Genomic DNA, 1,153,433 nt, shown 5'->3' with positions numbered 1-1,153,433 from the left:
AATGTAAATGACACTTTATCATGATTTTTTTTCATTTAATTCAAACCTTATTAAAAACTAAGAAATCAAAAAAGAATGAAATTAGGTTTTTTTTTTTTTTTTTTTTTTTTTTTTTTAATATATAGGATGATTACATTCCCATTAGAAATATCTAGTATCCACAATAAAGTACTTTCAGTCAAAACATTTTGTGAAAACATACCTTTAAATTACAACAAAATATATGACAGAATGCTTGGGTGAGTTCACGGATACTACAAAATTTTTAAGGTAAGGCTTTCCTCTCATTAACTTGTGGCCTCAACAGTCAACATAAATAGTGCAGGGACAGCTGCCAGGGCTTATTCTGAACTGTTGAAATATAGTTCATTTTAGTTTCTCACCTTTTATTTTCCAAGTTGAAGGTTTAATGTAGAAATTTATAAATAACACATACAATGTACTCAATACATAAGTATATATAGTGTATAAAATAAGTATGTGTATGTGAGTGCTTGTGTGTGTGTGCATAAAACACAAGCAGAAATGTCAGAGCAGGGATTAAAAAAAATGATGTTGTGCAGCAAATCAAGAGCCTGAAAACAGACATCTGTGGATAACAACAAGGAATTGAGCAGAGTGCTGACTGCAACACGGCTACACCGGAGATAACTCCACAGCACAGATGTAGAGAATAATTCTGTCTGGCAGTCTATCTATCTGTCTGTCTACCTGTGTGTCTGTCTGTCTCTCTCTCACACACACAGAGTGAAATAGATAACCTAAAGAGTTTTGATATCAAATGGATTTTTTTCCATTGCATTTTGAGCCACATCCTCTGAGGAATTTGGTGGCTCTTTAGTTGGCAAAACTAATCTATGCAGTCCTTGGTTACCTAAGCTTTCAAAAGTGGAGATTTCCATGACAGGCAGGGGACAATGTTTAAAACACAAGTCTGTTCTGGTAAGATAATAGAATTCATATGTTTTCACTATCTGCATATGTGTTACTGTTTTTCTCTTCACCAATAAGAAGATTAATGTTTCTGTTTTCATAAAAGTTCATCTAATTCTGTTCTGCAGTACTATACCTTTCTTCCTGTGTAATTAATTCTTTAAAAATAGAAAAATATCAAATAATTATTAAAAGCACCTTAGGACTGATAGACAGAAAACTTGCAGAAAGAAAAAGATGTTAAGGAGCAATAGAACTATGATGATAAATAGATTAGCAGAACAAAAAAATTGCATACTTATGTGTGTTCTTATTCATTCAGCATAAGTCCATGGAGTACTATGAATTGCAGGGTTAGCAAGTAGAGAGATCTCATCTTACTGCCTCAGGTAATGCATTAATAGCAAGACCTTCTGAAGAAGACAAATATGTCAATTTTTTAGCATTTTCCAAATTGCCTGTGAAGTTCTCACTCATTAAAGAACATTTTTCGTAGACATAGATGACCTGGTCTACTTTAGCAACAAGAGGGCAAAGTCTTTGGATCTGCAATCATGTAACAGAGGGAAGAATTTGGACCAAATATATGGATAACTTCTGTATGCCTTAAAATTGTATATTTTTTCCTTTCAAAAAAATGATGAATATTGGGATATTTATCTCATATATTCAGGGTAATCACTTAAGAATATGTGAGAATATTGTATCAAGTATTCTAGTAGTACTACACTACTACACTTTCAGTCAATGATCACAAATGTCTGATATTTATCTTTATAAATCTCACACTACACCCAAGGAAATAAAAGTTCTTCAGGGACCTTTTTTAAAAATCATTAGTGCTACATCTAGCAGGACAGCAATAGATATTTGGCATGACTCAACAAAATTTATATGCCAGCTTCCAAAAGGAAGTATAAGAAAACATTTCTTTGAATGATGAAGGTGAAAGAATTTAAGATATTGTCAAGACTCTGAGAGCAATATACTTTTTCATTTAAATAATGTAAGAGCAAATCTTACACCATTAGGATGGGACAGAACCTCTACTATATGACTTGGATCAAAGATAATATTCCAACCTAGCAATGTCATGAGATGATACTGGTATGAATAATATAGACAATGCATGAGCATTTCACATATGCTTTACATTTATTAATCTCTGCTCTGACACATAATCAATGGTATCCCTTAACTTTTACCTTTTGATTTTACAGAGATTGCAAGAAAGCAGGTTCCTTAGCAAATTTTCCCTCATCTGGAGAATCTGATTTTGGAGCATCTGTACATCCCACTGATATCCAGCATCTCCTTATCAGGCAGTTTCATGGTTGGTTCACTGAGACCTCCCCGTGTACCTCTAGCTCTCCCCTCCAAGCTCTCTGATGCTGCAGCCTGGTGCTTCCCTTTTAATGATCTGCTTGTTCCCTGGTGTTTCTTGCCCTAGTCTCCCTTCACTACTGCCTTTTAGCTTGAGCCTATTATTGCTGTTTTTTTCTTTTTTCCCCAGAAAGATTTTTGTAAATCATGCTTCTATTCTGTTCTCCCTTCTGAACTGCTTTCTATTCACCATCACAAGCACAGAGGCATTGGACTGTCTTTGATCTTCAGGCTTTTCAATACTCAGTTTCAACATTCAACATATTTGTGTTTAAATTCTATGGTCAAACTGAGAAATCAAGAGTTAACTCCAGGCAGATATCGCTAACAATCACAATGGTATTTCTCCTAGCTATTTCCAACATGCACTTCCCTCACAATATGTAAAATTCTCACAAAATTCTACAGGAGTTATTAATATTGTAATTTTTAAAGAATCTGACCTCAATTGAATCTCCTTAAAGAAACTAAAAGGAGAAACCAACCCCTGAGAAAACTATTCAACATTTATCATATATTGCAGAGTGCATTTACCACTACACATTTGTTGCAGAAATATAGGCCTGCTATTAGTTCATTTAAACATCAACAGTATCAACAAAGCAAATACTGTGCAGTTCTTCTGAACCTATAAGAACCAAAGTATTTTTGCAACATAGGGTGAAATTATTGACCTTTAAGAGGTAGATTCAGATTCAAGTCACAATTTATAAATATTACTAAATACATAACTGTCATAAAGATCAGAGAATTAACACTTAATCATTTAAAAATGAATATCCAAAAATCATAGATGAAGTGAAATAATAGGACAGATTCTACTAGAACATTAATAGATGGCAAAAAAGTACACATCTATCTTAATAAATACACAAAAAAACATACTATTCATTGTATTGCTTAACTGACAAATTCTGACATAGAATGTCACTGACGGCTTGAGATTGTCTTGCCAAGTCAAAGGGGTGAAAAGAGTAAGGGAGTAGGGAAATACCCAAAAAGATAGCTGTTGGAGAGAAAACTGTGGATGATAAAATGAGGGCATAGCCTGAGATGCTCTGCAAGATCCATGAAATCAGAAAGCATAGAAAGCAAAGAGTTCCTCAGTCACAGTACTGTCTATACACGACTGTGCGTAGTGGAGTCCTTGTCCTGCTCTTCATCACAGCCCATGCTCATTTCACTGAGATACTCATGCGCTGCATGTAGCTCTAATGGAACCTCATTTGCTCTGTTGGGTTACTTCTCTTTCTAGGAAAGAGTATAATGTGACTACAGGTGGCTTCACCTTTCTATTTCCTTTCTTAAGTATCAGCTCAACACACCTGAAATAGAATACTCTGGATATGTCAAAACATTTTCTGTCACTGGAGCGCCTCCTTCCTTGGTTAGTACAAATCTTTATCCTCTATCTTCCCTTTCAGTCATGATTCCTATTTGTTCTTCCTTCCCTCTCACTCTATTGCAGCGTCTTAGTTTATGGCAACTCTCTGGAGATCTATTTTGCTATTTTCAGATAGAAAGAGCTGAATCTCATCAGTATACTTCATTTTTATTCATCTTTTTGCTTAAGAACTCCATCAGAGGCCAATGTGAGCTTGCTAAGATTTCCTGTGCTGAGAAACCTAGCACTTATGATCAGAGATTGGAGTTCTTCATTAAAATAATAATGTTTTATTGATCTCATGATTACTTTATTTACCTTGCTGTTTCCTGTTTTTAATTACAAGAATTGGGAAACTATCTGAAGTGTTTCATTGTCAGACTAAATAGCCCCAGCTGTTTGGAATGAAATCATTCAGAAGATGCATGAGTTAGACTATATTTAGATGAAGAGTACAGTCCAGTATTTTCCTACCAACTGTTTCAAATAAGCAGCATTTATAAATTAGCAACTGGTAATTGCTAATTTATATAGACCAGTTACCCCTCAGTCTTCTCTTCCCCAGGCTGAAGAGGCCCAGCTCTCACAGCTGTTACTCATAGGGCAGGTGCTCCAGCCCTCTGATCGTCTCTGTAGCCCTACGCTGCACTCTTCTCCAGTAGCTCCATGTGTGTCTTGTCCTGGGGAGCCCAGAACTGGACACAGTCCTCGAGATGAGGCCTCCCCAGGGCTGAGGAGAGGGGTAGGGTCATGTCCCTTAACCTGCTGGTAACAGTCTTCCCAATGCACCCCAGGAGACCATTGGCCTTCTTGGCCGCAAGGGCACATTGCTGACTCGTAGACAACTTGTCATCCACCAGCACTCCCAGGTCTTTCTCTGCAGAGCTCCTTTCCAGTGGGTCAGCCCTCAGCCTGTACTGGTGCTTGGCAAGAAGGATGTGAAGGATAATTTGGCTCTTCAGTTCATTAATCAGCACTTTCCCTTAGATAGAAGGGTCTAGGATTAATTGGCTGATGCAATGACTGTTTCTGAATATAAAGGGAAGCCGTTACTGGCGAAAATATGTGGACTTTTCTTAGTGAAAAGTGTGGAAACCCACATTTTTCCTCTTTTATGTTAGTGGTAGGACATAAGACACATTCATCAGCCTTTTCTCTTGGCTTTTTGTTTAGCATGTTTTTTTTTTTTCTGAATTCCTCTCTGGAGTATTTGTCTTCTCCCTGTGATGAAATAAGGAGCATCAGCGCGTAACCAAGGGCTGCAGATTCCACCAGGCAGCCAGGCACCTCAAAGCCCCAAACTGGGCTGATGAGTGTGTTGATGATCTTGTTAATTCAACACTCTCTAAAAGGTCACAGTTCTTTTACACATCCATTCCATTTAATAGAGATTTCCTTGAAATGGCTAAGGTCTAAATAAATCCTACTGTAATTGATGATCTCCTGAGTTTCTGTTCAAACCTACTTTTCTGAATCTATTCTCTTCAAATAGCATTTTTAAAAAAATGTTGGTGTTTTCAGGTCACTTCTGGGATCCAACTTTGGGGAAAAATCAAGAGAAAGAATATCAAATAACATACAACAAAAAAGTATATAATAATCGGTTTTCTCACATATCCATATTGAAATGTTTGTAGGAAAAAATATTTAATGTAAACAATGCATGATCTCCTCAACATACTTGAATAGTATTCATTACAACATGGATCAGCACTATGAAAATTTTAAATCTTCTGTGTACCTTTATTTCAGCCTTTATTATTTTTTGTGAAAAGTAGACTCTCCCCAGACTCAACCCATTAAAGAAAATTATGCATGGATTTCTTCCATCCCTTTCAATCAGCTAAGTGTGTTCACATCAATGGTGAAAAATTAGTTTTATAGTACAGGGTAATGATGTGATAATTGTTCCTTATGAGTACATAACCTTGAAAGATATAATAATAGGAGAAGCTGTGTGTTCTTAAAACCAATTTTATGTCAACTTTTTCCTGGCAAACATTTCTGTTATCCGATGTAACATAATACTTATTTTGTTTAAAAACATTTTCTCATACCATTAGCATAATTTCCTTAGTCCCCATTAAGACTTTCAGATTATTGCAAGTTTTAAACTTTCAATTCCCATTGAATATTCAATGAGTTTTTCCCTTCAATGGCATAAGCAAGTTTTATACAAAATAGTATTTGTGTGTGCTTTCTCTTGTAAGTTTTTCTTTTCATTTCCTTTTGACAATGTAACATTATTATTATTATTAAATCCCTACAGTGTATTTTAGAAAAGATACTAAGTTCAAGATTCTTAATAACAAAGAGGAAAGTTTGAACCACTTATTTATCTAAATGCATCTTTTTTCCTGACAAATTTACTTTGCATATTTTGATCAAAACTTTATTAGACTATACATTGACTTTGAATCTTTAAAAGTTATAGCTAAAATTTCCAACACTAGATTCCCAAGTAAATATAACTTCTTTGTCTCTTTCATGGTCCTTCAAGACATCAATACTGTTTTTAAACTATGAGGGGTCCAAAAAGGCCTGAAATAAAAGAGCACTTAATTCACATATGAAATTTTGAAAAACCTTTATAATTTGCATTTCCAACAATGGGCAAAATGAATGTCCTCATACTGTTTGGTAAAATTATTAGTCCTTCCTGTAAAAGACTGTGTAGCATTTCTCTTCCATTCATAAAGGTAAGTTCTGTTTGAGCAAATCAGAATGGACCAACATGGAAGTGTTAAAATTTGCATCTATTTAAGATATTAAGACTCAGTAACAATAGAAATAAAAGCTAAAATGGGAGTTTAGAAATTATAGTTGTCTGCTCTTGAAATCTTCTCAGAGTCTAGATAATTAAAGAGCTGTATCTGCTTATCTTTAGTAGTCCAGAAATTCAGTGTGAATTTAAAATAGTTATACACCACCACAAATACTTAGTCTAATTTATGTATCTATTTAAGGCAAAATTGGCTGTTACAGATGACCATATTAAGTGCTTTTCCTAGTTAGATTCCAGCTGCTCTTAGGTGCAAAAAGACTACGCAGCTTCTTCATGAAATGGAACTCACGCATTTGAACAATATAGTACATTGCAGAGAGACATGGTAGATTATTAACAAGACAGAAATTAGGTTTGTTCGTGTGGTGTGCTCTTTGAAATAAATCTATTGCAGCTGAATGAAATTCAGCTTACCGTCAATTTCTGCCGTAATTGTCGGCGATATTGAAATGAGCTGGGATTAAAAGGTTCACTGTCAGTTTCTTTTAAAGGAAGAGTAAATTAATCCCTTCTGTCAAAGACAAACCATGCTGGATGATTCTCAACACACGGTTCAATGTGCTTAACTTTCTGGAGTGCTGAAAGGGTTAATTACTTTGAACTCTCAATATGAAGCAGGTAATGAAAGCAGGAGGAATGAGAGAGACGACACACAAACAGACTGGAGGAATTGTAGCATTGTCACTGAATTTTGAATTAAGGTCTTCTGAGCTTTGCAGCTGATATATCCATAGAACATAAACTGGTTCCCAATGTATTTCTCACTTTCCCATGGGGCATTTAACACATATGCTATATTCAGATTAAAAGTTTATATACTTAATTATAGCATTCTAGTCTGAGTAGGCTACAGGAAGAAATTTTCGTTCCAGTACTAAAGACATTATTTTCAAACAAGATCTGTGACAGGACTGCACCTGGTGTAAGTGCCTGAGAACATCAGACATACTTTTCAGTGTCTGTGGGAGGAGGCCATGTATCCCACTGGTCTCACCTGCCAAGTGACGGGGACCAGGGTCGGTGGCAGCCCAGGGGTGGCCAGGCGAGCTGCAGCCATGAGGTAGGTCTGAGATGATGCCAGGAGGGCCCAGGCTCAGCCATGGCTGGGTACAGGCAGAGCTGCAACATTGTCTGGGCAGTTTCATAATTCTCATGATTGTCCAATACAACCAGTTGCCAAAGATAATCCTGATGTGCAAGATATCTCTAAGGAAAATTTCCATAATATTGATTTTATGGTGCTATAAAAAAAAATTCTTTCTTCTGGTTGCTTTGAAAGAGTGCCTATTATTTGTCTATTTCTCCAAATTACAGTGTGACACACAACTTACGTACTTGCTTCAGACTGCATGTGTAGTTAATCTCTTCTGTGAATCTTACCATCTAAACTCTCATATTGTGTCTATTGCCAATAACTTTTTATCAGCAAAAAAAAGTCAAAAAGTCACTAAAATGGATTTTGGAATTTCAGAGTTTGAAGAAGCCAGATACATTAAAGCTCCAAAATGATGTCCTAATGCCAGATCTTATTCTATAATTAATAGTAGCCGGTATATTTTGAGTTTATATACTGTCATACCTTGCAGTAGCTTCTTGCTTCAATAAAGCAGTGAAAATAAACCAAGTGATTCAGAAATTTTTTTTTACATTCCTCCTAATTAAGCTTGGAAAAAAATAATTAGATGAAAATAATAGCTAACTACCTCCACCAAAAACTCATGCTGTTTCTTTTTTAAGATTACAGAGAACTGATTCACTTTTCCAAGTATATCCAGTGGCAATGGTGTTGGTTAAAGCTGAAAGAAAGGAAAATGAAATGTCATTAAAATGTTCTTTCTGAGAAGGTTTTTCAGTTTTGTTAGAAATGTGATTTACATTTTAGATATATATGAACCCAAGACAGTTTAACTCTACAAATAGAGTCTTTTTTTCCCCCTCCTGAAGAATATTGTCTTTTTTTTTCTTTTTTTTTTTTTTGCCATAAATTGTTCTGTCATATACAGAATGCACAATAATTCTATCAAATTCAAATTACTTTATCAAATGCAAACATAATCCATCAAAAACAAACATTGTCAAATACAAAATGTTGATGCTAGTGAGTTTTATTCTTCTTTTCTCAATTATTCTTTAAATGTTTTTTTACATTCATGCAATTAAATTAGTCATGTCACATCAGAAAAAATTGGTGGGTAGTACAAGAATGAGAATTCAGAAGTAAAACTCAGTGAAATACTGAACATTTGACTATTCTGGATGAGTAACTGAGGACAACTAGCATGGGCTGGAAGAAAAGCCAAGATAAAGGTGGCACTGGTAAAACCTTTTAAATAATGCTTTGTTTCAGCAAAATGATATATGGTTTCACATGGATTTTGGGGGGAAGGGGGACACACTCCAACTTGTTATTATTGCATAATGAGATGACATTTTATGATCATACTTTACTCTGTAAATGTGTGATAGGGGGTCCGTACTAATTAGGGGCTGACCTGGAGACTGCATGCAAGTATGCAAGTAGTTACTGTTTTCAAAGGATGATTAGTTTGCATTTCATGAGTCAATGGTCTGAGTTCAGTGAAATTGTCCTGTTCTTTTTGCCTTGAGAAGAGAGCTGTTGCACAGTTTTGAATGACAGACAGCTTCTACTCAGAGATACAAATAAGCAAGAAGAATACTGCTGCTAACCTAAATCACTGTTAGGATAGCTACACGTTAGCGAGCACATATGCTCCTTCATACACGTACCACATCTTCAGTCTTAAGCAAGATCTGTGATTGCCATTTGTATAATCTTTCCTCATTATTGCACAGCCCAAACGTGATCAACAGTGATCATTTTTGACAATTATCTTTGATTATTAAGGATTCTATTGACTGTTATCAACATACGAAAACTACAACTGGAAATGCTAATCTTTTTAGAATGAAGTATGTCTATGCATTTATTATTTATAGATATGTATACAGATTAATCAATTTTACTCAGATCAAGAGACATCAATTGCTTCATGTCCACTAGATTACATATAAAAGTATTTTTTAGGCACTAGCTAATATCTCCAGTACTATTAGAGTAGCATGATAGAATCGTTTTGTCTAGACCAAAAGATCTCAGAAAAAGAAGATTAGTTCCTTCTCAAAGGCAAAATACAATGATATTCTAATAGCACGGGCAACAAGAACAGCTGTACATAGTTCCCTGTTTCCAAGCACTGACACTGTACATGGAATAACTTTTTCAAAAGCTTGAACATCTTTAAGAGTAAAGAGAAAAAATAAACCATTTAAAATATCCTCTCCTTGGAGTGGTTCTGCAGTCAAGACCATGTGAATGAAATAGTTCGTAGTGGAATAGCTCAATAGCCAAATGTTGTAGTTTACATTTGAACTTCAACAATTCCAGAAGACAACTTGCTGTGAATGATGAAACATGTTATAACAATAACAACAAAAAATGCTGCCCCGCAATAGCCTTTTCAGATATGGAATGTGCATGCAAGAAAAGCAGAATTTATTTTAAAAATCAATAAAAATTCATAGGAAAAGATGTCTTTACAGAATAAGCTGTCACTTCAAAACCCCAGGTAGTAATCATCTTTATAAACTCTTTCTTTTACAAAGTGTAGCAATTTAAAACAACTTTTTATTTTTTCCTCATTTCAAACAACTTGTATTCGATTTTCGTATCATCCTTATTCATTTTGCTTTGTGAAAAAATACTTTTAATAACTATTCAGTTGAAAGAAAGAACACTCTTCCTAATGTCCCTTTTTTCAGATTCTATTTTCATATACAGTAAAACATTGAACAGATTTAATATTTTGGCCAAAATTCAGCAAAATCTTCAGTGCACCGCAGAAATCTTCATAGACGTTGCAGCTCGTGTTTATATGGACTGCATGAAAACAATATTCATCGTGACAACCCATAAAATCATATGTAAGTATTCATACTACTTATATAACGTTGCATAGCTACAACTCAAATAATAGCAATTTTAATGACCAGAAAGTCTCATGTATGCAATAAAAGCCAAACCTGATAGGGGAGGAACACAGGAATTCGTTTTTACTCTAAAGACAGAGCAAAGTCAATTGAAATTCCTTGAACTAATATCATATGTAATACTGAATTAGGCCTCATATATCTGCTGGTGAATCTTTTTTAAGTTCTTAGCTTAGCTGTAGATTTACTTCTTAGGGATCTGCATCTTTTGGTGCACTTATACCTGTAATGCTGTGTAACAAGTGATTTCTGTGAACGTAGGCGTGTCTCACTAAGAAGCAAAAGAGATATTTCCTAAAGGTGTTTCTCCACCTACTAAAAGTAAAGTATCAGTGTGTGTCTGATTTCAGTAGATTAATTGGACGTATGTGCTTCTGATCTTGCAATTACCTTAGCACAAAACTTTATCTTCATTTCGATTCTTAAAAAGATATAGAATATATTAATGAGAATTGAAATTTAGATTTGAAAAAGACATGCCTTTTTTATTCTGTAAGCATCCAGGATACTGCATCATGTTGAAGCTGGAATTTCAAGAGATAAGAATAATAAAAAAAAAAAAGAACAAATAACAATAGCTATATTCATTGAAACATTCTTTTTTTTTAAGCTAGATTGTTTCCTTTATTCTGGTTAGATTGCTTAGAAATACAAGGCTGTTTTGAACTTTATTTTTTTTTTTTTTAATTATTATTATAATTTTGGAAGTTCAAACCAAATGTTAAAAATATCTTTCAAAAGTTTTTAAATTTGTTTTTTTTTTCCTTTTGTTTTGTTTTTAATCTTCCTTGTTGAAAAAACTTCTTAATTTCAGGGAAGCTTTTTTTAGCCTAGACATACATGCACAAATACATGCACACAGAGTATCTCATAAAAAAGAAACCAAATCAAGTGGATATGTCCGCTGCCTGAAGATTCTTGTAATCTGATTATAATATGTCATCTCTGGAAATCTTAGTTCATCACTCTGTGATAAAAAATATTGTGTAGATCATGAGTTTTGTGTGTACTACTAACCAGCAGTAACACACTAATTTAGAAGAAAGATCTTGTTGGCCTGGCTATTCAATCTTTACTTGTCATTTGGCTGATGTTAATATGAAATATATATTTATGAAAAAAAAAAAGAACTTGCCTTGAGCTCAATAAAAAAGGAAAAATGGCTATATTCTTAAAGTGGTAAAAATAGGAGTGCATAAAATATAAGTTTTTGAAGGGCTAAATATCGCACCTCAAATCATCTCAAAGATTAAAGGGTAATAATTTGCAATTTTTTGTTACTAATAGTGAAAACTTTATGAACTGTGTCCTGTTGTTATCCTTAAGCATTTGCTTAATCACTACAGAGACCAAATTAGCATGTAAAAGCACACAAAAAATATGAGTTCTTTTTCTCACAGAAAAATCACAAAAAAAAAACATTAAAAAACGCTTATTAAGCTTATTTTCATTTTAAAGAGCAGGTGCAATTTGAATAGCATTTTAGGAAAATATTATTCTGAGAGTTATGTATTGCTTGCCAAATGTCATTGTGAGGTGATTTTTAATATCTACTACCAAAAAAAAAAAAGGAGGTTTTAATTGAAATAATGAATTTACCTGAAAGTGCAGAACAATTGCCTGCAATTCTGATGTCTACTCCTATTAATATCTGAAATTCAATGTAGCAAGGTGATGAAATGTGCCCAGTATATTCCTGTAGATGTATAATCAATTTTAGGACAAAAATTTTTTAGCAGCTTATTCTGTGTACAAATACCACATGAATCAGGAAAGAGTTAATCAGACACGCTTTGGAGCTAACACTTACCGCTTTATCTTCTTTTAAGTCTATTAAGGAAAAAAAGAGTTAAAAGAAACCAAACTTCTCTGACTGCAGGCTTAGAGGCGTTGGATGAGCTAGCAAACTAGAATTATTATTACCTTCCTCACTGACATCTGTGTTCTGATAGGTGGGAATTTTCATTCATCACTGGGGAGCAATTGATTTTCCAATGTAGGCACTCAACTGTGCTACATCTTCCAACTTAAAAAATACATTATTGCTGCTATAAATCACAGGATATGGTTCATAACAGTAATAACCTTCTCAAAATCAGTCATTACTACAGTTAACTACTAGATTGTTTCAGCATCTTTCTTCTTTTACTTGAAAAATCAGTTTAAAAAAATCACACAAGCAGTAATCAAATTTTGTTGAGAAAAATACATTAGTAAAGATTAATTTATCTTGAATATACTGCAACTAACAAAACACTGTAGATGCAATTAGCATATACAATGCTCTAAGAGAATATGTTTTCCTGATGAATCTATCTTGTTGCACATCTTTATCCTTCAGTATTACTAGTGATGCTTAGGTGCAAAGAGAATAAATCCATAGTATCAAAAAATTGTATGCATCTTGATTATTCACACCACTAAAGAATCATTGGCAAATAAGGTTAATGTAATTTTAGAGACCTTAGGCCAGACTTTCAGAGACATTTATGTGCTCAAAGATGCAGATAGGCTCCTGCTGCAATTTTAAAAGAAACTAAGCATCAATTTCCCTCTGGAATCAATGACATTTAGTCTTCTACATGATTTTGAAATATCAGTCAGTACTGATTTACATCTTTAGGTACCTAAATGCTTTTAAAAATCCGATGGCTTATCATTTCCTTCTTCAAGCAAGAAAGTAACAGTAAAATAACAAGCCCATGACTCCGCTCCGCAAGAAAGTTGTAAACTTCATAAAGAGGGGCATGTAGGGTGTCGCAGCTGTGCTGTGACAAATGCTAGTGTGTATTTGCTTATTCCCCAGCCAATAATGAGGCATGTTACATCTTTTTCTAGGGAGGCGAGTATGAATCACCCTGTACTCTGCATGTGCATAAGCAGATACTGAGAACTGTAGCGGGTGGTAATTCCACAGAATCACAGAGTGGTTGTGGTGGGAAATGACCTCGGGAGATTATCTAGCTCGACCCACCTGACCCAGCAGGGTCAGCTAGAGCAGGACCGTACTTGGGGACATGTCCAGTTGGGTGTTGAATATTGCCGGGGGTGGGGACTCCACAACATTGCTGGGTAATAGGTTACAGTGTTCAAATACCCACAGTGAAAAAGTGTTTTTCTTTTGTTCAAGTGTAATCTGTGGGTTTTTTTTTTTTTATATTATTTTAATATTGAATATAGGATCATTGATTATAAACTATGATAACAAATAAATCAGTCAGTGTTAGATATGTCAGGAAGAGTTTGAGGTGTTAAATGTATCTCAACTGGCAGGCAATCTTATCACATAAATAACTTGAATACATTAAAATCTATCCTATTTACTCTATTGAGATAGAAGCACAGACAGAAAAATCAAAGCAACTCCCCCCCCCCACACACACACAGTATTTCATGCCCAAATTACTCTACCCATTTATCACTTTTTTTCTGCCCTATCTGATCACAAATATTGACTACTCAGTACTCAACCCTCATGCAAATAAGGATTTTAGAAGTAGACTTGCTCTATTTTTCTGTGCCTGTAGACAAAATTTAGCCTTAATTACCACTCATTTCACAGCATTTTAGACATCTTTGAAAGAATTCTTTTCTTCTATGGAGATGTTGTGATAGCAAAACAGAGTGGCTGATGAAAAAACACAAAAAGGTACCTTAAAATTTCTCTTCTTCCAAAAACTCAAAGTCTTTTTTTTTCTTTTTCTTTTTGGTCTGCAGTGAAATACTCTTGAAGCTGCGGTTGAAATAATCTATGTATTCTTGTAACATTTTGGACTTATTTATCAGGTGGTGGTGTTGACGAGATGGAAATCAAGGCATATATTACAGGAAGAAATAACTATAGTGTTTATTTCCTAGCTAATGCTTGCACTAGGGTGTTGTAAAAAAATATTAATAAATAGCTCCATTTTCACATACAATATTCCTATAATATTGTCCATTTGCTTTTGTAAACATACCAGGAAGCTTTGGATGACAGGTAATTCACAGCTTCAATATCCTCCACTAATTGAACCAGGATGAAATAGAGAGAGCACTAATCAGAACTGATTTCAAATTCTGCTCACTTGAGGGAGTGAAAATGGTATCTCCTCCCAAGAGGAAATACTGAGACTGCATTAAACAGACAAGCCCTGTGATATCCCATGTCTCTCAGGAGAAACAGGAGACTAATAAATTGCAACGTATTTCCCTGTTGAGTTAGAACACCAGGAATGAGGAGCAAATTTTAATGAAATGGCTTGACTGCAAATGTGCAAGATAATGGCTACCTTCCCTCAGCGCTCAGCTCCATTCCTGTGGCCTTCTTCCTGCTGTCAGTAGAGATAAGCTGCTTGCCTGCCTTTCCTCAGTTTGATGAATTTGGTTTCTTTGGGTCAGAGGCCTAAGAAAAAGTTGATTTTATTTCTCTTTTGGGAAACAGATATTTATTGTTGGGTCGTAGTAAACAAAGCTGACACGATTTCTGTGTACCAAATGTTCAGAGTCTCTAGGAGAACTTCCATATTTATATAAATATATAATCATAGATATTGCTACTTTTAGAACAACTAGAAAGGAATTCTTACTATGGAGCAGCAGAATGGCTAGTGAAAATGTCCAAAGAGAGATGTCAGTGAAGTCTGTACCACATGATCTTTGGAAGCAGATGTGGCGTGGTGACAGTAAAGGCAAAGAGCAAACCAGAGAGCAGTCAAGCTGTGGAAACAGCTTTGGGACTTAGAATTGGAAGATGGAACAATATTCAAGCATCCAGAAAGACTGAAAATGCTTGGAAAACAAAATAAAAATTTGCAGGGACTGATTCTTTATAAAACATGTTCTGTCTTTGACAAATGAAGACTAAAAGATTACAAAGAATGAAGCCCTGAAAAATATTCAGAAAGCATAAAAAGAAAAAGTGCCCTCAAAAAGAGTGAAGTAAATGTTCTTTTGGGAGTTTTCTGGTTGAGAAAGGTCATCTTATTCAGATGAGCATGACCAGGCCACTACGTATCGTCTGATAATACAGCAAAACTAGAACAGAAACTTAAACTGCACATATCAGTGCTATGTCCTTAGTGCTGGGAAATAGTTGGTAGGATTCACCCTGGGACTACCAGATTGAAATTTACTCTCAGATTCAGTTCAAGATTAAGGAACTTAGATTTATTATCCATACTGAAGTATCTAAGTTAGGTACCTACATTTCCATTATAGCCAGTGGAGGTCAAAGGCAGAGTTCAGAGGCACAAGTAGGCATTTATTCGTATTTCCTGAGGCATCCAAGCAATCTATCTGGGGCTAACATGTAGATCCAGAATACCACACTGGGCCCGTGGAAGACTTGTGCATCCTGGAATGGCACATGGAGATTAGATTCCTTTGGATATCTAAAATAGGCAATTGAACTCTGCCCCCGACCAATGTACTTGCTAGAGTTTAGAAAATGATCCAGCTCAATCAACAACAAATAGGATATACTGGTGCATTTTACCTCTAGCTGGCAAACTTTAAGGGTACAGGTCTCTCATAGGTCAACCAAAACAAGATGTCTTGACCATCATAGCGCAATGAAATCAGCATGGGATATTCATGCTTAAGAGCTCACTGACCAAGTACAAGTTATTTTTCTATTTTCGGGTGATTCAAATCACTTTCTAGACTTCATTGACTGCATTGGCTACATTTCCATCAACTATGAGAGCTTATATAGCTTGGTTCACATATAACTATCTACATATCTACGTATATCTAACTAAATTTAGGGCTTCTATTCTAGACCCCCAACATCTAAGTAATACTACTGCTTATGCTAAGCACCTCCTTTACAGAGTGCTGTGATGGCAATCACAGAGAGAGCTCAGCTGGTGGATACATTTTATCTACATGGCAACATCATTAGTTTTAAAATGGCCAAAGAAGAAAGGAGTGCATCATTTTTCTGCAACTCAATCTGACCACTCTTTTAGCAGCCAAAAATGAGTGAGTTGTACCCTTCTGAAATAAAATTCCAAGCAAAGTAGAAAAACTGAAAGGAATTAATTTTCAATAAACTATCCATGCACTGTTTTAGCAGACATAATTAAAACACACTATTTTCTTCTGTATGTTTTTCTTAGACCTCATTTACCATCTGTCTGAAATGAATAGTTTTACTGTGTTTCTTCTCCTAACACTTTGAATGGAATCAGTCTGTTCAATATCCATTTGCTTTAGGACTCTCACAAGCAGTTTAGGAAGAAGTATTTAATTTTGGTTTTCTCTCAGCATTGTTACCAATGCTGTTTCTTTTTTTTTTTTTTTTTTTTTTACTTATTGTTATCAATAGACACTGTTACAGTCATTAACTACTAGTTGCAGTTTCATAGTATTTGGATGTGTCAACCTAGACAAAGAACCTTTGTACTTTTGGTGAATATAATCCAGAGAACATGGACTAAGGTTTGGAGTGAATTTATCTGAGTTTAATCTCAACAGTAGGGACATTTACAGTTACATCAGCTACCCCACGTTGTCTCTATGGCCACTGGAGAGACTAGGACCTGCTTCAACTAATCACATGCTAAAAGGCCTTATTTCTCTCCACTGACTGTAGTGGCAGCTTCAGATCTCAATATAATGATTTAATGAAAATAAATGTGAGGAAATATCTTTTCAAGGGATGAAGCAAAGCAAAGATGAAAATTTCTTAGAGAGATAACATTCTCTATTACTCATAAGAACCATATAATTGAGTTTTCTTTCCTGTTTTCACTTAAGATTTCTTTATTATTATTTCAAACCCAGTTCTTCCAATGATATTGATTTAAACTAGATTTCCAGTGTACTATTAGGAAGCATCTGCTATTTCTGCATGATTTCAGAGACTTTCCTTTTCACAGATATTTCATAGATTACTTTTTTTTAAAAAAATAAAAAGCATAAGGAAAATTGTTGGACAACACATGAATAATGTGTTTATTCATACAACAAGAATAAAACCTTGTTCTACCATTTATACGAATCCTTCACATTAGGGCTAATTTGCCATTTTTTCTGTTTAGTACTGGGCGATAAATAACAAAACCTGGTTACAATTACCTGAAGCAAACAGGACACTGTTCTACTTTCGTCATGAGGCGGAGATGATTGATGTACCTGCTGTGCACTGATGAAAAAGATGGTGTTTTTTTTTTTTTGTTTTCATTATCCATTTTTTAATTTTATTCATAAATAGGCCTTATCTTTCCTTCCTGTGGATTCACATTTAGAAACCTGATTAGGTGGCCTGTAGTAAACACCCACAACAGTGTCACTCATGTTAGCTTGCCATTTTGTCCTTTCCCATAAGCTCTCGACTGCCTCCTCCTCCTCCCCACCTAGGCAGAACTCGATGCATTCCAGTTGCTCTCTTACATAAAGTGCAACTCCACCACCTCGCCTTCCTGGCCTGTCTCTCCTAAAAAGCACATAGCCATCCATGACAGTGTCCCAGTCATGTGAGCTATCCCACCAAGTCTCTGTGACTGCGATGAGATCATGGCCCTGCGACCGCACACAGATCTCCAGCTCCTCCTGTTTGTTCCCCATGCTGCGTGCATTGGTGTACAGGCATTTCAGAGAGGTGGTCATGCCTGCAGGTTTCCCAGGAGAGGTGCAAGAGAATCCTCCATGGCCATGGAGATAGGATAGGATGAAAAGATCAATAGGATTAGGAGATTTCTTTCTACTCCAAGCAGAATGTAGAAAAGCATTGCAGCTCCTATCACTGCCACACATTTCAGCCTTGACATGTAACTGATGTGTTATTTCTAGTTCTGTGCTTCACAAAAAATTTGTATGTAATTTATCACGACCGGTAGAGATCTGATCTGTATAAAGAGTCAGCAGTTGTGTGGTTCTGACTTGTATCAGTCAAATTCTCACACTGGTACTTAACCAGTTTCTAGAGACAAGAGAAATAGTAATAAATATCAGACCAAACCACCACCAAAAAAAAAGCCCTATCTATATTGGGGCAAAGCAGCACAACATTGTAAGCTGATTATTTCTACATCATACACAGAACTTAAAATCACAGATTATGCTATGATTTTCCTGTCAAAGCAATAATTGAGTATATTCAAATTGCTGCTTAAGGAAGAAATATCCAGAAGAAATAGGCTCAAGTAGCAATGTTTACAACTGAGATTTTTTTTTTTCATCCTTCATCATTCTGTTATGAGGTTTAACACTTTATCCCAAGGGACTGACTCAAGAAGGGGAAAGATTGATATCAATCAGTGCCTGTTTGTGAGATCCCAAGGGGAACTCCATATCTGTTTGCAGACCTTCATACAGGAACAGGGATAATTGTCACACTTTCCTCTTCATTTTACTACTCCTTCAATTTGACTAGGGAAGGGTTTTCAAATCTGATTTTTTTCATTACTAGTAAATAGATTATATCAATAACTCTCATTGTGACCTACATAAATAGACGTGTTTTCAAGAATAAATGCCAAATTTTTACCTCAGTTACAGCTGTGAGTCTGCCCCATGAATTCTATTCTTAGCTTTCTATTCTTAGCTTTCTATTTCAGTATTATCTTGAACAAGTCACTTATCTTCTTTGTGCTTTATTGCTTAATAGAATTCTGAGGATAAATCAGTAGTTGATACATGCTAAGATGCCTATACAGAAGATCATTGCATAGGAATATTATGATAATTGTTTTCCATCATGAATTAATACAATTTTACATCCAAAAAAATTTAATTTACCAATATTAAACAATACAAAGAATATAGAAACTAACTACTCCATATATGATTAAGAGAAAATTATTGTAGTAAGCTAGTCTGGTGGTGTAAAATGCAATAAAACCTTCAGCTAAAATATAAAAATAATGTATATGCAACTAACACGTGTTTCACTGCTTCATCTTTGCAAATTCATCTAATTTACTTCTCATTTGGGCCACTGCAGCCAATGGGCAAATATCAATGGACTTCAGCAGAAAAGGCTTTTTGTTTGTTTGTGTTCTAGTGCATGTAAGTGGTTGGAAGAGCTACAGCATGTGTCCTGGAAGCAGTAGAGCTGTAAGAGTGCACTGCACAGGGCTAATTACCGCTGCTGCTCAGCTCATCCGTCTGAGCCCTGCTCTGTGCTAACGCACCTACACCGGAGATAGCCGAGGTGCCTTCACCAAAGTCTTCTGCGGTTTTCACTGACGGTCACCAGTCTGTGTGATTGGTTTGGGATGTGCTAGTAAACAAAACAACAAAGAATACTATTTTAAAAATGCTTTATTTTGCTCTGAATAAAAATATTGAGCTGATAATATTATTTTGCACACAAAGATGTACATTTGATTTAGCTTCTGTCTCTAGCAGACATTAAATACAGCAATATTTGGAGGCAAGTAGCTCAGTTGTAGAAAAGGTGTTATGTATTTGCTGCTTTCATTGTGATTTATGGCTGTTACACGAAGTCTGCTTTTCCCCTAACCATCCTGTAGAACAGCTCAAGGAAAAAAAAAAAATGCATACAAAAAAACTCCAAATCAAGGACCATGCTTATGGTCTATTTTAAATACTAAAATTCTGTTGTATTATTATCCCAGTACTGTTTGAAAAAAAGAAAAAAAAAGGAAAAAAACAAAAAATGTGTTTGTGAGTGTTTTCTTCATGTCAGACATCTGATATTTTAGAAGATTTTAACAAATTAATTTTCAACACATTTTAAAGTCTGGTAGAGCAGAGATGTGTTGCCTGGGGTATGTGCGTGTCAGAGGGAGTTGCTAAAAAAGACTTTCAATGTGCTGGTCAGAATCACAGGGAAACAGTTTTCCACAAGTACTTTCACACAATGCCCAAGAAGCATTATACATAGAGTAGAAATCAAGATCAAACAGCTGTAAGACAAGTTCAGTTTTCTGGGGATTATTTGCATAATATATTTAAGTGCTAATATTTTTAGTGGGATTTAGATGTTTTAACTTCTAATTAATCTACCTACATTTAGATCTAACTTGCTACAGATATCCTACATATTTCTGAGACTTCTCAAATTTTACCTGCAAACCTTATCACTGCTCTGCTGGATACAGAACTGTTTTACAGACTTAAGCACTGTCTTCAGACAGAATAAGAAAATACACAGACTGCGGAAGAGGGGACAGGCTACTTGGGAGAATTATAGGAATGCTGTCAGAGTATGTAGAGATGCAGCGAGGAAGGCTAAGGCCCAGCTGGAATTGAGTCTGGCAAGGGATGTCAAGGACAACAGGAAGGGCTTCTTCAAATACATCAGCAGCAAGAGGAGGGCTAGGGAAAATGTGGGCCTGCTACTGAATGGGGCGGGGGCCCTGGTGACAAGGGATACAGAGAAGGCAGAATTACTGAATGCCTTCTTTGCTTCAGTCTTCACTGCTAAAGGTAGCCTCCAGGAATCCCAGAGCCTGGATGTGAGGGAGAAAGTCTAGAGAAGGGAAGACTTTCCTTTCGTTGAGGAGGATAGGATTAGAGACCTTCTGGGCAGCCTAGAAATCCACAAATCCATGGGCCCTCATGGGATGCACCCATGGGTACTGAAGGAGCTGGCGGATGTTATTGCTAAGCCCCTCTCCATCATCTTTGAAAGGTCCTGGAGAACTGGAGAGGTGCCTGAGGACTGGAAGAAAGCCAGTGTCACTCCAGACTTCAAGAAGGGCAAGAAGGAGGACCCAGGCAACTCTAGGCCAGTCAACCTCACCTCCATGCCTGGAAAGGTGATGGAACAGCTAGTTCTGGGTGTCATCTCAAGGCACATGGAGGAGAAGAAGGTGACCAGGAGTAGCAGCATGGATTCACCAAGGGGAAATCCTGCTTAAAGAATCCGATAGCCTTCTCTGATGGAATGACTGGCTGGGTAGATGAGGGGAGAGCAGTGGACGCTGTGTACCTTGACTTCAGCAAGGCTTTTGACACTGTCTCCCATCACATCCTCCTAGAGAAGCTCAGGAAGTGTGGGTTAGACCAGTGGACAGGGAGGTGGCTTGAGAACTGTCTGAAAGGCAGAGCTCAGAGTGTTGTCATCGGTGGCGTGGAGTCTAGTTGGAGGCCTGTGGCTAGGGGTGTCCCCCAGGGCTCTGTCCTGGGTCCCATCCTGTTCAACTTCTTCATCAGTGACCTGGATGAGGGGACAGAGTGCTTCCTCAGCAAGTTTGCTAATGATCCCAAGCTGGGAGGAGTGGCTGACACACCTGAGGGCTGTGCTGCCATTCAGAGAGACCTGGACAGGCTGGAGAGCTGGGCAGAGTGGAACCTCCTGAGGTTCAACAAGGGCAAGTGCAGAGTCCTGCACCTAGGGAAAAATAACCCTAGGCACCAGTACAAGCTGGGGGCTGACCTACTGGAGAGCAGCTCTGAAGAGAAAGACCTGGGAGTGCTGGTGGATGACAAGTTGACCATGAGCCAGCAATGTGCCCTTGTGACCAAGAAGGCCAATGGTGTCCTGGGGTGCATTGGGAAGAGTGTTGCCAGCAGGTGGAGGGAGGTGATCCTGCCCCTCTCCTCAGCCCTGCTGAGGCCTCATCTCAAGTCTTGTGTCCAGTTCTAGGCTCCCAAGGACAAGAGAGACATGGAGCTACTGGAGAGAGTCCAGCGTAGGGCTACGAAGATGATCAGAGGGCTGGAGCACCTGCCCTGTCAGGAACAGCTGCGAGAGCTGGGCCTCCTCAGCCTGGGGAAGAGAAGACTGAGGGGGGATCTTCTCAATGTGTACAAGTACCTGAAGGGAGGGTGTCAAGGGGATGGGGACAAACTCTTTTCAGTTGTCCCATGTGACAGGACAAGAAATTGAAGCACAGGCAGTTCTGCCTGAACGTGAGGGGGAATTTCTTCCCTGTGAGAGTGATGGAGCACTGGACCAGGTTGCCTAGAGAGGTTGTGGAGTCTCCTTCTCTGGAGATATTCAAAACCTGCCTGCATGTGATCCTGTCTAACATGCTCTAGGTGACCCTGGTTGAGCAGGGGTGTTGGACTAGCTGATCTCCAGAGGTCCCTTCCGACCTTACTGATTCTATGATTCTACGATTCAGTGGGCTAAATTAACATGATTACTATTCATATATGTCAGCGGCCGAAACAGTGGCTCAGCTTTCTCTCAAACTTACACTTTTGAAAGTACTAAGCTGTCTTGTGAAAAGCCACCTTTTATTATCAGATTGGAGGGATGCATACCGGAAAAAAAACACATCAGTTGCAATATTATTCATTTGGTCATCTGGATGCTTCTATGCTCCATATATGGATTTAGACTGCCTGCAGATGATAATCATGTTTGATAAAATATATTATCATAAATGAGATTTGTTTGCTGGAAGACATTTATAGATAGGAGATTCCTACTATAAATATTTTTATCATATGCTTGTATTGTTTGATTGTTGATGGAAGTAAAAAATTGCTTAGGTTGAACTTCTTGCTGCATCAACTGATAGGAAACTGCTTTTTCGCTTGTGCAAATATTAAGGGGAAATGACTGACAGATAAGAGTCAGGAAGAATCATTTTGAGGTCTTCCATCCATGCACGAGTCACACTAATTGGTGAGATCTCATGTATGTTCTAGCAGTGAACCTTGTTAAAAAGAAAGCAAATAGCTTAAACTATCCTGAAAATGATATAATTTATTGTCTCTTTAGCTCTAATATTCATTTTCTGATACAGCTAATTTAAAATTGCAACAGGCTTTTTGTGTGACCTGGGTTGACTGCCTAAAAGTGAAAGTAATATATTGTCATCCAAACTTTCATACTGCATTAATAATGCATTGAAAACTAATTTTATATGAAGCCAATTCAAAAATCCACCTTTAATATTTAATTTGTAGTGATCAATCTCATCATTATTTTTCCGTGATGTGGCAGGTTCTAAAACAAGGCTGTTATGTGGAGATTTCATTAATCTTAAACCAGATCAGAAGCAGTCTGTTTAACGCTTAAAAGGCTGTGCCCTGCGGGAAAACCGATGAAGGTGACATCTGTTTTTGTGTACTGGGAGTATTTACTGAACTGAAACAGCAACTTGAAGAAATAGATATGTAAAACTTTTGTCAGACAAAATATCACAGTAACTTATATGACTTTAACTTCCAGTATTGCAACAGAATGACAGGTCTGTGTGTTCACATTTCTTTCCCAGAGTAGCCCCTTGCAACTTCTCTCTTCCTAGCCCAAACATTCCCAAATACCAAATGCTATTCTATTTTTTTTTCTGTCCTAAAGAAATATGATTTTTGTAAAGGGTTGCTGATTGTTTTTCTTGTAATTAGTTGTCTCATACATACATATTTATTAGAGAAGAATGGCTGGAAAATATTACGATTGCCTGAAGTCTATATTAGACTGTAAAATAATTTATTTGTATAGAAAATATGTGATGTAAAAAGGGTTGTATTTTTTTAAACCTCTCCTGTAGGCATGATTTTAAATTTTTGCAAGCAGATTGATCTATCTACATGACTAAGTGCTCAGGCGTGTAAATACCTGTGGCGTGAGCTGAATTCCTCTACTGTAATTCTATATTGGAACTCAACAACCGTAACTAATAAAGACTGATGGCAAAGTCAAAGTTTCTGAGTCACCTAATGAGCTTATTGGTGTATTTAAAACAATTCATCTGGCAAACCTTTCTAACATATATATTGGGATATTCTCATTTGCAAACAGCAGTTCTGATGTTTACATTTGCAATTAATATTCTTTAAATATATGAGTTTCATTTTGCAACTTTTGTCATTTCCTTGAATGAGTCTTTGTTTTTTATTTTTGTTATTATGATTTTTTGGCTTAAAATGCTTTGTATGCTTAAAAAAGAGAAAGCAAGGGTAAAACGTATTTAAAGACATAACTATTTAAATAAATCTAACTTTATGTGATTCTTAGTAGTGAGTTTATTAATTATGCAAAAATTGAGATTCATCCTTTATATGCTTAACCAAAGAACAGAGTGAGTTGAATGCCTACTGCTTTCTTCTGCTTCAATGTTACTGGAACTGGTTTTGCACAATCACTGCAGAAATCTATCCAGAAGCAATTAGAGTGTCAGGTTTGGTCAAAACCTTTACAATATAGATGTGTGATAAAGTGTTGAGTCCCTGACAAAATCTGCCTGTTTGTTTTTTTTTTTTTTTTTTTTTTGACTTTTACAGACACAATGATGCTGAGTAACAACCTCTTCAGCAAATTATTCTGGCTAGGTGGAAAGATGGAGGAGAAATCACTTATGGAAATGGTCAAAGATAGCAGGACTCCCAGTAGGGAGAAGAACTGGGGAGCAGACTGGTTTCGGTAGCTGGGGATTAACAGATAACCCTACAGCAGGAATCAAAGCTTCTCTAAACAGTAGTTGCCTACGCAATAACTACGTGTCCAGTCAACAGAGATCTAGTCTTAACAGACAGATTCAACTGAGCAAATGTAGAGACTCAATCTGTGTGCTGAAAGATAGGCAGCAAGCGACATTTCAGATGCTTCATGGTATCTGGGTCATCAGAGTGGACAGATATGACACAGGGCTATGGGGAAATCTGGGTCAGCCTCCCAGACTGGCAGCTGAAGGCCAGGCAGGATATCGGTTTATCTAACTCAGACTGATTTATCTACTTAGGATTTGCAAAGTTCAGCCTCCTTCTCCACATTAAAGGTTTAAATAATGTTAAAAGTTGTCTTTTTTTTTCCAAAAAAGCAAGCAAAACAGGTGATTTTCTATGAGTTGGTGCCCTGAGTTCCTATTAGACTCAATTTGGGGATTTAGACTTTGAAATTGTAAAATCACATGGAATCCATAGGCTATGAAACTTTACTTGCTTTTGAATACTCTGCTCAACAATATAAACACTCATTTCAATGGGACAGGCTTAACTTTCTTACCTTTGGAACTAATTTTGTTTAATCTTATTTCTATGCAGACAAAAAGCAACACTCTATGATGGTCAGTGGGAATGGGCCTATGATATTATTGATTTATTTGTATTCCCACACCAGATTAGTGACAGTCTCCATCTTGTCATGCAATTTAAATCTGGAATCTGAGTTAAAAATTAAAGCCAAAAAAGTTTCAGAACATCCTTTCAGGGTTTTTAAAAGCTTATTCAGTCCTTGATTAGTGTTTTTGTTTTGGAACAATATATATTCAAACGTCTAGGCTTCTTTCTCCTTTTGAAAATCTTTAAAGAGTAGATCTCTCAAATGTAATTATTCACCCTCCAACTTACAATAATTCAAATAATCATACAGAAGCACAGCTATGAAAGTAATGATGAATTTTTAATCTGAAAAAGGAAAGATGCTTCAGATATACAATTATTCACAAGGAAAATTTCAAAAGAATATTGAAAAGAGAAAAATGCAATATAAGGGTTGTCTGAGGATGAGTTAAGAGATATCAGCTACATTTTCAACTAGAGAGAATGCTATGGGGTATAAATTTTAGAAGAGGCAGTTTAATGACCACATAATAAAGAAAATTTGGAATAACTTACTATTTTTAATTTGTTCATCTTTTACACCTGCAGTTCAAAAGTAAGGGTCAGGCTTTGCTTTGTATTTATGGATATATAAGAAAACACCTCTGCCCAAAGAATTTACCATTCCAGGAAGGTGGCTGATGGCAGACATTGGCTTTTTTGATTCTTTTGAATTATTATATTTGGACTTAGAAATTGTGTTTTCCTTCACAACATCACATGATTTAGCATGTGATATATTTTGACAGAAATGTAGAAAATAAATAATAAAAAAAGAAATCATATTGTTGTGTGGCAAAGATTCTCTTGAAATTGTAACTAGCAGCCATTCCTCTCTATTCTAAAATAGAGAATGAGAAAAGGAAGCACTGCTGTTTTCTTTGCAGATCCAGTAACATTATATAAAAAACTGAATGCCCACTGTATTTAAGTAGCTCTCAAAGTTGAACACAATTCGGATTGAGATTTTTCTTGATTTGATTAGTCTTGTTTTTTTTAATGAGGGACTCGGTGCTTCCTTCCTTCAGCTTCATGCCAAAGTCACAACTTATTTCTCGGTGTGTGTTCAGAGGTGTATATTTAGCATATGTGCATATAGAAATCTATATGTATATATCTGCAGATATATGTTTATGTGTGTGTATGTGTGTGTGTGTGTGTGTGTGTGGATTTGAAAGCCTGGTTCTGACCTCTTTGCTATATTACTGACACCCAATTCTAAGCAGTTTATATTTCTTCCCCTGTAATAATTCCCCTTTGCTACTTGAAGAAATCTGTTTGACATTTTACCATGGCGATAAAGAGCTACGTGCCTCCTGCAATCAGAAGTGCGACTGTGGCAAGGAGAAGCTACATTACAGCTAGTGCAGGCACCAGCTGCAGCGGGAACACGACAGCACAGGTTATATGAGCGAACCCCAAACCTTGCTGCATAAGGGACAGGCCACGTGGGCCACCGCGGCTTGAATGAACCAGGTCAAAGTCGGCTGCAGAACTGGTACAAAGGCAGCACATTTCCTCTAGCCAAAAATGCTACGTGGCTTCTGTCTTGCTCTCTAAAGCAGTGGACTGGAAGCTGAGCAACAGGCACTGTGCTGAAGTTGCTGCTGCTACTCTGTCTTTTTGCTGCTGTAGCTGACAGTAAAACTTGGCGATATTTTTTTTGGAAGGAAATGCACTGTAATGCATGTGGCACAGCTTGCCTGCTTACTGCACTCACCTTCGCCCTTCTTCAAATAAATATTTGCATATAAATTGCTTTGAAGAATATATACCAACTAAGGATGGTGAAAAAAAATAAATTTAAATGAATTGTTAACCCACCTGAGTTTTTCAGGCTTTGAAATTTGCTCATAAAACTGAATCTCTCTGAAAACCACAGCTCCTTTAAGCTGCCAGCACTCCTGATGTCACTGCTGGAGGAATAAAATACCGTTGAAAGTGGCATGATTAGTAACTCAGGGAGAAGTTCATATCCTCTTGCTGGCTTGGAAGTTCACTATCTATAAATGGAGTAGTTATTGAAGGGTAAAGTGGATTGGTGCCAAATTGACATGATTTTAAAAACTTTGGAGTGGAAAGGCAGCACACAGCAGCAGAAGGCTGAGGAAAGGCAAGGCTGGGAAAGGACTAGCTAAGGAGGAACAGCCTGAGGGGAAGACGACTCTCTTCAGGCAAACAGTGCGGAGGCAACAGCAGAGCTGTGGACAGGCACGCTTAAACACACCGCTTTTCCAAAAAGCTGTTTTCAGACCTTATTCATCTTTTAGTAAATTAGGAAAAGGACTAACTGTAAAAAGAGCTGTTAGTAGAGATGTTCTACAGCGAGACAAACAATTCCAGAGTGTCCTCCACAGCCTCTGCCCAGGCAATCAGTGCCAAAAGCAGGGGAAGGGACTCTGGTATGAGCAGCAGCAAAGACAAATGCATGACTTCTTACAAAAGGAGAAGGTGGAAAGAGAAGAAGGACTGCCAATTTTACAACGATATACAAGTTCCGGTTTTCATTTCGAAATACTTACTACTTGGCAGAGCTCATAATCCTATTAAGAAATAGACTTCACAGGTCTAAAAAAATTATAAATAAACAATTATTTGCTTTTTTTTGCCACTTGTGTGTCTTCTTGGCATTTTAGGATGCACTTGAATATCCACATGGGAGTGTTGGTTCACTGAACCAACCTGAAAATTTTTCTTTGAAAGAAATACGAACATCTTACCTAATTATATATGTCCATAAATTTAAACTTTAAGTAGAAAATACCCTGCCATTGTGACACTTGAGACAAAAACTTGGAACACTAGCAATTTTATATTAAACCAGAAGAAAACAAAGTTGTATTAACTGAATAAGCACAGTTCTGTTAATGTAGCATTAATCCTAAGGTTAGTGGTGGGACGGCTTTTGGAAGACTTGACAAGTAAAGATTTAAGGCAAATAGAACAACGAATGGCAATCAACATGTGGAAAATATATCTTACCAATCTTACCTACCTTTTTCCGTTCGCTTGGTTCACTTGTTTTCTAAAAAGATTAAAGGCTGATTGAAAAGGTGGTAGTGGTGATGTGCTATAGTGAGAACGCTGTAGGGCATTTGGTTTGCGACCACAGGATGCTTTGATTAAGGAAGTTAAATGGTATATATTCTGAGTGGCACTTACCTCATGGTTCATCAATTTCAAAATTAAATTTTTAACTAGAATTTTTTAAGCCAGAAGATTTCTGGAAGAGTGTTTCAGGATCTGACTATATTTGCCTGACCGTTTTTATAGATAACTTGGAAAAATTCCAATGTATGCACTAATATACAACTACAAATCTACAATAATACAAGGAAACACCATGCCTGGGAAGCATTCGGTCATTCTTGAGGAAGATGCATTCTAAGAAGTGGTTTCTTTCACAAGAATATGTTGGGGAGGATGATATAAGTCTTACTGGGAAATACTCCCAGATATGCAATAAGTAGGATAAAAGTTAAGCTCTCTCTTTCTTCTCTCCACATCCTGGTCAGTATGTTGGAGTCTTAAAGAAAATTAAGCATAAATTCTTTTTGACCAGAGACTTCTGTTATGAAAAAACCTTTTGTACTAATTTGAATAAGTAAGCAAACATAAACTGTCAAAAATGTGATTGTGTCTTAGTACAATATTAAACAGACAAGGTTCAGACTCTTGAAGAGAGAAATCACAATTTTCTTAGTTGATATGGCAAGCACACTTGGAGATTTGTGAAAAGAATTGAATATAGGTTAAATGAATATTCGTTGGGTAGATCACATGAAAAGGAAAGAACTAGAAGATGGCAGCGGATATGTTGTGACTGGATGGCCATGCAGAGAAAAACTTAATCAGAATTCCCTTTTCAGTGAGTGGATTTTATTAACACTTTAACTACTATCAAGTAGTCCATTTTAACAGGAAGAAAAAGATAGTTTTGGTGTTTGATTTTGAATCACTTTTTCTATTTTGACAAGATGGTCAAAGACAGATTCGAAGGCAAAATGAGACTATAAAAAAGATGTAGGACATAAGAGGACATATACCTTTCTGTTTATCTTCTTAGGGTACAGGCTGGCATATTAGAGGCACTGACAAGATTTTGCTTTTGCACTTTGGCTTCTCCTCTATTTTCGTTAATCTGAGATACTCTCTGGTCTGGTCAGGCCTTACTTCTTTCTGTTGGAATCCTTATCCTGTGCTGCTGGGAAAATAATGAACAATGACGAATGAAAAGAAAGAAGGATTTATTTTCTTAATAATGGTGATGGAAAAGAATTCATAGGTAGCTGAGGACTCAGTGGATCTCACAGGGCTCTAGACAGAGTTTTAATTAGCGCAACACTATCATTTGCTGCATATTTTTAATTCTAATATTCTAATTGAGCACTAAACTTTTGGTGTCATGGTGGTCTTCAACTAATAGCCACAAATCTGGAATTTATGGGAAAAGTAAAGGCCTAGCAGCCTGTCAGGAATATTTTTTCCCCATTTTTTTTCAATGTCCTCCTTGTATCTAATTACCTTTTTAGCAACTCATTTAAGAGGTGATGGATGGAATAATCTATTCCATTAGAATATTTTCCATCAACTGTACCTAAGTTTAAGCAGATCAATTTTTGTCCATTGAGTTCTGATCTAATTTTTTGCCAGACATGACCCAAGAGAATTTTCTGTTTATATGTTTAAGCCTTCGTGCTGACTAATTTAGTTGCTTACCTTTCTTTTGCATCATCTCTACATCCATTGTTACAGTGCTACAGAATACTTTACCTGAGAACATTCATAACTTTTTGTTCAGCTTCTACCTCTTCCCATGTTAAACTAATATATTGAGATAGGCCTAATTGGTCTCCATTAGTAAAAGACCCTTCTGTATCCTGTGCAAGAATAACTCCTTGGCCCTCAGTGTTTCTCTGGTTGTATCTTGCTGGTAGGAAGGAGGAGACTATCTGCATTGAAGTGCAACATGAGATGCTGCATAATGAAAATGCAGAAAATACATTTGATTTAAAAGCTGACTTAAAGGAAACGAAAATGACAGGAGGGCTCCTGTCACGTAAAATCCCCTTAGCTTCTGAAATATCAGTCTTAGCCGTGCTGATGAAACTGTGTGAGAAGTAGATTGTAACCAAAAGACCTCTAATGAGGGCATTCAGCAAGAATCACACTTTGGGAGTGGGTTTCTGCAGTGTGTTGATGCCAAGGTCCAATATTAGGAGGGCAGCTGCACTACTGGGAGATGTTATCCTTCAGATAAGATATTAAAATGATGTCCCATCTGCTTATTTCTAACATCACTTTGAGATGATAAAGACCTCATGATACAAGCTGGAAGGAAGAGGTGGTGCAAGGGAGAATGGGGAATAGGGAATAACTCTGCTTCCAGCTGGCAAAATCATCTTTTGTTAAATATTATCACCACAAATTAATTGGCAATGTTACATGACTATACAGCATGCAAAATGTTATGCAAGGCTGACTAGTGACCATTCTGGTCTGTCTAATAGTATCACACTAAAGCTGTTCACTTGCAAAGTTACTCATGAAAATTAAAAAAAAAAAAAGGTATTGACATGTTTTTGTATATTTACAACTTTCTTTGAATATATTTTGCTTTTTTATGCTGAATTCTGAATAAAATCAGTCAGAATTCAGGAAGAGTGAGAAATTTTGAAGACAGGCTGTGTGTTTAAACGCCTGATAATGGATTTCTGTGAGTAACACTAGACAGACATTTCGAGCAATATTAATATCGCAAATGTGAACTGAAAGTTGTGTTTATGTCACCTGCCTTTTTAATAAATTCCAGTAAAGTGATGCAGATTCAACATGTGAGCTGGAGAGGACCACCCACAACTTGTTTATCTAGCACCTAAAACTCCTCAAACTATATCGTCCATCTACAGACCCACTCGAGTGGGTAAGTGGTGGGACGTGCTCCCTGCACCAGTGACGTGTAGGCACAAGCACTGAGCTGATAATCAAGGATATCTAAATGTTGTGCTCAAAGAGAAGACACATACTCCCTCTCAACTCCTCTGTGAGCAAAGTGACATTCTCTGTCTCAAATTTCAGGGATGTAGGAGAGAAGAGCGAACATGTAGCAGATATTGTGAGGAGATTGCAACAGGATCGGGGACGTAAAAGAAGACAGGGAGGTTATAGCAAGCAAAGGGAGATAGAAAATAGGAAGGAATTGCAATAGATAGATGACAGAAGAAAAGCTAGAAGTTGTGACAGGATATTTTCTGAAGCAATAGTTGTTAATTCATGGTGCTCTTCTGTTGGAACTCAAGACAAGAATTGAAAGTCGGTGGTGATACTCTGCTTTAAATAATTTAGCAACACCACTTTTAGATTCCTGTTCATAAGAAACTAGGAGGCCAAAGAAAAGCTGCACTAAATACATCAAGAAAAGATAAGGTTTCTTGTTTAATTATAAGCTTCTATAAATTTGAGGGGTTAAAGCCAGGCTTTAATATTTCTTTATGTAATTTGATGTGAGTCTTAACAATATTGCTGTTATATCTATATTCTACCTACTTATATATAGTATATGTGTACAGTTATATGTAGTACAATGAAGAGAGAGAAAGTTTAAGTAAATAAAGGTCTAAATATTGGTGCAAAAATCATTACTATAAACCATTGTTTTACAGGTAATTAATTACATGTTTTTGCTTTTGCTAAACTAAAGGAATGGTCACAGATATCTATACACACTTTGTAAGAAGAACATACATGACTGCAATAGTAATATTTTTTTTAAGGAAATTCCTAGGAAATAACAAGAGTTTTCAGAAAGAATAAGTGTTTAACTATAAAAATATGCTTATTACCTCAGTTGATTTGTACCTTAACTTAAATATGATTTTATAAATTTTATCCTTCTTTAATACTCCTTATTATTTTCCTTTACATTATACCATGAAAGAAATATATGGGTCAGTTATTGATCTGTGTTTTACATAGGTTATTTGAAAGGAGTCATTTAATTGCAGATTGTAAATGGACTACAAATACGGGTTTGTAGATTCATGAAACATTTTTTATGTGGCTACCACTTTCTAAACAAGAAAAATCATTACAAATACTAATCAAAACAAACAAAGAATAACAACAAAATCCATCACCTTCTTTAGGTCTCTAGTGACCAGCAAGTACTGCTTTAATCTAGGAAATATTCAAATTTTAAAAGATTATTTTACAAACTGAAGGACATCATTGTCACTTTAACGTAGACATGAGATATATTTCATGAGATACATTTCAACAAATCTGAAGCAAAAGTTCATCTTCTGCTTGATCCTAGTAAAATTATACCAATATTTGGGAAAATGTATCAAATATACGAATGTGTTGATTCTACCTTTAGATTCTGAACTATTCAGAGTGATAATTACCAACAGGCACATAAAGAAATATAACTGCAAACCTAAAGAATTACAATTTTTCTGCACATGCACTAGCAGATTCTATATTCAAAATATCACCATGAGCCAGGAAACTTAAATAGCAAATGACACCTGAACCTATCCAAACATGAGGATTCTGAAAGAAAAGATTATGTTTTGTGAATTAAGAAATTCAATGTTTATGTGTATGTTTTCTTTATGAGTATTTATTTTCTTATACACTTTTTCTTGGGATTCGTCTCACCCAACTTTAGATGCTTACAGGGTAGTGCATCAGTGCCTGAATTACTCATCTACATTCTTTTTATGATCAGCGGAGAGGAGTAGGCACTGAGAGGCATGATTAATCCTACTTATCTGAGCCCCTGGATTATGATTACTTTGTTCTCCAGAAATTCTTCCTTCTCTTCAGTGATTAAAAAGGGAGTCTGCAATGACTAATAAATATGTGAATATCTAATCTATAGACACGCAAATGTAGGTAAGAATAACCCCAAATTTGTGCTTTCAATATTAACTTCAGTTTATTATTTAATCTCTGTAAGAAAGTAAATATCATTGTCAAGATAGCTAAGAATAAGAATCCATAACAATAAGGTCAAGAATAACCTACTAGCTCAACACTGCTAGTGAAATATGATCAGCATCACTAATGGGACAGGGGAGGACTTTATTTCCTCACTACTCAGAAACAGCTTAGTGCTGTTAATTACAATACCAGAGTATTTTTACAATTCATTGACTTCATAGCATCATTGATTTAATGGCTGACAGGAACTTTTACAGCAAATTAACTCAATCTAACTGAATTACACAGCAGGTATCATAGAATTTCCACCCGTAATTCCTACATCAGGTCTACAATTTTTGTGAACTCTATACTTCTTGGAAAACCTATCCAGATCATTCACATAACAAAAAGATTTTCTAAACACAAAACCACATTTAATTTTCAGTTGATGTTACTGTTGAGTATACCTAAAAACTGGGTTCACCATCTAAAAGGTACAAAAAGAAAAAAACAGAAACAGACTCTGCTCAGAGGTGCACAATGAAAAGATGTGAAGCAACAATTAGTAGTTGCAGTAAATTCCAATTGGATATTAGGGAAAAAAAATGATTGAGTGAGTAAGCATTCGAGCAGGCCACTCAGGAAGGTCATGAAATTTCATGAAATTTCCTTGCAGGCTTTCAGTATTTGACCAGAAAAGGCCTTGAGCAAACTAATCTAACTTTGAAGTTAGCCCTACTTTTACCAGGAGGTTAGATGAGATAACCTTTGTGGAGTCTCCTTCTCCGGAGATATTCAAAACCTGCCTGGACATGATCCTGCCTAACATGCTCTAGGTGACCCTGCTTGAGCAGGGTGTTTGGACTAGATGATCTCCAGATGCCCCTTCCAACCTCAACCACTCTGTGATGCTGTGAAATTATTGTATGAATCTACAATTTTAAGATCTGTGTCATCTCCTGAATTAGTGTGTCTTCCAGCCACTGGCTATTCTAGTGGATTAAAGCTTTATCTTCTATCAGATTTATAGTTGGCTTTATATACACACATATATATATGTATGAACTTGTAGACTGTTCCTTTATCATCTTATCTTGGATACAGTTCTTTATTTTTCCAGACCTTGAGTTGCCTTTGCAATCTTTCCTATATCATTTCTAATTTTTCAATATTCTTTTTCAAGATAGTCACCAAAAATATCTAAATATTGCAATAAAACAAGTGCTATACACAAATACAGCCTCCTCTCTTTTATTTGATATTTTTCTACTTATGCATCTCAAAAACATGTTCACCTACTTAGCTATAGTGTTGCCCTGGGAGCTTGTGTTCACTTAATTAGTTACTATTTCCTCTAAGTCCTTCAATATCACTGAACACCAGGACACCATTTCCCATCCTGCAAATGTGACCTACATATTGTTCCTTTAAGTATGTCCTTTCATTTGGCTGTCTTAAAACACATACTGCCCAGAGAAAAATCATTTTATTAAACAATCTAAGTTAGCACAGTTGGTCTTTCCCCATTATTTATCACTCACTGATTATTCATTCTCAGCAGATTTGACCAGATCATTGATAAAGAGGCTGAAAAGCAAGAACTAACCTTTCAGAGGCACCTGCTTAAATACCCTGCTGTGTGATGATACTTCATTTGTAATTACTTTCTGAAACATTTTTAGTGGCTGATATTTAAACTTTGTTGATTTTGTATAGTAATATTTTCATCAGAATTTAATAAAAGATGAAGATAATTGCTTTACAGAAGTTTAATTGTATTATGTCAATGTAGTTATCAGCTGCAGTTGTCAACTAAACTTATATTGTAAAGAGACATCACATTTGTTTGACAGGGTACATTTTCTGTAAAACCATGTTGACTGTCATTTAAAACTTCACAGACTGAATCTCTTGTCACGCTGCCATCATTGTCAAACAAACTGGCTTAATCATCCTATTTATCTTATTTGAATATTGTCAGAGTAAGTACATAGGAAAAAACAATATCTGATGGAGCCTTTTATCAATGTTATCTAAGTTAAAATATGCAAACCTTATTCAGATAATCATGAAGCATCTTTGAACTATTCTGATACTATGAACAAATGAGATGAACATTTTCTTTCACATCCCCCCAAAATAGTGACTGCATAAGCACATCACTATAATGGTAAAGTTATTCACCATTTCTGTCCTCCTGCTCTTTGCCCTTCATTCGTTCATTCATGCATCCTGATAAGGAACATATAGAGACCATAATGCTCCATATTTTCTGTAGCAAAATTTATTTTGTTTAAAATATAAATAATAACAAAAGCATATATGCCTAAAATATTTGCCTTGAAAAAGAGAAATATTTCTCTAACATTGTCACTCATTTTCTAGATTACTGAGACTGGGCTGAGTGACTTCTTGATTCTTGAGGACAAAAGAGACAGCCTATCCTTCCCTTGACTTATTGGTAAAACATTTCCATACCTGCTAACATTTAAAAATCAAAAAGCAGAAAATTACTTCTGTGGTGCAGTGCCTTGTATTTCTCTCTGGGATTATTTGGATCTGTGAGCTAACGTCATGTTAGACTTGTGGTGGTACACGCATAAATCGACTGTACAGAATGTGTCTTGGTCTCATCTCTCTCTTGTTCATACAGCATAAAATAGCTCTGCACATGCCTAGGAGCTGTTTGATTTGTGAATGTCTAGCAGCTTGATCAGGCCACTGGTAATCTGAAAATTTGAGAAAAAAAAAAGGGATAGGCTACCAATAAAAATGACAGAGAGAGCACACATTTTCAGTTACGAATTTAAGTTTCCCAAAATTCTTTCTTGTTATATGTACAAAATGAATTTTATTGGTTAGTTAATACATAATATCAATTAAGTCATACATTATAACTTTTACAGGGCTTTTCGAAACTTCCTGCATTCTCTGTTTGCAAACACCTCTGAAAATCAGAGGATACTGGAGCAGAATGCACTGAACATCGTAATAAGTCAAACAGGAAAACACAAGCCAGTCTAACAACCAAGATCTGAATTCGACAGTTTGTAGTGAAGAGTATGAGCAAGTTCCCACTATTTTGACAAAGGCAGGTCTTTAATGGGGCATAGTGTTAGCATCAAACTAGGAACATAAAAGGAAGCATTCTAATTTACTTATAAATACGGACATTCATTCATATCTAGCTATTTTATTTCTTTTAGTTCAGTGTAACTAGAGAAAAAATGGCTGAACCAAGAGCATAAAGGTTTCCCAATGCTCCATTTCAGTAAAGGTCTAATCTGGATGAATTACTGAGCTGGTGCATTAGGACACAGACACACTGAGAAGCAGTTGACTGATATCCTGAGAAGTCATGTAATAGCATATCTTAGGCTAAGGCAGCTACCAGGTGCATTATCCCATGGTCTGATGATATTGAGGCTGCTGAGAAGATGGGCACAACATGCAGCAGAAAATCATACTGGGTATAGTAAAAAACCTATTCGGCATTTCAATAGAAAACTTGTTGAAATTTCCCGAGTTACATTTATTTTATTTTATTTTATTTTATTTCATTTTATTTTATTTTATTTTATTTTATTTTATTTTATTTTATTTTATTTTATTTTTTTAGGGAGATAGCCTTATTTGACTGAAGATATGATATTGCAACTTTTCGGCCAGCATAGTAAATAATCATTAAAAGGCAGTATTTAAATAGTTCTACTGGTAAGTTCAGCAACCAAGGCACAAATCTGAATATGTTATAGTGCTGTCTTTAACTGTCATTAACTTGTTTTTTATGTGTTCAGTACTGTGTAAAACATGGTTCTAGCACAGAGATATTCATAATCTGAACAGACTTACATAGCAATTGAAAACAGTGCCCTGTTCTGAATTAGCTCATTTACTGGAGTGAATTTTGTGAATATGCCTATTTTAGACCAATCAATTATCTAGAGTCAGTAAAATATTTCAGAGGTAAAACATTATTTAAGTGTTCAGTATTGCAAGAACCATTAAACTGTCAGATGCCAAGAAAGGATCCCACTGAACAGAGAGATAAGAAAGAAAAGCTATACTAGAGTCCGACTTTTTGCTGGAGAAGAAACGGCACCATTTGCTCAACTAAGAAGAATTTCAGCTGTTAATTTTGAATGTGCGAGTCAGGATCATGCTGTTCTGCTACTAGAATCCATTCAGTTCCAAGCCTGTCTGCAGGAACAGCATATTTGTAATTAAAAGGAGATTAAGGTAATTTACTACTCTCTTGTCTGCTGCCCGCTAATTTTCTTTCAAAAGGAATAGCAGCACACTTCAGGGATCCAAGTGCACTAACCACTTGGATGAAGTGAGACCCCAGTAAATAATATAAGTGGACTTATCACACCTTTTCATACTAATCTGGTAATTGGATTGATCTACTTCTGCTTAACGGAGACAAGGAAGCTAATGTTTTCTGAGATTAGAGTTTCTTTGAGTTACCTTTTTAATCAAGAAGAGGATTCAGATTGCCAGTGCCTTAATATTTTCAGCAGACATTTTTCTTTTATTAGTAAGAAAGGCTGGGATGCTTCTGACCACATGTAAATATCTGTATCCAAGTTGAGCACCCCAAGCCCCTCGCAGAGCAGAGAAGAATTAGCACTTTAGGAAGCAATTCACTTTATACACTGGATAAGAATATAAACCATACCCTAAAATCACTTATTTTTCTTTGTGAATGGTAAAATAGGATGACTGGTTCAAGCATAGCTATCTGAACTGTGGACATCCAGATTAACACACAGATGCCTGAACAAAGCCTTCTAGTACCACTAGGTACCTAGCCACTAGGTGCCTTTGGGTAACTAAACATCTGTACAAGCTCACAAATGGGAGGTACCTTCATGTGTCTATAAAATCCCCAACTGACCTCAGTTACACAGCTGACTTGTACCCTTAAATAAGATGAATCCCATCCAGGTGATAGTGTATATTGTATTTTCTGTAATTTTCTGCTCCACTTTCTTTAGCTGCAATCACCTGATTGAAAAGCATTGATAAAATAACAGTAGTACATAAATAGTATATATTACTGTGGCATAGCATATTAATAGAGTTTTAGTGCTATTTTGAAAAAAAAAAAAAAGATTTTCTCAATGAAATAAAGCACTGAACCTTGTAGTTGATTCACTGTTTGTGTCTGCTCAAAACAGTACAACGTTACTATATCTCTTCATTGTGAATGCTTATGTAATTCTGTGTGACACTAACACAAACTACGGGATAAATATTTTGCTTTTCCATAGGGACATACCAGCTACTTAACTTCTGAAACAATAGGAAGTAATCTACATTTTACAGTTCATGTTTATTGTTCAGCCGATTAAATGAATGCATCTCTTAAAACCTGTTAAAAGATTAATCCCCTTTAGGATGCACAAGACAATACTAGTTTCAGTACTATGCATTCCTTTGGCATGGAGTTACTGTATAGTGTTTAAAGACAGCTGTTTCTCCAAAAGCCAGAGAAGGTAGGACAGATGGATAGGCAGAGGGATGGCAAATTCCTTGGAGGGCTGTATCAGCTGCTTGCCATTTTCAAAAGGTAGAAGATAATAATTTTCAGTACAGCACAGATTACATTATACAGTGAGTGCAACTAGTTTGACTTGGTAAGCTGATCAGGTTTTTAAATACTCACACTAATGCATCTGCCCTCTCGTCCCCTGAGGGAACTAATTTCCACGTATATATTTTGTGACATCTTAAAAGTGCCCTTTCAAGTGCACCAGCCTACTTCTCTACGGTAGGAAACAATCAAACAATCATTAAAATCAACCCACAGGACAGAACAAGACACTGGAAATAACCCAAAGTCAATGTTCCATCCTTTCTTTCCACTTCTATTGCTGCCCACATGCAGATCTTTTGCAATTTATCGGTTGCTATTTGTGCTACTATATGAAGTGCAAGAATGAATGGGCCAGGCTTTTTGTGATAAGAGCTCTCTGACTGAATACCGAGGTTTCAATATAAAATTATAGTTTATGAGCAAGAAAGCAATCAAATGTGATATTCTGGAAAATTACAGAGCAGTTAGTTGTGATATAAATTTATTATTATGAAGCTGTGTACAAAATGAGTGCTCCTCCGCTCACTGTCTTTTTATTAGAACAGCTCTGTGTGTTCTCCAAATTACCTAAACCAGGATTCATGGAGTCACCTGCGTAGAGGAAAACAAAGCTGCGCACAGGGATAAAAGCTGCAGAGCACACATGAGAGTCAAGATGATCGAATGCAAATGCTCATAACCACGTGGCCGAGCTAACATGCGGTGTTCCAGCATTCCAGGCACACACAAGTGCTTAAAATAACCAGGACTTGCTTTATAAAGCAAACTATTTTGGACTAAACATAGAATACACGTAATGCAATGCCAATTCAGACTGAAAAGATTGACATCCTCCAGTCTTGCTGCAACATTTCTTAAATATTTACACTTAGGCACTCTCATACAGGAAAGATTTTGCTTTTACATATAGCAGAGGCATAGGGGAATGCATAGATGAAATGCCTTTACCGCATGTGAAAAATGATTCAGTTGTGAGATTTCTTTAAAAATTATGAGATCGAAGAAATATTTGTGTGCCAGTTTTTGGATTGGTGTTCTAGTCCCTGTTCATTTGGGATGTATATGTGACAAGATTTTCACATTATCTCTACAAACAAAATATCTTAAAACATATTTCAAACTAAAAATTGAGAATTCTCTTGAGTTTAGGGGATATGAGGAACTAGGGACGAATGAAAATACAAACGATCACAAGATTCCTACTATTGAAAGAGTTATCAATACTGAGAGAAGAAAGTTGACCTTGGAGGAGAAAGAAGGAATATACATATGTCTTTAGAGCCATATAAATGCACAAGAGCCAAATGTAGAAGATGAAATCTTCCAGAAGGCTATAAAAGAGTTTGTATTTTAAAGCAATTTCATTCTTTTTGGAGGAAGTCAGAAGGAACTCATGGTTCCCTAGCACCGGGGCTTGACAGTATTGCACAGCACAACTAAAAGATCCTAAATATCCTTTGAGATGAGCAGCAGTTAACGTAGTCTGGAATGGAGGACACCGAGAAGAAGAAACAGTAAGAAAGGGAAAAGAACAACAGATGGCATAGCCAAAGAAGAGCCAGCAGCATAAACTGTGAGGGAAACAAACAAATCCCAAAGGCTGAGAGTAATAAATTTGCACAGTGGGGAACACATCGTTCTGGAGAAACTTCAGTCAGAAAACAAACTGTGTATCAATCCAAGGCTTTATGTTTAGTGCTGGTTGTCCTAGTTGATTTTCAACAGGCTTTAGAATTTTTTTCACCTACTTTTTTTTTTTTTTTTTTTTTTTTTTTTTTTTTTGAGATTTGCAAGCAATTTAGTACGATGGAGGCAATATGCTGATTCAAAGTCAGCTCTACTTGACAGCAAATGTGTGCCTAGTGCCAAGCTGTGAGTCAATGACCTGGTACCTGGTAAGGTCATACGTGATCAGTCATATTTGAGAAAGGAGTTTAAGGCTTGACTCTGGCTATACAGTGAGTGGGTATGGATGTGAAACCTGTTCTACAATGGCAGGAGAAATGAATCAGCAGCAATCTTGCTGTACTACTACATTTTTCATCACGGTTAGGCCATGCATTCCTTTCCTTTCATTTCTTTCATATTTCAGTTCTAGCAGCCAGATTATAATGATATAAGACTGTGGGTGAGAAGGGTGGATAAAATTTAGGCTGCAATTCTGCTGCTACTAAGTGAGGTGGCTACGTCTCATTCACCTCCTGCTCATACCCTGACCAGGAATGCTGCCCCAAAAGAAAAAAAAAAACCTACATCTCTGCCAAGTTTAGTACTTTGTTCTGAAGAACAACAAGTAGTAAATTACCATCTGCTAAATAAATACAAGCTTTATGAGTAACATGAACAAAAATCTGGCGTTTCCTGCTATTTGACACCTCACATCTGAGCATAACTAATAAATATTCCTGGAGAATAAACTACAGCCCAGATAGAAAACAAACTAAAACAAATTCAAAAATCCTGCATTAACCTGATTACACTAAGCACAGTAATTTACAAAAACACATTTCAAAGGAAGAAAAAGCAGGGTAAATGGGCAGGCCATTAAATGACATAGCCTAGATATATGCTTCAGAAATAAAATTTTAGAATCAGATCTAACTTTGAGTGCTCAAATTACTATGGAATCCAAAAGTTTTCTCCCTTAAAAAGATACCATAAAGAGATATACTCTGTAAATTCACAGAAGACCAGCTATACTACACTATCTTCTAGTGAGGACACTCGACTTGATACGCTATCCAGAACACCTGCACAGGGATGGTAGGCATAGTAAAGGACCTGTAGGAGATGCAGATTCTTCTGGATCAGCTTCTGAAAGTCAAGCACAATTCTCTGAGGTATCTCAAATGGTTCTAGATATGTATGTCAACGCAGCTTATCTGAGCCAAAATGTCTGCTTCAAGGTGAGTTGGACCCTCACCTCCAGCCATTGCAGTGCTATGCTAATTTGATCTCAGTACGTTAGTTTAGACCAGTTCACACACAGACATCTGTAGGTGTGACATGTAGACAACTAGATGGCATAATGTGGGACTGAATCCTACCTTGTGGGTAATATTCATTTCATATGACTTTAGGGGTGAGATTCGGAATGGTGGAGTGTGATTTGGTTACCTAACACAGTTGTCTAGTGCACCTAAGATATCACAGAGTACTTGAGACATTTGCATGGGGCAGATGTATGACAAAGTAAAGGAGATTTGCACTGTTCTGGACTGGCAGTTTGAGGCCAGGTGAATACTGTAGGGTATCTCATTTGACAATAGATACCTACATTTAGGCAATTAAATTGACAGTTGAGGTCTACAGCATCGATACCTGCAACTCAGCTAAACATGTAGATTGCCTTAGTGAACTGACAGTGACCGAAAAGAGATAGACAATTCTTAAGTCAAATTCATTCTTCTAAATCAGAATTTAAATTAGATCATTGCTGTGAGCTTTGAAAGACTATACCTCTCTACTGATTCTAAAGAAAATTAAGACAATTACAGTAAAAGAAAACATTGAAAGAGTGATTAGTTGAATGCAAATTTTTAGTCCACACTAAGGGCAACCTTCTTGCGGCTTAACAAGAAATTAGATATTTAGGATCTCACTTTTGCACTGTTAAAACAATAAGATTTTTGACATTGATTTTAATAAGAGCTAAATTAGAACTTTATTTTAAAACAAAGGGGAAAGTTTCATCTAAATACCAAAAAGGTGAAATTGATTTATAAAAACACACATATGCACGTTATAATGATAATAATGAAGATGTCATTAAGGTTATACACTTTTAAAATCTATGAAGAACAGGACAAAATAGCAACAGCATGAGGTATGGACTGAAATTGAAGAATCTCTGACGTTAGGTGACAGTTTCAAAAGCTCATGGAGGGGCAGAAAGAGCCCTTACACCTGCAAATAGCCAGTGTGCTACCACTGTCTAGAGAGAGGAAAAGAAACACTAAAATACCATAAGCACAGTAGGAAGCTGCACAGCATTTAACTTAACTCCATTTTTTAAAAAAAAAGTGTGGTAAACTATTTTTAGGGTTCAAGAGGATTTGCAGAAAACATACCCAGTAAAACACAAAAGGAGCAGAGGCAGCCACCACAACCTTGCAGAAAGGCGGTCATCTGTGCATAGGGAACCGGAACATCTGTTCAACCTGTGCTCTGCAGAGAACGGGCACACGGAGAAGCCGTCTAGGTGGCTTCACAGTCAGCATGTGCATCAGATAGTACTGTGCTACATAAGGAACAAACCCATGGAGTGGGATGTTTTATCTCGTAATTTATAAATCAGCAATCAAAATATACTGAAAAGCAATGGATCCACAGAGATTCAACATAAAAATGATCAGTTAAAGGTATGTCATCCTAGCATTTAGAGATTCAGCGCTATTACTGCATTTGCCGGTGCTATGTTCAGTCTATTGAGTTTTTAAAATGGGAGTTGCAAAATTGCCCTTTGAAATCATTCCATCACTTTTCTAATGTGTAACCTTAATTTTGATTAGTTTAATTTCACTTCCTTTGAACCAGAGTCAAAAACTTGAATTGGAATAAAATGTTTTTTTTCGTCTTGAATATTATGCCATAGATAATGTAATTTTAATTTATCTTCAGCTACGAAGAACAGTTCTAATCTTGTATGCGACTATAAAAAAATAACATGTTCTTGTGCCACAGATTAGCTCTAACTATATATTCTCTATTTAATCTTCTGGCTTTATAGTTCAAAAATAATTCTTACTACAACTTGATTTAGTTGGCTCTGGGAAGTTAATATACTTTTGAAAGTGAGCTTGTTTCTTTTCTAAGACCAGCTAATCAAAAATCATAATGTATTTAAACGTATCTTTCAGAATAGATTTCATGTGCCAGTTTAGAGCTCCACAACTCTCCAGAAAAATCTTTTTCCGCATTACAGATTAGAATTTTGACTAAAAAAAAATATATTATTGAAAATTCTCTTTTCTTTGACAAACTTAGGCAAATAAAGTTTCCAAAAAATGTAAGGTGGTATCCATCTCTCTTAGCTTTATGAGTTTTTAGCATAGATGTGTTCACTTAAGTTAATTACTTTTGGCTTCCTTTTTAATAAATTTTAGACATTTTAGACATAAATTTTATCAGCTTTAGAAAGAGATTAACTGTACCCTAGAAATACCTGTTTTTCTCCATTATTCACTTAAAAGTAGCATATGGCTAGCTCAGCTGTAGAATTGCATTGCTTGTATGCGCATTTGATAAAACAGACCCCACTCAGAATGTCTCAAAAAGCAAAAAAAGGAAATTAATCCCGCAGTATGACTCAGGTGCATTGTTCTCCCGCTCTCCTAAATCTGACGTCTCCCTGTTAGACTCTTTGCTGCTGCGACAGGCTGGCTCAGTGCAACCTCCCGATGCACCGCTTCACCTTCTCAGGAGGGGGGATCACAGCCCACGGGGGGCAGAGCGGAGTGACCTTGCAGTCTGGCCTACGGACAGAAGGGGGTAAAGGAGCATCTAATCTTCACTACTCCAAGGCCTCCAAGGAGAATCCAGATGTTTAACTTCCTTGCACATAACTCGTCTTTTTTTTTTTTTTTCCCTTGGGACTTTTCTGACTCAGATTAACTGTAAACCTTTCCGTTCAGAGTAGCTCACTATGCTTTCCACTTTCTTAGTACGGTTTTGTACTTCTGTATAATGCCACTGCAAAGTAGTGAGGAATAATAAATAAATAAATAAATAAATAAATAAATAAATGAAAGAAACCTTCCTTCCTTGTCTAACATCAGAGCTATCCCTATTAAAAATGCCAGTGCCTGGAAACATTAATGCTGCCATTGAGTTGCTTGTGAACCACACAGAAGACTTTGACAAAGGAAAGTGAGCTCTTGAAAGAACAGCTGAATATAGAGACCCTCCCCAGTTACAAGAAGCAGAGATAATTGCGAGAGAAATGTATTGAAACTTTTATGAAAGTGTCAGAAATTACTTTTTCTTCACTCACTGTCAAGCAGTCAAAAGAGGAAGTCTGCATAAAGCTGTGAGGAGAAATATTCCTTATACTCTCCTGAGATATTGTGACTATTCACTACTTATTCCCATGGTACTTGCTCAAAATGCAGATATATATATTTATGGGAACGAGCAACAGACAGCCAGACTTTTTTTAAAAAATGTGTCTAATGCTTACACCTCCCTTTTGATGGCAAAATCTGGAGAAAACTCTGCAGCTTATTTACAAACAAATGGTATCACAACTATTTGCTTCCACGCTGTGAAAGGAATGGGCTAACAGCATAGAAACCATATTTCCAGAAATATAGGTAACGGTCAGAAGCTACTTCACATGCATGCTTCTGCCATGGAGCCCTGTGTGCAACTGCAGGGCAACTCACACCTGTGGTCCATCAAGAGAATCAGTGCAGTAATGGTAAAGGCAGAAGGCAGTCTTACTTAATATGAAAGAATATGTACAGAGTACTGCAGAAATTTCTGACAGCTGAATACATTTTCTTTGATGCACTTCATTTTTTCCCCACAAAAATATGCTTGAATGAGATTCAGTGTTCAAAAATGTACCATCAATATGCATTTGTAATGGGTATTTTCAATATCACACATTTCATGATTTGAAGTCTCAAGCAGTTCAAATACAAATACTCTCCAGCATTACAGAAGTATGCTAAGTAAATGAGTACTCTTTCGATTTACTATTTGCACATTTAGTTTTGTATCTCCTTTAATTATGTTGTCAATTCACCTTTGCCTGTTGGAAACCTGATGCTTGATGTTAAAATCCAGGACCACCAGTAAAACTTTAGAATATGAATACCAAGGCTTGATTCTGGTGTTACAGCAGTCAATAAACATTTTGCCAGTGATTCCAAAATTGCAAGAGGACTCTGATATATTAGTGTTTCATCTATTTACACTTAAAAACCTTGCTAGTGGGCTCAGAATGATGCCATTTTAGTCTTCTCCTTTTTTTTTTTTTTCTATATGAACAATCAGATTTCAAAGGAGTGTTCAAAACACTGAAAAGAAATTGAGGTTTATGATTTGTTAGAGTAAGAAATTCAGTGAACTTTTTTGTGCCTCAGTTTACCATTATGTGAGTCTAAAATACAGCCCTTTTATTTTGAAATTGTATCACACATATCAATATAGTTGTTTTCCTGAAAAAGAACACATATATTTTGAATAGTTATCAATGTGTTTTGCCTGCATGGATAATGATGGCAAAACAGCCTTCATGGTGATTTGCAAAAGTATCTGAAGTGCACATTTATTTGAATTCATTAGATTATAGCTCACCTTCTTTTTCCCCTAGATTCAAATTAATCTTGATAGCAATAATTAATTTTCAGCTTCCAGGTTTAATAATATACTGAGCTCAAATTATCACTGGCTAATTATATTTCATATTTTGGAGATTTGCAAAGTCAGTTCCAAGATCTGTTGTTTCTGTTTCTTAAAGCACTGATACTAGGAGTCTGTTCTTTTTGTCCTGCTTGATGGTAGGCTAATTATTGTTTTAAAAGTGTACCATATGTTCATTCAGATGGAAGATTCATGTGGAGAAACAAGATTTTTTTTTTCCTCCCAGAGGTTTTATAAACTTTTCATTCTGTAGCAATGAGGAAATGAGTCTCTTTTTGGAGGAGGCTAGGGAAATCTTCACCTATAGCTATTACCAGCATTACTGGAGCATGGCCAGATGATACTGTATTACTATAGTTAAAGAGATTAATAAAAAACTCAGGCAGAGTGTGATGTGAAGTTCTGATATATTTTCCCATTTGAGACAACACACTTGTCCCCATGGGCCTGATTCTGGGAAGGATCAGACTAGCATTTGCATTCCTCTTGGAGCAGTTTAAAAGCCTGAGGCGTGGTATCCGGGCTTATGTGCAACCCAGATCCATGGAAACACAGATCTGCATTTACCACCAACTACTTGGCTACTGCAAACACTTCAACAGCACCGCTGTTGGTCCCACACGTGGTCCTTCCCCGGTGATGCTGGTGTCCTTGACTAGCTAGGATGACTAGTGTGGTAGCTCAAATGCAAACGTCGTTCTTTGCTCTGAATCAGGAGACAAGCCCTTGTTGCAGGACACACGAGTGGCCTCAGTGGGAGTCCTACACAGCTAAGGCAAACACTGCAGCCAGGTCCTGCAGGGCGAGTAAATCCCTCACTGAGAGAACCACAATGCTGTGAAAGCTGTGCCGCGACTTTGCCGCTGCTCGGGGTTTTAGGAGGGAGGATTTTGAGATTCTCCTGCTCAAGAGCTGCTGTCTAAAGGAGCTGGAGTCCTGTGCTATTTTTAGAGAGAAACACAGGTTACAGAAAGATGCCAGGAAGTGCAAATGTGCACACAAGCCTGGTAAATGCTAATGCATTGCTGACTTACTGTGATAAATGGTTATTTTAATAGCAAGCAAGCTTAGGAAGATGGTACCTTCTTTCATCATTAGAGTATATAAAAAATAGAAACACCTTACTCATAACCTGGCATTTGCCTATGCTTGGTAGTCTGGTTATCATCAGTTTCCAGTTGAACTAGCAATTGTGTCAATTTTTCAGCTGACATTTCTATTTCAATAAACTTAATGTTATGCTGGTTTAAAAATTTCCTCTCTAAATTTTAATTGAAGGCTAAACATTCACAATTGGAACTATTTCCTTATTCAACAGTTCTGCCATCATTATTTGCTATATATCTAATCTCTGTAATCCTTGCCACAAAATCTTGCTCTGACTTTGGGCAGAATCAGACATCAGCTATATTTTTGCACTGGTAATTGCTGCTCTATCAGATTTTTTGATCCTAAAGGTTTTATTTTCAGCCGTGATAACATAGCTATCTTAAAATGTTTGTCATGCTTCCAGTACTGTATGCTGTACTCTAAGGACTACTTAGGCTTCCTGAAAGTTATCTTTTGTGTTTGTTATTGAAATAGGATTATATTGACATCTTCTTAAATATTAGTTTTAACTTATTCCATAAGGCACCACATAAGGAAAAAGATACTGAGCTAAAAACATTAAAATAACTGGTTAAAGGTACTTTCCATAACAATTTAAACTTCACTGTGTGCATTACCTGCTTAGTTACTAGGGATTGTTTTTTTATTGCAGTAAGACTTGAAACCATGTCAAATTCTGAACAAGAATTCTTGATTAAAAACTTTGCAATCTGAAAGTATATCAAGAAATAACCAAGAGCTAGAGAAAATGAGAAAACATGAAATGGTCATTCTGACAGATGATGGCAACAGCACACGAGAATCCTTAATTTAACTTAATTTCATCACTTAATTTAGGAGTAAAATCTTGCTAGGCTTCACATATGATCAGCAAAGAGAGACAGGCACTCAGGGCAATAGGACTTTTCAGAGAACAGGATGGTTCACTGCGCGTGACTGCTTCTCTCCACTGACAGCACAACGAGCTACAAGAACAAGACCACTATTTTAAAAGATGTTATTTGATTCTGAAAGTTAGGTTTGGTGAAACTGGTTCTTGGCCCTGACTTTTCGTTTTTAGGCAGCACATGAGAACTGGAGAAGTCCTTTGGAGCTCATCTCCTTTCTGCTGTTTCAGGCAATTGCATAAAGCAATCCCTACGGTGCCTGTTACAGCTTTTGAGGTGCTAATCGAGACCTTACTCCTCTCATGACTGCAAACCTTATTTTGATTTCGAGAGTAAATTTATTTAGGGATATTTTAACTCATTTGTTCTTGTGCCAACACTGTCCTTTAGCTTAAACAGTATTTTTCCTTCTTTGGCATTCATCTCCCTCGTATATTTATAGCAAGCAATCATATCCCTCTTGACCTCCGTTTTGCTAGAACAAATAAGCCAAACTCTGTTGGGGCTTGCCTACATCGCATAATGCAGCGCAGTGCAGATCCCTGGACTTCCATCAAACCAACTAGGTCTGGGGCCAAAAGACACATTGTATAGAGCAATACCCAGAATAATTTTCCTGCCTCTTTCTGGCCTGATTAACATGATTACAGTGCTACTGGAAACCACATATGTTGTTTCATTTAGAAATAGCAGCCCACTCAGTGCTAATGGGGGGAGGGGAACATTAGTTACTCCAGTACTCTTGTGTAGTGTTTCAAATAGAGCCATTTTAATTTTCTATCATAAAATAGGGTCGCCCTTCTCTTATCTTTGTTGACCATATTATGCTTATTTTGGGTTGAATTCATCTATGTCCAAAAAAGACAATGAAAGTTTTATATGTAGTTTAGGCATCATATATTTGATTTCATGTTCATATGTAATATTGATTGATCATTATAGGTATACCTGGTGTTAAAATCACTGGGCTTATGGGAAAATGAGAGAGGAAAAATAAACTTGAAATGCATTGTCAGTTATTAACTTAAGATTTTTAATACCTGTAGTAAGAAATATTTTTTTCCAGCATCATTGATTCTTCTTATTCATACCACATGAACAGTTCATTCAGATTTATGTTTTTCTGCCTCAGCTGGTAGAAAAGGTTTAGACTGATTTGTCTACAATTTTGAAATGACAGGAAAATGACTCCAGCTTCACTATATTTAAAAACATATATCTTTTCTTGTTACTTATTGTACTATAATTTCTAGACTTCAGCGTATAGAAGTAACTACTTATGAGTAATATTGTGTGAAGAACCAAAGAAAGAATAGTGATTTTCTGCAAGAAGTTAAAAAAAAAATAGCCATAAAAAGACTGCGACAATAGTCTCTTAAAGTAACAAAGATTTAAAGATAGGAAAATGGTACTTTCTCAATAGCAAGCGCTGCTGGAGACAATCTCTACCGCAATGATTGAAATGTCTGATGTGAAAGAAATGACCTCTTCCACTAATCTCCAGAAGAACATGATTCTATAGTTAAATGAATTAACTTGAGTGAATATGAATTTAAAAAAGAGCGTCCAGTGCACTGTAGCATTCAAATATAAATGGTTTTGAAACTCGAGAAACTACATTGTCAGATCCTCCTAAACCAGAGAAGAAAAATGACTAGCTGAGCTGCTAAGCAAAAGCATATTACCAGAGTCAGAGTGCGAGTTTTCCTCCCTGTTGGTAACTGTAGGTGGGCACTGAGCTGAGCATACTTCCAGTGGTTTGTTTGTCCACAGACTTACCGATTCAAGACATTGCAAAGTCTTTACTGCACTGCTCGTGCCAAGACTGGCGCTCCTCAAAGAAGCGTGTTCTCTCCCAAAGGGCAGCTCAGCCCCGTGGCCACCTAAACGCCTGCAGCGGTTCCCTGGTGGGACACCCCAGAAAAGAAGTAACACAGAGGCGTCTGTAACTCAAAAAAGTTGAAAAGAAAAGCTGATAGTCGTAAGGTATGTGAATAGTTTTATAATGCTCTTTAATGCTTTAAAGCTTGAAAAGCCCAAATTTAAAAACAACTGTAACATACAAATAGTTATTACTATGTGTTGTTAAAATATCGTGTTGTTAATAGTCCCCTGGGGTATTTAGAGAAGGAAGGGGCTTGTTGCTCCTTTTCTACATATAAATTTCACATTTATTGTGAGGTAGCAATTCAGTAATTCAGAGCCACAATTCAGACCAGATGAGCAGTGATGTCTCATACACCAAAACCAAATCTACATTACAACTACAAGTTGCTCTGCACAGAGGTATCCAGCATGAGCAAGAGGTCCTCTGGGCAGGCAGTCTGAGTGGGTCACTCTTACAAAACAACATTTTTTTCTTCTAGAATGAAAAATGAGACATCATAAATTTTTAGACTTCTTGCTGCTTGCATACTGATTCCTTTCCAGTTAAATTAAATTCATTAAATGCTATATTGTTGTTTTAAGATTTTCCAATTTTTATCCCAAGACTGATAAACTTAAATATCAAGGAAACAAGTGCTTGAGCATGTGGCCAATGCTAATTGGTGATATTATGTTTTGTTCTTGTGTTTGCCTTATCTAAAGTGTTTGAAAAATTAATAGGTGTGCATTCAGCCAGTCAAATCCCATAATATAATTTCTTTTTGAACAGCAATCTAAATTTTAAAGAGAACATCTTGTTAACGGCCTTCACCAGTGCTGTTTTGTGAGTGTCATTAAGTTTACTTGGCAAGTGACAATGTGTATTTTTGGCATAGAAAGGGACCTTTAAAACTATATTCTCGTTCCGCCACATCTATGTTTCCTACTTTAATTTTATTCTGCCATAAGAGCAAATTGACAATGCATTAATTTAAGTATCCAATTTAAACCAGCCTGAAAATGAATGTATTCAAATTAGTAATAGCAAAGATAACAGCAGGCTAAAAGCTTATCGAAATTGAAATACTTTTAAACAATCTAAATAATTTTGGGGGTGCCATAGCTCCTTCTAAACATTCTGATTGCAATGGTTGATTTATAACATGCTCATTAAAAAGAAGATATTTCTGTTTTGCTCATTTCTACAAAGCCATGGAGATTGTAAAGGGCTCAACATAGGAGTGAATGTTTTCCTCTTTTTATTTTTGCACTAATAATATATTTGATTCAAATAGGATTGGACTACACTAATAAAACTAAATTGTAAAACAGTTTGAAAATGTCAAGTTTTAACCCTAGTTGTGTGCACTTTTTGTTTCAGAATAATTAGCTAATAAAAATGTGTTACTTAGATTTTGGGAACATTTGAGTAGAACCATTGGCAAATGTTTTAAATATTTTCTTTTTTGAACTTCAGTTTTTTTTCCTTCTCTTAATTGGTTGAGTGGGAAAAAAAGAAAAAAAATGTAAATATTTCATGGTAATGGTGTCCACATATTTATTAATTAATATTCTGAAAATTAAAAACTGTTTTCTTATTAAAAACAGAAAACCAATGACTAGTTCCACTAAAATTCTTCTGATGTCTTCAGACTTTCAAATCATTGTAGTTAAGGAAGTAAATAGGACTTCTTAATGAACAAACATAGTGCTAAAGTTAAAATTTAATTATTTAGGTAGTAACTCTAACATTAACTGTAATTGAAAAGTAGAATAGCCTCCTCATATTTTCAGATATACTCCCGTGATGTTGCATCAGAGCACTGCTTCTCAGTATACCTCATCAAAGGGCCTCCAAGAGAAGAGTATCATGTATAATAACTGAGAACAAATGCTTCCTATAAAAACTCTATTCTTTATATGGATGTATAATTAAATGGGAATAATAAATAAGAATTAAATAGAAAAATAAGTTACATAAATATAAATGTTCCCGAACATAGAAAGTACCATGTTATGTTGAGTATTTCTGAGACAAGTTAGTAGATATCCTGTTCATTTATAAAATGCAAATTTAAAAACAAACTCCTGAAATCAAGTGCTGTAAGAAAAAATCCTGTACTAACACTTTTTGGCAACTTTAGCTTTTATGACTCTGTGCCAGAGGTCATTCCTGAATTAGACTGCATAACCAATAATTAATCCTTTCATAAGGATAAAAGAATCACAACAGGAGATGACAATGAAGTATGAACACTAGATTTTATGTATGATCATAAGAGTTAGTAATTTAAATCTGTCGACAGTGAATGGCTGTTGGCAGCCTTCATTCAGTAAGTACAAAGATGTTTTAGACTTAATTGTTACAAAAAGAAAAATTCATTATCCAGACTCTAGGAAGATTGCCTTTCTCATTTACCCTAAGAGAGAAAAAGAAGAAAATTTAGGAATTTTTAGCTTTCTGTTACAGAATTTTAATATATTCCGTGTAATATTTCCTGCTTAACCAACCTGATAGCCTTCTATAATGGAGTGACTGGCTGGGTAGATGAGGGGAGAGCAGTGGACGTTGTGTACCTTGACTTCAGCAAGGCTTTTGACACTGTCTCCCATAACATCCTCCTAGAGAAGCTCAGGAAGTGCGGGTTAGACCAGTGGACAGGGAGGTGACTTGAGAACTGTCTGAAAGGCAGAGCTCAGAGGGTTGTCATCAGTGGCATGGAGTCCAGTTGGAGGCCTGTGGCTAGTGGCATCCCCAAGGGCTCAGTCCTGGGTCCCATCCTGTTCAACTTCTTCATCAGTGACCTGGATGAGGGGACAGAGTGCATCCTCAGCAAGTTTGCGGATGAATCCAAGCTGGGAGGAGTGCCTGATACATCTGAGGGCTGTGCTGCCACACAGAGAGACCTGGACAGGATGGAGAGCCTGGTGGAGACGAAACTCCTGAGGTTCAACAAGGGCAAGGGCAGAGTCCTGCACCTAGGGAGAAATAACCCTTGGCACCAGGACAAGCTGGGGGCTGACCTTCTGGAAAGCAGCTCTGCAGAGAAGTTGCTGGAAGTGCTGGTGGATGACAAGTCGACCATGAGCCAGCAATGTGCCCTTGTGGCCAAGAAGGCCAATGGTGTCCTGGGGTGCATTAGGAAGAGTGTTGCCAGCAGGTGGAGGGAGGTGATCCTGCCCCTCCATGCAGCCCTGGTGAGGCCTCGTCTCGAGTCCTGCTTTGAGTTCTGGGCTCCCCAGGACAAAAGAGACATGGAGCTACTGGAGAGAGTTCAGCATAGGGCTACGGAGATGATCAGAGGGCTGGAGCACCTGCCCTATGAGGACCGGCTGCGAGAGCTGGGCCTCTTGAGCCTGGGGAAGAGAAGACTGAGGGGGGATCTGATCAATGTGTACAAGTACGTGAAGGGAGGGTGTCAGGGGAATGGGGACAAACTCTTTTCAGTTGTCGCATGTGACAGGACAAGAGGCAATGGGCAGAAATTGAAGCACAGGACGTTCTGCCTGAACATGAGGGGGAATTTCTTTGCTGTGAGAGTGATGGAGCACTGGCACAGGTTGCCCAGAGAGGTTGTGGAGTCTCCTTCTCTGGAGATCTTCAAGGCCCACCTGGATGTGACCCTGTCTAACATGCTCTAGGTGACCCTGCTGAGCAGGGGGGGGTTGCCTAGATGATCTCCAGAGGTGCCTTCCAGCCTTGCTGATTCTATGATTCTATGATACTAAGAATTTTTGAACTGTTTTAAAGTATAGACATTCTCCAGGCCTATTTTTGTAAAACTTCTAGAGTGAGGAATGCACAAGCCACACTTGAAATTACTAATATCAGCCTGTCTACTAACTCCTGATCCTCCTTTTCAGTCATCCATACAAAAAAATACAGACACTATTTGGTCCTAAATGATGAACTATGAGAATCAAGAAGAGAGTTTTGGAAGGATTCATAGTCTGAAACCTCTGTTTGACACCTATTTTTTCTTTTGAGGTTGCTTCATCTCCTTAACAAAATAATACAGAATCATAATGGTAAAGAAAATGTGTCCTGACATTTATTTTCAAAGTAACAGTAACATATAGAGGAGTAATAAGTCAATCATACGTACTTCAGTTTGCATTTCAAAGGACTGAAAGAGGTCATATTTAAGCATGCTTGTTTTACACTATTCCCGAAATCCTGGGCTTCTGCTTGTTCAGATTGAGGTTTTTCCTGAAGTATATTATAATCCACTCTTTTTTTGTCCTCATTTCCACTTTTTAAAAAATTTTATTTTCCTAGAACACAGAAATTAAGGAAAGGAGGAAGTAAGAGAGAAATGATATACATATAGATCTCATCCTAACATGTGGTCAAGATGAGCAGCTGTATTCAGGAGTGGGGGAGCGCTCCAAGGCCACACTGTTTCCATGAAGCCAGAGGATTCTTGAAAAGAAAGGACATTGGAGTGTAGGAAAGTAAGGTTTTCTTTGCTTTAAATAACAAAACTTTTTCATCTACATTCCACTGTCACTTGTTAATTCTTCTCTCAGGATTGTGACTTGCCATTTGAAAAAGAGGATTATAAAGAGATACTTACAAAGGAGGAAAGAATGGTAATGGAGGCAACTGTCTCACTTGCCTCATCATACAATGGGACATGCAAAAATGTCATTGTAAGACAGAATCTGTGTGTCTGGAAGCACTTATTGGTTACATGAATTAGTAGTGTTTCACTACTGATATTATTTATTAGACTATTGAATTACAGTGTCTCCTCAGAGAGGGGATAGAAAGAGACTATTTCACAAAGCTAGAAATGCAAGGATAAGTAGTGCATAAATAGAAAGGCAGAGCGAGAGTCGAGCTTGGGGAAGAGTTGTAGTCACTGGGAGACTAAGTGAATATTTGATGAATTCAGAAAGATTAATAAGCATTGTAGAGTGCTTCATCCGACAGGTTTTTCTTACAGAAAAACCAGGAAGAATTTAGAAGGTGACAAAGATCTCAAAAAAAATCACATTAAAAGTATCCTGATTTCTCCATTGGCATAAGAAAAGTAAGCAGATGTGGAGAACAGGAGACAAGCAAGGGCAGGAGAATAGCCACAGGCCTGCTGCCTATTTTATTTGTGCCAGAGTCCAGAAAAAAACAGGGTTTAAGAAGGTTGCTGCTAATGAAGCAAGAGTTAGATCTATGCAGCTGTCACTATGGCAGTCAAGGGAGATGGGCAGGAGCAGCAAGATGATGTTTCAGTACTAACATTTTAGTTTACTAACTTAGCCAGCCTCTCCCTTGCCATAGCATATTCCTTTCTCATATTTGGGTGAAAGACCTTTTTTTTCCTACAGTTCTTGAGAAGTACAGAGTAATCTATGATGCTTTCATCCTCAAAACACAACAAAAAGCTGACATCTGGCAAATGTCGCTTCAGGCAAGTAAAGTGATAAAATAAATATCTATGAAAAAAATGTGACAAAAGCAATTGGTCATATTTTCAGAAATGACCACCAAAGGTCAGTATGGCAGATTTTGTATTTACAGATTCAAACAGTGGATTCCAATCTCTGATTCTTCAAGGACTTTGGGAAAGTCAATATCTCCAAAAATGGGGTCCAAGTTGTTTAAGGTGGATATCCAACATCAAAACACAATTCTTGAAAAGTCAGCTCAAAATATGTTATTGTGCTTGTGATGAAACCTTACAGTCATGGTATATATGTTATGTTGTATTACATTTTGAAAGTTTAAAAAAGAACAAGGGTTGAAAATAGGTCTAAGAGAAAGGGAGTATCTCATATGCACAGCCAAGAATTATGATTTATTAGTCCAACTACTGTCTTAATGGCAATCAAACTACAGCAAGCAGCCCTTCTCAGTCCCGTTATAGGACAAATTGCCTAGTTAACGCAAATTCCCATTAAAAGTACAGTTAAAATGGATATGCACAATTTTTTGAGTATCTGTCCATTTGTCTAGTGCTCACCCTTCTTGTGTGTTGTTATGAAGACACCCTGAGTTCTTCGCTGGGAGAATTATGTTGTTGATGGTGGGGGGTTCTTTCTCTTTGGGTCTGTTGGTGTAATTTTTATAAGTTTTCAAACAGTCTGTGCTAATACTTCTCTTTATTGAGCTACATGTTTAGTTATCTAATGAACAATTCTTTTTTGTTAGTCCATTGCCATATGTGGTCTAACTTTTAGGGGTAAAATCTTGCAATTTCAAGATGTTAAAACAAATTCACAGTTGGACAATTTGTTGTTTCAGCTAAAATAGTAAAAAATGAGCTCAAGATTAGACAATTCCAGAAAAAGCTTGGTAATTTCTGAGATCTACATTGCTAAGTTAACAGAAAACCTGTGGCTTGGTAGCTGTACATTTCCTGGCTGTAGGGCTACAGGTGTTTATTTTATTCAACATATACTTAACAATAATAAAGTATCTGGCAATATACTATCCACCAGAATAAGGAGATTGTTTCTCTAAAATAACTACACAGTTAAAATTAGAGAAAGAAGATAGAAGACTAGAAAGGGCAGAGATGGAGATATCTTAAGTGTGATTTTGTTGTTGTACTGGGCTATAAAATCTTTTTTTTTGTGACCACTGGACAATAAACATCTTTTGCTGAGAGAGCTGAATGCTGAGAGGACATTAAAATATTATTTAGGAAGATAGCACTTTGTAAATAGATGTCAACAATATAGAGAGACATAATGGATAGAAGAACAAGATTGATATCAACTGTGAGTTATAGAAGACTTACTTATTTTATGGGTGTTTTAGTATCTGAAACATAAAATTCGCATTATGTATTTGCTGGGACTACATAAGGACTTGTGTTAAACTTGGGGTAAGAACCACAACAAAAGTATATCCAGGCCTATGTTTTTTCTAAATTGCATAATTCGTACTACATTTTCTTCAATTGGTGTAAACATTCTCTCATAGGAATAAAGGATATATTAAAAGGCAATAAAGAGAAAAAAATGAGAGAAAGAGCAATTTTAAAATGAAATGTGCACAATCTATTTAGTAAAAAGTAAGTGGGAAATGTCATCTACACATTTTTAAAGGATATGAATAGAGATAATAGGAATGATCCGGTATACTACAATGTATCATTTCCAGGAACAGCAGGGCGATATTAAAGACAGGAAACATATTAAATTTGAGGAAAATCACTTGTCAGTGATAGATTTCATATTATATAACAATTTCTCAAGGAAAATGTTCAAAGCACTGTCACTTGGGGTGTTTATAATGAGACTAAGCAGCACACAAGGTACAGTATAGACCACACTTTTGTGCTTCTCTACTGTTTGAAGTTCATGAACTGATAGATCCATTCTAATCCTATCTCTAACTCCTCTTACCTATGGTCAAGGCAGAAGTAGAAGTTTAACAGATTAAAAATGGCTGATCTTTCTGACTAGAGTGCAAAATACAATTCTGGTTATAAAACACTTTTGTATATATATTTATGTATGATTATATATACACACACTGCCACCAACAAGTAACAAAGGAATTTATTCATTTCTATTTGTACTTATTCATTTAATCCTGATCCTGGTTCTCTGTTCAGCCCTGGTGAGGCCTCATCTTGAGTACTTCTTCCAGTTCTGGGAGGTCCTAATATTTCTGTCAAATAGTGAAGGAAATAAAATTTTGGGCAGATCTAGTCTGTGGCTTATAAGATTTAGTAGGAAATTCAAAACCGTTTTTACTTTGTGAAACCCTGGCACCACTAGGTTTTATCATTTTGGAATGAGTCAATACTAAAAAGAATTTCAGTTCTCTTTTTAGCTTAATTATCCTCATAATGTTTGATATGACCAAGCAACTTGGTTGGTACTCTGAGGATTACGTGATTAGAGAGATTAATGAAAAGGAAAATCTTCTTGATGAGTACTTGATGGTTCTTAATTCAACTTGTTAATTAGGTTACTAATATTTGATTTGGGGGTGCAATTTAATCTTTTGCAGTTTTAGATTCATGTGTTGCCATAATGCATTTTTCTTGCCAGAGTATATCGTACCATTAAAAGTATACATTAAAAAAAAAAAAAAGAAAGAAAAATTCATTCCACTGTCTTTACAGAACCCTAAATACATGAAGAGGTTAGAGGACATGTTATTTAATAAGCTTGGATTCTTTTCCTGGTGTATATATATGTTTATACAAATCTATTCCTTGTAAAACACAATGCATAAAAATCAGCAATTGCCGTGCTTTTGGGCTCCCTTTCAATTACTTAAAATTAGAAAGAGAAGTAAAATCCATTTGTCCGCCTATCAAATCACACTACATTTTACCATCCTTATATCTCCATCATCCTATGCCTGATCAAAGATCACATTATTACAAATGCTGTTGAGATACAATATTTTCTGATACATATATGATCTTAAGAAAGTGTTGTTGATTTATACTAACTTATGATGTGATCCGTTTTTTTCCTCTGATTAAATCAGTCTTCTTCCTCTTCTAGAAACAAAGATTTGGAAATAAAATCAGAATTGCAAGTGCATCTTGCTGCCCAAGACAAGATTATTGTAAGTTTATGAAATGGCTGATTACATCATATCAAATAACCTTCCTGACCTGCAAAGATAGTTTGCTGTAATATGGACTCAAGATGCACTTATATGCAAAGAGTGCTTATCACTTCTCTTAACAAGCTTTTTCAAAGCAGCAAGAAGAGCAAAAATATCTCTGAAATATTTTCTTTTTTTTTTTTTAATTTTGTTCCACTGTACTTGTGAAACATATTAAAAATTAATGATTCTGTTGATAAATTTCTTGGACTCAGAAGTGCTATTCCTAGTGAATATCAGCTTACTAGTCTGTCCTTTTATTAAGTGGGCAAAATTTGATTTTTTGCTCTATATTAGAAATCCAGCTTCTCCAAGCTTGCTGTCTGATAGTATTTCTTTTTCCTTGGAATTTCTGGTTTCTAGATTTCAATTTCCAGTTGGACATCTACAAATTCTTTTTCAAAAAAAAAAAAAAAAAAAAAGCATACTAACATATTTTTCTCCAAACTAAAATTCCATATTCCTAGTTTGCCTGAATGGAACTCTTTCTTCTTTGTTCATCCCGCATTTCTACCTCTCTCTCCTCCTGACAAGTCCAAAGTGGAACATCTGACCTTAACGATTACATAGAGCTTTGTAAAAATACAGAAAACTACTGACTAGCTTCCTCTAGTCCCCTCAATTTAGTGTGATCCATAAACTTACAGAGTGAACTCTGTCACCTTCACTAGGTCATTGATAAATGTGCCAAAGAGGACAGGTCCCAGAATAAACATCTACAGTACTCCAGTCTTTACTGGCCTCTGAGTATGACTCATTAATAACTACCCATTTTTCATTAACTATTTGTCATCATCAGGTTCAGCAGGAAGTCACTGAGATGGTCAGGGCTGGAGCACTTACCCAGTGAGGAGAGGCTGGGGGAGCTGGTCTTGTTCAGCCTGGAGCAGAGATGACTTGGGGTCCCCTGACAGCAGCTCCCAACACCTATGGGGGGGGCATGGATGCAAGATCTTCATAAGAAATGACAGACACAAGAGGAAACAGGAGAGTCTGAGAGTGGATATAACAAGAAACTTTCTCTCTTGAGAACAATCCAACAGAGTCCCAAAGAGGCAGGGCAATCTCAGTCCTTAGAGGTTTTCAAAGTTTGACTGTGTAAAGCCCCAAGCAACCTGGTCTGATCTCATGGGTACCCTGCAGTGAGCAGCATACTGGAGTAGAGATGCCTTCAGATCCTTTCCAACAGAAATTATCCTTTGATTCCATAAAATTCTGTTCAGTCAGGCCATGAATTACCTAGACTCATTCCATCATCTAATGTTCATGCCTCCTGAATTTCATTTAGTCTAAATATATCGCTAAAGAAAGGTGGAATATGCCTTTAAATTTAAAAACCTAGGGGATGTTTCCAGAAATGTTATATGAACCCACCTTTTAAGCCTTCAGTATACAACATACTTTGCCCTACTGAAAAATTAGAAGAATCTTCATTTTTGCCAGCAGAACAGTAAGTATTCTTTATTTGCTTCAGGCAAAAATCAGACGGTTTCCCTAAATGGTATATAGGGGTGGCTTAAGCTTGTCTGATTGTTTTTGCCTGAAGCATGTTACAAGGTATTCATACAAACTATGCTCATGACAGATGAGTGGTGGGATGAGCAGATAGAATGGTAACCCATTGGCATAGCTTGGGCCAGAAGAAAACGTTCTTGGTCTAAACTGTCTTAAACCGCTGTGTTATTAAATCCTCTATCTGGAAATGTGAAAAGTCTTTTTTTGTTTGTTTGTTTGTTTGGTTGGTTGGGTTTTTTTGTTTGTTTGTTTTTTGTTGTTTTTTTTCCTTTTTGTTGCTCTATAATCTTCTGCCAGTTATGTGGTAGGATTTGCTTGCTCTTCTATAATTTTTTTTAGATTACTTCATGTACTATATTTAAAGACTATCAGATTCAGTTTGCTCTTACACTTTTGTCTGGAATTGTTCCACAATGCAAAAAGTGAAAAAAAAAAAAAAAAGAAAAAAAAAGAAAAAAAAAGAAAACCCTCTAACCAAAACCAACAAACCCTCTTACTTCTGTCTGGCTCACCTCACTTAACTCCTAAACCTCAAGTGTGTTAATATCAAGAAAAGTATTTTTTAAAGTTGTAAATTGACTTCTGATGTTATCACTTGGCTAAATTCCCATGCTGATATCACTGTATGAAAATCAATTCATCTGTGTCATCTTGGATTCCTTTGCAATTTACTTTCTAAGATTAGATATTGCTTCCAAAATGTCTAATCCCAAGATTGTTTTAATGATTCCTTGCTTATCTATTTCTAACATGGGCAAATTTTGTCAAATGGTTTGCTATCTCTCCAATGACAAAACTCCCCGCCTCCCCTCCCTTTTTTTTTTTTTTTTTTTTTGAAAGCAAACAGCAAATGGTCTCTGACAGAGGAGCTCTTAAGAGCCCTAGAGAAAGAATTCAGACAATGTTTTGAAGCCTGTAGCTAGTCTGTTATTTTGTGAAAATCTCAGTACCAGTTTATACCTGAAGAAACTCTAGTCATTCTTTGTGACAAGTAACACGAAAGCAGGTGAGATGGGGGTGGGGGGAATATAGGACACCCAAAATATGGGTTCAGAGTGGTGAAAAATCCAAGGTGAAACAGGGGCCAGGGAACCTACAAGCACCATGCTTATGTCTGTCTATTTGTCTCTCTGCTGGGCTCCCTTGGGCCTGTAAAGCACAGGTCTATTTTAAGTACAGATTAAATAGCACTAGTCTTAAGAGCTGGAATAGTATCACTTGCTGCACACGGGTGATATATATCACTACTAGTGGGAAGATTTGCATGCATAGTCAGATCCTTTGGCAAAAGTGTAATACAGATTGAGACTACCAACTGGACCCATTGCATTTGTTTTTAGCGCTTTCCCTGAAAAATGTGACTGCTTACAAATTCCTGTTGAATGTGTTCTAATGTTTAAGCCAGAAAAGAAGGAAGGAAGAAAAGCTGAAAAAGTAAAATGTTTGTTTTCAACACCATGTTGATTATTTCCTTTGAAATTAATTTCTGAGGAAATTTTCTTCCAATTAAAAAAAATAAAAACATGTGTTTTAATCAAAAATTTTGTTTGACCTAGAAAGCAATGTCTCCTTTTCTTATTGCTGTAACGATAAGAAAAAAAATAAGTTCAGCTTGCCTCAAATATTTCCTTTCCAATATTTTGGTAAGTAATTGAATAGCTGTAATGTGGGTTCTCTGTCTCATGATTCTCCTTAACTCCTGGGAGCAAAGGGTGTAGTTAAGACACCCTGTGTGCTTCCGCCTTCCAAATATTTGAGGCTAAGATGGTTGTGAGATGAAAACTCCACAACAGCTATGTCCAGGAATGGTGACCTAGAAAAGAGAAAACTGGAAGCAGAGGCCTAATTATTATCAAAAAATGAAATGTAAGCAGGTTTCTAAAAGGTCTTGTCAGAGGAGATAAACTGAAGGAGACAGATAAGACAGCAACACAGGGAGTTACAGAGTTATGATTTGAGCACTGACAAAGGACAATTATTTTAGTGACAGTTGTTGGATGAAGCTGAGGGGTGCAATAACAGAAGCAAAAGGTTATAAAGGAAGAGGCTGCAGTAGTCAAGGTATGAAAATATGACATGCCCAGCAATTTACTTGTCATACTGAAGCACTGTTTTTCCCCTTTTATAAGAAGGGAAGGGAAGAGAGAGAAAAAGATAGAAAAGAGAGAGACAAAGAAAGAAAAAAAGAAAAGAGAAAAAAAATATCACCCAATTACTCATGGAAATCTTTAATCTGTATGTGTCTATTTAATTACTAATAAAAGCTTCAGAGCTGGTACAATCTTGGTCTGGCTTACAAAAAGCTTTTTATTCAGTGCTTGGTGAACTGTTTATGATTCTTGAAAGAACTGGTTTAGATCTCATTTGATAGACAGAAAATCTATTCTGACTAGGAACTTGTATCCAGATAATCTTCTGTCACAGCTGTTAGAGGATAGCCTCAAATTCCGTAGCAAAATTACTCCTGTGCTATTCCTCAGCACACTCCATGCAGCTAACAAGAAGGATGATATAGAAAGAATACAGCATCATTCTGCCCATCCTTCTCAAAAGGATTGCTTAGAAACGAAGGCACCCTTCCTCCCAAGAAAACTGTATTACAAACGTAAAAGCCCATTCATTTAGACAGCACATTTATTGTGTCTTCCATAACAGCAAATTTACAGTGCTGCCTCTGAAATAGGTGGTATTTGATATTAGTAGCATATAATTTTTCAGTACTCCCAAAAGAATGAAGTCGGACTAAGTCTGTAAGTATCTTAAGAATATATATGAAACTTAGGGAATGGGTCACCTCATAAAATAGTCAGTCTTCAGATGTCTATCAGCAAAAGCATTTGAAGTCAGAGATTGTGGCCTCCTGTGCCATTCCAGACCTCCTTCTTTGCATCCTTCAGAGAGGCACATCCAAACATATTTTCCTTTGTCTATCTCTGGCCAGGATATTGGGCATGAGAGTCCACACTGTGAATTCTCGTTTGGGTAAATGCACCACTTTGCTATTCACATTTTGGGTGTATAGGCCAGGTTCCTGAGGCCTCCTCTTCTGCATCAAACATTCAAAAGGACATGGTCCTTTCCTAAGAAGGTCCATGGGAGGACCATGGTGGAAGAAACTTCAGTTTGTGAAATAGTTTTCCTTCAGAAAACTTTGAACTAAATATGTAGTAGATACGGTTGGCCCAAGGAACCAAACTAAATCTAATCTAATCTATATGATTTTAGCTGCATATAATGGAGACGTGAGAAGCCTCAGCACCAACTGCATGATCTACTAATCTACTCCTACTACCCTGAATTGACTGCTAATATAGACATATCCTGAGCTGTCACAGAAACTACCCAGAGATAAAAGAACAGAATAGGAAACTACATGCTTTTTTATGTTCATGCTTTTATTTTATAGAGTTCTGTAATATTTGAGAATAGAGAGAATATTTGATCTTAACATATGCAAGTCCTTAAGTTATAATATAAGATTGCGGCTCGACTCCCGCTCAGGTTTTAGGCCTAACCCACAGCGTATGTTAAGGTCTCATGTATGCTGGCAGCAGCACCATTAGGATAAAGCAAGAGCAATGCTTAATACCACTCAAGGACAGAAATATTGAGGTCTGTAAAAAAAGCAATTCTGCAAAGAAAGCAACTCTTTGGTAGGTTCTGATAAGACTGAAACTTTTCAAAATAAGTAAATTCTTTTCCAGTAATTGAAACAACCAATAGAGATTGTATAGACCAAACTTCTGAGCTACAAAGTACAAATGCATCAGCTCACCCTAAATAGGCTTTGCAGCAGATCCACTGGCAGCTGGGCTGCTGAAGCTCTTATGCTTCCTGGTGTTTCCCTGGTTTCGGGGGAGGAAATCGAGCGCTCTCACTGTCAGTTGGGTTAGGGAATTAATGAAGCAACAACTAGTGAATTAGCAATTTAAGATGGTCTATTGAAAAGGGATTGAGCCCTTGTTTGGTTTTTTTTGCCTAATGAACTTGTAAAATAAAGTTTGATTCACACAGTGCACTATGCTGTAAATCTGAGAGATCACAACAAACAAATGATGTAAGATGTAGAACATACAAGTGTTAACAAAACCAGTTTTAACTAAAATGGCCAGGAAAACAAAAACCAAATAACCTTCAAATGATTTCAGCACAAAAAGTATAGACGTTGAAACTTTGCCATCATCAAACTTGGTACTTGAAGTTCAAAAGCAAAAGTCAGGAAGCTGTGGATTTGCTGCATGGAAAATGAAGCAGATCAAAACAGAAAGCCACAGACCTGTACCACAGGTGAGGGCATCTTATGAGAGCTCCACAGCTCACTAGGGGAAGGAAAGTACCAGTGGTCCAGCTATGTTACACATCTTTAAGACCACAGAGTACCATGGATTTTAGCCCAAAAGATCTCATACCCACTGTAACAGGTTTCAGAAAGGGAGCATCTCTTGCTGTGAATTAGTATATGACTTCCAGATCTGCAGCTTTCTATTTAAATTTGCTCAGGAAATCAGTTTCTCCTGAGTACATGAAGGGCAGTGACAGTTGTTCTTGAGAGATAATATATTCAGATACATTTTCAGAGGACCACGTTGAAATTCTTAACTTCAGGCCAGGCAAAAAAAGTAATTTAGATGGGCAAATAAGAAGGTATTTAACGAAATTGAATGGCTCTTCAGGAAAAAAAATCATTAATATATGCATTACCTAACAGCAACTGAGCTCCTAACATTCTTAATTTGGAATTAAAGGTGAATTTTATAACTTTTCCTCAAAGTTTAGCATTAATCTATTACTCATCAAAGCACTTCTGAAATACCACAAAGTCAGCTTGCAAAGGTGATCCAATTTCATGAGGTGCTGGGCCAAGCCTATTATGTAGTGTCATCAGCATATAGATGACATCTGGTATCCAGATTGGAACTGCTTCTGCTACGATAGCTGATGTAAAATGTATGTGTGTAGAGGAGGAGGGAGAAAGACAAGCTGAACCCCAAAGAAGTTACTTTAGGTAACTTCCAATTTTCCGTTTCCACAGGGAATCTTTTGAAGCTCGTTTGATGACTATTATAATTGAGAATCTATTTTTTAGCAATGCTTCCAATCTGTGAATATCTATAAATAATCAGTATAGAACAATTAGGGTCCAAAATGTCCTTTTCAAAAATCTGCATGGATTGTTCCACTATTCATGCAGAACTTATCAGAGATGGATTCTGAAAAATTTGAATGAAAACCAATCAACTCTTTTACAAGTATCTGAATCTTACTTGCTCACTCATGTGGCTTATGTTTAGCTTGAATAGCACTAGACTTAATATAATGCAATCCAAGGTCACACCCTCTGATGCTGGGCTCTGTAAGGCAATTTAAGTTAGAGACTCCCCAGTAGTGAACAACATCACTAGTGTAACTCAAGTGTGGAATGACGGGAGAAAGGCATATAGAGACTGAGGGCTGTGTAGCAGCTGGCTCTTAAGGATACACATCTGAAGAGGAAGAAAATAAAATATGCCAGATGGCACTGAAAGCTCAGCAGCAAGAGAGACAGAAAATGAATTTTGATGAGATGAGGGCATATTGTTGCTCAGTTCTTTCTGTGACTGAAATAGAACCGTTTGTTTTCAGTCAAAATCCAAGGTGCATAACTCAGCTTTTATGCAATCCCTAGCTCTTTAAAGGAAACATTAGTTACTGCAGACTTGCATTTATTTCCACTATGTGCTAGGTACCAGCCTGAACAAAGTAAGGCCTTTCTTTAAAGGAGTATGCTGGTATATGTGCTTCTCCTTTAGCTTTACGTTGATGATCACTCTCCAATAGTGTCAGGGATCCGGGTTCAGGTACCTTAAGCATCATCTTCTCCAGGCACGAGGCAGCGCTATGCCGGCTCATGGAGCACATCGCAATCCTGTACCTGACGTAGTTCCAGCAAGAGGCACACACACGGGAGAGAGCAGCCTGGAGTTCCAGGCACAGCAAAAGGGTCTTTACTACTCCAGGTATAGGCACTGCAAAAACATTAAACTAGTTGCGAGAAAAACAATTAATAGTAGCAATGGGAAAAGATCCCTAGACCTACATTTTAGTTAGATACAGCGACAAAGCAGTTATGCTTTAATTATGCTTTATATATTCTGGTTTTATATATTGCAGAAATTAATATTTTGGAGGTGGATTTCTGTAAAGATATCACAGAAGTACTCTGAGTCTGGCATTTCATATGAGAATCGTTTTGATAATAGTTAACCACATAAAGTTGAAATCCTGCCTCACTCAGACCAGTAGGAAAACTCCTATTTCGTTACAGTGAAACTACATTTCACCTTGGATGTAAAATACACCCTTAATTATCCATAATTTTACTGGATAATTGAGCACCATTCTTATAAATCAATCCAACATTTCTTCAATTAACACCTTTCTAGTTACCAAAAAGAAAAAAAGTTGAATAATTAGCAGTTTTGTTCTTTGCAATTTCACTTCATTACAATTTTTGCAGTGAAAGCATACCCTCTGAAAGTAGCTGTATGTTTTTGAGCCAGTAACAGACACAAAGACTCACGGAGTCTTTATTGACAGCAATTAATTTTTAATATTTAAAAAATGACAGTAACTCAGAGGTTACTGAGTTACTCAAGGATTTTTCTTTCTCTTAACTCTAAATATCTTAGAAGATGTGCACTTATATCCTTGTGAAATAGAGCCAAGAAGTCAGAGGTATGGGGATCAAGTCAGTGCTAGTCTGGTTTATAATACATAAAATAAATCCAAGTCAAAATCTTTGGTGTCAAATCATTTAAAATAATGACATCTGTTATTATTGTTCTACTTTTTTTTTCCAAAGACAGTTTGGCTCAGTAAAAATACTGTAAAAGAGTCAGATCCATATGTTTGAGTTTTTTTTGAAGACAAAGAACAATATACACAGCACTGCAGGCTGTTTTACAAGTTTTAAAAATGTTTTAATTTTAAGAAATGTTATATAATTCAACAATAGTTCCAAATGGGCATATAAGCAAATGGCCTAAGGTTTGAATTTGCATATTTTGTATATTTATTTCACCTTTTGAAACTGAAGATGCCAGTTCTAATCTTATTGACCTATTAAGAGTTTAAAACGTGCACAGTTTGAATTTTTTATTTGATTTTTCCTTTAACGCCTGCTTGCCCTATCATACTCCAGACTAGTCTAAATCTTATCAATGAGACAAATGAAACAATGAAATTCTTCTTAGAAACCTTTCTTTCAGTTTCACAAAATCACAGAATCACAGAATGGTTGAGGTTGCAAGGGATCTCTGGAGATCATCTAGTCCAACCTCCCTGCTCAAGCAGAGGCACCTAGAGCATGGTAGACAGGGCTGCATCTGGGCAGGTTTTGAATATCTCCAGAGAAGGAGACTCCACAACCGCTCTGGGCAACCTGTGCCAGGGCTCCATCACTCTCACAGCAAAGAAATTCACCCTCACGGTCAGGCAGAACTTCCTGTGCTTCAATTTCTGCCCATTGCCTCTTGTCCTGTCACACGGGACAACTGAAAAGAGTTTGTCCCAGTCCCCCTGACACCTTCCCTTCAGGTACTTACCCACATTGATGAGATTCCCCCCTCAGGCTTCTCTTCCTCAGGCTGAAGAGGCCCAGCTCTCACAGCCGTTCCTCATAGGGCAGGTGCTCCAGCCCTCTGATCATCTTTGCAGCCCTATGCTGGGCTCTCTCCAGTAGCTCCATGTCTCTTTTGTCCTGGGGAGACCAGAACTGGACACAGGACTCAAGATGAGGCCTCATCAGGGCTGAGGAGAGGGGCAGGATCACCTCTCTCGACCTGCTGGCAACACTCTTCCCAATGCACCCCAGGAGACCATTGGCCTTCCTGGCCACAAGGGCACATTGCTGGCTCATGGTCAACTTGTCATCCACCAGCACTCCCAGGTTACTCCTGAAATACCACAAAACTCCTTCTCTGCAGAGCTGCTCTCCAGGAGGTCAGCTCCCAGCCTGTTCTGATGCCTAGGGTTATTTCTCCCTAGGTGCAGGACTCTGCACTTGCCCTTGTTGAACCTCAGGAGTTTCATCTCCGCCCAGCTCTCCATCCTGTCCAGGTCTCTCCAAATGGCAGCACAGCCCTCGGGTGTATCAGCCACTCCTCCCAGCTTGGGTTCATCAGCAAACTTTCTGAGGAGGCACTCTGTCCCCTCATCTAGGTTACTGATGAATCAGTTGAACAAGACTGGAGCCAGTAGTGAGCCCTGTGGAATTCCACTAGCTATAGGCCTCCAGCTAGACTCTGCACCACCAATGGCAATCTGAGCTCTGCCTTTCAGCCAGTTTCAAAGTATCTCGTACACAGCTGCCAATGAGGAAATTATTTTGGGCCATTGATACATGCCTGCACCATCCCTAGGGTCAGATTGCCCCTGGTAAAAGTAAACCATTTGAATTGGGCTCATGTTTTGTAGCTATGAAAACTCTCATCATGGAAAAACAGAGACAAGTACATCTTTGAATTCCATCTTTTTTGGAGCAATTACATCATTCAGATTTGTGTTGGAAACTTCAAAATTAAAATGTAATTTTCTATTCTTTTTAAGTTAGAATACTATTTCTTTCTGGTTTTTAGTTTAAAAAAACCTCCATTTTGGGGTCTAGTCTTAAATATTCCTACGTTTCTCACTCTGAGCCACCCTAAACTGGCCAAGTATTTTCACATTGGAAACTATGGGCCTAATAGATCTCTGTCTAAAAGGGACAGAGATCCTCTGTTTTTCAGATGATCTCAGAGCTTCCCTAATGATTAGCATATTTTCTTTACAGTTTTAGAGTCTTTCAGTCCTTGAGAGCAGGCTAGGAAGGCAACTGCCATAAGAAAGTGCAGAAGCTCCAGATGATAGAAGGAATACTGGCTATTTCAGGACGAAAAATCTGTCTGAAACAAGGAAATTTTTCTGAGTCATTTTTTCCAGATTTTCTGCATTTTATTTTTTAATTTTCTAATTTTTCATTCACATTTGTAATGAAATATGATTTTTCCCATAATAGACATCATTCATTTTGATATTCTCATTTTATCTGTGATTTCAACTGAAACAAAACTGAGAAAAAAAATTGAGGATATCCTATGAGGAGAAATGACTAAAATTCAGTTTCTACTTAGGAATTTAACACATTCTTACAGTGGGAAGCTTGGAGTTGAATTACTGCTAAAAGTTAAACCTTTCTGGAAGTGGAGCCAAGCTATCTCTTGCCAGAAATGAGCTATCTTTGAATCCTTTAGCATGGTTTTCTAAGATGATAAATTTTATATGAACATACTGTGCTGTTCCTTCTGTCCTCCCATAGCACTGAAATGGTTAATCAACTTCAAGCATGTTTAAAATAACTGAAGAGGTCTTAAATGTACAAAATTTCTTCAAATTTTGTGAATATCATTAGCAGAGAGATTGTCATTTCATCAATCATTAGTACCCCCTAAAGGGGGAAAACAATTATAACTCAGCCCCTCATCTATCTACTCCACGAGGTAGCCACCAGCTGACTAAGTGTGCATTTCCACTAACCTTTAAATCATTCAAAGCATATGCTGCTGCTGACCCAGCCGAATACATAGGATATCTGAGAAAAAGCAACGTGTTTTGGAGACGGAGGCCTAGAAGTGAGCTAAGAATACAATGGTGGGAATGGGTTCAGTGGGGAAAGAGTTAGCCATGGGGTGCTGGAAACACACCTGTGGACAACAAGGTGCTATTAATGCTAGTGTTCATATTTCCTTTTTTCTTGTGTTTATGATTTTTAATTGCCTTTTAAAAATTGTTCACCATTTGGCTCTTTCTTTCATTGGCTTTTTAACGTGCTTTTGTGTTTACTGTAATGAATATGTAAACCAGTTACAAAAGGTATTTTTGTTATTATTTAAACAAAAAAATAAGATTTTGAAAGTAAAAAGGCAATTCAGAAGTCTTTTTCTCTCTTCATGTGTAGGAGATGAAAAGGGAGGGAGAAAGAGAAGACATCTCATGTTTTTAAACTGCATCTCGTAGATGTATCTCTAAATCACTTAATCTTATTAAGTTCCTTGTTATCCTCATTTTTTTTTCCCCCATAAAAAATCAGTGTCATGGCACCCCTGTGCAAACCAGCTCCAAATCAAAGACTGACTGCTGAGCTGTGAATACTGGGCTTTCATGAACAAAGCAGGGCTCTGTTTTCTTTTCTTCTAGAGGGAAAAGGGATGGATAACATTCATCCGAGCTTCATTTTACTGTAGGTAGCCTTTGAGTTTACACTGTGCATGACACAAGCAATATAAGGCTTCTGACAGAGCCTTAATTGAGCTCAGATCCACGGTAGAACACAATCTTACTTAATCTTGCAAAATTTGAGGAGCCAGAATCTCAGTTAATGTGTATTGCTAGAGATCCGTTCTGAAAAAGCTACATCCGTTTCCACGGATTGAAATCTACAGCTAGAAGGCTCTGCTCTACCGGGGATTGACTTTGCCTCCAAGAAGTTTTAGTTTCCTTCACTGGGAGGAGAGTTAGACCCATTTTATACTTCTCTCCATCCAGCCTTTAAAATCTCATACTGAAGCTGTCATATTCTCACAACAAAGTACATGTTCAGCAGCCGTTCTTTGTACCCCAGGATTTTGTATTGCTGCTTATCAGTGTGGCGTATGAGGCCTTACTTGTAGGAAGAATGTTGGTATCATTTTCAGGTCTAGGACAATCTAGTCTCACTATGTAGGCGGATGACTGTGGACAATTCATCTATCTCCATTTTTATCAAGATCTTAAAACAATTATACACAGTTTATTTTTGTTTCAGAATGTTCAATGTTTATCCAAAAACAATCTATTGTAGGACTGATTACGTGATTTAGCGGAATTTGCTGTTCTTGTCTGAGCCAGTCTCTTTCCCAGTGGTTATACTGAAAAGAAGAGGTGTCAGTACTTTCTTCAGACTGTTTGCATAATAAGCTTTTATTACCATTAGGATGACCAAAGTTACTTTTGTGTGTGAAATCTGTTGAAAGTTAATGCTTACATGACTATGTACTTTCTTATGAAGCCCACCAAAACAGATTGTCACTCAGTTCTGAAATTTAGTATTATTGGTCATTTCTATGCATTAATTGTTGTCTGCCTCTCAGAAAGAGAGACAGGGCAATTCACCCCTCAAAACTTTCAACTACTGCATTTAATAGAGATTGAGTTTCAATACAGATTTACGTTATACCATAAAAATAAAACCTGAAATTTTGCAGAAGATTGTGAAGATTTTGGAGAACAAGATTATGTTGTAGTCCCAAATCAGATTCTGTTTTAGTTATCATTACAATAACTATAAGGCTTATATTAACTAAAACTCTTTCAGCCCACTGTGCTTCTTTAATTCTCCCAGTATATTTCCTGTCCTTAAGTGTGGAGGGAGAGGAGGAAGAGTGTAACTCAGTCGCTAGGCATATGGCAAATTATACAGATTATTAATGAATTTAAAAAGTTAATGAATAATAATAATAAAAAACTAAATAAACTCTCAATTGAAACAATAAACAAAACTTTAAAGAAACTTGCTTTTGAGCTGTATCTATAACTTATTCTAATAATATTGGAACTTATTTTACTAATATTTTATCAATCTAAGGAGAATGAAGAATAAGATTTAGCAGCACACACTGAATGTGACACATACTAGAAAAGTATAAGATCAACAAATGGACTGTTTCAATGAACTTTTTATGAATCCACTGCAAGAACACATATTGTGCCTGGCACCAGGGAACAGGCAGTCGTACATCCTGATGCTAGTATTAGTTCACTTGTGAATATAGTACTGCTGTACACCTCAGCAGTCTTCACTGTTAGGTGTGGTTTGCTTGAAATTCCCAGATCTTAAGGTTCAGTCTGATTTGGATCAGATTCTCCAAGGAGAAAATTCTGTATCTACACTGCTAAATGCATCTACAGCAGACTGTAGACTTCACTCTTTGGTGAGCAGACACAGAGGTTCGCACACCCCCGCACACAGGCAGGTCCCTGCAGGGCACACCAGCCGGAGATCTGCTCGGTGTCACATGCGGTGCCCTCAATACATCATCGCTGTATTTTGTGTTTCTGAAACAAAGAGAAATTTGTATTTAGTTCCACCAGGGAGCTTTTTAAACCATGAAATTCAGAACACGTATTGCTAGCCCCATGGCAGGGCACATGCACATGCCTTAATTTTTAAAACTCGGTGCTGCTAGGTAGCATTGGAGGATGATACAGAACAGAAGAAACCTAATCCGCTGCAGCCTTCCTCCATTCTGTCTACTGCAAGCAATCTCCTTTTAACAGCAGATTGATTTTGTTTTGTAAGAAACTGATTGGTAGTACTCCAAAAGAAAGCTTAAATTAGCATTTACACAGTGTGGAAGATAAAGAGTTCAGGCCTTAGGTGTAAACTGGGAAGCTAAATTATTTGACAGAATAGACGTAGCCCGAGTTTCGCACAATCCAGAACTCTGATTTTCAGCCAAGTCTATTTACAAGATGAAACCTTGATCCTGGCTGGACTTTGAATGTCCACACCAAAGACACTGAATTTATAGAAGGAAAGATTTAAAATATTCTACTTTGGTCATTGCAAATATTCTATTTGCTCATAAAACCGCTCTATGGAATTTTTCCACTCTCTTTGAAAGGATTTTTTTTTTTTTTTTTTTTTTACTGTCCTTACTTTCTTTGTAAAGATCTCTGATATCTGTGGATAAGAAGCACTGAATAAATGCTAGATATTATCATTATAATAACTATTTCCACAAAAGATGTTTGTATGATATATCTCTTCAGAAAAAAAGAAAAAAAAAGTTTTTGCTGTCTCCATGACTTTAGTCATAACGAATGAAACTGTGGCCTTCATGTTTTAATAATGACATGACACAGGGTGAAGCAGTGGAGGGGTGTGAGGGCGCCAGTGTTAACAAATTTACCAGACAAATATATTGTACTAAATCTTTAATCAACTTAACAATGTTATCAATTAGTGAAGAACATAGTATTGATTTATCTAATCAATTCTTGTTAAACAATTTGAAGTTTCCTCTGTAGTCATGCCCTGATGCTATTGGTGTCAGCGTGCTGTTGATACTTGCTTTCCTTACAGAATACACATATTCTACACTGAAAGGAAATATGTATTAATATTTCTGAATGACACATGCAGATATTTTGTTCATCACTTATTCAGATGCAGAAGAAAATGTCTAGTCTCAATCTTTTTCTTATTCCCCTTTACATGGTTTCTTTGATCATATAGATTAATGTTTTATTGCTTAGACTCTAGAGTAAGGCCTTGCCTCTTCTAGATTACATCTTTCATTTCTGACTGTTCCTGTTCAGGGACACAAGCATCAAATACAAATAATGAATTGTTCATCCCTCAATACAATGACAGGTGTTTATTTGGATGTGTGTAGGGATTATTAAAATAGCTACTAATTAAACAATGTTATTTTCAGCTTTGTGTTATGCAAGAAAGATTTCAGATGTTTCACTCACAAAATTCCTTTCAATATCACCCTCAGGTCCTTTTGCTAGCTTTATAATTTTTCTGAACGGTCTCCCCTGCCTTTTCTGCCAAGTAGGTATTTGCCCTTTGGGTATTTCTCTACATTAATGAGACAATATATTTTCAAATTTAATCTAATTTTATTTCATGTCTTATGCTTTTATTACTTGAAACAGAGTTTGTTTCAATGTATTTTCTGTCCCCTGCAATATTTGAAGCTGTGTAATATCACCTGTGGCTTTCATTAATGTAATGTTTATTCCACTTGCTAGCCCACTGAAGTGAATAAGAGTTTTGTCATTGACTTCAGTGAGGTCAAGTTTCCACTGAAGTTTACTAATGAAGGCACTAAAGCAAGCCAGGATCAAACAGAGGACCATGCCTCGTCAAAAACTGATACACTGCTATTCATCATTACTCTTTCTCACACTCCTGCAGTTAGTTCTTGTCAATATGAAAGATTAATTTTCAAAGTTGTTTTTAATTAATGTTGAGAGTAGAATCATTCACCAGCTTTGTAATAACGTCAGAAAGCAATCAGACTCGCCTGGCAAGAGTTAGTGCTCATAAACCTGTGGTGGAGCGTCCTGAACGTCTCGAGTCCTCTGGGTGGCAAGGACAGGCACTTTCCCCCTCAAAGTAAGGCTGTTTCAGCAGGTGTGTGCGGCAGTACCTCCTGGGACGGAGCAGGAGCTGTGTTCCTCAGTGTGAGCTCAGGAAGCGCTGAACATATGTCTCCAACAACCTGTCAGCCTCACAGTATAGCCTTGCCTCCTGCCTCAGTTTATAGAGGGGTAAATGAGGTGGTAACGAGGCATATTAAATCGAAACAACATGCTGCATCTCTGCACAAAGTCACTGTACAAGTGACATGTCCCTGCTACATCATAGACTGTGAATCTCTGCACAGAACATTCAAAAAAAAAAAAAAAAAAAAGACTAATACTGTTTTTAAAAAGCAATGAAATAGACGTTTGCAATAAGTGGCTTGCAAAAAATTAAGTAGAAACAGCACAGGGCAATTGTCTAAGAAACATCATTTTGACAGTTCAAGACACAGTAAATACAAGCACTCATAAATTTGATTTGCTGCACGCAAGCAGAGTATCCTACCCAGCAAGGTGCAGACACAAGGCCTTTGTTTCAGCCATGGTTCTGAAACAACCAAATCCCATAGTTTCAGCCAGAGCTAAAAACCTAAAAACCTTTGAGGATGTGGGCCATAACACATTAAAAGGATTTATCTCCTAAGCTGAACACAGTTATGAACAAAAACTCAGTGGGAAGAAAAAAATTAATGAAAACTATGAATGATTAGGAAATGTTTAAGAATGATTTATTATGATTTTTCTAATTGCCTACAATTCCCAATTCGTCAGTCATCTAAAGACTTTTATTAAAATATCTGGGTCAAGAGGGGAAGTGAAAATAGCAGTTAAACACAAAGTCTGCAATGGAAATGAAGTACTTGGTAGAAAAAAATATAAAAAAGGGAAATTACAGAACACAGGCGATGTATAAGTAGAGAAAATGTATCAAAGAAAAATCTGTTAGTGGGGAACATGAAAATGGAACATAGTTATTTAAAGTGTTAAGAACAAACATAAAATCTTAGAAATGTTGCAGGCCCTGTAAGATGACAAAACGGTCAGTTATATGGCAGACAAGAAACATGGCCTCTTTTTAATCAGAAAATTCAAATATTGTGCACCTAGTTACACCAAAATATAGGTAGAGGCACTAGAAAGTCACATATATACCGAGGTAGATTTCTTTAACAAATTTGAGAACCTTTAGAAAGTTATAGGGATTTGTAAATGTGGAATGTCATGTCAGTATTTTATAAAGAGTAAGTGAATATCTCCATGCTATGTAACATGACATGCCTCCTAGGAAAAACAAAAGTGTTTGATCACTGAAGAATTAGGCAAAATTAGCATCCATCAACAGTTTTAAGAAGGGCAGATTCTGTCCTAAAACACAGTTTTTAAATTCACTTTATTGATCTAATCAGTTCCTGTAAGATGTGTGACTTAGTCACAGAAGATTTTAACTTTTGAAATAAATAAATAAAAAAAATCCAGTGCAATATGTAATAACTAGAGTAAAACTTATTATCAGGTATATTTTTAAAAGTAAGTAGAAGAACCAATGACACTGTTTTTACTGACTATCCTGAAAGCCTCTACCCTTGGGCAGACACATTTTAATATGCTGATAAAACCTGAAGATGATACAGATCTGATGTCAGCTTTTCTTAACAAGATGCTTATGCATAAGAAAATGATCAAGAAAAGTTTGTAAGACTGACTGCAGTCTGAAAAAAACATCCTTTATGGCAAGACACTAAGAATAATCTCTTAAATTTATTCAAGTCACTAATGATGTTTAAATATTTTTATGGAGAATAAATTAATATTATAAAAGGTAACTTCAATTACCTTTTGGTAATTGGCTGTGGAGTCTCCATCCTTGGAGATATTCAAAACCCAACTGGCCGTGGTCCCAGGCAGTCTACTCTAACTGACTCTGCTTGAGCAGATGTTGGACTAGATGATCTCCAGATATCCCTTCACACCTCAGGTCTGTGATTCTGTGACATGTGTATCTGGTGACTTCTATATGTAAATGAAAAAAACACTGTACTTACTGAACAAATAGAGTAGAGTTCTACTATCAGTTGTGATTTTGATGTAGAAATTACTGTGTTTGTTTATGATTTATACTATGCAGATCATACATGTGCCCATCCATTTCCAGGTTAGATCATTGTAATTCTAAGGCTCTTTTTTATTTGACATTAAATAAATAAATCCTGATATTAAGAGGTCATTAGTCTCATCTGATTAATATCTCCTTAGAAATAGCAGAATTATGTTATCCATGTACAAATGGGAAAGCTGAGACCCCTACACACTGAGGATGGGTTTCATATGAAGACATGAAAATGTCTGCATCTAGCTGGTCACCCTGAACTCCCTTTACAGTTATCAAATAATAATAATAATAATAATAATCCCCTGAAATATTTGCTTTAGGCATGTTCAATTATTCCTTAGAAGTGCTTCTAGAGACTGAATGCATCACATCCTGAAATCATCATATTACTGCCAGTACAAAGCGCACACAATACCCCACTTCTCACTCCAAAAATCTGAGATTCAGAGAGAGTATGAGAAATTGAGATGCTCATTCCCAATTTCTCATTATGATTAGTAGATGGGTGTTAGGCAAATGTTTTTAAAGATCTAAATCAAAATAGTGACCCAGGATTCTGGGAAAGTGTTATGTCAAGTACTTTCAATTATTGAATGAAAACTATAAAGAATATCTTGTTTTATGTATGATGCATATTTTTAAAGAAATAAATCTGATCTCCTGTCTTACTCCTTTTTCATCTCCCAAAGTAGCCTTGAAGCCTTTCCCTTTTACCTAAGAGCAATTACAGTTGTGTAAAGGAAAGCCTAGCAGGCAGAGTTTTGGCTTCTGGTTGCTTTCTTCTTTATCGGTAATTATTTCTTCATTAGATTTCCTCAGTAATGTTAATGCTCTCCCTCACTGTCTGAGTGATTTCTGGCCTCTAGTCTTCGTTTTGCTTTAGAGCATCACTCTTGAATGGTTTCTGCTGCCTGCCCCGCGGCAGTAACAGAGCTGGCTCTGCAGACCGCCCTGCAGATAGTTAAGCAGCAGCACACAGGTAGCTTTTTACAGCTGCTGAACAAGCCAGCAGTCTGATTTCTTTCTTTTTTTTTTTTTTTCTTCCTCCCTTCAGCAAAGAGAAATAAATACCCTCTGTGGTTCAAGATAAAGTGTGTGTGTGTGTTGGGGGGGAGGGGGAGCAGTCAGCTGAAGTAACCTGCTTCCTTGGCTTGCTTGCTACACCGCTCATTTAAAAGCCTTTCTGAAGTTGTATCTCTGACCACAATTCTTTACCGTTTTATCCCTGCTTCTACTATATTTGCATCTATTGCTTTTGTAGTTGGTGAATTATTTGCAAAGGACAAAAAGAATGATAGCTTGCAAGCCTGGAATTCAGAATTTGAGTTTAATCATTTAGTCTGTTATAAATTTACTATGGCATTTTGAGCAATTAACTTAGGGGAAAATTCACTGAAAGACTTAGACATTACAATGTCTAAGTTAAAGGTGTCTGCGCTCTTGGAAGGGAGTTCTGAATGAGATTATTAGAATCACTATATTTTACATGAGGCCAGGGAGATATTGAGGGAGAGAATGAGATTTCATAATAGCCAGTGTACTGGGTGGAAGGCATAGATCATCAAAGGAACAGAGAATGAATGCTGATGCCGAAGGTGTGTATTACATCCCAGTCTTCCCTGAGGTTTTAAAAATCAAACTTCAAGCTGTTGAAAGTCACCTGCCACATTTTCCTGGAATTTGCAGTTCTGAAGCACGTTCGGTAATTAGATATCTAAACCCTTCCTTTCAGTAAAGGGAATAAAGATCATGCTTTTCCTTGAAAACCCTGAGATGGGTAGGGAAGAACAACAGTCTTACATGTTTCTTTTAGCAGTATCCCACCCAGTGAATGTGAGAGACCTGATTTAACCTCGCTGTTTACAGGGACTTTAGCTCATCTCCCTCCTCTCCAGCTAACTATTCAGATGCAATTCTAAGCTGTGTGTACGATAACAAATGTAGAATTAATGTATGTATTTATTTTTCCTTTTCAAAGGAAAATGCTTTACAATGCTTTGCAGAAATAATTAAGGATTCATAGAATCAAAAAAATGAAAGAATGAGCCTGACTTGATATGTGTGTCAAGAGGAAGGAGGAGAAAAGTGGAAATACAGCACTGTATTCCAACACCTGCTTCCCAGACTGTTAAGATATTTCTTTTAATGCCACTATAATGAAACATATATAGATTCTTACCAGGATGGAGAACAGAACACAGATTATCCCTGCTTCGGATGTCCTTTCCCATTCTGAACCAGCGACTCTTTACTTCTGTTCAGATATCTGGCCTGAGTATGGGCCTCCACTGAACTTCAGCTCTGCTGCGCTTTGTGGAGTACTGTCCCTGCCTGGTCCCTCAAACAAGGTTGTTCTCAATCTCACGGTTCTTTCTTGCATTTTGTATGCCACCCAAGGCAGAAGTTCATAGTCAAAAACGAATACTTTGCAGTCTAAAGGCTTGTGGGCTTGTAGAACAACACTGCTGGGAAACATAAGACATCTTCGTACCGTACTGAAGAAGTACAATTTAGATGGCCTGTGTGCAAAAGATGAGATCTGAAACAGGCAATAAAGGGAAGTCCGGGCATTTCTCTGTTGTTGATTTCAAGATTATTCTGAAGATCTGCATCAACACAACCTGTGTTTCACATAGCATGCAGAATTCACTCTGTGTTATTTTCAGATAAGACTTTTCCACTGGATTATCAATGGACCACATAGCTGTGCTTAAGATTAAATTAAATGGAGGATTGATTCTTCTCACAAGTATTAGCAAAGATGCTAAAAATCAAATCTGAAACCAAGTATAGGAAAAAAAATCTACTCATGTTAAAAAGCAATTGATCTTATTTTCAAAATAATACTACTCTTTTTTTTTCTTTTATTTTTTTCAAAATCAAGCAACAGAATTTGGCTTTGGAATGGAAATATACCCAGGCTGTTCCTTCTGAAATTTCCCTAGAAACCTTTGTTAAAGGTTGAGTTCTCTGAAAGCGCTGTCTGTACATGTTCAGATCTTTCTGGGGTTTGTCATCAAATTCATTGAAGAGCAATGCACTCCCACAGAGTGACTGGTGAGACTCTATCCTAGAGCTACATGTCCTGGCTCTCCTGCAATTTCTTTTTTTCAGGATCCAAGAGCTCCTGTTAAAAACACCATCAGCAAAAACAAGAGGCCTCTCTCCCCTGAGCTTTTGGTGATGCATCTGTCTGGCACCCAGAATGCAAGGATGTGACAGGGCTACAGCTGGAGTGAGGCAGGAAAGATAGCTTCAGCTGAGGGCAAAAATAGGGTGGAAAGAAGGCAAGCTGCTCCAGGCAAAAAATCTTCACAAAAGCTTTACATGAAAGAAGAGGATTTTCTGAAATTTTACTTATGTTGCCAAACACTAGTGTTAATGAGTAACGCAATAGTAAACAGAAAAGATGGCCAGGAGGTGACTGTCTGCTGTGGACCCACATATGTGATGTAAGTCAAATACAAGATGTATATTCAGGAGATATACATCTGATTCAAATAAAATAAAATCAGTGAACTCAGAAGACTAATATAATTCTTAGCTAAGGGACTGACTTACCAAATCCCTGGAAACTTTCCATGAATTCCTTGGAAGAATTTGACCTTATATGAAGAATACCGGTCTCTGTGAGAGACTCTGCTCTAAGGAAAGACTTTATCACATTTACTATTTTAATATAATGTTTTATACCTAGTGAAAGTGCAAAATCACATCCACTGTACACAGACCATTTATTTAAATCAAAGGTGTTAAAGTTAACACTGCATCATTTAATGAAAGGTGTTAAACAAAAAGGTTAACTAATCCTGAGTAGGTCATGAGTTAATAACCTGAGAATATTCACTGAATTAGCTTTCTGAATTTATCATGTCATCCCTGGAGTAAAATCTCAAAGTAAAGATAAGTCCCCCAGGCGGTGGGAGAAGGACAGAAATATGAGGAATTAAAAGCTAGCAAACTACAAGTATTTTATGCACTCATAGAATTTAAGTGTAAAGGAAATATAACATCAGCTTTCTACATACCTTTTTATTCAGCCCAATAACTGGAGCTTGACTAACACTCTTAAAATATGTTTTGAAAAGTATGTCTTTTTTATTCACTTTAAAGTTTTTGTTCTTACTTCAAGCAGCTTAAGTTACAACCAAGCTGACAGTATTTTGCACTAAGTACAGAAGGTTTAATTTTCATTTACCTTCCCTGGGAACAAATTAGATCTCTTCTTATAAAAATCAAGTTAAAATTATGTGGGACCTAGTTATAAAGATTGGCATTTGGATAGATGCAAACTATATACAAAAATATTGCTCCTCCAGTTCAGTTCAACTTTGTATTTCTTCTGCATAAATTCCTATAGATATTCACTGAGGAAAAAAATCTGGTGTTGAAAGCTCGCAGTTAAGAGAGGTCCTTCTTCAGCTGTTTCGGTAACTAACAGAATATCACCCTTAATTAAAGCAGAAGTAAATTGTAAAATAGTGTTGGAAGGAAATAGAAATGCTAACATTAAATATGCCATTGTAGATTGTTACTAAATAGTAAACTCAAAGGAAAGATTTGGAGGAAGAAAATGTTTGATTAGCGCAAAAGGTCAGGAGCATAGTCCCAAACATAAGTAATATTATAGATTTCAGTGTAGGGTGTCATGAAAGTCTGTGCTCAGAATAGGAATCTGGTCAGAGCTACTGATTTCCATATCCTCTTTTAATTGTCCTACCACCAAAATAGAGAGAAAATATTTTTCTATTTATATCCTAGTGACATCCTTTGGAAGAGAGCTCAAACATACATTCTAATTAAATGTTAATGGAAAGTTAACAGGCATCAGTGAAACCATGGTAATTCACTGTATATCCATTCTCAACCCACAGAAAATACAAGGTCACTCACAACAGCTTAACCATCTTCCACTATGGGCAAAGCTGAAGTGAATTATCTCATATTTGCAAAAGGTAAAAACATGCAAAAGGAGAATCAGCGCAGCCCACCAGCCAGGTGCTGACCTGTTACCTTACTTGACTGTGTGCTTGAACCTGAAATTATTCTTTGTTTTGCATATAGAGATCTTCAGACACTAAATTGGGAAGTGGGAAGATATGAAGATAAGAGAAATACATCTATCAGGAATCTGGGGGCAGAAGGAGATGTCATACATATAGCAAAGATATTCCGGTTTGAGAAGGTGTAGATACATACTGAAATTTGAACTTGGAGGAAGGTGTCAGTGACAGAAAAGAAAGTAGATAAAAATATGCTTTGAATGAAAAACGGGAAAGATATACACAATCAGAACAATTAACTAAATATCTTGTTTGTCTATTTATCTTATTAACTCTATATGATGTAGGTGTTTGTGTCTGTGTATTTGAAATGAACTTTTAGCCTTTTTAGTTTCTTTTTCTGAGAAGGAAGGCATTTGAAACAAACTTTTCTTCAGTAGAAATGTATTCCCTGAACTATCATGTACAAAAATATGATTCTTCTGAGAAAATATTCCAGGAATAAAACTGTAACATGAAGACTAGACAGATAACTTATTTATCTCATTTTCAGTTCTGTTTGCTATTAGTAAGTAGCTTGCAGTCTTAGCAGTGCTTTCACTGTAGTCATTTTTCTTATTTATTTATTTGTCATGGAAATGATTTTTTCTATTGATTTTTTTTTCTTTTTTAAAATTTAAGATTATTTGAATACTCTTCAAATCTTATTTAACATGAGGAACTCTTTTCTTCTGACCTACATGCTTTAATTGGCGTTCCTAACTGCTGCTATCTACATTCTGTCACTGCACTGCCTTTTTCAATATGCGTCTGATTTCTGCTCTTTTTACTACATACTAAAATCTGAGTTCTCTGTGCAGCCTGTTTCATTTATAATGTTAAGAGATGATTATCTGAAGGAAAGTTATACTCAGGAGTAAAAAAGCAGCAGCTCAGATATATTTGTGAACGATACTTTTTACTCTTTTTGGCCTGCTTTGAATGGGAGATGAACATCAATTTATATCTGCTAAACTAAATGGTTTATACTAATTCTTGCTATTAGCCTTAATGTTGTGGATGCTGGAATATTCAAAAAAGTCTGTCAAAACCATTTATCTACACACACACAAAGAAATAGCTTACCTGTTTTTTTCTCTAGATTTTTAGTCATTTTATCTTTTAGAAAGACTATCACTGACATCTATATTCTCACAAAATAACCCATGAGCAACAAATGGAATGGATATATTCACAAGAATCGTGAGAATTAAATTCAAAAGAGTCCTCAAGAGAGTATTTCTGTCCCAGGTATCTAGATCCTTCTCCAAAAACATGTTCTAACTTGTTCTGGAACCCTCACTACCAAAGACTACAATTTCTGTTCCCATTTCCACTGTTTTAATGATTAGAACATTTTCTCTTTAGTATTAATCACTTTTAATACAATACTTAATGCTATACCCACATCGAAAAGGATAGAAATAATGAATAACTCATTCTTTTCACTTTTGCATATCTTTTTATGTATTTGAAGACTAAAACTATGTCCTTCTTCAGACTTCTCTCTAGATTGGATGGCCTCACTTTTCTCAACTTCACCATGTCTTCTAAAGTTCTGACCACTCTTGCTAAACTCCTCCAGATTTTCTCTAACTTGTCCATTTCTTTTCTTAAAAAATATTCCTTTAGTGGAGGATTAGCGTGGTATTTGATAAATTCTTGGGAAGAAAAGAACTCTCCTCTCCCCTCAAAGAGCTTATTGTTTTATTGAAATAATTACAAAAGAATACATTATATATTGTAAGAGAAAGATCAAATGCTAGCTAATTAAGCAGGCATTATGGACTGACTGCGTACTATCAATAATGAAATTGCTGTTGGAAGGTTAAATAGCATGATAGAAATTGGCACAAGGAGATGAAATAGGACAAAAGAGTCGCTAGAAATGAACACGTTCCTCATGCAGAAGTCTGGCAAAGTGAAAGGAGCCTGAAAAGGAGGCAAAAGAAGCTAATAAGAAAAGAAGGCAGTGGAGAACTATAAAAAAAATAAACCAGAGTCCAAGGACAAAACTCTAGCCCCCCAAAAGTTGCTTTGGGCTTTGTATTTGGCTTAAGACAATTCCTTTTTAGGTAATCTGCTCCTGAAAGTCACAGAAATCCCAAATTATCCCTCTCCCAAAGTATATTGCAAATAACAGTAACACAGGATATAATATAGGCTTGATGCTGCTTGATAGGCTTTTGCTGCTTAAGGCGTTGCGTCCCTTTCACCTCCTAGATGATACCTTTATGATAAAATAAAATAACTATAAATACTTTTTCAGATCTTAACATTTTTTCTAACCAGAGATATTTCTATCCAGGATCTGAGGTGAGGCTAGTAAACCACACATGGATACTCACGTATTTTTTAAAAGGAAATAAGAAAAAAAAAGTATAGACAAAAGTGAAACACAGAATTCCTATCATTTGAGGAACAAGACACAATTCTCAAAACAAATCATATCAAGCCCTGTACTTACAATTGTCCTCACTTTTATTATTCCAATAAAAGAAATGTTAGTGGAAAAGAACAAATCTTTGGACCTTTGTGACAGCATCAAAAGCAGACTGATTTTTGATCTTTAAAGCAAATGTACTATGGCTAGATAGAAAAGGATAATAAGCCAGTCAAACCTACATGAAAAACATAAAAAAATAAAAGAGAGAGAGATAGAAGGAAAAAAATTGCTGGAGAAAGCATTCAGAATAGTGTTTTTTACCTATTCGTCAGCAAGTAAACAGACATATTAATGCAATCTCTTTGAAACTGAACAAAAGAGTTAGTGAACTACCTGAATTTCTGATGACAGAAATGTAACCATACTAACCCTCTCCTGAAAAGTGGTGGAAAGTCCCAGCTGAAGTGTCCTAATCTACCTGCATTGATCATTCCCTATTCTGTACATTTTTTTTGACATTATTTAAAACAAACCTTATCTGAAATTCTGAAAGGGAAAAAAGCTCCTCTATAAAGTCAGTCACAAACTTTAAAAAATCAATACTTTCCAGTTTATAATCTTAAAATGGAACATATTTGATATGGATATTATTTACAAGACTGAACTTAAGAAATACAGATAAAAAGGAGCGTGTCCATACCAGAACTAGTGCAATCACATTTCCTAATTATGCTTGGAGTTATTCTTTGAGTGAAAAAGATAATAAGTAAATTAGAACGTATTGCATCTCAGGCTTGGATCAAACAATTTAGAGAATTTGTCGTAGTAGGAGCCTACAATAGGTAATTTATAAATTTTTTAATTCTACTCAGTTAATGCTGTCTCAAAATGTGATTCTCATTTCTTTTTCATCATGTTGTTATGAAAATGCTATATCCACTCATAATAATTCCTGCCTCCCCCAGTGCAGCTGCTGCCTGAGAACAGAATGACTGTGGGAAGCAAGCTGCAGGTCCCTGCCCGGGAGCGCATCCCTGCTCGGGGCTGGGGTGCATGCCTGGAGCAGCGTAGGAGATGGAAGGGAGTCCCACTGCCTACTATATGTTGGTGAAATCAGTTTTGTCAGTCATTTTGGCCAGTTTCGCTAGTCCGAAAATACACAAAAATAGACTGAGACGAGCAGAATCTTCCCTGAACACAACGCAATTGTTCAAGCAATGAGTACGCTTCCCCGTGTTTTGAGCTGAAAATATTCCACCTTTTTATTGACATTGACATTGTCTTTTCCTCATGACTATGTGCTTTTTGTCTTGCTAAAATGTAGCATTTTAACGTGGGTGTTTGTTAACAGCGATACTTTATGATATGGACATGTTTATCTGCTGCTGTACTTAATGTCACGGTTTGATATTGTTGCGATCTTGCGAGATGCTGAACACAGAGCCCTCATCCAGCTTGTTCTGCTGAAATTATGAAGGAAAAAATGTACACTAAAAAGAACATAAAGTGAAGTGTGTCAACAAAAGACTTCACAAAATTTATAGAACAATAGAACATTTTATAAATACTTTTTTCCCAATATTTATCTCTACACTAGCATCTATATACTATGAGACACCATTTCTTTTGTGCTTGACTTGGACAGAAACACGTATGATCTCCTGAGATTTACAATAGTGTTATAAAGCAACCTTGTTACTTATACCGGAAGATGCTTAAATCCTTTAGATAAGCTTATGTCCAAATATTTTGTGCTAATTTGAATTATTCAGTATAGTGCAAATTTAGCAAGTAATATTTACTCTCCACTCTAGCACTGAGTTGAAACTGATTAAACAAAAATAAGCTCTCACATCTGCCTCTGTGTACTTTTAATGTAAAATAAATTTTACAAGAATTTTTTGTTGTTGTTTTAAGAGCAAAGTTATTTTAAAAGTGTGTGCCTGGATTTTGCAAGCACAGTGTTCAGTAACACAAGCAAGCTGATCTGACATCAGCAACTATCACTTACTAGGGATACATATTTTCGTCTGTTTAAAATAGCCTTTGAATTTTAACGTTTGAGTAAAGCAGATAGGGATTTTGAAATGCTCATGGAAATTGTTTTCCACATATTTTCTTGTACAGGAGATGATAATACCCTGGCATATAATAATTCAATATATATTCCCAAGAGGTCTGAATATGCCTGAGTCATTTATTAACATATGTAATGATTAAAAACTCAACTTTGTACTGCACAGCTAAAGGTAAATGCTGAAATATTATGAGGAAAAGAGCTGTTGTTAATAGCAAAACCAATCCTCATCTCTTCCGCATCCCAAACACTAATTCTATTAGGAAATATTAAGTAATATGCCTCCACTGCTGGGAGAAAAACATCTGAAATAAATACATCAATAATACAAATGTTTAGGCACTGGACTAATACTTCATTTCTAGAAGTACAATTATTTAGAGGTAGTATTTACTACTCCCTAAGAATTTAATTGGATATTTGGATTTATTTTTCATAGCCTAGCATAATTTCTCTCTTGGTTTCTAATTTAAACTTTTTAAGTTATCATTTTTATGTTTGTTTGTTCATTACACATGTACAGCTTCAAGGACCTATACAGTCAAAAAAATCAAAGTTTACAGAAAGTTCAAAAAAATGAATTGATGCAAATGTCATTGGCACCTTGCACTGACAGAAATCCTGGAGTAAGTCTTGGTGTGGCACTTTAAAAGGTTATTCTCCTCAGCTATTCTCCTTTCACCTCTTCAAAACGCCCCTCCAGTCCTGAAGAGGAGCCACTGCAAGAGGAATGTGCCTGTGCATTTCAGCTGTCCCAGTTCATTCTCCAGGATAGTAACATAAAACTGCCTTCATCATCGGATGCATCTACCTGCTGTCTTCTGCTGCTCCTGGCGTGGAAGATCTATATCTGCTACCAGCAAATTCACCAGAACATATTTGTTAGACTGTTAGTCATTTAATCAAACTGATCTACAGTTTTGACAGAAAAATCCAGAGTTTAATTCTTGTACCAGCTTTTAGTCATAAGGTTAGCAAAAACAGGCTCTGTCTTTATCAGACCAGGGAAAAAAGGTCTTCTGTAATCAAGGATCACTGACTATCAGACATATCAAGTTAGAACCTGCTATCTTAAGTTTCTTTTAAATATTAGAAGTGAAAGTCTAAGAGAAAGAGCACCTTTCAGATATTCATGAGGAGAATAAGTACTATCAAATATTTAATTCAACGTTTGGAAACCTAAGAAGGCTATTGCACTTCCAGTATGGGAAGCGTACCTGTGCCACAATAACCAAAGCTGCACGTGCCGATTAGCATGCAAAGGTCTCCCTGCAGCTTTCCTTTGCTCCCTCCAGCCAGTCACTCTGGACATACCTGATACAAAGACAATGTGGCATAGAGAACAAAAAGTTGCAGCCTGCACAGATGGAAGAAAGGATTCTCAACTCTGGATTTTTTTTTTTTTTTCCCCAGCGTGAGTGACCTATGGTATTTGTATTATTTTTTCAGGTTATTTATACATTATGTTCCTCTAAGAACTATCCAGATCAGCTGAAACTCTCTGGAAAGACAGGAGGTACATGGTGGTTCTCCTAGCGATCCACTGAGCAAATAGGTCAGGGTGTTTTCCAGAGTCCACAGGACGTTATAGCCAAAGAGGAAAAGAAAGGCACAGGATACAGGCAGGAGTCTGAAATTCATGCAGAAGATCAAGGGACTGTTGAGGAGCTGAGAGCAGACAGGCAGACCTGAGAGGCGACAGGCAGGACCTCTCAAGGATGAGAGGTAACTGAGAAGTTGTTGCTGGCACTCGATAAGTCACCGGGTCAACTACTGAAAAAAGCTAAAAGAAAGAACTTGCTTTCAGAAATACTGGGCAGAAGGTGAATTCTAGTTCATGTATTTTCATACATTTCTAGTTCATGCTCAAATAAAAAATTTTTTTTGACACTTCTATCTCAAAGGTATGCAAACTCAGCTACTCAGCTTCTTATCATAACATATCAGCTTACTCTTCCTATATTCCTAATAGTTTGGAAAATATTTCTAATGGCATATAGCCCATTTTTCAGCACTGTAACAGAAAATTTTCCAAATTATGACTCCATATGACAGTATGATTTTACATCCTCATATGATGAATGCAGCATTTGCTATTAATTCATATAGATTTGAAACAGTGTCTAGTGCTTTGCACATCTGCTCAGAAGATCCAGCAGCCTAATTGCCTTGCATACAGCCATTCATCTCCCTTTATTCTCACAAGGGCAAGGTAATAATTTAACTGTCTACCTGGATAAAATAAAATGCATTTTGAGAAAAAAAAAATAGGTGTCTACAATATTTTTTTTTTCCTGATGTGGAATGAAAATTAGCCTTTTCATCAAAGATGCCATTAGACTTACTGCAATATAGTTCTGTTACACATCTAGAATCATCAGCTCTGCTGGGACACTCTTCTACTTGGAAGCAGGGATTGTAACTTGGCTCTCCAACACTGTTATATTTTCCAAATAGACTTTTTTTTTCCAGTAATTTGGGAATTTTGAGGGGAAAAGTACAAGCTTAAAACTTCTCAAGGAAATATCATAAAACAATGTGAGCAAAACTTTAGGGAAACTTACATCAATGATGTTACAATTCTAATAATAATCTTGAAGAACAATAAAAGTTTTTGCATGGGATACCAACATGTACTCTGAAGTTGGGAAAACATGATTATCTCATTTAAGAAATAGAGAAAAAGGAGATTTATTCTTTTTTTTCTGTCTCGTGTCTCTGAGAATCACCCTTCAGAAACCCACTCAGTGTCCCACACCTACTTACATCAGAGCTTCCCCTAGGACACAGATGTCCTAACTCCATCTGTTTTGTTGATAAATGGAGATATAAAAACTACCAAATGTTGACATATGATTGGATATACGAATTTTTAGCTACAGTTTTAACAAGAGTCCTTTTATTTTCATTTAGGTAGTCCACAACGGATTGAAAATAATGATATGAACATTAAAGATTGTGAAATGGATGTGTCTGGAAGCAGATGCATTACTGATAAATACAAATAAAACTATTTTTCATCAGACTTCCCATCTGGAGAAGATAATTGCTGCATGTTCTATTTTATATCATAATTTACCATAGGCAGAATTTGCAATAAGGTAGAGACACTATTACTTCTTAACTACATTTCTTTCAGTTTATGTGCATTATGCTTTAAGGATCAGTTATGACCCAGTCCTGAAAATCACTGTGCTTATACTACATCTACAGAGAGTAACACTGAAATCTATGAGCACCATAGCAATCACTCTCAAAATCAGAGTCTTTAATTTCTCTCTCTGGAAACCTGAATTAAAATGGTAATTCAGCATGTAAAAGAGCTGCTTTTTCTAAACTTCTTTGTAACATATCTTGTTCATGTTGCTAAACCACAGAAGACTTAACTACAACATGCTACTTTAACAGGTAAAACAAACCAAAGTGCAATAGAGTTATACAAACATGCCCCACTGTTGCTTAGCTTAATGGCTGCGAAAAAGCAAGCCAGATAGGCCAAGCACTACATTACTGAAACTGTTAAATTCCACTTGATGTATTCACTTTATTCTAAAACAACGTTTTATATATACATACATACGTACATACATACATACATATATATATATATATTTCCTGTGAAAACCATATCATGGATACACAGATGAAAGATTTCTTATCATCTGAACATACTTCCTATGGAAATATTTTAAGGCTGATGGCAAATGTGGAAGGTGGAACATAACTCATTTACTGGATTGTTATTTACTCCAGTTTGGGGAGGGAAGAAGATTGTGGATACTGAGGTGTTGTAAGCTCACCTAGTTTTAGTAAACTTAATGGTGAAAAATCTATTTATACCCCTCTCCCTCTGAAACTAGCTTATAACCTTCCTCTGGCCACCTCACGGTTCAGCTCCCTGTATTTTGAGATTTCAAAGATGAGTCCAGCTGCTTGGTCTTGGTTACCAAGAAAAGAGCTAAGCCATGAGAAAGAACTGTGACAGATCTCTAGCAAGATAAGGAATGTAAAATTACAGGCAGGGGAAGGTTTGTTAAGATGAGGATTGTCAGTAACTCTGGATTCAGGATGCAAAACACTGGCATAAAAAGGTTTAAAATCCTAAAATAAACAATCATGCAGTCTATTAAGGAGCTGTCAGATGACCAGGTTGAGTTGATGTTTCCTTGTTGATGGGGCTGGTGAAAGAGGGCAATGCAGCAACCCTACAATTCCAGTCTCAGGGGCTATGGAGGCCAACTTCTCCTGTTGGCTGCTTTTCTGGGCAGTTAAACCCTTTGGGAACCTTATCAGAGTGATGACCACATGGAGCTCTAGCAGCTCATTAAATTCCAGCTATCTTTTTTGGTGTTTTAGCCAATATATGATTGCTATATGTGTTTAAGCTGAGTATGCCCAACTGGTGGAATCTCTGCACACAGATAAAGATTCCTGAACAAGCTCACTTAAAAGAATGGCAGCAAAATGTTGATCACTTTGGGAAACTACTTTATTTTGAGTATTTTTAGAGTCAGGTAGATTCAGGCAGTAGGTTGTTTTGATTTTCATTTATGCTACACTTTTCTTTCTCTGAAGCACCAGGATGTCTATGTAGTGTTCATCTTGCTCTTACGCATTATTTAAATGGGATAGCAGAGCAATTATTATAGGAGAAAATGTTTACTTTGTGATTTTTTCCCCATGTTTTATAGGTCTTTGGTCTCTTCTTCTTTGTTGTATTAAACAAAGCCGATTTATCAGTTTTCTCTTTCTCTGGTGTTTGGGTTAATAACGTGTGATGTCTCAGCCAATAGAAAATTATTTGCTAGTCCCCTGGTGATTAAGTGTTTTATATTTGCAGCATATTTAGTCTTCCCCAGCCCCCAACTTTGGAATCCAATCTGAAGCCATTCTGATGACTGTAAAGCACATTGCTGCTGTTTTAATGGATTTACTTTCTTCTCTTGTTGATAATGTCAATAGTCTAGAATTCATGCGAAACAAATCATTATTTCTAGGGGAAAAGAATAACCAGAAACTCACAAGATCTTATATAAGAATATCAGTGCTATCGTGGGAAGTATTGTCATATGACGAATGCTATAATAATTAAGAGTATTCTACTACTACAATGAAGGATACAGAATGTACCTGAAAGAACGGTGAGCTTACTGAATACTTTCTAACAGATAGTTTGATTTTGTGTTTTTGGTCCTGAGGAATCACCATAAGAATTCCAACAAGAGATGAGAGATTGATGAACACAATGCAGTAAGGAATCCTAGTTCAAATTTTGTTCATACAATGTAAATGCAGATTAAAAAATGGTGTTTTCTGAAATGCAAAAATAATCACAGTAAATAACATTGTCACAGTGAATGAGGTGTATTCATTGCATCACTTGGTGAGTTGAAGGACAAGAAAAGAATGGAGCTTGTCTACCAGACCGAAGAAGTACTGGGTCAGGTTCTCTCTTCCACAGGTAACAACAAGCAGCCCAGTTAAAAGCACATGCAGAGAGGAGAAACAAGTCATTTAACTAGAAAATGAGATAAAAAACTATTAAAATTGCCCATTTCTGCACTCGATCTTTTCCTGGTTTTCTTTTTATTATTTTGAGATAAAGATTTATCTCTGAAGAGAGGGGTGGAAACTATGCAGCTGGGGAGAAGTTGTTTAAATTTGTTTTGGTTTTGCCTCTGGGTTATAATCTGTTCAGTTATAATGTCTGAGCAAAGATTTATATGTATGTTTATATGCATTTTATGCATGTGCATGAAAGAGACAAAAAACATGTCAGCCAATTTTACAAGTGACCTCAGGGCAGGCGCTTTCCTAACTATTTCTCCTTGATTTCGGTTCTGTTTGGAAGATGCTTTCTGGGTTATACTAGTTAAAATGAGGTTGCATTATATCTAATTTGTAAACCACAGATTTGGAAAGAAAGAGCATCTAAACTTATTCTATGTTTTTCATGAATTTTTTGGGTGGTCTCACTTTTTATTTCAGACACGCTTTCTTTCATTTTCTCTGAAGTGTTTATTCCCCTTCTCTGCAGCACCCTTGCTGTCCAGCAAGGCCTTCACAATTCTATTCCCACTAGGCATGCCTGCATCAAGCCCTTCTGCAATGTTAATCTCTACTATCGCTTCTTAAGACACATTCATTTTTCCAGTTCTTTCAGCCACCCTAAAGTTTCCATTGCATCTCTGTTCCCTTCCACCTTCCCTTCCCTTTCCGTAATTTGTGACTCTTCCCTCACCTGATTCTCTACTGCCTTTTGGCCGGATCAGATGACGTCTTCACTGCTTCCATACTACGCAGATTTGTGTTCAAGGCTTTTCTTAAATCTTGATTTGAGCATCTTATAGAGGGATCTCATTAACTCACACACAGCTGGTGATTAAGCTTAAGTTACTTATATGGGAGGAACCTACTTATCCATAAAGGGTGACTTATATTGGAGAAAATTTGATAAACTGCCTCAATCCTCTTCCACGCTGTCTCCTGCTACATCCCTTTTCCTATTGATTCTTTGCTCACAGATCAATTTCTTCATATTTTTTTCTTATTCTATAGTTTTTTTTTTGTGCTATTTCTCTCTACCTAGAGGTCTTGCTGCCTCTCAGCCTTACTTTCAAAGATTAAGACCTCATTTAAAAAATGTTGAGAAGAAAAATATCAGAGTAATTACACATGCTAAAATCTGTGAGAACAGGCTATCGTAAGTAGGTTGATGTACATGTATATTTAACTTAGTGGCTGATGTTTTAATACTGGCTGCTTTCTTCCAATTTTAACTCACATTCTGGTCTGTTAATACCACCACTAAAACAGTGAAGACAAACACAGCAATCACTTCTGATATTAAATTACTAGAAGGATTCCTCTAGCATGAAGTAATATTAACATTCTTTGAAAGAGTATATAGATAGTAAAAACTGTACATGGATTTTCAAAAGCTTTCAACAAGATCCTCTTCAAGATTTTCACAAAAGAATCTTAAAGTGAAAAAAATATGAAGAAAGGTGTTTTATAGATTAGTGACTGACTAAAAAGATCATAAATAAAGTATAGAAGTTTCTAGCCATTTTTTACAGCAAGCAAAGGCTTCTGGTGGGTTACCACAGACATCTACAATGAGAAGTAAGGTATATCAACAAATGATATGGAATTGTCAATGAATGATCTGGAAATGGAAGTAAATAATGATGTAATAAATTTTGCAAACATTATGAATAACATTCTTGTCTAAATCTGACTTCTCAGAGTTACAGAAGGAACTCATGATATCAATGGATGTACAAGATTCAATATTCCTAAATGCATAATGAGTATTAAAAAGAATGTTAAGTAATAAATAGAAAGATGTGTTTTTTATAACTCAGTTAATATAACTCAAAGGATTTCAGATTCATTGTGGATTTCTTTTTCTTATACACAAGTGAAATGCTCAGTGCTGATCAGAAAAAGTAAAAGGAATTTGTAGAATTAGGAAAGGTGTTAAGATGTCAACAGAAAACATGGGTATACCATTAAATACTGCCACTGATTGCCCCATCTTGATTGCACAAGCATTTCTGGTCACACTGGATGTGATTTGTCTGACCTGCAAAGGTATGCATTTATGTCTATAGGTGTTGATTTTGAGCTAATCACTCAATTCTTTTTATAGTTTATTGAAGAAAACAGATCATTTTATTTTAACGCAGACTGAATTTTGCCTATTTCATTTTAGGGACTGTGAAAGAAAAATAGGATAACTAGCTACTAACATATGCCTGTGGTTGGCAACGTTTTGAGTGGGATCCAGTTGTACACCAATTTATCTATGCACTTATAGACACTAAGATCAGTTGCCTAAACAAAGGCATACACTATTTAAGGAATACAAGTTATCCACCTGGGGCTGACAGATATGGCACAGGACCTACAGGAGAACCATGCCCTTCTGGACTGGTTGGTAGAATGCAAATAAGCATCTCTAAGACATCTCAGATGGCTCTAAGCTTCTGAGTTTTGAGAACTGATGTAAGCGAAGTACCTGAGCACCTCCAGGATCATTGAAGATCTAATTAGTACTGTTGATGGATTCAGGAGCTATGCACCTGAGCAGCTAGGCAGTGCAGGATTCAGCTGTTTCAACATGGGTATCAGTTGCAGTTTCAAGTGCAATTTTAGATTCCCTGGGGTACTCAGCAAGCTTTACTTTCCCACTCCAGAAGGCTGCAGATCTCCTTTCAGTTCTGTGTCACATTCAGCAGTCTATGCATATGTCTTACACAGTCCACTTTGTCTGAAATGACACTAGGCACCATGTTTAATTAACTGAACCATTCATTTGATCTCTCTTGACCACAGTAAGAGATTAGAGACATACTTCATATAAATACTATGTTTAGGTGTGGATGTTCTAGGGCTTGATTCATTTACCAACACAAAGATGTCTAGTGCCATTTGATGTGTTAGGGTCTCCCACCAAGTTTTCAGATGCCACTCTAAAACTGAATAGTTTTCCCATAGATTTGCTTAATATAACTCATAATAACCATATATATATATCATGGAAACATGTCCCAAAGCTATTCAGTTACCTGGGCTGTTCTACACTGTTAGCACTCCCTAAGCAACACTGCTGGACCCAGTTCTATTTGAATAAATCAAACTCAGTATCACTAAATGCAATGGAGATTCATTTTAAACTGAGGGTAGAGGGGAAAATTTTAAGAATAGCATTTTCCACTATCCTGGATGCAACTGTGAAGATGTTTACTGAAAATATTAGCCTGACAAGAGTAGCTAGTTCCTTTTTGAATAAACACAAAGCACTCTGTCAAACTTTTATGCATGTGGATGTTAAAGCAAAGTTGTGCCTCATTTGGGTACAGTAAACTCCATGTTCAAGCATAAACAAGTTCTTCTCAAACTTCTTGCCAAAAAAAGACCTTAAAAAAATATTGAAATTGAAATTAGAAAAGTATTAGAAAAGCATTAAAAATGCTCAAGGCAACAACCTCTCACCCCCTGACCTCTGCTTTCAAATTCCTTTAAGCCTTACTCTGTACTTTTTCTTGAAAATGTTAAATTACTTTGTTTTACTAATAGGCATAAATCTTTAAATGCACAACAAACGTGATAGGCAGTTAGGTGGCACCTGCATGACTTAGTTTGGTGTTTAGTGGAGCTACCTTAGCAGGAGATGAACAAGAAAACCCAGCTCTGGAACAGATGGCTATGCCTTGCCTAACTAACTCTGCTCAGCACTAGGGACTGAACTAGCCATTTCTACCATTATTTTAAGTACCACAAAACGGTGTTTGTCAGTCCCAGACAGCTATCTCTGCTAGCTCAAAAGCAAATAGAGAATTTCTAACATGGCACAGCACTGTGCTATGTAAAAATGTTTATAGACTCCCAAAGCTGTTGAATGAATTGTCTTCATTGTTATCTTCTTGCCTTCTAGGAAAACGCAGATCTATTTATTGAACGAGGTGTCCAGGAGTTGCTTCAATGACAGTTTACCTGAAATATTGAATGGAAAATGACTGGATATTGGCCATTAATGGTATTATTAGAAGTGGTGAACTTCAGTGGTACAAGGGCTTTACACTATTCCTCTGCCTCGGAGTGACATGCATGAGAAAATGCCACCAGGGGCTGACTCCCACCCTCTCCACTAGGGAGGGAGACGTGTTGGGCTGACTTTGCAAATGGAACCAGATGGCAGGCTAAGAGTAAGGGTCGGCAGAGCTGAATGGCAGGTTTATTCCCTGTGCCACAGTAGTTAAAGGGAATTTGTAGAGTTCAATAAGCAAAAGTCACGTAACTTGTGACCTCATTTTGCCAATTAGTTGAGAAAAACCTTAAGGCTAATAAGCTCGGCCAGATAAATGTAGACTTCCAGGGCTAATGAGGATCACATTATATAAACTGACAGCATTCTCTTCTTTTAATTAAAAGGAAATAAATGTACCGCATAAGTTGTTATGTCCCCACTTTTCTGTTATGAGACATTTCATCAGCACAACGTACAAGCGTATGGTAATAGATGCAGGAACGAAGAAGCAGTGCTCTTGGCTGGGCACTTCGCCCTCCTGATGTTTGTCAGGGCTCTGCCGCTGCACAGACACACACAAGGAACCTCTGCGTCACGCAGAACCTTCCTCAGAAGCAGTGCAAGAGCCACCAGCAGTGGATACCAATGTAGGCAAGGAAAATCAAGTGTATTCTGTTTTAATTACAGGTTAATGGTATGTTAAAAGGGAGGAGGGAAAACAGTTCAACATTCAGCTCAATACCAAGATGATGTAGCTAAGCAGCGATGTACATGTATTTATATATATACTAACTATATAAACTGTCATTATATTTGTCCAACAAAGGATGAACTACCAAAACAAGGAATATTCAGGGAAAAAAAAAAAAAAAAAAAAAAAAGGAAAGAAAGAAAAGTGATTTTCAAAGTTCTTGATAAAGTTGTGCTTTTCTGTGGCAATGAACTGGCAAATCCAAAAATGGAGTAGAAAAGCAACAGATTGAGTCACCAATATGATTAAGTGATAAAGCAGTTTTGTTTGATTAGATATTGGGATATTGCTCAAATATAAAATCATACCATGGGGAAGAAACAAACATTCAAACCATTGCTACTACTTGAATGTTTTTTTTAAGGACCCTGATAATGACCATGTCATGGTTGAGCTGTCATCATCCTGATTTTGAACGGAAAGAAAGGAAGGGGAAACCAAATGGCAACATCACATCCACGTACTTCAGGGAATTCCTAAAAATCTCTGAAAATAGTAGAAAACATCTTAATACACAATGAAGCTGTCCTTAGTCCTGTTTTTCCCCAGTACAGTGATGCAGTAGTGGGAAAGATCTAGAATGCCTATTTTCCCTTCCTCTTTTTCTATCTATTCTCCAAACCTCTGGTTAGGAGATTTCTAGCAGTTAATTTCAACTTATGTCCTCCTTCTCAGGTAATGGGAGGAATTAACACTAACGTCCCTAATACTATTAGTGATTTAAAAAGGTTCTACAAATCTAGCCTTTTCTTTTTCTTTTTCCCATGAGCACTTGAGACTAAAATATTATTTATGACAGAAAGTATAACACAAATTCAGAAATGAAATATAACTTTCTAGTAACATTTATGAGGAGTGAGTGAAGCAAAATTGCTTTTCAAATTTGTTCTTAGACTAAAATAATTAAGAAACTGATCTGGCATGTATGAAAAGTCTGAAAGTGTATTAATTAGCTGCATTAATACATGATTCCATTATTTCAATCTATAGGCATTATATTTTAAAGAAAAAAAAAGCCTCACTGGAAAACCTCAAACAGATGAGACAAAATATCAAATAAGATCTATGGGCTCTGGAAGGAAAACCGTAGTAAATAAATACAAATTATTTTTTACTTAGATTATCATGCAATAATTAGGATAAGAAATGCGCTATGCTAAATCTAGCAAACAAACAAACAAAAAAAAAGAAGTACACTCTAGCTCAGAGGCTGATATTTTGCGTACATCACTTTAATGTAATCAAAAATTACTGATATAAATGTCTTGCCTGTCTCAGGCTATTACCAGATGTAAAGGCTAGGCAGCAGCTCAGAAGCGGAAAACTGACTGCCAAATGGACACAGTGTTGGAGGGAATCAGTGAAGTGCCGACAAGCCTTCCGTGCAATTATGTGAGAGAAGAAAGAGAAATGGCAGCTTAGGATGATGGAGTCGCTTTAGCACCACCACAGCGGTGTAAATGTGAGATCCAAGGAGCAGTGTATGGGCTGGGTGAGCAGGGAGTGTGCAAAACCCAGAAGCCTCCACTTTTGACTAAAATAAATGAATGTAGCAGCGGAGAGACCTATACACAGGGCAAATAATTCAAACTGCAGTCACACGAGCAAAGCAAAAGTATGTACAACAGGCAATTCACCCCTGCGACAAACCTGCAGAAAGTTGTTAAAATTCCCTGGATACATCCGACGATCTAGATTCTTTCCCCATGTTACATGTATGAATAAACAAAGCAATTCACCCTGTACATCACCCGCCTCACAAAGCACTGCAATTATTACTCCCCTGGCGGTGTAAACCCTAGAATTCCTCAGCTATTTTCACGGTTTTATTCAGCTCTTTGTGTCAGGGTTGTTCTTCCTCTTGTTAATATTTCACACTGAGAATTTCTGGCTTCAGGCTTTTCTTGTTTTTCCTTCAAAAGATCTGTAATTAGTTTGCCTTTTTCACTATCATCACATGTTCTACCTATTGATTTTGTCGAGATATCATTATGTTTATTTTATTGAGATGTTTGTAAACTTCTCACAGTTCCTTATTAGAACATGTTTTCCTTTTCCTGGCCCCATAATCTGTCATTGTACTTTATTGTCAGAAGTATTTAGTTGCCTATCTGACTTCTCAGTAATAAGATCCCAGAGCTCACATCTATATAAAAAATAGCAATTATAATGACCTGAAATGTGGACCTGAAACTCAGCCTTCTTACTGAGGATTCCCTGTAGGAGAAAAGCCATCGTTTCTATGCACTGCTAGTTCATCTTTGTGTTAGACAGAAGTAGATATTATAACTTTTTCAGGTTAATTTCCTGACTCCTTTAAAATAACAAAAGAAAGCCTCTTCCCCCCTCCCCTGCCCCTTTTTTTGGCACTGTCTCATTTTTAACCAGGTACCATTGTTCACATTTGTGAGTTGTTTTCTTAGCCATCCTAAGCTGTTGTCTAATGGCTGCTCTCCATACCTTTAAAGTCACCTTGTGCTCTCTTTATGCAGGACTCCAATTCCTTCTTGAAGTTCAGTAGGAGATTGCTGCTAGATATTAAAACTGAGTTTATAAAGATAACCAGATCTGTTTGTTGGCTTGTTGTTGATCAGATATATTTGCCACATATCTGGGTTTAGCTTTACTCTTTCTGAGAACAATCTGTCTTGTCACAGAATCACAGAATCACAGAACAGTTGAGGTTGGAAGAGACCTCTGGAGATCATCTAGTCCAACACCCCTCCTCAAGCAGGGGCACCTAGAGCACGTTGCACAGAATCACGTCCAGGCAGGCCTTGAAGATCTCCAGAGAAGGAGACTCCACCACCTCTCTGGGCAACCTGCTCCAGTGCTCCGTCACTCTCACAGCAAAGAAATTCACCCTCACGCTCAGGCGGAACTTCCTGGGCTTCACCTTCTGCCCATTGCCTCTTGTCCTGTCACACGGGACAACTCAAAAGAGTTTGTCCCTGTCCCCTTGACAGCCTCCCTTGAGGTACTTGTACACATTGGTAAGATCCCCCCGTCAGGTTTCTCTTCCCCAGGCTGAAGAGGCCCAGCTCTCACAGCCGGTCCTCGAAGGGCAGGTGCTCCAGCCCTCTGATCATCTTTGTAGCCCTACGCTGGACTCTCTCCAGTAGCTCCATGTCTCTCTTGTCCTGGGGAGCCCAGAACTGGACACAGAACTCAAGATGAGGCCTCCCCAGGGTGCATAGAGGGGCAGGATCACCTCTCTCGACCTGCTGGCGACAGTCTTCCTAATGCACCCCAGGAGACCGTTGGCCTTCCTGGCTACAAGGGCATATATCTTCCATTTTTTCTGACCATTTTTATTACTCTCTGTTCAGTTCTTTCAGCCATAATTCAAATCACTTCTATATCAAGATTTTTCATGTTCATAATCATTTTTCCTTTTACACATTAGTAAGTCCTAAGGACGATACATTTTCTGGCTTTAATCCTATACTGAAGTCATAAGGGATGGAAGTTTCATTCAGTGTTCATGTTAGATTTTTTTGAATGCAAAAGCAAAACTGTACCAACGTAACAATTTTATCAGGTACATTACATTCTTGCATTATACTACAGAGGCTGACCTATATTCTTTAGCACATGAAGGCTATTCATGTGTTTTCTTAATACCTGCAAAAAAGGGAAGGTATAGTTGGAGTTCATTCCTTCATCACTGTGTCGTATAACGGATCTATTTTTCCTGAACCATATTGGTTTTTCTCTCACAATCCACTCTTCATAAATAGATACAGATATAGATAGATATAGATATAGATGTAGCTGTAGATGTGGATGTAGATGTAGATATAGATGTAGATGTAAATGTAGATATAATAGATTTGATATGATATAATGAGAAAGGAGATACCATAACTGTCATGTCCATTATACTTGTATTTTACAAAACAGGGCATGGGATTTCCTTACTGTTTGTGTTCTTTTAACTTTTCAAACTAATGAAACAATTTTGTATAGTGTCTGACTTAATTGTCCCTTCTTATCTTTACTAATTCACCATCACAATACCTGACATTTTTTTGCTCTGGACTGTCCCGCTTGCCTTCTGAATCTCTTCAAAATTTGGTTCTTCAGGCAGTTGGTGTAACTGAAAATTGGGTATTTAAAGTGTTGCAGTGTTGTACATCTAATTTCATCCAGTTTGGGGAAGGAAAGGAGATGGGAGTGTGTAGGAAAGAGGAACAGAAAGGAGATGACAGGAAAAAAGAGTAATCACATATAAACAACACCATCTCAGTCACCACAGCTTAGGCAGAGGGGTAGAAAGGATAAGGAGCAGAGAAGGGAGAGTAGGATTGTTGCAGTTGGTTCAAAAACCAGTTGTAATTTTTTCAATTAATCTAATCAAGTCAATCTTGATTTTTTGTTTGTCTTTCTCTGTTTCACTATGGAGATTTTAAATGAGTGTTTTACAGCCAGAGCATTTCCATTTTTATTATTAGATTCTTTGGTTCCCTGCAATGATGCACTTTAAAAATATTCCCAGAATAGTAATACTTCTGCTTGGATGTATGTTTTCTACCAAGTCAAACAAAAATCGTCTTTGACAGTGTTTTACCAGATGCCTGGCTATACTTTTGGCTTTATTATATTTCTCAGAATGATTAAAGTCTTGTTCTCAGTTATTACGTGCTCAAAACATTTCATGTTTCTGGTCTCTTTTCCACAGCTGTGACTATTTTTTCATATTATCATTCATAATTTTTCCAGGACTTAAGAGTGCCTTAATAATGTTTGCTTATACGTTTGTATATGGCAAGAAAATTGGAGTTGTTAGAGATAATGTTAGTGTCAGTCATAAGATGAACACTCTTTTATCTGGTCACTGTTCCTCAAATCAACTAGCCTGTAAGATCCAACAGTCTCCTAACTTAGCTCCCAGAGTTTTGGGAGCAAACAATTCTTCTCATCATATTGAAGTCATTACTTTCACATAGCATTTCCACTTGATTAATAGAAAAATAAGAACAATAAAACAAGTGGGAAATAAAGCATTGCTGCTTGAGTCACTGAACTCATACATTACATAATCAGGTTGATTGCAGGTGAAATGCCTGAAAATATTCCCAAGTTCATAGAGCCAATTCACTTAAAATAGTGGAAGAAAAAAATAACATTTACTGCCAAGTTTTCACAGATAAAGATGAACTGACCACTTATAAGATAAACTGTTCTCAATATTTGGTGCCAAAAATGGATATTGCCAAATGCTACTGGAAAAGAGAAATAAAATATCCCACTACATCTGGCATATCAGCAGGTAAGTATAGCTTGAGAATACTAGTAGGGACTAAACTTCCAGTGGCGAAGCATATTAACAGAGCTTGCAGGGTTCGATGTCATTCTTGTGTATAGGCACAGACAAACCTGTGGAAGATCATGAATGCAACTCACCTCTCTGCTAAAATGGAGCCAGGAGGCAAAGTTCTGTGAAAAGCTGATGGACCCAAAGCTGACTCTTAGCGTGTAATGCCATATAGACTATACATAGACTAAGTGGTTTACAGATTAATAAGACTTATAAATTCCCTGTCAATTTCTCTCAATGCATCTCCAGTGTACAAAAGTCCTTGGAGAAACATAGAAAGTATCATAATTGCTTAAGCATTTTATCTTCATCACCTATGACCATTTATGCTACCTTGAAATAGCTGTTTATGAATGAAGAAAGCTTCGTACAAAATAATGCAAGAGAAGACACTCAGGCATCTTCGTCAGAAAGGGAAACAAGAAACTGCTTTTAAGTCAAGGTCACTGTTACCAGTGGAACAAATATGCCCGTACTGAAAACAAGCGTTTGCATATAGAAAGCTTTATCAGTGAGCCTAAAGACACAGAGCTGTTTTAGAGTACCACAGGTTTTGAAATCTGCTATACACAGTCACAAAATGCTTTTCATGAATTTGCAGTGCTGCAATTTTGATGTGTATTACAAGAAAGGGAAGGAGATAAACATATTTGACTTGCTGTCCAGACATAGCATAAAAATGCCACTGCACAAGAAAAAGATCTTAACTTGATGGTAGTATAAAATGAGAAAGCCTCAGTTAAGTCAGTTACATTCAGTTTTCAAAGCAAAGATCACAAAGGACCTAAGAACAAATCATGTAAAAGAAATTTTCAGCTGCTCACATTCATCATCTTGTCAGTACTTCCAGACACCAGAAGAGAAGTTACACGTCTCTCAAGAACACAGGAACAGCAATTGGAGCTTTAAAAGAGGTAAAATACTCTCAAGAAGAACATAATTGTTCTCAAAAATGTTTTGAAGTATATGCATTTGAAATATATGAAGAAAGACAGAGATGTAGCAATCTGTATCTTGGGTGAGGGAGAATATGGACGATCTGGTGAGCTATTGTTATATGAATGAGAATAAACAGGCCAAGCAGCAAAAGACAATGAAAATACTCATAATCATTTACAGATGTTGAAACAAAAGATTTTTTTCCCCACAAAGTACGGTTTATAGACTGCTATTCAGACACTGCTAATACAATCATTGTAGAAAAATAATACTGTGTTTCATCAAAGACATTGTTATTTGCTGGGATAATTACATCACTGATCCTTTCTGATTCTTTTATTTCTAAACGTCTCCATCTTTTTCATTCTGGGTAGGGGAGAGCAATTTCATTATTTTCCTGCTCTTATTACATCCTAGAAGGGTCTAGGTACTAAGGATCTTAAGACCGAACCCTTACCATCAAATTAGACATTCCACTGTCCCTCTTTCCAGAAAACTTCATTAAACATTTATATTCAGGGCATATGCGATGTGCCAATAGAAATAAGTACAAAAATACAATTGCCATGTTTTGTTAAAAAAATATAACCAGATCAGAAAAGCTTTTTGTGTCTCTTTGATCAGCTGACAAATCAACTTGATAAAGGCAATTATATACCTCAAATTTTCAAAAGTTTTTGACTTGACCTTATATAATATCTTCTTCTAAAAAGGCATGCAGTGTATGTAATTAATTGGTCATATGTTCTAATTAGCCAAAACCTGATGTACTCAAAGGTAGCAAATGGAGTTTTAAGTGGAACACATGCTAGGGTTTATGATAGCTGGGAGCACTGAGGATTCTTCAGGGCATGATGTTACTTGTAATTTAATCAATAACTGTAGTGTGTGTATTTAGATGACCATATAAGATCTTTGCTAGTACATTTTATACATCAATTGAAGCAGTAAACAATGAGAAGAAGGTGTTGTTACACAGTCTTCCAAGTCTCCTAAATAAAAGGTCATAACTTAGCAAAACGTGTTTCAGCGCAGCATAATCAGTGCAAGCTGTTACATATGGGAAACTGTAGACCTCAGTGACAGAATGACTATTTCTTCTTGGAGAGCTATGACTTGAAAAATAAATAAATAAATAAATAGTTGTTAACAGAAACAACAGTCTCAATGTGAAAGCTCACTGTGATATTCAATTAAATGCTTTCACTGGATGCATAAAAGAACAATATCAAGTAGGAATAAAATAATCTCTGTAAATAGAATTTATAACCTGAGTTCTTCTGTATGCTTCATGAAGGTTTCCACTTCATGGAGAATACAGATTGAATAAGGAGAATTCAGAGAAGGGCTCCAAAAATGATCCAGATACTACAAACTTGTCCTTGATGTTTAAGGCTTATGAAATTCAATATATTAGTTTACTGAAGAGAAAATAAAGTTACTTGATCACTCTGCATAGGTACTTAACCATGGAAAAGATATCTGATAGAAGAGGATATCTGTGTTTTGCAGATAAAGGCCTAAGAAGATCCAGTAACTGAAGGCTGAAGTTAGAATAATTCAGCCTTGAAATAAGATACAGGAAGATGTGTTGGTAAAGCTAATTAACCATTGGAACAACCTACCGGAGGAAGAAGTGGACTTACTATCATTTGGAGTCTTTAAAAAGAGATTAGGGAGTTTTCTAAAAGTCATATTTTAATCCAACTTCTGGGAAAAAAATTCTGCAGCCTGCACAGGCAGAGCACAGGGCCAGATGGTCCCTTCAGAAGGGATTGCGGGTCCCTTCTGTTCTCAGTGTCCTTGAGCGAGAAAAATGCATCTTCTATTGCTGTCTTTTCCAGAGCAGTGCTCAGAGTCAGCATTTCTAGGATTAGTGAGCTAGAGTATACTCCCTCGGCAGAACTGTGTTTTCAGTCCCATGCAGTGTGTAAACAGCAGGTAATAAAGTTGTCTGGGTGTTCCCAGAAGACTGTGTTGTGCCTGCAGAGCCTGCGTATTGGAGAATGGTACAGAAAACAGAAAGAAACAAATTGATTCCTAGGTCAAGGCCTATGCTGGAAGAGAAAAAACTCTCCAAAATTTTTAAAACTTTTAGATTGGTTTATTTTTTATGCAGAATACATCAAGTCTCAGGCAGTATGTAGCTCTAGGGAAACCATTTTTCCAAGTAGAAATATATTTTAATTAGATATGTCTATACGTGTTTAATGTTTTGGATATTTTTTGCTTACAGCTCATCATATACTGAAGAAATCACAGCAAGGTTTAGTTATAGGTTATATATCTCAAATCTGCAAATGTTCTGATACTTTATTGACTATTCTTTCAATTATTAATTATTATTAATTGAGATATTTGCTTTTCTACTAACTCCTACATTTTAATTCATTTTTTATACTGAATTGCCATAAGCTAAAAGAGACTCCTGCAGTGCTTCTTCCAGGATTGCATGCTCTCTATCAGGCTGAGTTCATCAGCACTGGCAGCTGGTTAATTAACTCAGAGCTGTGAATGACCCCCTGCTATCTTACTGGGATTTCTAGTAGTAAAATTAAAAAAAAAAAAAAAAAAAAAAAAAGGACAAAACAAATAGAGAATATGTTGCTTTTGCAGTCAGTAGAGAATGGGAGAATCTTTCAACCATCATGTCCCTTCCAATGATATTCTCTTTGTGGATAGTCCCCATAATCTAAGTTTTGACCTTAGGCAGTGGTCTTGGCTAGAAGCAGATGCAATTAAAGCAGTATAAGCTTCTGTAGCCACAAATCTTCCTAAACTTCAGAAATCAACCCATCGGTCTGCAAATATTTCCTTTCTCTACTCATCAAGTGAAAATCCTCTGAAAAAGCCTGCAGAACAATTGTTAATGGAGGAGTACCAGAGATTATGTTGCTATATGCTATGTCATATTATAACTTAATCTTTATTAGCACATGTCACAAGAATGGCCTAAAGCTCAAAACGGGATTCAAATCTCATCATTGTAGATCACCAGTAATGAATCATCAGCATGTAGTGACTCCTGAAGAATGATATTATCATTCTGCATTATATTCCCTGCTGCTATTTTTCATCTATTCTATTTAAACCCTCTCTAATCTTTTCTTTCTTTTTTTTTTAAAGTGATCTTGTATTTTTTTTGTTACCCTAGAAACATGTTACAGTTTGTGATATTCTGTGATCTACAGGAACTGCCAACTGTAAAACTTGGAAATTAACGTTTTTCATAAAATTACAATTTGAAAGTATCTGTGATTCAAGGATACAGACTAAATTGTTTTGGACAAGGATGGATAGTGGAAGAAAAATTTCATAGTGAGAGAAACGACATTCCTATATCTTAATTTTACCATGAACTGATACTCTTGAAAGGTCTTACGGTCTGTAGGATAAATTCCAGCACTGCTGAGTTAATAACAAATCTGCCCCCTCTTTGACTCACTTAGGATAGAATTTCATCAGTAAGCCTAATTCACCTCTCATTTACTGTACTTTTAAACTGATACAGAGATGTCCTTCCCATTACCACTCATTTATCCTGAAGTGAGTGAGCAGTACGTTTTTATCTTTCCTCAGTTCTGAGGAGTACAAGGGCAACTCAGCCTTTTTGCTTTTCTAGTTCACAAGTTTATTTTAAAATAGAGTTTCTCAGGGAGCAAGAAATAGGAAAAACAAGCTAATTGCAAAAAGTAGCAACTAATTTGCACAGTGCTATTCTGAAAACGTGCTAATTGCCACACAAGGCTCAGTTGTCTCACTCTATTTTTCAATAAGGACATGATAACAGATACTAGGTTCAAGCAAAGTGATTGTATTATTATGGTTAGCATACTTAGGTCTAATGAAACTGTAATTTTTTTATACCTGATTTCACCAGTAGAAGACAAATTCAATATCATAATCCATGCATGGGAAACAGAGACATAGAGACACAGCCTCAGGGGAAGGAGACTGACTTTTCCAAGGTCCTTCTTCTCGATGGTAGAGTTGGAATTTGGGTGACAGTTCAGTGTTAAGATCATAAATAATTACAACTAAATTGCACTTGTCAAAGTAAATGGAATTGTCATGTTCATCGGCTTATGTGCTAGCTTGAGAAGACTGATGGTCCAAGCTATTGCCTAGTCATAAATACAGCGTTGATGAAACATTGTATTTGTCTATATCAAATACTCAGACTATCTCAACAGGGTTTACAGCGCATATCAAAGTATTTTACTTGACCAAGTCAATAAACAATTGTTCATATTCTTAAGCACTGTCTACTGCTGCATTTTCTGTTGATTATTGGCTTTTACAGAGACAAAGAGAATCCACACAATGTTTTTCAGCCTTTTGTGGGAAGTGCAAGGGCACTCTCACCCTGTTTTGTACTATAAACTCCATACTAGATGGAGCAAAGTGCCCTCAGATACCTATTTCACCTCAAGGGACATATATTACCCCAAAAAGTTGAAGAGAGAAATTACCAGAAGCTGGACCAAGACACTGATTATGTGCTGATAGATAGGGGTAAGAGACTGGACTGTTTTTTAGATCTAGTGTGTTGGGGTCTGTTGGACAATGTGCAGCTTAAGGAGAAAATGATGATTCTCTTGAGCCAGTATCATTCCCTGGATAAATGTGATCGAGAATGCTCGCATAGCACTTAGCTTCAGAATCATCTCTTGTAAATAGGATTACAAGTTATCTAACATGAGGAATAATCCTAACCCTAACAGTGTGATTTGGAGCATGTGTACACAGCAAAGTGTCGACACTTTATGATATTTCCATAGGGAATATATCTCACTTTGTCCATAAACCTTTTAAACATAATACATATCTCTTAACTGATCAACCACAGCTTGATTAATCATAATCATTGCAGCAACTAGGTCATGAGCTTTTCACATATTTACAGATTTTCATATAAACAACATTCATCAGATTTGCTCTCAGTGTCTGCCCGCAGATATTCTCCTGACTAGTGGGAAAATATTTAATGAATTATAGATTGAAAGTAATTTGTTCTGAATGTCTATATTTTGAGCAATCAGAGAACATCTAATTCTTTAAATAAAGCAGACTTTTTTTTTTTTTTTTCCTAGGGTTTTGATTTAGCTCTAAGAGTGGGACATACTTGAAAGATATTTTCCGTCCTCTCTCACTGGGCCTGATTTGGTAGATATGTGTTCAGATAACTTTGACTTCTGCAGAACTAGAAGGCTGCATGGTTAGGTCACTCACACAGGGTGTGGGGAAAAAAGAAGTTTCGATCATTATCTGCCTGAGACTGTTTGAACTCCTAGCTCATAACTGTATGCTTAAATTGCTTGTCTGAATGGCATTCTAGAGGAGATAGATGAATCACAAAAGACCTCTTGATCCTTCCTGAAGCAGTTGGTCCACTTTATATAGTAAGTTATATATTAGTTACTCCTGAGAGATTAGAAGAACCCATTACTTAAGGTCTTCTGCTTGGAGGGACAATCTGTCTTCCAGCACCAGCTCTAGTGAAAATTACACTATCGAATGCAAAACGATATTTCGTTCATATTAAGAAGGAACTGAAAACTACTCTAGTTGTAAATATCGTGATAGTCAAGTTTCTCTCTCTCTCTGTCTCTTTTTTTTTTTTTTTTTTTTTTTTTGAGAAGTAAGTTCTAGTTTGCATAAATAAAGGAGAAATTTGAAAATATGTTTTACGAGATATTAAGTAAAATCACCTATTTTGGAAAGACTGCCTTTCCCTTTTTTCCAGCTAGAAAGTAAAGTTCTTTTACTTGTAAGAGGAATATCATCCTTTCTTAAGTTCAGTGTGTTGGAATTGCTTATCTTTCCTCATAATGCTATAGCTGGGCCTCATTTGGGCTGGAGCCCAAACCCACTCTTTTAGGAAGCTAATTTTACAATGATACCAATGAAAGAGAGTTATCTATGAGCCTAACTCTAACTCCTACCTTGGAACTTTTCCTCTTTTTAATCAAATTTTTGATTTGTTATATGCAGGAATGCTAAACAGAGATAATCAATTTCACTATTTCCAAAGTGGGCTGGTGAGCATATATGAAATAGTAAAACATTTTCTGATAGTTTCTCTAATATGTGAGAAAATTAAGAGGTTTAAGCTAGCTAACATTAATTTTGCTTTAAGTAAAAAGTAGCTATTACTGGTAAAGCCTAAACTTGGCTTAGTGAAAAGAAATGTGTGGGAGCTGAAAGCCAAAGGGCAAATTTAGCTCTCTGCAAAAAGTATCGCTGAGCTGAATTATATCCATATTATAAGCAGCTATCACATTATCATGAAGGATATGTTTGGAGAAAAAGTCTGTCATGTGGAAATCAGTGGGATTATAGGGAGTATGTGTGCATTGGGGAAGGGGAGAGCTCTAGATACAGGTGCCTTGATTTGCAGTTTGTTCTACTTGAACCTAAAATAAGTAATAAACAGCTACCACCGCCCTCCACCACCACCTTCCCCCGGAGCAAGGAAAGGCCAAGAGCAGGCAATCAGACAAGAGGACTGCACTACACGATCTCTGTTATCCTTCTGACCATGTCAGCAGTGGGAAGGGGAGTGGATAGTGCCATGAGAAACTTTCCTACTATCACCCTCTAGGAGAGTAACAGCAAAAGCCAGCTGCAAAGGGTTGAAAAAGGACCTTGTGATTCTAAAGCAATATATTAATGATGAATGAAAACAAATGTACATTAACGAACAGAGGATGAAGAACACTTGTTTAACATAGGAAATCCAAACTGACTGTTTCCACTTATGCTGGAAATATTGTGGTTATGAGAAATAGCTCAATACAAACTTTACCTTGGCAGTCAAAAAGGCAAATCAAATATTCAGAATTTTTAGGAAAGAAATAGCAAGCTAAATAGAGAGTATCATTCTGACAGAAATCAGATCAAATCTGCAGAATATCATTCTGCAGAAAACCATAACGCATCCACTTCTGAGGACTGCATGAAAACCATACCCCCTACATCTCAAAAAAGATACATTAGAACTGGAAAGGTTTCAATAAAAAGCAAGGATTATCAAAGATGAAGAATACATTTCAAATGTTGAGTGATTAAATGGACCAACCCCTCAAAAATTAAAAAGGATATGATAGAATTCTATAAAATTGAGTTTCATGGAGAAGATGAAGGAGGAACAACTACCTAAATTCTGTAAAACAAGAAATATGAAACTAGTACAGAGGTTCAAAATGAAAGAAAACATTTCTGTTTGCAAAGTATAACTGAGATATGGTATGCCCTGCTGAAGAAGACTGCATGTGCTAAAAATATTTAATTTCAAAGAAAAAGAAAGAAAAATTTCAATTTCAAAGGAAAATAAAAAGGAAGAAAGCCTATCGTAAAAGTCTATGAAATACTATTGTTCAGTTCAGTTCGGAATCTCCTGAGCCCAGTTTACTAAATGATGGGGATTTGTCAAGAGAACTTAAAATATATTTTAATCCACAACAGGACTTCTTTCTTTCATTCATTCATTTGTTCTTTCCTTCCTTCCTCCTTCTTTCTCTCCTATGCTAAAATGTATTTTGAATTCTATTGGCAAATGTATACATCTCCAGTTTTCAGTAGTGATTTTAAATTGTGACAAAAATTTGGCTCTTGTCCTGTGGTTGTTTATATCCTTAATCTTTTAGGAAATATCTAACTTATCAAAATGTAAGCAAATTAGATTTACTCTATCACATTTATCTCTTTTTTTATTAGCCCCTTAAAAATTACTAAGCAACATATGTACAATTTCCCTTTATAGAAACACCGTGAGCCTGATCCTGTGAAATTAAACTTGCCTAAAGTTTACCATTCTAGGATACTTTAGCCTCATACTTTAGTTTCTGTAACATAAAGATCAGTGACCCATCATTCCCATTACTTTCCAGTTTTGAGAAGTAGTATCTTATAAGAATATTAAATTTATCTGACAGTACTAGTGCTATTCCCTGAAGATGTATACATATCATTCAATCTAAATGATTAATTGTGCTTGTGTTTATATATCCACTTGAAATATATATATGCGCTGCACAAATGTACTATAGAGACAGTATAAAAACAATGACAGTAAGTGAGGAAAAACAGTATTTTTGAAATCTGAATCTGTAATAATTCCACTGTAGAACTGGGTTTTGTGCAACATAGTGGATGTCATAAATGACTGAACTTTTTGTCGTTCAGGGTCTCTACTAATTACCTTAGTTGTCATGAAATGCAAGTTTTTTTTTTTTTTTTTTTTTTTTTTTTTTTTTTTAATCTACAGGTTTTAGGAAATTATTTGTTACACAAATATTTTTGTTCCTTTTCAGACAGTACGAATAAAATTCTTCACTAAAAAAAACCAATACTTTTTGAAATGAAAAATATAATTGGGAGTCAGCAATGAGCAGGCTGTAGAAGTGTCCTGAAGGTAACATCTTCTTGGTTCTATCTTTGTTAATAATTTTATCAATGACTCAAAAGAGAATATTAAATAAGCATTGATGAAGTTTTTAGTTGGTAATAAGTTTGGAGGAAGAGCAAATAACAAAGCTTCAGGTCTAAATTTGTTAATAAGGTAGTTGGTTTGTAAATAAACGATGTATTTTTTATTACAGAAAAATATAAACATGCACAATAAAAATATTGTCCAAAGCTATTAGATTTTGAGGAACTGATATCTAGGGAAACCATGCACAGGCAAGAGCTAGGGCAAGGGCTCTAAAGGATCAGTTAATATGTAATTGGATGTGATGTTCCAACTGGATATTTTGAATATTTTGAATGACTAATGTGGGTTTTGGATATGTAAAGAGATAAACACTGTCTGTCTTCAAGCATTATAATTTTCCTCTATTTAGTCCTACCGCAACACTACTGAAATTCGTATCCCATTCTGGTATTCAGGTTTGAAGGTTACTGAAAAATTGAAGAAGACTCAGACTAGAACCAAAATACATGAAGAATTATAAAATATGCATTTCAATGAAAGACACAGGAATTTCAGTCTATTATATTATCAAAGAAATTATTATGAATATCATGGTCTGTGAATGCCTACACTTGCTAATAGGAAAAGAAAAAGACACTTGTTAATGGAAAGTTCTACAATTTAGAAAGCGAAGATACATCACAGTCAAATAGCTAGAAATTGTAGATAACTTCAGATAGAAATAATATGCCCATTTCTTTTAAAAGTTAAGATAATTGACTATTTAAACACTTTATTGTGGGTGATTCACTTTTTTTTTTTTTTTTATCAGAATAGGATTGTTTTAATGTAAAATAACTACAGGCTTTGAACTTCTGATAGGAATTGATTTAGAGAAGTCTGATGCTATAGAGTGTATTGGAGGACAGACTACACCTTAAAAATCTATCCATTCATTGTGTTTTCCCAACTGTAAAGATAAATTCTGACAATCGATACGTGGTCATTTAGTTTTGTAATTCTAGAAACAAGTTCAGCCTCTCGTGATCTCCAGAGGTCATCCACTGGCCTGTGCGTTATGTTTGATTCACAGAGGATGAGGTCTCCTACAGCACAACTAGAATGCAACAATTCTGCTCAAGTCTTGTACTCTGTTCTGGAAGCTCTGTTTTCCAGGGTTTGGATTTAGCAATAAGCTACAGTACTAAACAAAGTTTTGCCATTTTCATTTATTATGCATTTTATCAGTGGATAGGTACAAATCATTTTAGAATGTAGTAAGCAATACTACTTCCTAGAAGGTTTCTGACTTAATGAGATTAATTCAGCAGATAGCATAAAAACTAAAAACCTATGAACCTCATGGGATAAAATCCACTATTCTGCCTACTAGACTGGACTACGCTGTCTCCAAAGATTCTGTTGCAAAGGCACATTCGCATGAATGCCTGCTCTTGTAACACATACTGATTTCAAAAAAGCTGGCTTTTATATGTGAATACTCCCTGTGCTTCATAGAATAAGTTTGTCTTCTAATTTTATACAATTTTGTATAATGTATTCATTCACACTATATTTGAACTTTTTTTTTTTTTTTTTTTTTTCTTTTGGCACTTCGAATTTCCTAAATACAGGCAGTGGAGTGTGGTTACAATTTTCTTTAAAGTTATAAGTGAAGCCATTTCTGTTGGCAGATATCTTTTATTAGAGTATGTAGAAAAACTTTTGAAGCTATGTTTTTCACCTAACTTACTTCAAAGAGATCAATTCAGTAAGAAATCAGATTCTAATTTACCTGATTGTCTGTGATTTCATTTAATTTTATATCTGTACAAAGATTTACATTGGCTTCATACAAACTCATTCACCTATCTGACAATTTCCTTTCTATATATGTGTAAAGGAGAGAGATAAAATTACTATTTCAAGACAGCTGAAAACAACCATAGTTGATACTTCTGTATCTTTTGTTTCCCGTATGAAACATGTTTATTTTTCTACTTCATTTCCAATGCCTTTCCCCTGCATTTTCGCTTTCAACCTCTGACAAGAAAGGGGGGGGGGGGGGAAAAAGAAAGAAAAAAGAGACTAACCTCTCCTCTCCTCGAGACAACTGAATTACAGAACAGCTATTGTAGGTGTCATTTTTGAGTCCTTCACTTTCTCTAATTTCTGTTTCCTGAAATGCAAACACATTCATTCTTTCCAAGTACTTGCATTCCTTTACCAGCCATCTGTTAATCCACCAAGCACCAAAAAAACCCTCTCATTTGTTTTTTAAATTTTGTATTATTTCATACTGTTTTTACTTTTTCAGAGAGATGTCAACTTTGAAAAAAAATGTTTTTAAACGGATAAAAATAATATTGCCAGTTTGTATTTCTTAAAAACACTTTTATTTTGCCAAAACATAGCCAAAGGTACCAGTTTGTGACAATTTCTAATGGCTATAGTCAGGGCATACTGGAAATACTTTTTCCGTATTGCTGGTGATCATCTTAATGCTCCTAGCAGAAAAGCATACAAATAGGCAGGAAAAAAATCAACAATCAGAAAGTATTTCAAGTAATTTGGTAGTTATTTTCAAAATAAATATGACTTGCTTTCACCCAAAATTTTTAAAGGTGGTGGCAAAGACAGAAAGAAAGGGGAAAAAAAATACTCATAAATTCAATACTGAGGTTCTCTTTAAACTTAAAATATTATGAATAGGCATGACTAACATCATACAGTTTTAGCATTCTTTTATACGACTTTCAACAGTAAAAAAGAGGGGGGGGGGAGAAAGAGAAAAAAAGGAGAATAATCTTGACTACAGAAAAAGTCTGATTACGGTGTCACAAATGAATCATAGAACCATAGAATCAGTAAGGTTGGAAGGGACCTCTGGAGATCATCCAGTCCAACCTCCCTACTCAGCAGGGTCACCTAGAACATGTAAGACAGGGTTGCATTCAATTTCTGCCCATTGCCTCTTGGCCTGTCACACGGGACAACCGAAAAGAGTTTGTCCCCATCCCATTGACACCCTCCCTTCAGGTACTTGTACACATTGGTAAGATCCCCCCTCAGTCTTCTCTTCCCCAGGCTGAAGAGGCCCAGCTCTCGCAGCCGTTCCTCAGAGGGCAGGTGCTCCAGCCCTCTGGTCATCTTCGTAGCCCTCTGCTGGACTATGCCCAGCAGCTCCATGTCTCTCTTGTCCTGGGGAGCCCAGAACTGGACACAGGACTTGAGATGAGGCCTCCCCAGGGCTGAGGAGAGGGGCAGGATCACCTCTCTCGACCTGCTGGCAACACTCTTCCTAATGCACCCCAGGAGACCATTGGCCTTCTTGGCCACAAGGGCACATTGCTGGCTCATGGTCAGTCTGTCATCCACCAGCACTCCCAGGTCCTTCTCTGCAGAGTTGCTCTCCAGGAGGTCAGCCTCCACCTTGTACTGATGCCTAGGGTTATTTTTCCCTAAGTGCAGGACTCTGCCCTTGGCCTTGTTGAACCTCAGGAGGTTCCTGCCTGCCCAGCTCTCCAGCCTGTCCAGGTCTCTCTGTGTGGCAGCACAGCCCTCAGCTGTGTCAGCCACTCCTCCCAGCTTGGGATCATCAGCAAACTTGTTGAGGAAGCACTCTGTCCCCTCATCCAGGTCATTGATGAAAAAGTTGAACAGGATGGGACCCAGGACTGAGCCCTGGGGGACACCAGTAATCACAGGCCTCCAACTAGACTCCACACCACTGATGACGACCCTCTGAGCTTTGCCTTTCAGCCACTTCTCAATCAACCTCACTCGTCTAACCCACACTTCCTGAGCTTCTCTAGGAGGATGTGATGGGAGACAGTGTCAAAAGCCTTGCTGAAGTCAAGGTACACAACGTCCACCGCTCTCCTTTCATCGACCCAGGCAGTCATTCCGTTATAGAAGGCTATCAGATTGGTTAAGCAACCAAACTCAGGGTTTGGAAACATGAACATGTTATCATAGGTAAGAGCACATACTGACTAATCAGCAATAAATATCCATGTTTGTGCTCTTAGTTCATGGCAAATACAAGATAATTGAATGTTGAATGTCCCTTTTCCATCAGGGATCATGTTAACTTGAATTACATTGTATTTGCTTTGGGCTGAGCTATATCTACGTAATAAGTTACCACAGATCAGCAATGTGTCAGCTTCCTACTCTAGAACAACTGGTTAAATATCAGACCTTTAATTGTATTATTAGCCCTAAGAGCTGAAGAGCTTCTAGTTGAAATTGCAATCTTCATTGAAAACCAGTGTTGTGAAAATGTTCATGCATTTAGCATCTAACATTGTATGGTAATTACATTACAAAGTCAACATTTAAATATTTTTTTTTCCTTTTCCACTATATGCTGATTTATTTCTTAAAAGGCTAACATGATAATTTACTATATTTTTGTTTGCATTATCCTCCAGTACATCCATTGCATATTATGCTAATCAAACTTTGGGGGAATATGTATGTGTATATATATATATATATATCTGTAGTCTTTACCATTGTCAAAATCTTCTGCAGGGCAGATGCTTAGTGATGGAGCTTCATTGGGCTTGAAATGCACTGAGACCTGATCTCCCATTCAAGCACTGAACCTTTGAAATTTTGTTTCATGTCAGAACAGTGCATCTGCTCCTGCTCAGGGGCATGGATTGAATGAAGGATTTACAAATCCCCAGAGAAGTTCATCTACTTTATCAAGCAATTCTGTCAGATTTTCTGCAGAGTCCAACTTCTAGTTATACAATTCCTATGTTTCATCTCTCTGGTTCACCAGTGGGTAAACTAATTTCCTATTTAATGGAAAGATTTGTGACAACTTAAATGTGACATGAGGCTAATGAATTGAAGTAGGCTCATTTCAAAACTCATTCCAATAAAAAAGACTTTGTGACCTAGGAATCGTTTTCACAGCTACACATCATTTTCAAAGGCATATTTGGCTTAGCTCAGAAAAAGACTTTGCAGAGCCATATCCATGTCTGAAGTAGCTTTTATTTCTTTTCTCTTTTTTTCCCCCCCTCCTTCATGATGTCTGGACTGCCTTTCACTGGTTTCCTTTTACACTTTGCAAATATTGTCTTCTGCTATGTTACAGCTGGCAGGAATTCAGCAGCTCACAGTGTTCATATTTGGAATTCATCCTGAGAAGATGAAGGACTGAAGGCAATGAAGAGAGAATTGGATTATTTTTCTTATGTGCTCCTGCAAATGATCTCATACTTAAACAAATTCATTTACTCATTCCTCAAAGTGTCTTTCCTTGTGTTAAGTCTACACTGGTGCACACAGGCCGTGTGAGCAAGTTTCACAGTTCCAAGAGATGTCCCAGGACAAATGTATGCGTGGAGGGAAATATTTACTAGGAAGAAGTGCATGTTTGCTCTTACCAAGGTAACAATTACTTTACCGAGTTTAAGACTGATGCAATAAAAGCTGTCTGTGAAATGCTAATTAAGCTAAGAAAATGCAGGACAATGTTAAATATTTCCTACCAGTTGCTCAACTAAAGTCACACTAGTATATATTTTTTTCTGTAAAATCACTGTTTTCTATTGAGAATAGACTGAAAATAAAATTACTACTCATAATATCAGTTAGACTAAGCATAGGTTCATGACAACAGGTCTCAGACCTATACTCATTTGCTTAGTACTACATGCAAAATGTTCTACTTATATTCACCTTTTGATATTAGCAAACCAATCAATTTATTACATATCATTCTGGCAGATTTAACTGTATAAAACTTTGTCACAAGTTCAATTATTTTCTCCTTTTGGCTGCAATTTGGAAAAAAAAAATTACATTTCAGAAAGTAAGCACATTCCCTCCGAGGTGAAATCCTGCTACAGTTCCCACTCAGTTTGGTAAATATGTCTGTATAATCTCTATGTTAGGATTCAAGCACATGATACTAAGCCAGTTAGTGTGGCTTGGCCAACATCTACACTATTCAAGGCAAAGGCCACCTCAGGCAGATTGACTGTATCTATATAATGTTTATCTTGATATGAAAGATATCCAGTTCCTTGCACAATAGGTGTAAACACCATGCCTATCTCACACACACCAGGGAAAGTATTCAGATCCAGATTTAGAAAGCTGAATTGAAATATCTTTACATGTGAATCAAATTTCACATGAAAGGATAAGCACTAGAGATCTAGTGGTCAAATAATTTGACTAGATATAGCTGTCTGTGATAAATACTCTCTGTGATACCCTCAGGTATCTGAAATATCCATATGGGACTGGTGGATATGAACCAGAACATATAAGAGACTGATGATGTCCTTTGGGGCTGCCAGCTCCAAAGGTCAGCACAGAGCATCCATAATGTTACTTGATGCCCCCGTTTAGGCAACTGAATCTGGTCCATGCTGTTAACGGAGAGTAGAGAACTATTCATTAACCTGGAAATTCATTCCTTAGCTGAACATTGGTGACTAAGGCCATTTTAGGAACTCCAGGGTGCTTTAAATATACAGAGAAAGCTAGCAGAAATAATATAGAGAGCTGGCAGATGTGGCAGAGAGAAACTATAATAAACAAAAGTCTTTCTGTAGGAGTATTCAGAGGCCAGGTAGAATATCTAAAATATCTCAAATAGTGACAGATTGGTGTGCTCATATATGAGCGACCAAATCTAGACCCTGTTATTCATTTGTTGCATTCAAAATTTTGTAATAGGAGAAAGGGAATACACCTTACTCGTGGAGACTTACGTGTGATACTGCCAAGGGAGACCTGGAGTTTATTAAGCATGAATATATGGCACCCACAGTTATGTAAGGAAGTAGTCTCTCAGGCTGGCAAGAAAGGGTCCATGGTGATGTGGACAGGAGAGATCTCATAATCAACAAAACAAGGTAGAAGGGGCCTCACCTCAACATTGCACACAAATAAGCAAATGCTGAGCAGACAGCATGATAGAAGCTCTCACACTTTTTTTCTCACAAATCAGCACGAATGGGTACCTCTCTGCAGTACCTGCACGTTCATGTATGTGGCATGGGAAGCACTCAGGAGGAATTAGAGGACTGCATACATGGAAAGCATGGAGCTCTGCCAAGGGAGGATATTGAACCAGCTGAGACCTTATGAGATAGGATTAGGTCAACATGCTGACATTATGGTGGGTGTCTTCTACAGGCCACTTGGTCAGGAAGAAGTAGTAGATGAGGCCTTCTTCAGACAACTACCAGTTGTATCATGTTCACAGGGGGGGGGCTAGACTAAATGATCTCCAAAACAAAAGTCTTTACGATCAAATCAAAATGCAACAACTAATTATCATTAGTCCAGTTATAGAGATACTAACATTTGTTGTCCAAAATATGTAATTTTTACAGAAAAGTCTCACTAATAATACAGCTAAAAAAATTATTATCCAATGAAGCTATACTGAAACACAGTATTATTTTTTAGTTTGCGTGTTCTGCTATACTGGGACTTCTACAAAGATAGTCACATTTATTGATGCATATTTTAAGTCTGACAGCCTGAAACTATACAAATTGTGATATAGTTCCTTGTTGGTATATTTTTTATTCTGATTCCTTTCTTTTCTTGTACCTCCTTTAAATATATGTAATTGAATCTATCACTAATAATCAGGATGTATATGAAATATATTCTTCAGATTTACTACATAAAGCATATGGTTCTACTAGCCTAGATAAATGCTTCATACAACTTTACTCAGATTATTTTTCACTATACAAAAATTAAATTAGGTGAACTTTGAAACAAAATCTATTTTGACACATAAAACTATAAAACTTTGTTTTGAAAACTTCAAAGTGATCTGTTTTCATCTTCCCAAATTTATTTTCTGATAATTTTTCCTTTTTTAGTTGAAATTTCACCTGAGCTGAAGACTTTTTTTTGAACAAATAGAAGATATTGAAATCATTGCACTGGATTTGGGAAATATCCTTATTAAACTGAAGATTTTATGCAAATAAGAGCTGTAATTAGTGGATAAGTTCCTTCCATTCTTTCTGTTATGAGCTGTCTATAGACAGATAAAGGAAGAATCTATCAGAATTGGACATATTTATATGTGCAGATTCTGGGATCTGCACTTAAGTCATTACGTTCATGGATGTGATTTGATCCATGAGGAAAAGTAAAACAATGTGTTCTCAACTGAGTCATTGTTCAAAAGGTGAAGGAGGAATTTGATTTTGTGAATGTTAAGCTTATTGGTTTTTAATGATGTTTTCATTGATTCTATTACTGTAAAGGGCTGTGCTATGTGGGAATTGTCTTAATAAATAAATAATAATCATCTCAAACAGGAATTCTCTTCAACAAGTAAATCTCCTACAGCGGAAAAGATTGACTTTTTGACCATTAAGATTATTACTAAAATATTAAATAACTATTCAAAAAAAAGAAGACTGTAGTATGCTTTGATTCCCACAGAGCTTAGCAAATGGAAAACTACTGTACTAGGATTATTTTTGACCAATATGTTATTTATAATGGAAGTTTTAATTAGCTAATTCATGATCTAATGAAATTATAACAGTATGAATGTACTGACTTTTTATTTATTTATTTATTTAATATTTACAGTACTAGGAGAAGTAAAACCATCTTAATTCTACCAAAATGTAAGATAATGGTCAGTAGAGAAGACAGACATGTCTGGACCCTATCGTAATTCATGTGCTATTTGAGTAATTCATGGTACTATTATCAAAAAGCAATTGCCATGAACCACAATGTAATTTCAAGTGGTCAATGAAGACAGGATATTCTCTTTTCCTCAGACTGAGACTTTCCTTAGTAGATGTCATCTTCTGGTGGAAATTTCAATAAAAAGAATCATTTAGTATAGGATATCAAGAAACAACCTCTTCTTGGGCTCCCAGATCCATACTGATCTCTCAGGTTTTGGAACTCATGATATTCTAGGTAGAGAGAGAAATTTTATTGTATGAGGAAAGAGAAGGGAACATGACCTACCTCTGAACCCCCTCCCCCCTAACCAGGGAAAATGGCAGGAACAAAAAGGCCATGTACCATCATTACAACTCTAGCAAGAGCAACAGAGATATGGAAGTTAACCAGAGTATGTAAGGCAACTCATGATGAGGTGCAGGACTAGTGTAGAAGACATTCCCTCAGCAGTCTCAGAGCATCCTTCAGAGGACCTTGCCTCAGAGCTACTGGCATTTAGCAATTTTGTCCTTATGTACATGGAGGAATCATAATTTTACCAAGATATAAGAACATTTCCCAACATTTTTATTTTAGAATATTTTACTTCCCACACGTAGCTACTACTGTCACATTAGTTAAAAGTTGACAGTATGTTCTTTCTACTCCCTATGCAGAAAAAATTTTCTACAGCAAAATGGGTAAGTTATTTCAGCTTCAACATTAACTTAATCTTTTTTCTACAAGTCGCCTTGCAAAAAGGCAACCGTCAGACTGTTTTTAATTCTAGCTTTCAAAAATCCCGAGACTTTCTTAAAAACTTCATAAAAATCTTAGGGTATAAGTTCAGACTTGCCAATTTTGTCAAAAGCTATCGTCAGTCCTTTCTTTCCTCACAAATCAATGTAAAATCATGGATCACAAGTTTTCAGTTTACATCAGCTGCCCACTGCACTCTTTCACCTCCAATTCTATCAGCTCCAGTTGCTCCGCAGTGAACCAAGAGCACGCACACAAGCTAGGGAACAGCTGCTACCCTGTATTAACTTTCTTGTGTCCCTAGGATCTGTCCAATTTCCAGTTAAGTTAGGTTAGTATATTTTAGTGAAACATTATACAGCTGGGAATGACTGGAAAAGACTTGCAAGAACACCCCCGGAAAGAGAAGCATCACAAGCATAAATACAAAGATACTCATCTATATAATTAAAAACTGAGCAGCTCAGTGCAGTGTCTTGATGATAGCCTAAGAGCTAGACTACGTCTCAGGGCAGCCAAATGCACTGTAGCTGTTGTCTTCTTTTTACCAGACTCCGCTCTGTTTCTCCTCAGGCACAAGCTCTAGGGTGCAGTAGCTGGTCTTTGCACAAAAAACAAGATATCTTTTCCTACCAATATTTCAGTGTCTTTTGTTTTTCTGTCTCGGCAGAGATGACATACAGTCCTTCACAGCAAAAATTAGGCCTTAAACTCACGTGATGAAATCCCTAGGAATTGTTAAGGCATGTCACAGTACAGATTAAGCCTTCTATTTGATAAAAGTCAATGTAAAGGTCTTGCCTGCTCAGATCATTTTGTGCATGATGTTTTCCCTCATTTTATACTGCCAGGAGGGATGCGTTATGCTACCTCAATTAAGATCTTAATCATTTGGCCTTTTATAGGGCTTATATAATCTTCTGGACCTTACAAATGTTTTATGCTCATTATTTAATTGAATTATTTTAAAAATGGAAGATTTAAAATAAAAGTGTGAGTGAAGGAGAAAAAAATATGCAGCATTTTCTTTTACGCTTTTGTTTGTATACTGACTCTTAGTAAAGCCAGCTGGGTTACAAAGATAGAAATATAAATGCAGATACACAAATTTTCTTTAGGAAAAAAAAATCCAACTGCAATCCATTTGTCTTTGAATGCATCCTGGTTTCTGAAATCTCTTCTCTTTTTATGAAATGAAAGACACACTAATTTATTTCTTTGTAACTTTCGTTACTGTTGGTTAAACAAAGCATAACAGTCGCACAGACTTAGAAAAAACATAATGGAAACATGTAGAACAAACAAGCATTGGAGAAACAAACACTCGTGTGTACGGGAGTTTAGTCATCCACAGGAATGTGTCATTTTAGACACAGGTATTCTGAAAGTCAATTATTTTATAAAATAATAACAGCTGTAGTTAATGCATAGAAATCATAACTGTACAGAACAATCAGACAATTATTTTCTATGCTCTAGCTAAACTAATGGCACCATGGAAAGAATTTTCCGTTCTCTTTCAAGCAAATAAAATCCATAGAAACAAAGGGGAAAATCAAGGGTCATTGAAATGGGAAGACAGAGCACTTTGGAGGGGAATTCTTTTAGAAATCTTAAGTGTCTTTCTCAAACACTGATAAACCTGTCAGTGATTCTAGGCATCCTGTATCTTGTATTCTTGTCTGTTTCCTTGCATTATTATTTGAATCATAGAAAATGTTTTATTTTGCTTAAAGAAACTCATATGGATTTATTTCTGCCACCATTAAAAAGTAGTTATGATATTGCGTTTTTAATCACATATCCATTAAAACAGATTAAAACAGAAAATTGCATATAAATGAAGACTTTATTTGCTTTGTCAGACTGGCAGCCATCACTTCTGCTTTTAAAGAACCACATGAGCAGAGCTGCAATTTGTAGGGTTGCCAGAATGCTAGCGTTAGTACCACGGAGAGCTAGATATATCTTCTGATATAGCCCTAATTAAAATGGCTCATGTGATCTGCACTTAGAGGCAACATGCTTTAAACGGAGAACTCTAACACATAGTCCCTTATCTGTTTCCCCATTCCTCCAAGCAGCTGTAAAGTGTTTAATACTTATACATACTACTTTACTTCCCATTTCAGTGTAGCAAGGGACAGAGAGAGGCCAATGGTGGCACTTGAAGAATCCCTCCTGTCATCTGTCTGTTCCCTCTTCCAAGAGGATCACTAGAAATCTGCATCCAAAGCAAGGGTATTTCTCTTGAGAAATAGACCTTATTGCTTCGAATGTTGCATTTATGACGTTCTTGTCCTTTCTTAAGTAACCATAAAATTGTACTAAATCACGGGAAGTTTTAAGCTTCTTTTCAAAAGACTTCCCCAAACTCTGATTTTGAGCTCATTTCTTATTCAGTCTACTGCTGCTAATTATCATGAATTCCTTTGGTATTCATTGTAATAGCACTAATTATAATGGAATTGTTTGGTATTCATTGTAATAGCACTGATCATAAAGAATTCATTTGACATTTATGAGAACGTCACATGTATTTCCTCAGCATACAGTTGTAATTTAGCATCTGTAAATTATTATTTAATAGAAATATAAAGTTAAACATTAGCTACATTTTTGGAAGAATAAAATATATATCTGCTACTGCTACAGAGGTGGAGAACTCAGTCCAGTGGTTTGGGAGGGAATTAGTTGAGCTATCAGCTTTATTAAAAACTCAAAGGCAATTTTGATGTGTGTTTTGGCTTCTACTCTGACTTTTTACTACTAGCAGAAGGCAAACAAACCTCAAACAGATTTTCATTATTCTACGGTGATTACTTCTCTTTGTGCTGCACATGGAGACATATATATTTATTTTTATATAGTGAATGCATACATTTTAGAAGTCAAATTTATGCTATTATTTGAGAATCCACATTCAGACATTGCAAAAAAAACACTTCTGGATATTTCTCATTAAGGGCAATTTGTATATATGGAGAGAGAGCATTCACAGATTTTTTTTTTTTCATATTTAACTAATGTGCAATAGTATCAGTGGAGATCTGTTTTCATTAGCTCACATCTGTCTGATGTGAGTCTGATAACAGAAGGCTAGAGATCTCCAGAGGTGCCTCCCAACCTCAAGTTTTCTTTGCTTTACTGTAATATACAGACTATAGGTTTTCCGCATGGAGAAAAATTTTTTTAATATGAAAAATAGAAGAGCAAGACCATATCCCAAACCACTTACTTAAATGAATTATCTGAGATGTGTCATAAAGTAAATAAATGGTTTTGTTTATGATTCTTATTTTATTTTACCTCCCATATAAGTTCCTTTTGTAAGGCTGGAATCAAGCTTCATATTCCCCCTAATTTATTTGCATAATGCAATATTTTGAAGATTACTCTTGCAAGAAGATCTGAAGGCCTGCTCATTGATTCTGGAATACCTCAGAGGTATTTTTCAGATTTCAAGAGAGTCTAATATATTACTAAGGTGCTCAGATGAACACCTTCTAATCATTGTGTTATTACAAATCATTGCCAAACATAATACCAGTAATCAGTAGCTCTTAAAAGAGCTCAATGTAAAATCTTACGCATATGTAAACAAGGCAATGTGTCAATACTGATGATGTTTATAATGCTGGTAATAGAGAAAGCTCACATTACAATAAAGTTTTGATTAGAAGAGATTGAACTACAAGATAAACTGGATATTAATCTAAGTTTGCTTAGAAAATGAGGGAAGATGGATAAATATATTTGGGTCTCTATTAAAAAAAAGAAAAAGGAATGTCATCAATTCATCCATGGATATTCATCCAATGTTCTGTAGAGTCTAATGACAGAGGACAGTCTATCATCTTTGTTAGCATCCCAGCAGGCCTATGGTACTAAATACCAAATAAGGCTCCAAAGTAAGTTTTTCATCTTTTTATGTAGATCTCTTTGCCTTTCCCAAAGAATATAGAAACATCTGGATCTTTATAAATACTTGCAACAAACCTGATATATTAAAAGCAGTAGATTAGGAACTGTAGGATTCTGGAAGGAGCACTAGTAAAAGTGATGCAAGAGTTGTTAGTGAATAGTTCTATCTTAAGAACTAACTTACGATTTATAAACAGCTTCATCACGTGCTTTTTCAGGAAACTATTGGAAAAGATTTTCAACACTGCTACTCTACGACTATCATCAGTGAATATCATATTGAGTATGAATTCCGTTTAGGAATTCTGAATGCCATAAAATCCAACATAACCTATGTCTCCAAGAAAAGTGATGATTGCCACACATATAATTAGCTCTCTTTGCATGATCAAGGATCCTACACCCTTAGACCACATGCAATCCGTTACGCACATAAAGATCAACTTGAAATACCTAGTTTTCTACAGAGCATTAAGTCACTGTGGCATTTTTCTGACATGTTTTCAGGTATGTTTTAATATTGCCTTTATAGCTACTGACAGATGTGCTGTGGCTTTTAGTTTTAATAATTCATCAAGTACAATGGTCATAAGATCATAAGGGAGTCACAAAATCTACCAACTTCTGTTCTCCTTCAGTGCCTCCATTTTGTGTTCCTAAAGTTCCAGCTTTCATGCTGTCAATTACTGACACTCCCTGGCGTCAGTGAGAGAGTGAAATTATGATCTTATGTGAAAGCATTATAGTCAGCCACACAATGCTAAAAAGGGCATAGGGAAAACAAGGCATAATTAAAGCACAGAATTCCCCTTGCACTTGAAATCATTAAAAGCTTTGTTGTGGAAGGAAGAAAGGTAAAGGTATTCCTAAGGATGGGCACAAGACATGGTTCTGCACTTTGCTCAGGAGAAACTTCTCATTCATAAATACAGTTACCTGTCAGAACAATTTTCTGAGCCATCTCTAGGAGTGGATGTTAGATGTACAAAAATGCAAAAGTATTGATCACCAGTCAAATTTAAGAGAAATCATCCTCACCATAATGAGAAGTAAATACTTCAACATTTTTGTACAAAAATTTTAAGGCGTTTTTATTTGCTTTTGGAAGGCTTCTAGTGTGTTTGTCAGAGGTCAGCACCTTTCATTGCAATGCTGTTGTGTTTTTTGTTTGAGATGTGATACTTGTCAGTTGCTCTTGGTGCCTGAAACTCAAGTTTGACACTAAAACTAATAAAAATCCTATATATAACATCTGAAACCACTCAGATACTCTGATCTTATAAATGAAGGCCGAATATGGACTTCCCTCTTGGACAGTATGGAGGGAAAGCCCAGATGCAAGGAAGATTTCCTCTATGTGTCGGACTGTCATTGTGTAAAGCCTGACTGAAAGTATTGCTCAGGTGAATAAGACTCGAACTAAATCCGCCATGTTCTAACTCATTAGATGATTTTGGAATGTGCTAAAAAAAAAAAAAAAAAACACACAAACAGATAATTGTTATAGTGGAAGTTTATCCACAAGCTCCGGCCTACATCATTGCTAAGGGCAGCCCTCAAGAATCCTGGAGCCTGGAGATGAAAGTCTGGTGAAAGGAAGACTTTCCTTTGGTTGAGGAGGATAGGATTAGAGACCTTCTGGGCAGCCTAGACATCCACAAATCCATGGGATGTACCCACGGGTACTGAGGGAGCTGGCGGATGTTATTGCTAAGCCCCTCTCCATCATCTTTGAGAGGTCCTGGAGAACTGGAGAGGTGCCTGAGGACTGGAAGAAAGCCAGTGTCACTCCAGACTTCAAGAAGGGCAAGAAGGAGGACCCAGGCAACTCTAGGCCAGTCAGCCTCACCTCCATCCCTGCAAAGGTGATGGAACAGCTCATTCTGGACGTCATCTCCAGACATATGGAGGAGAAGAAGGTGATCAGGAGTAGCCAGCATGGATTCACCAAGGGGAAATCCTGCTTAACCAATCTGAGAGCCTTCTCTGATGGAATGAGTGTCTGGGTAGATGAGGGGAGAGCAGTGGACACTGTGTACCTTGACTTCAGCAAGGCTTTTGACACTGTCTCCCATCACATCCTCCTAGAGAAGCTCAGGAAGTGCGGGTTAGACAAGCGGGCTTGAGAACTGGCTGAAAGGCAGAGCTCAGAGGGTCATCATCAGTGGTGTGGAGTCTAGTTGGAGACCTGTGGCTAGTGGTGTCCCCCAGGGCTCAGTACTGGGTCCCATCCTGTTCAACTTCTTCATCAGTGACCTGGATGAGGGGATAGAGTGCCTCCTCAGCAAGTTTACTGATGACACCAAGCTGGGAGGAGTGGCTGACACAGCTGAGGGCTGTGCTGCCATTCAGAGAGACCTGGACAGGCTGGAGAGCTGGGCAGAGAGGAACCTCCTGAGGTTCAACAAGGCCAAGTGCAGGGTCTTGCCCCTAGGGAGAAATAACCCTCGGCATCAGTACAAGGTGGGGACTGACCTTCTGGAGAGCATCTCTGCAGAGAAGGACCTGGGAGTACTGGTGGACAACAAGTCGACCATGAGCCAGCAATGTGCCCTTGCGACCAGGAAGGCCAATGGTCTCCTGGGGTGCATTAGGAAGAGTGTTGCCAGCTGGCGGAGGGAGGTGATCCTGCCCCTCTCCTCAGCCCTTGGGTGGCCTTTTCTTGAGTCCTGTGTCCAGTTTTGGGCTCCCCAGGACAAGAGAGACATGAAGCTACTGGAGAGAGTCCAGCGTAGGGCTACAAAGACGATCAGAGGGCTGGAGCACCTGCCCTATGAGGAACGGCTGCAAGAGCTTGGCCTCTTGAGCCTGGGGAAGAGAAGACTGAGGGGGGATCTGATCAATGTGTACAAGTACGTGAAGGGAGGGTGTCAAGGGGACGGGGACAAACTCTTTTCAGTTGTCCCGTGTGACAGGCCAAGAGGCAATGGGCAGAAATTGAAGCACAAGAAGTTCCGCCTGACCGTGAGGGGGAATTTCTTCCCTGTGAGAGTGACAGAGCACTGGAGCAGGTTGCCCAGAGAGGTTGTGGAGTCTCCTTCTCTGGAGATCTTCAAAGCCCGCCTGGATGTAACCCTGTCTACCATGCTCTAGGTGACCCTGCTTAGCAGGGAGGTTGGACTAGATGATCTCCAGAGATCCCTTCCAACCTTACCAATTCTATTATTCTATGATTCTATGATACATTTGCCCTGCTCTAATGGCTTAAACATGAACCTTGTTTGGTGTGTGTGAATTTTGTGCAGAGTGTATGAGTGTATTTTAGAATAGAAATCTTAGACTGGAAATCATTGTTCACCTGCTATGCTTGTCCTAGTTAGTAAATAAAATCTAAAATTTATGTCACTGAATGGAATAGTTCTGTTCTTCCCACTACCTCAGCCTAGATTCCCCCATGGTGTTGTACATAAAAAAATAATCAAAATTCCTTATTAAAATGTAAGGACTGAGAATCCTAACATCTCAATTGACTTCTTTGTTAAGATGATGAAAAAAGAATAAAAAGAAATGCTTACATTAGAACATAAAATATTTAATAGCAAAATCAGCACCCGGATTGTCACTGGAAAACAAGATTGAAACCTATTATATAACAAGATGATGGGTGACATCTACACTTCATCCTTGAATTCCACTAAGCTAGCAGAAAGGTGTATTGTGCACCAGCTAAAAATATGATATGTTCATTGAAGTATATTGTATTTCAGTAACACACTCTGAAGTTTCCAAAGAAAGGGATTGCTTTCATGAAGTCTACACTTGAAAAGAAAGGTCACTTGGATTAGGTCACTTTGCTTCGTTTTATGAGTCTTATTTGTTTTGAGCCTTCAGCCTCATATTTCATATGTTTTTTTTCATCACGAGGTCTGTCACACTTTCCAGACAACAACCTTCCTAAACTTGGAGAGGAAAAGAGAAGGAAAAGGGGAAGGGGAAGGAGAAGGAGAAAGGAAAGGGGAAGGGAAGTATGACAATGCCTATAGCATAAAAATGATAAACCTATTATCTCTGCAAGAATAGCTACTAGTTTCACTCACTGACTTTTCCTCAATCCTCAACTTTTTATCCTATTATAGTTTGATTACAATCATTTTTACACCAGGGAAATAAAAACACTGAATTATAAGTGAGTCATACCTAGATTATATAATTTTAAGCTTTTTCTCTGATCTGCAGTGACTAAAAGTTGCTGCTATCATACTTACGACATCTTACTCTAAATCGGCTTCACAAATTCAAACAGCAGGGAAGAAGGAACAGAATCCTAAAGCTTTTGACCTTACCATTTCCACTGGGCAATCAAGAAACCATTTAGTATTGCCTCCAGGCCACTTTTCAGCATAAGAACAGAGTCAATTGCATATAGGTTTCAGTATTTAAACCATCAAAACAGTGAAGTGTAGAAACTTGTGTAATTCTAATTTTGGATAAGATCAAAATAAGTCCTACTAAAACATTTTCCATTAGAAGAAAATTACTTCCAATATGAATTGAATTATGGCTTTCTGGAATCTCTAACAGACTGGATGAGAAAACATCTACTATATTTGTATCTGTTATATTGTCCAACTTCTTGAAAACTAAGAGATCGGATTATTAAAATTTCCTTCAAATAATGTATAGAAATTTTATTTGATTTAAGATATCAATAGTTTAAATGAATCACATTTATTTTTCATCATTTTATATTATGACCTTGTCGGGCTTGTCATTTTTACACAAAAATATCCCCAAATGACATACTCCTTTAGTATTGCTCATCATAGAAAGTTACTTTTCCCTTACAAGATGATGATCATTTTCATTTTGGAGAAAACGTGTCTTTCCCAGGTTGTTTACCAGCTTCAGAGATACTGTGACAGAATCCACATCCAAGGATGTGCAGCCTCTTCTAGTAGGATATGCAAGGTTTTTTAAGTTCACCAATGAAATGTCTTAGGGTACGAGAAATTCTGCTGATGCATGATTCTGGAACATACTTTAAGAGATAGAGAAGTGAACGGGAAAAGTTTTCCAGGAACTATAGTCCTCATTTGTAACTTGAGGCTCTGTGTGCTTGATTCAACCGTCTAAGCACAGAAATGTCATTTCTTGAGTTAAGAACCGGTTCCCAATTGATTCAATTGCCTAAACTTGAGCAGCTACTGCCATTTGAGATGCACTAGGACACCTCCTTGGGATCATGCAGTCAGTACAAAAGGCTATAGAACTCCCTAGGACCTCTGTCATGTTTTCTGGGCCCTTACAGACATCTCTGCCATAATTAGATATCTCAGCTGACAGTAAGAGTGTAAATTTAAGCAGCAAAACATCAGTCTGGGAATCAACTTCCAATAAAAATTCAGAGTTTACAGATATAATGCATATTTTGTAACCTAATTATGTTCTACTTTGCTAACTTTATAAATATATGTTAACTAGAGAAAAAAAAATCTTTTTTTCCCACATTAAAAATGATGAAAAAATAATTTAAAATATCTATAACAATTGCAAAATCCACTAGTGATTACAATATATTTCAAAACTACAGTGATTAAAGTCGTGCAAATACTCAGGAAGGATCCTTTTAATGTCACAAATGTCACAGGTGAGACTGATAGCAAAAGTCTATCTTTGTGTTCAGTAAAACTTACATCAGTTAAAGCTTCTCTTACTTACTTGGAGAGTAACCTTATCCATTTACCATTTATGCACTGAACATGTCCTTACAATAAGCAGTGCAAATACAAATGTAAATGTTGTATTTAGAAGACAATATGACAAAGAAAAAACATAGAGAATTGTATTTAGATTTCATTTAATACTATGTGAAAAAATACTATTCACTAGTCTTTGGAATTTCAATAATTTCACACAATAGTTGATATATAAGATATCATGGTCAGGTACAATATTCATGAGTTTTCATGTCCATGCTTAACCTCAGTGGAATATGTGGATGGATATCAAGAGTTAGGGATACTATTAGGAACAGCACATGCTAAGATTAAAATGAGTAGGAAAGGCACGAAATGGACTTGGGGAAACAACCAATAATCATAATATCTATTGAAGGAAAAGGTGCAATCTGGATGACAAGGAAATATGAGCATTCTCATAGAAAGTGGCATAGGTCTAGGATTAACGATACCTCGAACTTGACTTTGTCTTTGTGAGTATCCTTCTAAGTAACAAATTAGCACCTGCACTCCTTTAAATGGAATCACATGTTCCATCCCTCTTGTAGATAGTATTTTATATTTAAAGCATGTCTCTAAAAATTAGGTTTCTTCATCCATTTTAGTTATATTTGGTCCACCTAGAAACTAGGAAAGCATGAAATACAATGCTTATATATATTTTTAATAAAATACATTTATTTCACTACTAGAATATAACAACTTGAAAAAAAAACTGAAATAAGAGAATATCTAAAAATTTGCTATGATTTGTGCAGGTATACATATATTTGAGCAATTTTCCTTAGATTCTCTTTAGAATAAATAAATAAAGAAGGTACTTTCAGGATATGATTTATTTCATTCTAATGTCTATAGTTAGATGAAATGAAACTCACACATTCTCTTTTCTTAACTTTGCCCTTCTATGAGGTCCCTGATGCTTCCAGCTCTCCTGGGAAAAGGGACACCACTCTACTTCTTTACAGTTTAGAGCTTACATGTTATCTTTGTCGCTCCTTTGTTCTGCATAATTATACCAGCTATTCTGCCTTCTTGCAGAAAAAGTTCAGCTGTAAAATTAGCTAATTCTCCTATTCAAGTCAATGAATAATTTGATAGTTACCAAACAGCAAGACATACACAATGTATATAATTACATCAGTACAAAATAGCTGCTAAAAATGTCTTACTCATTTTTTTTGTGAAAGGCCATACAGATATTCTTAAGAAAGGCAGAGCCTTACTGTGAATTGATTAAGGAAAGTGATCAAAACAGAAAAACAAAAATTCCAAACTAAAAGTTTGTAAAATTAGGGTAATTTTTGAAAAAGACTAGCCCCCCCCCCCCCCCACACACACTGACTTTGAAAATAACTTTGAAGATCAATGAGATTTTCTGGATATTTAGAGCTGCTGACAAGCAAGTTATTTAGGAAGCTGCTTAAAAATATTCCTTAGCTTTTCATTCTTTTTTTTAAAAAGAGTTCATCAAGCATTCTTGCTCTCTCTTGCTGTCCTAGCATTTGTAAGGACTCAGCTTTCTTCAGCTCTTCTATGACTGACCTGCTTCTCCTAGATAACATCAGTGTTCTCAAGTGCTATGTTCTCTTCTGGCTCTGTGCTCACCTAGTGGTAGAATTGTGTGCATAATCAGATCTCTCTGTTTTCTGTTCTTGTTGTTGTTAAGGCGCTCTTAGAGAAGTTAGAATTCAGTAACTAAATACATTAATTTAGAATTGAGTAAAGTATTTTATTTGGGGATATTTTAAAGATCTGTTATTAAAATGAAAAAAAAAAACATTAAAAAAATTGAAATGTTTTTATTTTTAAAGTTAGTTTTACAGACTTGCAGAACAGCTCCATAGGGCAGCATACTCAGTTTTTTGATTTCCTGTTGTATGGTTAATTTTCTTTCTGAAAATAATATTCAGAGTAAGTAACACAGTCACAGATTTATTGTCCTCCAAACTATAAATTTAAACTATTGTACTGTGTATTGAACTATTGTAGATACTTTCAAACTGAGCCTGGGAGTCAAAAATCTACCTCGATTGAAACCAGAAGGAATTTAAGTATTTCTGACAGCCCCCATCTTATAGATATTTGTGTCCAGCTGCATTTTCATATGTGCTGAAATGAGTATAGACAAACACACACACACAAAGCATAAATCTGGTTTTTAAACACTTAGACTTTGTGTTAGATATTTTTAAATTACAAATGTAATATCATAGAATCATAAAATCAGTAATGTTGGAGGGGACCTCTGGAGATCAGCTAGGGGTCACCTAGAGTATGTTAGACAGGGTTGCATCCAGGCGGGCCTTGAAGATCTCCAGAGAAGGAGACTCCACAACCTCTCTGAGCAACCTGCTCCAGTGCTCTGTCCCTCTCACAGGGAAGAAATTCCCCCTCACGCTCAGGCGGAACTTCCTGTGCTTCACCTTCTGCCCATTGCCTCTTGTCCTGTCACACGGGACAATTGAAAAGAGTTTGTCCCCGTCTCATTGACACCCTCCCTTGAGGTACTTGTACACATTGGTAAGATCCCCCCTCAGTCTTCTCTTCCCCAGGCTGAAGAGGCCCAGCTCTCGCAGCCGTTCCTCATAGGGCAGGTGCTCCAGCCCTCTGATCATCCTCATAGCCCTACGCTGGACTCTCTCCAGTAGCTCCATGTCTCTCTTGTCCTGGGGAACCCAGAACTGGAATATATTTCAACTTATTAATAAAATCATGAAAAAGTTACCAGGAAAAGGTACTGTAAATTGTAAAAATTTAAGACGGCTCCCAAACTTTAGATTATTTTAAAGCTTTTTCTTTTCTGAGATCTTTTTTCATAAGTTTAAATGGATAAAAAACTACCACAAGAGTCACTTAAGAATCAGATTAAAACTTGGTCAATATGAATAATGACATTACAGAAAAGTGGTGTCACTAACAGAACCTAAATAAAACTCCATGGAATTAAAATAACTTTGAGGACCTTACAGTACAATATAAGGGATTTCTTTTTCTTATGCCAAAAAGACACACAAAATTCATGCCTAATGGTTTCTAGTCAGATTTCATTATGGACATAGGGAATATTTATACAGGAAAAAGAAAGGAAGGAAAACCAAAAACTTTTAAGATTGCTTAGAATATTCATGTGTATATACCACTAATCGGTTTTTGGATTTTATTTCAATAGTTCAAAGCCAGAAAATGCCATTGAAATTGACCTGACAATATTTAGGCAAATACCACATTTTCTGAATTTCTTAATTTTCTGTATGAAAATATCTTTACTTCTTCTCTGTCATGTAGAAACTAAACGTCACTTCAAGCCTGGGATCAAACTTGCCTGGGATCAAACTTTTATTTTGAATTTCTTTCATGCATTTCTCCTATTAGGTACTGTGGAAGCAACTACTACAAATAGAGCTGAATGACAGCAAACTGCAATGCAAGAATTTTCTTGAAACATAGATCATTCAAGCTGTAATTGTTGCCTGGATCAGATTACTCAGAACTGGACTATTTTAAAGGTTGATAAACCTTCATTCAGTAAAAATATTTAACGTGCCCTTGAAACACAGATTTTTAGCTTTAGAAACTGTCTACGTAGATTTGTCTTTTCCATAAATCAGTCCTGATAGCCATGGAGAAGAGTTTCAAATTGGAATGAAATGCAGTATATAACTGCATGAGACAAAGAAAATATATTCCCATTTTTGTTTCTAATTCATGAATAAGGTAAATTGCTTGACTAGTGGTGTTGCTAAGATGATCTCTTTCTTTTTTTTTTTTCCCCTTTCCTATTTTTTCATTTTTGGAGTTAATGAAGAGTAATCCTGAGAAGTTCCATCAGAACTGATGCTAGGTTCTGAGTTTCTTCTCAGAGGAGGGGACTGAATCATCTACCCAAAATTGTCCTGAGAACTTCTGTGATGCATGACTATTACACTAAAAAATGTCATTAGTGTGAAATCTTTCTCCACTCTCGTATTATTGACACTTTATTATGGCTTTCGTACATGCCAAAATGAGCTCTTAAGCATTTTTAAAGCTATTTTTTTAAAAAACTACTTCTTAAGACCAAATTTCTGTTTCTTATAAACTAAGAAGTAAAATACAAGACAGATACTTCTTCAAAGATTGATGTTGGAGACAATCGGCTATGTACAAACAGATAACTAACTTAAGCTACCTACCTTGAGCAAGAGATGGCAATTTTTAAAATTAAGAATATTATAGCTCCCCCACTTGTCTGCCCTGTTTTGGACAAGATAAATAGCTTCCTACTATGAATAAATCTATGCAATAAGATTAGTGAACTTGACTAATACCATGTAATGTAAATTTTAAATTCAATATGTTGCAAGTATTGCAAATACGATTAAATGTTTCCACTGATCTTTAAAAAGTAACCATAAAATCTCTCAATGTCTTGTCAACATCAGTGGAGTTTTCTGAATTATAGTGTTATTAATAGAATAGCACAAGTGACCGAAGTATTAGATAAAAGATTCTACTATGACAGGTATATATTGAATAAGCTTTGTCTTCTTAAAAATAATTTTATATAGGAATGTGATTCATAGATACATTTTATATTTTAGGTTCTGTTCTTTAATTCTATCACAATTGTATCTTCCCAATCAGATCATATTTTTCGGTCCTGTGCAAGTAGTCACAGTCAGATTTACAGCTCTAAATAGACAATCTCCAGCAACAGAGGGTGTGTTCTCTGAATTCCGTTCAAGCTATGCTCAACTGGACCCTAAATATCTGTGAATGAGCAGTCTATAGATGAGCCAAAGCTGAGATATAGATCCAAACTCTTGTAATTCCAGTATGCTTATACCTATGGTTTTGCTTCCAGATCATATGATGAAGAAAGTTGTGTTGTTTCAGTGGAAATGTGAGCGGCATCTGCCTGAGCTAGAAAGGTGTCTCGCAGAAGAAGAAAATACAAGAAAGTAGTATTACCATAAGAAATTAGTATTCCTTTTTCCCTAACTGATTAACAATAGAAAACACATCTCAGACAATCTGAGAACAATAACAGAACACGTTCTGTACATTTAATTCTACTAAAAAAAAATTATTAGAAATGTAAAATAGTGTCACCTTCGATAGTAAGATGACGTACATGCCCAGATCTGTATCTGGATGCTTAACAGGTCTGAGGGTTCGGAGATGAGATGGTTCAAAGCCTGCCAGTCATCAACCCTACTGCCAATGTTAGGAACAACCTCTCCTTGGCATGCATCCCACTTCTTACCCAACATTGGTGGTTAATTTCCTAAGTACAAAGTATTCACCAAATACACCTTTCCATAGTCCGGAGCTATCCTTTCTGTCAGCATATATAATAATTCATCCTTGGAGGCAGCATTTACCACCAAACAGTTCAGTCCTGTGCTTTAACAATTTCTGCTATCCTGCTCAACAAACTTGGGAGATATTCACCTAAGGATGCTGTAAAGAAACACTATAGAAAGAAATATTGTATAAATAAATAAATGAATATCTTATACATCAAGTCCTTTCATAAACCATTTATACTTCTTTTGTAAATTCTGTAAATCCTGCTTAGTTTAGGAAAAAATTGTGTTAATCTTTGTTTTGTTATCACCTATTACACTTTTTCTGGTTCACACATACACACACTTTCACTTCACTTTCATTTCTTTGTTTCATCTAGTTGTTTTTGTTTTTATAGCCTGTTACTTTACAGGAATAAGAACTTGCCTTTTATAAGGGTGCAACATAAGCAACCATGGATCATTCCAGATTGGAATTTCTTTGTGCCTGTGAGCTGCTGATAGCCACAAATAATCTCAACAGTACTTGGTGCCATGTAAATTAAAGTTTTCTGTGTATTTTCACAATTATCCTGTAAATCATGAGGATATTTTCAGTTCCTTTCTGAAGACAGCAGATGTACAAAATCCTTTCATCTGATAACTAATGGACCTGTTACTCTAGCACAAACATTAAAGGTCCCCTACTTTTAAAAGAGATGACTGTTTAACCTTTCCCTGGTTGCCTATGGATCCTGAGTGCCATAGTGTTTGTTTAGCTGTTGTATCAATCATACAATCATAGTCATCAATGAGTTACTTTATAGTACAAATAGATGGACTCCATGCAACTATTAAGTTTTGGAACATTGTTCCAAAGCTTTTCTTATTATTAAGTTTATGCCTTAGCTCAATTTATAAGAAAACTCAGAGAAATTAGTGGAAATAGGGAATGGAGAAATAACTTTTAGTGAATTTATGCTCTTTGTCTATCTGCTATAAAATATACCAAGAAGAATAATATTGCTCTCCTAAAGTTATTTGCTTTCTAGCATCCATTTCCTATAAAGGCCATTAAAGAAAGATAAATAATTTGTCTAAATAAAGATTCCCAATTCTGTACTCTACTGGAATAGGAAGCCATAAGCCATTTCAGGAATTACAAGAAAACATTAGACTATTTTCTTGGAAACTCTATCATAAAGAAGTAGTCTTGCTAAGAGTTGTACATAAATTACTGCGGAATTATGCCAATGCTAAAATGTCTTTGTAAAAGTGCATGCAATAAGTACTGCATATCTAATGATATAAATGCTATTGCATGCAAGCGTTCTGCTTATGACAATGTATTTATTACTCTGCTTAGGAACGCTAAGTGTTCTGGGGCATTGATCACTGCAGAAACTTCATTGTCTTGGATAGCTTTTCTCTAAAAACAATTCTGTTTCTTTAAAAGTGGGCATCAATGACAAATACTAATGCATGACTAGTCAATAACAGAGCAAGAGAACATTAGAGGCTTGAGAGTGAAATGCTGGTGCAGCTTCTAACTCACCATTGCAAAGTAGTCAGAACGACTCTTTTCAAGAGTATTGCTGAATAGTCTTGAGAACAAATTTTTATGGCAAAACTAAGCTCACCTTGGGAAAAAAAAATGATATTAAACATAATATTGAGTTTGTTGCAGTACTGTGAAACTGTGCATCTTTAAATCATAGGAGCTGCTAAGGGTCCTTAATGTTAGTGTAAAATGATCACAGTCTGGTGGCACTGCATTAGGAATTGTGTTTGTATAATTTGTAAGGAGTGAGTAAAGCCATCCTAATGATCAGTTAAGTTCACCATGTCTTACTTGCTTGTAATATTACCTCACAAAAGATATCACGATTAGTCTCTTTTTATCTTTTTTCTTTAAAATTTGTTGTTTTTCACCTATGTCTTTTATCATTTTCCAGAGGAGGATATATAATCAGATGAAGATGTCTAAATTTAGAGGTCTAACATCAAAAAAGATCTAATCACAGGACATTTGTCCCCCAACTCCCCATCATACACAGAGTATCTGAGACATCTGTTCAGGGCTAGTGGATATTATACAGAAATTAGGTGCCCCTGGTTAAGTAGCTGAATCTTGCCTTGCCAAAGTGCTTGGTTCAGTTGCCTAAAACTAGCATCCAGTGCCATTTTAGTTCCTGTGGAGTATCCTACCTGGCCTTCAGCGGCTGGTCTGGAAGTGCAGAGTCTTTCAAGGGGGCTGTGTCCTATTTACCATCTATTTGCAGATATCTTGAATACATTACAATCTACCCAAATGGACTAGGCACATATGTTAAAGCAAGAGGACTGAGTCCTAAGTATTTACTCCAGTGTGAATCAAATCCTCCTGTAGCTCTACAGTCGCTCCAGCTTGGTATTAATTAGATCTCCACTGACTCCATAATGGGAACTTACAGTTCTGCTTGTACATGTTGACGCTGATATACAAGTATCTTAGTCTGAAACTGAGCCCTACCTGAATGATAAAATGAAAATAAAAACTTGTTATTTTTTCCCCTCAACAATATCTATTATGTGGTTATTTACAATACAAAAATGTAAGTAAGGAACTTACTGAAAGTTCCTTATGATGGATACTCTTCTTTTGTCTGTAAAAGTCAATGAACTTCTGTAACATTCTATAAATAAGTTTGACATTACTGTCTTAAGATATGCCAATAATTTTTTCAACTTCTTTCTATTAGCTTACAGATAAGTATTTTTAATGGTCCCCATGAAATACGCAGAATGAGGAAGGAGACAATCTTATCCAAACGAACAAGTATATTTGTAGATATAGTCCTCGTATACTCATACAAGATCACAAAAGGTAAAATGGCTCTCCAAAATGATTCTGCCTCCTTTTTTTTCATCAGCTTATTTTCCATTCATAGTTATTAGGACAGAACTCCTTCAGCACAAACAAAACCATTTCTATTCAAGGAAGTTTTAAAACTTAAACTGAAAGCAACTCAAACCAGAATCTTTAATCTTCAAAACTGGGAATGTATTCTTTATTTAAGCCATTACTAACGCCTATTAAGGATGTAACATAATTTTATTAAGCAAATAGATACTATAGCTATAGATATAGATTACATCACCAATATCTGCAATCTGCTATCAGCCTCCCAGAGTGGTATAAACCTCTTTGTTGACCTCCAATAGAGTTTATAACCTTCAGTAACATGTGCAAACATTAATAGCCCTCTATTAAATTTAAGCTGAGTAACACTTTATTTTTTCAATATTTCTTCCATATGTTATGGTAGATTGTAAATATATGTATATGTGTATGTATATGTATGTGAACTCTGACTGGCCAGAGAAATTTAATGTCACTTGAAGTGAAGAATGATCCTAAACATTGTGGTTTCTTGTTTTCACAGTGTAATGAGAATATTTAATTTTCTACAGCTGTTGTTCTTGTATACAATCCTCTCTGTTCTTCCACAATTGTGTTAATAATTTGTTCAATCAGAATCAATCTTAAAGTTACTGCTTAGAGGTAGACATTAACATCCTATTTTTCACAGGTGTTGTAATTCCTCAGAGTTCAGTCGATGTACAGGTTGTGTAGCACCCCTATAAGTCAGCCATGAAATGCATACTTAAGCACCTAACGAAAGGTGACCTTGCTCTCATAGGAGGTTGAGCATCCATATTGAAGTTAATGAGGCTGCAGCACTTACTACCTTTGAAAATCAGATTAAATTTAGTTACTTAACATTAAAAGCAAGTCAAATTCTGATTAACATAGAGAAATTTTTTCTCTTTTCCTATCGTTATACTTCATCTGTCCACTTCTTTCTGTTGTGGAGGTGGATCACAGACATGTCCCTTCCCTTCCCTTCCCTTTCCTTCCCTTCCCTTCCCTTCCCTTCCCTTCTCTTCCCATCCCATCCCATCCCATCCCATCCCATCCCATCCCATCCCATCCCAACACAAGACTGCCATACTAAGTCACAGAAAGCATCAAACAATCCAATCAGGTAACAAAATTTCTTTTGAAAAAGTCTTAAACAAAAGCAACCAGGTAGACAGTAACAGGAAAAGATGATACCATTGTGTTGAGCTACATCTATGCCTAATACATGAAGCCTCATTTTTCATGGCAGTATACAAGTACCTAACTGATAACCTTTGCTATCCCAAAGAACTTAAAGATAATTATTTAGTCATTATCTATTGAATGTAAACTCCTTTTATTTTTCCCCTTTGGTTCTCTTCTATATGATTATCTTAAAATATTCTATTCAATATTTGCAGGGAACATTTGCCTTTGCAAACAGGTTGGCCAGCCTAGTAAAGAGGGCTTTAAACTAGGTAGGAGGGGGGAGGAAGAGTGTAACACAGACAGGGTAGACAACAAAATACAAGTTGGGTTGGGGGGCCTCCAACGAGTGCATGCAGCTGGGGATGGGCATTTGGGACATGGCTAAGGCGGATCCCCGTACACTCTTCCTGGGAAACCTGCAGCCATGACCACCTCTGTGAAATGCCTGTACACCAATGCACGCAGCGTGGGGAACAAACAGGAGGAGCTGCAGATCTGTGTGCAGTCGCAGGGCCATGATCTCATTGCAGTCATCAGAGACATGGTGGGATAGCTCACATAACTGGAATACTGTCATGGATGGCTACGTGCTTTTTAGGAGAGACAGGCCAGGGAGGCGAGGTGGTGGAGTTGATCTTTATGTGAGAGAGCAACTGGAATGCATCAGGCTCTGCCTAGGGATGGAGGAGGAGGAAGAAGTTGAGAGCTTATGGGTAAAGATCAAAGGGCAGGCTAGCATGGGGGACACTGTTGTGGGTGTCTACTACAGGCCACCTGACCAGGAAGAGAAAGTTGATGAGGCCTTCTACAGATAGCTGCAGGTAGCCTCAGGATCACAGGCCCTGGTTCTCATGGGGGACTTCAACCACCCTGACATCTGCTGGAGGGACTACACAGCAAGGCACAAACAGTCCAGGAGGCTCCTGCAATGCATTGATGATAACTTCTTGTCACAAATGATGGAGGAGTCTACGAGGAAGGGTGTCCTCCTGGACCTTGTCCTTACCAACAGAGAGGGACTGGTCAAAGATGTGAAGGCTGGGGGCAGCCTTGGCTGCAGTGACCATGAGATGGTGGAGTTCAGGATCCTGCAGGAAAAAAGTAAGGCAACAGGCAGGATTGCAACCCTGGACTTTGGGCTCTTCAGAGACCTAATTGGTGGAGTCTCATGGGTTCCTTCTAGGGAAGGAAGGGGGGTCCAGGAGAGCTGGCTAATATTCCAGCATCACTTCCTCCAAGCTCAAGAGCGGTGTATCCCTATGAGTAACAAGTGCAGCAAAAGGTGCAGGAGACCTGCATGGGTGAGCAAGGAGCTCTTGGCCAAATTCAGACAGAAGAAGAAAATACACAGACTGCGGAAGAGGGGACAAGCTACTTGGGAGAATTATAGGAATGCAGTCAGAATATGTAGAGATGAGGCGAGGAAGACTAAGGCCCAGATGGAATTGAGTCTGGCAAGGGATGTCAAGGACAACAGGAAGGGCTTCTTCAAATACATCAGCAGCAAGAGGAGGACTAGGGAAAATGTGGGCCCGCTCCTGAATGGGACAGGGGCCCTGGTGACAAGGGGTACAGAGAAGGCAGAATTACTGAATGCTTTCTTTGCTTCAGTCTTCACTGCTAAAGGTAGCCTCCAGGAATCCCAGAGCCTGGATGTGAGGGAGAAAGTCTAGAGAAGGGAAGACTTTCCTTTCGTTGAGGAGGATAGGATTAGAGACCTTCTGGGCAGCCTAGACATCCACAAATCCATGGGCCCTCATGGGATGCACCCATGGGTACTGAAGGAGCTGGCGGATGTTATTGCTAAGCCCCTCTCCATCATCTTTGAAAGGTCCTGGAGAACTGGAGAGGTGCCTGAGGACTGGAAGAAAGCCAGTGTCACTCCAGACTTCAAGAAGGGCAAGAAGGAGGACCCAGGCAACTCTAGGCCAGTCAGCCTCACCTCCATCCCTGCAAAGGTGATGGAACAGCTCATTCTGGACGTCATCTCCAGACATATGGAGGAGAAGAAGGTGATCAGGAGTAGCCAGCATGGATTCACCAAGGGGAAATCCTACTTAACCAATGTGAGGGCCTTCTCTGATGTAATGAGTGTCTGGGTAGATGAGGGGAGAGCAGTGGACGTTGTGTACCTTGACTTCAGCAAGGCTTTTGACACTGTCTCCCATCACATCCTCCTAGAGAAACTCAGGAAGTGTGGGTTAGACAAGCGGGCAGTGAGGTGGCTCTAGAACTGGCTGAAAGGCAGAGCTCAGAGGGTCGTCATCAGTGGCATGGAGTCTAGTTGGAGACCTGTGGCTAGTGGTGTCCCCCAGGGCTCAGTCCTGGGTCCCATCCTGTTCAACTTCTTCATCAATGACCTGGATGAGGGGACAGAGTGCATCCTCAGCAAGTTTGCTGATGACATCAAGCTAGGAGGAGTGGCTGACACAGCTGAGGGCTGTGCTGCCATTCAGAGAGACCTGGACAGGCTGGAGAGCTGGGCAGAGAGGAACCTCCTGAGGTTCAACAAGGGCAAGTGCAGAGTCCTGCACCTAGGGAGAAATAACCCTAGGCACCAGGACAAACTGGGGGCTGAGCGTGTAGCGAGCATCTCTGCAGAGAAGGACCTGGGAGTGCTGGTGGATGACAGACTGACCATGAGCCAGCAATGTGCCCTTGCGACCAGGAAGGCCAATGGTCTCCTGGGGTGCATTAGGAAGAGTGTTGCCAGCAGGTCGCGGGAGGTGATCCTGCCCCTCTCCTCAGCCCTGGGGAGGCCTCATCTCGAGTACTGTGTCCAGTTCTGGGCTCCCAAGGACAAGGCACACATGGAGCTACTGGAGAATAGTTCAGCGCAGGGGTATGAGGATAATCAGAGGGCTGGAGCACCTGCACTGTGAGGAACGGCTGCGAGAGCTGGGCCTCTTCAGCCTGGGGAAGAGAAGACTGAGGGGGGATCTTACCAATGTGTACAAGTACGTGAAGGGAGGGTGTCAATGGGATGGGGACAAACTCTTTTCAGTTGTCCCATGTAACAGAACAAGAGGCAATGGGCAGAAACTGAAGCACAGGAAGTTCTGCCTGAGCGTGAGGGGGAATTTCTTCCCTCTGAGAGTGACGGAGCACTGGAGCAGGTTGCCGAGAGAGGTTGTGGAGTCTCCTTCTCTGGAGATCTTCAAGTCCTGCCTGGATGCAACCCTGTCTACCATGCTCTAGGTGCCCCTGCTTGAGGAGGGGTGTTGGACTAGATGATCTCCAGAGATCCCTTCCAACCTTACTGATTCTGTGATTCTGTGATTCTAATATTTTACTGTTGTCAAAAAAGTAGTATTTCACCTAAATCTTTCTCAGAATCATATTAACTCGTTTTCTTAAGTGTGAATGTTGTTTTCCTCTACTTTTTCTTTTTCTCCTTGTTGCATTAGGGATTAATCCATGTCTTTTTAAAGGAGCTTTCCATTCACTACTTCTAAACTTTCTCTTGTATTCTAATATATTGACTACTGTCAGAAGGTGACCAGGCTACTGAGAAGATATGGTTTCTTTTATTCCTTCCATCTTCTGTTAAAAATGTTAAGTCTGTGGAAATGAGGAATAACTTAACTGTTTTAAAGCGGTCAGAGTGATGGAATCTATATACTGTTTTTAAAGCAAATAAAAAATAATTAGAGTTAATGTTGATAGCAAATTTATGAACATTATTTTGGAGACAAAATATTTCTCTCTTTCTTTTGTTTAACAAATATCTATAGAAAAAAGTATATTATTGTCTCAAGTCTTTAAAAAAAAGGGGGGGGGGGAGGGTAAGGGAAGTGTTAGTGTTACAAGAAGGTATGCAGCATGAGATCCAAAACTGAGTAATTAGCTGTTTCAGAAAACCTTGTGAATTTCCTATTCTTCACATACGAAGATGGAAAACAATGTGAAATTTTCAATCTTTTTGTTTCAAGCTCCTCTTTCTTCCAGAAAGACTTTCAAAATCTTTGCATTCTTTGCAGTGAAGAATTTACTATGACATTAGGTGTTTTAGCAAACTGATATAGAAAATCTAGCTCTATTTATATGGAACCTAGTGATGAATCATCATGGCATAACACAATTCTAGAGGTTCTGACTTAATTGAAGATGGACTATGAAATGATGGCAGGCAGAAAAGCATTATTATGTAACCAGTAGAGAGGAAAATATATAATAGTGAGGAGTGCTTACTCCTAAGTAAATGAGACTAGACAAATCATTTGACAGAAAAAGCATTTTTCAAGGGATAAATTTATCATGAAAATGAGTTTCTCATTTGTCTTTAGTTAAAGCAGGCTATGGAGTTTGTTTATGTGATTTTCCGACTATTAAGTGACACAAAGACCAGGAAGATGGGATCGACATTTTTGAATTTTTTTTAGTTTGTTTGTTGGTTCTTTTTTTTTTTTTTCCCAAAGTTTCCTCTGGACAGAAGTTCCAGTTTAAACATATGCAAGGAAGGAGAATTTTCTGGAGGTTACACTTTATGCTGAGTGTGTGCATCTTCAATATAGGACCATAGGAAATTGTCACATGGGACTTAAGTTTCACTGACTGTATAGTAACACTCTGATGTGAATTCTGTTCCTGATCAAAGAATACAGCCTTGTCCAAAGTGAACTGCATCTACTCATAAACTGTGGACTCTCCTGTGGAATTAAATTTCCATTTTTAATTTTCTTTCTCTAACTATTGCTTATCTTAACTAAATTGTCTGTATGCTGGCCCTGTGCCATCTTGTGCTTGCATGGTATCTTCCACAGGAAACTGGTCTAATAGCATCTCTAGACAATTCCTTGTGCAAGGATGTGCATAACTGATTAATATACAAAACATTGACGTTACATTTTTTCCTTCTCTAAGCTGTAAAAGTACATTTCTGTTTGTTCTTTTCTTAAGGCCTTTGAGTCAGAGCTTTGAAGATAGTGATAAAGGGTCAAAAAAAGAAAACAAAAACCAAAAACACATTTGCCTTTGAGTCGTTAAAGACACTCCATTTTGTCTGCAAGGGGAGTAGAGAGCTGACTGATCCTAACAAAGAGCATGAGGACCCTGTGGTCTGTTTTAAAGACTGTTCTCAGTGGCATATGCTGGAAAAGAGGCAAGCTGTTGTACTTCCCATCAAGAAACATATTAAAAATGAAGTGAATAGCTTCTAGGAGAAGATTCTGTAATTGTAAAGTAAACAAATAATGGGATGTTGACTGTAAAAGTAAATAAAGAACAATAGAATTATTTTTCTATGGAAAACAAGAGTTATTATTTCAATTTAAATGTGAATATAAGTTGTATGATCTAAGTACTTTGGTCTCCGGACTGAAAGAGCTGTATGAGTTAAAGAACACAAGGGCATCTGAACCAAATGTGTTTCTTTGATCTTTCATTCTTTTTTTTTTTTTTTTTTTTTTTTTTTTTATCTTAAGAAGATACATATCCCTTGACCCTATATATGCAGACCTGACAAAGTTCCCTGGGAATATGTTCTTATAAGGCACAATTATCTGTTTTCAGTTGCAGAGAATAATAATTCTTATTTTAAATTATGCACTAGACTAAATTACAAATGGTATGAAGAGGTCAGATCCTGTCCATCAAGATAAGAAATAACTAACATTGGTCTGTACTTGTGGTAGCCTAAGAAGCATGTTATGCTTCTGTGTTGTTATACTGCATGTGGACATTTGCAAAGAGACAGTTTCCATTCTGGCTCAGATGACATTTTCCAGTGTGGAATATCATGGAATCAAATGTGATTTGTATGATGCCAGAACAATTCAAGTTTTTTCGCTTATACCTTTTCAGTATGTTTGTGCATATATATATATGTATATACATACGCATATATGTACATATACACATATATATATACACACATATATATGTGTGTGTATACATATTTATTTCTGGTGTATATATGTAGTGGATGGCATTTGACCTACACTTGACTCCTTTCTCCATTATGCTTGTGAAGCCTGGGTTAGTATAACATGTGATATGTTGAAAAGCCCATCAGTTTCTTTAGTTTTGCTTGTGTTGGGATGCAGATTAATTAATATTTACCTTTAAATCCTGGGTGATTTTATTTTGATTCATTCATGAATAATTTGATTGGATGCAGGATCTTTTTTGGAGTGATTCAGGTATTGTTTTCATTTCAATTTTCTGTCCTTAAAAAATTGTGTACAGAATCTTCATGTTTGCAGAACTTACAACACTGTCTCCCTTCACATCTTTGTACACAGAATGATGGAGTACTGACTGGATGAATAGAGGCCAGTTATTAGTAGCATTTCCGCAGATGTCAATACTGGGGCCAGGCCTGTTTAATATCTTCATCAGTGATGTGTGTGCTGGGACAGGCTGCACCTTCAGCAAGTTCACACCTGATACCAAGCTGTGAGGAGTGGCTGATACACCACCAGAGAGCTGTGCTGCCATTCAGAGGGACCACAACAGGCTGGAGAGATGGGCAGAGAGGAACCTCATCAGCTTCAACAAGGGAAAATGCTGAGTCCTGCACCCAGGGAGGAATAACCCCATGCACCAGGACAGGCTGGAAAAGCAACTTGCAGAAAAGGATCTGCGTGTAAGGAAGGGAGAAGGGGATGACGGGCAACAAGTCAACCATGAGCCAACAACATGCCCTTATCACACAGAAGGCCAACAGCCTCCTGGGCTGCATTAGGCAGAGAATTGCCAGCAGGTCAAGGAGGAGGTGATCCTTTCCTGCTGGACTCCCCAGTTGCAGAGAGACATGAACCACTGGCACAAGTCCAGTGAAGGGCCACTAAGATGACAAAGGGCTTGGAGCGTCTGTTGTACAGGAGAGGCTGAGAGAGCTGGGCAGGGAGTAGACAGAGCCAGACCTTTCTCAGTGGTGCCCAGTAGAAGGGCAAGAGGCAATGGGTACAAACTGAAATACAGGAAATTCCATTTAAACACAAGAAAATAAAAACTTTTATTTATTTAAGTATTTATTCCGGTGAGAGTGATCAAGAACTCATTGTTGCCTAGAGAGGTGTTGGAGGCTCCATCCCTGGAGATATCCTAAGTCCAATGGGACATGGTCCTTGACAATCCAGTCTAGCTGACCCTCTCAAGTGGCACGATTGGACTAGATGATCTCTAGAGATGCCTTCCCACCTCATCCATTCTGTGATTCTATATGCAATGATTTGTAATTAGCTGATATTTGGAGTCTGTTAGATATAGGAAGTATTGATAGTTATTCGTTGTTTACTTATACAAAATGTTTGTCACGGTAGGGCTATTTCAAACAGCTTACCTTACAGATCGGTACTTTCCTCAAAAATCTCACTTATTTATCAGTGCTTGTTATAACTTTCTTGATTCTTTTGTTGGGAAGAATGCACAGAGATCATTACCTTTTTACTTAATTCTGGTGTAAGCCCTTATATGCAGGAGGCTGTTTCTGAAACAGAAGAAACACAAGCAAATAAGAGAGAAGACAGAAAGAGAAATGGTAATTATCAGTGGCAAGGACCATCATATCAAGACAGCTAGGCTTTGGAGATCTGACTTTGCTTCATTCCCCCTAGTTCCCCACTTAGTAAAATAGTTGATTGAGAAAAAGGTCACAGCTAAGGTCATTGTTTCTTCTAATAAAGATCCACTGGAACAATTTTATCGAAATTCATCCTAGCTCCTTGTTATTGCTAATTTCTCCCAACTACTTTAGGCCTAGTATCTTCAGCCTAATGCTGCAGATGTTGTTGATTCTTATTCATCTTTCAAGTAGAGCTTCTTATTCAACTCATTTGCAGAGAATCAGCAAATTAGTAATGCTCCACTACAGTAGTTTATTGGAGTTTAATGTACTAGTTCCTCTATAGTGGCTTAGTGATACTATTTCAGATGTTTAGCAATAGCTTTCCTTATGCAAGTATCAATCACTTTGCATCTGCTATATTGTTCTCTGTGCAATTTCAATGGAAGTGATTTACTGAAGTTCCATAATACCCTATATAAAATCTACTGAAGTGACATTAATTTTCTTCTCCTTCTTTTTAACTATGAAAAATCAAAGTGCCAAAGTTGAGAGTAGCAATACTTGTGTATAATCACACAAACTGACACAATTTTTGAAGAACGGCCCTGCATTGTAACTTATGAGGAAGTTTATGATGCCTCCTGGCTGGAGAAGGGCCACAAATCAAAATCAAACATATGGATTTGAGCTGCCAAATAATTAGATAGCATTTGGGATTTTCTGCTTTTTATTTCAAACATTCAATTAATGACATATATAAGTTTTATCCTTGGCTTCTGTTGAAACTGATCCATCACAAACACTGATTTTCTACAACTTGATCACAATCATGAACTGTCTAGAAATTTTCATTTAGTTTTAGTGATTCTTCATGTTCATTATTTAAAAATTTGACGAGTTTTTGCCATCATGCTTGCAGTCAGTGCTGCTTGTTAAGAGATAAACCATAAATAGGATTCACCTCACGTGACGTTAGAAAGCTACCATAGAGGCACCCTTACCTATGCTCTTCTCTCTAGGCTCTCTTTACAATCAATGGAGAAATAGTGCATTTTCAGGGTGTGATTCATGTGATCTTTGTTAGCTGTCTGCTTTAGAGTGAGATGAATCGTGACATAAAAGTACTTCTTTCTCACCAATGACCAAATTGTAAAGGAAGATACGGATAGGATTAAAAGAATCTTACCAATTAGCTTGATTTCATTTAATTTCTCCTTTAGCTGAGATGGTTTCACCGCTACTGCAAGCAAGGAGGAAAGTCGAGTTCAAAACATTTTTTTTAGTTGAAAACATTTTCAGTAGGGAAGATGGTTTATACTGGTCATACAATTGCATGAACAAAATCTATATACAAGTCTAAAGTTCTAGCTGAGTGCCCAGGAAGTATCAAAAACCCAGTTAGGATGCATTAAACAGATGTTTAACATCTTGCATTTTAGGGTGTTTTTTTTTTTTTACATTTTAAAGAAAAATTATGGATTACAGTCTGTGTTTCTAATCATGGCGATGGGCTAAGGAAAAGAGGTCTTTTCACACTCTTAATTCAGTAAGATATTATAAGTAGTAGACACTTTTACATGATTTGGATCAGCACAAGTTATTAGGAAGGAGACATTGAGTTTTATTAAAAGATGAAAAACAGAATGAGAATAAGCTATCAAATAAATCTTGTGAAGAAAATATTTTAAAAATATATATCCTTAATAATTAAAATATTTTCAAGTCTAATATAATGTTTCCATTAATTTCTTTTTCTAGTCCTACATCTTATAAAAAGGTATAGCTACTTTTCTTTAGCTGCTCAGTCTTTTCTCATTATGTGTATTTCCTGTTAGTGATATGCACGTACACAAGAGAACACATACATTTGCATCTCTACAAGACATCAAGAATTTTAAAATCAACCTTCTATCTTTTCAGACATATTTCAACTATATTTTTTCTTCTCTTTTCCTGCACTGTTCTTTGATAACTAGCTGGTTGAAAAATTGTAGCTGCCTCCGATCTAGTAATTGACTGACTTGCAATTCAAATGTTTTACAGTTGTGATATTTATAAAAATAGTTGTGTTTATTTATGTCTTTTCATATATGTGCATATACACACTCAGAGGAAATAGGACTGTATCAATTATTATTATTTTTTTTTTAATTTGGAAAGTGAACCTTCCACAAATACAGAATAATAAAAATTATTTCAAGTTAACAAATATTCTCTGAAATCAAAAGCACAAATTGTAAGATGTACTGAGAAAGAGGATCAATTCTTGTTACTTCAGCACCTTCTCAGGATTAAGGGACACATGTTCCTTTCCAGAAGGAATGTGAACGCTCATTTTCAACAAGGTTTGCTGAGAAAGGGTGTCCTTTTCCACTGTTGCTGACACTGATCCACTTCACATCTCAAAATAATTTTAAATATTGAAATATTGATGAAAATAATGAAATATTTGTGACAAGAATATAACTGTAGAAAATATGAAAGAGAAAAATGCATTTTAGGAAAAAAAATTCTAAATGTCTGTTGGATAGAAAGCAGATCTTTGTCGTAAAGGAGAAAAAGAGGAGAAGACATAGATTATTCATATTCTACTGGTTAGAGCATACTAGTGGTTAAATCATCTGGGAAATTAAGTTCTTGTGATCCATTCTTCTAGTTACGAATATTTTTTCCCGTGAATCTGTACCGAATCTTTGAAAGTTTTGGGATAACCAAAACTGTAGGGTTTTATTGGAAAATAAAATATTTGTTCCTGTAAGTTAAATGACTGAGGAGCTGGTTAAGTGATAAACACATCACAATTTATTTTAACTGGGACATTCTTTATGCCAATCTGTAAAATTGAGAGGTTTTGATTTCCTCTAATCTTTAAACACATAGATTTGTTGAATTTTAGGCCCTATCTTCAAAAAAAAACTATTGATGTCCTTAGGTCATCATTTCTTATGATCAAAGGAAACACATTAAAATTTGCATAATCCTATTGAGGTTGCTGTGAATATTCCTGTGCTTTTCTAGATTGACAGTTAACTTTCAATCAAATTGAATTCACTATATTTACAGTAGAAACATTCAGACTAATTTTATTATGTTTATATGGTATACTGGGGTGCATTAGGAAGAGTGCTGCCCACACGTCGAGGGAGGTGATCCTGCCCCTCTCCTCAGCCCTGGGGAGGCCTCACTTCGAGTCCTGTGTCCAGTTCTGGGCTCCCCAGGACAAGAGAGACATGGAGCTGCTGGAGAGAGTCCAGCATAGGGCTACAAAGATGATCAGAGGGCTGGAGCACCTGCCCTATGAGGAACGGCTGCGAGAGCTGGGCCTCTTCAGCCTGGGGAAGAGAAGACTGAGGGGGGATCTTATCAATGTGTACAAGTATGTGAAGGGGGGGTGTCAGGGAGACGGGGACAAACTCTTTTCAGTTGTCCCGTGTGACAGAACAAGAGGCAATGGGCAGAAATTGAAGCACAGGAAGTTCTGCCTGACCGTGAGGGGGAATTTCTTCCCTCTGAGAGTGACGGAGCCCTGGAGCAGGTTGCCGAGAGAGGTTGTGGAGTCTCCTTCTCTGGAGATCTTCAAGGCCCGCCTGGATGCAACCCTGTCTAACATGCTGTAGGTGCCCCTGCTTGAGCAAGGGGGTTTGGACTAGATGATCTCCAGAGATCCCTTCCAACCTTACTGGTTCTATGATTCTATGATTAGTTCTATATATTATTTTGAAAAAAATCCACAATTTTCATAGTATTTCGTAAAATACTGACAGAGCTGCTTTGTCAGTGTTGCTTTCCAAACAGTGACAGCTCTTATTCCATTCTCTGTAGGAAAATTAGAATGCCTGGATAAGCAGATTTGAAAATGGCTTTTCAAATTAGGTCTCTCTGTGATTTGCTTCATGAAACTTTCTGTTGCATGTCTTGCTTCTCAATTTTGGATGGCAGTGTAGCCTTAAATATAAGGTAAAAACTTTTAAGAAAAGTTCAAAGGGGCTTAGTTAGATGATAAAATGAAATTATATATTTTTGTGACAGTTCCCTTTTCAGTGTACTTTATATTGTACATTAAAAAGTCTTTTTCTTTGTAATTAAATCTGACTCTGGATCTCTTCATTATTAAGAATATGTTAACCTTTTTCTAAATTGTTTTATGCAAGAGCTTTACCAATGTTTATTACCCTTTTTTCTTCTTTTTGCAACTCTAATTTTCTCATATTTGTTTGATTTTTCCTGGGAAAGGAGATTGTTTTAGCTTTAATGTATTCCAAAATGCAATTGTCTTTTACAGTGAATCAACTCACTTTGTCACTTTTGGTTCATGCCACCTGGCTGTTGTTATTCTTAATAACAGAGCAGTATCCAAAAGCATGTGAAATTCAGCTTATTTTATTTATTTATTTATTTATTGCTAGCAAGCAGCGACTTTACTGGTTAGTTTGCTGGAGCAAGTCCAGCAAAGAGCTACCAAAATGGCCAAGGTGCTGGACCGGGATGTGCAAGGGGAGGCTGAGATACCTGGGTTCATTCAGCATGAGGAAGAGAAAGTGCAAGAGAGACTTTTCCCTTCTGCAATTACCTAGTGGGAAGGTATAGAGAGGACCACACCAAGTGCTTCTCAGAGATGCAGAGTCATAAGACAAGAGTCAATGGACACAATTTACAACATGGGAAAATTATTTTGCTAATCAAACTAAATACTAGTTTAATAATTTCATTTAAATTATTTATTCTTTTATATATTTTAGTAGCATTTATATCATCATACTTTTATTATTTTGAATTGGATTTTCTAAATGTATATATGTGTATACGTGTATGTATATATGTATATAGTGCACAGGAAGGATGAAAATGGAGGGCAGAGAGAACAAAGATCATATGGTTCTTTCAGAGAGACATCTAGTAGTTTTCCTTAGAGGTGCAGAGTAGTCTTCAAACATTCTGGAGCTGTGGAAGATGAGATCAAGGACTTGCAAAGTGAAAAATGTAGAAGGTTATTTTAACAACTTCTGTAACCCTTTGCTTTACAGAGTCCTTGGTCTCAACATGGACTCCCCATCCTACTGAAATGAAAAAGAAAATATATCTCACCAGATTTCAAGTAATAAAAAATATTATCTTTTATTAACTTCTTGTACTTCTAAACAGCAAATTTGGTTTCTATCAGCAGGAGGAATGGAATATCTCAGTTTCTTTCATCTTATTTAAAAAGGAAGTATAAAAGGAAAAAAAATCTGACTGAAAATCTAAAAAATAGATATTTCCATTTCAAAATTTCAATAAAAATATAAAAATTTTAATGCAACAGTCAAAACAGTCTTTACTGTGAGAGTGACAGAGCACTGGCACAGGTTGCCCAGAGAGGTTGTGGAGTCTCCTTCTCTGGAGATCTTCAAGGCCCGCCTGGATGCAACCCTGTCTACCATGCTCTAGGTGACTCTGCTGAGCAGGAAGGTTGGACTAGATGATCTCCAGAGGTCCCTTCCAACCTCAACCATTCTGTGATTTTGTGGGTTTTTTTGACGTTTCTAACATATAACTTTATGGAATAAAAGTAACAATGATTTTGGAATTATGCAATTAATTGAGAAATAATCTTTATGTGCATAGATTATCTGATTCTAAATGGAAATTATTTACATGTGCTTGCTCAGCATTCATGATGAAGGAAGTTTGAGAATGATAAGGCTATTTCTTTTCAGAAGTCTATAACCATGTATCAAGTAACACAGCAATGAATGTAAGATCTAAGCTAAAAACTTGTTTTATGATTTCCTAAACTAATGAGAAAAAGTACTCTAGAAAGATACAGCTGGAGCCACTTTCATAAAATAGCTGTTAAGGAGAAAATATTCAAAATTTCTTTCTGATAAACTGAAAATATATATGTTTACCGATCTTTTTGATCGGTAGTCACATAGTCATTGTGACAACATGTAGCCCCAGGAGAAAAATAAAGAAACCTTTATGAGATAACTCAAATTTTAAGTGGATTGAGTACCCTTCAGATAGGCTTATCACATCCCATGGCCATGTCTTATTGATCCATTGGCAATGCTCACAGTAACCGATGACTATGTGCCTGATGCAGCTAGATGTCTATCACTGTTTGAGATAAGTGGGTCACATAGGTACACAGTGTCCTCACAAAACTAAAAATATGAGGTGAAATGGGAGAGGGAGAAGGGATTTGCTAAATCTAACCAATTCGTTCCTAACTTAATTAGCTATGGTATCCTGTTTCTGAAGTACTTATTCTCTGTGTGATGTTCAAAGAGAAAAAATTGTGACGCATCTAATATGAAGACTGAGCATTTACTATTCTCAGAATAAGATGTATAAGGTTTTATGAGCTTCCTGGAAGCAACATTCATCAAAGGCAATTAAGTAAAAAGATATCACTGCTGATTCAGACAGGCTGTAAATGGCAAATCACCCCGTGTTTGGGAGCACTAGGGGGAAAGGGAAGGAGGTGAAGGGAGCACTGCTGTATACTTATTCTATTTTCACGCTGTTCTCTAGTGCAGCTGTCACTGGCCAGTTCTGAAAAGCAGCTTTTGGACTAAGTGGACCTTTAATCTGACGTGTTACAACCATTCTTAGGTTCTTCTATCTTCAGAAGTCTGTCACAGAGGAAAGAAGCCAGGAGCCAGAAAGGTGCTAATTAAGATTTATAGCACAAATAAATTGATCAAAGAACTTGGAAAAAGAGGGATGGGAAGAAATGATGTAAACCTTTGAAGTACTATGGTGCATTCCTGGAGGACTGTGCCATGTCCCATTATCCTCTCACCAGGACCAAAGAAATCATAGACTGAAAGGTGAGGGAGGGATATACTGGGATAGCAAAGTTCACAGCTTTTTCTCAGCCTCTTCTTCAGGGCAAGGAGGGAGGGAGAGGAGGAGGAGACAGCAGCCCCTGTAGAAAATAAATAAATAATTAAATAAATAAAACAAGACAAGGTTCATTCAGTACGACTAAGAAACCTACGGGGAAAAAAAGAAATGGCTGCGGTGTTAGATAAATCTTAATAAGGAATTTCACTGTTTCGTTTCTTTTGTAACCTAGTCTCAATATTTAAAGTATATTTTTAAGTAAATACTAAAATTGTTTTTAAGTAAAAATATCTTTAATTATTATGTAACAAAAAAGCTTTGGGTGATGATCTAGAGACCAGGCATCTAACTTATACTGGTGGTGCCACTGAAAAACAGGATCCTGTGAAACTCTAAAGGAATGGTTTCTAGGCTATTTGGGTGTATTGCTACTTATGCTTTCCTGTCAGTCTAAAGTTAGTGACACAAGGTCCTGAAAGTGAGAGGGGAAAAAATATTTTCCCTGTACAAATGATGGTTATAGAAGTTCCATGGAATGAGACAAAACAAGCTTTAGGGGACAAGTCAGAGCGCCCAAAAAAAAAAAAAAAAAAAAAAAAAAGTCAAAAAATGCATAAGAAATGGTAAAAAGGGAAAGGAAAACATAAGAGACCCAGGTGGTAAAAAATATCACAAATAATTAAGTTGTCTGTTTTTTCTTCTCTTCTATAGATTAAACTTCAAATTTTAGTTTTAAAGTTCATTTACTCCCTTTTATCATTCAACAGTGTGACTTCATTGCTTCTATTTTTTTTCCCTGCATTATAAATGTAATTTTAATAAAGTTTTGTATTTCTTAAGCACTTGCTGTTGACCATACTGCAATCCACTTAATTGTAAGGAAATGGAATGAGACAGCTATACCAGAAGGTTTTATTAAAGTATCAGAAAACAGCAAGCTATCTACACAAACCAATTAAATGGCACCACATGTCCCCAAATGAGAAAGTGCACAGAGTTACATATAAGTTGATATTTTATTCAGCAAATAAAACAATCCTTATCCAACACACTCTATAAAACTAATTGAGCACAATATACCCCATACAGATTAGCAGTCCCTTTACTCTAGGTGTATTAAAAAAAAGTGGAAAACCACTTTATCACTCTATACGCTATAAGCTATCACTGAAAGATATTCTTTGTTATTTTGCAATCTAACAAGCAGCATGTGCATTAGTAATCAGTCCCTTGTTGAAATCACAAAATGTGGGTAATGTATTCAAGCACTTCCTACTTCCCAGAGCTCCCCTGATCATCGTTTCACATGACTCTGGGGGGACACTTTCCAGGTGCACGAATTGGTAAAGGAATACCTGAGTGTACAAGACTCACTTGGGTGGATCAGGTACTTCAGTTTTATAGGGCACGAGATCAGCAGAGACATGTATATCCTATTTCTATCTAGAGCTGACCAGAAACAGTTTGTAGTTTGTGAGATTTTATTTTTTATCCATTTTTGTCCATGTAGTCTTCATTTTGTCTCTTCAGCTGATACTTCTGAACATGATTTCCTCCAAATGGCGTTAGGGTCCCCAGAACTGCAGGTCCAGAGCAGACTCATCAGGAATTCAGGCAGAGGTCTGTCCTGCCTCAGATTTGGAAAAAGCTCTTCAAACCCAAGATGTTTTGAACAAAATATATTGTACTAAAAATGGTGTTTTTCTACTGAACTGTTGCACTCAAATATTCTGCCTTGTCCCATTGTCACTAGAATTATTTTCAAGGCAGCTCTATCCTTCCTTCAGCTTTCTAGATAAACAATTCACCATAACTCCACAACTGCTGAGAGGATTAAGGAATTCTCGCTGTGGACCTCCTTGTAGTTATAGGTCATATCAGGGAAAAAAAGAGACAAAAAGAGGAAGTATTCCTCCATATGAGGTGGGCAACCGATGATTACAACACCCTTGAAAAGAAGCAAAGGCCATGCTGAGCATGTGCATGCTCCATCTTAGAGCACTGTGAGGATGTGTGGTGTCAGTGCTTTTTACATTATCTTACATAAAATTTCCCAAGCCTGTTGGCCCTTCAAACCAAGAAGAACTAATAAATAAACTACTTCTCTAAGGGTAGGAGGGTAGACATCATCTAAATATGCTACATATTGCTACATTTGTTGTTGACATGTGCATGACATCAAAGTTTCTAGTTCAGCTTGGAAATCTCAACTCAGCATGACAAAATTGTCAGGGCACTGACAGGTCATGATGTCCCTGCCCAGCCTGGCACCATCAATCCCTGCCCTGCCAACACCGCAGCGGTGCTGACTCCAGCCCCATCACACCCCTGTCCAGCCATGGGCCTGACTCTAACCCTGACCCATGGGTGACCACCCAGCTTGGCATCAGCCCAACCCAGCAACAGCGCCTCATGCTGGGGCTGGGGCTGCCCTGGCTCCTCCTGGTGCCCTGTTCCCTCGGGGCAGTGGGACAGATGCTGGCGGCAATCCCCAGCTGATACCAGACCCAGTGAGCCACCAGCTCTTGCCAAAAGTGGCCCTGACAAAAATATTATTTCTGGCATATTTTTCCTGCTCATAAATAGGTAAACAATTCTCAGCAGAGCATCACTGTCCTCCAGCACTGGCAGGCAGGCATTTTCCAATGTCAAAATGATTATTCACATGCTTGTAAGCATGTGAGGTGGCCAGTTTCCAGGAAACAAATGCATCCTGCATTGGTACGAGCTTTCCTGTTCACCTTCTGAGTCACTGGAAGCAGTGAAGCAAAGTCCATAAAGATTTGTTAAATCATGCAGAAGTTCTGGATCACTACTTATCTTTTCAAAACTGGAAAATAATATGATGCTATCATCCTATGTTAATTATTCTGTCTCAGAAATTCTGGAGCTCTTATCAGGCTAAGTCTGTTAAATACACATACAGTGACCTTTGATGTTTCTGCAGTGACTAGAAGACCACCTGTTGCAAAGGTCTGTGCAGCTTGTCCATACTAGAAACAACAATGCTGAAGCAATAAATTTGACATCCCATGTATCTGACTGCTCAGCAATTCCAGCTGCTGCTATAAAGGGACAAAAGTGAACCACAACATGGGTCAACCAAGCCTCATAAGCTGACGGGAGCTGAGTAGTGAATCACAGACCCATTTTCAGAAAGTCTCTGTTCTGTGTGACATTAGGGAGAACAATTTGCCTCCATATATCCTAGCACGAGGTCTGAATACCAATAAAGTCAGCACAGACATGGGTAAGCAAGACTTGGAATGTCTGATGGGCAATTTTCCTGCTGTGACTTGATAGGCGGAAAAACAGAGCGTAAGGTTCCCTAATGGTACAGAAAATTACTCCCCTCTCCACGTTTCTCCAGCCAGATTACTTTCCTGTCTCTTACAGAACAGCCTGTACCAACGTGCAGGACTGAGTACACCAGCAGAGAAAAGAGAACAGCTTCAGGATACCTCTCTGTTCTTCCAAGACTTACCCCTTCCACCTGTTTGCACAGAACAATATCTGAAGAGTCTAGAGTACCTTCTACAGCCAGAAGCAGGTAAAGTAAATGTAGCAATCGATAAAAATACTTATGAACTTGCATTTTTTTAATTAATTTCACCTATTTTTTTTTCACCTATATCTCTCCGCAATACACTTGTAGTCCCATCTTGCTGAAAGAGGGTATCTATTAAAAACCGCACCCATTTATTCAAATAAAAAGCCAAGAAAATGTAAAACAAATACAACAGCAGAAATGCACCTTCCTGGCAGCATTTGCAAATCTTTCAGTATAGACTCATGGCTTTATTTCTTCCAATCTTAAAAGACTGTTACTTTTTACTTCACATAGGAGAATGTCACTGCATTTCTAACTATCTGCTATATAGAGAAGGCAGCTGATGTTTATTGGAACACAGAACTTTACAGCAGGATTTACATGTGGACTTTGGTAATCACAGGAACACTAGAAAGGAACTGCTGGAATTAAAACCATGAATACAGGAAAGGCAGATATGAGGCAGATGAGAAGAAAATAGTATGTAAATACATGATGGGTCATGTAAGAACATGCTGCCAGGAATGAAAAGATGCTATAGGTGAAGAGAAATAATTTATCCCCTGCCTAAATTACAAACACTGGTGAATTAATCATTTTGTGAGAGCAATGATGCTTCATAGAATTTGTTCAACTCTGAATTTTGCATTCCATTTTGGCATAGAAGTTTGAGATAAATATTTACAAGGTAATATACTTGGAAAAGATTGAGTCCCTTTAACTTCGGGGGGGGTGTCCTCTTCTACCCAGTTTTTATTGTCTGAACGAGTAGACAAGAATCAAGAGACTTCAAAATTATACATTTATCAGGATAGACCCCTTCTTTTGGTACCATGTATGTAACTAGGCACATGAGCAATGGTCATGTTACTTTAGTCACTCAAACACTATTTACTTTGCTAAAATGTGGATGCTTCTGGAATGATGGTGTATTCAGTATGATAGTGCAATAAGACAGTTCTTGCCCAGCTACTTAACATTCAAAATACTCAAGTGCCTGAACACTTGGGCAGCACAATCTGTCTCTAGTAGTTTGCAGTCTGAGCTGAGCTCTACAAATTCTGAGCTCTCTTAAGCTACCTGACCTCCCAGATGACAAACTGTTGTCCTTTTTTTTCTCCATATTGTTCTTTCCCCATCTTTAAAAAGACAGTTGCTTTGTACCTATGAATATAAGGCTCTGTTCTATTTCTTTACTAACAGAGACTAGTAACACCACTTGGGAACAGAAGTGAAATGTTTGTTGAGGCTAAAGTTCTGTATTTTAATTTTGTATGTCTTGTTTGCATGCTGTCATTGATATTGTAACATGAATATTTCCTTAAAAGTTACAAATTTTAATATTGCTTTAACTTATCCTGTTCAACAATCCTGTTCAGGCTCCTGAATGAGATTAGTGTATAGTTTGCAAGTCAAATGCTTCATATGAAGCATATGAGGAAAATTAAGGCTTTTTTCACTAGTAAAAATAAAATAAAGCCTAAATATTTCACTAGTTATATACTTACACATATTGTCTTCTCAAGTAAAATCTTTTAGAAATCCTTTAATTTTTTTTTCTAGAAGACACATTATAAACTCATAGCAGAATGCTAGAAAAGTAGCATGAGTGCTGTCTGCAATAATTAATTTATGCTTAAATTATTTTTAAAAGACTAGCTTTATTGAATGTAACATCCAGCAAATGGCAGCAGAGAGTAAAGAAAGCAAGTTCCACAAACTGTGTTATCACTAAATGAAACTGAGAACTGAGAGGGGGAAACCTGGAGCGTGATCATAGCTACAGAAGTGGTAACCACTCACCTCACTAATCCATTTGTTCTGTCACTTGTCCACTTCTCTGACCAGGAGGTGCCACTTAACAAATACATTGAAAAAAGTATGTCTAGTTGAACTAAATTGCAATATTTAGTATAACATGTTCAATGTTGCAGGCCATTGGAAAGTCAGTTATCAATATAAGTTGCAATGTTTGGTTTTGATTAAGAAGATTGGTTATCCTATAAACAACATTAAAAGCAAACTGATATCTGGTTGGAAAAACAGTGCAGCTGTAGGATGTCCTTTCTGTTACATATACCTTACTTTCAGATACTTTTTTCTTCTTCATTAACACTTTTGCTGTAATACGACTATTCATTTAAGCAGAGATTTCCAAACTTGCAATAGTGTCTGTGTGCCACTGTGGAATGCAAGCAGAACTGAGCTGGGAATGCATCGCTGAATCCATAATATTTACTGAAAATTCATGAATTACCTTTCCTGACTCATGAACTCATAAATTACCTTACCTGATGCACAAAAAAGGCTCCTTTTTAATCACTCCAAAGTCTTCTAAACTTCATGAAGTTGATGACTGCCCAGTTATGAAACATCAAGGAATGACATCTACAGGACGAATGGATTGCAGCAGGATTTTCATGCATTCACCAGCTGTGATAGGAACACTGGAAAAGGGCTTGAGAATCCAGGCCATCAACCCAGAGGGAGATGCTGAAGAAACACATAAAAAAAGAAAGGTATGATGGGTCATGATATGAGAACATGTTGGTAAAATAAGGGTCCTTAGTGTGGAAAAGAGTGGTCTTTATTTAAATTACACAGACACAGTGATAGATAAATATTAAATAGATAGATAAAGATTAAATATTGGGAAAAAAGGCAAGATCAAAATTTTACTTAAAAATACCGAGATGAGTTGTCATGTAACAAAGGAGATAAGGCTTAGAATTTAAAAGAAAAAAGATAACCAAGAAGGGGAAAAGCAATTAACATTATAATAATTACAAAACAATCTTTTGATAACTGGATTGTATTAAGCAGCTATCAGGCTTCTGTGGATTTCGAATAACTCTTAAAGAAGAGTTAGGCAGCAGAAAGTCTCACTAAGCTATCTACCCAAAACTTTCACATCTGACTATCTTGTAGCAGACCCTCATGGTCTCTGAGAGATCAGGACTTGGAGTTTTATTGAAAATACTGTAGTTTACACAAATGGCTGCCTCAGTTGTAATGTATTCATGGATATATTGTATGTATTCAGGCATATAATGGTTCAGAGAAGGTGATGCAGTCTACTGTTTCAGCTACAGCTACATCAACACTATGGAAATGTATAATCAATTGCGTGCAGATTAACAGTTTTTCTGGCATAATCATCTTGGTAATACTAAAATACATTCTCTTTTACATTAAATGTTTTTGTACTGAATTTGCAATATAAAATATATTTATAGAAATGACATGAGAAAAGAGTGTGTCAGTCAGGACTACTTAAAATAATGTATCATTTTTCTGTGGTCCCACAACATCCAAACTCATACTACTACCTGTTAACACTAGCTATTACACAGTACACATCTGAGTTGGGAGTGTCGCTGAAGTTATTTTCTCAAGGAACTTTCCGCTTGTGTGCTCATTTATAGGAGAGCTATTTAGAGTGCTTTTATAGGCAATTTTTCTTCACTCTCAAAAATTTCTCTGGTTGAAATGCAGAAGAAAGGAGGAACAATTAGCATCTCTTTCTACAACCATTGCTCCTTCCAAGTGGTGTTAGAAAAATGATTATATACTACAGGATTTAAAACCCAGCAAGAGTCAAAAGCCTTCAGCAGTACTCATAATGCTGTCAGTTTAAAGGCTCTGCTCTGACTCTGTACTCAGTCCTTTGGAAGCTGCTGATCTCAAAGACAACTTAGCCTTTTAATTGAAAAGACAATGTTTATTAAACCTTTTTTATTGAGCTGTAGTAAAAGCAAAGGTTTATTAACTGGACTCTTGTAAAAGGACACATGTTCATGTGTATGTTTATGCTTGACTAAAGATGAAAATACAAAATAAAAGGATAGTTTTTAAATCACTACCATTATATTGATGCAAATGATTAAAAATCTTTTGGCCTATATAATGAAGGTGTCCTGTAGTTTTTTCTAATTGAGTAGTTTTTTTTCTCTGTTAGGGCTCTACAGGGAAGCTCATAGTAATGATGTCTACCAAGGATGCTCCTGCCAGAGACAAATCTATGTATTCTTATAAAAAAATCTTATAAAGAGATCTAGAGATACATGACACCTTTCAAATAAATCATTTAGCACATTATAAGGATGACATTACCCTAGTGAATTAATTAAATATTTAATCACTTTTTAAATAAAAAAAAAAATAAAGAAACAGATGAGGAAGTTTTCCCAAAATCATAAGTGGGGAGATATAATCTGGGAGGTTTGACTAATCTTCCAACCACCAGGATACACTGTATAAGCCTTTTTAAAGGATATGTTTTCAGTGGTAGTTTGTTAAATACATATTTACAACTACGATTCATAACTGATCACTGAGTTCAAAGAACAAACTAAGCAGGCAGCTGTGATCCAAATATCTCTTAGGTACTTTAAATGACTTTCATACTGGAGGAAGGCTAAACATGTATATTCCACATCAAGGAAATGTGCCTTAATCACAGCCTTTGGCCACAGCGCAGCTAAGGATGTAAAATTCCTAGAGCTCTATAAACCAAAGGAGATGTATTCTCAGTCCCTGGACGTTTTTAGATCAAGACTGATTCCTTTTATGCAAAATATGCTTTAGTCAAACAAGTGCTGCTGAACTCTATAAAGTAGTAACTGAATAAAAAAGTCTATGGTCTAGCAGTTGGTGAGACGATCAAAAGCACTTTTTCATGTTATTATATATGAATCTAGGGAGTATATCAGTATTAGCTCTCAAGAAATTTTCAGCTGAGCTAGCTAGACTGACTTGACTAGAAGTAAGAGTTGGTAAGTTTAAAATATTAAGTAGTTTGGCTGGTGAGACAGAACTCTTAAGAAAGTATCATAATCCACGATTTGACACAGCAAGAGTAGGAGTGATATTAGAGCTATATTTTCTACTATAAAACCTCTATGGTAGTGAAGGATTATTTTGAGAAAAGGAGCAACAGCTGCTATAGATATCTATAGAAGGGTGTGAGACAGCAAGCAAGAAACATATGAAGTGTGTCCCTTCATAAAGGTATCAGTCTCCTCACCTATGATGTCTCATGTAATTTGCTTTAGAGGTGAAAGAAAGACTGAATTTAAGCAGTGGGAAAAATAAATAAAAATCAGAAAAAACAAACCAAACTGAGTAGAAGTTAAGCAGCACAATCAGATGGACTAAATGAGATTATCATATAAATCAATAGTGGAGGAAGAAAATGGAAATATGTGACATTAAGACAAGAAAATGCAAGCAGAAGGGGGAAAAGTATTAATTCACTTAACTTGAGTAATAATATATGTTCATTAATATTAGTGAGAAGAAATATTCTGTTACTTTACAAGTGGATTAGAAAAGCTTCAGATTTTTATTACATAATGGCAAGTACAAAAGAAGACTGCACAGACCCTAGCAGAATAGTGGACCAAGTAAAGCATCCTACCTTCTAATTCAAAAATAAAGAAAAACATACTCTTGACTAAATACTTTTATGTAGCAAAGAAAGGACTTCAACATCTATCCATATATCAGAAAGACAGGACTTGCCCACGGAAGCGACTAAACTTTTCAAAGGCAGGGACTATGTTTCCAATAAATTAGATTGTGCTACATATGCAAATTTATTTATTTATGTTTTTTGTATTTTCTATTTTTGCTCAAGATGCTTTTAACACATCCAACTGCCAGCTGTATCTGTAATTAAGTTGTCACTGCCCCGCAAAAACTAAGGATGTGTGACACTAGATCATAGCTGCCAAGTATTCTGTGCAATTTAATCACCAAAAAAAGGATATATACTTAAAAAAAAAACAGTCAGTCATCATTCCTTTAAAATCAAATCGGCCTCCTAAAAATCCAAATCCATATTCAGGACAAATATAAATGATAGACAAAATTCCAAAGGGATAATTATAAGTAATAAATCAGGGAGAAATCCATGCTAAGGAATAAATGAGATTCAATTAATATTTCAGGTGTCAGAACTGTACTCATAATTTCCCCTTAAGACCCTTAACACAGATATTACAGGCAGGCTGGCTTGCTCACCCAGGTAGCTGGAATGAAAAGAAAAAAAAGGTAAATCATGGTCCTCTAATCCCCCTTCTGGGTCATTTATTCTTTGGCTATAGACTTAGTGTTCTCTCCTACATCTTTTTTCCATCCAAAAAGTGGTGAAGGGAAATGTTCAGAGTTTGCTTATCTAACTAGGATATGATTCAGATTGATTAGTTTTTGTTTGCAACTTGCTTTGAAGATGAAAAATATAAAGCACAACTATCTTCTCAAATGCGTCTTGAGTTACCCATATTGTCCCCATTTCAGAAAAGCACATTGTTGTATACCTCATGGGAAGTATTCACATTGATATAATTGACATTAACCACATGCTGGAAGGCTTTTCTGGATTGAGGTCAACATTAGAGCTGAGTATTTTTTTTCAGAAGAAAATTAAATCACTTTGTAAAATCAAGGAAACAGTAACTAGTTTGATGGAAATTTATCACCTGAATTAGTTTGTCATGAAACCACAGAACAGCTGAGGCGGGAAGGTGTTTCTAGAGATTATCTAGTCCAAACCTCCTGCTTAAAGCAGGGTCTGCTAGAGCAGGTTGCATAGGGCTTTGTCCAGACAGCTTTTGAATATCTTCAAGGATGGTGACTCCACAGCCTCTCTGGGCAACCTCTTCTAGTGCTCCATCACCCTCACTGGAATAGGAAAAAAAAAAAAAAAAAAAAAAAAAAAAAAAGGAAAAATCTTGCATTTAAATGGAATTTTAATTTAAATAGAATCACAGAATGGATGAGGTGGGAAGGCATCTCTGGAGATCATCTAGTCCAATCGTGCCACTTGAGAGGGTCAGCTAGACTGGATTGTCAAGGACCATGTCCCATTGGACTTTGCATATCTCCAGGGATGGAGCCTCTAACACCTCTCTAGGCAACAATGAGTTCTTGATCACTCTCACCGGAATAAATACTTAAATAAATAAAAGTTTTTATTTTCTTGTGTTTAAATGCAATTTCCTGTATTTCAGTTTGTACCCATTGCCTCTTACCCTTCTACTGGGCACCACTGAGAAAGGTCTGGCTCTGTCTACTCCCTGCCCAGCTCTCTCAGCCTCTCCTGTACAACAGACGCTCCAAGCCCTTTGTCATCTTAGTGGCCCCTCACTGGACTTGTGCCAGTGGGTTCATGTCTCTCTGCCACTGGGGAGTCCAGCACTGGACACTGCACTCCAGGTGTGGCCTCACCAGGGTTGAAGAGAAGGAAAGGACCACCCCCTCCTTGACCTGCTAGCAACTCTCTGTCTAATGCAGCCCAGGAGGCTGCTGGCCTTCTTTGTGTCAAGGGCACATTGTTGGCTCATGGTCAACTTGTCCAGTAGCCCACTCCACAGCCCTGATCCTTTCCTGTAAAGCTGCTTTCTAGCTGGCCAGCCCAGCCCCCAGCCTGTCCTGGTGCGTGGGGTTATTCCTTCCTGGGCGCAGGACTCAGCATTTTCCCTTGTTGAACTTCGTGAGGTTCCTCATAGATAGCAGTGACATTTTCCTTTTTTGAGGCCTCAGGAGCCATCCGTCTCCACTATTCTCCCCTATAATTACCATAATCTATCATCTAATCACCTACATACAAACTATAAAAAATTGTTAAGAATTTTGCAAGAAACCTTTTTGAAAAATATACCTTTGTGTTGATCCTTTATACAGAATTTATCATAGAGTTACACATTTGAGCTGTGTTTGCTCAGAGTAAAACAGAATTCAGAACATGGGGCTGAGGACCATGGTTTCTTGAAAGAGACCTTTGTATTTCAACTGGTAATTATTCTATATCAGTCTGTGGAATGGAAAACAGAGGAAATATAAAATAAATCAAAATATGCTATAGAATCAATAATCCTATACAAGAACCTGATTAATTTAATGAGGTAAACAGTCCATTAAATGAAATGATAATTTAAATGTAGGAAAACTGCTTGTCGAATTTCTAAGCCCATGGCATAATGCATTTATATAAATCTACGTAGGTTAGGCAGGACTTCCTTTCTTATTTTATTTTAATTGACAAAACATCTTGGAAATACTCCTGGGAAAGCAAACTGAAGAACAAAGAAGGAAATAAATTAAGTGGGAGAATCATAGATGATTGAAAGCCCAATAATGTAAAAGAGATTAAACCTTGAAAAGACTGTGAATAGGGAATAATATGAATAGGAATAAAGTCAGAGTTCAGTGTATCATCTTTACTATATGCCAACTGAATTTCAGATTTTTATCTCAATTTTGTATGTAAAAGAGAACATAGGGAATTATTGCAAAAAATCACCTTGTTTAAGAGCAGCTGCAGATTCCTTGTAACTTGCATTATTTATTAATCTGCAACAACTTTTTTTATGCTAGTGATTTTTTTCCCACATGCTGCTGAAACTAGTAAAATGAATGTAATCTTCTCCTCTCCATGAGAGTGACATCACTAGCCAGATATGATATCTTGAGACTGGAAAAATTGTAATAAAAATTTGTCTCCACAATCTCCTTCTAACTCATGGGTAGAACATAGTTGAAACAGTTCCTAGAGGGCCATAAGCATTTCTACTATTATACAAAATAGAGAATGTAAGTGGTGACAATTACATATAAAGCTGCTAATTAGGTCTCTGAGTCTTATTTCAAACGATCTTTAGGCAAATCTTACAGTCTGAACTAGATCGGACAAAAAAGCCCTATCTACTATCAAAGGACAACGAGAACAATTATCTTATGAGTGCTCTTCTACCTCATTTCTAATATGGCTTTTCCTTCATGCCATTTGCAGCAGGAGTTATGGAGAAGGAATTTATGTGATAAGGATTCTAGGTCCTTTCTCCAGAGATTTTTCACAGTTGGAGAATCTGTAACTGGGGAGCGGAAAATAAATTCCACTTTCTTGGAGATATCTGAGTAGAATTCAGAGCCAGAGGATCAGAACTTCTGAGTCGGTGACAGATGGGAAATATTACGTGGGTTATGTGCATTAACAAGGGACTTGATTTTATAACTCCCAAATGTTCTCTTTAGTCATACTTGCTTATATGACTATTACACAGCAAATATTATCACAATTCCCAACTCAATGTTCTAAAGTGAAACTTTTAATGACAGGCCTGACTTCCTGAATTTCTCTGGGGGTAGAACATCAAGATCCAATTAGTCTTATTTTAATCTAGCTAGAAAATTGCTTTCCAACCATATCAAAGCCATAGACTCGTCTTGATCTTAGTACTTGATTATTTGACAGCAGAGATTTGCCATGAGATGCTGCAAAGATGACTTACTAATTGTCCAAAGATACTAATTATATTAAAAAAAAAAAAAAATAAAAAGGTTCCCATATACATATCTCCCTGCAAGTTCTATTCAACCCTGTAACAGCGTGTTTTGGCCATGACCACTTCCTACATTGATAGTGCAGTTTTTTTCTCCTCAGGCAGCCTTACTTTACCTTTGATACTGTTTTTAATTCTATTGCTCTCCCTTTAAAATATTCACCTTGATTTGATTTTTGAGAATCAGGTAGGTTAACATAAGGTAACTTTAAGGTATCTATTAAAGGAAATAAAAATAGAAAGGAAAAGAAAAGAGAGCAGACAACTTTATGTATAATGAAAACGTTTCTGTTTCAGGTAAGAATCCTCTGAAGACTTAATACAGCTTCGTCTGTGAATATGGCAGGTTTATGATATGCACATTTCACTTTTTGTCCAGTCTTCTACCTCATAAATTGATTCAAACAATATTCATATTAGCTAAATTCATGTTATAGCTGTAGTATGAGAAGTTTCTTTTTAATATATGTGTACAGCTCCTAGCACAAGGAGCAAGGATTGTTATCAGAATCAAAATTTTAATACTACTAACAATATTACTGATACATTTAATGGACTATCAAATGGAGAAGAGATTCTCATTCCTATCTGAGATGTTATTATCACATTATTGCCTACACCTTGAAAAGACTTCATAGTATGTTAATCCTGCAGCTCTATTTTGCTCTTGAATACAGATCTAAAAATCTTAAGTACAGTTCTAACTAATAGACTTCATAAAATGCTACTTCTTTTTTTATAAACAGAGATCAGCCTAGGTTCATTAAAATGGTAGACTTGACATATGGGATACAAAGAGTATTAGAGTACTCCATTCCAGCAGCTTGCAGAATAAACTCTTGGTGATTTAATCTCAAGGAGAGAAGGCTTTCATTGGGTTCAAAGGGGACAGTTTTGACCTCATGGGGAGGGACCCATGCTTCATGAAATAGGTGGAAACTGCAAAGTGCAATATGAATGAATGACTAGGTCTAAAACGTTTGCATTCTTGTTCCTCCCTGCAATATCTATCTGCCGCCTCAGATGGTCATGAAAGCAGAGTAGTCACACTCTTGAAAGTGCTCTAATAACTCAACACCTGCAAGAATGAGAACTAAAGAGAAAAATGTTACAGTTAAATTCAATAAACACTTAAACAGAAATCTATTAAAACTATTGAATATTACTGGATGATTAAGAGTGTGTGAAATGAAGCAGGCCTTCACCTGTTTGAATTTACTTATTTTATTTTTATTTAATTTTGAAAAAATAGTATTTGTTTGATATTTTAGATATTTCAGAAAAGGTACTGCAAATGTGGTGTTCAAGTTGCTGAGCTTAGGTTGCTGAGCCCTCAGTAACTCAGGTTATTGAGAATTCTTGTTTTCTAAAACCCCAGTCTTAATATTCTACTTTTTCAAAACCTATGATAAATGAATAAGGATTTTTAAATGGTTTTTCATTTTTTTTAATACTAAAGCTTGAAATAGTACAGAAAAAGAATTCCAGGCTCCAAATTCAGTTGTCTATAAAAATCATTATATACATGCACTGAGAGTTTTGGCTTTTGTGAAAAGGTGTCTATAGCAAATAGAAATGAAATATGTAGAAATGCCACAATAAAATTAAAGGGGAAATAATAAATGTAAAACAGTATGTCTTCTGATTTCAAACTACTCAGTATAAATAGCAAGACTCCAAAACCACGTGTAAGTGAATTCTCTAGTTAAAATGACTCTCTGTTCTCTTTTTCTCAAATATTTCTTGGAATTCTCTGGAAAAGCTCAGCTCTGTGGCCTCTGTCTTCTGCAGCCATGTGACATGAATTAGTCCTCATCAGGGATACATTTGTCACCAAGACAGTAATATATAAAGCAGGACAGTGTGGTGTGTCAGAGTAATGGTATATTTCAGGTACAATACTATAGCATTTTAATTTGCTGTATAAATTGACAGAAGCAGATTACTTTTCCCGATTCAGCTGTGTGTGACCACGGTGAGGATCAAGAATATTTTCTTTTTAACAGACTAAAAGAGATATTAGTAAATAATGCTCTCTCTCTCTCTCTCTCTCTTTTTTCCCCCCCTCTTTTTCTAACTCTAGCCAGGAATCTGTCACTGCTCAAGAACAAGAAACATATACCATAACAGCGAAAGATGTGTCCTATCCTTATAGATGTATAGCTTATTTCTGTCCTTTTATGTAAGGAAGTACAAAAGTCCTTCTTCTCCACAGCTACAATTCAGCAATATAGGACCAGAGAGAGAAAGCTGGAGAGATCCACATATTTCAGGTGTTCTCACCTTTTGAGGGATATTTACTTTATAAATGATGCTATACTCTAGTCCTGTTCCTCTGCTCACAGAGTAGCTTAGCAGAATTGACAGAGAATAGTGCTATCTAATCTGCAGCATTTTGTTTCATTTTCCTTTTAAAGCAATAACTAGAACCGATTTGCTTTTTCCCATGGCACAGAGGTATTGTGCTATGCGTAGACTTCAGTCCACCTTTGCTAACACACCCATGCTCCAGTGCACTAATCCTGAGCTATAATTTCACCCTTTCATCCAATTCCCATGAAAACATGAGAAAGCAGAATGCATGAACAGTTTCAACTATAGCAATGAAAGACTTAAAAATATTAGCATAGCTTTGTTTCTGTATCACATGGAAAACACAGTAGAATGGCTATTTTTGTCACTATAATGTCTGAAACGATGTTAGAAATTAAAATCGGTTTTCTTATTTCTTACCCGGGTTAATTTCTTTGACCATTGGGTTACTGCAGTGATTTGTTACTCTTGCACTCTCATTGTGTTCTGGTGCTAGCACTGCTGAGAAAATATCTCCCGTATACTTATAACAAGCAGGATCAAATTGCCCTGTAACATGACATTTATCATTATTTTCTCCTTTACCAATTGCAAGTGGGAAAATTAATACATTTAAGGCAGGCTGAGGGGAACTGCTGGTAACTCAAATGCCTTTAGAACAAACCCTTCCCCCACATTTCCCAACATCAAATATTATTACTGCAGCTGAGTAAAATGAAGACCCATTCTTGCTCTTATTACATGGATATCCAGCGATATTGAGTTCAAGGCCACTGCGCTGCTCCTGTGAGAATTTACAGACCAGCAACGAAACACCTCTCAAGAATCAGTGGCTGAAACCAGATTGATTCAAGCTAGAAACGAGGCATATATTTTTAATCAAAAGCTATAAGGGAAGATAGACTCCAGTTCCTGAAGTCCTCACACAAGCTCAGATCCTTTACAAAAGAGGATGCTGTTTATTCAAATGCCGCTGATTAGGCTAAATCCAGGAATAATGAATGAATTTTTGTGCACCCAAGCAGATCAGATATGATGAACGTTCGGAACTTCTGGCCTTAAAATTTCCGAATGGGAATTTCATTGCATAGACAATGGGCAGCAGTTTGAGTTTATTATTCCTATTTTACAGATGAAGAAAAGAAAATCAAGTAACTCCTGAAATGATGTCTGAAGTGTCTGCACTATAGATAGAAGTGAAAGAAAGGTGCCTAAGACTAAGGAGGAAATGCTTTACAGATCATTTGTTTTGAGCCTACTCCTTAGCAAATTCTTTCTTTTTTCTTGTGCTATGTAAAGAGTTTCAGTTCATCATTTTTAAAAAAGTATATATATGCATACACACACACACACACACACACACACACATATATATATATATAACAGTTAGTTAGATAGAGGTCATTTGCATGCATCCTTGTACAGCTTTTTATCTGTCTGGTATTTGAGCATGATACTTGATATGTAACGTATATGAAAGGCAGCTGAACTGCGGCATCTGTGCCTTAACTCTTGTTCTTTGTCGTCTTAGATTTCTTGTGATTGGCGCTTACTGTCACATCATTACTGTCTGACTTCGCCTTCCCGTAGCAATACGATCTCTCTTGTTTACCCATTTCAGCTACACTGTAGTCAATAGGCTCCCTGTGCTCATTCTTTTTTTATAAGAATTAGTGTTGACATTCCTCCTGCAAAAGAAGCCTAATGCTCATGTAGAATTGTTCCTGCTGTGTTGAAGATATGTTTACAATATTCACTGGAGGGTTCAGTTTTGGAATTTAGCAACCATGTGCATAAGTTCTGGCCTCCATGCCCACAGTCCCTGCCAACACATTAAATGCAGTCAGCATTTGCAGACGCACAGCTGTCCAACAGATAAGATGATGTCCTCTGGGGAACCACTGCCACTGGGGATATTGCAAGTGGGAACAAGTGTTTCCGCACAGGCCAGGAGGCGAAAGTTTTACAAACTCATTCATGCATTTTCCTCCACTGTATTTTTTAAATTAATACAAAGACCCAAGGCAATCCTATTGTTCTTGCTTCCATACTCTCTGCTGCTTCTCTGAATCATTTAGCGTATGGCTACGACTACTCCCTGCAGGCACAAAACTGATCTACACTGACCCTAATTGGCTTAGTCTGCCAGGATCACAGCATAATATCAACTAACTGTTTGCTTACTCTGTATTATTATATTAGATTGCAGCACAGAGCAAAAAGTAATCAACTTTAGGACTTTGTTGTTCAGATATTGTTAAAAAATAAAGAAAGAAAGCAGAAGGACTAATTCTAATTTAAGACAATGTCCCAGATGGATCCTGATTGACCCAATTAACTGAAGGTCCTAATTTGGGAGCATGATTGCTGTAGGCACTGGCAGTTGTCAGAGGACAGAGACAAGCATCTCTACCAGGGATTGAGCCCATGTTAATTCTGAATTATCCTTTGTAGGTGCCTTTCTCTCTCCTTAAGTGCTAAGGATGCTTATGCTTCCAATTTAAGTACCTCTGGTAGGTACATAAACATAGGTTGGATGAATCAGGGCTTAAGTAACGGTGAGCGAATGGAAGTGTGAAATTCAAGAATAAGAGCAGTAAAACCATCTGGTTTCTCTTTTATGCATAGCTAACTCTTAATTTCTTTATGATGCCTACCCAATATATGAATTTTCTAGTTGCCTCCCCACTGGTTCTTACTAACTATCCGTAAGATTAGCTGGCTTTTTAGATGGTTTCAGAAAACCGAGTATCGATTTGAATTATACAGGGATTTTTGAATAAAGCATTTTTCTTATTAGAGAATATCCATCTATTAAAAGCCAAAATATTGGGTTTTGGGTTGATTTTTATCTTTTATTATGATATGCTTTGGCAGCAATTTCTCAGATTGGTTTTCTTTGCATTTATCCCAGGGGCAGGGCACTCACCCAGGTTTTTGTAGGCCTAGATACTGATTCAGGATTTGAGCCTCAGGATTTAACCATGGGGTCAGCTGTTTGGTTTTCTAGGCTGGGAAAGGACAGATGAGAATGATTCCCAAATCCTCATTCTTATGTGGGTTTTCAGGCTTCAACAATTTTGTACAGGACAAGCATCTTCTGAGCACAAGCACTGACTTTGGGATGATGGATCAGAGAGAATTTGAACCAAAGGCCCTATCGCGCACCCGGAGCCCAGGCCTTAAGCGTGGCTGACCCATTCAGAGACTGTCTTCCACGAACAGATGAAGGTGCGGACTGCTAAAGAAGCAAGCTGAAGGTCACAGTGCTCTGGGGCAAGGAGGTATCCTGTTAATTAGGAAGGCAAAAGAGAAAACTCAAAGAAAAGGGCACAAAGTTTCTAGGTAAGTGGGAGAACTGAAGTTATTTGTAGGACAGTAGCTGTCACATAGTATTGATCTAATACAGGTTGTTCTGCTAACCCAGATTCCTATATGCTATGCTCACATATATTACACTCATAAATGGACTGATTGTGCTGAAATAGTATTGGCTTATGCTCCAAAGGTGTGAACATTGTTTATGCTCCTGCATATAAAACTGCTGTCACTTAGGTACAGACTTCTGTTACTTAAAGACTTTAATTGCAGTACAGTTTGAACTGTAGTGCAGTTTTGTGGACCAGTTTCAGTTAGCTGAAATCCACTTTGCACCTCTAGAAGTTCAAAAGTAGCACCTAAAAACATCTGAAGTTGTTTCATGGTAAAGCACATTTTCACCTTTTTCACCAACTTTTCCCTGATCCGTTACCTAACAGTAGTGAGAAGTTTGAGAAATGATTTATACTGACTTACATTACTGAGAGTTGTTTCAATAAGCTAATTACACATGGTGAAATGTCTTATTTTGAACTCAGTGCTGGGACAAGATCTGGGACTGCTTTATTTCCCATCCTCCTCTAGCTTGGTTTTGGAACGAAAACCCAGCACTGTTGGGTGGGCCAGCTGCAGGCCAGAAGCAGCAGAGAGCTTCGGAAAGCCTCTCTGTAACTCTTTCGAACGATCAGGATGGAAGTGACCGACTGCAGGCAGAGCCCTGGCCTTTGTATCCGGGGAAAGACGATCCTGCATGCTGGGTGGGAAGCTGCTTGGAAGCCGCCAGGCAGATACATTTAAGAGGAAGAGTGTGGCTGAATAGGTGCCAGGCTCAAAGCTCTCTAGTAGATTCTTGCGACCTCTGAACTTTCAGACAGCAGATTTCCTTTTTGAAGTTTGTATCTGTCGGTAAAGGGGGAGAATGAGGCAATTTTGGCTGCCATTAGCTAGAGACATTATGTCCTTTCCTTTTTATTACAAAGAAAAAACAATCTAATCCTCGTTTGCCCTTATTTTTGCATGTGGGTTGCAAAGTCTATTTATCTGTCTGCTAAAGGTAGCTCCAAGACCACACTTAAGACTAGATATTCTACAGTACAAGCACAGAGCCTACAAACACAAAGAATATTATGGGATTATGTAGTCAAATATTGTCTTATGATATTTACCTGCTAGATGGCTACCCCCCCGAGTATTTAAACACTCCTAACTTTGCAGTTTCCTGAAGTATTTGACTTTGCAACTTCAAAGTGCTTTCAGTGTATTCATGTGTGTATGTAGTGGGAAAGAGAGATGTTATATAAATAAAGATTATTCTATAAACACATTGAATATAGTAAAACAAATGCAAGTTTATGCAAAACCATCTTTAATAGAATGCTTTTCCAACTCACATAAAACATGAAGCCCTATATTTGGATACAAAACCTATACTGCTGCAAGTTACACTGTAATTTAGGCAGAACTAATTTTGACATTTACAATTAGGAAATCTATTATAGCCTCAAGTATTGAATCTCAAAAATAAATTCTCAGCAGTGAAATGTAAGTGATTTAACACCATGGATCACATGGTACAATATGCATTCAGTTGTCTTTTAATAGGCAAAGATATAATTAAAGGAAATTATATACAATCTTTCTGTTTAATACATCTATATATGCACACACACAATAGGCAGCCTGATAACTCTTTAACTTCTAACTATCACTGGAAAATTACAGCACAAATAACTTCTTATTTGACACATAATGAGAAAACTTTGTGCTTATACAGTGATTTCTTTCCAATACCTTTCTAAAATGCATGAATGCCTCTAATTTAGAGACTGTGAGAGTTGTTAAGGATTTTATAAGATGCAATAAGGCTTGAGGTAAGTTAAGTGACTACTCCAAAGAAATGTCAGAAGCCTGTGACGGAGCCAAGGAAAAAGAAACCAAGGAAGAGATCATAGATCCACAGGGAGCCTCAAGCGTTTGTCTAGTCACATCTATCCATCAAATTTACCAAAACATACCCTAACAGATGGTAGTTTAACTCACACTTAAACATCACCATGACAAGGGTTCAAGGGACTCCCCAGAAAGCTTTTCATTAGCTATAAATTAATTATTCAGTGTATTAATCATTCTGGCTGTTGCTATTCATTTAGTAATTGATATTATATTGGCATTGGTTAATTATATTGATAAGTCCTGCAGATTTGATGGCCTCTATTTGGCAGTGTCTGAGTTCAGCTTTCCAAAGTTGTGCACCTTCCATGTGACAGTTAGAGCAAGGTTGTACTTCTCTCTACGGTTTGTTTAGGAGAGTGCCAAATGGGACTGTGTGATAATACTTGCCAACGTCAAGATGTATCAAATCTATATAGCTTCTCCCTTGTCCACTAGGCAATTACCCTGCCACAGAAAGAACATAGATTGATTTGATATGACTTTTTCTCCTGACAAAACCATGTCAGCTGTTCGCTCTCACCTTATCCACAGGGTGCAGCCAGCTAATTAACAAGCTGTTCCAGAATCTTTCTGGTATTGAGGCTAAGCTGATGGACAGAGGTCTTCCTTCTTACTCCTTTTTAAAAATAGGTACAAAGTTTGCCCTTCTCCATTCTTTAGGGAACAAACCTGTCTTCCATGCATTTTTGAAAATAATCACCAATGGCTAGTTATTTTGCCTGGTTCTTTGGTTACTTAGTATGAATATATCTAGCTTAACTTAATATGAACTTGTTAAGTATATGCTTATAATTAATACCCCCAGGCCAAGATTTAAAAAATCTGAATTTAGATTTGAAACTCCACCTGTAAATTTCTGCATGGCCTTACAAAGCAGAACACCTGATATCTTTCACAAATCATTAGATGCTCTGGACATCATATTTAGATGACAGTTTGCTTCTTAGCTGTTAAGGGAAGCCACATCTAGAGGACAGGAAGGCCCGGGGAATTTCTCCTCCTACAACTGTTTGCTCCTGCTCCTGGTAGTAGGTGCAGCCAGCAGCAAAGCTGTGCATGTGTTATAAAGATGCAGATTCAAATGCAATGCACACACGTGTGCATGCGTACACACATACACACACACACATACACAGATCAGCAGAGAGAGAGAGCAGTGCCTTTATGGACTCCACTAAACCACCAGCAGTACTCTCGCTGGCACAAACAGCACCTGGGGTGGCCCTCGTCCTCCTCTTTAGCTGATCAGGACTGGAGCTTGCTAGTGGATGGACATGTGCCCACAGTCTCTTGATCTCCAGGTGCATGCACACCCCTGGGTCCCTTGGGCCTCAACCCTGAGTCTGCTGTGGGTCCATATCCAGACCCAGCCCAATCTGGGCTCTGGTGAGATTTGGATGTCCTCCTGCTTGCTGTCTAGTCCCATTTGAAGTTCACTAGCAAATCATACGCAGAACAGAGAGCAAGGTCACACAGTGAGTAGGTGGGATTAGGGTTTAGTCAGGCTGGGCAGACTGGAATGATGAGGAGCACAGGTTGAACAGGCAAGCGTACAGACCAGCAGCCTGCTTACATGAGGCCAGCCCTTTCTGTCACCCTCCTTCCCATTTTCACACACTTGTTCCTTCCCATCCACTTTTCCCACTTTTGTCACTTCTCCTAAGTCTCTCATAGATTTTCACATATTTCCACAATTCTGCTCAAATGTCATAAAGCTTACTTTTTAGCAACAAGATCCACCACAATCTTATTTCCTTCCTTCTTATCAGTCAGGAAGCTCTAGCTGAACTTTTCCAAAGCTATGCCTCAGTAGTGCCCTACCTGTGAGCTCTGGTTTTTGGTATCATCTCTGTCATCTCCTCTTTGTTAATGTTTGTGGGTAAGTATTTAATTCATTACTTTACCTGCTTTTTATGTTCAATAGCTTCTAGCCAGAAGATACATTTTGGGTATCCACATGTCTTTTGTCTTCCTTGTATTTTTATATTAATCTAATGCCTAAGAATTCTATTTATTCATAATTTTATTTTTGATTCCTGGTTCTGTATGATGGCTGCATGACCAGATTTGCTTCTACAAGAACATCATTAGTTCCATTAATTAAGATATGTTATAACTTTAATGTGATGTTATTAAATATTGAAGAATTGAAGTAGATCAAAACCTGGATTTGAAAGACTTGTAACAAGACTACTTATCCTGTTTATCAAAGCTACCTAATCTACATAATTTGCTATTTACTTTGTATTTACTATTTCTTTTGTTACTTAAATAAATCTCTCTGCTAGAGAGGTTGTTGTGGACCCCCTTTGCATTTCCTCCCTATTTATTCCACAGTAAGACTCATCTTGCTTCTGGAAGTAAGAGAGCTGCATTTTTGAGTAACCCGCTCAGATAAATGGGAAGTCTTCAAACATGTGAAATGAACAGCAGAGAGATAGCAGCATGGTGGGGCACAGATGTGAGAAATACTGATTTTCACTAGTGTCTGATTTTTCAGATTAATGACATACTAGTGGGCAGATCTAAACTCTGTAATGACATTGATCAACTAAACAGACTCTATTCATGCATTTTTAGTGCACTACTATCTGAGATTGGCCAAAATATACCTCCCTTATTTTAATTCTACCTGTTACATATTTGTGGGGATAATAAAAAATGCCCTATTATTTTTATGAAGAAATTTCAGGGCGGTGTGAAGCCCCATATCGAAGAATGTATGTAGGAATTTTGTACAGCTCTCTGCCCATACATTGGGTAGTGTGACTGAAGTGCAGTCCATCCTGGACAGAGTTAATGGGGAGGTATGGAAGGCTATAATCCTCCCTATATATGCAGGCATACTCTCCGATCCATTAAACCTTTGTATGATTCTAGTAGCTTTTTTCTAGATGAAGAAGAAGTAATTTTTTTCTGTCCAAAACTTGAAGTTGAAGATTCTCTACAAGAAAGTACTAATAAATTTGTGATTTCAGGAGTTCAAGCTCTACAAGAGTTTTGATTCTATATATACTAGCAGCATGAGAAAGCCTGAGATAAGAGTCCTACAGATATAGGGATATTTGGAAATTTTCCTGTCATATTACTGATGTAGTATTTCTCTATAGCCATTCTTTCTAAAATTATACTATTTTTATTTATATATAGTGAATGTTTCATCCTTTAGATCCAGAATAATACTCTAGTCTGAGTGAGGATGGAAACTCTATGATCCCTTGTAATTCAAAACAACCTGGGAAACTTAAGAGTAGGATTCAGCCCACCTATCTTTACCCATCTAAAAAGTAGGCATCATATCTAAGGGATCTGTGCAATCTCTATTGTCAAGAGAAAGAGACAGTTATGTCTTAAGGACAATTTATGCTATCTGAGATAAATCTTAACACTTGATAAATTACTTTCTGGAGGTCTCTCTCTCCCTGCATGGCTATAGATGGAGCTTTGTCAACTAGTTTGGCAAGATGCTTAACTTACAGAATGTTTAAGTAAAATCAATCCAGTCTCAGTGACTGAAAAATCACTTTTTTTGTTTGCTGGATTATTCCACTCTTTGAGATAGGAGAGAAACTCATTCTTTAGAATGATCAAGTCAAGCTAACTGCTTTGTTAAACCTATAAATATATGCTTTGGCTAGCTCAGATTTTAGAGCACTAATAATTACTTTTCAGGTTTGGCAAATTTTAAATCTTTAACATAACAAATTTATTTTGCTCGAGTTTACACAGTTTTTACAGTTGGTTGTATCATGCTATTGATTTTGGTGATGCTACTGAAAATGTAAATTAGAGCATAACAATTTGTAATCTCAGTATCAGAGATATCTAAGGAAATCTTATACTTATTCCTTATTCTGTTGTGACACACCAACAGAAGGGATCCAGGATTCTTTGGGGTTCTGGGGTTAGTTACACTGAGCTCGAGAGATCATCGTTTGTCAAGTATGAGAATTTAATAGACATAAGAGATTAAAACAAAGCTAAAAGTATAGTAAAGCTAGAAATAGAACTGAAAACCATATCACTTTACAGCTAAATCACAGACACACAGTACAAGGACCGACCACGTCTCCAGCATAGTTTCTCCTGGATTCTCAGGCAACGGGCACATGCAGAGCACCTAGATGTCTATGGTGTGGGTCTGCGGTGTCACTTCTCCTTTGTCTGGACTGGTCAGTCGTGGGGTCATTAGACTGCAGCAGCCCCACAGTGTGGTGGTGCCAGCCAGGGTGCAGCCGGGGTTCCTTGGCCCTTGAGGAGCATCCTAGAACAAACCCCTCTTCTACGGGCTGCACCATCTGCAGTCCCACGCTTGCCTGCGTGGCAGCAGTCAACTGTCAACTTTGACAACTGTTTCCTTTTCCTCCTTTTTTCCCTCTGTTCATGCTTTTCAATCTCATTTGAAGAACTTTATATTCTTTTTCATCAGAAAAAGGAGAAATAAAGAAAATTGAAGCAAAAAAAAGAGATAACTGATATCTGTGGAAATATACTCATTTGTAGTAACTGTAAACCTCATACTGAATTTCATGTTCTCCTCCACATTTCTTTTGATGCCAAATTCAGGTCAGCCTAGCATGTCAGTATTAATGGCTCATCAATACTTACAGAAGTAGCAGTTATCAGACAAAAGTTTCACTCCTCTGTGGGTTTGTCTAAAATGAGAAACGCATTGTCAATCTTCATTCAGTTTTCCATTCTTTCCCAGGAATCAGGGGTTGATTTGAACAAATAGAAATGACAGGTTGAAACACTTGTTAAAAAGTTTTGATGATTCATATCCTTACACATATTTGATGATGGTATAGTTTTCATGTTTCTATGGCTCAGGAAAAAAAATATGTAAAATCACCGTGACAAGAATTGCATGAATTTGCTTGATAAGGTAAGAAATAAACCACATCACTAGATTCTAAATCCATTTTATTTGATTATTCACTGTGTGGTTAGGGTTGGGGATGGCTCCCAACTATCATTGTTATCATTGTTATCATTGTTATCATTTGTTATCATCATATTCTCCCTGCTACCACTACCATTTTTCCATACATCTTTCTATTCTGCATAACTTCCACTTACAAAAAAAGAACTAAAACATCTTGCAGTGTAAATGAAAGCAACTCCACTGAAGTAGAAGCATCATTTATAAGTTTTAATAAGCATATAAAGATAGTTTATGGACTTACAAGTTTTACAGTTGACAAGGTGACTTTAAAAATCTGTTGATTTTCTGTTTCAAGATGGTCCAATGCATGATTTTGATGTTGTAAAATGATGGTTAAAGGAGCTTTTATGTATGGGCAATGGATATATCCAGCCATTGATGGGTATTGGGACATGAATTAGAACAAAACATTACAAATTGTTGAATATTTATTACCAAATGGTCCTTTTTAAATCCTCCTGGGGCTGTCTCACAGCAGTGGTCACACTCATCAAAATGAATAATTAAAGACTCACCTGCTAGGAAGTCCAGCATAACTGATTTGTGAAGCTTTGTGAAGATTTTATTGGAGAAGAAAAATAGCTCCAAATTATAGGAATAAGAGATACAGTAAATTATGATGAAGAAAAAAAAAATAATGTATTGATTAATATCTTGCAAAATAGATGGTATAGAAATATATTGAAATACCTGGCTATTTGTTATTGTAAATGCTTAGAGGATGTCCACCTCCAAAACCTGTAGCAAACCTGAGCTGAATCATGCTAAAACTGAGAAGCGCCAAGCCTAATTCGTATATCAGTCGTGTTCCAGTTCATAACCTAAACCTTCCTCTGTTTATCTCACCGGCAGTGCTAGTTTCTGTGGACTTCCTTGGAGTGTGCTCAACACAATTTGGTTCCACACAAACCAAAGCTAGGAACACTTCCTATCCCTACGTTGATGTACTTTTATCTAGTAGCTCAGTGGAAAAAAATCGTGCCTAGGATATGAGAGGTAGCTGTTCTGATCCTTCTGCTTACAGAATTGGAATCTATGCTTCCTACGAGGATCCCGTAATCACAGCGCTGAGGTAGAATCTAGGGAAAAGAAGTGCTTTTCCCTTGGTTTTTCTTAAGCTAAAATTACTCTACTTTACATGGGATCGATGAACATTCATTTAGCATGGAAGACAAAATGAGTATGAATAAAATGGTTGATGCATTCATCTGGGAGATGAAAAAGACCAGGTGCTCCACTTTGCGAATGCTTTAATATTCAGTATTGATTAGACTAATGAAAGGCCTCCAGGTCTCTCTCTTCCTTCACAAAGGCTTTGACCACCAGGCTATAGAGCGAGGTTCAAATTTCCAGTTTAAAGGCGAAACTTAAAACCACTTTAACCACACAGAATGAGATTATTGAAACTGAATAAAAGGAGCAGTCTCACTTTTTATACCTTTTTAGTTAAAATATATATATTTTTATTTATATGACTTAAACTCAAGAGAGACTCAAGAGATATGTATGAATGCCAAGTGAAGGAAAAGTCCTACTTGCAGGCCAGGATGCAGCACACACTCCAGACAGAGGTGAGTTCAAAGATGTACTGTTGCTTTCAGTGTTTACTGTTATCTCGGAGTAAAAAAGGCCTGTTGGTTTCTCTGTCGTTCAGATGCCTAGCTTACACTGTGAGCTACCTGTGATCTACAGAGGTAGTCAAGGTACATAATTCTGTGCTGTCACAAGGTGCTTAGCTTTCGAATTAAGTGCAGCAGTAATCAGTACTGGTCCTTTCACTGGCTTACTCCAACTTGGTCTCTGGAAAAAGGGAAGAGGGAACAGCCTTTGGATTTCTTAATGAAGTTGATTTTTTTTTTGTCTCTTCTAGAGGCTTAATACTTTAATTTCCAAGAAATGCTCTGAAGGCTGACTTCATGTGGTCCATCATTGTTTTTAAGACACTTAACTGAGCTCTCAAGATAATGCCAACACAAAGTATATCTGACATATCTATATCTACCAAGCTCAAAGTAAACAACAGGTTCACTGTCTTTTCCTGAAAGAGACAGAAAAAGTTAAAGTTGTCAGATATAAATTCTACTTAAAGTAAGTTGTCAGATTTAAATTTCAGCTGTAGCAGCTAGATAGCAGGTAGATAACTGAAGGAGGAAGAGAACATCCTTAAATATTTGCTTTAAGCAAAAAAAAAAAAAAAAAAAAAAAAAAAAAAATAGCCTTCAGCCCTGACATAATTGATTGCAATGATGCAAAACAGCCACAAAGTGGCAAGAGACAGAGTGGGATTATACAGCTGTGTCCTGATATAAAAGCAAATTGTAAAATTATACAGTATTCCCACTGGATTTTTATTCTGAGGAGAAGACATTGGCTTAGTCAACAATTGTTGGATGATGGTTATTGATTTGAATGGATGATTTTCTCTTAAGGCCAACCTCTGTCAAAAACAAATGCATGGGCCGCTTCAAGAAACTGCTAGGAGCATGTAATGGCAGGCAGAAATATGCCAACAGGCAGACTTAGCTAGAGAAATGATTAATGGAGACTGCAAAGACCTTGTAAGAAAATAACTTTTAGTTTAAAAAATACAACGACCGAGCAAAGAATACAACAAATGCTAATTGTTAATTCTTACTGTATTTACTTTCTTTTATATTCTTCAGAACATAAAATATACCAGATGCCTTTGATTAGTAAAGAAAGACCAAAGGGTACAAGTTATATGTCTGGCTCAGGACAATCTAGATTATACTGTGGGGTTTCTTCCTTTCATACTGGGAAATTTCATATTCTGTGTGAAAAATAACCATCATTAATATGCAATGATATTTTAATGAAACCATATCCAGGGATTTTCTGCACCCAGCCTCAATGAGGAACTAAAAGATCTTAGGGAATTGATGTAAATCTACCAAAACAGTATTTTTATTTGCAATATATTTTTATATGTTTTTCCAGACTCATGTTATAGCAATTAATCTGAGATGTTTGATATGTAAACTTAAGTACATTTATTGCTTTTTGACATACTATGTATTACAGAGATTTGCCAAATGCATGTATTATGAACAGCTTGAGTAAAAGCAGACTGATATCAACTATTTTAATAAAACTGGTTAACAGATGCTTTCATAATGTACATACATACTCATCCTTGACACATATAGTCATTTATCTCCCATTCATTGTGGTTGTTTCATTTACAAACACAATTCTTCTTTTGTAATTTTGATTCCTATGGAAATAAGGCTCATTTGATCATACTGCTTCTGTATGTATACCCGTATCTCAGAAAATTATGAACAATTTTTGAACCAATTGCCAATTTCAGCTGGATGGATGTCCAAATATGTCATGTCCTACACGGCTCATGAAAATGGGTACTGAGTAAGAATGTCCCCAAGGACAGAAAAGATCTGGAATCAGTGCAGTACATAAAAAAGAATCAATAAAGGAAAGCTCTATTAGGAATGAACTAGGTTTGGAGACAGATTCAGGTAGGCTTCACGCCTTATTAGACATGAGAGGATCCATTCCTCAATGTATGTTTTTCTGTCATGTGCAATTCCTACTGTCAATTCATTAGTTGATAACAGAACTATTTGTTCAGTAACTGCCTCTGCCTTTCATTGCACATCACTTTGTAATACTACTGCAACAGCAGCTAAGGAACCACTTAAAAAGAGTATTTCAAAACTAGGAAAATATTAAAGATTTTAACAAAGACAGTGAGAGTATGTAGAGTCATCATATCATAAGAAGCAGCTCACAGACCAGCTAAGAAGGGAAGTGTTGGAAATAGTATTTTAAATTTGAAAGAAATCCTCTTCTGTCATACAAAGGGTTCACAAAACATACTAAATACCATCAAATGCTAACCTGATGGGATCTACAGAAAAGCAGTCACATCTGTGTCTCCTGTGCTGACTTTGTTGTCCTTTCCAGGATATAACCAGGAAGCTCTTTAGTAGCCAGTAGTCCAAAAACAAATCCTTCCAATGTGCTCAGGTACGTAAAACTCAGAGTAATTCCCTTTAATCCTTTGGAAGCCTAGTTTCTTTATTTTTCCTAATCAAGTATCATTTTCAGTTACTTGCTGTCTTCAAAAATTATATTTTAAATACTATTTATATCTCGTACTGATTATCTAGTAAATAAAAAATATTCATCGACTCAGTTATGTCAAATTTAGAATATTTTTGGTAATTTTCTCAAAAGCACTGTAATTTGTCTTTAGCATAAAGGGCTTTCTATGTATCAGTGAATTATATCTGTTAGAAACACAAAAAGGTCTTGTCACCTTTTCAACTGTCTTTATGTCAAGTGAACTGTCAAGAGAATTTCACTTACTCCCCTTACGACCACTTTGTCCCGTTCACATATTTGCAAAGCAGAAGGTTTTCGGTACTTGGTTCAGTGCTCGCTGATTGTAATCGACAATCCATGAAGCATTCTTTGAACAGTTTCTCTGTCTAATCTCAGGTTGGATGTTGTCTGTTCTTTCGTGAAGGATACATACAATTATTCCTTTAAAAAATAGAGCAAACAATAAGGAAGAAAGAGATTATGGAAAGTTGTAGGCTAGACATTCTCAAACATTTTTAGCCTGTCCCCTCCCTTCTACCTTTTTCTACTGATTTCCAGGATTTTTCCACTGCTGCTTTAGTCCTGTCTCCCCCCTCTCCTATGTATGCATCTGTTAGGAAAAGTGCCTCATAACTGCTCAGAGACTGCCTTGCCACAGAAAGTGAGCCTGTGCTCCCCAAGAAGGAAGATTACGGAGGTTTCCCTATATCTTTCTTTATCAGTTCTATTTGTCTTTGCACAGGATAGGACTAAAGGCCAAAGACAAAAAACAGTTTGCTCCCAAAGGTCTGGGCAACGCATGCAACAGGCTGAGAAACAACTTTTTGCTTCCCTCAAAAATGTCGCAACATTTTTGCCATAACTGTGCTCTTCACAGTATTGCCAGAGAGAAAAGGCAGAAGCAGGTAGCCAGGCAGCAAAAAGCGAAAGGAGAAGACAAAAGACCAATACAAAATTTTCTACGCTTTCTCATTGTGCCGAGTGGAAGGACCACCACCAGACTGAGTACTGGTATTCTGAGAAAAAACTCTTCTGTGAAAGATAAACAGAAAAAGATATAGCAAAAGATATAGCTGGAACCAAAGGAAAATCTGTGTTTTTTAGTCTAGGCAAGTTTAGTTTTAGTCTTCTTGCTGTATAGATCATACTCTTGCAAATGTGAAGAGACTTTCAGAAGTGTGTCTTTCAAAAGGAATACTTTCCTGTAGGACTGGTTCCTGCTCTTTGGACTAATAAGTTGGCTTTTTCCTTAAAAAATAAAAATACATTTCAGTCTCTCCATGTCTGCTCTTCTTCTAAAAACATAACAAAACTTTAAATAATTTAAATTTAAATCTTTAAATCTTTTTCTGGGAGTTATAAAGAGGAGAATATTATTTAATCTGCAATTCAATGTGATGTCTTTCCTGGGCCTATTTATGCTTAGCCAGTCATTCTTGATGGTACGTGCGCCACCTTTTTTGTGTATTATATACGTCAGTCTCATGGTCTCATTTGTGGCTCATTCACAGAAGCTGTGAGTATTGTACTGCTCTAGAAAGAGCGCCAGAGTTTTTGCACCATGGTGGAGACATGTTTTTCTCTTTGACAAATTCTTCTCAAATTCTCAAAGGCAGGGCCGAATGGCTGCCATCTCACTCATATACTCAAGCACTTGTGCATGTATACATGCATGACTAGAACACTTTTTATATACATTCAAGGCAGTTTGAAACTAGCTAACTTGAGTCCTGGAAGCAAGGAATCACTGGAACAGCAGTTTCAAGTGGTTTCAAACACTTCCAGAAAGCAGCATAAATTAGTCTACTCTCACCTTCAAGTGACTACATCCAACTTTCTAATCCTATGCTCCTGTGCAAGCTCTCTGGTGAATGAGCTGTTCTTTTCCGTTCTTTGAACCAAATGCATTCCATTTTTAATGCTGGAGTGTTATGAAACCAGTTATGAAACTGGTGCTCTGAACACTGCACCAAAAATCAAAGTGAATTTGGATTTTGTTTTTAATTCTCTGGCTCAAGAATGTTAAAATCATGTGGACTGTGGGCTTGCTTCTCTTTTAATCCTCATGAAAAAGGAGAATTACATTAGTATAAAATGGGCACTATCAGAGATTCTAGCTTGCTGTAATTACTCATAGATGTAGAGAAAACAGCAATTGAATTTCTGTTTTAGAAGATGTTGAGGTACCAGTGCGGTTGAGTGACTAAAACAAAACAAAACAAAACAAAACAAAACAAAACTTTATTAACCTGGATGGCAGGAAAATTGCTCTTCCAGTGGCTTTTTTCATGTGAAGCCTTTACAAAGACTGAAGTCCATAACGCTGTGGAGCAACTTGGAAATTTGGCTGTAGTCAACAAAATTGAATGATGTTTGTCAGAGGGTCTAGATAAATTGAAAGGTGAAGTAGCACAGAAATTGGCATTTATGCAATATACCCTTAAAACTAGGAAAAGTTCCTAGAGATGGAAAGCTGCTTGCAAGATGTCTCTTTCCTGAAGAGGTCAGGACAGGGAGGGGGTCAGAAGATATACATTTTAGTGTTGTGTTTTCTGGATTTCTTGTTTGACTCTCAGCAGGCACCGTGGATTCAGCACTAGCCTGCATTTGTGAAACCTGGAATCCAGCTCCTGTTTCAGTATGTATTCTTCCATGTGTCTTTTAAAGCTGACAGCAACATCCGAAATAGGCAGTCACACTTACATGCCTAGGCACTGAAGTAAAAAAACAAACAAACAAACAAACAAACACACACTGCCTCGCTTATAGCAGTTCTGCAGAATATGGCAGCAGGAAGTGGAAGTCAGTTAAGAGGCTATATTTATTGCTTTGCTCTGTGCAGAGCTGCTGTGGAGATCAAGTCCCTCCAGGATTTTGCAAAATGTGGAAAAGTCTAAGGGTGAGCACACGTCCGGAACAGGAGAAATCCAAAATCAGGTCACTCCATACTCATGCTTCTCTGACCACCGGCGTTCATCAGTGACCGGTGTCTGGAGCTCCGCTTGGAAACACTGCGGTATCACAGGGAGGAGCAGGCTCGCTGGCTGCAGACGCATTGTGTAATGCCCCACTAAAGAGGAAGGATGCGACTTTGCAAGGGAACTGAATATATGTGAGAATTGTATTTTTATTGCTTTTTTTTGCTCATTCACATGCTTTCACTGGCAAGTATTTATTAATATCAGGTGAATCAAATGGTTTAAATTGTTGTATTAAATCTTGAAGATTTTTAATATGCTCTCATACCTTGTGTGAAGGATCTATAGCTCCAGTTAGCACAATTGTTGGCACAATTTAGCAGCAGAGATGCCAAAGACAGGGGGCTTGTTCTTACAGAAAGTTGGTGCAGCAAAGCATTTATACACATGCTTAATTTTATTTTTAGTCCTCCCTAGTCTATGAGGCAAGAGTGGTATAAGGAGAAACTTTGTTGAATCAGGAAAAGATTACTAGAATCCTGAAGGACCTAGAAAGTGTAGAGATTTAACACTCCCTCAGAAAAGAGCTATATCTACATCTTGTTGGACCATATTTACCTGCAGGGAAACTTATATAAGTAAATTCCTGTGTTTGTGTGTATGTGTTTTGGTTTGTTTTTTTATTTAGTTATTATTTAGAAAGTGAAGCAGTTACAGACCTTTTTTCTTTTTTTCTCCCCCTTCTTGTTCTTGTCCTCTACTCTTTGTAGCAGGCAACAAAAGCATCGCGAGCGCATCGCGAAGTGGTTGCCATTCTGACCCCTCCAGGCAGAGCTGCATTTGCCCGTGCAGCATAAGACAAAGCCAGAATTTCAGTTCCTGGTGTTTTCTTTATAAGTTTGGTCACTCTGACAAAGGTATGATTCCAAAATGCAAGATGTTCTTGTTCAATGCAATAAGGCTGTGTGAGCACAACAGTCCTCTGACTATTGTGGTATAGGATAGTCAAATCTTTAAGAAATAGTTGATATTGAGAACTGGACTACAAAAGATAATATTGCAAGCTTGCATATCAACTGCAGGAATCTCTAGCATTTTGGGAAAAACCTGGCTAAAATTACAGCCATGTTTTTAATACTATTAAATCTAAACTGAAAATCTCATGCCAGATTTAATTCTAATTAATAATCCTAAATTCTAGTTTAAATCATATTCAGACTTTCTTAATTCTTAGTTCAACCAATCTAATATAATCTCTAGAAAGGAAAGCAACAACAGACATTAGAAGGTTAATACAGAAAGCCTATTGGAGAGCTCACTCCTATTTAAAAATAACTTAATGTTATTAAAACAAATAACTGGAATTGGAGCTAGTAATACTTACCATTGGGAATGAGCTTATGCTTTTACAAATCTTAATTTCAACATGCAAAATATGCATCTCTTTTTATCTCAAATGCAGATAAGTTATACAATTCAAGTTCCTGGATGCACTAAAAAAGATGTTTTTGAAGTCTCAATTATAATTATATTCTAGACCTTTATAAAAAGCTTTACATGTGGAGCTTTGTGCAAAACTTTATTCCAAGATTGTTTCAAATTGGTTCCTGGCCATCAAAGTTGCTGTTTTAAAGAGAGAAGAATTAATTTTTTGTTTTCCTTTGATGTGAAACTGTACTAAAATATTTGGCATTTGGTGTGGAGACAAAAGCCACTTGGCACTGTCAAACTTCTGGTTTCTATTCAAAGCAATCATTTGGCTTGAGTTTATGAGTCTGGCTTACCTTCAGATGAGACATTTTTCGAAAGCAGATAATAGCATAAATACCTAGCTAGATATAGATGCTCATAATAAAAAAAAAATCAGTCTACCAATATTTTTCAATGTTTCTGACTTTTGTAACCCTGTGAGCTCATATATACAATTCATAACACATTTAGACTTTTTCATAGAGTCAGTATCAGTGTCATAGAGGGTTAGTGCTTGTTCAGGTAGTATAGTAAACCTGAGATACATGGTAGGAAAGTACGCAGTTACTACCTTTTCCTGGTAATTCTGTCTGAAGCAATATCTACAAAAAAATCCTTAGAGAAAAAATCTTGTTGTTTTTGTGTTTTTTAATGTTTTTCTTTTAAATTTTTGAATATTTCGGTGCTTCTCTGTTCCTATTAAATCTTTTGAACCTAATTCTGTAGAGCCCTGCGTTTGGAGTGCTCATTTCTATTTGTGAACAATAACTATTAAGATTTCAATGGGAGTTGCACTCATTCTGTATCTTTGCTCCCCCTACAAATAACAGATTACACCGGGTTCAAGGCTATGAAGAATCAGTGCCTGTATGATTTATGCTTGTATGGGGACAGATTGTCCTCTGGAGTAGCTCTATGGATACTGACGGAGAGACGCCAATTCTGTCTGCTGAGGATGCGACTTCCTGTAGTCAGCAAGAAGCTCACCGTAAGCAGGATGACTTTCAGGATGAACTGTAAACATTCATCATTTAAGAAGTGTCTGTATGAGATTAAAACAGGAAGAATGCACCATGTTAACTTTTATGTTTCCTCCAGTCTCTAATATCTGCTCTTCTCTGCATGTAAACACATGCATATCCATATATACATATCCGAATATACGGATACACACATATCACATCTACAGAGATGTAAAAATATTGACATCAGTGACAATAATAGAAAGAAACTAACAAAAAGATTGAATAAATCTATATTCTGAATCCTATAATCTTATTATAGTATAATAGAAAACAGTAAGAGAATTTTCTGGAGAATAACAGCGAAGACTATGGAATGGGCAGGTTATACGATAAGTTTTTCACTTATTTGTCACGTTACAGTATTTTAGCGTCTTCATACAATTTTTTACTATTATGTGTTTCCTCAAGTGAGTGATTATTTTTGGAAGTTATTTAAAGATAACAATAAATGTTGCAAACTATTATTAAGGACTAACAGAAGGAACTCATCTCTTTATGTTACCTTTAACATAAGCAAGAAAAATAAGAAGGCATTAGAAGCCTTTTATTTCTTAATTGTGCTTTTAATTTTTCTTTTTTTATGTAAATATTATACACCATAGGAGGAGATAGGCCAAGGCAATTAATCAGAGGAGTGTCTGATGGCAAAAGAAAGATCAATCACTAGAAAAAGATACATCTGAGGGAAAAAGAGCTTGACAAAGAGAAGGCAGCTCTTCATCCTTTTCTTTTTGGTCTCTATATGGAAAAAAAAAGAAAAAAAAAGAATGCTTTAATTTAAAGGTTTGAATGAGTTATTAAGTGAACAAAGGGTAAAATGAGAGAAAATCTCAAAGCAAATTATAGTAATTAAAAGATGTTAAAGAGCTTCACTCTTTTCTCTGGTAAAAAGGTTAAAAAAATATATTATTCCAGCTCTTTGAGGTATACATTCGAAGTGCCATGCATCAATTTAGCCACAGGGCTGTGTGGAAGAGAGCTTAGTCATTTCAGACAAGTTGGGCTCAGTCCTCGGTAGGTACATGTCCTCTTCACGGAAGGCATGCGATCCCTCTGTGATTCCTGCTCGGCTGAGAATGAGAACAGACTGAATGGAGCTGAAGATCAAACCAGCCTCACATCCCTGGAAGTGCGGGGTGAAGGGTAGAAAACGTCGCTCGAGCAGTGCCGGAGAGCAACAAAGCTGTCGTACGTGCTGCCAGGCAGAGGTTTTATATGCTCTGCGTGAGAGTTATTGGTATTTACTTCACAAGCACGGCTGTGAATTGCAAAACAAAGCATACCCCAGAGACACTGCAGTGCAGAGGAACACTTTCAAACTTGAATGTGCCTGGAAAAGGAAAAGAAGAATGATTAAATGGGAAAGCACTAAGCTTGACATATCCGGTCCCAATTCTGTGCTCAGTCATAGATTTTCTGCTTCATCAAATGAAATTAAAGATTAGATTCTTGGAACAGGCATGTTTATGTACCAAGAGAAATCGAGTAATCCACATGTGAAGCTCATAGCAACCACATTTCTCTTGCTGGATATGGGGCCAGACGCCTAAATCCTGAGAACAACTTCTGCTTGTCTTAGTCTCTGCAGATTTTCAAAATTGGCCCCAAATTGGCCTTCATGCGAATGAGCCCTAATAATAATCATGGCCAGGCTATGCCTTTCTCCTGCCTTACCCCCCACCCACTCCAAACACCACCATGGGACACATCACCTTCCTTGTTTCCCTGGAGGTCAGAAATATAATTTCAAGTTCCCACTTTTGCTGAATACACCTTTTCCTAACTCTGAGCTGAATGCCTCGTCTATGAGCCTTTTAGTTACACTACTGAGAGACACCCATTATGCAAGAGATCCCACCCAGAATTTAAAATGCTGTTTTAGAATGGGCATAGAGGGAAGATTTGAAATCCTGAGTGCATTGGTTTAGGGTGACTTCTACTCAGTTCTGCTTACTGAGGCTTTTCTATTTTTCATTCAAGACTCTAGAACTGCATTAAATCTCACAATTAATGTTACACTCATTCATCCAAGTCACTTAGTCATCTCTAGAAATATATAGTCCTCAATATACCTTACAATTCAGCTTCAATAGCCTGTTACTTTCAAACCCTTTCAAAGCCTGAGGCACAAGCTTTGTGTCTCATATATATTTTTCATCTCCTTTACCATTTAAAAATAGGATTTTGCTATCAAAATTAAAAATAGCTATTTTTCAATATTTTTGTAGCTCTTCCCCCCCCCACCAGTCTATTTTTAGAGCTCTTGCGTATTAGTTTATGAATTATTGGCTTGAGACCATTTTCTGCCTCTGTCACTTCCCGAAATTACTCCGTGTCCGTCGCTATTCAGTGTTTGTGATCCCATTTGATAATGATTGCTTCTGTGATTTTCTAGAATCATCAGAGAAAGTCTGTGATGAAGTAACATTGCAGAAAGGTTCTTACACATTGGTGTCCTGGTAGTTGCTGAGGCAGCACTGGCAGTGACCTTATATAACAACTGGTAAAAAGAACATTCACCAGATTTTAAGTTCCAGCAGGAATATGCTCCAGACTAGTTCGTGTACACAGATTCCCACTTCCAACATTGGAAATCATACTTTGAACTGATACACTAACATATTGGAAGTCGTTTCTTGAAGCAAATACTTGAACTCTGTGTGCACATACACTATTTATAATCTTGTCTTTCAATATATGGCAATATTATGCATTAAATCTACATCTATCTCTACATGGAATTTGATTTTGCTCAATACTGAGAAGTTTTGCGTTCCATTGTTGTATTTCTGTTTTATTTTTTATCTTTCCTTTTCAGTCTTGGGATTTTGTTCAGTGTATTAATCTGTCAGTTCACACATAAAGATGTATTTTGTGAACCTGTAAAATTTTGAACTAAATCTCTAAAGTTTTCCAAATAATTACAGACATTTTTTTTGTCTGTTTTGTATTAGCTTTTTAGTTTGTTTGTTTTGGTTACACTTTTCATTTCAGTGTTAGGGCACATTAAGTCACCAAGTACATTCCAGTTTTTACTCTGTACTAGTTCTATGCCTCAGTTTCTGTATCATATTAATTTTAAGCATCCAAAGAGACACTTACTATCCAAAGATGTCATTTTATCTTAATAAATGTCTTCATAGAACACCAACTGTTCCAAATCTAGAAGGAAAGTACTTTCCAGTCCCAAAAAGGAGCTCCAATTCTGTTTATTATAAAAGATTACACTTTTTGGCAAGATGCCCACCTCCAGTGTTAGGCTCAGAAATTCTGAATTAAATCTTATTTTTTAGTAGGTTTCAGAATTTACACATGGGGATGGTAACTATCAGAATAGTCTGGCATAAGAGGATGGATCAACCAGAGGAATATGACTACATAAGCAAGTAGCCAAGTTGGTTTGAGACAAGTGTTTGCTGTTAATGCTTAGAAGTCTGTAATAATATGAGAACATATTTATCTCATTTAAAGACTTGCATTCTGATTGTGCAAAACTTGTTATTGTAACTGCAGCTATGAGCTGTAACCCCCATGTAGTATCTAGAAGGATTTTGCGTTGTGTATTTCTAGAACTTTGACTTGCTGTATTTGTTCCCAGGCTATGATATATCGCAAAGACATGGAGGGGTGCTTTCCACTTGGAAAAAGCTGTCCACAAAAAATCATTTAAGAACTCCCAGAAGCTGCTTGTTCTGGTATAGGAAATGATCTATATTTCTGCCTACTGTTAGGTAAGACTGTAATGCATATGAGCTTGCTATGGCTGGGATCCAGGTTCTCAGACTTAGGCTCTGAGTAAAGAGAAGCTAAATGTTGCATATAAGAAAGACTGACCGCAGCCAGCAGCAAGGATGGTTCGCTTTGGTGTGCAAATGAGAGCATCCAAACACATGGGACCCAACGGGAAGGATGGGATCAGGTCACTAATGCACAGGAATAGTTGTATTCCAGCTTGTGAAGAATTGCACTGGTAAGACGTTTTACAGTAACAGAGTTATGTCATATAGAGGCTCATGTCACTCACAAAGCTTACTTGTGATTAAGACAAGCTGGGGAAAAAAATCTCTGACAGCCTTTTCAGTTCTGAATGATCTTTAATAACAGACAGTTGTTTATTGCTTTGCATAAATCTGTCAGTCTTTTGTGCTAGCTCACAACAAAATGGATGGTTGTAAAAATTCCTTTGCAAACTCTTGTTTTATTTTACCTTGTCCTTCATGGTTCTCAAATAATTAAATTGTGATTCAAACTATCTACAGCCATTTGGGACTCTGGGAGGCAACAAATAAAAAATTGAACAGAGACTTGAGAGGATCTTCAATGAGTATGGGCTCCAGAATAACTGATCTGTTGTCTCATGCCAAAAAAGATAAGATTTTGGGGAGGCTGCTAATTCCCAAAATAGCACAGTTTTAACAAAGTGATTTTGTTTAGTAATAATATTTTACGTAAGTGAAGGAGAAAGATTAGCCTTTTCACGCATATTTTTTCATCCCTTTTTCTTTCAAAATTTAGGGCATAAGAATTTAGGAATAAGGAATAAGTCGATAACATTAAATCAGATTATTATTTCTGTTAAAATGACTATTGGAAACGTTTTTTTTTCACTTAATTGACCGATTTTAAATGGCATTTTATTTTTCTTTGAGAACAAATTATATCGATGGATACCACTAGATACCAGAAAATATGGAATCTCTCTGCTGTCTGTGCAACAAAGTAGATAGGATTCACCATAAACATAGCTACAATTACAGCATCAAGATGCATTGTAATTGGTGAAATCTGAGAGTTTGTCTTTCATGACAAGACAAATTAAATGCAATATAATTGTTCAGGACTGTTGTGAAGATGTAACCAAAGTAGAAGAAATGATAGCTTATAAATATCCCTTGACTCTACCAACATGGTACAAATTCTTCAAGTTCCTGATTCTTCAAGACTTGATTTATAATCAAAATCATGTCTACTGCCTTTCTGAGTAGAAAAAGTAAAATTTCTATTTGTGAGTAGTGGACTGGGAAAAAGGGCTGCACTATTTCCTATTTTGCAACAATTATGATTGGCAGATTGGTTTCACAAGCTTTCAGGAAGACAGTTTTGGATATTTTCCATTTAGATAACAGTCAGTTAAGAAAGAGGTATAAATGTGCATGGGTAGGAAATATTTCAGAGTTTTTTTGTTCATTTTTTGTTTGTTTGTTTTGTTTTTGTTTTCTATTAATGTAGTAGTGGCAAGCCTCCAGATGCATACCCCAAAGGTTTTCATCAAGTGTAAGATTCCTTGAGAAGAGCAGCCAGCTATATTAGATGAAACTCAATCTCTTTTAATACTTCACTAAGAAAAGAAAAATAGAATAACTATTGCAGCAAGAGAAGTGTGTCATTTATTTTTTAACAACAATCCAGGAAGATCTTGAAACATTGAATCTTCTTCAAAGTTGTAATGGTATATGGCACAGAAATTTCAGGAGTTGTCAGGTTCACTAGCTAAGCTGAACATAAAATGTACATGCTGGGCTCTAAAACTAAAGTTATCAATGACTTCATGTCCAATTTTGGCTTTAAAATAATATTTATTTTATGAGGCAAATGTTACAAAAGGTACATCTTTCATGACATAGACTATCACTACCTATGTCAACTATAAGAAAAAAATAATAATTTGGAAGCATGCAATTATCTTTATAATTAACAGCTAATAGATACCAATTAAAAGAATAGCTTTAAGTCATAGAATCACAGAATTACAGAATAGCTGAGGTTGGAAAGGACCACATTAAAGATCATCTAGACCAAACCCCCTGCTTAAATAGAGTCACCTAGAGCAGATTGCCCAAGACCTTCTCCAAATGGTTTTTGAAAATCTCCAAGGATGGAGACTCCACAACATCTGTGGGAAAACTCTTCCAGGGCTCAGTCACTGTCACAGAAAAATGTTTTTCCTTTACATTCAGATGGAACTTCCTGTGCTTCTGTTGGCACCATTGCCTCTTGTTCTATCACTGGCCACCAGTGAGAAGAGTCTCGCCCCATCCACTGTTCTCCCTTCCTTTAGATACTTAAATATATTGATAAGATGCCCCCTCAGTTTTCTCTTCTCCAAGCTGAACAGACCCAGCTCTCTCAGACTCTCCTCAGATGAGAGATGTTCCAATACCTTAATCATATTTGTGGTGCTTTGCCAGACTTGCTCCAGCAGATTCACATCTCTCTTGTACTGGGGAGCCCAGAACTGGACACAATACTCCAAATGCGGCCCCACTAGGGCTGATGAGAGTGGGGAGGAGCACCTCCCTTGTCCTGCTAGCAATGCTCTTCATAATGCAGCCTGTCATTGACCTTCTTGTCCACAAGGGCACATTAGTGGTTAATGGTCAACTTGTTGTCCTTCATGACCCCCTCCAATTCATTCTCTGTAGAGCTGTTTTTTCCAGTAGGTCAGCCCCAGCCTGTCTTGGGGTATAGGGTTATTCCTCCCCAGGTGCAGGACCCTGCACTTACCCTTGTTGAACCTCAGGAGGTTCCTCTCCATTCAGCTCTCAAGCCTCTCCAGGTCTCTCTGTGTCGCAGCACAGCCCTCAGGTGTGTCAGCCACTCCTCCCAGCTTGGCATCATCAGCAAACTTGCTGAGGAGACACTTGGTCCATTCATCCAGGTCACTGAATAAGTTATTGGGCTGTTTCTAGGATCTTATATTTGCCACTCATTTTCGGTAAATATTTTGCAATAGTTTGGGGAAAATATTCCATACTATAACTAATGTCACCACTGATCTTCACTTCTATCTGTCATGCTAAGATCAGTTCAAACACTTCCCAGTGCTTTGTATTATCTGGACAGAGAGCACAGCAAAGCCAAAATGAATACTTGCAATAGTTGCAAAATAGTTGCAAAGTGAATATTTGCAATAGTTGACTACGTTGCAAAGCCTCACAAAATAAGTACAGGCCCAGGATCTCTTTAATTTCTTTCATTATAGGCAGAGATTCAAAGTATTGATTTTGGGTGCCTTTTGGGGCATTTTTGGATGAATATTACAAAATAGTAAACTGTATGTAAAAATGCTGATTCTAATATGCTCTACTCAGTTTAAATTTATTGGCCACTTGGATTGTATGAGTTTAAAAAACATCCTAATTTTGGCAAGCATTTAAAAGCATGGACAAAAGTAGTTTCCAAACCAAATTTACCGTCTTGCTTTTGAAGCTACTAAACAGCTTATTGTAGTGTTTATTACATAAAAGTGGAATGTGCTCTGCTGATTATTTAATAAACACAAAATAGATTAAATATATTCTTTTACAGAAAAAAATGTGTATATGTATAGTTTGTCAAATGAATATAATTGCCACTTGTTTCCCTTACTACAAAATTACCATTTCCATAATTCCAATAATGCCCTGGCAGAGTTATTTTGGCCATGGTTACAAACTCTGTACTGAACACTAAATCAAAAGCAAACCATTAATTAACGTTAATGTAAAAATGATATGAAAAGAAATTGAAGGCACAGTCTGAGTATTTACATTTTGTACATTCCTTTGGTGGAAAGAAATCTGTTCTACTCTTACTATGGCTAGTAATTATTTCTCCTAGTTTGCTAAGTATGGGAAAAAATCAACTTTCTAAGCACAAATTTTTATACTATAGATCTTATTAAAAATTGATGTCTCTGAGCAATAACAATAAAAGTTATAAAATGTTATGGATCTTGATATTCAAGTGCCTTCCATAAAATTGCATTGTTTTACCTCAGTTTAATCTCATTGCTTTTCCTGTGGAATAAACAGGCATGAAACACACGAAACACAACAATGACAAGGTAACTTCAGGAGACAGTAAATAGTTAAAGCTAGATTTTCACTTCATAGATTTCCGCAGTTAAAAGCATATTCTGTGGACGTGATGACTATCTAGAATGTAGTTTCCAGTATCTAGCTACTGACAATACGAAGCTTCAATGGAAAACAAAGTTAAACCCATACTGTGTACAGTATATGGTATGTTATGTGTCCTTAAGAAGGATATAGACCCTTTCTTTACAAATAGTCTTCATGAACTTTAAAGAGTGGTGGCAAATATATAACTCTTTTGAAAATTGTTACTGATTTCAAAACCTATGGACTTTGATTACCGATAAACAAATGAACAACAACAACAAAAAAAAAAAAAAAAACGGAGAGGCAGAGAGAGAAAAACAGCGAGCAAAGAAATCAAAATATTTGCAAGATATGGCTGGGATTTTAGGGCCCCTAGAACTTCTGAGGGTGGATATTAAATCATGTTAAACTACCCTGGAAAATACTAGCCATAGGTAGATTCTGATGTCTCCATTTAACTATGTAGAATTTTTTTTTAAAGCACCTCCGATGAGCTCCAAGTGGATTACAGAACAGAAAAAAATTCAATATTGAAAAGCTTAATTTTCTTTCTTAAAAAAACAAAACAAAAAACTACATACCCGCCACAAAAAACAACACCTTCCACTCACCTTTCCCCCAAGACAACCCTAAAGCGTAGGTTAGATTTCCCATGAGGAGATAGGAAGGCCTGGAGAACAGGCCAGCAGAGTTGGCCATGTTTCTGCAATACAGCGTGGATGGAAGAGCTGCGAGCCAAGCTTGTCCTCACGTATGCATAGCTGGGTGGAGGAGGTGGCAGGTGGGGCTGTTGCAGTCATTGAAATCAAACCAATTCTGGAGGAAATTATTGTTCATTATTGTTCATGGCACTAAATCAGACAGTTTATACACAGGAGGATATGGCTGCCATTCAGAGGACCTCAGCTAGCCAGAAGGATGGGGCTGAATTCATGAAAATTAAAAAAGACAAACACAAACTCCTGCACCTGGGACAGAATAGATCCATGCATTAGTACAGACAGGGGACTGACTGCCCCTGTAGAAAAGGACCTGGGCGTCCTCATAAACATCAGTTTGAGCATGAGCCTGCAGTGTACCCTTGCAGTAAAGACCACGTGCATCCAGAGACAGAGTGCCATTAGCAAGAGTGCCAGGAGGTCATAGGGAGTGACCAGTGCTTTAACTGGCAGAGATGAGACTGCATCTGGAGTGCTGTGCCCAGTTTTGGGGTCCAGACCACAGGACAAACATAGACACACTGCAGGGAGTCCTGTGGAGTGGCACTAAAATGATTTGGGGATTCTAGCACACAGCTTATGAGGAGAGGGCGAAGGATCTGGGTTTGTTTAATCTGGAGAAAAGAAAAATAAGGGGGAATCTCATTGTTCTCTTCCGTTATATAAACAGAAGTTAAAGAGAAAATGAAGTCAGAGTCCTCTTAGAGCTGTAGAGTGAAAGGACTAAAGGCAATTTTTACAAGTGGCATCAAAAGGAATTTCAATTAGGCAGAGGGAAAAAATGCATATATACATATATTAACAATTGAAGTGGTTAAAATCTGGAACAAATTGTCCTGGCAAACTGTGGAATCTCCATCCTTGGTGTTTCAACAGCTTAGCTGAACAAGGCCCTGAGCAATCTGATCTTATTCTGAATTTTACTGTGTTTTGAGTGGTCCCTTTCAACCTAAATATTTCTATAATTCTGACCAAAGTAACCTTTAGTAGTATTTCCAGGAATTTTTGGACATGTACTATGTAGAAGCACACATCTCATCGAGAAGTGTTCTAAAGCTGCTGTCTCTGTGGGCATGAAATGCTTAAGAAGAATATGTGGGCACACTGTTAAATGGAGTAGGTGATTCAGTGACAGTGTGCATAAACAAAGCAGAGGTACTCACTACCTGCTTTGGCTCAGGCCCCATTAATAAGAACTTCCAGATCCCTGTGCTTAGACAGAGCAGGAGGAGAACCACCACCAGTGAATAAGGGTCAAGTCAGGGGCGACTTGCAAGAACTTAATCCAAGAAGTCCCTGATACCCCATGGGCTGCTCACAGAGCTGAGTGATATCCCTGCAAGGCTACTTTCTATCATCTTTGAAGGGTCTTGGGGCCTGTGAGGTAAAAGCCCCAACTTGCTGGAGAAAGGCTAATGTTGCAGCCATCTCTAAAAAGGGCCAAAAGAGCAATGAAGAAAGTTCTGGCCTGACTGACAGCCTTACTTTGTCCCTGGGAAAACTGTGAGTAAGTCATCTTGGAGTACATGTCTATGCACATGAAGAAGGGGAACAGTCACCGTGGATCAGTCACCAAGGTAAATCATACATAACCAATCTGATTGCCTTCTCTGATAAAATAACTGGATTTGTGGATGAGAGTAGAACAGTGGATATCATTTGCTTCTACTTTAGCAAGGCTTTAACATTATGTCCCACAATATTCCTGTAGCTAAACTGACTTGTTATGGTCTAGATGAATGGACAACTGGATATGTAAAATAGTGGTTGAATGGTCAGATTCAGGGGATAGTAGTTAACAAAATGTCTTTATCTGGAGGTCAATAACAAGTGGAGTGCTGTACAGGTTTATTATGGGACCTATCCTATTTAACGTATTTGTCAATGACCGGGAGAAGGAAATGGAGTGCATTCTCATCAAATATGTAGACAACACCAAACTAGGGGGAGCAGTTGATACACTCTGCATTGATGCAAGGCTGTCACCCAAAGGAACATAAGCAGGATGGAGAATGGGCCAACATGAAGATGATGAATATCAATAAGAATAAAGGCAAAGTTCCTCACCTGGGAAGGAAGACCCGTCTGCAGCAACACTGGCTGGGACTGCTTGCCTGAGGAGCAGGTCCACAGAAAATGCCCTGTGGGTCCTGTTTGACAGTAAACCGTGCATGGGCTGCAGTGCCCTGGCAGGAAAAGGGCCAGCGGCACACTGGGTTGTATGAACAAGAATAGAGCCAAGAAATTCATGGAAGGGGTAATCCCCTCTATTCTGCACCTGCTAGATCATATACTATGCCCAGTTTTGGGCCCTCAATTCAGGAAAGACATTGACAAACTAGGAGGAGCTCACTGGAGGGTCATGGGACAGCTGGGGCTGGAGCACTTCCCTGTGAGGAGAGGCTGAGGGAGCTGGGCTTGCTCAGTTAAAGCAGAGAAAACTTCAGGGGGACCTGACAGAAGTCTGATGGGGAGTTATCAAGAAGTTGTATCCATGTTTTTCATAAGAAATAATGGGCACAAGTAGAAACAGAATAGGTTGAGACTGAATATTAGGAAAAGCTTTTTCACCATGAGGACTGTCATGTCACAGCATAGGTTGCTGAGATGAGCTGTGCAGCCTCCATCCACAGAGATCTTCAAGACCTGACTGAGTAAAGCCCTGAACCACCCGGTCTAACCCCATAGTTGACCCTGCTTTGAGCAGAAGGGACCTCCCAAGATTCCTTCCAACCTAAATCATTCTGTGATCCTACTGAGCATGCAGATAGCTTTTGAAAGTATAGAGTACACTGAAGTGTAGGTAAAGTAGTGTGAATGAAATTAATCAGGCCCAAAAATAACAGCAATTCATGCATCAAAAGCACAAATAGAATTTGTGGAGATTTCCTGTCTTTCCTGGTCAAATCTAAAGCCTGTGAAAGTTATTTGGCTTAACAGATTTCAAAGCACAGCACGTTTCTATCTTCAAAAAAACAGCGAGATGGCCTTAAAAGGAGTATGTAGATAGCCCTAGATATGCCCCTTACTCTATTCAAATGAATAGCTCCCTTGAGCTATTTCCTTGCGCAAGCATTTCCTGATCTCATTAACCATTATCTCTATGGAACTAACTGAACAAGAGGACTTATGGCCTTGTTCAAAGCTGATTTTTTTACAGCATGATATGGTATCAGTATTAAGAGTGACATAAAGGCAACTGATTGATCTTTGCTGGAGAAGAAAGAATTACATAGGAATTCAGGGAAAAAAAAAAAAAAAAAAAAAAAAAAAAAAAAAAAAAAACTCTGCTCTTCCTATTAACAGAAGCATGAAATGGAGTTTGAAAAAGAACTGATGAATTTATGCTGCTACTATTTGAAAGCAAAGGATTGTATAAGGATCACAACAGGAATAATAGCAGTTATTTGAAAGAGGGAACAGGAGGTGAAGTTTGATATAAGAATGCTAATTACTGTCGTTATGGTTGAAATGTATAAACCTTGTCTTCTTTCCTTATCATTAATGGAAAGGGTTTGATAAATGTCTTAAACGTGTTACTCAAGTTATCTATTTAGGGCTCCAATCTTTCTGATCTTTTTCCATTTAATTTTTACCCTAATAAATTTAATCCCTCATTTAGTTCACAAAACTTACTTACCTTATGATAGTGAAGGTATAGATATGCTTAAGTATAACCTTAAACATATGTATAAATATTTTGGTGGGGTAGGACTTTATTGTGATTTGAAATGGATTAAGCCCTGTACGACTTAACACGCTCTGTTAACAAGAACTGTTCCATCCCTACCCATCCCACCATACAGACAGTTTTTAAGGGAACATACTGTGCCTGGTATGTATCAAAGAACTTTTCTCTCTTCCATGAAAAATCTTTAAAATCCAGACCTTGCTCAGCATCCTTTTCCATGGCTCACTCCACTAAGCTTCTGTGCCACTTGGCATGCTGAGCTTTCAATAGCAACTGGAAAACAAACAAAATGTTATGATTAATAAGGAACAAGGATAGGAAATAATACAAAAAACATTGCATTGCTATTAGACAGCAGAATGATGTGTGTGGACTATCATTTTTGGTTATATCATTCTATTGGAAACGGAGGAATGTGAGACATTTCAGCTTCTGCAGAGAGAGAGATTGAGGAGTCTGGGACTATTTACTTGAGGAAAACAATAAATACAGAAGGACATGATGTAGGTATAAAAATGCGGAAAAAAAGTGGAACAAATGTTTCTATTTATTTTCTCTGATAACAAAGAATAAATAAGTATTGCACTTAGTATAGCTCTCTTAACCTTCTTTTTTAACACAGTCAAAAATTAGTGGGAAGAAATCACTTACACTAGGCACAATTTGAAGAGCTTTTTGCAATAAAAAGGACAAACTGTAGTGCCTATAAATTTTTCAGATATCAGGTTTTCAACAGTCAACTGATAACTTAAAAAAAAAAAAAAAGAAAAAAGGAAAACAACTGAGTCTTCCAAACACGAATATACCAGATGCCATTTTGGCTAAGATCTGTGGTTTTATGTTTGTTCATTAGTCTGCCCTGTCGCTAAGCAATTTCAGAAAAATCCTATAATAGACAATTTGACGATAATCACCCCCAGGAAAGTTCTCCTTTCTAAGTCCAGTTCAATTTTAACTCGTAAAGCGTAGGGTTTATGTTCCTTTAATTACTGAAATAATTCTTCCTCTAGTTCATGTACATTCCTCATCTTCTTTTGAATCCCACTGATTTCTGTGGATACCCTGTGGTAATGAGTTCCACAGTCATGTCCTAGGTGAGAAAAATCATTTCTTTTTTTCATTTTGCATTTTTCTATTTTGTTAAATGTTTCCTTATTTCTACACTGCGGTGGAGTATGTTTTTCATTTCTGCAAAAATATATTGTTTCACATATTTGTCTCACTTATTTGTCTCAATACATTTTCTATAGGAAACTTCCGTAACTCTTGCTCTAAAGTTTCTGATTTAGAGACACTCCAGAGGCAGAATTTTTGAATACATAGCTGCAAGTCTTGTTCAGTATAACTTTGTCTATGAAAACTGGTATGTTATGGTTGATAACTATATTGTCCCTCATGTTCATTTAGAATTTTTATGTAAATCACACAGTGACATTAAAAGTAGAGTCAATAACGAATGCACAGGTTTTGAAGGAGTGTTGCATCATGTCTCTTGGTAAAATGGATATTGCTTCCTCTTGATATTCATTTGTTTCATTAGCTCTTTTAAGGAAAGAAGGCTTTCATTTAATTTTCATTTATTTTTCTTACACAAAATCCCTAATTAGCAGAGCTGAATAGAAAAATTATATTTTTTTTTTTTTTTTACCAGGCAGTGGTTCTTAAAGTATGAAATGATTCTCAGAAATCGTTCTCATCAGATAAAGTTCCAGTAGAATTCAGATGAGTTTCTCTCTGCCTAATTCCTCAGCAACTCACCAAAAACAGTTTTCCTTGATTCAGAGACTGGGTTTCCATGGCTTTGGTGTCTGAGACTTCTTTAGAGAGAATTTTGAAACAAATGAACCACTTTATTATCACATGAGAAGGACACCCAAACAAACAAACAAAAAGGAATAAAGAAAGAATATCCTCCATGTGATATATTTATTTTTCTTATCATAGTCTTAGTCAAAATATCATGTTAAGGATCTGTAAATCTGATGAGACTTGGTGAAAATGGATGGTAGACTAGCTATGGAAAGTCTTCAAATTTCAATTTATGTTGCTTCTACTACAACAGCTTTCATACCCTTTACTGTTTCAGGTTTGACAAACAAAACAGAGAAGTGAATTTTGTAGGACCAAATAGGTCTGATCAAAAATAAGGTCTCTCAGCTTTTTACAAACAGAACTAGTACTATTGCAAAGTAGAATCTAATATTGCACCACACATTTTATTTTAATATTTTTATTTATTTATTTATTGCTTATTTTCATCCTTTGGATCATTTTCTTGGGTTTTCAGACTGTAGCTAAATCAGAGACTTACTAAATGTGTGTTCAGTTTCTCGTACAATGAGTCTACAGACTACTTAAAGTTTCCAGGTACTTGGAAAATAGTAATTACCCGTTGCCCTGCTTAGAGCCAGATGTTTATGTTAGAATATAAAAAGGAAAAGTTTTTGAGTGACATAAGACCTTACAACCTATCACAATTTTTCTGTACTTTAACAGAGGGCATGGGGAACCCTATTACTGAGAAAAAATGTGGCATTTTCTTTGTAAAATCTTCAAGAAATAGTGATAGAAAAAACAGAAAACAATTTAAGAAAAATATGTGAAAAAGAAGACATGGTTGATATTGACGGAGGGCTTATTTCTGCCCAATAAATTGTAGAAATTGTTCAAGAACAGTTCATCTTTGAAAAAAATATGACCTCCTGTAACACTGCCACAGTCAAATAGACCTTTAGTGAACTTCTGAGCAAATAATCATCATGTGAGTCGAAACTGCCTAAGGTCAGTTTTAACTGAAGCACCGTATTTGTCTAGGATTTCTAGCAAGGTTAGAAGAATAAATTCAGAATACTGTAACTGGCACATATCAACTAGTTCCTTCTTTTTCTTCTTTAGTCTCTTCTTTATTTTGGACATACTCATTTAGTTTGCATAGAAGCAGGTTTCTAGACGTATCAGAAACTCCAGTGAGGGAGAATATATTCCTCAATTAATTGCAGCAAGAATACTACACAGTGCTTCTTTAATCCAAAGGCAAGGCAGGCCTTATCTGTGAAGAAGAAAAGTAAAAGTATGCTGAGCACATCTCTACTTATTCATTATCTTGGTTACATCTACAATCTTGCACATTTATTGCTAACCTTGTCATTCTGTGGAATCTGAACTCCTGATATTGACTGGCAGATGCATGGGTTAAGCATAAAAGAAAGTTAAATCAAAGGTAGGTTGGAAGTCATGTAATGATGGCACTAGGAAAACAGGAGATGTAAAGTCAGTTCTTGATTTGGCTGTGTGTGTGCTGAGAATCAAGTCACATATTCCTTCTGCTAACGTTTTTCCCTATCTGTAAAGCACAGAAGATACTGTATTCAACATTTTTGTTGTTAGTTATCATAATTTGTCTATGAGTTCTCACGGGGGAAGGCGGGAGGTTGGGTCTTAGAGGAGGCTTGTCTGGAACTGAGCACAACGGACTTGTCCATTGAGAATTCTCAGCTCTACCAGCATCCTGGTAAGTAATAAGATGCACTGCAGAATATAGAAGCTCTTATTTCAAATAGCAAGTACAGGCAGGCGTAATAGTACTGAATTTAAAAGGACAACTGGAGGGAGAATGGCAATCAACACAATGATAACCATTTTTTTGTCATTCTGAGACCTTTAAAACAGAAAAAAAAAAAAAAAAAAAAAAAAGAAAAAAATTATAGCTACCGGCCTTATTTTCTAAGGTATTTCTGACCTTATTTCCTAAGCTTGAATGTCACTATCGTTAATGAAATATGCTTTAGTTATAGGCATGTGATATATACCTTTGTATTTTCAAGTTTCTTGATGTGTGTGTGTGTGTGTGCGTGTGTGTACATTTTATATTGAAGAGTATTTGAGAGTGTACTGTCTGGAACAAGAGAGATCTGGTTTTTATTCTTTTAATAAGGGGTTGTTAGATGTAATGGAATTACAGCGGTTGATCTAGATTGACTGTCTGCAATTGCTGAACATGCAGAAGTGTCAGCAAATTCACAACAGTTTTTGGTCTTTGATTTGGAGGTCTGTTAAATAATTTCATTGGGACAAAGCATTAGCCTAAGTTGTTATGAAAGAAAGCCATAGTGCATTAGAAGTAGCCCCAAAATGGATATAAGAAATACTGGCTTCCTTTATAGGTGATAAAGGCTAAAAGACAGACTAAATTATCCAGTCCTTTTTTATAAAGCAAAAAATAAGGCACCACAATACTGCTGCATGACAAATTGTTATTCAGCAGGCAGCTTGATGAGGGCATCTTCATAAGTGGTTTAAGGTTAATGATGTTTAATTTTTATACAACTACAGCTGCCTGTAAATTTTGCAAGGTATCCAAAAGGTAATTTGAACATCAAAATAAATAGCTGTTAATAAAAATAGTCTTTAAAAACTGGATTGAGCTTATCGGCACAGAACTGTGAAACTTTCAGATGAGAAGTGCATCTAAGCTATGATTTATGTAATTCAATGTTTGGAAGTAGTAAGTGAAGGAACCTATCAGTAAAATTAATGTTAATTTGGTTGCAGTGCCTTCTTACTAGTTTCTTTTTCTACTTCTTATTCAGGTACAGGAAGCTCAGGCTCATTTCTGATGTAAACACAAGACTGAACACAGAGGAAGCCCAAGTATTTTTAACCTGAAATCACTATGTTGCTGGGACTGAGTCTGCATTTTTCTGAACTTTGGTTGTCTTTAGTCAGTCACTTTGGCAAGAGCAACAAATTACATACTAATTTTGTAAGCACTTATCTTTATGCTTAACATGGCACACAGGAATTCATATTTTTAACAAAAAAAAACATACAATGGTCTATTCAGATATGTGAGAGTAGACACATGAATAGCATTGGCAGGATAAAAATTTATGAATCATAAAGCACTGAAAGTTAACTAACATTCAGATCTGTTTGAAAAAAATATATGATTGCTCTAGTACCATATCATGCCAAATCCCCCATAGGGGTGTAAGTAATTTTTTACAGCTTTTTTTGCTATAGCTTAGTATCCTGAACAAGTGATCCTGTGTATCTGAATAACTGGCGGAAAATGAACTTTGGGTCCCGGAAGGCCATTCTGCCTATGTATATCCATGTATGTCTACATTAATCCTTATTAGTTTGGTCTCCATTTTTTCATCACATCTTGTGAAATCCCAGTGTAGATTTGCTTTTGAAGTACAATCCACAATACTGTTTTGTGATGAATGCATTTTACTCTTCACTGGCAGGTCCATAAAAATGTTTTGAACAAATAAATTGATTAGGTCAAACCATATCAAACTATTCCATTTTAATTTCAATCACTTTTTGCTTTATATAAAAATAGAAGAAAAATTTGATACAAAAGTAACCTCCTCTTGAAAAGTGGAAAGATTTTAACCATTTCAATTTTTTTCCTCTTTTGTCTTCTTCCCAATTCAAACAATCCTGCAGACACAGACAAAAATTTGCAATCTTTTTTATTTTTCCGTTGAATAACTCTTTGTCACAAAAAAATTTTCAGCTATAAAGTGAATGTTGTATGTTGACTTGGATGGAAAGTTTTTGCCTCACTAACTGGAAATATCTCTAGTTCTTCACTTTCTTTTCCTGCCCAACATACTATGATTCTATATTTTTAATTAAAACTTTACCAAAAATACTCTATCATTAATATTATAAAAAAATAGAAGTAGAATCACTTTAAAAAGCTCTTTGATCTACCTAATATTCTTTTCAGAAGTACCTATTTTTTGCTTTTAAAGACCGCCAGGGCTAGACACCCAAATGAAATGGGGTTGTAGCGTGAGAAAGCAAAGGTTTCAGCACCCACCTCTCAGCTGAAGCCCTACGCGGGGATCTGCCATCACAGCCCTGGGCTCCAGCCTCCAGCCACACTCTTTCTCCTCTTGCTCTTGAACTCTGGGACTCCAGCTCTAACACCACTCTGCAGACCTCAGTCCTGAGAGCCCTAAACATTATCTGACTCTAGCAGGGCAGTTAGACATACAGGGGTTCCGCAGAGGAGCTTACTAATTTCATTGTAAAAACATAGAGCAATTCTCCAGTATCAACCAAGGTGATGATGCAGAAGTTTTAATACACTGCAGACAGTCTCATCCCTTTCTCGAAGCCAAGTAACACCTGGAAGAAAAGTTTCACAGGTAGAGCAGCACTTGACGTAGCTCATGCAGATGTTACCCAGAAATCTCCCAAACAAGAGAATGTGCCATTTTTTCACTGAAAAATACAGATTTTCAAATAGTGGACTGCAGCAAGACTAAAATTTGATATCCAGCTATCATACAAATAGTTTTGCATTGTACTCTGAAAGGGTTAGGGATGTCATTTTCTTTTTCTTCTTTCTTTTTTGATGTTCATCAAAACATCTGTTCACATACAAAAAGCACTGAGCTGAAAAAAGGATGATAAGAAGTCTAAAAAGAGCATTACAGTGTAACAGGAGCCTTGGAAGACAGTCAAAGGGTAATTTAATAGTTGTTTTCTTTAAAAGACTATGAAGAAAATGTCTGTTACTTACGGGTTTTTTTTTTTTTTTTTTTTTTTGGCTCTACATGAGCTTTTTTTCTGTCTTGAAAAGCTCTATCTGAGAGCTTCCAAGGTTGAAATATTGTAAGAGGAAAAAATGCAACTAATAGGAAGCCTCAAAACTTCAGCATCTATCAAGGATACTCTGTCTGGAAGATGAGACAGAGATCCACAAAGTCATACACTGTTGAATAGTTAAGTTCAAATCTGTCAGGCTCAAAAATAACCAGAGGAAAACTTCTCTACAATTTTCAAGGAGTGAAATTCAATTCACAGAAAGCCTTTGTGAACTTCTTCAATATTGCCTAATGGAAAAAATAAATGCCTCTGAAATCTCAGTAATTTTAGTATACAAACTTCCTTAACAGGCAATCACCACAAAAGCAAGGTTTCAGAGGCCTAGATCAGAACTAGGTATGACACGGTTCTCTCGTGGCCTGAAATCATTAGTGGCGTCAGCTATTTGGTCGTTGTACAGAAGGGTAACATTCTGGCTTTAAAAAAGTGGGAGTTTTCTTTTTTTGGGGGGGGGAGGGGGCAACAAAAGGGATGGATAACAGTCTGGGGAGAAGTGGGGAGGAAAAAAGTAAGACAGGCATTTTCTAACAATCAGAGTGTCATGTGTAACATAAAGGACACATTAGCTAGCCTGGATGAGATCAGAGAGAAACCTGAACATGGGTCTTCTACCTCCCAGCTTAACAGCTCAAGCAGTAGTAAATAAAGAGCAAACTCGTCTTTCTCCCATGAGAACTTCTATTCTGATCCTAAACTCATACTAGAAGCAGATCTTCCAGAGGCAAAGAACCTACGGTCTCTTCAAGTTCTAATTTGGTAGGAGAATTATCTATCAAAATATCACAAAAAGATATTGTGGGCAACAATCTCCGTGTCTCATCTTTCTTTTCAAACCTACTATAATTTTTCCGATTTCCTATGGAGAATTTTCCATGGTGTGTTGAACACAGAGTCAGTCCTCGTACAGAATTGCATTATACAATTCACATCTGGAAAATCTGTCTAAAGCTGCACTGTCTTTTTTCCATATATACTTTATTGGGAAATATTCTTCTGTCTTTAGGAGTAGAAAACATGACTGCTATTAGGTACCTGAGAAGTATGATTTCAGAAAGCCAGTATGAAAGGCAGAATATGAAATGCTCCATTAATAAAGCTTCTGCCCACTTTGCAAGAGGAAGATGATGTAAAACCCACTGGACAATTTGACAGCTAGAGGAATCTGGCAAAATCTCTGCAGGCTCTTGTCAATGAAGCTTTCAAAGGAAAGGAAGCTCAGAGAAGTTTGCAGGCATTAGTAAAATGCTTGGTATCTTTAGAACAAAGGTGCAAAGTCAGCACGAAGTATCATCAACAACTTTTTTTTATTTTCTTTAGTTTCAGTGATGGAGTTGTTCCTTTCAGAGCAGAGGGTCCTTTTGTAATTATCGCCCGAGCGATTTCTGTCACTGTCCTTTGGATAATACCGCATATGCTCAGAACAGCCATGCCTGAGTCTTAAGCATACATCCTTAAAACACACAGTTCACGTTCCACTAAGTCTGCAGTAACGCCGCAGTCACTGCAGGCAACATCATGGCCTTGACAAGAACTCATAGGGAAAGGATGTTTCTATCTGATAATGATCTTCAGCTGCCAGGAAAAAAACGTCACGGCAAAGCTGCAGGGCTGTTTTCTAAGTCTCTCCTAAGGCCGGGTTCTGCAGAAAGTCAGGGCAAGGAGTAACCTCCCCGGATCCTGGGCACTTTAAATAGCCACTTTTTGACTGCTCATTTCAGGTTTATGCAAAAGCTTCTTTATGATTATTATCACTTTAGCGGAGAAGCAAAGGGAGAAAAGCAGGGAACTCTGATTTTGGTCCGCATACACTCAGTACTTCAAATGATTGCCTCACCAAAAAGCATGATTGTCCTATTTTCTGGGCCATGGTTCCATTCCCTAAGATAAATACAAATGCCATGACTGTCTGCAAGCATTTGTCTGCATTCCATGAATCCCATTTTGGACCTTTGTATCAAGCTGCTCTTTCCCTGTTCTCATGTTCACAGTAAAACTACTTCTACCACTGTCCTGCATCTTTGACTGTGTTCCCACTTTAACACACGTTAGAACGCCAAAATCCCACCCACCCGAGACTGAACTTACATTATCTAATATCTATTTTCTAAGTCAGATTAAAAAAATAAATTAAATATTACAGATTGTATTTGGCTGGTTGAAAAATAAGTAGATTCACAGAGAATAGTCCTAGACTAGTCCTCTACTGCTGGTGTTTTGCACTTTTGTGCTGCAATGACTGCCTGTGAACACTTTTTCACTGATCTCACTTTAAGGTAGAAGACCCACAGATTCCTGGTGTAGGATTTGGACTCATCCACTTATCTGCCTCATAACTCTTTGATATTTGTACACTTTCTGAGGTATTTTTTGTGTATGTAATTTCAGCTTTTTAGAGATAAGTTGAAGCATAACTAAAGCTCCTGCCTTTGTTCACTTTTTGCATAGGCATATTAAAATCACATATGTTGTGTTAATGCTAGAGTCACTGACAACATCTGACAGCAGGTTACCAAGGAAGACAGAGGTAGGAAAGGGATTTTAGATCTCTGGAAGCTTTTAAGATTTCAAAACTTTGACTGGTGTGTAGTGGGATGACTTAAAGACTCCACAAAGTTTTCATGAGAAATGAATCCTCCCAGAACAAATCCTCTAATTCTGGGCTTTGACTTTCATACATACATATTTATATTTATATGTATATCTATGCATACATTCATTCAGGGGCAGATTCAAAATAAGTTTTTAGGTGGAAGAGAAGAATGCTGGAGCAATTGTTTCTTCCTACTCTTCTCTAATCTATGCATTTTATTTGGTTGCTTTTTGTGCTAATGTTTAAAACTGTCAGACTAAAACCAGCCAAAAACCATATACATTGAGTCAAAAAAGGCTGTGTTATAAAGAAAGAAGTTTCTTTACTTAAAATCCCCCCAAAAATAAATCTAAAATAAAATAAAATATAACTTTAGTGCTTTAAGCTTTTTGAACAAAACAACCCAGTTCTAAAAAACAGCTTAGATTGCAGGCAAAACAAACTTCTTGCACTTCAGATTTTGAGGACAAACTGTAGGTGACCTCTGGAGTTTAGTCAGTACCCAGCCACTCACCAGAGCAGCGACAAGCAGGCACCTAAGTTCTTTAAAATGCCTCCTCAGAGCCGTCAGTGACATGTCATGGCTCTGGCCACTTTTAAACTGACCTGCAGGTAGAGGCTGAGCATGTTCTGGTCCCTCAAACATCTAGGTACAAGATAGAGCCAGCTCCTGTCTGACCTACATGTTTGGAGTTTCTTTTCTATGGAAATCACAAGAGGAAAGGAGAAGAGGGGATCTACCCCATATTTCAGTCTCACTCCAACATGGGTTCAAGACATAGCAGGCCAGGTTAGAAAGCTCAGAAGCACTCCTGGAGTAACAGCTTTATATGTAGACTTTGTGTACCCCTGGAAAGAACTACCACTAATTTATAACTGGTGCTACAAACACTGGCCGCAGATCCACACAAAACAGTGTTTTTGCTCCTGAATCCAATGTCTCCCCCTTAGTCCAAATGTTAATACCATATATTCTTGCAGTATGAAAACGTTACTACAAGACATAATCTTTAAGAGAAAAAAGACTTTTTTATTTTTCATCTTTTTATTGTGAAGACAGTTAAATAGTGGAGCAGTTGCGCAGGGAGGTAGTTGCGGAGTCTCCATCCCTGTAAATATTCAAAACTCAGCTGGACATTGTCCTGAGAAACTGTTCTAGTTGACCCTGCTTTGAGCATGGGGGTTGGACTGGAGATCTCCAGAGGTCTCTTTCTGCCTCTGCCAGTCCGTGATTCTGAGATTCTGTGAATATCCTGCCTTCATTTACAGATCAGAATGAAACTCTCCTTTTTCCAGATCCACAGTGATTTGAAGGTGTATATTCAGAATGTTTTTTGGGGAGGCATCTATCAACTTCAGTGGAGGCTTCAGGTACATAGCATCTTGTAGGGCTGCACCTTTTGAGCTACACTTTGCAGTTGTGTTTCATTAAGTAGATGTAGAAAGCAGACTTATTTTCTTTTTCTACTCTTTTTAGTAATAATAGCAACTTCTTAAGGAAGAGGCCCTTCTGACAAATCAAAACAAAAATACATATGCTGTGCCCAAGAGGTTATCAACAGAAATTCAAATATATCTTTTGTAATAAAACAAGATGATTTGAGAACACATAATGCTTTTCATTGACCAAGTGGGGAAAATAAGCAAAATGTTCTGGTAGCCTACTGAATAAAGGACTCCTGCTTTAATATACTTTATGTACACATATTTTTTTGTGTACATATTTTGTATACATGTATTATTTTTGCTTCTGTTGAAATCAGAGGTCAAACAGAAGTGTTATGTCTCTCAGGCTGACAACTGAACCACTGACAACTAACTCCACCTACCTGATTAGTTATGATAATAATCTTTGTGCTTTATTAGTTTGCTGTCACTCTTTTTCTTTCTTTTTTTTCTTTCTTTTTGTGTGTGTGTGTGTGTGTATTCTGCAATTCTCATACTCTTTGAGAGGTTGAGAGATCCTTCTCCTAAAGACCTCTTCTAAACAGTATAACTGATTTTTCACCAAAAGTCTAATAAAACCAAACTGGAACACTGTATCTATGTACCAAATATACATAACCTTGTACGCCCTACTCCTAAGGAATAATGATATCAACATGTAAGAGTGGAGCTGTTTTCATAATGCAGGTTTATCATATGAACACGTAGTTGTCAGAAGAATATCAGGTACACAGCCAAATACCCCGTAGATCTGTTATGCATTCTGTCTTTCCAACTGTTTTCTTCATATCATTTTAAAACAGCACATGGTTTCACTATATTTAAGATAATTCACACTCAGTTTTATCTCCATAATTCTCTTCTATTTTGAACAATGGAAGAGTTGTTTTCACCCTTGCAGTAAAACTAGAAGGGAGAAGGGACAGGGCTGATACCAGAAGCTTCTCCTTGACATGCTGATTTGTTAACTGAAGTAAAAAGATGGACAGCCAAATTACTACCCCTCTCCACCCTCCTTTTAGATCCTTCCTTTTAGGGTTTCAGAAGAGATAAGGACACCAAAGATGTATGATTTGGCCAGATATTTAACGTCAGATACCTTAATTTTGATATTATGAGCGCTTCACACTGGTGATAGATTTAAACTCGCTTTCCTGTGAATACTAGATTTGTAAGTTCCTTTCTCCTGAGAAAATTGTGGTCGTCTCCATGATCTCTCTGTACAATTATTGGAGAATGACTAGGTTTTCCAGACTGTTTCAGCATTTTGTGGACTATCTCCCTATTTCTGCGCAGAGAGCTAAGGAAAGGTAAGAACTTCAACCCAAATTCAGAGAATTAACTCATGTACCTCCCTACACATATATATGCTCTGTGGATAATCAAAGAAGAACCAAAATAGGCAGACCAGTGGAAGACAATTTCTAACACAGCAAGCATTCCCTGGCAACCCCATCTCACAGGCTGTGGCCAATAGCTAAACCGCCTGTCACACCCACACCAGAGTCTGTCTGAGACGAAAGAATGAGTGAGTGGAAGAAAAAAAATCAAGGCTAATGATGGGTGAAACTCACCATGTGCTAGTTATGGTAGGATGACTTCAGAAAAGTGGGTATTTTTAAGGGTCTTTTTCATTCTAAAGAGTGCCACCTTACAAAATATACTCAGCTAGGAAAATAATGAAAAAGCACTCATAATAATTTCAAAGCCACCATCCCCATGGTGCCTTTGTTTGCCAATTGATACCTTCCATGGTGTTACAGAGATCTGTCAGCACATATTCCCTCATGGCTGCACATTAGATTAAGAATTAATAATCATATCCCCCACTTAAAGCCATAATCATATATTTATAATTGCACAATTATTTAAAATGGTAACAAATTGTAATGCTACAGGTTATTACAATTCTAAGTGAGAAACAAGTGGTGAGAGGAGGAATTTTTTAAGGGAACAAAACATTGTCTTTAAAGACAAGGAGCGGGCGGGGAATGCACATGGAGAGAAGATAGAGTGCAACGAGAATGCTCAGTTTTCTCCCACAAGTGGCACAGATTCATTTTGCTTATAGATTTCTCTGGAATTTACCATTTTCTCTTGTTATTAATCCCTCAAAAGTCTGAGATTCCTACTAACTTCTCAGTTTTGCCTCCTTGTCACTGATTCTGCAAGTGAAAGTGGCTAGCTCTTATGGAAAGAACCACCTTGCACACAGCAGTTTGATGGATGATATTTGTGTGGGATTCATCTTTTGTGAATACTTCTACTGATGAAAACACTAATAAAGTGTGATATAATACTGCCTCTACTGAAGTCACAGGTAATGTTGATAGTAATGTCAATAAAGTAGTATTTTCCTGTCTTGAGATTACAATATTTCATTTATGTAGCAAGGTTAGTATGAATGATGATCATATGAATTTCAAACTAAGGTTTGAAAATAAGTTCTTTCATAAGACAGATCTGACCTAATGAGGTGAGCAGAAGGGTTAGCAGTGTCCCCTTGACCCTTCTTGGTTTGAAGAGCCAAATGCTGCCCAACACAGGGCAGTGGTGGTGCTGTAAGCAATTGACTGAAGCATTCCTATTCATTTTGCATAGGCCATCTCAGAGCCTTAGAGAAACAAAATCTTTTACAAAGGGCTTATTGCTCAGGTTCATTTGCTCACTCAGTAGTCCCATGGAAGCCTCTGACATCATTTCTGCTTCATAAACGTAAAACTAGAAGTAGACACAAATCATCAGTTTATGCAATAACAACAAAATTTGCAATCAGTTGTCATTAAGCTTCAGAACTGTGTTGATATGAAAATAATAATGAAAAAAAATACGGAGGTCAAAGTACTTAAGATAATGGTCTTTTATTAGGAACTTTCTCTAATCTGCCCCTTTTCAGCTGTGACTTGTTGATTGCACAGTGACTCACTGACTCCTGGTGAGATCGTTGTTGAAGCAAATGCTGAATAACAGCTCCATTATTTTTCAGGGATCTTTTTTGTTTTTGTTTTATTTTTTATTTTATGAGAGTAGGACCTTGCTAAAAAGGTGGTTTTCGAGAACTGCTAAATCCAACTTGTTTTGTGTGCTAAATTGAGAAATAACATTAAAAAAACAATACAAATGTAACATCTGTTTTAAAAAAATGACAGCTAAGTCTGCAAGAGAGAGAGGAGGGGAATCTACTTGTAGTGCAACACCTGCTTCAGGCTAAAACAGTAAAATTCAATTCATTTTCATACAACACCTTTCATACAAAGCCTCTCAAAACACTTTATAGCAAGAAATAAAATGATAAGATAACTTGTTACAGAAGAGGTTATTGCAGCTCTCACACAGACAGAAAAGGCTGAGAGTAGAAATGGACTCAGAAGAGGCTGAGTATAGAAATGGACTGGTCTATGGAAAAAGAGATGTAAATTCAAAGGACAGAAAAAGTAAATATCCTTGCAAGCTGTAACACAAAAGAGAGAGGAATAATGATCATGAGAAAGAGGATGAGGATGATGAAGTTTCCCCCTTATTTAGAAACTTGCATCTAGTATTTTCATGTAGTAATCAAATTTCTCAGCAGTGCAGGATAGGTAACTGTTTTGCACATGGAAAAATGTAGGCATAAATATATACATTAAAGCGACTGTCCTAGCAACAGAGGCAAATTCCTAACACAGCAGCTGGAGGATGAGAACCAAGACTGACAGTTCTTACCAAGACACTAGTACAAGAGCTGGATCTGTTACATTATCATGTTACATCTGTTATATCATCATGTTACAACTTCCCATTTTTTTGTGGAATAGTGTATGTGGTATTTTCCAGTAGATCCATAACTGCTTGAATTCTCATCTGAATACTTGAATTATTTATTGAAAGAATAGTTTTACAATGTTTTGTCATCTCTGAAGATCACAAGGCAAGGCAGTATCAGGGACACGAATATGATCCAGGGCTCAGTTCCCAGCGCTGAGCTCCAGGAGCCAGGCAGACAGCATTAATACACAGAAGAAAGGGACAAGGATAGAGGCTGCTCGGGAAAAGCCAAGTGCCACTGAGTTTTGATCACACATTAACATGCACGGATGGTTCAATGATGTGACAAGAGATGAAATAAAGATTCATATTCTCCAGGGATGAAAGAGGAGATAATGTATGAAAACACAGGAAAGTGGTCGACATCTTAGAAGACTATGTATTTTCAGAAAGAAGTGAAAAAAAAATCCGTGGCAAGAAGTTGATTAGAGACTTAAAATAAGAGGAAAAACCTTAGCAGGAAATGCTGAAAACAACGAATGGAGATTTAAATAATTGTTAATGTGGTAAATAAATTATGGCTGATAGACACCTAAAACCTGTACAAGGAGACAAGAGATTACTAATGTGCTGTACATTGTCTTCCTTTGGAGGAATGGGAGAATATAAATTCTCTATTTTTAATGTTTACTTTCCCTGATATTTAGCTTCCATGTTTTTACTCTATTTTTCCCCACTTATTCATCTTTCTGTGTAGCACAAATAATGCCTAGACAGTTTCCCATCTAGTAACTCATTGGCATCAGATATATTCTTGCAAACGTGTTAACTTCCACATACAGTTGTGTATTTTGAAGAAAATGGGTATATCCCTGTGATTGAGAAATATAGAAATATTGGAGCACTAACAACATTTCCCCAGCAGACTCTATATATGGCACTGTATACAAGATCACATTTACCAAGGAACCAGGCTTAGTGCCAGCATACTGTATATACTCCCAACTTACTAAACTAATGTAAACCGCTATCCCCATCTGGTAATAGGTAGCCCTGGGGCAGCCTGATGCACTCATTTAGATTTTGGCTGTATGCTCATGTCATCCATTATGTGATAGAACCTAAAATGGTAGCGACGAGACTGATGAGAGCTAAGATGTATTGTCATGTAATATTGTCTTTAAATATATTAACAAAAAAAAAAGATGGTACATGGTAAGTAGAGCTCCTTTCTTCTTCGTTGCCCATGTGTGAAAACTAAATATATATCTATATATGTATGCATATAGATTTATGATTTGATTTGAGACCTATATTCTTTAAACATTCTTTGTATATTTAAGAAAACTAACAATAACTATTGTAAAATATCACATTTTAATACACCACAATATTTTCTAATATCAGAGCAGGTAATAATTAGGTAAAACATAAAAGTAACGTATTTTAGACTTTTCCACATATAGACATTACTCTGCCTGTTAGAATTATATTATTAATTATGCAATTACATAATTACGCTTCAAAAGTAGTAAAAATATTTCAGTACTCTACGTTTTTATGCAGATTCCAATTGTAAGAATAAAATTCGTTGATTTTAAATTTCTCATTCTTTCTTTAGTAGGCAGTAATTATTTTCAGCTCTACTTTCCACAGGGTAAAGTAACTAGTCATAAATTAGTAAGGCATTTTTTTTTTTGTTTTAATCTGGTATACATTGTTTAAACTTTTTGTAGCTTACAAACAAGGCTACATAATGCTTTATGGTTTATAATATTTGTATACTGAAAAGTGAGGTAATGTGATCTGACACAGCTATCCACTTGAAATGTCCACTGGGCCATGCAGTTGGTGCTCTTTATCTGTGGGACTAGTGACAAAATAAGGTACATGTCAATGCGAATGAGAGAAACTATGAAGTGTCCCTCAAAAGAGTTTGACTGCAGTCCACTGACAGCGAGGATCACACAGGTAATGCTAGTCCAAATCCGGTAATTATGGGCTATATCATGCCTAATCCTGTCATTACTCACAAAGGAACTGTGGATAGAAAGCCTTGGGCAAAATATGTCCAGACTCCCCAAATGAATAATATATACATAGCAAGATTTAATGTTGCAGAATAAGTTAGAACATTTATTGCTCCTCACGATGCTACATACTCACTGCGGACCATGTAAAAAGTCCCAGTTCTGCTATATTTTCCCATGTTACTTGTCACTTGGTTTTGTGAGGAACTGGTTTTGCTACTAACCTCCTGTCGGTACGAGAGTGAACCGAAGCCTTATGCCTCAGTCAAAACTGAGAATTCCCGCTTGAATCCCCAGATTAGTCTCCATTTCCCTGGTTGTAGAAGAGACAAACTATGTCCTTAACTCTGGGAAGGAACAAGCTCCTGGAAGGAAGTCAGTAACTGCAGCCGTTCCTCTCCAGTCCCTCTCGCGTCGGCATTTGCAAGGGCATTGACAGGTTGTCCATGGCATCCACCGACAGCAAGGCACGGAGACGGCACCTGAGGAAGTGCAAAAGGGAAACGGCCGAGAGGCTGCACAAGGCATCGGAAATTCATACATGAATGTCATCGTTTTCCATGTCTTTAAGTCTCACACCTTGTTCACCAGCTACAGTTTAAACAGCACCTCTTTATGCTGCTTATGTATCCTGCTCTACTCTGTTCCCCACCTGGTTTTCTTTCTCATTTTTACCGTATTTTATCCATAACAGTGGGATGTACTGTAAAATTGTCTCATGATGCACATACAGATACAGATGCATTTTCTGAAAGACCCCCATATTGACAAGCTCTTCTCCAGCCTCTATAACATTTAGCTATCTTAAATGCATACTGGCCAACTAATTATCACTCATTAAATCTAAATGTAAAGATTTTTGTCCTTCATTGTCCTTCCTAGGAATCCAACACTCAGGAGTATAAAGGGGTATAAAAAATTTCAATAATTTTAATATTGATTCTAGCTGCTTCTTTTTGTCAGCATAGCACCTGCTTAACATTAATAAATGCTTTTTGACCCCGATTTCCAAAATGCATTGAGTACTCCTGCCATGATGATTTGCAAAGACTTGCAGTCAACTTTCTCTATGCTTAAAATGGGAACATTCATGTGACATAATGCCATGTTTAGCTTCCTTAATCCCATACAGCTAATTTTTCCAGGATTGATTTTTGTTCCAGATTACCCGCAGAGGGCATATATCTCCTGTACCTTTTTGCCCATAGCAGAACAGTTAAAATAATTCAACTTAATTGCAATAATAATGTGCTATTTACATTACTAAAAATAAACAGTTAAATTTCTAGACATCTTAGAATTGCAGTTTGAGTGCAGAGTTTGCCAGTCAGACCTGCTAAACTGTAAACTGTCTCGTATTGCGTGTAACACCTCTGGGGAGACCTTTTAACCCTCCTGTCATGGTATTTTCCTCTCTAAATTTATTTATTATATCTGCTTCACAAAAGTGTCAGGAGAATTAATCCTTATAAAAACTGTAGTTGAGATAACACTAAAAGAAGAGAGAAAGAATGGGATTTCCAAGGATTTTGGCATGATTGCACTGTTCTCTGCAGGGAAGGGATTATGAGTTACATGGTCCAGCTGGGCAGCTGCACCCTGAGTGTCCTTTACAGGGACAAACCAAGGCGCCTTAGGAGCACTCACAGTGGCCCAGGTCCATCAGCCCCTCCCCAGTATAAAAGGGGTATAGAAGGGCTATACATTTTATTTCAGCTATTGTCAGCCTCACTTGATTTTCTGGGAGACAGGAAAGTTTCTTCTCCCTCTTCCAAATAAGTTATTCTCTGCAGAGGTTCTGGCACCCAGCCAGGATACTGAACACTGTAAAATACATTTACACAATAATTCTAGTGGCACCAAAATTAAATTTCTGAGAAAATAATTGAGAACATTTATATGAATATACATAGTTACACAATTGTCACTTAATATGACACAAAATGTTTTAAATGCACCTGAGAAGCAATGGTTTAGCAGCTACAAAATGCAATGTACATTAATTTGCCTTCTGTCATGTAAAATACAAAGTCAAGTCTTGACTGCCATCCAAAGATGTTCAACTCTATTGAAAGTCATAGGCAATAAAAAAAAAAAAAAAAAAAAAAAAAAAGAAGAAAGTGGAGTCCCTATCTGGTCCCCAATCACTAAGTCTATTTAGTGTTCCTAAAGTGGTGTTATATTGATTTAGTGATGCTCTTAGTAATATCTGCTGCAAATGTACGGATATACGCAATTACCATTTGGGATTCTCTTTCTTGGTAGAAAAAACACCTAATTCCACTAATTGCCTCTACTTCTGTTTCTGTTAACTCTACACTGTATACATTTTAATAATCTTATTATCAGTAGCAATGAATCTTAATTAACATTCACGTATGGAAATATAATTCAAAACAAACACATATATTCTGATCAGTTTATTTTATTAAATTAATTACTTGGTTATTTCCAGCACTAAAGCTAAACCATTATTTTTATGTATCAATTAACCAAAAACCCTGCAACTCCTATGAAAGATAGTTTATATATATATATATATATATATATATATATATATATATATAAAAGCAGACATTTAGACATCTAACCCTAACCAACACCCAAAATACGACCTTTGTGCTAAACGCTCCTATGTATGCAAAACAAGAAGTTATAACTGCACAGTCTTTTGGCTCATAAAATATACTCTATGTATTGATAAAGAAGGGAAAAGTAAGTAAGAAGAACTGAAAAACCAAATGACTGGACCAGGGCCATCCAAGAGGTTTATGGCAGAGCAAGAAATTGAATTCAGATCTCATGAAAACTAGTTCACCACTTTAACTACAAGACATTAGAGATATGACTGATCAGTCATTGAGATTTTATAGAGACTTGAAATGTGCAGCAGTTGCAGAGTGTAATTTCAACGTCCTCCTTGCATAAAAACACAGAAATTGCAGGAGGCAATTCAAGGAATCTGGGCAATTTAAGGTATCTTGGAATCCTACAGTCGTTTTCATTTGCTTTCATCCTCTTAATGCCATGTTGTAGTGACCAGCACTGATATTAGGAGATCAATACAGAATGAAGTACTCCTTTTCCTAAGTGGCACACATAAATGTTTGATAATATTGCCAGGTTCTTCCAGTTGATTTGTATGGGGATTAGAGGCCTTCTTTAAAAGCCAGGAAAACGAATGTGAGTTATCTTTGACTCTAAGGAAATTGAGATTAGGTCCTTTATATGTGGATCAACTACAGCGGTGTACTTTCCTATTTCCATGATATCTTACACAATTTCAGAAACATTAATATTCTTCTTTGCAAGTTGTGGAAAAAAAAGCCTTTGTCCATAAAAGAAAAATTAGGTACTTTGGAAAATCCAATGTAAAAGCCTAAAAACAATCCTCTCACCATTCGAATCACTAGTGATATTACATACATTCCTGCCTGCATTTATTATGATTGATTTTACAATATAATCAAACCAGATTCAGCACTGCTATTTAGAAAAGAACTAAAAGTCTTAGGTGTGACTAATTCGTCATTGTCCCTCCCAAGAAGTTTGCTCCTTTCTGGCATCTTATTGATCAATATTATTTAACCCCTGGCACGCACATATCAAATCCAATTAGCCATCCTATATATTTCATGGCTACTTTTACACATATATCGACATAAGCTGACAGCGTGGACACGCCGTTGTAACCATGAACCGTCGGTCACGCTAACGGAGAGCTCGTTACGATATTGGCTATAAATAGGGAAAATATGGCTCCTCTCAAGGTCCACGAGACGACCCAAAGCGGTACACCGGCACTGAGCACGTTTCACGGACAAGACACGAGTGCTTGTCAGGGCTGCAGCGTCGTTCTCGGAGCGCAGCAAGAGCCCTCCTGCATCGCCAAGGCGTTCGTCAGCAAGCCCTCGAGTCCGTCTCCGCCGTAACTGGCAATACTCGGGGAGGAGGAGGCGTCAGGTATTCGCGCACTGTCCCGAGACCGCAACGGCGGCAGCCAACACTCCTCGGCGCTTTCAAGGCTGATACGGAAGGCACTGACGGAGAAACAAATGCGAAGCCGCAAGACAGCGTTCTTCACGGTCGCTCCGCGTACGATCACGACATTAAAAGCGCACGTTAAAAGCTATCAAGTACAGTAAAAACATAATCACGCCATTTATGTAACGTGCATTATGTATCTAATAGGAGCGGGATGAGTCTATCAGTTTTGAATCTGTTATGGAGACAATGCTTTAAAAGCTGCTATTTCTGAGTTTATTATTCAATTAGCATGTATACTTTCCCTAAGAAAATAAAACCTTTGAGAGGCAGAAAATATTTTTACTGCACATGCAGAGTAGGCAATTTAATTCTTAACAAATTGCTTCTACTTTTAAATTATGTTATTAGTATGCTAAAAAAAACCCACAAACTTGTATGTACTCATTACTCCTTAAATTTCACTAACTGGTACTTGGCTATACATCTGCCAAAATGTCTTTCACACATAAACAGTTTTGCTTTCAGTCGATTCAATTAAATCCAGAAGTGTATTTGTCAAAACCTTAATCCTATGTTAATACAAATTCTATAGAACGATTTTAGTTCATTTTACATCACTTTGCTCATGATTTCCCAATCTTCCCTATGGTAAAGATGTTTTATACTAATTAAAGCTACATTTCATAACAGTAGTTGAAATCCTACTACATACTTAACACATCCTTTGCCTAAGTCTCCTACCCAGTCACGCAAAAGTAGTCCAATATGAGTAGAAGTCTTTTTTTTTTTCTTTGTCTCTATCTTCTCATTAAAGCAGGAGTCCTCTTCCAAAAGCATCAAACACTTTGAAGCTTAAAAGTTGATTTTTTTTGTAAAATAAATTAGAGAATAAACTTTTTAAACGAATGAAAACTGAGAGCAAGGTGAAAAAAAAAATTCCCATTTCCTGTCATGCCCCTGTAGAGCGCGTCCTTTTCAAACACAAATTCCACACTGGCTATAAAAGCTCTTTTCCCTGCCTCCCCCGAGGCCCAGTTGTGTGCTGGCTATCAGAAGCCTCTATTCACACTGCAGCATCCCTGCCAGCTTCGTCTGTCTGTCTGTCCTTCCACTTTTGGCTTGGAGAGGCAAAGGAAACTTTCCATAATTCTTCCTCGCCCCGGGAGTTCAATTGCTTCCAGGAGACCTGCAATTTCTCCTCTTCCGAGGAGGAGAAACCTAACTCAGCCTGCAGCAGCCAGGACCAAGCAACAAAGCAGCTATTTTTCCAGCTGGCCAGTCACTCCTTTAAAGGAGTATAACATAGAACAGCTGTGCATGAAAAATAATAAATTGTTCTCCAGTCCGACACATCTTTTCCACAGAACACTAGCATAAGACAACTTTTAAAAATCCCTTGTGTCCTTTGTGTTAACACTTTGAAACAAAAACAGATATTAATGTTTGCTTTCATTATTACTAATGTAGCTGATAATTTAATGCAAAAAGATTTTATTGTAGACGGAAATGATAGCATCTTCAGAGTTGTTCTTGCTTGACATTTCTTGTAAGATTCCAGCTGGGGCTGCTTTTAACTTTGCCAGAATTTAACATTTGGATTGAAATTTTCTTTGCTGGGTGGCTGTCGCAATGATTTTTTTTATTTATTTATTTTTAAGAATGTTTCAGCAAAAATTATTCAGCCATTTCTGAACATAGACCAATGGGAAAAAATACTCTGTTTCAATGATGTTAAATTAGAATAAATTCAGCATTTACTTTAAGAACACTTTGGAATAAGACTAATCTTTCATCAAAATTTGGTTTTAAGCCAGAAGTGTATCTTGTTCCATTCCACTGATACATCCACATCTTTTCATGCTGTAAACCCTTGAAAAATGTCCCTTCATAGCAGCTGGAAGGACTTTGTAAAGGTTCGACAGATAAATTCCTCATGTTTTCTGCCTTCCAACTCAGAGCGTTGACTTGTCTGAGCAAGGTTCACATCCAGAGTGACTGAGCATCGTCCAGATCTGAATTGCAAAGATCAAGGAAGACTTTTCCTGAGTTTCAATGCTAGTTAATGTGAGTCAAATGATATGAACTTGGGAACTGTGAACTCATAGATTTTTTTCTCTAGTGTTTTTAAAGGATTTATTTTTTGATGTTCAAGCAACATAGAAAAATGGACATGTGAAAAAAAGAAAGCAACATGACACCTCAAGCAAAGGTAAAAATCAGGTAGGAGGAAAAAACTGCTGAGGGAAGGAGCCATTTGGGACAAGGAGCCTGAAGGAATGCAGAACAGATGGAGAAAGGGAAGAGACCGTGATTCCTAAGCAAGGAAGTAGAGTCTTGGAAGAGGGAAGAACGAACCCTCAGAATTAGAGCTATGGAAGTTATGCAAGTCATCAAATGTGAGCAAAAGACATGTTGAATATGGAAGAACAGAAATGAGAAAATAAGGCAGGAGAAGTAATAATGTCAAAGTAGCACTTGTATTCAAAGTTTGGAGGAGTCACAGGGACTGACAAAACCAAAGTGTACGAGGATATTCTTTGAATCACAGACATATTGCAATACATCACTGATTGCTAGTGAAAACTAAGAGGATCAGATAAAAGTGTCTCAGTTTAGACTCCAAAGCAGGACCCGGAGGAGAACCCAAGATGGAAGACACCACTACATAAATTTGACAGAATCATATCCTGAAGGCATACAACCTTATGCCTCTTGCTATCTTTTACTGCTTTCACGTTATGGGAGTTTGTGTGGTGGATTTAAAAACCTAACACGTTTGCAAGCATGTCTTTATGATTCCACATGAAAAAATTTCTGATTTTTTTTTTTAACTTGGAAGTTACATTTTAAAATGTGGTAAGAATAACAGGTTTGCAAAGTCAAATCATGACAAAAGTAAATTATGTCATAAAAGTTTCCTATGCTACCTCAGCTTCCTTTACCTTTTTGTTCTGAAGTTATTTTTTGACTGAACACATAAGCAATGGAAAGAAACCATCAGGAATTTCCAAATATCTGGCAGACACACTTGTGTTAGTAAATTGTCTTGCAGCACATAACCCTTGAAATTCCCTTGAAATAGATCAATTTGCTTTAGTAGCGTGTGTAAGCATATTGTGGTAGCTGTGATCACCATCCTAGTAAGACATCTTCTGCTTTAAAATCCAATAGATTTGATTGTTGCAGATGGTACCAAGACATTAACAAAGTAGGGTATGTTCCTTGGTATTGGTTATTGGTGCAGCTGTTAAGTTAATGAAGATGGTATATATTCAGTTTTAATTGTAGACACATTTTATTTGAGCTTTCAAAGAACAGCTGTGGAATAAGTGCTATAATTAATGTTCTGTGGGTAACCCTGAAACCTTTGTATGTGTTTTATAAATTATCTGTTATGACATCAGTTGAGCATATATTTTACCTCCAGGAATTTTCTTTTTTGTTTTGTTCTTAAGGTACAAGTGTAGTTATCAGATAATTGTACTTTTCTTCAGAAAGTAACTAAGGGTTTCTAAGTCAACTTTATTTGTGCTTTGACTTGCCAAGCCACCATCAATATAATATTATTAGATCAAATCAATATACCATTCACTGTTTTATTAAAGGAATGCCATCTTTATATACCTAATTCTGATCAGACACAGCACATTAATACTTGAATTAAGCAGACTTAATCAAATTCTTTCTTTTATGAGGTAACATAATGGGGAGAAACTCAACGGAGTAGAATTGTGAACTCCTCTGGGAGACTAAGGAGATAACCGTATTTTTTCTCAGATCCAAGGGAGCCATTTACAAACGTAGTTTTCTTTCCTCTTTTCTTCCTCCCTTCTCTATCTACACAATGGCATTAGAAAAGGGCACTATACGGTTTGCTTGTACTGTTGCTAGCAAATAAGTTGATCGGTTCAGTTGCACCGGCCTCACCAGACAGGGACGTACCAGTTGGGTCACTGAGGTTTCTTGGTGATGACCTTATCCAGTTTTACTCATGTATTATATTATTTATTACATTGCTTTTTATATTGTATTTTATATCATGTTCCAGAATCCCCCTTGCTTGTGTGTGTGTGTGTGATCCTGAAATGCCCAAGTGATTACTTCAGAAAGCAATGGTGGGCAGCAGCCTACAAGAGCTTTATCTTCCTAGTACTACCTTCACAGAGTCTCAAACCTGTAATCTCTAGAACAAAAACTAATGCCATATACTGTAGGTTACATAAATTGCTTGCATCACAGCTTCCAGATTTGCATTCTTTTCCTCAAGAGGAAAATCGCCTAGGACAAAAGGCTCGTTGTTTCAAAGCAATGAAAAGCTTAATTCACCGTTAGTGTAGTTACAGGTGTACTAGACTCCTAAGAAAGATTTTTCTGGGAAAGATGTTTCGCAGAATAAGTCTCCTCTGTTAATGTATTTCTGCTGAATTCTAACAAGAAAAGCAACTGGTAACACACACTAAGGGACATGGGAATTCTGCCCCCTCGTGAATCCTTCATTAACAGAAAAGGGCACAAGGAAATCTTTTCTTTTGTAATGTTTTCTATCTTTGGGTAGTGTAGTGGGTATCTTCAAATATTTTACAAAATAGACTGTAATGCCATAATGATAGAACTCTGACTTAGCATTGTTAGAGTCCCTGTGTAGATACCTGAACAAAACAGTCTATTTTTCTTAAGTGACAATGAAAACCAAAGGCATCTGCAATCGCTTAACATCTTTGAAAACATCTTATATTTAGGTACTGAAATATGAGTTAAGAACCTAAATTTAGTAGCTCCCTCTGCGTGCATTCAAAAGCCATGGAGTCTGACTTTTCTCTAACTGAACAGAGGGCAATCTTTTCATCCTTCATGCTTTTGGCGCTTTGAGATTTGGTTTAGGTTTGGGTTTCTCTTTGTTACCATGAATTTCTCTTTACTGTTAGACCATTCAGGCATAATCATGAGTTGTTTTTGTAAAATCCTATGGCGCTTGGAGAACCTCTCTTTTCCTCTTCTTTTCATCCCTCCTTTGAGGATTATGACTCCCCCCCCATCTCCAAACTAGTTTCCTATCTGCATAGCTCATCTTACCACGGGTTGGCCACAGTAATGAGCAGACATACTCTTTTCCCACTCTTGTCCCTTTGTATATTTTGTTCCCATATACATTGGAAGCCCTACCCTATGTTTGTAGAAGACAAAATTAGGCTCCAGGGAACACTAGATCATAGCCTTTCCTGTGCATATGGTGAAGATCAAGCTGAAAGGTATGAGTAAAATTACGGTTTTTCTTTTTCCCCAGCATACTAACTAGTATAGTTAGATACATCACAGCATCAAAAGCAATGCATTGTATCTGATAACAGATGTTCCAGGCTCCTCTATCCCAAGGTTAGAAAAGCTAGAAGAGAATAGGATTCTGCAAATCACTTCTGATCTTTATTCTGCCCCCGAGGCTGCAAAACTACTTCGTACTTGCACAAAGAATGCACAAAAAAGTAAGAAGAAGCCTCATGAGGGTCAGTTTATCCCATCTCTTCTGTCAGGAGCAAGGAGACTGATTTTAGCCCAGGACACTTGCTGTCTGGCTTCCTTTGGAGCCAGTGCCACTCAGTGAGCAAGTAGAGTTTGATATAAGGCTAAAACATTCACATTCACATTCATTACTTCTCTTTGTCTCTTTCAGCAGCAGTTGCTTCTGCAGAGAAAAGGGAAATAAAGTCTTTCTCCTTCTGTTAATAACTTGAACATCACAGCATTGCTAGTTTATTCTTTGATGACCATTGTTTTGGGGGTAATATGCTGCGAATTCCTGGACATATCAAAATGAGTAGTATCCAGGCTATCTTCTCTTCAGCTAGGCATCAGTGAAAACTTACACTGGAGTTGTCCTCCAAGGAACAGAATGGCCTCATCATCCCTCAGGTGCCTGACTAGCTGCTGCATAGTTTGTTCATCCTGTAGTTTTACAGCTATGAAGGGCTAAATGGGCCTATCTAGACGTTTTAGGGAAGATGGTAGAAGATAGGGAAGAAAGATAGCAGTTTCCACTAAAACTATATGGTTATGATCTTGTCATTAGACTAGGCCCAATGCATGCCTTCTAAAAAACAGTATTTGTCAAATACTGTCCTCCAGTCACCTGAAGGAACTTCTCACTGTAAATGGGAAGGGGAAGAGAGGGAGAAGCACTCATGCCTCTCCAAAGATGATCCAGTGCTACTGCAGACACAGGTGTGAAGGAGAAACTCAGATGGACAATTATTTTCTTCAAAGTTCATTCTCTATTTTTTGCTCATATTCTGCAATTGATTAGGAAAGAATGGCAAAATAATTCCAATACTAATGGTATTGATAAGATCAGCCTCCACGTGGCTAAGAATATATTATATTCAGCTTGAAAGAAGAGCAGAGATTGAGTGAATGGGAAAGATGTGTAAAATAGATAAGAGAAGAGCTCAGAAACAACTCAAACTGCAGATGTGCTGCATCTGTTTACTTGCTCACTGGGGAAACCGAGATAAAGAGATTAAAGCATTTATACAGAGATGGTTAGACAACTAGATCAGATAAACAAAATGCAGCTAGGTTGACTTAAAGTGTATAATAATCATAATACTGCAAAGGAATGAATGCAATTCATTGTCAATATATTAAACAATGAATATAAATGCCATAAAACAGCACATTTTTGTACAGTGATGGAGCAAAAACCAAAGTAACCTTGCAAAGGATACACACAACAAAATGAAAATTTTAACAGGTTGTCTTAAAAGTTGTGTGCTACTTCTCTTTCAAAAAAAGATAAAACTAGTGTTCACACTTATCATAGATACTGTCTTTTCATAGTAATGTAAAAAAGATGAAGTAAACATAAAAAATTGCTGGTTTAAATAAATATACACCTTGACAAGAACTCTTAAGTAAAAACAACATAGCCCAATGTGTATAGCACATACACCTAGTCTTTAAAAATAACACTGCTTGATAAGCTTCACAAGTGCCAATAAAAGCCATAAAATTCAGTTTTTATTACCTAAAAAATGTATTTTTTTAAACTTGATCTCTAGTTGTAAAAGCAAATGAGAACTAAAGAAAGTCACCTCTTTACAAGTAATTCCTCACAGTTGTCATAAATAACTACAGTATGTAAAAAACACATTTATTAGCAAAAATGCTTCTGGCTTTAACATTCACTTTGGAAATATTGAGAAATGGAGCCTCATGAGTTATTCATAAGATCAGAATTAATGCAGTCACTATTCCTGGGTTCTGATTAAATGCTGGCTTGTAACCTAGTAACACTAGAAATAATGACCAGATGATAATGTTCTGTGAATTGAGTCGATGAAGAGAAGCTTTGATATGTCAAATCGCAATATTATTTGCCCAGTAGAAATATGCCTAGATGGTTATCTAACCATCCAGAGTTGTGGAGACAATCTTCCTGCTTTCGTACAGGATACTGTATTCAGCCAATGCATGTTTCTAATGATTGATTAATTCTCACTCTTTCACTATGATAGTTCAGACAGTTGTGGAAGGTTATGAAGAAACAGAAATTTGCAATTTCAGTTAAAAATAAGAAGCAGAAGTGAGTTTTTTCAGCTCATCTTCACTGATATTAGTAGATAGGATTTATTAAACATGACATTGTGTTGCAAAACCTCTGACAGATTTTCATATAATATGCAAGACCACAAAAGTGTACAAAAATGTGTCATTCATCACTGATAACTTATTTTGCTAGAGGGGTCAATAAAAAGACAAGTAAACACAGAAAAAAAAAAAAAAACTCATATTAGTATTGCCAAGATTTAAGACTAGGGTTGTGTAACACCCACTCCCCCCCAGCAAATTCCAAAATTAAACCCTCGAAATACCTAGGATGGGAAAAACAAATAAACACGGAAAAAAAAACATATTAATAAAGAAAAATGCATGGACACATACATATTTGTATATCAAACTCAGTTTCAGAGAGCATGAACCACTGAAATGGAGTCACTGAAGCAGAGAAAAATCTTGGGAAGTGGGTACTAGGTAACAATTATTCAGTTAATGCATAAGGGGGGAAAAAATCCCTAATTGCTTGTGTGAGGCAAAGAAAAGCCAAGGTGAAAAAAAAGTATGGATGGGCCGAGAGGCATTAAATGTCAAAGCAGAAAGTTGTCTGCCACAGGAAAAGAAAAATAAAAAAGAAAAAAAAAAAGGAAAAAGGAAAAGGGGGGGGGGCGATAAAGTCAGCCCCCCCGCTCCTGAGGGCAGCCATGAAAAGCGTTCAGCAGGATGCGCTCCAGATGAGAAAAAGGCAGCAGCAGAACACGAAAAAAGCTAATTTTAATTAGCGGCGCCGCCGGAAGGTAGCGCGGGCAGCGCTGCCCCGAGGGCTTGGGCCCGCACCGCACCGCACCGCGCCGCGCTGCTTGCGCGGGGCCGGGCGCGCGGTGGCGGCGGCGGGCGCGGCTGCGCGGCCCGCGCAGGGGCCGGCGCGCAGCGGCGCGCAGCGCGCCGCCGGAGCTGCCGGGCGCGGCGCTGTGATCTGCCGAAGCGGGCGGCAGTGAAAGCGGGAAGGGAAGAGAGGCCGGGCCGGGGCGGGCAGGAGCAGCGGGGGCCGCGGAGCGGAGGCAGCGGGGCCGCCCGGCGCTCGCTGCCCGCCCCGGCGCCGCCCGCCCCGGCGCTGCCCGCCGCGTTTCGCAGCCGCCGCGGTGTCGCCCTGAGCGAGCGCGCCGGGGCCGGAGGCCGAGCCGGGCGGTGCGGGCGGCGGTGCGGGCGGCGGTGCGGGCACCCCGGAGCGCGGCGGCTGCAGCGGGAGGGGAGGGGTCATCAGCGCGGGGAGATAAAGCGCAATTAAAGCGGGGAGGAAAAAAGAAAGGAAAAAAAAACCCCGCACCTGGACGGCGCGGGGAGGAAGGGGAGAGGCAGCGGGGAGCGCTCTGGGGAAAGCCGAGCCCTGCGGCTTGGGTTACGGAGGGGCAGAGAAAAGGGCAGAGGCAGCGCTTCGCGGGCGGCAGAGCGCTCGCCGAGAAGTGGAGAAGGGGGAGAAAATACGGGAGGAAGGCGGCGAGGAGGAGGAGGCGGCAGCGGGGGACCTTGTGCGCTTAGGGGTAGGGGCGAGCTCCGGCGGCGTGCGGCGGCGGGGAGCCCCGGCCGGGCGGTGCGAGCTCACGCACACACACACACACACACGCACACACAGACATATATATACACGCGCGCACACACGCGCGCAGGGGCGGGCAGACCCCCGGGAGCAGCCGGAGGAGGCGCCTCGGTCCCCCCCCGCGGGGAGGGGGCACGCCGGGGCCGGGGAGGGACTCGCGGGAGCTGCCGGGCGGCGCGGTGCGGTGCGGTGCGGTGCGCGGAGGATGCCTTCACCTGTGCGTCTTCATCAGTAGGCGAGGAGAGGCGAGGAGAGGCGGTCGGGTCTGGAGAACTACCTCTGGATGGTCTAAACAAAAAAAAAAAAAAAAAAAAAAAAAAGGGGGAAAAAAAAAAAGCCCAAACACTCCGCAATCCTCTGCTCCCACAGGCTGAGCACCATAAGGGACTGCTATATTTGATGCTGTCGGGAGGATGGTCGGGAGAGGCTGAGAATCAGGCGAGGGAGAGGCTGTGCCACAGCAGCGGTAAGTGCCTTTGCCGTTCCCCCAGCCGGGCACTGATTTCCCTGATTAGACTTTTGAGTGCGCGCAGATTATTTGTTGTGATATCCATCGTGGCGTCTCTGCAAGCAGCCTGCTGTGAAACCAGCAATGGTGAGAGATCCCGTCTCTTGGTTCTAGCTGCAGGCTTGTATGTTTTTTTTTTTTGTTTGTTTTGTTTTGTTTTTTTGTTATTTTTGTTATTTTTGAATCTTACGTTGAAACTGTTGCCATCACAGAAAAGTTGGAGCAGAGATTGCTGTGATCTATTATATGCCTCCTATCATTTAATTAGCCAGCAACTATTGCTCTGAGTGAGTTGTGAAGAGAGATGTGAGGCTCTTAGAAAGAGCAAATTCATACTGTGGAGGAAGGATGCCTTTTCTTAATGTGCTATTTTTTTTTTTTTAGGTATGGGAGAGCTAACAAGCCAATGCTTGAAAGGGTGAAGTAGAAAATAATGTAGTGTATTGAGTTCATAGTGATGCACTAGAAGTTGAGTTGTTGTGAAGTTCAGAACGGTACTTTGCTTTGGGATAAACAATTACCTCCTGAATTCTAATTCAGGGAACTGTGTCTGGACTGTGTTCCTGTGGCCGACAGGCAAAGAAGAAAATGGAATTACATAATCATGATTTTTTTTCCCTCTGAGGTGAAGGCAGGGGATAAGAAGACTGTATAGAGTATTTCTGAGCTGGCTAGAAGATGAACTGAGAATTATTCCTGGAACATAGAGTATGATACTGCGTTTCTAAGATTTTTATCTCAGAAAAAAATCATAATCCATTAAGCTAGCTATACTTATTGAGATGTTTAGTTCCATTCCTGTCAAGCACAGAAACTTCCTAAAACAGCTTTTACAAAAAGGTAGAGTAATGTGAATACCTAAAACTAAAGTTTTCTGTTTGTTGTAACGTTTCAGAAATTTACGATAACATTTTGGCAAAGGTTGTTCACTCCTTTTTTTTTTTTTTTTTTTTTTTGTTTAAAAAGTGATATTTTCCTTGAATGACATGTTTTTCAATTATGTTTTTAATGAAGGACCTGATGCCAAGATTCTTTAAAAGAGTACAGTTTTCCCCTAGTCTTTGGTAAGCTTTGGATCAAACTCTGAAGTTTGAAATGACAGATAAATTACATGCTGACTGATAGCCAGAAGCTAAGGGGAATTACTGACAATTAAAATTTGGATGACATTTTCCAATTAATAGTGCAATTAATTATTGTTGAGTTATACAGTAGAACTTCAGAAGAACTCAGAAGAACTTTATGGCAATCAATATTAGCACAAAATTAGTTCATCATGATTAATATTATTACAGTGAATACCAAAGGAATAAGCAATAATTAGACCATTATTCTAAAATGTTATCAAAATGTCTGTTAGAATTTATAAATATATTCCTTTTAGTAGATTGTCTTTATCTGTAAAGTTTTTTTTTTAAAAAAAAAACTTCATTATCTTTACTGGAATTTGGGAACAAGTTGTTTACTAGTGTGAAATGTACTAAAAGGAAGGCAGAAATTGAGATGTGAATTATGGTAATTAAAGATTATTTCATATACAGTGGCCCTCTGTGGCAATATGCCTTTAACTATGTGAATGATTAAGAAATGTGGTTATGAGGGCAAAGTCTTAGAGGACTACAACTATAAAGAAAAGAGGATGAAGCATTAAGCTTTAGTAAAGTTGAAAACTGTTATAGTTTTTTAAAAAATGACTAGTCAACATACCGTTCTTTTATTCCATATATTTGAGGAGTAAATATACCTGCAAAAACTCAGGACTAGCAGTGTGTGGCAAAAAAAGTGTGAAGATAGCTACAAATAATCTGGAGACTAAGTTTAGATTTTAGTTTTGTTGTTCAATATGAAACTGAAGGTCATATTTTGAATTCTAGGTTAAACTGTCAGGGAAGGGATTTTAATTTCATTCCATAACCGGGGCAAATGTATTAAAAATGAAAATAGAAAATACAAAAATACAACTTGCTGAATTACAGCTGTGAATTTGGAAAAAAAGTAACTTGGAAAACAAGTCTTTGAGGAAAAATGTCCTAGTATCTAACATAAAAGAGGATGATTAAAAACTCTGCTGTTAAGAAATAATAAGGAGAACTTTAAGAAATACATGACTTAGAGGACTCTCAGCACAGATTCAATACAGGAAGGTCATGACTGGCAAATTTGCTCAAGTTTTCTGAATAAGTTGCTGACATGGTAGACTATTGGGGAATCAGTGTTATGATTTATGGGTGTTTCAGAAAATGTCTAGTTCTGTGCTGCACAAAATATTGATTTGGAAAGTAAATTTTGGAAGGAGTACTGAAATGGATTTAAAACCTAAAAAGGAACCAGAGGGTGTCAGTAAAGGTAAAGAACTGTGGATGAAAAGATGAAGTTAAAAGTATTATGTTTTAAGTGACAATCCAAGGTCCATTTTTCTGCTTGTTATAAAGCTGACATGCACAAAAAGAGTACATCTGATTTGCTAGCAGTATAGAAAAATCTGTTCCTTTGAACAGATTCAACACACAGAAAATTTTATGGCTAGGTTAAAAGTAGGAATAGCTATTTTAAGTAATTAATGAAAGTCTTTACTAAAGACATCATAGGAAAGTGTATGTTAAGAATATTAGTGGCAAGAGGCTGGAACTGAGCCAGCTGAGGTATTTGGTTCAGTGACGTTGCAAAAAATGGTTCTCCTAAATGGTTTTGTCTTTCTGCAAGCAGCCTGCAACACAGATCTTGGTTCTTCTGAATTCACTGCATAATTTGCCACTGTTGCTCTCCTCCCTCCATATGTTCCTGCTAACAGCTTGTGTGTTGCACTTTCTCTCAGTTTCAGAACCACCTCAGTCATTTCAACCATTTTTCATACCCTAAAATACTACACTGAAATCTGCCGTGGTCTACACTGTGGTCTTTAGTTCCTGAGAATGAATGTCAAAAACACATTTGTCTGCTAATATTATATCAGTAGGTGTTTCACAAGTTTTCTTTTTCTTTTTTTTTCTCCTGCACACAGCTTCTATGATGCTTTTCTTTTTTTTAGGGTCTGTTCCACTCTGTGTTACCAACTTCTTAGCACTTCACAAGGGAAAAATATTCTGGATGGAAGTGATGGAGTTACTACAGAGTTTTAGTTTGTGAGCAATTCTGATCAAAAAATCACATCAGAGGCCAGTACCTTTTAAAAAATAGATATTAAATTCTTAAAACTTAGTAAGCTAAATACATTTTGATATTATTTAAATTTAAGATTTCAGAGCCACGTAATAGCTGTGTGAATATGTGTATCTGTGTGTGTTTATACACACACATATACTTATGCATTAGGGAAATAATTCCATATCTTCACAAGCTGGGAGGGAAGCAACAATAAAATATTGTCTTGCTAGTGGAAGGAAATGTAATTTGTTTGTTTGTTTGTTTAATGAAATTTCTGAAAGATTTATGAAAATATCCCTAAGTGTATGAATCATAACCAACTATGATCTTTGCTCATATACCACTTTCTAAAAGGAGTTCAGAATGATTTCTCACTGTACTTTCTAAAAGTTACAAATCGGGCTTTAGGAGTTGCAGCTGGATATAAAATACGAGAATGAAGCATTGGCTTCTGTATGCTATGGATATGATAAAACTCACCAACCGTGTTATAGCTGACGTTCTTGACCACATATGCCCAAACTTATTCTGCATAGTCACCCCTCAGGACTAGTTTGTAAGCTTATGGAGCCAGGAAGGTACTGCCAGAATAAGAGGGTAGTGCCTGCTTTCACGTGGTAATCATCAGCATCATAGTTCACCTCTTTATGTGTCCGTCAGGACCGAACTTACACATTAATCTTTGGAAAAAAAATGATCAATCTTCTCCATTTTCCTACCTTGAAATAGAAAATGTATCAAACTGTTTCAATTCCTCAGAAATTCCTTGGAGTTTTGTATTTTCAGGATGCTCTTAAAGATTTTACTGTAAATGGTGTTAAACCACGGTGATATCTTCGGAGAGCCGCCTTCTGATGAAAGTAAAATCAGATAAACTTTGAAGGTAGTTCATTATAGTTACTGACAGGAGTAAAGGGTGACAACCTTCCACTTAGTGTGCAAGAAGAGGGGCTTCAGCCTCCTTGTGAGTGAAAAGTGCTTCCAGTTTTTAGTAGCCAGAAGTTTAAGAGTCACTGTGTCCAGTGGCACTCCTAGCCTGCCAGTCATTTTGATGAAGGCTAAGCATACAGCTTTGTAATTCATGTAGACAGCTCACTCTTTTAGGTGTCTCACTGTACCAAAGAGCATCAATTTGGAAGAGTACGTGAACCTCACGCTTTTTTTTTTTGTTGTTTTTTTTATAGTCCTCATTAAGTACATGAGGGACATTGCCCTGCAGATGTAGTATTCCTGGTTACTACCTACATTCTACAGCGATATGTTTGATCAAGACAGCTATATATGATCAGTTTGAGCACTTCATTAGATAGCTAGACAGATACGCAGATGAATGAAAAAGACCTTATGGTCACAAGTATCGGAAGATGCTGATCTAACAGTGTTGCTTCCTCATAATACTATTTTGAGAAGACATTCAAACATTGTTTGAAGAGTTGTATTTCTTGCTAAGGTGTGAAAACAGGTATATCTAGAAGATGTGTTTGTTGCAGTATTTTCTCCCCAGAATTGTACTCTAAAAGCTATATAGTAACTGGCAAGGAGCTTAGTGGAAGTTTACTTTTTTGCAAAAGTGATTAACTGTCACATGTTTATGCACACGTGCATCTTCTTTGCTGAGAGACAACCAGTTCTGACCATTAAATTACTCTGTAAACCTTTATAAACTGTCTCCTCTCACTCAGGTCCAGATCTCTGCAAAAAGCTGAATCTTAATGAATAGAACCATATAAAAACGAGTCAGCAAAGTCACAGCATATTTTCTTCAGAGGTGATTTTCAAAGAGAACATTTTCCAGAAGTCAAGTATCAATCAAAAAATGATCCTGAACATGCTGGAAAACTTTTGTGGCATTCAGCATTATTGTTTTAACATAATCATTCATCTTTGTCATGTTTGTATTACTGTGATATAATCAGGATTATTCATGTTGTCATTTATTTTTATGATGGCTTGGGGAAGAGCAGATGGACAGTTTCTGAAATGGATGGAACTTGCAAATGCTGAAAATTTCATGAGCAAATTTGCCCATATGTAGGAATTTTGGTGTACCTAGCACACACAAATGTGGTTGTACTCTAGAGAAGCATCTGAACTTCTGGACATAGAAACAGATTAATATTCCATTTTATTTGTTTTTTTCTATGCCTACTAATTATTCCACAAGAATGAACTGCCTAGAATATTATTACCACTTTCTGGACCAAATTAATCATATTAAATTTGATCTCGAAGGTTGCATGTGTACATTTGCAAGCCTGAAAAGATTTCAGGCGTAGTTCTGTACCTACTGTTTAAGTTACTTTGATGGACAGTTTGCTGGTTGTATATATAAACTTTAGTTTTTGGTAGTATAACATAACTTGTAGGTATGTATATATTTACATATATTTACAAAAATGCATATATATATTTAGAAAAATGCAGACGCCACTTTAAAATGCAGATACCACATTTGAACTGTTGAATTCACTTCACAAATCCATACTAAATAGTATTTGGATTAGAACTCTGATTGCCATAGAAGATTGGTTGTTTTATTAGCAAGGTCCTATGACTCCATTATAAACCTTACCATTATTATCATCATCATAGCAGCCAGGCACTATAATCATAAATCAAGATTGCATTGTACTGGGAGCTATAAACACAAAATGGTTCCCGAATCAAAGAACGTATGGCTCAACTCAAGAGCTCTCCCATTTTCCTATTATTTGTGACCTCTGAAAGGCATGCATCTAAGGGAAGACATCTGTCTCAAAGCAGTGCTGCCGTGATCATCTACAGATTCCAAGGTCACTTCCCACACCAGAAAAATAAATAAATAAAGCAGCCGCTGTCTGCAACGTTGTAACATGTGTAATGATCGCATAGGTATGTTGTAAAGTGCCTTGTGAATTTGTCTGAATACAGTGCACCAACCATCTATAACAATTACCTCAGAAATGCATGCCTTTTAGTCCTACTTTTTTTAAATTAGTCCATTCTTTAGCTTTCAGAAATTGCATACATATCAAAGCTTCTTAAAATAAGTAGGTGGACTTTTGCGTGAAATTGTATTAGAAGATATATTCTCCATATTAAAACTATTTGTTTTTGTCAAGATGAAAATATTTGAGCTAGAGAAACCAAATAATATACTTACAATGTGATAGTATTTTTGTTTTATTTTTTGACTTTTGCATATCTGAGGTGATACAAAGACTTGAGCTTTTTTTTTTTCTCAGTCTCAAGCTTTGCAAGATGCTCAAAAAGTGCTACTGCAGTGTAAAATATGCAGTGTCATGTATTATTGCTTACATAAAACTCAGCTCAGAGAATCTGGGAATAAAATCATGACTTCTCTGATGTCATAACATCTCTTCGTGTGCACAGCTTCTAAACTCAAAAACACTATTGTAGTGTTTCCTTTATCTGTACTTGGGGTCTGCACATTGGACTTTGGCCTGAAATAGCTTCAGGCTGAGAAAGACTGACTGCTGTGCAATTTTGAGAAGGATCATAGTTGAAAACATAGAAAAGATCAGATAATGAGGACGGGATAATTTATTAACAAGACCATTGGCACACAGAGAGATAATAATAATAAAAAAAATAATAATAAAAAGATGTATAGCTGAAATGTCGGTAGTCTTGTTTTCCCCCTTGCATATCACAACTGACTGATTGCCAGCGCCTAAGTATTTATTTGCCTTATCAATCACTTTGTGTCTGAGTCATTCGCTGATGGGTGTAATGCTCTGTTTGCGACTTCGCAATGCATCTCTGGAGGAAATTTGAATGCCATCAGCTATGGATTGAGACATCACTGAAGGAGTCAGGTAGGAGGAGGACATTTGCACAGTGGGCACGTTAATCGACAAGAGGAGGAAATACACGTTCCCCAGGTAGAATCATTTGGCTGAATTTGTATTAAATTCTTGCATACTTTCTGCAAAGTAGAAGCAAGGCAGTTAATACTGGTTGATACTGGCTGATCGATCAAGCCCTGCAATAAGCAACCCCCTCTTTTTTTTTTCCTAACAAACAAACAAGAAATGTTGAGCAAGTTAACAACCGTTCAGCACATGGAAGTACTGAAGATTATACCCTTAAAAGGTTGTCTACCACCAGAAATTACTTGTTCAGAATTTGTTATCTTTTTAAGTTTTCATTAAATATCCATAAGTTGCTATCAAAATTCTTTCTGTGGCAATATTACAAGATAGTTCTTCTGAAATAGCATGACTTCAGTTGTAAGGATGATTAATAAAGCAATGCAGAGGAATTTGGTAAGGATTTTTTCAAAGCTTACAGAAATACAATCACATACACATTCTTTATCATTTTATGGGATTAGTATCTATAAAAGAGAATCAAGTACGCGAGAAAAAGGAACGAAACGTAGCTGGTTATTTTTCTGCCTCAGGAGAAAACTATTATTAATACATGTGAAATTCTGTAACAAATGAAAGCTGGTATGTGAAAATAGTATTGTCATCTGAATACCTTATTAATATTTAGTAAAATATTGTCTGTTTCAAAAAATAGTGTGCTAGTTTCATGTGTTATGTAAGATTTCAGAAAAGATAGTAGACATTTTTGGTAGGGCCTGTTTTACAGTCAGAAGAAGGTGGGTGATGAAAAGTCTCTCCAGAACAGCAATGGGCACGCTGACTTTTGCAGTCTCAGAGGAGTGTAACTAAGCATTTAGTGGATCCCAAGTATTTCTCTAAAAACTACCTGTAGGTGGTATAATAAGATCTAGAATATTTTGTCAGTGAGGGAAAAAAGAGTGCAAACAGTCATATGTAAAGCTATAGACTTATTATTAAGCTTAGACTTCTAATTATTATTATTGTTTTTGTTACTACAGTGTTCTAATGGGATAACAGGAATTGAGTAAAGCACAGTACAAAGCTTTACCTTTTACTGGACCTAATCTTGTCTTTTTAAGTGGCTAAGAAAAATTCCATCCATTAAACTGAAAAGAAAAATCAGACTAAACAAAACTTCCAGGATCAAGCATACTGGCCATAGAATTATACCATCCAGTATATTTTAAAAGACGTCACAGGCAAAGAAACAAATCTTTGTTTGTTTGTTTGTTTTCAAGAAAACAGTCCAACATTTCAGTCAATAGGAAACTTTGGCAGCTTGGAAATAGAGGCTTTTTCATATGAGGTTATACACCAGCAACTGAGAAATTCAAAATTAAAGCAAAGCAAAGATGAGACTGGATTTTGCTACTTTAGTTATTATTTTTTCTCTAATGTAGTCAATTTTATTGCCATTTTTCTTAATTTCCTCATCACCTGGGATTTTTTTTCCTACATGTTGGCTGGCATGAAATTAGTTTTCTTAATTTGTATGCTTGATTTGCCTTTTCCGCAATTTGGATTTTATTGCCAATGTCAGACAAAGGAGAAGGAGATAGGGAAAGTATTGAGAACGCAACCCTTCATCACTCTTATTGCCAGCCATAAAGGCAACAAATAAATGTATTTGCTAATGCAGAAAAGTCAGAGTCCTTGTGGCTTGAGATGCATTTCTTTAACGTGTCTCTTGAATTAGACCATGCTGAAGGAAAAAAGACAAAAAGCACTTTCACGTAAAATTCACACTGCATTTAACAAGCTTAAGAGAAAAACACTTATTCCAAAACTGAAAGCACAGGTCACTAAAGCTTGAGTTTAGGAGCCAGGCTTTCCACTAGGAAGCCATAAACACAGGTTGGGTAGTATGGACATGGTGGGGACTATGCAGTAACATACCCCCCTTCCAGGCTCAACACCAAGAGAGGGGAGAAGGGAGAATCTGAGCTATCATGCCTACCATTTCATAAGACCTAAGTTTTATTTCTCCTAAAAGTACCCTGATGATCCTTAAATGTTCTGGGCATAGAGTCATTCTTTTGCAGGCGTTTCTTACTCAGACTGTGCATTTAAAGAGCGTATCCTTAAATATGGCAAAAGCAGGCAGTCAATGTTCTTTTGTCACTAGCAACTGCTGACTGCAGCTTCCATTTCCAGTTGATGGATCCCTCCAGTGTTTCCTCTTGTCCTCTCTCCTCTTCGTTGAGGAGATGGTGTATCTTCAGACTCTAGCTTATTTTAATTGGAGTCAGGCTTTTGTGGATAATTTCTAAGTTGGAAGGACTTAAAATCATCCAGAGCCAATTTCAGTGCTGGTGTAAGCAGGTGCAGCAACATTAAATTCATTGGAGCTCTGTCTGGTTATTTTAGTGTGGATCCCCCACCTTGAATTTACCTGTTACTGTCAACCCTTACTACACTACGAAGCATATTTTGCCAGGGACATTGGCAGAGGAATTCTAGATTGGATTTTAAATCTGTTACCAAATGGATTCTGGCTATGCTAGGAACTAGGAGAGCTGCACAGAATTATCCATTTTTGTTCTGTAAGTGTCCATCTGCAGCAATGATGATTTTCTGCCTAAATATTTTATTCTTCTATGAATGTGCAAAAATGTGGATTTTTTTCCCCTGCTGGTTCTGCTGACAAGCAGAACTTTTTCATATAGCTTTATAATTAGGCTCCAGAGTCCTGTGGAGACACAGCAGAGTGGTAGGCTTTATATTTTGCAGCACTGAAAAGTTGCAGTTTACAGACATGTGCGCTTGCATCTACCCCACCACTTTGCTTGCTGTAGCTAGTCTCTTCCATTGCTGTAGGATCAGTCCCATTGGTATAACAAAAATACTCATTTTGAGTGGTTTCGGTCCTAAATTGCAAATAAGCACTCAACTACCATGTGAAAGTTGTTGATAAATGGATCAGAGTTTCAAGTTTGCGTTGAAAATCCCAGCTCAGGAATCTCACGTTCCTTCCAATTGTGCAGCAAAACTATCAGATTTTTTGTATCAAAACATGTAACTCTCAGTTATTTTTTGCAGTTCTTTTCAGCATGAATGTGAAGTTTTTGCTATGGTTTCCATCATTGTCCTGTCTTCCTGATCACAAAGCCCAGTGAAAAGTACTTGTAGGGTATCCCGATGGGAATTGTAAGTACAGGTATAAGGAAATAGATCACTAATAGGAGTAGTATGTGAATTATTATATGCTGCTATTGCACGACCTGTGGGAAAACTTGTATTTTCCTTTAAGGTAACTGTCAAGCTAACCTATTTCTAAGCATTTTATTTTAGAGACAATGCCTCTTAGTCACTTTACTCCACCGATACTTGTGGTAATCTCAGACAACACTAATTTAGCAAAATTAAGTATGCCTCCTAAAGATGGTGAACATCTGAACTTTCATGACTAGCATCTTCTACTCAGACCATTTGGAAATATGGATTCCTATGATTTGTTTAGCCTTGTATTTGCATAAAGATTTTTGGGGAAAAGGTTTTCATGTTATTGTATGGCTAATGAGGGTTATTGCTTATTCTTTAGCCCAGTTGCAGGCAGAGAAGAACATTTCCTGTCCTTAGCTCATTTTAGAGGTTTAATTAATAATGTAGACAGTTGAGTCTGCCTGCTTTGACTAAAATAATTAGCACAGGGTAAACAAACACTTTATGTTTCACTTTATGAATGGTACGGTGCCATTTTAAATATTTAATGTTTTGATCTGAGTGACCAATCAATTCTTGCAGGGTGCCAGGTTACAGCTACTATCCGAGTAGCAAAGCTGAGCTGTTGGGTAGGCTCCATTAACCTCTTCCTAGCTGCGGTGGTGCCAGGAGGTGGAAGTGGAAGAAGACTTAAAAGGAATTAAACAAACAAAAAATAAGTGTATGAAAATGTAGGCGCTAGCAGAAAATAAAAAAAAGAAAAAGTTAAAATCAGACAGGAGGGGGAGCTGATAGAAAGCATTTTAAGGTAGCTCAGTGACCGGCTGATTAGTTAAATCTCCATATTGAGTCCTACAGGATCTTACACCTTTTAAATCTCAATTGGTGACTTCTCATTTTCTTGCATATACAAAGCAAAACCAACAAAGAAATCTACCTCTTTATTGGCTTTGTCAAATTTACTGGCTTTTTGTTATAGATGTTGGTGTTTTAGGGAAGAGAAAACCCAGAACCCTGCACACTGAACAAGGCTTCTGTGTTGAGTATGGTGAAATAGAAGTGACTGCAGTTTGGCTTCACGAGCATCACACAGGCATGTTATGAAAATCTTCACAAATGATCTAAATTTAGATCACTTTAACAACCTTGACTACGAGTAAGTTAATCTTAGTGAAGTCCTACACAGGTATGTTTAAGGAATGAAAGCTGTTTATTGCACCTAATCTTTATTTAATGACACAGAATAGTACTTTGGGAATTTTAGCCATTTTGTATTTTTATGGAAAACAAACTTTACATTCAAATAAATATACTCTTTAACCAAAAAAAAAAAAAAAAAAAAAAAAAAGAAAGAAAACCTCTTTGTGTTTTGTTTTGTAAAAGTAGACCTATTTCATTTCTGTCAGATTTTCTATCTTGTTTTTTTCCAAATCACAGAATAATTGAATATCTGACAAATACATCATAAAATAATTTCAGTCGAATTGTCTGATTCACTCAAACAGGGTTCACTTTCAACAGCATAAAATGCAACTTCCAGAAAATCACTTGCTACTTTATGATTATTGTGTCCACTGAGTTATTTATATTGCTGCAGCCTATGTTGAGGCTTCTGAACTCAGGGCGGTTTTCCCCTGCAACTCTTTTATTAATCATAGTCATACTTAGGAGAGAGCCACACTTGATTTCCATACTTCATACTGCATTTGCAGGCTTGACGGGGAGGGAAAAAAAAAAAAAAAAAAAAAAAAAAAAAAACACGAAGTATCTGTTAATGTGTTGCGCTTGATGCAAAAGCCGCTGAGCCCTGGTCAATGTGGAACCCCGCTGTGCCATTTGTATTTAGTTATTTTCCAGGGACAGATCAAACTGCTGCGTTTTTTTAAGCAGATCCTGCTGCCTTCGACATTTTAAGCAGCGTGCTGCGCGTCGCTTGCCGTCTGAGTAGGAGAGCGCTTGCGGGGCAGAGCGACGGGGGGGTTTGGCGGGCGGGAGACGCAGCCCGGCCCGGCCCCGTGGTGGGGGTGATGGTCTTCACCTGCCAGGGACAAATACCGGTAGGACAGCACTGCGTGGATGTGTCACTGTCGCTACGCTTTTTTCTTTTTTTCTCCCTCTTTTGCAAACAAACCATCCAAGCACCACAGTCACCTGAAATAAAATAGGTAGTTACAGCATCTTCCGTAAGTAATGGTTTGGTTTTTTTGCGTTTATGACAAGCTTTGATGACTGCACTTGGACTTTTGCTTGTTTAGGGAAAAAGAAAAGAATTAACGTGAAAAAATGAATGATTGATTTTGTTCAAATATTTGGTTTCTTCCCCACGAGTTTTCCTCTCTGGTTTCAGTATATTCTCGTGATGAACTGAAAATAAAATTCCATTCCTAATTGGAGTGTTATTTGTGATTGTCACAAAACTGAAAAAAAATATTTTTAATCCAGTTAATCTGCTAACTGCCATTGCTTCTGTGTAATCAGAGACTTAATTTTCACAAAATCTCCATTCTTGCATCTGTTTAAAAAAAAAGTAAAAAAAAATCTAAGATAAGGGAAGGACTCAGCTACCTATACATCTGCTGGTTTTGAGTGTTTCTGTGACACAGGAACCCCTAAAACTGGCAGGGAAAAGCAATTTGAACAAAGCACCTTGTTACCAAGGTAATCAAAACCACAAGCTTTCAGAATAAGCAATTTTTTTGTATGACATTTAATATTCATGGATGACTGAAAAAGGAAAACAGTTCTTTGCAGCAGACAAGGTGCACATCATTTGGAGGCGCAATTAGCAGCATTTGTGCTCTTTGAAGAGCCTACTATAACAGATTAGCTGAGAACCAAGCAGTGGAGAAAATTATCAAGGACAGTACCCAGGATGGCCAACCTCAATGCATCTGTTGCCCAAACTCTTGTTATAAAATGTATGTTTGAATGAGTAAGGAAGGGTGGTGGTATTTTTCCTATTTCTGAGTAAAATTCAGAAGACTGCATGTCACTTGTGATTGCTGAGATATGTCTTACTCTCCTCAGAAAAGGAGGCTGAGCAACCAGAAAGCACTTGCTTTAGAAGCACTCAATCTCAATTGGGATTTTGTGTTTGTTTTATTTGTGACCTTTGCTACTAGTATATAAAAATCTGACTTAAACTTTTGATTAATATATATTTTTATTGCACCATTAGGCTTGTCTGGTTTGCTAGTAGCGGAGGGAAATTCACAGATATAGTGCTTTCCCACTCTGCGAATACAAGCAAACTACTTTGTGTAGACATCCTGAAGGACTTGCATGCTGAAATACATTTATGGAAGTTAGTGCTTAGGGGATATTCCTGGAAAAGTTGCAGCAAGTCATGGCAGGGCTCATATTGCCAAGGTGCTGAAGTTTGGTGGAGAAGAGTTGGTTTTATGGACATGAAACATCCCTCCAGCCAGAAACAGAAGGCAGGAGATACCCCAGGGCTTTGGACAGGCTCCACGCGCCTGGCCGCTGACAGCTCAGCAGTTACAGCCTGTCTGCTGCGGGGCTGAGTGAATTTACCCCTTGGAACATGAGTTCTATAATGTAAATTCACAGCACAGTAAATAGTGATGATCTTTATTAACCCTCATCTAACTCATTTGCCAAGATAATGAATCTGTAGATGCTCAAGGTTTTAAAACAGTAATGTTGTTTGCTGTTGGGTCTAACAGAGAATTTTGGTGCTTGACTTCATTTTATTGTGTTATGCTCTTTTTTTTTTATTTATTTTTTTGGTGCAAACAGTGGTCTGCTGCCATTTGGTCAAACACATGCTGTTTTGCTATGGAAGCTGTTCATCAAAGGGGTAACATTTCATTTGGGAACACATTTGGGAAACGGATGATGTTTTTGTTGTTGTTGTGCTTTGACTTGGGAAATGCCATATAATATATGTGAAAGCTCTGCTCAGTTGCAGGAATGGCAGAAGTTTGCCTGAGATCAAATTTGCAAACACTTTAGAGTGGAAATTAGCTACTTTCCCTCAACCTTCTCTTACACTGAAAGGAGGCCTGCATAATTCAGGCAAAGTTAAAATAAATTAAAGGGAACACTTCCTCACACAGCGGGAAGCCAGCCTGAGGAACACACTCGCACAGTTCACAGATTTGATTTTTAAAAGGGCTGGATAATTTTGAGACCAATAATAACATTTTTAGGTATGCATGCTCAGTTAGGTATAATTGGATTTCCTGCTTCACAGCACCAGTTGATCAGTACAGGGTCCAGGAAGGGATTTATACGCACGCGCGTGCACACAACCCCTCACACCCGTGCAAACGCCTCCCTGCATGCAGCAATGAGTATTTGCTAACGTGCACTGTAGAGTTTTTTTTGAATCGTTGTGCATCAGCCACTGGCTCCAAACACTTAAGACCAGCATCTACATAACAACAAGAGACATGCCGTATGTAACTGTAGTAACTACAGCGTATGTGGAGCATGTGAAAACTGCGGGCACTTTGTCCATTTTACAAATGTCAGCAAGTCTGGACCCAGCTGCAGGAGGAAAAGAATGTGTCAAAACATCAGCTCTTAATATTCAAAGAGCTTCTGGGAGTATGAAAAATTATACAAGCCTGAGTCAGTACCAGAGTGCCAGATGTTGGCCTCAAACACAGTCACTAAAATGTGATTTCTAGTTTAGTTAACACATCCTTCACTCTCTCACCATGGTCATTTCAGAAATCATCAGAAAAAAAAAATATATATATATGTATACACACACATATATATAGAAGACCACTGCTGCTACTTTTTAAATATTTGCTCTGTTAGTGAAAATATAGATGAAAATTAGAAGTGAAATTGAAAATTCAGAGGATAATTACTGCATAAAAATCCAGGCTATTGCTATAAAGAAGTAGCACACCAGGCGTCCTCGTTTTTATTTTCTCCCTAACGTGCTGTATGCTGCCAGCACTGGAACCTGGATCTGTGGAAGAATGGAGTAATTAATGAGTTCAATAAAAGATCATATATCAATATCAGGACTTTGAACTACCGTGGTAGGATCTAGAGTTCTGCAGGAGCACTTGGGCTCGCTGTACGGAGGAAGAGGAGAGCTGGGCGCTAGCTCGCAGCCCGTTCAGATTTGTGCATTCAGCATGCGTGTGCCTGGGCCGTGCCAAAGGCAAGCGGTGATGGCAGAGACGAGCCTTAAATCAAACCGGGGAGACAGCTCCGAAAAGGGTCGATCCGGCCACTCATGATTCATACTCCTGAACCGCTTCTGGAGACAGCTGTTTTTTGTTTTTATTTTTAATAACGGTAGGGCACTCGTTCTATTAAAATACAAAGAGAGAAGTTGCACTGCTGAGGTGTCCGAGTGGTTAGAGGTGCTCCCCAGGTCAGAGCCATGGCTTGGGTTTCTTGAGGGGTCGGTGGGGCTGCAAACGCCCAGGTATGGGTGTTTAGCGTGGTTAATGCTCGCTGACTGAGCAGAAAGGAATTAAATGTTCATTGCAGGAAGGAGACGGAGCACACGCTGGAGGAAGCATCGATGCTGCTAATAATTGAATCACCAAGAAGGAGCCCTCAGTTCTGCTGCCAGGACTACATCTGCTAAATATAAAATAATGAAACAGCCAGCAGTGGATCCAAGTACTCCATCCTGCACAAGGGCCTCAAGTCTCTGTGGTGCTGCCCTATTTGATTCAGTTTACCTTCAGTTCCTGCTACATTCACTTCAGAACTAATAAGGAAAAATGTGAAAAATTGCAGTTCTGTCCTCTAACAAACTTAACCTCTTGCAGATCACTCAGTTCCTTGCCAGCCAGTCTACGCTGTGCGGTAAAATGCGATGGCAGGTAACAGCCAAAACTGGAAAACTGTGGCAAGAAACTTCCCCTTTAAATGACAATAAATCCCTTTTATGTTGTGGGTAATTTATTCAGGATTATATACTAAACACAAACTGAATCAGGAATTTCAAACTGCTAATGTATACATTATCTTGCTTTAACAATATTATAGCAGCTATAAATTATTATCAACTGGATCATGCAGGTGATATTTAAATAGACTGAGGATCAGAAGAAGGTAGAAGAAATATAATTATAGAAGAGCCAAGGAGAATTTTATGCTGATGGAAAACAACACTGATAGACTTGACATCAGGAATTATTTGACTTTACATGATGAAACTATTAAAAGTATGTTAAATGGAAAGAAGTAGGTCAACCTATTGTACAGCAAGAGAATACAGAGTAAATCTGGGGAAGAGAGCATAGGAAAAGAGGAGAAGAAAGGAAAAAGAAAAGAAAAAGGAAAAAAGGGAAAATCTGTACAATTTTTCAGGGCAGTATTCTGACTAATCATATTGAGAGTGTTGGGAGAAAAAGAAAACACCCTCCATCTCTCATGATCTGTGAAAGGAATGACAAAGCTGGACACTGTGTGGGTGGATTTCCTCAAAGAGGCTAAGTGACCTCAAAGAGCATGGGGAGAGAAAAAATGTAGCTGGAGCTCCGTGCTGCATGGATTTGCTCCTGTTCATAGCTGCCCCTGGGTAGCTATGAAAAGACTAACAGGTGAATTGCAGAGGTGAATGGGAAATCTTCCTCCCTTTCTCCATGTGTCAGAAATGTTCGTATCCTTGAACAGAAGTAAAAGGTTGAGCATCCAATAGTCACTAATGATCTAAAACTTCATATGACTCAGGTGGATCAGAACAGGACGGTTTTCTTTTTAGTTAAATAAAAAAAAAAATAAAAATGTAATTAAAAAAAATGAGAATTTTTATTGTTTTCAATTTTAAAACTTTTTCTGAGGAAAGAAATTAATCAAATTTAACCTTAACCTGCAAAAAACTCTGCTGTTCTTAACGAACATTTGTTGCCAGAAAAATGTCTCAGTGCTCTTTCTGATTCTTCATAGAAAATAGTGATTAATAACTGGGTTTAACAAAAAATCCAAGCGCTTTGCAGGACTCTTAAAAATTAAATCAGCTATACAATATGAAAAGAATGTTAGGGTAAAATATAGGATAATCCAGAGAAAATAACATGAATAGATTTTTTTTCTAGTATTTGTACAAGAATTAATCTAGACAGACATGTTTAATATATCCCCTTCATAGAATTTTGCATGTTGAGGAAAGACATCTACACACCAAAAAAACCCAAACAGATTGGGGAAAATAGTAGATTTGTTTGTTTGTTTTCCACAGAAGAAATATAGAATGTGATATTTCAGACTATACAGTATTTTTTCTGGTTGAATTCTATTACTCCATGTATGCTTTGTAGAGAACTGGGCTACCAAATCCAGGGCTCTGTTTTTCTAATCTTTTTTTTTTTTTTTTTTTTTTTTTTTTGAGTTCCCCCCAAAATAGGAAGGTGTCTGGAACCTTCCTATAAAGAGTCAAACAAGCCCATAAGATTTCATTTAATTTTTATTTCTCAAAAGAGGTTCTGTAAATAGAAAGGAGGAGAGAGGGGAGAGAAAGAAAGGGAGGTTACAGAGCAGCCTAATTGCATTATATTCTTTTTTTTTCCTGTTACAGGTGTATTCCAGTTCATTCCATCCTAGCTTCTCATTATGATCACTGTCAGCAGGGAAATGGATTGCATATGTTCTTAGTGGCTATAATCACAGTGATTTTGTTTTCTGCGTGCTGTTGGCAGTTGCCGCTATGTTGCGGGAAGGTTCTGCAGTCCGTTGCAAGGCAAAGAAGAGCCGTGCTGGTTTTTGGAGACTTCAGCGAGTGCTTGTTTTCCTCTCTAGCTTTCTTTGTTGTCGTAGTAATCTAAAACAAAGGTCATTCTGAGTAAAAATACAAATTTGTTCTTTGTGTATGGAAAGTATAATTAAATTACTGGTGCTTTAAAAGATTGGGTTTAGATCCTGTTAAGCAGATTTTTATTTATATTGATGAATTCCTTTGACATCTGTTTACTATCTAAAATATTGCTGCTATCATCTAATGACCAGACATTCTGGCTCCGTTCACCAGAAGTGTCATTCGATAGCTGTGCTTTAGCGCTAAATATTGCATTACAGAGAAAGATGGAGTATTAAGAATTTAATAATTTTTAATTAATTTTCTAATGTCAGGACTGAGCATTATGAAGCAGGTGCTCTAGTAAGAATTAAGCAGTGCATTATCTACAAAGCAATTGTACTAAAATGATTAGAAATGTGGGTGTCTGAGAACTCTAAAATTCATGTAGGGACTTTATGCTCTGTGGAATCATTTCTATCATATATGAATGCGTGTGAGTCTTCATTTCTGCACACGAGAGAATGATTTCCGTGGAAGTTGAGTGTTCCTTAAGTTTTCGTTTTAATTGTAAACATTCTAATTTAGCACTCCTCTGCCACTGCTGAATGGGAACAGAAATCCATGTAAGTCAATGTCAGAGCTAGGGCCGATGTAAATGAACACCAGATCTTGCTAGATGCTACATTACTTTGTGAGCTGCTGAGTATGTTCATTATTCCCTGATTCCACAGTATCTGAATCATACTGTAATTAAAAACTGCAGCTTTTGGATTAAAGAGAAAGGTGCCCAACAGGAGTAACAATAGCAGTAAATGAGTGTTTTAAAGATGAAATGCGCTGACAGTGTTACTGCTAAGGAACGCTTTTCAATTTGGATACTCTATTCTTTCTTTGCAGGTGTTTAACAACATGTTTCCCTTAGATCTTTCTTCAGAAACGACTAAACTTCCCTTTCATGGAAGAAGCAGGAAAAATGTTATCAGCCCTACCCTTGAATCAAAGTTAAAAGACCTCATTTTTGCTAGCCGGCAAAAATCTGCATGCAGGTAGTGGAATATGCAGGGGAAAGGGGAACGAGTTGGATGAGGAAAGACAGAGGATGGTGATACAGGTATTTTTAGCCACATCTCTGTAAGGCTGCCCTCTGAGTACATAAACATGCTTCAGAGAGCTGTGAGAAAAGGCAGGTGGCCTGAGGAGTGGCAGAAGGCCTCTTTGCATATGCCTCTATGTTAGGTAGCTGTTTTCTGAGCAGTATAGACATTTATAACTCAACTCTCTACTGAGATGCTTGTAAGGAAAGAAAAAACCCCACAATGTACAGAATCTTTCCAGCAAGTATTCCAGGGGACTCAGCACCCTGCCCCGTGCAACTGCCGTGATGAGGAAAGGACAGCAATCGAGGCTGTCCCATCAATTTGTTATAAAGCACCTAGTAAGATTATGGTCAATTACATAAATTGAAAGAGGAATTGGGGGGGAAGAGGAACTGTAATTTTTAGTTGGCTTTAGTTGGTATTCCTGTACTACAGCAAATAAAAGTTCTGGAAGACCTAAAAATATTTATTGAGAGCATACAGCTAGGTTCCTAAATCCACACTCAGATAAGTGGATTGACTTTCAGAAAGCCTAAGTTACCCATGGTAACTTTGTCTTCCTTCAGTGGCAGTTTGATGGCTTTCTGCCTTATGTTTTAAAAGGGATTTGCTGAGCCAGCATAAAACAATACGTTTCTGAAAATCCAGCTTAATTTATTGCATCTTTATTACAGTATTTAACTTAACCTACAACGTGGGAGAGGATACTCTGTCGCAACATATGTCCTTACATCTAAATTGTATTCTGAAAGTACAGACAGTGAGATACTGAGAAGAAGATAATGGTCAGTTAAGCTGACAAGGAGTTGGAAAACATTTTCTTAATCAAGCTTAGGGGAATACCATGGAAGTTTTGATGTTTTACCACAACACTGATAATTTGCAAAGGAATGCTCTTTATTCTTGATGAAGTCTTATGTTTATCTACTTTTTTTTTGGGGGGGGTGTTCTTCCCTTTCTTTTACAAAACTAGAGTGACTGTAATGCTTCATACGCAGGTGGCAAACTCTCACTTGCTGCGTGTGCTTCAGGGCCATCTCCTGCCCACTTGTTCAATCTCACCTTCAGAAAGATCTAATTTGTGTTAATTATTAAACAACTAATCAAGAGTGCAGGTACAGCAGACCTGTGAAAAGCTGTTGTACAGGTCTCTTCGGACCCTTTTTTACTTCTTCTTTATATCATTTTCCAAGAGAATTTTGCTAATAAGGAAAAATACATGTGATGGTTTGTGCTAGGGTCAGAGTAGTTAAACGCTTTGAAGTAATTTTGTGACCTTTCGTTGTATCCGCAAAGAGAGGATTTTGTTAATTTCACACAAATATGTTAATTTTCTGCCATTAGGGCAGACACGCCGTGGTGCAGGGAGAAGGAGCACCCTGTGCGGAGTGAGGAGAGGTGGGATCTAGCAGCCACTTGCTATGTCACTTTGGAAAGGGGGCGAACCTTCACTTCACTGCCTGTGATGCAGATAGGCTAGTTATCCATCTTTCAATTCCCCAGTGACTGCAGCTAGAGGAAAATTCTGCTCAGGTTTGCATTACTGAGCCGTAGCTGGAAATCATGCTCTTTGCATGCTCCCGGGTTCACATGTTCGAGCGCAGGTGCAGGCAGTGAAGTCTCCTGCTCCCTGAATCACATCTGATGCAAAGCCTACCGAGAAGAGCACACAGATGGACACCACTGGCTCGGTCCCAAGCTCACTGAACTCGGTGGAAGCACTCCTAATGAGTTCATTGGGCTTTAATTCAAGCTGTTAATGCCGAATGTTAGCGCGCATTGCTTTCTGAATGTTTTGAACCAATACTGCTTTCTATTCATGAATTCCTGTCAAGTGTAGCTCTGTTTGTTAAGGCAGTGCGGTGGTTTGTGTATAGATCTATTTTCTTGAAAGCAGCAGAAATGTGTTTGACAAAAGAAAAGAATGTTCTTGTTAAAGGTGCTAAACCGTTTTCAATATTTTGTGCACTATATTTGTTTTGTAATTTTATTACAGAGATTTCTGTGTTGACTCTTCAGGGTTGAATTCACTATCTGAAAAATGGCCTATTAAAAGAATAGGAATGACTTTTCTTTTTTTTTTTTTCTGTCCTACTGAGTTTGATCTTGTATTTAACATTTTCAGTGAATACTTCTCAACTGTAAATTTTCAGACTGAAATCTGATATATTCTAGGATGTTTGTGGAGAAAGTATACAGTCAAGCAGACAGAAGGCCAGTAAAAGAGTTTCAGTATTAGCTGAAAACAACTGTATTATTTAAAAAAATATTTTCTGCAAGTTTTATTAAAAACTGTAAAAGGTTTTATTAGTTCAATGTAAATAAATTCTTAAGAAAAGAAAATATCACTTTTACATTTTCAAATGACAGCTCTTGGTTCCCAATTTACTTGTCATAAGGAATGCAACCAGAACAGCATAGTATTTAAAATTTTAGATTTATATTTTAAAAGGATGTATGTAAAAAGAACCCATATGTAGGTTTATGTGTGTATATCTATATGTATATATGTACACATACAAATGCACATACACTTTGGTACACACATACAATGATGGGCTCATGAATTAGATGATAGGAATGAGGAGGCATATTTATAATTCAGAGGCGTACTAAAATCATATATGTAAAGACATTTTCAGAATAACTTATTTCCAGTCTTTCATTTTGCCCAAAGGGTTTTACGGTCAATGCAAAGCTCCAGCCTTTGCTTCCTAAGATGAAAAACTTGATACTGGCTCATAGATAAAATTGAAGGTGACCTAAACCACAGGAAGAACCAGATTCTGAGATGTACTCCACATATAAAATTTATGTTGAAGTCAATTGAATTTAGCTAGACAAGATGTATTAGAAAATCATGCTTGCAGGTTTGATATTTGGCCAAAGCCCTAACTCTGTGTGAGACAAAATCCTAATGAAATCTTCCACTGACTTGATTCATAATTTCATATTGATATTGAATTCTAGTATAGTTTTAGACACTGGACACTAGTTGCACAGCTTTAGGACAGCTCTTCTTCAAAGACCTCATAAAACTGGCAAATCACAATTTCAATTATATGTTCTCAGACTTTGGGCTGAAAAATAAGTTATTTTCCCTTGAAGATATTTGGCATCATAGTAAATGATTTGCACATTTTCATATTATTATTACTATTAGTATGCTGACTAAAGAAGTAAGCATTACTTATTTCTGAAACAGTAATACTAACTTTGAAGTCTCTTTTATGAGATTAACTTCTTTTGCAAAGGAGAGAGCATAAAGTTGTTCACACTCAGCAGCATCTTTTCTTTTGTTATATAATAATAATCTATTTTGAGTATTTCCATAATGTACCAGAGGCATTTCAGTTACTGAGAGTTTTCAGACTGCAGTATAATCTGCCTTTCACTTTATGTTACACATGCATTTTTTGCCTTTAAAAATAATAAAAAAAACATAGAACTTTTACATTAAACTTATAAAAATGACTACCTAGTATTACTTACAAATATTACCAAAATGTATCTTACTTTTAATCAGTAACTATATCTAAAAGTTCTGCAACAGAGGATGCTTTAAGAGGGAAATACACAAACACTTAGGAATTAATATTTTTTTTTTCATAATGAAACACTGAGTTCTCAAGCCTGACTTAATTTAAATTGAGAATAGTAATTAAGGAAAGTAGTTAAGGAAATTCACATGATAACACATATATAATATACAAAGAGGCTCTTCACTATATTAAAACTCTTCTTGTTCTTCCATTGCTATCTGTAAAGCAAAGTCCAAATCTATTGACTTCAACTACGTACTTAAATACTGTAAAGATGCACGCTAGCAACAATTCTGAAAGAAACAGATAGTGTTGCAGTTCACGACTCTTCTCTTGTGGGCAATGCTCTTCAGTTTCGCTCCTCTTTCATCATTGCAACCAAAAACACATTCGTTAAATGAACACTTGCAGCCTGGCAATAGTAGTTTCCCTTTAAAAGCTCTGTCTGAGCTTTATTCTAGCTGGAGTATTTACATATTGTTAATCATCATAACTAAGACTCAAAATAAAACAGCAAAGTAGCATTTGAAGGAAGCCTCTCCTTTTCCCAGGCATAAGTTTTGTCATTTAAATGAATATCTGCATATCTACTAGGCAAAGGTAGCCATCTTGAACGGGGAGAGTTTTTCTATCTCAAATACACAGTTCTTTTTAAAGAGTCACTGTGTTCCTTATCCCCTACCATTTAAGACAGTAGTGTGAGTAGGAATAAACACCAAATAACCCTGTCTAGCTGGATTTTCTTCTTCTGGTAAGCTGGAATTCACATAAAGTGTTCTGCTCACCACTAACCTGGTGAGACTCCAAAGACGAGATCTCAACTTTTCTGAAACATAAAGATACTCGTATTTGTCATATAAGAAGCAAAAGCAATGAAGTGTTTTTATTTAAGTACATTTATTGTGTGCTATGTTGGAGGTCAGGCAACTTCACTCGGTCTGATCCTCCCTTAAATGCTGAAGGCAGTGCTGAACAAATGATGCAAGTGACATTACTAGTAAATAAAGTCAACACTAGATTAAAACTCAGACTTCAGGCATCTTCCCTCAGTTTCTTCCCTATTACTTTTTTTTTTTTTTTTTCTTATCAATTTAGGATAGAAGATATATTCTTTAAAAAGCTTTTAAATGGCATTCTGTTTACTGTTGACTTCTTAAAGACTGATTCAGGTATTTACATGTTTTCTTTTGTCGTGGTAGATATATGCTTGTTTTAATTGTTTACTTTGTATTCTGTAGATGGAAAGACTATCTCAGAAATAAAATGTTATGTAATGAATTAGCTCCAATGATAAATACTTTTTTATTATACAGCAGAGTAAATAGTTATTAATTTAAAACATGTAACTTGGAAATCTGAGAACCGTATCACTACCTGTAGTGGGATACATGCTCCTTCAGAGCATGATTACTTCCATAATTCTTGAATATATAAGAACTGCTTTGAGGCAGAACAGTCAACCACTTCCAATAAGAGGCATCAACTACTACCTCATTAAAATAAGAAACAGAATCTGTGGACGTGGGAAGAATAAGTATCTCACCAGCCATTCAATTTCTAAATTAAAACCTAAAATATTTTGAGGATGATGATAATTGAGATAAAAGTTTCAAAGTTTATTGATTCCTATGAAGAAGTAGCACATTCAGCATATGTTTGGGATAGTTGTAGTATTATTGCAAAACTCTGTTAAAAATAGATGCAATTTGTCCCTGAAAAGTGGACGTGCTTTTAACTGAAGACATGGTTCAACAAAGCGAAAAGAAAGAAATTTGATTCAGTGTGTTATACAATGACACATACAGTGAAAATAATTGTATAATCAAAGAGATACCACTCCATTTTGCATTTCTTCAGCTTTATTATAGAGTTTTGCTTTGGTTATCAATAGCTGTCAATGGGTGTTTTTGTCGTTTATGTTAGAGGGAGCGCAGCAAGTCTTCCAGGGAGCACAGCTCCAGAACCTCCTTTCTTAAACTAAGTGTACGGACAGGGGCCCGTTGGTTTCCCTCTTGAATGTTCCCCTTATGCAAAATGATGGAGTGTCCTGCTGTAACGGACTTCTGCATCCAGGTGAGGATTGGCATCCTTAACTTCAGGTGGAATTTCAGAGATGCAACTGTTTTTACGTGTAGTTTCAGGTGACTTCCCCTCAGTATGATTCCCCTCAGTATGCTGAGGCTCCTAGTCTTTGTCGATGCAGATGAAGAGAGAGCAGGTGCTCTGAAATACGCTCCAGAGAACTTCAGAGGTGCCTCTCTCCATCAGCTGACTTATGTATGAATTTTAAGATCCTAACTTAGGAATTCTGATCAACAGAGACCAAACATCTCTTTTTTAAAATATCAGGATACCCAATTTAGGCAATCTGAAAATGGCCATTAAGGTTTTATTTATGGGTTTGAAAGTTTATTAGTTCTTATGAAGAAACAGCACTTGTAAAAGATATACTAAGAAGGAGTCTTTTTTTTTTTTTTTTTTTTTTTTCCCTCCCTTTGGAAAACACCTCTTTACCACCTTTCCATCTTAATGGAAAATATTTTGTCATTTTCTCTAAATAAAGAGTATAAATCACTGTATAATATACATTGTATATACTAGTGAGACAAAACAAAGCAACTGCAGTTCTACAGACTAAATACTGTGCAAAGAAAGTCACTTCTGTTAAATTTTTCTGCAGACTGAACGGACTAATGAAAGACAATTCTTTTTGATTAGACATATCTCACATTATGCAAGCTCTTAGACCAGTCAGTTTTATTAATGTAAAGTGGTAGCTTAGATTTACACACTGAATGCCCCGCCATCATTCTTGGACTAGCAGTGCTGCCTGTCCTGTTTTTCCTTCTTTCTTCATTATAATTCCAGACCTTTTACTATGCTGTGCACTGCTTTCATTTAAAATTGGTATTTGGTAATAGCTAGACCCTAACAGAGGTTCAGTCAGGCTCGTTATCAGAAGCTTTAAGATGCTCACAGTTCTCTTAACTCCTTACCTTTTTGGTGGCAGGTCCTTAATGCATGCTGTCCTTAAGATCTGTCCATTCCAGTTCATTGTAAAGGCCTGAGCGATTCCTGCCCTAAAGCTTTCTCCTTTCAAATTTACTGTCAGGGCTGAATGTTTTCTGCCCTCAGGCTCTATTCTTTCAGACTGATCATTAGAGTTTGAATGAATATTGCCTTTGGGTTGTCTTTTTCCAGTTTCAGTTTTGAAGTTGAAGCTCTTACTGCCCTCAGATTTTCACCTTTCAGTTTTAGTATTAGGGTTTAAAGACCTACTGCCTTTAAAACACTCCATTTTAATATTTTATTGCGACATGCCTTTGTTAGACACAGTTACATTGCTCTCTCATTGATAACACCTTCCTTTTTAGATTTCTCAGTATTCAGTGAGTTAGTTTGTTCAGGGTTTTCTTACCATTTCTGCTCCTACACTCATCTGTGTTGCAGTGCAGTAAGGATCCTCACTGAATATTATTTTTAAGCTTTTCTTGGAATCATTTTCAAGTTCACTTTGTATTTGAACACGAGAACTATAATGGATATAGAGTGTGCTTCCCTTTTGTGAAGAAATGTAAGTGCTTTCTTTAAACATATTTGAGTGCCACATCAAACCCTTTAGGATTTGTCCAATTCTTCACGTAATGATACCTTCTAGTTTTCACTGGAGTCTTCAGTGCCAAAAGACAATTCTTCATAACTGAACTTCTCTTAACAGTGTCATGTTTAAAGTTGTCTCTAAATTGCCAAACAGTGACAGCATCTGTGTGAATATTTGGGATGTTGTATTTATCATATACTGGTCATCACTGCATTCTCATATATTGCTTTCAGTGTGCTTGATTGATTTATCCTAGATTTTACAGAATAGCTATTCATCTCTTCCAACAGCAGCTTATCCTCCAAAATTTCATGCATGCTGTTTTTAAGCTCAGAACTCCTTATCAAGCTAGCTACAAGCTGCTGTGATGGGACAGGAAAAACAGAGATAAGATTATATGTAGTTATTTCATAACATCACGGAATGGCAGAACAGATGAGTTGGGAAGGGACGTCTGGAGATCATGTTGTCCTATCCCCTGCTCAAGCAGGGTCAGCTAGAGCAGGCTGCCCAGGACTGCATCAGATCTTGAATGTTTCCAAGGATGGAGACTCTATAATCTCTCTGGGAAACCTGTTCCAGTGTTCAATCACTCATAAATGAAAATGTTCTGTTGCCTTTTTTTTTTAATATTAAAAAGGAATTTCTTTTATTTCATTTCGTGCTTGTTACCGTTGTCTTTTCATTGGACATTAATTATATCATATTTGCTTATGCTCAAAATACAGATATCTCAATCATTTGCATATGCTAGGCTCACTTGCAATGTGCAGAAAGCTACAAAGGATACACTGGGCCAATGCCTTTCCTTGTTGGAGATGCACAAGCATGATTTTAAACTAGTTCAAAATACTATCCCAAAGTTAAGCCAGGGCAGAACTGAATATGGACAAATAACCATTTCAGAAGGAGTGATTCCTCCCAACCCCAAAATAATTTACTTGTCTGAATGCTTGCAGCTCAGAACTTTAAAGATATTTGGTGTTCTCCTCAACAAAATGCTCAACAAGCATGTCCAGGGTCCAGCATGTGATTCAAGGTGACTACTCCTCAGGGCTACATCTGTAGTGTGTGTTCCACTATGTACATGCTAGGCCTTTTGGTTTATTTCTTCAACATTTTTTAAGCTCTCCAGCTTTCCAGTGATAGTTTCCTACTGGAGACAGGCTCTATTATGTACTTAACCATCTCCAGCATGTATTTTTTTCTGTCTCCCTTTAAATCTGTCTACCTTAATAACTTCCCAACCTCCTTAAACATACTACCACATTCAGCTCTGTCCACATTCTACCACATTCAGCTCTGCTTTTATGGATCCAAGACCACTCCCAGCAGCTTCGTGATATGTTAGTGATTAATTGAAATCTGTTGCTTTGATTTTCCTTTTTCTTTTTATCATACTTATATTGAAGTAAGGAGGAGCTCAGCTCCTCCTTACTTAATCCTGATGTGCTTTAAAAAATCATGATCTAGCTTCATATTTGTAAATTTTACCATAGGACCTTTAGAAAAGCAGGAGGATGTGGGCGTTTAGGCATTTAGGCAAAGCTGCAGTTACTACAGTAACTAGTCATTATAAATCAATTGTTCCACAGGTAAATTTCCATGTGAATATCATTAGTATTCCACAATAAATGCACAGGATCATAGCTATCTTTTATTGAGCAAACTACATCACGCTACATCACATATTCTGTGGTGTGCTATAGGACAAGGAAAAGCACATAGAGCAGCTGAGGTGAAGTAATTTTTTATGCTACAGTAATTTGTCAAAGTCTCTCTTCATTCTTGAAAATTGAATTTAGAATCCTAATCATGTATATGTAGAAGAAAATATATTACAAGGTTTTGTTTATCCTCATTTTCAGCACAAGTGAATGGCTATACAAGGTGCAAGGCCGTGGGAAAACGAACTTGAAGTGTTCTTTAAATAAATAAATAAATCAGTTTGCTGATTTGCTGAGTTACATATTAGGTATGTGATGTGATTCTCCTGAATGAGTACATAGCAAAATGAAATAGCCTTTTTTTTTTTTTCCAAAGAATATGTTGTGTGAGAAATATTTTGTGCGACAAGGTCATATTAATTGCTTGAAATTAACATAAGCCTTCTCTTTCAAGCAACCATTAATCCTCTTTAAAAGAACAGCTAGTGTGCATTCAGCAGCTAGTGAAAAGATTTTGTTGATTTGTTTAATGTTTAGGCTACCTTTACAAAAGATATTTAAAAAAGCAGCACGTCTGAAATGCTAACAGGTATTCCAAAGTTTTATTTTGTCATGTTCAGGATGTGGAATTTGAGAATTCAATGTGTGTAATCTTTATTCATTTTTTTCCACTCCAGGTTATTTTTTTTAGATTTAAGCCTGTCAAACTCAGCTGTCTTTTTCAGATCACTTTTTCATTACGTTCTTTCAAAGTGTTAAAATGCCTACTGCCTTCTGATTTTGACCTTTCCTCAGACCATGTTGTACTCATTTGTGGTACTTTCTATCCTAATAGAAATTCTATCCTAATGATCTCTATTCTATCTTTTTTCTAACCTTTTGAATTCATACTACTTTCAGATGACTTATATTTTTCATACAGTCCACGTTAATAAAAAGTACTATTCTGAAATTATGTCTTGGTCTCATGGTTAATTTTGAACAGCTGATATGGATTATTAGTGAATCTCTGTTTCCTATCACAGAGAAGATAAAACTGACTGAGTTACTGTGGTATGAAATACTGTTATTTGCGTCTGAGCTTGGCTTTTTTGCAACCTATCCCTATTATGCTGAGGAAATATGGTGTTAAAATACCAGATTGCCTTATAAAAATTTTAAGTTACTGGCTCAAGGGAAGTGCTTCCTTGTGGTACAATGTAGCTATCTCATTTTATGGACCAGATCCTCAGTTGATGAAAACCAGCAAAGCTCCCATAGAGTTACCCCTGTTAAAGTCCCATTTACTGCTAAATCTGCTGCTAAATCCACATGCATATGTCTATGGACAAATTAAATTCCTCTATGGAAATATCACATCCAGATTTTGACCCTTCAGATTTCACTTACGATATTTTTTTATTCTTCATACTTGAACTGTAATGGATGCAATGGTAATACTCTCTTTAATATTTTATCTCCATTTAGATAGACTATACTTAAGGGTATCCTGTGATGCCAAGGGAATCAATATTGTGGAGCAAAATTCTTCACGACAATTCTCCAGTAAGAATTTTGCAAAATATATTTTTTTCTTAGCACATAAACTTACAAATATGACAAACAAAGCCAGAGGATAGTAACAATACACTTCCTTGTGATCTATTATTTACTATTACTTTATACTTCTAAAATGTACACCTTTTGATACGTTTTACCATTTAGTTTCATTCTTACGATAAAGCAGAGCACATTTTAAAATGCTAGTTTTGTAGATCTCTTTGAATTACACCAGTAAGTATCCATTTAGAGATGAATTACAAAGTCTTAAAGTCTTTGCAACACATTGCAGAGGGAAATATTTGTAAGTATTTTTTAACACCGGTTAAAAAGAAGAGTGAAATTCCATGTTTGGCTGGTCAACAGGAAGATAGCGTGATTTAATGTTTCAAAGGGCAAAAATAATGACAATGAAATTAAAATAAGAACCTATAAGGCAGATAATTTGAAGATCATTAATCTGTAATAGATAAAGCAGGCTTGGAGGACACCTCAAGTAGAATTTCTAACAAAACTGTAAATATCTGATAGAGTAAAATTATCATTTTACCTGTCCTTTTGTCTAATGTTTCAGAAGTAACAACCCAGTGAGCATGAGGGACAATGTAGACTGCATTTAGGACACTTAGCTAGTAATGGACATCTTTTATTATGGCTAATATTCAGTTGATAGCACGTCATTTGAAGGTAGTATTGATTCTAAATATCACAATGCTATGGTTATTTAATGATCAGTTAACCAATTTCATATAAGAATCAGGAATGATGGCTTAAATCACCATTACTACATACCAGCAACTGAAATTTTCATTGGCGTTACTAGTCTCTTAAACCAAGACAACTGAGTCAGGCTTGAATAGGTAAGAAATTGCTAAAACTCTAAAAGTTATATTTATAACCTCGTGTTCGCCCAGGCTGATGCTCATCCACCCTGTCTACATTGTGGGGGCTCACACTGTGGCTTGAGTATCAAGAAAGCCAACAGGATTGACTGGTGCAGAAATTTCAGCAAGAACTGCGGGGCATCTGTGTTAAGTTGAACATGGCAGGAAAAAAAGGAAAATAGTCTCACTGGCTCACCACTATTTCTCCCTAAGTTACCCCAAGGCCTCAAACTTTGAGGCAAGTAAAACCGCTTACCTTTTGATGTTACCTCTTCCTCTCCATTAGTTAAAGAGGAAACCTAAGAATTTAGCTTAAGCTCAAAGCTTAACTTTTAGATTTGTAAAGCTAAATAAGGTTCATCCTGCTCAAACATTATCCCAGAACAGACACACGACATCTCCAGCTTTGGTAATACCTTGAGACAGGTCTCAGAAAAAGGAATGGTCTCAGAAAAAACCTTGAAAGTCCCTGAGACCAATGTTACGGTAGAGTACTAGTACCTTCTAGTTACATGTTCCTTTCTGCCTCCCTGCTCAGGCAGATAAATCAGGAAGAAACATTGAACAAAACTTCTGATATTCCTGCTGATGCTTTTTTTGGGGGGGAAGGAGTAACAAATCAATGTAGGTCTCTTCATATATGATTATTGCAGAGAATCTACTCATCTACTCTTGAATGATCACCTACCAACAGATTTAACCTTTAGGACCTTAATCATGTCCAGCACAGACACTACCTCTTAGCATTATAATTTCAATGATGATCATCCCACCTGTGGGTAATGCAGCCAACAAACAAAAAGGGTCATTTTTCTGCTTCATCACTTCATGATGAATTTAATGGGCAGAGTCAGGGCTTTCTACCAAGGTCTAATTGAAGAAGCAAGTAATGTCATTGCTGCCCTGTACTAAGGAATTGCATGGTCTTCTGCTGCTGGTGCATCAGGTCTTATAATCACTGACCTTAATTAGACATAAAACCAACAGATGCATTAGATGTAAAAGTATCCTGCTTCACTACTTCATCATACATGCAAGGGTAGAAGAGAGGAAATATCTTTTCCAAAGGTGGGATGATGGAGGAAACGATTCAAGTTATTCAATAGAAATTCTGTTTTGGTGGAGTACAGAGTGTGCATTACTACTAGGTAACTGGAGTTCTTCATCCTCTGAAGCAAGGTATGATGTCATTGATATAAAGAACAGGTGGATGAATGTTTATGGCATGAATGCTTACGGCATGATGCAGATCATCTTGCATAGTGAACTCGAGTCCAAACTGAAGAATGGCTATCAAAACCAGTACAGACATAGCTGAAAATTCCATTTATGCCTCAGAAAGGTGAAATCTTTCCTTTCTGTTAGGAAATACCATATAATTTCAGTACACTTCAATCTACTCAACTAGCTCAAGCTCATTCACTGTTGTAAATGATAATAGAACATGACCTATTGCATTCAGGAGCATGACCGTTACGTTTACTTCTGCCCCATCTCTGTGCAATTAAATCTGTTTTATTATTCAGAGAGAGATACTGGAGCAAAGCACAGACTCTTTGATAGCAAAGGAAGCCAGAGATAAAAATAGTAGATATTGGTTATGTTTGGCACAAACTCTGAGATCCTAGGAGTGAACTGTATATCATTCAAACAATATAAAAACTAAATACATTCTTTTCTCAATACCATATACAAAAATAGCAGTCTTCTCAGGGTTTAGCACAACAGAAGCTATTATGTTCATTATGTTTACAATGTTACACGTGATGATGAAAACAGAAAACTGGGGGGGGAATGATGAATTAAATGTTAATTTAATTACCACTGGTATTATGAAGGTGGCTAATATAATGGAGTCTGTAAAATTCTAACTTCCTCTTCTAATGAGATTTGCAAAAATTTGTGTAATGATGCCTCTTTTCACTATATATATATACACACATATATATACATATGCTTTGTTCTTAATTCTAATTCCGCCCCTTTATTCCATGAGATCAAGTTATAAGGCTCAAGGGATGAAAACATGGACTCTAAACCACTTGGTCCATTTTGTTTCAATGAGTCATTGATTTCTCACCATAGCACCTCTGTTTTTTTTAACACCTGTAAAAAAGAGATGAACTGTGTATCTTTGTCAAAGACCTAATGCACCCCTTGCCACATCAGTGTTTTACATTGTCATTTTATAGGGATATATTTAGAGAATAATTGACCTGATGAAATGGAGATACATACCGTGTGAATGTCCTCATCTAGTCACCCTAGGTATCCTTTACACATTTCTAGAACATTATCCATCTCACCGTAAGGTAAATATTTAAAACAAGTTAGGTGAATTGCTTCCTAAAAGTGACTGTTTTTCTCTATTTTCTATATTCATCTATATATATATATGACTTTATATATATATAGAGAGAGAGAGACATATATATATATGACTTTATATATATATAAAGTCAGATGCATGCAGTTAGATGAGATGAATATCTACAATAATTATGAGAAATATAGGCTAAAAAGTTTTGAGGTACAAATACTGGCTGATGTAGATTAGAGTAACTTTATCGATTAGAATAAAGCAAAGCTGTCAGTTAAGCAAAGAGAATCAAGGGAAGCTAAGATCCAGGAAAAAGACAGAATTTGCACTGTCTTAAGATGACTGGACCTATAAACTCAAGGAAATGGATAGCATGACCCATTTTACAATGTAGATTTCTTAAACTGAAACTGTTCAAGATTAGGAAAATCTAGCTTGGGAGACAAGAAAAGAGAGTGATCAGACGTGATCTGACACTGAGTTAAACTCCCTTTTAGACTGTTACAGAGAACTTTGTTAGGGGACATAAAGATTTTCATGTTGTCTTTTATAGTCCACCGCTAGCTTGAGGTGATTCTCTCATTTCTGTGTTGAATGTATACTGCCATCCTTAGAAGACAGATTTACAACAGTCTGTATAGTGAATGTCCCAGATACCCTTCTCTCCTCATTATTAAAAAGCATCTAAAATTTCTTTCTTCTGACATGCCTTCAATGTCTGCAAAATAGACCATTCTTCTCATCTGTCACTTCATTCTACTGTAGCAGTTCATGTCTCCAAATTGTAAAGCATCTGGGAAAAGATCTTTGTTATATGTTAATCTCACTCCCCTGCAATTTATCCTTTGGAAAGTCCCCATACAACTAAAATTTGTATGGAACTGGAAAATAAAATTCTCATCATATAAAAATTTTGAGGATTAGAGAAAACATTTGAGTGTCAAATTGGAATAACGTTCAAGGTAATGAACCCAAGAAAAGATATAAAGAAACACTGTGATTCAACAATCAAAATAATTTCAATACATTTTATTTTGATTAAACATTAATGTAAAATGTTACAGTTTAGTATTTTATAATGTGCTTTACTCAATATGAATTTTAAAACAAATAAATGAACAAACGAAGAACTAAGGAAACTCTGAACATTATAGTTTAAAAATAGGAAATTAACTAACTGGACAGTTAAAAAGTTTCTTCAATAATTTCAGTATTTTTCAACACTTTCTCACAAGGATTTTCTTTAAGATTAATCAGTGTTTTTCAGGAAAAAACACATGAAATGAATAATATCAAATCCAACACTAACAAAAAAGGTGGTTACAGTAGAATTATGAAGGGTTTGTTTATCTCTGATTATTGACATTAATATGACATTGTGGTGCGTTATCCTGCCTTTCTAAATATGAAGTCCAACCTGGAAATTTCCTTTCCATGCCGTTGCCTTCATGATCTTTTATCTGTGAAAGTGACAAAAACATTACTTTCCCCCTGTTATTCTATTCAAACTTTTTCAATAAGGAAAAGAACTTTCATATTCTCTTACATCAAATTTAGCATTGTAGGTAACTTACCATTCAAAAATATGATTCCTGGTAATGTCACATGCTGAAATGAGAAGACCTCAAAACTATCTGCTTTGAGAAAATATCCCCTCAAATATTGAGAACTAACTTCTGGCAGTTTGGGGCTGTGCATAGTTCATATTCTGAACAGCATCTCCAGTAATACATCAACAAACTGAAGAGATTTGTTTTAAGTTTCCCCTAAACATTCTTGAAAATTGTTCCTCCTCTATAGAAACTGAATGAACTCTAACATACATATATACGTGTATATATATATATATTTGCTATTTGCAAATATGTATATATATTTAAATTATGAAATTGAAGGTTTTTACATTGTCAGGTGTTGCAAGCTTGGAAAAAAATATTTGTAGAAGGTGCTTGCATTAATGTACATGTTTTAAAATGTTAATATGCATTCTTTGAAGACTAGAAAAATTCAAATTTAACAACCCATCTCCTATAATGAAAATTTTCAGTGAATGATCACCTTTTTACTAACTATTAATAAAACTGAAAGGAAAATATATACTGAATTATTATTGGGTCATGGAGGAAATGAATGTGTCTAATTATTTTTTTTTATTTAATACATCATTAATATTTTATATATCTACTGTATATAGACCATTTTTTAAAAAAAGTATACCAAACATACCTGTTTTAGATACAGCAAGAAGTGGAGGAACTTTTCTCATCAGAGTGGGGAACAGAACAGGTGCGTCTCATGGTTACTCCTGCAATCCCAGTGTTGAGCCAAATCAGTGCTCAGTCAATGGCAGATAGATATTCTGTCTTGTCTTGTGCCTTATTTCACCATGCTCTGTTCTGTTTTTTTGCTCCGAGAAACATTTGTTTCAGTAGTAAGTGATGCAGCAAGCAGAGATGTAGAAAAGAGATCTTTACATGGCCAGAGCCCAATGTTATATATGCAAAAGTTCTTTCTGATAGCAGCTAAGCTTCACTCACCTTTCTGACCACGTGGCATCCTGCCAAACAAGGTTCTCCTTGAAAAATTGACATTTTTTTCTCCAATCTACTAATTATGTGATATGAATTGTGCTCTCTGTCACACAAACTACAGACTTCTTATTTGTCCTTCAAATGCTGTTCTTCCAGATCAAACAGGACTATGCATATTCCACCACCAAGAGCCCTACTCTTAACCTCATTAGACAACAGAGTGCATGAAGGGCTTGGCTGCTTCAAAATGTCTTTGTAAGAACTGTGAATATTTCTTCACAGAGTCATAGAGTTGTTCAATAAAGTTCACCATCCTCTTGGCATTGTGCCACTCTTCCTGTGCGTATGTATATGCAGAGAGAGCAAAAGTATGCACAGCTACCGTTTCACCTTCTTCATAAATCATTGCTAAGCTTTCTCTGTGTTAATTGCACCTGACCTAGTAGTAAGAGGTGCATTGGTGGTAGCATTTTAATTCAAATTAGAAGTACACTTTTGAACTGAATGTCCTGACCCTCCCCACTAACCCTGCTTTGGATCACATCCAAGACTCATCTTGGAGAGCATGAGCCATAGAGGAAACTAAACTTATGTTCTAGGAGCCCACCTAGCGCAGTGGAACAGCTAGTGGGTGTTCAGCCCTTGGTTCCCTTTTGGGACCAGACTAAACCATCTCTGAAGTAATGTCCTTCCTGTCAACACATGCCCAAATAAATATTGTGTGAATGACACATCCTGGAAGTATCTGTTCTCCTCCACAGATCTTCCCTATTGGGTTGCACTATTTGCTAATATAGTCATAGGCAATGCCACATTCTTTCTAGCATAGCTGTAAATTTACCATAAATTCAGTCACAAAAATGGCCACAGAGGTCCATAGATTTTAAAATCCTTATTTAGGTTTACTTCATCAGAACTCCTTCTTCCCAGCTAAAAGATGGGCGTTTCTTGTCACTCTTATTTTGAAAATATCCATTTAATGATGCCAGTATGAATGAGGTGACTTGCAAGCTTCCTAGAGAATATGGATTTTCTTCCAGAGGTACTCTAATTTCTAGGAAGCTTCTTAACATTTCTATCACACTGTGACTGGGGAGCCGTGCTTTGTAATGTAGAGGGCAATGCAAAAGCGTTGCTATGACTGGTAAGTTACAGTGCTGCTACCTACTCATCCAGGTGCATTTTCTAAGGTAGTGTCTTTGTCTCCAGCAGGAAGGGAAAAAACTCCAAGAATTACTTGAAGTGAGCATCCTCTTGGCCACTCATGAAGATGTTTTCCTTGAGTCCTTGTCCTTCTTCATATACATATGCGTTTCTCTAGTATGAATGTAAGCTTACTTATTAATACCTTACGAGCGTGTCACTTTATTTAAGAGTAACAGAATGTGTCACTTTGTCACATCCTTTACATTTTTATATTTTTTAAAAATCATTGTGTTCATATTGTGAACTCAATTATATAAAAGTTTTCTGGAAACTCTCAGATTAGAGGTGATCAGAATTTTAATTTTGTGTGGAAATCTGACATTTTGAAATGTGAAGTTGTTAATAAAAATAAAAAGCCTTTTTTCCCCACATAATTTGTTGAAAATATGGAGCTTTTTTTTTTCTTTCAATAAGGTGATTTTTTTTTTTTTTTTTTACTATCAAATCAAACTCTAGCATTTATGCAATTTGTATAATACTGTATATATAACCACAATAAGTTTGTATGTTCCTAGAGGAGTCAAAATGAATAAAAATAGTAAAATAGAAATGAAATTGTTAACATATCAAGGCAATACAGTATTTTAAAAACAAACCAGGACAGCTTAAAGTGAACCTTTTATACTTTTCCCTAAATTATAATGTTATCAAGATCAACATTATTCAATTTTATTTTTAACAAAGCTACATTTTTTCTCTACATTCTCAGGAGAAAGCTATTCCTTTTATTTATTTATTTTCCCCACAGATGTTGCAAGTAGGAATTGAGAGTTGTCTAGTCAGTTACAAAGATACTTGTAATTTACTTTTTTTTTTTTCATACTCAAGAGACTTGAGCATGAGCATCAGTAGTTTTTGTCACATGGCACCAAAAGCCAGGATTTTACTGAGCTTAGGCTGTCTTCTGTGGTACACCTAAAGGTATAAGTTAACATCTTGAGAGAAACTAGGATGGAGACTTTGCTGCTGCTTGCACTGTGGAAAGCACACATACTGAAAAGTAACATGGGGCATGGAATAGATAATAGAAAGCTATATGGCATGATGCACTCTGACCAAGATCCCTATCCTACTGAAGCCAGCAGGAGACTTTTCATTGATTTCAGTGGAAGGTGGAACTGGTCTTATCAGTCTTCCGCAATTGTATGAGCATTTAGATAGCAATGCTGATACATTTGGTGCTAGGGTGTTTTGCATGTTAATGAAAGAAATGCAGTAGGTACCATGTCTGCAAATGTTTTCCTTAGTATCTATGTACTTACATAACAGACTATGATTCCGAAGTCTGCAAAATTCCCCTTTGTTTGCCAGTCTGAAGAAATAAGCTTCAATTATCCTATACAAATTCCTGAATTCCTTGGAATTTACACAGTGCCCTTTTCTGAGGATCTTGACTCCTGCAATGGGCTTATTTTAATCATATAAACCATCTTTCCTTTTTGGCTTCAAAGGAGAGATGCTGCTTTTAACAAACCTGGCTACTGATGTAGTATCAGCATTGGTAGATCCAATAATAATAGGTCCACTCGGCCTTAGGTCAGATTAGTAGCTCGTACAGTAGCAGTAGTATGTACAATCTCTACACATCAGATTTTCCAGATGACTGGAAAATCTGAGGTAGATTGCGACTAAAGACAGTTGTCTACTGCCCAAAATGCTACGGTTGCAATACCTACACTAAGGGGAGTCTTGAGGTCCAAAGTGGTGAACTTCCTCCAGAGCTGGGGCTCAAGTGAGCAGCCTGGGAGCTCGACGAGGAGGAGGAGTGGTACAAGGCTTCACCTCATTTGCATTTCATGGCATAAGAGTAATCGGGAAGCTTCACACAGAGTACGCAGTTTGGCTTCCTTCTTCATCACTTTCTCTTGGTAGTTGTTAAACCACCATTACTGTGCTGGATATTTATGCTGAAGGGGAGGGAGTGGAGTAAGAGACAATTGTGCAGACAGAAAGCAATACTGAATGCTATCTTATGCCATTAGCTACATATATAAAGTGACTGAATTGCAAATGAGAAATGTGTTGCTACTTACATATAGTTTTGAATGATTTCATCACATTAAGCAATGGTTTTGTGTATTTCTGTTATTAGGAGGGGGGAAAAAAGATTTTACTTGTTAAGGAAATAAATCTCTCCTCTCTTCCCACAAGTAATATTTTCAACACCGTTAGTGTTTCTTATGAAATAGAACTGTTTAGATTTAACTGAGAAACAAGAAGCACATTAGTATAACTAAAAATAGGCTTGGTAAAACAAATGAAAATCACAGAAACTTCTACGATAAAGAGGATTTCTCAGATTCTATCTAGTCACTGATTGTGACATTTTAAAACAGAATCACTGCACAGATCTGAGAACATTCAGCTCACTAAATTGCCCTTCCCCTGGCTCAATGAGACAAAAATGGTGCTAGATTTTGGAGTATTCTTCTGTTTTTTGAAGAAAGCTTTTTGAGATTTTAAGGCACAATCCTGAAAGGTACTTAGTATTTCTTGGGGGAAAAAAAACAATAAAATCAGATGGTGATATAGCACAGTAGATCTGAATGTTCTTGTATGTCAGGAAAAAGGTAATCATAATCATGTGATCTCAGGATAAGGGGTTGGAAGGGACTTCGGAAGGTCATCTAGTCCATCTTTCTTGTATATATATATATATATATATATATACATACATATATATATTTTTATACACATATATATGTGTGTGTGTGTGTGTGTTTGTATTTCAGGATCATCCCTGCCACCACCACCATCATGAAACTGTTTTCATATAACTAATCTATAAAAAACTCTGTCTGCCAGCTCCCTGACTCACAGTCAGAAAGGTGTTATTTGGATATGTTTTGGGCTTGGAGTACAGTACCGCTTGTGCTTTGTAATGTTGCGTTTATTTGGAAAGCATTTCAGTACTTGGTTTGGGTTTGGGATTAGAGAAATAACAAAACTTGACTATGAGTTATAGTAAGCTGACCAATTATTCATCCATCTTGTCAAAAGAAATCAACCTATAAAAATGTATTTAGCAGTAGCTAAACAGTTTGATAGCACTTGAATTTTCTATTAGAATTATTTTCCAATAGCTTTTTCTCTTAGACCTGCAAGGCAGGACAGTTAGGAAAGGTAGAAAATAAGGTATAAATTCCAAGATATGTTTTGAAAAACAATGTGCTTTCACTAGATATCTAAGATCGTTTACAGACATTACAATATTTGTTCTACTGTTCCTCCTTTGATCGAGGATGTCTATTACAAAGGAAAAGGGCTGTTCTTAGCCAAATGCAAGTAATTTTTGAATCTCTGCCCTTTAGCAAAAATATTTCAAGTTAAATTTGTCAGATGTTACATTTCCCTCCTTTTTCTCTCATTCTCCAGTGAACACAATTCCCTTCACTGTGTAAAATTATGTTGCTGTCATGCTTTATATCAACTTTAACCTTTATTACACCATCTAAGTTATAAGTTTTCATGGATGGAATTAAAAACAAAAGAGGAAGAAAATCTCTGAGTAAGCGTGGTAGAAGGCTAAGTTTAAATTGCCCCTTCTTGTTCTGGTGAGATCTCACTTTATTCCTCTGTATCTATATTCTTTAAAGGCATTTTTCTAGCAGATATGTTTTTATTTCTAAAATTTTAGTTTACATTGAAGAATTTTTAAACGTGATTTTTTGGTTTTCCACAGAGCATGTCTTCACAGACATAATGTGTAATATTAAAGCTATGTGACTGAAGGTTCTGACACTACTGACATTTATTACAAATTTCAAGCAAGGAAGTGTAGGTGAAACTTTTCTACAATGTCACTTTCTTATCTACTTCTCTTTCGGACATATGTCTTACAACCGTTGACAAGTGTCCTTAAAATATAACATACCTGGTGTGTGTGTGGGTGTGTGTGTGGGTGTGTTTCACTGGCTCTTTTATGACAACAAATTTTTGGTCTACCTACATTTTAAACAATTTTAATGGATTAAAAATCTTTTTTTTTAAAAAAAAAAAATTGCATCACAGAGAACTATTCTTCCTTTTTTTTGGCTGATGACAGTATACCCAAATCTGATTAACTGAGATCTTCTTCAAACTGCAGTTTGTTTCTTAGAATAGATTTACTGATAGAGAAATGTGGTTATTTCTGAAAGCAGACAAGTCTTTTATTAATATGCGTTTTGGTGGTAAAAAAAGAAGAAAACATTGTTAAAACATTGTGTTTCCTTTTTTAGATTATTTAAACTTTGAAATATTGGATGTTAAATTAGTTACGTCCTTGTTCTCCTGAATATTTCAAGTTGTTCTTGTTGTGATTACATTAAAGAACAGGAATGGGAATAACATAGCACAGTGAGACACTGAACTTTCTTTTAACTCTGGAAAATCTACACTCATATGCTTCCTTTTTTCCACATACACAAATTCCATAGAACCCGACAGCTGGAATATGAAACTAGGCAAATATAGATAAGAAATTAGGAACACATTTTTGAGTGCTGTATACTGATATGTTTTTTAGAAAGCTTGCCTCACATAACTGGTACAAGACTGTCTTCAGTAGCAAGTAGTGCAGTGCCACAGGAGCAAGCGGGTAGAAGGAAACTGGTGGTGCTGAGGAATGTCCACACTAGATCACCTTGAGGTGAAGCGTTTTGGCTTGCGTAAAGCAGGAGTTCAGGTGGTGCTAGAATTAATTTCTGGATCTGAAACTTGGAAATAAATAGCTCCTTTATATAATAGTTCCTTTATGTAATAGTTCCTCACATAAATAGTTCGAGTGCAATCAAATTACTTAGGTGGGGACGGCTACTCATATGTGGAAATGTTTGCAATATCAAGGTATAGATAATAATTTTAAGGAATAACCTCTTCACTATAGGCATACATGTTTATAATATTGTTGCCATTATAATAACCATACAGTGAATTGCTAGGACAACCTAGAAAGCCACATTAGAATAAGCATTTGGTGAGCTGATTCATGTAGGCAGAATAATATCTCCAACCTAAACCGAGACACTCCATCAGACTAATCTACACAAGTATAAAATTCATTTAAGATTTCTCTTTTATATTTCTACTGATTTTAGGAGTTCTGTTTCATGTAAAAAGTAGGTATTTAAGGAGTTTCAGGAATGTAATTGCACTGAGAGTATATTATTGACTCATATATTGACCTTTTTCAGAAGGAAAAGGGGGAAGTCAAAACGGAGCAGAAAGATAGCTATGACTAGAAGATAGGTAATTGAAACATTAATATTGAGAATATTATAAATATGAACAAACCATAAGTCTCCACAGTCCGAAGAAGGTAGCGAGAAGGTATTTACAGTAATAAAAATAGGAAACATACTGATGCTGTGAACCAAGGACAGTTTCCTGAACAAAACAAACAAAAAAAAATCCAAATCCTAAAAATATTACAAACTTTGAGTGCAGAATGTATGTTTGAATAGTTTGAAGTATGGGGAAGAAGCCAGACAACGGCAGTTCCTTTGCTTGGCACAAGAGGTGCCAGCAGTGTTCTGACTAGTGTGCAGAGAGAGGCAGATTCTACACTGCTGTCCTCCTGTTCAGCTGTATGCAGCAGTGCAAAGTAAATAAAGACTGCTAGCAGATTACAAACATCACTGGTGAAAGTGATAGAGTATAGAGTCTGACCAACTATGACAAACCTAACCACAAATGTGATCACAGAGTTTGTCATACGAGACTGGATGTAGGGACACATGTCAAAGATCCGAAGATTATGAGTCATCATCACAACAGATTTGGATTTCACCCAAGATGTACAGACAGGATGAGACTGAAATGAGGGAGACAGGATGGGGTACCACTGAACTGTAGTACAGAGAGAAATGGTCAGGGAAAACCATCAAACAGGATCAAGGAGGAGGTCAGAAAGAAGTAGGAAGAGCAGATGATCCTATGAAAGCTAGAGAAAGGTAGAAATGTATATTCAGCAGTGTCAAAACAAACACAAAAGTCAGAAATTTAATTGTATTAATAAATTACCTATGTGTGGTCAAATACTATTCTGTATATATTAATCAGTCTGAGTAGATCAGCTGAATCAGATGAGCGTAAGTATTGCTTTTTTATGTAAATCCTTTAAGCAATAAATACAGAAACTTTTATAAATGATTCTCATCACTTGCCCAAAAAGCTATATATATAATTTTGGCTTGTTTGAAACTGCTGCCTGAAGTCACACCTATTTGTTGTTCCTGCTTCATATCAGTAGCCCTATGGAAAGATTGTTTAGTTTCTTACAGACTTAGTTAAGAGAGTGTGAGCAGAAAATCAAGCCGAAATTGATGGTCGGGGCTGGAGCGCTTGCCCTGTAAGGAGAGTCTGGGGGAGCTGGGCTTGTCTGGCCTGGAGCAGAGACAGCTTTGGGGCACCTGATAGCAACTGACAGCACTTACAAGGAGGTCATTGAGGAGATGGAGCCATGCTCTTCACAGCAGTGTGTAGTGGAAGGATGAGAGATTCTGGGCATAAATTGAAAGAAGAGATGTTCAGACTGGGTGTAATGAGAAACCTATTCTCCTCATGAAGGCAGTACAGCAGTGGCACAGGTTCCCCAGAGAGGTTGTGTAGCCTCCGTCCTCAGAGTTTTTCAAGACCTGACCAGGCAAAGCCCTGAACAACCTAGTCTGATCTCATGGGTGACCCTGCTGTGAGCAGAAGGTTGAAGTATGGACCTCACGGACCACTCAGTCCTTGAGATTATCTTGTGAGCCTATGATTAGTCTGTGACTCAAAAATACGCACTCCCAGCTCCCAGTAACCAAATAGTTGCTTGGAAAAGTCCGTTCTCTGCTGCAAGGTGGGCTGAATCATTTTTCATATGTGCTTATTGTAATAGACAATGTCCATTGTCTTACAATTTATACAGCTATACTGAGAAACATCAATAATAAAACATCCTTTTTCTGTTTATTTATTTATTTTTTTTATTTTTTTTTTGTATGGAACAATATGATTGTTTTTCACCCTATACCCAGGTGTATATTTGGAAGGATTATAAATGTGACCATTACAACTAGTGAATATGGATTCATTAAAAATAGCCTAATCTGTTCTGAGAATCAGACATTAATGTAGCCCTACTATGAGCCATATCAAAATACAGTTTATTTTTAATTTGCATAATTTGCTAAAAGAAACTGAGTAGATATAAATTGACTTTCAGTGGTTTTAGTGAAAATTCGTTTGTTCCTATGAAAAATACCTGCTAATTTAGTTGAATGTATCAGACTGTGAAACGAAAAATGTAATAAAAATATCTTGATATAGATTAAAGTTTGTTGGTTTTGAAAAAGAATTGGGTTTGGATAAAAGCTCTTGGAATTAGTAAAAATGTGCTGCTTTGAATAAAAATCTGTTCATTTCCATGTGAATGTGTTACTTATCATACAAATGGTCTGGTTTCAGTTGTATTCTGTGGCAGTATATAAACTGTCTATTTCAGGCAAAGATTATGCCCCAAATATCTAATATTTTGCTAAAAAGCAAATGTTAAAAACATCAAAATTTTATCAACATAGTTGATTGAAATTCTACAATTGAATAGCATTCTGTTGGAAATTACATTTTATAGGAAATGGAAACCTTTGGGATATATGTATCATTTTAACTGAAAATTCAAAATGAAAAAAAGTATATTATTCATTGCAATATTCTTGTTCGTTCACAGTTGTTTATTCTGGTTCATTGTCAGTTGCTTATTTGTACACACATTTCATATTACATTCCCATGTAAAATATGTGCTCAGAATATTATACAGAGTATATCCTTTAGTAGTCACAAAGTACATATTTAAAATACATAACAATTAGAGGAACAGGAACAATTAAGTCAAAGTGGAAGTTTTTCTTCTATAAAATCAAATTGCTTAATTTGACACATTTAGAATTATTGTCATATGAAATAAAGAATAACTTTTCTAAAGTCTGTGGAGTTGGACAGGTCTAAATTGTTAGAGCATCAAACCAGGCGTACTGATGCCATTCCCTGAATTAGTGATTCGTAGATCAACAGGTGGATCCCAAATCCTATAGATCAGATGGCTTTGTTTTCCTTCGCATTTTCTAGTAATATAAAGTAGTTCTCTGGAAGTATCTGTATGTCTAATATCAGATAGGAAAACACCAGAACGATTGTATCTCTGAGGAAGGAATTTTCGGGCGATCTGAAGTATGGAAGTAAACACCTACCGCTGTTGGTGAGGTAGCTGCTGTTTACTGTAACACTGATTACTTTAAAATATTCTGAAAATGTCCCATCATACAGGTCAGGGATGAAGTTACTAGATGTTATCAGTCTCAGTATAGACCTTTGAGGAACTCCACAATGAAAGCCACCACATAGTACCGCTGATCACAACTCTCTGAGCCTGATAGTCTGGCCAATTACAACACACACACTTTATACACTTTATAATTTTCTTCATAATCAAAACTACATACGTCTGCAATTTGACTACAAGGATTCTACTGGAGATTGTGGCAAGGGCTTTCTGAAAGACACCAACACTTTCTGCTCATCCAGAAAGCCAGTTACAGAAAGCATTCAAGTTAGTCAGATATAATTTGCCTTTGGTATATCTGTGCTGGCTGTTCTCAATCATCTTCTTGACCTTCACATGCTTGGAAATGTCTTCCAGGAAGATTTCCTTCACAATCTTCCCAGAGGCTGAGGTTAGGCTGACTGTCCTGTACTTCTCTGTACTTTCCTTTTTTCTCTGTTTGAAAATGGATATTACATTTGCCTTTTGCTAGTCATCAAGAATCTCCCAATTACCATGACCTTTCAAAGATGATAGAGAGTAGCCACAAAATGACATCCACTAGCTCCATCAGCACACTTTGGTACATCTTATCTAGTCTCATGGGTATGTACTTGTCCAGTTTGCTTAAGTGGTCTCCACTTTGATCTTTCTCTACTTTGGGAAATGCGTCATTCCTTCCAGACTCTGGCACTATGCACAGATATCATCAGATCTGATTTGAGATCAGATTTTGTTAACAAAGATTGAGGTAAAGATGTATTAAGTACCTTGGACTTTTCTGTGGCCTCTATTTCTTTTGTCACCTGGGCACTTTCTCTCAGACCTTCATTCTTCCAGTTCTCTTCAGACTGTCAAATCAAATGAACCTAGTTCAAAGACCTCTTCACGAGTTTGGGAAGTCTGTTGATGAAGACGGTCTTGCCCAACTGTGGCAAAACATTTGGCAAAGATGATCTTGCCTCACTTCACCAGATGCATCCTGACTCTCTCCTCAACAGTTCTTGTTCCTCAGAGAGGGTTTTGTGGTCATTAAAGTGAAATCTGTACCTGCTACAACAGCCATTAATCTGCAATATGCATCTACTGCTACCCAAACCTCTCCTGACACAGCAAGACTGGATGACTGGCTGGATTGGATGACTGGGCTCCCCAGGACAAGAGAGACATGGAGCTACTGGAGAGAGTCCAGCGGAGGGCTACAAAGATGATCAGAGGGCTGGAGCACCTGCGCTATGAGGAATGGCTGTGAGAGCTGGGCCTCTTCAGCCTGGCAAGAGAAGACTGAGGGGAGATCTGATCAATGTGTATAAGCACCTGAAGGGAGGGTGTCAAGGGGACCTGGACAAACTCTTTTGAGTTGTCCCGTGTGACAGGACAAGAGGCAATGGGCAGAAATTGAAGCACGAAGCTGCCCCTGAATGTGAGGGGGAATTTCTTTCCTGTGAGAGTGATGGAGCTCTGGCACAGGTTGCCCAGAGAGGTTGTGGAGTCTCTTTCTCTGGAGCTCTTCAAGGCCCACCTGGATGCAAACCTGTCTGACATGCTCTAGGTGCCCCTGCTTGAGCAGGGGGTTTGGACTAGATGATCTCCAGAGGTCCCTTCCAACCTTACTGATTCTATGATTCTATGGCGGGCGAGTGTCTCCATCAGGCACAGGTGAGAGCTTCTAAGCACTGTCATATACTGCTACTTCTTGGTGCTGACAAATGGTCCAGGCTCAGTGGACACTGATGTCTACCCACTCTGCCTTGAGAAAATGTGTTCCTCCTCACCTTTAACTAAGGTATTAGATCTACCCTGTAAACCCACAGCTGCAAGTGGGAAAAAGCTTTCCCACTGCTGACAAACTCTCAAGCTTCCAGTTTCCCCCTTCTTGGGATTCTGTGTTCTCCACTTGTTCAAGTGCAGCTTCTAGCTGCCCTTTCTTCCCTGAAGTGTAGGGTTCAGGTTTTTGCCCCTGCAAGGTCTCTGTAAAGAACTTCTTGATCCCCTGTTCATCCTCCCTAATGATGTGCAATCTGGTCACCTCCTCCTACAGCTTCTTCACCTAGTGACTCAGGACTTCAGCCAGAGCATGTCTCCCACAGGTAAGGCTGCACTGGCACCAGCCCCAGCCTCAGGCAGATGTGTCAGGCACTCTCTGCAGTTGAAGACCTGAAGGAAGTGCCAGGCATCAGAAACCATTTTATTCAGCCAGGCATCAGAAACCATGACTGCAGTGTATCACTGATGTCATTGCATTGAGTCCACCCAGGGTCAGCCAATGTCCCTGGGCCCTCTACTCTCTTTTCTGCTCTACCAGTCAGTCTCACTTTATCATGATTATTCACTCCTTTCTCTGGTTGTTATTGCTCCCAATATATAATTCAAATCGTTAAATGTATAAAATCCTCAAATTCAGTCAGATAATATTGTTGGTCAGAGGAAGAGGAAATGTGCAAGGAACTACAGAGCTGCAGTAACATCAGACCTTACAAAGCTGCCAGATACTACCACGGCCATTGCAGATAGTGACAGTGCTACTAAGTCACTGAGAAGGTTGGCACCTAAAACCATTAAGTTAAAAGATTTGAAAAGCTGACAGATCCCTAGAGACAATATTTAACTCCTAAGTAAATCCAAGTTAGTGAGAAGAATACCAAATTCCCATTCTCATTCATATATGTCTACAGATAAAGATATATATATATATACACACACATATATATATACACACACACACACACACATATAAATATATAACTGTAGCTCACACCACAGAGCAAATTTGACTAACACTCATTTTCTTGAAGGAACTTCACTATCTATGTCTCATATTGGGCATCTTTCTTTGAAGATCTTTGCTAACAAGTGAGCATGTCTCTAAGTCCATAAATATTTCCAAATATAGAAACATACTTTTCATTTGAAATTACTAAATGCAATAAATTACAAATTGCTGGTAAAACAGAAAAGACTATAGAGAGAGAGCTTTCCTATTTTGACTTCCCCTGTGCACTGTGAATATGAACATACATATCTAAACACGCATGTTAACGTCAGCATTTTTATGTCTTTGATGCTGGGTTTTTTCGATCTCTGCTTTACAAATTCTAACATAAGGATTTGGGGGTTTTGTTTGGGGTTTTTTTGTGGTGCTTTTTTCTAGTATGACTTGTAATTGGTTTGGAAGTTTCCAATGTATCCTTAGGATAAAGTTTCTGCTCACTAAATATAATGTTTATTCTTCTAAAAAGCAATGGAACTTTTACTTTTCTTAGTCTCATCCTTAGCACTAAACTTTAACATACAGAAGTTACTTTTTTCCCCATCTATCAGGATTTGTCACTATTTACACATAAATTAAATAGTAATCTTTTTAAATTAGATTTTCACCAATAATTTAATATTTTCTTTTCTTAGATAGTCCAGTTGCTTATTTTTCTATTGGACTTTTCCAGACAGTAATTACAGTGCAGTATTTCCAGGTAGTAGGAAGAAATGATGCTTTTGCAGGGAGATTTTGTTTTCCTTGCTAACTTTTGATATGGAAGGTTATCCACTAACCTCAGAGGTAATAGTTGTCTTCTAATGACATGCTAACAACATTGTTAAGTGGAGCATAGAATGACCTTTATGAAATTTCTCATCTGAGCTTGACAGTGGATTTTATTTTGTGTCCCTCAAAGGAGGTCCTCACTATCATGTCCCTTATTAGGGGTTTTAAGGCATACAAAATAATTCTGCCTGAAGGAGCATAAAACTGTGGGGAGTAGGAAAGCTCAAGATCCTCTGATACAGAGCTATTACAGAGCTCTAAATGACAAGGTCTGATGAAGTGGTCTGCACAAGACAGGACTGGAAGCACTAGGAAGAAGAGGCTTATCTTAAAATGCAAAGCAAATGGTCTTCTGTTTTTAAAAGAACTGTTGAATCTCTACACTAGCAGAGAAAAAAATAGATCCGTAAGGTTTCTATTCTTTCCTCAATCTCAGTATATCAATGTTCTGTTAATCAAGTAATATTAATCTTTCCTTTTCCACAGTTTCTTTTATTGGAGTGTACTGGAGAGGGGAAAAAGGAAAGTTAACCTCCCTGCCACCAGAAACCCCTGCCATGCTACCAAGGGTTGACAGTAAAAGTACTGAATGTGCTCCCGATCCAGGGTTGGACTCAGAAGATTTAAGAGCTCTTATACAAAATTACGAAGGAGGACTGCATCATGTTCCTCTAGGTCCGGGCATATTTTGTTTTTACCAGAACAAAAATATCACTATGATATTATCCAGATCAGAGACAAATCTCACTCATTCAAACTTCATGTTGCTGGGAAAGATTTCCTTAGTTGGATGACGAACAATAATTTCTCATCTTCCTTTTCATCCATCTCCCACTTGCGTTGCTTGTCCAGTGTCATATGATGAAGGAAAAAGTTCATTGCTGTGATCACATTTTGTCCATTGTCTTTTGGAATAGAAGGGGGGGTGGAACTGGACAGCAAATATTGCCAAAAGGAACAAACAAGTTTTTAATTAACTTCACTACATCAGTTGTTTTCCCTTCTGCTCCTGGTCTTCTTATCTTCTGGTCTTCTACCTCCTGAGGTGGGAATGGTAACAGTAAATATGGAAAATTTGCCTCCTGTTTAAGCTTGTAACTAGTTTTAAAACTACATGGTTGAAAACTATGCTAGGAGGAGTTTTCTTCTTAGCATAACTTCTGTGAAGTTGGTGCTTGGTGGTACACACCAGCTGAGAGTAGTTACTGTGGCTTTCTGTGCTTAATACTTTGTGAATAATCATTAAGAAGAGCATAAACATTAATTCACTTCTGTTTATAACAGGTCAGCTAAAGCTCAGAAAGAAAACTACCTCACTAATACACCAAATTTACTACTACTACTTTTTTTCCTTGTAAACAGCCCCATGAAATTTATCTACAGTTAAATAACAAGAATAAACATGATAATAATTATTAAATTATTATTTTAAAAGCTGTAGATCTTACAACAAATACCTATAGCTTCAAATAAATTTTTAAAACATATCTTATCCCTGAAAAGTCATATCAAACTCATAACAACAGTCCTTCCATGGACCCATATAAATCGCTAACACCTTGCACCTTGTCCCCTGATCCCACTGGAGTTAACAGTTTCAAATACCTCCTGATAAAGTAGAATTTGAAGTGTCTCTGTGTTGTTAAAATAAAAATTCTTTTTGACTAAAATAAAAATCCTTTTGACTCAAACACTATGTCAGTGCTGAAGTCGTTTAAAATAACCTACTTTTTCTCAGGAAGATCCTGTTTTTGTCTCGTTACTGTCTGATCCTCCATCATGGTATTGAACACTCTTTCTAAAAGGTCATCAGTAGAGAGGGAGGGGAATATTACCCCTTCTGATTCAGTCCCTTTCTGCTGCTCTAACAGAGAGCTAGTTGACCAAGTTCATTGTTTAAGACTTTCCCAAAGTAAAGTCTTCCCACAATGGGACAGAATTTTCAGTCTTTTATTTTAGGAAGAAAATGTTCAGATTGGTCCTCTTGATCTTCCTGCATAAGAAAGATCTTATGCAATTTCCAAACAGTAGAATAATAGTAGGCATATTTTCATGATGTATTAAAAATCTGTAACTCACTTTACTGCAGTCAAGCCTCAGTCAAGGAAAATCCTGGGCATAATGCAGGTTCTCCTATCCCTTGTCTGTGCTTGACTGCTAATTTGAAAATTCTAATTGCATTCTTATGATCTTGCTTCCTGTCAGACCGACGGCTACATAACATGTAGGAGGCGAGCTCGATGGGAAGGCTAATTATGAAACAAAGCAGTCAGGAGGGAGAGAAAGAGGAGGATTATTTTATTTTTTAATCAATATTATATTTTATCTTGCACAGCCCCCTGTAGATTGCGTCTTAATGAGATTCACTCCTAATCAATGCACATCTAGCCAAATTAAAGGTCAGATCTTGCCTGTCTGGGGCATGTAAATCATGGGAAAGTCTTTGAGATGTCTCCTCCTCCTCCTCTGCAGAACAGCAAAAGCCAGAAAGAATAGAAGTTCCTCTGCAGGCAGAAGAAAAGGGCAAACTTTTCCTCTAATCTCCTGCAGCACACAGCACTCAAAGGCGTGGGAGGACGACCATCCATGTACCCTGTTCTTCTGTTTTTACTATGTTTTATAGACTACCACTCTATCCTCTTCTAGAGAGCTATTACATGCGTTTCTGCTCTTATCCATGCTCCATTCATTGATATTCCAACACCATTAAACACTGCCCTTGTCCTATCATATATTTTTATATAACGTCATCTCGTACCCCAAGGCATACAACACATCTGTAGCATTGTGCTACAGAAACAATATTTTTTTGTGGATCATGACTCTGCCTTTTCTGCATCTTAGACACTTTGAAGCACACGTGTGCACGCGCGCGCACACACACACACATGTTACATCTGGAGACCCTAGGAACACCATTTGTGGATCCAGAGTGTACAAGTTCTACGCAGTACAGATAGACTGCCTGTTCTAGTGATAAAATCCTTAAAACAATATTTTCCAAGCAAACTAGGTTACTCTAAGAGTAATGCTACAGAATCTCTCAGCTGCCTCTTATCTTAAGACATTAGCTATGATACAATATTTCAGGATTTTTTTTTTTTTTTTTTTTTCATTTTAGACTGCCAGGAATTTTGAGTTTAAAAGCAGAGTAGAAACCCAATTAATAGTACATAGTGTATTTCTAGACTGGAAATCATTTGCTTTGTCTGCTTTCTGCTCTTGTTTTATCGCCACGTACCAAAATCATGTTGTACTGGATTCGTCTTAGTAGGAACTTGAGCCATTATTAGTCCTAATGGTGAGAATGAGGCTAGACTCAGAATTGGAGACATAGATTCACATGCTTTGAGAAAGAAGAGTTTAAAAGCTCTTCCAGGCTCAGAATCCTGGCAGAAAATGTAATTAGAAGCAAGGTTGGCGGTTATTTTTCAATATATCAAAAGTTGGTATATCAAAAGATAGGTATATAGCAGAAAATGAATGATAACAGGGACAAGAAGACAGAAGCAGAACAGGAGGTATCACAAATCAAGGCCAAATAGGCAAATGACAGAACAAAGGAACAAGTCGTAGTGGCACATTAGCCAAGAACAGTCCAAGCAAGCGATTCATATATGCTGCTAGAGGCTCTCCCTGACTGATATTATACCCTTTCTGCTCTCTATCTCAACATCTAAGTATCCCTGGTAGCAGGACAAATGGTCCATTGCAGAGCCTGATTACCAAACCAGCACCTAAAAAGAAACTTTTTATTATGTCTACTGGTATTTGTTGTTATATTAATTCAAGAATATTTTCCAATTCCCTTTTTAAGTCAGTGGTACCTGAAATCAGTAAGGGTATGTTGGGGTCCCCAGATAGGAAGCTAAGCCTAAAATAGTATAAATCAGGTTGCTTATTTTAATCAAACAGAAGTGGCTCTTTAATCACTTTGTATAGAGAATTTAAGCTGAATGATCTGCAGTCAAATTTTGCAATTCAGATCATTAAAGGATAAGTAGATAATGGGAAAGAATTCTGCTACTATCTGTAAAGTACAGCATGGATGTGGATTTTCTTAAGCTTTCACTCATGACACAGCTATTGACTACTGCTAAAGACAGTGTGTTGGATTCATCCTAAAATTTTGCCAAAAGTTAAGACCAAGCTCAAATCTTACTCAGGAAATTGTGGAAGTGTCATTCATAGCAGATTAAGTGTATATAATACATACAGTTCCAAGAAAGGACTTCTATTTTTGTCTCACTTCCTGCATCTAGGACCTCCATTGTTCACACCTCACTTAGCTTCATCGACACCTTCTCATCTCCCGCGAACATGCGGCGCCAGAGTTTCAGCGGGACTAGAGGGACCAAGCAAGGCACCATGGTGAAAGGAGTGCCTCGCCCCAGCCCGGTTCCCTGGGCTCTCAGCTGTCCGTGGTTCTGCAGTCTGGAGAGCCATCTGTCTAGACAGGAGTTAACTTACTGGGATCTAAAAGTAGAAAGTAAACATCGTTATCCCAGAGTTCTATTTAGAAACCACAACTACAGTGATAACAGAGCATTGCTCCAAACCGGGCAGTGTTACAGATCGCTCCTTTCGAGCAGATGGGCTGCAAAACACCATACTCTGTGCAGACCAGCTGCGGGCTTTCATGATGAATACAAGCTGCTGATAGCGGTCTAGACAGGCACAACAGCTAGAGAACAGAAATTTCCGTAACGTAATAGGCTGTTGTAAAAATGAAGCTTGCTTCTTGGTGTTCGTTTTAAAATTTATGATCTTATTAGCAGAGCTAGATTATTATGTCCTGACTTAGACTGCTTTGAAAAGCTGTGCTAGTTAACACAAATAGACAGTAAATTTTACAGTTTAACTAGTTAGGAACCAAACATCACAAACAGATATTTTGCTCATTTATTTACCCAAAGAGAACTGTAGTTTTATCAAAATCAGTTTGTTAATGGGGGAAAAAATCTGAATGTTACATGCTGATCAGTCAAAATCAAGAACATTGCACTTTTTTTGAAAAGGTGCAAAGTGTTTAGTTTTGGAACACATCAAAAAAAAAGGGAAATTAAAAATGAATTTTCTTATCAGGGTTCTATCTTACAGATACTGAGAGTCACTTTCAAGTTTTGAGTTCGTTTTTTTTTCCCCCTTAAGACCAGCAGAAATAATCTCTCTCTCAGCTGCCTGCTGTAGATCTCTCTCTGACAGAGTTGTGTGATGTATAATCAGAAATAAAATTCTTGTGAATTACTGAAGATGAAAAATAGAGATATTAGCAACATCAGTAGAAACATTATTCTTAGCAATGTGACACTTAAAATATAGTTTAATACTAAAATGATTTCTAATGAAATTTAACAGGATAGTGTTTCAAGAAAAAAAAATAAGCATTTTGATTTGGAGAACTCTGAAATGGCCAAAGATACCATAATTAAAATGTTTTACTTTTGAAGCAAATTTATTCAGAATCCATTTCTACAAAAGTTAATTAAAATTTTAGATTTTTATTGAGAGTTGAGATGAAATCGGTCCTGAAGTTTTTGAGTTTCTGAATCTCACTGCATTCTAGCTATAGCAGTCTGATTTAGTATATTTTTTTTCCTCCTCTTTACAAATCTGTCATCATGTGCAATTTACAACTACCAGAGGACTTACAAAGTGTTTGTAGATCTTACAAGGGATCGGTAGTTCAGAGTAGAAGTCAACACGGATCATTCCTGTCTTGACTATTTCCCAAATCTTCAAATGCAGAAAAGACATGTCATGGTTGAAAGAAATCATGTCATGAGTTACCTGGTCTGCAGGAACCTGGTTCCACGTAATGCATTTATGTTTGGCTGATGGTTTTTCAGCAGACCTACCAAAGGAGACATCTCTTCAAAGTTAGAAAACTGCATCATCAGCACTTAACTGTAATATTTTGTTGTTAATCAAGGTGATTAAAAAACAGTTTCTGCACAGCTAGATGTATCCAGGTAGTACTTTAACTCCCAGTCTGTATTTATTTGGTGACTGATTTCAATTAGCTGAGTTAATTTTTAAAATCATGCAGAATAATGGAAACATAAATTCCACATACTTCAAGTCTCTTACAACTAGAAACTTCTCCAAGAGCTGTTCTTGCCTTTGCCTTTGCGAGGGATGGTGTCTGAGTCACGCGGAGATTTTGACATGCACAACCGCTCAGGTGCTTCAACCGGCAGTGACCCCCACCTCTCCTTGTGTGCTTTTGCATTCTCTACCCCATTCCCCGTCCGAGGTTTCCCAGAGTGGAAGTGTACCGTCTAGCTTTGCTTTAAGCTGACATGGTATCTGCGTATACAAGGCACGACACCCGCAAACACAACTGATCTCTCGGCCAAAGTCTGTTAAAAAAATAAAAAATAAAAAAAAATCCAAGGCTTTGATTAGAATCCCTACTTCTTGTTTTTAACTTCAGAGAATTAGCCATTAGTTTTAAGAAGTAAGAATTGAAAATGTGTGTATGCGCATCTGGTGATAATATATTTTTTTCAATAATGACTCAGTTCATATAGCGTTTTGGCACATTCCAGTTATCTTTCAGCCAGCTGACTAACAACATTTGGTATTAAAGAACACATTATGTATTTTTGTTCACTAAATCAAAAAAGGGAAATGAACAGTGGAAAATATTCTTGAAGTAGTAACCTCACCAGAGTCTAGATTTCCTCTACATCTTAAGACTTGGAGACCAAGCATATTTATAAAATGGATTATACAAAACTATCCAGACTTTTTCTCTACAGACATATTTGCCATTTGAAACTAAAAAAGAGATAAAAAAAATACTGATAAAAATGTGGGAAACAATGATTTACCAATGTCAACCAGAAAATTATTGTTGGGCCATCAAAATTACTTTGCAATTTTGTAATAAGTAGTTAAAGAAATATGGCAAAAACCTCTTCCAAGTGCATTAAAAAAACTATCATAAAGTAAAAAAAAATAAAAGGAAACCTTTTGATGAGAAGAAAAAAAAGTTTGAGAGTCTTCAGAAAGAAAATAACTGCTACAAAAAGATCATACAACAACCTTTACCTGTGTGTAATATATTAGTGTATTATTAACATAAATTAAGATTACTTGAGCCTTCCACATTTTTTTCTTTGCAGGTGTTCTTCTATTTAGTCTAATCTAAGAATGATTCATTCCATGAACTTTGCTTTTTTTCAGTTCTTTTTTGAGCTTTCTGATAACAAAGTATAGTCATCTGGTACTTCCTAGTTCTGTAACCAGGGATGAAGAGTTAATTAGAATATAAACATTTACCGTCATTCAGATTTGTATAAGCAAATCTAATAATTCAATGTTGTTAAACACGCCTCTGCAGTATTCTTGAGTGATCTCTCAATCACAGAGAAAGGAAGGAGGAGAATCCTCATTCTGATTTTTAAGACTGAACATGAATCATAGAATGGAAAAATTCCAGAGAGAAACCATCACACAGTCCCTGAATCTTCCCTCTCTCCTTTATATGTATATACGTATGCATATAATATATACACACACATATACCTATATATTTTTATATATATATATATACATGTACATATACGTATACATACGTATACATTTGTGTGTGTACCTAAAAGGAGGAAACTATAACAGAGAGGAAAGCTGTTATGGGCCGTATTGGAAGCCCTCTGAGGCCAGGTGGACCGGGTGTCCGCGAATCACTGCTTTCACGCTGCAGAACTCGTGGTCTGACTCACTGGAGTGTGCATCCTCGTGCCTCTGAAGAGGGAAAAAGACTTTTTTGGGTTTTTTTTGTTTGTTTGTTTTTAATGGGGGGGAATGAAAAGCTGAACAGTGAATTTACTCCCTCCAAAAATATGTTTTCAGCATATGATTTGAACTTTAACTGTCATTCTCGCAGTTGGAAAATACTGTGATGCTGTACTCTTTTTCCCATTTTAGATGAAACGACTTTTAGTGAAAGAAAAGGAACAGCAGGATTCAGGGGAAACATGACTTGTTCCTATGCTGATCTAAGCTTCTACGCTGACAACACAGGAATAACCACTGCTGGCTCTCCAGCAATGCTCTGAACACCTTTGTTTTAAGGCATTTCCTATTTAAGTATCCCATAGATACCTTGCTATTAACAAAGCATGGAAAAATGCCTGGGAGTTATGTGACAAGCACACAGTTAACCTGCCTGGAGTGAATTACGCCTAAAACTCAGTGTAATAATAAATGCTTTTTCAGTTGCTTTCTTTCCCAGCAGATGTTGTTGTTTGAATTGTGTGTTTGTCTCTAGTTGCTTTAATTAGGCAAAACTCTCCATCTGAGTCCCCCGGGTCAGTGTTTTATAACTATCGTTTCTTCTGTCATCCTGTTGGTTTTCTGCCACTGATGTACTGATGCAGTCAGTTTATTCACGTGCGATGCTTCTTTGCCATAAGCCAGCAACTGGTTTCATTAACAGACCTTACCCCAGACAAACTAACAGCTGTGCCCCTCCTAGTGCCCCGCGCACCTGCGACGCACTCCCAAATGCCTGGAAAGGACTACACGTGCCTGCTTTTTTGTGTCCCCCCTCCCCCTTTTAATATTGTAAATATAGATCTGGCCGTCTGTGAGAGTAATAGCACTGACACACGCATGAATGCACTTGTTGGTAGGACAAATGCATCATCTTAGGGATTTTTTTCTTAGAAACATGGTTAAAACTACAATATGAAACTATATATCTTCTCTTCCCACACTGAAAGAGTGCCTGACAATTTATAATCTGAACATGTATTCATCTTTTCTAGTACCTTAAAAACAAACCAAAGGAACAGTTTGATATGCGCTGTTTATTGGTTGATTAGATATTAGATCATTACAGAAGTGCTCGTGACACACTGGCAGCAGAGGAGACCGGAGGGTGTGAGTCAGCCTGTTGTAAGCGTAGAAAGAGATGTCCCAGCATCCTGGTCTTTTGGGGCGTAGGCTAAGGACTAGGTGACAGCTTGAAGAGCCAATGAACACAGCAGAAAAATAAAATAAAATAAAATAAAACCCCCAAAAAGATGATAGTGTGGAAATGGGATAGAAATATCTGTGGCTTAGGGAGTGAAGAGTACTAGTGCTAGAAAGACTTGTAGAAGGGCCTCAGAAATAAGTTTCTGTAAGTTATATAAGAGAGGAGATTTGTTATTTTGCCTAATTTAGAGGCAAAAAAAGGCTTGAGGTAGAACTTAGGGGGCTTAAAATGTTGCTTTTGAGCTGGTAGTGGTGGATCTACACAAATAAAAAAGTTAATCCTTAGCCTGAAGAGCATGCGGAGAGCTCAGTAACTACTGAACTGAAACTGCACTGGGATCAGCGGGTGCTAGTTTGTGCTTCGTCTTGGTTATTTGTAATCTTGGTATTTATCTGATATTTAGTACTGGAAAGAAAGGTCAATATCCTTCACCAGTAGTGAGTCATACTCTTTACTGGAGGATTTTGCTGTGTGGGAGTGGGACCTAAGTGAATGTTTATATGTGGAAAAACAATTTTATTCTTCAAACTTGAAATATGTACTCTTTCAGAAACCAGTTAGAGGTGGAATTTTAAAGTATTTTTGTTTTCTATACAAAGCCTCTATGAAACAGCACTTACGTGTCAGCGATCGTCAAATTGTACCATTTCGTTGCGAGTTCTGCAAGTTCTTTTTTTTTCTTAACCATAAAGGTCTTTTAGATCAGAGTTTTTAAGTGAAGCTGTGACAGATAACAGAGAACAATCTTTCTTCCTAATGCTCTGTACTCACTGTACAACTTCTTAAAAAGAAGAGATTTCTGGAGAAAACTAATTAACTTTATCTTGATTAGATCTGATTCTGTTATAAAGCTGATATATAATACGTAAACAAAATTAATTATGCTTACAAAATTGTCAGACTGTACATTACTTATCTGTCCTCCATAAATATCCAAACTCTAGGTACGAAGCTCTCTGCTATACCTAGACACAGCCATAACAATTTCCCTTAGAAAAAAAAAAAAATTTAAGAGTCATTCCACATTATGTAAAACCTTGCTAATTTTACCTTTGTTTTACTAGTCACATTGTAGTTTTTGTTATTTTGTAGACCAGTTTTACAATGTGAAAGCAAGCTTTGGAAATTTTTATCTTTGTAATAGAAGGGTAGTCATGACTTTTGATTAGTTTGCAACTCCTTGGTTTCAAAATTCACTTTCACGGGCTAATAGAATGCCTTTTATTTCTTTAGAATACAATCTATTCTGTGACTTTGAGGCTATGCCAGGGCTTTTTATCATGGAGATACCTTTGGATAAGAAGCAAGAGAACTGTCTGGTTTACAGCTTAGATTAAAGCTAGCTCTTGAAGCAGACACACTTCTTATATGCAAAGTATTAGTGACTAAAGTGAGATTCTTAAAAGAAGGGATTGTGTACTGATCTTTTCTAGAGCTGGTCTGTATATGAATGAAATATATATTCAAGTATATTCATATACTTGAATATATATTTCATTCATATATAGAATTACTGAAGTTTACTCTGCATAAATGATTTCCCCTCCATTGGGAAACCAACATTCAGTGCACAATGAGAAGACAAGAAAATAGGGTTTAGTTCATCCTAGAGAAAGAAAAGAGGAGGCAACATAGCTGCTGTCTTTAGCCTCTCAATTGGGTGATTAGAAAAAGATGGACTTTTCTCGGAAATGACAACAAAAGTACGAGAGACAAGGGACACAGCTTCCAATAAGGGAAATTCTGACTAGATGTAAAGAAAAATCCTGTTCATGGTGTAAGTGGAGAAGGATTGGAAAAGGTTGCTTAGAGAACTTGCAGAATTTCTATCCTTGGAGATATTCAAACCCCAGCTGGATATAACACTGAGAAATCTAATGCAGATTTGAAGCTGGCCCTGCTCTGGGTGGGGAGTTGGACTAGTTGATCTCCTTTGTCCTTTGTAACCAAAATTATTCTATGATTATAAATGATTAGGCTCAGTTATTAGGATGTTAGAGGCTATATGTAGACAGAAACAATATTCTTCAGACAGCATGGCAGTCCTGTCATTGTTATAAAGGCTCTGGTGAAATTTTCAGATTCAGTCACTAGCCACACTTGATTCCTTACTCCTGCAACTCACCATGAAGAACACCAGGCTCATGTGACAATCTCCATTTAGATCAGTCTCTCCATCCACAGATCATAACGGTGAACCAGACATGAGTGAAATCACAAAATGCTAAGGAAGTTCCCAGTACAATCTAATTGGCATTTCCAGTCACACTCATGGCTCCTTTGACCATGACTTGTGATATCAGCCCCAGGAATGCAGCACTTGCCTTGCCATCTCTACCGTTTCTTCCAGGAGGACCTGAGTAGGAGTGATAGTCAAGAAGCAAAGTGTGTGCCACTGTTACTCTGCCAGTAGGGTGCAGTGAGTACACCTCCACCAGTGAGCCCTGTCTCTGTAAATGGTGATTTTTTTCTGTTTCCAGAAGTCACTGAAGATCATTTGTCCCTTTGTTTGTACAGCCAGTCACTCTTCACTTCTTCTCTTATTTCATACTTGTACATCCTTCCCTTCTGCCCAGCTGTTCTGCTTTCTGACCTTCTCTTGCTAATAATGTAGGAGTCACCATCTCACAAGGGACATTGTCCCTGCATCACAGTAGCACAAAGGGTGTTTACCAGTGGTGGGTAAGCCATTCTCCTCAGAGCTCTGGTCCCAGTAAGTCCTTGTCAGAGAGAGAAGACAGAATGGGCTTACTCATAGAGGAAACTGTCCTTGAGTGCAAAAGGTTGTGAGAAGGTTATGTCAAAGTATAGCACGCTGCATCTTCAAAGACTTCCAACAACTCATACTTCTCTCCTCCACAGGTTCTTCTGGTACTGGGGTTGCGACAGCGCTATCATGTTTCTTTTAATCTTCTCCAATCCCAACTTCTTACTGCTGCAGGGGGACACAGAGATGATAGGCTTCCAGAAAGCCTATCCCTGAGGGCATGCTGTGACACTTAAGAGATAGAACAGAATAAAAAACACATGACAATGATAAAAAGATTCTGCAACTAACACTTGCTTGAGGAAAATAACCCTGCAGACATCAACTTTTATGGGATCTGGAGAGCTATTTAGTTTTCCAGGAACCCAAACTGGCAGCAAAGTGCTTCAAGAGGCAAGAGAGCATGATGAGATAGCACGAGGGTATAAGCTACTGTTTTTCAAGAGACCTATGAGGTTCTGGCTTGGATGGAAAATTCAAGTCACAGAAAGAATGAAGCTTTCCTTAGTGTGGAAAAGCCACAGGAACCAACTGTCCCTTCACATGAATGTGAGGAGCCTCATGGAGTCCTGTCACACGCAATTACATGCCATCCTTCATTATGGCAGATCCTCAGGGCCCTAAGCGCCTCTTCCTTACCACTTGTGTCAGCATATGCCTCCCCTATGCAGACAGATGCAGATGAAGAATGTCTGAATAATGACCTTAATTAATGTTTTGTCTAGGTAAACTTTTTACCTCAGAGGAGTCACTTCTCAATCTGTAGGAGCTGGGAGTAGCCAGGCTACGTCAGGTGACGACCCTGAGGGCTGATGTCTGGAGTTTAAATGAACTCTGATGGTTTAGGTGAGCTTCTAGCTCTAAGTAGTACTCAGAGGTGATTCTCCAGAAAATTTTCTGTTTTCTTTGTACTACAGGGCTATGCCTGCTTCCCCTGTGTGTGATAGATCAACCAGATTTGGGCTGCAGTGCAGGGAGCTGCTATGGAAGGGAGAAAATGAGAGAGACACAGGGAAAGGAAATGGAGTCAGAGCACAACACGGGTGAAGTAAATAACAGTGAAGGGAAAACAGAGATCGTATAAGATTTCTTCTCTGGGAAATCATGCCTGGTAATTGGTGGCATGGATATTGATATCATCTGCATAAAGTATCACTAGAAAGAAATGCAAAAGCTTCAGCAGCAAATTTTTCACATGCTGTTGCTGCATGGAGTGCACATTTGGATACACGCCTCCAAAGACCGTGTGTTAGAAGAAGAGGCCACACAGTAATAGGGTATGCACTATTAAGCTTTATTTTTATATATATATATATATATTTCTACTTCAGTTATTAAACAGAGGCACGCTGACAGCCTAATAAAATCAACTTCAACTCTCATATTGCATTTCTAATGAAGAATTCTTTGTATGGCAAATATCAAAATAAAAGCTTTTGTTTGTTTTGCTTGTCAGCATGGATTAATCTCAGATAGCCCGATTGCTTAGAACTAGCATCAATTAGCAAATGCAAATGGTGAATATGGTAATTTTTGATATATCACTATCTAATTTATGTGTTGAATTTTCCAGGGAGAATGAAATTCTCTTAAAATAAGCCCATCATATTATGTAATAGATAAGATTTTAGGTAGAAACTACTTTTTGGTTTCCAGAGAGAACACATTTGGGAAAAAAAAATAGTGAAGATATCTTGTATCCTGAAAGACTTCACATCGAGTTGAAATTTAGCGTTAGAAATTGTAGTTTGCTCTGTGGTATAGCTATATGTTTATCTATCTATCCATACTTGGCATTCTGCTCCTTCATTAGCTAAATAATAGAACTCTGTCTTGGTATTTTAGAGTTCACCATAGCGTTAGTCTTAATTGTTCATGAGATTTATTCTATCCTTGCAAACCTAATTCTTCCTGGCACGTTCTGGAGTTAGCAAAGAGAAAAGCGCCTATTTTGACATCCTCTGGAGGAGCCATTCTCTCTCTGCTGATTACAGTAGGAATTTGAAGAGATTATCCAGCCTAGGCTAAAATTACCCTTTGCAAATAGCCACCTCCATTTATATTCACAAATTAAATTATTCACAGATATACTTTTAAAAAAATGGCAGCGCATTTTATAACTTCTTGTGACACTGAATTACACAGATTGTGCTAAGCATAAGGCCAATACATGGCTGGTGTAGAATTTGCTTGTGCATAAACTTAAGATTCTTCACAAATAGCGGTTATGATCTAGGATAGATTAAAAAAAATATATATAATTAGAAGATAAACAGCAAGTGACATCAGGTCCTTGACTGGTACTGAAGGCAAATTTCACTTCTCTGTCCCAGGTTTCCTATGAACAAATGTTGAGACCAAGAATTTAAAGTTATTTAGTTATCATTTGAGTGTTGTAGTGCTTAAATATTTAGGCTGCTAAGGTGTACTTTCTTGCATGGCACAGGTACTTAGAAGCTTATGTCTTATTAAATCAGCTTTTTAATATAATTAAAGTGGTGTATAAAATTTTTAGACTATAGATATTTCTTCTTGAAAACCAAAATAGTAAGATTATATGATAAAATCCTGAGATGATTCCCCCCTGCTAGTCCATTTAGTCATAGTATCAGGAACTTCACATTTCTTCTGATTAACAATGACTTCCACTGTTGAGGATGACAATCTGAATTAGGACAAACACATTAAGAATAACGAAAGCACTCAGAGTTTATCAGCAAGAAATATGCAGCTGTTTAGTTCAGTACACAAGCATCCGCAGCTTCAAAAAGTGCTTATGGCTCCTACGGGATACCCTATCTGCAGAGTCAAGTATGTCACTGGCCTGTTCAGATGGCACTGACCTTGCTTGTGAAGTTAATATAGCGAGATTACTAAAAAAAAAAAACAAGAAAGAAAAGAAATAAAAGGAAAGGTAGGGAGAATCTGAGGCAGTAAAAAAGAAAAACAAGTGATAGAATATAAACAGATACAAAAGCTGTGGAGGAAGAAATGCCTAGTTTTGGGAGAGGGATGTCTTTCTCCATTTCTGAGGTCATCACGTTTTCCTATAAATGCATCTAATCTAAAGTGGAATCTACTCAGCTAAATTTTTCATAAATCTGAAACTTTCTTTATGGTGAGAACAGTCAGATGAAAACATTCATCTTCCAGTGAGGTTTTTCCTTACTATTAGAACTGTGGTACACATGTAACTGCTAGCAAGAAAATGTCAAGAATGAAAGAAAAAATTGGAAGATCCTTGATTCAATAAGAAAAAATAAATAAATAAAATAAAAGATATCGTTCCACAGTTATAGAGCCTAATTATGAACAAACCAGACCTTGACTGAAAGCTGAGACTTTCATCTCCTGTTTGCAGAAGGCCTGAGACTACATTTGTTTTAAAAGATAATGAGTTTGACACAGAAAGCTTACCCTGGCTACCTTTGAGCTTGGCACCATACGGACTAAAACTCCACTAATGATGTGAAAGCTCAAACTCCCTATTTTATGAAAATCTGTGTTCCATACTTGGAAGAGGCTTGCATATGCAGCCATCCATGAACACCCTTCAATACTGCTGTGTGTTTCATGTCATTAACACTGAGTGGTGGAATCAGTAAATTGAATCTTTCAAGAGACCTACTAGTATATTCTCTGCGCAGGAGTGATACAGGCATTCAAGTATATAAACTTTTTTTTTTTTTTTTTTTTTTTTTTTGCCTCCCAAATCACTCTTCATTTACTAGCTTTCCCCTCCTACCTCCTTAAGCAGCTTTCTGCACCCATCTACTTAAATAACAAAGATACATTGAACTGAATAATGCTCCCAAAGAAATTCAACAAGTTCTGAATCTTAATTATTCCAATGGATAAAAAAACTTAGTGTTATAGTCATGTATAAAGCTTGGGTTTATAAAATTATTTTTTTTTCTTTCTTTGTTATTTCAAGCTAGTACTTCAGTAATTATTTTTCTCCTCACAGAAACATTCAATGAGGAAAGTCATGGCTTACTCTGTGAAAATGGTTATTAAATAATTTTCTGGAGTAACAATACTAAATCAAATGGAAGCATACCAAAAAAAAAAAAAAAAAGAATTAAAATTTGGCAAGTTGTATTTTATATTCTCTTTCAGTCCTTTGGAACCTGCTCAGGGATTTTCTGAGAGCTACACTGTAATCTACAAGAGAGTCTCCTGAGTTTCTAACATATGGTAGCAATGTGACTCTGTCAGGTCATTTTAGCCAAATCAAAAAATTTAAGTTTGCCTCATTATCTAGCTAGAAAGGATTAAATAGAGATTGATTTCTGCCGTAGTAGAATAATTAACCTTACCACTTACCATATGTAGTTATTCATTAAGAGTATCTCCCACCAATTGCCAGAAATTATTAAGTTAAACCTCAAGATACTTGTAAAGAAAGAATGATTATCTCCATTTTGTGGATGGAGAAGCTGATTGCATGCACAAACACCCACAAATGCATTGTATATATAAATGTATAGATATGCATAAAGAGAGAGGTGCCTGTTACAAACTGATTGTCTAATATTATGTATGAATGTATTAAAACTACATCTAAGATATTCATTTAATTTTTTGAGATGCTGAAAATCGTTTATATCAATATCACACAAGTATGGAGATGAAGCTTAAATATAACACAGGAGCAAACTGTATTTAAACAACTTTACACATTCAAGTTTGTTTTTGAAAGTACGAGAAGATGTGTAGAAAAATCACAAAAAACTTTACCAAGGCAATGAACCAAATATTTGAATATTATAATTGCTTCCAGTTGTAAAAGTATAAATAAGAGACTTTTTGATTATACATAGATTTCAATGAGAGTTTGATATTGTCTATATTTGCATAGACTTTCACCTTTCTCTTCATTTTTATTTATTTTTGGATTTGGTATAGTATATAAAGCATGTCCCATTGTGGCAGGGTACATGTTGTATCCTTTTATTTACTTTAAACATACCCCAACAATATGATATCCTTAATACTGAAGAAACATAATCAGCTTGTATAGAAAATATGCCTTGAGAATATACCAATTAGTGAGCTGCCTATCTGATGGACCAGTTTTAATGATGTAGTGTATCAAGTAGGATAGATGGCTTACTGATTCTCACTGCCTTTGCATTTGTTCAGGTTCAGTTCAAAATAGTGAGGAAAAGTGGGTGAGCAAAGGGTTATGAACGTTATAGACTATAAAATAGATGGTGTTAAAAAAATGAAAACCGTCAAACTTGGCCATTCTTGTTTCTGTTGAATAATTAAGACCTTATTTGCCCCATTGGAGTTATTTGCAGAGCCCATTTTATCAATAAATAGGTATGAGAATCAAGTGTATTGCAAGTGGAAATTTTTTTTGAATGTGGAAACAGGATTTTACCTGTGCAATCATTTTTATAGACTGCAAAGTAAATATTGAAAAGGACTCCTTTTTTTCATTTGGGGATTGCTTTGGTACCAGCAATTATTCTAGTTGATGAATAGCAGGTAAATGATAACCAATACTTTCCTTTGCCATTAGGTAGTTAATGGTACTGTTAATAATTTAGCTATCATCTGCTGTGTTTTTACAGCATAGAAAGTCAGAGCAGTGTCCCACCATCTCTTTGCAGCTAATGGACATCACACTCCCTTGGAAGACTCGACGTTTTTAGTGGACTTAGCAAAAGGATGGTGGCAGGCAATTGAGGACATTGACCTTTTCCACATGTGCAGCCAAGTGTTCAAGGATGAGCGGATCTGGATGGTGCAGAGCGGTGCAGCCTGGACCAACCTCTGCTTCAAGTAGGAGGTGCTGAGCTCAGCGCTGGGTTCAGGAGCAGGATGCAGCTCCCCGGCACCAGGAAGCAGATGGAGTTTGTGTTTGGATTCAGGCTCAACTCAACAGTTATTTTAGCAATACCTGTTTGTTCCTCCCTCCTAAAACGTTAGCTCATTCTCCATGCTTGTGATAAAGTCAGTGTTACCCTGGTGATTTCAGAGAGAAAGAGCAAGGCCATCAGAGGAGAGAAATGGTTTCATTAATTGAGTCTGCTACCATCTAGTCCTCATGTCAATATGAATTCAGTGTTTTGCCAAGATTTTCTAAAGAGATTAATGATTTTGGCTGCCTAATTTAAGAAACCTTTAAAGCATCTTGAGTTTCGAGGAGTGAAAGCTACATCCCACTAAAAGTGCTTCAGGCAGACTATACAAAAGCCAAAGCTTTGAGACCTGTCTAGCCAAATAATGTAGGTATGTACCAGTATATGCTCTTTCCTTTGCTATATAGGCACATTTGGCAAAGCATAAACTTGCTATTTCCTTTCTTTTTTCCTTTATTTGTTCCATTGCCAAAACTGACAATCAGAATCACTAAAACGTATGTAAATTCACTTATAGCTGTAGCCTTTCTGATTGAAATGAATCATCTTCATTTATATCCTGTAATAGAAAGAATCAAGAAACACCACACATGATAAAACTAGTGTATCAATGACCCATCTGTAGGATCTGAATAGAAAAAAAATTGCAGTTCGTATCAGCTCGTAGAATTTGTACACAGCTCTATTTCAAAATGAACTTTTCCCTCCATGAGAGTTTCTTAAGTTGAAAAGATAGAACTGAACTTTGACCTTTTTAATTTGTGTTAACACATTCCCTGATATCTTCATCCTGACTGTAAAAATTTATGACCAGTTCTGTCTTGTTTGTTTTTTTTTTTTTTTTTATTATTTTTAATGAAAAAATTAAGGAATTTTAATTAAATGCTCATAAAGGAAATTTAGATTCATAACTGCTTTCCATAGCACTAAACACTCTCTATTTTGTGCTAGATGTTCGTATGTATGAGATTACATGATGTATTCTGATCAGACTGAAAAAAAGTTCTCCATAATAATTTATTGTTATGATTGGAATTTCTATTACTATATACTAGCGGCAAACAGATCACTAAGTCTTCAAAATAATCCAAATTTATCATTCTGTTTCCATATAGAGTTGTCATTAGACAAAAAAGTCACTGTTTTTATTCCCATATTTTTATTGAAAATAATCTTAATTTACAATTTCTGGTTTTTTAGCCTCATAAATAAAATGCCACATGTGAGTTATTGTGATTCTACAAACACTATTTTTAGTTCTAAGCTTGTGTTAAATACAATTTATTGTGACAGAACTATTTGTGTGTTTTTACCTAAGCACATGAATAAGTACTTGAAGTCAAGGGTCTCTTTAAGTCAGTTAAATAAATATATTAATTAGTTGCAGAGAGAACAAAATCAATAGCATATGGAAGCTAACAAACAAACTCTCAGCTTTCTGCTATATGACTGACTGTGTAAGTTGATATTTTTCTCATCAATTATTTGAGCTTTGGAGATGAGCATTTGCTTTTCTTTAAAATGTATCCATATAAACTTTAAAAGCTTGAATATCTGTGGAATGAAAAGTACAAACTGTATGAACCCTGTTAAATGAAAATGTATTTTAAAGTTATACATTTATATTTTTATAGATACTTTCTGAGTTCTAATTCTCACTAGCTGAATTTGGAGTTTCATTTGTGATAACATACAAACATATATTCCTAGTCTCTGCACACAGGAGATTGATGGAAAATGTAAAGATGGCTAAATCTGGAAGTGAATGTTCAAGTTTCATTCAATTAACCATTTGACGTTTAGGTCAATTAAAAGGAAATTTATTCTTATACTATCATTCTTCTAAGCTGGTATTCAGTATTTAAATATACATCAACTGGTAGTTTGGTGGATAATTTTTGTGATAACATATTAAGCCTTTTTGTTCTTAAACTGTTTATTAATGGTGTGTTTTTAAACCATTTCTTCTCTCCTTCCCAGCCTGTTTTGCTGCTTAATTGGCAATTGCCTTAATTTCATGGCTTACACCAATGGCACAGTGCCTTATTTCAAGCATTGATTATACAATTGTTTTAACATTTCAACTAGCACATGTTTTTGAGGTTTGAGTGGAACGCAGCGTCAATTGATCATCCATCATGTTGCACAGTTACTGCCCTATAATATAGAATAACCTCAAAAGAATGAGATAAAATTCAAAGTAATCTTGGTGGAATATGCTGATGGGTGATGAATAAATAGCGCAGCAGAGATACAATTTCTGTCAGCTGAGAGTTTAAGAGGATAGTTATCTGAATATGCTACTTTGGCAAGAAAAAATGTCATTTATTAAACAGTGATTTGAAAATAATGCTTTCTAAAGGCAAGTTTATTCAAAAAATCTCACCAGTTCCTGTTCTTTCCACCTCTATCCAAAGCAAAAATGCAATAGTGGTGAGGGGAGGGGGGAGAAAGAAAAAAAGAAAACTTTTATTCTAAAACAAAGACTTGGTCCATTTAAAGTCATCATGAAAATAACTGGTGAGAACATGTGCTCTGCAGAGCTCTGCTTTTGTGTGTCTGTCCTCTGCCTTTGTTTTCTTTCCCTGATGACATGTTTAAAGGCAGTTCACATCTGGGTCTTGTTCTGTCATACATCCTACATCTGCAAAGCTGTCCTTCTAGCTGAGTACAACTTGATTAACCTTTGGGGGCTAAGGAGTCACGGTTTCTGCTTTGGCACCTCCACTGAGAAGGGGAGCGTTTGTCCTCTGTCTCTGCTAGAGCAAGGAGTTTGCTTTCGTCTCTTGGTGCCATAGGTGTAACTTTGGCTGCTGGTACTGACACTGTGCTTGGGAGAGAGGGATGATGGAGTGGCCACTGCGAATGGAAGCTTGGGCGTTTGTTATATTGTTTTCAAGAGCTAAAATGGACAAATATGTATATGTGTGTGTATATATATATATTATGGACTGACAGACTTGGTGATGTTCGCTAAAAGTTAATCGATCGTATCATCAATAGACAGATATCTTGTGATTGCAAAGAAATTTCTCAATTGCAGAAACAGATTAGGTTATCTTGAAAAATTAGTAATTTTGGCTAAGAGCTTTGTGCGATGATCTCACACTGGCTTAAAGAGACCTTGCCTTTAATGTTTTGGAAACTAAGAAAATGACTGTGCAAGGATTGACCCCTAATTTACAGTTTCTTTTTCATGTGTTCAGATCGTGCTTTGTAGTAAAATCTTCAAAATGATCATTTCAGATGACTTTAGACAAAGATAGTCTGCCTTTTCAGTGAATTTAACATATGCTTAATTTTAAGCCTGAGCTGAATCTAGCTATGAGCAAAACTGCTTTGCTGAAGAGCGCTAGATTTAAAAATTAAGTATGTACTTTAGTACTTCACGGATGAATTCTGTAATTGTAAGGAGATGCAAAACTCACAAGAATCTGAAAAAAAATGGATGAAAACTCAAACCTGTATAAGCAACTGAGGATCTGGACATAAAGAGTTGAACAAGACCTACCCAATCTATTTTCCTCAGATATCTACAAGCATAGATAGTACCTTGCTGTCAAAACTATGAATAAAAGTCTTGATATTTACCTCCCTGTCCAGTGAGATTGTTTTATACTATGCATATCATTTGAAAAAGTTGTCTTTTTTCTTTTTTTTTTTTTTGGTCTTAAATTATTATTAAACAAGAACAACATTACAAGTGCTCCCTATATGCGTAAGTTAAAGAAAGATTCTGAATGTTTGCTAACCAGATGTCAATCTATAACAGCATTAAATTGCATCTATTTACCTTACAGGTAGTGGAAAATTATGTGAATCCTTAGCTGGGTAGTGAAGCCAGATTTAACTGGAGCTAAGGGAAAATGGAGAGATGCTGGTTTCTGGGATGTGTGTGGAAGCAATGTTTGGAGTTCTCCACACAATGCTATTGCCTGCGTTTATTCTGATTCTCTTGTACCCTCCTTGGTCCGAACAAGTCGTGATTATTACAACTTCACAGGCTACCAGAAAACAGTCTAACCATAGAAACACGGAATCACAGAATCATAGAATTGGTAAGGTTGGAAGGGACCTCTGGAGATCATCTAGTCCAACCTCCCTGCTCAGCAGGGTCACCTAGAGCATGGTAGGTAGGGTTGCATCCAGGCGGACCTTGAAGATCTCCAGAGAAGGAGACTCCACAACCTCTCTGGGCAACCTGGTCCAGTGCTTCGTCACTCTCACAGGGAAGAAATTCCCCCTCACGGTCAGGCAGAACTTCCTGTGCTTCAATTTCTGCCCATTGCCTCTTGTCCTGTCACACGGGACAACTCAAAAGAGTTTGTCCCCATTCCCTTGACACCCTCCCTTCAGGTACTTGTACACATTGATCAGATCCCCCCTCAGTCTTCTCTTCCCCAGGCTGAAGAGGCCCAGCTCTTGCAGCTGTTCCTCATAGGGCAGATACTCCAGCCCTCTGATCATCTTTGTAGCCCTACGCTGGACTCTCTCCAGTAGCTCCATGTCTCTCTTGTCCTGGGGAGCCCAGAACTGGATACAGGACTCGAGATGAGGCCTCCCCAGGGCTGCGTAGAGGGGCAGGATCACCTCCCTCCACCTGCTGACAACACTCCTCCCAACGCACCCCAGGAGACCATTGGCCTTCCTGGCCACAAGGGCACATTGCTGGCTCATGTTCAACTTGTCATCCACCAGCACTCCCAGGTCCTTCCCTGCAGAGCTGCTCTCCAGCAGGTCAGACCCCACCTTGTACTGGTACCCTGGGTTATTTTTCCCTAGGTGCAGGACTCTGCCCTTGCCCTTGTTGAACCTCAGGAGGTTCTTCTTTGCCCAGCTCTCCAGCCTGTCCAGGTCTCTCTGAATGGCAGCACAGGCCTCAGGTGTGTCAGCCACTCCTCCCAGCTTGGTGTCATCAGCAAACTTGCTGAGGAGGCACTCTGTAACCATTCTAGATTAATCACAGTTCAATATTCTATGTACTAACACATGGAAAGTGTCTATGTTGTTTATGTTTGCCTGGTCAAGTTCTTCTGCTTCGCACCTCTGACCCCTGTCAGAGGGGTGTCAGATTCAAACTCACACATGTTTGAATGAGTGAACAGCACTGTCAGGAACCAGGCACAAATAGAGTTTTCTGGGAAATTTTCAAGGAAATCTTTTCTTTTCTTAAAGTCGATACTATCTGTAAAAAGGGAGTAGGCGTCAACAAAATGTTTAAGAAGCTTCTAAGGTATAGGATAGAGTTCGACAAGAGGCATGAAAGCTAATAACAGAGCCTAGAAACACAAGACCTCTAATCTGGTTCCTCCAAAACACAGATGAATACTTTGCTGTTACTTTAGACAAATTGCTATACAATTAACTATTTCTTATTTGTAGGTTTAGAAGACGCAAAGAGTTAAACCTGTCTTTTTCATATCTAAAGAGGGTCTGGTCGTGAAGCTTTAGTTATTTGTGATGATCATTCTCCCTCTCTCCCTTCATCTTATTCTCAAAATCTCTTCCCTTGCTGCTCCTGAGTAACTTAAAAAAAAAAAAAACTAGTAAATTTCAATGAAGCAAGGGAAACATTTTTTTGACATTTCATAAAATAGAAAAAATATTTATTGTCCCTTCTTTGTAATTCTACTCTGAACACTGATTTCACTTGTGACCCATGCCAAGCTTCCTTGCCTCCAGTTCCCCTAGTATAAAATAGTGCTCAAAAATTCTCTTTTTTTTCCTAGGGGAGATGTGATGATGGACAAGAAAACTTGTCAACATTTTAAGGCAGTCAGAGATTGTATGGCTGTAGTGTAAGACTTAGAAAGGAAATATTTATACAGTGCTCGGTGCATGGTGTGGATGATGTATGGTATGTGAAACAAGGGTCACACAATGAGTGATGAGCATGAGAGGATATATCGAAAAACTGAACAGCTGGCCATTCCCTATATTTTATCTGCCTCATAGGTTGAATGAAACAAGATCTTGTGGAATAAAAATAGTGTACCAGGGTGTTTTACACAGAGGCAAAAATATGCCTTCTTCCTGAAAAAAAATGCCTTTATAACATAGAATGGCATTTTCTGTAATGAGTGTTTTAGTTCTGGAAAGTAACAAAATGAATGTTTTCTGTGCCTTTGTAACACGGTTCCTGCACTGCGGCAGTGCAGCCCTCATAGGATGCTTCACTCACTCCAGTCAGAAGGGAAGGAGTACAGACAGCGGGTGCTACAGCCTGGAGCTCCTTGCATTTGGCCAGCCTGGCTCTTGCACACCCCCCAGGCTCTGAGCACATCTTCAGCTCGTAGTGTTCACAGTGCAGGCTTCTGGCAGCAATACAAAACTACCTTTAAAGAGAGCAACTGTGATTATCTGTTATTTTTGTCCTATATTCAAAATAGGGATGCAAATGTGAGCACTATCTGAGGAATGGCAAAGTTTAAATAGTTTGCAACTAAGCTGAAGAGAAATGCATCAAAAAAGAGATGACATTTCTTTAGCCTAAGGGCCAAATTTCAGAATTCACCTAGTAGACATTTAGACATCTTGGAACTCCAAATGGAAAAAAAAAATGCACAGAACTTTTATAGTTACAAAGGTTATTTTGCAAAGGTTATTTCCAGCTTTGGCTGCAGTTACTATAGACTAAGTTACTAAGACTAATTGACACAGCAGTTAACACATTATCTTGTTTTAACCGTTTTTATTTGGTTCTTTAAAGTCTTCGAAGCAGCTTCAACAGCTGCTACGCTGATTGACAAGTGATTACACTTTTATGAGAATGTTATAATTTGCTCTTCTGTCTCTAGGTTCAGCTGCTTTATCATTCTTAGCGCTATACACATTTGGCTCTTTTGCTTTTTCAGTTGCATGGTCTGCTGAGTTGGTGGCTCTGTCTAGATCATCCTTTTGATCATACATCTCACAGAGCCAATGGACATACATTTCCACTGTGATTCACTCTATGTATGTCTGATTTCATGCATTTTATGGTTATTTTATATGGAAGACTGTAGCAATGATTGCCATGTTAATGATCTCATTAATAGTAATGCAGCAGGTGACTATTGGTAATTAATCATCAAAACCATTATTCTTTTTCTGACAGGATTTTTGATGCTGTGCAAAAATCATAATCTGCAAAGCCCACAATCCTTGGTAGAATCTGACAAAAATAGCTAAACTCTTACAGTGGAGGGTGTAAAATGTTGGGACTAAACTATGATGATAAATATTTGTAGGATCCAATGTGTGCACATGCGTGTGTGTGTGTGTGTGAGGGGGAGCTATGCACACATGTTAATGGCAGCAGTCTGGTTTTTTTATACCACAAGTGTTTTATAGATGTAATTCCTGTTAAAAAAAAAAAATAGTAGTGATTGTCATTCCATATCTCAATGTAACAGTGATGTGTTAAATTTTGAAAATCTATATTCTCACATGCAGATAAATTGCAGTCATTCAGTTGTGTAAATATGTGTTTTCTGATGGAAGAATTGTGTACAAGTAGCCATTTTTTCCCATCCATATCTTCAAAGGCCATTACCGCCCACTCAACCAACCTTTCATTGCATTCAATAAGAATATTAAAGACACCATGCTGACAAGTAGTCAATGTTTGGATATTAGCTGATATTTTCCATTACAGGCTGTATGATTAATTTACTATGACTGCAGTTAGGAGACTGAGCAGAACAACATTACATTTACAAATTTATTTTGAAGTTTAAGTAGTACAAAACATATTTAAAATGGCATTGTACCATGAGTAAAATGATTATGACTGTGTATTATAGTCAATAGAGTCTTCCAGAATAACCCTTTACCATGTCTTCTAATCATCATGCTGGTCAATTAACATTGGCAAAGGAGCCTGAAAGTCTACAGCATCTAAGGAGCTTCCAGGGGATCCAGCATTATAAAATGTGCAAGGTAGCCGCTTGACACATCTATTCATTTGTTTGATAGATGTACTAAAGTATAAATTGTCTTTCTGGAATACTGCAGATTTTTTTTTTCTATTTTTAATGGTGTTGGATATTTTTCTGGTAAGACAGCAAGAGGTTTCAGTTAGTGGAGGAAAAAAAAGGAGGAAAAAAACCCTATTGTGATGCTAGAAGAGCATGTTTAGGCTTATTATACAGCACTGTTATGCTGCTGTTCGGGGGTATTCTACTATTCAGGGGTACATTTCTCATTTGCCACAGGGAGGAATGTAAGTAGAAAAAAACACATAGTATTTATATTTTTGGATGATCGTTGAAGATATGAGAGTTCGGTCCTTGTCAGGTACTTAGCATCTTATGGTATGGGTCACACAGCCCATGTCGGACCAAAATTTAAGGATAGGATTTGGTACTCCAGCTGTTAAGACTCTTACTTTGTCCTTGGGATTGTGTGTATGTGCAGGGGTTCTCGGTTCTGTTTTGCTTTGTTTTGTGTTTAAGGAAGATCAGCTTCAATTGTTTTTTCTGGGAGATTATTTCCGTGGGGAAGTCTCATAGCCAAACTTGGTAAAAATATGTAAGTAGCTAGGATTGCAGATAGGTAGCTAGTGAGGTTTTCAAGAGCACCTAAGCACTTATTTCTCTTGAGTGGTGATCATCTAAATATTTTAGAAAATCTCACAAAGATCCTGTATACCCCTTTAAGACACCTCTATACTTTTAGACTTCATGGATGAAATTAATCTCACCTAACTCTAAACATCCTTCCTTAACATGGAGATATTTGAACTAGACATCTTGGATTCTTTTTATAGTCAAGGAAAAAAAAAAAAACACTTGTGGGATGTAGTCATTTCATCATGACTTGGAAATCCAAAATAGTTCAGATGAATCAACCCTAAAACTGCCTTTTTGTCTCCTTTGCCTATAGAAGAATTCTAGGGTGATGAACCGAGACATCCCCCGCCATGCTGCTGACATGCAGAGTTTGGGAGGTGAATGTCTGTACTGCCTTTGTTCAGTTAGTTTCTCTGAGTCAAATGGCCTAAGCGAGTTGCCTCCATACTGACTGTCAAGGTAAAATTAAAGTGTGAATCAGTCCAGCCTGTGTTTCTCTGGCTGGAATGTGAGTTGGCTATTTCCAGACTGCGGTAAGAGCATGAGGCCAGATGTAGGGTACAGGTATAAATAGAAAAGTGACCTCAAAGTAGTGCACGTCACTTCTCTGCTTCAGCACTTCTGTGCTCATTGGTGAGCTAGACATCATACCTTCTTCTTTACTCTCAGGGGTGGCATGGAAATGAGTTTGAGACTGATTCATGTGCTACAGAAGGAGACACTGTAATCCTTAAGGAGTTAGAGTAAAGCCTTAGGAATCTGCTGGCATTATGCAAGGTTGTGCCCTGAACATCTCTGTGGCTTTTATGACATATTCACTGTTTAGCTAGAGAAAGTGAAAATGTAGGTTTCTAGGGGGTTCTTTTTTTCTCATTTCTACATTGAGCAACCCTTCCCTGAAATTGGGAAAAGGTGGATTTTACCACATGAGATGCTGAATTATTTTCTCCTGCTCCTTTTAGTGAGCAATTTACCAGTTACCTTGGACCTCAAGCTGGGATTGTGATGAGTCTTTTCACATTCTTATTTTCTCAAGGACAAATCTGTAAATAAAAATAGGCAGCATCAATAGTTAATTGGTAGAAGGAGACTGATCTTCAATGCTTTGTGTAATAAAGAGCAGTGGATTTGTTTGAAAGAACAAAATGTTTTTGTTTTGGTTTTCTAAAATAAAGCAGTTATTGAGTGCTGTGAAATCATCTGCTGACCTCTTTGCCAAAAAGACTAGTGATAAGTTTGTCAGTTCCATTAGACATCCTGATCTTAGGCCATTTAGTACTAATGCAGTTGTCAGGAAGAATCTGTTACAAGCTCTGAGGTTGTTCCAAAGTGCTCCTTTGGCTAAAGAAGTAAAAATAGAGACGAGTACCAAAGGAATGAGGGGGAGGAAGGGGAAAGAAGAAGAGGACAATTTATATCCAACTACACAGAACAGTAAGTGGCTACCCTAGCTACTCTGGGCCAGTGCCTTAGGCTAAGACAAACCCCTAGCACAAGCATTTATCTCTGCTTATTATAAACATGAGCTATGTGCTCTGTGTTTGCAGATATTAAAGGCAGAGTTCAAACCTGTGGAAAGGTGACCTTGTGATTAAAAGGTGATTTCAGGCATAAAATGAAAAGCTTTGTTATTCCTCAGCCCTTCCCTTCTGAACTTCCAGCGTCTTTTCAGATATCTTTTCAAATGCTTTTCCTTTCAGCTCGTTCCTTCCCCACTGTCTGCAGACCATGTTGTTTCTTGCACCCACAGTGCAAAGAACTACTGTCCTTTAAGATATCACCTCTGATCTCCTTCGTATTCCGCTTCATCTAAAACGGGGATTTGTGGATTGTTTTGCTGAGCCATCTATTGTCCGTTGCTACTTCACAATCAGCAGCATAGTGGCAATAGATATTTTTAGCAATATAAGCTTATATTATTTGCGTGTCTTCTACTATGAAGGTATTAGTTTATGGTTGTAAACCAGATTGAGGACCCTTTTCTCTAATTATGCATCAATATTTGCATCACCATCTTCTTCTTATGTTATTTCAAATATATTTTCTCAACTATTTGCTCTATTTCGAAGTCTTGCAAAAATCTAGTGATGCGTAGATTCTAGCCAAATTTCTAAGCCTCCACCTTAACCTCAGTCACTTCAATCTTTCTGGGGCTATCAGTAGTTCTCCCTCAACACCTCAACACCTTGTTCCTTTCTGATTTTCATGACATTACGCTCCTTGGGTTTCCTTTTTTATTTTTTTCCCCTTCCAGAGAGGACACTTTTATGTTTCCCAAGTTATTGATCTTTTCTCTAAAACATATTCCTCTATCTCCATTCTCTACTTACAGCATTTCCACTCCCCCTGTTACATGATTCTGAATTTTAGGTTTTACCTTTGTTTCTCTCTTGTCTCTTGTTATCCAAGCTGTGGTAATAATCTGCTATATTTTTTCTTTTGATGTCTTTCTATTTGCAACTATTTTATTTGTTTCAGGCCAAATGAGATCATGATTTGACTTCTGCAACATCAGGGTTGCAAACTCAAATTACAATTCTTGTGCTATTTAATGTTTTATTTAAAGCTTCATTTCCTGAAGGCAACTGAGAACAAGAAACTATAAGCTTTTATCAAAATTTCTAAAAGCTTAGCCCCCAGGATTACACAAAAAGCCTGAACACACAAAGGAAAAGCATATTAAGGACTCAGATAGCAAAAGGCAAACAAAAACCTGGGATGTCCCTCTGCATTTTCCCCTGTGTTTCCATTATCAAGAAAACTAGCCTCACATTTCAGGAAACAGGAGAATTCCTATCTCAACAATACATCCACATCATTAAAACAGAGATATATTTACATGTGGGAAAAATAAAATAAAAATTGCACTAGTACAAAGAATATTGGGCAAATAGTACCACTACAATTGAAATCAATAAACCAAAGAAATAAAATAAAAATTCATTTTGTTTGGATCAGATAGTTTAAGTGTGAAACAGCTCATAAAATCAATTAAGATTATTCTTGTCAAGTGAGAATGAGCATCTTGATCTTAGAGGGTAATCTAAAGTATGTGGAGTGCTCAGCAAGCCACCTCCAGCTGCCTCTAGGACTTGAGTAAAATCCGGGGACACTACCAGACAGTGAAGAATTTCCCTATATTTCTGCAGAAGTGTAAGTGTTGTGTAAGCTGGAATTCATTTGTGTCTTTAACTTTATTGATCCTACAAACTTATGAACAATGCTACCTGTTTTTTTCTGCCAGCAGATGGTGATATTTATATTAACCATTTAAATAAATTGGAAAATATATGAAATTATTTCTTTTGATATAAATTCCTTATATCTCAGAAGTATTTCAGTAAAATGAGCTGATTTCAAGCACTATGGGAATTTAAGTGTTATGCATTATACAAATATACAGTTGTAAATTTAGCCTTGACATCAAGGTGTTCACTTTATTGCTCATGTCATAACATTTTGAGCACACAGCACTTAACCAGTTTAGGTATGTGGACTGTCTATATATTCCTAAGGGTTGTATGTGAAACTGAAAAAGGAGAATTAGATTTCAAGAGATTTCATTTTCTCTTACACAGTGAGTTGTAAATGGAAACTAACCCCACACGTACTCAGCGGAATTAGTCAGATTCTCTTTCCTACAACTTTGCCCATCTATTTAGCACTTATTGCTGATGAAACTCTAAAAATATTCTTGTAAGTATTGGAGTAGTTGATCGAGGATGATTTAGAGGATATTAGGGTGTGTTTTAAATTAAATTGCCCTTGTTCAACCTTAGCACTTCTCAGAAATGTACTGTACATAATTTGTTTCAATGCATACAAGCCTATCATACAATGTTTAAAAATCCAAGCCTGCAAATTTGTTTTCTGTATTGCTTACATAAGGAATATTATACTGAAAGAGATGATATTCAGTAAACTGATGAACTTTTTCATTAATGCACTCATTTAACAAGTAGGTGTATATGTGTGTGTGTGTGTGTGTGTGTGTGTGTGTGTGTAAAAAGCCTCATTTAGCAAGACATTTTACAGGATGTCTAAATTTAAGCATGGACTTCTCACTGACTTCAGTGGAATTATTCACATGATAACATCTTAGCATGTGCTTAAATTCTTTACCTTTATCTGATTTGTGATTAAGATTTAATTCAGTAAGTCTATCATTTTAGTTTTTGTTCCTCATTAGGTAAATGTTTTAAAAAGTTGATTTAAAACACTCCCATATTTTCAGAAAGATTGCAGTAATTTGAGTTTTACAAGGTACAACAACCACTTAAGGTACTCTGTGCTGCAGATTTCTTACTAATATTTAAGCCTGGAAATTTTGGGGGAAATAAGAACAATGAAATATTGAAATATTCACTCAATAATATTGAGTGAAAAGTCATAAAAGAATGGCTTTCTCTGTAGGGATAATTGAAGGGATTTGAAGTTGAATCAAAGAGTAGGAGCCATCAGCGAACTCTTCTTTTTTAACTTTTTTAACTCCTCTTTTTTTTTTTTTTTTTTTTTTTTTTAGTGTTGGTAATTTGGTAATAGATGTAAAGTATCTAAAATAGTAATAGATGGTAATCTATTTGGTAATAGATGTAAAGTATGTAAAATGACATCTCATTTTTTTCCTACAATATTATTATGTATATGCACATAGCACTGAAATGTATTAATGGAGGTCAGGATCCTGTTCCATTAGATTATTCACAGACACTGAGTTAATACTGCTCCCTGCCCTGGAGAGCTTAAATTCCAATTAGGTAAGATAAATACTAATGGAAATACAAAGTAATAAGGCATCACTTTAAAGTCCCTGAGTAAGTTTTCCAATGACTACCAAAGCCTTTGCTTTGGGGTAGGCCTAGATCTTCTGCATCTCACTCAGATTTTCTGTTTACTTTATGGTCATATCTATATTTTTTCACAATTTAATACACAGGGTGTGTTAAAATTAGTACCTGGCTGTCATCATTTCAAAACTAACCTGGCTGAAGTGGAGCATGTATCAGTTCCATGCTATAATGTTTTCCTCTGATTTGAAATTTGTTGCTATATTTCTTATTTAATTAAAGACTCTTGCATGGAGGGACAGAGATCTCTTCCTGATTTACTCCCTTATTCTTAACAAGAAGATTTTTGATTACTGGCCGTAGTAATAGCAATATTTACTTTTCATTCTTAAGTGAAATCTTTATGAGAATTTGCCTCATAGACATAGTAAAAGTGTGTCTGAGACACTAAGGTAGTCATATGTTAATTTTAGCAGAAATTATTACATAGAATAATTCATGCAAAATAAATGCACAATATAATTTTACAGGCATAGCTTCCTAATTATTAATGTCAATATAAATAAAACTTTGAGTTTAATATTGTTGCATATAATCTACATAACTTCAGTGCTTTTCTCTGTGAAAATGACCAAACTACACCTTATATTAGAACATAGATCTTTTTAAAATCACTCCTATAACTAAGAAAACACAGGCTAAAATACTTAAATAGCGACCCAAATTGAGTTTGAATTATTTTCAAACTTTTACTTTTCTGTTTTAATTATCTATACAACGGGACACTGAGCAGGCCTCATGATTTGCCTGTTTCAGGATAAATTTTAGAGACACCAATCAATATCAGTATCACCTTGTATGGGATGCTGTGAGTATACACATTAAATTGAATTTTTTTATAGATTAATTGTCCAGGACAAATAAAAGGTGAAGAGAAACATTAGCATCCTATTTTATAGAGAAAAAAAAAAAAAAAAAAGGAAAGAAAAAGAAAAAAAGAACTTAAAGATAGACTTCATCTCTCTCTCTGCTCTTTATACCTGGTTACCCACATTCAAGGTTGTTTCCCTTTCCATTGTATGCAGAAAGAAACTGTCTGTATATATATGTAGAGCATGATTCAGATACCCTGTTTAACATTTTAATCTACTTTAGAGTGAGATTAATTGCATGCTAAAAGTGCCTATTCACCTCTACTAACTGTAGTTCAAAGCTAAAACATGGGTTTCTCCATTTGGTCAGATGAAATCCGTCACAAATGACTTATCCAATGTCATATAAGGAAACTGGCAGGTGGCAAAATTGAACTGCCCTTATTGCCTTTGCATTCCCATGCAGTTTTCCAGCTATAGGGTTCTCTTTCTCCAACAAAGAGAATGCTAAGGACTGTTCCTTGCAAATCCCGACACTTGCACATATAAACATGCTGTATAACTACATATAGGCCGTTGAGCATTCCTGGATAAGCTCTGAGGTTTGAGCTTACAGGCAGAGGCTGCCGACTTCTGCTGCCTTTGGACAAACTATCCTGCCCTGCAGAGAGTCCTGGAAGACACTGACTGCATCTTGTAGTAAGGGAGGTATTACGAATGTGCAACAGCATCAATGATTTACACATAAGATGTGCCAAATGGTAGGTCTATGTACCCATGTAATGTGATCTCATAAATTGTTTTCTCAAAATATTATAATTATCAGAAAGTCTTCTGTGTTGCTTATATTGTGTACAGGTTCCTCTGCTGTGGTCATCACCGTGCTGATCTTGAGAACTACAGTACTTCATTAGTGGCTTTATCGCCAGAAGCCTTTAAGATCCCCATCTAAGTTGTATAGATTATAAAAAGTAAAACATAAAAAAAAATAAATAAACACATTAAAACATTTTACAAATATCCAGACAGTGCATTTTAGAATAAACAAAATTTTCATCCCACCATACAAACACTTTCTGGCTTCCCTCCTCCCCCCCCCCCCCCAGTGTTCCTATAGCTCAATATTTCTCTTACAGAAAAGGAATGTAAATATATCTCATCTTAATATATATAATGAAAAAAGTAAGTGCCAACATGGATATATAGAGGTAAATCAGAGAAGGACCACTTAATATTTCAACAGAGAGGACTAAATGAAATCAAGGCATTTCTTGGCTTGATATAATTTTAATCTATGTTTTAAGGTTCAAAAAACTTGTAATAGCAAAATTATTTTGAATTCTACTCAATTTTATATTTCTTGCTGATTCATATTTGAAAAGTCAGAAAAATGTAAAAGGTACTGTTCTGTTAAAGTTTCCAGTAAGAATTAGAAGTCTTGGTAAAACTTTATCTACTTTAACTTTGATGACTTTAAAAAAAAAAAAAAGAAAGAAAAAAGAAAAAAAAGTTGTTCATCTGAAACCTGAATAAGCCTTTTTTATGATTGATCACAACAGTCTATTTTAATGTCCAGAATTTACGCTGCATATTTATCACATAATCACAGGAATCCAAGGGCAAAAAGCATTGTTGTTCCCTGTGCTACACTTTCAAATATTCATGGTATATAGCGATAACTGCACTTACCTAGCTTGTTTTAATATCTTTGAATATCTTTATATTACTTTATCCTTCATCATCTATATTACAGACTTCTGTAACTTCTGTTACAAGACTTCTTGTAAATTACATGGTACAAATTCATCTATTAGTGCATTTTTTTTTCCTTTGGTATGATTATAAACCAAAATAACTATCAAATTATTAAAACATTTCTCTGATGATGCAGAAGCAGATATCCTTAATCTACATTTCCATCAAACATGAGTTAAATTTGAGTGATAAAACTATTCCTTTTGTTAAATTAGTGTCATGCACAATTTTTGATCACATCTTCATTAAAAGTGAAATGGTCTTATTACATAATGACAGAAAATGTCACAAAATATGAATAGTATTCTAAGAGGTGGTGAAGCTGCAATATGAGGAGCATAGAAACACGATGAAGTGAGTAGCACAAGATATATATCTTTTTGAATAAAACTGGACTAGAAAAATATTTTTATCGTAATATTTGAACGGACAGAATGAACTTTAGGGAATTTGTGTACAGAGACTAGAACTCTGTATTCAGCCACACTGCTGTCTTTGCTGCAAGGGATTTTTACTTTAATATGTTATTCTACAACTGTATAGTTTAACTGCAGATTTATACACTGATGTTGTAGCCTGCATAGCTTTCAGCACTGTACAGAGGCCCCATGAGTCTTCTCTGTACATAGTGCTAGCAAGTAAATATAGGTCTCAGATCATTCACCCTGTGATTTTGGGCATGGGAGATGAGAAGCTAGTGGATTCCAAGATGCAGTATAAAATATTCTAATGGCTATACCTGAAGCATCCTCTGCCAAGCATTTTGCTATCTTTAATAAAGGAAAATATGACAATCATGACAAGAGTGGTAGCAGTTACCAAGTAACCAAGGCCAGTCCTTGAAGGTGAAGTCTGTGAAAGGGACACACGGGGTGCTACCCGCGGACACTATTAGTAGTCACTGGAGGTCAGAACAGCACATAGAACTTACCAGGTCCAGAATTTTCTCCTGGAGAAGACTCTGGCACCCCTACAAATGAGAAGCTTGGATGCACTACGCAGAGCTGTGCAGAGGACTGAGCCACCTCCCCGATGGAAGTCAAAATTATGGTGATGCCCTGCACAAAGACCAGGAGCAACTCTGGGAGAAGAACTTGCTGCCCAACGGTGTGACTAGTTCCTCTCTGCTCTATAGCCGCTGAAGGCAGTGATGTGCACACAGAGCTTTTGTTTTCACCTTGTCTCTTTCCATGCTTTTTTTCCTGATGTCTTTTGAGTTGATTGAGAAAAAAAGCAAGATAAGAAGAATCACCTCGTTCAGTGCAAAGTTCCCATAAAATCTCTCAGATGTGGATTAGTTGGAGGCTTCAAAATATTGAAAATATTGGTTTAGGTCCGGCTAGGAAACTAGAATCCACTAGACCATTTGGACTATTCTACTCTCTGTGCTGCTTCATTATGTACCTTTGTTTTCTATGCCCAATATCCTACCCAAACTCCTTTCCTGAAGCAGTTCTTCCTTTCAGCAATTTTAATCATCTTTTTCTCTGTCTTAGAACAAGTGGAGAGATCTCCTAATTGCATTCTCCCCTACCCTTTTCTGTTGTTAAGTAATGTTTTTTTCTATATATTTCATAGATTTTCCTCCTTCCTTCACTTGTGAAATATACCAGAAAATACTTTGAATATTTGAATGTTGAAGAGCTACACCAGCAAGATTAAGCAGCACACTCTGGAGTCTAGCTCCACAGCTGTTTCTCATTCTTAATTGAAATTCACATTAAATATTTGTTATTATTTATTATTCGGTTAATTTCAAGGGATGGGCTAAAATTCTTAGTTGCTTTTTTTAAAAAATAGGTTAATTCATTCTTAGTTAAATACTCTAGGTGAACCAGACAAAATATCTTGAGAGTTATAGTTGTTTTCTTTTATTTATTTGTTTTTGTTTTGTTTTGTTTTGTTTTGTTTTGTTTTGTTTTGTTTCCCAGTAGGGAGCAGTCATCCAGCAGGAAACAGTGCACAGAGATAGGGACTACAGGTATAGAGTCCATTCCCAGGATTGCTATTGATAAGCTCTGCTACCTAGGACAGACTCTTTACCTTTCTGATCTTCAGTCTTTCCATTTCTAAAATGTGAATATCACTCCCCACCTTGGAGAAGGGCTAGTAAGATCTCCAGAGAAAAATATCTGTAACAGTATGCTAGCTCGAGAGACTCACTTAACTAGGCCATGTCCAATTAAGCTGGCATATAGACTTTCATATTCAACAAATAAAAGATTATTAAACAACATCATAGTCCATCTACATACACATATTTATATGTAAATCTTAAAAGCTTGATGTTACATTTTTGCTGTACTTGGTCTTTCTGCAAGGACATTAGTCAATTAACATACTCAATAGTTTCAGTGATAATTATTTCTAAATATGTCATACATTTCTCTGTCCTTAGGCTAATATTAATGATAGCCGTAACATTTAAATTATCTAACTGATTTTTTGGTCTGAATATTCATACTGAAAAATGAAGGGAGAAGTATAGTTGAAAGGGAAAGAATTAACATGGCATTCTTCATTTCCTAGGAGTTATAGCTTGACAGTGTGCTGCTTAATCTTCCTGGTATAGCTATTCAATATTCAAATATTCAAACTATTTTCTACTATATTTCACAAGTGAAAGGAGGAGGAAAAATCTATGAAATATGTAGAAAAAACACATTAAAATACCTAACAACAACAAAAAAAAATAACAACATTGTATTTAAATTACTCTGACTGCAGGTAAAAAAAAAGAAGGAGTGATAGAATAACCTGAATATTGGGTATAAAAGCATTTAGGCAACCTCTTTCATTGTCATTGGCACATATTTCCAAGTAACTTCTAAAATATGGCATATATTTTGATAATTAAAATGAGCTCACTGGCAAAACAAACACTAACATAGCAAAATGTCAAGACTATAATAAGACAAGCTAGTATTGTAGAAGTTAGTTTTACAAGTGAACAAGAGGATAGCCTGAAGATAAAACAAGGGAGCTGCATAACTGAAAGATATAAAGGTGCCAGTATTAATATATACCCTCAGCATCAATAACCTACAAGAGTGAGAAAGTAAGAATAGTCAAGTTCATTAGTTTAAAAACTCAAACATACACAATCCTGGTATCACAGAACTATAAAAAGAGCTATTTAACAATAAGTAAAAGTACTTCAAATCTGATTACTATCTACTGTTTTATAGCTATAAAAGAACAATAGAATGTCTTCTCACTTAAAATATATTAACCAAACCAAGAAAGTAAACAGATATAAGGACTGTCATCTAGAAAACAGTGGAAGCAGGACTAAAAAGCACAGGTTTGTTGGATATAAATCAGGTAGGATTAAAATAGTTTTTCACAAAGTGCAAAATTTAAGTGCAAAATAGTCAAATGTTATTTTCAGTGCCTATGGAGCCCTTAAGAATGTAGAGACATAGGGCTTCAGGATCATATCCCATGCTACCATCTCCTAATGCAAACAGGAATTCTTTCCGAGGATAAAACTGATTAATTTGTTCTCTGAATTAGGTATTCTTGGTAAAAATAACAGACAAAACCAGAAATTCACGGCAACTGTGATGGCTTCATTCAGCAAAAGCAATACTAATCTACATTTTTTGGAATATACCACCATACTAATGATAAATGCCATAAAAACATACAAATATCAGCCTGAAATTACCACAGAATCACAGAGTCAGTAAGGCTGGAAGGGACCTCTGGAGATCATCTAGTCCAACCCCCTTGCTCAAGCAGGGGCACTAGAGCACATTGCACAGGATCACGTCTAAGCAGATTTTGAATATCTTCCAGAGAAGACTCTACAAGCTCTCTGGTCAACCTGTTCCAGTCCTGTGGTTGGGCATCACTGAAAAGAATTTGGCCCCGTCCCCTTGACACCCTCCCTTCAGGTACTTGTACACATTGATCAGATCCCCCCTCAGTCTTCTCTTCCCCAGGCTGAAGAGGCCCAGCTCTCACAACCGTCCCTCATAGGGCAGAAGCTCCAGCCCTCTGATCATCTTCGTAGACCTACTCTGGACTCTCTCCAGTAGCTCCATGTCTCTCTTGTGCTGGGGAGCCCAGAACTGGACTCAGGACTCGAGATGAGGCCTCCCCAGGGCTGAGGAGAGGAGCAGGATCACCTCCTTTGACCTGTAGGCAACACTCTTCCCAATGCACCCCAGGAGACCATTGGCCTTCCTGGTCGCAAGGGCACATTGCTGGCTCATGGTCAACTTGTTGTTCACCAGCACTCCCAGGTCCTTCTCTGCAGAGCTGCTCTCCAGCAGGTCAGACCCCAGACTGTCACTCATCTCACTGTTTGATAGTTATATGTTTAGCTTCCTATGTAAACCTAAGTATGTCATTTGAAATTTCCAATATGCATAGGAATCTTAAAATAAACTTTCATCAGTGTGGCCTAGACACTGGTCCAACACTTCATAAAAGGTGTCATACCAGAGAGATTACCCACACGAAGGATTTCCACATATAAACATATAAAGTCCACATTTTGTTTTCAAATGCGGAATTTTGTAGTGTGATGTACGCAGCAACTTTGCGTACACTGAGCATGCGACATGCATTTAGCTTAACTTCAGAGTTAGAATCGTGAATATTAGTAATGCTTGCATTTACCACTATTATATATGAGCCAAATAGAATATATTTTCATTTTTGAAATAGAAGAGCATTACCAGTGGTGCAAAGGTGCAAATCCAAACTCTGTTGGTGTTTTGTGTGGCAAAACTCTCTAAGGAGTATTTACTTGTCTCGGTAGTATTATTGTTTAATAGCCTTGTCACATTCTGTCTCCCCAAGTGGCATTTTTTTTCTATGGAAATATAAACTGGAATTGTAATAATCTTCTTTTTTAATAGCCCTCTCAGCAAAAATCAATATTTCCACTTCCTCTTTTTATTTCTAAGATGCTATTAAAATTCTTACACTAACTTTTTATTGTAGTCTAGATTACCCTGTATTTAGCTTTCAGCTCATTGTGGTAGCTGAACTCTCTTCAATAAATTAATATCTGTAGATTACCTAAAATCATTTTCAGCACTGGAAATATTTAATGTATTTCATTGTTCAGTCTCACACAAATAGCTACTATTCATTTATGACTAGGAAGGTATATGTCAGGAAAAAGTATTATAGAAAATTTTTAATAAAGAAAAGGAAAAGATATAAGTTAAAAAATAAGCTGTTCATCTAATCTTTGGAGAGTTCTTTCTACAATAGATTTTGCTTAGAGTATTTTTTCCAGGATTTTTTCCCCTATAATTGCTTTTTGCTTGTTTGTATTTTGCTTATAAGTAGAATATTGTGCCTTTTTGTTCATTTGTGATTGTTGCATCCTTATGATCAAACCTAACTTTTCATATTGCAGGTGTCAGAATCCTGTGTCAGGATCCACCAAAGCATATTTTAGATAATGTTATCTGCATAATTCCTGTAGCTCCACAACACTGGCCTTCTATTACAACTATGATGGACTGTAATTTTCCTAGCAAAAAATCAGCATGTGAAATACGCTGTAATTTACAATGAAAAATTAACTTTGGAATTTAGAGTATATGTTGGAGCAGAAACTAGTTTTCTGCTCGCACGGTGATAAACTTTCAATTCTCTCTTTATTTTTGGACAAAATTTGGTCTCAAGCTATTGAGAGTGTTATCTGAGAAAATGGAACTGTTACTTTAGTTTAGAGTATTTGACATTTTAGCTGAAAATGAATATTTTCTATAAATTCTCATTTCTTATTTTCCTGTAATAGTATAACTAGTTTCATCTATTATTTATTTAATAATTATGTTACTTTAAATCTGCATTCAGATAAATATTTAAGTATACAAATAAATATCGACCTCATTGAAATAAGTCACGATATTATAACTTAGTCTGGATACTTATCTGCTTCTTTATTTTGCTCTTTTAATTTACTGTCAGTGTATGAATCGTTTTCGCTGGACTGTGCTGTTATAAGCGTTAATGAGAAATGGATGGCCCATGACATTACTCACAGTATGAAACAGTTTAGATAACTCAGTTTTCAGAATAGCTTATTTTTCCCTTTGATATATATGATAAAGATCAACTTTTTCCTTTTTTTTTTTTTTTTTACTAAACATCAATGTTATCTAAATATTTAATTTTCCCATGAACAGGCAGTCTGTAAAGTAAATACTTAATATTAAGCATGATCTAAACCCTAACCCTCTGCCATAAAGCACACACACTTGGTTTCTTTTAAATATGGTAGCTGCATTACATAATTCTAATAAAAAATTTTGGAACTATTATTGAATGGCACAAAGGTTTTCTAAAGGGCAAAATTTATTCATATTAGGATTTCTGAAAACTTAATCTTTAAGGCTGGTACTTGACAAGAGGTAGCAGATTAGATTAAGCTTCAGTCTGAGTTAGCATGGGGATTCTTATGCTTCAGTTTAAATCCAGAAAAACATTCAGAGATTTGGCGAATAAACCGAGAAACGATCTGTGCAAAGTCACCCAAGGCTAGACTAATGAGACAGAATTTAGAGCCAACATTTTGCATCCAAAAAAGCTCTGTTGCTGGGGAATGACGCCTCCATCAGTGTGTGACACCTCTGCCAGTGGAGTCCCTAGACTCCTCTGCTGTGGCTGATGACCGCAGCTGCAAAAATGGTGTCAGTGTAAAGTTGATAACGTCCTCTCTCCTGCGAAGGCCTTGTCTCACTTATTTCTGATGAGATGCCATCTGGAAGGGGTGAGAGCGTGAAGGAAAAGGGACCAGGCACATCTTCCTTTTAACCACATGATTATACTCCACTGAATTTCATTGAAATTCAAGTCTGTGGAGATGGCTGAACCCAAAGCTCCCTGATTTGAATCCAGTATCCCATAAGAGTGCCTCAGCCACTGTTACTTATTCTGAAATGTACCTCAAGGCTGCTGAATTCGGTCCGTTTTATGTAAAATGTTAGGGTAATGGTAGGTACTGTCTTCTGGGAAATCGAGTTTCAGTACATGATCCAGTGAATGTCATTCTCTCCTTAACTGTTCACTGGATTGCTTGATGCTTTTTGTGAATCTCTCTCCAGGCTCCTAAATCTTATAATATCCTGTACGAGGATGTTGGGCATTTAACCCTGAAATAAGAATTCCTCCAAGTCAGCAAGACGTGCCTTTCATCTTCAATCTCACTGTGCCTTAGCTCTACAGCGGATTTAACACTATTCTCTCAGAAATGCACTAGAGATTATAAGGTGCTCAGATACTACAGTAATGAAACCATATAAGTTTCTTAATAACATAGCAAGTCTTTTTGTCACATTTGAAGTTTATTGGATTCAAGCAACTACTTAAAACTAAGGTTGAATCATACCCCCAGCTGTTAAATACTACATTGGTTACATTGCTTAGTTCTTGCTTTGGCAGTATATTTGATAGGCACCTAAATTTAAGTCTTAATAGGTTTGATTAAGCCCCTTAGGTGCTTAGGCACATTCCTGACTTCTTTACCGAATACAGACTTAAATTGAATAGCAAACAAGCTAAGCAGACCCAGTAGAACCATTGCTGGAAACTGTTGTTCCATGAGACTGGAAAGCTGACTTTGGCATGAAGGCCTGTTTGCTTAATTAAATATCTTAATAAGTAGACCTCCTTTATGACTTTTACATAACTAATAAGCTTAAATACTTCAGATGATTTTTCTTCAGTATTATTGAGTAATTAACATTTAATTCTAATCAAATCCCATAATTTCCTGTTATGGTTAGCACTGAGACCTGGTTCCAGAGTCCTCAGAGCAAACTGTCTTGCTTTGCTGAACAGGTACTACGGAGCAGTCATGCTGCTCCATAAGACCTCTCTGTGCGTCCAGTTAAAGCAAAATTACTGCCTAGTTTACACGTGTAGATGTGTTTCATACTGGATAAATGTTTTTGGTTGTATTAGTACCAATTTAAACACTTGTATTAAAATATAGAAGGACTAAATGGAGCTGTGGGTACAATTGCTCTCTCCCCTTCTCCACAGAAAGTTCTACAGTCAACATGTAATATGCCTATATAGCAGTACTTTGTTTAGCATTAAATACTATCCAAACAGAATCATAGAATCAGTAAGGTTGGAAGGGACCTCTGGAGATCAGAAAGTCCAACCTCCCTGCACAGTGCGGTCACCTAGAGCATGTTAGACAGGGTTGCATCCAGGCGGGCCTTGAAGATCTCCAGAGAAGGAGACTCCACAACCTCTCTGGGCAACCTGTTCCAGTGCTCCGTCACTCTCACAGGGAAGAAATTCCCCCTCACGCTCAGGCAGAACTTCCTGTGCTTCAATTTCTGCCCATTGCCTCTTGTCCTGTCACACGGGACAACTCAAAAGAGTTTGTCCCCGTCCCCTTGACACCCTCCCTTCAGGTACTTGTACACATTGATCAGATTCCCCCCTCAGTCTTCTCTTCCCCAGGCTGAAGAGGCCCAGCTCTCGCAGCTGTTCCTCATAGGGCAGGTGCTCCAGCCCTCTGATCATCTTTGTAGCCCTATGCTGGACTCTCTCCAGCAGCTCCATGTGTGTCTTGTCCTGGGGAGCCCGGAACTGGACTCAGGACTCGAGATGAGGCCTCCCCAGGGCTGCGTAGAGGGGCAGGATCACCTCCCTCCACCTGCTGGCAACACTCTTCCTAATCCACCCCTGGAGACCATTGGCCTTCCTGGCCACAAGGGCACATTGCTGGCTCATGGTCAACTTGTCATCCACCAGCACTCCCAGGTCCTTCTCTGCAGAGCTGCTCTTCAGAAGGTCAGACCCCACCTTGTACTGGTGCCAAGGGTTATTTTTCCCTAGGTGCAGGACTCTGCCCTTGCCCTTGTTGAACCTCAGGAGGTTCCTCTCTGCCCAGCTCTCCAGCCTGTCCAGGTCTCTCTGAATGGCAGCACAGGCCTCAGGTGTGTCAGCCACTCCTCCCAGCTTGGTGTCATCAGCAAACTTGCTGAGGATGCACTCTGTCCCCTCATCCAGGTCATTGATGAGAAAGTTGAACAGGATGGGACCCAGAACTGAGCCCTGGGGGACGCCAGTAGCCACAGGCCTCCAACTAGACTCCACGCCACTGATGACGACCCTCTGAGCTCTGCCTTTCAGCCACTTCTCAATCCACCTCACTGTCCACTCAGCTAACCCACACTTCCTGAGCTTCTCTAGCAGGATGTGATGGGAGACAGTGTCAAAAGCCTTGCTGAAGTCAAGGTACACAACGTCCACTGCTCTCGCCTCCTCTACCCAGCCAGTCATTCCATCAGAGAAGGCTCTCAGATTGGTTAAGCAGGATTCCCCTTGGTGAATCCATGCTGGCTACTCCTGATCACCTTCTTCTCCTCCACGTGCCTGGAGATGACCTCCAGAATGAGCTGTTCCATCCGCTTTCTGGGGATGGAGGTGAGGCTGACTGGCCTAGAGTTGCCTGAGTCCTCCTTCTTGCCCTTCTTGAAGTCTGGAGTGACATTGGCTTTCTTCCAGTCCTCAGGCATCTCTCCAGTTCCCCAGGACCCTTCCAAGATGATGGAGAGTGGCCTTGCAACAACATCTGCCCACTCCCTCAGGACCCGGGGTTGCATCCCATCTGGGCCCATGGATTTGTGGATGTCTAGCCTGCCTAGAAGGGTCTCTAATCCTATCCTCCTCAACCAAAGGAAAATCTTCCCTTTTCTAGACTTAAAAATGTCATAAAATGACATAAAAATGACATAAAAATGTATCCCCTTTTTTCCACCTTTCATGCAAAAATACAGATCAGATGTATTTTTAAAATGTAAAATTCTATAGTTTTTGCTTTATGAAGTGGGGCGGAAAAAGATGCTTCTACTTTCTCTGAAATCAACAACTACACTTCTATTTAATTTGTAAAGTGGTTAACTGGGCTCAAAATAGTCTCATAGTAATTAATGTTCACCAGATTATTAATACCTCACAGAGTCTGGAAAAGCTCTTACTTTTCTTTGATCTTTCCCAGGTTTTGTGGAGAACTGATGGAACTGATGGCACTTCAGTGTTTCTGATAGCCTGATAAATACTTTGTAAGCATGGATAAAAGTAAACTGGGCACATATATGCTAAAAACAGATAGGATTGCTTGAAAAGGTCTGAGGCAGGGATGCCTGGAATGCCTGCATCTGCAGAACTGGAAGAAGTTGTCCCACCAAGCAGTTACTGGTTAGGGTAAGGCAATGTCATAGCATACTGGTAGTGTCTGGAGGCCATATTTCATTTCAGAAGTATTTCCTTCCAATGTTTCTTGTTAGGGAAAATTTCCATTTTTGTTTCAGTCCAAAACCAAATTTCAGGGGGAAAAACATTTTAATGAACTTCCCCCTCACATTCCAAAATTAATGAAGAGAATTTGCAAAATGACTATAGCTTCCCATCTTCCTATATTAATTTTCACAGTCAGCAGGGTGGAAGGAGAAATCTAATGATATCTATGATATCTGGTAGAAAAAAAAACAGAAGGTATCAAAATATATTTTCTATGAAACATTGGGCACTTTCTGAATCTAAATCTTATTTTTCACTTTTTCTCTTCCTGAAAGAGTTGTATGTCAGTCTGTAATGCAGTGGGAACTAAGATCACCCGTTCTTAACGGAGTACAGCAATGTTGTATGCAAGTTTAACTCCAAAGTCTGGTGTCCTTGTATAGTTAACTACCCTTTTGCACTTTTTCTTCCTGAAGAAATTGGTATGCAGAGTCAAGTAGAGAAGCTGGGCACAGGGGAAGGCTGTGAGCCGTAGGCAGGCACCCAGCCTCCTCGTTAGCACCGTGTGCACGGCTCTTCACGTGGCCCTACCGCGCGGCAGAGCTCCCGCTTCGGGTTTGAACTGTTTATGCCTCAGCAATCTCTTTATACAAGTGTTGAAGGCACTTCACACTGCAGAGATTCCTCTGCAGGCACTCATTAGCATGTTTCTCTTTCAAATACTTCTTTATAATTCTCTTCTTTCCCTAACCATCTCATGCTTCCCTGTCCTTTTTTTTTTTTTTTTTTTTGACTTTACATCATCTGTTTTCTGAACAGTCATTCTCTCTCTATATATATATTTTTTACTTCCATTCGAAGTTGAGACACACATTAGTTATTCAGTGTGTTTTGTAAAGTGGCATGTACACTTACACTTTTACCTGAGCAAAAAACAATAAAAACAAGATCTTGAAAGATTTACTGAAGACAGTGATAAGAACATTTTCTTCATGGAAGATGAAATAGTTAACAGAAAAATTCTCATTTAATCTTACTAGATTATGAGATAATTCCCACAACTGTGAAATTACTGATACTGCTGTGTATATTGTTATTTTAATTGTTTGCTAATTAGCAGTTCATGGAGCAGACCAAATTGCTGCTTGGCATGCTGCACTGTGGCACAGCTTTGGCTCCCCCTATCTCCTACTCTCCATCTGGGTTTCGCTCTCCCTTTTCATTAGCCCTGAGCAAGGGACCATGCTTGCTCAGGAACTCAGTTGAGAAAGTAGATTTGCACCAGAGGAAATCTCCCCTGTCCATTCTGGAATTTTAAAGCACCACTGCAGAAGACCTTTTCTTTAGTCTTCCTTAAAATAATATTGCTTTAAAATAATAATTTTAAAACGCTACCCTCTTCAGAGCTATACCATAGAAAAGAGCAAAGAGAAGTCTGAAAAAAAAGAGAAGATGAAAAAGTGAGAATAATAGGTTTCAAAGCAACAAATTAGTTTTCTTTGCTGTTTTTATAACCATCAAGCAGTAAGCACATAAGAAAAGGTAAATATGACAAAATGCAAGCAGCAGCAACTTCTCTAAATAAACACAAAACAGGTCCTTGTTTTCATTTCATGTTGTCTAAACCATTATTTGAAACGCAAGCATTTTACTTTAAACTTATAGATCCAATTATTATTCCCCAAGATCATGCAAAAAATCTTGCATAAATGGTGTGTATTTTCTCTATGCTTGACCTAAATCATAGAAATCATAGAATGGTAAGAGACCGTTGGAAGGGACCTCTGGAGATCATCTAGTCCAACCCTCAGCACAGACCCATACGAGGATTAAACCCACAACCTTGGTATTAGCAGCACCATGCTCTAACTAACTGAGCTAAACCTGACCCTAAAGTCTACCTTTATTTGAAAACTGTAAATAACATTTCTGGCAGAGGCCTTCAAAATTTCTTTAAATGTTCTCACTTTTACTTGCTCCAAAATTAACGGGAATTTTGTGTCCTAGCCTTCACTCTAGTTTGGAAGTTCTAGCCTTGAACGAATTCAATGCAGGGAATTACATATTGGTCTGTCAGAGAACAGTTTATATAAATACTTAGCAGCTAAACAAGAATGCAATGCCAGTATGGGGATGTTATTTGTTATATAAGCATTTACATCATGATTGGATTTAACACAAAAGAATATAACGCACTGTCTTTTAGCTAATAACTGGAGGGTTTTTTGTCTTTGCCAAGTGTCCAAACTAATACATGTATATACATATATACATATATATATATTTATGTGTGTGTATATATATATTTTTATATATATGTATATATATAGGCTATATATAAGCTGCTTACTGTCACAAGGAAAAAAAGAAAAAAAAACAGGAGGTAAGAGTCACTGGAATCTGATTCCTTTGTAGATTTGGCAGCAATTTATTGAGTTTGTTATTCTGTGATTCTACCGCTTTCTCATATGAACCTCGAGGTGCTACATCAAAAGCTGAGCACAGCTCCACTTGGTAGATTAAATAGAAACTGAGAATGAGGAACACTTTTTCCAGCACCTTGAATTCTGAGTGCCTAACTCGCTAGCCACAACAAGCTGTGTTCCTCAAATGAACTGAGTTTCAGTTATTTAAAGGAAATATAACACAGCAACATTAGCACACTTCTAGCACAGCTGAATTATAGTTCAGTACTGTGAATTGCACATTTATTTCTGTCCTACCACCTGTCTCAAGCAGAACTTGAAGCTTGTGATACCAGCTGCATATGTACAGATGTTATATACTTTTAAACTCATTCTTTGTATTGCTTCAATTTTTCTAGACCTTAGTAAATGTGGTAATCAATTATTAGGCACATATGCAAACCATGATGCCCAACTACAGCTTTTAAAAACACTTTTAAATTAATTTCACGTGGCTACAGTCAACACAATAGTTGTTATTTCTCCTTAATATTTCAGAGATGTTACCTTCTCACTTCTGATGATGAAATATGTGAAAAGTATCTAATTCAAGTCAATGGCCTCTTCATTAGTTTCATCTGAATTTTATGTTTGGCGAAGCATTATAGAGAAAGAGCTGTACAGAGACACGCAGTTCTCCCTCACCTTTTTACAGTGAGCATCTAAATGAGAAGCTTTGCTCATAGGAGGCATCACTCCAAGGCCAGGCTACATAATGTCTTTGGAAGATAAAGAAGATATTCTGGGTGTCCCTTTGGACTCTTGCAGAATTAAAAAAACAAAACAAAACAAAAAAAAACAACAATAAGACATCAGATTTTCTACATCTGAATTTCATATTAAAGGCCAGATTCTTTGATTGCCCAAATGAGTCTAAATACATTGAATCTAGTCATGCAATTTTTTTTGGAAAGTTGGCTAGAATCCAATTTGGTCTTGTTTAATAGGAAGTATTAATTTTTTTTATTGGATATTGAATATAATTATTCCATTGTTGTGCTGGAATATTATCAAAAAAATGTAAATTTGCTTAATAGTAGCTCTTCATCATCCTTCATATGTCATTACCATTCAAGCAAGTTACATTAAGGGATCAAAAGAAATACTTGCTTACAGATACAAAACTGTGCAGCTGACACATATCAAAGGAAGTTTAGCTTTTCTTTGCATAGTTGACTTTGGGGGATTCATGTTTTGGATAAAATAAAATATACATTAAGGATCTCCGAAGAGAGTCAAATAGTTGTGATACCATTATTGCTAATAAATTCAGGCTGCTCAATGACAAATGAATAGCTTAAAAGGGCTTGTTTGCCTTGTAGTGGGGGAGGATTTTTTTTTTTTTTTTTAAGAATTCTTTGTAGAAAGTCCTACGCATTTTAAGTATGCATATAAAAACATGATCATGAAATAAAATAGTAATGTAATAATCATTTAAGAAACACTCCAGTGTAAAGAATAGATGCCTGTATTTTGTCATTGAACTGAAAATAGATCAGCAAACATTAGACTTTATAAAGATATTTTAGAGTGTTCTGAGTGCCAGTACAGACACTGTGCAGCTCTTTGCAGCTGATGCTTAGGCATTCTCCTGCCTTCACCTCTGGTTGTACCTAGCTAAGAGTGTTGACAGTAGTTGCTATGTCCTGCAGCATTTGCCTTCCACCAATTTCCCACATTTATAAACAGGCTTTATATTTAACTTTTGCTGTAAGACAGAGTCATTCTTACTGAGAAATTTTCTCTTCCCAGCCAAGCCCAGTGCAAAGACATTTCAAGCTGTTCCTCCTCTATCTATGAATTGTTTGTAACAATGTCTTACTTGATATACTGCAAGATTATCTGAAATATTCAATAGAACTGATCTCCCATGATTATACTCCTTTCTCTTAGATAAATCTCAGTTGTGCCAATACTCTTATAATAAGAAGCTATTTTCCCTTCAGAGCTTCAAAAGGATTGATCTTTTCCTCTTTCCTGTTCAACATATGTGTTAAGCCAGCCAGGAACATTACAAAATATTACAGGCTTAAATGCCTGCCATATGCTGACTGGGCAAAGCTGTACATATAGATGTATCAAGAAACACAAAACACTATCATCCAGATTCTGATTAACTGGAAAAACAAAGCAGTAGGCCAAGTAGCAGTGACCTAAACTTAAGGAGGATGTAGGTGAGGCTAGAATAAATAGGAAATCACTGTAAAGATTTTGTAGAAGTAATGGCCTTCAAAGGCACGTACATTCAACATCAGGGTACAACTAGACACGCACTGGCAGCAGATGACATTTGATTACTTCTGCCTCTCAGGAAGCAGTAAATGCTGACAAGATATATAAGGACATACCCAACATTGCTTCTCTACCTTTTTGGCTAATTAACTCCCTTGTTACGGGAAAAGAAATGGAAAGATTCAAAATGTTGCTCTGATCAGAAATTTTTTAATTTCTGATTCTAATTTTTCCCCTAACAGGGAGAAATTCCAATCAATCAAACACCTCCTTATTGTTTTACTCCAATGACAGTGCTGCTGGTAGATCACTGAAACTGGTGCCGTAGAAATTTAGGCTGATACCAGTGACAATGAGCCATAAAACTTTTAAAAATACAGCTGATACAAAATCTTGCAATGAATCACTATGAACATAGATTTGAATCTTTCAACAATTATTTGGATCCTATGCAGACAGAAGTAGGAAAAGTCTCAAATTGTAGAAAGGTTGGATAGACAGAACTGTAGAAGAAATTTATACCAATAACTTATTTATAGAACTGAGTTTTCAGGCATAGATTTATCCACCCAGAAATCCAAAAATGACTTGCACTAACCTTTTTGGGGGAGGTGGATGAATACACTCCATGAGACTCAGATAAGACCTTTGCTTTTACTGGAGAATTTAATTCTAACCATTTACCATGGATTAAGAATTGGATTAAAAATGTATTACTAACAACGCCCAGCTGGATGGAAGGATGTAAGTGCAAAAGTAGGTCATATCAACAGCTCTGGCCAATGATTATGTAGATAAATTCATGAATCTAAAGAGAATATCAGTTTGTAGATATTTGCTAAATACTATATTTTAAATGATTTTAACATTGTTGTCTATTTAATCTACTGTTTTAACCTCCTACTTACCATTTGCCCTAAACATGCTGGAGATCTGCTGCTTGTATAATAGGTTCTGTCTAGGCTCAAGATTTTATTAGCCTGGAAATGCAGTGTCTAGATGAATGTAAACTCTTATTAGAGGCTGAAAATTAGAAATTTACTGAGTTTTCCTTGCTTTCTAAAATTTTTGGCACTCAGATATTCTAAGCAATGAATTGACCCCAAAGGAAATGCTAATTCTATCTACATTTAATTATGTGGTTGCTCATAGCATAAAATAGCCTTGACAAAACCAGCTATCTTTGCCCTATGTAATCTGCAGTATATCCAAGGTGTCTTGAATGCATTTGTTGTTGAACATATTCCTCAAAGATATTTTTCCTTGTTAGTGACAAGTTTCTAGTTGAAGTTTCTACTTCTTATGGATACTAAGAGATATGGAATGGAAATTAGTAGTCGCTCAAAACAATGAGTAGAAAAGTTCTGTTCAGAATTTAGAAATATATAATAGTTGTCTCTACTAGAGAAACTGAAAACTGCAACACTTGCTCATCATTCTGGCAACACTTACTTCAAATCTTGGTCCCAAATAGTCAAGAAATGCAAAATAATATATTTAGTTCATAAAATAAGTTCAAATACATTGTCACACTGAAATTAGTGAACAGAAAATGGCCAAAGTAAATGTCAATCTGTTTAATCTACTGATAATTTCCCTTTTATCTGGAATGATTGTAAAAATGTGATAGCAATAATGATGTTGATACACTCAACGGAACATAGCATAGTACAATCTCTGTACATACATTTTTGGATATGCCACAGGAAATTACATACTATTTACTAGGGAATGATTTTTTTTTCTCCCAGTTCGATTTTTAAGGCCAGTCCTTAGAGATTTACCTTACTTAGTAATAATACATTCATTCAGAGAATCTTTTTAAATTATCTTTTTAATATTTGTATTACAAAAATCATTGTTAAGAATGCACATACACCTTAAACAGAATCTGAAGTGTTTACTGACTGTACAGTGGATGATAATGACTCAAAATCAATTCTTGGATTAGAATTATGGTCAATTATGATAGAATATTTAGGAAACAAAAGTAAGAAGAAATGTCATAATGAGTTATTCAGGGATTCTAAATATTCTATCAAGAGCTCTAGTTTTATTACCATAAATCAGAAGATTAAGTTCCTTTGTAAATGATGAAAGAATCATTCATTTGCTGAAAGAAAAAAAAATAGAGTGGCACAATAAATAATCTTCTCAGCGATGATTATACAGTCATTGAATCCTGTTTGCTTATTGAGATCACCTCTACAGCCTTTTCCTTAAACAGCTTACTGTGCTTCTCCAAGGCAGGAAAACTTCCTCGTTTCTTCACAAAGCGATTAACTAAGTATTTGCATTTTAGAAACCTTTTTTTTTTTTTCTTTACTGTCTATGAAAATTATGGCTACATTTTCACTGCTGTATAGAGTAGCCTCTGTTCCACTGACTGTGGAATGGCGCTTAGCAGAGGAAAAAATTCAGTTTCAGACAGCATATACAATGTTCCCCAGGGTTAAGCATCTTATCTTTCTTGTAGTTTTGATGTTATAGAGCTGAGAAGAGCAAGGTCCTATCTTGGAATCATTGGAGTGTTCTGATATTGCCAGACATAAAACTAGATGGGTTTAGTAGCAAGAGCTCAGGCTGAGTTCAGACTGCCTGGAAATCAAAAATATGGAGAACTTCTCTGACCTCAGACTCAGGTGTAAATCCAAGCTATCTAGACTCTGAGAAAAAAACAGGAACTTATAGGACATAATTCATATCACGATATCACCTATTTTAGATATCTACTTTAGATTAACATTACTGTGTCCTAGAAGCAACCTTTTCTCTCCACAGATTATAAAGGAAGTCCTAATGACCTCTTCAAGTTTTTACTGTTGACCTCTGAATTTGTATATTGGAATACTGGATGCACTCCACAATCCTTAACATTTTTAAAATAAATGCAGTTTTACATCAATTTCACAAAGATAGAAATAAAGCCTAGAGGAAGAGCTCCACAAGATTTTTAGGGGGGAGCTTGAATTCAGTGGAAGTTATGTATGTATGTATGGATCTTTGTGAAAATCAGCACTAGCTATATAAACAAGACATAATGCCTGAAAAAGGCATTATGAAAACTGAAAAATAGATGGAATTAATTCAAATGTGATATTTACAACACTATCTAATCTCTCGTGTTCCTACAGCTTTCAGATGCCAAAGTTTTTATCAAAAAAATCCCAGATATCTCATTCTTCTACTGCCAGATGTTCTGCTGTCTTGATAGCACTAATATTCCAGATGCACAAATTATATAACATTTTATACATACATACATACATAAAACTCTCCTTAGGCAGATGCTCTTGGTAAATACTTAACTCCAAGCAACACTACTGAGTACTGAACAAAACAATGCTTCTGTGACCAGTTCACATACCTCACCGCTCTCAGAAGTGTTGAAGCTGGAAGGGAGGTCAATGAGGCTACTTCCAGCTTTTTCTTCTCAATAGATCTTGTAAGAGAACTTCTCCTGAGCACAGCCAACTCAAGTGAGGAAAATGCAGTCTGGACCCGAGTAGCAAATAACAGCAATCACATTTGCTTTTCATTTACTTCCTAAAATATTTAATACGGTAAAACCACTCATAGAGAACTGGAGAGGTGCCTGAGGACTGGAAGAAAGCCAATGTCACTCCAGACTTCAAGAAGGGCAAGAAGGAGGACTCAGGCAACTCTAGGCCAGTCAGCCTCACCTCCATCCCCAGAAAGCGGATGGAACAGCTCATTCTGGAGGTCATCTCCAGGCACGTGGAGGAGAAGAAGGTGATCAGGAGTAGCCAGCATGGATTCACCAAGGGGAATCCTGCTTAACCAATCTGAGAGCCTTCTCTGATGGAATGACTGGCTGGGTAGAGGAGGCGAGAGCAGTGGACGTTGTGTACCTTGACTTCAGCAAGGCTTTTGACACTGTCTCCCATCACATCCTGCTAGAGAAGCTCAGGAAGTGTGGGTTAGCTGAGTGGACAGTGAGGTGGATTGAGAAGTGGCTGAAAGGCAGAGCTCAGAGGGTCGTCATCAGTGGCGTGGAGTCTAGTTGGAGGCCTGTGGCTAGTGGCATCCCCCAGGGCTCAGTCCTGGGTCCCATCCTGTTCAACGTTTTCATCAATGACCTGGATGAGGGGACAGAGTGCATCCTCAGCAAGTTTGCTGATGACACCAAGCTGGGAGGAGTGGCCGACACACCAGAGGGCTGTGCTGCCATTCAGAGAGACCTGGACAGGCTGGAGAGCTGGGCAGAGAGGAACCTGCTGAGGTTCAACAAGGGCAAGGGCAGAGTCCTGCACCTAGGGAAAAATAACCCTCGGCACCAGTACAAGGTGGGGTCTGACCTTCTGGAGAGCAGCTCCGCAGAGAAGGACCTGGGAGTGCTGGTGGATGACAAGTTGACCATGAGCCAGCAATGTGCCCTTGTGGCCAGGAAGGCCAATGGTCTCCAGGGGTGCATTGGGAAGAGTGTTGCCAGCAGGTGGAGGGAGGTGATCCTGCCCCTCTATGCAGCCCTGGGGAGGCCTCATCTCGAGTCCTACATCGAGTTCTGGGCTCCCCAGGACAAGACACACATGGAGCTGCTGGAGAGAGTCCAGCATAGGGCTACAAAGATGATCAGAGGGCTGGAGCACCTGCCCTATGAGGAACAGCTGCGAGAGCTGGGCCTCTTCAGCCTGGAGAAGAGAAGACTGAGGGGGGATCTTATCAATGTGTACAAGTACCTGAAGGGAGGGTGTCAAGGGGACAGGGACAAACTCTTTTCAGTTGTCCCATGTGACAGGACAAGAGGCAATGGGCAGAAATTGAAGCACAGGAAGTTCCGCCTGAACGTGAGGGGGAATTTCTTCCCTGTGAGAGTGACGAAGCACTGGACCAGGTTGCCCAGAGAGGTTGTGGAGTCTCCTTCTCTGGAGATCTTCAAGGCCCGCCTTGATGCAACCCTGTCTAACATGCTCTAGGTGACCCTGCTTGAGCAGGGGTGTTGGACTAGATGATCTCCAGAGGTCCCTTCCAACCTTACTGATTCTACGATTCTATGATTCTTATTCATTTCTAATAAGTGAAGAGTCTTCCTTTTTTTTTTTTTTTTTCTCTGGAGTTTACTGGAAAGGTTTTGGGAAAATATTCACAAAACTGAGTGTCACAAAAAATTTTATTTCTGCCAAAAAGAAAAAAAATCACGAAAATTGTACAGCCACCTATAATTGCTTCTCTATATAACTCTTGATAATTTCCTTTGTCTATCAATGAGAAACAGTGTCTTAATCACTTCTGTAACATTCCCTTATGTTTCTTTCTCACTTTTAGGGAGGAACTAAACTCTTCTGAAACCCATCAGTCTGTACGATTGCTAATATTTTGTATCTCTGAGGATCTGAGAAGATGAAAGATTCTCTTATTCTCTGACCAGATATAAACATCTACATCCAATCTATTCATTGTAGGATCTCTTGATGGTTATAAGAAAAAAACATTTGTAGATCACTGTTCATCTCAGTCTAGAATAAGATAATTTATGCCCTGTAAGGGATTACTTCACTCTATTGACTACAAAGGGAGCCCAGCTGAGTAGCTTTGGTGTAGACATCTACCATGGCGATGTCTAGGCTAAACTGATATAAATCTGTCCCACAGTGACCAATAGTTGCAATATACTGATGATACCTCAGCATCTAGTTATTGTAGAAACTCTAATACCTCTCACAATCATGTCTGCTGATTAAAAATGTGAATAGAAACCCAGTGGGGAGGGACCAAAGGCTGAATGGGGAGAAGAAAGTGTGGATATAGAAAGATCAGAGGTATTCAGAAATAAATTCTGTGAATAAACCAGGAGAGAAAGTAACAGTTAACGTGTTAGAGGTCATGCTGAGGCATTGGTAACATTACATTGTACCCAGATAATTGGATGGTCATTCCAAAGCACTCCTTCCTCACTCCTATTTAATCGCAGCATCTGAACCATAAAAAAACTGAGTTAAATATAGATATCTGCATGACCCATCCCTACTGAGTAGCATGTGAGGCCAATTAGAACAGACATAAGTTTAATAAATCAATTGATTTGAGTGTCTCTATTTACCATAATTCATTGAAGATAACAAGGAAACAGTAAGATTCTGTATTTATCATTCCATCTAGTGAAATCCTTACTGTCTCTGACTTCTGTGTAATATAACATGAGATATATTCAAGTTAATAGCAGTGGAAAAGAGAAATATATTTTATAGCAGATTATGAGAACATTTCTGTCTTTGACTGTTTATTTTGACAAGTATGGGGCATTCAAGACAGTAACTTTTTTTTTTTTTTTTTTTTTTTTTTTTTTTTTTTTTTACTCAGTTTCCATCCAGGCTTTGGCTCAGGGGGAGTCATTCAAACAGTTCTGTAGTTCATTATCAGGCTCTTCATATTAACAGTAACCACAAATGAAAGGTGAAATGGAATGAAGAGGGTACAAGTAAATCCTAAATGAGCAAGCTATACCAGGGACTGACATATAGAAGAGTAGAAAAGTTTCCTGTATGGGCAGGCTATCTGCTAGCCTTGCAAATTACGTCTTAATCAATTCTAGACATTTAAGGCTCTTGAATTCATGTTCAAAACCAAATAGGCTTGGCAACAATATTTTGCTCAGTCAGGTGTTGTGCCACACTGGAATCAGTGTGTGAAATAACTTGTTAACCAGTATGCTGGAGCAGCAAATATAGAACTCAAAAATGTTCAATAGTCTACATCAATCATAGCCTAACATTTCTGAAACAGCTGGCCTATAAATGCATTTTAATATCTGTAGCCCAGAATATAACTAGAAAGTGCAAGCATAAGAAAAAAAATATCCTTCTGGAGACAGGACATGAAACAATCAGCCAATAATATTTGGAGTCGCACTCATACCTCCTATTACTAAGTGAAAAACAGTGGCTAACTTATTCAGGTCTGTTAAACTTATAAAAAGAATAAAACACACAGATAGCTATTCCAAAGCACTGAATTACAAAATAAATATATATGTTGTATATTGAGATGGGAAAGTAAGATGTTCAAAGACGGTCAAATTTCACAATGGAGAGCGTGGTTACACAATGCATTATCCTGGATGAGAAAACTAGTTTTATAATCACCACTTTTATGCTCATTCGCCTTCTCCTCAGAAATCATTTCAATGCAGTTATGTTAACATCTAAGGATGTTCCCACGTACTCCATGGCTGACTTAATCCAGCTTCCAGAAAAAGGCAGAACAGGGAGAGGGAAAAGAGTGAATGGCAAGGATCAGGAACTTCTTTACTGTTTACAGTGCTCCAAAAAATTATAGTACACCTGTACATGACTTCTGAGAGTCAATCCTAATTAACCCTGCAGCCAAAATTTTTATGTGTGATTTTATGTGCAAACTGAGTTTTCATTAGAAAACTCATGTCTTTCTTAACAGTAAGGTGAATAAGCTGCAGACAGATGCTTAATCTAGGGTCAAAGATGATGGTCTTCCAGCAGTTTGCCGTGACCTGGTGTTCACTTGAAAAGTTCACATCTCAAACATGAGTGGTGTCTATCATAGGATCAAAGTTGTACTAATGAAAGTAGTTATAAATTATCATTTTATTTAAATTTACATTACAAAAAAAGTAACGGTCATAATATCTTTTTTGTCTGCAATTCCTTGATTGCCCTAACTGTGTGCATGTCTTTTGATACCACTTCAACTAAAACACTTTGTAACTGTCCCAACGATGTCTTTGTTTGGTAAGCCAAAGAGCCATTATATTACACAAAAGATTGTCCATTCTAATGTATTTCAAATAAATTGCTCTTTAAATCTTTTGATATCATGAGTTTACCATCAAGTATAAAAGTATGGTGTTGATAGCTGAAATTTCTTATTTCAGTGGTATAAAGCACTTGACCATTAATCTTGTTCATTAATAAATTGTCAACCCTTGATGACATTTTCCTTAAGCAGGTGCCTATTTATTAATTAATGTCAGTAAAGTATTTTAGTTGTCTTTGTTATGTCTGTAATCTACCACCAAGAAATTTTAGTTAGGGGAATTATTAGCATTATCAGCAATTTATAGTCTATGTGAACAAATACTTCAACTCAATACATTAGCACTTTTTATAACTGAATTATACATTTCTGTAGGATGGTGTCCTGTACTTCTAAGATAACAATGATGCAAAGCTTTTCTTTTTTTTTTTTTTTTTTTTTTTAGAGGGCAATCCAACCCAAGACAGATCTTTTACCACCTGGGAAATAGCCTGTTAGAAGCATCTATGACTATAAAAGGAATCTATAGGACTGTTCCTCTAGCTTATCTCACAGAGGATACAATAAGAAAAAACAGCATTGGTATACAGTATAGTAAATTCAAGGAAAAAGAATAGAGAATAAATATATTTTTCTCTTCCGTTCCAGCTATTCATAAAAGTTCTTATTGCCATCATTTCCAATATTGATAATACACACTTAACTTTCCCTGAACTGTGAACAAAATTTCCTATGTGAGACAGGGTAACCAGACAAACATGAAATGAGCCCTTGCTTTCATGATTCCTGATAATTCCATCAACACTGTAGGAAATTTCATAGCATTGTAACACCCTGCTGGCCTGCTGACCCTTTAAATTTAGCAGTGTCAAAAAACAGAAGTCCTAAAAATGATTTTTTGAGAGACCATATTTAAGCAATAAATTGATAAGATCCTTGCTATTTTTTTATTTTGTTGAGAAAATATGCTTAGCTAACATCTTTCATTTTCCAGAATACCTTTCATTTAAATAATTATTTATATATGTCAGAAGATGGTAACTGGTACTTCCTCTCATAAACAAAATGCAGTCTAAAGCAAACTAAACTGTATTGCTTTCCATTTAGCTAGTTCTTTCATCTGCCCCAGGACAACAATGACATTTACAGTGCGTGGAGTCTCAAAAGAGTAATTTTGGATATTTATTTGCTTAAGCAGAAAGGCTAGTAATGAATCTCTCTCTCTCTCTCTTTTTTTTTTTTTTTTTTTTTTTTTTTTTTCTTTTTTTCCCCAGGTTTGGATGTTTTGGATGTTTATAGCTTTGCCTTCTGGCCTTACAATATACAATCTTCTGAGTTCCCTTCTCATCTTTTGTATCCAGGGGAGCTAACAGATTGCCTATAATATTATTATGCTCTTTAAGCTTAATTTTAATATAGTTAAAAATATCCTTCAAAAAAAAACTTCAGCAAAGTGTTATCTATTTGCTTATATTTTTAACAGATGTAAAATTGGATTGAAGTCTTCTGTTTCTTACATACACTTTCTTCAAAAATGCTCTATGTGTTTCTCATCTACAGCTTAACAATACAGCAAAGGATGAATGAGCAGTTATACAGAAAAGTATGTCTCTTGGACACTTATTTGCTGCATTCTGCTAAACATGCCCAGAGTTTAAGGGATTTTTTTTTGCTGTCTATACTGTTTTTATTAAAAATTGCCTACTAAGATCATATAGCTATATCTCATCTAATAATTTCACTATTTAAGTCTTCTAAACTTCTTCAAACCTCATTAAGATGCATTAGTGCGAAATGTAATGTCCTGGTATACACTGGATATATAAATGATTCTCTTAGTTCTTAAAGGCTATGTTATCTCCATCATGTTATCTTTATCCACTGTTCCTTTTGGAGCAGAAAGTAAAATTGAGTGCATAGAATCAAATCTTACATATCTTAAGTGGGTTCTAGAAGACTCCATTAAATCAAATCTGAGTTATTGATAGCTAAAAATAAGACATTTGAATCTTAAAGCCTTTGAAAAAGACTCTGTTTTGCAAAATAGACTAAGACTTGTTTTCCTCCTCCTCCTCTTCTTCCTCTTCTTCTTCTTCTCCTTTTTTTTTTTTTTTTTTTTTTTTTTTTTGTTTCTTTTTGGCATGTGTGTTTGGTAGTCATTATATCCTATTCTGTATTCATATCTGGCAGTCAGTCTGGCACTAGGAAGTTTATGGGCATGAGATCACCTCCTCCCTGAGACACCAACACTTCAGAGGTTCAGCAAGCAGGACCATTGCATACTCTCAGCCAAATCAGGCCTCTGAAAATCCCATCACAAGCCTGCGGCTCTGAAGGAGTATGTGCACTTCCAGACCAAACTATGGGCAGCCTTGCATCCATTCAGCAGGAACATTTGGCCTTCACAGCACATGCTCTTTTTTTTTAGCTTGAGAAAAGATGGCTGTATTTCCCAGGCGTGAATGCACAGGTGTTGATAGTCCTGCTGGCCAGCTCTCTTTCTTTCTCTCTCTCTCTCTCTCTCTGTGTGTGGGTGAGATCAACACCCAGTATACTTACCGGGATCTTATTTTCCAGCTCTAATAGCTATATTTTTTTTTCCATTTTTGTTGGTATCTATGTATAACCATGATATAAGTAAATAAGAACAATATTTCTCTTTCCCTTTTCAAATAATTAAAATAGCTCTTGTAGAAGTGGTACAGAGATTTCCTGAACTGCCAAACAGAGAGGCAGTGGATTCAAAATTGATGAGAAATAGAAAAAGGTATATTTTTGCTCTAAATTGGTAAAAATAAATGATTAGAAAAGATCTAATTTTTAATAGTATCTAATGCTGCTTAAGCAGGATTAGTTAGTGCTGTAGTACAATTGATGACTAAGAAACTTCAGTAAAAATGATATTTTGGATTACAGTGTAGTTTTGAAAAACAAATCATGCTTAAGTACAGTTAATGTTCTGATGATGGTTCTAGAATACTAGAGTAAAAACAATTTGGGATATTTTCACAATAAACAGGAAAACCATATGATTTAAATATTTTCTGATTTTGTTTCTTTTCCCCACTTCAATCTGTCTGGCTGTGGGTTAAGTAAGAAAGAAAGAACTGAATATGCAAGACTGATTTTTTTCTTAAGTAGTTAGATGTTGTGGCTTTTTTATTTTTTTTTTCACTGAATTAAAAGTCAATTAAAATGAGATTATTGAAATTCAGTTATATATGTGTACAATGAACATTCAACTTTGTATGATATAATTTTACTTTGAAAACGTTATTAAAGAAAACAGCTGTTCTTAACATTTGATGCATTTGTGCATATGGTATTAATGCTTTGTATTGAACAAGTTCTTGTAAAATCAGTGTCAGTCTCAACATTATGCTTTACACTACATATTTAAAAAATTCACACTCTAGAAAAAATTCCTTTGATGCTAAGCAATCTGAAAAAGGTCACTTTTGCTTATTGGTTATTGCTTTCACAGACTACTGAATTTAGTTAAAGGTAATATTGCACTGCATCTGTTTCAAACAGATGTATGTTTTTTATCATCAGCACACAAAAAAACCCCCAAACACTAACACAAATGACCATATCCATATGTTACTGACACTTATATATGTCACGTGTGTAACATAAATTATATTCTGCCAACTTTGCATACTTTAAAAACAAAAGGATTTCTGCTCATATATTTTTCGTAACATATTATGTTTGTTTTATCTCCTGTTAATGGGAGTTCATTGCTCTCTTAAGTGGAAACGGAGTAAGCCTTTAAAAATTGTGTATTCTTGCAGAAAGTTACATTTTCACGCTTCTTTTAGAATGCTTGTTTGCAGGATACCAGATACTGGCCAATCTCGTATTCACAGCTCAGACAAGCTACCAGCTCACCATGAGTCCTGTCTGTAGTAATGAGTTAGATTAGAGTGTAAATTAGAATATTGCAATTTAATGCTGCTGAGATTATTGTCTTTTGTAGGATTCATGATTTAGTATGACAAGGATTGTGGAAAATATGCCAATAATTTCTGTTAACAGTAACATTTCTGAAGTATCTATTGTGTCCAAAAATAACCTTTGAATTTATGAATAGCAGTTTTTCCCCCATTCCTTGTATGTCTTTTGCTTCATTTGTCTTTGGATCTTCTTATAGACTCTGATTCTGCAGGGATTTGTACATATGTACTCTTAGAGTAACGAAGCACAAGAACAGACTGCTTAAGGAGGCTGCAGAATCTCCATTGCTGAAGGTTTTTAAGAGCAGTTTAGACAAGCTAATATTAGAAAGGTTGCAAGTATAGATTATTCTGCTGCAAATTAAACAGTCTTATCAGCTACCTGCCAGCCTTTTTTTTTTTTTTTTTTTTTTTTTTTTTTTTTTTTTTTTCTGGTCCTGTGATTCTACGAGTTGTAGATTATCCATGGAAACAAAGTTGTGGACATATGGCAAATGTATGCCATCCTTACGAGCTTTACTGGCCAGGGCCTGCCTTTGCTCATATGGAAAGGAAATTCTGTGGTTTCCCCAGGTCACTACTTTCAGAACTAAATAATTGCATAATTATATATATTTTCCTAATATCTAATTTAATCTTCTCTGTTAAACTCATTTATTCTTGTCCTTCCCCTAGTGATTATGGAACATAATTGCTCATCAAAGGAGGTCTCTTTATGCTAGCATAAGACAAAATAATAAAAAGCAATGACTAACAAAGTCTTCCTGATGCCCTTTGAGATCCTGCTAGCTCAGCCTCACTTGCAGCGAATGGCAAGTAAGGTAGGAGTCTAAAGATTCTGTATATATCCAGATATATTCTTATACTATATCTACTTATACCTCATGCTTATAAGGCTTTTTACTTATCTATAGATACATCAAATATAAATGTAATTATTTCCAGCTTATTAAAATTTACCTGGTTTTGGCTATCATGTCTTTATGTATACAGACTGTCCTAATCAAACAGGGAAGTAATGTGTATTTTTGATATATATTAATGTCTTACAATTCTCTACTAATGCAAAATTCCTCTTTGAGCACTCAAGTATCCTTAGAATTTTACTCCTATCATCTAATCCTAGTATTCTTTGCTGAAAATGAAAAAAAAAAAACATTCTTTTATTAACAGTGTTTTTTAAATTGGAAGACTGTCTTTATGTGTTCTTGAACCTTTTCTTTATGATAGTAAGCAAACTCAGTTTCATCAAGCTTTTCTGCTAGATGCATTTTCTCAGTCTTATTTTAACCCACTTGTTTTTCTATGGCCTTCTTTGTATCGTCTTTACATCTTTATTAAAGTATGTCCCCGCAGTCTAGCACAGTCCTAAATTCGGAGCTGTCAGAATCAACTAGAATTTGGATTATCATCTCCCTGCTTTATTACATAAGCAATTTCTGTAAAGACACACCAGATGAAGAGTTGCCTTTTCTGGAACTGTGAGGCATCAGTTACTCATATTAAATTTATGATCCATCATAACTCCCACATCCTTTTGTATCATATTGTTACTGTCTAGTTATTCTCCACTTTGCATTTGAGTATTTTCTTTCTTGTTTCTAGCAGTAGTACTTTGCATTTTTCTTTATTGAATTTTGTCTTGTTGATTTTGAGCCATTTCTTCCATTTGTCAAAATCATGTTGAAATCCTATCCTGTCCTACAGAGTGCTTATGAACTCTTCCGTGTAGTATAATCTACAAATGCTTTTAGTGTACTTTAGTCATTGAAGTCAATATTAAAAAAAAAAAAGGAAAAAAAGAAAGATGTCTAGATCTGTCAGCTAATATGCTCTCAATAAACCATAGATAATAATTCTTTGAAAGAAGAGGCCTTTGAAGGCCAGGAATCTTAACAAGTCTCAGGAAGAGGCTGATACTGAATAAAAAGAATATCTACTATAATCAAAACTCAATATGATTTCTAATTCTTGCAGCTTAGGACAGGAGACATAATGTCAGATCATCCCCCATTGAAGTCAGGAATTTTTTTCAGTTCCTATTGAAGAAAAGATACTGAGATTGGTGATTCTCAGGTTTAATCTAGTATTGCAAAATCTAAAATCCTGGCTGTAGTCAGAAGACACAGCACCGCTGTTTGAGAGCACAGTCTGAAAGGAATGACAAGACAGTGGTTAAGGAGTACAGAGAGTTGGGTATGCACAAATCCTGTTTGATATAAACTGAGTTTTCAAGAAATGTTTGTTTGAGAAAGGGGTTATTTTCCTTGAAAACAGAGTACAGTTGATGGGTATATCACCAAGGGACAATGGTGGAATACTGGGATGCTTTTTGCTGGAGTTATTTTTCAGAGAAGAAGTACTCTTGAAAGCTTTTAGAGATTTTGTTATTGCAGAACTCAAATATTTTTGGAAGGCAAAAAGTAAAGCATGCTCGTAGTACATTAATGCATGTGTGCATTGCAACAGTGTCAAGAGAAGTCATGTCGCAAAGGGAGAGAAAGACTCAAAAAACATAGGTAACATAACCACTCAAATCCATTCCTGCAGGGCATTGATGTGACTGGGAATTCAAGAAAGAGCTCTTTCCTTTCTGTTCTCAAGCAATTTTTCAATTTTACAAGAGCTAGTTTGCTCCTTTTGACCTCAGTTAAGCTCTTAGAGGTAAAAGCTGTCCCCATTTTACTGGTCACGTGGAAGGGATATCCAAATATCAGAAAGAGGAACTTGTTTTCAGTCTGTGGAAATATTGTGAAAATTTGAATGAACAAATCACCTATTCTTTTACGCAGTTTATGTTTCAGTTGCTTTTTTCTGCAAGAAACATGAAAGAAGAGATGAAATGAATTTGGTATCAGTCCATTGCCCTTTGAAAAGAAAACCTACCAGAAAATTCAGAAATTGATGCCCTCAGTAGGTTTCTAGCATAGATGACAGGACCATGAGAAAGTATAAGATGGTCTAAGGGAGCTAAAAACCACAAAGAACAAGAGATATTGCAAAAGAGTTATCTTTCTTTTGATTTATTTTGGCTCCGATCAAGATCACCCAGTTTACCCATCAAGTCGCTACTGTGTTTTCTGTAGACTTAGGAACAGGAAATTGCTAATAATAGTTATCTGAGGAAAAATGTGGATGTAATCTGCCTATGTTCCATGCTAAAAAAATGTCATGTGGTGATATGAGTAAGCTTAAGTCGTTAATTCCTCAGGAGAGTCAGTATATATATTTGCCTTAGTACGTCACTAACATGGTCTCAGTTTCTGTGTTGGAGCTGGCTTATGGCCAGCAACATATACAGGCAAGAGTAATGTTGCCTTTGTACAGACATACCTTAACTGATTGCAGATTGGGGACTGAGACAAGCTTCACTTATGAAACTCTTCTAGGCTCTATAACCAACAGCCATGGCATGTATGATCCTGCTACTGAAGATTTCAGCACTGAAAAGCCCATACTGATTTCCAAAATGGATTGCCATGGAAGTAACCCCATCTGAGTAAACTATGAGTAACATGAATGAGCTTGGTGTTCTCATTTTGTTACTTACTATGTTACTGGCATAAAACCAATGGAATAGTTTGGAGGGAATTCTTTTGCAGCTGTCCTATTCCTCTCTGGGAAGCGGTATAAGAGCAATAATACTGTGATAGGTTTCCACAAACTGAGGCTGAATTATTGTTACATTTCAAAATCTTTAAGAGTGTACCTTATTGGCACTAAGCTTGGAGCAATTATTGGTAGCTGTTATTTATATCGTAGCAGTATCTAGATGCTGTGGCCAGGTCATGGGCCCATGTTGTTGAATGCCTCAAAGGTGTTGGGGAGGACACCAAACCATAACCACGGAACAATTTAGATCTTTGGAAGACCTAATGTCTACCTGCTTGTTTTCTAGAAGAGTGCTCTAACCATATCAGGGCATGTTAGGTCCCTTACTGTATTCAGAATATGGAAAGCAAAGGCCTACATCTCTATCTACTTCTTATTTATTTGCATGGGATGAGGAATCATGATCTGGCAGTAACTGAGATGGATGATGATCTATTGGTGAAAAGAATCTCTAAAAGTAATATCTAAATAAACAGAAACAAGTAGTCTGTATAAAGTGATCTTGGGAAAAATGACAAAACCAGTAGGATATAACAGAAACTAGGTGTATCACACAATCTTCATAATCATCCACAGAAGTAACTGCCTGCACTGTGCATGTTGTGCTGCCATTCAGAGAGATCTGGACAGGCTGGAGAGCTGGGCGGAGAGGAACCTCCTGAGGTTCAACAAGGGCAAAGGCAGAGTCCTGCACCTAGGGAAAAATAACCCTCGGCACCAGTACAAGCTAGGGGCTGACCTTCTAGAAATCAGCTCTGCAGAGAAGGACCTGGGAGTGCTGGTGGATGACAAGTTGACCATGAGCCAGCAATGTGCCCTTGTGGCCAGGAAGGCCAATGGTCTCCAGGGGTGCATTGGGAAGAGTGTTGCCTGCAGGTGGAGGGAGGTGATCCTGCCCCTCTACGCAGCCCTGTTGAGGCCTCATCTTGAGTCCTGTATCCAGTTCTGGGCTCCCCAGGACAAGAGAGGCATGGAGCTACTGGAGAGAGTCCAGCGTAGGGCTATGAGGATGATCAGAGGGCTGGAGCATCTGCCCTATGAGGGACGGTTGTGAGAGCTGGGCCTCTTCAGCCTGGGGAAGAGAAGACTGAGGGGGGATCTGATCAATGTGTACAAGTACCTGAAGGGAGGGTGTCAAGGGGATGGGGACAAACTCTTTTCAGTTGTCCCGTGTGACAGGACAAGAGGCAATGGGCAGAAACTGAAGCACAGGAAGCTCCGCCTGACCGTGAGGGGGAATTTCTTCCCTGTGAGAGTGACGGAGCCCTGGACCAGGTTGCCCAGAGAGGTTGTGGAGTCTCCTTCTCTGGAGATCTTCAAGGCCCGCCTGGATGCAACCCTGTCTAAGATGTTCTAGGTGACCCTGCTGAGTGGGGAGGTTGGACTAGATGATCTCCAGAGGTCCCTTCCAACCTTACTGATTCTATGATTCTATGCCTTCCAGTAAATTTTTCCTAAATGGATGTGCTATATTGAAGATTAATCTGGAGAAAAGCATTTGGTATGCATTTCTTTTCCTTGCCAACTAAGTACCATGGTAAATAGTCTTCCATTTTTTTGTGTCCATATACATAGCTATTTTTAAATATTTGTCATGAACAACTTTTTTAAAAAAAAAACTCAGAGTATGAAAGTGCATTTATTTTTTCTGCAGAAGTCCAACATTTCCTTTATAGTCTGTGCATTATACATGATGTCTGTGATTCTAGTGTCCTCAAGCTTGAAATCTATAGTTAAATAATTATTGCTTTTCAATCTAAAAGATATTGAATAAATCATTTTGGCTCTTCAAAAGTGTTTGAGATTTTGCATATAGGGAAATTATACTAAAATTCTTACAGATGCTTTTCTTATTCGTTCTAATCTCTCATCATCCACTATTCCATCCTTGCTATTTTTAGTCCACTCACTGTAGTAAGATCATGCACATTTCAGCAGCTTGTGCCTGGCTTTCTGATTACAAGCATGCTTAGACCTCCATTTAATCAGTTAAAGAACAGTCTTCCCTGATGTGAGTAATAGTCTGTACCAGGATGTACATGCCGTCCAGATTGTTCTGAAAATCCCTCCCAAAATAGGCACAGTTGTCCAATTCTGGACAGGTAATTTTTTTTATCAATACCCAGAATTTCTAATGTAGTACATTTCTACTGATGCCGTATTAAAAGAGCCAAGTGATATCATTGCAGTGAATATGAGAAAGTGCAACAGTAGGGGATTCATTTTTTACAAAAGGGTTGTCCTATGTGGATCTAAAGTCGTTAGTGTGTTGTAGTAAAGATAATGTGTTCTCATTCTCAGTGGATCATCTTTATGTTCATTTCTTACATGGATTGAAAACAGTCTTTTGGAGTTTGACAATCATATGGTTACTTTATACATGTTGGAAGATATGTATTATCTCCTAATGTGAAAGTGTGTTTATTGCTACTGGAGTCCTCTCTATAAATGGTTATAAAAAGTGATGTAAAGACAGGTTCAGTTTTGTTTGCTCCTTAATACAGTTCCATGCATTCAGTCATACACCAGTCAAATTATGTATCATTGAATCTCACTGATTCAAGTGGATATTAGTGAGGAATATTTCAAAATTGCAAATATGTGAGAATAAACAACCTTAAGGGTAGCTTTTAAGATTTCAATCAATTCTTCTCTTTTATCTGATTGACTAGTCCTGTCTGTTTTATGTCAGGTATCAGCACATAGGATCCTTAAGAGGAAATTTATCTTGTTTGCCTTGCTTCTGCAGGGAGACACTTTAATTTTAAGTTTGGTGGAATTAAGTTTAAAGTAAGTTGGACTTTACTCTTGTAGAGAGTAAAGATTTGTAAGATTGTACCTTACAAAAACAAAATGACTTAAAAAAATGAAACAAGAGTGGACATGAAGATAGTGTATAGCAGTCTGAAACTAAAAGATGGGAGCTTTTGTTTCTCCTATCTCACTGAATATGAACATGAAGATATTTTCAATTAAATCAGTGTCCAGAGTAATTGAAGGTTGTTTGATGTGTTGTTTTGTACTTGTTTTGAATGTCGTTGAGACCACAAATTGAAAATGATTCAAAAGTGAAGTGAGTAATTAAATAGCTGTAAAAGTATCTAACAATTATCATAATTATCACAAATTTGAAAGGTATTTTAGGTTCTGTATTTCAAGGCTTAAGACAATCTCTAACAAAGATCAAGACTACTCCTACTGAGGAACAAATCACCATAATCTGATTATTTCTTTTATGATTCTTCCTGCGGCTAACATAACATACTAAGTATTGGACTTTGTCATATGTTGTCTCCATAGACTTGTAGTGTTGTAAAAATAATAGTAATATTTACACTTGTCTATTTTCTCAACTGAGCATCTAGAAGTTTTGGAATCCTTAGCAGATCTTAGAGTATTATTGAATGCATTTAATCTAAAGAACGTACATACACAGAGCTATATATAAAAACACAAAGTCACATAGAGAAAAATGTACTAATAGGGATACACAAATACAGACAAGATATTTTTCTCCTTCTATGTTTTTATTTTAGTTAAAAAAAAAGTTTCCTGACAGAATCATTGTAAAAAATGTTTCAACATCTGTTGAAGCATCAATTTGTGCATGGAAAAAAGAGAAAATTAGAACCTATAAGGAGGAGGATGAGGTAAAGTTTCTAAACTGCAGTAATGAATGCACTTCCTTTCTCAATTGTATCCTTCTCTTCAATTCCCTTAAGTAAAGCAAATAGCCTGCGGCATGCTCTGCAGACACATCATCAGTGTCATACATAGCTTTTGTATTTGGCACAACAATATTTGGCTGTATTTCCCATTCCGATTTGCAAAGTATTATATCAAGATATTTAAGGAATGTTCAATCTTTTTTTTTTTTTTCCTAAAGAATATATTCACTTATTTTATTCTAACAATCTGAAAATTATTGAACCAACAGTTCATTGAGCTTCCATCTGGGTAGATGACTGCCTGACATACAGCAATGTATTTAACCCCTCTGATGAATATTCTTATGTGAAATATTCACATACTTTTTTTTGTCTGTTGCTTCTAAATTCTGCTTTACATTTTACATAAGGTGCACCATGCCCTAAACATCATAAATTCTAATTCCAATTGTAACTTGAAAGCATTGAGAAGATTCTTTATTTCCTTAAGAAGACTTGAATAGAAAATGCACCAATGTCAGCCAAGTTTTTTATTTTAATTTTATTTTTTTTAATTTTTATTATTAAAGCTCCATCTTCAAGTCCTCACGGCTGACCAGGCAGCTGTGTATTGTTTCTGTCATGTAAGAGATCAGAACTTGTATTTCACATTCATTTTGTTCAGTGACTGTTAAGAAGGAATTATTTTTCAGTCCTTGAGTTCAGAGCTAGTTTTACCAGTTTCTTAAATCAGTACTTGAAATGCCAGTAATATGAAATTTAGAGGGGAATACCAAAGCTTTTGAGTCTTTTTCAAGATATAGATGATTTATTGAAATGATGCGCAAACAGAAAAGCCTAGAAGTTAAATGAAATCCAGTTTCTTATCTCACAGCACACGTGCATGTGCAGTGCACATATCAATAACTGTGCCAAATGGACATTGCTAATCAGAATCCCTTTATAGTTAAAGGAAAGAAAGGAAAGAAAAAGAAAGATGCTTTTATAGCAGGATTCATTGAGTGAAATTTGAATTTCTTTTTTAGGACAATCAGATTCCCACCTAACAGGTGCCTTTTTTTCTCACTTGACTACAAAAGGACACTAAAATGATGAGCTTAGATACAGATATATTAGACAGAAAATGACTAACTTAGATGCAGACATGATAGACGTGTTTGGTTAAGTAAATGCCATTGAAACTTTGTAAGAAATGGCAAGAACAAATTGCTCTGCAGGTATTTCATGACATTTTTTTTTAATCATGGTCCAATGCAGCTTGAAATGCACAAAGACAACGTTAAGGTATATCTATAAACTGTGATTAGAAACAAAAACCAGGAGATGCTATTTCTGAAAAGGACCTCTGTGCTTTTAAAGAAGAAAAAATCAAGAAAGAGATTACTAGTTAACACTTATTAATTTGCTGATAGGCAGTGTTTTACTGACTGCCTTAAAAAAATCCTATAGATCAAAGGGGCTGCTGCTTTCATCAACACAACAATGTTCTGATGTGTCACAGGAAGGAGCAGCTCATAGGAGCCACACAGCAAAAATGAGCAGTGTTATCAAAAGATTGTTAGTAGTGGGTAAACCTGAAGGTGTTGGTTTGCAGCCTGAAAAGAATGCAGCAAAAATCTTTCAATACAGTCAGAGAAGAAGTAATGGAATTTTGTCTATACTTATATATGTATAATTCATAAATTGGCTTTCCCAGAATCCATTCTGTGCTACTAATAGTAATAAGCACAACTGAAAAATTAAATCAACATAATAATAATAATAATCACATTTGTACACTTTCATTTTTTTTTTTTTATTTTACGATGCAAGTATATTCTCACAGTTCTTATCACGTTGGTCTTTCTTCTTGTGAAAGAACTCTGTCCTTCCTTCAGACTCATTGTTCTTTTCTGTATTTCTCTTTCTTCTGTAATAAGGGGGACTTACAAATACTTCATGTAATATAACCAAATGAGTCTGCAACACTGATTTATGTGGAGGCATTAACATATGTTCTGTATTGCTTATTTTCCTACTTATTCTTCTAACATTTATTTGCTTATTTTATCTGTAGTTTGGAAAGAGATCTTAATTGTTTTTTTTTTTCTAAAATGATGCTCAAGTCAATTCTTTCAGTTTTATATTTCTTTTGCCATTTAATTGCCTATTTGCAGTTTTTGTGTAGACATCAAATCTTTACCAGTCCTCCCAAAATCTAAGTAATGGTATCTCATTTCAAAATTTGCTTCTTTTCTCTCTTATAAGATATAAAAATATATTAAATTGCTTAACTAATATATACTTTCCAGGACTCTAAGATACCTACTGTTGTCCTTTATCATGGAGAAAACTCATTGTTCAGTCTTGAAGTTTGATTTCTTGCTTCTGGACCTCCCTTAATCCATGACAATAATATCCTGTCTCCCACATTTAATTAGTTCATTGAGGACTCTCAGAAAAGATCTTGACAAAGACCTCCTGAAAGTGCTTCTTCTTTGTTCTCCACTTTCCTGTTTTGTACAAGGAAATACTGCATTATTACAGGACACTGTAACAAGGAGAAGGAAGAAGAGCAAATGTCTCAAATTCAAGGTCAACTATCTAGTCAGCAGGCATCATCCTTAACTAGGACTTTCTGTATTAAGAGACTGAATTTCTAATGCTAATTCTTTAATAACATTCTACTTCATCAGAATGTTTTAGAATTTTCTTCCTCAAAGAAATTTTGAAAATTTTAGGATTGTTCCTATTTGAAATATAGTAATATTTATAAATCATCAAATTCTTTTGAAAAGAGAATTTCTGAATTCCACATTACTCCAATGCAGTGTAAAGTTCTTTCTTGTTGACTGACTTGGAAATATCCTAATTTCCATTCTCTGGGAAAGGTGTGCAGGAAAACCTTGCTGGCAGCATGATATGGCATAATTGCAGTGACAGCCATCCAAGGGCTAAAACACCAGAATTTGTTTTGTACAGTCAGAGCAGTAAATTAATACTCACCATGGATTAACTCGCCAAAGTCTGAAATAATCACTAGTGTAATAATTGTATCATAAACCCTGCATTTTCCCCAGCTAAGCTGACACTGTCTTTCTGCTGAATTGGATTGCTAATGGCAACGCTACCTGCCAAGGAGTAGCTGTGACAGGTCTAGCGTTTGACTGCCTTCCAAATGGCCACGTTAACACAGGTAAATGATCATCATATCAAGATAACCTCTTGTATAATTTTTTTTTTTTACTTTTCTATATCAGTATTATTGTGGACAGGTTAATGAAAAGCCTTGCAATCCTGCAGCTGCTTAATAAGAGATAATGGCAAAATGAGCCTGCTTATCACAAAAAAGTTCATATAAATAGTAAATACCACTATTCATTCGGTATTTCAAGGTGATTTTAGGCAATATTTTCATGAGTCTAAGGGAAATAACGTGATCATCATGTGCACATTAACACTTTATAATAAAGCGTCGTAGCTTATGGCTATGTAAATCCTTACTTTTGCAGTGAGCAACACGTGTTAAAACACATTTAAACATGGACTGCACTCTACATTGCTAAATTCATGGCTAAAAATGAGTTTCTCTTTCTTTCAGTAAGTATGGCCCTTTTTTTCTATTTTTACTTTTTATGAGTAGTCTTTTTAAAACTGTGGAATAATCTTAATTAAATCTGAGAACATTTTTATGGTTAATTAAGTATATAGCTTTTTGAAATTTAATATGCTGCATAAAGAGTTATGTTTTAGCTGGATATTAGACTGCAAATTTTAAAAGAGTCAGTATCAGAGGCTACTTTGGCATGAAACTGAACTTTCTGCATGCCAACTGAAATGTGCAGCATATATGCCATGCATAAACAAACACCCAAACTGGAGAGCTTGGTACTCATCAAATGATTCAGACGATTTACTTTCTTCATCACTACAAAGTATCAAGAACACATTATGGTGCTATAAACTGAAGCAGTCTCAGTAAACGTTGAATTTACTTTTACATCAGCTAAGCTTCATTGTTTTGAAATGTGTCTATTTTGGCCTATAGAATTTTTAATTTTTGGTAATATGTTAAGTGCAGTGAGATGAATACAGGCACTCAGTCTGCTTTGTGATAAAGCCAAATTAATACACAGAGGATTAAACCTCAGCCCCGAGTGTGATGTTTGTGATTTTAAAAATTATTATTAAATGCTCTTTCCAACATAGGTTTTACAAACAGGGTGCTGGCAGAAAAAGAAAAGAAAACCCCAAAACATTTAATATGAGTAAAATATTTTGATTCAAACTCAGGATCTTTTTGCTTTGCCTCTATCATATCTGCTCTAACAACATAACTATCAATGTTTGAGTTTGTTTTTATTAATTTGTTTTTTTTTTTACCCTCAGTTCCCAAAAGAACTCCATAAATTTATGTTCTTTTTCATTGCTGTTGATACTAGCAAAAGCTGAACTCAAATTCTGGTGTCAGCTATTCCTCAATGTTGTGTAATTCTGAAAAACATCTTTTCTACTGTAAGGAAGTATAGTGGTTCAAAACGGTCCTTTCTTCTTTGGTAATTGTGATAGGAAGTGTTGGCTTCTGGTTATGAGTCCACCAAGGTCAATGAGCTGACACTGTGTCAGCTCCATTGGTATGTTTAAACAAGAAAGGGCCATTAGACTGGAGTCATTTTCCTTGAAAGTATATGTCATGCTACCTGAAGATTGTTGAGAAATCATTTTGACCTCTCTGTTTCCAAAAACACTTAACTAAATCACATAAAAAGCTCAAATATTACCCAGGATGAGCGGTGTTGCAGACAGTTCTAAAAAGGCTTTCCTCATCCTTTGAGAAATAGTAGCCTAAAATATATATGAAATGTGTTTTCAGTCACAGAGAAGTAACTGAATTAAAAAAAAAAAAAAAAAAAAAAAAGAAAAGAAAGAAAAAGAAAAAGAAAATCACAACCTTACATTGAAAATATGGCAATTATATTTGCTGATATTTTCAGTAAATGCAATTAAATGTTGCCTGTAAGCATAAAAAAGCATTTCCATTACTTATTAGAGGGAAAATTTTTCACTTAATGGTGAAAAGGATAACTTTATCTCTACCAGGAACTACTTTTCTTCAGGACCTTTATGCAGATTTGAAACATCTATCTGAAGACCTATTGCAAAAACCTTATTCATATGGAGTAGTTCTCTTCCTGGGCAATACTGACATGATAAATTCATGGATTAATTAAAATGTATCCATCAAAATTATTCAGAATACATTGTTTACTAAACTGAACAAGATTCCCGAAGTCTAAGAAATGCAATCTCTTAGTTTATCCCAAAGTTATGAAATATTGTCATACTAACATATATTTGCCTTAGATTGGTGTCTTGAAAAAAAATTGCTACAATTTCACCTTTCTACTTTGGGTTAATGCTTTTCAATCCTCTATCTCTTATCATTAAAAAAAAAAATCCCAAAAGCTACTTGCATTTTAAACTTGTGTACTTTGGTAAACATGGCCTTATTTTAAGCTATTTCATCTTTTGTTTTGGTCTGTACATTTTATTTCAATGTTTATATAAGTAGTTTGTCATGAATTCTCATTTATTCAAATTCAATCCTGTTCTTGAGCTATAGTTTCTGTTCTTTGAAAAATTTGGATCTCTCGAAGTAGCATTCAGATTGGAGGTCTATATTTCAGTAAGAGAAACCTAAAACACTTGAAATGAGGAGTATTACAGATAAAAGTTTCAAAATGTCCTGTATCTCCTTTCTAACCAGTCTGAGGAGGTATGAGAATGTTCTCCTAGCTACACATTTTTATATGAAACTAAAGATGTCCTTAGCAAAACCAGGAAAAGTTACTAAGGTAGGATGAAGCTGCTGCTCTTTATGACTAAAGCCTGATCCAGCAGAGCAGTGAACTCCAGGAGAAGTGATTCGTGATCCCAGTTGGGTTGATGACAGCCCTACTGGCAGACGGCACGGTGCCCAACCTCTCATAGCACCTGCACGACTCTTGAGCTGCTCCTGGCACTGCTCTTCTCTCTCTTTGCCTGTGCACAGTGACTATGCATGCACTGACTGGGCACATTTGCACTAGCTCTTAGTGGGAGCAATTTAAAAATATATCTCAAAGGCAATGAGTGCATAATTCTGCATATTAAAGCAGAGCACGCGATTGTTTTCTTTATAGGATCAAGTCCAGAGTGTCTTGTGAAATGCATGCAAATGATGAGAATTAAAAAAGAAAGGAAAATACTAAATGAAGCTCATGATACTCTATGTAGTTGGTTTTTTTACACCCAAAATGCAGAATTAATTTACAGATTAACTTTTTTTTCCCTTCATCTCTGACAACATTAAAAAAGACAAAAGAATCTACATACTGTGTAGCAGGTCTGCAGAAGTACTCTTTGTATCCTAGAAATAGGATAAATACCACATAATACCTAAGTATTTGAGAAAAACCTTGCATTACTTTCATTGAACTGTGTATTTTCTATAGAACATATGAAAATTGCTCAATTAATTTATATGATATGCATCCTCCTTTCTCATGTGCTCTTCTTGTGAGTATTACTGAATTAACACACAGATTTATAGCCAAATATTTTCTAGTCAATTTTTCAACATGCACCACTGTGATATGTAGGTGAAAACTATTGAAATGCAAATAGAGATACTTTAATGTCAATGGAGCAAATCATGAAACCCTGAATTTCTCCCTTACTGAAGAGTTAACTGGAAATTGTTTTCACTCATTTTATTCAGTACTATTTACAGACAGATTCTCTAATGTGGCCCAGATTTACTCAGTCATTGTCGCAGGAGAGTACACATACCTTGGCATAGAAGGATAGAACCTATTAAGACAAGGGATTTGCCAGGGCCGTGATGGATAAGCAGATACAAAAGTGATATTTTGCCTTTACTATTTTCATGTGTGTATGTGTGTGTGTGTGTGTGTGTGTGTGTGTGTATAGATGTATCTTAAGTATGTTAGCTCAACTGGTATAAATCTCTGATTACAAGGCTTAATTTTGGTTTAAATTACACCCATCTCTATTTCACTTAATGAAAAAAAAAAAGAAAAAAAAATGTTATGACATATAACAGCTATGTTGACAATGGTATAAAAAGAGAGGGATGAAAATATACTTGTGGGTTAAAACTGGTAAGATGTATACCTTACAAAACCTTGCTTAGCTTTGTAATCAAAATCAAGACTGTCCAACAAAAACCTAGGTGAGAAAACAATGACATGTAATATTGGCTCAGTCTGCTGTATCATACAAATTTCTGCTAGTGTAGTAGCTTGAAACTGCAATAAGGTTGAAAACTGCAGTATTCCAGCATTAGGAAGTTCAGCACAATTGATCTGAGATGCCAAAAAAAAAAAAAAAAAATCGTCATGATGGCATAATTAAATTCCATCATAATGCTTAAAGGAAAGGAATCCTATCAATTTGTTGGATAAAAATAGCATTTAACAAATATTCTTCATTTGTGTTCTCTATATATAATTAAGAATTTAAATTTCTCTATGTATATACATATCTACTACTGGCTGGCTTTTAAAATGCACACCCAGAAAATAAGAACCATTTTTGACAAGCTTACAGTTTAAATGAACAGAAGGGGCTGCAACATAGGAAAATGCAAGACATAAAATGCTAAAATTACATTTGGTCCTTAGACATGAAACAGGTAGAGTATTTGGAGTGTTCTTTGAAGAAACTGGATAAGGATCAAGACTTGAACAAGAGAAGTTAGGGGCTGGAATTATGCCAGTGAATAAACCCATAATTTCCTACTTTAAAGATTTTAGATTGCTTTTCTTACGAGGTTAAAGTGAGACCAGACTCTGTTGAAATGATTTGTGGATCTTATTGAGAAATTATATAGTTTTTCAAAGTATAAATGAATTACAGTCTATACACATGGCTTTCTGCTCTAAGCTGATGTGAGCTTTCAAAGCTACCCTAACTTTTTTCTGGAAGAATCATGTCATTTAAAGTAATTAGGGCATCTAGCAACTACGGACGAGGTAATTTTTTTCGCCCCTCCAGTTATGAACGAAGCATAAAAGCTTGGTGCGGTGGATAAAACTGTAGGTATTTTTGCACTGCAGTCACACTATGGCTGCAAAACGCTGTGGATACCCCTGAGCTTGCTTTTAAGCAAGAAGTTCAGAAAACGTAGCCACTCGGCGAGGCAGCCCAAGCAGCAAGACCCACCTCGGGGTGAGTCGGGGCCCCCTGAGCTCGGTCCCCGCGGAAGGGGCCCCCTCAGCTCAGCCCGGGAGGGGGGTGCACGCAGAGTCGGCGCGCTCCGCCTCCCCGTGCTTCTCCCCTCGGGGACCACCGTGCCGCGGGGCCCCGCCTGCCTCATCCGAGCTCTGCCGGACACGGGCCTCCCCCGCAGCTCCGGGTGCGCGGGTGAAAGCCGTGTCCGTGTTTCCACGGCCTTAGTACCCCCACCACTGAGCAGGCATGCCTGCAATTGCCGCTTTTAACAAGCTTACCCAGGTGGCTTCACTTTAAGAGCTTAAATATTTCTAGGAGACAGAAGATGCATATTATTTTTTTTTTTTTTGCATACTTTTGGATACTTTTAAAGATACTTTACCTATAAAGCAACGTTGTTTTCAGGTCTTAGAAAAGGCAAGTGATTGTTTATTTATATTTTTTTAATTTTTCCCATAAAACTAGATTTTCCATAAGTCTTGGTGGTTTGGAGGGGGAGGGGGGCTTAGTGTGAAAAAAATAAAATGTTTTATGTAGATAATTCTTAGCAAAGTTTCTAATCTAGAGGAGAAGTCAAACTTTTCAAACAAAAAATGTAGGGAATATTCAAAGTGATTGAAAAACACTCTTTCTTGTTCATCAAAAGAAGCCTTAAATGTGTACTGTAGCATAATGACCATCTTCAGAGGAAATGGTCTAGGTGTAACTAATCACTGCTTTTGCTGTGTTTTCTGTGCAAGAGGTAAGGAAATACTCAAACACTGTCTTCTGTTGTTGTGATTAGATGTGTAACGCACTCACTATATCAGTATCTCAGTATCTATCATAGTTCCTGCAACAAAAGAAAAAATATATATCTTTTATGTTCAGTAAACGAAAGCAAACAGGATCAGCTCAGCAAAACCTTTAACTAAAATTTGAGGGGTTTAGAAGTAAAATCTCCCTCCTGTAGCAGTACAGTGAAAGTTTTTCAGTTTTTCACTTTTCAGTTTATCTGTATTTTCAAGCTAATGTAACAAAATACTGTACAGCACTTCTGGAATATCTGAAATACACAGCCCAATGTTTCCAATCTTTGCAGCAGACTGCACATGCCTTTAAAAGCTAATGTCAGGGGCTGTGCTTTAAAGTGTCTGTCATTACCTCGCTTCGTCAGTATAAGCTGTTCGTCTTAACAACGCATGCTTTCTTTGAACATATACAGCCCCCCAGACGTCTCTCTTCATGGTACAGCTCCGCTTATTGCCACAATCTTTCCTTATTCACACAAACGTAACCTAGAAAAAATTGCATCCCATAGCAGGAAAGAAAAGGACAGCTTTGATCTCTGGGGCAATGCATGAGAGTTTGAGGATGGAAAGGCAGTAAAGAACTGCTGGAAACGTAGCAGCAGTCATACCTTACCAGTGAAGGTGTAATCTCCATGAGATATGAAGCTGAAACTAATTTGGAGATGGTAGTCTGGTGGATAAAGCCTGAAAGCCAGGGAGAAAATTTACTATCTGGCTAGCTCTAGTAATTGTACAGGCTATACTAAAACTTTATGATATTCTTTTAAAGCTGAATAAAGTCATTTTACATCCTGCTTATTTATTAGCTATTTGCATCAGTACAATGGTGAGTAGTTCAGTAGTTTGAAGGAGAATAGTGTAGGTGAATCAATAATTCATGGCTCTGAATGATAGAACTGATACAGCAAGCTCCCGAAATGTCAGCATGCAGTGTGAAGCCTATTAGTAAAAGGTCCTCTTTTTCACAGGGAAGTTAAATAATTATTACTTGGAACACAAGAGTACAAATCCAAACATTTATAGGTAGTCGAGAATTCTTGAAAGGCTGTTTTGCTGGAGCATCTCGGATAAATTCAAGTTTCTGACACAGTAGAAGTTTCTCCTTACTCCAGGCAGCGAAAGCTGTGAATAATGATGTCCCAGAAGAGACTCTCCCTTGCTTACGCTGTGCGATGAAAACCCAGGGTTGCTGTCTGCTGTTGGTCATAAATTCACCATTTCTGCTGGCATTATTAACTAGGACTTAGCAGGCTTGATTCTGATCTCATATGAGCTCACCTATGCCTAAACATGACAAAGCAAAGTCAGTGTTCATGCACATACTTACATGTTTTAATTCATTTAATTCATTCATTTAGTTTTGAAAGGGTTATAAATCAGAATATTCATATAAAACATATATATATATATATATGTATTTGCTACAGATAGAGAAGATAAGTAGATTTAGATTTAGATTTAGATTAGATTTCTACAGATGAAAGATGAAAGTAAGATAGTAGGTCGCTGTAGCTCTGTGAAGAAATAATATTGGCCATGTGCAGTGCCAACATAAATAGACTTGCAAAGTGGGAAACAACAAATGCAGTAGTGGAAGAAAGGCCAAATAGACTTTTAATGAAGGGATCTCCACTGATAGTCACTCTGGAGTGTCCACAGTACCAGTTTTGATGAGATTGCGACAAATTTCTTTATGAGAAAAATTAATCATTTACCTTAGTTTATACCCATAAAAGGACTGAGGTGTAAACAGCCTATTTTGTTTCGCAAGTTGACTTTACATTGATGTACGCTAATAAGGCACTAGGTATCTTTGCTGCACTGTTTCTGCTATAGATTTCTTACAGCAGGTCAAAATTAAGAATAATCCAAATTCTATTCAGGTGAAGAAATGTGCAAGTCACATCAATTGGTTAAATTTCTCACAGATAAGTTTTAAGTAGCACATAGAGTGTAACAAGCAACGCTTTCATACTCAAAAGCGTCAGACTGTCTGGTATATTCAGATGATGACACTAAGGAAGTTTTATTGCTGCTCTGAGACACCAAAACAGTGCTTTATAGCTAAAATATATCCGTTTCCTTGCTCTGCTGCATATGAAGTGCTGCTTACTGCACTCTTTTGCTACTTGCACCTAATCATAAACATTTTTTTCTCTATGTAGCTTACACGTCTATTCAGATTCCAGGCTTTTTTAGCATACTGATTATCTTCAATTATAAAAATAGTCTAGGCTGATTTTGATTGAATGTGGCCCCCAAGCTTATTGAACACTTTTTAATTTTGATTTTTGTATTTCTTGTTATGTTGCCTTTTTTTTTTTTTTTTTTTTTTTTTTAACAAATACAGCTACACTATCTTTGTATGATGGCCTTTTCTTGTCTCTTAGACTGGATGGCAACTGGTATAAAGCATCTGGATCAGAAGCACTGGGAATTCTGCAGACACACAACATAAGGCATTGACAGGAGCAATCCATAATAGCTGTTTAAGCAATAGGCAGGACAACAGTTATACAGGCAGAATATGATACCTTATATTACCTGAAGCACAATAGTTTGTTCAATTGCTATCCATTAACTCCCTGAGAAGTCTAAATCATGATTTAATTGATTTTTCATACAGTACGAAAAATATTACTCTGTGAACCTATGTCGGTTTCATGAACTGGAGAGCTGTAAGTAAATGGAAAATAAACAAGCACCATCTGAAACAGAATTATTGCATAAGTTAAAATATACTTTTTGATTAAGTGTTTTAAGAATTACTTTACTTTTTTGTTCCTATAATGCTCTGTAAATCCATCTGGATATATACTTGGGTGTTCCTGTTGAAAATATACTGTAGGACTTTACTTTTCCATTGTTAATATTTTCTGAGTGTTTGTCAAAATCACTGGATTATTTTTCCACCTCAAATCATGTTTCTTCACAATTGAAATGTTTTAAAGGATGGAAATGGATAATGTAACCGAGCTTTACTGATGTGATCATGGTTTAGGCTTCGAGTTCCATTTGAAATGTCAGAACCTAAATTGTCTTTAGTGTTTAAAAAGCTAATTATCAAAAAGCTAATTATCTAAAATACTGTTGAACAAAGTGAGGTACATTTGGGAATCTTTCAGAATACTTACCTTTTTTTACGAAGTTATGTCTTAACAACTTAAAATTCTCTACTAATTGATATTTGATATTATAGAAAGTAGCTAAAGGAATAGTAAATTTTTGATAGTACATCATTGTGACAAACTCTGATGAAGCTGATTTTTGAAATATCTTTGAGCCAAATTTTTATCTAAAGAGACATCTATGTCTAGAATAATTTTGTTTTCTCCTTGTCATTATAAGCTCAATATCCCCTTTCACTGCAGACGTCCCTAGCTGGTCACTCACAGAGAGACCCTCAAGCATGAATTCATGATGAATTCTAACAAAATCATGCAGCTGCAGGTGAGTTGAGAAATAACATCCATCTCTTCATGGAGACAATATCTTTAGGGCCTGGGAAATCCAGAATGACAGAATCAAGTCCTATTGTATCACTATTTTGTATTGGTCTTTGCATAGCTCATCCTGCTATTCTCTTGTAAAATATTTTAGTTCAATTTTAGCTGGATTTCACAATTTAGTTTAATTTTGATCTTGCTAACTACAAATAACTTTTTAGTTCTACTAGCTGTGTGTTCTGGGTTATTCCTAGACTAGTAAATGTAAGGGCCCAGGTCCATCCTTACTCCTAAGGGCAAGTGGCATGTTGAAATTAAAATCTCTGACTCAACTCTCTTCCCACCAGCACAGGGTATCAAAAAACCCATCAAAAGTGGGCCTTGAGGTTGAGGATTACCTTGGAGATTACTAGTCGTCCTGGGCCAAAACTGTCTCAGAAGGATGCTCAGAAACAGTACTATTGCATGAGTACCAGTATACACGTGTATAGTCTCACACTAATGCTTCACTAATACAAACATAGTCCTTGTGGATGCTTCCATGCCATCCTGAGGAAGGGGAGAACGTATCACAAGGAATACATCCATTAGCTAAAGAAAGGATAAATAAACCAGCATTGTCAACTCATATATATATATATTTTTTTTTTTTGCTAGGACTGGGAGTTATGACATCAGTACCAGCTCCTTTTAGTTCTCTTGGCTTGATGTTGTCATCTTGAAAAGAGATACTATTCCAAAACTGCTGTTGTAAGTCTAGGCAGTGTGAATAGGAAGGGAATTCACAGAATCTGTGTTATCAGATGATTTCTAGGACTGACTGACACTTTTGATGGTCTCAGCCTTGAAAATTACCAAACATGTACTTGAGAGTAAATTATTCCCTGAAATGGCTTCCAAAGACTAATGGACTTTTTTATCCTCTATGGAGGTTCAGGCTCATGCCATGAAAAGTCTACCAGTGAGTGCTCCAGCTCGATATTGACATCTGCATGACATCAACATAGTGATGTTTCTGACAGGATTAGAGAAGGAAAGGAAATTACTTTAATAGTTGAGGACTTGAACATGATTTTTAATAGGATCCTGTAATATATGTTATTCTGTCATCTAGACATCTCTACAAATAGCAAGATCTTTTCAGAGATCTGAGATGTGTGATTTATATCTCACCTAATTTTAGACATTGACAGTGTAGAAGTCTGAGCTCACTAGACTCCCTTTTTTGGAGAGCTGCAGAAAAATGGAGATAAAGAAGCACTTCGTAAGGCAATTTGTCTGACTTATTTTAGACTTTGAAATTAAGATGAAATGTATCAACTATAATTATATAAACTAGAGGAATATAAATCCCAGCAAAGATATCAAACATTTAAACTGACTATACTTTATTATTCTTTCTATTCAAGAAGTTCATCATATTTCATCTATACCTCATTGATTCCAATAGTCTGTCTCTGAGGAAAAAAAAAAAGAAAAGAAAAGAAAAAAGTAGAAGAAAAATACTGTCTTGTAGTTGCTTCTGGGCCGTGGGCTTGGATAATCATTATAACAGGTGTTTTACTCGTTATGTTGTATTCTACTGTTGTCTTTGCTTTAGAGAATGTCTCATCAAAAAAAAAAAAATAGAAAGAAAATGAATGAAATTAAGGATTATCAAATAGTTTCAATTTATGTATACATATTCCCCAAGAATTACTCATTGACATATATATATATATATATTTTAATTTTATTTACCTGAGTATCCATGGAATTTTCACAATAGTTCTTCAGCCTTGTGATTACGGAGGAATTTTTCTTTTTTTCAGTACTGGAACAATTTTGCGTTCAGTCAACAAGTTTTACTGCTGACTTAATAGGGAGTAATTTTGAAATTAATATTGTGTCAGTGAAATTCTCCAGAGGTGGTAAACTTTGTATCTTTCCCAGAACCTTAAAGTGCTAGATTTTTCCTGGTTCCATAAAAAAATATCCTCCCTTCTAATCAGAAAAGTTGAATATTGCATTTGGCTTACTTTGACATAAAATGAGGCCAAGTGTATAGCTAAGAGAAAGACTTGGATTTCCCTGCATAGATTCATGGAACTACAATTGTTAGTTTTCTCTAGTTTTATGAGAGTCTTTTACCTAAAATTTTATATTATATGCATTATTTTAAAAACACGTGACTGAAGATAAACATTCCTAACAATTTAATGGTCATGATGCTGATTTATTTTTTGACTTTCCAAGGTTTGATTCTTACCAGCTTCAGCTTCCTTATAGTCTTTGAATTTTGCTGCTTCAGCTATACTTTACTCTCTGTTATAGAAGGTTTTACAGTCTTCTTTCTTTCAAAATGAATTAAGTGGATTGTATATGGGGAAGAATGAGCCAAAAATAGTTCTGACACTTCAAAATTAGATAGTTGATGGGTATTTCTCTGGCGCAATGAGATATAAATTCTTCTGATTTTCCAAATAGAATTTACTCTTATTTTTAATGAGAAAATGCAATTAACACTAGTACTACCTTGGAACAAAAATTTAGCAAGACACTAGTGATCTGCTTTTTGCTGAACACCATCCTAGTACACGTGACTTTTGCTCCAGAGAAACCTAACTTACCAAATGAAAACATTATCACAAGGCAAGTTTGTCTCTTTGGGTTGTAGTGGATTTCCCCCAAAATGGCTGTAATCCACAATGTTTTTGTCATACAAAATTAAGATATGAATATTTTCAGACAGGATTGTGAAGAGTCATTTTTTTGTAAATAAGGATAATCAACATGGCTCTAATGCTTTAGTGAGTCTGGCATTATTCAGGCAGCAGTACAAGCCCAGGAGATATTTTGCTCATGAGGTAAATAGCAGGATGCCTGGGGAATTTGAGATAGACTTGTATCTGCAAATGCTTCCATTTTTTTTGTGGTTTTATTTGTTTATTTATTTATTTAAGCTTTACGTTATAGGAAAGCCATACAAGAATCAAGTTTATTTTCCTCTTTGTCTTGGCAGATGCATGTTCAACAACTGTGTATGCTTACACATTTACATTACTTTAAGAACATAGGCAATGCTTGGTTACAAGAGTAATGGATATTTAAAAAAGCACAATGAAAACTTGAACTGGGACTAACTTGTCAGTAATTTACTGAGACCTTCACAAGTTTCTGACGATATCATGCTATGGTTAGTATTTAAACAAATAATATAGAGTTCTTTCAAAAACTCATTGCAGATACATACTCATTCCTTGAACTGAAAGAATTTAAATATTATGTTGCTTGAGAATACGAACAGGAATTGAGATACCAATTTTAATTTAAGAATTTCATCACTAAAGAGAGCTGCATATGTATATGCAGAGTTATATAAACAAATGTGTATATATACATATCTATACAGTACTTCTTCATTCAAAGGAACCTATATCAAATACTATAAACTAATACATAGGGCCTTATCTATCTTTTCATGAAGCAGCTATTGTACAGAGCAAACATAGAGAAGGGTTTATGTAAAAAAAAAAAAAAGGATAAAATAGGAAAGGGCATTTTAGATTGGCAACATTTAATTATCTAAATTGAATTGCTCTAAAGGTGTCGTACAGATTTTTATGACCTAGATATTTTAAATTATGATATGTGTTTGTTACCTGGCTGTTTTAACATTTGGTCTTAATACATATGTTATTAAAGGACGTTTCATCTGTGGAGGAGTTACACAGAAGGAGCTAGTGTCCGTATTTTTTACAAACATAAAATTAGTCTCTTTCATAGTATTATCGTAATTGTGCATCATAATATGAAAATTACATTCTTTTGGTGTTTCCGTGTGTGTTTTCCTCCACAAAGGCTTAAAGTAAGCCTTGAAATTCTAAATTCAGGCTGGCGAGATATTAGATTTGAATTCTTCTCAATAGGTCAAGCTGGTGTGGGCTAACTTCTGCCAAATTTGTTCTGCAAAAAAACACCCTGCAGCACCATACAGTAAAACCTGCCAGTTTTAATGATCAAGATAAAGTATAAAAGATTTGTAGCGGTCTAGATAATTATACCTTAAGCTTACTTCAGAAAGTTAATTACTTGTGACCGCAAGGTCCTGGGTAAATGCCTTGGATGCAGGAAGGGTAGCTGTTATATTGATCCGCACCGACGACCCCGTGGAAGTGGCCGTGAGCGGAATCACGGAGAACAACTGTTGCTTTTGGATTTACAGCCATAGTTAAATCTTTGGGATGAACTCTGATTAAGTCAGGATGAGGCAATACTGATCTAAACGAGCAGCAGGTTTAAGAAGTAAGGAAGTTCATCTAGCTGTATTAAAGACTCTCTGGTTCAGAGTCATACTAATATTTCAAATTTGACAATGTGTTTCCTACCAGAGGGGTCTGTAACAGTTGAAGAGGTGAAAATCCTAAATAGACGCATTACCAAATGTCACCAAATACAGGGAGGGAAGGTAAGCTCCCATGCTGAGGCTTTTCATATCTCCCACCTAGATGCATACTATGAACAAGACTGAATATTGAAATTACCACATCCATTTCTATTCTGTACTTAAACATGAGAGCATTTCTTATTGAATCCAAATATTCAAATATTAGCAAAGGAAGAGCAAGAAACTTCTGAATAATATATATATTTTAATATAATAATTGGTTGTTTGGCTGCTTTACCTGTGGGTTATGACCTGGTCCTCACAAATCTAACACATATATTTGTTACTCAATTAAGAAATCTCATTTTAGTAAATATGGTTATTCTAAAATCATGTCAAAAATTTGTCAACCAAAGGCTTTTCTGGCTCTCATTTTAGCCGTTGGAAGAGCGTGGGAGGGTAGGGGAGAGGGAAGGGACAGTGCTTTGTAAATCCCCGCTGCACAACCGACAAATCCAGTGTGTAAGGCACCCCACCTCCCAGGCTGCGGCAGACCCGCGCGCAGCGCGGAGCCGGCGCCCGGTGTGCGAAGCTGTCTGAGTTCATCCTGGACCCGTCTTGCAGAGCAGCAGTTTCCTCTTCAGCATTCGGGCAAGCACAGAAGTGCTCCGAACTGCATCGCTCGCTAGTGCCCCCAAGCATACCGCTGCCTGGTAAAGGCAAAATAACCGGGCAGTAAACCATCTATTTCGGGATCGAAAGTGTGCTGTTTCCTTAACAATTAGGCAATTTAAACACCCTAGGCAATATTGCAACTGCAAACACCAGTCACCTGGAAGTTTCTTCTTTCATTTAAAGAAATGCTGAGTTTACCTGAAGTTTTGGGTGATGTGCATAATAAAAATTACACTTTTTCTATGAGTTACTGAGTTGTGCAAATTTCAAGAAATAAAAATAGAATTTTCCTTCGAAAGCTGCTGCTGCCTCCACCAGCCAATCATAGCTCCAACTTATTTTAAAGTGCTACAGAATATGGAAGAAACATTTATCGAGCTGAAAATAGGTCCTTGAGCACAGCGGAAGTTTGAACTCTACCTTTCTACCTCTATCATCATGTCAAATGAAGCACATAACCCACCGAGTAGGTCTTTTTATTAACAACATAATGTGGGGTTCATCTTATCAAATGGAGACACCTACTTTACTGATGTCAAGCAAAGTTAGGAAGCATGTATATGGCAACTAGTAATTCCAACTGTGTTATTTTAAGTCTCATTCAAGCAGGTAATAGAACAATTTTATATAGTTTATATTTTTAAGAGATGCATTATACTTTATTTAGAGAATTTTGCATAACTGCATGGTCTTCTTACCTTTCCAAGATCAGTAGGCAGAAAATAGCTTATTGAGTGAGTACAAATTAATATATTTTTCAGAAAAAGGGACTTTTTTCCTAAGAAGGTATGTAATTTTGTGTTTCTATTGCAATTGCTATTAAACAAGAAAGATTATTTAATTGTACATTTGCTTAAACTGCAAAACAATATTATCTTCAGCAGTTTTACTTTTAGAAAATAAAATTTCTGAAATAATATTTTTTTCATGAAGACCTAAATTCTCTGTAGAAAATAGTGAGACCTCTCTCATTTTCTATCTCTGTTTCTATAACCAATATTAATCTATCTACAAAACCCTGCTTCTGATGAGATGTTTCTATTATTTCAGTGAACATCTCATAGCTTAAAAAATATGTTGATATATTTTAAAAAGTATTTTGGTAACATTTGATAATATTTTTATGAACAGACTGAAATACTTCACTAACTGTACTTTGAGGAAAGGCTCTCACTTTAGCAGCACATAAAAGCTGCCAGTCAGAGGATACTCCCTCTAATCTTATTTCAAATTCAGAATTCAAGGAAGCTGTAAGGATACCTTACACTTCAAGTAGAGGTTCAGTCTCGCCTCCTATCTTTTTTATTAATTTTAATTGAGTTTACTCTAGACTACTGGGAAAACTCCAGTCTCTAGCAATTAGAAAGCTATTATGAACAAAAAACAGAAGGCTTGCTTGGCATTTTCTCTAAACTCTGAGTTTTAATGCTTAATAACTACCAAGGTAGCCAAATTATTAAAATGAAAAGAATTTGTGAAAGATGTGGGCAAAACCTGTCTTTTCAACCAAAAATTTCTTTGTCGTGTTCCTCGATTACTCTTCACTTAAGGGAGAGGGTAGAAAGGTGAAACTCTGTTTTGAGGGTGGGAAAATAACAAAATGAAGGGTTTCTTTTAAATACAAAATTTTTTTTTTTTTGCAAACAATTTCTCAGTTGTACACGCCTTCCTGATGTCCACTGATGCTCTAACTGCATCTAGAATCCTATCACTGTAGGAATCTTTGCTTTCTCTGCTATCAGAGAAACTGTGACTATTTCAGAGTATTTGCAGGAAGTATGAATGACTGATAGAAAGCTGTATACCGTGATTATACACAATTCTTCTTACTTGGGGCCTAGTAATTTAGGAATAGCTGTACCAGCTGAACTTCATAAAGTTAAGAGAGTGACAGAGAAAAATCAGCCATAGTCAGGCAAAGAGAGAAGAATTTTGTTGAATTATAGAACTTTTTATTATGCATTTTTAGAGAGACACAGAAATAATCAATAATAGCTGCTATTTGTTTGGACTGAAATTGTAAACTCATTCCTTCCTATGTCTTAGAGGAATTGAAAGACATCAACATGTTCTAAGTGAAAACTGAACATAGCTAACACTAAACAAACACACAGCCTTTGTTCAATTATTGATTTTTTTTTTTACAAATTGAAAAAATCGTTTAATAATAACAACATCAATAATAATGAAACAATAATCAATGCAATTTTAAGAAAAATCTTCTTTTTCATTTGAATGAAATAAAACATTAACTGTAGATTTTTGCCCAGGATTAGATTAGGGTATTTCCTATATGTTCAGTGGAAGAGAGGCAGAAACAACAGTGCAGAATTTATTATTTAGAACTCAATAATAATTGAGGGGTAGTAGTTATTGAGTTATGTATATTATATACTTATATACCTGCATATTTTATTATTCCATATATTTATATAACATATTTCATAAATATTCATTACATACAATTTATATTCTCATATGTAAAGTTGTTAATACTTTTACAGCAGGAAAAGGAGTTTTATATGGAAATAAGGGTAGATATATTTGCTGATAAATTAGCAGACACTTAGCCATCAGCAATGCCTGAATTCAGTAGGAGCAATGCCTGTGTTTCAGCTTTGGATCCGTATTTATCCCACCTAGTTTTTAGCTTTAAGCTGTTGACAGAGATGCACAAGTTAAAAGTGCAGCTTTCTTGGACTCTATAATCATTAATGGGAGAAAATCCAGTTCTACCTCCGTAGCCAGACTGCCTCCGGAGAAACTCAGTTCCCTCCATAGAAACAGAAGACAGAAGAAAAAGGAAGAATGGGCATTTTTGAAAGGGTATCCAAAGAAAATTCATCTTGTACTTTCAATGACAAAATCAAATCCTTCCATCCTAGGACAAAGGACAGATTATTTTGATTGAAGTCAGAGCCATACTAAGGACTGGTGTTCATGTTAAGGACTGCACTGTAGGAACCAGGAGAAAATATATTGGAAGAGGAAAAATGAGGTTTGATAATGTATAGAATCAGATTTTAGTATGTGCATTTTTAATGATAATTTCTGAATAATATGTCCATGACATGTTCCTTAAATTAGAAGGAATTCTTCACATGAAGATATAAACATTTGTAAAATGCGTACCTTACCAGCACTTGCAATTGCTTTTGCCTAGATTCAATAAAAAAGGAATCAAGGAAAGGTAATTAACTGTGTCACTACCTAATTTATAAAGAACCTTTTAAGTCTTGAACTGAACCCAGAGAATGTTAAAACACGGTCAGGTGAAAATAAAGAAGGGAAAAAAAGACCTACTTAAAAAAAAAAATACTGTTACATTTGTATTCCTATCATCACCTTCAAAGCCAGATATAGCAAAAAAAACCCTCTCCTGCTTACTTTTCCAGATGTTAGTCAAGACAAAAGCATTTTAGGATATATACAAATGAGACATGAGACAATGAACAGGAAATTATGTTTATTAAGACAAATAGAAGAAGAAGTAAAGAGAAATTTGGGCTTAAATTTAAGAGGAAAAGCAGGTGAATGTCACTGCATCAGCAAAAAGGAGAAAAGTAGGCATACAAAAACATAAAGTACTTTTCTGGGGAGAGTAGATAAAAAGTACACACTTGAAAGAGAGATTAGTTATATAACAGCTAAATTTTGGATATACAAGCAACTGTTTAAGGGCAAGTAAGTTCTGCTTCAAGATTCATAAAATATCTCTGTATAAATATTCAGCAAAAACTATGTAAGTAAACAAGATACATTCACAAAAAGAAGAAAGTAAAGAAAGTAAATACATGGGATTAAACAAAATCTACACTGACAACTAAAATTGAGGTATTCACATCAAAGGGTATGAAGGAGTCATATTTTTGAAGATAAACTCCGAGAAACCATGATTTAACAAACACTCACTAAGGGCAGTCATAAATCTTGTCAGTCATCAACAAAAACGTTTTATGGACTCTAGTTTTAGCCGTCCTCTTGCATTTATGACACATCAGCATTTAGCTGAATCTGTCGCTCTTGCGCTGTAGCTGCATAAGTACAATAAATAGGAAGTGAGAATTCAGCTGTACTTCTACTATTTATTGTTCCATAAACACTGTTCCACATCACCAATAAGGATGCAAGTGCTGATGTCTGCTTTTGGTTTAACAAATTGTAGCTACTTACAAAACCTCATATCTCTTTCTTGCCAAATCTTAATGATATTTAGATTCAGCATTTTATTTTAGTACTCCCTGAGAAAAGTGTCAGCTACTTATACATGAATAAACAGAGATATGTGGATTCTAAATCTGCTAACACTCATAATTTTTTTTAAACTATAAAATCTTAGAATAAGTTTCAAAGAAAAAGCCCTTGGAGCTTGGAGCTATCAAAATCTATTTATGAAATTAAGAGTGAAGGGACATTATAGATTGAGGTTAGAGCTTGTGGGATAAATAACTATACAAACGTTATGTAGGAGGTCAGATTACCACAAATGGCAATTGGACTGTGAAATGATGGAACTTTTAAAAAAACATTGAGATGTCTTGAGTGGTATTAATGGAAGATTAGCTATCCAAACAAAGAGCGGAAAATATAAAGTAAAGGAAATAAGACTGAGGCTATGTTTGTGGATGTGGCACACAATTGATTTTTAACTGAATATGTGCATCAACTGAAAAGGAAGGAAGTAATAATGGCTCTGGCATTAAGTAGTACATTCAAAGACATACACTTAAATAGCCTTATATCACAAATTGGACAAAGGCAGAGCAATTCAAAGAGAAGGCTGTTTGTTCTTAGACTGTGTAATTTGAAAGGTTAGAAAACCATCACAGTTTTAGGCAAGGGAGAATATTCATTATTTAGATGTACAAATGACAAGGGATAGCAGAGAGACTGTAGAGAAAGAGGAGTGGGATTGGGGAGGGGGAGGAAAAAATTGTGACAATTCATCCAAAAATGCCTTTTTTTCAAAAAATCAGCAGAGTAGAAAACTTTCTTGAAAGCAATGATCCTCTTTGTGTGTGCTGTGGGAGGGATAGAGATCCACTCTTTAAAAGACTAGAGAAGATAGTTCAGTTTTAAAAAGCCTCAGAGCTGTAGAGCTCATCACTCCCTGTCTTTCTAAGGTAGCAAAAAAGGCAGTTCCCCCACTACCAGCAGCTTATTTGCAGAGTGTATCCTTGCTCCTCGAATAAGGGGAATTAATGCTGACCAGCAAAGACGAGCAGGGGCTAGCAGTTTGCGGTGAGTGATTTTTTTTTTTTTTTTTGTTTGCTGTCTGATATGCATTACCGTACGCCTTGTTTTGTTCTCTTAGGAGAGGGCAGGTAGCAGAAAGGAAAGCAATCTGCTACTGGGTCAGATGAAACCCAGCTGAGATAAGCAGGGGTTCTTCCTTCCCTGAAAGCACTTAGAAACTTTTAAGTGGGTAGGGGCACTCCTCAATGCAAAACATAACATACAGAAAGAAGAAAATAATATAGTGAAGATGCAGAGACTGCATGAGCAGCCACTGGGTGACCCTAGGAGTCAGGAGACAAATGTGCAGTAAGGTGTTGGAGAGGAAGAAATGAAAAAGATTTCTCCTGGAGGTCTAGATGAATGCCATGGGAAGACTGGGTGAACCACCTTTTTGTTATAGCGTCACCCCAGATGTCTGATTTTTCCTACTCAGGAAGTTTGTATTCCAGTTCTGTTACCACTCTTAGATGGTAAAGTGGAGGCAGATCCCCCGCAAAGCTTTTCCCATCTAAGGTTCCCATTGCACAGTTCCTCCACAATTTTGTACCCTTTAGGATAAGACTATAATGGATATAAATTGGCATATGAATTGAATTAGTGAGATTACCTTTATTTGCATCCTACCTGCCTGACAACTGTTTTTACACGTGTCCATTCAAACACTGTAAAATATTATTCATCCAGCAAGATGTGAATCAAAACTCTGTAGAGAGAATTTGGCCACTGGTCAATCAGAAGTTGACAGTCCCCTCTTGCTCTTCTCATAACTTCTGGCTGTAGAGAGGTAACATCCAAGTTCTGTTTCTCGGTTGCACAACTGGAGCATGGCAGATTGTTTTATGCATTGAAGGTGCGCCATCAACTGCAGAAGACTACAACAGTGTACCCAACACTGTGGTCTAAGCTTCAGTCATACTAATAGCCTGGTTTCTCACTTCTTCATTAACAGATCTGAGAATGCTGTAAATCATCTAAATATTGGATCCAGCTAGGATTTTTTACCTTCACAGAAACAACTTCTCTACTGTTCTCCCTATTCACTCTAAGCAATTGCATTGAGTAGTTTATGTATTAAGTTTAGCTAGATGGCCATCTCAAATTTAACCAAATCAAAATTTCTTCTCAAAATCTTGAGGAGCCAGTTCAGAGCTACTGTGGGCTGTAACATTTGCATAGTCTTTTTCTTTCTTTTTTTTTTTTTTTTTTCGTGGTAATGCCAGAGCACCTGACCACAGAGAATGGATAAAAGAAGTCAAAACATAGTAATATAAGTATAAATTTAGTCCAAAAACATCTCTATCCAGTAAAGGCTAATTGAAAAGCTTACCTGGAATAAGTTTTCTGTACAGATGTTGAGTTTAAAGATGGAACTTAAAAAAAAATGTCAGTTGAATTCAAGACAGAAATCTTCAGAAGGCTTGTGGAACTATCTGAGACACTCTCCATTTTTGCTAGAGAATGTGCTTAGTTACTTAAAATTCTGCTACAGAAGATGTCAAGTTAACTGTTTGGTGCATATCACTTTACTGAAATCAATTCACAAACAACCCAGATCTTGTCTCCTAATGGGTTCAGTAAAGGCTAAAGGCCCACCTAGCTTTTGGGTTAGGTGTAGCTCAGTTGGTTAGAGAGTGGTGCTAATAGTGCTAAGGTTGTGGGTTTGATCCCTGTTAGGGGCCACTTGTTTGCGGGTTGGACTGGATGATCTCCAGAGGTCCCTTCCAACCTTACTGATTCTAAGATAAGCTTTTCTTGCGTCTCTTCCTTACTGGCTTGATTACATTCAGTAAAATACAAGAAAAGTGAGGAGGAGTTGATGCTACACTTTGCTCAAAGCCTAAAGATCATATCTCTCCACCAGAAAGTGGTGGACTTGCTGCCACTTCTCAAGGCTTGCCACTACTAGGGTTAGTTATGTGCTTCATCTTCTCTTGAAGCTAAACCTCTGCATGACCAGCAACAAAAGAGACTGGAGGACAAAAGGAGGACAAACAGCCAGAAACTTGACTCTGTAGCTAAGTGGTTAAGGCAGTCAGCTAGCAGGTGGCAGACTAAAACATTGGTCCCAACATCAGGTCTTTTTTATTCAGTAATCTAATATAAAGTGCACAAACAGCCCATGGAAACGATGCCAGACCCCAGGTCGACTCCTATCAGATGCATGATCTGATAGAGTCAGGAATCACATAAGTAGGTAGGTAGCTTGTATGGTTTTGGTGTTTCATTTTCATGTGTTTCTCTGTCTTTTTAAAGGGCTACACAAACAATAGAGAAAACCACAGACAGGCTCCTTTGACAAGCAATGCAAGTTGTGGCAAGTGTGCAAGTTTGGTGAAAGATGACAATATAGATTTTAACCGGTTGTGCCATGCTGTGGGTATAAATTACAGCTAAATTCCTCTTGTATTCAAACAGCTCGTATTTAAACGTAAAAGAGAATTTAGTCATATTGCAAAATGTAGCTCTTGATTAGCAATGGCCAATTTTTGGATTTGACAGAGACACTTTTATCCAACCTGGCTGTTCAGAAATAAGAAAAATACATTAGGATATGATAAATAATTTTTACTCCATTGTTTGGGGCAAAATGAGTCTGAGATTACCTTGAAAAGAAAAACCGTTCATAATGTGAGTATGAAAAAATATTCAAGCATGTGACAGAGAATCCACCAACACGTCAGCTAATAAACCCAAAAGGACTGACCTTGCCTCTCTCTCTCTTCATTCATGGCATAGCTAAACTGTAATCCCCACAAGTTCATAGCAGAGAACTTGGAGTTACTGAGTGTCACTAAGTACAAGCTGAGTTACATATGTCCACTAAATCCTCCTATACTCATATTTATTCCAGAAATATTCCTTACCTTCTCAGCCTGCCCCTCCACTTCTGTGTCCTCATGTTACTTATCTCCATTTTTGCATTTCCTTTTTTTTCTTTATTTTCCTTATGTCCCCAGTTTCTCATTTCCAGGATTATATCTTCCCTTAAGTTCCCACACCATTGCACAATATGTAAGATAATTAATAAATGCTCTCCAAAACCTTATCCCAAGCAGATGAATTTCCACCCTTTGGCTCTCTTCTTACTGGTACAATCTTTAACGTGTACTTACATATATTTGACAGAAAAGTGTTCATTACCAAATCCTGGGGATGTAAGGCAGATCTCTTGTTAGTCTTTTTATACTTATAATTGTTTATAGAATTGGAATTGAGGTAATTGTGTTTCTCTAAAGCAACACAAGCTTTATATCTAGAGATGAACAAAATGGACATAAAGTCAAATGCTTTGTGATGCTGTGAAGAGTTTAATGGTGACTCTAGTTGCTTCAATCCACTCGTTGTCTACAGGCCTTTATACCGCCCCTTGCAGTGTGTGCACTGTCTAAAAGGCTTTCAGGACTTTGTCCTAGTCCTTAACCAAGCACATTTCCTACTTCAGTACTTTCTTTCCCCCTCCCCTACAATTTTTCTTTTGCTTTATTTTTAATCGCACAGGACCAATGTCTCTAGAGTTCTCCAGTGGCCTTTAGAGATCCCTTTGCTGCTGCATGTCCATTGACACTCCTATAGAGTCCTATCTCCATTTTCTTTCTTTCTTCCCCTTCTTCCTAAGAACAATTCCAACACATTAGGAATTCTAACTGGTCTCTTCCTCCACTTCTATACTGTAAGCTTTGCTGTTTTATTCCAGAGACGTAGGTTAAATCACCCTCTGGGCCAGATCTAGGCTGCTACTTGGCCAGCTTTGCTATACAGACAATTTGCATGAGTAGAACTTGGCTGAATGAGCAGAACTAAATGATTAGATTCAGCACCCCAGGAACTGTAATCTGAGCTCTTACATTTCTCTGCAGCACTAAAGATTCAGCCCAGCTCCCACAACAGCCAAGCTAACATAAATTTCATTTATTATGGAATTCAAGTAAGCATTTTGGGGTACATTCAGGAACCAGATTAAGAGTACCCTTGAGCCAAACTTTTAGCTGAAAATGCAGAGAAAACAGCACTTTAAGACGAAAAGGATATATAAACAGATAATAGACAAAAAAAGAAGTTACAAGCAAACAAGGTAAAATTTTCATGATTAACTATACCTTCATAACACAGAATTATTGGGATATTTATTGAACTGTAAGAAATCATCATGCTTTTAGAGTCAATATATGTCATAATAAAATTCAATATTCCATTTCACGTGGATATTCTTGGCTGAGAATTCTGTCTGATGCTCATATGAGTCACTCAAATAAATGAAGGTTGATTGTTTAAATTTAAGCAGCCGTGAGATGTTCATTCTCGTCTTTTATTCTATGACATACGAGACTGTTGAGATTCCATTAAATCAAAAAACCAGAACACTGACCTGCAGGTTTTGGGTATTAAACTAAGGCTGAATGATGCTTAAGGTCATTATCTCTAATGTGGTCATCACCCTTAACCCTCTGAAGAACTTATTTTCTGTTTAGCAGCTGTATTTTACATTGAGTCTGTACTGATCACTAAATGTATGAGTGTGACCATTTTCTTTCTTTCACTAAATGCACCTTTTATATCAGCAATTACAGAGTTCAGACAAGCCCTTCTGCAGGGATTAATTTTCTCTCTAACTCAGGTGGCTAAAAGTCTTTCCTTGATGCCTCACACTGCGTGTCATCTCTGAAAATGTCTTACTGATCGTTTTGTTATGGCATAGCAGAGGACCAAGAAATGACAATGAGACTTGGAATAAGCAGGAATTCTATTACTGACTTAAGCTAAGGAGGGTTTGTTTTTTTTTTTTTTTTTTTTTTTTTTTTTCATTCTGGCTACAAAAGCTTTATTTTTCTCCTTCAAGGCTGGAGAGAGGAAACAATATGGAACCAGTAGAGCAGAAGTAACAGATGCCATTAACGGTACAGAATGGTTGCTGTACTGCAGGAAACAAGTTTCGCAGGTTCCTTTTGGCGTCCTTCCTCTATTGATATCTACTCTTTCAAAGTGATCCTGTAAAACATTCTCCAACAGTAAAATTCCTAATGCGAATATTTGCAGTTCTTTTCTGTCCTTGATTACTCTACACCATGCAAATCACATTCTCAGTGGGAATCCCACTATGACCCAGAGTTTTGTACATATAATTGTTGAACACTGCAGATGCCCTCCAGCCATTGGTACCGTATCTAAATGTTCTCTATTATTCAGTCAAGCATGTTTGTCTCGCAGAAAGCTTTGTCTATGGGGAAAAATATTAACTGCTTACATAGAGTTTTCACCTATGCTCTTCTTTATTTTATTTGATTATAATATTTTTCCCCATAGACAAAGCTTTCTGTGAGAAATAATTATTCATTCAAATTAAAAAAAAAATGTTATTAATTGAGTAATTTTTATCCTCACAGCGGCTGAGCTGGCAAAGTTTTTTTTCCCCAGTCAAAAGGTTATAGATTCATTATTCGGCTGATAAATTTTCTGCTCATGTTAAAGAATGTTTTTACAGAACATTAATGTTGCAATTTGAAATCTGGACATGATAATTCTTTTCTCATTGTGGCATGATTAAGCTTGTTTATTCATCTAAACCCATTACATTGTCTACAAACTTTATGATATAAATATTTTTTTAGAAAATCTAGGGTAGTACAGAGTTCTAAAAAGAGAAGAAAAAAAATCTCTCCTAGTTGCAGGCTTGTTTTGGAGTATTCTACAAGTTGAGAGCTGAAAGGAAAGAAGACACATTGCACAAGTTGTACAGTTTGGATATGAAAAGCTATATAATTACAAATAAATTACAAATAAATACAGAAAACTATTATCTGTTACAAGCCCTAAACCTACCTTCCTAAATCACTGTTATCTGACCACATTAATCCAGTTTTAAAAAAACACTGATGGGTTATAATTTAAATTAAAATTTCGGTTTTAAATTTGTGGTGTAGACTGAACCCTTTGACACAAGAAAAATGAACCAGCTTCTGAAATAGATGTATGCAGCTTTATATATTCCTGCAAATTAGCATAGGAACCTGATTATGAATATTTGAGACTTCTATATAAAAGACAATCATTGACTACTCATTTCAATATTAATAATGGCTTTTCATAAATATTTAAAGTGGATTTTTAAAAAAAATTGGAGACCTAGCACAACATTTAAGATCATGCATAAATATATATATATATATATATATATATATATATATATATATTGTTTTTCCATGCGTCAAGGCATCCATCATTATAACTAGTGCCAATGCACAGAAGTGCTGGATCTAGACTTGTTTCACCAAAGCATTACACTTTGGATGTCAAGGCTAGAAAATGTTTCAGAGGGAAGAAAAATAAATAAATAAAATCAGATCATTTGGTTTGCTAACCATCATCAGATGTTAGGATAGTATCTTGCCTGAGGCTAATATGTAATCATCCAATTAAAACAGCATCACGATACAATCTAGTAAGCTATCAGACTCAATGCTAATGATGAGGAAAAACATATGTTATATGATACCAAAGAAAAAGGAGAAACTTAAAGATTTGGTTATATGTGAAATCAGTGCTTGAACTGGGAGCAATGGGGTGAGCAGATTATGTTCCAACGGCTTTTTTTTTTTTTTTTTTTTTTTTTTTTGACTATATTATGCTGTGTCTCTCTTTTTCTAATTGAAGATTTGTTGCTAACCTTACTAATCCCAGCAGTTAAACCTTATAATCTGGTTAAAATAGTAGTGTCTAGGGAAACCCAGATTCACATTCTTTTCTTCTTTTCCCAATGCCAGTTCCTGATGATAGAAAATTCTTCTGCTAATCAGAAAACAGTAATGAATTCACCAGGCATCTAATATGGAAAGCCAAAGAAAACCATTCTTCAAATACTAAAATGTAATCTCAAAAAGATATCACTAGTTCTCCAGCTAGATTTTGTGTAACACATAAATCCTGATTTCTTTCCCATGTCCATGATCAGGAAATCAAAGAAACTTCCTTTTGCTTAATGCTGACATGTGACAGTCATATTGGGGAAAAGAGAGTGTGCATTCAGCTTTTACACAACATCATAAACCTTTCGAATATTTTATTATTCCAAGTTACAACAAACTGCTTTTGGAAGGAAACCAGTTTCTGTAACGTTAAAGGAATAAAGAAATGTTGGAACACAGGTTGCTAGTTGTGTTGAAATAGCAACAGTTCTGGACTGCTTGGTTCTGCAAGAACACTCAAACACAATGTTTACCTTTCCTATAAAACAAAATTAAGAAAAGTAGATTTGGCAGGTTGATCAAAAAAGCTCTGGTGAAATTTCAAGATTTACTTTTTCATTCAGTATTTAGTTCTTAAGGAAATAATTATACCTTCAAAACAATTTGCTTCAGAGAGAAAAAGTCCTAAAACCTGAAAGACACCTTCTTCACTATTTTTAAATACTTTACTACAATTTTGCTGATAGAATTTTTTTACACATCTAAGATTAAAAAAAAAAAGAAAAAAGTGATATGTATCATGAACTATATGCTACATGTTCATCAGTGCCACCTTTTGGTCCATTGTCTAGATATTAGCCTAGAAAATAGAGCTAGACACTAGAGCACTATAGGATGGTATCTTTTTATTTATATACAGCTATTGGAATGTTATTGGAGCAAGCCTTCTGTTGTGTTTGTGCATTCCTGGGAATGTTAATCAAGGTACTAAGAAGCAGTTCCTAAAATGCCACATTTTCCAAAATAGCGCGTGGTCTATGCACGGTAACCCATGCATAAAACCAGGAAATCTTTCAAACTTGTCAAACAATCTTCTACCTTGTTGTCAGCCCAAAGGTGCTGTAGATAGGAAGAAGTGCTTCATTGTGGCTATTATTCATTGCTTGAATAATTAACAGATAAGAGATCTATACAAAGCGAAGTATTTGGACCTTGACCAGAATTTGACCAAATCTGCTCAGGGCATGGCTAATCATTCCTTCCACAAATATATTGTAGACTACATTATGCAATGAACTCCTTCTGGATTTAACATCCATACCATGTGCATTATAACAATTTACAAAATATTTAATTCTCCAGTATGAAAGTCCACAGTTCAATGGGTTCTATGTAGGTATTCGTGAACAATTTGTGCATTATGATCTCTTATATCACTGTGACTTAGTATCAGTTTGAACTTCTCCATCAGCTGGAAGAGGCAGATTATATTAACATTACTCTTATGTCATATGCAATTAGTTAATGAAAGATATTGAGAAGCTTAATGTTTGCAAATTTCATGAAAAATCTATATCCAGACTGCTGAGGCACAAATGATATAACTTTGTTATCATAGCTCTAGTTAGAATTCAGGCATGTACCCAAACATTTAAAATTAATTTTAAAAGCCATGTTCCTAATTTTAGCATTGTTATGCAATGTTAAAACAATACATTAGGAATATTGTATCTGTTCCTCCTGGTACTGGTAACTTCACATTAGTATATAACCCTACACTGGCATAACTGTGTAAATAAGACTTAGGTAAGGATGCAGCCTACTTTTGCAACTTGCATTTTTTTTTTCTCTCTCTTTTTTTTTTTTTTTTTTTTTTGTCTTTATATTTTCCAGATGATTATGCACTTTCTTGAAAGTATCAAAGGATTAAGTCTTGGCCACGAATAACAGCATAACGAGAACAAATACTTACAGCTTTTATTTTTTCAATCACTTAAAAATGATCAGCAGGTGGCATTTCTCTGTGGGAAATTTCAACATTTCAGAATTTTCAGATGGTTTAATGCAAAATTAAAAGTGGTAGTTTCAAAGACGATTTTGAAATAGAATTTAAAAAGCATATTGATAACATTTTTACTTTAGTTCAAGTCATTTAAGTATATGAATTAGTACAAATATGCAGTTATAATATGAAACATTAACTATTGCATAAACTTTTGAATAGATACAGTATAATTTTCATAAATTGTTCAAAAAACATTTTTATCCAGTCAATAAATTAACATCTCAATTTTGAGAAAATCAGACCTAGAAACAGGAAAAAAAGTATTACAGTGAGAAACATTTGACTAGTCCTTGAGACTGTAACTGTCAACACACTTCAAGGAAAAAAGAAAATGCACATAAAAAATGAAAAATGATCTCATTCTTTTTTTTTTTTTTTTTATAGTACCCCAGCACATATAGGATCTCCAATCTTTGAAAATTATTAATATTGAAAGGAAACTTGGTAATATGCCACAAGTTGGAGATACTTGGTGCCATAAGAAATGCTGTAGGTGAAACACACGTGGACTTAGCCTCTGAGCAATTAGGAGGAATAGGTAACCAGAAGAATGTGCTAGTAGTTAATGGGGTATTTAAATTGCTCTAAAAAGATACATCTTATAAAAAGGAAGTTGAAGATGATTTTTACTAAATCATTTATTTTAACAGCTGTTTAGCAGAAAGTATATAGATTTTCCAATGTTAGCATTATTTTAGCCACTAGCAAGAAGATGATAATATTGAATGTTAATTTGAGACTCTGGCTCTATTATTTGCTACTCTAATTACTTGCCTTGGTGAACAATGAAGCCTGAGGAAAATAAACTAGAACAGCACCACATGAAGAGACTGGACAGAAAGAAGCTCCAGTTTAAGTGATCGGAGGTGTTGCTGTTTGCAGAAAGACTTTATATTCTAGGTAGTTCATTTAAAGTGTATTTTCTTTTTGTAAGATGTTTTATACAAAAATAGTGTTTGATTTCATGACATCATTTTCAATAATTTCCTGGAATTCCTGCTTATTTTTCATCCCCTTGGCCTCCCGTCTCACCTAGTGATTCAGATTTGAAGAAATAATAAGAAAAAAGGAAAATTCCCTTTGAAAATATCACTTGAAATGCTTTAATAGCTCCTTTGCCTCAGAGTGAATATTGAGTTGTGCTGCTGATAGATAGGGGGAAGGGTTGCACCAATTAAACGGAATCCACTGTTATTCTACAGTGCCTCATCTGTGTGCAGTAATCTAAAGAAAATGGGCAAAGAGAGTCTGTTTAGTACTAATGATGGTTTCTGAGGAAATCGGAGAAGGATGCCCTTTTACGTATTGTGTCACTACGCTGTAAAATATCATGCAGAGTATTCCATTTTGTGCTCATTTAAAATAGAAGACATCAGTATATATCTGTGGCTTTCTTTTGACATCTACTATGGTAGAAAGTAAAATGTTAATGTATCTGCAGTTTAATTTATGGCTTGTTCCTAAAGCCAAGTTACCAATATACACACTAAATGGAAGATAGCCTTTCCGTGCTCCTTCTCTTTCTATGCCTAGCTTAGACTATAGAATGGAATTTAATTAAAGTCCCTACTTACTTCAATAACAGAAGCCTTGTCAGTTTAATTGATTCTTGGTCAAAGTAATATTGATTGGATAAAAGCAAATCCATCTCTCTCCCAACAATTAAAACATTTAAATAGACTCTGTCTCCCTTTTGATGAAAGGACATGAAAACTCTGGCAGATGTCCCTGTGGTTGATGTTGATCATTAGCAAATGAGTTAATGTACATTTGTGTTGGTATCTAGTTTTATTATAATATTCTACTACATTAAGCTCTCTAATGCCCATCTATTAAAACCCAGAGTCATATAAAATGTCCTGCAATGCACCGCTAGAGGGGCATCTGGTATTCTTTTTCATTCAGGGGTTAGTTGCACTGAACTGGAGAGAGCATCATTTGTCAAGTGTAAGAATTTACTAGAGGTAAGCAGTTCTACGCATATGACAGATGCTGGACAACACCAAACAATTAACACCAGACAATCAGCAAGTATAACAAAGCTAGAAAGTACAGTAAAACTAGAAATAGAACTAAAAACTAGCATATCAGAGCTCTGTGGTTAAGCCACGGATGGACAGTACAATGATGGTTCTCAGGTGTATGGTGCAATGATCATTCTCGCCCTTTCCTTTCCCTCATGGGCTACTCCTCTGATATGGTTTCCTCGGACTGTTCTCATCATGCTTGAGCTGTGCCAAGATGATTTAGGTTCTCCCTAGCAGCTGGCACAAGGGGTGTCCCTACTGATTGGTGGGTTGTTGGGTCTGCAGGCCAGCTGACAGTGAGGTGACGTCCGCACGGCTTACTTCCTTTTGTCTGTCCTGGGCTTGGTTCATTGTCCAATCAGTCAGTGCCAGACTACAGTTACACAACAGAACTGGTAGCCTCAGCTGATAACAGTGTGGTTAACAATATAATCAACAGGGTGGTCAACAGATAACAGTACGCATGGTACATATAGTCAACACACAACAATAGGGACGTTCAACAGATAACCCAGTGCAAAGTTAGACATTAAGTAGATGCTTACAGCGTGAGTCTGTGGTGTCAGTTCCCCTTTGCTGACTAGGTTCACTCAGCATTCATGGGGTCACTGGAGGGCTACAACCACCCCATAGTGTGGTGGCATTGGCCACGGTGCACCCAGGGTATGTTAACTTTTGGGAACAACCTAGAGCAAACTCCTCTTCTACGAGTTGCACCGCCTGGAGTCCCATGCTTGTATGTGTGGCGCCCATCAAGTTCTTATTATATTCTGGTGTAAAAACTTTCTATTCCCGTATTTGAGCCTCTACTGGGTGCTTTCAATTTTCATAGTGGATTTCACAGTCTGTTGAGGGTGTTGAGCACCACTGAGGTACTGCTTTGATAAACAATTTTAGAAATTGCTTCATGTTCAGAAATCGAATCTAATTTATTTGCAGACAGCTGTTCTAATGGTTCATAAGGACAAAAATCTTCCCCTGAAAAAGGCTACACAGTGCATCCCAATGAAACTTGCCTGGTAATTTTTGCCTTTAGCTTAGCATTTCTGTTTACCTCCAACATATCTTTCTAAAACTTCGGAGAGTCTTTGCTCTACCACTTGATTTGAGGAAAAATGCTTTCCTAAGCAGAACGAGATTGAAGAGAAAGTTATGTCAGGCCTAAGGTCTAGCTCAGGCTGTATACTGTCTTACGCAGTAGGCAATAGATATTTAGAAGTGCAATGTAGTAAACAGAAGAAGGGTAGAGTGGTATGTCCCACTTTTGTACCTTTTCAGTAGTTTAGAGGTTTCTTGACCTGAAGGTTACACTTAACCTTTGTCATTTAATTTGCCTGATCCTCTGTTGGAGCTGTTGTATACTTTTGACCTCTGTAGCATCCCAGAGCACTGCTTTTCACAATACAATTGTGTATCAGGGGAAAGAATGGCCTTTTCTTTGTTTTATGTCTGCCACCTGATAATTTTACTGAGCGATTAGTTCACATGTTAAGTGAAACTGTGAATCACAATTGCTTTTTCATCTGCCCATATCATTCATAATCCAGTCTTTCTCAGTTGAAGCATTCTGGTCTTTTTACTCTTTCCCAATAAAGAAATTGCTCCATTCCTCTGATCACCCTATTTGCCCTATTCTGCCTCTTCTCATTCCACTAGCACCGCTTGTGAGTGATCAGAGTTAAAGGTGTGAGAAAGATAAAGATCAAAACAATGGCATGGTATTTTATTTATTCTCCATTTCCTTCCTAGTAGTTTCTACAATTTACTGTTTGTTTCCAATGATTGCAAGGCTTCAAAAATTATTTTCGTTCTAGACCTTTGCACTGAGATAAATAAATAACCCCTGTAATTTTCTAAAAGCTACATGTACATGTAAAAATCATTTCAAGCCAGTACTATGGCACAGAGAGGGAATCTTGTAGTTAAGGACTTACCATATATTTTTTACCTGCTGAAATACTGAAGTCAGTAGATTTGGGACTTCTGGATAGAGTGCTTCCTTTCACATGGATATAAGTTCTGTAATAGAAGAATAGATCTGAACTCTTCTGTTTTCATAGCATTACTTGCTTATGTCTATGTTTATTCTGCATCAAGAATGTTAATCACAAAGATATGACTGAAGATGGTCATAGCTGTGTGCAATGAAATTTTTAGACATCAGCCTCATGCTGCTTATTCTACCATTTTATTTTATTCTAATTTAGAATGTTGAGCAGCAACTACAGTAGCTAGACCTTATTTCTAGCCATCTATCCAATTTTAGGACATAATAGCATAACCATAGAATTTGTATAAAATAATGTTGCAAGTATGGGAAACTATAGGAAAAAACATGGGCTTTAATTTAAAGTGTGATATTTTAAGCTTATTTCATATTATTCAAGTTATGATTGGCAGACATGTAGAATATGTATTATGCTTTGATAAAAGGAATAAGCTATATTTTTTCAAGGTTCTAGCTTTTTAAAAATAGAATCCTCTTCTCAGCTATGGTAGTAATTTATTTGGTCTCTCTATGAAGTTACCTCATCCTGTTTGCCCAATTGTCATTAACCTTACAACACTGTTTGGAATCTTTTTAAAAAAAAAGAAAGCTCATTTGCGGTGATTTCATTTGCTCTTTCTGGTTTTTACTTTATTCTAGATAATTATAGAAATTGAAAGTAGCATTTCTTAGCTCTAAATTTGTTCATATTGTGAAAGCGCTTCTTTTTAGTACTTGGTTAGCACTGTAGTATTTCAAATATTTCACAAGTCATATACTCAGGTCAGTCATATGGGATCTTCTTCAATAGGAAAGATAGAATTGCCAAATGCTTGGATAAGATGGACTTTTGCTTTTCATCGTCCTACTAAGTGACTAAGTACAGTCAAGTCACAAGCAGATAACTACAGGAAATTATTTTTTTTCCTTAGAATATCTTTATGAACCCATCTTGCATATTCATGAGTTTTTTACCTCTTGGATAACATTTATATCAATAAATGAAAGTTAATGTAACTGAATGACAGCTAAGTAGACCAAAGAAATACTACACAGTAAGGTTTCCTAAATATTCTGGAACATTGTTAATTGAATGTGTGATTTGTTATTATTTTCTCTCAGTAGAGAGCAATAAAAATATGCTGTCCTCTGACATGCAAGAGGTAGTAAATATGCTAATAGGAAACATGATGGGAGATGGCTTCATGATTTTTCCCTACAAATATACCTGCTAATACTTCCCCATATACTTTGCAGTATCTCTGCCTGATTTTTTCTTCCAAGTGCAGGATGGAAGAGTAGGAGTCCTACTAGCAGGTTGCATTACTGTATATAGTTTTATAATTGCTGTTTAACTGAAGGTTTAATGGGATAGATTTTGTCTAAAATGTTCATTGCAATTTATAGCACTATTTTTTAAACAACTCAATGAGGAAAAAAGAAAGGGAAAAAGATACAAAGCAGTAATTATCTGTGAGATCTCCCCACACAGCTTTGCCTGAAGATAATCCCAGGATTCCTGTCCTAAGCAGCCTTACAGCTTGACTTCAAGGGAGCTCCTTTAAACATAGCAAGCCCCTCCTTGCCTTTTAATCTTAATCTGAAGAACTGTTTAGTTTTTCTTTTTAGTATCTGATAGCTTTATCCTGCCAGAACTCCTAGTCCCGACATATAGCAAACGGCCAACTGAGAGAGTGAATCATGCCAAAGAAAAGCAGCTTCATTCTCCTCCGTGTCAGCCCCCCTTTTTTTTATTTACTTATTTTATTCCAGCATTGATCTCTCCACAGCAGAAACATGCTTATCTCCTGTGTGACCATGCAGATGGGATAATTTTCACGAGGCGATACAGACGGGATTATGCTGGCAATATTGTCACTGGCGCAGCACAATTTTGCAGTTACCCTGTGCAGGATTTTTCAGGCACAATGAAGCCTCCAGTCCAAATAGCAGGACCATTAGCAGCAGTGACAGTATCAAGGAATATTTAAACCACGCGATAGCATCATTTCTTTCTTTCCACGCCACTGCTCTCCTGAGAGTTAATTTCTTGTTTGCAGTGCGAGGGGACTGGTTTGTAAATCCTTCTCCTGGGAGCGCCTGTCTACCTATCCGCATGTGGCTGCAGCTGATACCAGTTTCTGGAAACTCCAAGCACATAGCAGTGCGTGGTGATGTGAGAGGAGGTGGCAGGCTGCATTTCTTTGGGTTTTGTTAGTGTCAAATTAAAGACAAGGATAAAAGGTTACAGCGTGTTCTTTCTTTTCTTACCTTTTAAAAGTGTATTAATGTTCTTATGGAGGAAATAAAAGCTTAGCTGTACCATTATAGTCTGACCTGCCCTTTTAAAATTAGACCTGCTGACACCTCCTGAAAAATGTCTAAAGTGCTCTCTCTACTCAGTTTGGGCTATATACTATGTATTTGATTATAGACACCTTCCTCAAAGGAAGGATTAGTTGAATATTTAATTTATCCCTCCTCTTTATTCTTTATTTTTTCTTCCTATTGATGTTACATGGACCTCAAGCTTATTTGACTTCTGACATACCTAACTCCAGGACTAGGATTCAGTTAAAGACAAAGATAAGAAGCTGTAACCTCTACCCATGCATTAGATGTTTACCCCTGTGTTATAAATAACCTATAAATAAACCTAGAGCATAATTGCCCATACATGTGCCTAGTGTCATCTGAGACATCTAGGCTATCTAGGAACCCACTGCAGACGTCTGTGGGGCTGCCAGATTTGGCGCAGGAGCAGTACTCACAGGCCTATCAAGAGAGGTATCAGGAGGCCCAATGGGAGAATCTCAGCTGAAATCAGGCATGTGGGGATGAGCTGCAGTAATGTTCCTGAGGCGTAATCAAATAAGTGATTACTTAATTGATTAAGCACTCGACTGTCCAGTTCTGATGCCTTCTTGCAGAGGAGCTGGATCACTCTTTGCTAGCTATATGGTACAGTCTGACCACACTAGGAGGAACCTAAACGTCTGCTGTACGTGGTAGATACTTACATATGGACCCCTAAAGCTGAACCTGAATCCCACATGCAGAGATACAGAACAGATCATGTGTCAGTACAGTGGAGATGTTTCAGATACCCTAAGAAAACTCAAATGGCCATAGATGCTTTTCTTTACTGAACTGAAGTTGACAAGTCATGTGAAGGATCTAGGGCAGAACTTCCGTATGCAGGTGCTACTTAATAGTGAGATACATATCTAGTATCATAGCATCACAGCCCTATGGCATCCCTCTTTCTCAGTGGACCCACAAAGAAGCCATATGCTGCAGTGTAAATGGGTGGGATAAAGATGTATTTTCATGGTAGTGTGTAGTGGGAACCAGCTGAGGGAGTGTCCTGACAGATGTACCCTCCTCACACAGATACTTGTAGTACACAAAACAACTGGAATCAAATTCCACTTTTGAGCTCCTCAGCATAAAAAATGGTAGTGCAAAACTTGGTCCAAAGTTGCATCTTCAGTGTTTTGCTGACTGGTTTATGTGTGACTATTCACAACAGATAAAACAAAAAAGATTTTGACCTTATATGGAGCTCTAAATAAAAGCAGAAATAGCTGCACTGTCAAAACAAATTCCACTGTAAGCAGTCTTGTCTTTATATTAGATATGAGTTTTGGAAGATACAGCCTCAGCAATACGCAGTCATTGTTTTGGTGCATCTTATTGTAGACCTCCACAATTCAGTAATGGATAATTTTCTAAACCCTTCTGTCATAGTGGATCCAGGGGCTCAGACCTGTGTCCATCCTAAATAGAGTATTTTTTTTTAATTCAAGGAGTCAGTCATTTCTTACTGCTCTAAATCTGTTAGTCATTTCTAAGCACCCATTTCAAGAAGCCAACCATAGCCAACCATTTATCTTCTTCTGTCCTGATTACCCCTGGTTATGTTTTCCCATGTCTCTGGCATCCTGTCTCACAGTGATGATTATGGTGGCTCCAAATGACAGTACTGCAGGCCTTTCTGCCATGAGCTTCTGTAATTCCTGCCATCATCTATCTCTGTGGCATCCTACTTCTGAATGTCTTAATCTCTAGCTCCATTTTTCCTTGGGGTAAACATCTTCTCCAAGAAAATTTCTTTGTCTGCTCTGTTCAAATCAGAAAAGTGAATGCTTTCAGTAACTATGATTTGATCTGACATACACAGCCAAATCCAACTGTTGTTCTGTGTAGCAAGCAGCAGTACATTTCTTATTCTAATTCAGTGAGGTGGTCTATATTATTTCTTTATTGAAAGAAATAGAATTTTCATAACCTGATTTTAAACTGTGTGTTTCTAAAGTCTTTCAATCAGGGAAACTGTGATATTGAATTATTTTTTTTTTTTTAATCTAAAATACCTGCTTCTTGTTTTCACTTTTCTGGAGGCAAAAGAGGCCAATAATGCTGTACCTGGACTCTACTGTGCTTTTTAATTTAGCAATTATTGCTGAGGTTCTTTTTTTTTCTTTTTGACATAAAATCATGCCACTCCATTGGCTTGACTAGAGTTACACCAGTTAATTTTAATTTACACCAGTCCTCTGTTCTGACTGCAGAATAAAAGTTACTGGGGCTTATATTACTATGCAGGATTTTTTTTTTTAATGCATTTTTTCCCTTACAAATTTGTAACAGGAGATAGAATATACGATATAAGAGAAAACAAAAATCTTCAGCTGCACTGTAGGTTTCTTTTGCTTTCACAAAACTTAGAACAGAACAGTCACTGAGCCTTGTTGGGAGAAAAACTGAAATTCATTTAAAAAAAATCTGATAATTTCACTGCTACATCTTAATGATAATGATTGAGGAGATACAAGTGTTTTGGCTTTGGGGACCAGGTTCAGATAATTAAAGAGAAGTGCAGTTTGAAATCCTAAATAAGCAAGATTAAAATTCTGATGGAGTATGGAGGAGAGAAGTGAGGAGGAGTCTGAAACAAAGAAAAGTAAACCAGTTTTTGAACCCGTAACCTAAAGCTATTTTCTTTAGAAACCATTAAGACCAATACAGCTCTGAATCCTACACTGGAATAAATGGAAATAATAGGTATGAGTATTGGCCTGTTCATATAGTACAGAACCTCTCACAAAGACAGTTTGTTTTATTCCTGTGTAGGCTTCAATTTCTGACTACACTATCCTTGAAATTGTACAAATGCATTCCCTTGTAAAATTTGGCTCTAATGGGTTTCTATAGACCTTGGCAATAAAAGCTTTCTCTTGTATTATGTTTGGGATGAAAAAAGAAAAGGAAAAGAACAAAGGAAAACCCTCAAGCCTAAGAGAAAGTCTTTATTTTGAAAAAAAAAAAATGAAAGAAATGCAATTTATTCATAATTTTTCTTTTCAAAACCAAATATACACATTTAATCTGGATGATTGATCTTGCCCTTCCAAAGTTCAGTTCTCTGAAAGACGATATTGTGTAAGAACAAAATGGTGGAGTTCTGTGATCACCATTTTCCTTGATTTCCTTATGAAATTTGCTCACTTTACTGCAAAAAATTGTCAGCTCCAAAACAGAACATAGATTAAGACAGTCAAGTTAAATTCTTCGTAAGTCCTTCCTCACAGATGCAGGCCAAACTATGCCTATGCTGGTCCGTTTAAGGCTAATAGGTTCACAATTGTATCATAACATCAGGACTGCAGAGATGTGGAAATACAGAAATTATAATCTACCTTTAAAAAATGACATTTTCAGTGAGGTGGAGAATGAATTCATAAATTTATTTTCATAAGCTCTCTCTGAAATATCGTTCCTTGTTGAAGTCTATGTTATAAGAACATAGTCCAGTCATTAAGTAGTATTTTTTTTAATTGTGTGGTTTGACTGTTTTTTTTTATTTTTGACTCAGATGAGTCTAGAGAGGCAACGATGAAGAGAGATAGAATAACAACCTTCAGATACAGGCTAGACAAAAGTTTGCCTGGAACGGTTCAGAGTTGGTTGCTTAGGGGCTGGGACAGAGGGACAATTTGGTAAATGTTATTAGTTCTGTTCCTCATGTGAGTGATGGTGCAACACGAGGTGTCAATTCTGAACCCCTGGTCACCAGGTCACCATAGCACTCTGCAATTCAGCACTGCTGAAAGTGTGACCTATATTAATGTGATTTCTATGACATTAGCCAGATTTCGTGACTCTAGGTGATTCATGAACTGTATGTTAATGGTAAGAAGTATAAACTCTAAGTCTGAAGATATCTGCTTTTATAACTGATTATTTTAGTAACAATAAATGTGATAAACTAGAAGAAAAAAGAACTTTGAAACAGTATGTTGTTTTTATTGCCAATCTATCATCAGTTGCTTTTAACAGGGAATCATTTTTCAGACTTATTTAATAGACTAATGACCTTATACGACTGCCTGAGATTTTCTTTATGAGACAGTTTTGACATTAAATTTTACAAGTGTTCTTTTTAACCTTTGCCAAAGAGTACCCAAAGCAGTGACCATCTGCATGGTCATCTGGACAGCGTGAGTGTATAAGGCAATCAAAGAGTAAATTAAATTTATTGGGTATTTTATTCTTTCCTGAACAAGATCTCAGAGAACACTCTTCCTGTTAATTATTTAGGAGTCTCATCTTGACAGGAGTTGCTGTCAGAAGTAATGTCTCCTGAGGCTTGTTGTAGAACTGAATGACAGAAATGTAATAGCATTACATCTTCCCATTTCTCTGACCTACTGTATTACTTCTGCTTTTACAAGAATGTTGCTTGATTCAGCAGGAAATAGTTGATACACCGTGTAATCTGCAAAATTAAAACTATGTCGACTTGTAATGCTTATGGGAAATAGAGTCTAGATGAAAGGTAGAAGACACCTTTCACCTTTCACTCAAAACATGATCCATCTCTACTTAGAAGTAGAAACTGCCTGCCTGTCTGTCTAGCTATATAGCTATCTGCTTTTAATGAGTTTCCAGTTAGTTTTCAGTTTTGCTTTTCCATACTGCTGTATTGCAAAAGCATACACAGCCTACCCTGTCCAAAACCTGCAGCCTATTAGTAACTGCTTTCATATGCATGCACTTGCTCAAATATTAGCTAAGTAGACCAGATAGTGAAAGAGTATAAATTATATATTTGCTTTTACTTTTCATCTTTTTAATAAATAGGACTACTGAGAAATGAAAGTGTTTACACAAGCTCCCACTGTACTCTAAAGCTAATTTAAAAACTTTAGTTACAAGGCAATATGCAGAGTCATGAACATTTGGTAGCCGGCCATTATTTCAACAACAAGCTGAATTTTTCTTTCTGCTTTATATCACTTCACTCAAGACCTGATTGGAACCAAAAAGAGATTTAAGTTCTAACACAAATGTGATAAGAAAAACAAGATGTTTGGACACTCCACTTCTCAACTTCTTGGAGATTTTGTCTATTTAATTTATAATGAATGTAACTGGTAAAATGAATTATTACAATTTGGAAATTCTCTACATATTTTTTGGTGATAACAGTGACATTAAATGTGTATAATAGATAACTCTCACATACACAAATGTGCAATAAAATAAGCTACATGCTATTATAGTATTGTATCATTAAATCTGGGTGGGCTTATTTGCTTTCTTCTTTACCCTGATAGGAAGATTTTTTTTTTTGAGTGAGTCTATTCTTTTCTACGACTGATTTATCCTTTTCTCTATAGTTTTTCTGTCTCTGTTGCTATTGTGTATAGAAGTGAGAAGGGATCACAACAAAGAAAGAAAATCTGACCTTCATCTGTAACATGTCACTATTCCAGTACTCTAAAATAAATTGTTTGAAAGCTCACACTTCTGCCTTATTGTCTCTAAAATATTCTCCTTGATTTTTCTGTTTTGCCTACCCCTATTGTGTGAGAGAAGGGGAAGATGCATTTTGTTTGTTGATTTTCATAAACATCATGCAGGTGCTGGTTATAATAGAGCAGGCGTTCTAAACCAGACAAGAATACTTACATTCTACAATTCCCAGAATTATAAATAGCCTTTCATATGTACAATACAGATAATAGTCATTCAGTGCAATGTAATTTTTCTTAGGCTTTTCTTAAGTTTTTTAAAAATTATTAGTAACAATGAAATACACATCACACGAGCTTTCTCTTGGTGCCTTCTTAGGTAAACATTTCCAGGTAGAATTTTGTTTGCTTGTTTGTTTGTAGTTAGGATCACTGGGTCTTCCTTCCCTTTGATTCCATACTCCTTACCTGTGAATTCAGTCATTTGAAGATACTCAGCCTGACCATCCCACTGCCAGAAGTCCATTTCCAGCTATAATACCTCCACGTTGGTCACTAAAGGTGACCTTCTCTGGAGCTCTACCTGGAATCTCAGTGGTTCTGGCACTGAGGTCTGGCCAGCTCTCCTGGTAGAGGCTCTCTCTGCTATCTGTTTTCTTTCCCTTACCCACATGTTCATGTTGAATAAACCACAAGTAGCCAAAAATTCAAGCTGTCATATCTGCAACAAATACATTTCTGTGATCAGTGGCACAAAGCTGTACCTTGTATCACAAGTTGCAGTACTCTTTGATTCACCAGCACAGATAATCAGACACTGTTCACATGGTCCGCCTGGAGGGTTTCAAATGGATTTGTAGTGAGAGGCTTTACATTTTTCTACCTTCTCCAGGCTTTCTGAAGCTGGCAGGTTCTATGTATCTTCTGCAGATGTATAACATAGATTCACAATGATGTTCTGTGCTTAAAAGGGGCATTTGTAGAAAGCGAATTCTGTGCCTATCAAGTGGTGAAAGTCAGCTTTAAAGTATTCCATAATTTGTTAATTAAATCATGAGGGATGTGTTTAGGATATCTACTCTCCGATATAGAATATTTAAATACAAATACATATAAGTCACACAGATAAGTAGATTTATATACAGAGAGATCTATATATTTCAGGCTAAATGTTTTCCTGTGTTGAAATAGAAATTCTTTTTCCTTTGACAAAAGCCTTTATTTTTGATAAGTAGAAGATAAGAAATATTTTATTCTTTAAAAATAATTCAAACCTCTCTTTCAGTCTGTAATTTGCTCAGGTGTGAGGTTAACAAGGCATTGACAAATTTCATGAAACAGGCTCTGAAATCTAGAAATTACTTGTTTTTGTTTTATAGCCTGCCTATAGTGTGGACTAACTCATACACCTTTTAAATCATACATAGGCTTTTCAATTGATTAGGAAGAACCAATAATGCATTGTACTATGGGGTACTGCAGATACTTAAGGAAATATCTCATTTTATTCTCTTCCCAGCTGAAGTTTAAAAATAAGTTGATAGCCAGGAATGGGACTAGTTTGCAATCTGTAGAGGCAGCAAATTACCATAAAGTGACTCACATACGTTTTCCATATTTATATTTATGGAGAGAAACTGTAATATATGAATATCTTCCCTCTCAAGGAGAGGCATGATCACCTCTAATACCCACTTTGGAGCCTGCAATACACAGAACACACAATAAAGAAACTGTGAAGATTGGGAACATTGTCCCCTACTGCCAAAATACATCAGCAAAAAGTATCTCAAATCCTATAATACCATGTACAAATAGCATGTAGCAAACTTAGCTTTTTTTGCTGTCCTTGTGGGGTCAGAGAAGCATTAGTATGTGTTAGTTCTTCTCAGCCCTTGAAAAATGTATTATATAAAGCAAACATATATTGGGTCTACGCAATTTCTTTTACTGAATTCTTTATATTTTCCCCTGAATCTTTATTCCCTATTGCTCCCCAGGAACAAAAGGTTCTGGATAGCCTCTCTAGCCAAAGAAAATTCTTGACAGCTCAGTTTTAACAACATCATACTTGCATGGAGAAGAGAACCAAGCATGAGGCACAGGCTTGCACAAATCTTCAGTGTGTATAATTCTGACAACTAAGTCAAGAATTAAAAAAAAAAAAAAATGTTTCTGGTGGTCAACACTAGTCAAAAATTTTCTTTGGCAAGAAATTAAGCAGAATCCCTGAACTCCAGGAGTTCAAATAGAATTTGTAATAGCTGCTGATGCTAAAAGATGACAGTTCATAAGCTCTCCTGCGAGCAAGATCTGAGAACAGGTCAAGGAGGAAGCTGATCAGTATATAAGAGCATTCATCACCATACCAAAGGGGGCTGCTAACAAACAGCGTACCTAAGTCACTAGCTGTTATAAATTCTCGAATTCTCTTTAATGAAATATGCACTTGGCAGCAGCAAGCAACAAACTGTAGCATCTCTTTTGAAGAGAAACTTTCCTTCACTCAGAGTATCAGTGTAGGCACTCTTTCTTCAGCCTTGCCCTCAGAAAGCGGAGACTTTACAGATGGTTCCTTGAACCCCTGCAAGAAGCACTCTCTCATGACTGCTCTCCTGCCTCTTACTTCTTTTTCTATTAGTATTTTTCACTGTTAATGATGCACTTGTACTTACCAGCCTCTATTCCTTTTGCTTGTTACAGGCAAATGAATGGTCAGTGAATTCAAATATCATTATAGAATAAATGTTTTTTTTAAAAAAATAGACCAAAATCCTAAATTATCTCACCACAAAATCTTTATTATATTTATGGCTTTTAATTGTTTCCTTATCATATTGCGAGTACCTGATTTTATTCTTATCATAAGTATTTTTCTGAAGCAATTTGTTTGGAATTCTAGACAGTTCAGTTTCTTTTCCTGTATCGGTAGTACTTCCGTCACTCCTCTGTTCAGTTGCTTGTTAACATGTGACAGTAAGCATCTATCTGAGGAATATAAATCATATAAATACCTAGGTACTTTCTAGAGTTAGAAGAGAAAAGTAAATATTTCCACAGGATCAAATTACAGAGGAGGTAGACTTTCAGGAGGTATCATGGAATAATTATCTGTTTAAATTATGTCTGATAAATACCATTCCTCCCTCACAAATATCTATAAGAAAAAAAGGTATATTTTCTAATTTCTTAATAAAAGCATGATTGGTGGAAATTGCACTTTTCTATCTGAAATCTCAAATGAAACAAGATTTTTGATTCAGGTTTAATGAAAAGTCAGGCAAGCTTTTGAACAGTGCAAGGCTAAAAAGGTGAAGTGGTTTTTGAACATACAGCTTGCAGATATGGTGTTGAATCCAGTACGTACTCTAAGTTATGCTTTCCCTCTCTGTAGTTCAAGTTTTCAAAAGCTGGCAAACTACTGAAAACAAACCAGAAACAAAACAGATAATAAAGTGTATTGAACTGATGTTAAATAGCTAACTAATGTTCTACCTGCAGTCCTAAATCCTTCATAGGTACTTTTATTTGAAAACTAATATTACTATAATCCAGCTCATTTTACTCCCCAAAAAATCTTCAGTAGTCTGTGGTGGACTAGGCTGCATATCTACTGTAGATATCATATGAATTACTTATTTTCTACGACATGAGATGAAAGAGGTTTGTAAAGACAGCATAGCGTAGATCAATTGAAAGGAAACGTACAGTGCAGCAGAATCAGTACGAAAATACTTGAAACAGAAGTAGACAAATCAATGCTCAAGATTAGTTCCATTCTTTAAGATATTATGGTATCTATTTTTTTGTATACGTCTATGGACATATACATTATTATATGCTAATATAAGAGAAATCAAAGCTGGAACAATAAGATATCTTTTGAAAAGACAATCTGCCTAAGTAGGACTCTGTGGAAAAGAAAGAAGTGCATTGTTTTGAGTGGACAAAAGAGTAGAGATCAGATTTAGAATATTCCAGAGGGTAAATGCTCAATATTTAAAGTAAGATGTAAATAAAGAGAATTTAGATACAGAATGATATACTATATGAATTTTTAAGGTAGAGAAAGTTCACATATTTTCTGTGATGTATTTGAATGGCAAGGACATCAGTACCTGAAAAAAGAGAAGGATCTAGAAGAAATCTTTGAATTTCAGGTTTGATTATATCAAGCTAAACCAACTTGGGACAAGATGAGAGGAGATATTACTTCTAATAGTTTGATGACAGATATATGGCAGACGTATACTGAATTCATATCTTGAAAGTCTTATAGAAACTAATCTTGAATATAAGATGGGAAAATAGACATATCTCTGACAGCAAAGCAGAGGGGTTAGGGCACTAACCCACCATCACTGAGAATTCTATGAAGAATTTAGTTTAAAATATATAATTTTGTAGTTTTTAGTGTTGCTCATAATTCTATATGCTGTCTGACAGTCATGCTCTGTTTTGGCAATATGCATTTTTCCTGTATTGAAATATAAAGATACATTTAAATATGATATAACAATACACAAACTTTTGGAAAATGCTCAGTAATAACTGATTCTCAGATTGGCATATTTTTTTTCTTTTAGAATTGAACTTGTCTGAGTGATGTTCTTTCAACTGAAGCAACATTCTGTATAAAACCATGATAATGTATCCAAATCAAACCGACAAAAATCACTATTTTTATGATGATTTTACCTTCTCCTATATACCTTCCCCAGATATATAAGCCAGATAACAAGCTTATTCAAGAGTTAGTTTTGATTAAGTAAATGAAGTATTGGCTCTTTTTAATATCTCCTCCTCATTTAGGAGGTAAAAGTTTCATCTCAATCCAGTTTAATAGAGTAACTCTGCATATATTATATTATGGAAGAGTTCAATAGTATTAAAGGATGGAATATGTAATAACTATAGAAGAGCTAGGCTTGGAATACCCATTTAGCTTATAAATGAACTCAGTTTCTGTCCCTTTAATTCTGGATTTATAGAGATATAATGACAGTGTTTCCTGTCAGCTGTGGAAGCATTTGTTGTAATAGAATTGAACATTTCATTCATGTTCATATTTTCTTTCTAAAATTACATCCTTGTAGATATGATTTTGTAAATAACTAGCAAGTAATAATGCCAACTAATTGAAATTCTCAAAGAAACTGAATGAATTCACAATTCTTTGCTATTATTGTAGTCCCAGGGAATTGTGTTCTGTGTACAGAACTGTGTAAAACTAAGAAATCAAATAGGCATTTCATGGTACTTCTCCATTAACCGAGAAAAAAAAAAAAAATGCGAAAACCCTTGGTCAAGTCTTCAAGTGGGTTAAATAAAACCTTATTATACTCACTGCCACACTGCTAATTTACATCAGTTGATGGTAGGGCCTCTTATGTTTATTTGTTCACTCAAACTTGCCACAATGCTCAAATATTCCATATGTTTAACATATGGCCTCCAGTCTAATTTTGAAACACATCTCAATCTCTCATCAGTTATTATCAATCACAGCATGTCCATCTATTCCTAGTTAGAAGTCAAAACTTCAATTTCATGAAGAATGATGAGGTTTTGACACTCATTTTTCTTCTGCATGAGAAAAAAAACCTAACAGTCTTTTCAAACTCAATCAAATATTACTTATCCCTGGACTCAGGAAAGTGGATATTCTTCTAACTGGTGCCAATCTGGGTTCACCTGACTGATCTCAATAACCTAACATCCAAGATCTTGTCCCTTCTGCAATAGGAATCTCTCTCGCATGAAAATACAATGTGACACTATACTGCACACAGAGCAATTTCAAATCTTAGTTAAAATCAGAAATAATCTATAATCAAAACAGTTTTACATAAGTCACGTGTGCAACATACTTTTATTAGGAATCTTTAAAGTTTCCACTCAAGGTATGTGGGTTTACACTTCAGTCTTTGATGTTATCTAAACTGTGTGTTTTTTTTTTTTTTTTCCTTTAATTGCCTTAGATTTTTAACTTACTAAACTAGCAAACAGCAGAAGAAAAAACAAAGAGAAAAAGAAATTAGGACCCCCACTAGGAGTTTCCCTAATTGTACTCTACTCAACTTCAGTTGGACTGAATTGAACTGAATTGAATTTAAATGTTCTGAAGCATAAGTAGTCTATGGATTTCAATATGATTTTTCATATCTATAAGTAATCTCTGTATATAATTCTCTTCTGTTGCCAAAGAATTGAACAAAATCTCTTTAGTAAGTATTAAAGGTTGAAAGTATGCATAAAACCTATGCTTCACTATCTGGAAAATGATTGCAAAATATCGTATGTATTCAAATATTGTATTTTATATTATTCATTGTTCTCGGTGGAAAAATATGGCTATTCAGAATTAAATAATATATTAAATTAGGAAATAAAAATAGCATATTAATATCAAAAGGCATTCACAAATTAAAGTGCATCTTAGATTAACATTTTGTACATATGAAGCCCATATTGTGACAAAAATGTATTATGGGAAAGCCTTAAAATCTCTCAAAAGTCACTGCTCCCCATGAGAAGTCTAAAATTTTATTAGTTCAGTAGCTGTTCTTTAACAAATATAAAAATGTTTTTCTCCTTTCCAAGAATAATTGAAACAGACTCATGAACATAAGTCTTGTCAGAGGTTTCAAAGTCATATTAAGAGAAATATTGGACATTTAAACACAGTTGATGTTTTTCTAAGAGTTAGAACCATCACTCTGCAAAATGTTATTCCTTAATTGTAACACTTTCTTTTATTATTCAATAGTCCACCAGGAAAATCCCTTAAAATTTATTTTGCACCTACAATATTTTTTCTATTGGTTAATATTCTATTAATATGGTTTAGCTCAGTTGGTTAGTGCGTGGCACTGCTAATGCCAAGGTCACGGGTTCAATCCCCATATGCGCTCTGCTGAGGGTTGAACTAGTTGATCTCCTAGAGGTCCCTTCCAACCTTACCATTCTATGATTCCATGCATATAGCTCTCATTTTAGAAGTTATATCTTTTGGTTAAGGCATGCAGAGGTGGAGTAAAACAGAAAAAAAAAAAAAAAAAAAAGGGAAAAAAAAAGAAAAAAGCTAACAGAAACCACAGTCAGGAAGGAGGACTTAATAACTAATGGACAACAGCTTCATAGGAAACTCAGAGGAGACACAAGCTAGATGAAAGACACTGAAAGAAATGTAAGCAAACTTTGAAATCAAAAACCATAATGGAAACAAACATCTAGCAAAAAAATGCAAACTGTGATTACCGACACTTTTCTCAATGATATATATCCTGTAAAAACCTACTTCTTAATATAACGGAGTACCAAGCTGTACATTAATAAGTGCAAATACAGATGAAATAAGGATGATAAATTATGTTACATGCCACAGAATCTGTAATTTTTAAAAGAGCAGAAAAGAAATATCCAAAACACTATTTTCCATATATAAAAATGTAAAGATGATTTAGAAAAGGTGATCTCTAAAAGAAGGAAAGAGTAGAGATGAAAATCTCTTTGTCGGTATTTTCTTAAGATAGATATAGATTCTCTATATTTGATGGTAACCTTGAAATGGGAAAAGGATAATTACTTGTGTTCAAATGAAATCAGAATCTTTAATCTTTGGATTTTTACTATGATCTTTGTCACTCATAAATTTCAGAATATCTTAATCTCCAAGTATTGTATTTCTGAATTTGCGATGACAGATACCTTCATGGCAGTGGGTAACTTCATTGTACATTCATGGTACCTTCTTGGTGACATACAGAGTCTGGACAAACAGAGGTCCTTTATTCCAGATAGTTTCCAAAAGCAAAGGAGAATTTGAAACATAGCAAAACACATTTTACAAGGTTATTAGTAACCTGAGTTATTAGGTTACCACTTTACAAGGCTATTAATTAATTAAACATTTATTGGCAAAAAAGGAAACACCGTACTTCATTTCAAAAGAATGCAAAAGGTGATACTCTGGAAAAATCCATAAATGTGATACAGTCCAAAAAATCTTGGAATTACTTAACTGCTTTTCTTTATGCTTCAACATACTGTTTTTATATCCAGATCATTATAAGTAGCAGATTCTCTCTCTATCAAGCCTTGCCCTGATTTCCCTTCACATTCCTCTTACTGATACTGAAATTATCCCTCTTTCATCACTCCTTCATCACTCAAATGTTCTTCCCTCATAATATTATTTACACTGCCTTTATGCAGTTATATTAGACAAAAGGCTTTCTTTGAACCTGTTTATCAAACCATATACATCATCATACTGGAAATTCTCCCTCTACTCTCACTTTGCTCTCTTATAAGCAAAGTTTCCACACCAGTCACAGATGACAAAAAAAAATAGGAACTTGCTAAAACCTATTCTACTAAGGCACTGCCATCCTTTTGCTTTTCCTATTACTATTTTATCTGTTTATTTGTGTTTATGACCATTTTAAAATAAGTATTTTATTTCTTTGCTGAACTGGGTTTGCAACACATGCACATCTTCATTTACCTTTGTGCGTATGTGATTCAGAAACTGGATATGTTGTATTATTTTATATACAGAGGAACCAAACTAGCTGAAAGGAGTTAGCTCAATATTATATTTTTTCATATATTTATGTGTATGCGATGAAATTGGAAAAACTTTTTATGCAATCTATTCACATATATGGAAAAAAAGTGTTAATACAACCATTCAAAATAGTGAGAAAAAATTATATTGCAGGCCATTTGGTGTGCAACATATATATAATATATTATTATATTCCCTACATAACCTTAAAATGTAATCGTGAAAGGCAGGAGACATACATATATCAAATAATAAGGGTACAGAATGGCTCAGCATAATATGCAATCTCCATATTCTGTTTTTGTGCTGTCTTCTGAATGGGAAATTGGACTCCAGCATTTACTTCAGTGAACGGTATGTTTCCATTCAGAAATTAATGATTTTTTTGTCAAATCTCTGTTCACTTTGGAGTAGACTGCTTGAGAAACACTTATGAATATTGATCTGCTGGAAGTGCCAGTGTGAGCCTTGCAGTGAAACAAGTGATAAAAAACACGTTCATGTCAAAGATTGTAAAACAAAATAACAAAAAAAAAAAAAAAAGTGTAAAGAAAAAAACAAGTGGCTGCCACTGCTTCGGTTATTTTATTATTATTATTATTATTATTATTATTATTATTATTGCTGAACATCTCTTTCTGGCCAAGGGACCTATTTAACAGCTCTTTATGTTTGTGATCTTGGAAGTCATTTCCTGACTACCATGATAGCACTTGAAGCCATTGGCTTTCTTCCCTCAATCAGCTGAACAAATCAGTTTTGATATTTGCAGACAGCTTGGGGTCTCTTAATCAAAGTCTACCATCACTTTTGCCTCATTATCTGTAGCACACAGAAATGTGGTTGCTGGACTGGGCTAATTCTAAAACGTCTGGTTTGTAAATATGAAACAATTCCAAGGAGTGTTGTTTGGCTATAAATAATTCAGTACAGCAAGGTTTAGCCTGCACGTTATTTAGACAATAGAATTTTATACCACCTAATAGTCAATAGGCATTTGTGGAGATGAGCAGCATTTTTCCTGGATAATCTTACCTGAGCTCGAGCTTTCAAGCTGTTTAAATAAGATGATCAATTGCAATAGGTGCAGAGTCAGGTTAAAAACTAGCAACAATGATAAGCCTTTAAGCAAACTGTAACAAAAGCATCCTTATTCATCTAAATTCAGTAATCAATATTTTTATTTTACTCTGTCATACAGCAATGTTTCATCATATTTTCCTCAAAGGTGAGCACGAGGGTCTAATTTAAACTCTTATAAGTACAGCAGGTACTGAGGTATACGCCTTATGTCAGGGCTAATCAAGGCTTGGAAGCCACATCTTTGCAACACAAGTATGGATTTAAAACGGTGTGTTGTACAGTGTAACTGTTGGTACAAGCATTAATGATGCAGGACGGAACGGAGATTCCTCCATCAACAGCTTGAGCCCCTAACACTGCACAATATTTTTACATGGCTTACTTTGTGCTGCTTTGGAAGAAATTTAATATATGTTGAAAAAGCCACACTCAGGCTGGAATTAAAGTGACTGTTATGGAAAGGACTCAGACTAATAAGCCTCTAGCTTACTGGTGGTGACATAACTAGAGCTGTCTCCATGTAATCAATTCCTAAGTCAGTAACCTCATACTAGAAGTGAAAAAGAATTGCAAAAAATAATTACCTGTTCTTTAAGCAGCAGAATCTGTGAAGTCTGTTTTCCCATGGATTTGGGCCTTGTGTGAATTTATGCTTACCTTTAAGGCTGATAACTCTTCTTGCTGCCGGAACATTCATGACTTCATTGTACGCTACGGATTCCTTGAAATACAATAAAGACAGCTTGCACTACACATTTCCTCCCTAAGGTCTTTAATTAGGTTTAATGATAAAAACTCTTCCCTCTTTTCACCTCATGAATTCCTATTCTGACAAAATTTTTGAGCTCTTAGTAACACTGAGGTTTCCACTTGTCTGATATGTTCAGTACTGACCATGGGATGGGGAGAAAGGGAAATGCACAGAAAAGCAGAGCCACACACAAATACATATATACACACACACTCACACACACAGAGTATAAAGATATATGCCTCTTTTAGTAAGGAAAACATGCTAAGAGGTTCAGCACAGGACATGATGCTTACCATCAAACCTCGTTTAGAACTTGCTATGGGCAGCAGCACAATAAATAGTCTGAGGCTGGTAAAAACTTGAAGTGAAATTCCTCTGCAAAGACTACTCTTCACACTTCATCAGTAATAAAATTATCCATATTTTTTTTTAACTTGAGGTAACAAAGCCCAAAACACAAAGATCAGAGAAAGAATGAGCTTAGATCTTCCTGCTTACTGATGCTTTATCTGGATTCTGCTGTGCTTCGAATTACATTAAACTACATAATTTTCCTGTGAATGATTCATAATTTTCTCTTTTGTACTCGGTGTGGTTATCCATCCATCATTCCTGTGTCACTATTTGACTGCAGAAAACTTTTCTTATTGAAAACCTGCATGCATGGCAATATGTGCCTCAGCTTGAGAGTCATGACACAAAACTAATGAGACTATGTCCTACTGCAGCAAAACTGTGGCCACAAGCTATAATTTTCAAAGGCAGCGAACTTACATTCCAGTGGAACCTCGGCACCAGATTTGAAGTTAAAGGATGTTCTTTTAACATATGTAACCTTTCGCTCCAAGTCATGATGTTATATTGATTTCATATCTTCAAAGGACTAAATTTTTTTTTGAGTATGGATGACACTCAACTTCCAAAATCAATTGCAAAATATAAGCAACTTCTGTCTTCAGATTTATTTCTTGCTCATTTCTGTTTTTTACTCTTAGTGGACAGGTTGATGCCCCATTTTCTAAGGCTATAATAGGAATATAATATGAATGCTTTGGTCGAAGTTTGAAAAGCTGTAATACAGGGATAGCCATCGCTGAAAGAAAACATGCATCTGCTGAGAGCTTTGCAGACTGAAGCCTTGCACAGGTGTATTAAAAGCATTTCAGAACGTTCAAAATCTTTTCCATCAGTTTGATATATGAAAAGTGCAAACTCGTCCAAGCTCACATATGCTACTTTCAAAGTGCACTTGCTCATCAGGACTGGTAAACCCTACATAAACTATAGAAGAAAAGCAACCTGCCAAAACAGGCAGTAGTGTAGAGAGCTATTGTGTTAGTAGTGTCATGGCAGCGGGGTACCTAGTACTGTGTAACTCAGGCATTACTTCAAATAACAAATCTTCCTTTGTCAAATTAGGCAAAAAATTATTAACTCTTTCAGATTTAGTAGTAATAAATATTGCCTGTAATAAGACATGACTCCTTTTTTTTTTTTTTTTTTTTTTTTTTTTCCTGATTGAAGTACATTTTTTTTCAGGTTTAACTGAGAGGAGTACTAAAAGAACAGTATTGCATGAAGCGGTAGTTTAAGAAGTCTCTAGTTTCTAAAAAATTTTGAACACACAACACAATACATAGAATGTAGTAAAGTTTTCTTGAGTAACTGAGTGAAATATTTAAAAGGCTACTTTTCAGATGCATTATCTTTTCTTTTAAGGACAGTTAGTACTGTCTAGATTTATGCTTTGAACTTAACCCCTCTACTCAAATGGCCACGGCCTAAGAGAATTCTTTTCTTTTGTGTAAATTTGAGTGTTTTAAATGAAGTTCCAAATACTTATGTGTTAAAAGAATATTTATGTCGTTTAGCCTGAGAGTTTTACAACCGCTGATATGTCAATTTTAAAAGATAGACACAGCTCTTTTGATGTCAGTGCCTAAATGTTACACTGCTTTATTTTCACTTGGACCCGTAAACTCAGGTTTTCTTGTATTGCATTTAACTAGATTCCAGATTCTGTACTTTGTAAACACTCATTTTTTTCATGTTCATATGATCCCATCCCAAAATCATCCACTCGGGCAAAAATGAATATTTTTACGGTCAGAGGAAACAGATTTATTTTTTTGTCTTGTGATATTTCTTCTTAAAACACAAGCAATGCTATGTAAGTAAATGAGCCAAATGATTATGGGTAATTAAGTGGTTGGATATCTGCAAGTAATTGTTCAGTACTCATAAGCATTTTGTGTAAGATTATACTATCATTAAACCATATTTATAGTGTATTAAAAGTCTCGTGCAATTTAACCAAGCACATTTTTCAACAGTTCCTGGAATCATGCTTTCATAGAGAGAAAATAACTGGATACCAAAAAGCTCTTTGATATAGCAGAGAAAGGTGTAATGAAAGCTAATTTCTGGCAGTTAGATCCAGAATATTTCAAGTCAAACATAAGCATAATGTTTTAATAATTGATCAGACATTGGGAGTGATAGATTCTTCACCTTCTGAAGTAATCAAGGGGATGTCTTTCTGAAAAATTTGCATTATAAAAACTCACGTTATTGTCTTCACTGCAAGAGTAGCTGGGTTAAATTATATTGCATGTGTTGTAGAAGACGTTAGACATTGTAAGTTAGTGGTTCTTACTGACATAAGAATGAAACCTTTTGTAACACTCAGATACTTTAAAATATTTTGAACTTTACAGTAATTCAGTGGCAGTATGTCAGCGGAAGTAATAAATAAAAATAACTTGTCATTTAATATATTAACAATTTTTTTTTAAGTCATCTTTACATTCTGTCTTGCTTTACTTATATTCCTCGTCAGTGTTTACTCTGCATAACAGATAATCATCTTCCTTATTATTATTTGTTGTTGTTGTTATTCCTAAAAATGGTTGATGCCATTTCAGAGAGTAGACTTTTAACACTGTGGAAATACTCTGCTTTAGTCTGTTATTAATACAAAAAATTAATTGGGAATTTTTCTTTTTTGCAATTTGGGCTCTAGGCAAACTTAGAATCACAGAATCGGTAAGGCTGGAAGGGATCTCTGGAGATCATCTAGTTCAGAGTCCTGCTCAGCAGGGTCACCTAGAGCATGGTAGACAGGGCTGCATCCAGGCGGGCCTTGAAGATCTCCAGAGAAGGAGTCTCCACAATCTCTCTGGGCAACCTGGTCCAGGGCTCCGTCACTCTCACAGGGAAGAAATTCCCCCTCACGGTCAGGCAGAACTTCCTGTGCTTCAATTTCTGCTCATTGTCTCTTGTCCTGTCACATGGGACAACTGAAAAGAGTTTGTCCCCATCCCCTTGACACCCTCCCTTCAGGTACTTGTACACATTGATAAGATCCCCCCTCAGTCTTCTCTTCCTCAGTCTGAAGAGGCCCAGCTCTCACAGCCGTTCCTCATAGGGCAGGTGCTCCAGCCCTCTGATCATCTTTGTAGCCCTATGCTGGTCTCTCTCCAGTAGCTCCATGTCTCTCTCGTCCTGGGGAGCCCAGAACTCGATGTAGGACTCGAGATGAGGCCCTCACCAGGGCTGAGGAGAGGGATAGGATCACCTCCTTCCACCTGCTGGCAACACTCTTCCTAATGCACCCCAGGAGACCATTGGCCTTCCTGGCCACAAGGGCACATTGCTGGCTCATGGTCAACTTGTCATCCAGCAGCACTCCCAACTCTTTCTCCACAGAGCTGCTCTCCAGAAGGTCAGCCCCCAGCTTGTACTGGTGCCTAGGGTTATTTTTCCCTAGGTGCAGGACCCTGCCCTTGCCCTTGTTGAACCTCAGCAGGTTCCTCTCTGCCCAGCTCTCCAGCCTGTCCAGGTCTCTCTGAATGGCAGCACAGCCCTCAGGTGTGTCAGCCACTCCTCCCAGCTTGGTGTCATCAGCAAACTTGCTGAGGAGGCTCTCTGTCCCCTCATCCAGGTTACCGATGAATAAATTGAACAGGATGGGACCCAGGACTGAGCCCTGGGGGACACCACTAGCCACAGGCCTCCAGCCAGACTCCACACCACCGATGACGACCCTCTGAGCTCTGCCTTTCAGCCACTTCTCAATCCACCTCATGTCCACTCGTCTAACACACATTTCCTGAGCTTCTCTAGCAGGATGTGATGGGAGACAATGTCAAAAGCCTTGCTGAAGTCAAGGTACACAATGTCCACTGCTCTCGCCTCATCTACCCAGCCAGTCATTCCACCTGAGAAGGCTATCAGATTGGTTAAGCAGGATTTCCCCCTTGGTGAATCCATGCTGGCTACTCCTGATCACTTTCTTCTCCTCCACGTGCCTGGAGATGACCCCCAGAATGAGCTGTTCCATCACCTTTCCAGGCATGGAGGTGAGGTTGACCGGCCTGGGTCCTCCTTCTTGCCCTTCTTGAAGACTGGAGTGACACTGGCTTTCTTCCAGTCCTCAGGCACCTCTCCAGTTCTCCAGGACTTTTCAAAGATGATGGAGAGCGGCTTGATAACAACATCCACCAGCTCTGTCAGTACCCGTGGGTGCACCCCATCCGGGCCCACGGATTTGTGGATGTCTAGGCTGCCCAGAAGGTCTCTAATCCTTTCCTCCTCAACCAAAGGAAAGTCTTCCCTTCTCCAGACTTTCTCTCTTACATCGAGGCTCTGGGATTCCTAATGGCTGCCCTCAGCGGTGAAGACTGAAGCAAAGAATCCATTCAGTAATTCTGCCTTCTCTGTAGCCTTTGTCACCAGGGCCCCTGCTCCGTTCAGCAGTGGGCCCACATTTTCCCTAGTCCTCCTCTTCCTGCTGATGTATTTGAAGAAGCCCTTTCTGTTGTCCTTGACATCCCTTGCCAGACTCAATTCCAACTGGGCCTTAGCCTTACTCGCCACATCTCTACATGCTCTGACACCATTCCTATATTTCTTCCCAGTAGCCTGTTCCCTCTTCCACATTCTGTGTATTTTCTTCTTCTGTCTGTATTTGGCCAAGAGCTCCTTGCTCATCAATGCATCCCTTTACTAGACTTCTTTCTCCTTGGGTTGCACCGCTCTTGAGCTTGGAGGAAGTGATGTTTGACTACAAGCCAGCTTTCCTGGACCCCTCTTCCTTCTAGGGCCTTAAGCTATGAGACTCCACCAATTAGGTCTCTGAAGAGCCCAAAGTCCGCTCTCCTGAAGTCCAGGGTTGCAATCCTGCTTGTTGCCTTACTTCTTTCCTGCTGGATCCTGAACTCCACCATCTCTGCAGACAAGGCTGCCCCCAACCTTCACATCTCTAACCAGTCCCTCTCTGTTGGTAAGGACAAGGTCCAGCAGGACACCCTTCCTCATAGGCTCCTCCACCATTTGTGACAAGAAGTTATCATCAACGCATTGCAGGAGCCTCCTGGACTGTTTGTGCCTTGCTGTGTAGTCCCTCCAGCAGATGTCAGGGTGGTTGAAGTCCCCCATGAGAACCAGGGCCTGTGATCGTGGGGCTACCACCAGCTGTCTATAGAAGGCCTCATCAACTTCCTCTTCCTGGTCAGGTGGCCCTGGTGGACACCCACAGCAATGTCCCCCATGTTGACCTGCCCTTTGATCTTTACCCATGAGCTCTCAACTGCCTCCTCCTCCTCCTCCCTGCCTAGGCAGAGCTCGATGCATTTCAGTTGCTCTCTCACATAAAGATCAACTCCACCACCTCGCCTCCCTGGCCTGTCTTTCCTAAAAAACATGTAGCCATCCATGACAGCATTCCAGTCATGTGGGCTATCCCACCATGTCTCTGTGATTGCCATGAGATCATGGCCCTGTGATCGCACACAGATCTCCAGCTCCTCCTGTTTGTTCCCCACACTGCGTGCATTGGTGTACAGGCATTTCAGAGAGGTGGTCATGCCTGCAGGATTCCCAGGAAGGGTGTAGGGGGGTCCCCCATAGCCATGTCCCAAATGCACATCCCCAGCTGCATGCTCCCTTTGGAGGCCTCTCAACTCAAATTGTTTTTTATTGACTACCCTTCAAAAAATCACTTCAAATTCTTCCTAACAGTTACATTAAAATATTTTTAACTTAACAGAAAGACTTTTTTTGCAGTAAAGGCAAAAATCCTAGCCAAAATTTACTTATGTTGTTCACAAATTTCAGAAATATGTCACTTGAGGAAAATGAAATAATGCCATTTCATTACAATCAATGACAGCTGTGAGGTTCCAGAATGATTAACCCCCAGTGGATTCACTGGCTGTTTATAGCATATATTAATCAGCAAATCAATCACACAGTCCAAATATTTCATTTCTTCATAAGTTGATGCTACACCTGACTTAAAAAAAAAAAATGTAAGAAAAGCTATGCTAATTTTGGATTCCCTTCTCTTTATGGGTAAAGTAAGAGTAAAAATACAATCCCGGGCCTTTTCACTCACAGACTATATTTATAATTTTGAATTATAAGTTGTCTAGTAGTATTCTAGAAAAATGCCTTATTGTGCAGGATGTACATCAATATCAAAGGAGGTTAATGTTTTACTTCATTAATACACTATGATTTCTGAATGACGTTCAGCTACTAACTTCATTGGTGCATAGGAGTTACAGTAAGAAAAATCAGTTAAAGGATTTTCATAATTGTTACTTAAATCATTGATAAAATTACACCAATTATACTACTTATAGAGTATATATACTTATAGAGAAAAAGAATGACAGACAATGAAAATATCTTAATACACTCTTAACTTTGATATGCTCTCAGGAAGTTTTAATTACTGCAAGACTGCCAGCCCTGTGCTGCAGTTAAATACGTTTGCAGGCAATCATGCATCAGTGAGATCTTTGACTAATAATCTCAGCACATTTCAATACTATTTCATCTTCAAGAGCTGGCTGCTTTATAACAAATCCTGTTTATTCACCACAGGATATAAATTTGTATGTGTGTGGTCTGTGGGTACATAGTCTTCAAAGAAGAGAATATAATCAGAACAAGTCATCTGCAATTAACTGGTTCTGGTACTGACAGGATACAGTTCTATGGAATAAGTGAATGATTTTCTTTTAGGTTAATTATTACAATTATTAAATCAGCAATTCTAACAGAATACCTTTGCAAAACTTGTTTTGTTTTAGCAAATATATGTTGCCTGAGTATGATGGGCTTGCTTCACTGCGAATGACAGTGCCCCCTTTTATTGATAAGCTTTTGCCATCTGTTTTAATGGTTTATTCATTCTACAAAACAGGCAGGTGAAACTTGAGAATGGAGATAAATAGCAATCGATATGTGCTGAATTGGGCTGTGTTTGAGCAAATGGGTTCAATGTTAATGTTAATATTCAGGTAATTGCTATCATTCAAACGACATCTTCACATGCTATTAATATGGTCATGAGGTTTAAAATACTGAAGATATAATGCAGATCTATTTTTAGGTGAGTAATGATTTCCACTCTGTGTCTTCAGACATTCATACCTTATTAAGAACATATCATAGAAATATTTATATATTTTTTGGCCTTTCATACACAGCAAGTTTTCAGGACAAATTCTGATGAGAGATCTCCCAAAGATTCCTGGAAGCTGGGAAGGTTTCACAAGGATAACAAGGATAAAAATTTCCCTTTATCTAAGTTATATTATTGAGGTATTTTCCTACAAGTTACTTTGCTAGATAGAGCTTCAGTCTTGCCCTATATAGCTAGCCCTTCAGGGAGCTGCAAGATTAAAAATGAAGTGCCTGTATCTTTTTTTGTATATAAAATTAAATGTAATCAACTTCTTGAATTTTATTCGATTCCAATTCTATGCTCCAAGTTACCAATAAAAGGATAGGAATAGATTTTAGATGTACTAGACCACCATGTCATCAAGCAAATGCGTTAGGCCTTCATGTTTCAGGATCTGCCAAGCCCTTTGAGGTTTACAGTGATAGTAAAGAATCAACCGGATGCAAAGGAGAGTGTGGAGGATCACAAGAGGTAGAAAAGCGATGGAAATTAGGGTCATCAGATATATGTAACAGATGTTCCAAATTAAAGACAATAAAAATATAGAAACATGCAAAATCTATTAGTTAGTAAGTTGGTAGCTGTTCAGGAAATGTAACATTCATATATGTTGGGATTTAAAAACTATCAGTACTGGTTTACTAGCTACAATTATAACGTTCAATAGGGTCTGTCTATTTCTGAGTTAAGGAAATCAAAACTAAGAGAGGTTGGCATGTTACCTATACGTCGTCATAGGTGGCAAGTTACTATAATAAGCAGGTTTGTTCAAAAATTCCAGGAAGATGGTTACTTTTTAAAATAGTGGTTCTGCAAGCTCATGCTTTTTGCTTAGTGTCTGGAGGAGCTACCTGTTTATATCTGCTCAGCTGACAAATGCTGCCCTTGAAAATCTTGATAGACTTTTGTGGTCCTATGAGCTCTAAATTTATCATTCTTTTATAGGTTTAAGTGACATGAGGTACAAATCAACTACTTGTCTCTGCAAGAAAAATAGTGTGTGTTTAGCAAATATGCTACAATCAAAAAGTTGTTACAGGAGAAAAGGGAACAAATCCTGTTCACGCAAATAAGAATTTATTGTTAATCTATTGAAGTCTTAACAATCTAATCAGAATACAGAAAAGTTATGATTATTATTTCACTTACAGTGATAAGTATTTGTAATTAATCTTACTGTTAAGACCGATATAGAGAAACTTCCCAGGACCTATCCGCTTTCTCTGGTGTTATGTTCATCTTTCCAATTCTTATCTGGAACCAAAGTTTTGCAGCTTCACTCTTCCTGAAAAAAGGAGGTGGATGTACTTGCAACAATTATTAGCATCTTGAGTTTTCTAGCTAAAGAAGTATGACATTGTGGAGATAAATTCTTCCTCTCTAATCCTAATTCCACTCAGGATTTTTCACATGCTCTTCCAGCATAGGTTACTTGATTATTCTGTCTTCAATGATTCCCAGCTAAAGTTTGATTATTTACACCTATTAATCATTAAAGTTACACAATAGGCTCCCCCAGTATCAATTAACATCAATGGAATTATGTTTCTTTGGGCTAATGGTTGTTACTCAGTGACTACATGTCTTTGTCATACCTATACTGTATTTGATCTTCATGGAGTTAAATAGTTCAGGCAATAGTAACATGACCACCAGACAACCGTCACAGCTAAAACAAGCTAAAATCAGATCAGGCCAAGGCAACTCCAGACTGCTAGGTGAGTACAAATCCAGTGATCTTTTTCTGGTTTTGACAGTAAGTAATTAACCATTTTCAATACTAATGAGCACTCATTACAAAAGTAATGGTGATTAAAACTATACTAGCTTTCTCTGGGATTTTCTGATGTTGACCGTCACCTATTACGGTTAAGCAGTATTTCAGAATATGTTCATTAACATATATGAGCTGATACATTCATAAAATATCTTCCAGTTTTCTCCGTGGTATCTGCAGCATCCAGAGTGGTCATGTTTAAATTCACTACATTAAATAAGGATTTTATTTCTTAGATTTTTTTTACTATTATTGATTGACCTGTTACTGTAGAATAGGCATCTATGTTGTATTTTAGACCTCTTTCCTGAAAAATGTAATAGTTTCAAAGAAACAGCATCTTCAACTTCCCAGTAGGGATTGATCTTTCTATAGTGGAAAATATTTAATGCTTGGGAAGATGTCTTCCCAAATATTCGCTGTGCATTTCCCTTTTCTTAATGTCATTTCTTTCTCCTAGTTTTAGCTCCTTCATATAACCAGACAAATTACTTTCCCCTGAACATTTATATTCTTATTACTTCTGCCCTGTACGTTAGTTGTAAATTAACCAAGGCATTCAGAGCACCTGATTTCTCACTACACTGCCACGTGTTGTAAGTTATAAAGGAGAGACAGTAGACGGTGTAAGAGGATTCAAGACAATTCAAGATTATTTTCAAACGTGTTCTCCCTAGAGTCGTTTCTCTGACCTTAATCATTTTTTTTGCTCTTGTCAGAACTCCTACTTTGTCTCTTCTTTCTCGATAATGAAATGACATCTTCATTTCTGGCAATTCTGATTGAAAATCCATGCCTAACTTCTTCCTCTTTGTCATAAATAACAAAATGATGTTAATGGGAGAGAGACTAATATCCGTGGGCTGAGAGAGAAGTGTTGCAGGAACTCTTTACAGAAGGGAGAGCTGGTGGGAAAAGGCGGGAGTCAGCTCAAACACCTGACTCACAGAGTTAGGTATCATCCTGGCTGGCAGAGAAGAGGTAGTGACTATCACCAAAGCTGAAAGACTTTACCACTTGAAAAATATGTTCGATTATGGGACTCAAAAAGAGGGAAGTTAACTTTGATTTTAAAATGCAGAAATAAAAAATGAGGTCTTTCATTTTTCATGAGGTCTGACACAGAAAAGAGGAGAAAAGAAGAGAAAAGAAATTGCAGACTTCGCAATTGTCAAGCTAGTGGCAAGAAGTTATCACGGCAAAACATGGTTACACACTTGGCAGGACCATCAATAGGCACTTCTTTTGGCCACAGTTTCTCTAGTTTGCACAGTACTTGCACTGATGATGTTTAATGAACCAAAACAGAGCCTGGAAGGAACATCCACGGGCTGCAGCAGGGGAGGGTGAAGGGGAGTGCAGGGACTGTTTAGGCCATCACCGCTAATGCAGAAGTTGTTCATCAAACACCATCCTTACCGGGCTGGATAATGCTCAGTGTAATGAAGGCCTGATTGCTGTTTTGCCCTCTAGGTAGATGAGACAATAATAATACATCTTAAAAGAGTAATAGATATGGAAGAGAGAGAGAGATAAGTGAAGACCTTGAAATGACAATTGCATGTAGCAGGAAAGAAGCAAATTCCACTGGAAGATAATTGATTCATTAGGGACCTTTAAGTGCCAGATCCAGTAGGGGACTGGATAACCTGCTGCTGCTGTTTTCAGGTGCCACTGAAAGACCTATAGTGAAAGACGCATTCTTATCATTTGTCATTTATTAGGCAAAAGAGTTCATTTTCTGTAAGATCAAGCTATGTTGAACTAGGTATCCCAGTGGTATCGGAAATCTATGCGGCTATATTAAAGACAACTTGCTGTTTATAACATGTAGGACTCTGACTTCCAGTAAACGACTATGGCTTATTAAACAAAGCAAATACTAGAATAACCTAAACAGTCATCAACCAAACAGCTGCATTCCCATATCTTGTCAGTATAATAAAAAAGTGGCATTACAAAACAAATAAAAAATGCCTTACGGAGTTTTGTGGGCACATGTATTGAGGAGGGAGCTGAGGGTCTACTGAGGCTGTCTCCAAACATGGGCTCTTGCATGTGAGGTGTGCAGGAAGAAAGGCACCGTGGAGCACAGTTCAGTGTCAGTGAGGCTAACTCTGCATTTATCTGTTTGTCTGCTTGTCTACTTTTAAAAAGAGAGAAAACTTCATCGCGCTGAAACGGAAGGATTTTGTCTCCTGGAAAAAAATTGCTTCTTTCTCTGCTCTTTTCATTATCTCCCTTTTGCTGCTGCATTTTTTGTATGTCACAGCAGGTCTTTGTCACGTGTATGTATTTTTCATTATTTTATAGCACAATTCATACTTTTTAATTATGGTTACTACTAAATTAAAATATTTCTTATATTAGTCATTTTAAAATATTAAAAAAATACTTCCAAGCCTTTAAGAAGTTCCATTTGTCATAATATAGAGGAAATTAAGATGGAGGAAAACATCATATGCGAAAAGAACAGAGCAATAGAGTGATATATCAAGAAGCAGGTTTATTTTTGGTTACTTCAGTGAACTCTTTAACATCCCTGTCACTGTTGACATTTAACTAATTCCTTTTTAACTATTATAATTAAAAATCAAAACACTAAACTTAAGTAAAAATGAGAGGTGATTTTGTGTTCTTAGATGTACATTGATACTTCTGAGCCACAAGGAAGCTTCTTTCCCAGCACTTTTCAAAGCACTAAAGGTAATGAAACGGTCAGACCTTCCTAGGCTCTATAAAACCTTTCATTATTTACAGAGGGTTCAAAACCATAGTTGAAATTTTCTAGTGAGTTGGAGTAAATGATAGGCATTTATTAGTTTAAAACTACAATATTGGGATGATTCCTGACATTTCCAGTTCGAGGAAGAGTTCAAGAAATAGAACACAGAAGGGGTTACCAAGTAAAATGACAATCTTTTAAAGCACTTTTTTTTTCCTTTTTTTTTAATTATATAACACAGGAATGAAGATGTGGAAGAAAACTACCTTCACACAAAACACTCTACGTGTATTCCTTCTACTGTGCCTGGCAAAATGAGATATAAATTTTTAAAGGCTGTAAAAAATACAGCCCTTGAAGTGTCAAGAATTCAGGTTCATCACATTGCATTTTTTCAAATATGATTCCGGTTTTGTCTCTCTCAAACTCTTCCCAGCCAGCCACCACATCTCCCATATACATACCTCAGAAGCTCTGTCACAGGTCTTAGTACAGTGTCTAGGGTAATCGGGCTGTTGTGTTATTCATCTGCCTCTGCTGCGATCGATGACAGAGGCTTCTGTTTGTTGGCTGACAGCTGTAACATCACTATTAAACTCTCTACAGTACCCTATTTAAATCAATAAGGGGCCAAGAGGTCTTGACAAGCTATATTTTTTCTAATATCGATCTTGATGACCAAGCTGGTGCCCTAGAGTCTAACAATTGATTCTAAGAGAGAGAACTGTCAAGTTGGAGGCCAAATTTGTGCTATTAAACACGTTAGGGTTTGTAATTAAAGAAAAAAGTCACACTGTCATTTTTTTTGTGTTAAGCAAAAGGAAACTTTCTACATACATTAAAAAAAGAATTGAAGCGTAAACATTTGTTGGAAATTATGCACTGAATATCACTGCTGTTTCTATAGACTTCACTGACTGAAATCAGATTCACTAATATTCCACTGTATACGAAAACTGATGTTCTTCTATTTCTCTTGAATTTGAAAGTTTAAGAAAATATTTTAATTCTTTTAGTTTTATGAACTGGCTTTTTCAATTGCATTCACTGTAATCCATTTGCAATCAGTTCTGAATCTCTATCAGTGATTTAAAGATTATATTTTCATACAAATACTCCAGTTTCACCGCTCTATTCTTTATCACTAGATAGATATAGAGGCAGATATAGATACAGACACAGATACAGATATAGATACAGATACAGATATAGATAGATATAGATATAGATAGATCTGTGTGTGTGTGTGTTTATTCTTCACATATGCCTCAAATACCTTGCAATGCTGTAGCACTTGCTCCCTAAATGTGCTAATACGAATGATTGTGTTTGAAGATGTTTAGTACTGACTTTTAGGAAGTTATTAGCTACAGGCAGCTTAAGGTGTAATTTAACATACTTTAACATAATTAATGTTATTGAATCGTTTACTTGGCATAATTTTTAGAAGAAATATATTTGTTTCTTAGAGAATTCTGCTGTGTGGTCAAGTTCCAAATACAGAAAATGTTTTCAAGTAATTTAATAATTTAATAGTCATAGTCCCTTCTGGTTTTGTGACTGTATATGTTACAGTATTAAGTTATGGATTCTGTTTGAAATGTATTATATACTTTAAGAAACTAAGTAAGAGAAAGTGTTTGGACCATAGACCTCAAAGTAAGGGAGAAAAACATCTACAACTAGGGAACTAAGACACAGGAATGTTTATCATAGGATTATAGGAAAAACAAGTTGGAAGGGGCCTCTAGAGGTCATCTACTACAAGCTCCTGCTCAAATCAGGACTAATTTCAGCCCTTAAAGTTGTCCAGCTCCCACTCAGGCATTAACAGAAATCACTATAATGCCCGTACAAGTCCTGAAGTCTGAGGAAACTGAATACCAGTTTCAAATACCAGTGGGGGTTTTGCACTCTTTCCATATTCTGATGCAAACTGGAGATGATGGGTCTGTAGACATACGGCACGTTTTGATTTGCCCAAGGTCACACATAAATTTCTTGACATAGCAGGGAGTTTAAGGTATAGTTCTTACCCCAAAGCCTTTGATTTCTAGAACTCACCATTGACATTTCAATTTTCATTGAATTTTTAATTTCACAACCTTGCTTGATTTGGATTTCTTAGGAATTACATTGAATTTCTTTGCTTTAGACTTGAATAAAAGAACACTTTTGCTTAGAACATTACTTTCTTAGGAGAAAACCATTTTCATGGTTTGCAACATCATCATTCAGTTTATAAGAATATCCTCAAGCTTTTCTTCAACAGTAGTTTTGTCTGAAAACACACTCCAGTGGAGTTTTAGAATATTTTTGAAGTCACTATAAGGAATTGAGATGTCTTAGGAACCAATGCATTAGGTGACTTCTCAGAAGCTTGTGTAATATAAATACAAGATTGTATATTCACTTTTTTAGGCAATGAGTACTGGCTCAGAATCTTACAAAGTGTGGAGGAAAAGGGAAAGAAAGAATAGATTACAGGTAAATAGATAGATCTCTGTGTAAATACATACAAGGAGCAGGTGTGCTTTGCTATAAAGTTTTAGTACAATTACAGAAATGCATTGGCTTTATATTTTGGGTTTCACCTGCCTGTCTTAAACACCACTCGTTTAAGACCTGCCAGTCTTAAACACCATTACTTTCTACTTTCATTTAGCTTTACTTTGCACTGACAAGCTCCTTTGACCTAAAAACTCAGATTTACTGCCATGGGCAAAGTTTTGCCAAGGTTAATGAAAATTAAACAGAATAAATATTACAGGTTATTAAGATTTTACCTGACTGAAACACGGAGCTAAATTAATGTTCCTATTCTTTTTCAAAGTTCAGAAATTATTTTCTAATCAACTTGCATATTTTCCGTGGAGTTAAACGTTCTCAAAATTTATATTCCAGCTAACAGTACATATACATTGAGTCAGTTCTTGTTAAGAGCACTTCTTTTGTGGGACTAAAAACGCTTATCTGGCTAGCTTCCACCGTGCAGCTGAAGGTGACAACCTGGCAGACTATAACGCTATCGTCATATTTGAATGTATATTCATTTCCAAATCTTTCCATAAAAACAATTAGGCCTGTTTGTTTTGGCTAAGAAATTGGAAAATGAATTTTTGAATGCTTATCTTTTTTATGAAGTGCTTTGAGACTGACAGTCGAACAAGTAGGAAGCAAAAATTATGACAAGCCACACTTCAGCTTAGCTAATGCCAGAAAAGAGGAATTCAGGGTTTGCCTTGATCAGCTGTGGCTGAAGGGTCAGGATTTGCAAGACTTTGAACTCCAGCATGGGATCTGCATCTTAATCAGCTATTAAATGTTACTGACTACACAAAAGATCAAAAATAATGAATTTGTTCATTACAGTCCACTTTGTACAGTTCTTCAGCTATATATTACAAATGTAAGGATTACTAGCTTCTTAAAAATTGTTATTTTAAAAAAATTGTATTGTAAGACTAGTGATAAAATCATTTGAGTGTGAACAATGATGACAGAAAAATGAAGACAAAAATAAGGAGGTTGTCTGTTTTCAGGCCAATTCTCTTTCCACAAAGGTAAATATTTTCTTTTTCTTTCTTTTTGACTTTCAAATCCAGCTAAAGAAATGAAGGTGTAAAAACTAATGAACACTACTGTGTTAAGATTTCCTATGTAAACATAAAGATATATACCTATGTAAAATTTCATCTCAGTTTTTTAGTACTGTGTCATTCATCAAGAGAACTGCTCCGTAAAATTCAAATTATCTTAGGACATTCTAGATATGAAAAAGCAAACAGGTACATGGTGTATATTTTAAATTTGAAATAGGAAAGAACTTTACACTACTATTTGCATTTTAATATCTCCCTCCATGACCAATCTAAGAAGTGAGATATGTTACAAATTCAGAGAATTTGGTATGTCAATTGACACAATGAAAGAAGATCCATAGATATGACAAGACGAAACAAGCCTACTTTCAAATTAGAACTGACTTGGTCAAAATAAGTTGCATAGTCTGAAGCTGGTAATTTTTAAGTTAGATCCACAGAACTTAACCAAGGCTGAATATGAATGATATCCAAATTCCAGGTAATTCTATTTATATAAGTACAGCACGTGGGGAAAAAAGCAATTCTTCACACGTTACAAAGGTCACAGTAATCTAATATAGATTTATGGGGGTGATTTTGAACAAATCATGTTTTCATCCAAGTATTAGTGCTACTTGGTGTTCTATTCCATCTATGGACAGTTGTTCCACTGCTTCAGCTTCAATTTAATGAAAAGATCTTATTTCAGGCAGGGTTAATTGGATAGAGTAGTACAAAATTTAGGTTACTTTAAAAGGAATATCAAAATCGATTCCCCTTTTAGAATGTATTTTAAACTCTTAACCACTTCCATTTAACTTTGTAGGTGCATTTTTAATTGATTTAGTTACTAAAATGCATAAATAAAATGTCTTCTGAAAAAGAGAAAAAGGTCATCGCTTTGTGGACAGGGATCATTCATTCACTCTGTCTACTGCTGTTGTTAGCTACCTTGAAAAGCAGGTAGTACTATGGCTTATGTAGTGATTGCTGCAATAATGGAAATTCACAGAATATTGTATATTTGGTTTGGATAATGGATAGTATGTTTATTTAAGTAATAATTATTTTAGAAAAAAAATCTGCTTTATATATATACATACATTACACATATATAAAAAGGATTTGTAGTCATCTTCCTGTACACCAATAAAATGCCAATATTTTAAAATAAATTAGCAACAAGCATGCATGTAAAAAATACTTACTGACTAAGCTGGCTTCTCACAATTTTGTGAAAGAGTGAGATACATTAAAATATAATATTCTGAAATTAATATGCTGTAAATATTTATATTGTATGTATCCATTTATTAATTGATACAGTTTTAAGAGTCTTTTTGTACAGTTAGGACACTTTTCTTTTTACAATTTTTTTTTATTGCTCTCATGGCAAACTTAAAGGTTTTGTCCTTAAAACCTATAAAACTCCACAAGTCAAATATTTAAATATATTAAATTTTAGCTTTCTTTTTCCCAAAAACATGCCCTGAACCAAATCTAACTTTCTTCTGCAGTCTGCTTCCTTAACATTTTTTTTAATTTAGTAATATTTTTATTTGTGCACCTACAGTTATAGAATGACATTTTAAAAAGACAGTGAATCTGTCATTCAGGAAGGAGAAACTGGTTAGAGAAGCAATTCCTTTCAAGAGGGAATGTTATCTGAATTTTAAGCAGATGACCTGCTGCTGCTGCTTCTCAATTCTTATAATGAATCTACTGTAGGTTTCATTCCTGTCTCCTAATGTGCCTCAACTTGTTGTACATAAAAGTGTTATAAATATTGATGGTAACTGTTAAACATGATATACGGTTCTATGCCAGCAGCTCGGCTATTCAGGAGATAATTCTTCTCTTTAGGAGATGTCAATCAATCATGAGAGGTCCCCTGTTCTGGAATGGGAAAGAAAGCAAAGGAAAGGGGAAAGAGGAAAGCGATAGGCAAAGAGAAAGAGGAAGGGGGAAAGGAAAAGGGAAAGAGGAGAAGGAAAGGGGAGGAGGAAGGGAAGGAAAGGGGAACAGGTCAGAGTTTTGGTCCAGAGCAGCAGTGCAGTCTGGCAGTAAGCACCCTGACCATCCTGCTTTTCTGTGTGTGCGTTTGGTTTAGAGTGCAGTTTCGATGTACACAAAGCAGATTTCTTCCGAAGGATGTAAAATGAGAATTTCCACTCCAGGGGTGCAGCAACGTCACTCTGGCCCCTAATGGAGATGTAAGGACTAACAGCTGGTCTTTCGGAGAGCTTCAGAGCACCTGCATGGCAGGGACACTCAGTCCAGGGGATCTAGCTAACCTTGCCCTGAGCCACCGGCGTGTAGCTCCAACCCAGCTAACTCTTTGGTATACCAGTCTCCTATTGCGCTGAACTGCTTCCCACAGTAAATTACATCCTAACTAGGTAGGTTTTGCTGACCACATGAGAGGCCTAAAACGGCATACCTGGCTAGCTGATATGCTTAGAGATAGCTCGTGTGAATACTCCATTTTAGAACAGGGTGTAAAATTCTGCAGTTTAACCTCACTTTCTTTTGTTGACTAGTAACACAGGTATTTTTTTGCAACTGAAAGAAGGATTTTGTTATTGACTTGCTTTTGTGAATGCACAGGGATTGAGAAAACAACGAAACGTGGATCACTTCCAGATAAACAACCTGAATGGTTCAGCCTTTATTAGCAGCTTCAGGTTAGAAATATTGTTATGGGTTGTGTCACAAAATTAGATTTTTACTTGGTAGTATTTGCACTCTGTGCACTAGTATCATAGTGATTTTAAATAACATATCAAACCAACTCTGAATATTTGGGAATGTTCCAGGCGCTAAGAAGAAAAACCTTATTGATTTTGAAACCACTGAGAGAGAGAAAAAAATAAATAAATAAAGGGGGGGGGAGCAAGAGGACAATGGTGGCACGTAACGACCTCGGGGTGAAGTTGGGGGCTTGAATCATTAAAACGGGCCCCCGTTAAGCAGCCCTCCTGGAGAGGGGGGAAGGAAGAAAGGAGTCCTTGCTGCATGCGCTGACGCATGCCCAAGGAGCCTTGTGCAACCCCTTACTATATTGCTTTTGTTTTCACAAGAAGAAATATGAACACCTGGACAAAGCATTCTGTGTGTCCATTTTAGGTGGCTCAAAACATACAAACAACAGCAGGAGAAGTAACTTTTTTTTTGTTTCAAAACTTCAAGCGAAGTCAAGAATTGAGCTCGCACTCCGTATACGGGAACTGGTCTGAAATTCCTCAGGCGGGAAGTCCTGTATGCTCTTTGCAACTGCATTTCAGTTGTATGAAAATGAAACAAGTTACGACTATTAGGCACCCAGAGTATGAGCCACTGAGAGATTGATAGGCAGAGAGAGTAGTCTACTACTACTAGTAGTAATAGCAAATTTTGCGAATTGTATGGTGGGAGATGAGAAAAGCTGTAAGAAGAAAAAAGTGGAGTGTGACATGGGTTTTAAAAGAAATTCTGATGTACTTTGAAAGGGTGACTTTGACATTTTTCAAGTTTAAAATAAAATTCAGCCGTTTAATTACTTACTCTGACATCCTCTTATCTGAACTGTTGCCCTCAGGTCTGGAAACATGTTACTGCTTTAAATTATCTTTGCTTCATCTTGTTTGCCTTGTTTTCTCCTACTTCCATGCTATTTCTTTTACTTCCTACATACATGCAAGTACACACAGGGTGTATACGTTACACCTTTTCACTTTCCTCTCACCTTTTCAATTTTTATGCAATAAATACTGTAACAACTTCATATTTTAGAGTTTAAATCATATTAACAACCCAGAATAAGCAAAATTAGTAAAAAGTACTAGTTTCGTACCATTGAGGGGAAAATGCATGGTTGGTATAATTTTACTGGACCTTGTCTGTTAGGCATTTGAATAAGTCCTATTTCAATTTATGAACATTTTGGAATAGTTGGGAAAAAATAGCTTGAGGTTGATCCAGATAGATTTTTTTCATTGCTGAACTCTTGGCAAATAAATAATAATAATAATAATAAAGCCTTAAGAGCCATTCTTTAACCTGTTCTTCCTGCTGAAGACTTCACACTTTTATAATCCTTCCACTTTGTATCTGATTATTTATTTAAGATTTAATTAAATAAAAAATAAACAGAAGCGCTATTATAAACATATATTAGTTTTAAAATACGTTTAAGTATCAGAGCAAAGTATTTATTTATTTCCACCTTCTCAAACAGTTCAGAAAAACTGAGGAAAACCCCACAAATTGCCACTGAAAATACACTTTACATCGGAAAAGAAGTTTAAGGAAAAAAACAATCATTCACCTCTAAATGGATAAAAACAGAGCAGCATTTCTGGTTCCCTGGGCGTGACTCAGAGTGGAGTTTATGGCACGTACCTGCCATGGCATACCTTAGACAGACCCAAGAAAGCCCTCCCAAGAGCCTTTCATATGCAACGTGCAGCCCAGAATACTCTCCTCCACCTCTGCATGTGCACACACATTCATACACGTTGCAGTCATGCTTTTAATACGTCTTCGATATTAATCATTTTATAATCCCGGGATCTAGTCTAAAACAAACTGATATTCGTAGGAAAGGATTTTATCGCCATAAAAGCATTTTGAGCACATATCCCCTTCCCAAGCCCCTCTTCATAAACAAAGAAATGTATTCAGCTCATGTTCCTTATATCCTGATCTAACTGGCCCTAACAAGTATCCCTGCTTTATATCTCATTTTCTCCACCTATATTTAACTTGCACAGCACCGAGGTGTCTGTGTACCAATTCTCAGCACAATTTACTGTTTCCGTGACTTGACAAGTGCTCTGAATGAAATAATAAAGTCTCCATAACTGCTCTTCAGCAACTGAGCCCTCTTCACTCTGCAGTAATCACGATGCTGCTCCTCAGCACCTTCACCTGAACTGGAAGACACTGACGTTACTTTTTGCCCTTACGGCTTGTTAACTACTGGCACTGTGGAGTTTCAAGTCTTTACTTCTGCGTTACCTATTCTGTTGTACAAACCTATTAAGTAATTCTGTTTTCCTTGCAGCTTTAATAGCCCACTCTGCTCTAATTGAAGGAGCTCTGCTGTCAGAGAAGCAGCATGTTCCGAAAGCAAAGCACAGTGACAGGCGGGAGACTTAATTTCTTGTACTGTTTAGACAGTGACTCATCATTTGACTTTGTGCAAATCACTTAGGAGGTCCAAATTTACAAGCATCTGCACAAACTTTGGATGTCTTCGTTTTTTTACCTACCACCGAGTTTTGGCCTGAGAGGCCTTGAAAACAGACGATAGTGGTTAATGGCAGTGCAAATTGCAGGTGCTCGCCATATTCAGAAATCAAGATAGTACTAAAGTGTTTCAAAGGCAACATCTTATAAAAACAGTGCAAGCATATATATTTTGATGTTGCCTTGAAAATGAGTGTTCTTTGAACTTTCTGTCTGTAAATAGAGAATAATAGCCCTCACAAGAGCTATTGATTGGAAATGTTTGTGAAGCTTTTAGAAGCGACTTGCGTTATATAACCAGAAGTTTACTCAGCATATTAGTATTATTAAGTTACACATTCTGGAAACAGTACAAGTAAAACCAGATGGAAATAACCGAGCTGAAACTTCTGCTTGGTTTGTTAGACTGTGGCCATTTGCCAGGACTTCTGATAAACAAGATTCAGTCAATCTCCAGTGCGCCCTGATTCACTTTATTGAGTACCCTATGAGTCAAAACAAAAAAAAAAAAAAAAAAAAAATGAATTAGTCACAACCCTCTCCATCCTCCTGGAAAGTGGCATACATCTGTGAAGAATCATCTGTGGTTAAAAAGGTGAAAGAATACGTTCCATTAATTAGACTTGAAAATAAGTACTTTGCCACAGTTAAAAAGAATTCAAGCAAACAGATATAACAGAAGCTGAGCTCAGAGGAATTCATCATAAGATTGTTACTAGAGCTGGCAACCACAATGACAGCGTGCTGGTTTCCAAAACGTGTCACTTTCCTGACAACGACAGCAGCAGAAGTGCCAGGAGTAACAACCTCTCTGGTAGAAAGGTGCAGCAATGCACCCCTGTCACTCCGGATCCAGCTGAAGCCAAGTCTGGCAGCACCTTTGGCCAGCTAACTTGCTCTCAGTTTCCTCCTCTCATCAGCTGTGTTTTACTGCACAAGGGCGAGCCTTGCTTCATGACAGCAAGCTTAGGGCAAAGAGACTATGATAGGGCAACGTGCAAGAAAAAGGGTGAGGCTAAACTCAGTAGCAAGGTTATAGTTGTTCGCTGTGATCCGTAGGAGTAAAATCTCACACTAAAGCACGCAGCACTATTCCATTCACCTTCCAAACACTCCTCTACTAATGTTAGAGAAGCAAGAAACAAGCACTAAACACACCACTATACGTCCTGGCACACAAGACAACTAATCTTGTTTGAGTCTGTGACCCTAAAGTTTCATATATAAAGCTTGGAATTAGCTCCTGCTGTTGAATTTTGCTTTGTCAAAATCTGCCTCTAAGCAATGGGGTTCGTTCTCCTCTGCTGAACTCTACTGATTAGTGGAAATACTCGTTATAACTGTTGTTTCCATTAGAATCTGCCACTGGTGACCTTTCACTTGCTGGTTCGTCTCTGTATTTTTCAGAGGATCATAGGATCAGTAAGGTTGGAAGGGACCTCTGGAGATCATCTAGTTTCCTCCTACACCCCTTGGAAAATGGACATTTATTTCTATTGTGAAAAACTTGAGATATACCACAGAGCAATGCCAGTGCTGGAAATTACTGCTATTAGAGTCACTGCTGTTATAACAGCACAGGGGGAAAGAAGGACTTCTCTGGGGTCATGCCTGTTGTTTCTGAAGCGGTGGGAGAAGCAGAGGTGTATGTCATGTGGAAGCAGAGGGGCTGAAGAGAACGAAAGGCAAAGCCGGTGAACGAGCCAACCAAACCCTTTATTAGACTTCCCTCCAGCTAGGCGTTTGGATTCGTGATGGGACAAGTTGCTGCACCTTCCCACTGCGGATGCTGTTGCTCCCAGAACTGGCAGCTGACTAAAGCCCCTTGTCCTGTCTCAGTGTTCAGGAAGAGAGGTAAAGCCATCGTTCAACAGCACGTTGCTCCTAGGGGTCAGCAGACTGATGACATGCCCATGTTGTGAGAAAGAAAGTGCAAAAATTGTATGTTTACAGAATTAACTGTCACAGTATGAGTGTACATGCCAATATTTAAGACAGTTGTAGTTGCTCTTTACGGATAAATTTCTGTTTATCCTACTCTTTAACTTCCAGTCTGTTGCCAAACACAGAACATATAACATAGTACTAAGAGATCTCTTACTGAACTCCTTACAGATGAGGCTGCTGAATTTATGCTCCTTTCCCTGAACTATAAAGAATATGGCACACTCTGGACAGATTCAAGTGTAATATTATTACTAATGAAAGTTTTACTTTCTATATTATTTTATCACTTAATAGCATGATTGCCCTGAAAAAGTTCCTTGAAATGAAAATGAGGCACTCTACATTTATATTTAAGACCTGGAAGACACTGAATCAAGATCCAAAACTCTCATGGCTTCTGAACATCAAGATATCCTTTAAATTCAAATATAGACCTGGTTCTATATGTTTAAAAACTTGCATAACACCCTCTATCTCTGACTACCAGACTAATAAATTATTAATAAATTATTTTTATAAAATTATGGAGCTCCAGATAGTGAGCATATATTTGGAAGAAATTCTCATATTTGTAAAAATATGTTTGTAAATATATTCCTATATGTTGAATCTATTAACTACAGGGAATAGGCTAAAAATCAATCTGACGTGCATAACCTGCCACTCAATATGTGTTATACATCATTCCCCTGTGCCTGCTTGCCTTGTGCCTGTAGATAACAAATTTTTGCTGCTACAGGATTTGGCTTTTAGTTTTTGAGTGGACTAATTTGCTTCTTATGTTTTTAGGTTTGGAATTAGACTCAGCTTCGCTTGAGCTGACCAAACCAATGCCTATCACAGGAATATAGAAGTGCTCTCACGCTTCCAAATAAATCAATAAAAAAAGTCACTTAAATTCTCTTAAGGTACATGTTATAGTCTTGAACCTTGTATGGATAAATTGAAGCCAGGATAGTTTAAGATACTCAGGGCTGCTCCCACCTGTGAGATGAGTGAAATGACTGCCTCATAGATTGATTGCAGGTGTTGAGCCCTGTTGTAGAGTTGTTGTTGGTGGTGGTGGTTTTGGTTTTTTTAATTGCTTGAGTTGAAAAGTTTAAGATTCACATGTTAACCTGTGTAATTGATTATGTGTAACAGGTTATGTGTAACCTGTATAACAACCAGTGCAATTGATGAGTAGCCTGAGAAGCAAGTTTCTTGCCTCTGTGATTTCCTGGTAAACTTATTCTCTGTGTCTCTTCTCCTAACCCTTTCAATCATCACCTGTGAACACTGTACAGTATCAGAAACAGATGAAAGCGGAAAAGCAGATGAAAAGATACAAAACGGAAAATATTATACTAAGAACTCCAAAGCAGCATTGAAATATGCATAAATATTGGAAATATATATTCTTTTACGCAAGTGTATTCTTCAGTGCAACCTACTGTACTAGGTCTTCCCAGAGGGCGCTTATAAACATAATTGTGTTTAATTTTCATGGAAACCATGCTTGCTAAAGATAGTACTGTCTGTATTGCAGTCACCAGGTAGCCTGGTGGCACAGCAGGAACCAGGATGCAGAATCTCTCCCCTCTGTGTTAAGAGACTTTATCTTGTTATAAGGGCCACCACCCCCCAGCAGGCTCTAGGACCTAGGAATCTCACCATCCCAGGTCAATGGATACAGCTGCTGCTTTCCTGCTTGCAGGTTCAACCAGTAACAAGGGTGAGCATGTATCTTGGCACAAACACACACAGCCAGCTTCACAGACTGTCACAGACAAGGCTCTGTCTTCCACAACACCCACGTATAACACTCAAAAAACTCCTATAATATGTATGTATAGAGCTGAATTGTCTTCCTCCTCTCCATCTAGTAAAGATTGAAGCTCCCTAGAAATGAAAGCACATTTGTCCTCATCATCTAGTTCACAAGGACATGTACGTTTGCCTGATATCACTGGATATCCCTGCCTAGGTCCTGAACCCCCTTTCTGGCTATACAGGCCTCCTTTGCTGGCTGAGCCAGCTTGGTGCTCGCTGGCAAATCAGTGAACACACTTGTCTCATGAGCAGCCCGACTCACTGGTCCCTCAAACGTCAGCATGCCCCTCTCTTTGATACTCCTGCCCAGTTTGGGACCCTTGCCCACTTACAGTCCTGCTGCTGACTCTCAGGCCCTCACCCACGCACCAGCTGCTGGCACTGAGATTCCCACTTGCTCCAGCTGCTGACACCACAGACACTGATAATGACCTTTCTCACTCCCCTCAAATATCCAGAATCCTCATGTTTGTCTTGTTTCCCTAAAAAATCCAGACTGATCCTCTCCAAACCTCTGCCTGTGATTTCCTAATGGCACATCAGTTAGTGCCTGGAGACTTTTGATCTCTGCTGTTGTCTCCCTTGTGTTTTGTTTCTAGTTTTATCCTTTACTCATCATCCCCTTTGCCCTGAAAAGGTCCTTGGTCAGATAACCTTAATGGAGGAGAAGCTCTCACATTCCACACATCCTTACAGGCTGCCATGTAGATGCAGCTAGCGAGACTATCTTCAAGTGCCTTCAACTATTTCTGGAGTTTCCTCTAGTACAAGGTACATTATATTTCTTCTGAGAGAATTTTATTCCTTCTACATAGATGATACTGGCCTGACACATTTTTAAAATTAACAAGGAACTGCAGTCCTATTTGGAATCGTGGGAAAGAGGCTGTAAAGGGGGGGAGCAAGAAGATCTTTTTTATCTGCTTCAGGAAACAAAGTGAAATTACTGAACAGTCAGGTGAGCAAAAGGTAAGTATTCTTCTGAACAGCGCTACATCAGAAATAGTAGATTTGTTTAATAGCCTATAGTTGAATGTGGAAGGATAAATCAGTTGCCAAGGAGTGCTAAAGGAAAACGAAGGATATTGTACTTCTACACAGAATGAAACTTTAAAACGGTATCACTTTCTTGTAAGAAGTCAAAAGAGGGAGAAAGATCCATACATCTCTCCAGCTATTTTCTTCTAGCTTACAACAACAGGTCTCAAGCAAATGACCTCTCTATTTGCCTCTCCCTTCTTGCCCTTCCACAATATTTAATAACTTTATCATTACTTGCTCTTTCTAGCATATAAAAATTCACTGATTCTTAAGCAGTCATTAATGGATACATCATCTGTCTTATCTGGGGTTCATCAGGAGACCTCCTAGCCACACAGCTTTTTTGTGGTTATTTCTTCAACAACTTTCTTCTGCCTTAATTTCCTATTCGCTCTATAGTATAGTATAGATTAATTACAAATACGGCAAAGACTCTGAAACTGGAAAATTCTGAGGCCTGTAAATAGACACAGAAAGGTTTGAGACCTTTGGACATAATGGGCTGTAAAGGTAAAAACTGTGATTTATTGTTTCTTCCAGTTACTGAGACCTAATGACTGTCTCACCTTCTGTGGAATTCAGTGGTCTACAGATATTTCTTTCTACTAAGAAATTTGAATAAATTGCTGTTCTCTTCTTTTTCTTTTTAATGCATCTTAGTTCCACATTATTATGCAACCTTTTGTGCACAATTATTATTGCGACATTCAGTTCAAAGATAAAAACAACGCACCCAGTTTTATTCTTATTTTAAAAGTAAAATATATCTTTAACATATATGTGTGTGTATATATATATATATATATATATATATATATATCAAACACTTCAAGATAACATGATTCTTAAGGACAGTATCTCCCTTTCCCAGGTGTGGCTGTAAGCCCTCTAGAGTGTTGTAGGAATCAAGGTGGTGAGAGGTACCTGTAGGTGTCAAGAGGGAGTGGAAAAAATACACTGCAGATATTTTTATGAGCCAAAAAAAAAAAAAAAAAAAAAAAGATATATGTAAAGTCAAAAATTTGTTTTTAGTGCAATCGAAATCTTAACAGTCTAATTGAAGGAGATTTATTTGCCCAGTTGTTATTATTACAGAAAAAGGAAAAAACAGAAAATAAAGAATATTTATTGCAGGAAAAGTAAGTTTAAATTTTTATATACAAAGTCCTAATAGCTACACCTTTTCAGATGTTAGGTCCACTTTTCCACTTCTGTCTGGGTCCTAAGGTTGGCTTCTGTCTGGGGGCAGAGTAGAGCTGTCAGCATCCTGAGTCCTTCACTGGCACTCATGTTGATGACTTCTTCCTCCTTCTCTAAGGCCCACACAGCGACATTTTTATATATTTTTTAACATGCTCACATTTTGCGTTTCTTCATGTGTCTTCAAGTACATATTTCATCCAAACTTACTATTTACAGTTCATTTCACATATGTTACATGTTGCTGTTTGTTCTCTCTGTTACCCGTGAAGCAGATTTTGCTGAGTCTACACTACTTTAACTAACCACAAGTAGGTTGTTTGTATTTATAACCTTGGGGGTCTCTCTCCAGTGTCAGTCTATGCCTCATTTCTTACTGTCGCTTGCCTGACCTCTACACTTGATCCTATTTCTCCACTTTCAAGGTCTGCGCTGTCATACCAGGTCTATATTCCTCATTATCTTAGAGCTGCAAATATTTGGTTATACACATAATGAGTACTTGCTACTACTACCTATATGAAAGTGATACCATAAAGGATAAGCAGAAGAAAAACATAAGATATAGCCACCTGGTCACTAGAAAAATTGCTTTTACACATCAAGCAGCTATAACAAAATTTTGAGTAGGCCAAAATAAGTTCAGACAAAGTAAACACGAGAAGCCTCAGTCTTGAGGCTTGCAAAGGCAACCCGGAGTTTGTGGCACGTTGCTGACAAAGGCAATATTGCATGCACTGGGCTGCAGAAACTATAGCTTTCAGGAAGGCATCTAGGGCCTTTTCTAACTTATAGGTGAATGAGGTGCTTCATGGCTGGGATGGTAATATCCAGGTGCTGCCTAGAGAAACTCTTATTTTAGTCACAGGAATTAAATGTGGCTTCTACGGAAGCATGTCTCTCAGAGGCAGAACCTGAAGTTGTTCCTCTTAGGGATGAGTAAAGAGTTACCACATTAGGATATGTTTAACTGGTCACTAAAATAAGGTTCTTATAGGATAGGTGGGATCATTCTTATAGCACAGGAATGACTTTCCTTAGTATTGCTAGGGGCATGCACTTTGAAAGACAATTTTAAAGATTGATTAGAACGGGAATTTATACTACTCAGTGATTTGGGTAATGATCAGGCTGGGAGAAGAGTGAATTCTTAGCCCTTACTCACAAGGCCACTTAGGTATTTATCATTTTGATAAAAAACATACAAATATGATACAGAAATAGGAATTGAAACCTTATTCTTCTTTTCCCCTGTGGTGGCTTCCTCACCAGTTTTCTGTAACTTTTTTCTTTTTAAGCTTTATACATCTTCACCGTTTTCTACGTGGTGAGCAGCCTGCCTCCCTGCTACCTTGCGATGCCAAATCAGTAGTTAGTGGAGGGCAGATGTAGCTTTGAATCTTTCAAGTGATGTGGGATTTGGCTGTCATATCACTTAGGTAAAGCCTTAATCACTAGACTGGTCTATAAAAGGTTAATGAGAACAACACCAGATTTGCTTCCTTGCAGTATTTTTGTTTTTGTTTGGGTTGGTTTGGTTTGGTTTTTAACAAGCAGTGTCACTCAAGACTACTGTTCAGTCTCAATGCAATGCCTTCCCAGAGGCGTGCTCTGGGAAAATACCTCAGTTCATGCACTTCAAGGCCAGTAGAGTGAGGAAAGACTGTTCATAATTCTCAAGGGCATTAGCTATGAAATTGGTAGTTAGTTCTACCACAACGCCTTTGGTGGAAGGACTGTAGGCATCTAATACATTTCCTGGCAATACCATAGACATCTCTGACTATGATAGTTAACTGGCTTTTATTTATTCATTTATTTTTTTACCATGTGCAAAGTTATTAAATTTAAGCCAGTTCCCAGATGCTGACAGATTCCCAGGAAAATAGTCTGAGTAGAGGATAATTTAGAACAGAAGGATATTCTTGTGACTGCTTTGATTGGCCCAAGCAAGAAGCACTTGGGAATATAATTCAGTTTGGCCACAAGAAATGAAAAAAGAAATAGGTTTAAATTCATGTAGAAATGTTCATTATTTAATTACTAATGGAAAATGTCTGTTTTCCGGTCTTCTTGGGAAAATTAATTAATCCAGGAATTCACATAGTGACATGACTATGGGGGTTTTTGCTTACTTTTCTAATTATCGATGCTAACAATTGTTCAAATTTACTAAGTGTTGTGTCGTCACCAATTTAATTTAATGATTGGATATCCAGGTAGAAGAGACTCTGGTTCACATAATAATTAGTTTAAGGAAGCCCTATGCTGTGCTTATGTGTTATGGAAGGATAAATTAAATGGTCACACATGCCTCTCATATTTAAAGATGAGTCATTTGAAAACAAAGCAATCAAAAACTGTTCTAATTGTACATTACCTGGAAGAGGTCATTAAAATAAAGGGTATTTTTTATTATTAAAATAATGTAGGAATTCATCTTTAGAAAAATGCTCTGAAGGCCAATATTTAAATTTTAAATAACAGAAAATATTTTTTAAAATTATTTCTTCTCTTATAATTGAGTGTACATAGGTAGAATGGGTAAACTGATGTAAACCTGAAACTTCTTCATTCTTTTCAGTAGTAGTCTTTCTTTATTGGATAGCAATTAAAAAGTACCTTTCATTTCTTTTATATATATTTTTAAGAGAGGGCATAGCTTTGCTAACAGCAAACCCTGCATCTGTTCTTAAACAAGAAAGTTACCTCAAATTTAATTCACATGGCCAACTAGTGTTGGCATGTCTTGTAGCGTACCAGAAATGAAACATATGAGTCATATGAACAAGTCCCTGCATAAAAGGGTATTTGAGTGATTTAAGGGTTCAAATATAGTTCTATACATATATATATCTAATATATATCTTTTTTTCTATTCCACAGATTACCTAAAAGGAGACCTAATAGTTTTTGATTCAGTTCAGCTCCTGAGCATCATCACTTTTCCTTCATACAAGAACTATTTTGTGCAGATTTCTGTTTTGAAGAACAACATCTGTACAGCCAATAGGAGAATAGAGGTATTGGATATTTAAACTAAAACATTTTTGAAATGTGTTAATGAGCTTTATTGCTTATACTTTTTTGTTTATAAAATAAAGACCAATCACAGAAGCTCCTGCCATCAGTTTAACCTGGAGATATGACAACTCTTAACACAAATGGAATGAAAGTTAAAAAAGAAACCCCCCCCCCCTTTTTTTTTATAGAATGTTATTTTCCACCATGGTTTGTAGAAGCTTCTGTCTTGAAAATGTTTAGGAGACATTTTAAATGCTTTAAAACAATCTCTAGAGTGTATAATTAGTCCAGGTGCATTGAATAACTGTTTTTGAAAGTGATTTTTATCTCATGTTGTATAGTATCTGATTAGTTCTGGAAAACTTTAGAGATAAGAATTAGACACAAAGTCTGTATCTCCCTTCAAACCTCCCAGGTGTTTCGATGTGTCTTTGTCTGGTCCTAGAGTACAGTGGGTTCCTTGTAGGAGTTGATGGTAAAGTCTGAATTCGCAGGCAAGCTCTCATGATGGCAAATCTAAAGGTCAAGGACAAGCCACCCTGTTAGGCAGTGAAAGCTTACTCTCAACTAATATTACTGGTTGTGCAATTCAGTGCATGTTTTATTAACTTCCAATTAGATACTACAGTGACACATGGGAGATTTTTTATTTTAATTTATAAATGTTCGAATAAATGCAAATTGTATTAATGAAGTAGGTGAAGGTGAAAAGTGATGTGCTTTTTAAGAGTGTAATATGGTATAAACCAGGGCAATATAATAGGTGTAGGTATGAATCTGATATTCATTATCCAGATGAACAACGGACATTCAATTTTAAATTTATCATGAATACAGCCACAGATGGAAATAAGATGGAGTAAATGTCTGTGGTTGCCTGATAACTGATGTGCAACATCATTTAATAGCTGAATGACTTATGATCATGTAGTTCAAAACACCTCTAATTAATTTTTGAGTTGAGACTTTATTCTCAACCTCAAACTATGGTTTATTAATAGGTCAACCTAAAGAGCCTGTTAAAGTGAAACATGTGCTTGTGCAAACAGATTTGAAAGCACATAGTTCATTGTTGGATGTCAGATGTTTTACCTGCCTACCCAACTAATTGAGAATCATATCGAAAGACTAAAAAGCCGTGGTAATAAATGAGATAGACAGTGCCTTCCAAACAGACATAACTGAATTAGAACTGATGATATGAGTAGATTCACTGTGTCATTTAAAATATAATACAATGTAACTCATTTTCCTTCTCTTGATCATTTATTGCAACCACTAAAAGCATAGGAAAGACAGGCAGGTGAATTTTAACTTACGTTCTTTGCACAAGGCTTATTAGCATAGGAGATTTATTGAAGGAAAAGCTTCACACGAAAAGGAGAGTTGTTCTGAGTTCGTGGAAAGACAGGCATTCTGGCGTCTAAGAGTTGTCAGTCATGTCCTTGAGGAGCAAGAGTTAGTAGAAGAAGAGAAAAGAGAAGAGTTTTTTCCAGAATTATAAATGAAAAACTACTCTTTGTTCTCTTTCTGCTCAAAGACCAGTAGAGAGAAATTTGTTTGGGAACTGAACTTTATACAGATTTCTGTTTATCTAAATTGTAGTTTTTTGTAAACTGTATAATTATTTCTACTCTATTTCAGAATTAGGTAAGTCTTTGGACTGCAGACTTTTGAGAGGCCAGGTTTGGACAAATATGTCAAGATCATTCCTGCAGATATTTTTTTCTACAAAAATGTGTTAATATCAGATAACAGAACTGCTTCTGGCCTGCCCAGCCCTTGTGTATCACGTTAACTTTGTGCTCTATTGCATCAGAGCACAATTATGCTTGTATCTCTTTATTAAATCCATGTGGTTCATTCCTGTAAGCGTTTTTTTCAGACGCTCAATTACAGAAATTCTTATTTAAAAATATAAATTGCCAGTGAAACACAAATCTTGTGGTGTTTTGTTCCACTTATGTGAAGAAGGAAGACAATTGGCATAATCTTAAACCTAAGCCTGGGCTATTTGCTCAATACTGCTCAAGAATACACTCTTAAAACAGTATCTTTGCAACTCCGTGCCCTCAACCTCTCAGTAAGTACGCAGTGTGAAATACAACAGATTTAGGGTAGCTCACTCGGCTCTCCTGCCTATGGTCCTTGTAATTCTTAGTCAGTCAGTAGCTTTGAGGTGTAGGAATGCTCTCATGCTTCCTCTCCCCAAATGCACACAATCTCTAAAATTTTGCCGAGGATTCTGCTGCTTCCCCTGTTTCTGTTCTTTCCTTTCTATGGACTTAAGTTCAGTTGGATTTCCTAGGAGTATGGCTGGCGTGCAGAACTGTGTTAAATTAGCCGGAGTGTGTCAAAGAGGATATCAAAGAGCTCTTCATGTAAAGTTAATCAGTCAGATAAATGTGGAACAACGGCTGCAAACCTTACAAAAACAAAAGAAACCTCTCCAATGCATATTTCTGAAGAAGCTATGTCAGTCTTTTGAAGACAGCTCTCCTTATCATATGGACATTGGCAGAGTAATTACGTTTAACAGGAGATCTTTTCAGAACTGTGCTTGATTCCTAATTGTGAAGGGGGGAGGGAGTACTAATTTGGGAAAACAGTTGCAAAATGAAATATATAAGGGTTTCTGCAGATTGTTACTGTAGACAATCTGAAATTCTGACGGTTGCAACAGTGAGGGATAGGAATACAAGCAGCAATGATTTGCAAAAATGCAACTTCTCACTGTCTTCCAAATGTGAAGATTCTAATAGATTAATATATCAAGTAAGTAGAAGGACCTGACACGTGTTAGTCGTTTTCTGTACATATAGAATTTAACAAACCTTAAATGGCTTGTGCTGGATAGAAGAAAAACAGAAAAATGACCTTTATCTTTGTCACCACTGCAAATCATGTTGTTCCACTGTTCCAGCGATGCATAGAAGTGGAAATAACGGAGATGAGTACAATAGACTTTTCCACAGACTGAGTTTTCCAGGTCATTTAATTCTCTCTAGTGTCTTCAGAACCTTTCCAACAGAGCTAATGATAACAGATTGCCACATTATCCTGTTCATGGTGACCTGTTTGGGCAGATGCCAGAAATTCTACTCACTCAAACCTCTGGGTGAAAAAAAGTGTTTACTAAATTCACTTCTAGTGATTATTATAATGTTTTCGGGACAAGTAAAATAATATATGGCTTTACTGAGCACTTCATGTGTTAAATAACAATTTGATTATTGTGAAAATTGATACTTTAGATCTGGTGCAGCTGTTTTTGAACTTCCCTTGCAGACTCTGGCCTTCTGTCAGTTCATATTCCATGGGGATGTTCCATCCAATCTAAAAAGATTTTTTTGCAGATAAAGGTATCCATACTAACTCTCTTCTTGCCAGAAAAAATAGCTATGGCTCAGAACTTGCTGAATGTATAGATTTTTCTCAGGAATTATTATTGCTTTGGGGTATCTCAGCTTGGAAAAGTGTAAAGGAGAAAGTCTCACCCCTTGTGCATACAGTGAGTGACATTCTGTCTTGGACACATTTTAGCTTAGGTTTTCCACTTACTGGTTGCATCTGAATCTCTAATATATTCTTCTGAGAACCAGGAACATTGAAATCAGATTCACCATGTGATTTTTGACATTAAAGAATGACCTTGAATTTAATGTTTAGTTAAATAAAATTAAGATGTCTGCCTGTTGGCCACGTTAATACTCAGATTTCCAATCAAAGCCAAATAATTTTGCAAAAGAGGACTTCTGGGATGTGGCGTTACCTCTGCCTAATTTTGAAGAGGTAGCTGGATCTGAAATTTTAAATGTTGATTTTTTATTCAAACTGATTCCCAAACTCTGACATTTAAAAGCGATATGAAAACTAATCTTTCTTTTTACTATGTTTTAGTTTCTATAGAAATGCTAGCTAAATGGTGTTCATTCTATATCATTGCAAAACATAGAAACTTTCTAATGCTGAGAGAACTTTCCTATTGTGCCTGGCATAAGTCCAGTGTAGGAGATTTACCAAAAGTTACTATATACCAACAAGTCTGATAGATTTTCCATTTAGAGTTTTTTCTTTTCTAACTTAGGATTGATGTTTAAGCTTGCCTGGAGCATGTAAGTCACCTTTCTCCAATAACTTTCTCCTTACACTGATTGTAGAACTGAAAATATTAGAGGTGGAAAATACTGTCAGGTCGCTTATTCCTAGATGATCTTTTTGAGATGTAAATGCTCTAACCAAAATGTGCTTCATACATAAAAAGATTAAATTTCAATATTATATAAAAAGTTTTGCCTGCTGGATGTAAACTATGGCAGTAAACAAACTGCTTTGAAAGCCGTTGAGTCATTTTACAGAAGTAACAACTTCCTTCCCAGCCAGCGCTGGGAATTGAGAGAGTCATTATAGACAGTAAGGTTAATTGTATTATAGTAATTTTAAAAGAGCAATTCAAATGTTTTGGACTCATATATCCATTATCCTGTTGCCAATCAGCATGTTTGTATTCGGGGAAGATTAATGTTTTCAAGGCGTGAAGAGACTAGAGTGATTCCCCTTTTCCCTACTTATGCATTTGTAAAAGAAATACTTAGAATATCAGAGGGTTTAGATCTTGAACCAATTTACTTGTAAGACTTCAATTTTATGGCACAACAAATTACTTAGTTTTAATTTTATGATGAACTTCTGATATTTTACAGCTGCATAGATTTGCAAAAGTTAAAATACTATAAAATGAAGAATGTTATTAATGTAAAAAAAAAATTTGGGAAACATCAGAAGTCGGTTGGACAATAGTCGTACAATATTCAAATGTTAATATCATTGATTCATATGGAGTACATAACCTGATGGATTAAATCGTAACATACCTGTTTACAGTTCACCATAAGCTAATGGAAACCTAATGTATAACATTACCTAGTGCTGTCCTAGCCTAGTCCCCAGTGCGGACCTAGTGTGGGGGACGAAGGTTGCCTCTGTCAAATAATTAGCTGCTTTTGAAATATGAAGTGGGGTAGGCACAAGGCCTCGGCCCTACTTCTTGTCTGATTTCAAGGACATGCCGTGCACTTCAGGAAAGCAGCAATGGGGCAAACCTGCCAAGCTGCCAATCTAAAGCCACCGAGGTCCAAACAGGCTGGGGAAGATACTGCACAGCCACCCAGCCTTTCTTAAGAAATTAGCAGGGAAAGATTTTATATCATTAACCATATGTGCTGTTTGAGTAGTGAAAGCAAATTTGCAAAACAATAAGCATCTTAATCTAGAAGATAGATTATTGACCACATCTTTCCAGCCCTTATATAGATATGATCATCTTATGCAAGTATGTATTGACTTCAGTCACAGATTTTGGCGACAGTCATCCCTGATCTGCGGCGAAGAATGCCCATATTTTTCATGATATTTTTCAGTACAGCAGTTTGAAATTCAAAATAAAGCCATGGAGAAAATTGTAGCCCTATGTAGATTTTTAATTCTGCCGTACATACAAAAGCAAAATTTCAGAATAATTAATTTAATGTAAGAATATGTGTGTTTATATTTTTATAATCATATAAAATTCAAGCTTCCAGAAATATTTGAAAACCTTATGTTTATTTTTTCACTTATTTTTTTTGTTTTATTTTATCCTCCTGAATTGGAAAAAAAGAAAAAATGCTTACATTCAAAGAAGATGCTCATGCCAATGGGTCTTTTTCAAAATTAGAAAGAGACAAAAAAAAAGGCTGTCAGCACACTTTAATTTTATCTCAAGTATCCAAATCTGAATCCATATTGATATCTCAAGTCTAGTAAATATTCATATGTGACTTAAAATTAGCTTTGTTTGCACAAAACATATATTTTGGGGGGCAGGGTTGTAGGCTATAAATAATAAAATTAAACATTTTCTTAAAGAGATACCTTTCTAAATTATACACTAGAAAAGAGGTCTTGGCAAATGTAAGACATTTCTGGTGTTTACAGTGCTTAAAAAATAATAGAAAATCCATAGCCTCACCCCAAAATTAAAACATCAAATAGTATAGCAAAGATACTCTGAAAAGAACCATAATATACTGTCCAAATCCTTTATCAGTAGTTTCAAGGGAGAAAAAAAAAATACTTCTGATTTAAGAGGATGAGGTGAAAAAAACTCAAGTATTATTTGTTGTCATTATACAAATTATTAGTATTTCTTGGCCATACCAAGAATATTTTTTTCTATTTAAAGTCCTCATGATGAAAGCTATTTTCATCCTTTTAATAATATACTCAGTGAGGTTTTTAAAGAAGTTTTGTGATTAATTATTTCAAATTAATATTCAAATTCATATTCATTATTGCATTAACCTAATATTTAATACCAATAGAAACAAACTGCAAAATATTTAATGACATTTTGCAAGTAATATCAAATTTATCTTTACCACCTGACAAGCAATCTTAGAAGTCAATAGACCTGTTAGTTAATATTAATAAATGTGACAGTCACATATCATTGGTTCTTTCCTTGGTTTTCATGGTTTTTTTTGTTGTTGTTGTTGCTGTTTTTTGTAATGTGATTGCTGGGAGGGAGCCTTCTCTACAAATTTGGAGTTCAGTATTATTGATTTTGCAACTGTAAAATCACTTCTTCTAATTAAAATATGTGGATTTTCCATCACAAGAGAGAAAGCGGATAGCTGCCAAATCTAGAAAAATGAATTGGGCCCAGATATAATGAAGAAATGCTGGTAAGATCATTGTATTCGGTAGGAAAGGACCTCAGGAGGTCTGCAGTCCAACCTCCTGCTTGAAAGGATTACCCAAGAGCTCAGACCAGGCTGCTCAGGGCTTTGTCCTGCTAGCTTGAAAATTTCCAAGGACAGAGACTGCACAGCCTGTCTGGGGAACCTGTGCCACCAGTGGATTGTCCTTGTGGTGGTGAGAACCTTTTTCCTTATATCCAGTCTCAAGCTCTCTTGTTTCAATTTATACCCACTGCCTTTTACCCTCCCACCACGCACCCCTGTGCAGAGCCTGGCTCATCTCCTCGATGACCTCCCCATAGGCACTGAAGGCTGCTGTCAGGTGCCCCCAAAGCCTTCTCTGCTCTAGGCTAGACAAGCCCAGCTCCCTCAGTCTCCTCTGACAGGGCAAGTGCTCCAGCCCCAACCATCTCAATGACCCATCGCTGAACTCGTTCCAATATATCAAGATCTTTCTCATATTTGAGGGGGTCAAAACTGGAAGCAGTATGCTAGGTTTGGAATTTGCCAGAGAAATGGGAAATTATTCATTCTTTATACTTCATAAAACAAGATTCATAAATGTGATTGAATTAACAATTTTCTGATTTGAGACTAATATATGAATCAAGCTCTCGCTGATATACTGAAAATAGAATTTGGCCTTCAAACACACACATTCAGAGATGAACAATCTATGAAAAAATAAGGTCCTGTATAGCTCCTACTCTCTTGCAAATTTCTGAATCCAGAAACATTACACTGTGATAAAGAGATCACCTAAAGACCCACCGTGATCTAATTTGATTCTGTAGGTGAATTCTTTCTCTCTCTTTTTTTTTTCTTCTTTTGCTGATGTTTGCACAGCTACAGTTCCCTGTAAACATCAGTTTCTCTATTCAATGGATAGCACCAAAGGAAAGAACAATTTTTAATCAATATGAAAAGCACTACTTTTTTCTTTTTTCTCTTTTTTCTTTTTTCTTTTTTTATGGGTGGGAACCATACTAATTCCTACTATGGAATGAAGTAGCTGAATGGGACTGCTCCACTCATGCTCGTCACTCTCAGGTGCTCATGCGCACCTTTGATTTCCTTGGAAACTAGCCTTGCCCTCAAACCTGGAACACAGCAGTCATCAGCATAACAGCTATCAAGGCAGTGAACATACTGAGGAACTGCTGGTATAAATTGACTCTAAACAAGTGATAACGGAAAGTGAAAAAGAAGATTTAGTTTTGCACTTGATTCCTCAGTTTATTATCTAATTTTCCTGTGACATCTTCATGTTTAGATATGTTTATTTTTATCCCCTTCTTCTCTTATTAGATTTAATTATTACTGTATAGCTCTTTTTTGTCGCCCAGGTTTTCCTGGTGGTCAGTGGCTTTACCTCCTATTTAGTTGCTGCACACAGTAGGATTCTGCTTTCCTGATCTTACGTTCTAAAAGACACCTAAGTGCGGGGGTGCTGACTGCTGCTCCTTCTATAGGCAATAGAGAAAAGACTGTACATGCACAGGACAAATCTATATCACCCCAACATAAACCTCCGAGAAAAAGTAATATTTATTTTCTTTTATTTTAATAGCTTGTATTACCTCTTTTCTATTAAAAAATCAAATACTGTCTGTCAAAAAGTGCAATTTACTAAATTAATGTTGTAGGTTACTGTTTATCGTAGTAGGATAAAGTAGAAACCTGAAGCTTCTTGAATGTTTCTTTTCTTTTTACTCTGAAATCTTAATTTAAAATAAAAGATTACTTCAGTTGTCCTAAAGTATTAGTTGAAAATCCAAGAGTGAAATTACTGAATCATTAAAAATAAAATTTACTTGTAATTCTGTTGCTTTGAACATATTATAATTGTATATTCTTTTAAAAATCACTCCAGTTCAGATGTTAACATAGATTCACAGAATCGGTAAGGTTGGAAGGGATCTCTGGAGATCATCTAGTCCAACCTCCCCGCTCAGCAGGGTCACTTAGAGCATGTTAGACAGGGTTGCATCCAGGCGGGCCTTGAAGATCTCCAGAGAAGGAGACTCCACAGCCTCTCTGGGCAACCTGTGCCAGTGCTCCGTCACTCTCACAGGGAAGAAATTCCCCCTCACGGTCAGGCAGAACTTCCTGTGCTTCAATTTCTGCCCATTGCCTCTTGTCCTGTCACACGGGACAACTGAAAAGAGTTTGTCCCCGTCCCCTTGACAGCCTCCCTTCAGGGACTTGTACACATTGTTAAGATCTCCCCTCAGTCTTAACATCTAGTGATTTATTTATTTGTAAATGGTAAGTGGAACTTGGAATCTACATTCATTTAAGAACAAACATGTAGATTGGTTGTCATTCAAAGTAGTTTGACATAATTATGTGATGCAGCATTAGCATCTGGATAGACAAATAAAATCATCATGACCATGATGTCTTAACATTACTGGTGAAAGAAATAACTTATTTCTCTACTAAATATTAAAATGTGGAAGGAAGCACATATATTGAATATGCTTGATAGAAATGTTACCCTGTGGGCTGAATCTGTTCTGGATTTTTTAGTACAGCTGTGTATTGTGGAGAAAGCAGTACTTCTGAATGCTGGAAATCAAGGCTTTTGATATTTCATTTTGCCAGACTGTCACTGTTCTTTTGCAAATGGAGAAAAAAAATAACTTTTTTAATATGTCAACTGAGCAAAAGTGCTCGGAAACTTTTATAGAATTTATACATGAATTATTTATGAGCACTAGACAATACAAAAGTAAATGTAGGTAAACCACTGTTTCTAAAAAAGTAAAACATAGCATCTGAATGCCATAATGGCAATCCTAATTAGTACTTGAGATATTTCATGCAGCAAAATTGAATTTCCAGAATTAGATTCTGAAAATCCTTCACCCCAAATTAGTCTAAACTGAAACCTTGATTTAAACTTTAATTCACGCAAATGCATGAGTATTAAGAGATCTAGCTGTAAGTAGAAGGGGAACAGAACTGTCCTGCAAGTTTACCAATTCCTTGGCAAAACTGACATTTGATACATATTGAGAGAGAAAAAAACCTTGCTTAATTTTCCATAGTGAATAAGGAATAAATGCATTATGCAAATAATGCAAATTGAAATATTCTTCTGCCTTATTTTTTATTTATAACAAAAATAAATATCTTTTAATCCAACTTTGGAAAGAGGAAAGCTGGGAAAATACCTCAATTTCCATATATAAATATGGATACATCTTCAATAGCATGATTGACTGGCCTCTGTGGTATTGAGCAAAATATTCTTATCCCTCGACTTCCCTATCTGCTTCAATGTAGAGATAACATCCTTTTGTGAAGGAGTTACTAAAGATATAAATGTAGTGAGCATAGCTCATTCTTTAGGCAAATCTTCGTTTTTACTGATAGTAGCTCTAGAGCTTTTAGTACAGATAAGATAGGCTACATCAGTTTCAATAAATGGTGTCTGTGCTCAGTTTTAAGACTGTCCTCATGACATTTCTTTTGTATCTGCACTCCTTAGATACTAGTCACAGACCTCAAGAAGGGTATAAATGTTTCTATCCAAGATCATTTTTAAAATCAGTAATTGCTATTCTTTCTTATGCATTTTTAGATAATTAACAAGTACTTAGTAAATGCTTTTCAGTTTTCAATACATATTGATCCATAAATCCTAGTCAACTATTTTTCTAATGCAAATTTTCAAATAGATTCCTGTCCTTCTGTCCATAGACTGGGAGGAAAAAAAGATATGACCTTATTGGCTTTCCAAGTTTAAGAATGAAAGATAATTTGATATTTGCAGTGGAGAACATTCAGAACTATTTGTTTTGTTCAATCATCCAGGCATTGAAAATTAAGTTTTCACTATAGAATTGGGAATTGCTTAGTTCATAGGCTTGGTGAAAAGTAATTCATATTATTTATTAAAGAAAATGCAAAAAGCAATAATGCAAAGTTAAAATGGATTTTTTTTTTCATTTAAAAGCTCTTTTACTCTGAAAGTCATACACAGATGGAATTTAGATAATTTTTGAGGGGGAAAATGGAAATCAGTCCCTTCACCAGGACAAAAATGGCCGTACAGAAACTGGGAAGTGTGATAGCTGTTCTCTGTCATCGTCAGGGAGTTAGAAACAAGCTTTTATTGACTTCTGCATTTTCAAGTCCCAGATAGCAAGTCTGATAATATGAAAAACTGTTTGCTATGTCCCTTGAGTAAGTCTACTCACTGGAAACTCAGAGCTGCTGCTAAAGAGGAACTTAAGAGATTGTAGGTAATGTAGTAACACAGCACAATGCTTTTCTCAGTAGTGCTGTGACAAACTATAATCTTTCACTTTCATACTCTCTCCTTCCCCTTCATTTCATAATTCAGCTGACCTTACTACCCCAGTTCAATGACTTGTCTGACAAAATAAGCACAAAGAATCTTAAGTATTCTACAGGCCAAGTATTTAATGAGTATTTATATAACAAAATTTCTGATCTAAATTATTGGAATAAAAGAAGAACAGGTAGAATGACAGGCAATATACCTGAAAAATATGTATCACTAGCTTTCCTATTATGACAGAACTTGAAAGTAGAAAGATTATTAGATAATTACCTAAAACCCTTGTTCAAATTCCACTACAATTAATAGCAAAGCTTCAAGTAGTGCCATAGGTTTGCATAAAGATATGATATTTAAAGGAATTTTAAAATAGCGTAGAGGCAATCGGAGGACTGGAGAGCTATGTGCATCCTTCATTCTTATCAAAGACAAAATATCCATTAATGACTATAGGGGATTTGAAGTGAGCATATTAACTTCCACTGAAAAAGCACACATTAATTTGAACTTTATGGTGGGAGCTGAGTAGAGATATGCAATCACAGAAAGCCAGAAAATGGCAGATTGCATGCAACTAGGTCTGGATGGTCCAGTATGTCTCTTCTACTTCATGTGCTTCTGTGTCAAGAAGACTCCAAATAATAATAATAACAATAAATTCTACAGTGACTTTTTAGTTCCAGAGCTCAAATACATTTCAGGAATTGAGTGTTGAGTAAGAAAGAAAGATAAGGTGGCAGAAAACTCTCAGAAGAGCATCTGACTAAAGTAATCTAAGCTGAAAAATGAACAATTCATTCTCTGAAGACAAATCCAGCTAAGCTCTTAGAAAGACTGACAACATCGTGCCTGTCGGGAAACAAACGGCCCGGTGTGCAAACTGTCTGAAGGCACAGTGAAAATAGATGGACAGCTGTACCAGTCAAATAATTTCACAAACCATTTAGCAGGCAGAAGGCATTCCACACCTTGCAACCTTTTAACTCACTGAGACAGTGCAGAGAGCAAAGCACAGAAATTACAGGGAAGCACAGCAAACAAGAATATACTTTGCATAAAATTGTATCAACTTAAAACAAAAGAACAACAACAACAAAAAAAATGGTAAGACAGAAGTAGCTGAACACCTCCAAAGAGAACAACGCTGGCTACTTGTCTGTGTTTAACAGATAAGCAAAATCCTTAGCACAGGTGGTGGTAATGATACTGCTCACTAAATAGTTGTCTAGGTGATACAGGAAACATAAAAAGGGATTCTGTGAGAATCAAATTGGATTATTAGAAACTAGGCCTGAATTTCCACCTCTGCCTTTGTTTTTTCTAGAGAATATTTAATCGAGCAGCAGAAGAATGAGAGATTAAAATGTAGGTTTTATCATTTATTTTTATTTTTTTCTTTCATACAAAGGAAAATGAGAATATATCAATATCATATTGAGTTTATACCAGTTTTTGCCATTATTAAAACTTAAATACACAGATTACAATGCATACATATAAGACTTTTTTGTGAATAAAGCAAAAGGGTAAAATTCTGCAGAGGATGGAGAATGACTCCGTTATAAAGCCAAATGTTTTTCTTTAATATTTTTATATTTGTTTGAAATCTAATAACATATATTTATAAAGAGTTTCCTGCTAAAAATAAATAAAATCTCAATAATTTTAAGCTCTCACCATAAATAACTATGGAAATGCCCTATTTTAAAATGTTTCAGTTGTAATAGATATAGCTAACAAGTCATGTTGCTAAATTTAAAAATAATTTGGCTGACAAAGAGGAAGTGTATATTTTTCCTCAGTAGTTCATTCATTTTCCGTAACAAATTAACAACCACATATATTCAGTCTTCCAGACAAACGAATGTTCAGTTAGACACAAATCTGGAACTATACACATTAAAATAAAAGCAACTATACTTATCTTAGTAATTGAGTTAACAAAAGCATATGCAGTAGTGTCTATTTGGCTGATAACATATACATTGTACTGCCATATGTAGTTAAAATACACTTTTTACAATAGAATGTGCATTTTTTAATTCCAGTTGTATGAGGTTAGAAATGCATGCATGGTTTAGAGAGCACGATTTCTTTATTTGTCTTTAATTTTGCTCGTACAAAACTTAAAGTTCATAAAACAGTAAGTTCAAAATATTTAAAAAGATGGAAAAAGAAAAGAAGTTCCTTTTCCTCCATATACTTTACTGCAAGCCTAAAGCCCAGATACATTCCACCTAAGGTGCCATAACTGAAGGCTCACTGCTGAGTCTCTGTTTGTAGTCAGCACACAGAAATAGATGGCTCCAGAAAGTAATTCAGTCCAACAAGAGCTAAATCATCCCCTGGGTGTCTGTCAATAAATGGAGCCTAGGATGGCTCGCTGGGTTGAATTGTGTGTTAAATGTCATTTAGCAGCATTCTACAATAGCATATTACAGAAGTCAGCTTGTTAAGATTTTGCAGACTGGTGTATGCAGAGAACATATAACAGGATTTTATGTTGTAACTCTGTAAATCTTAATAACTATAACTTGTGTTTAATGTGAAGGTAGAGTATGTGCTGCTTGTATTATACATTCAAACTTTATCATATAACTCTTTTATTGCGAATTGCTGAGGAAATTACATCCCTAAGGGTAGCAAAACAGAACTTCACAGTTCTTATTATGAAAGCATCTTTTCATCATTCCTCTTTTCTTCTAGAAGCAGATGCTGCTACTCCCAATCCACATACCTCTATCAGTTGGTCTATTCATAATTTTATTTAATTGTTAGATTACTTTATCTGATTTAGTGAGCTATACCTAATGGTCAACATTTTGTTTTTTTCAGATCCATTCACTATCTATATCTTTATCTATAGATTTGCCACTTGAACTGCAAGATCCTGATCTCAACACTCTTCATCCTTTCACTACAACATATCAATCAATAATAATTGAAAACTTCTGTTTAACATTTGGATATGAAATTAGTTCTCCCTTTTCTGGCTCCTAGATCTTCCTTCTCAACCATATGTTTGAAAATACATTCTTTGTACATGAAGTTTATGACAGTGCTGCACAGAAAAACTACTCAACTCGTGGTTTAAACCAAGTCAGGTTCAAAGTGGTTTATTGATTTATTAATGACACATAATTAACCAGCAATCAATGAACCATATTTTCTGGATCAATATCAATAATGCAAAAGATAAACCACTATGCTAAACACTTATAAATTTTTTATAAGGCTCTATAAATTTCTAAACACCCTTTTGTAACTAATCCCAAGAAGACTGAATTGTGCAGACTCACACAGTTATACACATGTACCTAGAGCTCTCCCAGAGGCTGAGGAGCTACAAGCACACTCAGTCTCTCCGAGGTTGATGGGTTCCCATCCTTAAGCCTCCTCAGGGAGATGTGGATGCCCTCCACAGATTCACACCCAAGGTGTAGGTCCCTACATGTGGTGCATCCCACACTACCTTCCTAGGGTTCACATCCAAGATGTGGGTCCTCTGCATGTGGTGCATCCCACGCTGCTTTCCGTGGGCTCACACCCCAGGTGTGCACCCCTTGCATGTGGTGCATCTGCGCTGCCCTCTGTGGGCTCACAGCCGAGGTGTGTGACCCTTGCGAGTGGAGCATCCTACGCAGCCAAACAACAGGAAGGATGCTCTGTCAGGCCTGGGCAGAGGTTGCAAAGCCAGCAGAGTGACTCGGGCAGTGTCGAATCAGGTTTTAGCAACTGCTATATTATTCTCTTCTTCCTCCCCCAGGTAGAAAAAATTTCCTTGGTCCTTTTATACTTCTTTTCAAGCTTACTCACACATTCAAAAATCTTTTGGTAATTCTCTGGTTACCGTTTAATCTGGCGGTCATCATCATCTTCCATTCTAGCATGAGCAGTATTTGAGCAGTCCCTGGGACAGTTTTGGCTAATTCATTCCCACACCATATACTCACACTACTACCTTCTCGGCTGCAGCAAGGAGGAAAAGAGGCCAGCAAGAGAGCTGAGCTGCAGGATGCGGGTTAGTTTGTTGGAGGGCTCTGCTTCACCTACTCTTTGGTTAGCTTGTCCGAAACAAAATTTGGAGATTTGGACCCAACAAGAAAACAAATACAGTTGAAGAGGTAGCTGTATATATTTTGCAAATTTAATTCCTTATATTTTGAAAAAGATTTTGGTTTCATTGAAAAAAAAAAGCATATAATGGATAGATGGTCAACTCTTAACAGTTTTAGTAAATGAAAACAGAATATTTGTACACTTGCACATCTTTTGGTTTGTAGAAATCATCGTTCTTTTTAAAAAACACTTTTTCAGTAACTGTAGACATATGGCATCTTTAAAACACTTCCAGTGAGTTTAGAACAACTGTATCTGACTGATGTCAACCACTTTACATCTAAACTTGTCTTTTAAAAATGAATAAAACATTAATTAAGGTTCATCTAGTATAATTCTGTTATGAACTATAAAACAAAAATTGTAATACACTAGTATTGGCAATGGCACTGAGGACCAAGTAAAAATGTCCAGAGTTCTATATTAGCAGAGTTATGTAAAAGCTGATTTGGCAGTATTTGGCAGAAGGAAATGTTTATAATCCTTATTTAGTTTTATCAGCCTTTTCTCTTTAAAAGCTATTACGTCTACTTGGATTTACAGAAACTGTCTTCACTTCATCTCACTGTGGCCTAAATTCTGTTTCACATACACTGGAGTAAAACAATGGTAATTCCGTGGAAAACATTGGCACAGAGCCTATGTAAAACAAGATTAAATTTAGATTCAGGATCAGTTAGATTTCACCAGAAGACAAGACCGTGATGAGGAAAGTGGATGACAGCTTGCATTCCACACTCTTCATTGCACTTAATATCCAATAGATTGTTTATAGAATTTCTTACATTATCCACAGAGCAGTAAAGAACAATATAAGAGCAATTTCATTTGAATTTATTTCAAAATTTAGAAATTATTAATTATTTTTTTAAAAAGATTTATTTGAAAAAAGTGGTACTTGAATTTTACTAAATAGAATGTTAATTCTCATTTTTTTAATAAAAAAAGAAAACTGTTATACTATCATTAGAAGCTATGAGGATGTTCCCAGTAATTATAACATTTCTTAGTCAAATTTTGCTCCAAGCTTTACAAACATCTTGCCATTCTTTTATTTAATGTTTCCCCTTTTCTCTAGAAAAAAAGGTTTTTCCAGAAATCTGCTTTTAGACAGATGGAACACTGCTATCGTGTGTCTTACTCCTCCACATCTCAAAACCCACTCGAGATCTGGGTGCAGCCCAATCCAAAATGCAAATGTGGAACATCAGTAACAAGATTGATGTCCTAGTAAAATGTAATGTGTCCATCTCCTTTAGGACTCCAGCACCAAGGTTAAAAATTGGCTTTGGTACAAGCTATTGGGATGCCCTATCTACTAGATCATGAGCTGTAGTCTCTTTATTACGATTGCGTTAGCTCTAGTAACCCTGAGGCAGTAACCCTTGCTTTCGGACAGATGTGGCTGCTTTATTCTATGTGGCACATAGAAAGAGATGCCTTTGGAGCCTGGAGGTCAGTTCATATTGGGAGCAAACCCAGGTGGTGACATAAACTGTGGATTGATGCTATGTAAAGTCTGGATTAAAGAAATATATTTGGCTTGCACCAATTCTTTTCAGTTCAGAGAACAAAACATATCCCCTGAGTTCATGGGAGAGGTTAGTTTCTTGGAACTACTCTCTATTCCTAGGATATTCTGCAACCTCTTTTACCACTTGAGCTGCTTCTTAGAGGAGTTTCAAAGGAAGAATGCGCCAGGTATTAATTTATGAAGGTGGAAAGAGAATCTTAGTGTCCTGCATTAGTTCTGGCTGATAAGTTTTCATTTCCTGCAATACAGTCCACATTGGCAGGCTTTGCAGCCCCTGCAACAGGAGGCTGTTTGCCTGGAATTCATGGCCATTATTGATTATTTTGGGTAAGAAGTAAAACTGATACATTGGAGTTTGTCTCTACATCTGAGGTAGGGTGGAGATGCAATGTGTATCTCTTCCGGGATTCTATTTTTAAACAAAGCTAATTAAAAAATAATGATTCCTGTATTTAAGGAATTCTAGTGCTTAGTACCTTATGGGCTTAGACTCTTAAACCTGTTAGAAACTTAAAAATGAGAGAAGTCCATTTAATAGAGCTTTAAAATTAGTGTTGGTAGAATAGCAGTACTTGGATAGCTTAAGATTATAATTAAGGTGACAATTGTGTTTATTTTTAAAATGAAATGTTTTATAGCATGAGTTGTTTGTTTGCAAAAAATCAGAAAAAATCAGTATTTTGCATTTACACTCCCAAACCAGAATCAGTGTTGTGAGATAATAAAACTTTATTTTCACTTTAATAGTATTTTTAATGCTATTTGCACCAAGAGAACATATTTGTGGTGCCTGAGATGTGGTTTGTGCATAACTGCTACAGTCCTTGCTGTGTGAAACTCTTTATATGCTCATCATGTAACTTTTATTGATGCGATTTGGGTAGACTGATTTATGTTCGTGGAAACTTCTTTCTTCTTACCCCTTCCTCAAGTTTTATTTTTATTATTTCTTTATTAAATTTAAATAAAAAATTAAAGATTTATCTTGATATTGTGATATCCCCACATTTCAAAGCCATGATAAGGAACAGAAGACATTTCAGAGAGCCTAAGCTAGCATCTCTCTAGAGGGTGACACAAAGTAGTCTTTTATTTTCAGTGACTATGTGGGAAAAAAAAAATCTAATTCAGGCACCGCATATGCCTTATGAATGTTGCTTATTTTCCTTAGGTCTGGGGATATCTTTCTTTGCTGAAACATTACAGTTCAAAATTCATAGTGCTTCGTGGCAGTATGTCTTGTCCTTTTGAATCACTAATTTTATTGCTATATATTATGAAAACGTCTGAGACAGGAAGTTACTTGTAATTTTTTAGCTTATTTGAAACATGTGGCTTCAGCTTTTTGAGGGTTAAGTAGCTGTATTTTTTTCCTTAAAGATTAGAGCTAGAATTTGCTGTCTATGATAACTACTTTTGAAAATCCGGTGGAGACTAAACACTAAACTTGCACAGGTTACTTGGAAAACTCTACTCTACAAAAGTGTCTTTAATTTGTTATTGGACATAGATACTAGCTACTGGTTTTGCAGCATTTAACCCCTATATTATGAATATAATCTAACTGTTTGATGATTACAATAACAAATGTTCTGCTGCATATATTTTAAATATTGATAAATAGATGTTTACATAGGATCCCCCACAGCTATCAAAGATATTTGCTTTATTTCAATAAAGCTACCAACCGGACAGCTTCAAAGCATCAGAATCCCAGCAGTAGGTATGAGTGCACTGCAGCGAATTTCAAAAGCAGATTCACAGCAGGAGACTATTGATAACCTCTGTTGCTTCCCACCCTCCGTAGTCCTAGAGGTGACTGCTTGACAAGGACACTCTCTCCTACCGCAGATTCACGTGGGTACTGGGAGGATGTGGGAGAATCACGCTGAATCTTTGTCAAAGGAATTGTTTGCAAAACTAATATCCTAAAACTGCAAAAATAACTTAGCCTGGGATTACATGTAATTGCTGCCCACATACGGGCTAGCCGTTGCAATCACTCAGCTGTTCTATGACAATTAGATATTGTCATAAGCATCTCACAGAGTCTGGTATCCACCTTGTAAGTGAGACAAACCAGACAATTAACCAGCAGATGCAAAACGCCAGGCATTGCAGATTGTACTTATGCCTATGCATATGCATACACACACACACACAATATATATACGTTAAAACTTGTACAGTGTCATTGCCACAGGAAACACCATTCACATTAAACATCCAGTACATTTTGTGCATTTGGTTTTCTTGCTGGAGCGAGAATATTTAGGTAGGAAGTAAAATAACGGTCCATAGAGGCTTTCTCTTAAAAGTATGATTCTTCAAGAGGCATTTGATTTGGCCCTACTTTTATTTGTTTTTCAAAGTTATGCTTTCAGACCTGGTGCAGGTTTTCCAGAGGACTGTATTTCTATAAGGAGGAATATATATAGCTAAAAAGACGCTTGAGAAAGTTTTACTTAAGAGAGGAAAATCTAATTCTTGTTTCAGAGTGACATCAGAAGTAATATCATCATGCTCTCTGAGAACTGTTTCTTTCCTATAATTAAAGAAGGCAAAATATTATGGAGCACAGACAACTTGATAATGTTTCATATCTATTTAGAGTTAATTACTAAGTTGGAGACCTTGTAATAATTTTGTAAATAGATTTTAATATCATGGCATTTTCTTGAAATTATCAAAAATGTCTGCCTGACAGTTATGTCAGGGACTCCAAAGTTATCTGCTGTTGTGGTTATCTTGACACCTGTAAATAATTCCTAATAAGATGTAAAATAAACTTCTAAGTTGTACTCATACAGTTGGAAGGTTTTTTTATTACTTGCAGAAAATGAAAAAGAGACAGTATGTTAAGTAGAACTAATGAAAGGAATTTATTTATCACTTCTCCTGATTTATGTTAATATGAGTGTGTCTGTAGCTTGAATTACTGTCTAATGCTGCTTGGTGGCCAGGATTAGAATTTCTCAAAGGCTTTGCATTCTCACATGATTTTCACTTCCGTTCAGCTATTTTCCCCCCGGTAGTTTGAGCCTGGATGTTAACACTAATTGCAGAACCCTGAATAGTTCGTTTTAATCTTTAATAAGTTTACATCTTTTCAAATTGATTCTTGGAGTGTGAAATCTCTGTTGTCATTTCAGTTTAATGTCTTAGCCTTTCAGAACAGGAATATGAAATGAAGCTTTTTTCCCATTGTTTTAGAAGATGATTCAGCAACCGCTAACATCAGAAGGCATCATGGCCTTTTCTTGGCTTCAAACACAATTAATGCTGGTAATTATAAATCCCCTTTATCAGTGTCTATCAGTGCTGACACTGACTGATCTTGGCAAACACCAAGAGCAGACAAAGTCCGATGCAGTTTTGTAAATGTCAGTGTAAGGCCTCACACGGGGAGCTGGCGTCTTTCCGCACCGGCGGAACGGAGGCTGTAATTAGAGATGAATGACGAGGTGCTTTTCATCTTTGAGGAGGAAAGATTTTTGTGTCAAAATATCTCACCACAGGAATGGTTTTTCTCCAAGCATTTCTTGTCCTGAACACATTTTGCATAATAATAGAGGAAGCGGAGAGGGAGGGGTAAATTATTGCACAGGGTTGCTAAGTGACAAAATAGCAGATGTTCTGCATTTGCAGATAACAAATGTTTGAATGCTATCATATTGTGATATTGACAGATACCATTTGGAGGAAGCCTTAAGATATTCACTACTTGAAAAAAAGTATAAAGAAAATCAAAGTATTAACATTTTTGAGGCCTTATGCATGGAACATTTTAAAATTAGTTGACAAAATTAAATTATCTAGCTCAGAAAGGTGTTTAAAGGATTTAATCACATGAATCTTAAGCAATTTAAGTCAATAAATGACTTGAACTGTGTTTTCTTTATCTTTTAAATATCAGTAGACTTACCTTATCAGTCAACAGAGGTGGTATCAAATGCCATCTGGATTTGGGATAGTTAGTAATTGGCCTCGTTGATGGATTTATGGCTATTTGTAGTATTTTAAATTCAATATGGGCTTTGAAGCACTATAAAAACTCTGCAAAAAGTCATTCAGATATTTTCAAAGAAGTCTATAACTTCCATTTTATACCAAGAAGTAATATAAAGAAGTAAAATGGCAAAATCAGAAATTATAGCACATAAGAAGCAAGTTTGACTTTGATATGCTGATGAATGCCCTAAATTTCTATTAACTCCTGTGGATTTACAAGACTGATTGCTCAGTATGTCAAAGCTTAGAGAACAGGTTCACTCTTGGTAGCAAATGTATTTGTTGAAAATTGGATATCACATGGGTTGCAACTTGAGCTTTCTGATTTGTAGTTTATTACTTCTACTATTTACTAAAAATGTGCAGCTTGATGAATGCACAGCTAGTAGATCCCCTTCTTAGTTCTTTTCTCTCTGCCTCGATTCCTCATAAGTCCCCCTCGAATGAAAATGAATGCTTGCTCAAGGTACAATGTTTGTGCAGTTAAATGAAGCTTCCCTTCTATTGAGAAACTTTCAAATTTAACTCTCAAATTGACTTTTCAAAGAGCCAAAACAGAACAGGTAGGCTCAAAGCAGGTTGGGGGTACTTGCAAACATTCAGGCCTGACTAACAGAAGACAACTGTGGATGTATACATATAAACATATGATTTACTAGATTAATTGAAGTAAGAATAAATGGTTGGTTCTTCCCTTCCATGGTAACATTTCTTAAATGTGCTGTCAGTGGGGTTTCTGATAGTATCATGAATGAGAGGTTGAAGCTACAGTCTCTGGAAGCCTTTTACAGACACTTGTCACTGACTTGCCGTTTGGCTGGAGTCTCAGCCTCATTGCCATTTTAGTTGAAAAATTGCAAATTACAAGGAAGTCTATGGAGTTTAATGGCATTACATCAGTATACAGATGATATAAATGTAGTTGGGATTAGGCTATCTTCTTTGAGCTTTGCTGAGGAGACACATCATAATTCTCATTAATTTAATAATTATCTTTCATTGATGGAATTTGAATATACAGAAGTTAATATGTGTTTGTAAATCACAAATATGTGTTATCTACATTCGTGTAGTATGTAGAATTTGAATATGCTTTTCAAAGTTTTGTTACTTTGACTTCAAAACAGCCATGAAGTTATGATCTACAGTGTTAAAATATGAATTATCATCAACAAATTTTCCCCCTTTTTTAAAAAATGCATATCATAAACACTCAGTGAAAGTAGACAGCTAAGCAAACTTATTGCTATTACTTGGAAAATACTGGAACTTGTTCTGTCTTTGCAAAAAACATCTGCCTGGAAGCCACAGGAAACTTGGTCACTGGTTATCCCTCTGCTCACCTTAACAGCAGGTAAAACTGACCAAACTGTAGAGATAGATGTGCAAGAAAAAAAGAGAGAGAAACAAGATCATGCAAAAAGAAAGGAGAGGCCACTTCATAGGATGAAGGCTCTCTGTCTCAATTACCAAAGGGAGAGAGAAAAGAAAGATGCTGGCTCACCTTCCTCCATCAGTCTGCTTGCCAAAACATTTGTGAAGCTCACACTGTCACTACTGCATCTTCCCTTTCCTTGCTGGAATATCTTTTAAATGTTTTTAACAGCACTGAAGGTCTGACAGATTGCTTGTTTTAGACTCAGAGAGAAGGTTGTTTAGGTTTTTTTTGTTTTGTTTTGTTTTGTTTTTTTCCTTTATTACTTGTTTGGGCAAACTTGGCATAGGCCTTGAAGAAGTTTTTACATTTTTATTCATCTTTCTCAAAGCATCAGGTAGACACAATTAATTTGAGGAGGTGGTGGACAGCAGTTTACGGGAATTTTTTAGCTTATCTGAAGCTAGCACTAACCTTTCTGTATATAGTCAAAGATGAACAGACCTACATTACAGGTTATATAACAAAGCCCTGTAATCCTTGCATTAGACGCACCGGGAAATGCTTTGCAAATTAATGTGGTACACTTTTAAAAATCAGCTTGATGTCTGCTTTAGTGCCTATGCTAGACAAATCTAGGGACAATTTCTGCATATACATATTTGCATAGACCTCAATAACTCCTTGGCAAAAATAGTGATGAAAAACTGGCTGTTTCAGCTTTAATTCTCTAGAATTTCTGCTGGCTTTGTTGTAAAATGGGATGCTTTATTTTGTATTTAGAATACATATAAATTGAAAACAATGTCCTCAGAAACAGAACATAGATATTTGAATTTCATATTAGCATCAATGAATGGCTGTGGTTGTGCAAGATTAAAAATAGCAGTTTTGTGTTTTAATGCTTTTAATCTGCACCTGAGCTACTATTTGGTGCTGACAGTGCAGTTTGGAATGTAGATTTAGACTTCAATCAGATTTTTTTTTTCTTTTGCCTGAATTAGAAATATGGGCTTTAGTCCCAAAGGCAAACAAAAAATGTCTATTGCAGGCAGTGCTAGACTGTTCCAAGGAACACACGGTCCAGAAGGTTGACTTTGGTTGGACTATGAGGATCGCATTGTCCCCCAGCACCCGAACAGCCAACGTTGTATCCACAGAGCAAATTGCTACTGTGCTGGACATACACTTAGTTTTTAAAGAGAAGGTACAATATATCAGATAGATAGAAGAGAGCTTAAGAAATTGCTTTCATCTGTGCCCAGGATGGATGATTGTTGTTATTTTTGTGTAATGCCAAAATAAAATTATTTAATATTTCTTTTTATTTCCATCGCTGCTGGAGTCTATGCTTAATCTGCTCCATATCATTCACATCTTTAGTAAATAAAGAATTAACTTGTTCAAAGGCTTTATTCTGGAGTCCTTATCAGAGTATTTTCATTTTTCAAGGCTGTCAGTAAATTTATCTGTACAGTAGTTTTCTGAGGTGATGTTGTATTATCCCACTTTACTAGGAAATGGAGCCACAAATAATGCACAACATTTCCGAAAGTGCTGACCAGTTTTTATGTCTTACACAAGATGGAAATCATTTGGCTTTTTTTTTTCCCCCCTCATTTTTCTTAGCACTTTCACAGACCTTAAATTCAGAGCAGAGTTTCTACTGATTTCGGATTCAATTGTCAACACTTAAGACCCCTGCAAATTCAGCCTGAGCTGTCTGAAAGATATAATCCTATCTATTTCCAGTACATGCTACCAAAATGAGGTAGGGATCCTGTGGGAAATAATACATAATCATGTAACTAAAAACTGTATCAGAATGTCTGCATATGCTAGAGTGATTTTGGGTGATTCTGGCACATTCTGCTTTTTAAGTTTTCTCTTAGTGTACAGCACTTGTGATGTCTTCTTGTTTGTTCCTCAGAGGGTTTTTTTGCAGGCATTTTGGGATTTGGGTGGGGGCTTTTTTTTTTTTTTTTTTTTAACAATAATATCCTATTATATAGAAAAAGTGCTAATTCCACCTCACCAGGCTGAGATATTTAGAAGTACTTGACCAAGGTGTGTATGTAACTTGATAACCATAGAAAACTAGTCATTTATTTTGTGCTAGCTTCTAGAAAAGCCTTGTAGTTCACTGTGGGTTTCAGGAGATTTTGAAATGCTATCTTTCTTCTCTTTCTGCTATGTTGCTTGCACCTTTGCTCCATCATCAGTTGTTCCCTATTTTTTCTACCCTTTCTGTATTTCAGAAAGTTGTTTCTTTTTTTTCCTTTCTATTTGACCACAGACAAGTGCAATGATCTTCCTAATTTATTTTGTGCCAAACTCCATTGTGGTCCGCAGGCCTGGAAGAAGTGTTTGAGAAGAAAATTTTACTTCCTCCACACAGAAAAGACACATTATAAGTGAGTGATCACTTAGATCCCGAGTCTTAACAACAGAGCTGATCATATGTGAACTAATTGTTGCAGAGGTTTGTAAGGGATCAAGTTTATAGAGACTTTCAGAAGAAGCAAAGAGCACCTACTGAATCTAGACAACACATTTCTCAAAATGAAAGTCCCAGATTGATGTGTTTACGATTTCTGATTTTCACAATCGAACCAGTTTCATTTTTAGCATGAGAAAAATGGTATTTTCTCTTAATTTCAGAAACAATGCTTCATAAATTGCTGAGGATAAAATGTAGAAAAACAGCAGAAGAACATAACAGCTGTGAGGGAGTCAAACGTACTGTAAAATTGTGACCTGCATGGTCAAAAAGTATGAGCAACTGCAACAAAGGAGCATTTAATCAAAGTAATCAGCAGCTTTAATAGTGAGTGGCATGTCAGCCACCTATAATTATCATTTCACTTATCATAAAAGAAAATAACTTCTTCTGAATATAATTTTATTTGTTAGCAAAATAAGGAGTGTTTTCTTTCCATGCAAAATAACATTTAGGAAATCGTTTGCTCTTTGCTTTTTGCTTTTCAATGACTTGGTCAATAGAGATGTCAAATTTTATTTGCATCACGATTAATGTGCCACCTGAGGGTCAGCAAAACTCGGTCAATAGAAGAAGGTGAGCTTGTGAAGATGAAGTTTATTCCAGAATAGCAAATAAACAGAAAAGCAGTGATACTTCAAAGACATGATGTGACATTCTTATGCTCATTTTTTTTTTCTTTTGATTGATTCAGAGAATAAAAGCTAGAGAGAGGCAGGTAACTATGCATACTTCATTAGAATTGGCCTGAAATAGTTGCAAAATTGATAGTCATCTCAATTTTAAAGGTTAATTCTGGCAGACATATTTAGTGCACTTTGGGAAGTTACTTATTTGGGATTTACTTCCTGGGACACAGAACCACTGAGCTTCTGGTGATTAACTTGGACTACCATGACTACAGGAAGAGAAGAGAAGTCTGGTGGTTTATATAAACTGAACTGGCATTTAATTTGAATTGGAATACATTAGAAAATAAACTACATTGGCATTAATATTTGGTAATCAGACCAGAAGAACTGAAGGTATGGCTTCATTAAACAGCCCTGGGCTACATTAAATAGCCCTGAAGAGATACAGATACATTGCCAGGGCAGTAATATGGTAGAAGGATTATCTGAATTGCTCTGCCTTGTCATGAATAGAAGAATTCAGTGTTTCTCAAGAAGTACGGACTCACCCTTGCACATATGAATTCAAAGGCTGTTATTTTCCCTTAATTCAAAAAATGGAAGGGGAATCATTTGCAGAGTTCAAGTGGAGGAAGGCTCAGGAGAAATTACAAGATCATCTAAATTCCATTTAAGTTTCACCTAAGTACTCTTATATAGAACCCGACGTCTAGTCAGGGTAAAATACTTTTATCCTCCTTTGTGTTCCAGAGACAAAACAAAAGAAATGTGAAACTGCCCACCTATCATTCTAGCACTTGGCATTTGATAATATTTAATATTGAATCAGGAAAACTTTGCTCATTTTGAATATAATATTTTCATTTTTTGCATGAAAATAATAGTTTTCTCATTTGTGGCATGAATAACTTTGTTTTCCAGAAAAAAAAATCACAGAATAATAAATAAAAACTTTCATATTTAAATGGCTTTGTAATTAAATAAAATTTTAATAATTAAATAGGGCAAAACAAATATTAAAGTGTTTATAATTCGTATTTCAGTTTATTATTTGCATGTCAGAATTTTAAATGTCACAGGCGTGTAAGGGAATAATATCCTTTTCTCTCCAGTTAAAAATTCAGGTTTTCCAATTTCTTCTGGACCTATGCTTTCAAAACATCATCCTTGGTCTTGAATCCTTCATATCTAACATGAGGACATGAACAGCTAGCTGTCTTCTAACACACTCTATTAACATTTTTTTTCTGTTCTTTTTTCTTTTTTTTTTCTTTCACACAAAAATTAGTGCTTTGTCAGTGGGACATAGAACTCAGCTGGTTAAGTGAGTAGTCAATATAAATATTGACATAGTGATTACTTTACAGTTATATGAATAATTTTAGTTATTTTATAAAGATGAAAATAAAGATTTCCGGAGATAAACCTTAAGTGTAGATATCGATGGATGTAAAAAATTTTAAAGAATGTGGATCAGGGGATGGTATCAGCAATGTGTGTTCATCCCTAAAGGGTTATGGAAGTAGAAGTCAAGTGAACAAGCTTCAGCCTGCTAGAAGGGTTTTCTCTGATATATGCTGAAAAATGTGTTTAAATAATCTTGAACTGTTTAATACAATTATAATTAATCATTTTTTGCTGCAAGTTCCAATTTAATGTCTCCTTTAAGAAACCCTGTCAGTTCAAACAACATCAGCAGGAGCCCTTGAAGTTTTGTTTTGATGTTAGACAGTTTTGGACGTAATAGTCAAATATAATGAGCCACATCCTTAAATATATGTCTGATTCATGTAATTTTCTAGAATATCTGGATTTCAAACAAAGTTTTATGTTAGCGGTAGACCAAATGAATGGCAGGTAGTAGCTATATATAAGATGTTTCCAAATACAAATCTAAACAAACTATGGAGGAAAAATGTTCTAATAATTATTGAATTTACAGAATTCAAGTGAATTACCAGTTGAAGACACTCCCCCTGAGATTATTCTTTAATTATTTGAATGTTCTATTCAGCAAAACTTAAATTCTAAGGAAGTGAATCATTGATTCCTGGAGGGTTTTTTTTTTTGGTTTTTTTTTTTTTTTTTTTTTTTTTGGTTACTGAGGACATATGTAATGTTTTTGAGAATTTTTCTGAACTAGGAGCTGCAAAAAGGCAAAACTGAAAAACAGCTCTTATCCGATACTTGAATTTTTTGAACTCATACTTCTTTCTGATGTCAGTCTGCCAACAAACTTAGGAAAAATTTAAGTCAGCTAATTGTAGAAGTTTTTTATTTGAATTTAGTACGGTTAAGCAAAATTTGTAGGGCCACTTATTTTGCTCAGTGGAACGAACTAGGTTGTAAGAATAGATGTAATTTTGATAAGACAGTCAGTTGAAAGCAACACTAATAGTAACTGGAAATAACGTTTTCTGTTTTCCATCTAAATATATGTTCTATATTGTAGAGTGTCATCAGGGAGACTATCCTATTTTCATAAGATGTGTGGCTTGCTTTGTTTTAGGAGAAATGGGACCTATGTTTAAATAATAGAGTTAGTCAGGATTCTTAAGTAAAATCCGAAGAAATTATTGCAATTACCTTTTCCGATTTTCTCTCTTAATCCAGTGACAAGATTTATAAAATCTTTTTGACTACATAATATACTTTAGAACAAAATAAAATTTGAAACATGTTTAGTGTTGGAGATGCTGCAAAAGCTTGTGGTAAAGTTGGTCCAGTGCTTATTAAAATATTAAAAGTGTACTTATTTCAGCCTCAGAATCTTCAGCTTTCATATTCATTCTTCAGATTTTATTGCACTATGTAGTTAGCTTGCAGAAAACTCCACTGGCAGTTTAATATTCTAAACACACTTTACTCTTGGACAGGCCACCTGTAACATTTCCATCAGTGCGAACACTTGATTTTTTTTTACTATAAGGCATAATTTTTGTATTTTTAAAACAGTAATACCTCTTCTGTGAACCCTCTCCAGCTTCTTAACATCCACTGTGAAATATAAACACAGTTTTCTAATACGAATTGTGCAAGAGAACTGATGTATATGCATGATATTCCTTCATTTACATACCAGAGGTTGTTTCACGTGTTTGGCTGCGACACTGGCTCAGGCACCGGTGCTCGTTTGATTCTGGAGTTCTTTCGGAGTCCTCCATCACAGAAGTGTACCCTGTGGTCCTGGTACTTAACAACACCGTTTTACGTTTGGTGATGTTGAAATATATATTACAAATTACTTTTCTTTTGGCTTTTGCTGACTCTTCAGCAAAATCTGGGATCCATGACCAGTTTATTGTGTCATTTGCAAACCTTATTAGTTAGGACTAGATTTTTTTAAGGTCATTTATAAAATACATGAAATGGGTATTAGGCTATCTGGGACCCCAGGAGAAATATTCTCATTCACAAACAATTCTTCTATTTACTCTCATTATCAACTAATCAGTTTTTAATTGATTTCAATGTTCGGGATGCATTACCGTTTTGAATAAGACTAGATCCATGTGAATATTTGTGGTATTAAGTGAAATGTCTTTTAGAAATATAAGCAGAATTGTAACAGAAACTGTATCAGGACTATTTTTTTATAAGCTGAACTTAAAAATAGAACAAAAAAGAGAAATCCTCCCAAGACATCTATGATCTAAGAGAAGATCCATTTTCCCCAAATCCATGAAGATTTCTTTTAATTGCCTTCTTTTAATTATTTAGTGCACAATCAAGTCTTCTTTTTATAATTCATGCCAATCAACAGGGTCTTATCCTTTATTAATTGAATTCTATCTGTTATTTTTCAACAGATTGATGTAAGATTGGTAGATCATTAATTATCAATCTTTTTTTCTTTTTTCTTTTTTTTTTTATTGTCACAATATCAATATCAACTTTGTTCCCTTGCTCTGAGATTTCTCGTGTTTCAAGACTTGAAATGGTATATCAACAAATCAGATATTGTTCCTTGGCTAACTGTTTATACCTCTTGGATGTAAGTTGTCCAGACCAACTTATTTGAAAGTGTGCATCATAATTACATTTGCCTCAGTTTCTTTACTTTATAAATACTATGACAAACATTTCCTTGTTATCTAAAACATGTGAGTTAATTAGGATCCCAATTCTGAAATAATAATCCATTTATAGGACACTGAAAAAGAGCAAAAGTCAGCGTGGTGTCATTGTACATGGCTTCTTGACAGGTGTAAATGACTTTAGAGAGCCATGGGAGAATCTGCAAAAATTGGACTTTTAGTCTACAAAGTAATGGCAATGTTCCTACTTTGTTTACTACTATGTGTGCGTCATAAACTAGGCACTAGCAGGGTCCTGCTCAAAAAGTTGTAACTTATTTATGTGATCCTCCTGTGAAAATCTGAAAGATAAACTTTTTACACAAAAGTTTTGGATGGGTGTATCCTTAACCTTCTTCTGTCATCAGTGCTACTACACTTTATAGAACATTTTTCCACGGAAAACCTGTTTGAAAATGGTTCAGCCTCTGCTGACACAGGGGATAAATTTTGGTTTCTGGAACTGCTCTTGAACAAGACTGAAAGCTGGTCGCTCTAGTCTGGCAGTTTGGGGGGAGACATGCCTTTCCTTCTACATCTTTCCCAAGTAGAAATATCTAGAGTAGCAATTTTTGGCACATCATTTCCAGATTTGGGAGAAGGTATTCAGTGGGCTATTTTGCAAATGGCAAGCAGTTTGTGTGGAAGCATCCCTAAACTGCAGTGTTCACAGTTCAGCCCTATAGATGAGAAACACGTTGGACATTTTTGAAATATTTTTAAAGATTAAATATTTCTTAAAATATTAATGAAGCTTTTTGGATATAAAATATGTTAACTAGTGTTCATGCTTGAAACTATGATATTCTTCAGCAGTATGAATTAATTAGTTCATTAGTTTGTTTTTAGGACTGAAGGAATTGCAGACCAAAAACTGTCAAATTTCATTTGAGTTAGACAGCACTGTGTGTCAGGACTAATATGTTTAATAAGTAACCTTTCCATCTTGCTGTTGTCATATTCAGTCTATCCTTGCTGCATTGGAATTGGTTATAGTGACTTTTTTAAAAAGCATGTAAAACTGGTAATGCCAAAGTAGCAGTCAGTGCACCAATGTCAATGAAATAATTATAGGGAATTACAATTTCCTACACTAGGTAATCACTGAATGACAGGATTTTTTAAGAGGGGAAAATTAAAAAAAAAAAAAAAAAAAAAAAAAAAAAAAAAAGTCTGCTTCCAAGAGCCCCGTTTGATGTTTTTGTTCCTGTGACAATGTCCAGTGACATTTATGAAACTGTAATTTCTTTTAATTTTATGTAACTCACCATAACTCAAATATTTAATTCAGAGTGCTTAAAAACATTAATTTTAGTAAGGCAAAATCTCCCTGAGTTATTTTTTTGGAGGATTTCTTGGCAAGTGTGATAGATCACCAGGAGTGATAAATGTGATTCTGGAGACCTGAAAGGTCTGTAGACGTGCCACAGCTCCTAGGTGCTGGCTCTGAGTCTTTGTAGTATCTGCTAATTCCTTACAAGCAAAAGAGAAATGTTTTGATTAATTCCTCAGGAGACAGTATTTAAACACAAAACAAAACAATACAATACAAAAACCAAAGAGAACTTGATTTTATTTACAAAGTTTAAGAATTAGCAGGATATTGCTAGATAACAGGACTGTCTCATCATTCTTTTAGTTCTTGTGGCTGAAAAAATGATAGATCTGTCCTACTGAGAGAGAATTACACTTCTTTTCCTCAAAAAAAGCAGAGGGGTTTTCTTTCTTTCTTTTTTTTTTTTTTTTTTTTCTCTCTAATGATAGTAAAATCTTTATTTTAGGAGAGGTATCAGATTTGTGAGGTGATAAGGCAAAGGTTTAATGCAACGATCCTTATTTTTTGGAAAATTTCTAATTCACCTAGAAATATTAATACATTGTAAAGAATCTTATCAAAGTCAATTTAAGGTCTAAAACAAGAAAAAATTGGCATGAAGATATCATAGGTACTACCATTCCAAAACATCTCCATTAAGAACCTTAGCGTCACAGTGTCATTACCTTGTGTTTAAGTGGAAAGGTGAGAAAAAGCAATATCCCATAATACTATTATATTGTGCATTATCTTTTTTTTGCTGCATAATATGAGGGTATCCTTTTCATATGGACCTAGGTTTAATGACAGTATTTGAGCGTGGTTCCCCACTGTCTGGGGAAGAAGAGGAAGCTGAATAACATTAAAGGTCATTCAGCTTCAAACTTGTGATTAGTTTGGTGTTAGGAAGGTCCATGCTGAAATTATCTGAATTGTGCTGAAATAGCATTACTAAATGCTATCACTTTAATATGCTTTTATTAACAACATTCTCTTTACATTAAGCACTACTTATCACTCCTATTTTTGCTCTGGTTTGCTCAGCGATATGGTCTATGCTCCTCCACCCTTAAGAATGTGGATAATATTTGATTTTATACTGGAAAGACTTAAATTATAGAAATATAGGACAACATGAGATCACTGCAAATTGCAGTCAGCAGACTGCAAGTTTAGTTTAGAAGGTCAACAGAACAATTCTTGATAAATATATTCATAAATAATAGTACATAAGATACTTTGTAAAACTTTTTAAAAAATAGGAGAAATCAAGGGGATGTTCCATGTGCTAGCAGAAAATTTTAGATAAAATTCCTGGATATTTCTAGAGTCTAAGTCTTATCTTGTGTCTCAGAAGAAGCAATGAGAATGGTCTCAATGAGCCTGATGCACGGAAACACTGATAGCTCGCAGGTTAACTTCTGTGGTGCTCACAAAAGCATTTCACTTCCTTTGCTTTTTGCCTGAGTAGCAGCATCAACATCAATGGGAATTTCCCATCTTTGGTGAGAATATTAAAGTAAATAAATTTGGAAAAGAGATGTGTCAAGATCTTATCAGACTTAAGTTTTAATTATTCCTATTTCTCCTTGCCAGACTTTCTTAATTTGAAGTTTATATCTGTATGACTTGCCTGTTGCCGTCTGTGATGAATGAATGTCCTGAATGAGAAATGAAAGAAAGACTGTGCACATTCATGACTGTTTTGTTTAAATTCTGGCTTTTCTTTCCTTTATAGGAAGTTACATAACTCTTGCTGCACAGCACTTGTAAACATCTACAGAAAAATATCTATGTGACAGTCATCCAAGAGCACAGTTTAAACATCTGCTTGTGAAAAAGAGGGACTGTCAAACTGTTTTTAATCAGTTTTGGTTTTAATGAAAAACTTTCAGCTAAAAGAGAGTCTCATGAAAAATCTTTGCTTTGCTTGAATATTTTGCTATTTTTTAATCATTTGGACTTGTTCTATTGCTAATTAAAAAAATATTTCTCCAAGTTATAAAGTAGTTCTTTGGGTACTTCTAAATAGTCAAGTACTGCTGGATAAATATCACCTAGGCAAGCTTGATAGACTGACTTTGGAATTTCCTTGAATTTTATTAGTTATTGTCTGATGGTATTCAAGGAAGTCTGTTGAGTTATACGTTTTCTTCATTATCAACTTCTTCTAGTTAGTTTTAAAAGTTCATGAAAACTGAAGTGCTTTAGAAGACGACATTTAGTAATAATCATTACTGATCACAATCATCCATCATTTAATTAAATATATATTTTCCCTGGAAACATCTGACAGGCTGTATCTAAAAAAGTTTGTCAGTCCTATTTTTGGAGCAGAAACAAGTAAAAAAGCACATCAAAAAAAAAAAAAAAAAAAAAAAAAAAAAAAAAGTGGAATGTTCCTGAATGACTTTAAAATGCAAGGAAATATAAATCAAAAACTAATGCTTGCCCCTAGGATTTTAAACAGACTATAATTAGAGATTGAAATGACTTTTTGCCGGTTATTTGCCAATCATGATGCAAGGTTTCATTTAGCAATTCCTTGATGATTTCTTAATTAATAAAATCGCTTTGACAAGAACAGCACCATCCCTTAATCCAGTCAAAGTCTGATTACTTTTGAAATCAAATGACAGTATAATTTCAGAAATAGTTGTAATATTGCTGTTTAACCCTGGACAATCAATTTTGTTTTTTTTTTTAATGGTAGGTAAATATGAAAATTGTATTGAAAGGCAAGTAGCAGGCTTGTCATTTTGTGAGGTTTTTTCTTTTTTTTAGAGAATAAACATTCTTTTACCTACAAATATTTCATAATCCATACAAAAATGTAAAATTAGTCTTAAATCTTTGTCTTAAAACCATTAATAAAAATTTCAGCACAATAGTACCTTTAAGTTTTTGTCACTGTACATTCTGAATACTGCAGATTAGAAAGATAGATTTTATTTAGATCTAGAGTTTCATTTGGTTTAGTTTTTCATGGTCAACCAAATTGCTCAAAACTTAGAACTACCCTATAAATCTGTTGGGACCAATATCTCATAAGAGTTGTGGATTTTTTTTTTTTTTTTCCACTACCAGCTAGATATTCCACATGGCGAGACTGTGTTACATTGATTTTTCATAGTATTTCAATATTCCTGAATTTGCAAACAATGCAAAGGGGAGTGAAAGGGAGGCTTCAAAGTCCTTGAAAAGATAAATTGGTTATTCCTCTGCATCTCTTGCTTACTTGTAGTTGCTGCTTTGCAATGTGTAATAGAAGACAGAAGCATATGTACGGAGTATAAAAGCCAAAATATCTTTCTTAAACAATCACATTCTAAATCAGGGTTAAATCTAAGTTCACTATAAATTAGGAAAAGAAAATTATTTTCCAGAGAAATGTTCTCCTTGTCATAAGGCACCCAGGAACAACTTTACATCTCACATCTTTCAGTTTTCATCTGAAAACTGCCATTGCATTTTTTGTTTGTTATTTGGTCTTATTATTTTATATCATTTTGTTTTCCTAACCTGTCTGCATAAGCTGGGGATAAATGATGGTACTTCATGTCAAAGTCTGTTTGTCCTCAATAAGTATGTTCTTGAGAGAGTCAATATGTATAATATTTGAATGTAATCTCATGGTAATTAAAAGATTCAAACAAATATTTACACTTCTTCCATTTGAGAGGGATGCTACTCTAATATAAAGAGGACAAGTGAAATATTATATTTTAGATGAAGAATTTGAAGATGTTAACTGCATATCTATTTAGAATATTCACTATTATTTTTACTTTAATAGAAAGGATTTGAAGAAATATTTACCAAAATTTGAACATACTTAGTATCATTAAATTTTTTATTTTCAGTATTTCTTAAAAACTTTATTTTTCCATTTGTCTCTTTATTTCTTATACTATTAACAAGTCGTTAATTTTTAAATTATTTAATTTTGTCCTAGTTAAATATTCTATGAAAATAAAGTAAAAATATAAAAATAATAATACTTTCTTTGCCATGATCTTGCTAATATGGTGAATTTTTAGTTTAGTTTAGTTTATTTGGATTTCTTTTATTTGGACATATATAACTGAGTTGGGAAGGAGTCCCCTCCTAAAATCTCATAAATCTCATAAAATTCTCCAACATGTGAAGAAGAAATCTCTGAACATCTATAGGTTATTTAAAGAAATTTAGACACTAAAAATATGAACTGTGATTATACAATGAAAACACGTCTAATTGCATAAATAACTGATGATACAAGTCCTTTCATAGAATTCGTAATCTAGTGTCATAGACAAAAATACCAAGCAACTTCAGAACATAAATCCCACAAATGAGAGTACTTTCTGAGTAGGTTTCCATTTCAGAATTACACATGCTTTCTAAAAGCAGCACCTACGTTTCCTCATATATTTTTCTTCACGTTTCTTCTTGATTTTCATTGTCTTTCCACTTCTGCGGTTGCTACACAGGGTTAGCCTGTTCTCACTGCAACAAATTATATTTAATAATTCAGACTACTTCTTCTCCTGTTTCACTCGGAGCCTATGTCTCTGGTGATAGTCAGTAGCATCAAAACGTAGACTAGCAATGCCTCATAGTGAAATATTTCAGATATTACATTTATATAACCATTTTCATTTCCGAAATATTCAAACGTGATCACCTTTTTAATGGACACCAAGTTGCCCATAGTGATCTGTGCCTTTGGGCCACAATATTGCAAAGAGCACTCTTTAGAGCTGTCTTGAAAAACCCTCAAAGAATTGGCTAGTGAAGGATGATGAAGCCTAACTCCTCCAGGGTATATCCCTGAAAGAGCTGAAGATGTCCAGGCTTCATTTGTTGTTCAGAATGACTCGCCTTTAATGTAAGCAAGAGAAATAAAGATATTGCCTTACAGCATTTGGGGTCAAGTATTCTTGTTCTAAGAAACTTTTTGCGTTATAGTGAAATATCACCAATATCACCTAATTTCAATTATCATTGAAAATTAGAATTGTATGTCATGTTGAAAATTGACTTTATTCTTTTTTTTTTTTTTTTTTAACCACCATTAGGGATAACATGTTTTGAATTTTGCTGCTGCTGTAAAATAATTAAACTCTGAATCTATATTCTTTACTGTGCAGTACAAACACCATCAATAACATTACCATGGCCTGTGGAAACACTGGCATTTATCTAAGATGTGACATATGGTCCTGTCGAATGAAAATATAAAAGTGACATATCAATAATTGTTGGGTTTGATTATTTGCTCTGTAGTATCCAAGTGGAGATTAGCCCTCCCACACTACATGTAGAAAGATGGGGTCTCTAATACAGGAAACTGCAATGATGCAGTTTATTAATGCAGCAAGTACTAGAGAGAGGCAGCAGCAGCCAAAGGCCAGGGCTGCAGTGATAAGTTCAACTATTCTCTACAGACATGCTCTTTAATATTGTTTTTTGATGTTTTCTGTTGCCGAGGAAATAGAAGTACCCATTCACTGGTACTCCGCTCTGCTAAGTATTCCACAGCTGAAAAGGTAGATCTTCCTTACAGGTAATAGTCCAGTACAACACTAAAGGGGTGAAAGCAAGGAAAAATTGACAATATTCATCAGCCTGATGAGCAAAGAACTGGGCATGCCAGTAAGCTAGTCTTTCGATTGAAAAGTCCGGAACAGTGTGTATTTCTCCACTGTTTCAGTATGTTGGGTGATTTTGAAGGGCAGCTGTTTGTAATGTTGGAAAATTACCCAAAAGGTAAGATTATAATCCTGCACAGTCAGACTCTTGCTATTTTGAGTCTACGAAATGACAGTTGTCATAGTCCCTTAATTTTTAAGACTTTTCCTCTTCTTTATGAATTTATACTGTAAGGATACTGTAGAAGGTAAAAGACATGGGTACTTGGAATATAAGGATACCTGGTTTGTGATGTTTCTGGTTAATAGCTATTCAACTTAAAAATGAGGCAGGAGAAAGTATAAACTAAACACTTATAAACAAAAACTCTAACAAACAGAAGACACCAGAGACAATGCCAAAGACCAGAGCTCACAGGCCACCGAAGGGACCAATGGAGCATAGACTTGGAGGCGTTCAGCCAGAGCTTAATGACTTGTGAGAAAGGAGGAAACAAGATCATGGCAGGTCTCACAGGAAAGAGCAAATTTAATTTGGGACATTGGAGGTGCTTCTGAGATTGCATAAAACTTCCAATGAGAGATTGTAAGGGAATTGTGGACATATAAGAAATTTATGAGCTGTGTAACTGTGGGAAAAGGAAATGATGAAAGTGTGTGGGAGAGAAACAACTACGGGAAAATGGAGAGGAGGGTCACAGAAGTGGCTGGCCCCATGTAAGCAGGATGCTGGTCCATATGCTTGCCCGGCCGAGCCAGGTGACGTCTTATCACCTTGGTGTGTCTGACTAAGCCTCACTCTCAGCTGTGTGACTTTACTCTCTGTTGTGTGTGTGACTTGCTCGTGAACTTGCTCATGAGGTGGGACTAGCCAGCGAGTAGGAGACCTGAACCTGGCTAGAACCCAGGTTGGACTGGGTCTGGGTATGGATCCTGGGCAGAGCCACAGTCAGAGGCCAAGAGCCCCCAGGAGGTGCATTCACCTATGGATCAGGAGAGAGTGGGCACAAGTTCCTCCACCAGCGAGCTCCAGTCCTGGAGAGGAGGACCAGGGTCAGCCCCAGAGCTGCTTTTGCTGGTGAGAGCACCACTGGTTCAGTAAAGACACTGCTCTCTCTATATTGAACTGTATGGCTGACCGTGAGTAACATATACTCTGTGCGTGTGTGTGTGTGTGTGTGTATTGAATGTGCATCTGCACCTGTATAACACAAGCTCAACCTTGCTTGGTGATTGCACCTATCTGTGTGAACAGAAGCAAACAGAGGTAGGAAGAGAAATCCCCTGGGTCTTCAAGTCCTCTAGATTTGGCTTCCCTTAACATGTATCGTTTTACTTATTTACTTAATAGTATTCTTTCTTTTCTCTGTTTTCCGTATTTTCCTATTTATTGGGATAGTCTATGATAGGCAAATGGAGTCTGATGGTTGTTTTCTTCTCTCTTCTCTGGGCAGAAAAGCAGTCTCAGGTTTCTCTTCCCTAAATAGTCGTGTGAGAGGTGGGAACTACAAACAAAATTTATTATGGGATGGAAAGGTGTGAATATATGTGAAAATATGTAGAAAGACAAATCTTGATAGCATCCTTTGGAGTGTTTCATTGGGAAACAAGGCTTAAGCAATCATGTAATTTGTCCATCAGTGCTTTCTTCCTCTTCCTTCCCAGCAATAATAGAAGTCACTAGCCAATTCAAGGAAAATTTGGCAATACTTTCAAAGCTAAAATTCCCCCAAATTCAGTGAAATCAATATCTGAGCATAGGAAAAAATATATTTTAATTGACAGAAAGTCAGATAGAGTTGGAATGATCTACCTTCTGTTCAACAGCATCTGCTGAGAAAATTGATACCTAAAGTGATAGACAAAGTACAGCACATGCTTTGCTTTAACGCTGGTAGTGTAAGGGTGCTGAAAGGAACTGATGTTGCTGTATTTGTAGATGTAGGGTTTGGGGTACAGAGATCTATAGACAGTGGCTTTAATCAATTTTATTTTTGTAGAACAAATTTGAGATTTTAGAGTTTTAATTTTCTTGGTTTATTTACAGATCATTTGGATGTGCTGTTTGTCAGTAGTCTTTTGAATACTACTGTTTAATGATTTGTTTTATCATAATTACATTCATTCCACAAAATATTTGTGCATTTTTTCTGTGTTATGGCTATGGTTGACATTCTTTCAACCATTTAGTATACATGAAATGTGTATGAAATATCTATTTTTTGAGTTAACACACAGCTCTGTAGTCATATCGGTCTTTTTTCGTGATGATTAGCAGAGTGCTTAATTTGTCTACCACATCAAATAAGCAGGTATTAGGAGATAGGGAGACATGTCTTTTATTCTGGATGCACCTTATATGTAGGTGGATTCAAATATGATGTGGATTTCTTGTGATGCGGATTTCTTGTTCATTTTTAAATTTTTCTCAGGAGAAAAATATTGTGTCATTTCAAATTCTCTAAATAATGATATCTGTCCACAGCAATCAATTAATAGTTTAGGGAAAAGTCCATTTGGGGATGTTGAAATGTACATAAGAACGGACCTGAATTTTTGTAAGGCAGCCTCTGCCACCGACAGTTTGGGACCTCTGCCAATTTATGAATTCCAGTTGTTAAAAACAAGAACAAATGGCTAGATACTAACAAGCACATGGGAGTGTTGTAGGTGGAAGGAGAGATCCCAGTGAATATTAGCTGCCATGAGAGGTATCGGGCCATTAGCCATCAGTCTCGTACTCATTTTTAAAACAGTCACAGAAAAGCAAAATACTTTGTGTCCCTCAGCTATTTGTGTCCTCTGCTCGGCAGGTGTCACCTCAGCCTGAGGCTCCAAGGCAGCCTAAGCCCAGCTTTGGGATACCTGAATTCGTGCACCTTTCCTGCTTGTGTGTGGTCCTGCCACCACCCTTTCAAATCCTGAGCCAAATTAGAGCACCAGCCTGGCAGAAAACTGCTCATTTTCATCTCCTAGATATTTGTAAAAAGTTGGATCAGTACCAGAATTCATGCAGCTGGAGAGGGAACAAATTCTTTAAATCATTCCAAACACATAAAATGTGCATGAAATATGCATTTTTTGAGTTATGACTCTGTAGTTACATCATTCTTTTTTTATAGTGTTTGGCGGAAGATTCAATGTTTCTACCAGGTCAAATAAGAAGATATTTAGAGAGAGGCAGAGGACCACGTAGGTAAGGAGGGAGAGGAGCTTACCTGGCCCCGATCAGATGGGCTGGGAGCAGCTCTGCAGCTAAAGCCAGGCTGCAGTGACTCTCCTAGCTGATTTCAGAGCACAGGGGAACAGATTAGTACAAAGCACGATCAGTTTAAGAGAGTGAGTTACGTCTGGTAGTCAAACTCTGACTCTCTCTTTCCTTTTAGCAATCTATCTGTATTAGCCTCTTCAGAGTTAAGCTAAGAGAGACTGAACGTGGAGATTAATCTCCCACTACAGATGGTCTCCATAGCAAGGAATTAGTATATTTCTAATAAGTATGGGGGTTTTTGCTGTATTTTTCCACGATTTCATAAAAGCTATCAGTTTCTAATGTAGGATATAAAGCTATAAAAATATATAGGTTGGGTTTTTTTGTTTTGTTTTCCAAAAGGCCTGCTTGAAATCCTGTCCTTGGTAGCTCAGTAATGTTCACATTACAGGGAACTTTAAAATCTGTGCTGATCTGCAAAATAGAGCATGAGTGATGTAGGCATTACTTACATAATTGGTTTTGTGCGTACTACAATCACACACTACCTTTAAAATGTACCCCTTGGTGTGTTCATTATATCCACCTCTCACCCACTTCTGCAGTAGATATTTACAGTCATTTGTCACCGTTCACTATTAGAAAAGCCACAAATATGTGGCTAAGTGACCTTTACTTTAGCAGTCACAACAGAACATACATATTAATAATATACACAGCATGATAGAAAATTAATATTTCTCTTATTGTGTTCTACAAATTTGACAGAGATGACCTACAATTATGTTATCCTCAGAATTTTTCATTTATTACTGTTTAGTTCATTGTGATTAGAAAATAAATCGGTAATGCTTAAAATATTAATTTTGGTTGTATCTACTGTGTGATTTATTATTAATTTTGAAATCTTTTTATATTAAAATCTCATTTTAAATGATTTATGACCGTTTATGTTTTTTATGCAATTGCTAGATGTATGTCTTTTAAAAGTATTCTGTATTTTGAATAGTTCTTTGAAGGAGCATTTAATTGTATGAACCTTTAAAGACACAGATAAATCTCTTGTAAGGCATACATAGTGTGAGTGGTTACTCCATAATTTAAAGCTGTATATCATGGCATGCTATAAAAGTTTCTTATCAGCGGTTCTTGGCAATATAAATTGATATGTTTGGTGTTAGCAGGTAATGTACTCTTTCTTGTAGGTCACCTTATTCTGATTTACCCTTAAGCTAGTCTCTGCATGGAGGGTATTGTACTCTGGTTTTATTAACAAACTCATTGGTGAATTGAAAGCAGTTCATCTATAACCATAATTAGCAGAGGATGACCATGAGTTGTGCAGTTTACCCAAGACACCTCGATTACTGTTCTGCAGCAATAAACTGAATATTTAACTTTGCAAATCAATATGGTTCTGGATGCGGTAGCAGATATATCCAGGGGCCTGGGGCACAGCTGGCCTGTTTGCTCTGAATTGATAACCTCTTGCTGCACTGCTTCTCCAAGGGGTTATTTGCTGCAGCAGCTATTCCTATTACTCTTCTGATTGCAAACTAGCTTGCCTCAGTACTTAAGAATGATAAGGAAAGAGGAGATCCTCACCGGCAAGGTGCAAGGGCTTCGCAGGGATTTGAATAGAGGCCGTGCCTTACCGCGTCCTCCCAGCGGAGCTGCACGGCGTGAGGGCTGATATTCCCAGGCCCGTTGTCAGGCCAGAAAGGCTAATTACTCCCATGTCAAGATCTTTGTGAAGAACCAACAATGAACTCTATATCCCATGTAGGTATTTGTTTCCATTATGTTCATCAAACGAGACATGCAAGGTTCGGTGGAGAAGGTATCTCGCGCTGAAACGTTTGTGCTAGGGGTCTATTACGACATATATTCCAGCTAAAAGCAGGCCGCTGCCACCTCTTTCTCACTCCCTCCCAGACACTCTGTTGTTTCCTTTTCATCAGATTTCATAATTATCGATATGCTATTTATTATTACTTATTAATAATATTTTATCATGTGAATTAGTTCAACCAGCAGGCTGTTTGGAAAATGATCCCTCTATCCCACCAAAATAAAAGCTTCTCATCAGGTCGCCTTGGGGCGACACAGTCGTTCACATACGAGGTCAGGAAGGGAGAGGGACGAAATATCTGTACCACTAGTATGAACCAAAGGCCTGAGCTTTGGTGCTATGCATATAATGTAAAAAAGTCACTCTGTGTCATCCAAAGCAGAGGGTGTTTATACTCTCACTGAGTTGAGGAATGGGTAGTTTGTCTGTCAGGTATAAAAAGTACTCTGCTCTAAGAAGACCATTTGCATCTCTGAGGAAATGAAAGAAAGTTTATTTTAACTCAGACAGATGATCAGACTAACTCCTGAATGAAAGAGGCAAACTAATTTTAGAAAAAACAGATTAAATCTACTTGGACCTACTGGACGGCTCCAAAAAGAAAATTAACTATAAAATCAAGTGTGTCTTGCCAAGACAAGATTTTCTTTCACAGATACAACATGGGGTACAAGATATGGAGAAAAGCAAAATCCACAGGTGCCAGGGAATTCTCCAGCACACCACCTAGATAAAGAGATTTCTGGTTTAATCACAGAGCAAGTAGGTTAAATGCAATTTCCCCCTGCTTTTTCATAACTGTGACAGCTATTTCAGATGTTTTAAATAACTGCTTTATTTGCATTTTTCCTTAACCTAGCTTGTATTAAGAAAGATTTAAAGGTAACTTGACAATAACAGCGTGATCCTCACTGAAGGCTGAGGCAAATCTAGAAAGCTGGCCACTTGGACTCCTCAAGTGCCCATTCTCTCCCAAATACCCCAAAGGGAATGGAGCGTGTCTGCATAAAAATTACACGACCCTCGTAGGGAGCTTAAGTTACAGAGGTCAAGAAGGAAAATAAAAGTTCCTACCAGAAGGCTCTGTGACATCTATTCAGAAACAGGAAAACATGTATGAATTCTTAGGATCTTTAAAGAATTTATCACAACATTTAGAAGCAGCTGACAACAATTAGATCAGAAACTGACAGTCTTTTAGAAAAATATAGGCTGATGGTTATCTAGCAAGTTGTAAGGGCCACTATTAACTACATTAATTGATAGGAACCTCAAGATAACTTTAATAGTAGTCACGTCAAAATGTCTTCTGGAAGAAAAAAGAAAGTTCAGTTTTGTGCTTCCTTTATCCACATCTAACAGAAACAAATTTAATAAAGGAAACTATATTGTCCAGCTGAGATTTCAAATTCTGCAGAGCATTTTTGCTATTCTCTTCATAGAAGACAAAAAAATGTTTTATATGTGAATTGATATTGATCATGGATATTTTGTGATAGATACCACCGCACAACTCTAAATAGTGTTAAAAGGAAATCATACCAAACTAGGACTTTTCTGTTTAGTCAGTGATGAAACAGGCTCATGGTAGTAAACTTGAACTGTACTTTAGACTTTGCTGTTGCAATACGTCTTTTTCTGTCTTCATTTTTTTCATTGTTGGTGTGTTTCACAAAGCCAGCTTAACCAAACAGATATCTTCTGGAGGCTGGAAATTCAGCTGAATCAAAACTCAGGTGAAAGAGACAGAAACTGCTTTGGAAAGTGAAAACAAAAAAGAAAAAAGAAATATACGGAGCAAATATTCCCCCCTTTCTTTTCTGAGCTTTTTGATTGTTATCATGTATTTATTTTTATTTTGCACTCTATTCCCTTCTTTCTCTCTTGTAATTCAGTGAATTACAGAGAAAATAAGGAGGTGCTGATAAAAAGTAGAAGGTGCTGAAAGAAAAAGCAGTTGGTTCTTTAGACTATACTTTACAAGAGAGTGTTGTGTGATATCACACTTCTTAAATAATAAGAATGCAAATGTTGTTGGAGACTGTAGTGTCACAAAAGAAAGTTATAGGAAAAAATGATAAATTTAAGATCAGTAAATCAATGCAACTAAATAATATACTTCCAAGAATGAAGGGACATAAGATTACAATAAAAAATTTTCTATTTCTAAACTAAATATGCCACATACATACCCAATTAGCACTATATTGTATGACCTTACTAGTACTGAGATTTATGACAATTTATTAGCATTAGAATGGTAAGTTTTACATATTTTGCCTTCATCAAAATGCAGGATTTACAGATGTACTCTTTGCATAAAAATAACCTTTAAGAAAATGTAACAGTATGTTTATCAAGTGATTGTCCCTTAAAACTGCTCATAATTGAACCATGAATGAATAAAATGTAAAATGCCTTCTATGTTTTATACCTTGTAGGAGCAAAGCATTTCCAGAGGAAATATTCCTTTTTAATTCAGGGCAAATGCCCGATGATTTCTGTTACACCACAGTTTTACCTACTGAGACTCTGCAGCATTTAATCACTTCTAGATAATTAATAGAGATGTAGGCAGATCTATTGACATTTTATTTTTTACGTTCGAAAACTCATTTCTCATTTTTTAACATACAGCTATAAACTTCTAGAGTCGTGTAACCCTCCCCAGAAAATCCAGAGTTTTAATGTGTGGAGTGATTACAATAATTGGAGTCTCTGTTCAGATTTTCTGGAAAGGGGTCAGCATTTAAGACACATTTTATAAGTGCTTGGCATTTGGGGGAAGGTAGATTGCCCAGCTTATTTAAACATGGCACACTGTTGTAAGTGTTGAAATACAAATCTTTTATAACAATTTGAAAATTCAATATTTTTCCTTTTCCAAAATTAAATATATTCCCACATGGAGTTGAAGGCGAATAGATTAAGTAGAGCTATTTTTTTTTTTTTTGGTTGCGAATAACCGACTTTTACTAATCTCTAACATTCCTATATATTAATTATCCCTATACTTTTGTTGCTATGCTAAGATTTCTGCAAGCTTGGACTGAAATATCTATGCTTTTGACCCTGTTTGTGAATTATATAGTGAACAGCTATCTGGAGCTTCATGCCCCTTTTCTGATTTTATGACATCTCCACTCCTGAGCAGACAGTTACATACTGACAAGTGTCACATATAATATTAAAGTAACTCACAACTGACTGTTGCTCTTGTCTTAACTTGGAGACAGTGTTGGGTGAAAATGGGAAAAGCAGCTGTCCTGCAAACAAATCAACTTTTTATCATAAATTTGACATGCACAATAAATTAATGGAGGCAATTTCTATAGTAATAATGTAATCCCTGGAAGAACTGCAGCTGTCTATTCAGGTGCATTCAATCTCTCCTTGATGGGAATAATTACCTTCCATCCTTGCTGGATAATTGCCTTTTGATTGAGGTCATCAGAGCAATCAAGTCTGTGAGAGGCAGAAATCACTGCTGGGGTGAAAAGAGAAGGGGGAGGAGGGTAGAGACCAGAACAGAAATTTTAGAAGGGAGAATTAATGAAGAAAATTTGCATATATTTTACCCCTTCTTTGTTTGTAGTGATATTTCAAATGATGTGATTATGTGAAATTAGCTAGCTGTAAAATGTCAAAGCCCATCTCTGTTTGTTTTGTTTTGTTTTGTTTTTTTTCTCCAGAAGAGTGTTATTTAGTCAATCCCTGAACAGTAAATTTTCTAATTGTAGGCTTTGAAAATAGTTTCCTTTTGTGAATTTTGACAACTGTTTGGAACTCTCTCTCTCTTTTTTTTTTTCCTTTCCTTTTTTTGTTTTTTTTAATTTTCTCTGCCTGTCAATTGCTTACAACAATGAATTTAGTAGCTTACATTTTTAATTCTGTATTGTTGAATACCAGTATTTGTCAATATTGCGGAAGCTGCTTTAAACTGCTGGTGATTTGACAGTGATGCAGCTCAGGATGGCATTTGTTATTCTAGTATATATCTCTCCAGTTACTCTGTCAGTCTGACATTACCCACAATAAAGGCAACAATTATTTAGGGTAGTAGCTGACAGTTTCAGCATTGTATTTCTGAGTTGTATTGAAGAGGAACTTTTTTGCTTTTGTTCTACAGGTTATGAATACAGATCAGAAGACAGTTATGTGCAATATTTTTTTCTACTTCTTAAACAATGTTGAAACAGGCAATGGAATGCTCTTCCTTTAAAATATATATTTTTTCAGACATAGATAGTAACATTTATAATTTCCATATATAGCAAAAAATAATTTTCTATCCAGATGTACATGACTAAATTCTGCCAAAGAAGATAAATCATAAGGATGATTCTGATAATTAGTTATATAGATAAGGGGTTGTATTATGTGGTAAATAAATTTTATGTATTTTAAAAGATAGACTTTGTATTCATTTTTAAGTAAATCACTAAAAAATGTAGCAAATTTACATTCTGTGTAACCTGATGTCTTTATTTCTGACTGCTATAGGCGGAAATGCAAATTCTTTCTCTGCTATCATTTCCCTCCTATATTTAAGGGAAAGTATGTCCCATAGGCAGTAGACGCCATTCATTCCTCAGAAAGTAAGTCCCTGGATGTTTCAGTTATCATGTAGAGTCACCTCAGATCATCTATGCTCAGGCTAGCATAGTAAATTTGCTTTTGCTGTTCCGTGCACTTTCAGAGGGTTCGTTTTTTTATGCAAAAGTATATCACATTATGTTTCATGTTGCAAATAAAACTAAGTAATTTTTGGTGGTGTAGTGAGAACACCTGTGGAAGATCTGGCAAGGAGTCAGTGACTGGCAGAGCACGTGATAGCAGGCCCAGGTGTGAGACTCACCAGGCATACGTATTTCACGTTGTCAGCATGTCTAGCCATTTCCCAGGCCGTAGCTGCTCAAGGCTAGCACAGGTGAGACAAGGAAATATTTCTGGTGGATTTAAGGGGCCCTTATGAACAGTGAGTTGAGCTCTGCCTGGGTGCCCAACCCGTGTGTCCAACTCGTGCCTTCAGCAGCCTCCCATCAGCAACCCCTCCCAGGGCTCCCCATGCAGCTTGTAGTGTAAGTCCTTTATTAAATCTCTCCTGTTTAACCCCTCACAAACTTTGAGCGTCTCTCTCTGCCAATATCTGACCCTCTCTTGTCTGCCTTGCCGTCACATTTGGTGTAGTCCGCAGGATACCAGTGCAGAGATACTTCTTTAAGGGTGAAAAGACAAGGAGGAGGGAGTGAGCCTCATTCCCATGTGATCCATTGGTGGACACCCATGTATCACAGGCTGGTGAAGTGGATTGCTCCCACAGCACAGACGGAGCTAGTGAATAAGCTGAGGGTAACCCCAGAATGGCTCGTGGAACTGATTTCCAAGCTCCAGCTGGAAAAAGCAAAGCTGGTGGCATGAAAGACAGCAGGGGATCTGGGATGGATATTCCTGACTGCACTCCGTACCCAGGACAAGGTGCTCTGACATAGCACCAGCAAATAAGGCAGTTGGAAAGTGATCTTGAAGCTGTGAAAGAGACATGACAAGTGACTCAGGAGGCTGCAATTGCAACCACAGATCAAGCTGAGAAGCTGGAGCACCAGTGTGCTGTTTTGGCCTCCAATACTGCAAATGACTGATGGTGAAATGAGGGTGCAGTGAGAGGTCCATCCCCTGGCTGTGTGGGCACTGCTGCATGAAGCAGATTGGGATCCATAAACTTGAGATGGAATCATCTGGGACTCCAACAAGCCCCCCAGCTCAGAGTCAGTCATAGAGTATAAGGGGAGGTAGACACTATGGCAGCAGTTCGTGTGCTTATTGCCCCCGGGTTAGCAGTTGGATTCACCATATAAGCAGTCATTTGGGTGGAGATAAGGCCATCCAACGGGCTAGCAACTGAGGTGTTCATAACACCGTCACAGTGCAAAAAGAGGCAAGGCAGCGTTGTCCTCACTGTACCTACCTAGCTCTGGAGTGGTTGTGAACCAAAAAGGGATACGTTTGCATAGAACAAAAGCTTGGGGAGATATGGTAAATTGATTATATTCAATCCTTACCAGACAGCCAGCAGCACAGGTGTGTCCTGATCACTGTGAACAACTACTCTGGTCTATTGTACACACACTCTTGTGCCACAGCTACCCAGGCTCACACTGTTAAGGCATTAGAAGACTTGATAGGGTTATATGGCTCCCTGGTGGAAATTCAAAGTGATCAGGGCACTCACTTTACCATGCACGATGTTCTGAATTGGGCTGGAGAGCGAGGAGTAGCCTGGACATATCACGTACCCTATGATCCGCGAGCGGTAGGATTGATAGAACAAATAAATGGGCTGCTCAAAGAGTGGCTGGGCAAACTGTCTGCTACTGGTACCCTCATAGGCTGGAATAAAAACATTCATCAGGCAACTGCCTACCTCAACAGCTGACCACTGCATGGCTCTACCCAATATGCTCATTCCAGAAGGGAACCCACCAAGTGGCCACGTGTGCTTTGAGTCCAATGGCTGCACCTCCAAGCCTACCTCCCCAGCCGAGCCATGCCCAGGACTGCAGAGTTTGGTCTGCGACTGCCACACAAAGAAATAACCCTGGAACCAGAGAGCTGCCATCTTTTGAGTATGGGGTTGGCAGTTACCATACCTCAAGTGTATAATGATTGTGTGGCACCTTGTAATAGTTTAGCTCTCCGGGAGGTGGACATCATTGCAGGAGTCAATGACTCGAACTACCTTGAAGAGCTGATGGTTGCCATCCATCATACCAGATCCCAACCCCTGAGAAGTACACAGGGAGATCAAATAGCCCATCTGATTTGTGAATAGATAAGGAATAACCACCATCCAGGAAGCAGGTTCCTTGCAAACCGTTCAGCAACCAGGTGGTTTCAGGTCTATAGGCATGCTATATGGATGCATGATCCAGGTAAACCTGAACAGTCAGAAGGGGAAATCATTACTGATGAGCTAGGAAACACCCACCCATCTGGTACTAATCAAAGGCAAAAGTGTCCCAGTCTATGTTCCACCTAGGAGATTCTCATTCAACAAACCATGACCTGATGAATATACTGAGCAGAACCACAACACTGCTGCTCTCCATCCCAGTCTTGTACTGATGGCTGTCAGGACACCGATGGAACTGTGGTGAGCACATCGAACTCAATATGCACAAGATAAAGAGCCTACTTCAAGTATTATATGATGTAAAGTATCACGTAATCATACAAGAATCAGCACAGGACAACCTCTAGCAGTGACTGTTGTCACAGCTGTCAAATTTAGGACCATGGGAAAGTGTTTTATGCTCCTGGTTCTGAGCTGACTAGCTCTGTATGCATGCGTATTATAATTTACTATATACACATGCATACATACATACATATATATATATACATACACACACATATATATATATATTCACTATGATTTATTTGCTTGCGCACTTTAGCTGTTAGTTAGGCTAATACCAGAAAGGCATGTCTGAACTTTGGCCACACACTGGTGGCACTGATAGCACATCTCCATCAGTCAGGGTGTGGAGTGCAGTGAGAACACTTGTGGAAGATTTGGTGAGGAGCCAATGACTGGTAGAGTGCGTGGTGGCAGCCCCAGCATGTGAAAACCATATACTGACCAAATTCCCATCAGGGCCAGGCATGCATATTCTGTTTTGTCTACAATGTCTAGCTGCTTTCCAGGCAGAAGCTGCTCAAAGCTAGCACAGATGTGTTAACAAAAGAGTTCTCGTAGATTTAAGGGGCACTTACAAACAGTGAGTGCAGTCTGTGCATCCAACATGTTCATCTGACCCATGCATCTGACTTGTGCATCCGGTAGCCTCTCATCGGCAAACCCTCCTCGTGCTTCCCAAGGCTCCCTCTGCAGCTTGTGTTGTAAGTCCGCTATTAAATATCTCCTGTTTAACCCCTCATGAACTTTGAGTGTCTCTCTACACCAGTATCAGACCCTCTCTTGCCCACCTTGCTCACCCCAGGTGAGAATCAATGTGATAGTAAATATGGAAACAGCTCAGGAAAGCTCTCCTTATGGTGCTCAGTAGGAGACTGAATGATGAAATTTCATCAGCCACTTTGGAAACATACTGTGATGTTTCAGATAACAAATATAGTGTTCTTGAACTGGCACTGAATTAACATGAGCAAATGAGTTCATATTTTCAATGACTTCTCAAAAATATTTAACTCTGCTTGCTGCTGGGAGAGACATGAAGTAAAACAGGTAGCAGCAATACTTCCTTTTGTTATGCTTGCTTTTAAAGATGTATTTAGATAGGACAGGTGCCTTAAAACTAGAAGCCCGGAATATTTTAAACAGTGCAAGAAGTGGATATATATAAAAGTCTTTACATTTGATTCAGTAAGATACACTATTACCTGCACTGATTCTACAACAAAGCTTCCTCTTTCATTAGGAAAATTTGAGTGATATGTTCCTGTTGTTCTTACAAAAAAAAATAAGTAAAATTTACAGTCTGACTACAATCTAACATGTTAAACATGTTAGAATATGTGAAATTGTTCATAGTAGAGGTTAACAAAAATTCTCGTAGTACTCATCCGAAAATAGAACTAAAAGGCACATCACAGTAATGCGTTGCTTTGCTGATAATCCTAGCTGTATAAAACTAGAATACGTATTTTCATTTGCTAATCCTTTTATAGGAGATAAGCCCCAAGCTTCAGAGCACTGGCAGCCATGAACTGTTTGGTGTTTGGCACAATATTGCTGCATGGAGAAGTGAAGGAATACATCTTGGTCCGTTAAGAGACAGGGCTAAAAAATCGCAGTTAAATTGGCTCTGCCTACCACACCTGAGCTTTGTGGGGTGCTGAATACTTTTGGGATGAGCATGGGACAGGAATGCTGGCTAGAGCTGCTTTAGGAGGATCCAACATACTGCCCAACTCATAAAGCTAGATGTGAACGAAAAAAATGTTCTTTAGAAGTAGCAAGGTCTGGGTTTGCTCTTGGACTGGCAAAGCGAGTCTACCAGACAGTCTATTGGATTTGACAGAAAAACACAGAAGAGATTGTGGCGAGTGACAGTGGGGAAGAAAACCATTTGGAAGTTAATGATCTCGAAATGAGGTAGGTTCTCCAAAGCTTTGCATGCAAGGGAGAGAAAATTGTTGCAGGTAAACACTGACTGTGGCTGACTGCTCAGTCAGCACGCGGCAGGCTGCTGTAGGAGGTTTCATGCTGCTCTTTCAAGGCAGTTAGTGTTAGTCACTTTTCATTCGAGTGGATGCACCCCTATTATCACAGTGTAGTGATGTGTTCACTACACATGGCTCTCTTTTGCAAGAAGAAAACATTAAGGTTTCAGAAAAGGGAAAGGTAAATATGTGTCAATAGACTCTTCCATGAGACAGGTGCAAATTTTCTTTATTAGCCTCCTGAGGGATAAATTACTCCTTGCCTCACTCCTGTTCTTTACTGTGTCTTCAATAGCCACTTGAGCTTAATTTATTTGTCTCCATCAGCCCCTCTTGTTGCTGCTAAATTTTCTCATTTTAAATTAGACTGGGAAGAACTCTTTGGAAAAGGAATATGTGTGTCTCAGCAGTGCTCAACACAACTGGGGACATGTTTCTCTGGGAGCCTTGCTAGAGTATTAACCACACAAAGTACAGTGTTTGAGTAGGCCTTGGGTTAAGGGCCTTAGGAAATTACCAGTACAATTACAAGTTATATCCTTTCTTTTCTTTTCTTTTCTTTTCTTTTCTTTTCTTTTCTTTTCTTTTCTTTTCTTTTCTTTTCTTTTCTTTTCTTTTCTTTTCTTTTCTTTTCTTTTCTTTTTTCTTTTCTTTTCTTTTCTTTTCTTTTCTTTTCTTTTCTTTTCTTTTCTTTTCTTTTCTTTTCTTTTCTTTTCTTTTCTTTTTTTCTAATTATCAATAACTTAGTTCTCGAATGATATGTGAGAGATGAGAGACATGGCCTTCTCTTAACCAAATAGAAATGTGTCTTTGATAGTGAGATGAAAACAGGTAAATGAAAACAGTATTAGCAGCAGTTTTTCATATAGGGAAGCTGAAGACTTAAAACATGAAAACAGCTTTACTCCTTAATCCTAGCCAGTCTCGGGTGAATTGCATGATAATCAGTGGCGGAAAACATTACTCTCTGTGTTTGAGAGCACAGAGAAAGTGAATTAAGTGACTGAGGACAATACCATGAGTAATTGTGCTCTACTCATGTCTTGTTATGTAAAAATGTAAATGTTGGATACCTTTTCTTATTCTACATCCTGACTGCACCCTAATATTAAGAAGTTCAGCAATAGCTGACAGACATAAAACCTTTGATATATGAAATAAATGTAAATGGAAGTGACTTCTTATTTTTAAAGGGCTAAGCTTTATGAATCTATAAATGTTTAATAAATGTGGGTCAAATACAAATTTGCTATTGTCATTATACTCTGTGCTGTAAAGCTGAACCATCTAAAACAAAGAGGATGATAAATTCAAATAGTTAGGAGTTTGGAGTAGAAAGTTTGGTATCGAAAATGTGTTCAATGTATTTGCTTGCAAATCAACATCTCTTTTTTGTTTCAAATACAACATAATCATGCTATGTACTATTTTCTTTACAGACTCATTGAGCATTTAAATTCTTTGTAGCTTCTTCAGTACACGTACTTAGCTTCAATAAAATAAATATGGGGGGGTTGTTCTCATTTGGAGTATGCAACAAAATTGGATTTTAACTACAGAGAACAGAGAAGTGCTGAAAATAACTTGCTTAATGAGAAGCATAAAAGGAATTCATTATCTTTTTGAATAAAATAGGGCACCTATCAGAATATATATTGGAAAAAAAAAGAAATATTTTTTAATTGAACATAAAAAGAATCAGGGAATGGTATCTTTAATGACCAATTTAGTTCAATTAAACAGCAGAAATTATCTCACTGACTTTTTCTATTAAGCATTATGCTAGGACAGAACAGGTTAAGGTTTCTCATTAGTATTTTTTTTATCCCAAGGATAAGATGCTGAAGCCTTCTCACACCTGGCATGCTTTTGCCTTTGAGAAAGTGATGATGGAGGTGGGATGGAAATGGTACTTGCAGTAAATATTGTTCTGATGAAGACCTTTTACACTTTTCTCTCCTCAGAGTCCAAGGTGGCCAGGTATTTTCTCCCATACTCATAAATCTGCCACAGAGGACAACTATTTCGCATGTGACTGAATAAAACTTTGGATTAACTTCTGTATCTTTGTATAGAGTGCACCATAGCTTATTAGGCTAAATACCACTCTGTAGGCCAAAAGCCAGGGACCACACTGTCCACAATAAAAACTTATATTAGGAAATATATTTCATATCATCATCAAATTGAACAGATCTGGATTTTTTCACCAAAAATAGTTGTCAGTAAAAAAAAATAATAATAAAATAAAAAAAGTTTGTTTATCAAACTTGGCATTGTTTATTAGAGTTATTGTTTGTTTCTGACTAGGCATGCAACATTGGAATGATATCACTACAGTGGTAAAGGTAAAGAAAAGAAGAAAACCTTCTACCTTTTCCAGAATATCACTTGGGATATGTCCCATCTATCCCAGATGAATGTCTAAATTATATAACAGAATTCAAAAAGAAATTTTAATTCTTTGAAAGCATGATATTTAACTTAGTTTTGTTTAAGAGCTACTTTTTTGGGAAACTGAACTCTTCAGAACTCTAAAATGGTTTTCCATTCAGATACAGATCACCAAGTGAGTGATGTCAGATAACGTCACGCATACCTGAAGGAGAGCTCACCTCAGGCAATGGTCTGCTTGTACAAAATGAGGTATTTAGATGAAATCCAGAAAACATTTATTAGGGAGTACAAAAGTGATCAACAGTCTACTTCATGTGTCTACATCCATCTATCTGTCATAACATAACTTTTGAGTTCTCCTCAATAAACCTAAGTATTCCTGTGCAGGGACTTTTCTCTAGTAGGGTAGGCTGTAATCTAATGGTCGGCATCAGACAAAAAAGACACCTCTTTCCATGGCACAATTTTAAAAGCCAGGAACAATGATTGATCTATTTAGGGCCTCCAGTGGTGAACCATTTTGTTAAAAAAATTAACAACTCATATTGAGAAAGTACTTGCAGCTTTATCCAAGACCTTATACTATTCCCTCTGTCAATCAACATTACCTCCTACTTGGTGTAGCTTGCACAGATGCCAGTGGTCTCAAACCTTACTACAAATCTGGACAGAAAGAAAACAGGATTGTGTAGCTGTGTTGAAAAACTCTTAAGCAACAGACTTATTGTCTGGCTGCTACCCCAGGAGGCTCTTTTTGACAACAGTTTTTCACAAACCCTGAATACAGTGATATAGAAGATCTTCAATGTGCAAAAGTAATACAGTTTCTTACTAAGACTGATCTTTAGTCTTAGACAGTCGGTCAACCTATTACCACATGGCAAGGTTATGGCACATTATATTACTGCCAGTAACAGCAGAAGCTATTGGAAAGAAAGCAAGTACTATAGCTTCATGTTAGTGGTTTCTTTGGCAGACTTACATCCTAACATAGTAGAAGTCTATTTCTTCCTTGAGCCAATAGTCTTAAAGATTTGTTGTTGTTGTTGTTGTTGCTGTTTATAATATACTCAGAAAAAGAAGAAGAAGAAGAAGAAAAAAGGTTCCTAAATCTAGCATTTGGCAAAATCCAAGAGACCAGTACATCCAACAAATGATTTTGAGTTTCTTCAACAGTAAACACTTCTGTAGACTCACTTCAGTAGCACAGTTTCAGTAACTCCTTGCAGAAAACAAAAGACCAGGCATGTTGCGTCATGGAAAGACTCCTCTGTGCTTTGTCGATAATATTGACCAAACTGAGTGCCTAGGGAAGGGTTTGGGCAGAACATATATTACTCCCCAAAGTCTTTCAGCACCTGCTCACTTTCAACTCAGAAAGGGCTTCCACCTCAGGAAAGTCCTATGCATTTAACAACTATCTGTAGGTCTCAGTTCCCTGAACTCCTCCAGTGAGGTGACCCTACTGCCAACTCTTCGCCATGCTGGGAATTGATTGTTAAGCTTTACTATTTCTTTCAAACCCTTTAATGAGATTTCAGTCCAGAAAAGAACTTTTGTTTAATCCTGTAGCAACTTAGTTTCTCTTATAGTCACAATTTTCTAGTAACCTAATAGACTGAAGGTGATGTTTCATTTGTCAATACATTTGTAGCACCCTGAAAGTAAATTACTAGGCCCAATTTAAACCCTATTACTCCCAAGAGTTACTCCTGAGTGGTAACAAGGCCACTATCTTATATTCTTAGGACTTATTTCTTTCTTGTCTGTCTCTTTATCTATGGAAATTTTTGTGACTTTACACCATGAGAATATAGAAATGGTTTACTGGTTCAGACCAATAGCTCATTCTATCTGTCAGTGGCAGCTGAAGATGCCATTGGGAAGAGCACATGAGCATACACAAGGCTATGAAAGAAACAGCAAGGGTTAATGAGCAATTCGCAGCATGGAGAATAGTCAGCAGTGGGGTCCTTCGAGTTGAAAATGCCCAGCAGGTTGAAAAGGGAATTAGAAAAAATGAAGGACAACATTTTCAGAAACATAGACTAAAAGTTATGCTCAAAGATGTCTCTGGACATACCTTTATACTGTGCCTTAACATCTCTAAAACAATGACTGTGGATGCTGGGGGAAATGGAAAGAAGTACAGAAAATGGTCAAGGGTTTGTAAAATCTTAGCGATAAAAACAAGGTTTTTGTGTTTGAAAAATCAAGCATTGTGAAGTTCTAGTATAATGGGATGGCTTTTCTAAAAAGAATGTGTGTGTGTGTGTGTGTGTGCGTACACATGGAGGAAGAATTAGAGAAAGTATATCTTCAAGGCAAGAAAATATGAAAATATTCTGGAATAAATAATCACACTATTTTAAAGCCCCTTACAGGCAAGAAGCAGATGAATGGCTGCCAGGAAGATCAGTCAAGAATAAACTTTGTCAAACAAATCTGATTGTGAATTTTAAAAACTTTAAATAACAGGGAAGAGTTCCCATGGATGGAAAAGGAGTAGATAGTATATATTTTGATTTTCAACTGAGGTTTTGCATTTCTCAGAGGAATCTAAATATTATTTGCACTGAACCACATGATGAATGTACAGCAGAATAGCTACCTGTAGTCACTAAGCAGGAAGTCTTCGTCTATGGTGTCAACCCCATAAGTGCCTATTCTGGGCCTAATTCTAGTTGCCGTTTTCATTAAGGGCCTAACGATGGAACAGAGAGCTCCTAATTAATTTACAGATTGCATCAACCTGGCTGAGACTGTAATCACATTGGAGGACACTGTTAGAATTCAAAATTATCCTGACAAACTGGAGCGATCACCTAGGGGAAGAAATATATACAAATCAACATGTAGAGGTTCAAAATACTATTTCACTCAGAAATGAATAATAAATTCATAGATTTAAGAGCAATTGCTTTGATAGCAGATGTCTAGAAAAAGTGTAGGGTGTCACAGGGTGAAAATGAAACATAAATGTCATGCTACTTTCAAAACAGCACTATCCTGGGATGTATAGCCAGAAGGCTTAGGACAGGGCAGACATATGAGAAGGAAAATAATCTTTCTAGTAATTTTTATAACGATATGTCTCAGTAGGAGAAAAAAAAAGTGTATCACAGGTTAAGAAATTATTGCACCCATCAGACAGTCTGAGAAAAGCACTGACCAGAGACTGGAAAATTTTTTCTATGAAAACAGATTAAACAAAAATTAAGGCTGTTTAATTTGAAGAAGAACTCAGATGGGACATAACAACCTTCCAAAACATAAAAAGTTAAGCAAGTTAAAGACAGTAAAAAAAGAAAATGGCAAAATACCATTTTCTCCATGTTCATAATATGGACAAGACAAGAAGTTACAATTTAAGTTGCAAAGATAAAGGCATAGGTAGTCTGTTAGGGAAAAGTTTCTAATGGCAGATAAATTGCATAAGGAAGTTATAAAGTTTCTATCATTACAAACAGAGATTAACAGCAGATTGGAAAAATATTTGGCAAAAATGTTGTAGGTAGAAGCGTTGGGGCAGAGTAGCAGACTCTAGAAAGCCACTCAGCCTAATGATTCCTTGATCAGAATCATGAAATCCCAGCACGGTCTAAACAAATACTACTAGACACGGGAGAACTGATCAAGAAATGCTGAGGCTTTCCTGAGGAGAAACAAAGTAACTAATGTAAAACTGCGAGAGAAAGTTTTGTAAATTCTTGTCTCCTAATCCAAGCTGACACAGCTAAACAGTATTTCTCCTCTCAAATGGAAGACCAAGGAACAGAAATATGTAAGTAATACGCCTGATACTCTTGCAGCTTCACAGCTGCAGCTACAAATCAGCTTAAATATTGTGCAATTACTTCTTATGATGATTTATCTTATTAAACAGCAATTCATATTGAGGTTGAAAGAGTATCTAACGTACCAGGAATGAAAATGAACCTGCTTAAGGATGAGAAACGTGTCGCGCAGTCAGGGCGGGCGGGCTGCAGCAGCGACCGCGCCGCGGGGGCCCGCGGGGGTTCTGCTGCGCAGACCCCCCTCGCCAGCCAGCGCCTCTCTGAATTAACGCAAACGGCTCCTCTCGCCCATTTTAACTTTCGGGGGGATTTGGTTTTTCGCTGCCTCCATGCACTTTCTGATCGTGTGGCTTCCTTTAATTTGCCAGTATGATTTTTTCTCTATTGGAACGATAAAGATTAAAGGTGTGGCAGACGTAAATGCATTAGTTATTCCTCCAGCTCTTGCTACTAGATCCCTCCTCTATATTTAGTGGATAATTTGCAAACTGCTTTATTCATTTTGTCTTTGAATAACTTGCATTCTGTTCAGTATGCTTCTCCATGATGCCGAGGAACATATTTTTTGTGGTTGTGTGGACACATGGGGACACCTCATGCAAAAATAAGTCAATGACTGAGCAATACAAGTTCTCCCAGCCAAAAACACACCAAAAACTATGAGGAAAGATAATTAGACATTAATATCACAGCTGACACTGCTGTATAGGCTCTTAATACAAGGCATCTCTGAGATTTTGTGAATTAACTGTCTTTATTAACCATAGCATGCAATGTTGAATATCCTGTTTATCTTCCTTTTGGACTGTGTATAAACTTTTACACAAGTTGTAAGCATACTGCAAGAAATGAAACTAGCAGGTGCTCATGAAGACTGAAAATACTGAAATACAGAAATGTAATGGAAGTATCTCATTTATCTCTATTTTATTTTGGGTAGAGTTGTTCTGTTCGCATAGTTAAATGAGAAATATTTTTAGAAAAGAAAAAGCAGAAATAAACAGAAAAAATATTTTTGACATGTCTCATAGAAAACAGTGGGTCACATTTTTAAGTTGCTTTTTCTCAGAAACATATTTATTTCTGTGAATTTCTGTGAATCTTTCTTTTCTCCAGTGAATTTAGGTTGTGCAGTGCTGAGTTAAAAACAAGCTGAATATTTTCCTTAGAAGCAAATGTGTCTTTTGTCTGCCCTGGGAAAGGTCTCTCAGCTGGCGCTTCCTGAATTTTAGCTTTTGTCTAGACCAGTAATGAGCAGTCTCTATACTCCGATAGTTTATATTGATAATTACATTTATGTTCTGCAGTGCTTCAGACTAACTCAAAATATGTAGGGCTTTCAACAGGTGGAAAACTTGCCTTTTCTGAAATATTAATTTTATCTCAGAATGATACTAGGTGTCTTTGGTCATGTTTTTCATTCATGTATACCATAGCTTTCACTTAGTGTGCTTCCCAAAAGACATAGAGATTATCAAAATCATATTTTACTTAAAAAAAATCTTTCTGCAGCTCAGTAATAGAAGTGAGTTCTGCTTTTTCTTTTCTTTCTTTTTTTTTTTTTTTTTTTTTCATTTAGGCATAATCCCTTATTTGACTATTATGAATCTTGTGCTTGATGAGTCTTACATTACTGGCTTTATTTTTTCCTTCAATTTCATAATTTTTAATTTTTGCTTGACTTTTATATCAATTATGCTGTATTTGGATTTCAATAGACTTTGTGAAACGTTTGCATTTGTATGTGTTTTATTTAAAATAGCTGGACTTACCTATACAATACATTAATCTGAAGCTTTGGAAGATTTTTAGTATAAAATATGTTAAAATATTTTAATATTTTTAATATCTGAGGATTTTTATATATATTTATTTTTATATATCAAAAAAAATTGTTTATAATAAGACTTACAGTTTCCTAGGCTTATTCCAGTATGTTTCATAGATAACATTTTGGAACCATTTCCTTTTGTTATTATTTTTAATTTAAAAGTTCCCTTTAAAATGAATATCATAATTAGGAGTAAAAAAATGGAAAAAAATCTTCAAAAGTAATTTACTTAATTTGATTTTAAAAGTATTGTTCAGTTACTACTGAGAATTTTCATGTTTGTTCTAGTAAAAAAGACTAAATTTAATTTCTGGTCAAATGATATTATAGATTTCAGTTTTGGTCTCAGACTGTTTTATTTGGATCAGTAAAATTGGAGGAGCGGCCCGGGGAAGCTTTCATTAGTGCCCTGCAAGTCTCCGTCTTGCAATACATCGTAATTCTGCAAAGTGTGCCTTGAGAATTTTATTCTTGAGTGTCATATCTGATAATTTCAGAGAGACCTGAGGAAGTTGTGCATTCAGGTTATATTGAAACGTACCTGAATCGTGGGGACAGGCCACCTCGTATCAGCTGTTCACTCTTTACATCTTAGCTCCTCCAGGGTAGTTGGCAGCCAGAGCTGTCAAATGCTGCAGACGTGCTACTTGCAACGCGGAATCCCGGCTCGGAGGCAGTTTCCTTGCTTGGTTTCCTAGGATATCTCAGGATTGTTTTGTTTCTAACTTCATTCCTTCCTTGTAAATAAGAAACCATTTTAAGTATGTGTTGTCAGAGGAGCTGTTTGGGCTATAGAGTTTGTACTATAGAAATACAGAAATCATTTTCTATTCATAAAAATACTGAGGTTTTCTATTTGTTGAAACACTGAGGTTTCCAAATATTCAGTATTTGTACTTTTAGCTGCATGCAAGAATTTGACGATTTGAAGCAATGAGGTATGTGTCTGAAAGAATGGCTAAAGCCTCATATTTGGGGTATGTGTCCTCAGTGATTTTATGCTGAGCAGCTTTTTGCCTAATTTATTTCAGTCATTGAAACACTTTAAGTCAACCTACTATTGAAAAATAATATTTCCACAATTTATACTTAAACTGAGGACTATTACATCTTTGTAAGAGCGTGTGTTGGTTCCTGCTCTCTACTGTCCTGCCTTGCTCTTTCTGGCAAGGACTGACTTGCAGTAAATGAGGAAGTACAACCAATTAGCCTTCTTGTCTCTATCTTATTTTAAAAACAGAAGTGAGCTTTGTGTATTAATCCATTCATTGTGAATTGAAAACAAATTCATGCCAGTCTTCTACGCCAGCCAATTCCTTTAGCAGAGTAAATCTAAGTACTACATAACATAGTAAATCCATTACTTAGCTAGGATTCATACTAGTCTTATATTTACATAATGAGACTTTTTTATGAAGAACTAACTCTAATAATAAGATTTATTTATCTAATGTCTTGCTGCTGAGATGATCACAGAATTGTTCACACTAACATTTAATATGTTTAAAGTCTTTTATAACAATATCCTTTATTTTCGTTAAAATCTGTTCTGAAGCCTTAGATCTCTGAAGTAGGTAGCTGGAAATTTGAGTTACACATTGTGAAATCTGAATATCAAGTAAAGAAGCTATTCAAAGCTGAGCTGAGTCAGACATGACTCAAAGAAAGCGTTATTTTTTTTCTGTCCATGAAGTGTAAAAGTCACATTTCTTTCAGAGCCCTGGTGAGTTAAATGGGACCTCCATCTGTTTAAAAACCACAAACTACAATAACTTGACGTGAAAAGGAAAGTCTGTGTAATACTGACTAGTAAAGTCTGATGGCTCTACAATGCACTTTACACACCAGAGAAGCTCTCAGGAACTACTTACGCTTTAGTCTTTGTGAATGGTCGACAGTCCTGTTCTGCTGTGAGCATCAGGGACAATTTTGTTTGATGAAATCATGCAGACTTTCACATTACCGGTATTATCTAAGTTCAGCAAAGAGAACACTTAAGGATATAGGTAATAAGAAGAGGGAACTCTCATAAATTCAGAACTCATCCCTGGAAAACTAAGGAAAAAATGAGTCAGAGTAGTCAAAAATATAGTGACTAATTGTGGGATATCGACGAGATGCGGGCAAAAAAGAGACTCATAAGCAAAAGTCCAGCAAATTAAGCAAAATGTTTGTAGTAGCAATGAAGAAATATTAGTGCTGTATTGTCACATACTGTTAAACTTCATGTGGGACGCTACATGTGAGTGGATGCTTGTGCTCAGCAAAAGAATAGGTAGAAAAAAATGCTAGTAGAATGAGGATCGGATGCCTTAACGCTCACTGCGCTTTAAAGGAGCTTGTCCTATTTGCTCGAACAACATGAAGGCTGTAGTGGGATACAAACAGTCGCGCTGAATATCCCGAGGGATGAAGAAGAGAGCACCTTCTAGAGTATGAAATACTCACCAGTGTGTCAGTTAAATTAATAACAATGATAGAGGACACATCCTGTAAACTAACGTCAGAAATTGAGTGGTCCTTAACCATTAAGGAGTTGCAAGTGTTTTCATTAAGAGGGTGAGCAAAAGATGTTATCTGAGAACCAGGCCTGTCAAGTGCAGGAAAGCGATATTATGGTGTATTGGTGAACTTGACTAGAATTCCCTTTTAGTCTAATGCATTATGCTTTCTAAACAAAAGTTATAATTAATGCAATAACAATAGAAATTAATTTGAAATGGTCTTCTTAAGAAATATTTAAAGTTCAACTAGGTAATAAAGCAGTTCTAACAGGAAGAAAAATCTATCTATCTGCTGAAGGCTTTAAATAATCCAACAGAGCCAAAATAAATTTAAAGAACACAAATACACCTAACCTTATGACTTCTGAACTGCATTATTTAGTATTTTATATATATATTAAAATATAATATGTTCATATTTAATCTTAAATATCAAAAATAAAAATGCATCTTAAATATTGCAATTATCTTTTGGGATTAAGCCTAAAGAGAAAAGAAGATTATTATATAAACAAATTGCTCCCTTATGCATAGAAATGTTGGAATTGATTCTATTCTGAAACCTTTTCTGTCATGCTTCTAAGCATGGGTTTCAAGAGACTTAGAATAGCAGATTTAATTTAACATTATGATAAAGTTCCTCTTTCAAAAACGCAGCCAGTTTCTATCCTTACAACTGACCATATCAAGTCTGCATATAATCCTGCCCTTTTATGCTTTTTTGTGGAAGATTATAGAGAAAAGTGGAAGCTCGAGAACAGTCATCTGAGTATTCTGATAAGACAGACTTTTTTTTCGTAAGAAATTGTGAATTTCATATAAACTCTTTACCTAAAGTTTGAAAAAGGTGCTGGGTTTGGTCAGTACAAGAAGGAGACAATTCAGATTACTACCCAAGTAGTCTATTACGAATACCCTGTAGGATGTGATATCCCTGAAATCAAGTTCTTGACCTAAAATGAGTCAATATAAGGCTTTCAAATTCTGTTTCTTTGTCCCACCAAGCACCGTAACAGTGGAGTTATTTGTTATTCTCGAGATGGTGAACTGTCTTTACTTTCTTAAGGCTTTTTCTATCTTGACATGAAAAATGGAATTTCTGCAATTTATAATCTACCTGCTACTTTTTTTGAAAAGAAAACATACCCTTATATCAGAATACTTACATTAGTATATGAACTCCAACAAATGGTGCTGATTTTGGGAAAACTTCTAATCCCTTCAATTCTATTAATGTCATTAATGAGACCTCAGGGACCGTGATGCTAATTCAAAAGACAAAAAATCCAGATAACAAAGACCTGTTTTTCAGACATAAATAACCCCCTACCATCTTCTTCCCTCCCTTTATACCTACTCAATCATTTTTTTGTATTCTAGTATATTTGCAACATTTGCTTAATATTAATTATTTTAGGCTAACCAAATAATAATTTTATTGAAACTTTTGAAACCATAAACACCTACACATCATATATAATTGTTAATTTAACAATTACATTGTATTTCAAAGCTAAAGAAAAACAGTTTGTACTGGAACAAAAAGTCTGCATTCATTAGATGCAATGGAGAATAGCCATCATCAGTGCAGCGCCAGGCAGAAAGTAACTTTTCTTCATTAGTTAATAGAACTGAAAAAATGTTTTTTTTTTTTCATTTTTCAAAGGCATATTCCAATTTGATAATGGTCTGAAATAACATATCATTTTTAACATACTGAACTTATTTATATTTGATTACATCTGTTTTGAATCTCTCTTTTTTCTTGGTCTCATATCCCTATCTAGTATATGATGGTCTTTAGCCCTTTATGTGTATTTCTATAGATTGTTTATTCCAAAAGTCTTTTGCTTTACTTGTGCTGATCTTTGTTTACAAGAGCGGTTTCAAGGTATTACCATATAATAATGATGTTCTGGTATTATCAATAACTATTCTAGTTGGAATGATTTTGACAAAATGCATTATTCTTGTCTCTTCTCAAAGTAGAAACATCCAGGGAAGACTTACTGTTTTCAAGAGGAAGATATACAAGGCCTTTGATTATCTAATAATCTCAAATGAAAAACTAAGACAAGTGTTATAAATTAAAGACAAAATCTGGCTATTGCTTTTGATTACAGTAAAGCCAGGTTTTCATCTAGCTCTTAGCTTCTGTTCTGAGATTTCTTCGGCAAAACTGTGCAGTCTGCATATTTCTCTGCTGATATCATAAAATAAGAAATTAATTATACTTTTATAAATAAAAACTATAAATTATAACAAATTTGCAATATGGTCAACTTAATAAAGCAGAAACAAATGCTTATAGAACATACCAGAACTGTTTTTATTCTGTAATCTCAGTATTGTGCTAGTACTGAGAAAATTAACTGACGAACAGTTAAATTGATGAATGGCATAAAAGGTTATCAGCATTAAATTATTGAAAATATTGTGCATATAAATATACACAGGCATGTCTCTTTTATATTTCTGGACTGGTGCCAGAATAGACAGTTTCTGCATGTACCTGAGGTCTTCCATAGGAAACATCTGTTGGAAAAGTAATTGGTTATAAATTCCCAGTCTCCAAATAGACTTTTGTTTTGCCTTTCAGATGTACTAAAACATTGGACTGTATCTTGGCCATTCAGAAAATGCTGCACATTCTTTGCCATCTTTCCTAAGCAGATTAAAAAAGTATTTCTCTTCTTCCTCCTTATCAGTAGTGCGAACCCCTTTAACACAGAATATTCTAGGCTTCGATAGACATCCTCTAGTGAATCTTGCCAGGCTGATGTGACACATCTATCTCCTGCTTTCCTCCCCTTTCCCCAGCAAAGTTTACTGCCCATATGGAGGAGGAGATGAAAAGAAAACTTGGGCCAGCACTTGCAGTTCATCTTCTAATACATTAATTTAAACCACTCACAAAAAGATGGGTTTTATGTCATTTTACTGGACAAGAACATGCAGCTTAGCTTTTAAAAACTGCAAGTTTCTGGAATTAGGCAGGAAATTCCCACAGGGGCAGGAGCTCCCTAAACCACCCCTGAAAGAAGATATTTGTCAGAGCTCTTGGATTTTGCCCTACATGCCTTCTTATACACTTGCATAATTTTCCTTCTCAGCTAAACTTAACAGGCTGTGACAGCACTTTTACAATTGAAATAAAACTTCATAGTGAAAAAGTAATATCAGGTCTGATCCTCCCCTCTTAAGTCATTTTCCTTTCCTAAGCTATTTTAAGCTTTAGTCTATTTAGTTATGAGCTTTTCAATTCCAGTAGTGCCAAAAATGACATAATAATGAAAAAGCCATTGCATGAAATCACGACAAATTACAAAACTTTTGTCCCAGCTTCTAAGTATGTGGAATCGGCACACTTACTTTATTGGATGCCACAGTTCATTTGAACTGACGATGCATGTCATTGGGAGACCTCGCACTCCCCGCGAGGCTTGCGGAAAACCCTGACTCAGCAGCTTGCCCTGCTTTGCTCAGAATACGTCTTTCATAGTCTGGCTATAAGGCTAAAGCATTCTGAATAGCAGATGCCATTTATATTTAATTTAAACAAAATGTTTCATTGCAGCGGCTGGTCCTTTGCAGATTTTTCTATCACGATGGAAGTCTAGTGAAACTACCTTCATATTGATCAGTGTGCTGAGATTGGAAACTCCTGTCGTTTCCAAATGTGTCCTATCATCACAGGAGATTTCACTACCAGAGAAACCCTTCTGTCAGCGGAATTAGAAGTGAAAGCTTTCTGCTGGCTTCAATGTAAGGATACAAGGGGATTCAAAGATGTTTTTTTCAGTCAGTGTTGATTTTTAAGTTTTTTTTTTTTTCATAGCAAGACATGCATAACAATATCAGCAAATTCTTTGGGAGTCTACTGACTTTTTGCCAAACTCTGCATGTTGGAAGGTTAAAGTTAAAATAATAAAACAAAACTTTTATTTTTTACAACGCCATCATATTGAACATGGTTAAATACTAACAAAAGTATTTATTATAAACCCTCAAAATAAGAATAAGGTTTGGTTGGATTTGAAATGTCACCAGGCTAATTTTAAAAGTCTTGAACTACATCATCTAGGACATATTATGCTCACAATGTGTTAGCTTATACTTTCAAAAGTATGTTGTGTAAACTTTTAACAGCTGGAGGTGGAAAACTTGTCATGACTCTTACAGAATCACACAGAATCATAGAATCAGTAAGGTTGGAAGGGACCTCTGGAGATCATCTAGTCCAACCTCCCTGCTCAGCCGGGGCACCTAGGGCATGTCAGACAGGGTTGCATCCAGGCAGGCCTTGAAGATCTCCAGAGAAGGAGACTCCGCAACCTCTCTGGGCTACCTGCTCCAGTGGTCCGTCACTCTCACGGGGAAGAAATTTCCCCTCACGGTCAGGTGGAACTTCTTGTGCTTTAACTTCTGCCCATTGTCTCTTGTCCTGTCACATGGGACAACTGAAAAGAGTTTGTCCCTGTCCCCTTGACACTCTCCTTTCAGATATTTGTACACATTGATCAGATCCCCCCTCAGTCTTCTCTTCCCCAGGCTGAAGAGGCCCAGCTCTCACAGCCGTTCCTCATAGGGCAGGTGCTCCAGCCCTCTGATCATCTTCGTAGCCCTACACTGGACTCTCTCCAGTAGCTCCATGTCTCTCTTGTCCGGGGGAGCCCAGAACTGGACACAGGACTCGAGATGAGGCCTCCCCAGGGCTGAGTAGAGGGGCAGGATCACCTCCCTCAACCTACTGGCAACACTCTTCCTAATGCACCCCAGGAGACCATTGGCCTTCCTGGCCACAAGAGCACATTGCTGGCTCATGGTCTACTTGTCGTCCATATATATATGAAAGAAGATGTATACATATGCATACATATATGTATAAATATATTTTCATATATTTATTTATAGGTATAAATAATATAAAATTTTATAGTATACATTGTATAAAATATATAGTATATATTATATACTATATATAATATACTTAAAATATAAATATATACACTATACTTAAAATATAAACATATACACTATTCCTAAAATATAAGTGCATATACATGTTTTCGATAGTCACAGTTCATGCCCAGTGTTTGACATATCAGAAAAAACTCTTTCATGTATTTGTCTTTCATGTATTTAAATGTAATCTTGGCTAAAAACCTCTTGAGTGTATGTTTATTATAGAGAAACATGGATAAAATTGTAATTAGAAAGTAAAATAAATCTTATTAAATTTTATAAATAACGAGAGAGAAGCTGAGAATTTTAAGTTATTTGAAAGATTTTAAGAACAAATCTTATTTCGATATGATACTTTCTTACAATTTATGGACTAATCTATGGAAAAATTAATTATATTGAAAACAACTACTGCAATGTGAGAGAGTGTTTGCAGTTGTTTACAACTAAGATTAATGTTCAAACGTCCAGGAGCTTGAACTACATTCTTATTTCCCATAGATAAATGATCCCTTGGCACTGGTTTTCTTCTCAGGAAGTTTATGCAGTTCACAGGTTACACAGGGGGATAATTCAGTCTTCAGTTCTGTGTTTGAATATTTTTGTATATACTTATGAAAGATATATTTTTTAATGAAATGATTTCTCAATTGAATTTTTAAAAAAGGGCTTTAAAGCAACAAATTTCTTGTTGGTCTACCCAAAGCATAAGTTTTGTGTTGGCAAAATTGTTGCATGGAAATGAAATCCAAATTAGGCAAATGCATGTCATAAAATGTCATCATCATCAGTTATGGTTAGTAAATCAAGGCCATGGGCAGCACAGACGACTTGACAGTTCATTAGGAATGACAGGAGTCAGAAAGCAGAAAGGTCTGATAAATGAGATACCTAATGCTCTGGACAACAAGTAGTAGTACACCAAGAGGGATAAAGGGAAATGAAAATTTACTAAAATTAATTCCTATCTATCATCCTTGTAAAAATTACTGTTACAGAAGAATTATTTGGCACAAAGGTAGTGCTTTGAAAACTGAGGATTCTTGCCCTTTTTTCTTTTTAGATGAATAGCTGTCTGTATTCATATTACTACCAATTGAGAGCCATAAATATCGAACATAATGAAGGAACTCAGGCTAATAAGATAATTACATTCTGGGCTAGAAAGTGAAGCAAAAGGCACGACACAATGGCAGGTAGACAGCCATCTGTAGCAAGCAGAATGGACAGGTCTTTTAGGCATCTGGGCAACCTAACTGTACCTAACTATTAAGAGGAAAATTCTGAAAAAAGATAATGAGTATATATCTATCTGTCAGACATTCTTCCTAAGTATGAGGAACAATATGAGATGGAGTACAAACATTTGTGTCTGCTTGTTAAAATTTCAAGCAGCAGATTGGTATGCTGGAGCAGAAGTGGATATTTTTTCAGAGTTGAGACATGATACAAGGAACGACAAAGTAATTTGTTCTCTATGATAAACTAGAAGGAATCATATAAAGAAAAAAAAAAGGTAACCTAAAGTTTGAGATGCAAAAGAGAATGTAACTGCTATAATATCTAGCCCTTTCCAGAAAAAAAAAAAAAAAAAAAAAAAAAGAGAGAGAGAGAAAGAGAGAGAGACATTTGCTACACTTTGAGCAGATGATTTTATTGAACTTCCACAATGGCACTCAGGTCTGTTTTCTTAATTGTTAATTTAGAGCTTGGTATGTATGAGTAATTGAAGTTATTCCTCTAAAAGAGGTATTATCCTGTAGTTCTAATCACTAATTTTCATCTGCTTTTATCATCTCAGAATTAGATTACTGAAATAAGTTCTTTCTAGAACTACGTCTTAAATCAATGCACAAACAACAGCTGACATAGGTCTAGATATTCTGCTTAAGTTTTCTAGCCTGCTGGTAGCAGCAGGTGCCATTTCTCCACTTGGTGTTGGCTTTTTATGATCTTTCTGTGAAACTCAAGATGGACACTGTAAAGCCCACTGTTGTCTGAGACGGGCCTTCTTGGTACATTGCACCGTACTTTACCACATTTTTATAGAATGTCTAAGATTTTTATGGAGACTCTAAAGTAGTAATCTGGTTCATATAAAATAGAATCAGATTTTAAACGTGCACCTGTGGAATGCTGAAGTTCAGGACAACTTCTGAAAAAATTTAGATAACTAATTTCTTGTGATTTGAATTTGAATGTCACTTGTTGAGATCTTATATTTAACTGAGAATAGCCGACCTTTCATTCAATGCACCCTGAAAGTTTTGTATTAGTAAACAGATTTATAAAAATGGAAAAATGAAGTAAAGAATATCACTGGACTTTGTAGTATTACTAAGAATTTTCCTTTGGTATCATCTGAAGTCTCCATTATCCCTTGCAAGAAAAGGACTACCCTCTGCTGGGTATCTTCCACAGATTGGCCCTATGGTACAGCTTAACATTAGTGGAAATTTTCCTTTTTATTAATACTTGCTCTAGTTACTTTATAATTGCAGTCAGGGAAAATATTTGATTTTTGGAGGTATTTGACAGGAGATTTTTTTTCTCAAAGGTGTATAGGCATGCCATTTTAATGTCTTTTAGTAACATTCAAGTCTCTTTGCCCAAGTAATTTTATTTCTCAAAGTTTAACAGGTATCTGATTTCAGTAATATTTCCCTAAAATAAAGAGATACTCCCAATCAACTACCTCATCTTTGAGGCCTTGTTGTGATGGAGAGTCCTCCTACTTATTTGGAGAACCTGGATGAAGTACATGAAACTCCAAGAGCAGAGTCCTAGTAGTCCTGTATTCTGTTCACTAGCACTGGAGAATGGTATACCCACTACTTGTCAGACCAGTGTGAAGGGAATTTAATGCAAAAGTAAAAACTTGTTTATTCTAATAAGGCATCTATTCTGGAAACTATTTACTAGTACTGAGAAAATATACAAGACACTGAAATTATTCAGGAACTAGTCTTTGTTTTAACATTGCTAGCAGAATGTTTGTCACCACCATTAGAAACAGTCACAATTCCTTGAACAAGTCCTATCTCCTGGGAGATCTCTTCCCCACATTGCCAGTCACTGTGATTCCCATCGAATGCTAATGCTCACCAGGGAAGTTCCTGAAATTCTCAGCCTTCATAATTAATCAAGTCAAATTATCATCTTAGAAGAACTTGCTAATGAAATGCTGTCAGTGACAATATTGGCTTTGGATTTACAAAGGTACATTAAATTGAACTTTCTAGCAAGGCATCCACAAACAGATTCGGTAGCTTGCTGATGAGTAAACAAATACAAATGGGTGCCTGTATATGTGGAAATAGGTATATTTTCCACAAGTAAACATTTCAATGGTAATAAGGACTACAGAATATTAAGTAGTGTCATTTGGAGATTGAATTGAAAAAAAAAAAAAGCTGAAGGAAGATGGTGTATAGAGTTTGTGTATCTAGATATCAGTTGACCGTATATATGACTTAATAGTCATATAGAGCTGAAGAAGCCTGCTACAGCACACAATAGGAGAGAATGGGGTGATAGATGGCACCCTGTAGCAAGAATTAGGTGAAAAGAGGAGGAAGTAGAAGTAGGAAAGATTGAAGGGTAGAGGAAAGGGGTAGAATGAAGGGGGAACTGGAAATAGAGAAGGCTGGAGAAGAATAAACAGAGGCTGGGAGAAACAAAATATTGGTGCTTGGGAGGGACTGCTGTAAAGCAACGTGAAAAATTTGCTTATCGGTCTGGGTAACATCACTGTATAGCTGTCTTGCTTCTGCTCTCGTATGGCCAAGCTGACCCTCCATTCCCTCACTGGTGTCCTTCACATGCTTGTGGATGTTGTGGATGGAGATGGGAGCATGAGGCTCCTGGCTGGGTTTGGCGTCCCCACAGAGCACTCCTTCCAGCATCGCTGTGCAACTATAACATTAGGCTGTTACCACATACATCCATGTATAAATTTAGTTGTGGCCCCAGAGTTTTGTTTTGGCACAGAAAGGCTGTCTTGCGAGATGGCACTCCAAGGAAGCAAGCAGGGGGAAGAACCTTATCTACAGAGCAATATATAGTTCCTTATGCTTGGTTAAGGATCAATTTCCAGAAAGAAAACTGAAAGATCACCTTCATGAGTAAGCAAAAGCTCAGTGAAGCTCTGAGAACAGAAAGAGACATGTTATAGTTACTAAAAGTCCCACAGAAAGAATCAGAATCCTTTTGGTAAATTAAACTTGACTTTTTCTTCCTCTGATTTCTTGGTGATGGCCACATATTTTCCTGTCTCAACAAGAAGAGAATATATTAATTAAATTCAAGGAAGTTAGAACGAACGAGAAAAATAACATCAATGAACACAGCACAGATCCTTGGAGAAAGACTGAGGCTTGCATGGAGGCTGAGTGTGGAGGACACAGGAAAAATGAGATTTGAGGAGAAAAATAAAAGCAGTGAATGAATTGGGTACCAAAAGAGTAGCGGTCCTGTTAACATAAAAATATCTTTGCATTTTCAAAAAAAAAGAATTAGTCAAATTTGTTACCACATATAAAATTCTGTTTATTTGGATAACACGAAATCTTTTCTTTTAACCATTTAATGGGATTTATAGTAGAGAGTAAAAGTGATTGTATTTCCTCATTAAAAAGAAAAAGAAAAAACAAACAAATAATCCCCCATCCCCTCAACCCCATATCAGAAATACTTATCCAAAGCACAAAAACTTCACCAACTGGGATAAATTTGAATACAAACTGTCATCATTTCTTTTGCAAAATAGATTATAGAACACAACATCATTGAATTCTCATTAGCAGTAGCTACTTATAGTTTTATTTCCAAAAGGAAAGTTCTAAAAAAAATAGAAAGAAATGGATTTAAATCACTCTTTAAAATGTTATACTCCTAAGGAAGGATCATTGGAACTGTTTGCATTTTAATAGTAGTACAAAATGACATGCATGTTCTATCATACGTAGAATGTATAGAATGTAATTGTTTTCTGTAAGGAATTGTTGGGAGAAAAGAGCTCAGTTTCTATCTCTGCTTTTGTGAAAAGGTGTAAAAATACAAATTAGAAATTATAGAGGTGGTTTGATTGTTACCAGTAAATTTGTAAAACAAGTTTATCCTTAAGATGGTTTGTTTTAGCTGAATAATTTGGGAGGCAAATGTAAGAAGGAAAAAAATGTACTCTAGTGTAAGAGTAAACTGCTGCTGTGGTGCCTGCAGGGGACACAGAGCCTAAAACATCAGTTTAGGTGCTTAAATTTAGAAGCAGGTCAGAAAGCTTATTTTAAATGAAAACATAACAAGTATTGGACTTCATTGCTCTTTTATCTTTTATCTTTATGTTTCTATGGAAAAATCCCAATGAGTAGCTATGAATTGATTAATATAATTAAAAATATATATTAAAAGAGCTGGGCTTTATGTATGCACTAAACTTGTTTAAGCTCATGACCAGAATCCAGTTCAAAACAGCCTTTGAGATAGTCACTTCTACTAAGCATACGGACTGTTTGTTTACTTTTAAGTTCCATTTCTCCTCCTTTCACCTTGGCCACCATCTTTCATCCCATCCTGGAACTGGCTAGTACTACGATGGCATCTTGGTATGCTCCCTCCTGCTGCTACTGGCTAGATACTCAGCAGAACTGGAGCTTCTCCGGTTTTGGCAGTGAGAAGGCTTCATTCCCTGTTCCTGCTCTGTAGATTACTTGAGCATTTTTACATTAAACACTCATTGAATTAAACCCAGAAATAATTCATTGAAATGCGGGTTTGCCTTTTCTCAGCTGAGTCTGTGACCCAATGGCAGAAAAGATCAGATTCTTTTACTTTCTTTATATCCAATCTGTAAATTTTCTTTTCTGAAATTGGCTTATGCATGAGGAATGGGGATCATGTGCACTATTTGTGTTCTGGCATTTTAGGACACTCCTGGGAAATGGGAAACGACACTGAGTTTTCTAAGTTTGAACAGAGAAATGAAAGAGTCATCCATTCCTGATGCTGGTGCGTGGACAACCAGTCTATTCTATAAAACATGGACATTTTGGAACACTGATGCTCAAAAATAGAGTGGGTGAGGGTGGGTGAGGTTTTGAGGGAATTCTACTTCAGATTCTTCCATCAAGAGAAGCTGAACATCCTAAACTTACGTAGATAGAGGCATAATCTTGGGTCACGTGTCAGAACAAAATGAGAGTCCAGAGATATCTATGTGCTACGTCTTCAGAGATATCTCTTGGTATTTCCTTTTGGTTAGTTGTGGGGGACTCTGTGCTTTGAACTGTTCTGGGACTTTACCTTCTGCCAAATCCTGATGCCTGTGAAACTCTGCCCTGCAGGACACCCCTGCCTCTGCTGGGTGTCTGAAGCAGGCATTTTGAGTGGTAACTGCTCTTGGCTAAATAGTTGCTGATACAGAGAGTCAATAGAATAATTCCATTTCTTAAATGTAAGTTTATAAAATCATAGTAATGGAAAAATGACATATCTCCTTCAAACTGGACTGAAATATTTCTTTGCTACTTGGATGCTTTTTAAATATGCTTAAGGCCAACCACTCTGCATTCCTAAAAGAATGACTTGATTCAGGGCTCTTAAAGATTATGTTGAAAACTCATTTTACTCAAATCTGCCCTAAATTGATTTGCCTCAGATACTCATGAATATAAACACAAGGAGATAAATGGAGTGAGTGTCTTCTACTTAACTGCAGGAAGTTGTAATTCTGAAATGTTTTTAAAAAGTAATGGAGACAGATGATATTCTGAAATCTCATTTTCATAATATTTAGTTTGTATATTATACTCTGTCAAAAATAATAATAAACAGTCAGATTATTAACTCAAGACTTCTATCTAAATCTTTAAAATATTTGTTATTTAATAAATTCCTTTTTAGTTGTCATTTACCTATCCCATTTATTTTCTTTACTTTTGCTTCATTTCTTTCAAGAGGCTGGTATTGCCCTGGAGTAGAATGATAATCAGGCTGTATCACTTTGTTGTCCCCTGAAGTAGGGATACATGGAAATCATAAATAATGCAGTAATTTCAGTATTAGAGTAGGAAACAATAGAATTGCAACATTGACATGGTGAAAGTCATGAGTTTGGCAATATTATGGAAGTGTCAGTAGGTAGACTTCCCAAGTAAGGTATATATAGAAGAAAAATGAACTGTATTCAGAATTCTTGCCTTGGAAGAAAATAAACACGCGTTAAGAAGCCTGTAGTAAAAGAAATTCTGAGCATGTTCTTGAAGGATTTTCCTATGTGATGGGGATAGAATTTGACCAAAGTAAAAGGCACTTTTTAAAACATGATTTCCAAACCGACTGTATAAGCAACTTTGGAGATGTGTGCACAACACTGGCCAGTGTTTGTCAATGCAAAAAAAAAGTTATTAGATGTCATGGAGGGTTCTATGAACAGCTTGCAACAAGGCAGACATTTAATTTTAGATGCAATAGTCACACTTCAAAAATATGTAAAATGAGGCAAGAGAAGTCAGGCCTGAATTCTGTCAGAAAATCAGATCCTATTAACCTAGTACTAGAGTCCTTGAAAATTTTCCAGTAATCACAGGTAGTAAGCAGACCAAGCAGACTGCAAAGCAGATTCACACTAGCATCTCTCATGGTCTTTTGGGCTGAATTGTTGTAGTGAAAGAAATACTCAAGGGTAAATTTGGCTCATTCTGGCTTTAAGCACATAACTTCAAGGAGAGATCAGACCACTTTAGTCACAGGCAGTAAGTTTATTTTCTCCTGCACTGAGCCACTGCACTGCAACACTTTTCAAGTTTCACATAAGAATTGTTGTTTTTAAGTACTGACTTCCAGGTATAGAGGCAGAGCTATTTCAGTTACAATGACAAAGTGCATTTGAAAAGCTAACTATTGAAAGTGAGATAAAAGTCATTATCACATTTGGGAGACATTAGCCTGAACACATGTGCTGACTTGTTCCTAGATGCCTATTTCAAACACAGACTTGAGATGTGGTGGGGTTGGGTATTTACATTCTGTTTGTTTATGTTTTGTTTGTTTGTTTTTCCATAAAATTAATATTAATCTGAAAAGTTACATCAAAAAAAATGCTGATTTGTACTAATTAAATACTCCTTTCTTTTCTCTTACATTATTTTTGTGCATCAAGAGAAGAGAAAATCAAATTTCTTTTGCTGTAGACGGCTATTAATTCTAGTGGATTATGTGGTAGTAAAATTTTGTCCATATTTCACAGTCAAAATATGGGAGCCTTTGATAGCAGGGTTTTCTGCAGCATAAAACACATATAGCTTTATAATTTCTAAAGGCAAAGAACAACTACAAAAGATCAAGTGATGCTACAAGAATGTGTGGACATTAGCTCTTAAAAGCACTCACTCCAGAGGTCAGTAGAGGTGACTAATTTCCTGTATGTCTGAATCGCCTCATGCTTCTTCTGGCACTGTTTTATTTGTTTACTATTATTATTATTATTCTATTTGCTTCACCTGTGATGTTTTCACTTTATATGTATCTTAGAGATTTTCCTTAGTATCTAATGTGATGCTTAAAAATTAGTATTGTGTGTTGATGCTTGGAAAAGACCAGAATTACCTTAATTGTTCACAACTTGTTTTTGGACCACTTCTTAAGCCCTCCTTAAGCTTCTGCTGCTGGTTACTCTTGGAGACAGGAAACTCAGGTGGATTTTTAGATGACCCAAAAGTCTATGTCCATCAGATTTGGACTGAATAGTTATAGTGAAAGAAATATTCATCTCTCTCGAGGATAAATTTGGCTTATTCTGGCTTTAAGTACATAACTTAATTCTGCCTTTCTTCATCTATATTTGAATTTATTCATATATTTTTTAACTAAATTACTCTTAATTAATCTGAAAAGCACTGTTGGAACCTTAAAAGAGAAGCAATTTTTTCACCTTTTTTTCCTCTCTTAAGATTCATCTTTATTTTCATACACAGTTTATCTATTAGCATTCCAAAAGCTTATGTCGAAAGTGAGCACCCATCACTTTGAAAACTGTGTCTAGACCTAGGCTATCATTTTAAGGACTGCAGTGCATTGTTTGACCTCTATTTTAAGCAGAATTCCACCAACTTCATATCACCTAAATTCAAAGACATTCAGTCCCAAACCATAATACAGGATTTTTTTGTAGTCTTGTGATTGTGAATGTGCCATATACATGGATATATGTGTGCTAGAGTGGTTCATATCAGCAAGAGATCAGGAGATCCTTCTGCTACACTCTTTGGAACATCCTTGCTTAGTTAAACACATGCAAACAAGTCATAAGATACAAGCTATGAATTATTTGAAAATACCTATTCTAATTTTTTAGTATTCGTTCACTTTTCTAGTCATTTTTTTTTTCACAAATCAAGGAGCAAGACCACATGGCCCATGGTTCTGTATACTCTGTCTTTGAGCTTTACAGAGAGATATGGTGTCCATAACACTGCGTGTAGTGCACGGGAGATACTGGGAAAGCTTAATTTACAGTAGAAAAATCCTGAGGGCTTGATGAATAAAATATAAACAAGAATAAGATGGACAATATTGTACAATTTGTTTTATTGATTTTGTTTTGGTATTGTTTTTGTTTTATGATTCCTCCTCTAATGGCCCCATCTCCACAAATAAACTCTTTTGTGACACAGATGTTTATATTGATAGCATAATATGATGTGCAATAAAAAAAAAAAGTCTGTAAGGAAAGTGGAAAGCTTTAACATCTGGATACGGGACTGCTGTGTGGCTTTGCATATCAGAGGAGAGACTTCAAGATTGTTTCATGCTGTATGGCATTTCTGTTGGATAGATCAGAAGAGAAAATTATTAAAAGTTTTCACATTTACACTTCTGGGTTCAGGATCTGCAAGTTGAGTCCAAGGGAATAAAATGACAATTTCTAGAACTATTGTTCCTAGCAGTGATATATTTCATAAAGATATTATGGAGTTTTGTGTTTATATTTCTCCCATAGCAGTAGTGAGACAAGAGTTTCTGAAAAGTTTACATTCTGGAGCAGTAGGAGCAGGAGAAGGTAGACAATAAAACTGGAGAGATGTGAGTCACTTGGGGATTTTCTATGTGACAGTATAAACTCCCCAAAGCAAGCTGCACTGTTTTACATGAGTACTAGTAAAACAAAAGCACCTAGGACGATATTAGCTTGGAGGTGCTGCCTGTAATCCTGCTGTGGGCGCATTTAGATTAAATCAAACTCATGAATCACAGCCCAGAGGCCCCAAGCTCATGTCACTCTTCCCTAGGCATGTGGAAACTCAGAAATTCAACCCATTGGCCATAGCTACTTTGAATTTGACCAGAAAACTCCGAACACATAAACTAAATTCCTTTTCATCATCTGTCTGTGTAGACACGTTTCATGTGAATGTACCAGGACCAAAGCTGGGCCTTTTGAGTTTGTGGACTACTGTGTGCCAAGTATCTAATCAAACCACAGTTCTTTAGTTCTGGCACGAATCTCAAGAATAGTTCTTTAGACATTGGATGTTTTGTTTTAGCATGATAATAATCTCTTAGATGTGTTGGGATTAACAATAATCACATTTTCCACTATGCTGAGAGAAAGTAATTTTACTCTAAAGTTTATCTTTTTTACTTAGTACTATATAAGCTTTTTTTTCATTCTAATAATATTTGTATTTGATTTCACCTGAAAGCAAGAAGATGTTTTTCCCATCCTTGCCACATTGAATATCTGAGAGACACCTTAGATTATGTTCTAAAAGAAAACTTGTATTAGTGAAAGATGTCAATTTGTCACACGTCAGTAGCCCTTGCCGTATACATCTTCTTCTGCAATAAAAGCAAGGTGTGTTTTCAACTTCTAGTGATAAATGTATTTTTTTTATTACAATGTTCTCATATCTAATCTTATAAAATACATTTTTTCTGACCTATTCATAGTTTAACAGAGAGAAATTGCTCTCCTCAAGCATTGCCTCATTTGCAATACTGAGCAATGCCTTGTTCTATTCCTGTCTGGAGCACATCTAGATACTTTGAAGATTTTATTCATATATACACTATAAACTTGCTACTGTTTTCCATGGAGCAGTTTCTCTTAATATGTGCTTCAACTCTGAAAGTTATAACAATAGAGCCAAATTTCTTAAGTTATCTGTTATGTGATTCCTAGTTCTATCATTCTTTCTCAAAAATAATTTAAAAAGACAATTTATTGTGACTGGGAGAAAACATACACAACGGTTTAGTTTGACCTGTTTAAGCTAAATAGATGAAGATAGAGTCCAAGCTTTTTTTTTTTTTTTTTTTTTTTTTTTTTTTTGGTTAGTTCTGTTTTTTAAAACTCTAACTCCTCAGGTATCTCCCAGAAGCTTTTTGTGAAGTTTAATCTGCAAGTTGTCATCATCTGACATGATCCTTTAGAACATATTACTTCAACTCCTACAATCCCTCAAAGCCATTAGCTGCCATGTATATTTAAGGAAAATTTTATTGTCTGAAGCAATGTTCTACTCTGTGAAACTATAAGGTGATGCTCTGGCTTTTTTTGGATGTTTATCTTCACACACACCTCACAGTACTATAGATTATTTTTTGTCAGTTAGGAGACAAGGGAATTAATTTTAAGTATTTAGATAACCAGCTGGCAGGTAGGTGTGCAGTCCTTTTTCCACAGTACTTGATATCAGAATCTGTCATGTTTAATGATGTCTTTGTAGTTCAATCAATAATTCTCATTCAGATACAAAGCAAGAATACAAAACCTAAATTGATGTGTTTAAGATATATTATATTATATTTTGTTTCATTCAATTACTAACTAGATACAGAGTCTAATGCTTCTCTCAGGTAACTGAAAGTTTTAATTTTGATTTTCCTGTAGGAGCTTATTACCAAAGCTTCAGTGGATGATTGCTCTGCATTAGGATTAAGTGTTTTGGCGAGGTTAACCATCAACTATCCTCTTTTACAAAAGGAAATCCCTTCAAATTGCAGGAATATGCTTTGGAAACAAGCATAGAGAAACTATATAAAAAACTTGTTTAAAGATTTCCCTAATATAATTATTTAGTTTATATAATGTTCTATCATATCCCAGTGGAATTCCTTTGTTCATATATCACTAAAACAAATACTGGATTCTTTCGAGAAATAATTTTTGATTAGTAGGCAAATTTTCAAAACATTGTTAACTTCTTGGCAGACCTAAATACATTTAAAAGCTAAAGTCACACTCAGAACAGCAGTAATATGCATAGATCAGTGTACAAATAAATTTAACATTGTCAAATTTAATTCTTCTTGTAGAATGAAAACTGAAGTAGAGCTAACTGTATTTAGTCAAAATGATGTACACTTTGAACTGCTTACCCTTTTGCTTAACTGGAAGAAACTAAACTAACATCCTTCATATCTTGAGTCCTAAGATCTAATTCTGTGAAATCACTTAGAGAAACACTAGATTTCAGAAAAGGCTGGTAGTTTAGTCCTCAAGAGTGAGGTTTATGGGTATGCTGAAATTGTAGTGAGCTGTCAAAAACAGTATTGATCTTGTTCCATGATGACTAAAATAAGTATTTGAAAAAATAAAAGATCTTTTTAATGATTTATGCAATTAATTGTTCATATAGAATTCAAGAATTTGGAGCTCTGTAAGTGATACAAAATCCAGGTACTCAAAACTATATAATAGAGATTCAAACTTTTCATAGGTTTCTGATGTGAAAGTCTGTAATTTAACTCATCTGGCAACTGTTATAGTTATGACCTTACAGTAATTTTTGAAAAGGATAATCTAATGTTTCTGTCTGCAATTTTACATCTAACAGGCAGTGACCAAACTGCATAATTGGCAGAGCAATCCTATATGTTGGCTACTTGTCCCTGTGGCATGTTGATGCTGTCTGATTCCTTAAGGGCATTGAGAAAATTCTAGTCCAAGATGCATGCAGAAATCAAGCAGTATAGACAACTGGTAACTGAAAATGTTTCCGTAAAAATAATTATTAACTAAGACTTTTTCCATGTATAAGATAAAGTACAAGATTTGAGGACTAGATATCAATAGAAATTGGGCCTTTTCCTTGTCTCTATGCTTCAAAAGGGATCCACAGCCTCCAGAAACACAAATTAAAGCAAACATTTGTTTAACTGTTGTTCGACAAACTTTTACCCCAGTACTCCTCCTTAACCCCCTGCCAGAATCACGAACTGCAAAATAGGTTTTGTGCTTTGTATCTATCACAAGCAAAAAGCTATTCTCTGTAAGTGACTAAAAATATTTGGATCAACGCCAGTTAGAAGGAATATTGTCTCCATCCCCTCCATCTAGAGAAAGGCAATCTCATTTGTGTTCCCGCATTGTAAGGCTGATTGTTACCCACTCATGTGCAACTCAGAAAAACCTCTCGGATACAGCAGGGTCAGTTTAATTTAGGCGCTGGTCTTATCAACGCATTTGCAGATGCTGTAGGCAATAAGCCATGTGAGTCACTTAAGAAACTTTCCAAATGGCTTTCCATGTCTCAGTGATGAGAGTGAGAGAATTCCTCGTGGCGCCTCCAAAGTCCTTTGTTGAGACAAGTCCAAGTACAGCTTATTTTTTAAAGCAAAGTTACAACATTACTACTAGGAAAATGGAAAGAAGTTCTAGTGGACTCTGTTTGCTTCCCACTGCAGTTTGATGGGTGAATAATAAAGAACGGAGCTGATGGTGCATGACTCAAGTCTGGAAAGGCTTCAGGGAAAAACAATGAACATAGTTTTATGTGTTGCTATTTGGCTTATATCTTGTAGGTGTCTGAAAAGAGAAATATGAGGATCTCCCCACTGTTTCCTGTTCACTAGAATTTCCTCTAGTTAGTTATTTCCATGCCTTTTTGCTGTAACAGCTTTCAGTTTTATCCAATAACAGTCCTTTGGAAGGGGACATGTCTCTGCATAACCTGAAATGGGGTTTCACCTCCGTTTTTCTCACTTTGGCTCACCTCCAGCCTTTTCGGAGCTACTGCAGAAGGGCAGCTAAGAACAGATACCCTGTAAATTGTAGAGGAAACTGCAAACTGCAGGAAGGAGTCTGTTATGTATATTTTTGGCTTCTATCTGATCTAAGCAATTCCATCAGAGGTACTGATATTGGACAGTAAATTACATGTAAAGAGTGCAATCTGATACAGTTTGAGGAAGCCGGTACAATGCTGGGCCTCATTTTAGAAGTGGATCAACTGTACCCATGAAGGTCTTGCACCCTCGCCAGGAGGGCAGTGTTCCGAACTTTGCAGAAACATCTGTGCACTTATCAGGCATATGCAAAAAAATTGAAAAGTGGAAAAAAATATTATGGAAAAAAACGACTAGTCTGACTGAAAAGTTCAAAAGAGATAATTGTTTGAACTGTGAGTAACGATCGTAGCTACCTAAAGGCATGTTTACAGCTTATCTAGACATTCTCATGCAAGCCCTAGAATACCAGCGCAGCAGAAAGTGCATCTCCAGCACTGTACGCTTCGGGCTGGATGGCTGCTTCAGCCACCTACCCAGGACCAAAACTCGCTGTGAAATTCCTGGTGTAACACTATGCTACTTCCAATGTTGGAATTTGCTGATCTCTATCTGGATCACGGTGCAAACACAGCATTGTTAGGATGATATACAACCACCTGCGAGAGAAATATTTTCAGGTTTAAAATATCAAGACAAATGTAATTACTTATTTGAATATAATCAGTTTTTCTTTAACTCGTTGTGGCTTTTTTCCCTATCTCTTTTATAAACCACCAGTAACTTCTTCACTGAAAGAGTTTTTAATTCCGAAGTCCCATTTCTTTAAGCTTTTAAAGTTACATTAGATAAGACACCTGAAAATCAGACTCTATGAAATCTAGGTATTTTCTATTCTTTTATTATTATTATTATTATTAGATTGTCTAAACTTTCTGCACATATAGTAATGTCAAGAACAACAGCTTCTTTGTGAATTCTTCACCATTTAGAATCTCCTATTCTTTGTGAAGTTTGGAGTGTAAAATACATAGACCTGGAAATTTTTTAACTCATGTTTTTCAACCCCTTAAAGTACCACATATGGTTCTAAAAATGGCCAATTACTTTACTCTCTTTTAAAGTGAATGTATCTTTTCATTCTTCCAATGAAAAACTATAGAGGACCTGATAACTAAATACAGTATGACTTGGCGTATCCTGTTTTCAAGATCAATCATTTATAGTTCTAGAAAAGAGATGAATAATTAAGGAAGAACTAGCTAAGATTTTAGCCAATGTTTCTAGCCACACATTAAACCGAGAATTTGGTAGGTCATCACGGAACTCATAGACCAATGAAAGGACGAAATAAATAACAAAACTGACTTTCTTTTATTTGCACCCTGTCCAGTTGGTCATATGAATAACTAGTAATTAAGCTATCTCTTCAATCTAAATTCAGTACTCTAAAAGCAATATCAAATTTTCAATGATATCTTTCAGTACTTGTCCCCATTTATGCCTCTAAGAGCCAAACCACGTTACAGTTTAATTGGAATCACAGCCCAAAGGAACATTGTGTACAGCTGACCGATAGGAGAATTTCTAAAGGAAAAAAAAATCAATATATTGAAAATCAAAAATATACTTTTTTTCCTGTCCATAGCTTGTAAGGATTCCAATTCTGGTATTTCATTGTATTTACATTTGTAGAGTGGAATTCTGTTTTCCTTTGTAGAGCTGCCTTTTTTCCCCCTCCCTGCTATCACAACAACTCTGTAAATGTCTTCTGTAAAAATATAAATGAAATACTGCTGTCTCTCAGAATGTATTCTTCCACTTGTAAACTTGATGCATAGTCCTTTGGAGAAAAAACAAGGGGCAAAGGAGAGTGTGAAAATGATAAATCTGTATCAGACTTTCCTGATGGCATACAAAATGTTTCAGAAGATTTTTAAGGTTTGTATGGAGCAGACTACATATAAAATATCAGCCAGTGACACAGACCTTCCCCAAACACATTTGTATCTATCTTGGGAGGAAACAAACAAACAAACAAACAAACAAAAAAACATACTATATGGTAACACCTGAGAACTTACATATTCCAAAGTCTATAGCTGACATCTTTTTGATATTAAGATGTTCTGGAAGTCACTTATATAAAACCTGCCTATTCACAACTTCATGTAAAGCTAGAGACTGTTTTGTAGATGGATAAGCAACAGCACCAGGGACTGTTATTTTAAGGGTCCAGCATCTGAATTTAGGGACATAGCTACTCCTCACCCAGCTGCCCCAAACTGATCCAAGATCTTCCTAATTCCACTTCTTTCAAAGACTGTATTCACTCAGACTTGTCTAGACACAAAGGTTGACTCAACATTTCCCTTATTCAGGGTAGTATAATACAATATCAAATGGAGCTCTCTATCCAGGTGATAAGTAGTATACAGCGGAATCTCCCCTTGTGGCAGTTTGACTGCAAGGTCACAAATTAGGGCTCATCCTATAGCGCACATTGTATCCTGTAACCCTTACATATATTGTTTCCTCTATTCTCTCCCTAAGTATCATCTTTTATGGTGTATTAAAAAAAAATTAAGCATATTCTTCATTTGTTAAATACATATGCAAGCCCTAATCATGGGCATCGTTGCATTTAGTGCATGTTATTTATCTTTAAATACCGGAAAAATTGCTAGTTTGCAGGCATATAATAAAGAACTTCTGTAGACATTGTAGACAGTGGTCTTTTCACTAGACATCCTACCATCCTACTCATTACTCTGGCATAAAGTCCTTGTCAAAGATGCCATAAAGCTCCTTGTTACTCCAGTTGCTTGCATGGCTATAGTATTTAAATTTCATTTTTCCAGGATTTTATTTATTTTTGAGATAATCTTGAATGTTAAAATTTGTGATTTAGACAATCCATTTTATTGCTAGAAATGTGTTTGATATCAGTCTAGCTCAAATGTTAATTTAACTCTTTCCTCAGGAACAGTATGACTTTTTGTACAATATAAAGACAGTAAGAAGGAACTTTAATGAAAAATTTTCATATAATTAGCTTTATTTCAAAAAATAAATATCATATCATTAACCATGCAAAATAGAAACAAAATCTGATTTAGAATGCAGAATTAAAATATTTCACTGGAATCTAAATTCTTTTTTAATTCTTAGTTTGCAAGTAAATCAAGAGGCTAACTTTAGTTTTTTTGTTCAACTCCTAATGATCTTTCTAGCTGACAATCCATTAAAAAGAAAGTTCTGCACAGTCAAGCTCTACCTTGGCCATCCATATTCTTAACATTTGGTGCTGACAATTGTTGGCAAGAACTATTTGCATTAATAATATTAAAAAAAAATTTTCCTCTCCTTAGAATTTAACTCTCAGTATCAACAAAATATCTTTGGAGATTTCTACGTCTCAGTTGATATTAACAAAAAAACCCATGGCCCTAACAAAACTTGTATAGGTCACATGTATTGGAGAAATTAATATGTGTTGCTGACAACAAAGAATGAACTAATTAAAGAGGAATTTTGGTTATTATCGAATGTACATCCTCATGTCTGTCAAAACTCCAGCTCATAATCTGTTCTGCTGCTCCTACTATCTCATCCTGACTTTCAAGAAAACATATTATTCGAATATGGTTTTGTTTTCCAGAATTTAGAGATAGGATAAAAAAAAGAAAAAAAAAGAAAAAAAGATGAGGATACTTTTTAGACAAAAAACATTTTCCATCTTGGCAGCTGACAGCCTAGCAGTACAGACAACACAACTGGTGATTTTCAATGTTAGGCATGTAGCTGCTTCAATGTAAATTGCAGTAATACATGAATTGAAAGAAAATGAATAAAGACCCTGAAATTTTACAATAACCATTTTTGCTAGTTTCTAATAGCAATGTCCTTGGTATATTGCCTGACTCCTCACTGGAAGAAGAGGAACATCACTAGAAAATTCATATTTGCAGTTATTATTCCATGTTCAAATTAACTCATCTGTCTCTTACTAAAGAAAGTACTACAAAGACACCCTAGAAAGTGTAGAATTTTGGTTGAGATATTCTAGAATTCACATATTCTATTTTTTAAATTTAATTATCTTTTTTTTTTAATATTCAAATACTTTACCAATGTTTTTTTTTTAAAATTAAGAAGACACACATTCTTTGTTAAATCTGGCAACTCAGTGGTTTAGCTTTATTTCATAAGCCTTAAATAGTTTGTCCTGTTTTTTTGTGAAAGCGTGATCCATTCTTTAGACAAAAATCAGTTAGAGAATATTTTATGTTGTACTTTTACTTTACTGGGTGTTTGTATTCTCCTGTGGACAGAGTATTGGCCCAAGCTTTAATTTATCCTAGAGACTGACCATGTGATTTTATTTCTTTAAAGGTAATTTTTAAACCTTTTGATACATTTTACTAAAAAAGGGGGATTTTCCCTATTTGAATACATTTTTTTATCCAGTCAGATAGTTCATGTATATGAATTTTACCATTCAAACTTATATAAACTATTAATGCACATTAAGTGATGAAATCTTCCCTGATTGATCAAAAAAAATCATGAAAATGTGCTGCAACTATGAACCTTCTATACTTTTTGTTATTGTTACCATTCCTTCTGAATGACACTTTCATGCTCGTAACTTGGCTTGTTTAAGATAAAGTACTCAAATATATTATGAAAGTGGAAAAGCTATCTCCCATAGAACACAGATGGACTTTTATGGGGGGGGGGGGAAGAAATCTGTTCCAGCTTTCTTGCATCTCTCTAAATAAAAACATTAGTACATTAAAATTTATTCTATCTGTTCCCGCTTCTTGAAGATTTACTTAATTTCTCTAATGTTGCAAAGGTGTCTTTTTATTTCTCTATTCTTTCAACAATAAGCATGATAAGTCAATTAAATTCCAATATTTTCCTCCAGAAAAAACACTGAATATAACTGCTTGTTTTTTCTCAGATTGATATGTTGTCTGAATTCTCATCTTCTATTTTTCATTCACAGATCAAATATCAGTTAATGGTAGCACAACTTGTAGGTAATATAACTGTTGTATTCTTTTCTGTATGATAAACCTTTTGCATATATCTTCAATAAGGCAATATAAGGAGATTAGGATTTATTTATTGATTGAAGTTTGGGTAAAAGCAACAAAAAATAGGTTGTCAGTCATACCTGCTATAACGAGGAATTTTCTTTTTCATTTTGAAAGTTCTCCAATCAACACAGCTTTCCAATAAATATCTGCTGGTGTAGTAGCGGTACCAATCTCTGATAATAGTAAATGGCTAGTTCTGGTAACAGCTAGCTAATTTTTCAAGTCGCAATGGGTATTTTGCCATTTGCAAATTATGCTCACTTGATAAGCCAGTTTCAGAGCAAAATTTAATTCCTACAGGCAAATACATCAATCAAGGATCAGATAACACACCTAGACTCTGAATCTACCTCACAAAAATATTGACACAATCCACTCTATTTTTTGCTGCTCCTCCCTCTTCAAGGCTACTGAACAATGTTTTTCATTCCATGCCGTGATTTTCTGTAGTTTATAGCTTCCCTGTAAATTGCCATTGGACTGCAGTTTCTCAAGCTGGTTATCCAAGAAATGTATGTGTAGCTGGAAGAAAATCCACAGAGCTATTTTTGATTCTTCAAAGAGAGAAGCATGTGTTTAATCGGTGAAGCGCTATCAGAGACGTTCAGTTAGGGTATAACCCTGCGAGGTGTTGCTGAGTGCTCCTCTGCCTTGCCGATTGTCCCAGTTAATGCTGACAATTCTTGGTGGTTCCCAAGCACCTTGGTGGTAGCTCAGGGTTCACTCTCACACTGCCTTTGTAAAACCCACAACATTGATGCAACAATGCAGTAAATAAAATCCTTTCTGCCTCAAAGTATAAAATATAATATGGGGTCCGTATGAGGTATCACCTCACACATACAAGCTTTCCCAAAATTTACTATTCTGCCTTCTTCTGGGACTGATGGACTAAGGACAGAAGAATTTGCAGTTCTGCTAAAGTTAGTTAATGGAGCAACATCTGAGGGTTTTCCAGGGTACCTGGATAACTCCTCCTGCTGCTGTTACGGGCATTAGATGCCCTGCAATGTACGGTATACAGGAGATGCATCTATCTATAGGTAGCACTGTGTGTGCACTACAGTCATGAAAACTCTTATTTTCTATGATTTAACAGTGGTGGATAGAATAACACTCCTCCTGGTAGCCTTTTTTTGCCTACCAATACAAACTCAAGATACAACATATATGTTCTTCTTTCCTTCCAGTAGCTGTATTTGCAACAGGTTTTATTCCATTTTTCAGTGACTAAACCCCACATAAAACTGCAAGGAAAAAGAACATTTGAAGGTCTTTGTATTTTTAATAAAGCTTTTTTCCAAATTTTCTTCAATTTTCTGATTTCATGTCATTCTTATTCCTCTGTGGTTCTAATATTTTTGTTGCTGAAGGATCAGCCTAGGGAAAAAAATCCAAGATTTAAGGTGACATGGATTACAAAATCTTTCTCTAACAAAAGATGACTGCTCTCGACTAGAAAAAGAAAAATATTAAGGTACTAATAAGAATAGATCAGATTCTTGTTTATTGCACAGAAGATAGGAAAACATTATGTTTTCATTTTTATGTATTTTTTTCTCCTTAGTTGCTCAGGTTGTGGCACATAACTTATGATATTTAAAGTAGCAGAATCTGCTGTTGTGATTGATACTAGACATAAGTTTTCCTCAGAATTAAGAAGGAACTTATTATAGGGAGTGGATAAGAGAAGGTGCCCAGACTGGACTTGCTTCTGGTTAAGAGTTAGAAGACCTGGCCTCAGCAGCCAGAAAACCAATAGGGCTTATTGTTCATAACACTCGTCGTGAAGAGCAAAGAAATACAGATTAGATAGGACTGGGGCCTGATGGATGTTGCATGAGCAAAGCTGAAGGCATAAATGATGAGAGAGGTTTGAACGGGTGTTTTCTGCTCATAAGGAGAAAGGCCGCATGGATGAACGCAATGAACACTGCAATACTTGTAGGAGGCAGGACCTGGTGCTAAAAACTTCTGATGACTTGTGGCTGTTATTAAATTGTTCTCACGTGTTTTAAAACTAATGTGTAAGCCAAGGTTAAAAACAGCACATCAGTCTTTTGTGATTATTTTGACTCTGCCTTGTATAGCTGAAATAATATATTTATTTACATTTCCTGTTGCATCGTCAATGGAACTACAGTTCATAATTGTACAAACAACTCTGATCTCTCTTTTTGTTTGACTGACAAAGATTTCAAAATGGCATTATAGTTGTTATAAATATTGTTCAGAACCTACATTGATTTTGTCAGCTTGGCAGCTGTCATCACCAATGCTAAATTGGAGTTATTCTCTTTAGCTGGCAATAGCTAAGTGAAATTGGCTAAAACAGTGACAGGACATGGTGCATTGGTGAGATTTTCCTGTCCTAATTCCTTGATTTTCTGAATAAACATAAAGAGACTATGACAATATTATCCATAAGAAGGAGATATGACCGTCTGAGTATTTTTCTTTTTTCTTTTTTTTCTGTCTTTTAAGTGTATTTCTTCCTAAAGACTTTTGAAGGTGATAAAAAGAACAATAAAAATTTAACATTTACAAAGGAGAAAAGGACTTTTCTTAAATTTATATTTTCTTTGTAGAAGGAAAAAAAGAAACAAAATACTAAACAGTGTGCTGGCTTGTACTGCATTAACTTCACAGTATATTATATGCAAATAGGCAAGGCCTGTGATGGTCAACGAACAAGGACAGCTGAGGGTAAGACACGTGATATCAGGGTATATAGGAATGGGAGACACAGCAGATTTATTTTTGGATTTCTAGCTACCCTGTAATATTTAATCTGCTTGTGCTATGAGAATAAAAGTTATCTAGGGGCAGAATGCCATGATCTTTCTTTAATCATTCACCTTGGACATCAACGGCAACATAGAATTTATGTTCTAAAGGAATAGTTGAGAAAAATGGAGAATTGCTCACCTATTTTTCTTTCTTTCTGTTTGCTTTTTTAATTTACCAACCTGAGCTTTAGAAATAAGCAAAATTAATGTAGCTATATGTTCTCTGCTCTCCAGAGTACTTTTATTGTATATTGTCTCCCCTTCACTGAATTCAGGCTGTACAGATGTATCATCTTCCTTTTCTCCTGTCTCTTCTGCAACGTTAAAAGTATTGGATAACACTTCTTAAAATGGTGGCACCTTTGCTATGCTTAGCAAGTCATCACACCATCAGGAGGAGGGCAAGATCCCTCCCATTTGTCCCCAGAACAGTAAAATAGTTGTACTGAACTGTGTTGAAATTACAGAATTGCATGTGTAAGATGACCAACTCCTGCTTCCAGGAGATCTGAGTCACTTGGAGCCACTAGGCTCCACATTTCTCATTATTCGCTGACTGTGTTTACTACATAAAAGGTTACCCACACCCCCTCTCACCTGAAAGCAAAGAATATCGAGAGGAATGATATATACTTAAGTATATATCATTATTTAACTCCTCACATTTCAGGACAATATATCTTTTCTGAAGGACGTGAGTTGTCATTGAATCTGGAAACATTCTCCACCCTTTAATCTACGCATAAAAAGCTCAAAACAGATGATATCTCCACTTTCTGCTCCAAATGTGATGCAAACACCTGAGATTCTTTTCATTTTATGTCCATTAGCTAAGTTTTCTGAAATATTAGAAAGGTGTAAATGCAGGTGGATGAGACCTGTGGCAGAATTTTCAAGTTAAGGAAATAATGTGTGTCGTTTTATTTTGTTTTTTTCTTGCTGAAACACGAGGTTTTCTTCACTGAAAATTTTAAATTGTGATATAAGTAAAATGTTTCCCACCCATTTGATTTGAACTCTCTCATATGTTTTTAGCTTTCTCCTCAGCTAGGATTATTGTTTTATACACTTTCACTGTTGAAATGAAGGACTCACAGCTCTAAATTTTCTCTTTGAATTTACTAGAAATAGGCCAAACTATCACAGGACTTTGCTTAACTGTATACTAAAGCTATGAAAGGTTCTAATAATGCTAACATCCTTTTGCCCTAGTTTCAGTTTTATTCAATTTATAAAATCAGTTTAATTTAAAATCAGATTAATTCTTTTAATAAAGCTTTGGCCCTTTAGTAGTTCACCCTGTGGGGCTAAGCAGTCCCATAAGCACAAATCAAAAAAAAAATGCGTGTTATATGCTGCTCACACTTAGAAAAAATGACCAAGGCACAAGCAATACCTATCTGTCTATTTTCAACAGTAATCTACATAACCCTGTTTAATGATATCCTCACTCTTCTATTTTCAATAAAAAGTTTTAAATAATCCAAATAATCATGGAAAAAAGAAACAAACGAGACGAATGTGCCAGGGATTATTTTTTCTTTCCAATTTTTCAGATATTTTTATGTTGGGACATATCACAGTAATAACGTGTGGATAGATGATGCTAATTTTTATGGAGAAATTAATATACCAAGAATCTAAGGGAACATCCCTAATGAGAAAAGTAGAAACCATAACATTAAATTTAATAAAAACTACTATTTAATTATTTTTGAGAGCTTATTTTGCATAACCTGGTAGCCCTCTTGGCATCTGTTCTCTGCTGCTTTGCATGAACCCTATAGTGAAGGGTAGAAAGGTGACAAGGCATCCTGAGACAGCATTCATATTCATATACAAGTGTCACTCTGCCTATTAACCATACAGCTTTTCTGATCTGGCAGCAGAGGTTGGAAACTGAATTGTAAAACAATTACAATTCCAACTAATTATCAGGGCAGAAGAGAAACACAGGCATTTCCCTACCTCAGCTTCACCTTATTTCCTTTGGAACTGGTACTCAGGGCTGTGCTTTTTGGGCTTTTGTTTCTTGGAAGAGAATGGATTATCTCTGAGTAAAAAGAGACATAATTCCACATTTATTGTAGAAACTCAGAAAGTCATCTTAAGTAGGGGCATAAACATGAAATTATTGGCAAGATGAACAGAAATGAGTGCTATCAACCCAATAAATTATGTTGCTCTCCTGAAATCAATAAGAGTGTTCATGACTCTTAGTTAAAGAGGATACCCTCCTCCCCCCCCCCCCCAAAAAAAAAAAAAAAAAAAAAAAAAAAAAAGAATAACACATTTAGGAAATTAAAAAATAGATATTCTTCTACTTCTTCTTCTGACTCAGTTGTGACAACTTCCTGGTGTAATTAGGGAAATGTGGACACCATATAGAGGTTGGTAAGGCTGCAGATCTGCACAAGAGTTAATTCAGTTTGGGATGCTGACAATATGAAAATAAAATTAAAAGCACTGCAGCCACTGGACACAGAGTGCTTAACCAGTAGAACTCAGCCTGCTGGCTCAAATGTGCTTGGAAAAGAAAAAAAAATAAATAAAAAAAAAGAAGAAGAAGAAGAAAAAAAGAAAAGAATAACTTAATTTCTGCCTACTTTCCTCTAGCTCAGATAGTGCCAGTTTGTGCAAAACTAACTTTATGCTGAATTAGCTATGAATGTATTATGCATCAGATGATACAACAGAAATATCTTTATAACTGTTCTTGATTATATTTGGGTACTGACAACCCAGTAGCGTAGAAGCCTGATGTTATTTAATGCAGTACTCCCTAAGGCAGGAGCCTCCAGGCTTAGTCCTGAGCTGGTATTAGGATACATGTCACGGATTCATTCATGACTGTTGCATTATGACAGTTTGCAGAGAAAACAAATTGTCTTGATATTTTCTTCCACATAATGGTAACCTCCAAGGTGATGGTTAACCCAGTATTCTGGCTAAAGGCCAACTTGCATGTGTATCAAAACTGTCTCTGCACTTTCAGTTTGCAGTATTCTTAATTTCCGACAGTAAACCTGTGCATTCTCTAAAGCACGGAGGAATTCTAGATGCTTCTTGAAAAAGCCTACACTCTGATAATTTCCTCAGAAGTGCTTAAAATAAAGGTTGCCAAGACAAAAATCAGTGTCAGAAAATAATCTCCAACCAATAAAAGATTTGCAGAAACCACGGCACATTTTTTGTGCAATGTAAAGTTGAACTCTCTTATAAAAAAGTGAAAAAAAATGAGCAGGTGTCAGCACCACTTATATTTTTTGCTTCTTGATTCAATAGCCCTTCATAATGAGGACTTTCAGCTTTATTCTGCTTGTAAGAGTTATGCTATCTGAGAACTGATTGAAACTGAAAAAATACCAGGGTCTCCAGATAATGTGTATAGGTGAACCTCACAATAGACAATATTTTTGTTTATATAAAAAAATCTGAAATGCTATCATCCTGAACTACTGCGATTCCAAACATTTACTGTAATTTTCCTTTAATGATCAGCATAAAATCCCAATGGAAGATAACGAAGGTAGTGGTAACATGGAGAGAACTATTAAAAAGAGGCAGCCAGGATGTCTACCCTCCTGCTTTATCGCTAATATTGCAGAAGGTTTTACATTATGCTATCTTGGGTTTCAAATTAAATGTCAAATTCGATTTGCCACAGGAAACATGAAGTGTGTGACTGCCCTTAGAGGGGTAACCTGGCAGCACAATTTCATAATTGGTGTCTGCCCTAATTCTGTGTTAAAGTACAGGAAGGGATGTTGTTTGACTGCAGTCATGTCTCGCTCTTCACAAATAAGTCCACCCCCAGCTGGCCTAAAACAAATTTGGTTGAAATTTGAGCGCTGAGTAAAGTTCACTGGCTTTGTTTAAAATCTTTAGGAAAATAATGTTAAATACAGTATGATTACAGATACAAACCTCCCTGATGGGATCATGGCACTGGTTATGTCTTTATGTCTCTGACATTTAGCTCATAATAGAATGATATTTGTGAAAGAAAATGAAGAGGTGCTTATTCCATTTACAGTGCTTTATTTTTTTGCCTTTCTATTCAGACAAGCTCATGTTTTAATAATGAGATTTCTAATCCACTTTAATATCCTATCATTATATCTTAGTGAGCTATCTGCTGTATAAGTAATAACAATGAGGTATGTTTAAATATAAAAATGCATCTTTAAACATCTAGACACTTTTAGTGCTGGTTGTAATTAGAAAGTTAAGAAACATGTGCAATTAAATATGCTCATAAAAAAAGAGAAAACAGATACATCTGTAACACTAGTGAATTTGTTTCATCATTAATAATCTTCAGTATGACAGTTTAAAAAGCTATTGCAATGTTTCAAGTGCAAAATAGATAGGAACAAAATTACTAACATTTAAACCACCATAACTGTTTTAGAACAACAATTGACTGGTTTAAGAATCTTCTGCAAGATAACTTTATCCTTAGAGGTGAACTTTCAAATTCCATATATTTATCTATAGTTATAATAGTAAAGTTTCAAAGAGAATTTATTTTTTACTGTAGAGTAAATAAATTCTTTCCTATCCTGAAATCAGGTCACACTAAATATCTAAATAGATATTTTTAATGCTGGAAAGAAGTATTAATAATGATGAGATAGTCTAGTTCAACCATCTAAATAAAACAGATCACATTTTATACCTTTTTAAAAATTCATCTCGATAGCTTGACATTGACCTAAACTGTATATTTCAGTATATTTTTGAACTGGTTGCAAAACTATCTAAAAAGTGACTTGTGTCTCTTAAGCTTAGGAAACTTTTATCCCACCTTGAATTGGAGATGCAAAAATTTCGACCTGTTTCATTTTTATACAGAATTTTCTTTTCTGAAAATATATGAAGGAATACCTTTGTGCTTATGCAAAATCCTTGTAAAATGGATATGTAATCTTATCAAGGGCTCTGTACATATAGTTCACCTTAAGTTGGAGAACCCATACTTTATTCTCTTTCTAAAAGAGAATTTGCAAAAGAAAAAAAAAATGCAAAAAATGTATTTTAAAAGTATGTAGGGTTTTATTTAGAAGAGTTTTTAGCTAAAATTTTGTATTTATTTGATCATATATTGTATTAACCTCAAAAAATCTTTGACTAATTTGTACTGTCATATGTCAAAACCAGTCTAGTTACCTAAACCTGAGGACAGAACAAACATGAAATTTGCCACAGTGACTAACACGTGTATTGACCTGGAGCTCGAGGCTAAGAAGTCAAAATAAGTTTTCTGCATAACACTGTAATCTTTATAATTTGTGGATTGGCACAGAAAAAGACCTGTAACATATACTCTCTGACTGTTCACATATAACCTGTTTGTGTACAACTGCTCTCTGTGCCTCCCAGCCTCCCCATGCGTGGACCAGCCTCTCCCACTCCCTACAGGCAGCCTATACCGAGGTCCTTCTGACAGACTGACAGCACCACGTAAGGCCCAAATGCAGAAGTTAACCAGCGTATTGAAGGATCTTACTTTGTCCTTTGCCCACCTTTGGTAACCAGCACTGTACCTTCTTGGCTGCTTTGTGAAGTGAATAGGTCTGCCACATCTTAAGAAAATTTATTGATCCTTTTCATGTGCAGTATTGAATACACTGGTGCATAATACACCCTGTTATGCCACAGCTGATTTGTCTGGAAGGGAGTGTATAAATAAACTGAATTTACAAGTCCACAGAGAGATGGTGGCCACTACTTCATTGCATGACATATGCACAATCTGCAGTTTTTTATATCCTCGCAGAGAGCTGAGTGGTGATGCTGTTTTATGCATAGTATCATTAGTCTGGCACTTGTATTAAGTGGAAGGCCTATACTATACTTATTTTATACTAGTTGATAATAATACCAGCTGCAAGTGGCAGTCAAGAACGTTTCCTTATTTGCAGTCATCTTCTCTCTTATCACTAGCTGGCTGCTGCAAAAGGAAGGCCAGGATCAGCTACTCTTCTGTGCATTAGAGGTGGATCTACAGGGTACAGCTGAGACACAAAACAGCCGTAGTATTATGCTGGTCCTATCACCGTTCTTAATCTCCCTGCTTGGCAGAGAAAAGACAGTTTCCAGGTGTGATTACTCTGGCACATCTTATGATCTCCTGAGAGAATATAAAAATAAATACATGGGTCTGAGAAGAGAAGCATAAGAATATAATTTTTTCCTCTGATTTTTTTGTTGTAAAGAAATCAAGCCCGATAGTGCAGGTTGAGGGAAGGTCCCCAAATTCTATAGCTGCAAATACCTGATCTCAAGTTCTCTGAGGGTTTCTATGGGCCAAAATAAAATTGCTTGAATATATTACCTGAATGACTACAGCAGAATTATGACGAATATATTTCACATAGAGAAAGAGCAATTTTATTGCAAGAGCTCTGGCCTATGAGCCAGAAGACATCAGATCAGTTTTTCAGCTCTTGTGGAGACTGCATATTGAGCTAGAACAAATGACTGAAAAGTGGGCTGATCTCATTCAGCTTTAGCCATCTGAAAGTTAATTTTGTACTTTAAACTAGCTGCCTAGGCTTCTGCTGCAATCAGGTTTCTATCACAGTTAGCACAAAGAATAAAGTTGTTCATCTCAGTCCAAAATAGCTGTCCAAAATGGTTTGAGTGAGTCATCCTTAAGGCTGCCTATTTCTCCTCATTGATTAACAAGAGAACTTAGATAACTAATTTCTGAAGGGTGAAATTATTTGTATTTTTTTCTTTTTGCTCTTTAGCACCAACTGATTGAATGTGATTAATACTGACACAATTGGAAAAAAAAAAAAAGTTGAAGAGAGTGTCATAAATGCTTGTGAGACTTTAAGAAATAACAGTTATTAGAAAGTTCATACAAATAACCAGAGAGCGTAACAGGGGTAGCTGTGTTCATTTATGTGTTCATCTATGTTCATTTCAGTTTACATTTTAAGAAACTTGAAAATCACCCACATGAGGTGGATTTATGCTGCAGTGCTCACTCACAAACCTAAACAGGAGCAGTGGGGCTCTTTAACGTGCTTCATCCTCAGCAGCTCCTTGTTCATAATGTTGAAATGGGAGCTGAGAGTTGGAAAATGCCAAGATGAGTGGAAAAAACCCAAACCAACCACTTTCCTTCTCATAAAGCCTCCCTCAATAGTCTTTTTATTCAGTGGGGAACATGCCCCATAGTGGAGCACTGCACGCTGGAGCTGCCACAGAGCCTGGGAGCAATACAGTGGCTGAGAGATGCACCTATTCGAAGCACCTGGTACCTACAGGTATACCCAGAGCCACTCGATTTGCCCTATTTTTTTCATGCTGTGCTTAGGTGAATGCACCCAAATAGCAGCACCTCATTATTGATAGCACTGCACAGCTGAGAACTACTTTTGCCATCTCCACTGTGCACGATGATGACATTTTATCAATCTCATTTGCAGTGAGAATCCTAAAATACAATCCAGCCCCCTCTCACAGCTAGCAGATGATCCCAGAACTGATTCAATATTAAATTGGTCTTCTTGGTTAAATGATCTTTTCTAATCTCCACCTCATTAGTAGCTGATTTTGTTCTAAAAAAAAATAAATAAATAAAACAGTGAAAATCCAGTCATTTAATAGAAATGCTATCATTTCCTTGCTTTCATCACCTGCTTGAAATACCTGTGTTGGATAGGGAGATATTATTTATTTCACATTCAAACCCTCTTTTTTAAATATATATGTGAAACGAGGTAGCAGTCTAAATGTTCACTGAGTGGTGTAGAAACTGTGATTGATCTGCATTTCAGAAATAGCCAATTTGCTTCCTGTGTGCCATGGCATTCTCTACTTCTTTGAATTTGAATGGTGTCCTTGAAAGCTATATTAACAACATGAATTTATATACATATATATATAATACACACATACATACATATATATATACACACACATACACACACATACACACGTACTCACACAAACACACACATATATAAATATATATAATATATAGTGTGTATATATATATATATTGTGTATATATATGTATTAATTTGGATGTTGGAAGTCCTGACTACTTGCCAGGAAGAACCTGACAAGAAAATGTTCTAGTGCAAAGTAAGCTTTTAATACTGTTAACAGTAAATTAAGTGTTCATAAAATAATTGAGAAGTATAGATGCTAAAACTTATGCTTTATTAAATTTTCTTTACAATATGTTGAACTATTATTAAATCTTGAAAATAAATGATATTTCCTTGTAGCAATAATCAGTCCTACAAGACATTGTGCTTTTTTGCATTGACTCAATATCATTTTACTTTCACATGTCTTGTAACAAATTCCACTGACATTTCACTGTAAAAATGTCTTTAGTATGACTTTTACCAAATATTAACTTAATATAATTTTGTTAAATTTAAACCATTTTGTAAATAGTATTATAAAATAGACTTTGGACTGAGCAAATTAATTCTTTATTGAAAGTAAGCAGGCAGATGAACCCAACAGAGGTTATATTGAGCATATCCAGTATCTGTGATAATCAAGGTCTAACAGTTAATTTTACATGTAAATATATCAAGGAACACTCAACAGGCAAGCTCTTTTTCAAAATTCCTTGCCAAAATATCTCCTCTGTTGATGATGAACTTTGTAACGCCTAAGTCCTTGCTTTCCTAAAGCCCCTGACGCTCCATGGACTGAATGTTACCAGTCCTGACACGCGTGGCCGCAAGGGAAGCGGGAAGGTCCTGAACATCCTGAGCTGCGGACTGTGGCAATTTGGTTCACATCTTCCAAGTCCTGATTGAAGACGCAGAGCCTGTGCAGGGACAGAGGCTTCTGTGCTGACTGGAAGGCCTTATTTCAGGACTTTAAACAACACAGCTTTAAATATGACCTCAGCCTTTCCCAAGCGTATAACGAGCCTGTTATAGAAACTTTAGTCAGGGATTTTTAGCTCATTAAACTTATTGATTTCACACCTTTGACACTTTGGAGTATTATTAGTAGTTGAGTTGCACATTAGGCCCACATACTTCACTTACTAAATGCAGAGAAAAGTTTTTTTCTTAAAAATACTACCAAAATCATCGGTACTGTATCTATTCTTTGTAGGTTACACTGTTCTCCAGTATTCCTTTCAAATTCAGATATGTGGGTAACAATAACTTAATTTCAGACTCTCTTCAGTTTCTGCTCTTCCAAGTCCCTGCAGAACATCAGGATTGTTTATCACTAGTTATTTCTTCATTATCAGAGAACATGTTCCTTTTTCTTAAGCAAAGGGAAAAATATTTGTATTTGAAGTAGCAGGGATCTGAGATTTCTTATAATATATATCAACACAGGAAAAAGAAAAGTTACATTTTTGTCTTGGGACAAGTCACATCCATTCCTCTGAGCAGTGTCACCACTGTAGAGCCAAAGACTTGCCTCTGGTTTGAGAGATGATATAGATTTAAGTAATCACCTCTTACATGCTGGTACAGATAAACTCATAAATGTGCATATGATGGAAAAAGGAAAGGAGGTAGTAGCAATGGAAAAAAGCACTTTGATATCAGTATCAGAGTATCTATGAGAAAAGCTTCTCTTCTTAACAGTTTTAATTTAAGAAAACAAACCTTCATAGTTGCATATAAGTGTAGCCTAAATACTAAAAAAAACCAAATATTAATTATAGTGGGTATTATTTTTATTAAAAAGATTGTGATTTTACTGAGTCAAGTTCAAGCTTCTTGAACATTAGTGTTGACAACACTGTTTTAGTACACATGCTCCAAGTATTCATATGCTCTTTTCAGAGTCAGAACCATGAGACAGCATCCAGTCTGTCACTACCAGCCAAAGCAATTCATTAAAACATACGGAATAGTGAATGTTTTAATAAAGTGTCTACCACCAGTACAGAGAATTAAAACAAACTGCAAAGCAATTTGGCAGAAATTCTGGGGAAAATAAAAAAAATACAGATAGTACTATGTGGAAATCAAAACTGCTTCTGCTAATTCTTTGTGCAGAAAAGGAAGTTAAATTTGTTGGGTAAATTATTGGCTGCATATTATATGCATCTAATTTATTTTAGAACTTTGGCTCATATAAATTGCCAACAGCCTAATTTACATCTTCCGTATCCAAAAAAGTGTTCAAAAATCTACATATTTTGGGAATAGATCAGAATAAGAACGCAACAGGAAAAAAAAAGAATTTATCTTTACTTTTAAAAACTACCAGAAGGACTGTAAAGTTTGTTCAAATTGTGCTATTGTGCAAAAGAAATGTATACAACATAGTATGGTCCAGATAACATCATTTTCTTTCCTTGTACTGCACTACTAATGAAGCCAATCAGCTGTTCCAAACAGACCAGTTGGATTTTTCCAAGATCCAAGTTTATATCTGGGAAAAAAAAGTTGGTGTTTAGCTGAAATGATTTCAAAAATTCTTTAAACGAGCACCTAATTGATGTGTCTATACAATTCAACTGTATTCTTTTCAAATAGTAAGCGATTCCAGATTCTACTCTATATTCTTGGGGTTAAAATATAAATGCTTGCTTAAAAGAGCCAAAATATTAAGCTGGAGATAATAAATAAATAAATAAATAAATACAGCAAAAAAAATCCCCTCAAAATAACAAAATTGCTCAGATCAAAACCAGCTAAACACTGCTTGTACGTGTGTACTTTCAGTTTTAATGAATGATCACTTTCTTCCAAAACTTAAGACAATATTTAAAAAAAAAAAAAAAGTTTTAAAAACACTTGCACTACTTATATCCTTTTTTCTTTCTTATTTTTAGAAGAGATTTTTTTCTTAATAGATATAGTGAAACTTCAGCTTTCTGTTCTAAACATATAGGTATACTTAATTTATCCTATTCTTATGTTATTCACAAACTCTAAAAGCGAGATTAGCCATTTAAAGTATCAAACAACAGTCACTGATAGTAAAGACCCAAGGAGTACACCCCTTCATTGATTCTAGGTCACGGAAGATTAGATTATTTCTTATACACAGATTTTTCGTCCTCTTTTGTACACTATTTCATAGAAAGCACTTTTTCCTGCATCAATATCCACACAGGGTGTGCAGTGCGGTAGTCCCACGTGCGATACCCAAGTCTGTCAGATTGCACGAGGAAGGCACCGTACTCACCAGTTCCTAGCTGCGCGGTATCACCCTCGTATTGCCATGTACTCCATTTGCCCATCTGGCCAGCAAAATGTTTGACAGCTCTCCTTCACTGAATAAACAAAAAATATTAAAAAATGTTTGAAAAGGGCAGCCAGGGAGGTAGGTTATATATGTAAAATTCCTGGAAACGCTTGGGTAGTATACAGAGAGCTGCCAAAGGAAACGTAAGTAAAGACGCAAGATTCTTTTGTTACTACGATATTCAAGATCTAGGTAGATTTTGAAACGGTGTGAAATGGTATATTTTTCAAACAATTGTCTGACTGAGATAAACTAACATCTTTACAAAATATCCTGATAGGAAGGTCAATGTCGAACATTCATGGCTTGATTCAGAACATCTCCCTGTCATTGTACTCTGCTTTTACATTTTAATATGAGTGTGAAGCAGGACTGAGTTTTGCTTTACACTGATAGGGTCAGATTAGGTAGGTCATAATTAGAAGGTGTCACTTAGACTTATTTTAACTACTTTTCTCAGCTCCTTATGTGGTGCAGATTGTCACAGCTCCATTTTCTTTAATGAAACTTTCATTATAAATATTTCCTGTTCTCCAGAGGGTTAAAAATCATAATACTTCAAGTAGGTGACAAAGTTGTTTGAGTTTATTTTTTATTACAATTTACCCATTGCTCAGCTCCAGCTATTCCTCATCCTTTTCCTGCTCTAAAGTATGTTATTAGATTATTTATTATGATTGTCTGCATAATGCAGACCATGCAGTTTCATGTATCTACTGTTATATATCTTATCTGCCCTTGTTTCAAATGAAAATGTTTATTTTAATATACTCCCTAGAAAAAAAGCCAAGAATATTGTTTATTTTGTGACTGACACCAATTACAATCTTTATTATTATTAATAATTTTTAATGCAATTCAATAGGCTTAGTAGTACCTTAGTAATAGTAACAATCTCACACTTTAATGCTGGAAATTTTGATCTATTGTCCTTGTTTATGCAACAGAGGAATCATCTGGTTAACATATAATTTCTGTGCTACATCATTACAAAAACAGCTAAAGAGAAATGAGGAAAAGACAAAGGAGAAGAAAATGTAGAAAAGTCGGGGCGGGGTAGAGCCGTGCTCTACCCTCTTTAACAGATATGGCCATCAGGGAAAAAAATTAAATATTAATGAAAATACTTATTTCCCAAAGGCCTGACCAGCAAAGAATGCTGAAAGAGATAACACCAACCAAAGGAATACATTGACTAAAAAGCAGATTATCACTGAAGTGAAAAACAAAGGCAGCTGACATTAATAATTAACTGAGAAGGTTTCCTGTGGAGGTTTGGATGAGCTACAGGCAGTATGTGTAAAGTCACTTCACTACCAGATTGTTATATCCTATTTCAGAGAAGCTCATATTAAAACGTACAACCTATATTAAGTTTGCCTGGTCTAAGTTACCTGGAAGTACAGTCCTAATTGGGAATTTTTATCTGTGTTGAAAGCTGTACCTGCTGTGCTGTATAAATGAAAGCTGATGGGCTACACCTTTAGCTTGTTGCAGGAATCTCTCTGCTAGCACCTGCATAGATGCTGTTATCTTGTGCTCCCACTGTGCGTGTGTCTGTCTGTGTGCATGCACACGTGTTTGTCCTCACATACAACAGAAGGACTGTCAGAGTAGGTTACGATTTGAGATGCTCACATAGGAGTCAAAATGGAATAATAAAATGGGAACCTGCTCTTACATTATGCAATTATTTTTTCTCCAGCTGTGTTGAGCTTTGCCTCTGTACGCTTACTGTGACTATGCTCACCTACAGCGTAGGTCACCCAAAGCAGCAGCTGTGGGGTGTAACTAAGCAGTTTGATTATAATCTAGAGCAGCCACGCTGTCCCCAAAAGGAAGTTAATAGGGGAGCGAAGTTCCCCTAGTGCTTCAGGAGCTTGTTGGGCCCTCAGGGACCGTTGTTGTGGTCATGGGTCACAACCTGGAAGAGTTAAAGGTTCCCTGGTCACAGCAAAGAGGACCTCAGAGGCTTCCTACGTGGATATGACATGTTAGGTATAGAAAAGGAACGTTCTGTAACTTCGTGTTCCTCCAGTCAAAGACCACACTCACATCCATATAGATCCAGATGAAACTGGTCATATTTTGGACTGGGTTGCTAGAAACAAATCTATGGTGTGTTAATGTTATTGATATTACCAGTGCAATAGCTAAAAACATAGAGATCAAAGATATATTATGATAATATGTAGTGTACTAGCCATGAGATAGGAAGCAAAGATCTGAAGAGCTGTAGAGAAAAGGAAGACTAATCTGTATTAAGTAAACAGTATTTTTTCAAATTTATTAGTAGATGCTTTACACAAGAAGTTAACTGGAAGAAATTGGAATCTATTTCAACTCCATTTGCCAGTAGTGAAAGTATTTGAATTTTGCTAGAGCAGGTTGTTCTTTCTAGATTGGTTTGTATTTTCTTTTTTCTTTTCTTTTTTTTTTTAACAGTTTATAACATATATAGACATATTGCACTTAAGAAACAAAAAAAGGTGCCAAGCTGTACACTTTAAATATGCCTGCTGTGAAAGATATGTGCACTATCTTTTAAGTCAAGCTTTTTTGCAAATGTATGAGATTCAAAACTGCAATATCCATACAGCTTTGGAGTGGTATCTGTACATAATATCCAGAGCGCTGCCACACACATTTCACTTATTAACATAAGTAACTACTGGAACAAAATTCCTCTGAGAATCTGTCAGAATACCTGCCCTTTTGCATAAAAAGCTCTTTGGAACTAGACTTTTAATTGCATTTGGACCAGCTTTGTCTTTTGGATTGTCTATCATATTATTGCAAGATATTTTTAATTTTCCTAACAGAGATTTTTCTTTGTCTCACCAGGCTAAGCTTTAATGAAGAAACGTCAGCGTTGCTAACAATTGCACAAAGAGGGACTGAAGACCTTTGAGACCAATGATGTGGTTGTCATGGAAACTGTTTCTGTTTCTGTCAATCACTGGGTGTCTTTCAGGTAAAACCAAACAAAAACAAGAAAACTCTGCTTATTGTTTCCAGACTTTTTAACTATAAACAAAAACATTATTAAAACTATTTGTCTAAATCCTGAAATTGTAAGAATTTATAAAGATTTACAAGTGTGTTTACATCTGCTTTTAATTTGAAAATAAAATGGAATAACATTAGAAACAAAGGAAAAGTGGAGTAGCTACACATTCCATTTTAAAATACAATGCTAACTTTTTTATTAGAAAGGGTTCCCCTTTCCAATTATTTGGAAAAAGATTGATTAGCAAAGTGTTTTCTTAAAGACTATCAGCTGCAGAATTGCTTGATGATTTGGATTCTGCAAAATTCTTACCTTATCCTAGTTTTGGAAACTATCAAGTTGCTGTCTTTCTTAAAGCACGTATATTTTGTTGCTTAGTCTGATTTTCTTCTGTACACTAAGTGCAGTTCTTCTGCAGTCTTTTTTTCCTGTGACATTAGCTTAGTTGGCATTATCTTTTCAAGTAATAAAATGAGTTAATCAATAATAATTTAGGCTTCTCATATGAAAATCCTTGTAATTTGATAACATATTGTCTCTAATTGATCTCTTTGCTGACTTGTTTTCTTGATGTTGTCCCTTACACTGTCTATCAACAGTTTACTAAGCCATCCTCTCCTCAAATTCTTCCAAAACTTAGTGATTTTGTGACACTATGAGATCAATTTTTGTAACAGTAAATTAAATAAAATATGGAAATTTGTTATAGTACTGTGATATTGAAAATAGGAATGTAAAAGAGTCTGGGTATGGATATTGGTGTATATATGTTTGATGAATATACAACATGGCCCAAACTAGTCTGTTTTTTCTCATGTAGCTTGATAATCTTGTGCTTTTACAGTTCATTTTTCATGATCATAGGCACTTTGGGACAGGGAATGTTTTTCTTTTTGTCTTGTATTGTTAGGCACATTATCAGTCTTGGTAGCATTCATATTTTGGTGATTCTAGGAGTACTGTTATACAACTGCCATCTATTAATGCAATTTTAATTTTATTAAGTTGAAAATTTTTTATTGTTAAAATTTCCAAGAACTCCAATGAAAAATTCAGGAACATTTTGTAAATTCAAAATAGAATTGAAGAATTATATCTTCAGTATCACAATCCTTATGATTAAAAAGTCAGCAGTTGGCAGCGGGTCTTATACAATGACATTAATGTGCCTAAGCCTGCAATTAGTTTCACAGCTGGATTTTTTTTTACCATTTTAGAAGTCAACTAGGTTAAAATGAATGCATGTAAGTAGTATGGTTTGCTCCAGACAGGACTATCTATCCCTGCACCACACTATAATGTATTGTAAGTTATGTGATGCATTTTATATACCGGATATTTCATTTACTAGAATTCTGCATACAGGAATGAGTTTGAACTGTTGTATCTCAGTCATTTTGGGCGTATATCTACTAAACTAGCATCTTGCAAAGGCTTGAGCATTAGCAGTGACAAACATTAACACAGCACTGAAATAAGTAGCTACTTTGGAATCTAAACTGGAAATCAGTATTTACAGGAGTATTTTATTTAAATAATACTGTTACTCTGAAAACTCTTGCTAGTCATTTAGCACAATGCTTAAATTAGGTTACTACTCCTCTTTTGCATTAATGTTTTACTTAGACTTGACGGTTTCTAAGGCATTCCTTTTCTATTTCATAATTAGTCAATTAGATCTCCGACCTGCTGCTGTTTTGGTATGTGACTTTAGGATACTTAAAGGATTATTCCATATTACTGGAGTAGAATTAGAGTCTTATTGGAAACAGTTTTTAATGCAGTACCGTCTTCACGTGCTGTTGCATGTAATGTGATAACATATACATTTTCTCACATACATAGATAATTTTTACAATGATTTCATTAATAATGATCACTCATTAGCCAATTTAATACTATAAGAGCTGAAATCAATCAAAGATAACAAAATTGGGTCCAAAGTTATTTTAATTAGATTGTCAACATAACTACTAATTTTCTGTCAACTTGCCTTTCGTATTTGATCACATCAGTCTGCACTTATAGCTATTTTTATATTGCAGCGCTCACTAGAACATGTTTACTACTGCAAATAGTTTCTACAGCCGATGCAATTCGATGTAGCCTGGTAAGTTAGATGCTTGAATGTACTGTTCTTAAAGACAGGGCAATAGATATTGATGCTGCTTCAGTAAGATAAAGTTCATTCAATTCCTGTTGTTTTGGGCTATGTTAAAATTCAGTACTTATCTATTAAATCATAAGATCATGGGATCATTCTTATCAGCAGCCAATATTTGGAAGGGAGTACTACGTTGTTTTATTGATTTTGCAGTGGTGAGGGAAATCATACAAGAAGAAAATGGATGACCTGTCTGGTTTGTGTCAAACCTATTTTTCTATTATTTTTATCTTAAAGCTGGCACAAGTATTTTGGGTATTGCTTATGCATTAATGTATGCAAGTGTGCTTGAGCGATACGAAAAATGATTTGTGGGTGGAGAAAAATGCACTTTTTGAATGCCAAACTGAGGACTGAATTATTTCTCTTACTCAAGTTTAGCTATTCTAGCATAAGTGAAAGGAAGTCTTGGGCTACATTTCACAGATACACTTATATTCTGAGAAAGTTTACATTTATGAACCATTACAATTAATAGAATCAAAGGAGTCTTGGGATTGATACAGAATATGCATCTTCTTTTCTCATGGCAGATGATGCCTTTCAAGCCAAAATGAAGAACTGAGATGACATTTTTGATCCATGGTCTACTTCACTTATGAGCCATTACTAGGAAAAAGTATTTGTGATTTCTTTTTTTCCCTAGGAGGCTTTACTGTAGGAAAAGAATAGAGATTATCAAAGAATGACTGTTCAGAGGAGGTTCAGAAGGGCTTTTGTAATTGGTTAGCTTGAGTAATATTTGAAGTGAGTTCAGAGGGGGCTGGCCTAAATTTCAATCAAGTTAATGAGAATATAATTTGTTGTGGTAATGTTTAGCTCTACTGAGAGTTGAACAAAAGTATATGTATTTACAAATTATATGCTCAGGGTGTTTTAATTGGAACAGCAACAAATTGCAAGCATACGTTGACTTATTCCACTTATCCATTGGAAATGCACAGAATGATAAAGGATGCAGCATCACAAATTCTATGTTGAGGTTAATATGTTCATCTGTTTATTTCTTATATGTAGTCATGAAACAATGTTTCAGGCAGCACTGTCTTATGTGGAACAGTATTGAGGTGCATGTTTCAGGGCTGGGGGACAGAGGATTTATTGGATTCCAAAGTTCATTTCACAATCTATTTTTACACATATAGTAAAGATTGCCCTTTTTCTCATCTCGAGTCCTGTGTCCAGTTCTGGGCTCCCCAGGACAAGACACACATGGAGCTACTGGAGAGAGTCCAGTGCAGGGCTACAAGGATGATCAGTGGGCTGGAGCACCTGCGCTATGAGGAACGGCTGCGAGAGCTGGGCCTCTTCAGCCTGGGGAAGAGAAGACTGAGGGGGGATCTGATCAATGTGTACAAGTACCTGAAGGGAGGGTGTCAAGGGGACGGGGACAAACTCTTCTCAGTTGTCCCGTGTGACAGGACAAGAGGCAATGGGCAGAAGTTGAAGCACAGGAAGTTCCGCCTGAGCGTGAGGGGGAATTTCTTCCCTGTGAGAGTGACGGAGCACTGGAGCAGGTTGCCCAGAGAGGTTGTGGAGTCTCCTTCTCTGGAGATCTTCAAGGCCTGCCTGGATGTAAATCTGTCTACCACGCTCTAGGTGACCCTGCTGAGCAGGAGGGTTGGACTAGATGAGCTCCAGAGGTCCCTTCCAACCTTACCGATTCTGTGATTCTGTGATTTTGGTTCACACTGCTAATAGCTAAGCAAAGAACATCTTTGGCTAGAGTTGCTAAAGTTTTCTTGCACTGATTCCTCAGAGAACCTGAAATTGAATATAGCTGAAAGGTGTTGTTTTAAAGCAGCACTCCCTAACCTTGGAATAAGACAAACAAGAATGTCTCTTTATCTTTCAGTAAGAGGAGAAATATTTTATAAAGCAGAACAGAAATCTCTTCAGATTATCGGATCAGGGTTAATGGAAAAAGTGAGACCTTGGCTTTTATCTGAACGCATAAGACATTTTACAAAAGCTTTCTTGAGGGTAGGGCTCCCTTCCATTCTTTTTTTATAGTTATTGCTGCTTGTAACAATACGCTTCAAAATTTAAAGATATTCTAAAGTTTACATATTACAGTAAATAGCTTTTACAGAGTTCTAATTCTTTCTTAATCTAACATATTTACCTTATGCCTTACTGTTCCCCTTTTCTCTGATGTTACCTGCTACCTGTTAATTGGATAAGATAAAGACTCATTTTATCAATAAAATTTTATAATTCATGGCAGCGATAAAACTGTGGGTATATCAAGAGTAGCAAGGCTTAGTAAAATGGAGGCAGTACCATGGAGACCCAGTGGTCACAGAGCTAAGTGAGAAATCACATCTTTAAAACTCTTCTGTATATGCCATTCTTTTATTTAACATAACACATTCTCGCTTGCAAACAAAGACTCTCTAAACAGTGAATTTTCCTCTATCCCTCAGTATGGTGCTCAAAATTAAAAACAGCATGACTTTTTTGGAACAGTTGCTTGCTGGTATACAACATGAATGGAAGAGTATTAAAAAAAAAAAAAAAAAAAAAAAAAAAAAAAACACTCTTAAGAGAGCATATGTGGAACAAACAAGTGTCCTGTCTAGTTTTGACCTACAGCTGGCAATGATCTGAGGTGCTTCCTGCCTTTTATTATTTCCATCCCTCTCCATCTGGCTACTTGGAGGCTTCTAGGAATTCTCTGTCATTTGGACTTATCACCTTCCAAAATGCATTTCAAACCTACTCAATATGTGACTTCCATAATTCCAGCAGCCACTGCCAGGATTAAAATTCATAGCCTAAGGTTCATCAGCTCATTAACCAAACCATATAAAGTATGCATGCCACTCCAGTGCCAGGGCTATTTCTCTTTTTTATTCCTTCCTCTTTTTAGACAATGCCTGTCCCATGCGAGAGTTGACAGTATGCAAAAGTTTTCTTCTCTGCCAAGTGAATGCGTAGTGAACACAAGAATGACCAGTGTTTATCATTGATAAGTCTATATAAATACTCATCTTTTTTTCCCCCTATAGATGACAGTATGGCAAACAGCATGCAACCTTCTTGCCCTTGATAGCTGAGCATAAAAGAGAGGAGACAAAGCTACAGATAAGGACTACTGCCAGGGGACATTCACATTCTTAGTGTTCCATGTCTAATGGAAAAGTCAAAACACACTTAAACCTCCTACTAGCCGTCCTGAAACACTGTTTGCAGATGATACAAAGCAAGAGAAGACCAATTTGTTGCATTGCTGATATTCAAGGTAGACAACTACCCACATTCTCATACCTAGAATTAACACTTAATTGATCAGAACGGGTTAAGGGGGCAAGAAAAAGCAGTTATCTGTTGAATGTTACACTTTATATAATTCTTAATCCAAAGGAAGAATGAAAAGGCAAAAATTATTTACTCCTGCCTGAATCCTGAAGTGTGTTTACTATTAAGCAGCTAATAGAGGAGTTAAAAACTGGAAAAAATTTTGGTCATGAGCAGATGCTCTTTCAGAATGCATGTAGGGAAAATTTCTTAAGAATAATCCTTCTGTTTATTTACATTATATTTTTAAGGGCTTATTTGTTTGGGTTTTTTTTTTTTTTTTTTTTTTTTTTTTTTTTTTTGAGGGGAGGAGTGTCCTCTTTTAAAAAATCCTGGAATAAAATATTTACTTTTTTGTACCTAGTTGCTATTTGGTGAATATCTCCAAGGATGGAGACTCCACAACTTGTCCAGGCTACCTGTTTCAGTGTTCAACCACCGTTACAGTGAAGAATTGTTCACTTACACTTAGATGAAACTTCCTGTGTTTCGGTTTATGCCCATTGTCTCTTCTCTCAACAGGCACCACTGAGAAGATTCTCAGATACTAGCTTTTTTATACTTTCCCGTCAGATATTTAAAAGCATTAATAAGATCACAGAATCACAGAAAGGCTGAGGTTGGAAGGGAACTTTAGAGAGCATCTAAATTCTCTCTAAGTCTTTTCTTCTCCAGACTGAACGGTCTCAGTTCTCACAGTCTCTCCTCATATGAGTGATGCTCCAGCCCCTTGATCATCTTTGTTGCCCTTCACTTACTCTGGTAGGTTCATGCCAGAGTAGTCTCTCTTGCACTGAGGAACCCAGCAGGGGACACTGCACCCCAGCACAGGACTCAGCGCTCACCAGTGCTGAGAAGAGGAAAATATAATCTTCCTCGACTTGCTGGCAACAGTTGCCTAATGCAGCCCAGGAGGCTATTGGCCTTCTTTGCCACAATAGTGCATTGCTGGCTTACAGTCAACTTGTCCACCAGACCCCCAGGGCCTTCTTTGCAAAGCTGCTTTCCAGGCAGTTAGCCACCAGCCTTTCCTGGTGCATGGGATTATTCCTCCCTAGTTTTAGGACTTGGCATTTTTCTTTGTTGAACTTAATGAGGTTCCTGTCAGCCGATTTCTCCAGCCTAATGAGGTCCCTCCAAATGGTAGTGCAACCCTCTGTGTGTATTAGCCACTCATCCTAATTTTGTATTATCCATGAAGTTGCTGAGGGTGCACTCTGTTTCTTCATCCAGATCATTAGTGAAAAGGTTAAACAATATGATTGCAGTATTAACCCTTCAGAGATTCCACCAGTGACTGGCCTCCAGCCAGACTTCATGTTGCTCACAATCCCCTCTGAATTCAGGAGTTCATCTAATTTTCAATACACTTCACTGTCGACTTATGTAACCTGTAATCCATATATCATCAGTCTGTCTGTGAGGAAGTTATGGGAGACACCATCAAAAACTTTATTAAAGCGGAGCTAAATGACATCAACTGCTTTCCCCTCATCTACCAAGCCAATTATCTCATTGAAGAAGACTATCAGGTTGATTAACTGTGATTTCCCCTTTGTAAATCCTTGCTGACTGTTTCCAATCACCTTCCTGTCTTTACTTGTCTGGAAAAAGCATTCAGGATTAGTTGCTTCCTGGGGGATCGAGGTTAGACTGACTGGGCTGTAGTTCCCTGGATTCTCCTTCTTGCCCTTCCTGAATGATTTAACCATGATTTATAGTGGAGCATGCCCAAACTCTATAGACCTGATATACCCTAGTATATAGATATAATACTGCTAATGGGGAGAATTCTAGTCTTAAGAAGCCATCACAGAAACCTCCTGTTTTCACGCAGAACCTCGTGTCATACAGAACTTCAGAGCTCAACCATGAAGGCTGAGACAAATCTCATTTAATTTAAATGTTTAAACTAAAATGCTTAAGTTAGAGAAAATTTGCTTTCCTTCCTTGTATAGTTAGTGGACATAGACAGACACTTCTGAAAAATAACTAAGCCTACCTGAATTTGAATTAATTTCTGGAATTCTTTACTAAATTTAAAAATGACTTAATTTCTGATATTAAATATATGACATTAAATCCCTTTCAATTTTTTTGGTGATCTGAGAACAACATAGAAGGAGAGCATATTTCTCAACAGACATTAAATACATTTAACAATGTCAGATCTGGAAAAAAACAATCAAACAAACAAATCTTTATCCTAAAGTAGTATAATTGAACACCGTGACTGTAACTCCATGGGTCTCTAAAAAAAATAACAGAGTTTTTGGCTGAGGAGAAAAGAACAGTTCTGAGTGTTAGGTCAATGAGAAGTACTCAGACTGTGGGAAGATTACTACTAAGATCACTACTTCATCAAGTCTTCTCCTCACCCTGCCATGAGATGTCTGAGCATAACCAGGAATATGTTAGAAAAATACTCCTGGAACAGACAGCTGCTCTAGGCTGATAGGAAAACATACCCGACTCTCAGTCAGCTATCTTCCTGGTTTTAAGTAGTCTTTAGGAAAAACATCATGTGGCGAACTTCATTATTTGCCCATGAGCACATTCAGAAACTTTATCCTTAAAGAGGCTCATACAGTGGATAGTTTACAGAGCCCTATGGTCACCAGGATGGTCAGTGTGTCCCATTTCATAAATATTTCATGTCTTTTTACTCTGAAGTAGCCACTCTAAGCAACCTCATACAGCTTTTCATAGCATAAGGTCATGTTATTTGTGTAGAAACAGTAACTAGAAGAAACTGCCAAACTTATCTCTCAGCAATAGTGGAAAATGCTTACCTTCACCAGAAGTTCAACAGAGCAGCACTGTGGTAGATGATAGCATTTTAGCTCCATCTTGCTCAAAGACAGTATGCCAACTAAAGGCAGCACTAAGGAACCACTGACTTAGTTCATAGAGTGTCTCAACTACTGCTTTCCAGCAGGATGATAGAAGTAGTTCCTTGGTATTCTCCCTAGATACTACACGTCTTACTTTTCTAACTACTACAGTGAATGACCAAGAGGGACCCATCCATAGAAATCAGTGCTGCTTTTAGTCATAGTATTGGAAACTAAGCAATTATCAAAACATATTGACACAAAGATAAGCTTTTTGTAGGGTGTATTTGTAATAGATTCAAGAGTAATTCTTTCTAGGAAGTGATTATATTTTTTCTGAAGTGTGCTTCTAGATGACCACTTGACCACTTCTCATGATCTCAAGTAATAAAAGCAACAACACTGGTCTCAACAAGCAGCTGAGCCTGTTTTGCGTTTCTTCTAGTGCCAGACAAGTACAAGGAATGTGCACATAATGCAAAACACTTTCCAGTTTCAGTTCAGCATTAACAATACAATGAATGCAAAATAAAATAAGTCATTAACTTCATTTCAAAAAGCCATTAAAGGCTGGAACAATGTTTCTTAAACATTGGCTTTGCCTTTCCTAATAGGAATGCAATAAAAAGGCAGTGAAACCTTTGAAATGATGACAAATTCAGCCTTGAAATTAGATACAGTTTCCTAGTAATGAGGTTAAAACAATATTGGAACTGCTCTACTAGGAGAGCTGGTGAATATGACATCGCTTCAAGTCTGAAGGCAAAATTAAATCTCTTTAAAAATTAAATGTTTCATCAGGTTTCTAATAGAAATTCTATAGAGGATGGGAGTGAGTGTGTGTGTTGAAACACAATAATAATAGATTTCCTTCTGACTAATTTTGCATAGTATTAATCCCCATGACTTTTTTTTTTTTTTTTTTTTTTTTTTTTTTTTTTTTTTTTTTTTTGCTGTTTCTTTTTCTTTATGGTTCTTTGAGAACACAGGAAGCTTTGTATTGCTCACAACACAGGGCTGGTCAAAGGTTTTTCAATGTGGTATCAAGTCAACGGATTAGCTATGATCATGATACTTTCTGGCTGTGATACAACCGGAAGAGCAAGATGGAAGAACACACAAATTACTAGATCCTGTCCAGTTACTATTTCAAGCAATAACAGCTTATACTTTTTACCCTAAGTAATACCAAGTTCAAGCCTCTTCATAGAGATCCAGTTTACAGTTGCCTTCTAACCATGAAAATACATGGCAATATGAAAATCCTTCTTTCATTTACTCTCTGATCAATTTTTCCCTAAGCAACTGAGAAAAATACTACAATATGTGCCAAGGTCTTGGAAAAGGCCTTGGATAAGGTTTTCTAATGTATTTATTTCTTGCTGCTTGATTCTACCAACATTAGGATAGTAAGAATTTTATTGGAAAGGTTCCCTGTGTCCCTAAGACTTTAAGACTTATTACTTTTCTTTATTTAAACTTTCCGGTGGGGACACTTCAGGCGGTAAACTGCCAAGTATACAATAGGATGTCTTGAATTTTTCTTTGGTATGGTTCAATATGTTTGGCCATAACAGGAAACGGAACTGACAAACCACAGACCACATTATTTGAGGTAAATGAAAACTCCCTACTTCTTCAAATACAAAATGTTATTCCTATTCATGTAATGTAGGAAATAACACCACGAGAACTACATGGGAAATATCAAATAGTTGTCATGCACTGAATGAAATTAGTTAATAAAAGAAACAGTCATTCAACTTTTGGCAAAACGCTCAGCTGTTATCTTCAAGGAACATCTATAAAAGGCACCTTCAAAAAGGGGGCTAAACTCACAGTTTTACTGGAATGTAAAGTCATGTACTTATTAAAGTTATAGACTTTTCAGCGTGATATAATTTTCCTCTCACAGGTTAAATCCACAGCCTCTTTATATATGATAATTATCTATGTTAGATGGACTGGTGATCAAATAACTTCTCTTCTTGCAAATATTCTCCTCTCCTCCCTATGTGCTAACTACCTTTTTGTTTCAAATTTATCCCTCTGAGTAATGGCAGGAAGTTAAATGCAGAGCAATCTTACTCAGCATGTACTTGGCTTAAAATTTGCTGCCTATATCACACCTAAAGAAGGCTTCATTGTGATAAAAGGGCTTGTTTTGTGCTTTGATTTGTTTGTTGATTGAATAAAAAGTCTTTCTTCCATCTGCAAACACTGCTCCTTTTTGTAGCCACCCAGTAAAAGTAGGCATGAACCCCTGTGTTGAGAATCTGGGTTATATTTGTAAAAATTTCTAAATCACATAGAAATTTAATTTTTTGGTTTCTTCGCATTGGAAAAAATCTAGTTGTTGTGGAGAGGTCATATAGTAACACTTTCCCTCAAAAGTATCTTACCAGATAATGAATAAATATATTTTATAAGTATGTGAACACATGAGCCTAAGTGTAGCAATAAGTGAATCTCTTGCTGTTCCAAACTTAAAAAACGCACTTGTCCACTCTACAGTTGTCTTTGAATTGCTGCTGGCAGTTTAATGAAAGCAATTTCTTATCTATAGTGTAACTAAACCTTTCCTGAACTGAAAGAAAATAAAGGGTGAAAAATAAATATCATAAAGTATGAAATGTGCCTACATTGTTCAGTGGTAAGACGGTGGGAGGTAGAGTTTACTGAGCTCTGTACAACACCATGACTGGTAGCCGTTCTGCTCAGTGAACTGTTTTGATAGGTAGCTTTTTTCCTATTAAGTGCAGTAGCATGAAAATGCCAATAATACTGGCGTACACACCCTGAGATGTTGACTCTTATTCAGCATGGCTAGCTGTGCTAAGTATCAAGTCCACTTTCAATAGTGATTTTAGTTTACTTTATTGTACTTATTAGCCTTAATATTGAGTATTCAAGTACTAAATCTTTATCTACTGTTATATTAACCAGAGCTCCACCAGAGTTTTTTTTTTTTTTTTTTTTTCCTTTTCTTTTAATTTCTGGTGCTGGGTGCTGTGTTGTTGTGGTTCCCCTGTACCAGCATCGTCACAGCCAATATAACTCATGAGCTCAGTGGTTAAACGGTTCGTGTACGCTCAATGTCCACTTGGTGTGAGCTCTGTAATGAGTGCACTGTGGCCTGTGCTTTTCGTGTTTACACTTAATATGGTGTGCAACTGTGAAAAGGAGCGTTTTATTCACAGCGCTATAGGTAGCAGCAATTTAGCTCAGCACAGATCTGTAGGTGGTTTGCTATGGCTCACCACACAGCCATTAACAGTATCATTTTAGCTCAGCACAGAATTGCAAGTGATAGTGTTTAAACACCCTATAACACTGTGAATGATAGCTCTCTCTCTTATCCGGGTAGACACTTAGACACAGCTATTCTGACTGAGAGGGTGCTTTGAGCGAGGCAGATAAGAAAAGCATATATAATCTTGTCATTTGCAAGAAGACTTAGCATTATTGATGTTTAGCACTGATTTTTAAAGAGATTAAAAAAGAACAATGGATTACAGAGTCAGCAGATTCCTGGAGAGAGAGTCAACCATATTCACACCTCCTTGCCCTGGCACCAGCGTAACTGAGCAGTCCTCTCTCTCTGGAGATGTCTACTTTTTTTCTGTAGACTGTGGAAGCTGGTCTTAAGTGAGTTGCTTAATTTAGGTGACTAAAGCATATGGTGCGAATGCTCTTCCCCAACCACCCAGCCGTTCACGTGGCATTGATCTGTTCAAAAAGTGAAAAATGGAACACCTTTCAGAGGATTTTAGGATGCAAAATATACAACAGCTAAAAGGGCAATGACAATATCATGACGCAGTAGGGTAAGGAAATGAATGTCTCTTGCCCCATGGCTAATTTTTGCCTAGCTATTATAAAATGAAGAATGTGATTGTCTGGTCTGAATCTACTTACGTCACATATAGGCAAAGGGAGAGAAGTGAAATGGTTACATATCTTCTTACTCATCCGCAACATCCAATCGTAAATCATCCTGATAGTAAGTACGACTACTGTGATTTGGTGGCCTTACCTATCTGAACTAAAGGAAGCATCTGCTTCCTGAAGAACTTACATTTTTGCCTGTACTATATAAGCAAATTTCTGTACTATATAAGCAAAATTAAAATTAGTCTAACATAATTAATAGTTTGACATAGAATAGTTTGTTGTGTTCTCTGAGTTTTTGTTGTTGAGTGATAGAGTATCAAGAATTTATAGATTTTGTGCTTTCCATTTGCCAGACAGCTCTTAACAATTCTTAGTAAGTAATCTCCTGTTTTGGATTTATCACCTTAATCTGTTTCATGCTCATAATAAAGGTTAAAGAAAAGATAATTATTCCAAGAAAATGAGAATTAAGCTAAACTGAGGATTATAGAAATGATCATTTTCATGATGATTTGACAAATTCCTTCTTTCAAGTGAAAGCTTGGAAAACTGCAAAAATTGAATAATACTGATATTGAAAGGGAAAGGGGTATATTGAATAAAAAGCTATGTTCTCATAACTGTTTTTTTTCTTTTGTCTCATTAATGGAGAGAGTCCTGTGATATTTAAAAGTCAAAAAGACAAATTTCGGGTATTTGAATAATACCTTGGTAATACTAAGCAATGGTTGTAATTATCTTTCACAGACTGAAAGACCTTTCTCAATTAATAGTGCTGTTATTCAATAAGTTATTGACATGCATATTGGCATGCTGCAGGATTTCAGAAAATATTTGATTTCACTCTAATTTGTGACTTGCAGAAATACCCAAACCAACCACTGTGGGTGGAGTATAATGTATACCTCCTTATTCTATATATTTTAAAAATTGACCAGTGAAATCAGTTTTAAAATGACAATCCAGGAAGTTTAGATCCAAGAGAATGGTGAAGATCACATGATTCCCTCTCAAAAAGTGGAATTTTGTGGTATTTCTGGTGTTCCAGAAGTATCTGATTTCTTACAGATAAGTTTTGTACTGAAGAAAAGCAAAGGTAAAATGCTGAATATGCAGAAATACGAGAAGTTAGCCAACTACTATTAATTATACATTAGCAAAATTTACCTCATATAAAGGTAAAGTATCTCAGAATCAACTTTCTTGGCCATTAATAGTCCTAGTATATTTTTCTTGATTTCCTCAATTTCTTTCTGGTCTTTTTGCAATTCAAATCTTGTAGAAGTTTTTTGAAGCCTTAGGTAGAAGACCTCAGGTATGAGTATCTGAAAGACAGATTCACTTTTATCACACAAGAGCTCTGATATTTAGATAAACATCTATATTATCATCAACATCATATTAGGATTGTATGTTACACCACTCCTTGGACATCCTTAAAAAGTACACAGCTTAGTCCTTCCTTTCTACTGAGTACTAATGTCCAGCATCGGCTGGAATATTGACCTGATCCTGGCACCACACTCGAACACATACGTGGGCCAACTGGAGCATGTAAAGAAGAATAATAGCAAACGTAACTTCCAAGAGGGGAGGGAGAAAAGAAGAAAAAAAAAGAAGAAAGAATGAGTTAAAATAACTTATTAGGGTGCACAAGATACAGTCTATGCTTACGTAAAATATAACAACAAGTAGTAATGGGCTCAAATCATAAATACGTTAGTGCTCGCAAATAGGGATGTCTACAGTGAAACAGTAAGAAAGACACAATGCCCAATCCTTCTTTAAATGACTTTCGTCATTGATTGGGGCATTGCTTGTCTCATTGGGTGAAATGGGATCAAGTGAAAGATATAATAAGCCTAACAGTGGATTTAGTTTGTTTAATATTTGATTTAGTCTGTCTACATTTGATTTAGTTTATATAACAGGAAACAGTTAAGTACAAAAGAATGAGATCTAAAAGCTGATCAGCTCCTACCTCTAGAATGCTTCTGCCTTCCTGTGTTTTAACATTATATTGTTAACATTATATTGTTGTTAAAGCTTTAATAAACATTTAATGAGATCTTTAAAGATGTTAAAATGAATTACGAATACTTGATTTGGCAAGATGTCTGGTTTGCTCCATTGTATTTCAGAATTTCCTGGTAGAGAGGACCTACCTGAAAAAGGTACTTCTGGAGAAAAAAAAAAAAAAAAAAAAGAAATCTGCTTTCAAAATTCCTCTTAATCTTCTGTCTTTTTTTCATCAGAGCCTTAAATAATTTCTATAACTTTTCCTGTGGTCTATGGTAGTTAAGGCTATAGACTTGTGTGTCTCCCAGCTTGCATAGTGGGCAGTGTGTCGTAGTGCAATGTGCCCGTGTAATGGATATGAAGGACACCTTTCCTCAGAGCCATTTTAAAGCTTTGTGGAGTTCTTCTACATCTATCACAACTTCAGTTCTCCAGATACTGAAGGAAGTTCAGAGATTTACCTGGTATTTAATCATAGGAAACAAGAGTAGAATTTTTGTTGTATCTTGTAGTGCACCACTCAAGTATTACAAGTGATTGGTTTTGAGAAAGATCTTCTACTGTGATAAACGAGGATAAACTCCTCAAAAATAAAAAGAAAGAAAAAGAAAAACTAAGTTGAGAATCTGAATGAAAATTTAGCCTTGCTATAATTTGATTGTGTGAGATGTATGAAATCATTCAGCTGATAGTGTTTCCAAGTAACCTGAAAGGTCTCTCGTATTTTTAGGTTTTTTCTGGTCAATTATTCTTAGATTTGACACTAAGATTTTAAAATACTTGATAATCAAGAATTGGTACAATGTGAAAAATACTTTAATACTGATTAAATAAATTAAAATATTTTATGAAGATTCAAGAAAACTTCAATCTAATTAAAATATTTCTAATTTTCCTAGATATACTTTAAAGAGAAAAGTATTGTGTTCCAAAGAAATGGTTTCTAGTTTGCAAACTTATATTTTGTCATAAATTAGAGTGCTGTAATGAAAAATTCTTAATTCTCTTTATTTTAACATTACTGATGACAGTAAAAAAGTTCATTGTGAAGTATTAATTAATCTTACAACTACAGAAAAAGTGTATGGTTTTCTATAAGAGCTCTCATTCTGACCTGAATCTTGCTGAAACATTTTCATTTTAACTGTTTTCGTAAACTACAAAATAAAATTTACTTTTTTCACATATACATCAGTTTTAGCTCTACAATAGCAGATTTGAGAAGTCCTTTATTACTTTATTCAGCTGTGTAGACAGTGCTATAGCATATTGTAAAAAAGCTTCTTAATTCCTACAAAATTTAGAGATATTAAATAGAAATAATATTCATCTATGTTAAATACGTAAACATGTAAGTCTGATAAACTGGCTCAAGGGAGATAAGTCTTACTAAAGACACAGAATCTATCACAGTACTTGTGGTGTCTTTTCCTGATGTTTAAGAAACGAGAAATTGTAAAATAAAAATAATAATAAAAAAAAGAGTTCTGGTTTTAGTATGCTGTTAATGGATATTTATCAGTGTGAAATAAAGGATTAAAAATAGATCTAAGTCCTGTTTCTAAACCCCAATCTAAAAGGTTGTTGCAGTGCCTGCCCAGGTTCCCCGGTGGCGCGAGGAAAGGCTCGCTGTGGCTCTTAGGAGTCAATGTGCTGGGATTGGTTTACCACTGCTGGCACGGAGTGGGAGGTTGTTTTAAAAGTTGTTGTAGTTAGAGAATGTGTCTTAGTCTTTGTAAAGAGATTTTTTTTTTTTTTTTTTTTGCAGGGTGCAGTTTATTTCTTTTTAATATGTATGTTGTTTTGTTCTTGTGACAGGCAAGATGTGACCATAGCTGACAACGATACTACTAGCTCAGCTGTTTTCCTCCATCCTATGTTTAAATTGCAAATGGCCAAAAAGCTAACTTTGCGTTTAAGCTTTTATTAATAATTCTAGGAGTCACACACTTAGAGATGATTAATACTCAAGACCACATGCTAGCTAAGATAAACAAGCCCCTGTGTTCTTGATGTAATAATTTAGCAAGATTGTAAATCAAATTTTAGATTAACAACATATTATTATGCCAGCAGGCAAAGATTTCTCTTAATTAGTTCACAATTAGTCCCTCTTACTTCTAATCTCAGAGTATTAGATATTGATGGAATTAATAGATTAGTAGCTGCATCTTGATAATGTCAAACAGGCCAAAATGCAAATAGGGATGTTTTTAATGGGATTTATTGATTTATGTGTATATGCCACTTAATCAGTTTTTTGCTTGACCTACACAACTGGTTTTGTTTATATCTTAGTTCATAAAGAAAATGTAGGCACTAGGGTCCCCTTTGTCATAACTGGGAGGAGTTTGTTGTTTAAAATAATTTTCTCCATCATGCAGATGTTAGTTTTAAGATAGAGCTGTTCAGCATGCCCCTCACATGCTGCACTCCCCTAGCCTAGAAGGAAGCCTATATGACCTTCATTCTCCTTTCAAACTGATATTAGAGACGAATAAATGTCGGGGACTGCATCGGAGTATTATGAGCTGAGGAGGATCTGAAAATGCGACACTATGCTACTTAGAGATGTTGGTACACCTGACTTCAAGATGTCTCCATGACCTTCTTAGGAAACATTCAAACTTCACAGATCCAGAAATGTTAAGACCAAAAAATCATCAATAGTCTCACCGACACCATAAAACAGGCTAGAAAATTTCAATTTATAACTCCTGTAATTACAAAAAGTGCTAGTGAGATTTAACAGTTCTAATCTCTGTCCTCCCTCAGCCAGACTCACCGGACATCCTTGTAATCCACAAGTGGGGCTTGCCAATTAAATTTTCCTCCCAAAGTGATGTAGAAGCAAGAGCATTCTTGTATTATCACATACCACCAAAGATTTTTTGATCTTCATTATGCAAGTTTTTGAATTTCTGGCATCCCTCTTGCCCAGGGCATTTTGCGGGGAGGAGGGGAATAAATAAATAAAATAAAGAAACCAACAACACTCCCCCACCAACAAACCGTTAAATGAACATTGATCCTTTAGCAGCTGTGTAGTCCTTTGAAAGTCGCTCTCCCCTTTTCTTGGTAACAGGGCAAGCTGAATCTCTTAAGTTAGGCATGTCACTTACACATTTCTTTTTTTTTTTTTTTCTTTTTTTTTTTTTGCAAGACATAATCAAATCCATCTTGTACAAATACATTAGTGCAGATTTCTGTAAGATCATTCATCCTCCTGATAGATTTGTGCCCAATCACTGTGCAAATATAACTTCTGTTACCTTTTTCTTAGCTTTTTCAGATTTAGACTAATTTACATACTCCCTCTCCCCCTCACCCCGGACAAGTGAGATTCAGCAAGTTAACTTAATAACAATACATACATAGCAGCAGATTTTTTTTCTCCTTAATTTTATTGGTTCATACATTCCAAACAGTTAAAATAAAATTTACAACACCCTGCTGTCTTAACTGTAAACTAGCTTGCAATCAATTTGCTATAATGAAATTAAAGCCATAGAGTATGACTGGAGAGCAAAAGTCCTTTGGTACTTTCCAGAATTCATAATGAATATAACTGTTAAAATCTAAATAGATGTGTGGAAATGCAGATTTTTCCAAACACTAAGGAAAGATTTAGAATACTCTATTCTCAATTAACCATCCAACTACATAATTCTAATTATCTCCTCTGCGGAGATTTAGCGATTTCAATTCTACATGATGTTTTGCAGATACCTTGTAAAATTGTAGCTCCACTATATTTAATTGCAGACTAACAAACAAAATTAATCTACTTTTCAAACATAAGAACTTATTTGGAAATGTGCCTCTACAGGATTTGTTTTCGTTTGCTTCCTAAGTAAGCTAAAGAACAACTAAACTTTTGAGATTCATTTTTAAAGAGCATTATTTTATCTGGAGAAAGAAAAAGGATTGTAGATCTGCTAATGTATTTCTTACTTGATAAAACTGGTTTAAGATATTTGCTTGGCACATTAGCCTTCTATTTAAGAATTTTCGAAAGAAGTGAGGATATTTTTGCTACTTATTCTAGGCACCCCATTCAGGCACCTTAATGTGTCTGTCTTCCATATGTAATCAACAAAGATAAAAATAACACTCTGGAGAGACTGTTTTAGGATCTAGGTTAAGAGTCTCTTTGCTATCTAACTTGAGCAATTGATTGTTTCCAAGCTGTTGTCACTACTTTATAAGGTAACTATAACATGATCTCATACATAGGATGCTGCAGTTTAGTATGAACACTATTCCAACCGCTAACCTGCTGTTAAACCATCAGTCTTTACAAATAAATGGATCTTGATAAGTTTAAGGAATATCTGTACATTGAGACTCTTCATTTTTTGGAGGGTTATTTATACCTAGTAGCTAGAACTAACAACTTCCAAGCTGGCTTTCCAAGTGGGCTCCCAAGTATAGGCCCACCTTGACTCCAGCTGAAATTAATCATACAGGAAGATTATTTTCTGATCAAAAAATTTGATTTTCTGGATGCACATTTGTGTGTTTCCTAAACCCCAAACCTTACTAATCTTAATGACTACTCTTTTATACAGCCCTTCTTTCCATAGGTCTGTCTCAATCTTATTCTATATAAAATGAGACATAAAGAAACATTTAAGAGAAAACAGACAATTCTTAATTATGAAATAGAAACTTGCTCATGTGATGGAAGCATTATAACCCCGAGGCACTGCTTTTCTAGGTTCACCCATCTGTTACAACAAAGGAGCTTCCTAATATTTACATTGGTACAATTTTTTTTACGTGCATGTGCCTAGCAAACCATATGAAGTGCCTTGACATATCTATTTTATTTCATTGTCAATACATCTATTTTATTTCATTGTCAAAACTTGGTAAGTAGCATTTTCCACAGCTGTCATTTATGTGCCAGGCAAAACAATGGGAATATTTTACTTGTTCAGATGAAAAAAAAAATGAATAGAATTAATACAGCATTTCTCCTGCATATAGAATTCAGATAATATGTAATCAAAGCACAATTAGTATTAAAACAGTGGCTAGACACCTGCTAAACTGTATTTTCTCCCGTGTCTCCTCTCGGTGTTGTTTATTTCACATATTGCCACCACGTTGCCTTGTTCAATAATAACGACAGCCTTTACCCTGTTCTGGGAGATAAGGCAACAACACTGCAGCCGCTTACTGAGTAGCCAGATTTTGCAGGAGTATTTTAGTGGATTGCTGCACACAATTCTGTGATAACTCAGTAGGTGAATTCAGCTGTAACTCATGCTGCTGCTCCCATCGCAACTTCATGGTTTTGGAGGATATTTAGGGAAAGCAAATGCACGGGATGTTAAGTAAGCGTAGAGCTTCCAGGTGCTGTTTTCCCAGGTTTAGCTGTTCTTGCAGAGGTTTTGCGTTCCTTTTCGCAGCGGCTCTTTGAGTGTGAACTCTGAAAGCGAGCAACACAGCTGCATGGCAATGACAAACTAGGCGGAAGCTATTTAATAAGTTAGATGTCTAAGTGTGGAGTGCCTCAACCGGATTAGACTTTGAAGAGCTTGAGAAGGGGAGCGCAGTCTACCTTGACAAGCCTGTATTATCAACAGAGAAAAGGAAGCACCTCAGGAAGGCTCTCCAACCTCGACTACTCTGGCCAAGTATGCTGTGGGGGCCTAGCTCTCTTGGCTCACCATCCAGGGTGTGCAAAATGTTTACGCATGTAAATGAGGAAATGTAAATGCGGAAAATGTAAATGTGGAAAATAAAATGCGATGGGATTATTCCAGGGGTTAGTCCACAGGTCCAATACTTAAAATGTACAAGAGACGAACAGCAGGTAAAGCAGTGCAGAAATTCCAATTGAGGTTTTTACTGATGGACTTTTCTATTTATATAACTTTAATGCGAGTGGCCCGATTCCTCAAGCCCATAATTAATTTACCTGTAATGGAGCAGGCTGAGTCAATCAAAGATTTCGGAGAATCAATGCAGGCACCAGAGGTTTTAGCAAGAAGAAGTAATCATACGCAAAAGTTGTTTTTCTTAGCAGGATGGCCATTTTCCTGCGGTTTAATATTCCTTATAGTGTCATGGTATGTGCTGATGAAAGAGAGGGTGTGGTAGGCTGTTATTTTGATATCAAAACATGGGAAGCAGGCTCAGTGTTTCACTCTTTTCTAGGGAACATTTCTCCTTCTGTGACTATATTTTCCTTCTCTGGATCTACCTCTGATCTCAGAGAAGTCAGTAGATGTTTTGGCATTAAGTTCAGTAGATGACAGTCATTTTTTCTGCCAAACAAAATGAAGATACTTTGTGGGTTTTTTTTCAGTAGATATGCAATAGATTATATTTAACAACTTTTCGCTATCTTTCTCTACTGCGCTTTCTCTCTCTCCCTCCCTCTCCCATCTTCCTTTGTCATTTTTTCTCACCACCTCGCTATTAGACAGAGCATGCTTTCTAACACTGCTGTATTAGCCATTACATTAGTCTACCCATTTGACTTGTCAGCTTCAACGCTTGTAAAATACCTTGTCCTGACAGTAAAGTAGAATACTAAAAAGCTTAGTAATTCTACCGACTAAGGCTTTACAGCAATGCATTTTCTAATGTATGCAGCAGTTATTTTTCCCTGTTTTGCTTTGGGGCCGGACTCTGGGTGCTTAGCTTGGGAAAGCAGAAAGGAACCTTATATGAATTTAGAAGTACTATTATGCAGAGTGCGTTAACTGAGGTCTGCAACAGTTTGCTGTTGTGAAACAGAAATTCTTTGGAGAGCTGTTGGCACTAAATACAACATCAGAAATATCACCAGCAGCATGTTCCTTACATTCCCAGTGGAACCCAGAGGTACCCTGGCTGCTTTCCTTCCTCATTTACATGTATTTTATACTTGTTCAGCAGAGTTCAGAAAGGAGAAAAAATTCAATTTACACAGGTATCTACATTATTCTTGGACTGTTTCTTAAGAGATGGCAAAAATGTATGTTGATGCTTGGAGCCTTTTGTGGCAAGGGGAATCAATACTACATATATATAAGACAATATTAACCATAGAATGTGAATGCTTACAATTTAGCCAAATTATTTTTGCAGCCTATTTTATAGTAAAAAATGGTGCTTTTCCATTTCTTCTCTCTCTTTCAGGTGAAGCTTTCATTAATCATTCTTAGCCATTGTTTCTGTGTGTGAGCGTGCATGTACATTTATTTCTCTGAGTGTGGTTTAGTTTGGATTTCTTGGGAGTTTTGTCTGTGTGCATTTTCTATTTTTGAGAAGACTCACATTATAAAAATATTTTGTCTCCATGTTTCATAGACATGCAAGAATTTCAAAACATGAAAATATAAAGTGAGCTGTATCCTTTTTAATAGGTATATTTTACCTTCAGTAAGCGAGTTTTTACAGCACAAATGGTGTCACAAAGTTTTCAGGAGTAATAAAGATTTAGTGGCTGATCTATTGTGATATTATGTTTCACATCCTTTGTAATAGCATGATCACCCATCAAAGAGTTCAAAGTATCAATATTTTGACATTCTCATATAGTGTCATGACACCTTGACATATAAATCCCCTACTGTGAAAGAAAAGCTGGTGATTTGGCTTGTAAATAATAACTTAGTCATAATGACAGAATTAATTTTGAATTTGGTCTCTCTATGCTTCTGAATGTCTCTTGGTTGTCCTTAAAAAAAAAAAAAAAAAAAAAAAAAAAAAGTAGGTTTAAAAGTTTTCACTGACAGCACCTATACAAATATATATATAAATGTAAATGTAAATATAAATATATATTCTGGACTGTAGTCATCTGATAGACTGCAATACCCTCAGTGGACTGCAAATTTTCAGCTGAAAGGAATGCATTTAATGGTGCAAATAATTTTTCTCAGGGACTTAGATAAATAAATAATAAGTTTAAGTTTTTCTCCAGCTATAAAGTGCTCTTTTCTCATAGGGTGTACTAAAAACTACATAAAGCACTATCAGCACTACTGTATCTGTGGTATGCAGAACAGTACTGATTCCTAAGAAATATCCAAAATATTCCCACATTCTCTCACAGTAGCAGAAGGCCTAATGAAGCTTTGCATCACCATCTTTGGAGTCTTATCTTACGGACAGTGTCATTTTCTAGATTGACAAGCAAAAAAATATCTGCAGGGTATGGAAATCTGATTGTTTAAGTCTCTAGTATAAACCACATGGAAACAGTTGCGCAATGCTCAGAAGCTTACGTTACCAAAAGCTGGTCAGTTGTAACTGAAATGAAGAAAGTTCTTGTCAGGCTTCTTGACATTGCATGATCCCTTGGAAAAATGGAGATAGAGTCAAAACTGAGACCTGATCTAATCAGCTTTCCTATTCCCTTCCTCATTATCTCCAAAAGACAATTTTTCAGAAACAAGTTTTCTTCATTAGATGAATGAGGGGGTTGTTAAGTGCAAACTTGTATACACAGAGTTTTGTGCATCTGGAAAACTGTACACACCAAAAAGGGCTGTATTCAGTGTATGACCCATATTTGGTATACATTATTCTGTGATTTAATTACTTGAATCCAGATATTGTTAGCCCAGGTAATGAAACCAAGTTTTCCAAAAATGTCTAGTTATCTTGCCAGAAAGTGTTTTCATATATTGAAGCTTATATTGTTTTCTGGTTGGTTGTTTTCTTTCTTTCTTTATTATTGTTATTATTTTAAAAGTTTGCCAATGAAAATGTAAAGACATAAGAATATAGAAGAATCATAAAACAATTAAGATTGCAGGCACCTTGGAGGAAATCAAGTGTGCAAACCCACTCAAAGGACGTCTAATTAGATCAGGTTGCTCTGGGCTGTGTCCATTTGAGTCTTAAATAACTCCAAAAATGAAGATCCCATAGAATCTCTAGGCAGCCTCATCCAGTATTTGACCACCCTCCTGGTATTTCTTTTTCCTTATACCTAATAGAAATTTCCAAGGTTCCAATTTGCATTTGTTGACTCTAGCCATAGAGATGGCCAGATGCTCTGGCCATCATCTGTGAGAAGAGTTTAGCTCTGTCATCTTCTGTGTATTCTCTGATCTGGTAGTTATGGATAGAAACAAGATCTTGACTTTCCTTTCCCTTCTCCAGGCTGAACAGTCCCTCTCAGCCTCTTCCCATATGAGAGATGCTCCAGCCTCTTAACATCTTCATGGCCCTTCACTGGACTTGCTCTAGGAGGTCCGTATCTCTCTTGCATTGGGAAGCCCAGAACTGGACAAAGCACTTTGTTGCCACTGTATAATGTTTTAATAAGTAAGTTCTGCGATGAGGGGAGAGCTTTAGAAAGACAAAGAGATACTCTTGCGCTTGCTCATATGTTCTTTTTTTTTTCCCTTGTCCGAAAGGCATAACACAGATTATTGTCCTAAATTACTGAGAAAATGAGATTTAGATTTTCAGATCATTTTATTGTTTCTGGATCTACCTACGAAAAATGAAGCTCCTGGTTTACTTTCATCAAATGACATTCATAAAATACTATATTATTACTTTCCGCTCATTCTTTTTTATATTTATCACCATCTTCCTATGCTTCAAACATTTTCCATGTTATGATGCTTTGGTTTCTATTTCAAATTACTCCTGTTAAATGTTGCTGTCAAGTCTATCAATTCCAATTTGCTGAAGGGATATTGTTTTATTATTGATTTCTCAAACATAGTATCTTACTATTCTCCTAAAATCAACATGTCTGTTCACCAAACTTCATGATCAGCCAGTATACGTAAGAGATATGCCTTCGTATTTGGATCTTATATGCATCTTAACAGGGATCCCTTTGGCTGTAAGTTTTGCATAGCGCCATGCACACAGTCACTATCTAAAAAAATTAGGACAGCACGCACATATACTCTTCTCTACTTCCTTAATAAACCTTGGCCTATTGAGAGTAATAGTCTTTCATTACTTGTGACCAATGTTCAAGTATGGCTTAGTTACAAGTGGCTAATGAGTAGCTAGCTTTAAATTAGTCACAAAGGAATACTTGTTCACAGAACAAGATTGCTTTACACACTGGTATGAAGCAAATTCTTTTAGCAGCCACTCAAACCTTAAATATTAGCAGTGCATCAGGGCACCAGCAGATATGCAGGAATACTTTTCAGACCTGTATTGGTGTGAGTATACTTTGCTTTCCCAAGAAAGTGTTAGTGTGACGTCTGTCAATTAATGAGAGTATTCACAACTTAAATTAAAACGTTCATAGGTATGCAAGAAATGTAGCCTCAGTGCAATGGTTAAGGAACTAAGAAAAAAAGGAAAAGGATCATTGGCTAGAATGCATGCAATAATAAGATTATTCCATGGTTTCATTTTGATATAGGCTAATATAGTAGTACTCATTATACTCAATTATTTGTTTTTTGGAATAACTCAAACTGTTATTCCACTTTTGCAATATAGGTAACTGACATTCTGAGATTATTCTGCTATTTTTGCTTAATATATGTTACTCTTTTTTGGGGATGATTCTTTTTTTTTTTTTTTTTTTTTTTTTTTTTTTTTTTTTTTGAATTTCTGATTGTTCTCAAATCTAGTCAGTTCCAAATAGAGATAAGCAGAGCTCAGAGGAACAATACTGGTATTTTATGTGGAAGACTGGGTACTTATCCTTGCTGTTTCTGTTATTGGGAAGATGGTATTACTCGACCTTAAAAGAGCAGCACAGGTCTTGGATCATTAAAAACAAAAGTGGGTTTGGTGAAAATCATCATAGTGTTTTAGGAACATAAGTGCCTCCTATTCAGGAGTTTATTGTAACAAAATAAAAAAAAAAGCAAAAAAAAAAAAAAAAAGGCTTCTGTCTTTAAAATTTCACCAAATGAAGGGAAAGTGGTCATTATTTTTAGACCATTGCTTATAGAATACCCAGTTACGATACTTTGTCTTTTATGATTTGCTTGGTCAATATGAGAGGTTATACCATATGCATGTCCTATTAGTGTACTCTTCTTCCTTTTCTGGCTTACTACTTTTTTTTTCATTTTTTTCCTTGGCTAGAATTTATCATTTTGAATTAGTAACATAAATAGGTCCTCATGATAAAGGACATAAATTAGATCATGGTGTAAAGTTCCCTTCATTTGGGGCTTGCTGTTACTTAATATTTAATGTCCATTGCTCTTGTGTTGGATTTGGCACTTGAGTCATTTCCTGCGTTCTTGCACATTTCCATATCTGCAGGAGTAGCCTGGAGGTCTTGTAATTTGCAGGCAATAGGGACTTTCTATCAAGCTCTTGACCAGTTTCTTAATTATTTACCATGTCAAAGATTCTCTAATGTTTTTATTGCCCCCTCGTGGGCCATTTACTAAAAAGCAATCTGCTGATCTGGAGATAAATTAGCTTTTTTCTGACTTGTAGTACACAGAAAAGCATCGCAAATGGGCTTTTTTGGGTCATCAGAAAACCTATTAAATTCTTCTGCTCTCATTTTTCACATTCTTAAAAGATCTATTTTTGGCTTTCTTAATAACAAACATCTTGACATTTTAATACTGCAGTTGCCTTTTTCCTAAAGACTATAGATAAAAGATGGAAGTGAACTATTAAAATTCATTAGCCTGTTTTACCATTTACAGGCTGATTGTGTCTCTGATTATGAAGGCTAGATTATGAAGGCTGGTCAAAACTGATAATTTGACTGCACTTGGCTAATGGACAGTAGAAGTTTAGGCCCCCTGCTAGTTCTACCAAGCAGGACTTGTATTGTGCCACAGATGGGAGAAGGGCTTTTGTCTAAGCTAAGTCAGTAGATTTGGGAGGAAATTAGTCAAGAAAGCAGTTCATCCTCATATTGTCTAGACATGCCCAGCTCATCCCTTCCTGAAACAGTGCTGCGTGGCCACTGCGCTTTTACACCTCCCCATCATGCTCACGTCTTCCCTTCCTTGCCTTTCTCTCAGAAATGCCATATATACCCCGTGGCTCTTGGCCATGTGAAGATTTTTATGTGAAAGATCAAGTCTGGATCAAGAAATAATTCTAGCCTCTGACTGTTTTCTTCTTGCCACTGATTTCAAAGAGAAACCTTGGTTACTACCTTTCTGAAGTAAGGGTGTCAAGCGGCTGAAATCAGGCAGGATGAATCTGGATGCTAGGACCCAGCTTCTAAGTAAAGTAAGATTAGTTCCAAAAGGTCTTTTTGAAAATGTCTTGAAAAATAGTCGGCACATCTTTACATGCAGAAATCAAAAATATAGTGTTCCTGTTGCTTTTGCTTTACCTTCCCTCCCTAGAAAAATCAACTGCTTGAAAATCATCTGGGAGCTTACAAAGGCAGGCATGGATTTTGGATTATTGCCTGATATTGTACTTCTCACATTATTTTAAATTAATGAAGCATTTCATCTAAGGTAGGTTGGTGGAAAGTGTTCTTTTTCAATCAGCTATTTCCAATATGCCTATATTTCAGTGTCACTGTTTACAGTGCCACAGATTACTGTGGCAAAAAATCAAGAATCATTGTATAACATAGGCAGAACTGAGCACAATGTAATTTTCATCTGAAATTTCCAATATTTTCTTTTTTTATCATTTTCACCTTAATACATCTGATTTTCAGGCATCTATGGGACTGTTGTTCTCTTCTTTTGTGTTTACAACCCTCATTTCTGATGCATTCCTTTCCAAAGTCAAGATATTATGAAAATGCTATTGGATTGGAAGACATTGGCAGGTCATCAAAATACCTAGAAAAAGTGTGGGGGGGAAAATCATATATGTGTAAGAAGAAATGTGAAGCATTAGATGCAGGTACCATGTTGCAGCTCTAAGTTACAATGACAGAGACAGGTACAGGAAAGTGTGGTATGTCACAGAAGTAGCTTACAGTGTAGGAGTAGTAAATTATGAAAAATAAAAAAAAAATCATTGAGGAGAGAAATCTTAAGTATACTCAGTAACATAGAGGAATAACGTGAATATATATCTTCTGCATTGTTTCCACGATTTGGGGCTCTAGATGTTTTTATTCTTGACAATTTATGGAGGGATTTACATGTACAAGGCACTGAGACCTGCCAGTTACTAACACAGGTTCTGAACACTGCAAGACAAAAAGCAAACAAATAAACAAACCAACTTAGACTTTGTAGATCTTAAAACTGGTTTGAACAAGTTAAGAATAAGTCATTAACTGCAAGGAAAAGATAGTGATTTTTTTTTCCTCTGTTGGAAATTTGTACATGTAGCAATGATGATAAGAGCATGATTACTCCTGATGGAGGTGTTGTTTAGAGGGTGTTTATAATTAGACAGAGATTTTTTCAGTGCTTTGTCCAGTCCAATTTGTTCACTTTGATGGAAAAATCAATAGCACTATCAACAATAATTGGGAAAAATAGTAGCTGCTAATATAACACAGTATGCATGTCTTCCTCATTATAATTGGCTTTTAGGAGTGACCTTGGCAGAGTGGCAGCACATATGCAGAGGCTGGAGACTGTGTAAACTGGCAGCTTTTTTCATTTTGATCACTCTTTGGTTTCAAATGCACCCAATGTAGCTGTGGTAACAGAGGAGGAGGCAGGGAAGTTTCACAAGTGGTAAGGTCCCTGATAAAGATAAGTGTGATAATTGAAAGAAAATGTGCATAGCTCTGTGAATGCCAGTTTTGTTGTTTCTCTTGAGGCTTGAAGGCCTGAAGATTTCACTTTAACTACAATCACTCATGTACTGTGACTTTGGAAGTAAAAAAGCTACAGATGAAAGAAACACCAGAAACAGAAACGTGGAATATTTATTTTTTTAAAGGGAGAGCTTTTGTTTTACTAAAAAAATGTGAGAAAGGAGAAAGAATATTCCCTTTAGAAAGGATGGATATTTTCAATTAATTTCTTTTTTCTCTTTCTACCTCTTTCCATTTTTAGAAAATGAATAAATGTCAGGGAAACAAGGAAACAGCGAGGCATTAGTTTGTTTTGTTTTGACTCCCAAGGCTGGGAGAATATGAGCACAAAAACACACATAATCCATTAATCATCCAACAGCATAAAAGGAAAAGAGGAAAATCTATGAAGATCTTGACATATTATTCTTTACTTCTGTTATAAAGGAGTTTATCTGGAGTCAGTATAGCTCAGCGTGTATTAATTCACCTCATGACCACTGCTCTGTTCTCTGCCCTTCTAATTGGTGAATATGACGTATTATTTTCTAGTGGCCTGTATAAAATGAATGACTGGCTTGTCTGAAGTAGTTTTTACTATATTGCAAAAAGTATTAAAGCCTTAGTTTTTGTTATAAAGTTATAGAAAAGAATAGGCTTCATTTAGACACAAAGATATACTAGTTTCACTTTAAAAACTGTCCTGGCATTTTGGGATGTGATGGGGGGAAGCAGACAGAAGAGACAGAACAAGAAGTTAAAACTCATTCTTGACTCAGTCTTTGTCCTGCTCTTCTCTATCAGTGAAAAAGAAGTGATCAACACATTTCATACATCTTCTGTATTGCTCTCGACTTATTTTGGGGAATTAAATGGCATATTTTCATACTACATTGCATTATGAAACTTGGTGACTGGAGTCACTGCAGAGGCTGTATATAGTTCAACAGCTTTTATTAAAAGAGTCGCAGAAGCTGCAATCTGCTCTGGCACTGGCCTGGAAAAGTCCTCAGAATCAAAGGCAAAGTCTAATGCGTAATCTCCCTCTCAGCTGCATTTCTAGTGATTAAGTGGGATTTAAACGGTAGATGAAATCCCTCTCGTATGTGACGTGTTGGCTGAATTCCATCACAGGTACGAGCTGCCATTGTGCTGAGGAACAGATTTGGGAAATGAAAGGCATTATGGAATATAATGCTTGTATACTTTTAAATCTATCTTGCCGCAATGGAATGTATTTGATGTTAAGAGTTTAATAGTAGTTTCAATCTACCAGAGATTTTTAACTTCAAAATTAATAGTTTTATTTTTAACCTCAGTGGCTATAACTTCTACCCCTCTAGGTTATATGTGTCTGTTCATCTAAGTTCTCTAATCTCTAAGGAGTGAAAGAAGGAAAAGGTTGTCCTTAGAAGCACAGAGAGGAAACTCCCAGTTCTTTCTATCCACCAACACTGTTTAGACTTGCAAATAATGTGAGGAGAAAATACTGTCTAGATCTGTGGCCAGGATGGCATATGTTTAAAAGTTAGGAAGGAATATAAATTAGTCAACCGAGATGTCAGTCAGAAGCTGTTTAAGCTGTAATGATAAAGAGGATGAAAAAGTCTGTTCTAATTTTAATTAACACTAAGGGGACAGAAGGCACGATTCACATTAACGTTCAGAATAATCTTGAACATTCATTGGTTTCTTGTAGTCTGAACCAGCAGAGTATTTGAATCAGTCAGTCTTAGAAAATCATATTATGATATATTTGTTTGATCACTTTCCTAAATCTGTTTGGAATGAAGCCATCCTTTAGTAAACTGCAGAACAATAGCATCTAAAGTAATTCATGAAAAAAAAGACAAGAGAAAGAGTAGACAGAATCCATCAATTTTTTAAATTTAATATACATATGGCAATAAGGAATAGAAAGTCATGTCTAGAGTGACCAAATGTGATTTTCCTCTGCTGATATTTGAAGCAGGTTATTTAAGTACCATATATTCTTTAATCTATCTTTAAATAAAAAGCATTTTTTTACCATAGTAGTCTGAATCTATGGTAAGATTTACCTTGAAAACTATACCATGCTAACAAATCATAAATAAACAAATCATAACATTATAACTCTTCCCTTACCTAGCAGTTGTCTAATATTTCAAAGGATTAAAAATAGCACAAGAAAAGTTTGCAGAGCAAGTCCAAGTCACTAGCTCAGTTAATTTGTTTTTGCTGAGTTCATTTCTCAATATAGATTTTTGATCTGGGCAATACATTGCAAGGAACTGGAATTTTTTGCAGTTAAACCTATTTGCTCTGCTTTGTTACATGCAGACAGCATGCATCTTTGTGCAATTAAAATTTATAGGGGTGGGAGGGGAAAGGAAGTTTTGAGGGAAGCATGGGAAGGACTTTGGAGTCCATTCCATAGTATGTTGTAGATACCTAAAATAAAAATAAAAGAATTAACCTCTAAATTCCAGGTCAGCCATTGCCTGAATTTATATTTATAGCCTTTGACTTCCTATTAGATGTTTCCCAAGTGCCTAAGTGTCTGCCAGTAGACATGTTCCTGAGCGTCCAAGTTATGAAACTGAGCAGGGAAGTAACTTGTTCGTGTCACAGCCCCACTGAGACTCCCCAGTGAGTTCCCAGTGAATACCTCACTCGCCTGTGGAGCCCGAGCTGGCAGATTTTAGGACTTGCCTCCCAGATAGACACAGTGCTAGCCTGAAATAAAAGAGGAAAAGTTTACCGTCCTCCTTTATTTATTATTATTTTATTATAGTTTAGTAATTAAAGTTATTCCAAGATGATATGGACTTTTCCTGGGTGTCTTCCTTCCCCAGATCAATCCTCACCAGCTAGACTAGGAAGTCTTTCTCTATCCTTCCTGACATATTTCAATATTCCATGGGAGTTGGAGCATCTTTAGTAGCAGATGCTCAGAAGCTTCATCCTGAATGTTTTCACCATTCTGATAGGGCAGTCCTATCAGAGGTGCCTAGATATATCATCTTGTGCTCTCAAAGAACAAAAGTTTTTTTTGAAAAATCTTTACTCTCATTTAATCTAAATTAACGATTAGGACTTATTTTATTATTCCATTGTGTTTGAAAACGCAAGTCTGTATTCCAATGAGATTAAGGCTACTTTCTTAGTAATCAGGGAGGAGATAATATTTTTAATTCTTAAAAAATTGGAGTGTTTTGCAATGAAAAAAATAGATAAGAATGAAAATTAAATTTAAAATCCACAAGGCAGAGAATAACAAATTAGTCAGTGAAGTACTGCTAAAGCACTGACACAATTTGCAGAAGACAAATTTGGTATGTTTGATTTTACGTTTCACAAAACTTGGTAAGTTATCTACTCACTGACATTCTTTGTGTAGTATCTTCACTTTGCACTATAGTATAATCAATTTTAGCCAAAATGTAAAACCTTCTCCAAGGAAAATTGTAGGATATCAGCCATAAGCTATTTATCTTGTATTCTAATGGCTGAGAGGCTTCCATAAGATGCAATACTTCTGTTAAAAATCTCTGAGTTGATTGGAAAGACCTTTGCAAAAAAATATTCTGAAAGCCAGTAAATCACCACGCAATATTTCAGTTCTGATCAATTGATAGTTTTAGTCAACTGCTACGATGACATCCTAACAAGCTAAACTAACAACGATTATCAGCACCAGGTACACTGAACACGGGTCGAATCCATTAGAACTACAAGCCCTTGAGTCTGCTAAGAATTTGGAATAAATGTTGCACTTCATCCACACCAGTGAGGTCAGTATTGCTGAGAGCTGTTGTGTTCAGGCTTTCAACTGTTTTCTGCACTATTTGGATTAGAGTTTTCCTCTATAACAGATCCAACGATCAAAAGTAATTGGAAATCTGTAAACTATCTGCCTTAATTCTCAGCTTTAATCTAACTGATAATGATAGGAAAACATTCAAAATAATTCACTAATATAGATGGGGGCAAAAAGCATTCAGCAATGTTTCAAAAGCTATAACTGAATTGTGAAACTTCAGTCAAACTGTCCAGGACTGATTCAAACAGCAATAGCTGCTGACATTTAAGGTTATTAGATTAAGAGAAAAACAATGTCAAAGAGGAAGAAAAGAACAACAAAATTTGGCCATCTTTTACACTTACTGTCTTACTACCTTGTAATACCACTTTTTATGAATTTTATCATATTAAATAACTTCTAATTTGAAAAAAAGAAAATAAAATCAAACCCAAGTTATTCCGGAAAAGTATAGAATTGCCCTAACGTGCTAAAAGGTAAATTGAAGATTTCTATGAGTGACTGACAAATATAAAGCAAATATTGGTTTTGGACTGTGGAGAAAGAAGACATACTATGTTGCTTCCCGTTTAGAAAGTTATCTGCATAAAGAAACAGCCAGATCAGCCTGGGTGTGCTTGTCGTAACACCAGTCTTCAGGATGCCACTAACATATCACCAATCAGCACAAAGTTTGCAAACAGATATGCTGTCACTTTTTGACCGAGGTGTTTCCAAACACAGGTGAGCGCTGTGTTGTATCTGTATCTTGAGCTGTTTCTCTGTGGATCCTTGGTTAGGTGGAATTTAACACTGTTGGTGCGCAGAGAACAGGGAAAGGGAGATTATACAGGAGATGGATAAACATATTTCAGATTGTTTCTCTCTTATTTTCTCTCACCAACTTGAGATGTGTGAATGAATATTTAGTAGAAGAGGAAAGTAAAAGGATAGGAGCACACTTCTTAGCACAGGTCCACAATATTTCTCTCTGTAATAGTCTCTTCATCCTGTGCAGTGAGTTGAGACTACTCTTTCCTTTGATACAAAGGCAAAACAGACAGACTAGATCCAATAAACACTACTTTACTTTGAAAAAATATAAATTCAAAACATAAATTAGATTGTATAGTTCATTATTTTTGTTATGTTTTCAAAAATATTTTTTTCATGTTCATGTCTGGCAAGTTTTCTGCTCATATCAAATGAAAGAATTGCCACCCTTCAGTATTAAGAAAACCATGTTCTGAAAGAATAAAAAAAAGTTTGAGTGTAATCTATAGATATAACTCACCATGGGGTCTCTTGCTGGAAATTATCTAGTAAGACATTTTCAGCCACTGTACAAATGGCCATTTATTATTATTACAAAAACATGAAGCATATTAATTATTGAGAGAGAGCATGTGGGAACACATGCATCTTTATAAGGCTCAATCTCTACAGGTCAAAATTAATTTACACCTTGTATCTTATTTAGTACTACTCTTAGGATTATGTATAGTGAATAACAGGTAAAAAAATGTACCGATTCCCTTGAGATCACACTTTCTGAGTATTTTATATGTAGCAACAGGTAAATGTTTCAATGGAATATATAGAGAACTGAGACTTATTGGTCCCTTGAAGGATCTAGAGGTTTTGTCTGGAATTCCCTATTAGGAAATTAGGAGGAAATCCAACCCTGAGAAGTGTAGGAGATCATCTGTCAGAACTGCTGAAATGCCTTATGTCTCTGTCATGAGTTCAGCTGGTTTGGGGATTAGGGTCATTTAGATGGTCTTACAGTTACCCTTTTTAATGAACTTCCTTAGAAGTGTTTAAGATCTAGTAGAAAATGGCTTATTCAAGATATGTCTCCTCACTGTGGTTTAGCCACTGAAAGAGGGTGAGAGGAATTTGCATCTGGGGACACAAATAAGTTGCTAGTTTGCAAGACACTGCAAATGTAAGGAGACCAAATTCAAGCTGTTACTGGAAGTGTGTCATGACTGTCTTTCACATGAACTACTTACTCCATGCTTCTCACTTACAGAGGTGCTACTGATAGCACCAGAATTGGATCCTCAGGGCATAGATAACATTATTGCCAGTTTCCCTCATTGAAGATCAAGACTCTGGAAGGAATAAGGATATACTGCAGACTAAGGAGCAGCTGTATTGATGATGTCTCCAGAAGCTAAATCTAGATGCCTTCCTAAAGCAGGACAAAGTTCCATGAGCTTGTTGAGTAACAACTATCTCATGAAAAAGGACAGAAGCAGACTGTCTCTGCGTACGGACTTGCTAACTTGAGCAGAACTTTCAATTACATAACATTATTATTGTTATTTTTTAATCAACCTGGGAGCGGGCTTGTGAACAAAAGGTGAGAGGATTACATGTTTCATAATGAAAGGAGGGAGAAGAAAGTGAGCAGTAAATCAAACGGAACATCTTGTATGAATATTTATTAATGTAGAAAATATAAACAGAAAGATATTAAATTATGTTCATGAACAAATTTATGACTTAATTAACATAGCAGAAATTTGGTGAAGTCACATGATGGAAACATTAACATAAATAGTATTCTTTGTTTAAGAAGGCTGGGTAGTGAAAAAGGAGGTATGGCACAGGATGTGAGCACTTTTTCTGAGTTATATAAGAAATCACACCTGCTGAAAGTCTATGTGCAATGAAAAAAAGGAAAAAATCATGACTGGTGTGCCAGAATTCTCATAAACACTGCCAGATGAGAATAATCATGTGGCTAACTTGTTTTTGTGAGCAATTAGTGGAATCCCTTAAAGATATCTTGGACGCAGTGGAGGATTTAATCTATCTGGACAACCATTGGGAAAGAAAGACAGTAGAATCTAAATTGACAAGCAGGATTTGGAATATGCTGGGCATATTAAAAAAGAAAAATAAGTTAAAGGACAGAACAAGTGGAGGAAAGGTATATCTAGTTTTGTCTCTAAACAGTTTTCTCTAACTGGATAGATCTGTCTGAAAAAATGAAATTGCAAGACAACTTTGATAAACATTAAGGGATAAAATTTGCAATGTTTGCTAGAATAAAGACATCAGAAGAATAAAATCCTATGGGAAATATATTTGCAACTTCATGCATGTGCTTTAAAAAATCTAGTTCATAAAATAAACTTTTCAGAAGTGCCTTAATCCTTTATTAATGCAACGTGGGAAAACAATAGGATGCAATGTCTCACGACCTACTATAATTCCACTAAACCAAGATTGTTCTTAGACTGCTGATATGCTCTTTCAAACAATGAAGAAAGGTGACATTGGCTGTTAAAAAAAATATGAAAAAAAAAGAATTGATGCATTTGCAAATGACCAGCTTAAGGGACAGCCTGTGGTAGGTTTAATGCCATCAGTCACAGCCTGTACAAAGAAACACCACAGCCAATTATTTTATTTAAATCACATGAGTTGTTAAAAAATAGTTTGTAGCTACACAAAGAATTTTGAGAAGGATGATTATAGTTTCAATAGACTACAATGTTGGACGATTGCAAGGAGCTGGGGAATGCAATCTTAAATAATGCAGAATGATTTGGGCAAAAAGTATCTCCTAACTACTCAATATTAGCAGTTATCTAGAAATTGTGTGAAAATTTATCACCATTAAAAAGAAAGGAAAGGAAATAAATCCTTACAGATTTCAAAGCGTGGAAGGACAGAAAAAGACTGAGTCACAAACCCCAAATCCATGTCTGATCTTGATAAACTTGTGTGGATAAGTATTGTTCATATTATATAAGTCATTATTTTAGTGGTGGTTTGAGCTCCATTGCAGCCTGCAAAATATGACTAATTATCTCCCACAGCTCTAAGAAATTCATTTCCCAAAGGAACAGGGACAATAAAACTCCATCCTTATAACACCTCACATTTGTGAGTCTAAAAAAGACTTATAAAATTCAGTAATTAAGCCTCACAACCCTCAAGAGAACAAGTAAAGCAATAGTTTACTCATTTTTATGGATGCTGCACACTCAACTTCTGTAACTTGCCAAAGGTCACACAAAGTCGGAGACAGAACTAGAAACAGATCTAAACGAAAGATCCTTTTTTCCTAAAGGCCAGTGGCACAGGACTGCCCTGCAGATGATGCTCCTCTGATAGAGCTTAAATTGCTGCATGTATGTATGCATTAAAATGTCATCGGGCAGTCTGTTATGATAGTTTTCCTCCTTTCTTTTCTCTGCCTTGTATATTAAAAGTGGAAATAGTACTTTTCTGTACATTAGGTATGAGAAATTGGTTTTTTATAGGACAATTAGAATAAATGCCAAATGCTTTAAACAATTGTTCAATGTATATTTGTAGTATTGTGAGAGAATATGTAATATATGAACTATAATAAAGCAATAGAGGAAGTCTCTATAAAGCAGAATTCATGAGCTCAAATTGCTCAACATAGTAAGACACTTTAAAGTGATAGACATATATGATACTGTAGTAAATGCTTCACATCCCATTCCTGCACTTAGGGAAATTTATATTACAATATAACTGCTGGAACAATTTGAGGCATCTGTCTATGCATCACTGAAGAATGCTAGTTAACTCCTAAAATCGCTGTATTACTGAATGCCTCAAACAGTATTAAATCCGTCATAAACTGATGATAAATTTTCTTATAGAAATCAATCTGCTTGTCTAGATGAAGCTGCAAAACAAACAGCATCAGCCATTAACCTGATTGACTGGACTCTGACCAAACAACAACTAAGTTAAGAATACATACATGCATACATATATATGTTTGTGTATGTATATATATATATATGTGTGTGTGTGTGTGTGTGTATATATATATATATATATATATATATATATATATATATATATAAATTTCACTGGAATTCACTGAGATAGAGAAACATTAGCAAGGAAAATGAATGGAAGAGTTTTGCTTGCTGAGGGGTGTTCTTCTTAGCAGAAATGCCATTTAAGGAAAACAAAATTGAGTACAGGAGAGAGACGAGTATACCTTGACCAGAAAGACAAGCCAAATGCAATAGAGTATTCTGAAATTCCAAGAGAAAGTCTAGCCTGTACCCCAAAATTCACAAAAGAGTGAGGAAGTTGAGGCAAAGTATATAAATATAGCTGTATTGCTTTCTTCAGATGCACTTCTTTTGTTAGAGAAGGGCTTAATTATTTTATCTATTGTACAAAGTTAAACGTATGCTTTATACGAATGAATTTAAAACTTGTGTGTCCACAGTGCTGCAGCCATGGGAACCAAGTAGGGCTCATGCCTGTGAAAGCACTAAAAGATAGAGAGATTATGGCTTTTCCGTAACATTTACTACAGCCTAGTGAGACAAAGAAAAATCTGAGACTCAGTAGACTCTAGGTCCTATTCCAGTGAAGTAGACCCAAAGACCAACTCAAAAATTTTAAATGATGGTATGATAGAGAATGATCCCAGGTTTGGAGACCAAATGACATGAAATGGCACTGAATGGTTAGGACTAGCTCTTCTTCCAAAAGATTTGTTGAGAAATGTTAGTTGGGTTGTCCAGAACAGAACTACGGTATAAACTAAAAGTTAAGTAATACCAAGGTCAAATTCAGGATTAATCAAATTCTCTCTCTTTTTTTTTTTTTTTTTTTTTTTTTGGACTATTAATATTTCATAATACAGCCAATTGCTAAGAACCAGCTCAGAGAGCTTTGTCAAAGGTGTAGCGCACCTATAACAGCAGGTAGATGTTCAGAAGAAAAAAAAAAAAGTTCAACCCCGAGTATTTTTCAATGACTGTTGCCAATTTTTTCAGCTTTTTCTCATATTAAAGAAGCATTAAACTATGAGGCCATCTTGTTGAAGTCAAGGTTACTCATCTCATGGATTATAGAAACAGGTTCCTAAATTAGATATTGACCTTTTATCCTGATATTGAGAAAAGAAGTTATTTAGTGGTAGAAGGAAAATGAAAGCAATTTCCTAGACTCAATCTCTCATTCCTCTTTATATATCAATATACTCTCAAACAAACAAAGGTAAACCAAAATTCTGCAAAGCTATTGAAAAGTAATTGATCTAAGAGTAAAAGAAATAAAAGTGAAAGTAATGTCAGCATTTACTTTGATGTTAAGTAGACTTATCATTTTCAAATCTTAAATACTAACTCTAAGAAGGAAAAAAAGGTAAGTAGGCAGCCCCTTCTATTGACATTGCCCAGTTCTATATGTTTCAGCAAAATTGTCCTGGTAGTTGTGCATGAAACAGTCATTAAGTTACAAATTGCTGGGACTGTTCTGAAATCATAGTGTAGGATTTTTTTTTTAATATATTAAAATGTTTGATAAGATATCAAAATATAAAGGCTGAACTATTACGTTATATACAACAAGCTTCCTCATTACGAAGTACCAAGTATGTTTTATTCAAATTTATGCAACCTACTGTTCTAAGGTCTTGATTTGCCTTCCAGATCACAGGTGCACTTTTATCTTGTACCATCAGCTCCTTCTTTGCATGTGTCAGTGATTTGCATGCCCTCCAGGTGATAGAACAGGCACACCTGCATGCTGAAGGGCTGAATTAAACCATTAGTCAAGGCTTATGTCAGGCTACTTTGGGCCCCAGTGCAGCGTTTGATTGTAAGCACCTTGTTCTTCAGTCGCTTTTTCACTTCTGTTGCCTGAGTTATTCTGTCTCTTTCAGCAGAATACCTTCCCCAAAGGGAAGCAGAGATATGTGGTTTGCTAGATTACTATCAAGGGGGACAGTACTCATAAACAGCATTAAAGAAATGACTGTATATTCAATAACAGAGGCTTCCTGAGGAAACTGATTTGTCTTGGGGACTTAAGTTCATTTGCAAACTCTGATTCTCTCTTATATGTAGTCAAAGCCTATTACTCCATATCTACAGTATTTGATACCCAAGGATAATGAATTCTGGTGAATCTATTAGTTCATACAGCTAAATTTCTAAAGGAAACTCCCGAAGGAGATACTATGTAGTACTAGGATGCTGTCCGAAGGATGCCTGCCTCTCTCCATTGCCTCTAAATGAACTGTAGGATAATGAGAAAAGACATGGTAAATCTAGGTTTAAGTCTGTGACAGAATTATGAATAACACCCAGGAATCTCTCAAGATGCTTCTAGTCCAGTGTTGACCATACAGTCATCCTTATCAGTTCTCTGTGCTATACTAATGCCACTCTTTGTAGGATAGTTTTATTTTAAACATATTCCTTCATTTCCAATCAAAACAAATCCAGCCATTTAACACTAACCCAGTGACTCTGTTTAAACTTTGAATGTTTTCCTTCGTTATTCATAGCAGTTATTCCCCAGTTTAAAAGGTATAATCAATTATACAGCAATTTATTCATTTTTTCAGCATTTGTTGAATAAAAAATGGTCAGAAAACTGTCAGGAAAGGAATAAACTCTCTCTGTCTCTCTTTCTGCTTTATTATTATTATTATTTGATTAGTTTCAGACACGATGCTTTCTGCAGTGCAGTGATATTGCGTTCGCTTGAGTGAGAGTCACAGATATCTTCTCCCCTGGCTCTTCTGCACATTCAGTTTTGCTTCTCCAAACAGCAGCTTGGCCACTGCGTGTTTGCATGAGGTGTCACCCACCGCTCTGCTCGGCAGCGGCTGCGGTGTGCTTGGGTTCTTCGCCCCGCTGCTCCTCCCCTGCTTCTCCTGACCTTTCTCCCAACCTGCTGGGGAGGACGGGATGCCAGCACAGCACTTCCAGTCCTGCGCTCATTGCAAACGCTCCCAGCCGGTTCTATAGGTTCGGCCAGGACTAACACAGCTGTGCTGGTCTACCTGGGTTGCATACTCACCTTCACCCTAACACTCAAAACTGCTAATTGGAGCTAATCTAAACCTCGAACGGACTTTTTAGCCTTGACTAAATTAGGAGTATAAATGCAGGACTGACGATTTAAGTTGTGCATAGCAGTTACTCAAGCAGATACAGCAGGACTAATATATACATCAAAATGTCTGCATAACACACAGATAATGCAGAAACACAGAATTATAGTTAGATCTTATATAACCAGAAATTCCCAGTCGAAAGAAAGGTTACAACTTATCTGAAGAGAGTTTTTGCTGAAGAAAACAAATTCAAAAATAATAAATCATTATGTTATTCTTCCAGAATATTATTTTTAAGGTGTGAACAAGAACTGTGTGATTTAAAGTTTATTTCTCATGCACAAAACATAATGAACCAAATTTAAAAATTGTCCAATTACATTTTTAAATTCAGTTGAATTAAATAAATTAAACCAAAAAAAGAACTAAAGGTTTTGCTAATCTTTCCTTAGCTACCAGAAAGACATTGATCAGATAGTGTAATTACTGAGGTATATTTTCTTCCACACAATAAACAAACGTGTGTGAGAATGTTTGTATATAAATATATATATATATATATATATATATATATATTTACTTAGAGAGAACTAGATAAAGTGTTTAAAAGCAGAGTCACTGGACAGGTAATTATAGAGAATTATATATATTACAATGCTTAGCCTTTCTTTTATTATCAAGTAGAATACAATTTCCCTTTGGTTTGGCAGGTTTGGAAGGTACTGTTACCACAAATTTTACCACAATGGCATCCTCTAAGAAAATGGAAAATGTTATTAAAAAAAAATGTATATCTAGCTCTCTTCCAAGATGCCTCCTGCCTGATTTAGTGTACCTTTGATGATGCCATTATCGTCATTGTATGCTGTACAATGAAGAGGTGGATGGCATACGGTGCAGAACTATTGTCCCCCCCCCAAAAAAAAAAAAAAAAAAAAAAAGTTCTTGGAAATTTACTCCATGCAGCTTGGCATATCTGACAAAACCTAGCATGGAATATGCATGTCTCATTTATATGAGGCTCATGCAATGGTTTCCAGCTGCTAACACGCTGTGTTCTGCGCAAAAATGCACCTCAACGAGAATTTACAATAACTGCTCTGAGCACTACTTTCTACATGTGAATTTTTAGTCAGAACCAAATGAAATGATTTCCATAGGATTTCTGATTAAGAATGGAAGGGATGATATACCTTTGCATCTCTCACTTTGATTTCAGGAGAAATATGTATTCATTTTAATGTCTTCATGATAACAAGTCCGGAAATCTGTCTTGGGTGTGACTTAGTTATAGCTCCAGATAACTTTAATGGATGCCTAAAACCAAAACTAATACTATTTTTTTAATTGAATTTATATTTGTACTTTCAAATATAGAACAAGTTTTAAGCCATAAATATGTCACTCCTGCAATGCTCACGATGTGTTTCTCACTAGACTGTGATGGTCTTTCTTGGGAAACTATTTCTTTCAACTTATTTTGATGCCAGTAGAATTTATAATCTGGATCTTACAGCTGATTTAGTATTTGTAGTAGTCCAAAATTAGATCAAAGAAAGCGTATTTATTTGTCATACTAACACTTTATATGTAGGATTTACATGAATTACCCAAGTGTATATTACAGCCACTTAAACTGCTCTCCAGGGGTTCAAGCATGACATTTCAAGTGTAGGAGGGATTTAGAAAACAATTTATACATCAAACTTTCTCTAAAATCCACTCAGTCATTTCTTTTTCATTCCTTTATCTTTAGAGGTGTGAAGTCAATGACACAAATACCATCTCATTTGCTTGTTTAGGCCCTCAACAAGCCTTCAAAGATATGGTTCTCTTTTATGTAAAGTTGTTCCAAAAAATAGGGAAGAGAAAGAACTACTATTATTAATAGAATGTAAATTCATTGTTCCAGCTGTGAGACACAGACAACTCCAGTATTTGATGGTATATCCTCTGGATACTTGTCTCCTTGCACTACCTCAAAGAATGCTGTAGGGCCTTGGTATTATATTGTTATTTCTGTTTAAATCCTGGATACTTGTTGAACGTATGCTGATTATGCAACATAGACTTGGTGTTTTTACTAAATCTGTGGGCTTTTTGAATGCCAAGCATGTAGGAAAATAGAAGGCAGATTTTCTAATAATAATTTTGCCTTATGACTTTCATAAAAAAAAAAAAAAAAACACATTGTGACAATTTATGATAGTACATCTGCTGAGCTACAGGAGCTTGGAAAATCTATCCTGTTAATGGTGTCCTAAACTAAAATTATTATGCATTCATTAAGTTGCAATAAATAGAAGAAGAGCTAATGTGTTAGAGTTAACAGAGCAGCTGGAGATATTTACAGTGAATAACAGTATGAACAGCACTTTTCTCATGGAGAACCCCATTTCCGTGTAAAGCTTTTAAGAAGTGGGTGGTGAGAGTCTAATGAATTAGTGACCAAGGCTGAAACGATATTTACTTTGACAAAGAATTCATTCTGAGTGCATCTATCAGTTTTCAAAGCTATTTCCATATAAGTACAGTACATATCCCTCTTATTCTTTGGGTGGTGCTAATTGTATCACTTTTGAAAAATCTGACTAAATAATCTGTGTCTAATGTCAATAAAATCTCTTGACAGTGCTGCAAAAGTTAAATCTAAAAAGAAGATGGCTAAAGATGTCCATATTTTTATAAAGAAGTTGTAGACTATAATTGTTGTAAGTAATTAACTGATAATTATAATAAGAACAAACTCACAAAACATGTAGCATTAGGACTAATAAATGTTTTTAACATTCTCTTTATATTTTTAACATACTATTGAATAAACATTTAGCACCTACTTTCTCAATGATCTAAACTAGAGTTAACTGAACTATTTTAGTTGTTTTGCAGTGTCCACTAATTACATATAGTCAATTAATTAACTTTTACTTATAAATCTTATTTGCCTCACCATCTCTCTATATGAAGAAATCTCTGCTCATAGATATCTTTTTTGTTATTTTCCTGTGAACTCTCTCTCTCTCTCTCTAAGTGCTATCAATTTTTCCTTAAATTTAGGATAGGATAAAAAGAAGTTTCAGGTGGTTCATGTTCATTCAGGTAGGCAGAAATACAGCATAAATAAAATTTATCATCTAGGATGTATCCATTGCTTGGGAAAACAATCTACAACTCATGGAAGCTCTTAAGCATGCAGGATTTTGTAGCCAGGAGATCCTGTCATGTGTTAATCACACTATTTCAAGGTCCTTGCCAACATCCCACTGTCTCACTTTACCTCTGAGGATCTAGCATTATACTCAAAACCTTGCTGAAGATAAAAGGAAAAACACAATCAAACTGGTTTTGCACACACTTCCTACCATTTCCCCCTCTCTTTTTGCGTACCCACTCTGGACCTGGAGCTTGCTGGCATCAGTCTAAGGGGAGTGTTGAAGGTCTTCACCTGGAGGAATATGACGATTTGTTCATCTAGCTTTGGGTCTACTAGGCACTTTTTTTTATTATTATTATTTAGGCTTGTTAATATGCTTACTCTTTCTTTGAGTCTGCAGCTCCAGATTACATACGACTTTGTTATCTATGGAGTATCTCGTTATGCCAAATACTTGTTCTTTGTCCCATGTGACAGGACAAGAGACAATGAGCAGAAATTGAAGCACAGGAAGTTCTGCCTGACCGTGAGGGGGAATTTCTTCCCTGTGAGAGTGACGGAGCCCTGGAGCAGGTTGCCCAGAGAGGCTGTGGAGTCTCCTTCTCTGGAGCTATTCAAGGCCCGCCTGGATGCAACCCTGTCTAGGTGCCTGCCTCTCCCTAGGTGCCTAGGGAGGTTGGACTAGATGATCTCCAGAGGTCCCTTCCAACCTTCATGATTCTACAATTCTATGATTCTTTGTTGACTTTTAAAACTGCTTTTAGCCAGTTCCCAGGTCTGAGTTCTTGCAGCTGACTATCAATGTGTTTGTTATCGCTCTGGAGTCTCCAGACTTTGTCTGGAGGCAAAGTTATCCTTTGCCTCTTACCTTATTACCCTCTGCCTGCACTCCTCTGAACTGCATCTTGTCCTCCCACTTTTGAGGCTTCTGTATTCCTCTGTGCTACTTTCTTATTCTACAGCATCTTGTTAAGGTCATAAATATTTCATTCTTTACAGAATAACTGCTTGTTGCTATTAGATGTATAAAAAGTTAGGGTTATATCGCCTGCTGTTTAAAGATAAGCAAAAGTAAAACAAATTAAAATATTAATTGAGAGTGCCTTCTTCCATTAGAAAAAATGCTGTTACAGCTCAGTCAGATAAAGAAAAGCTTTAGTCAGGCCAAGACAACTTCAGACAAAGAAGGATAAGTCCTAAGGTTTTGCAGGGTAGGTCCAAGATCTGTGACCTGTTATTAGCAGTGGTTATATTGCATTTACTGGGCTACAGCACTACACTAGAACACTTCTTCATATTGCGTGTTATTTAAACCTGTATTTCATGTTTTTAACATTGTCCTTTTTCAGAGAGAAGAGTTTTTTTTTTCCTTTTCTAATTAAACAAGAAACAATATGGACTTACTTTTTCCATATCAAAAAAAAAAAAAAAAAAAAAGAAAAACATAAATCTTGTTATACAGGAACTGTGAATGATTTGTGTGTGTTTCATTTGTCATGAAACATGGTTTCATATTAACATCTGATGCTCCAACAGTTTCTGATAGTACAAACCACACTATTTATATGATCTGTCATCTGTGTTTGGGGCCATAAAGTAAATGAATGTTCATAATACAGGTACATGGGTACACTTTATCTCAATCTGTGTGCATACCAGAATGAGCTAATAAATTGGATGAATGGAAAATCTACCTTACAAGATGAAGTAATACATATGTCTAAATTGGTTTCATCAATGTAATAAACTGCAAATAATTGTTTTTCTAAAGGGCAGCACTGAGCTATTAAATATTTGGTGAATGATTTAAAATATAACTTATAAAACAGCTTTTCAAACTTTCCTAGGTTAAATTTCAATTAACTAATAAAATATAAAATTACTAGTGCCATGTAACTGTGACATTACTGAATGTCTTCTGAGGATGTGTATTTGAATAACTGAATTACAACTGTGTGGTTTAGCCTGTGTAGATGTTTTATCTCATATCTCCAAATAGACAAATACTGTAGACCCATGGCCAGATTGGGGAAAGGGAAATGGAGATGAGGCAATCGGCATAGTTTAAGGCAAGGCACATTTGTAGCCCAGCGTCCCCATGACAAAGAATGGCAAATCAAGCAAGTTTGGGGGTTTCTTTCATGTAATTTTAGATTTCCATACTATAAGCTTATGCAGCCAAGTTGATCAGATCAAGTTCCTTTCACAGCTACAAATGGAGGCATTTTCAGAGCATGATTTATCCGATGATGTTAGTCTCCTTCAAGCTAAAACTAATTATGTTCTAAAAGTGCATCTTTTTCTCCATTTACAGTGAAGAAACCAAGTGGAATTAGCCCAGGTATATTATATCTATGTTACAAATATCTAAAGTTAGATGAAAGAGATCACACCTGAAACATCCATCCTAAACAGGTGCCAATTACAAAAGCGACAGATTTCACTGTAAGTTAGGATCACGTAGGACCTCCTAAAAACAGCATGACATATGGCTCCAAAGAGACACTCTGTCATATTCCTGACGCTTTGTTTCCCTGGACTTTCAGGCAGTCTGATCAGTTTTGTTCCCCCGAGATCTGAATCTATCCTAGAAAATGAATCAAATGGAAAACAGCAGACATCAGAAATATTTGGTTGAAGCACCCCCCCCATTTTTTCCAATTTAGCTGTCTCTGAATTTTGTAACTGAAGAAGTGCTTTTTAACCATTATATCTTTTACCTGTGTTTCACCATCTGCACTTATAACAGATTTTTGCAACAAATGACTTTCCAGTCACTAATAAAATCCATACTTTCACTCAAACTGTGAGTGAACATATGGTTATATTACAGCAGAGTACATTGCAAACGCTTATAAACTTATTAATAGAAGGTACCTTAAGTGCTTATAAACCTTATTTATAATTAGACCAGATCAGAGTCACCTTGCTTTGCCTGTGAACATATCTAAATTCCAGGAAGAAACTTATTTATTCAGTGACTGAATGAAAACTAATTTATTTATACAAAATGCCAAAGTTATTCATAGGAAAAAGATACATTTAAGGAAAAAAAAAAGATATTACTATCAGGAAACTATTTTGACAAGGTTGTCAAGCTGTCCATTTTATAATTATCTCCTAAATTGTCTAATTTATAGTAAGTAGGATATCTCTTAATGTGCATTCTCTTTCTTAAATGGAGTCAACGTAGCCTATTTAAAAATCACATAGAAGGAATTTTATAAGATATATCAATTCCTTTAACACTATGGTTCTGTATGAGGCTCCTTTCTGTGAGGAAGTAGAATTATATCTATAGAAATCCCTAAATTTGTCCCCTGGCTGGAGGCTTGAAGCTTTCCTCTCTTGTCATCTCCTCCACGGCATTACAAAGTTCACCTTTCACACAGCCCAGAAAACATGGTCCTCTTTAGGACAAACAAGGCGCCCCTCTTCTTTGGCCTCCGCAGGATCTCGCAGTCCCTTTGCGGGGCAGACCTGAGGGCTGGTGAGTGTGAAAGCGCTCACGTTTCCCCACTGTGCGTGTCCCTGAGAACAACGTCGTCTCAGCATGTGCAAAATCTCTCTGTCCTTTCTGTGGCTGCTAGTCCATTGGGTCATTAATCCTCGAGTTTAGAAGAGCAATACCCAACAGAGTGGAATTACTTGATCCACATTACTCGATCCGTTGACTGAATTACAGTTGCAGTACCTCTCGTCCCAAGTGCACACCTCTGCCAATAGCAGGAGTCGGCCCAAAGCTGGAACTACCGTGTTTAGGAGGCAGGCCGCTTGGGCAGGTAATTGCGACTGGCGGACGCGACGGCTGCGAGCCCGCAGCACGGCTGCCACGCTTGACCCAGCAGGTACAGGAAGAAGTGCCTCCCACCTTTTGTTCCTTGCTAATTGCTGCCTTGCCAATCAATAAATATATGAATTTTCGTAAAAAATTGTGATGGTTCTGACAGAATATCGTGATAGGTTTTCTGATTACACTGACATTATGACTCATATCAATAACTAGCAGGAATTAAACCCTAGTGAAGTGACCTTTATATTTTTGTTTCTCTTCTAAATTTAAGTTAGAATTTATACTGAAGTTGCATTAGCCAGAGACCAAGTATTGCACGTGCAATAACTTTGATTTCCCTGCCTTTTGTAGATTTGTTTCACAGACTTAACATAGGCATGTGAGTTAAATCTGTTTCATTTCTAAGATTTATCTGTTTCAGTTGTGTGTAGAAAGTACTTATTGACCTATTACTCTTTCTGTTTCTCACCCACTGAGCCAAGGTAGGGTATTTTTATTAATCTCTAAATTTTCAGTGGCATGTAAGACCACACTTTCATTCCTCACATTATTTTGTTCTATAAGAACCACCAGCAGCAAGAATTATAAATTCATTGAATCCTCAGGAGCCAAGCATACCTCTGATGAAATACTTTGGGACACCTGCAGGACAAGGTATCAGCAGTTCTGGAAGAAGCTGTCTGTGTGAATATCTGTGTGCATATATGTGTGTGGATGTGTGCACACACCATATTGCAAGCGACAGGGGCAGTAAACAGAAGTGGAGTCAATATAGTAATGTTACAAGCTTAACCTTTGAGTTAATTGGCATTAACCTGAGAGACTTGTGACAGTTCTTCATGTTCTTAGTTCTACAAAGAGCACAGGGAAGCATACCTGTTGAAAGACTCTAGTAACAATAAAGTGTACATAAGCAAAGGCTCAGGCCTGTTGGGGTTTTATTACACACATCTAACAGGAAGACAAATGACTTTTTCTTTTCTTTTTTTCTTCTTTCCTTTTTTTTTTTTTTTTTTGGGGGGGGGGGCGCGGGGGAAGTTAGCAGAGCCCTCAGAAGAAAAAGACAGCACGAGTGGGGAACATTAACTACTCAGATAGCTGTATTACAGAAATTTAGTGAGACTCCTTGGTTCTTTCAAACCTGTGAAATCGCTACAGTAAGTTCATAAATTCAGTTGTGAAGAAAGCAATTAGAGGAAAAGCACTTCTAGATTTAGAAATTATAAAGAGGAATCAGTAGAATGACCTTTGGATAGGATCATTATGAATTGGCAAAGCTCATGATTCTTAGGAGGAAAAGTGGAATATTAACAAAATAATGACATTGAGCTTCAATGTGGCATCTTTCAATAAATCTGGAGTTCAACTCTTATCAGAAGAAAGTCTAAAGGATAAAAGTAGCAAAGTAAATTTGCACTTTTTCTTCAGAGATGCTACTAAGGTCATTAAGAAAATTTATTCTTATGCATAGAAAAAATATGATATGCAGTAAAAAGCAACTTACAAGTCCATAAGGTTTATTTCGTTGATCTCAAGCCCAAGAAGAAAGTTTATTGAAGGTGGAAATCAGCATAGTTCATTAGAATAGATATTAAAGTAGATTCAGGAAGAATAAGGCATAAAACATGAAATGAATGACAAGGAATGTTGAGCGTAATAGGAAATAATTCCTATGTATAAAAGCTTTAAGAGAAAGAGCGAAGAACATGGTAGCCTGTAATTCAGCGGGCAGGAAAAACAACGAATTGCTCTGAAAGGTCTTAACTATATTTATTTTTTTCATTCAACTTAAAAAGACTAGTTTGAGGAGATGGCAAGCAATCAACACTATTGACAATAAGATTAGAAGAACAAGGGAACAAGGCAAAGAAATAAGGACAGAACAGGCTAGAAAGTACCTGAAAGATAATAAGAAAATTACAATAGGCCAAGTGAAATCATATCAGAACAATTAAAGACAGCCTATTATCTGAAAATGATTGCCATCTGGGAGACTAGGAGGGGGAAACAGTTTATGGGCTAGCAGAGGGAAGCAGCGTATATGCTTGCCTCATTTTTCCTCTTCCCTAGGCATCTGTTTATAGACACTGTTGGAGTTACAGACTTTTGTCCTGTCTCCATATGGTCATTCTTCTAGTAAAATAAGTGCCTGTAGGCACAACAGTCCTTCAGGAAAAAAAGGAAGATGTTGAGGATTGAAAGCAAAAACAGGGTTAATTGCTGTCATGCGTGAGGAAGGTGACAGACTTACACTTCAATGTGCAAGCAGGAATGCTGTTTGTAGGCGGAAAGTAATCCTCCTATTCCGATGTCAGGCTCAGCCTGGAGTGCTGTCGTGTGCTCAACGGGAGGGACCAGGAAGCAGCCATGATAATACCAGAAATAAAAGCAAAATAAAATAAAATAAAGTGTAGTAAAATACAAAATACAATAAAAATTAAAATAAAGTGAAATAAAGTAAAATAAAGTAAAACAATAAAATAAAATAACATAAAATGAAATAATGTAACATAACATAACATAAGAAGATAAAAATGAGGATGATAGAGCATTTGGTTTGGATGATTTTTCTTTGGAAGTACTTGAAAGGTAATTGCAAAGAAGATGCACACTGAGAACAACATAAAGATCAGGAGGATTAAATGGCAATAGAACAGATTTAAAATAGACATAAATGAAAAAATTATAATATGATATAGATATTTAAATAGTGGAAATATTGATGAGTGCGATTGTGGAATAACCATTATTGGTGCCAGACACTGTGTGGAAAGGTGAAGATACAGTTGATCTTGCTGCAGGGCTACGGAAGTAGCCTACGTGACTCCCTGAGGTTTCTCCTGGTCCTCTTTTGCAGATTCTCTGTCTTCTAGTGGTGTATCTGCACACACTGCTGACAATGCAAAGGGATTTCTGCAATGTTACTGCACCTGCATAGTTTAAAGGACAGCATATATATGCTGACAAGACCTTCGTATAAAAATAAAATATAAATAATACCAGTTCATTTTGTGTACCAGCAGTCACTGAAATGTAATGATCTAGTTCCGACCAATTTTACATTAGTTCTTTGCTTAGCTATGTCATAACATCTGAAAAGAGGCAATCATTTCTTAGTTTCAGTATAACTATTCATAATAAAAGCTGCAAGACACCAGGATGTTCTGTAAAATCTTCAAAAATGAGTGCATTCAATATGTGATGTGCTTAAATATTTTCTGATGAAAGTTTACTGATTTACTAAATACCCACATGGACAAAAAGAAAGCACATGTATCAGTACCCAACAAAAACATATAACTCTTCTCTTACTAACAATGTAGTTATAGAATTCTATCTTATCTCACCTTTTTTCAGAGGAAAAAAAGCACTATTATATAGTGAGTTGCCAAGGGAAGAAAAGAAATTTATGTAATTTCTTGAACACTGAACACATTCAAATCTAAAATTCAAATCAATATTAAAGAGACAGGTCAAATGGATGAGGTTTTTCACCTTTGCTAAATGAGAGGGAAAGCAATTATTTTCTACTTTAGTGGAATTTTTTACTTTAAAGCTCAAATGGACAAACAGACATAGAAACCTTCTCCATGCAATAGGAAGTCAAAACAAGCCCATTCTAGGAATAAAACAAAATTAATAGAGTCAGTCTCAGTTAATCTTCAACTATCTTATTAATAGTATGAATAACTTCTTCCTTTTCCATTTCCCATCTCTTGTTCAGAAACCAGCCTATTACATTTAATACATGTTGTAAGTCATCTTGGTCATGTAATTAAGCATTTGGCTCTATGAATTAAATTTTAATTATAGATAAGAGAAAGTGTAACCTAGATGTAATTGCATTATGAATTCCATGTACCCTGTTTATAGTTACCTTCAATGTGCTATAAAGGATGCTTAGAATATAAAAATAAAAATATATTGAAGCATTCAATAAATTAAGTGTTATTTTTCAAAGAATAAAACCTGAAATATCATATTTTTTTAAAGAATTATCCTCATTTTTCCAATATGCCTGCTCCAAAATTTAAAGTAAATCTGTAAGTTTGCATTATATTGTTATGAACATACACATGTGTATAGTAAATATTAGAAATGACTTTTTCCTGATGTTAAATATCATTTGTATCCTACAGGAAACAGAAAATATAATTTGTACTTATATATCACTCAATAAAGAAAATGATAGGAGAAAGGAGTTTGATTTGAGTTTGATAAGAGGACAATAAACCAGACACTTTTCTTTGACATTTTTTCATGGCATGAGATTTAGATTTATTGATATATATGGAGAAAAACAGATAAACTCACACGGACTTTTGAGAAAGCTGTTATATTTTAGAATATTTGTGAATTTCATTTGAAAATTTGTGCAGATATCTGCATTGATTTTATCTGCATGGAGAAAATAAAACTCAAAATAACATTTTTTTAAAGAAAAAAAATCTTATTGTTTACTTCTGAAAAGTTTCTCTCTTTTTATGGAAGATGCCTGGCATCATTACTCACACCTACCTAAGTAATACTGAGAGCTTTTTAATTTTACTTTAGAAGTGTCCGTTTCTATGTTCATGGAAAACAGGATTCTAAATTTGGCTATTTGGAACATACAATTTATTTCATTAACTGCATATTTCCATATGCATAATTTAATTTGTGATATAACTTCTTTACAACAAATAATGCAGAACTTAGGCATGATTTAGATTCAGCTGGACTCAATACTAAAACACTGTGTATTACATAATGAAGTTCTACAGGCTTTCTAGAAATAAGGCTGGAAATATAAATAGAAGCAAAAGATAAGAAAGAATTATTCTTGCAAACCTAAAACCTGTTTTAACATTTGTCAAATGTCTGAGCACTTTTTAGTGCTAAAATACAATCCAAATAATATAAAGCAAACTTATATGTGACTAAATTCTTTTGCTGACTTTTTGATAGCAGCCAAAAGCAAACACTTATATACAATGTTATTGAAATAATGTTGTTATAATGTAATACCTCATCGGTGCAGCACCTATAACTTTTATTAAAGGATTTATATACATACTCTGACTTTCTTCAAGAAATAGCAAGACCTTAACTACAATTCTATGTTTCTCAGGTTTTTTTCAGCAAGAATGTACAGATATATATTAAATAGTAATCCTCAATAAATACATGTATACAGAATACTTTGCTGTCACAGATTAAAATGATCAATGCTTTGTGTAATGGGATTTTACACAGAGCATAGAGGATTTTTTTTATTATTTTGGTAGGAATATTGATATTTGTACTCTGATTCTACTTCATGCATTCTTTTCCTCAATTGCTTCAAAAAAAAATGAAGAACAAGAAAAAAAGAAAGAAAAAAAAGAAAGAAATGCCGATTTCTAATAGAATCATAGAATCAGTAAGGTTGGAAGGGACCTCTGGAAATCATCTAGTCCAACCTCCCTGCTCAGCAGGGTCACCTAGAGCATGTTGGACAGGGTTGCATCCAGGCGGGCCTTGAAGATCTCCAGAGAAGGAGACTCCACAACCTCTCTGGGCAACCTGCTCCAGGGCTCTGTCACTCTCGCAGGGAAGAAATTCCCCCTCACGCTCAGGCAGAACTTCCTGTGCTTCAATTTCTGCCCATCACCTCTTGTCCTGTCACACGGGACAACTGAAAAGACTTTGTCCCCGTCCCCTTGACACCCTCCCTTCAGGTACTTGTACACATTGATAAGATCCCCCATCAGGTTTCTCTTCCCCAGGCTGAAGAGGCCCAGCTCTCTCAGCCGTTCCTCACAGGGCAGATGCTCCAGCCCTCTGATCATCCTTGTAGCCCTCTGCTGGACTCTCTCCAGTAGCTCCATGTCTCTCTTGTCCTGGGGAGCCCAAAACTGGACACAGGACTCAAGATGAGGCCCTCCCCAGGGCTGAGTAGAGGGGCAGGATCACCTCCAAGACCTGCTGGCAACACTCTTCCTAATGCACCCCAGGAGACCATTGGCCTTCTTGGCCACAAGGACACATTGCTGGCTCATAGTCAACTTGTCATCCACCAGCACTCCCAGGTCCTTCTCTGCAGAGCTGCTCTCCAGAAGGTCAGCCCCCAACCTGTTCTGGTGCCTAGGTAATCCTCCCTAGGTGCAGGACTCTGCCCTTGCCCTTGTTGAACCTCATGAGGTTCCTCTCTGCCCAGCTCTCCAGGTTATCAAATTGCTTAAGCAGGATTTCTCTTGGTGAATCCATGCTGGCTGCTCCTGATCACCTTCTTTTCCTCCATGTGTCTGGAGATGACATCCAGAAAGAGCTGTTCCATCACCTTTCTGGGGATTGAGGTGAGTCTGACTGACCTGGGTCCTCCTTCTTGCCTTTTTTGAAGACGGGAGTGACACTGGCTTTCTTCCAGTCCTCAGGCGCCTCTTCAGTTCTCCATGACCTTTCAAAGGTGATGGAGAGCGGCCTGGCAACAACATTCCTAATCCTACTCTTGCTACCGATGTATTTGAAGAAACCGTTGACAAGCTTCTGCTATAGGAGCAAATATTCTGCTATCACATTGTATAAAAGTATTAAATCCAACATAGGTATGAAGTGGTTTGTGAACTGAAGTAAAAACGATGGAGTTCAGTGTCCACTGACTGCCGTGTTTCCCGAGGACATGTACATACATAGGCAAAGTTCTTTGCATTCCCAAAAGACTTTAATAGCAAAGTTATTGACTAATGTTCACATTACTAACAGCCGAGTACTTTTACATAGAAGATACAAGATTTACTAGTAAGTGCAAAGTATTCCCATGAATAATTTAGGCGAAACCATACCCGTCGAAGGAACCAAGTGAAGTACAATGCACAATGCATTACTCTGTCATTTCTTGTTGTGTGTTTTACCTCTAATTCAGGAGATTGAGTGCTCTGTAGTAGTTTCACTGTGATTTGAGAGACTGAAAAAAAATTCTGTTAGATGGCTCCAGCCAATGTACCAATTATACAAAATTAAGAGCATTTAAAGAAAAACTTATACTTTTTTTTGAATGATTGTAAGTGTTTTGCACACGGCTTTGATCCTCTGAAGTTGTGTGTAACAGTAAATTCTCTGTGTAATGTACTTATTTGGCTTTAATAGGAAAACAATAGTATCTGACCACCATTCTGTCAGTTATTTCACAGAGAGGAGAGCTGAGGCAGGGAGTGACAAGGTATTTTATTTCCCAAAGCTGCCAAAGAAGGATACCCTGATTGCCTGTGAACCCCACACTGAGCCTCAGCTGCACTGATTTCCACCGCCACAGCCCCATCCTTAACACCTATATATTACAAACCAGTGTTTTCAGTAACGTAGTGAGTTGGAGGGGGGAAGATATCCTCAGTATGGATAAATAATGGTCTTGGATTAAAACTAAAATTTTTACTGATACATTCTTTCTGAAGGTATTCCATCCTTCAGGTTAATAGGTACCTTCCTACTAATCTACACATCCTTAGGTACTTCAGGCACCACAAACTTAAAATAATGATGATAATAGACATTTCAAATCTTCTTGCTTACGTGGGTATTCCCCTCCTCCCCCCCCCCCCCCCCCCCCCCCCATTTAGACGATATGGAATTTCTTTTCTTTGGTGGCAGTGGTTAGTTTCTCCTACTTGCAAAATATCTGGATATTTTACTCTGATGATCTGTTCACTGGACTCACTGACTTAAATAGTCTCTATTCTGACTCTCCTGTCACCACAGAGTATGTGATTTATCTGTTTTTATATTCATAAAGATACAGCCTTAACTAAGTGGTCTCTTGCATAATCAGACTGGCTTGGAGTTCACTAAATGTAATCTTGTGCTGTGTATCTCAATTAATCTTGCAGACTGTGGCTAATCACATCCCCACCAGGCAAGCTCACATATCTCACCAAGCTGGATTATTAAAATCCATATTTCACGTTAACAGCCATGTGTGTGAGATTAGTTTCTAAGTAGTAATGCACCTGCCATAAATACCTCATATCTGGTATCTTCTGAAATACTGCTGCTGTCAAAGATGAAAAAGCATGATGTGCATTCAAAACTAGTTTACATTTCTATTTTATGGGCAAGTGATTTTTTAGTCCTTTTCTTTGTTCTGATATACCTGGAAAACTGTAGCGCATAGAATATAATAAAGACAGAACTTACTTAGTAAATGATAAATTTAGAAGAGATTGATAGAGAAATATGATCACATTAACTCTATTCATTTTCTCTCATTTCAATAAAAAAAAGTTTAAGTGCGAAATCCTGCATTAATTTAGGTTCATACCATCAGTCATTAAGGGCTAAATTACACTGAAACTTTTTAAATCTGAAGTAACTACAGTAAACTGAGTTGGCCTAGAAATTGCCTTAGCATTATCGTTTTACTAAGTACATCATGTGATAAAAAGCTTTCCATCTGATCAGTAGGCTCCTAGCAAAAGATTCAGGCATTGAATCTAGGAACATCAATTCTCTTGACTCTGTAAAGGCAACCGATGCTGCACTTCATGCCCCACACTTGAAAAAAGGCAGAACTTCTGTTTAACTCTCTGTAGCCCACAATATTGTTGCTCTAGAAATGACTTGGATGTGCAGTGAAGACCAAGCAAATGTTTTCTTAGAGCCTCACATAAGGGATATCTTCTCAATTAACGGGCCATCAGAAGAGTTAAAGTCTACAGATGCAAGCAGGTTGGCTTTGCATAGAATAGTCAAATGTGATGATGCTCTACTTAATGGAAGGATGGCCTTACTTAACAGAAAGATGAAAGATTAGTATGTTTGTTATTTTCCTAGGACATTGCTCCTTGATCTAACTCATCACCCTCTTGGGAGTGCACAGAGGTCTACTTGTCTTTGGAAAGCAGCCTTTGTATCCGAGCTGTCTGGTACAGGCAGCTATCACTGACAGATGGGACCGATGGGTGCAGTGCCTGCCCTCTCATAGCTTTCCAGGTCTTCTCTTGGGGACTCCCTGATAAACCCTATTAGGTGCTCACTGATTCTTGACAGATGAAACTGCTGTTCTGGTGATTTACAGCCTGATTGCTCAAAGTTCCCTAATGAACAAGAATTCCTTTTTAGAATAGCTACATTTCAGTGGCATCTTCATCAACCCTTTAGCATTGGTGTGTGCAACCACCTCTTTGAACTTAGGCCCTCAAAGGACGTAGGAAGGCAGTAGAGAAGAAGGGCCAGATATTCCAAGTGGAATCTGGTGTCTTGATAAAGAACACACGATCTGTTCATAATTTCACACAAAAAAATGTATAAACTATATAAACATATTCTTAAAATCATCATAATTATGTGGAATTTTTCTTTAAAAAATCTTTTATTTAGTCATATGTATTTTCAGACTGAAAGGATGCAAATGAAAAACTCTTGCTTTTCAGATGTTTTAATTGTCATTCAAATCTAACTGTTGCTTCAAATTTATGTTAAAAATAATGAGTTGAAGGTGGGTTTAAAATTTGATAGATAAAAATGAGATTATCACATGAAAGCAGATAAATAAATTGTATATTTAAAAAATTACAGCCGGCTGAAGATGACCTATGTATTCAGCAGCATAATTTCAAGGATATCATTTAAATCTCCAAAAATAATGACCTTAAGCAAAGAAGAACCTGGAACACACTAGATCTTCCTCATTAAAAAAAAAAAAAAAAAAAAAAAAAAAAAAAAAAAAAAAAAAAAAGCTTCTCTTGTGCTATATAATGCAAATATGAGTGATACAGTTTTCAAGTTGCATTTTGTAATGTGTGCTCCACGGTGTTTGGAATTCAGCAAGGTAGTAGTGGCCTGTTTTTAAAAATTCTTAAATAATACTTTGTTTTAACATTACAAGTCCTTCACAAACTGAGCGAGCTGTTTGGATTTATTGTTGCTTATCCTTCACAAACCTTCATATGAAATATGTCTTATTATCAGTCAAAAATTGCTGCTAATGTTTTAAAGAATATCACAGAAAGAGGCAAAATGTATCAAGACAAATCAGACACCACGCAGCTGGATGATCGCTGAACACCCTCCAGGGACACATGAACAAAGATAAGAAATATGCTGTAAATCCTGAGGTCAAATGCTTTACCTAAGAAATACATTAATCCCCTAGAGAAGTGCTGTTTTGAGATTTTAATTTCTCTTAGGGTAGAGAAATACGTGAAACAAAAGACCAACAGAAGCCGTCCAACCCTAGGCATTCGCAGGCATAAAATACCCGGGGGCTGGGGGCAGTGTGATATTCTGTTTGTTGGTCAGAAGTATAGCAGCACCCAGGAGCCTTTTGTGCTGGGTGTTTTGCAAATTCAGAGCAAATAACCCCTGCAAGGAATTTATCACTCAGCTGGAAGTCAGTAGTCCGCAGAAAAAAGAGGAAACGAAAGACATGATACAATATCTCACAGGCAGCATCAGAGCAGACCAACTGCTTCATGCAATAGAGAACGACTCAGGCTCTTCCGATCCAGTCATAAGTAAGGAAAACCACAACTTTATAATTTTTATACAAAATACTAAAAAATACAGCTTTTCTCTCCCTGCAGCCAGCTAGCTAGTCAGTCCTCCTCTTTCATCCATACTACAGCCCTCCATTTATTATTTGATTATTTTCAAGTATTTGAAAACTGAAATAATCCTTGATGACTGCAAGGGCTGTCAGGCCACTAACCAATACTGAATTTCAGGTTGAATAGATCTGGCAGAGTAAATGAGCACCATCCCACTAGTTAGATACAGGTGATGTTATTTGCATAAAGAGCTAGACAGATATTGTGGCTTAGCACTTTCTTAAAATAAAGCCGAACTATCTTTAACAAGCACATGTACCCCAGTGTTCTGGTATACATAAAGGTGATTTTGTTTTCTTCTAACATCTGTTAGTTACCGAGAGCTGACCACGGGAGTCATGTGGTTTGACTTCACTCTACCTGCAGACCAGCATAAGTTCTGCCAGTGTAAGCCACTGCTAGAAGCAGGGGAAAAGTGTTTTAAAATTTAAAATTTTGAGTTTTGCTCTTTTAGTTCATTTAATACATTGATTGCCTTATTTTGCATGAAAAATGTGAAGACTTCTAGTTCTCATTTCAAATTATTGTTTGAATTCATTTACTTCAAATTACACATAAGGCAGTTTAACCAAACTAAGCAATTTGCGGAGCAATTATAATTCAAATGTATACTGTTTAGTCATACTTCCATACTACTTATTGTCAAGCAAACAAATTCACACATAAGAGGAGATACTACCGCCTAAGGAAAATCTTTGGTGTGAAAGGAATTGAGTCAAAAACTGTCTCTTGAGCTGCAAAAAATGTTTACTCACAGTATCTTCCTTGCACCTTTTAAACTATTTTCAGATAAGAATTTAACCTTGGACTTTGAAAATAAAGTATGACCAAAGTATTCATTAGCTTTAGCTGGTAAAGTTGTAAGGAGGATTTTGTGTGCTAAAGGATCTTGGAGGTGTGCAATAAGCATGTAGAAATAATTATGGATATAGATCCCCCCAAAAAATCTACATCATTCTCGGAAACTACCAATTAATTCTGTACGGAAATGTACCCTGTAGACTGTCCAGCTTCCTGAGCTTGCAGAGAGAATACAGGAATGCTAAATTTGGCCCTTTAACTTCTGTGAGAAATGAAGAGCATTATGGAAATATGAGAAAATACAAATAATTTCATCATTCATGGATTAAATGAGAGACTGGGCTACATTACAAACATCTTTGTTGTTAAGCAGGTATTGGAAAGCATTGCTTCCAAAAGCATTGGAAACCATATTGCAAATTCCCTTTCCAAGTTAATGTCATTATCATGGAGCTCTCTTGTATTCTGTCTTTTGCCTGAAGGATTCTTAATTAATGAATTAATTAGAGAAGATTCAACCAGAAAAACTGTAGGAATCAGGCAAGAGAACAATATGGCCATTGTGTTCAAGCTCTTTTGCCAAACAGGAAAATCAATTTCAGGATTCTAGTCTGAATCAAAAAGCCAGGGAATTTGAAACTACTCATCAAATTGACAAGTAGTTTTAGTTTCCCTAAAATTCTGTATTTCATCCCCAATATAGCTTGCCTAAAAATATTAACTAAAAAATACCATTAGCCCTGTGCATTTCTTCGTATCATCTCATATTAAAAGCAAATACAGTATTTTATCTAGCCATATCTGTTGTCCTTTCCTTGTCTACTACTCAGCCTACTAGCCACTGTCACTGCTCGAAAAGCTGAGCCCACAAAACTCGCACCTGCATTGCTGCTGCCGTTGATCTGCTGTGCCAGTTGTTCTCCTGTCCTAGGAGTAAAGTATTCCATGTTATGCTATTTTAACAAAAGCTGAGCTGTCAAAGAATGCACCTGTATTTTTGTTCTCTCCACCTTCTTCCCTTTTATTCTGCTGTCTTTTCTTATAACACTGGCAAAACCCAAGTGGCCACCATTAGTGAAAGTACTGTCTGTTACGTACAGCTTTAAATGTTGCATTTTAGTCAAGGAGAAAAACCTGCATACTCAAAGACAGTGAATGTAGGCAGGTGTTATCTAAAGTTATTGTTTCATCATATCAAAAACAATTTGGGGCTTGATCTTTCAAATGAGTGTGAAGGTTTGCCACTGACTAGAATGAGAGTCAAGTTTGGATATTCTAGCAGAAACAACGGACGTCTGTTATTTTTAAAATTCTATTTTAAAATTTTTATTTGAAGAAAAAAGTAATATAACAGTACAAAATAGTACCATTATTTTCTCCAGTACCCACAATGAACTTCATAATCTGTAAAAGGTTTGAAATAAATGCCTAAAGGATGTCCATGTGTATTTTCATCAGTGACTGTAAATAAATGTAAATAGTATATGGGTGCAGTACTTATCTAGCTAAAAACATGATGTGAACAGTAGAGAATTAAATATCATCATGGAATCATATAATTCAGGTTGGAAGGGACCTCAGGAGATGTCTGGCCCAGCCTTCTGCTCTAAGTATGGTCAGTGACAGGGTCAGACCACGTTACTCAGGGCTTTTTATCCAGTCACCTCCTGAACACCTCAAAGGACAGAGACTGCACAACCTCTTGGGCAATGTGTGTCACTGCCTGCCTGTCCTCATGGGGAAGAAGTTTCTCCTTATATGCAGTATGAACCCTCTTTCTTTCTAATTTATGCCCATCATCTCTCTTCCTACCATGCACTACTGTGAAGAGCCTTGCTCCATCTCTCAACGACCTTCCCATAGGTCCTCGAGGCTGCTGTCAGGTGCCCCCAGAGCCATCTTTGCTCCAGACTGGAGATGCTCAGCTTGCCCAGCCTCTCCTCACAAGGCACCTGCTCCAGCCCCAAGCGTCTCCATAGCCCTCTACCAAACTCCCTCCCATTTGCCAATGTCTTTCTTGCACTGGGGACCCAAAACTGGGCACAGTATCTAGATGTAGTCTAGCAAGTGCTGAGTAGAGGAGGGAAATCATTTCCCTAGATCTCCTGGCTGTGCTCCTGTTCACATAGCTTTTGTCGGCCTCCTTTGCTGCCATGGCACTCTGCAGTCTCCTGCTCAGCTTGTGGCTCCCAACCCATATATTGCAGAGATGCTCCCCAGCCAGTCATTCCCCCAAAATAGCATTTGAAACAAAAATTAATGGAGGGGAAAAAAAAAAAGATTTTTTTTTAATCTTCACTTTCAAGAAGTGAAGGCAAACAAGTCGAAAGAAGAGTCTAACAAACAAGACAGTCCTAATTGAAAAAAGCAATTCATTTTTGTAATGACTGTGACAAAGAAATGAAACATGGTAGTGCGGTTCCCTAAAGCAGCTCTAACCTCAGACCATTCTCCTAAAATCACTAAACTTTGATGTTAGTCTTGGGAAGAGGCACACTATCAGACCAATGACAAGAGCGCACAGACGCAGAATTACCTGATTCAATTTAATACATGGGTTTAAAGTCGGGGAAGAACATAGATGTACTTAGCCCAGTACAACAATGTGTTGGATAGATATGTAGGAATAATAAACTAAATTGAGTCAGCTTTAATAGAATTATATGCACTGAGATGCATCCATTTCCATGCCACCTTATGTCACTTTTGCTTTCAAAGGGTTGAACCCAGCTTTCAAAGGGTTGTCTCATTCCTGTTCAGTAAAACATACCGAACATCTTCATCTCTCCATGCTGCCTGTGCCACACAGAACAATAATATTCTCTAAATTGGTCTTTAAATGTTATATATTTGAAAAATATAAGCCAGTCCAGAAAACTGCATCAATGGGATACAAGTGAATATTACCTATGATTCAGTAGATTCTCTTAGGGCACTAAAACCTTCTTTTCTGCATCTGGGAGAAGGATAACTGTTTTGCCAAAGGCTATATTTAGGAGTGATTATACTTTTACGTATCTAAAGGGAAGCTGTTTTCTTCACTGAAAGTTATTATATATTTTAACAATAGATTTACTTATATTTCTGGAACAAAGTTTTTTTAAAGATTTTTTTCCAACAGATTTCTAAAAAAATTTGATCAGAAAATACTGTGTTTTGCAATGAATATTAAATATATGATTTGGTTTTATGTATATTATATATACCCAAATAAAAGTAGTATGAAGTAACACATATATTTGTCACCAAAGAACAAATAAAATTTGCTGTGTGCTTCAAATAACTACATTTTGAAAATAGTATTTTCAAAAATACTATAGTATATAGTATAGACATTTTTGAACTTCAAAAGACGATCTTTAAATATTTTTCTTTTTAGATTTTTCTTAGTCTTTTAGGACGTGTCAAAATGAGCTAGTATTAAATTAGTCTTGCTGTTCCACTGACTTTTATAAAATTCACCTTACACAATAAGATCTCCTTTTTATTTTAAAAAGAACACAAAGTTTACCAAGAGTATTTTAAAAAGTTCTCCTAACACTATTTTTAACTTTTTCTATTATATGCATTATGTCAGTTCTGACTGGTTTATGCTATACTCTCCGAAAACTGCAGCTTAAAGCTACATTCTCTGGAAACATCAAAAAAAGAGAATATAATTTTCCTTAAAATACTATAACCTGATAGATGCTACTGAAGTCTTTTTAAGCTTGATAGAGAGGCAACTTCAAAACTGGGCTCTTTTAATTGGTATGGCTGAAAAATATAATCAGAACTCCATAAAATCATCACTGGCAACAATCCTTTTATTAAGTCAAATATTTAACCTGATGTTAATTTATGAAGACTAAAGAACTCAAAATATTAAAAAGAATCATGTGATAAATAAAATTTTATCTTAAACACAATTCTTTTTTTAAAAAAAAATGGACAAGACTTGTGATTTGATGTGATTTCAGAACTAGGTTTACTGTATGGAATCTATTTTAACCATCCGTAAATTTCTATTTCTGAATTAGTTGCCTTCATCTCTGCTCATAATCTATGAGGGGAAAAAAAAAAAAAAAAAAAAAAAAAAAAAACACTTTCCACCCTGGTGTGAGATTATATTCTTCATCCTAGACATGTATATATATATATATATTTTCACACTCTATAAAAGGATAAAAGGACTCTGGATCACTAGTATAAGGCATATCTGCATTTGAATGGGTGAATCACATCTCATTGCTTTTTAAAATTTATTTATTATAGGTGTGATGTGTTGTCAGTACAAGTGTTTTTGACATTATGGGGATGCAGTGTTTATCATGGAATTTAGGTTTCTGAATTGCACATTTTTCCATAATTCCCACATTGAAGGCAGCATATGAAACTTTACAGTTCCCTTAAGAGTAAATAGAGATGTGAAAATGCATTTGAGCATACAATTTTAATCAAAGAATACAGTAATGAAAAATGGTTTACCACTTTCCCTTTTGAAGTTCTTTAAAGGATTTAAAATTAAAATAGCTAATTAGCTATTAGATTTTTTATCTGATCAGCTATTTTTAGCTATCTGATTTATGAACATGACTGTAAGAAGACTGTACAGTACAACTAGGTTTCAATGGCATATTCTTTTTCCTTCTTTTCTGAATTTTTTCAATGAGAAAGGAGTATTTAGTATGTTTCTCTGGTATTTGTAAATACATGTCAGGATGTGGGGGTATCAGATCAGCCAGGTTACCCTAGAAAATCCCAAGTATGTCTACTTTACAGATCATTTGTACATTGTATGAGGGCACATTTCTGATCTGGAAACATTGTCAGGTCTCTGTTCTAACTTTGATGGGCTAACCAGTTACACTGCTGCAGTAACAGGGTCTGGAACAAAAGATTAAATGTCTATTTATTCTGATTTATGAATATGATTCGCTATAATTTCATATATGCCTATACATATATATGCAAAACCATCAGCAGATTTTACAAATAATACTATTTGAATTGAATATTTTATTTACCCATTCATTCCACTATAACTACTAATTGAATATATATACTTGGCTTTGGTCCAAACAAATTTTATCACATAACTGTTACAGACAGCTTAGGAAGCGATCATGTTGCTAAATTTCCCTATATGGTAAATAGCTCATGTGTGTCGAAAACCATATGCTTCAGGAGCATGTATATAGGTTATCATCTCAAAGTAATAGAACTAAATTGTATGATGCTATTTTTTCCCCTCATTTGGTATTTCTAAATGATTTCTGGATTTATAATTCTCTAGAGTTTATCATCATTTGAAGGTGAAATCTGGGACGTGCATAAATAGGAGAAAGATTGAAATAAAAAACAAGAATATTTTCAGCCAATACTTTGAAAAAAAATACTTTTGGAAACATGGCAATGTGCCAGCTGCACTGCTAAAGGTTGGCAATTAACTCCAACAGCAGGCTACACACCTGCTCTGCTCTATCCTTCAGGAAGTCTAATGGTGTAAATCATTATCCCCTGAAGTCCCAAGATTTTAATTTTAATTTTCCTATTTGGACCCCCAAACTCAGCGCTATAGAGACAGATGGTTCAGTATCACTGTTGTTTACCAGATCAGATTGCTAAAATTTCTTTGTAAAGACACTGTGGGATGAGGCCAGACCCTTTCCATAAGTTATTTTGATGCCTACAACATTGATGATCAAGACTTTGGAGTTGCTCTAATAACTTATACTCTTACAACACATTGATATCTACATAATATACACATTGGGTCAAAATAACATAAAAATTCTTGAAATATAGTTGATTCTTCTACCACTTCATTTGGTGCAATCTATTAGTTTACTGGTAAGATCTATGAAGATAGAAAATAGATGAAAATAGATCAATAGGGACTGTTGTACTTATGGCTGGAATAAAAAAGTTGTTTCCAGCACAGTGTTTAAACTGGTCTGACCTTTGAGCTGCTGGTATTCTCCATGGAGCCCAAAACAGACTAGGCTGCACTGGACTTTTGGAGACATTTGTTATAAGGAAGAAGCATATATTTACTCTTACAGTGAAAGGAAAATACCTTATTTGTTTTTCCTCAAAGACTAATGTAGCTTAGCATTTTCTTATGAAGAATATGAAGATTATCCCAATATTACAAATTATGAAGCTGAAGCAGTGAAAGAACTAATAGATTTTCCTGTCTCTGGAATTAGCCATATAAACTAGTTGTTATTTCAGAATTCAGGGATGATCATACAGTTCATTTAAATGTTTTTTTATATAAACTGCTGGTGCTAAAAATGGAGATAGTCATGAAAAATTTTAAAGGGCAAAGTTAGGACATCAAACATAGTGTCTTTATTGCAGCAGTGGTTAATTCTTAAGAAGTGAGCCTAAAGTTTCAGTAGCCTTCTTAAGCTTATTGTACTTTCTTATTGTTGGATCTGTTCTATCTCTTGCTGGATGTTTGATTAGTGTAGTTTTTTTCTCCTTCTTAAGCTTTTTATTCAATAACCACTAAAAATAAGGATAGTTGGGTTTAGGTATGGTCTCTGGTCTCCATGAGATCCCCAGATATTCAGACTATTGAATTGGTATGAACTTTTCAAATACCATTTATGTTGCTTCATCTCTCAAATGAGTCCATAAGTCCCAAACTCTAAATGTCCAGAGTTTTAGGAAAAAGAGGTGTATGTTCAGGTAAAAAAGCAGTATGTTTGGTGTTAAGCCTCTGTTCTTTTTTATTAAGCAGTTCAGGTTGCTGTGTCTTTGTAAATCAAAAATGTTATTTCATGCATAACATTAAGACACTGCAGCACATAGTGATGGTAATTTAATATGGCATATAGATTTGAATTATTCAATAAAATATTTCATTACTCAATAGAAATTGATATTGAAAAACTGAAGGCCAGCTCTGAGGGTAATTTCAAAGAATCATCACCTTATATATACACATTCTTAAAATTACTACACCTGAAATATACAAGAATATTTCACAGAATCATAGAAAGGTTGAGGCTGAAAGGATCTCTGGAGAGCATCTAGTCCAATCTCCGTGCTCAGCCGGGTCACCTAGAGCATGTTAGACAGGGTTGCATCCAGGCGGGCCTTGAAGATCTCCAGAGAAGGAGACTCCACAGCCTCTCTGGGCAACCTGCTCCAGTGCTCCGTCACTCTCGCAGGGAAGAAATTCCCCCTCACGTTCAGGCGGAACTTCCTGTGCTTCAATTTCTGCCCATTGCCTCTTGTCCTGTCACACGGGACAACTGAAAAGAGTTTGTCCCCGTCCCCTTGACACCCTCCCTTCAGGTACTTGTACACATTGATCAGATCCCCCCTCAGTCTTCTCTTCCCCACGCTGAAGAGGCCCAGCTCTCGCAGCTGTTCCTCACAGGGCAGATGCTCCAGCCCTCTGATCATCTTTGCAGCCCTATGCTGGGCTCTCTCCAGTAGCTCCATGTGTGTCTTGTCCTGGGGAGCCCAGAACTGGACACAGGACTAGAGATGAGGCCTCCCCAGGGCTGAGGAGAGGGGCAGCATCACCTCCAAGACCTGCTGGCAACATTCCTCCTAATGTACCCCAGGAGACCATTGGCCTTCTTGGCCACAAGGGCACATTGCTGGCTCATGGTCAACTTGTCATCCACCAGCACTCCCAGGCCCCTCTCTGCAGAGCTGCTCTCCAGCAGGTCAGCCCCCACCTTGTACTGGTGCCGAGGGTTGTTTTTCCCTAGGTGCAGGACTCTGCACTTGCCCTTGTTGAACCTCATGAGGTTCCTCTCTGCCCAGCTCTCCAGCCTCTCCAGGTCTCTCTGAAAGGCAGCACAGCCCTCTGGCGTATCAGCCACTCCTCCCAGCTTGGGATCATCAGCAATCTTGCTGAGGAGGCACTCTGTCCCCTCATCCAGGTCACTGATGAAGAAGTTGAACATGATGGGACCCAGTACGGAGCCCTGGGGAACACCCCTAGCCACAGGCCTCCAGCTAGACTCCACACCACTGATCATGACCCTCTGAGCTCTGCCTTTCATCCAGTTCTCAACCCATTACTATTTGTTTACTAATTGAAATTTAATATGGTAGGTTATGATGTCTATAACTGATGCCCATAATTACTGATAACTGACTTCTGAACAAATGTTTAATCATAGTTATAGTCGGTGTAACATTTTAATTAACTAGGATGACATTAGTCTGATAGAGAATTTTTTTTATGGCAACAGTTAGTCCGCTTCTTTAAAAATAATATATGTTTTAAACACAAAACATTGAAAAAAATTACACGACTTAAAAATGTAGTTGCCATTGTCACTTTCACAAAAGTGTATAATTACTGCTTTTGTTTTGCAGCTGACAGTAGTTGTGAAAAATTCTTGAAGTAAGAAAATTAGGTCTCATACGCTGTATGAGCTCTGTTTTAAAGCTGCTGTCATGTCTCTTGTCCAGTTTCTGTGATTAGTACTAAAAATCCAATTAGTTTTGTTACTCACGAAGATATCTTCTGAAGATCACATAGGAGTGTGAGGGGATCACACCCCTAAACTGCCTCCCCCTACTAGGCTGTTTGTCATTGAATCACTCCTCGGAACAGCAAACACACTTTTTCTATTTAGAAACTTAATGAGTGGCTCCAGACTTTTAAAGGCTCTTTTTCCTGTGTATTTTGAAAGTCACTAGTACAAGTAAACAGTGAAGTTCTTGTAGAACATTGACTTCTTTAGCATGAAGTCACGGATGTCCAGTTCCAGGCACAGTATAATAATAGGAAACTATAGCTACTTGATTAATGCATCTGCACAGCCCCAGGATGCGTAGGATGCAAAATACCTAACACAAGAACTGCTCAAATTTTTCAGCACAAAATAATGACTCAATGATAACAGGAAAAGATCCTTTTGTTTTTTGATATGTGATAAGATTCGATGTATACTACTCAAACTTGCTGAAATCATAATTTGTCATCTAAATAAAATATTGAAATATCATCCTTGCGTTCTTTGAACACTCTACTAAGTTGCAATGAAAAAATTCGTTCTTTTTACATTCTTCATTTCACCTCTGCTTTGTTCTACATACGGTAGAAAAGATTTATTCCATTTGGAATTATTATCACTTTACTGTGTGCAATGTGTGACATAAACACCCATATACTCTCCAGGTTTATGTTTGAATAGCGATGACAACAAACCTCTTCTTATTTCCTCTACCAAGTAGCACTACTGTCACTGAAGGAAAGTGGATTAGTTTCAGTCTTCCCCTTGAAATTAAAGTCCATAAGAAATTTTTCGCACATGTAGAAGATTCAGAGAGCTTGTGAATGCTTGTAGGGACAATTTTTCATGTTTCCACAGATCTGAGATATCCACAGTATTGACGCCTTCTTTCTCCTCCCTCTGAAGCTCTCATCTCCCATGAGACACAGTCTCCATTCAGACAGGTTTCCACACAAGGGACATTTACTCCTTTCCAAGGGAGCTTGTGGGTATATTAGAAGTTATTATCTTCATCCTAGTCAAAGTAATCCACATTATTTGAAATCTAAGCACTCTAACATCATAGAAATCTGTTCTCCTTTCTATCCTTTCTATCATGGGATGGAATTAATATCACTTTGCTATATGGGTGAGGTGGCTCTGCTCCAGGAGAATGATTAGAATATTAATTCTGGAAATTTACTTTGAAAATTTGCCATATTTCTGCAATAGTTCCACAGAGGAGTGAAGCACTTGACACATATAAAGAGATTGGCAGGGCGTGAGAGATGTTATGTTCATACTGTTTTATTTAAACAGCTCTAAGTTAAGAGTTTTTATTCCAAAATACTCATTTTATCTTGAAACAATATAATACTGCAGATATCGTGTGCAGTGTTATATAAAGAGTACGTAATAACAATATATTAAGTGTATGATTGTATGATAAGGCCCCTTGAGGGTCTCTCTCTGGTCTTTACTTTCTCTTGTTTCTATAAACTATAGTAGACAATTTAGTAAGGATATCTAGATTTCAGCATTATCTCCTAGTGTATGACCTTCAGAAGGATATATCATTTCTCATTTTATCCATTTGCTGTCAAATTTGAAATTGTTCAATTAGTGCTAATATTTTTTGTACTTGGATTATTCAAACACCTACCTCATAATTATGCCAAAGTGACAGGAAAGCTTTAACTTATGTAAGCACGGAGAGAGCCCTTTGGAAAGAGGTAATCTGAACATATTTCTAACTTTTCTTTTGAACACGTTTCCAGTTCTGATCACAGTAATACTAGTAAAGTAACATAGCTTTAACAAAATTATGCCTTTTTTTCCCCCCTTCCTTTTCCAAAGTGTAGTTACTTCTTCTAGAATGAGGTGATTTGATCCTCCAGTGCCTTCCTGCTGGAAGTAAAATGTTGTGTAGATTTTAAGCCTGTGCTTGTCAGGAAAAAAGCACATCTGGTAGTGTTTTCTTTTTTTATAGATGTTATTTGGTGGTTTATCTTATCATCCTTTTCTCCTTTCTCTTAATAGCACATTAAACAATTGACTGGTTTCTGACAGATTTGACGGAGAAGAAGTCCAAAGATTCCTTCAAGCTTTATGTCCATGTAGTCATCCAGAAAAGCCTGGCTAAGTGCACTGGTAGAAGAAAAGTATTGAGATCTGAGCTCATACTTTTGAGAGAGTAGAGGACACACTTGGATAAACAAGCCCTCTGAGTTTATATATCAGAGCCAATCAAACATAAGATACAAATATATAAAAAACCAGATTTAAATAGTTCTTGTTCTCATTAAGCTATTTATTTTCTCCTCTATGCTTCTATCATAAATTTTGGCAGAGAATCAGTACGTGAGAAGAAATCATATAATTTTCTGTTTATCCATTGGCTTATTATTGACTATTTTGTTATTGAAAAGTGGGAATTTTTTTTGTGATGGAAAGCTAACATTGTAATTTCCGAAAGCTGGAGATTTATAAGCTGCAATATTACTGCCTTTTGACATGCGTACCTGCTAAATATTTGAGAAAAAGAGTGCTACTAGCCTACAAATTTACCCCTAGGCAAATTAAAACAATATTCCAGAATTCTAGCTCCATGTAGCACTATCAAACTTCTGATATCATTTATTTCTAAATTTAGCTGACAAAAGAAACATGTGTGTGACTCATCTGATCAATCCCAGTTGAGGCATATAATTCCAAAACCTGGGATCAAATATAAGCATTGAACTTCTCTTAATATCCACAGAATATGAAACATAAAAAATGAATTTAAGGAAATCAGTATTTGCTTGCGGAAGTTTTCCAACCCAAAAGAGATGCTACATTTGTCAAATAAGTTTTCTTCTGAGCTCCAACGGGAGGTGTAGATTATGTTACTCCTTCCTTTAATAACCAAGAGTTTCTGACAGCTCTGCTATTATCAGTTATATCTGATTATATAATATTTAATCATAATAGCCTCACCATAGGTCTGCATGAAGATTTAAATTAAATATTATAAAATCTTCAGTAAAAAAAAAATTCTAAATATATAAGAAAAATTAGGAGCCTATGGTTTGAAAACATGGTTCAATGTAATTATGTGCAGGGTTTTAATTTGTGTAATATGACAGATCATTAAACCTCTATACAGCATATCAGAGTTCAGACAAAAAAAAGACCTTTTAAAGTTTCTTTCTCTAGACCATGCCCTTTAGGAGTGACCTGCACAGCTCAAGTCTTATTTCTTCTACTGGTTAAGTTCTATATCTCTGTCCTTATTGTTGACTGGAATTTCTTTGATCCCACTGTACTGAGCTTAGTAGTGATCCAAGACAAATTTCTATGCCTATATATAGTATTAAATGTTAAATACTAATAATTTCATTGCTTGTTGCCAGATTTAAGTAAGAGCAAGACAAATATCTTCATTGTACCACTGGAAGCCTAGTGCAATAAACCATACAGACTCATAAGGAATCCATAAATACATGCAATAGTTCACACTTATAGAGCATTTAATTTTGCAAATCCTTAACCATCAAATACAGTATAGTTTGAATATAAGCCAGTTATACAATAAGAAGATGCAGATATACAGGAGTTATTAAAGAAAAAGACTTAATTGTCTTTGAAGTCAGTGATATTTTTGGACCTTTATCTTAATGAAATTTTTGCTTTGCAAAAGAAACAAAGTTCTGAAGTGCTGAGTAGCCAGTCTGCTTTTATGCAATTTATCAAAATGTGTTAAACGCAGAACTGTTACAAGGGGGAGTTTTGGCATTCAAAGAAGTTTGGTTGCCAGTTCACCTTGGAAATTAGTACGATTTACTTACTTATTCTTCTAACTAAATCTCCTTTGATACTTCCAGTGTAGTAAATAAACAAAAATCTGATTTTTGCTTTGTAGATTAAGGTAGAAAGACTAATAGTCTACTAATGTCACAAAAGGTGACTTCAGACTAGGGAGTGGATCTCAGGCAGTCCCTATATCTACAGTTCTCTGGGTCTGCATTTTTTATTAAATGTATGACTTAGCAAAACTTGCTTACATAAAGCAGTCTTGTAAGCAAAATGCAGGTGTTAAAAATGTTCTCTTGATAGAATTCTAGGCAGATTTATTTTTTCTTTTTAAAATAACTGCTGATCAATTACAAACTATCGATGAACACACTGATTCATAGTAAATACCTGACTACTACGTGATATACAATTGTAACAATTTTAAAACAATATTTGTTCATTTTTTTACACTTTCATATATCTTTAGTTGCCTGTCTAGCTGAAATATTCTTTTTGACATAATGCAATGTTCTGAAAATAGCTAATAGAGATTATTTTTTCACAGAAAGCTTTTTCTGTAAAATGCCAGCTTTTATTCAGATTTACCATGAGAAAGTTTCTTTCGGAGATGAAAAGCCTTCCTCTGGAAGACTGCCCGTCTCCATGTAATGTTTGCAGTATAGAAGACTATGTTGCTTCCTGGTCTAACATCTTGACATTAGTCCTGGTTTGTGCTATTTGATTGTAGTCACATTCCACTGCAGAGACAATCTCTGTTCAGCACTTTTAAAACATGATTTTTCGTTGCATTTGTCAGAAACGTTATAGAATATATATATACATTTAGATATGAAGGATACTTTATAAAAGTGAAATAATTTCTAATAGACCACCTCAGTCATAAACCCACTGATAGACAACTGCTCCGTGTCGTGAGCTGGCACACAGGCCAGAGCGGGAGTTATCTTCCCTTGTTCTCCCCCTCCTTTGAGAAGAATTACAATATGGAAATTAACATTACAGTGTGGATAGAAAACCTGGTTCAGATGAAATAACATTCAGCCTGACTCCCTGCATTTGGCTTTTGCTTAGTTTATACCACGGTAGTGAACTAACACAAGAGCCATTATGGCTGCAAGTCTCGTATTCTCTCTCCAGAGAGATTAGGCTACACCCCGAGCAGTGTATCATTTTGCATCCAGAAAAATACGGAAATTATCACATATGCAGGAATTCTAAGCATCAACACAGGCTCACGTTGTTATGTCAGATCACATCAGACAAGTTATTTTCAGTATTCTAGGTTCTTTTGCAGATTTCCAGTACTTACATAATATTGGCACAAAAGAAATAGCCAAAATTAAAAAGAACAGTAAAAGTCTTTCCAGCCCCAAGAACAAACAGATTTATTGATAGTGTCTGTGTAGGAGAAGTGCATGCGTGTGTGAGTGGGTGGGTGTGAGACCTTTCCTCTGAAAAAAAAAAAAAGAGTTGGAGGAACTGAGGCTTCTATGGTTTTCTAATAGTAGCTGGCTCTGTGATTAATCCTACATGTTGCTTGATTTTTCATTAATCTTGCATTGTGAAAATTTAATGTCCACGATAGTCAGGAAGTTTCTACATAAATGATCAGGGCCTTGTAAGAGAAAGAGAAGGAGAGAAAAAGGAAAAGCGTATAGATCCGCAGAGTTCGGGAGCTGCTAGAGGACTCTGGGGGTCACCTGCACCCGGTGAACCTCAGCGCTCGTTAGGCCGGTCGGTCGTTACAGGTGCAGAAGGAAAGCTAAGAGGAAGACGGAGGCAAAAGAAATGCATATTTTTCTTGTTCTATTTTGCCTCTTAGTATTCTCTCCAGGAATGCCATTCCCTGCTGTTGATTGTTGTCTCTCTCTACATGCAATATATTCTTTTGTACAAAATGTAGAAGCAACTTCGCTTAGCACTTAGCCAAAGACAAAGTTTGCAAAGTTTCCCAGTCCTTGAGACTCTTTCCTCTAGCACTGCCTCCAGTTAATGCTACCCTGTTTTCAGCTAATACCATGAGCGTACATACGAGTGACTTGCATTCACTTCAAGAATGCTATAAAGGCATTCAGATCCCCTGCTTGAATCAAATGAATATGAGTATATATTAAAAAAAACCAACAACTAAACAATCTTCCAACCTCAGCATCTTATTCAGATCATTACTATTATTACTGTCTGCTCCTTCAGTAAGGCAGCAGCTACATCATACACTTGCTGAACAGTTCTCTGGCTCACTTTTCGCATCTCGGTCTTCCTCCACCCTCATTAGCCTGCAGCACCCAGTTCAGGAGCCCACATTCATCGAGTGCATAATCTCAAATAAATATCACCTTCAACAATCCTAATTCCACCAGTTATGACTAAAGTGTGGTTCTTGGCAGAGAACGAATTAGTAGTAAGAGGATCTTTCTGTTTTTGGACGCAATCATGGAATAATAAAAAAGGCTAGGTCAAAAGGGATCTCAGAAGAGTTGTCCTGATCTGTCGTAGTTATATAATCACGTACAATAGGTTTAAACTAGTACACAATTGTTTCTTCCTTTTTTTTTCAATTTTAAATGTTTTTGAAATGTGAGCATAAAGAAAATCTCGGTGTTTTGTGTTATCAAAAAAAATGCTGACAAAAAACTCGCTGTTTGTATAGCATTATTTTCAGAGAATAATACGAAAATATTTTTCTATAGTGAAGTGTAAAAAATGCTTAATTATTTCATATAAATAATATATATATTATTTATATTAATATATATATTTATATATATATTAATAATATATATATATTAATATATAACACACATATGGAACATTTTCTGATAGGGATAGCCACTTTAATTTACTAGATATTTACATGCATTACTTATTGGGAGCTGGAGCTAGAAAACTAAAAATTGAACAGTGAGATGCAAAAAATGCATACTTTTGAATATGTCTTGGATTTCTTTTATATGATGTATATGATGTATATGATTTTATATGATGTTCAGTGAAGATCTTTGGTGGAAGTGGTATAGAAAGTTAGGTCATACAGTGATTAAGATTTCTCCTGGTCTTGACGTTTATAAAATGTCTACCATTTTAAATGCAAGCATTCTGATTTTGTACAGGAGGAGTTTGAAAAAGCATAAATAGCACTAAGCACTAGTATGCCAGGTTCATGCCTTTATAGATCTCATTTACAGTTGTAATCCTAGTTATTAATATCAAAATGGGGAAAATAGAATCAACCACAAATATCTTTCACAAGACACTCATTAGCAGATGGTTTATCAGTGCTCTTCAGCAACCCAACACTTGCAAACAGAAAACTTGTAATATAAAACTTACTAGAAGAAGCAATTAAGTTTTAAAGATATAGTCTTATATGCAGAGCTACAGGCTTTGTAGGAGCTAAGCTTGGATTGTAGGATTTTAATGTAAATTACTAATTCTAACACTACTAAAATAGAGAAAATGTTTACTAAATGAAATAATTGAAAGCCATAAAAGCTAGAGCAAACACATTTTCCCTTGGTGTAAATAAATGCTGTTGATTTCGTTGGATCACCGCTCATTTATATTGTTAGAAAATTCAGTCCGTGATAAATTTAGTGTGTAGTATAGTGACTTATGATTTGCACCTATAAAATATTGAGTAATCTGGCCTTAGTCCAAGAAATTCCTTTCTATTAACTTTAACTTTAATGTGAGTATTTCTTTGAAACTAAGTGTATTTCTAAATACTGTTCTAGACCAGCTCTGGAACATCTAGTTAGAATTAAGAGCAGAAATTTACTATAAAACTGATGATATTAGAAGACTATCTCAGCATATGAGGATCCTTAGCGGAGCAGATTTTTATGCCGTTCTTCAGCATCTTGCCTAGGACTAAGAAAAGGACTGTGTAGCTGCAAGATCCCTGCAACAGACACAGAGATGCTACAAGAACATGAGGAACCAAGTTGGGTGAAAGCTGCCGTTCTCTTCCATAACACGTGGACTCACCCCAGGAAAAGCAATAGGTTGTTCAGGGACAACTAGGCTCCATTTCATTGACTTTAAGAGGGATTCTGCGTTAGCAAATACTCTCTAACTTGGCCTTATAATTATAAAGCCTATTTTCAGTTTACACATTAGGATTACTGCTCGCTAGTGAAAGGTCAATTTCTGTCATATTGAAGTAAAAACCATTTGGAAAAGATGTATGTATTTAATTGTTTTGAAAGTATCACAGCATCTAATATTTTATCACACAAATGACAGACTTGCAGACACATTAAAAACTCAAACTGCTATATATTCAAGAAAAGAAAAGTAGTTTCTATTAATTCTACGTGTGACGTCAAGCTCCTATGACTGCACTGGTGAAACAGGACTGTTATGCAATAAATCTCCCAGAAAATCTTTTCTGTGTAGTTTCTCCACTTATGACAGTTATAATAGCCTGTAATAACTTCAGTGCTATTTGGTTTAGTTTTGTACTGTGGAAGTGAATGAGTCACAAGGTGTCTGTGGTTCTGATTTGGTAAGCTATGAGAAGTATATCAGTTCCTTTATTTTTTTTTCCCAAGAGCTATAAAAATCTGGTAATAAAAAATATATAAATGTGATATCTATTTTATTTATTTATTTTTAAAAGTCAGTATTAAGTGTTGGTTACTTTAAAACCCATTCAAAACCATTAAAGATTCAAGTACAACTGTGAAGTGAAAATAATGTTATATGTACACAGTGCATAACAAAATGTCTTTAATTGGAAAATATCTAGTAGCTGAGACATTGATCATTGCTGTTTTACATAGTGGGGTGAACAAAAAAAAATGTGAAAAAAAAATCATAAACTGTATATTTTTTGCACTGATGAACTCTCTGACCACCAGGGTAGTTTACAAGTGCACTCTTGGCATTCTTGCTGTTTCAGTTAGTTTTTTCACCTGTCCAAGCAACAAAATATAAATTGGATCAAGGCCTTGATCAAGTGTCTTTTATGGCTCAAGGGAGTTCTCTCACTTTGATTTCTAGAATCAGTCTTTCTTTTACATTTAGTAGATAATTATCTGAGAATTGAAAGCCACATACCACTAAATTTGTAGATATTCTAGGATTTTTTTTTCTGATATCTAAAAGTAGTCCCAGGAAACCATTTGTCCAAATAGATGTATTTTTGTATTTTTTCACTTTGATAAGTAGATATTTCCTGATGCAACAATATTTTTAAAAAAGAGAAAGGAAAAACAGGCTAACTTTTAGGAGAAAGCTGAGTCATTTAATACAAAAAGAATCTTTTTCCTTGTAGATGGAATCTGTAATATTCTTTCCTAGCAACATTTTCTACATAACAAGTTGACCTCAGTGTTTTATGAACAGCTCCTTACTTGATGACAGCTCTACCTGCCGCAGTTCATACTCTGAAAGCTTTAAGATTTATTTTCTTTTTTATTTTATCTTTTCAAGGTTGAATCTTCATTGTCACAGAAAACTTTTTACATTCTCTTCACAACACCCAAAAACTGACTTACAGAAACAGCACAGAGGAAATGAAAAATAGTGATTTACTGGGCTATTACTCTTCAACAACCTTGTTACTACTGAAAAACACAAAGCATAAGGAAATTTGGATTTCCCACAGAAATGACGATCTATAGCATAACTGTAAAAGATAATCTTAGACTTTATGTAAACATAAAAAAATCCTCTTTTTCCATGCAAAAAGGCCATGAAAAATGAAACTAAAATACAACGTTCATGAGTACTGGAGGCTTTTTAGTTATACTATCCTTTTAACCTTTCTGCTCCTCACATACCCCTTCCAAACTCTAAAAGCTCTAAAAATAATACTAGTGAACTCAATCGATTATTACTTCAGAGAGTTAATGATGCCTTCAAATAATTTCTGTTAAAAAATGATGACTTTCTGTAAACTTCCTGTATGTCATTCAGGCCCTCATTTTTTTGCGTGGGATCAATGACGTCTCTAGAAGACACAAGTCTATACCTAAAAAGTGCAAAATTAGCATTGATTATTGGTTTTATTGGAAGTTCGAGACAGTCAAGAGTGTTATGTGTGATTCTTCTTTTGGATCTGCCCAGATAATCAGAAATCTTTATATGTCTTCTGTGACTAATTGTTTTTTTCTTCTCTTTGTGGTTAGGTGTGGAGGAAGGAGTTATCTGAGCAAAAGGAGTGAAGAGAGGAACAGAGTAGGTTCTACAGAACTGAGTTCATCACAATAGTACAGGTCCACTACAGAAATTTCTGATTTCAGTCAACTCAATGGCCTTAGTGGCCACAATCTCAGATATCTCCATGAGATATGTATAAATAACCTAGTGCACAAATTTTTGGAAGGAGATTGCCTAAAAAAAGTGTTAGAAAAACCCTCCACAAACATAGCAGAGTATATAGGAGATCTCTCTTTTCCTCTGCAACCACTGCAGTAAAGAATCGGTGTTGTCTTCTAAACAGACAGAGAATTATTTGTGTTCTGAGGTTTCTGTTTTGAGACCTTTGAACATTTACACAGCCCACAGGTAAATTTCAGAATTGTCACCAGCAGTGACAAGTTATTCAGATTTCAAAATTTTGCAGACTCTCCTAGAACAAACTTTTCACTCAAAGGTCAAGTCATGTTTTAAATGAGCACAAGAGAGTTGGTGCTATTTTTTTAGTCTGAACCATGATCCGTTTTTAGAGGTTAAAGTGCTAGGAGCAGCTGATATTTGTTTTTGCTAGGTTAGCGAGTGCTCATCAATAGCATAATGTGAGGTTCTGATTCTACAAAAAGCAAGCGTTTTTGCCAAGTGCCCTCCAGCACAGAGTTTTTATCCATTTTAAAAAACTTCATTTCACTTTTATATTTATTTCAATCTTGTCTATATCATCATTTACTAGCTTCAGGAATATTATACTGCTGACTGTGTATTGTGCTATTTCTGTTGTTACCAGCAATAACAAAATTACGAATGGAATCAGATAGATTTCAATCCTTATTTTTACTACCAGTGATTTACTACGATTTTTTGAACTTCTTCCAGTTTCACTGTAAGAGGTTGTCTGCTTCTCTGTGCTACTGAAATCTTCTTGTCTACTCTACTCCACCACCAAAAATACACACAAAGAGCAGAGGGAAGAGACATAACTGACTCTCTCATTTTCTTCTTAAATCTGTGTGCCTTCCATAACCTGGAATTTGACAGATTCTCTCCTGTGTTTACTTATTCTCTTTCCTTTTCTTAGTGCAAAAATTGTTCAGTGCCAATCATCTATGGAGGTTTTCGGTGGGACTGGGGGGAAAAAAAAGTAATATTACAGTTTTAAAATTTCACACTTTCTGCAGGGGATTTGCCTTCAAACTTGGTTCCACTGGCTAATAATGAGCACCTGTAAAAGAAAGCCTCTCACATTTTAACAAGTTGAATTTTTGGACTGTAAAGCTCTGGAAGAGTCAGGAACAGTTTCCAGTCTTAGGTTTTTATCCTTTCTTCCTCTGAAGAAGTGATAGAGAACTCAAAAGTTGAGTGAATGTAAAGCACAGGAAATGGATGAGCCTCCTCAGCTCTGCTGCCCACAACACCAGATATATTTCTGACTACAAAGGTCTGTCTCACCAAGCTATTTTATGAAGCTCACTAGGAGAGGATGAAGAATGGAGACTGGAGAAATACAGCATCAATTCCTCTCACAAGGCTTTCAAAAGAGACACTCTTTCCCTTCTGTCATTTGTTATAAATTTCAGAAACTCCATTTGTATTCCATACTGACAGCTAAAAGCAGCAGCACAGAAACAGCTGATCCACATAGATCCCGTACAGAAATGAGGATGAGAGCTTTTGAGGAGCACCTTCCTCCTTCAAGAAAGTCTGTTAATGCCAGTTTAGAAGAAGAGAGAGAGAAAAAAAAGTTCAGCCTTGAGAACAATGAGATGGCTACATGCTCCATAATATTTTTAGAGGTATTTTTCAGCCCAAGTACACTCCTCTAGAGGATAATTATGCAAGTAAAATGAATACTGAAATAATAATACCTTCTCTTGCTCGTCTTCATGGAAGGCTGCAGGGGAGATGATCCTCAGGATTTGGCTCTGCTTCTGTATATGAATATATGGAAGAAAGGAGAAACTGATACAAAAGAGATCAGGCCAAAAATGTACCCTAACCCCTCCAGAAGCGCTTTATATAGACATAAACACAAAGCTGGGTCTTTCTCCATAGGAGAGGAGGTCCAGTGGCTCAAATTAGAGTTTAAGAATCAAATATTAAAATAGCAACTGTCAAAAACAAAAAATTCCTTCAGGCAATAGTGAAATGAGTGTTTTGAGAGTATCCTAGGAAGTCTCCCTGTGCCTTACATAATTAACTGCATAACCTTAATGCACACAAGAAATGCATAGTAGAAACACAGTTTTCTTGCTAAAATTAGGAGGCAAAAGTGTCAGGTTATTGTGTATACAGTAATGTGAAGGCTCCAACATGGCCGATATGTGGACCTCAGTCTGAAAACAAATAGAACAAAATCGAGTTAAATCAACTTTATTGGTTAATGAGTTCCCCAAATCCAGCCTGCTTTGGAGACAGAGACGGGCACTGGCATACAAAGATTTTGGTATGTTGTTGCAAAGTAGAATTTCCCATATGATTCATTAGTAGGTACTGTTGCATTTTTCCCTCAAGCTATTTTACATTATATATAATGCAGAAATAATGTGACTCTGGAAGCCCAGGAGCACTACCCCAAAAAGCTTCCCTTCTTGTTCTGACCCCATGCTACAACTGCAGCTGAAATATGTTGGAATAACAGTTCTATGGACTTTATTATAATTTCAAAGTAAGGGAAGTTTCGGGTAAACAAAGGTATTTTCTCTGTTGTTGTGATTGACATTTATTGTCATCATGCAAAGACGTGGATGGGAATACAAAACCCACAGAATGCAAATTCCCTTGAAATGACAAGGCTTATTGATTCAATATCTTTTCTTTATAGAAAGATTTTTGAAATGAAAGCTATAGCCTCAGGCTTCAAAACAGTCATACTAAGTATGTTTACTGTAAAGTTCTGCGTACCTACTAGATGAGTTTAGAATATATCTTCCTATTCTGCGCTATTCATACTTAAAAATTTAAGTATACGACAGCACTAAATTACACAGTAACAAAAAGAACTATTATAAATTCTCCTGGAAAGGGACTTATTTATATTTTAGACAAATGTGATGGATCTCAAAATCTTCCTTACTCAAATATTCCTGCTATATTCCGTACTTATAAAGAGGAAACTAAGTTTTAAAAAGGAAATTAGTAATAAACTCAAAACAATTCAAGACTGGATAATCTTTTTCTTATTGTTGCCCATCTGTACTTCTCTAAGTGTATAGTAAACTAATGCTACTTAGAAATGTAATAGACATTTCTGATTGCCTCAGAAAAAGTCCTTTGTGGTGACTTCTAAAATCAACTGTGCTGATTTTTCTCAGCTGTATTTTATATTTTTATTGATTATTCTCTTGATGTACATATGGGGACAAAATTTTGTCTACCGTGGTGTTTCAGTGCTGGTTCCAACAGTAATCCCATTACATCTGTTACAGTGCCAGTGCTTACAGATGATTTGTTCCTCACATAGATGGCTCTAATGCATTTATACGTTTTATTAGAACCATGCATGCAAATTTATAATAGTGTTGCTTGCTAGTATAATTTTCCCTTTAGATTTGTTGTTGCTGCTAGTAATAAGAAACCATGCTTTGTTTCTAGCTTGATAATTATCACATCATGTATTTCTTCATGTTAATTCCTAATAGATCCTCTTCTTCTTTATAACATTATGAAAAGACTCACCAATATACTTAGAATAATTTGTTTGGAACTGTAATAAATCTTTGAATAGTTTACACAAAGTCATTTTGCTGCTAGCTACTGGATGAAGTGATTTAAAAGGGCCACTTTGTTGGGCTGTATTATGGTATTAATTGGAAACTGGTTGAATCATTTGGGTTGTGAGTTCTCATTTGAGTCTTTGGACTACCATCCTCCTTTAGACATTTTAGAAGATAAAATTACGAGGTCTATATGTAATGATGAGGTCTTTTAGTTGACTCTAAAGTCTGTAGAGCAGTTATAGTCTGCCAGTTTTTTTGTGTTATTTACTGTGTTTGCCTTCTAGTCTTTAAATGTTATGTTTATTTACCCTCGATCTATACAATACCTTTCCCATTGTGCCTAGAGGCTAATCTCTTCATACTGCTCTAGTATATATTTTAAATATTAATAATAGTCAGTTAGCATAAACAGATAGAATATCTATATGTAGATATAGGTGCCAACATTTTTGACACCTATAAAATGGATCCTTCAGTTTTCTGAAGGTTATTGAAAATATAAAATGATTATAAATAGCCTCAGGTTGACCTAAGTCCCACTTCTAAAAGCAATTGAGCTACTTAAATGCCATTGACTTTCACTGAGAATAAAGGTAATATTTCCAAAGGCTAATCTCTATAGGCTCCACTATAGTGAAGAAAGAAGAGAAAACCATCCTAATAACAAATCAGAAAACACTATTTGAACTATTATTCTTCCTCTTAGGGAAGAACACTAATATGAATTGTGAGGACATATGAAATACAAGGATAACTGACAAGTGATAATCAGAATATTAAACTGATAAACCAGATGACTGATATCAGATAAATGATGTGAGCCACATATTGGAGAACTCAGCTATACGGGAGATTATACATCTTGCTGAGACACATTGTGTGTGTGTGTGTGTGTACTGGGTGTACAAACCCAATAGATTCAGCTTCTCTTTAACCTCCATCATTACCTCTCTAGAAATTCTATGTGCTAAAATCACTTCTGAAAATGGGACATAATTCTGGGCATCTATATTCTTTTAGAAGTCTTAAAAAATATTTTAAAGCATTATTTTGCATTTATAGTCAATTTTCTACTCTCTCTTCCCTATCGTAATCAGTCTTCCAAAGTTATCTCTCTGCATGCAAACAGAACCACAAATATTGCTACAATATTTCATCTTGTTACAATTTAAAGAGTCTTTTCTTTCCTATGACATTTTGCCAAACTTAAACCTTTTCAGAATGTAGTTTTACAAGCTTTTGATGGGAGCACTACTAGTAATCAGTTTGCCAAAATTCTAGGTGAGATAAAATTGATCATTTGATTTTTTTAGCTAGAATCCATGAAATTATTGCTGAACTTTAAAATTAAATTCCTCACATTTCTAAAGTTTAGCAAACCATTAGGTAGCTCCTTTTTAAGCAGCCCTTTCTGCTTCATCTGGCTGACAAAGCACTTACAGTCATGATTTTTTTAGTAGATTTATTATTATCTTTAAACAACTTGCATTTCTGGGGGGGGCTGTACAGCCACAGTTCTTTCTATTCTGAAAATCTGCATGAACAGCCCAAGTCTGTGTCCTTCAAGCAGCTCTTAGTCTGGCTTGATGGTCACATCCTTTTGATGGTTTTCCTTTCATTTTCCTGAGGTTTCATTGTGAGTGATGGGCTTTCCACCATTAAAAAAAAAAAAAAAAAAAAATTGGAAATGGACACAAGGAGGCACCATAGCCTCTGGTTAGAAAAAAACAGTATGAACACAAAGGAGAGGAATTAAGAATTACCTGAAGAGACCAGGGAATATATTAGGGTTTTAACAAAACAAAGATGTTTCCAGCTCAGGGAAATAGTGTGCAGAGGTGTTTGTACTACAGATTAAGCAGGTGCTCCGTAGAGGTACATATCCGTACACAGTGTAACTTGACTTATTTCACTGCAAAGACTGGAAGAATTCTGAATGCTTTGGGAGATTTGTGTATATATATCTAGTAGTACATCTCAGTCAGCCTCAGATCAGATTTTCAGACAAAGAAGACAAGAAACAAGCTTTGGCTTTTCATGGAACTATTGCTTCCACACAGAAAGCTAGTGAAATAATGTCCAAAATAACAAAGCTTTTTTTTTTCTTTTTAATTTCAGTTTTATTGTTTTTGAAAACACTACAGAAGCAAGGTAAAATCTCTTATCCCCTTAACAGTCTGTGTAGAGAAGCAATCTTCAACCTATATGACACTTTAAGTACTCAGAAAGGCTTAAGAGATGCTTCACCAGTGTATTTGTACAGAGCACTAAAGCGAATTTTACTCTTGATGTGTAATGTTTGTTTAATTTTTAGCAATTGCTCTTTACAGCTATTCAGGGCACTGACAGTATATACAATGATTAATTTGTAAGATTCCTAAGGGAAGGCTAAGCCACAGAAAGGTCTCAGAGATGCAAGCCGAGGTGGAGAATGCACTGTAAAATATTTAGTGAATACCAGCGCAAACTACAGAAAACTAGAGAAGGACCCAAGGGTGGGAAAAAATACGTTAGCTACCTAGAAAATAAATATATTCTTTAAACCAGGATTTAGATGTTTTAAAGGAAATTAAAGATTGCCTACTTTCACTGCACACACAAATATGCATAACTGAGATAGTATTTAAGAATTTGTATCACAGGAATAACAAAAATTTGCATCATCCTACATAACTATCAATTCACTGTACAATTTAATGAAACTTTACATTAGTGATGAATCACAAATGGCTATGCAATAATCAAAAATTTATCCACAACTTCCTGCGTCAAAGCAGATCCTTATCAAAAAAAATTATTTTAATTAAGAAATTAAGAGTTAATTTGGCCTCCATTTACTTGCATACCTTCCAAAACCTTGGACATTCTCTCATAATAAAAGGAAATTCTGTAAAATTCCGTGCATTAGGCATGCACTGTACAACTATTAGCTCTCCAAACTAATCTTAATTGGTAGATTACATAACCTGTCAAATTCCAATTTTGCAAACTTATTAATATATGATCTCTTCTCAGGAGAGATATCTCTCTCCTTTCTTTTACCTTTCATTCCTTCAAGAAGCCTCTTACAGCTTCATTGTTTGTGGCACTTCTATATTTTGTTGAAAAATATTCCTAATGCTTTCATCCAAAGAAGAAAAATGTTTATACCTGTTGTGATGTATAAAGAAAAGTAAAATCTTTTAAAAAAATATTTCCATAATTTCTTCTTAAATAAGCAGCCTATCTCTCTTAAAAAAGAGTAGTTATTTAAACAGCAATATGTCTTGTTGAAAGTTATGCCTGGTGATGTGAACTTGAAACAGCATCCTCTTTTCTTCTCACAAGAGCACAGTTTTCACTCACGCATGTATTTAGCAATGTTTTGGATGTTGGGTAGCACACCTATGTTTTAATGGTAAAGATTACAGGGTTAGGTGCACTTTTGCTTATGAGATGTGAGGCAGGAGTGGGCAGCCCAGGCTTGGGCGCTGCCTGCCCTGCCGCCCAGCTGGGCCACCGGGGCAGCCTGAAGGTCCCTCTCCACCCTGCTTCCTCCAGCCAGGTGTCCTCACAGGCAGCCTGGACCCCCATGTCCAGGGATGCGATAGGGGACCGCTTACACTGGTAGGTAAAAATACACACAAAAGGAGAGAGTTCTCCCTAGCAGTTGTACTGTGTAAGATAAACCAAAGAAAAAGTGGGATAAACACAGTAGAAAATACAAAGCAATAGCAATTCTCAAAGCAGCTATCCAGCTGGCCTTGCTGCACAGGCATCACAGAAAAAGAGAGCTTTTCAGGACGGTTCTGGGGGAATATGACAAGCTGGCAATAAAGATGCGTATGGGAAGCTAATTCCATGTTTGAAGGACATGGAAATCACAAATGTGGTTTTTGAAAACAACACCTGGGAACTTTAAGGCAGTCATCAGAGCTTGTATTCTAACAGCAAGAGACAACCTGGTGTTTTTGAGTTAGTTAGATGTGTGTTTCAATTCAAAACCTTTCTAAAAAGTGAGCAACATCCTCCCTTACATTTTTCTGACCCAGCAGTAGTTTGATTGCTTAAAAAAAAAATCATAGTTTTGTAAACATAGACATATTTCCATTTCTAATAAAATCCACGTGTAATGTCTTATGTACACATACTATTAAGAGTTTGGCTGTTTCATACCCTCATGATGTTATCAATAATTTAATTAACCATTTCATATTAACAATGTCAATCAAAAATTTCTGATACGCATATTGCTGTAGGAAGGAAGGGTTACAAATAATGATTTCTATCCATCAATTTGCTTTAATTTTTTTGTGCTGAAATAGTTGACCTTTGGTACTTAGTTCTCCCTTCGCATTCAAAATTGACAGCTCACTATGGTGTTCATCAGCCACGGCGAAAATAAGTTAAAATTTCAATTATAAGTATGCAGGATGGGCCAAACTATAGACCTTCCATTAGTAATGCTGCATGCTTTCTTCTTACAGAATACGTGTCACCTTTGACATGAAAAATATTATATGACAAGTTCCAGAAGAAGTAGAACTATGAAGTATATTTAAAAATTGACAAACAAAAACTAGTTAGGAGTCTGGGGAGACTTCTTCATATGTACCCACAAATTGCACCTAGTAAGTAGCACTCCTCTTCTGCAGGCCAGAGATCACAAGATCCTAATCATCTTTCAGGAAAAGTCTGTGTGTTTAGTATTGAGCTGTGATTAACATTGTCATATTATGTTTTTTAAAAAATATTTTCTATCTATTTTGCTGTCTGGAGAAGAAAAAGCAGAAATGAAATTACTAAGAAGAGCACTAAAAATACTGCAATAGTAAGAGGAAAATGTTATTATTGATTCTATCCCTCAAGGTTCTCCTCAGAACTTGATTAAAATAACTCCATGAATGTAGTATGTCAAATAATACTGTATTTTTATTCAAATTATATGAACCATTCACTCTTTAATTAGTATTCAACTGTACCCGACTTCTGGTAAAACATAATGATGACTCTTCAGTACCATGAAAGTTAATTTTCTTCATGGCCTATGATTCTGGAAGGAGTTGGCCACACCACAGATTTTGACTGTATTTGTGACAGGTATGAGACTGAGACTTCTTCCATTCATCTATCCATCCACTCCAGTCATGTCATTTTCTTATTCCTTCCAAACTTCTGTAGTAGCTCCATTAAACTCAGGATAGTCTAAGGTGATGGACTCAGCTAAAATCTAACCAGCTGCTGACAAATAGAGGTATATTAGAGAAAAACAAAAGTAATAAAGGAGTGCTTTTCCTCCATAAACCACTCATAAATGATAATATTGATCAGTTCAATGGCTTGCATGATATTTGCATTAGAAATTCTTAAAATGGAGCCCTGGGACCAAAAGATATTTAAAAGAATAAATAAATAAGGACAGTGGTTATTCCAGAATATGGAAATAAATGTGTATGGTTTTTCTATCACTTGGCAATGTTCTGTTCCTAAATGAACATTGCCGACAAGAAAAAAATGTCCGTATTTGAAACACAAGGCAAATGCCTTGCTATCCATCTTTCTAGAGTTTGTTATTTCTCTGTACTATGCCATTCAGTTAAATTATGATTTTGTACAGTGACAATCACAGCATCAAAAACTTTAAATTCTAGTAACTGGAGATGTTCCTTTAGTGAAGGAGTGAAGGAGGGAGAAATATATCAAAATGTTTTGTCAGTTTTGAGTACAATTTAAGATATTTGAAGAAAAATGTTGAAACAGTAAACTGGCTGTTTGCAGATTCACATTGCAAGAGCTAAGAAATTTTGAGAAGTGCTAAATGCAATGCTAACTAAATTCAATGTAATTTCTTTATTTTTATTTTTCTCATCAGTCTCAATTTATAATAAGAAAGGATCAATGCTGACATGGAACAATTATCTTTCATTCCACCTTTTGAATGCTTCTGGAAAAATAAAACACAAAGTGGCACCTTGTGTATAACAAACAGATGCTCAAACTGAAGTTAACAACTCTATGATTAGTTTTTCTTGATTATTTTCCTTGGAGCCATATGACATTGTATATGAAAGTTAAAATGTAGGGTCATGTGAGGCCATTATTTCTTAGAGTGCATCATTATGGAAATCAATAGTGAGATAACGTATTAATATTAATTATGCATCATTTTTCTGGTGTTTGAGCAAGACCTATTTCAGAAGGTATTTTTCTAACAGTATAATTAGTATATTTTTCTTGCAACATTTAAAAAAAGATAATATCTTATTTTTTCAGGCAAATTTGTACATCCTGTTTCTTGGGTAGTATGAGAATAGTGATGTCCTCATGTCTGCACTATCTTCTATTACTCTTATTTTCAGATAAAACTGACCTAAAGCTCCTTTTCACTAGGCAAATTGGCAGGAAGATACCACACATCAATAGTCTGTAAGCAATATCTCTTATGTTAAAAATAAGAATGCACAAAATATAAGCAATAAATATTTAACTAGACTGAATTATAACTTTTTGCTGATATTATTTAGAATTAATTTTTCCTGCAATAAACATAAACATCAGAAGAGTTGTTCAAAAAATAGTTATATTTTTTTACCCCTGAAAAGTGCCTTTTGTAACTTGTCTTTAAGGAATTTGAAAAAGCTGTAAAAAACAGTAATCCACAAGTGATATTAGCATATTTTGATAGAGAAAATAATTGGTATTTTGATGCAAAATATGACACAAAATAATCTTAAAGCCCTATTCTCAGTTTAAATGACTTTATTTTGGACAAATGTTATCCTATAATTAGATTATATTAATATTTTTATTATCATAACTGTAACTGTAAACATTCCGTAGCTGAAAGTTTCTATTTTAAATAGTGGATGTTATATGTTGGATGCAAAGTGGGAATAATTGAGAGTATATTGAATCATCTATTTGCTACATAATAAGTATGAAATGGAAGTGAGATGGAAAATGGATAGTTTTCTTCAGTAGGAAGGGAAACAATGACTAACTTTACAAAAGCATCTTTACATTATTCAAAAAAAAAATTACTCATAAAAATTCATGACATTTAAATTAGCTCTAACACTATAATATTCCAAAGATGCCGATTCATTTGCTAATAGCCCCTTGAAATATTCTTTACTATCGTTCAGTCAGTATTTTCAATCTTCAAAACAGTTTCCATTTGTTACTTTGAAGCCAAACAAAATATACCCCCCTTTTTTTTCAGATCTGTTCATGGTATTCTGTCTCCTCAGATACGCTGCTTTGTATGATTAGTTTTCTAAGAGAAAATTGAAGTGTGGTAATGTGAGGAACTGCTTGTGATTTTCAAATTAAATTAATGTGTATACTCCTTGAACATTGGACTACTGAAAAATTCATCAAAACAATTTTTAGTTTGAAGGCTTACTTTTCTGGACAAAGTCCTGGCATCAGTTTTTTGTCTAAGGGAAAGATTTTGCCAGGAGATCCTTTTCTTCCTTCCCCATATCATCAAATCTGTGGTGAAAAAGACTGATCAAGATTGCCAGCATATTTTCTCTGAGAACTTTTAGCTTCTAAATCATCCTGCACTGCCACTTTAGAAAACAATGAATGAGATCTTGACTCTATATTACGGGAGGACGATATTTTGAGGGAAAAAGAGCACAAAAGAACCTTGATCTATTTATGATAAAAGGACTAAGATTAATTTGAACAAATTGAGATGTTTATATCTCAGCTACTCATCTTACTCTCTTTTTAAAGTGAGTGACAAGAAGTAGCCATGTACTGGACATGTCCATCACATCACATGACAGAAGTTCCTCTTTCTCTTCAATGACCACAAAGTGAGCCCAGCCTGACCGGCTCTGACATAGACATCCAGATTCCAGGTGTTCAAAATTAGGTGGCCAGTGAAGGTGTCAATTTTCTGATTTCTCTTGGTTTGTTTTTGATTTTTCACTTCATTTCTTTTTGTTTTGGCTATTAGTTAGGAAATGAAAGCTTTAAAATAAAATTTCTGACAAGGAAAATAAAACACACAGTGGGAAGTGTGCAGAGGAGAACCTGATGCACTAAAAAGTTCATGAGAAAATCTACTACTGACTTTCACTTCTTTCTTTGTTTTACCTTTTTTTTTTTTTTTTTTTTTTTTTTTTTACTAGCAGTTAATCTCAATTAGTCAGGAAAATATAATTTAAGTGGCATTTTACTGTGTTTCAGGAGTACTCCTAACTTTCATAAGGACATATTCCATGCAGATGCTGCCCTCAATGAACATCTTATCAGCTGAGTTTCTTAACATTCTTGTATACCTCCCTCTGGATATTGCCAAGCTATATGTCATAAAGTAGTCTAAAAGGAAACTCATATACAAGACAGAAAATATATTGCTTCCTATAAAATTGAGGAACAGTATTACCATCTGAAGTTTGCAGAATGAAGCAACGTATTTTTATAAGCTTAGAAGAATGATCACTTCTACTGGAAAAATGCAATTAAAAGTTACAATGAAAAAAAATGGGTTAGCGTTCATAGTGACATTTGATTAAACATGCTAGCTAGCAAAAATATACAAATGAAGGTCACATTTGCAAGTATTATAAGATGCACTACATTTTAATTAGATAGTTGAGAAATGTCAATGAGTTAGCAACTGACCAAAAGTCACTTAAAAGAAAATAAATAAATAATAAGAGTGAAAGAAAAGGAAACATCACCCCAAGAGTCGGAAGCTTTTACTCAAAGGTACGTTGTCCTTAGATTTCAAACATAAGAAAATTTTCAAAAGAAGTTTTAGGTGATAGATTCAGCTAATTTGTCTTGTATCATCTTTCTATATTGAAGGAAAGAATGTATTTTGGTCAAATTACGATATACCGTTAATAAAGCTATGTTGAAATAGCAGAAATATGTCAAAATATAGTAGGACAATAATGGTGTTTTCTATTTGAACAGACAAACTGTACCTAAGAAACACATAGCAGTATTTGTTATCCTGGGGAAAAAGACCCTCTTTTTGTCAGAGTCAGCTTGCTTTTCCCCCAGCACACATGACATTAAGCTGAATTTACTCTGACATAGATACAAATAGCTATTACATGTTTAGGAGCAAACCTATTTTCAATAATCTAGAAATTCATACTTTTGCTTCTAAAAGAAGAATATCTAATCAATAGAAGACAATTTTTCTGTTATCTATAATGACATTTTTTCCAAGCTGTGATGAATCTGATTAAAGAAAGACCAAGAACAGCATGTACTGGAAATAATAAAAGCTGCAGGAATAATTTAATGAGTTGACACAGAGTTATTAAAAAGTTACCAAAACTAATTCAAATCATAATTTACTATTAGAAATCACATTTAAGAAAATATACATAAAGAAAAAATGATATAGTTTATTTTAAAAGTGCCAAACTGGAATTAAAATGACTGTAGGGCTGGTAGGTCTAGTCCAGTTTAGTCCAAATGACAAAGAAGTCGAATCAAAGCTGCTGATTTTACTGTGTCTGGCTTCCATCTTTGCCATTTGGGCTCAGCTCTCCCTTCCCTATGTCTGCCCACAACTGAATAACCTCTGGGTTTTTCATTCCAAGGATTAAGTCAGCTCTAAGAACGAGGTTAGGGAAAAGTATAATTTCTCTGTGAAGCTCAGGTGCACCAGTGTTTTGAGATCTACCCAGAGGTCTTTGATGGAATTCCTGAGGGATTTTAAGGGAAGGCTGTGGCAAAGCTAGCAACTACATTAGAGAGTAACATCTATGTACCAGCAGTTTAAGCTAAGGACCTGAATAATGGAAAAGAAATCTATTCTCCTAAATCTCAGAAGTCTAATCCAAACTAAATTAAAGAAATAATTTTATTGTAAATAGTATTCCAACAAAAATATATTCTAATTAAGCTACAGTAATTAGACAGTTTAGAAGTTTAAATCTCTGGAGGCCAATGTTCAGATTAGCAAGTGAGTTTGTTTTCAGGTAAGCCTGATTTCTGCTCTAGTTGTCACTACTGATCACAGGCTATAGGCTTGCAGTAAACACAATCAGAAATATTTGCTTACGTATGATTTATTAACCATTTTCAATTATGTTTTACAAGAGAGGCTTTACTCAGATGCACCTTCGCCGTGAGCATGACAAAGCAGCCAGAGTTAGCATGAAATTTCATAGCAATCATAAATCCCAACCAAACAAAACAATTATACCATGAAAGGTCAGGAACTAGCTTGCATAATTCTGCCATTACTGTGCAAGCATTTCACCATGTAGAGTGACTTTTTGTGTCCTTTTTCTCTGTTTCTACCCACAGTCCTTTACATTCATGCCATATGAAATCATGTTGATTCTTTTGTTCTTTCAAATGCTAGATTTACCACTGTGGAACAAGTGTTTCCCACTAGCTAGATAACACAGAATTTTAAAATATTGTTTTCCTTTAAAGTGGGAAAAATACAGTAGTCTTGACTTGATTCATTTCACTGAGCTGCTTATGCATACTATTTCAGCAAAAAGAAGTTGACAAAACTGTTTCAAGGTTGCTGAATACTGAATCCCATTGAATCCTATTTACTGGAACAGCTTATTGCATCGAACACAGTATTCTTTTAAATACATACATTCAGGTAGAATGCGTGCAAAGAAACAGAAGAGCTACAGTTGACCTGAAAATGGGGGATATGACAACAGCAAAAGCTACATTTTAATTCATATTTCTGCAGAAAGTGAGACTGCGTAGCACTGTAGATTTCATTCTGGCTTCTTTTCACTTTTGTTCCAGCTACATGATATGTTGGCAAAGCTTAGACAGTCTGGCAGGGGTTTTGCTACTCTTGTATTTTCTCCTCTCTCCCACCCCTCTTATTGCTTACCCATCCAAGTTTCTCTGGCTCCTGCACCTTCTTGGTCCTCCTTCCCCTGCAGATGTGGTTCTCCCTGCTGGAGGCTGGTCCTGCCTTGGCGTCTCTCTATCAGGCCACTGCTTGCTGCTTCTTCTAGCCTATTTCTAAGCCGCCCTAATGACACAAACCCATCTCCCAAACTAACTAGCTCAGGAGAAATTGTTAGCTCAAGCCTCCCATGAGCAATGGTATGCATCACCTCACAAGCTGGCATGTCCTTGTAATTAAAAAAGACTAAAAAGAAAAGGTATTCCATAGCATCATTTTTAAAGGATTAGTATTTATTTTGGTCTCCTACTTTTAGATAACATGGCCTGGTTTAAGACAAATTAACTGGGGGGGGGGGGGTACAACAATTCGGTGTGTTTGTTTGTAGTGGCATCTGTACGTATATCTGTCATTTCTCTCTCCTTGGTGGGTAGCAGGGAGGAAGGCTGCTTATTTGCCATATCTTGTTTTCCTGTGTGCTTGGTCTGGCAGCACGTGGTAGAAGGATGTTCCTCCCCGGTGACCAAGATCGTTTGAGGGACTTTTAGGGCACGCAGGTGGAGCGGGCAGAGAAAGAGAGACGTAACAAGGAGGAGAGCCGAGAAGCAGATCTGTACGAGGAGCGGGGGCCTGCCTGCGTTTTGTTCTCAGTGCGCATCACTGAGCTGGAAAATTTTAGCCTGGGAAAAGAGAGGAAGAATTACAAAATAGTACGTCCGTACAGAAAGTTGCAAACAGTCATGTGCCTACTCTTCTCACTTTCCATGCTGGCTTAATACGAGGCAACACAAACCTGGAAGCTACATTAAACAATATGCTGTCCTGTAGCTAGGAATTGGGGTTATTAGCTCAAGCATTTCATTCCTAATTACTAATCTTCATTTCATTGCTAATGAAGCTACATATAGCCCTCAGAGTAAGCCTAGCTCTTACACGCCTAGCTCGGGTAATATATCCACCCAGAAACACTGTTCTATAGTTTTCCCAGTGAAATGATATAAGAATAATTATTTGAATCTTCCCAAGCTAGAATAGCTAATATACTCAAGAACACCCTCTATGACATTATTTTCTACAGTCAACAAATGGACTGCACAGTTTAAAAGGTCTTCTGGCATTACAGTGTTATTCCTGATACACACATATTGTGTATCATACATTTTGAAGTCTGAGGCTGGCAATATTTCAGTCTCACAAAGTATCATTTGCTGAATACAGTATTAACACAAAGTTTCCCCAAACCCATGTCCTTTTCCATAGAGCAAAAGAGCATGCAGCTAAAATACCGTACCGAAAATAGAAAAGTGCCTGTACTTGCAGAAAATACTCAAGAAAAAGTACATTCATTATAGATGTGAATGCAATCATGTTTCTTTTGGAAACCTTATTAAAGTTTATTATGCTGTGCTGTAAAGTTTGGACCAAAGGTAGGTCCACATTCTTTTTATTAAAAAAGAAAACTCCTAGGAGAATTTATTTCTGTAGAACCGAATATGTATTTGTGATCAAAATACGCAGTTTTACTTGTGTATTAAAATATACACAGGAATAGTTCTGTGAAACCTCACTTTTCAACTTAAAACTTTCTTTTTCTTTCTGTTTCTTTATCAGGTAATTATAGGTAAAAATTATAGGTATAAATATAGGTAATTTATCCTCTTTGGGTAAGGATCAAACGGGTATGTGTGTATTTACAAGACAAAGAAATGTGGTATCTTTCTAAGGTAAGAGCACTTTGCATGGTGCCTTGCAGTCCTTCTTTCCTGGTAGCATCCAGACACATCCCAACTCCATGGGAAATCCGTCCTCAGATTCCCTGCATTTTCCGGGGATGGCATTGCCAGCCCTGCAGATCTCAGCGACCCTGACCCGAGAGGACCTGAGAAGCTCCAGTGTGCACAGCAATACTATTTACAGCACAACTTATTAGGTCTTCTGCGGCCAGGACTGCCCTGCTCACTGCTGAGCGCTTCTGCCCTCTGATACGGACGATGCTGGAGTCTGTAGCACCCCTCCTTTACACCGCTGTTCCCCAGGGAACGTCATCTCTGCCCATGGCAAAGGTGCCCTTTCTACATTAAGTGCTTCAGGTGATGAATTCAACTTTGATGTTTCTACCACAGCTCATTTATCTGAAATTATTTATATTTGAAAGGTCAAAAATGTTTTTGTTCGTAACACAAATTTGGTGAGCTCATGAGTCAAAAATATACAGGCTTCTTCAAGAGAACTTAGTGACCTTGATGTTCTTATTTCATGGAGAAATCGGAATGAAACTAACTGATTTTAATAGCAAAAGATTTTAATATGAAATTTACAGATTTTTTCAATGTTTTCTGAGAAAGAATTAAAATACATAAATATTGCAGACCTTGCTAAAAAAATTTAAGGAATATATTGAAGGAAAATCAACTGTTTTGTTGAACAGAAAATACATTAGTATTCTAATGAATGTTACAAGACGTTTTATAAACTATATTCCTAAATTTTAATTTTTAACTTTAGCATTATATATTCCTACTTTCTCTCTCTTTGTGGGCCAGGAAAGATGATACAATATATATGATTTACAGAACAGAATAATGTGTATTATGAAATAGATGGTTTATGAGACCACTACGAAAAACATCTTACAGCAGTTTTCCTTACTTGCGCCTTTCCTCTCTGTTTGACTATTGCATATTTGTATCCCAGGTTTAACCAAGATACTGCATTAATGTATAACCTACACATATACAGTTTGCCTAGAAGAAAAACATTGTTTTTAAACACGATTATTCTGGTTTTGCCAAATTAAAGTCTCTAATAAAAGGTAAAAGTGTGTATTTTTAACATATAATCAGAGACAATAAGTACTATACTAAAACAACCTTTTCTCAAGAACTGAAAGCCTCTCAGAGTTTACTGGCACAAGCTTCATAAGGTAAAATGCATATTCCTCTAATTTTATATCATTCAAAGTATAAAACACTTTCTAAAAGCTTTTCAGGAAGGGTCTAATATGTCAGAGTTTTTATTTCAATTCAATGTTTTTCAATTTTTTGAAGAGGACACTCATAGTTTTTCATTTTCCGTGTTATGCCAAGATGGGGAAGAATGTCCAATTTATAAATATTTATCATCACTGGTGATAACAGAACAATGACCTTTTTTCCTGCCAGCCACTTCCATTATCCCAAGAAAAATCAATTCCTTCTTAGGCATTTTTTTGATATGCAGACCGACTCCCCTTCCTCATCCACATTAATGTATTTTTAATGTTCTTCTCATATCCTTAGGACTTTGCTTCTCCAGCTCTTGCATGTTAAGGACAATTGATTTCAACAGGAGTTCTGCTTGCTTAGTTCCTGCAGTTCGTAGGCAGTCTTTGTAATCTATAATAATATAACTGTGTTAAAAATATTGCTGTTATATTTAGTGTTATTCAGGGATCAGAAAATTGGGGCGTATTCCATGTTTATAGGCACCAACACATAGGTAGAAAAGAAAAAAAAAGAAGTTGCAGAGATTAAAAAAAATAAAAAGGAGGTGACTTTGACATGTGTATTTTTGTGGGAAAGCTATATTTGTACACAAACGTATACTTTGGCTTTTTAAATAGTCTACCTGATTTGTAAAGTACTATTGAATTAAAGAGGATATTTAGCTTCAGTGATTGCTTTTGAACTGCACATACTAAGCAAAGTAAGGATGTGAAGGAAAGATGATGGCTTGGCAGATATTCTTCTACCTATCAGGGAAAGTCATTGGAATAGAATTAAAAATTTTGAAAATTCATGTTAATATTGGTAAATAATTTAATAAGCACATGATTTTTACATTGTGTTGAAAATGCAGGTGAACTTCTGTATCTGTCTTAGAGCTGCTGCCAGCTGTTTCCATGTAGAATCCAAGCCTGCCACGGATTTTGGAGTGTCTCTGACAGTCTAGTGGTCTGTTTCTGGAGAACAACCTTGGAATTCTTTTTTTCTTTAACATGCTAAATAAAAATAAATTTCTTTTTTCTTAGTATTTAATTTTTATCCAAATTATTCTAATGCACAGCTTGTCCTTTTGACAAAACAACAGGTTTTAGCCCTACTCAGAATTCATCTTTTTTTTTTTTTTTTTTTTTTTTTTTTTTTTTTTTTTTTTTTTTTTTTTTTTTTTTTCTCCAGAATATTCAGAAGCTGTTCCTGGCCTCCCCACTTCATATGCTGCTATCCTAAGAATTAAATCTGGCAGCTCACCTTTAGCCTCGTTTAATTCAAAGAACAGACCACGATTAAGCAGCCCTTCATTAGGAAGTGTATCTTCTTCAGGCTGGAGAGGAGCTGCACAACATTATCACTCTCCAACAAATCTCTACCATTTCTCAGAGTCCTTCAAACATGATGGTAAGTCTAGTTTTCTCCTCTGAATCTTTGAAACAACTGTGCTTATATTTTGTTGGTGTGTTTTTAAAAGGTACATATTTTTATCAGCTTATTTCAGTATTTCTCACATATAATTTTGATTTTATTAAAAAACATAAAGTGAAAATGAACTTCTTTCCTTTTAGATTCTTCAGATTAATCTTAAAGGCACCAGTTAAAAATATTATTTCTTAAAGATTTCTGTGGGGAATGTTTTCATACAGCCTTGCTACATGAAAACAGAAGCTAGTGGTTTGAAATTCCATTACAACCTGATTTGTTCTATTAAACTAATGTCCATAGCAAAGTAGTAAAATGTCTCTTTTATATATATATATATATATATATATATGTATATATTTTCCCTTTGGAATTTTTCTAATTTACTCAGAAATTATAGTAACAAGAATTCAGAATGAATAATAAATCTCATAAAATTACTTTTTCTCTAAATTATCTACACTATGTAGTCAACTCTGTCCCACATATGCTTGCATAGACAGACTTACTACTGCAGTATGGTGCCAAAAATTAATAGTAACAATATATATTTTCTCATACCTGCATACATTTTAAAAAGCCACATTTCTGTTCCTATATCTTTCATTATAATCTTTATGTGAATTATACCCAAGAAATAAAGAAGCAAGAAAGGATGGAAAGACAGGAAGAGATAGAGAGGTTGGCAGATATCTTTCTAAGAAATACAAAATAGAAATTTATTTTTCTTTAGCATATTAAAAAAGAAAAAAAAAATCTGCTATTTAAATGTAATAGTCTAATAACAGAACAGAGATAATAACAAAAGAAAATCACAAATAATACCCGGGTGTTCAACAGTGTACATGCAGCATAATGACTGTGATTACAGGATTATGGCTCGTATTAGTAAAGCCTTACATGTGTTAGAAGTCAGTGTGTCAGCATATGTGCTTCTGTGAAACAGAGGCGGTTTAGGTGCAAGCTTGAAGAGATATTTCCTGAATTAAGGTTTATCTAGAACACAAACAATCTGAGTTAGATGCAACCACATAAATTCTGTCTGATAACATTTCTGGAACTGGGGCAGGTTTCTGCATGTGTCTGTCTTGTGCAATACTGTCTGTAAGCAGAGCAGACTAACCTTAGCTATTGTCCATGCCCCCGACCTTGACAGCTCCTCCCAGGCAACTTGCTACGTGTAGGCAAAAATCAAAGATGAGGACTGGAACTAGAGTTGTACTGTCCTGGTATTTGACAGTATGAGTGTCTGGAGACTGAAATACAAGCAATTGATAGCTGGAAGGTAAAAGAAACAGACTTTATGAATAATATAATATAAGCTGAAACTATAAAGCAGCTTCTCCCTGCATGACCCTGATTTTTCCTTTTTTTTCCTCCTTGGGCAAGGTGAGTTTGGCATCTTACAGACACCTTATGATGTTTAAATTTGATAGGAATTTTTGCTGTTACACTTAGGTCCTTACTTTGAGAGGCCTGAGAAATTTTAAGCTCATCTCATTTTAAGAGAATGGGGTGGAATCCTCAAACTAGGTGCTCGACCACCTAAATCCTTGGCGTTTCTAGAAGGTAAACCGAGATCACATCTGACATAGTCAAACAATCACGAGTCTTATCAAAACAGAAAGGCCACATTCCAAACCTGGAACTGAGCTTCTGCTGTTTTGCAAAAAGAAAGAGAAGATACATTCGTTGGAGACAAAATCAAAAAAGAATCATTATTTGTAAGCCCTGCTGATCAGAGCACTCCACTTGGAAGGATAAGGACTGCATAAAACAGTCCTGGGAGAGTCACTCCCCCACTTATGGCTATTTGTAGACCTAGCCATGAAGTCATAGATGGTTGCTGAGATAGTTAAATCTGAGGCACCTGATTAATATTTTAAAAGCCCTCGATTATCTGAAACCCCTGCATGGCACAGGTATGAAACAGGAGCTGGGAGAACTGGCACGCTTCTGGCATAGCATCATTGAGGACCTTATGGCAGAAGGCCAGGCAGGATATTCTACATCATCCAAAAGGGCAAGAAACACTCCTGTTCAAGCAGCTGCAGTCAAATTATTCTCTAAACCTCTCTTAGTTCATGACATGGAAAATCTCCTATTAACGACTTTATGTTTGAGAAAAATATTTACCATTGATCTTTAGAAAACAGATATAGGTTCCTTATCTCAAGTGTCTGGCATTCAATTTACTTAAATTAGTGAATTTATTGGTTTTTATTTATCAAGAAGGCCTATTTTCAGATTATAGAGCTCTTGAAGGAAGAATGTTTTATTTCTCTTCCTACAAACCTTATATGATAACTTACAGAATTAAGTGATTCTGTTTACCAGCTAGAGCTAACTATTTGAGAAAATGGTACAGCACACAGCGCTTGTGTGTGGTCATGAGGGGCCTGCTGCAATTTTCAGGCAGGAATGAGAGGGCTTTAATAAGAGAGAGGAAAACGTATTTTATGTTATTACAGTTGAGACCTTGCATAATTCAAACATCTAATATACGACATACACTTAGGAGCTGGATTTGCCAAAGACAAAATTCTTTTATTAGTTGCCTAAGTATACAGGTTCTCAAGTGACTTCTTAATTGATTTCCCAGCAGACCTGCTCAGAGCCCTGACATGGCTTCTACTAAAGCTTCTCTTATACCGACTTTACGCCATTTAATTTACACTTTTATTTCAATATGGATATCCTGATATCTCAAATTAAAAGAACTATGCTGTAGCTCACTGCTGAGTTTCGATTATATGGAATTACCTACCGTAAACATGCAGTTAAGGCAGTACAGTCTTTCCATTAGTTAAATTCAAACTATGTATCAATGTGTAAAATCACAGCTAAAGAATGCACACAGCAAGTGTGAATTATTCATGAAATCGTACTGAAGAAATGTAAAACTGCAAACATTCGTACTCGCCTCACTGTTTCCACAACTTTTGGAAGGCAGCAGTAAAGGTAACTGAATTTAACCTTGAATAAAGACTGGTTTTCTCCTTCCATCTTCAGTTTGATATATTCTAGAATAAGAGAAGGGCCCAGTCTGCAGCTGAAAGTGTTTGGATTATTGAACTTCAAGATATGAAAAATCTGAATCTAACTCTACTGAATGATAGTTCCTGGTGCCACATCATCTGCTTGTTCAGCTATTTACCAGTCTGGATTAAAGACACGTGCTACTAGAAAATTTTTCTTTGTTAAAAAGATATTGGGGAATATTTATGAAGGATAGTTTGAATTATTTAAGTTTACATCTGATACATTTATTTCAGATCCCAAAACAAAGTTTTCTAGCTACAGGGAATACTTGTCTTAGTTTTCTTGATGTGCAAATAAATTTATCTACTTCAGAAAATAGAAGTCTGAAGGTCCAAGGAAAGAATTGGGTCTCTTTTGCAGTCATGCCTGGACCGTACACTGTTCCAGTGCGTAGAGTACTATAACCAGTGCACATCCTTTAGGGTATGTGTACCTTCCTGTATTTACATTGCAATAGAAAAGTCTTATCGAAATCTCAAGACTTTCAAGTTAACTGAAACATATTTTTTTAGATATAATGTATTTTATTTAAAATTGTATGTATGTACATATACTGTATACCAGGGACATGGAAGTATATCACAGATGGAGAAAAGAAAGCTGTGTGTAGAGCAATGAAACTACTTCAGTCACTAGAGCACTGAAAGTCCAGGAGCTTACAGGAAACTTTTTTCCCATTAGCAGTATTTCTCATGATTTAAAAACAGGAGCATGTTCTGATTTCTCAGCAAAAAGACCCAAATAACATCTGATTTTTTTTCATCGATAATTGAGGGAGAGACTGAAAGTATATCTATATGTATGTAAGAGGCAGAAACCACATTTTGGCTAGTCTGAGATGCAGGAAAACCAGGTTCCAGTTTCTGCTCTAGGGAAACTTTAATTACTTGCTACTAACAAGTCAGATAGTTCATCTTGAAAGTGTAAATGTGCTATAAGGAGAACTTCTGATTCCAAGTAATACTCAAGAATACTCCTATATAATTTAAAGGAACAGTTTTATTAATGTTAGGCATATTTGTCATTTCCTTGCATTCCTGGACAATACCATTTAAAATATTAAATTGTAATGGAAATGTTCATTCCATTTAATTGGCTCAACTGAAAATAGTGAAAATTTCAAATATTCAAAATACTAAAAGCATTGAAAACAGGAAATCAAAATTTGTAAAGTGAGGACAAACTAGGCATTATGTTGCTTCACTGCAATGCATGCATATAATCCCTAAGGTGTATGTGTCACCCTATAACATATCATTGGTCTCATAGCAGTTAAGTAAGATACAAAAAAATGGTGACGTTTTAATAAAGGGCTAGGTGAGGAATAAAGATGTTATCTTTGAGAAATTAAAGTAGTAAAATAAGAAAAGCATATGTCTATTCCTCTTTCTCAATAGATGAAACCCAATTAAATAGGAACTTTGAATTATTCTACATCATCTTTCTGACCATGATACTTTGCAATCCCTTAAATGTTTATGTAATTTTATGCTCTTGCATACCTTAGAAATAAAGTGATCGGACATGTAATTCTCCTATTCATCCCTGTAATTCAGACTCTGACTTCTCTACTTCTAAAATAAACAAACTGCAAAAAAGTGTACATGTGTAATGCATAGCACTGTTGTTGTTTAGAGCCTATATGTTGTAGACCTAGGCTTACTGGTTATTTTAATTTATGAACTCTTTTGCTTTAAGGTTCTAAAATGGTTAGGGTTTCTAACCTTGTAAAAAATTGAATGTATATAGAAGCCTGTTAGCTTCAGTAAAATACCTCATATGAGCTCAAGGGAATTTTATGATCAGGCATTTTTTCCATTATTGCTCAATGATTATCCATGTATAGTGTCATCTGAAAGTCTAACTTTGCAATTTTGTTGTGTGAGGCTAGCACAAGGTCTCAAAGAAAGTACTGCTGTAGCTGTTCACAATTAGACCCAGAAACTGATTTTTCAAGAAAGACTGCCATCAGAAAGAGCAGGCTGGTGTAGCTGATTAGACCTGGGACTGATAATCAGTTTATTAATCCTGATGTTGGCTTTCTTCAGTGTAATTGAGCAAACCTCTAGTTTGGTTTATAAAAGGACACGTGAGCAAGGTCTGTGAAAATTAATCAACATGTAGTTTGACTGAACACTGAAGAAATTGAATCTAGGTTTTTAATGGTGATTAGACATATGCTTAATAAATGATGCAATACTCCTAAAAGAGAAATTAAGAAATTCCCAGTTGCAATCACGTGAAACTCACGTCATAGCTCACTTCGGACTGGCATCCTCAAGCAGAATGCAGAATCTGGCTCTCCTTATTATTTCCTGTTGTTATTAAAATAAATACTTCTTAAATTCCCCAAATGAATGGTTATTTTAAAATAACATGCCAAGATTCGCAATGACAATAAGTTTATTTAAAAGTGAATTTTTAACTCCTGTACTTTTCAGCAGCTGAACTTTGTTCCACCTATTTAAAATCTCCAGTCCTTAAAGCAATAATAGATGAGTAACAGATGATATCATAAAATATAAGAGTTTTTTCCAAGTATATCAGATTTTAGTCTGCACATTGTTCTCTCATTCGGGAAGTCTGTCTTAGAAATAATAACGGTGGAATAATGGACAAAGAAAAAATGCTATTATTAAAGAATCAAAATTAAATAGTGCTGATAAATTGAAAACTGTGAAGCACTATCGTGATTATAGAATATTCAGGAGAAATTTGAAACTATTTATATAGAGACTGAATATCAACTCAATTCATTTACTAAGGAACCATGTTTTAATTTATAAATTAAAATCATGGTTCCTTAATTTCCTTCTTTAATATGAAAATGTTGAGAACTACTGATAAATAATTGTTATTTAAAATATCAGTTTATAAATTCATCAAATGGCAAAAGATAGTCAAAAATCTATTAATGTATGCCATGCCGGTACATTTTTTAATTGTTTTATTAAATGGATTATTTATATTAATTTATAAATTGTTCAGTCACATTGTTCAGTTTCAGAGGTTGAAGGCAGTGGAGTCAATGTTGGCTGATACACTCCTCAGTCCTGGTCCCATGATTATCTATCTAGTCTTGCACATCTGTTGGCTTACAGCATGACTCTGTAATTGCCTAAAAACTTGCTTTAACCTCCGTTATCTTTATTATGGACAAGGAAATGAGATCTACATACCCAAGTCTCATTCCATCATGAAACTGCAGCATTGCCAGAGTGATGTGCACTGGCTTCTGGGAAATGTACTTAGATCTCATGTTTTTAATGTAGTGTTAAACTATCTACACAGAAAACAGAATACAGTAAGCCTCAAGTGGTGCTCCAGTCAGAAGGGTCTAGGACTTTCCATTACCTTTGATGAGATGTTAAGTGCACTACCTGGCTAAAATAAGCATCCATCATTGATATGACTATGGAAGCCCACAGAAGATTTCATTTTGTTTGAGGTATTATAAACATTATTTGTAAAGTTTGTTTAATTATAAGCCAACTAGTATTTAAATTTGAAATATAAATTAAAATATTTTTGAAAAATATTTAAATGCAGTGTTTGCATCTGCGGTGTTTCCTTCATTGTATTTGAATTAAAGAGAGAAGCTATAAAATACCTAAAATTTCCTATCCTAGACTTTCATTAGAGTTTAAATAAAGATGGTATTACCAGGTGATCTGTTATGACTTCTTGCATATCACAGCCCATTACATTTTATCTAATCATCTCTTTATTAAGCCTAATAATTTGTGTTTAATATTATTAAAGTCCAGTCTTTTAAATATGTGCTTTGGTCTCTTCAGGATAGTCCTTTCTGTTCAATTACTCTGTTGCAGTCCAGATGGTCTAACTGAGATGCAGCTTAGTCAATTTAGTTACAAACTGATGAACATTCTCATTCATTACTATGTCACTTCTGAGTCTCCAAATAATCTCTGCTCGTACTCCACACTCCATTTGAAACGCGGATAAGCAGCTAACCGCATCTTCCCATCTTTCAGGAACATGACTTGCATCTGCTGAACTTTCTCTGTTACCTTTGTCTTCACTACAGACACCAGTAAAACCTTCTGTGTTCCTCATAACAAAAGTATCCATTCTGGCACAACCACTAAGAACACCTGCCTCACCTGGCAGAGATCACTTTTTTTTTTTTTCCAAAAGGAGAGTGAAACACAGTCTTTCAATATTACCGTTGTGAGTAGTATAGATAGTCAGAACACTTGCATTGCTAGTGACGCTAGCACCTGTACTACGCTAGCATGGCGTCCTCTTCTGTCTTTCCTAGCAATCCTAGACTGTGACAAAATGTTTAACCTACAGGGTCACTCCTAGAAAGAAGATAAAACCATTAGTCTCCATGCATATTCCTTAAATGTACACCTAACAATCTGCATGTGATAACACATCTTAAATAAAGATTTGCTTTTGCATTCATTAATTAGATGTTGTGTTTGTTAAACTCTAGCTTAATGAGTGTCCTGATTATTTATGTCCATATTCATTAGTATTCTTTCTTGTTCTATATAAGAAGGTAAATGAATTATAAGAAACAATCCAAATAGTGTAATTGTTCGCACATTTGTCTTGCTTAAAAGAAATTTTGCCAGCTGATTGCCTTTGCCTCTGTGATAGCCTCAAATAAAGTGCTCGAAAGTTAATACTGAAGTTAAATTCTATAATGTAAGCATATATCAATATAGTTTATTATGTTTTGAAAATAATGCAGATATCTGTCCTAGAAAACAAATGTTTTCTGCCAGTGAGTCCAACTGAAGCAATCAGACAAATACAGCATTAAGATAAAAATGCAGAAGGCTAATCTAGTCCCTTATACAGTCCTGCAAAAAAGGGTTGAAAACTTGAAAATGATGCAAAACAAACTGATAATTGTTGCTACTCTAATTTGTTGTCTTTACAAACTGACAAGCTAATTCTCTGAATCTATTTCCGTCGAAATATACATATCTGAAAATACAGGTATTTTCATAATTCACATTTGAAAAGAAATGTAATACAACACATCAAGACCCATTCAATAAGTTCACTAAAAAGAAATGATAAAAAAAGATAATGGGTTTTCATGTGGTCCTCTTGCAATATGGTAATAACAGAATTTATAAAAACAAAATGCCACAGACTTTAAGAGGTGGAACCTGAGAATGTTCACCTTAGAAAAGACAATAAACACATAAACATAGATCATACCATTATCATACTATGTAGAATGTACACTGTATGTATGATAATACTATGATCTGTGATTCCCATGTTTTTCATCCTTTTTCAGCTCCCAAGTCTTCCTTGTCTGCACCCAAACGCACAGTCCCATGCACCTCTTCCCATCCAGGCAAACTGCTGAACCCAGGTCAAAGTTCCTGGACTGTGAACCCCTGATGTGTAGTTGCAGTTGAATGGACTTAGTTGAGTAATAATCATTTTGATATGTCAATGATCATAAAAAAAGAAAAAAAGCTGAAGGAGGTTTTCCTCAGGTACATGCAAAAATCTTCCTTACTTCAAGCTGGTGTTTTGCCTCAAAGGACAGTGATGGGGAGCCAGCTCTAACACTAGATTCTACAAATATATCAGGATGTCACAAACTCCTTAATGTGTCACGCTGCCCACAGTACTCCTTGGAGGACTTTTTTGATGTGAACATATGAAGCTGTAAAAGTGACAGAGAGAACCCTGCTCCCATATGTTTCATTACAACTAATAGGACAATGCGCAATGTCCCCCACACAGACCAAATCCTTAGTGCTGTGAATTTGATGAGTATTATGGGACTAAACGTGTCAAGAGTTGTGAGCAAGTCTAAGCTGATTAAAATTCCACAGTCTTCTATCTCATTGTGAGCATTGTCATTATTCAGAGCTGCGCGATCAGGAGTGCTATACCTGCAGCCCCTTATTTTTCTGAAAGGTGCACTTCCCTCTATGCATTAAGAGTAGTTGGTCGTAGACATATTCTATGGGTCTATTCAGCTTTCTTGTCGATAACTGTAAATTCATACAAAAATATAGATATATGCTAAAATTAGAGAAGACAGTGGAGGAAAAATTAAATGTCAGGTTTTGGCATATATTATTTAATAGTAGCTACCAGTTCCTGTCATTAATTTTATAAGTGATTTTTCTCAGCAGCTCTTTGACATAAAGGGGGAAATTGTGATAGCCTGAGTTCTTTGTGATAAGAGCTGTTGCAAGCGGCAGCAGAATTTTTGTTTACCTTACCTCCTATGAGTGGGATTAATTTCTCTAGCTGTCTTAATCCTCTGGAGCTGCTCATTATAGTTTGGACTAAAATAATTCTGATGAGAAAGGCACTCTAATTCACAGCCTTAGAATAAAAAAAAATATTTCTTTATTGTTACAGTAGTGGTGTTTCCTCCTTTCTCTTTTCAGTTTGTTAACTATAACCTTTTGAGCATAGCATATGGAATAATATGACTTAAATTTATGGAAAACTTTCATGCTATAATCTAACTTTTTTACAGCCATAATACATTAACATTTGTTCGGAAATCCAAAACTAGAGCACTCTCTCTTTCCACAGAAAGTGTCGATTATGGACCGGTGTTTGTGCAAGAGCCAGAAGATGTGATTTTTCCCACTGATTCAGAGGAGAAGAAAGTGTCTCTGAATTGTCAAGCTCGTGGAAATCCTGCTCCCACATACAGGTACACGTTTTAGATTTTTTTTGTGTGTGTGTGTTATTTTCTGAGTATGTGGCCACTAGAACCCCATTCTGAGCACCCCTCTGCATCAGGCAACAATATGATAGAAAAGCTCAATGACCAAAGGGCCTTCCCAGTTATTGGGAACAGTGAGAGTTCTGGAAAAAAAGGAAGCATAAATAGAAGGAAGTGAAGGTAAAGGGATTCATGAAATATCGAATTCTGTTCTCCATACATTGTGTCTATCCACGTGGAGGGATGCCTTTTCTCTACTTTTATGACTCATGTCCGTAACAGCTGACCAAATCAAAATTTTTAATTGATTTATTTCTGAAAACGAAACTAGGAAAATATACTATAAAGTCAGGAAATACTATCCCATTTTATAGAGAAAGCAATAAAGAACAGTACATTAAATGACATGACTATGCAATATAGGAAACCATGGCTGAGGCAAACCTGGGGTCTTTCTCTGTCTAGTCTACCATCTGAGTCCTTTTCAGCCATCATCTGCATGCTAACTCTTGCCCGTTTTCCCATACAAGCTGTCCCCCTGCTGTCTGCTGTGCCACACAGGGGTGTTGCAGACTTCAGTGCACCAATGGTGCCCACTTACAGGGGGGAACGGTATGCTGCAGGCACTTTACTCCATTTGCTATATCCAACTCTGCTCATATTTTATGCAAATTACAAGCAATGTAGGAGGACTGGAGGAGCATATGGTTAATTATTTTCTCCAGACACCCTTTATCTTTTCTCATAGAGTCGTTCTTCCCACACAGGAGCATGCTCTTACAACTGTGTTTCATCAAAGAAAATAACCACAAATTCTGCATTTTATTTTTACCTATTACACTTCTCATTTCATTTGTGGATCTTTTAGGATTCTGGATGAGTTCTCCTTAGACCTGAGTCACAAAAATTCAATTTCTGTGACTAGAATAAATTCAGAGGCAGTACCATCATTAAATATCCCCAGCATAACAGCACTGTGCCCCAAGTGTGCCATATTGCAGGGGTGTGACTCAATATGCAGATCTGATGCATGACACAACCGACCCAAACAGTATAGACAAGATTAAGACATGTAACATGGGCTTAGGAATGAGTAGCCATAAATTTTTCAGACTTGAATTGCATGAACTCCTTATACTGTAAGATGAAAGTTATGTTTAGCTTTTACCTGACATTCCTTCTATAATTTGTTACATATTTTCTACTTTGTTCATTTATAAAAAATATGATCTATATTATTTCTCTACGCTGTTAAACAGCTGTTAGTCCATCAAATATCACATGTACCCATGGAGAAGAGGTACAAATTCCCACTCGGAAGAGGAGACCCTGTGTTCAGCCCTCTTAGACAAGCTTGTTAATGTTTTGGAATTGCTCTCACTGGGGAACCTAAGCCATGTTCTGTCTTACTCCAACCGTTTTTGATTTTTTGTAATGGAGTGAAGTAAACTGATACAAACTCTAAGCATTTCTATGTTTTCAGTTTACCAGAGCTTAACTGGTGTCAGCACCCTCATAAATATGCTATCCTGACTGCTGTTCATGCAAGGAAAGCTTTGGCCAGAAAGGCCTAATTCTAGCAACACAATTTGACTGCCATCTCTTCTGTGGTTATCACTTGTCTGTGTAGTGTATCAGTCAGGATATAATACATATATATATATACATATATAATATATAAGTACCTTTGTGAAAAGAATATTGTTCTCCAAGGCAAGTGTAAAGGGAATTTAAATTTAAAAAAAGATTATACATAGGCAAAAGTTTGATGGATTTCACCTCCCAACTTTTTCCACGTGAAATAGTGAGAGGAAGGCATATTTCCATATCACCAAAGACACTGTCCTACTATCTACATATACTGGACTAACATAGAAAGGGAGGACCTTGCTGCTAACATTTTTTTCTTCAGCCATGAACAAAGCACAATACAACATTTTTTAGTTATTTTAAAAGAACACTTAAAGCACTAAAGAAAAAAAAAAAACAAATTTGGGGTTGTCTGTGCCATTTTATTTCATTTCCTTCCTATATGACTAATGTTACAGTGTTCATAGTCTGTTTAGAAATTATTATTTCCTGGGATATTACTTCAGGTTAACAGACTGGGAAATGCTCACCTCATTTGCAGATTTTCTTCTTTGCTAAGAGCTTCTTTCTCCTTGGTTAAGCTCTGTCTTGGAATCTGAATTTTTAATTACTTTGTCGGGTTTTTTTTCCTCTGTTCTAGTTATTAACGCATCTAGATGTATTGATTTAGGGTCCCTGAGATAAATTGATTTCAGTTGCTCTTGGCATCTGTAAATTGCACTTCATTACATTAAAGAAAGACTCATACAATGAGGAACATAAATTAGTGACCTTCAGTGAGGATTATGGGCGTTTACAAGCCTCACTTGCAGCAACACTGGGTCAAAGGCAGGTGCAGATTTCCCTGAGGCAGCACTGCTACTCATCCTGCTCATGAAACACTGCATCTTCTGTTTTACTTAGGATGTTCTTAGGCTGATTATAATTTTTTGCCAGTACCATCTGATAGAAAAGATGGCAGATGGGGGGAAAAGAAAGAACCAAACGAAAGGACTTTATGTTTCTTTAAAGCCAAATTAGTATGTTTTTAAATATTTTGTGTCATTTTTCTTCAAGAAAAAAAATTAAATTGAATTTTCCCATCAGCATATTACAGTTTAATTATTTTAATTATTATATTTGGTTTCCTGTCCTCTAGAATCATTCAGGATACCTAAAAGTAAACAGGTCACCTTATTCAGTGTTGTTTTTCCTCTAATGTGCTCAAATATGTGAAGGGAATGAAATAACTGAGAACAGGATACATAGACATGGAATTACCAAGCTCCAAACTTTTGGGGAATCATTACAAAAATATAATTTTGCACTAAATTCAACTGACAATGAAATTAAGTGAAGCTAGCCAATTAAAGTAAACTGAATTTTACCTCAATTCCCATTTGGAAATGCCTAAACCTTTCATGTCAACTTTTCCTTGTCTAAATCTCCATCATTTCCGGATCAACTCATTTCTCATTCTTATTTCCTAAAAAAAAAAAGTCAACTTACATTATAATTGAATGCAAAAAAATTACTCTTAAATTGACATTTATTTAGGTAAATTGTTCAAGATGAAAAATTCTATTTTTTTTATTCTTACATATGAATCTTATGATACAAATGGTACAAAGATACAGTCAGCAGTGTTTCATTCCTTGCATTGAATAATGCAAGGATTCTTTGCAATCAAAAATTCAGTCATGATAAAAAGGACAAATGAAAATTTTGCAGTTCATCTTAATGCTGGCAGCTCTATCCTTTGGATTAAGAAAAGTTCGGAGGTACCCCAGCTGAATTCTGCTGTCTGTACCTCATTCACCGTGAATGTTAACAAGATAGGGTAAACTGAGAGTCATTTTACTTCGTTAAAGTTGCCTCTAGAGTCCAGTTGTTGCCTCGTTCTTACAGTCTTTTCTGAACCTTAGTCAAGCTTGGAAGTGTTTGGTAATTTCCTGAGGCAACTTTGAATGCAGAATAGCTGCTAGCTAGTGATAGAAGGAAACATCTGTGCATCATAATATTGATGCGGTGTGACACTTTTCATGCAGATTCATGATAGCTGTCATACTTCTTATCTCTTCTTTGCAATATAAGAAACATTCTTTTTACAATTTGATACAAAAGCAAATTTAAAATGTCTTCTTATGTGGATTGTTGTTTTTTAACCAAGATATTGCCACCCTACCCAAAGATTATTCAGAGCATTTGAATCCATTCATGTACCTTGAAAAATCTGTTCTCTTGCAGTCAATGGAATATTTGAGGATTTGTTGTTTCAGCATTTTAAGATGAATAAGAGGGGTGATACCCTTGGCCAGAGAATATGTATACATATATACCTTAAAAAAAACAAACAAATAAAAGCCTGCTCACGTAGCATAAAAATGGAGAGACTCCTCTTAGGTTACATCTGAACCTCAGAAAAAGTATTCACCTTTTCTGTGAATTATTCAATTCATTGCCCCAAGTTTGATACTTTATAACATGTTTCAGACTACCTGGCTTTGTTCCACTTTGTATTCACTATCTCTACTATTCAGGCTTCTCCTTTCACTCCCAGATGCTTCCCAAACTTGGTCAGTCTTATGGCAACTACTCATCTGATCTTAGTTTCCACATCTTAAATGTAGCTTTACCCTGACCAGCTGCCAGATCATTTCAGTCTCCTCAGTCCCAGCCCTCTCTCAATTTCACGTGTCCTGGTCCAGCTAATATAATTTCGCCTATCATCTCAGTTGCCAGCATCTATTATTCCCCAGGAGTCTATGTCTTTAAAGCTACCTCCCTGCTCTTCACAGGTCTTGCTTTTCTCTTCTTGACATTTGAATCAAGTTTCTCCATTTCCTGAGCCCCTCAAAACAAATGCTGAAATAATGGAAGAGAAAGGTTCCTTGCAGTCACAGCACTGTCAACAGTCTGAGGTCATCTGGGCCTGACACTTTAATGATAAAATATGAAATGAAACTCTGATTATCGTGAGCAGAATAAAAGTAATATTCTGGATATAAAGGATGCTTCTGTTATACAAATTTCAAGTCCCACGCCTTGGTGGACAGTAGTGTTTTGCAAACAAAAGGGTTTCTAATTTAATTCAGCATAGGTAAAATTATGACTATTCTTCCTCCTTAGAGAAATAATATCTCCTCAGAGGCAGAAAACCTGTTTTAACCTGATTTTTTTCAAAAAACTTACCTTTGGGCAGGCATGTTTTAGATGTCTCCATCTAAAATTTTGCCAAAGTAAAGGATTACCCCCAAAACTTTAACAGGCATTCTTAGTAATAGCTGGTGCTATGAGCTTCTGTGTACTAAGCATGATATCTTCCTTTGGCCATAAAATACTTAAATAGTTTGTTTCTGTTTCTCCTAAGATGGCTTCGAAATGGAACTGAAATCAACATTGAAAGTGACTATCGCTACAGTTTAATAGAAGGAAGCTTGATCATCAGCAACCCCAGTGAAATGAAGGATTCTGGACAGTATCAGTGTTTAACTACCAACATATTTGGCAGTATATTAAGCAGAGAGGCCATTCTTCAGTTTGCATGTGAGTAATCTTTTTTCTTTTCTTTTCTTTTCTTTTCTTTTCTTTTCTTTTCTTTTCTTTTCTTTTCTTTTCTTTTCTTTTCTTTTCTTTTCTTTTCTTTTCTTTTCTTTTTTTAACATGGATAAATCAGATCTCTATACTCCTCGGTAAGGTTCTAAACTGTCATCTGGCTGTTTTGCACAGAAGTTGCACAGTCTACTGACTTTATTGTGTCAGGTTAGAATCTGGGGAACAGAAACAAAATGCTTAGTGGGAAAAAAAGTTGTTTTCCATGGAATTTTGCTTTGAGAAGTGTCAGAATCAACTAATAGGGAAAGTCAGAACTAGCTGATACAGTATTTGGGCAATATCCCAGATGTTACCTTTCAAAGACCTATTTGTGTAGTCCTCAGTGATATATTTCATTCATTGCTAATTTTCTGAAACATGTATATCATTTTACCACGCTATTCAGACACCTGTGAGACTGCTTGTCCTTGAACAAGAGATAAAGAACATCAAATTTACCACATAGTTGGATAAAGTGCACCTAAATCTGCTAGGTAGTCTGCATCTATAATTATATGTGTGCAAGCATAGTGTGTGTTAGCATATCAGAGTGTTTTTTTTTTTTTTTTTAAGTTAAGCCCTACTATGAGGGTTTTTAATAGACAGAGATACAAAAGACACTCCGTTCTAATTTCCCAGATCCTGCTGAAAACTGAGCATTACCATGAAACGCAAGTGGTGAGGGAGAGCTTCATACAGTCACAACTAGGGAACAGTGGGGACAGGGAGAAGTTACCTACCTGCCTGTCTGCTTATACGCGGAGTGACCTGGAGAACCCAGCACAGCTAATGGGGGTCAAGGGACCCTCTGTCTTCCAACCCCTTTTTGGTAAATCCAAATCAAGCCTATCGTTTTAGTCTTTTCTGTTGCAAACACTATTAGAGTATAAGGACTATCTACCTAAAGTACGGAGACTACCCATTTCCAAGCTGGGAGCAAGACTGAGGTGTATCAAAGTTTCCTTGCCTCACAGCAGTATGGTTAAACTCTAGACGTCCTAGCATTGGTCTTATCAATAGGTATTATTGGAGTTCACTCTTAAATTCTGCTCTGAGAAAATTCTACTACATTTTATCTTTTAGATAACAAAACTTTTGTAAAACAAATCACCTAGTTATAGAATCTGACAACTGGTAAATATAGGTTCTGCCAGGGCTTTGAACCTCAGAGTTTCACTCTCCTTTCAGGAGAATGGCTAAAAGGTGGCTATTTGACCTCTAGCTGAAGAAATGACAAGGAAATTGAGAGCTGGTGCTCAAGTAACAGAATGTCAATGAGATTTCAGTGGCTAAGTCCAGAGTTCATACAGGACCCTATGTATTTCCAGATATATTGTGCTGAAATCTACTTTTTTTTTTTTTAATACTTCCAATAAAACAAATATACCTAAGGTTGTAAAGAAGGAATAAGAAAGGATTGAGTTTGGTAGGTTTATTTTTATTTTAACTTTTTGTATTAGCTTGCACGACCACCTTGCAGATGTCAAAGTTCTTATACTACAATAACTTGAATGTGTTTTCAGTTCACTGAAGTATTACCTTGGGAACGGTATGAAGCTTTTTCAGGCAAGGTTAACAGAGGACTGCTAGCTGAAAGAGCTGAGGTGCAGCAAACAATGTGGCAGAGTTTGTAAGAGAGAAGAGGCTGTTATAACTACATAGAGCGCTGAAAAAAAGAAAAGATGTAGAGGGATAACTGGTTGAAGTTTTTTTAGAAGTTTGTGAGCAGTCCTTTCATGCAAACAAGTTCAAGCTTAATGTTTATTTGTAGAAGTTCACATTCTTGTATGATGCTGTCTCTTCCAGTCTTGACTTAATGCTTCTTCTAATTGCTGCTCTTAAAGGTTCCTTTAACTTCAAGGGATTTCTGAATGTCATTTTGAAAACTTCAGTATATTTTAGTAAATATTAAGACATTAAGATAACTTCCATCTGCTTCTTGAATCTAATCTTTTGGCATCTCTTTTAAGCTCTTTTTATTCTAAATCCCCAGCAAATGTTGTGCATTTCTTCTCTTGGTGTCAGTGTTTACTCGTGTTTAGTTCATACACCTATTGACATAGTCCCACAACAGTGAAGTCCCATTTTTCTTCAAAAAGTCGTTCTGTTTAAAAACTGAAGTAATGTAGCACAACCAAAATAACAGCAGTAATATCTTTTAATTCAAATTCCACACACAAATATCTTGGGCACTGCATGTATTTGCTTGTCCTCTTAAACTGCAACATACTGAAATAGTTATAAAATCCTTTTTTCCTGCATGATATGAACTACCCTGATATGTTCAGTAAATTATTATTAATGGTTACTGGAAAGAGATAATTGTTAACATGCAAAAAGTTCTCTATTCATTGTAAAGTGTACCCTACAATATTTTTTTCACCTTTCAAGTATAGCCTGGAATAACAAGTAGGGACTATTGAAATGTTATTTGTATCATGCAGTAATTCACAGAATAAATTGGTGTCAATGTACTGTAAACACATAGCAATCTATCAGAAGGTTAGATCAAGTAAATATGTTTTAATAAATCAAACCCCAAATAAATTAAAAATAAAGATTTTCTACTCCGATTTCGATTTTAAAATATTTTTCTAAGACACTCTTGAATTTTATGCAATACGTTCAGCTAAATTTTGTTGATGCAAAGAATAGAATATTTTCACCCTGATATCCCAGAGGAAATAACATTTAGAATAGTTTTCAAAGGACTAATTTCTTTGCTTCCATTAGAAAAAAGGAATTTTTCAGGTGTTTAAAAAAAAGCTCTTTACATCATAGCAGGAAGAATTGTTTCGTGAATTAAAACAAAATATTGTGGATCCCTATTACTTCATATCTAGAAAAACTTTACAATGTTATCCTAATCTTTCTGAAAAATTTAGTGATATTTTAACCAAGTATTATATTACAGGTCATTTACATATAACTATTTATTTTGTTTTTAAATCTATTAATTAGCTGAAAATAATCATGTAGTAAATAGAATACAATGGAATTGGCTTAGGCTTCAACAGTGTTCTTCATTCAGCAGTTAACACAGAATTGTAAAGCACTATATAGGTAGAGATGGGGCAACCAGTGATAAGGTTACATTGTCCTGCAAAAAATGTATGAATTTTCAGAGTGAATTTTCATCATTGTAATGAAATACTGTAAGAGAAAAATTCAATATATTCACAGCTGTGCATTTTATAGTGATGATTTGTTAACAGCAAGCTTCAGTATTTTCAGTGTCAGTTATTTTCAACACAACAAAAAATAAAAGTGAAAATGAAGTTTGTAAGGAAAAGGCTTAACCTTCAAATAATTAAAGAAAATGGTGTTGTGCAATCTTACTGACTTCTAGTGGCTTGAAGAGTGAATCATAATCTCAGATATAAAGGAAGGCATTTGTTTATGAGATGTAGAGGTATACATAACGCCACCCAGTTTCCCTTTTTCATGGAAAAGCATGGATTCCAGAAGCTTAGGCACTTACCACTTTCACAGGGAAATTTAAAAAATAAATTCATGGACTTGAATATATAGTTTGTACTGTTGTGGAAAATAGTTACAAATCTTTGCAGGTCACAGAGTTGCTATTCAAATTAAGGAGAGAAATCGCATATAGCTCAGAAAAAAAAAGTTATAGGGACCATTTAACAAGATATTTGATACTGTCATACAGGAAAAGAAATATGCTATAGTGTGACTATGCAAAATATTATGAAACCTGAAGAAGAAAAAGAAGAGCATGTGCGTTGCAGCTGGGTCTTGGCTTTCTTAAATTGCATTACTGAAAACCTAGCTGCTCTGATTATTATTATGTGTTACCAGTTGCATTACAAATATAAACATATATCTACCATGTCACTTGCATATCTGTGCCTAATTATAACAGGACTTTGAAATACTTGTATGATTTCTTTGGATTTGAAAGAGAAAATGTGAATGGAGAGAAAGAGAAAGCAAAAATTTACATCACTTTATGTATGTTAAAGATATAACACTTGAAGTATCCTCCTGTGTTCCTGCTTATTTTTATGTACTGGAAAGACCGGTTACGTGGAACTAGAGATCTGCTCTGAATTTTAAGTTATCATTGCAAATATAGACCTAAAACAAGAAAAGAGTTTTCCTTTCTTTTCTTTGCTTTCTCTGTGATCTCTTGTGCCCAAGGCTGTTCTGTGTCATAAAAAAAGAGCAAAAAAAAAAAAAAAAAAAAAAAAAAAAAAAAGAGAGAGAGAGAGAGAAAATATATAAAGAAATAAAAGACAAATATATTTTTAAAGAAAAGCAAATATATTGATATTTTTATCTTCAATAGACTTTTACATAAGACAATTACAAAAATATAAAACACTGAAAAAATATCAAGCAAATCAGAATTCTTCATCATAAAAATTGTAAGTTTAAGGTCTCAGTTCAGAAGTTTAGCTCAGTATTTTGTTAGAAAGATAAAAAGGCCATTGGTTTGCTTCAGTTTCAAATGTCATTTACATTTCACAATGTCAAGGAAGAGTTAACATACGAAGTATGTTTTCTCAACAAGAATATCAGCTCATTAAAATGTAAGAATATGAGAGAAATGATTAATGAATTCTCATCCTTAAATTAGTGAATTTAGTAGTTCTGGATGTGGTTACCTCTATGGAAAAATTATTCAAATCCCAACACATCTTTACAGATTCTACTTTCCATAGAAATAGATCAGGAACACAGACAGTTGTTCTAGCTCGTATTTTTACTACATTTAGAAAAAATGTGTATATATGAAGGCAAGACCATCAGCCAAATAATTAAGCAAGCCATAGTAATCTGCTACAATGCTAACTGATACAAGAGCAAACCTAAATTTATTGATCAGTTAGCAGTGCACTTTATGTACTAAGCAAGCCTGCGTTGATAGACAGTTTTTCTTTGATCTCTACTTCCCCTGATTTCTGTTGTTATGAATGTGTATAACCTAAAGAAGAATTTTAAAATTAAACTTTTTCTCAACACTGGCTATATTACACATCAGGCATTTGTACATGAGTTTGAAAGGAAGTGTGTCTTTTAAGTAACTAAAACTTGACGGAAATTGAAAAAAAAATTTTTTTTTTTTTGAGTTTCCAAGCTGCTTAAATCTACCTGCCTTACTGCACAACAGCTGCATATTTTTGCCCAGGGCTCCGCAGCCTGCAACGCTGGTTATAACAGAGGATATAGTTTGTGCTCACCTTTGCCACATGTACAATTTCTCTATTCCGTTTGTTCACCAAACAAAATTGCTTTTCTCCATTTGTGGATTATGCAACCTTTTGCAAGTCTACCATCTCTGTGATATTTACAGCTGGCCTGAAAAGTAGAGAAATGGTGGAGGGAAATAGCTTTTCATCTGTCATTTACAGAGCTCCTCACTGTAGTTTTATTCATCTTATTGTCAATGGCTTTTATGTATCATTTTCCTTTTTTTTAATTGAATCAATTTTCTCATTTAATCTAGAGAGAAAGCTATTGATTAGATATAATTTGTATGTCCTTTTCCAACTGATGAACTACCCTGGTTGTCCACTGATGTACAGAATAAGAAGTCAGCAATGTTACAGACAAATAAATCAATATTTTTTTTGAGAAGATAGCCGACATACTGCACATTTCATCATGGCACACTTCTGACAGCTTGTTAGAGAGTTCATTTCCTACAAAATGATCTTAATAATCTTACCATCATGTTCTCTGGACATGGATTTACTCCATAATTTCCTAATAAAAATTAATTTAGAAAGTGTCAATTTTCTAGACAAGAGAAAAACCTGATATCATTGTTAATTCAAGAATATATATCATAACAAAATGCTTAACCACATAATGATATCAATATTTCCTTCTAAACCATACAAAGTTCAATGGTATTAAGTAGTATAAAAGAAAGATGAGCAGAAGCTTAAGCTGGGAAAAAAATCACAATGCCGTTAGTCATATTTTCATTTTCTACAAATGTCCCCTATCATCCTATAATACAGCCTACATTATTTACTGCTTTTCTCTGAAACATCATAGCAATGTAAAGAATGTTACTACAATAGTTAAGAAGAGTCAGATATGCAATAGTAATTTGCATGATAGAACTTCGAATATTTTTCTACATAATTCAAATTACTTTCAGGAAATACATACTCAAGATGCATCTGCAAACCAGGATTACATGATATAAAATGTTAATTGCATAGAAGATAGATGCTTTATTCATTGAAGAATATAATTTCCGTGAACCTGCAATTAATATGAATTTAGGTTATATTCTACAAATAGTTCAGTTCAACAAAGACTGAGGATTTTGCAGCGTCCCACAGAAGGAAAGGATCTGACTTATAGTTTTGCTTTTTCAGATGTGGAGACCCTGCTTCCAATGTCTTCCATTATTTATTTGAGCAAGCAGGGGCAGTTTCACAAGGAAAAAATGTCAGATCTTTCTTATAGAATGAGACATTCATTATAGAATGAGAAAGGTAAAGGTCCTATTTTCAGAGGGTATAGAACTTGAATCATTTCATCTTAAATGCATAATTTAGTGAAGTTGATGGGGTGATGTACATGCTTAAAATTAAGCATGCTTAAAACTAAGCATGTGCCTAAATTCTTAGCATGCTTAAAACTAAGCATGTGCCTAAATTCTTTGTTGTTGTTAAACAACATGAGAATTTCTAAAGCAAGAGTTGAAACAATCTGATTTGTTACCATAGTGTCATCTTGGCAGAAACATAGTAGGTTAATTAAGCCTTCTGCCATTCATCACTTGATCCTTTCTTTCTTAATGTGAATAAATAACTTGGAAGAATAAACTTATTGCCTTAAGAACAGCAGAACTCATTACAGCTCCTTTTATATCACAGTCCTCAAACAGCCTTTCCTTTTGGGAAGATACATCTGAGGTTCATCAATGTGGCTATGGCGAATCTTTGAATAAAGACGGTCTTCAACCTTACTTTACATAGGTAAATCCTTCATCCAAGACTGAAGGCAAGTACAGAGAAATAAATAAAATCAGCACTTGAGAGTTCACCTGTAACTGAAAACAGCATCCAGTCTTTCTGCCAAGAATGCCTCGAATATTTATCCGTTATTTAAATTTCCCAACAAACCATTAAAGAGTATTGCCAGATGATGAACCTTATGGGAATTCAAAGAACTCAAGTATGATATCCACTGAAAGCTTTTGGGGGGAAGGGGAGGGGATGTGCCTGATCTCTTGGAACTCCCCTTCCACACAGACCACGCAGCATGCCTTCCAAAAAAGATCTCCTGACTCTAAGTACTGTGACTTGTCTATAACAGCAAAGGACCAGCTAAGAGCTCTAGCAAGCTAGCTTTGTGTTTTTCTACCCTTTTAGTTCTACTGCTGAAGCTCTCTGAGGATTGCAGTGTTTTCCTTTATTCCATTTCTATATCAGCATTGAAAGACTTACTGACTTGCCTCAGAACTAGATCACCTAAAAAGCAGAAGAAACTCAACTCTTTCCTATCTATAAAAGTAAATGCTTTCTTTCCATGAAGAAAGGAGGAAGGAGGAAAATAATCTTATTTATCTTCTCTCTGCTGCCTTGAGTCGTTTTCTTGTCTGCTCCGGATGTGATAGCTAGTAAATTATACATTCTTTAGCACTGAGAAAAATGTTATAGAAAGGCCCATATCCGTGCTACTAAAAATTTTTATCTTCCAAAACTTTGTCTTCCAAGACATCCAAGTTGCCTTTCACAAATGGTCTGTGGTCATTCCTGTTAACACCCAAAATGTGACAAACCTTGTCCCAAAGAGGGCAATGAGCACCCTGAGGTATGCCAGGGACAGTTCCAACAATCTGACAGTATCCGTGTTCAAATTCTAGTGCCGGAGAATGTTTTGGGGCATTTTTTATTGTACTAGTATACACATAATCTGAGTATCCTGAATCAAGAGTCTTCAGCATACTGGAAAAAACACACATATACTGCAATTTCAATATATGAATCAGCCATGCCAGACTTATTCTGCAACATATCTTTAAAAACAAATAATATATTACTTCACTTCATACACCTGACTTCTGTGTGGTGAAATTACACGTTACTTCTGCCTCAGATGACCATTTTGATACAGCCGACAGTCAAAACCAAGGAAGTTCTAAAGCGGCAACCCAGGAGTCTTTACTTTCTGTAGGGTGGTATTAGAACGAAATCGGCTTGAAAAGTTGAGGTCAGATCTCTAATTATGGACTATACAAAACATCAATATAGTGTAAATTTGAATCTCATTATAATAGGTTACTAGCTTCAAAAAGGGGGATCAATTCTGCATGTACTCTATTGAGCATTATTAATCCTGTCAAATTCATTTATGGCTACATAAGTTTTGATGCCAAAAAAGTATTCTGAGGCTTAAGTTCTGCTCTGAACATATACTTTAAACAATGCATTTTATATTTTGTGTTCTGTGCAAGCATTAATAGAAAACTGTCACATGGGAAGACACAGTTTGAAATGTAATTATGGCAGTCATTTAAAGACGCACAGTACATCTTCTGACTTCTCATTTTAGCATCTTGCATTTCTCTGCAGGATTGAAAGGCTGCTGTTTAACCTGCCTATAACCTACTTACCTATCTTTCACAATCTAATTTATCATGCTAATGAACCATTAGTCTTGGCATTTAAATATAGATTACAATAATTAAGAGTAGTGTTATTAAAGAGAGGAAAAGGTTAAAGGAGAATTCAGTGCCAAGATTCAGCCAACACCTTTCAAACTTCCTTTGCAAGTTCTCACCTCAATTGACTTTTGGCAGTTCTGTTCTCTCTACTCTTAACAGCCTTCTGAGTATGGTAGATTTGGGTGATCAGTAGTCTACATTCCTTCGACACAGAGATGTAGTTTGACTTACATTTCTTGCATGGTGTTTGTAATGCTACTATCACATTTCCTGCTCTTTCCCTATTCCCTCGGTTATACCTGCTATAGCTATATTCTGGCCTCCCAAGGAAGCAGATCAGGCCACTGGTGTGGCTGAGAAATAAACTTTTCCTCAGGTTGTTCTTCAGTTCTCAGGCTCAGATGCCCAGGTCGTTGTTCACAAGGGACAGAGCAGCATGAGGCTGGGAGAGAAGTGGACAGGATATGAAGCAGGCCTAGTCACAGCTGCCACCGAACATAAAAATATTAGAGTCAGTTTTTGTAAGGCTTTTTGAAGTCAGGAAAAAAAATCTGGGAGAGAGCTGAGTCCTAACTTAATTAATAACACCACAGAGGAAGTATTAAGTGTAAGAAAAGCCTATCATGAATGAAAGAGATTGATCATCAAAGAAAACAACATCTGGAAGGTTGTGAAGCATATGGGTGAAATGAGAATTACCAGAAGTCAAGCTGAGTTAGACTGACAAGGAAATTAAAAGAAATGAGATAAGCTTTTAAGCCAGGTTAATAAAAATGAATAAGAAAAATGGATGAAGGAGTAGGATTAAATTTAATATACATATGACCTCAGACTAAATGATTACCTTTCTTTAATTTTCCGTAAGGGCAGAAAAACTTATACGACTGATTCCAAACAAGATATGAGATTCCAGGAATGGTAACTTATACATTCAGTTTAGGGATAAGAGAAGATGAGGAGTGATAAAAGTCAACCTAGAATTAAAAACTACTGCTTGATAAAAGCCGGTGTCCCTACCAAGTCTACAAGGTCTATCAATAGTTTAGTGCTTCAGCCACATAACTTTAGAAGAGTTCCGAGGCCAGTTTGGCCTTTCTTCTCGATATTTTCTGTAATGTCCACAATGATAAAATTAAGTAAATTAAATTATCTGGACATATAAAGAGGGGAAGTACTGTCATCACAGAAGTTGTAACTTCAGCTATGTTGACAGTTGAGATAGAACCCTACAAGGCTGGTAGGCTTCAAGGAGGCTATGAAACCTTCTGGTGGGCAGCATGGGCATATCATACTCTAGATTTCCTATCACTGACAGAGGGGTCCTGTCCCATTTCTAACACATACAAGCTTCATCTTCCTCTCTGACATATCAGGTCTCTCCCACATCTCTCGCTTTTACCTTATTGTCAAAATTATAAACATTAGTTATTTTGTGCCTCTCTCACAGAGAGAAGCATTACCTGCAAAAATGTAATTTCATTATTATGAGTCCTCCTTATCAGTGGATCAGTGGAGAGGAAGTAAGGGGAAGTGATAGAAACTTTAGGAATATATCAAAAATTCAATAATAAAGTTACATTTTGAATTATTGAGATGTCACTTTTTTATCAAATAATAGAGTACAGAATATTATAGTTCTTTTCTCCAGTTGAAATTATATTTAATCTTCCAAAATAATAAGACAGAAGTAAGTTTTCTGATACTTATTTGTCTGTTTTTTCTTTTACATTCATATTCATAATTTAAATATTCTGAAATGATTTTCCCGATTTTAGTGAAAAGTAGCAAGATCAAACAGTTGATACTATTATGTTAGGGACTTTAAAGAAACCCAAGACTACATATATACACAGAAATTGTATAAACATAAATAAATACAGTAACTCACAATATTAATCTATTTTCCAGTGTTATGTTGCGACATTTACCTACCTATGGATTGCAGTCCATTTCTTAAACATTCAGAACATATAAACATTATAAAAAGTGAAGCTACCTTCAGCTTTTCTGTTGTACTTTTAAGCAAGAAGAAAGTCATTTTTAGAAAAGGAAAATTTCCCCTTTGAAGATCTCTTGTGGAAACTAAGAAAGTATTTCTTCACAAAACATCTTTTGGAGGACTGAGAGGAAAAGTAAGGCTTGGGAAGGGTGAGATAAACACTGTTTTATTTTTAATGTCTTTTACACTCAAAGTCATGAACACTGTAAGATCATGGTCATTTTGCATATGATATTGTAATTATTAGAAGGATAAAATCAGAACAAGCGCCAAGAACAATTTCTCACTGCTGACAATAAAAAAAGTTAGAAGCATTCTTTGATGACCACCATATGATAATAATGCGATGCCCAAAAGTGATACTCTTAAATTCATTGAGAGCAGGCAGATGTGTTCTGTCTGCACACTAGGACCCAGCAGTTCTTCATTTCATCCATACCAGTTTTAAAAGCCTCATATTTATTTACTTTGATGTCAGAAGTTGGTTTTGTACAACATAGTGCATATAAGAAAAAGAACAAATCCTCTGTATAAGAATATTGAAACCTGTCTCCAGACACATACACACACATATATAAACACAAAACTAAACAAACAAAAGCAAAAAGGAAAAAAAGGTTTCAGCCTTTTATCTCATCAAGCATGGAAATATGTAAAACTGTGAAAGTGCCCTTAGGTTCTTGTGAGAGTGTAAATCTTGAACCCACCAACCCACTCCCTATACCATACTAATTAAAAGACAATGAAGTAAGTCAGAAATTTATAACACTTCATGTCTATGTACACATTAAATATTACACTGAATGTTAGTATAGTTGCAAGGTAAACCTTCAGAAAGTTATGGAATGACAGATTTACAGCTATCTATGTAGTCTGAATACAGCAATCCTATGCAATCCATTTTTTCTTACATTAGACTCTTTCAGGTCACAGAAAAATAGTGCTCACTTACTGAACAGTAGCCTGTTTTCTATCTTTTTTTCAATGCACAACCCCTTACCTTCATTAACCCAGACTATTTAAAACCTACTCTGATGACAAAATTAATTTCCTCAAAAGCTTTTCATGGTGCTCATCATTACTTTATCCAAATGCTTCATAAACATTAATATGTTTACTTTTACAACATCCTGGTGAAGTGGGCAGTTATTAGTATTTCCTTTTTAACAACAGAAAAATAAGACATTAATGTCAAAATATCCACTAATTTGGGGAATTGTATGTGAACAAATGAGGAGATGTTCTTCTGAAGTACTTTGTATTTCCTATGTTGAAGGCAGAGCTGGGAGTGATCACGCTCCTATTTATCACCCTATCCATTCATTTTCTCCATCTTTCTACCAGTCGTAGCTTAATCCTACTTCTAGTTTCCAATCCCACTCATATTTTCCATTTCTCAGCCTTTGAATCCCAGATCTGATTTCCTTGCCTACTGAAAAATCTATTTGTCTAGAAAGGATAGAAACATCTTTCTAACTTTCTTTTGGTCTCCCCGTGCTAATTATGTTTTCTTGGCTGAAGTTTGCAATCACTCCTATCTCACATTTCCCCACTTCCAGCTCCTAAACTCAATTTTGTTCTCTGTCCTTCTTATTCATGCCTTCCATACCATCAGTACTGTTCTGCATCCTTTAGAGAGTAAGTTAGCATTTAGTGAATTTTGTGCTAATACTGGGGGCAAAGGAAGAAGGCTCTTTGAACAGAAATATCTTAATCAGAATAGTTGTTACCTATTGTGCTTATAATAGTGGCTAAATTTCTTTAAAGGACAAATATCCATTGCCAAAAAAGAAGGTTTTTTTGGATGCAAAAAAAAAATGAATATCTTCAGGCTAAATAACTCATTTTGCTACTTCATTAACTCTTGTAAACAAAGTGGGTCAAGGCTTTGAATAGCAAACTATTACAGCACATTGAATAGGAAATTCCACTGGTAATTCAGTAGCTGCCATTTTTTCTTCTGAATTAGTAAACTAGTATTGCAGAATACATTTTAATGAAGGAGGCGATCCTTGGATAAATTTTGACTCAGAAAATGATTTCCACTTAAATACTTGACATTTATCAAGGCTGTATTTACAATAAGGACTCAACTATCTCCTTAGTTCTCTATTAATATAATATTAATCAGTTGTGACCTGTATTTTGAATGGTGAATACAAGATCTTAGTATTTTAAGTCAGCCCCTGTTCAGGCACATACCCTGGGTTCTGCTGTCATTTCACTTTTGTTTTCTTTGCTTCCTGTCCTTATCTCCTATCTTCTTCTACTGTTTACAAATGACAGATTATTGCTCCATCTAAGTGGAAAATCCTAACTTACAATCATTATCAGCCATGGCAACCCACAAACAGGGATAAGCACGGTTTGGCTGTTTTTCTTTATTTGCCAGACTAGTTATTACATAAGGGCTGGGAATGTACGCTAACAGGCTAGCGAGGAATGGTATCTCTTCTGATTTTAAAATAATGCACAAAATTCATGTTACTTCATTAAAGTATCTATATATTCTAAAAGGTGGAAGCAACATAAATAAAATCTGCCAGTGAATGTAAAAGTCAAACTGGGATAGCAGTAAGAAAATTGTAGCTGGTTGAACAAAAGACAGTGAGTATTCTCAAATCCAGAATAGCCTTGTGGCAACTTAACTCAACAGGGGAGACAATCATTTAAATCTCTTATCCTGCAAAATACAATTACTAGCAGTTCACTGCAGGTCACTAGAAGTGCATTCAGGATGGAGATCTTTGCGTATTTTTTTCAAAGTTTTATGAAATTCAGAGTTATGAACTATTTGAACAAAGTTTAAAAACTGAAATAGTTCCATAGGTGATTCAAACACTTCCAACCTTTTTCTATATAAATAAGATTATTTTAAAAATTTCTTCTACAATAAAATTCCAATGTAAATTGTTTTGGAATAAACCAAACACGGCATTTTAGTCATGTCAAATTGTTTTGTATACCTAAATTAAGAAAATCCTGTTACAATGAAATCAAATCATTTTCATGATATCATTTTCTGTTCTACATTTGGCTTTATATTATACTACAAATATGCAATTCCTATACATATATACGTATATGTGTATATATAAATTGGATATATGTATATATATGTATATATGAGCTTAGACAAAACAAAACATGATTCATCATTGCCAAGATGAAAAGCTAAAATGATCATTTTTCCCTATAAAATTATTCTTACAAAATGTTTTCGTATTGGTGAATCTGCAGTATTTACAGAAAGCATAAAATAATCGGACTGAACTACCATTTTTGGCTCTATTTTTTTCTGAAATCTGTGCCACTTTGCAATCTTAAACATTCTCTTTTATTTACTGAATTGTTGAAACGGAAGTATAACAAAATCATCTGATGAGGAAGCTAACACCATGGATTAATATTCTGGCAGTGCTATTTAGGCTAATTTAGTTGTTAGCTACACCTACCTGATTCATGGTTAGTTGTTTCTGCCACAGATTAAATTTAAAAACAAACCCACCAAAAAATGGCTTCTAAACTCCTTCCTCTTCTTCCATTCAAAACCTTTCCATGCAGTTTCTTCTTAGACTACCTGACCCACAGTCCACAAATCATACTTGTTGAAAAGTGTGATTTCCTGGTGAAAAAGGATTGCACATTCTGCCTAGTCACGCGGCATAAAGAGAAACTTACTTGCAGCCCAAAGACTCGCATTGATTTGCTATTATTTCATATATGCTCCTAAATGTATGACAAACAAGCCTTGGAAATATGTCCATAATGTGCATACATGCTTTGCTGATGAAAATTATGAAAATTTCATAATAATTCCATAAAAGGGGGCGTAAACAGGACTAGAAAAGGGAGATGCACTAGAAATATTTGCTGACCCACAGTCTGTGGACTCTCCTCCTAATTTAAATAAGCTTGATATCAGACTAGTAATGTAAACAGAAACATGTTTTACAGAGATTTTGTAAGAAAAACAGTATAATTTATGAAATGGATCACAGAATGACAGAATAGTTGAGGTTGACAGGGACGCCTGGATCTGATCTGATCTATCTACTTAGAAAGGGTCAGCTAGAGCGGGTTGCCCAGAACCATCAGGGCTTGAATATCTCCACAGACAGAAGATTCCACCACCTCTCTGGGCAATCCATTCCAGTGTGCAACCACCTTCACTGCAAATAATTGTTTTCTTATGTTCAAGTGGAATCTCTTGTGTTTCAGTTAGTGTCCATTGCCTCTCATCCTGCCTCTGGGCACCCATGCGGTCTGTCCCTGTCTTTTCACACTCTCCCATCAGCTATTTATACACATTGATAAGAACCCCCTGATCCTTGTCTTCTTCAGGCTGAACTTCTCTCCTATCCTCATAAGAGAGATGCTCCATCCCCTTAATCATCATTGTGGCCCTTTGTTGGACTCGCTCCAGTATTTCTATGTCTGTCTTGGACTAGGGAGTGGAGCACTGGTCACAGCACTCCAGATGTGGCCTCACCAGTGATGAGTTGAGGGGAAAGATCACCTCCCTTGCCCTTCTGGCAATGCTTCTCCTGATGCAGCTCAGGATACAGTTTGGCTTCCTTGCCATGAGGGCAGTGGCAATGAGCCATGCTGGCTCGCATTCGACATCTTATCCACCAGAACCCCCAGGGCATTCTCTACAAAGCTGCTCCTGAGCTGGTCAGCCCCTAGCCTGTCCTAGTGCCTGCAGTTATTCCTACCCTGACACAGGTTTTTGCATTTCCCTTTCTTGAACTTCATGAGGTTTCTGTCAGCCCATTTCTGCAGCTTGTTGAGGTCCCGCTGAATGGTGGCACAACCCTCTAGTGTATCAACTACTCCTCCTTTTCTGCTAGTGTATCTAGCACACAAAATTACCCCAACAAGGAGAAAATTCAGTTGAGGGTTTTTAAGTGACATAGTTCTCAAGCACATATAAAATTTGTTTGTACTTGAAAGAAAAGGTGGAAAATTCAAGTATTTCCTTTTAGAGCATTGCAGACGCCTTACCTGATTTAAAAAAATATTTTACTGGAATAAATTTGTAGAAAAAATGGTGAATTTTGGTAATAACAATAATGAATATTGCTAATTTGTAGGATTTAATAAAACTATATCTTTCATTTGCAAAAATTATCATATATTATCTTTCAATATATGATATAGTTTGCATAAAGATTTATATGGTACACAGAGAAAGATGATGAGACCTGATAGATAATTTGTTGTAATGTACATGTTTTTGCATGTATTACATTGAAATACACACCAATGACAAAAACTATTCATCTAGGAGACATTCTATTTGAAAATAACGACAAATTCCCGCATTATTTTTTTTCGTTCATCTAATAAATTGTTCACAACCTTACCTAATAAGCATTCTTTGCAATCCTTTAGCTTCATACAAAATTGTTTGCAGATCAGTAAAATATGTAAAGGTTTCTATTTTTAAACATCTAAGCTTTCTAGATCAGTTACAAAGAATTCTCATCTTCAGACTTTATTAATTTAGAGACTAGCACTCTGTGACAGTGCATTGTAATGAAGACAGTGTACAGCAGTCTACTTCAGTTAGTCAGGACTGTCGAGTTTTATTCTGTTTTTTTCCTTATGTTATTGAGCATCCCTAAATGTAATGGTGTTTCTAGTACATTGTTTATGTGCTCCTGTTTATGCTTATCTCTGTTAATGAAAAACAATCGAGGATATGGCATGCGAATCAGCCACTGATATAAAAACCCAAACCAAACTCTCTTTGAAAGCAAGAAACAGTTTGATTTAGCAACTGAAATATAGCTCAATGTTTTTACTATTAATAGTCCTAAAATATTTTCATCCACTTCAGCAAATATCATTTCCAGATCGTAATTATGATTGATATCTTTTAAGCACAGACTAATGGGATGCCTGTAGTTCCTATGAAAATGCCTGCAAACTAGGTCAGTGCTGCAATATGCTAAAAGCTAAGTTTTCATTTTGTAAATGTTTTAGATTTCAAAGGATTCTACTTGTTTTTTTCTAAAATCTACTTTAATACTCAAATGAAACATTTATATGAGATTTAGTTTAGACAGACATTTTGTCTGAAAGGTAGGAAGATCTTTGGGGGAATTAAGTTTGTGAGCTGCAAACTCACACGAGCTCATCCTCAGGTATTGCAACGTAGGCACATGTAGGCCAGTCCTATAACAATATTGCAAAAAGGCTGGTAACCACATTATTATTATAACTCAGTGAGGGGGAAAGAGTGGTCATATATGAAGCTTTGATCTTGAACCAAAAAAGTACTGTAAGACCCAGAAGGCAAAGTGGATCTCATGGAAAGTGTTTTCCAGCAGTAACTCCTGACACCTTGAAAAAGCTTTTCCAGATATCTGGACTTCTCACTATGATTATACATCCATACTCTCTTAATTCCATTTTGATCATTTAAGTCATTTACTGGCAAAAATTCCTGGGAATTCTCTGGTAAAAATAAATAAATAGGTAGAGGTTGAAGCACAGGGAATTTGTACATTAAAAAGTTTAGTTATCTTTAGTGATAAAAGGGAGATAGATTAAACCAGTGATAATGCTTTTCAAGACAGAATGTGACAGTCAGAATACAAAGTGGAGACTTGGTTCCCTAAATAAATCATTTAGCGAGCATCTCACGTGTCACTTTAATCTGTATTATCGCATCTATGGGACATATAGTCTGAAATTTATCTCTATAGGTTGTTTTGCCATGAGATGGATCTCATTCGCTCATTCATATAAATTATCTGTGGTGCACATGAACTTGTGAATGCACACTCAAGTTAAGAAAGATTAAATGGTTTCTGATTTATATGATATGATAGCAGAAATTCAGTTTGGAGTAATTACAAAAATAGAGGGAAAGTTTTATATCGTCTGAAAATAAAGTGCATACAGTGAATAGCATTACATTCACTGTTTATACCTCTCTGATAGCACAAATTACCAGAAATAGAAATACCTTTCATACATTAAGCAGAGGCATTTTGAAAAAGGACTATAATAAAAGAATTACAAGTTTCAGTCTTTGAATTATAATGGTTGCAAAGACAATATTTCTACTGCAACTCGAAATTACTGCACGAAATGAGAATGCATTTAAGCACTTAAGGTTTGATTTATAAAACTGCCATTTACTTTTAGGCAAATTCTCTGCAAAGTTTACTTTGTAAAAGTAGAACACTTTGATTTCGTATAAGTTATATTTTTCTTTTCTTTTTTCTTGGTGTCTCTTGTAGATGTGCCTTATCAATCTCATATCTAGAGTTCACATTAAAACAAAAAAGGGTTGAAGGTGTCAAACAACCATGTTATCCTCTAAATCAGTAAGCAGATTGCACTGCAATTTATTTTATTTAAAGAAAATGGTGGAAACCTTTTACAAAAGTAAAAAAAATCTAGTCTCAAGATCCTCTTTAAAACAGTATGTTTGGTCTGACCTGACACTTCCAGGATATTCACTGAACTGCTTGCTAAATGTTTTTTTCCATCTTCTTTATAGAGCTTGTTAGACCAAAGTGTCTAACAAGTGTGAAAACGCTACCTAGGACAGCTCCTTAGCTGTCGTCTACATTATTGGCAATTGTTACTCATACAATCACAGAATCATAGAATCAGTAAGGCTGGAAGGGACCTCTGGAGATCATCTAGTCCAACCTCCCCGCTCAGCCGGGGCACCTAGGGCATGTCAGACAGGGTTGCATCCAGGTGGGCCTTGAAGATCTCCAGAGAAGGAGACTCCACAACCTCTGTGGGCAACCTGCTCCAGTGCTCCGTCACTCTCACAGGGAAGAAATTCCCCCTCACGGTCAGGCGGAACTTCCTGTGCTTCAGTTTCTGCCCATTGCCTTTTGTCCTGTCACATGGGACAACTGAAAAGAGTTTGGCCCCATCCCCTTGACACCCTCCCTTCAGGTCCTTGCACACATTGATCAGATCACCCCTCAGTCTTCTTGTCCCCAGGCTGAAGAGGCCCAGCTCTCGCAGCCGTTCCTCCTAGGGCAGGTGCTCCAGCCCTCTGATCATCTTCGTAGCCCTATGCTGGACTCTCTCCAGTAGCTCCATGTCTCTCTTGTCCTGGGGAGACCAGAACTGGTCACAGGACTCGAGATGAGGCCTCACCAGGGCTGAGTAGTGGGGCAGGATCACCTCCCTTGACCTGCTGGCAACAGTCTTCCCAATGCACCCCAGGAGACCATTGGCCTTCTTGGCTACAAGGACACATTGCTGGCTCATGGTCAATCTGTCATCCACCAGCACTCCCAGGTCCCAGGTCCTTCCCTGCAGAGCTGCTCTCCAGCTGGTCAGCCCCCACCTTGTACTGGTGCCTAGGATTATTTCTCCCTACGTGCAGGACTCTGCACTTGCCCTTGTTGAACCTCAGGAGCTTCCTCTCTGCCCAACTCTCCAGCCTCTCCTGGTCTTTATGAATGGCAGCACAGCCCTCAGGTGTGTCAGCTACTCCTCCCAGCTTGGTGTCATCAGCAAACTTTCTGAGCAGGCACTCTGCCCCCTCATCCAGGTCACTGATGGAAAGTTGAACAGGATGGGACCCAGTACTGAGCCCTGGGGGACACCATTAGCCACAGGCCTCCAACTAGACTCCACGCCACTGATGACGACCCCCTGAGCTCTGCCTTTCAGCCAATTCTCAATCCACCTCACTGTCCACTCATCTAACCCACACTTCCTGAGCTTCTCTAGGAGGATGTGATGGGAGACAGTGTCAAAAGCCTTGCTGAAGTCAAGGTACACAACATCGTGAGAGCTTTGGATAAGACATTTAAGTACTGTTGCATTTATAACTGGCATATAAGCAGAAATCTGATTATGACTTCTATAAGTGTTTCCAAATGCTAGCATACAGCTGACTGTGGGGAAGATGGAAGAATACTATGCTACTTCTATAATAATGAAGAAGCCAAACACATAGGATTAAAGGCCAGTTGTCTGAGATGCTGTGTATAGATGATGAAGACATGATTAATAACTGAAGGAATCTACAGCACACATATAACTCAAGGGATAATGGAAAAATAAAAATCTCAGGAAAATAGCATGTAAAGGTTAGAATTAGTGCTTTAAGAGTTAGGTATTCTGAATCCCTACGCATTATGGAATGTTTTGAAGAAACCTCAGCAGAAATGTATTTCAAGTCAAAATGTGAAGCTCGCAATATAATGAATAACGGAATTCTGAGTTTTTTTTTTCTTTTTAATGTGTAAGGACGGTATGGGTGAACATACAAGCAATTATATATTATATATATATATTATATATCACTCATATACCTTGAGCATGATTTTCAATCTGTGTGAACTCTGAACTGTTCAAACTAGAGTGATATTGATATCAGTTTTCTGCTTTGTAGCCATAGCAAATAGAAATAAGAAAAATGATTTCTTCCTTAGTTACTGTGGCGTCTTATAAAACTTGGCATCTTCCTTACTGTCATAAGATATTCTACTCACTACTAAATAAAAATTGGATCTTTTTACATCAGGAGTGGATAATAATCTAACCGTTCAGAAATTTTTCTCGAGGAGACCTCTAAGTGATCAAGTTTTCTTTGCAAAGCTAAGGCACATTTAAAAGAGTATTGGGCTGATATTAGTGCTGTCCCAGCATTTAATTTACATTACTTTGGCTCAGATTGTTACCTAGCCTCTCTTTCCCAAGAGGTAAAAGCTTAAATCTCCTTTTTATGCAAAGATGAAGTCCTCAAACTTATTTCTGGCATCAGAGAAGAAGTGGAGAAAAAAATAAGAATAGAGAGAAAAGTTACACTATTTCTACACCACATTATGATTCTTTCCTGCCTCTTCTATCTGTTTCCATTCATATGCATTTCCAGCAGAAAATATTAAAGGTTTGTGGCAAAAAAAAATGTTTCTAATAATCCCAATTAACAATAAAAACACATTTGATTTACTCTTCTACTATTCATTCTTTTAAGTAACGACAGCTCATACTGCATTTTCACAAAGAATTAAATAAACAGTATTGAGAACATTAAAGATATGCTAGGTGATCTCCCAATATATTTTTCAAAAATTTTCCTTTCATCCTCAACTGCTATGCATTGTTGTCAGAACTACTGAGAGAAATGCTCCCTTAGTCATAAAAAATATGAAACCTCGTTCTATTTGCATGAATTTGCACAACTTAATGTTTCCTAGGGTATATAAATTCAGAGAGGTTTCAGAGAGGTTTTTTTTTTTTTTTTTTTTTTTTTGCCTGATGAGCTCCATATCTCACAATTTTTCCTTAAAAGGTGGCTAGCAGCTGATAGTTCACCTCTGTATAATATCCATAGCACAAATCATTTTGACTCTTTCCCTCTAACTCCTCGGAGTCTGAATTCACATTTTTCAGACTACCTGTAACAGACTTCTGTGCAATGACATAGCACCACTTTTTCAACTCTGCTAATTTATTAGACAGTCTACAATTAACACTCTTCTATTTCTTTTTTATATTATCTTAAATGCACATAGGCTTGAATCTCAAAGCCTAAATTAGTGTGAATAGTCTCCCTGTTGGTAATGAGCTCATAACATAGTCTATATATACAAAAATATACATATGTATATATACACACATATATACATACACTTATGTAGTTATAATGCATTTACAAGCACATGTATGGGAAAAGAGATCTTTTCAGTAGAAGGACACGTGTGGGATTCAACCCACAGAATGTGTAAATTCTCCTAACACTCACAGAGTGCTGTCAGGCCCCAAAATTGTTTTTGTGAACTCAGACCTTGAATGATTTATCCTCTTCAACAAATTCCCAAGGAAAACTCATACAAAATGTTTGTGATTGCATCTTGAGCTTATTTTGAATTTCGAAGGAACTGGTCCCTCCTACACGTGGCGACTCAGATCTCCCTGTGGAGTGTCAGTGCTCCTAGAGAGCTTAGAGCTTATTCAGATTACATATATATATATATATATACACGTGTGTGTGTATGTACATGTGTATATATATATATATCATATATGTATACACATACATATATATATAATGATTATAAAAAATACATGTCAGTTTTCAGCAGCAGCTTATTTTCTTTATTCTATCACCTGAGATTTAGCAGGGTCAGGATTTCTGACCTTCCCTGTCTAATACAATGAAAGAGATCTTATATTATTGGCATTTGTTGGCTTTAGGATGCGGTAAAAGGTACAAGCTTTCCTGGGGTGATGTTCTTTGTTCCTCCTTAGTGGTTCACATCTCCCTGAGGATCAGCCCATGATGAAAGTTTACCTTTCCTTGGTCGTGGCACTTCTCATCTAAGGGAAAGACTTTTCTGAGTTTTTCTAGATTGTACTTTCTTAGACATCTTGATCATAAATCTAGGTTATTCTATACATATTGACAGAATAAAGATTCCTGATCTTCCTTTCTACCCCATCTTGTTTCATCCCAACTGGTTTCAAACAATTTCTGTGCCTATTTCTGACTATTAGAAGTTTTATAAAAAAGATTCTCCTCAGGAGACTGTAGACTGCTGATATTGCTTCAAAAGTGAAAGATTGAAGTATATTACTATGTTACCATGACTTTGTGTTACCATGTGCTTATAGATCCCATCTTGACTCAGCTGTGACTTATTTCTAATTTATTCTATAAATGCTCACTATTGCATATTTTATAAAGAATGTGAGACTACACTCAGAGAAAGTTTAAGAGTATATCATAAGCTGAGCAGACAAAAGGAGGAGCAGGGGCTCAGCAGAACAAGACAGTGTGAGAAACATACCAGCTGCAGGGAAGAGATCTAAACCAAATATTTTTTAAGTAGAAGAAAGATTTTAATGATGACCTGAAGATAACTGTGTAGAGTGTGTTCAATCCAAGAATCCACTTAAGGTTCTGGTACTGGAAGAATGTGATTCTTTTCAATGATGTCTGGAGATCACTAAGCAGAAATATCCCTACATATAAGGTCAAGTCAAAGTTGTCTTCCTAGCCAATGGAGAGAAATAGATATATTAAAATGTAGTTTTGGGGGTTTGATGGGTTTTTCTTTTCTTTTTTCTTTCCTTTTCTTTTCTTTTTCTTTTCTTTTCTTTTCTTTTCTTTTCTTTTCTTTTTTGATTTCTGCTATATATCTGTATTAAGATGAGGTGAATTACTCCTTAAAGGTACCAAACAGAGAAATAATGAATTCTTTAAATGCACCCTTTATTTAATCCATGTCATCTAATAATACTGCATTATATAATTAACTTATTTTAATTTATTATTTTGTTCTGAAAGCATATCTCTAGTGATTTAAAGCTTTTTGAATCATTTTAATTCTCTTCAAGGAAAGATGGGATAGTTATGGTTTAGGCTCTTCCTGCTTCCAGATCTCCCTGTGGAGTTTCAGTGCTCCTAGAGAGCTTATTCAGATTGAACATATATATATATATATGTATATATATATGTAAAGATTATAAAAAAAATCCTTTTTCTGATCTTTTGCCAAGCTTATTTTTGCAGATAATAAATTGTTTCTTTAGCGGGCAACCATTAATTTAAGATTAATCTAAGTGAATTATTTGAGAGAAGTTTGTAATCAGGAATACCACCATGACACTTTCCCACAGTTGATAAATATAAGAGAATTAGCATTATCAGCTGTCATTTAGCTTCAAAATATTTAAGCAAACAGCAGTCAATGGATTTAGAAATGCTTTTGGCAATATAGTGTATTCTTTAATTCATGCCAGAAGTGAGTAGATTAACATACTCTGATGAGTTAAGTGTTGACTATTCCCGTTTCTGTGCCTCTTCACTTTTGCTCCTGGGGTATCTCTTTGCTTTCAGTGGAAAGCTTCATCTAGAGAAAGACCATAGTAATACTGCAGAGGTCTTTTACCTTAACATGACCGTTAGCCTAGGACTGTGTCAGCAGGACAGGGACAAAGCTCTGCACCACCCTCATCTAACAGGGCACTAAGGAATCCCTCCTACAAGAGGGCTGTGCTGCCATTCAGAAACATCTGGACAGGCTGGAGAGCTGGGTGGAGAGAAACCCCATGAGGTTCAAGAAGGGCAAGTGTAGGGTCCTGCACCTAGGGAGGAATAACCCCATGCACCAGTACAGACTGAGGGCTGACCTGTTGGAAAGGACCTGAGGGTTCTAGTGGACAACAAGTTGACCATGAGCTAGCAATATGCCCTAGCAGCCAAGAAGACCAATAGTATCCCGGGGTGGATTAGGCAGAGCATTGCCTGCAGGGTGGTGATCCTTCCCCTCTACTCAGCCCCAGTGAGATTACACTGGAATATTGTGTCCAGTTCTGGACTCCCCAATACATGAGAGACATGGAGCTACTGGAGAGAGTCCAGTGAAGGGTTACTAAAGCGATGAAGGGACTGGAGCATCTCTCCTATGAGGAAAAACTGAGAGAGCTGGGAGTGTTCAAGCCTGGAGAAGACTTAGGAGGGGATCTTATCAACATGAAGTCTCTGAAAGGAGGGTAGAGAGGATGGGGATCATCATCTCAGTGATGCCCAGAAATAGGACAAGAAGCAGCAGGCACAAACTGGAACACAGGAAGCTCTATCTGAATATAAGGAAAAACTTCTTCACTGTGAGAGTGACTGAGCCCAGGACCCAGTTGTCCAGAGAGGTTGTAGTGTCTCCTTGGAGATATTCAAAATCCATCTGGATACAATCCTTGTGCAATGTGCTTTGTGTGATCCTTCTTGAGCAGGGGAGTCGGACTAGATGATCTACAGAGGTTCCTTCCCACCTCAAACACTCTATGATTCTGTGATTCTGCAACTTGTCAGCTATGACAAGCTGTTGATCATATTGTTCTTCTTAATTGCTGTAAACCAGGAGAGTTAGCTATAGATATTCATTGGTTCACATTAGACTGGTGTGTTTGCTAAACTGAGTTCAAGCAAAACATATTTTATTAATACAGTCACATATAAAGCACATATATCTTAGAATAAATAACTTGGACAGACTCTACCCTGAAAAAAGGTGATTCTGAGAAGGACTCAGAATCTTTTCAGAACAAGTCTGAAATCTTGGTGGATAGTTAGTTGTACATGATCTTCCAGTGTGAGACAACAACCAAAAAAGTTCAATGCAAATCCTATGTAAATAAGCAAGAATTTCTCAGATAGGAGCAAGAGTATTGTCTGGGTTTTGTTTATTTGTTTTCACCTTTCTTTCTGACATGATAAATGACAACTGAAATAGATCCTTTTCTAGGGGCTATAAGTTAAAAAAGACGTGATGAATGGGACAGGACTCAGGGGATTAAGTATAAAACTGGAATGTGTGCTAAAAATGGAATTCATTTTGTTTAGCTCAACAACAAGAAGGTTACTGATGATTTGATACACAGAAAATAAAAATACAATCCCAGTGGCTTCTGCAATCTGGCAGATGAAGTAATAACAAAATCCAGCAGCTAAAGGTTTAGATTATGAATAAGGTGAAAAGAAAAACAACCCTTGGAAAAACTTACCTAGGAAAGTAGTGCAAATTTCAAATCTCAGTGATGTTTTTCTTTTCTTTTCTTTTTTTCTTTTTCTTTTTTTTTTTCTGGAAGGGAAAATTTTAAACAGAAGTTAATTTAGAGAATTCCAATGGATTGTGTTACACAAGAGTTACAGTATATGATTATAATGGTGATTTGGGGGATTTTTCACCTCTTAATGTGTCGGGGATGTTTAAAAATAATACCACTTGCATTCCGTATTTTTGAGTTTTGTGCCTTTTCTATTGAGAGCAACATGGCAGTTATTCATTTACGGAATGCTAGTTGAAGACAGCAAAGGTAAAACTTTCACAAATGGTCCTTCATTAGTAGCACTCATGACAACATGATTTATTGGTATACCTTAGGGTAGGTAGTCTGATTAGCTGCTTGACTTTGACATATCTTTTTACCCATGGGATCTCTGAAATTTATTTTCACACATTTTCTCTTCTCCAGTCAACTTTGTATGAGATACCTGATTTATTTCTGTGGCATTCATTGTACTAACCTTGCCATGTCTAAGCATATAAAAAAAAATCAGATATTTTATATGAAATAAATTCCTGTTAATGTCATCAAAATGATTAGCAACATTTTTTTTTCTTTTCCCTATGTTTTAGTCCAAAATTTCTGGCATTTGAAGGGGTTTTGTTAACTCTTCTTTTCTGACAGAGAGGTTGTGGAATCTGCATCCTTGGAGAGAAACAGAACTTGATTGGACAAGGTAGCTTGATCTAAGTTGGTCCTGCAGAGGGCTGGAAATGTTCTCCAGAGTTTGATTTTAAGCTAAACTATTCTATGACAGTTTTATGCAGGAGAAAGGAAAAGTTTTTTGACCAAAGTTAGACTCCGACTCTAGCAGTCTGAATTCAGATTAACTTCTTATGAAAAGCTGGCTGGATATGTGTGACCAGAATTTGGCCCTCTATACTTAATAAATAAATAAATAAATAAACTACTTAAAAAAAAACACACAGAAAAGCTGGATGCAGCATGAGCTGTCATTTTTCTCTGATGAGGATGAAAATAAAAGATGGAAGTGGCAGTGTTCCTTCTGATAATTGTGTGCACACATACACCACTTAGCCCTGGAAAAATGTGGATGTAATTCCTCACTCTGAGGGCAACAGAAGATACAGACTGATGATATCTTATCGGTGTGAAGTAGAGTCTCCTGACTCTTCCCTGAGCTATACAGGAAAGGAAGGTGTCAATACATGCAGAGGAAGCTGGAACCATGCCTCTGTGCAAAGTAAAGCTCTTAAGAGTGTATCAAAACCAGTAGCTACTCTGTCTCCCAGGTGTGCATACAGTGCAGAGCAGCAGGTCCTGAGTGATCTTTCTCTGCAACACCTGCAGGGCTTCAGTGATCAGGCTGCATTCAACTTTTTTTTTTTTTAGGTGTCTTAGTAATCAGATTTTTCACAAATAGTTATGATATACTAATGTCGATAATATACTCACCCATTTCTATCACTGTTTTAAGTAAGAGAGAACATTTATATAGAAAAACAAGATATTTCATAGTGTAATTAATGATTTGTTTTTCTTCACACTCTATGGAAAATGCAGAATTGCTTTCCATCCAAGCTGTCCATACAAAATCTTTTAAGTTTCCTGTGCAAAACCTGTTTATGTTCTACTTTTACATCTTGTGCATCCTACACATTGAATACTATAAGAAGCAAGGTTCACCAGAGAAGGATTTAAGAAGAATGACTAACTCCAGACAGACTTCATGTTATGGTCATCAACTGAGTCTCTTCAGAAAATTGTCTGACTGGCCCTCAGACCTCGAACCTAGAAAGAGTTTTTTGGTGAATTATTATTAACTGATAATATTTTCCACTATAGATATTATATAGATAGATAGATAGGAATAGATATTGATATCATTCACATAATGATCTTTATCCTCTTGCTGTTTTTCAATAGTACTGATTCAGATTCTGAGGCAAAAGTAGAGTAGCAAAATAATGAATAGGATAGCTTTCATTAGCTCTCCAAATGTTAAATTTATCCTTTGTGAGATTCTGTGAATGATTCTGTGATTCAAAGGAATGATTAATTTGACCTCTTTCATCTACAATTTCAATAGATTATTGAATTGTACTTAATAAGTACTTTTCATTAGATACACCTTTGCCCATCTTGTACACTGTTCATTACACAACATTAGGAAATGTTGTGTAACTTATGTTGGAAATTTTTCATATCTCACTTTGACCTTCTTGCCTCTAGGCTTTACCTATTTAGATAACAAGGACACAAGGAAAATGATCTGCATATAGGGTATATTTGCATAACTGTACTGCAGTGACATTAAGTATGTGAGAAAATCAGCTCACAGAGATTTGGGGCATAAAGGTCTTAGAGTAATTAGCTATTGAACTGGGAACTTTTTAGAAAAATGATCTGTGTGGAGAACCTATGTAGAGCTAGCACTATGTGGAGTTGCATTCCACTTGGAGTTTAATTTCTTGATACTACTTCATTATAATGAGTTAGCTGGGTTCTCAAAAAGGATTTAGACAAAATCATGACAACAAAATCAATGGAGTGCTCTAAGTATGATTTCTGAGGCGATAATATTGATAAAATTCTTGCTGATGAAAATAAAGGTAAAATATAACCTTACAAAGATAAATAGTTACTGCAGCTTCACACTTGTAATAGGGACCACATACTAGCACTAGACTAGCACTGAAAATTTGTCTGACATAAATGAAACTTAGCACCAGAATGTGTTGAATGGCACAGCTGCTATCTGAGTTCCTTAAAACTGTCAATTTTAAAGAGTGCCCTTTTATTCACACTGTAGTGGCTCATACTTTTAGCACAATAAGATTCTGACTTGCTTTGTCGTGGTACCTAAATCTTAGCCTTTATATAAATATTACAGCAAAGAAATACTTGGAATTATGAGAATCATTTTATATTTAATTTAAGTAGTTACAGAACTAATAGAGTGAAGATTAAAAAATGAAAATTTAGGACTTGGACACTAAGCAGGAAGTAAGTAGCTCTGACTGATGAGATCTTTATCCCATAAGAGCTTTCCCATAGAATGCAGTATAAAACTGTCATTCAAAAATCATCAGAGACTTCCTGAGGTCCCTTCTAATCTGAATTATCCTGAATTATCACAGGGATCTATGATCCTGAGATCTCTCTGACTTCCAGTTTTCATAGGTCCATTCATCTTTGGCTGTTGTCTTGCAATTAGCTCCACATGCCTACATTATTGCACTAGAATGAAATTTACTGCAGGGTAGGGCTGTGAGGCCCAGGATTTTCGGGTTACTGAGAGGACAAGCAAAGACATGTATTTCAATATTTTGAAAGACAAGAATGACAGAAAGCCTTTTGATGCCAAACTATATTAAACAGCACAAGAGAAAGAAAATTAAAGATAAGTTTTTCCCTGTTATTATCATTAACTTAAATGTAGCAAATTCTTTAAACATTGTCATTTAAGGATGACTTTAGTCATTAAGTCCTTCACTGTAGGAAGAACATAAAACAGAACATTAAAAACCTAGCTTTAGATGTTTGAACTTATTACTGAGGGTTTTTTACTATTAGTTTGGGAATTTCAGCAACTGATAATTATTTAGGGGGAAAAAGGTCAAACTAAAGTATGAGGACAATAAGGGATTTTTTTCCCCCGGTAATGTAAGCTTGTTGATATGATGGAGTATCTAAATGACAAGCTGTCTCTTCGGGTTCACAGAATTTGGCTGAATGTACAGTTAATGGGTAGAAGACATAAAGTAACCTCAAGAAATATCAGATTTAGTTTTAAAATAGTGTTTTCGCATGTGCCCTGGAAAAATGAATGACAACTTTATAAGCTTACATGATGCAAGAGGAAAGCAACTGCTACAAACCTGGGCTTCCTTCTTGTGGTTGTTTGGCATTGTAAAGGTCATACTGCAATGAATGTTCTAGCTTTAGCAGCTAGAGTTTCCTGTAGGGAGACAGGCTCAGAGCAGGTCTACCACTCCGTCTATGGATATGAGAAGAATACTCTGCTAACAAGTGGAAATAGAAAAAGGACACCCAGTCCCACACATAGACTCAAGCAATAGGTAATCAGATTCCTCCTGATGTTCCTCTCTCAAACCTTGATGTGTCATCTATTAAGAGCACATTCTGTCCTGCTCAGCACCATGCCATCACTGTTACATACCATTTGGATCATAAGATTCAGATCTCTCTCCTTCTACATGTGCCATCAGATGCTTCACTTATGAAAGAACAGATAAAGGCTAGAGACAAACATCAAGGCAAAGGATAAGACATAAAGTAAATTTATAAAGAGTATCTGTTTATTGCATTTGTTCTTTTGGCAAGTGGCTTCCATAAGGACTTGCCAATTAATTGCAAATAATCCCACTTTTGATACTTTTTGTATCATTCAAATGGTAATAGGTACATCTTGTGTAAAAATCACTCTATTACAGATGTTGGCAAAGTATTGGCAAATTCCTTTACTATAAAACAGATTGTGCAGAAAATGAAAATGATTTTTTCTACTTCTATTTCACTCATATTTCCTGTGATGCAAAACTTAAAGTCTTACGCTATACATATGCCTTTTTAGATGTCTGTTAAAAAACAATTGTTATAGTACAAAGTAACAATGTCTTTTACGAGATTTTTCACATGGATTTTTTCAGTTAATCTTCCTGTAAAAGCCATTCATTGACTTAAGACATTTCTTCACTTCTAACAACACAAAATTACTGTAGGGACTTTTATTCAAGTCCCTTTTCTTACTTACGGTGAAAAAAAAGAGAGGATTGTCACCAAATTTATTTGGCTTTATAGTCTTTGTTTGTTCTTTTGTGGCCTCCGTATGACAGTTGCATTTCAATATGAGAGCTGAGATGCATATGTTCTCTTGAGCAGAACAGACCTTACTTGCACAGAACAAGGGAAAGATGATATTTAAAATACCTTGACATGCATGCACCTGAGTAGTGCTCTCTGCAGTTGAAATGCATTTCAAATTTGCATTTGTTTGGATAACATTAGATTGTGAGTTGTTCTTACAAAGGATGTCCTGCTCTTCTCTTTAGCAGGAAGAATGTCCTACATTGTTACCCCAATTTTTACTGTTATTATCTATACCTGAAACCTTTCTCTCAGGTTTGAAGACCTACTAAGCTTGAAATTTCTTACTCAGTTGAGCATTTGGAGTCCATACTTCGGCTAGAATTCATCTGTATAAAATTTATATTATTCAGACTCTTGCACAAGCTTACTGGAATCATCTGCCACATGAAGAGTTTCGTATTGCATAACCTGCATGAACTCAAGAACCTAGAGCCAGGATCAGTCTGAATGCCAGCTTCTGCAAGGCTCTTTGGCTCTGTGCTTTCTGAATGACAAGTCATCATTTCATAGTAGAGATGTGTGCAGACCACCTAAGCACTGAAACTGTACTAGAGCTCTTTTCGTAATGCTTGTAAAAGATGGATATATTTTTTCATAATCAGTATAAATGGCTAGTACAGAATGCTTCAGAGTCTCAGTGTGAAAGAATCATGGAATATGTCCTCAAATATATATATGCATACACATATACATTGTTTTTTTTTCTCTTTTTTTTTTTTTTTTCTCATTTACATTTGAAAATAAAAATGAGGACACAGTTAGACCTGTGAGCCTTCATGGAGATTTTTCATACTTTAGATACATTTATGTAGATGCTTCGGATGAGGCTTGCTGAGCAATAGAGACTTGCCTTTAATCAAAATCTCTTCTGGCACTTTTTGCAAAGTTTATATAAAGTTGATGATTCTGGGCATTAAATTTCACATCATATAATAAAAGGGCAGGACAATAGCTATTTTACCAAGCAGCTTTTGAGATAGTCTGCTGGAGGGAAACAGACCTTGCATCCTCTTCATAGCTGATGCAGTGGATATGCCTTCTCTGCTGTTACAGGCACAGTGCCATGAGTGTCTATCCCATCTCTGCTGAAAAGCAGTATCTGTAAGATCTAACAAGACTGACCAATCATTGACCTTACTTATAAAATACTTCTGGAAAGGTTTGCAAGTCCCAAGGAGAATTTCATTATAGTAATAGAAGAAGACACAATTACACTTAAGAAAATCTGTGCAGAAAGTAAATCTAGAATTTCTTTTTTTCCCAGAGAGACAGATGACAGAAGTTTTATTCTGCCTGTTAGTAGTTTACTCTACCTATTACCTATTATTAGTTTACTCTACCTATTAATTTAACATATGCTATATTACACACACACACACACACACACACATATACATACTATATATGGAATATATATATATATATATATATATTCTATATTTTTAAAATAAGCTTTTGATTGATTTCTGCTCAGGTCAAGTGAAAGGTCACTGTATTACCGACCATGAAAAAGCATTGCAATCAGTCATTTTTCAAATTATAATATCTTTTAGCCTATTCTGATATCTTGAGATTTTAATTTGTATCTAGTTCCTTTGCATTTGGCCTCTTCCATCTGCAATTATAACATTTTGTTTTGTTTTGTTTTTCTATAACAGTTATTTCCAAACTTTGGAGCATGAATGTGTGTCATCCCTCAGATTTTCTTATAGGCTACTATGCATCTTTAGCTTCAAATGTTTAATTTAAAGCACTATAAAACAAGAGGATTCTATTGAGAGCTACAGATTTTGTAATATATCTTCATGACCCACTGATGATCCCAAGACAACAGTTGCTCAGAAATCACTGCTTTACTGGTTTACTTGCCAAATGTGTGAGCATTTGTTCAACTGTTTGGATTTTCTTTATCTTTCAGAGTTTTTATAGTCCCATGTCCATATTGTTTTAAAGGAGAACAAGTGCAGACAGATGAGCAAAAACATTTCTAACAGACAAGCAAAAGTAATGTGTTCAAAGGTGTAGAGATTTAATTCCCTCTAACAAGACACAGGGAACACAAACAATAATACAATATAACCTCACATAGTAAATAATAAGCTAGCTAAGTCAAGTGAAGTCATGAAACACAAATGAGATTCCTTCATATTCAACAGATTTCACGTTATTTATTTAAGATAGGTATGTACATAAGAAGTTGCTATTTGTAGTTTGATTAGAGACACTAAAATATATGAGCGTATTTAAATTTTCTAGTGAATGCCAGGATATATCCAGGAAATTGCTGGTAGATTTGCAATTCAATAAAGCATGACTATGAAAAAGTATCTTGAGGATTTAAGGCTTGCTTGTTTCTTCCCTCACTCATTTATTAGGAACTGTTGTTACAACAAAATAATATTGATCTTCCCTGTATTTTTAATTATGAATATTTAATTATGAATATTATGCCTTTGGACATACATCCTGTCACATGAATCTATTAAGTTCCTTTTCAACTTTGACTTAATATTTAGGAGAACTAAGAAGCATTGACATAACTTAGAAGTGTTAAAATAGTGCTATTTAAAAAGAAGAATTTAAAAGGTGGAAACATTGCTTTATTGAGGTTGAAGATCAGGTCTACATGATAACAGTGGTCTTTTGTGTTGGCAGTTATCACCAAGTCTAGTTAAAACCAATACAAACCAAAGGTACTGCTTTTCTGAAATTTGGGGAGCTTCTAGAGAAGGAAGTAATTTATCCGTTATAAAATCAATGCATTAAAATAGTTGATAACAAAGGCACCTTCGGGACCATTCCTTCCTTGTTATTTTGAATGCCTTTTACCTCCACTGAAATTACAAGCAATAAATATGAAATTCTAGCTGCTTTTATCCATGCTGGATTCAATCTGACAGTCATTTGAAGATGCATCATTATGGTGGTGATGTTTTTTCTGGCACCATCTTTTATCTAGTCAGACAAGATGCAGAATGTTTGGGCTTCTAAGGGTAATTCAGGCTCAAAAGGCTGATCTGAAGGATTTTCTGCAAGATATTCTTTAATCATAGACTGTTAGAGAAAAGATGGAGCCCACCACATTCTAAAAATCAATGTAAAATTTTCAATACATGTAAATTCTACATTTTCTCAATAAATTCTAAACAGTATGTTATATAACAATATAAAATACACTATGGGTATGTGTATACCTAACTCCAAGCTGGTTTAAGTATAAAGCTTTCAACTTTGTACCTTTAAAACAGTATCTTACAATATAGTTAATCCAGCTGTTTTCAGTAAGAAAGTCTGTGAATGGATGACTGGCAGCCAGGTATGTTTGGCGTGAATGTGGTATGAATGACAGCTAAAGGCTTCATTTTTCCATGTGTGTTTGACAAAGTACTATCCTATATAAACAATATACATATATCCTAATCTCCTGTTTATGATTTAAAAAAAGAAGTTAATTCACTGTTGCACTCATAAGAGTAAAAAATGGTTGCTCCATCTTTTACTAACACAGTTAAGGGATTTTTATGCATGGATTTTATTTTTTTTTTTTTCTTGAATGTATTTCATGAGATGAATCCATTGCCAACTCAGTTACATCAGGGCATTGTACAGAAAACAATGACATTGAGGAAATAACCTGAAGGACAAAGAAGCAGTAAAGTGTCTCTAGAGGTACTTTATTCATTCTCCTTTAATGACAGATATCAACACTATAGGCAGCTGCAACTGATCTAATTGTTCAGATTCTCTACTTAATCTATTGCACTCCGAGGATGCAATTCATTCATCCTCAAGTTGACATCTAAAATAGATCAAATGAAACAGGCCCTTGATGTGTCTATTTATTTCCTTTTTTTAAAGGAAGATTAAGATGACTGGCTCAGTTGCAGTCATCAGGCAACTGAAATCCACACTAACAATTAAATTTAGCACACACAAATACTGTTTTTCTAGTGTGTTAGAAGAAGAGAACTCATCTGGGTTCCAAGACGCTGGCAAAAATTAAATACCTAAAAACAGGGACAATTTACAGTGTAGTTGTTACATTCAAAATCACTGATGTACAAATCAATACAAAAGAAAGAGTTTCTCAGCCTTAAATTACACAGTTGCATCAGAGCAGAATCACACGGGAACCTCTTCATTGACTAGTCACCATTTCTTAGTCACACTAGATAATGTTTGACAGTGTTTCAACAAACTGAGTAGTTAAAATATGTAACATATAAAAAGGTATTGGTGATAAAATATTGTCATATTACATGTCATAATACTGTTATAATACAAAATACTGTCATATTACAAAAAGTTTTAATTGGAGTAGGGGTATTGTGTCCCAGGAATACACTGAAAGGCTTATAGTAACTTTAAATGAAAGTAGAGCAGACTTAGAATTCAGTGAGACTGAATTCAACTGATCTTAATTTCACATGTGGCCTAAGCTTTGAAATTTTATGTTAGATTCTTAGGATGCCACTGATTTGAGAAAATCAGTTATTTTGTTATTTTTATATCAATTAGAGAAGTTAGTGTTCACATCAACACCTCCTCAGAACTTTTCTTTTTTTCTTTTTTTTTTCTGAGGAAAAAATAATATTTGGAACTAGACTAAGTAAATAGTTTTCCAATTTTATTATAATCAATTTAAATTAGGAATAATATTTTATCCTGTTTGTATAAACCACAGTGGGAAAAGCTCTAAGCCCTGCTTGAGGTTCTGACGTGCTACCATAATAACAATAGCAATCTGTAACTAAATCAAATTCCCATAACAGGATAGAAGTAGTGATCCAGAAGACTTTCATTTTAATATAAGTTCATAAACCTGTTTTTAGAGGTTCTGTATGTTTCGCCTATTTGTATTATTTCTGTTCACTTTAGATTTGATTACACTTGATACACATTTAGTAGGTCACAGCTATTGACTTTATCTGAATCAGTAAGTGTAAATATTCTAGTATGATTTTTTTTTCTTGGAGTGAGCTTAATTGCAGTTAATTTTAACTTGTAATCCATGCTTGTATTGTTAACTATAAACATGTAATATTCAGTAGTTATTGACTTGGATAAAATGAATGTATGCTACTGCAATTGTTCTTGTCAATAATTTGCAGTTAAGCTGATAAAACCTCCCATTTCATCTTTTTAGCATGTAGAACACATAAAATTGGTTACAATGAATTAAGCAAAATAGTTTATATTAAATTACATTGATAGTACAGATACACTTCACAAACACTTTTTGTTAGCAAGGTTCTTAGGCTGTGCCAGGTCTTTTGCGCATTAATACCTTATAAGTAAGAATAACTTTTTTCAGCAGCTCTTAGGTTGCTGATCCACTTGTTCTAAGCCATTTGGTAATCAGTTAGAAATATATCAGATAGAAATGCAGAGAGTGTGTTTTCTTACTAAACACACCAACTGCATTTTTTTCTGATTTTCCTTTCAATATTCTTAAACATCAAGTTCATTCTTTACATCAATCTATATTAAAATCCAGAGCTCTTAATTGTCTCATAAGGTATTTTCTAATGTGGAGCTGTTGAAACCAAACAGCAAGGCTGAGCTTCTATAACATTTTGGAAAGCTCAATTGATATATGAATACAATTCACTAAAACATCGAAACTGAAGAGTTATTATTCTTCCAAGACATATCTTCCTGCTCCACAGATTCACAGAGTAGTTGCAGTTCACACGGACCACTGGAGATCATCTGATCCGACACCTCTGCTCAAATAGGGTCAGCTAGAGTAGGTTGCCCAGAACCATGTCCCATCATGGTTTGGATATCTCCACAGATGGAAGATTCCACCACAGACGTGGTGGAGATATTGGTTGCTCTCTGGGCAATCCATTCCAATATTCAACTACCCTCACTGCAAAAAAGTGTTTTCTTGTGTTCTGGGGGAATCTCCTATGTTTCAGTTTGTGCCCATTGCCTCTTATCCTGTCTCTGGGCACTTCTCTCTGATCCTCCTCATAAGAGAGATGCTCCATCCCCTTAATCATCGTTGTGGCCCTTTGTTGGACTCGCTCCAGTATTTCCATGACTGTCTTGGACTGGGGAGTGGAGCACTGGTCACAGCACTCCAGATGTGGCCTCACCAGTGATGAGTTGAGGGGAAGAATCACCTCCCTTGCCCTTCTGGCAATGCTTCTCCTGATTCAGCTCAGGATACAGTTTGGCTTCCTTGCCATGAGAGCAGTGGCAATGAGCCATGCTGGCTCGCATTCGACATCTTATCCACCAGAACCCCCAGGGCATTCTCTACAAAGCTGCTCCTGAGCTGGTCAGCCCCTAGCCTGTCCTAGCACTTGCAGTTATTCCTACCCTGATGCAGGATTTGGCATGACAATGCATACTCAGGAAACAGGGATAATAACCTCCGTGAACAAATGGTGGATCTGATGAATACTTCTTTTTCTATCCATGATGTCTGATAGCATCTAATAGAATGTAAGGAAGAAGTACAGACAAACGGTCTAGGAGGAATAAGGAGACACTGCTTGAGCATAACCCATCTGGGGTTAGCAGAGCTAAAGCCCTTTCGAGCAGAAACTGTCAAGGGATATCAAGGGCAACAAGAATGACTTCTACAACAAATGCATCTACTGCAAAAGGAATGCTAGGGCAAATGTAGTCCCAGTATTAAATGAGGCAGGGGCTCTGGTGGCAAAGGACACAGAAAAGTCAAAGATACTGAGTGCCGCCTTCACCTCAGTCTTTACTGGTCAGAATGGCCTTCAGGAATCCCAAACCTCTGTGACCAGAAGGGAAGTCTGGAGCAATGAAGTTTTGCCCTTGGTGAAGGCAGATTAGATTAGGGAACAGTTACACAGCCTGGACATACACAAGTCCATTGGCCCTGACAAGATGTGCCGATGAGTGGTGAGGGAGCTGACCAATGTCTTTGCAAAGCCACTCAGTTATCTTTGAAAGGTCATGGCCGATGATCATATTATTTCCAGTCTGTCTTTTCTGACTTTAACCTAAAACCCAGTCATAATTTTCAACATATTGGCACTTTTCCCTACTGAGGTTGTTTTTCTTTGATTTCATACAATATATCCACTACAAAAGCTTGGGGATCCTCTCTTGAGGATAAAAATGTATTATGCATTTGATCTATCCTGCCAAATGCATGCCAAATATTTGAAATGGCTAGACTTACTTTTAATACTTTCCCCCCATGTCCTCTTGCATGTCTGACCCTGTCTGAATAATGGTTGTAAGTGTTTATGATAGCTCACTACAATGAGAGTTCTTAACAGATTTGATGCTTCTGAATTCCTTCTTCTTCAATTAAATGGAGAATTAATCTACTCAGTGCTTCAAGCTTCTCCAGCCCAAATTTTATCTTTCTTTTGCTTCGGCCCAAACTACTCAAATACCTATATTACTGAGCCCAATGTTTTCTGCGACGAATTTTCATCTAAATATAGAATTGTGTTTATGATCAACCATAGCTTTAACGTTTATAAATGTTGTTTATCACATTTAATATCAATTTAGGAGGAAGTACATTTTTACAACAGGACAATACCAAATTCAAGCAAATTACGAGAAAAATGTGTAAGCAAATAGTGGGCAAATTCAGTTGGCTTGTATGAGAGGATCTGCCTCTCCAGATTTTTTTTTTTTTTAACAATTGCATGTTAGATATAGCTGCAGGCTTAGATAACATAGTCTAATATTTGATTATTTGTCATATGTTATTTGGGCAGCAGCCCATACAAGAAGAGAAGCTGACTTGCTATTCTGCCCTGCTGCATTAGTAATACTACCTAATTGCCCATAACTTCCAAACCAACAGCTTTCCCAGTTTTGATTGCACTTAGTTTCCATATCTGAAGTCTTTTCCACAACTAGAGGTGGGATATACTTTGTGGTAAGTTATTTTGCCCTCAAAAGCTGAACTAAAAAAAGAAATAATTATTAGATTGCTTAAAGAAAATGATCCATATTATGTGTTAGATAGACTTACTTCAGGAAACATGGTTTCCATTGATCAGCTGGCAATAATATATAATTACGACAAATGATAAAGGAGTTTAAAAGATCAGATATAATGCCAAGGGATTAGTATCGGATGTACATTCCTAACATAAAGACTGTAATCATTTCTTTGTACAAACATGCTGTTGCATAGTTTTACTAGTAGTCTGCATATTATTACTTACTTATCTATACCTTAATTCAGTTTCTTATATAGATCTATTAGGTGGGATGTCATCTTGATAAGAAGTGAAATAATCTCATCTTTAGAGAAAAGAGTAAGAAGAAAATAAAACATTTAAGATATTGCATGTTAAACCAGCTCTCTAGCATTAACATGCAGGAGGATTAGAAAATTAGTAGCCTAAAAGAGTACACAAAGTATGAGTAACCAAACACTAGTACACAAAGAAAGATATTTAGGAGTGGTAAATGCTCTTTAGAGAGCATTTGAGACAGCTCTTGTCAATCCCTTTGTACATCTTACAAAATCATGAAGACTTCTATCATAGAATCATAGAATCAGTAAGGTTGGAAAGGACCTCTGGAAATCATCCAGTCCAACCTCCCCGCTCAGCAAGATTACCTAGAGCATGTTAGACAGGGTTGCATTCACGCGGGCCTTGAAGATCTCCACAGAAGGAGACTCCACAGCCTCTCTGGGCAGCCTGGTCCAGTGCTCCGTCACTCTCACAGGGAAGAAATTCCCCCTCACGGTCAGGCGGAACTTCCTGTGCTTCAGTTTCTGCCCATTGCCTTTTGTCCTGTCACATGGGACAACTGAAAAGAGTTTGGCCCCATCCCCTTGACACCCTCCCTTCAGGTACTTGCACACATTGATCAGATCCCCCCTCAGTCTTCTCTTCCCCAGGCTGAAGAGGCCCAGCTCTCGCAGCCGTTCCTCATAGGGCAGGTGCTCCAGCCCTCTGATCATCTTTGTAGCCCTGTGCTGGACTCTCTCCAGTAGCTCCATGTCTCTCTTGTCCTGGGGAGACCAGAACTGGTCACAGGACTCGAGATGAGGCCTCCCCAGGGCTGCGGAGAGGGGCAGGATCACCTCCCTCAACCTGCTGGCAACAGTCTTCCCAATGCACCCCAGAAGACCAGTGACCTTCTTGGCCACAAGGGCACATTGCTGGCTCATGGTCAACTTATCATCTACCAGCACTCCCAGGTCCTTCTCTGCAGAGCTGCTCTCCAGCAGGTCAGCCCCCAGCTTGTACTGGTGCCGAGGGTTATTTTTCCCTAGGTGCAGGGCTCTGCACTTGCCTAGCTGAACCTCATGAGGGGAAGCCTTTGAGGCTTTAATTTTATTGATGTGGCAAACAAACAGTTTGTCATTAACTGGCCATACATTTGATCATTAAATGAATGGTCAAATTGCCTTCAAAGGACTTTTTTTTTTAATTCATAGAAAAAGTAAAAATACATAGTAAATCATGGTAATTTAGCTGACTGGTATGACTCTTATTCGATTACATGCTCATATATTGCACCTGCAATATGCAGTGACTCAGATCACCTTGATATAAAGCAGAATATCATGCTACAATACAAACTACCATATCAAAAAATGTTACCTGAATCATGTGAGAACCAGCTGCTATCTAGGAAACATTCTGTGTTTGTAAGGCCTTCATTTCCAGTTGAGCTATTCAGCTAAGGCCAAGGTCTTCCGGATTTACTTCTTAGATGTGTCCAAGGACTTAGTTATCTTGTCACAATTGACTTAGTGGTCATACTGAACACCACAACTCTTAGAGAAGAGCAAATAAATAAATTCTGGAGATTATTACCTTCTTTTCTTTATGACATACTAAAAGCAAAGTATGGAGGCATTTATACACATTAGTCTAGTGGAATGTCAGCACTGTGAAATGACTGGTCTAGAGTGGAGTAAGAATCTGATGCAAAATCACCACAAAATGGTGTCTGCAAGCCTCCAGCTATTACCTCAATCAAAACAGTCATATCATTCTCCTAGATTTAGTTTGGAATTGTAGTTTTCAGGTATTATCCTTATTTTAAGTCCTAGTTCATACATCTAGAACTTGCAGTTTTGAACCAAAACCTGCATTCAAGCAAAGTTTAATTTAATCAGAAAAAAAAGTATTTCAGTTGAAACATTATGAAACACCTCTGTACTACTGCCTTAAAAATGGGTCCCTGAGAGGGCTGACTTCTCTTGAATTTTCTGCAATCTGTAGCACCCCTCATATTGCTGAATACAAACATCCATAGAGTTAGAAATACTTTTATCTGATTTTGTAACTTTAGGTCCCCCTTGTAGTCAGTAAAGAGAAATAATAATTTTTTGTGTAAGAATAATCTCTTGGAAATTATAGACCTAAACGAGATCAAGTGAAACAAGTCATAGGAATACCCATTTCTCTCCATGTAGTATAAAAGAAACAAGATAACTTCAAATGTAGACGTGGAACACATAAAGATTTTGTTAGGTGAGATCAACACCACCCCTTCTGCATCTGGAAAAACTTGCTTCATCATTTGTTAACTGGTTTATATTTTTTTTCTGATAAATTCCACCTTCTCCAAAGCCATATTTGGAACATATGAGACACAGAATCAAAGATCTTTGAGGTCAAATGTTTGCACCATTGTTCTGTACACATAAAAGTTAAGCCATTATGTTGTCTTAGGGAAATTCCACATGAACTTAATGTCTACAAATACCTTTTAAGGGAGGGTGTCAAGAGGATAGGGCCAGATTCTTCTCAGTGGTGCCCAGTGACAGCACAACAGGCAACAGACACAAACTGAAACACATGAAGTTCCACCTGAATATGAGGAAGAACTTCTTTACTGTGAGAGTGACAGAGCACTGGAAGAGGTTGCCTAGAGAGGTTGTGGAGTCTCCTTCTCTGGAGATGTTCAAAACCCGCCTGGACATGATCCTGTGCAATGTGCTCTAGTGACACTGTTTGAGCAGGAGGATTGGACTAGATGATCTCCAGAGGTCCCTTCTAAGCTCAACCATTCTGTGATTCTGTGGTTCTAATTATTAAACATGTATTAAAAATGTTTTATTCTCTCTGAGTTAGCTCAATATCACAAAGAAGATCTTAATGCCTTGCTCACAAAGAATGGTCAGATAATATTTTAGCTCTATTTTACTGCAGATCAGCCTCATATTGGCCACATTACCTATGCAGTGATTTTCAACATATAGGGAGAATGTTAGTCCCTAAGGATTCTGTATGACATCATACAATAAATAGCTGTGTTATGTTATATCGTTATTCATACAAGATTCTAACTGGAATAACTATCTCCAGGCACTGAGTCAAGGAAGTAAATGCTACATCTAGTTTAAGAAAATTATTACAAAGAGGGTGTTGGATGGATATTACAAATGGTGTTTGCAGTATGTCCTTGAATGTTTAGAATGAATTTAATTGGAACAAGAGACTACAAGAGAAAATGAGAAATAGTAAAGAAGTCCTCTTAAATACAAAGGAAAAAGTAACAAGGAAGGATTATAAATTTCATGTTGTAAAAAGCATTTTGCATAGAACATTTATACGGATTAATATACTACTTAGTGCCAGGAAAGTGTATTAAAAAGGAAGCAAATAAAAATGTGTATGTGTGTTTCTCAAGAAGCAGATAATGTAATTCAAAATAATGTGTTTACAAAAATTACATCCAGTGCATATCCATATGCTGTGCATGTCTCTAAATAGTGGCAGTTACTGAGGTATCTAATGTTTATTTTGGTGTTTAAAGGTAGGCACATTTGAAAATCTTACTCTTGCTCGTTACTTTGGGATTTTGGGGTTTTGTTTTGTTTTTGTTTTGTTTTAGCTTTTGTTCCTAGATGAAAGATTATGAATGGAATGCAAGTCTTAGCTTAAGTAAAATATTTCCGCATGGTTGTGCGTTCTTCATTGATATTGTACTATACAGGTTTGAAAGGCAGCTGAGTATGCTGAAATAGCTCTTATAAGAATAGATGAAACCTCACAAACAGAATGATAGAATTTAATCATGACCAGCAACATCTATAACCACAATCATCCCAAATATTACATAGTAAATATGGCAAGTTGAATTATATAGCAGCTCTAGAATTTTCAACATAATTTTGTTACTTGCTATAAGTCCTGCTGAAGTTCATGTGGATTTTATTATCTACAAATTCCTCTCTCTCTTCAAAGATCTGGAAAGAATTAAGCTTTATTGATAGTACTGATGTTATTTATTGATACTATTGAAATTAAGTGGAATGAAATAAAAAATGCTTCCTAATATACAAAAGATTCTCTTCCATGAACTGTTAGATCTCATTAAAAAATGAGTAGATGATCAAACGGAAATTGTTACAGAAGCACAGTAATTTATACTTTGTATAAATGCTATCTATGATCACAGATACTGAATATTTTATTGAAAAGTAAGATTCCATCTAGTAAGTATGGGATATTAAATACATAAAAATTCTATTTTTTTTTGTTTCTATAAAAAGATCAAATTTTTTAAATTAATTATAATAATTACTAATTTATAATTTGTAATCTAATTTATGAAGGCTTACTTAGTCTCAAAAAGGAAAAAAAAGTTATGCTATAACTCAGCATATATTTTTTAGTAAATTGTTTTGTATATTTCTGTCTTCACCGGCATAATTAATTATTATTATAGTTAATTGTATTATATTAGTGTGTATTAGCCGGATTTATGAAGTCATCACTGTACTGTGACAGGTTATGTAAAAAAATACAGTATAAAAAATAAATCTGCTTAGAAGACAAGGGAAAACAGCCAGACATAGACAGCTGGCTGGAGAAATACAAGTAAATGAGGTGATACTTTTAACTGCAGTACAGCATGTACTTTGGAATTGTTATAATATATAAAAACGACATACATAAAAATATGTCATTATGGACATAAAAATAATATTTCATTAGTTAACTATTCCTTTGTATTATATAATTCAGGGCTAATTATCACTGGTGTGTATATCTTACAGTTCATGCTGAAGGCGTGATAGAAAGAATATTCTTTTCCTCTTGCTTTAACATGCCACAAATGTTTCAAAGATTCATTAATCATTTCTTTGCTTCTGAGAAAAAAAAAACAGACAAACAGCAAAAACCTTCTCTGTGGTATCTGACAGAAATTCTGGAAGATATTAATCTAAAACTTATGAACATATTGTGTCTTTTTTTATCTTTTACATTTCAGACAGGAATCTTTAGGATTTCTCCTGTGCCTCATCTCTTGTTGGAGCTCCCTTAAAACATCTGTAAAACTATGTTCTTAGTTTACATAAAATTTTTCCTAAAAATTATCTCCTTGAAAAAATGTTAACAATTTTTCCTTAAAAATCTTTCCTCATTAGGTCTGCTGATGTGCTGTTACACAGGGTAGATACAGGCTTATAACGCTTCATTCTTTCTCTGTATTCCCTATCTTCTGTTGTCTCATATTTCGTATTTACGTAATAAATTCTTTGAGCAAAGAAAAGACCTTTTTCAGGTCATGTCAGACCAATGATCCATGAAGTATTCAAAAGTTTTCTGGTAACAAATAACAACAATATCAATGATAATAAACATGATACATCCTGAAGTACTTGAATCTTGCCTTTATTTTGTCACCTAAAAGTCATATGGTAACATCATTTTTAAAAGTGAAGATTTATATTTCTCCATTAATTATGATGAGATGATTTTTCTATTATCTCAGAAATCTCTTTGTCTAAGCCTCCTTCCACATACTTAGTAGTTAACATTGTCAATACTGAAAATTATTCTTATTTAGGTCCAATGAGTGAATCTAACAATACAGTTCCACCTATTTAATCTTATGTTCCTAGGAAATATGCATATGTCAGTGCAAAATGATGCAGTAATTGCTTTGGGCATCTTGAAATTCCATTTAATTCATCCATCTTAAATGTTCCCTATATAATCATACACGTCATTTTTTCTAATACCTTCTTTTCATTGTTCTATAGCCTGTGTTTTTAGGCTATTAAAAACAACATTTATATTTTCTGCTGTTTAGAGGATACAGTCAAATCATGTCTTTGATTTAGGGTATAATGGAATTTTGAAAAACATGTACTTAATAGAATTCCTTTCCCTGTAAATCTTACCTTTTTAAAGGAGCTACAGTTCAAGGTTCATTTCTTAGTCCTGTTTTTAAAAAATAAGGAAAGGAAGGCTATCTGTTCTGTAATGACAACAAAATGAATATGTTTGCCCTGACAGAAGAATTTTGCTTTGTGTAGAGCCATTTTTACCTCATTAGAAGGAATATTGGCTGTTTTATGCCTCTCTTTGGGTTCCTTCAGCATATGTTGTTTATTTTGAAGACATTTTAAACCACATCATATAACATTCCTTTAAACTCCATGAAAAACTAGCATATAATATAGTATAAACTCACACAACTGGTCTGGCAAAGACATTTTTCTGTATCACTTTGATTTCTACCTAAAGAGTGGAATGGCTCATTTAAGTCACTACTAATGAACTATATCAATCCTTCAACCATTAAAATACTAGATTCCTAGGTAGTAACTGCCCAAAGTCAATGCAAAATCTGTTTGTCCTTCTTTCTTTGCCCCTAGTTTCACAGTAATTATCAGTGGACCGTTGTCTCAGCCACAAAAACTTGTATCTTCTGTGTTTCCCCCATAAAGAATAGAGAGCTGATGAATGTAGAGCATAAACAATCCCTCCTCTACAGAGGTAAAAGGCCAAATAGAGTGCAGGTGAATTGGAAGGCTGGCAGGTAAGAGGCAAAAAGTAAAAGCTCCAGCCTTTTGCATGAATTCTCAAATAGGATAGTGTTTGTGTTCCTCTTATTTTAGTGTGCCTGATTCTCTTTTTTTCTATTCTTATCTCCTGTTGTATCCTAGACTACTGGAAAAATTCTCTCAGATATTGGGCCTTTTCCACCTTTGTTTATTTGTTTCTATATTATTTATTCGTATTTCTGCTGAGGTCTTCTGTCTCCTTGACTGACTTGAGATTTTTCTCATTTATCTTCCATTTCTCCTTTCAACTACTGCAGAAGTGTTTTGTTATCTGTTGGATCTTGATAACCTTGCTGGGGTGAACATCGTACTCTTGTAGCACCCATGCATGTGCAATTGGACAAACTCACATTTCAGCTATTTCAGAAGAACAGGGTCAGCCAGCATGGAGAGCACCAAGCCAGCCTGTCAACATGACCTGCTTTGGGTCATAGATTTGAATGCTTTCCCCAAGCTTATAACTTCTGGTCAAGGTCAAGGAATTATTGGGCTAATTGTAGCTGAACATAGGTAGGACATGCAGAGTGTTGCACCAAACCTGTTGGATTTAACATCTTACATCTTCACTAGCTCTGGAATTTCTCTACTGTTTCCTCTTCACAAGGCAGACCAGCCTTGCATTACAGCTTGTTCTCTAGTGATGCTGCACAACATTTAATCAAAAGATTACTTTTGCATATTTTATTTGCAATAAAGAAGAACGTGCTGCTTCTTTTGCTTGTCTACACTATATACCCTTCACATGCTTTGCAGATACATTGCTAACACTATGTTCACATTAGAAATGGTAACTGACACTTCACCATGCATTTTCAAAGCGGTAAAGGTTGTGGTACATGTTAAAGAATGTGGAAGTCATGAAGCTAAAACCTCAGGCACAGCTTTGAAAATATACGGGAGGTGTTACCATCTTTGCCACTAACACTGAGATAAACATAAATAAATCAGATCTTTCAGGGCATGAAATGAACATCAGCAGAGCACAGAAAGGTGTTTTCTTATTCACTAGCCCTAGACATCATCACAATATGTAGAAAGATTCATTCTGTGTGGGGCAGTCTGGCACAGTGAAAAACAGAGTAACAGATTAATGCTGCACTAGTGACCAGCGTGAGCAGTTCTGGTCTCTACCTCTAAAGCAACTTATGGTCTCTACATCTAATGCTGTATTGTGTTTCTCCTTCATTTTTTATCTATTTTTAGAGTTTTTAAGGTAAAATAATAGGTTTTTAATACCTTCTTAATATATTTTTTCAATATAGACAGATATCAATTGGCTAAGATTCACAGGAAATTTTAAAAATTTTCCTTTCATTAGATTCTTCCATATTGGACTTATTATTTTAATGAGGGGAAACTACACACATCTACACATCTTCTTCCTTTTAAGCTCTACTTTTATTTGCTTTACAACTAAATCCCTGCTTTTACACCTGTTAATCCTTTCTTTCACTCTATGCTAACAAGAAATCCAATGTGTTACTTAGAACTAACATAGAGCCAAAAAGAGATGAAATTCAAAGCTTGTTTTTACCTTCCTTCTTTAGTTTGAAATTAATAGGTTTGAGTAAATAGAAAACTAAGCCACATATAGCCCTTTTATTTATAACCAAAAAAGGATTATTTTTTATTTTTATTTGGAGACATACACATATGCATATTTGTTCATCACAGTGTGAAGATAAAAGTTTCTGTAGCTAATTGAACATTGAATTTACTTGCCTGAGGGGAAAAAATAGAAGTTTGGAAATATGCTTTAGTAAAAATTGTGTTATTTTAAACTTTCACTTCTGCCTTACGAAGTTACTGTTTAGGTGTCACACATTTCCTTTCTTCTGTGTTGACAGGCTTCCAAGTTGTGCATCACAGGAAATAATAACTTAGTAGCAAGGATAAAATCATAAAACTCTATGAGATATCAGGAGTCTACATTCAAATTAAATTATTTTACCCTTCAGGAACAACATTTCAATTATTAGTTTTTCAAGAGAAAATAAAAATATTTTCCAAAATGACAGGTATTTTTTCAAATAACTTGACATTCCAAATTAAGGATTGAATTGAAATATTATTCTCAAACTTGTGCTCAAGTTTATGAAAAATTGCAGATAGAGTTTATGAAAACAAATCTCAAAGACTTTTCTTAATAATATGAAAGATTACTTCCTTGGCCTTCTCTCTATATACATTTTAGAGAACCCGTCCTTACACTAGCAAGTATTTAGACTATTGAACTAATAATATTTTGTTTTGTTCAGCTATTTGATTTTCTGATCCAAATAGTTTGGGGGATTTTTTTTTTCTTTTTATAGTGCATGTAGAAGACTTGAAGTATGGATTTCAGGTAATCTTTGATAAAATACTGATATCAGCAGGAAGACTGCAACATAATTTTTATTTTCCAAATGCTGGGGAGGAAGTGCTACTTATGATAATACCTATTCCAATGTGCATAGAAATTATCTGTATTTCTCATGGAGCGTGGCTATTCTGGTTTCAGAACATCTTCTCAAAGTGTATCAAAGCCCTGGCACATCAATTCAAGTTCTGTCTGCATTTCAGATTCTTCAGTGCAGTTCAGATTCATGCATACAGTGTTGGGCTCCGAAAGCATTTTAGGAGTAAATCAAACTGCACATTTCAGGACACCCCTACAGAAAAGATTTGTCACATTATTTTGGGAAAGAGGGCAGCAAGAACAATATTGAGGAAATTAGTGCTTAAGTGTCACTCTTCTTGTCTGTAAAATTGACCTTGTTTAAAAACGAAAACCCTCTCTTTTAACAGACACTCAGCAATAATCCATTAAACAGGATTATAGTATTCCTAAATTGACTGTACATAAAAGTGAAATCTAAGCATTGGTTTCTTAGATAAGTTTAGAAAAGTATTCTATGTCAGTATATCTGCATCCATTTAGAAAATTAAAAGACTTTGAAAACTTCTCATTGCAGACTGTGATCTCATCCAAATAGAGTGGTCATGCAGGGCTATAACAGCTCTGTACTTTCTAAATATAAAAATAATTACAATGTTACAGAATGTAGTGTTAGGTAGCACTCAGTTGCTAGCATTTTTTTAAGGAAATTGCACTAGATGGTTTTGCAACCCACTGCGGACTTATTTTAAGATGTAATGTAATATTGCTTTAATTATTACCTAGTAACATTTTGTATAATTTGAGAATGGTGCCCTATTGTTTGGTCAAATTCTACTGAATCTCATCTATATTTTTCCTATCTGAACACATCTTTGAAATAAAAACAGTGACATAGCTTTGTCAAAGACAGTACATATCCAGATACATTTAAATTTTAATCTACCTAGGACATCTTGTAAAAATGTTAATAATCAGTTGGAAAGATCTTAAGTCTCTTTTTACTTAAAAAAATATTCACCACTATGAAATTCATGAAAAATCAACTCTTGTATTGCTTGCTTTTGAAAATACTGAATTTCAGTTTTATGTAATATTGAATAGGAAGCAAGATGTGGAGCTCTGGCATCTGACAGAGAACTTTCAGTAGAGTGTAGATAAGAAATTAATAGTCCTGTTCAGTCCATTCAGGTTCCTTGGTGTTACTGACCTCATGCTGACACCCTGGTCTGTGTAAATGAACAGGTACACCTGTAGGTCTTAGAGTGTTCATGTAAGATGCTCCTCCTTGCTCATCCTGTTCATATATTCAGGCTCTTCATTTTTTGTCTGCTCAAGCTTCTATGTCATTTTCAAAGATTTCTTTGGGTACACTTATTTCCAGTAATTTTCCCTTTGATCCACATTAGAAAGAAAAGTTCTGGTCTTCAGACCAGCTCTGAGTGGCCTTTCCTGCACTGAGGAATGGATGGAGTTTTCAATCCGGCGTCAACACTGAGCTCCTGTGTCCATTCTACTGCAGATACCAAGGCTTGAGAATAGCTATCGACCTCAAATGTGAATCTAGATCTAATATTCCCTCTGGAAAACACAGTAATGAGATATTCTGATTGAGAGGCTTTAAGTTACTGCAATGAACTGTTCACAGCAGCACCTTGCAGACTCGTTCAAAAGTTTTTGTACAGAAAGTGGAATATTCCTTATTCACCAATTGAAGAAAACTTATGGAGGCAAGAAATATTTACTCACATTTGGATTATGTTTAAAACACTAGAGAAATCAGAAGGAAAGAGAGTATTTAAGAAAAATAAATTTGCTATGGACCACATCTGATCTTAGAACCAATGCAGCTGACATTCCCCCGTACTCATTGCAAAGTGTTGTGCACTGCATTATCCAGATGACACATTAGTAGTAGTCTTCATCCAGCACATTAGACAAGGTGTTCTCTCCACTTTTATTTATTTTTTCATTGTGCATGAATTGCTTCTATTGGTGAAAGAAATCAACAAACAGAGTATGGTAAAAAGAAACAAAAGCACTATTAAATATCTTTTGTAAATGTATATTGCCTGATGTTTGTCCTTTGACACTATATCTTAGTGCACTGAAAAAGAGTAATAAAGTGCTGACACAAGATGAAAATAGATTGATATTTACAGGCCCTACTATTAAAGATTAAGGCATGAAAATATGAACTGTCAGCTTCACAAGAAGAAAAAGTATAAGTCACAGTAGTAACAATATTTAAAATCTTTTTTTGTATGCATCTAAAATGCTGTGTTCTTTTGACAGATTTGGGGAATTTCAGTGGTCGGACAAGAAGTGCTGTCTCCGTGCGGGAAGGTCAGGGAGTTGTGCTGATGTGCTCTCCTCCACTTCACTCACCAGGTACGGTAGGCTGCAGCTTGTGCCCATCCTGGTCTTCTTCAATATGCTCATTATTTTTGAATGTGTACTTAATTGTGAAACTTCAAAGATGAAACACTCACTGCTCTACTGAGTTTCTTGAGTTCCAAAGGAGCAATTAAAGCTCATATACTATAAATGCCACTGAATAGCAGCAGAATTTCTGTTACAAGATTGCCTTATTCCCCTTATTCCTATTAAAACTGAGTGTAACAGGAATAGTCTCCATGCCACTAGTGTAATATACTGCCTTGAGGTCACAAAAGATTTCTTTAGGAGTTTAGAAACCTTCAAAGATTGCTCCAAATGTCAGTGTTGGGATATAGATATAGAATACAAATTGACTTTTGTTTTTAGTAGCACAGCCATGATTTTGGTTGATTCTCCTCGCTGTATAGCTTAGTTTCCAGTACAACAGCATCATCGCTAGAAGTCAGAGATACCATAAATCCCATGAATGCTTGTGAATTTCAAAGGAAAATGTAGACATTCCAGAAAGGAGTTTTTTTGTTTGTTTTTTTGCTTTTCAAAATGCCAATTTCTGCAGCTAAATGTCTTTATATTTGCATATAAGTAAATATATCTTTATATTTGCATACCATATAGTAGCTGGAGACACTCTGGCAGATGGAATATTCTGTTTATCTATAGACACAATAGAGCCAGACCTTCTCCTCTTTGGGAAATCTGCATTGAGGTGATTTTTTTGTTCCTTCAAATTTGAGCCCAGAAAAAAAAAATCACATTGCAGAAGAAAGAACTAGAAAACAAGATCTTCTCTGAGTTTCTTTCAGGAAAATGTGTTTTGTTTCTATTTATTCTGGAATTATTCTTATCAATGCAATTAATACTTGTTATTTTCTGGCTATCTTTCTACTTTCATCTTTTCTGAGAACATCCATTTGATATTATTGGCTCTATAATCTATTTCAGATTTTGACACTACAATTCATGTGATGGAATTGAGTGTATGATATTAATACTTGGTTATAATAAGTCAAAATTTGGGGAGGAAAAAAGAGGTAGGCAGAAGTGAGAGATGGTTTCAACACCTGACCTGAATATGATTTTTCCAGACAGAGAGTTTAAGGATAGATAGGCATCATATTGCTGTAGTCTTACACTTTTTAATAGCTGTCATTCCACAAAATGCAACAAGTGTGTCATCAAAGTCTTCGTATGTTTTCTCTAAAATTATGCTGTTACGCTTGTATTCAGTCAGATTTTACATTTACAGCAATGTTTTGTTGTAAAACTGTTACTTACACATTGCCTTGGATTATGAGAAACCTTTCATTTTCATCAGTGTGCCAGCAAAATCCCTAGTGTGGAAACTACCGTGCCTACAATGACAGCTTGCAGTTGGTTTAGTTTATACCGTTTGGAGCGCTGGTGTAACTATGCCAGTGGGAAATTTCCCTTCTGAAAAGTACTTGGAGCCTCTATTGGCATAATTTTTTCACTACAGCTATAGCAGCAAATGTTCGGCAGCGTAGAAGAGCAGTCGCTGATCACCGAGAGAACCGTGCTGGCGGTGCCGGAGCCAGCACAGCCCTGTGCCCGGGAGGGGAGCTTGGCCTCCCTTTCCCCGGTTGGTTATGTAGTGCCGGGCTGCTGGCGAAGCTCTGCCCCTCCCGCTCAGACCTCCTGGAGGGACAGCAAACAGGCACGACCACCCGCATTTTGCTTCCAGCTCCCAACTTATGTAACACTGAGGAGTTGCAAGTCCATGTGTACTGCAACGAAGGTCTAAATGGGCATTAGTTCGGTGGCTGGAGACAACTCAGAAAGGAGAAAGCTACTTCCACGGGCCTTGCCAAAAAAATTCCACAGCTGGTGATGCTTCAACAATAAATCATTCAATGAAGTTCTGATAATAAGGTAGAAGACAGTAATGAGAGATGTCTGTGAGGTTAGAGTCAGTCTGCGAAAGAGAACTGTGGGCAAAGGCAGAACTTCAAGGGAGAAGGGTGCGAGTTCAATACTAATTCAAATTAATGTCAAAACAGTGAATATGAAACTTCCTTTTCTCTCCAGTACTATCACTACAGAGACTTTTTGTAGAGCAGAGATTATCGTATTTCTGGATAGTCTATTTTAGTTTCTGGGTTTGATTTTCAAATATGATATTGTTTTCTGTAGTAGCTTAAACAAATTTTGAGCCTTTAAAATCATCTGAGAGAAAAACCTTCAAGTGAATACTAAGCTGTTGTTGAAGGTATATCTATGATAAATTTTGTTTGAAGTTCATGTGGAGTGCATAAATGTCTAACATTAACATGACCATGAGTTATGAAGATGTTTTCTGACACAGAAAACATTCTGTCATTTGGTAAATGAACACCACAAACTCAGCTATATTGATTTATCTACATTGATCAGAACATTTAGAAATAATCTTCATTTACTATCCCAGGAGAGAGATCCATGATACAATATCAAATCTAATCACTCTTCAGAACCACAGAAGCAATTCTTCCTTCAGTAGAATCCCATTCCTCAATCTCTAAAGTTAATAACTACTTATAAGCTTGCCTCAGGATTGAAGCCTTTTAAAAAATGACAATATCATTGCAGGAAAAGAAAGATGACTGAGTGAAAGAACATTATGTTAAAAGACACAAGGCTTTATTAACATATTTTTAAATGGAATATAAAGTAAATACTTTTGATTGAATAATACCTACAGTCCATTCTTACAGAAAACAATTCTTCTAGAAAAACCTGAATGTCCACAAAGCACCAGTGACATGAAAAATACACACTAGTTTCTTTTATTCATGTAGATTTTCATTAGATTGTTGTCCAAATATTTTACAGAGGAAATAAGCAAAATATGCACCTGAAATATATTCAGAACATCTTCAGTGCAGTTCAGATGAGAGAAATATAATTTTTGGTTTAAATAAATGAGTTTCTTAAGTTATTGTCATCCTTGCTGAGAAATAGCTGAACAACAAAATGAGGGAGATTTTTTCAGGTGAGACACTCTGTCCCCTTTCTGAATGGTAACGGAAAATGCCTAGATGTTGATTTTGTACAGACACTTTTCTCCTTGAAACAAACAGGCACCAGGAGATTCTCAAATCCTGCTTTCTTCAGCTCATCATTCCAAAAAAATGCTTCCACTTATTTCTTTGGGAGTCCTATGTAATTTTGTCTACTCCAGAAGCTCTGCCTTTAATTCTTTTTTCTTTGCAAACACTTCAGTTACCCCTTGTGAAATATTCTCATAGCAGGTAACTTGGTCATCCATAAACGATGCCTCCCTTTTCTTTCTTTCTTTCCTTTTCTTTCATATCCTCCCTTTTCTTTCTTTCTTTTTTTTTTTCCATTAACTATTTCTCCTAGGTGTGTTTACTAAAAGAGAGTTAACTCTTAGGTATTCTTGCTAAGTGAGAGGATCATTAATTACCAGCTGCTTAAATAGCAAGTTTTGTTTGATGACTCCATTTAGAAAGATCCTCACTATTTTTTTCCCCCTATAAACAGCATTATTGTTATTCATTGTGCCATTCTACAGGATGTAAATATATAGTTTTATTCAGTCATTTAATCATCTTAATTACAAGGCTTACCATAGTGAAATTAAAAATAAATGGAAGATTTCACCCTTGGAATTAATACTTTCAGCTGAGCTTTTTAAGGCTTTTATTCAAAGCTTTCAGTATCTACTTAACAGAGAATGAAGATTCTTATTGTTGGAATTAGCACAGTGTTTATATGCTACATTCTGCAAGCATGGAAAGCAGACGCATGCTCCTTCCTGCCTCAAAGGGATGCAGCCACCTGGAAAAAAGCACTGCTTCATAATCTTTCAACATGACATCTCTACAGATGTTAAATTGTAACTCTTTTATCTCCTTCTAAAGGACAAATCTGATTTTACTCAGTTTGGAAACTGTGTTATAGGACGCATCTTTATGCCTCCCATTTAGTGTTATAAAACTGCTTTCATGAGAAATGCGTCACAGGAGACGATTAATGCCAGTGCTATTGAGATCACAGTATTTGTCATGCATCTTCTGAATGTCTCATAGTGCTTTGCTAAAATGGTGAGCTGCTAAAACAAAACTCTTTTTAAAATATCAAGATTCAAGAAGCTTTGACCAGTTCTCTTATTTCCTACATAGCTGTCCCTGTAATCATATTATTTGTAAAAAGACAGTCAAATAATGTGGGCTTTTTACCTGCTTTTTTACCTTTTTTATGCTTAAGTTTATTCGATTTCTATCTGTGTATTGGAAGTATACAGAAAAGCACTTTGCAAGTATATACAAACCAATCACTACTCACTACTCGGATTCTGCAAAACGAATCTGAAAGTTATGTTTGCATTAAAGCTGCAACTTTGGGCTTTAACTTGACTGCAAGCAGGAAACCAAATCCAGATGAAGGGCAGTAGTTCAGATTTTCTGGATCAAGACTGCATCACTAATACCTAAGGAAGATTATAGTAAATTCTAGATGGTAATCCCAGATATTAATAGGAGTATACACCTGAGAATACATGTCAGCCATTCATAATCTATTTAGTCTCTCAATATCCCTTCTATGTAGAAAAGTGTCATTTTATAGATGGGCTGATATGTAGAGAGTCTACCAGTTAAAGTAACATCAAAATAACCTTAGCTTGTTTTGAAATGGACAAGTCTGTCGTACCTTCTTCTAGAAGAAAATCCTTGGCTGAGAAATCTGGTTTGGTATACAGAGTTCTTTGCAGCCTGGAATTATCATCTTGAAGGAACAAGATTTAAGAAATGGCTCTAGTTCTCTAGTCAGATCTTCCCAGACTGGGCCTCAACTGCACGAATAATACATGGAAACAGCAGGGCAGACCCTCAAAGACCTCATTCGAGTACAGAGGTGTAGACTTCTCCAGCCAAATTAATTACGATAACAAGCTTCTTATATCTGGGCTATATTGCTTTCAGCATGCTTATTAACTTGTTTACAGATAGTTTAGGTATCTGCATGCAGGCTGCAACACATTCTGCTTTGAAGGCATTCGTATACCTTCTGGCTGTCTCTGCTTACTAAGCTGGCTTTTGCAAATGCAGTTCACAGGTGTCTAACTCTCTCTGTTCACAGGAGGGGCACATGCTTGTTTTAAGGATTTGGTCCCAGGATCCAGCCATGTAATAAAGCATTTTAGTGCTCAGCATTAGCGTTTCAGTCTTTAAGCGAGCCTAGCCATTACTGTTAAATCACAGGAGGCCTGCAGGAACTTAGACAGAGACCTCTGACCCTCCAGCTCACTCTGTAGACCCAACTGTGTACCACTCCATCATGTTAACTTTTCAGTACAGCTGAGGTTTCTTCCCGACCGTGGTTTGTGACATCAGTATAATTTTTACATATTAAGCAGTAAGGTAACATACAGTTCTTTTCTATGATTTTTTTTTTTTTACATATCTGTGGATGACTTTAATGTAGGAAGCTGTACAACACGCACCCTGCTTCTAGTAAAGTAGTGTGTAGCAGAAATATTTCACCTCTCCCTTGTGAACAACTGGTTCTTTTCAAAGCGCTGTCTGTTCACAGTATTCCCCAAAGGTCACCTGGACACATCACGCATCCATCTCCTTTAAGCTGAGCAGAACTTCTTCATCAGTCTGTACCTTTCATTATAAGTTTGTAGAGCTTGTATGAGTTTGTGACACTGATGGTGGCAAATATATCATTTCACCACCAGACATAACTATATTCTCCTCCTAATTACCAGGCTTCCTGTGAACGTAGGACTGTCAAACATCCTCATGCTTCTCCTTATTCTGGCAAAAGTAAGATTTAGAGGACCTCCTTATTATTTTCCATTAAGTTGCCTGTAGTGGGAAGATCTATATGAGAACATATGGGTCACACATCTTAACTCTTTTAACTCTGAAACTTTTGAAAAGTTCAAACTTTTGTTTCTCTTATAAATGCATGACATAAAATGTTCTTCTTCACCTATTGAAATTCACTTCTGGAGAGTAATGCTAAAATAAGATAAACGAACACTTAATGAACCATGTTGAAAATAATTGCTGACCACATCGCATAGACAAATGTCTTTAATAAACTTTAATATGTCATATAAACAAGAGAAGATGGTCTGTCCATTCTCTACATGCCCATAACAAATAAATTATCACAATGTAATATCACATTGTCATATTATCGCAACGTATCCCATTCAGGGATACCACATTCAGGTCTTGAATGAGTTGCCTATTTAGGAGTTGAATGAGTTGCCTATCATGAGTTGAAGGATACCTGCACTTTCCACTTTCCTCCTGGATTCCTTTCTTTTTTTTTTTTTTTTTTGAAATTTGAAAAAGAAAAGTTAGGAGACAGTTGCACAGTCCTTTACACTCTACATTCTTGCCTTAATTCTGTGTTAATGTCCATTCCATGGGGTCATCTGTTCTCCTCACCCACATTTTTTCCTAGAAGAATCACAGAGATGTTCTCTCTTGCATTCCCTATTTTATCACTTCTACTAGCTTTCTGAGACTGCTTTTGAAACTTTCCTATCTAATAATGCTAATTCCCAAGCGAGTTATCATTAAAGGAAAAGTCCATGGCCCCTGACATCGCTCAATATAGTAATCTGTATTCTTTATCTGTGCAACTGATTGATGACTATGCCTGTAGTTTTCATTATGGAATGAACAAACAACATTAGCTTCTCCTTTTTTTCTTCTATGGTCCTTTCATTACTCAATACATGACCAGTAATTTTGCTGCTGATTGTGTTTTTCCATCCAGTACAATAGTAACTGGAATGAAGGTAACTACAGCTGAACAGCAGAAGTTTTAAAGGCAATTGCTTGGCTTTATCAAAGAGAAAATGATTAAATAGATATAAGCATAATGTCATAAAATTCAGGCTAAAATTTCAATGATTACAGCCAAATCTGAACCACTGCGTAACCTTTTTCTTCTGACAAGAAAAGGTATTTTCCACAGCAGTAACAGTGGAACAGTGATTTTTATTTGGTCACAATGCCATCTTTTTAACAATATAATAATTAATACCACTCTTAATGCTGATAATTAGTCTGCCTATCTCCCCTGTTCTCATGCTATGTTCCAATATTGTTAAAATCATATCTGATGACTGTAGCCAGTTAATACAATTCCTGTTGTGATGATGCTATTATCCTACAGCAGAGAATCTGTCACTAGAAAATTTCACTTCATTTATTGGTTTACTGAAGTGTTATATTTAAAGTATTTTTTTCTTTCAATAATTAAGTTTTCCACTGCAGACTGGAGGGATGAAAATTCATGAATAAGCAGAGAGTGGAAAGAAGGCTATAGGTAATATGAGTAAGGGGTCTATCTCAGTTTGACCTTTTCTGCAGAACCACAGGATCCTTTAAGACCTTGGGTCAGTCACCTCAATTCTATTGCAAGATTAAAGGCTGTGAGAGCTGAGGTTCCTGCAGAGTAGTGGGGTCCCTGTTTCCAAGATCTGAACACCAAGGTCCCTACTTCTGAGATCTTTCCATCAGTGCTGGACAGCAGAGTGGTTTAAACCATCTCCATTTAGTATTGGTATTCAGGGGGACTTGCTAGTCAGCAGGACTCAGCTCTGCCTACTCTGTCCATATCAGATGAAAGAAATATGGGACCTCGATAGAGTGATAAACAGGCTCAGGTTCATCTATTTTAGAGAGCTCTGAAGCTTGGCTGAGTTCAACTCAACGATTGCTGAGTTCACTATAGAAAACTACCAGAAGCTGCATGCATCTATTTTTCATTTATCATAGTCAGAAAAAGGTCAGTGAGAAGCAAGAGACAGAAGTTAGACATAAGCTTATGAAAAATTTAGATGTACCCCTATCTGCTCCTACTGGCTTCTCAGAAAGGGAGGTGGTGGCCTGTGTTTCTGCATGTACATGCGGTGTATTTATATTTGTACATGTTTCCTACTTTTCCACTTGATGTGAGGCAGCACATCAAGTAAAATCCCTGGCGAGGCTCATGAAACAACTGAAAGAGTTAGGGATTTTGCACATTTTGGTGTGAAAAAAATAACAAAGAGAAAAGAACAGTGAAACCAGAATAGCAAGAGATGAGTGGACAGTCCTTAAATTTCCTGCTTAGTCAGTGGAGTCAGGGAGGAACGCATCTGCAGATGAGAGTTGCTTAGTACCTCTGAATCGATCTGCTTTTCTCCTTTGTTTTCTGTGAGCCTGAATAGCTAAGGTAAATGTTCTGAATCATTCTCCCATGCCTGTTAAGCAGATATCAGAATAGCTGTGTTAGGGGTCAGAACATAACCCTATAACTAAAGAGCCATAGTTGCCAAACTTTAGAAGCTATATCAAAATTTTCAAAAGTGATCAGTTTTAAATGTCTGAAATTTCATGTGTCCAGCTTGAGAATTCTGAAAGAGACATATATTTTTTTCCAAATTTACAATTAGTCTCATTTAAGATATATCAGCTTCAGTCTTGTCAATAAGATATTTAGAAACTTAACTGGCATTGAATTTTGTAGAGAAGATGGAATTTAGCACAGATGTTGCAAACTACCATAGTTTCAATTCTGAAGAGCTTTATTCACTCTGGTAAGTGCAGGTTAGAAAGAAGGAGTACTACTCCATTTTGTAGCGAATAATAGCAATCAAATGATTAGCTCAAAACTACATAGAAAATTTCATGAGCCTAAAATTGCACTGATTTACAGTCCACATTTAATAAATTTACAAAATTAGGCTTCATATCTAAAATGAAAAGGGCTTTGAAAAACATAATTTGTATTATGAAAAATATACACATCCTGAGCACAAGAGGGAGTAGAATTGCTTGTGGTTTACATTCCTTTAATATTGACATGTCTTTTAGAACAAAAAAAATTCAGGGAGAGTTGGAAAAGTATCTTCTTTTTCCATGTGATATATATATATAAACTGTGACGCATTGGGTATCGCTTTGACTGTTATTGATAAGGGATTGAGGAGGAAAGATAATAAGCATGGGACACGGCCCTAGGCTGGAAGTAAGACAGCAGAAGGCTATATATTATCACTAAATAACAATTATGTGACAAGCAGAAGATAGATGAAATCAGTTCACTGGGTTTCCAGTAGCGCAGAACGATGTACGCAGGGACTCAAGTTTGTATTGTCTATATGTAAAAACGGATATGAGTTACAGTCTCTACACTGTTAAATTCTAAATGATTGATTGTTGATGGGGTTATTTGTAGTGATTTATTGGTACAACATGGCTGAAGAGTGTTATTGGTATTCCAAGGCAGTTTGCTAATGTGACATGTTTCTCCCTCTTCATCTGCACTTTCTTTTTTAATTGAGATTTTAAAAATCACCTGTCATTTTCATTCTTAATAAATAAAAAAAAATGTCTTTTGGGGACTACAAATTTGGTTTCATGTTGCTGTCTGAACCATATGTTCACATATTCCATTGTCTTCAGAAAGAAGTGATGGAAGACTCGTTCCTTGGTACATTTAAGCCTAGAAAATGTACCTAGCAGGAACAGACTACTAGACCTTGAGCATAAGGAACACAATGTGATTTACATTGTTTTTTATTTATTTATTTTTTTTAGCATTTGAAAATCAATTCAGGAAACAGAGGGAGGATGAGGGGGATAATTACCTATTTCAGCTGTTCATCTACAAAGCTTCATAAGAATTAGTTGATTATAAGAGTTTTTTGAGGAGGGAGGTGTTATTTGTTTGTTTTGGTGCTTCTTGTAGATGTAAAAAGAGCTGGTGAGAAGTGGAAATAAATGTTAAAAATTGGCAGAATTATATATTAGTGGAGATTTTTCTTTTATTGTAGTCTTATTCATGACTGCTAAGAAATCCTCTCCTTCCAACTTTTTCAGTTTTTCATATAAAAAAAAAAATAGTACTGCCCTTTCTCTGAGATCTTACAACAATAAATACAATAAATAGGGGCAGGAAGATCCATCAGTCATATAATGCCATGGCTGAGTAGGCATAAGCCATGGGGGAATTCACCAAATTCTGACCAGTAGATTCAGCTAGAAAGAGTCTTTAAGAATATTTTTAAAAAATAGCATCAAGAGAATATAGACCAGGGAGACAGTGAGATTTGCCTTAAGTGCAGTATGTACAGCCATGCAGAGATGACTCCATGAATCCTTGGATTTGCTGACAGAATTCCTATGAAAAAATACAAGTGTCAAGAGTACAAAAGGCTATCAGGAAAGATCCTATTTTTTAATATAAACCAGAACTGCAGTAGTCTTCCATTTTCAGTTCTGTAGCTAAAAGCCTGAAATTAAATCTTGTTAAATCATTGGGTTTTTTATTATTAATCCTTTCTGGCATTGGGAATCAAGATGAATGAGGGATTAAGTGACAATTTAAGTTGCTTTCTATCTTGGAAGTTCAAAAAAACAAATTGAAAGGTACATATACACCCCTGGAGAGACTGATACTTTGAGAACACGAGTATTTCCAGCCAAATTACAAAATTCTTTACACAATGCTTCTGTTCATAAATGCTGAGTTTAGCAATGCTAGAGATGCGGGGTTTTGGTTAAGGATACTCAAAAGGAAAAGATATAATGACATTCTCGCAAAGAACAGTTGACAAAAATATCCCACGGCTCTGGATGAACATTATCCTACCACGACTCCGTTCTCAGTGTTCTTGGATGTCCTAAATCAAACTAGGAAATACGTTTTACCTTTGAAATGCATTCATCCACTGAAATCTCTGCAACAGTTGTAAAATTAAACTCCCCTGTAATGCAGCAACCTGCCTGGGTGTAGGATGCTGGGGTTCACAGCAGGTAACGCAGTGGAGCAGGATTTTTCGTTGTGCTCACTCCTGCAGCAGACGTAAGTAAAACTAAGGGGACAGGAGTAACTATCACATCAATAATATTAAAATGGAAGAAAACTCAAGTATCAGAGCAGATTAAGGTTCTGATCAGAGAGAGAGAATTAAAGGGTTAAAGATAAGAAAAAGAAAGAAAAAATACTACTTTAAGTACTGTTGGACACTTTGCCAGAGAACAAAAATTGTTCTCTCACATAAATATTCTATAGCGATGTGTTTTGCTGAGCATGGAGCATTTTCTTCAGCATTTTGTAGCGTTACACTTTTCATATGAGGAAAATTATTGGTTAGTTAAGCATTAGTTATTGACATCACCACAGAAATTTGTATTATTAAAAAGTAATTTGTTCATTTGTATTATTAAAAAATAATCATCTTGTGTTACTGGGTATCCAACTCATACCCATCCAAAAAAGTTTCTAAGAATAATAGGCAATTCAAATCAATTTATCAGTGACTTGTCCAGGACATTTCTCACTGCCAGGTTTTATATCTCCTATAATCAATGATTTCAATGTACAACATATTATTTTCATATTGTTCCAAATTTTAATAATCAATTATTTTTAATAAAAAAATAGGTCTATGTATATTACATAAATTTTGCAGTCATCACTAAAATAAATATATATAGAGAGAGTTAATTGGTCCATATTTATTTTCTTCCAATGCTGTTCATTATATCTCCCTCTTTTATTTTGATATTAATCAAGTCACATATCAGTCATTCAATTATTTCATCTGAGACTGAAGGAGATGAACCCCTAATGAGATGGATCTTCCTGATTACCTTTCCTTAATGTTGGAATAAAATTAGTTCTTTTTCTTGTCTCTGGAAATAGGTGGTGCTCCAATAGTTCTATAAAATCAGTAATATTGAGTAAAAATCGCATAGCTGATTCTTAAATTCTGAACTCTGAAGTTCTCTGGTGATGCTTATTTAGGCTATTTAAATTCATTGCCATCTATTTTTTCTGCTATGGAAAATATTGCAACATTACACAGTGACATCTGTGTTATTTGTGGTATGAAAGGTAGAACATCAATTTATATCGGGTACTTCAGGATTTAAATTAATTAATATTGATTTTCATTCCTACCTAATAATAGATAAATATCAATAGTAAACCTGTCATTAGAATCCGTTTTTTGTATCTTGAAATGTTTTTAAAATTCTCTATTTGTATGTCATTAGCCTTGCTAATCAAAGGTCCCTCTTCCCAATATTTTGCTTCTCTGATCAGTTTCTTTCAGTCCTAACCAAAAATTTATTCATTTTGACCATCAGCTTTTTTTCATAAGCTTATATTATTTTCATTTGTCTACTTGCCTAAGACAACAGTATATATTGATAAAATAGCCTTATATTCTGTAATTAGAGCAGTCCAAACATTCCTTTGCATGAAAAGGTTACTGACAATTTGGTATCTCAAAAATTATTCCAAAATATATCAAGAATATGAAACTTCCTCTTTTTTTCTTTTTTGAAAGGTAGAGGAGAGCCCATCGTTAGGCCGACTTTGAGTTCTGGAAACTTGCTGTAACGTATTATTAAACATTCAATCTGTAAGCATAGGATGATAATAAGGTGATACGAAACAGACTGTATGGATTTGTCAAGAACAAATCATCTCTAACTTAAAATAATTTTTATCTTTGAAAGTGTGAATGGGATAGAGGAAAGAAAGATACATTTAGCATTTGTGAATTACTTCTAGGTGCAAGAGGCTACAATCATTGAAAAGCACAGAATGAGAATCCCAAAAGATCAGTAATTGGAGAACTTGATTGAAATTAGTAACATAAAATTCAATAAAATGCAAAGTACTACACTTACCAAAAAACAACATCCAGATGGAAAAAGAGGAATAAGTGATTAATTAGCAATTATATTATATTATAGAAATATTTTATACTATAATGCATCATTTACATAGTATCTATATAAGAGACGGTATAACTATATTATGTAAACTATAGAAAACTGAATACTTAGTTTTATTCTAGGGTTTACTAAGGGACATGTCATCTATAGGATATCTGAGATTATTATTCTAATTCTTAACAATGTTAACATCTAAAGAAGTATATCATGTCTAGCTTTAGGTCATAAATTATAAGATGCAGAAAAACAGGAGGAAAGATAACAATGAAACTGAGTAAAGGATTAGAAACTATGACTTCTAAGAAAAAGTGAAAGGAATTGGGTTAATATAGCTTCAAACACAAAAGACCAATGTAGACTAGGATGATAGTCTACTATTGCAAGTGTAAGTTTAACATCAGCAATAAAGTGTTTTATATGCTTCATGGTATAAGTTGATTAAGTAATAAACAGTTTTGTAGAAAAGGAAATGTAGACTAAAATTAAGTAAGGTTTTATAATTATTAACTGAGCAATGAAACAGGTTAATTTGGAATCTAAACTCAGGCGTCTAAATCACTAGACTTTCTTAAGGACTTGGCTGGCAATATCTGTTTGATCTTTCCTCTGGGCAAAGGTAGGGCTTGAATAAATTCATGAAGTCCTTTTGATTCCAATATTTTGATTATTTCTAGCACAGAATATTTTTTAAATGTGAAAGTCATACCAATAACAAAAAAGAGCATAACAAGCTGGTTACTTTTCCTAAAATCCATGCTTTTCTTGTATGCCACATAGCCACTTTAAAAACACACACACAAGAAAGAGATTTCATGGAGATATATAGATTTCAATGATTGGCTACATTTCATACATATCAAACATAGAAATGAGACTTCCTAAGCAGCGTGTGTTAGGATGACAATAACATATTTGTATCTTCCAAGTACAAAATCAATCCCTACAGTGCACTTAACTTTCCTACCATATTTTAGTTATTGGCTGTGTAAATGGTTATAACAAAGAAAATATTTGAAGATTTATCACAGTAATTAAATCTGAACAAAGACAAATATGTGATTGGTAGAATTCTGTTTCAGGTAAGTGAGCAGTAGATATGGAACCCCCAGAGCAGAAAAGAAGCAATTTCATTGCTAGTTGATAAATAGATAATATCTGTTTGCTCTATGTGGGTGCATTACAATGCAACAAATAAATTACCTTCATTAAATATTTTCTTGGAGGATTAATGAGCAGTGATAACAAGCTACAGCAGCACAAAGAAATGCACCAAAATTATTTATTTGTTTGTGGTGGGAGGATGGAGGTAAACCAGTTGTTATCATTCATCTTAGCTAAAAAGAAGTCTTCTCCGCCCCCTCACGCTGAATGTGGCGTGTACTCCATCACTAGAGACTGCAGCATATTGCATTCTTATATTCCGTGGCTAGTACACAGAATACCTGAATAGCAAGTCTGACAATGAGATTTAAAACTAGACTTAAGATAAAATACGATTTTGTATATTCAGCAAGGGAGATTCAGGCATATAGTTTTCCTGATGACTTATTTTGTTTAAACTGAATATTTCTGAATGGTAACATGCAAATTACAGGATTTATTGGGTGAACGTTTTGCTGCTTTTCTATAATAAAAAATGGAGAACAGAAATGAAGAACTTCTGCAGAACTGCTAAAACTCCCAGATCATTTCAGATTTTGGCTGTCATGAGGAATCAGTACTGTTTGTTCATCAGGTACTGCCATCTTGTGGAATTGGATTAATCAGAGAAACCCCTAAACAGAGAGTAAGAGAAATATATCTCCCCGACTGGATCCTGGAGGACATAGACTAGTATATCTCCCACCGTATCACAAAAAGAAGACACAAGATAGACTTATTTCTGGTGCAAATACTATAACTCAGCAAAAGTGCAGTTGTGAAATGTGTTTGTATGTTCTGCCCTTAAAGAATGACAGATGCATTATTTAACAACTGTTATGGACTGTACATTTAGGTTCTAGGTGGCCTCAAAGGAGTTTATATGGTGACTTTCTTGTTACAGCTGCACAAACCACCTGCAATACCACTTAGCTGACAGGACTAATGAAAAGACTATCCCAATTCTAAGCACTAAGAAAATCAAACAAGCAATTTCTCAGGAGAAAAGCCTTGAAGACAATCTGAAAAACATTCAGACTTTAACAAGCACGGAGTGAATGCTTGGTGATATCTGAATGTCTCCACTACAGCTGTTGTTACAGCATCTACGGGGTTATTTGTCTGTGACCCACAGTGGCAGTTAAGACTTTTGCATCACCAGTGTGGCATCTTCTGCATCAGAAAGACAAATCCAAATACACCGTAAAAATGCTGATGTGTCAGTATTCCAGCTTTATCCATTATGGGAAATATGTCAAATTGTGACAGTTCAGGAATTAGTGTTGTGAGGCAGAGAAAATAATCTACTAAAATCATTTAAGAAATAATAGTAAACAAAATTTCCCTCCATAAATTCATCTTGGCAGGAGATTGATGTGCACTTCTCACTAATTTATCATTGAATGACCCAGATTTTCACCCGCATAGCACACTAAAAGGTCCTTAATAAAACAGAGAAACAAGTTGAGCATTTGGAAGGCTTTCCTAAATGACCTTCAGAAAACAGACACAAAAGCTCTTGGGAGAGATTTTTCTGTAAACATGGCTGGTCATTCATAAAAAGAAATGCCAGCTTTGCTGACACTAAAATGATTTAAATCATTTTCACACCAAAACTTTGCGTATAATAGAACTTATATATTACATATAGAAGAAGACTCCTTCATCCCATGTCACAGGAGAATGCCAATTTACTACTGCCTCTATAATTCATAATTTTTCTGGCTTTTAAATCTTGTTTCTGAGTGTGTTGATGAATAATATCTACATAGAAGTTTGTTCTCTGCTGGCAGTCAACTATAATTTCCAGGAAGAGCTCTGCATCATCTTTGTGATTTTGGCATAGGTGTCAGAATAAAAATAAAATTGATGGCCATGAAAATATGAAATAAAATCTGTATATATTCTTTAAACATACTCTGAACTTCTATATATTGCAGTATTCACAGTTTTTTGCCTTCACCAAAACTTTTATTCCTATTTAAAGCAAGATGAGTATAGCATGAGAAACCATTTACTCAGTCATATTTAAGTTCTTCTCATTCCTAGAGTCATTACTTCCATATTTTACAATTGTAGGTGTAGTTTGGCTGTTTAAATTTTGGAAGCAAGGGCTTTTAGCTTCCAGATCTCTTCAGATTCAGTGCTATTTGCCTCTCAGTCTTGAGATGCAACTCTGGAACTTAGATTGATATTAAAAAGTTAATGCAATGACTGTTGTGTTCTCTGTTTAGTCTACTGACACTGTGTCTAAAATCTTTTTTATGCAAACCAATATACGAAAATATAAGCTTGAAGTTCATTAGCAGCTGTAAAGACCTGTGTACAAATAGGCCTAGAGAAAGCATCTTTCATCCAGTCTTAGAAATTTTGGTTTAAGTTTCAAAAAATTCAAAATATCACAATTTACCATTTTGTAAGAGGCAGAAAATATTTAAATGCAAGATTTCTGTCTTGTAGCTTGCACTTACTCCTATGCTGGACTTTATATTCACCATTATTCACTGTTGTTCTAGAATATTTTGATGTGCAGATACTGTAGAAAAATGTTAGACTTAAAAAATAGCAGTGTTTTAAAAAATGTTTCTCTCTGTATTAGCTATTCCTTTAGATTTCTTTGTGATCACTAGAGTATTCGCTTATGTATAGTATGTTCAAAAAGAAAAAAAAAGAAGATATTTTGTACCTGGACAACCTTCATGAGCTATCATGTGATTTAAGAACCCTAGATTTTAATTTTACTGGCATGCAAAATGGGAACAGTGAGAGTCTCAGAATATGAAACCAGCTAGTGTTTCATCCTCTACCAGGGCTGCAAATTTAGAAATTTGAGAGTTTTGTACAATGGATCAGTGTTAATATACCTATTTTCCCACTATTTCAGTGGTCCTCTCAACATACTTTTGTAAAATCACTTCTGCCAGATCATCCATCTATTTCTGTCAGCTAAAAACTGTTGGTTCCCCAGATCCCAAGCCAGCAGTGGTTGTTTCTGATGGTTCTGCAAAGCATACAGTGGAAATTTCACAGTTTCTGTGAGATCAGCATATTTCCACTAAAGCCCATGCATATTATATAGACATAACATTCAAAATTATATTTTAGAGTCTGCTGAATTCCTTAAACTGGTATAAAAGAAAAGGAACTTCATAAAGTACATAAGGGGCTTTTCACCTGCAAATAGAGAGTTCAGAATTCAGTTCAGTTCAGTTCAAACGAGCATTCAGGTGCCTCTCGAATCCTATCCAAAGTCTTTGGGTACACTTTGAAAATGTATTCTCAAAGTTTTATTTTTATAAATAAAAAGAAGTAATTCCTTCAATGTCAATGGGTTAACATTGCTCAGGAAGTAAGCTGCTAGCAGAAACACAGAGGCTGTAGGTATGCAAAAGTGAAAACATTTATTGTAGTTTAATAGTATAAATGGTTTGAGTTTTAGGTAAAGATTTGGCAGACACTATATTACTTTTTTATCACTACCCATTCATCCATCACTCTATTTTTTGAGAGCAAAATTATTTGGCAGGTGACAAAATGACAATATCCCTCTAGAGACAGCACCTGCTAAGACGAAGTATTTCATCTTCTCAAAGTCATAAAAATTTATTACCTGAAATCCATTCCTTAGCAGTAGTTCTAATTAATAAATTAATAATTAATTCGGTGTGTTTTGGGGTACTGATTGAATAAATTCTGTTCTACTTGAACTGTCAATGAACCCACAGTGATGACTGCTTTATATTTGGATTGAACTACTTTTAAGCTAAAGCAATTAGTGAGGCTGATTACTTTTCATTTAAATTGGTAACAGGTGTCTTAATTAAAATCTATGCATTTTACTTGAACTTGTATGTTCATCGTCACTTTACATCATTTTATGCTGCCATGAATCATTTCTGCCAAATAAGATATTGTAGCAAAATGTGGCAATGAAATATTCAGTGAGAAAATTTCTAATTAGTATTTTGCCTGAAACATAACTGGAGAAAGGAAATTTTGAATATTCAGAGTGCTTTTTGTGAGCCCAAATACCTTAGGGTCCTGTGTAACCACTCAGAATTACAATTAAATATGAAAAAGGGGTTTAAGCAAAAAGCTAATATGTGCAACTTAACTATCTGTTTGGAAAAGTCTTCTTATGCTGTCTGCTAAATGAGTTTAGTCCTTCAATAGCATTTTTTACTAAAATTATGTTTTTTATGTGAAAATTTTCATCTGACTTCAAAACTAGTTTGAGTTTGTTTAGAAATAATCCAAATCATCCTTTTTTCTCTAAACGGCTGTTTGTACTGTTGGTTCACATTGCTGAGAAATTGGTCAGCATGGTTTTCCATTCCTTTCTGACTACCCTATGTCAGGGAACAGTAAGAATAAAAACTGAAAGGACCAATTAATTGGAAAAACTTACACAGCATACCTGGCAGTGGCATATATTTAGTTAAGATTTTAATGTATTTCATACTTCTGGTACCATGAACAACGATACAAGACCCTCTCCTATCATTAGAAAAACAAGGTACACAGAAAATTTGAAAGTTTGAGGCATTTCCTCTCACTCCTTTGATCTTTTTCTTCTCCAGCTAACTTTCTGTCAAGAAGATACTTGTTAGGATAGTGAAATATGTAAATATATGAGAGAACCAGACTGATATAAGGGAGATTGCTGTCTTCATATTACTGCTGCAGCTGATAACAGTCACTCAACAAATAAGTGTCTAAAAACTTCCCATACCGGTGAAGCAGTCTGCATCTTGGAGCAGTAGCAGGGACTTTACATGACTGAACTAGCCTTAGCTCTTCCGATTTTAGAGCCAGTTCTTCCAAGACTATCACAGGGAAGATTGCAGAAGCTGCCTCATACTACTGTGCCAGTTTAAGTAGTAAAGAATATTTCTTTAAAGTGTGAAGTGCAAACGAAACAGTGGAAGATAAGAATCTTATTAATTTTACTGATACTGCTAATGTGGAGCCATCAATGCATCTAGATTTATAATAAATCATGATATAATCTCATACTGAATAATGGGAAATTATCTCTTTTTCTCAACCAATTATGAGTATAAAGGGAACAGTTTATACTTCTCAGGTGTACAGAATGATTCACAGGATAAAAATAAGAACTAAGACATTGGTTTCAATTACCATTTTTAAAGAAGCACTATGATTAGCCTTTGATCTCTCTGATTATGAGGTACAGCATTTGGTCCCTTTAGTTTAAGGAATTGTTCCTTGATCCTAGGGTTTTAATGTGCATGATAGGCAGGATTCTGAGATTCTTCAGTGAAGTATATATAGTGCAGCAATATAATTTGCAAGGTGGGCTGAACAACTCTCGAATCTGTTGATTTAAAAAAAGACAGATGTTTAGAATAAAACTGTTTATCCACACTCACAAAAAAGTCCTCGTTAGCTCTATAGGAAGCATCACAGTCAATGAAAAGGTGAACAAGTAGAGAAATTAGTGTTTTATATATTATTTTTGGCTTAACTCAAAGTATAAGAAAACGGAATTACATAACAGTTTGAATTGAATAATTTAAGTAATTTTTGGAACAAATTCTGTCCTCTGGGAAACATACAGGCTATACGCTATACCATCTTCAAAATCCCAAGGAAACAAAAAGTCCACTTCTTCAGTTCTAGGGTAAACAAACAAAAAGTTTTAAAAGATTTTAGCTTTTGATTTTTCTGGATTATTTAAATCAATTTACTGAAAATAGATTGAGTGTATCCATTAACAATACATAGCATTTTTTTCTGCAATTAATTTCTTTTATTTTTTCTGTTTTCTTTCAGAGATCATCTATAGTTGGGTATTTAATGAATTTCCATCTTTTGTGGCAGAAGATAGCAGACGTTTCATCTCTCAGGAGACTGGCAATCTCTACATCTCCAAAGTGCAAACATCTGATGTTGGCAGCTATATATGCTTGGTAAAAAACACAGTGACAAATGCCAGAGTTTTGAGTCCTCCTACACCTTTGACACTGAGAAATGATGGTAAGAAAGTCATTATTTTGAAGTACTAAATAGAGCAAGAAATGCCAAGTCAAAAATACTGGATGAAGTTTTACAGACATCAGCTAATTTAAGAGCCACGATTTTGTTGTTTTTAAATATATGCATGCGTTTACTGCAGCAATCAGTAATGGAAAAGTGTCCATGGAGACCATTTCTTTTAAAACACTTAACACTTGTGGGAATATTTAACCTTCAAAGTTTGAGGTGCAGTCTGCCATCTCCTGAAACATTTTGTTTAGAACAGTTACTCCTTTTTACTATTCTAGTGTATCAACTTTGCTATAGAGAGAAGCAAATCTGCTTTCTCAACAACATCTAACTCTTCAAGGGTCAGTTCTGTTGCCTAAGCACAGGTAGCTAGTGGCACATGAGAAGCTGTCAGGCGTTTGAGACATCCACAAGGGACTGGAAAATACGGCACAGGACACAAAGGAGACTTGTGCCCTTATAGACCCGCAGCTGGGGCCAGAGGTATGTCCCTGGGCATCTCCAATGACACAAGACACATATAGTTAAACAGCTGAATACGTCCCCTAATGTTTGTAACTTTACCCGTTGCTATACTAAAAGCTTCTTACACTTCTGTGCTCTAATTTCACTTCCTGATCAAGCACCAGTGCAATGATTTGATTACAGTGATAGGCAGTTACCTCAGTGCTTTTGAATTTCATCAAGGTATGGATCTGCAACAATTTTTTGGAAAGAAATACTTAAATCTTATTTTTGAAAAGTGACTTAGGAACGAGAGTTTCTGAGGCACTTGCAAAAATCAAAAGAAAACATCTTCCTATAATACATCTTATGGAGCAGTATCATATTTCAGTATAAATGATATATATCTGATACTATTAAAACAGATGCCTATAGAGGCAACAGTGCTATTGGCTCTTTTGTAGGCATTTTTTTTTTGTAATTACATTTATTTTCCTTTTTCCAAGATATTTCATGTTTAAGGATGCTCTTCAGAAATATATTTCAGCAATTCAGCTTATATAAATTCATACTTGTATAAGTCAGAGAGAGAGTGTCTAAGGCTTTTGTCTTGCTCGTGATTTTTTCTGGCAGTGAGAGAATCCCTGTGTTGTAGCAGCATTGCAAAGATGGGGCTCTAATAGAGATAACTTTGTTTAACAGACTAAGTAAAAAATGTGTTCACAGATTAGAATGGAATTAAGTTAATCTTTATTCCTGGTAACTGGGTTGATACTTTTCATGTCTGCACAGCATGAGTCCTCTGCAACAAAAAGCTGCATGTTTTACTGTATCATTTCCTATTTTATTCATCCTTGTTTAGTACCTATGCTAATTATTGAGGTTTAGATGTTTAGTTTTATTACATACACACAAAAAAATACCTTTTTAATATTTGTCCTTTGAGAATGGAAAAATAGTGACTGTCAGTTTAATCAGTTGAAATTCTGGTAAGAGAAGATAGAATTTTATTATGTCATATTTATTATTCATATCTTACACTATTGTTCCTTTATAACATAGTTTTTCATGCTTTTGTTGGGTTCCAAGTGTATGCAGAAATTCCACAGATTAATTATACATAATGTACTAATAGTATACAAGCACACTTGTTACAATATCAAAAGTGGAGAGAGCAAATAATGATAAAGGCAACAGTCTACAACACTGAGCTAAAATCTGAAATCTGTGAAGGAAAACTGTGCAGATTTTCCTGAATGTCAAGTGGGTAGTATACCAGCCTCAGGCAAGCCCGTGCTTCATGGCTAGCTGTCATACAACTGTGATAATCCAACCTTCTGAACAGTGTGGAATAAGGGGGAGACATTTGCACATAGATGGACTGCTCCTGAACAATTTCCCAAATCCTTTTTATATATGCATGCATTTCTACCAGGCGTGCATGCCTTAATTTTTAGCTTTTGAGATTTTTGAAAACTCCTCCTATTACAATGGAGCTCCTTCGCATTCTCTAGCAAATAGCTTGCTTTTCCTGTGTGATTGAGCAAGTTTCTCAGTGCAGACCCAGACCATTCCACTTAACTTTGCAGCCTCCATAAACTCACCTTGAGAAAAAATTAAGGAAAACTATTATTTAGCCACTAGGTCTCATTATTTATCTACATTCTTCTCACCTTCTCAACAGAATGCAGTAATAGGTATCTTCTAAAGTCTATCTAGAATTGCAGGTAAAAAAGCCAATTAACAATATTGCTCTTTTTCTTTTTGGTACAAGTTACTTAAGTTATATGTCCTTGCTCACTGGCTAATGTTAAAGGCTGATGACAGAATTTTAAAAATGTGCATACATTATACTCCAGAGTATGAGACAATACAGCTGCTAAAGGAAAGATGCTCATTACAGTTAAAGAAAATAATTTGTGAAAATAGAGAGAGCCAAGGGTGAACTATCATAAGCACATAAGAAATTTAGGATGGCATTGGAACAAATGCCATATTCCTAAAAATTGACTTACTACTATGTGGCTAGTCATTTTGACTATGGCACTTAGCCATATATAGTCATTATTTGTTAAGCGTGGTTAAAAGATGAATTGAATCACTTCCAATTGCTTTTCAAATATTCAGTTAAGTCCCCAAATCACACAGCTTCCTGCGTTCTAGTGGTCAGCATACCAGCTAGTCAACACGTTTATCAGAAACAATATGAAGAACTTGTACTTTTAAACAGCTTTTACAAATAGAACTATATATATATATATATATATATATAAAGAAAAAAATGTAGTTTCTTTTCATTGGATATATCTATACATTACTTCAAAAGTCTTTTACCAGATGTATTTGTCATTCTTCCTCATGTGTGTTTGCTTATTTTTTTATTTGTGATGTCAGGCAGTGCCTATTCCCAGAGGACTGGACAGCCTGTGGCAAAACACTCCTATGAGAACATTGTTCTGTGTTTCTCTATGAGGAAAAAATAGAGTAATATCAAGGCTTTCTGTCAAACTCTACAAGAATGTAGGAATTTCCTTGCCTTTCATTAATCTTTTATTTCTTTAGTGATGTGTCTCAAAGGGGAACTTAGCTTCTTGATACGGAGCAAATTAAATAAAAACATCAAGAAATCCTTCAATGGATTCTGAATAAAATGAATACCTCATTTGTTCAGATGTCCTTGACAATCAGTCATTTTGTACAATTCAATTTCACTTCAAGCTGGGTTATAAAAACACTTTAAAATTCTATCTGAGAAGATTAAAAGTTTTATCAGAAAAAAAGGATGCATCATTTCATCAACTGACTTTATAATATATTAGAAACTTTGAGGAATTATTTAATGACTGTTTACAAATAATAAAAAGTGCTGTTAAAATGGATCTTTCCATGCTTGAATGTTGATTGGGAGCAGTAAAATGCCTTAATTAGTAAAAACAACAGAAAGCCTCCACAAATTTAGGAAATAGAAACCTAGGGAGTATAAAACACTTGATGTTTCATAGCACAAGGCAGTTATTTCAAGTCCACATTTTTCCTTCCAATTTTTCTTCCTTTTTTTGTCTTGTTTTTATTTTTCTTAAAAAGTTGTTAACATCAACATTATTACAGAAGAGAATTAAGTTATTCTCCATTTTATTTTTGTTACTAGTGTCTAAGTTGTTTTGCTACAGTGAAATTTCCAGAAAATGGAAAACCAGTAGCATTCCAGACACCAGAGAACACTTTCTACTGTGCTTTTTTAGAGTAAATTAGACTAACTCAACCGAGGTCACTACATCTGACCAGACATATTCTCATTTAACTGAATGAATAGCCAAGCCTTCATATTTTTTTTTAATGTCATTATAGTTCTGTAAATTGAGTTTTGTCTGCTCTAATCCTGCAGATTTTGGTGACACTTTTCATGTGATTAATAGTATTAGATAGCCATAGGTAGTATGGATATCTAAGTATTAAGGATGTTTATTCTGACTTTTATGAGAATGCGTTCTGTATGTGCTTGCTCAGCTTTACCTTTGGTATATTTTGGAAACAGTTGTTTCCCAAATCACGATGAGTTTGGAACAAGTAACAATAATTTTCCCAATGGTAGAAAATAAACATTAAAAAGACCACAATTGGATAGAAAGTTAATAAATAACGTATATAATTTAATGGAATAGAGCAAACCTAACAAGTCACAGACATAAGCCACTTGTTTCCATTAAGATGTTGGTATTCCTTAATTAACTGATAATTAGCACAAAAACATTTGCCTAAAGGTTGACCTTAATGTTTTATGAATCTGTCATTTTTCCTTTCCTTTTCCAAAAAATGCACAGATTTTTTTTTTTTCTACTTGCATTATTGGTTTTGTCTTCTGATGCATTTGTTCATGTGGGACTGAATTCTAGAAGACACAAAGGGTGTCTGGATTGTTATGGGAGCTGAAAACACTTATCCAGCTGTGATTAAATCCTATCAGGTAGTTTAGATATTCTGGCCTTGTAGTCTGTTTCTTTCTTATATGCTATATTGCAAGATCATTAACTTATACTTTTAAATATCAAGTCATATTTCTCATGTTCCAAGAGTGGCAATCTGTGCAGCTATACAAAACTGGATCGGCTGGAAACTGTTGGAACTCCTCATGATGTTCCGAGATGGGACTAGACCTTGAAAGAGTCCCTTTCCTGGGGGGAAACTCCTGCTTTCTGAAAAATAATTAGCTATGAATTGATTTTACTTTGAGCTCTGATAAGATAACTTCATTCAGGGAGTATTACTACTAAGTTGTCCCACTAGCTTGCAGGAACTTTGTCTGTCAGGAATGTAATTGTTGCTCTTTTTAAGTAGCTAAAGGAGCTTAAGATTCTAGATACATCCCCGTATCATTTTGCACTTTTTCTTCTCTTTTGCAACCATGTTCTCATTTCATTCATCCTCTTGATGATTTATGAATCTATGATTATGAAACTATTACACAAAGAATTAACTGTTCCATAGAATATGTAGAATACTGTCAAAAGCATAAAATAAACTAACTGGAAAAAGAGTACTCCTCTAAGTTCAATTCAGTAGCTGGAATGATATTACATGAAACTGCAGCTATTAAAATTTCAGACAGAAGTGTGCTGGTAATATTATAACTAATGGCGACTTAATTAAGATTTATGCAAAGTGGCAACAAAAATAATCTTTATAGTTGCAAATGGCTTCAGATTGTTAAGAATAATCATATATAACATTATATGTCCTGTCCCACGATCTTAGATATATATGCACATGTGTCTGCTTGCTTTGCACTGGTGGAATGTGACAGTGTTCAAATAAGAACAGCTTGTCAGCTTACTGATCTTGTCAACGTCGTGAAATAATTTGTTTGTGAACAGCAGGCCTTTAGATTGGGGTTAGGACTGTAGTAAGTTTATAACAAGGATGATTTGTTTCTGTTGGCTCAAAATAATGGGTATTTCAGCAGCTCTTGCTAACAGAGGAGAAACACTAATGTTAGTTTGGTCTTTATTATTGAGGAAATAATGGATGCTAATATTTGCTTGGCTATCTGAGGAGTTTCAACTGAAAGGCATTTCCCATTTAGGAAGAACTTTTCAGTTAATTAGATAACATCGAATATCAGAGTAACACCAGTTTGTGTCCTAATTGATTAGAACCGAACGAAAATTTCCTCTCTGCATGCTACAATCATTTTAACACTGTTGGTACCCGAACAGGAGAAATATTTTGTTTTCATCTCTTAGTGTGGATTGCAACAAAAATGGAACTTAATATCAGATTTGAAGTACAAATATTTATGTCATTTATTGTAGGATAAATGAGGTTCTTCAAGAACAGTGAATCTGCAATCAGCAAGGTAATTAGAAATCCTATGAAAATTAGCCCCTCCTCTCAGTACGCATTTAGGTTAATAATATTTATAGGTTTCTGAATAGCTTTTGTAAGGCCAGCTTAGATAATCCGTAGATAATTGGAAAAAAGGAATGGTCTTATAAATAAATATTGGCCAGAGATGCTTAAAAGCAGGTTTGTCAAGGATTTCTTGAGTAAACTTCAGCACACTATCTTTTTCCTTAAAAAAAAAAGAAAAGAAAGAAAGAAAATATACACACTTCCTATGCCCTCTTGAGTTCCCTCACACTCTTGTTGACTCATTCTTAGGTTTCTCATGCAAGACTGCATATGTTCTGGTATAAAGGAGTTCTCATTTTTGCTGATGTGTACGGCTACTCGCAAATATTACTCCTGTAGATAACGAATGTTAATTTGAATATTGAATATGTATGCAAATACATATGCAAATACGTATTCTTCTTTGTGATAGAATGTTGTATACAAGCTGGTCAGACCCTCATCTTTGAATGTCTAGAAGGTGAAATTTGGATCCAATGCCAGATGTGCTGTCTTTAGCAGAAGGGCTTAACTGATTAGTAAGAAGTCTGTTTAAGTGAAGTCTAAGACATGGCTCAATAAAGACTTCTCTCAGTAGGAAGGAGAGCTGACAAATTTGGTCATTGCCACTAAGTGATTTTTCAAACACATATAAACAGAAATGTCTCCAGGCCAAACAGTAAACTAGAAATTTCAGACTCTCGTTTGAAGAACTAGAGAAAATACCACTGCTCCCCTCATTGCTTGTTCTGAGCTTACCTCGTTGCCTTTGTGTCCTTATGGACCAACTTCAGCCTTCTTTACTTCGGTCATAACATACCCACTTACATTTTGAAAATGAAGTGCTCTTAGTTGTACTCTGTTTTGGTTAAGAGAGCTAGAAAGCTCTCATGAGTATGAATGACACGTTTATGAATAACTAAGATGTATTTCATGCCAGAAATCCTGTTTCTTGCAAGGTGAGGGCTACTTAGACAGAGTTCAGAGAATAAGTCCTGGAGTAGTGAAATGGGCTGGAAAAATCAAATTTAAAGTGTGAAGAGTTAAGTTGTATTTAAATGTCAGTTAAATGATTTGTTTTGGTTAAATGCACCCTTTTTTTGCATTTATACCTCCATACTTAGAAATATATAAACATCTTAGCCCTGAGTTATAAACTATAGAAGAGTTTATTCCTTTCTTCTGCTGTATTCTTTTTCCTAGGAACTAGATTACTACATATCTTTTGATACTAGGAAAGGTCTTCTTTTTCCCATTCATTGCTATGTGATAGGATTTGCTCTCTGACTAGACTATGAAAAAAATCTGTGATAATTTAGCTGGTCAGCGCATTACAGAGCAGAATTCCACATAGACATCTTTAGGGCTTTTCATGGGATAAATGTATTGGTCAAATTTGGCTAAGAGATCTCTAAGTGAAAGGAATATTGCAGATAATTATCATACAACAACCATTCTTAGAGTAAATATTTAGAGACTTAGAGCGGGTGCTGCTCCCTTGCGATAAGATTAATGGCAGGAGAGTCAATAAATTCTACTCAATGCACTGAAAAATTTCTTCTGTAGACAGGAGGTAATGATGGGTATCATCTTTACTTTTGAATCAATTTCATTTACACTGTGATTTGCACTATCATTTAAGTGTCTGCATTCTGTAGTCTTTCTTTCAAATAAATATTTATACTTAGAAATGAAGGTCTTCAAGAAAAATGCTAAATATTCATTTGTCACAAAAAGACCATGATGGACAAGCCTATTTTGCATCACAGATTATTGATAGGACATCGTGCAAGAAATGATACATGAACATCACTGCCATGGTCTCTTTGTCAAAATCTTCATATTTTTGAATAAATATTCATGCCACAGATAGTAATTCCAGTGAGATAAGAAACACATTTTCTGACCTGCAAAATTATTAAAATTTTATTACACACCAGGACAAGCCATCACTCTTCAAAACGTTTCCCAGAAATTGGCAAACACATCCGAACTTGAAAGAATTATCAATAAATTTGTGATGTATACAGACTGTAAAAGATATAGTTTAGCATTCCTACACTGTCTGATCAAGATCAGGGACATTGCCCAAAGCTCTCAGACAAATTTCCAGTAACACAGTTTGTCTCTTTTGCTAATAAATTAATGGTAAGCATAAATCTGTGCCTAATTTTTCTCCTGAATATATAGCATAGCCAATCTGTAGGTTTCATTTTCTCCCTAGCAGTCCAGTGATGTTTAATCAGAAATCTTGTGTTCTTTTCTAGCTACTGCTTTAGAAGTTTATCAGCTCCTTATGCAAGAGCATCCTCTGTAACATGTTCCATTCAAAATAAGTTTATGATCTGAGTTAAAGAGCTATAATTTAACCAGTTTGAAACAAACCCAGATCATTACTGCTGAGGTGATTTAAGGAATCATCATGAAAGCTTATTCTCTGAGAGATTCAAGAGGGTAGGAAAGGAAAAGTTAGCCTCCACAGTCCAGGCAGATGAAGTAAGAAGATATCTGTACGGACAGACCTTATTTGTCTGTTTTGTGGTAGACATTTCTTGGTAGCTTATTTTCATGTGTGGGCAAAAAGAAAAAAAAATGTTCTTGTGTGGGTAGACTCGCAACTCTTCTACACACTCCACTTGAGCTTGCCAAAGTCGTGGACTGGCAGGCAGGGGGAAGAGGCAGAGCAGTGCTGCTCAAAGAGGTCGTGACGGATATTCTGCCCGCGGCTCCTTTGGCCGCGCTTCCCCGTAGAAAGGACTGACAATCAGGCAGCAGTCCTGCGACTTTATCCCATTCTCCATTTCTCTTAGGTGGCCCAGAGGGATAATGTAAATGAGGGATAATGTAAGCTGTAGCCATGTCTGTAAATGTTTGTAATTCTATTACATCTATTTCTGTAGTATTTGAGCACCTCACAGTCAGTGTTGATCACATTATTGTGATTTAATGAATTGTGTTATCTCTGTTTCATGAAGGAAAACTAAAATGCGGACAGCAGTGTGTCTGAAGGTACATAGGACACTTTGGGTAGCAGAGATTTGAACTCAAGTCACAGATCTGCGGCCAAGTCAGTGGAACAATTTATTGAATGAAACCACTTATTAAAATTAAAATTTTTTTTTTTTTGATTTATTCTTACGTGAGTCAGAGAATATGTTATAATTGTCCTCTGATAATTTCATGGTTGTAAAAACATATCTGAAAGAAGGAATAGGGAATTATCTCTTCTATAAATATTATACTCTGTTTCTGGCTGTGTGTGACTAAAAAGCTGTTAATTTTAACAAGGTTAAGATGTGTTTAGTCCTGGGAAGTGTTCAATCATCTGAAATGATCCCTTTTTCAATAATCAGAGATAAAATAGACATGTCATTAGTGAGTCATCTCTGTTAAACTTCACCTGGCAAGGATGGACAGTAAATATACTGTCCAGCCTGGCTCTAGTTGGGCAGTAACACAGAAAACTCTCCTTCTGGTGCACATCAAGAGATCAGCAGATGTTAGGTAAGATAATTTGTCTCAGAATAAAGTTCAAATATAAGATTTACCTAAACAAAAAGGAAAAAGTGGGTTTTAACCCCCCTTTTTAATCCCCATTAGGCATTCATGATTTGATAAATTGGATTATTTTGGACCAGTGCATTTGATACCAACCACAAGTTCAGCAGTTTCTTTCTTAAATCTGCACCCTGCTGAATGGCTGAGAAGGCACAGCTTATGAAGTTGGGAGTGTTGTAAGCTAATTAATCTAAGGAAAACTGAATTGCTGGGATCGTCTCTGTGAAGCAGGGAGGTAGAAGTTTGTGAAAAGGAAGATGTTTTCGTGGAAAGGGGAGGCACGGAAGCATGAGATTAGCTCACTGTCCAACTACAGTGCTCAGACCAAGTAATCTCTGTGATTTGGTATCAATTTCAAAATCTTATATTATGTTTTTATTCTGTGCTGATCACTTTTATGTTTCAGGTCTATTAACTGGAAATAAAAAATGACTGGAGGAATTCTTTATGGCTTTAACCAAATGTCTGGAAGAGAGTCTTGTATATAAGTTTGAGAGAGATTGATTCTAATGTACCTGGCTCAAGGCCTACATATTTCCCAAAAGTTCAGGTTTCTTTTAACACCTGATGCAAATGAATACAATTATTGATGAAAGTACAGATTATGGTTATGTTACTATTACTGGCTCATAGTGACCAAAACAGAAACTGGGAAAGATAATGAGTCTGGAGATACAGTAGCTATGGCAAATAAATTATAGTAAAATTTAGGAAGCTAAGGCCTTGATAATTCCCTTGATGCCTATGCAAATGTAATAGCCACATAGGTCTCCAAGATAATGAATAATAAAGATGAAAAATGTCCCTTTGCTATAATAGACTTTTGTTTCCTAATTTCTTTCACAAGGAACATTGGTATCATAGAGACCCCAAGCAATTGCTCAGTAATTTTTCTACGTCTTTCTGCCAGTTGCCACAGGCATGTCACTTGCTAATATAACAATAGCCCAGAAGAACAGGACACGGAACAAATCATTAGCATATCAGCATTTCATTAGGAATATAAAATGATGACTTGACTTGCAATGAGCATTTGATATTGGTGCGGATTGCATCTACTAATGGGAGTTAATGGGAGTTTAAAATATAAGATTTGAAAGATAATTTGTCCAACAAATGTGTTCATAAGCACTGTACAATTTGAAAGGGAAGAATAATTTAATTATATTCTGATATGCATTTTTTCAGGGTTAAAAAAGCAAATGTTTAATAGTATATGACAATTCAAAAAATCAATTTGCAGTAATAAAGTTGTATGCTAAGGCATAAAAAACTTTTAAACTCATAAAATCATTAAACCTTTCAGACAGTCTGCACAATCAAAATATAAAGTTTAAAAAGAACATCTAAGGGACAGAAGGCTGCATCATAAAAGCTAAATGAATTATCAGCAGGGTTCATTACAGTGGAATTTAGGGAGTTTCCCATAACAAGATTTAAGTTCTCATAATTGCACTTCCAGTAGAAGAAATTTTAGAGTAAATACTGATGTTATAAATACTAACAAATCACAAAGGCCAAACTCACACAGTGGTTCTAGAGGAAGGGGGATGTGTACTTTATCCCTCAGTCCTAGAGGAATAGCAGGTAGAAACACAATGGCTTTTCTAAAAAAATATAAAAATAAAATAAAAAAAGATTCCTACAAGCATCCAAGGAGCCACAGACCAGCAAGTCTGACTTCTATATCAAGCATTTTGATAGAAAATGCAAGGAAAAGTGTGATTTTATTTTTCATGTAACCATATAGTAGTCTTACTGTATTAGTATACATTATTAAAATGGCTTTTACAGAGAGGAATCATGTCCTCATTTTTGTACAACTTTGCCGAAGAGTCAGAGCGAATAAGGATAAGGGTGGTCTAGGTAGCACAATGTACTTTAATTTCAAAAAGCTCTGGACGAAGTCATTCATCAAAGGCTGCAAAGAAATTCAATTCTCAGAGAGGATCAAGTGTAGTCCTATTCTGAATAAACAATGGATACAAAATTCAACCTTTTATAGAAGTGCATGATCAGTTTTCAGAATAAAGGGACATTATTAGTGAAGAAACAGAAAAGTTTTTCACCATTCAACACACAAATAATCTGTAAAGGAAGTGAACGCTGAAGAAGAGAAGCTTGTTGATACAAATTTTTTCATGGCAGTTAAAACTAATCATTAAGAGCTGCAAAAGGATGTCATGATACTAGAGGGGTTTGTGATAATGACATCCAGTATCAAATTATGTAATAGCTAAACTTATAAATATAAAGCTTTAGTAGTATCAGCAATCAATAAAGAGATCATGGCACCGTTGTGGATAGATATCAGCTCATTGATCAGCAGTGCAAAAAGCCAAGTAGAGTGGAATGGTCAGAAAAATAATAGAGAAAAAAGACACAAAACTCACCACCACCAACAGTAACCAAAAAAAAAAAAAAAAAGAGATAGAAAGATCCATGATTTCAGTATCGCCCTGCTGTTCTCATATTCCCATCTCAAAAAGACATAATAGAATGTGAAACAATACAACAGAGGCATTAAGAATGATCTTGAGTTATTAAAGTTTCTGGGGGAGGAAGAATTAATAGTCTGTGATTTTTCTGTCTGTAAAAGACAGAGCCAACAGGGGATATGACAGATGTCTTATAAAATGATGGGTGACTCTATTGAGATGAATCAGAAACTGATATTCATAATCAATCACACACACACACACACACACACACACACAAAGAAAAGAAAAGAAAAAAGAAAAGAAAAGAAAAGAAAAGAAAAGAAAAGAAAAGAAAAGAAAAGAAAAGAAAAGAAAAGAAAAGAAAAGAAAAGAAAAGAAAAGAAAGCAGTAAAGGAAATCATCAGGTAGAAGTTTGGTTTATAACTTCTACCAAGAATGTAACTTCTACTAACAATACTTTTTCACAAGACGTTTAAGTTACGAAATTTACTGACAGAGTATGAGCCAGTGTGGACATTTTTACTGTGGATTAAGTTATGAATGACCTTAATCTGGGATAGAAAAAAATTCAATTAGGTAGAATTGAGTTGGTGTCCTTACCCACTTTGAATACTCAGGATAAATTTGATAATTTCCTTTTTTTCTGCAAAAAAACCTTTCTGATCTTTAATGATAGAACTAGTCTAGGCTTTGGCTTTGCTTTTCATACAAGGGGTAGTGTTTCTCCAAGGTTTCATAAAACAGTCAAAGTAATGATTTAATGATGATTTTGAGGGAAAATGGGTCACTATTGCTACTATCTTTAATACTTGCCAAATTATTTTTTTTTTAAGCAATTCAGTGCTACTTATAAAGCCAGGTTATTTATGGAATTACATTGTCTGGATTAGAAGTATTTTATGCTTTCTCCTTTTGTTGTCATTTGATTCATAAATCAAGCACATTTAGATTTTCTGTCTAACCTAAACTCCTAAGGACATATTTAAATGAATAGATTTTTAATCATGAATTTGCAATCTCATTTGGAAGGAATATTTCTTTTTTTTTCTTTTTTTTTTTTTTTTTTCTTTTTTTTTTTTTTTGGTCTCTCTGAAAAGGAGAGCAGACCAAAACCAAACAAAAACCAAAACAGGAATATATGGTTTACCATTTGAGGAATCAATATATATGTGTGTGTGTATGTATGTATGTACATGTGGGTTATTTTTCCTGCTCGTTCATGGCAACTAGTCTTCTCTCACCTGCAGATCTTATATTTCTTTGCTTTCGTGTTCATCATTTTGTTTCTTTCCTTTTTTTCTTCTTGCTAAGTTGTCTCATTTTTTCTTTCTTATTCCTATTTTCTTGCACTAGAATTCTTTGGAGCCTCTTGTATGATATTAATAGATTTAGACTGGACTTATTTTGCTGCTGCTATCTGCTTATTATGTCCAAAAATCACATTTTATTCAATTTTTCTCATCCAAAAATCTGAATAATTCTTACTTTGCTTAATATAGGTTTTAATTCCTAGGTATCACCTACCCCCAAAGCCCATACTCTGTGTGACTGAACACAGCTGTTAGAGTCATGTTCTCCTCCTGTCATTCTGACTATGACATTTCCTCTTTTTAAGTCATATCGAATACAAACTTCTCACCTCACCTTACATAATCTCTCTCCCTTCACTGCTCATTTCTCATTTCCTAAAGTCTTGAAATACTCTAAAGCTGTCAGTCACTCCACAAAAAATTGCAGATAACTCTGTTAATGTCAATGGTTATATTTTTGACATCCCTGAATGGTGTTATAGTTGTGTTTAACAGTGCTGAGCATGTTGTCTTGATTAATAAGTGATATTCTAAATTAAAAAGGCCATTGAAAAGAAAATATCTGAACTCTGCACATGCACACCTGTGTGCCTGTGTCTGTGTACACAAATGCCTTTGCAACATTTGACTTTTTCTTGCTGATTCTGGAAGGTCTCAATTGCACGCAACATGATATGTTGATTTATATGTCACAGTTGTCACTACACTGGTAAACAAAGTTTAGGTCTATGAAATATCTCATCCTTCTAAAACTGATTGCCTACTTTAATCTTTCAAACCATAAACATTAACCTATGATTGAGAAAATAAATCCTTTTTTTAAATTTGCTGTTGTGCTGCTGGTAACCCTAAAGAGCATTTTAGAATATGTATAGGACCTAAGCAGAGCATATTGCATTAAATGAGGCTATTTTTATCAATTACCAGCTTTGCTGCTGTGTAGGTTCAAAAAGCAAGCCGCAGGGTTTCTCTGTGGTAATCTCAGCATATGGAAAATTGGTGATATTTCATATAAATATTCTTTATTTTCCAGGTGTGATGGGAGAATATGAACCAAAAATTGAAGTCCATTTTCCCTACACAGTTACAGCTGCTCGAGGAACTACTGTTAAGATGGAGTGTTTTGCACTTGGCAAGTAAGTAGAGTTTCTTTCATAATTAGACAGCACTGTTCATTAAGATGTGGCAGGCATAATCTGGGGTCTCATTACCTTGCTGGATTTCATTTTAACAGACAGTCCTTACTGCACACACAAAGTAACCATTTGACTAAGGAACCAATTATGAATTCCCTGCCCAGCCATTTCTGTGGATAGTAATTCATGTAAGTTAAAATACTCTTTGTCAGAATGAAAATAACATTCTTACAAACAAAAATGTTTTTATTAAAGTCTTCTGTTTATCAGACTCACCTATTTATTCACTGTGATAGTGCAAATCAGTAAATTCCACATTTTTTTCTGCCACATTATCTAAGTTGGAGTATAAACAAAATAGCTTTTTTTCCCTAATACATAGTTTATGTATTAAGAGAGCAGTAAAATGTTCTATGTCTTAATACACTTTGTGGCAATGGCAATTACCTATTTTGTACCTGAGCTACTAGGACTCCTGGATATTAGGATATTTCCTCATTACCTGAGAGAGATTTTGTTTTGGGTTTGGGGATTTTTTCTTCTTCATTTTCATAGTCATTTTGACCTTCACGTGTGACTGGATTTTTTTGTTCAGCAATTTCTCTTAATAATTCCTATTTACTGGCTGGACAAGATTTGTCTGAGTCTTTTGTTTCCCTTGTTGCCTATTTCTCCTGACAATCTACAATTGTTTAGCTAAGATCGGATACCTTCAATGACCAGGTCAACAGAGAATATTCATAAATAATTTTAGAGGAATTCTGGCAATGTTTTCTAATTTTATCTATTTATGCCCATTGAAGTTGAAGGAGAGACCAGACACAGTCTAATCAGTCCAAACAAAGTGTTGGAGACCACAGACCCCAGGGAGGGAGAAATCAGGAGAATGGATTTTGCAAATTCATTCCTCAGTTCCGTTGTTTGGAAAGCAAATAGGAAAGGAGAAATTCCATACGGTAAAATATAAGCTTTATGTTTTATATAGTAAGGATAAGGAAAGAGGTACCTGAGAGGGGATAGAAAAGCAACAACTAGAAGCACCATTCCCTAAAATGCTGAAAAATATGAGGAAAGAGCTGTTTGGTAAAGGTTGGAGGCTCCAGGCTCTCTTCTGTCAGCAATGCTAAACTACTTTTCTGCCAGGTCAAGAGTTGGCAATGAGACCCTTTTAGTCTCTTGGCGATGGCTGAAACAGTAACCAGCATGTTTCAAGTTTTTTCCTCATTTTTCTGGAATTAAATTGCAACTGCTGACAGATTCCAAGCCTACTGTCATTTTCGCCGTGAAGAGGAGGCATGGCAAACGTCGTCTTTTGCATCGATCACTGACAGGCAAGAAAGGCAGCTACAAATGCTCTCTATCATCAGCACCTTGAGATTTACTAAACCCTCTCAAAAAGTCAGTCAGTATTCAAACAGCCACACAAGTGAGACTAAGTTTGACAGCAAAAGCTTCAATTATTTCCATGTTCGTATTTGATGTTAACCTCTAACAAACAAAAAAATACTCCAAAACATCTGAACTATCAAGGAAATTAAGGTTATCTAATAAGTTGACCCCATTTGCTGCTAGTGTAATGACCAACTATTTTTACCATACGCGTTCTTTATCTTCTTTTCACAGCCGTTAATGCACAATCAAATCAGCTGAGTTGAAATTACTTTCAACTAGATATGGTAATAATTACATGAATGACATTTCAGGCCTCATTTGAAACCTGGCGGCTGAGGTGGGAGGTAGAAAGGCAAGAGATTTCCTATTCTTTTTCATTTTTGCCCCTATTTCTCACTCCTTACACCTTTTCCAGATATTTTCTTGTTACACTGCAATGAGTCCACATTTTAAAACGGAATCTGAAACTAACTAGTTCTTTCTTTATTTGGCATTTTGAGATTTTGGTTTTTTGCATTCCTAGTGTAAATGAAACACAAATTATTACAGTTTCGAAACCCGTGTGCCGCTATTTTCCTCGTGCTCTAATACAGCCACCTGACGCAGTCGCTCCTCTACCCGCTGTAATTATGAGAATGACAGAGATTCTGCAGAGAATTCCATTAGCTGGAATTTGGCAAACACTCCAGGAAAAGCCTAGTCTTTAGTTACAGATTTATGATTTATTGATAGTGTTTATTTAGAACTGCCAGTTACTACATCTGCAGGAATTAAAAATAAATAAACTGGAGCTGAACACCTTTTGTCTCCAAACTAAAATCAAATTACTCAATTGCTTGACAGGCAGAAATCTCCTGAAAAGGAATTTATTCTAACCCAAACAGTATGTAGCTGATCCAGTTACAAGTGGAACTATTATGTTACTGACGTCACTTTTAAATAGACTTTGCTGATACTAAAGAATTCAAAATAAGACAGGAGGGAAATGTTTCAAAATGATGTTGTTTGTATTAGACAGTGTTACTGATATTGGGCAACAGTCATTGGCTAAGAAATCACTGTACAGGTCCATGATCAGTTATTGAGGTGTAGCAGAAGACTTGACAGGCAGACAGAGGAGCTAGAAATAAAATTGACTGTAATATATATATATCAGTGTGTATTTTGCAATTAGAGATCTATGATTTGTGGTGTGTATTTATGCTGGCTCACTTTTACTGAAAGGTTGTTTTTACTGCCATATTTACTGTCATATCCCCACAACAACTTTATGTTTTGATTACCTCTGCATTTCATATATATTTGCATGTGTAGCATTCAGCTGCGTTTTTTGCCACCCATATCATTATGTCATTTCAATTAGGAGCACTTAAAACTTTTTGTTTTCTGATATGCCAGAGAACCATATTTTTTGGAAGAAAAAAAAAGTCAGAAAAGACTTTCAAGATCTGTCCAAAATTAACATTAAGCATACATTATATATATATATATATATATATATATATATATATATATATATAAATTTGGAAAGGGTCTGTGTGGAATATTATTGAATGGAAAAATTCAAAACATCTGCAAATTTCTTTTCTCTAATCGGTAGGTCATTAATATTTTCTTTCAGTTAACACCGTTTTCACTGTTTGTGCCAGGTAGCCATTCTTATTTAGAAAGGCAAGCTAATTTTTGGTATAACAAATAAATATGCTCATTGATAATCAGGGAATTGCTTATTGCCCAAATTATCCTGGTTCTCTAACAAGATCATCACTCTAATATCATTTATTATTATATAAATGAGCAAGACAAATCATGGCCTTATTCTGTGTGTAGGCTATAGTAAAGAAGCTATGACTTTCCCAGCTGACATACTTGTATGGATTACAGTATTCCTGACATTTCCTGCTCCATTAATGCAATTTCTCTTGCACTGCTTGCTGTCATAAGGTGCTGCCTTTTGCAATTTCTCTCAAATAATGCTAAATTCACGTGCAAGATAGTAGTCGATTAATTCTTTCATTTATTTTTCATGTACTTTTTCAAAGAGAAGAATTCTATTGACTTCATTTTGCTCTCCATTAAAAATACGAAAATCATGGTGCTTATAGGTAAAATGGCTTTAATTTGTGTCCCCACCATATGCCATATTCAGTAATGAAGTTCTTCCAGTAACTGCACTCAGCTAGAGTATTCTTAACTTTAACATTTCCTGACTTTGGAAGTATATTTATCTCATAAATGCCTTTAATGCTATGATTTTGACATAAGACTTAAAAGCAGGAGTAGATGGAAATGAATGTTTTTAAAGAGCCTCAAAAAGAATAAGTTTTCATAGTTCAAACAATGACAAAGGACTGTTTGTCCAAGCTGCCGTGAAGTGCTGTAAATTACACCCTTCTTGAATGAGCATAGTCTCCAGAGGGAAGAAGCACAATAAAAAGCAATATATAGCCAGTAATATATAGCTTCTTTATTCCTTTTTCTTAATGTATTTTTTTTGCATATAGCCCTAGGTTGGTTTCTATTTTTTTATTGAAATAATCCTTCTACTGTTGCTCTCTCCCACACATTTTTTAATGCTAAATTGTATGTAATGCACTCACCTTGTGTCACTCTCATACTTCAACCTTTTTCTCACTGCATTTTTGGCCATGCATCACACCATGCAACTACTTCTATTTTATTCTCAATATAAACCTCATATTTCATTACTTTGTCCAGCCAGAAATATATATATGTTTTTTCTTATGAAAACATATATATATGTTATTCTTATTTATATGTGCTAGCAGCCAATTTTGAGTGGGTAATTATATTTTTTTGCTCATTCAAACAAATTGGAAGATGTGGGCTACACTGGGTCACCAAATGTTGTCAGTCTGAATACCAAGGTTAAGACTGGTATACATATTGCTTTTAATACAGGATCTTTGGGCCATATAGATCCTCTAAAAGATTACTCTACTGAAAAAAATGTAGTTTTATGCATCCTTTTTTTCATTATAGTTGTTTTCTTTAATCACATAGATCTGCAGATACATTTTAATCAAAAGAATCAATATACAAGAGTGCTGACAGACAATCTTTCTTATATTCCATGTGCTTGTATTTTCTGCATATTGGAGAGATTGTTTTATAATAATGTTATTATTGTATAATGGAAATATTTTATACAGTATATCAATATTCTCTGTAAATACCAGATTAGGTCACTTTAGTAATGTCAAGACCATATTTTTATTGTGAAACAGTCTTACTTAAAGATAAGAATAAAATAGAGAAATTGACTTCTATTTTTAATGAATTATAGTGAGATTATTATGATAGAAATGTTGTTCATTTTGTTAGAGTTAATGTTGCTTAAATAATTCCATTGTAAACTCTATTTTGAAGATATTTATAGTTCAGTCATAAATATTCATTGCATTTGTAACATGGGCTACAAGAACTTAGCTGATGGTTCACTTTCAAATCTTGCTTTCTAAATGAAATAAAATAAAAAAGAAGGTGAAATTACATATTTAAATCACACGAGTGAATGAAGTTAAATGACCTAGAGTCTGAAAAATGTTCTAAAATGTTCTCTTGAAATAATAAATTATTTGAATCAGTTCTGGTTAGTAAATGACTTACATTTGTAAATCCATGAAATATAGGATTTTATATTATCCTCTTGACGTTTTTCTGTTTTAACAGAGATTTCTAATTGTTATTCAAAGTTTTATTAAAAATACAATCATGTATTTTATGTCAGGATCAATATTTTCCTTACAGACTATATAGATGTACTTACTGTAGCTTTTATAATATGTAAAGAAAGGCAAAAACTATTCAGGTAAATAAATAAGATATCTAAGCAAAGGTCAGGGAGACTGTCTACCCAAGCTTAGAAAAATTTGCATAACAAAAATTGGACTAGAGCAAAGCCTAAGTATAGTGTCTTGGTGGCCATGAAATATCTGAAGGAGAGAGGTTATTTTTGTTTGAATCTCTCATTAAGACAATAGCAGAGCAGAATGGCTATAGAGAAGGTTTCTAATTATTGTAAATCTTTTTGTACCTGTAAAGAGATGGACTTTGAAAGCCCTCATGTTAAATGAATTGTGAAGTCTGGTCAACATTTGGCAAATAGCATAACTGAAATGAAGAGGAGAGTAATTTCAAAAAAGAAGGAATGTCAAAGACATTTTAGAAGTACATCTTTGGTCAAAACTCCTGTGAAAGTTTCATAGTTCAATATTCCTTGTTCTTGTTTTTCTTCCTCTGAACTTTAGGTATATCTGTCCTTCCAGACACACAAATTCAGACAATCACCCTAAAGTAATGAGTAATAGATTCAGGTTGCACATTTCTCTAGCTAACATCCTCATTTTTCTGTCTGGTATCTCAAAAGAAGCTTCCAGTATTTTTCCCATATCATTTCTTAATTGCATAAATTGGATAAAACATAACCCTGCCTGCTATTCAAATTTGAAAAAAATATGTCTTTTCCTTTCAGTCTAACAGTTAAACTGTGCTCCAGGCCTTTCAGCACTGAGTCCGACTTTCATCCCTCTGTTGTCCCATCCTGACAAATCCAGCATTACCTTGGCTATATCATCCATATTGTTTCAGAAACGATACTCATGTGTTTTTTGTGGACAGCTGCAATCGATGTGGGTTCAGACAGATAAGATCGTCCCAAAACCTGACTACCTCTCAGTAATCCTAAGTCAAAAAGGTCTCATGAAAATTTCTATTCCAAGATCACCTCTTTTCTGACATAAGCCTCCTTAATAGAAATCTGTGTTGCTCACTCCTGCCCCGGCCCTGGTGTTATGCCAAGGAGCAGCAGAACCAATGCACAAGCACAGTTTAAAACACACTCACAGCTAACTTCTGTTAATCATGTTACCCCGAATCCCAAGGGCAACAGGATGAGTCAAGGCGGCAGGCTGCTGAATATGAGGGGAACAGAACTTGGATGTATAAACGATACTAACATCTGCGGTATAAAATGAGTTTCACTCTTTTAGAGGCAACTAAAGTAGTTCTTTTGACCATTTCTTTGGGGTATGCCAGAAGATCTTTGCAGTTTGGTGCGGTCAGAGATACAGGTCAGAAATACTGTCTGAAGTAGCATGACTATTCAGCACCAGCAGCTCCTCCTCCTTAGGCATTATATTTTGGAGATGATTTAAGTTTCTGTACTTTCAAATGAACATGCTTGCCTATGCCCCCAGTAACGGTGACATACAGATACACCTGAGGTATTACAAATAATCTGATTCTATATTCAGGATATTCAGTGCACATTAAAAGCTGTCATTTCCACTGATTTCCTTGTGCTAGTAGTGCATACATTCTTATTCTCTGCATTGGTACTGCTGGCCAAAACGAAATAAGAAAGGACATGATGAATTATTGCATTGAGTTTTTGATTGATGAATGAAGGATGGACAGTTGAGGAATTCTAAATAGATTTTAAACAGCTTTCAGGCAAAAAGAAAGCTAATTTTGACTTGTCTGAACATTAAAATTACATGTCAAGATCCCATAGAGCAAATCATTCTAGATTCTGTAGATCCAGTTCCTTGCTGAAAGCAAGGATTCATATAGTCAGTGTTTTACCTACATACAGGAGAATTGTCATGAGAAACAAAGAAACAAATGGAGCCAGTGTGCTGAAATTTTAGCAGCTTACGTGTTAAGGAAATTGCAGTGTAGAAGTCACAGGTAGTAATTTGCCTTCACCCCCAAAAATGGTTCTTATTATGATATTCCGCTTTTTATCTACAGATGTCAGAGCTTTTAAATGGCTGTATTATTATATCCTCTTTTTAAAACAGGCAAACTCTGGTATAGGGGATTAAAATAGAATGACTTGCAAAGATCAATCTTCAGTTTAAAGACAAAAACTGGTATAGGAATAGATGTTTTCCAAATCCCGTAGCACAGAAAATAATGATCATTTATATCTCTCCCCACTGCTTCTCACTTTAGGAAAAAGATCTTGTTAATTCTATCAGATACCAAACCTAGATGCTGTGGAAGCTATTCTTCAGGTTCACTGAAAACAGGATAATCCCAAGAGGGAAATGAAAAAGCTCAACTGGATTTGTCAGTTGTATACATATGGATGTCTATTCCCCTGGAAATACACTTCCAATGAGAAGAAGGAACTGTTCTGAATGTGAACATGGCATCTTCCAGCTCACCTTATTTATGTAAGAAAGGAATAGGTCCAGGATTTTGTTTCCTTTGATGGCCATAGTACATATTGCTTATGTTAAATAAATCCTTCTAAGACTTTCATCCACTTTAAAGTTCATTTTCAGTTCATATTGAATAAGAATCTATGTCATACCGTGCAAGAGCAGGATTGGCTGTTGTCGCTATTTTTCAGGCTGGATTGATTTCTACCTTTCTTTGAGTAGATTTTTTTTTCTTTAAGCCTTTATAATGATGTTATAAACATTTCAATCATTCATAGCAGTGTAGTAAATAGATTCTTTGGCAAATCTCATGGTAGATCTCCCAGGCCTCCTTCTGCCTTGCTTTGAATAAACACTCCAACTGCAACATACTTATATATGGAAATGTATAGTTAGTGTCTTTTGACATATGGCATACAAAAAATGGAAAAAATCAGTCCTACCATAAAGCAAGTTCTCATCAGTAGGACTTTATTCTCAAAGAAGCAATATCACCAGTCTATTTCCTTTATGACTATAAAAGAAAACCTACATTATCTAAAAGATTGTTCAGTAATATACACAGCTTTGCTTTAGTTTAAAGATGCTAGAGGTATTTTTGCAGACTCTTGCTTAAAACTTTTGCACAGAGGGACTTTTGAATTGAGGTCAAGGAGGAACAGGAAAGCTCATGATACAGAAATCTATCTCCTTTTATTTGTACTGCAAACCTATTATTCAGAATGATATGTGCAGTCTTTTCATTAGAGTCAGTAGTTGAGAGGATTAGAATAAAGAAAATCCTGACAATTATCAATAGTAATTCTTCAAGTTAACTGTTATAACATGTCTCTTCAGGATTTCCCAGAAAGAAATAACTGCATATAAAGTATCACAGTACAAAAGATTTGAATCCAGCACTTCCAGAAGTCATTACACTCTGTTGCCAACTTGTAGATTTAAAACTGTCCCAGACACACCAGATTTACGCATATAGATCATGTGTGTCATGAGTCGTGGTAGATCTGTTGTTTCTTGGAAGTGTTGGATCCCTCATTGTAGCTACCCCTCTAGCATTGACCTGGACAGTGTAGAGTCGAGCTGTAGAGTAGAGTAAAGTTAGTAATTCTGAACTAATGTGCCAACTACAGAAATTCTGCCCGGCCAAAGTTTGGGACACAGAAAAAATACATCATCAAGAAAGTTATAAAATAACCTTTTAGAGAATGAGTAATCAGACTGTTACTGTGTATTCTGACTCTAAGACTCTATATGAGCACCCATAGTCTGGCAGATGATTCTTTTTTAAAGCATTTGTTCTCAATTTATAAACGTGGATTTTTCATACATTATCTCCCGCACTCACCCATGTCGTGTATCTCATTTGCTTCTTAAGCTGCTTCAGACTCTCTTTTCAACAGCCTCTTTGACCAAGTGACTCGCTTGTGACATTTTAACTATTATTGTGTCTTTAATATTTTTTGAAAGAACATTCATCATCTTCAGAGTGCCTCCAGCCAGTGGCTCAGGTAGAAAATGATAGAGAGAGACTAGGAAAAAAAAAAGCATTACTAGCTGGCTGCTTGATACTTAGGTAGTTTCTTAAAAGGTAGGAGAGAACTGAGCCTACTTATGTCATGTTTTAGTAGCTATAGCAGCTCTACTCCTCCTCTATCACACAATATAACATCCACAATACTATGATGAGCAAATATAGTATAGAATTTTGCAATGTGGGTAATACTAAATCCACAGAAGATTATCCATTTTCTCCATGGTGATAGAGTCTGGCTACTCAGCAACCTACTTTTTCCATTAAATTTTTCATGATCGAGCTTTGCTGCTGTGACTTGATTAAGAGTAAATACCTTTATCTGTTTTTTAAATAGAGGCACAAAAGGTGGTGGAATAACTTTTTCTTTTTCACTCATTGTTTGTGAAAACAGTTCCTCGCCCCTTGTGGCTCTTCTATTTTCTTGTTTGATTACATCTTAACATCTTAATCAGATGACTGCTGTGATCAAGAATGACTTTAAGAATTTGGGGAACTACTTTGAAATCACAAGGAGCATGAATTATCTCAATCTAATTTTAGCTCTCTAACAATTAGAGATCAAGTTTGAGATAACAGTTTAGACCACTCAATCAGCGGAGAAAGTCCTTCGGAGTATGTCTCATTATGGATAATGGATCATTATGAATATGAATCATTATGCACTCCATTACTATAGATGTCAGGGTTGCTCTACCATCTTAAAACCTAAAGTGTGAAGAAGATGACTTGGAGCTGGACATGCAGTCAAGCATAGACTTGCTGCCTCTGCTCTCTGCTGGTAAAGTACAAGACCTTTCTAGTGAGGAAGCACATCTGCACTTGCATGAAACACTGATACACACATCAGACCTCTGTAGTGCAATCATGAACCACATGTTGATGTAACTTGCAGACCTAAACTTGTTCCTGCTTGCTGCCCTCAATCTCATCACCATCTCCTTCTCTTCTAATCTTGTCCTTACATCACTAATACTCACAGCTGCGACATATCAGGAATATTAAGTATCTTTTAATAACCAAATGAAAGGAAAAGTTATTATTTGTATAAAATAATGAGGTAGTTTCCTAATTCTTTGCATCTGACAAGAATAGACATATATGGGATGTTCTAAAGGTGAGATTGTGCAACTAGTAGACATACATTTCTGGAAAGTGTATGTATGATGGACAGAATTTCATGATACACCTCGACATTTTAACCCTATATAATTACCCTGTAATAATTAGAAGATATTTAACACAGTTGGAAGACTGGAGGGCATAAGGAGAAAGGGCTCTTTCCTAATCTCAAATGCACAGGCATGCAGAGTTTTTCAAGATGCACTATGATGTGCACCTGTGGATTTGAAGGAGCAACTCAGAATGATGAGGCTTTGTAAAGCAAAATATTGTGCAAAGGAATTGAAACTGCAGTAGAAGGTAAAATACTTTATATGTACAAAATTATACCCCCCCCAAAAAAAAATAGAACATATATTCTTATTCAAGATATTGCTGAAAAATGAGGAGCTCAGATCCATGGAAAAAGTATTTTAAAATCCATAAAGTTCCCTTATTTCAATCTCATCCCTTTCCTGAAACAAATATATGCTTTGTAGCTCCAATTACATTCTTTTTTCAAATGAAATTGAAAAGAATTGTACAAAATTGTTCCCAATAAGATCTTCAAAACATTTCTACTTCTAGTGAAAACAATGAAAATTTGCCAATAAATTCAATAGCATTTGTCCTACTTCTGAAACTCACTCTTATATTCTCTTCTAAATGTAAACGCAAAAGTGTAACCCACATTTTTTTTTTCAATTTCAAGGTGAATATAGCCATAGTAATGTCTATCATGGTCACCAGTGACCTCTTAGAATTTTTCTTTTCAACTGAAGTGAATATGGGTCCATCTGAAATCATGTGGGAATTTTGTCTCACTGGGGCTAAGATTTACCTGCAGTACTCAAAAGAATATTTCCAAGAGTGAGAAGAAGAAATCTCTTTGAACTCAACTAGAACTTGAATGAAGTTACTCACAGGAGCTGAATCTGAGCAATATAACATTAAGTATCTTTTTCTGTAATAAACAAGAAAATGTAGTATTCCCATAGATGTCTGATAAGCCCCGAATAAAAAGCAATTATAACAATTATTATAGTAATACTTAATAACTATGTATATTATCTTAAACATACCAATATTAGAGGAATTTTTGCTGTTGCTCTATCTTTTTAAAAAGTTGTGGATCATTTGAAAAGATGAACAATGTGTGCATATGTTAGTTAGCTTTTTATGGCAGATTTTATGAGTTTTCTAGAACAGTCACACATTTTATTCTTTCACATCTTTACTGAGATATATTTCGTTCTTTCATTTCATTCTCTCATGAGTCACCAAGGAGAAATATGTATAGATATATTTTTACTTCAGATGTAAAATTCATACCTCACTTGTGAGCTATGCAAGGAAAATAAGGAGCTTCATTAAACAGAGCTACAAGTTGTCTGTGAATATGATTTGCAGGTTTGGGATTACTTTCCTCTGAAATCATTAAATCTTCACAGCTAAAGAAATTTTATCTCCTTGAAAAAATCCACTTATTACCTCATACTGATGAAGAAAAAAGTGAGGTTTTTAAAAATATGTTTCTTAATGACATAGACAACAAGAATTTTCTTATGTATATGCTGTGTTATGCATATTTAGTTTCTGTAGCATGCATTACAGCACTTTTTTAAAGAGGTAAATGCAATTTAAGGAAAATTTCCTAAATATATGAATTTCAGCATAACCTCACGGAAGCTAAACGAACCAACTTCATGGTTTATAACGTCTTCATTGTTTCCCTGAAATATACACTATGAAAAAAATCCACATATCATCTCTATTCAGCTGAACTATTTTTTTTTATGAGAATGGAGCAAAAGCATTTTTGTCCCTGGTTTTACAGGATGTAGAGTTGCAGGGCAAACAAGCAGTAATGGCAGCCTCGTGGAAAATAAAATGTAATCGCCCACATTTTTAATTCATAAGACATGAGTTGCTGATTAGTATTGTATTTTACCCAGCAAAAAGTATTTCTACTGTGGACCTGTGCTATAATGAATGAAGATTAATTAAACACTTGGTTGGCTATGGTTGCTGTTTTTCAGCCAGTGATCATGATGTAATTATAAACGAAGAGGGCAAGCATATAAGTCAAAGCCCAAAACAAGAAGAGAATTATGAAATCTCCAGAATACAGCTCAAGAAAGACCATAAAATTTATAAGCAAATTTCTGAGTGAAATTAGAAATAAAATGTGATAGTTTGTAAATGGGGAGAAGAAGATACTAATACTGGTACTTATACTACTTCTAACATATACAAGTAGCTATCAAATTATGGTAAATTAAAATATGTACCTTAGGATATCAGAGGATTATCATAAGTGGTGAGGCTAAAAGCAGTAATTTCCAAATAGTGTACCAGAGGCAGAAGTGTCCTATTTATTCTTAATATTTGGAATTGAACAGGATGAAGTACTTGCGTCATATAAGAGTTGGAAGTTCTTTTCAATCTACTAACTGAAGTGGATATAAAATAACTTCTAACAGGGAACAAACTTTATCAGATTAGACTTAGGGGAAAAGTCCTAAACTTACAGGACACCAAGATTTGGAAGCAGTCAGTGAGGAAGCAGTTTAAGATTAAGAATGAGCAAGCTATCCAGCTTCTATGGCAGGAAAAAGAGCAAGTGTGATCTATATATATCTAAGAAAAGAAAAAGACATATATGATTGAAGAGCTGAAGAAAAAGAGATCAGTCTGTTTTGTTCCTCAAAAAAAAAAAAAAAAAAAAAAGTGATTTGATTTCAATGCACGTATCTTCTGTGGAGGAAAGTAGTAAAGGACCATTTCACAAGAGAGAGGTATCACAAGAGCCGTGTCTCGAAGATAAATCCAGACAAATTCAAAATAAAATAAAGTCTATTTCATGAGATTAAGTAATCAGTGGAGCAAACTGACAAGGGAAATAGTGATTTTCTCTCTCTGATATATTTGAATCAATAGCGGATACCATTCCAGGGACTGTACTTTGGCCAAGTTACAAATTTTGTGTGAAGGTAATTATGCTAATAGACTCAATGAAATTTAATGAGTTGTGATATTCAAGAGAGAAGATTAGAGAAGCTAATACTAACTTCTGACCTCCAACTGTGAGCCTGTGAATTTCCTGAATCTCTGTAAAACGTTTGAATTTGGAGCAACTCAGCTGGGATTTGGAGCGCAACCACAGTAACTCCCAGGCTGATTTTCTCTAGAGCCTTGCCCATGGGGGTTCCCGCCTCTCCATATGTTATGTCTAAAATTGAACACCGCGGAAAATGGAGGAAAAAATTTTTCATTGCAACTTTATATAATTACAGCAAGTCCTATAACTGGAAGTTAGTAAATGATGGTAGAAATGAAAAATACTTTGAATCTGAATCTCTGTTATGAACTACATATCCTCATCTAAATTGCAACAGGTTTCAGCTGTGTTTATATCTAAGTTTAGACTTAAGAGTGATTCAAATAAATCCAAAATAAATTTTCCATGGTTAATGAATCAGCATGCAACAGTTATATATTCATTTATGAGGTCTTTAGTGTTTCTTTAAGAATACTCGAAGTAATCTAATTTTCAATTTACAATCAAACTTTTGGCATTACTTTTATAACTGTTTTCTTCTTCCCCCTGCCCCAAGTGTCTTTTAAATGGAGAAAAATATAAGACTGTACCAATTTAAAGCCATAGAACAAAAAGCGCAGAGGCTGGTGAACAAATGTCTCTAGGTAAAAAAGGATAACTGAATGAATGTAAAAGCTGTCTAATCCATTTCTTCCTGCATTATTAACATAAGTGACACTTCCCAGGTTTTGTACAGATTTGTGTGGAATGGCAAATTGCAGTGAAAAAGCCCTTCACTCCAGAAAACAGGCATGCAACACTGTCAGTCACGAAGTGTAGTGCCATTAATACACACTTCTTGAGCACCCGGTTTGTTCACTCTAAGCATATTGCAACAGAAAATGTCTCCAAAACTTAGGTCACTTCGACTTATTCAAAATACTGTGGTCCTGAAATCCCTCACTTACATGAACATATCACATTCTGAGCACCTGTGCTGTAGTTTCACCGCAGGAAAATTGAGAAGTTTTGGAATTTACTAAGTTCATCCAAGTTTTGAAGTTTTTATTTTTTTTTTTACCTATAGAGTGTTCAGGAGTGAAGCATAGAGTGCAAAAGAAGCTCTAGAAAGAGCATTTCGAGTGATTTCCTTAATCTCAATAAAAATATGGCCTTCCTTGTGGACAAAGAGCACATCTTGCATGTAATAACCATTTATTAAATATTCCCTATAGACACTGAAGTGTATCAAGCATACATGAACCTTAATTGTGGTTATATTTTATTGCTACTTAGATTATTAAGTATTTAAACTACCAGATCGCAGAATCTATATTCTCAAGAGTGGAAGAGTGCTAACAGCAATTTTACTAAATATTTCAGCCCTGTTCCAACAATTTCATGGAGGAAAGTTAATGGTCATAATCCAAGTAAAGCCCGCCTGAGAAAATCCCAAGCTGTGCTTGAAATACCTAATGTGCAGCTAGAGGATGCAGGGATGTATGAATGCAAAGCTGAAAACTCACGTGGAAGGAATGTCTTCAGAGGACAGCTGCAAGTGTACAGTAAGTGTAACTGCAGACAGTATTATCCAGTAATGTTATGTCCACACTTAAGACTGTAAATATATATGAAGAATTCTCAGGTGCAACAAAAAGAAATATCTTTCTTCTGAAATAAGATCCATGTGGAATTAAGCTACATATTTTTATTCCTCAGCAATGCATTAAAGTATGAAAAATGAATAAATAAAATTAAGTCCTTCAAAAGCTGGAAAAATAGAATTTTATGTTTCTTGATGTTTAAGGTTTATTTTAAAAACAGTGCTCTTATAATTTAAAAACCTATATTTTTGATTCTACTGACTTGCTAACACGCAATCTATACCCAATGCATCTGCCAGGAAACTCTTTTATAAAAATCTTAGGATTTTCCCCATGCTTTTATTAAACTCCTATTTTTCCCTTTCCATGACTCAGTGATGAGTTATTTTTAATTTCATGTATAGGAAAAAGAACCAAATAAGTGCTTTTATATTTGTAAAAAAAGAATTCAACCTAGGCATGCACCATTTCCTAAAGTTCTGGTTTTCAGAAAGGGCTGAAAATGAAAAGTTTTCTTCAAGGTCACCCTTTTGGCCTATGGAAGAGCCACAAACAGAACTCAGATCACAACAAACATGATCTAATGCTCTGGCCACTACATAACACTGACTCTCTCATTAGCTAGGATATCAGTTTTTATTTCTGAGCATAAAGATGCTACCTAAATCTAGGAGTCCATAGAAAACATTTTCTCATCAACTTTACAAAGATGTAAATAATAATTTTAAGTTTTTTTTTTAATTTCCATCATTGTATGATTGTCAAATTTTTTTTGTTGTTTTTTTTCAGTCATACCCTTTATAGACGGTGCACAATTTCTGCTTTTATGCATATTAGAATTGATTTAACATTATGGAAAGAGGATCCATTTCAGATTGTCTCTGATTAACAGCTATGTGAGACTGCTATATTATTTTGTTTTTCATTTGTAAAGTTTATTATTATATTTTAATCTACCTTATAGGCAAATTCAAAAAAAAAAAAAAAAAAAAAAAAAAGTCCAAATTAGAATTTCACCCCTCCACATTAGATAGTGGGGAGTGAAGTAAGTCAGTACAGGTAACAGAGCTTTCAAATAGAGAAGATCAAAAGTGACCTGCAGTACAGCAGAACATGCAGCACAAACTATTGACAGCCTACCTAAAGTACTGTTTCTGGGCCTTGAGAAGTAAATCCCACAGTGAGCCTGTCTCATCATAGGGTTCCTGAAGATAGCATTGGTATCTCATTGGTCTACAGACCTTGACATCCCTTTTCAGGGATGTACCTCGATTTGTGTAAATGTTGCTGTATGGCATTTTCAGCTGACAGCTGATTTTGCAGGATTTGGGGGCATTACCTGAAACAGCATTTGCTGCTATACTCTAATTCATAACAACAGTCGACATGAATTATTTATGTTAAAGCTCATTGTCTTTTCACTGACATCTTATTCCTCCAGGACAGAATGATTATTTTGGCCCAAAAATTCATACGTAGGCCATCATTCTTCACTAGGTTTTTCTTGTAAAAATTCAGAATAAGCTGTAGGACCAGCCATGTCAAACTATAGTCTCACTATTTACATATCTCTGCAGGAACTCACTTGCTGTCTGTTTGAATCTTCCTCATTTTGTCAGTTGCATCTGATCTGATTCACCACCGAGGAGTTTGAGGAAAGCCCAGAACACCAAGTCTGCCTGTCTGGTTACATTTAATCACAAACTACTGATTTCTTACCTGATGCTGTAATCCAGATGGGGACAGTCTGACACCTCAGATGTTGTGCAGATAGTGGTAATTCAAATGCTGACAATTTCAGATTCTTGCAATCTTCTGCTAGTTGTAAGTGCTGACTTAGCTGAAATTCAGCTATAGAATTGACAAGGCATCAAAAATTTAAATTTGCTAGTGGCAAAACATCCCCATATTCTTGACTGCAATCCATTTTTACAACTGTGATTTCCCCCAAGTGATTTGGTTATCTAGTAATTTACATTGACCTTTATTCAAGCTTAAATTTATTGATAGAAGGGAGCACACAAATTACAATTTTCATGGAGAAATTGATCATTAATCATTTGTAATCACTAACTACCACAATTTTCCCAATAACAAGTGCTGGTTTGAACAATCTTGATCCTCTTACACTCTGAACCTCTTCCTTTTGAGGGTGTGATATGGATGCTTAAGAGGAATCCACTAGATCTTCCTCTCTCCTTCCTCCTTCCCCCTTCCCCCTTTCCCTTAACCTTCTTCTTCCCCTTTCCCTTTCATCATTAATTGTACAAATTTCAGTGTCAGATCCTTTCTTACCTCTCTTTTTTTTATCTTTAATTAAGATAAAAGACTATTTTTTGTATATATATAAATCTGGCAAGGGATGCAACAAGAAAGGTTTATTCAAATATCACAGTAGCAAGACAAAGATGAGGGAACATGTGGGCCCACTACTGAATGGGATGGGGACCTTGGTGAGAAAGGATACAGAGTAGGCAGAATTACTTGAATGCCTTCTTTGCTTCAGTCTTTGCTGCTAAGGGCAGCCCTCAGGAATCCCAGAGCCTGAAGACGAGAGGGAAAGTCTGGAGAAAAGAGTACTTTCCTTTGATCAAGGAGCATCGTGTTAGAGATCTTTTGGGCAAACTTGATTACACAAATCCATGGGCCCTGCTGGGATGCACCCACACATACTGAGGGAGCTTATGGATGTTCTTGCTAGGCCACTCTCTGTCATCTTTGAAAGGTCATGGAGAACCGGAGAGGTGGCTGAGGGCTAGAAGAAAGCCAATGTCACTCCAGTCTTCAGAAAGGGCGCAGAGTCTAGTTGGAGGCCTGTAGCTAGTGGCGTCCCCCGGGGCTCAGTGCTGGGTCAATGAGCTGGATGAGGGGACAGAGTGCCTCCTCAGCAAGTTTGCTGATGACACGAAGCTGGGAGGAGTGGCTGATACACCACAGGGCTGTGCTGCCATTCAGAGGGACCTGGACAGGCTGGAGAGCTGGGCAGAGAGGAACCTCCTGAGGTTCAACAAGGGCAAGGGCAGGGTCCTGCACTTAGGGAAAAATAACCCCACGCACCTGGACAGGTTGGGGGCTGACCTTTTGGAGAGCAACTCTGTTGAGAAGGACCTGGGAGTGCTGGTGGATGACAGATTGACTGTGAACCAGCAATGTGCCCTTGTGGCCAGGAAGGCCAATGGTATCCTGGGGTGCACTGGGAAGACTGTTGCCAGCAGGTTGAGGGAGGTGATCCTGCCCCTCTACTCAGCCCTGGGGAGGCCTCATCTCGAGTTCTGTGACCAGTTCTGGGCTCCCCACTACAAGAGAGACATGGAGCTACTGGAGAGAGTCCAGCACAGGGCTACAAAGATGATCAGAGGGCTGGAGCACCTGCCCTGTGAGGAACAGCTGCGAGAGCTGGGCCTCTGCAGCCTGGGGACAAGAAGACTGAGGGGGGACCTTATTAATGTGTATAAACACTTTAAAGGGAGATGTCAAGAGGATGAGGCCAGACTCTTTTCAGTGATGCCATGTGACAGGACAAGAGGCAATGGGCAGAAACTGAAGCACAGGAAGTTCCGCCTGAAGGTGAGGGGGGATTTCTTCCCTGTGAGAGTGAAGGGGCACTGGCACAGGTTGCCCAGAGAGGTTGTGGAGTCTCCTTCTCTGGTGATACTCAAAACCCACCTGGATGTGATCCTGTCCAACATGTTCTAGGTGACCCTGCTTGAGCAGGGAGGTTGGACTAGATGATCTCCACAGGTCCCTTCCAACCTCTACCATTCTGCGATTCTGTAATTCTTTTCTTTTCATACATCTTTTTATCTTTCATCATTTTGTTTCAATATATAGGTACCAATGAAAAAGAACTCGTGAAAGCAGTTTAGGGCATTGAAAATGGGAGAATAGGTGTCTCTGCAATGAACATAATATAATAACTAAGGAAGAAAGAGACCAAGTAAAAAGAACAAGGAAATAAATAGGAGAGTTGGATAGAAACGGCATTACAAAAGACTGACCTAAAACAGTGAACTTCCAGCTAGCTTCCAGCAGTCATGTGTTATTTGTACAAGGATGCTGGTCTGTGCCACTAAAGCTGAGCCCTCACAGATTAGATGTTCAGCTTCAGCGTTACGAGGCAAAGAGGGAAGAAAGCCCTGCTCCCACTGTTTGTTACGTTACAGGGGCAATCAAACACCTCAGGCAAGCAACATCAAACACAGACACTTTTTGATCGTCTTCTTATAGACAGGCTTAGGAAAACAGACCTAGTTTTAGGCTCAGCCCACACTCAAAGCCATTACCTCCTTAAGCACAACTGAGACTATTGGAAGAAAGGTGTTATTCTCCAAGGGTGAAATAAAAGGGTAACATAGGGTTTCCCATCTCAAACACTATTTTAATCAGTTCCTACAAAAACTGCATGGAAGCAAACCTACTAGTGTCATTCTACATTAGTCCCAAATACATGCAGTAAAACTGCCTTGAAAGGAAGAAATTTCTGCAGTCAGAGCTGTGCCTGCAGTTGCTATCTTTCTAACCATGTCACAGCTACCCATTCCTCTTCTACTGCATACTTCCCAGCTTGGCCTTGTGTCCAGAATATTAACTTTTTCAGCCCAAACTTTTTGTTCTCATTAACAGTTTAGAATACTACCTGAAGTCAAAGTACTTGCCTATGCAAAATTTTCTCCTTTATAATTTTTTCAGTTAAAAAGTTGCATAATTTTTTGAGAAAGTAGTCTGAGCTTTCCACATCTGAATTTCATTTTGCATAAAAGATTAAAAAAAATGGTCTGTAAGCTTGCAGATTTATTGTCATTTTGTGTTTGTAAAACTTTTTGACATCTTCGACTAAAAAGAAGTGCAAGAAAGCAACATAAAATAAATCAAGGAATGGCCATGGTGATTTTAAAATCTCTGGAGCACTATAGAAAGCTATAGCACAATACCCATAAACACTACTGAATAGTAAAATATATCCTCCTACATTCTACATCCATCCCCCAAACTGCTCATTGGACAGATAAAAATCAGATTGTTCCTCCATTGTTCCTCCAATTGAATGTTGCCTTTATACGGAGAAAACTTTAAAAATATTCCATCTCTTGGAATCTGTCGAAATACTTCTTGTTAATATTCAAGTTTTCCAAGTAAAATTAAGGGCAATTACAGAGGGAATTTTTGCTTTCCCACATGTTTAATAAGATGATAATCATCCCTTTTTGTTAAAAAAATAAATAAATAGAGTGAGAGGTTGCAAATCCAGTTACACATTTAATCTGTAAGTCTTTTAGTTATTGACAGCGTTTAAGCAAAAATTAAAGAAATTACAGAGAGACTCTTGTGAATGAGCAGAGAAGGAATTCCATTTTCCTGTTGCAGGGTAAGAAGTGCATAGATGTAACCAAAGGAAACCAAAAAGCAAGACAAAATATTTTTCTCAACTGTGTATTCAGCTGTGTTCCTGCTCCATCTACCTGCTGCTTTGCTATTTTGTTCAGAATTTCTTTTATTTCACTCAAGGAGAAGAGAATCTTAGTCAGTACTTCTGCTGATGGCAAATTCAATAGCTTGAAAATAAAGAGTCCAGAAGCCATTTAATGTACAGCAGAAAAAATAGGGCTAAAATATTCCAAGAGATGAAAATACGACTGTCAACACCAATCAGTTGTACAACTGAGATTTGCAAGCTTGTGGTTATAGAGGAATGGCCATGCCATGGCTGTGCTATTAAGATCACCACAGCCAGAGGGTCTGCAGGTGTGTGCTGATAAGAACATCTCTGGATCAGACCTGATGAGACAATTTTATTTCAGTGTAATCAGATTCACATTCTAATTTCAAATGCTCAGGTTCAAGATGAGATCAAATTCAAAATACAAAAATGAGACCATTTATGTTTTGGGTCATATAGCAGAACTTTCAGAAAAGTAAAATAATAAAAAGAGTGAAATAAAAAGAGAGTAGCACAGTTTAATGCCTCTTTGAAACTACACAATTTTATGGCATCATTGGCTAACTTTTATGATTTTTTAGTTACAAATTTAACTGTCACAGCATCAAAATCACATTAACTCTACTCATTTTCAAATGAAAGAATTGCTGCTCAGCATGCTTCCTTCGTTCGTACTGAAACATTTAACTGAAAACAGCAGTAGCAACTAAACAAACCAACTGAATTCTATTTTTAGGACAGTTAGTACAATTAGTAGGCAACAAGTGAGCAGAAACTCCCACAAGTCGCTTCCAAGTACGACGTGGGATCTTTTGATTAACAGAAGCTGCCGGTGGCTCACTGCAGAGAGAGCACATACAGAACATTTTGTGCATTACCTTGACTTCAGTAATACTGTGGAAGCGGGTGCTTTGGGTCTTGGGTTTGGGAGTGAGGCTGGGTCTATCTTGTCTCTGATTTCTTCCACTAGAAAGAAATGAGTGATACTTTCTCTGATACCTTTCCAGCAATTACCTGGTCAGACTCTTCTCTGCTTAGGAATGGTAGACACTGCACTCACATTCTTTATCACCAGTGTGGATAGAACCAGTTAGTTACCTGTCATGCCTCCTCACATCTCCTCACTTCTTTGATTGGTGACCTGTCAGATGCCAGCTAGATTCAAAGATTTATTTTTAAACTCAGTTCCACATTTTAGGCAGATTATCAATTATTGGATGTTCAAAACAGAGAATTTGTTGTGACAGCTCTGGATTTCTACTCATTCCAGTCCAAAGAACTGTACAGTCCATTAGCAGCGGAATCCCTCGGCTACTTATTATCTCCATTTTTATTAATATTTAAGGTATTTAAAGTTAATTAATTTGATCTATCATACTTTTTGCTGCAGAACTTAACATTGTTACAATATGAAAAAAATGAAATCCAGATTATGAGCATACATTTTTATTTCTGTACGTGAATAAGCAATTCTTCACTGAATCATGAAGTTTTCCAAATGATAAGATTCTACATATCGGTATGTGATTGATCATTGTATTAAAGATCTGCATCTCTGCAAAGATATTCTCTGCTTTTTCAACTGGTTATTACATGAAATTTAGGTACTAACAACGACATATATGCCTGACTACCTTGACCCTTAAAAAACCCACCATTTTAAATAAATTAAACCCAGCACTCTTTAACAAGAACATATGCAAATACCTTACCAAATGCCCAACCATTCCTAGCTGAATAAATCATAATTTCCCAGTAGATTGATAGAACTGCACGAAACGGAGAGACTATAATAATTATTATTTTGAATTTATGAGATTTTGCCTGGTAGCCACAATGAAATATTTAGCAACACTGCAAGATTTAAGTTATTTAAATTTTAGTAAGAGAGTTAATTATCACAGTTTCTCTGTTTCATGCAGTGCTAGCAAGACTAGCAGTGTTACTAAATAGTCTGTGGATGCTAAATGTTCATAAACTCAATAATAATAAATACATTAATATATAGTACTGTAATTTAAGTTAATTTTATTTTCTGCTTTTTTTTTTTTTTTTTTTTTTTTTGAGGAGGGCTCAAAAACATGTGCATCTTCCTCAGAGTAAGCTAGGCCTTGTACAGGTCTTAATTGATTAGATCTTCACACACCTGCTAAAGACTTACCGGTTTGTATGGTTTGTATATAGATTTTTTTTTTTTTTCAGCCTACCCACACTGGGTGGAGAAACTTAATGATACTCAGTTAGACAGTGGAGATCAACTCCGATGGGAATGCAAAGCCACTGGAAAACCGCGGCCTACGTATCATTGGCTGAAAAATGGAATTCCTCTCTGGTCACAGGTACGTTGTCCAGCGAAGCACCAGTATGTTGCATGTTTCTCCTTTGATTCAGATAAAGCGAATTAAAGTACTGAAAAGTACTTCAGAAACAAGAGTATGATTTTCTCGCTTAGTTTCTTTAGTGTTACTACACAAGCAGATGTCGTATGCATGTCCCTCTTGGCCTATCTCCAGCACTGTAAGTTGCGTTCATCAGAAATTCCCTCTGGTTCAGAAAGTTGGGGGAGGTAGGGCATCCTGAGCTGTGTCTGCAACACCATCACCCTGCTCTTCATTTGCTGGGGTGTCCCTCTGAGCAACACTCAGTAAGATGGGGTTTTTGTTGGTTTGTTTTTCTCTTTTAGATTGTGGTAGTCTCCATAAAATTATTACCTATATCTAAGCTTTTCTGTATGAAAAATGAAAAAGCAAAAACAACTCAGAGAAGGGCTATCTTTGTTGAATCTGACTTCTTCATATCTCCCTCAGTGTTATGTTATATGTTATTTATCACACAGCATATTTTCGTTGTACATACCATACACTTCAAAACCCTAGCAAGCTGATGTAAGAGGTACAATGGACATTTTATGTTCACTAGATTTCAGCTCTTTCAACTTTCTGCGAATAACAGAACGCATACCTTCATCATTGACTGTTAAAATGTGGCATACAAGATTTCTAGAATGTGAAACATTGAAATGTAGTGATATTTTAAAATTACGTCCAGATAAAAATTGTTTTTCATTTTAAAAGATCATTCATGGCACGATCTGCTTTTTACTTCACTTTGTTGTATTTCTTTTATTGAATCATCATTGGATCAACTCACATCCTTTTTTTTTTTTTTTACCTTTTTATTTCTTATAGTCTCAACATACTTAGAGTAAAAAGAAAAAAAAAAAAAAAAAAGTTTTGTGAACTTAATGCATTTTTCCAGAGTGAAATAAAACTGTTCAGTTTTGGGAGAAAGCATCGTTATTTGTAAATGAATTCACAGAAAGGATTTATGAATGTAAAAGATATTATGTCTTTCTTTTCAGTGAATGTCTCTTATATCTCTGAAAATCAGCCAATTATACCAACAATGAGAGAGCAAATATGTAAACACAGTTTATTTTTGAAACTGCAAGGTATTGAAAATAGGGTTGCATGCCTCCATTGCACTCTTCTCTGCTTTTTTAAAGAGGGAAATGTCCATCCTGAAATTGAAGCAATTTAAGTATCTGTACATCTGGTTTTCTGATTTTCCAAAACATTAGTTGTACCAGGCTCTGAACTTTCAAATTAAATTTCAGTTAAAACAGAGGGCTTAAAATAGAAATCTTTTCTTCACTTTTCCCTCTGCATTCTCAAACATTCCATTCTTTACTAATCTTTAACTCAAACAACAACAGTTCTAACAATGAAACTTAGAGATATATTGTAACAGTTCAAGATATTCATTGTACAGCTCCATGAAATACACATTTCCATAAAAAAATTAATACTCCTTCCCTTCAAACTGCTGCAAATTTTTTCTACTACTAGATCTTTCCAATGAAAAATTGATGCTAACGATAAAGGCAATTACATCTTTTCACTTTTACTCGTGCAAGCAGTCTTTTATATCTACTTTTACAAAAATGGTGTCACAGTTGAAACATTTGCAACAGATGTGAGTGTCATCAAGTATGCTACACCCATGACTGATTTCTTGCCTTGCTAAAGTTCCCAGAGTGAACTACATTTAAAACTTGTATAGGGTAACAGCGCCCAACAGGCAAGCAAGCAAGCAGATAAAAGCAATCCTTGAGGACAGGGACTTGAAACTTGCACTTGAAAATATTTCCCTTTAAATATTTTCAGTTTTTCTCTGTTCTCCCCAACCTGTTTTATTCTTTCCATTCCTTAGATAAGTAGAATAAAGTAAACCCCAGGAAGTTTGTTCCTGAGTTGCATTTTAACTTAATAATATATTTTGTCCTTTTGCCTTAACCTAATAGCCAGAATATTTCCAGTCTTCATTTGTTTTTATAGAGTTATTATTTTTTTATTCCATTACAGAGCAGAATTGAGATGGTTAATGGTGTACTGATGATCCACAGTGTGAATCTCTCAGATGCTGGAATGTACCAGTGCTTAGCAGAAAATAAGTATGGCACCATTTATGCCAGTGCTGAGCTGAAGATTTTAGGTAGGTATCACCAGGAAAAAAAAATGTTCTTTTTTTCTTTTGATAATTACACTTGTCCTTGGCCTTTTTATGATAAAGAAACATCTTTTCAACTCCAAACTTAGCAAAGAAGACAAAAGTGAGCTTCTTTTTCCTTCCGTTAATTATGTGTGGCTGGGTCCTTTACGGTCTATGTGAGTGCAAGTCCTTTTGTTAACTGAACATCTTATTTTATAAATTACTGACCCAGTTACATTTTGTAACTATTTCTAGGATAAGACCATGTTAATTCAAATGCATGTAAAAATAGTCTTACTCCCTCAAAAATAAGCTCAAGAAAAAAAACTTAGAGAAAACTAACAAATTTTAAAGTCTTCATTTTGATTAAATTATTATTTCTACCAGCATCAATATTCAAAGGTAATTAGGCAAAATCTTAGCTCTACAGTTTTTAAATATTCCTACTAAGTCACCAGAACTGGTAGAATAGTTGAAATTGCCTACATAAGCCAGCATCATGCTACAGTAAAGTGAATATATGACATATTGTATCTTGTCAGAAAAATTTCATTATTTACAAGTGTGGGGACAGGGAGGTGGAGAAGAGGGGCATTAATGAATTAAAAAATGAAGCCTGGTTAATGTTGCCTTTCCAACACTCTCTAGTATTGATATGGACAAACTTGTAAGAGTCTCCTGTGTAATTCAGCACAGAGAACTGCTGGAACATGGGCTCCTATCAAAGTCCTTCTCAGCCTGTAACAGAGGTCTCGGGTCTCCACGCCGCCTGGACCTTACATATTTCCAAAGCTGGGAAACCCCTGGCCAAATAGATAGTAAAGCTGAAGTTCCTGAAATAATACAGTCCATCTAAGCTAAGATTTGGTTCTCCTGAAGAATAACTTGATCTATTACATTTCCACCACTTCCTAGCTGATCAACATTAGATTTTTGCTGTTAACTCTTCTAAAATATTTCTATCCAGCCATAAACTACACCCACAGCCAGTGCTTGCTTTCTTTTCATCGCTGTTCTTTGCCTGATGAGATTCAGTCAGCAAATATGTACTTGTTGGTTACAGTGTTCTCTTGTTCTGCTTTTTCTTTTCCTATCTTACCAGGCAGTTGTACAATCTTTTCAGGGTTTTGTAACACTAGAGATGGAACATGACTATTACATATTGATTTAGTAATATCAGGCTTCCATTTTGTGACTTGTAAAATTGTACCTCTGTTAAATTTTAACTGTAGTGTTGTATTGAAGAAACCGTTGTGTTTACTTTCCTGATTATTAAAGGGAAACGAACCGAATGAATTGCCCATATAAATAGCTCTGGTATGAAAATTGTCAAAAATAATGGTAGGAAATTCCTACATATCTGAGACAAAGGAGATGTAGGACATTCCTATATTTCTATATTTGTAGCTGAGATAGAGTGTTCTTTTCTTTTTGTTTCTGCTTTTTTTGTGTCTTTTTTTTTTTTTTTTTTTTGAAAAACTAGTTTAACAAAATCACAAACAGACGTGATTACCTGGGAACAGCTGGCCATTGTTGGGAAATTACAGTAAGTAGGGCCATTGTGAGATACCTTTATTTCTTTAGATGATTTGTTGCAATCAATGGGAATTTTGAGGAGTAAAAAAAAGATATGATTACATATCTACTATTACAAAATTCACAGTTTTCAACACCAAGCATTTAGGCAAAAAATAAAAAGGTAAAACAACAAAATTTCTCTAACACTAATATTTTGTAAGAACTAGGTCTATAGAGCGCATATTTTGGAGAATATGTGGTATTTAAACTTCTTTTTATTTTGAACTAGTTAATTCTAACAAACTGCCTATGAAACCCAACAATCTTAGAAAAGGTCTAGTTAAGTCAGCTGCTGCATTTAATCTCTAAAGCTGTTAGATTTCTCAAGCAATTTTATGTCAGCATGTTGATGTGAATGACATTTCATTAATTAATAGCTTGATTAAATTATAGACCTGCCATCTAGTCTTAGCTGCTAATTTCAAACATTTTGTAAAATTCTACCCAGTCTGTAGTATAATAATTTCCAAATGAAAAGGGATAACTATCTATTAGAATGTATTAGAAGGGAAAGCTGTGACTGTTCTCTGTAGAGTTAACGTACGTCTTTTTCACAGCTTCAGCACCCACTTTCCCATTAAATCAAATGAAGAAAACAATAATTATTACCAAGGGCCAAGAAGTTGTCATCGAGTGCAAACCACAAGCTTCTCCAAAGCCAACTATCACTTGGAAGAAAGGAGACAAACCACTAAGGGAGAGTAAGAGGTCAGAAGTCTGTTCGGTAAACTAAATATTACTGTGTTTGCCTGTTTGATTCTGTGGTGCTGAATGAAAATGCAGCCAGTATCAAGAATGCGCATATGTAAGCATGGCTACGGCACAATTATTTTTTCATACTGATTCATCTGACAGTAATGACTTTATTTTTTACATGGTATAATTAAAAGCTCTTAAAATTGTTCTGAGATTCAGACAGATTAAAAAAAAGGTTGTTTTTTTCCCCCTATTTCCTGTTACTCTTTTCAAAAATGCTTCACTTATGCTGTGGAAATACTCTACATTGTGTGTATCACATTATTAAAAGTATAGAAGCTGAGATATTAAGAATCACACGAAAATATATGTGCTTATTTATTTGAAATACTTTTAATAAGGCAGATCAGCAGCTTGATCACTACGCTAAGATTACAAGTCTAAGAATAGCTTTAAAAGAGAAGAAAGATATGATTCCATTATAAGATTTAATTACACAAGTAATTTCTGTATTCAGCAGCACATCTGTTTAACAGACTGCATTTGATTAAATAATTTCCGTCCAGCTCTGTACGTTAAATACAGTTTAAACGTTGCAGCTTAAATGCCAACTATAATTGCACTTTACAAGATAGCATGTCAGTACCCAGAACAGTTTTGCCAGTCTCGACACGGTCTTTAAGTGTACACAGCAATCTTATCTTCTTTCTAGTAATGTATGTGAATGTACCACTTGAACTGACTTGAATTAGTCAAAAAGATAAAAGGCCCTTTTGTTCATTTGTGCAATACTGATGAAAGCAGTGTGGTGCATTTGTCCTCTTTGGCTGCTAAAGCCATTTCATTCTGGTGAGTCCTATTTTAATCTCACATCATCTGATTTGTTCTGAAGCAGAAAAATGTGTAGCCTCTGAAAAGGAAAAATGCGAAACCTTTCAGGACATACTGGTTTTTGCAGGGGCATTATATAAACCATTTTACTAATAGGTGAGAATTATATAGTATATGTTGATGATATATGACAGAATGAAAATGCAAAGATGTTGATAAATATCAAATATTCTAAGACTGTTGACTCTATGCTACAGTTGCACAGTAAATTTTTCTGAGTTCACTACATGACTTGTTCCTCTCATCTGCTCAGCACTCGCTACAGTCACCATAGTGTGAACCTCCATTTTAGTGTGAAAGATCAGTAAAAACGTATTAGCAATTATCCAATGACTGCCCAAACATGGCCCACTCTGAAGTTAAAAATCTCATAAAAATAAGATCTAGATATACATTTTAGTATTGCAGCTTTTGATACTTACCTATTTTGACAGAGCCTGAAAGGGGAAATGAAGGAACATGGAAGGTAAAAAGACATGGCTGAACTGTTTCAAACCTATGCAAGACTTGGTTAGTCTAACTTAACTTTAGTCTACTGTTCAGGGAATCTCTTATGTTATTCAAAGGAGTTCCCCTACACCTATTTTTTTATACATGGAGGAAATATATGTTTCAAGGGAACACAATTCTCACTTTGTATATGGTATTTGTTAAACAATAATAATAGAATTTATTTGAAGAGGAGGTGAGTAAGCTTATTGTGATTTTGAGAGAGGAAATGTAATTCATTGGAGAAAGTACCTACCTTTCCATGTTTTGGGCACTTTGGGAAAGAAGCATTGTAAGGGAACTGTCTAATACACATTGAAAAAAAATGAATAATTTGTTTTGTTTTAATGAATGTGTTTCTACTTACTTTAAAAATGGATTTTCTTCATAGACTGCTGATAAAACATCCAGTAAAAGTATTTAGAAACATGTCATGTCACATAGAATGTTAAACCACCAAGAATTTTAAAAAGAACTAATTGAATAATAAAAGAAGGCAAAGATGGATTGGCCCAATATATTTTTTTATTTCTGCCACAGCTTAGTCTTCTTCTACAGAGTGGTTGAATCAAGTGAATGCTCTGTTTCACTTCTGCCAAATTTGCCAGCCTGGAAAAGGAATTTACTCCATGAAACCACCTCTGTTAGGAAAGTCTTAATACAAAAGAGACCTTCTCCTCCTGAGAAATAAAAATTTCCACTTGACTAGTATCTACTAGTGTCCTTTCTCCCTCTTCCAAGAGATTTTGCATCCTTGTGTGTTCTTCCTCACAACCAAAAGCTCACTGACAGAAATAACTCAAGTAACATTTCAGTCTGCAAACCTAGTGAAGACTGAACTTGTTCCTCTTGGATTCATCGTGGCTGGTCTCAGTCATTACTGCATTCAGAACATGGAAAATTGTTCCTGGAATTTAATGTATGGAATGTAGTCTGAAAGACTCAGAGTACCGCAGATTGATAGAAAAGGCAAAAGCCAATCACTTGACAAAGTATCTGTGCAAACACTTGACATGCACTTCATCTCTTGGCCTGTTTTTTTCCCTGAGAACAAATGATTCAATTCAAGGTCTTCAGTTTCAGAGTTTCTCTGTGATAGGCTTGCTCTCCCTGGTGAGCAGTTATTATTAAGAGTAGTCAATTCATTTGATTCCACTTGGAAAGCATATGAATATTGTAATAGATTTTTTGATTTGGTTACTGTATGAATGACATTTCTATAGCATAGAGCAGGAAAGTAGTGTCTTCATAGTTATTTGCTGATAAAAGTTGTCATTCTTTTGTATCACTGTTACAATCTCCTAAACATTTTTTAATTTAATGAAATTACTCCTACAGAAACATACATATTTAACAAAGAGTACAGAGTATTCACAACTCATTCTGCTAATCTGACTTGCAAAGACCAAGATCTGCTGCAACAGCTATGCTTCAATGAAATGAAAGATTGTGGCACTGGGCGTCTAGTATGCAGGAGATTAAAACTTCCAAAGGACAAGATATCATGTATGAAACATACTGATACTAAGGACATTAAATGATGACAATAATCATGCTAAAGGAACCAAATGTAAAACAGATATCTTTGATTTATAATTATCTCACTGAGGCCTTAAAACAATCAAAAAAACATACATTCATCAGCATCTTCCTCTAAAAGTTAAGATGAGAAAGAAAGAAAGAAAGAAAGAGAGAGAGTAAGAGAGAAAGAAAGAGAGAAAGAAAATGCTATTGTTACATTTCTAATTTTGAAAATGGAACATATCAGCAAAACAACAATGGGAGTTCTATAGGTAGAAATATTTTCAACATCCATATTTTCAATAGTCATCCGATAATAATTAAATTGTTAAATATCTCTAATTTCCACATTTCTCTAGACTCTATCATCTTCATTCTGATAGAACACTCTGTGCTGTTTATGGTAGTTAGGAAAATGTGTACTCTGGTTATTGATCTAAAAGTTGGGATTTTTATTTCATAAGAATTTTGTTAAGGACTTCTGAAACTTTTAGCTCATAAAAAGCTTTGGATTTATATAGAAATGAATTGAGTGTTTGGATCCAAGACTGGAAAAAATGTTCAGTCCTTAATTTTGAATAAAATGGTTGGTTGGAACATTAATTTGATTTCTAAATAGGAAGAATCAGCCCTTATACAAGAGTATGGTCTTCAAGCATTTTTCAAGATCAGTTTTCTTACAGAGTTTCTGAAACATTTATTCAGATACTTCTTACTCTGTAATCAAATCCTCATTCACTATCGTAGCATCGGGTTCTAAATGAGATCCAGATGCCTGTTCAAATCAGAAAGCTATTCAGGAGCCCATTTCTAGTTAAAAACAGAACAAAAAGAGGCTTAGTTTGTAAAGCTACAAGAAAGCAGTAAAAATTATATTTTATCAGACTTTTTATGTAGACAGTAAACTTTATAATACACAATAGAATAGACTGCAATCTGCTGTCAGTTACATTGGTATAAATCATGGGTAACACTAATAGTCTGTGATCAGATTCTGGCCAAATGCTTTAATACATTCTTTCAAATCCTGTGTTCAGGCTTCTTTAAACTTAAGGTGTTTTCTAAAGATTTACTACTCTGCAAATTTTAGTAAGCCATTACTGCATGTGCTATAATCTCTGTTTCATCACTTTCTTAAGGTCACCTACCTTTCTTGTCTAGATTTATTCTTGTAGTAGTGACTATAGCTGATGTTTAAATAGATATGCTTGGGAAGCCATAGGTATTAAAAAGCTTTATAAGTCTTTGTTCATCTGTATTCATTCTTCCTCCTACATCCAAAATATCCTTCTCCTTAAACTTATACTGAATTTCACTCTAGCTCATTATTTCTATTATATATCCATTAATAAAATAAAATCACTCAAAAGCACTCTACTCATGCAAAGAATTCTATTCAATCCCAATTACTACTGATCAATTCAGCTCCTTAAGAAAAAAGAATTTGCACAATTTAACCAACAAATAGGTAACAGAGAAACCATAATTTTTACAGGGCAAATTTAGTCCTGCTTTACTTCCCCCCCCCGCCCCTTCCTCTCAAAGAGTAATGTGGACTCTATCAATCTTTTTTTTTTCTTTTTAATTTCAATTTTTATGTGGATTCATATTTTACCTTAAAAAACCTAAATACAAAGATACTTAGACATATATGTATGCTTTTGTACGATAGTTCTGCTTTTCACTGACTCCTTCCTTTCTGATACAGTCTAAACTTTCCCCTTCACGTGACAGAACAAGCTGTGCAGAAAACATTAACAACCTCTGAAGGCTAAATTCATAATATATTGTCATGAGCAGGACAACATGTGGCTCTTGTATGACTGCTCATGCCTAAGTCTAGGATTAGTTTTGGCCAAGGACCTATATATATATATCTATTAAAGACTTCTGTGAGGAAAATAAATGTTAAATAAATAAATAAATAAATAAATAAATAAATAAATGTTAAAAAAAAAAAAATCTATTTGTCAGTTCAGCAGCTCTTTCTAGTGAATATTTGGCCAGGAAATAAAGTTTAATATCTATATGCCTGCAGTAACCATTGTAATAGCTCCAGTGCTCCAGAGAGCAGTGAATGTTGTCTACTTTGACTTTAGCAAGGCTTTCAACACTATCTCCCATCACATCCTCATAGATAAGCTCAGGAAGTGTGGGCTAAATGAGGTGGATGGGAAACTGGCTGAAAGGCAGAGCTCAGAGAGTTGTGATCAGTCGTGCAGTCTGGTTGGCGGCCTGTAGCTAACTGTGTCCCCCACTTGTCTCCTTCTCTGGAGATATTCAAAACCCACCTGGACTTGATACTGTGCAACATGCTCTAGGCGACCCTGCTTGAGAGGGGGGGTGGGGAGGTGGACTAGATGATCTCCAGAGGTTCCTTGGTGGTTAAAATCCTTGTATTCCATTTTATCTGAGCAGTGTCAGAAAATCACAGACTCACAGACTGGTCGAGGTTGGAAGGGACCTCTGAAGATCATCTAGTCCAACCATCAACTCAAGACAGATTCAGCTAGAGTCATGTGCTCAATGCCATGTACAGTCACATTTTGAGTATCTCCAAGGATGGAGATTCCACATCCTCTCTGGGCAACCTGTTCCTGTATAGTTAAAGTATATACCTTTTTTCAAATGGAATTTCATGTATTTCAGTTCATACTCATTGGCTCTTGTCCTGTCGCTAGGCACCACTGAGAAAAGTATGGCTCTATCTGCTTCACTCCTCCTTCAGGTGTTTATACACATCCCTAAGACTCCACTGTGTTTTCTGTTCTCTAGGCTGAACAGCCCCAGTTCTCTCAGCTTCTGCTCATATGCCAGATGCTCCATCTCCAGCATCAACCTCATCGTCACCAAGGGTAGCTCTGACCTATAAGAAATATGGCCATATACTGAATGAATCACTTCTTCCATGACACATGAGATTTTCTATTCAGACCTGCCCCAGTCCTGATTAGCCCCTGAAGTTTATAAAGGGGAGCTACCTATGAAAAATCTGCCCACTGTTTATTTTAAAGTAGCAAAGTTCATGTCTGGCACAGAGCTTCTGATACCAAGCAAGGCAGGTACCTCCACCTACCAGTAAAATTGTTTAGCCAGTACCTGAGATAACTTTCTGTTGCTTACAACTTTACCAGGCCATACTTTGGTCTTAATTGGGACAGCTCAGGTGTCTGAGTAAGAGCAGTTTTCTAAATATTTTGAAAAACAAGACTAAGAGAAAGTAAATCATATTTGGGGTGTGGGGGAGAAGAGGAATGGAAGGCAAAAGTTATAGTTCTTTGAAAAAGTCTCCTATCACAAGAAGGACTAGAAATTTGTCAGTATGCATTGTCTTTAAGATTTACCTCCTTAATGCCCTCATCAATTTTAGAAAAAAAATACTTTGATAATGTTTATCAGCCTTTGAAAAACTGTTGCATAGGTCTACTCACAGAATCGTACAATTTAGCACCATGGCTCCTTGAAAACCCTGGGCATACGCAGTCCTAAGTGAAACAGCAGTATTAAATTTGGGCATATAGCTCAGGAAATAGTCTCTAAAATGGAAGATTTTTGGGGAAAAAAGGAAGAAGAGCCTGAAAATAAGAGCTAGATCGTTCATTTCATAGAGGCAGCTTGTACAAAGGTTTTGGTTGGAATGAGAGAAATAGGACAAAGCTGTCAAAGAAACTACAATAAAGAGCCAGCTCAGCAACATCATATTTGAAGTAACCAGGAATGGAAGTAACCTAGGAATGGAAGCTAAGGGTGACAAGAAAGAAAAAGAAGAAGTCATGTGGTGCAAAAATCCTTACTTCTTTTGTGGTGTAATGAATGAGGAAAAGAAGAGGAAGCTGAATGCTGTCCAGTGTAACTGGGTGCTACCTCTGTGCCTGAGACAGAGTCATGTGTAATACTAGTTAAGTCACTTAGACCAGCCTTTATTCTGGGCAGCCTCTGGCGACATTTTTCATTTACTGTGCTCCTTACTTGAAGTCACTGGGCCTGATTTGCAGCTATACAGAAGCTGTACTTTGTACAACCAAGTAGTGGATGTTAATAGCAAGTCCTCTGGAAATCAGTTTTTACATATCCCAAATAAAAATAGATGAAATGGTGGATTCGGAAAATGGAGAGACAATTACTGTTTGTGAAGCAGTCAGAGGTTATAAACATGGAGAAATATTAATGAGGAAATTCTGTCTTCATGCTCACATGGATATAAAATTTCAAGTCACACATTGATCTATGAAGATGTAGGAAAACACTAAGCAGCACCGTTTAACTAAGAACAGCAATCATTAAGCACTAAATGAAACATAAATCCACTGGAGGGGAAACAACAGTCAAGCTGTTTGTCATAACACACATGAGGGAGCGAACGGAAGGCACAGTAATTCTGCTTTTACCTAACTTTGCCTCACTTTGTGTTATTTTAATTATGTTTTTCTGAAATGCAACAGCTCTAAGAGAAGTTAAAGAAAAGAGAGAGAAGAGAAATAGATCTAGCATAGTGACACAGTATTCCAAATAACTATATTGGATTGCTGCAGTGTTCCTAGATATAGAGAAGGCTAGGACTGCTGTGTCTTGCCTAAGTTCAATTTAATACTAAAATCTTTGAACTACAGAAGTAGTTATCCTGTATGCCTAGATATTTACTCTGTCATCCTATACTAAGCAATCAGTGGAAAAACATAGAGCACTTAAATCTAAAAATATCATCATTTGAAAAGTTAGAGATGGAAAATCTTTTATATTCTATTCTGTCAGACTCATTCATTTTCAGTTTTGACAGTCTCTTATTATAACTTTACTCTTCATTCTATATTTAAGGATCTATCAGAGATGTTTCCTATTTTTAATAGCTTTATATCATAACTGTTAGGAAAAAAAAAAAAAAGAAGGCTTTTCAGAGCTGAAGCAAGACAAAAAAGGTCTGAATCTGCAGGTGAAATTTGTATTTAATTCTATAAGATGCTTTTGTTAGTATATGTTGTGTTATTTTTTAAAAAATATACATTTGTCTGTTATGAAGATATATGCTTTCTTCATAATTACGGTGGTAGCATTCCAAAACAATTTCAGTTCCATCCAACTATGGTGTGTAACATTAGTTTAAACTGAAAACTTTGCACTGTGAAGGTAAAAGAAAGTTCATATGTAAAATACATGGAAAATTACCCTGAAATGTAATTTTCAGTTTTTCTGTTGGTCTCCAGGTTCCATCCAAGCTGAGTCTAGTATGTGGCACAAACATTTCTGCTTCTGTGTGATTGTTGTAGCTCAGTCTACTACCCCTCTACTTTTTGGTGAAAACAATACATATTTTTTCTTGTTAATAAGATAATTTCATCCAACTTTAGCAGTAAATATACTACTATAGAATATACTACTATACTAAACAGTCTGAAGGTTTTACTTTGTGTCTCTATCTATATGTATAAAGAAAATGGCCACTCAGGAGTTTCAATTAGTTTAACAAATAACATTTTCCAGAGGATATCAAATGAAATCTGTGGTTATATTCTTGTATATATCTTGTTATTTACAAGATCCTAAATGATTACCTTGAACTCAGACATCAGTCTTTCTTCTCAGTAATGGTATGCAAGATGATAATTACTGGTATTTTTCATTATATGGTACTTAATATAGCTAGTTATATTAAGTTATAAAGCTACAACTCTATAGTTATAGAACTATTAAGGCAAATGCTAAGTATTTCTAGGGAAATAATGTTTGATCCTGGTGTAAAAGTATATGTTTAGGAATGCATATGATAATATTGCATTCAAACATACATTATTTTAGAAATATATTCTGTTCACCACTATTTAGGTTGATACTTGAAGAAATGTTCCACCATATCCTACTAAGATTCAGTATGAGTGAGATTTAGCTGTGTAAAAGCAGCAGCACCTCTGGGAGTGCCCTGGAATCAGTCAGCACCTACTGTCCATCTGCTGTATAACAAGAGTACAACTCCCCCATAATTTCTCTGTGATATCTGCCAAATGTATAAAGATGTTTTGGATGCCCACAGACATCTATAGTAAGACTAGACATCAATATTTAGGGAACTGTGTCCCACCCTTTCACAAAATCACAGAATGGTTGAGGTTGGAAGGGACCTCTGGAGAGCATCTATTCCAACCTTGCTCAAGCAAGGTAACCTAAAGCATATTGCACAGGATCATGTCCAGGCAAGTTTTGATTATCTCCAAAGAAGGAGATTCCACAACCTCTCTGGGAAACTTGTTCTAGTGCTCTGCCACTCTCACAAGAAAGCAGTTTTTTCTCATGTTCAGGGGGAACTTCCTGTATTTCAGTTTCTGCCCAATGCCTCTTGTCCTGTCACTTGGCACTGCTGTAAAGAGTCTGGCCCCATCCCCTTGACACCCTCCCTTCAGGTACTTGTACATATTGATAAGATCCCCCCTCAGTCTTCTCTTCCCGAGGCTGAAGAGGTCCAACTCTCACAGGAGAGATGCTCTAGTCCCGTAATCATCTTTGTAGCCCTACGCTGGGCTCTTTCCAATAACTCCAGGTCTCTCTTGGACTGGGAGCTCAGAAATGGACACAGTACTCGAGATGAGGCCTCACGAGGGCTGAGGACAGGGGCAGGATCACCTCCCTTGACCTACTGGCAACACTCTTCCCAATGCACCTCAGAATACCATTAGCTTTCTTGGCTACAAGGGCACATTGCTGGCTCATAGTCAACTTGTCATTCACCAGCACTCCCAGGTCCTTCTCTGCAGAGCTGCTCTCCAGGTGGTCAGCCCCCACCTTGTACTGGTGCCTGGGGTTATTTTTCCGTAGGTGCAGGACTCTGCAATTGCCTTTGTTGAACCTTAGGAGGTTCCTCTCTGCCCAACTCTCCAGTCTCTCCAGGTCTCTATGAATGGCAGCACAGACCTCAGGTGTGTCAGCCACTTCTCCCAGCTTGGGATCATCAGCAAACTTGCTGTAGAGACACTCTGTCCCCTCATCCAGATCACTGATGAAAAAGTTGTACAAGATGGGACCCAGTACCGAGCCCTGGGGAACTCCACTAGCCATAGGCCTCCAACTAGACTCCATGCACTGATGACAATCCTCTGAGCTCTGCCATTCAGCCAGTTCTCAATCCACCTCACAGACCACTCATCTAACCCACACTTCCTGAGCTTGCCTCGGAGGATGTGATGAGAAGTATAACATCCTTTATATGGACCTTTCCTCATAGCAGAAATGCTCCAGGGATAGAGATGAAGATGACTAGCTGTAGTTCCCTGGGGCCTCCTTCTCGCCCTTTTTGAAGACTGGAGTGACACTGGCTTTTTCCAGTCCTCAGGGACCTCTCCTGTTCTCCATGGCTTTTCAAAGATGATGGAGAGTGGCCTAAGAATGACATTCAATCACTCCCTCAGGAGTCATGGGTGCATCCCATTGGGGCTCATGGATTTGTGGGCATCAAGATTTCCTAAATGATCTCTAACCCAATCCTACTTGATCAAGCGAATGTCTTCCTTAAGTCTTCCTTTTATGGCCTTGCTTTTCTCCATTCTGATACAATAGGTTTTTTTTCTTTTTTTTTCCTCAGTTACTGAATTGTAAATAGATATATCCCTTAGCCTCCCAGAAAAGATAAACATGAAGAACTCAGTCTTTTCAAGTCACTCATCATCACAGGATATATGATCTGCTGTACATGCCTTTAATATACATTTACACAGCTCAACTAATTATCAGTTGAACAAACAGTTCATAAATATGGTTCTAAACTATGATTCATTTCTCGGTAGTTGTTATAAATGGTTGTCAAAGTTCCTGTTTGCACACCACATGCACAAGAATATGACAAGTCATCAGTTGCTTAAAGGTTTTTCTTTGCTTAAGGCCTTCCAGACTATGACTTTCAGCATAATTCGCCCTTAAATGAAGTCACTTCTAAAATTATTGGGAATTTAAGCACTTAACTTCCTGCCACCAGCTGATCCCCAGATTCCCTAGTGGCACTTTAATGATCAAAAAGTAGTGAAGAGAGAAAATGCTGAAGACATTAAGAGAAAGAAACTTCATGACAGAAATTCTTATCTTCCTGTGAGAATTCTGCAAGTCACTTTTTTTCACTTTTTGCATAAATCATGGTCTAATTTAGCTGTGGCAGGCTCATAAAGGGAATTAGAGATCTTGGTATAAAGTAGAAAAGGGAAACAATAATAACCTTGAATATATAGAAAAAAAATGGCAAGATCATTTCTTAGCAAAAAAGAATCTTTGTTCAAAAGCATCACTGTTGTGCTAATTGATTGCGTTATACAATATGAGTTTTGATAACATAGCAATTTTGTCTGTGCTCCTAAACAACTCTTATTCTGATGTAAAATCCCCGATTATCTTACTTGTAAAGGAGAACAAAATCTTACCAAGGAATCCAGCCAGCTGGCACCCTTCTTTAGGAAGAATGTCAGGAGATTGTAATTTTCAGATTTTCCAAAACACAGGGTTAGAGAGACTGCTGAAGGAAGACAGAGTACATGAGCAAAGCAAGAATCCAGGACCCATCATGCCAGAACTGTTTCCTACAGATTAGAATTAGTGGATATCTGTCATGTTTGCACTTTTGTACATCTGCACACCTTGTAGCACATCACTCTATGTGGCTGTCAAGATTCAGATTTACCTCACTGTGAACTAATTAAACAATACATTTCCATCTGAAAAGTTTATACTAGCTTTTCTATAAGGAAAACCAAGGTATTAGTTTTTTAAAAAAAATTATTTGGCAACATGGTCAGTATCACATTGTTATTGATTATCAGTTACATTCCTTGTCTTGTACACTATTGGTCCCATGTTTGTTCTTCTTTGGGCATAGTATTGATTTAAAAGCACTTTAGAGTAAATATTTCTTTTTAATAAGTGATAGAGAGGAAGGAAGAATTCCAAAGTGGAATATTTGTAAAAATTATCATCATCAATGGTCCATCCACTTCACTGCTTGCAACTTGTGAACTCATTTATCACTGTGCAATAAATTATTTCTAACATGATCTAATTGTGTATAAAATCAGTTCTGCACAAGCTCTGGTTAATTACTAGAACTAGTGAAACCAAGGTTCCACTGAAGATAATAATTTCCATAAAGTTATATTTTCCAAATAAATATCTGAGAATCTTGTATTTTTCACTTTCCTTTTAGTGGCCACATAGCTAGTGTCCTCACAGCAAATAAATGAAAAGAATGCCAAGGAGAAAAGAATCATAAGTTTAGGTCATATGAGAAGGTTAAAAAATGTTCTGAGACTTCTCTTTAGTAGGTCAGCCTTGACAAGAGAGAATATTTTGGTCAGAGCAAATAACTATGGCAGCTGATATTTGTGAATACATTTAATAAGCATGCCTCCACTTTGTCTTTCCCCTCCACTTTCTTTCACAAAATCATTTTTTATTTCTGTTTTTGCTGTTTCTAAATGTTAACAATTAATTGCTTCCAAGGTAATTAATATGCCATTTTATCTTGTTCTTAGTAAAACTACTTAGTAAAACTAGCTCCAACATTAATATCTGCACCATTTCACTGCACTTAACATAATACCTTACTTTTTCCTCTCCCACCCTCCACAGATGGCTGCCTATGTGCATAATCACCACACTTTTTTAATACTGGCTCTTTTCTCCTATGTTGACAGAAGAGATAACCAGCCTAAAGCTGGGAAATGTGTGATTTAAATTTTAGCATGGGGTCATTAAATTAACTATGTTAAAACCATTGAAACATCCTTAAAGGATTAAAAATTTAATTTCTAGTTAAAAATTAAAGAAGACTGATGAGAAAAATGTTTTATTTTCATTTGTGTTGATTTAAGGTCATCATGCATACAACCTCCTCATTAGATAAGCTATTATTGTAGGAAATACCATAACATAGGATGCACTTTGTGAAACTGCCAGGTGCTTGATCAAGCTTCCAAAAGTCTTTCACTTTTACAAAGTTCTCAAATCACAAAGCATTCATTTCCTCTTCTTTTCCCCTTTTCTTGTAGGAATCTCAACACTTTCAGCATTTTCTGGCCTATACTTTAGTGATTCTTCTGCAAGAACAACATCAAGTATGGTCTCTTAGACATGCTCAGTGAATATTTATCAATGATATATTTCTCTTATTATTTTATTTTTTTTTTTCCAGTTCAGATAATCTTCCCTTTCCTTCTCATGATTTCTTTACTGCTTAATATCTATAGTAGCTGCACAATCCCAGGACTCACTCTTCTGGTGTAGAAGTTCATTTGTTAGATCAAATGACAATACTCAGAGATATACTTTTTTGTTGTTGCTTTGTTTTTTTTTTTTTTTTTTTTTTTTTTTAAGAAACTCTTTTCACCCATGTAACATTAGCTCTCCATGTTAAAAGGTTTTGTGTGGTTTGGCTGGAAAGTCACAATGCTCCAGAAAGTGATAACACTTTACTCAAAGCTTCTTGTCCAGAAAAAATCCCCCCCACACTTTCTCTCCCAAAACAATACAAAATCATTTTCAATCTAAAAAATTTCATAAAAATCTTCAAATAATTTCCTCCTCATTTCTTGATAATTCTATTTCCCAATACTTATAGAAATTACTATCTATTTTTTTTCCTTTTACTCATCAGCAACTTCTCTTTTCTGGATTTCCTCTATGAAGACCTGTGTAGAACCACATTACTTTGAAATATCTTACTTTTGTATTCTTTTCTATCAGCATATGTTTTTATTCTACTTTTCTTCCTTCTCCTCTGGTACCTTTTTGCTGTGAATTGATCCTTTACCAATAATACTCAATCCAGGTCTTTATCACTCATCAGTCCAAAGGCAAAATGTGTATTCATGAAGAGCTATTTAGTTTAGATTCTTTATAAACAAAATATCACAGTAATATTTGTCATTGACCTTTTCTTATTTTCTTTTCCTTTTTTTATTTTTTTTTTTTTTTATTCTACACTGTTCTTGCAGTGTTCTTAGGAAGCACAGTTGTTATTACAGACTAACCGAGGTTGGATGGGATTTCTGGAGACCATCTAATTCAACTCTTCACTCAAAGCAGGGGGTGGTTTTGCAAGAAAACCATCAGGCTTTTCAAGATCTTGGCCAGTCCAGTCTTGAATATCTTCAAGGATTGAGATTCTATAACATTTTTTCCTAAACATAGTCTAACTTGTATCTGTTGCCTCTTGTTCTATGTATCTTCAAGAATAGTTCATCTCCTAAAAGGGAGGTGTAGGAAGCAAGAAGATCTATCCTTAACCTTATTTTCTCTGTTTTGAACAAATCTATTCTCAGTTTCTGCTCATATTTCATGTGCTTCCATCCACAGACGCCACTACAACACCTTTCTGAACTTGCAACAGGTCTACAGGTCAAGAAGATCTAGGAAGACTCCTATTACCTGAAGGTTTAGGCTTCCACTCTCACCCATCTTGAGAGTCTTCATCTCCTGCTCCTTTAAATGTAATCTCTAGCTATTCTTCTTGCCTTACATCATGTATCCTGGGTTCTTGTCTCTACAGGGTCTCTGTGAAAACCCTGTAAATTTCTTACGTCTCATCCCTGATGTCAAGTCTGCTTACCAACACTGCTGCACTGACAGCAACTGAGTCCTGTTTTAGCTGCATTTCTGCCTGTCAGTTCAATAGCTGCTCCCCAAGCACTAGCTGAGTAGCTGTTTGTGCAATGTCATGACAGCAGTCCACTGAAGACGGAAGGTTATAGACTTCACATAATCTGGAAGCAGCCAACAGAAGCCCCTGTAGAGCCAGCAGAAACAAAAGCCACCAGAAGGTAATCCTCACCAGCAACAGCAAGCCACCAGAAGCTGTCAGAAAGTGCTCCCAGAAAGTGGGCACTGTAGCAATAACAGCAGGTTCTTTGCCTGATGTGCTTTGGGAATGGTATTTGTTCCACAGATGATTTTTCATCTGGGATCGGAATATACGCTCCGCCTGCATTTTTCCAGATACTTCTCTAATCATTGTATTTTGTATTCACAAATCATGCTGATTTGTATTTCTAGGAAGGAGCAAAAAAAAAAAATCATATTTTTAATGACACATCCAGGCTAAATTAAGACTTCACAATTTTTTCGTCAAGAAAGTAGTGAGATCGGTTTATCATGAAGCCACTAATAGCTCAGTGAAGGATAGTTTTTATTGCCATTGACAAACATTTATTCCAAGTCTAGAATCAGGCAGGATATGGACTTAGGTTTATATAAAGTAGTGGCTGTTTTGCAGCAGGCTGTGAAAATGACCAAATGAGATTGTAGGGCATGAAGACTCAAAATCCTACAGCAACAACAGTGACATACATCACCCTAGATTTCTCTCTTTCTGTATAGTATAATAATCAGTGACTCATTAGTGGTGGAGATATTGGTCCTGATCTTTTCCTCTGTCCTAAAATTTTGCTTTCAGCATAGAGATTAGCTTTTGATAAATAACACTTTTAGATTTTAAAAATACTGCACTGAAAAAACAGGGCATTTTTGTGAAGGACTCTTTTTTTTATCTCTCTCTAGCACAAACCATTCCATGGTTATTGAAGCAATCTAAACAACAAACATTTTAGGAGTTAAAAAACTTCTTTTAGACCCATTTATGGATAGCTCTAATTTTGTTTACAAAAGAAAGGAAGTCCATGTTCTTGCAGGAAAGTAAAACAAGGTGCCACAGTCCATAAGCTGCTAACAGATGTATTGAAAATTGTTTTTTAACACAGACATATACAGAATCTTTTACAATTCAGTAACTGAAGTAACTTGTAAACATTCCAATAAATGAGAATAAAAAATGATTAGCATTAATACATGTTTAAGTTACCTTAGACCTTAAGGGCATTTGGGAGAAATTATGCTAAACTATTCTGACTTTATTACTGACATCTCAGCAGCTGCAAATGAATGTTTCTCAGCCTACTTCCTGATCCTAGCATTTCTCCTCATTCCGATTTCATGCGTCAGTACGTTCTGAACAATCCACGTCTCGTAGAACATCAGGCACTATTTTTGCTCTGACAGCCTTGTAATGGGAATTATAATACTTACTACATTTTCTCTTGTTAAAAACAGAGTAAAAGACTCACAGTGTTTGCCTTGCATTGGTTATATGATAACAGAGGTGCTTTTTTTCACAGTGAGTTCTAAGCTTTAATGGCAATTTGCCATAAACAGCACCACATCCGTTGTTTTTGTACTGAAGCTTCTTGAGATGAAAAGTAGAATTTGTGGGGCCTTGAAATTGCCAGTACATCAAGAGCTTAATGCTGAATTCAGAAATGTGTCTAAAGCTAAAGCTTTTGTCACATTATACACCTTAGTGGTGATTCATTTTGTCTTGAATCAGTTTCTCAACACTCTCTCGCATTCATATGCAAGGCATAGCATATTACTGTACTTGTGCTTTGTTTTATTTTTTTTTATTCCAAGCTCCCCTTTTCTCCCCTTTTCACAAAGAAGGGATCAAGCCCAACACAATAGCTCTTTGTTGTCCACTGAATACGCACTCAAGGATATTGTACATCCTCTTTGATATGCCATTAATACACAACAGCTTCTAAACTCTAATGTCAGCTTAAAAGATGCATGAGATTCTGACTGTTGAATTTAAGCACACGTGATTTCTCCTTTAAGACATAAATCCTGCTTGATGTTTGACTTCTGCATCATGACTCAAGCTGCACTTTCATATGACACTCAGATAAAAGCATATACTAGAAGGTATAATCCAGATTTTGCATCAAAGAGAATCCCTTGTGTCTAATACAAGCTCCTATAAAAAGAAGTCCTTGTAACCACAGCAGCAAATGAATCCTAATTTTTTAAAAGTTGTCTTCCTTAGCATGAATTTCCTGTTCTGTTGGATATAATTTTCTCTATATTATTAATGAAAAAGCTGTCACTGCATGAATATAATGTAGACACTAATTCAAACACTTCCAACAGGACCCCAGTGTGTAGAGAACTATTTATGAAATTGTCTACATTTCAGATAATAAAGCTAGAATACTGTCCTTTTGCAGGTGCCTATTAAGCATATCCTCTTTTACTTCTGTAATTGGGACATCTTAATGTAACTCTTATCTACCTTTTATTTTGTTCTTGTGAGTATATGTTGATTTTTGATTATTATCTTTTTTAACACATATCATTTACTTTTAGAAATGCAGAATCATTTTAGGAAAGAAGACATAAAATAAAAAAAAATTACTTGTTCCAAATCATCAGGGCTAAAATTGTTATTAAATTAAGACATACTAATTATTATCACCCCTTTGTTACTGTTAGTTGTACAGCACTCAGTGTTAGTACTCTTCACATAGCTTTGCAAACATGTAAAAAGTATATTCTGTATATCAAAAAGTCTTCAACCTGTGGTATCTTATTCTCATCCTTTCAACTGCTTGCTATGATCCCAAAATGTCCAATTACACAAATGGCCTAGCAATGGGTAACTGCTTGCATCTGCTCTAAGTTACTGCAAATAGGACATATACTTATCCTTTTTCAGGTTAAGAACATTGGTTTTGTAAATGCACAAAGAAATATTTTTCTATTTACCTAAATGCTGCCTCATCTGAGCTCATTTTCAGAAATACTTTTTTTTTTTTTTTCATATGTTTCTCTTCAAAGCTGTATAGGTTCCTCAGTTATGGTTAAAAATATGTTCCTTCCTAGCGAAGGCAGATCAGCTGAGAAAAAACAAAGGATACATTTGGATATTATCTCACATACCCCGATGGCTCTTTTATTCAGAGTAACACTGGCTTTCATAAGATACTTTGACTCATTCTGTTAGATATGGATTTAAGGATATTAAGTGAGAAGGGGTTGTAGTTTGAACACCTTATTTTATCTCCATTTCAAATGCCTAAGCAATGGAGCAGCTGTTTTCTTCTTCGCTTCCTGGTTTAATTCTCTATGCAATGTATCATTCAGTTCTCAATGTATATGAAAATATAATTTTCCTTTCTGTTAAAGGAAAATTTTCCTCTTCTCTCTATCATAGCTTCTCTGCTTATTTCTGTGATAATTTTCAAAGAGATCAGTTTAGTTCTGGAGCACTTTCCCACAAGTATTTTTTCCTCTTTGCTTGAGATAAAATTCTTGCAACACTGGCTTAATAAAATTCAGTCTTCTCTGCATGTAGGTCCTTATTCCAGTGAGTACTTTCCTTGGGTTTCATCTGTAGTGAAATCACTGAGCTTCAGCCTTGAGGCCCCCAGTATCCCATTTCCCAGACTGCCTGCAATGGGTGCTCTGCTCCCCTGCTCACCATGAACCACCTAATTCCCACCAGAATGAAATCCCGGTAGCCATTCTAGGAAAAGTTTGCTCCAGGCATCGCTATCAACATGTGGTGTGAACTAGGCTGCACCATAGTGGGTTCCTTCCAGTCGACGTGGTGCTCCAGCACTGGCCCAGAAGGGCCACACGTGTACGTGCCCTGCATGCCGCCTACATACTCTTAGAGGCACGCTGTAAAACGCCTTTCTGAACATTTGTAGCATAAGAGTATTACCATTTCAGGCATTCTGGGAAAAAAAAAAATGAAATTAGACATTTCATGGCCACAGTACAATGTGACACTCAAAGGAGGACAATTGCCCAGACAACCAGTCTGCTCTAGGGAGGCCTAGCCCTTGCGATGTGAATGTGGCTGGGGAGCTGGAGATACCCACTGCGGATGATGCTATTATCAGTGCAGACTTTAGTCCAGTTTGCCCTTTTTGAAAAGAGAATCTTAAATAGAGATTTTTAAGTTATGCAAGCAGATTATGTACCCTTTTTTAACTAAGTGAATCAGCTCCCAAACTTTGTATCCGCCAGTATTTTCTAAACAAGCTCTCCTCATATGACCTCACTACTTGCCAAATCAAATCCAAGATAAATGTGTTCCTGACATGAATCAGCAGTGATGAAAAAAACAATTGTCTATCACATCCAGGAAAAAAATGTATCATTAGTATTTATTGAGCAGTTCAGATACAGAGCACTAGTCTCCAACTGTGATGCAATTTTTGATAGTATTTGCTTGTTTCCTAGTATTTCAAAGATGTCTGTTCAGAAACAAATTTGATTCTTCCTGCAACTGTGTTACTGTGTTGCAGACTTAGGGACTTCTCGCATTTGTTTTTTTTTTTTTTTTTTTTTTTTTTTTTAATCCCTGTTACTGTTGTTCTTGAAAGTGATTTTGTGTCAAACAATTCCATCTTATTCACGTTGTTAGTATTTTACAACATATCACATAATTCTTACAACTAGTAATAAGGGAATATAAGATAACACAATAATAAGAGAAAGCTGAGTTTTAGATACGTGCAGATGCTAACTCAGACACGTTCTGACAGAGCCCCACACAAAATTCGGGTGATGAGTCTCAGTTAGAAATAGTGACCAGTAGTCGATACAGGCTTCAAACACAGAGCAGTTTCCAAATATCAGTATCTGAATTTATCTCATGAAAACATACTCAGATGTGATTGGAAAAAAAAAGATATTGAGTAAATTTTATTGAGGAGAACAAACATTTTTTCCAAAATGTTTTGCCTGTAATTGTTAAATAGGCATAATTAAAAGCATCATTGTGGCTAAAAATCAGGAAAAAAAAATCTCTCCATGTTAGGATTCATCAGCTCTTTCCCATTAGCAGAAACATGATTAACAGCGATGACAGAATGTGTTCTAATAAGTTGAATATTTTTGAATATCAATATCTAATATTTTCTGAGCATTATCATTGTCTGAACATAACATTAACAATTAAACTTCTGTCTGTCTGGAGTTTCTCAGAGGCTCTTATAGTACCAGTCTGCATGGTGTTGTGAACAGTGAAAACACAAAATCTGCTTCTTTACGCCCCGGAGGCTGCCACCAGGCATGCTGCATCAGCCACCCCTGCCTGGGAGGTGCTTGGGTGGGAGAACTGCTGAGGGGGCACGGATGAAGGAGGCTGAAGAATGATTTGAAGAGAGGGATACTCTCAACAAGGTTTTGAGATACAGGTTTTGTTTAAATTTGACTTTTATTTCCACTTATGTGGAAATCAGGCAGAGTCTTTCCTAAGGAAATATATAGCCTCTCACACATCCCAAAGCTCTACCAGTCAGTAACTGCTTTAAAAGAAGTGGAAAGACATATCTGATGTCAAAATTGCTGTTGTGTGTTGTACTAGCTAAGCATTGACTACAGTCAGAATTAACAATTTAATTACAGAAGCAGCTGAAGCATTTCACTGGTGATATACTCTGGAAAGGTTGCAGTCATACTATGCACACTTTCAAACAAAAAAGTAGAGGAAAAATGTAAAGAAATGTTGAAAAAAGGCTGTTCACCCAGAAGAAGAATGGCTCTTCAAGGACCACAAAGTACGTAAAAATTTACTCTGCTCTAAAGATCTTCATTCTGGGCTTTGGAATTTCTCCTAAAATGTTGAAGATAAGAACATACGACTTTAAGATCTTTTAGTACAATGCTTAAATCTTTCTAGTAAAAAAAAAAAAAAAAAAAAATGTTCAAATGCACATTCCGGAAGCTTAGAAATTTCTCTACAACTGCGATCGTTCTGGATGACTGAAAAATGAGTATTGATGTTCCAGATTCTTAACTGCACTCACTGGAGCTCTGAGGAGGATTGCACTGCAATATTATTATCCACGTACTGTAAGATGGAATTTGCACTTAGCGAGAGGAGAATTTTGACCAAAAGTAATAATTTCACACAAGGGACCCTGTAGATAGACATTGAAATTACTAAAGTAATTAGAAAAATTTTAAAGGACTCTTAACAAATTATAAGCTGCTGCTCTTGTCACATTCTTACTAGTAAACTGACAGTGAGCAAAAAAAACACTATCAAAGAAGATCAAAGTGAAAAATAGTTAAAACATTGCAAACTGACACCTTTCTGTCTCTTAGGAAATAACATAGTTTCCCCCTAAAAAATTCATGGCTGATGAGGAAACTGAAATATCTAACTGAAAATTATCCCAGTTGATTATTTTTAGCATTTAAAACTGTTTCAGGGGATTTCTATCCCAGATCTATATTGACGAAAAGAAGAAAGATAAAATGTTATATTTCAATTAAATGGTCCAAAGATCAAGGAAGATAAAAATCTGAATTGAAGTATAACCAGAGGATCACAAATGGTAAACACCTTTCTAGTCATCCTATGGATTCATTTGATTTTAGCCAAAATGTATCAGAACATAATCTGACTGACCTATTATACAGTCCTTAATCTTCATCTAGTTATATCTGTATTGAGATCAACAATTTCTGTTTAGCTGAATTATAACATTCCATTCCATAAAGGATGTTGAGACAAGCTTACATGCAGAAAGTCTATTCACTCAGCTGACAGTATACATCAAAAGTATCAATGAAAGTTAATTTGGGGAAAAATGAAAAACTAAAGGGCAGACAGAGATGGAGAAGGAGAGAAAACGAGGAAACTCTTCCTACTAGCCACATGGCAAGAGAAATGACAAAGTCCCCAAATAAGAATCCTCTCAGGAACATCATCTCCAGTACAGCAGGTGATCTCCCATAATACTTTCCTATACTAATTAGGTGATTCTTCCCATGATCCACTCAAGTTCCATATTGATTTTATTCTGCTTAGGATGCTCTTAGCACTGATTGGAGCACACCTGGACCAGGGCCAGCTGTTGCATGCTGACTGGTTGTTAAATGTTTGCATGCATAATATTTATCAGATATTTTAATGTTTGTTGTTTATGGCTATATTTAATCAATATTAACTTTATTTCATATAAAATACGTATATGCTACATATGTATTTTACATGGCTATTATTATTTATGGCTATTGTTAATGGCTGTCATTTATATTGTTATTCACAAAGTTTTGTTTTTCTTCTAATATAAATTAAAACCTAAAAAATAAACATAAATAGATTGTGGGAGAAGGGATGATTCTTACACTGGTGACAATAGCTTCCCATGAGAAATCCAACAACATTATCATGCCTTCCAGGTCTGCACATGCTGAATAGAATCAAGTCATCATTGTCACTGATGCCTGTGCATCCCACAGATACTTGTTTTGTGATTAAGTAAAGCTTATCTATTACAAATAGGTTTAATTTTTTTGCAAAATGCTGGGTTTGATTTTGTGTTATATTTGTCTTCCTAACATTTCCTCTTCATACTACATAATTTTTCAGCTTTGTGGTTGCTACAACCTGGCAGCTACAAGAAACCAGCATCCCTATCTGTAAGGGTCATGACAGAAGATTCCCATAACCTTCAGATCCACAGCTTTGCAGTAGCTGCCCTATCCAGTGGATCACATCTATCTTTTCCCACAAAGATCTTACACAGATATCTGAGGATATCACTTAGGTGTTCCTTCTCCTTTCTTTTATTTTTTATCTCTATCCCAAAGTCCTTCAAGTTTATGTGTGGTATCATTTGATCTTGTGTCATTGTTCCAAAGTGAATTACTACCAGTGGTGGCATGGTAGATAACTTCAAAATTCCCCCTAATCTCACTGTTACATCTCAGAGCTTTGTTTCAGGAAGGCAACAGATCATCTTCTGGTCCTTCTGAGCTTTGTTGAACACAATGACACAATGTGAATTACATGTCCATGCCCAATTGGTTCTTGCATTACCCACTCTTTTGGAAAGTTTTCTTACCTAAAAAGATATTTTGTAATCCAAACAAATGTAGAAAATGGAATGGTAAGGAAAGGAATGAATGAAAGACTATTTGTTCTTCCCCAAAAGTAGTTTTCTTCATGTCAAATTAGATACTAAATATATGCAAATACTATGTTTTATATGAATGTTGTCTTATGGCTTCTTGTACTAGGCACTGCATAGACTCATAGAGTTCCCTGATAATGATGAAAATTATTTCTATTAATGATGCTTTTGTAAACAGATTTCATTCTTTGTAGAAGAAATGCAATTAATTATTTAAATTCCAAAAGTAAAAATAGAAATCTTATGTTTTCCAAGTAGAAAATTTGATACTGGCAGTTTGTCTCAGGACACGTTACTTCTCATAAGACACAAACATAACATAATAAAAGGTTTTTAAGCATTATTAGTGATATTAGCGAGACTGATATTCAATATGACACATGAAAACAATAGAAATATTTTTTTCTGACACTTGCTTAAGCTCTCATCAGATCCTTTTTAAATGCTAAACACTTTCTGTAAGAGTGTAGGGTTTGATATGTGCTCCTAGAGCGTTTCTGGGAGGGGAAAAAAAATCTGATTTGTTAAACATATAACCCAGAAAAAAAGTATATCCTAATCTAATTTGTAAACATTCATCTAAACTCTAATTTTCTACCACTGGAGAGAAAAGACTTCTGCTTGTTTATAAATAGCAACTGAAAGCTGTGCACTTAATTAAACGTCCACTGACTAATCTGACTGCCCTGGTATATCTTCATAGTCTGTGATTTATGGAGAGCCAAGGGGTCATGGGAGCAATTTACCAAGTTAATGGAGATACATGAGAACAGTCATTTTAGTCTGCAACATTTTATTAAAAATCTTCAGGCACAGGTTGTAACAATGATGCAGTTTATTATCTATCTGCCTTTGTGTTGTTGCTTCTAAAAGCAATAAGAAACTTTGATTTTGTGGAGGAGATCTGGGGCCAAATTATGCCCTTAGAAACAGATGGCCATTGAATGGGAGCTATGTGAAACAAGCTAGCAGAAAAAACAGGCTGTAATTCAGATTGTGTGGTACATAGGATGGAGTCATATAACATATCCACCTTGAAACCAAAAACCTAGAAGTAAATAAAACTCTTCCATTTTACAGTACACAGACCTCAAAAATCAGCCAATGTCATGTCCCAAGTCACAAGGTTTCTACTGTTTTTGTTTCTCCATTTAACTGATTTACTGAGTGTCTATTAGCTGACATTTTATAGTGTTGAGTTGTTGTCTTCCCTTTCTTACCTTTTTACTGATTTCTCACATTGTTAGCTGTCATCCCTCTATTTTACAATTAATTGTGTATGCTTTTAGTTGAAGTTACCTGAAAAGCATTTTAGAAGCTGGACTCCAGGTTTACAGTATTAGTAACTAATTCATTTCCATACTACTTGCCTAAACTTACTGGATTTTGGTGGTCCTCTTTTTTACAATGCTTCTTACCTCTTTCTTCCTAGATCCTTTTAAATTCCACTCTTTCCACTCTCCATTCCACTATTTTCTCACCTCCTTAAAATGACATTAATATATTCAGGCTTTTGTCAGGCACAAAGTAAACACAGAATAACAAACCTTCTACTCTAGATGTGTCCACAAACACTCAGGATTTCTTCCATGAAAAGCATCTTAACTTTTATGAGTTATCTCCACTGGTATTGTGCTGCCATATAGATGTCTCTAACAGTCTTACCAATGGAATAGATACTGAAGTTGCCAAGGAGGGATGGTTATGCTTAGGATGTTACAGAATACATAAAATATAATCCCAAATTAGTTCTTCTCATGCACTGATATCTCTTTCATGATCAGTTTCATAATATGCCTTTAAAGCTTATCTAGAAAACGTAATAGCTTGTCAGAAGTACAGATGCAAAAATAAGAAAGTGACTGCATGAGGAACATTTCACACCAAAAAAGCCCTGTGGAGTTTACATACCAGCACCACATGCAATTCAGAGGCAAGGATGGTTTGTATACTATGCTTTGAGAAGCATTTGTGGACGTTGTGAGTGTTGTAGCGATGGCCACTGCTTGGCTCCGGTCTGAATGTTTCTCTCATCCTCTGCTCCTATGCACAACACAAATTTCCCTTCTCTCCTCCAAATTCTTTACTGTTTTTTCTCCTTTTCAGTTATCTTGGAATTATCTTCTCCTTTCATTTATATGGTCAGTCTAATGAGTGTCTCTTTTGTATTCATAAGCAATACGAATAAGAAAAACACTTTTCACAAAATGTCACAGGATGCAATAATATTTGATGGGTTTTTTTATTGATAGAGTACTCGAATGATCAAGATTAAAATGCAGTACAACAACTATTTAATACAAAATCCTAGGCACACAATATTTCTTTTTCCATTTCCTGGTTTAAATGCTAGCAAGAATAAGAACTGAGAGCCTATAAAAACTTGAAAACACATCGCATTTGTTTTGATATACACTGCCAACCCTGCTTTTCGTTCAGATGTTTTGCAGCCTTATCATAAAGGATCTGAAAGTCTTTACGTGTTTCAAAGAAAGCTTTTTAGAAGCAGCAGCTTATTCATTGTTTCACCCTCTGTTTCTGCCCAGACTGCAAAAAGAGGGTGTCTCGGCAGTGAGCATATGGGTCGCCTGAGCCTCTTGAGAGTGTGACTGTCTTGGGACAGCAACTGTGGTTCCTCTCAGTGCTCACCCTCATACTCCACTTTCAGCAAAACAATTTTTGCTTTCCCTGTCTCACTAGAGGCTAAGGACTTGAGTCTCACAGGACTTTAGCAATCCAGAAGATGATTTCCTTGTCTAAGCCTTTCTTTGGTCGAAGGTTTCTTTGTCTTTGGTCTTTTACTAGCCAGTGAAGCAAGAACTAGTCTGCAGTGAGTCTGCTCACTACAGGGCGGGAGAGCCTGGATGCCTGCTTCGGACGAGGCACAACACAGGTGGCTAAGCTGAGACGAATCCCATCTCCAGGACCTCACCACCAAACACAGTTTCCTGTGAGAATAAATCCAAGCGCATTCCTGCACACAGACCAAACATCTTTCTACTTGAGGACAATTCCAAATTGTAGTGACTTTAGTGCTCCAATGCCTCAAACAGACCTTTACTCACATGGCTGCAAGTTTAGAGAACCGAATTTATTCTCTCCCTAGTATTACATTCCCATCCTGATGTATTTATAGCAGTGCGTATACACTTGTCTAGAGTTCTGCTTTTCTCATTCTCACTCTTTCTCTCTTCTGTCTGTGATTTTATCTGCTTTTCTTTTGTCTTTTTTAGTTGCAGTTTAAGTTTTTATTTAGCTTCCAAGAATAGATGAAGCCAGGCTCTGATGTATTAGATGTTCAGATAGATCTCTGAACCACCGGAAACTGATATGGTTCACCATAAATTCTGGGTTGTAAAGTCTTCCCATTAAACAGGGAAAACAATATTTCTGTGACTTGCATCATCTTCATGCAATTTCAGTCTTCTTGGAATTTTGTGAATGTACAAATTGACTTTCTCCAGTCATTTTTCTAAGACTAAGAGAAGTGTACCTCATTATTTTTAGTTGATAGACTTCTATGGGTTTGTATGGAATTTTATAGAACAATAATTTATTCAGACCTTTGAATTGTCTGTCTGATATGACTTCACATTTTTTTTTTTAATGACAGGGAAGTTTAATATTAAAAAAGTGTTCATATATAATTACATGGACACACTTTTATATATGCAGGTTCTAACATATGAAATCCTTAAATATGTGTTTATATAAAATAATTCTTTCTTCCTTACATGCAAATATAAATCATTATTTATTTTTCCTACACTGGAGTTTGTGTGTATGCAATAGAGAGTTCAGGTTATTTTAATGGCTGTTAGTTGTGTTATCTCTAATCTTAAACAAATAAAGTATGAACATCCACTATAACAAAGTCATCTGGTGTAAATAGAAGTGAAGCACATTTTAATGTAGAAGAGATCTTCAAAAAGGGTTTTACATTATACAATGAAAGCTCTGCCAAGTTATGAAGAAATATCTCTCTGACATTTATTTTCTGATACTTTTCAATATTTCACCATAAACAAAATACGTTATTTTATTTGCATATTCTTTTCTGTTTTTTTCTACCATCTCAGATAGCTAATGTCTGATTATGGCAATTTATTTTAATTAATTCTGGACACCTGCAACTTGTAATTGATTTGGCACTGATACAAATTTCCTGACTCCTATCCAGTTATTACACTGCTTTTAATTATATTTAATTTCTCCTTTGGATATGAATGCAGGCATACAGTAGTATCAATTTATGGAGGGGATGAGGTATATTTTAGTACTAATTTTGGAGATTGTTTTCATTCCAGATATTGAGCCAAGTTCCTCACCAAAGAATCACAGGCTACTGAATTTTAAAGAAAAAATATCTCTCAAGTTATAATATCGTTAATTTTCATTCACAGTTGCTAAGATGACAATATTTTGGTGACAGTGTCACTTTCTTTTCCATTATATCCAAGTTCCCTCCTAGATTACCATATTCAAGCTTAATATTTTTAATTTCCTCAATTTTCTAAGTGGAATATAATAGAGATATTTCCAAGAGGCTGAGTTGCATGGTTCTGATATTTAGTGCAGAAAAACATTAATGTGACCCTTATTTGGACTAATGATGTTAAGGTGATGTTAAGATGTAACATCATCAACTCCAACAATTACTGCAAGAGTGCTTAGTCGAAGTTCTCCAATACCTTTACCAACTACATTCAGGAGAACAATCTAAAATATTCAAGAAATATCGAACTGATTAGAAGCACCACAAAACTCTTTTATAAGGAGCTTAACCTGTAAACTAAAGAGAATTTCCTTTTATGTGATATCCACAGAAATACAGAAATCAAAACACAGTAATTTGCATTAAAAACCCTACAAAAAAAGAAATCTTTGTCCATGTGTCTCACACCTGGAATAAATATATATTGATCACAAAGACTGTGTTCTGCATTCACCTTTTGGGGCAAAGATCGGGATATTTATTTATATATGTATATCTATATGTATACACACACACATGTATGTATACACACATATAAATATATGCAAGTGTGTGTGCGTGTGCATGTGTGTATATATATAAATCACTATATACATCCAATAGGATATGTAATAAGGGAGAGTATATAATAATCATATATATTTAAAATAATATAATGTATAATAGTAGCCTTTATATATAACAATATATATTTTAAAGGGCTATATAATAAATATGTGTGTGCTAATGTTGGTAGACATCCTGAAGATATTTTTTTTTCCTGGGTAGCTAAACAGGCAATACAGGGCTGATACAGAATAACTATCTGACTGTTTCAAGCAATCAAGTGCCCCTTAACCTGCCTTCATGATTTATTTTACATTGATCATAGAGAATAGCTCTGAAACTGAAACACAAACACGTTAATAAAACATGCATGTACTGGGTCCTCATGAGGTTCAACAAGGGCAAGTGCAGGGTCTTGCACCTAGGGAAAAATAACCACGCCATGCACCACGATGGACTGGGGTCTGACCTGCTGGAAAGCAGGTCTGCGGAGAAGGACCTGGGAGTGCTGGTGGACAAGGGAGCCAGCAATGTGTCCTTGTGGCCAAGAAAGCCAATGGTATCATGGGGTGCATTCAGAAGAGCATTGCCAGCAGGTCAAGGGAGGTGATCCTACCCCTCTATCCTGCCCCTCTACTCAGCCCTGGGGAGGCCTCATCTTGAGTCCTGTGTCTAGTTCTGGTCTCCCCAGGACAAGAGAGACATGGAGCTACTGGAGAGAGTCCAGCATAGGGCTACGAGGATGATCAGAGGGCTGGAGCACCTGCCCTATGAGGAACGGCTGCGAGAGCTGGGCCTCTTCAGCCTGTGGAAGAGAAGACTGAGGGGGGGATCTCATCAATGTGTACAAGTGCCTGAAGGGAGGGTGTCAATGGGACAAGGGACAAACTCTTTTCAGTTGTCCCGTGTGACAGGACAAGAGGCAGTGGGCAGAAACTGAAGCACAGGAAGTTCTGTCTGAGCATGAGGGGGAATTTCTTCCCTGTGAGAGTGATGGAGCCCTGGCACAGGTTGTCCAGAGAGGTTGTGGAGTCTCCTTCTCTGGAGATATTCAAAATCCACCTGAACATGATCCTGTGCAATGTGATTTGGGGTTGGACTAGATGATCTCCAGAAGTTCCTTCCAACCTCAACGATTCTATGATTCTGAGTAATAGGAACTGAAAACACAGTAAATTAACTTAGAAATTGGTAACATATTCACCAAATGCCTATGTCCATTCATTTGTCTCCTAAAAAAGGACACAATCTACTTCTGTAGTCTGTAGATCCTGGACTGTTATGAATTATTGTAACAGGTATATTAGGTCGTACAGTGAAAAATGGATTTCCCAAGCGGCAGTATTTCTGAAGCATTTTTTCTCTTACATTTTCATCCTGAAAGCTATTTCTGTTTCTTATACTGGTGGAAAACTACTGGTATGGTATTTCAAAATTTAATTTTTTGTGCTGATATTTTTTTCTGATTTTCTTTATTTTTTCCTGTATTTTCTAGCCTAAAATAACATGACAAAAATTTCTTGATTGTCCTCTGACCCACCTAATAAAAGGCCAATAATATACACCACATTGCAGAGTACTGCATTCATGCCCCTTCAGCAAATTTCAGGGGAAGTGAACAAGTCTTAAATTTTGTCCAGATCATTTTCTCATGATTCATTATCTCTCCGATGCCTTTGACTGACACTGGGTTTCTTGTCTGCAATGAGCCTGTAGGTAGTTCTTACTATCACAAATACCAAAAACTGTACTGACCTTCATGCATCTGATGCTTCACTCCAGCTCATCCTGAGAGAAGTCAAATATGTCTCTGAATCTTGTCTCTTTTTTCTTTTGATGCACAGATATCTTTTTAATCTTCAAAAACAAAAATCTTTCAATGAAAATTTCTTACTATTTTTGTTCCTGGATGATACAATTCTCTGACTTTTTACAGGCAGATGGATTGGGCAGTATCACCTGAACCCATTGCAGTCTGTCACATATGAGCTTTAAAGGTGCAAAGATCCCTATTAAATTTAAATTAAAATGTATCTAATTAAAGTTTTAGAGGTGACATGCTTCAGATGAACAGCATGTTAAATGGAAAATATATACTAAATGTCAGAAACTTTCATTGTTTCCATGTCTTTTCCAGGAAAAGTCACATCATACCAATGTTGGTCATACTGCTGTCACCAATAGAAGTCATACCTCAGCAGAGATAATATATACCACAGTGATCTACTAACTTCTTAATACTTTCATTTTGCCTAAAATTAAAATAATATCTTAATATATAGGTTAGTTTTACTTAAGATCAAAAATCACAGTTTATTTAAAGTTCTTTTGGTAAAACAGGGTACATACAAACAGATTTTCACCTTAATTAGAATTTTTGTACCTTAGAAGAAATTCTCAATATCTTCATCTTCTAAATGTTCTTAGCAACTTCCTCTTCTTCTAAAGAGCCATTTACAAGAAGTCAACAAGTGACAACACATGTTATATGCTCTAGCTTTCCTTTCCTGATTTTTACTTTCTGCTTTTCCTCTTATATCAGTAACGATTTGTGTTTAACTTAGGGAAGCTCTTAGAAAATGTATGTATAGCAAGCTCATGACAAATTCTACAAGATGGTAGATGCTACCAAACTACATATAATAAATACAAGTAGCTGGAAAAGAGGACATTATATCCTGAAAACAAAATAGTACCATTTTTTTTTTCCAATGGAATCCTTCTTGCCAAGTAAATAACAGTAAACTTTGCAAAGGCATATCATTTTTTTTAAGTCAGTTACTTGTAATAAAATATATTCATTTTGTGTTGGTTTGAATTGTCAATAATGTTAGAATCTTTTCTTTTTACCAGTTGTACTTATACACCATCATAATCTCTTTGAAAGACAAAGAAATATGTAACTAGGAAGCTTTTCATTAAATAGCTTTCTAATACTTTGTGTCCTGCCTATATTGGCATAGAATATGTTTCTGTTTCTGTCAAAAGATAAGCAATTACCTTATTCCATTCAGATTAGAATGAGATGTGTCGTGAATACCTGTTTGTTTGTTTGTTTTTCTTTTAAATGTTGTATACATTATATATGTTCTTACTAATTATAAGATCTTTCCTCAATGTCTATGAAAAATAGGAACAGGCACAACAATACTATTTTTCTATCAATCAGAAAACTTGCAAATGGTTTACAATGTAATATCAGACACAAGTGTCCATTTCCAGCTCTTACACAAGCAACTTTAGCTCCAAAGTCTTCAGCTATCAGCTATCTCTCTCCAAATCTGATTAAGGTTGAATTTGACACTCTGTTTTTTTTTTTTTTTTTTTTTTTTCTTTTTTTTTGTTTATTTGGTTTTTTTTTCTCTCATGAGTGAAATGGCTGTGTTAGTTATCAGATAGGATTTTCTCCTTATATGTGTTTTTTTTTTATTAGAAGTATTGGGTATTTCCATATAATCAAATATTACATAGGCCAAAATTAGTATGTTCGGCAAATTTTAGCATATTTATGAAAGAAGAAAAAAATATGCTGACATCAAATACAGTTACTGCATTGAGTATTGTACTGTGATTTATTGCAGAGGGAAACAGAACAAAATGGGAGCTTTTATCAGTTCAGTCCAGATCTACTTTTTGTTGTAATTCAAAACATCTAACAAATCTTGCTGTACTCTAATTTGTAATATATCAAAAGAGCTATTTACTATACAGGTAGATAGAAACTATCAGATTGAAAGAATTATAATTTTTACTACATCAGGACAGATTCTATTATAGCTTGATGTGTTCTGTATTATAAATCTAGTGGCAATAGACAGACAACAGTGATCTTCTGCATTCACGGAAACATGAAAGACATAACTTGTCTTTTCACGTTTCACGTGCTCATTAATCACTTTTCAGAGGAGAAGCATAGTTCCATTTCAAACAGCAAACTGCCTTGGCTGAGTGATGTTGCTCTAACCATAAATGGTCCTAAGTCTCTTCTGCCACGAAGAGTGCTGTGGATGGATGCAGTGTCACACCCGAAGGCAGTTGAGCGTATGCTCCTTCGTTAGTATTAGAAGAGCCAAAAGGCACCTAATAAATGAAAATTTCATAGTTTTGTAGAAACCACAATGGATAATCAGATAATCTAATCTGAAGTTTATATCTCAGATCATCAGAGTCCTCTTTACAGTGTCACACAGCTTGTTTTTACTAAAACATATCTTCTTTGAGACAGAGCCTAGGTCTGATAGATGGAAAAGGACAGAGAACCAGCTCTTCTTTCTACTGCTTTGGGGGATTTTCTTGTAGTGTCTAATCAGCCACAGAGATTGAAACATACTCTTTACTTCTAATTTTAATTTGTTTGTCTGTAGCTTCCTGCTATTGACATTTTAAATCTCTTTCTCTTGTAGACTATGAAGAATGATTAAGGAGCTAGCATTCCCTCCCCATACAAGTAGATGGAACACTTAAGTTTTTTACTATACTATGTTTCCCCTAGCTCTTGATTCATTTTCCATTTTTTTTCTGAATTCTCTCCAAAAATTCATTGCCTTTTTACAATGTAAAAATAGAAATATAAAGTCTACCCAGTAGTCCAGTATCTTTCTCATCTGTGTGATATATCAAAGTAAAATAGTCAAACAGTTTCTCTGTCTAAATAATCTGCTAGTCCTAATAGAGTTAATGGAACTCAGACATAAATAAGAAATTAAGCATCATTGTGGAGCAGGTCTCAAGTCTGCAGTAGTGGCTGTACAGTCCAAACTTTGACCTGTTTTGTTCAAGACTAAAAAATACTAATACTTCCAAATTCTTTCACTCGTGCATAGTTATTCTGTAAGAATTGTAACATAGTGCTACAGATGACTGCTGTCCAGATCAAAACGGAGGGACATGCGAAGCTGTACCATGTCCTACAATGTAGGAGAAAACATCATGATACTAGCAGATTAGGGATAAACTGTATCTGAGCTGATTTAATTGTCCTATTTTATTACTCTCCTTAAATCAGCATACTCTCTTTGAAAAACAGAGGAAACAAAACTCCAAGAAAACACAGAGCATACTTACAAGTTTTGTACCTTGTTGATATGTCATTGTGTTTGTCTTAGTCCTTGTCAAATAAAAGTGGAATAAGATACCGGTAAAATACATTAGCTGTGCTCAGCCTCTGTACTGAGTGATGGATATCTAGGATCAATCAGAGGTAGCAGGGAAATCTGAAGCTCTAAAACACAACAGATGCTGCTCTGCCAGTTTTCATTATACTACAGCAGTGTGGCAACAAGATCGGTTCTGTTTTGATGCTATCAATTTTCTTAGAATAATACCCATTTCAGATTTCTCTTTTGCCATTGAAATATAGCACCTTTCAGCAGCAAGTACTTCTGTTTTTCTTATTTTTAACAGAAAAATGAACCAAGGAACACAACACAGATTTAAATTGTAAGTGATTTGAGGACATTATGAGCTATCCTGTAAGTAGATAATGAATTGCTAGTTACAACATGTTCAGAATCAGGGGTTTGATCCAAAAGCAGGCAGTTCTTAAGACTTTTATCTAATGTCCTCAGCTGTGTAGAGTTAATGAAGGTTTGCAATTACCATGAATTTTAACTAATACTCAGCTTTATTTTTAATTGTTTTGTTTACAGAATGCATACATTAGTCACATTAATGTCATATTTTATCACTTTCAAAATTACCTGTCTGCAGTTGAAGAACTCTAGACAGAACAGCTTGTTGCTGTCTTCTTGAAATGCATTATGAGATCTGATACAATGAACAATAAAAAGTTTTCCTATTAATTTCTTCCTGTGAAGAGAGTCCATAACAGATTTTGGCTTTAGATATTTTCTCAGACTCATCCTGTCTCAGTCTTTAATGACTATAATAGAATTTGCCACGCTTTATTTAAATGTTCATGAAAGGAAGTTTTAGACACTGAGTAATCAAATGCTCAGGGGCATAAAAAGTGAGGTCCTGGCCCTAACCAAATTAATGGGAATTTAGCCACAGATTGCCCTGGATAAAGAGGTTCAATCCTACTCTATGGTAAAATATTTACTAATAAATCTGCTATAATGATATATAATGAATTTGTTATAAACTTAGCTCTACTTGCAACTCTTCTGTATCTCTCTTTTATAACCGTGTAACTTTTGACACAACTGGTGCTGTTTAACCAATAGTCCTCTGACAGGACCCAGGTAAGAAAATGTCTGTGTGGTATCATGAGAACCCACATAACTGTGGACGTGGGAAAGGGGAGAGTAGGGTCCCAGGCTGCTTCTATTTTGAATGCTTCCTAGCAAAGTCAAAAATGCATAGATAATTTCAAAAGTGTTTGCATGTATAGTGGTGCCCTTTATTTTCAGAAGTGCAACTATTACTGAGCCTGACCATATATGACATTCATTCTGCATTGTAATGCAGAGGTTTGGTGCCATAGGGGTAGATGGAGTTCAGGCTGCCTGCACAGGCAATATGGAGGTCAGGCTGGCACTGGGTCTCCTTAAAGAATTAGTCTAAGAAATAGCTGGAGGTTCAAAGCTGTCATAAATTCCTCACCATCTGTTATACTGACACAGCCAATGAGACTTACACCAAGTGGGGAACTACCTAGGACAGCCATCTCCAGTCTCCTGTTTTAACTACTCATTTTTGTTTTCTGTCAGCTGACATGGTCATAAATGCCAAGGACTGTAATTGAGTTCCATTTGGATATGATTATATTAAACCTCTTACAAGGCTAGCTCCTTCTACTTTTGTGAGCAGGTGAATTATTAAAGCAAAAGTGGAGCTGCTAGACACATACTGGTGACTATAAAAAGGAAACAGAGCTTCCCTTTCCTGTAATGTGCCTTACTTTTTACCATGATGTATTTCACTGAAAGCACTGTAAAGTTCTTTTCCTCTTTGTAAAACAGAAGGGAGAAGCTCATCAAATGTTGCAAGATCTTTGTCAGATAGTATGACTGGGAAACAGCTATAGTATAGGTGCAATTTCAGACAGCAAGGCAGCACCAAAGCATGCTACTTTTAACCCCTCTCAATTCTTTACTTTGAAAAACAAATTCCACTGCAATCATCTGAGCCTCAGGAGTACCTGATATCCTTTCTAAATGAAGTACATACACCTATCTGAAGAAGGTCCAACTTCATGCCCCTGTCATTCTTCTCATTTTATTCATCAGGCAGTCACTGTGTTTCTGAAGCATGACAAACATCAGCAAAACCCCCTGCATGACCTTGATAGCGCAAGTAGGGATAGTAGCGCAAGCAGAGGAACCTTGAGAGATGCTACTCTTAGCTGTCAGTCTGTTTTAGAAATTTAATAATTTATCAGCTAGGTAAAACAATAAAATACATTTCCTTTTAAAGTTATTGCTAAGAAATAAAGAATACTTTCAACATCAAAAGAGAGATTTTACCACTTTTTTTTTTCTTACTACTATATACATCTTGGATGAAAATGGATCATTTCCTTTTGTGTTTTATATAATTACTCTTAATATTTTATGATGAAGGAGGAATCAAATTCATAAATAATAAATCTAAACCTTCTAGATGGAATACATACAAATATGGTGAGTCTCCATGAAAAATCACAAATTTAATGCAATAATGTAGTGCTTTAATATCAACTATAATCTTCTGTTACCACTGAAAGAGAACAACTGGTCAGTCATTAATGTAGGCAATCAAATGAAGATAATTAATTACTACATTTTTCACTGATTTGTACTACAACACTTAATAGAAATGTGTTTGCATTTCTATTCTAGACATTCATCTAAAGATTAAGAAAGAAGCAATATACTGCTGACAGTGGGGTCAAAATAACAATGTACGATAAAAGGTTTTGTTTTATTTTTTGAAATCTTAAGTCATAACTACAGTTATGAAATCAGAGAAGTGATAAGATAAGAAAAGAAAAAATATCTCAGAATAAAATATTGATGATAAGAGAGGGGAATGGTCAAAAAGAAAGAGAATTCAATACAAGGATCTTAAAAGAAGGTTTAAACTAACTAAAAAATAGATTCTAGCAAGCACACTTAGGCTAAGATTTTCAGAACTGGAACTGTGCATTTCATGGAATCATAGAATCAGTACGGTTGGAAGGGACCTCTGGAGAGCATCTAGTCCAACCTCCCTGCTCAAGCAGGATCACCTAGAGCATGCTAGACAGGGTTGCATTCAGGCGGGCCTTGAAGATCTCCACAGAAGGAGACTCCACAACCTCTCTGGGCAACCTGCTCCAGTGCTCCGTCACTCTCACAGGAAAGAAATTCCCCCTCACGGTCAGGCAGAACTTCCTGTGCTTTAATTTCTGCCCACTGCCTCTTGTCCTGTCACATGGCATCACTGAAAAGAGTTTGTCCCCACCCCCCTGACACCCTCCCTTCAGGTACTTGTACACATTGAGAAGATCCCCCCTCAGGTTTCTCTTCCCCAGGCTGAAGAGGCCCAGCTCTCGCAGCCGTTCCTCACAGGGCAGGTGCTCCAGCCCTCTGATCATCTTTGTAGCCCTCCGCTGGACTCTCTCCGGTAGCTCCATGTCTCTCTTGTCCTGGGGAGCCCAGAACTGGACACAGGACTCGAGATGAGGCCTCCCCAAGGCTGAGGAGAGGGATAGGATCACCTCCCTCAACCTGCTGGCAACACTCTTCCCAATGCACCCCAGGAGACCATTGGCTTTCTTGGCCACAAGGGGACATTGCTGGCTCATGGTCAACTTGTCATCCACCAGCACTCCCAGGTCCTTCTCCACAGACCTGCTTTCCAGAAGGTCAGACCCCACCTTGTACTGGTGTCTAGGGTTATTCCTCCCCAGGTGCAGGACTCTGCACTTGCCCTTGTTGAACCTCATGAGGTTCCTTTCTGCCCAGCTCTCCAGCCTCCCCAGGTCTCTCTGAACAGCAGCACAGACCTCAGGTGTTTCAGCCACTCCTCCCAGCTTGGAATCATCAGCAAACTTGCTGAGGAGACACTCTGTCCCCTCATCCAGGTCATTGATGAAGAAGTTGAACAGGATGGGACACAGGACTGAGCCCTGGGAGACGCCACTAGCCACAAGCCTCCAACTAGACTCCACGCCACTGATGACGATCCTCTGAGCTCTGCCTTTCAGCCACTTCTCAATCCACCTCACTGGCCACTCAGCTAGCCCAGACTTCCTGAGCTTGCCTAGGAGGATGTTATGGGAGACAGTGTCAAAAGCCTTGCTGAAGTCAAGGTACATAACGTCCACTGCTCTCCCCTCATCTACCCAGCCAGTCTTTCCATTGTAGAAGGCTATCAGATTGGTTAAGCAGGATTTCCCCTTGGTGAATCCATGCTGGCTACTCCTGATCACCCTTTCCTCCATATGTCTGGAGATGACATCCAGAAAGAGCTGTTCCATCACCTTTCTAGGGATGGAGGTGAGTCTGACTGGCCTGTAGTTGCCTGGGTCCTCCTTCTTGTCCTCTTTGAAGACTGGAGTGACATTGGCTTTCTTCCGGTCCTCAGGCACCTCTCCAGTTCTCCAGGACCTCTCAAAGATGATGGAGAGCAGCCTGGCAACAACGTCCACCAGCTCCCTCAGTACCCGTGGGTGCATTCCATCTGGGCCCATGGATTTGTGGATGTCTAGGCTGCCCAGAAGGTCTCTAATCCTTTCCTCCTCAACCAAAGGAAAGTCTTCCCTTCTCCAGACTTTCTCTCTCACATCCAGGCTGCAGGATTCCTGGGGGCTGCCCTGAGCAGTGAAGACTGAAGTGAAGAAGACATTCAGTAATTCTGCCTTCTCTGTATCCCTTGTCACCTGGGCCCCTGCCCCATTCAGGAGCGGGCCCACATTTTCCCTAGTCCTCCTCTTGCTGCTGGTGTATTTGAAGAAGCCCTTCCTGTTGTCCTTGACATCCCTTGCCAGACTCAATTCCAACTGGGCCTTAGCCTTCCTCGCAGCATCTCTACATACTCTGACTGCATTCCTATAATTCTCCCAAGTAGCCTGTCCCCTTTTCCACAGTCTGTGTACTTTCATCTTCTGTCTGTATTTGGCCAAGAGTTCTTTGCTCACCCATGCAGGTCTCCTGCCCCTTTTGCTGCACTTCTTACTCATAGGGATGAAGGATCTAAATTGGAGCCACCTACGTAAATGCTTCAGAACTTACCTTTTCCTCTTAAAATCCTGGATCCACTTACTTTCCTCATATGATCAGTACTATCCTGTAACAGGGTTAAAACCATAGATAAACTTCTGCAATGGCTTTCGCTCAGAAGACACTCAGTAAATATTGCTTGACTGTATTAAATAATTAGGTGTTCACAAAGTCATTAAATGTTAAATTCAACTGCTATTATTTTTTAATTCAGCTGTCCAGATGGGTGATTACTATTAGGATTAGATTTTCTCTGCATGAAATGTCCTGCCAGGATTTTTCTAAATTGCCAACAAAAAAGGATTAAAGGAAATATGAAGCGTGATCTGCTGTCTAATGCCCTTCTCTATGATTTGTTATCAACAAACAGTGAACGCTATGATTTCTCCTTCTTTCAAAAAGTAGTTTGATAAAAATATACCAAGCACAAATATATCTGGCTGTACATCTATAAGTGAATTTATTGGTAACATAATTTTTGAGATTCCTAGAAAGATAGTCAAGATTCTTTGTCTAATTACTGTTATATATACAAAAGTGAGGTCAAAAAGTTCCAGTCCAAGCTTTTCAGCTGTGTTCATAATTGCAATTTGATGCAGCGATCCTACATGATGAAAGGTACTTAATAGCTATGTCCAGTATCATCTATGGTAAATTATAATAGTTCTATTCAAGATATTTTCATTGTAGAGTGTATTGCAATAAAGTATCACAGAAACAAAGATTTTAACAAGATTCAGAGAAGAATTACACATTTATTTGAAAAAAAAATCCAAATTGTAATAACATTGTATTTTTTAAAAGAGCTTTAGGGTTTAATCTTATCTCTAACTTAGAATTTAGAAATGACTATGATAGACTGCCTTGTCTCTTCTAAAACATTTATTGAGTGCCACCACCAGAGATGAACTACTGCTGTAGACAGGCCTGTGGTCTGATGGACATTACCACGTTCTATGTTCTTAAAACAATGGTGTCAACAGCATTGTTCTATATGTACTGTACTCGGTCCTTCAGCCTTTATGACTGGAATAACAAGGAACAATTTACAGTCTAATAACAATGAACTTTTTGTGATGTTTTCTATTGTTCATTACAGATTTAGACATCACAGAATCACAGACTCACAGAACAGCTGAGGTGGGAAGGGGCCTATAGAGATCATCTGGTCCAGCCCTCCTGCTCAAGCATGGTTGGTTAGAGCAGGTTGCCCAGGACCACACTCAGTCAGGTTCTGAATGTCTCCAAAGCAGCCTTTGGTTTGCCCCAAACTTCATTTCAGCTTACCCATTTAAATTCATGAATTTAACACTTCACACTGTCTTTCTTTCCCTTCTGAAAATATTTGCAACCCACCCTTTATGGCTATGAAATAATGCCCTTGAGTTCAGACAGTGTAGTGCTCTTTGCATGTCTATCAAACAAGAAATAAGTTTCAAAAAGGAGGCAAACAGATAAGAATTGAGAAAAACACAGATTTAACAGGGGTTTCTCACATTTCCCTTCAGAATACATTCTACTGCTGTCTCAGATGTCCAGTGGCTGCATTAGGACACAGAAACACAAATCTATACTAAAATCTGGTTAAAATACTTAAGTGTCTTCATATTAGAGGTTATGAATAGCAGTGATAGATTTAAAGATGTGGTTTCCTAATGATGCATCGTCACCAGCTTGCACTGCTGTGCAAGTTTTTGGCAAGTCACCCACAGTGAATACAGGAGACAACACATCTGGATTTAAGGTTTTAGCTTTCTTTTAGTATTCTTTATTAATGGAACAAAAAAATGCAAAATCAAGAGTGAATTCATATAAATAATTCTAAAAAACAAGAATAAAAGAAATTGAAGAATCAGAGCAATATTATGTCATTTGCCGTTCTGTAAATGTAACAATTATCTGCAGGTTCAAGAAGTTTTTGTGCTACTTTTCTTCTGCATGATATTACATGGCAGGGATAGATTCCCTTGCCTTCAGATGGCAGTGATGGAAAAGCGATCTCTGGCCCTACTGTACAGGTCGTATTAAATACTCAAGGAGAACCTGTAACAGTGACAGAGGAACATTGGAGTTCTCAGAACTTCAGCAGAAGACAAATAGTTGAAAGCCTGTGGAGGAACAGAGGGAGTCTTGGGCCTTCAAAAGAACTTGTCACTGACATTGCCCAGTCTTGCCTAAGCCTAATCATGCTCAGTATAGTTAGTGATAATTATATGGAAATCTCCAGAAAAAAATAGGGTTGTTTTTATTTTTGTTTATTTGTTTACTTGCTTGCTGTTGTGCCTCCACTCTGCTAAATCAGCAAAATTACAAATTCCAAATACACAGTTCAGTATGGTAGGATTTAACTTTATATATCCAGGAAGAGCTTAAGTTACTATACAGATTTCTAACACACTTTTTTCTAAGGCCTAAGAACTAACAATAATGTAGGTTATCCTGTGTATTTACAGAAAGAAATAAATAATCTTAAACTCAGTTCAGCTGCTTCTTTTTTGATAACAGATGTCAACAGGATTGGCGTTATCTGTCAAATTTTCAGAGATATTTTCTTATTTAAGAGCCATGTGATACTTACATACATACCTAGACTTAGCAGGTGCAGAAAAAGAACAATTCACATTTATTAATGATTGTTTCATAAAGATCTGTTCTAGAAGCTACGTGTACCTTTTTCCTGATGTTTCTGCACTTTTTCCTTTTAGTAGTATATTTTTATTAACTTTAGCCTTTTGGATTTATGATCCTTTGTTTGGCTCAGTTTAACTGTGTCTAACATACACTTTATTGGATATATTGCTTTATGTTCTATAAGATTCAGTCCTTTGTTCATTACTGTTTATGATTTATTTGATTTCAGTATCGACGTATTCATCACCATTATCTGTGCAGTTACAACTGTGCTGTTCTGTACCCATAGATGTTACCGAGTTAACTCTGTAAGAATGATTTATTCGGTTACTCAGCTGGATCTGGCAAAATCATCTACATACCACTGCTGGGAATTTGAATTGGGTTGCTTAGTCTTCCTTTTTACTCAAAATAGTACTTCCTTTTTACTCAAAACCATAAATGAAGATAGCAGTTCTATTTTCATATTTGGAAATACACTTCATCAGTTTCCTGCAGTGGCATTTTTGTATCTCTTATGCAGTAGCATAGTTCTTATTCATCTCTTTTTAAATCTAGAAGACATTGGGATTCTGGGCACACAGCTTTTTCTTTCCCTTTTATTTTGAGCATGAACTAGATAGCTGCTTTAGAACCAAAATTCCTCGGTGATTACAGATGAAATATATGTCCAACAAATGCAGAAACTTATTTCTGTTTATATGATCTCACCCCATAAAACTGCATTAATCACAAATATTTAAAACTAAGAATGACAAAAAACCTCTATCTTCCCTCTCTTCCTTGCAATAAAGTATATAAAGTTTTGTTTGTTTGTATAAGAAAATAGTTTGCTTTGTTTGTATTACCTATGATGCACTAATTAATAGCTTAAAAAAACAAATATTTTTAACAGATAGCTATGAAAGTGTGGTGGGACATTCTTAGTTATTGCATGACTGAATTCATAATCTCGAATTGCTTTACTATGAAGGTCCAAGGATAGAAATAAGGCAAGGGGAAGGAAAGGAACTACCTTTTATTAGACCAAAGACTGCAGTTGGAAAAATCAGATACAGTTTGGGGATTATTTTCTTTAAGTCTTCTAAATCTAGATCCAGTTACTGCAAGAGCTTTATCTTTGTTGTCTTCATCATCAGGAGTCTCTGCACATTGATCAGTTGTTGATTTGTCTCAGATTAACAGTTATTACAAGGTATCATAGTTAAATAGAGCCAGCTGCTGCCATAGCTACCACATGAAGGATTCAAAATATATTGGATCTGCTTTTACAAGGTTCTCTGTTTGTTACAAAGACAGCAAAGGATATGATGCTTACACCGTTGTTCCATCTGTGGTTTTCCAGGGTGTATGAACACGCTGCTCCTATTAATTTTGCAACTATCAGGACTATTAAATAGAAGCAGGATGTCACGCATTTGATCTGGCTGAACTAGAAAAGTAATAATAACAGTTTTCATGGAATGTGGAGTGTGGAGGGGAAAATATTTTACCTTTCCTCCTAAAAGTACCATTAAAGAAGAATCTTAGATATAAATTAAAATATATTTTAATTAATTAATTAATTGATTGGTAATTAACCCACTATGTGGGCTGGAAGTAGGGCTTTCTGTAAAATCAAAGGTAATCAAATGTCTGTGACAAAAAGCCACAACTAGCTCTTCGCATCCGTGAAAATAATGAGTTCCAGAGAAAGCAACAGGGCAGTCTCAGTTAAATGCATTACCACTATGCTCACCACTGCGCTTCATACTGACTATATCTTTATTAAATACATTATAGATCTTTTGCAAGCTCTATTATCTCGTTGCCATCCTTTAGAACTGCCAATATGTAACTGGTTATACTACTGTCGCAGTGGTGATCGTGCATTGGTGATTTAACTGTCATCGTTTTACCAGCTTGACATTGAGGAAGTGTGTGCGTGTGGAAGACTGGTAGAAAGAGATAAAATAAAATGGACGTTTTTATTATATTCATGAGGTAAGATAAGACATTGATGAAGTAAGACAACTACCATGAGAATGCTTCATTTTTAATCTGGTAATAAAATTTAAAAACACGTTATTAGGAGAAAATTCTGCCAGTGTTTTAAAAGTAAATGATATTTCATATTATATTGACATTTATGTTAAATGATATATGTATACATCCAAATTCCTGTGCTCTGGTGCATGAGTAAATTAACTTTCCAGATGCACTGAGCTCAGATACATTCTGATAAGGTTCAAATATCTATGAAAGTGATCGAGGCCACCCTCCAGAACTGTGCCCCTTACTTGTGAAATTTTGTCTCTCTATAGAAGAGCCTCCTATGTATTTCACTCTTGGGACAGTAAATCAACTTACAGGTTGCTTGTTCTGAGACCAAACATGCATAACAAACCAATGAAATCAACACAAATGCAATTTGATTGTTGAGATTTGTTCAAAATCTTTTTAAAGTCTCAGTAAGCTTTATGTGAATTAAGTAGACTGTTTTCCTATGCCTTTGGAAAGTCAGTGAAACATAAGGCTGTCATAATGCTCCATTTTGTGTTTTGGTTATTTGTATGGAAATGTTCATTCCTCATCTGGCTCAAATTTGTTGTGGTCTATGATCCAGAGTGATTGTGGAATGACGAACTAAGATACCATGTAAGAAGAATTAGAAGCAGTTTTTATCATCTTTTAAAAAATACATAGCTCCTCCACAGGTTCCAGAGCTGAAATAGTAAATTTGGATGAAAATAAGTGTCTACTTAACCAGATATTTTTAGCAATCCATCCAGTTTCTATTTTAAGCAGGTATGTTTATAAGGGTGGTTATCTATATGTTAGCTTTCTTCATTCAGGCTTATGAACCTTTAAATTGAATTTCTGCATTTGTGAATTTTATTTTAGCTGTCTCCTATTAATTAAACCAAATGAAATGAAATCTTATGCGTAGTCTTACAACATGAAGACCTAGAACTAGTGTAACAATACAGAGCAAGAGGCAAGCCATTATTTAATTGCCAAGATATTCATTGTTTAGACATGGTGATTAATTCATTTGGCATTTACAAAGATTAAAATGGAAATTCTATAATACAGTAATTAGGGAGAAGCATATTGCCTTGAATGAAATAAGAATCAAACTATATCTCTCCCTGAACACAGACTTAAACTAAATGGAATCCTTTTAAATTCCTGATATTTTATATTTTTTGATAAAGATACTGCTGGACTCTGCACTTGCCCTTGTTGAACCTCAAGAGGTTCCTCTCTGCCCAACTCTCCAGCCTCTCCAGGTCTCTCTGAATGGCAGCACAGCCCTCAGGTGTGTCAGCCACTCCTCCCAGCTTGGGATCATCAGCAAACTTGCTGAGGAGGCACTCTGTCCCCTCATCCAGGTCACTGATGAATAAGTTGAACAGGATGGGACCCAGTACTGACCCTTGGGGGACACCACTAGCCACAGTCCTCCAAGTAGACCTTGTGCATCTGATCACAACCCTCTGAGTAGTTTTATTCAGCCAGTTCTCAACCCACCTCAATGTATGATCATCTAGCCTTTACTTTATCACTTTGTCTATGAGGATGTGATGGGAGACAGTGTCAAAAGCCCTGCTGAAGTTGTGGTAGACAATATCCACTACTCTAACCTCCTATGGCCAGTCATTTCATTGTAGGAGGCTATCAGATTGGTTAAACATAATTTTCCCTTGGTGAATCCATACCTACTATTCCTAATCACCTTCCATTCTTCATATGTTTGGAAATGGTGTCCAGGATGAGCTGCTCCATCATCTATCCAGGGATCAAGGTGAGCCTGACTGGCCTGTAATTCCCTGGGTAACTGTAGTTTCCTGAGTACTCATAGTGAGTACTTTGACTGAATACCTAAAATGTATTTTGGGCTTAGATTTCTCCAGAGCCTAAGTATTTTGTGTTTTCTATATGTCTAATGATAAAGAATGTTTAATATTTAACATTATTTTATGACATATTCTGTTAGAAATGCATTTAAAATTTTATCAAAACCCATGGAATTCTGGAAATCTGGTAAGAAATAGCTTCCATGTACCAGCTTGAACCTTCCACAGTCATGGCTATTGAGTTAGCTAATAGTAGAACATTATCAATAGAATACAAAAACATTATCTAAAATAAAATGACCTAATACAAGAATATTACCTGATACTAAAATATTGTCTATTTCCTGTTATGAAAAATCCTTATTTCTCACAACACCCCAAAAAATTACATCAGTATAGTTTACATTTCAGACCTGCTTTTCTTTTATTGCAACTACAAATGTCATGAGAACCAGTGTTGTTCTTAACACTTCTAGGAATTTCATATTGTTGGTCTATACTTTTCTCGTGGTAATGAACAAGTAAGCTCCGGGTTAATGAAGTCTGATTGTCTTAGAAATTCAGGTACAGCATAAGCCAGCTATGGAGCTACATCTCCCTCATAATGAGACTACTCCAAAATATGATTCAAACATCCTTGAGTTCTAATAATCTTTATTTGGGTTTTGAGTTTGTAATGGTGCATAATATCAACAATATCAATATTTGCATTCTGAGGTTGCTGAAAATGCTTGTAAAAGATGTGATATCACCTTGCAGATTTAAGGTTTCTTTAGAATCAAAGGGAACATAAATCTTTCATCTCTCCCTTTGGTTTCTACTTTTTCATGATAGTATTGCCTAAAGGCTCTAGTCTGTAGCACTTTGATTATTTCAACACTACTTAGCTATTGATATCTTCTTAGCTTACAACCAGTTTGCAACTTTTCAGTCATAGTACCCAGATTCTGAAGTAAGTAGTTCAGAAAAGAGCTAGAATTCCTCCTGAGAAAGTAGTGACTGCAGAAAGACCTCTGTCACCTTCTCCACTCCAAAGCATCCCAACTCTTTACTAGTGTCTGCTATGCAAAACAGATGAAAGTGCCTGGCTCTTACAAAAAACTGCTTAGCAACTAATGAGGAAGTTTCCTTGTATCATCACTGTTATTTGCATCTTTCCAAGGACAGCAATAAGCTCCCTCTTAATGAATTTCCTTGTTTAACGGTCATAAAGCCTTGAGGTAAAACATGCTTAGTAATTTAGACAATCATTACTTTCATGATTAAGTAAATACTAAATGTGGACAGACAAATTATAAATGCAACTAATTCCAGTTTGACCAAGAAAAGCTTTTAGATGCAAGTCCCAATTAGACAGAAACAGTAGTCTGTGAAAAAGCAGCTGATGGACCATGGCTTCATAAATGACTCAGAGGTCCCAGGCTCTGCACACTGGTATAGTGATTGCTAAAATCCTCTTTACATGGATAATTACTGCAAATCCATATTTATTTCGTATTTGACAGCAGCATCAACTGATTAACAAACTGATATATCTACTGCCTGAATCCTTGCTGAACAACTGGAGAGGCGGTCGGTCCATTTGTTCTGCTACAGGCTAAAGATGTAACTGAGAATGTGTCTTCTCGTCTTGGATTACAAAAGTAGCTATACTCCAGTTGCTGAGCATTGATTCTGCATCCATTGTGTATTATACTAAGAAATCTGAGACAAAACCTACAGTTCTTCACATTGTCATTAAATTAAGACTTCTTCTTTTCCACTGAACTTTCGGAAGACTGTTTCTATTTTCCAAGTACATGCAAGAATGAGGAACGACATTGGAAGAGTAGTGACAGAGGACTGGAATAGTCCTCTCTTCACACCTCAAAAGGGTTAATGAGTTATAAAAAGATATTGAATTGAACTTTAGCTAACTTGAGTTAAAAATACCTTCAAATTCATACTAACTGTTTGAGTTTGACTCTTATTGGGTTCAACATCTGAGGTTTTAAATCCACCTGCTTCTAAGATAAACATGAGTCCTGAGGATGGAGTCCTGGTCCATACATGATAATGTGAAGCAGCATCTTGAAAATACAGGAATTTCTGGGTATCACATGTTGTTAATATGATTTAACATATTATCACATGTTAAACTTACGTCAATTCCTCCTATTTTAGAGTTCAATTATAAACTACAGCATCTGTATCTATTCTCAAAAGTCATTTTTACCTGATCCTTGCAAGAAAAATTGTATGTTATTATGTTCTTCTTCTTCACAGTCCTGCTGCTAACTGGCAGTTTAGATTTCTACCTCTGTACAAGCAATAAGTAGGATCATCTTATAAAATGAATCTTTGTTTTTGCTGAAAGTCCCTGGAAGAGACTATGAAATATTGAATTATAAAAAAGGTAATTTTCTCCTTACATTCTCCAGCTTTTGTACAGTTCATAAATAATGCTATAATCATATCCAAACAGCTACATGAATAGCCCTGCAAAGGTTATAAGTTCAAACACTTAAAAATTAGGGAAGAAAATGATGAGTGAGGTTGCTGGTGCAATCCCAGTTCAGCAGGAATGCACAGGTGTGTGGCCGGAGCATGAGTCAGCCAGACTTCTGAGGATTCATCTGCGACTTTTCATCCAAATGAGCACCCCTAAAGCACCATAAATCTTTAAACCATAGGATCTACATTCTATTTGAGGTGAAACAGGAATAAGGAATGTTTCTAAAAGGAAGCAAACTTGGTGATAGACACTGAGAAAAGATACATTAAAAAATTATCTTCATCCACTGCATTTTTGTAAGGCTCTCACCTTCAGATTTGTCCTTAGTTGAGCACTATTTCATCACATTTCAAGAAACTCCGTATGTATCTAGGTCCCTAGAAAGAATCTCTTTATTTTCATCACCTCTGATCCCTGACTATGTGTCCATTCCCATATCTCAGAAGAGAGGGAAAAAGAGGCAGTGACATAGCAAATTGCAAAATGGCAGGCAAAACAGAGGCCATCTGTCATTATATGCTTTAAGGACACATTCGCACAAGTAGCTTTAGATACCTAGCTTAGCTTTGCCAGGTTCCTAAGTAGTATTCTGGCCTAGTGGAATGATTCAGAGCATATAGGTACAATCATTAAAAAGAGAGCAAAGTACCTTTGAAAAGCTGTAGAAAATAACTCAGTGTGCAAAAGTGAGGTGTGTGCCTATCTAGAAAGCTGACATCTCTTTGATGATTCGGTGCTCACCCTGCCATCACCCCATCCTGAGACAGGAGCTTCCCACATTTATATAAACTTCTAATACAGTTATAATAAGAAACTTAAGATATAAGTGTATTGCCAGCCAACTCACAGCATCACATCAGTAACTGGAGATTCAAAACATCAAGTTCAATTCTGAGGCTTAGATAGGGAAAAAGATCCTTCATGTTTAGAGCATTCATCTTTGAATCAGTCTTAGGGGTTCAGATGTCTCTCCTGATGTGTATGACAACAGGGCCTTCAGCCTTGGGATAGCTGTGTATTTGCTTATCAGAGCTGACTGCAGGTGAATTGCTGTAGTTTCTCCTCGAGGTTCCTTTTATTCCTATAGGACTTCACATGAGTAAGCTGGAACTCTACTAAGGACATATTTTTATTTTGAATTCAGTTTAAGAATATCTTCCACTTCTCTCTGGAATTATGAAAAACTATACAGACTATTTCGATTTATTCTAAATCAGTGGCCCTTTGATAATTTAGTGGTCCTCATTTTACAAGGTAATTTGGAAACATCAGTGGATTTATTACTCAGTAGTGACAATCACCTCATCCAAGGAAACCTCTTTCTGCAGGCCAGGCAGGCTGGAAACACTATTGTGAGATATACAGACCATGATTTCATGTGATGATGCGTCTAGCAACAATAATGAAGGGGCTCCCATCCTCCCATAGCCTCCCGAAATCCGTACCCCGTTCAGGCTGGAAACACTATTGTGAGATATTCTGTGGCAGTTAGAATTCATGGTTTCAACTTTTCAGAAGCAGGCACAAAACACCAAGCAGGGTTTAGACAGTTATTCTTTATCTCATATTTGAAAGCTGAAGAACTGCATAACTAAAATTGTAGGAGATAAGTTGCAGAAGACTACAAACAAGAAATAACTGTAAGTAGTCTGTGATGAGATTCTTGCTGTGTATTTTATCCAATTATTCTTAAACAAAAAAAAGGATGGACAGTCTTTGGAAGAGCAGTTGTTCCCTGAGTTCCTCAGTGGCTGTATTGCCACTAATATTTCACTGACAGCCCAGAAAAAAAACCCTTAATAATGATACAAAGTTATAAGGCAAAGTCAACACAGAAAAGAATTGAGATTTCTTACAGGAAAAGGTGATGAGCCCAAGGCCTTGATAAAGAGAAAGTATAATACTGTGCATTTAGAAACTGATATGACTTTATGTTCTCTGTCTTGTGATCTCCTTAATTAGAAAATATTTATTGGTCACGATATCATGGGATAATTAGTAGCCACCATTATGAAGCAGCTTTAGAAAGATAAATCTGATTCAAGATTATAGTAGGCAGAGATAGAAATAAGAGCATTCATCTATCAAAGTGTTATTATTATTACTGTGCAATACATTACTGAAGTCTCAGCTAGACAGGATGCTCCAAGTAACTGTATTGTTGAGCTTACCAAAAGGAAACCAAAAGTAGATATGCTTGTTTTTAGCTGGCACAGCTGCAGATGAACATGGAGTAGCAGTAGGGGGAAAAGAGCTAAGTGGATCATATTATTGCTGGGAAAAGACATATAAGAAGGCCATTCATAAATTTTGTTTGGAAATCAGGATTATAATTAATAGAAGAGTAAAATTTTCATTGGAAAAAATGGGACAAGAAGTTTTCCTAGCTTTTAAATCAAGCCTGATGAGTTGATCTGCATAACGCTATGACACAACTGTCTGACTGGCAGTGGGTTATCAGCAGTGACACAACATCCCTTTTGTCCTATTTTCTATATTCTGTGGCATTAGACATGCTGCTGTTATTAACGATGCACTTCCTAGATAAGTTTAGGGAATTAGAGGGGTGGAACAATAGCTGAGGGTTATAGCATGCAGCTTTATGCAGGAAAAGGTCTTTAGGGAGGAAAGATTGAGGAGAAAAAAGATGGAAGGAAGTAAAACAGAATTTAGGAAACCATAGAAAATTACATCAATGAAGTAAGAAAAAGATAGGAACATGCTCTTGCATCAGTATCAGTGAAAGAAGATACACATCTAGTGAGGCTGTTAGTATGAGGCTAGGCAGCAAGTCTATGGACTTCTGTGAATGTGGCAGCGCTTCCTTGAATATCTCAGACAGCAAATGCTCACCAGTTTTCCATTACAATTACAGTAGCACAGACTTTGCCATGATGCCCATCTGCTGTGTCTCCAGTGTGCAGGCCTAGCATGTCTGGCTCCTTGCACCAATCCACCCTTGGACCAGAATGGGAGCCTGTAAGCCCGCCTTCCCAAAGCTCACCACCAGCTGCTGGCACAGCACCATGGCAAAGGCAGTTTACTTGTGGAAATTAGCAACCCACAACCAATCATCTGTATCAAAGGGAATAAGTGGTCCCATCAGTGAAATGATGTGCAGCCAGATTCACCAAGAGAAATAAATGCGAGCTCAGGGGCACTACACTCCATGTCAGGGAATTTGCAGCTGACAGCAGCAAGAGCATTATAAATCCTTGAAACAACCTAGGCATCTGCCATTATGCCATTAGCAATTATATCTTCTCCCCAGTTGCTTCTCACTGGCTCTTGCTGGCTCCCCTATCCTTCTCTCTGGAGCTTGTGACAGCCACATTATGTCCACACAGCAAAAGCAGTAAGGACATTGAAAGGCAGGATGCAGAGGCTGTGCAGAGGGTTCCCAAATAAAGCAAAGACAAGGAATGGAATAAATCTAAGGGCACCTTATGTTTCACATAGTGTGTATGTGCCAAGGAGCTCTGTGACCATCTCATTGTGCATGGTGAGGCGCTCCAGTCTGGAATAGCTTTACAAGAATGATCTTTGGGAGCAACCTAGCAGAGTAGCATAGATTCAATCACTGAACTTCTTTCATTGTATCATTATTATTGTTTCTTATGCTCTATCACTCATAACTTATGTCACCAGGGTAATTCCATCTGTTCTTTTTCATGCACGAAACAGCTATAGATTTGTCACTTTTAAAGAGAAGCACTTCCTACTGAATTGTTATTACAACTTACAATCAAAATCTTTTGAGTCATGGCTAAAGTGCAAGGTACTGCAAACTGAACTGAAGTTTTTAAGGTTCAAGCTATCTTAATCGATGGATTGTTTGCCAGTAAGCAATTTTTACCCTTTTCACTCTTAGTATTAGTGGTAACGAAGTTCTCTGGAAAGAACACATGTGTCTTTTTAACTGCTCTTTCCGAGTTAAAAGACCATATTTCCCCTTGTGACACTAGAAGAAAATAGAGCTTATTTTATTCAGTTTTCCAGCCACAGAACCAGATTCTCTTCCTGAATGTTAAATGAACCCAACTGACCTGATAACTGTTGTCAAGAGTATAATAAGATCCTGGTCCATTATGGGCATAGGAATAGTGAGGGAAGACTCCTTGTCAGGTGCTGACACTCCTCACTTTTTTGTGTGGTCTCTTTTATCAAACAGATTTCTTTTCTTTACAGCTCTTATCTCAAAGTGTGAAATAACTTAAAACGAGAATGGAGCAATGAGAAAGCCTGCTGCCTCTATTTTTTTCCTTCTTTCTGGATCTAGTGTCAGATTATCTAGACCTTTCCCAATAGATCTAAGTCCTAATCAGGATGACAGAGGGAAGAAGTCCTTGAGTTTCCCCGAGCAGACTGCAAGATTGAGTAAACAAGTAAGGATGGCTGCTTGCAAGGTTTTGTCTTGATTGCTCACAATGTGGTAATCTCCTGTTTGAACAACCAGCTGGCTGGCTAGATCCTCTTTCTATAAGAATGGACTAATTATACTATTTTATCATTTCTATCACTATACTAAATTATGTCACTTTTGTTACTTCTTGGTCCACCAAGATTCTCAATGCTGATAACTCCTCAAACCTCTCAGGCAATTCACTTCAAAAGCTAAAATTATCTGAATCTAAGATGATCAGATTAATCCTTTCCCATTTTCAGAAGCCATTTTTATGCTCAAAAAATTGTTACTATATCCCCTCCTCATTCTCCTGAATGGCTATGCTATGCATGGCCCTATAGGCCATGTATTTCAAGCCTCTACTGTTCCTCGCTCTCCTAAGAATTACATCCAGCAGGTCCATATGGCTCTAGAAAACAATGTGCCAAACAAGAAGACTGTGTTTCAACTGAGACTGAGATTACATCAAGGGGAGAAAATAGGTGCGGCTTCAGAACAGAAATGGCTAGAAATCTAGTAGCTCTTTGAAAAAATGCATCTTAAATATTTTTATACAACTACTGAAGAAATTTTGGCTATTGATCCAAGTAAATGTTCATTATGCTAATACAGTCTCCCTGTCGAGAGTTTCTTTCCTTCGCAAAAATGCTCTATGTGCAGGCTTTGCACACTCTTACAAAAGCAAAGGAATGATAAATCATCTTCATTGATTCAGGATCTTTTTGTACCATCCAATAGAAATATAATATATTCTCCAGTTGTCAATAGAGTCAAAGTTTGATCTGAGGATGCAGCAGGCATTACCGTCTTTGTCTGTCCCATCTTTGAATTATGCTGAGTTGGTTGAACATATAAGTCGAAACCAGAATTTTGTAAAACAACCTCAAATGTAATAAACCTCAAATGTAATAAATGAGCAATTAATAGAATGATGTATTAACAGCATATATCAGTAGATCACTAAAACGATCTCAGCCCTTGCATACTGTAAATAGACTCATCTGGTTCTACCATCAATTTCCAGAAAAAAATGACAGACAAGAACATTATATCAGTAGGACATATAAAGCATGAATTTAAGCCCTACTCTTGTTCAGCACTTCATGTTGTCTAATTTGGGTGGATTCCCCGATCTCTTGCTGATTTGATACCCAACTGTCAGCAGTCCTTGCAAGCAGTCAGCAGCCATGGCTGCTGGTACCGTGGTATCTTTCATGGGGTTATGGCATTATTCAATAGCTAAATAACTGTACCTAGCCATATGTAATGACTCTTGTCCCAGGAATGTTTTATATATGTATACATCTATATTATACATATACGGTGTGTGTGCATGCACATGTGTGTGTGTGTGTGTTTAAGCCTAGATGAATTTGTACAGAGAAAGAAAAGATATTTGGCATATTGGTATTACATAAGGGAGAGGGCACTAAAAAATACAAAACAATTAACTTCTTCAGGATGGCCTTAAGCAATGTGTATTAACTTATTACCAGCTGGACTGGTTTCTTTCTTTTTTCTGAGTGCATAATGTCTAATGCAAGAATGATTAATCCTTCTCATCTCCCCACCTCTTTCCTCCTAGTCGTAAGAAAGAGGAAATAACTTCTCTAACAAAATAATTTTCCAAGGAGATGGGATTTCACTGCTATGTTACGTGGAAATACCACCTGCAGTTAATATTCTAGTACTGTTGCTACAGAACATGAATCAATGTCGGAAAACAGGTTCCATCTGACTGGACATTATTATAAAGCTTACAATAATAATACTTTAGCTAGATGATTGCTGCCCTAAGCACATGAAAACTTCCCATGTAAACATCCAATTAACAGTGTTAAATTTGCAAGAATCTCATTTCAATGAAATTAAAGCATCTTGTGCTGCAGGATAATATGAAAATAATTCTGCTGCTCGTATTGTATTGCTGAAAGTAATGTTAGCACTTCAAACACCGCAAGGTTTGGCTATTTTAAGCAGTGTTTTCACCTAGTATAAATTAAAGTAGATCTATGTATTTGAATGAAACTGTCATTTTACACTAGCTATATCTGCCCCCTAGTCTGCCAAGTCTATTTGTATTTTACCCTTTACATATCAAGTCTGCTTTCTAGTACTAATGTTGACCCTGAAATATGGAAATTAGTAACTAAAGGCTTTACATCTGTATTTATCCTTCCTCAAGAAATTATGAAGTACTACAAGCTCTTCATTATTTTTAATGTTTCTGGGGAAAATAGAATAGTTAGTAATTCACTGCTGTCACCTAGGAACCAGGAGAAATTTATTATGATGATAAAGGCTTTTTCTTAAAAAGCAAGAACATTTTTCAAGCAACAGAATACTTCTGATACTGAAACAGAATACATATATTTAATTTATTAAATTATTAAAATAGACGTTAATTGTAAATGGATAATGGATAATAATGATTGTACAGAATAAAAAAATAATATTTTAATAATATTTTAATAATATTTTTAAAAAATATTTTCACCATTTTAACATGTTTAAAAATCTATAATCCTAAAATCAACCTAATTCTAAGAGCTTTTAAAAGAAAGTTTGGACTCAGTTGTATAGTAGAAAAACACTTAACTGCCTTCCCTACTTTCCAGAGCACCTTCCTTGAGATTCTTCCAGTTCTTCCTCTTTATACAAGACTGAACATATTCTGGGGCAAAATATTTGAGCAGAATGGCAAGGCACCAATTAGTGGTGTGATGTTAGATTTTCAAAATTTTTCTACTCATATCTCATTTGAGTGTACCAGTGAAAACTAGAAGATCATTTTATTTGTTTTTGCATAGGTAATAGATTATTGATTTGAATCTCTCTTCTGTTTACTCTTAGATTCTGATTAAGTATAATACCATAGGAAATGTCTAAATTTTAAGCACCTTTATGTCATCAACTTTAATTAATAGAGTCTTTAAAGATAAATATGTGCTTAAATATGGGTCTGAATTGAGACATTAATAAAAAGAATTATTAAAAGCAGTAACGGTCAATCTACTACTGCAAAGTAAAAGGAACTCAAGGAGTGCCTGTTAATTCTAATATATCAGTAGTTTCCAAGCCTTACTCTCAGCAGTGCTGGAGAAATCGTACTTACTGCTTGCACTTACAACAGAAGCTACATTTGTTAGCAAAAGCTGACTTTTAGTGTCAGCCTCTTAAAATTATATTTATATATGTGGACACCATCTGCACAGGCAAGGTCTAGTCTCATGCACAAATGTTACTGTGCAGCAAATGGCAAGGGCATAGTGAGAGGCCACATTGTGGCTCCTTCAAAAAACTTGCCCCAAGTCAGTTTGCACTGATTAGATTAAAGTAGAGTTGGAAGTAGTTTACAGTACATTACTGATGAGCCTTAGCATATTATAATGACCTAGTCACACAGGAATTATCTATCACACACAGGAATTGCAACAGTTATAAATGTTTGAAAATCCGAAGTGAAGAAAATCCAACTGATTTTGTGTTGTGCTGAGGCACTGAGTCTCGTTCCTAATTAGGTCAACAATATTTAGATAAAAAAGACTCCATCTACTGTGATAATATAAAAATTTTATATAAAAGTAGATGACATTCTGATTACTTCAGTGGTTTTACTATAGCAATAAGTCATACCCATTTCCTGTGAGATTTAGAGGTTTGTACATCTATTATAAAAGAGCAAGAGAAAGCAAGAAGGAGAAAAGGGAGAGCTCACAGTCATTCAAGGAGAAATAAAGGTTTCAACTGTTTACAAACACTTGTCCTGATTCCTTGTAATATACATTAAAGAAAACTGACAGATCCCATATCCAGGCTAATGTGAAATGACAGATTGCGCAGATCAGAACCCTGTGAAAGACCACAGGCTAAATGAGTCAGTGCAGCTTCTCCACATTTGCATCTAAAAAGTTCTTATTTCCAACATGCACACAAACCAGTTTCATACCCCTGTTTTAACACTGCAATGAGAAATGTGAGGGACAAAATTTTTGACCACTTCAATAACTTATTCACCTTTCTTTTAGGCAGTTACTATAAGCTGAAGTTTGCAAAGCTTTACGCTAACTCTTCACTAAAGTCTTCATTAACATTCCCCTAATTGCTTTGATTATTCTTCTAAAGCCCTAAAAAAAAAAAAAAAAAAAAAAAAAAAAAAAAAAAAAAAAAACTTTAGCGTGAAAGATAAAGCTAAATGCAGAAACAGATGAGTTAAGAATGTAGAAAGACAAAAATGTGTGCAGTCTAATCAAACAACTACCTCTATCCATCAGTATAAATCCTAGATAAATTCTTGAAGGTTGTGTAATATTTGTAACTTTCACTGACTTCAACTGCTCATCATCTCCAGGGTACAGATTTCAGGATGTGTCATAGAATTTTAAATAAATTCTAGCCACATTATCACTACATCTGCTTATGAGAATTCATTATGAATGATAAAACAGAACCCAAATTAGACTTTGACCTTCTTATTATCTTAATCTTGATGCACATCTCTGCTCACTGATTTTACATGTGATAGGAAGCACGAATGTGAAATCTTGACCCCAGAAGGTCAAGGTAAAACTGCCACTGGTGATAAAGAAAGTTGAGATTTTGCCACCATCTAAGCCAGTGTGACCTCTGTTGGATCTAGATAATATCTGTGAACTTCCTTAGCTGATGGTACCAGGTGTCAGCAGCAGACTATTTTGCCTGTAAGTCAGTGGAACAGTAAGAAGATCCAGATAGGTAATATATTTCATTTATTCTTAAGAATTACTGGAAGGGGAAAAATCATCAGCGTTACGGCAGTCAGAATAGGCCTATGGTTTATATATCAGGACAATGATGACCATAGGTCCTGCTTCCTGTCTTTCTACCCTCAGAACAAGACAAAAGATTACAAATAGTCTCACAAGATTTATATATATGAAAGAGCAGAGATGAATAAACTAGCTACTTTTCAACCAAAATACTGTGCAGTGAAGGAAACTTCTTAAAAATCCTGTCACACTAGCATTTCTCATATGAGTAAATGAAATATCATGTTGTATTCAATCCTTTTCTTGACATCACACCACATCTGAAGGAACCAAAACTTTGTCATTCACCCCTATCTTCTACTCTGTTCATCTTCCACCTACAGCAGTTTCACTTACCTCTCTGTCAGTCAGCACTGATTGTCAGAAGGTACCTCTGGATGCCAAATAAAGGACTTCCAAATGCCATCTATAAGCATAGATCCTGCTTTCTTTTGATCTTAGCTTCCATTCACCAGCTACTCAACTGACTCTTGGTCTCAGAGAATACTTTTCCACTCACTTTTCCAATATACCATATGCAAACAATATGGGCTTTCATCCTTCCAGATCAAACAGCACATTCCTTTATCAAAGATCTTACTCTCGCTCATACATGCTTTATTGATTAAAAATACATTAAAATGATGAAAAGACTGAGCTGTGTAATCTAATACATTTTTGTTCAAAAAAAATGAAGTAAAATATTTCCAATCTTAGGTGTTTCAGCAGAACAATACCTTTGAATTAAAAGATTGTAAATACTTTTACAGTGAAAATTAACAATCGGAAATATAGTATGAAAATTATAATTATTGAGCATTTCTGCAATCTTCCTAGGTCAATCTAAGTCCAGTCCTGAAGTCTTAACAAAGAAAATTCATACTGTTATCTATAACATCTGGTATTTATGTTTTTATGGCTTTGTAACAATTCTCAACCAAATTTAGTGGGTTTTGCTGTCATTAAAAAAATGATATCATAGAAACACTACTAATATGTAAGGAAGACTTTCCTTTGGCTGAGGAGGATAGGGATTAGAGACCTTCTGGGCAAGCTTGACATCCACAAATCCATGGGCCCAGTTGGGATGCACCCACGGGTACTGAGGGAGCTGGTGGATGTTGTTGCTAGGCCACTCTCCATCATCTTTTAAAGGTCGTGGAGAACTGGAGAGGTGCCTGAGGACTGGGAGAAAGTCAGTGTCACTCCAGTCTTCAAAGAGGGCAAGAAGGAGGACCCAGGCAACTACAGGCCGGTCAGACTCACCTCCATCCCTAGAAAGGTGATGGAACAGCTCTTTCTGGATGTCATCTCCAGACACATGGAGGAGATGAAGGTGATCAGTAGTAGCCAGCATGGATTCAGCAAGGGAAATCCTGCTTAACCAATCTGATAGCCTTCTACAGTGGAATGACTGGCTGGGTAGATGAGGGGAGAGCAGTGGACGTTATGTACCTTGACTTCAGCAAGGCTTTTGACACTGTCTCCCATAACATCCTCCTAGGCAAGCTCAGGAAGTGCAGGTTAGCTGAGTGGCCAGTGAGGTGGATTGAGAAGTGGCTGAAAGGCAGAGCTCAGAGGGTCATCATCAGTGGCGTGGAGTCTAGTTGGATGCCTGTGGCAAGTGGCGTCCCCCAGGGCTCAGTCCTGCGTCCCATCCTGTTCAACTTCTTCATCAGTGACCTGGATGAGGGGACAGAGTGCCTCTACAGCAAGTTTGCTAATGATCCCAAGCTGGGAGGAGTGGCTGACATACCTGAGGTCTGTGCTGCCATTCAGAGAGACCTGGAGAGGCTGAAGAGCTGGGCAGAGAGGAACCTCATGAGGTTCAACAAGGGCAAGTGCAGAGTCCTGCACCTGGGGAGCAATAACCCTAGGCACCAGTACAAGGTGGGGGCTGACCACCTGGAGAGCAGCTCTGTAGAGAAGGACCTGGGAGTGCTGGTGGGTGACAAGTTGACCATGAGCCAGCAATGTGCCCTTGTGGTCAGGAAGGCCAATGGTCTCCTGGGGTGCATTGGGAAGAGTGTTGCCAGCAGGTTGAGGGAGGTGATCCTATCCCTCTCCTCAGCCCTGGGGAGGGCCTCATCTTGAGTCCTGTGTCCAGTTCTGGGCTCCCCACTACAAGAGAGACATGGAGCTACCGGAGAGAGTCCAGTGGAGACGATCAGAGGGCTGGAGCATCTGCCCTACGAGGAATGGCTGCGAGAGCTGGGCCTCTTCAGCCTGTGGAAGAGAAGCCTGAGGGGGGATCTTCTCAATGTGTACAAGTGCCTGAAGGGAGGGTGTCAATGGGACGGGGACAAACTCTTTTCAGTTGTCCCATGTGACAGGACAAGAGGCAGTGGGCAGAAATTGAAGCACAGGAAGTTCCGCCTGAGCGTGAGGGGGAATTTCTTCCCTGTGAGAGTGATGGAGCACTGGAACAGGTTGCCCAGAGAAGCTGTGGAGTCTCCTTCTGTGGAGATCTTCAAGGCCCACTTGGATGTGATCCTGTCCAACATGTTCTAGGTGACCCTGCTGAGCAGGGAGGTTGGACTAGATGATCTCCAAAGGTCTCTTCCAACCTTACTGATTCTATGACTCTGTGATTCCATGATTTAGCCCTGTGCTAATTATCCCATTTGCACCCAATGCAGAGGCCCAATTAATGGATTAACATGAGCTTGTCCTGCTTTGAGATGGGTTGAGGACAGGGAATCTAGCTGTTTAGATGGGAACTCTGCTGTATCTAGTAACCTCTGAGAACTGTTTATTATTTTGGATGTTATCCTGCAAGTCCAATTAATGGGGTCTATACTTACAGTGCCTTCAAGGCCTTTGCTACAGCTCAAATGTAATTTCAAGGACCAACAGAAATCTGTTGACCGTGTTTACGTTCCATTTAATAATGTTGTGGCTGATGGCCTTTATGATTCTATGATTCTATGATTTCCAAACTTACTGATTTTCTAGATAAGAAAACCACGGACATTGCAAATAGGACTACCTATAGCTGCACTATTTCAGATAAAATCGTAGTGGAAATACATACTGATATCAGATACCCTTTGAAATTCACATTCAGTTTGCATTTGGCTCTTTTCATTAATATTCAAACCTTGTTGGATTCATGGCATTCAGTATACAGTGAAGCCTGTATGGGAGCCTCTTGTAAACTGATTTTGGAGAGCAAAGTTCAAGTTCAAAAACCATCATTATTTGGTGCTTACCACTTAGATCATTAACACACTTTATATCTTCTAATCCTTTAGACTGTCTGTCTCTAACACTATGCTGTTGGCTTGATTCAGCTACCACTCAAAAAAAAAAAAAAAGAAAAAAGAAAAAAAGAAAAAAAAGAAAAAGAAAAAAAAAAGAAAAGAAAAATAGAGAGAGCTCTGAGAGGCCCTAGAGTATCATGACCTAGGTTGACACATCTGTATTTAGATATCTTCAATGAAAGTTGGAACCTAAATTTTCATTACTGTCAATAGACGTTCCACTGATTGTATTGACAAGACCCAGAGGTTAATGTATAAGAAACTAAGCTGCTGAAGATATCTTAACTTGTATTTTACCAACAGTCTTTAGAAAGATATTTTCTTTCTTCCCTGGTCATCTTGATAATCCTCCTGAGTGCTGGATCTGATTTAGAATACTTTTTTTCTGAATATTGCTGATCAAATTTTTTCTGTATTCCACAGTATGTTTTCTCATCACCCTATCTGTTAATACTTACATAACCAGCTACAGGTGTCTCATTTAAAATATTCTAGGGTTGCATCTGCCTTAGCTAAATAGCACTGTCAGCTCAGAGGCACATTCACTATTTTCCTATGAGTCTGGTGCTTAAAGTCATCAAAGTCCTTCTGTTTGATATTCTGATCATCCCATTTCAATAAAATGTTTGATTCATCATCAGTTGCTAGCGTCTGACTTTTTATATCCTGGTCTTACCCAGCATACTTTAGTTAGATCATGTTGCACTTTATCTTATGTCCATTTGTTGCCATATCTTGATTATTCTTTTCATTAAAATGTTGCTAAAAACCTTGGTTGCCACTGATGTTAGATGAAATTGCTTATTGATTTCAAGACCTTAGCCCTCATTCCTTTTTCTCAGTGTTATTAGATATATGAAAATTCTTTTCTGTAGAAATACTAAATTAATGTGCCAGTTCTTTCAGAGTCTTAGGATGGACAACATCCAGCTTCTTGATGTGATTACAGCAAATTTTGCTTGTACTTAAAACAAAAATCTAAGCACTGTCACCTTTACCCCTCATCCACCCCTTATCTATCCCTTCCTCTATCATCATCATCATCAATTCCTCATTTTTAATAAATTAATAATTTAGGGCTTTTTTTTTCCTGAATTGTTCAATTATCCTTAACTCTAGAAGCTGAAAACTTTTTTGTGAAATTTCCTTATTAAAATATGTACAAGTACTAGGCAAGTCATCTCTCTAAGACTCAGAGATATTGACAGGTAAAGAGAAGTCTGTATTCCTGCTGTGTGCAGCACGTGTTGTGTGAATAAAGCAAGCTGTTCAGTTTCCATCATAACTAGTCTCTGGCATTCTTCCCAAGCACAAAAAGAATGACAAAGAAATGAATTCTAGGCATCTTAAAGGAAGTATTAATTTCCTGAGTCAAATGATTCACCAGCAAATGTGTTTGCAATTCCTTTGACTGAGTGATTACTCTTTTCCTCATGTATGGGGAGAGCTTTTAGCTGAATAGAAATGTATCTGATAATATGCATAAGACTCATTAGATAATATTCCATATGCATCTAACTTTCTTTTCCTCCACGCTCAAATTGAAAAACTGTTTTACATCAGGACTTGCACTGTGTACAAGCTTTTATAATTTGAAAACAGTGTAGGAGTGGCCTTCCACTCGTTTAGTGTTAACAGCATATTGAAGAAAACTATCACTATTCTGCAAAGCCTGTTGTCATACTAATAATACGGTGTCCTAAAAGCACTGATCGTAGAGAAACTTGAGAGGAAAAATACAAAAGCCTGTTTACTCCAGAGGGAGAGGAAGGAAGGTTTCATCATTGTCAGTTCCTAAACCAGATTGTTTCCCCAAAGATGTAGCATATTATAACAAAATTTCAGACCTGCTAATTTGTTAAAAAAATACTCTGAGTCAAAGGCATTTATCGGATACAATTATGTCTTCTATAAAAATACCTTTAGATAAATAACATGACTCAAAAACCAATAAGTATTTGTTTAGAGCAAAATGGAAGATACATCATCAAATTGCTGCAGGGAACTGGAGAGTTGACATGTCCTTCCTCTGCCCCTATTCACTTTTAAAGCTGATATTTTCTTCTGTCTCACTACTGAGAGCAGTGATGGGTTTTGCATCTGAAGTGAATAGAAGTACATTTTTCACTAGAATGAAATCCTTTTCTCTCCACCACAATTTTTATAAACCAGAGAATAAAATGCCATTTTTCACAAACAGGGTCAGAGAGTGTGGGGTATTTCTTTTCCCAGGGAAAAAAAAAAAAAAAAAAAAAAAAAAAAGGTTACACAGTATTTGATTTGTATATGTTATTGTATTGAAGCATTTAGTAAATTACTCCTAGTTTATATCAAAGGTAATTCAACTTTGTATTTTAACATGTTAAACCTCAAAAGGGAATTTTTCCCCTTTTTTAGCTGCTGAAAAAGCCAACTCAGACCTGTTAACTGGAATGATGAAAGCTCCTTACTCCCTGGTTGAACACTTCTCTCCCAAGAGGAAACCACAGAATTGGTTCTTACTTGATTTTAGAGGATAGCTTCACTATGGGATTCCCAGCAGAGGGAATGCTACTCACTAAATTAACCAGTAGAAAGGCCTGACTAGAAAGATATGACTTAAAATCCAACAATCCCTGGGGCAGTCATCCACCTACTCAGGTTAGATGCTTTCTGGAAGAAACAGAGGTCTTACCTGACCTTCAAAATGAACAAAGAGACAGCACCTCCTTCATATCTCCTTCATCTCCTCCTTCACTTCTATATGATATCCCAAAGCACTTGACAAGTAATATCTGCTGTCTGTGTCTGTCTGCCTGAGTGCTTCAAACCCACATCTCCCATGTCCTTCGAGAGAGCCCAGACCAACATCCAACCTGGTACTGGAGAAGCAGCATCTGCAAGCAGGGCTTGGCCTATATGGCGCTTAGGAGGTGCCTAAGCAGGCTTGCAGTTCTTTTCTGTTCAGCAGAGAATTAATGATTATTTATTTACCTTCTTGGGCTGCAGCTTTACCGTATACTATATTTTGGAACTTTACTGTTTTAGAACAGCAAAAGTGAGTTAAGTTTCACTTCTACGAAGCTTTGTGAACGCTGTGACTCAGACAGTGTAAACAAAGCCAAAATTTCAAACTTCTAAATGAAAATGGCTAGACAGTATTTTTCATGAGTATGCTTCAGTGGGGTTACTCGTCTAGAGATGTAATGTAACTGGAATTATACAGGACTCAAGGATAAAAAAATACAAGCTGAGCTACAAAAAAGTAGAAATTATTTAAATCCTTATGCTGCATTGTGTGTGGTAATACCATAAATCATATTTAGACCAGATATAATTAATTTGAGGCTTTTTTTCTAGTCCTCTTTTACTGGTACTTCTCTTTCCTCTCACATTTGACTTTTAAGGTCATTTTTTGTTCTAAGTGGAATAAATTGTGCTTGATATTGAAATGTGATTTCATAATAATAAAGTAGTGAAACTTTAAAGACAAATTATGAAGAATCACATTTTTACTTTTTACAAAAGAGTCATTAAAATTCACCACTACTAAGTGTCAAAGGATACTAATCCACTGATCCCTCCCTGAGACTTTTTGAATTAAGGAAAGAGAAGAAGTAAAATGGGTTTATTTCAGCCCTTTTGAAACAGAAGAGAATTCAATTATCGTTTTCATCATCCCTAGTTACAGAGGCAGTAGTCCTTAATCCTATTTATTAGCTTTAAAGGATAACACTATGGAATTTGGCTGCTATTACTGCAGATATATTTATATATTTATATATCTATCATTTTCAGGATAACTATTCTTCCGTATGGGAGCCTGCGAATCCTGAATGCTTCCAAATCTGATGAAGGACGATATTTATGCCAAGGTGAAAATGTATTTGGGTCTGCAGAAATCATTGCATCAGTATCTGTAAAAGGTATGCAAAAATATTTTGATGATAATGATGATTATTGATTATTAATATTTCATTATTGTTATGAAACCTCAGCAGAATATAACAGCATTGTACAGACACAATAAAAAAGCAGTTCCAACAGGCTAGCCAGCTAACCTCTGTTTGATTAAATATTGTTTTTCTACATCAGATTACACTCGCTGGCTGGTTTATTGTAGATATCCATTCAAAAAATAGTATATACATTAAATATATAACTCTATATGTAAAAGAAAATGGGAGAGATAGATAAAAATTAATATTCTTTTTTGGATATTTTAGTTTTGGGAACTCTCTTACCCATACTCCTTCATACATGGGAATGAAGTTTAGAAATAAAGCAATAATTGTATCACTAGAAATTCCAAGAAGAAATAAACAACTTAGTGCCTTAGAAAAGCACTTATATTTAAATCATTGAGTTACAGCAAACTTCTAAGTCACTATTTTGTCACTTTCAAAGTGGATTCTTATATGATCATTGGTTTAGTTTTAGGTGTGCAAGTCTTTTGGCTGCATTTCTTAAGCATTTTACTATATAAAGTAGGCCTGTAAATTTTCTTTGTTGTTTTGTTTTGCTTGTTTGTTTATTTTAAGGGACAAAACTGGGATTTTCATATAATCACAGCATTCCAGGTACTAGAGACTTGAAAAAAAAAATGTTTTTTTCCTGAGACTAGTAAAATTAATTAATTAATCCTTTTCACAATTCCTACAGATTATTGTTTAATATCTTGCCTTATTGCTGCCACAAAATGGACTGTACCCCCTACTCACAGTTGTCATTTCTCAGTGTACTTTACAAGCCTAGTTCAGCATCTCACATTACATATTTGAAATATAGTATAAATACTAGGTCTGAGTAAAGTAAGCAGAGCTCAGTCACGTTATACAGATGTTGTAACATGACAAGATGTCCATTTAAACATTGCTAATTCTTGTATATTTTCAAGACCCTACAAGAATAGAGCTGACTCCCAGGAAGACAGAGCTAACAGTTGGAGAAAGTATTGTCCTTAGTTGCAAAGCCATCCATGACAGCACTCTAGATGTCACCTTCTACTGGACACTCAATGGGCAGCCCATTGACTTTGAAAAACAAGGTGGACACTTTGAAAGCATCAAGGCAGTAAGTGACCATGCATTTGTCATCTGTGTGCTGCAGAGTTATAAGAATGTGCATGTTTTTACACTTCTGTCCCATTTACAAAGGTCCCATTTCTGACCTAATTGAAAGATGACTAATTTCGCTAATGTTAAAATGAAATGTTGGCTAAAGGAGGTATGAATGGCAGGTTACTAGGACTAATTCAAGCAGTTTTAATCAAGAAAATAATAAACGTAAAGTTCTACATCTGATTAATATTAGTGAGGCACCTGGCAATTATTGCAAGGGAACAGAAAGTAGTTTGAGACAAATCCTCTTTATATTCTCTACTGATGTTAATATATCTTCTGGCAGGATGCTGCTATAACCATGGCTGTCTTTTTCACAGATAACATGGCTGTTAGAATCTCCTTTCCCCCAAATGCTCTTACTTACCCAGCACATATTTTAATATTTGAATAGCAAGAAGTGCACTTATTTTTCCAAAGCCCTGTATGAAGTAGGTTGTAGCTGTGTAGCTATTATTAAATTTAATAAAAATCACATGGCCAAAATATGCTTACTAATTTCAAATATTACTCCTTGGTTCAAAAACAATTTGATATAACAAACAGTATGGTAAACTAATTCAAATCTGTCCCATATAAAGAGGTTTAAACTTTTCTGAGTAAAAAGAAATCTCTTTACGTAAATGAGTTTGGAAATAGAATCTACAGTCATTTAACTCAATCTACCTATTAATGAAATGTAAATCAAATAACCATGCTATGTTAACAGATAAAAAATGAAGCTCATCAAAGGTCAAAAAATTTTAAAAGTTAGTGTTTCTAATTTGAGTACAATGTAGTAAAGTTAATTTTGCTTTAAAAATCTTGTCAATTGCAATCAATTTATTCTTCTTCTTGGTTTTATAGAAGTCATGCTGTACTCATTTTGTTGGGGTTTTTTTAATGACTTCAATAAGCTTTTTAATTGAAAAACATTACCAAGGTATATTTTAATGTGAGGCTGCCTAGCATTCTTATCTTTATCTGAGGAAGACCAGCAGTCTAAATCCAATACGAAATATATAGGAAGGGAAACAGGAATACTCTTTTAAAAAAACTTGAAGATTTTTTTGAAAAATATCTGTAAGGAATGTGAAATTTTTCCAGATGTTGTGGGTATTGCAAATATTTCATTTTCTATAAAAGATATATCCATCACTCTTATCCTGCTTGTTCTGCCCCTCAAAGGTGACTTAATTTTGCTCGAACTTTCCAGAAAGCGCACTGGAAATGAAAAGCGAGCCACAAGAGTTCCTTTCTGAAAGTTATAAACAACAGAAACTGCTCAGTTGTTGAGTTCACTGCCCACAAATTATTGCATCAATGGAGCTGAGTTTTGAAATCATTACATATTACATTTAAAGTTCAAATTGTTTTAAAAATCTAAAGTCTGAAACTACAAGGTTCCTGTAGTGGGTTTCAGCATCTTCTATGCTGAATAAATTTTCAATCACTGAGAAAAAACTTCAGGCTAGGAAATTGCCAAAGCCATTCAAACTTAAACAAAGTAAAGCTAATTTAATTTCATCCATTATATTAAAATAAGATTTTCTAGACCTTTTAATAAGAATTCAGTCATGATTTCATTTCTACCACAGGAAACCCTCAGATTCTTAGAAAGGGTGTATGGGGAGGACAACATACTGGTCCTATTTTCAGAAAAATACTTGTGTATAGCTCATTGAATTAACTTTAGTGAAACTGAGCAAAGGATTTCTCCTCTCCTGTACCCAATACCACAAACAAACATATATTCAAGGAACCACGAAGACTTATTTGTATCACAACGATTTCTTTGTTGGTTCCTTTCATTGGTCTGATATGACTAAAATATTGCCATAATCTAGTAGATTTAACCACCTATTTTAGTAAGACTTTGAGACAATCATGTTTGTTAAAATAATGAAATTCTATACAGCTCTAAAGAAATACCCAAATGAAGTGTCAGATCGTAACCCTGCTCACACAAGTGATTGTCAGCCCATGCTCCATTTGCTTGCATTCCTAACTTACTTGAATGTCAAGATATGTCTTTCCTCTTTTTCACTCTGAGCAGAGAACAGAAATGTAGGCTTAGACGAACCAAAAGTATCTACTGACAGATTACTGATGTGATGGAGGTAGGGGAAGGGGACACAAAATACTCCTTTTCAGAACAAAAATATCAAAAAATCTTACCCCGTTAGGCTAATCCTCATTGAAATTTTCTGAATGCTTTTGGAAATATAATCCGACACATCCCTTTCCCTTCTGAAAGTAGTAGTTAAAATGTAAGCAGGTCTCCATCCACCAGAAGGCATGCCTTTATTTTTACTTTGGTCTGAAATGAAGCTGTACTGTGAGTTGAGGGTGGCAAAACCCTAAAGTAGCAGTTTTGCAAGGAGATACAGTACATTTTCTGTATTTTGACAGCCACTTAGGGGGAAAAGCCCAAAATAATTCCCATATTTATGAAACTCTGTCAGTCACATCTCATTATTCTGTTATCCAAATAAGCATGTGAAATTATTCAAAATGACAAAAATATATTTCTTAGCTTCTTTAAAACCTAAAGCGTGACCTGGTCTTAGGTGAAACAAAGACAAAAATAAACCTCTTCTGCTTAGCCTATCCAGTAATCTCCTTTAACTTATTGATCCTCAAAGGAAGGACACAGAACGTGATAAAGATGCAAGTTTTGGAATGCAAATAAGGAACTCTGAGAAAGCCAAAAATCTAATCAGATTTCATCTATATCCATTATTTCTCATTTCTGACAGAATTATTTTAAATTGTATGAGTTGATGATGAACAACATGCTTTTTAATTCAGCACATTCAAGAAAAATGTCTTCTGTGTAGATGAAATTATGTAATTATGCATACATTTCGCACTGCACACACCGGTGCTTCGTCAGATTAAAAGTTGATGGGGTTGGTTTGGGATTTTTGTTTGTTTATTTTTCTTTTGAAAGCCAAACAAACCAAACTCGAATGGGTTTTGCTAATAACAAAATCATCGCCAACCCCTCGCCACCGGCTGCGTTGCTCGCACTTTCACTGTGACGGATCCAGGTGTTCAGTCTAACAGACATTGCGACGCTTAAAGCAATGTTATAAAAACTGTCACCTAAGCAAGATTTATCTGAGCTATAGACAAATTTCCACTTGTGAAAATTGCTCATTCCCTGGTAATTACAACTAAGATGAAAATGAAAAGCTTCTCTCAACAATACATACTGCTCTGTTCATTTGTAAAGTATATGTTTAGCTTTGGTATGTAAAAAATAAGTGCTATCATTTCTCACACTGAGATCTAATTTTTATTCAAATGCAAGGTGCTTTTGCTGTTGTTTACTGAGCTATGAAGCATTTAGTGTCTGTGGCAGTTTAGGTATTTCAGGTACTTGCCTGGCAAGAGGATAAGTGCTGCAGGGATGTCAAGTTGAACAGAGCTGTGTGTGAAGGGAATACTAAGGAAAGGAGACCAAACGCCGCTGAAGTGATAGCTGCACTCAGGGAAAAGAAAAGATCCCAGATCTTTTGTATGCATAACTGCATAACACACCTGGTAGCAGAATAAGCGTGCAAAGGGATATATACAGCCAGCATGCTCTGTCAATAGAAAAATCTTACCTTATCTACCAAAAGACTTGATACTACTTTAGGGTTTGTGTGGGGTAACCTGCATAATTCAAAAGGCAACGTTGCACAGACGCCCAAATTGCCAAAACTTCTTTCTAGCAACACCAGTGAGCACTGGACCACAGAAAGGATAAACCTTCTCCTTGCTCCGATTAAGATAACTTTGATTTTCTTTCCTACTCCTTTGTGTCTAATCCAAAAGTCCCATTTAAAATTTTATGGAGAATTTTCTCTCTAAAATTCTCTATTGACATTAATGTTTATATTGTCCTCGAGGTATTCTGGGCACTGGTCCCTTTTCTAGACTAGGATTACTGATTTTGCATGTGTCTTTTAATCAGCATATTCCCACTCCAACTCTCTGTTTGAAAGCTGATGGTGCTTTTAGAGCAGGCAAATAAAAGGATTTCTTGCAGTTATCCACATATTGGTAAGCAGCAGCCTTGACCTCAGCACAAGTATCTTGCACACTCAGGAAAATAATTTAATTTCAGTACCTTTTTAGGTCCTTAGCCTTAACTGAAACTTCCAACAGGGGAAGTAATAAGCAAAAATTGTTATGTTATATTTTACAGTGGTAATTTGTTCACAAGGAGTGAACTAAAATCTATCAATTCTCTTAGAAAAGGTTAGTAGATACGCATTGGACAGTCCATTAACTACTGTCAATCACTGGTGACTTTAATCTAATAACCTAGAATATGGAGCAAACATAACTTTGCACCTTTCCCTGCATTTTCAAGTCTCTCCTTAGTTTTGCTGTAGGACTTTAACCATATTTTAGAAGTTAAGATTCAAATGTTGTTAGCATTTTATATGAGCAGCATTAACTTCTACAATTAAGCAATTAAAACAGCAGGCTGTTAATAATAATGTCTCTCCCCTTTATTTAACTTCAAACTAAATAAGTCTAATTAAATAGGGTTTTATTTCAAATTCTCACTCCTGCCCCAAGGATATTTTGACAGTAGTACTTTTCAAAAGTCCTAGAGAAGAGGCGTGCTTTATGCACACAGAATTTATTTTCATGACAATACTGCTGTTATCAACCTCATTTCTATCAGTTTATTTCTTTGTACATGAAAATAATTCTCTGGTAGTGGAAAAAGAGGAGCATAGCCATTAAGGTTAATGCAGATCTCCATATATTTCAGACTTGTTCCCATTTCCATTTGTTACTGCACAGCAATTAAATATTTGATGTAAAACAGTTTCTAGATAAAAAAATACAACTTGACTTTCAAAATATTTCCTATAGAGGATAGGAAATTTCCTATTATAAGTTTCTTGTAAACTAAGGAAGGTACAAAATGGAATAAGAGTTAACTGTTAATAAAGTTTAAAGTATCTGTTATGACTGGTAACTACAAATCAAAATCTAAACATGATGAAGACCCTGGAATTGAAAAAAACTTTACCATGTTTGATTGTCAGCATGTAAACAGTCCCACCGAACTGGTTAACTTTATGGCTGTACCTGCATGCTGGGTTAGGAGAGGACACCATGAATGTTTCCTCAATTCAAACAACTATTTAAACTGCTGTGCCAAGTACTTCTCTGAGCTGCATAAATTTTTTTCATTTTTGTCTAGGAATATATGCCAGGCATTTTGGGAGATCTATGATGATAAGTAATCTCTCTCCTATTTAATTTTATTTTGATTGATGGAGACAATTGAGTATTTTGGAAAATGTGAGAGCCCTCAACATCCTTTAATACCAATTACAGTGAAAGCTGGCAGTCGAGCCTTCCATGTCCATGTGTAACGTATGTTAATAACTCAAAAATATCAGTTAATGCAGAAAATAGTAATGGCAATCAACTATAAATAACAAACAATATTTTCATGAAAAAGTCGTGAAATACCGTCAGATAATTATTACACTTGCTTATTCTGTTAAGGTATTTTGTACCCTCCCTAGTTTAGAGGAAACATATTACACAAAGGAAAAAGGTGGAGTAAACAAAAAATATTTATGACATTCCATGTTTTTCTCTGCTTACTTGCAGCTGACAGACCATTTAACCACTTGGCACAGTGTCAATCTGGGTTATAACAGCACAGCTGACTTTGAACAGCTGATGAATATGTAGCTTACTTTCCGCATGATTGTCCATTAGATATTTAATTTCTAGTCAAACCAAGCTAGCACACACTTGCAACTGCCTCATTCCCTTTAAGCATATTATGTAATTTCTCCTATTTTCTATACTCCTTATTTTCTATGAAATTTCTCTTACACATTTCCACTTGACAGATTGCATCATGGCTGCTCATTCTGCTCTTTCTCTCCTTCCTGATGTTCCTCCCACTTGTTGCCTTAGGTGCTTTACTGACTCAGCCTGGCCTTCCACTTGCAACTGCATAGTCTGCTTTTCACTCCCAGCACTGCAAACCTTTACCTTAGCTGTTGTGGCAGCCTCTTGGGCTGTACTTTTCCCTTGCAGCTCTCGTGCTCTTGAGCCTTTATTTTTGTTCTCCTGGCTTTGCACCTCCAAACACTGATAGTGCTGTTATGGCAGGTTGCCTTGGGAAGCAGTCACCACTCGCCTGAGAATCAATCCTCTTTGTCTCTCAGTTTGAAAATTTTAGGTTATATTAGATTTAAAAAAATATATATATTCCAATTATATTCCAATCAGCATTAACCAGCAGGGAGTTTGAGTGGGTGCCAATGAGAAGTATGTAGGACTAGGGAAAAAAGAAAGGCAAAACATCATCATCTTCATCTTCATCTTCACTACCTACTAGATTGAGAGAGCCTTTAGAGGACCATTCTCTTCTGGCTCAGCAATGGGGAGAGCGTTTTCTTTCCTTTCCCTCCACTCATTTCATTGTTTTTTATTTATTTCATTTTTTTCCATTCATTTTATTTATTTCATTGTTTTTATTTATTTCCTTATTTATTTTTCTCTTAAGTAGTTTTCATTGCTGGAGTTGATGTACTTTGCTGCAATTGCTGCTTTTGAGCAGAATAAATCTGTGTTTTGCAAACATCATGAGCGGCAAACAGGAAAGTGCTTAATGTGTTCAAACCCGAGAATTTGCATGGAATGGCACTTAAATTGTGCTAAATGTATAATGAACAGAAGCTGGCTGAAAGCCAGTGGTCCATCATTATCCACATATAAATTGTCAGTACAATTTAAAAGAACTTTATTGTATTATTAATTTTTACCTATCATTGACTGCACAAAGGTAACATTGTCATGAGGTTATTGTGTAAAATTGTTATTTTGCTTCAGATAAATTCATCAAAAATAAACTCTATTGCTAATCAAATATGTCAAGCAAGCAAGATTCGACTGTGAAATCATTTTTTCAATTTAATCTGAATTTCATTACAAAAGGCTATTTTGCTAAATCCAATAAAGTGTGAGTCAGGAATTCTGCTAACCTGTGTGTAGGATTAGCTACAAAAAGCATCCTGAAATTTTAAATTATCATTTAAGTTGAACCAAAGAGCATTAACAGTCTTGGTCTTTCTTGCCTATAATCAAATCTCTCTATCTCTGCCTTGTTACAGTGTAGAACATATAGTTAACAATGGTACCTTAAAAAAATGTTTAGAGAGTTTTCAAGCTTTTTGTAGCAAATATTCTATTTTGTGTAGAAGCTACTTCTGCAGGAAAACACCTTCATGCATAGGCGTGTTTGGTGACAGCCAGCAAGGTTCAGCAAGCCCATGTAGATGTTGTGAAGAGCTGATCCAAACGCTTGCTAGGCTGTCATCATAAAAGCGGTTTTCCTGTGATGGCAGTCAGTATTTGCCCACTCTTTTCCTGTTGATTTGAGATTTGGTGAATCACGATGAGTTAAAATAGTCTACCATTTTAAGACACATTATTCCTAAGCGGACAGACAATTTTCACTGCATGTTGGCCAGATGGAGTTCTCAGCCAGAATGCCTGATAGAAGTAACAGACAGCATTTCCAGACCTTGCATCTCAGAAGCTGCCTTCTGTGCTGCCAGTTTGTCTCTCTCGACTACCAAGTATTTTGCACTTCCTTGCCTTGTTGTCCTTCTTTCCAAGATAAAGCAGTTACATTCACTGAACTGTGCTTAGACTCTGGAAGGGAAGTTTTACAGTCAACGCGGAAAGTGAAAGGAATTAAAGACAGATGAAATGGAAACTAGGTTTGATAAAACAAGAACAGAGTGATTTAAGATTGCTGTGTTTCATGTATATTTTTCCACATAAGATTCTGCAGTTTAAATGTATACCATGAACTGTGCGCTAGTCAAAGCAACGTTTAATTCTTGCCTGGAAGAGACAGAGGGAAGTAAACATTAGCATTTACTAGATTTACTAGATGTTAGAAAAGGACATTACAGTGGAACTGTGAGCTTCATTTCAGATGCAGGCAGAATACAGAGTGTTACTGATAAAAGCCTTTAAAAGAAAAGGTGGGATACTGAAAGAACTGTGTTGGCTTAGAGGTAAAAATTCAGCAAATGAATGGGCGGATTAACAGGGAGGTTTCCTAGCAACTGGTTCATGATAATGAACTCGGTCTCACAGCAAGAGTAAGTATAATTCCCTCCAATTTAAGATACATATGTAAAAGTTTATTTAGTGCAAAGCAACTCAGAGTCTCATAAGGTTTATGAAATGGAAAAGAAAAAACCCACATACAGCTTCCTCTCAGTCAAGATGTGGAATAGTTAACAAAAATTGCCAACGGTAAGTTCTCTGCAAGCTTTTCTTTTCCCTCTGTAAATGACCAACATTAGGGCAATAGGTGTAATAGACAAATCTAAATGCATGCTTCTCATTAAACAAAGTATGTGTATCACATGCTGCTTGGAACACTTATGAATTTGGGGAATTCATTTGGAAATTGGAAATTTTTGGAAAGCCAAAACATCAGTTTAATCCGTAGGCCTTATAGAGGCCTTGTGACCTCTTATTACATGATAAATTGATATAAATATCCATTTTATGTTCAAAAAGTGATCCATTCTCTAAGACTTCTACCAAAAAAATACAGCTCCAAAGACAAGGAAAAGAAAGGGGAAAAAAGCCTTGAACCATTAATATTGCAGTATCTTTGTTTTCCACTACTCACTGTTTTTAATCCAGTCTAAAACCTGAGTCCACTCTTTTGTGTGCCAAGTTTTTATGCTATCCCTCCTCTTTTCCTGCATTATTCCAATTCTAGCAAAGTTCAGCACAGGGCTAATTTTCAGCATAAATAAAAGTGATGACTCTTCAGACATGTCTATACTGACAGCAGTTCAAAGAATCAGCTATGTATAAGGGACTCTCTATGCTAATAACCATAAGAAAGATATTGCAGTTGCTATTATGGCTCATTTGTACTACTTCTAATGCCTTTCCCACATAAAGAATTCCCTTCTTTCCCAATAAAGGCTTTTTAGGGCAACATGATGTAGTTCTCATATTCCAATGTATGAAAATGAGAATAGCAACAGCACCTGTCTCACTTAATGAAGCCTTTACTTACTGTTTCCATATGTTGTAAAACCTTTATATAAAGCCAGGATAAAAGCTAGAATACTTACGGTTATGCAGCATTTTATACCCAGAGGATATGTTAACCGTTACCAAACTGCTATTATATGATTTTTCTAAATGTTCATAACGGAGTCCCTAAAACTTGTAAAGAATTTTGGCACCACTGAAGAGCAAATAATATAGTCTTTTTTCTTCAGAAGTGCTGATCAAATGTAGCTCCTCCTCAGCATTTTCCATGATCTAGATGTTAATGTCTAAATATACATCCATTTGTATTAAACATAATGTGCTTAATTTCTTTGCACTCACATTTTAAGCAATGCTAGCTGCAGATCCTCTTATTCTGTAATAAACTTAAGTGTTTCATGGGGATGAATTCTGCTGCAGTGCTCCTACAGGAATGGTCTTTCTTCCAGTTGCTGTCAGTCTGCCCAGTTACACAGGTATGCAGATGAAATGCATGTATTTTCCTGATGAGACCATTAGTATTCATATAGTCATGAACCTTCCAGAACTTGAAGTAACAACTAAGATTTTTAACAGCTCCTTAGCAATAAAACCAGATGGCTGCTATCTTTTACGCCTTTTCCCCCACCTAACAACAACATGGCACACATTCCATGTAAAATACCTTCAAAGGAGAGAGAAGAAATGTGGACTGATTCTGGTTTTATCCTAATGTCTAAGGCTTTCTGTCAGAAGATTAATCATCTTGAATAACCCTGTTCCCAAAGGCTAATAAACACTAGACGAGTTAAAAACTTTGTATCCCCAAGCTGACTCCTTAGAGAAGTGCCACCGCGTGCTGTTCTTTTACATTTACAGCTGCAGAAAATTATTTTCCATAACTGTGATGTAGGTTAGCTGTAAAGGCTTTGGGAACACCAGAGTAGAAATACAGGAATTGCATTATGGCCTGACCAGGCTGAGCATCTTGCCTCCAGGTATAGCATGATGAGGCTACTTCAAAAGGCAAAACGCTACCATTATTTTCACACTCTTAGATCTACAGGGTTATTGAGCTATAGATCATGCCCACGTTCACTTTGGTCTCAGTGGCAACTTTGATCTCCTACCTCTCTTTTGCTTCCTCATATTTGAGTATGGTTTTATGCGTTCTCACAAAACAGCTTGTCAAAATCTCCGTAACTGTTGCACAAGAAGTTTCTGAAATCCTTTACCAACATTATTCAAACTTTTGTACTTACAGATGAAGACAAAAGAGGGGAAAGGAAAAAATGTTTATCTAATCTATCTAGCATTTCCCCAAATGGACTCTAATTAGGCAAATTTGAAATCATTGCTTTCTATTTTGTACTTAGCTAATTTTCTACTTTCCCCCCAGTGCTGTCTGTCTCTGCTACATGAACACTCTGGCATTTTCTCTGACATGCACATGGTTGATTATCTGAGAAGTTTTCTTATCTGAGATTACAATAGACAGGATTTATCCTTTTTTGAAATGGAAGAGCCTACAGAGTTACTGTAAAGTAAATTTTTGTGGAAGCTGTATTGACAATACAATGGAAGGGACATTTTCTTTCTAAGTATCACCTTTGAGGCCAAAGCATGAAGAACGAAGTAGTAAAATACTGTAGCTATGATGGATAAAAAGATGTTGCAGAAGTAGAAAGCACTCTCATCATAAAGGTTACCCTAATACTTCTGAAAGATTCATCAGAGAGACTGGAAATTATATGAATTATGTAAAAATCTACAGAGAGATGGATTTGTGAACTGAAGATGCAAGTAAAAATCAATAACTTTTTTTCTCAATAAAGCTATAAAATTTCACCTGTAAAATAGGATATTCCATTAACCATTGACTAAATTTTAGCTCTGGTCACATAAGAAAACTCAAACCAGAAAATAAAAGGTTCTTAAAACCATAACTAAAGATGATCCCTTTATATAAGATATAGGAATAAGAGAAAGATGAAGAAAAGACTGAAATAAAATGCTTCACCCTATTTTTGAAATAGTGATGAACCTGATAGCTAATATGTAGTTGGGTAGCTAATGAGACTGCGTGTAGAATTAGAAAGAACTGTCCAAAGTAGAAATAAATTCTAAAGACTTAAGGGGCTCAAAGGATACAAAATAGACCTCCCAAAATTAGGAATTAGTAGGAATTAACAATGATATGTAGTAAAACAGATAAACAAAACTATTAATTTATGAGAAAAAATAATAGTAACCATTGCAGCAGTATCTTTAAAATAATAATAATAATAGTAGTAATGACAGCTGCTAATTTATTATATTTATGCTATCAAAAATTCAGTAAATATTATGCCTTGATGTTATATGAAATATTATTAGTTAAACATAGGGCAAGCCTTAGTTCAAATTCAAACGAAGAAAAGATGGTCTAAAGAGGATATATCAATAGATTGTGCTGAAAAGGAACTATCCTGCCTAGAAAGGAGAAAATAGCTTCTAAAAAACTAGATCTCAGAATCAATCCAACTTCATCTTGTTTTTATTGAGCTTGGTATAAAATATAAAAGCATGCTAATGACAACTGTATAGTAGAAAATTGACATATTACCAAAACATAAGAGGATGAAGATAACAGAAGGGAAAAATTATCAGGGCTTGTGAACTGAAATTATAGATAAGAAAGAAATTTAAGGTGTCATATTGAAAAGTCATGCGCATAGGGATTGATGGCTATAACCTAGGACCTCATATCTTGTAAATGATTGAAAAGGAAAGAGATCCGAGTAGAGCTACTCGACCACAGCACAAGTGGGCAAAAAACAGGCAAATATGAATCTGGCTATGATTAGTGATATACTTCCCAGAAAAGCTAGAGGAGTATCAAAATGCACACCTCTGCTAAGACTTTAGCTTGAATACAGGATACAGTTCTGGTCATTCAAGGTCAAAATGCCTCAAATTAGAGCCAGTGAAGAAAAATACCCATACTTATCATTCAAGGAGAGACTGGCAATGTTTTATTGGTTGGCAAGGTAAATAAAAAAATAAAATCTGAGAAGGAAAATGACTATGTTTTATAAGTATATCTTAAAAGAAAACATGAATGAGGAAGGAGTATTTACAATAAATTGTAGTGCTATCATTAAAAAAGTGCTTGAATTAGAAAAATATTGTTAAAATGATGCTTTGAAATGGAACAAAAGAAGTAAAAAATGATGAAACATAATGATAAAGCTCTATCAGTTCCTGTCAGGGATTACATCACACGATTGCTTGTGATAGCAAGATTCATAGATTCAAAGACCTAGGAGGTTTCTTTCAGCTCTGTGACCTACATCTAACATGAAAGAGTGGACTAGATTCTTATAAAAGAATCTGAATTAATCATGGTAGCTTTCTTATTATCCCTTAAAATCAAAACTTTTCAAATTTATTAGAAAACAAGAGATTATTTACCTTTGAAAATTAATCAACAATACCGGCTTTCTAGACAAATAACAACAAAATGAAAAATAAAAATATGAAAATGCATAACATAGAAACTTGATATATTGAAGGTTTTAAAACAAGACATGGTTCACAAGAAGCAATTAATGTCCAAAAAGTTTAGCATGTTAGGACTGCACATCATACACAATAGCAAAGATGAGGAAATTTAGAGCGAGTTACAGGAAATGTTGAAATTTTGTCAGAATTACCTCTTTGAGATTCAAAAAGAAAAGCAAGACATTGAAAATTGATTTTAGGTTAATTTTTCATTTGACTTTTAGGAGAAAAAAATATTTTGAAAGGAACAAGAATTTTGTTAAAACTGTTGATATCATCATCAAAAATTGCAAGTATTTTAAGCACACAGAGTTGAAAAAGTAGACTGTAATTGCTACACTAACCATGTGCTCAGGGTGACTTTCATTTATACTATGTCCTTTCCCTGAGTAGAAAGAAACTATTAGATCAATAATATCTATGGACTTGAGCTCACTAAATCTGATGGAATAAAATTTATTGACTCCGGTAAGCTTTGGATAGAACAATGATTTTGTACATGCACACTGTCACACCATCTCTTGAATTCCTAAAATAATAAAGAAATTATTAGAAAAAAGCCATTCATCCTCTAAAAGGTTGTTCTGTTTTCCATTTTGCTCTTTTCTACTCTTAATTTGGGGGCATTGTAATTACTGTTGAGTCAAACACTGGTATCAATAAACATCAATGAAGACTATCTTTTAAAGTATTGTGATTTTATTCCAGATATATATTACAAGCATCACTGCACTGTAGGGAAAGGGAAGAGGGGGAGGAAGAAAGAGCCTTAATAAGACCTTTCTAGTACCAGGGATTGCACACAAAATATTTCTGTTTGGCTTCTAAATGAATTTCTTTGTGCTAGTTTAGAATCATTTTCTTTGTGCATGCAATTATGCAGAGAGTGCTTTAAGCAAAGCCAGAGTTATTAAAAAAATGGAATCCTCTTCTTTAATCTCTATTAATAGCTGTGTAAATTCAGTGCTCCAATAATCCTCAAAAGAGCATATTAGGGCACATAAACGTTGTTAAGATGAAAGCTGCAATCACATATTTCTCACACTGTACCAAACACCCTCACAAATTACCTTGAACACACAGATTTACTAAATTTTAAACTGGCACTTTACCCCTGTTGCAGCAAGCATCCTCGGCAGATTTAATGATCAGGAACATCCTTCTGGTGCACGCTGGGCGCTACGGCTGCAGGGTAGAGACCGCGGCAGACACGGTATCGGATGAAGCAGAGCTGCTTGTTCGGGGTGAGTACTGCTAACAGTGCAGGCTGAAGCCATGATCACCAAAAATTATTGCACCAGAGATTTTAAGTGTATGGTCTTTAGGGACATTTGTGCTGTACCCTAGCCTCAGATTTTGTAGTACTGAAATCACCTGTGATTAGCTTGTCTTTGAAAAAGGTGCCTTGGTGAACTGATCCACAGACATGGCAAGCAGAAACGAAAGTCAGTTGGTAAACAGGCATATGATCTTAACAGATGCAGTAGCACAAAAAGTATATCAGATTACTTAAATATAAGCAATTATTTACAAGTTTGTGCAAGGTAGGTATAATGGATTCTGTGCCGCTATATATTTTATCTTCCTTAGAAGAAGGGACCACTTAGCATTCTGTAAAATGAAAGACAACACAACAGAATTCCCTAATACGAAGGGGACATTTTCTTCTCACATAGAATTGAGGCAAACAAATTTTGGCTGAACCTTTAGGCTCAATCCTGAAACCTATTAAGTTGCTTTACCTTTAATTTGAAGTTCTTGGTGACACACAGGAGCATGCAGTTGTTGTTCTGCGGGATCCCAGATCATATCAAGGACACCAACCAGCCTGCAATAAAGTGATGCTATAGCACCGTGCCTGCACTTCCTTAGGGAGGGAATTTCTGCACACTGTGCTAGGTTTTGTGGGTGTGTGGGTACATGGCAGGAAGGTGATGGGGTGGGTGCTCCGTGCATCCTGGGAGCCGAGCACTTGCAGCCCACTTACTAGCATTAAAACCGGGGACAGCTGTCAGGTCAAAATACATGGATGTCTTTTAGGTAGTACATCTGGATAGCCTCGCTGGGTAGCATACAATTTTTAAAAGCTTAATAAATCAAGGTAGATATTTTATTAGCATTTGAAAAACTCCAGGTTAAAAAAGAAAAAGAAAAAAACTAAAAAATTTAAAGATTATCATATTTCAAAAATACTTATTTTACCTTATTCCACCACTTCTGTAGACTTAATGTTTTCATATCCATCATCTTTATGATCAATATATGCTTTAAATGGTAAAGAATGTTTCTGGCTGAGTGCAGGGCTCTTCATGTTTTGATGAGAATAGCCATTAAATATCTCCATAAATTCACTGTGAGGACCATCAGATTTATATGAGCTATGACACTACTGGGATGTTATCCAGTTGCCTCAACATAGGCATATAATGCCATTTTAGTTGTCTTATGGAATCTGAACCATCCTTGCGGGGCATGCAAGTCTTACGTGCTACCTTTGCCTCTCTCAAATGAGAGCTGGAGGCAAGGAAATCTCACCTTTAATGCCATTGAACTTACTGAGTGACAAAAATCCCTTAGCTCACTACTATCTAGGATACCATAGTCTGGCTACTAAATTGTTTTTTCAATAATATGGATTATATTTTTATATAAATGAGCTTTTATAGTTGCTATAGAACATAAATGTTTTTTTCTGAGCAAGAGATTTGAAATAAAAGCAAAAAGGACATTATAAGCAGTATTAGAATGGATGTATACAGATGTTTCTTTAACGTGTCACTTTGCTGATGAAATTAAAGCTATGACTGCTTTATAATAGGATTTAAATTCAGAAATGCTTTGCTTATTATGTTCTCCTTTCCTTGTTTATGTGACTGGATAATTATAAGATACAGTAAAAAATGTATGTATCACTTTCACAAGCTCGCTTATATTGTGTGAATGCTTTTGTCCTGATGTAGAATTTGGTTTTCATTAGATTATAGGATATGGTTGATTTGTTGAAGTGGTTAATTTCCTTAAGATAACTTTAAAATTTATGCAAATTGAGGACATAAGATCCTATAGTGCTAGTGGATTTCAACAAATGTAGGATGATTTTATTTTGTTTTGTATTGCAACAAATGTATAAAGCAAAATTAATCCAAAGTTGTTAGCAATTTCTCATTGTAGACTTCAGCATTTCAAGAAATCCAAAATATTTAAGAGACTCAAATCTATCATTATACTGCTAGAGGTATTTTATTTTCATTTCAGTATCTCTCATTCTTTTTTCTCCACATATCTCAGTTCATTGAGTGCACGAACTGGTTGCAAGGAGACACTGTCTGATGATCCTAAATTACAGCATCCTGCAAACTTCTTTAGGTTTAGTTTTTGGAGATACCAGACATTGCTTAGGAGAAGAATCTACCAGCAACAAGTTATGTAGAAAACTCACTTCCACGATGCAGTCAAGTTAGTGAAATCCAAAGTCATATTATTCCTTATAACAAGTGTAGTTTCTAGATAGAATAATTTCATTTTAAATGTATTGTAAAACATTTTCTCTGTGTTTTAAATATTACAGCCCATGGTCAAAGCAAGATACCAAAAGCATTATTCTAAACTCTCAGAGGCACCAATATGAGAAATGTTCCTGCATGTGCTTATTGTGACCATATTCTCTGCCCCATTTTCCCTCTACAGAAAATGCCAGATTTGAATGCTGCTATGGCATGCCAAGATATACCGTATCAGCATTTCAATCACTAGTTATATTATAAGGTTCCTCTGATATTTATTAACGTGTCATTGTAATTTGGACTTTAAAGATTTTTATGTTTGCAACATTTCCACAGGAAATAAACTGGATACGTGGAATGAATTAAATGAAAATCATCCAATTTTCCCTATTAGATATTCATGAATATCAGTATTACTACTATAACCAAACTGACTAAATTCATACGGAATCGTGTGTTCAACTGATGCATTGGGTTTAAGTCAAAGGACAGTTTTCTGGAACTTTATTATAAGGGACTCGGGAGACAACTGTGCTTCACTGCAGCCTCTTCAAGTGGAAGAAAAAGAATGAAAATTCTTTGCAAAATCCTACTGCTTGTAACTGGTGAATGAATATTCAAGAGACAGACATTCACTCCGCAATTTCAAGTGATTGTAGTGCCTCATTATCTTTTCTTGCGAAGAAAATATGGATTATCCTTAAAAAATATTTAGCTTTTATAAAACAGTAATTGCTAGTTGCTCTATTGCAAGATCCCTTGAATATAGCCCAGGGATCCTGTCGTTATCACTGTATAGTCATTCTTTTTTGCCTGGCACCATACAGTAAAAATTAAATTCTAAAATGTGACTAGTTAAAAACACTCTGAGGCATAGAGAGTGAATATGCCAAGTAAATCTCAATTCTTTTGCCTCTAAATACTTAAAAGTAGGTAATTAATGGTGCAAATAGATTTCCAAATGTAATACCTCTCTGTGTGTGTGTGTGCGTGTGTGTGTGTGTGCATGTGTGCGTGCACACACACACACACGCACACACAAGAAATAGACAGCAAGTTTCTATTCTGCAACTTTCTACACTAGGTTCAAAAATTTTCAAACTATTTTCAAACTATTTTCAAAATTACTATCTCATAGTTTTCACTTTTGAATATATATTTGCAATGAAATATATGTCCAGCATGATTTCTATAATGATTTTTATCTAGTCAATCTCCTTTAGGCATGCTTCAAAAACACTTCAAAAAAATTCTAGAGAATGTTTGGCCAAAAATCAAGATTTGTACCCCTCTAGCATCCACTATTCAAAACTAAATACTACTCTAAGTACTTTGAAATTATGATTGATATATATTAAAGTAAGAAACACCATTTAGAAGTCCCTAATAGTATTTCTGCTCCTCAAAATACTGTTTTGCTGGTCAAAGTCTTATTTTTCCCTTCCTGCTTTATTTTTCAAACATGGTCATGAAAGTCCTTATCATGGTCCCCATTATGGTCATGATGTCCAGATGTTCTGCTGGCAGCAGAATGACTGTACCTGTCATGCCATATATTAGTTTATCAGCCAAAGTGTCCTGTATTTAAATTTTGGTATGAGTTATGACTGAAAGTATTTTAGTAGTCTCATTCTAGTGAACAGGGGCCTTCAGAGGACTGCTGTCCTAATGGCATCATCTGCTGAGATTCAGGTAGGCTAATACAAATTAAATGGAATCTTGTAGCCAGGCACCTGAGGAAATAAGTAATTGCCCACTTAGTTTTAGCAAGCACTGCTACTACCTAATTTGCAAAAGCATTTCCTCTCCAAAATATGGCACTGCAAGTTCCTCTGCATTTCATCATTGCAAGTTGTTCTTATTATTAACTACTTAAATAAATAAGACATTATCTTTTATTCAGTTCTTATAAAATTACTTTTTTTATGGTTCATTTCACCTGCTCTAGCACCTAAGCCCAAGAAAGCTATGTAGAAAGTTCTTGTTTCTGTGGCTGACAACCCTAGAGGCATCTGAAAGCTCACAACACATCCTCCTGTCCACTGGATGCCTTGAAGTTTCTTAAGTATTTTGACTTGGGCCTCTGTGCATACAAAAGCTCCTCAGCTGGGCAGTGTCATCCATCCGAGATTCAAGGTAATCCAGAATCTAGGGGGAATACTACCCTACTTCTGTATAAGTCCCCGCAGAGGTCTTTTATACACTCCCTGAGTGTAGGATGAGATCATCATCCACACAGGATGGACAGGATTCCACTCAAAGGCCAGGAGCCACAAGCCACTGATTTAAGGCAGAGGAGATGATGCCCACCATTTAGAGGCCAGTTTAGTTCTTTCAGCATTCGCCTATGATGTTGGATATGCTCTTGTTGTTCCCTTAGATCCTGTCTCAGAACCAGATTTCTCCTCCTCAAGAGTGTGCCATAACTGCAGGCAGGATATTAGCAGGATAAAGGTACATTCAATCCTCTTTTTGAGGCTGAGGAATCAGGAGCACAAGTCAGGAGACAAGCAAATGGGAGCCTGACTTTGTAGGGTAGGAGTTAGGGTCTATTCCAGCAGCCCCAGTGTTGGTTTCTTTCATTCAGTTGGTCATGACACAAAAAGTGGGTGTTGTCCTGAGGTAGGGGGACCATTGTCAGCAGCTAACATCGACACATTGAAGCATGAACTTGAAATTTAATTTCAAATTCAATTTGAATTTAAATACAAAAAGCTAAATTTTAAACATACATTCCTCCTCACTGGATTTCCACCCTAGCAGGGGACTGAGGCAGACAATAATAAAGTCTAAAATGTCATTACACAATTTTCTGGAAGACAGTCTTCAGAGTCTGAAGCAGTAGAAAAAGGCACAGAGGACAGACTGACACAATTCAAGGACATCCAGAAGAGAAAGCAGCTTTTCACTACGATAAGTTGTGGCACCAGGCTTGCACAAATGTGCTGCGTTAAAGGAATCACATAAGATGAACTAAGTATGTCTGATGGGCAAAGAAATAGTTTTACTGGAGTGCATTAATACTGCAAAAGTCACAGCAATGGACTTACATCTCTGACACTAAGTCATTGCTTGACTTCACTGCCTTTATGCTCTCCATTGTTTGCTAACCTGAGGAAAAATGTGTACAGAATAGCTGTTTGTCATGCTAACAAGGATGTTTACACAAGATATGTACTACACAGTCAACAAACATTTGCCCCAGCACATGAGGACTAGTCGGTCATTTAAGAAGAAGCAGCAATTTATGTTTTTTATGAATGTCACTTCCATTTTTGACATCAATCCAAGAAAGGTTTGCTCACGTCATGTGCCTTGTTTGGCTACCAGCCTTCATTTTATCCACCCAGATCTTATTTCACTGATCAGCTTTCAGTGAATATTAACTATTAGGGATGTGGAACAGCAGAATGTTTCAGCTTGGCCAGTTTTCCATCCATCATTGGCACCCCTGTGCCCATTGCTAGCTCTGTACTGATTTTTAACAAAGTGATTACCAAAGAAAAAGGCTCTAATACAAGATAAATATGCATGTCATGTTCTGACACTAATGATATGATCACAAATGTGGTTACCGCACACCCAAGTACCAGCCAGGAGACTTGCATCTCACAGATGTCTCAGGTGATATCATAGCCAGCAATGTGTCAGATTTCCTTAAGACAATGCCTGCTCAGTAAGTTAGTTTGGTTTTAAAGCCTGTCTTCCAAAAAGCTTTTATTATGTTCTTATTTTCCCATTATGCTGTCAAATTTTGAGGCAATCTGTGCATTATTTTTTTCTTTTTATCACAAAAGATGTCTTCATGATCCTGCACTTCCACCATATTTAAATGTGGAGCGATTTAAAACACCAAATACTTCTGTAATGAAAAAGGCTGACAGAGGGTGCTAACCTTTATCACTTTACCTTTATATTAAATATTAGCATTGGTCCAATCAACTACATTAAAGGACAGTAGTGCATTTCACCTTGTGGTTATTTAATGTATCAGTACAAAATCTGTTATTTATATGGAGATTTTTTAGAAAACTCTAGCAGAACTCATAACTCATAGCTAAGAGAGAAGGCTACTTCTTACCAGTCTTCCTACATTCACTTTTGGCAAAAAGTCCAGTCTTGAAAGAAATAACTTAGTTTCTAATGAACTCACTGAATGGTTCTTTTATCATAGGCTACCATAGGAGAAAGATTGAGTAACAGATCTTCTACCAGCAGCAGTTATTGTATATTCCTTGCTCCTTCTTCTGTAAGTTTGAAGAATCAGCTTAGAAAAGCATCTGTACACTTCAGCAAACGAAAATAGAAGTAAGAGTCAGGGATGCCACAGAGGAGTGTAACAAACTTTTACAAAGATCGGTCTGAGGCTTCCTATAGACTTTCTGCTCGGCTGAGATGAGCTGAGTGGTGCCACCGCCACAGCAGCAGTTTCAGAGCGCACCAGGAAACTCCGACATAGCAAAGGATCATTGCGAAACTCAGCTGGGTACTAATTATCCCACATGGACTGAGACTGTCCGCCAAACATTTAGAAGTAAGTGAGAAGGGATTTTTCCTTTATAAACCTTTATATTGTTAGCATGACTGTAAGACCACGTATGCCAGCACAGGCTTTTTTTCATAGTTTTCCTTTTTTTGTATCCTCATATATTTTTTTGGATCATCATAGCTGAGTTAGGAATATAAGTCTGTGAAGTAAAGGGGGTTTTGTACATTTGTGAAAAGTTTAGTGCCTAGTGAAGGATACTGAGTCTCCAGCCTTTTAATATTTATTTCATTCTTGAAAGCTTTTTATCTTAGTAAGTAACCTGATTCAGTAACTTTGTTTAACTAGTCAAATAAATTCTGCTACCTAAGTCCTATTTGCAAAGTAGTCCTGCAAAGCTGGATTATAATATTTTATATCCAAGCCACTAAGTAGCACTGATTCCAAACCACCCAGCCAGATGCTGGATGTTGCATTACAGATGCCCTACGACAGCCTATTGACCAGTGAGCACATCTGCAAATTCTCAAAGCTATCTTCCGATTACTCCAGAAACAGTGTAGCATGATCTCTTCTTTTTCAAGTTAGCAAAATTAAGCCTTTCATACTGGTACCAGAATGACTGATGTCAGGTTTCACCTTCTGGAATGTAGACTGCATATCAATGGTAGCACTGGCAGAGTCTACAAGTTAAATTAATTACAAAATAGCATAGCAATGAAAAAAGCCATTAGTTGTTTTTAAGAAAACTACACTATCGTAATAGCCTTGCATGTTGGTTCAAGTATTTAGTTTGAGGTGGAAACTAAAAAAAGAGATCAAATATAATCCTAAGGATTTCTTTTGTGTATGTTTTTTTCATTCAACAATGATCACATTAAATAAATTGTTTCACTACTTCTAATAATTCCATTTTTTTTATAATCTAGATATTTTATGAGAAAATCAAAGACATACCATGTTCTTGAACTGGTAATTTCACTACTTAGTTCTGTTACAAAAAGAACTGTGCTCTCCAAGAATTAACACAGTTAATTTTGTTCCCAGTGCTATCTTAGTGATCTATATTTAGGGATTTTACTAGATTCAAATGGTAGGTATTTTCTGGATATTTTAGTAATGTTTGTTCACTGTTATTTGCTTTTATTATCCTTTTCATGTCTGATTATAATGATCAAAATGTATTTTCTATTGTTACTATGGGTGTCAATAGACACTGTGCCTTTCCTGAGGTAAAAAGTAATGCCTAGTTTTGTTAATTCTCTGTATTAATTCTGTACACCTTTGGAATTTATTAGGATATATAAAGCTAATTAAAACCTTTGAACTATATAAATATTAGTAGAACACTCATGGCAGGAAGATTGCTTTAAAATAAGAAGAAAAGCAGCTTTCTCCTACTGTGAATAACACGTATTGTAAGACTGTGCACAGAAAGCTAATGAAATGCAGTGTGCATGCCTACTGTAAGTAAAATGAGCTTTAAGATCAAACAGTTACCTGGAAGCTGTAAGATTTGGAATGGAGCAGAGAGCAATCCTGCAGCATAAAATGATGAAAGCCTTTGTGACTACTAAACGTGGTTTAAAAGTACACATTTTGCAATCTAAAAATAAAAAAGAGGTTAAAGCTATTCATCTTGTAGACTGGCAAAACTACAAATCTAAGCAAGAAATCCACTCTCATGATATATTTTTGGAGAAGTAATGTTTCCTCTGAACTCCACTGACCTGGAGCAAATATAACGCAGGAACTACCGGTTAAGTTGACCACACTCCTCCTTTCAGTTGTGATATTGCCAATAAAACTTAAAGACAAGCACTTGGGTTTAAAGGCCATCAGCCACCACATTATTAAATGGAACGTAAACAAGGTCAACAGATTTCTGTTGGTCCTTGAAATTACATTTGAGCTGTAGCAAAGGCCTTGAAGGCACTGTAAGTATAGACCCCATTAATTGGACTTGCAGGATAACATCCAAAATAATAAACAATTCTCAGAGGTTACTAGATACAGCAGAGTTCCCATCTAAACAGCTAGATTCCCTGTCCTCAACCCATCTCAAAGCAGGACAAGCTCATGTTAATCCATTAATTGGGCCTCTGCATTGGGTGCAAATGGGATAATTAGCACAGGGCTAAATCATGGAATCACAGAGTCATAGAATCAGTAAGGTTGGAAGGGACCTTTGGAGATCATCTAGTCCAACCTCCCCGCTCAGCAGGGTCACCTAGAGCATGGTAGACAGGGTTGCATCCAGGCAGGCCTTGAAGATCTCCAGAGAAGGAGACTCCACAACCTCTCTGGGCAACCTGTTCCAGTGCTCCATCACTCTCACGGTGAAGAAATTCCCCCTCATGGTCAGGCAGAACTTCCTGTGGTTCTGTCTATGACAGGGATTGACTAACGATGTGAAAGCCCAGATGATCAATGCCAGGGTTCAGACCTGTGCTTTGGCTCTTTTTTTAGTACAAGATTGGAGTACAGTATATTAGCATATTTGGAACATGAGTTCACTAACCCAGAGACTCTAGACTAAAATTCGTCCAGTAGTCTGATCTTGTAACAAAACTTCTGTTCTAATATCTCAAATGCTATAAAAGGGAAGGAGATTCATGAGTTTTAAAAAGATCCTTTGTTCTCTCTAAGCCGCTTCTTTACAAAAGTGAAGCTACTTAAAACTTCAGTCAGAAAGGGCTTAGAACAAGCACAAAAGCACAGAGCAGATGTGCTGATGTTCATGAACTCAGTGCCTCAAAGAGCCCCATCCTGTTCTGGGGGCAGTGATGCCTGAGCTGGCATTACAGAGGATGACGGAGGCAGCACAGATCACATTTGGGGAGGCAGTCAGAAAAGCACTGCAGTGCTAAAGATAGTCAACGGGAAATTCCTATGAAAGGAGCATGCTAAATACTCATTTTCTTACCCAAATTGGGACACCTTTACCAGGGTGACAGCTAGTCATGTCATTCATATTGTGATTCATAGACTATTAGTGCTTTTTCTCCTAAGGTGCAATGGCAGTTCCTGTTCCCTGCAGTGTTTACACATTTGTGTTAAGTCACAACTGTCACAACACAATGATCCAGCACACAGCATCTGAGCTGCAGGCTGGCATCTGGGCTCACAAAGCTCAACCCCTCTCAAGGACATCTTGCTCAAGTCTCCTATTTTTTCTTTGGACAAGGCAGGAAAATTATCACAGGAGCACAAAATGATGTATATACAACTTAACATCTATTCATTCAGGACACTAGGGATTTTTACTGACCTTTGTCCCTGGAATGAGTCACATCAAGACTATCCAGGTGGATCATCGGTGTCCTCTATTTCTTACCTTCTAAACTGGTGTCTAACCTTCCTGTCTGTCCTGTTGTTGGTTGAGATGTAACCTCTCTCCATTTCTCACCTGCCAGGGCGCTTTCACACCTATCTTACCACCTGGGTACACCATACAGTAGGAAACAGGTCGGAGGATGTATCAGCTAAAGCCATGGTGCCCAGTGCATTCGCCATGCATCACACTTCCTCACTGTCCTTGTTCCTTGCTATGTACAAACACTTTTTCATCTGTCACAACTGGGCAGAGCAAAAGGGCTTTATACTACAAGAAAGAGTCAAGCTCTTGTCTTCTGTAGTACCTTTACCATTATTCTGTAGTTGCTATCTCCTTGTCTTTTCCTCCTTTTCCTTATCTTTCATCTCCTTTCAGACTGACATCTTTTGCTCATATTGGCCTGGCAAATTGTCTTTTGTCCCTTCTCTTTTCTGTCTAGCACCCTCTTATTTCTGATCCTTTCTGAAAGTGCACCATAATTCTCTTAGAAAGTCTTTCACCCTCTTCCCCATGCTTTGCTTTCACTAAGCCAATGCGCCTTGTCACTAAGAAAGCAAGATCTTCAGGTCAAGAATTCTGTGTTCATAAAGTGCTACATATTGTACTTGTAGTGGTTTGGTAAAAGTAAGAATTATCCTGGTCAGACTGTAGTGGAGTAAATCAATGCACATTTTGGGATTCACAGGAGAGGGCACAGCCTCACTGAATGACTAAGGCTATTATTGGTAATAGTCTTTCAAGAGCTCTCACATTAACATTGTATCATAGCAAGTAATCTAAAGGACCTCTCAAGATGATCATTCCAACAATAAAAAGACACATAAAACAAGTTTGCCAAAATGCAGTCATGCATGTCCTGAAATGAAGTATCAATCTGTGGAATTGCTCTGAACAAAGATAGCTGACTAATATTCTTTATGCTGGGTTTCCAATGTTCTTAGAGCTGCATAAGAGCCTATTGTAGCCCCAAATGTCTTCTCTATGAAGGTCGACTGCACTATAGTGCGTTTATGACCAGTCATTTTCTGTGTAGTTTCCAGAGGAGCATTTGAGCAGACTGTGCATTTTTTTCTCAATTGGCTATTCTCAAATAAAAAATTGTTTTAGACATCCTGAACGATAACATAGCCCTCGGGAGAAAAGACTCTCTGCATTAGCCATCCGGCTGACACTATGAATGATTACAACCAAGCATAAAATTTAATGAGATTTCTACAAAAATGAGTGACATCTGCATAGCACTCAGGTCCTGGCTAACTGTTATACATTTGTCATCACTGAGGCTTTTGTCCTTTATTAATCCATTTTCAGGAATGCCTGCTGTTGGAAATGGAAATGATTTTTAGTAGTCCTCCTGCAGCCTGTGTATGAGCACACATCTCAGAAAGTATAACAGCACATTGTCATGTCTAGGAATGAATTTAAAAGGTTTAAAAAACAAGAGAACTCTGACAACAAAATATATTGAGAATTTAAGAGGAGACATCTGCAAAACTATATTTTTACATATTTTTGTATAAGCATAAGATTGCTCTTGCTCCAATAATACAGTGGCTAGAAACTAACAGTATTCTGTGTGCATGAGAGAAATATTGTCAAAGAGGAAAAGTACTAAAATATTTTCCTTTAATGTTGTTTACGCTTGGGACCATGATATAATACTGAGCCTATGGCTCTAAGTCAGTGAAAACATATGATTATAACAGGATTCCAGCTTTCCTTTAAACTTTCCCTCATGGCTACAAATAAAAATTTCACAAGAATTTTCCTATATCTGCAGATAGCCTGAAACAATAGATGATGGGGATCAAAGATTCTCCTGTTTTATTAAATTAGCCCCTGGACTTATTATTCTGAGATGAGAGCCTGACCCATCCCACCACAGAACAGCAAATACACAAGAGGAAGAGAGGAGTGCAGGGGACACGGATCCTTGAGGTCATTCTTCTGACGTATTTTCTCTAGGGAAGACAAGACCACCCAATTACAAATGCAAGTGGAACTCCAGAAGGCCAAGAGCCACAAGGTGTCCAAGGGAATGGCACCATCTTATTTCAGTACTGTTTACAACTAAAGATGAAAGACATTTATAAGGAGCAAAGTCAAACCTGCTAAGCACACGGAGCAAGGGAAGAAGAGAGAATCCCCGCTTTGGTAGCACCTGGTCTTCATAGGCTACCCAGCTTCCTCTGCAGTAAAAATCTTCATTCTTCCCATGACCCTACCCAATGCACCGGACTCCAGCAGGGATGATTGGTGTATACTGTGGAGACAATGTTCTTCCTTCATACATCCATAAGATTAAACTTTTCAAAATTTCTATAAAACAAGACATTCATCAGTCTTCTTGTTATCATTGTGATTTTTATTTCTAAATACCTTATCTTTCCAGCATTTAATGCCAACTTGTTGATCACAGATTTTACAAAGCAAGCAGAAGAAAGTGAATACCTTAATGTACGTTCTTATGTGAAGACACAATGTTTCTTTCATTAAGAAGCTATAGAACTGAAATATTACAAAAAGCCAAACATATTGTTGCCATAGTTCATGTAAACATAATTTTGTTGAAGAAATATCATGGGAAATATAAAATTGTCTGTAGTTGCAAACACCACAAAGGCACTGAACAGCTAAAAAATATTTCAGTTACTAGGGGTTTTTTTTTATCCTTTGATACTCACACAGATTTGTTTCAACTCACAGACTAAGGATTCTATGGAACAACAGATTTAGTTATATGAAACAATGCTTTAAAAAATATTAAGCTTAATAATACAGAAATCTTGGCTCCACTTCACATGGAGGCTCCAAATCTGACCATTCACCTCCCTGGTCCATAAGTGGCGAGGTCCAACAGTTCAGCAAGTGGGGCAACCCAACTCATGCAACTCACAGTTAGGGTGAAAAGGAAGGTAGGTAGCCAAAGGCGCTGCTCCATGAAGCATGCTGGGGGAAAGTCTAATATATGCAAACTGCACAATACTCCCCCAAAAATGTAGCAACAATTGCTTTCTATTAAAAATGTTGTCTGGATTGTTACCTTTCCTGCAGTTCTGCTTTTAGAGAAAATAGCCAGTGGTGCATTTTTAATTGAGGTTTCACAGGCTTCCATCTGCATGTGCAGAAGCAAAATTTCAACTTTCAACAGCAGGAGGCTGGAAAAGAATTAGAAGTTTAGATACCAAGAATATCCAGATTTGTCATAGTCAACTATATAACTAATTATCAATATTTCACAGAAGTGTTAAGTCCTGTCCTTCAGAATTTAAGTCAGTTTTTAAGTATAAGTAACAATAATAAGATTTTTACTCTACATTTACTTGTGATAGAGATGTACCTCTTCCCCTGAATATCTGGTTCCAATACCAGTTGAAGAGGATCCTGAACCAGGAAAACTTTAGCTCCAATCTAGTTTGACCATTGCAATTTGACAATCATCTCAAACACTAACAATATTAATATCCATAAGAATTACAGCAGAGAAAGAAAGGAGTTATATCTACAGTTTTCATTGCAAAGTCATGCTTCCTAATCACCATACACCTGACTTACTGAATCAATCATGAGGTTTATTAAAATGCTGATTCCTATATTCTCTTTTGATACAGCTAAGTAAAATAAATAATACCTCTATTTTCACACAAAAAGTTATTGGGTTTGTTTACTTGTTTTTAATGGAAGAACAATAAAAATCAACTTTCAAAACTTTTTTTTAAATAGCTTTCAATCTAACAGGTAATGGACTTCCAGTAAAAAGGTAATCCAAAATAACCAAGACTGCATCCCTGAAGAAGCTAATCTGAGAGAAAAGATGTACACTGAGTTCTTGATTTGACTATTATTAGAATTATTCCTTTTCAAGAAATGCATACATCTTTGCTTCATTTTGGTCATTATTCTTCTCTCCTACCAACAAGCTGCACACAGAAGATGTGATGGTAGTGGGTCAGTCTAGCCTTCGATGTGTCTTAAAGCTGCACATTTTATTCTTTAATTTTAGGTTCAGAACAATTATAGTAACTGAGGATTTTTTAAATGTTTCTATTTCTAATTTTTATACTATCGCTCTGACAGGTTAATTGCTTCTCCCCTAGACTACATTAAAGAATAGAAACAATCACAATTTACCACTAGAAATTATGGAAATGAGCTATCTCAGTGATGTACTAGTAAGCATTTCAAACTTTATGTTTCATGGATATTTAACTCCTTTGGATCCCTACAGAATACATGTATCCTGTATTACTGCTGATAAATTCTGATGGTGTGCTCTTTTTGACTGTTCTACTTTACTTCTAGGTCCTCCAGGTCCCCCAGGGGTTGTGATAGTGGAAGAAATTACAGACACCACAGCAACACTCTCCTGGAGTCCTGGGGCAGACAATCATAGCCCTATCTCCCTCTACAACCTACAAGCACGCAGTCCATTTTCACTTGGCTGGCAGACTGTAAAAACAGGTGAGAAAAGCTTGCAACTACCATGAGTAGGCTGAGTTCAAAATTCCTGGCTCATGACAATAATAACAGCTGGCAACTGTAAAAACAGATGCTATTGAGATAACAATGACAAATGAAAAGCACGGGTTTTTTTTTTTTTTTTTTCATTTCTTTCTCATATCACTTAGCAACAGCTCTGTAAGATCAATGCAAAGACCTCTGCCATAATGCTTCTATGGATAGACCCCTGTATCCTTTAATCCATGTCTTTTCAGGAGTACCAGATTGCCAAAAACTTAGTAGTGATTTCTGACATACTAGATTCTCGACCTCTGTCATTTGTAATGGTCTTTACGCCTACTTGCCACTGAGACACTGCATGTGAGCTTCAGATTTGTGAATGATCTCCACATATGTTTTACTGCCTGCAGTTCCAGATGTCATAAGTGGTGATATGGAATCTGCAATGGCTGTCGAACTGAACCCTTGGGTGGAGTACGAGTTTAGAGTTGTTGCGACTAACAAAATTGGGACCGGTGACCCAAGTGCACCATCCCGAGTGATTAGAACCAATGAAGCAGGTAAGAAAACAAGCTAATTTTCTAGGACTATCAAAACCATTTCAGTATAAAAACAATAACATTTTCTTCTCCCTGTCAAACATCTCTGTGTTTGGTCTTCACTGTTCGAGGGTGATATTCACAGGAATGGGGAGGAGGGAGGTAGCTTGTTTTGATTACAGGAATATTGTTCAATTTACAAAAACTTAAATAACCACAGCCCCTAGTGTCTTACTACATCCGTGCTGTCTTACTCTTCTTCTTACATGTAAGCCTTTCTGCCTACCCTCTGCTAGGCTTCCACTCCTCTAAATTTCATGCTGCTTCTCTGTCCCAAGCAGCCTCCCCCCCACCCACCACATCCTTCATAACTTCTCTTCTTGAAGGTCCACAGAAAGACTTGTCAGCACTTCAAGGAAACTGTGGAAGCTGCTTCATTTAAAAGGTCATATACTCTAAGTATTTCTTCACCAGGCATATACCACCATGAATTGTTTGTGCACCTGAAGAAATCTTCTTGGTTTTTTTTAAGAAATATTTTTGATTGCAACAACACTGCAGAAACGCAGGAAAAAAGTAATATATACCATATTTGAATCTCCTGGAAATGCCAATGGCGTTTAAAAGTCTGGAATCACTGAGAGTGATTTGGGTGGAATGAAGAGAGCTAAAGAACAAGTGACATTTGAAGGGAAGGGAACTTGAGAAAAGTTCCTGGGCAGCTAAAGGCAGGCATACAGGTTTAAATGACAGCAAGAGATAGGAGTAAGGTTTGATGAAAGCCTCCTTTCTAGAATACTTTGAAGCTTTTCCATTGCTACATATATTCCTCTTTGTTACCTAGGAAGTCTAACAAAGTTTAATCTTGTTTTGATTTTTCCTCAGCTGAACAAATTTTAAGTAGCCTATTAATCATACAGAATAGTTGAGTTCTAAATTCAAAGATTCCACTTTAACTGGAAGTATAACTGATATTATAATTGTAAGTACATTAGTTATGTTGGAGTCTGTTTTCTCTCTTCTCATTAAAGGAGATTATAAGAATTCAAGTGGTAATGCCAAAATGTACCTATCCCTCCCATTCTGAATTAAAAGTTCTTATCTTTTAAAATATGCTAATCTTGTGAATCAGTTCTATACTTCGTACATCTGAGTACATACCACTCATAAACATTCACAACAGAATATATGGACTGATAGTTCTTAGATATCATCATAGAACCACAGAATTAACTGAATAATTAAGGTTGAAAGGAATCTGAGGAGGTCTCTAGTCCAACCTCCTGCTCAATGCTGGGCCAACACTGAGTTCAGACCAGGTTGCCCAGAGTTTTATCCAGTGTAGTCTTGAAAATCTCTAGGGATAGAGACTGCACAACCTCCCTGGGCAACCTGTTCCAGCAATTAATTATTCTCCTTGTAGGTTTTGTTTTATTATTATTATATCCAGTCTGAACACTGCTCTTTTCAGTATGATCACTGTCTCTTGTTCTCCGCCACACACTATCATGAAGATCATGGCTCCATCTCCTCAACAATGTTTCCATGGACTCTGGGGCTGCTGTTAGGTGCCTTCAAAGTTGTCTCTGCTCCAGGCTGGAGAAGCCCAACTCCCCTAGCCTCTCCTCACAGGCCATGTAATTCAGCCTCGAATACCCATTAGCCCTGCCCTGAACTCCCTCAAAGTCTTTGCTCTTCAGGAGGGCCCAAAATTGGATGCAGAATGCCAATATGCAGCCTAAAAGACCTATCTTCGATTGTAATAAGATCTATTTATTTTTTTCTATTTTAAATAACTGTATAGTTGTTGGCATATATTACATTTCACTGTGCAATCATGGAACTGCATTTAAAGCCTTTTGATTCACATTCATGCATGTTGAAAGATGCATTATTTCCAACTCTCTCCTTCATCTTCTACAAGCTCCCCACAGTGTGAAACTCAGTGACTTTATACAAGAAGCTTCAGATGTTACATACTTTGCTCCATTACATTTTAAAGGGAAGAAAATGAAAATGAAATAAAAATAAAAATTGCATGGGCTACTTTCATGTGAGATAATTTTCAAAAAAGCTTATTCCACAACCATGACACTTTACATACTTTTGTTTCATATGTAGCACTAGCTCTGAAAATACTGCTGAACTCAAATGTTCTAACTATGTCTCTGTTTATTCAGGTGATACAAATCAGAGACACAAACATTCTGGGAAAAGTTTATCTTGTGCAATAGGTTGCATCGCTGGGCTTTTGTTCTTTGAGATTTATGAATATGTGCTCTGTTTTTGAAAGGATGGTGCAGAGTTTTAATATATTTAAGCAGTGAATAGAATGTTTTTCTTACCAACTGAAGTTTGAAAATGTCAGACTTTTATCTAGCTGTCTTTTCTTTGTATTTTCCTTCTTTTTCTTTCCCAGTGTTTACCAAACAAAAGTTATATTGACATATTCCTATAACTCCAGTAAAAGTCATCTTCATACATCTTCACTATTCCTTTGGACAATCATTGCAATTTTAACTCTGAAAAAATATTTAATAAATCATACTAATGAGCACTCAAAAAAAAATTGGAGGACAGACAAAGCATGCGGAGTGTGGTGCATTTTTCACGCAGTGACTGGTATTTGCTTGCGGGTAATAATCTATTATTGCTGCCATCTGGAGGAACAGAGTCTTTAACTCAAGTAGTAACCATCTGTAACAAGTACACACCAGTATGGGACTCCTTCTGACAAAAAAATATTGTAGCTAATTACAGTGCAGGTCTTCTTAATTGAAAACTTGAAAACATATAAATTAAAATAGGAAAAGGCCAAACAAAGTGTTTTTTCCTTACACCTTCTGCTTTTTTTTTTTTTTATTTATTTTTTATTTTTTATTTTTTAACCAGAGTTACAGCTACCCAACTGCTGTGTTAGTCAGGAGCATTTTGTAGTAAGACACTGAATTCCAAATAGGTGCCACTAAAACAACTGAACAGTCTTCAGAGAAGTTGAAGCTGAATTTATTTGATATGCCATTTAACACAACATAGTAAAGTAAAAGTTAGATGTCATTACTTCAATTTCGAAAGGCTTTTCTTTCAAGACACCCTTTCATTTCTGCTTGTTTTGTGTTTGCTGTTGTCCTTTTTAGTAAAAGAGATAGACTGGTAGATGCTCTCACACCTTTTTAGTCTACAGAGAGAGTGAGAAGACAGGTTTTACAGTAAGATTTAACTTCCAAATTTTCTGGAACCCCTTTGCAATGCAAATGGTTGTAAAGTAGGAGCAATAACCTGATAAGTCTATCAGGTTCAAAAAGTCATCCAAATAAATAAATAAATAAATGTTCAGAAAAATAGCGTATTGCTTATAAAATCAGAAAATAGCATGTTACAGTGCTCTCAAAATATTGGAGGTTTCAAGATCTGGTTCATTCTGGCAGCCATCTTTTCCTGATCTCCAGATGTTCTTGAAAGCCAAGGCACTTAAATCTTGTCTGTTCAGCTCCACGCTTTGAGATTACGTATTTAGCGATCTTGTGAACTGTCAAGTTCAGGACAGTCTTCAGTTAACAAAACTAAAACAACAGAAAAGCTAGTAGTAGTTTTCTTTGGTTTTGCTGTACGCTTTTCCAAATTAGCACATTAATATCTAGCCTATTACCCAGTGATCTATTCTCTTTCAAAATCTCTCTCCTCCTAATCTTTTATCTGAGCACTGCAGGGGGAAACAGCTGCAAACACGGGCTCCAGTTTTAATGCTATAGGTCCCAACTCTCAGGGAAGTGTATGTGAAAGGACACTATTTATTGGAAATGTCACCCTCTCTACGTGGGAAGTAGCAGAGTAACCTGGCTATCTGCAGTGATATTAGACATGCTCCTCGAGTAAAACCTGCCCTGCATGGGCAAAAAACTGCAGAAATATCCATCTCCCAGTGGAGAACGTGACTCTCCTGCTCAGTCGAGAGCTGTGATCCACAAGGCTGAAGGATAGCCATAAAAACAATCCACAGGGGCAGTAAATGTATGATTCTGCTTCCATTATTTTATACTTAAATGGAAATTGGCATCTGTAATTTAATGGCATAAGCTAATTTGACTTGAGACTGAAGGCTTTTTCTCTCCCCACACCTCACTTATTTTATCACTGCTTCCCCAAGATAGTAACAACATTTTATATTAGTCCATTATTTAAAAATACCTGTGGAAGCAATACGTAAGATGCTGTAAGGAAATCAACGGAATAATAAACAGGTTTCCATTTGCTTTAATTTTCTAATTAAACCCTAATCTTATTACTTAGTTCATATTTAGTTAACATGATTGCTTTTCATAGCTACTTTCACTGGAATGGATAAAACTGCAATTTTCTGGCACATCTAACTTATAGCCAGCTGCTGTATTTCTGTTAGTTCTAGCCTTGATACATATTTTACAGGTCCACAAGGTGAAAAGAGCCAATAACGTGAATATAAACATGCCTGGCATTCCACTAAGGCAGTCGGGCATTTGAGGCCTGAGGGCAAAGCATCAATTACATTATCTATTCATGGGAAAACATGGGGAGAAAAGAAATTGAGTAGAATCTAAGTTTAACCTGGTAATCATGCATGCAAACTCAATTCTGTGAGGTAACAGTTTAATGCAATTTATTGGTAGCAGAATTATGTAGAATTAAAAAATAAATCTCTTTTACTCTCAACCAGAAATTCCTCTTGTTATAATAAGAAACACATATGTCCTAGCAAAAATAAATAAATAAATAAAATTAAATTAAAAAAAAAAAAAAAAAAAAAGACGAAGAAGAAGAAGAAAGAAGGTTATCTGCCTTTGGACTGTTTTCATTTTAGTTTCTTTTGTGTGTGTATGTGACCTGGATAAAAGGAGTTTCAGGTTTTCCCATGATCATAGCTAATTTTATTGTAGAAAAAAAGTAAATAGATTGTTACATCTATGACATTTAGGGGAATAATTCAACTAAAGCCTTTGAGGAAAGGGTGTCTCCACAGGGAACAAAAGTAAAAAAGTAGACAGTAATCATTGACTGTATGGGTATATTTAAAATCAATAGACTACTAATACATAATATTGCCCAAACTCACAGGTCCAAACTGTACTGACAAAGAATCTAAGTATGTATGCTACTGAAAAAATCAGGAAAACTAAGGAATTGTTTTTTCTTGTTCTTCTGACATATATTCTGCAGCACCAAAGATTTCAGTCCAATGTGTGGTAATTTGGAGAATATTCAGACTGAATCTTGCGGCCATGCATGACCTTATTAACAAAGTAGAATTGAATCATATCTCCTACTCAATTACAAATATTAAAAATACAGAAGAAAATGAAACAAGAAACATGTAGACTTCAGACCAGCTTGGGCATTTTTTACTCTCTGTTTTCCAATCAGTTGAATACAGTGCATAGTCTGCTTCAGAGAAGCTGGCTCATTTTACATCTTATTCCCAAGCAGATGAGATGTGAAAAGTTTCCTGGGAGGGTGAGAACTTGAGGGCTGGTCTTTCACATGATGAAAGTGTTTTTATTTACCATTTGCCTGTTTCCCAGATGTGTACTGCAGAATATGTATGAAGGAAAACAACGGAGAAGAAAAAGCTTCTGAATGCGTTCTTGCTTTGGTCCTTCACGTTAGGAAGTTCTGTCAGGCTGGTGACAAACCCTTTTTTCTCCCTATATCTTTTGCATAGTTAAAAAGAGGCATTTTTAAAACTACATCTATATCTTACAAGATATAAAGAGTGTAAAAGAAACAAATAATAACTGTAATGGTATATCAAGTAAACATTTTCTTAATGACTAAAGCCATGTTTAATAATTGCCTTTCCCAAAAAATGTAGCACCAGCAACATTTACTTTTCTTTTGCATTATTTGTTGAGATTTTTCAGAGTATATACAAAATAATCAATGTGGAAGATATCTTCATGAGTTTAGAATTCAAGCACAATAAGCAAAACCTTGTGATTAAAACTCGGAGTTGAGAATTGGCAAATCTGGACTCAGTCTCTTATTAGAAACCTCTATGTAAATTTGAGCAACTCATGTTAGCATTTCCTAATCTGAAAAATTCGATGCTAGTAAGGATTTTGCTTCATACTGTCTTCTCTCTGTTCAGATTGAAATACTGAATTATAAGGACTATATTTAGTTATAAGTTTCTGCAATAATATTACACTTAATTGCAATCTTTACTGCTAAATACTGTTGTTCCACACACAAAATGTCACTACAAAAATTAAGAAACTGTAATTCCTCTTCTTACTAACCAAACATGCTATTTTGAAAAAAAATATATTAATTATTCATTCAATGCTACCATTATTGTTATTGTTGTTATTATTATTATTATTATTTCTTTACAAGACTGGAATGTGAAGAAGTAGCTGTACTGTGTTTCAAGTACTTTCAGTCTTTCCAGGTTCAACCTGACAACTTTATCTTTCTTTCTGTAAATGCTGGGTACCTACAGCTAGAGCAATATAAGAGATTTTTTTTTTCAGTTCACCAAAGTAAAAACAGGGGGGAATAACTAATTTTAAACAAAAAGAAAAATTTCTTCATTGTCTTTAGCAAACTGAAAGTAAATAATAATTTGGGATCAAATTAAAAATCTCTGTCAAATGGAAAGGTTCTCATTTGTCTTCATAGTTTTAATGTCCCAGTATTTTTAAATAAAATCGAAGTAAAATTCAAATTATGCTTCTTTTTAAAATAAATATGGAAATGCTTCATTTGTTAAAATATCAGAATGAAATATTTAACCATTTTAAATATTTTTCCACAAAGTGAGTAGCTGAAATCTCTTAATGAGCTCGTCTTTATAATCTGCTGCTTTCAGTAAAAGAATAGAAAATTAAACAGCTGTATTAAGTAGAGAGAGGGGGATTTTAAAACCTCTGTACCTAAAATCTGATTTAAGCACTCTAAAGCAATGAATGAGTTTTGAAAGCATTCAATACAGCAGGAGGCTGGAGGGAAAGTTAATCCCTACCCCAAATATTCATAGTCTATAGTGTAGACCATGCTATAGACCAATAACTATAATATTACCCACCACTTCTAAAAGCTTTACAAACTACAGATACAATTTTAAAATGTATAAGTGGCATTTTTCAGTGCTTTGGAATCTCTGCTCCCAAGAGCATCTCTGAGTCAGCATCAGCCCATGCACAAAGCCCTCAGCAACATCAGCACTGTGCACACATTTTGTCCTAACTAAAAAGAACTGCTTTTTATGTTTATTTAACTTTGTAATGATAAGATACACAGAAATTCTTAAAGAATTTGCCCTTTCAGTTAGGCTTCATGTGCAAGCTTTGCAATATCACATCACTCTTTGCACATTTACATTTTAAGCGTTCCATCAAGGGCTTCATGGAGCTGCTGAGGGCTACGTTCTTTGTGCTGCTCTGCAAGAAAATTTCAAGGGAGGTAGAGTTAATTGTGTTTATTTTCACTTTCATTTTCAGTAAATAGTAGAATTGCCATGAAAATCCTATGAGAACGAATCCTGCTATTTCTGTTTAAATCAAACTCATAGCAAAGTCATTTCAAGATTCCTGTTTGTTTCCTTTAAGTGGAGATTTCAGCCTCAATGTGTGTCAGTAGACACAATTTACTGTGATGCCTGTCTTCTAGTCACCACACTTGCAAAACTTTCAGGACACGGTTATTAGTGCCATTTAGTTGTTTGTTTTACTGAAATGATGAAGAGACCTAGTTTTGAACTCGCAATTTTACCAGTGGCTGAAGAAACAAAGAAAAAGAAGAGCTGACCTGATCTCAAAGCACTTACAATCTAAGACGAGGACAGGAGAAAATAGCCCGCACAAACAGGCAATAACAGGCAGCAGATAAAGGAGCCACTGAGGCAGTGTTGGTCAGAATTAAGGATATTCAATCAAGTACGGTCACATTTTATACTGGAATATTGCAGCACAAAATTTGAAGGAGGATTTTCCTAGAAGAGATAAAATACAGACATTTGCGGATGTTATGAGCAAATTTATCCCAGGTATGCAGGGATCCAGGGCAGAAAACAAAAAAATTACACTTTTTAAACTGCAATAAGTGAATGCTCAAAACTGATATCATGCAAAGTAGGAAATGATCAGAGCGGGGATATGAAAGGAACTGTATCAAAGACAAGTCATTTTTCTTTATCATGGTAAAGAACAACCACCAAGTGGAGACATGCAAAGGAGAGTATTATTATCTAGTAATAATTATTAGAAATTATATTTTCCACAATCTTCTGAGTTGGTACTGGGAGAGAAAGATTGCAGGGCCAGAGAAAAATGATGTTTTACTAGTTGTATTAGTGAAGAGATGAAATGAGGACAGGACTGGAGAAGGCTCTTAGTACACTCCAGAGATAATAAAAAGTCATTATCTTACTATAAATGTCTGTTATAAGTTTTAATGGACAGTTCTTTGCATCACCTGTTGATAAATTGGAGGAATAAAGCCTGAAAGAACCATTTGGAATCATTTCTTCAGGTGTTTTATGGCTCCTATTAGATTGTAGTACTGAAATAGGGTTCAGCTGGGTGAGGCAGATCCCCAGCAGTCTCTCTGGTATCAAGTAATTCCAAAACAACAATTGGCAGCAGGAAGGAAACAATGAGAAAATAAATAAATTATAGCTGTAGAATTTTAGAAATGTGAGTGACAACTGAAAAAAATAATAAATAGTTTGCTGTAACTGTAAGCAGTGGCTGCAAAAAAAAAGAGAAAGTCAAAAATTGTGATACAGGCAATGATGATTTCTGAAGCATTTGTTTTTTAAACATTAATTCATGCTAGAAATGAAACAGTTTAGAGTAATTTTCAGAGTGACAAGACCAGCTTAACTATAGTTCCTCTTATTTTAATGGCAGTTCTCATTTCAATGACAGATTTTGTTTAAAGCCTGTAGGACGATAATTCTATGATTTTGGGGAAAAAATAAAGCATAGGCAGATTATATAAGAATGGGAAAATAATTGTGAGTGTAACTAGAGTTATGAAGTGCTAAGACAAAAAGTTGCCAAATTTTGTTGTTTACCAATAAAGTCGAAAAAAAATTGTTTAGAGCACATGGAAAACAATCTCGCTTCTTAGATCAGGATAGGCATAGGTTTATTTATATTTGTTGGCAAGGATGCATACTTATGCCTTTTTAATTTCCCTGAAAAAGCCTAACTCAGAGACAATAAGGAGCACATTTCGCATACCAAATCAGCATCTGTTATATATGGTACCCCTATCAAGGTAGAGCTCAACAGTGGGACATAGGAGATGTCCATACCACAGCGTGAAGTGGAGATATGTGGAAGTGCTTTACCCCGGTAAAGTGCACAAGGATATGAGCTATAGTTGCAGAGATCACCAAGCTAATTTCCTGTGAATCTTATGAGAGGTCAAAAACCAGTAAGGATAGGGAACTGTTTCTGCAATTAGGCAATCAATAGGTCATTAGAGACTGTGCTGAGGGCAGAACCTGCGGGGTGCCCGGAGCAGAAGTAAAATTGAAGACAGTCTAGAAATAGAACGGAGATGAGATTCAGACAGCATTTGCAAATTATACCTTTAATTAGTGTGGCTGAAGAAAGGGGAGGGAAACAGGTAGGATCAAAGGTGTTCTTTTTTTAATGGAAAAAATGAAGCATTGAAGAAAAAGAGATAAAGGACAGCAAGAAGTAACAATCAAGAATCAGTGTAAGGGTAAGACTTGGAGAGTTTGGGGGGGGAGGAGAGTAAATAGGAGATTTCTGTATCTAAGAAGGGAGACAAGAAGCAGGAGAGAAAGGGAAGAGAACACATTATATTTTCTTAATTTTTTCTCAGAAGAAATCCGGGATGGTAAGAAAAAAAAGTGAGAGAGGTACAAGGAGATTTGAAGCAAGGATAGGGAAAGATGGCTGTCAAATTCAGCTGTTTGAAGAGAGAGGAAAAAAAAGAAAGAAAAAGAAAGTATGAATATAGTAGAACTGAATAGGAGAGAATGATTTTTGCTGTGGAGGAAATCAGCTTCATCACAAACCCTCTCGAGAAAATCTACTTGCTGTGAGAACTGAAGCCAAAGAACCAAACGTTAAGGTGAGCCTTAGCCAGGAGCTGTGAAGCAGCTCTGGTGGTCAGACAGGTCGTGAGCAGACAGCTTAAAATCACCAGGGGGGCACGAGGCAAACTGTAAGCAGGCTGTATGCCAGGAGGCAGTATACAAGAGCAAAGCCACATTGTGGTCATGGCTAATGACAAAGAAATGAAAGAAGATTGAAAAATGACTCTTTGGACACTGCTCCACCTGATAGCTGTATGAAAGAAGTGGTCTGGATGAAATAACCTAAAATAATCTAAAGTGCACCATTGTTTGAAAAAATATATTGAGAGTGGTTCATCTGCGATGTCGCAGTTCTGCGCATCCCTATTCTACTTGCATTTTTCCATGTAATCATTTTGTCATCTAGAAAATTTTATAAATAATGGTGTTTATAAAATTCAAAATGTTACTCATAATTGCTAAAGAAATCAAAAGAAGAAATCAGATTAATTTTCAAAAGAAGAAGAGGTCTAGGAAAATTAATATTGTAAGCGGTCAAACAGGCTACCTAGACAGGCAGGCAACTGCATTTCATTTGTGATTTGTCACCTGCTTTCGCATTCTTGAATCTGCTTTCATGATAGAGATTGAGCTAGATTTCACGTTGAGAACTCCTTCATCTCTGTATTGCTGTGATTACGTTTTGTTCTACGTGGATGCACTCGTCTAATCATTTGGCATTTGACTTTAAATATGGTACACTTTTGTTGTGACGCTAAGGAACAGCATTAAGTAAGAAGTGACTTCATTTTCTAGAAGGTGGCATTTCTTCATCTTATTGTTAAATGAGACATATTAAGGCAGTGAAGAGATCTTTGCCATTAGTATGTGTCGTATTTATTCAGAAGATACAATATTAAATTTCTTGGCTTTGATAGATATTAAAGAAAAGAGATTCTAACGGCCTTGTCCTCCAGTCATAAGGACTTGTGTCTTGGAGCCAAGTTTGGACATCATATTTCCCTATTTAGTGCAAGTGTATGTCTGTGTGTGTCATTGCCAATAATTAACAACCTGAAGATTGAGAAGACACTACTAATTGCATGGCAATAAGCCTAGATTATGAGGAGTAAATTCAGATATAAAACTATAAACTGTGATATAAAGATGATGTTGCTGAAGGGGCTGCTGATATACAACCTTGGTGCCTGGGAAAATTGTTTTCTTTTAATAGTTTTCTTCACTTAACTCATTTCAAAATGTCCTCTTCTAACTACATATACTCTAGTCTGGTGCAGTGCAGAGGATATTTATTCGTTTGACACATTTATTCTTTTAATGGTTATTCATTTGAGAGAGTTTTACTGTGTGAATATATATTTTAGTTTGGTGCAAAGGAGATTCATCCTTTTGACAGGTTTATTCTTTTAACTTTTATTCATTTAAATAGGGCTTCAGTTTGTAAGTCGGTTAACAAAAAATCTAGAAAGAGGACACTGCTGGTTAAATAAATCCATCATGTTCACAGCTTCAAAGGAAAGCATAGAGCACTCTCTGTCTGTAACATTGCGTCTACCTAAACAGTTTGTTCATCTTTGTAACTTATCCAAAAATGTCTTAGAAAGTCAAGAGAAAATGAGTGCTAAATGCACTTTAAATATGCTCCATTAGAAATGACATGATAGATTTGTGTGTTAATTCACTAACAATTAATTATTGATCTACATGTTTTTACCGTAGAACATTCATTCTAGTGTTCACACATTTTAGATATTTTTCTGCTGAGGGCAGTTCCTGTGTTCAACGTTGTGTAATTCTGCTTCTATAGGGGAAATCCTTCTCATTTAAATTTCACCATATAAAGATTATATTTTAGTTTAGACGCATTTGTGGACATGTTCCAGTCAGTGGAATAGATAAATGCTTCCAGAAAGAAGGTTGTTGCATTTTTAGACAGTTGTCTTAGGATGGGATGAATCACCACTAAACTCTGTGTTCACTGCAGAAGGAATCTGGACTACAACCTCAGATTTCCCAAAGACTAAAGTTGAGTTAGGTGAATCCAGTTCTTACCTTGTGCTCTTCTCAGATTGCTAGATTCAAAATATATTTTAAAACAAGAATTAGGATAAAATTCCTCCATTCATTTATTTATGGATGTTAATATATCCTATGGTTGTAAATAAAACTTTGATAATATGTGTAAATACTATAAAATATAGTGTCCGAGTGATAAATATTAGAAATTAAAAGAATTTATTTGAATTACTGTACAAATATTTGGAGGATATTTCAATGTTTTGGGGAAGAAGAAAACAGTTAATTAAAAAAGTGGTAAGTAACTGAAATTAATTAAAGCTATTTCTTAATGAGATTTTCTCTTTGACTCCTCCCCTGCACTGGAACTACAAAGCAGTGATTTGATCATATGTAAATCAAGACCTTTCAGCAAAAAGTAACTATGAAAGATGTCATTTAGCATGGTGTAGGGGGTAAGTGTGAAGGAAAGAAAGAAGGAAAAAAGACAAAAAATAGAAGGCAGATGAACATAGCTTTAGGGGAGAGAGATGGAGGGGGGATCTTATCAATGTGTACAAGTACCTGAAGGGAGAGTGTCAAGGGGACGGGGACAAACTCTTTTCAGTTGTCCCGTGTGACAGGACAAGAGGCAATGGGCAGAAATTGAAGCACAGGAAGTTCTGCCTGACCATGAGGGGGAATTTCTTCCCTGTGAGAGTGACGGAGCACTGCAACAGGTTGCCCAGAGGGGTTGAGGAGTCTTCTTCTCTGGAGTCCTTCAAGGCCCACCTGGATGCAACCCTGTCTACCATGCTCTAGGTGACCCTGCTGAGCGGGGAGGTTGGACTAGATGATCTCCAGAGGTCCCTTCCAACCTTACCCATTCTGTGATTCTATGTTTCACAGATTAGAAATTTCCCATGTTGATCTCACAAGAAACAGATGCAAGGGCAAAAATTTGATGTTAGAGATTTATGTATAAGCATTTTCTTACTCTTCTCTCATCCCCAGTAATGTAAACCAGAAGCCATTTCTAATCTTTTGGGGATTTCATCAGTTACTAGAAGAAAACAGAATTGGGCTTTTGTTCTGTAAAGTTCAGAGTTCAAAAGACACTATGTAGATTAATTCTGAAGTCTTAGGTGAACTTCCTGTACCTAGTAAAAACTGTACTTTAATTGAACTCGAGACCTTAATGATCAACATGGGAAATAGAGAAGACTGTGTATGTTTATTTAAATGTATTTTTCTTTGTATAGTTCAAAGGCACAATGCTACTTGATAAATATGCTGAATAGCATGCAATAAGGTCTTAGCAGTTAATGCCTCACAGTACTGTCTACCAATGATCTATGTACTGCTGCAAGGAAGAAAAGAGAAAGTTTATATCTTAGGACATGTTTAATCAAATAAACAGTGCAGGCGTTATCTGCTCACAGTAAATAAACTCAAGACACATTAGTCATTTTAGGAGCTTCATTATAAGGTGTACTATGTAAAAGATCCAGTGCAACTTTTCTAAAGTTTTACAGAATATGATAACTCAGTGCAAACTGATAATGGTATTTATAAATTGTTTGAAGAACTCCATTAGTTGCTCACATGTGTTATGTCAGCTGTATAAGTGTGTGCATTGTTACAAAATAGTTTAAGGAAATATAGTGGTCTCAATTTTTAAAGAACTATGAATAGTTCTGCTTCCAGTATTTTGCACGAAATAGAAAGGGTTTTTTTAAGGATGGTTACTTCAAAATTTTTGAAAATTGGACTCCTGGTAAGACATACTAGAGTAAATTAAAGTAACTAAAATATTCTAAATCACTGATGACCTTTGAAATAGTAAAAAAATATCATTCGTGGTACAATTGGACCTGAACTTTGAAATACCTCAGATTCCTTCGCATTTGTGGGTTTTTTTTAATTGTCTCCTGAAAAAATACAAATGTTAGCAATACAATTCCTGTTTCATCTCTCAGATGGCTTCCACACTGAAATGATTACTAATCTGCAGAAGAAATCTTGTTTAAGTAACTTTTATTACAATATTGTTTTTCTTCTCAGCTTGTGGGTTGTTTGACTTTATCAGCTTGATTGTGGGATTCTCTGTAATGAAACCAGGAAACATCAGCAAATATTCTGTACTGCAGAGTGCTATTCTTGTTATTTCTGTTCTGCTTTAACTTTGTCTTCTGCAGCAACTTATTACTATGGGGAGAACTTCAATAACTTGGACATTCTGAATTTTTTTTTTCCTTTTTGTTCACAGTTCCAAAGACACCTCCAGCTAATGTAAGTGGCAGAAGTGGTAGGCGACATGAATTAGTAATAGCATGGGAGGTAAGGGACTTTTTGATTAAAGTACTTGTTTCATGTTTACTTCTTTGAGCATAAAGTAAGGAGTACTGTACTGGGGTTTCCCTACAGCAAATATTGGCAAGACATTAACACAAAAAACTGTTCTAAAACTGTGTTTCAAAGTTTTGAAATGTGCACATTTCCATCTGTTTTGAGTAGGGAAGGTTATGGTGAATCTACCTCATTTAGCAGCAGCTCTAGGTATGACAATTTATCACTCTTTCCTACTCCATTGACTGTTCAGTTTGATTTGACTTTCTCGGCACTTACATGAATCCTACACCAGATAAAATAGCTAGCTTTCTTTTTTTTTTTTTTTTTTTTTTTTTTTTTTTTTTTGATTGGAACAGAGTAAACATTTTATATTGTTTCACAAAAATACAAAACTAAAGACCTGTAATACACTTTTATTTGGAAAAGATATTTGTGATACAAGATGTAAAACAGACATATAACTGTGCCAATGGGCAACTGGTGGGAGGGAGAGGGGGAGAGAGCTGCTTTCTCTGCTTCATGTTTTGATCATAAATAACACAGTAGAGCAAAGAGACTTTTCAAAACTTTTAGATTCATAATAAAAAGTTTCAGATACATGTTACAAAAAAAATCCATTAAATAAAGATTTGAGGAGATTCATAAAAGAAAACATTTACCTCAGCCATCTTAAGAAGTGACTTGGTTGGTAAGAGACTTAAAAGTCTAACTATTGAGTGTGATGTATTTTGGAATATCTGAAGAGGATGTTGGCACATCTGGCTTCCTCAGCACCAGCTACCTGAGACAGCTGAGGCAAATCAGCATTGATCTGAGTTTGATTAAAGTTTACAGATTATAAGCAGCAGCATCTCTGCAGCATCTCTCCAATCAGAAGAGGGTCTGTTGAATCTCAACAAAAACAACAGGTGACTCTAACTGTATCTGATTTAGACAAGTCTAATTTCAGTCCTTAATATGATATATTAATAGGATATTAAGTATGTTTATGGTTTTCCTCAAGTGTCTGGATTGGAATAGCATTAGAGTGTGTAATATCCCTTTCCCTGACAATGGTCCAAATTTTCTTCCAAAAGAAACGAGAGATGAAAAGGAAAAATATGCATTCAGGGTGATCCATCCCGCAATAGAGATACAACAAACAGTTAAGAATTACTAATTACTGTAATATAACTTTCACTATACTTTGGCTTCTTCACCTTAATCTAATGAACACAAATTGTCAATGACACACAAGATGTCCCTCCTTTCTCCTTGTTTCTTGTTAACTTATTGACTCCATCAACACCTAGTTCTTCCTCACATTACTAACTTCAACACATTATATTGTTTTGCGTACCTCTTAAACTATGTAAAGTCATTAATCAAATTAAGATAACAAAAACATCAAGGTATTTCATCTGTGTCAATCATAAATGAAGTAGGCATGTTTATGGTGTTTCAATTGTTTGAAAGATTTCTACTATTTCTAATTATAGTCATTATCTCTCCTCCAGAAATGAGAGTTAAAGGTAAAAGACAAAGCAAAACCTAAAAAATATATAATTAGAAATAAGTGTTCAATTTTCTACTAAAGAACTAGTATTGGCACACTAAATAATACATTGTCAGTGGTACCAGCAACTTACTACAGACTACTGCGCTCACTACACTGCTGTGCTCTCTGGTAAAGTCACTGCATTTCCACGAGGCACAACCACAGTGCAAGCTAGCCTACCTCCAGCACAAGTGAATCTCTGCTTCTGCAGGATCCAAAAGTCTAAATTAGATAGGGACTAAAAATTCAACAAAGTATTTAGAAGACTGAAGAGATACTGAGATGGTATATGGATGTCTGTGAATAATTCAGAAAAAAAAAAAGACTAATTGGCATAGGCAGAATTATACTCAGACAGTTCAAACAAAACTTTAATCACCTAACCTTGATTCACAGATCATGCATTTCAGGTTTTCAGTGAAATCCAAAGGTTCTTCTATTTCTCATTTTTTTCTTTTCTTTCTGATGGTGACTATTATGAATTCATAAGCATTGTAAAGAGTAGCAAGGCTTCTCCATCCCAACTCAAAGCACTAGGATGCTAAGCCTGTCTCATTTTTGCCCCCTCTGCCTTTGAAGCCTTGAATTTTTCCGTCTTGGATGTACCGTGTACTGCTTCAGGAGCCTAGGTAGAAAACGATCTCACTTGGTGTGGTGAGATGCCTGGATAAGATACTCACTTAAGGTGCAGAGGGGGAGAGCACTCTGCATCCCCTGTGCCTTGGCTCTAACTCACATGCTCATCAGCTGCAGATCTAACAGACTCTTCAGAAGATGGTGTTGAGACACCTTTGCTGTGGCATTGGCTTCATATGCTGACAGCTGTTAAACTTAATCCAGTCCATTGACTTTTTAAGAAATGTATCCAGCAAATTAGTATGAACAATTCCATTCCTTAAGCTGGACGTATAAGGTCTGGCTGCTGCAGTGCTTAGCTTCTCAACACCTAATGACTTTGCTAATGCCTGCTTACAGCACATATGTCCCAGTTTAAGGTGTTAATTTCACAGCTTTTCTGGTATAAGCAAGACAAACGAGATTTTTTTTTTCCCTAAGATTTTCAGTTTGAGAGTTAGAATAGCTAGTTTTATTACATTATATCCTTAAGTCTCAGGATGAACTCTTATCATAAATCATTAAGTCTTGATAGCCCATATGAATACAGAAATTAGACAGGGTGGAACCTAAATCCCAATAGGGTCCCATGTTACTCACGTCATATTTTTAGAATCGAGTCCTTAACAAGATATTGCTCTATATTTTTAACAAGGCCATTGAAAGCAGCTATTCAACTAAGAGACTACTGGTTAAAGCATTAATGAATATGTGGGGAGTATGGAAGCAACATCTCTCTGAGCCCAAGAGCTTATTCACTCCTGAGGCAGTGACCTAGCCATGAGGATTAGCTGAAGAAATGCTCTCCTAGATTCCTCTTCAGAAACAATTCTCCCTCTGTGTTACCAAGCATGATAAATAAAATCCTATAACATGACTGGAGAGCATCCTCCAGACACAGTCACCCAGCTTATATTTAGTCACTGAGTGACTGCTTTGTTAATGAGTAAGATCACATCTGATTATTATTTGAACTTTCTGTTTTAGCCAGTGTCAGAAGAGTTTCAGAATGGAGAAGGATTTGGGTATATTGTGGCTTTCAGACCCAATGGAACACGAGGTTGGAAAGAAAAAATGGTGACATCTTCAGATGCCTCAAAGTTCATCTATAGAGATGAAAGTGTGCCACCTCTGACTCCTTTTGAGGTGAAAGTTGGTGTCTACAATAACAAAGGAGATGGTCCATTCAGCCCTATTGTGGTCATCTGCTCAGCAGAAGGAGGTCAGTTCTGCACATAGCAAAATTTGCTTGTATATTATATTTCTATATAACTATTTTTACATAATATGTCCTATTAAAACATGCAATTTCAGTCATAGATTTCAAATTCTTTGCAGAAGTAGTAAGTATCATCAATGCTCTTTTGCAGAGAAGGAGGCGAACTCACTTGCCAAAGCTTGCCCAGAAAGCATCAAAAATTTAGAAAGAGAAATCAAGCCATATCAGTCCTAACAAAAAAAGTCTCTTGTAAAGGAGCTTCATGCCTAATATGAAGTCTATAACCTTAACCATAAGCTGAGCTGGTCAAAAAATGAGCAAAGGACAGCTGATGTTTTCTACTGTGTGATTCTATTGTGTGTTGTATTGTGTGCGTATAAAAAGTTCATGCTATTTTTTTTTATGAGTTAACCTGACAACAAGCCAAAGATTATATAAATTCATTTATGAATGTTTATTTTCTAGTTAATGAATACCAAAAGTCCACAGTCCACAAAAATGCAAAATGCAATTTTGTTCTTATTTATTTTTTCTATTATTTTCTTTTTTATTTTATTAGCACAGAAAGTTATGTATTTGCGTTGATGGCCAAAAATTCAATTCAGGTTATACGAGTAGTTCAGAAACACAGATACAAAATATTTCTAGAAAATTGCTATGAACTCAAGCTGATACAACTCCTGACTGCATTTTCTGAGAAAAGGCTAATTTATACTAGTAAAAGAAGCTGTCCTGTTGACAGGACCCACTGTATGGAAATTTCCACACACACACAAAGGTAGAAAAATATTATCCCCTGAAATATTTTGAGCAGCTATATTGTTGGAAGCCATATTCTGTATGGAGGAATTTTTATAGCATTATTACAAAAGTATAGTATGAAAATGACAATATTCCTTGTGAAGCTGGAAAACTTTAAATGTTATTCTGTATTAGCAATGTGTAATTTTGGAACATTAGTGAACAGATTACTTACATCTTCCCAATAATTTTAGGAGAAATGCAGTTTCTGCTAAAAGCAGTTCCAGTGATCTCTTTATGTTACACTGTTTGGATCAACATTATCAAATATTCATATCACTATAAAAATAATTGTATTTTAAAATGTAGAAATTGCCCAGTACAACTTGGACATTTTTACCATTTCCATTTGACTTCCCTGTTCTTTAATACACAAAACTGTGATACTGAAGGTGATGTTTTTACAATTTAACAATTTTATTCTCCCATTAGAATGCTCAATAAAAACAAGAGAACGGAGGCAAAACCCTTAAAAGATAATAAATGTATTTCTTATTTGTAATTATTTTTTTCTTGGAATTGCAAATCTATCCTAGCAAAAGCTGAACACTGAATTCTAATAAGTAGTATTCTGATTGTTTTGGGGGTAAAACTGGAAATGGAATAATCAGTAATATATAAATCCATTTTCTAACATTCTTTTTAAAATATTAATTTTACAAATAGTCTGAATAGAATTATTAAAATGAACTTTCTTCCTATGCTTATAGAGAATACTTCTAGAAACCAACTTTTCTGATTAAAATTCACTTACTTGAAAGTGCCTACCCATTATAGCTTTGCTAATTCCATTTCTACATCTGTCTATATATTAGACATTCCTTTAGTAAGTGCAATTCAGTGTGGCTAAATATGTTCTTAGACTTATATCTGAGGGAAAAAAGTATGATAAACTGTGACAATACACTGCAAAATTAACTTATAAAAATCTTTTCTCAAGAGTAACCGAAGATGCTACACTAAAAATTTAAAGGAACAATGAAACAGTTTATTACGGCTAAATTCAGGGCAGTGTGGAGACTGAGGACAAAGATGTTTCATGGTTTTGAAAGAGGCGTGAACTTGCACTCTTTAAGAGCAAGACAGCTGAAGGCACATTTTCTCAAGGATTTCTATTGAAAAGTTGATCTTAAATAAAGATTGACTGTACAGTATGTTATGATCTAGGGCTGATCCAGCAAACCTTTACCTTTATTTGCTTTTCACTGCAAGTCCTGCAAATCCTGCTCTGCCAAAACCTAGAATAAAGGCCTCAGGTAAAATTATTAAAAATTAAGGAAACTTTAAGTCGCATGCAAAAATGATTTCCTATAAGACTAGTGGAGTAACCAGAAGAGGAAAAAGCAGATGTAACTCCATGGAAAAGACTAATACAACAGAAAAGTTTGAGGAACTGAGAGACCGTAGGAAATAAAGCAAGCAGATCAAGGAGCTTTAGTGAAGAAAGAGATGACAGGAGAGCCAGGACCAGTTCTGAAGGGGGAAGGAGCACGATGTACAGAAGATGCAGAAGATGTACAATTATCCACCAAAAGAAAATAAAACAGAAGGATATAGTAGACATATTCCAACAACAAGAAAAAGTAAGCCTGGAAGTAGATTAAAACCTAAAAGGAGAAAGAAACAGGCTTCTGAGAGGGGGGAACCCAAGTGGTTTCAAGATGAGTTAGGTCTTTTATAGAGGCATTTTTAACAGGATTGCCACAACGGGGGACACAGAATATGCCTGTTAGTTTCAGTAGGTACCTGTCTTCGCCTTTAGGCACGTGAAGAAATTACCTTCACAGAAATGAAAGTTTTATAATTTTGATAAAGCGTGTAAATACTATGAAAATTTTCTGGATATGAAAAAGAGAGCCCTGAGCAGCACAAGTAAAGCCTGAAGACTGAGTCTTGTTTCATATGGATTTGAACTAACTTATTCAACCCGCGAAGAACCGAAATTCTTGGTTACCTGAAGGGAGAAGGGCCACACAGCAACCTTCAGCACTTTGTTCCTTCATAGTTTTAAGGAGTTATGCATTAGGCTAGCTAGTGAGTGATGTGATATTACACGGGACAGTGGAGGTTGAAATATTTTCCTGGTTAGGTCCAGCTCCCCTAGCTTTTCATCCTGAGCTCTTATTTAAATAAAGGAGAAAGAATATGCAATTATGCACATCTAAATACAGCTTCCATGTATCACATTAAAATCTTACATTCATAAAATGGAGTTCTGTGGATCATTTCATAGCTAAAGCTGAGCTCCTTGGAGTTTAGGTGAACCTGAAAATTAATAAATTGGTATATTTGCTGTAAATGATGGTGGATTATTTCCTGCTTTTACCAGCTGATCCATCTGGATTAGATCCTGTAAAAGTTCAGCTACAGCTGTCTTTATTGAATTTTTAAAGAACAAAATCATAACCTTGATATGAAAGAGTTTATTAAGCCTTTCTTTGATTAATACCACTAGCCCCTATGGGAAGTCGACTGTGTAATCAATATTACAGGCACATCCCCTCCTTGTGTTATGCGGATAGCTCCAGCTGCCGTGTCACTTTTTACAAAGGTATCATTTATATTTATGAAGACTGCAACACTGCTCAGTACTTTTAATCGAACGGAGCCTGAATTCTGTCAGTCGTACGTCCAGTTTCTAATCACTCACCAAGGTGAGGGAGCTGTTTGTGGGTAATCAAAGCCTTTATGGGAATAAAGTAGCTCCTTTTCCCATATAGCACTCCATTATGTAATACCACCAGGTTATTCCAATAGAGAGCCGCAGGAAGGAGTATACGGCGAGAGAGCACAAGAGAGCGAGACATCGCTGGAAGAGACTTCAGAAGCCTGCCTGACTAATAAGGGCACGTTTGCATGCACCTTCAGGGAGGCCACTTGCCCAGACGTCATACCCAGGACGTGGAGCATCTTCCTGAAATATTGTGGTAGAAAAATGCTACTTAAGCGGGCTGTGCTACTGGACATCAGCTAATTACCTGCTGCCTCAGCCAAGTCCCTGGGCCTCTTTTGTTTAGCCAAATAGACATGGCCAAAGAACCTAAATCTTCTCATAAAAGGAGAACTTTGTTTATACAGCTCCCATCTTAGATAGAAATAGAAGTTCTGCCATTTTTATGAGACCATCTGTTTTTTCTTTGTTTTTTGATAGTCCTTCTTTGTTTTTTATAGTCTTCTGCAAAGATACTGGTGAGACAGAAAGTGAAAATAGAAAAGACTTAAGCAAAGCCCAAGGGCCATCCAGGAAATGGCCAATCATCTCTTTTTTTTTTTTTTTTTTTTGGTGTTTAGGAAATCATTTTTTATAATCCTTCTGTCAAGGTGTGTTTCCTTTCCCAAAGACATCTTTTTATCCCTCTAGACAAGATTCTGGAGGCTACCTTATCCTATAGGCAGTCATGGCATTCCACATCTAGTGGGGTCCCCAAATGAGGGACGTGCCAACAAGTCCATGTCCGAGGGGCTGCGTTGAGCGTAATCTCACTTGGTTTTCCTTAGAGATGAAAGCAGTTTACTGAAGTATCTGAATCAGTTTCCCAGATCTGGAAGATAGTTTCTGTAAATATTTCCAGCAAGGGAGAAAATGATATCACTTTCTTTACCTTTAGAATGACAATAGGTAATCACACAAGAGGGAATCCTCCTTCTGGTTTCCTTACTGTGAGATCCCCTTTGTGGATTTTTCTATGGAAAGGAATTATCTCAGTCATTGCTCCTTGCTGAAGTCTGAACATATTAACTATGGGGAACTGCAAATGCCTAATAAAGCTGAGGTTCTTAGGTTCAAATGAGAGCTCAGATTTTGAGTTAGGGAAGTGTGTAAAAAAAATTGTTTCTTGATTCAAAATTGGAAGTGAATTAAGTGATTGGACAAGAGAACCTGATGGAGGTACTTTCCATTGGAGAGTTAAAGCATCATTTGATGAACATGGAGATGCTAGGCTTGCTTTTACGTTAGATGACGTGAATATCTTTAAGGATGAGTATCTGAGGAAAAACAGGTAAGTTTAGGGCAGTAAATTCAGTACTGAGAATGCAACAAAAGCTAATAACTAGCGCTACTTTCTCTTATCTGCCTGTATCGAAATTCAGGATTACCTCTCTGAATGCCAGACCAATGCAATTAGTGTAATCCCTTGTTCTGCTATATTGTAGCCATCCCTTATTGAACATTTCCTTAACGTGAGATTTCGGCACATGAAAAAGACTGTTTTGTGGACATTGTACGCAGCCTTCTGAGAACTTATTATCCTGTATCTTTAAGTTGATCAGGGAATATTAAAAAGATCATTAAAGATTTTTTTTCCTTCAGGAAAGATGCCAATAGATTTAAGATAATGCCAAGATATTAACAAAGGAATATGATCATAATACCAGCAACCATTATGGAAAAACCTAATGAACCTGTCAAACTTATCATCAGTTCTTGACACACAGAATAAAGCATGACATTGTACTGAGCCATAGACTAGAAATTATATGGTCCTCATCCTATCTGAATCAATAAAAAATGCCATTTCATCTCCATAAACTTTCAGAGGCATAATGTACCTTATTCCTAAAAATATCATTTCTGTTCTTTTGCTGAATACTTACGTTCTTAGTGTCTAATATCAGTGAAATTACAGTGAATAATTGCTGGATATGTAAGAAATGCATTTGTTTCACATTTTAAAAAAAAGCCAACTATTTCTAGTCCATTTGTTGAAAACAATTTATTTTAAAACATATCAGAAAATATTCTTTGTTTTGTTCTGAGCAATATATAAATGACCTCTAGTGAATGCTATGAAAAGGAAATGATTTCTACATTTATAGAAAGTGTAAAGGCTGCCAACTAACATTTTGTGTACATCAGAAATTATTTATCCCACTGCAATCTTTTCTGACAACAAGGTAATTGCTTCAATAATACAAAAAAATAGAAAATAGCTTTTGCTGCACAAATCTTAGTAGTACATAAAATGGAAAGCAGGGTCTACCTATTGAACAGAAAATCATATTATGAGGAATATATTTCTTTGTTACCTGAAAAGACTCATATATATTCGATACTTGTTAGTAATACACATCATGGGTGACTACCATTTTGCATCACATCAGAGATGCTTCTTTTCTTTAGAAGTAAACAAAAAAGAAGATCAAAAAGAGCAACAAACATTGAAAATTCAACAGGATGAAAAGGATGAAAAATATCTATAAGCCATGTCAGAAAAGAAATATAGGGCCCTAGTGCCAGAACAATCCCTGCAGTATGATCAGAGAGGTGGGTAGTTAATGAGTCGAGACTGTTACATAAGGAAATTCCCCTAAAAAAAAATTCTTTTTTGAAAAGCTCTTTGATGTATCTCCCTATATGATAAGAGTCAGGACCTCTGCCTGCCATTCAGGAGCAGATCAACACATTAGAAATGTAATGAGGAACATTAGCCCACGGAAGAAACTGCAGGGTCTGCTGCTGCAGCGGTATGTGAATTCACTTATTTGTTGAGCAAATAAACTAAACCAGGACGGGCGTGAAATGCTGCTGCTGTGTGCCTTGTTGATGAGCAAGCCTCATCCCTGTGTCACGAGTTCCTTGAACAAATTTGCACCAATATTTAGGTAATAAAGCAGAAGATATTTCCTTAACTTCTACCTTGGTATGATGTCTGAAAATTTTGGGGCACTCTTCCCTCCCAAGGCACTAAATGGCCATACAGATTTGGGATATGTAATGGGTCTGTAGCCTGTCCTGGCGCTCTGTATGTGTGCTCATCCAGGCAAATTCCCAAACCCTGGAACAAGCTGGACCCAGACATGAGGGCAGGGAGAGATCCCTTGCACCTGCCTACCTTCCTGCATATGCCTATCTGCTCTGGAAGATCAGGAGACCAGGACTGCAAAATGCACTATAAAGAGCATCATGATGGAAGCATAGATGTAGGGCTACTGTTAACAACACAGCTAGAGGTACATATTATAGGTGTTAATCTCTTCTCTTGAACAGTATGCATCTCAGGCCTAAAAAGGTAAATGCTTCAACAGCAGAGGGAAGATTGGATGTCCCAGATACTGGTACCTATTGCTTCAAGGTTTGTTTATTGATGACATAACAACATATAATCCTCAAAAATTCTTTTACTTGACATTTCACTACAACTCTGGGTATCACTTCTTGTTTGGCATAATCTTATTTGGTATAAAACTAACTGGGCATGCTAGCTAGGTACTAAGCTGACAAAATGGCACTAAAAAGCCAGGAAGAGAATGAATGCTCCCTTTACTTCTGAAGTTAAGGTGATTCAGGGGTATGAAAGCAGGGGGGACAGGGAGGATCATTTACAAGTATTAAAGATTTTCAAAAACAAATCAGGAGGGACATAGACAAGGGATTCTGTCATAGTTTGGTGGGCCTGTTGTCAGTGATAAGATATTGATGTAGCATGGCACAAACAAAGAAATACAATAATAATCTTTTCATCTTGTTCAGTTTTTTGTGTTCCCCATAAGCGTCATATTATCATGTGAGTATTAAGGTAGAATAAAGGAAATAAATGACAGTTTCAGATGGAGTGTTTTTTATAAATACAAGTTGTTACAGTGGAGGTTTATTGTTTCAATTTTTCTTAATATAGAACCCAGCGCTGCTCCCATCGATGTCAAAGCCACGAGTTTGTCTGTATCAGAGATTCTTGTTGCGTGGAAACATATTAAAGAAAGTCTAGGAAGACCACAGGGATTTGAGGTATGAACACAGAATATCATAATGAGAAATCTTGTTACTTTTGCTAACGTTGCATTCTGCTAACATGCAGCGTAGTGAAGCTTGAATAGAAATTACGCACATTTTACTATACACACAGCTAGCTGCAGAACGATGGTCACAGCTGTAGCACTGACACATCTTCTTCTACATATTCGTACTTTAAAATCATTCAACACTAGTTCTTATAATGTCTCTGTGACACTTCAAAAAGAGCTGAAAGAACTGCATGCCTCTTTCGCAGGCTGGGGAAGATTAAGTATTGACTGCTTCCAGCTCTAAGCGACCAGTTCAAACTTGTTATTTACTGAGAGCTATCAGCACACCTAGACAGAACAGCCTCTGCCATCTGTGCTGTCATCCAGCAGTGGCCTGGGGACATCTGCTGGGCAGATCATAAAAGTCACATGTGAGAAGGGGAAGCGGCAGGGCACCTCAGCTAGCAAAGCCCTGCTTAAAGACAGACCTGGCCATGGACCTTCCCATGCTTTGGATCCAGTCGTCGTCTTGCATTCAGTTTGCAATCCACACTGCCAGGAGCAGATCGGATCTGGGACTAAACTTGTCCTCAGGCCGCAGTAACACATCCTGACCTTGTGGTTCAGCCTGCCCTCACTCTCAGATATTTCAATTTTCTGTCAGTAGAGAGGCTGATTTTGGGGTGCAGGTTGTGTGACCTCCTTTAATCCTTTAGACTGGAAAAACTCTTTCCTGTTTATCTGTAATAACTATGAAAAGAAGGTAAACAAGTAGATTTGATGCAGATACTGGTGTTATGGCCAAATATGATAAATCCAACACTAAATTATACTGAAGTGATTATTAACATTATTAATATCAAAAACCAAGTGTCTAGGCTTTCCCCCAGAAAATATTCTAGTATAGGTTACTACTACTGAACATAGCTTTCTAAACTCAACTTCTACACAGTGTTTACTTTTATTTTAGAACTTGAGGAAAACTGTATTCACTTTCAGAAAGTCCTAAAAGAACTATTATCAAGGAAAAATATTTTTATACCCTTCATATTCTCTTGTTATTAATGTTTGGTGAAAGCGTAATAGAGCCAATATTGACTAAGTAATGTGGATCTTTTCTCATCTCTAGCTTATGTCCATATTTAAATGATATTCCTGATTCAAGAATTCTGTAGAATATTAATTGCAGGGCTATATTAGTACTTCCAGCACATGTTGGTTATTTTTTATACTTTGAAAAAAGATATATGATGCTCAGACTATGATGCTCAATATAGCCCTTATGTCACTAGAATAGCTGATTATCTGTTTAACTTGATTTACTTGGTGTGGATCAGGTCGAGACACAAGTAACTACCTCAGGTGAAAGATTTTTAAACAAAACATGTTCCCCTGATTTTGCCACTAAGGACTTACCTCTTGCACCTTCTTCATTCTCTGAGTTTCCTTCCTGTAAGTCATGATCCAGAAGCTTAGATACTTCATTACTTTCTGTCACCAAAGAAAATCCTAGCTGGACAAAACATGGTTTTTTTTAAACACAGAGAAAGGAGTTTTTCAATTGTTTAGGTAAATTTACATAAATAAAACGTTAACTCTTAATAAATTCAGGTTATTTTTTTAATCTTTTTTTTTAATTGAATGGCCATAGAATCACACTTAAGTTCAGCATTTCCTTAGATATCCTACAACTATTATATTTGTCATCCCCTAAGATTTCCTTTAGAGCAGAGTTATAGTCCGATTGAAAGCACACAACTGCAACATCCTTGACTTTATTACTGCATTTAATGATTGTGTCAAACCATCTAGACTTAGTGCCAACATGGTACTGACTCCATCATACTATAAAACTCAGAGAGAGACTCCTGGTCTATAGTTCAACCTCTATAGTTTAGTTTTAACAGTCCTGTGGGCTACCTTTACATCTCTGTAACTGACTACCACACAGTGGTCTCCCCCAGCAGCATGTGCGAACAAGACCTGGATGCTCGCTGCCATCACTGGTGGCATCACTATTTCCTTTAGGAGGACATGCCAAAGCATGGGCAGGAGATGGGCCACAGCTCTCTCCAGCAGATTCTCCACAACCAGAACAGCAGTTTTGTGTCACAGTGTAGATGTAGTCTGTTAGCTTCTTTTTCCCCCCCTCCCTTTCTTTTTTAACTTGATCAGCTTTAGCTCCTTGATACTTCGATATTTCTGTACTGCTCCCCAGTGGAGTCCTGGCAGTGTAAACATAATCTCACCCCTGAGGTCTCTTGGTTGTCCTGATTTCTTTCCTAGATTGTCCCTGGTCTCTTTCCTCATGCTGAATTCTGCAAACCCTTTCTCAGTTCTCTCTCATAGTATTTTAGCCACACTCTTGCTCTGCATTAAATACATTTTTATCCCTTTGCACTCAGTTTGCTTCATCCAGCAAAGGTGATATCTAATGTCTTTCCTTTTAGAACGGCGTTATATAAAGAGAACAAGATTACATCCAATAGAGATGCTATTCACCCCAGCAAGCATTATCCCTCTTCATTCCAAAGCGTTCCACTCGCTACTAAGCTTTGTCTTCAATTTCCAAGCCAGTCTTTTATCCTCTGAAATAACTTGCTCACTGCACCCTGTCTTTTTCACTTCAGAAAGATGGCTTTTTCGTTACTCCCCTTCAGGTATCTTGACATCTCTTAAATGATACCTGCTATTTTCACTATTATCCTCATTCCATCTATCACGTTGATTCTCAAAATGCTCTATTAGTTTTGCCTTGCATCTTTTTAAAATAACAGATAGATAGAATAATTTTATCAAGTGAAAATTATTTCTCTATTTTTTTATAATTTTAATGTTTTTGTATTATAATTTGTATATATAAAATTTTGTATTTACCTGCTTGTCACATAATACCTCCCTCAGCTCTATAGATGCACCCTTGTGAAAGATGACTGAGACGGGTAGTTCAGTGGACCCTCTTCATAGCCCTCTTGTCTTGGAAAGTGTTTAGACCTCTGGAGTGCAGCATACTCTAATCCCCAATAGTAACACTGATCTGCTCTTCTTTTCTCGTGGACTTCTTAAGGGTGAATTTGGCAATTATTATTGATATAGCAATGATTATTAATACTGAATTGCATTCATATACTGGCTCCTCATTGTGCTGTGCATCAACTTTAGGCTAGCATGAAGATTACAATTAAGGGATATACAATTGACAGAATAAAAAAATAAAATATAAAAATACTTCCTGACTCTCTACTGCCTTTTTCCAGGAGGGAAAGGCTACTGCTTTTTATTGTTTTTTTTTTTATTTATTTATTTTTCCTTGACTTCTCCTTCTTTGCTGACATAGCCAAAATTTCTTTGTCTACTTTCTAACATAGAAGTCTTTGGAGAGTAGATTTTACTCTTCTTTTCCTTCATTTTCAAGTGTAATTATGATCAGAGCAGTCCTCAGTAAACAGAAGACAAAAGAAAATGAGTCTTACGCTGCTTTCCTGCAGGACACAGTGCAGTCAAAGGACTGTATTGCCAGCTCTTTTCAGTTTCATTTTTGGCAGTGATTTCACCAAAAACCAGATAATATCTTATAAGATCAGCATAGTGGGTGTGAAGCATAGTGAATTACAGAGTTCATTTAGGAACACTAAGTCTATTGGCCCAATTTTCTTAACATACTGAAAGTTTCTCCTTAAACCATCCCCATGGTGTGAAAAAAAAGGACTCTGTAGAGCAAGTCAGCAGGAATAAGGTCCACCTCTGCAAAAAAAATAAAATAAAAATAAAATATGGGGCAGCTTTGTGCTTTCCATCATGATTCATTTTCTTCAGCTTCTATGTACAGTAATTTAAATCACAAAATGATTTTGAAAGTATTATTGCACACAGTAATTGTACAGTATGCTGTAAAACATAGCCCATAAAGGTCCCCTAATACACAAATAGCAAATAGATAATGTACAAAAATCTAACGGCTTTCAAAAAATGAATAAATTATCTCTTTTTTTATATACTTTTTCCCATTGTGGTAACTGTGATAATTGTGGACCACATGTAAAACATTGCCTTCAACACATATGTTGTTGAACCTATGCAAAATAGTCTGACCAGCAAAATGTCAGTCAGCCACTGTATTTTAATGTCTCAATTTGTATTCTGCCTGTGGTCACTACAGCAACGACAGCCACTTACACAGTCTTCACATTGCCTAGACTTTTAGCAATAGTATTATAAAGGGAAGGTTGGGGGGGGTTAACATTTGAATGTTTGTACTCTAATCGACAAAAGTGACAGAATATTTACGACATATGGACAAGTTAGCAGTGACCCAGTTTCCATTCCAGCCCTGTTTGCACTTTATAGTAAGGAGTAATGAAAGGCAAAGGAACTTGTCCAATTTCACATTGTCATCTCTGAAAGGCAGCCTTAACTGCTATGTCACATGAGTTTTATGCAAGGTTTGCTGTAGTCATTTGCATCTTCCAAAGTGCATATTATTCCTGACTTCAGTGCAGATTTGTCAGCTGTCCGCCTGACCTTACTAAATATATGCCAGCTACACTTTGATAAAGTAGAAGTAGCCTTAAACTTGGTCAGATTGGTAGGAAAATTTAGTGTGCGGCTAATATCTATTATTTAGAATCCATAACCTGAAGGTGTCAGCTTTTGTCAATGTTTTCTTTGTCCCTGGTAGGAAAAGGAAAGGATTATTGGCCAGAAGAACAGATATTTCTGAAGCTGATTTTTCTTTTTTTCATTTCCAGAAAACCAAGGCTAATCTAAATATAAATCACAAAACTAAAGTCTTTGTCACTGGAATTCCCTCAAGAGACAATAACTTGAATAACCTAATCAAAAGATCAATTTACAACAAAAATTTATAAAAAAATAGAAAATCTTGATTACTATTTTCAGAGACTGGACTTGTTTAAACCCTATTTAAAAGCATTCCAGTGCCACATAGACATAATTTTTCCACCTGAATATGAGGAAGAATTTCTTCACTGTGAGAGTGATGGAGCACTGGACCAGGTTGCCCAGACAGGTTGTGGAGTCTCCTTCTCTGGAGATATTCAAAGCCTGCCTGGATGCGACCCTGTCTAACATGCTGTAGGTGACCCTGCTTGAGCAGGGAGATTGAACTAGATGATCTCCAGAGGTTCCTTCCAACCTCAATCGTTCTGTGATTCTGTGATTCCATTCTATCTTTTCAAAGAGAAATATTTGACAATGAGTTTTTGCTGTGCCTTACACAGCACTTATCTATTTTTACACTGGAACAAAAAATGATGTCTATTGGTACTGGAATCCTTTCAGTGTAGTGGAGTATGTCCTGAAGTAGTTTAGAAAGAGTATATAAATAGCTCTACCCAAGACCGGAAAAGCAAGACAGAAAAAAGTAATTAGTGTTTCACCAACCTGAATACCAATTTACTAGACTTCACTTTTGGAATGAATAAATTTTCCCAAATATGAAAATAACAATGGGATAGTCTAAACTGATAAATCAATATAGCCTACAAAGCTATTCATATGCAGATTCAAGCTACTCTAAAATTCTGAAGACAGTAAATGCTTCCTACAGTGTACGAACCCAGTCCAGTTGCTTTCAAAGTCCTGACGATATGGGTCAGGCTGTAGATCTCTCATGAGGGCCTCAAGAGAACCATGTGCTTTGTAAAGACTGTGTCATAGTTTGTTACAACATTATTAGTTTTCTATTACCTAAAAGCAGAAACTTAGCTAAGTATTTATTTTTAATAAAGAAATATGAGTAGATTCTTGATGATATTCCTCAAGGTACAATATCAACATTTGTCCCACTTCTTTGCAGGAATATGAGAGAGAAGCAAGTACCTGAGAAAAGAGGAGGTGGCAAGCTACTTTAGATAAGACCCCGAAACCAAAGGGTGCTGAACAGTTAATTCTTTCATGTTTCCAGTCAGGAACTATTTTGGTGGGGGTGAGGAACTGAGGCTGACTGACCTTTTTCAGAAACCTCTTATTCTGAAGGGCAGTCACACCAACACACTGAGACGATACAAAAAAACAGCAGCTGAACAGTTTTTGTATCCAGCTCATGGACGGCAAGTGTCTTGGTTTCTGAATGTTGTACACATGCGTTGTCCACTCTCCATCTTACCTTTTTGCCACCGCAATGAACAGAATAGATGCAGCCTCAGCTGAAAACACAAGGGACAGGGCTGCTGTGTAACATCACACGCACTAGGCAGGGCTCAGGGAAGGGTATAAATCTTTTGCTTCCCAGAGTAAATCAGCACATAGGACAGAACTCCAGAACTTGAATTTAAAAAGTCTCATGGGCTGCCCTAGTTGTTTTTTTTCTTTCTTTCTTTTTTTTTTTTTAACATTAGAAATGTCATGCTGCAACGTTCCAAGGCTTGCATATGGGATTTCAACCAGAGCTTTGGACAAAAGGACAGAAATTATTTATACACTAACTATAACTTAAATACCTATGAAACTCACTAACAATTCCACTTAGAAGAATCTCAGAAGTAAGTATATCGCTACAGTCCCATGTCCATCTAAGTGTTTCCAACCTCTTCTCCTGTACCAAGTACTTAGTTCTGCCACTGCTGTTGTGCTGGTGCTAGCATTTGCATGACTGGACAGTGCAACAGTTCAAGGAGCTGATCCTCCCCAAAAGGAACCCAGGAAAGGAGAGGGACTATTTTTTTGACCAGATCCCAATCACACAAATGCTGGTATCAAAAAAGAATGCTGGTATCTGCAAAGAAAGAGGTAGGACCACATAACTGACCGTGGGGAGAACAGGACCATGGCAGATTTCATTTATTTTGCCATGTCAGCACACCTGGAAGCAGTACTACCTAACTGAATCAAATACTGTGCAAAACATGCAACGTCTGGTGTTGTTATTGCAGGTCCAGCTCCTGGAATGTGATTAAATGATAATCACAATTTCATTTTACCCCTTTTTTTAATAAATAAAAATATTTCTAGCCCTGGAAGCAGAAAATGAAATAAAACACCCAAAGTTCAAGACCCAATAAGAAAACAAGCGTTCCAATAATGATAATAAAAACAGATTTTCTGAAGTCTGAATTATGCTTTCTCTTTTTAAGGATTAGCAACAGTGCTTTCAGCTCACCTTCTCTTTTTTACTCCCCTAGCATTTTTTATACTCTTAATTCTTCATTTTCAGTTTTGTTGGTACTGTTGAAGCTGGTAAGTCAGGGAGCCTTGGAAGGTTTGTGTATTTTCAACCAAGAAATGCTTAGATTCATCCCACCTAATTTAGATACTTATCTGATATGCCTAATTCAGAGCTTTAATTCTCTGTGGTCAACTGAAGATCTAGTGAGTTTAGAGAGGAGAACCTACCATTAGATCAGATGAATAGCCAAAGTGCTATTATGTACACACTAGAAACCAATTGGGAAGGAAAGAGTAACACTGTTTAATGACTCTTTAATCCTAAAATTTCAGGAAAGTGGTCTATGGCTATTAGAGGAACAAAATTTTGAGATGGAAACATTTTTTTAACATGATGATTTGCTTTGAAGAATTCCTTAGTTCACAATCAAAACAAAGCAAAAAGCTGCATGTAAATGTTCCTATGTCTCCTCTAGTCAGTTGTTCGTTTAAGTATCACCATTGCTTTCTCTTCAGAACAAAGAAAGAATTGCGTTTCTGGGAGCCAGATGTCAAAACTTGCTGTTCTTTGGCTAAATGAAAAACAATGAAAAGAACAGCAAAACTTTAGAATTTCAAAATGGATGAAGTATTAAAAGGACCAAATCTGTTTTTTTTTTTTTTCCTTTTCTTTCATCTTTAATTTGTGGGGTACTCTTTTGTGGTGTATGCTTCACGTTATATCAATATTCAAATGTATAACTAAAAAAAGCTATTGTAAGTGGGATAAATCTCTTGTGAGTAGTGCAAATTAATGCGTAGAAAATAAGATTTTTTTAAAAAAGGAAATATAAGTCTAAATAATTGAACAGCCTGTGTTAAGAATGAAATCCAGCACTTTTAAAACATCAGCAATGTCATCATCTGTTCAAACTGAAGTAAGCTCCCCCACCACTGACCTTAGTCGATAATCATTTAAGTTCTTTTTTTTCTCGTAACCTCATTTTCCTCTAGTTCATTTTGCTCTCAACAGATGAATGTGTGCATGAAGAGCCTGAGAGAAAAGTACATTTTGAGATCAAAGTCCAAACTTACCTGGTAAAAATTTAAGGGGAATTTTAAAAGCAGGGACCAAACATTTAAGGCTTTGAAGTACCAGGGAAGCTGGAATAGGATCATTGCCAAGTTGTATTTCATCTTTGCTGATTATTATTGTATTAATCTTTGCTGATTAATAGAGTATATACAGTCCCCTGGGATTGCCCCTTCGCCACGGGGGGAATGCCTGTGTCGTGTGGTGCAGCAGAAGTGGTTGGGAACATGTCATGGTTATTTTTGCAGACTTAACATATGCAAAATATAATTAGCCTCCACACTGATGATGCCTTGTAATAGTACTGGAGAGCCTTTCCAAACAAATGGAGAATATCAAAAAGGTTACATTATGCTCCCAGCTTTTCTGCCATGCTCATCATGTTTTATTATATATGTACTCCTAACCTCGACACTTCGTTAATGTTTTCGGAAATCCTGTTTTCACTACTTATATTAAAAAAAAATAGCTTTAGTGCAAAAGCTGAGGCTGTTGAGTCAGTAAAGCTCCACATAGTTTTGCTTCTGGCTTTCCAGGCCCAGGTTTTCACAACTTCAGTTGCATTTCCACGTCTGGCACTGTTACCCTGTGTAACCTTGGGCAAGTCACTCTTCCTTTCAGACCATTTCTCTGTCAGATCTTCATCACTTTTGGCTAATTAGACTGCAGTATCTCCAGGACATGTACTCTCTCACTAGCCATTCATACAGTGCTTAATACTGTAGGGCTCTAATCAGTGTAGTTTCAAGTCTATACGGTTGTATTACAGGTAAAATGAAAGAAGCTGACTGCCCTGCAGACAGTAAATATTGAAGGTTCAGCCCTACTGGGTGAATAAATTGTTGCTGATTCTTCTTCCCTTCCAAGAAAGATGCAAATATCTGTTACTAAAAAGAACACCAGTTTTAGTCAGGCATACAGCTAGAAAAATATTTCAGTGAATCATACCTATTTCCACAACTGGTGACTGCAGCTAGAATTGTTATGTGAGCTGATATGAAATTAAAAAAGCAGCAACATTTGACATGAGATAATGCAAACACACAAAAAAGATATATTTACATTAATTTTACTATTAAAAGGGAAGACTCACAGCATCAGTTTTTAATTTTTAAATGTTTTTGGCATAAATTGATATGCCTTCCATCAAAGTTAACAAAGTCACTTTATTCAAGTGAAGATATGGCCTCAAATTTATACTGTTACAGCCAGGTCTTTTTAGATTATTTTGTTTAAAAATGGCAACACTGGTGCAATTATAAAAGGTCAGCACTGTACTCACTCGTCTTATTTTCCTATGAATGACTTGGGTTTTTTTGTTCACCATTTACTGGGATACATTTGCAGGAGTGCTGTATTGCCCATGACCTTTCTCTCAAAGGAAAAGTTATCCATATATAATATGAATAACTTATTATGAAATAACCAGCTTCACAGAAAAGGTCAAAAATGTGGGATAAATGCAAGTACATCTCAGCGTGAATAGTGGTAAACTAAATGCAGGTCTTTGAATGACACATTAGTGAAATCTTCTGTGAAGGGAAAATTGGGCCCAAAGAGAATTACTCAGTTGCATAGGTCACCTAGATACATTAGCAAGAGCCTGCATATTTTTTTTCAATCATATCCTTCAAATTCCTGGTCCCTGAGGGACTAGAAGGAAAGAAGCTAGCTCTGTGCTGTAACCTCTCTGAGATTACAATAAACTCAGTATAGACACCAGACAACAGAAATCATGGCCCATGAACCACCAAAAGTCATTTAAGCTTTCTATGTATGAAAAGGAAGAGCCAAAGCACGCTGTCAAAATTATATTTGACAGAAACTTATTTATATCCAAGTAAATAAAACTGAATCCACATCCTTCTTTTTCTTCAGATAAGTTTAGTTCAGTCTATTTCCAGATTTCTCTAGGTGTTCTGTCATTTCCTATTCATTACACTGATAAGAAATCTTTTGGCTCTGACGTGTATGGGGCCAGGAAGGGAATACTACTCACACCATTTCTTCGATGATTCAGTCAGAGCTTTTCAGGATGAAGGGCAGATGTTTCTGATGACCTGCAGGAGCCTGAGCTCTCCTTGAATTCTCTGAAATGCTTTTGACTTTCTGTCACCAATCATCCTCTGTTCTTCTGTCCTGCTACTCACGACTTTTCTTGCCAGTACACAAGTATTTCAACATGCTTTAGGTAATTCAGTGATATTCTGAATCTTGCCTTTTTGGAGGAGTGAGCACTGCTTGACTCTCAGGTTAGTTTACAGCTCCCACATGTTCAAAAAGGCCTGATTGATAATCAGACAACAGATAAGACTGGCAAAAAAAAAAAAAAAAAAAAAAAAAAGAAAAAAGAAAAAAGAAAGAAAGAAAAAAAAAGAAAGAAAGAAAGAAAAAGTAAAGCATAATTTTCTCAGATGCCTAGATTAATCCTCCGTGTGCTCTCTTGTTGACAGGTTGGTTACTGGAAGGACATGGAGCAGGAAGAAGCAGCAGAAAAAGTCAAAACTGAGGGAAATGAATCATCCATCCTCTTGACAGGATTAGAAGGAAACACATTATATCACCTAACCGTGAGGGCATACAATGCTGCAGGGTATGGACCACCAAGCACTGCTGTGCGTGCAGCAACCAAAAAGTCCCGTAAGTGATCTCAGCATCTTTTCTCAAAAGGAGAAGTTAGGGAGCAATACCTACCCTCTTGGGTTTCCCTTTAATGCAATTGTAAAATAATCAGGAATTATGTATAGTTTTAACTCGGATTTATATGATTTTCATTCATTACAAAAGGTAGCTTCATAGAAAACAGAACTGAGCATTTTTGACAGATAAAGAAGATGATAAAAGAGTTCAAGTTCATAAGCTCTGTATAATATCTATTAAACGACGGTTCTGGTGCAAAAAAAATTTTTAACAAACTCCAGCTACTCCAGCTGAGTCTCCAGATATGAGAACCTGCAAAAAAAAGGAATACTTTTTTTTCATTTTTAAGAAAGCTATCTAAAAGTATAATTATGTATATGTTGCTTTTTTTTTTTTTTTTATCTTCAGCTCCCAGCCAAGCACCAAGCAATATTATGTGGATACAAGACGGCTCTCACGTGTCTCTTGGATGGGAGCCAGTCAGACCTCTAGCTAATGAATCTGAGGTAATGGGATACAAGGTCAGTGTTTCCCCTTCCTTCCTTCCAAGCAGTTGTATCTCTTCCTTGTTTGCTTTTTTCCTTTTCTTGCTCTTCTGTGCAACTAAAATTTGCTATGCAGATTTTCTGCAATGCTTTCACCAGAAAAAGCAATAAATAAAGGGAAAAGAGCAAAATGTCCTAATACTTTCTCTGTCGTGATTTTCAGCTACTAATCATAAACTGAGTGAGCTCTGAGGGGATTGATTCATCATCCCTGGCCTAGAAGTGGCTATTAATGAGACCAGACTGCAGGGAAATTCCTACTAACACTTCAATTTCACTGTGTTTGCAGTAGGATTTAGAGAAATGCAGAATAATGTGGCAACTTAAATGCCATTAATATTTTTATGGAGCAGAAAAACAAATACTTAGGTTTGTTTTGTGATTATAGTGGTGATATTCAGTGCCTGTAGCATCTGGCATTTAAAGTTTTGAAGTTTTAAAGAGTAAAATCCAAATTAACTGCTAAATAACAAGTCATAAAAAAGAATGAGAATTTATGGCAATCTTTTAAATCAAAATAGAATGATTTCAATTTTCTTAATGAGTATTGATCATTTTATGTTAAAGCAAAGCATACATATGAGTATTTCTATAGACTACAATCTGTTATTCCCTCTGATGTAATAGGAAGTATCATCAAGAAAGCGTAGAAGTTGATAAAATAAAAAAGTAGTTGATTCAAGTAAACCAGAAACTGCTTTAACCTTTATCAAAATAGTCAAGATTCAGAAAAAGTTCTGTTGACTACTTAAGATTTTAACAATGCTCTGACCTTTTCAGTTTTGTCTGGGAACAAAGACTCTTCTGCAGAAGTACCAAAAAGACAGCAACGTACACTGTTCTATTCCTCCTACTTGGGATAAGCATATCCTGAGTTTCACAGGGGGTGCACAGATAGATCTGAACTCAATTGACTTAGTTGGCTAAGGTAAAGCCAGTGATGGTTTTATTCAGAGAATTTTCTTTACTTTTGAAGCTGGATTCTTGAACTAAAAGTCTGAATATCCATATGAATTTGGGGACATGAATTTGAAACCCAAAAGACATTTCAAAAGAAAGTAGATCACTTGACAAGTTTTTTACGTAACACCTAAACCTGGAGAGGGCAAATCCTGCATCGTTGCTCTGGATCCTATTCAAAGTCTTTTCACATCTATTAATTGTTAATACACTTTGCTACTAATATATTGAAGCCATTTTTTTGCAGAGTTACGGGGAATAAAAGCACGTAACTTAAAGTTGAAATGTCACATCCAGAAATCTTTAATGAAAGCCTGAAACAGTTACTGTTTCAATGGTTGTGTTACCTACACAAAAGATCTAGTATAATGCCTGAATGACCACTATGATTTTTCATTTCCTTTACTGACCATAGGTGTTATTTAGGCAAGAAGGCCAGAGCAACAGTCAAGTTATAGAAACACAGAAAACTTCTGCAGTGGTACTTCTTCCTGATGTTGGTGTCTATATTATTGAGGTGTGTGCAGTCAGTGAAGGAGGGGATGGGACTGCTAGTCCTCAGATCAGAGTTCCATCTTTTTCAGGTAAGGTTGCCCATATATATGGAAGAGTGGTGATTATAGCAATGCTAACAAAAAAATTAACACCATTAACTCTACTTGAAAAAAATGTTCTCACAACTCTCACAATTCAATAAAATCATTAATCAGAACCTTTAGTTCTGTGAACATTTGTAAATGAAAATACATATGATCTCGCAACAGGATAATGGCTATGTGTTTGCTAAAAGACAGTACTCAGAGGTTAGTCTCACAGAGAACCTTAAATCTGGTGTCACAGGCAAGCAAACTTATGGGTTCCTCAGTCACCGCTGATCTGATAACAGTGCACAAAGCCTTTAGCCATTGCATGTTCTGAGAAGAAAAATCCTCCATATTTCATGTTGGTAATACGATAAGCAAAGAATGTCAAAAATAAAGGAAGATACAGAAGAGGGTCTTGTAATCATAATGAGGAGTCATATCTTAGAATGGTTAGACCTGCAGAGAATGACTGGTGCCACTTGTAGTTGAACTGGTGAGGAGGAACCTTTCTTTCCTCTTCAAATAGTCCAGTCAACACTGAAAAACCCCATGCTAATAGATAATACATTCTCAGCAACTGTTTGCTTGTGTCTTATATCTATGCAAGGTCACATAGAATTTAGCCAAAGCCAACTATAAGCTTCGCTATGTAACTATGGTTTTTAAGTCCTTGAAAAAACTACCTAATGTAAGTAGGTAGTTGCTTCATAGTAAAAGCTAGACATCTATTTTCCTCTCCCAGACCTCTGGGAAGCATCTGTCATCATTCTCTGACTTTATCAACAGCAATAGAAAAAAAAGTCTGGACTATGTATTAAGGCACTAGAAGAGTTTGAGCTTATTGTGGAGAAGTTTATCCATTGCACATCAGTGGAAGGACACTTAACTATCAACCCCTTCACTTGTTAGGTCTCATGGGAGCAAATCTCTTTCGTTTGCCATTAACATCTATGCCACCAGTGAGTGCACTGATCAAATACTGGTTCATGTGCCAGGAAAACACAGAAGAACAGTCTGTCCTTTAATCCAAGTGACCTCAACTCTACCAGTACAGTCAGGTATTAAAACAATATTATATAGTTGCCAAAAAAAAAAGTTATTAAAATTAAACAGAAGCAAGATAGAGGTGCTGGTAGCAATGACTGTTGTGCAGTTTACCGCAGTAAACATAGTAAGCGCATCTTATCAGCAAATACAAGACACCAGAAGTACAGAGGATCTACCCATAGCTAACTATATTGTCTGTCTACAAAGTCAGATTCAGGATGTCACTAGTCATATTCCATATTCATGTGTTCATTATTTTTGATCCAGAGGATGGAAAATTAATTTAAATCACAATATTTGTGTTAAATAAAACACCTCTTAATATTATTATTACCCTGACCCTAGCCTGACATTTTACAGCATTTTAAGCCCCAAAATATATAGCCAAGAAAAATATAGGTATCTAGTGCCATCTGAGATGCTCAAGGGTATTTGAGACATCCATATGGGGCTGATAAACAAGATAAATGCTTGTAAACAAGGATTTACAAGAGACCTAGGCCTGTCTAGGGTATCTGGAAGCCTGAAGGGATACTCCAGGGTATCTCAGATACCATTAGATGTCCATGGCTAGACAACGGAATTTGGCTGTGTCTACGTGTGAACTAGGGGTCTCAGATACCATTATAGATAGATGGAATGTAATCTATACAGACAGTGGAGCCTAGACAGCAATTCAGCTGACCATCCAGAAGACAGAATTCAAATATTTAGACATAGGCACCTAAGGGCATCTGAGATGTCCTAAGATATTCTAAATGTTTGCACAGAACTGACAGACAGGAGGTAGGACTTACAGGAGACCCACATCATTTTGGACAACCAGCTGGAGGTATAGCATCTCACACAAATAAAATAGCATTGGTTGACCACATTTAGGTAGTTGAATCTCGTTATATATGCTAGCTTCAGATTAAGCTGAGTATCGCTATGGGTTCCATTGATTCACTGGAGTAGGTATTCCTTGATTACAGCAGGACTTTGGACACTCTATTCATATATAGAAAACAACACATAAAAACCTTAACTTAGAGACTCAATTCAGTTGCCTAAATACAGGCACCCAGTGCCATGTGTCCTGTAATATCGCAGATGCCTACAGTTACTGTTCCCGGACATGCTGCAGGTCCAGCGCCACACCTGGAGCCACTTGTGCGTAGCTCTGATACCAAGAGCATCACAGGTGGAATTAGATGTATATGTTAATGACAACAGGATCATGCTCAATTGCTTTCATCTCAGCTTGTAATGGCTTATTACAATATTAACGTATTATCACGAAGTAACTAGCTTCTGTTTCTTCAGTTAACTGCAATCGATTGAGTGAATTCGAAGAATTAGTATTATGCAGATAGGAAAGAGCTGGAGGAATTAATGGGAAGAACAATTAAAAATACTTTAGCTATCCTTTCTTATATGCCAGTAGTTCACTCTGATGTGTTGTCACTCCCAGCCCACAGTACATTTCCCCTTAGCTGCAATAGTATATATTTTTAAGGGGCTATGCTGTGACCTAGTAGTCACTGGGTTACAGGGAAAAGGACTATTTTCTCCTCTGGACAAACATCATGATCAAGGGTTAATTTTCATGCCTTTTTACAGGAAGAACACTCACAACGATGATGATTCAGAATGCTTTCTGAAGCTCTTTTTGATAACATTCATATATCCTGTTGGAATTTCCTTCTTATCTGTAGACTGATAGATCTGTAGACTGATATTTATGTGTAGCCCAATAGAGAGTTGAGTTTTTGTAGCTGTCACCATAAAATCCGTAACTTCCTCACGCCTGTGTAGGGAATCTAATTTGGCATAACAGGTCTCACAGGATAATACTGTGTTTAAAAATTAGGCTTTTGCAAGTATTATAGAAAGCAAATCATTGTTAACTGAATGTACTAAGATTCATTTGCATTGTTTATTCTTTAATTTCTTTACTTTTCATTTCAGGAGGAAAAGTAACGAGTGCTCAATCTACTTTACATGCATTCTCTACTTCCTCACCCTCTGTAACATTGCTTTTGGCCCTGATGGTTCCTTCCGCCACTTGGTGAAGACTTCAGACTTCATCGTTGTTGTTGTATGTTTGCTTTAGCTTGATGACACCCAGGGATGGAGTCTTATGTCTGTGGAAAAACTGGCAACCCAAGCTAATGCTCAAAGACCCATAGAAATACCTGTGGAGCACTTCGAGGAGTGCTGGGGATATGGTCAATTAATTCATCAGTTTTTTTTTTCTCTTCAGTTTCTTTTTTTAAAAAGTCCTCTGGGGAGGGGACACTTACTGGCCCAAAAATATGCAGGTTGTATGTAATAAACTTTTGTAAGCAAATGTAATTTCTGTCAAATGTACTTTACTTTTTTAATATATTTAATTTGGTGACCCAGTCATCTATCATTAGATGTTTGAACAGTGGTGTCTAGTACTGTACATCTGTTTGGTTTGGAAAAAAAATCTTTTTTAAAAAAGAGGAAAAGTTTGATACAGCTTTGTCTATTGCTTTTGTTGCATTCCCTGAGGTTGATTATTCGCACTAAAAAGACAGAAAGAGAGAAAAATATACTTCAGATATATAATCCACTCCAAAAGTACAAAGATTTTGTTCTGAAAAAGTACAAATACGTATTAAATTAGCAAAAATTTGTCAATGCAGTATTAGGCAGCACACTCAGAGAGTAAGAAAAGGGAGCAGAAAAGAATCTTGTTTCATTGCAAGATAGCCTGAAAATGATTAAACACAGACTTAAATGGAAACAAGTGCTATTGTTTTTCATCAAATGCCATGTGATGTAATGTTGAAGGAATCAGATATTTATTCTCAATAGTAAGTACAAAGTCTACTCCTAATGCATACAACAATGAAATACCCACTGAGCATTTAAGCATAATATATGCAAGCTGCCGAGTGGACGAATAAAACAATGCAAGCAGGTAAACCTAGTTTTTCCAACCACTTCTTAGTCATAAACATTCTTTTTCCTCCAAGTTCATTTTTTAGTAAAATTATGTACTTCCCATATTTGATAATTAAGCTAAAGCTCAGTTGGTTAGAGCATGGTGCTAATAATGCCAAGGTTGTGGGTTCAATCCCCATATGAGGCATTTGTTTGAGGGCTGGACTAGATGATCTCCAGAGGTCCCTTCCAACCTTACCAATTCTATGATTCTATGATTCTAAAGTATGTATGAAACCATATTATGAAGAGAACATTAACTTTTTATGAAATGTAGCCATTCACACATACAGACTCCAATAGGTTATGTTTTGGAGAATGGTGTCTCCAAAAAAATGCTTGGATAAATACTACTGAGCATCACCCCACTTATTTAGTTGACTGGTTCTATTTCTAGGGATCACTAGGTAGAAATTATTCTTGTAGGGACTGTGTGCTGTCCATTTTAATCTCAGTCTTGTTTGCTGTACCAAAAAGTTTTCCACTCAATAGACAATTTGGACATTTTTTTCTACCTTTAAACCAGAATGAACCCCAGTGTAAGTGGTGTGCGTGTTTGTATAATATAGTGTGTGTGGTGTTATGAGGAAGGGTGTTTTACTACCTAGGGATTGTGCCTAGGGTGAACGTTCTCTTGTCTAGGAAAAATCAAGTGTATGATGCTCAAAACAGTTTAACAGGTACGTCCTAATAGCATAGTTCTTCTAGCTGTCCATCCCTCTAATAGATTTGATGCAGATCTGTTTTGATTGATGGGTTCTGTGACAAAAATGTTATTATTTTGTTAGCTTTACAGTACACTCTAACTGTGCCCTTTCGTAGCACCTTTAAAAATAGTAGCCAAGAAAGTACAATGCAGATCATGTGCTTGGTAGATAAAGCTGGCTTTGACTAACTTAATTTTGTCTTTTGACTGTTTTGACAGTATAATTTTTCAGAGGTGATTCAGCTCATATCCTTGCTATCCACTAATAATATTAAATCAAACCCAAAAAAGAGGTTTTAAATGTCATCATGTTTCTAGGAAAGCAAAGGCACAATGACTAGCTGAGCATGAACTGTTATGTAGTTACAGACAGAAAAAGACTCTCTATCTCTGCTTTTGGAATAGGAGTTTGATGAGAGAAAGGAAGGTGGAATGCATCTTGCTGGTAGAGTAAACTCAAACAAAAATAGCTACATGCTGTGATGTGCAAAACAGCAGCATTTCCACTGTGCAGAGAACTTGCATTAGCAGACCATCATGTTTCAGAGGATTAAAATCAACAAGAATAAAGTGATGAACCAAAAAGTAAAATGGCTATTTTATCAATCAGCTAAGCATAATTCCCTCTATTTTTTATACAGTTGCTTGCCAATGCGGTTCATTTCAGAGTATTCAGAAAGGTTACAATCACTGCTGGTGGCACAATCCACTGCTGGTTAAACAACTCTATGAATACAGAAAATGGCTGTGCTTTGTAAGACGAATAAAACTCTGATAAAGACATAGAGCTGCATCCTGTAATATTTCAACCTGTAGTATCAAGATATAGATAAAAATACTGAACATACCATCAGGTAATGTAGTTGTATTGCAGGGACAAAAAGGGGTATGTTTTATATTTAACATGAACAGAATATGTATTTTGCATCTTAAATATATGAATAAACATGTTTTAAATGTTTAAGTACCTATGTATTACATATTTGTTACTTTGTAGAAGATGTTTCCTTATCATGACATTTTACCTTTTATTTTTTAGCTGCAATGGAGAGCTCTTCCTTCTTTTCATGTAAAAGGTTGTAATAGTGCAGTCTAGCGTCACTGAGGAGACTGTATTTTTGTACATGCCACAAGACATGTTTGGGTAAAAATAGTTAGAAAGAAACTTTGTTGCCGACTAAAAGAAAGTTACTGTCATGGCCCATATCAAAATGTTAGATATATTGTATACAATCTGTATATATACTATATATAATGGTATATACTACATGGAAGACACAGTAATATAATAGTTCCTGTGTACTGTTCTTGTAACATTAGATCTTTTTAATAAATAATTCTCTTTTTATTGACTTTTACCTTATCTCCTGTCAGCTTCTGAATTATATTCGTAGAGGACAGGGTGATGTGAACATTTCGGATTCCAACAGCAACAATCTTCCAGTTACACAACTTTCAGAAAGAATATGATGAATCTGCAATAGTGAATCTGGACAATGGAGCCATTAAAATCACATAATGTTTGGTACCTTTCTAATTTCAAGTATATATTGGTTTATCTGGTCTGATATGTCTTTTATAATTAAATAATTGAAAGCCTCAAGAAGGCTTGAACTATTAATGTGACAATTTTACCTAATAAACAAAACAATAATAAACAAAATTACCTAATAAATTATGTTGCAGAATAAGTCTGCAACATAAATTACCTTCTGAGATAAAGTTTTCTGCATTTTTAAAAATAATGAAAAAAGATGCTCTATAAGGAAGCCACCAAGGGTAATCCACTATGTACACTGAAGTATTAAGTGGTTTCCAGGACACTCTGACAAATGTAATGTTCTTTCAGGTGTCACTGAGACCCCATGGCTGTGCAGACAAAAAATCACAGCATGACTCTTTCATGTTCTATTGAAAACCTTAGTTGCTTTGTCTTACACTTGAAACATTTTGTGTGAGAAATCACAAGAAAAAAGTTTTCAGAAATACACACATCCTTTTTGTGGAAAAAAAATGCAAAAATGGAGAACACAATTATGGCAAATGTATTTCTTTTTTTTGAGTTTTTTTTTTGAGTTTTTAATAATCCCCAATCACTGCTTTATGAAATGCATATTTATAAGAGTAAATGACTTTGCAACACAATAATAAGTTAAAAAGCTCATTCTGGAAATAAAAATAGATTGCCACAGTCTCCAGTTGAACTGAGACTTCAATTACAAAATGGCCGTTGCTTAAATAGCATATTATATCAGGACTCCCATTAAATTGTTTACAAATGTCACAGAAAACTGCAATGACCTGTTTTTGCTGACGTGGAGAAGAGTGCATATTGAAAATCCATATCCTAGCCGAACTTCTATCAAACTGTAATCCACACTTGGCCTGTTATGGCCATCATCCCAATTCCTCTGAAGATGAAAGACATTTTCCTTCTTAATTACTTCCTACGTTCTGCAGCAAAACAATGTCAGTGGTAAGAGAAAACGAACAGCATTTTACCACGGTTAGCTGGCTTTAGGCCCTCAGCATGTTTGCACACGGGCTGCTTCTGAAAGTGCTGGTCTGGCTTTGTAACATCAGGGACTTTTCACTTGCTTCCAGTAAAAACAAACAGGAGACCTGACTTTGCCAATGTTGTGGTGCATTTTTTTTAACACTTTGTACAAGATACTGATAGTGTATATACATTAAGCCTAGAAAAAGCTAAAAATGCAAGCCTAGGAAAAAAAATCAATAGTATTAACTAAATATGTCAGCTCACATAAGAAACCTTCTTGCTTCTTCTTTTATTATGATCAAGTTGATATGTCTGGCTGGAGAAAAACACTTTCCTTCCCTTTTGGTCTTTTTTCCCCCACTTTTAGGCCCAAACTAATCATTTATAAAAAACACCAAGTTTCTTTCTAAAAGATATGGTTATCAAGACGAATAGCAAAGGCAAGCATTGCACACGTGTTAGTCAGAAATGAAAGTATCAGCATATTTTGGTTTCATAACAAACATAAGAAAGTAAATTGCATCAACTTCCTTTCAGTAACAGAAAATATATGAATAAAAGGATACTGAAAGCATCTGAAGCATGTCTGGGTCAAAGGTTTAGTGAATACTATTCTACTGTGAGCTGCCTTGCCCTGACGCCTGGCTGAGCAAGCATTTCCCTTTTATAATGAAACCATCTCTTATCTCCTACAAAAAGGAACTTTTTAAGGCAGGATAATAGAACAGCGTCTTCAGATATTCCTTTCAAACTCCATCAAATCACTGAGTTAGAAAAGAAGTCTCAAATCAATTTGCTTAGTTTTGTATAATATGTATGCCCCAATCTATCGTTATTTTGGAGAGTCATTCTAGGTGATGGAAACATTTTATCTGTATACTTCTTCAAAGTGAGAAGTTGCACAAGTGCCTTAGGTGAAAAAGCTGAATGCCTGCTCTGCTCTGACCACTAGATGATAATACATGGGCTGTCAGATGGATTGGTGAAGGTAATGCAGGAGCGTAATATTCATTCTTTTCTAACAGAGAAAATTCTAGTACAAAATGTTGATGTTTTTTGATCATTCTACATTCATTTTAAGTTTTGTTGGGAAAAAACATGACTCTTTGGAAGAGAGAAAGAGTTCCACCAAAGAGCTGAAAGTTTTTGAAAGAAATTGGTGCTAGGTAAACTGAGCTGCACTGGGTCAATACTGGTCAGCCAGGCCCAAATTAAACTTCCCAAATCAAGACAAGTAGATCAATGGTGCAGCGTAACTCAGCAAAACAGTCTGGAAAGAGATCATTGAAAGAATGTCAAAAGTGACTGAAAGTGTAGGAAGTGAGAATGACAGCTCGTAGGGTTAGCATGCCTCCTTGTCGCAGTCCTGGGCCTCAGCCACAATTAAATCATTCCAGTTTTAAAATTGGATGAACTCTGCTTGATTTGATGGAAGTTAGACTGGAGCGATCCAGTAAGGAATTATGGGAACTGTATCAGATCAGCTATAATCAAAGTTCTTTCAAGTCTGTTAAAAACATGAACACAGACATATGTACCAAAACTGGTCGAAATTTCATCAATAATGAGCCAAATCATAATGTTAGGCAGTGTCATACTGACCAGCAGGAGGATGCCTGCTAGTATATAGCATAATTCAGTCACTAATGTTAACTATGCATCATTTGTACGTACATTGCAGGAAAACAGAAGCTGTGGCAAACACCACAAGCAACGAAGAGACAGTAAATGATGAGAAACCGAAAGGAGTCAATGAACAAGGCAAAGATAAAACAACCATTGTATAAATCTGAGCGTGAGGTCACACCAGAGTTCCCAGGTATCAATCCAGTTTGTTCTCAGCCCATAAATAAGTCAGTGGCTCAATAGCTGAGTTAATAATTTATGAGAGGTAGCTCTCAGCCGAAACAAGTTGCGTGACTAAAGGAGACAATTTTTGGTGGGAAAAATAGTCTGGCTTTAGGATAACTAATACAAGAAAGGACATTCATTCTATTTTTTGTTATTCAGTAACAATAATACTGCAGTCCTCAATGTATTGAGCATGATCATAATTTCCTAAAGAACATTCAGTAATGTCATTGTCCACCAGGTTTGTGATTCACACCCTTCTTTTCCTTATTTTTGCCACTATCCCCTTACCCTACCCCAAATCATCCAGGGTCATTGAGTGTCCCTCCTGCCCCAGTCAGAGTTATGATACTGTAGCCCTTCACTCTCCCCCTTGCCAGTCATAGGCCGCTCCTTCTTCGTCCCTATTTCCCATCCCATGACAAAGCGCAAAAGGGTACATGAATGAATAGAAAACAAGGAGATATATAAAAAAAAAAAAGGAGAAATCCACAGCTCCAGCTTCCCACAGGGATAGCCTGGAGCTCCCTCAGCACCTTGTCTTAACAGTGTTTGCCTTGCAGCAAGCCATCTCCAAAGGGCAAGCCTCTTCCCCTCCAAGCACACAAGAGAGGAGGCACGTTTCCCCAGCTGAGCATAACTGCACTAGATTTCCCATAAAGTTTAGCTAGGATACCATTGTCCTGGGTTGCTATTTGTCAACACTTTCTAACTTTTTGCAGGGAATAGAAATTACTCCCACGGCTTTTGAATGCGAAGCACAAGCAAAAGGAATTTCATCACTACAAATTTCTCTTGAAAAAAATTTGGGTACCCAGAGTACCCACAAAAGTAAACATCAGTCTTTAATGATCATCACAAAAGCTTTAGCCTGTACACAGATAATGCTGGCAGGTTGCAGTAAGTGGAGGTATTCATAGAATCATAGAATCAATAAGGTTGGAAAGGACCTCTGGAGATCATCTAGTCCATCCTCCCTGCTCAAGCAGGGTCACCTAGAGCATGTTAGACAGGGTTGCATCCAGGCGGGCCTTGAAGATTTCCAGAGAAGGAGACTCCACAACCTGCTCCAGTGCTCCGTCACTCTCACAGGGAAGAAATTCCCCCTCACGCTCAGGTGGAAGGAACTTCCTGTTGTTCAACTTCTTCCCATTGCCTCTTGTCCTGTCACATGGAATAACTGAAAAGAGTTTGTCCCCGTCCCCTTGACACCCTCCCTTCAGGTACCTGTACACATTGATCAGATCCCCCCTCAGTCTTCTCTTCCCCAGGCTGAAGAGGCCCAGCTCTCGCAGCCGTTCCTCATAGGGCAGGTGCTCCAGCCCTCTGATCATCTTCATAGCCGTACGTTAGACTCTCTCCAGTAGCTCCACAAGAAATAGGCTTGTAGTGCCAAAAATTTAATCATATTTCTAAATCAGAAATGGCTTGAATATTGCTGGATCTCTGCAAGTTCAGCTTGTGATCTTTCCTTTGTCTTTCCTTTGGATCATTTTTTTTAGTCTCTGATCATTTCTTTAAATTTCTGACTTATTAAGAGCTATGAGACTAAAAGTCCTTCAGCATAAGTGATCTGCAGCATCTTAGTCATTAGTTTGGTGGTGTACTGCCAAACATACTGTTTGCTCATGGAATAGCTACTCCCCTGATCCCTTCCCTCCACTAAAAAAAAAATATTAGCTTCAAGAACTACAATGGGATAACGCGTCATTTCCTGTTCTAAATGGGGGCTGAATGTTGTTTAATTCTAGTCAAGGAGTACAGCTGTTAAGATACTGTAAAAAACTAAAAAAGGTGAAAAAATTTGGGACAACAAACTTTGCAAAAGCCAGCAGGGCTTCTGGCATAGTCCAGCAAAGAAACCAAACCAAAATGAAATTATCTGACCCACCCACCCACCTACCATTCTCCATCTAGATGATTTGGGGACAGGGGGCGTCTCATACACTGAAACACCTTAATTTGTTGAATTTCAGCAGTGTAGAAAAGGGAAGCAACAGGATTTCTGTGTAGTTTGCAGTTGACGCTGCCAATTTTGTATAGCTCAGAGGTAAGATGAGGGACATCTGGCCACCTTAAATCTCCTTTAAACATCTAAATCTCAAAATTATGATGATACTAAGCCCTTTCCAGGATTTAGATGTCACGCAATGGTGAAGCACTCAACAAGGGCTGCAAAACACTGAGTCAGGCATCGAAAAGGTAGCAGACAAATTTTAGCGCAGATAAATGTAAGTTGGAGAAAAATAATGTAAGCTGTGCTTACATCATGCTGAGTGTGGAACTGACAGCTGATATTCAGGAAGGAGATTTTGGAGTTATCATCAACAAGAGTCAGAAACCTATGGCTTAACATACAGCAGATGCTAAAATGTAGTAAAAGTTTGGCATTATCAGGAAGATTATCAAGAGTGTGATGAAACATCATTTTTCTATCACTTAACATTTTGGTCCAGTGCTGTGGGTACTTGAGGTCTCCACATCTCAGAAAGGACGTAGTAGACTTAGGGAAGGTGAAGAGAAAGACAACTGAATTGATCAAGCGGATTGCCTAGAACATTTCCCTCCTGAGGAGAGACTAAAAAGGATAGGGCTCTCTGGACAGAAGCAGGCAATGGACAAGGTAAATCTAAAACTGTCATTTAGTAGATCCCACAGTACAAGAACTTGAGACCACCAGCTGAAACTAATAGGGGATTAGTTTAAAACTTATGAAAGAAAATACTTCTTTCTACAGACAGTAGTAAACTTCCTTGAATTTGTTGTCATATGAGATGATGGAAGGAGACAACATCATCAGGTTCAAAAAAGGATTAGACAAGTTGTCTCCTGATACAGAAAACTCTTGGCAGGAATGTATCCTATAATATCCCAGAAAGCAATTGTGGATCCTGGGCAATGGGCTAGGTAAAGCTGTCAGGCTCATGTGCTCCCACTAAATGGCATCTCCTGTTACCACTGTGAGAGACAGAGCTCTGGGTTAGAAGAACCACTGATCTGACCTGGAAGGACAGAAGGATGGGTATTTTTTCAAAATTACCTGTACTAGACAGGCTTAGACCACAGGCCTCCAATATTCTGCTTGTGGTTCCCCAGTGTCCCAAATATCTATGTAGGTCTATTTTCCACATTTTCATTCTTATAGGTCAACATAAAAGATATTTTCAGAAAATGCCAGCTAGACAGAATACAAATATAACTAAGATGTCTCACTATTTCTTCCTCATCACACTCTAACCATCGGTGTGTCATGTACATCAGTGTCTCAGGTACAGTGCCTGAGGGACTGCAAAAGTTTGTAGGCGATAACTTCCAAACCTGTCCTCTTCCTGCCTGGAAACTGTGGAACCAAAGTCTTCAAGTTAGCACCCTAAGTTAAAGAGCTTTCTCCGTCCAAAGAACAGTTAACTGTTCACATAAAAAGCAGGAGATATAACAGGAGGTATTGAAATGGCACTGCTCCAGAATATCCTCTTTTTCCAGAGCTAGAGCAAACAAATCTGTTCCCAGACATGTGACACAAGTCCAGAAAATGAGGTATTTGAGATCTATGAAAACCTTAGCTGGATTTTTAAATTGTTTGTGTAGAAGAAAAATCACATTTGCTTCTGTTGTACAAAGGGACACTCACAGGCATGTACTGGAAACTCATGAACTTTACCCAGGATACTGAAACCACCCTTCCCATGCATACATAAAATGTAGGAGCTCAGACTGAATCTCCAGAAACAAAGACCAGCATTTCCACAGAAGATTTTGTTTTAAATCCTTATTATTGTTTTAATTATTATTTTTCAAGCTTATGGTAGTGGTTGTAGGCCATCAATGTAACCTGAAAATAATTAACAAAAGAAGGAATGCAAAACTCTACTGAGAATTTTCCTATCTCTGCACCCTTCCTTAAGCTACACACAGAGCCTGAGAGAGTTTTACGTAAGATTGCAGAGGCAAAAACAAATATGTCTTACAGAGTCTTTTACAACTAAGAACATCACATTTAGTGCCAGGCCATCAGAGAATGGAGAAAATGAAAATGCAGTGTTTTTCCTTTCTCTTTTATGCTGAATGCTCTAAGTGGAATGATTTTGGCTTAATGTAGAAAAGATGCCTGATTGATGTAGGTTATAATTTTAAAACTTAGTTTTCTGCTTCTGAGTACACACATACTCACTAATTAACTTGAACAGCAGTTTATAAGACCACTTTTGACTCTGCCCATTTAATGAACAAAATCCAATCAACCAGCCTGTTAGCGTAAATGGAAAATACATGTCTGCAAGAATGATAAATAACTGATTGCCATAGTGATTAGCATAACGTGCCTCCTGGGAAGCTATTTGGCATTCAGCTTTCACTAGCACTTTTTAAGGATTGATGCAAGTCTTGGTGTGCTTTGCATTGGACTTGCAGCTTACTTAAATAGGAAGAAATCTTTCCAGATCTGATGACTGACATTTTCATTTTAACCTTTGCATTTCTGTTTATAAGAAAATGAATCATATTTTCCAAACTGCTGTGGGTGTTTTCACATAAAATGTATGTTTGGCTCATTCCATAAAAAAACAAATTTACTTTTAGTGGTCCCAGACGTTCCAAACTCTGTAACTGAGCTCATCTAGCCTCAGTAAAACTGTTGCTGACTCACTGTTAAGTTACCAATGACTCTAGAGGCTGTGTGCTGTACTCTGGAAGTCTTTAGAGCCATTTTATACTTCAACTGACTGGGCTGCAGATACATCCAATGATTAAATATACTAGATGATTCCCTGGAAAAATGAACTGCCTGATATTTTTCATACACCTGAGCTAATCTAAAATGATACTAACAGACCACAGAACATCTAGATTTGAAAGTTGTACCATTCATTTACTCGTTTTTATTCCTTTACTGCAGTTCCAAGCAGGACTCTACTTTAGCATATTGGTCCATATTGTCATACTAACTTCTTATGTGACAGACAAAATCCCTGCAAAAGCAGTCTGGAAGGCTCTGCAGGAAGCTGCCTTGTCTTGCACTGATTTGACAGCACTGTGACCACAGATCCTCCCGACCTGCAGGAACTTGGATCGCTGTATCAGACCAGGTCAACTCACACAAGTGTTTGAGCTATCTCCTGAGCTCTTAAGGCACTGAGCTATCATTTTCAGAAATTACCTCATAAAAGTAAATACCTTCTGTTCAGCATTTTCAAAAATTGGGCTATTTCCACAGTGGCACCTAAGTATAAATGCAAATTGCTATTTTATAAAACCCAAATAAAAACTAGGATCTTTGTATTTATAAATATTGTGGAAATAAGAATGAGAAATCAGTGCAAGAATGTGTAACGGAAGAAAGTGTAAAAACTATTCCATAGCACATAATTATAAAGCTCAGAAATTGCATAATGCTAGTCAAAAAAAAAAAAAAAAAAAAAAAAAAAAAACAGCAAATGAGGAATTATCTTAAATTTTCTATTTGGTGAATTTGAAATGTTTCTTGGACATTCTTCCTTTGTTAATAGGAGACACGCAGGATTCCTATGGGATCCTACCAGCCTGTCAGCTTTCTGGCTGCCCTACCTGAAACAGCTCACTCTTAACTGCAGGAACAAGGTGCCAGTGAAGGGCTTGCTCCGTTCTTGTCCTTTTTCATATGTGAAGATTAAGGACTTCTCCACTCACTAGCAGTACCAGGCTTTGCTGAAGACAAAATCTTGATCTTCATTCTGATCTTCAACAGCTGTTAACTTAGTAACTGCTGAGAGCTGAGCTTTAGCTGACCAGCTCTTGCAGAGCCCTGCGTGATGGGCTTTGGGGCAGAGCACGCCCACTCTGCCCTAAAACGCACCTGGAGATGGGCTCACAGGCAGGTCGCAGGGCTTCGATGGCGTGCGAGTGTTGAACCTGCTGAAAAATATGATTCATTTTATATAAAACAGAATAAATGTCTTGGAAGGCTTTATCTTCCTCACAGCCCTTGGAAACAGCTTCAGAGGCAGATTTCCTGAATGTCCATTGAGTATCCCAGGATGGCCTATGTGCAACTTAAATGTATTAAATGTATTCACATTTACATTATACAAGCATGCAAAAAGGAGATACACTATACTACTCTTCATTTAGTCAGTGTTTATAAAGGTGTCCAAAACAGTGAAATGTCCTCATTGAATAAAAACTCTGAAAATACAAACAGAAGCATTCATTAAACTTGAAATGTCAATACATTTTAAAGAGTTTAAACTAAAAATATCTAGGCTCAAGTTTAAGTTTAAAATTGATTCTGATCACTGAAGTATCGTCTGAATGATACTTTCTGACTTGAACACTTCAAGAGTAATCAGTAAAAACAGCCCGCTTGTTTTGTGACTGGGAGGTTTAAGAGAGGAAAGGGAGTTGTCTGCGATGACAAGATGAGAAAAAAGGGTAATTACATTTGGAGATTGAAAGAAGCCACCAGTGAGATAGTCGCCTTAAAAGGAAAAGTCAGAATACAAAACCATGAAAAAGTTTAAATATCAGAACGTTCCCTCTGACAATGAGAGCAATTAGTCAGTCTCCTGAAATAGCCTTCTTATACCAGTAAACGTTTAAAATTAGAGACTGAGACAATTCAAAAAATAAATAAATTACATTGCAACAGCACATATAAAGCTGACAGTTAATGCCCATAGAAATAGCTGTAAAACTCAATATATTAATAAAGAATAAGAGCAAAGCAAAGAATAACAATTCTTAAAGACCAAAGTTCAAAGAAATAATTTTCCACTACAAAAAAGGAGATAACTTCTTTCCAAGCTTGCCAAAAACATTCTGTGTGGTTTTCTGAATTATTTGATATTTTTCAGATCAAATAAATTTTCCAAACTGACGTTTCAGAATAGTGTTGAAAATGATAGTGATCTCTTTTGTCCTTACTCTGTATTAAACTCGGTTTTATTAGAATCGTTGACTCTAATTGAAATCGTCACTTTGTGTCAACACTCTGTAATAATGTCAGCTTGTCTTAGACCTTCTTTCTGGCACTCAGATTCAAACAGGGAATAGCCTGTTACACTCTTCGGTTTAAATCTGGGCCTATGCCAGTGAAAAGGCATTTTCCAGTCAGTTCTATAATACCTATATTTCCGCCCAAGGCTGAAATTCCAGTATTTCCCATAGTATTTTCAAATTCTAAGATTTCCCCAGATATTACAGCAGGAAAAAATAGGAGCTTACTATTTCTTCCACTGTGATGTAGTGCTTGTACATACAATTTGCATTCATTGTCAGACACACATGCAGACATGCACATAGGTGTCAAGTACCTAAGTAAATATATATTGACATTGTCATTAGGGCTTTTTATCTATCCTTGAATTCTTTCAAAACATTATTGCTTAATATACAATATTACAGTGCCTAATTAAGCAAGAAGTGGCTAGGATAGATGGTGACCTTTTCTAAGTAATTTCCATACGTAACATGCTGCATGAACCGTGAAATTCCAGTTCTTGAATGAAACCTATCAAAAAAATCGTTCTTTTTCATACTGCAATTCTGGAGCACTGTGTAAATGACTAGGATCTTTAAGGCAAAATCATGGTGTGTGACATTTCATTTCCATAACCTTTTCATTCCATGAAAGTATGTTTTTAATGGTACAAACCTTGTAAAATATGAATGATTTTGCAGAATGTGACAAAATTTATAAGGCAATATACTCATCATCATTTATAAGAATACCTTTTATAAGTGCACTCCAGGTATAAAGAGACAGTTCTATTGGAAAGGTGAAACATTCAAAAAGGTATGCAAAATAAGTGGTGATTTGTGTATGGGTTCATTGTGTTATTAACTTGAAAAATAGTTCTGCTTCAAAGAAAATGTCACTGAGCACTGTAAAGTTTTCAAGTATGGTACAACTCTAAGTAACAAAGAACCGTTTTAGGCAAAGATGATTTGTCACATAGAGGAAAATTGTAAACGCTCTGTCTTGCACTTAGGCCCATCTTTCACACTGATCCTGCAAAGAACCTGACTATATATCCTATAATTGTAAAGACTGCTGATGTATAGGTAACAGCAATCAGGTTTTCAGCATATAAATCAGTTCAGGAGGACATTTTCTGGTTTCTGATATCAGGATAAAGTTCATTTCCATTTAAAAAAATGAAAGAAAAGAACCCTCTTTTCTAACTATTCAGGCTGTGCAGTAGGATATTCCGCTTGTTTTGTGGCTGGGAGGTTTAAGGGAGGAAAGGGAGTTGCCTGCGATGATGAGAAAAAAATGATTCTGCTTAAGGCAGAAGAGTGGAAACTCAAGATATGTGGATTTCTTTCCTCGTCCCTTTCCACCTTTCCACCTCTCCTTTCAACATGTAACTTCCAGTAATATCAAATTCTTCTAATTTATAGAATAAGTAGCTGGCCTGGAAATTACAATTAGCACATTAAGTATCTGAGATGCTAAATTCTTGAAATGATTTTGAGAAATTCACGACGGGATGTCATGGTGTAGCTCTCCATTTCCTAGCCAGTACCTTAGGAAGAGCTTATTTCTTCCCTTTGACAGAAGCGACTAGCTCAAACGTTGAGGGAGAGACAGATGAACCTACCGCCTCTAAGGGATGGAGCTCGTATAACAACACTCCTCCCCGGCACGCACACCGGCGCAAAGGGAGGCGATGGGGAAGGAGTAGTGCTGGGTAATCACAACCTAACGCAAGGGTGGTTCTTGGGAAGACTATCAGGAAAATGAGGAGGGGGGGAATTAACATATTTGGAAACCACCCAAAACATATTTGGAAACCACCCAAGGCTGGTTATATCACAATCTGTGTAAAAGACGGGTATTTTACCTCATAAGACTCTAAGGCGTCAGGATCACAACCTATTTTTAGAAATCTCAGAGACCACACAAACTAATTAATTCATGGCCTATCTAAAATCACAGCCTGTATGTCACTTTTGCAAAGGAGCAAGCATTTGTTTGTAATGTCGTTTGAGACTTTCCGATTAGAATTACAATGTACATGTATTCATTCCTACAGGTGTTTCTGAGATGTTAATATTCATCTCAGAAGCTGATGCTCATTAGATTTTAGATGCCTTGAAATGTTGAAGTCTTGATATGCCAGTCTCATAATTCTATTTAATTTAGGTGTCCTGTCAAACAGGCTTTTTTTTCAGTTTTTTAATTATGTAACTTTATGCTTACTCATCTTCTCTATTTCACTTCTGCTACAATTACTTCTCTTTTCAAGTTAAAAATATTTTAGTTGAACATGGTACAAAGACAAGTTTTTTCCAAAACACATATTTCTCTAAAACTTACAGTTAAATCAATTAACTGCTCAAAGTAAACTAGATCCAATAATGGTCCTATTTTAAAGTTAAATTGCATTCCAGGTGCCTGGTATAATGAAATGAAAAAGATATATTACAGTCCTTTAGAAAAACATTGGCAAAATGTAGCAGTTTTAGACAAGGGGAAGGTGAGAGTAGCGACGAAGTATTCACTTGGGTTATGAGAGCCAACAGCTCAATTAAAACAAATTTTTCAGGGCATGGAAAGGCGAGAGAGGATAAGTGAAAAGACTCACAGGTCAACAGTTTATTCAACTTAAAACTCTTCGTGAGGTGCAAGAGAATACTAAGACCGTTCTGTCTCTCTACATCAAAGTTATCAGTACCGTCGAAAAGCAGCTTGCCCTGCTTCAGTTGCAGTATCAGCAGCAGGTCGCTGGGAGCTTTGAGTTCAGTGCTTTCTTTACAGGAGGAGTTTGCAGGAGCTGTCTCTCGTTGTGTTATATTATAGCTTCCCGGATAATTAAGCTCTGCCTTGTGATGATGACTTCTACTCTCCTTCTCCCTGCTATTTTGTAATTGTAAAATAAGTGTTTGGAAATTTTTTGCTGGTCCATTTTAGAGCTATGGAATAAGGATATTAGGGAATACAGCCAGAGGCTGACTTTCAGTTTATCACGAAACACATCCTTGCAAAGGAGGACTGTGACATTTGCCCTAATGTTTATGCCAGCTTAGCTTGGAGGCTTTCCAGTAGTTTATTCTATTGTTGTTCCCTCCCCTCAAATACTTAAGTTCTAATTCTTATATGTTTCCACAGTTTGTTTATGACCTTCCTTATCTTGATGAAGTCAGCAAATATAGATACAGCTCAAATTTAAATCTCTTGATTTGGAGGAGACCAAATTTCTCAAGAACTGTCTTTTTCCTTTCTGATCATCTAGATGAAACTGGCTGGCATTTACTAAAAAAGTCTGCTCTTCATAAAGTGTACATATATGACAGATTTTTACATGGAAATTGAGCCACTGTTGCATGACTCTGAATGCTAATAGCTTAGATAAGACGAATGAAGCCCTGATGTTGATCCCTGCCAATAATCAATTAAATCACATATTTATGAGGTACTGAAATTCTCCCAGATGGTCTGAGCATCTCTCAACCCACAGTTATTCCCTCTTCCTAGGAATAAAGTCATTTCTCTCTGACCTAACGAATATTTGGTATAACCACTGTCACAGGAAGGAAAGAAAGAAAGAGCCTAACCTCACAGTAACTTATGGCTTAACAGAGGGGGAGGTAGAAATTTTTTGTATCCTGGTTAGCACTTTAATAGGGGGACCTGGGAGGAAATATAATTTGTGATGTTAGATAAAACAGGCAAAAACATAACATGATTCAGTGGTTGGAAGCTGAAGTTAAATGAATTCAGATTAGAAACAACATACACATTTTTAACAGCAAGAATAAATACTGGAAAAACTGGTATCTAGCAGACTCCACCATGCTTAGACACCTACTAGTGTAGGTAGCGAGGTACAGCAAGAAGTAAAGGCTCTGCAAGGGAATTTCAGGTCAAATATTCTGATCTGTCTTAGCCAGAAAGTTAATGACCATGACATTCTCACCTGTTCCAAAAACCTGTAATCTGTATAAGCTGAAAAAAAAATTGCAGGAGCCCTCTGCCCATCTGCAGAGTGGTGAGGCAAGAGATAGACCTGGCAGATCCCTCTGCAGGAGATAGATAGACCTAGCAGATCCCTCTGCAGACCTGCCTTGGCAGCGGGAGCAACAGAGCTGTACTGCACCGGGCTGAGCTTTTGAAAATACAATTTCAACAACTTCAGTATTTAAAACTGACTTTAAACAGTTTCCCATACAATTTTACCTGTAAATGTAATACAAATGTCCTGATGTTCATAAGCAATATCTTATAATTCTAATTTGTAGGAATTTCCCAGAATACTAAAGCATATGATACATCCAAGTTTCACTCTTTAACGGGGCTTAAAAGGAGGTTTCTGACTAATTAAAATCAAATGGGAATAACAAAACCCTTATCTCAGAGCAGAAAGTAAGAGAAAAATAGCCAGGCGTTTTACCCTTCAGATAGGTTTGCTTTAGCATTTCAAGCCATTTCATGCTAACAGGTCTCATTTCCCTGATGTAATTAGTAAAAGAAACAACAATTACCTTCAGGTTCATTAAATAAATTGGCACTGTTACTCGTTGTGAAGTTAATGATCAGTAATGCAGATGATTGTTATGGACACACTTAGTACAGCTTTTGGTATTCCGCAGCAATACTTTACCAAAGAGAGTATTACTCTGCTTTTAAATTTTGTCATTCACACAGATGAATGTTTTCAGCTTTTTCATTTAGTAAGTGAAAATTGTTCTAACTGGGAGTGCATTTTGTAGTCTAATTAAGCCAAAGGTTTTTTAGAGTACAATAAATGAACAGTCTTATGCCTATGTCTATAAAAGAGCTTTTGCTTATATTCATGTCGTGTAACTCAGACCCACCGTCAACATAATACAAGTACTGATTGTTATGAAACTCCTAATTTAATATCACTTAAGGAAGTCTGGACCCATCAGGGTATTACTTTGCCAGGAGATATCCTCTCACATAGCAATTTCCATTATAAGTCAGCTTGTCTCATCCTGGACTTGGCTTTGTAATATTCCATCTAGACGACAATAAAGTAATATACATAGGCATGAAACCATCAGCCCTTGGGAAAATACATCTGAGTTGTTCTTGCACTTCTATACTAGGTTTCCCTAGAATATCACTTGAGTTCAGTGTTTTAGTCTTTTTGGTCTTTATTTTCCAAGATGATTAATCACCTGGGTCCACTGTGTGCATGTATACGGAAAAAAAAAAAAAAAAAAAAAAAAAAAAGAAAGAAAGAAATCATCCAATACTGCTGAGGAAAAACAGCAGTGAAAAGCCCTGCATCTCAGGAAAAAGATAAAAATAAAAAAAGAAAGAGATTTATACTGTAAAAGTAGAGCTCCTTGCTCATGAGACAGATTTCCTCTGAGGGTTTTCTGAGACAGGGACTGAAATTCCACAGGAACTAGAATGTAGATAACTTCATCATCTCTGTTTTAATTGCACATTTTTTACCTGCTTTCACTAGAATAAACTGAGAATAGCTTATTCACTTGAAATAACAGTCATACCAAATCAAATACTTCTCCTTCACACACAGTTCTCATCCAGGAAGAACACAGGAGGCAAAAACTATCATACTTGACAGCACTCAGAACTCTTCTAATGCATCACTGGAAAGGGCTCAGTCCTGACTTCTTCCTACCTAAATTTAAGGCACCCAATAGAGATGCCTAAATTAATAGTTTCACCAGCTCTGACTGATTTATATCCAAAGGAAAAGAATAAGCATCTACAGGATCAACTCTGATCTCAGATGGGCTGGATTTCAATTTGGAAGTGCCAAAATCCCTCCCTTCTGGATTTGCTGAGTATGTAGCTAGACTAGATCGGCTGTGCTTCTAAGTTCCTCAGCTAGATCCCTAACATTAAACAGGATTCAGCTTTAATGTCATGTAGGAACTTCCACAGAGTCCTTACCAGGGAGACCTCACAACGCAAAGGCTCCAGCAGCGCAGCCAGTAAAGCTCCTGCCCATTTCATTATGTGAGCAAATAAGAGTATCAAAGCCCAAAGTGACATATGGAACACTTAATTGGGTCTTCGCACTGAAGGCAAAAGAATAACGTGGCATGAATCCGGTAATCTAGTGTGTATGCCAAAAATGAACTAGATATTTCTAGAAGCCTAAACGGAAGCAGAGAAAAGTGGAAATAACAATTGCTTGTGCTTTCTTTGCAAACACTGAGCAATAGTAATTGAGTAACTTTTCCGAGATCACTTAGGGAATCGCAGATGAGTCAGGACTGCAGTTCAGAACGTTTCTGGTACCAGGCCTTTCTCCAATGACTAGACAAAACTTTCTGTGGCCTCAATGAAGTACTATATCTGATGATAAACACCACACAGAGTATATACCAACTTTTATCATTGTAAAGTATCATGATGCCAAATTTTTCTCTTATTCTGTTCACAGGGAATATAACATACTCCTGTAAAATAAATATTGGCACTAGTTTTATAGCAACGCGGTACAGCCCCTGTCTTTTCAGTGCTGTTTCAGCTATCCAAGAAACATTCTCCAAGAAGTTCTGTCCGTAAGGCTTCTTAAATATTTCGCATCTCACATCAGTTTTGTAAAAACTGTTTTACATTCAAAATTTATTGCTGCTATCATTTGTGGAGTTATTGCTTTATATTATGACATTTGGGGCATTTTTTTCCCTCAAGTCAGAATTTACCGAGATTTTGAGTCAGAGAAATAAACATTCCCACTGTTGCCTTAGCCATACACAACTGGAATGCTCTAACAAAAGGACTTTGTGTTGTCCCTTCAGAAAGCAGAAAGCCAAGCAACATTCACCTGACTAGCAATCCAAGAGTAAGAAAAAAGCTTCCCACAAAATGCATCCATTTCTCAATTATTTAATTTTATTACACAAGTGTCAACAAAAAACAAGGTCCAGATAATATAAAAATAATTTTCATTTAAGTTAATAGAAAATGAGGAAAGAGAATTAAGCTAATATAGGTGATATTAGTAAAGTTATATCTAAAGTGAGTGACTTCAGGTATAAGGAGCTGTTCAGAAACCAAACATAAATCACAGCTTAAATGGAAGAAAAAATTAAATTACCTTTCTGAATTTTTCTCAGTATACTCTGCTGCAAAGTGGCAGGACATTCCAATCCAAGTAAACAAATTACATTTTATATCACAGTAATAACACATCATTTTAAAACCCACCCTTTATTCAGCAGCAGCCCATTTGCTATATTTGTGAAAAAAAATATTTCACATACCCTAGACATCTGACAAATATTAGTTACTCTATTTATTTCCACTGCATTTTAGGGTTATTCAGCTGACAGTTGCTAAGGGAACAGCCTTCATTTATTTCAAGTGTTATCAGAACAAGGATATTCTCTGCAAGAGAGAAATCTGTAGAAAAGTAACATTAGTGCTAAATGAACGAGCAAAATACGTATATGTGTGTGTACATACAAGCCCCCAGTGAAGAGTAGGTGGGATTAGCTTGAATGAGTTCAAATAGTTTGAGTTTTGTCCAACTACCAAATTTTCTCATCTGTCTCTTACAGAAGACGTGTCCTCGAAGTGAGGAGTGTCCTCAAAGAGTTCTCAACCTGCTCTATAAGTACCATTAAGTGCAACCACTGTTACGCTTTAGGCCATGGCTGTGGAATACAGTCGTGCAGTTTGCTTTTTGTGAAAGAAAGCATTTGAGCTAGACTAGTTTTACAAATGAGCAGGTGAGGATGATGTAGCACACATTCGCCAGGCAGCCCAGACTAATGTGAAAGCTCACCTGCTGAAGGATGAGTTCACTAGCCATATATCCAAGAGAGTTTAACCTCCTCCATTTCCCATCACAATCAGCAGAAACAAGTTATAATTCAAGTCAAGAAGCAGATTTTAAGGCTTGTTCAGACAATGTCCTTTTTTCCACACCTCCCTGGTCAGAAGTCTTAAAGTGAGTTAGAGAAGTGGAAATCTCTTCTCTGGATTCTTTACATCTTTTTGGGGGGGAGTACTTGGCATCCCAGCAGGTAGTGATCATCACTCCTCAAGGTAGCTTCTATAAGAAAATGATGATGACTGTGCAAATTAAGAAAAAGCATGGATCCTAATGGATGCAGAAGACCCTGTAGAAGAGATTTCCCATCTTGCAAATGTGACTGCTTACATTGCCAGGAAGAGCACAAAGCCAAACAAATCCTCTGGATAGACAAAACCCAGCAGGCTGAGTCCAAGGACTGTGCTGTTTCTCCCACGTTCAATGCTAAAGACCACTTCTCCTCATCATATTTTTTCAGGAAAGAGTTGTCACAAGCAAGGCTCATATCCATTGCTCTTCTCTAGCACTCTACAGCATATAAAAATACATTGAATCTTATATAAAGCAGCTGGCACTACCCACCTGGTCTCTAAATCCCTCCATCCTTTCCTAAATTCTATACAGACAGAGCAATTTTGCACCCAGCCCAAAACAACCTAGTAGCTGAATGATGCTAATATGCCCTAGGGCAATCTTTATTCTTATTAGAAAGATTTCCTCCAGCTAAAGTACACAAAGCTGCAAGGTTTGTTTCAGATCATGGGCCAGATCTTGAGATCTTTACCCGTATTCAGCCGGTTCTCCATTTCTGGTGACACTGCTTTTGAAATCATTAATGAAGGTGAATTTACATCAGCATTTCTGAATCTGACCACTGAGCATCTTAAATAAGGATTTTCTCAAGACAGAATCCAGTAAAGATTTTTCTGGGACAACAGTTTGTGTATGAATGGAAAATATACAGTGTATATGAAAATCCTACATTATCTCTTGTGTTTCTAGCTAAAGATAAGCACAGGAGATTTGGGGTCCAAAATGCTCTCATTGGAGGTACCCACCAGAAATGATCTCCTGTAAGAGTAAATCTTGCTCTTTACCTTTTGGACTTAAAATTTTTATTTCTTATAAAATTTTGTATCTATATTTCTTATATATAAAAAGAAATTGTAGTTTATAAAGCTTTTTCATCATATTTTTGTGCAATTACTAATCTTTCCCCATCACTTTTAATAGGCATGAGAATCTGGAAGAAAAAAGCTTGAGTATCTCTCAGAGCAGACTATTACGGAACTGGCAGAAGTCAAAATGCTTATTTGCAGTGCCCTTTAAACAGTTTTGCTTGCATGATGCAGAATACTCTATCAGACTTTGGAAAACACTTCCCATTTCACAGGAGGATAGGAAGGTTGTATCTAAGCTAGCCCACAGCTGAGGTACTGGAACTGGATTTTCTTAGATTTTATAAATCCTTCTAGTAATCATATGAACTCTGCCTCATGGACAAGACATCAGGAGGATCACTTTCATATTTATCCTTAGTTTTGAGATATTTGAACTCGATTGGAGTGAGGGAAGCAACACAAAAAAAATAACACATTGTAAGCAATCTGGGGAATAATCTCTATATACATAAATGTATTAACACAAGATTAATAATGGGGGGGGGAAAAAAGAATTTCCTGAAGTCTGGTTTATGTAAACCAGATCAGCCTGAAGCAATTTGCCTGACATCATGGCAATTTGCACTGTTTTGTACAATACTATTAAATTATTCATTAAATGATAGCATTAAAATAACAACTTGAAGCATCATGGGACCTTTGCATGCACATTACTGCATTAGTGATAGCAGAATAAATAATCCTGAACCCTGTGTGTTTAAATGGAGCTATCTCCTCTCCTTTTATGACTGTGATTTATTGAATGATCACCAGTGCACAGAGGGTTTGCTTGTATTGCCTTCTGTGCTTAATTAGGAAATCCTCTATAAGCAAGACAATTTTTATTATCGCTGACAAGGAAAGTGATAGCACACAGATTACTAGATAAATTCCAGGGTGTCACGGACAAGTACAGGAGGTGCCACCCAGCTGAACTGCACCATGGAGAGAATGGCGGGAGTTGTGCAGCACGGCTCCATCCCCGTGCACCAAATGCACTGCCTTAAGTTAGCACTGGACAGCCCTTACCTTTCTGAACAACGATGACCCTAGTACACAGGAGTATAAAAGAATTACATTTTGTTCTATTCTAGCAGTCACTTCTATTAATGAAGCTTCCAGAAATAATGTGGCAGGGCCACAGATCCAAAGAAATAAACTGTTTATGTGCTTTGCATACTCCATGCTAAATTAAGATTGGAGAAAGGGACAGCGGTAAGGACAGTCAAAAAGTCTTGAATATAGTGAAAAAGCCTCTGTTGTACTAACAAAAACTTCAAGGGTTCAGGGTCTACTTCAGGGTCAACTAGACTTATACAATAAAAAATCAAAACATTTGATTTCTGTACTTTTTAAATGTAACAATTCACTTTTTCACTTCAAGATTTTGAAAATCAGTTTTAAAGTTAACATCTGTGGAGTTAGGGGAGAAGAATAAAAAGAATTGTTTTTCATCAAGTGAAACATTTCAATCTCTTATTTCACTAAAGAAGATAAAAATTTAATTCTGCATGGACCTCAAAATATTTTTTTTGCTCTGTTAGCAAACATAAAAATCAGTTATTGGCAAAACATCCTCTTCTTTTCTTTACAAGCTTAAGCTTTTATAGTCTTACTGAATACTGTTAAACAGCTGCAGAAATTCACCCCAGAGGCTTTAATTTTAGTGGTGTTAAAATCACAACGAAAGAGCAGCTTACAATGCATAACATAAACATTTTTAATGGATTGTATGAACCCTATTACTGATGCTACATACTTAAACTGCTACCTCATGACATCATTTCTCTTATTTATAGCTATAGAAATGCAATTCTTTTTTATGGTAGTGTCCTTACAGAAGATAAGAGATTCAACATATATTGCTTGTGTATGTAGATTATATTCATATATGTATGCACAGTCATTTGAAAATACCCTCTTCTACTGACATAGACAAATTAATATTTATAAATACATATTAAATGTTAAATAACTGATAATTTTAAATAACTATTGAAATGTCCCTATTACAGAGGCATTATCATTAAATGTGAAAATTCTAGCAAAAAGTTTATGGCTTACTCAAGAAGTACTCAAGAATATTAGAGACAAAATCTGCCTCTATATTTAAAATTGTCCAATTCCATCACTCATTACAGAAAATGTGTTTCCCTACAAATTAATAGCAACAAAGAAGTCCATGCAGCTAAGAAGTCCATGCAGCTAGAAAGGTCACCAAGCACTTGTTGACCCAGTGGTCCCTGTCTGAGAAAAATAAGTATATAAAATAGTATATAAAAATAAATTAAGGAGATTTCATAGAATTGTCATAATTCCCATATTCATAGAATTGGTAAGGTTGGAAGGGACTTCTGGAGATCATTTAGTCCAACCCTCAAGCAAGTGGCCCATACCAAGATCAAACCCGCGACCTTGGCATTAGTAGCACCAAGCTCTAACCAATCGAGCTAAACCTAACCCCAAATTCACCTGAAATATAGTTCTACAGATTTAAATAACATATCATCTTGCATAATATTGTTTTATCTGTAGCTAACTATAATAAAATAGTTGCCTGTGAGTCACAGTGCACCAAATAAAATTCTGTAATAATATATAACTAAAAAAGATTTTTCCACTGCCAAGTCACTTATATTATCAATCCTGTCTAAACTACAGTCAGGTGCCATTACTCAACTCAAATTAATAGGTCTGCAATCTTATGTTTTGCTCAATGGCTATGCCAGGTTTTGCTTCCTCTAGGGAGTTCAGCAAAAAAAGCTGAGTCTTTGGTAAGAAAATTCAAGGGAAGAATTGGAAAATGCCAGTATACTCTAACTCTCTTTCACAGTATTAAGCCCTGGCTTTGGAAAATGTATTGTTCTTGTCCTCAACAACAACCTGTGGTCTATTTGTGTTCAACTTTTTCTTTACACTGTAAATGGCCTTGATGTCAGAAATTAATTAGGTCTACTGTCCAAGCAGACAATCATCTTCAATCACCCATACAAGACAAATAAGTCCCCTGCAGTAGTAAGGAGTTCACAAGCTAAGAAAAGAAAAAACAAAACAATTATAAATATTGGCTACCACTTTCTCATAGGAACCAGAAATATACATTGATTATGTCAAACATGGCTATAAAAGTGTGCAATGCTCTTGCATTTTACAGTGTTGATATTTCTGGTGTCACTGAGAATGCAGTACCCAGACAGTTTGTAGCATTCATATGTTTTACTGAAATATGTGTTGTTCTTATATAAAAATTTGCACCGTAAAATTTAATCAAAGAGTTTTCTAGTTCCATAAAAGATAATCAGATTAGAATAATTTAGCCTAATCAAGGGCTTCAGGACAGAAATGTTTTTTTAAAAAAAGTAAAGTATTTTAAAAACAGGAAAATATAGTTTACAAAATAGAAAAATGCTGTTAAGACCCACTGTCATAGGCATTTGTAGGTTGCCCAGATTCTTATTTTCATCTATACAGATATCATGATGAGTCCAAAAATTCATTCATTGAATTAGTCATTTACTGATTAAAAACTATGAACTGAGCAACTGTGATATTAAAAAAGTGAAATTTCATATTTCCAGAGCTATTTTAGAAAGTGGAGAATTCCTTACTGTTCAAATTAACCTCTGTGCTAAGCTCTCTGACGTGACTGCTATCTCATTCCATATTTGTACTGATATTGTTTGAGAGGTGAATCTTTTTCCACTATAAAAAATACTAAAAACAGCAATTCTGATTCTACAGACAGAGGAATGAGCATCAGATTTTGATGCCTGCTTGGCTAGGCTCAATTACAGTTCAATGTTTTACACTCTGGATTCTATTTATAAAACTGTAATTTAAGTGATTCATTCCAAAATTGTTTTACTTTAAGTGATTCATTCCAAATTTTTTTTACCACTATTATTTAGAATTGATATTTCAGTTGCTATGAGGCTTCCTTTGAGATTAGAGTGTTATTCTGCTTCATGGTACCAAAGCAGAAACAAATGCATATACTCAGATCCAAACTGTCTAACACTTAAAAATTTGCCACCAGCAGGACAGCCCAGACCACCTTATTTAGAAGTCTAAGGGTATGTACCGTAGCATTTTAATCTGGATTAGGAGGGTGCTTCTGAAGTCAATCTCCTGACCCCGTTAATTTGACACCCTTCAGCTCTCATCCTGAAGCAGTCTCAAAGCTTTCAAACTAGACTCCTTTCAGATGGAGCTAAAGCAAAAGATGCACTCCAGGAGTGACCCTAATGTATTCTGCACACTCATCTGCATACAGCCAAATGGTGAGACCAGAACTAGTCAAAACTGGGGGGAGGAGGAGGAGAAAAAATGTAACCTAATCTTTCCCAGGCTATTCTTTGCCCTGTGAGCTCATCTAGCAGAATCAATCTCCTTTTCATCTGCTTTTTTTTGTCAGGCTTCCAGGACTCTCTCTTCCTCCTATACAGCAGTTTCGAGAGGCACGACCAACTTTAACACATCCTCCTACATTAGAGCCAGGTTCTTCCCTCAGCATGAACCAGGCACTTTCCTCTTCCAGGCAAGCATGTTCAGTGTCCATTGGTATAACTTTCAGCTATGGCCTGACAAACTTTTCAGGCTTGAGGGGATTTCAGGTTTAAGATTTAAGAACATTTTAGATGGACCAGATCTGGTCCATTGTACAACAGCCTGAAAAACAGACAATACAAAAATATTATGAAATGTAGTTTTGATCTACCCAAGTATGTTTTCTTCGCAAAAGGCTTCAAGGGCAATAGTTGGCACATGGTGTTTAATTACTAGCTGCTGTAAGCAAGAAACATTTAAGCAAATACGTTAAGCACAAACAGGGAAACCCATAGGTATGTCACTAGACTGTTCTCTTATTAACAATTAAAAATAGAATGCAATTTTCATCACATAGGAACACCAGATTTCAATTAATATTCCCCACAACAAGAATATTGACCTAAAATTCAGCTGGCTCTGTGTCATTCTGGTAATCCTCTGCTGTATTTCCCTGTTTTGTATGATAACACTTTGTCATTTAGCGTCATAGAAAACGACACGAAGTAAACTGTTAGCAGCGTGAAGAGCATTAACGGCATTAACGCTCAACTTCGTTATTGTACTTTGTGATGATGCATTTCCAAAACCGCTCTACTAGCTGCATGGAAATAATTCTTGTCATATGTAGCAAATGTCGCATGAACCAGAGCTAATGAGCACAAAGATACCGAGACAGAGAAAGGAAGCCAAGACACTCTGGGGAGCTGACAAAGATAGAAACAGAACTGAAACAGTAAGTCCTTAAAAAAATGTCAGGAGGGTGCATAAAAGTGTCCAGGGGGGCTTGCTAGCATGCAGGAGTGTGAAATGAGAGGCAGTGACATAGTGAGCTCCAAAGGACAGTATCAAGGGCAAAACATTTGCCGTTTAGAAACGTTTACCAAGTACCACCTTATATGACTGAAACACTAAAAAAATGTTGTTAGACAGCAGTCAGATCAGCCAGACAAAGAGAAATAGGTGGTAATGAAAAGAAGCATACACACAACAGAACAAAAAGTATTGTTTCATATTTAAAACGAGGATGTTCTCATACTATAGTGACATTTAAAATGATCTGATGTGTCTCCCATGAATCCATTATCTCCATGGATTACCACCACCTTATAGATAACTTGGATTTTTTTATTTTAATATTTAAACCTGTTCTTTTTAAATTAAAGGTCTAGGTTCAGTTCTAAGTAATAACTATTGAATGAATGTTTCAGATATTCATGGATAAAATAATTGAGTCTTTAATCTTAGTATTATGTCACTGCTTTAATTGATTGTCTCACAAGCAGACAGTGTTGTTTCATAAGGTTTTGTAACACAAGTGTTTGTCAGGGGACCATTAAAGGAACAGAATTGAATCACGAGATCATAGAATATATTTTTTTCAGTGAGAATAAGAGAGTGAACTGCACATTTGCACATTTATAGCCTTGGGACGTGAATGGAAGGCATTGATGGAGAGGATCCCACACCACATTGTCAATCCAGTGCCTTTTGGCGATCCCTCTGTTCCTTCCACACTTCCAGCGATATTACTGTGAAGAGAGAAGGGGTAATTGAAGGTAGAGGAGACAAAGAAGAGGCTTTGATTTGGTTACAGCAATAAATTACTGTGGTTATTTGAGGACATAACCATGACACAACCTAAGCTGGAAACTTACTGAATATTAGTTACTAAATAAGAATTACTCATATGTGCTCTGTTTTCTAATATTAGCTGCCAAATAGTTTGCCCAGAATAAAAGGGAAATATATTACTGTAGGTCATACAGTACTATGGGATAAAACAATGCACAACAGGAGTTAACCCTGAATAGCTGTATCTGCTCACCAGCTTATCTCACAGTAGCTCGTTTCTGTCACCAGACTTGCAAAGGCTGCACTCTATTTTAGTTATTAGTGCCAGAAGAAAAGGCACACATTTGGCAGGTTACACAGCTCACAATAATGTGACATCAGCATTCATCTAAAATCGATATTCCTAGACTGATTTGAATGGCCAGTGAAGATGAATGCAGCACCTCTAATGCATGCATATGACTGCCTTTTCTCTACCTGTCTTTCCCCATCCATAAACATATAGGACCTAATAATCACCTAATAACTAAAACCCAGCAGCAAGTAAGGTGATGTTATCACCCTAGTATAATTTTAATCCTTTTGCTCTTAATGTGCTTATATCCTTTTCACACATTTTCTGAATGTTCCTCCTTCACTTAACATTTGTGCACTTGTGAGGTGAGTTAAGGCTTCTTCTGATCCCTCATTATTATGATAAGAAAATTAAATAAAAAAATAATATTCTCACAAGTTTTAAATGGTCATTTTATAATACTTTATGACAGCGGAGCAATTTTATACCTCTCACTCATGATAAGGCTGATCACTTTCACAAACTGATCACAGTGGATCTGTGAAATCCCCTTCCATCACCAGAGACTCATTAAATATCTATTTAAGAGGCCAAATTATTGCTTTTACTTTTGAAGGAAGATAGAAGAGAATAAATTATAGAATTCACTCATTCCAGTATTACATGCTTCACAGGATTCAAATGAATGAAAGGCCATGATTAATCTAATACACAAGGATGTGATAAATGTCGCAGCATTTGAGCTAAGTTAACAGATAGTTAAAATTATGACTGGAGAAATAAAGCTGGACAGGTCAGAAAAATGGTAAACAACCACTGAAGACATTCACAATCATAAAACAATTTTACAACAATAAAAGGTTAGGGGTTTGATGGTGGTTAAAATCTATGAGGTTTATCAGAGAAATATTCCTGACTTGAGTTTCATCTTGTGCACCTTAGTTATTCATCTAATGAAACACTCTGAAAGTGTTGTTTTACCAGTACAAAATTGGTACAAGTGAAAAAAATTAATAATTTGCATTTTTTAGTGAAAAACCAAACATTTGAAGCTATATTTAGCTCATTTTTTTTATATAAGCATTTTCCAAGCAGAGCTCCAGAATTTTACAAGTCTTAAAACTCTGCTCATGTACATGCTCCAAAACACATTAGAATGACTAAGGCTAAATATTTTTTCCTCAGTTTTCTTACATATGCTTGACTGGGACACAGAAATAGACTCTTATTCTGAAACAATCTCGGGAGGAGCCTGTACAGAAAGACTCAGTTCCTAAGTATGCACAAAGCAGACAGCATGAATCCATCTGTGTTACTGGAGTGTCTCAGCTCTGCAGAAGACGCAAAGCCTCGTTATCGGCATTCTGTGGCTTCAAGACCAGACTATTTGCCAGCGATGGACAAAGGTTTTTGAGGGGTTTTTTAATCATTTTTTGTTTTTTCCAACTAAGAGGAGCAAATTCAGTGAATACGAACATTTTCATCATGTTGCCCAGAAGATAATCAGCCTCTTGGCCTAATTTAGTTGCCTTTGAATAGAAAGAGTTTGACCCACAATCTTCTATGCTGTGAGCATGGGACTGATGCACTGCAGGAAGTGCTGAAGACAGATTAAGGAGGATGTTAACATACCCTTGTCCTCATCTTTCTTCTTATTAATTTCAGTTAGACCCATGCCATCCTTTAGGATGACTTTAAGTCGTTCTCTTAGTCTTTTTTTTGCATCTGATTTCAAACTTCTTCCTGTTTTCTACAGAAAGCTCATTTAAACATTATAAATAAGTGCTGCATGCTGATAGTTACATACATTTGAAAGGAGGACTGAAAATCAGAAGTCCTTTGAAATGCAAATCCTGGGAAGTTGCCAGTGAGACTGATGCCCCAATTTGAATCACATTTTGTACCATTGAAGCTTGGCTTATTCTCATTTCCTTCCACCTATGAGGTCATGATCATGCTTGTTTGGTTCAAAAAACTTTATTAATAAACATTTCCTCTTTCTTTACCCTAGTATTTCTAAGGTTTTCTCTGAATTTCTTACATATTTAATGTAGTTCTGAAAAGGTTTGCACTTTATGACCTGAAACAGTTGATGGACATTTAGAAAACAGAAAAAAAATAAATATATCACATTCACATCATATGATGATTCTCAGGGCCACTTTCAGACAAGCAGGAAGACTTTCTGGGTAATACCAGGGAAAGTCTGTGACAGATAGGCACTTCACAAACACTGAGTGATCCTCTGATTTCTCTGTTTTGAGAATCTCCCAAGAAGTTAAATTCAGCCCTGATGAAAAAGCCTGAAGCTCTGCTTCCTTTAACCTGCTAAAACTGTAGCGTGTAGAAAACTAAATTAACAAAAATCAACCTCTTAATGTTTAAAAAAAATGCAGTTTTTAGGCATTGACTTGCACTACAAACTTTTCTTGCCTCAGGGGCATCAAGAGTTTATTTCAGGGAAAGGGGCTTTTTCTTGGAGCTCTGCAGAAGGGGAGAGGTGACGCCTGGTGCTCACCATGGGCACAGCTTCCCTGCCTCTGACACATAAAAAAGTTTCTTCGCTCTGTGGAACGGAGGCTTAAGATTATAAGAGGTTTTTTGATGAGAGCTACTTCCATACTCTCCACTTCACAAAAAAAATGCAAATGCAGATGAAACCTTTCATGTGCCACATCCATATACATCCAGGCAGGCATTTCACTCTCAAAGAGATACTGAGAGAAGTGTCACATCAACTGCAAAACAGCTTTTGCAGCTGAAAGATCATTGACAGAAAAGCACCATCTTTCAGTAGATATTTTCCAAGAGCCTCACAAGCAAACACGGGGGAATCAGCCCACAGATTCTGAAATAAAATGTGAGATCAAGCTATCACAATCCTAACATCCTCACAGATATGCCAACTGGACTTTATGAGGAAGAATGACCATCTGTGTGGGTATCACCCAACTATCTAATTTTACAAATGTCAAAACTCAAGTGAAAAATATTGCTACTTTTCCTGTTGCATCAGAGTATAGAGAAATGACAGGGCAAGATGCTGTTTTCTGCAGAGAGCTGTTTGTTTCCTCTAAGTGCCAGGGCTCCTCTGCGATGCTGTGAAAGCTGCAGTTGCTCACAAAGGAAATTGCACACTGGCAGGTCGTGCATTTTTCAGTGGGGTGAAGGGGGAAATGCAAGCATAGAAGGAATAATGAAGTATACTTTGCAGCTACATGCACTATATCTTCTTCTACAAGATTCTCCTGTTGTTGGGATCAAAAAGTGAGAAAATAATTATATTTTCTCTTCCTGACTATGATAAAATCTTGTATATCAGAGAACAACCTTTAGACAGCACAAGCTTTTTCAGATAAAATGAAGGCACATTATATGAAAATGCAGCCAGGGCTCACACTAGTCTAACATTTAAACAAGCTCACTCCATACTTGAAAAGTCTAATTATTTGTGCATATCTTTTAAAACTCCACAAACAGCACTGAGTCAGTTGCCACATGACAGGACTATCCTGGAACAGGAAAACTATAATCATGTGGTATTTCATAATATCTTGCTATTAAAATAGAAATGTCATAGTATAGCTTTACTGAGAATAGAGACTTTTTATTTAAGGAAGAAATTCCTTAACGATAACTGGACTATAAACTACATTTGTGACTTTTAATAATCTGATAGTCCAAGTAATCTTAAATGCATTTAGCTTTGCGTGCCCTGGAATACAAGGTATACTTCCATCCACAAAGCAAATATAGACTTCAGATTTGCACAATCCAGTGAGATCAAAAAATATTCTTTCTCCATGTAAACTCTGAAGTTTCTATGGAAAGACCTAAAGGGAAAAAGTGATAAAATATTTTCTGACTGCCTTTTTGTTTGCCAGGATCAAAAAGAAAGGAAAGGTAAATGCAAGGATCAGATGAAGGAGCTGCTATTCATGATTTTTAAGTATAGATTATGCCAAAGTAACGTAGATTAAAGGACAAACTGATGATTGAGGTTTTAAATAGAGACATCCCAACTATGTACATGGTATTAGGCTTCCTTTTTTGCAAGTTAAAAATATATACGTTTAAACCAAACAATTTACAGCTATAATGAAAATCAAGCCTTTTTAAAGCAGTTCTTCTGGGGGTCTATTTAACATATAGAAATTAACTTTCACTATTTATTTAGATAGGATTATTCTCTTGCTAACTTATTTTCAAAAGCATAATCCACACTTCAGACAACCTACATCCTTCAAAAGTGCTATTCTTTCAAAATAAATCCAAACCCAGGAATAAATAAGAAGAGATTTGGAAAATCACAAGCCCAGAGAGTATGGATAAGAAGGTTCCATAATTAACTTTGCCTCATAACATTTGAGCAGACACAGAACCTGCATTGCTGCTGAATCAGTCTTTTTATTCCTAACTTGACAGATATCACATGTGAAAATGTGGTGACATTTTGTTTATATTCAAACATGATGGCATGTGAGAACATGATGGCAAGTTGTGCGAACTTATGCTGTAAAAACAATGTTGTGAAAAAGTTATAGCTGCCATTCACAGAATCACACAGAACAGCTGAGGTTGGAAGGGACCTCTGGAGATCTTCTAGTTCAACTCCCCTGCTCAGAAGGTTCACCTTCTTGGTGCACATTGCACAGTAAAATTACCAATGTAAAATTTCACTGATTTTGGCAATATATGAGAAAAAATAATAAAGTAGGTCAATCTGGTGGTCATGCAAATGTTCACTGCCCCATCAAAACAAGCAAGTCATACAGTTTGGGTACATATTGCTCAGGGAGATTTCTCTGTAGGGCAAGAGGGCTTTTTGCAGAAATTCTGTCAATGTAGTTAAGCATCTCTCTGAATGATCTCCCTTTTCTAAGCAAATCGGCTTGATTAATTAGGAAATACATCGACCAACTCCCTGAGAATCACCTTTCAAATGAGAGCACAAAAGCAAGCATACAGAATTGTTGTATGTCAACCTGTCTGTGAGCCCATGTCTGCCCAGCATATAATCTGCTGCAGTTTGGACTATTAGACAACTGCTTCAGAAAGTTGGCTCTTTTTTTATTTTAATGCTCGAAGCAGTTATGGATCAATTATACTGGAAGAAATTTGAGTATCCAATGTGTACTTGGATAGAGATTTAAAGGCAATTTGTCTGTGCTTGCTTTTGGAGGCACTGAGGATTAGCAGAAAAAAGTTAATATATTTATCTTGGTTCCATCTCCCAGAAATAGGAAGATTTAGCAGCTCATTATTCCAAGGTTTCTAAAGTTCATTGTAAGCCTCGTCATATTATTGCATGAAACGCTAGCATCATATCTAGGATATCATTATATTTTTTTACTACCCCATAAATAATCGTTTTACTATGAGCCTAATTGTCAACCTAGGGTAGCTCAATTACAGTGCTTAGTAGGTATTGAGTACTTATACTAGAAATGTTCTTATTTGAGCATCCTAAATACAAAGCTGCTCTTGGAGTACCAAATGTATGCCACATACACTTCCATTGAGTCAGTACATGAGCTGGCTTGCTGCCTGGAATCCTAGAGAGCTGCTCCACAGATAAATTAGGCCCTAATGGTTCATGATCACTGACTATTCCACCTTTACATTTCCACAAAATCAAACTTAATGTTGATATTCCCATGGCATTTGAGGCAGGGTCTCATACTCTAATTGGAGAGCTCTGGCAGCCTTCCATAGGTGAAGCTAGTTTGTTAGGATGGTAGACAGTGAACAGGAATAGCTGAATCTGTCCAGTTTGCTCGGTGTGTAAATAGTGTTCTGTGGCACAAGAGCAAGCTGGATAACTTGAGTAACAACATCTTAAATCTGTTAGATCAGTTATATCAATCAGTTATATCTGTTCAACTGTCAGAGCTCTTCTTACTTCCCTGAAAAGCATTTAAACAGTTGCTGAGATGCAGTGGCCACAACGTAGCCAGATTTCTGAGTTTATACTCAGACTAGGTCTAAATAAGCAATTCCAGGAATTTGTATTGTGGTACTATCTCTTTTTCCTTCATTACTCTATTTTTGTATCCACTGTATGTATTACAAACCACTGCTAGCTATTTTCTATCTTCCACAGGTATAACACAGTTTCCAAGAGTTTCTACTTAATTTGGGGATAATGAGTGTTTTAGAAGACCCCCTTTTCCTTTTGAGAACATGGATTGGTGAGAAAGGCTTAGAAACAACCCATTCTTTTGTCCTCTGAGGAGGACTGCCCATCCTCTTACTCAGCCTGCTGCAGAAAACCCAATTAGCCAAGAGCCAAAGAAGCTCTGATCTCACAGAATCACAGAATCACAGAATCAGTAATATTGGAAGGGACCTCTGATGATCATCTAGTCCAACCTCCCTGCTCAAACAGGGACATCTAGAGCATTTTAGACAGGATCGCATCCAGGCAGGTTTTGAATATCTCCACAACCTCTCTGGGAAACATGTTCCAGGGCTCCGTCACTCTCACAGGGAAGAAATTCCCCCTCATGGTCAGGCAGAACTTCCTGCGGTTCAGTTTTTGCCAGTTGCCTCTTGTTCTTTCACTGGGCACCACTGAAAATTCTGTCCCCATCCCATTGACACCCTCCCTTCAGGTACTTGTACAAATTGATAAGATCCCCCCTCAATCTTCTCTTCCCCAGGCTAAACAGGCCCAGCTCTCACAGCCGTTCCTCAAAACAGAGATGCTCCAGCCCTCTGATCATCTTCGTAGCCCTACGCTGGACTCTCTCCAGTAGCTCCGTGTCTCTCTTGTAGTGGGGAGCCCAGAACTGGACACAGTACTCAAGACGAGGCCTCCCCAGGGCTGAGTAGAGGGGCAGGATCCTTTGACCTGCTGGCAACACTCTTCCCAATGCACCCCAGGAGACCATTGGCCTTCCTGGCCACAAGGGCACATTGCTGGTTTGTGGTCAACTTCTCATCCACCGGCACTCCCAGGTCCTTCTCTGCAGAGCTGCTTTCCAGGAGGTCAGCATCTAGCCTGAACTGCCTAGGGTTATTCCTCCCTAGGCGCAGGACTCTGCAATTGCCTTTGTTGAACCTCACGAGGTTCCTCTCTGCCCAGCTCTCCAGCCTGTCCAGGTCTCTCTGAACAGCAGCACAGACCTCAGCTGTGTTAAAAAACACACCAGATGATAGATAAAAAAAGCAATATTGATAATGATAAAACAGAAAATTGCTACTATTGTGTCAAAGATGAGATGCTGGATAGGAAGATGTTAACAAAAAGGAAGAAAGATACAATCATGGGAAGCCCAGGTAAGTGTAAAAATGAAGTGAAGTTAACAGAGAAGTATCGACCTTAATGGAAATCATATCATCCTCTAAATTACATTGTTAGCAAAAAATCTGAAACTATTGTATCACAAGATTTGTTGAGTATGAGCTGTAGTTCTGACCAGTCTGGGCCTTCTCCTAAACTATTTGTTGATGTTAGCATATTTTTGTCAGTCTATCACCAAAGGTTCGTTTCAGAATGTTTCCTCATCCTTCACAGTGTCTTTTTCCTCCATTGATTTGTGATCAATCTGGCACTTGGTCTGTTGATTCCTACAAGGCCAAATCTATGGCAAAAAAACATTTTAATTATCTCTTTCTAATCAGTGAACTAGCAGGAGATTGTTCAGCTTGTCTTCCCATTTCTGTTAGTCATCTATCTTTATTCTGGCATAAGACTCTTGAGACACTGTCTCAAATCAGTCAATATGGTGCATCATTGTTTTCTTAAATCTAGCATACACTGTACTATTTAACAAGATTGATAGAGCATGAGCACGGTAGTTCTGGACTTTGGCTGTTCTTGAGGGCAATAAATAAAGGAAACAATAACCTATTAAGTTCACCGCTTTTGTGTGTAAATACAAAGAAGTAGAAAAAAAAAGTGTCTGCAATGCAAATGCATATATTTTTATGCATGTGTGGAAAGCTGGCTTTGCAGTGACTTGATCCATGAAAACTACATATTTACGGTGGGCTGCAGAAAATCAGAATGTCCTGTAGCTGAAGATTAGTACTTGACATCATGGGTTTAGTCCTTGCCCTCCTGAGAAGATTCTAGTTGACTTTAAGTAAGTCACTTTTGGCACCAAAATTTCTGGCACAGATAGCCAAACAAGGGGCTGACTTTGAGATGTGTTTTTCTCACATACTCAGTGGGAGCAGTGGTTATTTAACCAAAAAGTAGGCTACTTAAATGATAGTTAAATATGCATATATATGTCAATTTAAAATGACTAATTTTACATCTCTGCGATTCACTTTTGTTAGCTGTGAAATGAAATAATAGTAATAATTATAACACAAGATAAACATGGAGTTTGTTTTCAATAATACTTTTAAACTTTGAATCATGAAGAACAATATCCAAAAATATGTCTACACCTCTATAAATCCTAACTATTCCCACTCCCCTGGTCCTCGGAATGCACCTGCTTAGACACTGTTAACTTGGTGAGAGAAATAATGGAAGAGCAATGGAATAGGCTTGAGCAACATTTCCTCCTCTGAAACAATTTCGGGTTTTGGGATATTAATCAGCTTGCCTCCATTAAAGCTCAGAAGATGACAGTAAACAATGAAATGACCTGAGGTGTCTGATATATCCGGCAAGATAAAGTAACCCATTGAGACACTATCCTCTTCTTCCTTTTAATTCTCAAAAAGAATGTTTATGATCTTGCTACTCTGTCCTCCTAAACTCTTGATTCCCAAATTACTCTGAAAAAAGTAGCAAAGACATAACTGGCAGTTAGAAGAATATTTAGGCAAGGAGATGCTATTTTACCCTAAGATATTGCAATATTTAGTAAGACAGTAAACTACTGAATAATATGCATAATTTTTTGTTACAAAATACTATAAAACAATATTGTCTTCTATTAAGATCTCATTTGAAAACCCTTTCTGTAAGAAAGTGTATGCAACTGAAAGTTGCATCTCTTGACACAACAGATTTACATCACTAAATTTTCTCCCTTCATTTCACTAAATTTTCTACCTCCATTTTGTAGATATTTAAATCTGATCTGATTGTCTAGACTCCCCTTACAGTCAGTGGAAAGAACAAGGATGTGATTTATCTCGTACTATGGTAAACAAATAAAATTAGCCAGATGATTTGTCTCTTTAAAGATACTTATTTGTTTCTGTTGAACATAAAGAGAGTCTAGACAACTAATTCAGATAGAGATACTTAGACTTCAGATGTCAAAATGTTTGTGTTGAGCTAAGTGGTATGAACATACACAGTGACTTTTCCTCCAAAAACAGTATCTTACTTTCAGACTTCACTAAGCATTTGTTGAAATTACAATTCAAGTGAAGGATAATAGGATTTCCTCTGCAAAGAGACAAAGGTTTTGTGATTAAACAACAAAATAAGAAGTTGATGGTGAAAAGGAGGTAAAAATCTGATGTTTGACACTTTCTTTAGGTAAAAATCGGTAATCAATAATGCTCCTAATGGAAGTTAATCCATGTTATTAGATCTTTGCCCTTATTTTAAGAGTTACTATAGCTGAAATAAATGGGCCATGCTAATGCTCACTAACATAAAATTAGGCTTGTTCCTTGGGTCACGTATGAGTGATGAATTCCTAACACTGAACTTGAGTATTCCCACTTTCAAGAAGTGCTTTTCAGTGTTCATAGGTATAACATACTTTCAGATTGTTGAATAATTCTAAGTGACCTGCGAACATTGAGCACAAATCTTTCACCAAATTGTTACATAATAAAATGTAGTGTTACAACAGTCTCTCAGTATGATCTAGGACTACTCAAAAGATATGCCTTTCAGCTAAAGGGAAGACCTCTTTAGGTCATGTGAAGGAGTTTCTTCTACCCAGTGTATAGTGATGTTCAGAGCAGCAACGTGCAAATGCTCTTGCAATGAAACAAGTTGCTATAACATAAACTAAACCAGATGTATTTTCTCTTCAGTTTTAACACTGGGAAAGTGGAATAGGAGACAGTAAATATTAAATCATCACTGTGATCAAGGTAAGGGCATTTCTTCCCCTCATTCCCAACCCCCCCCAAAAAAAAAACTTTCCTCGTATTACTGTTATGACAACTAGCTTTATAAGTGAAGCATTTGTGCAGATAGGTGTGAAAATGCAGCATGTCAAGGAGATAGGCGATGGAAGTTAGCCAGACTGTTCCATGGGAAAAGAAGCATCAACAGAGCATGTTGACCCATAGTCATAGTCACACGGCTGGGCTCACTCCAGTGTGGCCCTACACCTGGGCTTTGAATTGAGATTAGTGATAGCTTCAGTACATAAAAACCTCTTCTAGAGCCCTTCCAGCATTCCTCACCATGGACCAACACTCAGCCACACTGAGGATTCTCCTGCGCCTTTCTTACCTCGATTGGGAAATCTCTGGGGAAGTCTCACTTAGACACAGAGATAATACACGCTCAGTATCGACCACAATGCGCCTTGTGTTTATGTATCTGTCCCTGCTGGGAGGGCCAGACATTGCCTACCCTTACAGGTCCTCTATGTATTTTCAAAACATCCTTTAAAAGAAGCTTGCATAAAATAAAAGTGTTTATGAAATTTAATTCAAGCCAGCAACAAAATAATACAAAAAAGGAATTTTGTATTAAAACGTATTAAAATTCTCAAATTCTTATTCATAATATGTTTAGTGATTTTCACTGTAAACACAACTATAGTGCAACGTCTGACCATCTATAGAAATCACACAAGTTTCTTCCTTGGAGTAATTCATGTCTAAATTCTTTTATAGAAATGTTATCATGTCGGGTTCAGAGCTTATGCCCAAAGGCTGAGGCTGATCCCACTTAAGTCGTTAATGGACTGTGCATCCGCTGACTCCATGCCAGCACATACCCGTACAGTCAGAGTCTACTCCTTTTTCTACTCTCATTACTGCTATATCCAAGCATCTAACAGTCTTTCCTGTGTCAGTGTTCACCTTAATCAGCTAGGACAACAGTGTCATCTCATTTAAAAGGTGAGGAACAGGCAAGTATACATAAAAGCAGAGTTAAATGCGCAGTATAGTATTGTCCAATAGACCACACCTTGTTCACAGCAGCCTCTCATACAGACCTCCTTTTTGCTTTTGGCTTTCTATTGATGTAAAAATGAAGATACTATGACAAGAATTACTACAGATTCACAAAATGATAGAAACATAGAGGGGTTAAGGTTGAAAGGTACCTCTGGAGATCATCTAGACCAACCTCCCTGTTCAAAAAGAGTCACCAACAGCACATGGCACAGGATTGAGTACAGGCGGGTTTTGAATATCTCCAGAGAAGGTGCCACAATATCTCTGGGAAACCTTTTCTAGTGCTCTGTCACCCTTACAATAAAGAAATTCTTCCTCATATTCAGGCGGAACTTCCTGTGTTTCTGTTTGTACCCATTGCCTCTTGTCCTTTCACTGGGCACCACTGAAAAGAGTCTGGCCCCATCCCCTTGACAACCTCCCTTCAGGTACTTATACACATTGATAAGATCCCCCCTCAATCTTCTCTTCCCTAGGCTAGAGGCCCAGTGCTTGCAGTCATTCCTCATAACAGAGATGCTCCAGTCCTCTGATCATCTTCATACCCTTACACTGGACTCTCTCCAGTAGCTCCATGTCTCTCTTGTAGTGGGGAGCCCGGAACTGGACACAGTATTCCACAAGGGCTGAATAGAGGGGCAGGATCCTTTGACCTGCTGGCAACACTCTTCCCAATGCACCCCAGGAGACCATTGGCCTTCCTGGTCACAAGGGCACATTGCTGGTTTGTGGTCAACTTGTCATCCACCAGCACTCCCAGATCCTTCTCTGCAGAGCTGCTTTCCAGTGGGTCAGCCCCCAGCTTGTGCTGATGCCTAGGGTTATTCCTCCCTAGGCGCAGGACTCTGCAATTGCCTTTGTTGAACCTCATGAGATTCCTCTCTGCCCAGCTCTCCAGCCTCTCCAGGTCTCTCTGAATGGCAGCACAGACCTCAGGTGTGTCAGCCACTCCTCCCAGCTTGGGATCATTAGCAAACTTGCTGTAGAGGCACTCTGTCCCCTCATCCAGGTCACTGATGAATAAGGGACGTTACTAGCCACAGGCCTCCAACTAGACTCCACGCCACCGATGACGACCCTCTGAGCTCTGCCTTTCAGTCAGTTCTCAATCCACCTCACTGGCCCCTCAGCTAACCTGCACTTCCTGAGCTTATCTTGGAGGATGTGATGGGAGACAGTGTCAAAAGCCTTGCTGAAGTCAAGGGACACAACATCCACTGCTCTTCCCTCATCTACCCAGCCAGTCTTTCCATTGTAGAAAGCTATCAGATTGGTTAAGCAGGATTTCCCCTTGGTGAACTCATGCTGACTATTCCTGATCACCTTCTTTTCCTCCATATGTCTGGAGATGACCTCCGTAATGAGCTGTTCCATCTCCTTTCTGGAGATGGAGGTGAGTCTGACTGACCTGTAGTTGCCTGGGTCCTCCTTCTTGCCCTTTTTGAAGACTGGAGTGACACTGGCTTTATTCTAGTCCTCAGACACCTCTCCTCTTCTCCATGACCTTCCAAAGATGATGGAGAATGGCCTAGCAACAACATCCGCCAGCTCCCTCAACACTCGTGGATGCATCCCATTGTGGTCCATGGATTTGAGGGCATGAAGTTTGCCTACATGATCTCTAACCCAATTCTCCTCAACCAAAGGAAAGTCTTCCTTTCTCCCAACTTTCTCTCTTGCCTCCAGGCTCAGGGATCCCAGGTTAATCCCCTGGATTAACCATCTGTCTTGGACCCCCTTCCTTCTAGGGCCATAACTCATGGGATTCTTCCAAGTAGTTCCCTGAAGAGGCTAAAGTTCACTCTCTTGAAGTTCTAAAGTCCAGGGTTGTGATCCTACTTATTGCCTTGCTTCTTTCTCATAGGAACCTGAATTCCATCATGTCATGGTCACTGCAGCCAAGGCTACTCTCAACCTTCACATCTCCAATCATTCCGTCTTTCTTGGTTAAGACAAAGGCCAACAGCACACCTCTCCTCGTTGGCTTCTTCACCACCTGTGTCAAAAAGTTATCATCAATGCTCTGCAGGAGCCTTCTGGACTTTTTGTGCCTAGCTGTGTTGTCCTTCCAGCAGGGTGGTAGAAGTTCCCTATGAGAACTAGGGCCTGTGATTGTAAGGCTACTTCCAGCTGTCTATAGAAGGCCTCATCAACTTTCTCTTCCTGATCAAGTGGTCACTCATGTTAGTCTGGCCTTTAATCCATAAACTCTCAGCTGCCTCCCCCTCCACTCCTAGGCAGAGCTTGATAATTTCCAGTTGCTCTCTCCCATAAAGAGCAACTCTACCACCTCGCCTTCCTGTCCTGTCTTTCCTAAAAAGCACATAGCCATCAATGATGGCACTGCTTTCATGTGAGCTATCCCACCACATCTCTGTAATTGCAATTGTCTGCAACCACACACAGATTTCCAATTCTTTCTGTTTATTCTGCATATTGCATGCATTGGTGTACTGGCATTTCAGAGAGGTGATCAAGCATGAAGGTTTCCCAGGAGAAGTGTACAAGGATCCCCCATCGTCATTTCTTACATGCACTTCCCCAGCTGCGTGCACCTGCTGGAGGCATCACAATTTGAGCTGTGATTTGTTGACTACCCTGTCTCTATAACTCTCCCCACGCCCATTTTTCCTTGTTTCAAGTCCTCCTTATCAGGCTGGCCAACCTGCTGGTAAAGACATGTGTGCCCCACTTAGTGAGGTGAATCTCATCTCTTCCCATCATTTGTCAATCTTCAGATAGGGTCCCATGGTCATAGAAACAAAAACCCTGTTGCCAACAACAGCAGCGCAGTCAGTTGTTAACTTGGAAAATCCATCTATTCTTCCTCTCATCCTTTCCCCTCACTGGTAGTATTGATGAGAAAATGGCCTAGGCTCTCAGACTCTTAACCACCATCCCCAGAGCTCTGAAATCCTGCTTGGTGGCTCCCAATTTGCCCTTGGTATCATTAGTGCCCAAGTGAAGAAACAGTACAGGAAACTAACCTGATGTGTGGACAAGCTTTGGTAGTCTTTCCATGACATCTCATATTCAAGCCCCTGGCACACAACAAACTTCTCTAGACTAGAGGTCAGGCTGGCAGATAGGTGCCTCTGTCCCCTGCAGCAGGGAGTCACCCCCAACAATCACTCCCCGCTGCTTCTTCCGGGTGCTCCTGCAAGGCACAGGGTCTGTCACCCACCTTTTCCTTGGAAGCCGTGCCTCCTCAGCCTGGAGGGCACTGAACCTGTTCCTCAATTGCAAGTTTTCAGGAGGAGTAAGGGCCTTTCTCCTCCCATGAGAAGTGACCAGTTTCCAGTCACCTTCTGCAGTGTTATGATGTACCGTTTGTACAGTACAAGAATATTCATATAATTTAATATTTTAAATTAGGGAAGGTATTGGGGTATATTAGAAAAAATATCACATTACTGACAAGCACAGGAATTAGACAACGTGATATTGATAGGTCTTTTCCATTTCTGAGCTCAGTTTTTCATTTACCGTCCAATTTTCACTGTCTGGTTTCTTTTTTTCTTTTTCACAGACTTTTGTCTATCTCTTTTCTCTGACTATTTCTTAGTATCTTCAATTACTTCTTCCTCTCTTTCCATTCAATTTGATTGCAAGACCACTGCAATATAACTGTATCCCTCACTTCCACACTTGCTTTATAAAAAAAAAAACACAAGGAAAGCAATCTTTTCTCTGCTAGTGATGCAAGAAGAAAAAATATTACTGACTTTGAAATAAGTGTCACTGGCACCAAAGACAAGAACCTCCAAACTTTGCAATTGTTAGTAACAGCTTGCAAAGAAGAACAGAGAATTCCAAACATTGCATTGCACTACCCACACAGAAATATCATGTTGAAAGAAGACAAACAAAAAAGTTGCTCTGATGCAGATCAAAGGCACAGAGTACTGAGAAAGAAAATAATTTAATAGGAAGCAGCCAAAGTGAGTTTCTAGCTGTCTGAAGGATTTCTATACAAAGTCAAACTGTTCAATCCATAGCTTAAAAAAATGACTAAAATATCGAAGGGAGTGTGCTTACAACCAAAAACAATTGTAAAATTGTTTCCAACAATTTTGTAAAAGGTGGAAGGACCATGCTGCTAACTTTTATCGAAATCATGTCTGAACGTGGGTCTTTTGTAACAAAACTTTTGTCTACAGCTACAATTCCCATGCCTGAGAAGCAAAATAGCACAGTTAAAAAAGTCAAAGGCAAAATTCGTAGAGGACAAGTGATATAGTGTCAGCATCAATGTATTATTCCTAAGATTATCATGACAATTGTACAACAGCAAAAAGAGAATTATTTGTCCATACCAGCAGAACAAGCTTTCATTTTGAAGAACTATGCAAACCTTTATGGTTTGGGCACTCCTACATCTCCATCTCTGCATATTCCTTCTACATCCAAAAAGATACTTAAGTACATATTTAGCTTTGATTGCATCTTGCATTTAGTAGATTTATATTCATAAAATTAAGGAAAAAATGGATCATTCAGTTGAGTTTTTTAAATCAAGCCCAGAGTTTTCAGCTAAAATAAAGCTTTTGGTTCAGAAAGATATCTGATTTGATTTCAAGATTAAAGGTGACAGAACACACCCTCATCCCTGGGTGTTTCAACAATTAATCATCCTTACTGTTAAAATGGAACCTAACTTCCAGCTATGGGACTTTGTTATGCTTACAGATTAAAGAGACCTCTATTGATAGAAATATTTTTCTCCCCCACATATGTTTTTGTAGACTATCAAGAAACATATTAACTTTTCCTTGAACAAATTAACAAAGCGGAGGTATAATTTCATGTTAAACACTTTATTTAACAATGATGTTTTCCAGGAATGACTGCTGAATTTTGTGGTGAAATTATAAACAGTGAATCCACCATTATGAATACAAATTTCCACATTGTAGCATAAACATATAAAGCGAAACTCAGCACTAGTCACATACACAACCATATGTCTCCCTGGGAGCAGGGCTGTTAGCTGTTGTATTAGGCAGTGTTCCCGGCCGAGCAGTTTGAGAGAGAATCCTTAATATTTTCAGAAAAATCAGGAGGGAAAGGGAAGTCATTCCAGAGCAGGTGCAGAAGTGCTCTTTTTCAGAAAGGTCAATAATCTTGATGCCAATTTATACAATTATAACCTATATATTTTATACAATTATAACCTATAAGGTAGTCAAAGAGCTAAATGGTAATCCGCCCCTTATTCTGAGGTCAGTACATGCACTTGTATGAACATAGCTTCCCCAGAAGGATTAACAAGTACAAACCACGGTATATAATATTGGGCTTACACTATATCTATATCTAACAGAAAGACTATCAAACCCTGGGCCATCTCCACCCCTCGGGAAGGCCATTAGGCATTGCCTGACCTGTCAGCAGTGTTGGGGCAGAAGGCTGTCCATCATCTGAGTGTTATAAAGAATTGTATCAGGAGAGAAAGGCAGTAAGCTGTGGGCTGAGATGAGGTGTTTTGCTATTTTTCAGATGCAGAATGAAAACCTCAGGGCAGTTGGGGGGGGGAAGATTTCTAGAAATTCCTAGATAAGGATATTCACAACGTTATTTGCTTGCATTAATATTAAAGCAATATTAAGTTTTATTTGGGGGTCAGGATACAATACTGTATTCCTATTTTCTCCTCCCTAACAAAGGCTGCTGTTACTATTTCTCTAGTATTATGGCAAGCAAATGAACAAAACTGATCATACATATTTCTACTGAAATCCCACTGTACACTTAATTATGATTATTTAAAAAGTATTGTAATATATATTTATACACATTTATAAACTATTATTTAAATTATTGTTTTAATTATTTTTCATCATTTTAATTAAACAGGAAAAATGAGGATGAAATAGCTACCATAGAAACGGTACCAAGAAGAGTAAGAAAAAAATGATATTTGTCTTTTAAATGAAATAGACTGACTCACTAGCTCTCTAAGTCACATCTTCTGAATAAAACAAGTCTATGAAATCCATGGGGACATTTCCTGGTAAATATATTCTACTGACATTCTGGCTTCAACTGACCTTATTCACAGATGCACAGTCCAGGAGGGTGATGGTGTGAAGCTCTCTCTTCAATAGAAAAAGAACTGCAGATTCTGATTGATTCACTCTATACCTCAGGGATATGGAAACACATTTCAGTTTGAGGTAACTATGTAACATCTGTGTATAGTGTTTGAGGTTCAGCTTGATATGAGAAATCCATGCATATTCTTAAGGGTAAAAAAATGGAAGCCCTGAGATTTATGGAATGATGTTTTACAGATGTAGCAAAGATGAGCAGAACTTATCAAAGAGCAGAGGAAATAATATGCTGATTTAAAGAAATGATCTCTCTAACCCAGTATCCCAACATCTACCAGTACTGGCAATTTCACAGGAAAATCTGTAATAAAATTTTGTTAAACAATTATTCAATTATTCAGTAAAGAAGTGTTTCTCTTCTGTGTGTTATCCATTCTGCCACTTTTTATTCACATTTTCATCTCCTGGAGATGTTTTATGTGATGGATGCACAAATGAAACTCTCATAATTTGTCCTGTGATTCCCTGATACTCACTATATTCTCCCCTTCACATTGTTCCAGCCCTTAATCTCACAACCTGTTTAACACTGTTATGGAACCCAAGGGCTAAGATTGCTTTGTCACTATCGTCCTGAGTTAAGGCTACGTTGGTCTATAAGATAGGCCTATATGATGAGATATATAATGTAAAAGTCATGCAGAACTGTATTTAATAACCCATCTGTGTAGTAGATGATTAATCATGCTTATGCAGAATGTAGTGTAGTGCCGGTATGTTATTACCATCTTAGATTGCTGTCTGTTATTAGGAAGTTGAGTAAAGTGTACAATCAAGAATGCAGCATATAAAACATGGATTTATTCTGATTCTGAGCCCAGAGCAGAAAAGAAAAATATCACCACCAACAAAAAGTGATTCACAGGATGCATGTAAGTCCTGGCATTTATCCTGCCAAAAGGAAGCTATTTCTTATATCTGTTTAAATATGAAGATGCAGTACTTTATGTTAATCACGACTTCATATATTGGATTTGGTTATAAAAAGTAGCATTCATATGACTTTCAGTTTAACTTAGGTACTTTTAGAAATGAAAATTTTAATAACTTTGCCTTAGTGGGATAATCCGGTCTACCCAGAATAGCTTCAGTGATAACCCTTGGAATCCAAGAATGTTTCTGAAAAACAGTTGAAGGAAATCTAGGCTGCCAAAGTTGGGTGCTTCTCTCTATTTGGCATCTAGGAAGAAAATATTAGAAGGTTCAACATCTATTGCTTCCATGGAGAGTACGAAGTACAGGCAAAGGCAATAGTATTCCATCTCAAAAAACAGAGAGGCTCTACTATGCCTTGGACTGTGCCTTGGAAATGGTGATGTACCTGAGGGACTGATAAGCTACTGAACAACAAGCCAGTGAGCAGGACTTCAAAGGACTCATGAAGGTCCACACAGGACACCTGTAGCATTGAAGACATGGAAACATCCAGGTGCGGATTCACCAGAAGATACAGTGAGAATTGAAACTACAGCTAATGCTGGAGCTTGAAAGTGCCCAGCACGTTGGAAAAGCTAATTGACCCTTAAAACCAAGTAATAAAGATATGGCAGAAGATAATAACCAGGAGAAAAATGCAAGCCAGACAGACTAGATACACCTTGGATTTGCAGTATTTCAGTCTGGGCTACTAGACAGGTACCTATCCCAATATGCCAACAATAGTGCACTGTCTTATGTTACCTACTTGCCATTTACATCCAATAAAGAGATCTCCATTACAAACTTGATTTTGAATTAATTCTATGGCTAAAATTATCTGAACATATTTTAATTTTGGAACAGTCAATATAAACACTAAATAGTAAATAAACTCTTCAATAGGTTAAAGTGCCAATATCCACACATTTCTCATTGCTTTCTGTGCAGCAGCAGAATTCAAGGCTTCTGCTCCTCAGAGGAAAAATTGTCAGATTTCATTATAATTTTATTCTGAACATAAAGACATGAGAGCCACAGAGATGATAAAGCCAAATTTCACACAGATGATGATAGCTAAGAAACTTCTCTGTCCAACATGGTAGTCAGAAGTTCAATGAGTTTCTTACTGCTCCTCAGGCTTTTCTTCCCTCTGGTACTCAGCATATAGCCCAATAGGACTGCAAGCTGTTATACGGAATGGGAAACCTGAGAGCCTATTTTCTACGCAGAGATCCAGGCACAGACATTTTTTATCTAGCTGTTATCTAATAGAAAGGAACTCCCAACTGCCCTGGGCTAAATTTGTCTGTATCAGAATCTACGAAATGCCACCCACACAAAGAGAACGCTTAATCTATAGAACACGCTAAATGATTGTGTCCAAATATGTTTAGTCTGAGTCACTGTTAGGTGATAAATTGAGAAAGATTGTCTTAAATTTAACTCCTCAGAAAATGATCTGTATTTCAATATCCCCAGTATTGTTTTTATTATCAGCTCTGTCGAGAGCATTGTTTGTGCAAAACAGTTCTTGAACTATGCAACAGAAGACAGCCAAAGTCTACCTCAATGCTGGATAAATTATTATCAACTAAGAAATCCTTCATGTTATGATTCATGTATATTTTTAGAGGTTTAAGACTTAATAATGCTGTCTCATTTTTGAGTACCATGCTTATCTTGGACTTTGAGTTATGAAAAGCTGATATGCAATGTATAATCAGGGCTCTCCAAGTGAATAATGTGACAAAGGTCCATGAATATAATTAACCTGCTTGAAAAAGGCAATGAAATTAGGATTAGGCATATATAAAACATCACTCCAGTTATTTAGTAGCAGATTTTACAGGGAAGATGAATATTTTAAAACAACATTTTAATCTTGATGTTGACAGGAGATAAAATTAAACAAGTGATTCATTTTTAAATCATACATTTTTCTGTTATAACTTCTATAAAATGTACATACTCTTGAACAGCTATATTAATCCAATCTTATTCCTATAGCTCATAGATAGAAAGATTTCTTTCAGATTTTTACACCTACCCATAGATAAGAAATCTATTCTTATACCACCTACAATATACATTTCACAGTCTATTCATGGCATTTTATAATAACAATATCTGAGTAGATTCTATTATTTTCACATAAAAGTCATCGTCTGCACTGGTTACTCTACCGTTTTTATTTCTACTGGTATAGAATTGTATTTTGTTTGAAATACAGCCTACTAATCATATTCTACAAGTTGAGATATGTACACTCAATGTAGTTTATATGACATTTCTTCTACAACGAGTTTGAGCAATGAAAAAAAAAATGTGGGGAAATATACATGTTAGTCTCCAACAAAAGTATGAGGCACATATTTTTTACATTCTCAAAACGACATTTGTAAACATTTTAATGGTTAAAAGCATTTACGTATGAATTATAAGGATACACCACAATTAGTTTTGTTGTTAGCAGTCCTAGTTCAGCCTATTTATGTTTACGCACTATTTTGGCACAGGCTTCATTACAGCGTTCTTCCTTCCCCCAGCCCTCATCAGTGATACCCTAATGAATTGTTCATGACTAAATTGTGTACATATACCACCTTGCCATATTACTGTAGGTCATTCTAACCTTGCTCAGGGTTTTTAAAATTAGTCCTAAAGTAGGCCAGCTGGGCAGACAAAAAATGAGAAATGCAAGTAGTGAAAGAACTGGATGAGGTAACGTCTTTCATGTCACGTAGAAAAGTCTGTGGAAATAGCAGGAATCTGATCTAACCCTTTAGGACAGCACTCTAGTATTATCATCATTATTAGGATGATGTGTATCCTAATAAACAAAACAGAGTCAGGGGCTGATTGCTGACCCTGCAGGCAGTGGCACTGCCCAGCTATGTAACGCTTGGCTCTAGGTCTCTTCCGAAACCCCTGCAGAGCACATGTAGCCATAAGACATTATTTTTATCGACTTTTTCTTTTGATTCAGAATGTCTGAAATAATGTGAAAGCTGAGTGGCAGCTGAAACGATTAATTTTTCTATAAGATGAAAGTGAAGGTATATACTGCTTGCTGTGGGGTATGACACACTGACAGCAGGGGTGTCCGGGAGCATAAAGCCTGGCAGCACACTGCTGGAGGGCTTTGTAGGGAAGAAGGCACCAACCTGTTTTAGCCATGTCCATGCTGCCTACCAGGAGTGGTCCCTGGCACACACAGTTTCCTTGGTGTGTACATCGACCCTGCATCAGAGGTCATATCTATACTGCTCAGTGTAAGAGTCCAGGGACCAGTCTCCGTGATCAGCCGGCACCAACAAACTTCAGCTTACAGAAAAACGAAAGCCCTGGTAAGAAGAGACCTCTGATAAGCAGTTTCTCCACATCTCTTTTGAACCAGTGGCCCAAAACTGGACATGATGTCCCAGGTGCAGCCTGACCAGTACCAAATAGGTGGAATAACCATTTTCAGTCCACTGAATGTACATTCATTAATGTACCCCAGGGCAATTTTCATTATTTGCAAGGAGTGCACCACTCATTCGTATGCAACCTTGCACGCACCAAAAACCCCAGATGCTTTCCAGCTTGTCTCTACACTTAGAGCTAGCCCCATTTAGAGACAGAATTGTCGTGGAGAGAGCTAGTCTGAGCAGCTTAAAAGAGCCCAGAGAGTTGATTGACAATTAGCCATTTTGAATCACTGTGATAAAGTGTCCAGGCATTTGACCTGGCCTGTTAAATTTACTAGTCTAGGTGAAAGCATGTTTCATTCATATTGTTACATGAGCCACGGCCAAAGAGACCCTGAGCACCTTGTTAGCTTCCCTGTTAGTTCAGTTCCTGACTCAGGTTTTGGACTATTCTGATAAGGATTTTCCCAACCAATGTCTGTGCATAGTTCAGAGCTTAATACAGGCCGTGGACCCCTGGAAGGTAGTTTGTATGCAAGCACCATGTTTGAGCTGGAAGGAGGAAGACAGTTTAGCAGTACAGAAAAGCTGTGGCTGCCAGTGGCACAAGGATAGTGCATGGATCATGGCCCATACTATTACCTAAATTCACTGCAGCCTGTTAGAGAGCTATTTCCCTTCTTATATCTTCCAACCTCACTTGGGAGATACTCCAATGAAGGGGTATTTACCAAAATGAGTAGTTCCTTCTAAACACAGAAAGAAAAGGTTTGTAAGAACTCACCACCCAGTTCTTCTTAGTACATCTAAATAAGAGAATTGCTTTTAATGATGTCCAGTAGCTCCTGTTATTTTCAAAGGAGAGTATTGAGTAGATGTTTATTTACTGTGCTATTACTTTTAGCCTGAAGTTATTTACTTCTAACCCCAGTTGTATTTGTTCAGAGCACTTTTGAATACTCAATATATGCAAAAGTCTGTTGCTCTATTTACCACGCTTGCTGAAGAAGGAGGTAAAAATTATAATACAAAATCACATATTTCTGAATTTTTAATCTCTTTATTCGGTATTGTTTAAAAATTATGACCTCAGAAACACTGCTAATTAATAATTGCCACTGAAGTCTCCTTCTTTAATTTCCTTGTTTGATGTTTGGCTAAGTGTTTATTACATTATATAAATGCAAAAGGTTGTTATTTTGAAAATTAAAGAATAATACAACAGACTTCATGATTTTGACTATGTTACAAAAGGATTTTTGTCTTTGAATCATCCCTCCAAAAATAAAAAAAAAATCCTACCCTTTTAGATAGAACTTACTCTCACACTATGCTTAATAGAACCATATATCTATTTGCTTCTATCTCCTTGAATACATTTTTATGTGTCATGCTGTTATGCATGAAAAATGTTATAACTTCAGACTAGAAAATAGTATACTTATCTTACTGCGCTTTATGTTACATAATTGATCCAAACACAAAAGCACTATTTTTTCCCCAGAAACAGACAAATGATTTAACTTTTTAATTAAACTTTAAAGCTTTTAATTAAATGCCTAAATTGGAGAGAACTATTTCAGTTTAAATTGTCTTTAGATTGCTGGATATGTATTTTCCTGTTGCATCTCCTCTGACCTGGAAAGTACCAAAGAGCAATGAATCACATTCTCAGTTCTTAATTGGTACCATTAGCACCTCTTTAATTATACAGGCAGACAAGCACTGATTGTGCAAACGCTGCAGGTAAAACTAACCGATGCTTTTAAACCAAATTCTGTCACTAATGTGTTTCAAATGCTTTTAAAGTATCCACTCGCTGAATAATTTCATCTCCCCGTTTCCCGGCAGAGTATCATGCTGAACTTCCAGTGCGTTCCCCAAAGGAGCAGTGCAGCCCCGCCAGCCCCGCGGAGCGGCGCGGGCGCGGACCGAGCGAGCGCCCGGGCTCCCGGCCCACGCGCGGCGGGTGCGCGGCTCCCGGCTGGGGCCTGCTACTGAGAGCGACCACCGTAAAGCCACAGCGGTGAAATGGCCTTTGTCACTGAGTGTGCTGCTGCTCTGAAACACTAGTGCAGAAGCGAAGAGGCCGCTAGAGTGTATTACTGCTACTCTTTCCAAATTTATCCTCCTGTGCATTTCTGAACATCTCTTAATAGAGACAATCTTGGCGTACTAACTGATCAGGAGCAATCTTTCTGTCAAAACACACTGATAGTCTTCAGTGTCTCTGGGAAAATACAGTAAATCTCCACAACATTCTCAGTCTGCAATTTATAAAATGTAATCCCATTCTTTCCAAAGTGTTTCTGTCATAAATTCCTGCTGCAACTGACACCCAAGGGAAAGAAGGTTTTTGGAAAAAATGAGGAACACGTCTTAATTTTCTTGTGGTTAGCGCACCTGATTTTGTAAGTGCTAGGCAGTTTTGACTGGGCATGCTCTGTCTCAGATACCACAGATGAATTTAAGCAAACATCATAAAATCCATATCTAGTAGAGGCTTGTTCAGTACTGGATGCGTGATTCAATAGTTTGAATTCTCTATTTTAAGTAATGATCCAACCTTTTATTGAAGTGATAGATATGAAAATCTATTCAGAGTATAAAATATGATAGGAATACAGACATGCTAATGCACGTAACAGGATGGCCTGGGTAGCAAACGACTAATTAATCTTCTGCCAATCCCAGAAAATTGAGAGAAATCAAATTTAGGGTACAGTTGAAGGATAAGGATAAAACTAATGCCAGTTAGCATGATTTTACAAAAGATCTTACTAAGCAAACCTGATTTCATCTTTCTATGAAAAAACAAATCTGATTCACAAAGGGAGTTGTATTGCTATAATAGATATTTGGAAAGTATTTGACTCAGTATATTACATCCTGCTTAAAAAATTAGTGGAATATTTACAGTGTTGACAAACACAATTTTAAAAATCTTGGATTAAATGTATTTTAAAGTACACATTTCAAAAGCTATTAGCAATGTTAAGCAAGAGAGAACGGAGAATTTTGTGGCAGAGAACAAGACGAATTGTAATTACCCCATTATTTTATTCAATATTTCCAGCAATGATTTTGAAATAATTTTCTCCTGGTTACATAACAGGAAAACATAAAGATCTTGCTGAGGCCATATAGTCTTGCTTCTGTATATTCAGTTACTATTTGCAAGGGGTTTGAGTTCTCAAGCCCAAAGCTCACCAATGTCATTCATCTAGAATATAAACTTATCTCTGTTTCAGAATGTGGCAACAGGCTTCTGAAATTGGTAAGACCAGGTTTAGAGACAGAGGAAAAGCTGACTTGTGCCTCTGCAGGCAACACAGGTGTGATTATCCCCAAACTGGCCTGAGGCAGCTACTCATATTAACTCTTTTTTCTAGGAGTCTCCACGCTCCCCATCTGTTCTCCAGAAAAGGTCTATGTAACATGTAAAGGGTTCCTTTATCTGGGAAGAAATCTCCAGAAACATAGAAAAACAGCTCTTTGGCTGATTTAATTCCTCTTTCAAGTGAATGTGGTCCAAAACAGGCACATTAGAGTAAAGGAGAAAGATACATTTACATTTTAAAATCTCAAGCTGGCTATCTCAAAACCCAAAACTTCAAACAGCTTCCTAAGCAGCGTTAACAGAGCATCAGGAAGAAACCCACAGCCAGGCTCAAAGACAGCAGCTGCTTTGTACTTCAAAATCTCTGAAAGGACAAACCAATCTTTGTGAGACAGAGATTTGCAACTTATTCTCCTGGAGATGCACAAACTGAGCCATTCTCCACTCCGTTCCATCCCATCATGTTGGCTATATTCCTGTGAACCCTTCCAGTCTGTGGACCAAGCACAAGTCACTAGGGCAGTCGAAAAAACAAGTGCACAAAAAAACTAGAATGCTTAAGTTTACATTATTGGTTTATTCAGTGATGACCAGATGACTTCCAGAGGTCCCTTCCTGCTTAATTATAACTCTATGAGATAGTGTATTTGGATACTCAGCAGCAAAACAATTTCCTGTAATTCTGAAGAATATTGTTGGCCCATATCGGCCTTCTCTGGTTATTATGATGTTTTTAAGCTGACATATGATGCATCTGTGGCCTTCAGTTCTTGTTGTAGGCTAAGACTAAGACTGGCTTTTTTTTCTGCCTCTGTGACAGAATTGGCTATATATATATCAAACTGTGAACTACAGCTTATATTTTGCATTGAATGTGTCAAAGGAAAGCTGTTTTCATGCATTTCAGATAGATGCCCAACCAGTGAAGGTGTCTGGCACCACAGTGATGGTTAAAGTGAAAGCTGTGAAGATGACAGCGTAGACAAACACGTGCCATTGTCTCAGCTTCTGAGTGATCTCTTAAGAGCAAAAGGTTTGCACACAGTGCCAGCAAAGGCTTATTAGAAAGGACCAAAGATCTCATGGAGCTCTTAAGCTGCCTGTAGAAAAGAGGTCAGAGAAAGGAGATTACCTCAGTTGCTCTATTCAGGAGATATAAATTTCTTTAAAACAAAATACCAACTGTGATCCTGCTCTACTCAGTCTAAAAAGGGAGTGATGTAAAGGAGGTGGAAAGTTTGTAACATTTCTGGGAGCATTGCCTTTGCTTTTCTTGCCCTAAACTATTTGTAATCTTTTATTTATTTATTTATTTATTTTAATGGAGGGAAAAGAGGCTTACAAGCCCAGTTCTATCAGGAGGTGAACGGATTGGCTTTTACAAATTTTCTTCACTTTTTTTTTTTTTTTTTTTTTTTTAAGATTCATTTATACATGGAAGAAACAATACCATGGATAAAATATTGCATGATCTGAGAATACTGAGCAAATTCATTTTTTTGAAAATAGCTCTTCACTAGCCAGTCAAAAAATATGACCAGGTTCACTGCAAATACACACCACCACATACTGCCATATAGCATTGGCACCACTGGTGGTCTTCCTGGTACATGCAAATCAAAAGAATACAACAAAAATACTGGGACAGTCAGATTTTCATATTGTCAGATCTCATCTGGAATGAATTTCCAGACCACAAGTTGGAACAATTTTGAAGGCTATAATATTGAAAGAAACAGTGGATTAAATACAGGAAACTGAGGCTGAGTAAAGTGAATGACTCAACTGAAGCTATCTTAGCGTAAACAAGAGCTATCACAAAATATCCAGTAAGTTTTAGTGTTCATTCTACAACTTGGCAGTATGATATGTAAAAAGAGAGTTTTAAAACTGAAACAATAAAGTGAGTCATTTGGTAAATATTATCTTCATGCTGTAGGGAGTGGGGACCATAATATTTGAACTCCCCAGTGATACAATATGTGATCATTTAGGTTCCTGGGATATGTATTTTAAAATGCTACCCTTAGCAACACTAATAAAAAGGTCAAATTTATTTCTAGTTGGTTGTAGTTCTATGCACAGCATGCATTTTCTTTGTGTGAGTAAATACCTTGGTTGTAATGATTCCCTGGGTTTTGAATCCTTTAATCTTTAGTGGAACATGACTGCAGATGCAGAACGATGATTTGGTCATAGTTTCTACTAACTTAATCAAAATAAGTGGGAGGAATTTGAATTTCTGTACTAAGATTATGTTCAAGCAAGAAACCATGATGTCATGCCATCCCCTGGGACCGGAAATGCAAAATAAGCAGGTCATAACAAAATGACAAAGCTAAAAGAAGGAACGTAGATCCTGAAAAACAACTTTAATGAATTTGCTGATTTAGTCCAGGATATTTACACTATTCAGGACCAGATTAGTCCCTGGTGATCCCTGATGGTCCTCAGTCTGATCCCCGAATATTATATTGCTAATGAGATCTACCTGTTTCTTCAACCACAGAGCAATCCAAAGTTCATTGCAAGCCAAATATAGGAGCTGATGCAGTCTATAGCTATGCTCGCAGATACCTTGAGGCCTGTCTGCCTTTGAGAAAGAACATAGAGTTTTGACAGGAGAAAAAAATAGCAAGCCTATATTCTGCAGATCAGCCAGGCTTCTTGTTTTGGGGGTTGAATACTACAAATACTAGTTAACTGGGTTTTTTTAAACTGTTTTTGCTTTGCCAGCAGATATCTTCTTCTGATCTTAAAAATAATTATAAAAATGATTCTGTCTTTTTGTTAATAATAATTGGAATACCGTGCAAGAAATCAGGATGAAAGTTAGAGACTACTGCCCTATGCTTTGAAAATTTAGTTGTTAAAATTTGTTTCTCCTAGGGTAGGTCAGTCAATTCTTGTAGTGCTTCCTAAATAAGCTTTCAACGCCTGTAAACTGAACAGGACAGTAAGTCTCTATAAGGATCTCTGGTGACAGTTGCTTTTTTTTTTTTTTTTCCTTGTAATGAAGACTGCTGTGCTTGTAGACTTGTCTTCTTGACATCAGATATAAAACAGTGAGAAAGACAAGACTCAGCCTAGGGAGTACTTTAGAAACTCTGATAGCATCTGATAGATCTGAGGAGCCTACCTAGAAGATGCAGGTTTGCAATGCTCCAGGTTATGCCTCCTCACACTGCAACTGCCCTCCCTGTTCGTAAGCAAGAACTTTCTTTGGAATAGTAGCACAAAATTTACTATCACTCCGCATATAGTTAAATACAATATCCATTTCCACTTCTCTAGATATAGCCAACGAAGTCTTCAAGATACTTGCACACATTAGACATCATTGCATATATTAAATGTTATGAAGTAATGTTCAGCTTGCTATTTTAGCAAGTAATTAATGTATTTAATATCATGCACAAGATAATTAGGAAAACAAACTACTAATGGATTAAAATGGTAAACAGATGAAGTCAACACTACTCAAAATGCATATACTTTATTCATGGGGTATTTTTTAGCACTGCTAATACACAGCCAAATTAATCATGCCGGTAGATGCCCCTAGATCACAAGTGATTAACCCATTTAATTGCTGCAGATTGCAAAGTTTTTCAGGAAATATATAATTTATTACAAAATAGATAGGTTTTCCTCTCTATAAGGCACTTGTCTCTTATTCTTTTATTTGTTTTGTTTGTGGCATAAAAATGCTACTTACTTGGGTTTTTTTGAATCATATTTATTTTTGAAAACTCTAAAATCAGTAGTCCATACATCCATTTTCTATATGCTACAGTCAAGTCAGCAAGCAAAATAATAAACATGGAGAAGATGAGTAAGATGGATATTTTTTGAAAATAACTTAAACCAACAGAAACCATTAAAAGTTTATCGTAAAATAAATAAAATGCTAAAACTAGCTATCTATTTTTTATTATCTTACCTATTTTGAAGTGCTTTTATAAGTGCTCTTCTTATTGATTTATTTCTCCCCAAGAAGAGACCAATAAAACTAGAAGGCTGGTCTGAACATTTTAGCACCACAAAATATAAACCTATGTATCTCGTAAGGACTCAGGCTTTTAAAATGCTGACATTTTTATTTCTATCTCAGCACTGGGGTTGTCTAATCTGAGATACGAACAGGCAAAATGGAAAATACTAGAGAAAACGAGTTTCTATGGATGATGGTGGCCAAGAGGAAAAAAGCATTTATTGAACTCCCATTTTATACTATTTTCAAACTGTCAGGATATGACTTTGCTCCCATACAAACATACAGAAATGGTAAATTGAATGAAATCAGTAAATTTAAGAGATGCACTTCCACTTCCAGCCCTTCTTTGCTGTAGTTCGGTCCAGGGCCCATCTGGGTGTTCCCTGCACAACGTGAGGAGTTAGAGAAGCAGGACTGTTAGGACAAGGTGCTGCTGCTTGCTGGACCAGATGGGAGATACATGAGCATTCAGGCACGGGCATCTCAGCACACGATTTTGAGTAACTCGTAGCTAGCAGAGAGGCCTGGCCCCGGTTAAAGTGCTGCAGATATAGATCCAGCAGGCAGATGGGACAAGTCTGGAGAGAGGCGTAGTGCCTAATAGCTCCCCTCGACAGGGCTGAGGACACGTTTCTGTGCACCGGGAGACTGGCCGCACAGTGTTGCATGCAGGACAGGCAAAGCTACTTCTCCGCTTTAGGGGCCTTGGATTAATGTGCTGTTCTGGAGAGTTAAACAAGCTAATATAATTTAAAGAAATAACGAGTAGTGTGGACTAGGACCTGCAATGTTTCTCATTAGTTGACTTCTTAATAGCTAGCCACAGAGTTATTATTTATTTGTTCTTGCTTGAAAGCCAATTAAGCCTGAATTTTACTCTGTCTGAATGTGTTCTTTCAGTGGAGAAATAAAGATTAACACTCACTGTTCTCACTGTTCTAAACAAGGTTTCTCCCTAGCAGGTCTGGGTTTGAACATTCCCTTTCTTGGACAAAAAATATGAACTCAACTCTTTCATTTTTTCAGCTACTAACCTAATCAGAGGGCTATTACACTTTGAAGTGGGATATCGTCTCCTCACCATTCTCCTTTGAAAAATAAAGAAAATAACATTATTTATATTTTCTTGCTTGTGTATAACAATACCAGAATATGGTACATTATATTTGATTTTGATTAATCAAAACCTTTCTCTTGATTTATTTTCATCTGCATTTCATTTAAACATACTCAGCTTTTTTTCTTCTGACAGAGCTTCTCAAGATATGAGAAAAATATGACATCATGAGGGAGTAAAAGAGTGCAACTGATATAAACTTTAACACACTTTATAATTCACTGTATTTGAAAATTTATTTGTTCTTTTAATCCATCTTAAATACATCGGTTGACAAATAATATTAATTGGAAAGAATATCCAAATACTCACTCTATTCAACAGTCAAAAAAGTGCTGTAGAATTATTTTTAATATCCACCAAGTTATTAAAAAAAATGTGTCAGAAGAGAGAACCTCTCTGCAACATGGCTTGGGAAGAATTTAATTAACAATTTTCCAGGCCTCTAGTGTGTTTGTTAAGAAAAACAAGGAATATAAGCATGGAATAGCACATAGCTTTAAAGCATTCACTATAAATATACAACTAAGAAGCACAAGCATTTGTTTTGTTTTTTTTTTTTTTAACACAGAAAATTCAATAAATCTGGTATTTAAAATACTTACTTGTATAGAACACCTTCAGCTCTCTATGGGTTCCTGTCCTTCCAGCCTCTTACTGTTAGATAGTGTGTCACCACAGATGACACTGGCAAGAGAAATGTCTAAGATAGTTCATTGGTTCAGGAGATTTGATGACCATGGTCACCTACATTTCCTCTTTGTTGTATTACCAAAGAAAATGGACTTCTAATGTTTGTCATTTAACTAGTCACAAAAGGAGTTTATAGAGTCTATATTGGAATATATAGACTGGCACTCATCCTTCCCAAGTGTTTTGTACTGTGGTGGTAAACCAGAACCACTACTTATTTTTGCATTTTTTTCTCAATATAGTGGGAATATGGTAGAGGATTATGTGAATGTATGGGACAAGTTTGAAAGAAATGCTTCATCACCTTCCTACTCAGTGAATAACAGTGTGCAGGTTAGAGCAGTTATAATAGTCTAAGATGAGCTAAAAAACAAATTACAAGACAGAAAAGGTAGCAAAACAAAGAAAGAAAAAAAATCTCATGATCTTCTAAAAATCATTCAAAATACAGTAGTGCATTTCTTGCTGGTGAGTGGACCTACTCTAGTGGGAGTCCTAATGACACTTGAAGCTTTGCCCAAAAGAGTTCTAGCCTACGAGTTCTAGCTCACAACAGGGCTGAACAGGCTTTAAGGTTGACTTAAAACAATGCACTGGCCATCCAAATTGGAGTTGTGCTATAGGCCGTATGAAAAAAGTAAAGTTACACAAATAAAATAAAGTATTCCTTAAAATTAGTGCACAATAGTGCGCGAGATTAGGCAACCTACTCTTCTTGGCAATCATTTCTGGTTGGAATGCTAGGGCTCCAAGAAGCTCTTTATTAAGGTGGAACAAACCATAAAAGTAGATTTCAGGCAAGCAACTGCAGCTGCAACAGTACAAAGATGTTGATAAAAGAATTAGAAGAATGTAATTTTAAAGGACTATAATCACAGAATCACGGAATGGCTGAGGTTGGAAGGGACCTCCGGAGATCGTCTAGTCCAACCCCCCTGCTCAATCAGGGTCACCTAGAGCATGTTGCACAGAATTGTGTCCAGGTGGGCCTTGAAGATCTCCAGAAAAGGAGACTCCACAACCTCTCTGGGCAACCTGTGCTAGTGCTCTATCACTCTCATAGTGAAGAAGTTTTCCTCATGTTCTGAGGGAACTTGTGTTTCAGTTTGTGCCTGTTGCCTGATCCTATCTCTGGGAAACACTGAAGAGACTCTGGCCCCATCCTCTTTTATTCCAACAAACTGAGGCAGGAAGATGTACTCTTCCCCTAGCTAGAGTTAAAGTGAACCGGGTTGTTGTATTCACTACGTTTGACCTTCTCACTAGATGTCAGGAAGTCATTATGTGCTATGTGAGTAATTAACTGTGCTACAAATGCGAGGTGATCCCTAGTTCCTCGCTGCCTTCTGCTTACCGGGTAGGGTATTGACAGTACTTGGAGCAAGAGACCCAGATATAGAATGTAAACCTATTTCAGAAGCTCTGATTAAAGTTTAGATTTGAGGAAATTTTAGACTATCGTCCAAAATATTGACCTGATAACTGATAAAAAGATTTCAAGATGACCAAAGCTTGCTGAGGTAGATACATATCCTTCCTCACAGCCAAATGCCATTCTCAGATTGCATGTTATGATCCCCGCTGAAATTAATGCAAATCTTTCACTGTCATCCAAAATCTCTCAACGACATTGTGAAAAGCAGAAATTCATCAAGTTTATTTTGCACCATTTAAACCATTTTGCTCATAAATTAATTAAATTGTGTGCATAATTGGATGAGAACTTACTGCCAAAAGCAGAAGTGGGTTTGAAGAGTGAATGAACGAGTTCAGAGAGGATTGGTTCAGTGGTGTCTGCATCTGGTCTCAGTGAATTGGTGAGTACTGAGAACTGGGAATATCTACCAGATGAAGAATCATCTAATTTCTTGCACTTTTTGGTAAATATCCACTCTGGTCATTGCTAGACACAGGCCACCAAGTTAGATGGAGCTTTTTCTTGCTACCTCTAGGGATATTCTTGCATATAGTAAAGTGAGCCGTGCTGGATGTTGTTTTGTTCAGGTGGGTTCATGATTTCTTATTAAAGAATGCAAAGAAAAATCTCAATTTAGGGGCCACTTTTAGAACAAGTAGTGAGGGGAATGTTGTGCAAACTGTTATGCAAATTCCCTCCAGTAAAAATAATGACATTTTAAATTTTTTTTTGTATTTTATCTATATATCATAGCCAAGAGGTCCCTGAGTACTTCACAATACTTCAAGTATTTCTCAAAATACTGTGTAAAAGAGAGACAAAACTCATCAGTAACTCATATTCCTTCTATTGACTTAAATAAAAAGGACAATATTTTAAAGAATACTTTACAGCAAAAATTTTATTTCATTCTCTTTTCTAAAGATGTGCAGAGGGAATATGTAGATTATTGAGGATTTTTGTACCTTTATCATTAATTCAAACATTATTAATATTCTGATCCAATTTGGATACAATTTTTTTCTTTAAAAACAAACCTATTTACACTACATTTGAAATATCAACATCTTATATTTGAGATATGAGCAATCTATTACACAATATAGATTACATAAAAATAATATTGAAGCTGTGCATAGTCAAACGTCAATGGCCAGAAGCTGACAAAAAGCTATTTAAGAATGAAAACAGAGTCATAACAGAGTCAGAAGCCAGAGGATTAGCACTCAACACAAGTAGCATTAATTATGACTTGTAAAGCGGAAAAATTGCTGATAGACCAGGTGCCAAATAACATCAATTGCTCTGAGCCAGTTCTTAAACACACTACATGAAAACAGTAATTATACAATGTTACACACTTTACACTTAAAGATGGTAAAAATCAAGATCAAAGATTAATTCTACGATTGCCTACAAATTTGGACTGACAAAATTCTCATGAATGTTAATGCCAGTAAAGAGGAATGATGACTATAAAAATGAATATAAAGAGAAGGAATGGCTTAAAAATGCCTCTTCACCAAAAACCTGAAAAGATTTCCTCAGTTCAGAAGAAAAATAATAAAGAGAGCAGCAATCAAAGCACTCTTAACAAGTCTTGGACAGACTGCAATCTGAAAAGGTTAAAATTATAAATAAATTGCCCCAAAGTGACACTAGAATATCCACATAATACAAAGTAATGGGCATGGTTACAAGGCTACCAGAAAGGGAAGATGCACATTAAAACATGACCACTGTGGGTGTTATAAGCACCATATCCAAACCAAAACTGTGAAAAAATATTTTCCAAAAAATTAGGAAGCAAGAAAATGTGTCTCAGCAATGACTAAAGTAAAGTTTATTTTAAAAAATTAAAATAAACCAAAGAGATGAGGTAATACCAGCAATGAGTTTGACTGCTATTTTATCTTATTGAATTAAAGAGAAAGGCCAGGGTGAAGCTGTGAGAGCTGATGTAGCCAGCACATTTTCTACTCAGAAGATCATACATTTACCAGATATCAGTCCAAAGCAAAATCACCAAAGAAAGAAGGAAATGGCAAAAAACTTCCAATAAACTCAAATAGCTTTTGAGAATGCACGTCATGGCCTTCGTTGTAATTTGTTCCAGAACACACTGAAATATAATCATATGCCAATAATGAATTAATGTAATTAAGACTTCAAATGTCACACCCAGATAAGATCACAGACTCAAACTAAACGCAGGCTTAAACAAATGGTACAAGGTGATGTCAAGTGGTGTAAGGAACACGTCCTTCCTGCCTGACACTGCAACTTCACTCTGAGAAGAATCTTAGATACAACACAATCACAAGAGTGTGGAAGAGGTAAATGTGGCTAATAATGTGGCTTTTGGAAGTTTGCATAGTTAAGTAAATAATAGAAATTGTAGAGCATTACAAAATAAAATAAAAACAAAACAAAAAAAATCTAATGAGAACCTCTTCAAATCCAAATTCAACATAACTTTAGAATATAAGAGAGTGAGGGAATTAAGCAAGTTTACCCACTTCAGCTGTGACATACAAGGCAGTGAGAATGTCAAGAAGGAAATAATGATAAATTTGCAAGATGTAAACTTAAATTACAACTCAAAACTAGTTTTTCTTATAGAAAAAAATTCAGCCTACAGAACAAATTTCAGACATTTAACTCAAGTTTTATTTTTCTCTTAGCATATATATTTAAAAGCTGAAAATTTTCCAGGAGAAAAAATAAATGTCTAAAAGCCTCCAAATAAACACATCTAATAAAAATGGTAGATATTAAATCTAATAAATGCAGAAAATTCCCAGGCATCTCCAACGTCTTTTTCAAATTTAAAGAGCAGAAAAATATCAGTGGATTAGTAAAGAGTAAAGTCAAATCACCTTCTGTAATAGGTGCCAGGTATTACAAAAGTGCTGGAAACTTCAGGCAGAGTGGATAGACTTGTGACTTTAATCATACAAGTAACCACAAGGGACAACCAAGGACATTAGAGCTTTGCTTGTGCCATGTTACCTCTGATGGTCTGTGAAGAATCCTTCACACATTGTTCTAAAAGTAGTTAATGGAATACACAAACTCTTCTCTTTGCACTGTATTAAGTTCACCCGGCTTTAAATTTTTCAGCATTGTTAACCCAGAGCTTAATTTGATGCAGCACATTTATTGGCTGGCATGAGTCTGTCACACTGATGTTCTGCTGTGACTAAGGAGGATGTATGTAAGGGCTCTATTTGAAAACAGTTCAGAAAAGTTATTAAATATGGGCAGCGTAGCTTTATAGACAAGTATGAGAACATTGCAAGAAGGTATTTGGAAATTTAAAGGCAATTTATTAAAAAGATGACCTTGGCAACATTGCATTACCATGTATTAAAACAATTATTATGCATCTATTAGCCTTGTATATGCTATTTAAAAATAGAGCCTACTGCAAAGCATTTTACCTTTGAAAATGTCATCAAATAAATACTGCTTCTAGCTTTTATCAAACAAATAGAAAATAAGGTTAGAAATGTTGAATTATTCCATCCTACATACACACCTAAAGCTATCTTGGCACCTATGTTTATATAACCTATCAGATAATTTCAAAATACAAAATTAGCAAGGCAAAACTGTATTGGGAGGCTTTACTCATTAAATTCTCACACATCCAGTTCTCTGGCAGGCAGCAGAACATTTTCCTGATCTACATAAAAGCACCTTGAATTCTAGATACTAAATTTTAATGTTAAAGCTTTTTAATGTTATACATATATATAATTATATATAGTATATTTATAAAATAATACTGATCACTACTGAAGGTATTATGCAGTACTTCACATGCAAGTTCACAAAATATTATGTTGTAGGCAAAGATTGCCTTCTGAAGCTGCCAGGTTCTTTCAGGCTACAGAAGACCAAAGTTTCCTCTTTATCTCCTCTTAGGCCATGGAAATAAGGGAGATAACCTGTTGAGGAGGGAACCTCGATGACTAGTATGCTTCAGTCCCACGCAACTGGAAGGCAAGGGTGAACACAGAAAGCTCTCTTTACCTCCTCACAGAAAGCTCTCTTTACCTCCTCCCTATCTATTTATCTGTTCAAAAACCAAGCTCTGTCATGTGTCCACAGCTCTTTGATTTCTAAATAGCTTTTGAACTTCACAGAAAGCTTAAACGCGGTACTTTGCTGAGATAGGTAATGTAGGAAGAGACCCATTCACCTTAACATAGATGACTGAAAGTCATATATGTAAGCCTGAACTAGCCTGCGCAGGTTCCTTGCCTACGCTGCAGCAAGAATCAGGCGCTTTGAGAGGGTAAGTCACAACATAACATTGTACACCTCTTCCGAGACAGACCACACGAGATGTCCTCTAGAGGTGCCTGTTTGTTTCCACTGACTGTAAAGATATCTAGCGTAACAAGCTCAGATTTAAACATTATCTTTCACATATCTAAAGCTAGGTGAGATAAATCTCTAACATGCTAGCATTGGGAGCCTTCTAAACCTAGAGAGTGGATTTTTTTATGCAGTCTCTCAACTCAAATGTAAGGTAAACATTCAGATCAGATCAGATTGAAAGAGAAGAGGTTTTGTCTATATGTAAGTGTAGTGAAAAAGAAGAAAAATTCATTTTAAGTTGTACATATTTAAATCCAAATATATTTTGGACACACATTTCTTTTCATTCCTTTATTTCATGTTTGATTTTGAACACCTAATCATTTTTTTTTTGCCCAGAAGGCCCAGCCTGAAGGCCCAGTATGAGCACAGAATACTATTAGATTTTAAAATATTCTGCTCTTCATAGTTGTTAACCTGTTTTAAACCACATTTTAGCATTATGTGTGCTAAAAAGTATTCAGTAAAATTACTAATATCAGTTACAAAACATTTATTATTTTTATCTCTTTCTATCCAGAAAAAAAATCTCTATGAGGCATGTACAGTTCCATTTTAGTATAATTTTTTTCATACAGTAATGTGGCCTATATCTAGAGGACAAGGATGAATGCATGCTATGTGGGATCTCATTATACCAGAACAGTATTTTGCTATGTGAAAATAATGAAGAACCATCCAATAATATTTTCAGTATATAGAGCTTTTCAGAAGACTGTTTCTTACTAATCAATATTTAAATAGATTGTTAAAAACACCAAAGAAACAAAAAGGAAATAAATTTTTTGCTTACATGCTATATGCAGAACAAAGTGAAGAAAAGTGAAAAGAAAGTAAGAATGTGCACTGTATATGGGTCAAACATAGAGGAGTGTTTGGACCAGTGGCCTTATTGCTGGATGGTTATCATTAGGTTTACAGAGCACCATACATGGAACTCTACACAGAATACGTAAGAGGAAGTTAATGTAATTTATTTGCTGTGGGTAACATGGAAAAAAACAACGCACTAATGCTCCACATGCACATCTTCTTTCTGCCTGAGTGAAATTAGATAGAGACAAAACATGGTATGAATTATTCTGTGCAATAAAGAACATCTTGTGCATAGAACAACTTCTAGATGAGAGTTCACAGAATAGAATTGAGAGGGTAACCGAATAGAAATAGAAGGTCCTGGTAAGAAGGTCTTTTATTATAAGATAGTCTGTGTTTTTAGATAGATAGATGTGCATGCTGTTGCATGTTATTATTAGAGAAGAAACAATTGATGAAGTGTGCTTTGCTTAATTAAAGTGCATCTTCACATTGTTCAGCCCACATTCATTCTGAAATTGGAACTGCTCTTTGCACTACTACTTTACCCGCTGCTTCCTACATATTCCACTAATTATCCATTATACATTCATGCCCACTGTTTTTTAACAATTACTATAATTTCACTCCAGATGTTTTGTTATTTTAATTTCATTAGCATCTGAGGACAGAGAGCACATACTCATAAGGACCCACAGATCTTTTAAAAGGAAACATCAGTTCTCCCCATGGCATCATCTGAAACTGTTCAGATAATGAGAGTTGCAAGGTTATAGAATGTATCACATATATGCACTGTATTAAAAGTATTAAAGATCAAATTATTGTTCTGATTATGACTAGCAAAGAGGAAATCACTAAACACAGCACCTCACTTTAGTTCCAAGAGTAGCAGTCATATTCATGGAGACCAGACATATCCTACTTCATTGAGATAACTTAGTTGTGCAGCTGTAATAAGGTTCCTTCATAGTCAGTAAGGAGGAGTAAGCAGAAATCAATTTACTCTCTGTGCAAGCTCAGCTACATAATGACAATTTGGGTTAATAATAGCCACAGGCAACTGAAAATTGTTGCAAATACAGTATATTTAAGTCCCTATGTATGGATGTAGAAACCTAATTTTGAAAAAAATAGGTACTGTAACTTTTATAAGGCTTTAAAGTGTCACATTATTAACGATACTACCATTATTAATGATACTACTGCAATTTAGGAATAAGTCTATTCATATCTCACAGTACATTTTGTCTCATTGCCCCCACATCATTGGCTTATTACACATCTATTTCTCATTTGTACAAGACCGATAAATTCGTCAGAGACCAACACCTCCTTGAACCAAGTATTCTACAAATGCAGCACCAAAAAATAAGTTCTTTCCCAAAGGGACTTTAGTTGAGAAATAAAGACAGGAGTAAAAACATGCAATGGTGACAACTAAACCAGTCAAAAAATACAGAATACATTCAGTAGACCCATCATCTCAATATTCCCAATTTTTTGCAGCATTGAAGCAGGACTTTAGGGTGTCTTTGCAACGGAATTTTTTATTTTCTACTGATAACAATACAATAAGCGGGCAATGTAAAAAATTTCTGGTCCAGAATAAACTAACTGTAATGACATCTTACTATTTCTTGATGACTGATTCTCTCTGTATGTGAAAGGAATTGGTAATCTAAATTCAACTCAGCTACCCTCAGATGCGGGACAGAGTGCCCCCTCAGTAAGTTTGCTGATGATACGAAGCTAGGAGGAGTGGCTGATGCACCAGAGGGCTGTGCTGCCATTCAGAGAGACCTGGACAGTCTGGAGAGTTGGGCAGAGAGGAATCTCATGAGGTTCAACAAGGGCAAGGGCAGGGTCCTGCACCTAGGGAAAAATTACCCAAGGCACCAGTACAAGCTGGGGGCTGACCTTCTGGAGAGCAGCTCTGCAGAGAAGGACCTGGGAGTGCTGGTGGGTGACAAGTTGACCATGAGCCAGCAATGTGCCCTTGTGGCCAAGAAGGCCAATGGTCTCCTGGGATGCATTGGGAAGAGTGTTGCCAGCAGGTCAAAGGAAGTGATCCTGCCCCTCCCCTCAGCCCTGGGGAGGCCTCATCTTGAGTCCTGTGTCCAGTTCTGGGCTCCCCACTACAAGAGAGGCATGGAGCTACTGGAGAGAGTCCAGCGTAGGGCTACGAAGATGATCAGAGGGCTGGAGCACCTGCCCTATGAGGAACGGCTGCGAGAGCTGGGCCTCTTCAGCCTGGGGAAGAGAAGACTGAGGGGGGATCTTATCAATGTGTACAAGTACCTGAAGGGAGGGTGTCAAGGGGACGGGGACAAACTCTTTTCAGTGGTGCCAAGCGACAGGACAAGATACAATGGACACAAAGTGAAATACAGGAAGTTCCGCCTGAATAAAAGGAAGAACTTCTTTCCTGTAAGAGTGACGGAGCACTGGAACAGGTTGCCTGGAGAGATTGTGGAGTCTCCTTCTCTGGAGATCTTCAAGGCCCACCTGGATGCAACTCTGTCTAACATGCTCTAGGTGACCCTGAGTGACCACCCCCCACGCAGGTGGGTTGGACTAGATGATCTCCAGAGGTCCCTTCCAGCCTCAACCATTCTGTGATTCTGTGATTATCCAAGCAAAATGCCTGTAGAATTGGCAAGGAATTTGTGTGCAACCACATAATCATTACGGTTGGAAAGGGCCTCTGGAGATCATCTAGTCCAACCTCCCTGCTCAGCACAGTCACCTAGAGCATATTAGACAAGGCTGCATCCAGGAAGGCCTTGAAGATCTCCAGAGAAGGAGACTCCACAACCTCTCTGGGCAACCTGTGCCAGTGCTCCCTCACTGTCACAGGGAAGAAATTCCCCCTCACGCTCAGGCAGAACTTCCTGTGCTTCAGTTTCTGCCCATTGCCTCTTGTTCTGTCACATGGGACTATTGAAGAGTTTAGTCCCATCCTCTTGACAGCCTCCCTTCAGGGACTTATCCACACTGGTAAGATGTAAGAACCTCCCTCAGTCTTCTCTTCCCCAGGCTGAAGAGGCCCAGCTCTCGCAGCCGTTCCTCATAGGGCAGGTGCTCCAGCCCTGATCATCTTTGTAGCCCTACGCTGGACTCTCTCCAGTAGCTCCATGCCTCTCTTGTAGTGGGGAGCCCAGAACTGGACTCAGGACTCGAGATGAGGCCTCCCCAGGGCTGAGGAGAGGGGCAGGATCACCTCCCTCCACCTGCTGGCAACAGTCTTCCCAATACACCCCAGGAGACCATTGGCCTTCTTGGCCACAAGGGCACATTGCTGGCTCATGGTCAACTTGTCACCCACCAGCACTCCCAGGTCCTTCTCTGCAGAGCTGCTCTCCAGAAGGTCAGCCCCCAGCTTGTACTGGTGCCTTGGGTAATTTTTCCCTAGGTGCAGGACCCTGCCCTTGCCCTTGTTGAACCTCATGAGATTCCTCTCTGCCCAACTCTCCAGACTGTCCAGGTCTCTCTGTATGGCAGCACAGCCCTCTAGTGCATCAGCCACTCCTCCTAGCTTCGTATCATCAGCAAACTTGCTGAGGGGGCACTCTGTCCCCTCATCCAGGTCATTGATGAAGAAGTTGAACAGGATGGAAGCCAGTACTGAGCCCTGGGGGACTCCACTAGCCACAGGCCTCCAACTAGACTCCCCAGTCTTGCTACTGATGTATTTGGAGAATTCCTCCTTGTTGTCCTTGACATCCCTTGCCAGACTTAATTCCAAACGGGCCTTTGCCTTTCCTAAGGTTCCCTAGGGTTTCCCATTTGGAACCGGATTTATCCTTTTACCCCTGAAATGGAGAAAAAGGAAGAAGCCACTTGAGGTAAAAGCTCAGGGAAATCAACACACCCTTAATTATTTTTTAATAAATTTAGTTAGTAGTTTTGACAGTTACGGTGGTTTGTCTTGACTTGAAGAAGATCCTCCTGCTCATTTCCATGAAAAATATTTTGGTGATGTAAAGATTAAAAAAAAAATCAAATACTTCAGTAATTAATTATATGTACATTGTGAAATAGCAGTTTGAATCAAACTGAAACAGCATTACATTTTGGAGATTGTCATTTATTTCAAAAATTTCAAATTTTCAATATTGAACATATTTTTTCCTGTCTGTAACTGAAGAACAGAATAAAGAAGAAGGTAATAGCATAATGCTACACCACTAGAAACAAGGATGACATATGTGGTTCTTTTACAATCCCAATCATAATGCCATACTTATTTATATTTATGCATTGAAATCTGATATACAAGTGTCCAAAATTAATCTTTAGTTTGAATAAAAATAACATAAACTAAGTGTTTAGGTGATGGACAAAGAATATCATTTCTGAATTTTGTGACATGCAAGTTCTTGAGAAGTGAAGGTTTCTAACCATATATTCTTAAAGTTGATATCCACATGCATAAAGCTGAAACAAAAGTACATTTTTCATCCTTAAAGCACTTCATTAGCATAAATTTAATCCCTAGGCTACAACAATAAACTATTGTGGGAATGAACTATTACTCCCAAGTGAGCTAGGTAGGAACAATGAGACCACACAAGGAGTTTTTTTTTGACAGCTTGGTTTTGAAAGTGTTCGGTGTAATTCTAGTTTGTGAGATCTTTGAGGTGTTGGTGAATCTAAAATTAGGAGACACTGTATGTGGAGTGCAGAAATGATTCTAAATTTCTTGTTGGTAAAGACAGCATGTCCTTTTTGTAATTTATTGAAAAGAGATAGATAACTTGGAGATCTGCTTTCGTTTCTTCTGCCTGTTTGCTAATAAGCTGTAGAATATCCCTTAGCACAAGATAGGCTTGCCATTATTTTACAGTTGAGGCAAGGGATACATTTCTAAGGAAGGAATACCTTTGCACCCCAGAGATTATGAAGGGCCACGTGAGTAGAACAACAGAAATGTGTTCATTCTACCATTTTGAAACCTTGCTCTAATCCAGTAAGGAACACATCCAGCAGAGGCCAGGCAGACTTTCAATGAAGAAAGTCATGCCGGGAAAGAGGATTGCTCCCCTTTCGGTTTAGAATGAGGGCTACAATCGTTGTAACTAGTTGCTTACACTGGCATGGCGCCCAGCATGATTAATGATGCTTTCAAACTTGTGTTAGAGAAGCACTTAAATTTGCCCTTATGAATCTTTTGTCTGTCAGTTTTCCAGTGCTCTACCTGTTTATTTGAGTGCCCTGTTGCTCAGAGCAGAACAGCAGGCTAAGACTCTGGAATTTGCAATGTATATGTTGCTAAAAGGAAAATTTTCTGGCAAAAATCATATGAGAGGGGAAAATATTGACCTGAGACTAGGAAATTAGAGTCAGTTGTTATAAAACACCAAGTACCTGCTAATTAGCGGCATTGAGTAACATGTCCATAGTGTACACAGAGTTCGACAGTGAAAGTTTCATCCTGTTTCTGTACAGGAATAATTGAAGATTGTGGCAGGGTGGGAAATTTAGGAGTTAAGTCAGTATGTGCATGAAGTACTTACATTTCTCCCTGAATTGGTTCCAACATGTTTAAAAGAAGATTGTAGTATACTTACTTTTTAATTTCTTTCATGCTCTTTTGTGATCTGTATAGTAGGCTGTAGCAAAAGTTAAACTTTCTATAGTACTTAAATTTAAAATCTTGGAGAAATTGTCTGAAATGATAAATTCGAGGTACTAAAGAGATGCAGACAAAAGCATACCAGCTCTCAGTTTTCTTTTTTTAAAAAGATAATTCATACTGCGCCTTGGAGGACAGTGCCATCAGAGGGACTTAGGCTGGGCAAACGATCAGCTTCCACATCCATCCATCCCTCCCACAATACTGAGCGCTGATGGACAGCTCGACCCCCCAGGGCACAATCCATTGTTTGTATTAGTTGCCTTCATCTTGGTGTATTGAAAATGCTGCCTGGAATGAAGATATTTAATTTTAAATTAAGAAAGAAGTTTGTTCTTGGTCTGACTTTCTGACTTTAGATTAGCTTTCAAATCATTTTTCTAATAGGAAAATCAAAACATTTTATTGATGGAAACCTTGTATATATATAATTAATAAAATACAATCATTTCAAATAGAAAACCCAAATGCTCCTGTGCCATAAGGTTCTTACTGGAAAAAAATAGTTTCTTTTTCCAAAAATGTCAATATTTTCATTTATCAGCAAAATTTTAATTTTTCTAAGACCCAGTAGCATTTTGGAAAGCAAAAGAAATCCAACTGAAAATCTGCAACTCACTTTACTTGTAATATAATTACAAGTGTTATTCAGAAATAAGAACACTCAGGTTGAAAAACCTGTTTGATTGTGCTCCCTAAATTAGATCAAGAGCAGAGGACGTATAAGCTAACAGAGAAAATCTGTCGCTTATTAACACCTAAATAAGAACACCTAATGCAAACATCTAAAGCAAAATCAGAGCTACCATGGGATCACTGCTGCTTGTTTACTGCATGCAGCTTACAGAGCTTTTTTCATAAATGGAACTGATCCTTAAAGTTAACTGTCTTGTCATTCCTAGCCTGGGTTAGTTCAAATTAAGAAAAAACATTTACACAAGATGAACTGCTAGAACACAGCTGGACTAGAGAAGAACTGGGGTAACTGAAAATTAAGCAGGACATTCCCTTCAGTATAATCCAATTAAACAAATATAAATACCATTTTAAAGATCAGAAAATACTGTTGTCAAGTACAAAATATAGCTACTATTACAGCTAAAAATGTCCACATGTTATTTTTCTGGTGCAGTTATCTCACATACAGAATAAATCTACTTCATACCGTACAATTCAAAAGAGATGAAGATAGAGCTAAAGACAAATTAGTGGCACGTAGTATATCCATGAATGATCACCTGGGCTATAATTTCAATTGGATGTGTCCAATAAAAGGGAAATAACATTTTTTTTTAAGATTTAAGATAATATTGTGGGCAATCAAAGCTCTAATCACAGACACAACAAGTTAGCAGATACACTGGGTAGTCTCAATGGAGTCTCAATCTCTTAGATACCATTCAAACAGGCTTGAAATCTGGGAATAAATCACAAACATACCTGCCTCTTTTTCCTACTTGCTGCTAAACTGAAGTTGCAACTTGGTAGAAACTGATCCAAAACCAAAATAAACCCCAAAGTGATCAGATTTTTCAGCAAGAAGATATTTTTCACCAGTAAGAAGATGATGAGAGTGATTACTGGCTGGGGGAGGAAGGTAATATTTAGGAATCAGATCACATTCAATATGTTTTTTATATTGTCTGCATAACAGAAAGAGCCATTCCTGTTGGCCCTGGGATAAGAAGACCACACAGTTGAAGATGGTAGAGGAGTATGCTTAACTGATGACTGAAAGCATCCTATAATAATCATAACAAAATAAATTCAATAATATATTTTGTGAAATAAGGAAAAAGAAATAGCAGAAGTTTGAGAAAAGCAGAGGCACATGCCTAACCATGATCCTAGCAAATGACTAATCTCTAGAAGACTTCACTGACTGCAGTTATACTTGGACATAATCTAAAGTTTTTGTACATAACAAAGATCTTGTTTCACAGACTTATTTCACGTGTTCTGAAAACATTTTTGGAAGCAATATTTGTTGTTTTTGAAAAAGGAGAATATCTTCACTGACACAAAAATAGCCACTAATCTACCAGCAGACTTATGCTAGATATTCATCATCAAAGAGTGGAAAACATCAGCATTGGACTGTTCAAACACAGAGGAAGATAGTGAAATGAGGGAGAGCTTTAGGCCACCATTAGCAAGTCTGACTGAAGGGTACATCACAAAGCAGAACTCTAGCCTTCTCCTAGCAAGCCTGTAAATAAAAATGAGGTGATGTTTTTATAAATCAAGATGACCTACAAAATCCTGATTTAGTCACAAAAAAAGAAAAAGTTAGTTATGAAGAATACACACTCATTACTGATAATAAACTGAATGAAAACAGAAGACAGAAAATTATCAAATATTAGGTAGTTCTTCAGGCATCAGAAAGAAGGTGTGAAGAAAAGTGCTAATGCACAAAAACAAACAAACAAACAAAATACCAGAGTATTAATTGCCTATACTTTCACTGAAAAGATTCCTCCCTAAAAATCTTGCTAAAGGACACTATTAACTTCCTTTGCAACATGAAGGATTTGACATAAGTATTATTTCAGAAAATCAAAACTTTACAAGATGAATCCAAGAGTACATTGACTCCAAGAGACAATATCCGTAAATTCACTACCAGCTGCGCAACCTATAAATCAAGTTAAAAATTAGACCTCTGTGAGTATCCAGACTTGCAAAAGACACTGGAAATGTTCAAAAAAGAAATCAGCTATGAGAAATACATTGTCACTACTAGTAAAGGATGAAATCTATTCCCGGAAAAGAGATGGTTGTGCTCTTTCCAGAGACAAATGTTACTTCAGAATTAATAAAGAATATTTTTATCTTAACTGTCCTGGACTTTTTAAATTCTAGATATGCAAAGAAATTTGTTGAAAATATTAACAGCTTTTTCTTGAAAAGAATGTGAAATTGCATAACAGTATTATGATAGCCTTCATTTAAAGACAAATTTTATATAAAAGTAATTAAAAATGTTAATAGTTGCAGACTGGAACATATCTATACTGCATAGGGATACATACAGTATATAGTGCACAGCAAGAGGCTTTTGGCATCATAGTGATTTTATACTTCAGAGCAAGGCAGAGCAAGGCACAGTAAAATTTCTCTTGATGTTCTATCAGCAGGAGAGTATTTTAACAAAGCCTGTTTCTGAAAATAGAGAAGAGGTCCCAAATCCATCTAAACAGGGTAAAGGATGTACAAGGACAGGGCACTTCCTCTGCCATGTAGCCTGTTCTCTACAGTGAACAGTCCCTGCTCTGTCAGTCTCTCCTTGTATGACAGAAGCTTAGTGACCCTTTGCTGGACTCACTCTACCATGTCTGTGTCTCTCTTGCACTTGAGAGCCCAGCTCTGGACACAGCACCCCAGATGTGTCTCACCAGTGCTGAGCAGAGGGGAAGGATCACACCCCTCAGCCTGCTGGTAGCACCTTGCCTAGTGCAGCCCAGGAAGCTGTTGGCCGCCTTTATGTCAAGGGCACATTGCTGGTTCACGGTCAACTTGTTGTCCACCAGCACCCCCACGTCCTTCTCCACAAAGCTGCTTTCCTGCAGGTCAACCCTCAGCCTGTCCTGGTGCATAGGGTTGGTTATTCCTGTCTCGGTGCAGGACATAGCTGATGGTGCCAGTAAATAAAGGACAGTTTTACGAAATTAAATATCACCCATTCTGTAAAGAAGGTACAGATAAGTTCCTTCCCCCTTTTCTCTCCATTTTGACAAAGTAGGAAGTTCAGGAAAAGTTTAAGTGGCATGAGGAAAATCCTTTCTGTAGGAAGGATGTTTGTAAAGACAAAAGAGTGTAGGGAATAATAGGATGAAATGTAAGAGGATGTTGACACAGACAGAGAATAAGAGGAGAAAAAAGCTTGCCATAATTTTTAGACAAAAAGGATTTGGAAAGGTTTGGAAACCATTAAGGTTTGGAAATTGAAATGTAAAGTTCAACTCTGAGGATATTTTGTTCCTTGAGTAGAAAAGTTCCCATCATAAAAAAGGTATGATAGGCTGTTCAGTAACAGTACAGCCAGCTTTCACTGAGAAAAGGACTGGACAAATTGTTTGGGTCGGTATATATTTTCCCAATGTTTGTCAAAAGATACGGACTGTCCATGTTCAAGTAGACCAAATGTAGACCATTCTCAGCAGCTACAGCATCAGACAAAATAATCATGCTGATCACGGAGACTAAATGAGAACTCTGAAACTCTCCTTATTAGATTAAAAGGGAAAATATATATGCCTCTTTATTCTTATTGCACATATCCAGTAACAACTATGTATCACTTAACATATATGGCTTCCAATATGATGGTCAAATATTTTGTATAATCTCAGTGCTATCAAGCTATCAAAAAATAGCTTCCCTGAATTATTGTAGAGATTTTTTTCCCCTGTAATATGTAATTACTATAACTTCACTTTTTTCTTATATAAAGGCAACCTACTTTATGAGTCTGTGTTCTGATTTATTAGAAATAAAACTAAATCAAATCAGCAGCATAAGAGCAACAAAATGTACTAAAAGATTTTCATTGCAGATTTTTTTTAAAAGACAAATACAGTGAGAAGAGCCAGGGCAGCTAGCAGCCCAAACAAGTGCCAAACGTTCAGGTTGCTTCTTTTCAGGAGAAAATTCCATATTTAGTTCCAGGAGGAGGAAAAAAATAGGTTCCAAATAAAGGTACACTGGTCTAGGGCCTGCATCTGAAGAGATTTGAGATAAATTACTTAATCTTAAAGGACGATTGTAGTGATATCCAGCTCTCCTTGTACAATTTTGTAAAGCATCTCAAGCAGATTTTGCACACTAATTTATACAGCTATATTAAAAAGAAGCTCCAATTTTGATTAAGTTGAGGAAATACAAAGCAGTAAACATAAGGTGATTCGTGCCCAATGCTGATAGCATTGGATGAGTTTATCAAAAAATAATATGACAAGCAGATAACAACAGACTGCCAGATCAATCCTATCACAAGGATTTATGGCCAATGGCAATGTTTTTACAGCCATACAATCAATGGACACGCTCTGAGAAGGACAACTTAATTTACTTGCAATTCTGTAATTCTGAATTCTTTCTGATCTGTACCAGGCCAATATTTTGATGATTACTGGAAAAAAATCCCAGTATCTCAGATTCGTTTCAGTGACAAATACATAGGTAGTGCAACTACTATTAGCCTTGAAGTACATTTTAAAGTTTGACATTTAAATAGATCAGTACGTTATGCTACTAAAATCTCTTGATTTGGAGTATGAAGGGAACATATTTTACTTGTGTTGACAATAACCAAATATTGAAGGAAGAATCTTAATGAAGTCTGGATGCAGATGATAGACAGGTAACAATGAGATTTCTGGAAAGGAGTGGAATGTGTGACTGAAGATTACAGAATGTGTGAAGAGGACTGCATTTGTCAGCTTGTAAAAATAGCCTTTGAAATTAATTTATATAACCATTTTTAGGACTGCTTGTTAGTTACTTCTGCAGCTGCAACCAGTAATAGACCAAAGAGATGCAAGCAAAGAAAAATCAATGATTTCCATCTAGCTCTACATCAAAGGCATACAGCTGGAGCATCATAATGCATAAAATTTGTATTTACTTAGGTTGTCTTGTCATGAGACGAAATCTATCCAAAATCACTGCTTAGAAAAAATGAGGTCTGGACTATATCTGCCCCAGTTCTAACTGATTAGATAATTCTGGTAAAACAAAGAACAGATAATTGTCATTGGGGAGGCCTATCTGAAAGCAGTGCTAAGAGATCTGAATTATATCCACCCTGTTTCAATGGTTCAAGTATGCCCTGAAAAAAAGAAAGTAAAAAAAATCACAAATGTATTGTGAAAAAATTTAAAGCTTTGCAACACATTTGGGGTGGCATGCCAGAAGGTGACAGGGACCCAGGCAATCACTGCTAATTGGCTTTAGGTATGGGGAAAGTCAGAGATTGGTCTCAGGCTACATAACTAAGAGGCTATTGATGGCTCATGCAGACTGTCTAAGTTGGAAAGGAATAAATGTGCCCTTGTGGCCAAGAAGGCCAATGGTCTCCTGGGGGGCATTGGGAAGACTGTTGCCAGCAGGTCAAAGGAGGTGATCCTGCCCCTCTACTCAGCCCTGGGGAGGCCTCGTCTTGAGTACTGAGTCCAGTTCCGGGCTCCCCACTACAAGAGAGACATGGAGCTACTGGGGAGAGTCCAGCGCAGGGCTACAAAGATGATCAGAGGGCTGGAGCACCTGCCCTGTGAGGAACGGCTGCAAGAGCTGGGCCTGTTTAGCCTGGGCAAGAGAAGCCTGAGGGGGGATCTTATCAGTGTGGATAAGTCCCTGAAGGGAGGGTGTCAAGGGGACAGGGACAAACTCTTTTCATTTGTCCTGTGTGACAGGACAAGAGGCAATGGTCAGAAATTGAAGCACAGGAAGTTCCACCTGACCGTGAGGGGAAATTTCTTCACTGTGAGAGTGACGGAGCACTGGCCCAGGCTGCCCAGAGAGGTTGTGGAGTCTCCTTCTCTGGAGATCTTCAAGGCCTGCCTGGATGCAACTCTGTCTAACATGCTCTAGGTGACTGTGCTGAGCAGGGAGGTTGGACTAGATGATCTCCAGAGGTCCCTTCCAACCTTACTGATTCTATGAAATAGTGAACACAATTGCTCCAGTGAGGGATGTCTTGGACATGCAGCACTGTGCACAAGGCTGAGCCCAACAGAGAACATCTATATGTTGCTGATGGGGCCACCAGCCAGGTTTTGGACACCCTAACCACTTGGAGTCAGTATCCTGTTCCCCTGAGTCCATTTTAAATCACTGAATGGTGTGCTTCTGCTTCTTGTGGTTACCCACCCTAGATTTACCCATGACATGTCTTTATTTGATCTCCAGACCACTACTTCTATCTTTGCTCAGGTTTCCCTCTAAAAAGGAAGATATTCAAATGGTCAACACATTGAAAAGTGCTGCTGAGAGCTCCTAAGCTGATGGTCTTGGTTAGGGAATGATATTGAAGATATATTATTCCTCCAGCTGTAACTGAGTTGTTCTTCTCTTTGTACTTCTTTTCAGATGTTGCTCTGTAAGCAGCCTTCCTTTGGTTACTTGGACATAAGAAGAAAGCTGATCGTGGCAAGAGAGAGGTTAATACTTTAATATCTATAATACAAATCTATGCACTAATATATCTAAAATATGACCTGTAATTCCTGACTAACATTGCCATATAAATATACAAACAATTCTCCTTTTCTGGCACAATAATGGCATCTTGTGGACAGTAAGTTAATTCTTAGCTGTGAATATTCTGAGAGTTCCAGACTATATTCAGTATATATTCCTGAGGATTAAGAAACACAGGCAACAAAATTCAAGCTTGAGACATGTCATTCAAGATTACAATTTCATTCACACACTAGCATTTAGAATGCTAAATGGCTTTTTTTTTGAATTTGAGGAGTAAACAATTTGAAGAGTAGTATGGTTTTAGACAATCTCAAAGTCTTATTTAACAGATAATTAAAGTATCTTTGTATCTTTTAATCATAAATCATCCAGGCATCCAGGTATTTATGCCAAGGCAGATCAGATTAATTCAAATGTCTTCACTTCAGGATTTTGGAAGGATCTTTTGTGGAAGTATAAAAACCACAGTCTGGAATGCACCATGTTTTAGAGTGGGAGTCAATGCAAGGAAAGTAGGATACAATAGTATGAAGCGAGGAAAAGAGCGGCCCAAATAGTTGTTCTCTCCATGTCTGTGGAAGCTACAGTGAGGCTGGAGTTTCTTAAAAGAATACTTTGATGGACTGAAAGGACCCAGAATACTGTTATTTCCAGTTGTTGGTCCCTGCTCTTTTCCTCCTCCCTTTCTCTCTCCTTTTCCACACATAATTAGCCTTTTTTTCACAGAATTGGTAAGGTTGGAAGGGGCCTCTGGAGATCTAGTCCAACCTCCCTGCTCAAGCACCTAGAGCATGTTAGACAGGGTTGCATCCAGGCACCATATATTTGTTGCTGCCATATATGTCTGACAATACATACCGCTTTCTTTAATAAAAAAGCCATATCTCTTAGCACTTTTCGGAAGACATATTAATATTCCTGTCTCATCAACTTCACAAGTACTGTTTCAACACTTCTGAGGTTCTAGCACTATTGATCTCCTATGAATAGAACCATAAAAAAGAGAAGTATGTATTCTTTCAATAATACATTTTCAAAAAATACAACATGTGGCATCCAATCAATATTGCATCCTGAAAGCTTTGGATATACAGACAAGGCAGTATTTCCACCCAAGTGCAGAGTCCTGTATTACCAGTTGCCCATAGAAACAAAAATGTGACTTCAGTCTCTTACGTACAGATGTTTATAGATCCTGGCAAAAGTTAAAGATGGCAATTTGCAGAAACAAAACGTCTACAACTACACAGTGACCGTATTAGGAGTATATATATATATAAACAAGAAGTGTATGAGACTGGAATAAATCACTAGAATCTATGTACTGGAAATGAGGCTTAACTGCTGGACAACTTAATGCAAGAATGGAATATTACCTGATATTACATCTCTTAGATCCATAATTTTTCACTGTGCCAGCAGGAGACCTAAAAGATGTGGGTTCTGTCATCCTGGCCACCATGTCACCATCCCCAAAGATGAGTACCACTGTGCCAAAAAAAAAAAAAAAAAAAAAAAAAAGAAAAAGAAAAAGAAAAAGAAAGAAAGAAAGAAAGAAAGACTTATTAGACACTGCCATAATCGGAAGTTGAAACTAAATTGGCATAACATTGTTGTTCAAAGGTCAGTTATAGCTTTTCTGGTACAAACCTTTGAAAAGGTTTGTACCTTTTCAAACAGCAGGGTATGGTCTACAAAAATAACAAATAGTAGTAAGTCAGATGAAGACACCACACAAACACGCTTCCTTGCTTGTCTGCTTTTCTTTTCCCCTCTGGACCTATCCATCCAAATAATTCAGATCCCCTCTTCTCCTTCAAGGATCCTAGGAACATACTATAATAGGGAAGGGAAGGCAACACTGACTGATTAGCAAGCACCAGTAATGATCCTCTACTCTCTCCTAGCTACAATTCTGGTCTTGTTTATGTTACGTATTTGGCTTCTTCTCACTCCACAATTTTAGAATATCAGTATGCTGCAATTTGTCATTTTCTCCAGTCTAACGATTAGCTTCAGTAACATAATTCTGTCTGTGACTTGGAGTGGGGAAAGAAGAGGTCATGTCAAGTAAAAGTGTTTCAATTTTAGTACAAAAAAAATGCTTTGTTTAGAAACATCCTCTGTAAAGTCTATCTGGTGCTAATTAGATTTTTCTTTTTAAACCCTTTCATATTAGACAATTATGAAGTTTAAATACTTTTTTGATAAATATATACCTTCAAAATCCATAAACTGTGCTGGATGATATAACTCACATTATCACATTTGTTTTCCTACCCTGAAATATCTTTGCTTTCCTGACTGCTTTCTATGACCAGTAGAGGGCATTTCAGGACTGACTTATATGCATACAAAACTGAAAAAGACTAGCATTTCTATCACAAATAGTAATTTACTTATATTAGAGGAATTTATGTTTGAAGGTTAATAAATATTTTAGCATAAACTCTGAAGATTTCGATGTAAATATCAGATCCTTAATATTTAATAAAATGTCACATGCAACATTTATTTAAGCACTGTTTTCAAATTTGTACTTGCGCATTGTGTGTATACTGCTGAACCACTGTAAAAATGATATTTAGGCAGATAAATGCATAGGCACATTAAAACTTACTATATAATTCCCCTTAAGTAGGGGGGAAAATTATCTGCATAGAAGTCAATGGTTGCAAGATTTTATTTTAATGAGCAAAATGCCTATTTTAGCATTATTAACCATTTAATTGCACATCTTTTACTTCAATTATGAGATTATTTATATCAGGTTAAATCTGTTTTTGCAAATTGGCTGATTAAAACCAAATGAGGCGCTCGTTCTGTCTTAAAAGATATCGCTTTTCAGTATTGCCTTGTGAATTTCAGATGTACTACTTCAAAGCGAGCTGAAAATCTGAATTGGTTAATATGATATTTGATGTAAGTAAGCGTGAAAGAAAACAAGTGCTAAAAATACAGCCTTACTGGCCTGGTCTTAAAAGGTGTACACCCAAATCTGCTTGCACAGTTACATGCCCAATTACATTAGCTGGGCTTTTCAAATGTGGACGTTCAGTTACATGCCTCGATGTGAGCTTATACGTACGCCGCGGGTGCTCGCGTCGCTGCATGCCCTGCGCTGGGAGTCTCAGGCCGAAAGCAGGTCGCTGCCACAGCTGTGCCCTAATGAAGCGTTTCCTCAGGTTACAGCATTTTGGTTTGTTCCAGGACTGAACGACAGAACTTTTTACAAGAGTTTCCACAGACTCAGAAGGAGAACGAGGCAGGAGGAGACTTCAACACTAAAGCAGTAGTGCACGAAGGCGTTGTCCAGCCAGCCATGGGATAAGATTTATACGTGGAAGAAGATATCCATAACACCACTTCTTTAACCTTCTAACAAAACTTAGAAACTGCAGTACAACCTACTTTAATGCGGCTGTCATCTTCCACTGCATGACAAGCCACCCTGTCAGAAGCACATATTCAGCATCATTCACAGTTTAAACAGTATTTCCATATTTTGTAAAACACAAATTCCCACATATGGATCTGTAGCGAAGTATTATTTTGGGGAGGAACAGAATTAGAATAAGTTGTGAACCTCCATAACTTCAGTAAGGCTGTTCTTTTTTCTACCTTATGGAAGAAAAATAAGAAAATATTTCAAGTTTTCGTCACACTAGTAATTTAAACAACCATTTAAAAATAAATGTGCCATTTTCCCCTGAGTAGATAAAAGGCTGTAGAGCAATATGGGCCATATGCTAGCCATAATCTTTAGTTGCACTACTAGCTGGTAATTGTTTTGTGGAGTGAAAGTAGATATATATTTATCTATCTAATATATAGATATTGATGTTGAATACATCACATGCACATGTTGGTGTATATATATATGTATATACACACACATGACCTTGCTGAATTTTCCTTAAAAAACAAAAACTTTTCCAAACTACCTATTTCCATACAGCTTACCAGTGAGAACCTGAAAAAAACATTCTCATGCAAGTCTGTCCTGAAATAAGATTGCTTTTGGCAAGGCATATTCCTAGGGGAAATTCCCAGTTAACTGAGTAGGCTGATACTGATCTAACGAAAAGAAAACTGTAACAATAACAGAAGAAAGAGTGCAAATGGCTACTCAGAGGTATTAAGTATACACACTTGATCCGGAAGGGGGCCAGGCTTCACTCTCATGGTGATCTGGCTAAATGAGGAACTTGCTTAAGGTCACCTTGAAACTCCACCTAAAGATTAGCCAACATTTTAAAACTATGCCTCCACTGCACACTTAAATCACCAGCACAGGAAACTAGATATGGATTTTCAGTCACTTCAAGTGACAAGAGACCATGAAGTTCAAAGCACTGGATGAAAAACTGGTTTTCAGAAGCTAAGTCCTAGAAGAATGATTGTGGTAGGAGAAAGACCTCAGGTGTAAACTCACAATACACGCAAAGCAGCTTAATGACAGGCTGCCAATGAAAGAGATGGTCCAGCTCTCTTACCCACTGCAGCTGCACAACATTTGCCTTGGGGCTGGCGGTAGCAAGGCCACAGAAGGAACTGCACTCACTCCCTCACTGCTATGGAGCTGCTCCTCAAGTGAGAGCAAGTTGGAAGGCAGGGCTGACACAGGCAGTGTCATTACCCCGCAGGGCACAGTCCTGCTGCAGTTCAGCAGAGCAGGTAGGGCAGGGTGCTGATAACACTGGCAGCCCTAAACAAGGTAAGTCAAGGCCATTGGCCATCCAGGTTGCCCACTCAGAGACAAGAGACAGGGCCAGAGGTAGGATGGTAGGCAAGATTACATCCACCAGAAGGCAGCACTGGAGATAATCAACTAACAGTTCAGATCTGAGTCTATCAAGAAGACAACATAAGAAACAGCACAGCAGGTAAACACACCTACAATACAGCTCAGGCAAAGGCTGATTGCCCAAGCCTGAGCTATAAAGGAGGTCCAGTCCAATGGGCAGATGGTGTGGGTGGAGGTCTCAGGTGAGGCTGGTCAGGGCAATTAAGGTGTATTAGTGTGCTCAAGGCACTGACATTTATACCTCAGAAAAATTAGGAACAAAAAAGAGGGCTATACAATCACCAGGAGCTCTTGCAAATGTAAGGCCAGGTTGTTTTGCTTTAGTGTCTTTATAATATGCACCAGACAATTACAATTCTAATTTATAAATAAAAATATCATTCTGAGAGCTAATCTGAAGAGTTTATCTTAGTCTCCTACTACTGAAAACTGCAGCTCATATCGATGTCCTGGCTCCCTCTCACTCAGGGTTTTCGGCAATGATACATGAGAGAAGTAATGGTAATGTGCACTGATTTATCTCTTCTTACCTGCCAACTGGAATTTTGCTTGAGACTCAGTCTAATGGTTGGCAAGTGTGATGAAGAGTTTACACCTGCTCCTTACCCCAACATTGACAAAAGAATAATAAAAGCCTTCTTTGTTAAACCTGAATATGACAGTGTTTGGGAGGATCCATGTGATTGCCATAAAGGCAGGCGTTCAAACCCATAGGGCAGAGGACCTTATGGAATAAAGCTCCTCTGCGAGGTCACGAGAGAGAGAGAGGTTTTGGAAATTCATAGGCAGGCTATTGGGCTTGCATGGTATTTTGATGATTCTTAATTTTTGGTTAAAAGACTTCAGGAGGAAGACTAGATTCTATGAATGTCCAAGAAAAAAATAATTAAAGACAAGATCCAGAAGGATGAAAAGGGACCTGTGTTGGGCATAACTTTAACTTCAGCTTCAAGCGATTTTGCATTCTAAATGACAGCAACTGTTCTACTGGATTTCTAATTCATTATGTGTAATAGGGCACATACAGGCTTCTGAATGTCATTCACAGCAACTAGCATGTTGGGTATGGCAACACATAAAGTGGGCACTTTGGGTCCCTACTGGAGACTGGTACAAATCCACCAGCACCTACCTGCTACACCTCAGGATTCAGCTGGAGTTACTAATATTGCTGATATATTTTTTTTAATACAAGGCCCATACTGAGTGCAGTTGTCTTAGCAGACATCTGCCTTCCTCAGCAATTTGGATCCTCACAAATGCCAAGTCCTGAGCAAAGATTTCACCAAAACCTATAGGAATATAGGGGCAGGAGAGGTTTCCACACATAAAATATGTCCTTGGGGAAATCAAAGACCCTCACTTCCTGGTGGACAACTGGCACAACCTCCAGGTGGATGACATCCAACTGATACCATCCAACTGTGTGTGAACTTCCTTCAGAAACACCTGGAAGGAAGAGATGAAGCTATTTGCAGTTAGATCACATCTACATTTCATGCCATAACAGCTCATGGCCCCACTCCTCTAACAGCTCTCTTCACAGACTACATGCTGGTGTCTGTGGTCTTCTTGGAAGTCAGAGCCAGCCTCCTGGCTTTGTAATAACAAAGTCCTCTGACTATTGGAGGATTTGGGCTTCACAAGATTCTTTTGACAGTTCTGGCTTGAGAGGAGAGATATGTCTTTCCCTTAGTTCAAAGGTAGAGAAGGTGGACACAAGGCTCTTACCATGATAACACATAAGGAGGAGAAGGAGCAGCCAATAGGGGAATGTGGCAAGAATGGTTGGAACTGTAGGTCTAAGATCCAGCAAGGAGCATGGCAACAGAACTACTTAATTTCTGTTTAAAATGTGTCTTAAAAAATAACACAAGGGAAAAACTTAAAAACATTCAAGGTACCAAATAATTCTGCTTTATGGTTGTTTGTGTCCCCTAAAGGGTGCATTCACTTGAAGCAATGAGGTCATATTTCTCAGGAATTAAAAATATGGGTTTCTCATCAGGCGGCTTCTAACAGAAATTGCAGTAACCATCCACTTCAAGAGGAAATGCAAAGCATCTTAGTTTTCTCCATCAACATTTCCTTTTATCATGCTGGAGAGAGAGAGATGAACAAAGCAAATGAGCAATCTCCATTTCTTATTTGTGTGGGGAAATATGCAAACTGGAAACACAAACTTTGGAAAGTATGCAGATATTACAGGAACAGAGGCCATACAAAAACAAGCTAAAAAGTTTTGTATTTCCCAAACGAGTCAGACTTCTTGGCAGCCTCCCATATAAGTGACAAAGCCCAAGACTCTTTACATAGTAAGACAGCAAACAGATAATACACAACTGATGATTAAAGATACAAAAAGCCCAACACGAGGTGGCAGCAGGGGACAGCCAAGAGCAGCCAGTCTCAGCATGGAAGTAACAGGGCAAATATAAGGAAGACAATGAACGTGGCCCATACAAACACTGAGTAGTAAGTGGAAGCTCAAGGACTGAGAGCATTACCAAACTCTCAGTTGTACTTTCTGTCTTTACAGCTACACAACACTCTAATCTATAACCTAATTAATATCTTTGTGTGTAGGGATGCCAAAAAAGAAAAAAGAAAGAAAAGAAAGAAAAGAAAAGAAAAGAAAAGAAAAGAAAAGAAAAGAAAAGAAAAGAAAAGAAAAGAAAAGAAAAGAAAAGAAAAGAAAAGAAAAGAAAAGAAAAGAAAAGAAAAGAAAAGAAAAGAAAAAAGAAATGTTAAGCAGTAAAATCATGCCAGTACAGCAACAATTTTATATGCAATTACTGTAGCATACTACAGGTTTGGTAGCTGAATCAGCAGAGCTTTGGAATGGAAATCCATGAAATGGAAATTTGTAAAAAAAAAAACTCATTTGCTATCCCACATCTCTTATTTTCTAGTGCTACAAAAATCTGTTAGTGAAGACAGCTGAAAAGCATGTTACTAGACACAGAAGTCTGCATTATGGTGTGCTTTAATTATATGGTTCCAATTTTTTGGTTTTCCATGGTAAAGCTCATAAGAGTGCTACACTAAAAAAAGTCTCATTATTTGGTATGGTACTCTTTTTTCCTGAATCATCTGATTTTTTTCCAGAAAATAGCGAAAAAAAACTAGTTTTTGTGTGTATTTTTTCCTGAATCATCTGATTTTTTTCCAGAAAATAGTGAAAAAAACCTAGTTTTTGTGTGTACCTCTGAGGTTAGATCATATTGTTTGTTCATATCCCAAGAAAGTTACACTATTTACAATATTGTTTTAGCTCTTGTTGTAGGTAACATTATAAAAATATATATATAAATATCCATTAAAAAAGCTAATAATACTGTGATTTCTTGTTATAATGACCAGCGAATGCTTACCAGAGATGAGGGAAAAGGTTTTTTCTCAAAATAAACTACTACTTTTTCATAAAGTTCCTCTGAATAAGCCAGAAAATATATGTTGAAAATAATTAATATGAAATGGCAAGGTTTTGAATATCAAGTAAATAAATATATGTCAAGCAGAAACTGACAGGCAAACTCTGCTATCTATATTCAAGTCAAATTGTAGTTCACTGAGGATCCTTGAGAAGTCTGTAGTACTTAGGATTTGTCCTCCATTTCCTGTGATCAGCAAAGGATTGCTGAATATAATCTGGAGATTCCAGTCTAAAATAATAATAATAAAAAAAAAACATAAAAACAAAGCATACAAGAGGTGTAAGGAGAGACAAATGACCCGGTAGGAATATAGAGATACTGTCTGAGCATGTAAGCAGGGCATCAGGAAAGCCACAGCCACCTGGCATTGAGTCTAGTGAGAGACCTGAAGAGCAAAAAGAAGAACTACAGTTATAACAGCAGCAAATAAATAAATAAATAAATAAATAAAAATAACCTAGAGTAAATGTAGATCTTCTGACAAATGGGGCAAGGGACCTGGTGACAAAGAACATGGAAAAGGTAGAGGTACTCCATGATTTCTTTGCCTTTGTCTTCTTTATCTTTACCAGTAAGATTTGCCCCCAGGAATTCCAGGTGCCAGAGACCAGCAGGAAAGTTTGGAGCAAGAAATACTTACCCTCAGTGGAAGAGGATTGGGTTTGAGATCTTCTAAACAAACTAAGAGAATGCACCCACAAATGTTGATGAAGTTGGCTGATGTCCTTGCAAGACTACTCTCAGTTATCTTTGAAAACTTATGATGATGGGGGAAGGTTCCTGAGCACAGACAGAAAACAAATGCCACTCTTATCTTCAAGAAGAGCAGGAAGGAGGATCCAGGGAACTACAGGCCAGCCAGCCTCACCTCAGGCCCGAGAAGGTCATGGAGTGGAACAAATAATCCTGGAAGCCATTTCAAAACATATAAAGTACAAGAAGGTGATTAGAAGTGGTCAGCATGGATTTACAAAGGGGAAATTATGCTTGAAACAAGCTGATAGCCTACTACAATGAGATGACCAGCTTGGTGGATGAGAAGAGAGCTATGGATGTTGCTTATCTTGACTTTAGCAAGGCTTTCAACACTGTCTTGCTTAACATCCTCACAGGCAAACTGGTGAAGCACAGGCTAGAGAAGTGGAGGACGAAGTGGACTGAAAAATGGCTGAACTGTTGGGCTCAGAGGGCTGTGATCAGTGACAAGTAGTACAGCTGGAGGCCAGTTAACCGGTGGTATCCCCCAGAGGTCAATACAACACCTTCATTAATGATGTAAATGATAGGACAGAGTGCACCCTCAGCAAGCTTTCAGACAACGCAAAACTGGGTGAGGTCACTGACACACTGATACACTGATGGTTGTGCTGCCTTTGAGAGGGACCTCAGCAGGTTGGAGAAATGGGCAGAGAGGAACCTCAGGAAGTTCAACAAAGTGAAGTGCCAAGTCTTGCACCTAGGGAGAAATAATCCCATTCACTAGGACAGGCTGGGGGCTGACAGACTAGAGTGTAGCTTGGCAGAGAGAGACCCGGAGGACATGGTGGACAACAAGTTGACCATGAACCAGCAATATGTGCCAAAGAAGGCCAACAGACTCCTGGGGTGCATCAGGATGAGCTTTGCCACCAGGTCGAGGGAAGTGATCCCTCCTCTCCACTCAGCACTGGTGCAGCCACATGTGGAGCAGGAGGGGGGTTGGAATAATTGATCTCCAGAGGTCCCTTCCCATCCCAGTGACTCTAATTCTGCGAAATGTTCAAGACAAGGCTCTGAGAGTGAGATCCTGGGCTTGATCCATAGATTTTGGTGCTCTTTGCCACCTGTCAGTTTCAAGGAGATGGCTTGACCCTAGAACCTCCCAGATTGCAGCGCACATGTCTCCTCGGGCAAGTAAATTGAGTCCTTTGTCACCTATACCAATATAAAAGGCCAAAATTTCACTTACATAAATAAACAATAAGATTACTTACATACAAGTTCAACCTAAGAACATTATTATATTTAAATAGCAATCTTTGCTTTTCTTCTCTCTTTTCTGTTCTTCACTCTCATTAAGAAGAAATGAATGTTGGGCTAACGGCTATCTCTTAAAAGTGTTCTTGGGAAATCTCAATGAAATATTAATTGATATTGCACCTGTGATTCCCTCCTTTTCTTTCCTTCTTGACTCACTTGTTCCTATTAACAGCCAGAAAAAACTAATTATGATGTCAGTATCATAAATTTTGGATTAAGTGGAAAAGGAGCAGGTAGAACTTCCATTACAATAAACAAAAAAATCCATATAAGATAGAGTACTAGAATGGAGATCTTACATTAAAGTAAATCTCCTTAAACATAGGTTTCTTTCAAAGTTTTATCATAGATCATCATAGAATGGTAAGGTTGGAAGCAACCTCTGGAGATCATCTAGTCCAACCCTCAGCATAGCCCATATGGAGATTGAACCCATGACCCTGGCATTAGCAGCACCATGCTCTAACAAACTGACCTAAACCTGCCCCCCATGAGACAGCCTCATGAGACAGGGGTGATAGCCTTTTTTTTAATTGCAACCTATAAGAGTTACGAAATAGATTTTTCTCTTATGTCATCTTTTCTTTAGGATTTGACCCCAGTGGATTCACTGTAAAGTTTTTAATCATAGAAAAAAATATTCAAGGTTTCATTTCAATAAGGGTTATATTATCTCTGCATTTTGAATGAAATCTGCTGATTTTGGCTTCAGATGTTACAGTGTTGCATTCATGCCAAAAGAAATACCATATTATTTCAGCTCATATTTTTGAGGCTCAGTGAACAAGGTTCTTTAATACAGCAGTAGAAACAGCTATGTTCATGGTTTATCTTGCCCAAGGGTCATCTTTTATATTTCCTTGAGTCCAAAAAAAAAACTTTTTTTTTTTTTTCCCAATTAGTGTGAGCTATTTTCTGTATTCATTTGTTACATTTTTTTTCCACAGGTGATAACTGGTTTGATATGTGTTTGCCAATTTGATTCACCTTCAGAACTCTCTACCTCATTTATTTTAAGGAGAAGAAAAAATGTCAATGGCAGTAAGCAAAGAAACTACCTGAAACACTGAACCTAATTTAACAGAATTATTTTTTTACCCCTGAATTTCAAAGTTAACTGTCAAAATATCAGTGGCACAAAAACTGTCTTCGGGCACAAAGATTCTTTATAGCACTGTCTGATTATTACAGCAAAATAAAAAGCATACTCCCCAGAGTTATAAAAATCACATACTTCTTCAAGAGACAGCCTTAAACCTTTTACTAAAGCTTTATTTTTTCACAGAGCAGAAGCCAAAAAAATACCTTGACTTTACTTTTCCATGTAATCTATCCTTTTTTCAACATAGTATGTATTTTCCATATTTTTAAAAAAGTGACAAAAAGCAAAACAGTAGCTGACTCAAATCAAATGTGTTTTGGATACATAAAAGAAATTATAGATAAAGATGTTTTAAGTAACCTTTTTTAAAAAGCCTGAAATATTAGGCCAAAAGATTGTGTGTGCATCAGTAAAACGAATGGAGAATTCACCAACCTAGCTTAATTTCCAGAAACATCAAGTAGCTAGATAAAAATTGAGGTACTTTTATATGCCTTTTTAAGAAACATAACCTGAAACCTCAGCTGCTCCTTAATGCAGGAAGCTCCTAAGTTTTTTCAGTAAAGTTCCCTATGGTCCAAATAAGGAAGAGGTCTAGTGTGATGTTTTGATATTCAAGTCCTGGAACAGAGTCTTCAAAAATCTTGCCTAAATTAGTGCTAAAGTTTCTTTCAGGAAAATTACCTGATAATATCTGCTTTGTTTTCTGCACATACCCAGACTATCATCTGGCATGGCAAAAAAGGTTTGTAGCTGCTCCTTGGAGGAAGTAATCAGTAATACGTTCTATAATGATGTGGTTTGATGTTCCACCTAAACTAATTTCTTGGAGCAGCTGAACTCTCCTTCATTTTCCCTGCCAGTAATGTCATTTTTCATAGGGCTAGTTTTGTTCTAGTGTGACACCCCTGTTCCCTTCAGGCCACACAACGGCTAAGGCAAAGAAGTGGCAGAATCACAGGAGTATGGGCTGGGAAGGGCACCAGACTGCTCTCTTAGTGGAGCTAGCTGTAGATCAGCTTAGATGTCATATTAGATTGCATCATAAACTTGTGTACAGATACAGATCAAATCAAGTGCTGCAAAAACACAGTAAAACTAGTACTTTTATAAAAGAAAGAAAAGAATAAAGGATTAATATTTTGGCTATTCGTGAGCAATAATTCAAATTGACAGAATATTTTCTGAAAAATATAGGTATTCTGGCTCCTAAGCCCCCTTCACGTTAAACAGCTTTAAACTTAAAAAATTCCTTTTTCAGGAAAGCTCCTTAATACAGTTCTCCCATCTTCCTGAAGCTGTACAAGGGAACTTGATTTTAGCTCATACTCCACTGTGCTCTAGACACTGCTTTCAGGGCTGCGGCAGCATTTTTTTCTTTGTATTTAACATATGCATGAAGCACCCTGAAAAGCAGAGTCTGTAAACTTCATACAGGAGTATATCTTCCTACCTTAATCATTCAGCTGTTCACTTTACCCCAGAAAAGCTTGAGTTGTTTCTTCAGTCAGAAAGAAGGGGTAGGAGTTGACTTGTGTCTATTTGCTCTTCTGAATTTTTGTAGAGAATGTCAGTGAGAACACAAATAAGTATTTCTGAGTTTTAAATGCTAGCTGCAGTTTGAACCTGCACAAAGTTCATCCTTAGCGAGACGAACACTAGCATTAATACATCAATTTCAGGAGAACCAGTAGGTTTGCAAATATGTGATAAAATAGAAGAGCTGGACCCAGGGTTACTGTTTGCTTGTTTTGTTATATATAGCAGTTGCAACCCTCCTCATGTTATAAGCATCCCACACACATTCACAACATGGAGACAATCCCCGATTCAGTGAACAGCTAAAAGTAAATTGGAGAAATGAGAATAAAGAGACCGTAGGCAAGTGGCCTAAATAGACTTGGACATAGAATTCTAAGTTGTTTATTTTGTCTAAGGAGAGTTAAAAATTGACTTGGAAGTAAAAGTAGATGCCATCATTCCAAATGTTTTAGAAATGGGTTAAACAATCTTTTAAGGCACGAATCCACATGAAGAAACAAAACCTACATGTGATAGAAATTGTACCTCAAACAAAGATATTTAACCAAGAAAGTGTTTGTGATACGCGATGAAAAATGCCCGACATGAAATAACTTATCTTTAGTGAGTAGGAGTTTCCTGTTAAATAGAGTGACTATGTGACCTACTTCAGTCCAGGCTATAACAGGAAAGTTCATGTGCCCACTCAGTTCTCAATCAACATTTCTCACCACACATCACATAGCACCAGAGACCAGATACAAGGCATCTCATGACTGTTATAATCCATAGACAGACTTTCCCTTTGGGTTAAAGCTGGGGTGGCAGTGTGTTGGCAGAAGCACCGCAGACTGACAAATGTCACTTCTTGACTTTTACATGAGAAGTACAGTTTCTCTGGCATAAGTACATTTGTGGTTCTGTTTGCACTCTGTTACATCTCTCTGCCTCAGCAATTTGAAGCCTAATTATGTGGTTAGAAACACCACTGCTTAGAAGGTGGTGTTTCATCATGGGTATTATTGTTTCACTCAGACCTCAGACTGATTTTCCATGTTTTCATTATCACCATACTGTATGATTATGGTTCTTTTTGCTTGTGCACGCAATCATGTTTTCTTAGAATAGAACTTGCTCTCCATTTAAAGGGAATGACATCAGTGTGTTTAGCCAGTTAAGTGAGAACTGCATATCCTATGCTTAGATACAATTTAACCCTAATATTAATCTCCTAACATACAATCATGTTCACAAAAAAAAAGTGATTTTACTGAACTGTGCATCTGAGCAAGAGAAAAATAATGGTCTAGAAGCTGTAATTCTGAACTTGAACTCAGAAGAACTGAGTTAGCTCCTTCTTCTATCACAGACCTCCAGTAAGGCCTTGAACAAGTCTGCCTCAGCTCTCTTTCATTACAGTATGTTATTTTCCCACAGGATTGATAAGGCAAATCTATGTCTGTGTAAGCTGACTACCTATTACAATTACTCTATTTTTTTTCCTAATATCCTCCATGATAGACATTATCAAAGCAAAGATGTCCACTTTCAAAATACAGCCTCTAAAATGGCAAGATTCTCACAAAAAAAATCAGAACGCTGTAGTATCTAAGAAATTTCCAGACATTAGCTTAGGATAATAGATCCATTAATGACATGTAAGTTTCATAACTCAAAGCTATATTGGTAAATACACTAAAGGATGCAAGTGTTCAGAACAAAAAATGAAATAATTAAAAATAAAACTATTAATAACATCTCTATTGCTAGATACAGGCACACTAGGGCAGCGTTCAGGTTACATATGTGAATATAGCTTTATAATTTCCCAATCTTTTATATACACAGATAAGGGTAAGGTTTAAAAATGTTATTTTAAAAGACAGAGACAATTTACTTGCGTAGAATCCTGTATGAAATCCTGACACTTTTCTCATGAGCCATGAACTCAACCAGAAGCTCAGTAGGACAAGACTTCTTCCAAATGAGACTTCTTGCTCCTTTGCATCAGAGAGACGTGCAGAAATGTGATAAAAACAGAACTGCATTTTTCTTCAAAGCACACTGACAGAGTTAGACAGGGATCTGTCTTTGAAGTGGAAAGGATTTGGGAAGAAGAAACACACTCATTTGTTCTAGAAATATAAAAGGTTGCAGCCTGACTTTAATACACCACGGATCAACTTTTTGGCTGCAGCTTCTTAAATGTTTGGTATAAATTGTTTAAGATATTTTTTCAGCAGACACTTAAATGCTTGAAAGAAACACTGGAAAAAAGAAAAAAATAAAGGAGGGAAATACATATTTTATTCCACTAATCCAATGACTTCAGCTCAAAATGCCAAACTAAGTCATCTTTGGATAAATACAAGCTGCTTGATGAGTATTTCACTCCACAATGACAACACCAAAGAAACAGTTGTTTAACAAAGTTGAAATGATTAGATTCAAAGCCCTTGAAAACTATCAGAGTTTCCCTTGAGTTCAACAGGCTTTCAAGGAGGCCTAAATAAGCTTAACCTTTGCAAAAACAGATAAAAATGCAGACATTCCAGGACATAGATGTTGTTAAGATTTCAATTACATTTTCTATTTTCTGAGTAATCTGATAAACTGGAAATTAATCCCAATGGTTAGGAAGTATTAGTAAGAGAGAAAAGGGGGTAGTTCACAGAGATGATGTAACCTAAAAATATCATAACCTGGAAAAGAGAGCTAGGAGGATCCTGGAGAGATTTTCTACTTTAAGCATAATTAACGTTGGTTAGGCACAAGGATGGACTGGACAGTTTTCTAGGAAAGTTTCTAGGAAAGCAGGTGCTCTATTATTAATAGCTTTTAAGAGTCACTAGCAATCTTTTCCTAATCTAATCTGAATCTTCCATGCCGCAATTTAAACCAATTATCTTTTGACTATCTAAAGTGAATTTGGAAAACAAATCTCCTCTTTGAGATACACTAATTGAGATATATTAATATCTTCCTTCAGTATTCTCTATATACTACACACACTACATTCCTTCAACAATTCCTCTTTTTTTCTAGATCTCTGGTCGTTATCACTACTCTCCATTTATTTCTGTCCACATTAGCTAGTTCACATTCTACTTCAAACACCATTTTGAAAGTAGGACAAAGTAGTCCAGCCAAGAGCTTACTTATAATGTACTTGCTACAAAATTTGCATTTTTGCAACATTATTAACTTATGTTCAGCTTATGAATCTGCTAAAACCTTAATATTAATTTAAAACTCATTACAGTTGTTCCTTTTCCTGTATTTGCACCTTAGTGTAGAATATTGCATGTCTTTATCACTTCCCCTTTTTCAAGACACTTCTTGAATGAAACTATAAAATTCTTCTCAATACACCTGCAGACCCTTGCACCGTAATGTCATCTAAAAACTTAATAGTACTATATTTTGCTTTAAAGGATCCTCAAAAGGTGGACTTTTTTGTAACTTGGATGGTAAATCTGTTAAATCTTTTGAACATATGAGGTACAAGTTTTATTTTAAAAAGTAATCTCTTCCTCCATAGTGGTATTTGGTTTTTAGATATAGATATATGCTTTAGATTCCTGACTACTAGGAAAGATTTGAAGATTACCTTTATGGAGTGATCATTAAATGACAAGTGTCATTAATGTAATGAAAAGAAGATTGCAAAGGTAGTTGAATGGGTCAACAGTCTTTGGAAGAGTAGATTTCAACAGGGAGATGGAAGTAGAGTCATTTTGGGAAAGAACACGAAAAACAAAAGAATACAGATAGCATTACTGAAAGAGATTATTTTATGAACCCAACTATTCTACTTCAAGAGACAGTAGGAGCAGCAAAGAGTATCATAGGTGTATCAGGAGCTCTACAACAACTTGAAAAACAATGAAGAATGAATCATATCAAAAGCGAAAGCAAAGATGAATATAAGGGACCAAGGACATAGGAAAAGAAAAGATAAGATGTAAGGGGATGTAATGTGGCATAAGAGGTTATATGAAAAAGTTTTATAAATTAGAAGTAACAGGAGAACAAAGGGGGATATCATTGTTGGGATGTTCCCAATATTGGGAAACAAAAGATGCTGAGATGGAAAAAGTAGAAGACAGCATACTAAACCACTAGCATGAGCTTGTCATGGATAAAAGATATTCAGCTTGTTCAATTTCTTTTGCTTACAGAGTAAATGTAATAAGTAAATAAAAAGGTGCAATAAACTTTGACATTAGCATGATTTTTAAACATTGGCCTGTACTGATGTCCCAAGGCCCAGTGCTAAAGAAAGCCTTGCAAGCCATTGGGAAAAGTCATTTTCAAAGAGGTAGTTTTCAGTAGCTTCCTGTCATTTGGGAAAACATTGCAAGTCTTTCAAAGGGATCTTCAAATTCTAGTTTTCATTTATCAAAACCAGTGATGATGAAATAGAAAAGATTGTTGATAGAAGGATCAGAATCCAAAATTTCTTGACAAATCAGTAAAATATCTAGCTTCATCTTACTGGATTTGAACCCAAAAGAACAAAATACTATGCAAATATGAGAAAATCAAGTAAAAAATAAAGAACAGGAAATATTTAACTAGATAGCAGTATGACAGAAATGGATTAAGGTCACAGAGGATTACAAACTAAACCTGAATCAATATGGTGATGTCCTTCCAAAGAGCAATTTCCTCCCTGCACGCAATACTGGGAATGAGAACTCTTCCTATAGATTCAGTTTCAGAGAGTTCCTGCATGAAATTCTCTGTCCATTTTAGGAGCCCCATGTCTAACAAGAAATGAGACAGAATCCTGATAAAAGCAAAAAAGATGGGTTTTTTTAAGAAAAACATGACATCTGAAAAAAAGAACAAAAGGAAGTGAGTTTCTTTAGAAAAAAGATGGAGGAGAGACATAGTAAAAACATCAGAAAAAAGACAGTAACCAATTGCTCTTTATGCCACTTGGAGGAGAATAAGAAGAAATACTATTAACAGCACAATCAAAATGGAGAAGCTTTTCAATAGGGTGCTGAATCCCTAGAAGGCACTAGGGATGAGTGCCCTAATGAGACTAGGAAAATATCCTTACTGAAGAACATTAATGGGATGCTGAGATCTTTGTCAGGGATACTTTATGTAAACCTGGCTGAGCCTAAGAGAGGGAAATCAGTATGTTTCCTTTGACCCTTTCTAGCCTTAAATTTCTATATTTTTAGGGGGAAATATACTACATGAAATACTCAGGAAAGAGAAAGAAGGAAAGGAGAGTCATTAAAACAAATAAATTATGTAATAAATGCTTAGTTAGTATTTTCTTCTCCAGTACTAGGAAGGGAGAGCAAGAAAATATATCATCTTTATTAATCTCTAATTTAATTTGAGAATTCCAGATTAGGAGAGCCTGTTTTCTAAGGCAGCTGTCTTCAGTCTTTGTCATTTGCATGACCACAACATTAGACAAGGATCACATGCAAGCAACTCTACATCAAATTTCAGAATAGACTATCAGCAACCTCAGTTTCAGTTTTATTTCCCATGATTGTAAGAAACATCAGATAGTTTTGTAAGCCTCACGTGCCACAGGTTGAAGATAGATTTAAACAGGTATCTTCTCTCCTTCTGTCCCAGATATGCGTTAATCATTGAGTGACGTTTAATTTTATAAGTTACTGATATGAAAATGAATTGTTTAACACCATAGCAAACTTAATCCCAAGACTTCCACACATTTTCCATTCTGAGTCTCTATGAGCTCTCTGAAGAATTACCCAGGTAATATCACCTAGGCAATAGCCTAGCTTCATAATTTTTAGATGTGTGAATTGCTTATTTTTAGATAGGTTGTAATGACTATCAATACATTTCTGGTTATATATCCTATGAAACTGATACTAAAATAAGCAGTTTCAACAAAATGTGTAGGCTTTTTTTTAAAGAAATAAAAAAACAACAGGATTTTAACTCAAATAAAACAAGTTATCCTGTACTACATGGAAATATAGCTATTATACTATCTACAGGAGGGCTACCCTGTTGTTCCCTTAATGTAATGAAAACATTATGAATTAAAAAATGAAACACTGATGAGAAGAGGATAGAGTTCAAAGAAAGTACACATTTCCCTTGTTCACATCAAAATCTATTGTGTATTCATGGATGTAGCCATGAAAAACAAAATTCACTTACTATTTTATTTTTTATACTAAAACAAGAAGTACTTTCCTACTTTTTGGCAGTATACTCTTCCATTTCTTGGAAACAATAATGTAACCCATCTATTTCAGAATAAGAAGGGAAAATCCCACCTCATAGCAGCTACTAATTATATAGTAAATGGAAAAGAAAAAAGGAAAACGAAAAAAAGAAAAAAGAAAAAAGAAAAAAGAAAGAAAAAAAAAGACTAAGCTGTCCAAATAAAGAAAGAATATGTTTAGTCAAAATATTCTTGGGAAATTTAATGTTGCATTTTATCTTTTGTATGCAGTTGGAAATTTCCTAAAATAGTTACTTCTGATTTATTCTAGTATAATCACTTTGCTGTAAATCCTCAAAGTGAAACTGTTACTTGATGATAGGTATTTTAGTAAGCTTCCAGGTGTAGACAAGTTTATGGAAATAACTTGCTTCTGACCCATTAATCTGTCTCAGTTGCCCTGTCTGTAATAGTAAAAATGAATTTTATGGTATATATTTTGTTCTAAAACTGACCCTTGACACCCTGGGTCATAATCTGTGTCTTTTGCCCTAGGACTGCTACTCCATGGCTTTCACATAAACTGTTTGACTAGGATTTAGAGCAGAGTAGAACTAGAGCATATATCCATTGGTTTTAATCACTAGGCACAGAAACTATTTTGCCCTTTTGCCACAAATAATATCCTGTTCCTAATTCAGCAGAATTCAAGGATGAACTAAGTCCCAAACTACTTAGCCCTACCAAGATGGAGGCATTTCAGAGCATGTGCAGAAGTACAGCTTTAGGCAAATTTTACATAAAAAATATGAAACACTTATAAACTTAGCAATGGAAGAGACTATATATTTACTGTTTTGCAACTTGTGATTTAGGTTCTTGAATTCTATTTACATCTCTGTTTGGGTCTGTCCCAAATGACTTAACTAATAGTCCTAGGAACATCTAAATCACCAGTATTGTACAGCTTTAAATTAAATTCTACAGCAAAATCCATCATTCAAGCCATTCAAATACCTTAGAATGACTGGAATTCAGAAAGGCAGTATTCAGCATTTTCTTCCCCACAGGCTTCTCATGTGACCAGCAACAACACAGTGAATTTGGGTTCTCTGCTTAGTGTAATCAAGCCATTTGTTTATTCAACAGGATCCTTGATGCAGTAACTTTATTAGCCATTCCAACATAAAATCATGCTTATGTGAGGTAAGTACAGATCATTACATAACAATATTACCGAGAGCTAAAAAGGCATCCAGGTAAATAAATTTTTGTTTTAGTTTCTAGTTCATCTACCTCCATAAAAAAATGTTTTTAGATCAAAGGATAAAAAATACTTAAAGACTTCTTTTCAAAAATAACATTTAATTGTTAGGCATTTTCTCAAATTTTAATTGCATTACTTTCTAGCTAACTTTCCTGTAATTAAAGCATGAGTTAGCTTCTGGTAAATCACTAGTTAATGTATCATCCAATAGTTCTATAACAGTTAACTTGGCCAAGTCCAGATTTATCTTTGAGAACTGAATCTATCCTTTTACTTAGCAAAATGCATTCATTGCCTTATGACTGTCGAGAAGCGTATCAGATTTGCCTTGAACAGACATTTCAGTTGTGTTCGATTTGAACAAGGGAAGAGTTAACAATTAGCTGATCCTACTTGTCGCAAAAGCCCACTATCGAGAACTGCTACTGGGGTCAGCCTGCTCGTCATCCTCGCTCTGCTAGGGCTGACTTCACAGATCCCAAGGTACCAGAAAAACTAGATGATTTTGCATCACAAAAAGCCTCTCTTATCTTTTGTTCGATTATGTGCTGAGTCAATATAAATGTAAATTAAGTGCCAGAGAACTCTGGATGCTGAGGACTTAAAATCTTCCAGGAGGTGGCAATTAATGCCACATATCCAGAAGCTCTTGCTCCAACTGACTTTTGTGGCCTATTTTACTGACTGGCATAGATTCTCAAGGATAAACTACTCTCTTGTTCCCTCGAATTAAGCATGATGCAGGTTACAATTACTATTTTAAATTTACAAATAACTATGATGATTAGTATATATAATAATAAAGACTTTAAAAGTCTTACGAATCTGCAAATGATATTATTTTACTAGTTAAAGAATATTATGCCATCTCACTGCCTTGTATTCACAGATCTGGTTCTGCTGCTGAATACAGAGAAACAGCAAAGAATCTAGGTGATCCTTTACCAGTTGTCATCTGTTGAAGTCTGTTTCCACTACACTGTATGGCTGCAAACGCTACCTGCAAATGCCCACAGCAGAGGACCATACAAGGGAGAAGACAGAAGACACATCCGTGCATTTTCTCTCCTGCTGAGTTCACTGTGGCATCCCTTCCACCTGCCTGGATTGACTTCCCAAGGCGACCAACTTTCCCTCAGAAATCTTCTGTTGTTGTTATCTCTGAGTATGTCTACATGGTCAATACTAACTGGAGAAATCCACTTCAAGTCATACAATGTGTAAACATATTAGTACAGCAACTAAGCTGAATATTCCTTGTCTTAGCTCATCTAGCACCACATGACAACCCACTTCTCATCTGATGCAGACTTACAGCCAGTTGACTGAGGGTGAGATCACAATTTGCTCACATCTGTTTGTACCTTGTTTCTCCTTTCATGTTCAGCCAAAGGGATACCAGTGATGTGGCTAGCAAGGATGGCATCCAACTATGGAACTAATCATGGATATGAAACAGTTTCTTGTTTTCTACCTTGCTGATGATTTTTTAAAGTCTCACCTGATACTTACACCCAACAAACCACAGTAACCAAAAGTATGTAAATTACTGATAGGATAATACGGACAAGAGGTTATAACTGAGTCCCAGCAAAGAATATATGGATCAAATTTCAGCTGAGATGTTACTTCTACTAACCCTCAGATGCTTCACTTTCAGAGCGAAAACTAAAGGCTAGGGGTATAAAGACACCATTAGAAAGTGATCGAAAGCCTTTTCAGGCTGAGCCGAGTTCCCTAAAACTACCAGTAAGAAACGTCAAGCAAGGAGCTATCTGAAGTTTCGTCTTCTAGAGACTGGACACTGTGAATCAAGATTGCAGGAACATCTAGCTTTCCCCCTTTCTAGGCAAATGCTTTAACTACTAAGATATATAAATGAAACAGGTAGAGTCCGTGTTACCTTGCTGTGATTTTTAAGCTGCCACATCTGCTGTGACATGTAGAGTGCTGGTTAGCCTTCATCTGCACAATCACTCAACCCAGTCAATCAATCTCAAACCCCTTTGGGATTTGGGAGCTGCTTCTATCTGCCTGGATCTTATTTGGTTTTAAGCACTTACCTCTGTAGCTAGATGTTATTTTGAGCACACCAGAAGGCAGAACCACAGACAGGGATTATGCAGATCCAACAGAGAAGTAACCAGGAGGTTTAAGTACGCATAGTAGAATAGTTACTAAACATGGTATTTTTTTTTAACTTTAGTTTTGAACTTTGCTACCTAAAGCATCTCCACACCACTTGGAATTACCCCTCATATTAAAAAGACTGGAGATTTTTCATGAAAGGTTATTAATCTGAGAAAGTGAAAGGAATGCACATGTGAGTAGATCTTTGTGCTGGGACTTATGTCTCAGGGTAACATGAGTCAGTAGACACTAAATTACAGGGTTTGACTTCTAAGTTATGATTCTAGCTAATTATCCTCCTCCCTTGGAATTGTTAACTTGCAGTAAATAAATAAATTGAAATTGGCAGCTATATCAGTTAACAACATGGAGATTGTATTCCAGAGAGAGAGAGTAGTATCACTTTCAGCTCATACATACATGGAATTATGAAACTTTGACTTACTTCCTTGGTTAACTTTTGTTTTCAATTCAATGAATATGATGCTGTTAGCCAATATAAACCCAGCATCTAGAAACTTAATTTAATAAGGAGAAACGGAAAACTTTTAATAGCATTTCTCCTAGAAAGTTACTGGGAATCTTGACAATTCTCATGAACAAACCAACAGGAAAGCAGACAAAAGCAGATCTTCAGAAAAGTGAAAATAAAATCAAATACTCTGTAAATAACTGCTTGAATGATGCTATTAATATTTCCTGTGCTGTATAAGTACAGAGTTTATCTCATACCCTTGAGTAGTTAAAGTGTATGTATAAGCATTTGTGTTCTCAAATTCTTTTGCCTATAATCTTACACCACTCTTTCACAGGAAAACAGCAGTTTTCACAAGACAGAGTTATGCCACATGGCTCTATAACTAATTTTCCCATACTTATGTACATTGCAGAAGAAATATTCTAAAACCTGAAATATTCCTTTGCAGATATGAGATGCTTAAAATCCTTGTCTGCCTTAGCAGCTAAACCAACATCTTCTAACAGAGTGAGGTAGAGGCAAATACAGTGAGGACCACATGCACAGCCATTTGCCCATCACAGGAGCAGAAACATACGCTGCAACTGGGAGCGCCAACACACACCTCTCCTCTCCTGTTCCCAGGAAGCCTCGCTAATAGGACTGTGATCAGAATATGCCCCAGGGATACTCCATAGCCAGAGCAGGACCATTAATTGGAAATTATAGCTCAGTATTTACTTTTAAGAAGATGAAGGATAAATCTACAGTAATTGATCTGGTACCTTTAATGTGCAAGGTTTTAGGACAAACTCAGAATAGCAAATTTAGAGGTGAATGAAACAGGACAAAATTCCCGAGGTTTCAGAAAGACAGTAGCTTCATTCATCATGTCATTTTATGACAACTAGTCATAAATTCAGGCTAACTCATTTAATAGAGATTAGTGTTTCTACCTACTTCGGTTTCTAAAAAGTTGTGTATAATCCACTCTCTTCTAGTATTCCAAAAAGAAAAAAGAAAAAAAGCTATTTCTGTACTTCATTTAGGCTCCTCACCAGTTTCCCTCATTTTTTGAAGTCCTGAAACCTAGTGTTTCTGGTAGGGATCTTTATTAGGATCGTCTAAGGAGAAAAAAAAAACAAAAAACAAAAAACAAAAAAAACCAAAAAACAAAAAACAAAAAAAACCCAGAAATGCAATTATTTCTTGCACATTATGAAGCAAGCTTTTACACTTCTGAAACATACTTTCGGATACTTTATTTGCTTTAGAAAGCAAGAAGTTACAAGGCTCTACCTAGCTGACACAAAACACATTAAGACCTATCTTTTCATCAACACTTTTTTGTAGTTCACTTCTCTGTAAGTGTGCCAAACAGCTCATTTACCAGATCCTCCTCCAGGTGCAGCCATAATCGCTAATTAAAGTCACGAGTTTCTATAAACCTTTTCTCTGCCAATAGAAAATAATATAGGATTGAGTTTACTTCTGATCACATATAGTTTACTGGAACAAAATTCTGAACTAATCTATCTTCCATAAAAATTTCTTTCTGAGAAAAAGGAACAGCAGTATGTGAGAATTAACTGCATTTTTATTCGATATAGTGTGAGCTGGGAAATTCTCAGTTCAGCAGAGGAAAATGTGGATTATTTGGAGAAACATATGGAACTGGTTAAAAGGATAATGGTCAGTTATTTGGAGGCGGGATGTTGGGCTGGAGAAAAGTTCTCAGTAAACTTTGCTGCATACAATTTCAGTACTAGTCCCATTAATGTTTCCATTCATGATCTTGATACCAGAAGTAGCAATGTGGTTGTGGAACTTCTAAAGATGAGAACATTATAGAGTAATAAATAAATAATTTTGCTTACCAGAGTAATTTCTTTGAAATAAAATACAACATACATGTGTTTGGGGCTAACAAAAATTTTTGCTTTACCTTTGGAATCTGCTGGTTAAGAACTGAGGAAAAGAAAGATCTAAGTGGATCAGTGAACTCACAAATGTAATTTGGCAATGCAAGAATCAGAGTCTTAGCCAAAGATGTTTCTAGTACAGGAAGGTAATTGATGTAACTGGAACAGTCTTGTGTATAATTTCAGTAACCTGTGATCAGATAAGGTTACATCAAACTTGTAGAGAAATAGACAATAATATAAGGAAAAAAATACTTTATGACACAAAACTTTATTTAGCTGCCATATGGCAGATTTAGGGACAATATGATTGCGTTCTATAACTATATCAAAGAATAAACTTGGTAGAAGACAAACTGTTCTCAGCTACAGGATGATGCTGAAGAACTAAATGGTCTGAAGTGACTGTGTGAATATAATGCAGTCTGAAAAATAGATTTTTAATACTCAGAAAAATTCTATTTTCTGATTCATAGAGAATGGGAACTACGGGAACATTCTTCCCATAGTATTTTAATGGTATCAGTTTACAAATGAGATGAGATACCATTGCTCACAAAAGCAGGGAAATGAACTCGTTGGCCTAAGAATCCTTTCTGGCTCAGCACATCGATGAGCAGAGGTTTGGGGTGGGTACGGATTCGGATACCCTTCAATGTGCTCATAAATACAAACACCGGCAGCTAGCGCAGACGTCGTCCTGTAGGCGGGAAGTCTCAACATGGTGAGGGCCGAAGATCATTATTTTTCCCCATAGCAAATTCTCCGCTCCGCTCCGCTCCGCGGCCAGGTGCACCGCTGCGGCGGGCGGCTCGCTCCGGGCAGCAGGCCGCACAGCTGGAAATCACACAGTTTTCTGCGTTTCCATTACGAGTGAGTACGAAGCCGCGAGGTTTGACGAGCCGCTCCGCAGCGCGTGCACAAACCGAGCCAGCGAGCTTCGACGCGCAGCGGCGTCGCGCTCGCCCCGTCTGCACACCCGAACTCCACTCCGGCGGGGTGACGGCCGCGGCCGACTTGGCAGCAGGACAGCGCGGGCAGCCAGCGGAGAAGCAGCGTCGCCCTCCTGAAAGCCGTTCAGGCGACAGGCAGGCTGCGCCGAGGTGCCTGTGGCTTCTGCGGCCCACCCTGCCGCCTGCCCCGGCGGAGCCGCCGCCGGCCCCCGGCTGCGCTCGCACGCAGCTCTCGCCGTAACAGCCTCTGCTAGCCGGGCGCGCGGCTTCCCCACCCCGCCCGCCGCAGCCAAGGCGCCGCTCAACATGGACGCTCCGCCGCCGCCTCTGCCTCCCTGCCCGCCGCCGCCGCCGCCTGCCCCGGCCCGGCCCGGCGCTGGCGGCAGCCGCAGCGGCCAGGCTCGGCCGCCCGCCGGCCCTCGCCACCTGCCGCGGGCCCCGCTCGGCGCCTCCCCGAGCCGGGCCGCCGCTGGGGGGCAGCGGCGAGCGAGCCGCCTCCGCGGCGTGGGGGCGCGCTGCGCCGGGGCGGGAAGGGAAGGGAAGGGAAGCCGGGCGGCGTGGAGGGGAGGGGAGCGGAGCGGCGGGAGCTGCCGGAAGCGGCGGAGCGGCGCTGGCGCTGGGGAGCCCGCGGTGCCTCGCGGGCAGCATGTAGTTGGGTGACAGCGGCCGCAGCGCGCCGCCGCCAACGGCTGCCGGCGGGCGGAGGAAGGGGGCGGGAGCCGCTCGCCGCCGCGGCTGGGCCCTGGGCGCCGTGCCGCGGCGCAGCCCCGCTGCCTGGGCCGCGGGCGCCGCTGCCATGGGGCTGCCCACGCTGGAGTTCAGCGACTCCTACTTGGACAGCCCGGACTTCAGGGAGCGCCTGAAGTGCCACGAGATCGAGCTGGAGAGGACGAACAAGTTCATCAAGGAGCTGATCAAGGACGGCAGCCTGCTCATCGGCGCCCTGCGCAGTGAGTGGCGGGCGGCGGCCGCGGGCTGCTTTTGTTCGGCCGGGCGCCGGGACGGGCTGCGCGGCCGGCGGGACGGGGCCGCGGCCGCCGCGCCGCTCCGCTCCGCGGCCAGGTGCACCGCTGCGGCGGGCGGCTCGCTCCGGGCAGCCCGGTGGCCAGGGCCCGGCGGGCGGCGGAGCCGCGGGGGAGTTATACGCCAAGAGTTTCCCGTTTCTTTTTTTTTTTTTTTTTCTTTTTTCGTTTTATTTCTGTTTTTTTTTCCCTTCCCTTCCAGTCTTGCTGGAATAGCTCGACTTTTCTGTCAGAATCCTCCAAAGACGAGGCCGGACGCTGCTTTCGAGGTTGTGCGTGTGCCTTTTTGAGCACTGGCAGCTTCTCTTAGCGAGCGTGGGCCGTTTCCGCACGCTCGAGAGCGTTATGTGAAGATTAAGAGTTGCCCTTGCTCGACTTGGCTCACCCTCCTCACCTTCAACTGCTGCCACCTCCTTCGTGTGCTCAGGTTACTGTGGATCTCTCTTACCTGTTGCACAGAGCTTTCCTTCAGGGAGACTAGAGGGGTGACATACAGCTCCTTGCTTGCTTTGGAGTGAGACATTTAAGGAAACCAGTAATCTCTTTAAACAGTCCTTAAAAATATCTGTCACATTGACACATCATACTAATTTTTGCAGAGTTGAAAGGTAGCAGTATTGCTTTTATAAAAACAGGGAGCAGGTGTTACTGCAAGCTCCTCATCACTGAATCTCAGTGATGCCAACTCAGAGTTAAGCCCAAAGCTTTGCTCTTTACCTGGAGCAGGAGGTCAGACTGTGAGATCCTGTTTGGCCAGTGTTTGGCTTGGACATGAATTGTACTTGTGTGTGTATGTCTCCACTGTTTAGAGAGTTTATGTGCAGCATCGCATTTGCATGAAAGAGCTATGGGTCTTTTGAGATTCTTCATGCAAGTCTAAATATTTTTAGACATCTCTGTTTTAGGTAATAGATTGGATACAAGCCTTACATTTTATGCAAGTTTACATTAAATTCAGTAAGCTCTTATACATTAGCTCGTGATCACAGAGTCTGAGATGATAATTGATGTAGGAAGAAATGCGCGTAGATATAGCCCAAAGCATGATATGACATTTTTCATTCCAGAGAAAGAAACAAAAAAATCTTATTTTTTTCAGACTTACTTTAGGTTTTTCTTTTTACTATTTTTTTTTCCAAAACCAGGATATTTGAGCTTATTTAAAGTAGTAAACAGTTCTAAGTAATGAAATCACATTAAAAGTTTTGCTCCAAGTTTAGCAAAAGCTTAAAACACTACTTCAAACCTGGCCTGTAAGATTGTACACTAATGGCAGGTTAGAGTATCCCATTTGAACTTATTTTGACCGGGACTAGTGTTTGAAATTGTCTGGTTTTTGTTCCAGACCAAATCAAGCATGAACAGGATACTTTCCTCTTCAGTTGTCAAAGGCCACTGTACAATGAATGTTGTTCTCCAGAAGTAATCTAGGCAGATTCTGAAGTGAGTAATCTCATTATCTTCATAAAGACTACTTTTACATCCTTGCTAGGTTTAGACTTTGTATTCACGTTTTTAACAACTCTGCTCTTCCTTTAGAAGGACAAGCAATATTTCTGTCTCAAGTAATTAATACTCATCCAGCAAATTCTGTGAACTTTAAAACGGTTCAGTTCAGATGTTATTTTGTTTGACATGATGCTTATCGTATTCCGTGTAGGACTTTAAAATGCTGTGTGCAGTAGCATCCTTAAACCTTCAGAGAATAAGCTCCGCTCTGATGTAGAAAGAAGTATTTCTCTTTTCTGTGTTCATTTCCAACCCCTTAGTTTTGTGACTATGCCTTCCAAAGACTACTGCCTATGTCCCTATGTTAGAATAGGTGGAGAAATGTATGTATTTTCTGAATAAAATAGAAATCCCTACTTTATAATGTACAGACTCTGGTGTAAATAGTGCAAGGTGTGTCTGTATTTGTGTTGGCAAGAAGCAATAGTTTATTTCCTACAGTAAAGAAGAGGACTTCTGATTTGTTACAGTGTGCTCCAACTCAACTTTAAAATGAGTGTAAAATAGGGTTATGCAAGGCCTTTTTTAATTTTAAAATCTAATCAAACAGTGGAGTAAGTAGTTATTTCAATGATGGACTTCTATGATTTGTTCCTTGAGCCCTGTAATAACCTGCTACAAGCCCTGGAGATCAACAAGCTTTATTTACCGTGTTTTATCTCTTTAGGTTATCTAGGATTTTTCATTTACATATTACTTTGGAGGGTCAGTTCTGTTAGGGGAAAGATTAAGACTGGTGCAGAGCTTCAGTGGAAATGGTTTTTGGAAGATATTCTTCCTGATCGTGTTTGTAGGGGAGAGAGTGAGTTTAGGTTAATGCACTCTGTAAATACTATTGCCTTTTAACTTGTTTAAATGTAAGATATTATGGGAAACTCCAGTATTTGCATGTTTTTTCGGATGGAATTAAACTTTTAGGTTAAAAGTTCCAGAATGTTTGCTATTATCTACAGAAATAACTGTAAAAATGTAATGTTTAAAAATATCTAACAAGAGATTCCATGTAAATTAAAGGTAGAATCAATACACTTAATGTAGTATGTAAACATTTCAAAGCTCAGTTGTTGGAGTGGTCCCAGGCTAAGGTCACATTTTATCTTAATGTGGTTCTGCTACATTAATTCTTAAGAATCCTGCTTTGCAAAGTAATTTCTAAGGCCATAATGCTGGGCTGTGAAACAGCAGTTGACTTTTGTGAATGCAGCATGTGAGAGCTGATAATGCTAGGACTGAAGTCAAATCATTAGCAGCTCTTTTCTAACGTATTCTTGCCCTGGTTCCTCCTCTTCCTAGGCACAAGAAAACGTCTGGGAGAAGAGCCTAGGCTGTGGGGTCCAGTTTGATGATGTAGCATCACATTTGAATAGCTGTCATATTCAGCCTTGTCCTATAATCCCTGTCCGTAGAGAGACTGGATTTTTTTCTTAATGATCTGAGGTACTAGGTACATTGATCTTTAAAAAAAAAAAAAAAAAAAAAAAAAAAAAAAAAAAAAAAAAAGGTAATTGTTACACCTATAATGGATGTTTCTATTATCTTAGAAAGTTATCTTTCTAGAGAGATTTAACTGATGTGTAGGCACAGTTAAATAAGATCAATAGTACTCTATGATGCCTCTGGAGGAAGGTTTCTTTTAACGTTCATTAACTTGTAAGTTGGTCAGAAAATGCTTTCTGGAATAAACCTCCTCCTTCTGGTACAGCTGTCCTTGGTTATTGGGTAACTGTTGATTTGGTAAGTTCTTTAGGCACCTAATTTAATAGATCTTTTAGACATATGCTTAAGATAGATATGCACAAATCCTTCACTTAGTACAACTGGCCTTGTGAATCAGAATTGAAATTTTTCCTTCTCGTTGAGTCCAGCTTATTTTCATTTGAAACATCAAGCCTTTTTTTCCTATATTCTATCTGTAGTATACTTTAATTTCTTTCCTTCTCAATTGTTTTATTGGAGGAAAAAAGCCTTAATCTGTGAGGATTTTTTGTAGTTTATATAGAAAATATCATTATAAAAAGACCTGTATGCTTTTAGTGTCCATAACAGGCCTGCTGTTCTGTCAAAGATAGTGAATGCTGTATTAAAAATCCAGAAAAGTAACATGCATGCTGTACAGGTGATCTCCTGGCTTATTGCTGTGCAGAAGCCTTCCGTTTTTCCTTCTGATTTTTGAGGCCTTCTCTCCCCATCTTCATTCCTGTTTTAGCTACAAATTCACGCACTCAAAATGTTAACTAGATCTAATTTGAGATTAAATGGGTGAAAGCTCACTCATTTTCAGTTGAATTAAATGTTACTAAACCTTTTAAAACATTCTACTGTGTTGTAAACAGTAATGAAGAATTGTGGCATAATATAAATAATATTTAGGAGATGTCTCTAAGAAAACATAATTACTAACAATGTTAGTAATGTCTCACAACAAATTGTTGTGAGAGTTTTTACTAGGAGAATTAGTACCTGAAGTCCTTTGTTTTATTCTGCTGGCTATTTAACACCTTCAGAAACAGCCACAAGATGGAAATGCCATTATTCTTTCCACGAGACTGTTTTTTTTTCCCTAAGTTTTTATATAAGTTCCACACAGAAGAGATTTTGCCTCCAAGCTGCTTCCTTCTGTCATAACCCTAAAAGTACAGTGATGAACCTGGCTATATGCATGGAGATTAGCTGTCTGGAAAAAAAGAAAGGGCTAAATTACAATGTAATAACCAATGATTTTGTTATCTCTCTTGTGATTCTTTTTTTTCATATTGAAAAACCTTTGTATCTTTTTCAGAGAGAGGCATTTTCCCAGATAACTTGGCCTCACATGTTTTCATGTGATTGTATCTTTAAAAATGTCTTTTCCAGATTCCAACTGGAGCAGAAGTGAGTTCACTGAATAATAACTCCTGAAGTTTGCTAACTCCCATTCTCTTTTATTAATTCAGATTTTAAGTAAAACCACTTATTTCTTATGGAATATCACGTATGGAAATATGTGATACTATGCTGGCAAACATGGAGTTGTTAAAGTATAGCTTCCTCTTAAGAATTTCAAAAATAAAGCACATTGCCTTTGAAAATAGATTACTTCTAGTTTTTGCGTTTTTTTTTTTTTTTTTTTTTTTTTTTTTTAAATATGTAATACAAATAGGCTTAACTCTTTGCCTTTCTGCAGATTGGAAAAGTTTCCAAGTAAAAGAAAGTTGAACTGTCAGTAATGTTTCGAAGTTATCTACCACCTCACTATTATTTCTGATAGGCATTTGCACAGTTCTACAGCTCAAGTCATGCTGTTGTTTCACTCAGTTATACATTATAGATACAGTTTTCCAAAACAGTTTTATCAGTCTTCAGGCTTTTGTGCAAAGATACCAATGATAAGCTGGTTCTTGGCCAGAGAGGGAGTTTAATTACTGCCTCTAGTGTTTGAAGCAGCTGCAGTCCATATAGTATTATCTTTAACAGAATATATATATGTGTTGGAAAAAAAAAACCCCAAATACTAGCATGAAGTGGTTGGGCAAAGTATTTTCTGTCCACCACATAATGTTTCATTTTGAACCAGGAATGTCTGCAAGTGAATTCTCACACTATCGTTAATGAATATTTTGCAATTGGATAGTATCAGGTGAACAGAAGAATAATTGAGTTTCATATGCCATTTTAAAGTAGTGACTCTACTTTAAGATAAGATTGTGCAATTGATTTTTAAAATAGGAATTTCAAGCTTTTAAAGTGACTTCTGAAAAGGTCAAATTTAATCTCTTTCTTCATTTGGCTTCATTTGTTATGAATAAGCTAAATGAATTCTATTAATAAGAAAGCAGCTGCTTCATGAATATTGTCTTTATTACAATGGAAAATATGATGCTGTGGTCACTGAACTTGTAGAGATCTCTTGGGGTTTTGTGGGCAGAAGTGCTACAGCAACTTGCAATTTCCTATAATAGTAAATAACTTAGTATCCATCCTCTATGGAAAAATACGGAGCATAATTCTATCCTTCTTTCCACTGAAATAATATTTAAAACAGTGTTATACCCATTCCCTTTATACGCATATTTTCCTATAGTCTCAAAACTCTCGTTATAAATACATTCTGAATATGGAGGAATTAGATATTTAGGGGTATCATGGATTTCCTTTGCTGTTAAATCCAGTCTCCTGCTAATGTCATGTCATGTAATCCCTACTTGTCAAAATCTATTTTAAAAGCAGTTTTTATCCTTATTATTCCTACTAGAGGGCTATTCTAGAACCTTGTTGATTGGAGGTTTGAGTAACTCATTAAAAATGAGTATAAACAAGTTAGAATTTCCAAATTAAACACATTTTTATTTTACTCAACTCTTCTGCATTGCTGTTTACCATGATTTGTCTAGGGAATAATCATGTCCTTTTGCTAGCCTGAACAAGCTGTTCTCATCCGCTCACGGAAGAGTTTCTCTGGTTTCGTGGTCATTTTAATAGTGCTTTTCTAAGCCTTTTTGTATATATTTTAATATTTTTTTAAATGTTCGGGTGAATTGAAGAAAAAGTAGGGGAAACAGAAATAAGTTATACATGTTTGATCTTTGTTCATCATATTCTGAAAGAGCAGCAAGCTCCTTAATTGGAATCAGTGTTTGTAATCTTCTCCTGACTATGTAGTGCCATGAATTCTTCAAATGTAAGGTGAAAAAATTTCAGGATTTTACAAACAGTAGCAGTAAAGTAAGTACAAAACTTGTTGAAAGATAGCTTGACTCTCCACCATGTTAATATGAGATTGAAGTTTTATTAGGCAGTAATCTAACCTTCCATTTGCATTATGTGAAGTGCAAATGGCTTTCATTAGAAAGATAATATTTTTCACATGAACTCTGGGTTATATTATTGTATAGCTTTTCAGGTCAGTTGCAAATTATTGACTTAAACTGTTTATCTATCCCGAATTATGCAAACTTGTCTTTCATAGGACATGAAAGACTTAAGCAACGTGTTTTTATTATGCTGCTGTTTTGTTAGTATGATTCAGGCATGGGAAAAGACTATGGAAATTCTCATGCCTTCAGAAGTCTCATCTTCTTTTAGCTTAGTGTTCAAAGCAGGGTGCAAGGTGCTGCAGTGTGCTATGTGATCTGTCTGGCTTTACTAATAATGATATTTCATCTTTGGCAAGTTGCTTAAATGAGAACGGTTAGCATCAGATGGGCATTGTCATGTCTATTTGCAAAAGTTTTCCTCTGTTCTCTGAAAGATATAAATGAAAATAGGTATCACCTATTTGGTTATTTGACTTCTGTAAAGAACATTCAAGTTAACTGAATATCATGAAAGATAAAACAGGTAAAAATAAGAAGACTTAGCATGATTTGATGCTGTGGAATTACAAGTACAAATACGTCTCTTACTTTAATTTTTCTTCACCTGCTGTGCTTAGGAAAATCTTTCTCCCTTTGGCTTTCTGCAGTTGGGGAAACAGCAAGATTTATTCAGATGTTTTTTGGCTCCATTCAAGAGCACAGATGTTCCTAGAGAATCAAACTTAACTTTTGTATGATTTGGTACTGTTTTTAGTGATGCCACTCAAAATAAATTCTGCATAATCAATTCTGTTGTTCTCTGTCTGTGAATTTGCTGAGTTTTGTGCAGCCACAGGTTGATATTGTCATAGAGAGGGACACTGAGCAAGTGACTGACTTGATTTACTAGTTAGTGTCCTTTTGCATGAAATGGAGGATGCACTCAGATGTCAATGTTAAGCAGGTCAGTAGAGGTGACAAGCCTGATACTTCTCCTTCTGTCTCCTGGGAGAAAAGCATATCTCTAATTCAAAAAGAGGGTTCATGGTTAAGCGGTTAAGCTCTAAAGTAGAAAGCTGAAGAGAGAAGTTCCTTAGAGAGAGCTATCTGACTGCATCTGCTTGAATTTTCTTGTTATCTCCCAGATCATTTAAATGACAAGTTATTCCTGTGATACCTGTGAACCATGTATTTGCACAGCTGACTTCCTGTGTATGTTGGTTGAGGATCAGTTCATCTAAATTATGCTGATTCCAGTAGTCTAGAGGATGCCTAAAAGAAGTAAGAACTGTAGTACTTATATCCCACTGTGTATTTAGCTCTTAGTTACACTGGGAGGCAAACACTTCAGGAGGTGATTATTCCTGTGCTGCTCAGTGATGTCAGGTATGGGGATTAAGCCTGCTTCCTCTGTTAGGGAGTATGTTTAAATACATAAAATGTTTAATCTGATGTGTCACACAACAAACTCAACCTTCTATGAGGTGTCCTATAATTTTGGAGACTTTGACTGAAACAGTGCTTCTAGAGCCCATGGATTCTTCCATGGGATGTTGGGCACCCATTAATGTGTTTCTTCTTTCTGCTATATGTCATACTCTTAATACTTCTTGGGGTCATTTTTTTCTCCCCCAAATTTTTCACTTCTGTGTTTTTTCTTCCTCTGTCTAGAAGAATTATTCATTCTTTTACATACTGTTCAAAGTTAGGAATCTGCAACTTATTCTGCATACTATGTAAATCTAAACTATCTGCAACAGTAATAAATAGTAAAAAAACCCTGTTCTCAAACTCATCCAATTGCTGATTTTATTTTTCCGCCTTTTCTCTACTCCATCTTTTCACTTTTCCTAAATGATAGTCCAGTGTTCTGTGTTGATCATGCCTCCCTGCTTTGTGTCAAGTTGACATCAAAGTCAGGGCGGAGATATTAAGGAGATTTTTCTCAATATCAGTCCTTGAATAATATCCAATAATGACATTCCTCTGGTGGGGCATTTGCAGCAAAGCCTTTTCCCAGGTGCTTCCTTATCTTTATAGCTTCTCTACAAGTTCTCACTGTCTCCAGCTATAATAATCAACGTCTCTTGTCTTCTTACTGTGTGCTTTGCTGTTGGATAGTTAGATCTGTCCTGGTGTTTTTGTTGGTGGTGTTTCAATTTTAAAAAACGCTGCTTTTTCTAAGATATCCCCTGAACTGGTACAGTTGACCTTTAGTAAACATATGTTGCCTTTTGCCCCGTCTTCTGTTTATTTCCAAGACTTTTTATTGTTCAAAAAGTATTCTAAATAACTTCATGTATTTAAGGTCAAATTTAACAGGCCATGCTTATTGGATCGTTATCTTTGTTTCTTAAATTTAGGCATATGTTTGCTACCTTATTATAGAAAACTGCTTGATTTGATTGATTTAAAAATCTTAGGTACTAAATTTATCTTTTCATATATTTAGATTTTCAGTCGTATAAAGTATACAATATTTGTCCTAACTCATGTTTGAGTTTGAGTTCTTTACATTTTTCGTATTAATACAACAGTGTGATTATTTTGCATTTTTGTATGTACTCCTTGTGATTGATCAGTGTACACGCTTTGCTAGAGACTGCAAAAGTGTCCCAGCAGCACACTGGTGGCTGGCTAAGCTGTCAGAATTCCACCAGTTTTTGTTACAAAACCTCATTGTCTTAATTTCTAAAAATACACCTACATGCAGGTATGCTTTGAATATAACATAAGCATTTGCACTGAATATTGATCTCTCTTCCTCTCTCTTCAGTCCATGATCTTACTTATATCTCCATATCATTTTTTCAGATGATTATTCCTCCAGTTAACCTTGATGCCTTTCATACAGTTGTTGTTCTTGTAACTAAGGCAAAAATGCAAGGTAACTTTTGTTGTACATCTGGGCTTTCTCCTTATACAGTCATCTCCAATGTCAAATTTCCTTAATTACACAGATTCTGGCTTTTTGAAATGTAGAATTCTGTTACAGACTTCTTTTGTGTGTGTGCTTATTCTTGTATTTAATTTTGAACTGAATGAACATATGATTACTTAGAGTCAGGTTATTTTATCAGACAGTGTTTTGTCAGATTATATATTATTGAGATTCACCTTGCATAGCCTCGGCTGGTCTCCTACTATGTAACAAAAATACCCAGGTAGCAGGGAAGAAGCTGTGAGGCTTATATTTTATCGAAGGAATTGGGATGTGGTTTTCTTTTTTTCTGTCCTTCAGAACAGCGGTCCTAGATGTTGTCTGCTGGATGTCAGATTACAACTGTGCAGTAACCGTGAATTCTGCTATGCTCTCTTCTAGCACCTGCGTGTCTCAGCCATCCTCTGTGAATAGCAAAGAGGAGTAGTTCAGTTGTGCCTAATTCTCCCAGAATTCTTGACCAAAAAATGTTACTAGAGAGTATCTGTCTTAAGCCACATTTTGATATGTGATTTTAAGCGAGCTCTGCTGCTGAACAAACAAGCAGGAATCCCCCAGCCCCTTCTTCCTATCCCACTCTTAGAACCTGTTTTCGTCCCTCGTTTGTCCTTTAAGTGGTATGAGTATTGCTGTTTGTGCAGCTGTACATTAGACTAGATTAGAGAACTAAACTATTGCTGATCTTTATTGAGTAATTTTTCATCTTTCCCAGTTTCCTGATTTGGTTTGTTATGTGGCTGTGGAAATGCTCATGCTGGTAGAGCATAGGGCAGCCTGGGTGTGCAAGTGACTCTGCAAGTTGGTGGCTTGGGGGAAGAATAGGAGCAGGACTTGAAGTTACTGGTTGTTGGCAGTGACTGCTTAACTGCACACCAGACTACAGCCAAAGTTAATGTATGATTTTGAAAAGCATGCCTACAGGCCAGCTAACAGTGTCTATCCACAGGCCTCCAGCTGGGTTCCACACCACTGATGACAACTCTCCGAGCTCTGCCTTTCAGCCAGTTCTCCATCCACTTCACTGTCCACTCGTCTAAGCCACGCTTCCTGAGCTTATCTAGGAGGATGTTATGGGAGACAGTGTCGAAATCATTGCTGAAGTCAAGGGACACAACGTCCACTGCTCTCCCCTCATCTACCCAGCCAGTCTTTCCATTGTAGAAGGCTATCAGATTGGTTAAGCAGAATTTCCCCTTGGTGAATCCATGCTGGCTACTCCTGATCACCTTCTTTTCCTCCATATGTCTGGAGATGACATCCAGAAGGAGCAGCTGCATCACCTTTCCAGGGATGGAGGTGAGGCTGACCAGCCTGTAGTTGCCTGAGTCCTCCTTCTTGCCCTTTTTGAAGACTGGAGTGACACTGGCTTTCTTCCAGTCCTCAGGCACCTCTCCAGTTCTCCAGGACCTTTCAAAGATGATGGAGAGTGGCCTGGCAACAACATCCACCAGCTCCCTCAGTACCCGTGGGTGCATCCCATCTGGGCCCATGGATTTGTGGATGTCTAGCCTGCCCAGAAGGTCTCCAATCCTTTCCTCCTCAACCAAAGGAAAGTCTTCCCTTCTCCAGACTTTCTCCCTCACGTCCATGCAGGATTCATGAGGGCTGCCCTTAGCAGTGAAGACTGAAGCAAAGAAGGCATTCAGTAATTCTGCCTTCTCTGTATCCCTTGTCACCAGGACCCCTGCCCCATTCAGGAGCGGGCTCACATTTTCCCTAGTCCTCCTCTAGCTGCTGATATATTTGAGGAAGCCCTTCCTGTTGTCCTTGACATCCCTTGCCAGACTCAATTCCAGCTGGGCTTTAGCCTTCCTCGCAGCATCTCTACATGCTCTGACTGCATTCCTATAATTCTCCCAAGTAGCCTGTCCCCTCTTCCTCAGTCTGTGTATTTTCTTCTTCTGTCTGAATTTGGCCAAGAGCTCCTTGCTCACCTATGCAGGTCTCCTGCCCCTTTTGCTGCACTTCTTACTCATAGGGATGCACCGCTTTTGAGCTTGCAGGAAGTGATGCTGGAATATTAGCCAGCTCTCCTGGACCCCCCTTCTTTCTAGGGCCTTAACCCATGAGATTCCACCAATTAGGTCTCTGAAGAGCCCAAAGTCCGCTCTCCTGAAGTCCAGGGTTGCAATCCTGTGTGTTGCCTTACTTCTTTCCTGTAGGATCCTGAATTCTGCCATCTCATGGTGGGCTTGGGCAGCCAAGGCTGTCCCCAACCTTCACATCTCCAACCAGTCCTTCTCTGTTGGTAAGGACAAGATCCAGCAGCACACCCTTCCTGGTAGGCTCCTCTACCATTTGTGACAAGAAGTTATCATCAATGCAATTCATTGCAGGAGCCTCCTGGACTGCTTGTGCCTTGCAGTGTGGTCCTTCCAGCAGCTGTCAGGGTGGTTGAAGTCCCCCATGAGAACCAGGGCCTGTGATCGTGAGGCTACTTCCAGCTGTCTATAGAAGGCCTCATCAACTTTATCTTCCTGGTCAGGTAGCCTCTAATAGAAACCAAAACAGTGTCCTCCATGTTAGCTTGCATGTTAGCTTGCATGTTAGCTTGCCCTTTGATCTTTACCCATAAGCTCTCAACTGCTTCTTCCTCCTCCACCCCTAGGCAGAACTCGATGCATTCCAGTTGCTCTCTCACATAAAGAGCAACTCCACCACCTCGCCTCCCTGGCCTGTCTCTCCTAAAAAGCACATAGCCATCCGTGGCAGCATTCCAGTCATGTGAGCTATCCCACCTTGTCTCCGTGACTGCAATGAGATCATGGCCCTGTGATCGCACACAGATCTCCAGCTCCTCCTGTTTGTTCCCCACGCTGCGTGCATTGGTGTACAGGCATTTCAGAGAGGTGGTCATGCCTGCAGGTTTCCCAGAAGGGTGTATGGGGGTCGCCCATAGCCATGTCCCAAACGCACATTCCCAGCTGCATGCATCTGTTGGAGGCCCCCCAACCCAACTTATGTTTTGTTGTCTACCCTGTCCGTATGACACCCCCCCCCTCCTTCCCACCTAGTAATATTATCTTTATTTCTGTATATACAGACGCTAAATAAATATGCTTAGTTCAAGTTGCTATGCTACAAGCATGTAAAGGTAGCAATTTTGAAAGATTCTTAATGTTAGGAAAGCCAGGTAGTAGCTTAACTTATATCTCAAAAGACTAACAAGCTATCTGAAGTACTTCAAGCATCTTAAAATTCTCATGACTACCATGACTGGGTTTATTTTCAGATTAACAGATAATTGATGTAAAATCCCATAAATGTGTCTTCAAACAAAGAGTTGTAGGCAGAAATAAAAGGTTTATAATTTTACTTTATTAAATTTTCTCACAAATACAGTCAATGTGCTTGGCTTTCTGCAATGTGAGTATAGAGCTGCTGCATCTTCCTGCTGTTCAGGATCCTAAGGTCAAATGTGAAATTCAAAATATTTAATTTTTTGAAGAGGGTTACGTTTCCTGTTTACATAGTCTAAACTTCTTATATGATGAGAGATTTCCTGATAAATTAATACAAAACTTTTGAGTTTGCACTTGTTTTTTTTTTTTCTTTTTGCATAGCTCCTTGAAGACACCATTGTCTGCACCTAGCTGGTATGATGCAGCTCATTTTTCTGTGGAGAAAAAAAAATTAGATCATTTATACAGATTGCAGGTTTGAAGATGAAATCATTAAAGCCACATTTAAGTCATTTGTTTAGTTTTTCTTTGTTTAGTTTTTGATTGGGAAGTGAAAAATACAAGTTTTTCCCCTTTCTCTTGTTCCCATTTTTTTTTCCTATCTTCCACAAGACTATTTCTAGTTGAGATCTCTGGTTCAAATAAATTTAACCCTGAAATTCTCTGGTTATGTAGCCCTAATATTATAATTCCCTTCCTTGCTATTTTTGTTCTCTTTCACTTGATTCATTTGCTTCTATGCATACTGAAGAACAACTGCTGATTTTTTTTCTTGTATAATTTCATATTTCATTCTATAACTTCTGTCTAGTGTTTTCTCTATGCAACTGAAATACAACAGGTTAAAATATTATTTTTATTTTATTTACATTGCCAGAGGATACAGCAATGATTTGATTCATTGTTTTGTTGATTCAGTTATCGTACTCTTGTCTGTTAACGCAATGTCCCAAGAGTGTCCCGAGTGGGAGTGGTAATCATTCCAGATTTATAAAAAATAACATTGCAATTCATGTCTGTTTTTTACCAGCTTTTTGATACTTCCCAAATTTCTGAAATCATTTGACAGTAAAATATGCATTATACTAACTTTATAACACAATTCTTGTTCTCATTGCCACTCAAAAACATCTTTGATTTGTTTTCCATGAGAAACTACAGTCTTCAATACAACTTGTGACTTCAAGAGTATTACAGAATAAAGAGTCACTTTTCTTCTTACTTTTGTTAGTTGTCTTGAGGAATCTTTATGTAGTTTTGTGAACAGTGTGTGGCTTGATTAAGCATCAGTCTTGTAATATTTTCTTGAACATTTGATGTACTCAGAGGAATTTCATGATATGAGAAACATTTCTCTTGTTCCTTCATAAATTAAAATGGCATTTACCAACATATTCATACAAATATAATTAAAAATGTGAAAGTAATGTTCATCTGCAGAGAGCAACAACTTGTTAATTGTGTGTCTGTGTCTGGTCTTTTAATTTCCAGCATAGCGTATGATTCAAATCTCAATTTTCCTTTAGGAGGTTGGAGAAGGGCTCAGTGCAGTGAATTGGGTAGGAGTATGAGGGTCTGAGCCTCTGGATGTGTGGTGGTGGAGTTTGAGTATCAAATCCCACATCTAGATTCTTGGTGTATATAAAAATTACACTAACTGGTTACGTGGGCTTTATTCTCTTCTTGTCTCAGTCTTTCTTTCATCAGTAAGATAGGACTGTGGCTTTGAGAGGGTTCATCTTCCTTAACTTTTACCTGTCTTTGTCTACATAAATAGTAATTTCGTATGGCCTATCTTTTGTTGTGTTGAGTATTTTTTTAAGGGGCCTTTAAGTATTACGGGGAGTTTGACTTCCATGTCAGTGTCTATATGTGGCTTTGTCTTAAAATAAAGATGTGTAAGTATGTATAAATTAATTCAATACTGTCTTTAAAAAGTATTTTTTTCTTTTTTGCATTTTTTAAGGTAGGCAGGAGTACTTGGAGCAGATGATTAGTACTCTTTTTTGAGAACAAAACAATGGAGTTCAGCAATTTTTGTGATGAAGCCAAAGAAATTATTCAGATTTGTATAAGAATGCAGTTGAACTTAAAAAAGAAATATATGTTAGGCTCCTTATCATAGAATCAGTGGGACTGGAAGGGACCTCTGGAGATCATCTAGTCCAATCTCCCTGCTCAGCAGGGGCACTTAGAGCATGTTAGACAGGGTTGCATCCAGGTGGGCCTTGAAGATCTCCACAGGAGACTCCACAGCCTCTCTGGGCAACCTGTTCCAGTGCTCCGTCACTCTCACAGGGAAGAAATTCCCCCTCACGGTCAGGTGGAACTTCCTGTGCTTCAATTTCTGCCCATTGCCTCTTGTCCTGTCACATGGGACAACTGAAAAGAGTTTGTCCCCGTCCCCTTGACACCCTCCCTTCAGGTACTTGTACACATTGATAATATCCCCCTTCTCAGTCTTCTCCAGGCTAAAGAGGCCCAGCTCTCGCAGCCGTTCCTCATGGGGCAGGTGCTCCAGCCCTCTGATCGCCTTTGTAGCCCTCCGCTGGACTCTCTCCAGTAGCTCCATGTCTCTCTTGTAGTGGGGAGCCCAGAACTGGACACAGGACTGGAGATGAGGCCTCCCCAGGGCTGAGTAGAGGGGCAGGATCACCTCCCTCCACCTGCTGGCAACACTCTTCCTAATGCACCCCAGAATACCATTGGCTTTCTTGGCCACAAGGGCACATTGCTGCCTCATGGTCAACTTGTCGTCCACCAGCACTCCCAGGTCCTTCTCTGCAGAGCTGCTCTCCAGCAGGTCAGCCCCCAGCTTGTACTGGTGCCTCGGGTTATTTTTCCCTAGGTGCAGGACCCTGCCCTTGCCCTTGTTGAACCTCAGGAGGTTCCTCTCTGCCCACCTCTCCAGCGTGTCCAGGTCCCTCTGTATGGCAGCACAGCCCTCAGGTGTATCAGCCACTGCTACCAGCTTGGTATCATCAGCACTCTGTCCCCTCATCAAGGTCACTGATGAAGTTGAACAGGATGGGACCGAGTACTGAGCCCTGGGGGACACCACTAGCCACAGGCCTCCAGCTGGGCTCCACACCACTGATGACAACTCTCCGAGCTCTGCCTTTCAGCCAGTTCTCCATCCACTTCACTGTCCACTCGTCTAAGCCACGCTTCCTGAGCTTATCTAGGAGGATGTTATGGGAGACAGTGTCGAAATCATTGCTGAAATCAAGGGACACAACGTCCACTGCTCTCCCCTCATCTACCCAGCCAGTCTTTCCATTGTAGAAGGCTATCAGATTGGTTAAGCAGGATTTCCCCTTGGTGAATCCATGCTGGCTACTCCTGATCACCTTCTTTTCCTCCATATGTCTGGAGATGACATCCAGAAGGAGCAGCTGCATCACCTTTCCAGGGATGGAGGTGAGGCTGACCAGCCTGTAGTTGCCTGAGTCCTCCTTCTTACCCTTTTTGAAGACTGGAGTGGCATTGGCTTTCTTCCAGTCCTCAGGCACCTCTCCAGTTCTCCAGGACCTTTCAAAGATGATGGAGAGTGGCCTGGCAACAACATCCACCAGCTCCCTCAGTACCCGTACTATATAATATTACAGTTTTAATGAGCTACCTTGTTGATATTATTAATTTTGTCACATTACTTTGTTCATATTCATTAAAAATATATGTTGTCTATTTAAAGATGGACATTGAAGCTCCATTATTTCTTTATTCTTTTTGAAGTATTTTATTTGTCTCTTATTGACAAATTTTTAGGAATCAGAACTTACGTTTTTTTTTTCCTGTTTTGGAGTTTAGAATTAAAAAAATGATACGACACAACAGTTACTCAATTTCAGCAAAGCAAGATTGTTTCCCTGTGAAACTAATTAATTCAGCCAGTCTCCTATTGTTATTGAAATTCAAGTTTTGATTTTTGTGAGATTATTATACTTTAGAGATGTGTCAGCATCTCTGTAGTTTTGAGAATTACCATGCAGTATGCCTTCAGGATAGAGTTCCTCAGCTGGTAGCCCATGTTAAAGTACTCAGCTTCTAAAATATGTCAGATGAGAAGATGAGTTCTGTGGTAGATTTTCTCTGAAGTGCCCCTAAATGTCCTCAAATCGCCCTTTTTCAAAGATGCATTTGCAAAACCTGTTTTTGAATCCATCTCTTTTGGTAGACTCCACAGCCTTTTTGGCAGGTTCATGATTTAATTATGCAGTGCATGGGCAATGCTTCTTCCCTTTGTTCTCCTTGTCTTTTACCTGCTGCTTGGTTATTTCATTTGATGATGATAATTCTGTTCTATGAGAAATAGAAATGATTGCTTATATGCATTGTCTGTGCTGTTCATTTATTTTGTTTATTTTTTTAATACCTTTGTTACATCTTTCTCCATCTTTCTCCTTTCTTGCAGTTTTTTTTCACAGCTGCTCTGAAAGTTCTAGACTAGTTGGTTTCTGGTTTTAAATTATCTGATCTGAACCTCTGGTTGTCCTTCTTTGCATCTTTTCCGTGATTGTTGTGTCCTTTTTGAGAGGAAAACTCATGTGATATTCAAGGTTATATATAATCAAATAATGGTATTTTCTGGTTCTATGCTCTCTTCCTCTAATAAGCCTTGCAAGTTTTGACTGGTGCTGATCATTAAGTTGACATCTTGAAAGAACTGTCTGGAGTGATTCCAAGATCCTCTTGGAGTATTAAATCCCATCACTGTATGAATATAATTGAGGTGATTTTTTTTTCTATGTGCATTAATGTGTGCTTTCCAAGTTTTATTTTCCTCTTATTTCACTGTCATTTAGTATTACGAGTTTTTTTTTTTTTTTTTTTTTTTTTTTTTTTTTTGTAGCTTAACTAATAAAGCTTGAATGTAGGGTGTCTTGATCACTTTTTGAAAATACTTGAAGAAATAAAATTGAGAAAAATGATTCTGGAGTTGTTAGTCTATGTTGTTTGAGGGATCTGCTACTCATAATTCTGATAAATTTGTGTGGAACTGAGTGTCTCAGAATGTAATTTCTGTGGAATTGAATGTCTCAAAAGGTACAGAAAACTGCATCTGCAAATTATGCATTTGAATGAGGAAGTGAAGAATGGTTAGTGTGAATAGCTACTGTCCATGCAGGTACATTTTTGGAAAGTAAGATAACTGAAGCCTAGAAAACCAATTTCATCCCATTTGTGTATTGGAGAGCTTTGGGATTAATATGTTTGTATATATATATTCCCCCAGAAGTCACAGAGAAATTCAATATTATAACTAGCATTTGAAAATGCAGAAATAGTTGAAAGGGTGGTGTGGGGATTTCTAAAAGAAAGGAAAATCTCACAGGCTTCCAGACAAAACAGAAAACATGTGCCCAGATTCTGAAAAAAAGATTCTTCAGGGTTCCAATAATAAGAGGGATGGAAAACAGCATCTTGGATATGAGAGGTTGCCCAAACTCTGGTAGTTTAGGAAATACTAATCATGCAAGTGAGATGTGCATTGTTAGTAAATGTGCACGTATCTCCTAAGCTTGTAGAAGAAGGTTAATTTTTTTTTGTTTTTGCCTATTTCCACTTTAGAATTCATTTTCTGGATTTGTTCTCCTTTTCAAGATACAGTTCTGCAGAAGAATTAAATAATTTGCATGTTTCTGGGAAACACACACAAGATTATTTTCTGTTTTTAGCTTGAGGGTATGATATCAAAGTTAAACCTAGCAGCTCTTGGCCACAATGGAATGGTAGCAGGCATGAGGAGCTTGCCTTGCTGTAGCTCTGATTAGATCAGTGTTCTCCATTCTTGTCTTTATTAAGTGGACCCTAGGAGTATTGTCTTGTATTGAAAGGTGCTTGTAAAAGGATTTAGCAAGCCTGTCTTTGTGGATAACTGGCCTGATAAGAGATGTTTTGATATATTGTATGTTCAGAGAGCCAGAGAATCACAGCCCTTAATACGTGAGTTATTACAGCAATCCACAGGAGTCATTAGGGTCTGTCTTGTAGATTGGGGGTCCTTAACTCAGAAACAATTAAAAAGAAAAAGAAAGAGTAATTCCTTTGGAAAGACTATGTATTGTCCTGCAGATTAGATACAAAGATATATGTAAAAATATCCATTTATTAGATGCTGTAATTTTGAATAAAAAGATTTAAAAAATTTAAAGGCGTCAAATTTTCTCCCTATTTAGCATTAATGTTTTTCTCCTCTTTCAGCTGATATTTTAATGCCCTCTTTTTATTTATATCAAGAAAGCTAACATTAACATTTTAGGAAGAGGGTGTTTTACTTGGCTACTCCTGCAGTCCCTTGTGTAAAGCAAAGTTCATGGGCTGTTCATTGATTCATATTTACTTATGTGCTTGATTGAAGATGGAACAGGATTATAGTAGGCACACACTGAGCACTGAAAGGACTATCTGTAATAGTTAAGCTTCTTACATGCTCTTAAAAAGAAGAAATGCTATATTTTATTGGTATATAACTAACTAAAGCATGGGTTACAGTCTAGTCAGGGGAAAAAAGTGCAGCCTTCAAAATCTAAACAACCATACCTGAGCTGTATCAGTTCAGCTCATATCACTCATTGCAAGCAGTAGATGTTGTTTCATAGCATAACCAACCCCCTTTTTTTTTCACCCCATAGAGAGTTCCAGTTCTCTTTGCAAAAAGAATTGATGATTTCAGAATGCACTTAGTCACAGAATTGTTTAATCTTGCTAAGGTTTCCTAGTTGCTTATGAAATGTATAATTCCCTGCAAATGTTCCCTTTGTATTAAACGGAGGAATAAGGAGCCACTACCTTAAGCACTGCTGGACTTCTGCAGTGGAATCTACAATTTCTTTAAGCTGCATTTTGCTGAGAAATGGGAGAGGAGAGCACGCTGAGACGGAAACCCTCAAGCTATGAGCCACTTGGTCTCAGCACAGCTTCTTCCAGGAGAAAAATGGCACTATGGTCATTTGTCCAAGTGAGGTCAGGGAAATTCTACAGGAACTGGATAAAAATACAGTCCTGAGGTATATGATGAAACATCAAATTTTGCTTTATGAGTGCCTTAATCACGCATAAGTGGCTCAAGCTCAGAGTGTGCCCCTGTGTATATGCTCTATCCTGGTGTATTTTGTATTGTTCAAGAAGGAACCTTTCCCATTGCTGTGGGAGAAAACCTGTCTGGGCTTCCCTGGGACTTGTAGACAGGCAAAGTGGTTCTCCATTTTCTATGCCTTCCCCTCCCCACAATACTAATTCTCTGAGACTGAGATGAGGTTACAGATTCAAATCCTACAGTTAATAGGAGTTGTTGAGACTGTTAGAATAAGAAATAAAATTCTGTTGCACTTAAAAACCAACCAAAACATTTTATATGCAAAAATCCTATGTGCAGTTATTTTAATGTAAACTGCTGAAGTTAGGAAATGTCTTTTTTTTTTTTTTTTTAATTAGACAAATTTTCTGTCGTGTTTCTGCGGTAGGCTTTTTTTTGTTAGTTTTTTCTTGAGATGCTTCAGCCAGATTTTAGCAAGTGTCCATTAAGTAAGCAAGCGTGCTTGTTTGTATGGTGTGTTCCTCTCACTTTTCTGCAGGCTGACTTGAACAGCTACAGAGCCCTAACTGCTGCAGCTGAGGTACTGGGGAGTTCTGTAGGATCTGCATTAAATGGATCGAAGCAAGTTTTTCCATTTTAATAAAATCAGGAGTTTCTTCCCTCCTTTTAATGGAAATTTGTGTATATATATATATATATATATGTATATATATTTAATTCTGTCCTCTAGAAGAAAAAAAAAAAAGGTACTTTTTTGTGGGGACAGGGACAGTGTCTCCAGCTCTGGTTTGCCTCTCCTGCTCTGCGGGAATGGCATCTGGAGAAAGGGGCATAAAGCAGGCGCCCAGAAGGGCCTGCCTCATCACCAGTTCACTACATGGCCTGGGGCAGTCGTGCTTTCAGCACCTCTTTCTGTAAAAGAGGGTAGTGGTGTTACATATTATATAGAAATATATTTATTTCCATGTCTTCATAGACTTGGCTTGTATGAAGGCTGAGATAACTGAATTCATGACAGGCCTTGGATGGTATGCAATAAGCAATAGTGGGAGGAGAAGAGGATAGAGGAATACTGAACTCTGGGGAGAAAGTAAGTATTGAATAGCTGATGACTTTGTGACCGCCCTTGTGCTAAGAACTAAGTTAGGAAATGTTTGGGAGGAAAGAGTGAAGATGTGTATTTAAGTACAAAGCGTGGAAGGACTAAAGCTGCACAAGCAGTCTTCATTGAAGCCTTTTGAGTGCTTGGCTGGTGGCCTAAATAAACTTTTCCCCCTCCCTATTTACTACTTACTAATGCAGTTATTTTCACTGTCCAGATTTATGCTTAGCACATATAACTAAATTCTGAAAGAATTACAGCCTGGTAACAGGACTGAAGGCACAGTGGTACACCTCCTCTCTCTGGAGCAGTGAAAGATCTCTAGCTGCACATCATCGTTCACCCCCTGGAGAATATCTCACATAGTTTAGCCAGCAGACTAGAGCTTAAATGATGCAGTGCAAAGTCAGCTGTGTTAACTCAGCCTCCCTCCTCCATTGGTGATTTTTGGCTTGAACGGGTGGCTCTGTGTTGAGGCTGATAGAGTGCTTAACCGTGCTGATGCACTGACTCGGCTGTGTCTGATGACCTCCTGGTAGATGGTCAGCTGATGGTCTTGCGAAGCATATGTGTCTCAGGCTTGCTGGAAAAAGCATAAGAAAGACCATGCTGGGTCAGACCCAAGGTTTATCTGGCCTTGTATCCTGTTTCCAGATATGAGTAAGTGCTGTGCTGAGCGAGTTGTATTTTTTTCCCTCACACACAATACTGAATGCCTAGGGTAGCGTATAAGAACAGGCAAGAATGGAGTGATATTTCCGCTGCCTCCAGCAGTTTATGCCTTGAAGATTTCCTGAGCAAGGGGTTATGTCTTTAATAGTTCTCAATGGATTTTGCTTTTGGGAACTTACCTACTCCTTTCTTGAACCCACATAAATTTTTAACATCCACAGTATCCAGTGGCAGGGAATTGCATAATTTGATTGCACATTTCGTGAAAAAGTATCTCCTTTTTTTGTTTAGAGCTAGCTTCTTGCCAGCTGTATTAGATACCCTTTTGTTTTGGCTTTGGAAGAGAGTCACCATTTCTGTACTTGTGACTTTGTAGTTGTTACCATGTGACTCCCCAGTTGTCTTTTTCAGGCTGAAAACTGCTCGTGTATGCTTTCTCTTCTGTAAGAAGGGTATTCCTGCTGTTACTTACTCTTTGTCATGTTTCTTTGCACCTTTCTCAGGTGTTCTGGAATGGGTTCGAGAAATCTTCGCATCATGTTCAGCTGCAGGGCTATGGATTGATAAAGTGGCATGTATTTCTGGGTTTGTTCTGTTTTTTTAATTTTTTTCTTTTCTTTTCCCCTAATTCTTAATGGTTCCTAATGTTTGAATTTCTTTTTACTGAGTCTGAGTGTAAAGTAATAAAACAGTCATTATTATAATAGATGTTACAATGACAAGCTCTCATTCCTGAGTGATAGTAGTCAGTTCAGAACTCATTACACATAATATAAACAGTGCTAGTACTAATGGATGCTAAGGTTATGAATTGAAGGATATCGCTCTGCCAGGAAGATAAGGAGAGGATGTTGTCATGTATTCCTGAATCTTTTAGTGACAGGAGAGTAGAACAAAATTCCAGGGTTTTAAAAATTGGGAGGAAAAAAAACCCTGTAAATGAGACATGTTGAAGCTTAGTTTGTCCTTCTTAGAAGTTATTTGAATTAATAAAAAATAGATTTCAGTGAAAGACAAGGTCATTAGTGCTCCTTATTTTGTCTGGGAAGTTAATTTAGTGTAAGATTCTAGTAAAATTAATATGAATATACTTTTTTTTCTCTGCAGAAACTATGAAGAGCTTGTTCTTTTAAATAGTTTTGTATATAGAGAAACTTAATCTGATTGATACTTTCTGCAGTGTTTCTTACTTTCTTTCTCTAGCTGGATGGAAAAGTGGAAAGTATATAAGATATAGAAAATGTTTTAGAACTGTTAAGGAGTTAAATCTAGATTTATTTGGAAAAAGGAATCACTTGATTTCTGATCAATGCAAACAGAAGCTGATGTGGTGAAACAGAGATTTGCAGATGTGCATTTCATAATTTAATGAAGCTTGTTTTGGTTAGTTTTACCCATATGAGAATGTAGATAATTTGGTAACTGATTTCAGAGTTTTGTGTACTGTGAGCAATTTAGTTTAAACCCTCAAAAGCATATCATAAAGCTCATAGGTACTTTCATGACTCTCATCTCTGCATATTCCGAATACCTTCCATATTTTCATCTTTTAAAGGCAGAAGAGGATTTTAACTGCTGTATAAAGCTAATTTTCTAAATTAAACTGATGTTTTATGTTATATCCATTCCTTCTATGCAGTGAGAAGTAGTGAATCAGAGCTATGGTAGACTGTAAGAGTGCAAGAAATGTCTTTATGCCAAATTTGGTAAAAATATTCAGTGGCTTTTAACTTCAGGGGACAAAATCCTGACTGCTTGGGGGCTCAGCTCTGTCCTCAGTATCTGGAAGTGCATATTTGACTCTGTAAACAAGTGTTACTTGAATCTGCTTATGTGTGTGCATCTGTGTTTGTAAAAATAATACTACTGCATGCAACACAGAAATCCATGTGACTGTGATATTAGTTGTCTGATCAAAGGAATCTAATCAAGCATTATGTGCCTAAGCCTTAAGAGCTTAAGGAATTTCTTACAGAAAGTGTTTCATTTCCTTTAAAGCAAAATGGTAGTATTTTTTTTTAATGAGTTAAATATACACATTTTATTTTACTTTTTCTCCCCTCCCTCTTCTGCTCTTACAAAACACTTTGCTTTGTTGCTCAAGTGCAGAAGATTGCCAGGAAGAAGGGTGAGCAAAGCTTCTGTTTCCCATGACCCTCAACTCTAATGTTGTTCCAAGAGCTCCCTACTTACAAATGCCTTGATAACTGCTTTCATTCCTTGCATCCCTCCCCCTCCGCTGAGCACACTCCAGTCTGCCTGATCCTCGCTCTAGCAGCTTTCTTCCTGGAACAGAGAAATCTACCTAGTACAAAAAACCATGGCACATAAATACATTTCAAGCTACATTGGAAGAATTCTTATAGCTAGAGATCTGTATGTTAACAGCATGATAATTGCAGGGATTTCTTCTTGGTTTTCCTGGAAGCACTTTTTTTATAGCTCCATGGGCATACCAGAACTGACCAATCCTGTTCTTTATTTATTTATTTTCTGAATACACGTTTTGGCAGGGATAGTAGTATAGGTGAGATGAGATTTCCCCACGTCTTGTTCTATACTTTTACAGGGCAAAAATGGCAGAACTGGTGTTGCCCAACTAGTCAGAACTGTGTCCCTTATGAATGTACATTACAATAGACGCTCTAATTGTGTGATCGAATCGTGCTGTCCTATATTGCTGTGTTTTTCTCTCACTGTTGGTAAATAGGGCTAGGAATTTTTGAAATTTCTCTGAATACATTGTTAGATCAAGAACAGAGAAAACTGTATTTTCAAATAGTATTAAAAGACAGTCTGATACACTGATATCTTATGTTGCACTAAAAATCTGGAATTTCCCTGTTTTTTCTGGTTTCTAGACAGGAAGTTATTTTCTGCTTTTTCAGCCTCTGGCAGCATCTGGTCTTCGTTTCTCTGTCTTTCCTCTGTGGTCCTTCTCTGTCTCCTCACTAATAGCATTCTCTGTGATGTGCCAGCAGGAGTGAGAAATGACAGCAGCAAGCCTGATAAACCATGTTTCAAAGAAAAAGGGTGGGAGGAAAGACTGGCCCCGTGGATCCAGCTCACTGGAAAATGGTCACAGTATTCTGGGAAATAAACATCCATGGGGCAGAGGAAGAATGTAGGAGAACATTTTTAAAAAAAAAAAAAAAAAAAACAAAAAAACATGTGAAATCCCCAGGAAGAGCAAGAGACAGTATGTTGAGAGACAAAGCAAAATTGCAGGGGAGAGAGTTTAAAATCCCAGGATGGATTATAGAGTGGTAGGAGACTATGCAGAAGTTCAAATAAAATGGTATAGAAGAATATATGAAAAAATGAGAAAAAGAGGTTGCAAGGAAAAAAAAGTTTATATTTTCTAGCTTTTTCCAGCCCTTTAGCTTTTCTGTATAATTTTACTTTTTCACAGGCTAGGATGCTGCTTTTAACTGTTTATTATTTAAATTATAGTTGAAAGAAAATGCAAATTGATTACATTTGTAAAGGGAAGAGAAAAAGTACACGTGCAGTATTTTATGGTGGCCAAGTGGTTCTGTGTCGCTGTGTATCCTTTAACTAGTTTAGAAATCAGTGTGCTGTGATATCTACATTAATAACAGAGACATTTGAAAGATGATGTATGCTTAGACCCAATTTTTTGGAGCCGCCAAGTTAACAAAGGTGGTGCTGTGCAAAGCTGATGGTAGTATTAATGTTCATATCCTTTTGTATTGTAAGAGATAGTGTATAAGCAAGACTGCATGAGCAGAGGGTTCATTTTATGGGTCAGCTCAACGTCTTGTGCGTCACCCTGACTGAGACTTGTTTCTGTGTGCATAGTAAGTTGGAGACCAACAAAGTCACTAACTGGCAAGTGTAGCAAAATATATTGAAAAGCAGGAGCCTTGGGAGAAAAATGAGGTACAACTCTCAACTGAAATAAGCAACTTGAATGTTTACATAAATCTTAAAACTCTGAGGAGGGTCAGGAATCATTATTTAATGTGTGGTATAAGCAGATATAACCTTAGCTTCTTTTCAAGTGTGTTTCATGTCATGCTTTGTTGATCAGGAAGTGATTAAAGAGGCAGGCTCTAAAGAGTTGAGATCTTCCTTATAGGGAGCTATGGAATAGTTTTGTCAGTGCGCATGAGGAAAATACTGAAACTGTGTGAGTGAGTCTGCACTGATTTTCAGTGATTTTTTCTTTTCTTTCTTTCTTTCTTTTTTCTTTTTCTTTTTTTTTTTTTTTTTTTTGAATGGTAAGAAAGCTGGAAAATCAGTTTGTGTTCATGGACGTCTGTGTTTGTGTGAATAAACAATAACAATAATAATAGGATTTATGCTTCTCTACCATTCATGATTCTGTAGATATGGGAATCCACCCTGTGGATGTTGGACATAAAGTTTTCAGAATGAAAATGAGTATATTTGCAAAATTTGCATTATATAGAAATGTTTTGTCAGAGTACAATATGTGTACTCTGTGTGCTAGCAATAATACTGAGTTATACCCCAAAGGCAATTTTTATAATTTCAAAAGTAAAATGAAAACAAATGCTCTCAGAAACTTCAATCTATATTTGTAGAATATTCAGAAAATTGCAATTGGTAGCAAAGGACAATTTTTCTTCTGCTTTTAACTTCATGACTAGTCACTTGTAAAGGCTTTATTGTTGCACTAATTCTGTGAATATGGGTTTATGACTGGATGGCTTAGAGCCTAGTAATTCTCTGTATAGTCAGTTTGCTTTCTAATCAAATGCAGCAATATCTTTGAACAATTGTATAAAGTAAAATACTGGGAAAGAAAGGATTTTGTAGCAATGAGGTAATGAGAAATAAAACAGAAGAATGTGGGCTTGCTGAAGCAGAACAAAATTATACCACTTAAATGTAACTTTGCAGCTTTTGCTATGTGATGCCATAAATAGCATAAGTAGCAGATTTGTGGTAAATATTGTATGGTGTCCTCCAGACTGGTGGCTACAGTACACAGTGTAAGATCAGTGTAAGCAAATATTGTTGGTTACATCTTCATTCTTTCACATATTTATCACCGTGCAAAGTCAGAATGAGCTGGACATTGTATATACTTTACATTTTAGCATACTAAACTAAAATACTTTTCATGTAAGAGAATAAAGAGAATGAGAATAAAATTAGATTGCCACATCCATAGACTACTTGAGATGGGGTGAGGAATAATGACGAGGGATGAAATATTATAGATTTTGTCTTTTTGCTGCATTGCATTATGTGGTTAAACAGTCAAACTTTTGGGGAGTTTTAGAATGATTTTATTAAGGCAGCAAGTTTTGAGTAAAATGCAAAAGTGGCCTAAAAAAAAGCTGTCATCAAACTTCTTTGTTTCTTTCTAGGGCGTATGCTTCAAGAGTATGTAGGATCCAGTGCTTAACCATAGAAAAATGTGAAGATTATCCAAAGTAGCTTAAGAAAAGGAAGTTGAGACTTAAGTGTTAGAATGAATATCTGTGAATTTTGTACAAAATACATAATTTTAATAGCTCGTGCATCACAACATTAAGTAAGTGGGATCCTGTTATGTTTGATGATGGGGACTTCTATATGCGTATGAGAATGAGAAATTAATATGTGTGCTTTTCTCATGGAAACATTCATGGCTAAGCAAATGACACTGAAGAATTTCAGACTGCTATAGTGTTTTATTTAACCCCAGAGGGATACAGTAATGCATGGAATACGTGTTGACATGTGCTATGATGTCCTTTCCCTGGAGGTTATGAGAAAGAAATCAACTTCCCTGGAATCGAGAGCAAAACATCGAGGTGGAAAAGTCGCGTGGGATTGCTGGGGGTGAGGGGTTGTTTATTTTAGTTCTATGCTATTGCTCCATGAATTGCAAGCTGGCAAGGAATGTGGACCAGGGAAGCTATCAAGTAGGGAGGGATAAAGAGCTCATTGATAGCAGCAAGGAGAGACTGACGGTACAGAGTAATGGCCCTTGTGCCATACAGTCCTTGGCACTGGCCACGTTATTCTGGATCATAGTGTGGTCTTTTCTTGTAGCTTCTTTAGAAGGCATTAGGGCAAGCGACCAGCAGTTCCCTCTGCCCCTGCAGCATGCAGGCGCTGCTCCTCTTCCGTGTGAAATTCTTCTGCGGCAATTTGGGAAAATGCTGTAGCTCATAAGAGGAGAGTGGTGTGCTTCCCCCCCCCCCCTTTTTCTTTTTTCTTTTTTTATTTTTTGTGAATGACAATCAGAAAAGTTATTTTGATCCACAGATTAATTCAGCTAAGAAATAAAGAATAACTTCTAAAAATAGAAATGCCATGGACAATATTCTGTGCAGTGATATTGGATGCGAACCATCTGCAGTGGGAAAGACTCTAGTGTTGGAAGCCACTTAAAACTGAAGATCACAGAAGTTATTTCAGTCGGTTATAGAGATTTTGTTTGTGTGTGTGTATGTTTGTTTGTGTTTAAAAAGAACATTAACATGCATTTTATATTTCTTTATATTGCTTTAATGTTTCATTGATGTGATCCTGCCCTTGTGTGTTATGATGATGATATCTTATTAAGCTGGGGTTACCTGTTCTGGTAGTAAAACCTAGAATTCCTTTAACATACAATTGAAGGATTGAATTGTTCTTTTGAGATATATGCCCACATCCCCATGCTCAGTATTGCTTTGGGGGAAAAATTGTAAGCCCTTTACATGTCCGCTTATTTAGGCTGACACACTATAGCCTAGGTCATGGAAGTGATTGAAGATTTTCTGTGAGTAGTAGTTAGCTACCTATGATAGTTAATTCCCTCCTACCCCCTCTCTTATTTTTTTTTTTTTTTAAGCAACACAGTAATGAGTGATGAAGAATGGAAAGAGGAGAAAACTGTGAAGAAAATGCATTTTAGTAGTATTGGCTGAGTTAAGATCAACAACTGTGAAACTGGGATTTTTAATGAAAAAGCCCTAAAGACAGGAACACATTTGAAATATAATGGTGATGTGCACAATCTTGTATGATCAGCACTTCTAGTTGTTTAATCATTCGTATTTCCTAAATACAGCCATTTTGCCAGCTGCTGTGTTTACAGACTGTGATGTAGAAAAAGATGTCCCACTGTGGCGTGTTCTAGTTACAGTCAAATTGACTGTAGCAAACACAGAAGCTGTTGAAGTTCAGCGCTTCTCAGTGGGGCGTTCTTGTTCCTCCAACTTGTTTCTGGCTGTCGATATAGCTTGCCTCCCTGAAGTTTTTTTTTATATAAAATAACAAAACCAAGGTAATTCCTAGTTCATCTTCACAGTAAAGAAGCATATAATATATCATACATTATTTAAGGAAGTATGTGCCTCATGAGTATTTTCTTGGATAAATAATGTTTTAAAGATTTGTATTTGCAATACTGAAAGCCTTGTCCCTCCCTCCTCCTCCCTTTTTCTGTATACTACTTGTATACATTTTTTAAGCATTTCCTTGCTTCTGTCTCTTTGTGTAGTAATAGTGCTGCAAATCATGATCATCATAGCTGCTGTTTTACAGTAACAGCATCTCTATTAAATCTACATTTTTAAGTGTTTATGTAACTTGGGCAGAAAATTGTTTATGGAATAGAAGCTGTCTGTGAAATAAATCATGAAAATAAATTTATTTTTAATGCAGTTAAAAAAATATTAGTGGACCACTTTCAGGTATTGAGAAGGAGTAAAAGTCAATGAAATAGATGGTTATCTGCATTTTAGCATGTCATTTTATGAAGTGCTCTAGCAATATCATTCAGTTCCTGCTGTGTTTCATTTCTGTGTATTGCAGCTACTTAGTGGGTTGGGTTGTTGGGTTTGGGTAGCTTGTGTTTCAATAAGCTTGTATTTCAGTGTATGACCAAATGAGGTGACTCATAAAGCGTAAGACCATAGTGCGTGGTTAGTCATACCTGGTAGCAGAAACAAGCAGTCCAGAGGTTTGAAACACCAGAGGTGACCGTACTTGGTCTCCGTTAGCCTTTGACTGTCCCCAGATTCAGCTGACTGATGAATTGCCTCTACTGTCCTCTCAGATCAGCCACCAGCCCTCTACCTCTGCTATTTTTGAAGCCATACAGTAATAGTTAGCTTTGTTTCAGATCGCCAGATACATCGGTTGCAGTTGTAACCGGAGCACCTATTGTTTGAAGAGCAGTTTATTATGCTCCCGCTTGTGCCTAGGAGTTAGTTGGGCTGTGCTTAGTCTTCTTGCTAGGTTTCAACTGCAGTTTTTCTTTATTAACCTAAGGAATGAGACCACATTTATGATGGTGATTGACATCAGTCAGGAAAAATGTTGGTTACTGGAACTCCATTTGCTGAAGACGTCATCCTTTTGGGTAAAACAGGTGGGGAGACTTTTGCTCTGATATATTTACTGAGAGTAGCTCCTGTGCGCTGCTGCAGCGATAGGGATATTGGCCCCTTGTATGTTTATCAAGCATGTGGTTTTAGAGCTTGTTTGGCTCCTGTGTAGATGATGTGGGCTTTCTTCTCTTCTTCCAGGGGGCAGACTGGTAAAAATAAAGTGTCTTCCTGTCCCACGGGGGGAAAAAAGCCATAATTGTTTGTGCTTACTAACTTTCTAAAATTTCAAGTTTCCTTATCTGTGGAACTTGATCCTTATTGTGAACGGCTGTGCCAAAGCTAACATACTCCAATTTTCAAGTAATAGGTCTTTCAGGTAATAGCATTCTTCGCTTCATTACTCTGTTGCAATGTATTGTCCCCACCCCAAAGCTTGATTAAGAGTTTGTTTTATGATCTATTTAACTATTCTAGGACAAGAATGTCAGAGAACAATTCTAGTAATATAAAGGGAGTGCATCATCTTAGTGTTTTTCATCCAGCAGGTCTTGTCTGAAGCCTAAAATAAATTGGTATTATACAATTCTATTTCAATCCTCCTTTTTAGCAGTTTGAAATGAACTGAATCTTTAAAAAATGACTTTTACTATTCTTTTAATAGCATTCTGATACTGATATTTTTTATAATATTTATGCGGATTCAATACTAGTATTGTATTACTTTCTGCAGGTATCCTTTTGTGGTTGCTCAACATATTGTAGTATGTTTCTGTTAATAAGTTCGAAGATGATGAGAACACAGTTTGCTTCTGTCAAAATCTACAAAAAAATTCCTCCTAGCTTATTGGCTTGATTCATTCCTTATTAAAATTTGCAGCTCTATCTCAGTTATCTCCCTCCACTAGCTATAAAAACTGTCAACTGTTACTCTTGACTGTATGCCCAACTAACTGGAACTAACTCCCGCTTTGGAATTGGGGAAAACAGGAAACATAGGGTGCAAGTGAATACTATTAGAAAAAAACAGAAAAAAAACAATATTAACAGAAGGTAAAATAGCCCATTAGAAATTCCCTGCTCTGGCAATTGAAATATCAAGGTGTTTTTTTATTTTTTTTTCTGGCACCCAGAAAGGTTAGTGTTTCTAAGTGCCTGCAGAATGTGCGTGCAACGTTACTGTTATCATTGAGACTTTTTGAGCAGCCTTCCTTCCCCAGAGAATAGGCTTGTACTGTCAGTCAATAAAGCTGATAAGCTTTTTATAGTAACTGAGAAGATAAATTGACTCTGCTCCAAACAGAGTTTCTATCCTGGGCTGAGTAAAATATGGTGTCCATGTAGACTCCACAGAAAGGGGGAGATGAATATCAAGACATACATGTTAGAATTTGAGTAAGAGTGACTTGTAATACCAAATAGCATGTGGATCGTAAAAAGGTGATTTGTTTGGGGTGGTGATTTACTGTCTTGCATGTGGAAGGAGCGAAAAGTATTGAGGTCTCTCAGGAACATCAGGACTCTAGGATACAGGGTGATGTATAACATTTTGTAAAGCTGGATGAGGTATCTGTTCCTTGCTGCTTCTTTTTTTGTTTCTTGTCAGGCCAAGGTAAGATGGTAGTGTTGTTATAAAATAATACTCTTAAATCTGATTTAATTCAGCATTGAATTTTCAAGTGCCTTTATGTCTCAAAGAAGGCCTGCTTGCTGCACAACTAGTCTTCTCTCTGGGACTAGACATTTTGTAACTGAGTTAAGTGATGATACTTTGAAGAAAGTTCGTAAGAAGAAGTAATTCCATGGCTTGTCTCAATTTTGGTAGTTTGACTGCAATGTTGAGCCTTGAGTTCTTACAGAATAATTGTCTAATAGGTCTAAGAGGCTGTTTGAGTAAATTGGTAAGTTTTTGTGGAATAGTATTTTTAATATTTTCAAGTAAATTTCATTTTGTACGGAACCTTTAAATTAGTATCTCAGGAAACATCTTACCTTGGAAATTAATCTTATTCCTTGCAACACTGAACAGCTTTAACCTTAATATGAAATCTAATATTTCAAAGCTGTTAGAATAGGTCTTACAGTGTCAGAAATCTCCAAATGGATCATTTTATATAATTTTATAATGTAATAAGTTCTGTACTTTTAATTACATTCATCAGACCCAGCATTTCCAAGTTAGGATGAAGATATACATCTCTTTTAGGTTGAAAATACACAAGTGTTAACACTCTGGTGCATTAACATAGTGAAAGAGATAACAGCATCTGTGTATGACTAACCCAGGATATAAAATAGCAACTCCACCTTTTTTTTTTTATCATTCATTTTCCTGTTCCTTGACATCTGTTCCCATGAGCTCTGCACACGAGGCACAGTGATAGGGGAGGGCCCCTGCTCCCTCATTTCCTCTCGTATTCACAGACATACTGGTCCTTGTGGACCTTGCTAGATTGTCCTCAGTTCAGGGGAAATAGTAAATCTGAACTCCTGTTAGTGATAGATAATTTTTACATTTCAGTAGTGCTTACATTCCAGTATGTTTTTCATTGAAGCACATTGAAGCCATGTAATTCCTTTTGGCCCAATTGTTGTGCAACAATTTTATAAAAGGGTTTAGGACTCTCTGTAGTAGCTTGCTAGAAGAGCCAACAATAAAACTGTTTCTGCCACTTAAACATAAAGCATCGTGCTGCAAATGCAAATTAAAGTGTAGGTCTTTCAAACAAAGTGTAGGACAGTTAATTACTTACATATCAAAAATATTACATTGACATAAAACAGTGTTTCACCTCCTTGTAAAAAAAAAATCATTCTACTATTATAGACTATAGGACAAACTTTCAGTGTTTAGCTTCTAATTTGTTAATACATTTAATACAATTTTCATGTGTTTTGGAGTAGGAAATGTTCAGTAAAAATTCACAGGTGTGTGAATTATTCTGTGTCTTTTAATGAAAGTGTAGTATATTCTGATAATGATAAAATTCTCGAGAGGTCAGGAATGTACTGTAATGGCATTATAGTTATCAGACAGGTTCACCTGGTGATTTGAATCTGTTGGATAACTGTAACTCCACTACAAGTGTCAGTATACTAAGAACAACAATATCTGTCGTGGATAAAAACAGAGTTTATATAGAAAATTATCTGACTGCAGATGTAAGAAAGCTTCGTGGTAGTGACTTCTGTTCATCTAAAGAAAATACAAAAATTAATATTTTGCTTAGTATATAAAAATGAATAAATCATCAAAAATAGAGTTGACATGTGCTTTAAAAAGAAAAGATGGAGGACATTTCTTTGGTATTTTTTGACTTTTCAATACGGTAAATATTTTCTAAACAATTTTTATTGACAGGGCTCATTACTTGATTTAGAGGATTTTTTTTCAAATTTAAAATTAACTTGAACAGACATTTAATAGTGTCTGTAGTAATTTTAGTTTTTTAAACCTTGTATGAAACTTAAAGAGTCAAAGCTGCAGTGGCCTGTAAGCTGTAGCGGAGAAGACTCCTTTCCTTGGAGTGGGGGAGAATTCCTTCTTTTTTTAATGATGCCTATCAGAAAGCTACAGAATTTTTTTTACCCATTTCTTTATGTTCTAGCTACTTATCAGATAAACACATGGAATTCCTTAGTAATATATGAAAAAAATCTGTTCACATCTGTATTTTCTAAAGGATGTTTGTTCTCTTTTTGGCCTGATGTGCTCTGTAGCTGCATGTAAGAATAATTAATAGGAGACCGAGACAGGTAGGAGTTTTTGACTCACTTGAGAGGCCAGTACGAAGGCAGCAGGTGCTGAGCGAATCAAAGGGCACAGCAACTTTGGCACAGCAACCCTAGGAGGGTTTCCATTGCAGGATAGTTGTTATCATCAAATAATAATAATAATAATAATAAAGCTTTCAGTCATCTTGTTATGTGCGTTGTTATTTGAAAGTGTCTGAAATGACACCCTATTTCCTTTAGGATAGACCTTATTTCATTTAGGATAGTAGAATGATCCTTATTGTTGAAGATTTTTCAAATTTAAATGGCATTTTTCCTTAGTCTTGATTTAGGACTTAGCACATGCTATGTATTTATGTACTATGATTTATTCCCAACAGGAAAAAAAAATAGCCTTACATTACCTGAGGATACTGTTGTGCCCCTAAATGATATGAGGATGATGTTGTACCCCCTAATAACTGTACCTTTGAAAGAACACAACATTGGGGAAAGATAGGTGATGCTTTTGGGACAGAGTTTATGGCCAGGCTCCTGTTAATTTCTTATCCTTACTGCGTCTTTTGAGTACTTTTAGCAGATATTGGAATCTTAATTACTTTTTTTTCCCCCTACCTTCCAAAGAGATAGTATAGGTACTTTCTGAAGGATGTAGAGAATTGTTGCGGATTTTCTGGGCTGTATCTAGACGGATAGGATTTTTAAGTCTTGACTGAATTCATTCGTTTTCACATTCATTGGTCATTATTATTCTTAATGAAGAAAAGAAGACTTTTATGTGGTTACGTTGAAGTTCTGTAATTATGAATTTTGTTTGTTGGCACGTGTGTACAATTGTATTCAAGTTACATGGTATGAAGTTTGGCTTACTTCGACATTCTTGAATCAGAAGAGACAGAACACATGAAGCCTTGCTCCTAGTTGAAATGGTGATGAAGTAATTCTGATTTGTTTTTGTTTTTGTTTTTTTTTCTTGAATATTAGATTTATCCATGGCAGTGCAAAAATTCTCACAGTCTTTACAAGATTTCCAGTTTGAGTGCATTGGAGATGCTGAAACTGATGATGAAATAAACATTGGTGAGTACCTGCTGTGCTCTCCTTGCAGTAATGTTTTATGTTGTTTCTTATATATTTGTTAAGGTTATTATAAATGGGCAGTTAACTGTTTCAGCTTTAATGGGGACATATAACAAATACTAAAAACTTCTAATAAGCAAAGACCACACGCAATTTTAAAAATACACAGTGAAATGTTGTGTCTTCATGACTTAGCTCAGTTTGTGGTAGTTTAGAATTCTGTTGAATCAACTGTGAGGCTTCTATTTTTTGAGTTGTAGCCAGTCTTCTTTGTGATGCAAGGTTCCTGTGAAATAACAAAAAACAAAGAAACAAAAACACCTTAAGTAAGATACAGGAAATATTTAAGAGTCTAAAAACAGGAATGTTTTCTTTACAACTTGTGCATTCCTAAGTATATAGTTGTTTGAATTTTGGCCAGTAAAATTCACTGGCTTTTTAATGTTCTGTTTGTGTGCACACTCAGAACTTCTGCATTTCCAGAACGGAACAGCTCAGCATGTCTTCAGCATTGCTCTGGTCTAATATCCTCAAAATATTCTGTCTCCAGCAGGCGTAATCATGAAAGCGTATCCTGAGTATATCTTGCTCTGTTCTGTGGTTATCTGCCTCACAAAATTCAGAAATTTTGCTAGTTTTTATTCTAAAACATTGCCACAAGAGGAAGCAGTTGCGGTGATGCTTTCAGGCAGTAGTACAGCAGTGGGAACGTTTTAGCTCGCTCTTATGAGAGACCTAGATTCTCACCTATCTTCAGATTGAGGATGTCTGATACCATATAGCTCACATGTCTTTCCCAAAATATCTAGGAGTAAGAAAGTGTTTGTTAAACAGTAGTTGCTTCCAGAAATAACTAATTTGACAGTATAGAGAATGTGAAATACGTAGGACTAATATTAAAAAAAAAAAAAAAAAAAAAAAAAAAAAAAAAAAAAAAACCAAACTTCATAATGCAGAGAGGAAACAGGATTTGGGCTTTTCCAAGTTTCTCTCTTGTGTAAATCATTTTAAGTCTCCTCTCCCTTCAGTATTTGCGTGCTTGTGGTTGAATTACTTAATCATTGAACAAAAGGTCTAAGCTGCTTTCTTCCACAGCCAAGGTGGTCATTGCCTAATCCTCATTTTATATACAATGTGGTAGTTAGGAAGCTGTCCTCGGGTATGGCTGGAAATGTTCTGGGTCACTGTCTTCCATTAAGCTTGTTTAGGGGGATGAGGGAGGGCAGGAAAAGAGGAACCAGCCTTTTTCCTCCTTCCAAGCTGCCAGTGATGAGTATAAATCCCTGAGAGATGATGTTTTAGATATGTTCCTATGATGAAAGCTTTATTGGATCTCAGCTTGCCATATTTTACTTCCATGATAAAGGAAGCCATTTGCCTCCTGTTGTACATTAGCTTGCATTTGTAGTTTGAAGATGTACTGGTCTGAAGCCAGATGCTGAAAAGTTAGAGACTATTATGCTGTGTTCTGACACGTGATTCCTTTGTTATTTTTATCCCTAAGTCCTTAAAACTTTCCTCATTTTGTAGGTATGCTTTTTTCCCAAGTTTTTTTCTTTTTTAAAGAAGTATGGATTTTATACTTATGAAAAAGAATTACAAAGATATACAAAGGGGGGGATGAAAACATTGAGCTGTTTCTATTCAGACATAAAACTTCAGGTGTATCAAGCTTGTTGTATTAGCACAAAAGGAAAAAGGATTTAGATTTTTTTTTTTCAATTACTTCAGAATAACAGTTAAAGATTCAATTATGATCAAAAATGGTAGCCAGTTGCCCAACTTACTAGCTGTGACATCCAGTCTAAGCTGGGAAGCATGAGTTATTTTCTCTTTTCAAACTGCAGCTCCTTTGCCAAACTGAAAATGTGTAGCGTTACAGCTATTGCAAAATTGGTGCTTAGTGTCGTGGCAGCACTTAGGAAAGTATACTTGCATAGTAATGATTGTTAAGTAAGACCAGTTGACATAGTGGCATTAATTTAATAGTGTTCTATAGTAAGTATGGGTTTGCTAACTTAAGTGCAAGTCATGTTATTTGAAGTGAAACTTCTTTGTGTGTATTAGCAAACAAATAGGGAACTAAGAGCCAACTGATACCTGGCAGAACTTTAAAAATGCCTTTTGGGAGTTTCTCCTAATGAGCAACAAAGAACCAGAATAAAATAGTTTTTAGATGAGAAGGTACTGATTCTTGGTTCCTTAGTTTTTTTTAATGAAGTCAAATGTTTAATCAGCTAATGATGTTTTTATGCCTTAATGAAATGATTAACTAGAAACGTTAGTGTTTAAAACGTTAGTTAAATGTTTTAAAAACTCTTGGAGAATATGCCAGCCATAACTCTGCTTATATGTAAGAGTTTGTATATTTTTACTAATTGGCGGGTGAAAGGATTAATGTTTAGAAACTGATGCCACTGAAGTAGAACAATTCAAAGCCTTGCAGGACAGTGCCCCTGTACAACTCCTGAACTGTCAGTGTCTTTGAAGGATTTTTTTAAACATTCATTTGCTCAGTTTATTAGTAAGATTACATTTTGGAAATTGTCAACATGATATTTCTAGTTAACATCTGCAGTGGATAGTTAACTTATCTCATACAAGCTGGTTTCTCAAATAGCAGCACATAATGATGCCATTATATATTCGAAAGTTGGTGCAGAAGTATAGTAGGGATATCCTGTCCCAGAGGACAGTGTTTGTATGTGAAATTTTATTCCTCTATAAATTTTAAAACTTTTAAAATGTCCAAATGCATTCTTGTGCAGGGCCATAAAATACTATATTGTAATGTATTGAATGCAGCACTTTTTTGCTATGCTGTATGATTTATTGCTGAATAATTACATATTACAAATGAGTCATATGTGCATATACTCTCTGGCATTCTGCGTATTATTTCTTGTCTGGTAGATTTATCTTTTGCATATTTTATGCATTTAAACTAAATCTACAGTATCTTAAAGTTGCATGTTATTCTTGGATTCGGTCAGTAACTATTTTTTAAAGACATAAGGATTTAAAATTTAAAATGAGGTGATTCAGGACAACCAGGACTTTCATTTTATTTTAACCTAAATATAGAAAAGATAAGACATTTTATTGTTTCAACATTAAACAGGCATATAAAACTATTTAGGAAAAAACAGAGTACATGAAGCTTGACAGCTGATTTATTTCACTTGGAGGTTCAAAGAAGGGATTTCTAGCTTCTAAAGAAACCATTGGATTGTCATGTGCATCAAAGCAGCTTATAAGAGTAAAAGGTAAACTGACAGGAATCAAATCTAAGTCTAACAGAGCTTGAATGATACTGTGTACTTTTATAGGATAAGCCTCAATTTTTGATCTCCTTCTAGAATTTGTCCATATCTTTACATCTCCCACAAGCTAGACAAATGCTCATCATCAAAGACCGCTTTGTATAGATGAATCCTGCGCTCTAGGCCTCCTTCTGCCTTCATCACTTTTTGTAAGACTGTTCCTTTGCCATATCTACGATTGTGCAGCCCAATGGGATGTTTTACCTCAGTTTCCTGTAATACTCTATATTGTACATAAACATCATATATGCATAGAAATTAATACAGTGGTTACATTCTGAAGATGATAAAATATTTCTATTACAAGCTTAGTGTTGGATGCCTATCTATGACCTTCTGAACAAGATTTCTGACAGAATTTCGTCATTGGAGTAAAAGAACAGATAGTATGAAAAAGTGCACTTAAATAACACAAGTTGTTTTACTAAACCTGTTATCAAAGGCAGGAGTTGCTGATTTTTCAGTGTTAAATCCATGTTTCTAGACAGTCTGACCTTAGGAAAAAAATGGTTTTGCTAATACATTTCTTTCTTGCTTTAGTGTACAGTTTCACCTTTTTTCAGGAAAAAAATAGCACCATTCCTAAACAGACTAAAAATAATATGTGAAGTATTATTGGGAAAACACTGTGTGTAGTGCCTCAAGTTTTTCCTGAAATTTGAAATACGTGGTTTTGAGTTTTGCCGGGAATGTTACTTTAAACAAGAAAGAATCGACTTCCATTTTGAGAAGAAAAATTCTGCTAATTTAGAAGATTTATTTTTATATAGACTAGATTTCAAAGTAGAAAAATGATTTTTATATCAAAGGTTGGTGTACATGCATACATATTTACAACAAAATGCTGTGGATGCCTCCTCTTCACATAATTTTGTATATTAATCAATGAAACTTTTCAAATGTTACTTCAAAAAGTTTTAACTTTTTTCAAAATTTAAATTCATTTGTAGGGGTGTTTTCCTTACCTTACCTTAATACTTGGAACTGAGTTGATGATTTCATGAGTGTTTGTTTTGTTTTGTTTTGCTTTTTTAGTTTATTTTGAAGGAAATACCAGAGCTGACAACTAGAAGCACCATCGTTTTTTGCTCTTCTTTCCAACCTGAGTTATAATAATGTCCTTCAATCTAATTTATATTTCCTGCAACCTATGTGTTTTTAGATACTGTCTTTATACAGGTCAGCAGTTCCAATACACAAATCATACAACGTGTGTGGAAAATTATTTTTTTAAAGCTCTGTAAAAAACTCTATATAAAAAGAATTATGATAGCGTTCTTAGTATTTACACAAATTATCTAGTATTTAATTTTCTGAATTATTTGCTTTTTATTTTCTTTTAATCTTCTCCTTCATTACTAATTTTTATGATTTCTTAGATTTTCTTTGCAAATGTTTCTTTTATAGAAGAGATGATCTTTCTAGAATAAAAATGTATATGCCTATTCATGACTGTATAATGCATTCCTGTATTTTTTCCACATTGTTTCAAGTTACGAAAATTTTTCTTCATAGAAACTTTGAGATTTGCTGTGTTCATTTTAAGATCTGATATTTTGTGCACAGGTTGTAACATATTCTGCTTTCTTCCTTAATAAGGAGGCTGATTTTTTTCCTCAAATCAAATACAACATGAATTTTCTAAAATTTTGAACATTAAAGGATTCATACTATAGCCTTTTCAGGTCTGCCGGCAAACTGGGGTTGAGAAACTATGCCTGCCAGTTTTACTAGTTTCTTCATTAAAAAAAATACACACTTAGCAACAATTGTCAGCATTGTCTCCTCCTCTGTTTTGAAATGCATGTGGCAGCATGTGATCTGCAGCGTTACAAAAGCTGTAATAGTGGTAATTGGTATGAGAACATGAGTATCAGCTCCAGTGACATGTGATTCAACTGAGCTGTAAATTTTTTGTGCAGTTGAAAAGTTATGCAGGAAGTGACATCTGTGAAACAACAAATAACACAATGAATGATAGCAGTAAATTAATACAACTCAAAAAGGCATTGTAATAAAGGCTTGATACAAAGGCTGTTTTTAACCTCTTTTCTTCTGTGTGTGTTATCTGGATTGTGGATGATGCAGATGAAATAATATAGTAAATACTACTCAGTACAGATCTGTTGTTATGCTGTCTTGTTTCTCCAACAAGATCTTTTCTGTTTGATTGGTATCAGGAATAGTTGGTGTGCTTTAATATGAATAGTGTAAGACTGTGCACTTCAAAATTAGACGTAACCAAATAAATACTAAAGGCAAATAAATACATTCTAGTTTTTCTTTTTACATCCCCCTACACCAGGATAAAATAAAAGTTTGGCCATTACAGCATTTTACCTTAATATCTGATTTTCATTAGTTTGTGCTGTTTTAGGAAAAAGCACTGAAAGGCAGGTATATTTCTCTGTGTGGTTATTAGTTTTAATTTTTTTTTCTGTAATCAGAAATGGTTTCAGAGTCGTATTATGATGCATGTTTCAAGTAGCATCGTATGTTTGGTTTAGAAATATAATAGGATTATGAAGCTCTGAAAAATCATTATTATTAATTGAGCCACAAGGAATAGGTCAGATATTCTAAAATACTTTATTTTCCCTTGTTGGAACAGAGTTCTGTTCGTGCTGCTAACAGTTGGGGCTCACATGGTCTTTGCTGACTCACATCCGAAGTCATTAATGGGGCAGTAAAATTGATGGTAACTAGCCATCTGTAGGATTGGGAATTCTCCAGGCAATTATGTTGTATATAGCAGCTTAGTTAGAAACTGAACTTACAGAAATCATCTAAAACGTGTTATTATGATGGAGAACCTTTTTCTTTTCCTTTAAGGGAAGAATAGTATTTGTTAGAACTGCTGTGTTCTTAAAAGAGGCTGTCTCGTTTGAGTTGAGCAAGCATGCCAGAAGCTCAGAGTCTTCTCTTCTTCTTTGCTAGTACATCCACATGCCTAATGCTTTCAAGTTTGCTGCAGTGTGCCCTCTTTGAGAGCTTGTTAGAGGATAATGTTCTATCATTCTAAGCAGCAAATAGAGAGATCTGCATTGGGAATTTTGTGTCTAAAACTATGCAAATAAAAGAAAAATTCAGAAGGTTGCCCCACCTCTTGTAAAAATTTAAAGGGTTAATAGACATTAAAAAATGCCAATTTACATTTTTTTAAAATTGAATAGACTATGCACAAAGTAATTAAAATGAAAACTGTAGCAAATATAGGAGCTTTATGTCTTCATAAAGTGTATGAAGGTAAATCTTGACAGATGGACATTTCAATCTCCAGGTTAGAATGTAAACTCTTTTGGAGCCACTCGGAGGCTAATGAGGAATGTAATTGCCAAGCTGGCCAGGATTTCAAGCCACTGTATCTCCGTTTAATTTATTGTGCAGTGGCTTCTTGAATTTTCCTGGGTGTTTCACAATTAATTTTTTAATACCCTAGTCATCTACAGTTTGAATCACATGGATATCTTACAGGTCACCTTATTAACCCATTGGGATTAGCTTGGACAGTCAACTGGGTTCTCTCTGGAGTTAATATTGTACTGTGCATTTTACTGAATTCTCATTTGTAACCAGGTTTCTGAATGGTGCTATCAAATAAGTGTATAAATTTCAGTGGCTCAGATATACTGCTGCCTTATCAGAAACAAGAGAAGAGGAGGATCTTGCCACCACTTTGAGGGTGGAATGGATTCCCCTCCCCCAGTCCAGGGGTGGATTTTGTTAGCATAGGCATCATCCCAATTACTTTTTTTTTTTTTTTTTTTTTTTTCCTGTTTGCCTGAGTGTTTTGACCTTGTGGAGCACATTAGAGAGATATTTACTAAAGGCATTTTTTTCACATGGGTGGGAAAGGATTGATTCCAGAATTAGCAGAGAAGGCTATTTATGATTAACTTTGAATTTACATAGAGACATTGCATACTGTTTTTCCATATTAATTACCTGCCTAGATTTGCCAGCTTTTTGTGTTTTTTTCGGTTGGAAGAATCAGTTTTAAGCTTAACCTTTTAGGTGACCTTCAAAGCAACTTTGCATAAGCCACCTGTGAGAACAGAATAGATTTGTTTGTTGGTCCTATTGGACTATTTTTATCCACAGGAGTTAAACAGTAACATGTTATGGGAGATACTCAGCACATTTAAGATGTGAAATGTCAGAAATATTTTTTAAAAATCTGTTCCTACAATTTTTTTTTTTTTATCTTCATTACATGTTTAAACAAATGCTGCCTTTCTTCAGAACACTGTTGTTTCTTGAAACTAATAAGTGAGGGATCTTATGTTAGTGCTAGCATCCCATAGAGGCTTCAAAACAGCATCTGTACCAGAAGAAAGAGGTTGGTGTTCTGTCGGCCCAGCCTACAGCTCTTGTCTTTGCTTGTAGAAGATCAAAGGAGGCAGACATAGCAGGAAATAAAATAATATTGCAATAGGTCTTTATCTATGCAGGAGGAAAAGATAAAATAAGAAGACAAGGCCTAGGTAATTGATTTATTTTTTTTTCAAAGATACATATCAGAAGGTTGTTAAGATTTGCTTGCTTCTTTCCCTGTTACCGTTAAGTGCTCATTCAAATGGCAGAAATTAGGCAGGAGTGGCTGATGCAGTTACCTCCCTTCCTGTCTCCTCTAGCCTTCTCCTGCAGCAGGAGTACCTGGATGTGAAACAGAGGAGCTGCTGCATTTCACATGCTGGTGTGTTAAAGGAGGCTAAAATTAGTGCCAGTCCGTTCTGATAAACAGCACTGCAAACTGCGGTGTCTCAGGCTGCCATTTGCCTTGGAGCTTGTGTTATTTACAGAAAGAGGTTGATGCAGGTGATTGACAGTGATAGCTTTAGCTGTCTTAGTGCATTCTGCTAAGTAGATTAAATGAGTCAACATTTGATCTGAACAACTGAATAGGCAAATACACCATGCCACTGATAAAGATGAAGCATCTTTTTTTTGTCTGTCATTAATGTGTTAATTATTTGGACTCTTGTAGATGCTTTCTACCTTATCATCCTCATTTTGTGCCTTTAACTTTCTTTCTCCTCCCTCCTCCTCAGCCTACTTATTGTCCAGCTCCAGGAACTAGAGCTAGAGATCCCAGTGGAAGTATCACAGAATGAATGTGAATGCCTGTAGGGAGACAGGTATAGCCTGAGGCCTGGGGAATTTCCTTACGGAGCTGGTTTGAAAATAATTGGTATGGAAGTGCTGCTCTTGCTGCTCATAATGTATTTGTTCTATTATAGGACATAACGCTTTAGAGTTGTCAAGTTAGTACAACTCTTCAGCAATAGGCACTCATTTTCAAACCAGGTGGTGGTTTGATCAACTTAGATATTTATCTTCAGGCTTGAACAAATCAGATCAGCAATTTGTACTTTCTAAAATCAGAACCCTTTCAAAAGTCAAAGTTCAGCTTTTTAAACACAGGATGTCGGTAATCAGTTTGTAGGCCCAAATTCAACAAAGCAGTTGGCAGGCGTACCATTTGTTGAGGTATTTGTTGATATTGTCCATAATTAAAGTGCTTCACCATTCAAGTAATAAATGCAATGAATTTTACAAAATGGAAAAAAAAAGTATTAATGATTCTCAGCTGCAATCTGCAACATGTTACTTTTCTTTTTACTTCCTCTTATTTCAGCACCCACATAGAGCCACCCACAAGTAAGGTTTATACAGCTGGAAAGATAGAAACACTGGCTTCTTCTCCTTATTTGAAGTATAGATGCACCTCTAAAGAATCAGTGATCTGGCAAGCTCCAAATATAGTTGTAATTACTTCTAATTCCAATGTTTGTGGAATGCTAGGGTTGAATATTACTTTTTCCATTTGATATGTTACATGTTGTCCAATGCTGCTGCTTCATAATGTCTTATTATTTATCTGCTCAAAAAAAATTGAGAAAGAAGTAGCAATTGTTTTCTTAATTAAAATTAATGATTTGTGTTTCTAGTCAGTTTATATCACAGTCCTTTCCAGTGAGATTTTGCAGAGGAGGGAGAGGCAAAGGAAAACAGTAGAGGGTTGGAGAAGTCTCTGACTTAACTAGAATCTGTCTTTGGTCTTATCTAGTCCTGAATATCTAGTCCTGTGGTTTTCAAAGCTGTTCTTTTTGTGACAGGCCTTGGTGTCAGCCAGCTCTGGAGAAGTCTGATCTGTTCAAGCCAAAGGTTAATAGTTAATTAAGTAAAGACTACTTCAGATGTGATAGCCTTTTACAGTATACAAACTTAGGCCACTAGTTTCAAAAGGTGCCAAAACGGGCTGGAAGGGTAGTAGCTTAAGCTCTGCCCTCAGTAAAAAAGGTGTTTAAGCCTATATTGATATTCCCAGAACAGCTGGGTCACTTTTGAGTGCTGAAAATTCTGCCCTTAAATGTGTAATGCCTGTGGATCTTGTCAAAACTGCTGATATTTTATGGCAGTGAGATTAAAGTAGAATTATGCATAGAGATTTAAAAGAAAAACAAGCAGGTGGCTTCTCCCCTTCCCAATAAGAAGCTACTGTGGCAGTGGTTGACAAGTGATGATTAACTAGATTAACCCACAGTGGAAATACGTAGTTTCTGTATGTTACTTGAGAATGCCTGACTGTGGTCTGCGGCACTTGTCTGTTGTGGACAGTAGCTGATAAAGGGAAAGTATCTGGCGAAGTCAAATAATTAACAGTGGATTTCTCAGAATCAATATCATACTCCTATGTTTCTCCACTGATCTTTCTACAAATTGTAGTAGAAAATGGTCCATGTTTTTGAAGTAAGATATGCCTCTCTGACTTACAGTTACATCTTTCAGATTAGTGGAGGTGGAAGACTCATCTTCTTGGACTCCCTATATTGCTTAATGGAGAGAGGAGCCTATCATTGCTAACTTAACTGCTGAGATAATTTAAAATCTTTCTGCTCTCACATCAAGATGCCACATTTTGGGAGAGATTCTGTAGACTAGTAGAGGTCTGTATTGGGTTTTTTATACCAAAACTCTACTAGCATTTTAGGTTCAGACGTACTACTTTGGTTGGGGTGAGTTAGTACATTATTAATAGTTCTTGGATTGTTTTCTTGTCCGCCCATCCCTCTCAGACTGTAAACTGTGTGGGCCACAGATAGTATTTTGCTTTGTAAGTTCTGCCATAGGGAGTTGCTATTTTAGGGTGAAGGCTGGGTACATGCAGTGAAAAACAAAAAGTTGTAGAGTGCTATTTGATGCTCATAGTCAAGTCTGTCAAATATAAGGCTCAGTTACTGATTCTTTAGGATTAACTTCAAAATGTATTTTATAAGAAGAATTTGCAAAATAGTAAATAGATAAATCTCCAAATTGATTATTTATTTTCAAAGTATTTACTACTTGTATAGCCAGAATACAATGAGAGGACAGGGTAGATGTATTAGTTGGTTTTTGAATGAAGCATTTATTAATTTATTATAAGTGTGGTGGTACTTGAATTTTTTTTTTTTTGACTAACCTAGTGTAGGATAGACAGCCACTTTGAAAAAAATCTTTAGGAGCTCTAAGAAACATTTTGCCTTTGCTTGATTCGTCTAGAATTTTCTACGTGGGTTTTGTTTGTGAGGTTCAGCATGAATAGGGCATGTCAATTTACTGATATTAGGTGAAGTAGTTGGATTGGTTTAAATTGCATAACACTGCATGACTTAAGGTTATCTCTGAGCATTGTGTTTGACAATGTGACAGTGGATCTAGAACTTCTAGATAACCTGACTTTTCTTTCCTGTGAGTTTACTTAACTCATACGTAAATATATGCAGCATTTTGTAGACTGTTGTTGAAAAGGAGTGGGGTGGAAAGCACGAATATCTTGGCTTGAGACATTTCTTTAACTCCTGCCTAAGGCTTACATTTGGTTGTCTACATATTTGTGATACAATAACTACCTTTTATAGCAAAGAATTCTCAAGTATGATACTGTTTTTAACTGGATTTAGTTACTTAGCTGACAAAGATTTCAGTAAATCCCTGACAATTCTTTGATGGAAAAAGGATTTTTACTTCTAATAGTGACCCTTTGTTTTATGATTTACATATGTTTAGTAAAAGTAAAATCATCATAAAATACTTTGCTGTATTTGCTCATTAAATTGTGCAATAAGCAAATATTTTTGAATTAAAATTTCAGTTGCCTAATACGGCATGTACATGTTTGTCTGTACCTGCAAATATATCTTGCAAAGCTTTGATTAAGCATAGATCTTGATTAGTTGCCTTGTATGGTGTTAGTCAGTACTTTGAGGCACATGTTTATGGTCCCCAAGCAGAAGATTCCATTTTTACTGTCTAACTCACTTGCCTTTTTTGCTCTTTTGTTGCCTTTACATTGTGACAAAACCCAGGAGAGTGGAGAGAGGAAATGCTTATGTCCATTCATGTGGAGCACTCCTTGAAAAAACATGGGCACTGAAAGCCAAAGAACAATGGAGCGTCAAGCAAAGAGAATATTACTAAATTTGTGCTAGTTTGCTTTCTGCTTTTGTCTTCGTGGAGCACCGATTACCTTGCTGCAGCTAGCCATCTCTGTGTGCTAATACCACAGAGAGCCAATATACTCCAAATTATGATGCAGAGGGCCAAATACCACTGCATTTATGCAGGATTTACAGAGCTGCAACTCAAATGAAGTGAGGATAAGCCTGATGTTTTAGTATGTTTATTTTTGGTTATGTGGATTTTAGTAGTGATGCTCTAATCAAATTCTTTGTTTGCCAGTATTTTAGTGGAAGATGTAATCTTCCTTAGAGAACAATGCAGAGCCCTTGAAGCATAATGTCTGGCACAAAAGTTTTCATTCTGTGTTGTTTTTTTTCTTGCTTTCTCATTTGTGCCTTTTTTTTCCCAGAAGATTTAAATTAGGCATTCTTCATCTTTGTGTCTGTGTCTGTCTCTCTTATCATACTTTCTTTTTGATCCTGGTGTATAACGAACTTGTTCAGTGTGTTCTTTTAGGTTAGCACACTTACTTTCAATAGATGAGGAAAATGGTGCAAAAAATATCTTTCTTCAGAATTCAGGGTAGAAATTGCCACCGTAAACTAAATTACTGCTTTAAGTTATGCGCTCTATATTACACTATTATAGCTATAGTTACTATTTAGTTTTGCTATGAGTATGTCTGCATTAATTCAGGATAAACCATCTTTGAAATGGGATGGGTTTTGGGATTTTTAGTTATCAGAGTGCAAAGTTTAAATTCAGGAGATTAAGATTAAACGTTAAGATTAAAATAAACACCATAGTACTAATTCATTAAAAGCATTGGATTAAGACCTCTAGTTTACTTGCAGCACTAATTACAGTGTACATACTAAGAATGCTATTCTATTGAGTCTGAAATTGCTTCACTTTGCCTATTCTAAGTGTGTTTTGATTGCATTAAGAGAAAGCACAGTCCACATATAGTTGCATATATCTTTGTGTGGTTCCCTGTGATGGAATTCTTGCAGGGAATTCGTGGTTATTGGGACTGTAAATTTAAACCATTGTCTGCTGTCAGAATTTGCTGTCAGTCTGAGAGTGGGTGAGAGAATATTTCCATATCGTTTTAAAACCTGTACATTTGAATCTTTGCTTCGGCTGGTATCTTTCACTACCAGAATAAATTTTCATTGTATTACAGGAAGGTCCTCATAGTTGCTGTTTTTGTTCTTATGGAGGCCATGATAAATGTAAACACAGACTAAAGGAATGCATGAAGTCTTTATTACATATCCATAAAATCTGATACCCAGATTAGGGAAGTAAGAGAAACCAAATGGGAGAATAACTAACCTTATCCAGTATTATTTTCTTAACCTAAACAAAACTGAAACTCTTGAAGAGATGAACCTTTACTTTGCTACTATTTTCTGTAACACTTTAAAATTGTAACATGATGTATCTTTTGACACCACTGCTGAGCTAAAAGTTGCTTGTCCGACATGCTGTTGGCTTACAAACTGGAATTTAGATGAATACACAAACAATATTACCTTAAGTCTAAATGAAAGAGAGCATTTATTCTCTTTCTTCTAATATCTTGAGAATAAAGCCAGGAAACAATGACATCGGTAAGGAAACAACAATTTTGAATCCTCCCACCTCCCCTAGTGTTTTCTGTTTTATCCTCTGCTTTCCAGGAAAAATTACTTTAGGAGAACTTTGAGATCTGTACCATATTAAAGTTTGCTGATGATACAAAACTGGGAGGAGTGGCAGATACACCAGAAGGCTGTGCTGCCATTCAGAGAGACCTAGACAGGCTGGAGAGATGGGCAGAAAAGAATCTCCTGAAGTTCAACAAAGGCAAGTGCAGAATCCTGCACCTAGGGAGGAGTAACTCCATGCACTAGGACAGGTTGGAGGCTGACCTGCTGGAGAGCAGAATTGTAGAGAAGGACCTGGGAATGCTGGTGGATGACGTGTTGACCATGAGCCAGCAGTATGCCCTAGTGGTCAAGAAAGCCAACAGTATCCTGGGCTGCATTAGGAAGAGCATTGCCAGCAGGTCAAGGGAGGTAACCCTCCCTCTCTGCTCAGCCCTGGTAAAGCCATATCTCAAGTACTGTGTCCAGTTCTGGGCTCTCCAATGCATGAGAGACATGGAGGTACTAGAGGGAGTCCAGCAGAGGGGTACAAAGATGATGAAGGGACTGGAGCATCTCTCTTATGAGGGGAGGCTGCGAGAGCTGGGCCTGTTTAGCCAGGGGAAGAGAAGATTGAGGCACGGGGATCTTATCAAGATCTTATCAGTATCTGAAGGGAGAGTCTGGAGAGGATGGGTCCAGACTCTTTTCAGTGGTGCCCAGTGATAGGACAAGAGGCAACAGGCACAAACTGAAACAGAGGACAGAGGAAGCTCCATCTGAATATAAGGAAAAACCACTTTACTGTGAGAATGATAGAGCACTGGAACAGGTTTTCCAGAGATGGAGACTCCACAACCTCTCTGGGGACTCGAAAGCTGTCTGGACAGGGTGCTGGGCAATGTGCTTTAGGTGACCTTGCTTGAGCAGGGGAGTTGAACTATCTCTGAACTATCTGAGTTGATCTCCAAAGGTCTCTTCCAACCTCAGCCATTCCATGTGATTCTGTTTCTCCAAAAATCTTACCGTTTAGAAAATGAGGGAAAATGACCTACAGTAGAAATTGTAATGAAATAAATACCTGCTGCCAAAAAAAAAAAAAAAAAAAAAAAAAAAAAGAAAAAGAAAAAAAAAAAAAAAAAAGGAAGATCTTGTAGGTATATATTCTCCTAATACACCTTTTCTGAAAATCTTTAAAAAAAAAAAAAAAAAAGTAGGAATATTTACCACTTGTCTTGTATGACTATTTTTTGAATTATATTACAGCATTATTCAAAGGCCTGATCAGATTGGGATGTGAAATATTTATGAATTGCACAAATTGTTCTTTATTCCAGTGAGTCTGCAGATTCACCAATCCTACAACTTGTTCACTTTGGGCTGAACTGTGTCTGTAATTCCTTTTAAAGCTATAGATACCTCTGTATTTTCAGAACTTTATAGGCTTTACTCAGTAGAAAAAAAAAGGAAGAAAAAGAAATATTAACAATCCTTTTAACAGTCCAGATTATGCCAGTGCAAAAGGAAATCTTTATGTTTTAGATAAGACGTGGATTATATTTCAATATGTAGGCAACATATTCAAAAACAAAGGGGCTTTGGGGCCTTATTTCAAGACATTTCAGTTTTGGACTTACATTTTGGCGTGTTGAAAACTTATTGCAATGATGACATTTTGAAACATCCAGTTTAGCTACCTTCAGAGATGCATTTATCAGAAATTACTGATCTCCTGTAAAAGCCATATGGAATTTGTAGTGTAAAGTATTGAGAAAGCAAGTTAATGTCTCTTTATTACAGGTATTTGTGGTGGCTTGCCAGTGGTAATCAGAAATTTGTGATGTTTTCTGTCCAATCAAGAAAAATGGCTGTTGCTCTGCTTGTCCTACTTTTTTTTTCCCCTGTATTTTCAATTCATCTTAAAGCCACAGAAAGAAGGATGGAAATTTTACTTGATGCTGTGGCTTTTGAAAAGCTGCTTGAAATAGAGTTTGTGGCTGCAAATAATGCTAGTACTTAAAAGCTCTGAAAATGCTTCTGTGAAATAGTAACTATTCAGTCCTATTTACAATATCTTTGCTTTTATTTTAGAATTGGAAAAGCCTATTCTCTCAGCCTTCCTGCCCACTTGCAGATCTTGTATTTAATCTGCTCTATCACTGACCTCCAGTAAAACAAGTGTTAATCCTTAGGAAATTTCCTTAATGGGCCTTAGGTTCATCTTGAATTCTAATTTGGTAATATGTTACTTACTGGGAAAAAGTCCCTTGAATAGAAGTTCATACTCAGGCATAGTAATATGTTACTTGAATTCATCTTGAATTCTAATTTGGTAATATGTTACTTACTGGGAAAAACTCCCTTTAATAGAAGTTCATGCTCAGGCATGAATTCAGAGCTTGTTTTTACTTGTCTGTGCTAGATCTGACCAGTTCTGGGGAGCGTAGATGCACTGGTTGACCTTCCTGCCAAAGTGTCTGAGATACTTTCTCACATAGCCCTGGAAGATGCAAGGAAAAGTCTTAGCCGGATCTCACATTTTTGGTTCCCTGATGAACTGTATTCCTATAACAACATATAGTAAGATATCGTAAGAACAAATAACATATTTATTCCAGGCTGGCATTCACATATCTAAAGATCATGGTGATAGCTGCTTTGAATACTGTAGAAACCTGTTTAGTGCACTTTAGCATATTTAAAAATTGTCTGTACATTTTTTAAAGCTGTGTGTAAGTAAGTATAAGTTAAGCTTTTTTTGTGAATGCAAACAGTTATTTTTGTTCAGGTCTTCCGCAGTAACTTTCCATTTTATTTCTTTTGAATATTACCTTTCAAACCTGGTTTTACATCTTTGAATTCAGCACTGGCCATACAGACATTAAAGCTAGTTCTTGGTTTAATACATGCTTTCCTTTGCTCACTGAATGTAGACAACATCATACCTACTAAATATAACTTTTGATTCTTAGTGCAATGCTGGGCTTATGTAAACTAGCATCTCACAACTAAATGTGACTAAAGTGAGTGGATAAAGTATTAAGAAAGCTGATTAAGGTAACACTTCTTTGTTTTACTAAAAATGGCCCACCAATAATTGCTTCATGGAAAATAGTTAGAGAGCCTTTATATTAAATACATAGAATCACACAGAATCATAGAATCAGTAAGGTTGGAAGGGACCTCTGGAGATCATCTAGTCCAACCTCCCCGCTCAGCAGGGGCACCTAGAGCGTGTTAGACAGGGTTGCATCCAGGTGGACCTTGAGGATCTCCAGAGAAGGAGACTCCACCACCTCTCTGGGCAACCTGTGCCAGGGCTCTGTCACTCTCACAGTGAAAAAATTCCCCCTCACGGTCAGGCGGAACTTTCTGTGCTTCAATTTCTGCCCATTGCCTCTTGTCCTGTCACACCGGACAACTGAAAAGAGTTTGTCCCCATCCCCTTGACGTCCTCCCTTCAGGTACTTGTACACATTGATCAGATCCCCCCTCAGTCTTCTCTTCCTCAGGCTGAAGAAGCCCTGCTCTTGCATGTTATGTTACATATTGTACTCTGTATTACCAATATGTTTTCAGGAATCGTTTCTTATCAGCACATTCCCATGACATTTCCTCTTATAAAATAATTTGACTCTTCCTCCCTCAACCTTTTTGTATTTACAAAGTTCACTTTAATTCCTCTGTGTCTATTCAGATAAAAAATGCATGTTGCAGAATTAATAAGAAAAGGTTGCGGCTTCTGTGTGGAATTTGCGGCCTTCCTGACAGGCGAAAGCAGGCCACACTTAACGCAGATGATTCCAATTTTTAAATCTTTTGGTATTTAGGTGCATGGAGTTTGTGGAATTATTTTCACTATTTTTTTTAAATGGAAAAGCCCCGCAGTGTGAGCTGGCGGGCCACCGCGGCGCGGGAGCTCGCCCGGGGGCTCGTGCCGCCCCACGGCTCGCGGCGGGGGCTGCCACCCCTGGCCCCACGCGCCCCCGCCGCGGCAGCGCCTGTGGGGACACAGCGGGGGAAGGCGGGGAGCGGGTGCGCGGGGGGAAAGAGAGACGGGAAGGGGCCGTCCTGCCCGCCGCTGCTGCCGCTCCCGGCCCGACCACGTTCTCCGGGGGCAGATCCTGGCTTCTACTGGAACCGGACTGACCGGAGGAGGTGTGGGAAGGAGGGAGTAACGTACCGCAGCTTGGGAAGTGCTGCAGCACTCGCCGGTATTGCGGGGTGGCGGGCGATGGTGGAACTTCTCGGGGCAGGTGATGCGGGGCCATCGCGAGGGCGGGAGAGGCAGGGAGGCCGCGGGAGACGTCCTCGTTGCTGAGCGCTCTCGATGTGCTGGAAATGCCGCCTTCGGGACGTCTGGAGCGCGCGATGCGCCCGGGCCCCTCCGCCCTGCACGTGCTGCGGCGGCCCGGGCTGCTCGCGGCGCTGCCGCGGGCGCCGCATGGACGTGGATGGCGGCGTGCAGCGAAGAGCCGAGCTGCAGTTAGTGTTGATGCGGAGACGCCTTTGCGAGGAAGGTTGTTCAAGGATCAGGGAAATTACGTATTTTAGACAGTGCTGCTGAAAAATGTAGATTCTGTCCATGTAGTGAAGCTTCAGCCTTTGTAATTCCTCAAAAATTGAGGGGAAAGGGAAGGGGGAAGATGGAGGCAGCTTTTCTGGCTTAGCTGAGACTACGTACAGGATGTATTATTCCTTTTTTATTTCAATGTATTATACGTTGAGGAGATATTACTATACGTACTCCTAGAATGTATTCCTGTAGTTTCTTTAGTTGACTTGGTTTTATTTATATCCTAAGCAAAAGTTTCAACTTAGAGATTGAAGAGCCTCTAGTGCTGCTTTGAAATTAGGAAGCAGCAGAGGCTTCTCTTACTTTTTTTAGTTCATCCTCACAGTTTCCAGTCATTCTTCTGCCTAGTTTCTACTTCCTGCTGTTCTTAATTTACTATCTTTTTGCTCTTAAGAACATTGAATATAATCTGGCCAGAAAGAATACTTTTTTTTTTTTTTTTGCACTGATACTGCTTTTCCTTGTTTGCTGCCCCACACTCCCCCCACACACGTGCACACACACACATTTGATTTAGAAGCTTCCCTATATGTAGGGGCTGGAGACTAGTTATTTTTGTGCTGAGCTGCTCAGTGGTGTAAAATCTTACTTTTCTTCAAGTTCTGCAATGATAATGTTATGTCCTGAGCATTTGTTGTATTAAAAATGATTGTAATGATGTGCCCAGAAACTTAAAGTCTACCATAAGGATTGATGTGGTGGGAAAAACTTTAACTTCAGTGTGTTCTGGATCTGCCCTAATTACACAGATATAGTGCTTAGTATGGTAATTTCTCTTTGAAATAATTCTGTCATGGTAAGTGACTTGTCAGTTAAAAAAAAAGGGGGGGGGGGGTGGAATTTTAGCAGACTGCAATAACACATCATCTTGTGGTTTAAAAATGACTGATTATTTCAGTGAAATAATCTGGAAACAATTTATCTGGCTGACTTTACTAGAAATTCAGCTGTTTTTTTAAAGTGCATCCTAATTCCCTGAATAGGTAATAAAATTCAAACAGTATGTTTTTCCTATTTTATTTGAATATAATTTTTTTTTTATGATGGGTAAAGAATCACCCTGCCACATAGTGCAAAAAATAAGCTGACTGTCCTTTTTTTTTTTTTTTTTTTTTTTTTTACTGGCAAGGATAGTCTCTTGTTAATTTTATTGGAGATACTTGTATGAAAATAATAAATAATAAATAATCTGGCAATGTGACTTGAAGCTCATCCTTTATTTTGTTTTTGCAGTTTCATAATGGGTATCTAGATATTTTTGAATGTAGCAGTCAAGAGATACCTCACCTGGTAACTTCACCACTCAGTTCATCAGCATTTCTATACTTTATTTTCTATACTTTATTTTCTATACTTTATTATACTTTATTTCTATACTTTATATACTTTATCTGATAGGTGGGGCATTATGAGCTGACACAGTGATTGATTCAATTCAATGGATATGAAACTGAGTTCCTGATGTCAAGAATTAACACTGATAAAATAAAGGACTCATCTGGTAAATCTGAGTTGAGGGGCTTAGAAGCTTGTAAAGGAAGCTTAGAATTTCTTTTACTTGAAAAGTGCCAAAATTATCTGATAATTGTTTTCTAAGCAAAATGAAAAACTTGGAGGAAAAGACTTCACAGGCAGCTGGATGGATATCTAGCTCACCAAGTATATTTGGAATAAACAAAGAGCTCATGAGTAATGACAAAAAAAAAGGAGGTCAAGACATGCAGGTGTGGCATTACAGTTACAGATATTAAACTATGTAAAATCTTGCAAAAGAACGTGGAACAAACAGCAAAATGTTTTACCAGTGTATAAGTTAAAAGAGATCAAGAAGATTACAGTGGTGACCTCTGCAAAGTCTAGATGGAATAAAGGATAAAACTATTTGGTTATAGTCTTAAAGCTAAATAACAGTGTGTGGATACTGAAAATATAACTAAGGCAAGTTAGATAATGGCTCCCTCTTAGAAACTAATGGGACGTAACAGGTCCTCTAGAAAATATACTTATTTCCAAAAATCTTTCAGAGAAGTTAGAAGTGGATGAAGCCTTATTATTGGAGAGTGATAGATCTGGTGACTAAAGAAAATAGAAAAATAAGTAAGAGGTCAGGAGTTCTGTTAGTCTACTCTCAGTAGTGTATGTTAGTTAGCTAGAAAGGCTTCTTATCTTGCATTTTTGCCTGTGGAGCTATGATGCTGAATTCTGAATAACCCCTATGCCCTTGGGAAAGTAAAGTAGATGGAAAGATAGCATTTTCCTAGAAAAATTTGCACCACTAGCCTACATCAGAATGAAGCCTTGTTTATCCTCTTCGCTGACAGTGCAAGATTATCTCAAAGCCCTCTTTTCTGAAGGGCATGCTACTTGTCTTATCAACAAGTATTTTCGAGACCAGTATCACTTTGCTCATGTTGAGTTACTTGGAAGAATGTATTTACTCACTTGTTTAAAACAAGAAAAAGATTACATATGACTGTGCAGCATCCTGTCACAGATGATTGCTGTAACATACAGTATGGAAATACCTGTTTTCTAGCTCAGTACTGTGATACAGGTGTAAAATAGGTCATCTTGGTAGTCTCCTTAGTGTCACTGCTTGGACACTTCTAGACAATGACTATTTCCCAGAGTTTTTGGAATGTTTTCTCCTTTTTGCCTTGTTCTACAGGTTAATACTTTTTTTGTGTTTCTGCTGACTTCTGGTATAATCCTTTAACTAGTATTTTAAGGTAGTTTTGATCAAAAATTCTCTTACAATAGGTGCAGAATTCTAAGTTTTTATAAATTGATCATCTATTTTCTTGTCATCTTAGAGAGCTTGTCCTTGCAAAACAGAAAGTCAGGGAGGCCCTAGACCTAAATAGTTAGCATAAATAATGTATATCTTCCAAGATGTTGACATTCATGTTCTTAGCTGAACAGTTTTCATAGTTCTTTGGAATGTTTGTTGCTGCTCTTTAATAGGAGAAAATCAAGATTTTTCTTTGAAGTTTCTGTCTGCTGCTTGTGTGTTAGAGTGAATTTTGCGACTGAATATAGAATTATTTCCTCTTATGTTTTGAGAATGGCCTCTGCACATTTCAGGATGATGAATCTTCTATATTCCTTTTAAACTCTTATTTTTTCATATGTATGACTCTTAGGATTAGCGTTCTTCTCTGGATTCTGGTGTACTTGCTTTTCACCTGCTATTCACTTCAGAGCTCTGTGCTTCATTTTTAGTTTTACAGTAAAATAGTTAATGACTACTGACCTCCTCAGTGAAGTTCTATGCAAAAATAGTGTCTTATCACTACATTTTCAGTCTGTTTCATGGACTTATCTGATCTTTCAAAATATAATGTTGATCTAGACATTCTTTTTTTGTTTTGTTTTGTTTTTTTAGCTCAGTCACTGAAAGAGTTTGCCCGGCTCCTGATTGCTGTTGAAGAGGAGAGGCGGCGTTTGGTAAGTCTAATGGGAATAATAAGTTGCATTGGGTCTGTTTATATTAAATATTACATTTTTCATTTCTTTTGATGTATTTTTTAATTTTTTATATTTGTGCAATAAGTAAATAGTCAGTAAGTATTTCATAAGAATCATTTGATGTTCTGCAAAGGCAGAAATATGCTAGCACAGACTTCAGCAGTATTTTGTGGTTTGTTCAGCCAGATACTTCTGCATTACTTTAAAAACTATTTTCTAACAATTTTTCCCAAAATAGCCTTTGATCACTGATGTATCTTTCCTTCCCCCTCCCTTACCTTTTTATTAACAAAGTACTGTAAATGGAGATCTTTTAATGAAAATATAGGTTGATATTTATTTTTAATAAAGTCTATATTTTTAGAGAATCTGTGTTTCAAGAGTCTAGTGATTATATACTAATAATCAATATAAAGTGGTAGGAACAGAACCCAAGTTCATTGCTTCTGATAAACTCATATACAATATTCTAGATCAGACATGTCAGGCTTGCCTTCTGTGATACTATTCCTATTCCCTTTGTTTCCATACTGTTGAATCTACAGTATGTTTTTATTTACATTTGTATTCAGATATAGTTTTGTTAACAAAGTTTCAAGTATATTCTCCTGCAAGTCTTTATTGAAAAGAATCCATATAAACAACAAAACTACTTTTTCTTCTTTGGAAGGCAATCATAAATAAAGAAGAAATGAATTGATCCAGTAAGGATGAACCTCAGTAGGGGGATTTTTAAATATTGTGAAAGATTAGCTAGCTCAAATCCATGCAATTACTACATCTGTCTTTTGTTTTTCTCCCTCCTAAGAGTACTCATGGAGGTGAGAGAAAGGATCTTATGACTCAGATTAGGGGAAATTTATTAATCCGGGAAGCAGTTTACTAAAGCTCTCTTTCCTAGAAGTAAATAAGCATAGAAATAGTCTGCTGGTATTTCTGTGTTACATGAATATTTTAAAGTAGCAGAATCGTTAATATTCATATGATACAGTGGCATAGCTGTTATTACCTAAATCTAGAAAAGTGCAAGCTTCTGGTTCAGACTAAGATTTTGTTTCTGTTTCTTTATATATAATACTGAGAGGAAGAGTATGAAGGTGAGTGTTCAGATGTACCACCTTAAAAGATGTTTACCAGAACTCATATTGAATTACTTATTAAACAGTGTTTCGGGTAAATAGCTTTCCAATTTAGGTTAAAGATTATTATGAGATAACTAGTAGGAAAAGGAAAAGCAATGAAGAGGTGGTGGTTTTATTTTCAAAACTGGTTAATCTTTCCTAATGTGTATATATAACTTCCTTTCGATTTTATTCCTTTTTAGCCTCAGATGAGTCACTGCATTTTACTTCTAGAACTTTCTGGTCCTTCTGTAGTTTATAATTTAATCATTCTATATAATATTTTACTTGATAACTTATAGGAAGACAAGTACAGTAAAAGAAGAAAGAAAACCATTACTTTTCTTAAGTGAGCAAAAGCCCAGTCAGGTAGATGCCTACTGTTCTGTTTTTAGTATAACTTAAATGGGTCGTGCATAGATTCAATAGCTGAGCCTTCAGATCCCCTCTCCAGGGTCAGAGCCCTGGGTGAAATTTAAGTGCCATGGAAAAATACTTTACAATTGGCTATAAATTTAATATAATACAATCATCAAAGCCTTTTAAGTAAAGTGGCAAATAATATTCATGTGTAGGGAAATTGGGCTGTTGCACTTGATGAGAAGCAGTTCACATCCAGTTCTTCCTCTGCGTTTGAAAACCTCATTCTGTGTATGTTCTGTATATGTTCTGTGTATGTTTCTTCAGGAAAGGTTAATCAGAGTAGTGATTTTTGAACAAGAAAAGAATTCAGCAAACTTTGAATTTGTTTTTTTTTTTCTGTTTTTAAACAGTTATAATCTGCCTGTTGGTGGAATTAGATGATTATTCTGGAAATTAAACTTCTTGAAATATCTGTTCATAGTAAAGTGCAAAAATGAAAACCTCAGGCTGAGGCTTTAGAAAATACAGGATAGAACAGTCCTGCCGAGATTTTTACATAGTTACAATGCCCACTTTGTTCTCTAGGGTAAGTTTTAAAAATGAGAAAGAGAGTTTATTTTTCTTGGTTTTGTTTTCTCAGTTTAGTGTGTTCCCCACTGCAATGGCGTTGCCAAGATAGAGGTGCTTTCCAATGAAGTATAATGTAGATGGACTAAGTATGATGTAGATGGACTGCATTATTTATTGCTCTAGCCCTAGATCATAAAATTCTAAGCACTGTACAAACGTAGGCTAAAATGCTGCTGTACTAAACCGCCTTACAGGCGTGCAAACCAGAGATCCTACTATGATGTCAGTGCACCTGCTTAAGGATTGTGTTTGGAATTTCCTTCTGCTGATTACTTAGATGCAGAAAAATAAAAGATGGAAAGAAAATATACTTAGAAGCAGTCAGGCACTCCTGACTTTATTTGCTGTTATCAGAAAAAAAAAAAAATGAAACCCATTTACTGGCAGTTTTTCATACTATAATGAAGGCATTTTTTGTATCTTATGATATAAATCTTTGCTGTAAGGATTTAGAAGTTAAAAGGAGACAAAACCAAACAACAATAACAAAAAAGGCAAGCTAGAAGGTGTCATCTTTGTCAAAGATAATTGTTTGTGGTTCTCCAGTTCTCCTATTAAAGTTTTATGCATGCTGTCACAGGATCCAAAGGTCTCTGTAAAGGTCAGGGTACCATGCTAGACGCTGAACAGATACCTCATAAGAAGAGTTTTCTGCTTGGCAAACTTGTGATTTAACTGTGAAAACTTCAAAACATTTTTTGCCATTTTCTGAGGAAGCATGGAGCATTATACGTACACTTTTGATTCCTCTGCTGGAAGCACTTCAAGACAGCTAATTTGCAAATTAGTGATGATTTTAGAAAAAAGCTGTCAACAGGCTGGAAAGCTTCAGACGGGGCATAAAAACCTTTAAAAATTTGTATTTCTTTTACATAAAAAGAGAATACTTGCAAAAGTAAAAAAGGATAAGAATACAGCTGTATTCTTTTTGACATTAAGCAGAAGTCTTTGAGAAAACCAGCTGCCCAGTGTTGTGCCTGTTTACAGATACACTTCATACCATTTGCGCCTTTTCTTTTTTACCGCTTGAAGTGTGTGACAGTAGAAAACAGTAGTGTGTCAGCAGATGCTGAATGTGTGGGAATACGGAATGACAGATACTAGTTTTACTTACTGGCTAATGATTTTGAATTTTTTACTACTAATTGACGATTCTGGCGAGCATGCATGTGAGTATATGAATCAGACCTGAATGTGGAAAGTCATGTATTCAAAGCACTAATTTGTCTCTCATCTAAGAGCTTTGATAACTGCCTATTAAATTCTCCATAAGTGGAAAAAAAAAAGAAAAAAAAGTTTCTGTCCTTGTCTCTGTCTTCTATTTGCTGATACAGGAAAATTGACTGATGGGCTTAGAAAAAATACAGGTCATGCACTAACCTCTCCTCCTTAAACAAAGGAAAAAGCAGTTCAGAAAACAGTATGATATGATATATGGCCATATGTTTGATAGCTATCATTTTTTCTTGTTTTATTAATTTAGTCATCGTGTTGGTAAATAGTAAATATATATATATATATATATATATATATATATATATATATATTTCTGACACTTAGATTTTATAGGTAGCGCATCACTTGTACAGAAAAGATTCATCTCCAATGTCTTTCCAATGACTTCAGCAGCAAACCTCTGGGGGATGTAAAATAATGACTTCTATTTCCTTTAATTTTTAGGGGACAATAGAGATGCCATAATCTAATTTCATGTGAACAGTTGAGTCTATATTAATAGAACTTGCTTTAAATAATTTCTTTCTGCTCTTGTTGAATTTACATTGTTAAATAAATGATAAGCTTCTTTGATTTTAGGGATTCATGTAGGATGTTTTCATTTGATACTGTTATTAAACTTCATAACAAATAAAAATGTACTGGGAATAATATAAAATACTAATTCCTTTTCCTCTCATAGAATTAATGCTGTGTTGACACACAGATGGATTAGTTCATGCTACTAACTTCCTCTTTCTTGAGTTCTCCTATCAATCTGAAGCACTGAATACATTTCTTCAGTACTATGTTATCTTCAGTGTAACCCGCTGATTTCTGAAAGATTACTAAATGCTGAACAGAAACAGGCCTCTCTCTGTTATATTATTTGCTGTTTACCCAGTTTTTATGGCTTGCTGGCAAGTGGTGAATGGGACATAGGGCCTATGGCTTTTTTCTCTAGCATCATTAATCAGTGAGATGTGTATGTTACTTTGAATTCCTGGCCAATATTAAGTACTTCAAGGGACAGTACAAAAAAATTCTGATGTGAATAGTTATGTAATATTATGTTTGATGGATGTTTTGCTCTCTAGCAGCTATTATTTTGTGAGTATCTTACAACCTTCATGTTTCAGAGTATCTTGTTGTGGTTTTTTTTTTTTTCCATATTAACTGAGTGTTCTTATTGTGGCACTCATACAAGGGGTCTGATGCTGTTTCTACTACTTCATGAGAAAACGTTGATCTTCTGAGTTTCAAAAGCTGCACTTGGAGAAAAATAGATGAACTATTAAAACCAGTTATCCATGGAATGGTTCATAACATCAGACACCTTTTTTTTATATAGGAAGTAGGCTACAGATTCTGCCAGAAGAATAAGCAATCTTTTTTCCACAGATGCTGCTTGTATTGCCCAGATTATAAAAGGGAAAAATTGTCAAATCACATATAGTAGCACTCTGAGATTACAGATACCTGCATGCACCTAGCATTTTGTTTAACAACTCTCTCTTAAAATGACAAAAATACTATAGAATGATGTTTTGATATACTTGATAACTATTTTCTGCACTCTTCAATCTTCATATCAATTTTAGTGTGTAAAATTAACCTTTCTTTGGTAAGAACCTGCCTGCAAAGAGGCTGTCTGAAAGTGTATTATTAAAATGAAAATGCAACACCACAAGTAAGAGAATTTATTTTCCTCCCAATTAGAACTTTCAAAATTTTTTTGAACTTTTAATTATAAACACCTCAAAGCTGATTTTTACACCTAAGCGGTCTGTACACATTTTAATAACCAGTTAAGGCAGCATGTACTATGTTGTTAACTGAACCTAAATATTGTGGCAAGGCTTCCTGAGTTTGTGTAGCATGTAGTAATTTGGAAATATCCATTACCAAGCTTTCTATTGAGTGAGCCATGTAGTGGCTGAATAGTAAATCAGAACTGAATTATTTCTTTTATTATAAAAATGGTTTCTACATTTAATAATTTCTGATTCTCCTCCTGTTTTATCCCTCCTGCCACAGGTACAGTAGGCTACATGTTTGCAGTGAAATTAAGTAATTTTAGAAATTATTAGGAAAATAACTGAAAACAAATCACATATGCCTACATAAACTCTATTAGTGAAACTCCATTTTGCATACTTACGCTATGGATTTCTGGTCATTATATGTCAAAAGCATTCTGTAGACTGGAAAAGATATTGATAGGCAACAGAGAAGTCTAGAAACATGGAAGCTTTAAGATGAGGACAGATTATCCAGACCAGTACTCTTCAGCCTGGAAGAGGGAGAGGAATATGACACAAGTATAGAAAATTATTAGTATTATAGAGGCGATAATGGGAATCATTCAGTATTTGTCGTGTTACAGAACAAAGGGTTGTCATTCAGACTGTCAAACATTTGTCAGGGGTGTTTTAAAAAATATATATATTTCCCTCAATACTTACTTATAGTTTAATTCACTCAGGATATGTGCATTGCTGGTCATGGAATAATCTAGATGCAACTACCATTCAAGGAACTAAATATTCTGCTATTATATTTATTCTGCTTTTATAATTCTGCTATTATTATGTATTCTTATTTTGTATACTTTTATAATATACTACTGACCCCTACTTTTATTATTCTGCTATTATTATATATTCTTATTTTGTATACTTTTATAATATGCTACTGACCCCTGTAGTGATACTGGAATAGAGGAAATAATATGGCCATTTTTATGTCATTAAGTAGCAGTAGTTCAAATAGATTAAAATGATGTTATCTGGAGGCCTGGAGATTGCAATGATGTGCTTCAGCAAGCTTTAAAACCCATTGGCAGACCGATCTGTTAGTCTTCAGCAACAGGTTAACGCTTCAGCCCTTGATTATTATTTTTTTTTTCTGCTGATACAGACATTAGTCTTACTTCCTTAAGAACTAATGTGAAAAAAAAGAAATCTTGCTTCAAATATGATTAAAAGTTTCTGTCATAACACTGTTACTACTGGGTTCATCCACTGCCTTTTGACAGAGGCTGTTGCACTCCACTTCATGATCTGAGCCTTTGCAAATACTGTGAGAACAGCCATAGAAAGACAAAAGAGAAAACATTGCATTCTTTATTCTCCCTTTACTGAATGCCTCACTTGGGGAATTTATTCTTTATACAGGGTAGAGGTATCACTGCCAAATCTCATCGTCCCCACTGGCCTCACTTCTTCCCTCCCAGAAGTGGATAGGAAAGGCCTGCAGACTTGGATGCAGGCAGTGCATCAGCAAATTAAGTCCTCTTTGTCCCCTAGGAAAGTATAGTTGAGATCTGAAAGACTTGTTTGGGGAACCATCTACTTCTAATAGCTCAAAGGACTTAGATAGAAAATGGCCAAATCTAGAACAGTAGAGCACAGCTGTGCCTCAGACTGTAGAGATAAGCAGTTCCTGCTTCAGTCTTTAGTACTATACATTCACCTGGAAGTCTTTGGGCAAGGCCAAAGATACTCAGAGGTGTAGGAGTATCTTCAACCTCACTGTATTACTACTTCTTTCTTGTCCTCCTCAATTTTTCCTCAGATCCCATAGAGTGGACAGCTTGGACATGTGTGGATTTTGACCCTCAGATAACCATCTTTAGGTGCATCTTCAAATAATTCCTTCCATTTTATTTTTATATATAGAATAACTTTTCCAGTTGATTTTCATTTGCCTCTCCAGGAGAAAAAGATGATGTGTCATTTCTATTAATGAAATATGAATTTTATAATTTTTAAAGTATATCATATTATGTTGTGAATGTTACTGTCTATAAGCCTTGGAAATTGTTGTTGAAGAAAATGATAGACTGCAACAGTGTTAGTTTTATGCAGTGTTTTAGGTGTGTAAAATGGTTGAATAAATCTTTTACGGAGGCTTTTAAATAATGAATGGCTTTTAAAATCAGCCTTCAGCCCCAAACAGAAATCAGCTTTGTGTCTCAACTATTGTCACTGTAAAAACTGAGAACTAACTGGAGTGGAGTTCAATGACATCTGGAAAAAGGGTTTGATATTCATATTAATTACAGATTTGTAGAGCACTTCTTGAACCATTTAACAAAACATGCCTTTATTGTGCTGGTACGAATGTTTGTGTGACTGGGTAGTGAACATAATTGGAGATGCGATCCAGCTGGAAAAATAATTCCTTCCTTGACTTGGCATCAGCCGCTTCCCATTATTTCAATGCACACAAGGAAAATGGATGACTTTCTGGGTCAGAATAGCTATCAAGAAGGTAGTAATTACTTTGATAGAGTTACTATGAAAAAGATCATATTTGAACTATTCAGTTGTCTTCAGAAGTTATCAGTGCCAGCTGTAGCTGATTAATGAAACCAACAAATAAAAAGCAAATTTCTCTCATGCAGATTTGCCAGGGAAAGGGCTTGCACTGTGGTCCTGTTGTTTCTTTTAAGGGAGCATACACAAAGCTGCTTTCCTCCGTGCAGTGTCCCGGACTAGATGGAGCCCTGCTTGCTGTCGTTTTCTGCACTGCTCAACTGCAAAAGTGTATGTGCTCAATGAAAGTTTCTTAACATTTATGTTCGACTTAAAGAGACAAAGAGTGTAAATCAGAGTAATAAAAGGAAACGTCTCACTTTCTGTTCTGTTCATTTATGACTACATCATTGATGTAATCTGATATCAACTTTAGGTACCTACAGATATTTTTTAATTTTCCCCCAAATAGAAGAAACGTACCAGTCCTGACAGTGTGGAGGATAAAATTATGGTTACTCGTGATACACATTTATACATCAGCTAACTGGCAATAGCTGGTTCTTCCAGATGGCAATGTGTCAACTTGCATAATGCGTTTTCTCAAATAATAATATCTAGGCATGCATATGGGCTCTTAGTGTTATTTTTTAATGTACACCCAATACATTCCTAATTTCATTTAAAATACAGTTCTAAACTTCTCCAATAATTTTCTTTTCGAAAAAGTTTATTGCAATATTTTTGTAAAAATGAAGAAAAAATGACTGTGACTTCTAATGATGTTAATACTTAACAGTTCAAACTTGTATTAATTGAAATTAGTTATAACTACTCTCTCTCGTTTCAGTGCCCACCTGATAAGATTTGAGATTGAAATGTACCCCTCTTTTCTTTAAGTTTGCAGAAAGTACTTCTGGAATCATTTTACTGCCATAGAATAACACACAGGATTTGTTCAGGGTTTTAACTGGTATGAATGAAATAGCAGAAAAAAATGAAATCAACTGTCTGGCTTTTGTGCTTTATTTCTTAGCAGTTTTCTCTTTTCAGAAACTTGCTTTTGCAAATGTGATATGTTTCATCTTACTATAAGTGCGCATATGTGAAGAATCGTAGCCTCTAGAAGGCCTTTTGCGCACTGACCCACTTAAGTTGGTCCCAAATAATTCCATTACCTTACAGACCCACTAGGTGAGTAAGAGAGCAATTTGACTATTTTTAAGTTAGTCTTTGCTGGTGAGATAGTTGTCCAAGTGCTTGAATCATGATACAGTCATTTTCTTCTAGTAAACATTTTTTTTGTCAGAGGTGCCAAAGTGTAGCTGTGTAGTGTAGCTGCTGTCAACAGTGAGCGCTTGTCTGTCTTGATGGGGCTAAGAGACATGGGTAGAAGCTAAGATAATCCTTCAAGAGGAAGAGAAAAGGGATTGAAGAGGATAAAGGCTCTGTGCCTTGTTTTTATTACTTCATACCATTGACGCATCTGTAATGATACGCAAACACCATATAATATGAAGGTGTTAAAAATTAGTGTCCTTGTACTATTCACTGTTCAGTTCTTTTTTTTTTTTTTTTTTTTTTTTTTTTTTAAGAGAAAGGAAATCAGGAGTAACCACTAATATTTAAAATAGCAATAGCAATATTTGTCACAGGAGTACTGTACTGTAGGTTAATATAATTGTTTCGGTTATCTGTTAAAATTTCTCCTGGTTTCTGTTTGTTGTGCTTTTATTGGCTTGTGCCTCCCTATGGATATCTGATTAGTAAAGTGCTAAGGTGATTTCTACTTATTACAGTATAAAAAGATTACAAGGAATCTTTGATCTTTGGGCTATGAAGAATTTTATTAAAAGATTTAACAACTTGCTGTAAGAAGTCCCACGATGTTTAGAATATCCTGCTGAGCTGATGTGGTCTATTAATAATAGGTTTATTTGCTGCTATTAATTGATTAATCAGCAGTGAATGCAAATAAGAATAGGACGAGATTATTGAAAACCCTTTACTAAAACTGAAAAACTCATGGATAAAGGAGAGAACGTTGACAAAATGATACTGCTTGTCATTCCTAATTTTGAAAAATATCATTGAGAGACAGAGATAAAATCCTCCTTTTAACAAAAATATAAAATCAAGGGTTAGTTAGAAAGCTGTTTGCTCTTTCTCATTTTATAAGTCCAATTTGTGTCTTGATTTCATATGCTCTTCTTGTGTCCCCTATGCTTCAATGAATGTGATAGCGAGTTACAAAACAGTAACTTCCCAAAATGTTTGGAAAGACATTCACTGAATAGTGTGGCTTGAATGAATTTTATTTCTAATGACATTTTTGTTCATCTTCATAGAAATTCAGGTAGTTGTTATTTAAGCCTGGTGACGCTTTGGCATTCAACAGTATCACTAACGGAGTTTCTTCTCAGATGATTATTGATAGAGAAAAGAGAAAGATGTATGCAGTTCTAAATGGGTATTTTAAAGGAAGCTAAGTTTTGCTAGATGACCTCTGATCTTCTAGCTATAGGAATTATGTATTTATTTTGTGACTGCAGAGAGGAAGGGAATGACTTTGTTAGTAGCAGAGGGTATGTGTTGGATCCATTCCTTCTCTGTAATGGTACTAGAACATCTGACAATCTACCACTTTCTGATTTTTTTCAGTGAATTCTGAAATGATCTCTTTTGCTGCTAATAGTTTGAGAAAGATACTTCATTCTTCTGAACAATTTATTTTAGAATTTTTCTTCATTTAGTCTGCTGTCTGGAATAGTTTGAAGGCCATATATTCCCTGTTCTTATTCAGTGTCCTCAGAGATACAACTGAAAATGGAAAATGGCACAAGTGCTTTATGAATCTAATGGTGTATACAGACAAAAACAAGGTGTCTTTATTGAGAAAAAAGAAAAGAAAAGAAAAAGCTTTCAAAATAAAGAGAATAGATTTGTGTTTGCAGTGCATTCCACTGTTTATCTCCCTTGGAGAAATTGCTTCATCTGTATGGGCCTGTAGTTACGTTACAGATAAAGATGTTTTATTTCAAGTGTTCTCATTGGGATGTTGGTTTAATGTTTGCAGAACATTTAGATTTTTTTTAAGTGCCTCTATAAGGTCAAATTATTTTTATTTTGACAATCTTGTTTAGATGCATCTCTCTGAACAAGAGCTTTTACTTTGAACTAAGGCTATAATCTGATTAACAGTTTGGTTTATTTTTTCAACAGCAAGGCAAGTTTATGTGCCCAGTTCAGAAAACTGATCTGGCTCAAAACAAAACAAAGCAAACGAAACTTTTTACTGGTTACTTTTCAATCACGTTGGTTTCCCGGATTGGCTCCCTACGGTCTTCCACAAGCTGTTTCACCATCGCAACAAGAGGGCAAAGGAGAAGTCAGAGCATGAATAAGCAGCGCAAGATCAGCAAAGTCATCTTGAGTTAACGTGACTCCCCAAATAAATGCCTGCCTAGCTAACTCTCAGCTACAGTGTTAGTTGTTACACTACCCGCGCAACCATTTGTGGTCAAAGAAAGAACTTATTTTTTTTTTTGCTGATAAAAGGAATTTATAGTAGTACACTTGGAACCCATGTCATTGAATCCTATAGAAGGTTTCAAATGATAATGGCTTTTATAAAATATTGAGAGCTACCTCTTCGGATGCCTGTGCTTCAGTAAAAAAAAATGCTTTTAAAGAAAGAGTGGGCTAAACTTCTCCCTCCACCTAAGCTTGCTCTCGTGCTAGGATGCTGTCTTGCTTACGAGCCGAACGAGAGCTTTCCAGATTGATTGCTCTTGCTAGTTATATTCCCGTAAGAGGAGAAAAAGGGCTAAGAAACTTATATTTGGTGCTACTCCTAGCCTTTTGTTCTGAATGTCCTACCACAGTGTTAGCCCATTTCCTGTACCCCTTTCTTAATTGTGTATACTATTCCCAACACAATTATTTTTAACTTTCACCACTGACACGCCGCAGAACCTTCTAAATTGTAATTTTTTAGCATTTGAGGCTAACATAGCCTTTGAACATTTTACTTTCTGTCAGCTGTCAATAAAGCTTGGTAAATCATGTTTTACAGTATAAGATCTATTTAATTTTTTTCTATAACTTTATTTTACTTTCATATTAGTTTATTTGTGCAACTGTTGTTAAGTAGAATCATGATCTTTTCCTGTGATTGTAAGGAATTAGCTTGAATAGCTTCCTTTACGTGCTTTCAACTTACTCTTTAAATTTCTGTTGGGATGCAAGAGCAATATCTACTCGCTGAGTTAATGCTGCCAACAGCATGGGCATATCAAAAGATTTTCTATAGGTTCTACTACTTTCAAAATTAATTTATTGCTGAATAGTTAAACCTATGACTAACTTGCCTTTCTTCAGAAAATGTTCGTTGTGTTTGTACACGTGCTTGCATTTCCTGAAACGATGCACAGTTACGGTCTCGGAGTTAGCAGTTCCTGGGCATAGTACCATTACAAACAGCTAAGCTGACTTTGGCTTTGTGCCTGGGCATGTTCATTCATGAAATACTTGTTAAAACAAAATACAACTTCCAATTGCATTCTTCTTTTGGAATAGCTAGTTTCCTTAGTGCTGGCTTTTATTTGATTGTTTTCTTCTTTTAATAGCAATGGTTTTGAGGAGGTCGTTGAAGGTTGTGTTGGAGAGATAACAGATAGTGGATTGCTGTGATGCTGCCTGGCTCTCCCATCAAGAACCAGACTCTGTAGAGGAGCAGAACACTTAAGTATCTAACTGACCCTCTCTGTGCTTTCTTTCACAGCAGCTGTGCTGTATAATGCAAAGTGATCTCTAAAGGTAGTAGATAGTGGAGGTTAGTAGCTATTAACCCCATATCTGTAGTTACTGGAATTGACCCATGAGGACATACAGTGTCTGTAAAGATGAGAAATAATTTTCACACTGGAATGTAGCACAGATTAGTCAAATGGTAATGCAGGGCCAGCTGTACCAACAGGACGATTCGAACTGGCTGCTTAATCAAATTTAAGCCTCGCTAGGAGCAGCAGGCAGGTATTAAGTGACTCTTAATAAGGTGGTGAACGCTCAGTTGCCTGATCCCAAGAGCCACCACTTATCCACTGATGGAGCATTTTTACCTCACACAGAAGTGATCACATGGGTTGATAAAAATATATATTAGGCCACTGAAAGTATGCATGGAAGAATAAAACAAACCAGTCAAATGTGGCAGAGTTAAAGCAATGGGTGAAATTTAAGGGTCTGTGTAGAAAAAAAGAAAGCCTAGCCTGTAAAAGTGATACATTCATTGAAGTGCAGTAGTACGGACATCAGGTGATCCCGCTGTTTGCTGTGTGAGCCAGAACAAAAGATTTGCTTGTCTCTGCACAGCCTGTGAAAGGGGACTACTCCTCCTCCTTCCCCTCTCGTCTGTGTAGTTTACAGGATTTGGGCTTTCTAGAAAAAGGACTCGATCTCACTATGCTTATTTGCTGTGTTTATTTACGTTATGTATAAAGCAAGCTTGATTTAATTACAGCCCTCAAGTTCTGCCCTAAGACACAACATTCTCGGTCGCTGTGCGCCTGCTAAGCCCCCCGTCAGAATCCGGCGGCCTTTTGCGTTAGCTGCGGTGTAAAAATGACAGCAGATCACTTCCAGTCTGAACTGTTGACCCTGCCTCTCAAGCTATCACTCTTTAATTTGAAACAGGGCTCAAGGAGTGAGGGCTGCAAAATAAATATGAAGGCAAAGGGAAAAAAAGATGGGGCTAATGATAAGTTTGCATGCCAGCATAGCTTTGCTATGCGTTCAGCTTGGTGTTTCTGAACTGTTAAGAAGTTTGTGGGTTTTTTCTTAATAAATACTATTAACTGTTCTGCTTTGATTGGCTAATTTCTTGTTAGTGGCATGTAAATTTCTGTCAAGCAGAATTTTGAAGATTATAGTTCGCAAAAATGTCTTTTGCAAAAAGGCATCGTAGAATTTAAATTCAGCGGTGTTTGTGGAAGAAGCAAACAGTCAGGAGGAGGGTCAATACAGTAATACACAAGAGTGGCTCTGCAGAATGAGAAAGTATCTTTTTAAAATATGATTTTTAACTGAGTGGCTTAAAAGTGAAGGAACTAACAGGGCTTTGAGGAACAGGCGGGCCTGATGATCTTAGCTGAACTGCAGAAGAGGGTGAACAAACAGGAAAAAATTTTGGAGAGAGCTAAGAGCTTAAACTTTTTTTATCAAGTGATGATGGTTGTTGGCAAACAAGGGTGAGTGGCATAATACACTCTCAGATTTGTCTCAAAATAGTGAGTACAGAGGAAGATCTTACTGCAAAGTCTTAGAGAAAATGCAGTGCAGAGAAAGACATAGCCAAGATGTAAAATCTTTCTAACTATTATAAAAATGAATAGTTTTTCTTCATTTCTGATTCGTAAATCCTAAAATAATTAAGAGATATGGTTGTTATTATCCTTAATATGTAGCAAAAGTTGCAACTCAGTTCATAGAAGAAATTTCCCCCTCAGATAAGGCTAGCACTGTGTCCTAAAAATGGCAAAAGATGTTATGGAACTATCAATTTCAGGAATTTAATGTCTCTTCAAAGTAGCTTCTTAATATGCTGCGGTAATGTGATTGGACTATCTACTGTAATTTGCAAGGTCCATTTTCCAAATCATCTTTAAAACCTGCTGGCGTAAGTAGTTTCTAAAATCTTAATACTTTTTTCTATAGCATAATTATTAAATATGTTTGCTTGGTCTATATACACTAGTAATAAAATTTGGTAGAGTATAACATTTGTATTCAAACCATAATGACATAATGACAAATAGGTGTGCATTTACACTGTCTACAATTTAGACAAGCTCCAAGTAGTCTATCAGAAGTACTTTTCTTACAATTTTAGGTAAAACAGTTTATGTTTTACAAGCATTTCAATGCACTGTTAGGTCAAACAACAGAATAATGAAATCAGAGTAGCAGAAACACATTGGTACCAGATTTTGACTCATAGTTTTATAAAAGATAAACCAAAATGCTTTTTAATATATACATGTGTAGATCTATATTTATTGCTCTAGATTAAATGCAACTACTCTAAACTTTATAGCAAAGCTTGAGTTCAAAAGGTTGTGGAGATATATAAGTATATACATTGATGGTAGATGTATAATTTACTTGCTTCTCTGTATGTATGTTTATCTACATACCATTAGTTAGGGATTTTCAGAATCTGCCGTGTGTAACAGCAATGAGCTGATAAAAGAATGAGCTAGGATCCGATACAGCTCTTTCTAGATGGTCTCTTCTTCTTTTTCCTGCAAGAGTTCCTGAAAAGAGGGAATTCTAACTTGCACTTTTTTTTCTTTCTGAGCAGAACATTTGCTTCTTGATTTGGAGAAAGTATATTCTGCTTATTTCTTCTAGTTGAGGCGATCACCTGCCACGATGAAACTGAAGGAGAAGTTAGGGAAGGTTGTTTTTTACTTAGAAGAATTCACTGATGATATTCAAATGCTCAGATTCCCAATCTCTTTTAAAAAAAATCCAGTGTTGAAGACTGGCCTGGGCATCTGCCTTAATTTCTCTGTCTGTCTACAAAGAAGGGGCTCTCCTTTCTTTCTTCATTGAAGAAGGTATTTGAAAAGTCCAATTCAGAAAATTTGACAAATGTAATTCTTGAAAATAGATGTTGTGGTGAGTCTGAGAGCTCAATATCCATTACGGGATAACGTGATAATTAAAAAACATTGTTTTACTTTCATAACAAGTCAGAAAGTTCTTACTTTGGTTAATCAAGTGTTTATTTTTCCTTTTATTGATTTCCAGCTTTCCCTTAACACAGTGATGGACCTCACAAGTAGGTCTGTTTTGGGTCTATTTACTCCACTCTGTAGAAGTTTTGATGACATCTGCACAGTGAGGAAAACAGGCCTGGCCACAAACTTTGCAGACCGGGATTTGGAAAGGCAAAGAGGCAAAGCAGTAAACATATGAAACTTATTTTGGGTGATTCTTAACGAGACCTAACAGCAAGCATGAAAATGCCTGGGAAGATTTAAAATAAGGACCTTATAAAATAAGTCATACTACTTGTTTGCTAAGATTTATCTTAATCATATAATCTATGCAACTGTTAATGCTTTGAATGTAAAAAGATGGAAAAAAAAACGCAAAAGACCCACTTAAATACAAATTTCTTCTTTTCATAAATTCAGAATTTCCCCAGTGGTACCCTTTTTTCTTTTTTTTTTTTTTTTTTTTTGGTCGTTTTGTTTTTTTTTTCTTGTTGCATTTTCTTCACATGAAAAAATATTTTTCTTGTGATTCTTATACAGTGTTTCACAGTAACAGTTTAAGAAATTAAAGATTTTTTTAAAAAACTAGTAAAATATCTGGACCAGATGATACTTAAACCACACTTAACAGAGTGCACAACAGAGTAATTTGCTATTGCAAATGTTGTAAAGCTTAGGTGTACTTGAATTCTGAACCTATTTTTCTTAATTACTTCTGTGCTCTAATTATGCTGTTTCCTGTGTTTATGTAGTCATTTCCCCCTGGATAATATTTAATGTAAACACTCAAGCTGCAGATATATATATATATATATATATATATATATTTTCTTTTTTTTTTGAAAGCCATAAAGGGAGGAATAACTGGAAAAGGTTTCTTGTGCTGGTTTTCTGAAAGACCACTCTTGAGTTCTCTTTTGCTTTCGTTACAATTTGAACTCTTGGCCTAATCAAGAGACATGGACTGTTTAAAATAATGGTAATGATAAAAAGATAAATACATTCAGACTTGTGAGTGCACAGCTGAATGCACAGCTCTTTCTGGTTGCACTTGTGATTACTTTATCTTTTACAACTTTCTTTGAGACAAACCATGGAGTAAGCCAAAAAAAGAAATGGCAGCTCTTACCAGATGATTTGCGCTTACCCATGCCCACCTCTATTGCTGATTTGTGTCATTCTTCTAAATATTGTTTTAGGGTGCTGCTAAATGAAAAGAAAACAATATTTGATTGGGTTTGATTTTCTACCCCAGGTAGTTCCTTTTGTCAGGTGGTGTAAATATTGCTTATACAGCATAGATGGGATGTCTGCAGCAATGGATTTCTTTGGTTTAAAAGTGTACAGAATGCTATATTTGGGTCATTCGCACATGTCTTCCACCTCTATTTGGATGCAAAATTGTTACTTTTGAGTATCATATTTAGTGGCTTGCTTCATTCAAATCAATGTGATTTTTTTTTCTTTACTTCTTAACTTACTGGCTATTAGCTTCTATTAATCTATTTAAAACTTCTAAAGGGTGAATATTTTTCACATAAATGAAAAATATTGTGAAAGACATCTTTATTTGAAGTGTTTTCTGTGGTTGAATTTTACTTTACAGTTACCCATGCAGTTAGCATTTGGGTTTTCTTAGCAGCTAGATTCTTCATAAATTGTCCACTCACCGCCCTGGCTATCCCAGGGAAGCTGCTGGCAGTCAGCATGCGCCGCACATCAGAATGCGCTCGTGCAGCGTTCAGGAAAACGTGTTCAGTAATGCTGAACATTGTGTTGTAGTAAGTCGGGCTAAAAGCAAGCAAGGATGTAAGTTGAGAAGAACTGGCTTATGCCCTTTCACTTCTGGTTTCTGATAGCACTGAAGATGAGACGCTCCAGTGCTTTGTAAGGCTTTTATTGTCAATAGGTACAATGGGCAGTTTCTTAAATATGATCATGTGAGATGTCTTTTTAGTGGATCAGCACATCTTAGAATCTGACCTTTGAGTGTAATTTGGCTTCGTGTTGGCTGAGAACTGGTTTTAAGTGGCCTCTCCGTTCTGTGAATTATATGTAACAATATTGGAGTTCCTCCTCCAGATTAATCAGACACAGATAGAAGCGTCTTGCACTTCAGATTCCTGCCATTAACTCCTTGTAGTTGAAAAGAAGGAGTAAATGCTCATCTCTCCCTAGACACCCCAGGCACAGTGGGTATTTTCGTAATGAATTAAAACTTTTTAGGCAGTATTCTCTTTGAATTTTAGGAGTTGTGGATTCCAATTTTGCTTTTAGGAGGCAATAGCAGTTATGTTAGTTAAAAGAAGGATAGTCCATCCTGTTATGATCCCTCCAGCTGTTAAAGATTATAGACTGATTAGGTTTGTAGCTTGCTTGTTTAAAAATGACTTCTTAGAACTACCCTGCAATGAAAATTTCCTAAAAATGGATTTAGGTGCCTAATTATAAATGTGCAGCTGTGGCCAGGTATCCTTTGGAGAACCTGAATTAAAGATGTTACAGGAGCTTAATTTACTGTACTGTTGATCCTTAAGTAGCTTTAAGTAGACAGCACATGCCTCTTTTTCAGTTGGTTCTGTGGTAGTGTCAGGAGTAAAACAGTATAAATACTTTACTCTGTGGTTAGAGTGGTAATCCTCAGAATACTAGCAAGGAGATTTTTTTGAATAATCATAGAATCACAGAATCAGTAAGGTCGGAAGGGACCTCTGGAGATCACCTAGTCCAACCTCCCTGCTCAGCAGGGGCACCTAGAGCGTGTCAGACAGGATTGCATCCAGGCGGGCTTTGAAGATCTCCAGAGAAGGAAACTCCACCACCTCTCTCCAGGCAACCTGTGCCAGGGCTCTGTCACTCTCACAGGGAAGAAATTCCCCCTCACGGTCAGGCGGAACTGCCTGTGCTTCAATTTCTGCCCATTGCCTCTTGTCCTGTCACATGGGACAACTGAAAAGAGTTTGTCCCCGTCCCCTTGACACCCTCCCTTCAGGGACTTGTATACATTGATAAGACCCCCCCTCAGTCTTCTGTGAATAACTCTTAGATATTTTTCAGCCCATAGTCACTACACTAAAGAATCACCAATACCTTGAATTTTGCTCAGAAACTAAGAGGGAGCAGGCAAAAAGAATATCTGAGCACTAATATTCATTGCAGACTTAACTTCCTCTTTCGTGGGACACCTTCCAGTGTGCATTATAGTAGCCTGGGTGAGAGGTGCAAAGGTCTGGCAAATCACTGAGAGGTCTGCAGTCGTGGAGGAAGACTGGCGCTTTCAGGTCAGTGCCTACATGCTACAAGTTTATTCCTTTGTCACTATTTAGGACACCAGGAGCAGCAGCTGACAGAGTCAGACTGGTAGGCTGTGACTTAGCCTGTGCAGAGACAGTAATTCAGTTGAGCTGTGTGTACATCAGCAGTGCAAAATTGAAGCAGCACTCCATCCTCTAAAGTTTTATTTGTAAGGAGAGCCCTTTATTCACATCCTTTTCTTGGCAAGACAGACTGAGAGAGGAACAAAATCTATTTTGTTACTAGTTCACGTGGAAGGACAGTGAGAACGTTGTTAAAATACATGTCTGGACAGTTCCCTTGTTTTATTCTTTGCATCTTGGTTTCCCCACAAAGCTTAATTAACAACATTCTGGTGTTTATTTTTTTATTTCTTACTTCTAACGCTAATTCAGGAAAGTATTTGCCATTTGGAATAGAGAGGTGACACCTGAGAAAATTTTGGATTTTATTATGTTTTTTTAAAATAAAGTTACAAAGGGAAAAGTGGAAACCTATGCAAAAAAGGAGATGTAAGGAACAAGCTGAATTTTGGAATGAATCATATTTTCTTAAGACAGCAGTTTTTTAATCTTTTCCCTGACAAATATGTCTGCACTATTAAGCATAACCTTTTTGAATTTGTTTGGTCTTTTTGTGCATCAGTGTTCCTTCTGGAGACTCTAATGTTTCGAAGAATACTGGACTCCTTTGCCAGTTCGTAGTGCTGTGAATGGGAGAGGAGGGAAGTACATGCTCACCCTAGAAACACTTCTGAATCTTAGATCTGATTCCCTTGAATTTAATAACTACTTTGTGATTATTAACAGTTGTAAAATTAGCCATATTCTTTAATAATTCATCTGGAGTTTTTGTCTTAGTAATAAACTCTGGCAATCAGCTTCTCAAATAGATTGTATATTACTAGGGTAAACTCATTTTTATTTCTTAGAATTTTTATCAATTGATATTTTCTATCAGGCAGCCTGTTGTTCCTTGTACTGCTGGGTTGTGAGTAGAATGCAACCACTTTTTACTTTAACCATTTTAAGTAATGTTTCTCATTTCCTTACCTCGTTTCCTAGCTTCTTATGTAAAATGTGTTGTGTTGCCTTTCTTGAAAGTTGTTTTCATTCATGTGTATATTACTTGTTCATGATACATATCTGCAAGTATACATTTCATTACATAATTTCTTATTTTAAAATACTTGATTGTAAATGTAGATTTTTGGTATGATTTTTTTTAAAAGACCAAATATATTTTAAAAGACTGTATTAAAAATTTAAAGACATTTTAAAAGGTTAGTGTCATCTCATGGTTTTCCTGTTATAATTTAAGTTCATAGAATAGTATTAAATATGATGGTATGAGGAAAAGATAAGATCTGACCTTGTTGTGGTCACTTATTTGAGGTATTTATGACCATCTAAAAAGAAAATGAAGTATAGCAATCTTTTATCTGGAATAAAATAAAGATGGGAATCTTTGTAGGAAAATGGGAAAATAAGAGAATATCTACTTTATGTAGATATAAATACGTGTGTGTGTGTGTGTGTGTATATATGTACGTATATATATGGAACATGATTGCCTGCAGCAATCTATTTTTTAAAAGTATTATTTTGGGTGTCTTAAAGATGTGAAATTTTTAATTAAATCTTGAATTAACATAAAAGTGTTTCTCAGAACTTGACTTCAGCAATTCTGAGTGCTTGAAAGACTTATTATATCCCTCCAAGAAAAAAAACTACTTTCTCCATACAAACTACATTGTATTATACAGCGTAAATAATTTTGAAAGACTGCCAATATAACCAATCAGACAAGCATCATGCCTGATGTAGTGGCAATGAGAAACCAGAAACAGCTTTCTCACGGAGTATGTGGAAGGTTTGTAGCCTCTTACTACTAGATGTAGTGATCGGTGTGTTTCTGCTGCTGTTTTTCAACTCAGTAGGACATTTTGAGCATCAGCTCCCAAACTGTCTTTAACAGTTAATTTGGTTTGTCAGATACTGATGCATTTAGTAGAGGTGATTATAATAGTGTAGTTTCTATTTCACATACAAACAGTGGTAATTAAATGAATGGGTTATTCTTGACGGCATTCAAGGTTATGCTTCAAGTATTAGTGGTCTGACAGTGCCCAGGAATCATATGATTATGGATCAAAATAGATTAGCATTCAAACGTTAAAACTTAACTACTGTAAAATAACAACAATTCTGGGAGTTTAAAGCATAATGATGTTTTCTCTTTAAATATTTATAAGCCAACAAAGACTCTTCTAAGCTTATTGGAAATTCACAAATGTGGAATTTAAAACAGATGGAGTGAATATTTAGCTTTTTCCTCCAGAGACATCACAAGCAAATGGATGCAATGAGTGAATAAGATAGTTAAAAGGAAGTAGCATTAAAAAGAAGTATTAAATTAACTTGTAGAACATATTTTACCCGTGTTTGCCAAAACACCATTTTTCTGTCTTTTTAAAATCTTTTAAAATACAGAAGTTTTATTTTTTTTCTCTGCAAATGTAAGTTCAGCCAGGAAATTATCTGTTCTAGTTTGGAGAAAGGTAACTATTGAGATGTTTGTGTAACTTGCTGCCATAACTTCATGATACAATTATTCTTATCTAAGTGTCTTTATTTTTCCTTCCCTGTATGTCATCTTGTTCACTGAGCAATGGCTAAACCCAGGGTCCAGTCTTGCAGTCATTAATTACTGTCCATTGGGGTTGCTGTTCGTGAAGAGCTGAACAACTCATTAGGACAAATAGTTGTAAAATATTTGAAAGTCATATATAAGACTTACTACTATCTGCAAAGTTCTGTAAAATACTTTCTGGGTTAGGAACTTACCCTGTGCTTAACCTGCCATTAGGTGATATAATAATCTTCAGATGTTCCTGGAACAGAGTTAACTAACTGGGGTCAGGTGGTGGGATTTCTGAAGATCTCTGTTTTACTGTTTTTTTATTTGAATGTTTGTTGGTTGACATAGTCAAGAGTTTTAATGAGTTTTTTCATAAATTCTTTGTCAATCATGCAGTTAGCTGCTGTATTCTAGGACCAGATGGTAAGTGTGGTTTCTTAATATTAGTTAATGACTGAAAGTCTCCTTAGTACAAGCAACATACTGTAATGAGACTCAATGGTAGAGAGCAGAGTAGAGAGCTGCATGAAGTCTCATTTTAAAGAGAAGTGATATACTATGGCAAGTTTGGATTTTAACATACACTATAGCTTAGGTCAAGCAAGTACCTTAATATTTCTTTAATTCTGAGTTTTCCTATTTCAGTGCTCTATATAGGCACTAGACAGTGATAATGTAATAACTCTGCCAGAAATTAATTAAATAAAAGGAAGTAAAAAGGTATAATATGATTTCATTTTGTGCTGAAGAATAAGCCATATTCTGTATTGCCTAATGTGTTACAATAAAGTTTAATTTATCTGACCTCTGTTTAACCTTTCCTCAGAGAATTCTGTTAGAATATATTTGGCTTTCATATTTTTTTCTAAATTCTGACATAAGTAATTTGTTACCCTGTTTCATTTGTCATAGTATTTTGGTAATTTATTCTTGATTGTTTTGGGATTCGTTTGTAGTTCAGCTGTTTGGTTACTTATAAGGGTTGTGACTGCAACTTTGGACTGTGAAATGTTAACATCTGGTGACTTTTGTAATGTTCATGCTAGCTCTGTTAAATGTACCTGCTTTCTACTGAATGAGAAGTGATTCTTCTGCTTAGTCCTTGATTTCACTGTGATATTCTGTAAAACTTAAAATGGGTTTGCAGTATCCCTGTGATAGAGCAGACTTCAGGCCCAGTGGCCCAGTGGATTTGCTTTCTTTTGGAAACACCTAAGTTATGTTTATATGTGCTTTTTGCATCTGCTGGGACTTTCCTGCATGAAAACAGAGAAGCAAACTCCTGCTGAATTTGATTGCAGAGAACCTGGCAATTTTATGTTGGGACACAATTTACCTGAGATGCACCTGATATCTTATTTGTAAGTTGTCCGAAATGAGTCACAGGAATTGTGTGCTTATTGCTTTCCACTGATGGTGAGGAGAACTTTAAATGACCGTCTCAAATGCAGACCTTGTAGATGTTTATGTTGAATGAGTGAGTTAAGCTGTGGTGAGCTCTTGAGACTCTTCATACTGGTAGCACTGTTACTGAGACAGAAATGTGTTCTCTCAGGTTTTAACATTGGCAGTGCAGGCACCGATTGAGTAGGGGCCAAACTATGTTGAGAGGCTGTTACTGGAACTTCTAAAGCTTTATTTCTGTTTTTCTCTCTTTTTGTCCTGTTTTGTCATCCCTTAAAATTCTTCTTTCTTGTTCATTGGCCCCTTGGAAGGTTAACCCAAATTAATACAGACTGATCTCAAAAGTCCAATGTGTCAGGATCAAATAAAAATGTCATCTTCTAGCAGGAAGAAAGGAACTTTTATCCCACAGTCAGTGCAACAAGAAGGATATTGGTGCCTCCTTTCATTTGGAGAGAATCAACTTACTGGTTTTATGTAAGGCTGTAGCAGACGTTGGGACCTTTGAGTTCCTGAAATACCATAAATGTTCCAGCTTGCCACAGAGATTGAGAAACCACAAAAAAGGCAGAGTGTTTGAGAATGGCTTGGGTTCATTTGATAGCATTTGCCCACTATGCTATACCCAACTCTGAGAGGGCAGAATTCATCTTCGCCTAAGTTAGGAGGAGAGGAGAAATCTCAAAAAAGCATATTCACAAAGTACTCCAGCAGCTCAGAAAGACAGGACACAAATGAATCAGCTTTGAGACTGCTGGGTATAAAGAAAGAATGAATTAGGTTTATAAAACATTTTATTAAAGATTCAAGTACTGAAATTCTGTTGTAATGAAAATATTTTAAACAGTTCTTTCCAATAACATGCTTTCCTTAAATGGACACTGGATAATTCAAAAAAAAAAAAAAGTATTTCTGAAATGGCACGAGCTCACTCTTTCTGCCAATGAACTTGCAAAATATGTAGATTTTAAAGTTTAACATTTTCTTCCTTGCCTAATATTCAGAAGGAGCAAAGGAAATGATACTCAATGGGAGAGAGAACCCCTAGAGGACCTCCTGCTATTTGGTCTCCTCCCCAGACTGTGAGACAGGGCCACATCTGGTTAATGATCACAAACATAGTCACGATATTGTCCGCAAGACTTGCTTGTTTTTATATCCTGCTTAGCAATCTTCATAGCTTGAGTGGGATTATTTGGTTTTGGGGAATTCCTTGAACTGGTTTCCCTCACTGAGGTCCTTGGCATTTCCATATTCCTTTAGCACACAGAATGGTACAACTGCTTACAAGCCTGGTGCTCATCTTGCTTACAACAGGATGAAATGTTGTTTCTGTTTCTTCTCAACTTGGGAATGATATTTCCCTCTGTTAGTACTTGTTTCAAGTACAGTTGGTGTGGTATTTTCTACTTAACTTGAATTGCAGCATGGCTGTACTGGAGACTGGAGGAGAAAAGAGCGGTGGCAGGATTAATATGACCTCTGCGGACTGTTAATGCGATGAAGGGTCTCATCCTATCTAGACACAGAGAATAATATTGTTCACAAAAAGAAATGAAAAAAACCTATGAAGATATGTGAGCTTTCTGCAGTAAAGTGCAATATCATTACCTTGACAGAAGTTGGAAATAAATGCCTGGTCTTGCAACATGCACAATATAAACTTCTACAATAATTAGCTTGAACTCAAGGAGTTAACAGAACACAACATCTGATTTAAAAATAGCTTTTTAATCTTTTATTTTCCTTTCCGCTTCACTCTCTGTTACGCCAGCACATGCCTCTCGGAATTTTAATTTCTTCCCTTTTAAATTCCCGCAGCGCCGCGGTAGTTGAGCGGGGACAGTCACAGGAAGGGCAGTAGGTCAGGTCAGATGCGTGGCTAATTGTTGTGGGATCTGAGTATTTCAGGGAAGTAAACTCTCTAGAGTTGGAGGTCTCCTACTCGCATGGGATTCCCAGCATTTTAAAGAAAGAAAACTGAACAGGCAGAGGGAAAAAATTAAAGCTTGAATACGGGAGCGGCTAGGTGCCTCAAACAAAGCCGTGCTGTGTGGGGAGAGTTAAGGCAAAACAAGCTGCTGAGACAGAGAGCTCTCGTGGTGTTTGGATCACTTTCTCCTGGGGTCCCCAGCTTAAGCTTTTGCGTGCCAAAGATATCTGAGCTTTCCAAGGGAATCTGTCTGTGGTCAGGGTATGAGATTGTAACAATTCCATCAAAACTGTCTTAGGCTGAAATCTTATGGTCTTACCATGAGGTGTCTCTTTCAAAATCAAATTTAGTTCTTCGTAAATGAGCTGCTGTGCTCTGTCATAGCATTGCTTCTGTCTCAGGAGCACCCAACAGAGTTGGATGTGCCAACAGTTTCTCCTCGGGTGAATTGTAAAGGATGAAGAGGAAGTTCAGGATCTCTTGCTGGTTCGTACAAAAGCAGATACAACTTATGGACGCATCTCTGGCTTTGTTGGTGGATCAGAGCCTGGAAATAGGAAGAGATGTTCATGGGAGCTGAATAGGAGTTGTTCTCTAAGCATGAGAATACCACAACATCGTTAGAGGGCACAGAGATAAAAGGAGAGACTGTTCTTTGTGTAGGACTTGTATGTGAAATATGGGTGCTTCCAACCAAACCCCTATGTTTCCTTATCTCTTCAAAAAGAAATATATCTGGAATAGTGAATACTTATTTTGAATATAGTTTATCCACCTAAAGGAAGACATTCTGGGGGGAAAAATATGTATCAGTAAGCCTTTATTTATGGAGACACTTACCAAGTAATTACAAAGTCAAGATACATAGAATTTGAAATACGGTGGCAATGGTAATTTAAAGTATTACATCTGTATATCTTTATTTTTTTTCTACATGCATATACCTTATATCACTCTGTGCATGGAAGAATAAAAATGTTTCAGTTTAATCAGTTGATGGTAGGATGTGAGGCAGGGATTTTCACAAAAACTGACTTTATCCAAAGGTGCGGATTATTCTTCTTTATAATTAATGGAGAAGGAAAGCTTCTTGACAAGACCTAGCACGTGAAGTTTAGGTTCCCACTCTAAATTGTTCCTTGGAGGAATGTTTCTTTCCCTAATGTTTCAGAAGGAGTCCTTAGGGAGACTAGCCTAAAGGCAGGCTTTTGTGTATATTCTCCTGTTTCTTGATTTCTTAACTGTTTCGAGAAATAGCCATTTCAGGCATGACACTGCATTGCTTTAAACAGTTTCTTGTAACAATTTAAAGGACACTGTTTTCAGCTAACATCAGCATGGGCTATAGAATATAGAAAATACAAAAATGATGTTCACTTGAAAAAACTTACAGAATAGTAATTTTTAACCATGTATAACTACTTCCAGCCTTAACTGATGTGTGATTTATAAGCATTCCCTTTTGGCAATTTATTAAAGCCATCTGACATAGCAAAAGGCTAGTGAATAAGAAGCTGAATACTGCATTACAGGTTGTACATGGAAGTGTCTGTTCTTTGTTATTATTAATCCATAGTTAAAGCTTCATCTTCTGAACATGCTTTAACATCATCTACATTTCAGTTCTGCTTGAAATAATCGGAATCAGTAGTGATATTTTTTTGAAATTTTCCACAAGCTTGGATGGTTTGATGACATCTTTTTTGCAAATATGAGAAGGATTATGATAAGCTTCAGATATGTGTATATATGCTTTGTTTTGTAAATATGCAATTTGTCTGTGTACAGTTTTCCTTAAAAAGCTTAAAAGCTGTAAAAATACTTGTCCTACTTATGTCAAGAAACCATAGGCACTGAAATGCATATTACTAGGTTTAAGTCTTATTTATACTTTTTAACGTCTTAAATGAAAACTGAAGACTTAAATACATGACTAATGTTTCATGGTGACATGCTTATCCTCTCTGCAGCAAGTAAGCTTAATACATAATGAAAAACCTGTTTGTCTGCATCTGGTCTACTTTTTATTTGAAGTTGTATTGATTAGGAGCTGTTGATACATGCCACAGATGGAAGGAAATGTTTTTTCTCTGACTGATCAGAATGTTAGGAACTATTAAGATTTGTAGGGGGAAGATTTTCAAATTAAATCATTTCTTTTCCTTTAGCAGAGCACTGTATTTCTATATTATTTCTACATTATCGTGAATATTTTAGCTATTAAATTTGTTGCCTTGTAGAAGTCTTATAACAACATGAAGCAAATTAATACTTGTCAGCATTCAGAACTCATGAGTCATTAACCACTTCAGGGAAACTGGTTTCATTTCCAACATGCAAATGTGATAATTCTGTGTTGCAGTGAAAAATATTTGTAGCATATTCAGAGCAAAAATGGAGCAAAAATTAATACTTTTACATATACCAAATGTAAAATAAAGTTCTTCTAATGGTTAAAGCATTTGGCTATAATTCAGATGATCTTAATTTAATTCCTAATTCTGTTACTGGAAAAATGCCTCTGTGGTATTATTTTCTTTTTCTGTCATTAGGAATCCTGTTACTTTCTTCACTGTATAAGCTACCTAATATCTGTAGCCCTAGAAGTAGAAATAGACAGTTTAAGAAGTATTAATCTTTTAGTAACTGCAACTTAATATTTGTAGATGGCAAGGTAAAGCTCAAATCTTGTAAAGCACTTCAGGGATTAAAAGTTTGGGGACATATTATTAGTATTTATGGTTGAATAAAAAGCTGTATCAATATTTGAGTTAAATAAAATTTCCACGTGTGTCTGCTGATCCTAAGTTAAATATGTACCTGCTTGCATCATTCTACTTATCATATACCAAATTTATGACTAGAGAGTTGATCCTGTTTTTGTTGAAAAACCAGAACGCTGGCCGTAGTCCTATAGCAGCTTCTGCTAATTTGCGTATCCCTCAGTTAGATGCTGTATGGAACAAAGGCATTAATGGATAGGTCAAATAGCTTCTGTTTGCAAATATATAAGCTACTGTCTCAAAGCTGACATATTTTATATTTGAGGCTGATATATTTGACTGAAAAGAAGCTGTGCACAGCAGGAGGACAATTAAACTAAAATGAAAGATTCTTAGGTTTTCAAGATCTGCCTGGGCAATGCCCTGAGCACCCTGGTCCGTGTCCACTGCTGGCCCTGCTTTGAGCAGGAGGTTTGAGCTAGATAACCTCCTGAGGTCCCTCCTACCGTGAATTACACTAAGTTTCTGTGAAAACTGGGGAAAAAGGAGTAAAAAAAGAATAGCAATCAATTTGAACAAAAAGTGAAGTCAGTTTTATTAAAAGTGATTTAAAAAATTGATTAAAAATTATTTGCAAAGAATTCTGTGTTTCATAAATAGCAAACTCAGAGGCATGATATGTTCTTGTATAAAGCTCTTATCAGAATTTATTTTGAATTACTTGCCTAAGATTTTCCTGTGCAAGAAAGCACCTACACCAAATACAGAGTTGGTACATTGCTTACACCGTAATGTTATGTAAATCCTGTAAATCTATTTGTATAGAGATGAAAGCATAAAAGCGAAAGTTGTACTCAGAATTAGTCATAAATGCAAATTTTACATAAGCAATATATTTATTATGAAACACGTGATAGGAAACTTATTCCAGAAGTTAAAGTTAAGAAAATCTAGAAATGGAAAATTTCAGATAGGTTTACAAAAAACATTTATTCCTCCCTTTCTAATGTAGTGCAATAATTGTGACTCTCATAAGAATCTGGTAGTTGATGTCAGATTTTTTCCATGTTCTACTGAGTGAAACTTTTTGTAACAACAAAAAGTTTTTTTAAAGAAAAAGTTACCCTAAAAATCTTACAAAATAAAGAAGTGGAGTTTGTCTATGATTTGTGAAAAACACAGTTTAATTTCGTTATCAGTACATTAATTCAATGTTATAGCAACCTTCTGGAAGGAAGGGGGATCGGCTAGAAAAGTGGAAGAGTCTGAAGGAGAAGAGAGAGCTTAAGATGATTTATCATATTGGCTTGAAGGGTATCAGATGATACTGAAGTATTGTATTTATTCAAACTGAAGATGACCTCATAAATTGTCAAAGCTGGTTTAAGAAAAGTATTTTCAATTTTTTTTATTTTTTTCCCCCCAAATGTTTTAAAGAAATTCAGTGTGAGTTTGGTGGTGCTTACTTTAATGATACTTTTATCAATAAAGCTAAACAGAGGAAGTTACATATATTAAATTTAGAAAGTTGATTAAGTTCTTTAGTTTACGAAAATCTCTTTTTTTACCAGATCTAATATAACTTTCTAAATGGTCAAAGTAACATTTTCCTGTTATATCTACCTGTTATATGTCTAGGCTGTTAACTGACTGGGTTGTAAGTGTGTGGAGTTTTTTTTTTGTTTTTACTGCTGTTTATTTGTTCTCTGGAAGAAGAGTGAGAAACTATCAGAGAAAGTAGCACATTATTTTTTGGGGACTGCCATATGTCAGCAGCATGGGGAGATGGAACAGTATAGCATTCAGTATCTCTGTTGGGTCAAGAAAGCCTTTAAAACTTTACAAACTTTAAAATACATATAAAGATGTAACTAATTTAAATAAGCTTTTAAGGAAAAGATCTGTGCAACATGAATTTCTGAAGTTGCTATTTACAGTGTTTTTGACATTTTTTGTCTGTTCCAAGTGTCTTTGATTTCAACCTTGCACAATAACTGAATGAGAACAGGGATTATCATCTTGGCAGGAAGTAAACTACTGTATTAGAGCCACACAAAGAAAATACTGGATTATCCCAAAAAATTACATTGCTGTAGGCATGGTTGTAGGAGGACTGCATTCCTGATTTTGAGGGAAAGAAAAACTGGTCCTAGGCCAATTTCTTCTACCTAAAAATATGTTCAGAGAGGAAAGCCCAGAACAAGTTAACTGTAATACAACTGCAGTGACAGGAATTTGTAATGAAAATAAATGAATAAATAAATACATATGTAAAGTGAAATTTCTATCTGCTCTGTGTTTGTTGGTTTACAGAAGTAAGGCGAGGTCGAGTGGAGGTAGACAGGAGCCTTTGAAGAGCTGAGCTGTCTGTGTTTGCATTCGGGGCTGCCAAACTGCATCTGCCAGGGTTCTCCTGCCAGCCGGTTCTTCCCAAAGCAAGTGCCCATTACTTGTCAAGTTCATAATCTTGCCAGGAAGCGAATCGCCACATCCATGCTCTTGACGGGAAGGTTTTTGGCAGGGGGACAAGCTTGCAGCCTGTGTGGCTCAGCAGTTCTGTTCAGAGGCAGCAGACTCTGTCTTGATGAAGTTAGCACCATCTTTTAATTACTCTTGCAGTATCTACTGTCTACTCCTAGAGACATATAAGTGAATAATATTGGGCTTCAATCCGGCCAGGCCACTTACTTCCTAGATTACTCTTCAGGATGGCATATGCTTCCTCCAAGCATCCTCTTTCCCAGTGCCTGAAGCAGGATTCTCTTCCAAGATTTTTCAGTCGCTTTGCAGCAGATTTGAGTAAGACCGGTAATAATAAGTGTGTTTCAATCATTTTAAGGCTGTCAAGAGAGCAATATATGAAGTGAGGTCTCCTGATTTGGCATGTAGACTACCTAAATGTGATAGCTTTGAGCAATGTGAAGAGGCATATTCAGTTCCATGTGGAGTTAGTCTGGAGATCAGCAATGACTGTTGACATCTGTAATAACTAATTCAATAATATGAATCACTTTTAAATGAACAGTGAGGATTTAATATATTATTGCTGTGTGACATGCTCTCCAAAACAGAGAAGTGTACTTGTTGGAATTCAAGTCACTACCAGAAACTTACTTTGTGTTTGAAAATGAAGGAAGAATGAATCCACACTTCTGTTCCCATGACTCCAGCAAACTTCTGTGCTTTCAGTGTATGCCAAAAGCCATCCATGCATATAAGCTGTCAAAACTTCCAGCTGCTCCTTCCAGATGCACGCAGCTCAATTTTACATGATTCTGAGCAAGTCACTTAACATTTTTGCAGCCTTATTAACTTTCACCTGCCTTCCTTACAGTCCTTCGGATAGAATCTAGCTTTTGTTACATGATTGTATGTTGTACAAGCTGTCAAGTCTCAGATTGCTATGTGTTGCCCAAAAGTCTGTATCTTTGAGGGAAATGTCTGCTTGGAGAGTAATGTTATGCTGCATTACATTCCAGTCTAACTAATGACTTAAGCTGAATGCAGTAAAAGCTCAGTGAAGCCACGCTCTTCTCATACTCAATGCCTGATATCTTATTTTTAAATGCAGCCAGTTCTGATCACTGTGTCATCAAACCTGCTGAGTGTTGCTCTTGCTGCCTTGAACTTTTTTTACATTAGCAAGTTAAAGGGGGTCTTGACTTTTCCTAAAACTGCCGCCCTACTGAGAGAAACCGTGATTCTGTGGTCTTTCAAATTGCGAAGTTAGGTTTGGAAGGAAAGAAAATATGTTTGTATTTTACTATTTCTATTCTATATCTTTATTATTACAGCCTTTGGGAAGCTTTTGCGCTCTGGTAACAATGCAGCTTATCAATTATTGTAACGAGAGAGTTACAGGAGCTCTATTCATTCACGTTTGGCTTAGCTGCATGTTAGTTTTGCCCAGTCCTCCAAACATGCCAAAGTGCAAATGAGGAATGTGATGACTATCATAAAGACTAAACTACTGAGGAGCAAAGAAGTTATTCATGCAGAAAACCTAAAATTTTGCATATAGTTAGTATAACAGATTTTTCTAATGTGTTTTATTATGCTTTATCTCTGATGTTTTGGCAGTTTTCAGGAAAGATGCATGAAATCTGTGTGCTTGTACTGAATGAGATATGTTTTAGGACATGTGGTTCTTGCGTAGGAAGCTGTAGCAAAAAGAGAACTGTATTTTTCTTGAAAAGTAGAAAAATGTATTAAAGATAATGTTAATAATTAAAAATAACAATGTTTATTATCATGAGTCTGATAAAAGTAGACTCATGAATAGACTCATAGAATAGAATCATAGAGTCAGTAAGGTTGGAAGGGACCTCTGGAGATCATCTAGTCCAACCCCCCTGCTAAGCAGGGTCACCTAGAGCATGGTAAACAGGGTTGCATCCAGGCAGGCCTTGAATAGCCCCAGAGAAGGAGACTCCACCACCTCTCTGGGCAACCTGGTCCAGTGCTCTGTCACTCTCACAGTGAAGAAATTCCCCCTCACATTCAGGCAGAACTTCCTGTGCTTCAGTTTCTGCCCATTGCCTCTTGTCCTGTCACACGGGACAACTGAGAAGAGTTTGACCCCGTCCCCTTGACAGCCTCCCTTCAGGTACTTATACACATTGATAAGATCCCCCCTAAGTAGATGAGTATAAAAATATTTTATTAAGAAAAAAATGAATAGACCCTTTCCAAGAAGGGCCCAATGTAATGACTCAAATGTGTCGTAAGACCAAAGCCTGGGTTTTATGTACATTTATACATAATGGTTCTTCTGAGTTTTTTCTAGGAAAATTTAATTTAGTTCGTTATTCTGTCTGTCCCCAAAAGGCACATAGTTAAGTCATACTAGCTTTTTTTGGCATGTAGCACAATAGCAAGACTAGTATTTTTATTCTGCTGCTTGTGTGTCTCCATCCCAAATGGCTAGGGACCATTTATGTCTGGTCCTACTGTGAATGGCCTTTAGAGAGGGGTTTCCAGGTTTGAATAATGCAACAGGTTTTAAATAAAGACTATGAGTGGAAAAATGTGATTAACTAGGAATCCTGATTAGGGTTAGTTTGATAAAAATAACTGCAGGATATTTTAAGTTAATTTAAAAACTAAACCAGTGAGGGAATCCAATTTAGAGTATTTTGTGAATTATTCACTTTCATTTTTAGAGTCCTCTGCCTTATTCTTCACTGTTCAGTATAACTAGGTATATGATCCAAGCAGATAACTAAAAAGATTCATTTGTCAAGTTTTGAAAACCTCTGCTCTTTTTAGACAGTGCTGTCATTAGTATTGTGCTTGTCTTCTCTGTTCTGCCAAAACATAGTCCTGGAAATCTTCATTTTATATTCTAGTTTTAAGGGAGACGCAACAAATAGAAGTAAAATACCAGAAATCCCTTCTATACATTGTGGATAAACTTTCTTTATCTTTACTTAAAACTGTTTTAGTTATTGAGGGTAATGGTCCATTGCAGACTAGTGAACATGTGTGTAGTATACTTTATGTAAAGAAGTCATAATTATTTGAGCCCCACTTATATGTTCTTACCAGAATATTGAACAATGAATTTTTCAGTCCTGTAGATTGGCAGAGATACAGTGACTCCAACTTTCTGCAAATATTCTGTGTTGAGATGTTCTTTCTGTTTATCTTTTCAGATCCAGAACGCTAATGACGTGCTAATAGCACCACTGGAGAAGTTTCGTAAAGAACAAATAGGAGCGGCAAAAGTAAGTGCCTGGGAAAACAATTCTTTTTCATTTCATGTTTATTGGAGTTTATCAGTGTGTGTTGAAAGCTAGGCTGAAAGCAGGCATATGTTTTCAAACACATTAGATACCATCCTCATTGACGCATTAGTAAATTAGACTGAAATTTTTGCTGCAGAAAGGGAGATGATTCAGAAGTGTAGTTTAAAGACTGCTTGTGTATACGCATAGGGTAGAGCTCTTGTTACTATTGCTCATTCTTACCACCTGGAGTTGTGTTTATCTTCTGATGTCTGCATTTACATTACCTTGCATCTTGGGTTAACTCAGGACCACAATGAGGGCTCAGACATCTGTTTTGAGAGTTGTGGCCGGGCAGTGGCTGTTGTATAAAGACCCACAGAAGTCAGCATGCTTTGGGCATGCTCTCTCTCTCTTTCCCTGGTTTCCCTCTCCACTTCACATGGCTAGTGCAGTACAGTGATTGTTACCTTTTATATTGGCCAGAGATTTACCCATGATAGAAGATCTCGTGGTAATTCAAACCAGTTCTTCTGTGTTAGTAGTTACATGTGCATTACAGGAACAGTGCAGATTGGCTAGGTCAAGGTTCAGTAGTCAGCCGAGGGAATCAGTTGCATTAAGGCAAAAGAAATGAGCTTCCAGTCTAGAAGAGCTATTTTTAGTCTGATGCTGCAGTCTCAGGTGGGCATCAGTGGCTACTTTGATTACAATCTCCCAGAGATGCATAAAGGCTATGGTAGTCAGGGGTATAGTTAGTAACAATTCCTTCTGTCTACATAAATATACCTGTTTTGAAGCATTTCGCTCTTTGTATTAAACATTCATTGTAAAATTTTCTGGGGAAGATGGGGGAGGAAAATCTACTTTTGATTTAGACATAACACAGCATGTTGTAAGTGAGGTTGTGCTTGTTCCATACTCTAACAACCTCAGAGGAGGAACAGAGATGTTAGAAAGAGAGACTGAAAGCTTATACTTCTTGTACTGCTGCTGTGAATGTATAGCAAATAGATGAGACTATTTGCAGAGGGACTAAATAAATGTGTGAGAAGAATTTTTAGTGTGAACTCGAGGTCAGATTTCTGTGAAAAGGATGTTCTTTAACTGGATATGTTTCTGTGTGCAACTGCATTCTTTTCTCGTCCCACCCATATGCTGCTGTTAGATGCACAAGTGGGATTTTGTTTTTTACTGTGCTGCAGATATCAGTATTTAATCGTAGTATAAAATTATTTTTGGTTTCCAGTAGGTTTTTAATTGTACTGTTCTTTTCCTAATTCAAAAATAGGAACATGTGAACTAGAAATAGCAAGACCAGTACAAAACAGAGTGGAAATTTGGGTTTCCTGAAGCTCATTGTTGGTAAAGTAGAGAAAGTGGTCAGAACAGTCCAGTTCTGGGCTCCCCACTGCAAGGGGGACATGGAGCTGCTGGAGGGAGTCCAGCAAAGGCCTACTAAGGTGATGAAGGGATTGCAGCATCTACCCTATGAGGAACAGCTGCAAGAGCTGAGCCTGTTTAGCCTGGGGAAGAGAAGACTGAGGGGGGATCTTATCAATGTCTACAAGTACCTGAAGGGAGGGTGTCAAGAGGATGTGTCCAGGCTCTTTTCAGTAGTGCCCAGCGACAGGACAAGAGGCAATGGGCACAAACTGAAACAGGAAAATTCTGCCTGTGACAGTACACTAACCTCCATTTCTCTTCAGTTGGCTTAACATTTAGGAGTTTATAAACAGTTAGAAATACAGGATGAGTTGAGTCTGCTACTTACTTAGCTTCAGTTAATGAAGAGATTTGGCTTTTGAACTGTTGTGGGGTGAACTGAACTGATAGCAGAACAGAAACCTTACACGCTTCGTGTTATCTGGACCTGGGCAGTAAGTTTCACAGCTCGACCTCCCTCTTGTTTCTCTGTCATCCCTCTTTCAGAAAGGAAAGAAACAATTCATTGCACATGTTCTTCTCCAAGAAGATGCTAAGCTGTTGCAAGCCGCACAGGATAGCGAATATTTATGTCATGCAATGTATATTGCTAGAATTGTTCCAGTAATTGCTGACGACATTGTAAAAATACCCTGAAAAGAAACAAGACAGCAGTATATTTCTGAGTAATTTGCACGTTAATGTTTGGTGGACTAAGATTTTAAGAGATTAGGTATAGAAGCATGAGATTAATTGTACATGACTTTTGCTCTGGCAATCTCAGCAGTAGGTACAAATGCAAATTGGTCTTTGCGAAGAGCCTTGCACTGTGAGAGCACATATATAGCCAGTGGTGAGTGTTACAATCTTTCTTTTTTAATTGGACTTGCAAATTATGCATTTTTGTACTGTTTTAATCTGAGTTTAGGACCTTTTTTTTGAGGGGAAGAAATGCAATAGCAAGTTGTGTTACTTATGTGCATAATAGGAATCAATATTAGTTACTATTGTCAGACTTTGGTAAAGGGAAGCATGTGAGAGAGAACCCTTAAAAGAGTGCTTACTGGACTTTTTCATTCTTTCTAAAACGCTAGATAAAATTCAGCTGGAGATGTTCACATATGAAGCAGCAAAAATTAATCTAGAGCATTATAAAAAAGCAACTCTCCTCCTCTATCAAAAAAAAAATACAGAAACCGTTTATTAAGAAATGACGTTTTTCAGTATGACAATCTCAATTTTATTTTAATAAGTAATTTAGCAGGCTTTTTCCTGACGTGATGAAATATGTAGAACTATGCTACGGTTATGTTTAATTTAGTGAAGGTAAATATTATATTCCCTTTTCAAGCCTACATAAAATTTAGGTAAAACATATGAATACAGAAATAAAGGAGAAAAAATATGAAGATAAAATATTTTTCTATTAACACTGCGAAGCTATGCTTCAAATATAAGTACAGCATAAATGTAGAGTTCAAAGTTCAAGTGTGTTTTGGAATGTCACAAGAATAACATTAAAGACCAGTTATTCATACGTATTTCAAAAACCTAAAGATACCCAGCAAATTTAAGAAATAGACTCCTTAAAACTTCAGTGTTTGTAATCAGACCAGCAGTATACAAATCTACATCACTTACTTTTCTTGATTTATACCACTTGCTCTTCTGTTTTTATTGCACATATTTCAGTGCTTCCTTTTCTGTGCACACTCAGTTTAAATAAAACTTGAGTTGTCTCCAGAGACTACACAAACCCAGCTTTGCACTGAGTAGCCTGCTGATTTACTCCATCTGAGTTTAAAAAAAATGACCTCTGCAATTATTGTACAAATCATAGGAAAAGCAGAGTGAGCTAACTGGGAAAAGATTTCAGGCATGAAGCAGTTTGCCTTATTTGGTAAATGTGGTTTGCAAGTCCCCAGCTGGTAACTTTGGTGAGATCATTGTGTGATGTGTTATGGGCAATAAAGCCAAATGTTCATGTTTCTTTTTATCCATTGAGGTACAGTATTTAGCCATATTTGTTCCAATGTTCATTGACCTTTAGTGCAACTTAAATCAGATCAAAGAAAACAGAAGTGATTTTGTTTGTAAGACTTAAAAGCATGGTTTTATTTCCTCCTTAATATTCCATCTGTTTGTTTCATAGAATTATTTATTTTGGCCTGGAGAATTACTTTTTATTATTATTTATTTTTATTCATTCATTCATTCATAGCTGTGAGTTCCTTTCTACTTGGGAAACAAATCAATGTTCATTGCTGGGACTAATTTTCTAGCATACATTCTCATATTTATACTCATTTGATCTAGTCATGCAAGAATTAGAGTGCTCTTTATCCATGTCTTATTATTACTATTATTGCTCAGAAGCTGAGGAGCACAAAACAAAATATATTTTAAAGTCTATCAGAAAAGAGTTTTGAATACATATCCAAGAACAGTTAGAAATTTTGTTTGAAAAAGTTTGAGGAATTGTTTTCCTTTGGATCTATAAGATTCTAGCAATTGTTGTAAATCCTATTATTTCTTTAACAGAGAAAAAATAGTGACCTGGTTAGTATTACTCTGGTAGGAAAAGTAGGATGTATTTCATTATAAAGAGCATCTATTACTCAAGGTTTGTGAACTGGAACAGGCAAAATTTGTGTCCGCTAATTTTGGTGCATTTTGATGTCTGAACCACAGAGGGGAGGGAGCTGGGGGAAGGAAGCAAAAAGATAGGACAGGCCCTTTCCATGTTAGAGGCATAATTGATGGCCAAATGTTTCAAGTTGAAATGCAACACAAGATATCTGACAGATACCCACGATAATAGTAACATAGTCTTCATTCTGCAGATTTGCATAAATAATTTTTAAGAACCTATTAGTGCCACTGTGTTTGTTCACATGTCCAATATTAATTCTATGTATGAATCTTTCCAGGATTAGGTTGTTTCCTAAGAAAGCTGAACTCCTTATTCAATAACTAGATGCACTGAAGTATTTTCAGTTAAATGAAAAAATGTACTTAATCTCATCAGGATATATTATCTCTGCTCTTCTATTACGTCCTTTCTACCTTTGCTCTTCACTGATAAGGCTGACAAATGCAGAGAACAAAGGAAGGAGGAAGAGGAGAATTTAAGAGAAACAGAAAGTGGACATTTCATGGCATGGATTGCTTCAGAGAAGAGATTATTTCAGAGAAGTTTTCATGAAAGTACTGTCAAGGTTGCATAGTGCCACAGCTGTCCCAAACTCTTAGCAATTTAATCATGAGATTTTTTTTTTAACCTATGTATCAATTAATCTGTTAATTTGATTCTGTTACAAGCTACGTTGGGTTTTTCTTGTAGAAGCAGCAGTCGTGAGGAAGATGGAAATTTCTTTCTCCATTGCTTTCCTTTCTTTACCTATGTAATATACTTGAGATAGTAGCATAAAAATTTATCTATTATATTTGAGCATTACTGAAATCATGTTATGCCTCTGGGATGTTATTCCCCACCTGTGGTGAAGGGGTTTTATCTTTCTAAATAGAAAGTCACTGTATTGGAAGACCTTTCTGCATCACCATAGATTTCCCTTCTCACTTCATGTTTCCATTTGTTCAGATGTTTGTTGTGTCTATGAAGCTGGTTCTGCAGGGATCAGGGAATAAGCAAACATACGCTCTCCTACCATTTTAGCAATTTTGCTTTCAGCAGAGTGAATATAACATAATTCCACTCAATTGTGTAGCAGATGGCAGTAGCTAACAGGAAGCAAATCGGTAAAGTAACAAAATACAAGCATCGTTACTTGTATCTTGGTGGGGAGATAGGGGAGTACCAAGAACTACATCTTTTTACCAAATGAACTGCTCTTATATTTTCTGGATATTTTAGGCTACAGTAGCCATCACAGAACCATTTGTCCCTACTGAACTTCCCCAAAAGAGGTCTTGTTGGGTGGTTGTTTTGATGAGAAGATTGTCCCTCCCTAGAAGTAAACTGAGAACACTACGTTTTAACAATGCTGCTGAGCAGGCATGACTTTTCACCCCAACGCGATAGTTTGTGTTGCTTTATCAGTGTTGTAAGAAGGGTTCTGAAAATAGATGCTTTTAAAACAAAATAAAATCACTTCTGACATTAACCCCAGACTGTTTCCTTTTTTCCTTCTGTAAACAGCACAGTTTCCAGTTTTGTGTACTACTCTGGAAACTTTCTCATAACATGCTTCTAGTTCTTTCTCAGATAAGAGTTACGCTCACGTTATGCTGACATAGCAAGTGGCATGGAAGAGTGAGCAATGCTGAATGTACTGCTAATGGTTTGAATCAAGAACATTGATTGGCATAGATGGGAGAGAGCCCAAAGACTGTTCTTAAAAAAGAAATTACTAATCAATAAAGAGATATATTTGTCTTCTCTATTCAAAATAAAGGAGCAAGTCCTCCCCCTCTACTCATGCCTGATGAAGCCACACTGCGCTGTGTCCAATACAAGAGAGACATGGCATGGAACTACTGGAGAGAGTCCAGCAAAGGGCTGCTAAGGTGATGAAGGGACTGGAGCATTTCTCATATGAGGAAGGCTGCGAGAACTGGACCTATTTAGCCTGGAGAAGAGAAGACTGAGAGGGGATCTTAATCAAGGTCCACAAATATCTTAAGGCAGGGAGGGTGTAGAGAGCATGGGGTCAGACTCTTTAGTGGTGCCAAGTGACAGGACAAGAGGCAACGGGCACAAAGTGAAACACAGGAAGCTCCACCTGAACATGAGGAAAAACATCCTTACTGAGAGAGGAGGACTGAGCCCTGGAAAGTTGCCACCTCTAGAGATAATTCAAAAGCTGTTTGGGCAGGGTGCTGGTTAACATACTTTAGGTGACCTTGCTTGAGCAGGGATGTTGGAATATTGGAATGTTGTTGGAATGTTGTCCCTTTCTCCCGTGTTGGATGGGATGTCCATCCCATGTGTCAGGACAAGGGGCAATGGGTAGAAATTGAAGCACAGGAAGTTCCACCTGACCATGAGGGGGAATTTCTTCCCTGTGAGAGTGACAGAGCACTGGAACAGGTTGCCCAGAGAGGTAGTGGAGTCTCCTTCTCTGGAGCTATTCAAGACCCGCCTGGATGCAACCCTGTCTACCATGCTCTAGGTGACCCTGCTGAGCAGGGAGGTTGGACTAGATGATCTCCAGAGGTCCCTTCCAACCTCAACCATTCTGTGATTCAGTGAAGCATGTGGCATTGTATTTGAATAACTTTTATATTCTTTGCAACCTTTTTGTTCTTTAGTGCAAAAAGGAAAGAAGGTGGTTATTAATGAAATTATGTGAAATGGTCTCTTCATGCACATTTTAGATTCAAGAGATTACTAGTGTACCAGTGCATTCCTGAAGCATGCTTCATTTTTGAGGTAATCTAGCAGATTAAATAAGGCATGGAGAATGTGAAACTGCAATATACCTCCAAGAGCAGGGATGGAATGCCAATGGGATGAACAGGGGTGAGGAAGGGAGCAACATCACGTATGGGATGCCAGCAAAGCAGCTGCTCAGGGAAGCAGGTGATGGTGACTCAAGGGGACGGAGGAAAGGATGAAGAGAAGGGAGTGGTAGCAGGAATTGGAGAGTGGTGAAAGATGGAGGGAGGTTTTTCACTACCATAATATGATTTTTTAAACCATTTAAACCATTTAAAAAATGGCTTTTCTTTTTATAGTTGAAAAAACTCCACTGCCCTGGTTATTATAATGAAGGTAATCCTTACTGTAAAGTGCAAAGATAAGACCATGCTACTAATGTTGTCATACCTATAGCAGCTCTGTGCTATGCTTACACTGTGCTAAGCATCTTCGACACTTCTGTGAACTTAATTTAGCAAATATAGAATCAAATCTGCCTTGTATGTCTTTAGTATGAGAACTGGAGCCCCAAGAAAAACAAATGTTTCCTCATTGCTAAATCAGCACAAGATTAGGACCAATTTCTTCCACCCTTCTGAAAATAAGTGCAGGTGGTAGATTCTTCCCTATTTAGTCCAGGTACTGATATGGAAGATTTGGCCAAAATTGGAGCTGTTTATTCCCTGTACTTAAGACCAGTTCATTTTAGTATTGTCCACTGTAAATTTTGCTTTCCTTCTGTCCATGCAGTTCCTGTGTGGCACTGTTTCAATTGAGGATTCTGCTACAGTGTACTAGGCCTACTCTAAGGTGATATATTTGTGTTTTCCTTCTTTTCTTTTGATTGTTCCAGCTAGTCACTTCATCATCTAAAGTGAACTGAGATTTTTTTATGTATACTTAAAGCAGAAAAAAGGAGGGCAATATATATATTTTTTTAAATGGAGTGGGTTAGCGTTAGATTTCAGGAAGCACTGTAAGCTCATACTCCAACGAGATAATGGGAGGAGCAAACACTACTACTTTCTACTTACATATTGAAGATCTGCTCTCAGGCCTGATTTTATAAGCATTGATGATAACAGGTTTGCACAGATGGTGTTGCCAGCTCTGTTACTTCCGCATTTGAATATTCAAGTCACAATATTTATTGCGCTGGTTACCATTTATGTTTGAAGATTAGCGTGCCTCAAATCTGACTTGATTCCTTTCCCTGTAGTACATAAGTAATGACTTGGGGTTCAGCTGTATCTTTCATTGAAATTTAGTTTCTACTTAAGTTACATAGCTATGTTGATTTCAGATAAATGTCTGGATTGCTTAGGATCCAAACAGTTTATTCCACATGATTTTCTGATGAAAAATACAGTGCTAAGTTGAGCTTTTTTCTGAATTCCTGAAGAGTACAATTAACATTTTTTTTTTTTTTTTAGCTTAAGGGCACTTAATTTTTATTAGGAACAGCAGGCCCTCTTGCTAGTATGATAAACCATTTTCAGTTTCAGAAAACAATTTTAAATCTACTTAGGAGAGAAGTTAAAAAGTCAGTTTCTGCCGTTCTAGGGAGCTGCTTCGTATTACTTAAACAGTAATACGTTGACTAATATCCTAAGTAAGATATTCCATCAAAAAATCCCTCATATTTGGTAGACAGTAAAAACAATAAAACTGAATTACGTGTGTAGACTTACCAACCCTGCTGTTTGGGCAGTGATTTAACAGATTCCCAGACATGTAGCATCTACTTTTGGAATGTGCAAGTGCCAGATAAAGTCAAGACAACTCTGCAACTTAAGAACAGAGAGTCTAATGTATTCGGCTTTGCGACCTGCCAATGTTGGCAGGTTTGCATGTCTTTTCACAGCAGTGCTGGGAACTTTTAATTTTTTTTTTCCATTTCAAGAGCAAATTATGGGGAGAGAAACAAATGACATCCTGAAAAACCAATAATAAATACTGCTATTTGTTCATTTAATGCTAACTCCCATTTGAATTTAGAAACTTTAAAACAAAACTTTAGATATTAGAAATAGTGAAACTTTTTTTTTGTCTCCACTGATAAGTACATTCTGTCTGCATACATCTCATGTAATTAAATAAAAAAAAATTAACAAATGGCTTCAGGGTTCTCCTCTTATCAGAAATGCTTTTAAAACTACCTACTATTTCAACCTGTCAAGACATTACAAAGTAAAAAGAAAATTTTCTTTGGGATATTATGAATCTGAAAGTAAATTGTCTTTTGTAGGATTATTCAGTATTTTACACAGAGGTGATCGCCATCCTAAATATAGATTAATTTAGGGCTCTTTAAAATATATTGTAGCTTTTATGCATCTTATACTTGATTTGAACTGTGGTTATCCTTTAAGCTGCCTGTTTTTAATATCTATCTTTTAGCTTTAATGCTGCTAAACAAAACTTGTATTCCCCACATATTGCTTTATCATTCTTCATAGTTTCAATATGTTCTTTCAATGATAATTACTTGTGTTTTACACACCTTGTTCTCTTCTGGGTATTCATGGCTTGCATATAGTTATTCTTTTTTAGTAAAGAATTAATTTAAAGATTAGTTGTCAAGTCATTCACTTTTTTACATGATGCATTCAGCTTCATTTGGGAGTGTTTTCATTAGCAGATACAAGTAACATAAAATCCTAATTTATATCTGTATTAGCCCCTTTTTATAATGAGCAGCAATTGTTCCGATATTGACTACAAAATTACTCTGTTTCCCTTCCTAATTTATTAACAGTACGTGAAGGATGCCCTTTACCTTCATAGCTTTATCATAGTCTTGGAGAAACCATGTGGCCTTGTGATGTATTAAATTGTAATTGGAAGGAGGAATAGGAGGGGAAAAAATCTATTTGTCTTTCTCTCTTTTCTTTCTGAAAATCTCTCTTAGCCTTATCTTGAACTGCAAGCATTCAAATAACAAGTCAAAATCTCTTCCAGAAAGAAATCTCACCATCCAAGTGTCTGTCAAAACTCAGTGTGTATTCTCAGATGCCTACTGTAATTCAGATTTTATTAAAAACAACCGCTCCCAAAACCCCCACCTTCGTGAGTGTTCTGAGGAAAACATTCCAAATATGAGTGTCCATTAAGGCAATATAAAATGAAAGGCATGAATTTAGTTCTTCTGTTCTCAAAAAAAGTTGAGACTCTGAAATCTCATGTTTTTCCAGAAAATCCGTAGCACCCAAACTCAAATCAATTTTTCTAAGACTGAGTTCATTTTCTATTCTACAGGTCTTTTTTTTTTTTTTTTTATTATTGTCATTGACTAAGAAATCATCCCCCAAATACACAACTCCAAACAAAATAGCAATAACTTTGTAGAAATACTTTTTGAATTGTTGTATGAAAAGCAAATAAAAAGATGGCTTTGAAAAATACATTTGAAGCCTGAAATTGCAGCAATGAATGATCTCCACTGTGTTATTATATACACTTTTTTTGCAATTTGTGTCAAAGAGAAGCAAAGGAAATGTGGCTCCACTGTGCTCAGCAGAGTTCACCACTGATTCCATCTTTTTTCATTGACAGATGTGTCTTACTTGATCTATATTCTGGTCTTACTCTGTTGTACTCCTGTGCCAGTGAAACCATAATTTACAGTTTCTACAGCTCAGATTGAGTTCATGAGAAAAATGTGTACTAATTTTGGCTGAAGAAAGAAAAAGAATTGTCATGACTGCGTTTCACAATATCTGCTGATTTCCTAATTAAGGGATTCCCACTGAAAATTTTTCTCCCAGTAGTTTCTTTGTGATGTTTTCTAGTTTTGTTTTTTTTCTTATATTGCTTCCTTTGGAAGTTACCGCTTACCCAACATGTTTATTTAATAGATACACAAATACATACTTATTGAAAATTAACCTAGCCTGAATGTACTGTTTTTTTTGTTGTGAAGATTTGCACATTAAAGTTTAAATATGAATATTGGGACAATGAAAGAGTAAAAATGTTTGATTTAGGGACAAATTTAGCCAATATATGCGAATAGATAAGTATAGCACCAAAAGTAATTGCAACTAGAAAAAAATGGAAAGCAAAGGGAAGGATACCAAAGGCTTTGCAGTGAAAAAACAATGGGGACTAATTTATGTGCTGGTTTTGAAATAATATGTTGGACATAGAAAGTAGTGATAAATCTAATGAAAAATAAGATTTAATCAAATAAGAAAAATCCAATAAAAACAAATCTGATTTCTTGCTGTTCCCACCAGAAAAGAGAAATCCAAATTCAAAATAAAACAATTCTTTCTTCTTTACATCCAAAATGCAATTTGTGGTTAAAATTTGTGGAATCATGCTAGTGTTTAGTTGCACACTTATTATCAGTCACACAGCATGGAGTCAGAATCTTTCTGAACAGGAAAAAATTGGCTTACTCTTTTGAGTCACATTTTTAATAATGGCTGATCTTTTCACAGCCAAGGATTTTTCTAAAGAATGATCAGAGAACATCCCTTGATTCAAACTTTTAACTGGCAGTTCTGTAATTAGTGATAACTTGAGCAAAATTTGTTTACAAAAAGAAAACATTTTAGTTTTGGAGATTATTTAATCAGTGACTAAACGAAACTGCAGAGGAAAACTAAGTAGAAAGATCAAATGCAGGAATCTAGGTTTTGTATTATATGACTTGATTCTGTCAAGGGAGTATTGGAAGTCAGTAAGACTTCATTACATCCTAAAAGCTGAGCATGTGGTTAAAAGGCTGTCCTTACGGGGTTGTTAGAAACCCATATCTTATAATCTGTAACATACGTATCTTCTGAACCAATTTAAACTTGTGACTCAACCCACATGAGAACAGACAAGCAATTGCAGACAGACATTTAAGATACTTGGAGTCTGCTTAATGTGGTGTATGCAAAGTGTATTGATAACTTACACATCAATATAAAATATGTCAAGGGTGATTATTTTACAGTTTGTCTTTTTCTGTGTTTAGAACTTACTACACCCTCTTAGTGAGCTCAAACTTTTTTTTTTTTTTTTTTTAATCTTTATGTTCTAGCTGATATTTTGGCAAAATGATTGATACATTTCCAGGGCAAAGAGGAGGGATGAGAAGAGGATGTATATGAAAGATGTGCAAGGAAGAAAGGCAGCCAGAGGCTGAAGGGTGAGGGATCTCATGGACCTATTGCAGAGGTCAGCAGTAGCATCTCCCTGGTGCTCATGCACTCTACACTAGGTGTTATAGCTAATGTTGGCCATTCAGCAGGAGTTTTCTTATTCAGCCACATCTCTTTTCTGGTCAGGGTTTGCAAAGTGCAATCAAGAGGCAGAAGCAATCCTTGGTCCCATACGTTTTGAGGAGCTTAGGGAGATGGTTTCACATGGAAATTCCTTTCACAAACCTCCTGGTTTGTTAAAAAGCAGGAGTCTTAGCTTCCCAGCTATGGATTGCCGGGACCAGGATTCACATGATTTGTGTGTGCAGCTGCTGTGTATGAAAGAATGTTTTGAGGATTAGAAAAGAAAAAGCTAAAACTGCAATGAGATAAATCTCAATGACCCCACTTAGGATGCGGCTCTGTGCTATGAGTCACTGCCTGAATTTGCGAGGTGAGAGTTTTCTTGGCATAAACTGAAGTGTTTTTTCTCTTCCAGAAAATGAATCACCTACTTTTTTGTTAATTTTTATGAAATAAACAGTTTCCAGAGGCTTCAGTAAACTCAAATATGTGCTTTTACTGGCATATCAGAGGATTTTCAAGCAAAGGGCCTCACTTACCTGTCAGGGCCAGTATTTTTTATAATGTTCCCAGAAACACATCTGAGAGCGATTTGTACAGTGCCGGAAACACTGTCCTGCTTGCACTGCACTGTTATTCCCCAAATTATTGCCAAGTAAAGACAGTAATGCAGTCAAAACTGCTGAGCCATCTTCTCAGCCTGTTTTTGTTTATTCTCCTTACTTTCTCCACTTGCAGTTTGTCTTAGAAGTGAAAAATTTCGATGTGACATAAATCTGAAAGAAAGTAATGAGTTAGTTGGATGTGCTGTCACTGGAAACCCTGCAGTCGGGCAAGAAGTTGCCTTGGTATCAAGGAAGCTCCAAGTTGTTAGTTTTCTTTTCATCTTAGCTGGCATACAAATGATAACTTTAAATATTGAGCATAACTTTGCAGCAGAGCTGACAGATCACTTCCGTATGTTCTCTGAGGAGCAGGTAGCCAGCAGGTAGCAAAGACCAAGAATGTGCAAATTCTGCGTATCCTCACTGACAGGGCCAAGGAGACCTGCTTGAAGTTTCCTATGAGGTACAAGATGCCTCACAACCTGTTAGTATATATGAAGATTTTTTTGTCTTGGTCTTGGAGGAGTTACACCTATTTAGATGAGATTATTTTACTTTCTATGTTCTCATTCTTACATGTAAGGAATATTGCTAATGGGATGTGTAATTCATGGTTTTGCTGTGGCTTTTAGCACAAAATCTAAACAGCAGATTGGGCATATTGAGAATCACTTCAGTGTTTAAATGGACTCTGTTCTTGGTGTTGATATGCTGCATGATAGTAGGGGAGCTACTTCAGACTGCCAAGTCCATTTTCACGCCTTTTTTCTTTCATTCTCACCAACTAATTTAGACTTCAGGCTCTGTGTTCCAGCTCTTATTAACTAGAATTATGTTCTGATGTTAATGGGATGTTAATAGTACCTGACCTGACTTCCCAATTGCCTGTTCCCAGCATGTTGGCACACAGTCCGACTTGATTCTGAGGTGAGATGAGTTGCTTGCCAGGCAAGAGCAATGCCAGCCTCTCCAGTTTGATACATCTAGGGAAGTTTGACCTGGCTTGGGCTGGCTGATTCCTAGTCTTCTTCAAATAGCAGGAGCTCTGTCAGCGACTCCATATCTCATTCCTTATCTCAGACTCTTCTGTCTTTGGTGTCCTGCAGCAGAGCAAGATGAACGTAGTGTTGGCAAGTCCAGTAGGCTCAAGCACCAAAGACATCTGTTGCAAGTGATGTGTTCTGGCAAGCTGAAGTTTGTTGGTGCCCAAACGCACTGAGGGTGCAATGCAGACAGGCCTCTGAGGCACCAAAGGCAAATGTTAGATCAAGCTCAGGCATGCAGCAAATGTCATCCACATCCAGGCTTGACTATCAAGGGCAGCCTCAAGTTACCTGCTGCAAAGAAAGATTGGCTCCCAAACAGGGAGTCTGCAGCTGAGCTCTGACGGCTTGTGACCAGGGGCTTCAATGTCCTGGTTAGGCAGATTGCTCTCCCACCTTTCAGTGATGTGGCAAAAAATACCAGTACGTTATTCGCTTTTGCATTTTTCATTACATCTGTGACACGGTGATTTCCTCAAGCTGGTGACTTTGCTACCTGTGGCACTCAGATCTTGAAGTAACCCTGTTCACTTGTTTTTTCTTTTGGTCTAGCTCCTCAACACCGTTGTCTTAGAAGACATTGCAATATGCAACTGCTTGCACTTTTTATTAAAAGTTGGTGCCTGTGGTGTTTGATCAAATGAACTTCATTTCTCTTTGTGGTTGAAGATGTTATTAGATACTCAGGTTCCTACTACTTGATCATCAAGACATGGAATTGGAGTATTCCCCAGAAGCAAATTGTCACCATGGCTGTGGAATCAACCTGCAATTTTGGTTCCACAAAGGTTGATTTCTTGGCTGATAGATCATTTGTGAGTCTTTCCTTCTGTCTTCTCTCTTTCTTTTCAAAATGAGAGGTTTCTTATTTCTAAGGAATGCAAGTATTCTTTAAATATAGAATGGCATTGGAAATTGTACTGTATTTCTCATTCGTTAGTATTTTCTCAGGTTGGATGCCTTCTTTTCCACATGATTTTTTGGAAGATATTTCCATTATGAAGTAAGGAGAACAATAGACTGTGCATATTTTTCGTGTTAAGTACTTTTTGAGAAAGTATGTAATCTGTTTTATAACCTAGTGTAGGTGCCACCTTGAATGTAAGTCACTGGAGCTAGACAGTAGATGGTTTCCTTGTTAAAGCTGGTTGCTAAGTCTTTGAACTCCCTCTCCCATAGTATGTTTTTCAGCAAAGACAATATGAGACAGGTACCTTTATGGAACTTGGAGAATATTATTTTATGTTAAATGTCTGCTTATTACTGACATAAAACTTGACACATGTTTAATATAGGAAGGTCTGTGAGTTGATTGTATAGGCTTATTATTTATGGCAAAGCTCCCGCTTAATACTGCATTTGATAATTGAATCTGCCTCCTAGTATCTTCAGGCCTTAAATCAATGTAACCAACAAAAATGACTTTCTAACTAGTCATACTTTGGCGCACATTGTATCTTTTATGTTAGCTGCAATACTTAGTCAAATGTTTAACCTGGCAATGTTTTGATTTTCAGGATGGGAAGAAGAAGTTTGACAAGGAGAGTGAGAAATATTATTCCATCCTAGAGAAGCACTTAAATTTATCAGCAAAGAAGAAAGAATCTCATTTGCAAGATGTAAGCACTTAACGTACTACTATTACCCAGTTTCAAATTCGCATAGAGATGGTAATAGCAACCTAGTTCTCTTCAAGACATGCTGTATTTTACTTATTTGAAATTGTGGTTATTTCTTGTAGCTGCTAATGTGAATATAAACTCCTGAGTGAGGTTAATGCAGTCATAATAAGAATTAAGTATTTTAACAAGGCAATATTTTACATTTCTAACTTGCTGTGTATATTTTAAATGGCTATTTGACTTTTTTCTGGTTTTTTTGTTTTTTTTTTTTTTTTTTTTTTTTTGGGGGGGGGGGAATTACAGTAAAACCAGCAATTTGGTATTAATGACACTTTGGTTTTTTTTACCAAAATAGTTACATGCCATTTTGGGAGGATTGCTGTTGATTACTGTTGTCACGGTGACTCTTAAATTCTAAGGATTATTTTGCTGATGAAGGTTTCACAGAAGATGTAGGCATCCCTCGGTCACAAATTACAGGATTTTTTTCGTGTTTATCAATAATACTGTACTTAGATATAAATGAGATTTAGAGATTTAACATTTGTAATAGTGTTTATACTCCTAAATTGATGTAGCTGTCTATGTAATAAATCAGCTGAGATAAGATATCTATTATATAGGAGTGGTTAATTGTTCTACTCATATGCAAAAATGCATAAGTACAGTTTTCACTTTTCATATATACCATGTGTATTGATGAAGAAACAGTTCTGTTAGAAGTAAATAGCAGACAAGAAGAAAATTATTGTTATCTTATTTCAAAATACAGCAAAGTAAACTTAAACACTGATTTATTCTGGAATATAAATAAAATGTTTTACTCTTGAGGCAGGAGAATAATTGCAGTCTAAAAACAGCAACTGAAGTGAAATGTAACAACTGTGAGTCTAATAAACTGTGGTAAAATAACAATGGATTTGGCTCAAGTGTATAAACTAATGGAAAATCAGAGTGATTTTTTCCACTGTGTCCTTAAATGACATCCCTGGATTTAAAATCTTGTAACTGAGGCTGAGTTTTCTGGTTTTCTGAGTGCTGCACTTGTAAAACATATAGGCCACGTCGTGCCTGTTCTCTCCTCCCAACTTTGTAGAATCAGCAGCGTACACCAACCTTAAGTGGGAGAACATGCAATAACAAATCAACGCCAAAAATGTTTATGGGAGAGACTTTTGGGCTGTGTCACCAATCCCTGGCCCCAAAGCCGAGTGGTACCTGTTGACTCATGTCCCCATTGCTTAGGGCTAGTCCCATTTATAGCAGATTTGTCCCAGGCGGACCTAGGTGGAGCGGCCCACGGCGGAGCCAGGGAGCAGGGCAGACAGCTGTGGCTTAGTGCTTGGTTCAGGGAAAGGCTGGTGCTTGCCTCAAACCTCCACATGTACTGCAGTGGTTCTCCTACTGGAAAGACCATTTTTTGGCTGCTGTTCTCACTCTGAAAAATACTTATTTTTAAACTTACTCTTCATTTTGTTTCCTGAGGTTTCTGCCCATGTTACGTGGGTTGAAGAGTTACTGGCATGAGTAATTCTCGTACGATCTTTTTTAGGCTGTTCTATAGATCTTACTCGGGTGTGATTCAGAGTACCTTAATTAAGCAGCTACAGTTTGATAGTCCAAACATATCATATATACATTGGCTTGCATATGTTTGTCTTACTGAAATATGCTGGATATTGTAAGAGCCTATGACGCTACTGACAATTCACATAGATTGATCTTTTCTCCCTTATGTAGCTACATAATATTGTCTTTTACTACCTATGGAAAGCTACAGGGAAGCAGAAAATGGTCAGAATTAAGTGATGTGAAAAAGTTAATAAACTGTTGAGCTTGTTTCTGTGAAATCTATTCCAAAATTAGACATGTATGTAGAGACAAAGACTTCATTCTCCAAGCTTGTATGAAGATCTGATATACATTTTGGTGATATCCTCAATCAGTTGAAATATTGCTCAATATAATTAGGTATCACACAGATAGACTCAAAATCCTATCCATCAAATCTTTTGTTTTACATTCAGTTCAGTGTCATACAAAAATGTGTGGAAATCCCTTCAGCTTTTGAAACTTTAAAATCACTTCCAAAGTGGTTCTTAAAATCTGAATCCTCAATGTTCACACAAATTCATCAACTTCTACAGAAGATGTATTTTGGAAACTATGATTAATCCCTGTACCCTAGTGGTGATTATGGCCTTAATTTAGGAACCCAATCCATATTTGAGACGATACTTAGTTATCATAAGTAGCATTGCAATTACACTTTGCTTAAATGCTGTTCAGAATAGAGATGGATTTAATTATGTATTTAAATACTTTCCTGAATCAAAGCCTGAAAGAGCTCATTTCTAAAACTGGATTATACTGTTTATTTAGAATTAAATGTGAGAACTGAGGTCTGTGTCAAGTGCTTATTGACTGTACTTCTGCAAGGGAGCATTTACTGGGCCACGTCCCAAAGTGGTGGCACCTGGTTCTGTTCAGCTATATTGCATTTTAGACAGCATATTCTTTTGTGAAATAAATTATTAACATACAATATGAAAGGAAACAGTAGCTGAGCACACTGTATGAATGGCACATGGCAGAGTCAATTTTGAGGTAAGACACTCCATTCTTGGAATTTTGAGTGTTTGATCCCTTTTCCATAATATTAATTTTTGTACTTAATTTCTTGATTTGGTTTTTATAGGCAAGGGAAGGAAATGGTGCTGCTAAATCGTTTGAAGCCAATGCTTTCGGGTGGTACTGGATCACTATAGATGTGGGTTGATATTAACTCTGTCTTGCCTGTATCATGATAGTAGCATGTCCTTAACTAAAGAAGCAGTGTTAGTTATCTATGGTGCCAGTAGACACAGAGTGCGATCTGAAGGAAAACACTTGTTTTTTTTTTTTTCATGTTTGTAATGTTAAAAGTACTAAAAGTACTAAACTTTTATGATGAGTTTGCTATTTTAATGTCTTCTGTCATTAGACATCTAGCTTTTCCATTTTTCCCACATTTGTTATTTTTAATGTCAGAATTGAACTGGAGAATATGCAGAAGTTTTATATAACTGGGATAAGTCAAAAATAGCTGAACTGGTTTCACTCATACTGTCCAAACTTGATAACGTTTCTTGTTGACCAAAGACAAAAACTGACAAATTCAGTCCAAAAGGGTTTTGCTTGAGAAAGTGATTTTTTAACTATAAAAGAGGTCTCCAAATGGAAACTGCGTCTCTTCTCTAGTATTATCCACACATTACACTGACAGTTTCTTGCCTCTTTCTTGTGGCTTGTTTAAACTGAAGTTGAGAACCTATTACTCTTCATCAGCTAAGAGAATTAATTCTTTAGCTCTTCTGGTAGAAACCTTTGTTTTTGCACTGGATCTTCATGGAGGATGGTATTATGCAGGCATTTCTGACAAATAATTGCCTTGTACTTCTTGCATTTTGAAAATGAAAATATGAAAAATAACTGATTTGTGGGGATGAAGGTGTGAATATGTTTATATTCCCAGAGAATGTGACAAATGCTATAAAGTAATAGGCTGCAAGATTTCTTTGTTAAAGACACTCTATTTAAGAAAGAAAACAAAACTCTTGAAAAAGTATTTGAAGCTGAAAAACATGTATGTTTTTGGTGGTACTCAAAGATTTCAGCAGAAATATTAATCATTTTGTCCTGCCTTGACTCCTGTCCTACTCCTCTGTTTCTTATCCTAAGATTTCCATATGCCTGAAACAAGTGTTCTCCATGTTCACCTTTCCATGTTTCCTTCCAGCCACTCTTAAAAGCTTTAATGTGTTAAGTGCAAAAACAAAGAGGAAACCAAACAGGAGAAGGGAAAAAGCAGTGTTAAAGTGTGTAGCATTAGCTTCTTAAACTTGCATTTAGCTATTTTAAGTAGCCATTTTAATTTCCAGAAAAACTGAACCTTACAAAGCTGGTAAAGCAGATCTTATGTCAGATCCATTTGGTCATGACAAAATCCCATTTTAAAGCAATTATGAAAGTAAAATAATGTTGTCTCTATTTCATTTTACTTTTTAGGCAGATACGCAGATTGACAGAGAACATCAAAACTTTTATGAAGCATCATTGGAATATGTTTTTAAAATTCAAGAAGTACAGGAGAAAAAGAAGTTTGAATTTGTTGAACCCGTAAGTTTTATTTTCTTTACCAAATTTAGAGTGTCTGCATTTAAAGTTGAAAGTTTAATTTAAAATACCTATTTTTTCCATCCTTTTAGTTGTAACTACAGGTCATTTGTATACAGATGAACATGAAATCTTGGCTTGGGCATTTTCCCTCTTTATTAAAAGTTTATGTAAGAGTACCATATCTACTGTGAAGTGAAATGTAAGGTGACTTGAAGTGTGCATAACATTTTAATCAGACTACATATAATGTTGTGTCTGTGCAACAAGTAATGAGTATTTCCTAATTTTGTGGCTGAAATTTTGAGCCAGATTTGGATTTAAATATTCTGTGTATGTAGCATACCTGTCATGGGCATTTTCCAAATTATATGTGAAATAATGTGCAAAATCAGTTCTTCTGCAGGGTAGGTAAGTTCGTTTTTTGATAAAGTCATTTGTAGTTAACTGTACAAAAAAAAGAAAACATATCCTTAGACAGGAAAAAGAGGAAGCTAAAGTTATGGTTATAAAGTTGTAAAGTTATGTTCCAAAGACTATTTTCATGTCTGATATTTGGCACCTGGACTGCATTTTTTTCCATACCATCTACTATAGCAGCCAGGACCTGAGGCTGTTTCAATCTGATGTGCTAGCATATCTCTGTGGCCTATTAATAGTGTTGATACTGTTCAGATCCTGCAGGACTGCTTGCCACTTGTCTTATTTTGTGAGTACTTGTAGTCCTTTACAGAGAACGTCCAGTGTCGACTGCCCCTTCCAGCTGAGCACACTGAGGGCAGCAGAGCATCACTTGCGAAGGAGGAACATGATGAGCACAACTTTCTTTTCTCTCTTCAAATCATCTTCCAGCTTCCTTTTAACTAACCACAGCAGCATCCTTGACTGTGAAACAGGTTGAATTACATCTGTAACAGCCAGTATCACCAAAAAGAACTTCTCAGATGCCTTCTTACCATGAGAGGAGAATATATGGTATAGTGAATGTTTGACATTGATGCAAACTAATGAAACTGGATTCAACAAGCAGTACTTACAGAAATCCTATCTTTATGGCATACAGCTGCCAAATCTCAGAGGCTAAAACTTTCCTTGGATTCCTAAATAAGGACATTTTTCTACCTGTCATAGATTAATCCAGAGTGTCTCTGTCTAAAACTCTCACATCCTGGAAAAATCTAGCAATCTTGACCTAGCTCTGACCCTGGTATAGGAGACCTCATGCTCCTTTAAAGTAATAGAAACTTACTGTATTGAGGAGATTTTGTACATCAGGAAATACTGTTTTACAGTTGCATATAGTTAAAATAGGGCATCTTTCATTCCATGTGCTGGACAGAAAAAAATAATAATTTTATTTATCTTGTCTGAAGATACCGAGCTTTATCCTTTTGACCAACAGAATTGTACTTAATGCACAGTAGAGGGAAGATGAAAAATACTATTTATGTCTCTGTTTTTTTGGAGGGGAAGGGGAGCCAAGGTCAGTGCTTTGATTAGCTCAGACCTAAGTCCCCTACAGCTGCCCCAAGGCTCTATGAGCCATTACAACAGCAGCTACAAATTACCAGAATGAAAGAGTTATTTATCAGTGCGTTAGTGCTGATGCACTGAAGCAAGCAAGGGAAGTTGTTGGTAAACTCAGTGTTGCGGACCTGGGGTATGTTGTCACCGGATTTACAGTTTTAGTAGGTAAAATTAACTTTGAGTAGTCAGTTGCCATGATGTATCAGATAGGTAGGCTGTGTAGTCCAGTGTGCTATTTGTTATACTTGATATTGCAGGGGAAGGTACAGGAAATACTACAGTGGCTGAATAGTGATAACCCTTTCAGGAAGTGTCTTCTGCCCAAAATATGTGTTGGTTAGAGTCTAACATTAGTTATAGAAATTTTGCACCTTCAAAATTTGTAAATTGTTGTTTCTTTTGTGTTGCATACAACATGTTGGAATTGAAACACATACTAAAAGCGCAAAATTTAAATTATGGTAAGTAGATTATAACACATATCAGCAATAATGTGAGATAAAGAAATGGATCTTCAAAATAGACTTTCTAAAAATGCATAGTTTATGCAAGCGATCTGTGAAGTATAAGCATGTGCTTCTAGAAGCAAATAGATAAGGACAAAGATTAACTTTTCAAAATCAGATATCAAAAGAATTACCCTATTACTCATTTTCCTCTGTGTGCTCTACAGATGTTCAGATGCTAGAAAATGCCTGTTGGAGCATATATTAAGCCATTTGTCTTCACAGTCTGTGCTAGTTGTGGAGCTTCCTAGTAGCTGTGCTGCTTATGCCTCTGAGTTGTCAGCTCAGTATCACATCTCTGTATAATTTTCAATCTGATGGGTTTGTAACAGAAATGTACTTTGCTAAACTGTCCTTCAAAGAGCAACTCTGTTAATGCAGTGGCGGTGGATGTTATGATGCCCATGTGGAAGAAGGAAAAGTTGATGTCATGAGAGCAGAACTCAAAAAGGAGATAACCTGCTGCTCTGCAGTTCCTTCCAAGTTCTTCGGGTTTGTCTATGCCAAAGGATACAGGTGCTCTGGGACAGAGTGGGAAAAATTGCCAGGCATGTTATACCTAGGGACGCAGAAGCTGCCAGAGTGGAGAATGTCGCCTTCCTCCAGGGAGAGGAAGAAATTTTGAAGGATGAAATGCTGATGGCTCGTACCCTAGTCAGGGGATTCTGGTACTTAGAGGTCTGCAGCTGGCCCTCTTCCCCTGCTGTACTGTGCCTCTTGCCTCAAGAAGTTGCTAACGTATATTGAAATATGAGTAATTGGCAACTGCCTATTTTTTAATCCTTCTAGATTTTTTACATTTTTCAAGGGGAAAAAATATACTAAAGCTTTTCATTCAGATTACAAGTTTGAACCTGCTCTCAAGCACAAATTTATTTTACGATTTACCCTGCAGCAGGCTAAAATCAAAACTAAGCAGGTGAAAATAATCTCTACTCCTAGTGTTGCCATTTTGTCCAGGAGAAACTAGTCAAAATCAATGTGATTTTCCAGAGATGTACACTATTTATGAGTAAAATTCAAACTCCTTCCTAGGGCTCTGTTTTATACCTCAGTAAAGCCCAGATTCCCGTTGGCCTGCAGGGATCAGGGCCCAGAGTTCAGAAACAGTAAATATCTGAAGTGAGAGGAATGGTCCGTTAGCTGTCACAAGCCCAGAAGTGTTTATTTAAAGAAAAAAAAATCTGAGTGCAATTGCAATTGAAGTCCTATGAGACTTCACTATTTTATCCAAAGAAACTGTGGATAATACAATTCAAATTCAATTTCCCTTTTCTTGGATTTCCTATGTTATTAGCCACATTCACTTTAATCTGATGAATAAGTACCTTTTGGTGCTATCTGCTTATAAATAAAATGAAACCAGGGAGACAGGGACTTTTGGCTGATGCGCTGCAGGCCAGAGGTTAAATTCCTCTCCTATCCGAAACCCAAGTACAGTCGTCTTCCTGTGAGAATGAAATGACCAAGCAGTTCTTGGGGTCACAAGCTCTACATAAAAATAAATAAAGTCTCACAAAGGAGCTGGATTTTGTTTCAGGTTTTGTGTTGAAATCCTTGCAGCTCTTGCAGTGTGCAGATAGTGAGTAGTATTGCATTACTGAGTTTAAACCTTGCTTTTTATTCATCCGACCAATTAGTTATTCAAAAAGGGGTAACTATAAGGGACTTTTTATGCTTGAAAAATTGATATTATCAACACATCAGGGATTATATGTAGTAATTACGTACATATGTAATTATATGTAATGTTTGGTGAACCAGGTCACCTTTTTACATGTGAAAACCACCTTGAACCACATTATGAAAATATTTTTTTGATTAAGAGAATGTCTAGTTTTATATATTTTCCTGTTACTTACAATAAATCCCTTAAAATTATGAGCGTGACGCAAGCATCAGTGCTGCTTCCAGCATTTATTGAGGGCAGGTTTAGCTCAGTTGGTTAGAGGCATGGTGCTGCTAGTGCTGAGGTCATGGGTTCAGTCCCCATACAGGGCTACGCTGAGGGTTGGACTAGATGATCTCCAGAGGTCCCTTCCAACCTTACCATTCTCTGATCAGCAACAACACAACCCTCTTAACAGCATAAGGCAGAAAAGTACTTGACCTTTAGATCTCTGTGCAGTGCTACAGCAGTGCTGCCACCTGTCCTAAGGGGAGAGAAGAGGTAGTGAAAAAGCAATCCTGTGCAGGCCCTTTGGGTGCGGGGTGTTTTCTGGTCCCCTTATCTTCCACCACTAGAGATCTGTACATAGAAGCAAATAACATCCTCAGTTATCAATTTCTTCAACAGAGAACATCAGTAACTTGGACTAGGACTGGCATAAAATAAACATATTTGTACTTTCCTTTTATTCCTCTTTTTTCTCTATGTACTTAGAGAGCATTTGACCAAGAGAATTTCAAGGCCAGATCCTCTGCAATGCACAACTACCAGAATAGCAGAACAGCAGTTTAACTCAAATACATTCAGAATTCTTGTCTTCTTTTTTTTAACTGCATGTTTTGTGCTCTCAGATAACTTCAGTTTTGCTGCCATCTAGTGCCAAATGTTTTCCCCTCAGTATTTCTCAGTGTACTACGTTCTCAGTAAAAGCTGTGTGACAGAAACTGTTTTTCTGTCAATATTGAAGCTGAAGTTTCACCAATTTGTACTACGTTCTTCAGAAATATCTCTTAAATGGATCTTTAAAAATCGGACGTAAACTGACATGCTGAATTTTCCCCCCACTGTTTCTTTCACTGCAATTTTGAGTATGCTCTGATGGGCAGCTTTGGCTGCAGTTTTGATGAGTGCTCATATTACTACTGCAATTCTTATTTCACTGGAAAAGATGGGTTTAGCAGTAGGCTCTTACGGTTTAAGTGAACCCACCTGATTTTGACTGAATCAAACTGGAAAAGTGACAGGAGTGGGGGTGCTGCTGTGGCTGGGAGTGGGGCTGAATAACTGAGCCTGCAGCGCCTGCACAGCTGCAGCACAGCACAGCTGCAGCTATAAAGTATATGTTTGCAACTTTATTCCTAAGCAAATGGAAAGATTTTTTTTTCTTTTTAAAGAACTAGAATTGCTCTAGAAAGCCCACAAAATTGTAAAACTCTTTAGATGTGCTTACATCATTGGAGCCTTTTAAGATAAATTGTCATATTTTGCTCTTCATCAGAACCACGTGAATAACCACAAAGAGGCTTTCAGGGCCAGATCATCAGGCTGCCCAGTGTTGTCATTAAAGCTGTGACAATTCACATGCTAGCTGAGGAGGTTTTGCTCGGTCGGGCTGTCTTTGTTGTTTGCCAGTGGGATGTGGTTTGGAAATTCACGCCCGTTGGACAGCCCCCCTGAAAAGCCATGCAATATTTAAAAAACAGCTCGTGCCCATGCATTTTCACAGTTCCAGGGCCACCAGGAGCTTTCACACCTTTGCCCAAGGCTGCTGTTTCAGCTGCTCTTGCAGTACAAGTGAATACCAAGGAGGGGGTCTTCATGCTTATTATTTGTGCCAGCCCCCAATGCTTTATAACCCTTGAGCTGCTTTAACTTACTAATGAGGAAAAAAAATAGCTTTCTGAGGTAGAGCTTCCCACTGAAAGGCTCCAGGGGAGCTGGCAGGGGGGTATGCGGGACAGAGGGGGAAGAGAGGAAAAGCTGGATGGGGGCAGGACGACGATAGCAGCAAGCCATAGCATTAGGTCTCCTGCCCACAGAGCTGCCGCCTTATCTTCTCATCCTTTAAGAATGAAACTTTGCAAATTAAAGTGTGTGGAGAGTCTTGTGAGCCTTGAATTGATGGGGCTCTAAAACTGCACAGTACTAGTTTAGCTATTCTCTTGAAATATATGCGTTATTTCATACAGCATTCTCTTAGTGAACAATGAAAGAGTGAGACGGAACAATTAAGTGGGATTTCTCCCGGGGGGGGGGGGGGGAAGGGTAGATGTAAAGAAAATACAAACACATTGAAAGCCACAATTTAAAGTTGTTTCATTTAGAATAATCTATAGTATGGGTGACACAAAGAAAAGTGTATTAGGTATGAAGGATGGGATTTATGTTACCTAACTCTAAACAGTCTAAGCTATTTCAGTAGTTGATGGAGAGAGATAGATGCTTCCACTCATCCTCCTCTGAGAAAGAAGTCCAGAAAAGGAAAGGAAAGAACTATGTGCTTGAAAACTTGCATTTTTCTACAGAGTTAGGAAGCAGCCTAGACAACTAGTTACTTAGACTAGATGATTAATTTTTCAATGGATATAATATAGTAAGATAGATCAGGCTTGTTTTTCTGCTTTTGTTACTGTATTTCCCAAAGAATGTATCATTATGTTTGCTTGACTATTTTCAGCTCAATTACATATACAAAGAGAAACACTCCGCAATAAAAATTAAATGTTTATTACCTAGTAGCATGCGATGCAACCTACCACAATGCCTAGAGAAACATTGCTTTATTTTATAACAGATGAAATTAGGTGGCATTTTAAAACTAATAGGTGGTAGGAATGTTTTACTGCTGAAAACAAATTGAAAAAATCAACTGTCCTTAGTTTTTGCTTTCTAAAATTTACTTGAATAAAAGAGTTTATCAGTCATTTAAGAACTGTTTTTTCACTATCATAGGCAATATTCCTTATTTCTAAGTTAGTGTGTATTACTTGTAATAGTTAACTTTAAGAGTATTTGCTAAAATATATAATGCTTCTTCAATTTACCTTTTCAGCTTTTGGCCTTTCTTCAAGGATTATTTACATTTTACCATGAAGGATATGAACTGGCTCAGGAGTTTGCACCATACAAGCAGCAGCTGCAGTTCAATTTACAGAATGTAAGGCTGATTTGTGCTTATGCCATTTTGTTTGCTAATTTGATTTCAGGATATTAAAGCAAACTCGTAGCATTTTATTAAAACTGTAAATCTTGCAATGTTTCAGTAATCTGAAATCAAATTAATATGTAAATAGATACAAAATATTTTGGTAACCATGATGTGATGAAGATTCTAGTCAACAAAGAAATTCAGAAGATGAATCTTCATGTGATTTTGTGACCAAGACCTAGGAAAATAGGCCAGCAACAAAGTCTCTATTAAAAAGCTTGGTTGTCCAGATAGGTTTAAGCATGTATGTTAAGCGCTTTCTTGAGAATGGCATCTTATTTTCTGGAGTAAGTGAATGTCCCCAAAATGTTCCAGATAGTAAAGATGGTGCAGTTTGTTTCTTTAAAATCACAGGTTGCCATGAACAACTTATTCTGCTGTTCGCTGACTTTCCACTGGATGTGAAGCATCCTTTGGAAGCCTTTCCCTGACTGTACTCTGGATTTAGTATGTCTGCATAACAGAACTGGTGGGGCCTTCCTCCATGGGAAGCAGCTCTCACAAGCTTTAACTTTCACTGGAAAAAAAGGTTTTCTTGCACGTATACAGAATAGTCTCGATGGAATAGATGGATCTTGTGCTGTAGCTTGCTCTAAATTTGGGGCTAAGGGTCATTCAAGATGAGATTGTGACCAAAACAAAGACCATGCCTTTCAGAAATAGTATTTTAAAAATTCATTTGATCAACCTATTTTTCTACCCATCATAACAGCTATATGCAAATAATATTTCACTGTGAGGAAGTCAATAGAGAGAATTAATATTCTATTTTAAAGTTTTTATGGCAGACTCAGCTGTTACAGTTGCAAGGACATATGATCCCTTATCATTTCCTTTTAAAGGGAAAAGTAGAATTAAACATGTTAATATTGGGCCAATCTTATGTTTTTTCAGGCCAAGTATCTTCAAAGTAAAGAACAAATGAAAAAAGAGTGATGGACTTTTATCATTTTACTCAGGCTTTTGTATTTTTGGAATAAATCCATTTTTTTTTCTTCAGAGAGGAAAAGATAAAAAGCTGACAGAAACTGTTGCAGCTCCACTAACATTAAAGAAGCAACAACAGTGTAGAACAGCTGATGGCAGCCTTTGTGGATAGTGCCTTGACCACTAAATTTAGGTGACATGAATAGGAGTGCAAGCACATCTTGCTGTCTCCAGAGCAAGTGCTACTCCCTGTGGGTTGCTGGAGGATGTCGCAGTAACACTCTTCCTCTAGCATTCGATTCTTACAGAGGCATGTGATTGCTCAGGGCTTGGAAGATAACATTGCCTGGCATGGTTGATGTAGGTCTGTATTCTTAGTAGAATTGCACTCTTCCAGGTTTTGTCCTCCTTAGCCCTTTCCTTCAGACTGTTTGTCTGTTGTCCATATGTAAATATGATCCCTTTTAAAATGCTGCCTGGGAAAAAAAAAGGCTGAAGTTCCTAGATGATTATCCTTTTGAATTGAAATGCAAATGTTCTTCTTTGTCCATAGAGCAATTGTCCCTTTCGAATTATTTATTTACTTTTAGTTTGCTACTGAGACTGTTTTAGCTAAAGGCACAAGGGGTCAGTGTTGTTGCACAGCACAGGTTCACTGGAAGAGTGAACAAATGTGCTTCAGTCCAGTGATCTTTTCCTCTAATGTGGCAAATTCTGAAAGAAGCATGACAGATAGGAGCACAGACCAAAACTAGAAGTGTAAGACAGGATGCATTAGTGTCCTTTATGCATAGATGCTGTGAGAAACAGAATTACTGAAGTATTTTCTCCGATTCAAGTTTAAAAGAATATTTAAAACTTTTCTCTTGTTCAATAGTAGTTAAAGGCTACTTGAAATTGTAGGTAGTCTCCAGAGATAGAGGGAGATCTAATGTTAGGCAGAAGGAAGGATATATTATGATATTGTTTTTTATTGTATTTAAACATCAGACAAAAATATGCATGAAGATACAGCGGGATACACTCACTGTTCACCCCTTTTACAGAGAAGTTTGGACCCTGGCTCCAGGTTTAGATTCATGGTCTTTTTTTTTTTTTTTTTTTTTTTTTTTTTTTTTTTTTCCCAGCAGCAGTCTACCTATTGTGCCTTAGCACTCAGAACATCATCCAACCTCAGAATGAGTTGCAATAAATCTTTTTAGGTCAGGACAGACAAACTGAAGGCAGTATCCAGCAGAAACTGTGTTCAGGCTATTGTAGGTGTCAGTAATACTCCTCTCCCTTGCATTGGGTTTGATGGTGTTACAATTCTTGCAGATTAGTTGATCTGTTGAACTACTGTCTCTGTTCTTAAAAATTTTCCTGCAAGGTAGAGTAGCAGTAGTAAAATCTGGCAGACCCCACAGTGCTGAGTAGTCTTCGTGGTGCCTCGTAGTCTTCATGGCCTACCATGACCTGTTGTTATGTTCACTGTTCCAGCTGGCCACAGACTTATGTCATGTGTCAGTTGGCTTGGTTTTCTGCAAATTGATACAAAATCCTGTCTGCTTAAACTAAGTAATTAAAAATTCAGCAAACAGGTGAAAACAGGGATATTCCTTTCTTCAACAGCATATGGTCCTGATCTAAAGCCTTTTAAAGGCTTTAAATACCTTTGCTTAAGTTTGGTCTGAACTAAGGAGATTATTTTAAAAGTTCTGGAAAAAACTTTACCTTTCCTCTTTGCTTAATGATTAATTAAAAAACATTTGCCTTATTTAATGCAAGCGTTTGGAAGAGGAAGATTTAATATATGTATTAACTCTACCACTATGTAAAGCCACAGATGTTCTTTAATGACAGTTTCTCTAATTAGACTAGACTCTAATTAGCATGTTAGACTCATCTAGCATAGCATACATTGTGTAAACTTTTCTAAGCAACTCTCGCACCTTACGTCTCCATAGCTCTTTACAGTCTGTGGGTTCATAACTACCTGAGAGGTCAGTCCATATTGTTGCTATCTTATGGACATTTTGTGAAGGTTAAGTGATAGTGCATAGCTTCAAAAATGTAAAGCCACAGAAAAATGAAAAGTATTCACCAGTATGTAGAATCCTGACATCTTTCTGATTAGCTGGGATAACTTTGCAAAGACATTACAAAAATCTTTATTCTATTCTATTACATACAGGAACAAAGAGTGTTCAATGTCTGGTGTATCAGTAATGATCTATGAAACCTCTGATACCTCAGAATAATTCACCTATAGAATAGTGTTAGATGTGTGGAGGGAAATCTTGACCCCACTGAATTCACTAGACAAAATGTGCATTTGAAAGCATACAGACCTTTACAAATAGGAATTACTTAGCTTTGTGCCTAATTGTTGGGCCAGATGCTTGGTTACATTTACAATATTTATGGCAGACAGAGTCTTTCCATGCAGTTGGCACAGTTCTGCCACATGTGACCTGTTTTGTACTTAATTATGTTATACTTAAATGTGGCATTCGCATAGTCCTATTAGAAAGTGTACATGACAGAGCAGCCATGGTGTTACTGAGGGTATTGATACATAGTCTTCTGCAGGCAGGTTCAGGCTTACTGTTTCTGCGTGTGGACAGACCACAGCCACAGTCACATTAACCCAGCATTAAGCCAAACCAGTTTACTCTGCATTGTACTTTTAATGAGGCTTATTACTTCAGGTTTGGGGCTGTGCTGTCTGTAGCTTCTAGTTTAGACCCAGCTTCTGTATTCGTGTCCTAGATTAGAAATAGAGAAAGACTGCAAAATATTGTATAAACATAAACTTAATATAGGAAATGGCATCCTTTTTGAAATTAGTGACCTGCAGAAAGAGGAATGCTACTACTCTAAACTACCATTTGCCTCAGCACTTGTCTGTTCAAGTTGAATTCTTTATTCCTCTGTTGACATAACTTCTAGAGCAAGAGTGTGGGTTCATTTCTGTTTTTCATTTCATCATTGTTTTAGTAATTGCATGGTTTTTTTTTTTTTGTTTTTTTTTTTTTTAAGACCCGGAATAATTTTGAAAGCACTAGGCAGGAAGTGGAGAGACTCATGCAAAGAATGAAAGCAGCTAACCAGGATTACAGACCACCCAGTCAATGGACAATGGAAGGCTATCTCTATGTGCAGGAAAAACGTGAGTATATAGATGTACCTTTTAGTTAATTTGATAAGCACACCAAGAAATACAAGGATGAGAAAAGGGATTAGTTAGCAGGGCTGTACAACAACTCTGAGCTTGAACATTCCAGACTTCTCTGTGGTTGCTTTCCAGAAAGATCTGGTTATTTAAGAAGTACTCAGAGTAGCTAAGACCAGATGAAACAATAATTAAAAACACTCATATACAACTTCTGCTCTTGCTCACTGGGTCCCTGCTATTGGCCACCTCAGTGCCTGAGTGACAGCTAACTTGGCTTAGTCCCCTCGCTCTGAGCTCTGCCTGCTGCCTAGCTTCTCACTGCAGAAGCTGCAAATGCCCAGCCCTCCATGGTGGCTTTGCCTTCACATCCTTGCAGTCTCCTGAACTTTCTCTGCTTGAACAGGCTCCACATGGTTCATTTAGCGGGAGTAACCTCCCCTTTCACCACTTACCAGGCCATCTAAAGAGTAAAGGAACATGCACATACTTGAAAACAATTGAAAATAAAGATGTCAGAAGAAAAAGCAGCTAAATACAGTCTGTCACAGCTTCATAATAGCTACAAATCTATACCTAATTATTTACTTTGTAAGAAATGAGAATGAGGTGATGTCCAAAAAGAATAAAGGGGTACTGTTGAAGCTGTCAGACGTATCTGAGAATACTTGAAAAGGCCTAGCATTAAATCCTGTTATGAAGGATTACAGAACAAGGAAATATGTGTAAAGTCAAATGAGAGAATACAAAACTGTATGTGATCTGATGTATCATCTGCCTCTGTTTTACAGTCTAAACAGCATAGAAAACCAAGCCAAATCAGCTTCATTAGACAGGATCATTGAAAACCTCTGTGAAATGGTTTTGAATGCATGTGGTACCCAGAGCTTTCTTTGATTTGAAATTGATCTGATGCCAGATAGGTAGACAGCAGTCATTTGAGACAATGTGTATGTGCTTGTGAAAGTTTGATGTATGTTCAAAAAGATTGAATGCAACTTTATTTACATCTGATTTCTCAATCTAAAATTAAAATAGGAGGTATAGCAATATAGAATTCCTGTGTCAGACCTAGTCCCACTCAGCCTCACTTTTGAGGGTATCTTCTCCTTCACTCTGTTCTCCCCTTTAGATAATACTTCAAAAGACTATATGGTGTTATAGATAATTATTTTTCAGGTAGCATCCTGTAATTAATCTTTATTCTATATGTGATAAAGAAAAAGAAAATCTCAGTGCTTATAATAGTTAACCTCATTCACTTTTAGCCTCAGTAAGCACTGAAAGTTTTAAGAAGAGTCCCTATGTTTTGGTTGAATAATAATGATAAAAGAAACCTGTGTTAAGTGGAAATTACACTGAGCCCTGTTAATGGGGGAGGGAGGAAAGGAGTGAAGCATTGGGCACATGCTGTGCTTCATTAAATAGTGAGAGGCCAACTTGACATCCTCTTACTGAAAAGAAATTTGTTCATTAGTTTATTCTGGAGTAAGAATAACAGGCTCTGTGTCAGAGGGAAGGCACCAATTGTATATTTTCTTGTCATACTGGTTTACTCTCCTGCAACCATTATCCCGTAGGCTCCTGTCAAATTATAGACAACTGGGTTAATATTTGCTACTCTTGAGAATATAAATAAATATTTTATATATGTAATACTGCTGTTAATGTGAGATAGTGGATATGTTTATGGGAAGTATGGCAGTTGTCTCTAAATTGCTTTTTCTTTACATGGGTAGTCATTATGAATAAAAAGCTTAAAGTTGCAATGTAGATGTCTGGTTAGAATTTTTTTTAACATTAGATAAATAATGTTTGATTTCATTAAGTCTCATCTCAAAAACAGGTGACTTCTAAAGTCATGTAATACTGCTTTGAGAGTGCTGTTCCTTCCTATATATACTAAAAGAGCTGATGAAATCCCACCAGAGGAAAAACTGCTTTAAAATTACCATAGATGCTATTTTGTTAAACAATAAAAATTACAGTATAGGAACAGAACAACTAGCTTCTGAGGATACCTAAATAGTTGACTTACTGTTGCCAGTGCTACATTGTATTACTTTCCTGTGAAATGCAGACAGTGTGAGAACATTCTCTGAGCATGCTTGTGACAAACCGCATAAACTTCTGTATTTACATTTGTGAATTGCCAGACAGCTGGTTTATATGACTGCTGCAATCTTTCATGCACCTTTGTGGAGGGCAAGACCATTATATCTGTAGCAAAATTGCTGTGTTTATTTTTGACATCTTTCAGTTTAACTGTTTACATTTTTTTAAAAAACCATCATTTTAAACTACTTTCATTTTAAAAAGAATTAATATGCCCAGATGTACGGTACTTAGAGAGAAAAAATATCAGTGTCATATTTTTTCTCAGTAGTAGCTCCCTTGGAAATGAGTTGGAAATTCACATGTGGTCAAAAGTATCATCTAGCTCTTTTCTATTCTGAACTTACATGGTAGTCAAAATACTGCACCATATGGTTTTGTAGAGAGAGCATATTTGAATGCCAGTTTCTGAAGCATAATCTGATCCAAGAGGAAATAACACTTTTCCTTCTTGGATACCTCTTCACACATAATCATTTTGTTTGGTCTTTGAGGCTGAGTACCCAGAAGCTATGTCGATGTTTGTAAAATAAGTGGAACTATGCTCTGGCACAGTGAACAACTTGCACATAATATCCCACCCACTATGCTAGATTTCCTTGCGAAGTCATGTCCAAGTTACATATTGAAAATGGCATCTGGCCAGAGCTGCCCTCTCTCATCCATTTTTCTGGAAGAGTACTAATGAGTCTGTACCAAAGTTGAGCCAAGGATCGTTCCAATAATGTCAACTTCTAATGTCCACAAATGTTTCCAATATTGTTGAATTTATCATTACAGAAATAGCCATAATGTTCTGGCCCAAGTGGAAGCAGTCAAATTGCAAAAACCTACTTGAATTATCCTGTCTTTTGCAATGCAACACCTCTCCAGATGTATCCATAAGAATTTAGGAGATTATCTTTTTCTGTGACAGTGACAGTGCTACAGTAAACAGATTTTTTTTTCTAGAAAATTATGGGAGATGTTGGCTGTACTTCTAGGATGTGTAGAGAGTTATGGAGATGTTGCTATCCTCATAGCAAAGTAAGAACACATTATAAAAGCCTGCATCTAAGGTAGGCTAGCAGATAAAGTTTAAAACATTTCAAGGGTTTTGTGTTTCGATTCACTAAAGGTCCAGAGCAACACCAAAGCAAAACTCAGGGTAATCTAGCAGTGAAAATATTTTTTGCATCAGAAATCCTACATTTCACAGTAGGATTAAGAAGCACTGTGATGTGATCTCTTCGAGATAAGCCATGCATCCACATAGTAGAAGATTGTAGTAGAGTCATGTATGGTTATCTAAATAGAAGTCCTCTGAATCCCTGGGCACATTATATTATGGTATTGTGTGTGTGTACAGTTGTCAATCTGTGGGCAGTTTGAACTGCTTGTTGCCAGAGATTATGGCAACATTTTTTCATTTTTTTTTTCATTTTTAAAAGTATAGCTCAGTAGCCTTTGCCTCTGAGCATGGGCACTTCTCTTCTAGAGCAGCTCTTCTTTAGATCCAGCACCACTGTAACTTCCATTTGGCAGGATCCCTTTTGAGGGATAAAAGGCAAATATTTCTTCCTGAAATTGCCACCTTTGCCATTCAGAATTTTCTCCATGCTTTCTAAACTCACTATCACTCAGTCTCACTGTCATTTAACTTCACTGTCCCTTTTTGCTTCCTTTCCTTCTTCCTTTGGCAGAATAATCCTATCCTCCTATATTTCTACCCTGACAGAATGCCGTTACCCATCCAGTTGTTAAAGAGAGTCTGCCAAAATGGGGGGAGTTTTTGTTTTGTATGCTACATGTGGACAGTGTTATATTTTATTTCCCTACTGTATAGAATTACAGCTAAAGTAGTGACAAAATCCTCAAAGAAAAAATATTTCTAATGCTATATTTCTTTAATCTAGGACCACTTGGATTTACATGGGTAAAACATTACTGCACTTATGAAAAAGGAACAAAAACATTTACAATGTGTATAACTGAAACAAAATCTGGTGGAAAACTGGTGAGTATTACACAATCTCTAAAATGGGCTTATAGCTTCCATATTTTATATTAAGCGTTGAGGAAATGTTAAAAGAAAGAAAGATTTGATGAACAATGTACAAGACTTCATATATGAGCAGTGTATCTCATATGTAGCGTATATAAATAAAATATCCATTATTTAAATAAAATATTTCTGATGTAACATGTATAAACTGTGTACTAAGTATCATAGAATCATAGAATGGTAAGGTTGGAAGGGACCTCTGGAGGTCATCTAGTCCAACCCTCAGCATAGCGCATACAGGGACTGAACCCATGACCTTGGCATTAGCAGCACCATGCTCTAACCAACTGAGTTAAACCTGCCCCCCAGTACTCTAGTTTGATGGTTCCAAATATGTTGGCAATCACATTTTGCACAAAATCACAGAATGGATGAGGCTGAAAGGGACCTCTGAATATTCACAGAATGGTAAGGTTGGAAGGGACCTCTGGAGATCACCTAGTCCAACCCTCAGCGTATATTATCCAATCTAACTTGCAGAATCACATAAAGTAAGTTGCTCAAAAGCAGTTTGATTTTGAATAGCTGCAGGAATACAGACTCCAGCATCTCTCTGAGCAACCTGCCCCAGGGTTTGACCATCTTCACAATAAAAAAAAAAAGTTTTTTCTTCTGTTTAAATGGAAATTCCTGTATTTCAGTATGTGCCTGTTGCCTCTTGTCCTGTCGCTGGGAATCACTGAGAAGTATCTGACCCAGTCTTTTTACTTCACCCTTCATCAGATATTTATACAATATTTAGACACATCAGTAAGATCAGCCTGAGCTTTCTCTTCTTTAGGATAAACAATTCCAGCTCTTTCAGCTTCTCCCCATATGTCAGATTTTCCAATCCCATAATCACTTTAGTGGTCTTTTGCTGGACTCACTCCAGTAGATCCGTATCTCTCTTGTGTTGAGGAGCCCAGAACTGGACACAATACTCCAGATGTGGCCTAACTAGGGCCGAGGAGAGAAGGAGAATTACCTCCCTCAACCTGTTGGCACTGCTTTTCTTAATGCAACCCAGGATACCACTGGCCTTCTTGGCCACTAAGGCACATTGCTGGCTCATGGTGAACTTGTTGTCCACCAGGACCCCCAGTACCTTCTCTGCAGAGCTGCTTTCCAGCAGGTCAACCCCCAGCCTGTCCTGGTACATGAGATTATTCTTCCTAGGTCCATGAGTTGGCATTTCCCCTTGTTGAACTTGATGAGGTTCCTGTTGGCCCGTTTTTCCATCATGTTGAAACCCCTCTGAAGGCCAGAACAACCAGCTGCTATAGCAGCCACTCCTCTGTTTTCATCATCTGAAGACTTGATGACAGTGCACTGTGTCTCATCATCCAGGCCATTAGGGAAGGTGTTAAACAGTACTGTCCCACCATTGACCCCTGGGAGACACCATTGGTGACTTGCCTGCAGCTGCGATTTTTCTTGCAGATCACAACCCTCTGAGCCCAGCAGTTCAGCCAATTTTTAGCCTACTTCACTTCCACTTATCTAGTCTGTACTTCATCGGTTTGTCTATAAGGCTGTTATGGGAGACAGTGTGAAAAGCCCTACTAAAGTCAAGATATATAACATCCACTGCTCTCCTTTCGTCCGCCAAGCCAGTCATCTCATCATAGAAGGCTATCAGGCTGGTCAGCCATGATTTCCTCTTTCTTGTCCTTTATATATTTGGAAGTGGCTTTCAGGAGGATTTGCTACATCACCATCCCAGGGATCAAGGTGAGGTTGACGAAACTGTAGTCCCCTTGATGCTCCTACTCGCCCCTGTTTAAAACAGGAATGACATTTGTTTTTTCTAATCTTCAGTAGCCCCCCACCTTCCTATTGCCACAGCTTTTCAAAGATAATTGAGAGTGGCTTTGCAATGACATCAGCCAGAACTAGGAGACTTAGGAGTTAGACAATCTAATCTTTAAAAATCTGTTATCTGCCTGTGCAAGTTGATACAAGTATATGATATTATTCTAACATATACCAACAATCTTGTTATATATACAAATATTTGTATAATTTTTGTATTTAGGAATTTTTCTCAAGTATAGATTAGATAAGAGATATGTAACTAAACTATTCAATATATTCCTACTTTATGTACAGAAATATTACTGTAAATGTTCTTAAATTATTTGGATCCACCATCGTAATGTATGTTCCCTGGGACTGTTTGTGCAGTTAAATTCAATGTGTGGAATCTGGCTGTATCAACAGACTGTGCTAATTTTGTATTTTTTGTTTGTTTGTTTTTTGGATTACAGAATGGCCTTGTCACCAGCCCACCAGAAATATTTAAACTAAAATCCTGCATCAGGAGAAAGACAGATTCAATTGACAAACGTTTTTGTTTCGATATTGAAGTGTTTGAGAGGTTTGAATTTTTTTCATTGTGTTAACAAAGTGAATATAATTAAAAATAGAAGCATTTTCAAGATAGGCATACATATTTCTCGCTCGGCTTTCATCCAGATAAATCAGACTTTCAAGATTTAACACTTAGTTGCTCAAATCTATTCTTCTAACAGAAAATGCATTAAAGTTCATATATGTTGTCTTAAATACGGTACGGTTGCATGCAGTGAAAATATGGTTCCTAAAAAACCTGTATGGCAACAGACTACTCCCTTTTAGAGATAGATCATAAATATTCCTTTAAATACTATTTTTTTGCATATTCTTTATCAATCTCTCTCTCTCCTTTTAAAATTAAAGATAGCACCTAGTTTTCAGTTTTTTAAATTACTTCTAGAATTTTTTGTCAGTTATTCCTGGATATTATAATTGTATAAAATTGAACAGCTTCTTCATATTTGAAATGTATATGCACTGTACTTCCTAAAAGTGATTTTTCTTTGAAGTTTAGGAATAAAGTAAGAAAAATTGAATGAACCTATCCCTTAAAATATGATGAAGTAGGCTGACTTTTTTGGTCTAAGAAATATTTATGACTGTTGCTTTCTTTTTAAATTCTATTCAGAAGTACTGCTGTTTTACACGGTTTAGAGGTTACTTTGGTGCTTGTAAATACAGTGCATTACTCAAATTAGACTTTTGAGTGAGTTCAGGCTTAAGAGATAGACATTTGATGTGAACAAATGTTGAGAAAATTTGGTCTCTTGAAAGCTGCTTTCAAGCTTCAATTGATAGCTTGAATTTGAAATTGGTAGCTTTTCTTTTTAAGTAGAATGGCATTTATTAGACAAATCTGTTGTAGTACCAGTGTAAAGTTTTCAAAATTGAGTGTTGGCCTTTATCTGTAGAAGTACTTGAAGTTACTCAAGTTCTTTTCAAAGGAACAGTTATGGGTACTTCTTTAATTATTTTGTTGCTTCTGTACATTTTGATTGACTTCAGGTGTGCACTGACTGTCAGTTGAAGACCTTCTGCAGATTTACCCAAAAAGCTGAAAGAACTATAGAGTACATTACTCAATCACTATTATAAGGAGGTATTTTTCTGAGAGAAAGTTGACACTTGTAACTGATAGGAGATTCAATAGGGAAGTAGTAAATTCTTGTGTGGGTTAGCAGAGGAGATAAAGCTTAGCCAACAGAATACTGAGAAATACTTGGTAGGAATTCATAAACAAGGGCAAAATCATCTCTTCTGAATGTCATATTGATGAAACTTGGGCGAGTTATGTTGGTAATCAGCTAATATTTTCTGACTTTGGGGACTAAAATGCCTATGTGTGACTGCAAGTACATACAAATATAATATTGAAATACTCAGGATTCAAAAAAACTTCAGTAGTGATTACATTTAAATAATTATTAGCTAATTTTAAATTCAGTATTGAAGATTTCTTTGTTCACATGGAATTTAAAGAGATGTTAGGCATCACCTGCAAAATACAGAGAAACTTTAAAAGTGATTGATATCAGTAAAAGATAGATTTACTTAGTAATGTAAGGGTAGGACTTTTCGACATGAAAGAGCTCCTTCTACAAATGTGCAGCTACAGCAATATCTTTAAAATTCTGTTATGAGATTTTATAGGGAACTGCTGTTTCCAGATACTTTATCCCACATAACTAATTCTCTCCTTGCATTATTCAGCATTTAAATTAAAAACATTGGAAAAAAAGTGCAGACTAATGGGCACAGCTCATTTCATGAGAGAACCATATTAACTGAGACAGATCCTTTCAACTGTTAACAGGGAACACACATCGTGAACACTTCTAATTGTCACAATTAATTTAAAATTGACTTAGGTGTTTTTCACACCTACATTCAGCTCGGACTTCTCACGAAAACTACTGGAGCAATTAGTCGCCATCTTACTTGTTTGGAGTTACATAAGATGTTAACATCATAAAACGTGTTTCACCTTGAATGCTACTCTATTTTCTGAGGAATTGCCAACTTTTACAAGGACTAGAGAGGAAGCTAGTTCAAAAGTACTGGAGTTCTTCCATCTGTATTTGTAGGGCACTGATATTTGGGCATTATAATATTTAGATACTTGAATGTTAAAACAGCCTGTACAATCTTGACCAACAGGTTCAATCAGGAATGCAGAGCTAGAAGCAGGAGTCTCTCTAGGATTGAAGTAAAATGATGAACTCATTCACATCTCTGTTCTTTCTGTACATGCTGATCAAGGAACTATAAGCGTAAATGGAATTTTCTAGCTGAAATCTTTAGCAGTAGTCACAATAGAAAGAAGAAAAAAATCAGTTTCTATTTCTAAAAAGTTTTTGAGGGGAAACTTCCTTGATAAGAATCTATGGGTAGGTAGCAAGATGGAATATTTTAATGGCCATATAACCTTAGCCTTTAATAAAATAGAAGAACAAATATTCGTGTTAATTTGGATTAACTTTATCCTTTTATACTTATGATAGTAGATATAAAACAAAATGGTTAGCTTGCCATTTCTACACAAAACTGGCAGCTTAATTACTGCTCAGAATGACCTAATTACATTATGCTTTTGGCTTCTGAAAGCCATCAGAGGCAACACGTGGAGCAAATAACTCATTCCGATTTTTAACATGCGTGAGCTACTACTGTCACAATAGAGAAGAATTAGTGTCTTGACTTACAAGCTTTTCTGTGAAATTAAGGTTTGAAATGCTGAATTGCTGAGCTGATGGAGTAGTCTCTTGAGATGAGAATTAAGCACCAGGAAATTAATGAATATGCACTTCTGTGGATGTAAAATATCTGGGTATAACCCTGACTCATTTCAAGGAAATCTCTTTGTTTTTGCTATTGAAGATCAAAAATTGACAGTTTAACAGTGTAATCTTATATTTTATGAACAGTTTGCACATAGGGGAGTGAATATTTTTGTGCTGATCTGTATGTTAAACTATATTTACCTCTCCACAAATCTAAGTAAATGATCTGTCAAGGCTAGTAGATTTTGAGGATGTAAAGAGCTGTTATGGCAGTGTAGGCTGATTTCCTGCATAACATCCTCCTATGACAGAGTAATAGTAGAATTGTTACTATTACTAAATTATTAATAGAAATATTAACTTTATTAACATGATAGAATTTTGCATCTTTTTGTCATAGTAGTCTCTTGTAACAATATTAAAGGTATAGTTCAGAACACGATCTAATTTTGATTTTATGGGGAAGGTTTGCTCCTCTATATATGCCTTGATGTGTGTGCATGAACACATTTTTTATTTTCCAGTAGCTTTCTTGCATGCTTTTTAAATAAGATGTGACAATAAAGATCTTTCCAGTGAGGAGGGAAAGGATAGAGGGTTTTGGTTGCTTATTTTTTCGATGGAAGATATAAACCTAGTAAAAAACAGTGTTCTTTATTCATGTACTTACTAAAGTGCTTTAGAACAAATTTTCTAAAATTATGAACAGCGATGCACTACACTGGTATGGGAGCAAAATTTTCTCTGAGTTTTCTCTTGAGCATTCTGTACTGACTAATCAGTAAATTTTATCACATCATTTCTTAAAATAACTCACTTGCCTATGACCACAAATAAATAAAAAAATCTTTACTACTTTTGTATTTATATATATCTGTTCATAAAATAGTTTTAGGGGAAAAGATTGTAACAGATTCCCTGATGCCTTCATTGACTCCCATTAATTTTTTTCTACACATTGCCACAGTTTTATCAGCAGAGAGAAAATGTGCTACTTTTTGAATGTCTATTGTAGTGGTTCACAACCTGTGAATGAACTGGCTTTTTGAATCTTTTTAAGTAAGAAAGGATATTAACTCTGCTCTTTCCTGTAACCAGAATGCTTTAATTATAAACCTATTTTAGAATATGTATGCTGCATATTGCTTTCTAAAAGACAAATTGCTGATGCCTGCAGTTGAGCGCTGCAGGATGGTGCTATGTAATTCCTGCACCCTGACACTACTCAGCTCATTTGGCTTTACAGCTCCATGCCTGAGGTACTGTTTCAAAGGTCTGGTTTTAGTCAACCATTTTAGGGCACTTTTTTTTTTTTTTTAACCTACTTTGGATGTTTTGAATGTCTATTTTGAGATGTGATGACTTCTATATTAAAAGTACATAGTTCTCTTCATTTACTCTGAAAGGAGTGTAGATAACCAATTCAGACAAAGATATGTGTGGTCAGATTGAGCTGATGTAGCTTGTCATTAAGTTTTCCACCCAAAGCATCTCCTCATTGAAAAACTGGTTGTGTAGGATCCTATTTGCAGGTATATAACTCATCTTGCAGTGTGGAAATGCTTAATGTCTCACAGAAGGTTGTAGTATTAAGCCTAGGCAGCTAAAATTAAACCGTGCAGTAGCAAACTCTTTACAAACGTGAAATCTCCTAAATTTAGGTCAAAGTTAGTGTGTTATGTCAGGAGTTACAACTAACTTTAACTTCTCTTTTATGTATTCACTTCATGTCAGTGCACCTTTTGGATTCTGACTTAGATACTGTTTGAGAAAAATAAATTAATAATTTTAATATATGTGTATGTTTTTGATAGACCTGGAATCATCACACTACAAGCTTTTTCAGAATCCAACCGAAAACTTTGGCTTGAAGCTATGGATGGGAAGGAACCAGTAAGAATATTGTTATTCTATTTTTACAGTTTTATGACATGCGTAAGTTAAAGCAAGAAGCTGCCAAGCATTTCAGATATAAAATCTTTTACAATACGGTACAATATAAGCAAATATATTTCTTCTATTGTTCATAAGAACCAATGACAAATGCACGGTGAAGATCAGAACTATTAGTTTATTTTAATCTATGCTTATACATCGCTTTTTTTTAGGATATTTAGCATTTAGCTAGTCCGTTAGCATATTGTCTTACATGATACATTATCCAGATAAAATTTGTAAAATGGTAGTTTCTGTAATGGTAAAGACAAATGATCTTTTAGGCAATGTCATGTAGTAATAATAAATACCATCTTGAAAAGCACTGCAAAGAGCATAAAAACCTGTTGAAAGCTACTAAGAAACAGGTTTCGCTGAGATTTCTTCCCTCCATTAACCTGCTATTGAAATAGTCAATGAATGTGGTGATGCCAGACACGTATCCAAAGGAAAGAAAACAGTTGATTGGTTTTGTGAGATAAGTATTTTTGCCAGCTTCCTACTTGACTGGAACAATGCAGAAATTGAATCAGTATTTGAATGGATATTTAAACCATTTAGAGCCTGCAGATCTGACTTTAGGTGCCTGTATATTTCATGTTATTAAATCCCTCATGAAACTAGAACCTCCAGGTCTAAATGGGCTTTTGGGACACGATCTGAGTATCTGCCTTTTCCCCAGAGGTGAAGAGGATCAGCTCTTTCAAACTGCAGATACTTCCAAAACAACAGACTGTTACCTCCTCTGCCTGCTCAGAGCTTAACCAAGGGATGTCAGCCTTGACGAGTGCCGCTGGGGAAAGCTCAGGAAAAACTGAAAGGCTAGGCTGGTGCTGCCAGGAGCTCTGTGCTTGTGAAGTTAGAGAGGGGCTACAAATAGCTTCTTTCTTGGTATGTTTGAGGGCTGCTTCTAAGAGAAGGAGAAGAGCAATGAGAGGCAGCTCCAGGAAAGCTGCCGTCACTAGGACAGTGGAGTTAGGGCAATGGTGGTTTACGAGAAGGTCACAAAACCTAGAAGAGGTTCTTGAGCCTATCAGGTAATCCAGACTTGGATAAAGTAACTAGGTAGTCCTTCTGCCGCGGTGTTATTTCAATTTTTGTAATTTATTAAGCTTATTAGCTATGACCTAGTAAACAAATGTCAGAATCAAGGCTTTCCAAAAGCATCAAACTTAACATAAAATATGTTGGAACTAGTTTAAGAACTATCCACAAACCTGGTGATAAAGAACTTAAAGCACAAGTAGTTACCTGTTGCATTGATCTTTTTTTCCCCCCTCCAGATTTACACCCTGCCAGCCATTATTAGCAAGAAGGAAGAAAGTAAGCACTTTAACTATATTGAGATGTGACGTATTCCTAGATTTCTGTAATGTCCTAGTTTCCAGGGTGTGTTTGTGTGTGTGAGAGAGAGGGAGAGAGAAGGAGAACGAGCGCACATGCAAGATTAGTTTTTTGTGTTTTCCTTCTGTTACTGTGAAATACTGTTTGCTGGATTACATGAAAGACCATCCTATTCAGCTATGTAAGAAATGGGAGAAAGCCTTCAATTTTTGGATTGCTATCAGACATAAATTTGAAGAAAATGCATTTGGTTCCAACACAACAGTATATTTATCAAATCTCTATAAGGATTATATCTATAGTTTGTTTACCTAAATGTGAAGATATAACTGTGTTTTGAAATAGTATTCCTATATGGTTTTCAATTTTTTTGTTTGTAGCTGAATATGCACCTATTACACATGTATTGTGTAATAAAATGAGTATATATGAAGATATTATGGGTCTTACATGTGCGTAACTGCATTATATTTTAATCATGTTTATATATTCATGCATGAACTTCAATATACATGTGGGTATGTGGAATATATAGAGAGGTGTACTCTCAGACAGATGTATATTAGTCCTGACTCAAATGTGATACAGCTAAACACAGAGGTTTTGTGTACTGATGAGGTGAAAATGATTTTTTTTCCCTTCTTTTTATAGTGTTCTTAAATGAAGCAGGTTTTAACTTTGTGAGGAAATGTATTCATGCTGTAGAAACAAGAGGTGTGTATTAATTTGCAAATTATGTATTAGATTATTATGAATATTTTTCTTAAATATTACTTTGAGAAAGTCCGTTTGTTTTACAACTGTGTTTTGGAAGGTGTCCATCATTCAGTTTGTACTTTTCACCTATTTTACGTTAGTGCTTTGTGCTTAAAACTGTTACAAGTTCCTACAATAATGTACAATAATTAATAATTAACAATATTATTATTATAATAATTTTATTAACAATATTTTATTAGGTTTTTATTAATAAAATAATATCAATAGTAATTAATAAATAATTTTCCCTGCTTGCTATTTAACTAGGTTTTTTTTACTTTGTTTATAATTTCATGTTGTTTAGACAGCTTAATACACAGTTGCAGACATCTTTAATCTAGGTTTTTCATTTGTATGCACTGAATTATGCCTTCTGGTGAATCTGTAGGGAGAGGAAGCTCCTAACTTTGTTTTTTGGCATCACATCTAAAAACCAAGAAATTGAAGACATGAACACTGTCTGCTGAAACATTTGTGGCAAAGCATAACTCCCGTTATTTTATTCACTCATTTTGTACATGGTTTATCCATTTTTTTTTGCATTTAATGATTAACATCTGATAGTGGACATGAATGAAAAGAAAATAATAGTTGTCTGTTGATGACTCACAATAAGCTTGTAACTATTGCCTTTGAAACAAAGAGGTTCTGGCTAAGTGATCCTCCCTAAGCAAAGGGATCCTTTCAGTGTCGATGCACTGAGCTGATAGGGTGCAAGTGTCTTCTAATCCAAAAGCTGTGAGATTGCACTGTGCAGCATCAAGCCAAAGATGAATTCAGTTTCTCAGGTAAAGGTGTTAGGTAACTTTTGGTTCCCAGCTTCCTCAAATTGACATTCTTCTTCAAAAGATGGTAAAGAAAACCTCAGGTTATCTAACCGAGAACAGATTTTGGAAATTGTTTTCAAAGGAAAAATGTGCAGTTTTGAAATAGTAAGACCTGCATTGGGGGGAGAGAAGGAGAATAAAATAAAAATGTAATTACTTTTAATTTCAAAATTAAAAGTAAATCTACATTTTGGAACTTACAGTTTTGAATATATCTGCTAAGTATAATAATCCTGCTCCTATGGCGCTTAAGGGATCTCTCTTCCCTTGGGGGAGACAACCAGGATAAATGAGAAAATTATTTTGCTGTATTTCATAGAATCATAGGGTCAGTAAGGTTGGAAGGGACCTCTGGAGATCATCTAGTCCAACCCCCCTGCTCAGCAGGGTCACCTAGAGCATGGTAGGCAGGGTTACATCCAGGCGGGCCTTGAATATCTCCAGAGAAGGAGACTCCACAACCTCTCTGGGCAACCTGGTCCAGCGCTCCGTCACTCTCACAGGGAAGAAATTCCCCCTCACGCTCAGGCGGAACTTCCTGTGCTTCAGTTTCTGCCCATTCCCTCTTGTCCTGTCACTTGGGACAACTGAAAAGAGTTTGTCCCCATCCCCTTGACACCCTCCCTTCAGGTACTTGTACACTTTGACAAGATCCCCCCTCAGTCTTCTCTTCCCCAGTCTCAAGAGGCCCAGCTCTCGCAGCCGTTCCTCATAGCGCAGGTGCTCCAGCCCTCTGATCGTCTTTGTAGCCCTGTGCTGGACTCTCTCCAGTAGCTCCATGTCTCTCTTGTAGTGGGGAGCCCAGAACTGGACACAGTCCTGAAAACTCAGTGCATCGAAACTTGTGGAGTGATGTGCTTCCTTTTGCTTTCTACCTCACATTTTATGATAGTGTTGTTTCTGAGATGCACTTACAAACAATAAAATCATCATCCTTGGAATCCTGAAATATTGTATTTTGAATGCCACACTTCAAGCTTTATTTGTTGTGTCTGTGATATTTAAAAAAAAAAGAAAACAAGAAAAGAGAGAGAGGAAGAAAGAAACTTATGGGTAAATTGAGACTTAAAATTTATCTTTATTTTGCTTGGAGTCTGTTCGTGAAATATATATGCCAAGCTACAATGGTGCCACAGTGAACAGTGTACACTTTTATTTTGGGTACAATTGTTATTTCTCCAATAAATGTCACCCAAATCTGAATGGGAAGGATAATGATTTAGTCAGATGTAGGTGCATTCTAATTGCACTGAAGTTTAGCTAAGTTAAACTTGTGGACATGTAACTTGCTTTAAGACTGCTTTGGGTTCTTATTTTTCACTTTTTTCCGCCATCTTCAAGGTGTTTCCTAATGTAGCTCATATTTATGCAAAAGGATTCTGTTAATTTAAAATTATGATTTGGGTGTAGTATGGTGTGGTGTAGCATGGATTCAGTGAAACGCATTTGTTAATACACCAGCAGACAACTGGGTAGGCTAAAGTAGCACTCAGGAATGTAAATGTACAATTTTCCATAAATTAATTTAGATGTCATGGGTAGGTCTTCCAAACCTATTTTGAAGATGTACATCAAGGATGCATCAGAATATGTTGAAATACCGTATTTTACTTATTTTCATTATACTTATTTTCCCACATAGGTATTACAGTCCTGGGGCTGTACAGAATAGGTGGTGTAAACTCCAAAGTGCAAAAGCTGATGAATACCATATTTTGTAAGTATATGAAATGAATCTGTGTCAGTAGTGTGCCATCAGTATATTATGGTGACTTTTGCTTTAACTGCTGTGTTCAGAAGAATGTGTATCATAATATTTACATTTTCCTATGCACAGTTGCTGACAATAAGCTGAGTTTTCAGTCTTAAAAGAGAATTGCATCTAACTCGTTTCTTGTATGTGTTATTGCTCAATTTCTGCATGCAATCGTTGATATACATGAACAAATTACTGATAAAATGCATTTCTTCTTCTAGTTTAAATTTCTGGTTTTTGGCATCTATTTGGCATTTTCCGGAAGTATTTCAAAGCTTTGTTTGTAATACAACTGTTTGTCTTGAAGTCATAACTCAGCATCTCATAGTACTAGTATTTCACTTTTCATGCTAATTTGGCTCTGTAGTGTAGATATTTGAATGTCTAAACCAGTTTCTGCTGACTTGGGTTTAGCATACACTTTGATTATAGCGCATATAACTCAAGTTTATATGTACTAATATTAGTTCATTTTACTAATACTTTGACAGAGATGAAAATACTTCAAATTGATCAGATTGGTAGTTGATCTGACCAATGAAGTAATCATATGAACTAAATGTCTAGTTGTTAGCTTCTGTTGTGTTTCTTTTCTAATTAGTGTGTTAGTCAAACTATAACACAGTCATCATTCAAATTTCTACCAGCCCCTAAATCTCCTCCTGATATGGATATTGATATGGAGCTTTGGGACAATAAAACAATAACAAGTGGACTAAAAAACTACCTCAGGTAAGTATGATGCTACAAAAAGCTCAGTATTCCTTTTCTGGCACATTGATTTTTTTTTATTAATATTCTGGTTTTTTGTTGTCCATTAGCATGATGGTAATTGAGTATATTATCAGTTTGCACTGTGATTACTTCTAATAATAAATCTAAAGTTTGTCACACTCTTTCTGTCTTGCTTAGATATTCATGCATTATATAGTCCTAAATTTGGCAGGATTCAATTAACTGCATATTTCTATTTTAAATTCTTTTATGTCAACTGCAGGCATGTTGTGCTGAATTTTAATTCTTTGAGTTACTTAAGCCATGTAGCATGTTTCGTGGCATTATTGTTGAAGTAGAGTAAAAATCTCTGCAAAAATGTTCATATTTGTTTCTTACCCCATGATATTAGTACCTTTAGATGTAGGAGAAAAGTAAATCTCCCCTCCAAAACTATCAGTATCTTTTCAAATATTTGGTAATAAGCGTCCGAATTTTCAAGAGTGGTGGTACTTCTGAGATGCCTCTTTTGGGGTCTCAATTTTTAAGTTTTAAAATAAAGAGCATCAAATCCAGAGTGTAAGCATTTAGTGCATACTAAAAATCCAATTTTCACTCTGGAAAATAATCCTAGGATTTTTAGTGGAAATGCTCATAAAAACTTTGTTGAAAACCTCTGCTTTAGTGGAAGAAATTCATAATTGATAGCATGTCTTCAGGAGCCCATATCATTGTTGGTGTTGTATTTGTGGATTTAAAAGAAGAACTAGTAGTAGGTGTGTTTTTGACTATAAGACAGTTCACAGGCTACCTTTCAGAGGACTTAGCCAAAGTAACTCGGATTAGAATTTCAGTACCAGATTTCATAATTCTCAGGCTGAGCTTCAAAGATTATTTCTGCAGCCCACTTTACCTTGTTCTGCAGCAGAATTAGAATATTTCTATTCTGTTATATGGAAGGAAGAAGACAGTCTCTGATAAAGACAGTGACTCTAATATTTCCCTTATTAATTTACATAGTGACACTAGATTCCATTCGAAAAGATCATCTACGTGATTGAATTGTGTACTGCTTGTAATCAGTAAGCAGTGAATTGGGTTTGCTAGAACATACCAAGATATGACATGCAGATATTGAAGGCTATCATAGTGACACTAAAAGGACTTGAAAAAACCTAGAGTAATGCATTTTCTAAAATTAAAATGTCCTTTTTTTTTTTTATAACCAGATGTCTGTCAGAACCACTGATGACTTTCAAGCTGCACAAAGATTTTATTGTTGCTGTTAGTAAGTAAAGAAATAAATGCACTTTTTTGAGAGTAATACTGTTTCTAAACTGTCTTACTCCTCAGTTATTGTTGAATACCTACCCCTGTTTTTCTCCTTGCTGTGCTCTTCAGTGACCCAGGCAAGGACCTGAGTTCTTCCATTTCACTGTGTGTGACAACACAGAGCCATCTGAAAGCCCCCAAAACAGAGAAGTAACACTGCCTGAAGCTGTTTAGTGGTTTGTTCTCCTATTTTTAGAGCTTCTGTATGACTGTCCTTGCACAAAATTTGCATCTTGGTTTCTAGTTCTTGTATAACATTCATCCCTCTCATCCACGGACCTTTGTTTTGCCAGCTTACCTTGAGAAATGGGAGGAGTGATACCTTTCTCACAAATGGAAAAACTAGATACAGAGATAGTAAGATTGTTTTTCTTACGACTCCAGTGTAGAATTTGAAGTTATTTCCACATTTCCTCTTACTTTGATAAGAACAAAAGATATTCAAAGAATTTTAGATATTTTAAATATCAAGGGGTAGAATCTTGGATTCTAGATTTTTGTAGCGGCACGCAGAGTTGTGATTGCCACTGATTTCGGTGGGTCCACTAGCTTTTGATGAGTTATTTGAAATACAGATTCCAGAATGTTCTTGTAATAAATATAATTGAATTGTCCTCATCTTTTTAAAGGCTAATCATGTATGACTCACTGTAATACATGATGTGAATTACCATGCTGGCACTGATGCCGTTTCTGGTCACATCTTAGCACGCATTCTAATTTATCAAGAATATTTATTTTTTGTTTCACAGAATCAGATGATCAGAACTACAGAGTTGAGGCAGTGCATGCGCTTGTTCATAAACTACCGGAGAAGAACAGGGAAATGCTGGACATCCTTATCAAGCACTTAGTCAAGTAATCCTTGATTTTTCTCTATTTGGTATTATTTTAGGGTGTGATTTTTTTTTTCATTTTTAATTTGTCAGTGTTGCCTAATCCATTCTCTTTGTTGGGACGAAGTCTTTTGAAATTAAAATGCTATTCACAATGTGGTGAAAGAGTACTGCCTGTAGAAACAGTCATGCTTTTATTCATGTTTCTAACACAGGAATTGGCTCCAATTAAATTGGAGAAACATCTAAAGCTATGCTGCAAGGTTCATAAAGTATTATTTGAATCTGACTCAAGGTCCCATACTGTGTCAGAAATCTAGAGTAGACTAACGTTGTATTGTTTGTCCTTCATGTTTGATTTTATTTTTACCTCTAACAGCTCTGAGATACAGTATCATTTTGAAATACTAATTCGAGGTGTTTTTATTTATATCCTTGATATCCATATAAATGTCCAAGCCTTCATTTGAGTCTCTCCAGTTTCATCAGTTTCCCGAGTCTTAATTGTTATATGGAAAAACATTTTTTATTATTTTTCAACTGATGACCTTTTATCTTTATTGAATTATTCTTTTCTTCTTGTCTGAGACAGAAAAGACAAGTTTTGTTCTCCAGTGTCTGTACTGCTCGCCATTACTACATAGCTTTGTTACATCATCATTTTTCCTGTTTCTGCAGCAAACAGTATTTGTATGAGTCTTACTGCGTCTTCTGTCATTTTCTACTGGCTTTTGCTGTGCTTTTTTTTTATTATTATTTTTATTCTTTCTGGTCTGGGATGACTGGTGCTGTATGCTGTTTAGTACATTATCCTTGATCTCATAATGCGAATAGAGAAATAGCAATTGCTCGAATAAGGCCCGCATGATTGACTTGTATAAAAGATGTAGTGTAGGTCTCTGTATTGTTTTCCTTCCATTCCTTACATCCCCGCTATTTTGGTTTTTTGATCACAGCTTGAGCTATCTCAGTGTGCTGCGAGCTGCCTGCAGTGGAGCCTAATGCAGTTGCTTCCTGTTACAGACTTCAGAACTTTGAAAATTTCTTTGACAGGAAATTATTATTAATAATAATAATTATTAATTATTGTTAGCTCTTTATGGTATTATCCCCTGGAGAATTGATGTGGTAGGGAGCTGCTCAAGCACAAAAACAGTTCAGGCAGAGCTTACATTTCATTCGGCATGTGATAACGCAGAGAAACAGCAAAAAGCAAGTTTCGTAAGTTTCCTTATCCACAGAGTTGTTTGATTAGCAAAAAGTGAAATATTTACTGTTTTTTAGTGATGGATTAATGGTCTTGTAAAAGCTGCTAGTTTGGAGGCCCTAAAGTTAAAGAAAAAAAAATTACCTAATTGTAGGCAAAATTAATTGTAGGCAAATGTTTGTTCTTTGACCTCTCTTCTCTTGTCTTTAGTCTCAATATTACCTCAGATCTAGAGAAGAGCATGTCTGCAGTATTCACTGCTGCTTTAATTGTTCTCTTTAACCCTCTTCTATCCAGAAGACACTTCATTATGATTTTTACTCCCAATATATTTTGGGTTTATTCTGAAAACTTTTTGTTTCTCTCTTTCGGAAATTCAATTTGTCCTTTCTTATTTTTCATATAATTTGCCAACTGTAGTTTGTGTTAGCAATTCTGATGAGACTGGGTATATTATAATATTATATATAGTCAACACAGAAAGTCAGTAATAAAGTATATTAGTGTGGAGATTTTTTCAAGGCACAAATGACAAATTGCTTAATTTTCTGTAAATGGGGGATCCCATTTCAAAATGTACATCCTTTCTCTGTATTTTTTTTTCGCTGTTCAGTTCCTGCATGTGAGCTTTTGTGTCTACATGAAAATACTATACCTTTAATTATGGATTATAAAATAAAGATAATATTACTTTTCCTTGGCGTAGGTCTTAATGTCTTTAAGTCTGTGACTACCTTGTCTTTAGTGTCTCTGTGCAGAATTAAATATGATCTAGGTGATATGGGATACTATTAAAAAAGGGGGAGAGGACAGGGGAAGCAAATCCTGAGAAGCACCCTGCAGAGGTATATTGTAATATTTATTATACTATACTTATAATCAGTTAGCAGCCAGGTAAAACTGGAAGTTTGATGTTATTTTCAGATAGATAAAGATACACATTTCTTAAAAAACCTTCATAATCAAGTTATGTATTTTTCTCCTTTAAAGAATAAGTTCTCTTTGATGTGATATAATAACACAATACCTTTATCAGTTAGATGGCTAGAAATCTGCAAACTGACAGTATCAAAAATTACTTTTACTGGAGACATAGCAAAGAAGGATTTTGAGGAGAAAGCAATTGTACCTTAATGGATGTCTTAGAGCTAAATGAAATGCATGATTACTTTGGCCTGTATCTGTTCAGTAGCCGAGCAACAGTAGAGCTAGGTCAGATGAAATTGGTTATCAAAAAGATCCATTTACAGGCCTGGGTTTTCTTCGTTTTTGCAGGAAATTGAGCCTTTGAGATGCTTTGCAGAAAGTCCTTTCTGGTCACAATGTTATTAAATTCACTGTTCCTTTTATTAACCAACCTACCAAATTTGTCACCAAGGAAACTCAAACATAGTACAAATGCTACTTTCCGTCTTATGCTATAAGACTGTAATGTTTGTGTAAAATGTTTGTGTAAAAGATCTTAACAGTTATTGTGCAGCACAGAGCAAAATAACATTGCACATACAGATTTTTTAGGTTTTTCTAACATACCTAGAGTTTAGTAATTCAAAATTCCATTTGCATTAAAATATAGGTGAACTTCTCAAATACTTCTTAGACTTCCAAGCCAAACATAAGCTTTGTCACAGTGAAAATTAAGATAATTGGCTAAAAATACGCTTTAGCAAGTTAGTAATTCTAATGACTTCTGAAAAAATGTCACTTCAGGGCACCTACTGAAGTAACATTTCTGAGGTGTTTGTAAGCTTAACTAAATGAAGTAAAATAGGAAATGTGTGAAGAGACAGGCATTTACTTTCCTGCGGTTTGTATCTCATAATCTTTGATGTAAATGGCATTCCTCATATTTCTCCTCTTTCCTCTCACAGTGTAAATAAGTAAGTAGACAGTTTCTAAATTCTACATTAAAAAGAAAAATCATAGAAAAGGTGGGTTAGGCAAAAACATGATGTACAAAAGTAAGGGGTTACTGCACTTGAAAGCTCGAAAAGGTCATTATAGTCATCTAATCTGATCTATACCACAGAAACAAAATAGTTTCAATGATCCCATTAACCTCATGCTTTGGTCATATTAATAGAGAGATATCATTGCAATTTAAAGGGTTTTTTGGTAATTAAGTATTTCCTTTACAGGAAGACTAAAGTGTATAGTTGTCCTCTATTACCTCCATGTATTTTGAGTCAATCACACAAGTATTTAAGTTCCTGTGTAATCATTGGAGAGAGACAGGTGCCTACCTTAAGGCTCCTAAACTTTAATTTAACTGAATTTCTCTGTGGAGACCTTCAAAGACAGTTACTTTTCCTTATCAATTCTACTACAGGGAGCTTAGGTGCTTATTCCGGAAAGCTCATTATCCAGTAAGGATATTATCCATTGCAGGATTGAAGCCTTAGTGGAAATACACTGCATTGCATTTTGACCCTGGTAAATGTAAAAGTTTTAAAAAGTTTTTTTAAAGGGGAGTCATGAACCTGAGATTTGATAAATAGTTGTCTAACAGTTTTCTACCTGCTGGAATGGGAGGTGAGCATGACTATTTAACTGCATATCATTTGTGGTCATTTACAGGGTATCATTGCACAGTCAGCAAAATCTTATGACTGTATCCAACCTTGGTGTTATCTTTGGACCAACCCTGATGAGAGCCCAAGAAGAAACCGTGGCTGCTATGATGAATATTAAGTTTCAGAATATCGTCGTTGAAATTCTGATAGAGCATTATGAAAAGGTAGGAAGATATCTGAAAGTTTTATGATAAAGGTGAAAGTGGGATCTCATGTTCATTACCATCATTCAATTCTTAAGAATAAGAAAATCAGCATTTATAGAAGCATATGATAGAAAGAATACTTTCTTCCTACTCGATGCTATGGATCTTATTCCCAGCAATTCTTCTGTTGGTGTGCAAGGTACAGATCCAAGGCATAATCTCCCAGGCTATGTAGGAGTTGCTCTGAATCATTCTAAAAATTGAAGTGTCCTTCTCATAGCTGAAAGTAGGATGAGAAAATACAATGTCATAACACTGCTTCAAGCTCTTCCATCTGTCTCATGCTAACAGTGTATCAAGGTCCATTCTGGGTGAATGTATGGGTTCCCCTCTGAGTGCCCTTGTGCGTCAGGTCAGAGTCTTTCTGGCCATCTGTCTTTTGGAGGTACACTAACTGCATAATGGAGATCCTGTTCTATCTAACGTCATGAAACCCCAACCATCCTTCAGTTCCTCTTCCACAAGTGGCATCCATGTGAATCCCCAGCAGAATCCACAGATTCTGTGCATTGTGTCATTTTTCATTTGTGAAAGTTGTCAAAAAGACAAAAAAAATAGTTTTGTAGATGAGGTTTTATCCCTGGTTGCCAGTTTTAAACTCATTTCTTCATGATTAAAAAAGTCTTGAATACTCTGGAACATACGAGCTTCTCTAAGTACCTCCTTGCTTTAAAGAAAGGCTTATCTGTGGCTGCCCAGTTTATTTTGTTTTCCCCCAAAAGACCAGTGACAAGGAAGGTATACCTCAAACTCATCTTTCTGGAACACTGAATTAGAGTGTTTTCAGGGAATTGAGAAGGCCAGTCTCTGAAGGTGTAAACAGTTTTCAGTCAGTATCCTTGCAGGTATCAACTTCACGGTGAGCTCTTCAGCTTTTTTTTTTTTTTTTTTTTTTTTTAATAGAGATCAGACCACTTGATTACAGAACAGTCAAGATCTTCTTTATCTGATCATGAAAAAAAATGATTTTTTGTTGATATAGATAATCTGATGACTATCAAAGCAAAAAAACTTACTTTGTTTTCCTTTTATTTCATGTTACTCAGCTGAAAGGCATTTCCTAGGCAATATCAGGTTCCCCTACTCTGTTTGGTCCATAAATACTCACAATACTGATTGATATCAGCAGTTATAGAGACTCCTCAAAATTGGTATGATACTGATAGTTTCCATGCCTGTAACTCCAAAACACATGAGTAACGTGTTTCTAAAAATGAATTTCCCCTTCTGAACATGACAAGCTCGTTCAGTATCAAGACCATGGCTGCACAAACAGAATCACCATTACTGTATTTCTCTGTCTCCAAGCATGTTTTTGCTTTGGTGTGCTACTCACCAATTCCTAATATGGTATTAATGTGCTTCAAGAGTATCTCAAAATCTCTGTTGAAGTATTTTCTACCTTCAAAGGGAGTATATTGGTTTTCTTTCACCTTTCTGAATGGCATGGAGGTGTCTGCTTACTGTTCGCTTCATGCTCTATTGACAGTGAATCCAGAAATCCTCACAGAAGTGTTACTTTGGTATAGCATGGTATTTAACTTACGACACTTGTCCCTCTTTCCTTATGATATGGAGCCTGGCCACTGTAGATTCTTTCAGGAGCCAGACTAATCTTCCCCTCTAAGGAAGGAATCGTCTCCTGTAAGGGATTCCCTCTTCTCCTTTCTGCAAGACTAATTCCACTCCCTCCTCAGACTATCATAAGAGATATTCAACAGTGTTTACACACACATTATATTATATTATATTATAGGAGGAATAAGTGAGAAAGAACATCTAGAAGGAAAATAATTTTAAAAAATTCTTCTACATTTTTTGCTTCAGTCATCTTCCAAGGCAGTTGTTACATTTACTAGAGATAGCCGAGGTGTTTTTTATGGTCTTTTGAGACCACTACAGCAGGTGTCTTGGGATATTGCAGAAGGTGATACAGATGAAAATTACCCAATTACTTCCTACATTGTTCTTGCTGGCAGGCCTGCTGTGGTTATCAGCAAAGAGTTATTAAAACCTCATATATACCTGTATCAGATGCAAGCAGGAGCTATGCATGTGTGTATAAGAAAGCAAGTAATGAATTCCCCCTGAAGATTAGAGTTTCTCTACAGCAATGAAGTGCAGAGTTCGCCAGTGGTAGCTGTCGTACGTTAAAGAAAAATTAAAAGATGCTCCAAACATAAGGATGATCCTAAAAAAACTTGACCTGTTCGGAAAATAAAGTCTGAAATATAAATTTGATTGAAATGAGGTGTGACTGTGCATAGAAAAGCTTTCATGGGAGCATGGAGAAAAAAAAATCAGTCTTTTTATATTTTCAGAAAAACAGCCTGTTTCTGAATGCTGTTCTTGGCTTGTATGGCAGTCCAACATTATATTAGTCACTGTGCCTTTTCAGAGGCTTCCAGACTGGAGATCCTTTTTAGTAAGACTGCCCTGTAGTCTATATTAAAGCAGAGCTCAGGGGACTTTGAAACTCTCAGTTGTTCAGAAATAAATAGTTACTTGTCAAAAAGAGAAAGGCAACTTCCTGCACTATAGGTGAGATACGTCTGTTTGTATATTATAATCATCATTTACTGCTTTTATGAAGTCCTCAGATGCCATGTAAGCAAAGGAAATGAAGGCTGTTTAGGCCTATTTTTTCCTTCTAGTGGTAGGAACACAGTATGCCCCAGGTGTAGTGGTCGGAACTATTGGTTAGAAAATGGAGGAAAAATATTCTGTTGTTTATGAAATGCATAGCTTAAAAATCTATATTGTGTTTAGGTTAAGAAACAGTTAAGGAAAATCCAGCTTATATCCTTCATTACTAATACATCCTGCGCAGGAGTTAGTAGTGAGCACCCACTATATGTTTGACCAATTAGACTGTTAATCACTTCATACCTGGGACTAAAAAGTGAACTGTTCAAATATTTTATTATAATTAGTATGTATTTTATGTATAATTTGTTCACTAACCCAGTGTTGTTGTTCTTGGATTGTAAAATTAGATCAGAATAAAGCCGATATTCAGTGTATTTCCCCTTTCGTGATGTGTCAGGCTCTCACAGCATTCATTTGAGATATAGTGGTGAGCAGAGCAAACAGCTTAATAATGAATGTGTAGGAGTACTTTTATTGGTTATGGCATTATTCTCCTCCCCTTCTATTTATTTATTTTATTTTTTTTGTCATGCAGATATTTCACACTGCACCAGACCCCAACATTCCTCTTCCCCAACCTCAGTCCCGTTCAGGTTCAAGAAGGACAAGAGCAATTTGTCTCTCCACAGGTCCACGTAAACCTAAAGGAAGATACACACCATGTCTAGCAGATCCCGATAGTAAGTTTGTCCTTGCTATTCACTGGTTATCTTTCCTGTCATGTCTTTTAATTTTTCTGCTTAAGATCCAGTAAGTATTGTTTTCCAATAATTATAAACACAACGGATGAGAGTTTTAGCACCTTTTTTAAATTTGTGAGTCTTAGCAGCACTGTTGAATGACTGCATTCCTTGCTTTTCTCAGAAGAGGAACAATATTTTTAGGCAAGTCTTGTACTGCATAGAGTATTTAAAAAGTAGATTTTATATTCTGATCTGAGTAAGGTCTGCTTTCAGACTGTGAGAAGTTTATTATATGACATTCACCTCATTTAAAGTTAGGAAACTGTAAATAGAATCTTTCTTCCCCACCTTTAATAAATAAAATTCAGTCAAGGTAAGGAGATCAAAACCATTACTTGGCTTTTTTCACTGGCATGAAACTGTAGCCTTTAATTCAAAGTAAGCCACTGCCTGGGTTGCTGAAACAACTGAAACTTTTTATTTTTGCTGGGATAGAAGCAACTCTAAACCTAATATTTCTGTGATAAGCAGTATATTCATCATATGGCTTGCAGTAATACAGCAGGGAGTTACATTTGCACTTGACTGCTACTGAGAAAACTTACTCCAGTGCATGTAAATGTGACTATAAAAAAGTTGCACTTTATACATTTCCTCCCAGTGGGCCATCACTATTTACTTTCTGGCCTTACCATTAGCAAAGATTAAATTATTAATAGTTTCATTACTGTTATACAACTCCAAAAGAAATTCTGTGTCTGCTAGTTCCTCAAGGAGATTTGCATGAAATTACTACAGCAAATCAATGCACATTTAAAGTGTATCTGTTCTTGAGCATCCATTGTAATTCTCAGGCCTGTGCAGTGGGGAAATGCAGCCTGTAGTACTCTTGCATAGATGCTGAGTATCGCTATCCCGTGATGCATATATCCCTAGGCATAAGTTACATAATTTCTGTCCACGAAAGTTTAAATGAAAGATGGCAATAGCTGCCTATATATTAGTTGTCAATGTGAATGGTACCAGATCCGTAGAGTAAGAAGCTATGGAGGAATTGTCAGCTACAACTCACCAACCAAGAAACTGAGCGAGTTTCAGTGGTGTTTAACCTGTAGTGACTAGGTGCCAGAAAGAAGGTGTTGGGGGGGCATTTCTTTGCAAGTACTTGGCAGGCAGATGCAAGCTCACTCTTCTTCATTCAGAGCAAATTTGAGTTGACTTAAGTTTGAGTTTGCATTGTGAGGGAGGCTAAATTTGAACCAGCTCTGACCCGAGAGCTGTCCACACAAGGGTTTTGCCTATTAGCTTAAACTCAGCACTTTCTATGCAGGTTCCAGTTAGTTAAGGTCTGGATTGTGTCTTGGAGGCCTAGGCCGGAGCAGCTGTATTCTCCCTGCCAGATAGCTCTTTAAGTGTGGCTGGAGACAGACAAGAGAAAGCTGTGGTTTCTAGCAACAGCTATTTCTGAAGAGCTAGATGGTTTTTAATGTGAAGCAAGAGACCTTTAACTACTTTGCAAGAAATTAAGGTGTATGCCATGTGAAAATGAAGTGTTCTTCTGCAAACTCGGTGGAAAAGATTTTGTGATAATCAAGGCCTATTCACAAAATTAATTTCTATAAGTGACCCTGCAACTCTGATAGGAAGTCCTTCAAGGTCTTCTCTGCTCTATAGGGGTAGGAGTGTTCTGGTTTCTTCTGATTATATTAATGGCCAACTTATGCCTGTTTGCATTTATGACAATACTGTCCTTTAATTTCAGTCAACCTTCTATCTTCCTATTTTACTCCAGAATATTACAGCAATTGCTTACACCTTGTAGACAGCTTTTGTTTCATTAAGGTGAATGAGACGAGTTGTTCCTGATGTCTGTCTGAAAAATGAGCTGTTCTGTCCACTTGCCATTCTGGCATTTCCAGCTTCCAGCTTCATTTATCAAAATTGTACACTGTATTCCAGATGAGTCACACCAGGATACTGTGCAGTAGCTGTGGAGTAACTGTACATAATCTGGAATATCAGAATTCTGGCCAGAAGTGTACAGAATATTTCAGATTACTGTACCAGTGGCACTTATATTTTTATACCCACTAAACAAGGCATTGATATTTGTAACCTTATCTGGAACATAATATGGTTATAATCACCTGAAGTCCAGGATATTTAATCCCTTGCAGACAAAGGCAGCTATATCACACTGGTAGCTCATAACTCATGTGACAGAAGAGAATATATTCTTCACTTCTCGTGAAATCTCTGAATTATATCTCCAAACTTTTGGGAACAAAAATCTTTTTAGAAACAAAGGTATGACCCACTGGACTTCAGTCACATTTTTATTAATCTAGTCTTCAAGATGATTCAACTCTATATTCATGCCAGTTCTCCTCAGTTTTGATGAGTGTTGTTACCTTTATATTGTCAGCAAATTTCTTTAGTGCATTCTCATTTTCTATTCCAAAATATTAATAAAAATATTAAATAAGTACAAAGGTTCTTATGTTGGAAAGTAAATTTCTCTAATATCAGTCTAATTAAAGAAATTCATCAAATGTTCAATATTGTCAAGATTGTTAAGGTTGTAAATAGAGGAATAAATTGTTGTCCTTTATTAGTGGAATTGGTATTTCCTTAAAGATATGATGAATCAGGAAAGAGGATATGTAGTCTTATGGAAACTATAGAGATCCTAGGAACTTGGTAATCAAAGTAAAACGTCTTACTGCTGCCAACAATACAGTCATACATGTTGGAGCATACATACAGCAAGTACCAAGTTTGTCTTTTCATGGAAATCCGGCAAGCTGTTCCTCACAGTCATTGCAGCATTCAGATTGTTTAATTTCCTAAAGCTATTTATACTGCAGACAGTTTTTCTTTCAAAATGCAAATAGTTTGGCCTGTAGCTAATTTTAAGCCCATTTTGTTCATCAGGTCTAGAGAAATGTCAGAATCCCTACTCTTTCTGATTAAACACAGAAATGTGTGTGAAACTTAGAGTAACCAAATAGCTATTTTGTCTTGAGAAGGATTGTCTATATTAACAAATTTGATGAAGTAAGGTACAAGGGACTATGAAGTGGCAGAGAGAAATACATATTTTTAACATTGGATGTAACTATCTTTTTGTTTCTCTTTCTTTCTTCTCCCCTCACTCATCCCCAGGTGATTCCTACAGCAGTAGCCCAGACAGCACTCCCATGGGCAGCATCGAGTCCCTCTCTTCTCACTCCTCAGAACAGAACAGCACTAGCAAGTGTGCACCTTCACAGCCCAGGGAGAAATCAGGAGGGATCCCATGGATTGCTTCTCCCTCCTCTTCTAATGGCCAGAAGAGTTCGGGCCTCTGGACTACAAGTCCAGAGTCCTCATCCAAGGAGGATGCAACAAAAACAGATGTGGAGTCAGACTGCCAAAGCATAGCTTCTGTCACTGGGCCAGAGAGTGCCTCTCCATCAACAGATCTAACCAAAAAGAGTTCTTATAGTCTGTCTGGGCTGAAAAGGTCTTCAGCTTCTTCCCTCAGATCAATTCCATCAGCTGAAGGTAATTTCAAAGGTTTTTTTAGGACTGTGAAGTAACAAAACAAAAGGTGCATCTGAAAGCTAATGATATTCATTAATGTTATTTGTTTAATTGTTAATGTCATAGTATGTTCTTTCACTTCTGAAGCTGTTTTTGATGTGTTTTCATTACCTGTTACCTGTACAGTTCATACGGCTTAAAATACCTCAGCATTTCTCAGAATTTACAATACTTTCTGCCCTGCCATTCCTCAAGCAGGCTATTGACTTGTAAGAGTGCCAACTTAAAAGAGTCAGTAGGTAGAGTTTATCACTGTGGCAAAGGAATGAATCCTCGCAATGTGATCAGAACGGATGAAAGCCAACATTAAAATTTAAAAAGCCTCTGTTTTTTGGACAACTGTATCTCTTAAATTGGCTGAAGTAGGATTTTGAAAAAAAATAGATTGGGATTTTACAGACAATGCCTTGAGTTGAGATAGAACAGGGCAGATGGTATAAAAAGGTAAGCCCTGGCATGATGTTTATGTCTGAAACCTTGCTTATGGAATGGGTACTTCATTCTGCCTTACCCAGGAGAGAGTGTAGGTTCCCTCGAACATGAGAAGTATGGCAGAATGCGCCTGTACGTGGACCTATATGAACAAACAACCATAAGCTGAAAGGAGAAACTTATGGCTACAGCTCTCTTTTGATTATCCAATATATATTTGCAAGTCCAACTTTAGGAATCCAATTTCTGTGCCAGAGATAGAGCTCTACTCTTCCTATTTAATCAAAAAAGGATGCTGCTTCAAAAAATACTCTCAGAGGACCTAAACTGAGCCTGCATTCTAAGTAACCTTGTAAAGAGGGTTCTTGCAAGAAAAGGAGGATTAAAAATTCAACTTCTTACTTTAGACACTTTTGCTAAATGCTTTAAGTTAATCAGCCTGAGTTCCTGTAAACTCAGCACTGAAACAGTGAGGTCCAGTGGACTGAGTGCGAAGGCTGACTTTGCCACTGAGCTGTCATTAGTATAAGTAATACAAGTACAGGTAGGGCAAATAAAAAATGCAAGGTTGTGCGCCATGTACTGGAAGTTTAATGAAGTTCTCCCCCCCGAAGTATACAATCTTTTTCCTGAAACTTCCTGATATGAGCTGCTGTTAATTATTAACAGTATTAATAACACTATTAGTAATAAGAGTATTGTATTTAGGAAGCTATTTTTATTATGGCAAACTTTAAAGCATTATTAAGCATCTTTTGTTCTCGAGAATAAACAAACACAGAAGTAAACACAGTTCTTGTCTTGCAGAGTGTATAAGCAAAAAAGGCATTAATCCACAGGTAGATCAGCCTAAAAGGCACAGGAAACCATGCTTTCTGGCTAGCTGAGGTGTGAGTTCTGTGTTTGGAGACTGGATGGATGACTTATTTAAATGCATCAATACTGTGGCACAAGAAAATGTCTTTGTTACAAGAACTTCTTCTGGTGCAATACAGGCTGTACAGCTTTAGATTTGTTTTGTCGAGTTACAGTAACAATTGTTTTAGGCAAGCTGTAATCACTGATTTCCAAGATTTTTAAAAACTGTACAAAGCTTTTGTGAATACTGAAAAGTTAATTCTTAAAAATTAACCTGGTCTGATGTCATAGCTGCTTTGAGCAGGAAGTTGGACTGCATGGCTTCCTGAGGTCCCTTCCAACATGGATTTTTTTACAGTTCTGTGAAATATATTGCTTTATAAGTTTTGAGTGGGTTATTATCACCTATTAATGAATGTACTATCTAGCCAATGAAGTGCAATTTTAAGTGTCATTTTTAGCCTTCACAATTACAATGTGGTTTCTTAGTTCTTGCTGCTGGTCCTTTTCTCCTGGCTTTCTGCCTGAAAGGCTGTTTCTTCTCTCTCTTAGTAAGTACTTTATTCCACCTATTTTGCTTCTTTAAAAACAGAGAGTTTTGTTTTGCATGTTGCACATATTATGACACAGTTTCAAATTAGCTTTAATATTCTATACAAATTTGGTTGCTTTCTTTAGGTAACAAAAGCTGCAGTGGATCTATACAGAGCTTATCTTCAGTAGAAACCAAAGATACACCAAAGGCGCCACCAAATCCCGATTTGCCACCAAAAATGTGCAGGAGATTAAGATTAGATACTGCATCAAGTAATGGCTATCAAAGACCAGGATCTGTGTAAGTAACTAAGACCTTGTGGAGATTTGAGTTGTTACGGTATTGCTCATTCTAAAGTAATCCCAAGCAGCTGGATAGATTATTGAAAAAGTATCCATGAATACTAGCTTTGAATTCTGTATTTGTGAATGTTTGTCTACAATCATTAAAATTGTAAAACTGAACAAAGAAGGCATAACCCAAAGTGTAAAGAAACTTCTGCTCTTAAATTTCTTTCGGTGTTACATGTAAAACATTTTTTTTTTTTGTAAAACGTTTTTTTTTTTTCCTTCTTGAAAGAAATTATCATCTTTTGATGATGATCCTATGTAGCTGATGTTATAATTTAACTTAGCTGAGATTTGGTTTAACAGTGTTTCTTAGTGCTTATAGCGCAAACCTAAGAGTCAAGAGATCTTTGCTCTAATATTGACTCTGACCCTGACTTTCTTTGCCACATGGACAAGTGATTTCCAGAACTACAAAGTACCAGGAAGTTCTCCAGATACTTCAGGATTCAATTCAACCTGTCCATCTTTTAAACTGGAAGGGATCATTGTAGCCATTTCACAGGTTTCTATATCTTAACTTAAAGAGAAAAACCTACCTAGCTCAAAGTACCAGCACAATAGTGACAGGCTGTCTGTAAAAGCATTTCCAGTATATCTATTGGTCATGCATGAATAGAAATTTAAATACAGGATGATGTGTTTTTTTCTGTGTATTACCTTCTGGTTCTGTAATTTCTGGGTTAGCTGGCTCAGCAAGGCACCTAGAACATTCAGTGGCCTAAATTAGATTATGCCTGTAAGAGTTGTGCTTAATAGGGACTTAAACTTAGCTTTTGAGTTTTGTCTATTTGTCTAGTGAATATTTAAAACAATTAAAAAACAAAAGATTCCATGCCTTAGATGGTTAAAACTGAAATGACTCTGTGTTTCATTAATGGGCTAAGTTTAAAGCAAGCCACTTCTTCACTTTATTTTCAGAGTGGCTGCAAGAGCCCAGTTGTTTGAAAGTGCTGGTTCACTTAAACAAGTTTCTTCAGGACGGTAAGTGCTTCATAGTTTAACAACATGTAAAAACCTCTGTGTTTTGCTGGCTTCCCAGATTGAAATAGAGACATCAAAGATTTGTTTGGTGTCTCTTGGACTATCTCATGTGGCATGCACATTTTTTGTGTGGTTTATTAACCTCAGTCTTTTTATAGAAAATTAAACCTAGTAGAGAATAACAGCCTACCCATCTGTTCTGTCTGCTGTGGGCACTGCAGTAAGAGATGCTCAGACTGGTGGTCTGTTCAGGGACGTTACTACAAGAGTAAATTAATGTAATTTAAATTAGGATGAGGGTGCTTTACTTATTCCATATAGTTGTTTGTATGTGCATGCATTCAACAGAGCGGCAAAGGTGCTGTCAATCTGAGTCATAGTTCATGGTAATTTGCATATATAGTCAAGCCCTGAATAATAGGATTAAATTAATCCGGTTCCTGTCCTTCCAACTGCGTAGTCTGTGCTTCAGTCCGGAGGAACTGTTGCCTTTTCTTCTTGATGATGTGTATTTTTTTTTCATTCTTAATAAGCATTACTTACACTTTTTTTACAGTTCTGTCCATTTATTGAGTGGATTTGATTCATCCTTAAATGGCATGAAATTAGAATGTTCTGACAAGTGTTCATCTAGGAGGCGATATCCTCCACATGTTATTAACATTTACCATTAGTAGACTAAGACAGATAATCACATAGGTGTGGTAAAAAATCTCTTTCTCTTTTACTATGCCTGCATTTCAAACTCTTTGCGACAAAGCTTGCATTTTTTTCTGTTGGATACTTTATTCAGTGAAACTCTGATCTTAATGAAACTGTTGAGCAACAGAAAAATATCCATATCATCCATATGGATATAATCCACAAATCCAAAAGTAGTAATTTAAAGTAACACAGCTGTGTTAGAGGATGCTAACATGTGCTGAGATGTATGCGGTGGAGTATGGTTGTGCTCTCTGGCAGAGATGAGAAAGACAAAGCTGACTGCAAGGGCCAACTGATTTTGTGCAAGGGAAGCAGTTTACAAGAATCAAGGCTGTTCGTGTTTTGTGTAGTACGTGAACTGTACGATGACCAAAAAAGAGGGTGGCAGGGGGGTGGGAGAGGAAGGGAGTGAAAAGAGCAGGGCATTAATTTAAGGAAGAAATGGCATGTTCTTAATCCAGTGACCTAAGCCAAGAGCAATGATTGCTTACCAGTCCTGCATCATTTTACCTCTACCACTGTTCTTCTCCTATTTTGTATTGCTCCCTTTTTGTAAGCTCTCTTCTGTTGTTCCTTCAGAACCTGTCCCATCTGTATCTATATATAAAGAGCATGTAAGAAGCAAAAATCTGCCAAAGGAAAAATGTAGCAGTTTGATAATGGATATGGAGAGCAGATAACAAAGCAAGAAAGGCTGAAAGGCTTAATAGCTCCCCTACTTCAGTTCTCCTAAGAAAGCAGAAGAGCATCAATAACAAGGAGAATGGAAAATGAGAGGTCAGCAGGCAAAACGAGGAAGAAATGAGAAGTAGCTTAGCTGTTTCTATAATACTGCTCCAGCTTTTATTTACCTCTCATGTCTGCTATGAACATGAAGGCTGAATTAAGTCCTTAGGATAGTCTTTCTTGTTCTTGAGAGTATTGAAATCATGATAATTACATACAATTCACCCAGTAGAGAGGCCTTATGGATTCATAATTCTACCATCTAATGGGTATGTGCAGGGCAGAGTGTAAGAAAAATCCAAACTGTGTTTAAACTGACTGGCTTGACACCAGAAGTATTCCAGTCAAGACAGTGTTGAGCTCTGTTCACAGATAATTTACCCTGTTAAAAATCTCTGTGTTTTTGAAATTAACTACTTTCCTATGCATAGGAGCATCTAAGTAGCTTCATTCCTACTTGATATATCTATTGCCTGAAACAGTATTTTGTGGTCACCTGCCCAGTACATGGATCAGAAGTACGTATACAACTTTGCAGTACAGGTCTCACATTAGCCTATGCATTACAGCAGATAATATGTTATTGGATGCTCTGCCTCCACAGTGACTGGGACATACTTGATTCCTTCCTCCAAACAGCCTTTTCACCTCTTCTTTATGATTTTGTATAATGTGGCATCTCTGCTGTGAAAGCTCCCTTTTTTTTACTTGTTTCTGGGTGTGCTGGGCCAATTATTTGCCCTGAATGTTTTCTTGCTTTGTATACATGAGTGTGGGTCCACCTAGTGACAACTATTTGAATAGATTTATTTTATTCAAAAAGAGACAGAATGAGAGGTCACAGTACACATTGTAGGACTGGAGAGGTAAGAGCAAAATGTTATTACCCCTCAAGTCTCTGCTCTCTTTTTCCAACCCCAGAGTTATTCTGACTTCCCATCCTTCCTTTTCCTTCCCTCCTAACTTCCAAGTTTATCAATCATCCATCTCCTGATCTGTAGCGTAAACTCCCTGTATCTGTTGGGACTAATCCCTACTACTAAGCAGCTATGCACTTGAAAGAAGTGAAGGATTTTTATTACTACTTTCATAAGTATTGCAGTTAACTAGCAGTCTCAGTAAGGGCTGAGGTCTCTGTTGCGGCTGCTGTACAAAAATGCAGCAATACATAATCCTGACTCTACTCTTCTTGGCTTTTGATTTAGAGGTACACAGGTTGAGTCTCAAAAAGTGAGAAAATGCATTTAAGAGGAAAGCTTTTATTAGAAGAGAATACCTAGAAAAAGTGGAAGGAAGCGTTGGTGACAGCAGTTGGCTCTGTCTTGGCAGCAGGCTCTCTAGATGCAGGGTTGGGACTTCAGTGGAAGCAGGCTAACAGAATTAAGTTCTCCAGAGCTGTGCTCCTCTTACAACCATATAATTAAATATCCCTTTCTAGTTATCCTTCAACTTTTATTTTGGGTATTATGTTTCACATTTACTTAAACAGCTAGAACACCCTTCCCAGTCCAGACCAGAGCTTTCTACTCAGTCAGATTCTAATGGAAATCTCCCCTTTTCAGGAGTCTATAAATCTTTCTTCTTCCAGTAAGATGATAATAATTGATGAGTCGTCTGATAGATGTTCACATGTTTTTCCTCATTCATTCCTCTTCTTGTTTCTGTCATTGTCTTGCTAGACTGAAAGCTCGTTAGGGCAAGGACATAATTTTGAAGCCTATTTGTAACTTCTAAAATGGTGTGCTAAAAGTGCCTCAGGTGTTGCTGACAGCGTGTAGTTAAGCAAAATAATTTACCATCTGTTGAATATTGACTCTTTGACTGCTAATCTATCACACATGAAATAGAAAATATGCCATAAAAGAGAGAAGAAAAATACATTTTCCCTCTGGAGCCTATACGGTAAAGTTACAGAAGGGATGGACTCAGGTAAAGTGGATACCATTTTCTGAAGTTTTTTTTTTTTTTTTCCTTAATAAACACATGAATCACTCTCTTCTCTCAGAATATTAACATTATCTTAAGAGAATCATAATTAGATGATGGTGATGTTATCACATTTTTTTTAACAGATTGCTTTGCTTGCATTAACACCATAAGGGCCAATGTCCAGTTTCATAATTGCACACAATAAAATTATCTAAAAAACTGCAGGCCCTTTTCACTGCTAATGCTTCTAGCTGGATGATGTTAAAATGAGTAATAACTAATAGGAGAACCTAGTTAATCAAAATGGGTAAAGAGGAAATAACCAAGGGATTGCTCCAAAATTATGGGTAAATATTCTTAGATTTGTTTTTTTCGTTATACTCTCACACTATTTGTAGATAATACTAGGAATTAATTACTGTCTGTGTCAGAAACAGGTAGTAGGAAGATGATCTGAAAAATCCTGTAATTCATGAACTGTTGCAAAGCTGACTTTTTTGTACCTTATGTTTGTATATCTGTGTAAACAGCAAATGCTGGAAAGCTCTTTCCTTGCAGAACTGAGCAAGTCTATGTTTTTTATATTCTTTTTACTTCTAAGACAAACATACTCGGACTAGGTAAAGTTGGAAGCTGAAAAGCTAAGAGACTACGTGTTGTTTTGCCACATAGGAAATGGATGCTTTTCAGAGACCGAGCTTCGGGTCTGTATAACCAGAACATCTGTAGAAAACTGTCATATTGACTTAGGGGAAAAGTGACCTTCAGGTTAAAGGATTCAACTATAGCTCTGATTTATACTTTCTGTGGGACCTTTGGTAAAGTCAGCTAATTTCCCTCTGTGCCAATTCTGTGTATGTCCTGTAGAGTGATGAAACTTTTTCATGTTTTCTTTATCTGTCTTGTTGACTATAAATGGTAAGTTCTTCATAACAATAATTGTATTTTACAGTCAGTAAATAGTCCTGAGTCTTTGTAACATCAAGGCCTCTAGTCAGAACGAGTACCTGTAAGTCTCATTGGAGGAATACAAATGATAGTATCCCTAGAAGAGCACTGTTTGTTTTTTTGTGTGCCGAGGCTTATGGTTTCATTTCTCCTCTAGAAATGAGAGCCTGTTAATAAAGGTGAGAGTTGTGCAGTGACAAAGACTAAGAAAAAAAGAACCCTCTAAGCTATATCTACCCTACTAAATAAAAGAGGCCCAAGAACTAGTTCTTGACATGGAGGTGAGGTAGAATGACATGCTTGTGTCCACAGAACTTAGAACTGCCCTCCAAGCAAACAGTGTCCAATAACATAGCCCCATATGATGGCCTTGAGGTCCCAAGACATGACTGCTGTTTTGCCTGCCCTTTTTCATTGCATGGTGTCTAAAATAATACTAAAGCTGTGTTTTAGCCCACCAGAGTTGTTTTTTTTTTTTTTTTTTTTTTTTTTTTTTTATGGCAAGAAATATTTGTATATCCTGGAGTCTTCCAGGCCAGGGGGCATGTGTCAGGGTACAAAGTCTGCTGGAATAGTGCTGGTGGACAGACTGTATCAGATGGAGGAGGCCAAATAAAAAGGCATCTTTTCTGAATTGTGGTGAACTGTTCCCTGGTTTGTGCTAAGAAGTTATCTTGAAAAAAAATGCTAAGACAGAGAAGTCCAAATGAGCCATGAAGCAAGCTAACATTTAAGCAAAGTGGGCAGTCAGGATACCTGCACTCACAGTCGTTTAGTTAGCAGTGGATATGTATTCAAAATAACGGTGCTAGGAGTTAGAAATGAGTGATTACCAGAGAGTCCTGAAAATAAGATTCCCTTGGTCATTCAGGACATGACGCAAAATTCCTGACTTCTGGAAATCTAGGTCTGAGAGTCTAGCCTTTGATGGGTCAGTTACTCACTTTGGATTAAGGCAAAACGCACCATTTAGTCTAGTAATAAATCAGCTTCAGAGAAATATAAGAGCCTTCTCTGAAGGCTCATACACGCAAACTTGAGAATGTATCTGTCCATTCTCATATCCTTTTAGAGATTCAAATGAAGCATAATGTGCTAGTATTGATTGGCTTCAGGGTATAGGGCTAGGCTAGAAGTATGCTCTCTACTCTGTTTAGGAAATTTGTCCCTGCTTAATTCTAGAGAGGTGTGGAACTGCAGAAATGAAGAGTCATGGCCCCATCACCAATATACAAAATAAAATAGACTTCTCCATATACTAGTGTTGCACTGTAAATCTAACCTGTGACTCTGTTATCTCAGAATGTTGGGAGGAAAGAAAAAATAGATTACATACTTGCATATCCCACTCACAAAAAGTATGTCAAAAATTTAAAACTTCACCACAGATAGCATGCTGGGTCATTGAGATAAATGCTGGCTGGAAGGAAAGTTGTATCAGTAACCCTCCATCGCATCATATGAAGGTCAAATGATCAACAAGTTAATCTTCACTTGGCGAGGGTTCCACTGTGAGTTTCCAACAAGTTTAATCAAACTCAAAAAAACTGATGCCAGACAAGTTAAGTGATTGACAAAGGATCCTATAAAAACTGTTCTGAGTCTGTAAATTAAAGTCAAAGTATCGTTCAAGGTAAAGTACAGGAATCTAATGAGAATTTCTGGTTTCCATCTTTATGCTCAGCCCTGGGGACCATTTTCTGTTTTGTAGTGCTCGAAACCGTATCAGAGGTCATCTAGTCTGTCCTGCTCTGGAATAGGATCATTATATACCTAAACCATTCTTTTACAGCTGTTTGTCTAGTGTGGGGTTTTTTGTTTACTCATTTGCTTTCTAAGAATCTTTAGCAATGGGAACTCTCCAATTCTAGCCAATTCCAGTGTTTCTCTAGTCTAACCACTAGGTGTTTAGCTGCAGATTAAGACACACAAACTCGCTGTCTGCACATAGGTGTCATTATGTCGGGTTTTATTAAAGGTGCTATTCTATTTAAGGTGTCATTACAGGCAGTGGTATCTGCCTGTCATTGCATCCTCAGGTAGGGGTCCTGCATAGCAGAACCTGCAGAGGTTTTGGAGGCTTGGAGAGTCTGTTGAGCTAGACACATACTAGCTCACTAAATTCAGGTGACAGAAGCTGAAACCCACCCCATTCAACTAATCTCTTTTGAACTCTCTTCACCCAGACCCTCACTTGTTCCAAGCACTGTGCCCAATTTAGTACTTGTTTGAATTTGGCAATGCCAACTAGGGTGAAAGAATCCTTTTATAGCTGCAAATGATATTTCTGTTTAAACTTTTAAGTAGGATGTTGATCTCTTTTCTGCAATAACATACTTGTTAAATCCAGAATGCTTGGTGTTATCACCTGCTACTATTCTGCTCCTCTGAACTACTATGCAACTAGTTTTTGCAATCTGTGTTTGTACAACTGATTATTCCTATACTTCTCAGGTTTTAAATTAGTTTCTTTATGCTTTTTTTTCCCTGGTTATCTTATTTGTTGCAAACTCATATTTTCATCTTTCAGGCAAGCAAAAGCCATGTATTCCTGTAAGGCTGAGCACAGTCATGAGCTGTCTTTCCCACAGGGGGCAATATTTTCCAATGGTAAGATATGTTTTGCATTCTCTGTTTACATAAAAAATAGACTGACTTGTATCTACAAGGCAAAAGAGTTATAATTCCACTTTCAACTCTCAGTTTTTGCCCTGATTTTTCAATTGATCTTGGATAACTATTATCTAAATAAATATATGAAACAGACATAGGTTCTTTTAACTTTGTCATTTCATTATAAAAATACTTTGTTTTTTTTTGTTTGTTTGTTTGTTTGTTTTCCAGTGTATCCATCGGTGGAACCAGGCTGGTTAAAAGCAACTTATGAAGGGAAAACAGGACTAGTCCCTGAGAATTATGTTGTCTTCCTCTAGTAACTTATAGTGGACAGTAATATCTTCATGGTATCCATGGTAACAAATAATAAGCACTGTGATTTTTATCTGACACAGATATGGGATCAGCGTGTTAGCTGAGAGTGGTAGATTTCCTTCAGATACTGCAGCCGCTCCCTATCGCCAGAACAGAATGTGATAAAACAGTTAACTGTTACTGTACTGAAGACAGTACTCTGTTTAAATAACTCCTATTGTTTGCAAAAGGTTGTTCTGTTCTTCTTTCATGAGTAAGGAACACTAGATCAATAAAATCAAAAAATGTTACCATTTAGCTGCAGACCTTCAGGTCCTAGGGTGTTGCTCACGGAAGTGTGAAATTTAGAGGCAATGCACTCTATGATGTTTCTTGCAATATATACCTTAGTATGTTTGGGTATTTTTTTTTTTTTTTTTTTTGATTTTTTGTAATGTAAATAATGTTTCTATTGTGATCTGAATTCTCTCTTGGAAAACTTGATTCTGAGATCTGTCCTAATCATTTCAAATAAGAAATGAGTTTTCCATAAATCAGAAGTTTGAACTTTTGTTAGTGAGATCACAATATGTTACAGAATTTATGTAACTGATAACAAAATCAGATTTTACACTGACTGAGCAGTAAGTGCTCATCCCAAATGTGATTTCTTTAATGAATGTTTCATTCATGTACTTCTTGGATTTATTTTTTCCTTTCTATAGGATTTTAAATAATAATAATAACTTAATATTTCTATGTTACCAGTCATCCTGAAGATGTTCTCAGTGTATCTCAGAACAACAACTGTAGAAAACAACGAGGTACTGAATCTGAATGATTAATAGTTACATGAAATGAGCAAGGAGAAACAATGCAGTATGTTTTGAAACCCATGATAAACTGTAACTGTATCCCTTTCAAGTTTTTCCATTGCGAATAAGACAAATGGCCTACAAAATACTTGATTTTGTAAGCTATGAATGATGAAAGCTCCATCTAGCAATGAAAATATTTAGCATTATTTTTCCTGATTTCCACTGAACTATTTGGCAAAGATTTCTCCCCTCCCACAGGAAAAAAAAAACCTTATTTGGTAAAGGTTTTATGAAGATCCA

General features: G+C 36.5%; 2 protein-coding genes across 5 annotated transcripts; both read left to right on the top strand.

Annotated features, from left to right (window-relative positions):
• The first annotated feature begins 230,136 nt into the window (after positions 1-230,136).
• CNTN5 (contactin 5) lies at positions 230,137-890,628 on the top strand. Its single transcript, XM_062567302.1, has 26 exons — positions 230,137-230,188; positions 230,943-231,039; positions 430,039-430,175; positions 532,126-532,255; positions 627,211-627,429; positions 637,042-637,165; positions 642,117-642,292; positions 691,872-691,967; positions 711,641-711,844; positions 726,028-726,130; positions 740,769-740,950; positions 748,629-748,765; positions 750,791-750,920; positions 753,053-753,203; positions 816,205-816,332; positions 817,304-817,479; positions 831,223-831,343; positions 845,728-845,886; positions 846,297-846,446; positions 860,741-860,811; positions 863,963-864,197; positions 871,613-871,722; positions 882,369-882,555; positions 882,964-883,076; positions 884,476-884,644; positions 887,642-890,628. Exons 4-26 carry the CDS (start codon positions 532,198-532,200, stop codon positions 887,743-887,745), a joined length of 3,303 nt encoding a protein of 1,100 aa, XP_062423286.1. The 5' UTR covers positions 230,137-230,188; positions 230,943-231,039; positions 430,039-430,175; positions 532,126-532,197; the 3' UTR covers positions 887,746-890,628.
• Positions 890,629-992,683: 102,055 nt separating this feature from the next.
• Positions 992,684-1,152,626, top strand: ARHGAP42 (Rho GTPase activating protein 42). Of its 4 annotated transcripts, none has more exons than XM_062567298.1 (24): positions 992,684-992,883; positions 1,027,192-1,027,287; positions 1,048,648-1,048,709; positions 1,081,748-1,081,819; positions 1,097,009-1,097,110; positions 1,101,161-1,101,271; positions 1,108,023-1,108,127; positions 1,112,127-1,112,256; positions 1,116,270-1,116,370; positions 1,118,668-1,118,777; positions 1,123,350-1,123,428; positions 1,124,754-1,124,793; positions 1,125,466-1,125,528; positions 1,128,043-1,128,117; positions 1,128,804-1,128,888; positions 1,130,100-1,130,158; positions 1,130,955-1,131,060; positions 1,134,823-1,134,982; positions 1,138,209-1,138,353; positions 1,141,522-1,141,902; positions 1,143,910-1,144,066; positions 1,145,035-1,145,097; positions 1,151,936-1,152,015; positions 1,152,250-1,152,626. In XM_062567298.1, the coding sequence occupies exons 1-24, from the start codon at positions 992,730-992,732 to the stop codon at positions 1,152,336-1,152,338; spliced, it is 2,625 nt and encodes an 874-aa protein (XP_062423282.1). In that variant the 5' UTR covers positions 992,684-992,729; the 3' UTR covers positions 1,152,339-1,152,626. The 4 variants fall into 4 exon arrangements, with proteins under 4 accessions (XP_062423282.1, XP_062423281.1, XP_062423285.1 ...); XM_062567297.1 differs by having other exon boundaries at positions 1,048,615-1,048,709; XM_062567301.1 differs by lacking the exon at positions 1,027,192-1,027,287.
• Positions 1,152,627-1,153,433: the final 807 nt, after the last annotated feature.

This window comes from Rhea pennata, chromosome 1 (assembly GCF_028389875.1).
Source record: "Rhea pennata isolate bPtePen1 chromosome 1, bPtePen1.pri, whole genome shotgun sequence".
Classification (NCBI taxonomy): domain Eukaryota; kingdom Metazoa; phylum Chordata; class Aves; order Rheiformes; family Rheidae; genus Rhea; species Rhea pennata.
Note: the sequence above shows the minus strand (reverse complement) of the source record. Positions and strands in the feature narration are given on the sequence as shown.

What these genes read in the sequence shown, in the direction of transcription:
- CNTN5 (XM_062567302.1), top strand. Translation starts at nt 532,198, where the DNA reads ATGATGTGGTTGTCATGGAAACTGTTTCTGTTTCTGTCAATCACTGGG. An exon ending in ACTTTGAAAGCATCAAGGCA is followed by an intron (nt 817,480 to 831,222) that starts GTAAGTGACCAT and finishes CCCCTGTTGCAG; the next exon opens with CAAGCATCCTCGGCAGATTT. An exon ending in AGCAGAGCTGCTTGTTCGGG is followed by an intron (nt 831,344 to 845,727) that starts GTGAGTACTGCT and finishes CTTTACTTCTAG; the next exon opens with GTCCTCCAGGTCCCCCAGGG.
- ARHGAP42 (XM_062567297.1), top strand. Translation starts at nt 992,730, where the DNA reads ATGGGGCTGCCCACGCTGGAGTTCAGCGACTCCTACTTGGACAGCCCG. An exon ending in GCTCATCGGCGCCCTGCGCA is followed by an intron (nt 992,884 to 1,027,191) that starts GTGAGTGGCGGG and finishes CTTGAATATTAG; the next exon opens with ATTTATCCATGGCAGTGCAA. An exon ending in TGCAGTTCAATTTACAGAAT is followed by an intron (nt 1,108,128 to 1,112,126) that starts GTAAGGCTGATT and finishes TTTTTTTTTAAG; the next exon opens with ACCCGGAATAATTTTGAAAG.